Source organism: Anser cygnoides, chromosome 1 (assembly GCF_040182565.1).
Source record: "Anser cygnoides isolate HZ-2024a breed goose chromosome 1, Taihu_goose_T2T_genome, whole genome shotgun sequence".
Classification (NCBI taxonomy): Eukaryota; Metazoa; Chordata; class Aves; order Anseriformes; family Anatidae; genus Anser; species Anser cygnoides.
Window position 1 is genome coordinate 88,315,057 of NC_089873.1, and position 1,153,433 is coordinate 89,468,489.

Sequence of the window (1,153,433 nt, forward strand, 5' to 3'; positions counted from 1 at the left end):
GAGATGGGCAAACAATACAGAAATGGGAAACTGAACGAGCGTGATCCTTTCATTTGAAAAATGATTTCTCTCGCCCTGCTTTTCACAATCTCTATCCTGGCAGTGTGGCTCGGTGTGGGGATGAAGGACACAGAAGACCCTGAGCCCAAGATGCAGTGGGTGGCTGGAGCCCTGCCCCTGGGGGCTTTGTGTGGCCATGAGCACGAGGGTGGAGAGCCGGGGGAGCCCTTGGTGATCACACAGCAACAGAACCGCCTGCTCACAAGGCTCTTTCTCAATACAGTAAGTGTGAAAAGGTTAGGTTAAATTCGTGATTCCTTGTGATTGCTGTGGGAATAACAGCTCTGGATGAGGTGGTTTGGCACATGTAAAACTGGAGCTCTTCACTCACCATAGGGCACAAAGGCCACAAGGTGCCTCTTCCACTTGTAGCCATTAGCCCATTACCATTGCAGCCGTGTCCTGACAGAAGCAGAGCTGTGCCAGCATTGGCATCCCACAGTCTTTCATGGGTTTCCATGGCAACTGACGAGGACGTGGTGAGGTTAAGAAAAACGCAACTTCTGGGCTAAATGCTGGGTTGGGAGAGGCAGCATCAGGGGGGTGCCCCACAGGCTCCATGCACTCCCCGAGCAAGCCCTGACAGGGATGTGTGGGCACGTAGGTCCAGAAACCTCCCTGGGCTGGCACATGGGAGGAGATCTGGTTGGAGGCAAAATATGATTCGAAACATTAATTCCTTCCCAGATCCACTCACTGAGTCTGACCTAAAACATGCAGGGCTGGTGCCGGGGGCAGCAGCCAGCTAAGGCAGGGAGGGCTGCCTGCTCCCCTGGGGTGCAAAGCGCTCCGGCAGCCACAGCCACATCCCAGGGCTTGGGATCCTGAGCAGCTCCGAATCGTGAACCTGGTGTTGTCAGTGTCACCCACACGCACCAGAGCACAGGTAATGGATTTCATTACAGAAATGTCTCCAAAATAAATTTCCCTAAAGCATTCTGTTCACAAAACAAATTAAAATGAAAAAAAAAAAAAGAAAAAAGAAAAAAAAAGAAAGAAAGAAACACCTTGTTCCAGCATGGCCCAAGACCACGTTTTAATAGGAACATTTATCTTAAGGGAGAGAGACAGCGTGCTTCGTCAGCCATCTCTATCAAGCATGCAACACCTGAGTACATAGAAAGCTTCTGTACCTCAGGGCAGAAATAAGGAAAAACAAAACAGCCAGCACAAATGTTGTATAAAAAGTCAATGTAGTTACAGGCAGTTACTGCTTTTTGGTGGTGGTGGTGGTGGTTGTTTTCTCTGTGTGTTTTGTGTTTCTATTTTGTTTATTTGTTTTCTTTTGAATCACTTTTACTGTGGCTTTTATATAGTGCATGTTGTGAAGTATTTTATAATGAATATATTGTTATACTAAATTCATTTTCCAAGATTGTTTTCAGAAACATGATATGCTTTGGTATGCACAATCTACATACAATTTCTGAGTGTTTTCTTTTCCCTGCACAGCTCAGCCATTGCTGCTTTCCACTTGCAGTATTTTTATTTTTTTTCCTATTTTGCTGTTATCTCAGGTTAGTCTGTGTGCATCAGAGTACAGTTTCTGATAATATATCATCATTAAAACATATTAAATAATTATATGTATTTAACAGAGCCAAATATACTTCCTATGCATTTACTAGGTTATGAACAATGCATTCTGCGCTTTCCAAAACATTAATAAATCTTAGTCTGATTGAGCAAATAGTTCTTACTCATATTTTCATTTTTTTGAGAAGAAAAAAAAAGAAGCAAAACCCTTCCTTCTTCTATGCTTTAGGTTTTGTTTGTTGGTTTGTTTTCCCAGGAAATGTGACATTCCTAATTATGGCATAGCAAAGGGAAATAAAATTCTACTTCCAGAGAAGGTTCCTGTTGTAAATAGTGCCTGGATTCTTCTGCCTAATCTCATTTCATTTGGGCTGTCAGATGAGCAGATAAATAACTCTTCCTATAACCTCTGTTTTGTTGTTCTTTTTTTTTTTTTTTTCTGTTGCAAATAATTGACAATTCTAGTATTCGCCTGCATGTCACTAAAATATGTTCTAAATGACAAGGATACAAGAGCCTTGGTTTAGCTGGAGATAATTTTAGCTTCTCTCTTCCAACAAAAAACGCATGGGCTAAATTTGGACACCATTTTCTTGCAGAGCTAATAATATTTGGCTTATCTTTTGTTCTGGTTTCATTTTTCTTTCATTTGTCCAACAGCCCTAATTTCATTTATTTATTTAAAATCATTTATTTAGAGAGACCAACAGCATGTATTCATTTTAACTGATGTATCTAACTATTCTGCCAAAGAACATGATAAATACTAGCTATTTCTAATCAACTTGCCTGGCTTTACAAGCACATTTTTTAAAAAAAAAATTCAGCTCCACTTGCTGAAAAAAGCAGACTATGAAGAAGTGAATTGGCTCTTTAGGAATAGCAAAATACCTATTTTGTTTCTGCAGGAAAACATCATCGTGCTTCTGCTTCTGAACCTGCACACGTTTCATCCTTTCAGTTGAATTCAGTTGTATCAACTGGGTTTCTTAGGACTTTTGGTCCTGATTTTAAGAATCATCCTAGGTTCTGGGATCCAACACAAGCCTTGAGGCAATTAAAAATGCATTTCTTCTCTAATGATGTTTTCCCAGAGACAGATTTTACCAACAAAATCTGTGCAGTTTTTTCCCTGCCTGATGTCAGGTGAGCTAGACCTCCTGGATATGGTAAATTTGAGTATAGCTCAACAAAATAGACCAAGGTGTTATTAGGACTGCAAAACCTCAGGATAATGTTTGGTGTGGGTACCAGCTGCCAAAATGTCAGTGTGCTTATGGAGATCAGGTCAAAGATCTCTGGTGAGGCCCACTTTGAGCTATTTTTGACTCTCCTTTTATTGCTACTGCCACTATTCTCAATATCATCCATTTACAACTTCAATATCACCGAGCTCAACAGTCCTCAAAGCAGAATTGCTTTAGAAATCCATGCTTAAAACCATGCAGGGCTGAGTATGGTTTCCTATTTAATTACTTTTTAGTTGTTTTTATAGGACATTTCCATTTTACCCTTTTGTCCAAAAAGACCCCACTCAGGCTTTCTGCCTCACTCTAAACATTTCACATCAGAGACCTGGTACTGTTCTAATCTGACACCTGTCCCTCGCTGTTTCATCTTTGAAGCTCTTATCAGCTGATGGATGCACTGATTTAAAGAGCATGGCTTTGAGCTGTGAGAGGCGGTGGTTTTAGACCAAGTCCATTTGCTCTGGGCTTCCTTTCATCTGGATGTGTGATACAACCTGAAAAGTCCAGGAGAAATTTTTCTGCTTTATTTATCAACAGCATTGCTTGAGGGATGAGTTCAGGGATTCTGTGTCACTGAAGCTGTAGATTAATTAATCTCTATTGAGCTTGTAGGAATTTAATTCTCTCTTTTTTTTTCCTTTTTTTTTTTAATAGATTAATGTTCAATCCTTTAACCAAGATATGGGGAGGCTCTTAAAAATCATCAGTAGAAATAAGGAATCAGAATTTACCAATGTCATGTTATAGTTTGGTATATTAGGAAAAGCAAAGAATACACCTTATTTGTTATTATAAAACAGAAAAAATATAATCACTGTTTGAGTGAGATAAGGATTTTTGCTCAGTTCCACTTGAAAAATCATCAGCAGTATTTTTCTAGCCAGTGGGAAATTATGCAGCCTGACATTTTTGCTAAACTGTCAGTTTTTAAAGGCACAGAATCTAAATCTGACACTTCCTCAGAACAATTTTGGATCAAAACCCAGGGTTACCTTTGTAGTTTTTGTAACTAATGTTGTTCGTCTCTTGGGACTGCTGGAAGACATGCTATTCTCCTGCATAAAAAAATCACTTGCCCTTATCCCCAGGGTATGTCAGTGAAAATAAAAGACAAACGGGTATTCTTTTAAACTGTAGTTAACACTTTATCAGTCCCGCAAGCCTTCAGTTAACCTTCAGTTATCTTCAGCTCACTGTCTTTCTAACTTGTACTGTTCACACTCTGACTAGAAATGAGAGACCATCATGGTCTATGATCTGACATGGGCGGTAGCATTTCACTACATCACAGAGATCTTAATTACTACAGCTGTGTTTTTTTCCTCTATGAAAAATACAACCAAAAACATTTCTGTAATTTCAATTTATATACAATGATTTTCAGATATACAGTGATCTATCTTAAAGTGAGATAAATTCCTAGATACAATTTTCCTACATAAGTTTTCCTACATACATCTCCATTTACAGAACCTCTTACACCTTAGCAGCAAGCAGAGTTAAATTCTAGTCTAAAGAGATGCACATATCAGTCCATCCTTTCATTTGTGTAGATTAACGACTATGGAGCTTGTCTGCTAGGGATGTACATAATAACTGAATTCAGGGTTGTTTTTTTCTCTCTTTCACAAGATGAGCATGGTTGTTTCTTTCTGTTATAAAATACAGGAATATGGTATTTCATGCCTATGTATTTTTATTGATCTACTAATCATTATCTACATAGAAATTTCACTGTTCATTGTCTATACTGCTGATCTGCATCACAGGCATCCATGTGATACTTCTCATCAGAGATACATCTCTGTCAGCTGAATTCCCAAAGCATTTCAGATGTTGGACTTTGTTGTACCATCCACCTGGGGCCATTGCAGAGACAATAAGTGGTGGGCTTGGGTCCAAATAAAGTTTCCTAATGATTTCTTTCTGCAGAAAAAGCTGGGAAAAAACAAAGGATAATTTATGATATTGTTTCATGTTCCTTTCTTAACACTTTATTCAGCCACTCCCAAACAGAGCTGATGTATTTTTCTTTCAACAGGGGTAAATTTGAGTCATAAAGTATTTCAGACTCCATCGTCAATATCTTCTTTTCCCTTGGTGAGCAGCAATGTTTCTTGTTGCTTTGTTTTGCTGCCTCGCAATGGCTGGAAGGCAAGGTTTGATGGCTGAAGCTCCACTTTCCAGGTCTGGCCTTTGATCGGAACCTCTGGAACAACATTTTGAGGTAGTTACCATGGCACAAAAGATGATGAATGGAGAAAAAAAATTACTTGTGCATAACACAGGTGATAAGTTTTCTTTTCTCATTCTAGTTTCCTCTCTTGGCTGGAATTCTTGAAAATATTTTATTGTTTTCCTAACTTGTGTATCTTTTTAAGAGATTTTAAGGTTTGAAGGTACCAGGATGATCAGCTTGTCTGATCCTCCTGCTTCAGACCCTGGAATTTCTCACCAGCTTTTAGCCATTGGATCTTGCATGCATTTTTCTACCACATACGGAGCCATGAAGAATGAAAACTCATCTCTGTGTTGGAATACTCTCACTGCAATATTTTAATGTGTTTTTATTCTTCCACCACTTTACAAGATGGAAAAGTCAGTACTCTGAACCTGGATTTAATATTCTAGTGCTGATCTCCATGAAGTGGCACCAATACAATTACATCCCTGTTACCAAGGACTAAAGGATCAACTCTAGATTTTTATAGACAATTAGCTTTTAGAATTACTATTTCATCACTAATACTGTGTAATGCATGTTTTCTTGGGACAGCTATAATAAGATTTAAGGAGAAAATGGAATGAGACAATGCAATTATCATCCATGATTACTCCTTTTGTTCTTGTCTGAGTCAATTTTTGAGGGGAGGGAGAGCTTCTTGTTTAGTGTTTCATAAATAATCTCCTGTTGTAATGGTTCTGAAGGTACATTTCATTTTATTACTCAAAGTGGTGGTGATGCCAGCAGAAAATGATAATTGTATTCCTAAAATGATGTATCAAACACAGAGGACATCAACAAATATGAATTGTAATGTGTGAGCAAAAAGCTGGTAAAAAATGACAGCTAAAGAAATGCACACGCTAAAAATAAGTTAATAATTATGTATTGAATGATGCAGATGAACAGCAACTTTACAGCAGAGGAAAAGCAAGAGGACTTAAATGTGTATGGTTTATGCAAAACCATTACATATACATACCTACATTACACAGGATGGTCTCATGAGACTCTTGAGTGCCTGCAGCACTTGACTCAAGTTATCAGAAAACATACTCACACATTAGCAGTTTTGCAAATGCTGCCAATAAGCTGTGAAATGGAAACAGTCTGTGGTTAGCACTGGCCAGTGAAGAAAAGGTTCCAGACCACACCAGGATTTTTCAAGCCAGAAAGCTAATGCCAAAATCAGCAATAAACAAATAGGATTTTCTAATACTGCTCAATGTCTCTGAGCCAGCTGGTCACCTCCTCATCTTTGCTTTCATCTCAGTAGGTCCCCAGAGTTAACACAGAGCCCTTTCAGTGTTGTTATTTTTTTTCCCTAGGAAAAACATTCTCATTCCTAAAAAAAAAATAAAAATAATCCAAGTGGATTATATTTACAATTTAGAGACATTTTAGCATAAAATTTGTGTAAGTGCTGGTCTCAAAATACTGAACTTTCAGTGATAAACCTGTGGGGCTTGTTATAATTACTAATAAGTACTTTCTACCGGAGTCTTATGTGCCTCAGTCATTTTCCTCCAGATGAGTGAATTTAGGAGGAACTCATAAACCATAGGAAAGTGGGCTTGGGATTGGAGAATATTTAAAATTCCAAATTGTATTCTTCAAGATATATGTTGGCAGGAAAAAAAAAAAAAGTCTTATTAGAATCTTGTTAGACATTTGGAAAGATACTGGAAGGTTTTCGGTGACTACTGCCAACTACAAGTTGGTTGGGTAATAGAAAATAATCCCAAATTTAAAAAAAAAAAAAAAAAGTTGCCCAAATCTATTACTGAGAAGGCAAAAAACACTGTAAGAAAAGAATATTTTTTAACAAATGCAATAAGCCAGCAATTCCAAATGATATTAGTTCTTCCAAACCAAATACTGTGCAAAATGAGCTGACTTTTTTTTTTTTTAATGTAAAAGAAATTATTTATCTCCAGCTTCTCTACCTACCTAGGAGGTGTGGGATATGAAGACATTTGAAGGAGATCATGACTATTTTGCACTTTACTTGTTTTGTTTTGCTTTGTTTTGTTTTGTTTTATAACAACAATCACAGGTCACAGAACTATAATTTTGATGGTGTATGGGACACAGATCGAAAAACAAAAAATAGTTGAAGGACTTGTGTGTGAATGGTGTTAATCTGTATTTTTGCTCTGCCTCATTTATGAACCCTGGTCTGCTGCAGCCCTTTGAATCTCAGTTCTGGCATGAGGTTTCCCCAGCATCGTCTTCTCAGAAAAAACGGAGCCTTTTACCCTGCCACAGGAGTCAGCCAGGGGGGAGAGAAATCACACTCAGCAGCACTTTGTCCTCCAGTGCTGAAGTCTTCTGCTGCTGGCTGTGCTGCCGTGGTGTGGCTCAGAAACCACCAGACCTTTTGGAGGAAAGGTCAGTGACGAAGCCCAGAGAACCAGCAAAGCGGAACGTGAGTGACTGACTAAATGCCAAGGCACTTTTTGGGCAGGGAGCCTGCTGGCATCGCTGATGGACCATGATGGGCCAATGCTCATGAGTGGGACGAGAGGTTCCCTTGGTGGGGGAGTTTTATGAGCTACATGATTTGTGATATAATTCTTCTACCACATATATTATGACTACCCTCCTTTTAATCGTGTCCAAGTCTCTGACCCTCCTATCCTTTTCGCTGTTGTACTCAGCTGGCTGGGATTGAACACCCGCTGAGCAAGAATAGCTCTTCCACTAGTTTTCACAGCTGAGTCCTCAGTGTCCCACACCATGGTCTTCCCCAGCTTCAGCCAAGATTCAAGTTCCCACCTCATCTCTGCTGTGGAAGATGCAAGATTATGGCAGGATGGGAAAAAATTACTAATGTTAACCTTTACTCTGCTGTCAATTGCCAGATAACCTGTTCGCATTTTCCTTTTGCAGTACACAATCTTTCACAGAATGGTTTGGGTTGGGATGGACCTTTAAGATCATGTAGGTCCACACCTCCCACCAGACCGGGTTGCTCAAAGCCCTCTTGGAGGACAGCCCTTCTCACTTTGACCTACAAAGTACTTGTTGTGAAGGTATTTTCCTGCACCACCTTAGGAGTATGGGAGATACATAAAGGGGAGAACTTTGCACCAACCATTGGAGTGTTTTGGCCGTTGTGGGAATAGTGGGTCTTTTGTTTGTAAGTAAGTGGATATTCTGGGACAAGGTGAAAGTTTTCATATAGGCATTTGCTGGTAGTGGAGTATTCCTGTGGGAAAAATTACTTGTGATGTCTTCTCTGTGAGGCATGGAAAGAAGGACCCTAGCTACATGTGATTTGATAAAAACTGCACACTTTTGTAAGGGACTGTTGAGTGCAGACCATGGGGCAAAGTTGAGGCTGCCTGCAAAATGCAATGTGATAGCAGGGAAATGTGTGGAGGGCTTTTCAAAGTGACCCAGAAGCTCCATACCTACCTGGCTTGTTCAGCGCCTTCTCTACTGCCTAGCTGGGCCATACCTCACAGAAGTACTCCCTCATACTTTATGGACTGCTGCAACCTTGAACCTCAGTAAATTCTAGAGAAAGTGTGATAACTAGAGAAAAATATGGCCTTAACATCTGTTAAGCAGATAGCAAGATCTATGTAATACTGAGCTGTTAAGATAGTGAAACTGAAAATGTACCCTCCAGATTAAATTTGGGTAAAAGCAACACTGTGTGATTAACTTGGAAATAAACAAGGTTTACTTCATTAAATACATGATTCAATATAACATTTAATGTAATTAAATACTGTTCAGAAAGAATCCAGAGCTTGCCTTAGTTAAACAAGAAGAAATACAAAATAATTGTCAACTTAAGTGCAAATGGAAAAAGCTGTCTGTTTTGTGATCTTAGAATATTTTAATATGTTACCTACTGATGCACTGTGTATAATACAGTGTTCAAGTACATAAATTTTTCCTGTCTTTGCTGAACTGAGAAGAAATCTAGTAAGTATTGGAGTTTGTTTTGTTTTATTTTTTTTTGGTGTGTTGTGTTAAATGTGAATCACTTAGAGCTGGGAGAGAGATGGGTCTTTAAAGTGGGAGCTAGGAAAGAGCTGAGAAACTATTTGGGTCAAGGACAGAGGGTTGTGTCCTGTTTAGGAGAACTGGTAACTAAATCATAGAATCACAGAGTGATTTGGGTTGGAAGGGACCTTAAGGATCATCCAGTTCCAACTTCCCTGCCATGGGCAGGGATGCCACCCACTAGACCAAGTTGCCCAAGGCCCCATCCAACCTGGCCTTGAGCACCTCCAGGGATGGGGCATCCACAGCTTCTCTGGGCAAAGAGAACCTGGTGAGGAAGGGGAGAGCACAAGGGTTGTGCCTTTGGGATATGGAAGCTGTGTGGTTAAGAATAAGGCAGAAGGAATGCAAATATATTTTTAGTTGAAATTAGAGCCACCTTTTTAAGTCTAGGGCCAAATTATCCTGGCGCCTCTTATACAACACAACAACTATGCTAGGGACTTACCCTCTCCACCATGACAAACGTGTTCATGATTCTGTGAGAAAGCCCAATGGTGCATTGTTGAATTTGAGTGTTTTTTTGTTTGGTTGGTTTCCCTCCTACTTTTACCAGCTCCAGAAGAAGATCCAGAAGTCTTTTATTGCAAAACCGTATCAGTGGAGAAAGAAACGGTATAATATTATGTTATTTCTAGATTTCCCATGCTGAGGAGCTGTGCAGGAACGTTAATATATCTGTGGGCTGGGAATCCCAGCTTCGAGCACGGTAGCTGTTCAAATGTGATGCAGACGAGCTATTTAGGGCAGTAAGAAGCTGATAGCTGCACAGTTAGTGGCAAGGAATTTGCTGTGTGGCTGAGGGTGAAACCTACAGTGTGTGTGGAACATGCAGAATATTTCTAAGCTCTTTACAAGCAGAAATTCTGAGTGAGTTGCAACCCACTCAGAATAAAGGACATACTGGTACCTGAGGTGAGAGGTTAGAGCATCAGCACAGAGCTGCTTGTGGCTGCTTCTCCACTCAGCAGAGGAATCCTTGTGTTAGCCTGTCTCCACAGACTTTTTCCTCTTACTCAGCTGCTTGTCACTGCTACCAAAGGATGTTTAGAACAGAAATATCCTCTCCAGGAGCTGGGTATAAATGAGATTACAGTTCTCTCTCTCTCAAAAGGGGGTTGACAGCTGTACAGTCTTAGTGCAGCTGTCTTGAATCACAGAATTCCCCAGCAATGATAAAAACCCAGCCTGCTGCCTATAAAAATCACTAGGAAAGTGTTTTTCTTTCTTCTGTTTTTGTTGTTGTTTGTTTAACTTCTGTGTAATTAGAGGATGTATTGCTCAATAGGGAGTGGGGGGACAGAACCTTTCTGGCCATGGTTTCTTTTCTAACTCTAACCCAAAAGACTTTTTCAGCCTTCACTTGGAGAAGTTATGCCTATTTCCTCCGGGCTGAGAAAATCTGATTGCTCTCCAGTGTACATTTGGACAGTGCAGATATTGTTCTCCACCAAAGTGTCCCTTGCTTTTTCTGAGCTAGTGACTAGACATTAATATTGAATTCCTGCTGTCAAATACCTCTTTGTGAAAGGTCAGTGGACAAACATATCCCCATGATTCCAGAAGTGTTCAGCTAGGGCAAGGTAGTTAACGATGTCTTACAGGCTTCCCAAGCCAAATGATTTCAGACTATAGTCCACTTGTACGCTGAGACTGGAGGAAGCTAAAGCTAATTAGAAGGTATTCTGGCAGTCTGCTCACCTTCATTTTTTTGACATCTTTCCAGGTCAGAGTATCCTAATAATAATAATAATAATAATAATAATAGTAATAGTAATAGTAATAATCTTTTCAAAGTGCTTATTTGACTGAACAGATGAACATTATGAATGGTGACTCTTCTACCCTTATGGCAGGTTTGCAACCAGACATGTACCTTCTTTGTGGAATAGTTAATGGATTTAAATGATGTTGGGAAATATGAGAAGCAATCATCTTGTCTGGCTTAATTAGAAAAAAAAAACCAGCAATAAGTCTAAGCACTGAGTTACGTAATCTGTTTCCTGACTGATCTGTTGAGCAACTTAAACGGAGGGAGGGAAAGCAGTGTAAAAGCTGAATTCTCTCTTGAATTTTAGCCATCACACCTGGGGAATGGAGTCTTTTTTTATTTGGAAAATAGTGCCTTTAAGTTCTCAGTGAGTCAAAGCAGGACATGAACAGGGAAATAAAGGGGTAGGGATAACTGAGGTTATGAGACATGGTGGGCAGTGGAGCTGTCTGTGATGGGCAGGCAATGCAGAGGATGCAAAGACTGAATCTTTCAGTCCAGTTTTGTGGAGGGCTCCAGTGAGAAAATGCAACAAGGAAATGGTAGGGGAGATGCACGCACTGATGCTGCCGGCAGAAAGAAATAGAAAGGTTCAAAACAGATTCATCAAGTCAGAGTAGTCTGTGAAGCAAACAGGATAAAAAGAGCGATCATTGACAGCCAGGGGAGGAAATGTGGCAGAACAATCGGGTAAAGCACCAATAGAAATGTCTCCTTTAACTTAGCAGGGAGAGAGTCTCCGGTGAAGTACACTGGAGGAAAACCAGCAAGAGAGCTGTCAGAGAAGACAAGGTCCCATGAACAGACAGCTTGCCTGAGACCTGTGGAGGCAGCTTGAAGAGATGATCAATTTTGTTGTCATGGAGGCACCAGCTAATTTACTGAAAGTCAGAAAGGTATAGAGGGAGGAAATGCAATTTTTCCAAGAAGACAAATTGGTTGAAAATAATGAGGAGAACACTAGGATGTGAAAAGCAAAGGAAATGAAGGGATGGATTAAAGGGAGTAAAAAATGGGTTACTTTCTCTTGAGGTGTTGCAAAGACCAAGCTCTTAGCACAACTGACATCTCTCATAGAAAATAAAATCTCCTGAAAGCTGGGAGAAACATCTAGAAAATCACAAATTGCTATAAAAAAACTCTTCTACTGGGTTTAAAGAATAACTAGCAATACTGTGATGTGTGGACAACAGGGCGTCCAGACTGTCAGAGGGTTATATTTTACTACCCACCAACTCCCAACTCCAGTGAGACATTCAAGCCTCCATGTACTCTTCACATCAAAAAGCAAAAAACTGTAGTCTTTCATTCTGCGTTGAAAAGAAAAAAATCTGTCTTCTTTTCAGTGATGCTGGTGGGAAGCTCTTAATTAATCAGCCTCTGATTAATCAAGAGCTGCCAACGTCAGTTTCAGGAGTTAAGCACTCCAGCCCAAAGAAGTCATTATTGCCATGAGAGAAGGTACCAAGGATAACAAGTTACTCCTGAAGGGAACATCTCATTCTGTCATATCCTCTAAATCTTTGTTATAGCGCTCCCTTTCATGTGGCTTCTAGCTGAGGTTTGCTTCTTTTTACCTTCTGCTTGTGGCACAGAATTTCTTTTAAGGTCTTGTGGGCGTCCAAATTTGTCAGAAAGTAACATGGACATTATATATAAATATATATATATATATGGGGCCTTTACTCTTTCAAGAAAGAAAGACAGAGAGAAAATTGAAGCATTACCTTTCAGCTTCATTTGCCTCACTGCAGCTAATAACAATGGTACTAAGAGGACACAAAGTGTTAACTGCAGATATGTAAAAATCCTTAGATAGTGGAAAAAGAGGGCCAATAACAGAGATGCCAGACTTTCAGTTTCACCATCTTCATTTCCCTTGATAACTTCTCCTCTTCAGAAAGGAACATTCTCCTCTCCAGAGTGACTGTAGCTTCCGCAATTCCTGAGGGGCTGCTTCATAGCCAGAGCGTTCCCCTTTGCAGTTTAAGGGTGTTCCCCCACAGCCCACATCTGCCTGGCCTGTCGATCTTGTTCCTTTTCCCTGCTGGTTTGGGAGCTGCCTTGACTGCAGCAAAGGCTGTGACTGCAGCAAGGAGGTAGGAGTGCGGAACGGCAGTACCTCCCATAGCTTTTCAGAGGCTCAGAAGGATTTGTCACTCGTGCACACAAACATGTGACAGAAACATATGGCTAGGAATGAGCAATAGCTTCCTACGCTCGCTCACACTGGAGCTGGCAGGTCTGCTCGATGGAAGGTACGGAAGAAAGAGTGAGGAGGAAGTAGATTTTTATAAAACCGGGGAATAATTAAAATGTTCTCAAAGGTGATCTGTGCAAAACAGCTGCCAACTCCAACTGCTAGCTTACAGCATTTGTCTCTCTCTCAAATCCTCTGCCTCTCCTAGCCACGCGACCTCACTGTTGCAGGAACCAAGCAGTCATGTGCACAATTCCTCCATTGTGCTGCATCTTGCGTTTGAGCTGGTGATCCTACCATGGTGCTGTGCAGCCTAGTCAATTCTGACTGCCTGCTCTCCAGATGCAGAGTCATCCAGATGCCTGTCATCCTTCTTCTGTGAGTTTTACCCAAATGTTCAGAAATTTCTGAGCCTTGCTGGGCGAGTTATCCCCAGCTGGCAGGGAAAGACAAGAGAGCTCAGGCAACATCCAGGACCAAAACTCCATTCCACTTGCTTGGATTAATCCCTGCTCTCCTTACCCCTGTTTTTATCTCAGGGGATAACAGACTAGTTTACTTTTAGGCCAAGTTTCCTACAAATGCAGAAAATGTTCAGGGCCATTTAAACTGAGATCTATGGGACACAAAGAAAACGCTAGCTAGAAGTCATGGGGAAAGTCCAGGAGCTACCCTTCCAGGAGGGTAGAAGAAGCCTCATTTGTGGCTGCTACCCTAAAGTGGTCCTTCAGAGCAGTGGCTGGGCAGGCTATTTACACCATTGCCTCTTTGCATCTCTGTAAACCAATGCCCTCTTTGTACAGTGTTGATGGTAAATGAAGGTCTGATGCTCCATGCATGTGAAATGTGAAGGTAACAGGCAAGATTCATACAATCCCTTTATAACCTTATTAGGATTATTAGGTTACTAGGATGTAGCTTCTTCTCCCTCCTGCTGTGATGTTGAACAGAGAGTTATTGAAATAAAGTTGTTTTCAAAATAAACTGGTATTTCAGGGATTTTATGCACTCTCAACTCCTGGGTCTACCACGTCTGAAGAGACCGCATTCAGATGACTCTCGTGCCGTGTCCCCTTGAGTCTGCTGATTCTCCAGCACTGTGCATACCAGATATCAACTTGACTGTCTTGGTCTGAGGAACCACCATGCCAACATAAGGAAAGAAAACAATAAATAGAGTTAAAAACAAAAACAAAACAAACAACAACAAAACAAACAACAACAACAAAAAAAACCACAACAGGATAAACAAGAATGCAGTCAAAATTAAGGCTAGCAATTAGACAATAAGCTTTTTAGGCTGTTTTATTTAATCTTACTGATTTGGACTTTGAATTCCCGAGTACACTTATTTAAAACTTCAAACTCCAGTTTCATGTTCTGCATTTGTTGTCTATAGTCTGTTCTTGGAGGGTATTCTGTACTGACTCTTTATAAGGACGATTATATGCCAGCCTGTTCTAAATAGCATGTGAAGTGATGAGTTTCAACACTGATAAAAGAAGAGGAATTCATACCTGCAAGACCACTAGGTAAGGTGGGCTGGGCTTACAAAGAAATGTACCATTGCATTTATATCACTAATTAAAAGCTACAATAGCACAAAGTTTCCACTTAAACATAAGGAAATAAAAGTTATGGAGAAGATATTCTGGGCAATATTGAAAGGCAGTTAAAGAACAAAGCAATTATCAGGCAAAGTCAAAGAGGGTTCATGAAGGGAAAGTCCTGCCTTACTAATTTGATCTCCATGTACAACAAGGTCACTTGCTTGGTGGATGAAGGGAAGGCCCTGGATGTAATTTTTTCCAGATTTTAGTAATGCCTTTGATACTGTCCCTCAAGGTACCCTTCTGGACAAGTTGTCCAGCTGTGAGATAAACAGGTTCACACTATGCTGGGTGATGATCTGGCTCAATGGTAGAGCTCAAAGGGCTGTAGTAAATGGAGGTATATCTGTCTGGCAGATGGTCACCAGGGGTGAGGGTGGTCAAACACTGTAACAGGCTTCCTAGAGAGGTGGTTGATGCCCCATGCCTGTCAGCGTTCAAGGGGCATCCAGGTAATGCCCTCAATAACATGCTTTAGCTTTTGGCTAGCCCTGAAGTGGTCAAGCAGTTGGACTTGATGATCTTTGTAGGTCCCCCCCTTAAAAAACACTGGACCCTGGGACCTTGCACTGGAAATTTAAATGTTGGTTTTGGGGTGCTTGAGTGACCCTTAAATCTGAAAGGCTCTAGTAAATTGTGTCCCAGACTTGTCAAAGCTCAATAAGTATGCTGTTTTCGTAACTTCAAGAAATCCCACAGAGCTGGTGGAGAAATTGTATCTTGGCTTCAGGCAAGACTGAGTTTAAGAAAAAACTCTGAATGAAACATGGATTCTTCTGCTTTTCAGAATAACCATCAAGAGAATTTTGGCTTTTTGGAGACATGTAACCCTGACCATACTTCGCAGATGAGCAGATAGCTCTGGAGGACCAGCACCACTTTATCTGAGATGAGTAACATAAGAAAAAAATGTTGTTTTTTTTGGTGGGAGTTTATTCAACAACTCTTTTCATGGTGAAACCCCTTCATTCCAAGTTCTTCTGAGAATAGACTCAGCCCAGTTCAGACTCCAGAAAAGGCTTCTCCTTTGCGAGGAAGAATGTGTTTTCTGTCTTTAAATATAAGTAAAAGTGTCTTTCTGTAACACTCTTTTTAATGTTGCTTGAGGTATAAAATGAGATATAAGTAGAAATTTAATTAATTTCTCTCTTGGTATTAGATGGAGGCAAATAGCCATGATGTGTGTTGACTTTAGCTGTGAGCTAAGTTTAAGACATGAACCAGGATCAGAGAAATTGGTTTCCCCTTTTCAGACCACTCTAATGAATGACCAACAATTTTTGCATTGTCCTGTGTCTGTGAGATGCTGGCCCAGGAGCTGCAGCAGCGAGGGCATGGTGAGAGTGGCAAGCAGCTGAACAGCAGCTAATTTCCACTCCTTTGCCTGTGCTGAGCTCTCTTCCGGAGCTGTCAGGTTGTTCCTGGTAACCAGCCTTGCTGACAGCTCACAAAGCTCTGCATTTTGGAGTCTGCAGTATCAAAGTGCCTTTAGGCTGTCAGTCTGTAAGCTGCCAGCAGATCTATAGATGAGCGGACTGCAGGCTTCATAGATCCATAGGCAATGACACGGAGGAAATAACGTGCTGCAGGCAGTGCTATGCTTAGCTCTGCCTGTCAGCTTTAATTTTAGCTCTTTAATTTCCTGTGGCTGCAAATGATGGTGATGGGCTGTGCTATCATTTAAAGACTCTGCCTTATACAACATGTGTTTTGGAACGGAGGCCATAATTTTTTGATATCCATCCTTAGGATCTTGATCTGTTGCTTGACTAAAGTCTTTAGAAACTTTCCTATATTAAATATATATATTCTTATTAAGAAATAAATTTGTATTCAGGAGGTTTTAAGGACCCGAGGAAAATCATTTGCTGTCTTCTATCCAATGGATGTTGTGAGCTATTGCATTTTATCTCTAAAATTTGCTACTAAAGAAAAGAAATAGGAACGGGGCCCGCCGTATTTGATCATACTGGGCATATGCATATAGCTGTTTAGATGAGGTGTGTTTGCATTTGTCCTGTTTCTCCTTACCATGTGTTGATCTACCCACTGAGTTATGTAAAGGGTCTTTTAGAGCATTTTACAGTCCCTCCCTGACCAGAAAGGGTAAAATGGGTTTTTGATGATCCCTTGTTTTTCCTCTGGAATTTTTACATGAATAACAATTACTCTACCTTTCCTTAAAAAAAAAATATAGTGTTTTGACACCCATTAAGCCATGTTCATGAGCTTTTACTTCGCTGTGACTATACATCCTGACCAACTTGAATTTGAACTGCTAGCTGCATCAAGGCGGGAATCACCCCTCTGTCTTGTGTAAGATCTTAGAAACAGAAGTATATTCCAGTGTAATGAAAATGCATTATTTTCAGTGATGACAATACCAATAATAACACTCTCACCTTATCCTGTCATGCACTTGGAAGTGTTTGCTGAGAGTTATAGCCTTTACTTGACTAGCTATGAGCAACAGAAGATGAAAGTGAGAAATTGTCTTATAAAAACACATGGAAAGGTGTGTCCCTAAGAGAAAAATTAAGGCAAGGAGGATTTTCAAAGTGTGAACAAGAGTGTGAATTGTTGCCATTGGGTGTTAAGCTTTATGACTGCTTTTTACATCAATTTGCATACAGCTGCCTTTTCAGGCTGATTCTGAATGACTAGGTGCAATCTTTCTAAACCCTACATTTTCCTCCTGTAGATACAGCTTGGAAACAGAGCATTGCTGATCTAGTGTTTAACAAGGAAAAGTATGCAGCAGTGGTGATAGATCTGCCTACCTCACTGTTGCAGTAGCAGTATTATCTGTATTAATGTACATTTTTATATGGGTTTTATACAGGTTGGAATTAAGGTCTTGCAGGATCAGGGAATTGACATATAGAAGGGATAATAACTCCAGAAACAATGAGCAGGGGAAGTTTGCTCAATTCTTTCAACTATAAATACAATGAAAAAGACAAAGTAGATACGTTAATTTAATTTTGCAGTACAGAAAATAACTTTTCAAACAGCTTTACTTACAAAATGCTGGAAACATTGCAGGCTGAAGAAGGCAGATTTAATAATTGGCCCTGCCTGTTGCACTGAATGTGCTCAAACTCTAACTTTTATACCATCTTTTTCACTATAGCTGAGTACCTTAGTGTGCAGCCTGAAGGGAAGCCTTCTGAAAAGCAGAAAGGAGAGTAATGTTTTTTCAGTAAAGCAATCAGAATCAGTTTATTTTTTTTTCCCTAGCATTTCACAAAACATGATTTCAGAGCCCTGAATTTCTTGCTTCTTGTTCCGTTTCCTCTCAATGCAGTGTGATGAAACTCTTATGATACAAACAGGGATGCTATCACATCACAGTGCAATTTTTTAAAATTCAGTGATGAAAAAAAATCCGTATCACCGTTGGTGGGAAGCTATACCCAACAAGCCATCAGAGCACATAGACGTGGTGTGTTTGTGAAAGGTTAATGGGGCTGGAGCTGCTGTTGGAGGGTGTCTGTAAGTCTGTAAGTCTGGAAGCCTGGGTGTATTCAGAGTCCCTGCACTGGGACTGAGAGATATCTCCTGTCATGGGAGGATCATGCTCTTCCAGCCCGTGAGTTACACAATGGTGTGCACTGATCGCAGCTGCACGTTGTCCGTTATCTGCTGAATGCAGATCCTTTGTTACAGAAAGAAAACAGAGCACAGCAAAACAAACAAGCAAACAAACAAAACACCTCAGCAATATTGGATAGAATTTTACTGCAAGTCTCGCACGCTCTGTCTCCAAGCCTGAGAAACCCAATGCCTTGCTACAGGTTTTAATCAAGTTGGTGCTTATTCACAAAGAGGTGTACATTTTGTGCCACTAAAAATTAACCCAATTCTTGACTAGGACTCAAGGTTGAGTCTTAGCTCACAATTCTGGAAATCTTTCAGCTGTGGTAGGCACGTACATTTCCCCTGTTCATACAGTATTAATCATACTCCTGCCATTGCAAGGTGTCAGAGTATCTCTGCAATTCCCAAACATATTTTTTTTTCTCTCTTCCTGTTCTCCAAGTCCACACACTACAGAGTATAGACTGATTCCCACAGCTATATCTAGCAAGTTTACCACATTCCTTTCTATTGCATTTTCCTGAATGCTGTGGATCTAGAACACACTGTAATGTAAAACTTGGCAAAAGCACGCTCCCTGTAAAACAAAACTATGTTTCTTATTCTTGTTACTGGAAAAGCTTCTAAATGTGATCATTCATGACTAACAAAGTAGAAGTCAGGCAAAACAGTGTGTTTGCTATTTAAAATCATCTACCTTCAAGTCATCCTGAATTTTTGCACTTGACAACTTTTGAAGTCTGGGGGAAAAATACCTATGACATTATTTCCCAAATTATTTCTACATCAAGTAATCTGTGGTGTTTATTTCCACTACATATTTGACACTCCTGCTAAAATTTGTGATAGACGAAGGCCATTGCTGAGGTTCTATGAATGCCTTGCGCTAAGGTGATCAGATTAAAAGTCGAAAAAAGAATGTGGGATATAAGGAGCCTCTTCCCATTCTTAAAATGTGTTACAGTCGTGCCACCTGCATCAAGTCACAGAAGTCAGTGCAGATGGCACATTACCTGGCAGGGGCCATATGACAGTAGGACACACCATCTGGGTGGACTTATACAAGGAACCTAATGGCTCAAAAGTGTCTGTGCTGGGGCCTGTATCCCTCTATGTGCAACGTGAACTACAAGATCTCCAACATGAACGATCACCAGTAAATGAAGAACAAAAGAGGGCAGATAAACGACAAAGAACAACAATAAAAGGTGGTGGTGGTGGCAAGTTCAAGGCAAGTATGAGGAGGTATTTATCCGCATGCTGGGCAAGAATGCTGTGGAGCTCCCTGCTGCAGGCTGTTACAGATGCTGGTGCTTTGGATAAGGTCTCTGCAGACAGGAACTTAAGGAGGAACACTATTTCTGAGCAGGCTCCTCCTGTATCTTATCACTAGCTAAAATATTCTTAATCTACATAAGGTAATTAGCATATTAGCAACACTAAATTAGTTTTCTGGGTTTTGTTCATGGAAAGGTCTGCTCTTTTCTTTACTAATGAATTTCTTCGCCTTTTACAAGTATTCTTATTCCCTGTACCAGTCTCACTGAAGCCCATCTGCCCACATACAACTTCAATCTTTTTTGTCATAAATTAAAAGCTGCTACCTTTATTTCAATTCTAAATGACTTCTAATGGTCTTTTGCAGTGCGTAATATACTAAGGTCTAGTAAAGGAATTGAGATCAAATTACAGTCACTGGATCTTATTGCAAAGCGGATGGAAATCAGTTTCTGTAAGAAACGTCAGGGAAGTTGCTCTGGACAAGCTGTGACAGAAGTATCTGCTAAAGAAAATCTGCACAGGCTCGTAAGCAGGGCTCCTCTTAGCCAAAGCAGGACATCTGATGAGCCTTACACCCCCTTTTTCCTGTTACTGTTCCAGACTTTTTATCAGTTTATCCATCCCGCAAATTCCCAGCTAAATCTGCCTGCTAGGCTTTGCGTCACGTCGTCCCCTGGATGAGGTGCCTCTCCATTGGGACTACCGAAGAGCCGCCCTTCTGCTCCCAGCCGACTTATTCCGCCTCGTTTTTAATTTCTTCCTCCTCGTGTTGCTCTCGCAGATCGCTGTTGAAGCAGGGCACCCCGCTGTCCCCAGGTCCACACCGCCCATAGGCCGTTAAGAGCCGCCGGAGGCCATTTTGTCTCCCGGCTCCGGGCGGGGAGCGGCGCTGCCACCTTGCGGCCGCTGGCAGGCAGCAACCGCCATCTTGCTGCCGGCCCGCCGTATTCTTAAAAGTTGTATTTTTAATAAAAAGATGGCACGTGGCATAGCCAGGACACCCGTGTTGCAGATCACAGCCCAGACGTTTACATGGAGTTATCTTTATGTTAGCAGTGAAACAACGAACAGGAGAGCTAGAGCTAGGGAAAGACCTCAGAAACCCGATTAGATTCAATGCACATCCTTGTTGGTTTCACCTGTCAGTTGCAGGCAGCAGAAAGGGTGAAGTTTTATCTCCTCTCATTGCCATCTTGGTTATTTCTACCTTCATGTCAGGATTTTTTTTTCAAAGTTACGAGAAGGAGCTGTTCTTAGCCGGAACAAAGATTTTCATGCATAGAACAAATTTCACACCACCCTTCACTGCTGTTGTCCATCACTTAACATCTCTCTCCTTCAAGGTTTTCTTAATACACAAGTGTTAAAGGAGTGTGTGAGAGAGAAATGGAAGAAACCCAACAGTAGCATTACCTGTAAATTTTCCATGGAAATAGCCTGGTTGTACACTTAGGTGCATCCTCTTGGATCTATTGTTTATGCAACACACCATGATCAAGTTACTTGTTTTTAACAGCTGCTTCATTTCAAATGCTGCTCATTTCTTCTGCAGGGTGGACTGGTCAAAGAATTGGCACAGACACATACAGAAATGAAGTATGTTGAAAATAACATTTTTTTTTTTAATTCATTGCTTAGAGATGTGAATTGTATGAATATATATATTTTTGTTGATTTATAAATACATTCTTTTGGCAGCCACTGGGAAAACAGAAATTGCCAAACCCTGAAAAAACTAAATATGGGTACCCCCTATCAAGTGTTGAGATAAGTATATAAAACTTATATATGTATTTACTTAAGAATATGATTTGGTTAGTTAAAACTAGCTTCCCAGTTTGAAATGAGCACCTGCTCTGTGATGTGAACATATGTTTCTCTGGAAGTTATCAATGGGAAAGAAAAGCCTGGAAAACAGCCACACCGAATTGTGCCTGATGGCTTCTGAAGCTGTTTTATGTCCAATAGAGATCAGACTTTAATCAATAAATCTGTCTCTGTTTTGATTGTAAATCAAAAAAGTTTGTAGTGCTAAAGCTCAAAGGCACATATTTCCAATCGTTCAACAGTTTTTTTCTCCTCATGTTCACAGGTGACAGAAAAAGGAGATTAGCAGAGATGCAACACATCTCAGAAATTACTTCCCATCTGAGATATTGTTAACTCCCGGACAGCAAACTGGGCTTGTTCTGATATCCCTTTTGTAGAAGGTTCTTAATGAACATCAGGGTGGCAGCAAGAGAAGGGTAAACACAGTTGCTGAATTGTTTTGTTTAGGTCTGTGGAGGGAAATGAGCCAAAAGAGCCTCAAATAGCAGTTAGGACTAACTGGTGAGCACTGCTGAGAGACAGTGATATTTGCCAAACTGCCAAGGCAGAAAGAAAGAAAGAAAGAAAATTGACGCAGTCTATATTGCTTTCATATTGAAGCACTGTGTTCAGGCCATACAGATGGCAAACTAGCTTCCTTCTTGGGGATACACCATACTGTTGCAAGCCCTTGTTTTCTGTGAGTTGCTCAGGCTTATGGGTCATCCCCTTTCTCTTCCCTCACTAGTGAAAGGCACTAAGATTTTTAAAGAAATGTATCCTACAGACACAAAGAAGCAAACCCTGGAAACTCCTCCTGGGATGAGATGGACGTGAATGCAGGAGCACGGTAGCTGTATCCAGTGCCTGTGATCAACATGAGATAGTGGAAAGGCAAAACGGTTAAGTTATTGCCTTGTTTTCTGCCACGGAAAACAGTGAGTTTATAAGCATAAATCTAGGATGAATGTGTCTGCCTGTTTTTTCCAGAGATATCCCTCAAGACACAGATTGTTCCTTAACAGGAGGCAGTAAAACTGATTATTTTACTTTCCAAATTGCTGGTGTAGAAGCTAAGTAAAAGGATTTAGGGATTAATTTAATTAAATGATTAGTCTGTCAAGGGCAAAATGGCAAAGGGGAAAGAATCCTCAGTTTAGAGGCTGTATAAATAGGGAATGTGAGGAATCAGAGACGTTCAGGCAATTGTTTAGTTATCCTTTACTTTTTAATGAACTGCACTTTTTCTTAATGAGCCATAAGAACTGGATGCTCACTGATGAGAAGAAAAAGCAGAGTGCTGAAGTTAAATTTGATTTCTAGGATTTTGATCTCTCATCAGCATTTCCTGCTGACTTGGCTGTGTACAGTTTTCAGAGTACTGATTTTAAGATGGATTGACCACCCAGATGCCAGTGAAGCCAACTGGAAGCCAAATATTTTGTATTTCTCTCAGTGGCTTCTGAGTTAATGTCATTTCCCAATAGTAATTCTAGAGTTTAGATTGCAGATTTGAGTTTTAGCTTTGCTATTTATGGGAGTGTTTGAGGGTTTGGAATAGTGACACCAGGTCTGTGGCTAGAGGAGGTGTCAGAACAGAGAAGTTCTTGCAAAAATGTGCTTAAGGCTGTATTTTCAATGTCCCAAAGCAGCTGTGAGGTGAGCTGAACTTCACAGGATGTCAGAACCACAGACCAGACTCCTGGGCTCAATGTGGATCCATGTGATATAGATGTGTAGAGTGTATCTGGTGACTGTGCATTTACAGTTTGGTTTACTTTGCTGTAGGCTTTGTCTGGTGCCAGGAATGCTCCCTGTGATGATATGAGAATTTCACAGAGAGTGAAATATTAAAACATATGAAACAATAAGTCTAGAACCATAATTTCACTGGAAATTTGTATGCAAAAAAATTATATCACATTAAAGGGAAAAGGAAAACCAGTAGCACTTTCTTTTTACAGTAAAAATAAATAATCATTGGAAAATACTATGTGCTTTCTTCAGCATTGTTACTATTAATACTATTTTTCATATCACCTAACAGAAATTAAGGGTACAGTTTCATGGTTGGCTTAAGCCAGCCTAGCTGTATGTCACCACGGAAGGGGCAGATTCTCCCTGCCACGCTGCTGCCCGCTCCTTGAAGAAACCAGCTGAGCAGCTGCTGCTGGTGACGCAAGACTAGCTTGTGCTAGTGCCAGGCCAGTGTGCTGCAGGGATGGACAGAGGGCAGAGTTTCACCAGTAGCCTGGTAGTTCTGTCTAAGCTGGTTGTAAAACCATAGAGTTTATCTGAGTAAGCACTGTGCAAATATTTTGCACAGCTGAGCTGTCAGTTTTGCTGGCTTTTGCATGTTTTTTTTTTTGTTGCTGTGTTTTTTTGTTTGTTTTCTTCTGTTTCTTTTTCAGTGCTTTGCAGTCCTTAAGTGTCCAGTTTGTTACCTCAGACTACTTGGGACAGTCATGAATGTTCACTTGCCACCCCTACTAAGAGACTTCATACGAAGCGGAATCATAAGAGCTGGGTCACACTGCAAGGGTTAAGTAAAGCACTTCATCCATTTTGAGCTCTGTAAGCTGGATTCGTAATGCTCAGTCTCTGCTTTCCTCTCACTTCATCTTGTTAGGAAATGTGAATAGGCACCTTATTCTAGTGAGTTGGTTCATCACCTGTGTTGATATAAACAGGACAGAGTATCCTTAATTCTGACTTTTGTATTTTTGCAAGTGACTTCAATATAAATGGTAAGCTGTATGTGCTGGGCCTGTTACCATAGAAAAGCAAAACGCTGCTTATTCTTGCACTGCAGTATTTCATACACACTCACACAGCCACTGCTCTGGGTAACCTGTTTTCTATGATTTGCTAGTTGTATGGGATACCCTCTATCCCTTCTACTTTATATAACATGTATTAGAAACATGCATCTTTCAGAAGATTCTTAAGAATGCTTTTTTCCTTGTTTCATTCTCTGATTAAGAGAATCAAAAATATATTCCAGGTAAACCTACACCCTTTGTTCGACATTGCATTTCTTCTCCATCTTGCGCAGCAAATTTGCAGGTTTTTAGTACTAATGTGTGGCAGTGTTTCAGCTCCCATTGTTTAAAGTAGACTTAAGATGTGCTCAGATTTTCTGAAAAATGCAGGCCTCTGAAATGTCTCTGCATCCTTGGCATTCTTCTGCTCTCGTTTTTATAATAGCTGTTGTCAATTTGCTCTGTTTTGTGATTTGCAGTGGAGAGGGGTCTGTAGTTCCAAACTGAAGTTACCTGAAACTGTGTATTATTTTGTTTATTAAAGGGGAGGCATCTAATTTTCTGATATTAGGTGGTGTACTTACCTTTGTTTCTTTTGCTTGGTTGTTTGTAAACTGTTCTAATAAGCTCATGCACTATAACCACATACTGGATTTGTCCTTGAAAGAAGCGTTGTAAGCATTTCATGGGCTACAGAGAAAGGATAACTTTAAAGAAATATTTTAATGGTAGCAAAGAGACAATGTTTTAACTGTGTTTAAACACAAGGAGCTGTTAACGACTTGTCCGAAACAAGCAAAGTATTTTTTCTTCTGCAAAAAAAAATCCTTTCAGAATTGATTACTGATAAATGCATTGGAGATTAACCTGTTTTCTTAATGTTAATTTATAATGTTATTATAATCTGTTCTGTGTAATGCTCTCTTACCCAGAGGAAATTAAAACAGCTCTAGTATGAAGAAACCCTGTTGCTGTGGGTGACATCTAGTTGCCCTCACTGATATTACACAGCCATTACTGGAAGTGTTCACCATTTCATGCTGCAGGAGTCCCTCCCAAGGACTTCATGTGTGGGGGATAGACAGAATTAATTTCTGGGAATATTCCATAGCTAAAGACAGAAAAATAGTACTAAGATTTGCAGTGCGCTTGCTCAAGGCTCCTCAAGGTAATATTTAGTGTTACGATACCAGTGATGTGGAGGTGGTGGAATATGCTAGTGTGTCTAGCCCTCAGTTTTGACTAAAGCAGAAACAGTGAAAGGAACACTGAGCATGCTTTGGAAATCCTCCATGGAGTACTTCTTTCAGCACCACAGCTTAGTGGTGAACTTCATGCTCCAGCCAGGAATAACAAACAGCAGGGTACTGATATCTGAATGAAAACATCAGTTACCTCTTTCTGTTAAAGACTCCCCTCTTGGCTGATGTACCTTCTGGAGGAAGGGACATCCATATGCAGCTTAGCCAGGAGCAGGCAGTCATTCTGCAAAGCCAAGTCATTTGTCTTTGCTCTATCCCCGGAGCAGGGGCTCTAAGCACTCCATTTTCCAGCCAAAGTAATTACACAAAGTAATATTTTCCTGTTTTTAATGGACTCTTTTGACTTCCTCAAAGAAAGCACACAAAGTCAACACATCTACGCATCAGTGTGATGTGATCTAGCCTCGGGTTCCTTTCAAGGAGCTTGGTGAGTAACCTCTCCTTCCCTTCTATCCTCCTTAGTGAGGATAATAGCTACCAGTTTCAGATAAGGGTGATGTTAACCTCTACAATATAGCTTTCTCCAAAGTCTCTGGAAACAATGTGGATGATTACTATTAGCAGGGAACACGGTGTGTACATGTAGTTAATTATTTGTAGTTGAGGACAATGGTTGATAATGAGTTAACACTGAGGAGTGTGCAGATAGCTGAACATGCAGAATTGCAGTAACACCTTTGTCACACAGCCTGCAGTGTAGTTAACTCTGTATCCGATCTGCTACTGTTGGGCCTGTGCTTGGGCAGGGAAAGAGGAGGACCCAAAAGGTATTTTCTCTATTGTGATTTAATCAGGTATTCTGATACTTTGATATATGTAGGCTGGATGAGACAAGACAGCTTAACCAAACTGGCTAGGAAACAAGTATTATCTCTACCTGGAATAAATTCTTATTAGAGTTATTATTTATTTTTCCTTTTCCCTCTAAACCATAGTGCGAGTTAATGGAACCTGTTAAAGGTCTTATATACTCTGGCATAATCAAATATATGTTTACCTTCTCCAGAAACTCCACCCTAGGAATACACTAAGACCTGCTGGAAACACTATCTGGCTAACCCTGGATCGGTCTGCAAATGATCTTCTGTGAGTTTGTTGAACAGGAAAGGACAAAACCGTGAACAATGTAGAGTGAGAGGGATAATGGGGTTGGAAAGCTTTGATCTAATCTAACACTGTTACATTTTTATACTGATTGGGAAAGGATTTTTTTTTTTCTTTTCCAGTCACAGGAAGATAGCTGTTCAACTCCTAGTGGAAAAAAATCAGCAGGAATTATTTGGTAATCTCCTCCTGGAAATAATTTGCATCTGATAGTTACTTCTTGGGCCAAATAAAGTTAGTTGAGAATCCCAAGGGACTTCTGAGGAGGCAGATGTCTACATCACAAAATGATTATCCGGTTACTCTGTGGTGTTAACAGTCTCAGCTGACAGAATAGTGGGTGTTTTGTGTTGTTTTGTTTTGTTTTTTTCCCTCCTCCCCCTCTATTTGTTTGACTCAGGAAGAAGCCTACTGCTGGGAGACCTGAATTACTTCTACTTTTGTCAGATAGGGGTTGGGGATTTCCATCTCCCTAACTTTCAATCTCATCTCTCTCATTTTGTAGATAAAGAAAAATAAACACATGCTGTCAATTTTGGAAATTACTGAACTTGCTGATGGTTTTAAAAGGATAAATTGATTGTGTCAGCTAAGAAGGTGTGTCCAGTATTGCCCAGTTTGAAGTCCACAAGAAATCTTACCACTTTTAATAGAAGCTGGCAGTCTTAAGTTATCTCTTAAGCAACATTTTGTTAATATTTTGCAATTCAATCTGCCATTGAACAGGCAGGGCAGTCTAAACAAAATCAAGACAACATTAGGGGTGGTAGATATTAGATGTGCACATGCCTTGTATATTTAGGATAAATTAAATTATTATTATGCTGCAGAGCTTAGAAAAAAAAAAAAAAGATTGTCAGTATTTCCAAATGTTAATGGGGAGTATTGAAACAAGACTTCATTTGTAGGCTGGACTTGTTTCATGGCATTATGCTTTCTGTATCTACAGACAAAATGCTTTCTACTGCAGATCACAGAATCCGAAATGATCTTAATGGTTGGGAAGACAATGCAATGTAGCCAGTTAATGAAAGAGCGTGATCTGTACAGAAAATTATTTTGAGCAGATACACACACACATAGAAAGAAAGATTAATTTAGAGACATTTGTCATTAAAGCAGATTTTTGTATGGTTTTCTGTGGGATTTAAGGGGGATTAAATGTTTGACATCACTTTGCCTGCACAGGCTATGTTGTTGAAGAGGTTACTGAGTGAGTGATGGAGAACTCAAATATGCGCCTATGCTGAAAGAGTGGAAGCAATGGATCAGACTGTAACCTGGCAAAAAAATTTGCTCTATCTACTATATTTCTAAAAGTAAGGTGCTTCTGGTTTGACAACAGATGCCACAGGAATGTAGAGCTTAAGGAATTTTAATGATTTGCCAAAATATGAGGGGAACTCAGAGAGGGCATTGGAGCTGGGATGCCTATGTCTTCTGTCTTCAGTGATGCCTTGCTTCACATGCATCCTTTGTGTGATATGCTGTTTCTAAACAGTAAAAGCACTAAAAAGTCAGCAAAGTGGATTGGCTGATCAGGTGCATTTCTCTTTTGGAAGAGATGGTCCTGGTCATGAAGCTTCTGCTCCTCACCTGCCTGTGGCCAACAGCAGTGCTACACAGCTCTCAAAGTCAGCATCACCATCGTCATCATCGGCAACAATTCTCATTCTTAAGAAAGCATAACAGGTAAGCAATACATTCTCTCTGTCTGTGTTCCTCTGATAAACTTTGTGCTGTCTGTCAGCAACCTTTTGATGCACCCTATTTGTTCACTGTCCTGTTTTGCCAGTTTCTGAATATATGCTATGCATAATACATGTATAGGGTGTTCCCAAAAGAGAAATGGTAAACTATTAATTGACAGAGCTTTTTCATAATTAGACATTACATAATGTGATTTCATGTATGCTTCATGTATACACAGGCATGTACACACTCACACCCCCAAACAACTCTTTTAAATTGTGTGATATCAGACTACTATTGTGATGAACTGAGTATTTTTGTCCTCACTTCCCTTACAACAAGTGGAAATGCCTTCCAGAGTTTGATGCTAATGTTTGAAAGTGACTTCCATTAACTAAACAGCAGAGTAGCTACACTGTTAAGATGCAGAAGACATTTTTATGGCACTAAATGAGGTGAATTGTACTTTATTTTTAGTGATGACACAGCGTGCTCCCATTCTGGAATACGCCTATGCTTTCAGACGTTGGAAGGGAAATTGTTCACAGTCTTTCCAATCAAGTAATTTGTTTAAAAGGAATAGTGATACAAAGCTTTTTGTATAAATTTCTATGCAAAGTGTTTGTGCTTTTTCCCACAAATGCAATTTCACATCTTCCATGTGAGGCCTCTGAATGTGTTTTGAGATCAATCTCATAACATGTAAACAGACCACTGACTACCTGTGATAATTCAGGTAAAATCTCTCTTTGTTGGGAGGTAGGAAACAGTGTAATAAGTAGCTCTATTTAAGGAAGGAGAAGAGGTGCAATGGTTAAACTTTTTCCTGTCCTTGATGCCCTATTAAAATGGGCAGAGGAGCTCATTGTTTTTTCATACTAATCACCTATTGAGAAAAAGTGACATAACTGGACTCCTCTGATGTGGTTAAGCTGTTTTTAAAGTTACATGCTTTGTAGCAGGCATACAGCAGCTTTATCTTCTGTATCACTCCTTATGTGATAATCCAGCAGTGACATATCTTTGAGTCCTTACATGTCTTGTTAAAATCATGGTTAAGCAACTCAAGGCAAGAGAAAATATCCCAGTGACACAATGGAAGTGCCTGGAGATGCTATATAGCTCAGTATTTCTGGATTTCACCTCAAGGTCATAGGATCAAGTTTAGTCTAAGCCAAAAGCTCATGAAAAGAATGCCTACTCAGCAGACTGTTTGAAACACTGATAATTTTAGAGTGAATGCTAGTGCATGATTATTTGTAACAATAAAACAAAATAAACAGAACGAGAACTAATGTCAAAATAAGGTATAATATGTTGCTTTACTAGTCTCAGGAAGCAACTGAGAATCAAATGGAAACAGAATAAAATAACTCCTTAGTGCTGTAGGGGTAAAGAAGGTCTGCGTTAAGCTGAGCTAATACATTTTTGCTAGTGGTAAAAGGGAAACGTATGCTAATATTTGCATTTATCCCGTTCTGCAATAGCTGGACATTGCTGACCTCTTGCCACTGGATGACGGTAACTATATTAGCACAGTATCCTCTACATCTTCATAGGTCTTTACTAATACCTACAAATGGATCCTTAGGACAGGCCTGTGAGACAGGCAGAAGAAATGTGTTAACAGAATAGAAACCAGGAAGAATGGCAGCACCGTGTTCTCAGCTAACACTGAATAGGGTAGCAGTTTTCTTTATACAAGGCAAAGCCTTCCATATCTTCATTTCCTAGGCCCTTGTGATTTAAAATTTGGAACTGGGAAGAAGACTGCAGAATCTGAGCCACAGAAGATCCCAAAGCTTAACAGCTGCAAATCAGCTTTTCTGTGGAAAGGATCCAAATACGTTTAATTTCTCTTTGTTTGATTCACACTCTGGTTTTATTTCTAAAGGCAGCATTATCCTCCAGTACATTGCAACAGGGTCTGACTTTCCTCTTTTTCTTTCCGGGGAAAAACCTTTCAGCCAGCCCTAGAGTTATTAGGGACACAGCTGACAGATGGCCTTGGTTAAATGGGTGGCCTTTTAGAAAGAATCCCATGTGAAAATGTTACTTAACCTACAAGTTCCACTGGTTTAATAGAGTAACCCAATTCTCCCTCCAAAGCTATTTGTCTGCATTCTCTTGTAAAGAAGATTTTAAAGCATTAACCAAAAGTACATGAGAAAGAGATTATTCTCATGGTCCATTTCCTAAAGCAAAGAACAAAGCATTTGACTATCCAAATAGTAGGCATTTTGACAGTGCATGTTGCTGATGTTACTGAACTCTTGGAAATGGAGAGAGAGAGAGAGACTGTACAGTTTCGATGCTTACTTTTTTTCTGGGTTTCAAAATTTGATGTGTGTTTGTTTCAGAGATCACACAGTTGTATAGCTCCACATAACCTCCTGGGATTAAGATTTCCATAGTTCTTCATTTTGTTTTCCTTCGATTTGATAGTAGCTAGAGTATCTCAGGGACATAGCACTGGAAATAAACTTATGGCCGTTAAATTTAGGGTCTTTCATGGTATTCTTTTCACAAAAGGGTCCTTCAGAGTACCCTTTTCATAAACTCACCTAGTTTCATTTTGAATGTGATGAGATTTTTTTCTCCTCTACTTCCATACTGCAGTAATAAAGGAAGTGTGGTATTTTGGATACTAAATTAGTGTAACAGAAAACAAAGCCACTCCTACCTGTCCTTCCTGAGATGTGAGTTTAAGATTTTTTCAAAGTCTTTGACTTTCTCATGAGCAGCAAAGAGCATTAAAACAGAACAGCTGCAAAGGATCTTACCAAATGTCCATGTATGATAGTGCCCTGTTTCCAACAGTGGCTGTAAGCACAAGTTTGGAAGAATAAGGACAGGGCAAACATAAAAGTTATTTTCCACTAATAGTCCCCCATCCTGCAGTCATCATATTTTCCTCAGAAACTTCCTGAGTTTGATGTAATTTCTGCAGATTTAGTGACTTTCTGTGGATTTCTTTTCCATGAACTTGTCTGATTTCTCCCTGAAGCAGAATAAACTTCCAGTAACCTGGTAAGTTAGAAACAAACAAAACAAAACAAACAAGCAAACAAACAAAAAAAAAACAGATGGGATATTAACCACATTGCTCCCTTGAATGCCACTGGTTATGTAACACCACTGTTGGCATTATTGGGTTAAATGCTTCAGCCAGAAATGATCCAATTTCCCTGAAGCAGACCTTTCACCTTTCACTCCTTGTTACTTATTAAGGTTAGGTAGGAGCAGCTAAGTTTGCCCTTAAAAGCCTGCCATGTATTCATCTGTTGTTAAAGAATTCTGAATTAGTTCCCTTGGTTTTGTAGGCAGTGACTAGCTGCTCTTTGAGAGCTCTGCCAGACACCAAGGCATTGAGCCATGAGTCCATGTAACAGTACTGGGTAGCGAAGCATCCAAACAGTATCTCACTTGTTTTTCGTCTGAAGAGCTAGTGCTTCCATTAATTTCCTATACAAATGCCAGAAGGGGTGTCTTCCCTATGTGATCTGAAACACTTCAAATGATTTTTATGACCTCCTTTGGAATTTATAGGCTACAATTTCATTTGCATAATGTAAAATGTTGCCTGGAATACAGCTGTAGGAAGAGCTATTATAACTGGAAGCAGTAGTTTCTTGAGCATGTGCTTCACCGAGGCTGACAAGCCCATTTTTGCCATTGCCCAGATCTATGCCAATACCAAGCCACCTGTCAGATCTCCGTTTATTACTACTACCCCAGACAGGTAGAGAGAGATTTCCTTTCCTCAGATGCATGCGGGCTTTTCCTCTCAAACACCAGAGCCTGATGTCTGCCATACAATGAGGATACAGAATCAATGACTACCCTTAGACTCCTAGATTATGGTGCTCTGGCCAAAGCTGTGTGATAAGAGGCCATGGTGCCAGGCCACCAAAATATAATCTAAGTCTTCGATGTGCTTCTGTGGGACTGAAAACTATTTCACTGGCAACTGCCACACCACTAGGGTCTTGACTGACCTTGAGAAGCTTTTCTGAGACCTACACTGGTTAGATCTGTCTCTTCTGCTTTTTAATGGAATTGGCCCCATGGGAAGGAGCACTCAAGAAAACATCTGCTGATGATTTCACAATGCTGTGGTACTGATCAATAGTTAGATATGGGTCTAGGATTTCTTGGGAGTAAACAAATACATGCATGCAATTTCCTTTGAGTCACCAGTTAAATAACTTTAATGCTGCAGTGAGGACAATTTAATACTCTAACTCTTAGCCAAGGAACAACATCTGGAATCCAGATGCTGATGTTAAGGGAATATTTGCTGGAGAACACTTCTTAGCCTTGGGTGGGAGAAGCAGGCAATGAGGAGGAAAAAAGTGAAGCAGAAGTGTATTAAAAAAAAAATAAAATAGAATGTTTTATGGGATTTTAAAAATTTTTGGTACCTTTACACGTGCAATGTTACCAGTGTCCATGAAATTAATTCCAAGTACCATGAGCACATACCTCTGCATGTAAGCTTTTTTTCCTTTACAATTAAAAAAAAATCTGCCAAATGAAGGTATTGAAGAAAAGATGCCACACATTTGTAATGAAAGTACATTCTGTACTGTACTTTCTCTTCTGACTCCTGCAAGATCTTGCCTTGTTTGAACAACTACTTCTGATAGCAGCTAGAAATAATTATTGTTTCTCCACCATTTGTACATACAACATCAGGTTGAAGATGCTATTCAACTAAGTAGGCACAAAAGATGATTTTCACATAGGCAACATTTTTGTTTATTGTGTCCTCATACAGGAACACAGAAAGAATATCAAAATCCAATAGCATCTCTTTCAGAGGCTTATTAAGAAGAAATCTCCTGCCCTGGTTGCTTATATTTTGCCTCTTGATACTGCTAGGGAACATTTTCCTCTGTCACCTAGTTGTTTCCAGTAAGAAGTTATAATAAATGTAGCATAGCTTTAGCTTGCTTCTTCCAGTGAAATCGTCAGAGCCTCAGACAGGTATCTTCCTCGGCACATTTGATAACAAATAACTTAGTGCTTCCAAACTGTATTAGCTGTGCCATGGCATTCTGAACATAATTCATCATTTCCTCCTATACCAGTTCCCAAGCAGCAGAATTTCCCCGCATGCCTACTGTGGAGTACTGCAGGTGTTTGTTTCTGCTGCCTGTTCTGCTCTGACACAGACAGGCTTGATTACGGCTGTTTTAATTCTCTGAACTGTGAGGTTTCATTTTAGCATCCACATAATTTTGTTCCAAGGGAACTAAAGTCTTTCTTTGAAATGCCTGATGGATGTTTGCCCTGTTAATTTTTTTCAGGCAACACTGCCAGAGACATTCAAGAATATGCAGGTAGATTAACTTGGTCAACCCTAACGGTTCTGAATAGACAAACAGATGGTGACACTGCAGCATCCCTGTGACACAGCATTGTAATTCCTTGACCTTCATTATTTAAAAGGGGGAGGGGGAGCCCAAGTAAATACAGCAGCTCCTTATCCTAAGTTATCTCATATCTCATCCAACTCAGTGCTTGACTACAGGGCAAATCTTTAGAACAAATTGTGATCATTCAGTCTAAAGCAACAATTACAGTCACTAGCTGCAAAGTCTCAGAGAATCATAGAGGGCATGAAAGAAATGATCTCTAGGGAGATTCCCTTGCCTGTGGCAAAGTAGCTGTGTTTAAGACATTCATACAGATATCTGTCTAACCAATTTTTATATAGCCTAAGTGAAAGGAGTCTCAAAACCTCCCCAGGCAATCTGTTCCAGCGTTTCACTGTTCTCACCAGGAGGTACCACATGCCTCCCTTGTTGCCACTGCCCATCCTGTCTGGGAGTGGATATGGAGCAAAGGGCCCTGTAAAAGCTCATTATGTGTTCTGAAGACTGTGATATGTTCCCTCAGTCTTCTTTCTACAAATTAAACAGCACTGGTTCCTTGGGATCCTCCCATACCTTTTATAAAATGGAAGCTCAAAACTAGGTGCAGTGCTCCAGCTGAGGTTTGGCTAGCTCTGCTATTACTTGGAGCCAGCCACTTAGAGCAAGTCATACAACAAGGAGTGGAGTCCGAAGGAGGCATCATAGCAGAAGCATGTAATATAACAGATTCTTTCAAAAGGCTGTGTCTCCCAGCTGCCAGATCTTGTCTGTGTTATAACCCAAATACTTTAGGATAAGACCACCCTGCTCTCTGTGGCGTACTTTCTGTGTATAGGAAAAATAAAAAAGGAGGCTGCACTGTGATGGGCAGCTGCAGTTCATTTTAGATGCAGGCCCAGCACATAAATGCCCTTCTCCGGTAGTGAAATTCCTCATGGAGTTTGGGATGTGGTGGCAGTACATTCTGCAAAGGGAAGAGAGTTAGCAGCAGTCATAGGAAGAACAGAATTCATGACATCCTACTGAGAGCATACAAACAGAAAGATTCATCTGTGTTGCCTCTGTGCTACCCAGAGCTAAGAGACAGGACGTCTATGATGCAAAGAAATACTGCGTGTCTGAGCAGCAAACAAGGGGTGAGCTAATGAGCAACAAACAAATGGGAAATTACATGTTAGCATATAACTTGGCCACAACCGACGGATGTTTGAGAGGACCTCAAAAAATGAGTTCCTGGATCCAGGACTGTCAGTTTCAGAGTCCCTCAGAAAAATGATTGATTCATTTGAGCTCTTAGGGAAAAAAGAAGAAGATTTATGATAAAAATTGTAATTGTCTTTGTCATATGGGTAATATATGAAGTCATTTAAAAATATGGATTCATGGTGTTATTTCCAAATCTGTGTCGAAAGAAGTTAATACCTTTTTTTTTTCTTTTTTTTTTTCTTTTTTTTTTTTCATTTGGCTATAGTTTCTCATATAATGATAGTCTCTGAGGGGACTTCTTGTATGTAATAGGTGTTCCTCATGAACCTGGGTGCCCTCACACCTGATTTATCCACGTTTTCCAATATGTGTCTCCCCAGCAGCTTTATTAACACAGTTGTTTCCCTTATTACTGCAGATTCAACAGTCCAGGATTCTTGAGCCCCTGCTTCATTTAGCCTTCTGTCAGGCAGGAAAAAAATGAAGTTTCTTACTTTTTTTTTTAAACATAGCAAACGAGAAATTAAAATGAGGAAAATTGACAGCACCAAAGTACGGCCACTTAAATCTGAGCAGCTTCTTCGCATAGAGGACCATGATTTTGCACTGAGACCTGGATTTGGAGGTAAGCAGCAGGTGCCAGTTCTGTGCTGGTTAATACTTCATTCTCTATCTGAAAGTTACTTAAACCCTGTCCGGCAATGTCATTTAAAATTGAATGACAGCTTTAATTGCAGCTCACCTCTTTTATACTCCAGAAACCAAAGAAAAAAACTAGAAATAATTGAAGGTGAGGCACTTTTTTTGTGTTTAGCATATCAATAGGAGAAACCATTCAAACTGACTCCTTCTCAGAACTAATTAAAAAAAGCAATATTACTAGAATACTACTCTTTGAGCACAGTGATTAAGGTATCCCTGGAAACTGCATAGTCTAGTAGCAATTAGCAAATTACTTAGTCATCAGATTTGTTTTGAGAGATTGAAATGAGCTATGAATTCCTAAATCTGTTTGCTCTGTACAAAATTTAATAGCTAACCACAGGCCTTCAGTTTATTACCATGTAGTTTCTGTGTTGTTGGGCACTATGATGATTATTTCTTCGTTTAACTAAATTGCATGTGGATAACATCCCAATCAATGGGATGTTCCCAGTTTAGATTTGATTTTGACTCTCCTTCATGGAAGGTAAAATGAGAAAGCTGCCCTACTCTTAAGCTTTGCCTGTGTCTTTGCATCACCAGTTCAGTGTTCATAATTCATAGAAATAGACTGAACTGCACTGGATTATGAAGCCAAAATAAAATATATGAGGAGCAATAATCAGCTGTGTAAAAAGGCATAAATCTAGGAGCCTAGATGAAGCCTGTGGAGCTATTCTTATTGACACCAGGTGCTGGGCCCTGGCAAGCATGCCAGGAGGGAGAAATCTGAAGTAAGAAAAGCCTCTCCGGATGCATTGGTTGAATGTGAAAGAATTTCTCATTACGCTAGAAATTTTGGCTTGTCAGGGAGCAAAAATCTTTCCTGACTTTTAACAGTAGTTGAGTTATATCTGTATCTTGGCAGCAAAAGTTAGGATTGCGTCTTACCTAAAACCTGTCTACCCTAATATCTGTCACTCTTGACATCTTCCTGTTATTACCTGCTTTGTCACACAAGGAATTTAAACTTTTGAGAGTATCATCTCGGAGAGGAAGCAGTATTTCCATGAAAGAAGCAACAGTTCAGGATGTACTTTATCACTGGATCATCACAGAAAGCAATACTTCTGATGTACATAAAAGCAGCTTTCAGAATATACCCTGTGATCTGGCAGCTGTAATTTTCCACAGGCAGCGAGGATTTTTCTGCGCCCAGCAAATCTGGACCAGGCTTTTTCCCCTTGTCCTTTTATTTTCAGATGACTAGTCATAGAGCCCTTTCAATTCCCATTGAAGCCAGCTGTGGTTTTTCCACTGACTTCATTGTACGGGCCTCCTAATAATCAGATTGCCATGGGTACGATTTCAGCTGCACTCCTGTCTTTCAGAAATAGCTTTCAGCAGAACTGTGCATCAGCTTTGCTGCTCTTGTATTATACACATGCTGTAGTGGCATAGGTGGCAAATCTAAAAGCCATGTCCAATAGTTCACACGCATTCACATTTTCAGGACTCTCTTAATAAATGGAATACTTACGTATCAATCTCTCTAAGACTATAACATGGATCCATTAACATTTTTACAGCACGCAATGAAAAGTCTTGGGGAAATGAGTATTGATCCTAAATTTACACTGCATTATTCCTGTCTTACCATTGATTTCAATGTTGTTACAGCAGTAAAGAATGGCTTGTTTTTCAGAAGAGACAGGTTAATAAGGCATAATAGAGAGTTAGCACACAAATGTAACCTCATCAAAGGACAAAACCATCTGAAACATGAATCTGAGTAACATACCCAAAATTATTGTCTGACAGCAGAGTACGTGTTTGTCTAAAAGACACTGATGAATAAGTGTGCAATAGAAGGAAACCTAGCTAGAGAAGATGAAATTAGACGTATCCCTGCTGCCCAGGTACTGACTGGAAGGAGTCACATATACCCTTCTCACGAGGTGGGCACTGCCACCAGCAACACTCACAGCATGTTCGGAACAGCTTATGCCCTAGGGCTGGCACAGCTAGGGGACAAGGACTTTGCTTACTTTCCTCTTCTTCACGCTGCACCCACTGCCATAACATGGCTCTGAATTGCATTAAGACTTACAATACTGTGGCCTTATGTATTTAAACAGATGAGATTTGGGGTTCGTTTTTATCAAATATAAAATAGCATCTCAGTACTGTGATTCTTTGAGGGCTTGGATCTGTCACATGTCACAGTGCATGATTTATTTAGCTCAGCACAATGCATGATTTTATGATACTGATGGGAGAAAAAAAAAACAGAGCTGAGTGAAAAACAAGTATTTAAAAATGATTCTTTACCTTTCAAAGAGGGACAATTTTTTTGCCCTCCTCTATATCTCATTGGGATTTCCTTGATGTGTCATTGAGTTGTAATGACAGATTTTGTTAATTTCTACTGTGCCCCTTTCCCTGAGAAGGTCAATCATCCTTTGCACCAGTTTGAGGAAAGAAGCAGCTGGAAAATCTATGCTGTTTTTAACCCGCTGGAGATTCCTCAATTCAGGCAACTCATAAATCTAAATCTAGCTTTTTTAATTTCATTTAGCCCCACACATGCAAAGTGAATGTGGAAGATAACAGGACCCAGAGATTTTAGTATTTATAATTAAATAAAAAAGGAAAGACAGAGAAAACACGTGCTGAATTTGTATTGTAAACTGAGCAAACATCTGCACAGGAAAAAATTTGGGGGAAATGAATGTAGAGCTGTTGAACACTGATGCTTCTGGCTGCAGTGTCACTGGAAATAATTGTGACCTTGCTCACATGGCTGATTGCATTCTCCTGAAAATATATCATTGCTCTTTGGAGATGAAAGGTCGTTTTTTGACCAAATGGCCACAATTCTGCTTTTATTTATTTGAGTGTAATTTGTCTTTGTTCTGTTGATTGCAATGATCTTCCAGCTGCACAAGCAGAACTTGACTCTCTGCTGATTTTAAAATTTAGTCCTGACATTGTCTGTTTATTAACGGATTAGAGATCTAAGTCTGAGAAGCATACTGTGTCAGCATGAAGCAAAATCAGCAAGCTGCTAGCAAGCTGTTTCTACATTTTTGCTATAGAAATGCTCCTATGTCTGGAGCACATTACACAGTGAGGCTGAGTGAAGCAAACCTATTCAGTACATCCAAATATTATTTAAAACAAAAAAAAATATGAAAACTTATGTTGTCACATTGCATTTACTCCCTAAGCCAGGCTCTTGGGTTGTTTGTTTTGTCACGGTCCTCTTCTGTTTGGAAGTCTCTGGTAGATGGACCGAAGCAGACTGGCCTCCTGCAGACCAAGGAGAAGAAAGAGTGCTAAAGTTTTGTAGATGAGCATAGTGAAGGCTTGAGAAATTCCACTAGCAACGGTATAGTACTGGTCATCAGTTGTGGTAAGGACTGTCTGCATTAAGTCCTACCAAAGGAAACAAAAGACTGCCAGTAGACTCAGAGTCAGATCTTTTCATGACTTATAAATGTCTTTGTATGCCTATTGCCTAAAGTACCTCAACTGGTTTTTCAGTAGCCTGATGAACTGATAGTCTGTGAGAAGATAGCTCAAGTTTGGACTGGAGAAAAAGCAAGAAATTAAATTTTGTTGACAGCACATCTCAGAATGATCATCTCCATATTTTAAACTCAATGAGAAAAGGTGAGCACAGGCCAGTATCAGACACTGCGCTGAGATTTCTAGCAGCTCACATCTGAGGAGCACCATGCAGGCTGTCTTGACAGCCAAAACCTTATACATTGAGGGAGGTGTTAACGTGAGTCACACTTAGAAACCTTTTTAAATTACTTTATTTTCTACTATATTTATGCATCTATTTCTCTATATAATGTTATTTTCTTAACATTCTTATTTCAGTGTATTGGCAGAAGTCATTTTGAGCTCTTGGTTTCCTGAGTTCTGTCTCCATGAGCATTGTCATTATTGTCATAAAAATCAGCATTGTCATTTTAAAAATCATCATTCCTTTACTCCTCTGTCCTTCGGTTTTCTTAAAACTCTTCCACAAGCTCTCTGAACTATTTTGCCATCTAGAGATTATAGAACGAGATATTAACTGTCACTACATAAAAATAGTTCTCTCTGTGTGTATATATACATATACGAATATATATATTGAAGTATAACAGCTTTATTTTTCTTTTCCATTGTGTGTTAATGACCTGTCAGGCCCTATGCTACTGGTGGGCGAGTTAAAGAAATTTTAGAATTGGTTATTTCTTGTCAACCTGTAAAAGGTTACACATATTAGAAATATGGAAAATAATTTAGTACAATTTAGCTGGTCAAACCATAGCAGTCTTTCTAGAGAATTTTCAACCCAAACTGCAATTAAGCGTAGTCTTTAGTCCACATTTTCAGAGGATCAGAGATCACAGTAACTCCTCCCCACTTCTTGAAAGTTCAGAAACATCTTCTCGCTGTTATGGAGGAGAGTGACTGACAAAAGTGGAATAACTTTCTCCCATGTGTTACTGGAAGGAATTGCTGGGGTCCAAAACAGGAGGGAAATATTTCGGTAATTTGCAAGACCTCTGATAGACAACTTCTCCTGGATATGTTTTTGTACATTGCTAATTCTTCTATTCCAAGAGCTGGCTATGGCTGATACCAGTCCCCCTTCATTTCCCATGTGAATAAGAAAGAAACAAAAGAGTAACGAGTAATTGCCAATAGTGCTCCTGTTTTACTTCGTTGCCAGGGGAAAGTAAATGTATCCACGCAGCTTAATTTACCTGCGGTTTGTTTGCACTTCTGTCTCTTTGGTTCTCTTCCTCTACAAGCCTACAAGCCTTTTTTAGAAAAAAGCATTTGTATGGATCTTAATCCTCCCCCAGTCCCTCTGTGTTTTACTGGGAGCCTTCTGTAGACCTAGATTTTTTCTCAGCATACCCTGTTACAAAGCTAACTGTGAAAAATCAGCGACTGATCTTTCTAAATTCAATGTCTATCTTAGGAAATTGCAGGTGCAATCTGCTGTGTGTTTAAAGGTTTGACTACTACTACTACAAAAAACAAACAAACAATTATATAATTCATTAAGCCAGTTATTACGGCAGAAATTGATCCTAGAATGCTAAAAAATATCCTTTTTTATGTAATAGCTCTTTAAAAAATGATATTGTAGGCTCTGTCTTTCCTGCTATTTATTAAAAAATTCCATGCTCATCAAGGAATTCTTTTGCTGTGTTTAAACCTTTAAAATAAAAGAGAACAGCAATGGCTTGTGTGAAGATAAATCCCTCTGAAAACAATTCTATTTTTTCTCCTGAGGAGTAATTATCTTGAAAATCTGTGGAACCTCCATTGTGAAAATCACTAATCCCTCTAAAATAATGATTTGTAGCAGTGCTCCAGCAGCAACTGAAGCTGCTCAATTTAATAACAAAATCCTCTCTGCCATCCCCAGTTTTGTCAAGCTGGGAAATAAAAAACACAGCTTTTCTCTGGTTACTTTTTTTCAAAGTGAATTTGATGTCATTGCCTGATGGTCAGCCAGAGATTGAAAATCTCAGTACATTAAAGGGAAAGCTGTGGTGCACACATAGGAGTAGAAAAATGACTCATTTTCTGGCCGTTTTAGGATGCTTATTGAAATGCTGTTTTTTAAAAAAACAATCTTGGTATAATAAACCCAAGGGATAGACAATTTTCAGTTTTCAGCAACCTGTTCACAATAGCTTATTATTACTGTTTCTAGTGGAATTTTTTTTTTTTTTTTTTTTTTATAATCCCAGAAAGAAATGTTCCAAGAAAACTACAAAGCTAAGAAGACCTGGATGAGAGTAGGGCCAATATGATTTCTACAGGGGCGGCAGTGTTAGTGGCAGAAATATAAAAATGCTTCAGGTTGGAAAAGCGAACAGTACTCTGAAGAGAACAGGACAGCATATATATATATTATATACATAATGTTTAGTGTCTTTATCATCTGAAGTAGGGGCAGAATGGGATGAAAATACTTGTAGCTGCTATGATCTGTCAATATAAGGATATAAGGTCAGAGCTGGGTTTGGGGGACATGGTTTAATAATTGTCTGTAATGAATGCTAAGCTCAACAGTGTTTTCTCCTTAATCAGTATGAGTACACTCTTGGGCTATTTCCCATACAGAGAACAGGAATCTCTTTCTAAGGATTATGTTTTACAGTTCTAGCATTTCTACCTCATCAGGAACAAATTTCATTGCAATTGTTACCTATTTATTTAATTAACTTTAGAAACACCCACTGTAATTCTGCTGGCCATAGCTTTTGATCTCTTTTATGTTTTTCACTGTCCTCACTGATTTGGTTTTATAACAGTTCTCAACTTAGTGCAAGCTGTCCTTTCAAAGAATGAAGTACCTCTCCATGTATTTATGTGTAACAGGCACTTCAGCTTGTGCAAGTGTAACCAACATAATCATCTGTACTTAAGCTGCTACTAGTTTCTAGTTCTAAGACCAGTTTCTTTATATCTGCCCAGATAAGGTGAATTATTGACTGAAATGGTGTCCACATTTGAGTAGCGATTGTTTGGGCCAGGAAATTGTCTACAGTTTTTGCAAAGCCCAAGAAAGCGTTAGGACTACCACACTTTGAAGAGCTGTCATTCAGAAAAAATACTTTTCCCTGCTATGCATGGTATGTGTTCACTTAGAAAGCCAGTCATCCTGTTCTGTGGTATGATTTCTGGGTCCTTCTCTGCCTGCTTGAAGAATGCTGAAGGAAGACAGTTAACTTTATTTGCTTTAGACTTGTACTTGACTCAGAAACTGGTAAAAGCCTTTATTATTTTTTTTTTTTTTACTGTGGAGAGCAGCTCCCCTCTCCTCCCCCTTCACCAATGTAATTCTACTCAAATAGGACTAAACCCACTGATAAAAACATTCCAGTCATGCATATCAACCCCAAATTTTAGTAATACCTGTTAAGATCAAGTGTATGCTCAGATATGAGCACTTCCAGTATGTCCTGCCACTTGCAGCTGCCACAGTGCTAGGATAAGAGTTTGGAGACACCTACAATATCAAGAAGTTGAAGCTTATTGGTGAGTAGGCTTAGATAATATGCAGTTCCTCTGCCTGTCAGTCCCTCCCTCCAAGCTTCCCTGGTAAACAACTGGCATTTCTAACGCTGAAGCTACATCCAGATTAGAACTCCAGGAAGTACCTGTTACAATGAACGGAGTTTAAAGGGACCCAAGAACAATGAGGCCATATTTCATGCTGTTGGCATACTAGTCAGCTTTGTAGCGACTATGCTCCTAGGCTGGAGCACTGTGCTTCTACAGCCAGCCTGCTCCCTGACATACCCCAGCTGGCCCACAGCTAACTCAGGTATCAGCTCTGCAATGTGGGCTTATCCTATTTCACCATGCAAATGAGGAGCTTGAAAAACAACACCTCATCTTTCCGCAGTGTTTGCATTCAAATGATGTGCAAATACCACTTGTGAATGATGTTCACATCATGTATAAATCCTGCTATGACTTCCACTTAGACTAAACCTGTCTTTAGCTTCCACCATAGTTTAGATCTCAGTGGAATACTGAAAGGATGACCACTCCGACTACAAGCTGGCATTTTTGTAGCTATATTCAGTGCAAATCAGTATTTAGCATAAGTAAACTATTTATGTAGTGTGCTTGGGACTGCATGGGCAAAATAAAGATGAGAAGTGGTCAAACCTGGTTTAGGAGAGGCGTAAAATATTTTTATCAGTTTGTGTGAAGGAGCCTGGTTGGATATATACGTTGATACTCTTGTGCATCGGCCTCTCAGGTAGATGTCTCCTGCTGCCTTTAGTCTCCAAAAGAAGCAGTATTTTCCCCAAGTACTGTTCAGAGTTTTACTAACACACTAATTGACTGAATTTGTTTTTGAGCTTTGATTCTCTGGCTGATGGACTGAGCCACACATTTCTCTCAGTGGCAGAGGTGATTTCTGAGCCATGCAGCACAGCTCTTGTGAGTGCAGACACGCTTTTGTATCCCCTGCTAACTCTGGTCGTGGTTTACCTTGTTTTTCTGTGCACATCCTCATCTGTTCTATGCAGGGTCAAAACCTCCATTAAAAATACAAGTCAAATCTAGAGATTACAGAGCCAGATTTTAAAATACCTTTAAAATAGTTCAAGATCTCCAGTGGTAAGAACTGGAGGCAGCTGTGTAATCCTCGAGGGCTGCTATTTAAAGGATAATTCCAAAAAGAGACACAGTATTGTGTAGCTGGTTATCAGGAGACTGATATTTCTGGACTATTTTACTCTAATGTAAGGAAAGCACAAGAAAGAGAGAAAGACGAGTTAAAGAATGCTATCTCCTGCTGTTCAGAATTCTTTGTACCCACGTTTTGTACTGCATTATTTTTAAAAATTTACTCTTAAAGTATTTTAAATGCTTATTTTTTACAAATGTAATTGGAATTCCAAGTACAATAGTTATGATTTTAATTCCAAATGGAGAATATTCTTCAGTGTGTGTGTATGCACAAATCTCTGTCCTCTCCTTCTTCTGTAAGGAAATGCTTAGTCAATTACTTAAGTGGAATGACCTGCTTGCTGAAAATTACACAGGTACATAAGCAGTATAGACCTAGGTTTTTAATTCTAGATATTGTGTACTGAAGAGACTATAAATAATTTTATATTTTGCTGTAATTCTAATTGATTCTAATCACTTTATAACAAAAATGCAAATATGGTTTTATGATATGTTCATTCAGATCACATTATGTCATAAATTTACAGCCTTTTTCAGTGGCATGAAATAGTGGGATAGTATTTAAAAAAAATCCACCAAGTGCCATTTGGTGTGTATTGTACTTGAAAATAAATTCCTATTTATTATATTTATAAATTATTATACATTGCACACACAACACTCCATCATGGCACATACTTAGTGACTTAGTGTGTGTACAGCTTTTCCCTTATAAGGTAGTCAGAAAGAAATCCATTTTCACAAATTTGTATGCTAAAATTTAAATAGTTAAGCAACTAAAGATAATCAGGAGGCATAATATTTTTTTAATAAGAGTTGAGAGTGATAAGTTTCTCCCTACGACAGCTTCTCCCTACGACAGTTCTAAATAGTACACCAAGCAGTTAATTGGCTTTGGTACTGCAAGGAAGCTGCCACTGCTATCTAAACTGCAATGCCACCAACAACTAGTCTGGCTTCAGAGATCACTTAAGATTTTGTATTTATTTCTACAACTCTTTAGCACTGGGTTTTACTGTATTGCCATGGACTTTCTCATTCAGTGTACTATGGTGGACAGACCATAGCAAATGATGGTATGGAGTGTACTCTGCATTTGTTAATATACAGTCTTCCTTTTAAAAATACAAATTTATGTTCATCGCTCTTTCATTCTGTTGCTTTGAAGGGTCTCCAATACCTGTGGGCATTGATGTGCAGGTAGAAAGCATTGACAGCATATCTGAAGTTGACATGGTAAGTTGGTTAGTAAAACTGAAATAAAGAATTTCAGCCAAAACGCAAGGTCCTAGAAACATCCAGATGGATGATATAGAACAATACAGTTAAAGAAAGCAAACACTTAGCACAGCCTTGCCGTAAAGCATGCAAGTCATCCTCATTTAAATTAGTGTTATGTACGAGCACACGCTGAATTTCTCCCTGAGCCAGAGGAACAGAACAGAGCGGAGAGCACTCCGATTTGAAAATGTCAACCATTCAGTGAGTCCCATGGGCTTCCATGTAAGCTCTTAGTGCTCTGCACTTTTGAATATGAGGTTTAATGTCTTTTGTTTCCTTTCTTTATGCAGGTCTGAATATTCCTCATCATTTCTGACATGATGGAGCTGTGGTCATAACAAATGGAAATACAAAAATCAGCTCCAGGAATGGTCTTAGGAAGGAGACACCCTCACTACAATCAAGGACATGTAGCAGTGGAATGCAGGCTGCTCATTCCTTAGACAAAATTGTCACTAATAGTGCCACTCAGACATTGGTGCCAAGTTGCTCAGTCCTAGAATAGCAGGGCACATTAACTTGGCAAAGAGATCTCATTTGTGGTATCCATTCACACCAAGTGTAGCTCACCATGAGTGTTGACCTTGCTGTGGGTTCTGTCAGTACGAACCTCTGCATTGCTGTGCAAACCTACCCAAATCAGTGGGTTTCACGCAGGCATAAAATCACGTTAAAGGAGATTATTTTCAGAAGTATTTGTTCTAACAAGATGAGTAATGCAAAAGCTAGTTAGGTGAGCCCAGAGCAGATATTCTGTGCAGAAGCTCAGAATGGATTTCCAGCTTCCTCTCCATCTCTTTCCACAACTGTATTTGTTATATGCCACGTTATATAGCCATGTTATTCTATGTAAGATATTTATGACAATATTTCATATTAAAAATATTGTAATTCTTGTAGAATTTAATTGTTTACTCTTATAAAATTCACCATAATGTTTCTATAAGATTCATTTCATTCATAAAATTTACTAATCTAAAAATCCTGACTGATCTTTGTACAAAATGTACAGATGAATGGATTTTACAAACTGACCTAAAGGAACTGTAAAGGAATTGTAAAGGATCTGTAGTCTGTTGTGGGAATAACTTGTGAAAATTTCCACAGGAAAACCCTCTCCCTTCACCTTAGGTTGGTTGTAGAGTTTCTTTTTCACTTTGTTGATGATCCAATCCAGCAGACCCCTGAGCTCTGTAAGAGTCTTATCTGAGTATAAATCACATATGAACAAACCCCAGACTCAGACACCAGGGACCAGGCAAGCAGCAGGTATCTCAGAGGTAGCTCCGATGTGTATTTCATCTCACTGAGTGGCATTTGATTGCCACTTTAATTGAGGATCCTCCACATGATGTTTATAGCAGAAACTGATCCTTTACATGAGTTGATTACTTTGTACTGTTTTCTGTTGTGCATGAATAAAACATGGATTGTCTTCTTTTATTTTTAATTAAACAAAGGACTTCACAATGACTTTGTATCTCAGACATTACTGGAAGGATGAGAGACTTTCATTTCGTAGTACCAAAAACAAAAGCATGACTTTTGATGGAAGACTGATAAAAAAGATCTGGGTACCCGATGTGTTTTTTGTACACTCCAAAAGATCTTTCATCCATGATACAACTGTGGAAAATGTCATGCTCCGAGTGTACCCTGATGGCAACGTACTCTTCAGTCTACGGTAAGAACAATACCGTTTTTATAAGGAAATACATGATGCAGTTGTGGAGCAATAGTCTGTATAATGAGAAACTACTGGAAATACTTGAAGTTAGGATTCTGATGCTGAACTGGCATTAATCCTCTGGTGTCAAGTACTGGGAACAACTGACAACTGGAAATTTGCAGTGTACCAGTGGGAAAATAAATTTAGGATCGATAACATAAAAATAACATCTGTCATTCACATACTGTTCCCCATCACAGGATGATGGCACTTTTTCCATCTGTTGTGAATACCACTGAAGTTTTTCAAGTGTTAGTCCATTGCCAGTGGTTTTAGCAATATTGCAGTAGTTTTACTGTTGAGTGCAGTAAAGCCCTAAATTATTAGTACAGAACATTTTTTTCCCCTGAGTCTTTTAAAATTGTCTCAGCTATTTTCACCCTGGGATACCTGTAAACATAGCGCTGATATAAATCAGAGCTGCAGGTAGGCACAGAGAGCTGCAGATAATCAGTGCTGATGCCAGCAGTGTTTAACAGGCACACTGTGTGACTACAAAGAACTGGAAAGCAAAACAGCAGTTCCAGAACTGGAATAGCAATGTCATTAAACATGCCTCCCTTCTACCTATACAGTATTGCTTTTCTTTATCAAGCAGATTTGGATGATGCGGCAGAAACAGTTTTAATGGAAGAATTTTCCCCCTTGGGCAGAGGCCCTGGAGCCTGTGCATTCTCCAGTTTCTTACTAATTAGCCCTGTGCACAGATGTGATATTTCATCTGATCTGGAGAGCTGGAAGATTTATGCAAGCACTTGAGTTTTTGGTCATGTAATAATTGTTCTAACAAGTAAATGAATTCATCTGCCTTCTCATACGGCATGCAGAAAGCCTCACAGCAATTGCTGTACACCACCTTAGAATAGCGTTAGGCTTTTATGTTCAAGAATCACACTGACCAGCAAAACACCATGAGGTAAACTATGCATTTTATTGTTATATTCACTTCTGTGCTTCACAAGAGAGAGGGATCAGAGGAAATACACCAAGGCTTACAGCAGTAGCTCTCAATATGAGAGGTATTACTCCTGAGATGGGAGACCCTGCCTTGCGTCCTACATCCCATTTGCAAGCTAGTGCCCTACTTTTACATCTTGTCCTCTTCTCCCTGCTCCCAGAGTTACCTTCCCCTAGCCCTGCATTATCTGTTGGTGGGTTCTGGGTGACTCCTTTCTCTGACAGGTGAGCCTTCATGCAGTCTCACCTTCCTATGCCAGTGAAGAGCAAAACCCCAAAGTTCCTGCTAAACCTCGTGGATTTTATCCTGTGCATAAGCATGAAGAGCAGGTCCTGTCCTCTTCCTTCCTTTCTCTGTCATGTCTTAACAAACTAAGAAGAAGGGAAGGGGGTGACCTAAGGGCTGGTGAACCAAGGTTTTGAAATGATTAAGGTCATACAGTGTGTTTCTAGCCTGAGTGCTGTTAATCTATATGTTCCTAAAGAACCGGATGCTCATTAAACCCTCTTTTTGTATTGCCAGATTTACATGCGATGGGTAGATTATATTCCAAATCCTTATGTGCAAGAAATCTGAATATTCCACAGTTTTTCTTCAGTACCCAGCATCCAGGACTTTACTGAAGCAAAATGGAATAAAAATCCAGATTTGGTGCTAAAATAGTCTATTTTTTTCTCCACATTTTCTTGGTGTTCCCCTGATCCTGTAGTCAACAGTTAAAAGATAGAAATAACATCCATAGCTGGAGGTCTTATGCATCTTTTTAAAGATGTATCACTCTTACCATCTCATTTCAACCCTGTAAAATCTTACATTTGTAAAAGCTTAGCTACAATGTGATTGCTGATCACAAGTTTCCAAAGATCACATATATATCCATTGAATCCAGTATCAGTAAAGTTCCTGTAGGATTCAATTTGGGGAAAAATGAAATCCCAAAGACATCAAATGATATACAAGCTTTGACAAGAAAGGAAAATTTGGAAGTTTTTACTACATTTCAATTGCTGCTTCTAGCCTTCCTGTTTGTTTGTTTATTGTGTTATTCGGTTAAAATGCTAGGGGTCATTTGTCTTCTAAATATTAGTGAAAAAGCAAGTGAAATTCATTGTCTAGGTTTCCTTAAGCTTTTTAGGGTATTAGGCATTTGTATGTTGTTGAAGAGCAGAATAGGCTTTCAGAAATTGCAGCTTATCTTTTTATGCAATTAAATATTATAGCCATGCTAACAGGGAATACAGCACTTGGAATATTTACTCTACTCTTTAATATTACCTACTTCAGTCTATCAGAAACTCAGTCAAGAAATGTGAACTTTGCTTTTTAATCTTGGCAAGTGTAACCATTCAAAGCAAAATGTGTGAAAGGCTAATCAAGGATCAGGCCAGTAAAAAGTTTATAAATTGAGTGTAATGTACTTAATAAGAAAGACTATTTATGTTTAAAAATGTGTTCTCTCACTGGCTTAGTTTTCTATCACTACCTTGAGGCAATTTTAGAAGTGTCCATAACAGCAGAAAAAGTAATTCATTTGGATTCTAACCAGCAGGTTGGTCGGGGATTTCAATCAGATGTTTGCACAGCCCAGAGAAAGTGTGAAATTTTTCATTTACTTTCTGGTTTTCTGTTCCTTCCTGCAGAATAACAGTTTCTGCTATGTGTTTCATGGATTTCAGTAGGTTTCCTCTGGACACTCAGAACTGTTCGTTAGAACTGGAAAGCTGTAAGTTTAATTCATGACTGCTCCTCACATGTGCATTATTACCAGCACTTCATCTTCTTCATAACACCTTTTTCACCTGTTTTGGTGTGGGCCATGAACTCTTTGACCTGTACATATTAAACTGCTTTGTATCCAGTTTGGGATATTTCTGTAACTCAGTACACTTTGGGAAGACAGAAAAACAACCATGTGCCCCACTTTGTTTTAACTGGGTTGATGTTCCAAGGTCTCAATCCAAAATTTTTTCCTTGTCAAAAATCATGCTTTGTCTGAGGAAAAATGCAAGTTAAAAGTAAAATAAAATGTCAAGATTTGACCTCATAGAAAAATGAAAAGGAATGCTTGTGTTACAGTGAAATGTCTGTTTTCTCAGCCCTGACTCTGTGGTCTGTAGTAAAGGTAATTGTCTCTTGCAGAGAACTTTGATACCTCAGAATTTATTTTGTTTGGATTAAGAGCAAAACTGGGATGCTGGCTGGTTGTTCAGACTCCACAAAAGGGAACAGACTGCCACTGCTCGGGCAATCTGCTCAGCACAGCAGCTCCCGAGCTGTACCCCTGTTTGCCTTGGGACCCTGAGCATGCCTGTGCTCCCCCTCTGTCAGGTACATGGCTGACATGGCACAAGACTCCACCTGAAAAAAGGTGCAATGTGTTTTTTTGCAATTTTTCTATGTCAACTAACTGGCAAATTGATATTAAAAAAAATAGGTTTCCTTGGGGTTTTCCAAATTGTTGGACTGTTATTCTATTGCTAAGAAAAGAAAACAGAAGCTTTATTCCAGCAGAGAAGGTGATTTAGTTTTTACTTTCTCACAGATGCATATAATGAAGATGATCTGATGTTATACTGGAAACATGGAAATCAGTCCCTGAGCACAGATGAACACATCTCCCTCTCCCAGTTTTTCATTGAAGAATTCAGTGCTTCCAGTGGACTTGCATTTTACAGCAGTACTGGTATAGTAAGCCCCTGTCATTAGAAGAGAAGCATGGGACATAGCCAGGCAGACTGTCTTTCACCTTCAAATTAATTGCTAATTAATTAGCAATAACAGACCTCTGAGAGGTCTGTCAGTCACACTGATCTGTTAACCTCAGCCTTAAGTTCTCTTTACATTACCAGTGTAACACTTGCTCCGTATTAGAAGAGGCCATGATAATACTTGTAACCCGACAAAAGGAACCTTAAAGAAATGCAGAACAACTAAATATATGTTGTTGTGAGCTCTTGCAAAATTGTGGGCCTCTTCTGAAAGTCTCTGGAGTATCAGGTTTACAGGAATATTTGGGTCCTGGTTATATAGAAAAAATATTGAAAATACAAACCCTAAAGGGTCAAGTACTAGAAAGCAAACAGAAGGAACACTCAACATATTTTGTTGTCTAAAATCTCGTTTTTGGGAGCTGGAAAGTGTCATTAAAAATATACTGACTTTAAAGATTCTTCATGAGAGTGTTTATAAGCTATTAAGGTCTAATTCATGGTTTGCTTAATGTTCCATGTTTATACATAAAGTTGCAGAAAAAAAATAAATAATAATCCCTGTATGTCTGTTCTACATTGTTTACATGCAGATATCTGTGCCAGACAGGTTTTTATTCCTCACTATACATCTTGAACTACACCTTTTGGCAAACTGCACAAGGCCCTAGGAGTTTATTATGGGTTTGATTTCATGCAAAGTGGTTTTTATTTTCTCTTTATTTGTGCATGCAATTATAAATTTTGCATTATGTCTCTATGTAAGTAACTAAACATACTTTTCTTAACCAGTTCAAATAGAATGCTTGCTACTGTACTTTCTAGTTTGAGACAGTTCATTTCAATGGGAATATTCCCCTTTTATATGCAGGCAGATTAATGAAATAGAAATGGACAAGATTCCATACAGTGGGATGAAATGCATAACAACTTGGAAAACAAAACAAAACAAAACAACAACAAAAAAAACTTGAAGATATATAGGAAAGCTGCAAATAGATTTATTTACTTTATTTTAGATACAGAATATCTTCATTTTCTTTAAAAAGAGTAAGAGGGATTGAAGTTTGCAGGGCTCTCATTTTAATGGCTGATATTTAATGCAGAAATTCCAGTTTAAATGATACTGCAGCCTAAGCAGTGAGGAATTCACAGCTTGATCAGTTTCTTCAGCCTTATCTCTTGCCTGTGTCTGAGCTAAGAACAGAGCTCCAGCTTTCAAGAGCCACTGTCATGTGAGAAGAGAAAGGGTGATACCTTGCTATTGTAACACTGCCTTGCAGAGAGCTACGTCAAACTTGTCCTTGTTGCAAGAAGGAGACTGGGATGGTTTCCACCAAATTGCTATCACTGTGTTGAAACTGCATTCTGGGAACCCAGGTGGCTTCTTTACCCGTGCTATTCTCATCCAAAAACACTAATGCAAGCAAATACAGCCTTGTGCACAACACTGCAACCTCATACAAGTTCTGTACCTTTACAGCACCTTCACAGCACCTTTGATTTTGCAAAAAGTAACTGCTTAACAGTAACGTGGAGATGTTTTGAAAACAAGCTAACGCAGCAGGGTAAAGATGGCAGAGTAGGCTTTTTTAAGTCACCGGTGACCACTGGGAGGTACCTCGGAATACATGCATGTGCCTTATCTGTTAACTAGATCACTGATGTTTGTAGGCATACACTTTTCTTTGGCTTTGAGGCCCTGTGTCAGACAGGAGCTTACACTTTCTCCTTTTCTTTTTGTTTTGCTTCTTGTTGGAAGAAAGTGGTTACATGTAACATCTCCTCCCCACCAAAGGAACAGTAGGGAACTATCAGCATAACTCTAGGGGCAGCCATCTCCTCCTGAAGAGTCTCAGATGAAAAAAATGGACAAAAAATGCTGCTCACAGAGCAGACTTCTGCATTTTAGGTTGTGCATAGCTTTTCCTGTGAATCTCAGTGAACTACACATGTACGGCATTTAGGCTTTTGGAGTTCCCTGGCCTCCAAAGGAGCAACAATGTCACTGTCAACAATCATTTCTAAAGACAAAACCCTTCAGCATGGCTGAAATCACTTAGAGCATGTGTAATATTAAACGGGGTCACTGCTGAGATAGTCCTTTTTATAAAGTGTCTCTTTGTGATGGCATGACTGTTCAGACACAGGCTTATTTCTGGCTGCAGTTGTATAGAAAAGGCAGATTCTGCACAGACAGCTATTTTGCCTTCTTTTCACCTCAGTGTAAACTGTCTTCCTTGCACAAAGTGTAGCACACGTGCTTTGCTGCACATCCAGAGCCTGCCCCAAAAGTCACTAGATGGCACCCTTACCTCTAAAGTCAATGCTGGGCAGGCAAAATGGTCTGACCATAGGAAAAGTGCGGCTTGGTGCCTGGGCGTTTGCAGCATGAGAGACGGCAGGCTGCTTTTGAGGGGAGGAAGGGTATCATCTTCACTGAGCTAGCTGAACTGGACTATTATATTTTATCTGTATCCTCCCAGCAGTTTCACTTGAAATCTATTTACTTTTTTTTCAGTTTCCTAACCTTAAAATTATGCAATACTCGTGATGCCTCACTGCCGAGGCAGCTGTGTATTAATGAGGTATGGATGGGCAGTCTGTAAAGCACTATATGAAAGCAGGGTGTTAGCAGTATCTCTTAGGTATTTACCATTACTGATGTGGAAACACTGGAGGAGAGGACTGGTGAACAGAGGTTACAAATAACATAGTTCTCTTCTTTTCTCCCCCATCTTCTTCCTCTCCTTTTTCTCAATAGGCTGGTACAATCGACTTTTCATAAATTTTGCACTCCGGAGACATATTTTCTTTTTTGTGCTTCAATCCTATTTCCCAGCCATGCTGATGGTGATGTTGTCTTGGGTTTCATTCTGGATTGACAGAAGAGCCGTTCCTGCCAGGGTATCACTAGGTAAACCTTCACTGTATTCTTTTGGGATACATAGAATGGATAGGAGAGAGCTTTGGAAGTTACCTTAGCTCCTAATTTACGCAAGACATGAGCAAATATATCAGGTCATTGCCTGAACAACTTTATTATTGCCACGGTTGTCAGTAACACAAACTCCTTTAGTCAACCTCTGTGTTTGGAAATGGGATGTTTCTTCAGGCTGATTTTGCTGTACTAGCAGCTCACATGCCGCAGAAGGAAAGAGAAAATTCTTTCTGCAGATTTCCCTAGGTCGAATTTTAGTTCATTCCTTTTTCTTTCTTCTTCTTCTTCTTTTTTTTTTTTTTTTTCCTCGCCTCTTCCCAGGGAAGTAACAGGTAGTCAAATCCCTTCCCAGATCCATGGCTCATGAGAGATACTTCATAGGCACAGCAAAATCTATCTAAAATCTTTGTAGCTCAGCTTTCTCTCTAGAAACAGTTGATATCTTCCTACAAAACTGGAGCCACTTTTTTGACTTGTCCTAGGTAGCAAAGCCTTTCTTTGTCAGGTACTTTGAAAATGTTTGCTTCAGTGCCTTAACTGTGCAAGGCAGGCAGGCTATGTGGAAGGCAAAGAGCAAGCTGGGTGTCTTTCTGCTCTTTTGGTTTTAATTCTGAACACCACATTTTGGGATAAAAAGATTAATAACAGTTTTTGTTTTTTTCTATAACATTATTGTTTTCTCAGTGATGAATCAGTTGATACCACTTCAAGACTACCTTTTGTTGGTAATTTAACACTAATGGACTTGGACTAGGTACAGTCTTTTTTTTTTTTTTTTCAAAGATTAGCATCTCTGTGAAAATCTGATGGAAATATATTAAGATATCTAATGTATCCCTAATATATCTGAGTCCTAAAACTGTCAGTTTAAGAGTTAGTGATGAAGCTCCTGCTCTTTCTTCTCGCTGATACTGGTCCCAGAAGCTGACTGTATGTTGCTGTATTTCTTAGACAAGTGAAAACTTTGAGAATCTTTAAGAAACAAACTTGCATCTACTGAGGCAGCCCTTAATGTTTATCTATAGCTATAATAATCTGCCTTTCTGTTGGCAGAGTCTAAAACTATTAATACATGAGATATAAATATATTAGTCTAAAACCAACTTATGATACCTAGTTTTATTAATGCATCTACCAATCTATTTTATTTGTAAGAAATTTAACTTCATATTGAAAAATCAAGTTTTAATTCTCAGTAGGTCATTTGTAATGTTCTCAAGATGTTTTTGCTGATCATGTTCTTTAATTTATGCGTGGGTTTCTAAAGAAAGTTATGCATCAGGAGTTTTACAAATAATGTATGTTCACTGCCAATTAGCGGTCATAGAAAAGCTGTCAGAGAAAGTATTCCTTGCACTGCTGAATCAGCAGCGTTTTGTCCCCACTGCTCAAACATGGTGTGCTGCAGCTCTAACTACGCACAATGAGTGGAGACAGTTTTCAGTATTGTATGTGATAGGTCCTTCATGGTTCACTCCACTTTTCAGAGCCTGTTCAGTGAAGTTAAAAGCAGTCTCAATCATCTGCCCTCACAGAGCTGTGCTGTCCAAGCAACTGGTGATGAGCTAATCAGAACCAGCTGGCCTGTATTATGATAACCTCCCCTTCTTCTTTGGCAGGCATAACTACAGTGCTGACAATGTCAACCATCATCACAGGAGTAAGTGCCTCAATGCCTCAAGTGTCTTACATAAAGGCTGTGGATGTGTATTTATGGATCAGCTTCCTTTTTGTCTTCCTGTCTGTCATCGAATATGCTGCAGTGAACTATCTCACCACAATTGAAGAGAGAAAACAACTCAAAAAAAGGGGCAAGGTACAATGATCTGTGTTTTGCTGCCTTCAGGAGTATCATAGAAGCCACAAAATAATCCTGATACAAAACCGTGATAATAGTACTGTAACCATCTCTGTGACTCCATTTTGTATCTCATTTTTTCTTGGCCGAAGGGGGGAAATGTATTAATCTCTCAGATCTTGAGAAGGTCTGAGCTTTCTCTCCCTCCTTTTCTTGTAGCAGAGGTTAAGGAGCACATCTCCTGATTTTTATTATTCCCCCCACCCCTGCCCAGAGGAAAGTAATCTTTATTTTGTTTCTCAAATGCCTATTGATCAAGGGAGTGTTTTCATTTTTTTCCTTTCTCTGAAATATACACTAAAATGTAGTCACTGTGATATTTCCTCCTGTTCCCTGTGAAACAGCCTATCCTTCTCCTGCTCCCCCATTTTCAGATAGGCAGATGGGTTTAATGATTTTTTTTTTTTGTGCCAAGACCAGATGAATGACAAGGTCATTTTTTCATTTTTTTGAAAAGTGTGCCTGAAGTAGAAATGTTTATATTTCTGTAAACATTTGCTTTCTATGAAGCACTCACTTAAAAACTTTGCTTCAAGAATATCCCCATATGTGAAATCATTTGCTGGAATATCACAAAGGGAAGAATACACAAAGGATGCATATGTTGCTCACATGATTTGATAATCCTATCAAAAACCATGGAAATGTTTGAAGTCCAATAGCTCCAGCAACACAGACCTACAGGAAATGCAGAGTTTGATTTTTCTGTTTCAGAAGCAAGGGCACATGTAAGTCAGCTGGCAATAATCAGTCAGACAAGTGTGTTTTCTCACATATATCCCTTTACTCGCTCATGTCCTCCACAGGGGGCCAGGCCCCACAGGTAGCAGTATTTGGGGTAGATACACTGGGAGGTAACCACATTCTCCTTATGCTCTCAATATGGGGAACAGCGCTGAAGAGAAAGCTTTTTTAATTTTGTGTTTTATTTAATTATTAATTACTAAAATGGCTCCTGCTAGATGCAGAATAACTATTCTTTGTTGCCAGGCATCAGGAATGTACAGTATTGATGCAGTGCAAGCAATGGCTTTTGATGGCTGCTACCACGACCCGGACGTGGACATGGACCTGACTGCTTTTTCTGACCGCTGTGAAGAGAATGCAACTCGGGCACGAGCAACCAGCGTCTCCAACGTGGGCCCAGCTCGCATCAAGAGAAAGAGATCTCTGAAAGGAAATGTGGGCAGGATTATTCTGCAGAACAATCATGTCATTGACACATATTCCAGGATTATATTTCCCAGTGTGTATATCGTGTTCAACTTTTTTTACTGGGGTTTGTACATATGAACAGAAATCATTATAAGCTAGATGTTATTTTGTGTATGAGAGTAGCATTGTGCTCTAAAAATAATGCAACAGCAGTACAGAAAATGGTTGAAAGTTTCTGAAACTGGCTTCTGTGTCAAACCGAGGCAGGTTTGTTTAGCAGCAAACCTGCTCATGAAAAATTCTCATGAGCCTGTTTTTTCAGTTGGACTGTGTGGTGCTTCATTGGGACAACCGAATGCACATGCTACTGCTGCAGTAGCACAGAAGCAGTTTGCTCACTAAGGGAGCCCTTTATCACACACCTAAACAGATAGCAGCTCCTGGTCAATGTATTATTCAGTGTCTATCTGCACTATAATTATTCCTCTTTAATCAGCCTTTCTGTTTGTTCTCCACTTATTGTCCAGGTTAGTTTTCAGTCAGCACCAATCGCCTTCAAATAGCTCCTATTCCTGTTTCACCTGCTGCATTTCTGTTTTGCTAGGCAACCTGTATACACCTCAGGAGCCTTTGTCCTCAGATAGTACAGAAAGCAGGAAGCAAAGTTAATGGAGCTTTGTACATGGTGCATCATCGAAGCCTCAAGAAAACCCTTCACCCTGTCAGCTGTACTTGTCTTTCCACGGGATCACTGGGAGGGACCTCTGTTCTGGAGAGATCTTGATCACTAGTCCCTGAGGTAGCAAAGCAATAGCATCCCAGATGCAATGCACTCAGTGTCTTACAGCCACCTCCCTGGTGAAGTATCACCTGCACAAGGTGTGCCCTTCATGTGACACCCACACACCTGTGCCTCATGTAGGCCTGCTGTAATCACCTGCTTTCTGTATTCAGAAACCTAGCCTTTGAGGAAGAGATTTTAGAATACTTTTTCAAGAAAGCAAACAAACTGTGTCTTCAGCAGAATCTGGTTCTTCCATTTTATACCGTATACATGAACTTGGGGTTTTGTCCCACCCTTGGCTTCAGAGATTGGAAGTTACAGTGAGGGGATGCTGTACATGCTTGCTTGCAGCACTTGTCCCTATCACAGCTCAAGTTACCACACCAACACCTGAGACACACAGGAAATAAAAAGAAGCAGCTGTGCCAAAACAGAGCCATATACAGGAAACCTGCTGGTCCCAGATGAGTCCTGCATGGAACCCTTAGGTTGAAGGGTTAATTCAACCTCCTTAGGTTGAATTAAAGATGTTCAGGGACACACACAAAAAGTGTTCACAGGTCCAAGAAAGAATCAAGATTACTTCTGTGACTTTCCCAAATAAGAAACATTTTCCACTTAAATTTCCTGGTTTTGTCTGTCAATTAATGAAGTGAGTTCACATTTACAAATTCAGTTCAAAATGATAATTTGTGTTAACAGAAAACGTGAAAAGGTAAATGCTTGGTCACTGCTTGGCTAAGATCAGGAAATGGGAATAAATTTGGAAGTCTGAACCACTCTTGGATTTATATGATTTTCCTACTCCAATATTGTTTGATTATAGCATGGTGATGTCTCATACTGTTTCAAAAAGCTGCATTTGTCAAGCTCTCAGTTACAGAGCTGGAAAAGCTGGCGACACATTGCATGCAGGCTGATTGAAATCTGATGGAGTGAGTGGGTACTTTGGCAGTCAAGTCACTGCCAAAAAAATGATCAGAGCTAAGACAGCTTTGATACTCTTCCAGGAAATCCTGACATGGAAAGGAGAACTGTACCAGGAATGACAATGCTGGGAACGTAAAGCCAAAGGACATGCACGGTTTTGGCAACAGCAACGGCACACCAGACCTCAAGCTGAGCAGATGTGTAATATAAATATATAAAAGAAATTACCATATCATCCTTGTTACTGCACTGCTATTATGAATGCATCCTGCACAGATGTTCCAGATTGCCTGAGAAGATCCCATCTAATTGCTCCAGATGTGTGTGCCCTAAACTTATAGCATGAACTAATGTAACACCATTGTTTTCACATAAAATTTTTATCTGCCTTATGGGAAGAAGTATTTATCCAAAAGTAAATCTTCAGCCTCTGACAGAAAAAGTACCCAAGTGCTTCTTGACCCAAAACAATTCCCTCTTCTAAATATCTTAGAGGATCTGCAGCAGCAAGGGCTCTACAGTCTAGCCTGCCCAAGTCCCGTGTAGACTGGCCAGCAAACTGACCCACACATGGAAGCGTATAGGCAAAGAGATTCATGCCTGCATTTACTTTCCCAGCACATCCTATACAGGTACCTGAAAGCAGTTTAGTTTTCTTTGATGGAGAAAACTGTATTTATTTTGCAAGTGTGAATGTAACCATTGGCAAAGTATTCTCATCATGGAAAGTGATGAGAAATTCACTATATAGCGAGTTTTATTATGATAATGACGAGGATTGCATCTTATGATGATGAAACTTACTGCAAACTTTTTTCAGCAAAGCTTATGACTTTTATCTTCTCAATGCAGTGATAGGGATGATACCAGGATCAATTATGCTTCACAGATCCTTTCTTGTAAAATAATAAAAAACAGTATTTAAATACATTATTTTTAGAGGGCTTTCTGAGCATTAGCTGACTAAAATTCAGATGACCCTCTTTTGAAGTTTGTGTCACCTTCCGGAAGGGTATGGTAGTAAATACTTTTAGTCATTTTGTCTAGACAAACCAGCATGAGAGTCTTTACAAAAGTATTCACAAGTATTTCCCACTCCTGTTATTTGTGGCCGTTTTTGCAGCTAGTCAAATGTGGGAGTTTTAATTCCCACAGCATTTACTAAAACTTATGTAAATACATATTTGTTTGAGTGTTCACCCTAGTGGTATTCAAGCAGTTATGCTGATAATACTTTGTGGATTTTTGGAAAACAGAAATAACAGCTTGTAATTGCTCCTTTGACCAGCTGAAGCGCAGGATGTGGCCTCCCTATTTTTAGCATCTGCTGGTACACCCATCTGGATTAAGAAAACATCCTGGAAGTGTTAATGTAGGTGATTAAGCTGCAAAATTTAAGTCTGGAAAACTACTTCACACTTCAAAGCTTTATAATTTTTGTGGAAGAAGTAAGCAGAATTTCATGCCAGTGACCTGTTTTTCAGAAGGCTAGAAAAAGTTACACCTTTGAATATCCTAACTATTAGTGTTTACACTAAAATGATCTCAATTTAATACATTTTGCAAGTGTCCTGGATGCTGAGTGACGTCACGATGAACTAATAAGAGGACAGAATTAGAAAGCAGAGAATATCTTCTTTTTCTTCTAAAGTGACAGTCCAATGAAAGAAAATGCTTGAGAGAGAAATTTAAATTTTCCTATGTAATTCATATACATATGTACATAGCTTTAGTTTCAGCCCTGGCAAAATTTATCTCCTTGTAACAAATCCACATGCTGATCGGTCTGTATTTTTCATGACTGAATGGCAACAATGTCCTGGTCATCTGGAGACCAAAGTGGTCCAGGAGGTAAAGACGCAAGGACAGAATACGATGAAAAGTGTTTGTCTTTTATTCCCTTCCATCCCCTTTTTCCATGTATTATGTTTTGCCATTCTCTCTATTCAGCACATAGGAGTTTGGATGTATTAGTGAATGTGGAACCCCATGGAAACACATAACATTTATTCCAAGGGACCCAATTAGCGCCATGGAAGCAGGAGTTATTTCTACCACAAGAAGAAACAGGACTGCAGAAGAATTTTCTAAAAAGGCAGGAATCTGAGCTGCTATTTTAGATGTGATAGGTAAATGTGATATTTGGATGCTCTATTATTTCTGTTATCTTAAGGCAACATCTCCCTCCGGAGTGCTGCTAGGACACGGTCTCCTCTGTTATCTATCTTTGAGAAGTCCTTCTAGGAACTATCATGTGCCCAATACAACTTTCCACGTATATTAGCCACATACTTAGAGGCTGCTCAGGTTTCCAAATTTCACCTTTTGCTGGTAGTTCTATTTTTTGTTCTTCAGGTGATCAGTACACAAGAACACAAGTTTAGCAAAACCTACCTAACAATTTCTCTGACATCTTGCAGCCAACGTAAAATTAACCCATTAATAGACATATTTAATAAAGGCAACTAAAAATATTTCGAGAAGTTTTCACGCCGTCAGTCAAAGGCCTCAGCAGAGGGACACAAGAAGGAGACTCAGGTCCAGGAAAAAACAACGCAGCGAAAGCCCAGACCATTAATTAGTTATTATACACAGTAAAACTTCGCGCAAAGAACCACAAGGTTTTGCGATGTATTTGCTATTTTAACCCATCACGCTCGGCAACACGGGCTGTCCCCGAGGCTTCCCATTCGATCCCTTACCGCCCCCCAGCCGCCATTTTGTGGCGGCCGCCGAGCACCTCCTCCGGCCCCGCCCCGCGCAGCGGCCCCGTGCTCGGGAGGGTGAGCCCGGGGGTCCGGGGGGGGAGCGGAGCCGGCGGGGGGCGGCTGATGGCGGCGGGGGGGGACCGTCCAGCAGCCGCCCCGCCGGGGAGCAGGGGGACATCGGGGCAGCCCGGCGTCTTTGCCTGTCCCGGCTGCGGGGTGGGAGGCAGCGTGGGGTGCTGGGTGCCGGGGCAGGAGCAGGAGGCAGCGTGGGTGACCCCCTCGGGGGGTAGAGGGGTGCCAGGAGTCGCCCCGGTGCTCCGGGGATCGTCAGACCGCGGCCCCCGGGGGCTGCTGCCCGCTGGGCGTGCTGCAGGCGGTGCCCCTCGCGGCTGGTAGCTGCCCCCCTTGGCGTGGCCGCACGTGTGAGCGCTGGCTGGGGTCCGCGGCTGGCCCTGCAGCACGGTTTTCCGTGTTTTTTTTTTTTTCCTTTCTGGAAAAAGTTTAATGGTACCCACATGTGGTAGCGCGGCGGTGGGAAACAGCAGGGCTGTGTGGCCTAAGAATAGCTGTGACCAAGTGTTTCTGCCAGAGCCCCCCCCCACACACCCCGTGCTGCGTAAGGGCTGCTTTACAGGCCTGCGCTCAGAAGCAGGGCTCAACTCTCAGTAAGTTTAAGCATAAACAGGTGTGTGACAGGGAAAATACTGATGTGGAATAACTCCTGTCTGAAGCAAGAAGTGGTGCGCTCTGTTGTGTTTTTCTTGCTTGTTCTAATAAGCCAATAAAACACGGCAGCACAGCATGCTGTGTAAATGGAGCCCAGTTCTGTGAGCAGTACTTACCGGGATTTAACTGTTGAAGGCTGTGCGTGAGCATGAGGCTGATAGGATGGATTTAGGTCTGGGATACAAAACGGGCAGTTTGGTCTTGGTTGGATTTGAGTTGCCGGCTTTGGGGGTGTCAGTGCAAAATCTCAATGCCTGCAGCATTGTCAGAGGTTGCTAGCAGTCGTGGGCTAACCTTCAGTCCTTTTGAGCATTCCCACTTCTTGCTGAGGGCTGTGGCTTGCTGCAGCGAGGAGTGTCCGGTGGTGATGAGCATTCCCTCTTGCTGTACTTCGGTGACTGTCAGTTACTGCTGAGGCACAGGAGCTGCTGATGAAACACTTTGCTAGGGAGTTGGTGTGGCAGTGAGGACGCATGCAGCTGTGTAGGAGAACTTCGCACTGTGCGTACACACCAGAACTAGAGTTTGTTTTGTGATAAGGATTCTGCGTAAATAAAAGCATAAGAGCGTTTACTTTGGGGAGTAAAGCTGTCATTTTCACTGCCAAATGAAAGCTGCAGCATGTTTTAACTCCTTGCGTGTTGGTTTCACAATCCTGCTCAGACAAGCCCAGGGTTAGCTGGGCTCAGCCAGCCCAGACAGAGCAAGCAAGCTGCAGTCCTGGAGGGCTTGGTGCTGGCTCTCTGTCAGGATGCTTAACTCAGCTTCTCAGGCTGGCTTTCACCTCTGCGTGGGGCTTTGAGCCACTCGGGATGAACTGCTGGTGCTGATCTAAAGTTAACGCAAGTATGTCTGTACGTACTATGGTGTTAGACTTACCGTTACTTGATTGTTGCCTTAACTTTCCTGAAAACTTGGCAGATGAGCCCTTTGTGAATTATCTTTTTTATTTTTTACATAATGATATATGAACATATTATCTACCTGGAAAAAACAAACAAACAAAAAAACCCACAAATTAAGTGACTTCCAACTTTAAAATTAAATGTGTGCAATTTGGGGAAAAAAAAAAAACTTTTCATTCTACATAAACCACAAAGTTTGACAGCTTTACAAAGATGGAAGCAGAACCTTATAATTTTAGTTTTTGCTGTAATTGCACAGCGTCAGCAGAAGGCCCTAAAAATATTCCCTCCCTTCTGTAGACTTAGTTTAGCCAGAGCTGGCCATCCAAAGCACAGTGTAGAGACCATGACAGATGTGGGCCAGTGTCGCCGTGCGCTGAGGATGACTAACACCGGGCCCTGCAGCATGATAACTTCACGATGTTCCCAGGGGCTGTGGCCTCCAGCAGGTGATCCACGTACAGGGTGCTTTTCTAGGTCTTTGGAGGCTGCTTGAGGGTTTCCTGGGTCTTTGGAGGCTGGTGTAACTGCTCGCACCAACTGTATCACCCTCCCCACCGAACCTGGTGTTCCTTCATCCCTCACACCAATCCTGTCTCATTGCCCACCCGGTGCTTGTGCTTCCAGTGTGTCATACTTGTGCCAGGGGCACATACCTGTGGCTGTATGAGATATGGCTTATGTTGGGTGTAAGTGGCGTTAATGTAGTGGGTGGTTTTATACAATGACATATTCAATTCTTTATTATATTCAAAACAGGTAGTTGTTTAAATGACTTGAGTAAAGACAATGGATTTGTGATATGTACGGCAGCTGGAAAGCTTGGCTTAACAGGTGGGGTTCTGCACTTGAAATTCCATATGTCCTTCCCCATCTTGCTGCAGCTGGAAGGTGGTTGGAAAGTCTTCGCTGTGCTTCTTTCCAACATTGGTGTGTTTCAAGGAAGTGTAATAGGGTCCAAATTTCTCATTCTGTCCCCTCTCCACCCCCTTTGCAAGTTATCATTAAAGCTCTTACATATAAGGGTTTTGTTTTGTTTTGTTTTTTTATAAAATGTAGCTACTGCTACAGAAGACCAGTCTACCAAGGGTTCTTTTTGTGGGTGGATTTCTGTATTTATAAAGATCTCACGAGTGTGGCCGTTTGGATTCATTGTGTCTGTTTTTAGTATAAACTCAGGTGTGGGATTTGAACTTCTGTGAGCCACAGCTTCCAGTAGAGTCCTTTGGAGTTTGCTGAGGATCTGAGAGTGGATTGGAGACCTACTGCGGACTCTCTTTTTTCCTGCTGCTTGGAACAAATAGTGAGCATCTGAAAGCAGAGCCATTCCTGGGGTGCTCTTGTACTCCAGTGGAGAAGGCAAGAGGAGCTGCTCAGGGCCCTCGAGGTTGTGCTGCTGGTTGACTGTTCTGTCTCTCCTCTTGAACAGGAACATGCCCAAGAAAGGAGGGAGGCAAGCTGAAATGGGAAAAGAAATGCAGGTGCAGTGTAAACGAGCAAAGGTGGAAGCAGCTTGTTCGCCGCCAGTCATGAGTTTTGAGAGCCCAGACAGCCTCTTTGGAAGCCTGATCTCTCCCATCAAACCAGAAGTGTTTTTCAGGGAGTATTGGGAACAAAAGCCACTGCTTGTTCAGAGAAATGATCTCCTGCTGGCTGCTTATTACCAGTCTCTCTTCCAGCTGCCAGATTTGAAGGAACTGTGCAGCCAGGGTCTGTACTATGGGCGTGATATAAATATCTGCAGATGTGTGAATGAAAAAAAGAAAGTTTTAAATAAAGAAGGCAAAGTGAATTACATGCAGCTGAAGAAGGACTTTGACCAGAAAAAGGCAACAATACAGTTTCATCAGCCTCAGAGATTTAAGGTTGGGTCATTTCATGCATTTGAATATAATTAATACATGTTTTATAATGCAGCATATTTTGCTTGACACATACTAGACACAGCTTCGTCTCTGTCCCCAGTAAATCCTAGTGAAGCAGCTCACATCAATGACCTGCTAAAATCTATATGTGAACTGTATTAAAAGTCAGTTTATACTTTTGCACTGCACACATTTCAGTGGTCTGCAGTAAGAACAAATCTGACTTACGCTGTAAAATTAAGTATTCCTTTTTAAAAATTTGCTTTACATACAAGTTCAGAAAGATCTAAGTTCACAAAATTGATGATTATCTATCTGTGCCTGCTTAAATTATTCTTTCTGCCCCATTGTTTTCTTCTGCAAATGGAGTATTTATGCCGTTTTCCTATAATAGAAGACAAGGTGTGAAATCATGTAAAAGATCTGCAGGACATTTTGCAATTCTTGACAATGGATGGGCTTTGAATTGCACCACAGATGTGAACCACTGCAATTTTGGTGATTGTCTTCTCTTTTTTGTTCTTTTTGATGCTTTTGCAATCTTCATGCATTCAGAATGAGGCAGCGGGTATCTGCACAGTTGTGTAAAGGACTTGGGTGTTTATACTTGGATTTGAGTAGTCCTTTTTTTGTCCCATGGTGTCAATGCAATTTAATTATGAAGTGGTCTGTAAGGACTCAAGTATACAGCTGCATCAGTATTGTTGGCTGATACCAGGTCAAGTGCCACTGGCATTTCCAGTGACAGGGGCATCTGCAGTTGAGATGTTGTATGATTTATGTTGAAATGTAGAGCTTGAGCTGAACGTGCATAAATTCTGGCTGAAGTTGCCCTTGGGTGGCTCGGGTAGTTCGGCATCTTTTGCTGTGAGAGTCATCCCTTTGGTGCATTACCTGTCACATGTCAGACATGGGTGAGTAAAGTTTGTTCTTTAATATGCCCACACAATTAATAAACAAACATGCTTTTGAAAGGAAGTTCAGAGAAGAAACTCTCAGAGTTAATGAGAAAAACCTGTTCAGAGAAGAAAATGAAAAACAATCAAAGTGGAGTTTGGGCAGGGAGCACTGCCAGCCTCAGCCATGGCTCACGTGCTGTACGTCAGCTGGTTATTTCATACGTTAAACTCAGGAGGGGGCTGGGGCTTAGCTCCAAAGCTTTGTGCCTTCTGTACTGGGTCTATTCAAAACATTGCACCTGAGCTTCTCGTACTGAATATGTGTCTGGTTCATAGCTTAATGTTAGATCTGAGGTGCATTCTTCAAAAATCTTTGGGGAGCTCTGTTATTAAATATTTGCTTAAATCCCTTGTTGAATTGAGTAATAACCTCAAGTATTTTGCTGCAGTAAGACATGCTTGTTTATATTTTCTTCTTTTTCTTTTCCCCAGTACCTTGTACTTATCTTGACCTTCGCTATAACTGTTTGAAAATTAGATTCAAGTAACGATTTGTAAAGTGTTAGTCTCTTTATTCTTGAAAAGCCCAGAGTTGCAGCACCTTGATTCAGCTTAGCTAAAATTAGCAGATAGATGACTTAAAACTTCTGTGTGCTAGCTATTAGAGTTCCTTTGTTCCTTTTTTTTTTTTTTTTTTTTTAATTTAAACTGCAGCCTGTGAGCCTGTGTTAACATATATGAGTGATAACAGAGGGAGAATGAAGTCTTATCAGTCTTCTTCAGGATTTGTTTTGATGGTACCTCAGTAGCTTGGTGCTTTGAAGGTTTTTTTAAAAGCATCTCTTGGCATGAATCTGTTAAAATTTAATACATATATTTTAGTTGTGGGGGAGCAAAGTAGTTTTAATAGGTTGAAAGATACAAGAGATTCTTGCTTTGAATTATAAATCTGTGGCTTATTCCACAAACAAATCCTGATACATACACTGCAAAATCTCAGAGGCATATAAAAACAAGTCAGAGATACTTCATCTCCTTGATTGTGTACCTGCAGAGTGTTGCTTGGTTTCTGTTGCAATTGGAGGCATTGGAAACAGGTCTCTAACCTTTGTACGCTCTCTCTGATGCTGGCTAATATAATGCAAGTCATGCATGTGTTTATTGTATTCAGATGTTTTGCAGTTCATGGGATGACGGTTGGTTTCTTTTCCTCTATATCTAGCCCCTTTTTGGTTTTGCAACCTAAAGACAGCACAGGGAAGAGAGCAAACACCAGTGCTGTGTAGCATATCTGGTAGCATGTACCACTCCTTGGCTTACTGACTACCTTTATAGCAGATCTTTGCTTCTGCAGTGCTTGCTTTCTGCAGGAACACCTTTCTACCCTGGCAGCAAGTACTCATTGCTTCCACCTTCCCAGCCTCCATCTCCCAGTTATTGATGTTGGTAATTCACTAGAAGAACCTCCCAGGCAACAAGGGAGGCTACGGGCTGGGAGACAGCCTGGCTTGGCTGAACTGTTCAGTAGTAACATCATCCTTTCTCTCTAAAGGAGGAGCTCTGGAAGATTCAGGAGAAGCTGGAGTGTTACTTCGGGTCCCTGGTTGGGTCAAATGTGTACATTACTCCGCAGGGGTCACAGGGCCTTCCCCCTCACTACGACGATGTTGAGGTAGGACAGCACGACCTTGGCCGTGAAGCTCTGCAGGGGGTTTTGCTAGTGGCAGTGGATACCTCTCTCTGTTTTTTTTTTTTTTTTCATCCCCTCACATAATCTAACATTATAGAAAAATGTTTTTCCACTTATGGTAATTGATTGCAAGTGTTTCCGTGTGGTTGTTTTTTTTTTTCCTCTCTGAAATTTCACTGAAAAGGTACTGAGGTATCTAATGGTACTATCCCATAAAGTATGCTTTCCAGGCCTGGTATTTTCTTTAGATGAAAATTTGTTTTGCCAGCTGCAGAAACTTTCTAGCACCTTCTTTTCATTTTCACTTCATTCAGACCCCCAAGAATCTAGAAATTCTTTTTTCCGTTACAAATTACTTGCAATTTTTCACTGGAAGCAGCCTGGTGGTCCTGGTTCCCATTTGCTGGGCCTGCTGATTTTAAGAAGTTACTGGGATAATGGAGTCCTGTGGTCCAAATGCGTTTCAGATTAGCTTCTAAAAGAAGCACTCAAATAACCACTGGATTCAAGCACATCTTGAAGTTGGGCTGTCGCACCATTTATCTTCCCCATTAACTACATTTGGAGTTTCATTTTTCTGCGTGTTCTGGCATGTGTCATCAGCCCCTAGCTCACAGCATCCCCTAGGTGTTTATGACACCGTTTGCCAGTGATTGGTGGTGAGACCCGTATCGCCTAACATTTTGAATATCTGTGTGGAAGATGTTACTTTTAAGTTAGTCGTCCAACGCCTTTTTAAAATCATTGGGAGAAACAGGGATTTCCAGGTGCCTACCTTAGACAGGATAAAGCAGATCTTACTTCACAGCTCTTCTCCTCATCTCTAAGTAGAGCCTAAAAAAATATGTCAGGTGTGAATTTCTACATTGGAATTTCTACATATATACACCTAATAATTCAGCTCGTGTCCCTTCTGTTTGCTTTTTCTCTCTGATTTCTGGCATGCTTCCACAGACTTTCCAAGTAAAATGATGGCTTGACATTTCGGATTAGTTGAATGTGTGAGGGGAGGCAGGGCTTCACTGTGCATTTGGTCTTTTGCAGGTGTTCATCCTTCAGCTAGAAGGTGAGAAACACTGGCGACTCTATAAACCAACGGTGCATTTAGCTCGGGAGTATAACGTTGAATCAGAAGATAGGATTGGGAATCCCACACATGAATTTGTATTAAAGGTACTGTAATTGAATTGCTTTAACTGGTCTGAGCTGTAATTGCCTGAAAAGTAGTTATATTTAAAACGGTCCTTTTCTTAAAAACAGTACTCTCAATTCTTGTGGCTGTGAAATTGAGGGCAGGGTTGGTGCACGAAACACTCTGAGCGTAAGAAATTTAGGTTGCAGTTGTCTAACTATCCTATCCTTTCACAAAGGTATCATTTGCTTTAGTATTTAAATAATGGGCCAAGAAACCAGTTCTTTCTGGAAATTGTTTAGTGTTTTATAAGTTGGGCACCCAGAATCCTGGTTCATGTTTGTGCAGTTCCATGTAGAAAAAGCACTGGTTTTAAGCATGGTTATGAAATGGTTTATGCTGTTACATGCTGTCTGTAATCACTCAAGTCTGACCCATCTGTGCACTAAGACTTAAAGTTTACCAAAGTTTTTCACTGTTTTGGTGAATTGGATTTAAATATTATACCTGACCGATAAACAGAAGCGTGAACTAAAAAACATATTAAATTGATGTATTGTTTTTTCTTTTTCCAAACCTGAAAATCAAGTGTTTGGCTGTTTTTTGTTATTTAAAATAGAATATTTCACTAAGATTAATTAATGCAACCCTTTCGACAGCAGCATATCTTGTCCTGTTCTGTTTTACATATTTGTACTTCAGAAGTGTGTTACTTACCCAACAGGTAGGGCTGCTCTGTTTTGGAAGCCTCGTTAGTTTCTCTACCTTGTGTCCTGTCTCTGCAAGGTCCCTGCTCTTTCCTGTTTTCAGACTTGCCTTTGGAAGTAGGTAGTTTAGGAAGAGTGGTTTAGCTTGGATATGATACTGATCTTCCTGACTGTGCAGTTTGTCAGATGGTAATTTTCAGTTGTCAGGATGTATTGGTTGATGCGAAGTCTAGTAGATTACAGTTCAATGTTTTCTTTCTGGAACATGTTGGGTTGGACTTCAATGCCTTTGATTTTTATGGAATAATGCCATATTCCACAAGGCATTGTACAGGTGTTACTGCAGTGAAGATACTGGCCTCTGGCCCTGAAAAGGGCTTGAAAATGTTCCAAGTTTTTAATTTACTTTTATGTTTGGTGTTCCGTTCCTGCGTCCCTTTTCTTTTTGTTGTCTGTATGAAGGTCTCTGACAGGAATGTATAGACTGGTATTTCCTCCCTAAACATCTAAAATATTTCCCATCTCCTATTTTTTGCATTTCTGCCTGCTGTTCATGGGCAGCTTAGAACAAATTGACTGGTCAGAGGCTGTATTGGAGTTCTTCTCCCCTTCTCTGAGAAACTGGTAGCTGAATGAGCGTGAAGGCATGCTAGTTGGTGTAGGAGGTCCCAAACGGCAGTTTGTCTTGGTGACTCCTCATCAGGCCGTGGACACAGCTGGATTGTTACTGGTGTCAAGCACAGAGCTTACGTGGCCAGTGGCTATCTATCCTTCAAGAATGATTTCCCATTTACTTTGCTGATATCCCCACCTTCATCCAGTTCAGAAGAAGAAGTGATCAGAATCTCGTGTCTCTTGGGAACTGCTCTGTCCTTTTCTGGGAGTTGCGACCCAGAGTCTGTGAAGAATCTGGTCATTTTAATTGATGATTGTTGTGCTTGCTGGTTCACGTGATTTACACTGGTGAGACTACCAAGCAGATAAGAAGAACAGGAGTTGCACTGCAGTGAAAGCTGCTTTGAACAGTGATGATCCTGGATTCTTCTGGTGTGAGCAAATTTAAGAAACAGTAAAATTACAACGGAATCAGATTTCACCATTGTTGGTGTATGAATTCTTTCTTTGACTCTGCTATACAGCTATATAGATGTTTATAGGGGAAGCTATAATTAACTGATGTTTTTCCTTCTTGGAGGCAATTTGGTGTGCTGCGTACTTCTCTCTTACCTTGACTTCCTAATCTAAATTTTTATCTGTGTGGAAATTTTATTTAGATAGGTAAGAAAAAAGTTAGGGAGGGGAAAGGTTGTACCTTTTTTTTTTTTTTAAGTGCTATAACTGAAAATTTCAGACAATAGTATTGCAACAGACTGCAATCTTTATAGAATATTTGGCTTTTCTTGTGGATACTGACCTTTTCCTTTGACATGATCTGACTGGATTCACATCGCACTTCTTCTCTGCTAGCCCAGTGTATTGTCAGCAGGTTCATCTCAGCTGCGGCTTTGACACCTTTATGCAGCTGAGCTGGAATGTGCATGTTCTGTACTGTTAAAAGCTTGCTTTGTTCTTTCAGACAGGTGCATAATAAATATTAGTAGTAAGTTGGGGAGTTCAAGGTATCAGACTTCCTGGCATAAGGTGCTTTATATTATTAAAATATACTATGGAGGATCTCCCTATTTTGTGATTAAAAAACCAGAAACAAACCACATTGTCAGTCAGTCTGCTCAGAGAGTATTTCCTCTATTTTGGCAACAGCACAGTAAGGTTTGACCAGGTGCCCTAAACATACCGATTCTTTTCATTTTCTTGCAGCCTGGTGACTTGCTGTACTTCCCAAGAGGGACTATTCACCAAGCTGACACTCCTCCTGGGATATCTTATTCTACACACGTGACCATCAGCACCTACCAAAACAAGTAATTATTCTTTCTTTATTTATTTTTCTAAAAAGTGGCTTTTCTGATAATGGCTTTCATCTGCCAGGTGATGTGTGTGAATACAACAGACCTGAAACTGTTGTTTCAAAGTGAGGTCTTGTTGTTAAAATAAAACCTTGTAACGAATGTTGCTTAGCTCTTTTCTGCCTTCATTCTATTTAGCCCTTCTATATTTTGTTTCCCTTTGACTAATACAGGGATAGCGCATGTTACTTTCCTCCTAGAAATATGGTGGAATGGAACATATGTGGGTACCCCACTACTATATATGTTCCCTGCAGTTAGTAACAAAATTTAAGCCAGTATTCAGGTAGCTGAATTGAAGTTTTGGAGGCTGGGGGAGGGAGAGGAGGGAAACACTTGTGTGAAGTGGCCTGTTTACGAGGTATTTGCGCAGCAAACTCAGTGCATTTAATGGGTTATTTTATTATTTACCAGCAGTAGACTTTAATGTGGAAGATAATGTTACAAAAGTAAACTCACTGTTGTGTTTAAAAATCTGTCATCAGTGGCTGAAATTATTGGGCATTTCATAAACCAGAGAAAGAGTCATGGGTTACTCCTTTCATCTTGTTCTCTCCTACATTTTGTAGTCACCCACGCCTGTTCTGATAGACTTGCAGCAAATTCTTTCTTCGCATATATTTTCTACTTATCTGTGTTTTTCATCTCCCCAGCACATGCGTGCAAGTCAGGTTTCCTTTGACACACATCTAATGCTTGTGCCCACTGAAACCTTTCATCACACAGGGAAATACTGCTGTGACCTAATCAGCCTCTCTCAGATGCTGGCCTTGGAGTTATTGGCCAGAGTTAGGAATTGGGAAGGATTTCTCTTAGCCACAAAATAGGGCAGAACAAGTTTGGGCATGCTCTAGATGATCATAAGATGTTATTTTTAACCACCATGCTGTAACCCCAGGATGTCTATACTGCCAGTAACTCTTAATGTGGCCATGGTGGAGGGAAAATTAAGGTGAAGATGCTCAGAGGAATGAGTCTTCTTAAAAAAAAAAAAAAAAAAAGGGTTCTTCTGATTTTAATTTACAATATTCTATTGAGAAGGCAAAAAAAAGTTATATTCTGTAAGCACTGATGGCCATTGCAAAGAGTGTTCGAGCTCATTTATAATGTAGGTGACAGTGTAAGTGCTGAGCTGCTTTGGCTAAGTGTGATGGCACACCCAAGCTGATCAGCAGCGAGTGGCCTCCAGAAACACGTCCTCTTCTTCCATTTCCCTGCCCTTTTTGTGCCACCACTTCCCTGCGCTGACTTGGTGCTTTCCCTGATGCAGTGAACTGAATAGACAGAGGATTGACTCCAGAAGAAGTGTATTTTGGTGTGTTGATGGTAGTTGGGCTGGACGGATTTGCTGTTTTACGTTTCAGTGGGCAGGAGTGCTCCTGAATGTGCAGAACAGATCTTGTCCAGCTTGATCCATACAGAGTTCTTACGTGTCAAGCAGTGTTGGACAGACAAGTTCCTTGTAATCGGGTTGACGGTGACCTGACGGGCTTGTGTGGAGTAAATGCAGTTTCTCTGTGAAAGCACAAGCCAAATACCAGCCCGCTGAGAAGTGGTGTCCTCAGGAAGCATATTCCCTGAGCACCTGTGTAAGGATGAGGAGAGGAAAAACGAAAAGCTTGAGGAGTGTCGTTCTTCTATCTATAAAAAGTGGAATTACCATCCCGGCTGTAGGTAATGAAGTGTAAAAGCCTGTCTCTGCATCGCTTTCAACAGGCATATGTAAAGTAAGCAGCAGTCCTATTATAGGCTTGCTATGGTACCTTGATTTGGCTTGGAGAAGGAAGTATGGTCTGGAAACATTTCCCTGGAAAATTGGAAGAGCTCCTTGAAAATAGCTGTTCCTTATTGTGGAGGATGATCAGTCTCCTTGTGACTGCTGTGGAAGCAGTGTGTGTGCAGAAAGAGCCGTGAGGGGGGAGCTGCTGATGGAAGTGGTGTGTTCAGGGATCTTAGGCACTGAGACAAAAGGGACTCCACTGTGCGCTGGGGGAAGGTTTGTGCGGGCCAGATCCCAGCCTGAGGCAGGAAGAGAAGTGTGGAGGAGTTCATTATAAGCAGGGCATTTTGCCAAAGTAATGAGTAGCTGAAGATAGTTGTTGACAGATGGAGATTTGGGGGAAGAGGAGGGAAGCAGTAAGAAGTATAAGATGGCTAATTCTCTTTATCAGCCAGAATCCTTCCCTCCCAGTGTGTAGCCATTCCTGAGTGGAGAAGATCTATTTAAAAATAAATAAATAAATAATAACCCCCCCCTTAAACGAGACTATAATAAGTCATACTTTCTCAGGTAGTAATGGCACCAGACATAGGTAGGGGAAAGCATGCCTCTTTTATTTCAGTGCAGCTATTTTAGTAATTCTCTTTTTCCTTCCTGTCCTACAGCTCTTGGGGAGACTTCTTACTGGATGCAATTCCTGGCCTTGTGTTTGATACTGCAAAAGATGACGTGGCTCTGCGGACAGGCATACCAAGGCAACTGCTCATGGTAAATAGGTGGGACTCGGGGAAAAATAGTTCATCCAGCTGAAACTTTCGTACTGAAGCAAGTGTGTATCTTGCTGATCTGCTCTGAAAGCTCAGTGCAATGGCACTGTCTTGTCCTGCAGCAAGACCACTTCTTCTGAAGACTTCAGGATGACTGTTCTGAGGTTTGGTGCAGCTGAAGCAATGCGTATTCTTTAATATCGCAGTGTCCTTGTATGGCTCGCTTCCTTCTCAAAGCAATGTTATTTGCTTTGGAGCTGTCAGACAGGTGTAGTTTCCATCAGGTCAAACTTCTGACTCTTTAAAAGTTAGTGGAGCTGTAAATTGTTCTGTGTCCTTTTTATGGTTGTCTAGCTGTGAAAGAGAGAACAAGTCTCTCTTTCAAGTACGCTTGCAAGCCCTTTAGCATTGCAGTTAGCCCCACAGTGAGGAAAACTGAGCATCAGCTTTGCTGTGTGAACAGCTCAGCTCACATGGAACGTGTAAAATAAACAACACTTGTTGTTTTGGGAATAAATGTTGTTACCCTTTGGAAAGATAAAAGGGGACTGTCCAGATCATCACTGCACCTCCTTCTCTTTAGGATAGTCTCTGTTTAGCTTAAATTCATGTGAGAGCAACTCTGTGTGAATATTCAGCAGGTGGATATAGCAGACTCAACAAAAAAACTGAGCAGCATTTTGAGAATGCTTGCAGACCGCCTGGAAAACACCAAAGAACTGAGATCATCTGACATGAAGAAGGATTTCATTATGAACCGTTTGCCACCTTACTTGGGACGCGATTCTGATCCTTTAACTCCAGGTAGGTTTTGAGGTTTACCACCTCTTTATTCCCTTTGCTGATGTTATGGTAGAGCTGTTGCTAACTCTTCCTTTTATGATTTTTTTTGTGTATTATGGCAGGCAAAGATTGGAGTCTAGTGTGAGCTTCGTGTTTGAGAAAGATGTCGAAACATAGCTTAACAGGAAATGTAGCCACAAGAAGAAGGCTAGGAGAGTAGGGCTAATTTGCACCACTTATATGGTTTCCTTCCTTTCTAATGAAGAATTTTTTTTTTCTTAGGTGGGAAGTTGCCGAAATTAGATAGCCAAATTAGACTGCAGTTTAGGGATCATGCAATAGTTACGGTGGAGCCCGATCAAGAGAATTCTGTAAGTATAAGGAAGGTACCCCTCTGCACTTCGGGTGTGTGGGAGTGTTGCAGAGTGTGAAACAGGGTCTTGGACTGTTGTACTGGTCTGTCTGAAAAGGTCCTGCAATTATTGCTTAGCTGGATAATACATCCTATTAGGATTTGGTAGGAGATCTTGGAGTTGCTGTCAAGCAGTAATATGGCTTGTTCTTGCCTTCTGGAAGAGATCTACAGAACTAAATTTATCCTGTGATTTTGCATGGCAGGTGCATGGTTTTCATCTGAGATTAGATGGGATGGATCATTACCACCACTAAATGAACTGTACAGCTCTTGATAATGGATTTAATTATTTATTTTATTCTTTGTGTTCAAGAGCACAAATAGGTTTCCTTAGAAAGGGGAATTCTATTGCAGCTGCTACAGGCTGTCTATGCGCTTAGTCTTCACCTCTGAGTGATCTTTATCCCTAAGCTGCTGCCAACGAAAACAAAATCGTTCCATAAAATAGATGCTGGCATCTTGGATTATGTTGTGTCCAGTCTGCTTCTTAGCTATGAAGGTTTGTGGTATGAATTTGAAAAAGTTATTGGAGAAAACTGACTGCTCTAGAATTTTAGACTTCAGACTTCTACAGAATTATTTTGTTGTCTTGTTTGTTTTCAATTAAAAAAAACCAAAACCTAGGACATCTTGTACTTTTTTTTTTTTTCCACAAGTAAATTGTTTCCCTGTGAAGAAAAAAACATAGCATAACTTCTGATTTTCCTCCCCTATTTTGTTTGTGTCTGTATTACTGTGAGAATATGTGGGTTTTGGAAGCTCTGTTTTGCAATTGTTGCTGCAACTCCATTTGATGTCATACAGATAAATCTGAATGAGATCACACAGAGAAGACTTGTGTCCTCAAATTCTCAGTGAGATCTGCCCACAGAGCACTGAACTAGCTTGCACAGCTTAACCAAGGAATGATAGACATGATTTTCAAGAGACAGACCAGTATGATGGAAACTTAACGATATGAATTCCTTCATTAAGACCTTCTAGGAGGTGCACCTTAAATGGCATGTGAGTCCAGCAGAGGCATTATTAAGGCAGAAAAGGCTTCAAAATCTTCCATAAATGTTTTGTAGACTACCTTATTTCTGTCATAGCTAGCTGTTGGATCATTATGTTAGGAAGGTGATTTCCTTTTCTTGATACTACAGTGGATGCCAGAATTAGGCAGATAATATTGTCACTTGAGTGTGATGAATTTGAGGATGCGGGCCATATGTAACTATTTTCTTCCTGCTGTCTCTTAGGATGAAGTTCGCAAAGAGATGGTGTATGTGTATCATTCTTTAAAGAACAGGAGAGAAACTCACATGATGGGGACAGAAGACGATGATACTACCAGTGAGGAAGGTGTATCACAGGTTTGTTCCCCACTTCATTTTTATGAACACATACACACACAAAAAAGCTATGTTGTCTTGTTGGGTTTTGCTGCAGATTTCTTATGCATGCCTTGAGTTATGTCCTAGGTAATGTAGCTATATGCTGGCACATGTTCTGTAGTGGCAGGGGGTCACTGTACCTTCTGCAGGACAGTGTGTTTATGCCAGTTTGAAATGATGTTAGCCTCTGATGTTAGCCCTGTTACGTAGAGCAAGGTAAGTGTGCCTATTTTAGGGTGGTGTGGGAGGGTGGGTCAGCATCAGGAGTAATGAGTTAAATCTCTTCCTGAAGTGTAAAGAGGGAACTTCTGTTATTAATAAGGCTGCAGGTGGTTCTCCTTCATGCTTACTCAGGGTATATACAATATTCCTGAAGAGGCTGCAAGCTTTGCATCTTTTTGTTCCAATTTATGACAGTGAGATGCTATTACGTCAGGCTTGTGACCTGACCCTTGGATACAGGTGTCCACAAATATACCTTAGAGGCAAAACTCTTGTCTAAGCAGTTATATATAGCAAGGCTTTTTGCCTGTCAGTTGCTTACTTTTTAAGGTAGATTTTGCTGAACCTCTAGAGAAAACTGGTAACTGAGGTCTCATACTGGCAGCTGGACAATATATGTAAGTCTTAAGACTATAGCTTTTTGCCCTTAAGGTCTCCAGCCATGGCAAGACAGGTCTTCTAGGTCTTCTGTCAAACTATTCCTAAAGATTGTGTGTAACAGAAAGAAACAAACTTACATCCTCTTCTAAAAATAATGGGTAGGGTTAGGCAAGAGTGTAAATTTAAAAAGGCATTTGCTTCCTCAGTTCAGAAGCCATAAGAGGAAGACATGTACCTTAGGTCTCTCTACATCAGTAAGAGGTGCTAGAGCATGTAAGCACAGCTTTCATATAAGAAGAGATTTCAGCTGTATTTCTATTAAGAAAATCAGCAGGATGATACTGATTTTATGCAGGATGCACTCAGAAATCCCAGTGTGAAGTGGGAAAGGAGCACCTGCTGATCAGTACCTATGTCTTAAACATTGTGTAATAATAGACATGTTGTACTTGTGAACACTGAAGTGGTTTTTCGTTTCCTTTTTTTTTCTCCCAGCAGACTCATGGACTGCGTTTTCCTTTGTCATACTTGGATGCACTGAAGCAGATTTGGAGTGGCAGTACTGTTTATGTTAAAGAGCTTAAACTTACTTCTGACGCAGAGAAAGAAAACCTTGCCTTGTCACTATGGACTGAATGTCTAATTGAAGTTTTTTAATGCTTTTGTAAACTAGCTCCTCATGGAAGCAGTATTTCTGGCCATTAAGAAGTTCTTGAAAGAAAGACTCATTTTTTTTCTTTCTTTCCATCCAGCCCTTGGATTGTATTGCTGTCTAACAACACACTGCAATATGTGTGTGCATACGCAAATACATACATGCTTTGCTACTTTCTTATGCTGAATGTTCTTTTAGTTTCCTTAGTGCTTTGGGAAAGTGGTCATCGGGACAACAGGTAAGCTGCTCAGAAACACTAATAGTGGAACAGTTCATGTTACTTTTAATTGCCAGACTGTTAATACCCTTAGAAAAATTCTGTATCTCCACCAAAATTATTGATGTCTTACACTTCTTAGATAATGAAGCCCGATTTTAAGTACCTTAGTTCCTGGGGGATATTCTATGAAAAATCCCTTCATCACAGCTGTAAACAGCTCAATTTACTTTCCCCATGCTGTTGATTTTTTTTAAGATGCTGTCACCTGTCGAATAAACAAATGTTTAGTATTTAACCTCTGTCCCTTCCTAATCTGAAAGTAACCCAAACCTGTACCTGGCATCTGTATCTCCAACACTCACCTGAGTGGGTTCCGGTGGCAGTATTGCAATTATTTTAATACTTTAAAATCTACATTTAATATGCAAACCGATATAATGGCAGTCACTTATTGAATGTACTTATTTCTGTTTTTTTGGCCAATTGAAAGAAAATACTTTACAGGAATACGCTTGACATCTATTAAAAACTATTATTGTGTTTTGATAAGTTTGTTTAAAAAGAAACCAACAGGCAAAAGATTCCTCCTAAAAAGTTTTATACAATTAAAATATACATGCTTAGCATTTTACATTCAAGATCTCTTAAGTACAAAAGCCTTCTTTACTTGGTTATATAACACTGGCACACCAAATATGATTTAGTTGTTCTTGATTTAAAAGACTAGACCTTTTTACACAGGCTTTAAAATTGCATATAGAAAGCAAGTCACATGTAGAACATGATATACTGACATATTAAAAAAAGCAAAACAAGTGCTTTAGTTGTAAAAATATATACATACATTTGGAAATCTGTTATTTAAACAGCAGATTTATGATAATTTTAGAATGTAAAATAGTAAGTTAAGTGCAAGTAGACTTTTTTAAATAGTTCTATATAGAATTCCATTTCATACAAAAATAGACATCCATATATTTTACTTCTGTGGCAAATAGGGTTATGGGTTTTTATTTGCTTAAGGATGAATCCTGTTTGGGTGCACTGGAATAGTTACAGCTTTTGGAAACTAAAATAGCTTTGTTTTTCACTAATCTAAACTCTTTAAATAGTTATAGAAATACATACCCTGAATATACAAATAAGGAAAAAAAATTACATATTCAATAAAGTAGATTAATTTAGTGACATGCAAAATGAAGATACCAGTGAACTAATGGACTTCTATTCCACTTGAGGGGTTAACAGCCCTACAAGTGTCTGCAGTTCCTTACGTATTTGTCCGTGTTGAGTGAGGAACATGCTTATTACAAGCCTGCAAGAACTGCAGTCCAGTAAAGTATTTTTCTCTTCCCTACCTTAAGTGACAGCAGGTGGGATGGCTGCATATTGCTGAAATTGAGGAAACTGCAAGCATGCTGGACTGGTCTTCATTAGTCTAATTCCTGCTCCTTTGGGCTAAGATGGACATGTTGATGAGCCAGAGGAACCTTAAAATACAGTTACACTGTTCTTTTGACATTAATCAAGTTGGAATGCAGGCTGCTAGCACTTGGTGAGTTACCTTCTGAAGGAAGGCATGGCTTCAAGAACAAATTATATTGTATTAAATTAGTCTATATGCATGAGAACAAGCTAGAGTAAAATCATCACTGTTCTAAATTCAGTAAGCCCTTGTAGAAATCTAGCCTGACCCAAGATAGCTGATTCTCTTGATATATGCATCTATGCCTATGTATTAAAAGTGATCTTCAGGGATTACTCACAATTTCACGGGTTGGACACAGCCCATGGATCTGCAAAACAAGTTCCTAAATCTGGAAATTTGGTCTTGCTAAAACAAATGAAGATAAAGGCCTACCAGTAACGTTAGGAAAGTAACAGTCAGATTTTCATTATTGCCCCATTTCATATACTGAGCTGGGAATTCCAGTTCAAAGTTGTCTTTATGAACAAAATAAATTGCACTTTAGCAAGAGATACGATTTGAGGTTCAGGATCGCTTAGAGCCTGAACTGTTTCCCTTGGGACATAAAAATCCAACTCCACCTCTTTCAGGCTCATTAGTGCATTCATGCTTCAGTGAGCTTTCATCAGTTTTTGAGAGAAAGGAAAAGACAACATTTCTAAAGAGTCTTTTCCATCTTATCTCTTGCAGTTCATATCCTGCAAAACTTCTGTCTAGCCTTCTGCATTTACTTTAATACTTTAGATGAAAAGTAACAGCGACTTTCATAGGAGAGGCCTCTAAAAGAATCAGCTCAGAGTACAGTCCCGGTGGAAAGACATTAATTAGCTCACCCTCACATCCTTCAGATTTGAGCAAAATCCAGTTGTTTTAGGAGTTGGTGCTTTGCACAAATGAAAGCAGAGAGGATTTGCTGCATAAGGTTCCAGTGGTGCATGACTTCAGTAGTAGGTTTTTTCCTCCAGATGTTAATAAACAACATAAGGTCCATCTGTGTGGTGGGTTTTACTCAAAATATTTCAATGTCCCATTTTTGTGAATGTTTGTCCTCTACTGGCTGATTCATAATGATGTGATTCTTGTCATAATAATTTCCTCCTTAAAAACAAAACAAATTCATAAAGGCAAACCATTAAAAAAGAAAAGCTCAGAAAAGTCTCAATAGAATCTTTAAAAATGTGACTAAGAAGAGAATTAGCTGATAGACAGACGTTCTATGAGGGACAGGCTACTGTCTGCCCTTCCATCACTGTTTGTCTCCTTCAAACTGTCATTTATCAACTTAAGCCCTGAGGAACTCTATTAATTCAGAAGCAGAGTCCACCAAAAACTTGAGTCCTCAATATACCTTTGTGCACAAAAAAAGCACCTTTAAAGAGATTTTTGCTTTTGGCAGATCCTGAGATCCTACTATGTGAGTGGATTTTTGAACTTACATGTTGCTAGAGTGAAAATACACAGAATTACAGCTATGGGGTATTTGGCATAAAATAACCATTTCAGACCCCAGATTTATGAAGTCTTTAAAATTTCTCTCCTTTGACTACATGTAGCATAGAAATAACAGTGCATTTGTACCATGCCATAAATAAAAATCCACTAAAAGAAATGCGTGTTCTAAAAAGCGATCAAATGGTATCTCCCCACTCCAGCCTTCAACATTGTGCAGTAATCTAGGCAGCACAGCTTTCAGATACTGTAAGAATTGCTATCAGTATTACCAATTGGGATTTCACTTCTCATCTAATCGCTTAGTAGTCACTATTTATCAATTAATAATGGTGCTTTAACTCCTTACTTATGGAAGCCAGAAATGCTCTATTAGTTTAAAATCACTGAGCTGAGAATTCATTATCAGCAAGTCTGAGGTGCAAAGGTCAGATCTGTAATGGCCAGCAGGACACTTACTATAAAGGTTGATAACTTCAGATGTGGGGTGTGCCATTACCCTGGTCTGTACACCCTGCAGGGGTGTTAGGCCATCAGTTAATTCACTTAGTTCTTCCATCTGAGAAGGCAGCATCATGGAGCCCCCAGCCTATAACCAGACACTGTAAGGTCACTGTCCCACCACTTTTACTTGGGGATAAATCTTTAGCAGCAGCAGCGGGGCTGGAACGAGTTGTGCGTGAGGAACAGGCAGTCTCCAGTGAGGTTGTTCTACCATGATGGGTCAGTACGACTTGGACGTTAGCGATGAGAATTCTCACCAGCTTGAAAACATTAGGAGCAAGCACTTTTCTCTTTTAGGCACACCTATTCTGTGGTGGTGTTTTTTCCACCACTGTTGTGTCTTCTGTAACTGCCATTTCTTACTATCAGTGCTACTGAATTCCCTGAAGTAGAATAGCTGATTTGATAAAAGTAAACCTCTGGGATCAAACAGTAAGGTCCCCCCAGACTTGTCACACTGTCAAGCAACTGAACATAAAACTAGCAAGACAGGATACAGTATTTAACCATAGGTACAAAGGAGCCGGAATACTGCAACTGGCCACAATCCTAAATGCATTTAGAACATGTAAGGGTTGATTTCGTTTGTTTGTTTTTTTATATACCTTTAATATCAAGCACCAGTTGGTCGCTGAGGTATGAACTGATGGTTCCATCCTCGTTGAGTCTCCACTTTTGCCTTTCCTTCCCATGTTCTGCCCAGAGTGCGACTTTGGCTCCAGGCACGTCTCTGCCACCAATGACATCCAGACAGGCATTGTTAGCCTAAGAAGCAAGAAGAAAAGTGAGATCCAGGCCACAAAGCTTCAGTTTTGTGTCTGACTTACTTCTGTTTCAGGCCCTGAAAATATTACAGTAATCATGCTATAGTTGGTAAGTAAGGCGAGTAAGCCAGGAACAGATTATTCAACAATTGACTAGTTGCCCAATCACAGAAGGTGGTCTTTGTTACTTTAGTTATTTCTTATGTTAAGTCAACAGTTTTTTTTATATTAAAAACAGACCATCAAGGGCAGCATTAATACAAAAACACAGCCTTTCTTTGTGTATTCCTTTCCAGAGAAATTCCTAACTATTTAGAGATAATAAATGTTCTTAAATGTGAGACTTTAGACAAAAAACAGATTCCTACTTACAAGAACATCAGTGCCATTAGACAGATATTGTCCAATTTGCCAAAGCAGACAGAGTACATCTGTCTATACACAGTAGGAAGATGTAGGTTATAGAAGTTTTGGTTCAACGTGCCTAGGAGAGGCCAAAAGCTATCCTGGTGTTAATGCTAGTTTCTTTTAGAAATCCAGGTGTTACAACCCACTTCCAGCATCTGGAAACTCACCTTGGATTTGAAGAGTCCATGACAGTAGTGCCAGAGCTGGGTATTCTTGCCATTGTATGGAGACACGCACACTGATGTTGCTCTTATATCTGCTAGGCTTCCAGCAACTGTCAGGTATTTACCGTGGGCTCGGTTCTTGATTCTGAGGTACACTGCTGGCTGAAATGGTGTGAAGGAAGACAGTTAACACCACACAGATTCAAAAAGTTGATGCCAGAATGCCTCCCATCCATCCTACATTAGTTTTCTAAAGTATATGTTGCATTCCCCAGTTCCAGATGACTATGTAAAATACTTTTAGTGGAAATGAATGTGCATGTAAGGCAACACTAAATGTTTTTCACATGCAGACAGACAGCTACATGCAGCAATAGCAGTTTTTATTTAAGTGTATTTCTGTCTATAGAACTAATTCCTGTGACATGCAAATAGCTTTAGTTCACATTTCATTCACTCCAAGGCCAGTAAATGGGGTATAATGCACAAGCTTTTTACTCTCTGAACACAGAACTTGCTGAGTCACCTATCCAGCAACTTCAACACCATTAACTGGAATATTAACTGAGAAGTTTCACCATTGCTTTTGAACATACACAGACAAGAGGGTACTCAAATGGCATCTTCTTTTACTCAGCTTACTCAAAAAATAAGGAGATTCTGTAGGGCTACTACAGGATTTGTGGTTTTGCTCCATTATTCACAGATTTTGGAGCAAATAAAGGAAAGGGAACTATAAAGGGCAGCTCCCCCCACATGCCAAATTCTTCTGAGAGCTTTGAACCTCCTTTTTCTGTAATAAAACAAACCCTACATTAAGAGACAATAAAGCCTCCATCCTACCAAGCATCCATGAATTCATATAACATATTCATCCACGTATTCATATATATATTGTATATTCTTTACAGGGAAGGGATCATATTTGGAAGGTCACTGAGCAAAACTGTTGGGTCTCATCTTGCATTAGTTTCAGGTGTTTAGCTTTTCTTGCAGTACCTATTACACCAGCAGACTTGACACAGAAAGGAGGAGGAAATACAAAGTGGTAACAAGTTTGTAGTAGTATTCCAGTCTAAAAAAAAGAAAACCTAACATATTCCCACAGAAGTGTCAAGCATGACCAGCAGAGTGCACAAACTCAAGGAAGCCTTGTCTGCAGGATTTAAAATAAAAACAAAAACAAAAAGCAGCATACAAACTCCAAATGCCAAAAACCCCAGCAAAATACCTGAGGTACTACTTATAACATTGCTCACTGTTGCAATATAAAAAAGGATGCTACTGAATACAAAAGCTCTTAAGATTAGTGTCTGAAGAGAGAATTCTGTTTTTAAGATGAGCACAAATTATTTTATTGTTATTTGCAAAAACAGAGCCAAAATGGGATCCTTTGGTAGTTACCACTTCCAAGGAATTCCAGGGAACTGTCAACTTCCTAGACTAACAAATCATTTTTGTTAAAATTTCTTTCCTTTTCCAGTGGGGAAGCATATAATGCATAACTAACGGTAAAGATGATCGTGTTTTTCACTGTAACATCTCCCCAGTTGAATCTATTATTTAAAAATAAAGCAGCATTCGTCATGAAGTGGAGACAAGTTATTCTGTGAGCAGCAGAGCTACCGAAAACTCTTCTGTGGAGTTACTGCTCACATTCCCTTCCACTCTCCCTTTCCCTGTCTTCCAGGACACAGTGCTCCCACAGCTATGTGCGGCTGGGCACACAGCAGCATGTGCTTTGGCTGTTTTAGAGCTCATCTGTGTCCCTGATTACCTGACACCCCTCGGAAAGGTGAAGGGTCAGAATTAGAAATTGGCATTGCTTGGGTGTGCAGTAAGGATGGAGAACCTTGGTGGGACTGCATAAACTTTGCTTCTTTTGGAAATTCGGGCTACAGCAAACTTGTTCTTGCTTCCATTAATGTTAATTATAAAACAAGCCAATATAGAATTGGTTTTCTCATTATATGTTTATATTTTTATATTACAAAAATGTAAAAATAGCATATCTAGAGAACATGCTAATGAGCCGTTCAGAAAAGCAAAATTTGACTCCAAGAAACAAGGAATTATTTTCCTTTAGGAACCTAATATAGATCTCAGTAACTGCCAGTGGAGGAATTTTCTGCTACAGTAATCTTCTGGTATGTCCTTTTGGCTGTCATCATTTGGCCTGATTTAAGGAGTACGATGTGCAGCATTATACTCAGTGGTACAACTGATACTTTCGCACTAACCCCCATCAAAGTCATAGAATCACAGCATGGTTTGGGTTGGAAGGGTCCCTTAAGGATTATTCAATTCCAACCCCCCTTTATGTTGGGGGCCCCAGAGCCGAACACAGGGCTCCAGGTGGGGTCTCACAAGAGCAGAGCAGAGGGGTGTAATCACCTCCCTTGCCCTGCTGGTCAGGCTTCTTTTGATGCAGCCCAGGACACGGTTGGCTTTCTGGGCTGCAAGTGCACATTGCCAGCTCATGTTGAGCTTCTCATCAACCAACACCCCCAGGTCCTTCCCATCAGGGCTGCTCTCACTCTCATTCTCCACCCAGCTTGTATTTGTGCTTGGGATTGCCCCTGCCCAGGTGCACAAGTCCCTATACAGTCTTACAGTACCTGCTTCACAGGACGAAGGGAGCCGATGACTTTCCAGCCACTGTATTCACGCCAGTTGGAAATTTCACTGGGCTCCAGCAGAATCTGCTTTCCTAAAAAATTACATCCTTCATATGCAATCCACCTGGATACAGAAAACAGAACGTGAAAGACTACATGTTAACTATAACAAAACTAAACTAGGGGCTTATGTTCAGGACTGTGCTCTTGAAAGCCCCCAGACCTCCCCACAGCAGGGACACTAGCAAAGCTGCATTACCATGCCCCAGAATAGCATCTGTTTTAATGGTTTAGCTGTTTTCTGTCTAAATTAAGACATGTTTGCTGTTTGCTTACCTCAGACTTGTAGGCTTCTCCCTTCTTCCCCAAGCTTCTCCCACAAATTTGAGAATCTCAAATTTGAGAACCTAGATGGGATTACTACAGGTTGCAGTGGGCGTGCATTAGGAAACCGGGAAGCCACACGTCAAGACAACAGTACTAGCAGCATTGCATGGTTGTACATAATAATTATGAGAGGATTTTGATCAGTGTTTTCTTTTATAATAACTAAAACTATAAAAAAAATCCACTTGTCTGGAATATAAAAATACATAAAAAATATTTACTCCAAAACCCATAAATTGCTGTAGCAGACTGTACTATAGTGAACATATCTGCATGTGAACATGGCCAAAACATTTAACAGAGTTAAAGTGCCAGCACATACAGATCCTTTTTATCCGGACATCTGCTCAGTAGTTAGTGTGTTGCTGCTTACAAAGGCAGCCTCAGGATTATAGATCAGTTTTGTTTGAATCAATAGGACATTGTTGTGCAGACAGTGAACCTAAATGTTTGACTCATTAACTCATTGGAACACAAAGCAAATACTGGTTTCCCCAGTTACCTGTTCTACAGGTCAGCTGCCAAGAACTTGAGGGATGGCTGCACTCTTTGTTTGTTTTAAGTCAGTGAGAGAACATCCACAAACAGTGCTCACAGCACCTGTAATTTACTTTCCCCATTGCGCATAACTTGGAGGAGCAGCCAGCCAGCTTTTTAGGAGGCTGAGCCTCCATGGAGGAATCATCCAACAGTGATCTGTCCCTTAGTGAGACCTTACCACTGTTTCTTCAAATTAAGTCACATACCTCCTGAATAACAGGTATTCAGAGCAGCTTGACAACCACTAGGCGTTCCTTGTACTTCTAACATATTTCTGACTTTTTTCTTGTGATACTTCCTGTAAAGTCACTGAAAATTCACTGTTAATGTTTTTCTTGGGATATTGAACAGTCTCATTCGAAATCAGTTTCTGTTGTCAAAGCATATGTTTATGCTGGTATTTGCTGACACTGACAAAACTTATCTGGGCTCTCACGTGGACCAGCAAGCCCCCACTATTCCGTCTTTCTCAGACCCTGGAGCACCTCGGTCCCCAGCCCTTTTCAGCAAACCACAACCTAGGCTTGTGTCATTTCTCACTGAGGTGTTCAGTTGGCTCGGGAAGGATCCTCATACCTCAGCACAGGAGCAAGATGCCATCGCACAGACATAAATCTTACTCTGTCATTTGTTTAAAGCTGACAGTAGGCTTCAGGGCAAGGAGCCCAAACACCCTCTTAATCTGCCTCCTGAACTCTTGGTTACAGATAAGGCAAACCAACACTCTAGGACTGGAAGTCTCCCACAATCACCTGTCACACCCTTGGTCTTTAAGCTATCTATTTGCAGTGTAGGATGAGAACAGACTGTGGAGGTCTGTTTCCTGGGGAACACCGTGAGCAACTCAGAGAAAGCCCAGCCAAGCACCTTTTCATTCTGCCCTGACTCTTCACAGAGACAGGAACCAGCTAACCCAGCTGGGATGCTCAGGAACAAACAGGAAGGTGGGGAAGGGGCTGGAACCTTGCAATTACTCTCCCGTGCTTTTCTACTATGTGGTCCTGAAGCCCTCACCCTTCCTTTACAGCCACACACCTGATGAGATGGCAGAAAAAGCTCACAGAGAGATACTACCCCACAGGAAGCACTTCAGAGTGTAACACCTCTATAGAGGTATTTCCCACCTGAAATAAGTCAGGTGTTACTCTCAGCAACAGACTTTCCTCCTCCAAACTAGCATCACAGATCAATGTGGAACATGAATGCTGTTCTCAGTCTTAAACTGCAGCTGCTTGCCACTGCCATTTGGGGCACCTAAAGACAACAGCAGCAGATGATCACTCACTCTATGTATTTTCATAATGGGCTCAGGACTGAAGCGGCATAGATGCTAGGGACTAGAATGCATAGTAAATTGACAAAGCTCTGTGGTAAAAGTGAAATGGGCCCACTGCTACAGTCAATAGCTGGTGACTGTTCTTACAGAAAAGGAGGGTCAATTCTTAGCCAACGTTTCAAGAAAAAGCTTGTGTGAAATGTCTGAAAGAAAACAGTCCACACGCAGTGCTCTGGAGCATCAGCTAGGTTAGGCTTAGGCTTTGTACCAACCTCTAAGAATCAGAGGAGCATGCAGCAGTGTTAGCACATATCTATAGACAGGTTTTAACTTCTACATGGTAACAGACTCAATGAGTTTGCAAAATTCATCGCAAGAATCACAACAGAGGTGTATGTAAGCAGTGAACAAACAGTCTACATGAATTCCTTGCCTAATTAGTTCAAATTTTGCATGATTTTGTGTCATCCCATAAGACCTCTGAAGACAATTACAGCCTTGTGTATGTGAATGCCATGAGAGGTGGGAAGAAGGTTAAAAATGAACGCAGGAAGCGTGTGTCACATTTGAAGAACAGCAGTTTCCAGTCGGCCCCAGTTGCAAGACTCGGCAAGTTCTTTGTTCCTGCTGTCGAAGTCCAGGCCTGAAACTTGGCCAAGACAGAATACTTGGGAGCTTCTCCAGAAGGTGAAATGGGGAGAAGGGAAAGGTTGGAAGGTCACTTCCGCAGATGCAAGATGGTTTTCACAGAAGAGGCTGGGTGTTTAATCAGTCATGGGGGGGGGGGGGGGGGGGGGGGGTAAACTAACAACAGAAGCAAATTACTGCTCCAGCTGTCCGATCTGCCCCAAGCCTCTCTCACAAGTCGCTGACTCTGTGGCAGCTAAACAGCTTGTCAAGCTTCACTGAACCACTGCGGTGGTTCATGTTAAATCACTTCAGTTACAGCAGGTATTTTACAACCAGTTAATAAAGGCAAACTGAGTTTACCTGTCCTTGTGAGTCAGGAATCAAAACTGATCTACTTTTGGCTCCTGGCTTGAACAACAGGCTCTATTGTTCATTATGCATAGGGATAAAAGGATGGTTCTTAACAGGGGAAAAATGCATCCCCTGCCCAGAGTTCTTGTTCATTTCAGGTCTTGGTACAAAAGGTGAATCTAGCATTCAACAACGTTTTAGGATTTTGAAATGTCTTAAAATAACAGAATGTAAAATGCATCCTATGAAAAAAAGGCAGCAATTGTGAGAAAACACATGCTCAGTATTAGTTCCTACAATATCAAGAATATTTCTTCCATACTCACAATCCACTTCTCACCCATACAGACTGAGTGTAAAAATGAAGATCCTCATTCAAAACGGAATTGACGGGTTTGGTGAAGTGTAGCTCTCTGCCCTTGCAGCATTCCAGAGCAAACAGACTGATGGAGGGCTCAGCAAAAACCTTGGGGGAGGGTGAAAAAAGCAGAATTTTACTCATAGTTAACTTCAGTCGTTAAGTATGGTACACACATTTTGCCACTTTGATTTCATTTCTACATGCTTTTGGTTTAGATCATGCTCCCTCAGCAAATGTAGCAGCAAAGAAAAAAAAAGTGCATCTACCAACAAAGCACAAACAGCTGAAACATACTGGATTTATCAGTGGCTTTGTCATCAGAGTGTAGTTCCCCACTGACACAAGCCAGAGACTGAGTCACATAGAGATGCAGAGGAGCCTCTGTTTGCATTTGAAAAAACTCTCTATGATCTGGTCTGTATTGTCAGGCTCTTGATTGCTTTTCAAAAATCCAGTTTATTTACTGCTGGAACAGGTTATGGTAGTAGTTTTCAGGGTGATCTGCAGATTGCTTCTATAGTAATGAGGCAAAACACAAGTCTATTGTCCCGAGACTTACATTAGCTATTCAGTGGTTTGTTCACTGAAAAAATCTTAGGGATCTGCAAATTGAAAAGGACTCAAAGCATCAAAACTACAAAGTTCTCAATGTTTTTAACAGACAGTTCTATTTTTCTTCTGACAACCATGAAAACTTAACATTATTAGTAACCGCTTCAATCTTGTTTAGAATTGCGACATTTTTCACTTTTGTCTTTCTCTACAGCTGAGAGATTTCTTATGAAAGCAAATAAAAAGATCAGTTTGCATAAAATTGTGGTACAGCTGTAAGATCAGCAGAAAAGCAGAGGGGGAAAAGATTTAAATATAAAAAGTCTGTGCCTTAGTGCAAGGAACACTTGTATGTTTTTTCAGCATTTTACAGCTGAAAAATGCTGAAATCGTAAGCACTTGCAATTTATATCTTGATGCAGCTGGCAAAGGAAGAGGGAATAGGTCTGACTAACTGCTCCAATTAGCAGCCTCTCCAGGGAAGCCACCTTGTTCTTAGAAGATGTTAACTGGAGATAGCCAGCTCAGTGCAAAAGGAAGAATTTCTTTTGCTGCAAAGGTATGGCCCCAGGTGGAATGAATGAAACAAAATCTTGAATTATAGTAGATGAAGGTGCTGAGTAATTAAGAGAACCTAACTTTCATGTTTGAAGAGGCACATGTATTGTAGTGAAGTATCTCTGAAGAGCTCAGTTGTGATTCAGCACTTACAAATTTACTGGCACTGACTCAGTGCACTTGGTATGTAACTGGTTGTTCAAATCCTGCCTCAGAAAAATTGCTTTCCTCCACTGACCACTGCAGAGACAACATAAGTCATGCTACACTCCACGGACTGGGAGTTTGATGAGACATTTTAAAGAGTTTGGGATCATCCACCTGCAGAGATTTTTTAAAAGCCTATTACACTCCTACAAAACTAATGCTACAAAACAGAAGGAGATTAAAACCCATCATTGTCTTTATTTTGAAATGCCTGTTCTTCCCATATGCCTTCTGGTATATCAAATGGGTCAAATTTATGACGTGTGTTTAAAGGCTAACTTTGCAATCTAGACCAACAGATCTAGTGCAGGCAGCTACTTCTTGGTTCGCTTTGCTGAGCAAGGTGCTACCACCGCGCTCCAGTCTGCAAGAAGCCTACTCACTTGGCTCCAGCTTTCACCTGAGTGGAGACCAGAAGCCGTGTCCAGAACAGGTCCAAAAGGGAGAATTTTCACAGGTGCACCAGAAGGCATGGGAAACACCATTTGGCATCCTTGCTGCTAGACACTGCTACCGAAGTCTGACATTTATCTTGCTTTTTTCCATTACATTAGAGACTGGGATACTGTGCTAGATGAACCAGTCATCTGATCCAGCAGATCCATTTATAAACCAAGCATCTGAACAGCAAACAGGTGGAGTCAATTAAAATGACTACAGGTCTCACACGGTTGAGACCTGTTTAAACTTTGATGGGCCTGCAAAAGCCGTCAGGTTTTTCAGAGTCCCAGTCTGTCAGTACGCAGCAGACATCACATCTAAGACACACACACAGACAGCTGATCACAAGGACTGATATCACCCTTTCCAGTGAGACCTAAAAGGACTTCACTGGTCTTGGTGCAGACGTGAAGCACAGAAAAAAACCCACATGCTGCTGTCTCAAGCACCGAAGCTCTCATATTTCCATAACCAAATATAGAGCAACGAGCTGATTACTCACTTTATATATACCATTTTACACCAACAGCTGGCAGCAGTGACTTGGCCTGGCTTTTTTCTCTGATTTTGTTTTCTTAGCTCCATGGAAACTATCAACAGTAAAAAACAAGGTTTTGAGGCTATGCTATTACACTTCCTACAGAGACATCTTCCTTGCCACCTCCCTTGCAGGACACTGTGGTGCATTTTCACCCATTTTCAGGCTGAAGAGCCATCACCAATAGACAAGCTGATCAGCTTACTTCACCACGGCCCAGTCCTGATGGACCACAGAAGAATGTGTATCTCCAAGGGCCAGAGGAAGGGCAACCAGGCAGAGAATACAAGAGGGGATACCTCACAGCAAGGCACTAGCTTAGATGGACTCCAGTCCCTGATTTTGAAAGGTGAGCTAAAGGCATCTACTTTCACTCACAACTGGCAACTCAGTCCCATGTCTAGGTTAGGACTACCTTGGCTTCCTTTCATAGTTATTTCAAGGAAAATACCTGAAATGACATCCTTTGGGGAAAGCTTGCCAATTGCAAGAATGATAAAGCACTAAGAAATTCATTTAATCTGATCTTTGTGTATTGAGGAGCTAACTGCCTTGCTCACACCCACACCAATAGATTTGCAGGTTTTGTTTTTGCCGTTTTTAAGGCCAGTGTCAGTGTTCAGGGAGAAACTTGAAAATATTTAATATATTCAAGAGGACAGTGATTAAAGAAGGCTGTATTTACATAGTATTTTCAAGGTAGAAGCACCCTTGTGAGCTTTTAAGAACAATGATATTCTTTACTTAACAGGTGTGGTAATCTATGGTTAATACACCCTATCGTGCAAGGAAAACGACAAATCTTTCTTCCCTCCCCACACTGTGATTTCAGAGGCTAAAGTTAAGCCATTGAAATCAGCACAGTAAAAGTCTTTCGTTTAGTTCAGCTCGGACTTTCCCCTGCGTGACTTCCACCTTCACTTAATGGAGAGAAGCTGTGCACCACAATTTTTCACAATTCAGAACAGAATTTTATACTTTTGCAGTTCAGAAAAAAACTGCAAAAGCAGCCCTGAAGCATTTGATACTAAACAAAGATCAGCGCAAGGTGAGCTTCCTTTCAAATGCCTTTTCCTTGCAGTGTAAGGCTTAGGTGCCTGATTCATGGAAATAAAATAGTGTAGAGGTACAAAGAAGTTAACCAAAAGGTGCTACAGCTGAAAACCAAGTGCACATGGGGATTTGCACACATGCTTATAATAAAAACAACTATAGTTTTAGTTAAAGATAACATACAGATAATTTTAATAATGAATTTTGTCAAAATTATTACTAATCATCCTGCTGAGAAGGGCTCACCCCCATAACATACTTTTCTTGCACTTTTGGCAAACATAGATTTTGAGAATTTGAATGTGAAAACCCATTAAAGCCAAAGAAAGAAATCCACAGGACTAAAACATGACTGCAAGCCCGTCATGACAAGGGTTGGGACATTTCCCCATTTGCGGCCCTGCTGACCTGCTGCAAACAGCCTTTGCCAGAGTCTTAACTGGAGGAGCTTCAATAGCTGTATTATAACATCCTTGGAAAAATCTTTATTTTTCAGTCTTGGCTAGCTTATTATGTTCAAATGTCTTTGCTGAAGTTGTGCCTGACTGGCTACTCCCCTCGGTGTGGGAAGGACGCCTGGCTGAGGGAAACGAATGCAGTGCTGGAAGACAGGAACACCCATGGTCCAGCCCCAGCCACATCAGATGACTCATGACCTGGCCTGGGAAACACTGATTGCTTTCTGTATCTTATTTTATTATTTACCTCACAGGAATGCTGGGAAGATAAGTTAACACCTGTATTTAACTTAAAGATAAGCAATATAGAAATACGGGAAGTATCGTGATTGATCAGAGGAAGGACAAGGAATGCCTCAGAAAAAAAAAAAAGAAAGAAAGAAAAGGCATTGCACAACCTACAACCCACATCTCATTTTTGTTTTTAGCAAACAAATTTAGAATTCTGTTTGACAAGCTATGAGACTGGTTTAACTTTAAGGATGAAGTTAACATAATCCCTGTTACCCACACAACACCAGATCAAATATTATGGGGAATTTAACGAAATAACATGCTTGAGAAAAGGCTGAACTAAAGCTGAACTCCACTTTGTAAGAACATCCTGTAAGCATCTCCATCCCCAAAACTTTTCAAGCAACAAACACTGGACAAATGCCCCAATAAGTAACCACAGCCCTATAAATGTCCCAGCTGATTTCACCCGCTTTCTTGCTGTGCCAGGGGAGCAGCCCACACTTGGAGCCCACGCTTCCTTTTCTTGAATTCATGGCAGTACAGGAGGCAAGTCCTTGTTGACGGAGGTATGGAAACCTGCACCTCTGCTGTAAATGCAGCAACCCTTAACCTGTGCTATGCTTTCACCTGCCTGCACAGTGGCTAACAACAATAAATCCAGAAAATTTCATCAGTGAGCACTTCTTTAAAAGATTTTGCTTTTGTAGATGAAAAGAGACAATAAGAGGCAAACTGCATGAATTCCAATGTTCCTACTGCTGCTAAATAGATATGTATCCTCCTATTGCAAGTGGTTTTTGAAGTAACTGCCTGTTCACTTAAAGAAATGCGTTACAGTGAGATAGGCCTTTCAGCACTTTTTTCCCCATTATAAAATAGTACATGAAAAAGACTCTGGACTTTTCAGAAGCAAGCCTTTTCTGAAGAAATGAGGCCTTGTAACGTATTATTTACCTTATAATCTAGATTAATACATGGGTACTGTAACTGTTTTTCTTCATAGAATATTGAAAATAAAGGATATTGTTTTTTTCATTATCAAGCTACAGAAGTGGTTTGTTTCTTCTGTATAACTTCTTATTAACCTATACTGTTAAAAACAAACAAACCAAAATAAAAAAGCCAAAAAAAAAACCCAAAACAACACAAAACTCCCAGAAGGACAAAACAGAACAGTCTGAGCAAAATGGAACAGCAGGGAAGAAAACTAACTGGTAGGACCTCCTAAATATTTAGTTTGAGTATTATATGCCTCAGAGAAGAACCTCTTTCCCATCTTGGCCTACTGTAAACAGTTCTTGCCTTCCTCTCTGTCAGGAACAGGGAGGCAAATTCCAATTTCCCAGTTCAGTTTCGAGCATATCAAAACCACTTTTGGTTTGCAGTCAGTAAAATCAGTCCAAGCCCGACAAAAAGAAAAAATAAACTGATGACTGAAGAAGCACAGCCCTAGGACTATGGAATGCTTTCCCCACTCTCCTTATGAACCTGTGTAACTTTGCTTTGCTATTTCCTGAACAAATGGTAGAGGAAATTGTTCTCAAAGGTGTACTTACTTCCTCTATGATGCTAGTGCACAAAAGAGGATATAACCAAGGTGGAACCATGTCAATTTGAATTTCATGAGAAATGGGGGACTGTGTGTGGGAAGGGCTGGGGCCAGCATGCCATATTTATATAAGAGCTCAGTTTTTCAGGAAAGAACCAATAAGGCATCCCTCCAAGAGCAAAAAGTTAGAGCAAAAGTTAGCCAAACTAAAATACTATCACAGTAAAGAAATCAGACTATCACTAGTCTGAGCCTGTTTTCCTATCCGAATTCGTTAAACTCATTTTGTGTTGCTCTGAAAGTTTTTTTTTTTTCTATTTTAATTGGGCCAACTCAGTGATTTAGAATAACGTTTTTCATTTTGTTAGGCAATTCAGCTCTTTAACAAGCAAACTATATTTCTGGTAATTTTCAAAATAAAAATCCAAAAGTTTACTTTTCTAAGAAAATACCTTTTTTTTTTCTATTTAGAACTGTTTGCTATATTTGTAAATATTCTGCTTGCATCAAAACCTCATTTTCCTGCGAACAAACTATTTATTCAAATCCTTTCCTTTCTTCGTTTGATTTAAAGAAAAAAAATTCAAGGATTTGCAGAAGTTATTACCCTGTTTCATATAGATTAAGGCTTTACTCTTACCTCATACAGTCACAAAAATACCACTGACATCTTGGAGTGTTTTCCCATCAGCTCATAAAGCTATATACTGTGAAGGAGTATGACAAATAAATAATTTCAGTCCTCAAGCCCTCCTTCCAAAATGGAGAGTTCAGGAATCTTGTGGCAGCTGACAACATCTAAAAAGGCCTCTCAAACTGTTGCATGTTTTAAGCAAAAAGTCAAGACGTTACACTTAAGGCATTTCCTTGTGCTAGATGCTCCGTTTAGCTACCCAAACAGATGGAAATAGAAAGGGCACCTTGATGTAGAATCAGATGCAGAAGTCTCTGTGGATGCCCAGCCATGCTGCACACACCCTGCAGGTGTCACTGACCTATGCTAACTGCTAGGTTTCACAAATACTTTGGAGTTAGTCCCACACAAGGAACCAATATTTTTACACACATACTGCTGATAAAGTCCCTAGGTTGGAACTTTATTCAGCTGCATAATATCAACATACCATATAGTTAATTATCATTACAAATTTGCAAATTATAAAGGGAATACCCAGATCCCTTGTCCCCATTTCACCCAGCACATCTGTCCTCCTACCCCAAAGGATGGGTTGAAACAATCTACTTCTAAAATACATAGTTGGACCAACCAGTCAATGGACATGAACTGCTCTCAAGAGCCAGTCAGGATCTCACCTTATGAGCCCTTTGTACTGGTAAGGACATCATTTTTAATTCCTCTGCCAATGCCACGGGCCTCTATTTCTAGTTGACATCTGGGAGGCAGAAACCTCATGCGGGCTCCCCTGCAGTCTAAGAGTCCTTCCAACAGCTACGCTTGCAGTAAATGTACGTCCCTTAAAGGAGAACATTCAGGGCTTATCATTAGGGTTACGCATTCTCCTCACACGTCTGAGCTATTGAGCTCACAGAATCGTAGATACACACCTTAAGTCTCAAATTGGGCTAGTATTTAAACCCAAACAATGGAAGGGGTTCCAATGTTACAGCAGAATTCAATAATGCTATACAACAATTCCACTTGGGAATACACTTGCTGCTCTCTTGAATGAGCTAACAGAAATATTTTGTAATAAAAAGGGCTCTGTTCCAAGAACAGTGCATGGCGGACAATGCACAGAATTAACTACGGCTGTTTCTGACCACTGACCAAACCTACTGCTGCGTGCTTAACATCACGTCTGTGCTAAACAATGCCTCTGAACACTGTCCTGCACCATTAGCACACACAATGTGTTAGGGGTCCATGAGTGCATTTCTATTTGTAAAGCAGGTGTGGTTCAGTAGCATTTTACACTGTTAAATGCCTGGACTTTGAGAAACATAAGGTCTCTGATTTGCAAGAAAGGAACTGGACTAGAGGTGCAAGCTACACACAAAGCACAGGAAGATATGTGTAAGCTTCCCACACATGGCCTGCCAAGCATACTTCTCCCAGGGCTTGGCCATTGACAATCAAAGGCTGCCAGTAACTTTCTACTACGCCAAGCTGCCCGCTTACTTCCCTGTGAGACTACACCTTGGAGAATTTGGATGGGACCTATCATTTCATGTCAAAACTTCATTCTGATTTAACAGAGCAGAACACAAAACTCTAACATGAAAGGGAGATCTTTAATCTGCAAAACAGGCTCTCAGCAGGTGGGAAGCTATAGCTCCACTGAAGTCAATGCAGCTTGATCTGTGTAACCTAGCAAAAGGACCAGTTCTCAGCCTTGAGCTCTACATCCTTCCCACCAAGGTTTTTGTGAACAGGTTTTTTAAAAAAAGCACCAAACAGAAAAAAGGACTTAAATTCACAGTTTACTTCAAGTATTGAGTAATCTTTACATCCTACTTACATAAAAGCTACAGAAAAGGGCACCGTGCCGCATGGACCGAGTTTGTACTCATTGATCAGGGAAAGAGGAAGACTCTTGGTGAAGTTGGTCAGTGCTGGAGAGCAGTGGGCGGAGCAGGTATTTGCTTCTCTTTCAGTGACAGCATTATGGCCAGCTTATCTTTTGTGCTCTTGCATAGGAGCATACTGAGAGATGGGACAAAGGCACAGACATGACAACAAGATTCCAGAGGCATATGTCCTATGGGCAGAATTACAGCAAGACCTAAAAAAGCTAAATCTATCTTGTACTGGATACATTCCTGTTCAATCTCCTGGCCATAAAGGACCTTGTATCTCAGCTTACTGCTACAATTGGTCACTTGACTTCAAGATTTTTGTTTGGGTAGTACAACCAACGTGACCTGAAGGTCACAAGAAAACTGTGTGCATGTGTAATAAGTACTTGCCTTGTGTATCAGGAGTCGCTAAGAAAGAGGATGGCCAGAACTGAGCTTTGGACTGGACTATCTGACGTGTCATACACAAATCACAGGCCACATGTGGTATATTATACCACTTTACTTACTGACCCCTAATTCGAGATGCCATTAGGAGATAAAACCCTTTTTAAAAAAAAATAAAAAATCTGAAGAACAGTTAGTAAATTAAACAGAATAATGGCAAGTATATGCTAACATGTAATGTCAGTTTTCATATCTTGTGTGTACTTTGCTTTAAGACTGAACCTTGGCTGTAGGCCTAATAAAAGCAGCCCCATATGCTTAGACAGCATGTCAAGAAGTAACATCTCACTGTGTACTAAGCTTGCTGAGCTGCATTACAAAATTCAGTCAGAAAAACACCAAACAATGCAACTTGTATGAATGACAGCAACTTTCATCCCAGAACACACAAGCATCCAAGAGTGTGTGCCTACAAGTGAATGCGTGCATGTGTGCACACAGCCTGACTTGTTCCAAACCCCCAAATCCCATAAGCCAAGAAAACAAACTTCATTCTTTTCCCTGAGTGGGAGTTTGTTTAACACAAGCACTTGCTTTAGACATCTGACTAGGAGAAGAGTTCCAAAGCATTATTATTTTCAATAACGTCCTTACGTATTCAATAGGCTTGAGGGATTTGATTGTAGCAGTTGGGCAGCCACAGGAAGTGAGGTCAACGTAGAGGCCTTCTTCCAGCACACAGTGATTGTCAGCAATTTCCCCTTGGTAATACAGGAGCCAACTGTAAGAATAATGTAGCAAAAAAAAAAGATTAGCACCTCTAGCTGCTTATTAACAGTAAGTTTTTTCAAGATTTAATATTTGCTAAGGAAGTGAGGAATTAAAAAAATTTGTTTGTTCTTGTTAAGCTTTGAATGAAGGTGGCTTGAAAGGCTATGTGACAAAGCAACCAAAGCAGCAAAAACAAATCGTGGTATAGAAATTTCAGACTCAAACAATGCTAATGGAATGCAGATACCTCTCCTGCACGGAAGTTCTTAAAGTCTGGAATAAATGCTAATGGGAGTTAAAAAAAAGTCACAGTAACTGTCAACTTGCCACAGGGAAAGCAAAAGGCATACTTCCCAAATCAATGGCAGGACGACACTTACTGAGCTACATTGCAAGACAAAGGGTCTAAGACGTGATGGAATATGATCGGAGTGTGTTACGCACTTTTGACAATTTGAAATTTGAGAGTTATGCACTTCTGATGATCTGAAATAAAGTCATGGTAGGAAAAAAAAATCATATTACTTAAAGTGGTGGCATGTAAAACAACAGACTTACCATCCCCGAAGAACCTTAAAAGAACATGGTATGAATGATGTGAAATCAGAAACTTCTGCTGTGAAATCTATGCATGCTCCTTGGAAATGTGTATTACTGAAAGCTTTGAGCTACAAGAACAAAACAAAATAAAGCCAATGACTAGAAGGGAAACAAACTCATTACCGTTAATGTAAACAAAGATAGCTGTGGTCTTATGTATCCATTTAATTCACAAAGATACAATAAATAGAATGAATTCTTAGGGAAACTTTTACATTTCCATAGCTGCTTTCTTCATTAGAAATACTGTGTTTTTATCATCTCTGTGCCTGGTTTAGAAAGCTGATGCTAATGATGTTAACACTGTTACGGTGATGTTAATGCAGAGGTATCAAACGTAAGTTCAAATGCAGTAGGAGAAGACCCAGAGAAGAGAGAAGGCTAGGACTGAAGGGTGTTATCTTCCATCTGAAGTACCCTTGAACTGCAGATAACTCTCAGTAATACAGGGTTCAAAACAGGAAAGGAAAGAATAGGTCAAAAGATACAAGGCTACTATTGACTAAGTGCCTTGAAATCTTCTGTGACCAGTGATTCGCAGTAATTTCTTGTTCAAGAACCAGCAGGAGAATTTCTGGGGACGAGTGGGTGCAGCTTGGTAGATGCACCATCAATATATGAAGTTCACCTAAGATAGTTTTACATGTCACAAAGAAGAACTTCCAGCAACATTGAGCAATACCCCACAATAAGATGTGTTCAATTCACTCTGAAAAACGATAAGGTAGAAAGTACTGCAGTTAAAAAAAAAAACATTAAAATAATGATAATTAAAAAAGTAGTATAATATAGCCTATGACTTATAGTGAAAGTCACTTAGAATTCTGTACCGTTGGATTACCACTGTGTAACTGAATCTCACTTTAAAGCCTGAAAGAGAGGCTGAAAAAGAACGCAAAATTTAACTTTATCAAGAGAACAGCTCATATTCTGTAATGGAAGAAAAACACTATGGCTGTTGCAAGAGCTAATTCCCCCTTTATGCCCCAAATTGGCCTAGCTTCCTGCCAAAGAAAAGAACTCAAATGCTCTTGCCAGTACTGAGAGAGAAGGCCAAACACAAGAATTAGCAAATGATTTTATGGAAAAGTTCAGACTATGTTTTTAAAAGAAATGAATATGTTTCTTGCTGGAAAAAAAAAAAGAAAAAAAGAAAAAAAGAAAAAAAAAAACAAAACACAAGAAAGGTTTAACCTAGCCTTGCATGATAGAACTAAAAATTGAAGAAAACAGATCAGCTACAATATGATGGCTAAAGTATAACTATTTTCTTCTGTAAACATAATTGCACTGCAATATCCCAGAGCATTTATTTAAGCTGTAACTACGTACTATTTTCTATGCACTTATCTTAAAGTCTTTTATAAAGGAATATATGCACACACAGTCCTTCTTTCATAGGCCAGATGTTATGCAACACTTTAAAAAAAGATCTGTGACTCCTTTTTATACAGAATACATCTAGTCATGAATGATGGTCTTCAGTTCACAAAAGCTAAGATGAAGTACCAACTCCTCAGTGACAACACTGCATATCTGCAATTATTATCAAACGGCAGCTATCAGGATTTGATGTCACTTTATAAGGCTTTGCTTCCTAAAAAGTCAACAGCACGCTGGAAATTCAAACAAGTTATCACTGCAGTTCCCTCTGTTTCCTAAATTGTTGAAGTCAACTGTTAATGAAAGAGGCTTTGTTCTTGCTGGACGAAACAAAGTTTTCTTTTTAAAAAATAAAATGATTGGCTTTTTAGAATTGATAATTTCAGTCATTCTTGCATCATATGTACTTCGTTTATTACGGAGCCTGGCAGGAGTAAAAGGTCAGGGCAGTTACTGAAAGATTAAAGAAAATTTAGTTGTTTTTCCATTTCTGTATAACAACTAAAAACCAATGTGGAAAAAGACACTCTCTCTTAGACAGTGAACACAGTTCCCTTAACTCAGACATATGGTTATTAAAGGTGGGAGAATATTTACAGAATCATTCAAAATAACTGGTGTATAGCTTATTCAAGGGTCAAATACTTAGGATGCTTAAGGATTTGCCAGCTCATACGCACCATGCTTTGAATTTCCAAACTAAGAGACTGTTGCATACATGGAAACATTTCATTAACTTTGAATAGGAAAATGCTTATATTTATTTGAAACACTGTCTATTACTTCTTCTTCTTATTGAGTTTACTTACTATTATTAAATGTTTCCTTATAAAAATTTATTCAAAATACTTCCCTTCCTAAAAGAAATGTAGCGATATGAATGACATTCTTCCATCCCCAGTTTTAGGACAGAATCCTATGAAAATCAGGATTGTAATAAATCAGGATATCATCTTTTAAAAATGGGATTCAGAATGGTACTCGAGAACAGAACAGGCAAAGCATAATCTGGTACAGACCAGTATTTTTTGGTGATTGTGTATAAACACACACAGATGCAGATTTTTTGATACATCACTGGAAATCAGGAAGACAATAAATACAATTTACTGAGACTTCGAAAGTTTAAATTGATCTTAAAGGTCTGCAAAACTGCATTAAAGCACTTGAATACTTTTTTTGGAAATGCTGAAAAAGTAGAAGAGTTGAAGACAGAGAGAAAATTATTTTCAACTGTTTGGATCCCACTGGTTTAATCTGAGTCTTACATTATCTTACTTTACCCAGTATCCTTTACCAAGGCCTTACTGTGAATGTACTTGCAAGTCTTTGAATTTGGCCGCAAACTGCCATATGAATAGGTCTGGCAGGAAACCAGTGTTTAAGACTAAAATAATACACCGATTATGTCTTCAGACAGGAAACATTTCCTGTAGTCCTAGGTTTATCATAAAACTGTAGAACTAAAGTACTTAGAGAAAAAGAAGGGTGTGGTCAACCTGCTAAGTAACACAATGCATGCACTTCCCACGTGTGTATGGCTATTATACTCATTGAAGGAAGAGAGAACAAAATTATGTCCACATGACAAAATACTTAAGTTTTCTAAAACTGTCATTGAGTTCTAGAGTCTCTTTCTTTTCAAAAATGTCATGTTTCCCAAAATAAAGTTTTCCAAACTTGCTTAATTAAAAGCATGTCATAAGGAGAGCAATATAACAACTTAGATAACCCATGCTAGCAACCCACTCCAGGACAGAAAAGAAGAAATCAAACCACAAATGCAGGAATGAAGGAGAGCCCTGTCAGGGAAGAACGTTGTGGGAGACACAGACCATCCTTGGTGATGAGCACAAACATTCAGAGCAGGTTTTAGACATAGAAAGATACCACAAAGGTATGTTAATGGAAAGATACCACCAAAGGTATGTTAATGGAACACAACCTTGTAAGATAAAGACCAGAAGTGCCAACCCCCAAACTAACTTGTCCTGAAAACAGAAGTGAATTATAGGGACTACTTTTTCTCTTTATAAATTGTCACTAAGGCAGATAAAACTTTCAGGGAAATTGTTAGAATGCATAATAGAAGAGAATGATCTCAATTTTGTTATAATCAAGATGTGCTCAGTGAAGGTCCTACATTACTGGGAGGAAAAGGAAAGCATGGAGTATATGGGGCCCACTCCTACAAGAGCAGCTATACAATGCTTGGAAGACCATGACAAGCAGAGTTACCAACACGTAAGACAAAAATCCCAACTTCCCCTGTTGATCGACCTGCTGGTTTAAAGAGTGCAATTCATTTTTTTGCAGTTTGTACTTTGCTATTCTTCACCTCATACATAAGGCAAGATAGTGACAAACCACATGCAATACAAAAGAATGGAAAGAATGTATGCCACAAAGAGAAGGATGAATGCATGTGATAGCAAGTTTCCAGAAACAGGAAGGAAAGAATAGGAAAATAGCTAGCTAGAAAGATCCAAAGTCACTCAAAACCTACTGAAATGCTTGCGTTTTTAAGGACAGAACACTAAAGGGTATGATCTGGAATAAAACCAAGAACGGAACAATGGCAAACAGCCTTTACACATTTACCAGCTTCCTCAAGCAATGCTGTACTGTATGGAGATTATAATACTGAGATATTCATCTGAAGTAATGAAGCAAGAAATTCAGCATTACCTGTGTTTAATTATTAAATGTGGTTTAGTACTAGAGACTGTTATATAATGTCAGCTTACCAAATGTGGAGGTTCATTCGTTCCAAGAGGTTCCTGCAATAATAAATATATACACATGCATATGAACAAATAAAATTAACTACAATTAGTTTTCTATAACACATGTCAAGTTCCTTAAATTGTAAGCTACAAATTCAAGAGCAGAGACACACACTTCCTATGCTCTTGGCACAATTCTCTTCCTCCATCCTCTGCCATCAGATGCCTAGAAGGTCATGACTAACTGCCTGGTTGTTCAGTCCTCTTCCACATAGAGAACTTGCATCATTATTTAGTTCATGTAACTAATTAATTAGTTCACATAACATGGATTAGAGTCCATGTAAATTTCTCTGTATTTATTTTAAATGTATTTTGTGAAAAAATACAAAGTTCAAGATAATATTGGGACACCTCTTTCAACACATGCTCTTCAAAATAAGGTAAACTCTTTGTTCCTTTTCTGTTTTCAGTGCAGTACTATCATTTAGTATATACTCATTACTGAGGATTTTCTTTGTTTTGCATTAGGGCTTTGACAGTGCTGGCACTAATCCGTTTGGTCAAGTTGCCCTACCTTGGATTTAATAACGGATTACAAATTTTTCCTCCTTTTATTTGCTATATACCTTATAAATATTTCAGTGGAAAACAGAAAAAAAACACCACTACAGAGCTCTGTTACGCAATAATAATACAGGCCAGATAATGGATATAAAAATACTTGAGAATTTATCAGTTAGATATTATATTTTACTATGCTTTAAGGCAAATAAATATTTCCAGGTCAGGTTATTCTTTCCATGAATGCAGTCTGCCAAAGGGAGGTTCTTCTTATGAAGTTTCCCTGGCAATTTTCTCATTAACAGATAAAAAGGTCCACAATGTCCATTTCAGAAAAAGTAGGTCCAGTCTCCATCCTGAACAGATTCATTGTGTGTCATCCATAAGGGTCTTTAATTTATTTCCAAGTAAACAGATAAACTGATTAAACAGCACAACCCAAATGACAAAATTCTTGTATGCTCTGAACTCGACAGGTCTCCTTTCTTTTAAGTTTTCCCTTTAACAAGTTCTAGTAACTCACCAATTTAATAGGTCGAATTGACATAATGATTTTACTGGATCCTCCCCAGTCAAAGAAACACTTGTATTTTCCCTTCTCCAATACATATTGCTCTCCACAGAAATGTTTCTGCTGGTATGCAACCCACCTGGAAAATGGCACAAACAATAAACTGAAAACATCATATTTTCCTGTGTATTTGATGAAAATACTAGCAAGTTAAATTGAACATTTTTCCTTGGAATTTTTTTTGATAAGCTCATTTGACAGTGTAACATCAAATTCCATCTGAGGTGCTTAAGCGTCACACAGTTTATTTACTATTTTTACGTCGCAAATGTAAACAATTTGACAAAGATTCAACTTCGGGTCTCTGCTTTCTATCAAATTTATATTCAGAATAAGATCATGCCTTACTTAGAAGGCCAGAGGAAAGATACTTGATTGACAAGTTCTTCGATCTCTTTCAGCTCAATCTTTACTTGTTCCTCATCCTCCTCCAAGACACATCTTTCTTCCAACACTTCCAGTTGAATTTAAGAGAAATGGTGTAAGAAGAAAGAGAAATAAATGAGGAATTCTTGACAGGATGAGATAAAGCAAAAGCTTGCAATGGTTGCCTATTCAGACTACTTCCAGTCTGCTATCCACGTTGCAATTAAAGAAGAAAGGAACCCTGTGTGAGACCAGTGGCCCCATCTAGCCCTGCACATGTTCTTTAGTAGTTACATAAATAGGTGGAGGCGAGTTAGGGAGATGCCACTAAGCTGGCCACTTTCCTTGGTCCGTTCCTCTCTTAGTCCCCCATAAACCGAGACTGTTATATTAGGGATATTAGAGGACACCACATTCCCTAGTCTATTGTAATTACAAGCATACAATTTAGCACCATGTAAGCATTTTTTAGATTACTCTTCCCTATTTTTATTAATATACATTTTTCTAAATTCCACCTGCCACCTTTTTGCCTGCTCAATTTTATGAGGTCCATCTGGAGGTCCTCACCATTAACGTGGCCCTTAACTGCCCATAAAAACTTAGTCTGTCATCTGTAGACTTGAAGAGTTCACTGCTTGCTTCCTTTCCCAGCTTACCAGGTTTTCCTGAATAAATCATTAAATATATGATTGAATAAAACCAGATTTATCACCAGTGCTTGAGAAACCAACAACTCTTCTCTATTTTTAAAAGTGCCCAATGAACCCTATACTTTGCTTCCTATACTTTAGTCAGCTTTCAGTCTGTAACAGAACTTTTCTTCCAATTCCATACAACCTTATTTCTTTAACAAACTATACACCATTCTACCATTCTCTCAAAGGCCTTTTTTCTTTTTTCTTTTTTTCTCTCTAAGTACTGTGTCTACAGGACCATCTTTAATGTATGAGCATATCCATTTTCTCATAGAATACCAGAAGTTTAGTGAAGCAGGACTTCACTTTACAGAAGCCACATTAAGTCCTTCCCTACAGACTGTGATTAACCATGCATTCCATGATCTTACAGATTTTCCCATTTTACTATGGACTGAAGCCAGATTCATTAGTCTATAGGTCCCAGGGAGCCCCTCCTAAGCCATTTTTGGAGATGGAGTTAAGCTGGCAGTCTACCAGACCTGTAGAACAGTGGCTGTTTCCAACAACGAGGTATGCACACTGGCCAGCAGTTGGTAGCCTTGCAACACTCCTCTGCTTATCCTTCATGTAAATCTCTGTGATGTCTGCTTGTAGTGGGTTTACATGGCAAGGTTTTGGTAGCAGGGGGCCATAAGGGTGGCTTCTGTGAGAAGGATCTAGAAGCTGCCCCATGTTTGGTAAGGGTCCCACTGCTGACCAGAGCTGAGCCAATAAGTGACGTTTTACGCCTCTGTGAGAGCATATTTAAGACAGGGAAAAAAAAAACGCTGCGCCACACAGCAGCTGGGAGAGTGAGAGGAGTGAGGAACAGCCTTGCAGGCGCCAAGCTCAGTGAAGAAGGAGGGGGAGAGGTGCTCCAGGTGCCGGAGCAGAAGTCCCCTGCGGCCTGTGGTGAGGACCATGGTGAAGCAGGCTTACTATCTCCCTATGCTGAGTCTGTTTTGCCCGTCATGATAATTACTGTGCGATCTCCCTGTCCTTATCTCAACCCTTGAGCCCTTTTCATCATATTTTCTCCCCCTTTCCCTTTGAGGAGGGGGAGTGAGAGCAGCTGTGGTGGAGCTCGGCCGCCCACCTGAGTAAAACCACCACATCAGTATCAGAGCTGCCATTTGATGCCAGGCAAGCAAGATTCCAGTTCCCCCCACAGTATTTTTTAGGCTTCTGGCACTGGGATAGAAGTACTTGTAAGCTTTGTCCTTGCTTCATCACTTAATACTTCATATACCTGTCAACAGACATTGCAGACGGTCTAATTTACCTTCCTTATTTATTGCAATTGTGCTGTTTACTTTCGTCCTAGACTTCACATAAGCACACTGAACATTAACGAAGTCCACCCTGTTGGTTTCATCAGCCTGAAACAGATACTCTTCAACCTGTTGGTTTAACTCCTAGCTTTTAATTTAAATAATTCTCTAAAAAGTATTTTAATTTTTAGTGCCCGCAGCCTGACTTTATTATGATTAAGGCACAACACATCCTTTTTGTACAGACTCCACGTGTCCCATAAGGTATCCCGGTTCTTAACATACCTAAAATCCCTCTTCCATACCATAATGCTCTGTATTATTGCTGAAGTGCTTGTGTTACAAAACTACAGCATACATAGTTTCTGGAAGGTTGTCACAAGCTTTCTCTAGTAACTAGAGTGCCCAGATCCAAATCAAGGTGTCGGCAGGAGACTTAGAGAAAACATTAAGATATTTTCTTCATTTACCAAGGGAACAGAGGGAAATATTGTTCTCCCTCAACTGTTTACCACCTGTTCCATGTGAAATATATTCTGTCAAAATATGTACCCCAAAACAGCTCTGCACAAAAATACTTAATACTTCCGTTCATAGATTTCAGTAGACTTACACTCCACTTCTCACAAGAATCGACCTTGTTTCTGGGCCAAATCCAGCCTGCTCCAAATCAGAAATTTCTTCATTGATAATGTCCAGTGTTTTCCCATCTTCATCCTCAGACTGAAAAAGTGCCACTGATGACTCTATGAAATCCTAAGAGGCAACACAGGAGTTAGAAGATAGGCTGCTACAACTCAGTGACACTTCACAACATAAAACATTTTGGAAAAGAGCTGTAGCCTGAAAGACAACATTTTATAAAACAATGAAGGGGTGTATGTCCCTTATATGAATCTTTAAGGAGGATTTTGGCATTGAAGAATGTAGCTGGGAGCCTGTCAATCTGGTTTGTCCTTCAGTGGTTTCCACTTTAGAGAGGAAGAACATGCTGCCCCTGACCACCACCCTTTTCTTAACAAGAATGACTGAGTGCAAAGATGCCTGCCTGGGCAAAAGAATGCTTGGGGACCAAGCATTCATCATCCAACAGCTTCACAAATGACAACTCGAATCATTACCATCACTACAGTCTTTTACTTCAAGTTCTCCTTCCCCATCTCTTCCCATGTTCAAGGCAATAATCACGGAGAGGACAAGACTGTGCAACATCTGGGAAGGTATAGATCACCTTTTCAGCACAAAGGGTTTATGGATTTTGGAGACATTCATTGCATGACTGATCTCTACAGCAATAAAATAAATACCATACTGAATTATCATATCCTGTCCCATATAGCTGTGTGACATTGCTTTATGATTTCAGCCAGCATAGTGTCTTAACCACTCAGCAGTTCTAAGCACACAGCTCAGTCACTGCTTGTGAACATGGAAAACAACAATCACAGAATGGCCTGGGTTGGAAGGGACCTCAAAGATCACCTGCTTCCAACCCCCCCTGCCATGGGCAGGGACACCACCCACTAGATTAGGTTGCTCAGAGACTCATCTAACTTGGTCTTGAACACCTCCAGGGATGGGCATCCACAACCTCTCTGAGCAACCTGTTCCAGAGCCTTACCACCCTCTGAGTGAAGAATTTCCTCCTAACCTCTAATCTAAATCTCCCCTCTTTTCCATTCACTTACCTTAAAACTTAACAAGAACATGAACTCAATTCCATTTCAGTGTTTCTGAAACATTCTGCAATGTTGTAATAAGCTTCAAATAAGTAAGCTTTGCAAGTAAGTTTTGCAAACAGAAGAAAAGGCTGTCAAGCAAATACACTAGCCAACGCAGATTCACAAAACATATGAGGACACCCTCATAAGAATTATTAAATTAAATACTTGCTGATGTAGCACTTAAACTACCATGCGGAGAGCAGTATGCTGAAGGCTACACACTGACAAAACTAGACTTACAAGAATCAAAATAACACTTAGAAATTAAGGCCAGACCAAGCATGCAGCCAGATTCATTTGGTCAGGTAAACCTGACCAAACAGACTCTTTAAAGAAGATCATGCCTTTTTGCAGGATTCAATCATAATCCAAACCAATTTTAGAATGAACACTACTTAATGTGGCACTACCTCTTTGCGTTGTTTACAGTACACTAAAAAGTGACAGAGCAACTTGTGTACTACAATTGGTTTTCCTATTATGTTGGCCACCTACTTCTTTCATTTATTTAAGAAGCTCCAAGTACTTCAGGTCTACACTAGAAATTAAAATACCATTTTTGGTAAAATCATCAACTGCAATTTCAGACTACTTTTTAGAAAAAAGAAAAATACTAGTGCAGTTTTAGTGACAACAGAAAATGGCTTACTTAACAGTCCTAAAGCAAGAATCTTCTATGAGTTCCTGAAAAGCCATTTAGATCAAACATGCGCATTTCTTTACATTTAAAATGCTGATAATATGTCCACAAGCCTAATAAAACAAACGTTTCAAATACAGTCATCATTTTTTCCTCCCTAAGTTTTCACAGCAATTTCTCATGTAGTAAGCAATATGAGAATACTTTAAAATGAACTTCCAAGACAAGGCCAATCACTTTAGACCTGAAAACATCAGTGGGAAAGTTCTGAAGGCAACATACTCTGTTTTGCTAAAAGATTCAGAAATTGGTCTTTCCCTGATCATGACAAACACAGGCATACCCCAAATTCACAGATTCTCTCATTTGACCCTGGAAAAAACAGCAAATTCAAGTGGTCCCCCATATCAGCATGCAGTACAAACTGCTGCCCTCCCTCAGGAACATGCCCTGCATTTGACTCCAGTGTCCCAATGTAGCTGCTGCTAACAGAGCTGGCAGCGTGCTGGAAAATACAACTCTACACAACCTTCCTATCTCTTCTTTCAAAACACTACCCAAATCCCTACATGACAGCTTGTGACAGGTTGAAACAAATGTTTGAGACAGACCCAAACTGAAATATCTTAGAGCATATCTATGTGCATGTGCATCTTTACCAGTGGGTGGGGAGGGGTGAAATCCACAATCCCTCTTTTGTGTGCGATGAAGAAACCTTTCTGATTAGTCAGGAGATTAAACTCACGTCTCAGCTCCACTGCAGTAGCTGGTACGAGTGGAGGCTTGGATTAATACACAGAAATATGGCTTGGATATTCCTGGTGCTAATAAGCTCTCAGGGAACCTGTCATGCTGAGTGTCATGGCACAGAAACACCTGAAGAGCTTTGCATAGCCACATTTAACAGAGCCGGCACTGACACAGGCTAATGAGGCACGCCGTACCCAGCCTGGCTGTACACAGCCATTTACGTGCTCCTGCACCATGCTCCCTGCTCTGGGAGCATAGCACCGAGACGTGTGATCCGACTCTGCCTGGAGCTGACTCAGGTACACAGGGCTCATTAGCTGGGGCTCCAGGCTGTGTGAACTGGGCTAAATTGTTTTCAGGCCTGGGCTAGCCTTAAAGCCAACACAGTCCAGGTCATCTGGTGTGATGCCTGAGGGAAAATGTCTAGCTGGATGGGCTCCTGCATGAGATGACACCGGTGAGTACCTGTGAAAAGTACGGTCAGTCCCCAGCCCCGCTCCTTGTTGTAAGCTGACCATGAATAACGCAACACAGCTACATTTCACAAATTCCTTCATCTTCTGCAGAGATTCTTGAGTTCATCTGACTAAAACAGAATTTTCAGGAAAAAAGAATAAATATCTGGTATGTGGGAACAAGCCTGCTGAGTCTGAGACCACCGTAGGCTTCACTACACTCCTCTTCACAGCACTGCTGAAATATAGAGATGAACTTGCTCCTTGCGCAGCAAGGGGCCTGAGGCACAGACAGCTGTTTTTGCATTTTTGCCCAAGTCCCCTCTAAAAAAAGAGTTTGGTAGTAAAATGTATTTACAATCCTGACCTTAAATAGCATACACAAAGTCACAAAGGGAACATATGGCATGCCTGAACACTGACCTATGTATTGAAAGTGGAGGTCAATCTGTTGGTCAAGCAGAATAAAATGCCAATGCCATCAGTCATTTTTTTGATTCCAAATACAAACTGCCTTATTCTTTTTAAGTTATGCTACAATCTGAGGAAAAGCATTACTTATACACTGTCAATACTTACATATTGATATACATGTACATGTCTGTTTGAATGATATATGTTAATACACAGATGTGATTGATACATGTTTTCAAAATGCTAGGGACTTCAGCAACCTGACTCTTTTAGGCTTGAGTCAAATTAAATCAAAGAATCACTGAATGTCCTGAGTTGGAAGGGACCCACAAGGATCATTGAGTCCAACTCCTGGCTCTGTACAGGACCACCTAAAAATCAAATGCTGTATCTGAGAGCATTGTCCAAATGCTTCTTGAACTCTGGCAGGCTCGTTGCTGTGACCACTGCCCTGGGGAACCTGTTCCAGTGCCCAACCACCCTTCTGTTGAAGAACCTTTTCCTAACACCCAGCCTGACCCCCCCCCCCCCCCGCCCCCCTCACAGCTTCATGCCATTCCCTGTCGCTGTCCCCAGAGAGCAGAGCTCAGCGCCTGCCCCTCCACTCCCCTCATGAGGGAGCTGCAGGCCGCCATGAGGCCTCACCTCAGCCTGCTCTGCTCTAGGCCAAAAGATGAAGGAATTCCAAAATTCCTTTTTGGATTCCAAAATTCCAAAAATCCAAAGATGAAGGAAGTCCAAAATCCAAAGTGACTGTTGCATTAGTTTGCTCTAAATGCCTATCTTCAACTTTCACAAAACTCCTGGCTCAGGAATATCACATCATATCTGGAAGACTGGGTAACGTCAGAGTAAGCAATTTAATTCTCAAAAGGAGCCGCTCTTTGCAGCTGCATTTAAAGAACAGGAACACTCACAAAGCTCCTTTTACTATCAAACAAACGACATACAAAAATCAATCAACAACCCAACAACAAAAAAAAAATGACAAAAGACGAAACCAACCAACCAACCAAATCAACCCCCAACTAAATGAAATAATAAGGAAGTTCTAATCCCATGTTTCTACATCACTGGAAAGTCTAACATTACTACCAGTGCTGGACTCTGATATAGTTTTTATTATTTCATCGTTGTCCCCACTAAACACATTTTAGTAGAATGGATTTTTTCCACTTGATTATTCTTGTTGCCAAAATTTTCTGGCACAAAAATCACAGAGACAGAGGGTAATGCTGTTTAAAGGCTCACAACAGCTGCTATGTTGAAAAACTATTTTATATTTTAATAAGAAACTACACTGTACATTTACCAATGTTAAACTTATTTTTTTAAGTCTATTCTAGAGATTTGAACAGCTTAAAGTACAGAAGTGAGATACTTTGAAAATCTTGCAGGGGAACAAGGAATTCTGCATGATACATTATTTCATGAACTTTAGAAAAGCTACTCAAAACCTGCTTCTACTTTACAACATATACAGTCCAGTCTAAATTTCAGCAAGTAAGAAAATGAGAGTGAACTTGGACAAACGATGGAATGACCAAACACATGACAGCTGTATCGTAAAGGAAGAACAACCTTCTTTATGTATAGAGCTGTGCATAATTTGTATGAAATTCATAAAAGTACTTACAGCCTGAAGAAACCGGAAAGACAGGAGGACGCTGTCATTTCCCCCCCATGAGTGCCTGTCTTCATAATCTCCCTCCTCCAGCAAATACTGACGGCCTTTGTAGCGTTCCTTATCATAGGCAACCCATCTACAGTAACCACACAACAAAAGAAAGAGAAATAACTAAAAGGAAAACAACTCCACACATGATTTTTCGTAACAAATAAAAGGGGAAATGAACATCCTAAGAACACTAAGATGAGTATCACAGACTCCGCTAACAAACAAAGCAAGATTTGTTGGAAATCACAACATGCAACCAAGCGCTCTTTGTGGATCAAAATTCTGCCATGTGATTGTTTCTCCAACAACAGTTTGTGTAATGCTACTTGATGTATCTCTCCTCAGTCAGCCATATTCTTAATACCAATATTCAGTACTAAACAGAGGCTAACACATCTAGCAGCCAAAACACCATAAGGCACCAATTGCCAATGATAAAACCCAGCAGAAGATCTCTTCCACTGTCTTCATGAACAAGAAGATCCGACCCTTGCTGGAGTTTATGATAATATTCAGGAATTTCAGCAGAGGAAGCTTTCATCCGCTTACACTGTTTCCTGCTGTAGTCTACGAATAGACAAGTGAATTGAATATATACAATATATCATATATGGAACATATTTAAATACTAAGTGAATAAAACTCTTAAAAGTATTTTGAACAAAACAGATAAATCAATTAAAATAAGGTGTTTCTATATCATTTTTGAAAGTGGAACTTAATTTGAAAAAGTGCCACCCCCCCCCCTTATTTCTTTCTTGCAAGCATTTATTTCACTAGAACTCCCTTGCAAGTATTTAGAACTGCTGTACAAATTCTGTTGGCATTGAAATTTGGCAGGCAGTTATAGCTTTACTCTTAGTACCATTTGGTTTACATTAATTCATCTGTTTAAGTTACCACAGCATTAAAAATAAAAGACACCACAACAGACAGAAGGATGATTCTTAAGAATTTGAGGCTTCCCAGATAGCTAATATGTAGTGTATTTATTTGAATAGATTGTGTATTCACAATTAAGTTTATTTTTAATTTAGTGCTTGTAAATTCTGATGACAGCCTGTATATTAGTGAGTCTTTATACTGAAGTATTGAAAACCCCTATGAAAAAAAATAAAGCTTCTGAAAGCTATTCAATTGCTAAGCTCTTTGGCAGAAGCAACCATCCTGTATGCTTTCAAACCGTCTTAAATTTTTGGGTCGTGGGAGAGGTTGAAAGAACAATCTGTGGGTTAGTAGTTCTCTAGAACAGCTGACGCTGAGCCTACCTCTTGAGTCGTTCACCTAAGTGTCTGGTTCTGTGTTTCACAGCCCTTTTAGTGTGTGTGAGAGGGAGGGAAGGACAGGCAAGGCAACAGAGTCAATCCCAGGCCTCAAAGGAGAAAATAAGGGTGGATTCTTATTTTTAGATAACATGCAACAGGTGGCAAAGTAAAACCATTAAGACAGTAAGACAGTTTATAGATTTCAGAGGCATTAAAATGTCAAACTGAAGACTGTCCACACCTATTGAAGGTCATTTACGTAAATCAAATAGAGATTATCAGAAGCATAAATCAATCTAAATTACAGCTCTGTGTGAAAGCTGTCATTAAGGAACAAAGTGGCCCAGTTTACTGGCATCTAAATGGTCAACATTGACTTCACACCCCTCACACACTTAGTTTTACCTTCCAGTATTTCCTTAGATAGGTAAGCCACTCAGAGAGGTAGTTTTTTTTAAGGCTGATAACTGACAAGAGAAATGTATATTTCTTTCTTCTCAAAATATTTTACCGAGATAAATTTTAATCACGTCGTAGTTGGCACTTCCTAACATTTAGTTACAATTTTCTATTTTAAAGTACATGAATACAAAGTGTGAAATACACTTACACTCCACCGACGATGCGTATTGATCCAATTTCCTTAAAATCCTCTTTGCTACCAAACAGAGCCGGGACAGAAGTGATATTTTCTGAAAATTCTTTGGACCATCCTCCAAAGTGTGTTTTCTCATATATTATCATCTAGAAAACATGATTTCAAACAATGCCTTGAACATGTCCTGAATTGTAGTTTGAATGTAACTGCACTCTGCAGCTATATGACTGTGATTTATTCTGTAATATGGTGCCTAGGCAGCAGATAATAGCCTGCAGCGAATCCTATGTTTGTCACAGCTGGATGTGCTAAGCTAACCCTTACAACTAGTCAAGAGTTTGAGAGTCAACAACAGTCCACAGCTCTGCACTTTGCTGAAGTCATTTCAGTGACTGCAGATAACATACACACCCAGCTGGTTTCTTTATCTGCCAAACCACACAGTTCAGCTATCAACAGTATTAATATTTATTAATGCTATTTATTACAAACATTTCCAAGTGTTGCATGTATTTGTATAATTAAAAGTTACCTAAACCATTAGCATTTTTGTGGAGAACCAGAAAGAGGAGGAAAGAGGAACAATAATGCTAGATTAGCTTTCTGCTCCTCAACTCACAGAAGGTTTGTGGTTTTACTCATGACCTGTAGTACTGAGCTCAGGTATAGGAAGGAAGGGTTCTGATCTCCCCCATATTTTTTTTAAACATAGTACATTAAATGGGAAAATCTCTCCTGACCCACTTCCATTACAGTGATGTGTCAGTCAGAAAACCCCATTTTATGTTGCAAAAGCTTTACAATTTTTCTACAGCAAATTCGCATTCTCTTAATATGTAAAAACCAAACTACTACTACTTTCACATCTCAGGAAGCATTAGTAAGAAAGCAGACCTGACAGTATTAGCGAATTTTCCTTCAGCAGCAAATATCACACACCCAACAAAAAGAAAATAGCCTTGAAAAGGGTTTTGTATTTCCAGTGCTCCAGTTGTATTTTCAGCATCCTCAGTGCTTACCTTGACATTCATAGGCATTTGTACCTTTAATCCACCCTAAAAAAAGATGGAAAATAGTATTTATATAAAATTTGAAGTTACGGTTTGATACGTATTTCACATTACTATCAGATCATGAAATCTTTGTAATTATATTCACCATACTCAGTATTAGCCAAATCAAGCATTAGCTTAAATACTCTGATAATTCATGAAGGCCAGGGATGCTATCAACCTGATCTACAAACAAAATCAGTGCATTGACAACCCTACAGGGGTGCAAGCAATGTTAAAATATTCCTTTGTTGTCTATTAGCGCTCAAAAACAAATATTTACCATGTGTTTTTTTTTTTTAAACTAATTTGCATTGAACATTTTTTTAAAATTAACTTTTAAAGCTGTGTTGTATGTATTTCAAGTTACTTAAGCATCAGTGATGAAACACTAAGAAACTACAAACATGAGAAGACAAAAACTATAGGCTGAAATATTCATGTCTGTGGTTAAAGAGCAAATTCAACAAATGTACTTTCCCTGGAAATGTTAGTGAATGATGTTCTGTAAGAGAATAAGACACCTACCTCCCAAGCTGTTAGGTGGGAGCTCCCAAGCTGTTATATCTTATTGACTTGAGGCTTTTAAATTCTCCTTCTGTAGACTTGCTACGTATACAGTCAAATGATGTGTTATATCCTGCCACATCTTTTTCACAATTAAACCTATATGATGTCTATCAAAATCAAAATTAGCTGCCCCTCTCAAGATTTGTATGCAATGTGAGGTGACGGGAAGACTACTGGGTATTTTTAATAGTAAACTCCTCATCTGTCTTGCACCCCCAGCAGACTCTGTCTGTACTATTAAAAAAGAAAATGAACAACTTCTCAGGAGCTGTTTTAATTAATGAATTGGTGTTGGTTGCAATACAACTACAAATCTTTCAGTTCTATCTTGTTTGATCTCCACTCCACAGCAGCAGTTTCCCAGGAACATGTCTTACTGTTGCACTGGCTATGTGTTCTTATTGGAACAGATGCAGGAGCCCGGCAAGCCCTGGAACAAGTGACTACTGTGCCATTCCAACACTACCAACATACCATGGCATGAGAGGACTGTTACACACGTAAGGATTAAACCTGAAAGGATGTCAGAACCTAGGTCACATGTCGATCAAAACCACCAAGGGTTCACAACAACCAAAAGGCAAGCACATGACTTATTAGGGAGCTGTGAAGTCCTCACCATTTTTAAGGGACGCAGAGATTTCACATCTGCTGAAGGAATTTCAGATGGTTCATTGCATTCTTCCAAAATCTTCATCTCTCCTTTGTAATTAAAGTCTGAATAACCAAGCCATCTATAACAATCGGGATAAAGGATTTATTAGTCTAATTAGATACATTACAAATATACCGATCTTAATATTATTTTTCTTTTTCTGCTTATTAGCGGTAGACAATGTGTTTTAGATACTGTCAGCACATCAAAAACAAGCTATTTAAACACACCAGCACTATCAATGCTAAGAAGATCTCAGATACTTTTACTCAGTCCCAGGCAAACAAAAATGAAAGAGCAGAAAGTTACCAACTTGTTTACTTGCTTTAAGAAGCCAGTTTGTTACACCGTGAGTATACTGAACCAATACTAAAGCATCAGTATTAAGGATGAGACACATGAAATTTTACCTAGGACTGCCACATTTGGAATCAAAAGGTTTCTAACATCAAATCCTACTTATTTATTTTCAGTGGAAGTTATTAAAGTATGATTGTTTATGACACTCCTTTGGAAAGCAAGATACTTTAATTTTAATGCGAAAATCAAAAATGTTGGCACTCCTTCAGACTGCCTTAAATAAAAAAGAATACTGAACACAGAGGTTGGATGCAGGGTTAGTAAACAAAATAAGGAACGGAGGAAGAGCCATTGAGCTGTATGGACAATTACTTTCTTAAAACTACACACAGAGACTACAAGCAGTTAATAGTAAGTCAGAGTTCTGTCAAAACTATGACAAGATTCTGTTTTTAATTCCTTCATCACCTCAAGCTTCACAGACATATTGCAAGATCGTGGGAAGGAAAGCTTGGCTTGCGCGGAAAGGCAAACTCAGACTCTTGTAACAGAACAGCTAATGTCATTCTGCAAAGAAGAGGCACAGAATTTCCAAACTTCAGGAAATGTGTTGGACATTTACCCAAAAAATAAGACTATTCTGCTCAAAACAGGAAATGCTGTTTCTAAACTAAAGGGGCCTATATCATATTGCATCACCTCGCTGCAAAAAGTCAGAATATAGCCATAAATTGAAGAATGCTTGCATGACATAATATTCATCTTCTGGTATTCAGCCACAATGTTATAGTTATAACAGGGTGGGTGGCTAGGGAGACGGCATCTATTCTCCAGTGAACTTAAAGCTAATTATAGCTGAGCTGCTCTTTCTATTTATAAAGCTACTCAAAGATGGAATTATAGAAGACCTCTGCCAGCAACTAGAAGAAAAAAATCCTTCAAAAATTTGCTTCCACTGCTAGAAGCTTGCATAGCACAATGCTGAAATGTAGAGCTATGAATATCTAGTGTATGTTAACTGATATATTGCAAAAACCTAGAATATCGTTCCTATCATTGACTTTCAGCCCATGATGCTTTTCTACCTGCTGGCAAACTGCTGTAAAACAGGTTCAGTACTCACACTCCTGATTTGACACTTATATATGGGTTTTTTTCAACATCCAGTTCTTCTAAATTGGCAACTGCGCTTTGTATGCAGATAGGAAGTCCCCCTGTGTCAGCTCCCAGGCAGAACTCGATCTCTGGAACGCTGCAGTCCTGCAGAAACAAACCAAACGCTAAGGATTATCAATGCTCAGAAAGTCTGCCCCACTGGAGGGATGGGGAAAAAGGACAAGTAATCTTTCGTTCTTTTTTCCCCGTTTTCTTACCCTTCTAACCTAACTCTGGGCTTTATGTAAAGGAAGGCTTTTGTTTTTAAATGGAAATTGTGATTTTTATAAAAGGTAAGAGAAGTAAATTTCCATCTCCTAGTAACTTTCAAAAAAAAAAAAGTACATTTACGCCTAGGCTGCTTTCAAAAAGCTGTTTAAATACTATTCAGGTAAAGGTTCTGACAGCATTTACTGACAGACAAACCATGAATAATATACTGTAGATTATTTATTTATTTATTTTTAAGACGTTGCTTCCGTAAGACACATGTAGATAAATATTATGCATGTATTACTAAAATTTTCTGGAAATGTCTACTACTTCATTCCTCTTCTTCCCCTCCAGCCCCCCTGGTGATAATTAGGTTCTGTTATGCATCTGACTATGCTTTCAAGACATGTGAATTCAATTTTCTGTCACATTAAATAATTTCACAGTGTCTTAGACAAAGAAAGAAAAAGAACAGTACTGGAAAGCATTTGTAAAGAAGAGAGTTTAGCAATTTTTCTGTTACTACAAAGCAACAAACTCTGTTACAATCTTGAAGGTATACGTCTATGCCAGAGAACAACTTGCTGAACACATGACCTGCTCCAGAATTTGCAGACTTTTTAGTTGAACCACATTAATTTAATAACATTTATATAAAATACATTGTCAAAAACTTTTTTTTTCTTTTTTTTTTTTCCCCAGCACTCAAACACATTATGAATCAATAAGGATCTCCTGTAAGATCCTGATTCAGCAGTGTATTACAGAATTGCCTTCCTGTTACAGTGAAAGGTGGCTCACACACTTATAGTTTGCTAAGCTATAGCTGAAAACCTTCAGTACTCAGTATTAACTTCATAGTACACTTTCCCTTTGGGCCCATGGGTCCTTTGCATTAGGCCAATGAACTTGAATAGCATAAAAAGACCCCAGAAGTCTTAAATGTAGCTGGATGAAGATGCCACTTAAATGTGCGCTGGAGAAGAAGGATGAGAAGCTGACCCCAAGGTTCCTTCAACAGAAGTATTGGGTTACTGGATTTGTTCCGGAACCAGACAGGGTCACAACAAAATCCCACACGCCCTGTGGCTTCTCAGAAACCCAGAAGACAAAATACATATAGCTGGCAGAGAAACCCTGCCTGAGGGCACAAAATCTCTTAAAGTTTCAGCCCCTCATCTCGTGACAATGCCAACACACTCTCCCTTTACACCTGGTTTTGAGTGGAGCTTTCAAATGAAGAAGCATCACAAATAGAAAAACAGCTCTGCTTGGTCAAAGTTCTTTCAGGAGTTATTTAACTGTCAGCAATAATTGTGGCAATTCTAATAGGTGCACTTCCGTATATTACTTCACTTTCCTCATGAGACTTAAGTACCACAGTATTCTGTTTTGGCAACTCTTTCTCTTGCACAATCATGTTTCCTTCTTATTGTACCTTGCAAACAATGAATACTATTTGTTTTCAGGAAAACAAAAAACAAGAAAAGGGCCACCATCCTTTAATACCAGAATATTAATATTCAGATGAATAAAAGCTGAAAGACTAGGGATAAAAACCTTTCTAGTACAATGCTACCTTATAGCAAGGAACATTATTCCTCAAGTTCTAAAGGTATTGCAAAACAAGATTAAAAGAAGTTTTACTGCAGTTTTATAGTCTCCTATAATACCTGACATATATGTCTGAAATCTGTGAATCCAACAGTAAAATTTGATAAGCAAGATCAGAAGTTGCACCAATAAGAATTCCACAGGTAATGATGCTAGACTCTAATGGTTTCAGATAAATTCTGAAACAAAGTACCTACAAGACTAAACAAGCAGCAAAATAAAGTATCTGCCTGAGGGCTCAGACAGACTAGGAGCCAGTATGTTTGATTTTCATTTGGTAGGAGGTATTTTTTTTCCATTTGAAGTTTGGAAAGAACCAGTTTGTATTCTCTTTTCAAGTTTTGCTATCCTCATTGAAGCTCAAGGCAGGCTCCACCTCAACAGGTGAAGAATGTAGCAGTTCTCCAAAGCCTACGTGAATCACAAGCATCCAGAATAAAATCTCTCCCAGTTACCACCACCTCTCTTCTGCCAGATTTTGACAGCCATAAATAAACTCTACTCATTGCAATGGTATTTTTGTGTGTACTAGATTAAATCTACGAAGTCCTGTCGTAAAGTAATAAACTGAGGTCTTCATCAAAAGCAATACCTACTTTTAAAGTTAATAACATCTTCAAGCAAGAAGTACCTTATATTTTCTAAGCATATTAAAAAAAAAATCAAAAATACACGTTTTGACTTAAATAGCTCAAATTACGTACATTGACTACACATATTAATTCACAGATTGCAAAAAAAGGATAGAATTACCTTGCTGTATAAATGAACACTATGTATTTGCAGATGTACATTCAAGTAGAATAACATTGATTTCTATAGCTTAAGCATGTAAACTTCAGCTGAGTAAACATTTGCCCTAGCATGTTCAGATTTGCCTAAATGTATTTAATTGGCATCATTACTTTCAGAAGCTTTTTTAACTTTTCTAATGAAGCCACTATCTTTAAAAACAAAATGAAAACCACACAAATATGACAGCATTCAAGTCAAGAACCAGATCCTTCAGCCCCAAACCCTTTCATTTGTAAGGCGTCAAGATTTTAGAGTAAGATAGCCACATGCAAAACTATCACAGTGTTTCTGGACAGATCCCAAACTGGAAAGTTTCCTTCCTATTCCCCCTGCCCTGCCACCCACTTCACAAGCAGTCAAAACTCATGCCACATTCATTATGCTACTGACACATCAGGCGAAAACAAAAGAAAAAGCACTGCAAACAGATTAAGTCTCCTCTGGGTAGTTGTCTTCATTACCAATGATACTACACAACTAGGAAATGCTTAGGAAGGTCACAGCCTATGGGCACTCAACTGTGGCACTCTACCCATACCTCCACCAAGTCATCCTGGAGCACCCGTGCTTCTCTCACGGTCTTCTAGGAGAAGAGATGAGGAAGCAGCAAAGACAATGCTGTCTTCTACAGTCTACAAAGTGCTTAGAAAGCATGGGGACTACTCAAGCCAGCTTGCTGAGAACAGACATTTCCAGAACTGTATCATGCCTCTTAGCAGAAAGGTTCAGGCTTCCTCTGAAGAAAGTTACAAAGCACCCTCAAGACCTTAGCATTAAATATTACTCTTGGTGGCGTCTTTGGCATTTTTCTAGTCTGTCCAAGAGCCCTATCATAAGCAAGAGACCCAGAGCCTTCAACCACCTCAAAGTGGTCTTGGCTATTTACCCTCCTTCTGGATCCAGGGTTACAGCACCAGCAGGGCTAAGCACTTTCAGTGCTGTTCTCATTGGAGCGGTAAACTTTGGTGACTGAAGTGATCAAAATAGCCTGTTTAAATGATGGTAGCCTTTTATATCAACAACAGGACAAAGCATGACTAAAGCCTGGCTTCTCAAGCAAAAAGTAAAGACGATGAGAGAAGAGAAGAGTCTTATTGAAAACCAGACCTAATTAGTTCTGGTGCTCACACAATTGCTTTTTAATTCAGTCTAGACACGCATCTTACTGTTGATACATAGTTTGTCCTTAGGACATGTCAGCTTCTGCAGCATTTTTAGAATTCTTATTCTGTCAGTACTACAGCCTTTTTTTATCCATTCAAAATCTTTTCTTCCAGTTCTGCCTTGCACCTCTCTTGCTATCACACATCATCACAAAACCAAACTACAAAACTTAACATGGCTGCAAGTAAAATAAAATATTAAAGAAATTAATGCCTATACCACCAACAACGCTTCAGGATACCTTGTGGCATTTGATTATGTAGTCACTGCTTGAATTAATATTTTCTTTTCATCCAGCAAACCACACAAACAGAACACAGCCTTCAAGTAATGTTGGGCATTGGGTGAGCATTCCCATTACAAAAAGTTTTGCTTAAGGAAACTGCACAAGGAATCCAGTTATTCCCTGCCTAAGCATCTTGCAGATAGAGATTACAAACTACTGTTTCAGACCTCTTTTCATCCTGTAAAACAGTGGTTTATAGGATTACTCCAGAATGGAAACATCGGTACCTCTCTTCAGCTCTTGTTTTTGGGAAAGCAACTGTTAGCAACCTCTTTGGGCCTCCAGAAACAAAGAGAAAAAGCCCCTTGATTCCACAGGATTTACAGCACACCATAGAACTAACTTGGCTAAGTTGATTGCAGGAGCCGCAACAAACCTGTGTTTGCAGGTAGATTTCACTATCTTAGGCCCATGTTTACTTGCCTTAGTGGAATTCAAACTTCTCATTATTTCAAATAGGTCTTCATTTCACTACTCCCATGTTCTGTTACTTTGGGATCTTCTCCTTCTCCCCTCCCCAGCCAAGTTGCTTCAATTAAACACACATGAATTCATCTAATCCATACCCACAGTGAGTAGAGCCACAAGCTAACCAGAAAGTTAACAGAATCTTTGTTTTCTTCTGGATGCTTGAAGCCAAATCAGAGCAAGAAGCTACTGTCAGATTGTTTCTGAGTACACTAACATCTGCTAGTAAAAAATAAAAACATTAAACATACCTCCTAGAGCTTCTTTAGTAATCATCTGTTTTTCTCGTTTGTAAGCCATTTTCTTTTCAAATACTTAGCCAATGTTCGTATCTGCTAACTCAAGGCATCTGAACAGCCCCTAGACAACCACCATGAAAAGCCACTAGAAGATTCAGTCAACAAGCGTGATAAACTGGACACAGAGCCAGTATGACCAAACTAGGCAGAAGACAAGCCACTGGGCTTCTCAGGCTATGAAGAAGAGAATGGCAGTAAAACATACTGCTCATCATACACACAAGCTGCCTGAAAGAGAAATAGCTATTTGTCAATACTAAAAAAGCCTATATTATCACAAAAAAGTAAATTAAAAAGATTGAACTTTGGTAAACTACCTTCTAAAAGTAGTTCCACAGCAACTGACATAAAACTTAAAAAAGGGGATTTCACAAATCAAGATTTAGAGGACAAAACCCTGCTTAGCAAGTTCTATACCCCCACTAGCTGCATACAACACTAGGGACTAATTGCAAAAGTCCACCCATATCTACTGGAGATTTAAGTTACATGAGAAATAGTGTTTATTATTAAAATAGGGTATTACTGTAAGGAAGGCTTTCCATCTGTGTTGCATACAAATGAACCACATATGGGAAGAACAATATTAAACTTAGGTCTATTACAAACATTTTTATCAAGCATGATGGAACTAACAACAGTGTCTTTCCTGTCCAAAGGTTTTCTTAGATACCCACAATACACCGAGCTTCCCTGAGCTTCAGACCATAGTTCTACATGTTATTACTGGCTTTCTTTAATTATTTATCAGTTTTCCACATTATCAATCAATATTCATATCCCACATTGGTCAAATGTTTTTAGCATTTATTTGAGCTAAATAAATTAGCAGAACTGTTCATGTCCTCAACTAGCCTCTTCTGAATTTATTTATTTTCAAGTCTTTAAGAAAATGAAAAAGTATTTCTAATTGCTGTAATGACATTATGTCTCTGTAGTGATTACAAAAAGGTCATCAGTTTTAAAATGACTTGTATACCAGTAGAGTACAAAAACCCAGCACTTTCTCTGAAACACTTTCACATTGTGATACAAATGATAGTTCACTCACAATAAAGGGCCGTTGCACTGTGAATAAAGGGAATGTTATGCTAAACACAAAGAGCACTAATTCTTAAATCACAAGATCTGGTAAATATATTCCTCATTCACTAACCAATAATGGATGCATTATATTTAGTTTTAGGCATTTGATTCCTATCTTTTAAACAAAATGCCTTTTAAACTTCTGGCTGTATGCAGAGTCAGATGCTGTAGGTGTACCACTAGGCCACGTGGAACCCCAGGAGTCGACACAAAGCTGTGGAAGCAGCAACAGTAAATTTTGAAGGCTATGCTGTACAAATGGGATTGTTATGTGTGGGATTGTAATGTGATTATTTCCCGTCTAGACGCCTACCTGGGCATCCTGCTCTAGGGAACCTGCTTTGTCAGGGGGGTTGGACCTGATGGTCTCTTGAGATCCCTTCCAACCCCTACAATTCTGTGTGATTCTGTAATCCCAGCTACTAGCACCCAAAATAGAAACCACACTAACATAGTAGGTATTTTAAGCTTAATATAAGCATTTCTTAAAAAAATATGAACTGATTCCATTTAATTTCAATTAACTGGACAGGTAAACACCTAACCATCACTGTATCAGATAAAGGTGGTGGCAAAGAAAGATAAGCCATGTTTGCTCATTATCTTTAAGAAGAAAAGGAAATTTAGCACAAAAACTAATAGCAAAGAGTAAACACTCAGTCACTAGAGCCCTATGATTTATCTTGAAGGTAAAAAATTTGATTCACAACAAATTTGAACAAAATCACTAAACACAGCATACACACATTGTTCATTGTTAGTGATACGCCGCTGTTGCCAACAGAAATTTATCATTTATGCGATAATATCGTTAACAACATCTATACCTTTGTTACATGTTTGATTGAACCCACTGTGAGGTTTCTTCGACGGTGTTTCACACCTGGAAGATCCCAAAGGTGATCCAGTATAGTCTCTCCTTCTTCTAGTACATGTTTCCGACCCTGGAACTTCGGTTTCTCATAGAAAATCCAACTGTAATAACGAAATCATGGACTGAGTTGTTGCTATTATGTAAGACTATCCTTATACAGCACATTTGCTGAAAAGCTTAGCAACAAGCTCTTCCGATCATGCCAGTTATCACCCATTTCTTACACATTCTTTCATTATTCACATATGAATGCAATACCTTCAGATACGTATGTGACCTGTGCTTTAAAAATAAAGCATGCAGTTCTTTTCCTCCAGGAGGTAGACTAAGATAACTTAAAATATTAAATGTATAAAAACATACCTCAGTAACTATGCAAATAAAAAGCCTTATTTTACCAGAACAAACACACTAACTGACATATCAAAACATGCTCTGTTTAAATACATACTACGTAAGGCATAAAACATACACATACTAATGATGACATTCAATGTTTCCTTAGGATGTGAAAGAAATGCATATAAAAAAGAAAACGTGTGCCTCAAAACTGCCTAGGTGTTACATACATTGTTACTATGGACAAGAGTCAGAAACATACACTGTAAGTGCCACCAAGTAAATTCCAATGCAACAGCTGACGTGGTAACAGCCACAGGTTGCCAAGGCAAACCTATTACTTCATATTGAGCTATACCTTTACAAGTGGATTGAGAAACACTTAAAGGTACTTGTATATCCTCCTGCACACATAATCCTCTAAATACTACATTACAAACTGCAGTGGAGATTGCATGCTTTATGTTCTTTTTGCAGCACCTATTGTATACTAAAATTGAACCGGAAAAAAGCCAACAAAACAAACAAAATAAAAACATTTTCTTTGGCACACACATACTTCTCATGATGATTATCACTCTACTGTCTCAGCACTTCAGGCAAGAAGTCTAAACTTACATGTTGTTCTATTAGGAACTTTCTGTTTGAAGCTAGTTCCCAAGAGAAACATTATTTTTGCACTGCAGCATTTGAAGCCTTTTTCTACGCTTTTTTCATTGGTGTCAGTCTAATTATAAAAGAAAGAAAAAGAGTCTTGCAGATCAGATGTGTGTCATAAATTAAAGAAATGTAAACACAAGAAAAAAACACACATACAGTCTTTTGAAAAGATTCTGTTTAAATATGACCTGGATTTCTTACCATCCTCTAATTATCCTAAGTAACGCTCCAATGGGAAAGATCCAGGATGTGGTATCCAGCACATCAGAATGAACTTCTTGTTTACTTTTGTCACCATGAATGTCATAAATAATAATCTGAAACAAGACACAACACATATGAATGAAGGCCCATTTCAACATACAGTGCAGACAGTTAATTTTTGCTTGGAATAAAACCTACTTCATTTTGCGCCCACTAAACTGATATCCTATACATTTTCTTGTTATATGAAGCACTCTACGGAGGACAAGGAAATACAGTAAGATTACTAGTGACAGGATTTTTGTAATACAGTCTCATTATAAGCAAGTGTAAGCATATGTTACATTAAAATACAGAAAGCTAGACTAACGTCAGGTGCTTTCCATTAAAAAATGGTATAATAAATTTTTCCATGTGTCATATTGATCTGTGTGATGCACAAATTCTGCTTACCTTTCCTGGTCTTGGATTGTATTTGAGATTTGCCCTGTCAATTAGATTCTGAAATTAAAAGGACATGGAAAACAACTATTAATATCCACAACAGTAGCACAAAGCATGGAAAGATTATTCTAGGCCCACTGTTCCAATAAATGTATGCAAGTGTAATTAGCAGAAACACCTAAGATTTTTCCCACTGTTATTCAGAATTGGTGTAACTAGTTAAACAGAATCAACCAGTCAGCAGAAAGCAGCGAACGCTAGAGAGGAAGAACTATTGTAGAATTTGTAATTTATGGAAATGTATTACACTTTCCTAGCAAACAGAAAGGCGTATGCCTCAACAGTGGTAAAACCAAACCAGACCCCTATCAAAGAATGAAACATTCCTAACATCATGAAAAGACGGGCTTCTTCAATTGCACTTTTGGTCTATGCAGCCTTTTTGATTTCTTAGTATCAGAAGAAATGTTTCCATACCCTCACCTGCCATTGCTCTAAATAAACTAAAAAAACGAATGCCAACCTACAGAAGCAGGTATATTACTTGTTGACAGAGCTACAACTTACAGAAGATTATGTGATGAAACAATCAAACAACTCAGTAAGCAGGTAATTATATTGTTTGGAAAACACAGCTCTACTAATCACAAAACGCGGAAGAAATGAAATAACAGTATTCATACAAAGGGCAGTTCCATGATTTTCAGACTGAAATATCTTTAACATGGTCAAGTCTGTTATGCTATTATACAAACTTGCCATTATGCATATTTTCCCATTATATTTTCTGTTCACACCTTCTATTTTACAATTAGAGGCTACTTTGATCTGTGTGAACCAAGAATACCATGTTTTTTCAATGATTCTATCAGAAGACTTTTTTTTTTTTTTTTTTTTTTTTTTGAGTCTCTGATCTTAAACAGCCTAATTAATCTTAAAAAGTGAGGGGCTGAAGGAGGAAGAAGCAAGACATACATTTTGAATCTGGCCTAATCACTTTGTTTATTAATATCTGACATGACATCTTACCGCTGACAATTCTCCCAGTTTTGTCATGGTGTGATCTTGGGACCAGTGAATCTTTGGCTGCAACATATCCTGGAGAACGCTTCCAAATCTGGCTCCCTTCTCAGAGTAGTAATTGGTGGCAGATTTCAAATACTGGTAATACACACTTGTAGGAGCATGCTTTAGAGCAGCATCAGCTTTCTGTGAAACTGGCTTACAATATGTTTGTCTAGGAGAAGCCTCATCTTCAACCAGTTCTGGTTGCTCCTTAGAGTCAAGTTGTTCTTTTGAAAGAAACAGTGACCGTTCAGGAAATGGATATATATTTTGGTCATTTGACTGAAGGGTTGTTTTTAAATTCCCTGTCCACTCACTGGAAAGACTTTGCTCTTCTCTCTCAACATCAAGTACATTTCCTTCATACAATGATTCTTCCTCCTCCTCATCCTCCATTCCCTCCTCCTCCTCTTTACTGAATTGAGAGGTAAACTGTAAGCGCTCAGAAACTGACTGGAGAAGGGATAGCACAGAAGCGTGATCAGTGTTATCTTTAGATATTCCACTAGGATGGCCTTCTGGTGACACGTCTGTGGACAACAGGTCTTCTTGGGGGCTGTCATCTTCATATATGGGAGACAAAGAGAAAGGGTATATTCTATAGCGCTTAGCCTCCACACTCAGAAATGACTCTGAGCTACGGCTCTCTGTTGCTTCTTTCAACTTGATATCCTTTCCATAAAGATAGGCTGGCTCATGTTTATTTTTTGCTTTTTCACATGCTAGATGATCTGTACTATCCAAAGGCAGATGAGAAGAAGAAAGAGAGCTAGTTTCCAAATCTTCAGTTGAGACAGACTTGTTCTCAGTTTGAAGGGCACCTTCATAAATGATAGTAAAAGAACTGTTTTCCCACTGCTCAATTAGTGGAGAAGAGCCTGAAAGACCCATCGATTCCTTCATGTCTTTGCTGCAGTCCAGACCATTTTCTTCAAGCTGATCATTTCTCTGCATATCTTGATCCTTCATTTGTACCTCTTTCGGATTCTCATTGTTTTGGGCAAAGACTGTCTTGAAGCAGTGTTTCCCTTCACTGTGCTCTCCAGTAACAGGCAATTCAGATGCAATGAACTGTGTCTGTAATCCAATATTAAACAGTATTGTCTCACTTGCTCCTTCTGCTAGTTTGTCTTTATCCTCCACTACCTTTGAATCTTCTAAGGTTGCTTTTACTTGTGCAAATACTTCTGCAGCCTCTCTTCCACAGTGTTCATCCGGATTGTCCTCTGCACTGCTTTCCAGAGAACCCTGATGACTTCTTTTGTCTTTGGATTCACTCTGCATGCTGCTACTTGCTTCATCAGGCATAAAAGATAACAAATTAACATCTACAGTTGGCTGCACTGTGTACTCTGGCACATCAGTATTATTGCACGAATCTTTTAACTGCAATGGCAGAAGCATCTCCTCAGTCACAGCAGCATCTCTGGTCATTAAATGTAAAGACACATCAGATTTTCTACTAGCAGCTGATAACCCAGCGTTACCACACATCTCTGCTGCAGCCAGATGTTCATGCACCTTTTTATCATGTTCCTCTTTTGCTAGTATCATCGGGGTTGATTCTGGCTGTGCCAAACTACCAGTAGGTAGAAATCCATTTGTTTGACACGTAAATGCATTATTCAGTATCTTTTCACCTCTTTGGGGCCAATCTGCGCTGTTTTCCGTACTATTTGGAACCACGGGAAGATCTGAGCAATCTGCCTTTTCACAGTTTGTACTTTTATTCTGAGTTTCCACCTTAGCTGTTGGTTCTTTGATTATGTCCTGTGTTCTGGCAGATAAATTACTATCCATGTTTAAAATCTTTGGAGTTTCAGCCTCAGTTTTAGGCTTAACCTTTTCAGAACGCCTTTTACTATCACTGCATTGCCCCTGACTGGATATTAGCTTTTGTTTGGCTGAGTTAATAACTTCATCAATTATTTCTTTTGCTTTTAATGTTAGTGCACTATGTAGGTCAATTTTATCAGGGATGTAAGACAGTGTCTTTTCATCTTGATTATTTGTATCATATGTTTCATTCCCCATTAGTGAATAGGAGCCTCCTCTACTGCTCTCTTTGAAATGTTTCAATGAATGCAGAGCTGACTGGATTGCTTCTGCTTCCAGCTGCACGGTTCCAGTTTTCTGATCATTTAGAATATCTGTATTTATTAAACTATCCTTGCTCCCACAAACGTGGCAGACACCAACAGCTTGTTTTGCTATTATTTCCTCTATAGCTAAGTGTAAAACTGAGTCCACTATTTCCTCAGCTTTCTTAAACAAAAGAGCAGCATCCTGGAACTTAGTGTATTCTCCTCCCTTCCCATAAGTATCTTTCCATACTTTCTCAAAACAGAGCTCGTTTGACTCTGTAGGTGCAGCAGCTGTTTGGTCATCTCTTTCACATAGGGATTCTGAGATACTAGACGTGTGGTTACAAAGATTCACCTTCTCCACAGTATTTCTGCACACCTTCTCAGTATGCACTGAATCAGATGCTGTTTCCAAAGTTTTCAAAGGACGTACGGGTGATGGCATTGTCTCTACCAAGACGCAGCCGTCAGCCTGCTGTGCAGAGGATACTTCCTCTGCTTCATCACCAGCTTTGAGAAGTGAGGAATTACTGTTCTCCTGAGCAATGCCCAATGTTTCCAAGGCAGAAATAGAAAGGTTTGAGGCTTCTTTGGATCCCTGAGTAGGTGAAGTGGGCCTGGGGATGCAAAAATCCCACGTATCTACTTCAGCACCAAAATGGTGGAGCACAGCTGGGGTAAACTCAGGTGCCAGAGAAACAACTGGGCATGAAGCCCTTGGGTCTTCCGAGCAAAGTGGTGTCTCGGTCATTCTGTCCTCAGGGATTATTCTCCTAGATTCGGCACCCAGAAGAACACAACCCTCCTGCTCAGAAGCAGCAGAGCATCTAGCAATCAGGCCATTTTCAAAATTAGTGGAAGGAGAATGGATTTCTCCTTGGTTGTCAGATGAAGAATAAAGCATTGTGGATGATATCCTATGCTTATTACTGTTTTCATTCCTGGAAGAAATACTAATATGCCTATCTTCAGAACTAGGTGAAGATGCAGAAATGATGTCTACATCAACATCTTTTTCAGCGATTACAGTGGAATGGTTGGTCAGAGGTCTTCCTCCATTTCTTAAGGCAGAACGAGAATCCTCCAGATTTTTTTCTTGTGATTTATAAATAGGAGAGGAAAGTTCAGAAATGTAATCCTTAGATTCAGAAGGAACAACAGTCATCTCGTTCATACCAGCCTCATTGATTTTAGAAGCAGCAGGAGTAGGATTGTCTGTCCTCTCAATGTTGACTAAAGGGCAAGGTGCAGGCTTTCCTGTGTTGTCTTCTGTAAGTATAACTAATGCTTTTGCAGGAATATCTTGCACAGTTTTAAGGGAAACAGTACCAAGGTCATGGACAGGAGCTGAATTTTCTGAGAGGCTTGTATGTACAGGCTCAAAGGATTTGCTCTTTTCACATTCATGATCAGGAAGAGAAACAGTGTCTCTCACATCTTTTAAACCGACTCCTCTTTTCACTATAGTTTTATTTTCAGACTTGCAACTAGGATGAAGAGGAGCTGAGCAACAATCTCCAGTTTCAGAAGAAGACTCAAAAGTAACAGAGAGAGGTGCTGTCAACTCATCAAAGTTAGATTTCACATTTTCACACTCATGTACGCATGCCAATACATCGGCAAAATTATCTACTGCAACCTCAGATGAAACCTTCATTTTTTCTAGACAAGGTAAACCAGGCTGTTGCGTGGCAGTATCCTTAGAATTCTCTGCAAGGATTAATTGGTGTTCATTTACTACCTGCGTTGGTTTCCCTAACTCATTCAGTTCTTCATTACTAGTCCCCTGGACAATGACTATGTCTTTATCACTTTTAATAGTTAACACTGAAGCAGTCAGATTACCTGTGACTATGCACTTTTCTCCTCTGGACTCCATGCTAAGTGAAGTGGGTATTTGTTCATTAAAAGGTAAAGGAATAGTAGCAAGAAAGCTCTGGGGATTTTGTTCTCTTTCTGCAGCTGCCACAATTTTCTGTGCATTGCTTTTTCTTGGATCACTATCTTTATTTGCACTATCTGTACGCTGATCTGCTGGCTGCTGAAGCGTAGTGGTACTGGAATGAAGCTCCTGGACATCTGATGTTAGCTCTGAGTGGTTATTCGTTTGATGATTACAGCAATATTCTCCCTTGCTTGTTTGTAGTTCTTCATTGACTGTCTTATTTGATTTGGGTGACTGTAAACAATCATCTTGTATTTTTTTTGTGGACTCCTTATTAGATTCTTTACTACAATGAATTTCTTTATCAGAGTTAGAAGTGGCATTTTTGTCCATTTGAAACAGAACTTCTGCTTCTCTCAACAGTCCACCCTCTTTTCCAATTAACTTGTCCACAGAACCCATTTTAAGGGAACTGGTAATTTGAGAAGTGGAATTGGTTAGGATCTCACCGTCTCTACTAGATGACAATAATGAATCTAGTGAATATGCCCTCTTAACTTTTGTTGCTTCTAAAGCTGGTGTATGTCTTAAGTCTACTTCATCAGATGATTCAGTAGGTGAAGCTGAGGCATTTGGAGTTATTTCATGCCTGTTGCTACCCAAGCAATGCTGAGTTTTACCAGACTTTTTCAATTCCATTTTAACTTCAGAAGAATTTACGATGACATCAACTTTATGATCTTTATCCTCAACTTCTCCATTTTCTTTTATTAAGTGTCCTAATTTTGGAGAGACAGTTGGTTGCATTTCTCCATTTTCTTTGACCATTGAAGCATTTCCATTCTCAGTACTTTCTTCTCCTTTTTCGGCTGTTTCTGATTGATTCTTCATTAGCTGCCTAATCCTTGCAGAACCTCGATATGTAGCATAAGTGACTGCGGGTGCTTGTGGTTTCTGTTGTGTCTTCCTGTAACAAGGAGCATCATTATCAACATAAGACAGAATACATAAATAGCTAGTGTGATAATAATAGAGGTTAACACAAACTGTAGATGATGTAACATTACTATTTTCCTCCAAAGACTAACATAAACTGTAGACTGCACGCAACACTACTTTCCTCCTTTTCTTGCTCTTCCTAAATATGGATTTCTGTGTCAAACAATACATATACTGTCTTTTACTGAAAAAAGCCAACGAACTATAAACAAGAACTAGATATTGCTATAAACAGCTTCCGTCATTTGCTTTTTACTGGACAATGGCATTATTATTTAGAAAAGAAACTGCAAGTCAACATTTGCAATGACATAAAAAGGCATACTTCTGTGAAGATGTTATATCCTACTAGAACAGGAATATACTTTAATACTGAAAAAATACTGTACTTATTATACTAATAATACTTATTAAAATATTGAATTGAAAATTGATTTTTTTTTTTTACCTAGGCTTTCAATACAGTGGTAAAGAGCAAGGCCAGGGCAAGCAAAATACATGGAGAAAAGAAAGTATACAAAAGTGGATGCTTTCTGGACCACCGGGCAGTAAGAAAAGAGAGAGAAGGCAGATCAGGTGAAAATGAAGGCTCCATAAATACTTGAAGAAATATCAATATGAGATGCCTAGAAATGTGACAAGTAATTGGTAGACCTAGTCATTTATCTTACATTTAATAGCAAGCAAACAATTATCCCCCCCCCCAAAAAAAACACAAAACAAACCACCAAAACAAACACACCACCGTCAAAAAACCCTACTGTAATGCAAAAAAATAACAACAAAAAATCACCATAGAAAAACTGTGACCCTGATCTTTCACTGCCCTTTCTGATAGTCTAAGGATAAATTCAGAGCCTGTCAATTTTAATTTTCTTAAGAAGCTTCTAAAGAACTCTCTGAAGAAAGTTTTTCTTCTTTCTTAAAATTAGCTGACATAATAAATGCTTACCTTCCTTTCTAATGCTTCTCTCCTTCCCCCCTTTTTTGTTGTTTAAAGAATTCCTGCAAAAATAGGGCAGTGACGATATGTACATGAACACACCAGCTCTTCACCTTCGAGCAAAGCAGACACTCACAGACTGTTCTTAAATTCTATTTTGCTTTAGCTCCCACCTAAACTAAGAACAGAACCTTTCAAACACTTATCCAGTCTGATCCTACATCTACTAACATGCTGGCTGGAAGTGGCAGTTCACCTACCTAGGAAATTGCCATTTAGAAGAGTCTCTTGAAAAACAGAGTTAGCTAAGACTTTGATTCCTAATACGAAATAGCCAAAAAGTGTCTCAATAGCATGTTCAGAAATTCTTTGCAGCTTACCATTAGTTCATTTTTATTGAGAAGTTATTATAGCTAGAGAGTTGAAGACAAGTAATTTAAGCATGATATAGTACATGAATTCACTATGGAAAAGTGAACTACGAAATAAATAATTTTGTTTATTTGACTATCATTGAGCAACCGTAACTTCAAATATTGTCTGCATGGATTTTGAGTACGTATTCTCTCCACAGGTACAGAAGAATATAAAAAAGGAGTGGTTTTACGCATATAAAATAGAATCTCTTCTCTGTCAAGACACCCAGATTTTTATTTCCATTATGCTTTTATTTTGAAGGGGTAACTCAGTATTATTTAAAATCACAGGCAAACTCCGTCCTTGTGCAATATTTGCACATGCAAAGAGTACAGGTAAACTCAAAGCAAAATTATTCATATTCATAAACATTAAAACAGAGTTATAAACACTCATTTATTAAGAGCTAGGTTTATTTGGGCTAATGCCAAAATACTTGAAATATGGGAATTTAGACATGGTGAGAACTGGAAAATGAAATTTCTATTGGGGATTAAATATACTATAATCCCCAATGAGGGCTACAACAGAATCTCAGTATAGAATTTACAGGAAAGTAATATATAAACACCATGTCTCCTAAGCATTTGCAAAGCTAGATGCACTTAGTCTTCTATACCACTAGTCTGGTTTCCAGAGATTCCAGCAGTGGTAGCTGCTAAACATCACACACACCATTTAAGTTGCTATTTTCAGCAATCTCATCTCTTAAAACAAGCATACATATTTCTGCTTGGAAGAAAACAAAATACATTTGGAAAAAGGGTAGTAGAGAAAAAATAAAAGATTAGGGTTTTCTTTTGTTTTGTTTTTCTTTATGTATATATAAAGCTTCCTTTATATATGTATAAAGGTTTTTTTTATATATTTAAAAGTTATACTGTTTTCCATGTCCTTATAGAAAACTTTCTTGTATATTAGAAAAATATTTTTTAAAGCTCCAGATATCCTAAAAATCTTATAGGAAGGAATTGTTGAGTTCTATAGTACACTATATTTACTCAGCATCAAAACAGACATAGCCATAATAAAATAAGTTTGAAGGAAGTAAGACCGGATCATGTTCTTGCTCAGAATTAACCTTACTGTGTATCTTCTCCCATTTCAGTTAAGTTGCAATGGAGTCAAAATGCTTTAAATAACCACTATTAAACCACAAGATTAAAAAAAAAAATATATCCAACCATCGCTTCTCCCATACTTTGGTCAACCTCAAACATAAAAGTCAGTCCACAACAGTCCAGAATCCAGATAAAATTTCTTTGAAGAAAACAAACAGAACATGGGCTTGCACCAATTCTCCAAACAAGTTTTATGAATTCTTGAAAAGGAAAACCATAATGATACATATTTAAAGTGAGCTTGTTAAATGGTATTGCAACGTACTGAAAACTCATTTCCACAACAAAAACCGCATTATTTTGAATAAACTGCTCAATGACAATGAATTTTTACTGAGTGTCTTTCATTCTGCAGTTGGTATTTTGTCTGATATGCAGTGTGAAGAATTCAGAATTTATCTATAAACATAGTGCTCTGACACAAACCTGGAAAATACCTTTGTCTCCCACACCCAACTTTGCCTTCAATTTCACCCATGAACTCAACAATTCTTAAATTGAAACCATCCAGAAACGAGATGAATAGGTTAATTTTAGACAAGACTGCCTACAGAGGGATGAAAAGGAGAACCCAGCATGAAAGGGCACTATATTTTATATTGACTTGAGCTACGGATCCCAGTTAGGGGTTCTATCATCTATTCCATGTGGTCAGGCAAAACAAGTGTACACAGAACTTCCTTCTTGCCTATCACATGCCTTTTATCATTTCTCCTAATTCTTTTTGCTTTCTATTTGTCTTCTGAGGTAATTTTATGCTCTGATTGACTGAATTGTAGTTGAAGTCTGAGGAAGACTCAGAGCAATGCGCCCTACGGAGCTCCGTGTACAAACCCAATCATGACCAGCAGTGGCTACAGCACCGCTTCATCTTGCACAGCCTCATCCCGTGGTCAGCCTCTGCCAGCGTCTCCTGCCGTACAGCTCTGTTTTCCTGCAGACCTGCCCCTTCCAAGAGTTTCTGCACTGGATGTTGTTTTAAAAAGGAACCAACCTCTCCTTTGCAGACATGGCAACTTAGGGATCCCTGACCTTTCAGCGAGAGTTTGCTGCTCAGCATACTGTAACAATTTTGTCAACGGACTTTTATTCCTACTGCGTTTATTTTTAGAGCACACAGGAGCGTTTGCAATCTGAATGCTCGCATGCAACAAGATGTTTAAAAAATGAAAACCTATGCTCCTATGTGGCAGTTGCAACTCAGTTGGCTTGCTCTAAATCTTGCTTTAAGTCTTATGAAACACATTAAGAAGCAGGCTCTGTCATGCAAAATTGCTTTAAAATGCCACTAGGGACTTGTTCCACAGACATTTAAAGTAACAATTCATTTCTGATCATCAAAAGAATACATCATTTCAGAACTTACCTTAGAAACTCTTTGCAAATTGTTTTTTCCAATTCAGATGAGGGCACATATGAAAGCCTGATTATACACAAAACCTAGCCTATAGTTCTGTCACCCGTCACATACTGTGAGATTCCTTCTTTCCCTTCTTAATAGGAAGCTATTCAATTCCCTATAAAGCCAAAACTCTGTTTCACAGAAGACTCTCTGACAGCAACAAGAGAAGATGTCACCATGAGTTACGTTACATTTGTCAAAAGCAGCTGCTTGTAGAGATTTCTTCTATTATGGAAGAGAAATACTAAGTTCAAGAGGGGCTAACTCAAGGAGGGGAGGGGTACATTTTCTGGCACATCTCATATAACAGACATCTTGTGCAACTTGCCTTAAAGCGTCATTCGCTATAAAACAAGCTTGTTGGTTTTGAAACCCTGAAGCAGGAGGAATTTCACTACCCTGAATGCCTCATCTCAGTGCGTCCATATAGATTACATTGGTTGCATCTTTTTCAAGTGTATGTCATTAAATTGGTGACCCCTCATATTTGTACCATGCAACAAAGCAAAAAGCAGACACCCCTAGATCATTTTCAAACAGAGCCAGGAAGATCTCTCAGTAAGACATCGCAGTACATGGATACACCGCCTCAGATCCCCAGGCAGCATAGCTTCATTTGCACAGCCTGACATCCATGCTACAAAGCCCTTGCAGCCAGCACCATGGCTGAGTTTTGGGCTCACCAGTGCTGAAGAATGAGCATATTGAAGGGGGCACAGGAAGTTCTGCACCAATATACGAAAGAACTTCTTCACAGTGAGGGTGACGGAGCACTGGAACAGGCTGCCCAGGGAGGTTGTGGAGTCTCCTTCTCTGGAGATATTCAAGGCCCATCTGGACGCCTACCTGGGCAACCTGCTCTAGGGAGCCTACTTTGGCAGGGGGGTTGGACTTGATGATCTTTCAAGGTCCCTTCCAACCCCTACAATTCTGTGATTCTGCGATATTGCTGGCTGGCCTGTTTTGGCAGCACACAACACTTGGCTTTCCCAAGGCATGCAACAGCCATTTTTTCCCCCTCATACCAGATACACTCTCTCCAGTCCAGACGTCTCCCATTTTTTCAAGCTTACAAGTGCATGTTTTTCCTCATTTCCTTTCATGGACCCCTCAGAAGTAGCTCCTACACCAGAAAGATCTGCAGGCTTCAGGCTGAAATCCACTGCTCTAAATCAGTATGTCTCCCATGGTTCCTGTCTACCCCTCCCTAATTATTTTATAATTATGCTATTGTTTATTTAAAATTTTTCAATTTATTTTTTTCTACTTCTTGCTTAACTGACTGCTTTTTAAAAATCATGTTAAGGTCCTCTGACCTTCTGGTTGACTCCAACTTATTCAGCTAGCTATTTCTACAGTCATGTCAGATCTTTATAAATGGAAAGAATAAAAGTCTCATTGAAAAAAAGCCACTGTGGGCTAACTGAAAAGTTGCCATACACAACTTAGATCAAAGAAAATGATTTTTTAGCCAGAGGGGATAGCTTCATAATTTAAATCTGAAGTTTGAAACACCTAGTGTCCTGGGACTTCACATTTGTATACTCTTAAAGGTCAAAAGTTTGAACACCGTGATTTGCACGCAGTTGATTTTGCAGGAGATTACAAAGCTAATGTTCCATAAGGACAATTAAGAGTCGAAGACAATTTAAATAAAAACAAATGTTGTCTCCGTGACCTTGGAAGGAATGTTTTTCCTTTCCCCAGCTTCTCATGGTACTGTTTCTTGCTTACCTTCCCCATCTGGGCAAGAAGCTGTACTCCACAGTCTGCAGGAAGAAAGGACAGCCCTAGGCTTACCCAACACCAGCAGCTGCAAGATCCAGAACAGCACAAAGGGTCTGGGATCACTCCCAGAACCTCACTACCCTCTTTCCCCAGTACCCATCAGTGGCAGCCTCTTCTGCCCCATAGCTGTGGGACGTATGCATGCATATATGCCTGTGTGCCGCCCTTGCCCCCCACAACTCACATCGTTCAACCAGCTCCCCCTCTGCCAGGCACTCAGATACTCAGGTGCTCAAGACCTTCCTTTTCTAGGGAGCGGGGATGAGCACGTCTCCAGGCACAGATCCACAGGAGAGGCTGGGAAGGGCCATAGGAGACCATCCACCTTAATGCCCACTCAGAGCAATGAGATCAGGGTGCCTGGGGCCTTGTTGTGCCGCCTCTGAGGATGTCTTGGGGATAGGAAGCCTGTGCACATACCCCATGGTATGTGACTCCCCTCACAGTAACTATGTCTTTCCCAGTACCAGTATCAGAATATTTCAAGTTCCTGTTGCCTCTCCTCCCAAGGGTGCACATCTCTGAGAGGAGTCTGCCTTCATCTCCTCTGAGGCTCCCTATGAGACAGCTGAGGACAGCAAGGTGTCCCCTTGGCCTTCTCTTCCTTGGGCTGAAGGAAGCCAGTCCTTCTAGCCTCTCCTCACACTTGATGAGGAATTAAACGTAGGACATCCCCCAACTCTCAAGAGTGCAGCTTTGGACCTGTTTGACTTCAAGGTGCCCGACACAGAGAGATTATTCGTCCCTTTCACATACACCGATGTGAGCAGGAGTCAAGCTGATACATCAGCAGGACATTACACTATAAACTGTCTCTGAACATCACACAGGCTCACTGTGAATAGATGACCAAAGATAACTTTGCATCCTAGCAGCCCATCTGCCTGCTTAAAGCAGAAACCTAGCAGTATCACCCCTCCGATGCTACTTGCTACCCCAACAACAGTAAAGATGAAGGTGTGAGGAATAAGCCCTTAATGGCAAATAAAGGCCAAAGCCTGAACAATTACACTGCAGGTACAAAGAACTCCCAAACTTCACGGCAAAATTTCTAAGAAACAGACTCTATTAAATTACTACATTGCAAAGCTCATTAACCATCCCCCCCCCCCCCCCCCCCCCAAAAAAAAGAATCAGTGGAAAAAAAAAACAACGTAGAGTTAATTTTCAGCTTAATTAATTTAGCTGAATTTTGCATCGTGCATCTGTTATGAATTACTCTTAAACTAGAAGCTTTCATCCTTCAGAAAGGCACAGGTCTGTGTTTCGGTGCCAGCAGCCACCTTTCCTCTGGCCCACATCCCAGCTGTGGGCAGGGAAGCTCCCGGCAGTGAGGCCTGGGCCCGCATTTCCTCCACCGCAGAGTCCCGGCACCAACCCAGCCAGCTCCTGCAATGGGTTGCTAAACCCCAGCACAGCCCTCGTCTTCACAAGCTCACCCACAGTTCACCCACAGAGGCTTTGGCTCCCATTGAAATTCAAGAGTCTGTGGATAGCTTGGTCAACTATGGTGTGCACAGAGGTGCTTCTGGAAGAAAAGATTTAAGAAAAACGAAGCCCTCTGTTACTTCACTGAATGCTAAGTCCTTCCACAGGAGCTTGGGTATACCCCTCCGGCCACTGCTAGAGGTCTCCCTCCTCAGTTGACCACCACGAGAATTAGTGGTAGGATGTCACCAGCCTGATCCTTCCCCGGGAGTCTTCTAAATCCATTTTAGGCCCCATTTGGCTGTCCTAGAAGGGCAGAGCTCTCCCACACTGTTTATTCCCCTCTTGAGGGGCAGCAAGTTGCTCTAGCAGAGACTCTCTGCCCATCTGAGCACCAGCAACCGAACAACACTGCACTTTCACCTTTGGTTTCTGAAGGCAGAAGCCAGAAAGCCATGGGAAGAGCAATTCCCATGTCCCTCTCCTCCCTCCCTCCCCATCTCCCCACCGCTACCTCTGCCCCTCACTCCTCCTTGTGCTACCCCAAGTCTCTGTGAAGCAAATTGCATCAGCGAAGTATTTGTCGATACAATGGGAACCTTTATGCAGGTACGTTATAATAAAATAATTAGGACAGCACTCTTTTCTTCCTTTTACTGTGATCTTCCAACAAATGCTTTCAAAAATGCATGGAAACTGTCATACTGTGTGCACATTCGTGGTTTAAAATGTTCAGGTCTTGTGTGTAAAATAGGTCTTGGTTAGGCAATTACAGAGAAGGACACGGCTCTGTTCACAAGATGGATTTGATTTCAGCAAATGCCTCACTAGCTTCCCCACTCTTCTACATTATTCCTCAGGAGTTACCTGGTGAGACCATCGCTTGGAATTAAGTGATTTCATTTCTGTTCATTTACTCTTGATTCTGTGCCAAACGCATCTATTGAGAAAGATGAATGCTGCTACTACTTACTGAACCAAAACCACAATACACAATCAATCAGGCAAATTAATGGTTGTTTTTTCAGGTCACCACAAGACTGCATCTGACCAGTAATACAAAGGTGAATGACAAGCTCTGAAAGAGACATGTTAACCATTTATCAGAAGGATTTTATCATCTGCATTTCTAACAGAGCAAAATAAAAGGATAGCCTTTTTGACAGTACTAAGATGGAAACACTATGCAATTAGATGTGTATCAACTGTTTTTCTAGACTTTAAAATCCAAAAACCTCCAACCCTCACAAAACTTAATAACGTATTACCTAGTAGATCTGTACCTTGTCTCAAATTTGTCTCTCCTCATGGCTACCCCCCCTTCTGAATGAAATAGCTTGCAATGCTCTAGCTAAACTATTACGAGGACTTGGCTCCTGGTAGGGTGCAAAGTGTAAAAGCAAACTGTTTTGAACACTGCTTTTGAAATCACCCCCTCTCATCTTCTACTTACAGTTAGGAAATCCTTGCAGTTGTGGGTTGGAAATTCTTTCTCACTTCCAAGCCCACAGGGGTCGTAACAGAAGGGAGAAGTCAGAATCTTTAATACTTTGTTAAATTTGGGTATTAGCATTTTAACCAATGGTCAGGATTTTACAGTCAAAACATTTAGAGTTTTCAACAACTTTTCAGCTCATCGATCATGTTCAGCAATGCAACAAGACTTCTTACTGAACTCCAGAACAAGCCATGCGATTTCACAAGTTAAGCATTGTTAAACATCGTTAAGCATTTCACTATACACAACATCGACTTATTGTTCATCAATGCTATAAAAAAAAAAGTATGAGAAGATAGGCAAATGGCAAGCAGTCAGCAGAGAAGATCTAGGCCATCAGATTTTTTTTTAATTTAATTTATTTATAATTATTATTTTTCCCCTGGGAAAAAGAGAAATAAGTTGTTAGAGTTACGAGTTATGTTCTCAGTCACTTGTAGAGTGTACTGCCTATTACCTTGACTGCTATTCTTGAGAACATGGTACGTACCTACTGCAGGAAGTCCATTTTCAGGGGTCTTTGGGAAATAGCCTCAATTTTGAAACAAATTGCTGCTTGTTAATTAAAGGCAAGAAAGATGGGAGCAAGCCCATGTTTTGCGTTATCTACATCATGAAATCTTAGACTCTCTCATAGAGACTTTCAGTGGTGAGAAATTAAGTGCATCCCCACTATTTCATTGGTTTTACTTTTAGGGCTTATTTTGTTAATTAAAGGTTGTTTTTCAACTTCATTAAGAAGGAGTGCAAAGACTAAAACTAAACATGAACTTTCCACTTTTATACTTAGCCCTCAACCACTGCAGACACTAAAGATTTTTCCACATGTAGTAGCCCATACCTTGTCTTTCTTTTTCCTACTGACAGCCAAATGAGCGCTATTTTAACATTGTATTTTACTGACCTCACCCCTTCATCATGAACCTTCTACAGAACAGGGCAAGCCCAATTGCTTGCTTCAGTTCTCAATGGCAAGGAAACCTTAAACCATCCCACACAACTGGAAAACTAATGGATGAAATGACTGGAGACTTAGAGAACTCAACTCCCTTCACCTATCTTCAGTGCTGCAATTATTACATTACTGTCCACAATAATTGTTGCCTAGAGACTTTGTCCAATTTATCATGGTTTTCTGCTCTATGCTTCTCCTTTACCACATGCTGCTGCCTGGATTAAAGGACCAGAAGCCCTGAAGGTACAATTACCACTGAGCCAGACAGGCAGGGTGATGGAGAAATAACACGGCCTACACGTTTCGTCCCTCACAAACACGCACTCCACAGACTGAGTTCACAAATTTCACTCTGCTTGGATCCAGGCCTGGAAACTTGAGTCTCTACCCAAGGCCAGGCCTCCCACTGAGGGCAGAAATAACCTCCGTCTACAGGTCAGAGCAGTCTGATTTCCTGGTATTTTGCAAAATAATGCTTTAAGGACATGAGGTTAATAAAGTTGTCTGGGTAGATGCTCTGAGACTACTTGGTATGCATTAAGCTCTGAAAGTTTTTTAAAAAAAAACAACCAAACACACCAAAACCAGACAACTCTCATGGGGATTATGCAATCTAACAACTGTTCCTCTTTTACTTATCGTTTGTAGCCTCCTCTCTAACCAGAGATAACCTCTAACTTAATATTTAACAGTAGTTTGGAATTAACAAATTCATTTAGAATGTTCCTTATGACAAAGGAAACAGTTATGAGATCAATAATACATGCTTGCAGTGGTCTGAAATATTTGTAAAGCCCTGCATTTCAACTTCTCACTACAATAAATGTTAAAACCACATTTTAACGTAACAATCAATGGAATCATTCATGCCTTTGAATATGTATGGCTCATTAACATATCTCATCTGCCTTTTGGGACCTGATCCTCAAGAGATTAGCAGAAGACCATGTTCACACCACCACTTTCCTTTATGGTATCCACACACCATGCTGTTCCTTTGTGCTACATTTTTCCCCCCCATCTCTGTTCATATGCTTTTAGCACCCACATCTAGCTACTTCTTAGTACTTTCTACAAAACTATCAGGCCACCTGTAGGCAATCAGGAGTGCTTTTACAGTTTAACTATGCTAAATGAAGATTAGTTAGTTTACATTTAGTAAAGAAGCTAGTACTAAAGAGAAGAAAACCCTGCTCCACATCCTTTAAATTTCTATGAACTATAAGAAAACAAAAATGACATAATCACCTCCATAACGTAAAATAGAGGTATTATTGATTCAAACTTTTCTAAAAGGTAAACAGTGCAAACCTCTGCTTCCATATTGTTGTTTCAATTTCTTTGCAGTAATTGCTTCAAAAACACAGTTCACATTGTGTAGTCAGGCAGAGAAAAACATACACAGAAGTTGCACAGAGATCGTCTAACTCTTTAGTATACTGAGCCGAAAAGGGCAGAATGTACACTGTACTTTTGAGAACAAGTTTAAAAGGAAAATGACTGTTTTAATGCTTTTCCAATTTTATAATGGCTACATTTAACAGTCAGTTTCTGGGAAAAACTTTGTTTTCTACATACACCAACTCACTCCTACCTTCAAACCAATAACAGACATTTTTATATTCTTGCCTGACTATGAGACACATAAACTACACAGAGAAAAACCTACACTGATTTGCCTAGCTTATCTAACACTATAGGCCAAAGTAAGATATGTTTGATTGAAAATGCCAACTGCAACTCTGATTTCAATAAAATCAGCATAACTCAAAAAATAATTGCACAAAGCAAGGTCACTTCAGTGAGCTAGTACCCATACCTTCTGAACTCTTCAAGTTTTATTAATGCCATATGTATAAATCCTCATCGTTCTGAAGACTGAGACCATCTGACCCTTTCAATTGTGCATACAGACTGCCCAGCACCTCTTTACTTAGTGCTGAACATCTACTCAAATGCAGCAGTATAAAAAGAACAGAAAGCAAAACCAAATCTCAACACATTGTCACTTCCCCTGCTCCTAGTCACAGACCTGTAAGCATCGAAAAAAAAAAAAAAAAGGAAAGTCAAACAATCTCCTTCACACTTTGAAACACTTTGAAAAGGCAGCAGAAGCAAGAGGTCTCCACCTGGAAGGAGAGAAATGCACCAGCTCTTTATGGCATCATCCACAGGGCTGGGAGAAAAGAAAAAGACTGACTTCTTCGGAGGTGCCCATGACTGCCTCTCATCTACTCCTTCTTTGATGGCTCTCATTGCCATGTTGAGTTTACCACACTTTAGGCCTTCAGCTGAATCTCCAGTACTCATAGTCATCCGAATACACAGAAGAGTCTGAAGGTAAATTACAAGAGAACAGCAGAAAAGCAGATTTGAATTTGTTGTCAAGATGTATGAGGTAAAAATGGTACAGAGTACAGATTGCCCCCATAAGGTGAATAATACAATCAATAGCTGTGTGTGGAGAGAATGAGAAAAAGAGCAAACACTGAAGAAAATACAGCAGAAAGTATGTTGCAATATGATATGGAAGAAACTATGTAGAATGAAGTAAAAAGTGAGAAAGAGCTGTTAATGTCTATTGCCTTTTTTTGACAGTGCATCTGCACAGCCCCTGGCATTATAGCGTGCAACTTCGCCTTCGGTTTCCAGAATTCACTACAAAAACAGTGAACAGCAGTGAGACTGATGAAGCAAGCCAGCCTGTTGAACACCTTTTAAGAAAAGCAGTTTGTTCAGAAACTAGACTGAATAGCATAATGCACCTGGGCCTCTTCAGATAACAAATAAAGGGAGGGGAAACTCTTATACACAGACCAGTGAAGTGGTCATGGGCTGCAACTTGCACTTTGGAAAAAGTGTCAGTACAACATATGCTAGTACATTAAGTATCCATCATAAAAACTGGTTGATTGTCACAATCATAGGATCATAAAACAGATTGGGTTGGAAGAGATCTTAAAGATCATCTAATCAATCAGATCAAAACCAAAGAGTTCTCAAGAGAACACAACCACTATTATTACAAATTATGAACAGTACTTTATTCTATGCTCAGTTCATCTGCCAGTTCTGAAATCTATGACTTACCCTTCACCAACCATAGGAGTACCGCAGTAGCAGTAATACCCCAAATCATTACTTTTGGTTTAAAATTTTAAATATGTATCCTGAGCAGTACTGAAAACCCAAGTAAAAATTAATTACAGACTCACCATCTTTGGGCAAGTTCATGTTCTAGGCACCAATCAGAAATTGGACAAGTATCACATGCACACACACATGTAACCCAAACGGAAGCTGTACTAGCCCACATATAGTCAAATATTCAACCTAACTGCTACAAATACTTTTGGAATTCTATTATCTATGTTTATACTAGAGTCAGAAAGTTTTGTAATATACAGTGTGGATCACAGCCAACATTTTAGCTTTTCTACTCACAAACACACATCAGTGCCTGTGGCACCAATTTTTTTTGGAAATTGTTTTTGGAAATATTACAGGACTGTTAAGGATGTTCTATACTTAGGCTAATTGAGTATTTTACATAACCTTCTTTTCATTACACAAAAAACCCTAAGAACAAAGGGAAGCAACATAAATAAGCAAAAAAATGCCAAGTCAAATAAACCAGGAAAGATAATTTAAAAAATGCAGAAACCTTAATTGCAGAAGTAAAAACACAGAACTAGTTAAATATAAAAATGAGAAACCTTTTAACCTTTATTTAGCCCACAATACGGATGTAAACAAGCTTGTATTTTCTTTCTTCTTTTTTTTCTTTTAAATAGGTCTACAATACTGAATGTATTCCTAAATGCCACACCTTTTCTCCCTTCATGCTTAGAAGGATCTACAGTGGACTTATCATCCATGGTCAGAAGATTTCTAGAAAAACATTTTTTAAGTTGTATTTTGTAGCATTTGACGTCTCCCTATTTATTTAAGGTTGTTACTATTAGAGTTTTGCACAAAGTTGAGTCAGAGACACTCCATTCATTCTTAGAAATGACAGTCACTGGTTCTCCATTCAACAAAACTTCAGTCACTTTAGTTCTCTGCACACACACACTTTTTAATAAATTAATATTAAATTATAAAACTTACTTTTGCACAACTGCAGATTGTTTTTGACCTTTTTCCAGATCCTTTGAGCTATCTTTCCCAATGTTATTTGGGATCACGTCATCTTTATTTACAGAGTCCTCTTTCATTCTAGCTGTAGAACAGACAGGCTTTTCATTTTTTTGATGCTGTGGATGCATGTCCTCCATAGGAGTATTTGTGTTCTGCAAATCCTTTTCACATCTGTTGGGTTCATCTTGGAAGGTTGACTGTTTAGATTCTACCAAAGAAGATTTTGTTGTGAGATTAAATAAGCTTCCAAGAAACTGAAAAAAACCTTCTCGGGGTTGCTTGTCTTTATCTGCTGTTTTTATTCCAGGAGTCAAACTAGGAAGGCTATTAGCCTTTTTCAACTCCTCTTGGATTTCAGACTTGTTAAGTTCTTCTGTGGAATGGTTCTTTTCTTCATTTTGACAAACCTAAAATAAATATGAGAAGTAGATAAAGAAGACGTTAATTTTCATTTTCCTGCATTCCCCAAATCCTTAGTTTTTATTTGCTTCTATGCCCTGTACTCTTTAAGGAGATCTGCAGTTTAAAATTCATTTTAAAATCAAAGCCCTGTGCTCTCTTTTTCTCTCTATGCACTAAAAAGCCAAAAGGGCTAAACTGGCTAGAAGATTCACAAAGCTGCTGCTGGGGAAGTAAAGCACAGAAGGACAGCTTCAACTTGCAGGGAAAAAAGCCACCAATACAACAGAGGAACAAGCAAAGAACTATTTTTCACACCCTTGTATCACAAGCAAACAGAAGAGTTTCTTAGTTAATACTAGGGCACATTCAGTATTATTTACTGACATATATGTCCTGCCAGAAGGAGATTATGAGATTAGGCCTAAAACAGAACTTAAAATGAAAGAAAAGCAGGTTGCTTTCAGCATCTCTTTCTTAAAAGATCACATAAGGGAAATTACACACTGTTGTGTTAACAGACAGACAGTTGATTTTCTTATTGCTCCTAAAAGTTTCGACTCTTCTTACTGCTTGGAGTTAGGTGCCAACCATCTGCAGCAAGGACATGTTCTGGTCCTGCCGTGCACTGAACCAGCAGAAGAAATTCCACAAACTGGCACTCACACTCTCATTCTTTCAGGTTGTACCCTGAGACCAACTCAGGTGTACCAACAAGTACTTCAGACTCCAATCTGCTCAAAAATGAAGCTTCATGAACAAAACTATATGCACTTACGAGATGAACTGTTTTCAGCTTGCAAATGCATACAAGTACATCATAGCAAAATACAAACGCAGCCGTAAACACACAAAGTCCTACATATCACTACTTCCCTGCACCTAATCCACAACAGCTGTTTAAAGCCCGCTGAAAGTAATTCATACTAACACAGGTTCTCACCTCCTTTAAACCACAGAGGCAAGGCAAGCTCTGTTCCTCACCGGTTCATACCCTTGAGTTTCCTTGGTGTCAGCTTCTCTTACAGATCCAAGAACTGCTGCCCAAGACCATGCTATGTCTTCCAGCAATGATCTGCCCAAAAAGGTGCTGCTAATTCACTGGTAGGCTTCACAAACACTGTGTTAAACCCCTTTTCAGCCTCCCAGTCTGGAAATACTTTTCCTCCTCCAAAATTTCTGGGGAGCTCCCCCCCTCCGTATTCTCCATCCTCAGCCTTCATAGAGGGTGCTAGATGCCATTGCTGCCTATTCCATCCTTACCGTATAATCCCTGTAATGTCTATCCTTTCAACCCAGTTTATTAGAACAGAATAAAGTTAGATCAAATCTATCCTGCTCAGCAGGGTGGGAAAGGAGAACATGAATAAAAAGTTCTGCACAAGTTTTAGTTGTGTCAATATCATCTTTGGATAAGATATTAAATTGGGTAATGCCTATCCATCCAATATAAGCAGAAAGCTACTACTTTCATTAGTTTGCTAATCCTATTTCAAACTGAAAATATATTTCTCTCAAGTAATTAAACAAATATGATAATTTGTTAATGGCTCATCTATGATCATGCTAATGATGAAAAAAGTGTTTTAATGAACACCCTTTTCATGGTTGGGGGAACATTAATTTCTTTAAAAATCGCAAGCAACACTTAGTGATGCTGGGGCAGTGATCTTTAATCTTCAAGCAATATTTTGTCACCTTTTCCATCAAACAGTGGATGCACTTGCTTCATATTAACAGGTTAGATTTGCGTGTTGAAAATAGAATTGCTCACGTGAGGATAGAAATTGAAAAGCACTCATGGGTCCTTGAGAAATCCATACAACCTGTATTGTCTTCATACAGGTAAGAGAGTTAAAAAACCATGTTTAACGTTTTAGTACACTTTCAAATGTGGGGTGAGTCAAACTCTAGCCTTTTTGTCATCCCACCTGTGACAAACCCCACCTGCTCCCACACATACTGCGCTAATCATCTACAGCTGTATCTCTCAAAGGGGATGCAGCCATCCCCGTAGCATTTAGGGAATTACCACTTTACAAGTCAAATCTACCCAGGCCCATCCCTGGAAATAAAATAGAAGACAGCTTACAAGAGTACCATAATGTTGGCTGGTATCTTTAGTTCTAGACAAACTGACCAAGTAGCATGCAAACCTGAGATGAATCTCTTGGGCAATTAACTTTATCTCATATGAACTAAGTACTTTCAAGGAAGAAAGAAGAAAATTTAATTTCCAAAATTTGATGATACATGAATGACTTACTGTAATCAACTGCAGAGTTATACTGTCATAGTTTCTTCCTTCACTTTGATTTGTATATTAGCATTGTTCAATACCTGTTTTTGATTTAACTTTAAGTGAGGGAGGGTATTTCTCCCTTGTTCTGTGATTAACATAGTTCACATACATTTGTCAGGCTTAAAAGAGTATTTCGGTGCAAGAAGTGCATAAAAACCTTATTATTTTTTTCTGCAGATCTAATTGTTGCAGGCTATAAACATTTTTCTTGATTACTACAATATTTGTGAAATTAACAACTAAATATACTAACTACAGAAGAAAATATTACATTCAAAACTTGCCAACTATTTACTTTTTCTCTCTTTTTTTTTTTGTTTTAAGATATCTGTATTCAGGAATGTTTTCTTCTATTAGGAACTGAGACTTCAAACATGGCTAAATCTCTACGTATGGAATTCTTCTCCTAGCAGCTCTGAGGCATTATGCTTGCAAAGACACTGCCTCTTACTTATAAGCATAATTCATATCCTGCATGAAAAGCTGTTTTGCAGTCTCTGTTTCCAGAAACAGAAACCTATTTAGACTTTTCTTGCTCTTTAATCTTTCTTTCCTTACTTAACTGCTGCTAAATCAAAAGAACAGGAAGTTTTAATATGAAAGGGTCCTTCTGTACCTTTAACCATAAGTGGTGTCTTGCATAATAAAGCCCCGGAGAACATTTACACTATGCTTACTTGACGATATATGTGGATATTAAATCCCAACACAGAAGCTATGCAAATCTTTCTTCCCTCCATTCAATATAATCAATCCTACTTTCCATATATTCTCCCCTCTGCTCCACTTTGCTACAGAAGAGAGCATCAGCTATTGATGCTTTATCAGTCGCACATAAAATATCAATCCAAAGTCTGAACCACTATCCAGGTATTATACAAACAAAACTGTTCCTGCCACAGATTTTAAAGTTTGTATTTTAAGATAATGGCGTATTCAAAGTAATTAGACTAAAGCACATGACCTGTAAATCCCGTAAGCCATTAACACAGCAGGAGCCTTCAGACACAAGCGCCTGAACACCACAGCAGTACAACAGCAATTGCAGAAGGCAACATCATGGTAACTTTCACTTATTATTGGCATTCTCTGAGCTTGCCCCTGACAGAAGCCACCAGCAAATGCTTAAGATAGGCAGAGAATGTGCAGGGCGTATGCAAGCAATCCTTACCCTGGTATGTCCCAGCAATTTTTAGCAGTCGAGGCTTCTACTTCACCTTAACAGAGCAGCCACATTGCATCAAAATTAAACTTGAGCAGTTTGGTATTCACAATGCTGGAAGAATCCCAGACCGTGATACTGGTTATACTTCGTTTCATCAGTTAAAAAATAAATAGACCCTCTTCCAGCATCACAGAAGTCTGAACAGTTTCTCAGGCATACCACACAAACAATAGCTTTGGGGTGAAAACCTACCTGCCAGATCTCCCTTGAGATCCTTATTGGTGCAAGGAAAGACCTAAGCTGCCCTGTCACAGCACTGTCTTTCTGGAGAGCTCCTTTCATATGCAGACTGCCATCAGTCTGCCCCTTGTCTCCCCCTTCCCATCCTCTATGAGCTTTCCTGCTTGTGACATGCTTCATAAGCCTTTAATCAACCTTTATTCCTTTAGCAACTCCTTACTTGAAGATTCACTGGGCAAGCCCTGAGTCACCTGGCCTGACCTTGCAGCTGTAAGCAGGAGGCCAGACCAGATGACGACCTGGGGTCCCTTCAACCAGAGTTATCCTATGGTCCCGAGACCTCACACGCAACCAGGCTGGCGTGGAGGGGAAACTTAGCAGAGCGTGAAACAAGATCACGGCTTCAATCAGGTGACTGAAGAGACTGCGGTAATGACCAGAGCTGTATTTACTGTGCAGTCAGGTGGTACAGTCTCACCTCGCTTGAGCAACCGCTGCAGAGAAGCACTAGCAGCAGGGACTTGGAAGACGAGCCCACGTTGTCGTGTCTCGAGCCTGATTGCTATCCGAGCTGATTTATTCAACAGTAGGCTAGGTATGTTTTCCAGGCTGCAGTCCACTTCTGGCTGCAGCACAGACATATGCCCCGAAACCGAACTGCACGCAGGCAGCCCGGCACAGGGCTTGCTGCTGGTGCGAGCAGCTCCCCTGACGTGCAGAGCCCAGCAGCAGCCTGACCAGGGGCTGCTCTGCCAGCTTCGCCCAGCCTCTGACACACGGCGTGAGCGGCAGCCCTGGAAGCTGCCTCCTCTTGGCAGCCGAGTGGGAAAAGTTCACGTTGCCAGAGGTTTTCATTTGGCAGGGTTTGTGTCAGTCTGCCAGGAATATGATCTCTTTTATTGCCCTAACAAGTGAAATAAATGAAAACAGGGACAGCATTAAAACACAGATCTCTGCAAATAAAGGATTAGCTCCCAGCCACAACAGCCAGACATTTCGGGTTTTGCTCGCTGAGAGCAAACACTCATTACGAAGCAGCAATTCTAGACAACAGCCTGGAAATCTCCCACAGACAGCTTGTCTTACTACAGGGGAAGCTGCCAACAGAGCACACCCTGCAGACCCTATGGATGCACCTCTGTACTCTATCCACCTCACCTTTCCACAGGTACTGTTGCAAGAGAAGACAGACGGACATCAGGGTTTTAGGGTACTTACCCATTCACCCCAGGGACCCTCAGACAGTCATTTAACCCCAGCAATTTACTCATTCAAGAAATAGTCACAGAATTTCTTTTCACTAGTGTGTAGTTGTTTCAGATTAAAGTTTTGGGTGTACAAAGTAGTGTGCTAAAGCACCACTGCCTCAAATACTGGAAAATTAATGACGTTCCTCGGCTTAGCTTTGACCTTTCAACATAACCAGGATGACCACATTTAATTTCACAATTCCTGAGCATCTCATTAGATCTCTACAGTATGTAAATCTTGTATGCTAAGCAAAATCACACTGAAATAGCTTGAGTTGCTGGCAGATTAGTACATTCCCATGAGGAGCCCCTGCTGCATGTTTTTCAGCACATTTCCCTTCTCTGGGAGGGTAAAGCATCTTTGCAGTAATCTCCCACTTGTTTTACAATGAGTGGGACATGCTGAGCCACATGAAAAAGGCTTTTGTTTTTTTTTTCAGCTAGTATGAGGCAAAGAAGTTAAGCACTCTCAAACAACAGGAGGCAATACATACGGAAAGACTCTCTTTCCTGCTGCAAACCTGATGAAAAAGAACTGGACATAGTGCAAAAGATTAGGAACAAGAATTCTGTAAGAAAATTATCATAGTATTAAGAGAAATTCAGGAAAATGAACTATCAAGGCAGTATGATACATCATAAACAGAACTCCTAAGAGTCTACTGTTGCAAGCATTCCTGAGACAAATGGATTTAAAAACCACACTGTCAAAACGTTTTTGTTTCTTTTTATTACAGCAGTAATTGAAGTGGAGAAGATGATGTAAGGCATCTCTCCACCACTGTCAAAAACTGTTTATCTTAACTAAATAATAGCTTTAAAATAATCAGAGAAAAGAAAACAAAGAATAACAAATAAAGCATTGGGGGCTTTGGGGGTTTCAAGTTAAACGTGAGTTCTGTATTTCCACAAATAACACATGTTTTGAACCTCTGAACTCTTTGGCGTTTTCATACTGCAAAGTTCTCCTTCTACATCCTCCTTTCTCTGCTTGTTTTGACATGAAGAAAAAATCAGGTCATGACAACAGTGGAAGACGACTAACTAGAAAACTAATGAAATCACGACAGCTTCATAATCAGGTGTGTTGAACAACAGGAAGGGATTTTTAGTTAAACTGTATTGGCTTTGCATTTTTTTTGATACACCCATTTAAATTCAATGACTATTCAACATCTGGAAAGCAAGTGGCCTTTGTTGAAAGTTCAGCACTGGGACTTTTAAAATTTGTTTATCCATTTGAATTCTTGAAACACTGAGGGGACCTTAACACATTTCATTTGTCAGACGATGAAAGAAAAGATTAAACAAACATGCTTTGAATTCACCCAAAATTTGAGCAAATACTCAGACTCACCTTCACTGACAAGTGAACAAAAAGCAAGGTGGTAAGGGGAAAGATTTCAAATGAAAACAAAGATAAAAAGAAGGAACAATTCAAAATAAAGTTTCTGCAGTGTAACCTTTATGTTGAATTGTAAACTCAGGCAAAGCCTCTAGAATGACAAAACGAACTTTACAATTTATGAAGTTCTGTTTATACAAGTAACAGTAATTTCCAAACTTCTCTCTCTGAATTTTCTCCTGAAATTACTGTAAAGCTCTGATTAAAGACTAAGAATTGGTACTCCTTTCTCAATATATAAACATCTCTTTATTACTCGGTCTAGTATAGACCCTGAGAGAATTAAATTGTCTCATTTCAGTTCTTTCCTCTATGTTCTCCCAACGTTATTCTTCTATTGCCCTTTAATGAAAATGCATTTATGAACACGAAATGGCTTCCATTCTCTTTTACTTGGTAATTCCCTGATATACAAAAATAAATTTAAAAAAGGTCAAATTCACCTTTTCAATGCAAAAAAAGTCTGCACAAGCAGGCAGTACATTGGGAAGAGAGTGAGAGTGCAATTTCCACCCATACTTAAATTCTAATGGCAGGTTTTCACTCTCCTCCTCATCTGTCTCCTCAGTGGTTTTATGCGCTAGACTCAGCAAGGTTTAAGGCTATTCTTTTTTCATTCATCCTGAAACAAAGTTCCCTTATCAAGATCTTCTTTGAAGAATGACTATAGTAAAAAGGGAAATATATTTCAGAATCATCTTTTTAAAAATTTTTGGTACTACAGAGGAACTTACTAGGACACTATATAGGATGATCTTGAAATGTCTTCCCAAACACATACTGCTGTAAACACCATTCATTTAACAAAGAGTCCTGGGTAAACAGAAGATTCTATGTACTTCCTCTAAAATTTCATTTCAAAGAATGTCCAAATAGTTTCCAAAGAGAAAAAGATTTGCTGTTGGGTTCCACAAGAAAAATCCTGATCACGCAAACTCCAAAAACATTTTGGTTTTGTTTTTCATTCACAGCTGTGAGCAGCAACAACTACATGTTTAGCAGTAACTTTTTTTTTTTTTTAAATCATGGTTGGCAGTAATATTCCACCTCCCTTGACTCCCAAAAGTCGACTAATCCTTCTCTCTCATTTCTAACTATTAAGTCTAAACCAGAGGTATTCAGCAAGCATTCGCACACATACTGAGCTGATATAACTTAGACCACACACATATGAAATAAAGATAATATGAAATAAACCCATGCTACAGAAAAGTATGTGGTAAATAAAGACACTAGGCTTAATTTCAATTTCAATTTCTTTTTGTAGAACTTAAAATTAATGATAAAGTCAGAATTAGGGATACTCAGTAAGAACAGCTACATATATTCACCAAATTCATTCAAAGAGCTTTTTTTTTAAAAAAAAAACACACATGAATTACACACTAGATGGAAACTGATGTGATACAGAAATACAGAACTAATTAGGCTGAAAGGAATCTGACTGGGGAGGTCACGTAGTCTAAGCTCCTGCTCAAAGCAGCTCCAGTTAGAGCAGGGCTTCAGCCAGCTGAGTTTTGAATATTTCCAGGGATAAAGGTCCCACAACTTTCTTGGGTAACTTTTGCCAATATTTGACCACCAATACAGTAAAACGGGAAAAAAGTAAGATAAGTTGTCAAAGCTAACTGGGATTTCCCATGTTCCAATTTACACCCGTTGCCTCTTGTCCTGCCTGTTGCAACTGCAAGAAGAATCTGGCTCCATCTTCTCACATAATTGCAGTCTTTGACATCAAATTTTAATACTTTATCTACCATTTAAATACAGCCATCTTTATATTACCTTGAAATTAAATTAATGTGAGAAAGCAGGGCTGCAGAATTATCTCTTCTCAATGTTCATAGTATACAGGAGTACTTATCACAGGCCAATTAGCAACAGGTTTAATTTGTAGCAAGCAAGCTTTAGATTGGATATTAAGAAAAGACTTTCTAATTAGAGGGCTTATGAAATTGGTGGGACAGTTGTCTGACAAAGTTGCAGAGATCTTGGAGATCCCCATCCCTGGAGGTCTTTGAGAACAAGTCAGACAAACTTCTATCAGGTATGACAGATACAGAGGTCTCACCTTGGGGCAGAGGAGTGGGCTAGATAATCTTTGCAGTACTTTCTCGCTCTGTGTCTTCTATGAAGACTGAGACTGTCTCTGGTTAATCCAGGCAACTAGTACCCAGGCTTGAGCCTTTGGGCCGAATTATAAAATATTTAAAGCTATCAAAATACTGACATCTAAATTACACACTTGGTAGATTACATTTGTACCTACCTTCTCAAACTTCTGCATTTGCCTCAGAGAGCTCACAGGGCAGTTCTTCTGCCAAGACGCTTAAGAATTCTTTCCTGATCAATTATGGGAGAATGTGCTTTTTCTTCCAGGCACCGTTACAGGAAGAATATCACGGGACGACTGTCAGGCAAGTCAATCTGCCGACACAAGCCCCAGTTGGACAAGAACCTCGGATAGGGCCAGCCTGGGATCTAAACAACTTGCTATTATTGAACCAGTCACTGCTGCTACAACTACAGTATGGTAATACAGGTAGAAGCCCAGGTTAAACTTGTGGCACAAGCACGTACAAGAGTGCTGTGTGCGTTCTTCAAAACTATACTAATAAGACATTATCCAGTATGCAGCTCATTACAGTAAGCAGCATTAGCTCAATCAGTAGCTGTGCCATTCAAGTCAAACAAGACCTACGTTCCACTTGTAAACCTCTGTTTTCAGGGCATTACCAAAAACTGTAAAGATGTATTCACCTGCTTTTGCAGGAAACACTGTTGCAATATTCCTTTTAAAAACAGTCTGCTAAAAGTGAGCTTAATGATACACTAGTATGTACAGGACACTATGCAATGCAGATGCTTAGAACGGGAAACATCAAGTTCAAGAACTGTTTACATCCACACAGCCACGTGTTCAACAATCACATCATTCAAATGGGGCATTTACTCAGAAAAAGCACTGTTTGCAGCTCTAATTCAAAGAAATAGAACCCAAACAGAATCTGTAAATAAACAGTGGCAGGCTCTGGCAATGAATTAATAGACATAGCAAGTATATTTCACTAATATTTTCCTGAAAGTTACCAAATGATGAGTGATAATGTCATCTTGGCACAAAAAGATAAGGTTTTGTATTTTCTTAAGGTGTTAAAGTATCATCTTCTCCCTCTGAGCTAAAGATTTCATCACAGGGAAGAAAGAAGCATGTATACAGAACTGGTAAGCAAGCCCTCAGAGCAGCTGGAGGGCTGTGGTAGCTCAGCATGTTTCTCAGCTCCACTCACCCTGTCAGTTATCATTTACATCTCCGACCTTTGCTGTTAAGACAGAGACACTGCAGTTCCCCTGCTATGTTGCCCCCGGCCTTCTGCTGAGATGGCCAATGAATATAAACACATCACAGCATGTAAGTCTATCAGAAACACGACAGATCATTAACTTGGTGGCAGACAGACACAATATGGTATCAGTTTGCAGTCACCGTCCACCTGAAATAAGTAGGAACATAGTTCAGAGATATGGGTATGTATTGAAACCTGCCCAGACCCAATCCAATAGATACACAGACTTAGAAATTCCTCACAAAGTACACTTCCTACAACTACAAAAGATTTTTTTTTCATAGTATAGTTACCTTGATGACTCAGTGAAGGAAACTGGAGTGATTTTCCATACCATACATTATTCCTTTCACATGAGACAGAGCCCCAGTTCTCTCCAACTGTTCAGCCACATTCTAGTTATCTTTGCACAAGACAGCTTATTTTGGACAATGTCAGGCGCTGAACAGTATGGTATTATAAAAAAAAAAAAAAAGTGTGCGTTGGAAGGAGTAATGCCAGGAAAAAAAAAATCTCCACCAAAAAAAAAGGGGGAAGGGGTTGAGGTGGGCTACCTCTCTAAATCACTTCTTATTACCTAGTTGTAATTTAAAGGCACACAAGATAAAATTGTAGTACTAAGAGTACGCATTAGTATGCCTATGAAACTGCTGAAGCGTATCAGAAGATTTTTTGATCAGCTTAAGAAAGCAAAAAAGAAGTTGGACAGGAAGTTCTCGGTACATTTGAACAGCCAGCGCATTCTAGTCATATGAAAGCCGCACCTTTCTTATAAAGCCTATACAAAGCCAAACACCAGGTATTATTTCAAAGATAATGTAACACACAATCTTACACTGCCAAGCATAAATCAAAGACAATATAATTAAATAAAAACTTTTAATGGCAAGACAAAGAACAGAGCAGCTACTTGGAACAAAACTTTACAGCATTAATATTGGCACCAACTTTAAACATACAAAAAGTTCTGAGTAGAAGACTTGAGTGCAATGAATTTAGATTCAGTAGGAAAAAATCAAAACTTAGGTTTCTGTAAATTAAAAATGTACCAAAGGAGATTTAGTTTTTGGCAAAAACGAGACACTCTTAGATAATTTAAACCTGTTATGCTCCTTGTACTCCACCTATGCATCCCGCTCGTCCACTGAAATCTAACCCTGTTCGTACTTCTGTTTAAGCAGTTCCTTGTGTTGAAGTCCTGTGCACATATGCTAAATCATTCCTCTCCCCCAGTCAAAACCTTCTTCAAAAGGAAAATGTTTTAGAAATTTTCACTGATCTAACACAGAAAAAATAAGATTTTTTAAAATACAAAAACTTTGCTTCTACTATAGTACGATCTCCTCTGGTTGAAAGAATCATTTCTGCCTGTGTTTCAAGCCATAAAAGCAATAGTCCATGATTTATGACAACGGGAAGGCATTCAGTAGCGTGGTCTGGGAGCCCAGCTCACACAGCGCTGGCTTGAATCCACAGGGCTTCCAAAAAAATGCTGCTGTGCTGTTTCTCACCTTGATGCATAATAATTACATTCAACACAGGATTGATCTTTATCTAATAACTCAGCTACTGACCTACATCTTTGCAGAGGCAACTGCAACATTTCTTCACCTTTGGCAAAACCCCTCCAAATAGTCCCTAGATAGTGAAGATGCCACTATACAGTGACTGTCAGCCATACAGCAAAAAGACCACTTCCTTCCCCATATACTGCTAGTGCTCAGTCTAGGCAACACTGTATAGAAACCTCAGATTCGGTCTGTTAAGAAGCCTACTACATCCACAAATAAATCTGGTGGACTAGTCAAGGCCCTTTCAGGGAAATTGCCACAAGATTTTCTGTAGTAGTTAAGCTACTACTAATGTAGAAAAAGGAACAAAAAATAGAAAAAGTACTTAGTGAATGAACTGCTAAAATGACTCTGTGCAGGGCATGATGTGACAGCAACTATTTGGAAGAGGGCTGTACCACCAGGCCCCATCTTGTATAGAACTGTTTATGATATTTGACTAAATCTAAACACAACTTTACTGGCAGCTACCACTTTGTGTCAAATGACTCATAGGAGAAAACGTCACATAAAAGCATGTCCATTTTTTCAGTAGAATGCTTACAGGATAAGACAAGCATGATTAACAGGGATAACATTGGTGAAGAATAGCTAACATGCATAAGTATTTCAGGAGAAAGTTCTTACAGCGCTTTGGTTGGCAACCAGTGCAACTTCAGGAAAACACTTGCTGGTTAGATATTCATAAATTATATAGAAATGGCACTTTAGGTGATTGTCAAATCAGAATTTGATAAAAACACTGGCTTCATCCTTTACTAGATGACTGCATGCGGAATTGGGACTACACTTACATTTATTTAATGTAAGTAAAGATATTAACTTTGATTCAAGAACAAGAAGCACAGACAGTCTTCCTATTTTTTGCATGTGTACCCTAGCATGATGGGCCCTGATCCAGAACATGGCAACTATGTGCTACAAGGCAATACATGAAGACCTCCAACCTCAGAACATAGCAAAAAGCTACAAGCAGATGCGGCAGGCTTAGCTCAATTCAGTATTAGTAAATAAAAATCATACCTTCAAAAGTGCAGGAAGAGTTGTGCTTTCCTTTTGGTTGTTCTTTAAATTTATGGCTTCACTCCCTTTGTGTTCAGAACTGAAAAAAAAAAGATATTTTGCAACACTGAGGACTTGCATTATTCAATTCCACTTGAGAGCCAACACATTCAATTTAAACACAAAAGAGCATTAACTTAAAAGGACAGATGAACATGTTTTCCAAAACACAGCCCATATGCTGCATGTATTGCAACTGAAAAAGCCATGCCCCAAAAAGCTCAAATGGAAGCAAAATACCTATTTCACATCATACTGATGTTTTCAAAACTCAAGCATTCAGAAAAGGCATATAGTGTAACTAAGGCTGCTCTTCCAACTGAAAAACAAAACAAAACAAAAAAACCCACATACACACAAAACAAAAACAAAAACTTTCTGTGCATAAATAATTCTGTGTATAATTTTCTATTGGGCAAAAAATAGTGTAGTTGATGAATTGTTCACTGTAGCATTCCTTGGCATAGCAGTATCCACCTGGCAGCTAGAAGGCACCCACAGTCCTTACACCAAAGATTGCAATTGAGTGGAATGTGCTCAGGGCAGATGGAATCATTACAAATCACACCTACCAGAGTTACCAAATCTTTACTCAACACTGAAAATACCTAATGAGCATTTGCAAGCAAATTCAGAAAAAAATTTCGAAAGGGGACAATAGGCACGTTATCATTACCAAGGCAACACTAGCTGACCATTTTAAAACTCAGAAGTCCAAAGTCTCATATGTCCTTGCTGCCAATTCACCCTGGCCTAAACTTTCTTCAGAACCCCATCTTTGGGATGAGGGGAACCATTTTTCTCCTGATTCTTAAAACTATCCTTAAGCACAATCCAGCAGAAAACATTTTTAATTCAAACCTTTATGCTACATGCAGCTACAAAGCAAAATCACATCAAGGAAAACATTAGAGGATGTGAATGACAGATCACTTCCTGCATTGCCTATCATAAACTGAAAAAAAAAACCACTTCGTATCAGTACAGCACATAAATATCCACTTTTGCAATGAAGTGATAATCGCTTCAAAAACCCTTCTTCAACAATTTCAGAAATTTAGCTTTGCTATTTATAAATGCACAAGCCCTTATTTTTGTTCTTGTACGAAGAGATGAATTGACAGCTGTTTAAATAAAAGAAAAAATATTTATTAATTGCATTTTGGTGAATTCTGCCAGGATTTAAAGAAAAGATTGAGATGTGGGCTGGTATTCCCATTACCACTGACTGTTAAGCCACAGGTAAGCACGTCTCAGTAAGACATTTGAGAAGAAAGGTTTTTTTCCTGATTGTGGATTAGGCATTGGAGTTAAATATACATTGATATACACATCAAAAATGAAATCCAGTCTGACTAAATGTTATTTTCCCTTACAAGCTGCTTAGAGTCAAGATTCCCTGAACAAAAATGAGAACACAGCTCTCCTGCGGTTAGGGTTAAGATCCTCTAGATCTTCTTGGATGCGTCAGAACAGAAAAGAGAAAGTTCTTTTCTCTCTTTTATAGATCCTCTTCAAGTTCAAAACCATGTACTTTCAGATCACCTCAGGTAATCCTTCATAATGCATTCTGAAACACTAAGATGCTTTTTCAGGGAAAGCACACAGTCTTGGCTGTTCTTTGCCTCCCTGTAAGACATAGCAGATGAATTAATATTCTCTCCTATTAAATTCTTGTGCTGTTGATGTGTTTCATGAAGAAGATGCCACAAACACTTCTGGGCAGCCTGGCACACTAATAAAAGTGCTTCACAGCATGTAACCTATTTTCTCCCTCTTAGTTTAAAAAACAAAACACAAAAACAAACCCTTCTTAGATCTGCACAGCTTTTCCTGACGCTGACACACTTGACCTTAGCAGGAGCTCCCTGTACTAAGAGCAGAAGAATGAGGCTGATATCCACCAGGTGTTCTTCTTGGCTTCAGGACACCAGTCCTTACGGAACTGCTCTGCAGAGCACAAATTAAATACTTGCTTTTGTTGAGTATTACCAGCACTGAATCATTTGTGGCCTCTTCTCTTGCCACTTTGTTTTGCTCATATTCTTCCCTTCAAATTCTGTTTTTATTTCCTAATCCTTTTATCGCTTTCCTACTTTTTGTTTGCGTTTGAAATATATGCCTGTGTTACTTCCTTCTCGCTAGCCGGGCTCGGACAGCTTGCTATGACATTGCACAGCGTACACACCAAAACTGAAAGAATGCAGTTCGGCAGATAAACATCTTAAAATCAACCAATCGAAAAAAAAAAGTATCAAAACTTTCTTTCCAACATAAAATAAACCCAAACCTGGAAGCAATTCCCCACACCCCTTCATGGTTTATATTCTAGCGTTTCTACATTCCTGAACCTTTTGCTTTAGGGTGTAGTTCCTCCACACGCTGACTTTGTCAGCAGAACCAGCTTCAGAAATCTCCACACCTTCCTCTTCAACCTCAGCCATCCGTTCTTGCCCCTAATCCAACTCCGCAGGGCTCTCCGGTCCTAGATAAACACAAGGGGGGAGCAGAAGCTTCCAGCAGCGAGAGCTCAGCCAGCGATCCAGCTCACAGCCCGGTGATTCGTGCCAGCGCACACGAAGGGGCAGTGAGCACTGCTCAGCGGGCAGGGATGAGCGAGGGCACGCTGCTGCAGCTCGCTTCTTGTCAGCCTGTGCCTGTGGCCGGGGCTCAGGTCTGAGTGGATCTTCAAGTGACTTGCACCAAAGGGATGATGTTCACAGCACAGAAGCTCACTTTGCTGAAAGCAAGCCTCTTGGACTCCTTAAAATAAAGTTGTCTTGTTTTCTCCCAAAGTCAAGACTACCTTCTACAACCTAACCAACACGTGCGCATTACTTGTGCCACGCTCTGTGCTTGGGACTGGAGGCCAGGCTGGTTGTTGTCCACTGGACTCTCCCTGATGCAGCTCATCACTCCCTATTGCCAACCCCCCTGCCATTTTTAGGGCTTCCTCCCCACCCCCCCCATCATTGCATCAATCACAGAGCAGTCATTACTCATACATTTTGGAACAGCACTTTCCCCACAACTTCTCTAAAAAGGAAAAAAAAAAAGCGAAGTTTACGGGCCTCCTCACAACCGTACACTCCCATGCTTAAAAGAACCAACCACAGAGGAGCTAGTGTAATTATGCCACATGTATTTTATGTTGCAACACAGTCCCATGCTGTCCATATGAGCCTATACTCAGAGATGCAGTGAACACATTTTTAATTGTGAATGCCATAGTTTAATAATTAATTATTGGGAAATACGTTAAGACAACTAACATGTATACTAAAAATGACCTATTCTTTCAATTTTTGATATACCCCTGCTAGGCTATCATCAGTGGAAATATGTAATACTTCCAAGAACTGTACTCTAGGAGGGTTTATAAATTATTTTTTTTTTTACAGAACCGTATCTGCTATTAAAAAATGTTACAAATGTTGATTCCTTAGTTACGTGTATTACACTCCTGAATTATCATGCTTTTGCTAAGAACAGAAAACAACAGACTGGTAGTACGGATAGGCTCCCCACATGCATTTGGGCTGCATCTGCATTACTGAAGTTTGCCTCCACTGAGCTTCATCCTTGCCTTAAGCTTTTCTGGAGCAGTGTATTTTTGCAGAGCTTGGCCACACCAGGTACTGAGCACATTACTCCCTGTTCAGCACGTCTGAAGCTAGGTTTGTGCTTAGCTGCCCACATGGCTTTGCTAGACCAGCCAGCCAGCTCTCGGACAGGGTTGCAGCACTCCCACTTCTTAACTAAGGAAGATTTATCTCGTGAGTCTTCAGTCCTACACTTCACAAGATACTGTTGTTATATTATGTACCCAGCAACAGGACTCCACTAACCCAAGTCTAACGGCACGCTGACAGAGTTCACAGATTTAAGTTTGCCAAGTATTAGCCCTAAGAACTCTTAAAACCAAAAAGCCTTGAAACTTGTTGACTGGCCTCAGAGGGATTTCCTTACCCTCCCTATACAGGGATCTTCCAGCACCAGGATCACCACGGCATCCCTGAGGCAAGGAACTCCATGCACCCAGGGGACTGCTCACCCAAGCGACACCCACTACTCCGAAAGCCTCCATGGTCTGTCCGTACTCCTTGTGCAAATCAGAAGGTTTGAATCTCCTTTCTTTAGGGAAGTGAAAGAGCAGAGCATGATCCCAGGACTACAGAAAACACCTCTGCCCCTCCAATGTGCTTCCACGGACTTCTTAACTATATAGGCAGTTACTCACAGATCATCACAACTGCTTGCTTACGTATTCAGGGAGATACTACTTTTATTTTTTAAATAATAATAAAAAAGATGGCATGGAAATATTAAATAACTTGCCCAGAGTAATAAAGATGCTGTCAAAATTAAGGCTAGACATCAAGCCTTTCAGCTACTTCTCCTGTATGTAATCTACTGCCTTCCTACTGCTATTTCTGCCTGACATCCCTTTTCTCAATCATATGTTGGTGCATCTGACACAGATGGGTTAATCGTCAGTGAAGGCCGACGGATCTCTTCATCTCAGCTGTCTCACTGCTCTACCCTAGTGCCTTGCCAGCACGCCTACCCTGATTAGTATCACTCCTATCCTCCAAATAACCAAGATTAAACACAAGTTAACAACAGATCCCATTCTGTATATTCTGCATAAACTTCTCTTTGTGTGATTTTCTAACGCTTTTTGTTCTGCTGCTGAAAATCTGTTCTGACCTTTCTGTAATAGCAGGACAGGTGGTGTCTGAATCAGAAGCAGATTTTGGTCCAAGTTTTTAATCATTGCACTTGCACAGGAAAGGTCAGAGATTATTACGGGGAAGAAAAATGCTTATAGTTCTTACCATTGCTCACACACAAAGAATAAAAAAGTAGACAAGTATAAGCAGAAATACTCGGATCCAGTTTAGTTAATATACATGAGGGATTACAGTAAAGAAAGCACCAATTCAAGGGAGCAAATTTAATTTAATGGTTTGTGAGAGCTTTTCCAAATGTCTCTAAAAACAGAACAAGACAATTATAAACAATTACATCTTCAAACGGCCCTCGCAGCACCTCCATGCAGCACGAGAAGTCTGCTTCCTCCACCTTTGTTCTTCGTAACAATCCCTGGGAACTTGCAAATTAAAAGCCCACCCCCTCTTCCTCTATTAACCAACCCCACCCATATTATGCACACAGCAGATTGTGAATGTGTTGTGTTAGATAATAAACAAGCTACTGGCACTATGCAAGTGCGATCAAGCACAAACGTGTGAGTTGAGATAAGACTGACCAAACGCAGTGCTTACCAAACTGAAGCTAACCACTGTGGCATTTTACAAGGCACCCGCTGCAGATTGCTGTTTGGGAACGGGGCAATTAATGGGCAGGCAGGCTCTTAGGAAAACAGGGACGGCTGGCTGAGGCTCAACTCAAGGGACATTGCAACACCACTTGTGGATACCAACCCTGCCTTGTCCTCCCACCTGGGAATACTCTGACTGTACAAAGCGAGGTCGCTTCCAACCTGGCAGGTCCAGAATTCACTCCTCGTGCAGCCCAGATGTTACCAGATGTTACCGCAGAGGTGAGGGCTCTACCATTTTGCTACCTCTCTTCCTCTCTCTCTTCAGGAACAGATGACTCCCCCCTGCGAAGTCAAACACTCTTTGCTACCACATTAAGCTAACATTGTTTATTTTTAACTGGGCTTCTCTTCAGATTAAGGCAGAAATGGGGGCCATTTCATGGGTTGATTTGCAACAGTAAGAGAGTAAGCAATGCCTAACCTGAAAGCTGCTGTGAGGTACCAAGTGTCCCAAAGCTCCTACATCTGACTTTACTGACATAACGCTAATAAACTTAGCTTGACCTCTCTCTCCAGGTTTAATTACATCACTTGTGACATCTCCTTCGAGTATTTTTGAAACGGTTTTCCTCAAGACAATGTGTCTTTGTTTTAACATTGTTGACATAATTCACCCTCCAGTGCAGTCCTCACTGAGGCTAATGTCATTTTTGACTTTCCTTTCTTGACAGTTTCTTCATTTCAGCATTCGGGGATGTGATTCCAGTTCCTGATCCCTGCCTTTTATTACTCTTTGAAAAAACTAGTGCTCCTCTCTGAGAAGTTGCACTACATTTGGTCTTGATGTTATCACTTCTTTCCAACTTTACTTACTGCCAAGACGATAACATATTTAGTGGTGATCTTGCAAAGGAAGTATGTCAAACCCTGAGGATCAGAGAGGTTGCTGAAGAGAATCTGATCACCTAGCACCTCACGACACAGCTGGGGGAGAGCCTCCCTAAAGAATGGGAAAGAGAAGAAAACCGAGTCAAGTAATACTATCAAATGTAATTTTGCAAGACCAAAATTGTCATGAAGTTTCAGCAAATTTCAGGGATTCTCAAACCGTGTGAACAGACCAGTAGTAGTTACAAACACATCTGCAAAGAGCCATAGGTTATCTAGTATTGGTTTCTTCTCTGTTTCTGCTTTTAAAAAGAAGACAGCTAAAAATGCAGACCTGTTGAGTAATATTTTTCTACATCTACCAGTTGCCAGACTTGCCATACAGACCACTATGATCACTGAAACTGGCCTGCATAATAATCTAGATCACAAAATTTCACCAAGGGAGACCTGCATTAAGCCTGTAGCACCTGGCTGAAAGATACAGAGTTCTGATTAAAAAGTGGCAAGCAACAAAAAATCTGTCATATTTGTAAATAAGACTTTTCTGTGTTTATTACTACTAAATTCCCTGAGTCAGTACTAAAAATTAGGCTTACTGCTCAGAATATGTCAGGCTTTGTCTCTCATCTATGGGATCTACCGACGTCTACGTGGAGCAGATCACAAAGCCCTCTGGTTCAAACACCTTCTTCAAGTCACAGGTCTGTTGTGACGTGAAGCACTTAACTCTCATTTCCCCTGCAGTTATATACCTTGAGGCAGAGCCATGCCTCAAACTGTAATCCTGTCATTTGAAAACCTCCTAGACGACCTAAACACTATTGAGCTACTTAGTTTTACTCTGTGAGGCGGGTTTTCCAGACATCAGATTGTTCTGGAGCTCTTCTCAGCCATTTCCAGTTTGTCAGTACCTTTTTCATAATAAAACATGGATGCTTCAACTAGGCTCAGTACTCTAGTAACTAAAGTGCAGCCATAGATTACACGTACTTTATTTATACAACTGAGCATCGCTTTTTCCTCTGAGCCACCATTTTGCTTTGGCAGCTCATGTTCAGGTGACTGCCAATGATGACAGTTGAGTCTGCTTCTGTAAGGTTGTCATCTACATGGTGATTCCTCTATTTTTCACCCTACTTATCTGCAAACTTCACAAGCTACAATTTTTATCTTCTTTCAAATTACTTGTGGAGATACTAAATTGATTCAAAACCACTTTGTTTAAATTTTTTTCACATATAAAAAGTAGAAAATTATTTTCCACATACGATTTTTTATATCCCTCAGTTTGTCCCACTGCCATTACACTTGCAAATATTTTAATTGGGGCATCAGCACCAAGCGAGATGCCTTAAAGAGTCTGAAGGTACTGTTTTAGCAGTTTGTCAACTAAAATTGTAATCTCATCAAAAAATCAAGTTTGAGAGTTCCCATCCTCCTGCAATGTTAGGATCAACATATTTATTAACTTCTCAGGTCACCTGAAAGCCTTGATAAATCAACTTTTCAATCCTTTCCCTTTAATCCAACCAAATACAATGGACTTAAAAGTGTTAATTGAAATGCCAACACCTTAACTCTAGATCCTAAAATCACACTTGTGAAGCCATTCATGCCCTGTGAAGCCCAGAGAACTGTCTAAACCTGATCTACAAAGAGAAGTTAGAAATTTTTTTCAAGAGTCAAGCTTTTGGCATGTATATTGAATAACATCCGTTAAACTAATCAAAAGGAAAACATCACAGTACAGTACAGTGGCAAGAAGATGCATCTTCAGTGTCTGAGGGAAGCAGCAAAAATTCATAAAAACTGCCTTCTGCACCAAATGTCAGTCAAGATACAGCAGCATTTTTACAGAAAACAGAGATGCATTTAAACAGAAAATAGTAATGAACAAAGAGCTATTCCCCCTCCCCCAAATGACAAATTTCAACCAACTTCTCAGTAAGATTCCCAATTCCAGCACTGTTCACGGGAAACCAGCAGTGACAAAGTCTTCCCGTAATCTCTGACAAAGCTGTTAGGGCTTGTCCTGAAGAGAGGAGTGTTTGCACAGAAATCTGAATGTGAAGTTTCTGGCTCCCACTTCTGTCCTTACATGTAGGCCACACACATAGGGAGGAACAGTAAAGACATCAAGATAAACGGAAATTATAAAAACAAGTCAGTGGGTTTGAAATCGGAGGGCAAAAGGAAAGCAAAACAACTAAAACGTATAAGAGAAGTAGGGGAAAGGGAGCAGAAAGCAGAGAAAAGTAGGGATGAAGAAAACAGAGGCAAAAGGAAGATGAGACAGGAACTCAGGCAAGAGAAGTATTACAATCAGCCAACTCATTTAAGTGTTGGAATAACATAAAATGTATTCTATTCAATTAAACAACCCCACTTGAAAACTGGTTTGATTACAGGCAGCATTAAGCGTGTTAGATTGTTTTAACTGAAACATTTTTTCCTCTCAGACCTGTTTATGCTGCTTGTTTACATACTGTTTTTTGCTCTGCTTGCATAGCAAAGCTAGGTCAACTTCATGCTCTGCATTAGCAGCACTGCTTCACATACACAATGTGAACTGCAGAGCGTATAAGTATAAAACTGATTTTTTTTAATCCTCTTTCAAAACGCAAAGTAAAAAAAAAAGCCATGAAAAATAAAGATGTTATAAAAGTACCAATATGCCATATTTTGCAAGGAAAAAATACATTAAAATGCAAGAAACAAACCATGCCTTGCCATCAAACATGTTCCTTTAAACCTAAAAGGCTAGAGCTCAGTGAAATAAGTATGATGGCCCATGATCGCCCTTGCTGAATAACTTAATCTGTTTTATACACAAGGGAATTCAACAGCCATACAAAAGCTAGAGAAAATAAATACAAATGTTTCTGAGTAGAGTCTACTTCAATATTGAGCAGTAGGATTATACTAGATTACATCAAGGTTTTTGCCCTGGCATCTGTCAAGCATAGTAACAAATATGAATATAGGATCTGCTCCATATTCACTAGTCTGAGAGGTTAGGTAAAGTTTTCAGCATACGTATGAAATAAATATATTTCTGGCTGCTAACACACAAACTTGGTATAACACCAGAAGCGGCTTTGTAAACTATTTACATTTAAGGTTAAAATTACTGAATTAATAGAGAATAGCTCATTATAAAACTGCTTTCAAAAGACACATATTTACAGGGTTGGGGACAAACAACAATACATACAAATGACAAGAAAATAGAAGACATTAAACCAATCCACGAAAGCTTTAAAGCAGCAGTAGATATTTTCCTCCTGATAAACAGGGTTTCACGTATTTTTTAATAGATGCCATTAAGAAAAAGCAACCGAAAAAAAAAAAACATGCAAAGGAGACTGGTGTCACCAGCAAAAGCAGCGAGCTCTTCTAGTCAGGTCGGAGCAGAAAACTATTGGTAGAGGCACACGAGGCTACAAGTTCACCACAAGAAAATACTTCTCAAACTCTCCCATTTTGTACATGCGCAGGGCAGTATCCTGCAGACACTTCCCATATTCATCAAAGTTCCCTCTCTCAAGTCCAAAGCCTGCATCTTCGATTCAACCAAAACAAATCTGATGGCTAAATTTGTTGCACTTAATTGGTGATTAAAAAAAATAAAAGGCTTTGTCACTGGATTTTCTTCTGCCTTTGCTCTTCATGTACTCCCAAGAAATACTTCCTTGCACGTTGTTCCCTGCTTTCATTAATAGGCGAAGTGCAGGCCTGCACGGCCTTCTGGACTTAGCCCGAGACCTTCAACCCATTTAAACAGATATACTGCCTTCTGTGACACATTTTAGCAATTTAAGAAACACTGGAACATTTGGAAAACCAAGACTCCATTCAAAAACATGGCAAGCCATGAAATTATAAATACAATTAGTGACTGTATTTCATCTCACAAAATTGACACGAGAAGTTAAATGACTATGGAAATTCACATTTCTGATCTGAAGAGTCTTCAAAAGTGCTACTGTAAGGTCAGTTAAAATTTTTAAAAATTATTTTAGAAATTAAAATATCAGAAAAATAGATATGTTAATTTTCCCAGAAAAGCCTACGGTGTAGCAATGTAGTGCTATGCTACTGTCTGGAAGTGCAACAGTATACACTCGCTGAAGAGTATGCAGTCCAAAAAAGCCTCAGAAAATAAAAGCAGCAGTTAGATTTTCATCTTTGTAAGAAGTTTCAATAACCAGAAATACAATCTTCACAATAACATATTTCTGAATTCCATTTTTTTTTCCTCACTTGTGAGTCTTTTATTCATCAGATGAGAAGACTGATAAGTTTTAACTGCTGCAAAACCATTCCTTAAAACCAAGGAATCACAGATATTTTGGAAATCTCTTTGTATTAATTCTAGCACTTATGACACTTATTGGGAAGGAGAGAGTGCTGTTAACATTAACTTTTTTTTTTTGTAAAGTTGTTTTTTCTTTTAAGGAGTGCTACTGTTATAATTAATACTTTAGTAACATTTCCTTTAGGAAATGTCTCACAAGCACATGGCCAGCTGCTGGGCTTGCTCCTTTTGGGTCTCACTCCCATGAGACATTTAGGTTCACGCCTAATTCTAATCAAACAAGTAGTCCCACTATAATATACAGAATATTTCCTTACTTAATTATAGGCAATAGCTTTGGTAACCTGCTGAATAAGGGCCTTTGCAATTTTGAATTATAATTTTGAATTATCCTGCAATAAAAGTCACAATAGAAAAAAAGAGGAAACAAACAGAAAAAAAGTCCAACAAATTAACAAACAAACATAAATTTTTCATAATGCACCTTGCTTTAGTAAGTTTAATTTGAATTCTTCTAAATAACTGGAGTCTTCCCCTTGCTGGTTCTACAAACTGTTACCTCTGCTGCATTCTCACAAATGAGTTAGATTTAAAAGAAATAAAACTGAAATAATCTTCCTCTGCCCTCTGAACGGAAGAGTGTCTTTACTAGAATACAGACTTTTTTTTCCCCAGAAAACAATAGATTTCTTCTAAGACACCAACAGTATGTGAATCAAAACCAGCCAGGAGGTAGCAAGTTCAGAAGAAATAAGTTCAAAATGCATTACTGCCCTTTTAATCCATTCCCAGTAGTTCCCAAATGCATTTTTTACAGCTACAAAAATACATGTGCTTTATAAACAGGAACAATGACTGGCAAGCCCAGAGGAAGAAAGAGGCTCTCTAATCTCTCCTTAGGCAGTATAAACAAAGTTCTTCCACCTCTGAAAGCCCTTAGAAACTAATGGATGAACAGAACAATAATCTCAATTTAAAAACAAAACAAAACCTATAAGACCAAATAAAAGGTTGCTCTTCCCTGCTTGATGTCTCTGGTACTCTTCAGTAATGCAGAAACAATATCTGGACAATTCCAACAAAGGCCCACTTGCACTGGTAGCTACTTGACCAAGCAATGGCACTTGGAGGGAAAAAGATAAACCTGAAATGAACTTGCTAAACAATATAGAGAGGAACAAATTATAAAGACAGAGTTTAAAGAAAATTTTAGTGGTAGCTCTTGGTTAAAGTGATTGGTGAAGTGTCACACCCCCTTGGAGGCTTCTAAGGTGACCTACAAGGTCACGTTTACTTACAACAGGTCAATTGCTAAGGCATGGAAGCAGCATATCACTGAATGAATATGCAGTAGATTGGCTTATACTCTAAAAGCTGCATCTTCATCCAGATGGACAAAAGAAACATGTAAACATAACGATAAATAAATTAGACTGACATTAGAATAAAAAATCAATCGGATTTTTCCACACTGGAGATTTAGACTGCCAGTAACAAACAATTAATTTTGTATATTGAAAATATCAAACAGCAGAGTAGAGCACAATGACTACGTTTGATGGAAGCTGATGATAAGGAACTGGGAAGAAAAACCCCAAAGACCTTGTTCAAAGCCATGCCAGCATCATGACTCTGAAGAATGCATTTACAGAGGCAAGCAGTAGGTGAAAGATAACTCACATTTAAGTTGCATGTAAAAGCAGAATGAGCCCCTAACAGATGTGCTGTACCTCGTGCCACCACAAAACTTTCAACTATTCTGCACGGGTTATTTTCCACCAGCAAGCCTCCAGCAAGTCTCATGTTCATCGGAGCTACAAACAGCTGTAAGGGCAAGTTATCAGCACATAGCTCTTTGCCAAACGAGGTTCTCAGAAGAAAATCCTATGACACTGATTAACAAACAGTGCAATTCCCTCTCCCCTTCCTCCTGTTTTAAGCCCAGGTGAGAGTAGGGTTGATTTTCTTATTTATTTATTTTTTAAAGCTAAATCTGAACATGAACACGATGCCCGGAGCATGAAACAGTAAGACCTCTGTACCCTGGGCTGAAGGGGCAGCTGTGGGGCGGGGGGATGCAAAGCTGCCATCTGCTGCTGCCCAGTTTGCAGGTGCATATGGAGAATGACTTTTGGACACATGCAGGCTCACCTCCAGACACTTCCAAAATTTAGGAAACTGTTGTGATCTGCACAGGCTATATCAAGCATGATGAATGTCTCTGAGGGTCCATGTAGATAGCCTGTGGATATATGTGGCCCTGCATAACATACTGCTCCCTCTCCTGCCCTCTTTACTTGGTTGTTCTGCTTTTCTGAAACCCAGTGCTAGGTAAAATACCTCGATACAAAAGTTTCATGCCACACATTTCAGATCGGATCCGGTCCCAGCATACACCATTCCGATCATTTTACCAGGAAATTAATCACCGAGTGTACACATTTCTCAAGAGATGTGTTCCCCAGGCCGCCTCCTGCCCTCCACGCTGAACAACAAACACACAAAGCAGCCTCGGCTCCCCCTCCCCACCCGCACGCTTTGTTCAGCGATCCATTTTCTGCACCGCAATGCTAAATCAACGCGCCGAGCAAACCTGGGGCGCTCGTTCCAGCCCGGCGCTGTTTAATGTATGCAATTACACTAATCTATGGAGAAGGCTGTCAGTGGAAACCAAAGACGAGAGCGTCAGCATTCCAGGCAAACCTACCGCCCCGCAGCCGGCGCAACAAAAAAGCTCTTTAACATACCAAATTGGGCTCCTCTCAGCTGGAGGATTTTTGCTGGCTGCTTCCACTCCGGAGAGGAATCGAGGCGACCGCCCTGCAGTTAAACCCATGTGAGGAGGTCAAGCAGGAGGCCAGGAGGCCAAGCCTCCTCGCACCTCGGTGGACTGCCCCAGTCAAGGAAAGGCTCTTGACTGCAGGAAATGAAACTCTGATTGAGATGAAGATAACAGGCTCCAGCCTAGAGTTGAGTGGAGCAGGTCTACCATGAGGACAATCTGCAGATAGCACACCTAGCTCACAAACCACTCAGCCAGCGTCGTCCTGCTCCCTAATGAGGTGTCCGCTAGGCTTTTTTGTTTAGCTTGGACCACAAGTGTACGGAGCTGGCAAGGAGCAGCCAGATGACACCTCTGCTGCTGCCTCTTCACATCCCGTGCCAGCTCCAAGTCTTTTCTTTCTGCTGCACCTTCATCACCCCTGCCAGGCACGATGGTCACACTACTCTCACCACAGTGAAGGTGCTCTTGATTTGGCAGCTTTGCTCATGACTCTTTTTTTTTTTTTCAGGAAAATGAAAAACTACATGACAGCCCAGTGGATCCCCGCTCATATGCTGGTATATCAAATGACTATCGGTTATGGTAAAATAAAGAATCCCAGTGTTAAAATGGTCCTTTGTGGACCATTTACGAGACCTTTTAGGACGGCCAGTGTAAGACAGTAACATGCTCTGCAATTTTCCGCGATTGGTGAGAAAGAACTAGTGATATCCACTATCTCCTTGACTAGTGCACTTATTTGCCAGCCTGTTTAAACACAAACATAGGCAGTGTCAAGAATGACCCAAAAAGATTAAAACCAGCATGTTAAAAGCTAAAAAACCTTAGTAGTATATGTGAGGAAATAAGGCCAGGACAGCTGACACCTCCTCACCACAAAATACACCCCAATTAATTCAGACCGATAACAAGACTCCGTAAGAAGCAGAAGGCAACTTTATCTGTGGGTACGTACACGCAGAAACCAGCCACCAGAAAAAGAAAAAAAAAAAAAAAGCAAAGCAAAAAGGAAGAGGAAGAAACGCACGAGACGCTTGGGAACCTTCTCACCTCGCCCGCGCTCCCCGCGCTCCCCGCGCACCGGCAGCCACCGGCCCGCCCCGCCCCGCGCCCCGCACCGCCACCCAGACCCCGGGGAAGGTTTTGCCGGGCGCTAGCAGCCGCCTTGCACCAGCCCGGGGGGACCCGGGGCGCGGACCCCGCACGGGGCGAGCCCCCTCCCCGCTTTCGGTTTCCGCGGAAGGGCCGCAGCCGGGGGAGCTGCGCCCCGGGGCCGGTTCCCCGCGGGACAACCCGGGCTCGGCCGAGGAGTGCGGCCGTGCCGTGCCGTGCCGTGCCCCTACCTGTGCGCTCCCGCCGGCCGGCCGGGCGCCGCCGCCTCCTGCCGCGGGGGGCTCCTGGCAAAGAAGCGGGAGAAGGCGCCGTGCCAGGAGGGGCCGGCCCGCCGCCGGCTGCCCCCGCCGGACATCGCCGGGACGGGACGGGGACGGGGACGGGACGGGAGGCGCCGCCACAGCCGCCCGGCACCGAGTCACCGAGTCCCGGCGGCGGCCGCTTCCCCCCGCCCCGCCGGGGGCGGCCCTGCCCGGCCCTGGGGCGGAGCCGCCGCGGTGCCTCCGCCCGGCGGCGGCCCCCGGGAGCGGGGACACGGGGCGGGAGGCGCGGCCATTAGCCTCGGCGCCTTAATTGGGGAAAAGGAGCTCCGGGAGGAGCCGCAGCCCGCTCTTCGCGGTGGAGGTGGGACAGGCCCCGCGTGTTTGGCCGCGCGCCCCCCCCCGAGGCGCGGCCATTTCCCTGCCTCGCCTCAGGGGAGCTCCGGCCGCCCCCCCTGGGGAAGGCGAGGGGCGTGGAGGAAAGGGGCTCTCCCGCCTTTCCAGGAGATTTTTTTTTTCCTAGAAAGGGATTTGCGTTTACTGACATCTTCGGTTGATGGCTAGACTTGATGCTCTTATGAGTCGTCTTCAAGCCGAAGGATGCTGTGAAGGTTTTTCTCCCTCTGAGGACTGTAGCCTCCCTCAAGTTAACATCAAACTATTTTGACCAACAGGGACGACTTCACAACAACCCAGTGATGAACAGAAATATCCCTGCTTTACAGATAGAGAGATGATGCACACCACCTTAACAATTCACTGTGTGTGAATCACTTGTAAAATAAGCTAACCTCGATGTCAGGATTTTAAATACAGAACCACCCTTTCCTCTTTTTCACCTTGATGAACATCTGTTTCTTTGTGACTGCCTGCCTCACTTTCATATGGCTTTGCATCGTGCTACCTCACAGGATCACAGCACAGCTGGCTGGGACCGCTGGAGGCCATCTGGTCCAGAGCAGGCTGCCCAGGACCGCGTCTTTTGAACATCTCCAAGGATGGAGTCTCCACCACCTCTCTGGCCAGCCCATGCCAGTGTTCACCTCTTTCCTGAAAGAGGTTTCTCCATTCATTCACCTCAGTTCACCCCCTCTATACCCAAGGCTTCTGGGCCAGTATTCTCCACTTTCTTTTGCCACAGTACCAGCCTGCTGGGGCAGCAGCAGCTCAGGCTGGACATGAAGCTCTACGCCCACCTGCAGAGAAGCAGCAATAAAACAGCCTGGAAATGACATACTGGCTACTTTACAGTCTACTTTCCACTGCTTCGGCTATGAGAAAGATCTTTAAAATAAATATATACATACAAATGCACAAGCAGTTCCCCTTCATATTGTCCAAGTCTCCCGTAGCTTTGATCTGGATTTTAAAAACAGACACAGGTGGATATTGAACAAGTACTTAAGTTTTTACTGGTCAGCAAATTAAGACTAGCTGGTGGTCTCACAGGTTATGAGAGGCAGCTGTCTTTCCTGTGGTAAAAGACTGTTGTCAATAACCTCACTGAGTGGACCAGCATTTACTACACAGCAAGGTCCTGCCTCGTTTTCAGTGTCCAGACAAGGAGCAAACACTTTTCTCAGTGATCCAGGATGCCCCAGACCTAGCACAAATCTATGAAATGTTTCATGCCAGAAAAGTGCATATATAAATAAGACACACACCACCACATTTTAAAAGTACCTACACAGTTGCCCATTCTTGGGAAAAAAAGCATCAGAGCTACAACCACAAAACGTAACAGCAACCCCTATGGAACCTTAGAGAGGACATGTTCTCTCTAACATGCAAAATAAAAGTAATTAAGGCTCAAAAATCAAATTGGAAGACTGACAATTCATTAAAAGCAATTAAATGGAACTGCACGAACAGGCTGTGGTGATGCTTCGGCTGGCAGTGACTCTTTGTTACTTGTAATTCTTTACCACATACATCTCACAACCTACCCACCTATTGCCCAAGTGAGATCTAATCCCTAAGCTGTAGCAAACCTGAATATAATAATTAGCACTCATAAAGCACCTGGTACCTCCAAATAATTTAAGCATTAATTGATCCTCATAACCACCTCAGGATGTAGTTAAGTATGGCACGGTAAGCTGTGCACGCAGACACAGGCAGCCACAACATCCACCTGCTCCCCAAGGGGCACCCGGGGCAGCGTGAGGCACTGCCAGTGCCATGCTTGCCCAGGAGCAAAGCACTGAAGGCATCAGAAGTGCTCATCCCAAACAGCAGCATTTTGTGCTCCAATCTGTTTTTCCTTTCTGCTTTTCAATGAGATGAAGAAAAGACAGAAACATAGCATGTGACAGCTCTGGCAGAGGCACAGAAGTAAACTATAATCAAAGTAGTAAAAGTATATTGATACAAAAAAAAATGAACACAGCCCACATAAGGTAACCCCTTTCTTTGTATGTCCCCTGCAGTAATTGAGTACCGTGTGATTTCACAGCAAATAAATCTCCCACATTTAAAAGAGTGAAATGGGAGATGCTGGCAGGTACATCAAGGGGAACCTGGTTTCAGCTGTTCACTCCTTCCACGAAGGGAGATGAACCGAGGTGGGAGCATGCATTGCGTGGCAGGTGGGCTCACCTTCAGCACCACTGCCCACACTCACAGCAGCACCCACACGGTAGCCACAGCAGACGGGGAAGCGTGCTCCCTTCTGCCTCGTAGCAGGGTGCTCACATGCAGCCCCCGCGAGGTAAAGCTGCACCACCCAGGGCAGAGGGAAACCATTATAATACAGCTGTGGAGTCAAAGATTATTGCGGCAGAGGAAAAAGTCTGGCCAGGGCTCTCCAGCTGGTGGTGAGGTGGGTTTTTTTGCAGCTTGTCCTGCCCAGGGTTTCACATGAACCAGCATCTCAATTAAGGGAGGAGGGGGTGCTGCACCTGTGCCACATCCACTCATTTTCTGCTGCAATCCAGATTATAAGGGTTGTGCACAAGGGAAGCCTCCCCCTTCTCCTTGCTGCTTTAGGGTGAGCAGAGGGTGAAATTTTAATTGTGCTTTTTGCATTCCCTTCCTTTTAAGGGTCTTTAAAATCTTGAGTGAAATATTTTGTTTTGTTTGGATACCAAAAAGGAAAAGTTTTCGTCACGCTTGTTTATGAGGAGCCCTTCTCTCACACACATCTTTAAGCATTTTCTGATATACTGAAGTGATGACTAAGAAAGAAATGTAGTCTTAAAACCACCAAGCTACACATCTTCCCTGCAAGCACATTTTAGCACAACGTATTTAATAATAATAATAAAAAACAAACCCAAAACCACAACAGTTTCAATCTGTTTGCATTGTTGCACCACTACAATAAGAAGAGTTCATATGCTTTGAGATACAGCCCTCTTAAGCGGAAGCACAGTTCACTTTTCTTTTTCATACACATCTAATGCATTTATCTATAAAAGTATTTTGGATTTTTTTTTTTAATTAATAGGCAACCCCATTTTCCAGGCTCTTACAAAACATGTCTGTATTGCACAAACCACAATAACAGGTGCTCCTTTACTTTTTTCCTTTCCAGTGTATAATATTACAGCAAGCTTTCTAATAGGTTGCATGGGACCATGAATTAATATGCACAGTGGAGTCACCACATGCAATATTTCATAGTCGTTTTTGAGAATATTCATCCTCCAGAGAATGAAAAAAATACTGATGACTTTAAAGTCTCCAATCTGTGCCTATTCTAAAGTGAAGACACAACAGAATTGAACATTTGTGTCTTGGATATATTATTACCCAGATGAAGTACGTTACCAAGGATTCCTAGGATATACTGTCTATCTAGCTATGACCTTTTGTTGTAAAGCACGCACTGCACAGCTTCCAGCAATCCTCATCCTTTAACTGTGAGCACACTGTTCCTCCATTTGATTTGCTGAAAATGGTTTGAAAGAAAGACACACATGGGCAGCTGCTATTGTTCAAACGCCTTGGGGTCTGGAGAAGATGGCTGGAAATGGCTCGTGGTATTAACTGTAGTTACTGAGAGCTGTAACTGTATTCTTTATAATTTTGGAGAAGACTTATTCAGTGTAGTAATTCAAAGTTTTAAGATGATTTTTCAGAAGCCCTCTTCTTTTTGTTCTCCACACTATAATTTTTGAAGTTTACATTTACCATGTAGCAGAAGTTCTAGAATAGAAAATTAATTGTAAAGAACAAAATAAAATTGACCAGCACCTACAGGAGCTCTTTTTGGGGCAGACTTTCACTGTGCCTGAGCACAGAGCAAAAAGGATTAAAAACCTCATATTTCAGTGGTACTTATGTATCCAGCTCTTCTAGATAAGAACCAAAGTCCTTTTCTGTTAATTCCATCAGAACTGGTAACTGTCAGATAATTAGAACAGCTTGTCTGGAAGGGTTTCCAGACGTTTTGGATAGCACCTCATATCAATTGCACTTGTATGAATACAAAGATGAAACTCACTTGTGCTCTTACTGGTGCTAATTATTGCAAAATACTCTACCCTAAATGGCGCTCAAAAATTCAGCATTTCATATAACAAGGTCACTGTTAAACCATCTTGTTCTGCGTAACACCTCCTTGCTAAGGCTCTCTATCCACCATCACCCCAAGAAGAAAAATTATGATGAAATGAAGTCTTCCAGCAAACTAATTTCATCCGCTTTCTAATATATGTAGTATACATAGAAAAAAAAGCAGCACAAATAATTTAGTGCCCAGAAGACTATAAGAGCTTACACAAAGAGATGTCTGATATGCTAATAAAGGAAATCCATGAAACGCATAATCAGCAAGTTCTACACTATAGTTCATTTAGCACTTTTCTTCCTAGAATGCCTTTTGACTATCAGATTTGTGAATATAGACCTTCCTGTACAAAACTACATGCTATCAAATATCACATCACATTACTAATATTATAAAGGCTTACCCTATTTACATACATATATGTAAAAGTACATCTTTCAATTTGCAGATTACTAAGCAGTTTAGAATTCTGGTACAAGCCTATGTACAGCAAACAAGCCTGTGGACACCAGATTTGCCTTTTTTTTAGTTACCTTTCAAAGATTTCTTAAAATTAGCTGCTGGAACCTGTGACTCCATAGAACCACTGACTAAAAAGCAGTGTCAGAGATACACCAATTCTTTTGTCTATTCTGCTAGATTTTGTAACAGAATACTTTTTATCCCAATGCCCTTTATAAAACATCACTCAAAATGTTTGAAAAATTAGAGTGTATACCAAAAAAGGTAAACCTTATCAAACTCACAGCAAATACAAGGAATGGGATACTCCAAAAGGAATAATCATCTTTAGTGTTTGGAGGAATACACTGCAAAGTATTCTTGAAGATTGCAAGCAAACCAGTCTCTAACAAGTAGAATCTTTACCAACTTGAGCTAAACAGGATCGCAAAAGATTTTTGGCTGCAAATATTGCAGAATCCCATCTGGCTTCATGGAACAACTTAGTTTCCTGTCTATTTCACTTCAGCTTCCAGAAAAGGGGGGGGGGGGGGAGGACTTTTTTAATGGATTCAAAGGAGATCTACACATTACTCCAAATAGCAAATACCTCAATCTTATTACAGAACAGAAAAAGAAAAAATAGAGTCTAATTCTTGGCTGAAGACATACACAGATTCACTTAACAATAAATAGTATGCATAGCATACGGAAAACCTGTAAGACAAATGTTAAAGCCCCAGTCTGTAAGAGTGCAAGGGACCTTTAATCAGAGTATGCCAATTACTTAGTTAAATAATAGCACAAATGAACCTTCAGCTTTGTCCTCATACCCAAAAACAAGAATTCTGTATGATACGTACACTTTCTCCTACTGGTTGGGAAGGGATTTACAAGACCACCTAGAAATGCATGCATCCCCATTGCAATATTTAAGGATGTATTAAAAGTGTTTTTAACAAGCTTATGTTTAACAAGGTTATTTTTGAGCTTTCGCTCTTCTGTTCCAAACCCAAGCAAAAAAAAAGACATTACGCAGATAAGAACAGCAAGAGGGAAGAAGCTGAGATCATGTAATAAAAATGTCACTTCTAAAAGTAACAATTCAAACTTCGTTATTGGTTTACTTAACCTTCACAACACAGACAAGCCCTCTGGTTCGGACCAAGTACTCTACAGATACCTCACATGATTTCCTGCAACACAACTACAATTTCCAGTACAGGTTTTAAAAATTTAGTCAGAAGTTGAGTGCTTCACTTTCGGACTTTTGAACTATGCTACCCTTCCCTAGAAAAGGCAGGAAACCTACTTTGAGGCAGAGAAGTTTCAGAACAGTCTGCAGAAAACTCACAATAGATGCACAGGTTGGAATGAAGCTCAACTGTTACCTGTTTATACCTATTCATACCATTTTATCATACATTACTGCCTTCCAAAAAAATGTTTGATAATTTGATTACCTAATACATTTATTCTTTCTTCCAGAGAAGTTGTATATTTTAACAGTAACTTTTTATTTGTTTATAATTGCCTGTGCTGAGCATCAGTTTAAGAAATCTCAGCAATTTTGATTCAAATCTGGTGCCATAATCACAGGTTTTCCCTTTCTTTCACTTGCCTTTCTCACATAAGACACTCAAGATATGAGGCAACTCCCTCAACACTTTCTCAATACTAATATTCTTATAGGGTTTATTCTTACAGGATTTAATAGTTTTTGTTCAAATACTTCACCCTAGAGTAAAAGTACTCTAAAATTTCTTTAAAGAACACAAGACCTCCTTCCTCATCTTCATTAAATACTGGTTTGAAAAGTATACAGCATTTTTTGCCATTAAAAAGTATACCCAGTTATACACGATTCAAGGTCACATGCTGCAAATATATAGCATGCAGACAATGGGGATATAAGCCTGAAACTCAGTCTTTTCATCTGATGATGATCTTTAGAAATATTTGCTGTACATATTGTACAGCTTTAGTCCAATATGAATAATACAAGTAAAGGGGATTCCCCACAATGGAAGATAACATTTTATAGGATGCCTTTACTATAGCTCATAAATAGTAGACAGAAATATTCTTCCAAATTTTTGTTCAGGGTGTGCTGCACCACCAAAAAACATTATCTTTCTCAGCAGGAACATTCTACCCTGGAGAAAGAACCCTTCATTCATCCTTGGTCCTCTCAACCAAGAACATAACGTTTTCTTCCTTGGTTTATGCAAATAAATGTTTGCGGATAATAATAAAACAGAGACTTCCTTATGAAGCGAGATTTTAAGTAACAAAGAAAAGAAAACAAAACAAACAAAATAAGCATTGCAAAGTTTTTCCCTAGTAACACCACGCAACCTGTATGATCACAGACACAGACAATTTCAGGAGCACTATCAACACCTGACAGCTCATAATAGTTCCTTTTACTCATGACTGCCTATTTTTTCACTTCTCATGTTATGCTATTTCCTCTGAATTGGAAGAGCTACATACCACTTAACTTACCAATGCTTATATCCTTTAATAGTGGAGCAAACTTTCTCGGTTCTAACTGGACCATGTCACAAACTATTGTATTATTACTAGATATTCTACTAGAATTATTAGCCAGAGATCTCCAGGGGCCACGTTGTCCTGGTGAGTTCTATTCTTTTACAAGATTTAAACACCATGGTTTTGTACAAAGTTTTAAAAACTTGTCTTATCTTTTAGGTCCATATAGGCAAACACACACTAGTGCTTTAGTTCAGATCAGGAGAGGTACTTTGGAGACCATCCCCGCTAACAGTGCTTTTGTTTACAACACAAAATAGGTTTGGAGTACACAAACGGAATTATTTTTGGATTAAACTAACCTGTAAAACTCAGGGCATCTAACATGTTCCAACAACGAAGAGGCACACAGTCTAGAGGGCCAGAAAAGAGCCAGGCTGAAGAGGACTCTGTAACACACGGACTGTGGACACCAGGTCCTCAGTACCAGCCATCTTGCTCTGCAAAACCAGCTCTGTAGTAAGGCTGAGCTCCTTACAAAGGAGCCTGTATTGCCAAGCATCCACTTCAGTCATTTAACACGGCTACTTCACTGAGCCTCAAGAGGCGTGGGTTTCATTGATATTCTTTAACATTAGCATGACTTGACTTCAGCCCAAACAAGCACCTTCCACACATCCCAATTTTCTCTCTCCCCTCCTTGCTGTCTTTTCCCCGTTACTGAAAACGGCGAGGTAACCCTTCTTCAAGCTCCATTTGTTCCAAAAACTAAATTGCTAGGCCTACAATCTACTTGCTGATGTCCAAAGACAAACAGGTTGTAAAAAAGACTGCCTAACAAAGTTTCTCAATTTACATTTCTTTTACTAAATGAGTTAACCTGATCTTCAAAGGTGTCCACTGAATCACAAAGAAATTACTTACGCTCTCTTGTGAGTTGATGTCTGAGTAATAAGACTGCAATACAAGTTCATCTGATAAATATTTTATAAAACAGAAGAACATTTAATGGTGAAAAGAGACATTAACAACCTAGCTTTCATTTTACAGATTTACTTTGGAAAAGGGTAGTGGGAGTGGGCTTCATGCAATCATTAGAAAAGTGGAAGAAGTAAACACAGCTGATTCTCTCGGAGAGATCCTGACATCCTCTGGAACAGAACGGTGTGATCCCATACCATCAATGTACTCCTGAGAACAAACAGAACTTCACAGGGTTGGAAGTATTCAGTCAATTAAATAGCAATCCGATTGACTGGACACTAATAAATTAATTATTTCACACCAACACAGTTGTTTCCTGATGCAACTTACTTTGACAAGAGATAGAGAGCCTCAGAACTGAAGTATAGTCACTGAATATTACTATAAACACTTGGCACTTGCACTTGTTTTAAGACAGCACTATAAATCCTGAATTCTGATTAGATTGTACCCATAACATTACCTTGGCATAGTAACAGTGCACTTTACAATTTATGCAATCAAGTAAGGGCTGTACAATAAAGATAATAAAAGATCAGGGCATATAAAAGTCAGCTTTCAAAGCAAACTTTTCCTGACCTTTCTGAAAGGGGAGAAAGGAAGTCTTTTCTCAGTAGTTCCCTCTCTTGCTTTCTCATTCCAGTCTTCTGTGACCTTCTCTCATTATCTATTTTGTTTCACAAAAGAAACAGGAAAGAGAGCTGCACATTTTCACTAGCATAGTTGACTAGTTAAAAAAAAAAAAAAGATTCCCTGACTCAGCCAAAGTAAAGGAGTAAGAAGCTTAGGAACTAGATTTGTAAGGATTTCTTTGCAACAGAAATAAGGCTGGCCAGAAAAATTTACTGAAATAGTATCATGAGGAACGTGGTGATTTTCAAAAAAGCAAAACAAAGTGTTTTTTCTTTTTTTTTGATCCAACTGTACTTCTTGACATAAACATTTGCTTTCAAGACAAGTATTCTGAACCAACGTTAACAAAATGTTATTTCAGTTACACCTTCTATGGGATGACCTGTTTTCTGAGAGAAACAGTAAGTCTGCTGCACAGCTGTGTTAAGGAAGCACTGAAATGCAACGTTACTATGCTGTGTATTATCACATCAGAATGCCTTCCTGCAGACAACTAAGCAATGCAACTGATCTGCTATGTTCTAGTTTTTCATAGTAGACTATCTTTCTCATTAGTAAATAAAAAACAAGAACCATATTAAAGGAAGATCCATTACATTTACATCCTAACCCTTAGAACTGCCCTTGCTCAGCACAAAATTGCCCAGGAGTCTTTGGGCCATGAGAAATCTCAGCACACCTGCGAATAGCTACAGGTTTAAACACACCAAGTAGCAGAGGCAAGGCTAGAAAGAATTCGGATTCAAACATTTACCTGATAGCCTCCTACTTGTGAAGGAGAGATGTAGAAAGCAGTACTTTGTATGCAAAAGTGACCGTCTCATGTTTCAGCTGAAAATACAGTCTTATGCATGATCAGGCATATTTTAAGGAAATTCATAAATGCTTAGCAGAGTCGAGTGCTTAATGGAAGAAGCAATAGCATACCACATTGCATAGGTTGTCAAGACAGAACTGTCTCACAGGCTCTTTCAGTCACTATATTGGCTTTCAGCTTCATACTTATGAAGTCTACATATACATATGGCAACACAGTAAAAAAAAACAAAAAACAAAAAAACAAACCCAACAGACTATTCTACAAGCACCATTTAAATCTCCAAAGGAACTTTTTTTTTTTTTGGAAGCTTAACAAACTCATACATACAAATTGCCTTGGAGCATCCAGGTAAAATTCATTAATCTAATTATATTAGCATTCTAAATTAAATGGGATAAAAGCATTAAAAACAAGTTACTGGGCCCTCAGAAAAAAAAAAAAAACTCCAAGCGAGGATATTTGTACAGATGCATGAGGCTTTTTTGTTATTTATGATCCATGTACTAAATCTATTAGAGCAGCTCAAGGCTGTAGCAACTGTGCATGTTATGGAGCTGTCCCTGTGCAAGAAGATGTGAACATGCAGACATTCCTTCTGCAGTTGTGTTCCACAGAACAATCACAAATGCTCTAGAAGTAGTAGCCATGTAATGACTAAAGCAGTAACAGAAAAACAAAACTTCACTGAAGGGAATGTCCCCATTCTCACTTATTCAAAGAGAGCTCCATCCAACACAGTCTCCTGGTAGAAGAGAAACAGAAAGATCTCCTGAGGTGAAAAATAAAATAATTTTTAAAATTCCCCAAAAAAGGGGGACAGTAATCAGCATAAATAAGTAACTGCTTTTTTCAAAGGACTTACTAACTTCATTGGAAAGCACAAAGTAAAAGTTAATAGGGTACTTCCCTCAGATTTGTGGATGGAAGAAGAAAGCAGTAGGTTCAAACAGCTTCCTATGACCATAAGAAAAAAGACAGTACTTTATGTGGTCCAATATAAACAAGTCATCAGCAAGCCATTAAGGTCCATATTCAAAAATATTTTTATTCAAGAAAGGCAGAAATGCAGTTAGGTTTTATGTAAGAACTTAAACCTTGCTTTGGTAAGGAAAAATTAATGTCAGCTTAAAATATGCCATCTAAGTGAACCAAGTAATTGCAAAGTATTTGTACTCAGAAAAAGATGTCTCCAACAAGTATTATTTTTGATACCATATTATCCAATGCAAAGTAAACAAAAAAGTTGCTACACAATTCAGAGTTCGAAAAACTTCTCAATTATGTGATTTTTTCCTCCTTTGTACCTGACTGTGTACATTTTTAGCAGTTGACAGAAAGCCAAAGGTGTCACAGAAACAGACATGAAGGATAAGTATTTTCATGACAAACAGAATTGTCAGAAATATAACATCCGGTAAGATAGATTTTTACAGTAAGAGCTCCTTTGAGCAAAGCAAGTGAGTTAAAATTCAATTATTATTAAAGAGTTAAAGTACATGAAACTGTTTTATTATTTCAGGCAGTTCCCTTTGCTCCAAATATTCCTCTATTAAGTTAGCCATAAAAGGTATGCTTACAGAATATTTCTGCATTTTATACGTTAACATGGGAGAGTAAAAAAAACTTTTCCAAGACCTACATATTACATCTCCCACAGGAATCAGTAAGTGGAAGTGAAATACAGTAAAGGACCATCTTTACCACTCTCAGTAAGTGTCGTCTTGTCTATCAGACATAGGAAGAGGGATTAACGAGGAAGAGTTGGCATGACAAAAACAGAGTGCTTAGCATTGCTTTAATTTGTTACTTAGACCTTTGAAGTTAGAAAGTTTATTAAAAATCCTTCTTGAAAGTAAAATATTTTATACACAACAGAAGTATAATACATATTTCATATTAATTATCTAGTAACTAGTGAACTGCCTCTTAACTGTGTTTCCAAAACATAATTTTCAATTGTATGCTTCACAAATACCTGGAACTGCAGTCTAGCTTATCAGAAAGTATAACAAATACATGCAATTAAAAACAGAACACCTTGAGAGAACCATTTTATTACAGTATAGAATGCTATTTCCATCACAAAATGGACAAAAATTCCAAATGAAACTAACTGAAAACCAAGAACCCCTATAATGTAAAGGCAATCAATGAACACATTTATGTTAAAAAAATGTGACGTGCTGTACATTTAAAGTTTTATTGATGGGAATGCAAATATAACCATGGCATATCACAAAAACATTTTGTAACATTTCATTATGAGCAGTTCCTTAAAAACATCTGCAATCATTTGTAACAGCTGCACTTAGTATTTGAATCCTTGTAACTTCAATCAAAATATTCTTCTAGTAGCCTATTGCAGATGGTTATTAAAAAAAACCTATGTCACAATTTACAGTAAAAAATGCCAGAAATACCTACTGTTTGCAGGTGCCCTATTTTAAGTATTTCATACAGCTTTATTTCAGGAAGTGCTGATTATTCTTCCTTGGGAATATAAATTTTACCACTTGCTCAAAAGTTGTCTTCCCCAGAAAAACACAGGGGCACTTCCTGATGGCTAATTATCACCTCTAACTAAAATGAATGCAGATGCTTATTATTTACACATTTTTGGTTTTAAATATGCTCTCCAGTCATGAGATTCAATTTAATTTATGGATGTGCATACCTGAGGTACTATGTTATCTAATGCATTTTTCCTGGAAGTGATACTAAAAAGAAACAAATGAACACAGAATATTTAGCTGAACTGGCTGTATTCTTCAAGTCTTTCTTCCTTTCCAAGATCTTGTACACCTACTAACAAAGCTTGTAAGTGAGAACACCATACATCTTTTATTTATCTCTCATGTCTTCATTGCTTGGATCTGATCTGTTAATAAAAAGAGACAGCTAGTATTAAATACAAGTAAGATGAATTATTGTTTTATTTCACTTCTTGAAAACATAGTCCAGTATGTCCAGGTTATGGAACTACATCAATAGATACTTTGGTGTAGTTAAAATAGTGGGGCACAATCCAGTTTGAGTTGTTTTCAATTTGCTCTCACATCCACTTCTGAAATTCCTCCACAGCCCAGTAGTTCTCCTCAAATATAGCTAATTAAACATGAAGAACCTTCTACATAATTTTTATCCTTTACAAGCTTTAGCTAAAGGATTAAAACAAGGTCTGAGAATTGTGAAGTACACTTTTCAATTCCTTGCACGCATTTTCAGCTTCCACATAACTAAACTAGGATTAACTCCCCAACAGCAATGAACACCAAAGGATTTAAAGTTTGTTTTTGCATAATTCACATGGAAACATCCTTGCTCTCAGTAACCACACTTCTCCATACTGAGAGCCTGATTGCCACTTCTAAATTCACTTCAAAGATTTTCTTAGTTAGCATAAATATACTGCATCCCCATTACAATATGGGGAAGTCAGCACAATTTAATTAAAAGCAGTAGTAAGGAATGAGAGCTGTGTTTAGTCCAACATGAGACAGGTTAGTTTTACCCTACTGATGATATGGTGTTGCAATAGAAATCCACATTACAAAATGTGGAAATAAGCAATCTCAGCACTTGCTGAGGAAAAAAAGGCAAAACCTGATCCCTCCTGAAACCAGGGAGGCTATGAGTCTGCAAAAGACCTACAATGGATCTGCAAAAAGTAGCTAAGAAAAGCATGGTTGTTGACAAAAAACCTACATATTCATTAACCAGGTGTCTGTTCCTCCACTTAAGTTTATGACACCTGTGATTTAGAGACTAATATAACAGTTCTTCCATTTTTTCTCCTCAAGTGCTCTAGCAATGGGCAGGAGAATCATAGCAGAAGATGAAATGAAATCTTTATTCACTGAAAGTGTAACTGCCAAACCGCACATGCTTAGGTGACAATCCAGTTTAAACCTAACCCCACTTAAGCTTTTAGGGTGCACTGAGATGGGAGTTAATAGAAATTCTTTTAGGTAAAATCCATCTGTGAAGAATTTCAACTCAGAAAATTAAAAATTTTAACTATCCATGAGAGTGAATAGCTACAAAGAGCTATACAAGTGAGTGACAGCAGAAGCACTTAATTGCAGAGATTAAAAATCTATGTATACAACTTAAATATTTCATCAGAAAATATTTAGACTAGCATTTGAGAACCTCTTTAAGTAGCTTGAAGCTATGTACAAAATCATCAACTCCAACTTTGGACTGAAACTTAGAAGTTTTAAGTGGAGACCCTGGAAATCACAGGAAGATATTACAGAATCAGAACTATACCTAAAATTAGGAAAAAGTATTATATTTGGAATCTACTCTCTGTAATGAAATACAGCAGTGAAGGAAGCTCAGTAGTAAGGTGCTGCTTCTCCACTACTGAGCTCTTTTAGATGGTGGAGGATGCATCAGTTTCTCTGTAAGGCAGTAAATCTCTTTGCAGAGACCATTTTTAGTTAGTATACCTTCACCTGAAAACATGACCAAACGTTTTTGTATTCTGTAACAATGTAGTAAAACCAACCATCTCCTTCTAATTAACAGAAAGGATTCTAAGTAGAAAGGACAGTCTGGTATCCATGGACATGAGGAGTAATGTTAATCAGGTAGAATGTCTGATACTATTTAGCTACACCTTTCAAAGAAATTTGGTGGCACTAACTCTGGGAGACTGCTGACATCTAGTGGCTACCACAGCACAGAACACATCAATCTAAAGTCATCTCATCATACAGCATTTTGTTCTCAGACTCACATTATTCTCCACTAATACACTCACAATGTAAGCAATGTACATTAGATTGAGGGTGCTAAAATTAGAACAATACCACACTTCACTATTCTAAACATTTAGCAGTACACGGGAGGACCACAGAGACCCAATCCTTACCAATACACAACATAAGGAAATTACACAGCAACCACACCAAGTTTGCAATTAAAGAATGCATATGTAATGCATCCTATAAGCCAGATCTGTTATTTTCTATGTGGTTACAAGTGTCTGCATATGCTAGGATCCTTACAATGTAAGCTGTTTTTTTTTGGCTCTATGTCAAACAAATATACTGATTTTGATTCTTTTATCTTTCTAGCCTGCTTATTCACCATTTCCAAATACTTAACAACAAGATATGGAAAACTGGGACAGGCCAGTAAGAAAAAATTAAAGAACAAACTGAGCTACCACTATACAAATTAAAGTGCAGGAGCACCATGTATTATTATTGTTTAAAAGAAAGTTTTGCACTGTTTCAAGGGTATGCGTTAACATTTCATAGTACACACTTTTGACAGAGAGCTAACATGATCTTTGTGTGCACATTAAGGAGAAAAATGAAAGGTAAGCATGAGACAGAGCATCAGTACTCACTGTGTGATTTGATCTGACAGCAGAAATGGACAGAAAGAAAAAGGAAATAAAGAAAAAACCTTACAAAATGAAAAGAGTTTAACGGAATGAGAATAGAGCAAGAGAATTGCATACTGCATACCTTGGAGCCAATCCACACCATCCTGTAAACCTTCTCCTTTAAGAGCATCACTGGCACTGAAAGAAACAAATCAAATTATGAAGACATGGTAATAATAACAGTTTCAATGGACTCGTCACTATACCTGTAATTTACAGAACTGCAAAGTAGCATGTACAATTAAGTTTTCTTCACCTGAAGAAGACTGCTTCTCAAAGGATTAATTCTACAGTACCTTCCCAATATGAGAACATTTCAAGATGTGCTTTTAGTTTTGAGTAACTACTACAGTTCTGAGACAGGGGAATCATTCCTAGAACATGAGGGGCTCTTGAAGACCTCCCACATGAGGCAGCTGTATTGTTCTGCTGCAGATACACTTTGGTAACACCCTCTGCAAATGCTGTAAAACGTGTTTACTGTCTACAACAAGACCAAAGAAATAGCACCTTTCTTCCTCCCACACCGTTCCTATACAAAGCAAAGGTGTTGGAGTACTGGAGGAAACAAGTACCGTGCGTACATGTTTCTTGTAACAGCCACCCTAGGGCTGTCTGTTTATGTTAGACCACAATGAGAACAGTGTGAATTTACCCTTTGAATCACAGGGGTACAACTGTTTAAGGCCCCTCATTCTTCAGCTTATGAAAATTAACACAGCAGTGAATCTGCACTACTTTGTGGTTATCTATAAAATTATTTCTCAAGGAGCTTGGGAATTCATCAGTGCAAAGCAACAATCCCAAAATAACGCCCAGGTAATCAAGTTAATTATTAAAAGGGCCTAAAATGAAAATTTTAGCTTTCAGCAGCACTTAGCTGCTGATATCAATTTTAGTTTACAATATATGAACTTTTGTAAGCTAAAAATATAACTTCTGTAAAGTACTTCTGAGCACAAAGGGTTTTTTCCCCTGTCAACACGGACACAATCCTTTTATTTATAGGAAAGCTTTACATCCTTCAGAAAGAAAATACAATAGTTCTTAAAACTAAAAAAAAACCCTCAGACATTATGTGCTGCAATACTGTCTCTCTGAATTCCCACAGGAACAGCTTACTAAGGGATCTTTTAACAGCAGCACCTGGAGACTGAAAGAAAACAACTCTAAAGGCTTCACTGTTGATATTATTTATCCTGCAAGACAATCCAGCAGCAACACGGATGGCAATTCCACACAATCTCCCAGCAAAAATAGGCGCAGCTACTCTTCTGATAAGAATGCTGCTTTTCAATTTCACTGAAGTTCTCTATTTCATTATTCGGGTAACAGTTCTCTCGTGAAAATTTTCTACTTACAGTCTACATGAATGCACTGTATTGTGCCTATAAAATGTATTTCATAGCAAGTATTGTAATGTTTCCACTCATTCCACATATGGCAGAACAGCATTTTATCTGGTAGATTTAGTTTGTATTATATAATACTGAGTGGTATGATAGAGCTAAAATATGAATACAAATTGTCACCAATAAAAGAGTAAAAATAAAAGGAAAGTTTACCAGATATGCCAGGGTTTGTCTTTGATGTTTTCTAATGACAATAACTGAGATACTTTCACAGATGATATCGCATCCCTGAGGTCCATCTTGTTAGCAAAGAACAGAATAGGCAGTCGACGGTGCTTAATATCTAGGCACAGGCAGAAATAGAAGAACCATGACAATATGCAACACAATCTCTGCAAGTAACAAACTACAAACAATACAAGAAGGTATTCTGCTCACCTGTAACTGCAATTCTTTGAAGGTTGTATGCTACCAAGATGCACACTGTTGGGTCACATGGCCTCTGATGCATGCTTCAAGAAAGCTCAAACTTTCTGGTAGGCTTTGGGATCTCCCCCTACCTTACACATATACTTAAAGCTGTAGGTAGGAGTTGTTGGTGAAGCTGAGGAACAGGAGCTCAAGCAATTTCTTACAAATACTATGTGTGCCTCTGTTTAGTGAAGACTGGATGTGTAAAATGAACAGAAAAATTATTTGCATTCCTTCATATCCTCCCAAAAGTAGATGCATATGAGTAGTCTGCACTATCCTTTAGCATCCTGGAGTACATCCATGACTTTCTTTAAAGTTCATAAAATAAGAAAAAAGATGCAGATGTCAGGACATCCCTTATCTGACCTTCACTTGAACAAAGACTTCTCTACCAGAAGCTCTTTGCAGTTAGTAGTGGGAACCACAGTCCCAACCAAGGACCCTGATACACTGCTAGTTTCTGGTGTATTTACACATGCAACAGCCTCTCTGATTACCATGAAAGGCTAGAGAGTCATTGCAAGGAAACAAAGCATACATCTGCCAGGTTGGAGAGAATAAAGCTGGCAAAAAATTACTAGTATCAGTGCCAACTACAGAAATTGTTCCACATTATTTAAAGAGATTAATTCTGGGATTTGTGAAAATCTGGATTTGAATCAACCCATCAATTTTTCATAGGAAAAGATCTTTAAAGAAACTGTGATGAAAGTTTCCATAGAGGCGCTTCTTAGAATAGTAAAGAGAAGAGGTTGCTTCCCATAGGAAACAAGCTAAGGATTTATATGGAACCTTCAAACATAAGCCAACTGACCCTGCTGGGAAGGGTGGCAGAACCCCCTTAAAAAACCGACTCTCCTAATGCTGAAATGAATCGAAATTCTTAATTATGCTCTTTTCAAACCTTTTACTGAACCTTCCCACAAATCCAGTGGAGATACTACTACTACAACCATACTCAGAGATCATGAGTGCTCAACAAAATGCTGACGTTTTCACAGTTGTTTACCCTATCTGGAACTACTTTTTCCTCTGATATCCTCTAATGTGAATCAAAAGGCCTTAAAATAGAAGCACAGAAAGAATATAATTAAATTTCTGTTCTGATTCCACAGTTGAATAGCTCTTGTGTCTCCCAACTGATACTCTTATACTAACGTAAAGTACAGTTAAATGAACTCTCGCACCCACAGGTTGCAGTTTACAGATATATTAGAACCACAGAAGTTTGTTAACATCACATAGGCAGATAGCCAAATTTACCAAGGAATTCTCACTGTAGTTTCTTTTTTGTTTGTTTGTTAAGCACCTGAAAACGGGTACAACCTACCCACATATACTCATAAATGCACACTTAAAGATGTTTGCTAAATAAACTGATAAACAGACACATTTTTTCCTACCTTATTATTTCCTACTATGCTATACCCTATTCTTCCTAACACATTAAAAAAAGACAAACACTAGAGACATGCGATGTGTAATTTTATACGAAGCATTTCAAATGTACAGAAATTTCATTTTATTTTAGAAGCATGTGCTGGAGGTCAAGTGACCCAAGAGTCAATGTCTGACTAGGTAATCCAATGACTGTGACCTTTCAAAATGCTGAAGTAATAACATAACAGTGATCATTAAACAAGCTGTTATTTGTAGAGTTCACAGTCCACTATCACAAGTAGTAGTTTTGATCTTCAAAACAATCCCAGCTAGTACAACTTCTACCACCATTAATGCTTCACATTTCACATTCCCTCTCACCTGACCACTTCAGGCAAAGCCTGTTTTACTGAAGGATTGCTAAGATTTTCAGGGACAGGAATCTATTCAAGGTTATTATCCAGCGTCCACTTAAAGTGTAAGCATGTACATTCAAACCATTTAAACCAGGGGGTTCACAGAGGCAGAAGCACAGAAGGGGAGTAACTAGGGCATATAGAAGAAGGGTAGAACAACAGTAATGCAAATAAAAATATTGCTGTAGTAAAACAGCTATAGATTGATTCAGTTAATAGTTAATTTTTATCAAACATTATTCTCTTTGGTCCTCTTGGATTAAGACCTATCAAAATCCCAAAGGATAGGAACGCTATGGCTGCATTTTACCTGAGCTGCCCCAAGGCAAAAATACAGTAGTGCCCTTCCTTGGTGCTAGGGAATACACCAGGTGGCCACAGCCACGATCTTTGAGAATGAAAAAACATAAGCGTATCAAAAGCTGAAGAGTGCTGACCTACTAGATCAGTGTTAGTAACCTGTTAATACCTAAATACGATACCCAAAGTTGCAAATCCTCAGTCTTAACACTTTTTACGCTTTTGTGTTATAATAAAGCAGTACATACTGCAGTTGTGTCTACCTCCTATCCTTAGTCTTATGTGGCTTCCCTTTTATCAACAGAATCACCTTTTTACCAGTGTGGTTAATACCTGCTTTGTTAGAGTTCCCTGACCCTTATGTAATCCACCTGCAGCCCTTGGTTCACCTCCTCCCTCCCCTTGAACTTTGCGAGCCTGTCCTTTCAGTGTCTGCACTTGAAGTGGCCCATTCCTCTGAACATGAAATGAAGAGGGCCCAGTCAGCTCACTTATGCTCAGCTACAGCATCCTTGCTGATGAGCTCATGTATTACATGCAGCCTGCATGGAAAAGGAAACCACAGCAATATGATTGGCTCTTATCTCACAATACTATTCTTGGTTAGAAATACGGAAGTATTTCTCTTTTCTCACGTCTAGTACTGTAACCCCACAAGTTAAGGCTCTACCAGCTTAATAAATACAAAATTGCAGTATGATTTCACTTTTAAATTTCCTGCATGTAGTTTCACACCCTGGCTACTCACAACAATACTACAGTGCTGAAAGTCAATCAAAATTGCATATTGCTTATAAATACATAATTTGATTCCAATAGTGTTGGCCATATGGAAAGGCAAAGAAGGAAAGAGTTGATTGATCTCGAAACTTATCTAAGAGAATACAGCCCCATAGAAAAAAAATAAAGTAAAAGCCCCTAAAACTAAATGCCTCACCATGAATCTTCTCATATTCTGTCCTGCCCCACATATCCTTTTATAGGCAATTGAAACTGACTGGTATAACTACCCTGGTATCCTTATTTTTTAGCTATCTTGCAATAATAATAATAAAAAAGATCATGAAGATAAAAAAATAAATGAAAATTTACATTAAAGGAACTAGTCTTCACAGAAGAATTTAGACAAGGGAATTTTGTGTATGTTAGTCACTGTATACAGGCTCTCCAGCTTCCAGAAGATCAAAATCTATTCTTCAAACTAGCACAACTTTTGTTCTATGTTGATTAAGAATGAAGTCCAAGAAGAAGCAATCCAACACAATGTAGCCAGCTGACAAATGACCAGTTTGTAAGTCAGAACAGGTACATAAAAAACCCTTATCCATGGCTATTATTCTAGTATTCATGAATGTCTAAAATATTTATAAAATATTCAGAATGCAGAATGTGTCAGGTAAGAAGATTTTTTCTTACAACAACATAACAAATATGGAGACAGAAGGGGAAAAAAGCCTCCTCACCTGGATGATTCAGAAGGGTGTCAAGTTCTTCTTTGGCCACAACCATTCTTAATTTGTCACTGCTATCAATGACAAAAATAATGGCTTGGCCTTCTCTGCATAACATAAAAAGAGCAAAGAGGCAAATTATAGGTTCTCTTACACTGTGATTAAGAAAAGGCTTTAGAAGAAACACCAAAAAAAAATCAAACCTGTGTTTTCCTCTAATTTCTGCTATTTGCCATTAAGATTTGAATCCAGTCCTATTTCTGAAATTCAACCTTTTGACAACCCGCATACATTTTTTGAGACTTGAGATTGTTAGCTGCATGACTCTTACAAGGTTCAGTCTACACAACAGACCCTTCAGAAATCTTGATTTCACCACCGACACTGAAAAATGAACTCTGAAAATGTAACCGACTGCTATGCTGACAACGTGCTCACAAAGTAAACCTGTAGAGAGCTTTCTGTAAAAGTCCTTTATTTCCTACACTAAAACAATTTTATTTGGAATTTTTCTTTTTAAACTGAACTTGATTTTATTTCTAAAGAAAAACTGCGTGTCTACAGCTGTTTAAACAACCAGGCACATGCAGATTAACTTTCACAAAAGTCTGCATAAATAGTTTTGTTTTTCTTTTAACAACAGGTAAAAATTTTCTACTATTTCAAATCAAAAGACATTTTGCTGGCAAAATGACCACAGACAAAATGTATATATATGCCCATTAACTCCTGATTTCATCATATTATTTATATTTCATGTTTCATTTATTGAAACTTATTTGAAAGCAAAATAAAGTCTGATCAATTCAGAAGAACAGCTATAGGAGACCCACAAAAAGTATTCTTAATTTACCTGTTAATGTAATAGTTATTTGTCCTTTGTTTTACATTTCTCTGAGAGACAATTAGAGGTACTTCTTCACCCCCCCCAACCCTACCCCTCAGTACTATCTTTGTCCCAGACCAAAAAAACACAAAACAAAACAAACACAAAAACCAGTCCCTACTGATAAAAAGAAATAGCTTGACCAGTCTAAGACTGCAGGAGAATGTCCATTATTTTGAGGAATACGGCAGAACTTGAATAGTAAATAAAAAAAATACTTTGACTGTTTCAGCTAATATTCAAAACTTTGAGTGTACAACATTTATCTATGGGAAACAGAGTCCTACTGTGTATTTACTAACACAAAATAACTTCACAAACAGGTAGCACAACATAAATTTACAAATAATAAAGACACTTGTCCTTTGAGGACAACCTAGAAGATAAGTTCAAGGCAAATAAATGAGCAATCTTTTAAGTACTTTGAGGCAACTACTTCAACGCAGACATTTGATCAGAATTGACTGGCATTTTGCTGCTCTTATAAAATTAAATCTAGCTTAACTTTATAAACTAAACAGTACATAATTATTTTCTATTATTTTTAGCAGAAGTTAATCTTCAGTATTTGACTACTGCACTGGATCAGGAACAGAAGTGGATACAAGTGTACATTTCACTGTCAGCATTAACTAAGAAACTCCCTTCCCGTTTACACTAACGAAAGCAGTTTATGCCACATAAGGAGTAATTTACTGCATTAAAATACATCAGTCAGAAAAATCATTTGCTTATGAAACACTCAGCTAGCATTTTGAGAGCAGCCTAGGGGCATCAGCCATTGAAATCCAAAAGTTTTGGGAAACAGACATCTAACACTCTTGAAAGTGATGCCCACACAAGTCTTCAAATTGTTAACACAATTTTGACATGAAAAGAAGATGAAGTGTTAATCCTCAATTAAAGAATACTTTCAAGACTATCACATTTAATATTAATCAAATATTTAAATTTTATTATAATCTCCAGAATGGGGAACACAAGCTGTTTCTGTGTGATATAATAATGTTCAACTTCTGTTGATCAGCAACAGGTATTACAGAATGCCAGTGAAACAACAGAAATAAATCTTCAAGTTTCATCAGAAGCTAGAAAAATACACCATAGTTTCTATTACCAGTAAGTCAATATTTGGAGCAGTGCATCAAGCTCTGGGGCCCCTAGTACAAGACATGTGGACCTACTAGAGCAGGTCCAGGGGGTGTCCACAAAAATGCTCAGAGGGCTAAAGCACCTCTTCTGTGAGGACAGGCTGGGGTTTAGCCTAGAGAAGGCTCCAGGGAAACCTTAGAGCAGCCTTCCAGTATTTAAAGGGGGCCTACGGGAAAGGTGAGTAGATACTTTATACCAGGGTGTGTAGTGATAGGACAAGGGGTAACTGCTTTAGACTAGAATACTAGTTAAACTAGATTTAGATTAGCTATAAGGAAGAAATTTTTCACTCAGAGAAGGGGTGAGGCCCTGACACAGGTTGCCCACAGAAGCTGTGGTTGCCCCATCCCTGGAGGCGTTCAAGGCTGGATGGGGCTTTGGGCAACCTGGTCTGGTGGGAGGTGTCCCTGTCCATGGCAGGGGGGTTGTAACTGAATGGATCTTTAAGGAGCCTTCCTATCCAAACCATTCTGTGATTCTATGAATGCCATAATATTATAAAATACAGTAAATATCCTACTTCATAAGTAACATATAAGAATACTTGATCAAATTCTTAGTTTACATGTGCCACCTCATCCTCTGAGGCTCCTCACATATTTTAAAAAAAAAAAAGCAACCCTCAGCCACCAGCCAATATCTTTTGGCTTTTAAAGTCTCTTACTCACAGAGGAACAGAAAAGTAAGAGACCTAATTTATCTTGGTGCTTTCTTACAGGATTGTTTTTTTGTTTTTGTTTTTAGAATTTAAATCTCATCTTTAGCACGCTCCCCCAATCTTTGAGATAAGATGTCCCCAAAAGTATGATAATTAACAGCATATCAATTCTTCTTAAAATAGTTGTACTTATTCAGACCAACCTCCTGTCGAACACCAGGCACGATTCTTTAACTCATTTCTAAGCGCTAGGTATTATTAGACTTCCATCTGTACAATGTACATGCTAATATGAACAGCAATGCTTTAAAACAAATAATAGGCTTACTTGTAGTAATGTTCCCAGAGGTTTCTGTATCTGCCTTGGCCTGACATATCAAACACTGTGAAAGACAAACTGTAAAGAAAAGAAAATCAGGCACAAAGAACAAAACCAAAACCAAACTATTTACTTTGCTACCCTGACAGAAAGAGCCAGATCAACTTGAATCCCAATTATCTGTAAAAGATTCCAAAAGGAACTTTGGCTGCTGTATCTGCCTTCAAACTATCCTACCCAGCTTTGTGGTCTTATCATAGAAATACTTCACAACAGAAAAAAAATGTTTATTCTCTGCAAAAAGAACTATATCAATTACAAAAAGTTGTACTGAATACAAAATAAGCTCCCATTCAGCCTCTCTTTTGATCACATTATCATTGAATGTTGTTTACAACACTGAGTATATAAAATTTGGAAGAGCCATGACTTAAAATGCACACCCTGTCTTAAATTCTGTTCTTAGACAGGCATCAACAGCATCAAAAAGATTCTGTAGGCAGAAATAGCTTTAAAAAAACAACAACTAAAAACAAACAAACAAAAAAACCACACACCACTCTCCCTTCTGAGAAGCATCACATTCTGGCAATAACAGGTTTCTGCAGGTGAGCAAGCTACAAAGGACAGTCTCTGCAACTTTGAGATATCACACAAATGCTAAACACAAGGTCAACTTCCAGAACATGACAAGAAAACTCTGATCCACTTCTGAAACGTCTACAGAGGCAACACTGAAAGCAATACTAGGTTTTCCTATTTTGGGTAGTCCCACATAGCTTTCAGAGTGGAAGCAGTATCAAAATGAGGAGGTCTCAAAACATACTTTCCAGTCTATGTCCGGACATTACCAGATTCTAGACCAGCTGCCCTGCCAAATAAAAAGTTCTTAAGAACTCCAAAACAATGTTTTGATTGTAATACTAGAACTTTTTTTTTTTGGTTAAACATTCTACATTGTATAATCGCAGGTCACTTCTGTTACAGGACCAGAATAAAAGAAAGTAATATAAATGGATTTACATTCTCACACACCCAAACCTGTCTTACGTGCTTTACTGAGACAGAATACAGCTGTGAGCCTCCAGTAGAAACAGGAAACCCATCAATCCCACATGTCAGCTCAAGGAGGAAACAAATGTCTTGCAGACTGACTGCACCCATTAAAAATACACAGTGAAGGTTACAAAATAATAAACTAATATCTAATGTTACCTCTTTGAAACATTTTTGCCTTGCCATATCCCTTACATACATCCTAGCTTTCCTAATAGCTTGGCCTTCACTCAGCCAATAATTTGTTCCTTTCCTGACCTTTGCCCCTGACATCTTCCCATTGCTAAGGCTGTAACCACCATTTTTCATTTAATGAGATTAGACTGCAATCTCCTCAGAGTCTCTCCAGTGAGAGTGCTTATCGGAATACAGGTTGCCACCTAAGTAACTGCCTGTCCTCAAGGCTGTAACAGCGTCCCAGTCTGAAATGGTTAAGAAAGAAATCACTCACACCACTGCAAAGCTTTTATTAAAAAAATAAAATAAAAATAACTTTACATACATAGTTTTATAGCAGCGCAAAACATGGAATATATTTTAACACTGTCAGTCCAGAATTGCAGCTAGGACTCCTGGATACTACAACACTGCAGCAGGCTACGTGACATTTCAATACACCAGCACGCCATTACGCTCAGTTACATTATACTGAAAGTGTGATCCAAGTCCAGCTGATGTACATTGATTATTACAGTTAAAAGGGAGAAAATTAAAGAAACTGCTACCTGGATGTCTTGAATTTCTCTATACTGAATCCTATTGTTGGAACGATGTCCTGAGTTTGAGCCTATAAGAGAAAGAAAGTACAAATTTTTAAATAAAATTAGGAAACACTTAATATTGAAATATATTGGTAACATGAATACATCACACATCTGTTTTTCCCAATACAAAATACAATCTGCAAAATACACAATGCAATACATGAGATTTTTATAAATCCAGATACTGTTACTAAATAAGTTCCCTGAAAAGCATAATAATTCACAATCAAGGTTTTTAATTTTCTAGGAAAAACAGTAGATACAATTGGACAAGAGCACTGAAGACATTTCATCCTTAAAAGTGAGATTACATTAGACTGTGTGTGTACATGTGGACGTTACCTAAGAAATAAACATGAGATATGTTAATGTGGAAGATGACAGCTTGAAGATGATGACTGAGGTCAAAGTTCAAAATACTCGTGCACTCTTATGACCACAAGGTCAGCACAAACAAGCCTGCACAATGTCCAAAGCCTCTTTGAGGAAAGAGGGTATACTTCTGTCAACACGTCAGACGAGCCATACTCAACTTGTACTACCAGCTTGGAAGAGTCTGTCTGAGGCTGAGAAGTGTACTGCAGACACTACACAATGGCCTAATCACAGCTCTACTCAAACTACCTGATCACTGGAGGAATGGCCAAAATGTAAAGCATTACTGATAGACCTGACTGGTAACCAGATTTACTGCTGAGCTAGTGAAGTAACCTCTCAGCTAAATCGGTACAACAGAATAATAGCTCCTTTAGGAAGCAGAAATACTGAGCAGGGAGAAAGGTTACATTTAGATTACAGATCACATTTAGATTACAAAGATCCTCAGATTATAGAGCTGAGAAAGTGATACACAATCCTTTCACAAACTTCCTAGAGCCCCTTATTAAAAACACTATTAGTTACTCTTCCCATGCAACTGAAACAAGCTTAGTTTATCCATCTACATCTAGTTTTATTGCGAAAATGGTATTTCACCATCCTAAACAGTTTAGTCAGCAGCTCCTGTCAACCAGGGAAAATCTGTGCAAAATAAATGTTAAAGAAATAATATCATCTCCTCTAGTTCAAATGTATTTATGAGGCCCAACAGATACAACCGCAGACACGCAGAGAAACACTTCTAAGTGCCAGACAAATGATATATTGTTCCTACAGCAAAGCAGCACTTGTTCTTGAGAAGACTGCACTGTTCTTAAGAATATCCATAGCTGAAAATCATCTGTTGACTGAACTTACTAAAACCAATTTCATGAAATCTGATCTAATGATATTTGTTGCACATTAGAGAATTTGCCATGTCTTGCTAGGATAGGACTTATGGAAGTTGAATGCAAAGCCACCCTCCTAAAATACCACATTAAAAGAAAACAGTAAATTCTCATTATATGGCTTACAGTAAAGCAACGGAGAAATAAATTCTATTTGATCAAGTAACTCCCTCAGGACCTTCTCTTATATCTACCCCTGTGCTAAATCTTGAAATCAGTATTCAGCTCTAGTTAGGACACCCTTACTAAGGTGATCCTGACATCAAAACCCTGCTACAAGGAAGGTCTCAAAAATTGTGCGTGTATATAGATATATATATTCACATATATATGTATCGTTATAGATATTACATACATATACATAATTTTCCTGTTACAAATTGCAGCAATTCCCCCAAATGATTGGCAACAGACAGTAAGCGATTTTATAGTTTTCATTTATCAATTTATTTCATTCGCATTAGAAGACTAATTCCAAAGAATAGAACTGTACCAGGCTCTTTTACTGAGTTATATTTTTAAACAATGTGCAGAGGTACTCTTCAAAAAAATATAAATCAATGGAATTTAAAACCAAAATCTGTGTCCTGATAATAAGCAACAAAAAAGCCACCATATTCCAAATGCACATAACCAAGATGCACAAGCCTCATCTCAGCCATCATAAACCCTTCCTTACTGAGTGATCTTAGAAGATGTGCCATGTTAACACTGGTTTTGGTAAACGTTTTCATAATATGCACATGGTTGTTGACATTTAGTTTTAGGTGGTTTGAAATTTGTAAAATACATTTGTACCGCTGTACTAAATCAAAAAATTCTTCATCTTTTTCATGATCACAATCAGTATAGCAGCATGCAGAAACAGCTTAAACAGACATCAACTCCGGAGTAAAACATCAACAGTAAACTAAGTAGGCTACTTACATTTGAAGGTTTAAGTTTATTTATGATCGTTGTTTTGCCACTGTTGTCCAAACCAAGGCACAAAACATGAACCTCCTTCTTCTTCAGCCCAAGCCATCCTGCTAGCTTGTCAAACAGTCCCATGATTATGGCTCAAATACACAGCGATCACCTGTTGTTCAGAAAATCAGAGACGGGAAGAGCCGTTGGAAAAGGGTTACATATACAGCTGCGCTAGCACAGTAGGTGGGCATGTGGATAAGAAGTCCTTAAACTTTTAGAAGGACGGCATGAGTAAGACGCTGCACAAACAGTACCGCAGCAGGTTTGCTCGGTGCAATAAGCAAATGGTGTGTAAGCTGATTATGGTGAAGAAGCCCTGATGCTAAAGGAGATTGGCTGTTTATAGCCCTGCCGATGTAACGCGGCGTCCTCGATTCACTGGGCAGCCACGCTGCTGGCGTCCCAGGCGCTCCAATAGAAGCACGAGGACAACACCTCCTTACCTTCCGCTGAACGGACAGAAAGGAGGTAAAGTAGATTTTACTTCAGGCTGCCAATAGTCCTGTCAGTCACTGTAATTTGGACAACAAAGCAAAATGAAATCTACCTTCTTCAGCACCTGCTACCTGATTTGCTGAACCCTGAAGCAAATAAAGCTCCCTCTGTCAACTCAATTCAAACTATAATTGTAACGGGCTTTGACGACATTAACATGCGGAAATTGGGAGCTCATGCACTACAAATAGGAACTGCTTATAATGGGTTCAACAGACACGAAGGCAGACAACTTAACATTCACCTGCACGTCACGTGGAATCTAAACTCCTGCTCAGACACTGAAGTTACCTGGCAGTCATATACTGGAAGGAGCTTTCATTTTGCTTTCCCACAGGGCAGTTGGCTGAACATGTTTTGCAAGGAGAATAACCCTTGTCTAGCCTGAATAAAATCCTTGGAGGAAATTTCAGCAAACAAATAAAACCAAACATTTGTGACACTTTCAATAATAAAGCATTTTATTAACGCCAGCGGAATTTCATGGAGTGGCCAGGGTTGTTTTTTCTCTTAATAAAGAAAACACACAAACACTGGATAGCTCAAACCGTGAGCTTTATTACCCCAGAAAGTTAGAAAGAGAAAGATGAAAAAATATCACTTCTTCACTAATTGATTACAACATTATCATTAATTGAATTTTAATATAAAATAGTTTAAGCACTTAAAAACAAACTTTGTAATTTAAGCCATCAGCTTTGCTTGGCATCAACATTTTTTTTTTAAATATACAGATTTAATATAAAGCTTTATCACTCTAATGCGTTTTGGTTCAAGCCTGGCAGTAATTTAGAGTAGCCAGGTATGCTATATGTTGTTGTCACCAGATTAAACAAGCCCAATGTCAGTTATACCTATTCCCTCAAATAAAAGTCATGAATTTTCTTCTAACTCCCTTTATTTTATGCCCTACTACTTTATTATGCAAACAAGCACTGAAAGCAGATTAAGGTTTAGGGTTTACTATCAAATTAACCTGACAATCCCCTGCTCCAAAACACATTACTTCCTAGTGTAATCAAGGCTCACATATATACATATTCTAGAGGATGAGGTCCACAAAATAAAATAAACACTATGAAATTTTCAATAGGAAACCTCCAACTATTTCACATTTTTGAGCTGATCTGTGACAGTCTGTAATGTGGAAATCAGTCGAGTGTTAACTGGCTGACTGCAGCAGTGGCCCTTCAAAACACGTAACTTCAAGCGCTGAAGCTTTAGAAAAGTTTTCAGATACAAAGTTCTGGTGAAGCACTACTGAAGTGCTACCTTGCTAACCACAACTTAGTGAGCACGGAATATTGTGGAAGATGTTGAAGCAAGGCTTCTGTAAGAACAAGAAATAAATTCGCATTTTTCCATTTCTAAATATTGCAGTCTATTTGAAATATCACCATCTCCTACAGTGAGCCAAACTAACTCAAAGAAAAGTGCTGCAAAGCAACCTTGCAGGCAGCAAGCTGCATCCCTGAACTCTTGTGTACATACCCTGAAGCCTGAGCAGACAAGAGACAATTGCATTGGGAAGGTAAGAACCTCACAGGCACTCATGCAACAGAAAAGGAGAAAACGCAAGAACTTAAAAAACGCTCCAGGGGCTTATAGCCTATAATGCTGTGCAGCACATCGCACCAGACATGCCCGCGACCCGCTGCTGCGATCACCCGCACCCTGCTTAAGCAGCAACCCAGAGCCCTCACCGCACACGTGGGCGCAGCTTTTGGGCTCCTGAGGCAGGGACGAGACCAGAAGGGCCGCGGTCCCCTTCCAAACTAAACGGCGTTAAACCACTCCACCCAACTCACCTGAACTACTCAAATTCAAACGCTGCAATACCAAGGCTGCCCCAGCCACCGAAGAGGCCCTTTTTTAGCTCAGCATCACCGACAACTTAACGATAACATATATTTTTTATGCACGGGACCCCAACGCCCACAAACCCGCCCCCGGCGCAGCACAGACCTCGGCCCACAAAATGTCGGCCGGGCCCGGCCGCCGCTGCTGTTGCCATGGAAACCTCCGCCCCGCCCCGCCCCGCCCCGCCCCTCCGCAGCAGCCGCGCCGCTTCCGGCGGCTGGTGGGCGGCACCTCCCCGCCAGCCGGAGCCCCCCCCGCGTGCTGGGCCAACGGCCGCGGGCAGCCGTTGGAGGGGCGGCGGGCGGGAGTCCTGTCAGGGGCTGCGCTCTGGGGTGGCCGGCGTTGTGCTGAGGCTCAGAGAAACGCCTGTTAAAGAACAAGAGGCGAAAAGTAGAGGGGTCGGGTGCTCACAGGAACGCGTGTTCCGAAGGGTGGGTGGTAGACTACAATATGTAGTTTTAAGTAGTTACAGCAACTGCGCTTTGAGAAGGCAGCAGCTGGCTTAGGCTGGACATAGCATACAGAGATACATTTATTTTCATTTTTTTGCAGTGCAGCTTAATCCAGTCAGAGTGTCTGGTTCTATGTCTGCTGTACAAACTCAAAAGCTATTTAAATCCAAACAGCAGCAAGTTTAAAGTAAAACACAATGTCTTCCCTGCCACGTACCTACACTTCCATGCCGTATTTTTCTGTTCTGTGAAAATGAGTATCATGATTTTTTGTGCTGCTGCAGTTACCAAAATCCCTCAGGCTACCATTAAAAAGCCTCATGAAGTTTTTAACTGGACCACTGTCATGAGTTTTCCTCACTATCTCACTTGTGTTGAGGTACTTACAGGATTTAAAAGATGGGTCATATTGTACGCCCCGCGTTCAGATCGATAGCCTGCACTGCAGACCCGAATGAGACCCTATGTGGTCAAGCAAAACTTGATGCAGGGAAGACTTGGCATGCTACCACATCCTTATTTATCACAGATTGGCCAGCTAGCTAAAGCAACTCAGTCCCTGTCTCTCCCCTCACTACAACCTGGTGTTTCTATAATTCCAGATCTAAAATATTTCTTTGGATTTGTGCTTCACTTTTAAACAGAAAGGAAGCAATGGGTGAGGGGTGGACAGCATGGTTCTTCCCAAAAGAGCATCTGTACTGCTCCTTGGCCTGAAGAAGCAATTTTCCTTCACAAAGCTCCATCCCTCGTTGCAATAAACCATGATCTAGTTTCACCGATGCTTTCACCCTACTGTCTTTACTGCCTTGGGAAGAGGAGTGACAGCGATAGAAATAGCTCTTTGATAGCAGTGTGGACAGTTCTTGCTGCTAAAATCTTTATGGTTATAATTTGCTTCACATTAAACTTCAAAGATTAAAAATACTGCCAACATTTTGTCTAGTATTTGGCTTTCTAGTTCTCATTGTTGCCTTCATTATTATTAAAGGTTTGAGGTAATTGCAGTCGTGATTTCGTGATTCTGCTAAACCCAGAAAGGTTCTGACTGAAAGATGAGATTCCCTCATGACATCGTGAGCCATTAAAGGAAAACCAAGAGGTGTAAGTGTCACAATGAAATCCTGAGTTGAAGCACTTTCTAATAGTTAATTGGGTTGTGGGCTAAGTCTGTGTTAGAGGAAAGTTCATCTCCTACTTTTTATACTGAAATTAGTCTACATGTAAGAATTAGTTCTAAAGGCAACCAAAGAGGTAAGAATGGCAAAGGTATTTCGGTAGCCAGATCTAAAATGAAATATTAATTCTTTACTATATTCGTCCTGTTAAACTTGATGGTCCTGAGTGATTAAACTCTTACCATGACTTCTGACATTTATTTTCTATTAATCTACACATTTCTGTTGGGTCTTGTATTGCACACATACAACGTTGTGAAAGGAAAGGCTAACTGTAATTTTAAACTTTTTGAGGTATGATCTGATTATTTTATATGGCACTCTGCTTCTCTGAGAATCAGTCTCATGCCCTGGCATTATTTACATAATACAGTCAGTTATAAAACAACATGTGTCAGCAAGTTTTGAAAAACACTAGAGAAGGAGTTGCATGGATGAGTGAACCATTGTAAGGAGAGTGAACAGTGCTGTAGAATCTTAACAGCAAATTAAAATCTGATTAAAGTTCAAATAGTGTTTCTTAAAAGGGGAGAGAGCTGTTGTTTGGAACTTTTGATGTGTATAGTTTTTTCCTAATGCTATTAACTGTATGTGCACTTTGAAAAGGTGTTTATCAAAGCATAAATGCTCAGTGGTAAACACAGAAGAGGCCACAGTGGTTAAGCATTCTTTTGCTCAAACAAAACAAAACAAAACAAAACACCAAAAACACAACACCCTGAAGCATCTCAAGTGTTAGAACATATTGCCGGTCCATCTTTATTAGTACACCACCCTGTGTTAAGCAGCTGATTTTTTTTCTCTCCTTTTTTTTTCTTTTTCTTTTTTTTGCATTATCATGTATGACAGGCTTCTCTGTGTATCATTATATTAGTAACCTAAGGCAAAACAAACACCATTAACTCAAAAATAACCACCAGTACTGTAACTTTTATTTGCTAATAAATATCTTAATAAACAGGCTTACCCCATCTGTAAGACCTGATAATGCCTCTTAGGAAATCATAGAAAAATAAAATACAATAATAATCAGTAACTTGTACTTTGTACAAAAATCTTATTATGTTGCTCAGCAGGTAGCTTTGCCAAACCCCATATTCTTTCTGCAAAGAGATGGCGTATGTAATGCAATTCACCTTAAAAACACCCTAATGTTGAGAGCTGAGCATTCTATTACACTATTAACTTGTAGGCATGCCAGCACGTGAAAATTTACATGGAACATCATATTATCATAGGAATAGAATTTTAAAAAATGATAACGCCACTTTTCAGTAAATAAATAACAACTTCACTTCTTATGGAAATTCCCCTTGGGACTGCAGATCAGTATATTAAGCTTTTTATTTCATGGCTATTCCTACAATATTGTTCTAAAGTGGTTAAAAGATGGAAAGAAAAAAAATGCACCTGGATCATATTTGGGAGTTATACTATAGGAAGAAAGTCATTCTGAGCAGTAAGGCAGTCCCAGGGGGAAAACAACTATACCAGCTATGAAATGTTCAGTCTCTCAGAATTAATAGATCTTGCTTGCTGTGTGCAGTGCCACACAAGTTCAGACCAATGAAGATATAACAGTGCCAAGGTTGCTTTTCTGTGAGACGAATGGTGAAGATTTAGTTACAGGTAGCTGTCGTCATTCAAATATATCTTGGTGAGGAGAAGCAACTGCAAAACAAGTGTTAACAATCTGGGGTCTTCAAAGAAAAGGTGATTTTCAGAGCAGTGATAAGGATATGAGATCTGGGCTGAGGCCACGGTTTGTCTGTAAAATAGTTTGCAAGTATTACGATTATACTGTTACTTTTGAAGCCATCTACCCTTGAAGTTTTGACATGGCTGTTTAAATATATAATCTAAAGTGTCTGTCATCAAATAGTTATTCATATATACACATACATTGATACATTTTATGGCTATGCTAGAACAGCAGACTATGAAGAGTAGTCATATTTGTGTACAATCTAATTTCACAGAAGAGACAGAGATTAAAACCTCTTTAATTCATATACGTTTAAAACCAACACACAGAAATAGAGGCTATCCTGAGAAAACATACTGTCCACATTATATTCCAAAAGAAAAAAAAATAAGCTAGTATTTGAGAGGTAATCAAACATTTTTCTTGTATTTATTTTTCTGCAAGTGATTTCTTTTTAATGATGAGAAAACAATTAACTCCAACTTGATCAATGAAGGGTGCTTTGCTAGAAAATAAACCACTGCCTTTCAGTAAACATGGTTTCACATGATCTTTTTAAGCCTTTTTTTCCTTGTTAAACTGCAGATGTAATCCCGAGGACTGCAGAGTATCTGCCGTCATTACTGAAGTCAACAGCAGCTGTACCACACCAAACAAGAGCAAGCCCCCTTTGTTAGCCTCTGGGTTTTCAATCGTGGCAGCACCACATGTGACAAAACTGATACCATAAGGGAATTTTGACCATGGACCCAAGGCTCTAGGTAAGAGCAACATATACTGAAGTTCTGACTGAATCCAGTTCCTTCACCAGAGTTAACCAAGAAACAATTTTTCCCACCCTTATCTGAAATAGCCCTCTACCTTGTGAAGAAAAGTTGGAAGAAATTGCTGCAGAAGAAATGGTATTAAAAATCATATACTGCCAATTCAAACCTAACCATTTCTTGGGGAGAGGCCAATAGAGAATCATGGCCAAAAGTTTTAAAATGTTTATATGTCATGTGTTAGGAATTTTAGAGTAGGAGGTTTTTCTTGAAATATGGAATTAATGAAAGAGTCCAGGAAACAGAACCACTAGGAGGACATTATTTATTTTATTTGCTACTGTGCCTTTCATTAACTGGCAAATCTCAAACCTTACACTGCAATGCACTAGGAGTATCAAACAGAGCTTATTCAAAGAGGATAATAATCAGCTAGAACTGCTGAAGGGGAGGTCATATTGTATAATGTTGTGTGTTTAGGAAGAAAAGAGAGACAAATCCTACAAATAAAGGTTGTATTCTCTGTAAGTTCTGCTTGATAGGGAGGGTAGCTTTATCCTGAATTTAAATCCAGGATTTGGGGAGATTTTCTGAAGAAAAAAAAACAACACACAAAACATTTATATTATGTACTGCAGTATTTCTATTAGATGTGTAGTTTGTTTTAAATACTTATTCCAAACTCAGTGGTGGTAACCCATTCCAGATAAAACAACAGTGTAGCAACCACTTTTTGTACCTTGCATGTGCCACTTTGAAGGTAACCATCATCTGTTTCACCACATCGCTGAGGCAGCAGCATTGTCTTTTATGATCAGTGCACCCTCTTTCCCCCAGTTAGAGTAGGCCATCCATTCCATGCAAATCTTTAGAAACCTGTGATGTAAAACCTACTTCAGTCTGTTGATGTCTTCTTATATGGATTTAACTGAGTTTGGATTATGCCCCGAATGGCCAAACTACATCTCAACTCAAAACTCCCAACAAAGAAATTAAAACTAGCAAAAGGTTTTAGCAATACATTTGAACGACAAGACAACATGTGTCCTAATAAATGTTGGTTCTCTAACAACAAATCAACTGTGACAGTAGTGGGATGCAGGAAGGGAGTATTTATTAGGAGAGCTGAATCCTACGTACTGTAAGTATAAGGTAGGGCTTCATCCTACTGCCACTGAAGTCAGTAACAAACTGATGAATTTTGGTCACAGCAAAACAGTGCCTATTGACACCGAAATATTTAACTCTTCACACAGTTACATCATTGTCCCTGGAATTACTCAATCAGGAGGTTTATTAAAATCCTTCATCAGAATGTGAAACACCTGGTGTTTTAGAGTAGAACCTTCCCAAGACAAAAATGTAATCGTGTAGTTGGCATTTAGTAACTAAAATAATCTATAGATTTGAAACATTGGCTGTATTTTTTGTCTTTTTTCAGCTCATCCTATTGTACATAAAGAAATGGTAAGTTATACAAATCAAAGCATTCAGCTTGCTAAAAATACTTGTTTAGCTTTTCCTTTTTGCCTCTCAGTCATTGTCAAGTAGAGTTCAGTCTGCACAAGAGAAAACTGAAAATTTGTGTAAGGAAATAGATATCAGTCCTCTGAAGAAAAATTAGTTCTTCAGTTGTGTGTGTAGAAAAGAAAATTGTTGTTTACTGGAAGTTCTAATTTAAATTATGACAATTGTACCTTTTTTATTTATTTTTTTTCATAAGCTGGACCCTGGAAAACCTGCAAATAGATTTTTTCCAATCACTGCTGTAGAGGACCCTCAGAACATTATGCTGGGATGGTACTATGAAAGTGCTCCCTATAGAGATTCAATGAGCACTTTTTCATAATTCACAACCAGAAGTAAATATTCCAATGCAGATTTCCCCCCAAATTCGATTAGCCAGGTCCTAGATTCGAGGTTACTTTCTAAACAACTGAGGCCCCAGGCATCACACAGTTCGTAATACAGACAGCTAGATTTCTTTGTGATTTGTGAGTTATCAGTCCCAGGGTTTTGGCTTATCTACTGCTCAATATATATGCTGCTTAGCAGTTTTTCATTGAATTGTCAATAATGAGAAGTATCAGTATAAAATATTTTATTAACAAATTTGTAGTCAACTTGCTGATATGCATGTTAGAGATGAATATTCCCCAAAACCTGTACGAAGCAGTAGGTCCTCTGATAATATCAGTGAATATGCTGGACTCCCGAGGAAACCATATGTGTTACTGAAGTTAAAGGACAAAATAACATTATTTCTTACTGCCTTACAAATATTTTATAGGGGTTTGGATTTGCAAGCACTTTGTGCCTAACTCTTCATGTAAATAGTCCAATTCCTAATCAGCCTTCCTATATGAATTAAGCTGCACAAGCACTGAAATGTTTACAGATTCAGGAGTTTCTGAACATGGCACAGTAAATACATTATTTCTGGGACACACATATAGTTACTAACTAGTCAAGTACTAAGACGCTTAGACATAGGTAAAAAATTCAGACATGGACAAAGCAGAACAACTGAAATGATTTTGAAATGATTTTGAGACTGAACTCATTAATATATTTTCCCTATCTTCAATGTCATGAATTTGCATTTTTTATTTCAGTTTAATTGCAAAGATATGAAAAATCAGATAATATGCTAAAACTTTCTGGAAGAGAGGTGTACGCGGGAAATTACTGCAGCAAAGAAAGGTAAGAGATACTGATATAGAATATTCAAAGAAACATACAAATAGATTTCACTATGTGAATGTGAACTGGTGTTATTTCACATATAAAAGGCGGAAATATTTTTTTAATCTACTTTTAGCCTCATGTTCTTTCATTAAGAATTTTCTGTTCCTTTCTAAAGTTCAACACATCTTTTTATAGTATATATTGGCATATTATTACTCATATTCTTTTTTGAGATTTCTTTCATTTTAACCTCAGAAGAGTCTTAAAATGGCTACTTAAAAGAAAATCACTTATATACTGTTTAAACTCTTTGGTGACTTCAGCAGAGGGACTCAACTTTCTTATAGCATGGACAACATCTTACTAAAGATGCCAGCTGATGGACACCTCTTTTCCCTTTTATGATCACAGATAATTTCTACAGTAATCAGTTGCATGGAAAAGAATCATTAGAAAAAGATCCAGTGTGGTGGTGATAGAAAGGTCAGCATCAGGTTACCAGATAGTTTTCTGTAAACTAGTTTGCATTTTTTTTTTCTTCTTCTTATGGAGGAAAAGAGAGGCTGTCCAGAAAACAAGCCAAGGAAGTTTGGGAGGTACTACATGTATAGAGTGCACGCTGCTTAAAATTTTAAAAGCCAATGGAGCAGGTCAACACCATTACCATTATTGGGAGCTATGTAATTAAGTTCTGTATGCTTGAAAAATCTCAGACATTATGATACACATATTTACAATTATTTATGTACATATCCACACATTTTTTATATCCATTATGTGCTCAACATATCCTAGTCCATAATCTGAGAATCTATATACAACCATAGCACTCATGGATGAGCAGTGTGTGCTACTAAATATGGTATATGATGGCAGAAGATATTTGTGAACTCTAAATGTATGGAACTGTCTTGTGCAAGTTTTTTTGTTTTGTTTTGTTTTGTTTTTGTTAGACTTCCTTGGCACAATATGGACAGTTCTTTTTTCACTATGTTCTAGTCTTTATAGATTTTTTTTTCCTTTTCAGTGCTGATTCATTCATCTCTCCAGGTGATTTCAAGGCCCCTGTCACACTCAGTCTTAGCTCAGCCTGGCAGATCTTTCTCTTACTCTCAAAATATTACAATAGTACTGTTAATAAAGGAAGAAAAATAGATTATCTTTGCCATTTATTCAGGAAAGATCAATTACAGTTGGTGAGCAAGGGTATTCCTGAAGAAAACAGTTTAACAGAATACAGTGCTCTTCAACCATGTGCAAATGCTACGATAAATGAAGTATCGCTATTTTAATACTTTTCCTAGAAGATGCAATAGAGCCTTTTTAAGGTTATTCTGGCCTTTGCTACTCTAAGAGATGTGTTGGACTGGATTAGAAGTGAGCCCTCCTTCCCACTCCATGCAGGACATATGCCAAGACAGACTGAGCCCATGAAGGAGTAGTTACAGGTATCCTGCATTCATAAAGAGAAATTCTCGGCTGCCTGGATGTGCCCTGGAGAATCACTCCATCAGCTGAGTTACAATAGCTAAATACAGGCTTCAATTTGCAGTGGGGCCAGCTGAAATTCAGTAACTGGCCTTCACTACAAGTTAAAGTACATTCTATGCTGCTTTGCCTTGGTGTTTGACATAGTCCCGTGGGGTTGTTCTAACATCAAAATTGCTGTGGTAAACACACTCTTACTAGGCACCTCCACAGTCCCAGGTGTTCCACATAGTAAATGTACTACATCTGAATAAAGGGCATCTGTATGTTACTTATGGCACACATTTGGGCCATGCATGAATCTGCATTGAAAATGAATTTAATGGAGCCCAGGATTAGGTTCATCATATCTATAAAAATGGAAAATGGAAAGTCAGTCTTAAATTACAAAAAATCAAAGTACTACCGTCTATGAGTTCCGTATCAGAATAAACTAGCTAATCCTTAATACGACTTCAGACGCAGAACGCTTTGTCAAGAGCAATTAAGTTATTTGAATTCATTGTTTAGTGTACTGTTTGCAGTTACAGGATTGCCTGATCCTGATGTATTAAACCACAGCATGCACCTAAGCTTTTATTAGACAAGTACTGAATTTATATTCATGGGAAACAAAAAAGGTTACTTAGGTTTAAGAAAAATTTAAATTATATAGCTCAATTCTCCTCCATGGAGTCGCATTGCTTCTCAATAATTCCAAAGAGTATGCAAACAGCTCATGGGCAAAGTCTACTAAATCTGCTGTTGTTTAATTTTAACACCAGCATTACAGATGAGGTCCTCTCTTTTTCAAAGGTTCAGCACAAATACTAAATACAGTCAATGCATGAGATTCATCTGACTAAACAGATGCCTGTATATGAGCTAGTCATTCTGGTCTTGCGTGCTTCTCTGACACAATTCATCTCACCCAAAAGTAAATAACTACGTTTGCCAGATGACATTTGTCAGTATATGAATACTGCAAGGCCCAGCTCTCTTCATTGATTAAAACAGAGCTTCAGATGACTAGCTCACATGCAGACCTCTAAAATTAGGTGATGAGAATTCCCCTCAATAGGTCCCAGGGCTCTGACTGACACATGAAGATGGCTTGAGTAAGGATGACTGACATGGCTTCCATGTTAGATGACTGCCCCCCTTGGCTGCGTGAACATCCAAGTTTCTTGTCAGTCAAATTTGGAAGCACTGTGGTTGGCACGTGATGGATAGCTGGGGCAGTGCCCTTGTTGACCAAGAGACCCTAATCCCATTCTCCTGTTCAGCAGTCAAGGCCCTCACTTAAGCTATCTTCTGTAGTCTTAAGTGGTACACAGGTAGAGGTAACAGTACAAATAGATGGAGTTTGTTCTCGATAAATATCAGATCTGTGAGAAAAACCTATACATGGATATTATTTTATTATTATAAATAACTAACTTAGAACTATTTCCTTAAGTCCACATTTTAATTTTTTTTTTCTTGCATATCATGCACATTTTATTTTGTGAAATTTCAACAAGTACTTTTAGTCATGAAGCACTGTGCAATGTTGGCCAGATTTTCAAAACCAGTGTACTAGATTTGCTTGAATTTGTTAAGTTTAAACTGTAACTGCACACTGCAATATGCAGGATAACTAGAGTAATATTCACCTGAAGAAAGTATCCCCTTAAAAAAAAAAACAAACAAAAAAAACACTTTAAGTTCACATATACACTTGTGGCTTGCACAGAATTGGGCTCGCATTTGAGAAGCATCACCTGTTTTTTCTCTTGAATATTTTTTTGTTTGTTTTTAAATGAACAAAAAGACACTTAAACAGACATAATAGTAGCACTTCTCTTTGTGCTGAATAACATGGAAGAGTAGGCTTGGAAGCATAACAAGAGCAAATAAAATGTTTCCAAAACGGAGCAAATGTAAATCTGATCAAAGTAACTACTATAAAAGTGTCATATTGCACCTCCACAACAACAGAAACGAAAGCCATATGAACCCACAAAATCCTGGATGTACAATGTTTTTAATAAATGTCCTCACCAAAAGAATCCCTTCTTCTTTCCTTTCTGGTTACCCAAACTCTTGTTTATATAAAAAATATATCTGATTAATAAATGTTTTTATATTGTTATTATATTTTTTCTATTGAAAATATATTTTCAGTAGTGTGATAAGTTTGGAAATTAATTTCCATGAAATATATCCAGGTTGTGTGCATGTAACATACTGCTTTGCATGCACACTACCAGGAATGAATAAATGTGCAAAGGAGAATTTAAAAGTGCACGCATATGGTCTGCATTAGTTATGAGTAATTTTGAAACCCCACTGACAAATAACAGATTCATACCTCCTCAGTAATATGTTTAAATATGAGAGAGGCTCCTTCCACAGATGTCATGTTGTTGGCCATGAAAGCAATGACAGGCAAAATGGAAAACAATAAGAAAGGAAAAGCGAGTTTTAGATTACCCTGTGATGTTACTGCTTTTTAAAAGGTTTCAGGTAAGTATGATTTTCTTTCTGTAAGGGAACCCTTAACAACAACAACACAAAAATTCAAATGTAGAATTGGGGCAGAAATTTTCAAGTGACAGTCACAAACAAGAATAATTTTTTTTTCTCCTCTAAAGGCCTGTGATCCTGCAAAACACACATGCTGGTACAGTCCTACTGAGGTCAGTGGGACTACTCATGCTGATAAAATTACCTCTGTGGCCAGTATAAGACTGGTAGCGCCCTTCTCTAAAACATGTTTACCAAGTTGGCATTGTAGAACACTGGTGAATCCTTATCTTTAGAAAACTTGTTCCTCAGTTAAATCTATTTTTTATTTTTATTTTTTAATGGAAGAAAGGAAAATTTATTCAGTTCACTATTGTTATCCCATGTAAATTAAGGAAGTTATTCCAAAACAAAGTAACAACAGTGAATCAGGCCTTGCATGTCCTACTCTGTGAACCAGTTGGAAGCATAATCTTTTCTGAGTTGCTTTCTGCTCTTCCTTCTTGCCACTGGTATATATCAGCAGCCTTTTTCAAGAGTCAGGAAATACAATTTGATTTACAATCTGTAAATTAAGCAGTAAATATTATTATGATTACATAAAGAAGTTAGTTCATTTTGATGTACATATATATTATTACTAATTACTCAAATGCACAATTTAACTGAATATTTGTAATGCTTAAGTATATTGAAATGCCACATAACTTAAGAATGTTCTCCAAACCATGTATAAATTAACAAAAGCATCTGTACCCCATTTACATGTGACATGCATGTAGATCTGTGTGCGACTTCTCCAGCTTGCAGACATGTACTCATGTCCCAGGCTCTTAGTAGCGCATATCCCATGCAAAAGTTTGGAAATGTAGCCCAGCACGAGTGTGTTAATTGTCTGATCAAAAAATGAAATCTGTAAGTCTTAGAGAGGTACAAATATTATGTTAGGCCTTTGCAGCCATTTTCTTGCATGTAAATATGGCTATTCAAGAGTTCTAAAGGTAATTATCTTCGATGTCATTTAGATATTTGTACTAAATGAAGATCTGGCCCGTGGTAACCAGAACTGCATTTCAGCAGAGTCTGCTTTTCACTTCTAAAAGCAATTAGAAGTAGACTCAAGGCAACATATTATTACACTGCTGTCCTATGTCTCCTTTTCTGCCTACATACAATATAATCGAATACCACAGTGTAACTTCCAGCATTAGTCTGTGGCTGTACCACTGCCCTCTATTGGATGATGCTACAGCTGATCTGCTCCTGTGGGATAAGACATATCACCCCACTGATGGCTGACCCTCTAAGGTCTACTGCCATGTTGAGTTCAAGTTGTGGAGGCCTGCATTTTTGGAACAGAAAACTTTCTGAAGTCTATGTGGCCACAACATAGCTGAAAACCATGCTTTACATGTGGTTATGGAAATATTACAATCAGTTTTCTGGTGACAATTTGCCACAGAGTAGAAGCAAATGCTGAGTGTTAAAAAAGGTCTAGGGTGGTGAAGAATACAAAAGATGAATAAATTTTCCAACCTAATCTAAAATTTAAAGCATAAAAAGTGTCGAGTGCTAAAGTAATTCAGAATCAAGGACCTGAAGATTTCAGGCAGATTTCTTTCACTATTCTCCCAATTATCTACATAATGAAAACTCACTATATAAAATCATCAGTCATTTCTGCAAACAATACTAGCATTTTGAGGCACCGGCTTACCAGCATTTAAACTATTATAAAGTAATATAACGATAAGACCCATACATTTGGATTTAATTAAGAGATAAAATAAGAGATAAATAAATATTTATGTGAAACTTCTTGATTGCACATTTGGTATTGGAAGTTACATGGTCACAGAACATGAAAGAAGTCAAATACGTTTTGATCTACCAGCAAACTCTAAATACATCGATAAAGAAGCCACACCAGGCCAAATAGATTACTACTTTCAAGTGAGTTCATGAAAGTTTCCCAAATACTGTTATACAAAGTTACACATCCATGCTGAGTTATTCATCAATGTGTAGCAAGAGTCTTGCAGTAGGCCAGGATTTTATTGGCAGATAACTGACGGAGGAACTATGCAGTGTGATTAAAAATTCCAGTTTGGAAGCATTAACATAGAAGTACTTTTAGAGTCTAACCAGGAGACTGCAGTTCTTGAAGTTGGGAAGAGCAGAAGGGAAGAATGAGAATATTTTCCATTTTAGAAATGCTGAGGCACAAAACACAGTTGATTCCAGTACTTTCATACATGAAATCCTTTCTCCTGTATGTGCATCATGTGTAACCGCAAAGTCTGTAAACTGCTGACTATTCGTCTCTGGTGTCCAATGAGTACAACTCCAATTCTTCTAATGTCACTGCAAGATAAAAAAATTCATCTTGGATGCAAGTATATAAAAACTCTTGTCCCCAAAGAATATAAACATATGACAAGTTGCTCTGCTTAAGGACAGTTTACTTTCCTGAGTGGGACAAACAAGAATGCTGCAGATGTTCAAGTTTTCTGTATTTGTCAATTTCAAATTAAAAGGAAAAAAAAAGTGCCATTTAAGAATTTCCCTTCCAGTTTTCCTTCATCTCGTCCAGCCCTCCATCCCAGAGCAGGTGCCACACCTGCAGAGCCTGACTCTGTCAGGAATGAAGTCAACAGCCCTTAGCATCCAGCACAAGCCACCCGTTTGGCTGTCATCTAAACACCATTTTCAATACACTGAGAAAGATTACAGAGGTGGTGAGGGCAGGAAGCTTCAGTTATGCCCTGTCAATTGTACTAACCCCACAATGGGACATGGCATTGACATTGCATGTTTAGATATCCTCAAAAATTGTTTTACAATTATAGCTAGTAAAGCATCTCATGGGTTGAGGCACGACCCTTATGAGTTTCACATTTTCAGTTCAAGATACCTGTCTCTATCCTGCAGATGAAGAGCCAGTAGATAGCAGCAACTGTTATGTACTTAGGCTTAACATCCACATGGAGGATAACATACAACACTTAAGATCAGCAGGGACTATGCAAAAAATATTGAGCATCGTAAAAGCCTAAAAGCAGCAGCAAGGAGAATAAACCTTTGCAGGTGGGGTGGTGGTTAGAAATGCAGGAACAACGCATAGCACTTATCAAGAAAGACTTAACAAAACTCAGAAAGAAGGTAGCAGGCTAAGGGTCAGAAAGGTTATCTGAAGAAAGAAGGAATCTTTTGTAAATCTGAAGTGTTATCTGAAAGAGAAGAGTAGAAAGGATGATAACCTTAAGCAGACTATCAGTAAAAACACTGCAAGGCAGACAAAACAGAGCTTGAGGAACAACCAGCCAAAGGCACTTCAAAAATAAAGCTTGCAATAAAACTTTCTGTAAACTCATGGGGTAAAAGAAGCCAGTCAGCATGCCCACAGAGTCTAATTTTAATTGGGATATAAAAGAGCACTGAAAGACTGGCCACTAAACAATTATTTGTGTTGACATTCACTGTGGAAGAGAGTGACTCACAGAGCCAGTTATGGGGGACTTGTCAGAAGATCTGTCAGAAGTGGAAGTGACTGCCAGAAACATTATGGGACAAACTGAAAAAAACAAGCAGCATCTTCAGAACAAGACTGTACTTAGTCAAGAGTTTTACAGGATCTCAAGGATAAAATAGTGGAAATACTGATAGGGATGTGAGGGAGAGAGATATCAGCTCATTCCATTTGCTTAAACATTTATTAGTGCCTGAGGCATCGAGAGTGGTGTCAGACAAAATAAAAAGCTTCCAGAGGAGGTCTGAGGAACTACAGACCTGTGAACCTGTAATCATTAAAGGGTAGAGTAGAAACCACAATAAGGAATAAAATTAGTAGATGCCTGGGCAAATGATCACTTGAAGAGTCGCTACAGCTTTTGCAAAGAAAAGTCCTGTTTATAAAGTTAATTGCTTCCTATGGAGGAGTCAGCATGCATATGGATGAAGGTGATCCACTTGATACACTCTACTTGGATTTCCAAAGTCATTAGAGAAGGTTCCTCATCAAAAGTTTATACAGAAAATGAGCTGTGTCATAAGAAAGTCTTCCCATGAATAAATAACTGGTTAAAAGATAGGAGGTTAAGAGCAAATTGTCAGTTTTTACAATGGAGTCATCAGTGAAAATCTGCAGGGACCTATGCTGGGATAATGATGAACATTACCGTTCAACAAATCAGTAAATGGTCTGGAAAAACAGGTGAGCAAAGAGGTTAAAAAGTCAGTTGGTGAGACTGAATTATTCAGGGCAGCAAGGGAAAGGGCCAGCTGTGAAGAGTTCTAGAAAGATCTAAGACTGACTGTGCCATAAAACAGTAGACGAAATTCTGTGTAGGTGAACGTAAAGTGATACACGTGGTAGAAAACCAGTTCTAACTTCATGTGTAAAATTCCTGAATCTAAACTGACAATTACCATTGTTAACACAGGTAAGTCCCAGCATCACATAAAAGATCAGGAATGAATGCAAAGGGAATGGAGAGCAACATAGCTCTCATAGCAATATCATTATGCTACCATACTAATCCGTAGTTTGCCCAAACCTGTGTTTTCATTTAAAAAATGTAATGAAATTGAAGTTGGCTGAAAAAAGGCAGAAAGGTATGGAACAACTTCCACGTGAGGAATCACTTGGGCTTGATGATGTTCACAGCAAAGTAAGAAAACATTTTGCTACTGATTTCAGTGGTCTAGATCAAAACTGATTACCCAGGAAACATTTAAGGATGTTTATTGCCTAAGCTTTGCTAGCACGTAGTATGGTCAGAGAATGAACCTCCTGATGTCTAATCACAACTTTATCTTTCATTGTTTTGGTAAAAGCTGCATTTGTCTTTTATTAGCTTAGGTATGAAAGGAAATGAAAGTGGTGTTCCACGCATCAGAATAATTATGTCACTGCAGCATCCAAACAAATTCAGATTAGTCACTACAGGAACAGTAGATTACATACTTACTCAATGCTCATTCTTGAAACCATATCCAAAGTTGTGAAACCTGCTGCCATGAAGTTATTTTTATACTGACCCATTTTTATGGAGTCCAGCCAATCACTAACTGAAACAAACAAAGGATATTCTGGAACTTCACCAGGTGAATCTGGCATTCTGTAGAAATAAAATGCAAAGGTCACCAAAGCAATATAAAATATGATGCTTGGTTTACTCAGGTAGACATTATTTTTAATAAAAGGCAGAAGGAATGAATGGGAACCCTGAGATGTAAAGGTCAGTTCTTAACTGAGGTTCTCTTTAACCCCTTGTCTAAAGCTTACGAATCATGTTAGTGTGCAAAGTTTCACTTAAACAATACATTTTTTTAAAAGCACTGCAACTTAGTAACAAAAAGGAGCACACCCATGCCACTGTTCTTATTGTTACCACAGTGTTTGTTTGCAGTTCTTACATGTTCAGGATGGTAATTGTTTGTAAATACAGTAGTTGAAATAGGGAGAAAACAAAATTTAATGTTAGATGCAATTTAATAATATTAACATACTGCAAGATGATTTTTACATTTTTCTGTAAAGTAATACTAATGGCTCCTTATTGCTATATCATTATGCAATGTGAACACTGTTTGTAGCAGCTACAAAACTAAACCTAAAAAAGCAAGAACATTTTATATCTTTGCTTTTACACAGAATTATACAGCATAGCAAATAAAAATGAAGGAGCTAATTTAGTTGAGTTTCTGTTTCACTTCTTTTCCCTACTGTTGTTGCAACTGAAATGGAAAGATGGAAAAAAAGCAATCAGGGGACATGCATTTCCAGTCTTTCACTGTGCACCATGCTGGTAAGGGCTCACAACTTCCACAGACTTTGTACGTTTTGTGTGGAGAAACTGTAGCAACAGAATGCAAAAAAGCATACAGCTATGTATAAAAGCTTTATAGTAGACTTTAGAAGGAAGATATAATTTATTCTATATATATAATTTTTTGTTTCCAGCAAAATCCAGCTAACATTAAGTGATGGAATATAACTTATGTATAACGTAGGAGGCAACACACCCTAGTATCTTAACGTGGAGTTTCAACCACACATCTGAATACATTAAACACATGGATTTTCATTCATATCATCAGAATTATACAGAGATAAAGTCTGGAGAACCCTGTCAGGTACAAGGCTAGATTACAGACCTACAGAGGTCCCTTACAATCTGATTTATTCTAAGATAGTACAATTCCTATAGCATAACTGCTGATCTTTTTAATTAATAGTAACACAGTAAGTATTCAGATTAACTGCATCAAACACTTCTGAATGAATGGAAAAACTTTCCCAAACAGGTGAGCACAATAAAAGATCATCTGCATGAGTCTTAAAATCTTAGAACCTTAAGTAATGTTTTTAAAAAATAAGTAAAAAATGCATCACTTTGATGCTAAATAAAGTGACCCATGTACAAGTAAAAAGTGATATGCATATATTTACATGCACACACACATATATGTAAAGCAAGAGGCCACTAAATCTTGTACATGGACATTAAATCCCACAAGCCACTCCAGTCTGTGGTAGGTGGAATGGCTGTAGCCTACTAGGTATTCCTAGAAACCACTCCCTTCACAGCAAGATACCAGCCTCAGTCTTTTCCCTATCTCTCATCCCTTCTCCAAGCACTATCACGCATCTTTTATCCCACTGAGGTTCTTAGCAAGACTCACCTGGGCACTGAGAATCCCTTATAAGCCCAGGGGATCTCCGAGAAAAGACATTTATCTCAAGGTATATTTCAGATAATGAGGTCAGTGAGGCCAGCTGTAACTTCACTCATTTCAGCTGCTACCCAGGCACAGCTTAGATTACTAAGCTTGCAAAAGTTGAAAAGTGTTCAACTATGGCCTTTCCTCTCCTGTGGCTGCATTCATTTCTGTAATATGATTACCAGAAAAAGCTTTGGACAACACCATCAAAAATTTGCTGTACAATGGTAACAGTGTAATCTCTGTTTGGTCACCTGTGCCATTCTTCTGCAGAAACTTTCTGTTACTCCAAGGCACTTCAGAAATTGCTAGAGCATTGTCAGATGGAGGCTGAAGGTAATAAATGGAGAAGGAAAAACAAACAAACAAACAAACAAAAGTACAAACAGAAAAACACTTAGGAAAAGCACCAAAGCAGTGAACAAAGATTCCCAAAGATTAAAGATAGACAGTGAAAAGAGCTCATAAAAATAAAAAAAAGAAAATTGCCCAGTGTAATTTTTGTGGCTTGAGAAAAAACGTCCTTTTGCAACAGCGTGTCAAGAATAAAACAAACCTCTAAAGGGGCTCAAAATTATTTGAAACCCCCGTAACACTGTCAATTCAGAACTTTGCCACTCTCTCCCACTCCTGCCTCATACTCTAAAACATCTAATGATGGCCACCATGGCATATTCAAGGGGAAAGTGCTGAATATGTTCTTACACAAGTACATCCTCCACTAGGGTATGAAGGGTGCTTGGATTGCGGATCAGTTTGTCTAGGAAGCTGACGATATCACTAAATTTTGGACGGTGGTTCCTCTCCTTTTGCCAGCAGTGAAGCATTAGTTGGTGAAGAGAAGCTGGGCAGCCCATGGGAGCTGGAAGCCTATAGCCTTCTTCAATAGACAGGATAACCTGAAGAAATAAAATGTATATGATTACAGGGCATTACAGTTAAATGCTGAAAAGACAGTGTAAAATTGAAAATTAGAAACCAGTGATAACACTTAATGGTACAGCCACCCTCACTTTATGCATCGCTGGAGCATCACTCGGCAAATCAGGGCTAGCAGGAGTGTGACTGATGCTCTCTGTAGGTGGGCTCAAGCAGAGCATCAATCACGAAAGTACGCCCCATGATGCGTGCGAAATATTTTTTTGGGATATGAAACAGTGGATTCTTTTTTAGACTCTGACCATCCAAGAAAGGAGGGGGAAAGAGCTAGTAAATATCGCTGTCTTTTTCTTCCACCTGCAGGTTGATGTTGTAGTGAATGGAGTCACAGGGCCACAAAACTAACCTCAAATGGTCTCTGCATACTGGGATGCTCTAATATTTGCATCCTGACAACATGTTGCACTACAAATGCACACTGGAGCATCCCACAAATTCACTTGCTGATCATATGCTTCTACTGATCTTTAGAGTACAACTAATTCAGTTCAACGTCTCGCACAGAATTACAACAAAGCACAACATTATTTTGCACAGCCTTTCTCAAAAAAACTGAACATCCAAGCTATTTATGATAAAATAAAATAAAATAAAATAAAATAAAATAAAATAAAATAAAATAAAATAAAATAAAATAAAATAAAATAATAAAATGAAATGAAATGAAATTCTGGTTTATATTGTGTACCCTAAAGTGAGTAAAACTTTCAGATTCAGTAGATGTGGGAAAACACTGGAATTAGAAAGAAACTGATTTGATGTTATAGATGAAGGACATGCATGAAAAATTACATTTGATTGGAAGCTTATTTTTAGTAAAACAGATAATAAATAATATTGTCTGGAAATACATTAGCAGCATGATAGGAAGCAGCAAAACCAGGTAAGGTCCATGAAAATTTGGCAGGATTTTTTATGTAAGTTTAAAAACCAAGAGGTTTTTTGCTCACTAGATTCTGCAATGAATGATGACGGTAGCAGTGGGGATGTTGACAGAAATAACGGAATTGTGCTTTCTTGTATGTAAAAGAATGGAAAGATAATATACAGTTGATCAAAAACAAAGCTAGGAAAAAACCAACCCTACCACACGCATATAATCCTTCCACAGAAAAATCCAAGTAATGCTAAATGGTCTTTGAAGTACACATGATTGTACACAATATTTATAATAATACAGCGCACTTATGAGAAACATACCTACTGCATTTATACCCACTCTGCTTTAAGGAGACATTTATCATTTTCACGCAGATATATGTATATGCTGCAGACATATTAATGCAGCTGGAAGGGGGTGCATTAAGCTATTTACAGCAAATCAATGTTTTATAGCACTAGCTGTAGCTTCAATATATTCAGTCTCATTACCCTAGAATATATCCTCCTTTTTTTTTTTTTTGAATTCTGAATTAATGTTGTTGGCTCTGTTTAGCAATGCCTAATGCTTATGCTGCAAGCATTATGCAAATACATAACAGTAATGAAGCCACATTAGGACCTCAGCTCCCCTTTATGGCATGGCAGAGAATGGAACAAGAATCTTGTTACTGTACACAGCGGGGTGCCTGAGTTTTCTAAAATGAGGTGACTTGATCCTACAGTATACAGCCCCCTTGTACCCTGGCAGAAACACATATGCATGAAAAATGTGTTTCAACACCACGGGGAATTGGATTTCTATGGGTAAGTTTCAAAGCCATCAGTGGCAGCCCTCAGGAGGACAGGCCACTCAAAAGGCAGTATAATTTGCCACAGAGATCTCTGAATTTTATGCACCTGTGAGTACTGACAGACACACGCATACAGATGGGGCTAGCCACGCACATACGGCGGTGACATCTACCGGTAAATTATAGGTCAATATGATAATGCTTCCACCTGCCTTCCTGGCTACTTATCTCCCTGGGATTTACCTCAACGCTCCAAAATCTGGGTTGCCAAAACGGCTGCTCTCGGAAAAAAATACCATCAGGCTGCCAGAGAAATATCTCCTCCAAGCCTCCTTACCATGGAATATGCTCTCAGACGCTCCCGTTACAGACTCAGGGTGGATGAAATTCAATCCACCATGCACAAAATGTTATTCACAAAACTGCCAATAATCTAGTATCTCGAGCAGTCTGTCAGACGTGGCTTCATAAAACCTAGGTGCTTATTATACTACGGGGTATAGCTGAGGTGTTACTTGTCATTGAAGCTGCAATCTTCCGAAGCCCAGAAATGCAGATATCATAGTCTTTACATTTAACTCTACCCACTGCAAATGATGAATTTCTGAAATGTTTTCTGTTTTTAAGGGAAAGGAAAAGCTTCTCTTCTTTTATTGGACGTATAGCATTTGCTTGACACAACAATGGAGAGCTGAAGAGGTTTTTCTGAAATAAATTATTCAGGAAAAAAGCAAACGCAGCCACAATTTTGCAGACATTATATTTTCTCTGACACACTCTATTTCATGATGTCTTTGAAAAAGAAGTTATAGCCCATTTTGTTTCCTCTCTTGTTCAAAAGGAACATTTCTGTATAAAGGGAAATGCCAGCTGTTACTGGGATAATTACAATTTCTCATTGATACAAGAATGTTTTAAAAATAAACTGTAAATATTGCTCATTAGTATCACTGTGAGGCAGGCATTATTTTTAGAGTTGAAGAAGTAGAGTAGATGTGATGAGAGGTGGTGAATTCTGCAGTGGGAGTCGAGTGTCAAAGGAAGAACTGGAGCTTTTAAATTCAGTATTCTCTACTCACTTTGCTACTTGCATATCACCTATTTCTGAACAGAGGAATTAGATATCCAAACAACTACGAGGAGGAGAAGCATTAAATTTTTCTGGGTAATATATGAATTATTTAGTATGCAAAGATTATATATTTTAATACATTTTAAATGCATTTTTTCTCAACAGCTTGAAGGTTGAAGCAGCACCACATTAATCATGAAAGGGGCTAAGTGTTTGTATCTACAAGAAGGATATAGAAAAAGCTCTAGCAATCAGTGCAAGTCTTTGCACATTAGCAAATCTATGTGCCATCAAGTTCAGCCTGAAAGAATATGAACATGAGCTTAGTTTCAGTACACACCAAGCCCTCAGTCTGCTAACAAAAAGGCTGATTACTGCTCTCTTGTTCTGGTTTTGTGATGAATGCTTGATGGATATGAAAAGCAGTAAAACATTCAAATATTCCATACTGCAATCAAACACTGGGAAAAAAAAAGCTTTAGGTTTCTTTTCAGTGATGAGGATGTTTAAAACTCACTAGTAGGTCTTGTGGGTCAGCATTAAGGTGAGTAAAATGGGCAGGGTGTTTTTACAAGTAAATCTTTCTGTCAAGTGAGAATATAAAATATATGGGAAAGGGAGTATTTTTAAAGTTAACTAATTATTTTAGTGCTCTTAAATGCACAGGCTTTTATGTTCGTAAAGGGGAACATTCTTTTTATATATTTTTGTACGCAGATGATATCAATCACTGGAGTTTGTTAAATACATTTTGTCATTTTTGTTTGATGTTAGAGGCAGCTGTAACGGTTGAAGACTAAGTTAATATTAAATATTAATTACACAAAAATATCTGAAAATGTTTATGGACTACTACATACAATTTATATATTCTTTAGTTTAAAAATAATTTCAAATTGGCAACAAACGGTATCTGAAAATAAAGCTATAATCTTTCTGATAGTTTCATTATTAACAGTAATATAGACTTTGCTTTTGAAAGCTAACTGACAGGTTTTTTAATGAGACAGAGGCAGAACAAAGCCCAGAGGGATGTTGTCCCTGTGTCCTGCTGACATCTGAAAAATCTACCAGGAGAGATAGGCAGCTGCTCACACTTCATGGTACAGAGCCAATCCCAGGTGCCTGCCAAGTGTTTTGATATCTCTGGATTCAAAGAAAAGTTTTAGGGTAAGTTATTATTACTAGTACAGGAAACTGCCATCAGTGTAAGGACTTTTATTCTGTGTGCTACAGTAGTTTTCTTGCCTATTGATTACAATCCATTAAATATTCTTTTTCTTTTGGAATACTGTAGTTCTGCAACATGCAATAATTTATACAATGGCCTCTAACAGGTGTCCCAGTAGACTTCACTCACAGCTGTTCTACAAACCAAATGCACGGAAAATAAATCTTCCTTTCCTCACACGAACATTAGCAAGCCAGGCTCTTAGCACAATCTGTTCATCAGTACACTAGTTTCCTTGGAAAGTTCAATATCTTAGCTAATGTTTATTAATTAAGCAATAAGACATGACAGACTGTGCGGCAGCCCTAATTAATGGATACCTCTGGTGCCTGCCACACATCTAAGAAGTGCATTAATCAGCACCAACACAGGTCTGAACTGACTTACCACAATAATAAAATGGTTATTTACTTAAACAAGAACATTTCTCAAAGCTAATAACATTTCAAGCCTCTACATTATACCATGTACAGTATTAAAAAATGTATGAGAGACATTTTCAAACTCTGTTGCCTAAAGTTCAGCTTCCAAATCCCTGCATAAGAATATGAACAGAGGATGCCTGATCTGCAAAGGTGTTGAGTCTCTCTGGCTTGCACTGCCCCGGTGGATATGTATGAACAGCTACAGTCTGAAAATCAGATGGAGCTTATTTAGGTGACAGGTATCACTTTTACACTTCTCTTTGCATGAGCTTGGACACTTTGCTACCTGTGCGTGTTCTTGGTTCTTTCATTACTGTGATCGAGGGGTTACACAGGGTAGAAGCAGACCCTTGGTAGAAGCAGTTCAGCCCCACTACTCGTCTGGCTGAAGGTGTGTTCATGAGGCAAAGAGGCACCAGACAATGCTGAACGGTCTTCTCTTACCATTTCCTCCTGTTGGGTGGGGAACGGTGTATTGTTTGTTATCATGTTATGCATGTAAGAAGCGAATGTTTAACTGACAGCTGCTTCCACTAAAATCACAACTTAGCGTGGTCCAAAAAGTGAACTAATTTCCCAAAGTAATAAGAAAAGCAATTTACAAGATGGTATGTGAAAAAATACTCCAGACCTGTGGAGTTTATATGTGGAAAACTGCTTCTGTTGCTCTACAAAAACCCACCCTGGTCTGTAAGTATCTCATCACTAACTAGAGCCAAGTTTTATTAAGACCAAAACACGATTTCCAGAAAATAATTTCTTGTAATGTTAATGATGCCAAATATTTTGCTGCTGCAGAACCTGTAACTATACATAGGCCTTACAGACAATCGTTTGCATAATATGTCTTTTATGAACCTGGTTAGTGCATGTCTCTCTCTGTTACTTCCTGTGCCATGTGTACAGTATCAATGACCTTTGGGAAAATCCTGTTGTTTCCGCAAAATAAGCTCACGTGAATTCAGGGTAACTTACTGTACTAAAACATACGTCCCAACATCCAGCAAAGTAAACTTTACAATATGTCTAATAACTTGAAAATTCACAATGACATTTAGAGTCACTAAACATACTTAGAAGGTCACAGGTACTTGCTGTTAACATTTCAGCAGTGAAAGCCTGTGGGCAGGGCTCTGGAGAGAGAGTCCTTTGTGCTATGCTTTGGTGAACTGCAGGGAGAGCTCTCAGGAGTCCGCATCATTAACGTAAGCAGCATCCATAAGGCCCACATCATTATTCTGTGCTAACAGATACTTATATTTTGGACGTACAAATGATTAAATGTTACCCTCCTGCTGAAGCAGAATATTTAATATGCCCTAAATGGAGAGGGTCACTAATGAATTATTGCTGCTGGCATAGTCTTGAATAAATACTTTGTAGATTCTGACAGAGAGAAAGAGGATAGGCTTGAAGCCTGCTTCAAAGAAAGGGAGACAGGTAGAATAAATTTCTGTGTTGTGTATGACTCTAGCCTGGCCACTTGGACTCTACGTAAGGGTCCTACAAGTTATTCAAACCCTTCCACAAGGAGGTGAAGAGTGGGGTCAGACAGACTTGATGAAGTCTCCTTCTCTCTCCCCCGCCATTCCCAGTTGGCAGGAACATCAGTGAGAGTCAAGGGCTGGGCTGGTGATGGATCCAGTGTGAAGAGAAATATTATGATTACAGAAGTAAAAGAGACAGTGGTAACTGGCTTTCTCATAGAAAGTTAACTCAAGACCAGATGAAATCACTCACAGCTGGAATAGAGACTGAAATTCCCTATGTGGTAGCACAAGATTGCATGACAGTGAGACACAAGGATGCAGCAGAAAAGCATTCTCTTCCTCACACCTCTGCAAGTTGCTGTCACTCATGGCCACCCATCACCCAGAGCTAGATAAGCAGAGTGGCAAGATGAGGGATGGAGACAGACTTATGGGGAGGTGACACTGCAGCTGGAAGCACTGGCTGCAAGGCACTGCACAGAAGCCAGGCACCACGGCAGGACTGACTTTGTATTTCTGGCTTCATTAATCTCCAAAACCACATGAACAGGGTGCTGCAGAGGGAAGTGAGAAGTGAAATACTAATTACACGGTGAGGAAATCTAGGCAAAAGACTGCCGCCCATGATATGTTCAGAGGCAAGAGCAGAAAGGACTGTGAGCTACTGCTGCATTTATGGTTAGCATAATCCCTTGACCAGGAAGAGTTAATTGGGTTGGAAGGGAAAAAGTAACTGCCCAGTAAGCCTCACTTGTAAAGCCACATGTGGACATTTTACCTACTGCTCAGCGACTGCTGTGTGGACAAGAGGCAGGGGGCACAAACTGAAAAACATGAAATTCCATCAAAACGTGAGACAATCCTTTTCTGCTGTGATGGTGACTGAGAACTGGCGCAGGCTGTCCTGAGAGGTTGTGGAGTCTCCCTCTTTGGGGATGCTCCAGGAGGGAGATGGTCCTGAGCAAACTGCTTTAGCTGACCCTGCTTGAGCAAGCGGTGTCGGACAAGACAGTCTTGAAAGGCCCCTCAGCCTTTGCTGTTCATGATACGCAAATGCCTTTTTCTCAGTTTCATGTTCTGTTCCATCTCACCTTAACAGAAGGCTCACAGTGAAACCAACCATTGCATCTGTTAGTTTGGGAAGGCAGAAAATGTGAGGATAGACATGCATTTGGATACAAGCTGATTGCATGCAATGCAGAGTAATCAGGTTTTGCAACAGCATATGAATGATGAATAAGCTGATATTGCCTTGGCTGTGTTTAGCTTTGTTTCTGAATGGAAGAATAGCTCAAAAATAGCACCCTCTGCTATTTCAAGGCTGCAAGAGACATCCTAACTCTTTAGCAATGAGCTCCTAAACACCACATCTTACAACGTGGCATTTTAAGAAAAATAATGACAGTTTGCCATAAGTTAGTGTTTGTATGCTGTGGCAGTTCAGGAGCTGGTAAGTGGTTCTCAGTTCAGGCAAGGAAACAGCTGGTTGTTAGCCTGCATTGGCCCATTCATCCTCTTTTATTAACTTTGAACCTACTAGCCCACTTCAATCAAATCAAACATGTTGTGTTAAAATCAGCAGCTGGGAAGAATAAAAGGTTTGCTGTTGATATATTTGGTTGTGCAAAACAGACTTAAATATGTGAGAAATGTATACACAGAATCACACACTGTGCCCCAGGGAAAAGTAGGCTTAATTCAGTCGTCTAAGTATAGGTGTTTAATTTTAGACTTCCTTGAGTATCCTGCCTGGTTTTCAGCTGTTGTTCCTCAAGGACTTGCGTCTCCTGCATGTGATGCATCAGATGCATGTGGAGATCTTAGTCACACTAGGCAATCTAAAAAGCTAATGGATTGCTAGCTGTGGAAAACAGAATCGAGCCTACTGGGCGTATCTGCTTATTTCACAATAGATCTGATGTGATTAGAGTTCAAACAGTACCAAAATAATGTCTCCACTGAAGAAAAAGGTCCATCTCAGCTCAGTGGTTTATTGTGGTCTTCAGACAGACAACCAGCTGCCACTGCCCGGTCTATCAACTGGTGTGTAGCTCAAAACCAGGCACAGCACGTACTGTCCCATACCTGCTGTTAACTGAGGAGCAGAGTAGGAAGCTGGGCTGCTGTCTGTTAGATGTGTGGAAAGGGTGTGGAGGCTGTAGGCATTGTTAGGGGAGAATGATGTACAGGAGAGGTGATCTTATTCCAAAGGGTAAACTCACAAGAGAAATGTTGGAGAAAAGTAGGATATGTACGAGGGAGTACAAATCCAAAGGAAATAAGGCTTTATTAGTATTAGTTCTTTAGTTCTGATTTTTTTTAACACTCTAAAATTATGTTTTTTAATGAAAATCTTTTTTAGATCCTTATCCCCAAATGACTCATCAGCCTTAACAAGCAACCAGACTTGAACAGCTGAATAACTTAGCAACAATATAAAAACAGGCATTTGGGAAAAGTCTTGTCAACTCTTCAGAACCAGTGCAGAGGTATTCTAGACACACAGAGAGGTTAAGATGGGTTGGCAGATATTCTTCATTTTCACATAGAGGTTGATGGCTGGTGGGAAGACTATGCCAGCTTGAGCTGTGATGGGGGCGCATCAAATAACAGAGTGAAAACGTAGCTGTGGTGGAAAAAAAGGCATTCCTCCCTTTCTATGCTACATTTCCTAGGACAAGCCTTCGACGTTACAATATGTAAATATGTGTTTTAATTGGGAAAGCTTATTTGGCCACATGCTTTGTAAAAATATGTCAGAGAACAGCATTACTTTGTTAAGAGGGAGGACTATTATCCTGCACTGTGGTTAAGCCTATAGTTGGTCTTTAAGGAAAGCAATGTGTTTAATTCTTAAAAAGGAGGATTTGCAAATACATTCCTCATGGCAACTTAACCTTTACTATTTTAGCATTTATCTGTGTACGCCCATTGAAGGATACTGTCAGACTGTAATGGAGATAATGGGCCAAATTTATCATCAGAATAGTTCCAGTCTTCCCTCCAGTTTTGATTTATAGCTTAACTAAGAACTGCATCAAATTGCATATCTGATGCAGATTCCCAGGGATTTGGATGAAAGCCACATATATCCAGCATCAAAACCTGGCAAGCTGCCTATGACTTTGTAATACATCTTTAATCCTTGGACGAAGCTAGTCAAGGTATTGGCAATAGAGGGCCAAGTCTCCAGGTTGCATAAATTAGCTATTCCATTGACGTTGATAAGAGTTATGCTGATTTAGATAAGTTGAGGTTGCAGCCTAGAAAGTGAATGAGAAAGCAAAGCAGGGAAGAGAAAGACAACCATTTTCAAGGAACATTTCAACAACGTGCAGAGTAGTCCTATGCAGTACTTACATCCTGGTTGGACATCTCCCAGTATGGCCTCTCACCATAGGACATCACTTCCCACATTACAATCCCATAGCTCCATGCATCGCTTGCTGAAGAGAACTTACGGTAAGCTATAGCTTCAGGAGCAGTCCACCGTATGGGGATTTTTCCACCCTGCAAAATACGTTGACAACGTATCAATATGACTGGAATACAGAATATATATATATATATATTTTTTTTTTTAAAAAAAAAAGGTATCCTAGATGCCAAGTTCTGCCTTCTGTCAATTTGCTGCAAGCGGAAAGGAAGAAATAACCCTTTTTCAGAATCTGATAGAAATTTGGTTTCGTCTGTAGTCTAATTCACCAAAAGCAGTGCTTCTTGAAAAAAATCTCAGTTCAGAGAACAAAACACTTTTTAAATGATTCATGTTCATTCAAGGGCATATAATTAGTCAGAACCTTCAATATAAATAGTCACATGCCTTTTGATTGAAAAAAAAAAACCAAAAAAATTGAGATTCCTAATAAATTGACATTTAATCTCTTTCTTCAAAGGAAACAGAAACATTTACTGCAAAAGGGAATACCCAAAGCACTTAATAAAATTATATAAGCAGAAAGGAAACTATAGCCTTTCTATTATTCTTTACCCTTGATAATGTATTTTATTTTTTTGTTAGTGCCCTTTAAACGTCCAGGTAAATAGCAAACCAAGTTAGTTTCTAGTAGGCATTTTCTTAGGGTATTGAATAAATTTGTTCTGCAGCTTTCCACTTAAAATTCAAGTACTACCACAAAAAAAATGGGGGTAAGAATTCAATCTACAAACCTGAGTTACTCTTTCGGAGACCACAGTATGCAGAATTTTTCTCTGACATTACTAATTTACTTCACTGCATCTGTTCTATACTCCCATAAATAGTTTATGTACAAAAAACTATTTTTCCTTTTCACAACCAAGTGTTTCTTCTCCATTTCTCAATTCAAAACTACGTATTTACTATCATTTTCTGCATAAAATTTCAAATAAGTTGTCGAGTGAGCAAGCAGTATGCTGACGGTGCCACTAGATGGTAGGAGGAGGCAGGCAGTGGAGCTGAGCTAACTTAGCAGGAGTTGCTTTCAACCAGCAGTAATAGACTCTGCTCAGTGTTATGATTTTATTTCTGACAGAAACAAAAGGAGAAATGAACTAGAACATCGGTTTGGCAGTTGAAGAGAAGCCACAGTTAAAAACAAATATGCAAATCTCTGTTAATTTGCTTTGAATATACACAAAAATATTTGTCTGCGAGCTGTTGAGGCCTGATGCAAAATTGACTCCGATTATGCTTCTTCTACCAGAAAGTGTTCAAAAGCAAAGCTTGGTGTCTGCAGTGATGTGCCAGAAAGGTAACTTCTCATCACTGACCGCCACCTTCTGATGAAAAATGTACGGTTAGCATTTAAGTTGTATGATAATTAAGAGAGTCCTCTGCATGAGCTTACATTTTTTGCAGCTGGTTGTTTAAAGCCTTTGCCTGCTCAATTTTGGCCTCACACAGGTCTGGTTGGCATCAGTAGCAAACTGCCTACTGATTTTCACAGCAGTAAGATAAAGGTAACACTGTGTTGTATTTTTGCCCAAGATACCACCTGCCCCCATTTTACTTTCTTTAATCCAATAACCAGCTCACTCACCTGGGATGCGTGAGACGCAGAGACCTTAATGCCACCCCTGCTGCCATACCTGAGCGGGCCCTAGCCAGCGCGTGTTATGGCTGCAGGGTGTGATGATGCTCCTCATCCCTCCCTGGTACAGCTGTTCCACTTGGGAAGCAATTACAAATGCATTTGGGTACGAGAATGGAAAAAACAGGATGCCACAGGAGATTTATGATAGGACATTCTCCATGGAAAGACAAGCCTGATTTCTAAATAAATTAGATGAGAACATTTGGCATTTGATGACTCACAGTCTCACTGCAATGGTATTTTGGTGGGATGTGTAAGCCCAGGCCTCCTTAGGCAGTGGAAGATTTAAATATTTAAATATTGTGTGCCCCAGATGAACACAACGCACTGGGCTGCCCGACCAGAAGGATTTCCCCAGAATCACTTGAACTGTGGAGAATGCTTCATCACAGCGAGTGGGGAGTGAGGAAAAATATCTCCTCGCACCACAGTCTGGGGCCTTATATTTTTTTACTGGATCAAGCAGTCCTTTATTTTTAAACACTTTGTTGTCAATTTTATGTATTCCATTCTCAGATCCCTGGCTTTTGCAGGTTACAGGGGGGACAATAAATATTTTCCCAGCCTAAGTCACAGTGTTGCGGTAAGCACTTACCTCCTTATTTTGGACCTGGACACATGCATTTTTAGTAAGGTACACAACATTCATGCTGACCCATATAATAAGAGACACTACCCTGAAAATCCTAAATGCTCTTCCTCATCATAGCATATTAATCCTGGCTGCCAAATGATGTAGGACACCAATGAGAGTTTACCCTCTAAATCCAGTCTCAGCAAACAATCCTTGCTGCCTTTTGCTCTATGCCCATTTAGGATACTTTCTGAAGTGCTACAACAGCATTTGAGGGAGGATGAAAAAGAAAAATTCCTTATTTTCTTTCCTCATCACAGTCTCAGCAGATAATAGTGGAAAAAAAACCTACCAGTTTAAATGATCGTGTTATTGTCAGACTTTCACACTGTTTATCATGACAAACGGATGAGTCTACACATTTACAGTGAGCCTACATTTCCACTTTGCATACTTTTATTAATCATGTATCAGTATTTTAATTTTAATAAAAAGCCTACATTTAATCTACTTTTAGGGAAAGCACAAATCTAGATACGCAAATAAAAAGCATTTGGATTTTTACAAAATTTGACGTTAACAATTTAACATCATATGGATATCAATGCGCATAATAATTTTTAATTTTTTTTCCATCAATCTGATTATGTATTCCCAAATTATACTCAAAAAAGCAGTCACTGTTGTCATCTTGAGCAGCTTTTGCAGCTCAACCTGTGGACTGCTGGCTAAATATAAATGAGTTTCAAAGAATCTGACTAGACTCTGTAACTAGTTTCATCATGCAGCTTTACTGACTGATCCGTTTTGGACTGAAACAGTAGTGGCTCATTGAGTGTGAAAATGAGAATGGAGAACAGCATCTTAACAAAATTCAAGGCAGTTCATGTTCAAGGGCAAAAGATGTGCTCAGTGTTGTAATGCAAAAGAAAATCTTTTGTGCTAGCCCTAATGACAAAGTGAAGCAAAACCTCTAAAACTTTTAAGTGGATTCATCTCAAACATGACATAATATTCATAAAAATGTAAATTTCAACACTTAATTATGTTTGCAGAATATCTTTTTATGCAAAAAAAAGTTTTATTTATTTGAAAATAATTCAAAAGGTGGAGATTGCAATATGACTACCTTAAGACACATATATAACTGAACAATAGTAATAGCTGTTCATGCATAACAGAAGGGCACGTAAGGTTTAAAATAGCCAAAAATATAATTCCTGTATCTGGTTAGAGTAATAAACACTGTTACTGATATCTGACATTTCCTTTAATATTTTGATCTAATTAGGAATATAGTAAATACTTATGCTTATACAATGCCCCACCTTCAAGTTAAAATAATTTATAAACCATCTAAATTTTACTACTTCAGCAATGCAATCTGTCACAGCTCCCTGTATCAGAAAGCCCTTGAGCACGCTTTTTATTTTTTTTGTTATTCTTTTTTTTTTTTTTTTGGGGTGGTGGGGGTTGTTTGGGGAGTGGGGAAGAGGGGAAGGGACAGAAGTGGTGTTAGGAACTACGCTGTATTTCTGCCTCACCTCATACATTAATAATGACACCAGTGACAAGCTAATTTTCTTTTCGTATAGTAAAAGAACACGAACACTGCAATTCAAATTATTAAAATTTTTGCATAATCCTTTTTTGCATACACTTCCTGCTGAATACTGTCTAGCTCCTGATATTTTTCTTGATTGTCATTTAATACGTAATTTCACTATGCAATGTCAAGAATCCACTTGGAATTAGAGTATTAGGCTGACATTGCTTCATGTGTAGAACTGCTCAGAGATCAGCTCCTGAAATGAAATTTGCCCCCTTGCCCACCCACACCTACACAGACACTGGCTTTCCCAGTAGAGCTGGCAATAGCAGTTTGCCACACGTTTAATGACAGAATTGGATTTATGTGTTACAGAAAGCCTTTCTTTGCCTAAAGCAATGCATCAGAGACAGTCTTCCCAAAATGCTGTCTCTTATTTGAGCTTACAACAAAAAAGTGCTTATGATCTGCTATGTGAAAAGACACTGGTGAGCAACTGACACTGCCATTACGTATTGTCCAACAGGCAGCAAAGTCTATTCCTTACTCTGCCTTTTTGCCATCTCCAATTTGATTTTTTTTTTTTACATGGTTGACATCTTTTTAAAGAAACAAGAGGCGTGAACAGTTTCTTTAATTAAATATTTAAACATGTTTTAACACTGGAGCAGAACAATGTAACTGGCAGCTACAGCACATTATTCCACTAAGGTGAAGGTCAGGATACATCAGCTCAAAATCCTTGATGTGAAAAACGACACAGAGGGCAAAGAAGCAAAGAAGGAAGTCTGTTAGATGCCCAGAACTTTTGGCATACCCTGCTAGCTAATTAAAGAAAGGAGCAACTCCACTGAAAACCTCAGATATAAAATTGAAGGTAAGATTTACGAGCTCTTAATGGATGTGCAAAGACAGTGATGCACGTAAGCTGCCAGAAACAAACACTGTGCATCAGGCCCCATGATGTCCTCAGAACTAACAGTGATGTGAAACAGTACCTATTTCTGTTGGAAAGTCTGTTCCTTGTTTCCCTTGAGTGACAGAACATGCAGAGGGACTGTCACAGAAGTGACTGAGGTTTTATGAAATTCTGAGGCACAAACCCATCAGTTCCAGATCCACAGACACCTAGAACTGTCTCTTTCTAGGACAAGAGGCAGTGAACTACATGCACCATTAGTCTGATCTGGCAGAGAAGTTCCTATGTATCTGTCACTTACTATTCTCTTATGTATGATGTTACTGAAATGGGCAATTTTCCATGACACAAGTGTAGTATCTGTCTTTTTCTCCACCCCATGTGACAGAAATGGGAAAAAGAACTTCAGAGTGAAGAGAGACAAAAGTAACGAGAGATTAGTTTTAAATATTGGACATAATTCATCATTCTGTACAAAAGCCTTACCCCACTTTACTGGAGCAATGCTTTTATTTGAGCATATGAATCAAGTTTTTCATGCACAAAGTTACAAATACTCAGAATATAGCATTTTCAAATCATTATTTAGAATGATTCAGTATTATCAACATTCTATAGACACTATTGGAATATCAGAGAAACTTCACGTCAGGATAGCGAAAAGGTTCTGAAAAGGCTTTTCAGAATTTGCCTTCATTCTGGCTGACTGTAGCCAGTTCTGCCAGTCTTTCATTTCCCTCAGAACTGAAACAAAACACCCCAAATTTCAAAAAGACAGGATTTCCTTTTAATCTCTGGTAAAAAAAAAAGAAAAAAAGAAAAAAATCCTGAATAAAATGTTAAATATGTGGAACTTGATTTATTTCCCCTAAAGTTAACTATCGATTTTTTATAAGTTATGATTTTGACAGTATGTCATTTTAGTGAATATTAACCCATACAGCACATGTATATTTGTGTCTTCAAAGTGGAGGAAGCTGTTGGTGGATGGGAAAAATCAGCACTTAAGATATTGCCAGAACTAAAACAGCCAAAATGAAAAAATTGTCCACAGATCATCGGAAACACTTCACATTAATTAGCATTAAGATTAGAGGTACAGCAGGATGTTTCTCCAAAATACTACACCCGACCAGTCATTTAATCTTCCTAAAGGCCATCAGCAAGTCTGAATTCATTAGTTGTACACGTACACACAAAAACTCCAGAAAAACAGATATCTCATAGAATCATAGAACGGCTCAGGCTGGAAGGGTCCTCAAAGATCACCTAGTTCCAACCCCCCTGCCATAGGCAAAGATGCTGTGCACTAGATCAGCCTGCTCAGGGCCCCATCTAACCTGGCCTTGAACACCTCCTGGGATGGGGCATCCACAGCTTCTCTGGGCAGCCTGTGCCAGTGCCTCACCGCCCTCTGAGTGAAGGCTCCTACCCTAATGACTTTTATATAAAGACTACTGCTAAGTTCAAACACTACAGAATTAAAGTATTATAGTACTCTTCTAAATATTGAAGAATTCTGAAATTAGGAACATTATATAAAACAACAGGAATTCTCATCAGTAGCTGTGGTAGTATTTCCTTCGAGACAAAACACTTCAACATGCAATCCCTTGCCTGTTCTGAGGCACTGATCTTCACTTGGGTTGAAAGTTAATAAGAAGTCTGATAAAAATGCATAGCTTTGACCCTCAAAATCCACATAAGTGAAATGGTACTGAATATTTCTGACCACTTACATCCGTCCTGCGATCATGTTTTCTTGACAGTGCAATTTAAAGAGCTTTATACAATGACAAAGATACAGCAAGTGACCAAATGCAGGTGGTTGACATCATTGTATCTTGTCTGTGTAAATAACTATACTACAGATATCTTTCCTTGCTAGCCATGATGCCTTCATCTACAAGGTGCTCATTAAAAGACCAAAGGTTTTTACCCATTTATTTTAAGAATGCATATTCTTTCATTTTCGAGCGAATAAAGTTCATTCCAGTGATCAAGCAAAAGGAGCCTGTGGTTGAAACTGGGAACAGTTCCAGTCCTCCAAAGCCGAAAGTTCACTGAAGTTTTTTTTGTTGTTGTTGTTGTTTTGTTTCAGAAGAAGAAGGGAGAAGAAAGTGAAGAGGAAGAAGGAAAAGACAAAGAGAAAAAGAAAAAAGATTTAACCTTCAGAAGTTGACAGCTAGAGGTGTCAGAGAGACGCAAGAGCAGGTCTGCTCCCTAAGGGAAGGAGAGCTGGGAGCAGCTGTGGTGGAGGCTGGGAATGCCCTCGTGGACCAGGTTCACCCCAAGGTGCCTGGCAGCACGAGCAGAGCAAGGTGGTGATGGTAATGGGCACTGTTGACAGCCCTGTGAGCATCAGGCAAAGGCAAGCCAAGGTCAATCCAACAAATCTGAACATCTCCAATCCAAAAGGACTGGGCTGGCCAGCTGCAGTGCTAATGAGGTGGGGTCCTGAGCCCATGGGCAGGGGCGGGGAGAGGCCCCCGAGGAGGCCTGGTGGTGTCCTCAGAGCCCTGGTAAGAACCAGACACTTTTTTTGAACCAGACTGTTTTTTTGAAAGGTAATGCTAAGACCGGTGGGGCCAAGGAACCTCCAAATGTTGTAGAGGGTAGACCTTGGCATTTCCCTAGCACTAAGAATGCATCAGTGAATTTTACAATATTGGGTGCTTGGCCATCAATAACAAAGAAATTATTTCTTTTTCTGAAATTAAATATCAGAGTCATGCATCTCTACAAATCCAGTTTAGAAACTACAGCGCTACTTGACAGTAAAGATAGGAAAAAAGGTCATTTTTCTTGAAACTAATATTTCTGGCAAAGATCTATCTCTTTCTGAGAGCATCAATTTCAAGCTATCTGCCAGCTGTGTCAGCACAGCTCACATTACAGCCGTAACCAATTTCTTGAAAGTTACTCCTACAGAGTCCTTCAATCTGCACACCCAAAGCCTATTCACTTTGCTTACATGACTAGTCCTACTGAAGTCAATGGAAAAGGTGAAGGGGATTTGTTCTGAGATGCTTATTTGAAGGATACCTTACATTGCACAACTCCGTAACAAAGAAATTTGCCGTAAGATCCACTCTTACTGCAGAATTGAGTTACTGGATAAAAATATTTCTCCAAAAATGAGTAAGTTGAATCAAAAAAAAAAAAAAGTTCCCAGGCATTATGCTTTCTTGAAAGCATCAGTCAAGACTTGCCTCTGAAATGATGCCCCTGACTTCACCAGGGCTCCATAAAGTGTTTATTATTGGATCAAAAGTAAACTGTTACCATGTGCTGCTTGAACACTTCATATCATTAACTATCATTAACGATTTCACAGCTAGTGATTTCAACACGAATATCTAGTTGACATGCACAAAAAACAGTTCCCATGTTTCAATGATCGAGTGACCTTTCTCTGTGCTGCCATAATGCCCAGATCATTCAGACTTGACTGCCTTGTCCCCGAACCCCTGCCACGATTCCTCCCACAGCATGCAATTAGAAGAGGCCAATAAGAACTCAGAAGCATATAGAAGCTTGGAAATTGAGGACTAAAGCAAATGGATTTAAATGCAAAATTAACAGTATATAGGCTGCAGTACTGTCTCCAGTATACATTTTCATATTCCATTAACAAAAGCCTTGCATGTTTTCTTCAAAATGAGTCTGCAAAGGATTTTTTTGGGGTGCTGTACTAGAGAGAATGTAGGGACTTAGATACTGAATTCATATACAGCTTGCTGTGGGGCATACTAGATTTTATTTATCTAAGGCTTCTTAAAAACTTTGTTCTAGAAATGTGTCAGAAACATCACAAAAGATAGGCTTCTCTTTTGAGAGTTAGTGTCATACACAGATGACAATGATCAGAATTATTATGAGACTAAGCTACTCTGCAAGTATCATTGCTTTACATTTCATCCCAGCTGGGTCAGGAAGTGCAGAGGAGAATTAATAGCTCAGTAACGGATGAATTAAATCTTCCGCTCACATTTTTGTGAGGTCACTTCTCATTTTATCCTGAAGGAGTTTGACGGTTCTTTAAGTTTCAGTCAGTTCATGGATTAGTAACTGCTTTAAAGAAAGGAAACAAACAGTCAGAAGGAAAAGGTCAACTTTTAGAGTGGCAACCCCCAGGGACCAATGCTAATGTCCTGCTGTCAGTGTATGTAGAAGGAATCTACAATACAGACTGGACAGTGAACAGGTAAAACTGTGCTAATAACTAAAAGGTATTCATGGTAGCAAGGATGGTGACAGACCCCCCCAGATTTGCCCAGAATCTTATGATACTGAGTTGCCAACTTATAAAGTGGCACAAAATTCAGTGATATAAAGTGAAAGACAAAAACAAAATGCTCCTAACTTTACATTAAAAAATAACAGGACTCTACTAACCTATCACTGTTCAAGACTGATATGTTGTGGTTATAACAGACAGTTCTTTGGAATTATCAACTCCATGCTCAATGCAGACTGAAGAGGACAAAAAAAAAAGAAAAAAAGAAATGAAGACATAGAAATGATCAGGAAAAGAAAAAAAAATATGACTGTTGAAACCTACTGTATTCCTGCATATTGTCTACTGATTGTAGTCTTGATCCCACATCCAAAAAGGACACACTAACAGAAGCTAACAGATCTGCAGAAAAAGACATGAGGGATGTTCAAACGCATGGAATAAAAGAAACTATCAGAGATCTAAGCAACCCTAAGTATAATGAATAGGAAAATAGGTGGAGAGTATATGTGTTTGCTTAGAGTATAGAACCAGGGTATATCACATGTAAGTGGCAAATAGCAGATTAAGAACAACAACAAAGTGAGTTTTTTTGTTTGTTTGTTTCACAATGACATTTATTGCCAGAGGATGTTGTGGACTCTAAAAATACAAACATCCCCAAAAAGTAACTAGATGAACTTACAGAAGAAATATTCATGAAAGATACACACCTCTGATTCCTCTAACTGGGAATCATAGAATCATTTAGGTTGGAAAGGACCTCCAAGATCATCAAGTCCAACTGTTAACCTAGTACTGCCAAGCCTATCACTCACCGACGTCCGTAAGTACCACACCCACGTGTCTTTTTAATACCTCTGGGGACGGTGACTCAGCCACTTCCCTGGGCAGCCTGGTCCAATGACTCACAATGGTTTCAGTGAAGAAATTTTTCCTAATATCCAACCTAAACCTCCCCCTGATGCAACTTGAGGCCATTTCCTCCTGTTTGTTGCTTGGAAGAAGATACTGCCCCCCCATCCCTCTGCAACCTCCTTTGAGGTAGTTGTAGAGAGCAATAAGGTCTCCCCCGAGCCTCCTTTTCTCTAGGCTAAATAACCACAGTGCCCTCAGCCGCTCCTCATAAAACTTGTTCTCTAGACCCTTCAGCAGCTTTGTTGCCCTTCTTTGGACATATTCCAGCCCCTCGATGTCCTTCTTGTCATGAGGGGCCCTGAACTGAGTGTGGCATTTGAGGTGCGGCCTCACCAGAGCCCTGTACAGGGGGACAATCACTTCCTCAGTTCTGCTGGCCAAACTCTTTTCCTATAGCCCTCCTTGGAGTTTGCTACTGATTGCATTTTGGAAACGTGCTACTGAACTAAAAGGCACTGGGGCTGGCTGAGTTTGATCAGTATTCCCTTCCTCTGTTCTCAATTGACTTGCGGGTAAAATATGGTGTAAAAAATGCAACATGGTGTAAAAGTATGACTGCAAAAGAGTGGACAGTGAACATGCTATTAACAATAAAAAATATATATATTTTTAAAAAATTAAAAGCTAAAAAAAATTAAAGACATCTGAAGTGAGGTGTTCTTTATGTGAGACAGTATAATTTTAGACAGCTATCTGAAGGATCACAAAATGTTGTTGATTCTATGACTACAATTTTACACCTTTGTAATGGACCCCAATGATTATATATATCCTAGATGGCTAAAATCATTGACAAAAGGAAATAAATAGTACAGCATTTGCTAAGTTTTAGCAACAGAAAAAGGACTGAGTACTAAGGAGATAAACTGGCACAGTGTTATCTGTAAAAATACTGCCCTGTTACAGTGCAAAGCAGCTACTGGGTGTGTGTGGAGGTCTTATGTTTATTCCATGGACGCTATCTTGTAAAGATTACAGCTTCATATCTTCAGCAATAAATAAATTCACTTCAGGGTGGAAAAAATAATAAAAAAAGAGAATAAAATTATGCCCAGACTGTTGGGAAACTTGCAAGTTTCATGTCTCTAAGTGAACCCACATCCTATGTAAAAATATTGTTTATATATTGCTGGGGAGAGGGAGAACAGATGCTTACGAAGGAAAAGAGCCATGGGTTTAGAAACACGACAGGGACCAGGCAATGGTCAAATACTGGGCACCATCTCCCATCTTCCCACCTGGAGACACAGAGCTCTGACAAAGATGAGAAACTGCTTGCCAAAGACAGGGCGGGCAGTGAGGCTCAGCAGACAAGAGGACCACAACAGCCACTTCTCCTGTGCTGCACCAAAGCACTCCCAGTGTCACCCTGCAGGTTCTCCAAAGAAACAAAGTGCATGAGCTACAGCTGCATGCCTGACCATCAACCCCCACACTTTGAACCACCAGCAATTTCAAGAGGCATGTATGAGAGAAAGGTAGAGATTGGAAAGACATCAAAGGCTTGATTAAGTCACCTAAACATGGTGTCAAGTGTCCCTTTTGGCACTGTCACTTGCTATTTTAGGAAAATGCAGGTCTCCCACAGTGTCACATCTGCAGTCCTCTGCACCTATCTCAGGTACCCCTTGATGTCTCAGAGGACAATAAACCTCTACATTTAAGCACCTGATTCCTTTCTGTTTTCACCCCTATTTAATGAAAAGCAATATTTGAACAAAGGAGAGAACTTACTGTTTCTCCTGAAGGAAAGGCAGAAGAGCTCAGTTCACAGCTGTTCTCAGAGCAGAAGGCAGCAGCTAGGTTGCAGGTCAGGCTGTACACTAGCTGATCTGCTGGGCATAACACACTACGTCTTTCCCAGCTAGAGAAACCAGGCAAATGCTAGGACTACTGGGGAGATGGTATAGGGACACAGAAGGGAAATATGAGTGGTTTGATGTTGTATGAGGCCACAGGGACAATGGAGGGCTCTAAGTCTTATCAGGGAAGTGAAACTGTTGGAGCACACCAAGAAACTGAAGGTACTGTGAAAGTGCCATTTGAAGACTTTGAGATGAGAAGTTATACTATTGAGGTTGTAGAACATAGCCTGAGAACTAGGATAACTGTAGGGCTTCATTAAGTTGCTGCTCATGAAATAATTTTTCCCTGTCCTATGACCAAGGAATCCTGTTATGGCAGAAATTACAACACAGTGTTATCATACTATAACTACACAAATATAGATGAAACATATCACCAAAAAATTACAAAGAAATTAACATGAGGGAGTAGTTTTCAGTCTAAGGGGCTGCTTCACAACAAAGTTTCTCTGATATTTCTATTTGGTTTAGTGACATACTGGTATCATCCATAGATCACTGCAGCATGTCAGCATGCAAATTGTTGAATAATAGGATAACCATCTGTTTGATGATGAATAGTTTGGCACAGAAATGCGGTTGAGCCTTCCTGCAGATACCCACATTGAACTAAATCTCTGTCAAATGAGTAAAGGGCACTGAACACCAAGTTAGTTTCTATTTCACTACCATCACTAGCTTACAAGGACAAAGCATTGACTGACACTTGCATGGAAGCTCCAGTCATACTAATGGTGATGCTAATATGTTATACAATGGCTAATACTAGTGTAACGTTGGTTTACAGGCACTGAAAATTTAATTCTGACCTCTATAATAACAATATTTCTTAGTATTGCACTTCCTAGACTTATGTTTTTTACTTCTTTTCTATATCTTGATGCATTTTAATTTAGGCTGTACATGAGTTGTGGGACTAGGATACCTTTTGTCCTATATTCAACTTTTGTCAGTTGAATTTACTTGTGTTCCCCAGATGGCATAAAGTTTTGAGTAATACACTATTAGATTATCTTTTTCTGATGATACATCATACTAAATCATCATCTGACTGATGATAATATAATGGGAATAACATATTAACATAATTTATCATTCCTGTACCTTGCTCAGGGGATATTTTACTTTATCATATAATATATTAGCTGTCACTTCCATGATATATTACAGTAAGACATCATCAGAAAGAAACATTTTGATGAAGTAGTACTTAACAGTAGAGACTATTATCTAGGGATAAACAGCCCTCAGGGGTACTTTGTTTAACAGACTATTGGAATACAAAGGTAAGAAGATACATGGCATAATGAGAGGTGCGATTATTCTCTGACATCAGAGTTGCCACTGGTGCTAAACCAGCTGTGGTTTATCTTGGAATAGTAATTTATATAACTTGCTATACACCCTCCAAGCAATGGTGATTTCTGCTTTACTTTAATGAATTCACCTAAAAGCTTCACCGAAGTAGCTGAAACTTGTTTTGACCTTTAAGAGTATCTCTACTGATCAAAACAAAACAAAAACGTGTTTTTCACTGAAAAATCCACCTAGTTTAGAATAATGCAAAATGAGGTAGGTCGTCTCTGCCCCCAATTTAGAAATGTTCATCTAGCAGAGCTGGAATCGCAAATGACAAAATGTTTTTAACCACAAGTTTACTGATAAATGACCATTACCATAATTTTTAGCATTTGGGTTCTATGCAAATTAAGGGTATGCCTCTGGCTAAGTTACATCAAAGTTGGCTTAACTCCTGCCTTAAGGCACAAATGCATGGCAGTGATGCATTTACACAGCCAGCCCGCATAATAAACAGGTGCAGCTACTTCAGCAAGCCCCTTCCTGTGCTATAAAAAAGCATATGCTCTGATTTTTTCCTTTCTTCAATCATCTCAGTTACACTTATGTATGAAAAAAAATGAATATATACACAAAAAGGAAATGGATTACCAAAGCTCTTCAGGAGAGCAGCAAAACAACGCGTGTTCCGACAGGCAGCCACCAGCACAGCTCTGCCTGTGGCATCTAAAGTACATGCAGGTAAACTCTTTCAGTAATAGCACTGGGGAAGAGCATAAATCACAGACACAGCAGAACTTGATGACATTTTAAGAAAAAAAAATTTCCTCCTTTGTCTCAAAATAACAGCTCTTTGGTTTACAGATTTGCTGCCCTTGATTTCTGGATTATGACCTTGTACTCTTAAGGAAATTAAAGCACACAGGTTTCGATATCAATGAAGGGTGAAATTATGGAATACTAGTGCATGGTTTTGAGTTCTTATTTTCAAGATCTTCTGTGTAAAGTGCAAGTCTACTTCCAAACCCAGAAATTCATACAACTTCCAAGAGCAGCAACACTAATCAGACTACCACCTATTTTCACACTTACAAGAAAGAGGGGAATATGTTACAGCATATGTGGCCTTCCACTGCTTATTTCGGTGTAGACTGGAAAATTTCTATCGTGATCTCATGATTGTCATCAGTTGTTCCCAACAACCCACAAGGTCCCTTTAGTTGTGGTGGAAGAGCTGAAGAAAGCACTTTAATCTTGCAAAGAATGGGTATCATTGTTACATCTGGTAAAAACAGCAGTATCAAGATAATGCTGATGAAAAACTTCACAGGTAAATTCAGTGTCCAGTGATTCAACAACACCAAAAACAACACTGAAAAGAAGCCACCACCCCTTATCAGCAATTTCCAGAATGATACTTGATTTATTCCAGGCATGAGAGAGCTCACTAATTACAACTTCAAGAGCGTGCTCTGGGAAATTGCTCTAGGTGAGCCATCTATCCTCTTTAACAAATTTCCACACCTTCTGGCACACTCTGTGAAACTTTTTCCAGGGCCAGAGCATTAATAGCTCTATGGCACGTATTCTTACGGCTAATGAAAGGTAGATTAGGCTGCAGTTTTGGCATAACACCCATAAAATAAATTAAAAAAAGCAATGCAACCCCTCATCCCCGCCACCTATAACATAAAAATCAACTTGAAAGAAAAACCAGGCTTTGATCCAGTTTTCTTTCCCAGATAAGATGTAGCATTCAGAAAGGGAGCTCTTCATTGCTCTTTCTGCCTTGAATCCCACAGGGTGTGCACAAGATACACTCCCAGCAATGCGGCCACTCTCTTGCTCATCTCTTAAGTTTACTCTGTCTACTTAAGCTGTTCACTGGACCCTCATGTTTCAGTGCCTGGCATAAATGCTTTTTACACCCATTCCTCTGATTTGCAATCACTTGCTACAAATGATCTTTGACTTTTGCTGTTTCTGAAATACAAGTGGGTGCTAGAGATCTTTGGCTTTTAAATGCATCTGCTACTGCTTCTGCTGACTTATCTCGGCTGAAAAAAGTATGTCTCCAGTCTTAATCTGTCTGGGGTCATAGGATACAATCCCACATCTTTATCTCATGTTTCATGGTTTCAGGCATTATTCTTCGTGGCAATATCTCACTCACTTCTTGCTCTCTTTGCCAGGCAAGACAGTAGAAAAGCTTTACCTACATTTTTAAAATTTGTAGTTGGTTGTTTACACAACCTTAAATTTTGCTGTCAATACCAGTGTTTCTGCTTTCTTACAGAAATCGAGCACCCCAGCATGTTATGCTTGCGCATGCCATCTCCTTTCCAAGGTACTTATGGCACATCTGTCTATTTATCATCCTCACTGTGCTTACAGATCGCATTCAATTGCTGCCACCATGTTTGATGTACCATGTGAATAGGTGTTAATGCAAAAAGGCTTCAAGCTTTTCAACACTTATGCACCTGTTTACATTGGAGATGCAATTGTGGGCTAGCTTTCTAGCCACACACATGTGAATAGGTTGTCCTGTGCTTTTCCAAACTCTCTTTTTCTGCAGCTTGTGTTTTCCAACCCAGGTTCCCTTTAGGATGCTGAAGTGATCATGATCTCATTAGTCTAAATAAAGCTGTTGATGGCACGCTCTTCGTCTTTCTAGCCCTCACTTCCAATTTCATCCACGGGATTGAACTTGGATAAACAAACAAAAAAAACCAAGAATTTGGGGAAAACGAGTCTTCGGTTTCTCACAGCTACATAGAATTAATGGAAAAAATGGACTGATCAGGTTTTTTATGTGTACTGCTTTTTGCAATATACACAAACACTGTGTTAATGGACAAAAGCCATGATATTTTATTGCACATTTGGTCTTTTTAAAGTGCTTCAAAATCTATCAGTTGTTTAAGGTTTTTGGCAATGGGATATGGGAGCTGTGGTAAATTGCTGCTGCAGAAAAAATGTCTACTAAAAATAAGCACAAGGATATTTAAATTACTTTGTTTATTCTGGCATTTGAGGGTTAAAAAGCTCAGGGCTGAAACTGCCTTCTTTAGATTCAGGGTAATCACAGCAAATGTACCATACAAAACCCTTAATCAGAAAAACAAGCTTGTTTTTGTACTGTTCCCTCAATTGTCTTCACATTTATATAAAAGCCTATAAAGTTTGAGGTACACTGACCAATAATGATTTTTCCAAGCACTGTAACCGAATTAGGAGAAGTTGTTTTTCACACTTTGTATTTCGTAAGTATTCCCCAAAACAAGAGGCGTTTTTTGCTGAAATTTGTTAAACATTAAAATGGTGCCATAACACTGCTTCACCATTTTGCTCTTCAGAGTGCTTTACAGCTCATAACTAATTACTCTCATGGCAGCCCTTTGCAGAAGCTACTCTCTCCATTTAACAGCAGGAGAAACAGAGATGGAGGTTGAGAACTGTTGAATATGCTGAATACCTGAAATTCTTACTGGCAATACCTGGATTTCTGGATGCTCACTATTACTGAAAACAGGCTGTAAATGACATTTTTCTCCTTTGTCTAAAATTGACAACTCTTTGGCAAAAACCTCTGAGACAAAGTTCCAGCTTATTGTGGTTGTCGGTTTCCTGGGCTGTGCCTTCATCTCACAATGGAAAGAGCTTTACAAAGGATTTTGCACTTGTAAAAACAGAAGAACAAATTTACAGTCAACCACTATGAATGCGTATATAGACACCTTTCTCCTTTGTAGTCTGTTCACTTAAGTAAAAATCAACATACAGATCTGTAAGAAAGAAATAATTACAGACAAAGAAGAGCCAGTTCTGTTTTGTTACAGAAAAAATGAAAATTATTCTCACAGTACGCACCTCACCAGGAAATGATGAAATATGGGATGTAAGGAAATGTATTATCTCTAACAATTCCACCTTGAAGCAATCTTTATAATACTTACCAGTCCTATCATTACATTCTACCTACAACTGAGGAAATGTTGCTAAAGTTATTAAGCACCAGTAACATATATAAATCTCTAGACTTAAAAAATGAATCACATTCACTATGAGATTAAATCAAACCTTTTCCTCAGTGCAACACTGTGGTGCACCTCCCAAAATAAAATGGTGTTGATCTCCTATCTCTGATCTTTGTAAATACTAGAAAAAGAGCAGAAAGATGTTTAACCTCCAAGAACATTCTGTTCAATTTCCTTTTTTCAGTTCAACTCAAAAGATCTGATAGGCAGCTAATAATAACTTCTCTTTTGTCATTCAATCTGCATGCTAACTTTCATAATGAAAATTCAGTTTCATATTTTTTGCCGTGCGTTTGATTATTATTTTATTTATTTAGTACCTCATCATTAATTTGATCAAACACACCTCACCACTACTAGGCTGCAGGAACAAAATGTTGGCTTTCATGTATTGCTCTGGGACTTGTCATCAAGCCAAATTCACAGATGTTCCAGTGAACACACAACGTTTGGTCCATTTCTAGTATAAACATCATGGTTTACTTTAGCTACAGTGCCATGATCTTGTCTAAGTAATCACTAAGTTCAGCTAAGACACCTCACCTATTCTGTCTATAGCTCTATGTTTTTGGTAAGATGATGCAAAGCAGAAAGAAGTGGGAAAAAAACAAGATTAGGCAAAGGTGAAAAAAATCCCATGAGATGATCACAATGGCCTTTTGCGTGAATAACCCTCCCTGAATCCTCATGAATTCTTATCAACTTCTGTTATGTTACTGAAAGATATAGGCCTATAAAAACTTTACAGGACAGAAAATCATGATTTGCTATTTTAAAGCAGACTGACAACAAATATATGTGCATACAGGAAAAAAAAATATTCCTGAGCAATAAACAGCTAGTTCCATGGACACACTAGCAACACAGACAGTGCAAATAAAAATGCTCAATGGCTATGAAACATGCAGGAGTGCAAAACATCTTTGAGCTGCTGTTCCCATGGACTATAAGACTGGTGTTGCATGGATACCAGGAAGAGTAATGTGTATCTTAACTATGGAAAAAATAACCTTTTCCACAGCAAATCCACCAAAATATAAGTCTCTGTAATAATAGAATAAGATCTCGGCTGGAGATTAGTAGGTTCCTCATAAATGCTTGTCCTTGCCCTGTTCTCCATCTCTCTGACCTAGAGAAACCTGGATTTTCAGAATGCACTAATATTAAATCTGAACATGAAAAAATTATGACCCGAATTGCAAGATATTGCTTCTTTTTTTTTTTTTAAGTACTTTCTAGAGGGGATCTTTTAAGGGATAAGTTATTTATTTATTTATTTATAAGTTTTCTTACTCCTACAAGAACTAGAAAAAATGCATCTGAATTTCAGTCCTATGAATATTCCAAGAGCTGATTCTTCCCAAAGATAACAAGGTGATTCAGAGTAAAAATCACAAGTGCTGACAAGCAAGAGGCTAGCAGTTTGTGGAATCCAGCCTGTGTATTTGCTATAATTAAGCTCGTGCACACAAACTGATGACCGCAGTGTTGCTATTCATCTTAATATGATGGATCTTCTGAGCAGAACTTTTAAAGCTTGAGTTACAGACCTACTGAAGACTACGTCGCATCAGTTTTTTCTTATGAGTTTGTTTTATACATCTTTTTTTTTTTTTACCACACAGATTACCAAAGGGCATCGTCAGTTGATGTACAGATAGCTAATACAAGTACCTTTTACTATTGGTTATAAACAAGTTCGTGCAAAAAATGCAGTGCACCACAGGCAGAAACCTAGGTGCAAAGATTCAAGGTAACATTGAAGAACACCTGTATTATATTGCATTTGTATTAGGGAGGCTGCTGTTGTTGCCCCCATAACTAATTTCAAACTTTAATTTCAAATCCTTACATTTCTATGTTTAAAACTTTAGAGCACTACAACATTATTCATGTGAAAAGTTAACATGAAAAAATGCATCAGCAAGATGTTTTTTTAGCTTTTAAATGAACATCTCATAATACCCAATTTCAACTCCAGTGTAGTATATGCAGGACTAGAAACAGGTGCCTCGTCACAGAGAACATATAGCCTGAAACTCTGAGATCACTGGAATAAACCATGCAGCAGCTTGATTTCACAATGCCTGGAAAAAAAGGCAAAGCTGCACTGACAGTTACAGGGACCTTTAAAAAATAAGCTGTAAACAGGAGTCCTAGTACTTGACCAGACGTTTTGTAAGGAAAAGAGACTTGCAGAGGAGCCAGTGAAAGGAACCTTGTCTAAATGTGCTGTCAAAACACATGTAGAGCTTGCTACCAATGCCCTAGAGGTATGGGAGAAATATCACATACAAAGGGACAAAAATTATCCCAAGCAACAGTCATTACAGTCTTACAAGGGAAACTGACAGCAATCAAAGTATCTCCTTGGGACACAGCATGCACTTGGAACGAAGCTGTCTATGGGACAAATATTCTGATTTGTATGTCTTATTTGTGGATGAAAGTACCTTTCACTAAAACATAATACCTGCAGCGCTAAAACACAATTTCTAATGTGACTGGATATGTAGGACATAGAAAAAAAATATAGGCCAGGTAAGGGCAGACAGATAGAATAGCAGGCTCTAAAAGTCCACCAGGCTCTGTCTTTTCTGACACTTCCACTGTGATGAAACTTCCTACACAAATAAGAAAAAATGTTTCAAGGAAGTCACCAAGTAATTTCTTATGCAATTCTTCTATCTCAAGTAAATGTAATAAAGGGTACATTAAAACATGTAGGTTCCTATAACTAAATTCCTATAATTGAACTTGTAATATCCATTTAATAAGGACTTGGCTCTGCCTTCAGGTATAACCTGAGAAAAAGCATGGCTGAGCGAAGATATGGAGCTTCGTTGTTGTGCTCTGAGTATTTTTCTTAACCTTTGGAGGAGTACTGGATGCTAGAACACATCCCTGGAGGTGTTCAAGGCCAGGCTGGATGGGGCTTTGGGGGTTGGAGCTACGTGGGCTTTAAGGTCCCTCCCAACCCAAACCATTTTGTAGTTCTATCAGCAATTATAGATCTTTTTAGAAGATGATAGAGGATAAAGGCAGCAAACCCATATGACTTACTTTAATTTTTAATTATTTTTGTTTACAATTGTTTCTTGTGGAAAAGCAGGGTGAAAGCCCTGGGAGAGGGGTTATGTTATGTACAGTTTTACTTCTGATAGAGGCTGTTTTGCTTGTAGTGCTACTGACTCTGCCCAGGGATAGACGTGCTGGGAGAAGGTAATGCACAGCAGACAAGAGGCAGCCTGAAGCTCATGCTGAGATGGAAAGACACGTACTGAGGAACACGTAGCCAAAGCTGAGAGATAGAAGGAAGAACTTCCTAGAGGTAAGATTCTTGGGGCAACTGAGTGACAAAGTCTAGCCTGCAAGCAAGAGCTACATGTTTGCCTAAAGCTCTGGCTAAGTTAGGGTATCATCACAAGCTTTCTTCCCAGTTACCAATAAGGACTTAAAGGTAGAGCCCTAATAGGAGGGAAGTTTATGACTTCAAGTACAGAATCTAGTGACATTAAAATATTTAACCATGGAAATAGAATATTCTCTACATCTGAATTTAAACTGTAGATTATTCTGTCACATAACTATGCAGTATTACTATCCTGTGGATGACAGTAGTACCAAGAATATATACAAAAGCCATTATCCTTTCCTAATTGAGAAGCAGATGTTACTTATGGTTTTTATTTCTGATGGAGGCTAAGTGTTCTGTGCGTGATTGGAAAGAAGCAAACATTTAAAACTCAGCAACTCACTAAAACTGTGGATCCCAGTCTTTTTCTTTCAAGAAGAGCAAAGCAGACCTGCTAAATAATTTATGAGCATGACAGTTTCATGAACCTTTGCAGCTCCCATTTAGAAAAGACTTTCTTTTCAAAGTCTGTGCACACAGCATGCATTACTTTCTTTGAATAATTTACAGTGCATTGTAGTGTAAGTTTTTTTTCCCTTTTATTCTATGAACTAAGCAAATTTCAGAAGCAATACTATACAATGAAATATATTCCTTTTGTTAGTCACAGCTGTTAGGTGTATCTGTCTATTTTCTCTCTCCTCCCATACCTCCCCTTATTGCAAGGTTGCTGTGCTATGAACAAAGGCAATACGATCAAGAGACTAAAGGGATCCCAGGAAGATTTTCATTTCCTGGACTAGGTTTGTCGGGAAGATGGTACTGCTGAATATAGCATAAATGGATTATTTGTTGTAAGTGTGCCTTCCTGTTTCAGCTGGCAATGCTGAGCACCAGCATGTCTACAATCCGAAGTAATGTGGTGTAGAGACTAGCTCTTGAGAAGCATGGTCTGTGTGGCATGCCTCACTGGTGGAACAGTACTACAGAAGCACGAGCAGAAACACTGCCAGCTTACGCCGTAGGGCACGCTACTAGTGAAGGTCAAAAGCTTTTCAGATTATTGCATGGAATAAGGTCCCAGTTTAACAAGAAAATTCAGCACCTATCTAACCCTAAACCCAATGGGAAACTGCAGTATTTCTCCTTCCATTCTTCTCCAAAAGTTTGCTGAAACATTAATTTTTACATTACATAGCACACTGGTAAATTCTGTAAAACAAAACTTAAGGCTGCACATTCAGGCACTCAAAAATTAAAAGAATGAAATAGGTAGTTATGTGATGCTAATAAGAAATGGCCTAATAGGCTTCCTTGACAAACCTAGATGCTTTGAAGAATTGCCTGTTGACTTCCTTTGCATTTTACAACTGCAAATGTTTATAAAAACCTAAGTAACTTAGTATAATGTAGACCAGCATACGTATTTAACTAGAATAAGACTGAAGTAAGTTTTACTCAAGATATAAAGTTCAGCCCCAGCACCAGACCTGTTTACTTTTTAAAACACACTTGAATTATTTGAATTCCTGAAATGAACTACTAAATTTATAAGTAAAAAAAAATAGCCACAAAAAAAGTTGAGAAAGTTATACAAAAATAGGACCAAGGGAACAAAGACCAAATTAAACTTCATACCAAGAACATTTACTTAAAGATATATTTGCATTTATTATTTATCAGCTTAAATGAATTATATCAGATTGTTAGAGAAGAGGCTGAAGAGAGTCTCTTCAAGTTTTATGCAAATGATATCTTTAAAATTTGTTGAAAAATTAAATGATCAAATCAGAGAAATGTGCCTTAAATAAGTGCATTAAGCATAAAATACAAATGTAGTAACAATGATTGGGCAATGTTTATTCACTGATACAGAACTAAACCAGGAACAGGCTGCTGGCTGCCACACTTCTGTGGGAAAAAAAAAAAAAGGACATGAATGGAGAACATCTGCCTAAGGCCTTAACTGATAGCACTGCTTCTGTAAATTTGGGAGTATATCCACAATGAAAAGCCTTTCTGTGTCAAAAAACAAAAACAAAACAAAACAACAACAAAAAAACAACAAAAAAAAACACATGGCATTGCTAAAGAGGATGAAATAAGAAGTTAGGTGTGGTGGCTGAGTTGCAGGATTTGGGCATAAAAAAAACTGTTCAGTTCATGTGTGATTACAAATGAATTTAAAGCAAAGAGAGAGGTAAATATTTCTTAATTGTCAGAATATTGTTACTAGCTTCCTCATTTCAGAGAAATGGATGTAGTATGTTTTCCTCAGGCTACATCTGACTGCTTACCAAATATACCTCTGTATTGGCAGTGAGCGCTACAGTGGGAGAAACAGCCTAGATGCTCAAGCTAATTGCTCACATTGAATAACAGCTTATCCATGACTGCAACTATTTATTTCTGCAGAAGCACTAAAGATTTGGGAGCTATTCAGCCTGGGTAAGAAAGGCTTAAAGAGATGAGCAACACATTTGTTGAGATTTTTCCCTAGAGATTTTTTTTTTTTTAAAGTAAGGAGTAGGGTGACTGCATTTTTATTCAAAAGGGTTTGCATTAAAGCCTTAGATGTGGATCTTCAAGAGGGAATTTAAATGAAAAGCAGAGTGCCTGATGGAAAAAAGCGATAGCTCCAGTCAGAGGGTCAGATATAAAACAAGATACAATGAAAACAGAGGGAGAAATGATAGGTAATGCATTGAGAGTGAAGATAGAGGCAGTTAGAAATTACAGTAAAAATATAAGCACAGTTAGTGGCACGGTGTTATGGAAGCGAATTACAAATCTGATCTCAAAGTGCACTTCAGCTCAGCTCATTTAGAAGTGTAATGCAAATCAAAAGTAAGTGTGGCCATATTCATAGAATCATACAAAGCTTTGGGTTGGAAGGGACCATTGAAGATCACATAGTCCAACCCTGATATTATTAAGAAGAAAACCAGTTCTTCCATGTGGCTTCATGTCTTCATATGTCCTTAGTTATTTCCAAATATTGCACTTTTCTTGAACATGTTTGACTTCACCATCTAAAGACTTCTTTCGAAGGAAAAGTTATTTTAAGTGAACTTAGAAAATTCTAAGTGAAGAAACTCAAAATGAAATTTCTGAGTTTATTAGAGACAATTTACCTCATCTCTTACTTCATAAGAGATCATTCATTTCTGTATTTGACTAAAAGCCTCATAAGGAATAGTCAGTAATATGAATCCATGAAACATTCTGTAGGAGAAAGAAAGCTAGAAGATTTAAGAGAAAAGGTTCTTCTTCCCCCCATCCCCTTACCCCCCCAAGAGAAAAAAAAGTTTTAAAAAAAAAAGAAAAAAAAGCTAGAGTTCTAGAGTAGAAGGAAGGGGAGCAAGGAATCCAAAGCGTTAAAAAAATAAATCCTTTTTATGCAGCAATATACAGAATTAATGCACACAGATTTTGGAATTACTTTAAATAACAAATATTCAGAACGCTGTCGTCCCCCCCCCCCCCCCCAAACTGCCACAATGAAGATATGCTGAATGTGAGGAGTCAGAAGATTCTGCCACCTTTTAAATCAAAGATGATACAGCCACAGTGGGGCAGTCAAGGATAACATATGTGATGTGTTTCTAGAACGCTTCCAAAGTGCAATGAACAGATCAAATATTTTAGATACTAAAGGCAAAATCTCACAGTGCTTCGTCAGGCAAAACTCCTGTTGAAGCCAATGGGAGTTTTGCCTGAATAAGTACTGAGCAAAGACTATGCTATCTGACCTAGATTTATCAGTCATACAAATCTAGGTCTAATGTTTTTTTCTTTTTTCTTTTAATAACAGACAACTACTGTGCCGCAATATTCTTGCTCAAAGGACAACACAGCAACAATAAACTATGAAACAACCCCCACATATCTAATGAAGGGGAGAATTCACAGGTAGGCAAGGAGCTGATGTCTTGAAAACCTGCCAAAGGGCAAGACTAAAAGAATAAGTTTGCCATTTAAAATTTGTGGAAGCGCAGGAAAGAGAATAAAGTTCCCAAGGGCTTTTGTGTAACTGAAAATAATTTGGCTTTCCTATGTGAAAGCAAACCAATTCATAAGCAAATAGGCAACAATGAGTAATTTCTTTCTCTAGTTATTCTTCTGATTTAGGGCAGACAGCAATTTCTACATGGTCAGCAGAAATTCTTCTACTTGACTTCACTGGGCATTAATTTAGTTGAATAACTAGGTCTTCCTTGTTCCTAAGTTAACATTTCTATTACAGAAATAAAAAAAGTAGATTAAGTTTAACACATGCATATATCTTGCTTCAGAAACTTCCTTCTGTCATTGCAGAATCCCATTTACATCAAGTTCAACATCATTTACAGGAAACTATACAGGACTGCACAAAATATTAGAAATAGTATCAACACCAACGACAGTAGAATCACAGATTTTACTCGAAGGAAGAAGGGCAGATGGCAGAACACAAGTACTGCATATCACAACACAGAAATCAAAATCATACCAAGATAAAACTCCACTGTTCCATATTTAGCTGGATCTATGCCTTGCAAGATTATTTTATTTTAAGAGCAGTAGTTAAACAATGTGAAAAGACATTTCCTTTTTGTCTAAGAGCTCTTTCATCATTAATGTATCTGAAACCTTCTGAACTGTGCAATATTACCCAGAGAAGTGAACAGCTGTAGTATTCAGCCAGATAATAGCTTGATTCCATCTTTATGAAATTAAACTTAAGATTTTTAAAGGGCAGGTCCTTGAAAGTGAAAAGCCTACAACCCCTATCAAGTGTCAGTATAAGACCTTGTAATTTTACAAAGTAAATGCTAAACCCACAGTCCAAGTTCAGCCAGCTCCATGTTTCATCAACAGATTTATACATTTTGCTCCCTTTTGCAAACATCTGTTAATTTTTCACATGAGAAATGAGGTTGTCATATTAACAAGAGCATCTGATTGATCCTCTTCAGTGAATATGGCCATGGAGAAGGTAACTCATACTCCAGACCACATCTCAGAAAGCTACTACACTCGTGATTTTGCTCAGATTGTTCTGCGTCTGAAACTATTCTCCTCATCCACTTTCATACACTTGTATAGATTGGACTTCGGCATCACCATGACACTGATACAATTCCCAGAAAAGCCTTTGCTACCTCCCCTCTTTGTGGATGACTATCCTAAATTAATATTTGCTTAAGAAAATCAAAACATAAATAATATTAACTCTCCTTTGCTTTCAGAAATATCAGGCTTGCTTTCCTTCTTTGTATTCCTACAAGACCATCACATCCTCCCCTCCTTCATTTCTTGACTGGCTCACTTTGGTGACATTACTAATACCAGTTCTCATTTAAAACAACCAACCAGAAAAACAACCAACCAACCAACCCAAAAAAAAAACACTAAACAAAACAACAATAAAAAAACAAATCAAGTCAAGTGGCTTCCTCTCCCCCACCCAAAGATTTTTTGTAAGTAAAGGAAAAAAAGGACTGTCTTTTCCCCAGATCTGTTTCTTCATGACTGGATGTCAGAATTCCATGCGAAAAATCAATTAGGGTTAAGCCCTTGCAAAATTCAGAGCCTCTCTATTTTCTACATTACCATTTAATTACTCACAAAATAAGAACATAATCAGTATCTCTGAAATTTTATTGCCTGTTTTTAATTTGTTAGAAATTGATAATCAAAAGTCACTAGGACAATCAGGAAGAGCCAGTCACATACAAATACAGTGCAGGATAACATCTCAGGAGCTAGACTTAAAAACAGGAAAGACAGATGTATTCGTCTTTTGGGTCTTTAGCACACAGAAATTCCTAATTAAGAAAAAAAAGCCTGCATCACAGTCTAGCAGTGCTACCTAGTATTTTTGGTCTCTTAGGGTGTCATAATTATTTGCTCTCCAGTTGACACAGTATGCTCAGTGCAAAACGATACAAGCAGATGAAAATAAGGGATTGAGACAAAAACATAAAAGATCTCTTATAGCATCTGAAGTCAGTGTGAGACTCCTCTCAAACTTCATTCCCTGTGAGCTCTGAAATAAGCAACTGTGCCTGAAAAACTGCTTTTAAGTAGCTAAGAGTAGCAGGGTCCCCCCCATGCCCCAGTTAGTGCTATATGGGACTAGAGAAAGGAATTCATTTATTCATTTGATTATACTCAAGTACATACTGCAAAGGAATTATATCCTAGTGCAGAAGATATCAAGATTTAATTATGAAGCTTTACAAAAAGCCAGTGAAGCCAACAATATCAAATTTTCAACCCATTTCAAATTTTCCAACCCAAAAGTTTTATATGGCTCTGTGGAGAAAAAGTACTTATCACAGCAGTGTTTAATGTGGATCATAAATTCACGTGGGGAACGTTGCAACAAATGAAAACAAAAGTAATCCAGATCTTGCTTCCTTCGATCTAACAACAGCTATATAACAGAGGTGGATTTGAGCCGTTTGGCTCACTGGAGATGAATGATATTCTTTCTCCATAAATTGCTTACCTTTTCTGATGTCTACAGCACACAGTAAACAAGTTTAGCTTCTTAACCCGTCTTTAAAATGTACCGATAATTTTGAATGAGAAAAAGCCATATGACTAAGCTAAATTCTTTTTCAAAGCTTTTGGGAGGTTGTCCTGCTTGTTCCATGTATCAGAATGCTACTACCTCAATGTAATTAGAGTCAGCTTACACACTAGTGAAAGCAACAGCTCTGACCTTAAAGAACTGCATTTAAACTCATTTAACAGGATGTCAGGAACCGTGAGTGCTGCTTTCAGATACTTTCCAATATAACACATTTACCACAGTAAAGGTATTTTATGATGCACTGCATTTTGGTCAACATTCTGATTATTCAAATACTAAGTAAAGTGGTTCACTAGTAGCAACAGCCTAAGATATTGGTGTTCAGGTTTATATTCATTCACCTAATTGGCAACAAAGCAAGAACTTCAGTTTTATGTCAGCATGTCTACGGTTTTAATCGTGTTGATGATATAGTTCTATGCAAATGAAGGTACTGCTGAAAATGTATAAACCTGCAGAACATACTTACAATAGCTTCTCCAATTACAGTTTGAAAGTGGCAATTCTGATTAATTAAAATTAAACAATTATAAAAACATGCAATCAAGCTTCATATGCATGCTAGAACAGCTGTGTCTGAAGTTAGATTTTTAGTCTGATAACTGCTACTTATTAAAAAAATCTGTCAGCAGTACAGGAAATGAAGAGTAGAATACTACGACTGCTCATAGCACAGGTAGGTAGCGCATCCAGTATATTATATATTATTATACTACTTTATGGAACTTGTTTGCCAAAAGACCAGCTAGAAACAAGGACAGTAGTGCAAATGAACAGTTTCCCATTGTTCACAGGTCCAACCGAGAGAGCTTAAGAGCCTTGGTCTGTTCTTTCGGAGAGGATTACCTGTAGCTTTTTGAGATTCATAGCCTTCATTTAGCTATTACTTTAGGTATTATTTTCAAATGCATGGGCTTTCCTTCCCAACTTCCATCCTTGCACAGATATTTAAGATTTGCTAGGAGATGTAGCATTGCCTATTGGCATGGGTTTAACACCAGTAAGACTTGCACCTTATACAGAAGACAATCTCAACTTTTATGATTGTGAGGTAACACTGGAAAAAGTGAACCTTTTTTGACTAGTTATATAACCACACATAAGAAACGCTATTTTTTTCCAAAATAGCTTCCTAAACATTCCACTAGTTAATTATATAATACTAATGATACCAGCCAGTGCTTTAACACAGCTGATGTATAATCCTCCATTCTGGGGTAGAGCAGAAGTAAAATAGATGTTTTTTTCAGCAATGGAAGGGATTATTTAAGTGCTTCAGGGAAATTGACCCTGCCTCTGCCTTCCCCAAGGTGCTAATCAGGTCATTAGGTCACCGGAGACAATGACAATTATATTAAAAAAAAAAAAGAATATTTGGTACATTTAAACATTTCAAAGTAAAAGGTGTCTGGAGAAAAATAACATTTTTCTTTTCTCCAGATGTTTAATGACAAGTATTTAGAGATAAAACAGGCAAAATAAAATGAAAAGATGATAAAATATGCAGCCTATTGAAGATCACTGTACAGTCACAAATTACCACCTTTGGAAGAATGGCAACTCCAGAGGCTCCCCAGCTTATCCATGTTTCCTTTCTAAACAGGAATATTTTTCTATTCTCATTTCATTTGCATTCCCTACCAGGAGTGGCTGAGCTGTGCTGTGAGCAGCGATGCAGAAGGAAGATTTACAGTGTAATGGATCTGTTATAAGAGTCTCTTCCTTTTGCACAGGTAGCATATGGTAGAGCTGCTTCATGGCTTTGGCTGGTCACATACTCTGAGAAACATGCACACTCCAAACCTATTAAGCAAGTCAGTATCTTCTGGTAATGAAATCTGCACTTTCCAAAGAAGAAATGATTTGTCTATTATACAATTAATCTACAATCTAGGAAGTAGATTTATTTTTTGAAAAACATATAGAGGACATGCAGGAGGTCATATCAAGTGTCCCCTAGAATTCTGTATTGAATATAAGAGAATGAAATAAAAGCTATGTTCTCAAAAACAACAACAAAAACACAAAACAAACAAAAACACCACCACCTGGCCTAACCGTTGATGATACGTTTCTTTCAATGCTTTAATGTTATCTGAATTAAAAAATAAAGCCAGCTAGCATTTCCCTAACAGTGTGTGAGAGTTACAAAGCAAAATCAGGAACCTAACACTGCAGAAAAGTGTAACAATTAAAAAAAAAAAGCCTTTCTTGCTTTTGAAGATAAACTAGAGATAAAATTTATTTGAAAAGATCAAATAAGCACTCCAAAGTCAGGTAACAAAACCTAAAGTAATTCAATTAAACCCATTTCCAAATCAGCATCCTAAAACACAAAACGTAGCTGAAGAACCTAATTTAATCTCACCTACATTAGCTTGGAATGTTTTTTTAACCTAATATTTACCACTTGCTTTTACTATTGCTTGCTCTTGATTATAGCCAAACCATAGGAAAGATTTAGATGCATTTCTATATGCTACTTTTTGATAAACTCCAATCCACGACCTTCTATTGTATTAGCTGGTATTTAAGCCAATCATTAAGATCCACTCCGGTGTACTTTTCTTCTTCTTCTTTTTTTTTTTTTTTTAAACAGAAGTTTTTGCACTAAACATTTTATCAATAAAAGTTACCTTGGCTAATTTCTGTCATTACTTGCACTGCTAAAATATTAAGTGATACTCCCTGCCTGCTTACCTTCTCTTACCCTTTTTGATCTCTACAATGTTTCCCCGTAACAGTGGTTTTAGTTGTATTCAATATTCTGTACTAAGACTCAGCAGAGCTACATAATGGGCTGCCCAGGGAAGTGGTTGAGTCACCATCCCTGGAGGTCTTTAAGAGACGTTTAGATGTTGAGCTTAGTGATATGGTTTAGTGGAGGACTTGTTAGTGTTAGGTCAGAGGTTGGACTCAGTGATCTTGGAGGTCTCTTCCAACCTAGACGATTCTGTGATAAGCTGTTGGTAGTTTCTGCAAATTTATATGCTTGTCCTGGATTGCCTGTTTTTACTGCTGTACATAATTTCTTAAAGTTATTCCTAGAGTCTTTGTCAGATTATTACTCAACCACATAACTGCTTCTTTTTGGGCTGCGATTCCCACAGCCACATTTTGGTTTTCACTTTCAGTAATGAACATATTTGGTAGAATTAGATTACTTAAAAGCAGTGATTTACTAAAAAAAAAAAATCTTGAGGCCAAGATTTGCTTTGCATTTACGCAGCACATGGCACAGAATTTCACTGTGTGAATCCTCCACAGCCCCTCCTGTACAAGTTAGGGCATACCTTTCAGAAAAATGCAGTCCTGATTCAAGGACGTCTCCAAGATACCCTCCAGTTCCATGAACGGGTTGTTTTATTGACTAGAGTTACTCTCACTGTTTGAAACAAGAACTGCCATAGTGAGTCAAACACAAGGTGCTCTAATTCCCCAGCCTATGACAGCGGCCAGTATCAGATGCTTCAGAGAAAGGAGTGAAAGTTTGAAAATAATGCACACTCTGCTACTTTGTGCTTTCATACTTGTTTTCTTCCTGTCCTCTAGGAGGACTATGCTGAAATACAAGGTTTCAGATCCCTTTAAAATTGTTAAAGATCTCAGTAACCTGCTATTCTTCCCTATTGATATTTAATCTTTTTTTTTTTTTTAAATCTTGTTGAAATCTTTGCCATAGAAAGCCATTTGGGCCATCAACTCCATAGCTTAACTATTCATCGTGTGATTAAACAATTTCCCCATCTTTAAAATCCTTTGGAATTTCCCATCATTTAACTTACTTAACTTGACTGTACCTCTGTATTTGTACTTTCTGAAAAGCAAGAGTGTACATTTCTGACCTACACCATTCACTATTCAACATAGCATCTTTTCAGTGATCATCCGAGCCAAAATTTTAGGCCAGATGTAAGGCTCACTGATGTGGATTCCCTTGATAACACTGCAGTAGCCAAGTAAATTTTCTTGTTAATTCTCTGGAATAGTGGCTGTTTCCAGTGGGATTCTGTATTGGGCTTACATGGCAAGGTTTTGGTAGCAGGGGACCTGCAGGGGTGGCCTCTGTGAGCAGAGCCCAGCACTTGCCCCATATTAGATAAGAGCGAGCTCCAGCCAGCTCCAAAAGTGTCCCATTGCTGGCCAGAGCGGAGTCAATAAGCGATGCTGGTTGTGAAAGCATAGTTAAAGGGATATTCCAAACCATATGACATCACATTCAGTATGAAAAGCTGTGAAAGGAGAAGAAGGGGCTCTTGTTATGAAAGCATCTGTCTTCCTGAACAGGTGCTAAACATATTGGGGCTCTGCTTCTCAAGACAAGGCCAAACATCACTTACTGATGGGAAGTAATATGGTTTGCTTTGCTTCCACATGGCCTTTGCTTGTTTTTTTGTCTTTAATTAAAACGTCCTTACCTTCACCCAGGAGCTTTTTTTTTTCCCCTTCCAAATTTTCTCTCCCTCTTCCTTTGAAGAGGGGACATGAGAGTGTGTTGTGGTAGAGTTTAGCTGGCCATCAGCGTGAAACCACCAAAGATTCACAGTCAGAACCCAACAGAGCTTTTCTGACTGTTGGGATACCTCTCATAATCCTGATTCCCTATGCCTTTCCTTGCTACAGCAGTTACGATGTGTTCAATAAAAAGCATTCAGTTATCGAACAGAAGATATTCCAAGTGCAGTGGGTTTTCAACTTCAGGTATATCAACCCCTGAGAGCCTATGGAATACTTTTAAGAGATCTGTGAAAGGTACTAATGCGTTACACAAAAACTTGGAAATGGGAGATTTCTAACCAAGTCTGCATCTCCATTAGATAAATTTCAGGAATGCATGCCATGAGAAAGGTTAACAATCACTGCACCAGAATATGCTTTACTGATACCAGAGAATATTATTCCAAAAAATAATCAATGCAATCACTATTAGTATTAAATATAAACAATCATTTTTCTCCTAGATGTGACTCTAATGGCACAGACACTTCAGGTCTATCAGAAGTTCATTTTCAATCCTACTGTGTAAGCCACTCGTAAATTCATGCTTCCATTTTTTAAACGGACACTTACAGATGACCCAATCTGAGAAACAGCAAGGCACATACATGTAGGCATTAATACTCCAATTCGTTAACATGAAATTGATAGGAGTCAGAGAAATAAGAAATTTAAATCCAAGCTAATAGGCAGAGCTTGCAAGTTTCTAAGAGGCAGATATTTCTAGACTGATTATAGTGCAATTTCTTTTTTTTTCATTGGAAGTCAAATCATGTTATTACGAATGATGGGATGATGCTAATGGAAAAAAATCACATTAAGAATGAAACACAAAATAACCCACTTTTTACTATCAAGGAGTTAGGACATTGTGTTGAGTTCATGAACAGAAGGATTTTAAGCACAAAGAAAAAAAAGAAATGCAAAGCTTCCAACTGTGTTTCTCTGCTAAATGCATATCTGGAGTTCCTAGATCAGGGTGGGGTGTTGGAGGAAGAAGAGCAGGGATGCTTTCATATCGAATATCAGGAACTGTTATATAAAGTTTTACAGTTAAATTTAACCACAAAATTTAGAAGTCTCTCTGAATTAAGCTTCTTTTGACTCTCTTCACATCTAAACACAATTTTTTTGTGCTTGTTCCTCCCTGCCCTCCAACATTTGAGATTCAAGTGACAACTGTTACAGTGCAGAAGAGAATACTCACAGAAATAGCAAATTAGACAAAACTCTTGGAAAGAGAACGTATTTTTATATTTATTTCATTCTTGTCCTTAGACCTTTCCTCTAAGGGTCTGCTTTTGTTGTGATCTGTGTTATATTCTGTTGGCTTCCAAAATGGATAAATAAACCAGAAAACCTCTTAAATGAACTTGGGATCACAGCTGGAAAAAAAGCTGAATTGAGAACCTAGTAGAGTGGATGCATTAAAATACTTACCTTTTGAAAAAGACTCATGACCTCATCTTCAGGGGCTTCTGTAAATCAGAAGTCAACAAAACAAAAAGCACTACCACCTGCACTGAAAGGGAAAGTCTGGGACTTGGCAGCTTTGAAACACAGAACTACTCATCAAGAGTACTCACATCTAACACTGTGACAGGTCAAAGGACAATAAGTCTTTTTTTTTTTCCAGGACGCTCATTCTTTAGGCTACTCCTTTGCTCTTTGTCTATTTGTCCTTGAGCATAACCTGAGCATGTTCTGTCTTTGATCCAGCCCAACAGAACAGACGACGGCATCTTGAATTACGCACGTGTAGGCTTCCATCCCCACCTATCTTCTGAGTGGGGAATGGCTCCACCTTAGGCTGGCAACTCATGGGAAGGTGATTTATCTGACCACCACCTCACCAATCCCATCACACAGTTGAAAACTAGTTACCCATCTCCCATTCCCTGGAGTAGGCTTCGCACATTAGCATAGCTCTTATTAACTTGCTTCTTGACCTGTCGCTCATGCTCTGAGTGTGTTTACTTTATGTGTTAGCACCAGAGTCAAGCTAGAGTCCTTCCTACTGCTTAAAAAAGTTAAAGGCAACCCACTGCACTCAGCAGGCTGGCACCCAGCTATGAACCAGGATGGATGGTGTCTGGAGATGCACAGCAGCTGCCAGCAGATGGATTCCTGCATGGGAGACCAATAATCCTGATAAGGCAGTTAGTTTGTATCCCCTTGCCTCATCAAAAAGACAACTCATTCAGGATCCCATTGAATTCTGTACCTCTAATTTGGCTAATATTATAATCTCACAGAGCATCCCTGGAAGGGTACAACCTTTAAAGGGTTCTGCAAACTTCAGCATTTGTCCCACAAAGTAGAAGTCAGGCCATTTTTCTCCATGGCCACAAGAGCTACGTGTTTACCTCTTAACTGAAATTCAGATAGCGCAGAGTAATGAAAACAACTTTTCTTTTCCTTTTTTCTCACTTCCAGATAATTTGCCATCTTACAAAATGTTGTCTGTGCGCACTCAGCAAGTACCCTGCATCTAATGCTTGGCTACAGAACTGATGTGGTAGAAAAGAGAGAAGCATGAAAGGGATTTTCGGACTGAATGGAAATGGATGGTGTGCCTGAGATGGGTACCACAAAAAGAAGGGCCTGTTCTACTCATCCTACTAAAATTAGAGAAGACTGATTTTCTGCTTGGAGGCGTCAGGATGTAGGATGGCCCTACAATATGGTAGGAAGACTCAGAAGACTTGTGAGAGTACAAGCCTTTCTTTTAGATGCTATAGAGAACAGATGTGGTGAAGAAGGCAAGGCTACTGCAGAGAGCTTATGGAAATATGGAAAGCTGGAGAAATGTAAGCTTCATAAACAGACCCAGGTGAGGCTATTTCAGCTAGGCATTAACCTTAGACAGCAACAGAATATTCAGTCAAGGTACCCATACAGGGCTCCAGCTCAGCAAGATAGTTGCAAAGCTCGGGGGAAAAAATCTTCTTCTCACAGGACATTACCCTGTCATAAATGGCTTTAGCCTACTCACTTTTAAGCCAGCCTTTAGTAAGATTAAAAGCAGAAAAACTCCAGATAAGGGAAGAGCTCAGTGGGACTCCACACCATGTGCCTGGTTTCAGGGACTGAAAACCAAACGTGGTCATGATGCATCCTGCTGATCAGGATGTTCCTCTCATTTGGTGATGACAAAGTGTGCTGTTTTCATGTTGCACACAGAAATAACCAACCGACAACAGTTGTGCTCAACCTTATGTCACCAATTAGTTTAAGAAAGGAGGTTAATACAGCCCTTTCTGGTACAGGGCCCCTTTTCCTTATTCTTTCCTGAACTGTTGCCAATAATCAATTTACTCTATTGTCTTCAATTAAATTAATTCTTAAAGTAAATGTCTAGACAACATGCTTGTCATAGACTTGACTCACAACACTGAGACTGTTCAGAAATAGTTGCTTGACATCCCAAACTAACTAGAAAATTGTGTGTCATTTTACTTTTCAAGAATCTAAACCGTCTCTCACCTCATACCCCTGATTTGTGTACCAGTAACAGAATATTGAAAGTGTATTAACATGTTGAAATTATATAGTAAAAGAAAAAAGAAAAAAAGTCCACATCCCGAGCCACCAGAAGTTTCACTACTTGCCAGGATTGGTATACATTACTGCCTGTCAATCTGCTTTGCTCCTCTAATGAATCTAATAAACACCAAATCTTCCTGAATGGGATATTTTATTCAACTTGCTGGGCGAGAATCGTATCCATGAAGTTCACAAAGTGATTCACTAAAATATATGCAATAATTTAATTCCCTAATGAGTATTATGGAAATAATGTTTTACATATTAAGGTTAAATTCATAAATACTGCAGATAAAAAACAGAATATGTTTCTCTATGTATCACACAATTCAGTTTGTAGCAGGTTTTTATCTAACTAAAAAAACCCCACAGATTTAATGAAGAATATCAAAGTGTCATCATTAACACAGATACCAGTTTAGCCCTTTTTGCATTAGTGACACTGATCTTGGTCTGTTCATACATATGTACACATTTTGCTATATGCAAGGTTTCCTGGAGACTCATGGCGCTTTTCTAAGTACAGGTGAACCCTGAATATATTTTAAAAGTAAATGAATCCACATCATATAACATAGACTACCTAAACCAGGGATGCAAGAGCCTGGATGTCCTCTGTATTGACAGGAATGCATGTTTATATACTAGAAATGTCTTTTCATGAGCTACTGTTGCCTTGGAAACCAATACTAAAAATGAAAATTTTGTCTCTACGGGGAAAAAAAACACACCGTATTATTCAGTTATCTCAGAAGTGTCCTTATCTTTTCCTGATCAATCTGAAACAAAGACTGGCAGTTGGGTATTACTAACTCCTAATTCCCTCTTCCTATTCAAGAATAATACCTTGCTTTAATTTTTTTTCCTATCTGTGATAAGAAACAGAGGACTGTTACTTATTTCCTGCCAAACCCTCTTATCAAAAAAGATACTTACATTCTTTGTCTCAATAGTTTGGAGAAGAAAAAAGGAAAGCCTTTGCAGAAGTCGGAAAGCTGTTTCCTGAAACTGAAGTCTTCTCATGTACTGATTAAAGCATTCAACAGCTGTTCTAGTAGCGTCACAGATTGAAATTCTTGGGAAACATACTGTCCTTAAATTGTGTTACTTTGGGGCATTTGTCAGTTTTTCCTATGACTCTTAATTGAATATTGTTTCCTAAATAGTGTTTCAACATGAGCACAGAATGATGCAATTTTCTAAGTGGTTTCCTTTCCAGCCTTTTCCTATCAGGGTTATTGCTTTTTCTAGACATACTTGTGATTTTTCCCCTGCACGTGGGAAGATATGCCAATAGAAACAATGTAAGATCTATTCTGAACCAGCAAGTAAAGAGGAAGAAAACTTACATCAGATGACAATGGGAAGACAAAGCAAAATATGTTGATAATCTTTAACTCAAGGCTGTGCCTGCTGAGGTGTGGTAAATCCATAAGATATGATGGTCATTTAGCTTATTTTTGTTAGAATGCAAGCTGTTCAGTCACAGAGTGTGACACCCTTATAAAACTTGATTTGTCTTTTACTTCAGTTTACCTTGTTTTCATCTAGGAATAGGTTCACATACTTTTGACCACTGTATCAAAGATGGGATGACATATTTTTTAAAATTCTGATTGACTTGAGTACTGCTGTAGATCTTATTTCCAAAGAAAATATCCAATCATTATGTTCTATTTTTGGCACCAGACTAAGAGAAGAAAAAAACCCAGTCTCTTCTGAGTAGTGACAGGCAGTTGTATAATGGGAGATGTGAGCCTAAAATTACTACTACTCAATATGCAGATCAACTCTACGGATTTCTTGTAACTACAGGTACTTGGCTGCTATCAAGAAAAATCTCTGTGGAGAGGATACACACATTCTAACGGCACAAAACCTCCATTAAGAGCACTGAGGATTTAACCTTCATATGGCAAAAGCACAGTATGGAACTAACTAAACTGTATGTATGATATAAATACCTCTAGTAATACATGTGGCTTGCTGTTGGAAAGATGTTCATGAGTTTGCTCAGTAAAGTTGATGGATATTCTTGGAATAGTCCAATGTCAAAGTTCTAGCCAGAACTGGTGCCCTGCACACTACATTTTCCTTTAGGAAGAAATCTTGGATTACTACCTATGAATACCATGGAGGAAAAAGTAAAAAACCGCACCACCCTAAAGTAGCAGTAGGTTGCGCTGGTGAATAGTTTCCTGCCTCACATCACAGAATATTCATTAATTCTGTTCAGTACAATAACAGGCTCATGATTCTTTCAAAAACCATGCAGCTATGTTGAGGATTTTGAAATTTTACAAGGCTTCACATCCCAACAAAATTTCTATGTATTTCAGAGACAAAGGTTTCCAGTCACCATGTAAGCAGATCAGAAAAAAAAAATAATCAGTTCTTTCCTGATCAGTAATGTTCTGTAAGGGAACTGTTTTTACCTTTTAACTTACCACGAGGGGTAGGGGGTGTAAATGGTGATCAGGAGAAGGGTGTATGATGTAACAGGTGGTCAGCAAAAGCAATGAGAGAGCATGATGTCCATTGTGGGGTTCTATTCATTTACTATGAAAGGCTGCTTTAAGGGTGAAATGCCTGTTCTGTGTTTCAAGAAAGTCCTTCAACACAGATATATTTCTTTTTTTTTAAAAAAAAACATAGCATTTCCTGATGAAATGTAGCTCTAGATGTGATGAAAAAGGCAGGCACTAACTACTCCGAAAAGCTTCCTCTTTGGTATAGGCATCCATTGGACAATTACAGATAATAGTTGCTTGTCAAGTCGCAGTGCCTTTCACCAGCTGAGCTCATCACACCGTGGTCAACAATGAGCAATGCAACTGAATTTGCCTGTCACTGGGGCCATCACCTGCCCCCCAGGCATGCTCATGTGGACAATCAGCATGACTCAGCCAACAACTCAGTAAGCTGCAGTAACTAAAATCATTTAGGTTGGAAAAGACACTTAAGATCATCATGTCCAATCATCAACTTAACACTACCAGTTCCAACACTAAAACATGTCCCTAAGCACCATATCCACACTTCTCTTAAATACCTCTATTTAGTTTTCCTCCAATCATCACACTAGTAAGCAGTGTTAAACAAAAGAAGCTTTAAGAAATAAATGAGGGAAAACCTCCCCTATGAAGGAAGAAACTGATTTTTTCCTTCTTCCTTGAAGTTTGAATACTAACAGCTAGAACCTTGTGAAGTGACTTGTTTTGCTTTAATCAGCTTGCAGTACTGCACAGACCTTGTTCTAAGAAGTGGCCAAAGTTTACAGTGAATTGACCAGAACACGTATTTTCACCTTAAATGAAGAGTGTGCAGTCCCATTACAATAGCTATATAGAATTCAACAGATCAAACAGCACTTACTACAATACTTTTAAATTAGATGTGTTCATCCTTTCAGCCATAAATCGCTTTTTAAAGTGAAAGTACTTTTGGAGAAATTACTTAATGCTATTTTACTATCTCTATTGGCATTCTGTCACTGTGCCCTATCACAGGAACATATACATTCTGTGCATTTCAGACAATTTGAATGAGAAACCTCTCTGGCTCTGAAGCAACTTCAGTTTCAATGAAAGACTAACATTACTTGAAAACTGTTTGTATTTCACTACGATTCTTAATGCTGTGGTAATAGTCATAACAGGAATGCAAATGAATATTTTGCTATGATGAAATAAATGCTGCATCTGACCTTGGAGTTCTATTGGCATCAACATGCTCCTTTTTCTATTTGCTCCATACTGCAGATGCAGTTAACTTTTTCTTTTAAGTTAAATTTGAACAAGCTACTCAGGTTTAACAATTTTCATTTCAGTGAAAATAAAATAGAAGCCCCCATTCTCCACTATAAAAACAATTTACTTGCATTGCATGATGAATTTTTAAGTATTAATGAGATAAGATTAAACCCTGAGATAAAGGTCCTAAATATTCTTACAGAAGGTAAGCTTAAATAAAATAAGTTTTAATTTATGAATGCAAAGCTTGATACCATGCTTCCATCAGTGGAATCTGTGAGATGTCCTCGTCCCCAAACCCCCTTTTTAAGAGCATATCTTTGTAAGTGAACTTAGGGAAGCAGAGGAGGAAAGGATGTAGAAAACAAACAAACAAAAAAAGCAAGAACAGAAAAGTCTCTGTGTTACATCCGCACATTTGCTTAAAAAAAAAAAAAAAAGAAGTGAAGATTATAAGCCCCCTCACATTGGGGGGGAGGAAAAAAAATAAGAAAACTTCCCTTCTTCCCTTCAGTGAATTGGCAGAGCTATTAAACCACATGCACTGATAATGGAACAAAGCCAGCCAATTCAAACTGTTATTCCTATGGTATAGACAAATTTGAAACTGGAGTAGAACAGCTACAAGGCAATAAACTGTTCAAATTAGATAAAACAAACTTACACTTGTTGTGTAAGCAGCTTCAGGATCGTCCTCTAACACTCGTGAAAGACCAAAATCGGAGACTTTACACATGAGGTTACTGTTGACCAAGATATTACGGGCTGCCAGATCACGGTGTACATAGCCCATGTCCGAGAGGTACTTCATGCCTGATGCAATTCCCCGCAGCATGCCAACCAGCTGGATGACTGTGAAGTGGCCATCATGCTTCTGCAAGTAAAGATCAAAGTTCAAAGTAGATAGTTAGTTTTCATGAATTTCATACTAGCAACATTAGCTACATCTTTTATTTAAAACGCCAGCCAGCCAACGTGCCCACTGAAAACTCGATTTTTCATTTAACTGGCTCAGCGGCACAAGCTACCCCATCTGTCAGCATGCAGTTCATCTCCCTTTTCTTCAACACTTCCACGCTCTCTCTGATCTTTCCTGTGACCACACTTAATCTTTTATCCTTAGTTATTAAGAACATTTTCCCCAAACCCATTTTTTTTATAAATGCAAGAATGACAGCATAGAAAAGTCCTCTCTCCATCTCTTACTCCATACTCCTAGGAACCAAAACGTCCTACTTTTACTGCCCCAGCCTTGATGGTCTGCAAGAGATACTGCTGTTGCCTAAAACAGGTAACCAGAGAAACTTTGGAGCTTTACCACATCTCTGTTCTGCATATAATACCATATAATCTCTGAACACTAGACTGAAAAAGAGATTTGGGCTGATATTCAGGGGATCATGCATGGCTTCTCCAGTCTTCCTAGGTGACTGAAGTTAAGCCCAGATCTATGAAAGCATTAGGCTACTAAACTTCTATTTAGATGTTCAACTCCAATAGATTTCAGCAGAAGTTATGTCATTAACTGCGCTCGTCTATGTAATTAGTATTGGTGGGCCTCCATTTCCCATCTGCAAAATGAAAATTAATGCTTCTATACCAGCTGGGTCAGAAGACTGCTGAATTCCTTGGTAATGGGGACCATACAAATACCTATAAGGAAGTTTGATGAGGAGCTCTTGCCTGATTTACATCTGCTCTATCTACCCTTTAAGGCAGACTGCTGACAGCAGAATTTTTGTGACCTCAGCTGGCAGACATTTAGCTTCTCATGGATTATTCAGTAAGCCAAGCTTTTACATTAGCAAGAACAGCTAAGCAAAAAACAAACAGCTCTTCCCTACAAGCAAGTTAACTTCCCATTTTCTCTTTGGACACTTTCAGCACTCGGCTACATACAAGTAGCATTCAGGACATTTCTATTGCTTAGTTCATATGTTTAAGTTAGATAAACTTCACAGTCAAATCCAGTAAATTCATTAGATTAATTGAAGCAATGAACTCAACTGCACAGATATGCTTAATCTTATCCCTGAACAGCAAGTCATTTTAGCATATCTATTAATCAGGACTCATTAGTTTGGGGCCTACATCTAACTAGTCAGGTATATAAGCATAAAAAGAAACAAGGGACTAGTGCTCTAACGTGTAAAAATGTAAAAAACAAACAAACAAACAAACAACAAACACCAAACAAACAAACAAACAAAAAAAACACAAACCAAACCAAACCAAAAACACAACACACAGAGAATACACATAAAAACATGTGCAGGGTACAGAGGTTAGTGTTACTTGCTCTTCATATTACTAACCCATCTGTCTCAGGACAGAACAGTACCAGACCAAGACGTGCCTGTAACATATAATGTCTACTTAGATCAAGTATTTATATGTTTTTAATGTAAAAATTACAAAGATAAAATATCCCCTGTGCATAACAGACTGCTAAATTGAGAGTTGCTCACCTCTAAAGAGGTTTGAGGAAATAATTCTTAATATCATTACTGTTTGATTAAACTCTACTGGGTACAAAGAAGAAGAAAGACAAACTTTGCAAAAAGAAGCAGGAGAGATAATGTGGATTTTGCAGCCTGTAGAACTCCTAGAGTATCTTAAAACTCTTCTAATTCCTTTAATAAAATTGACTGGAAAAAAAAAAAAGCTCAAATGGAATAGTACATGAAATCCTGGTTTAGAGACAAGGTACCAACCAATACTATTGCACTTCTATTATTATTATTGTTAAAATAAAACAAAACAGAAATAAGAAAAAAAAGGCATATGAAATTTAAGACACACACAGTTAGACTCCAAAACTTCTACTTTAAGCTAACATATCTTAATGCTAAGGATTGGACACCAACTCACCTAGCCTTCTAGAACACCATACAGCCTCATGCTTCCCAGAACGCTTGTTAGTTAGGCAGCCATACATCAACCCCTAGATGAACAATATCATCACATCACAGCCTTCTCCAAACTAATCACACTTACTGACACACTATCAAAAACATCTACATGTGACACATTCATAGGAACTTTTCCCCCTGAATATCCCCAAGGCAATTCCCTCTAAGCCATCACATCACAGCTGTAAGCCCGAACCTGCTTCATCATCTCCATCAAAGCCATATGTAATCAATTGGTTCAGAAGACAGCACTCAGCTGAGGGTCAAGACACAATTAGAATATGCTCGCACCCTAGAAACAATAAGGTTGGAAAAGACCTGCAAGACCATCTGGTCCTACCATCATGCTGCCACCAATGTCACCCACTAAACCCTGTCAATAAGCACCAGGTCCAGTCTTTTCCTGAACACCCCCAGGGATGGTGATGCCACCACCTCCCTGGGCAACCCGTTCCAATGCCCGAGTACTCTTTCTGTGAATAAATGTCTTCTAATTTTCCAACCTAAACCTCCCCTGGCACAACTTGAGGCTATTCCCTCTAGTCAGTCTCACTTCAGTACCAGGTAAAACTATGGTGTTTTTTTTTATTTTTTTATTTATTTATTTTATTCTGGGAGTTATTGAAAAACTCCCAGAATTGAGTTTATTGAGGCGCGCTGATGGGCCTCAGTGTGCCTGCCAAGGGCCAAGCTGGAGAATCTGCCTGTCCCAGACATCCCCTGGGTGCTGGTGCCTCAGGGCCGAGCACATCGGACAACAAGGTATTTTACAAAAGAGAATTCCCTGTTATGGACCAGAAGAATAAGGAACCTTTCAGAGACCCAAAACTTGTCAGTGACAGATACGTTAAGTAAGAACTTCCCATTACCTTTTAATGCGAGGAGAGAGAAAGGAGAATATTTTTAATGCTTTACTCTAAGCATCTACCAACAAATAAGGACATGAGACCTGTCTAGTATTTCATCTATTGAAGCCACAGTGGATTTTTTTTTGCTTTCTGTTGAATAATACAAACTCCTCATGCAAACTTTATTAATCTGGGTCGCTAACAGTTAATTCTCTTTGCACTTATCCTAGATTAATAACTTTTTTTTTTTTTAGCTTACTGTAGAATTAGGATTTGAAAGAAAGCACCCATAGCTTGCTTTTGTAAAACAACCAAGTAGCCCCCCCCAGCCTCCTAACAAAGCACCAACAAAACCACCACCACCCTCACCCTCTAGATTTTACCTCTTCCTTATCATCGTTCACAGTTCCATTATTTCAATGATCAAAACCTCAGTCATCTGCAACACCTCCCTTAACCTTTTGTCCCTTTAAATCACAAGCATTCATCCCTTCCTTTTTTAATTTGTTCTCTTTCAAATTTAGACCATGCTTGACTGATTTTTCATAAAACATATAACCTTTTTCTGTTCTTTCCAAATCTCAGCATTTGCCTTACCAATATAGCTGAAATGCCTGACTTAAAAACAATCACATGCTTTTGCCATTCTCTCTCCTTCACATTTCTTTGAGCTTCTGCCTTGACACAAACAGTTCAAGCTTATCTTTGCCTTTAAAAAAATGACAGACTTGCTAACATACCAGTTACAATTTTATTCTGTTCTCTTTCTTCCTCTGAATATTTCTCTGAATTCTCTTCCGCATCTGTTCCCCTCTGTTACTTCTCATTCTTGGTTTTATATTGTTTAATACCACCCTCATGGCTGGAACAACTACATTTTCCCGTCAGCAAAACCATCTCTTTCTCAAGTCCCTCTGTAATCACTTATTCTGCATTGGTTTCCATGCCAGCTGTATTCCCTTACCATCTATAAACTGTTTTCTTCCAATATAAAGAAATATTTGTCTAATTTATGCTGGCCAGAACAAGGACTATGTGCCATATTTAACCCTTGGAAAATTCAACTAAGTTGGTGAAATTATAGTAGGTATGAATCTGGCCTCATATTTTCAGTGTCTGTAAATCCCCACATCCATCTGTGAGTCAAACCAATCCTTTAGCAACTTTCCATTATCTTGTTTCATTTGCTTGTCCTATAGGGACATGAAACACTCATTTTAATGATATGGCAGTTGTTATCTAGGGGTTTATTTTGATTCCCATGACTTATATTTGAAATATACTTTTGATAGGATTCCCACTGGGGTGTTAAAGGTGTTAATCAATACTGGCAGCAGTTCAGACACCAGTAGGCTTACGACATTTATCCTATCATCATATCAAATTTTAATCAGTCTTTAATGGCTTTGCTAAATAAGCTTTGCTTATCAACTGAATATACATTCATTATCTGAGTAGTTGTCATTGAATTTATGTAGGCCCTCCAAAGCCCTGAAAATAGTTGTTTTACATTCATTTACAGTTTGCTTCCAAAAACCTTACATCTGTGAAATATTCTCATCATGCTATGAACTCTTTAATAACATTAATGTATAATAAGGCAGTTAAGAGGGTCAGTTATTTCAGGGGAGGAAGGAAGGGATCTTAAGTTTCTCTCACTGTTTTTTATTTTTAGGTTTCCAGCTCCAGCCTGCACTAATTTAGTGCTTTTCTACAAGGCCATGGAATTTTTCTTTTTTTCAGAAGGTTTTTTTCCATTTTAGTACTGAAGAACTTTCTGGCAGAGTGGCAAGTCAAATTTCCTGTATCGTTTACACGATACAGGACTTACATCTACTCTCAAATTCACTTCTTTATTTGCCCTATAGGTGAGAGTGAGATCTTAGCACTTCTATGGCCTTATATTCTGAGAAGTGTACAGGATTTGCTACAGGTATAAATATTCCTCTACAGATGACTTAGATCTTATTTTTGAAGGAGAATATCATTGAAAATGGTGTGTCTAGGTCTAACTTGGATCATCTTTACCACTGAGAGTTCCTATGGGTCCCTGTATGAAAGATCTAGTTTTTACCATGAATTTATTGCTACCATTTGACAATGCAAAGTAAATGGTAGATCATTATCAGGATAAATCTTCCAGTGTTCAAGTTGAAACCTGGTACTACTTGGAAGTGTAATTCATGCTTTATACTACCATGTGGATTGCACTCATGTTTCTACCACTGGTACTGGATTAGATCAACAGTCAATTTTTTCTTTAATTAATGGCTACCAGGATTTCATGCAATTAATAACATGTAACTTCATTAAATGTAATACATATAAAACTGAAATTACTTTAGTTCATTTTAAATGCTACTGAGTGATCCTACACCACAAGAATCTAACCGCCTCTTCAAGCATTAAAAATGTGTTATTATACTGCCATCAGAAGGGACTATAGATGCGTCTTCCTCCCACTCGTAGGAAGTCTTTTTATTACTAAAAATATTGCAAGATGGAGCTGTTCTGAAGCTTATTTTAGGGCACAATAGCTACACTTAAATCTGGACATAACAGGGGCAGTAGCCTTGTAACCTGTGACCCTGCCTTCCTCTCCCAGCTGTAGCAACAAGAAAAGGCTGTCCTGGCATAACTGGGTGTCCCTGCCCACCGGGAGAACTGGAATATAGCTGTCACAGAGTTGGAAGAGACTTTGAGGGGGATCCAGATGACATCTTTGCCTTTTGTCGTGCCTGACATGCTTTTTTAACCTGCACTTAAAACCATTAAGACAATATTACTTATCCCATCCGCTTCATACCAGGACCATCTTAAATAAGATGCCTCCCTTGAGTATGACACTTTTACTGGCACAGAGAACAGATTTCATTTCCTTTTTGTAACTGTTTTTGACACCCATGATATCTCTCCTGCCTTTTTCTTTGGGCTAAAACCAAGTTCAGTCCAAAGACCTCTTTTTCTCAATGTCTTCTTTTCTTCAATATGTCTTCTTTTCAGTTTTGTTGTGCACTCTGCCCACTGAATTCATATAGTTCCTGAAGGGTTATGGTCCAAAGATGTAGTACTCTAAGGCCTCACCAGTGTCAAGAAATGAGGAACGGTGACCTCATATAACTTGCAGGGGATACTCCTGTTTCTGGATTGCATTGTGGCGTTTGCTGTTCTCACAGCAACATGACATCCCTGACCTACTTCAAAATCTAGATTCATTTCTTCCGGTGAACTTTCTGAGTAGCTATTCTCTGCTTTCTACATTAAATTATTATTCCAGCCTCAGAGGAGTATCTTGCCCTTGTTCTTACTTATTTCTAATTAGTTTCTAAAACCAACTAGTTCCTAAATTATTTCTTAAATGTGTTGTGGTGATTTTAAATTCCAGCTTTCTCTTCCTGTCTGCCTGTGTTCCTACTCAGCTTTGCATTGTCTGAAAACTTCTTAAGTTTAGTCTTCATCTTAGGATCCAGAAACTTAAAAATATCGAGAAACAGACTGCAAAAAAAACCCTTCTTCATATGACTTCCCATCTAAAGTCCATTCTCTCCATACAGTATCTAGCCAGTACTGTGCCCATGTACAGAAGTTTTGTCAAGACCATATTTCTCTAGCTGCTCATAAGGATCTCATGTGATAGAGTTTTAAAGCCTTACCGAAGTCAAGATTTATGATATTAACTGCTTCTCACACACCCACAAAGCCTGTACCCTGTTACAAAAGGAAACCAGACTGTTTGACATAATTTGTTCTTGACAAATCCACGTTGGCTCATACTTATCACTGTTATCTTTAAGGTGCTTATAAATACTTTTTTGATAATTTGTTCCAAAAATGTAACAGCAGTTTGACATTAAGCTGACTGGCCTGTAATTTCTTTACTTCTCTTTTCCCTTCTTTTTAATACATGGCTGACACAGGCTCTGTTATAATCTCCTAGTTTCTCATGTATTTTCCACAAATTCTCAAAGATAGAGCACACTGAAAGTTTCCACACGCCACTAATTCTTTTTGGCTTCAAATACAAGACAGTTGTTTGTAATAAATTTCTTGTTGCTCACTAGGAAGAATATCTACAGGGATTAAAAAAGCACAGCATTTGCAAATGAACTTCTCACAGTATTATCAGAAATTCTGTTTTCTGCATCTTTTAACAAGGTGAAACATTGCTTGAGAAGAAGTGTTGGCTCTGTAGCATCACAGACACTAGCATCTCAGGCTAACCTTAGATCACATACGCACTTGTTGCTTCCCATTTCACTATTAAGGTATCACATTCACTCAAACTCAGTTTCTAATTTCTCTCTTTTTTTTTTTTTTGGAAAAAAGTATCTGTATCAGTAGTCTCCAATGCAAGTTTTCTTCTATACAGAATCATTTTTGAAAACAAAAGAAATGAAAATGCTGCCTTTATTCTACCAGGAAAGGAACGTGCCTCCAATAAATAAAACTGCACATGAACGCTATGTGTGAAAGCAAAAGAAGGAGTGTTAGTTATGAGCTCTAATGTTGTTGCCTCTCTGGATGCAGATAAATAATAAGGGGAACCATTAAACTTCAGAAAGGCCATCTGGCCTCTTTTCCCCAAAGCTGACTCTGTCTAGTGAGGCCATGTTAGATGGATTTACAACATATACTTTACAGCATCATTTTATAGAACTTTCTACCGGTCTTCATTTTTCTTCTTTCTCCCTTTTCCCCAGCCTCACTAAATGTAGGTGTCTGATGCAGCATCTAAACTCTAGCTGAAAAAAGTGAGAGCCTGATAGCAAAGCTGCCCTGAGAATAACTTCGTAACGATTACTGCATCAAAGAGCAATATATCATAATATTTTCTCCTTCCAGTAACATATTTTTTCACGTATTTTTACACTTAGCTGCTGCTAGACATGCCTCAAGGGATTAAAATTTGGTGATGAATTCCTGGGTTTCATTTGCTGTACAGTCTGCTGCTGTTAATGTTTTAAAGTAGTTAAGCATATTTTATAGAACCTTTAGAAAAATATTTTCTTTGGAAGAAAATACGTTAAGGATTTTTAAATGCTATGCACTCCTGTAAATAAATCTAGAGTCTAAAAGATACTAGATATCTAAAAGATACTCTTTTTTAAAGAGTATTTTAGTTTTCTTATGTGAAAAGAAATATATCAGTTTTTAGGTAGGAAGGAGAGCGTTACTATTTCAAATGTTAACAGTGAAGAAGGCAGAAAGACCCTGTGATTAGCCAGGGTAAATTAATCCTTCCTCCTACAACTCAGAGATTCACAAAACTGGACAAGACTGGAGCATCTTTCTTTGAAACATAAACATCCATCTCTTCGGGGAACAGTTAAGGGAAAATGCTGCCAACACTCAAGAGCTGCTTAATCCTCATATTCTCTTTCCCACATGAATCCCTGGAGAGCACAGTTTTCTTCTTTGCTGTGGGCCGTTTCTTGCCTCATTGCCCCAGCTATTGGTTAGCACACCTTGGACAGTGAGCGGCAGTAAGACACTGACAGCAGCCTGGTGGTCTGCAGCTGCAGACGACACTCACAGGTAGCACACTGAAAGAAGTTATAGTACTCTGGTGACAGCTTTTTGGTTATTTTACAGTTTTTTAAAAGCCAGCTTCCAGCTGTGTTCCCTTTCTGTGGTTTAAATCCCCAGAATCAACAAACCACAATGACAGTGAGCACAGACCAAAGCCTGCAGATGTTCTCCACGTGGGAACTGAACCTATGAAGCAGTAACTCCCCAAAGCACCCAAGCCACCTTGCCTCATTGTGATCGTGTTCCTGTTCATGTGATGCTAAATGCAATTGCTTTAGCCAAGAACGACCTTTTAGATGGAGCTGTGAAAAAATTAGATGAGATTTAACTCGTAACAGCTACATAGGTCTGTGAGGCATCTATTTAGGGAGTAGGCTAAGCAGGGGAGGGTGTATCAGTGTGAAAAGACCAATCTCAGGACAAAGTACCTTTATAGGAATTATTGTGATCATCTGACGGGTGAAATATTGCTCTGTCACAGCACAATAACTAAGGAGTGAAACTGGGATTCGGACTTGGCTAATATTACTGTATCATCCTCCAAACTCCTGCATGGGCTTGGGTGCAACATGGCACTCATCTCTGTTTTCCCCCAGCAAAATGGGGATTGCATTTATGTCACATATTAAGGCTGCAAGATCACTCAGCAGTGATTTACGTACCAATGTGGTATACTCAGTCATGGCCATGCTCAGAGAACAGGCACCTTGCACCCACTGAAGTGGAAGACAGCTTATTAAATAGGTTTTGCAGTTTTTAGGCATTTATTTATTTCATTATGCATCTCTCAGTTGTCTTTCTTGTTATATTTTCTATACGCTGTATCAACAAGCACGAGCAAACAGATCTGACTGCAACTATGCTATCTAATTACTGAGTACATCTTTCTATCAGTTCAAATAGCTGTCCTTTCAACTTTTCATACGTTTATTAATTTACTCATATGCTTGCAGGATAAGTGATTGCTAAGATCTCCATTACACAGGCAGGTGACTGAAACAGAATGACAATGAGTCCTACCCAAACTCTGCATGTGAAGTTGGTAATAGGACAGGAAATTGCTTAAGTGTCAGCTCCTTTCTTCCCCCACACAGCGTACTCTTATCTGGCAGCTGTGGGAGCAATACTGAAAGAAGAGCTTCTATCCCATAAGGAAATACTGAAGTGGAAGCTCACATCCCTTTTCAGAGAAATTTCTCAAAGTGTCACCAGAAGTGAGTTCACATATATTGTATTTCTGGTCAAATGACCACTTCTTTGACAGCAAATTTCAGGTTTACTTTTGTAGGGTGATTAACTTATATACATCAATCTTGTAGGAGGAAAAAAGATACTGAGCTTCATCTTATGATAATGAGTTTTATATAACTGCAAAAATGTCGGATTTTTGAGGGAAATTTGGTGTCATGTGTCTCCAGCAATTTAGGATGTCTCATGGTGTGCCATCTGCTGTAGTTAACTGCCATCATCTTACAGAATCAGTTCTAATTAGCTGATGCCCTTCCATTATGAAAATATCTGCAGAATCTTCATGCTGCAAATACATGCCAAGTTTTTACCCAAAAGCTCAAAGTTAGCAGTTCAATATATGGGATATTTTATCAGGTGGGGAAAACAATTTGGCTGAGTTTGCTATTTAATACATTTAATATTTCATACAAATAATGGTAAGTAAGGCACTGGTGTATGGACTTGGCCACGTAACTGAAATCAAAATACAGCACTAAATAAGATGAAGGATGGGTGTAAGCCATTGGCCTAGGATTCAATAGAATTGTTTTCATTTCTGCTCTCTGCCATGCACTTTGTAAACAATACTGTGAAGATCACTTAACATCTTAGTGCTTTATTTCCCTATCTGTAAATCAAGGAATTGGAGACTACTGAGAGTTTAGGTTTAGGGTTCAAGGGGACTTCTACTTTGGAGTTTAGGATTCCTGGCACAACTTGTTTGCAAAATGTCTTCCCTGAGGAGTCTTTCTTTGGACTCTCCTCACACAACTCATCACAGAGTCTCTCTTTAAGACTGTACAATTGACCCATTTTTGCAGGCCTCCGAGGAAGGACAGGTTAGAGGGATGTGCTGGTTAATGCCTGCAGGTTGCACCATGGGAGAAGCCTTTCTTATGGCAAGAAATTGATTTTTTTTTCCCTCACTAGCTCTCTGTAAAAAGATTTAGCTCTACAACAAGTCATTCTTTTAAATAATAAGGAAGATAGACTATATTATAAGCTCTTCCAAATCTTAGCACATAAAAATTGTTATATTCACCAAATAACTTTCATCAGGATTGTTAAAGATAAACCCTCTCTGCTTCTTTGTATCTTCACAAAAGCTTCTAAAAGTGTAGACTTATATCTGCAGGAAACAACTATTATTAATGAAGCAGCTGGGTTTCTTCTTAAATAGGTTACTTTGCAGCCATTTGCTCTGCTAATTATTAACAGAAATGCTGATGATATATCTACTGTGCTTTGGGATGCTGAGTATTATCTAAAATCCTTTTAAAAACCATTTGAGAAGAATAAACCACATCTGAAGCGTGAATTGAAACTGTAAAATAATACACATGGAAACCAGCTGCAGAAATGATTAGCTCACATTTTTCCCCAGCAGTTTTGCCTGCAATATCTTTTGCAATGTGAGAAGTATTGCTTCAGAATAACATCATAATTTTGCTGATGTCAGTTTCTATTAAAGTATCCTAATAAGTAGCAATTGTTCTGACAAATAAAAGTATGTGAATAATAATTAGAATATAGATATCATACTAGAGCATCTCAGAGAAAGGTAATTCTCTGTCATGAGTTATTTCAGTATTTGGTTTAATTCTCTTCTATGAAATTTTGCACACATGCACATACATGTGCATGCACCAAGAAAAAAGTTTTGGGCCCAGGCAAGTCTTCCTGGGTCACTGCTGTAAAATTACAGACCATGGAAAACCCAGGTCCTCAAATCAGTGGCAGTCTGTCTGTCTCATGCAGATGGATAGAGAGATGAGCTAGAAAGGAAAGACGGGTGATCTTTTAAACCCAACCAGTTTCTAGAAGATCTCCACAATATCAAACTCTCTCCAGAAGATAACTAGATTTTGATCAACCATCAAATTCTCACCAGAAACTGCGGTGTTGGTATATTTCTGAGAACAGAACAGATGTTTGTCATATATCTTGACAAGGAAAGCAAAAAAATCTATATATTTTGGACAGTCAGTGGACAGCAAGAGATGCTACAAAAAAAAATTACAACAGAATAATCAAAAGCAAATGGAAGGGATAAAAATATGTAGAAATATCTAAAATAATGGCTTTGGTGTGCTTTCAAGGTAGTACCCCCTGTTGCAGATGCTCTTCTCGTGGTTACCTCTTTTCTGAATCTGCTGTCAAACAAGTGCTGTCTGTATGACTTTCTCTCCCTCTCACTCATTTGCGTGTGTTCTTTCTAAAGCATTGTCTGTTCTTTCCCTACTGGTTATTCACTATTTTCTCTTAGCAATTCCTTCTTCCTGCTACCATAGCATCCTTCGTCATCACGATCTAGATTTTCCTACAAATATTTTCACAGCTCCTTATGGAGCACCTCTCCTTTGTGCCTTGGCTACCCTTTTCAAGCACATCCACAAAACCACAGTCCTCATCCTTCCCCAGACCTTTCCTACAGTCCCAGCTTTACCATTCTGCAAGATGGCAGTGGCAAGTCAGCAGGCTAGTAAGGACTGACATTTACTTTCTAAGGCAAATTTGAAATACTTGACAGTCACACAGTTTCTTATGTCATTAGGCCTCCAGACACTTCCAATGGTGTCAACAAAGAGGGTGTTTTAGGGTAAGTTTAGCTTCAGGGGTCACCCTTTCCTTCTCCTTTTCTAAGAAAAGCTAAATACAATTGTGCCAACATAGTTTTCACACTTTCTATAGCCCTTATTTAATGTTTACAGAGTGACCTTTGGGGGTTAATTAGTGCCAGGACACTTCACCCATGAACTGTTTTCTAATTCAATTTATTAAATGCAAGTAACCATAAATAATTATAAATCAATTACTGAGTCTATTCTACACTTCACCAGCCAAAAATATCATAACGAAGTATTTTTGAAGGTGACTGTGCAAAATGAACAGTTTCCATAAACCTAGGTATTTATGCTTCAATTTATCTTTTCCTTCACAATAACACTAATCGAAATACATTTTGCTAAATATGGGAGCTACTCTTGTAGAAGAAATCAATTATATTCTTAAGTTTAAATCTTCTTTTTTTCCAGCTATGCTCTAATGTATCACTGTACCTTAGAAATGTACCCTGGGGAAAATGCTTCTATTCTTCACTAAAATTCCATGAATAACATTATGTAGAAATTAATTTATGATAAATGATTTAAAATCTTAACCTAGAATGGCTCCTTATTCAAATGTCATCATAAAATGGCACCTTACCCGCAGAAAGGAGTCGAGGGATCCATTCTCCATGTATTCAACTACAATCATTACTGGTCTGCCTGCAAAACAGCAAAGAAATACATTAGGATTACAGACGTAGTATGGGGTTTTCATATTTCCAACTGTTAGGCACAGATTAGTGACATTACCTAAATATGTTACCCATTTTCAAAATCCTCATTTATATTACAAACACAACTCCTTGTGTTATTCTCTAAGAGTTATTTTCTATTTTTTTTAAATGGTAGTGAATTAGCTGAATGTACATCATTTGCTGTGGTGTATTCTCCCCTTAAAAAGGATCAAATAAGAGATTTGATCAAATAAGACATTATTTCCAAATAACAATACCTGCTGTACCTCCCATCAGGAACTGCTCCATCTGACTTAAATCTACTTTGAATATATATATGTCTTGCAATAACAATTTGGAATATACCTAAGGCAAGGAAAAAAATCATAAGCCATCTCCAAGAAATAACATACTCAGTGCCATGATTTTCCTTCTCAAAGAAAAATATCTCAATGATTTAGTGGCAAACAGAAAGACAAAAAGAGATACCACAAAAATTCCTCCCAGATTGTGTGTGTGTGTATATATGCATGTATGAGTGCATGTCGTCTTAATCCAGCAAAACTCTGAATTCATGATTGCACTTAAAGGTGCACACAATGCTATCTGAACAAAAGCTTTGCTCAACCAGCACAGCTTTCCAGTTTGGTTTCAGGATGGCATCACACACAAATTCAGCATTCTTTAGAATACAATAATAAGTTATAATAATTTCTTATGAAAATATCCAAATATGAAGATAAACTTTTAAAGTGGGCACTTTACTAAATACCATTTCCCTGTTGATATCCAGGACTAAGCCACCACTCTGGAACTGCTTGACAGAAGAGGTACAAAGAGCATGTTAATCAGGCTGTGCTGCAAGATGTTTTTTAGAATTGTTAATACTGCAAAGGAGCCATTCTGATGTATGCAAAACTAATGTAACATGTAAGTATGTCAGGAGGATAGAGAAGGAGGTAGAAAGTCTTAGAATGTGAAACTTCTCTTTTCCCGAGAAAGGCTGTCTCTTTTGGGGTTTGTGCAAAACCGGTGCTGCATCAAGTGGTGAAAACACAAGTCCTCCCTTTTCACTTTCTCTAAATATTAGCTGTTCCAGTATTTTTAAAATCCAAAACAGGCCCCTTTCAGGACCCATTTCTCAAATTATCACTGTTTTATTTGGACAAGGTCATGAGAAACGAACACAATATTCAAGGTGAGAAAGCACTGAGTGGCATTATGACCATTCAAGTACAATTTCCTTTATATCATTCTCTTTGGTTTGATTAATAGTGGAAGTGTTAATTAGACTGTCCACAATACACAATCAACCACAGACAGGTATTTCTCCTAGGCTATTACAGCTAACCTTGTATTTAAAAAAGTGAACAAGGGGTTTCTCTGTTCCTTCCCAACATGTTGACATTGTATTCCATGTGTGCTGGTGATGCTCATTCATGTGCCTTACTCTAGTCTTTCTGGAGTCCCTCACAACATTTCTTCATTTATTCTAATAAAATTTGGTGTTCTTTCTGTATTTACCCTCATGTTGAGGTCCTCAATGAATAAAACAGTGCTTAATAAAGTTTACTTAATGCTTAATAATGTTTACACAGTAGTAAATTTTTTGTGTGCGAAAATTTTCAGCTGCATTCTTTGTCTTTTTGAATAGCCTTTCCAAAGTGTGAAGAATTAACAGCTTTTTTTTTTTTTTTTTAATTGAATGTTTGGTCTCACCTACAATTGTACATCTGTCGCCAAATCAGTTTATTTATATTCATCTGCATCTGTTGGTTATACTCCGGTTTTGCACCATACGTTTAAACAATACATCAATTTTAAGCTATTATCGATCACAGCATTTTAAAAAAATAACCTTTTCTTTACTTCCCTTTGCTTACACTGACTAGTTCTGCAGCCTAGTCTCTTTCGTTTCAAGCACATGAGTATCTAGATTGCCATACTTCTACTATTCGCTTATTGTCAAGGGACTGAAATCTCCATATGAAAGGAATATTCTATAATCTAGAGAAGTAAACAAATGGCAGCTTGATGCTAGAGGATCTTATTATATGCAGAACCTGTCTTTACAGACAAGCTTTCTAAAGCAAGCAGTAGTTTCTAAAGTGTTGCAGACTGCAACATCTTGCAATAAATAGGGATGTAAAGCCAGCTTTCAGATGGTATATTTGTTCAGGCTCAAGTTACCCAGAATTTTCTCTTTTTGGGTAAATCAACAAATAAAACACCTTTACGGAAAATTTACATTTGAAGGGAATGACAAATGGAGCTATTGAGCTTCAAAACAATGCTTCTAGTTTCCTGTTCATAACTCTTTGGCATCCTACACTTCAGAAACTATTCTGTAATTTTCTCTAGAGGTTCATAGGCTCTCATCACATCTTTTATGCTCCCTAGATGTATATCCTCTAACATGAATTATTTTCATACTTACTTTGCAAAGTCAATTTTTAATTCTTCTATGTTCTCTCCCAAAACACACTTCCCCCCCCCCCAAAAAAAAAACACACACACACAAAAAAACCACAAAACACCACATCACACACACAAAAAAACAAAAAGCAAAACACCCAACAAACTATTCTTCATTTTGCTCAGACCAACAGTATGAACTTCCAGGCTGCAACAGCAATGAAATATATCTATATGCATTCATCTCTGGATTTAAAAAGAGATTTCAGTATTTTTCACTAGACAATGTTTATGAGATTTTAAAATGCTTGATGTCTTCCTTTAATCACTTGAAATGGCATGCCTTAACAAATCGAGCCATCCCTGATGAAAATACTGCATAATACAATGAGACATTTCAAGAATACATACATAAAATCATCTCTATATCACAGAAATGGCATGACCAGGTAAACACACCAAAGGAAATTTCTTTTTGTCTTCAAACAGGTTGCTGTATATTGGACTATCTGCACAGCATTAAGTATTCAGGAATTTTGTTGAACAATAAATTTAATCACAGAAGCTGACATTAGCTTTCCACAAGGCTCAGTCTGTATCCCTTTCCATGCTACCTTTAATTTCAAATGAACTTGATGTGAGATAGTGTAAACCTTCAAGACACCAAAAAATGAACCCAGCTATATCCCTTGACTGCCTTAAGCCAGAATCCTAAGTCTGGAACCTAACACTAACTTCTCCAATAATCTTCTTTTAGTACACCAGCACTTGATAAAAGCCATCATATTTTGGCTGCAAGCTTAATATATCACTGAAGATATTTATGTGTTCATAGCTGGATTGTGACAGGCAATACAATAGGACTTCTAGCCAGTGTAATATTTGTCTTTGGAGTACATGTGGATCAAAAATGCCTCAGGTAGTGTTTTGGTTGCTTGAAGATATAGTAATATAAAACTGCTACATAGCAGATTCTAGTGGATACATTTATCATCAAAATGGTAATAGATAGGTTCTATGCCTAGCAAACAATTCTTGTAAAATAATTCTACAGGTTTGCAAATTTCATACAATGATCTCTAAGTATTTTACAAATATAAGAACACCAAGTATCAGGTAAGGCAGGACAAAACTTGATTTCAAAGGTGTGGAAAAACAGGTTTGGAAAATCAATGGCCCTCTCCACCTAGAGAGAGTAGTCTCCAGACCACATTTGGGTACCAATACACAATGTTGTACTTCATTCTATAGCTCAGGACCTTGCAGAGACACTCGTTTGGTTCCACCACACATTCACGTTGTGTGAACAGGCTCTCCCATTCACAGATGAAGGAACGGGACTAGTAACTGGCTCTGGAGAAGCTGGCTGAGACGTGGGGATGAGCACCTGACTCCAGCACATCCAAGGGGAGAATCCAACACTGGAAGTCTTGGTCCAGAGACCGAGCCACTAGTCCCAAGGGCATGCAGTGGGACTGACTGGAATGTCCACAGAGAAAAACAGATCCTGATAATAAATGGCCACTGGGCCCCATCATTTCCAGGTCTGGGAAGCAAACCCTGAAAGCACACTTCTACTTCTGATGCCCTTAACATAACAAAGCACAATCTGGGATGTCTAACTTCTAAAGGGTCTGAGGATGGCAGCCAGCACAGGACTGGCATAGAACAAAGTTCTTGGTAAGCCAAAAGCTATGCATGATATTAGTTGCTGTTAATTTTATTTATTTATTTAGCTGCAAAGAGCAGATGTTATCTTTAATACTGTGGTACAATCTGAGTCCTGAAAAGATTAAGGCTTCTGCTGAAATCGCTCTACAAACACAGAATACTGCTTTTGCCTTAAAGAAGACTACAAAACTGACTTTGAAAAATAATACTGAAAGATTTCTGAAGTAGGAAAAAAAGAAGGAGAAGGAGAAGGAGAGGAAGAGGAAGAGGGAGAGGAAGAAGAGGAAAGAGTATTATTTCGGTTATCAAAATCCATGCTGCTCTCACAGTACTGAGAAAGATCAATTGTTCATCTTCAAAACAAAGACAGGAATTAATATTGGTTGGATGGGGGCAGAGAAGCCTCTGAGAGGGAAGAAGTATCTTTGAGTATTTTATCATGGGGTAGACTAATGCAATTCTGGAATGCATTGAATTATTTTCCTATCTTTATGATTACTTACACAGATGAAACATGGACATCCTTACTTGAAGGAATGGGTTTAAGGACAAACAGAAGTGGAAGGTAATACAGATGGGAGTCAGAGAAGCTCTCAGGGCTCAGAAGGACAGCCCAGACTGCAGTGCAGCACAGACACAGCTCTACCAGCATAACAGGAACCTGCCCTGCCCCCTGTGAAAGCTCACACGTAGCCACGGGGAACTCAGTAAGGGAAAGACAGCATGTGCCAAAAGGCCCTCCTGTAGGACCAATAACGAGACCCCCCTGAAGCACGGGTGGTCTACAACAGATAACTGGACACCTGAACTCTAGTTTAAAGGCTTGACCAACTCAGGTGAGTGTTTTCACACAGATACAAGCACAGGCACCGGACAATGTCTGAATATGAACCAGGTTAATTTTACAGTCAAGATCCATGTTAGAGAAGTCAAGGAATAAGGGCACTGGAAATGGTGTCAACTCTTTTAGAATAGAAGACAGAGCTCATGATCATCTAGGAGCTAAAAGCTGCAGACTGCTGGAAGAGAGCATACAACTTCATAGCTGAGCTGGAGAAGAACAAAATATAAAAAGGTTCAAAGACAAATTCAGGGATTAAGACAGCAAAACAAGTCATTCTTGCAGCAGTTTTAGATATCCAGCAGTGCTGGAGTGGGAATTACCGCAAGAAAGACTTTTAAAGTATAAATACTACATACTTAACAATATGAAATACTTAACGATATGAAATTATAATCCTATTTATACACGACAGATTGATACTATACCCACACTCACTGTTTTTATAGTTTCTGTGTAACTGTTAACTATTTCCAGCCCACTTGTCCCTATTACTAGACACCTGGCTGGTGTATAGGCTAAAGCAGCTTCCCCTCCTTGCACAATGCACAGGGAGTAGCTCTGGCAGATCCCTGTCAGACTCCCTGCATCTCAGAAACTCAGACTGAACACACGAGCAGTATCAGTGCTTTTCATGATCCAGAAAAAGGACATGGATTTCATTATTCATAACTTAGATGAATCTGTAGGAAGTGCGGGGGTTATTCACGGTTTTGATGCAAATACTACCTGGTGACAAGTGGCTGACTGGTTTTGACAACGTGTTTGTTTTTCCCTGAGAAAGTTTTTCATTAGAATTCTCCCTCATGGCTGTACTGTAATGCCATTGAAACAAAATTCAGCATAGATGACAAACATTCTCTATTGGTGTCATGCCTCCACAGAATGCATGTTACAATTTTGTATTTTCCACTGATCAATCTGCTTCACATTTTTTTTTATAAGCAGAAATGCAAAAAAAAGAAAAAAGCCACCATTGCAGAATGTTGTAAAATACCACTTGCATTTAAAACTCACATTGTATATATTTTTAGTTGTCTCTATAATTTTTATCCACAAGATTTTGATAGCATGTAATCTAATTGAGTGGTAGAATGATGAATAAGGAGAAGAATTTGAAGTGTCATACCAATGACAAGATATTCAGCTTGTTGCCTCCTGTTGTCATTTTAAATAATACAGCAAAGCCCACTTTAATGATTTTTTTTTAATGTAAGATTAATTCTCCAAAAAGAATGTAGTTAGTACATGCTCATTCCTACAGTCTTTACTTATAATGAAATCTTTAATACCCATTATGGGAATAGATCTTTTAACATAAACACAGGTTATTTATTCTTCCACTTAAAGAACAAAGGCTTTGAATTCTCTCTCTAGATCACGTAAGAAAATATTGCTCCACTACTTCTGCAGGTCTGAATTCATGTGTCCAGGTAGCCTCTCAGAAGTCACCTGTTTGTCTGACATTTTTTCCTTCCAATCTGCTGAAGGATTTCTTTCCATTCCATCCTTCTAAAGCAGGGGAGAAGTCTAAGAAAGCAAAATACACAGCACCTTTAGCACTGGGCTTTTCAGCACTCTAGTTGGGTGCAAAACACCCACAGTAAAAGACCGTGTCCCTCACTCAGGTGCACAGGGCTCTGAAGGCATACCTGGGTGTCACACAAGGTCTGTTTGTTACACACTGCTTCCAGTAGGAGAACCACTTGCTGTGGCACTGCGGCGTCTTCACTCCTGCTACTATCAATGATGCAGTTGTATGCATCACATCGGAGAACTAATGAACTAATTTCAGTGAATAGAAAACAGGACTTTTCATAGCACCAAAACAGTGGCGGAAAAAAAAAAAAGAAGAAAGAAAACCAATGACTATGGAAAAGGCAAAGGAAAAAAAATTCTGCCAGGTTCAATACACCTGAAGGCAACGGGGCTTTTTCTGCAAGCCATCCCAGACTGAGACCTATGTTCCCAAGTAGCCTCAAAAAATAGAAGTTGCAGTTCCAACCCCCCTCTTGAAACTTCAGAAGCCAGAGTTTGCAAAAGGAATAGCATTCACATCCATCCATCTTGCTGTTACAGGAAATCACCTAGATAAAGCCTACTTATCTTGCTGTTAGTGCTCTTTCTGTTATCCTGTGTCCTACATAACACTTTTCATTAGTGAAGGAATGATATCTTCGCAAAACAAATTGACAGAAATGTAAAATACACGAATGAGCATAAGTTACTATTTAGCAACATGACAACAGGAGAATGTGCTGCAGACAACAGAAGTTTTAGCAGTCTCCAGCATTGCTGCTTCTGCAACCCCTAATCCATATTACTCCTCTTAGTGTGCCTAGAAAAGAAATTCTGGAAGGTTTTGAGGAAAGAAAGTGGAACTGTAAAAATAAAACATTTGCATTGTTTCCATGATTTGTTTCCTTGTTCTTGTCTTTTTGTGAGAGAAACAAAGGGAATGCAGCAGAGGGTAAAAACAGAACAAATAGCTGTATTTTACTAGCTGGAGGTGGGTATGTGAGGGAGAAATAGTGTCTAAAATTATACCAAACAGATACAATAACTGGTCCATTTTTTTTTTCCTCCATTTATACTTTGTAGCCGTATATCTTCACAAGAAAAAAAAAAAAAAAAAAGCATTTATTCCAGTTTCCTTATTTTGGGTTAGTTATCTGTATTATCTTTCTACACATTTATTAGCTTTACAGGTCCAATATGGATGAAAAAAAAAAAGTTCTGTTTTATTCTTGCTGCTTGTATTTACATGAATATTAAAAGCAAAAATAAAAAGGAGATACCTTCAACATTAGGGCAAGATGGCTTATTAGAATTCAGAGGCACACATGGAAGTGAACAAGAGCCAGTGCATCTGAAGAACGGCAACGAAAGCTGCCACATGAATGATTCTAAGTACATTTAAGCATTTCATTTGAGTATCTTACATTATTTTTCAAATAGTAACAAATATACAGATAAATTCTTGCTGTGTATGGAGAAAAGAGAAGATGAGGTAAAGTAACTTGGCAAAGGTAATCACATAAACTAAGTCCTCTGCCTGCAAGAAAAAGCTGTGGGAACGACCATAACTGCAAGAAGTGTGCATAAAGAGGGCTTTGAGCTGTCTTCATGTTCCCCTGATCCTGAGAGGGCTGTGTCCCACACTGGGCTCTCAGCATAAACTGATGCAACTTAAAAACTGATGTGAGTTATGGCAGTTGCCTATCAACTTCCACAGATCATTACAACAGTTGATGTTTGCATCAAAATCTTCATGTACTCTGAAACCATTCTGACATCTCCAGGCCTTACGAGGACCACCTTATGCTGGCTTGCAAGAGATTTTAAGAGTTTTTTTCTGAACTTCTTCTTAAGGCTAAAATATTTGGAATCGTTTACAATGACTGTCTGGGCATGAAATGAGCTATTTAGCAAGGGTGGAGAACGAAGACCTCCTTTCATCATGTACAGTCAGAGCTTAATCCCAGTTTTATAGTTCAAGATAAACTTTAATGGATCAGACCCAAAAGCTTTTCTCACTGTTCACGTTACTCAGTAATCATTCATATTTTGTCTATGAAGTCAAAATATGACTTCCTGCCTGCCTAATAGCAAAGTCAACATAAATTCCCAGTTTGAACTTCTGTCCTCAGAAAATGCATGCCATTATGTATTGGTTGTAGGGTTTATACGCTAGACGTGCCTATGAAATAGCTCTGAAGCTGGAAAGAAAAAAATGGAAGAGTCATTTGGCTCAGATATCCCAGAAAATACATATGCAATAAAAGGATCAATTTGTTAGTCACCAAGAAAGGTTTAGCAATTTTCATTTAACAAAAAATATAGCAGTTGAGGTACTGCAATCCAGAACAGGGAAAAATGCATTAACTGTGAAAAAAATAATGGTTACTTTTCTCATTATTGGAGTACCATAAAATTACAGTTGAGTTTCACTATGAATAATTGCTCCTTGATGGTTCTTGTTGAGCAATTTTGTTCAATAAGGGTCTGTCAATACAATTTGCTTTCAATTGTCAGTTTATACAATATCAAGAATAATGGGCTCACTCAGGTGCACTTTGAAATTGTAGTAAAATATTAATTTTGAGGAAAAGAAAACTGATAATCACCTGCTTTAGTATTCTACAGCTATGTCTGAGTTTTTTGAGAATCTCCCTATAATAAATGTGAGTATTACCATCTACATAGTTTGTTAATGTAGTTTCAATACTGAACATTGTGGAGGGAGGTGGGGAGGTTTGCTTAACAGGGCCTTACACTCATTTCTAGTTGTTCTTGTCAACAAAAAAAAATCAGGAAAGGAGTTAAGCTTGAAAGAAACAACAGTAAAGGTATTTGATTTCCCTCCCTTCCTTTCCAACACAGCAGGTTTAACAATCTCTCTGATGCCCTTCAAATACAGCAGTATACCATAAGATTTTCTGACCCTAACTTCTGCCAGGTAATACATGTATGCGTTCACATTCACATAACAAACCCTTTACACATGACTGAAATCGAGAGCTTCAAATACACATCAAGAGCAGGAAGCTAAGAGTGTCCCCAAAATGGAGCAAACACTACTAGTTTGGGAAACGAATTTGAAAAAATAGAGGCAGCGCTGGCAATTTTTTTTCCCAACATGCACACAAATGTGTGTTATGCATGCCTGTGTAAATATGAAGAAAGGGGTAAGCTTCCTTACTCATATCAATGTATGTATGACGAGGAGTGGAAATTGCTACATGGTTTAAGAATTCAATATCATTTTTGCAAGGATATCACTTGAAAAAAAATATTTTTTGCTTTCGTGGATCCATTGGTCATGAACCATTACATTATAGACCTGCATCAGCTAAGTCATGTGAATTTGTACTGTTAACACGTGCGATAACTAGAGACTACATTGTGAAAAAATGATAGTTGAATCAAAAGGAAGCTATTGTTTTTAAAGGGGGTTATTTTTGCAGAAATGTAGGATACACTTCTGGGGGCCTCCTGAAAGTCCTCCTTCTAGTGAAACACTGTATGGACTCACAAACTTTCGATGCATCTATTTAAGCAAAGACACCATACATTAGCATAGCTATGTCTGGGTTTAAAAAACACCTACATTTGAGGGAATCCATTTAAGCAGAAAAATGTTATGTCCCATGCCAGCAACATAAATTAATCTTTAAGTTGGCTCAATGAAAATACCTTTTACAAAAGTGAATGTCTGCACAATGTAAAATCAGAAACCAAATTACACAAAACTGGACATCAGCTGTCAATATGATGGCAAAACAAATACCACCTGCTTGTCCACCCCTAAAGTAGAAGGGGAAAAAGGAACGCAAGAGCTACTTTGCCCTGCCAAGCCATTTTCCAGGTGCTTGTTTAGGAGGCTTTCCAGTTTAGTTTTGTATTTCACTTTAAAAACATCTCTGGGGAATTCTGTAGAAATAAAAGACGTAAAGGCATTTTGTCTTGGGTAAGGAGTATTTTTTTTCTATTTTGAAGTAAATCTGCCACTTAACTTGAGTTAAAGGTTTTGGTAAATAAAAAAAAAATCTCATTATCTTTTCTCCCCCTGACCCTAACAGCAGAATAATGCAAGCATTTTAAGCCTTCCATGTAGTTACATTCACTGAATTCTTACACATAAGCTATATGTGAAGTAATTAGGCTATAATTCAGCAAAGTTATTAAACGCTAAGTACTTCTGTTAGGCTTATGAAAGCTACTGGCCAATATGAGCCTAATGTCTCAGATAATGGAGGTGAGGTCACCGTGCTATCAAAGGTAGCAGTCGAGCATGCTTCCCTCTAGTACAAATAAAAAAAAAAGTGATTCTCTTACTTTTAATGAGAGAAGGTAAGGGCTGGGGCTGGGGAAGCATCAAGACTCCAATGGGCATGATTTTGCTCACGTGTTGCTGTTCTAACAGCCACAGACTGCCATGATAACATGGGTATCAGCACTTAAAAACCTTCTGGGAGTACTATTGACTTGGGTGTCTTTGTTTCTTGGTAAAGCAATATTCTGAAAAAAGGTCAGTATTTTTTTTTTTTTTTTTTTTTACACAAAGGGTACATCCCTTCTGTCTCTACTCAAGTGATTAACTTCAAGTGATTACTCAAGGATGAACTTCTCTTTTTCACTGAATCACACAGAGCAAGAGATTCAGTTCTGAGTCTCTCACGTTCCAGATCAGTACTCCTTTCAACAACAGATTTCTTTTTCAAAAAATACAGTAAATATTTGGGTTTTTGGCTCACTCATATAGCAATGCTGATTTTAGCAATTTAGAAAGTTAGCATGAAATGGAAATAGCATCCTCTGGTCATCTCTGTAACAAAGAGAGGCAATTCAGAATTAAGACTGTGCTTAATGTAAATCCAAATACATGAGAGTAAGAAAGGAAGAGTTAAACAGCAGCATTACAGATAAGGTTGTTAGGGTACATTTTTTAACAGCAATTGCTGACTTTTACAGTGGAGTTTCACGCCACCTGCCCACTCTCACCCCATGCACTCTTTCTCAGAAGAACACATATCATCCATTAGATTTATCACAGTTCCTCACTAGCTTTCAGCCACCTGACATTCTGCATTTTCTGGAAGGTGGACAGTCTCTCTGCTCCTGTGGGATTGTTTCTGAGCTCTTTTTTGCTGTTGACATGACCAAGCAACATTTATTTCAATTACATTGCTACGGTATATATTGCACAGCATGCAGCTGCATTTCCATTTTCCCGTTTTGAATATTTCATCAGATTGATTTAGTATTCTTAGAAAAAGACATTTAATTATAAACAACTTTTACTAAACAAATAACATTTAAGAGTTATGATTTAAGTCTAAAACATGATAAGATGTTGTACAAACACTCAGAAAACAACAGGTTTTATTGTTATAAGTCTTGAGGACTTTATAAATGAACAAGATAAACTTGTAGGTAGCTAGGTTAGAAGCCAATTCATGAGCACAGTGAAGCCATTTTTAATCTAACAGAATCAGTGACTGCCACACAAAACACAGTATTCAAAACAGAGAATTTTGGTCGGCCTAGGGTATTTCATCTTCCATAGAGCTGTTTGGTGACAGATACCAATCTCATTGTGAGGCTGATGGCCAAAATAGCCTAATGGCTGTTAAACACTCTGAAATACCCCAAGGAGAAAAAAATACGAAAAGCATTTTACAGACTGTTGACAAAAGATACCCGAAGAGTCATAGGAAGAGACATCAAAGTTGCTCAGAAATAACACTTCAAACAAACAAAGAAACAAACAAAAAAACCACAGTAAAGATATTCTTCTATTAATGAGGTCTATAATTATCATAATGGATAAAATGAGGCATACAGGGGTAGAACAGTTTCTTTTGTTTATATAAGTACCATGTATGCCATTTTTCAGTTTGCTCCCTAGTTTTACCATAGGACATTTTTTTTTCCCTTTAACCAAAACTGTAAGTAACATTACAGGTAAGATGCCCTGAAAGGATATAAGTATGACATTAGCCCATGTACAAATTAATTCTGCACAGGAATATGTAGTTTGGAAAGGAACAGAACTGAACTTTGATTCAATTTTAACTATAATTAAGATACATGCATTTACTCTTAATTTATTAGCTCTGGTGAAAGATGGTGTTTAATGGCTCCAGACAAGAATGAAGAACACACATAGCCCTTCTGGGAAAGAATGCCTTTACACTATCCTTCTTTCTTATTTCAGCCCAATATCTGATAGCAGCCTATTTACCTGGCACCATGTTCTCATTCTCAGGCTACATTCAATCCTAGGTCAACCCTCTGTAGTCCTCCGTGCCACCATACAGCTGTACTTCTGCTCAGGACCTTGCAAGAAGCAGTGTAGAGTATCATGCTGACAACACAAGCCATGGGATTTCCTCACTTATTGTGAAGGAGTTCAAATTAAATTAAATTAGTTTGAATTGTAATAAAAGTTATTTTAAAAAGTTAAGGCATTTTTCATGAGATACAAGTTGCAACTACGGAAGACTGCTCAATGAAATTTGGCCTTTTCAATTTTTGTTTTGCTTACATGGTTTAGCGAGAAAATGCAAATTTTTACAGAAGAGTCACAGAGTCACATAAAAACTGGGATTTTACAGAGGCATTTTTAGTTTTGTTTCTCTAGTGGACAAGGCCATGCTTCATGAAGCGCTTGATTAGAGGACATCAGGCTTCTGTTTACGTTGACCACTTAACTATAGATCACTTTCCCTCACACTTTCTCCTATACAGTGATTCAGGAGAATAGCTGGATTCTGAAAAATAATTTCTCTTTCCCATTTCCTTCCAGTCTGGCTTTTTATTGGAAGGGACATATGATCTCCCTGTCTAACCAGTACCATATTTTGTTTCCCTAAAAGGTGTGAAGAGATGGGGCAAAGGGTGAAGGGAAAAATTGATGTGGGGGAAAAGGCTGGAATACCTACCAGAGGAAATGCTGGGGGGTAAAGATCCACCTCCTGACACTGGATGTGAGGTCAGGATGCTATTTAAAAATCCCGCCCTCAGGAATCTCGAAAGAGACTTCACCCCAATGGTCGGAAAGGATCCTTTCAAAGAGATAAAAATGATCATTAATCAAATGAGTTGTTCTTTGGCTGTTAAAGAAGTTGTCTGTTTAAAGAAAAAATAACGAAACCTCTGCAAAGCTAACAATGGCTTCACTGGAACAGATCTTATAAAATGCAGTTAAAAGTTTTTGATTGCTTTTTAACCAATTCATACAATACACAGCTTTAACCAGAGAGAAGTTGTTTTCTGCATACTTCGCAAATGGAGAATTCCAGCACTCCTAGAAGGAATGTAAAAAATTGAGATTTTAATGGTAAAATACACCTCTTGGATATTCACAATGCATTTGAAATGGCTACAATAAAGACATTTTTACAGTTCTGTATACAAATCAAAGAGAGACTAGTAGAGGTGAAACTATAGCAGCAGAGCTGAGTTTTATGTCGGTATCTCAAAGACACATGACAAACCACCTGAAAGAAGTGTCTGGCAAGGGGAGAAGGGGAACTAGAATTAGTGTTAGGACATCTAACTCTGCTAAGCCAGAGCTTCTGTCAAATCTCCCAACACCTGTCATTAAATTGATGCAGGCAAAAACCAGAAGTATAGACGTGGCTTCTTTCCGCTTTGCTATCACCAGAAGCTTTACAGGTTTTACACTTCCAATTGAATGAACCTTACATTCTTCTCATTGCCTAATAGTACAGTTTGATTGCTGCAAACAGAGGTTATCTCATCCACCCATTTTAACGTAAATACTTGTGATATATCTAAGGTAGTGTTGATAAATAAGGACTCTATCATCCAATCCACTGTTTCAGCTTTCAGTGTACATACAGAGACCTAGAGACATCATTACAGCTAGCTCACGTTAGTGCTCAACGAATACCAGCATCAAAGCTGGATCTGAAATGAGAGAAAATACACCTTGCATAAAAATACAGTCAAGACTCTCCAACCTTGCAATAAATTGAAACTGATAATTAGATTTTTTTTTTTTTTTTAGTTCTGCAAGTATATCAAGCAAACATATGTCCAATAATTTAGGCTATGGTAAGTTTGTTTTCATCATCTTACATGTATTTCACAACTGTTCCTGTAGGAGACAGAAAAAATCTTGATATCTATATACAATGAGAAAAAAAAATGTGCCTCTTGAAATTCAATCAACTGTGTTCTTTTTTCTTCTTCTTCTTTTTTTTTTTTAACTCATACAAACACAAGTGAGGATAGTTTAGCCTCAAAATACATATATGCATTTGCTGAGCTTAACGTAGCCTAACAGCCCTGAATTTTTCTCTTGTACTTTCAAGCAAGAGACCTCTTGTTTCTTCTCAAAATGTTCCTCACTTGCCCTTTAAATTTGTTATTAAAACTACCACGGTCTGTGAAAAAAGAATTAATTTAATTAGTGCTCTGGGTGCAGTATTTTTATATCTGATGGCTAAAGATACGGAATAAAAGTGTTCCCTCTGGCTATTCCAGAAAAGCTTAACTTTGTCTGCCTTGTCAAAGTGTTTCCAAACTCCACGGCTTTCATTTTAAAATATTTGCAGAAGAGATCATGGATAGAGTCCAGAATACAATACACAGAAATTCAATTTTAAAATGGAAAATTGTTCCATAAACTCCAAGATGTTGTATACTAAACAGCACCTTAAAACATGAAGGCTAAATGATGAACATATGAATACTTCCCAAATAAAACTTTGCTCCTTTGTTTCAAAATATGAACTACACCATCCATAAAGTACACCCACAGTGAGTCACATGCCATGTATACAGACCTTCAGAAAAGTGAAACAGCTTGAGCTTCACAATGGATAGTTTCCTACATTTAAATGGCGTTAAATGGCAAGTAACTCAGGTTTCCTAGCAGTGTTACAATAAATCACATTGTTATAGAAAGTAACAAAGAAAAATACAAGCCTGCTCCACTTATTGTGCATATTTGGAAACAAAAACAAGGAGCGGCACATTTTGGAGCAACTCAATCTGTGAATACTAAAAGAGCTGGACGGCTAAAATTACTGAGGTCTTCCAAGCGGCCTCATAATTAAAGGAATACATATAAATAATGTTTTTTTCTCACTCACTTACTTTAAAAAGGTAGAATTCAATTGCTTAAGCATAAATGCTTTATGTCATTTGAGATGCTGCAGAAAATCTGAGACATTCATATTTGAGTGGCAGACACGACAAGATCTGCAGGAGATTTGCGCTCTTTGACAGGGGCAGCAAGAGGCAAAGCAGCAGTTGTATATCTAAGAGGAGGCATCCAGTGCCATTTTAGGCAACTGAAACCCATACAGATACTTTCTTGTCACCTCAAAAATGTCTCCAATTAAACAGAACACATGGTTACACAAACAAGACCTTGCTTAGTCTCTCTTCCAGAAGTCCACAAACAACTTCTGAAAAGGAGCAGGCCGATAACATTCAGAGCCCTGATCAGTATCCAGCAACATACAAATGTGAAGGACAGATTGAAAATTCATTCACATTAAAGCAGGCATGATCCTAGACCAAATTACAGCATATGCCCCAGAATGAACACATGGTGTGTGGCTGGTAAGAAGAGTCAATACTTTGGTAATATCACCTGCACAATGTGAGACTGTTACATGACTATAGAAGTTGACTATTGTTACAGGTAGCTGGGAAAGAAAATCAATTTTCATAGCTCCCATCAATCCCCACCAGAAAGACAGAGGTCTGATAAGAGATTTGGGCATTTCCAATAGCTTAAAGCATTACTCGAATTTTTACTTGTTTGCATAAGCAGTCACAAAATCTTTGAAAGAAAAACTGCAACAAAGAATTGTGTTCAAGACAGAAAGGGAGAAAGCTCTCTGCCAACACAACAGAGAAAGAAGGGAGGTGGGAGTGTGGTATTAAACAGAAAACACCAGCTTCTTAGAAATACATAAATTTCTGTGTGGAAATCAATAAACAGAACTGCATTTCCTTCTATCTGAATATGTTATTTTTTATTGGACAATGAGGCTGTAGCCTTTGCTCTTTTTCCAAATTGGAATTGTGCTTAGCTGAACAAAAAGTTAACGAAAAATGTGCTGCATCCTGCTGCTTTACACAAATTGCAAAGGCAATATTCATTTTTTAGAGGTGTATTCTAACAGTAAAAATCTTAATGCTTAGTTTAAACAATCTCTTTTAAATAACCACACTGGACACTTTCAAGACACTTGGATATTATTTCTTTAGCTAAACAACCTTCTTGAGAAATGCAATTCCGAAAGCATACATCATGCTGAGACTAGGGCTTTACACATGTTCTGTTGTTTGTATGAAAACTATTTTTTTTCCAGTGGGTGGAGTTACGCTAATGGAAAAAGCTTTTCATATAACATCTTACTGGTTCTAGAAAGAGAAAATGAGACATGAATATTAAGCCATGATTCCTGAGTGCACTGAAATACAGTTGTTATATAGCAGCTTGCAAGCATTATTTTATTATGGGAAATAAATAAACGATAATAATTCAAACAAACAAACAAAACAACAACAGTAAATCCTACAACTCCCTCCTGGTCCATAGTTACCCATGATGACCATTATGCCACCTTAACACTGGAAAATACATTAGTTTAGGTAGTAGTTGGAAAAGTGCATTGAAAGAGTAAAAATAAATGACAATATTCTCAACAGCTGACAGTTCGTGGAGTATACATCATTTAATGAGTTCTGTGATACCAGTTTATAGCTCAGCATCAGTTCTTCTCTTTCACAATTATCACAGCTAAGTGCTTGTGCTGAGAGGCAGTGGGGGAGTGCTGAATCAATTAGCCTGCCTTCTGCCTTTGTCTGTTGTTCCAGGGGGAATATCAGCCCAGAAGTGATAGAATTTGATAGGGAAATCACTTGTATAGCATCCTACACTGGCACAGTTTTAGTAGCGTATTATCTACACAGAACAGAAGGGCAAGAGAAGATAGCTGGGTAAAGGAAATACATATGCTTTGTTCAGCTCCAGAGTGCATACATTAATTCACATGCATTTATTAGCACCTGCATCACAACAGCATGGCCAGCCAGAAGGAACAGCCACTTCTCCCCGTGGCAAAGGCACATCCCATAGCCTAGGGCTAGCAACAGCAGAATGTTGCTGAAGATTGCTAGATCTACAAAGGCAAGAAACTTCTGTCTTGTGGCTCAAGGAAAGTACTGAACAGATGAATGAATGGATGAACAGAATGACACAAAACACGCCCAGTGCTATACTGGTAGAATAAAATGGACTGTGATTTCTGCCTGAATGGCAGGACAGATACAAACCCAGTTCTGCTCTGTTAATGACAGTACATGCTTACTCACACCTGCTGAGTGCAAACATTCCTACCAGCTTTGCTCCCATACACACTGCAGAACCAGTACAGTGCCAGCAGTCCTCTATGACCTACATCCCACCCCTTCCCCCTCATCAGCTGTGGCTCCTTTGCCCCAGTACTGGAGCACTTAAGCTGATGTCCTGGCAGCCTCTGGACCCCACAGACTTGCAGGGATGGGACCTGAAGCTGCTCCGTTGTGCAGGTACAGGCAGGCAGGGCCATCAGCTTGTTCTGTTCATCAGAGTCCCTGGGTTTGCTGGAAGAAAACGAAGCACTTAAAAAAAAAAAAAATCACTATAGCAGTTTTTTTTGCATGACCTTAGTACAGCTTGTGGAAACTTGCTTTTAAAAGGGAGAACATTTCTAAAGTCTCTGCACTGTGACTAACGATGTGTCTGAAGTAGGTTATTAGAAAGCCTACTGAAGATGCAGGATGTATGTATTAAATATATCCTGTAACATACCATATAAGAAAAGGAAACAACATAGAAGCCTCAAGCAGTAATCAAGCTAGATCAAGTATTTATTAGAACAATATGTCTTTTTTCTATTTCTGAATTATTTGATCATACTTGTTATGGTATTTATCAAATATATATCCAAACAAAAATAAGGCTCAGCAAATTCGCAGATGACACCAAGCTGAGTGGTGTGGTCGATACTACAGAAGGAAGGGATGCCATCAAAAAGGACCTGGATAAGCTTGAGAAGTGGGCCCATGTGAACTACATGAGGTTCAACAAGGCCAAGTGCAAGGTGCTGCACCTGGGCCAGGGCAATCCCAGACAGGAGCACAGACTGGGAGAACTCACTGAGAGCAGCCATGCAGAGAAAGACTTGGGGGTTCTGGTGGATGAAAAGCTTAACATGAGCCAGCGGTGTGCACTTGCAGCCCAGAAGGCCAACCGCGTCCTGGGCTGCATCAACAGAGGAGTGGCCAGCAGGTCAAGGGAGGCGATTGTCCCCCTCTGCTCTGCCCTTATGAGGCCTCACTTGTAGTCCTGCACCCAGGTCTGGGGCCCCCAGTAGAAGAAGGATGTGGGGCTGCTAGAGCGGGTCCAGAGGAGGGCCACAGAGATGATCAAGGGCTGGAGCACCTCTCTTATGTAGAAAGGCTGAGAGAGCTGGGAATGTTCAGCCTGGAGAAGAGGAGGCTCTGGGGAGACCTTACTGTAACCTTTCAGTACTTGAAGGGGACTTCAGAAGGGAAAAAAAGATGGGAAGCGACTCTGCTCAATTGGATAACGACAGGACAAGGAGAAATGGTTTTAAACTAAAAGAGGGCAGATGTAGATTAGAGGTTAGGAGGAAATTCTTCACTCAGAGGGTGGTGAGGCACTGGAACAGGTTGCCCAGAGAGGTTGTGGATGCCCCATCTCTGGAGGTGTTCAAGACCAGGTTAGGTGAGGCCCTGAGCAACCTGATCTAGTGGGTGGCGTCCCTGCCTATGGCAGAGCGGTGATCTTTGAGGTCCCTTCCAACCCAGGCTATGATTCTATGATTTGTCTAAGCAACTTCTAAAGCAGCCTGAGCTTTTAATCTCACTGTAGTAACATATAAAACTTGGAATCTTCATTCAAAGCAAAAAAGTACTACTAGAAACACTTAAATATCTTAGATATACAGCCAATGTATTACTTAGGACATCCTATTCATTTACCAGGCAGACTTTGACTAATTAAGTTAGAAATATACATTTCCTGACTCATCTCCAAGGGAAAAACTGCAACTGAAATCATATCATTTATGGTAGCAGGTTTAGCAGAATGCCAAGGTATATGGGAAAAAGAAACAGGAAGACTAAATATACACTGCTGTTGGAGGCATGCAGCTGAGGACTGCTTATTGGGGTATTTTTTAACAAGTGAAACAAGAATTCCCTCTGAAGGAACTCATGCGAACATCTAAAATAGCAGAAGACCTTTGCACCTGTTCTGACCCCCTTAAGGTCTGGAAGTTAGGTAATATAGGGAATTATTTGACAGAACCTCTTCACATAATGAAATTTCACAACTTTAAATACAAAGCAGTGTCTATAAACACTAAAGTTCAGAGGAGTCTATCAGGGAATATTCACCTAAGCAAGGTCTCTATTAGAAAACCTGAGTACTCTTATGATTAATTATAGTGAGGCATCACTTCCTCATAGGATGTTGCATGGGTATATACCATCTCCCTGACATGTGCCTATGGAAAGGAAAATTGTATGTCCTGTTCAGAAGGGAGCTGCAATGAGTTTCAGTCACTTTCTCAGTCTGGGATGCAGCCACCACATACCTGGAACAATCCAGAGCTCCTTTTTTTTGCCTCTGAGTAACTAGATCACTTAACTGGGTTTCAGTATCTCAGTCCAAAAGATGGCCCATTTATAACTTTATTTCTGTCAATACAGCGTCTTGAAGGATTCCAGGAACTTGTCTGCAACACCACATATCAAAGAGTGCCAGTGACATTTTTTTTGGTGCTGACATGTAGCCACTGTTGGTGATTTCAACTAAGGATAATCTGTGCTGTGCATTTAAAACAGGAATTCAGACCATCCCAGTTAATGAGTATTACTTATGAACACTAAATGATTTTTCTGAATATTGGTGAGCAAGTTAGTTAGCTTAAATCAAAATATACTTTAGGAAAAGCTCTCTAAGAAATTTAACAAACTACAGAATTTGATTTTCCCAGATGGTCTTAAAAATGGAATAGCATCCTTAAAATTTCACCTTTTGGTATATCTTATAGAGACTGTTTGCACTTGAAGATTTTATTTTAGAACAAAAGGTCCTCCCATCCCCTCACCCCCGTTATTCTGCATAAGAAAGCTTTTCTCTCAGAAAGAGCTCAAAAGTAACATCCTACTGCACAACAACCACTGCAGGACTGCCCTTTTTCAGAAGTCAGTTGCCATTATTCTCAATGGGACTGAAATCATATCTTGCCTACAGTTAGGTGACTATACTGAGAAGCACAGCCAACTTCCAATGTTTTAAATGAACCTACATTAACAAATTGCTCTTAAAGAGAACTGTGAGGTCACTGGAAACAATAGGGTGTAGTAGCCCTTCGTGACAAATGCCATAAGCAAAATGGCTGGGGTACAGATGTGCTCCAAGAGCAATAGGAAATAACACATTTAAAGCAGACAAAAATTCAGGAAACAGAAGATTGCACCTTTGTTGACAAATCAGTTCTCAGTAACAAACAAATAATGGCAAAACTTCTAAAAATTCCTTAACATATTTTTAAAAGTTTTGGATCAGATACACTTATTAGAATGAGTAGAAGAAAAGTGAACATCAGAAATACAAATATCTGAATGAAGGAAAAAAGGGTATGTAGATATGTGCACTTTGTAAAAAATAAAAGTGCAAGCAAAAGCAGGGAAATGAGACACAAGGACTGATGAAAGATCTTAACACAGAGGTCTGGAAAAGATTTCCATGCATCACACCTGCCCAGCGGTGACAAACAACTGTATGCACAAATATGTATCAGCCAGTTCTGGCTGATTTGTGACATGCTTGTTTCTTAAAAAAAGAGCTTTAGTAAGTTCAGAAAAAAAATGCAGAGAAATACAAAATGAACATACTTAGGATATTCAGAAAAAAAAAAGAAAACAGTATTTTTTATAGTGTTTGATTATTCTAGGACTGTGTCATGATTTTGAAGAGCCTTGACCTGAGATGTTTAGTATTCAGCAGCAACTTGCTTCTAAACTATGAAGGATTACTGTAAGATTTTTTTAACCCCTCTTTGTTAATTTGGGAATAACAAAGCATCCACATGTTTTGCCCTCATTTCTGAAAAATAGGCTACTCTAACCTAGTTCTTGTTGGAAAATATTTTTAAAGGCTGTTTTCTATTTTAAAGCCCACTGATATAAAAGCCCAATCCAGACTTAATTTCATAGGGTCTATCTGGAAACATGAAGATGACAAACACTTGGCAGGGAAAAGCTGCTGCTCATTTCTCCATCCCCGATGAGTTTCACCTTGACATCCTTGTGAAAGACAATGCTTTCCTACGAACCTATAGAATTGGAGTTCTCTTATTTCTTGATTGGCAGCTGGAAATAAATCCAGATTTAGGAATATTTACATAGAATGAGATGATATTAGAAAATCCCAGTTAGAGCAAGGTTTGACTTAGGATTTTTCTGGGAGAAAAAGCAAATGCTGGAAGAAGCTTACAATTCTTAAGGAGGAACAAATAGAAGTTACAGAATATTTGAGTGGAATATTAACATCTAATTTAATTTCCCTTGCCACTTCTAGACAAACAGGCAATTTGGGTAAAAAAATGAGGGAATTGCTTGAAAAGAGTTCAACAAACACTTATAGCCATTTATTTTGTTATGTGTTAAATGTCAATGCACACTGAATTTCTGGTTGCTGAGAAGACTGGTGTGACAACATTAATATGATTAAGGCTTTTAACAGCAATAACAACTGTTGTGTTGAATCATCTTTGCAGTCTTAATGGAATAGTAATTGGAAATACTGTGCTTCTGTTACAGATAAAACAATCTGTCTGTGTTTAAATTGTCTATTAAAGAAGTATTTTTCAGACAGTGCTTAAACTGAAAATAGCTTTAACACTAAACAGCTAAACAAGAACTCTGAAATCTCTACGTATTTATGGATATGTACAAACTCAGAATGCTGTTCCAAGCAATGTATGCTGTGCATTTGGATTTCATGGCCATGCATGTATTATCAAATTAGCTGGAAGCAAAATACTTTATAATTGTATTTTTCATGATGGAAAAAAACATAGTCTGCAATTTCAGCCAAAACCTTTGGGATTTTGTATGCATCGTTTTGCAATATTATTTTCATTTCAGTCTTAGTTTCTGTGATTTTGGAATGAAAGATCGTCAGTAAAATCTGAGAGTTCCTATACTGTGGAATTCTTCATCCTTCAAGAGAGGAATCTCTCATGTGATATATTGATGGGGTCTTATAAGTGGGATGGTCAAGAAGTTTTAAATTTCCAGGTGTTCTTTTTTTTATGGTATTTCCATAAAAAGAAAGATTATAAAGGTTATAATTTTGAACTTCATGTTTAAAAATTGCAGTGGGTTTTAATTTAATGAGTAAAGTATCTTTTCATGGCTGATATCTGAGAATGGATGTATCGATGAACCTTGCTGTACAATATGCAGATCTGCAATTAAATCTCTGATTATCTACTCTTTTTGTCTTTCTAGTCTGTAAGTATGAACGAGGATTAAAACCTCTTTGTTCACAAGATAAACCCTCTCCACTTGTAGACAGCAATTGAGGATGTACCGCTTTCAGGAAAACAATTGGGGCTGAATTTCCAGAGAGTCAATTGACAAAAGGTGGTTTTATTTTTTTGGTTACACAAACATAGATTATAAATTGACGTTGAGGATGATCATGTCAATTCACAATTCCATTCACTATTCATGTTCATACCATTAACAATTCACATTTCACTAATACCAGTGAAATTAAGTACAAAGGTTTGATTTTCTTTTCCATTACAAACACTGACTCCTTTAAATAAGTGATGCCAAGATGCTCTTTATTGTTAACTCTTTGATTAGAAGTGTAATATGTGTATAAATTTTCAACATTTACATATCTGTGTGCTAGATTTATAAATCTAAGAGAAATAATCATAAGCCTAAGGAAGTTATCCCAGCACACACTTGATAAACTGTGCTAGAAGCCAGAACACAGGCTTCTCCTGTAGTCTATCTGATGGACTTCGACATATGCATTGGCGGTACTACTGACCAAAGACAAATGTCTCTGCTGGTTAATTATCTATTTGTGAATATCAGTGTATTCAGGGGATTTTCTCCCAGTCTCAAGGCTGAATCTCAATCCTTAAGGATAAATGTCATGAGGTAGAACCTCTTTGATCTGATCTTCCTTATTTTAGTTCATTGTAGCAAGATGAATATTGGGCAGTCAGTATTTAAATAGGCGAAAAAGTCAAATTTTCCATGCGCCTAAAGACATTCACTGAAAATTGGAAGGAAGTTGCAAGCCTTATCTAAAATAGCAAAACAATTTCTGAATGATGAAGAATGTACTCACCTACAGCTGAGAGAAAAACAAGAAAAAGGGAAAAGCAGACACCCATTTCTGAAACGGGTGAGTTATTATCATTTTAGGGCATACAATAACTTTCTGTTGTTTCAGGAAAAAAAGGAAATAAATTATGTGAATTCTAGTAACGGTGCAGTAGTTTGTTTCAGATTTCAGCTGTTATAAAGACTCTGTACTATGCTCCTCTAGATGAATTATTGAAATGAAGTCATTATCAGCTTAACTTATTTACTTCCAAATTTCATTCAGTAGAAATTACCTTGTTAAAGTTTAGTAGAAAAATGACAATATTTACCAATTGATCTAGACATGAATCTATTCAGGAATGTCAGACTGAATATATTTCCCTCTTAAAACGTGTTTACACGATTGCCATTAATGTTTTGTGCTTATATTAAGATAACATACCCAAACTGAGTACTCTGCAAACTCACACCATCTAATTATGGTGTTTAAAAAATAATTATTTTTTCCACATGCTTCTCTCTTTCAGTTGTGTTCCCCTCAACAGTTTTACCATCTGTTGCTGATTTATAAACAGTGCCAAGGCTATGTTTATCTGTGAAGAACAGTAAGACTTAAGAAGCAGTATTTATTGTGAACTGTATTTCCAACCTTAACTTCAAGAGTCTGGAATGGATCCTAGGCAGTTTGCATCTAAATTATTTATTCATCTGGAACCTGAACTGTGTACGTATTAAGAATCAGAAAGATAATTACAGACTGTGAAATGGATACAGCCAAGATTCACAGTAGAGAGGAAGCAAAGAAAGGAATTTGAGGGTCAGGAACACGGTGATGGGCTGAGTGAATTGATTCTCAATAAGCAGTTCACAGAAGAAGACTATTAAAATGATGGTATTATTTTTTGTGGATGATAATGATGATGCTAGAAGAACGGTGGATGCAGAAATAATTTATCTGCCTTGGCTGGAGCTGCAATGCTGAGTGACATGGGTAAGCAAAACATGGGGGTGTGTATTCAATGCAAACCTCTGTCACTAAAGTTCTCACTTGCTCTCCAGAGCAGAACACAGACAACACATGGCATTTTTCAGCAGTCTATAAATCAAACGGGTCTGAACAGATTTTCATTGCATAATATGCGTATTTCACTTCTAAATCTCAAAGATCACTGACAATTGTTACTTTCAGCAGCATTCACTTCAGTATACTGGAAAACTGATCTCTTCTTGGGAAGTATGTCCCAACTGGCGATACACCACACAAGTGCTTAGATTGTGGTGTGAGGAGAATGTGTTTGCTTTGAGATAAAGGGACAAATTGACCTGCGGTTTGCTACAACAAACTGGTATTACCTCTTTCTCAAGAAATTCTTCTTATCTTTTGATCTTTCTGTACCATCCAAAGTACTACAACTATAGTTGTTTATGGTAATCCTTGCATTAGAAAGATGTTGATATTGTAAATAACCAAAGGTTTCTTTTCCTCACATCAAACCTCATGTTTCCATGAAATGTAGTATCAGATTGTTTACAGAAGATTACCAGTCCATATTTTAATTCTGCTTCTTCAACATGAATCTCCTGTTAAAGATATTTCAGGCTTGTTGCATTCCATTAGAAATGTAGGTATCAGCCTTTAAGCTGTAGTCAAGTCCACAATACAACCTCTTCAGGCAGAGGTTTATATGACAAGGGTGAGATCTGGATAACCACTACCATAAGTAACTATGTGACAAACTACCAGTTCCATAGATCTGATAGTCTATTTTGGGGTGACAGGATATTGATCACAAACCTCTTTCTTACTCTAGTTCAGGTAAATCTAAGGACCTTACCTTGTCCTTCTGTATTAACCTATTAAAGATATGCGAACCAGAGAACGGGTGCAGATTTTCTGGAAGAATTCTAATGGCTCAAACAAACATTAATTCAATCATCCCAAGTTCAAGCACACAAGCCAACCTATTTAACTTTGCACGTTAGGTGAATTAGGGAATATTTACACAATGTATTCTTTTGTTTCTCCAGTGAAGGCTTTAACTCAGCTGGTGATGAAATGCAGCAGCATAACACGGTTGAAAGTACTAAGACCAATCCTAGCATGCCCATAAAAACTGTCAGTCTACCACACATTAGAATGCATAGATAACTATGGTCTATTTTCAGTCATGACACAGACATTTACATCAGTTTTTAGAAGTTATTTAAACAACTCAAATTACCAAAAAAATCTAGGTGCTACCATGTACCTGTTTACTTTAATGAGGCTTATACATTTCCTAAGGTTTGCAGAAGTACTAAGATATATAACTCCATCCTTAGGTACCTAAATTCCAACAGACTAAACAAAAAATAATATTCTTTACGACATTTGCTACCTTTGACAGCTCTTCTGAAATACGGTTTGATCATTATTAAATTATTTAGTTGTAATGACTATAACTTTAATAGCCCTCTGTATCCTGTATTGTATTTCCAAGGACTTTAGAAAAAAACTTGCACATCCCCACAAAATTCTCTCCATACATGTCAGGCAGTATGCTCACCAAAAGAACAAGAGAAATGCAAGCAAAACCGTGATGGTGAAGAACTCTTCAGCAGCAGGCAAACTTTAGACAGCATTAAGATAATACATTGAGAATAACTTTGTATCACATTTAAAACAGCAGGGATATATTATGTTTTATATACTCCTGTAAATTTGAGTTTAGTGAAGCCAGTGAGAATGGTAGCTGTTTCTTTAAAAAAAAAAAGTAACAATGGGGACTTGACAATCACCGTGATTATGTCTTTCATTTTTCATCTTGTCACCTTAAGGAGAAGCTGTGTTTCTAGGTATTAGACGTGGCCCTAGATCCAGCACCCCAATGGGACAGAAACATCAAACTATTTCTATTAGTTTGTTATCTAATCTAGATTTCTTGCATAAAAGTGTAGTCTTAGTGTAACATCTTAACTCAAAAGATCATGGAACAACACGACAGTAAAACCTGGTATGATAAGGTTTCTACCTTAAGCCAGACACATCTTTTAGCTTATTTTCGAGAACCAACTCTAATCCATAAAAATATAGAGATATATATGACAGTCTATCTGATACAAGATCTTATCTTCCATCACTGCAGCCTGCAATAGCTTTATTGTCACTTCGATTTTTTAAGTGACTGGTAGTTCAAGAACCACAGCTGGAAACTAAGAGACTAATGGCAGCACAAAAGAAAGGAAGATAGTAAGGAAATATACTCTGAGACAATGAGACATTGGTCCTGACTACATTTCATCATGATCCGCACAAGCTTGTATTCTAAGTAGTATTCTATAATTTACTTCTTCCTCAGTACTTTCCTCAAGTTCCCCCAGACTAAATATCATAATTGTGCATAAGGATTTTCATTTTCTACTTTCAGATGATTTAATCACTCTTACTATTCAAAGTTAGGCAGATATGTACTATACATACTAGACATTACTCCACAAGAATGGGGTTAGAGTTTAAATTCTTATGCTGCTCTGAAGTAGGAAAGTGCCCATCTATAGTTCCATGCCAAGGACAGAAATAAGTAAATAAATAATTTTTTCTTGGCAGTGAAGAGCACAGAAGTTCTATTAATATTGATTTGCTTTTGATTATTGCTGTCTGTACTAATTCAATTGCCGTATCTTCCATACTTTGTAGTTAATATGCCTCGAATCAGCAACTAACAAATTCTTTGTGTCTCTACAGTGATTCATTGTTTTGTTATTTTCTGATTTTGTCATTTTTTTCTATAGTCTTCCCCTTAGTCTGTTTAGCCTCTCCTGGCAATTCGAACACATTACCCATTTCATTTTCTGATACTCTTACCAATCGTACCTGATTTTACATGCTTTGCAGCCTAACACTCAACAGCTCCATTATGGAACACAGACCTGTTATATAACCTTAACGCTGATGGGTTTTATTATGTTAATCAGTGTAAGACCGAACTTGAAGTAAATGAATATACACCAAAAAAACTATCAGTGAATGACAAACGGAAACATAAGTATAAAGAGCTCAGAAATGAGACACAACCCATGATTTTTCATGTCTCTCTTGAAGATTGTAAAAAAAAAATCTTTTAAACTGCTACAGTGAGTACCTAGTCTCTGGGGGTAGAGTTCTTTGAACTGCATTGAGTCCTAGATTATGTCAATGACATCTCCCCTTAATATATGTGTAGGGAGATGGAGACTCCTTTTTCTTTTCTGACTGATAGACAAAGGAAGGAAGAAAAAATACACCTACCTTTTAAGGTAGGTAAAATACTCAGTGTGTGCTTTTCCTTTGTCATTGGTTTTAAAACTAATGCAGTTCCAGTTATTTCAGCAGTATCTATTCTGATTTTGCAGAGCATAAGATAGAGGGCTCCTGACTCTGATATGGGGCAGCAACAATGCTATCTGCTTTCCTCTCCCTTTTAAGGAGCTCATGACTGAGCAGGGCTCATGATTTTGCAGCTGTAACTTCCAACGATGTTTGGCCGGCACTTTCACAGAAGCTGTATTTGAGAGAAATTTATATCAGCGTTCAAAGTCTTGGCTGAACTTGCAAAACTGAAGTTATAAGACACAAAGGTTTTTGTGGGTCAATTTTAATCCTTTTTTTTTTTTTTTTTTAAACGTTTTAGCTTTTCTGTTTTCCCAATCAACTAGACTTGGTAACAGCTGAATTAAATAATCTCCACAGGTGTATAACTAATTTATGATGATCCCTGAAGAATATGACAATGTCTACATTCTGTAGATGGAATGAACTGAAAAGAGGAAACAGATCATACCATCAACATTTGCATGTGCTAATTACAATTTGATTTCTAGTTCATTTCTTTACTGTTAGTCTGCATGTGCTTTTGTAGTATGAAAAAGACAGCTGTAAGAGTTGAAAAAGACAGCTATAAGAGTTGCAAGTTTCAAGACTTATATCAGTCGCAATTTTACTTGATCAAGTGATGCCTCATGAAGTTTACCACAAAGCAATGCTTTAAAAAGGTATGGAGGACTTGGAGGACTTAAACTAACTTCTAAGAACTTGAAAAAAATAATCAAAACATTTGTAAATATTTAGGAGATGATGATGTAGTAACTAACAACCTGCATGCATTTGTTAAGAACAAAGAATACAGCAGCCTAATTTCTGCCTGTGACAAATAGGTCTCAAAGACAGAAGAGCTTCACTAATGTCATATATGCATGTCCCAGACTGGTCGCAGTAGGGACAGGGCATTACAGTTTCCTGTTTTAATGAAACTATTTTATAGCTGGGATAGTAGCTGCTGGGAAACTGTCCTCAGTGGCTCACTGTCAGTCTGGAAAAATTCAAATAGTATGGTCCAGGGCTTTTGTTACTATTCTATTTTTGCCAGAACAACTATTGTGATGGAACCAAGAGCATGTTTTTAAATCTGAGAAAGACACCAAAATGGAAGAAGCTCTTGGAGATTTGGCTCATAAAGTAAAACAACTTGGCATACTAGGCAAAAGGTCTGAGAAAACATGAAACAAAACTCTGTGAAGACAAAGCAGTTCAATGGAGACAGCAGTAATTAACCACAAAAATACATTCAAGAGGAAAGGCTAGATGGCCAGCTCCTTCACAGAGGAAGATCTACGGGTAATAATAAATCAAAATAAACCCCAACAATGGTTGCTACTGAAAACCACATGTACTTAAACATGAGTAACACCGTTTACATTTAAAATAATTCTTTCCTTCCTGCTAGAGGAAAGTAAGGCTCAGCATCCACAGTACCCACTTTTGAAAGCAATACTTTAAAGAAGATATGAACTGACTGGAAAGAGTCCAGAAGAAAGAATTAAGAATGACCAAAGGTCTAGCAAACATATACCATGCAGAAAGATTTGACAGAACCTGGCTGATTTACTGAAGACAGTAAAGACATTAAAATAGTCTACAAATGTAAAATATTGCTGCAAAGAGGAAAGGCTCAAACTGTTCCACCACAAGTAGGAAAAGAGTTAATGGCCTTAAGGTGCAGTAAAAAAAAATTCAATTTAGCAGCGGGAAGGCTAAGTATGAGGATAGTTAAACATTCAACAGATTGGCAAGGGAGGCTGTGGATGCTTCACCAGGTGAGGTTTCTGAGAACACAATGGGCAACCATCTATCAAGACTAGTTTAAATATAATTGATTCTGCCTTTGGGCAGGAAGACAGAGAAGATGACCTCTCAGTGTCCTTCACAGCCTTATCCTATATATTCTGTGAATTACAAGAGGATAATTTAACATTGAAGAATAATGCAGAAATTAAGCATTTATTTAATTTGCATTTTATAAGGACACAGTAACCCTGCCTGAGTTCTGAGAGTACTGTAATACTTAACAATTAGGTCGAAGTTTACTAAATAAATGCTTCTGCTTTCATCTGACTTTGCTAGGCTCTAGAATACAGCAGACCCGCTTTTAGCTATCATAATAAATTATTCTCAAACTCAGTATGTCCTGTATTAAGTTCATTAAGATCATCTTAATGGTCTTAATGCATCAATGGCAAAGATTTAGTAACAACAAAATTGCAGCAGGACTTGACCAATACTCAATCTCTCGTGTATTTGCTAGGGTGTTAATACCTCTATACAGAGTAAGAAACGAAAGTACAGATATCAATCAACTAAACACAACTTGTGAACCTGGATTATTGATTGTTTTTTATACACTCTTTAAACATCTCACTCCCTTATCTGTTGACTGTGAAAACATACTCATTTTATAATTTTTCTCATCATTGCTCATATGGTTTTGGTACCCAGGCAATGGATCAGCCATGTTTCTCAGCAAACCTGTCAGCACAGTGCAATCTTGTATCCCTGTTACTCATGAAATCTTATGGTTACAGTTGTAAAAAAAGCCCCAACCCTACATATATCACCTACATACTGTATCTCTCTTGCCTTTTAACTTACTGCACCACACATCTCTCTAGTTTTATGGTAGAGGAAGACATTGAATACTTTATCCAGAAGATACATGGAAATGCAATCATTTGCATTTAATCATGATGTTAATCACGCAAATTGATGATCACATTTTTCCTTAAAAAACAAAAACAAAACAAACAAACAAACAAAATAAACCAACAAAAAACTGGTGATTTCTTATCTACAAGATTTCTTCTTTTTAAGGCTGTTGGCAGGAATGACTTCTGTCACCTCTTTTCTACTAGAACAACATCTCACATCAAAGCATCTAAGTATCTTTGAAAGACAGGTACTACATGGCTGAATGCAGACATCTGAAAGCAAAGGATCCTGAAGAAAGTGAAATCCTGTTTCTCAGACATGAAATATAAAAGCAGAATTACAGAAGTTTACTTGTGTTAGATAACATATCAGGGTCAGATTAAGCTGCTGCTAACAAGATGTTAGCTCTTTGACCGTTTGACAATATGCTTTTTCTTCACTGCTTATCAGCTTATCAGCCTGCGAAAGATGTTACGGCAGAGTTGACGGTTATAATGTATAGCTTGCTTGCAGCAAAACAGAAAAGCAGAAAGCAGAAATGTGACTGATTTGAACTGCAGGAAACCATAATGACCCTTTAATTTCTGTAAAGCAATCCTCAGATTGTAATTAGTATAAGAAAAAATTAATTTTCCAGAGGTTTAAGGGATAATTTCTTTTAAGTACGTAACATTTAGGAGAACCAAGTATTCGGTATTAATTCCTGGCAGCAACCTTCAACAAATGAAACGCATGGTAGTTTGCATGCATTATCTGAAATACCCACATGCATGTGTGCATGCATAAAAATAACTTAGTACTATCGATGTTAATTATGTACTTTCAATACAATTCATGAAAGGTAACCTATTTCGAAAGAAGACTATGGATACTTAGTTCTGTCCGGGTCACAGCAGTCATGTAAACAGCTCTAACATTAAACATTTTATTTTCGATTATGTTTTCATAAATTGATCTACTAAATTTGGTTCATAGTGGTGGAGGTGGTTGTGGCTTCCAGTTTCTATGCTGGTGGCACCAACACTGAAATCAGTAAAGTATTGTGCTATTTATCTATGAAACAGGACGGAAAGGAAATTAAAGCCAGTAGCCTGATTCATTTATCTAGCTGTAGGCTGGACGTTTTGTCCCGAAGGATACTGTGTGAAGCAGTATCAAAAGCTCTGCTGAAATCCAGAAAGATGACATCAGCTGGCTTCCCTAGGTCAACTAGATGGGAAAGGTTGTTGTAAAAGGAAATGAAGTTCGTTCAGCAGGACTTTCCCCTCACGAACCTGTGTTGTCTACGACCGATGACCGCGTTGTCTGTCAAGTGTTTTTCAGTAACTCCTAGAATAATTTTCTCCATACTTTTACCTGGCACTGAGGCGAGACTGACAGGCCTGTAATTACCACGTCTTGGGCATGGTCTTGGGCAGCCTGCTCTAGGTGGCCTTGCTTGAGCAGGGGAAACGGACCAGGTGACCTCCAGAGGTCGCTTCTAACTTGAACTGGTCTGTGGTTCTTTTTTTGGAAAGTGTTTCCCAATTGCGTGTCAGCGGTGCACTCAGTACCCTATGTCCATGTTCCCCCCCCCCCCAAGTGCTGCACAGGCCGTAACAGACAGAGCGTTTGTTAACACGAGCAATTTATTGGCCTCTGCGTAGGCGGAAGCTCCTGGACGGAATGGACTCTCTCCAAGAGGTTGAGTGGTCACTGCCTGCTGCTATCAGCTGTTTGTGTTGCAAGCCTCCACACATCTTCCTCAGCTGCCCGGGACCCCAAATACCGTTTGGCTGCAGAGAAACTGTTCCAGAGCAATTCCCACTGCCTGTGGAGCAGTGTCTTCTGTGTGTCCGATGTGCTCAGTCCTGAGGCACCAGCACCCAGCGGATGTCTGGGACAGGCAGATTCTCCAGCTTGGCCCTTGGCAGGCACACTGAGGCCCATCAGTGGGCCTCAATAAATTCTGGGAGTTTTTCAATAACCCCTAGAATAAAAAAAGGACTGCATAGTTTCACCTGGCAATGAAGTGAGACTGACTAGAGGGAATGGCCTCAAGTTGCGCCAGGGGAGGTTTAGGTTGGAAATTAGGAGAAATTTCTTCTCAGAAAGAGCAGTCAGAGATTGGAATGGGTTGCCCAGATAAGTTACGGCGTCATTGTCCCTGGGGTTGTTCAAGGAGAGCTTGGACCTGGCGCTTAGGGACATGGTTTAGTGGGTGACATTGGTGGCAAGGTGGTGGTTGGACCATATGATCTTGGAGTCTTTTCCAACCTTACTGTTTCTGGGATGTGAGCATATTCTAGGATTGGCAGTTAGCCAAGTTTAAATTTACAGCTTCACTTACTGAACAATTTAGAACACAATGGAAATTCTGCTGCTTTGGGTATCATTATGGGTATGGCTACCATATGCTTTGTCAGACAAATACAGCTTTAAGTCTAATGCTGTGCAAAGCTCACTGGCTAATACTACATAGATACACTCTCACTACCACTCTGTGTCATAGCGTATTGCCTGTATGCCAAGCTGAAGGTATTCAGGGGTGAATAATGCCTTGCCACTCTGCTAAGCGTTTCTGCTGCAGGAGGCAGGAGCAAGAGTCTGCCAGTGCAAGAGGTCTTTTCAAGGGGTGGATCTGAAGCTGTTTTGTCCTCCAATATATATGTCTGTGCCTGGAGATGCCACTGATGTCTCAGTGATGTACTGAGATTACTGACAAAAGTAAATGTCAGCATTTGAAAGGGGTTACACTGTAGGTTATAACCAATACTATAATGCTAACATGGAATTTATTAATGTGTGTTTTCTGTTGATCCTGAATGTTTTAATTTTTAGAAGTCAAAAATAAATACTGCAATGTAGGTCATGTTTTTTGTTGAATAATCCTAATCACGTTTTGTAAGATATCATGGTATAGCCAACTTCAAATACTCACAATTTAACTCTTAAATTGCCAACATTTTATCTTCATAACATAACTTCTCCTGGGTATACACGTTTATGACCAATGTATAAGAATGTTACAGACACTGCCATAAAATTTCCTCAACCTTTTTGCATAGTAGACAAGTATACAAAGCTGTGTATAATGAACACATGCACTGTAAAATATATCACCTTCCAAAAGGATTTCTGAACTCTGTTAAAGAGTCTCAGCCTGTTAACAGGTTGAAGAAAGAAGGAACATTAGATTCATTATGTTAAGGGATGAAATGACCAAAACAAAATGTCTTGACTGAAAAAAAAAAAAAGATTAATCTCTTGCTTTTTTGATGAATGAAGAATGGGTTGGATATGAAGACTTACATATTGCAAATTGCAGTGAAACAGGATCTTGCTGCTGCTTTGCCTTTCTCATGGACAAGGACAATGTACATAGACCTCAGGACCCTTCTTTCACTGTACAGGTTATATATAATAATTTAAAAAGAAGCTCTATGATTAAGGCTTGAATTTAATCTGCCAGGTGACTGACTAAAGATTTCAGAGCTGCTACAGCAATCTATTTGAACATCACCAAAGCAAAACAGTCAGGAGTTAATAAGGTTTCAGGAGGTCAGGAGATGAAGGTGCCACTCCAAAGCCAGACTCAATGTTATGGGGATGTGAGCTTACACAGAACCAAGAATCTAGGTGGTGTCTTCAGGCATCCTCCTTTTGTGAAGGGCTAATTTTGAAAACTTTTCTGAAGAATAATAATATACATAGTGTTATTAAAGAAAATGAATGTCTTAAAAAGATTCCGCTCGTCACGATGACACGTGTGAGTCCTCCAGTATGAAAAGTTTGGAAACCAAAGCACTTCCTTAGAAATTAATTTTAACAATTGAGAGTGATTTGGGATAAAGTCTGAGGGGGAGGGGAACAAACTAAGATTATGATGACAGTAAAGCACTCGTGTGCATTGATACTTTGTTCTGACACAGTACTACACCGTACTGACAAGGCTATGCTTTAAACTATTGTGTAAGATACAATCAAGGTAAACTAACTACAGATTCCTGTTTGGTTGGTGTAACTGTGCCTACAACAATGATTTCTTCCAGCACAGTTAAAATAGTCAGAGATCATTTTCTTCACGTGTCTTGTAGATACTGTCATGTTGGCAGGTATTTGCTGTAAACACAGCTTTTATTTACTTTACAGACTTTACATGGGAAGCCTAAAACACAGACTTCAGTATGGTGTAGGTATGGAATATGCATCTTATTTCTGTGTAGCCCAGATCTCAGCAATGGTTACATATGTTTGCACTGAAGAAAAAAGTTTTATATTTCTTATATCTGTTTATGAAAGTGTAGTGGTTTGGACAATAACACACAGCTTGGTTGAGCATGTCCTCAGACACCCAAGAAGAGCTCCCAGAATTATCACTGTGCTGATATGAGTTGGAAGGGAAACATGTATGGTTTTGTAGTGTGCTAAGCAACTCTCATCAATTTGCTAGGCAAATCTGCAGTCTTTTCTGACAAACCATGAAAGGAGTGGTGCTGCTAAAACAACACAAACAGGGATAAAGTTTCCTTTGTGACTTCTGGTTAGCAAAATGAGTGAACTACTGGATCCAGATTCTGTGCTACAGTGTATTTGCCTTGGCCTGGCAAATTGCCCTTGAAATGAACTCTCTATTAGCAGAGAGTTTTTGCTACAGCAACAATTCTGCCTACTGTTAACTGCGATTAGGGACTGCAGTTAGGACAAATGAGAAATGAAGCAATTGGAAAAGAGGATTAAAACTCTGTTGAAGACTGACTTTTGAGCAGGCTTAGTTTAGCATTTTTCACTCTCTACAGTACATATTCCATAGCAATTTTGGAAACAGTATAATTTAAAAGTTAACATCTGCTGAGCTGGTAGCACCGGATAAAAGCTCTCATTTGTAACGAACAGGCAAATTTGTTATTGCCCCAGTCAATAGCTATTGATTTGGTAGAGCACTTCTGTTTATTACAATCAAATCCTTTTCCTTTTTTGTTCAATAGTCAATGACATTGTAATGGAAGGTACTGCTTACAAACTGATGCAATATACATTAGCAACTGCTAGGAGTTAATGACTAATGGTTATAAAGTGGAAAGCATGTGCTAAAAACAGCATAATACTTCTATTAATTAAACTTACTGCATCCGATGTGCCTTTATAGGTTAGTAGAACTGTAATGCACATCACATAAATAGTTTCTGCTATTATTAATCTAAGTTTTAATGCAGAACACCTTTTAATCATGCTATCATTACATAAATAATTTGGCTAGGACAAGGTTCTGTCTGACTTTTATAGCACACCTTTTAGTCATGGGAAATTTCTTTCCCTTGTGCAATCTTAGATTTTGCATTTAGGGAAATACAAGGCAACTGTTCTGCTCCCAGCTGAAGTCGTGTTATTCTCTAACAACCACAGATGGGGAAGTATAAAAGGTAACAACCTAAAGACAAACTGGCAAAAGAGGAGCATAGCAGAGTGCATGTATCTACCCCTTGCTCAGCTTGCCTCCTAGTTTCTTCTCTGCAGCAGAGCAGTACTATACAACTTTGCACTTAGTATGTTATATAACTTGCACTTTCCAAGCCTTTGGGTAAAATTTGTTGATAATCCATGTATTCTTTTCACTCTATAATTATTCTTGTGTAATTGTCATGTTTTAAACCTGCCTGACCTCAAAAATATTTGCTTTCAAAGTTTTTCTTTTATATCTGAGAGGGATGCATAGTTTTATAGGACAGTGTGACTATAACAGTTACATCTGCTATTCTTGCCCTCTAAGCAAGCAATCCAAAGCCAATAATGAAGTGCGTTGGCCTCTGAGAGTAAAGCACAACTGCTAATGATTATTTCTTGACTTAAGGTTGTCTATAACCACGTTTCCTGTAGAACAGGAACAAATACTCTACTGTTAGAGCACTGATTTATCTGTTTGTTTCTGTTTCCTTAATGCAATTTTCATTTCTCTCTAGACTGATGATGAGACATTACAGAAACAAAATTTATAAGTGTGGCAAAGATTAAACAATCATGCCATTGCCAAGTACATTATTCTGTAGTCTGTGTGCACCAACTAATTGGATTTAAACAATGTTCATAAATTAAGGCCCTTAGCCTTGTTAAGAGATGAGACATACAATACTACATCCACCAGGCGGATTCTGAAACTGGTGAAGACTGGTGAAATTCGAATTGCTGCTCTACTGCTCATTATGAATCAAGGAGCTAAACTCAGTTAAGTACCTACATATTACATGTCTTTACAAAGATATCCAGTGCTGCTCGGCCAGCATTAACTCGTGTTCTTTTTTGTTGTCGGCAGAGCAGCTACTGACAGTACAGCAATGGAGATTAAGCCATATCTTTCCAGAAGTCTGCAACATAATGGATTTTGTTAGTCTAGTAACCAAACATTCCTAAATAGTAATGAATTTATTTTTCACAATACTGTGTGAAGAAGAACAAATTGATCCTCTTCATCTTAATTTAGAACCAGAGAGAGACAGATTTGCACAAGGTCATCCTGTAAATCTACTGAAATTCCATTCCAATGACATGAGTTCAGGAGATATAATTTTCTCTCTGTTCTAGTACACTGTGTTCTCCAAACATAGCTTTTGATATTGTAACAAGGTGAAAACAAGAAATACTCATATTTATTGTATCTACTGTGAAGGTAAGAGGGCATCATTGACTTATACACACAACAGTTTATCTTGTCACAAGTTCTACAACCACTTTAGAAGAGAAATATATGAAAGCATTGCAAATCAGCAAACAACATGGCTTGGTTGAGGCAATGATTATGAGAAGAGTATGTCTTGTGAGCTTTCTAATTCAGTGCAGCAAAAAGATGCCATTAAACAATTACATGCCTGATAATAAGACTTCTAAATAATACTTAAATGATAAATATATATTTTAGCATTTCAGAAAGATTCAAAGCCCAGATAAAAATGCTAGACCTCAGAGACAAGATTGTTAGCCTCTTGGCAGCTGCAAATACGTATAAAGAGTAAAACATTATCATAGATTATTCTGGAATTTTAGAAAATCATTTGCAATTGTATAATAAGTTTAAAATAATTTACAATTTTATTTCTTTAAAATAGGAATTTGATCTCTTCTGGCACCAAAATCAGCAAAATTAACTGAGTAGAGTGAGTACTTGTGGAAAAAGAAGAATATAGCTGCTACCTTACAAACTCTACTAGGTGAATTGACCTTATTGTCAACTCAGTTACATTTATGGTTTCCTCTGCTGAATTTCACTTGCCCCTAAGCAGAATCTGCAGTGCTATTTCATAGGAACCTGTAAAGGTTTTATATGAATGAGGAGGATTTTTAGTAAAAAGCAAAACAAAACGCCAACACATTTCTAATTGAAAACAGATAGGCTACACATTTCCTAGTGTGATCTCAATCTCTGCAGTATTTGCCATCACTTTATGATTTGGATCATTTCTGAGGACTGCAATCCGTATCAAAGGTGGAAGCAATGCTTAATATCGATACTAAAAGACATAGAATGGGAAAACAAAGAAAAAACTCATAATAGTAACTTACTTTTTGTAACAACTCCTTCAAGGCGAATTATATTTGGGTGATCAAATTGCCCCATTATACTAGCTTCTCTCAGGAAATCTCTTCTCTGCCTGTCCATATAGCCACCTTTCAGAGTTTTAATTGCAACAGGTATCTCTCTTTTTCCTGGTGTCTTCAGACGTCCACTGCATACTTCTCCAAATTCACCTTAAATAGAAAAAATATTTATAAGAGCATTCACAATAGCTGAGGAACTATAGTATAGTTTGTACTGCTGAACCTAAACAACTTATTTTCCAAAATAACCTTCAATACCTGTCTTAAAAGTTGTCATTTTTAATAGCTCAGTGTTGTTTGTAGTGGTCAGTGAAACCAGAACACAAAAATATTCAAGAAACTCACACAGCCCATAAAACTAGAGAGTATACCTGTCAGTGAGAAGTAACAGATAGGATATTCAAATTCCTGAGCCACACCTTTCATTTGTGCCATTACCCTGAGATCATGGGGACTGCAGCAGCCAAACCATCTGCCCTCCATGGTGTAGTTTACCTTGTTTTACTGACACTTTGAAATTGAACATTGATATCAATACGTTTGTGGTATAACTGAGCATGCTACGAGGAAGTAATGTAAAGAAGCTTAGATTTTACTTCTAATAATGACAAAACACCTACCTATAACTATTTATAAGGCATGTGGCATCAAGACCTATATGAATAGTAATGCCATTAGAGTAGCAGAATGTATGACTATCCTGCACTTGCAGAAGGCATTTAAAAATGTACTTAATGCTATTATGCACCGGAAAAGCACTTGCACGATTTATTTAAGTGACTTATGTACCTACATGAAACTAACTACCTATTCCATGGTTTGAACAGCCAAAGGCCAACATTTTCAGCAAATCAGGACTGAGTTGTGTAACAAGAAGAATCTTAAAGCTTGCTTCAACTGGTGTTCCATATACGAAAAGGTCTTTGAAGAATGCACATCTCCTCACATTCACTTTGGACATTTACTAATTGAGTTTGTATTGAAACCACAACTTTAATTTGATCTTGGAGCCACTCAAAAGTTATTTAAAGCCCATACCAAACGTGACTTGGATGCCTGCAGGTCAGTTTTCAATGGGTTGTAATTCAGTAAATCAAAAACAGTGTTTACAAAAATATGTCAAAGCACTTGTCAGTGCAAGGTATTTCCATAGCAAAATCAAATTTGCTACCCTAGCCATTTTGGAATCAGAAACACTGAAAAACAACAAAAAAAGAAGGTCATAAACAGATATATATTTATCTGGAGGAAATAATTTTTTATACCCTCCAGTGAGTGCAGTATGAACTAGTTTTCCTTAAAGGTTGACTATAGAATGAAAGAAAATACAGTGTGTGACTAAATATAAACTGAATACAGAAGAGATAGGACTGAAAGACTGAAGCTTCATTTCAGAAAATTGTAAATTCTTGATATTATAGGATTAGAATAGTTGTTGTCATACAGTCTGTATTTTATTAGCCTATGTCACTTCCACTATAATATAAAAGCATGTCTTATTAGTCAATAAGATACAAGAAGAGTGGAGGGATTAAAAAAAAACCACAATTTCATAGCTGGCCTTTCACTTCAAAACAGAGACATCATCAAGTGCAAGAGTGCAATTAACAGATGCGGAACATAACCTCTGAATAAATTAGCCTATTCTTAAACAGCTAACGAAAGCCAAGTTTCCCAGGTCATCTTTCTACCAAAACAACACTATTTCTTTTATTTTTATCTTATTTTGAAAATAAATCCAAGTGTGAGCTTCCCTGAAGATACGTAAAGTGTGTAAAAATACATGTCACAAAACTAATGCTCTGGGAATCTTTTGACAAAATGGGAAGTTGGCAAGAGAATTTCCTGTATGATTTATTCCCTTTATCTCATAGAAGGCTCTGCTTAAAACTCTGTTTGCCTGACTAGGACCACTGAAAAAGCAGTAGTTAATTTAGACTTTCAAATTCCTACCATAAAACAAAATAATGAAACCTGAATGTTTTGAAGGATACAGAGTCACAGAATCACAGAATGGTTGAGGGTGAAAGGAATCCATGAAGTTTAATCCCCAGTTCAATACCCCTGCTCAAGCAGAGACGCCTAGAGCAGGTTGCCCAGAACAATGTCCAGGTGGCTTTTGAAGATCTCCAAGGATGAAGACTCCATAACCTCCCTGGGCAATCTGTGCCAGCACTTCCTGATGTTTAGATGGAACATGTGTTCTGCCTAAAACACATCACATAGATATGGTATATCAATTTTTTTATTCCATGATATATCCAGCAGTGTTAGAATTCATCTCTAAAGCCATGGCCTTATGGCATCTTACTGTTTCTTCAAACATAATTAAAATTAAGTCATCTTAAAATTAGAAAAAAAAAATCAATTTCTTTCTCTTGCTGAAACAAAGTGTCAAGGAAAAAAATATTAAAACCTTCATATCCAGTTTTTGAAGGTATTTCAAGAAAAATAAATTTGTGAACTGCAAAATCTCATTTTTGAGAAAAAATTGGAAAGCACTGGTTATAGAATAAATTCTTTTGCTATTAAAATATAATACAAGAGAGTACTGCAACTTCAGAATTTCCAAAATAATAGCATTCATACCTTAGGGACTGTAGAGTTGTTCAGCAAGTGTTTTGAAGTGAATTAAACTGAAAGAGGCACTTGAAGGACTTACAAACCCAAGATTTATTATCTGTATAACATCCGAAGTGGGAGAAGGAACACCATGTCTTCCCCTGATCTGTCTCTTTTCCCTTTTCTGAATTAATAATTTGTACAGGCAGAATAATCCCCTTGGATATTGGGACTGATGAATTGATAAAGACTAGCAGCATTTTTTTGTTGTGGTGTGATGTCAACCAGACAGTTATTATATTTCGAAACCTAAGGTATGTGTAATAATTTCTAGTTCTGGTTTAGACTAGATGGGGATCAATAATATCATTTAAAGTGTTGAACTATTTATGCTGAGAAACATTCTGACAGGATTCCCTTCCAGAATATTTTTTTCTGGACTTCCGTTAAGATAAAGAAAGAATCTAAAATTACTTTAAGTGAAAGGGAAATTTATTCAACAAAAAGGAATTTTTTAAACCTAAGAATCTGATTGTTCAGATGGAAGATAAACAAGACAAATGCTGACCCTGCAGCACTAAAGGTTCGTGACTGCATGGGTATTAAGTAGAAGCTAAGAGACAGATGTCAGTGAAGTCAACACCATTTCTTGCTCCAGGGAAAAAGCTGGTGATAACTAGAGTGAACTAGAGTTCATTGTCTGTTCAGTTTTAATAATGTGTAAATAATCTATGTTTTAATGATATAAAACTGACATGTCTTATTGTATGTTACGCAAAAATAAGCTAATTGAGCACTCCAGAAACTTGCCTTATGCAAGCCACACATCCCTTTTCTCATCCAGTCATAAAATATGTGTTATTTAAAGTGGAACAGGAATGGTCAGTCACCTAAAAGTCCAATATACAGACCTGTATTGCTACATTGTATTGGGTTTGTATGGCAAGGTTCTGGTAGCTGGGGGCTGCAGTGGTGGCCTCTGTGAGAAGAGTCCAGAAACTGCCCCATGTTAAATAAGAGCCAGCTTCAGCTGGCTCCAAAAGGACCTGCCGCTGTCCTGAGACAAGTCAATAAGCGATGTTGTTTGCGCCTCTTTGAGAGCAGATTTAAGAAAGGGGAAAAAATTACCTGCTGTGCAACAGCAGCTGGTAGAGAGAGGAGTGAGAAACAGACCTGCAGCCCCCAAGGTCAGTGCAGCAGGTGCTCCAGGCATGGAGCAGCAGTTCCCCTGCGGCCTGTGGAGAGGCCCCTGGTGAAGCAGGCTGTCCCCCTGCAGCCCATGGGTCCCACACGGAGCAGATCTCCACGCTGCAGCCCGTGGAGGAGCCCCCGGTGGAGCAGGTGGATGTGGCCTGGAGGAGGCTGCGGCCCATGGAGAGCCCCTGCAGGAGCAGGCCCCGGGCCGGAGCTGCAGCCCGTGGAGAGGAGCCCACGCAGGAGCAGGGGGTCTGGGGGGAGCTGCCGCCCGTGGGGGACCCGTGCTGGAGCAGTTTGCTCCTGGGGGATGGACCCCGTGGTACGGAGCCATGAGGGAGTAGTTCCTAAAGAGCTGCTGCCTGTGGGCAGCCCCCGCAGGCTCAGTTCAGGGAAGGACGGCATCCCGTGGGAGGGACCCCACGTGGAGCAGGGGCAGAGAGTGACCGTGAAGGAGCGGTGGAGACGAAGTGTCAGGGACTGACCGCAGCCCCCATTGCCTGTTCCCCTGCACCACTCGGGAGAAGGAGGTGGAAAAGGGTGGATGGGGAGGAAGGTGTTTTTGGTTTGCTTTTAGTTCCTCACTGTTCTAGTCTGCTAGTCATAGGCAATAAATTATATTAATCTCTCTACACTGAGTCTGTTTTGTCCATGGTAGTAATTGGTTGGTGATCTCCCTGTCCTTATCTCAACCCTTGAGCACTTTCCATCATATTTTTCCCCCTTTCCCTCTGAGGAAGGGGAGTAAGAGAGCAGTTGTGGTGGAGCTCAGCTGCCCAGCTGGGTAAAACCACCACATACATGAGATCAAAACAAGTATCTTACAACACCGAATTGCTGTTTATAAAACTGAAAGGTTGCAGCACCAAAACCAGCTCATTTCCCCCAGATTTAGTCATTAGACCTGTGGGAAAATTGACAGAAGATTTAGAATATAAAATAATAAAGCATACTGTCTGAAAAATTTAAGAGTTGGACTCTTCCTTATGTTTCCACTTTTTAATAAAGAAAACACAAAGATAAGTATAACTTTTAAGAGAGACTTGACAAAGATATGTCTGGGAATTCCTTCCAAGAAGAAGAGCTGAAGCTTTAAACTAAAGTTCAAGAAGCGATGGGGCAAAAATAGTGTCACAGAAAGGACAAAACCAAAGGATGTCATAGTGTGTCAATAGGTGCAAGTGAGTTCAACACAAAGTGAGGCTGAAAGGGATAATATGAAGAAAACCTACAGCAGTGAAGAAAAGGCAAATTGTGGGAATCGGCAAAAAAGCACCTGTCAAACTTTGTGATGAACCAATGGGTGATCTGATGGAATATTTAGAATTAATGATAAAAAATTTGACCAACAGTTTTGAATCTGGATTTATGTGCATATTTTGTTACTTTAATGCAGGTCTGCATACTATTGTGTTACAAATGGAGTAAGTCTAGGACTAAAGCGTGAACAATTTAGAAACGACCTTGCAAAGTCTGTATTTTATTTGCTTTATTTGCACCAAAGCACCAGAAGGAAGGACAGTAGTTTGGAGAGTTTCTAAATGTATTGGAACACCAAAAACAGGTCAGAGGGGAGGACTGGGAGAGTTGAGGTCGAAGGTTCAATTAACTGGCCCTGTGGAATATAGTGGCTGCGTTCAAAAACATCAGCTCAGTAAATGTCCACTATAATGACTTGAAAAAGGATTTTAACAAGAGATTGCACAAATTCATATTTTTTTCTCAAAGTAAAGATGTCTCATGAGCTCAGCACCCTTTCTTAACTTTTTGCTGGTTTGCATTTGTTATTATAATCTGCCTAATTATATGAATTTGCAACAGGAATGCTTATTCCTACAATTAAATGTTTAGACATTCTCTTTTTATTTCGGCTATGATGTCTTTGACAGTTGCAGGCCAAGTGTCATCTTGATCTTTATAACTATGAAAGGCTATTTTCCAATCTGCTGTCATTGCTTGAAGATCTTCACACTTTTTCAATTTGACCATTCGATGCCACCTCTCTGAATCAGATTTTAATTGCTTACTGAAAAACATCACAGTGTGGAACAGTGTGTGTGTAACCAATGAATTTAGACACTTGCTTTTTTTTCATGTAACTTAGTATTACCCTTATTCTACTAGCACTCGGTATGAAGGAACAGACCCAATTGTAGAATATTGCTAATAAGGGATTTCAGAGAAATCCCAATGTCTTGTAAAGCATTCAAATGTATCCGTACAGCAGAGGGAAACATACGACAAAAACAATAAAAGAGGAAGCCCCATTTTTTTCAAGTTGAAAGTGTATGTATATCTGGGGTAAGTGGAGAGGTTAGATTTTAACTTTTTACAGTGCTGTAATCGGGAATGAGATAATCAGTAGTTTTACTTCAGAATATTACTTCTGACTTGATGGTATTACCCTCAGATAGTTGCAAAAGATTATTCAAATAATATAATGTACATTTCCAACGCACACCGCCCAAGGTCATAATTAGCAAATACTTTAAAAGACAACATGGGTACAGAGGTTGGTAAGCTGAAAAAAGAAGCTGGGAAAAGAACTTGAGTGTCAAATCCACATGCACTGCAATTAGTGAATTATGAAGGGTTTTTGGACATGACTTGTTCTATTGAAAAAGCAAATTTGAAACTGCTTCAGGAGAAGATTACCTTCAAAAATTTATTGTCCAGAAATGCTAGAAAAAAAACCAAATATTTGTAATGTTCTACTCTGACATTTTTCAAAATAAAAGTTTTTAGTTCTTGAATGGAAATAATTTGTTTTGAAAAATTAAAGTTACAAAAATTCAGAATGAAAATCATTGATCAAAATAAAATATTCTAACAACACCTTTTCAAGAAATACCATTCTTAATTCACTTTTTAAAAAGGTTTTAATGATTCATTTGGTAAAATATTTTAATTTTTAATTTCACTGAGGTGAAAATTGTAGACATCTTTTAAAAGGAATTCTCCTGTAATAAGAAATCCATTTTACATCTAGTTGCAATGTTTAGTACGGAATCAGAAAGAAAGCATAAAGGAAGCTTCAGGACTGCTGTGAATTATAATGATATGTCATGTCTCCTAGCAGCTATCCAAGAACTCTGTGAGAATTTGTACTCTCCCTGCCTCAGGCACAGTATTTAACCTGTATCTTGCCTACACGGAAATGGGTTTAAATTTCATCGCAAACAGTTTGCAAGTCCTACTGGGCAAATATCTTTGAAGATGACAGATTATTTAAGTAATTTTAGAAGATAAAAAGTATAAAAATAAAATATGTCAAAGCAGGCAAAAATTCACCCCTGAAGACTCAACAGAAGGGAGAGGGAAGCTGAGTAATGAATTTTCATAAATGAATTAAGTTGGGAATAAAGACACAATTTTCACCTGAACAAAAATCAATAAGCTCAGCCCTTCCCTGTCATATTCAACTTCTCCGAAATCAGCAGTCATTCCAATACTGAAGGTAGTTCAATACGCTTTGTAATCTAAGACACCAATATCTACAGTATGTCTGAAGAAAAGGAAAACAAATAAATAAATAATAAAACAAATCAAATAGAATATTCTCTGCAAAAGTCAGCCCTCTAAGGGCTTTCTCAAGCTAATTCCAATGGCGCACAGTGCCAGCTACACCTTATCTAGCTTTAGCAATCAGGTAAACTCTAAAGTACTCTTTAGAGTTTTTACTGCAGGGTGAAACTAAATTTTCTCTCTTACTTTTAGGTCAATACATCCTTTTCTCTGATAACAGACCAGGTTTTATGTCTATTATATTATTTGCATGACATTCCTAGTGTATAAACACATTTTAGCAACACTGGAGTCATTTCCATTGCTATCAGCATAGTAAAGTATCATTAAATGAGGGATCTCAGCTTAAAAATACCTCTTGCTTCTTAAGTGACTAAGATGTATGAAACAAAGATAAAAAAGAAGGCTCATAATGCATTAGGTATTCTGATGGCAATTTTCCCAACAGCAGGAATTCTGTGGTGGGCAAATGAGCAAATTACAGAATTACAGTCTTTACTTTTTTAACACTGACACCCTTCCACAAGGTGTAACTGAATTTTGCTCTCTGTTGTATCATGATTTTTTTTTCTTGATGTCATTAAATTTAGAACAAGTAAAAAAGTTCAAAAAATTAGTGATTTATGCTGGCATTTATTTATCAAGCAAAAAAAGAAAAAAGTATTGTTAAGGTCAAGAATGGATTGCTCAAAGATGGGCATTGGAATATGGCAGTGTGCACATAATATCGCTGAGGATGTAATGCATGCCAGTGAACTCCAGACTCTCCCTGACAGTCTCTTCTTTTGATTTGCTTTAACACCAAAAAATGGTGGTGGGCCTTCTGAGTGATGCATTGGTCACAGTGCATGCACTGAGATCCACTAGTTTGGTTACCTCTTAAGAACATTTTGAGCCTCATCTCTGTAGGTCCTCAGTAAACAATAATAACATGCCACCTGTCCTAGAGTGTCCGAACACAAGTTGAAAGAAATGGTTTTAGAGGACTGATCTTTACATGTTATTTCTTCTCTGTAAGGAAATCCAATATCTTTGTCAAATGTATCTTCAGGGAAAAGAGAGAATCAAGTGGGCCTACCACACAGCTAATCCAAATCAAATAAAAATGACTACATTTTCATAGTGCACATTACCTTATATAACACATGATCATGCAACACTGTGGAGGCCAGACCAACCGACAGGTTCAAAAGAAGGAGTTAACAATGCTTGGAGGATAGTTCCATCAGGCACTTTCAAGAAGTCCAAAACCACTGACTACTAAACTTTGGGAGCATATATATGGATAAGGTTAGATTATGTATGTTCACTTTCTTTGTTTATTTTTCATTTCTTTTTTATTCAGTCAAAGACTGAGTTAGATAAGTACAGTAGTCTTTATGCTAACTATACACAAGCTAATTTTTTCTCATGGGTATCTAATTTATTTAGATGGCCTGTCTGCACCAAACCTCTACAAAGCTTATTGAAATAACTGAGCTGTTATGGGAGAACAGGCACACAGAGATCCTTAGTAGCAGCTGGACAGGAAGGCTGCTGCTATATCTTCAGAAAATGAAAGACACTTGAGAATAAACTGGGCTATCAGGGAAATATGCCATTTTTAACGACTTAACCACTTGCATTATCATGACGACTTCAGAAAAGCAGTCTTTCCATTCATAGACAGTTTTTGAGTGTGTTTGCTTTTACCTGCCCCAATGACTCTCTCAATGCGAATTCTTGAGGGATCTATCTCCTTTGCAAATTCATGGACAGCAAGAGATGGGTCTTCATATGTGTCTGGATCAATATATGTTTTGATTCCTGGGAAACGTACTGCAAAAAAGAGAGAATACTAGGAAACAAGCATTCTTCGATACTCACACATTATAACAATATAGGTATTCCTTTTTTTTTTTTTTTTTTAAACATATTAAATCTTCCCAATTTAAATTGCCAGAACCTAAAAAAGGATAATGATGCACCCCAAATTATTAACACCTGCCACTCATCTCACAGAAACCAACTGTAGAATCCACAAGAGTTGTCCCCATTTGGTGGCAGCACCAGGCCTTCAAAGGCTGACTCAGCACAGACTTAAATATTTTCTTTCCTTCAAGTGTTTTTTTTTTTTTCTTTTTTCCCTAGGTAAGGCTTGTGAGACGTTATGGTTTATATCCATAGATAGAATATAAACCTCTGTCAATCCGACACAATCAAAAGCATTCAAAATTGCTGCTTGAAACTGCAAGCAAGGTCCTGCTAAACCCTGCTCGAATCTCTTGAGGTATTCCAGGTGACTGAAAGCATGGGTATGTCTTCATTGCAATGCATTGATACATCAGACTTCCCTTCAGCTTGCAACGATAACTGATAACCAGTGTCAGTGTAAACCCCAGAGAAAATATAGGTATTAGGTTAACTGCATTTTATGTATACCTCTAGTTATTATCATGTTTTCTGGCTACACAGGTGCCAGAGGAAGAAAAAGTCAAAGGCCTTTGGAAAACTCAGTCTTTGGATTTCAACTGATAAGACAGTGTCAAACTCTTACGCAGTTTTCTCTCCGTCACAGCTAAACCAAGCATCTCCTGAGAAAAAGTTAAATAACAGCCCTTCCTAAGTTTTGAGGTAAATGCTATTTTAGGTAACTCAAAGTACTTTTTTTTTTTTTTTTTTTATTGTAGGCATTTCTGTTCCAACTGATATTTAGTATTTTGGTCTGAAGAGCCTCCTTGGTGCCTCTGCACTTAGCTCACATCCTGAAGGAATTTTTCAAGTACAGCTGGTAAATTTGGAAACTATAACCTTGGAAAATTCAGCAAGTCACAAGGGAAAATATGAGCTCTGTGCTGTTCAGTTGAGAGGATGTCTACAGAGACACCAAGTGAAGGCTCAAAGATATGGGGAAAAGCAGATCCCCACAACTGACAGTGATTATTTTCAAAGATGTTGTGTTCCCCTTTGCTACTCCTTGGACAATTTAGACAATCTGTCCTTTACTTTGAAAACACTGCTTGCTAATTTACTCCTGTCTTTTACTGGTGGATGGATGAACATTCATTTTGCCAAACAGGTCCAATCTTTGAGATCCCCTTCTCTGAGAATGGGTCCTAGAGGGCTGTGCTGCTTTGTTCTATTCTGATCAGCTTGCACAACCAAAGAGCCAGGTGCAAGATGAGAACAAAAATATCCAAATCCATTTACAATGCTTTGATAATTTCTGTCTGCTTCCTTGGAGATGGCTGCAGCAACAGTGGGTTGGTGCCAGATTGCTTTGGCAGGTTCCAGCAAGGCATCATTTTTCTGGCATGGCTAATATCCCTTGTGTTCCTGAATGTAGAATGTCCAAGAACTTATGTTGTTTCTCCTGGACTATCTGGATAGGAAATTTTTTAGGCTCCTGCCATGTGGTGATTAAGTTCTGGAAAACTTTCAATTCGTTAACAGACGTTGATGTAGATAACGCATCAACTTAGCATGATAAGAGGAGAGTATTGCAGCTGGGTCCAGAGAACCTCTTTAAAAGAATTAAGTACCACTCAGACTTCTTCCTCTTATCACTCAGTAGATGAGTTTAAAGTACTTCATTATGTGATGAGTCTAAATACATTAGGTGAGACGTAGTTAAGGACCTACGAATATGTCTGGGCTTCATTAAGTCACCTGCAACACCCATTTGGACCAATGCTGATGGAGTACACACACCATTCAGAAATGGGAAGCACATAATGTGATTCCACATTACCATCAAGATCATGGACCCCTTTCTAAATTTCTTCAAAGAGTATATTCCCTGAAATCTTCCTCTGAGTCATACAGAGTTCTCAACGGATGGAGGTAGGATAGACAGGAGATGTTTCTTCTCTACATGCAGCAGAAGCATAGGAGATAGAGCATGGACATGACTAAGCTGGGAGAAGAAACGGGAAATGCTAACAAGTGCAAGTTTTGCAGCAGAGTTTGTTTTTTAAAACAGCTTCAGCCTGTTTAGGGAAAGTGACCCTTATACTGATACCCGTAGAAACTGCACAGCCTTGTATATTGTTTCAGGTTGAGATGCTGGATACCAAATTTGTAAGTACGCAACAGTCAGGCAAAGATTGCTACTAGCATGAAAAAGGCACTTGTGAAGGCAATGAGTGCTCCTGTTGTAAAGGAAGGAATATTGTTGGCAATACAGTCCTGGCTACTGGGGTAAATCACAGTAATTCCTCTAGATCCTTGGTTCTGTGGAAGACATGCATGATCAGGGAAACACCCTCTTGAGTCTGATGCTGAGATAACTCCCAAAGAATGAGAAGCCTCTTAGATGAAGCTTTGTGTCAGCATGAAATAGGGTTATTGTTTGCCCTGGTGTGAAAGACACTGAGTGAGGCTTTTCCCATATTCAGTCATGGCCTCCAGAGGTAAATATCAAACTCTCCAGCAGGAAGGTTTTTGTCTTCTGTTCCTTCTATGTTTGGAAACAAATTACAAACAAATCTAAGAAGTATTCTTTATGTCGAAATGTGCCCCTTTTCAAGATGGAAAGAGCTACTTGGCTGGGTATAGTGTTGTCACCTGAAAAATGATTTTATTTCTCACGACATAGCTTCTGTCTTGATGATAACATTTCCAGGGATGTTTTCAAAATTGAATAAAAAAATAATAAAAATATAATACCCTTTCTACAAGCCAAAAGTAAATAAAAACTTTTTTTTAGCTACTCTAACATAAAACAATGAGACTAGTAATATAAATTAAGTAGCTAAATTGAGCTAAATAACTAATATACTGCTCATGAGAGCTTTTCTCTCAGAGTGCTGATCAGTGAGAAAAAATGTGAGAAAGAATGCAACCCATTCTACTTTTTACTTCTCGAGTGGCCGGAAGTCTAAATCCCAAAAGACGCTAATAGTCAAAGAGAACTGTCTACAAAAATGGCACACAGTCACCAAGAGTGGAATTTTGAGGCAGACATTCAATACAGTCCAGACCAGTTGTGAATGCACAGAGATACACCTGGAAAACTGATGAATATGATTAATAGAATACTAAGTAAAAACCCTTACTCACTGGAGTGAATTCAGTGAAATTGTCCAAGAGGACGTACAAATAAACAGTCTTGATGGTGCAGACAATAAGGAACTATTCAAATGGCCAGATTAAAAAATGAAGGGCAAAGGATGTACAGAAAACAACGACCATTCTTCATTTAAAACCTAATATAGATTTTATGTAACACAGTGTTAAACTACTTACAATGTCCATTTTGCAAGTGAGCCCTTCTTTTTTCTTCAGATTTCATTTTGGCCTTTATGTACCACTGGCATCTTTTAAGAAAAGCAAGTGAGGTTTAAATTAAAATAGTTGTCATATATAAAATAAATGTACATTGTTTTATCTGCAGTTTTATAAAAGCCAAAATTTTGCATTCTGAATCTAGAGATTTAGTTGTGAAACTCAAGAGAGAAAGACACACAAAGAGCTACAGCAAATTAGATACCAATGAAAAAAAATCACAGTTGGATTAGTAGTGAAAATGACTACTGAAGTTTGACGCAATACTTTATTTCCAAATTTGAAAGAATCTTAAATACTTTGCATACATTGGCTTAGGCAAATTAAACCTTATCCTATTACCTTTTATAACCAGTGGGTCAAAAAAGCTCACAATTTCTTCATAATATAATAAGTTCTTTGACTTCAACATGTTTTATGAAAAAGGAAAATATTTTTTTCCCATTAAGACCGCTATTTTTTTACTTCTGAGTAGCTCTGTTCAGTCTGTTAGGCACAGATTTGTTATTTCTCATAAGATAGCTGCTATCTCATAGGGTAAACTGTATGTAGACTGCTATGTGAACACAGTGATTTAGCATAGGCCTGGATGATTGCAAATCCTTGGCAAACAACACTAAGCTCTATTGATATTCATTAATAGTTAGCAACATTACCTGACAATTCAAGGTTATGCTGCCACATGGCAAGATTTCAGGTTCCCTTTAACGAAACCTCTCCTAAATTGAATGCTGCCTATCTGTGGGACTGCTAGTGCCCATTTAGAGGGCCCAATGATGGGAGTAACTGTTAAGGTCAAGAAACGTAAGATTTGCTCTTGGTCTTAAAGCTCTTACTCACTGAGCAGCCTAAGAAGGATGACTTAGAGGGAAACCTCTGGGGCTAAGGGCTAGGCTGAGGGCTAAGGGCTATTTGGGCACTGACAGCAGTGCATGTGGACATATGCTTTGGTGTACAGAAATTCAGTTCCATAACCAGCTTGAACAAAATGACTGGCTTTTTTGTGTTCATAATCAGCCTAACAAAATAAACTATAATTATAGATAGTGTATGCAGTAAAATAGTAACCACGGAGAAATGGGAAATACATGAACACACCCACCTCCTCTCAATGGTTCATTTAAACTACTGAAAAAGATTAGGATCACTCACAAATGCTTTCACTGCTATAGAGGTGATGATGAACATCTGAAGGGCAGAAACTTCTTAAGCTATCATAATTAGCAGTAAGATGTTTTCATAGTTACGTACCCTAATGGAGGGAAACAGTAACCATGGGATTCTCAGCTTCCGTGGAAATCTTCCGATTGTACACCAGTTGCTAGGACCACTAAGCATGCCAGTGACATTTTTAGGACCTGGACAACTGGTCTGTAGGGTTCCAGCCACTAAGAGGAACACTGAACCCAAGCTCTTACACTTGGAGTGTCTGCCCAGAGGAACATTCAAAGAAACAAGTCTTTACCCCCCACAATTCTTCTAAGTATCCAAAGCCATAAAATTAAGACTATAGAAGCCAGTGAGAACCAGCAATAGAGTCTTCCTGTTCCAACTCCCCATTTTCTACCACTGTCAGCTAGAAAACCATTGGAAAGGAATAATTTCTCTAATGATAAGGATAAATCACACTGAGTTTTAATACTGCACTTCCTGGAATTTAGCCAAGACCCTGGTCTCACTGCCTACGCTGTGCCTCGAAGTCACTATCGCTTTCATTTTTCTATCTGCAATTGGCAGCCATGCTTCCTGCTTACTCTTGGTGGATAATCACTCAGCAGAGTGCAGAGGCAGGTGCTCATTTAACCCAGCCTCTCCACTATGAATAGACTCATCAGCAGCCCTGTGACTCGATAGCTCATCAAATTGCTAATTCTAAACATCGAAGCAGAGCACATCTGTAGGATACCAATCCCATTTTTCATGCAGAAATTCACCTCCAGTCCTATAGTAAATTGAGTATTTATTCAAAATTTTCTTGCTCTGTCTTTTACGGAATACACTCTTATCACTGCATTTAAGCAGCACTTCAAAATGAATTCATATCTTACATAATTGAAACAGTCCCATTGAGTAAGATGTTAGAAAGCTACGAGAATCACCAATGTCCTTAACATTACCAAACAGGAGAAATAAACCCAGATAGAAACCCATTTCCATTTTTTTTTTTTTTTCATTCCTGAGTTTACTGGATGTTTTCTGAGGAAAGAGTTAAAGAGTTCTAGTTAGGTTTCAGGAGTCACACTCAAGGATTCTGCAGAATCATTTTCTCTGAAAGTTTGTCTTTGTCTGAATAACTCTTCTCCAAGAGTCTGTCATTTGTAGTGTTTGTAGTAATTGTATAAATATTTATTAAGCTTCTAAGATTACTTGAGATCACAGTATGTTCCAATGTGAACTGCTTCCATTAGCTTCAACTGAATGCTAGACTTAACCGGTTTTATTATTTAGCAGAAAGCATTAATTCACATAATGGTAGCTACTGTAGTGCCATATTTGGCTACTGGGATACTGCAAATAAATGATCCAGCCTGCATTGGTAGGACTTTCTTTTCAAATTAAAATTAATATTATAACAACAAAATAGCAAATTAATTACAAATCTGAAAGTGCAGCACTGTCAAGTGATATCAGCCCAGTCTGTAATGATTACTATCCCATTCAGAGAAGTAACTGTAACATCTTTCCTCTATATGTAAGCACAGACTCTAAACAACACCAGGAATGGTGCAGAAACCCATCCAAACTCCAGATTTTTTTTTGTCCCAAAGCTGGGTAAGAAGGAAACTCCATGGAGAACAATCCTCACATGGAGGCTCTTCCACCATTTGTATTACGCATCTGCAGGAGGGAGAGGCAAAAAGGGTAGAGATGGGCCAAAGCCCACACAGATCCTCCTACAGAACTTACTGAAGGAGATGAGCCCAGCTACCTCTGCTTGGACTCATATGTCTACAGAGTACCAGGCTTTTTTTCGGCTTTCTTGAACCACGGCAGAACTGTGGTGCCACTGATGTCTCACAGAGAAGATGGGACATAATGTCTTCATCCTTTTAAATTTTGCTTTGTTTTCTGGTGGAAGCAGATGAAATCCCAAAGTCACATGGAAAACACTCGTATAAAAGAGATTTTACAATAAATACTGTTTTTTGTTTTCCTTTCTTTTCTTGTTTTCGAATGTCAGAGCCTTGAGGGTGCAGTCGTATTGTATTTAAAAATTTTTGCTCTACAGACAAGAGGGCCAGAAACTTATTTTAAAACCAGATAAATTATTTCCTGATTTCACATAATTACTTAGCTGCCCAAGCTGGGCTTTTAAGAACTCTGAGTGTGAGCAGTGCTGAACAAAGAGGACATTGACCCAGCTACATCTAACCCATATTTCAGCACTGACAATGTGGTTTAATGACTTAGCTATTCTTCTTAAATTCTTAGCATTGGATGACACAGACCCTGAGTAAATAAGAACGCTGTAGCATTAATTACCTTCCAGTGATCAGGAAGAACAAAGTGAGGATGACCAGGAGAGTGAATCCACCAACAGCAGCAGTGGCAATCACAAGAATCTGCCCCTGCTCCGCAGCCATATCAGAAGCTGAAACAGAAGCACAAAGAAATGAGGTTAAAACTCCAGCACTAGGATTCATGCAGAAAGGGTGGCAAAATTTCACTGATCAAATGTTGCAATTACTCCGTAGTAGTTTTCTTGGTGCTTAGACCAGACATCAGATGTGAATATGCCTGTGAAGTGAAAAACCTTACCCTGTGTCCCAACTATAAAGAGGCAGAGAAGATTTTTATAATTTTTTAAAACGAGGAGCTGGCATTATCAGATAAGTTTTTCAATTGAAACTAACTTGCAACTTACCAAAGTTTGACATAAATACATGTTTTGGACATAAAACTAGAACAAATTTATTGATTTTTTTTAGCTTAACCTTGCCTCTAATTCAAAACTTCTCTCTATCCAATTGTCCCAAGTGAAGTCAGCAGCAGTGCTATGCATGTAAGACATACTAAACTAGGTTCAGTAGAACATGAAGTACAAAAAAGCGCATGTAACATGTAGCCCCACACATTCTTCTGTGTTTCTGTTATTTAGTTTTATCATCACAAATTAATACAGTTTTATCTATAACAAGCTCTGGTGATTGGCATAGCTATTGAAAAAAAAAAGATTTTCTTATGCCTCATGTTTTTCCTCTGCTTTTTGTAGAACATTTAGCAGGTAAAAAAGATCATCTGAAACTGTCTTGTATCCAGAGGCTTGATCTTTTCACTATTTTTTCTTTATAATATTAAATGTTTACACTGACAAAGTACCTATTACAATTAGGCTGGTCCTCATCGTGCAAATACTACTGAACAGAAAAAGAACTGTATCTCCTGTTTTGTGACTTCAAAGTTTTACTTCTTAAAGTAAACTCAGTTACACTTGAACATTTTCACCATATGACATTTACCTAATTCTGATTTTCTTTTTCTATGAGAAACATAAGATTGTCCCGAAAGAAGAATAAACAATTCTATTCAGTTACCTTGGACAACAGCAGTAAATGCAGAAAAGAAAATAAGTTTTAGATTTATCAAGAAAGCAACTTTGGCTTTGTAATCTTGTAAATAAAATCTTCAGCTTTCTTTGTGCATCAGATGATTAAAGTTTAGGGAAATCACCTAGGCTGCTGGAAAGAGAAAGCTCAGCAGGCTATATTCTCTCACTTTGCAGTTGATGAAGCCCAATACAATGCACACATAACTCCCCAAAGCATCATAAAAAATTGTTTTCAAGAAAAACGTTTGGCTTCTAAATAATATTAGTGAGTGGTTTAGAAATTAGCTGTGTAAACTGGCTTTGTAATAGTAGTAAAGCGAATAAAAGCAATAGTAATTTATGCCTCAATTTTCAGCAAAAACAACTTGTTAAATTTCTGCCATTAGGTTTCTGTTCATATAATTTAATGGAGATATGCACTGGCAGTAAATTACAAGGCATTCAGTATCTGTGATCATAAACTCTCCTCAGACAAGTTAAATACATGAATCTTCCAATAAATGATGTATCAAAACCCTTTATCAAATACTTACTAAATAGCTAATCTCCAAAACAGTACCTAGTGATACCACAGGAAGGGACTGTAGCTCTGCATTATCTTGAGCTCCACAGAGTCAGGTTTAGTTGAAAAAATATAATATAAAACATGGTGCCAAACAAGTAACAATGTGAAAAGTAACAGGCTCTTCAATTCAAATGCTGAATACTATTTCAAACTAGCAAGGGTTGTGCTAAATGTTACAAAGACAGCCAGAGACGGTTTGAAATTGTGTAAAGGGTAAGGGAAGTTTTAAATGAGTGTATCTTGTCCATCTGTGCAATGGAAGTGAGAGGATGAAATGCAGCCCTTTTTCCTATAAAAAAAAAAAAAAAAAAGAGTTGTGAAAAAATATTTAGTTCAGTAAAACAAATGTGAACCAGAGGCAGATAAACTAGATGGAATTTTGTTCAACAGGCTTTCATTATCAAGGAGAACACGCAGGGCTTGAGAATTCAAGTTGAGTGCAAATGTAGGAACTGATCCTACAGTCCAAAGAAGCCTTCTGCTAGCTACTGAGATGAAAAGTCGGTGTCCTGGATCACTCATGTTGAATGGAGTTGCTCTGAGTTTTAGCTAAAGCAGACTGCAATACATCAGTTTAATAATGCACATATTTTCTACCAGGAACCACAGTCAAGTTCTTGAAGGGGGAGAAATTCCCCACTGACTTAGTTCTTTCCATGTCTAACCAATACAATTTTTAGCTGAGACTGTACATTCTTAAATAGTGAGTATTCTGTTTCTAGCATTTGTATTTTACTCTGTTGGCAGAGATGCCGGAGTCCAATATATTAGGATTTTTTTCAAGTAGCCAAATCATTATAAAGGGCCTTTCAAGCCTGAAACTTCCTGATGACCTTAATTTACTTGTCAGATAAAAATGTCAAATGACAGACAAGTATAATTGTAAAATGTGGATTTGTTAAAAACTGACAGAGAGGCAGTTAAGGCAAAATGATGGAAATACTTATTTTTGCTTGAAGTGATCCTTCTAGAAATCGATAAAGGCACAGTGAAGTGAACAACACATATATAAACACACAGGCTCCACAAAACACTGTCCAGACAGGGAGAAGGTGTTAATAAAGGAAACTCGATAATTACAATTTTTACAGCATTTTGACATTCCAAATTAAATTCAGCACGTCCCTTGACTTTTCTGTTCTTTTCTTATTTCCCAATTTCTCTCTTAATTAAGGTAATGTCTAAGTTGTAAATAATAAGTGCTTTAATAAGAGATTGCTTTTGTTATGCACGTCCTTGATTCTTTTTTGTCATTTCCTGCTTTTTTCCTTCATTTTTCCCATCAGCTGTGCATGTTTGTATATGTCCCTGTGTTTCTCATCAAGAGTGTTCTTAACTACACAAGATAGAAAAATAAAAAACAATTATGACTGCAAAGCCAAGCAAGTTTCTGCAACCTTATTTTATCTTTTTGTGTGTACATATTACAGTGCTGGATTTCACCATGGGATCACACAGCAACTTTTCCAGGACCTTATTCTAGACAACAGAGCCAGTAATCGTATAGCTAAAATCACTGTTTATTTTCTTTCATTTTGTTTTCTTTACACTGCCCAGTGCATGAGCTCAGTCAGCACCTGCTGACTGCACAAGGATGCTTAGTAGTTCTGTGATTATAGGGATGAATGTGAGTTTATGATTTATAAGGCCATACTCCATTTGACAGTTATAGTTGATAGGCAAGGGGGTGGGGAAGTGCTGGTGGAACAGAAATGTGTAAACCACTAGCAGATCCAATGGGAAAACTATTGCCAACTTACTGCCCTTGTCCATATTCTCTTGTCCCTGTTCCCGTTTCTGACATTACATCTCTCCCTGCGCTTTCAGAGAGGACAAGCATGCTGCAGAAGAAGTGCTCTCTCTCCTCATTAGACTCCCTGTGGCAGAGTGAGTGGGGAGGTCAGTTCTGTCCAACTACAGCAGTTCACACAGGTTTGTGCAGTGGAGAGAAAGAGGCTAGGGTTTGCTATGATTCCCTTCTTGGTGCTCCAAGACACAAAAGGTGGATTTGTCACCCAGGCTTCTGCTTCAGAGTCATCTCATGAGGGAGCTTAGTACCTACATACCTGAGTGACTGTTACGTCTGGTAGTATGTTTCATTCTTTCTGGCCATCTGCTCAATAAGTACATTTTGACAAAAACATACTTTTAAAAATGAATGGCATAATGCAAAGATAAGGGAGGATTTATGGGTTATCCTTGCAGATGATTAGATACTACACTACAATATTTGGGTGTTAGAGCTCTTCAGCATGGTGTAGCCACCACTGATATGACTAGTCAAGTTGTGAATGGATTCTACAGCTACAACATGTATCACACATTCATGTATCCAGAAGCCTATTATCCAGAGAAACTGTTTACTCACATTACTCTTCATGCTTAACTCAGACATAGGTTATGTGCTTAAAATGATGTTTAAGAGTTTCTAATTGCATCATTCCAGCTTTCTTCCTCAACAACAAGGCCAGCTTCCTTGCTCACCACCACATCTAGAAATCCCTTCCACATCCAACCTGGAATCAGGTCAGTTCCCATCAGCTACTTTTTACATTCAAGCCCTGTCAAAGTTGCAGCTCCCCTCTGGGTTCTTCACCCAAATGTGTGGAGGAGGACCTGCATTTCACCTTCTCTCTGGGCTGAAGGGAAATATCTGAGGCTTCTTCACTTCCTTACTGGGCAGACTGTGAGAAATGGTACAGAAATTTATTCACAGTGCAAGAGGATAAAAGGACGGAGAGTACCTCCAGCTCTGTTCTCTCTTTTTTGAGCAAATTTCTTCAAAGTCTTTTAAAAGGTTGTGTATTTGGTCTAAAAGGTCTGGAAGCCCTAATGACAACTCTCTTCTGTCTCTTAGCTACATACTTTAGTTATTTCAATTTGACATCTATCAGGCAGCGGACCTTCCAGCAGAGTGAAAGATAAAAAAGTGACAGAAAGACAGCTAGATAGATAATAGTGAGTGAGTAGCTGTGAGATAGATAAGTGTGGATGGTGAAAACTGGAGCTCTAACAGACAGTAACTGACTGTCAGATGGATTTACAACACATTGTAAACAACAGTGCTTAAGAACAATAGGAAAGAAAAACACAAAGTCTATTAGGGTAATCTTTACATTTCCAGAAGTGCTGCAGTTCAAGTGCTCCAGTGAGATGACGGTCTCCAATCTAAGGGGGGATGTGGGAAAAGGAGCAGGCAATGGAAAGGCAATCTTAAAAAGGACTGTTATTAGCATAAGGATGTAATACTTCTTTCTATGTATGGGCCTGAAAAGCCTTTTTCCAAGTGTTGTCACTAACATTAGCTTCCTGACCAGTGGATGAATGGAAAGCCTGTGCAAGAAGCTTGAGGTATGAGCAAGGATGTTGCTCTTGTTCAGGAAATGCAGACAAAAGTAAAATCTCTATGGCTTCTGGGCACATGCAGCAGGGACACCAGATAGGGCAAGGTCATATTTGAAGAACAAATGGTTGGAAATACAAAACATAGTAAGGAAATATTTCAAGATTAAAATGAGACACTCTGAGGTATCCAGTGCTGACTACTATTGAATGAACAGTAGGACTAGGCAGACATGAGGACAGATCCAGCAAGACAGTTACTAAATAGGATATTTGTGCAGTCTCATTTGCTTGGTGGTTTCATCCAGAAATTGAATTTACTGTTGTCAAAACATCAAACATTCTAACAAGAAAATCTCCATTTTGCACTGGCAACAAGATATATTTCTAAAAATCCTAAGGACAGCTTCTCTGCCATGGCATGAATGTGCTTGAAACAATATTGGGCTCTTTTAGAACCAGTGATTCAGGACCGCCCTCTGGAGTTCCAGAAAGAATGGAGCTCAGGGTCCAGATCACATATGGCTGCAAATCCAAAATATCATGATTTCAGGCTGAAAAGGTAAAGACAAATATTGTGGATATGGGAAGCGAAGGAAGAATGCAAGGATTCAGCAGATCTGGCAATAAAAGAAAATCACCATCTGTGCCTATGATAAAGAAATTAAAGTTATTATTTCATCAAGATCAGGGTTCCAGACTAATTAATTTTTCACAGTCCTCAAATTAATAAAACACATAACTAGGTATTCTGTCAGTATTTCTCTCTCTCTTTTTTTTTTTTTTTTACTGTTAATATAATTTATTTGAACCACATGAAAATCTACATTGCTTTTGGATTAAAACTCATCATGTGTTTATATTTGTCACTGTCTGTTCAGCTCAAGCAGTAGCCCACACTGCAAACACACTAGTCTGCCTGTTGGGTCCCTTCTGGAACAAGCCAATTAGTTCCCTTTCAGATAAAAATTTCTTTCCTGATGATGGGAAGCCTGGTGTGGAAAACACCCTTGGATTTAGAACAACCCCTGCAAAAGAGAGCCACAGCATGAAAGCACTGCACTGCCTAACAGCAGTAAATTGTTCAATTTTTTGCAAATTCCTGTAGGCACAAGAGCCACTGGGGTGATATAGTAAAGAGCATTCCTCCAGAAAAACAAACAAGAATGCTCTGAATCATTAAATTTTCAAAAAAAATAACCACCTCAACATATTCTGTAAAGCCAGCAAGAAAGAAAAGAGACAGAGAGAGAGAAAACAGTGAGGGATTAAAAGATGTTTATGCTGGGACAAATGATCTTTTATTGTTGGAATACGTTTTTTTTTTTCTATCCTAGAAAGGACTGGAGTCTTTTTGTGGTGACTTAAATAGCTGGCACTCCTGATACATAAAAGAAGGAACTATGAGTGAGGTTATGCTTCAGTTTGTAGCCACAGCAGTGGTACATGTGTGTGTGCTGGAGCATATGAAACCCCGTCAACTTCAATAGAAATATTTTACCTGTGAAGTGCTGAAACAGGGAGACTGCATAAAATGGCAATAAGGAAGACCGTCAAAAGCAGTAGTTACTATGTTTTTCAAAGGTATCATGTAGAAATTTCCCAGCTTCTTTTAGCTTTAATAGTGGAAGACATCCCTAACAACATCTATTCATCCATCCCTGCTTCCTTGAAATGAATTTTTCTGACTTTTCTAGATTATATTTCCCTTCGTGAATAAAGTATAAATTTTATTCTTTTAGCTGACTCTGCAGCGAGGAGAAGAGCTCTCCAGCAGCAAACTCCCCAAGCAATGGTTGCCTCAGTCTGCTGGTCAGGAAGTCAGGGTGCTGCACAAAAAAATCCCAGACCAGCATTGCACGATTAAGTGCTTTTTCATGACTCCTAAAGAGTTAATCTTCTTTCTGCTTCACGCACCACCATTTCCACGCACTGGAAAGCTGCCTGGCCGAGAAGGACCTGGGAGTATTGGTGGATAGTCGGCTGAATATGAGCCAGCAGTGTGCTCAGGTGGCCAAGAAGGCCAACGGCATCCTGGCCTGTATAAGAAGCAGTGTGGCCAGCAGGTCGAGGGAAGTGATTGTGCCCCTGTACTCGGCTCTGGTGAGGCCGCACCTCGAGTACTGTGTTCAGTTTTGGGCCCCTCGCTACAGGAAGGACATGGACGTGCTCGAGCGAGTCCAGAGAAGGGCGACCAAGCTGGTGAGGGGTCTGGAGAACAAGTCTTACGAGGAGCGGCTGAGGGAGCTGGGCTTGTTCAGCCTGGAGAAGAGGAGGCTCAGGGGCGACCTCATCGCTCTCTACAGTTACCTGAAAGGAGGCTGTAGAGAGGTGGGGGTTGGTCTATTCTCCCACGTGCCTAGTGACAGGACGAGGGGGAATGGGCTAAAGTTGCGACAGGGGAGTTTTAGGTTGGATGTTAGGAAGTACTTCTTTACCGAAAGGGTTATTAAGCATTGGAACGGGCTGCCCAGGGAGGTGGTGGAGTCACCATCCCTGGAGGTCTTTAAAAGACGTTTAGATGTAGAGCTTAGGGATATGGTTTAGTGGAGTACTTAGTGTTAGGTCAGAGGTTGGACTCGATGATCTTGAGGTCTCTTCCAACCTAGAGAAATCTGTGAATCTGTGAATTAATAATTACACCAAAATTTCTTGGTGTTCCTAGTAATGACATATCTTATTTTATACTGTATAACAGAAGCAGTGCAGATAAGTGTTTCAACCAGTAAACTGGAAAAGGCATGACAGCACTGTCCTGCCAAGGACACTAGGTTTTAGGATGTTGATAGACGTGTCACAACTGAAGAGTGAATATCTGTTCCATTACTTTCTTTAGAACCTGTCTATCACTTTAAAGAAAAATATTAATTATGGACTGCTCATTGTACCACTATTTATTAGCAAGTTGTGTCAATATTCAAGTAGGATAAATAGAATACTTTTGGTTGTTCTCCTGCAACTGGTCCCAAAATTCTTCTCTAGAGGCTAATATTATAACATGTAGAAACACATGACTTGAAGTATTTACTGTAATTTTTATGAGGTTGTTGGTGGATAAAGTTTATTTGGATAACACAGACTTTTTAAACACTCTATTTTTCCTAGCATTCTGATGAAAACATTATGTAAAATCAGTATAGCTCACCTCAAATTAATTAAAAACTGGCTAACTGAAAGACCACAAAAATTAATTGCAAATGTGGAATGTTCACCAAGTAGCTTTTTTCTAATGGGTAGTGATTGAGGAAGCTGTAACAGTCTACCTTGGTCTAATATTATTTGGTATCTTTCAGAATAATTAAGAAGAAAATGTATTAAAAAATTAGAAATTTTTCAGATGAAATGAATACTGCCAGAGCTGTAATTGACAAAAACAGATTACTACAGTTTAACTTGGACTGCTTGGTAAGTATAGGTGCACACCAGTAAGGGTGACATATCATTTACATACACTTATAAGAATATGCAATACAAGTCTAAACCCTCCTCAATCCTTGCATCTACATGCAGGCCAGTATCTTGGAATACAGTAGTACTCAAAAAATTGTTGCAATATGCTAGTTATTCAGTTGTGTAAAGCAATGCTGTAGTTGAGACAGCAAGTACTTGGACCTATAAGTAAAAGAAAACTAAACTATAAGGAGGTAAGTGGTGTTATGACTGTTTATGGCATCATAAACAGGTTTACTTTTCTAGTTCAGTATCAGGTTCAGCTCTGATGTTATACTTCAACAAGAATGCTAAAATTCTGGAGAGCTACAAAATTGATTCAATGGTTGGATGAACTGCCTTTTAGAGGGAGAGAGCATTTTTCTCACTTAAGGGAAAGATGAGAGTATTCTTAAAAATGGCCTACACACATTTAGAAGAGGAAGACATTCCTGATAGTATCTGCCTTTTTAATTTGTCAGAAAAGGGTCAAAAGATACAAGCTAAAAAAAAACAAAGGCCATAAACAAGGTGCAAATTTTTAATAACAAGGGCTAAGCACTGGAACTACCTACCTATAAATATGGTGAGCTTCCCATTGCTGGAGATGTTACATTTTAATCTATTGTCATAAACTGTCTGAAAAAGCTACTGCGTTACACAGGTTTGGTTGGTGTTATAAAAGGGGTTCAAATGAATAACCAAAATAATCTGATGCTGCATTAAAGATTAAAATAGGACTACTTTCAAAATACTGCTTTGAGGTAGAACAATATTTGGAGAGCAATGGTTATCATTTGACTGATCACTGAGCACTGCTTCCATTTGAAATAAGAAATATTTACTACCAGGCACTCCCTTTGTTTCTTTTTTCCTTTGAAATCTAAAGCAGTACTGTAGAAATACTTAAATAAGACCACAGCTGTAACAGACCTTTGAACTACCGTTTCAGTTAAACTGCAGTCTTTACCTAGCTCCAGGTACCATTTCAAACTGAGCTGCAGAATTTCTCTCTACCCTCATCTCAGCTGATCCTAAACAAAGCCTACATTTCCTCTCCATCACACAATTATCTCATTTTGCAACAAATTAAATACTTTTAGGCAGGCACAAGCCTAACCAACACATGTTGGCAAATAATAAATATATAATGTGTATTTATGTTTTACTATCAAGATTCACACAGAATGCTTTGTAGTAATTGAGGCATTAAATGTTGAGTGTTGAAACCTAAAAATCTGTTTTTTTCAAGATATCCCTGTTTCTGAAGGAAACTTGTGTTCCCATGCAGTGAGAAGACAGACATGTAGAAATATACATGCTATAAATTATTATAAGCCAGTGAACTTTCAAACAAAGCATCAATTATGACACCATTTCATATTGCAAAATCCAATGCTTCTCCAAAATGGAATCTAAATTTGAAAAAAATAAATTACACATGAAGCAAATAACCATATATGTATATTTTTTTACACTGAATTATTTAATGGATCATATTTTTGTTGCTGGGGTAATTCATTTCCCAGTGAGAGAAAATTATACTTACCCATTTTTGAGAGAAACTCAGAGTAGCATCACTTTAACCTATGACCTGTTCTTCTATCTTAAAATGGAGGACTGAACCATGCAGCCCTACTAGTCATCCTATGCCTCCAGTGAGTCTGGAGAAAAACTCAGGCTTCTAGGTTACTGTTAATGCTTTTCACAGTACCATCCTTAGTTCTTTGTCTCATGGTGTTGGAGCTAGAGGAGCTTCAATATACACAGTCCCCAGGCACTATGGCATTATGGAAGTCTACAGAGATTTGAACTGCTTCAGACCTCAGATACTTGGAATGACATCTTAGGGAAGGGTCACTTACAATGACACCACTGGGTCCGTCATCTGGATCCAAGTCTACACTACTAATGGATTACAAGCATGTTCAAAACCAACTAAGGTTCCACAGCATTGCTTATAGTAGCAGTGGTCAACTTAATTTTTTTTTTGTCTTTGATACTGAACTCAATTAATTGCCAATTATGGATTCAATTACTTGTTCCGATCCATATAAAAAGTTATTTTTAAACTGGATTAACACTGTACTCTACCTCACCATTCAACCCAACCAAGCAGTTGCATTAGTGCAACTGAGAAAAAGATGTGGGATTTGGAAGGCAGAGACTCTCACTCCCAGGAGATATTTTTATCAGAAGTGCTGATGCAAGAAATGTCACAGGAACCACAGCCTTCCTGATTTGGATGGCTAAGTCACATTTCTATGTATATGACATAGGCTCATAGAGGTTTAAATACCATTTACTTTTGACAACATTTATGACCCACTGTGCCTAAAGGCTAGTATTTATTGCACCAGTAGATGCAGACAAGATCTACTAGAATTCTGGAAAGCACCCAAGTGCTTAATGTCTATTCAAACCAATTGGCTTAAGTACCTAGGAAAATTTCAGAAGTCCAATTAGGTATTAAGTACTTGGAAATCTGTCCCTAAAACATTTTTGAAATAGAAGTTAAGAAGCAATGAAAATGGAACACAAACCCATGGGTGCTCTTGAAAACACTTGTATAGTTTTGAGTCTGTACTTTAGCTTAAGTAACTTGAATTCTAAAACACTAATGAAAAACATAGTATACATAATTGGTAAATTAAAGTAATTCCATTAATGAGTGTTTTAGTGCTATATCTACTACACTCATTTTATCTCAAACGCTTGTAAATAACTCGTTCATGGTTTCTTTGAAAGTGCAGGGTAATATATAAGATCAATATAAAATTGTTCAGAGCATGAGTCAAGTCTTTTTGCATGTAATTCAAGAATATGTAGGGTTTTTTTCTTCTCATTGGCAAATTTAGTAGACTTGTTGAAATACATATAAAAGTTTTAATTTTTATAATTATAGATTCTGGGACTAAAAACTGTAGAGAAAAGACTCCACCTCTATGTTTTAAGAGCTTGCATGAAGCTGCTGGACTTACATAACACGTAAGACTTACTCAGAATTATTCCACATGTTAAAAGGAAGGCCATCTTTAAGTGAAAAGTGAAAGGATATGGAACAAACCAGGAAATCTTACAGAAGGAAACACTCCTTCAGCTGGAACAGTGGTCTCAAATTTCTACGTGCTGCTCAAAAAAATAAATGAATCCAGAAGTGTGAGGCTGAGGCTTACTTACTTTTTTATCATACAGCTGTGGTCACTCTGTGATAAGCATATTGTATGGATTCAGACATTCAAACTTCAATGTCTGACTGCTATAGAATTAAATGCTACTTCTATTGTATTTGATTTCTTTTTCCCTTCAGTAAAACTTACTTTCATCTCCAGTTTCAAATTCAAACTTCTGGCTATAGCCGCTGTATCCTGCTGCCGTCCTGACTCTGATATGAAATATATACTTGGTGGCTGGCTTGAGACCTGTGATGATAACACTTGGAGCCTTGGACCTTGTGGAGGAATAGCTGAGCTGCTCATGCTCCTGAGGGACAAAAGAGGGGAGAAATGATATCAAGTTGAGTTGTACAAATTTTGTAAAAATTATATAGCAAAACTGAAGCTCCACATTCTTCTCATGAATGTAAAATGTTTTTATAAAAGGAGGTGCAGATATGGATTTCAGTACTTTGATTTTGTGTTATAATCACAATGTATGATATGGCCTTGACTTAGATTTCATTTTTTTTTGTCCTTAGTCTTGCATATAAACATATCACATCTTTGTGACTTAGGTTAGTAATTACACTGTAGTCAAAACAATATGGAATTAGTACAAGACTACATTCACAGAAAATGACAGCTAAAATGGCAGCTAACTGTTTTTGCACAATGGACAAACTAGGAGGTCAGTAAGTACTAGTAAGCTGTAAAGTAAAGATGTGGGAGTATTCAAATACCCGCTACTCACTTCTACCCGCAGGTAGTGCCAAAATGCCGGCGCTATCCGTGGGTAGACCTGTGGGTAAAAGAAAATAAAAATTAACTTTTTCTTTAAAGTCTGTAAACTTCTAGCATGGTTCAACTGCTTCACTGGTGTTGAACTTTATTTCTTTTTCCAGGTAGCTGTAATGTAGCCATACATGAAATTCCCTTTCACACTCTGTAAAAGAGACACTTCCTGTGAAATTCCCCTGTTAATTTCCTAGGAGTTGATCTTGGGGATCTTCTGAGAATTCCTGACCCTTACAGAGATCACTGGGAATTACTACTGCAGACAAGCTGCTGTAGTATGGAGATCAGCCACATTGATTGCTGCACAAAGTGCAGCTTTGCTAAGCACATCATTGACTATGCTTTTACGTGAGGGAATAATTTAAGAGAGAGTGTATTTCCTGTCATTAGTTACCATCACTCAATAAATCAGTAATCTGTAATATTTTATATGGTGCCTTAAGGCTAACTTTTCTGTATTACAGCAGTTGTCCCCAAACTGACACATGAGCTTAATAACCTGACTGTGGCATTGGGCACCATATACATTTATTGTATCATGCAGTAATACTACTGTATATGTTATTCAAAGGATGTTTCCAGCCTATTAAGAAGGAAGCAATCCAGTTCACAGAAGAGATACAGCCAGCAGAATAGGTTTCAATTAAATTCTGTTGAACTCTTAACCTCTTCTGAGCAACACACATTTTTTATATAAGACAAACAGTAAACACATTGAGTCAACTTCAGTCAAGGTGTAACAGTCACATTAGCATAGGGCAGGAGGTATATCAGTATTCCCCCAGTAGGCATACAAAGAGATGGTTAAGAAAAATAAATCAGAAAAAAAAAACACAAAAAAACAACTTAATCATTCTGTTAAGTGAAGGAAAGAAAGGTACACAATAATGACCACTATCTAAAATAATAGCATTTAATGCTCAATTCAAACAGTGGAAAGAATTTGAGAAACTGGAGTAAGAGGAAGCGTTGATTTGTTCCACTGTCTATGAAAAGATTTTGAAAAATCAAGAAATACATATTTAAATTGAAATAGTAGGACACTGTCCACGTATTCTTATGAATGGAGACTACAATTAACACATGATCTAACAACTGTTCTAAATATCAGATTTCCCCTATTACTTGAAATGTTATAACTTCACTTTGAGAGGGTTAGTGGATTTTAAGCTTTCGTTTTCTGAGAAATTTCAGAAAAAAATCAATTTTCTTCTGACAGAAAACCATATTAAGGTGAGGAACATTTATATGTATATATACATATTGAGATTAAGCTTGCTTCAGTTTGAAAATAGAACGTATCTGAGAAAAAAAGGTATAATAGGTTAATACTTAGATTTGCAAGGAAATAGAAAATGCTTACGCAGAGTAGTTCCCATGTTTCTTTATAGAAATTTCACAAATAGTCAGTGTGTTATGTAGAGCTAATTTCTATTCTATACCCTTGTTATATGTGCAACTTCCAGGGACTTTTGTGTGTAGAGGGCTAATATACTTTAACAAGTAACTTGGCCAGGTTATGCAGTTTTGGAGAACACAAGACTTGAATTCACTTAGTAATGAAGCTGCTAAGTAAAGTGTGTATATTTCTACCCAAAGAGACTAAGTCTTTTAACAAAATCATATAATCATTAAGGTTGGAAAAGACCTCCAAGATTATCTGGTCCAACCATCACCCTACTACCAATGTCACCCAATAAACCATGTCCCTAAGCACCAGGTCCAACCTTTTCTTAAACACCCCCAGGGATGGTGATGCCACGACCTCCCTGGGCAACCCGTTCCAATGCCTGACTGCTCTTTCTGAAAAGAAATGTCTCCTCATTTCTAGCCTAAACCTCCTCTGGCTCAACTTGAGGCCATTCCCTCTAGTCCTATCACTAGTTACCTGTGAGAAGAGGCTGACCCCCAGCTCCCCACACCTTCCTTTCAGGTAGTTGTAGAGAGCAGTAAGGTCTCCCCTGAGCCTCCTCTTCTCCAGACTGAACACCCCCAGTTCCCTCAGCCGCTCCTCACAGGACTTGTGGTCCAGGCCCTTCACCAGCTTCGTAGCCCTTCTCTGGGCATTGATGCCCTTCTTGTAGTAAGGAGCCCAAAGCTGAACACAGTACTTAAGGTGTGGCTGCACCAGAGCTGAGTACAGGGGTACGATCACCTCCCTGCTCCTGCTGGCTGCACTATTCCTGAGTTGGCTGTTGGCCTTCTTGGCCACCTGGGCACACTACCAGCTCATGTTCAGGAGAGCATCAACCAGCACCCCCAGATCCTTTTCCTCTGCACAGCTTTCTATCCAAGAATTAGGGGGAAAAAATAAACCAAACTAAAACAGAACAAAACAAAACAAAATAATAAAAAACTCACAAGCAATTTTGCACTGTCCTAAGGCCACACTAAATTGTGTGACTGAAAAAGAAATCATAGGTATAGCCTTGTTTGTGATCCTACCTGTTAAATAATATAGTATCATTCCAAGACACTAATTTTACATTTCAGTCCAGGAAAAGACATGATAGGAAAGACTCTGGATATGTTCATTAATGCTTATGTAAATAGCACATGTTTGTTCTGTACAGATATTATTATGCTTCCATTCAAAGATTTAGCAAGCACTGTGTGCCCCATCCATCATCATCCAGACATAGCTGGGCAGAGGCTTTATACTCTGGGACACTCTGGAAATTTGTATTTAGGCTCCACAGCCTGTGAGGTAAGGAGGAAATTATCAGCTAAAGGATTTCACTGTACAAGCTAGTAGTTGACAGCCATTTCCTTTCCTCCGACCACCTTGCTGCTTGAAATCAAGTACAGAGCATTTAATACTTTACTCTTTTTTATGACTTGCTGGAATTCAGAAATGAAGTTTCAGAATATTTGGATGGAATTAGAAAAAGAAATAGGTTCTTTCAGAGGGGGATGAAAATGGAAATGTCAAAAATAGTGGAAACTCCCCAAGATCTGCTCAGATTTACTCTTGCAGAAGGTCAGTGTCAGCAACGAACTTCTGAAGAAAACAATCTGATCTATATCTGCTATGTTATATCTGTTATTACAGGCTAGCCACAGCATGTGTAGAATACAGCACTTGGGATATAGCTGTTTCCTAGCCAAGGATGTGGAACAGTTATCAAGTATAATTTCTTATTTCTAGTTGGTCAAAGACAATGAGTGTGACAAGGCCCGTGATGGCAACATTTAATCAAGACAGCTGATTAACAGTAATTTGTATCCATAAAAAAGGTTTTTTTTTTCTTTTCATTTTAGAAAGATCAGAAAGATGAATTTCCAGTCAATAAAGACAGCAATAACTATCACGAAGTTTACGCTGTTTCCTCACTGATTCACAGAAGACTGACAGACAAAGAGGTGCAAATGGAGTGGACTAGAAGAATAATTCTAGAACAGTTTTAAAGAATAAAATGCAGAACTTCCTTTGTATCAAAGAGGTCTGAAAACAGAGAGAACAAGACCACACAGAAGTTTAAAAAAACAGTGTTTCATGGTATTGTTTTAATTCTTCATGTTGATAACTTCATGTGTCAGAAATGTAAATGCTATTATTTTCCAAAATTTACTTACACTTACAGTGTTTCAAAGTCTCAGGCATAGCCAACAATATATCCGATAATTAAGGAACATTTTTTTTTCCTCTCTTGCTAATGATGGCTCAAGGGAAATGAAAATAAAAATGTTTCTGATAATTGAAAAAGAAATATATCAATGTATGTTTGATATTGGAAGACATTGCTTTGTCTGCTAATTAATAGAAAATGTGTATTAGCTTCTGGGTTATTGCAGCATATATATAATATTACAGCCAGATTATTAAAAACCCATTGGATCCTGAAAATTGTGTAGAAAAGATTTAAAGTCACTTTTTCTTGTAAATCAGGAAACTTCCAAATTACAGCAAATGTGCCATTTTGTTACCCTTAGCATACACAAACAGCGAAGAAACACTAGCAGATACTTACCTTCAGACCCTGCAGATTAAAATCATCCAAATATTTTTTTCAGTTATTGGAAACTAATTTGTAAACATTATGTCTACATTGATGCAGTTGCAATTTTTAGGTTGATGACAGTTGAAAGACATTTTAATGACTGACCACTCTTTCTATTTCTTTCATAAAGAGGCAAGAAGCTATTACATGTTTTTAGGCAGCCACAATATGGTATTGTAGATGGTGATGTTTGTAGCTCACATTTCATCATATTGTGTCATTCAGTGCTTTGTGCCATAAGAAAAAAATATGATAAATTATCTGTCAAGATAAACAACTTTTATAAAAATCACACTGACAAAATAGAAGAAATGGGGAAGGGTTTCACAGCAACATGCATTAGCTTTCAATTACTTTCACGTTGTGATTTTGGCAAAAAACTTCATTTCTCTCAACCATTTTCTTAAAAAAACAGGCTAACTTTTTAGAAAGCTGCAACCATTACTGAGGGTTGAAACTAGACAAGAGCTCCAACAGGATAGTTTTTACCAGAATATTCAGAGAGAGAAAAGATTTTTGTTATGTGCTTCAGGAAATCAACACTTGGAAGTGATCAAATACTATACACCACATCCCAGTTCTCTTTCTTTTTCTGCCTTTTTTTTTCTTTTTAATTTGGTTCATTTATTGTATTCTTCTCTTAATTACAACAGCAGAAAGAACATTTTCCCTGCAAAAAAGCTAGATGTTAAGCCTCAATTTAAACTTAGGTTGTAAATTTGAAAGGATTTACGGACTGACAGCAATGAAGCTGTTAGTTCATGAAAAAGAATACAGTTTAGATGTTGTAAGTATTAAATCATGCTTCATAATGAGGTGTGGAAAATAGAGTACTAAGAACAGAATTCACTACTGAGAGAAGTATATTCATGGTACTCAATTGACCAGTAGTCATTTATGCCAATGACAAAGTTGTCTGTCTTTGAATGAAAGGAGGTTGCGGCCTTCTTCCAAAATAAGATTTACAGAAGGACAGATATAACAACCCCATGTGTATTTGGAACTAGCCAAATGACCTTACAGTTTAAGGCACTGCTGACAGTATATTGGATATTATTCAATTTTCTGTAGAGGAGAAAAGTGGATGAATTTATTAACTACTAGATGTTCTGACCAAGACACAGATTATTATTCTGCATCAGTCACATACTGCTGGAGTACAAAGAAATATTCTGCAATGTCTGTGAAAATGAAACTGAGACAGTAACTGCAATACCTACCACATTTCGTTGTGGAGGAATACACACACACACATCCTTCCTTCAATGTAGTGACCAGCAGTAGGAAGTTTGAGTTTACTAAAGAAATATTTTCCTTACTTGAAAAGGTGATGAAGTGCTCCATCAGCATAACATGACCACTACGAATACAAGTTTAAGAGTTTTGCTTCTTAAAGAAAACATTAGGAAGCAGACAAGGTGTAGTCCAGCAAAATTTGCATTCACAGAATCACAGAATTGTAGGGGTTGGAAGGGACCTCAAGAGATCATCAGGTCCAACTGCCCTGCCAAAGCAGGTTCCCTAGAGCAGGTTGCCCAGGTAGGCGTCCAGATGGGGAATTCATGACATATTATTTTTTGTTCTATTTCATTTTGTTCCACTGAAATCATGGAGTATATTTTCCAGTCCTTTTGGAAAATTTCAGCTTCCATCAATCTCTGCTAATAACACTACCTAATACAGTATTAGGTAATCCTATCTGCAGTTTGTAACAGACGTACAGCTGTACTTGTGGAGACAGAAGTTACCAAGGATCAAGAATGACTTTGCCACTACTCTCTCCTCATGACAATGACAAGATTTGTAACCTACCTTGGAAGCCAGAGCTTTCCACAGAGAGAAGTTTAGGAGTAAACAGAAAGCTTTGACTCCCAAGATTGGTCAACCTTCTGCCATGACCAGGGAGACTAAAGACAGTCTCAGAATAAAACACCTCAATTCCAATGTGTGGAGAAGTATGGGATGCTGTGTCTCATTCTTGCCACAGATAATATGTACTTGCTCTTGCATGGATTTGGGGTTCATAAACTGAATCTTAAACTGCAAGACTTGAATGTACTTCCTGGATGTTTAGGCATGCTTTTACCAGAACCTGATTTTATGTTGTGTCATAATTTAGACATGTATCAGCCATACATACTGTCATGTACCTTATTTTCCATGGAAAGGAAGCTTAGTTTTGTGGGCCAGAAGAAGCTACAGTGTGCTCTGTGATAGATAGACAGTGACAGGATTGGGATCACAGGAAATGCCAAGGACTACATCTGTTCTGTATTTACTGATAACTACAGAGGATTTGTACATAATCTGCAAAATGAAAGAATAGTTTCACTCATATAGCTGTATTTCCCATTGCATGTAAGTAGGAAGCAAACTGTTGGCCCTTACATATGGCTCAGGGTTCATATAAGACGGGAAATATGAGAAATGTTCTGATCCTTCACATTATTTTCAAACCAACATTGTGATCTTTAGATGGCACAGGATTTGTAAGAAGTAGTTTTGAGAACACAGGGGCTGATGGTTTAGGCATAAGCTAAACTAGTCTATCTAACAAAATATACTCTCACAACTACTAGTCAGAATCTGATATGAGGAAATTCTTAAGACCTCTTCCATAACCTACTGCAAATCTATCTTGGGAAAACCTGTTAATAAAACATAAATATAATCCATACAAGAGATATCAATGTTATTACACAACGTAATACAGAGCCTAGGACTATCCAAGTTAAACATAGAATTATAATATGAACTTTGAACATGTTTTTTTCTATTTCTAAGGAAATTGCATTTTTCTTGTTGTTTGTGTGATCCTTCTTGTCACTGGATTCTGTCGTGCTTCTGAGAGACAGTGTTCACAAATCCATGACAGTTTGGTCTGTTCATGAACACAAGCACTTTTCAGAATCAAACTCTTTCCTGTAGCGAACACTACTCAAGTATCTGAACACATATCTATCTTAAATTTGTATTTGGTTTTATTAACAAAATATTTTTTCAGATCTAAATACATTGGCTGACTGATTGGAAGTTACAGTGGTGCTAATGGCTGAAGACTAGGGAAACTGATTTCATGGAGCAGCAGTATCAGAGTATAAAAAATAATGAAAAGTTTTCTGCTTTCATAATACATCAGAATAGCTGAATCTGTTCCATCAACATATGCTGTAACGAAATACTTCTATTGTATAATATCATCAGACTAAAAGATAGTTCTTCATTACACATCACTGAAAGAAGCTACTTTATTTATGAATGTTATATTCACTCAACACCCAGATGCACTACTATCATGATATTAGCATTTTTCTCATAAGCTCAAAAGAAAATATCATCTTTCTGATGATATTTAAAACCTGCAAACAAACAGATAAACCTTCGTATATCACCCCTATCAGAACATGCTGCTCTCTCTTTTTCCCCCGCCTTATTTCAAAGGGCAATAGCACAGAAATGAAGACGTTGTGCACGTACATGAAGTAAAATACTGATAAAGACTGAACAAAATGTGAATACCTTTTATCAGTTTAGACTCCTACTGCTATCAAAGAATTTATATACGATTTTATGGGTGAGAAAAAAATATTACTGAAAATATATACTGCAAAGAAAAATTAATGGAAATAAAAGCTGAAATGTAGAATTTTGCTTTTCACATTCAAGTAGCCTTTAAAAGATTAACTTTACCAGTAAAGTGCTGATAAAATGTCAGGCCCTTTCAGTCTAACATTTGTCACTATTAGTATTTAAGTAGTAAAGAGAAACACGGCTCTAATCAAAATAATATCAGTACTTAATTTAGCATTTGAAAAAGATAACCAAATATAATTTTATATCTTATAAAATATATAAAGGGAGCTCCAGGAATTACCACTCTCTTGCAGTTTACTCTGTGCCTAGCTAATTTTATGAATGACAATCAAGGCATTCAGTTCATTGAATCCCATGAGTAACTGAGAAACCTTCTTAAGTTGACACTGGTGGAAGGGTTTTCATAGGCCTCTGCCAGCTGAAAACACACTTGTTGCCTACCTACAACTTCCAAATGCATGTGTGCAGAAAGAATCCACAGAAACAACAATTGAATTTAGTATCAACTGTTTGCAAATAGATTTTCTGGATTATATCCATTGTCTTCTACCAAGGAAATTCTGTACTTAAGCCACACAATCCTCCTCAGCCTTTTTGGAGCACTATCATCTAAAAGGAGGAAATACTAATAGAGATTCAATCTATATGTCACAGAGACCAGGTCTTTCTCCTGTGCATTAAAGCACAATATCAAAGCTGAATAAGTACTGCATTAAAGTAAAGAAGATTCCGAATTCTGTGATTCAGACATTATGAATGTTTAAATAAAAGCACCAATAACAAAAAAGAATCTTTTATGAGACCATTTATTCACATTTTTCTACTTTCCTAGATACATCAGTTTGAAGGATATACACAATGTAACCTACAGAGGAAGCATTATTATTTTAAAGGAATGGCCACAATTCTGGAAGCCGAGAACTTTCATTAATTGTAGCTCTGGGCCATCGTGAAAGGAAAACTCCTACTCCTTCCATAGTTTTCCCTTGGAAAAACCATGATGGCACGTAATTTCCTCTGAGCTCAACTGAACTTTAACGTTGCAATACATATTAGAATAAAACAGTAGGTGATTAGTACGTATAGTCAAATGTGATTAATCAGTTCAAACAGAATCTGTTGCAGTCAAATAATAGCAAACTGTGGAATTGGTTACTACTGTCTGTGTTTTCTAAGACAAATATAGCCTCCATAGTTGTAATTTATGGAAATTGCCTGTGATTTGTCTCACAACAAACTTGTCTCCAATAATTCCCCCAAAATATGTTCTTTTTTTGCAGTGTGACTATTCCTATAAAATGATTTTGAAATGTTTATTGCCCCTAATCATATATTGCTTCTTATCTCACTTATATCACTGTAAAGAGGAGTAACCACATTAAAAATAGGAAAATTAACTACACCTGGGAAACTCAAAATCTATCTTTGAAAGCTTATCTTTATAACATTTTGTACATGATTTTCTGTTAGGCTATTTTGACCTATAGTGTATCTCTTAACATGAATGCCAACAACAATATCTGGAAGATTTTAGAGAAGAGATTCATAGGTTCAAACGTGCTTCTGAACATTAATTACTATCTGATTACAGTATGATCAGCAGGATTAGGTAAAGCCTCATTGAAATATATAGAGAGATAAGAAAAATTACAATAATAGCAATAATAGTCAAAGATATCATTCACCTTCTTAAAAAAAATGCTTGCTAAAAATGTTGTACCTTACAGTTCCAGCTGTCTAACAAACTTCGGGTAAATTTAAAAAAAGTGATTACAAGGCTGTGACAACCAATCTGACCTAAGAGGAAAACTCTGACAGGAAAAGGTGGGGCCATAAAGAAAATTGCAGGTGATTATAGTATTTGCTTCAGAGAGGAAACCTGCAGAATTTTAAAGCATCAGCCACTTCAGGCTGTAATCTTCTCCCTTCCCTTCTCAACCTCCCTTGTCATTAATCTGAGATGTAACAGTATGGGGAGCTGAAATACTAAAGTCTGCTTTATCTGTTTGGCCTTTCAGTATTTTATATTCTGATTGCCTGCCAGTCAGCTCATCACTTTCTCCATACATAATGTGAAGCTGTCAACTAGGAAAGGGGAAGAGCAGATAACCAATCATAAAGAAAATATGGAAAGGTCAAAACCCAGCCAAACCTCATTTTAATTGGATTATATACCTGGAAAGACAAAAATGAGTTAATGTGAGGTAAACCACACACACACACACAAAAAAAAAAAAAGGGGAAAATTAAGTGAGAAGAAGGGAGGATGCGGTGACTCTGCTACAGTTAACACTCCCACAAGCACAGTGAGGTGAGAGGTAGGAAGAGCAATGCTATGTGGTTTACATGGAGGGCCAAGCAGGAAAAGCAGGTGTGAAGGCAGCAGATAGGACACAGCTGATCATACTGACAAGGGGATTAAATTGAGAGGAATAAAAACAGGTCTGTGCCTTAAGTTGGTGGTTGAACAAGGTGCAATCAGAATATAATAAAGGGAGCTGGGAAACATGACTAGAATTGTCAGATAATCTCAAACATTAAATTCCATCTTTCCAGCAGTTATGAACTACTTTGATAACATGTGTTTTCTAATTAAAAATATTTACCTGTGAAAACCTCTGCAACAGTGTCTTCAGTAGCCTTTCTAACTTAAGCATATAAAAATTTCAGCCTCTCCAGTTCTTCTTGAGTTTTTTTCTTATTTTTTTTTCATTCGTTCATTTATTTTTTATTTTTTATTTTTTTCTCTGCACTATCTTTTCTAGTTTGGAAAAAGCAAGCATGAACTTCCTTATTATTGGTGAAAATCAACTCAACTAGTGTTCAAAGAGCGGCTGTCATCTTTGGATAGTAAAGTAGTGTCCTCTGAGATAGCTAATGCTTAGCTTTGCTTTGTAATCAGATAATAAACCAGCTGACAAATAATGCTCGACAGGAAACAGATGCAATCCTTCAAAAATTTTAAGACTGGAAGCCTTCTGTGACTTTCTCTGCTGTGAGACAAGCCCACAGAACCACATACATACAGCCAGTAGGCTAACTGCCAAGTCATTCATTTGGTGTGTAAGATTTGTAGTTCAAGTTTCTGAATCAGGACCGGTATATGCCACTGTAGATTTGAGACACATATAAGAAATCTAAGTTCCTCTTCCCCATGCCTACCTGCAACACTGCCACCTCATCCCCCAAGCCCCGAGTCCAGCAATTTGCAGATTAGTGGGTTTCTTAATTAGCTAAATATACTTCATTATATTTTACAGCTCATGGTAGACTTTTCTTCCACAAATTTAATTATGTTTTTGAACCAATTTTACTAGAGGCTTCCAAAACATCTTTAGGCAACAAGTTTAATTGTGAACTGTTTTTAAAAAAATAACTATCTTTAGTTTTGTTGTCTGCTTCCTGGTGATTTTGTTGAATATAGTATAGTTCCTCATCTATGAGAAATAGTGAATAACCATGAATATCAGTGATTTGTTCAGTCAAACCCAATATACTTCTGTAAATCATAGGCATTGTACTTCTAGTTAAAGATGGGAAGTAGGTGACTATATGATGACTTTTTAAATTGAAAATGCAAGACCTTGGAGGAAAGACAAAAAAAAGGGACAACCTATGTAATACAAAAAAAAAGACCACCCCAAAACTGAAATGTAAAAAGCAACAGTCCAGACACCTCCAGGTCCCTAAGCTGCTGAGATGTATGTCGGGTATTCTTCTAGCATTATCAGCATTGGTATAATTACAGTAATGCTGTACACACAAAACTGCAGCATTCCCCCACGGCAGTACCCAAACAAGTGGTTCCTCTATCTCATATTGAAGCGTGAAGACATTTTTGAAGTAAAGAATTCTCTTAGAACTGAAGTGAAAGTTCAATACAAAGGCAATGATTCAATTTTTTTCAGAAGATGATGGTGACTTCCTAAAATATGATGTTGCCAGTGCTCTATTTTTACGAAAAAAAAAAAAGACCAACATACTTTCAAAGCTGTGAAATACAATTCAATCTAGCAAGCCTAAAAATATAGTATAACACTGATAGTATAACATGCTACACAAAACTCAGCCAGCTTTAATGGTGTTGACAAAAAAATGTTTAATTTACCCAATTTCAGAACCCTTACAATGCCCACAGGTAGTTAGGTCCAGGGTTTGGATTAGGGCTCCTGTTATGTGGTGTATATTTTTTCCAGGTTTGTAAGAATTTTCCTTCACGGGAAAATTTTAATTGCTTTGTGTAGTGTATACATTTTTACAAATGCCCTTGTGAAGACTGCATACTGTATTAAAAACCTCTTGAAGCAACAAGCCTTTCCAACTCCTTTTAAAATGTATTTCAGCATCTTGGAGTGGGAGGACAGGTACAGTGACAGGGCTGATTTTAAGACTGGTTTGTGCCTAGGTAGAACCATCTACATAAATATCATCTTTTATTCCTAGAACAGCAGACTAATGTACAGTTTTCTGTTTCCCTTTGCTACTGTATATATTCCTACCTACAAGAAAAAAATGGCAGCGATGGAAAAGAGTCCTAGTGATACGTAACAGCTTGAAAAAAGCCATGTTTAAAGCGAAACTATCCATAGCTGTTGATTTGCTTTATAGACACACAAAAGAGAGCTATTAATTGTGGTTCAGTGTTACTAACAATACTATCCCTTTTATTTAAGTAAGCAAATTACCTACTTTTATAGATAGAATCGATTCAGATTGCTATTGTGAAGATGGAGTAAACGACTGAAGTCAATAGAACTAATTTAAATCCACATGAATGTTACATTTCACATGATAACTTTGCGTGTGTGTGTGTGTGTATGAAGTTCTTTGGGACAACTGTTTTCTTCTCCAGAGAAAATCAGGACTTACAAGTTCAGAATAATGCTGAAAACAGTAATATATATTTCAACACCACTCAACCAAAATCACTTTTGATTCCAAAATACAAACTCTGACACTAACTAAAGTTTGAATTTAATCATTCCAATAAAAGTGATAAATGAGAGGCAAGAGGAAACCTGCTGATCTCTATATCGGTACAACCCTGAGATTGTGTAGCATGTGTCATTATGCAAAGCTCTTCAGATATGAATTTGTCAATAGATATCGAAATTCAGTGAAATATTACGTTCTTTGTGTATTAGTGAGTATGTGCATTTTTTTTACCTGTACACATGCAGACAGCAAACATCTGTCTTGTAATGTTAACTTAAAAGGGCTGAATTCATCTCTGGAATCATGACTATATTGCTCATGCTGGCATTACATCAAAAGTAGTATTTAATTAATAATTTAACCAATTAATATAATTTATGTATTATATTAATTAATATAATTTGTATATTAAAACACACGATAATTTAATTAATTAATATACAAATTATTTAAATTAATGTTTTCTTCAAACACCTCAGTGAGTTAATAGAGGAGTATATGGCAAATACTGAAGTCTTTTTCCGACTAGTTTAACATAAATTTTGAAGGATGAAGCAAACAATCTAACAGGTAAACTAAAATGCTGATCTTCCACTTTCAAAACAAAGAAAATTTTGTTTCTATTTTTGCATCACAGAAGCGTCCATTTCCAATTTAACTAACTTCATCTAAAACAGTATTTTTTGAGTTGGTAAAACACAAAATTTTTAATCTGAAAAAAACGTAAGGACAGGTACAGACCATACTTTTTTAAAGAAGAAGTCTCAATCACTAAAGAATTGCTATTCTGATAATATAATACACTAGTACTTCTGGCAGTATATACAAGAAAACCAGATAGTTTTTGCAAGGTCATTGCAAATACAAGATGCATCAACCTGGTGAAGTTCCTACAGCAACATAAATGTTTTTATGAGCAGCAGGTGAATTCCTGCAAAATACTCTAAAGCTATTAACAGCTTGGTAAGGAGTACATAATAATAGGTTGTTAACTCAGCTTCCCTGACAAGAACATCAAGAAAGGGCACTTTGAAACTATTAATACTAGTACATTAAAAAATAAAAAATGAAAAGATTTTTCCGCATTACATTTCTTTAAGTCAAAAAAAAAAAAAAACCCACAAACATTCATGATTTTATTGAAGTACAAAACTTACAAAACTACCTGTGAATTACTAAACGATATACCTTTTCTAAGAATAAGAGTTGGCTAAAGAAATCACACTTCTGAATGAAAGGCTTGCCTATGTGCATTTTCAGTCACAACAAAAACAATTTAGCACAACTTTTATTTAGTACAACTGTAAAAGGCTTATAATAATATTAAACACAGAAAATAATATGGTTTATTCCATCAAAATAGAATGGGTCTCCTTAAAAGAGTTTCCTTTTACTCTTTGGATTTTCCTCTCTTCTCCCAGCCTGACTAATTCAGGGACATCATTACTTTAAATAAAAAAGTTTGTCTACATTATGTAGTCTGTGGCTTTGGTGTGGAAAAAAAAAAAGAAAAGTGGAAAACTAATAACAATCTTTCCTTCTGCATGGTTAGGGTGCAGTTGCTATGCAGCTTTAGATGAAAAAAAGGAAGAAAAAAGTCACATCCTCTATTATCTCCAAAAAAGAATACATGCCTTTTCAGCTCTATTTCCCCAAATATCTCCTAAATGCATCAAGGAGAGCAGGAAAAAACTATAAGTGAAATAATACCTTGTACTGGAACATTCCTTCATTTAGACAAAGTTATTACCTTAGCCATGTCTCAAAGTACATATCTTGTTGATTTATCCTGGGAATTCATGTTTATGGTTGGGAACAAGCAATTTTTGTAAAGTACATATTTTATGTATTATTAAAACACTGACCAAGCTTCAGTTTTTGAAATAGTTCAGGCTCACAGAGACTTTCAGGAACTTTTAAGGTAGTTCTTATTTTAAGAAAGTCTAAAGGAAACTTTCTGACATATTTTAGAGCAATGGGTATCTGGGCATTATATTTAACATATATAAGGAAATTAATATTGACTAGATAGTCATTTAGCAGTCACCTTAGTTATACTTAAGACCACTGCTCACGAAAATCATCTTTCTTTTTGTAAAAATAGGTCAAAGTTTCAAACCCAAAGTCTGACACTTGAATGTGTGCTAAGGTACCTGAAAAAGTTAAAACTCTCATTAACTTCAGGTATTACAAAAACTTACTGGAACTACACTCAAAGGTGAACACACTGAAACTGGGTAATAATACAACAACAATAATATTTTGAGTGCAGTCTCTTATTTGTTACTTCCAGATTAAACATGTTATATGTGTTACCATTTCCTTCTGTGCAATTGATATGTTGACTCTGAAAAGACATTCCTTTTTTACAACACATTCATCAATATCATCTCAAGTTTGATCTCCAGAGTGAGCTGAACTTTACTGCACTATAAAATATGAGGATCTTCTGATTTTTTGAGCTCACCTAATCACATGCTTAAAATTAACTCTTGATTGCTGTGGTTTACATTATTATGTAAAAATTAAATATGTAATATATTATTTAATTTAAATTTTATAAATTATTTTAAAACTTTTTTTTTTAAAAGTTCAACTGCTGAATAGCTAGAAAAAAACATTGAATAATACCTTTTTTCTTCAGGAACCAACCTCTATTATTGGTGGATTTAGTTTCCTTAGCTTTCTCTGATGTATGGAACTAGTGGGGTATTAAGTTTGTTGTCTTGATAGTTTGTAATGGTTGTATGCAGTAGTTTGCATACCTCTCATGCCTGTATCTTTGAAAGAGTTTGAAAATGATTAATTCAAAACCATTAATGCACTTCTACATTTGTGCAGCTCTTCTATAGCAGTTACTGAAATACGTATTGTGCACACAGTTTTCCTTGGGGAAGATGGTATTGGCTACAGACAAAAACACAAGGTCAGCAGCGACTGAACTATGTTTTTTTAATCAAATCTACTAGGGTTGCTTAAACAGCATCATATTTCTTGTCAAGATTTTTTGTTTCAGCAGGAATGACAATAGTAATAGCTCCGTAGGCTACTTTATTATTAAATACAAATGGTGAGAAGCTAGCTCTAAGTAACTGAAGAAAACTATTGGAAGACTGGCCAAACCAGACACCTAATGGAGCTGCCCTAGCTTACCACTTCTTTGGTAAACCCTTTGCAGTACCTAATTGATATTTAGAGGCAAGATTTCTTTTTCTCCTAATAGTAATTATATCAGTGTCATTAATAATGGCTGTTGCAAGGACCTTAGGTTCCTTCCCAAAGGCAAAAATTATATCTGGGCAGAGTCTCTTAATTATTCACTCTCATTTTATACAGTTTGGAGACCTATTTTTTTCTCTTTTTAGAATCCTTCAGCCTTTCACAGTTCTTCCCTTGGGAAACTAGGTTAATAACAGCAGAATAGCAAAACTGAGAAGCTTGTTTAACATCACTTATTATGCTAAAATAAGCTAGGAGATTTCGTTTTAATGATTATCTCCCAAAGCACATTTGTAGTGATTATTTTTTAAAAACATTTGCCAGACATGGTTCATTTCCCAGGAGCTCTGAACAGCCAGGAATGCCAGAAGTGCTCCATGGAGCTCTGTGGGCTCACAGCAACATGCTGATCTGCTCCTGCTGCTTCGGTCAAACAGTAGGGTTTGTTTAGTACTACTGTCCAAAAGCTCTTAATATCCAAATTACTCAGTGCTCTCATTTTTACAAGAACGTGCTGAAGATATAACAAAAATGCAGTGTTTCATGGCCCCTACATTTCTTGCTTCTGTTAATTTCTGGAACACTTTACTTACAGGCAGCAGATTGCTACTTATCCCTCAACTAATTCCAATAATTTAAAAAAAATTACAGGAACAAATTTTTCATTTTAAAAAAGAACAATTAGCATAAGGCTAAGAACTGCTCAGCTGACCATTCAATACTAACACCGTAGTATTCACTATTTTATAATGAGTATACATTTTAAAAAACTTACTGACTGGTCAGACACCTGAAGGGATCATATGCTCATCGCTGTTGTTATAAGCCTTTTCCTGTTCCCTAACCCTGTCACTGATATTTACAAAACTTAGTCAGACAGCTTGCAACAGCACCAAGCGCACTATGGCATGCCTAGCAATAATAAAAGAATATGCCTAGAGAAAGAAACAGTACATGCTAGCAATGCTGACACAACAGCACCAACTGAGATATGCCTGCTCCTGAACAATGTGACACAGTCCGCTAATTTTGTTTCACCTTCCCAAAATGTCACCCAGAAATTGTCTTAACTACATGATGTACTTCTTATAAAAACTGTCTGTCTTGACTAATGAAAATACGTGGCTCCTTCTCCTTGAGGTTAGGACTCCAGCTGATACTTGAGTAGGGCCAGGTTTGGGGGCAGAGGGGAAAAAAGGAGAGAAAAGAAGCATGATGTACATATTGCCTGAGCAGAGCTGAATTCATCTAAAGAAAAGGATGACAAAATGTCTCCTTTGCTAAATCCACACAGCAACATCTGTTGTCCTAAACAGTGATGAGTCACACACCCTAAACTGGCAATTCACACGGGAGAAAAAACTGAAATGAAACAACTCGGGCACGTGGGCAAAAGCGAGTGTGGCACGTCTCCAGGGCTCCCAGCAACATGCTACTGCTGTGCCAGTCATCAGAGTGGCACTGAGCAGAACACCAGATTCTCTGTTCCTCAAAAAAATGTAGAGAAAATGGCAAAGGTATCATTTCATACCTTTCCACATACGTCGAGTGCCATATCTTTTTGCTGTCAGAACACATAGTATGTAATATATGGTACATATGTTTTATGGCTTTGAAATAATATGGTGCATGTATTTCTGGACAGATATATTTGCTTTAAACACCAGAATATTATTGTAGGCATACAATTCTGCAAGAGTAAATTATTTCCTCGTTTAAAATTTTCCACATTAATTTTTGTAAAAATAATTCTGTCTTTTAAGATTTGTTACACGTTGATGTGCTCAAATCTTCACATTATTCCTATCAAGTCAATTTCCTCAAACTCTCTTATGTATTTTCATACTCAAATTCAGGATGCTTCATTTCAATTCATACTAATAAATATTCAAACAAATAGCAGTGTTTGCTTTAATATCAGAATTTAAGAGTGAGCATCACTCCTCATAGAAGTTAATTAAATACAGCTGTAGATTGATAGAAAAATTAAAAAGGTCATATTCCTTTCCAATTCTTTAAATCTGGTACTTTATCTACCTGCTTCATCAGCTCTTCATCTCTTTTTAAAATCTCATTGGGAAACTAATTTCCCCCTTGTCTCTACTACTTGGTTATTTTCTCTCCTTTATTTATTAATTCAACGCTAAATAAGAGTGGAGCAGAGGAAAAGTCATATCTGACATCCTACATATCTTGTCTACTCACTGTCATATAGACGTGGGTTAAAATTTTTATGTGAAAACTGCCTGTAAGTTACAAATCGAATCTGCCAACAAAATGAAGCATCTTATCAAAGGGATTTGGCTTTAGTGCAAATTTCACCAATGGACAAGAAAGCAAAGAAACATCAGCCAGTCTTTACATCCTGCATCCTGCTCCAGAAGATGCTTTCTATTTGGAGATGTCATTGCAATGCCTTGGATATTGCTTGGATGAATCCTATAAAATCTCTTCCCTATAGACCGACTTTATCAGCTAATTATATATTACCTCGTAACAGAAAATATAATCCAGCTGGTGTATTTGGGCCATATGGGAGAATTTAAAACTTAATATAGTTTCTGATATGTGTACAGCTTGGTATGCTTAACACAGCTCTCAGGGAACATTAATTTTTGGTGATTAACTTTGAGAGTTTGGGTCGAAAAGGGGAGGAATAAGCATTTTCCAGTTCAGCTGCACCACCTGAAGTGCAGTTGGTATGGTTTATATCCACTGCGTACTGCGTTTCCTTTCCCATGAGAGAATTCCTACAGAAGGACTCAGCTTCACTGCAAGGCTGTGGCAAGGTCATATCAGCCTTCATCTGACTTGAGCATGCAACCTTTGTAGAGGTGATCAGATTATGATGCCCTGGAATCTTTCAAATGGTAAAAGTTTTAGTCAATGTCTGAGTAATAGTGTTAAAGTATAAAGAAAAAAATTGATTTCTGTTAGCAAGGAAACAGAGATTATATTGATATCTGGAGTTTGATTTTTGAAGGGAAAGACAACAATGCCTATGAAAGATTTTTTTCTTCTAAAAGTACTTTCCTGTTTGTGGAAGATATTAAAGATAAAATAGAATGGACAAATATAGACTGTAGAACAGGGTAGACATCCTGTAGCAAGAGAGATAACTTGCAAATGTTTAGTATCTGTGAAGACTACAAAGGTCTTTGAAGAAATGCTTTTCAGAGTACATCTTAGATCTCTAAGGTCAAACGCTTAATGGATTCTTTGTGTGCTGCAGTAAAGACTCACTTATTGTCTAAGGTGACAAATGTTGCTAACTGTAACTTTTTCAGAATGATTCCAAATCTACTGGAAATAAGATATTTCAACTACAAAGCCTCAACATGCACTATTACTTTAGGATCATATTCTCTCTCTCTCTCGGTATACCATGTAACTATGCAACAGAAAACTTCTGGTCTTCACTGTGCCAGAAACCCATAGCATCTTGGACTAAATTTCTTAGAATTTTTGTTTACTTCGCAGGCCAAGTCAGCTCTCAAATTATGTCGAAGGTCACCTTATGTTCCCTACATTTTTGGCTGAAAAGCTGCAGAACAGAGTGACCCCTTGTCAGCCAACCCCGCAAACATGTATGAGTGTATTCCTAAAAAAAGAAACAAAAAATATGTAGGATACATATAGAACTGGCTTACAACTAAGTTTTGCTATTTTCTCAAGATTTTCATTTTTAGGGACTGACAAAGGCAAACAATATTTTGTTAAAGTTATGAGTATTTTGCAGCAATTCGCTGAAGAAATGAAGCTCATATGGAAGAAGGTGCTTTAAAGCAGTCAAATTACTGAGCTCTTTATTATATTTTTGAATGAATGTATGGCTTGCATACTTGTAGCTTGTTGATAACTTCTCTACTTTATTTCTCTATTACTTGGTAGCACCTTTCTCAGAAGATGAGAAACTATTTTTCACAAAGAGATTAGAAGCTTGATCTTTCCATGGTTCTCTGTGTGCAACTTGTATCACACAAGACTGCAAATATAACTTTCATGCAGATCAAGCACAGTCTAGCCTTATTCCCTTGTTCTGCTTGTTCTGGATATGCATGGAAGGATGCTTCTGTATTCCATGTTCACCACCACTACTTTATCCTACTTATAAAATCATTGGAAACAGTCCAATTTTGTGGAGTGCTCACAGTATTTTATTACATGGCCACTGGACTTCTGTAAGTTTACAGATCTTTCATGAAACCATGGAAGCACATGTCAAGAAATGACTTCCATTTACAAGCTGCAGAATTCCTACTGGTTCTAATTAAAAGAAAGCATGCTTCCCTAGGGTCCCCAGTGTCTTCTTCATAATTTTGCAAATGTCACCAAGGAATCTTATAAGAAATAGATGTTCATAGTTATAAAAATTTTAAATCCTGAAGGGTTCTGCAGAGTTTCTCAAAGTTAAGAAACCGACACAACCTGTTGAGACCAGAATAGTGTTTGTATTTGTAATAGTGTTTGAGTGTTTGTATTTAATGGAAACATTCAGTTTCTTATATTGTATGTTAGAACGAAACCTCTTATCTTTTCTAACAGAAATGACAGGTAAAAAAGGATAGAGATAGGACTGCAAAATCTGTTTCTTTTTACTGATTCTTTTGTATAACAGTACCTAATGCAAATGGACACTACTTTGTTCATTTTTACTGTTTCCTTAAGACATTAAGAATTTTTCCGAGCTTTTAATATTTAACTTGTTTTTGAGCTTTGTCTCAACTTTTTATTCTCCAGAAGAGGATTGTCTCTGTGGTAGATTCATACTAAATTTGGTTAAATTATTTTCCTTTTATCACATTTCTTTTAATTTTGCAACACCATCCCTATTTTTGTCACTTCTGATAATAGGAATGGTGATATTTTCCCCTTTTAGGGTCATTAGGAAGCCTGAAAGATTACGCTTGCTGTATCTACCCCTGACATTACACAAACTGTGCTGTTTAATATGTGGAGTTTCAAGGTGAAGAAGAAGGAATTTGTTAAAGTTCATGTTAATATTTTCTGACTTTGAGGTAGACACTCTCCCTCTTTTTTTTCAATGTACAAATCCCATTTGCATTTGGCCACTATACTTACCCAGCAGTATAGTTGTAATGTATGCTTCTTCAGCAATATTTAAATATAATTAAAGTGGTATAAAATCACATTTTGTAATTTAATACTGCAAATCAACAGAGTATTTTGCAGTACGAGATTATTTATCTCTCTAGAATCTGGTCTTCAAGAGAGCTGTTGCAAATCTGTCACATAGCTATTCTTCTGCTCAAATAAGTGGCTTTGTTACTGTTAGGTGCTGGAGTGTTTTTCTCTCATTCCACCTATTACATAGCACTGACTGAGAGCATATATGTTCTAAGTTAACAACAAAAAGTGTACTGGAGAGCTATGCATGTAGTCCAGTTAGTGACTTAGGGAGAAAATAATCCCTGTACAACAGTACTGGAAGATGCCAGCAGTGCATTTATCTCCCCACACCTAAGAGGGAAGAGAAGTTAACAGTTGAAAGATACTCCTTATGCATTACAAAAGGTGAAAATAGAAAATGGTTCTTTTTTTTTTTTTTTTTGTAAAAACAGACAGGAGCAGTTAAAAGTATATATATCACAGGGCCATGAAGCCTGTTTCTCTAGTCTTGTATAATGGACAGGACTTACCAATATGTAGATCTCTAAGAAGAGCTATTTGCCTTGTCACTCAGTATTGACAGATATTGGCAGATGATCTATTGATAAAAGATTTTTATAAATGTGAGCTTCATAATTTAACATCCATATGAATGGTTTTGGATATTTGTTCCCATATAATTGAATAAAAACTTGCTATTTCTCTATTTTAATTCACTTGGTTATTATTTTAATAGAAATAAACAAAAAAGGGCAGTGCTAGTCATAGTGTAGTTTACTATGGTAATGGATCAAAACTTGAAAGAGTTCCATCAGTGTAGGAAAATAAAGTTCGTTGCTTGACTGCCAAATATTCTAAACAAACTGTTTTCTCCCTCTAGCTATACTATTTAAATTACTTGGATTTTCCCCAGTTTACCCTTTTTTCCTGCATTATTAAAGCTGCATAATCTCAATAGAGAAGGGCAGCCAAGGAAGGAAATTCTGATATTTACAGAGCCTATCATCCCTAAATCTGTCTTTCATGCCTTGGCTTATATTACTGTTCTTTGTGGTCTTCTCACTTACCCATTAGTTCCATTGTGACTTTTAGATGGGGACAAAGAAACAGCAAGAACTGATTTAGCAGATTACTGTGTAAGATATGCACATCAAGAAATTCCTTCCTATGTTTCAAGGAATAAAGACATTGATTTGCACTAAATTTTTACACCAGTGCTAGGCCCTGTAGCTAACTGGAAACGATGAAATGTTCTGTGCTTTGGGAAAAGCAGGCTTCAGATTATGCTTTCGTAGGACATGCTGTCTGTTACCTTGTACCTTTTCCTGTAATGCACGTTGTTGCCTACTTTTATGTGAAATACCGTAATTTTGACAGGATGCCAGAAATGTGACATAAATGCCATGCAGTCTCTATCTCTTGTAACCCTCTAAATGAGGCTAATGAACTCTATCATTTAAGCACAGGTTATTGCTAAATAATAGCACAAAATGAAATTACATTGATGTTTACCTTAGATGTATTTTTTCGGTGCCACTCCAATGTAAAGCTTTTACAGTTTATACATCAAAACATTCTCAATCATACAATCAATTATCCATGTTCATAATTGCTGCTACTATGAGACAGGTATATCTACTCCCTGACTGCTGCTCTATTTGGTTCTGACATGAAACAAGACATTCATAAACAAGTGAGAAGTGCAACAACAAAAATCTGTACAAAATCCAACAAAAAAAGTCTACTTATAAAGCATTGTATATGGGATCAAGTGAAAAGTTTAAAATATTTTTTTTAAATACAAAAATAACAAAACATATTGATCTTTAGGAACTGAGTTGGGGTGATGCTGTAAGTGTGACCTACTTTCTCATAGTACTTGATCTCGTAGTCCAGAATGGCTCCATGGGGAAAATCCGGCTCTTGCCAGGAGAGGGCAATGCTGTTTTGGGAAGCCCAGTCCTTCCTTACCATACCTATCAAGGAGGGTGCTGAAAGGGAAAAGGATAACTAAGGGTTAAAGACGAAGCACACGGTTTATCCTTTCATCCCACTGTCTTAGGATACCAACCCGTGGTAACTTTGAGTGACCTCCAGGCAGAAAAGCATGACAGATGGCGATTCTCAGGGAAACCATATAACCTGGAATTAACATTGCAAGTACACACCAGTAACTCCTTCGTTAAAGTGCAGACCAGCTTCTGAGAAATGGCTATATACAAAAATACAGAAATGGCTTTTCTGTCGTTCCCAGAAAAAGGGGCCTGTGCCAGTCCCCACCGCTGGCTGTGCACAACCAGGATGAGCTGCTGGCTCTGAGGACATCATGTCCGGAGCAGAGCCGTGTTTCAGAAACAGTAAATTCAAAACTCAGGATACTATCCTTTAAATGTCGTAGCTCAGCTGTGTAAAACATCCATTTGATTTACCCCTTGGGGTAAAATAATGTGACACAACTTAAAAGAGATGCAACGTATTCTGTTTCTGCTGCCTGGGCTGACAGAAGCAAGAGTGTTTCAGCCCATCAGGGAAGTGGCTGTGTGTATGTAACACGCAGCTTGTTCGAGGAGGCCAGGGGCAGGGACACAGTTACAGGCAAGCCATGGCAGCAAAAGTGCCCCAAGCCTACCTGAAGCAATTGACAGTGTAGGTCTGTGGCAGTGCGGCGAGCAGGAACTGCTTCCAGCAGCTTATGGAAGGGGTCTGACAGGGGTGGATGCACCCAAGAGCCAAACTATCTCACTGTGGGGCTAAGTGATTTTAAGAATTGGATTTGCTGCCCTTTTGGAGAAGAAGGATCAGCGCCTTCTATGTAATAATGTCAAATGGTGCAAAAATTCAATTCTGGAAAACTCTTTGCTTATTTTATTAATGTGGTCAAGTATGGCGAAGAAAGCCTAGTATTCTCCAGACACTAAAGCTGTTATACTTGTATTGACATGCAGCTTTCCCAAATGTCACAACAAAACCAATCACATTGTTCAACAGTCTTGAAGACAACTGAGAAAGTTGAACAAACCAGCTCTCAAACAGCACATCCGAGTTCTGCCAACTTCCTGAGGTTGTCTCCCACAAAAAAGGTGCTTCCAGTGGTTCACAGCTTTCCCTATTTGTCATTCAAGTAACATATACCACTTTATTACACACCCTCCCCCATTCCTCTCTTTTATGAATCTTACTTAACCTCTTGTAAGCTCCTAAGGAACTGTCTCCTAAAAATAACATGCTTTTATGACTTCAGGTTTTATCTTTTGGATGAAGGAGTCTCCCTAGGAAAATAAAATAAGAATCTGCATCTAGTCACAAAATTCTGCACCTTTGTTTTCTTTCCTGTAAATATTTCAGGAAGTTTAAGAGGTGAAAACAATCAATAAACTCTAGAAAGCAAACAAACACTAAAGAAAACAAAACTGATTGTTTTCCTTTGAAAGAAGGGAAGCTCTACACACAAACATGCATAGAACAATCTCGTCTGTGATAGTGAGAGAAAATAAGCTTCTATCCACTTTCAGCCCTCCCTGTGGATAACTATTGTGTGGTGTAACAATCCAGTCCACTTCGATGTAAAAAAAGCCAACAGCCCAACACATGATACTGAATGAAAAAAAAAACGAACACCTACTAACAATGATATTAAGTGGATAAAATAGCTTACACAAGAAACTTTCCCACACCTGTACTTATGCCATTTTAACCACAGGTCTGATGCAAGGGAATGAGCGGAAAAAAAAAAGAAAAAAAAAAGAATTCCTGCCTTGCCAAATAAAGGATTAATGTATCTATCAGGAAGTCCTTAAACAGTATAATGGAAGTAGAAACAAATAAATAAAAAGCGTTCATAAATTCTGGGCAAAAATGTTATCCCTGGGTACGTATAAATACTCCCTCAGTTAAAATGATATTTTTGTTCTTGAAAATCTAGGGTGAAGCTGAGCTCTAGTAATATTACTCTGGGGTAAAATCAGCTACTCCAAGCAGGGAACAAAGACCAGTCTGTTTAAAGGAAATCATGAGGTAGCAAAAATGGTTTTGTACTTGTGAAACACTGATGAAGGACCTATGAGGGCAATTCCTCATATACATTTGTTTATTGTTTGTTGTTTTGAGTCATTCACTGGCATCAAGATGTGATTTAGAGGTGGAGTATAAGGGAGCTTTGCAGATTTGTCTGATACACCCTGTGTGCCTGCTCATGCCTGAGGGACCTCAGCTGGGCCACCTTCCTCAGCATACCGTGGCTTCATCACGCTATGTTGTGGGTTCATTAATCCAATAACCAAATCCTTGCAAAAACATCCAGTTTGATTAGAGAAAGCACCAGGTTAAAATGCAAATATAATTATACTCATGGTCTTTCTAGGCTTTTCAAAATATGAACCACTGGTATTACACTTCTTCAGATTATGACCTAACCTTTGTATGCTTTTCATACGCACTGCATGTGGTGCATTTTTCTTTGGGTTCTGATTTAAAAACTTATATGACAATTTAAGTTTGTATTCAGCCTGAGTTCACTGCAGTGACTCTTCCATTTGAGCAAATGCATGTCATAACACAGTCTTGGTGTAACAGAAGATCAGCTCAAACACTATCAGAAGCAGCCCATGTCTTCTCCCCAGGAAACAACTCAGTAGCAAAGTAATGGAAGAAAATTACTTCAGCCCTCTTGTAAACCAGCGCTGCTTGACCTGCACTTGAAACCAAAAATCCCATGCAGCAAGGCTCATGTCACACCTGTACCACAGTGCCATCAAAATGTGAAGGTATGTACATAAGGCTCTGAATACAAGCAGAATAATTTTGTTTGTACTAGGGTACTGAGCAAAAATTAGGACTTTTTCTTTTCTCTTTTTTTTTTCCTCAAAAAAAAAAAAAGCCTCAAGACTCATCATTAACTATTTCTTAAATGTCCAGAAGGATGATCCTACTATTTGTCACACACAGATTATCTATTCACATCTCAGAGGCAATAAGTACTTAGAAAAAGAAAAGGATTCCAGTCAGAAAGTTATTGTATGAAGAAATGGGCAAATAAGACTAAGTAATTAAAAGCCGCAGCTAGCTCAGTTTCTATTTCTTTAGTTCTTGTGAAGTGGTTTTAAAAACAATACTTTCTATGGAGAAATTTCAGCTTCTTATATGAGTTGCTCACTAGAGCAGAAGTTATTTAGACCCTAAAGATCCTACCCATTTATTGTTTGAGCTCTCTAACTGTGAAATTGTAAGATAGGTAAATCCTATTTGCTCATTTATAAAGACTTCTCTAATGTTCCTATGATGAATCAATGGGAAGTTCTTTTAATTAGTTGTTTCAAATCCAGAAGCTGCAGGAGAGCTCTAATTTGGTTACCCAATGAAACCATTTGGAAAAAAAAATGCTTAGAAGCCCAGCATGGCTTTTAATCACTTTAATGGCAGCATTTTCTTGCCATTGGTACTAAGCTGAAGGATGGTTTCTGGCTCTTGAGCTCAGTGTTGATCTCTGTTTTGTACTGAGGATTCTTTGCACCATCTGCTGTCTACGTTTTCCTCTACACTGTTATAAATTTCTTGAATTGCAATGAGTCACCTACAGCTCTGTCAGCTCCTCATTTAATTTAGTCTGATAAGTTCCTTTGTCTTTTCAAAATTGAATTGAAAGTTCATTCCTTAATTCAGAGCGAGCTTTTTTTATTCTAAATGCCTTTCGCTTCTCTCCTTTTCAGAATCCCTTTTCTCATACCCTACATAGAAGGCAGAAAATGTGTATTTCAAATGATGGTTGGAATTCAGTATCGTTTCTCTAGATAGAGTTTCTCTTCATCCTAGATTGACTTCCATTATCTGTAACTGATTTCAAAACAACGATCTGTAGGAGAAGCTTTTTTCCTTGAGTCCATTTTCTAATTTTCAAATTTCTTGTTTCATATTTTTAAAAGTAGGCACAGAATTTCCAACATTTCTCACCTGGTTTCTGGGGCTAAACAAATTTGATATATTACCCACTCACCATGAAGAAGCCTTAGACCCAGCAGTTGCTGATGGCAAAAGCTGACCTGATGTCTGTCCGTATCTGGACTATACCCCTGTAGTATCTCATTTCAAGCCTTATTTCTCTAGTGAAGAGAAACCATGTCAGTGCACTGACATTTTATTGGCTGTCAGAACAGGCCCTACTAGGAACATATAAACACTTTTGTGTTAAAAAACTACCATCAAACAAACAAGATAAGCTACATCATCATTCTCCCCTTTCCTCCTTTCCTCCCTGCACTGCATCTGTTTTGCCAAGGTCAATGAAGTGTCAGTACATACAAATTCGGGGTGGCAGGGGGATCTGAAGTGCACATGTGGTGTGGTGAGGACTGCAACTCCGGTCATTTAGACACCATCCTCACGGAAAGGCTAATGACCTTCATGTGTAAAATACTGCCATTGGGAATAACGTGGTTTAATTTACTTAGGTGTTTCTATACCATCACCATTACCAATAACAATCTGAATTGTAATAAATACAGGCTATTCTTTCCTTGAGACCCCTGCTTGCTTCAAGACACAGGAAAGACAACTCACCAAAATATAGGGCTTTATCACATTTTCTGAATAAAGCTTTCCCAGCGAAGGAGGGAATCCAGCCTCCTCCCTACCTGTTCTTTCTCTCCTACCTCGGCCACTTCCCAACTGAAGTTGAGGGAAAACACTGACTGAGGCCCACTCAGCAACCAGTCTTTTTTTTGCAAACTCATTAATTGAATCCTCCTAGTTTCCTATGACACAGTTAGAGGAAGAAACATACTTTAGCATCCTCCAAGGAGTCTGCTTTCCTCTTGTTATTGCATTAATGGAAGGACTGTTGCAGGTGGAAGAATCATATAATCATTAAGGTTGGAAAAGACCTCCAAGATTATCTGGTCCAACCATCACCCTACTACCAATGTCACCCAATAAACCATGTCTCTAAGCACCAGGTCCAACCTTTCCTTGAACACCCCCAGGGATGGTGACTCCACCACCTCCCTGGGCAACCCGTTCCAAAGCTTGACTGCTCTTTCTGAGAAAAAATGTCTCCTCATTTCTAACCTAAACCTCCTCTGGCTCAACTTGAGGCCATTCCCTCTAGTCCTATCACTAGTTACCTGCAAGAAGAGGCTGACCCCTAGCTCCCCACACCTTCCTTTCAGGTAGTTGTAGAGAGCAATAAGGTCTCCCCTGAGCCTCCTCTTCTCCAGACTGAACACCCCCAGTTCCCTCAGCCGCTCCTCACAGGACTTGTGGTCCAGGCCCTTCACCAGTTTCATAGCTCTTCTCTGGATACAGTCAAGCACCTCGATGACCTTCTTGTAGTGTGGGGCCCAAAGCTGAACACAGTGCTCAAGGTGCGGCCTCACCAGAGCTGAGTACAGGGGGATGATCACCTCCCTGCTCCTGCTGGCTACACTATTCCTGATACAAGCCAGGATGCTGTTGGCCTTCTTGACCACCTGGGCACACTACCAGGTTGTGTTCAGGAGAGCATCAACCAGCACCCCCAGATCTTTTTTCCTCTGCACAGCTTTTGAGCCACTCTTCTCCAAGCCTGTAGTGCTGCATGGGGTTGTTGTGGCCACAGTGCAGGACCCAGCACTTAGCCATGTTGAACCTCATCCCATTGGCCTCAGCCCATCGACCCATCCTGCCCAGGTCCCTCTGCAGGGCCTCCCTACCCTCTGGCAGATCGACAGGAAGAAATATCAGTGCTATGAGGACTAATTTAAGTTGACTTTGGTTTCATGTCTGTGTTGGTCAGAAAGCTAAAGAAGATGGGTTTACTGTTCTTTAAAGAAAAAGACTTTTCCACACTTATATCACAGGTAAATGGTATGAATTAATTTACACACAAAACTATGCATAACACTACAAAAGCTATGGTTACCTAATTATCCAAAACCCATTCAACAGAAATTTTAGGAAAGTAATGAAACAGATTATGGTGTAAGTACATTAACTTTCTAATGTTTTGTCCTATGGCTTAATTATGATGCTAGAAAGTTACTTAGTAAAGCACCAATAATATTAGATTATAAGGCAAAAAGTTGTCTAGATTTGTATTTCGCATTATAAATACAGCCATACTGTATTTATAAATAAAAAGTGTCATTTTTTTTTTCAAACCATACATATGGACTATTTATAACTGTTAATCATAGAGATGTACCAAGGTCCAGTATTATTCTGCGTGGTAAAAACCTTTCCACTTCTTTCTATACCAGAAAATGCTATTATATATACTCATTATTTCTCTAGCCTAGATTCTGTAACTATATTAGAATTTCTATACTATTTGATGCTGAGTATGATTTTATATTATACATAGCAATAAATGAACTCTGGCTTTTTATTCGTGATCCCACACTTGGAAAAATTGTTATTTCAGGACACTGGAGGAAAAAAATATTGATTTTACTTCTGATTCTGGAAAGTCTGTAAGGGAGGTAATAAACAATAAAAAGATTTTTTCTTAGGGGAGACATATTACTCCAGTAGCAGAACTGGAAGTAATGAAATAACATTTCCTGATCAATGATAATGTCTTCTGTATTATTAGCATTTGCGCTATTTACCAAGGAAGGATTTACCAGGGAAGCTGAGGCCAAAACCTTTCAGCCTTCGTTACTAATGCTACCCGTAATACATATTCTTGGTCAACTGACAAAGATCAGGACTGCCTATCGTCTCCAGCAGCCTTCGTTCCTACTTATTATTAGGGATTATTAGCCCTCCAGCAGAGATGCATTTCATTCTTTCTTTCTTTTGTGCTTGTTTGTTAATATTTCTATTTTTGTAGGATAACGGAAGAGACTATTTTATGGGTGGAGAATGTGATAGGGATTCAGGAGACCTACGTTTATATCTTTTCTGGTCACACTCTAGAGATTTTCTTCAATATCTGTGACTGAGCTATCCTAACCTACCAGGAATGTCAATACCTTCCATTATTTCCAGTATGAAAGCACTTCCATATAAGTGTCTATATGGAGGGCTGTATAAAGGCTAAAAATTTATAGATTAAGCACAAGTTCACATAGAAAATCTCCAGTAAATATGAACATAAATTATTTTTTTATAAAAAATATAGTCTCTAATGAATCACTACGTTTTAAAGATGTGTACAGGGCTGAAACATCTTTGTGTTTATCCTTAATTCAGTAATAATTACTTTTCTTATCATACAAGGCTGCTTCCAATTAGTACAGGTACTAGATAAGATACTTGATTCTTCACATAATAGAGTCTCTTATCTTCCTAATCACTTCAGTGGTAATTTACAGTTATAATGCTTGGAGGGTATACTATTACTGGCTCGAACTTTGGAGTTCGAAGTTGAATATGGACTTTTCCTGACAAGGCATTAGCAAATTAACAACTTAGGGTGTAAAATAATGTTTTTAGTTTATATTCTTACACTAGTTCCCTAAAGGTTTGCATTCGAAAGACAGCATACCAGTACACTTCTTTTGAAGCACTTCATTTACTCAAAAATATGCCTCCAGCAAGCTATAATTACAATCTTTCCCTCCATTTTAAATTCTTTCCCCTTGCAGATTTTCTTTGCTTGCTTAGAAATGGTGGGAACAAGCCAAGTGAACTTAATCCCATTATTAAAAAACAGATTCTGCTACAGTATTCTGGGCTAAAGGTCATGGTAGATGTAACCCCCAAATCTCTTCCAGGCTAAATGCAGATTTAACATAATTTTTTTCTACTACGTTCCATAACACAATTCTTTATTCCTTGCTGCTGAGTTTCTCTCTAATCTATTGTTGGTCTTACGTATGAAGACAATAATTATTTGCCCATACAATTTTTCAACACTACAGATTTTCTTTCACTTGCAGAACATGCTGCCATTCATTATTTTACAAGCTTGAGACAGAAGCACTCCTAGATCTTTACTACTAACAGGACTTGCTCACTCCCTGTTTCTTCTAAATATCTTCAGGAGATATTTAAAAGAAATTCTTTGAAATAAAGTCTTATCACCTGTCAACCTGTATGGATGTTCTGTTCTCTCTGATGAGGTGTATGTGTGAAACACATCCTCAAAGTTCAGTATTTTATATTTTTTTAAAATATTTTGCATAATTACTACTACAGTGAACAATTTAAAATATTTAATGATGTATTTCTTTAAATTACATTAGCTAAAATAATCACACAAATCTTTTCCAAAAATGTATGTTTTAAGGAGTTACTTTATATGCTCTGTATTTCTGAACCAAGCAGGATAACTTCAGTTCAAAAAAGCTCAGTGGAAATGTAAACTTTCAGGAATCATATGCAAACCAAAAAACCTGTAAAACTAAAAAGAGTCCCCTGCCATATAAATGGAAATAATGTCAAATCAATGCCCTCTGACAATCAAAGGGATTTGCACCAGAATAATCAAATTCTTGGCTCCTTTCCATTGCCTTTTATTGCTGGAGCTGCCAATATGCAGCTTAAAGATGTAATAGGTCACTGGGAATCCTGCTGAGGGGCCAGCTCCCCCCAAATCAGAGGTTTCTCTGTCCTTGCTTGGCAGAAGACAACGTTATGGTTGTGTGGCACCGGAATATGAGCTCAAGTCAGGTAGCAGCACGAATCACAGCAGGCTGAATCACACAGCAAGAACATGGTATTGGGTACCCATGGTACCCTTCATTTCATCTCCTTCTCCCAGGCATTTTGTTCTGGATCAGGCGATGGGCTGCTTGATGGCACCGGGAAATGTATAAGAGACCCCCCCTGCCGCAAGCAAATCACTTTCCTTCCCATCACCTGTTATGATGACTGTAAACCCTGCAGCAAAAGTAACAGGATACACGTTCTTAAGCAGAAATTTTTCTGCTTTGGCGAACTCAAATGTTATGTGTTGTATTGCTCACAGTTCCTCCTGACTCAGATGTTGCCACTCATTGCTGTGTACCATTTCAAACCAGTGTGCGTGCTTCTGGGAAACCACTCCTGACATGAAGGATTCCTCCTAAAAATGATGTCAGGGTCACTTATAAAGTTTCCTTTCTAGGAAATCTGTGTTAAAAGAGAAGGAGGTGGAAGAAATTGGTTTACCAGCAGAATCAGATTGCAACTATAATGCTGTTAATCAGCACGAAAAAAAGATGTGCTGCAGCCAATGTGTTATGTGAGTTATAAATATCGTGCCAGCACTGCTAGGTGCCCTATGATGCGGGGACAACCTGTGGTGACACATTTGTCCGAAGAACCTTGTTTTCAGACGCCTAATGTAACCTGAGAATTGGTATAAATTTATTGGAAATACAACTTGAGGTTAAGAAGGCGTCATTTATTGCAGCAAGATGTCATTATTGAAACAGAGCTGTAAGTAAGTCTCATTCAGCAACAACCCCTCCAGGGTCAAGTGGAACCAAATTGCTCTGCAGAACTTCCTGCTGCTAAATTGATCACAGAAGTTTGAAAATGAAATAAGCAGGTTAAAAAGCACTAGGAAATCTGCAATCTTTTCACTCCATTAATTGCTAGTCATCCTGGGATGTAACAGATGAGCCTAAAATGTACAATCATTTCAGGAAATCTTCCCTGCTCTTGTTTATATCAAAATATGAAACTACAGATTGTAGGTCATTTTCTGTCAAACAGTACTTTACAGGTCTGAAAGAGGTTTTTATTTTAGCAAGGAAATCATGAATGCTTTATTTGAACACCTTCTCTGAACCTTCTGTAAAAGCTGTTTGTTGGCATGTGCAGAGAATGTCAGAGCTACTGTACTTTAATATTCTCAGTTAATGTAAGTACATGCAGATACATCTGATACTGACTTAAAATGTACATCTTCCAACAATTCTCCCACAAATGTTGGTTCTTACAGAGCATTTTATTTATCAGTGATGCAGAATAAATATGCCCTCATAAATTGATTCTCCCAATGACATTACAAACAAAATTATATTACATACATAAATGCTACAACCACTCCAAAGGTATGTTGTTATCTGCTCTTTACAAAAAATAATCAGAAATGATAACAGCTATCATTTAGTATGCCTCTGCAAACAGTTTTATGTGCACGGTCATGCATCCTTTAAATCTTTAGTATGCATGCCTAAGCACAGAAAAGCACACCCTTTTAAACCCTGGCATATAGACTCACAAGACAGACAATGCGAAGCACTTCCAGAAGACCAGTATGTTACTGGCTTGTACTTGACGCACATGAATCACTGAAAAGCACTGTTGCTGTCAAATGTATGTTAGGTGCTCAATTTCTTGTCACAGAATCACAGATGCACAGATTCACAGAATGTCTGGGGTTGGCAGGGACCTCTGAAGATCATCTAGTCAAACCCCCTGTCAAGCAGGATCACCTATGGCGCACTGTGCAGGATGGCATCCAGGGGGGATTTGAATATCTCCAGAGAAGGAGACTCCACAGCCTCTCTGGGCAGCCTATTCCAGTGCTCTGTCACCCTCACAGTAAAGAAGTGCCCCCTCATATTCAGCCCAAACCTCCTGTGCTTCAGTTTGTGCCTGTTGCCTCTTGTCCTGTCACTAGTCACCACTGAAAAGAGACCAGCTCCATCCTCAGAGACAGGCGACTCCAGAGGGCAGTTTCTCATGCCTATCAGAGACACCTCCTGAGGGTGGCACAGACTGCACACTGAAGCTGCCTGTGTGAAGGCTGGACTTGAGATGTCTGCCAGTAGATCAAAGGTATCACCCAATTTCAGTCACAGGGTTCATTACATGCATCACTACTAATAGCAAAGAAGCTTAGGACAAAATCAGGCATGGATCTTCTTCATAGGTGACCTCTAGAGCAATGCAAGAGCAATTTTAGATATGTCAACATCCTAAACAAAGTGCTTTTTCATTTAGTTGTATTTGTATGACCCAACATAGTGTTGCACAGACATATCTGAGTTAGCCAATTAGCTTGCGTACTGAAACTAATACACCTGCATTAGCTCAGACTGATTAATTCTTTTGAGAAGACACTAACACAGTAATGAGCTATGCTGGAAAGATAACGGAAAGATATCAAGAATTGGAAAAAGAGCAATTAATGGAAGGCTGACTTATGAGCTGAGGTTAAGGAAAGATGATGCACACTGATTATGTGCAAATAATAGCAGTCTATAAAGGTAAGTTATACCAATTCTCTCCTGATGTCTACGAATGGCAGAAAGAGAGAACTAATGAATAGAAGTAGCATGGTCAAATTATCAAGAAACCATAAACAAGGAACACATGCTGTAGTGTAGTGAGGGACCACTTACTTCTTCTATTAGTTAGACCACTAGGATGTCTGCACACCTCTGAGTCTGTGGACAGGCTGTCAAGTTGAGATACAGAGGCAATGACACTTAAAAGGAGCATGGCAAATCCCTAAAACAGAACAACAGCTGGGTGGAATGGACGGATAGCCTTTCTTACCTCTCATTTCAGACATGTCTAGGCTCTGAGGCTCAGAAAAGGCAAAGGCTGTTTGTGAACTACTGCACTCAAATATTGTGAAATAATCTTCAACAAGTTTAAAAAACAAATGTCTTTTATGTGCTTTCCTGTTTCAAGAAGATTGAGACAAAAATCTCTAGAGTTAAAGAACCATTGGGAGCTTAAGAGCTTTCATCCTTCTGATCAACAAAACAGAAGAGCCTAGAAATTAGATCAGAAAACAGGCAGTAAAAGAATTTCTAAGGAAGATTTGTAGAATCCTGGGCAATTATGGAATAACCTTACAAAAGGGAAGATTTTTCACCTATTCACTGCTACTTAGCTTATGCCCTAGAGCTTGTGGTTTTATACTTGTTACACATATCCATGCCCATACACTGATAGACAATCTGCTGAAAAAGATACAAGTGAGAAAAACAAACAAACAAAAACTCATGCATTCACAATTCTAGATCAGTGCATCACTAAGTTTAATGAACCTGACTTTTATTTTCAGTAAATTAATTATCTGATGATTACCCTCTTAACAAAAACCCGTGAATCCTCAGGGATCTTTCATTACGTCCCTTTCGTATTTCTATTCTTTTTCTTTGCGCTGTATTAAACAGATTTGGTGTTCTTCCAAGTTCTGCATGCTGAACTGTTTGAACTATTAGTATAAACTTAAAGTTTTCTTCCCAAGAGTACTCTTCATCTATCTGGTAATTACAGGCCAGTCAATCAATGTCACGGCGGCCCAAGACCATGTCCGGACAGCTATTGACTGTCACCAGTGTGTAACTCTACAATGTTTCTGAGCAGCCTCTGCCAGTGCTTGGTCACCTTCACAAGCACATCCTGATGCGCAGACAGAACTGCCTGTGAGAAGAAATGAAAAAGGAGAAGTGTGTGTTTGGAGAGACGGGTGGAAAGGGAGAACAAAAGCAAACAGAAAGAAAAAAAGGAAACGAGCAGGTGAGAGGACAGGAGATAAGTGAGGCCAGGCGAGGACAGGCGAGGAGGAATTGCTGTGATGCAGCTGTGGTGCCTGTGACAGCACCCGTTCCAATGCCTGAGTACTCTTTCTCAGAAGAAATGCCTCCTAATTTCCAACCGAAGCCTTCCCTGGCACAACGTGAGGCTATTCCCTCTAGTCAGTCTCACTTCAGTGCCAGGTAAAACTATGGAGTTTTTTTAATGTTTTTATTTTTATTTTTATTTTTTTTCTGGGAGTTACTGAAAAACTCCCAAAATTGAGTTTACTGAGGCCCACTGATGGGCCTCAGTGTGCCTACCAAGGGCCAAGCTGGAGAACCTGCCCGTCCCAGACATCCCCTGGGTGCTGGTGCCTCAGGACTGAGCACATCGGACACACAGAAGACACTGCTCAACAGGCAGTGGGAATTGCTCTGGAACAGTTTCTCTGCAGCCAAACGGTATTTGGGGTCCCGGGCAGCTGAGGAAGATGTTGTGTGGAGGCTTGCAACACAAACAGCTGATAGCAGCAGGCAGTGACCACTCAGCCTCTTGGAGAGAGTCCATTCCGTCCAGGAGCTTCCGCCTATGCAGAGGCCAATAAATTGCTCGTGTTAACAAACGCTCTGTCTGTGACGGCCTGTGCAGCACTCGGTGGGGGGGGGGAACATGGACATAGGGTACTGAGTGCACCGCTGACAGACAATTGGGAAACATTTTCCAAAAAAAGAACCACAGACCACCTCAAGTTAGAAGCGACCTCTGGAGGTCACCTGGTCCGTTTCCCCTGCTCAAGCAAGGCCACCTAGAGCAGGCTGCCCAAGACCATGCCCAAGACGTGGTAATTACAGGCCTGTCAGTCTCGCCTCAGTGCCAGGTAAAAGTATGGAGAAAATTATTCTAGGAGTTACTGAAAAACACTTGAAAGACAACGCGGTCATCAGTCGTAGACAACACAGGTTCGTGAGGGGAAAGTCCTGCTGAACGAACTTCATTTCCTCTTACAACAGCCTTTCCCATCTAGTCGACCTAGGGAAGCCAGCTGATGTCATCTTTCCGGATTTCAGCAGAGCTTTTGATACTGCTTCACACAGTATCCTTCTGGACAAAACGTCCAGCCTACAGCTAGACAAATGCATAGTATGATGGGTGAACAATTGCCTGGAGGCTCAGGCTCAAAGGGTTATGGCAAATGGGGTTTCATCAGGCTGCTGGCCAGCCCCTAGTGGCGTTGCCCAGGGCTCCATTTTTGGTCCGGTTCTCCTCAATGTCTTCATAAAAGACTTGGGCGTAGGACTTGAAGGTGTTTTGAGTAGGTGACACTAAACCGGTGACACTGAACTGGGAGGCGCTGTTGACTCCCTCAAGGGTAGAGAGGCCTTGCAGAGAGATCTTGACAGACTAGAGTGCCGGGCGGTCATCAACTGTATCCAGTCTAACAAGAGGGAGTGCTGGATTCTTCCCCTGGGAAGGGGCAATCCTGAACATACATGCAGACTGGGGGATGAGAGGCTGGAGAGCAGCCCCACAGAAAAGGAGCTGGGGGTTCTGGTCGATGGCAAGTTGGATAGGAGTCAGCAGTTTTGGGCACCGCAGTAGAAGGAGGGTACAAAACAACTAAAGAGTGTCCAAAGGAGGCCAACAAAGACGGTGAAGGGTCCAGAGGGGAAAGCTTATGAGGAGCAGCAGAGGTAACTTGGGTTGTTCAGCTTAGAGAAGAGAAGGCTGAGGAGCGAGCGACCTCATCACCATCTACAGCTTCCTTTTCACCTTCCTTTTCACCAGTGTTCTTTTCCCCTTGATAATTTACCACAAAGACATTCAAGAAATCGTATTTATATCAGAAGGAGTAAGAGCAAGAATGTTTTGCGTCACATATTAAGAGAAGAAGAAATTTGTCACTGTTTTAGGGACCTTCCGTGTGACATGATAAGTCTTCTCATGTCCAAGAGCTGCAAGGACCTTCCCACAAACTTGCAGGGAGGTGACGCGAGGGGGGTTGCCGTGATGCGGCTGTGGTGCCTGTGACAGCACAAAGGACGCGTCACAGCGGGGGAGCTGTCATCAGGGCCAGCAGCAGGCAGCGCCACCACACTGTGGCCTTGGCCGTCGGTGAGTGCGGTTCGCACCTCCTGCAAGCCATGGCTCGCCTGATCTTCCTCGCCCTGGCTGTGCTGGGCATTGTCCAGAAGCCATGGCTGGTGAACGATCATCTGGATGCGGATGGGCACGAGAGAGTGCAGCAGCATGCAGAGCAGCTGATTGACGGCATGGCTCGGCTGCTGCAAGAGATGGAGGAGAGCAGCCAGGAGCAGAGCGGGGTGGCCCTGGGAGCTCTGCTCTTCACTGCATTGAAGCAGTGGCAGCTCTGGGCCTTGGTTGAGCTCCTTGTCCTGATCTTTGGGCTCTGCCGCTGGCTCAGGAAACGGAGCCGTGAGATGGGCAGCAGCAGTGAACACGGCAGCTCTGCAAGGGATGAGGAGGACAATGACGATGCAGACGAAGACAGCGACGCTGATGACAGCTGGGATCTGGGCAGAGTTTGGGCCGATAGCACCCAGTGGCCGGCGCCCTACCTGGCTGACAAGTGTCCGTAAGCGGCAGGTCCAACAATTGGCTGAAGGCTGAGGCTCAAAGGTTTATGGCAAATGGGCTTTCTTCGTGTTGCTGGCCAGCCCCTAGTGGTGTTGCCTAGGGCTCCATTTTTGGTCCAGTTCTCTTCAATTTTTTCATAAATGACTTCGATGCTGGATTTGAATGTGTTCTGATTAAGTTTTCGGATGAGACTAAAGTGAAAGGAGAGGCTGACTCAGTCCCTACCTGGTCTCAGATATACGGTTTGATTTTTGGGTCATCGTGTGTGGAGTCAATTCAGAGCATGCACAAGAGCAGAACTTGAGAATTTGGAAAACTTTCAGTTTGACAACTTATTTAGTCACATATGGGAGTTAAGCACTGTCATTGTTAGATGATGGTATTGCACAATACAGTATCACTGGCATAACTCACAAAATACTGTTCTTATGAATAAAATACTATTCAGCCTCTTTTTCTCTTAAGCATATCATCATATTTCATGACCTATTTAGGTATTTTAAATAATTATTGATATCTCACTTTTTTTTGTGTGCGTGATTCAATTTTGAGTCTGGAGTCTGACTGGAAAGTTCAAGAAATTATTATATTCACAAAAGTTATCTGATGTTCTTTGACAAACAAACAAAAAACAAACCGTAAGATCCCCTAATTCAGATCTACGTTTCTCAGTAGTTGGCAATGATCTCTGCTTCTGTCACATCCACCTTAAATTTTCAATAACATGCAATATTTTCAAATCCCTCTGTACTCAAACATATGGTGAAACCTGTGCAAAACAGCCACTGAAACACAGAACAACTAATAAGGGAGCTTTTATATAGCAAAAAAATCTCTATACATGTAGCAATCTCTTGTACACCATCTTGAGGTGTTCCTATCTTACCATGGCCATGAAAGGGTACTGACAAATCCAGATGTGTGCACTCTAGATCTACTAGTTCTGTGTGTATTGTTCAGAAGATAATGGTTCATAAAATGTGATAAAAAATGAAGTTTAAAAATAGCAAAATAAATAATGCAGTGTACCTTCCTAACAATTTTCTAAAAATATTGTGCTTGCACAGAATAATTCTGTGCCAATAACCTTATGGAAAAGAATTAATGATAACAAATGGGCTATTTATGTATTGCAATTTTTCATCCCAGATGTGCTTGTTATCATTTTGAGGAACCCACACCAATGGTATTAATTTGCTGAGCCATCATGCTAACTTTGCCATAAATCAGAATTTTCTATGCTTCACTAATGATCATGATCACAAACCATTAGTGGTGTTGATTTAGCTACTCTAGCCATGGGTGGTCAGATAGATTGTGACTGGGTTTATAACTTTCATGTAATGCAAGCTGATCTTCCCCTGAAATGTCTTTCCAAAAATTTCCACTTTGACTGAATGCATAAAGACTTGAGGAAGAAAGCCTGTTGGATAATTAATTCATTGGCTCTGGCTGACAAGAGAGGATTTGGTTGATCTAAGAATGCATTCCTCTTCCTGCAACCGCTTTGAGTTTGTTGGTGTTTCATTATCAGTCCTCACTTTCTGATCAGTTCCCTTTATATTTACATCAGAGGATTCAGTTACTTTAGGAATCTAATTCAAATGGGATGCCCAAAGTTAGGAGCATCAAGACCATGTACAAATAGTGCAGGCAGATAGATGGAGAGGCAGAGCACTGATCTTAGATTTCTGAAATAAATAAGCACCCTATGCCTTCTTTGGTGCCTCACCAAGCAACTGAGGTTCACAAACATACCTCCATGAGCTAAATGGGATTTCGTCTCTTAGTGCTGCTTGTCCAGAGACAGACAGTTTTCCCTTCCTCCAACTTCACACAGTTAAACAAGACCTTAGAAAACACAACTAAACCCCATTCTCTATTTATAATCTGAAGATTATAAAATGGCCCATCTTAAAAGTGTTATGATCTCAGGCTGTCTGGTCTATGCCCTGCATCTCTTCTCAGCATCTGGACTGGGAAGACAGAGCTGAGCCACAAGGTGTCTCCTAGTTCTTTCTGCGGAGATGAGAATGAGTGAGACCGATGTTACTCTTCTCCCACCCAGGACCTCCTAATTGCTGTGTGCTTTCTCAAACATACTGTGCATCTCTGCTAATGCACCTCTTCAGCTGGAAGCATCTCATGCGCTGTATGGTCCTAATTTGTCCCTCAAGCACTGTACTCAGTGAAGCCACGCAACGGAACAGTGGAAGGAATATAGCCATGATGTGTGCAATTATATATTTAAAATGTACTGTCTATCTCTACATTCATGCATGCATTTTACCTTTAAGCTATGTCTTCTATAAAACCAAATCCACACGCAAAGAACTGCACTGACATAATGAACTTTGCTTACAAAAGTATGCAAATATGGCAAGACTTCTAAAATACTGAATTATCTTTCCTCAACCAGCAGGAATTTCTCACCTTTAAAACAAGTTCACAAAACTACCTTACTGCTTTTTTGTTTTTAAGTTAAAAATCATAGCAGTCCTCCTGTGGTCTGTTTGACATCTCCATATAATATCTTTAAAAAAAGATGCTTTACCACTTCATAATGCAATCTTTTGCATCAGAACCTCCCATCAGGCATTCAGATAAGTCCTGTTGTAACATCTCTACACCAATTTTAAAGACGCTGCTTGCTTCCTTTTAAAACAGGTGGAAACATGAGCATGGTACGAGAGATTTCAAGATAACAATCGCTATTACCTCACGTTTTAGTAAACACACGATCCTGAATACAAAACTACCACAGAACAGCTGATAAGAGGCATTTGTTGGCATCCTCAAGTAATTGCAACTAGAGAATCTTATGGCAAGGAGGACAACAGTTGATATATTTCGATGCTTACACTGCTTGATGAAATAATTATGAAAATTTTGTATCTTTAAGAGTGATTTGTATGTGGCATTCAGAATAATCACTTGTAAATATATTTGCTGTTATGCTAAATATATAATTGAAATATTCAGTTCTCATAATTCCAGTTCAAGTGGCATAAATGCACTATTCTCAGCGTCTGAAGCATTCATATTCTACACAATCAATTCACAAGTTTGAAGAGTTTTTATATGTATTTTGTTAGCAAGCTATCTACACTTGTTCTCTCATGCTGAGCACAGCAGGGCTACCGCCGGCTCCCTGATCCCCCAGCTGACTTCCAGCCCTGCAGGAGAGTGCGGTGCGGCCTCAGAGGCGCCAGTCCTGCAGACTCCCATGCTCCTGCCTTTGCTGATGGGCAGCCTGGGGGGCTTTAGTCGCAGTTAACCCTCACTGATGTTATCATCTTCCAGCCCTAGGGGTGGCCTAAGGCTGAGGATCCCCCTGTTTGCTCCAGTCCTGACCCAGCTCTCATCCTCGCTCCCCGCAGCTGTGTGAGCGCTGGCACTGAGCTGCTTGGTGGTGAGTTTGTGGCTTCCCAGATTCCTGGGATCTACCAGGCATGAGTAAATATGGGTTTGTATAAAGGGAAGACATGCTTTATAACCTGCTGGAGTTCTTTGAAAGTGTCAACAAACATATGGTTAAAGGGGATGCATTTAATATAGACTACATAGATTTCTTAAAGGTCCTTGACAAAGTCCCTTACCAGAGTCTCCTAAAAGAAGAAAGGTCCTTGCGTGGATAGATAAATAAACGAAGACAGAAAACAATGGGTAGGAATAAATGGTCTTTTTGTTTACACTGGGAAAAGTTTGCCAGGAGCCTCCTGCAATACATTTTGCCTACACTGTGCCATTCAAGTTGTTCATAAATGGTCTGATAAGATGAAAAAGTCTGCTAAACTCATCAGAGTAGTAAGAAAGGAGGACTAACTGTGAATAACTATGGAAGGACTTTATGAGATTGAATTACTGGATGATAAAATGGCAGATGAAATTTGGAACAGCAATGCACATGACAAAAAAAAATACCCTAATTTCATAAGTAAAATAAGCTCTGAGCTAACCATTCCCATCCACGAACAAGATTTTGGAGCTGTGTTAAACAGATCTACGAAAATGCCAGCTCTGTGCTCACCTGTGTAAGAAGATCAAGTGAAATATTAGAGATTACAAAGAAAAGGAAAAGAGAACAAAACTGAACTTTATAGTGCCACAGCACAGGTCTGCATTTCAAACGCATTTTGAATATTGTGTGCAATTTTGGTCCCCTCATCTCAAAAATGATATAGCAGAACAGGATGGGGTTCAGAAAAGAGCTGTAATAGTTAGCACATCAGAGGTGCCAAGTGAATTACACACAAGTGACTCCAGAAAAGATTAGGGCTTTCAAATCTGAAGAGGAGGAAACAACAGAAGGTTAAATCATGAATGACATGGAGAATGTAAGGAGTGATCGTTCATTGCTGCTCCCAGCACAGAAACTAGACAGCATCACATGAAGTTGAAGGAAGTGATTCTCAGTAAAACGTGAAATTAAGCTGCAGAATTTCTTGGCAACGGATGTTATAGATTCCTATTTAGATTCCATGTACTCCGTGTATAAAAAATTATTAAATTGCTACTGGGCATGGAAGTCCTCAAGGTACAACTTGTCAGAGATCAGATGAGTACACAGGGAATGCATCCTGTAAACTTTGTCTTTCTCTTACTCATCTCTATCTTTAGGTTTTAGCTACTGTGAGAGAGAATATGACGCCAGATGGACCCACAGTGTGTGATGCAGGACAGCTGCTTTTCTGTATAATCAACAGGAATGGAAAGTGAACGTATGAGGAGGGTAGGGTTGCTGCCTAGCTTGTTTGTCTACCTAATAGTTTGATGAAGAGTTTATTTATCTTTTTTTTTTTTTTTCACTGTGTGGGTGATCCTGTGTGTGTTGTGTTGGTCTCTTCTCATTGAATCTACTGCATGTGCATGGAGAAACTGCTTGCATCTTGCATATTGTAGAGGATCTGCACAATATGTGGCATCACCGGCATATCTCAGATGCACTAGATTCATTCAGCACGGAGTCTACTTGCACATACTCTGCATTTTTTTTGTACGGAATGAGCCAGTTTACAATAAACTGCCGAAGTGCTAACCACGAATGAAGCACCGCAATGGAGCTTATGGAATATTTGCAGTGAGATAGTTGTACCAAAAAAGGGGTAAACTGCCATATTAGCCCATCTGTTTGAGGGGGTCATCCAAGAGAGATCTGCATTACCCATGGATTTTTATAATCACACAAATCTGAAGTAGGTGCTGAAATTAATACACCACTGGACTTATCTTTCTTTTTAAGTCTTAAGCAGCTGAGACATTAGTTTGCTTAAAATATGAGCTATACTTCTTAACGTGATTTACTTGATTAAGGAACTCAGCACTATCTTAAGTATCATCACTATCAAACAGCAAACATTTCATTGAATAAAGATGTGACTGGGTTGAAAAACTCATGTGAAAAGATTTATTACTTAATAAAGTTTGCTTAGCACATTTAGTCTGGATGTGAATTATAAGCTTTGGATGTTCACCGTCTATATCCTGCAGCACATAAAATAAGGAATATCTAGTCCCCTTCCACAGGTCAAAAAATAATAACTGCATTTTGGCTACTGATCAAACAAAAAATATGTAGAGATTGGACCTGCCCCAGCTGTGCTCTGGCAGCAAAGAGGCTGAGGCATCTTGGTAACTGAATCAGAGACATGAGCTTGAGAACGGCCCCGTCTCGGCACTGAAAGCCACCTACAATCACTTTCACTGCAGGTGGGAAAGTATCTGTGGGCTGAACAGCAAAGGTGGGACGTCAGGCTGTCAGCCGCATCGCTGGCTGGTGTGTCACTGCCTACAGCCCTTTATATGCTGTACCGACACCAGCCCAACAGATCACCTATGTAGGAACTGACTTTTTGTCTCAGCTGTCTAGAAAACAAGGCTCTGTAGTGACTGTTTTTAAGTCTGCTCGGCATGTGAACTTAGAAATGCCTAAGAATAGGTAGCTCCTGGGTGGCTTTATAATGCATGACATTTTGTGTCTTCAGGTCTACACATACATTTATTGCAAACTGTTTCTAAAATAAGAGATGGCTCTTAGCATGCAAAGTAACAAACTAAAACATCAGCAATTCATGATTACACTACTATCCTGCAATGGAAAAGATATTTTGTTTCTTCTTCTTCTTTTTTTTTTTTTAATTTTTAAGTTTAAATTGAGTTCTCCTATCCAATGTTAGTTAAGAAATAGCAGTATGAATACAGAGATATACAAGATGGCTGAGTCAAGTTCCACTGATTTACCAAAAAGCTGTTAGGCAGAGAACACGTAAGGTCTGAATGCGAAGTCCAGTGTGTACTTGTGAAAGTCTGTACACATTATTTAAGAGGTGAGAAGCAACCACAGTGATACAAGGAAAAAAAAAGTGAAAAACAGACTTCTGATTAGAAATATTAAAATATACAGCTTTTCACAGAGAACATTTTTATAGTTCTTTATTTTAAGGATGTATTTTCACTTCTGCTTGCCACCCCCTAGTACTTTTTTTGCAACTTTTGCATTCATTTTGATGATTTTTATTACAAATGTATCTATCCATAACACTTGTGGAAACTCATTAACAGTTATTCCTTGAAACATTTTTGGCTACCAGAAATGAATGAATAATGAAAACAATATTATAAATGGATATAAATCAGAGTCTACCACTCTTATCTTACAACTGTATTAGATACTGCTTACTTAAAAGTAAGTGCATACAAGAATCAGTGCTTATTTATATCCACTTAAAGTACAAAACTGCATGGCTTAACCTTGCAAACAAGCATATGATACTGGCAGTATCAACCAGGTGAGCAACCAAAAGAAATGTAATGGATTTAGCCACAAAACCCTGATTATTTCTCTTTCCATTTGTATTACTTTGAACCTTCTAAGGGTATGCCATGTTGTCAAAGTGGCCACTAACAGTGCACATAAAATACTTCTATCATTATGTTTCCTCTCTATACATACCCAGAATTCATCTCAAGCACTTTCTGTCTTATAACATTCCCTCAAAAAATTGTGTTTTCCTACCCAGAGAAAAACTTATTTGGATTTTTTTTTCTTTTAATTGCAATTATCCGTTGAAATCTTCAGGTAAGAAACAAACAAAAAATCACAAATAGTCATATAACTTAACCCATAACCTTAATCATTTTTATTTGGGAATGTCTATAGTCTTTCATGTAGCTCATGACTCTGTTCTTCTCTAAATGTTAGATTTCCTAGTCTCCACATTCACCAGATTTTACTCCTCTAAAACTAGAGGAGGAAACTAATCCTTAGGACATCAGGCAATTGTGATTGATGTGAGATACTGTTTGATGGAGACTGAAAAATTACTACTCTGTTGATAGCCAAACCTCAGTTTTAAAACTTTTGTTTTTCAGTCGGAAAGCAAAGGCTTTCCAAGAAAAACAGATGTTGTATAGATACAAATTAACAGCAATTATAATTTTAATGGAAAATCTTTAACCATCTCAGCTATATTTACATCTGTATGTCTTCCACTTTGTCCCTGTATGATATACTTACATATTTAAATGTCAAGATGACATAAGATTTCAATGTTGGTGAACGCATAGGTTTATCTGAGAGCACTTTTTTTTTATGTATATTTGAAACACAAGCAGATTATGGTTTCTGAAGAATTTTTTAAAAAAACTCTGATAAAAATGATGTACTAAAATCCTACAAAACTTATACACCACAATGATCAGGGATGGCTGATTACAGCTAGCTTGCTAAATTCAAATTAATCCCAGAACTCCACATGTTGGCTTCACCACAAGCATTGCAAATGAGACATTTGAAGAGTGAGGGGAATTTTCAAAATCAGACATAAACTAAGAATCTTATTCCTGAGACAGTACAAATCTAGTCTCGCACTATTTATGACATGATAAAAGGAAGCTTTTAAGATGTGACAGAAAGAAAGACTGGTATTGTATATCTGAATTCGTAATCAATGAGACCATGAAGATTCGACTGTTACCAGGCCTGAGTAACAGATTTATTGCATTTGGAAACACTGATGTGAAGTATAGACAAGATAAATACTGGAGATGACACTAGCAGCTGATATAAGTACTTTGAAGTCCTCAATTATGATCCATTATTTATGATCTAGCAAGAGATGTGGATAGGAGGACAGAGTCCCTTTCTCAAAGGTTTGAATCCAAGAGATGAGGAATTAAAGAAAGGAATAGATGATTTCCTGAGAGAGGGCATAAATTGTTTTCCTCTCACTTCTAGCAAGCAATCCCAACATTTGGAATATGTAACGACATTATTAAAATTGCTTTGCATAAAATTATTTGTATCCTAAATAATGCATAAGCAGTGCTCGTTACTGTTGGGATTATTTTGGACTAATTCAGTGTCAGAAAAATTACTCTAACCAGAATCAGCAGGATATTGGACACTGCACAATACACTGAAGCTGCCTTGCACGTACATTGGTTTGGGTCCAGTAGCCCTTCATTACAGTCACAGAAATTTTTATGGCAGCTGGAGAGCCTTATAACTGAAGGTATAATCTATTACAATTGAAGATTAAATGTAAATTAATACTAATTTTGAAATGTACGTATTTGCAACCTGGATTTCCAAGTGTACTAAGCTCTCACAGCATCCAGATGGAGTTACAGCTGCCCAGATCCTTTGCAGCACAGGCCACGGGCACTAATTAGAATTTGGAACAACGACAGTAGACTCTGCATGTTTACACTGCCTACCCAGGGTAAGCTTTCATTAAAGCTACCTATAGAAATAAGTATATATGATCTTTAAATTAATCTTTCCAGAGCACCTCACCAAGTTATATTGAGATTCTAAGACTACCGTTACTGAAGTGGATAATTTAATCCTAACAGCCATTCTTCAGAAAGATGATGTTGAATATATCCTTCTTCAGTACCTGAAATCTTCGTGGTTTCCTACCATAATTAAGAAAATGATATAGGTACTTAGAAATTAGTTTTATGTTTTGACCAAATATAAATGTAGGGAAAAAACAACAACAACAAAAACAAAAAACTCCTGCAAAATAGCAATTTAAAATATATAAAAATACATCAAAATGTAGAAAAAAGGCCAGATATTTCAAAGGAAATTAAAAAAATATAATTTCTTCACTGTACATTGCAATTAGCAGAAATATTTTACTTAGTTACATTTGTTTACCCACTGATCCAAAATACATTACAAAATACAGGCACTCCATTGTGTCCTTTGAATTTGACTCCAATGTAATCAAAATCTGTTACTTTACATTTAAATCTTTTTGCAAACACATTCATTGCTCATTCTGAACAACGAACTGCAGCCAAAATGAAGGGACATAGAGGAATTTTGATACAGGATTCAGTGGTGGAAATTCATACTGCTCTTTTATTTGTCTCTGCAAAATGCTGAAACTATTCCTAAATTTAATACTTAGAAAATATGAAGAATAACTTGGTAATCACCAGCATCCACGCCTTTTATATCTGTTTAGTGGTAGTTCCAAAAAAACAGTCTATTGTCTAAACACCATAGGGTTGTGTGCAAAATCGGAGTTTTCCTCCCCTACAGCTAAAGGTTTAAAACTCTAAATTTCTTAGTAATTGCTGCACCAATGATGATCTATTTTCCTCCTTTCATTCGGTTTCTATTTTTGAGTAGGAATACAACTTTCTAAATGCTGTTCATTGATTCATTGTTCAAATGTATTACTTATTCTATTTTGCTATCACAACTTCTTGCCTGGATCTTGCAAGACTCCAGGTAGGTGAATTTTTCCATTTCCAAGGCAAGACTATAGCAAGGACAGGGAGTTTGAAAGGAGACCAGGAAGACATGGGTAGTTGCTCTCCACTGTGGGCAAACCACTGGTGGCAATGTGGTGACAGCGAACTGCGAAGTGTCTCCAGGAGGAACAGCACCTCAGCCAGTAAAGTGTTTTTCTGCAGTTCCACCCAGCAGCACCCACTAAGTTCCTCCACATACTTCCGTGGCAGGAGGCTCCATTCCTCAGAGATCCTCTTGCAGGATGGTGTGGTCCACTTTTTCTCAGAGGGGATTTAACTTATTTTTAATATGTGTCAAATGATAAACATGCATAAGCAAAAGGCTGACTCCATCAGAACCCATCTGAAAAAAAAATCAGTCCAAAACGTTCTTACTTTGATATAATTATTCTGACGAAACAGGTATATTTCTTGGTTGTCAACATGAGAGCATATTTTTATTCATGCTACGCTGTAAAGGATTTTAAATTGTCTAGGAAGGGGCGGTGGGGGTGGGCAGTTCTTCATGCCACCATCCAGGTGGCCTCTTTAGCAGCAAGTTGGCTCAAGCACACGCTCCAGTCTCAAATTGTTGTGTGTGTGCTTCTGTGGCATGCTAAGCAAATCCTGCCATCCTCTTCCAGCTCTATCAGCTAGCATCTTTCAATCAACAAATTGCACTTTGGCACGAACAGAAGGTTGAAGATGGACTTCTGCCACCCTCCCCGTCCCAGGATAAATAGCTACGAACATATGCAGAGTGTGTTGTTCATTTTTAGGGCTTTATGAAGACACATTTAATTGTACTGAAAGTGCAATTGATGGAAAGTGAGTTACAGATTGAATAGGCAGTGCAGCAGATGTACAAGGTCATTCAACAAGGACTACTCATTACTTCAAATTACCACCCTTGAGGAGAAATTGTAGTATATGCCAGGATGGAGGCTTGCGCTCTGACACCTCATCTTTCTGTTCCATCCCAAAGGCCATCTTTGTTGTCTTACAGATAACATTTCCCAATTAGAATGTGCTACCTTAAATTGCAATGACTCGATGGCCATTTCTATTATAATTCATGTATGTGAAGTATGCTACTACTGCTTCCATTCATTTTAAGAAAGCTGATTGCAAGAAGTTGCATACAGTGTGTTCGTATGTTCACAGACCTGTTTCTGACCCATTTGACAATGATGAAAGACAGACGCCTTGTTCAGTTTTAAATCACATTAGCATTCTATTTTCATTTATCTTTTTCTTTCATAACTCCTCATTGAATTATAGTCTGACAAAAATTGTCAGAAAAGAACATAACTTGCTAAACAACTTATAGGGTTTGACACTGTTGGAATTTTTGCTTCTACTTACTTGGCATTCATGAACAAAAACAGGTATTACCTGGACACCATTAACTACACCACTTAAATTCTTCTGGGAATCAACAGTATACTACACAAGATAATTCATGACCTTTTTTTTTCAAAAACTGCTGCTTCCCAAAGAGCAGCCATCACAGCCTTCATACTTTTCAAGCTATTTCCCAGTGAGCTAGAAGGGAAGCATTGCCCTCTCCATATAGGAGAGACGTAAATTTAGGTGAGATGGAGTCAATGAGGCATTCTTTAAAGAATGCTCTTTCCAAGAATTCTTCCAATTTCATTTAGCAGAAAGTCAGACTTCCTATCAAAGGAGTATCTGCCAGAAGCAGTAGAAAATGACAGCAATTAGCTCAGCCCATAGTTCTGTCCATCTATACTAATCCGTTCTCTCTCTAAAATGAGAAAAAAAAGAACTACGTTTTCCTCAGTACTGTTCCTGCTGTTTGTGGTGGGAAATTACTGTCAGATGTACTTCGTGAAGGTCTACACATCTTCTGGATTTACTGACCTATGGTAACTTGGCCATCTCACAGTGATGATTCTCACAGATGCTTGAGGAAAGCAGTCCTAGTTTTCGACTAAATCTTTCTGTATCTAGGTTAAATAAAAAAGATGCCTTGAAGTCCCATATGATTATTGTATAGTAGAAAAAAACTGATTTTAGGTGGCTGTTCCTACTTTTGCAAAGATGAGTGCTGCTGTATTTACAGCACAGTTGCTCTGCCCTGCCAATGCACAGGCTAAGGAGTTTTGCCTTCAGGGGATGTGGCTGCTTGCCTGTGGGACCTATGGATGCCACCTCATCAGCTGATTTCTTGCCTTCTGCAGCACTATTTTGCACCTGTGGCACACAGCCTCACTGCCTTCTCACAGGGAGCAATGGGTTACATGTCCTGTCCATCCCTTCAGCAGATGCTTTTCTGGCCCCTCCAACCCCCTTTCCAAATCACAGTCTTCTTTCTCAGCAGGACCTTTAAAGAAAAGCCTTTGTTTCCTTTCCCCGGTGGCTTTTTAGACTGTTGTCTTCTACACAGCAAGCCTTTCTGTTTAACAAATGTATGCTGTGATGGCGTATGTCATGACATCAAGAAACGTTTTACTGTTTATTTTTGAAGACATGGCAGAGGTGCCTTCAAGTAAGAATGTAAAAAGTCTTCGACCTTTCTCTGAAGAACGTCAAGTTGGACAGAAAATGTTAAAAGCAAAAGAGAACTCTGAAAACCTAGGACATAACTTAAGATTTACATTTAACTACTTGTATTGGTCAAGACAAATCTCAGAAAGTATGTAAGCTACGTAATCCTTAACCTTGTATTTTTTGCTAGAATTTAGTGTAGAGATCCTGACAAAGGAATACAATAAATACCATATTTACTTATAGGAGAATGATGGCTCCTATTCATATCAACTTCAATCTACATTCTCAGAATTGCTGATCTAACAAATGCCACTGAATGAAAAAGAACTGGACATCAGTAGGAATAGTGTTATTTGCAAACACTTTTTCTGCAGAAAAATGTCAACCTTTTTCAAGATAACTGACTCAAGTAGCTGTACTTTGAAATATTGGCTATTACCTTCCAAAACATGCTAACTAATTGTCTAGAAAACTCTGAAAAAAATACATATTTTTTTTTGTCTTCAAAATGCAAAGGAGAAAGAATAAGAAAATGATTTACTGGGTACGTTTCATAATGTGACTGATAACACTTATCCTGCGTGGTTGCAGAATGCCCAGTAATTACGAAGAGTGGAGTAAATTTTTCTTTCTCATTTTCATGTCATCCCATTTCTTCAAGATCTGGCATCAACTACATTTATTTATGAGTGGTCACCTATAAATCTCATGATAAGAACTGTTTCTTACAACCCAAAGGCCAGAGATAACACGTTCATTCAAGCAGGTATTTTTATCCGTGTGCTGTGTACATCACTGTGCTGAACAATTTTTTACTATATTCAAGTACTATGAGGTCTTCAAGAGTATCAATCAGTCAGCAGATACACTCTCTGGAGGCTTTATGGTTCTTTAAAATGGCACACAATGGTTAGTTAGTCTATGGACTGCATGGCTGTCACAATTGATAAGAGCTCAAGTCAGTGCTGGACACATCCAGCCTTATTTTGTTTTTCTTCCCTCATTCTTTGTCACTGTTTATCTCTGTTTTGCAATACTTAGTTTCTGTAGTGGACAAATACAGTTCCTAATAGTAATATGATTTTCTGCAAAATGTTAGAGCACCGAAGTAATTCCATTTTTTTTCGTTTTTCCCATACATCTGACTGACATACCACTCAAAAGGCATCCAATCAAGTGTATCTCACTGCAATGCCATGTCTTCTGGTTTGTAAGATGCACTCTGATCAAGAAATGGCTAGAAACAATAGTGGCTGTATTAAAATACTGCAAGAAGAAACCATTATGCGAAAGAGAAACATTCTGAGTCTATGAGCATTGACAGCGTTCCTTCAAAAGCAAGCTTTAAAATGATTTAGTAAGACACAAAAAAATTTATTTTGGTTTGGTTTTCAGAGAATGCTCCTTGTGCACTTAAAAAAGATGAGCTTTTCTCTAAAGGAAGGGAATTAATTGAATTACTGCAAAGACAAAAATAAATAATATGGTAGAGGTTGATGGTGTCATTTTATTTCCTGATAAATAGGTAGACACCTTGACTAGTCGCTACTAGTAAAGTAGCAGTTCTGACATTAAGTGTTATGGATGAGGACAAACTTTCTGAAGTGGTCCATTTATACTGGAGTCAAATTATACCGATCACAGTCACAGTCGGAACTCAAAGTACTGCTGCTTGCACTGATCTTGTTTTCCAGATTAATCTGAGTTCACCCTCAAATTCTGCCTACAAAAGCACTACAGTCACTTAAACAATTTTTATAGAGAACACTTTCCTAGCAAGCGAGTAAATAAGATATTCCTTTCTACTAGCCATTTATTAGCTCCCATTGTTCCTGAATTTCCACTTTGCTGTGCCAATTTCAACGTATGAAGAGGTTGATAGTTTATGAAAAAATGTATCATGTTCAAAGTCTCATTTTGAATGGACTCACTATCTAGCCTTTCATCAAGTATACACAACTGCGGAACAGTCTTCCAAGCTTTTACAAAGAAACCTTTACTACTGTAACGGTTTTACTGCCATTACTTTATTCTTAAAAATACATATTTTTGGTTATAAATTGTATGCAGGTTATTCAGCTGGCTATAACTTTTGTTTCTACATTAACTCACAAAGTACTGAGAAATGAGAATACTGCTAATAAAAATGGAACAGTGCAACAGACAATGAGGTAGCTCAACTTCTATATAGAAAATTATTAAATGAAAGTCTATACAGCTTGACAAAACCTGATGCAACTATGACTACAATGAATGCACTTTTACAAAGAGTAGAGAAACACATCACTCTATAACTATGAAACCTCAAGGAAAGAAACTGAATAATCTCATCAAAGGGCTGAATGTTAGGTGTACTGGAGCCAGCAGTTCATAAAATCTTGTATTTCAAATTTAGATTAACTTCTTTTACAGAATATTAAATTTTTATTTGCTTAGGGGCATCCCTTTAATGTCACAAGAATGTTAGTAGGAGTTAATAGAAGAAATTTTGAATCATCAACACTGAAGAAAATTGGATCCTAGCAAGTGTATTGAATAATAATATGATGAAGAGGACACAGGAACTGGACAAAGCTTTTATGTAGCTACCGCCATGCCCAGATAATGCTAGATGTAGAACAGACAAGGAACAGAGCAGCCTTTCAAAAATTAATTAATCAACCTTCATTCCACTGAGGTAATGCCTTCTTTGAAATGTGTTTTTGCATGGTTCTTTTGACAGCTTCTCCTCACATAAATCACCACCTTAATTTCAGCTCCCCCTATAGCAGAGGTAAACCATGCACACCTTACTGTTTCAAAAGACACGTCCCACACCCTGTTTATCACCTTACCTGCATACTTTCCACCAAAACACTTAAACCACAGGGCTGTTCTGTGTGAGAAGCATCTCTCCTCCCTCCCTAACTCCGATGGGAGAGTTTCCAGGTAATGTTGCCCATTAGGAAGTAACACCCTGGGAGGGACATTGAGCATTTCAGAGAGTTCACTGAGAATTTCAGCATTTCATTGCATTTCTCAAGAGCACTTCAGCAGATGCTGAGGGTAAGCACAGCTTGGGGCAAGATGCTCTGTTGTGGAGTAGGACAACAAAGTGGTGCTATATTATAGGGAACAGCGATGTAAAAACTGAGTACACTAAACAAATGAATTCTGTCAGATACAGGAAATAAACAGTAAAAAGAGATGAGAAAGTGGGTGTATGGTGGGGAAATGAAAAGCTCTTTTCAGATCAGATCTATATAGAGAGAAAACTTCCACAGCCCAGAGACCAACCACAGCCTGCTGTGACTGGAGCCGCACCAAGACACAGGTGGGTTTCCATGGGAGGGACTGGCTGGGCTCTTAGGCTGTTTGAGGAGCCATATGAGCAGCTCCCACATGGGTCGTGGGCACCTGTATCTCCTGCCTGGCAGTGCAGCAGGGCTGCTACCAGCCCTGCTAGCTAATATGAACCCACAGCACTGTGATAAAGTTAGACAGCAACAGGCAGTCTGCTTGGGTTGTTCTGCAACCCAGATGACTCTCATTCCAGTCCTGTGCTAAAAACAAAATCCTAAAGCTGTAGAGAGCCCCTCTAATTTCCTGGTGGCCAGCTCCCCTCTGCTCTCTGAGCTGTGGTGCACACCTTAGGCCTTTTGATAGGTCACACGATTTGGCGTGTGGTTCTGAGCGTATGCTGGGAGACCAGTGTAGTAAAGTAAGTTTTATTGTCAGCGGCCATTCAGCACTTTGAGTGTGTGTTGGAGCACCTCTGAAGGACACTCCAGGCTGCATTGTGTTTCAGAAGCTCTTTGGCTTTTGGTGAGATAGCATATCCTGAGAGCAAATGGGAACGAAGGAGGTTGCACCAACTCCATATCATCAGGTTCACAGTGCAGGTTACATTTTTCTATCGAGCTCAGATGGGTTCCTGCTCCTGTTGTGTCCCATGCATTTGTTGACTATAATTCTAATTATTAGGCGCTGTATAAATTTCAAGAAATGCTGTTATTTCTGCAATTTATACTGCACCCGTTAGTATGTTCCACGCTTGCTTTCTATTGCTTTCCCATCACATAGTGTGATGTTGCATAAAGGCTTTTATCCCCAGAGAGCTTTTTTTCATGAAAAGTGCTGAGACGCTGGAAATCTATTCAAAACACTGCTGCTATCTTTGACTTTGATACAATTAGCTGCTCAGTAAAAGGCACACTGGAATACGCTATGAAAGAAATAAAAAATTCACCGAGTCAATTCCGAGTTGATTCAGTGCTGACGTGTTTAGCCGACTGTCTCAAAAAAGATAAGTAGCAAACCATTTCAAAGATAACTCTTCCCAAACAATAAAAAAAATACCTTAAACTTGACATTTCCAAAATGATGAATCTTGGATTAAATCATGTGAAATGTCAAAATGAAGAGAAAAAGAAAAATCAATAGCTGTGCAGATGAAGCAATGTGAGGTCAATCGTACTATACAGCCAGTGCCAGGCCACCCATGTCTTTTTAATAGCAGCATTTTTGCACAGTAGCTGCAAGACACCAGAGAACAAGTTTCAAGACTGAATCCCTTCTTAACAACAAAATTATTAAGCATTTTGTTTTTAGAGACTGGAGTAGAGACATAATAAAACATGTCCAAAAAATTTTTACTGCATCCTTAGGATTAGTTCACCAACTTTACCCTCAGTATTTCATGTTACATTAGCATTTCCCTTTGAGTCTGGGATGCTTTTCCTGCTGGGTAACCGAAAGCTTTATTCAGAGAAGAAAAAGAAGGGCTTAGAAATCAACACTGCTTCTGAAATGTGCCCCGAGCCTGCTAACTCTTTTGTGACAAAACCAGGATTTTCCTGTGAAAGCCAAAGGCACAGGCATGCTGGAGAGCGTGCGAGGGGCTCTCCTGCCGTACTGCCCAGGCACGTGTGCTGATGGAGTACGTGCCTCCCACTCCCAGGCCAGGAGGGCTGCACACGGTGGACACCCAAGCTGGCTGTCTTGGGCCCAAATGCAGACAATATGAATGTTTCCCCCTCTGTATTTTAGTGTGTGTGATTAAGAAGGCGATCTGGTGCATTTCATTTTCTTTCATGTACTAGAAGCTACAATCTTTCCAACTTTTATTTTTGAAGATGAACACCGACTATTTTTGACTAGTCTGGGTCTCAGCTACATTTGCAGTGAGGTGACAAGGTACTCTGCATGTCCACAGGCAGCTTTCACTCCATTGTAGTGGGGTTTTGTAGGCCTAAATGCAACCAAATTGATGACGCGATTGCTAATACATTGGGAAAGATGGATGAGAAGCTGAGCTAGCTGGTAATGTCTTTGGACCAGCCAGAGGAGCTGCTGAATACAGAAATGTACCTGTAAGAACTGAAGAATAATCACCAAGTAGGAAAAACACACGTTTTTCTAGAGCAGTGTAACATAGTGATTTTCCTATTACCCATAATCACTGTTTTAATTTAGGTTTAAGAGGTTTCTCAGTGAACATACATCCTAGATGTGGAATATTAGCAGAAGTGTTTGTAACAGCTCTGTTTACATCTGAGAGACAAACATAAGTGCCATGGAACTGGATAATTCCTGGATAATTCCTTAAGAGGGGACTGAGCAGAGAGAACAATTTTCTTCATTTCTTTCTGATCAGTGGGACAGAACGTTTATTTCAAAAGAAAGAAAAAAAAAAAGAAATTTCAGATGAAAGAGGATGTTTGAAATTGTATCAGGGATTAGACTCATAATGGTGTAAACTACATGTAACCTCCTAAAGCTAACTTCTCTCTCCAAAGATAAATGGCATTAATTCACAATACCATCCCTAAACCTCTCCAGTGCTTCTGCATAAGTTATTTTTTATAGCATGAGCTGCTTTACAACTTTAAGATGGAGACAAAAATGGAAACTAAACTATTTTATAAAATATAGTTAGTGCTAGTAAAATAAAGCTGTATGTGAAGTTTTTCTTTTAAGTTTTTCTACAATAGTTATTATCGATATCTTTTATTGCTGTTTAAAGAGAAAGCGGGAGGAAAAAACCTCACTTGGAAGGATATGAGTGCATTATATCAAAAATGGTCTTCATTTTAAGACTTTTTTACAGCTAGAAAAGAATTCAGCCAGCTTTTGAAATGAGATTTTTCACTCAACCACCCACTGTACAGCTAACATAATTGTGGTGTCGAACCACACCAGACTGTGTCAGTTCTCTCTGTAATTACTGAGCAGACAAGGGCTTTCCGGAGTATGACTGAAGGATTGTTGTTTCCCCAAATCTGGTAGGAATCTTTTTGAGCTGAATGTGGGCAATAAATGTGAAAAATTTATTGTCTTTGATGAGCTGATGGTTAAATAGCTTCTTTAAAAATCTCTTGGCATTTGCCAAGGCAATACATTCAGAAACACATCTTTGAAAAAGAGGAAGAAACCCCTCCCAGCTCCTCTTTCCATCATTACTTAATACATGAAGATGCAAATATGAACTGTTTTATTCAAAAAAGCTGAAACTCAGAATATGGCTCTGATGTAGGACATCTATATGACAGAAAATTATGCCGACAGTGAAATGCAAAAGATAACCTGGAATTTAGCCCTGCACTTACACAAACATTGATGATTGGAAATCACAAAGTGACTGAACAGGAAGAATGATGCTTTCTCAGAGCTCAGAGGAATCTCTTAAAAATCATTTTATGCTTGTAAGGATTTATTTTTTTTTCTTTGCTCCAAGGCAGAAAATCCTCTTCATCTATCCAGTTCTTACAGGAACACTATGGAAAACAAAGCCTACATTCTCCTAGCTAGTGTTACAGTACATCAAGGAAAGGACACTCCGCTTTGTCCACAACGTTTCTGGTCCATATAACAGAGTACCCTCTTTGAAAAAATAACCAACGCATTACTCCTACAACAGAAATGTATAAAAACATTTTGATAAATTTCTACCAACATTAAGTTTTCTGATGTTTATAGAAAAAGAAAAAAATATCAAAACAGATAGCCTTCCTCAGGAAGTAACTATTTACTTTCTAACCAAATAAGAACTAGTTACTGAATTATATCTGGGGACAAACCATGAAAGAGAGAGATGAGAAAAATCAAAATGTCAAAACAACTGCATGGTCCTATGGGTGAACTCGCAAGCAGTCCTGGAGAAATGATGTTTTAACAACCTCAGCTATAAATTACTCTTGTACTCTCTTCCTTTCTACATAAAAGACAAATACATAAGGGTCTTGTAATTACTTCATCGAGCATTTTTTCAGGTGTGCGGCTCACTTTTACTTGTGAGATTTCACATTTCAACTACAGAAATCTTAACTTTCCCTATCTAAACTCATTTACACAAAGATCTGAAAGCAAAAATATTTTAGAATTACTGTTGCAGAGGACTATTCATTCCTTTTTTGCTTATAGATTAGTATTTTTTGGGATCTTGCTATTCCTGCAGTATGAGTATGTACCAGCTGTTTGTGAAAAAAATCCTGTTAATCAGTCTAATTAAACCAATACATTTTATTGCATATTTTTGCATTTCATTAGTATTCTGTAAAATCAAACTGCAAACGCTAATTACATGAGCCAAAATTCAAATGCAAGCAAAAAGCTCATAAAACTCATTTTTTTTAATTTTAATATAAAAATATCTCTTGCAGTCTTGATACATCTGCTTAAATTTAGAGTATTTATTTATAAGTATATCCCTCCTTAAAGTATTTATTGTTAGTTTAGGACTATAGAGAAAAAGAGCATCATATCCTGCTGTATACATGCTTGTCAGCAATTCCTCAAAGGTTTTTGAGTTGCTCGTCAATCCCAGTCAAGCTGGACATGGAATCAGAGAATAATTCATTTTGGAAGGGACTTCCAGCAATGGTCTGAACATTTGGTCAAAACAAGGCCCAGTTAGGTCAAGGGTTTCAGGGCTTTATCCAGTAAAGTTTTGAATATTTCCAAAGATGGAGTAGAAGACTTCAAGGTATCAAGTTTCCACAAGTATTAAGTAAGCGGTTCAGCAGAGTAGAAAGCTTTTATTAACATCCTTCACTGAATGAAAGACTGCTCTCAACCCTTATGAAATGCCACACTATCCACTTGAGAGCGCCTGAGACTCGAAACCAAAGCATATGAGGCTTCAGTGGGTTCGTTGCTTGCAGAACCATGTGTTCTGCCTGCAGAACAAAACTTCATGAAAGGCTGACAAAGCTTTCTAAAAAACTTTCAGTCTACGCTGTAGTCAATGGTAATAATATATTAAGCACTAAAGCATCAGTTTAACTGGGAATGCTAAATTATGTTAAACTTATAAATGCATTGGTAAACGATTGACTGATTGTTAATTAAATTAAAATATAGATTCTACCTGGAAAACACATGAAATGAACCTAAGTTTTCTATCACTGTATACAGGGAAAATAACTTTCAAAATAACTAAGTAGTTCAAACAATGATGTTTGGTTCTTCCACATGATCTCCCAGAGCTGTGCTCTCTGCCTATGACTCTTCTATTGTATTTCTCAATGGAAAAAAAAATACTTAAACAATTGGGATTATCAGAGATCTCAGTCTCAGTAAGAAAATTAACACATACACGAGGTCCATTTCTCTTAAGATCTGCCATGCAAAAATTTCTAGTTCAGTCCTAAAGTTTGCTAAGACCTTGAATGCCCAACTGAATAACTGAATTAAGCATTGCTAAACCTATTATCCAACAAATCACAAATCAACTCGAATCGAATAATGCATCTTTATAAAAAACAAACCTGGACCTTTTAGATGGCAGTGCAAGGATTTGATTAGATCTGTGGACATTGATGAAGGTAGTTTATTTGCACTGCCTTTCATCTCCAGACCTGCTGGCTGTTTTAGCCTCGTGTATTCCTTATGCCAACAACGTTGCCCTTCTTCGATTTGAGAGTTGAGGCAATCCAGACACGTAGCCACAGCCTGGAGAGCTTGAGTTTCTGATTATGTGTCATCCTAGATGTCATGGAGTTGCCTAAAATCTTTTCCCTATGATGCATACAATGTACTCCTCACCACAGAGGAACAGCCAGAAGAAAGATTTCATCTGGCTGATTAACTGCGTGTGATTAAAAACCTCTACTGACTAAAATACTTAATTGGGAATAATTCTGAGGGAAAATAAATACATATACATATAATATATACTGTCCAAGTCTAGGTCCAAGCATGTCTAGCAAGCCTACTACTGCGTGTATCCTTCAGTAAGCATGATGTTGGCATAGTTTGTGACTGGCCAGACTTTGGGTTAAGCTAACAACGCAGGCCTCTGGACTTCTCCTGGCCTGCCTGAGGCTCTGATTCAGCCTGGCTAGCTGCAACTAATGCAAATAATCACAGCAGCTACCTCAGGACCAGGTGACTGCTCCTCTTCTAATTTGTTTTAGCTTCTTTTCTAAAGTGGCATAATGTCACGTATATATATATATATATGTTACATTACTAACAGACAGTAATGACAAGGAGTTATTGTATGACAAATGAACTACTACGAACTGCAGAATTAACTGCAGCACAAAGGAATACAGGCACAGGAGGATAGCATACACCTTCAAAGTGCAGTCACGGGATGATACCAGAAGGCCCAGAGCTACAAGCAACTCAGCAATCATCAGTTATCACCCTCAAAGAAAGGCTGCTTTTGGAGCTGGATAAAACCAGTTTTAGAGGCTTTAGGGGAAAAAAAAAAGTATCTAACACATCTAAAATGCATCATATACAGAAACTTCTGATGTAGCACGGAACTGTGAACCAATGAAGAATGAGCAAGTTATACGGTATGTGAGTAAACACATGAAAATAGCCCCAGACAGACCCAAGAATGAGGAAGAAGAATTAATATCAACATCATACTCTTCCCAGGAAAATGCTACCAATCTGCCTTCCTCTCAACGAGCCTTTGGACTGCAGCCATCAACCCAGAGGGACTCTGGAAGGATGAACCCCATAGCAGAGAGAGGGGGAGATACCAGAAAATTTGTGTGTGTGTATATATATATATATATTTATATTCTGTGATACGATAAATTTAAGAATTATGACTGAAAGAGCTCATATCGTTGTATCCATCTTGCTATCAGATATCCATATATTAAATTCTGTTTAGAAGGTGCGACTGCAGAGTGAAGCATTCAAAAATTAGAAGAGTTCAGAATTATGGCTGGCCATCAACCTAATTAAACCCTATGCATTTAAACCATGATACAATTCTTAATAACTTGCATGAATTCTACCACCTCACTTACAGAATTGGATGAATCACATTCACCGAACAGGAAGTCATTCAATATTTCTCATCTTAAACCAGCATGGTCCCAGACCATATTTGCTGTGTCTCCAAAAAGGATTTTGTAAATGCAGTACCAAAATACAGTGCCAAAATTATCTGTCAGGTGACTTGCTATTACTTTCTACGTTTCACAAAAAAAGAAAAGAAGGCATGGATTTAAAAACAATGTTTCTTGAAATATGTGTATACTGCCTTTGACATAGCAGAATCTACGTTGTAATAGGATATACCGTAAGTTTTCAGTACAAATTATACCAGAAAAATTAATCAAAATTCAGAGTTTTATGGCACACTGAGAAGTAGCTAACCAGTAGTGTACCTCTTACATTCTTACAGGTTCTGAAAATAGCCATTCAGCATCAGAGCCTTAATTCATGACCGATGTAACTTAACCAAACTGGTAGAATGATGTAGGAACATCTGATACTGGGTATTACAGCAGAATATGCTGCTTTCAACATGCTAGCCTGTGCGCCTTAATATCCCAGTTCCTTTGTTAAGACAGAAGCACACACAGTATGCAGGAGCACAGATCTAAGAGAACCCCAAACAGAAATGCGGCCACAGAAGGACAGACGTCTATTCTTCAGTGATTTAGCTACTATGAGTTACGGGATGAAGCTTTTGGGCTAAAGCATGAAATGCTGACACACCACATGCTGAGATGAAAGAGGAAGAGCAGGGAGGGAAACTCCAGACAAAGAGAAAATAAGCAGAAGAAAAAAAGCGGAAACAACACAGAGGAGTAGATCTAGCTGGGAGGGAAGGTATGTGGTAGGCTGATTTGAAAGAAAAGGACTCAAAGGCATCTGAAGACAGCAGTTTTTTAGCTGTTGAAAACTACAGGATGAAAATGACAGAAAACACTATTTTCATGACATGTAAGAATAAGACCTAGATTAAGAAAGCACTTAAATGTTTCTTTTGTTTTAAATGGACTAAGAATTAAACAAAGATCAAACCTCTTTAAGTCAAGATAGCAAACTGTATTCCTCAGCTAGAGCAAGTCCCAAAGATAAAAGGAAATGTTTTGCAAGCCAAGGAGGATATGGCTCTACATGAGTTTCACCTTTGCATGGCATTTGGTGTGTATTTAATTAAAAACACATTTTGAATGAGAAGACTGCTTCAAGAAAATGGTCTCCAGAAATCAGAGATATCCTAAGTCATAGAATGCGGACATAAAAATGAAATTTGCCTTTCTGTTTTTCTTTAAAAATTTCCTTCAGTTAATGACATTCACACACTAACAGCTCAATGAAAAACTTAAATAAAATGTTACTGAATGCCACTGCACTGCCTGTAGAGAATAAGGGGCTTATTGACATACCAGCTTCCAACATAAAATGTCATGATTGCAGTATTGACTAACAGCACATCAAAATAAACATCTGAAAGTTAAGGTAATGCCTGGAGTTGCTGGAGACAATCTTCCTGAAACACCAACTCTGCATTTAAATATATATATATATATCCCCTGAAACATTTTAAGATATAAATTAGAAATTCTATCTAAGTGGTTGAGGGATAATACGAAAAAAAAAATAATCTTTTTAGACTTCTGTTTTAGGCAACTTAGCTCTTTATTTCTCATTATTTTCTGATATTTTCTCATTATTTTTGCACTGCGTCTTCACTGAGTATCATCCTATGGGCATGGTAGCAATAAGTATGTTGAATTTTACTTAATCAGAATTACTCTAGAAATTGTCCTGGAAACGGCATTAATAGCAAAACAATACACAAAACAATAAATTGCTTCTGCTACCAGTTAAATACCAAACCAGAACTGAGATGTTTATAAGTGTAAACGCCATTCATTCACTGTCAGCAAAATCCAACCAATTTACCCAATTTGTATTGTACTTGACATAGGAAAAAAAATCAAGCAGCCACATTATTGAAATATGTTTTATCACATGAGGGTTTCAAAGTTCACCAATGCTGTTGCTTTGTCACGCTTCCCACTGACGTTAGTATTGGAGTTTGTCATGAATTAATTTCATAGAATCATAGAATATCCCGAGTTGGAAGGGACCCATAAGGATCATCGAGTCCAACTCCTGGCACCGCACAGGTCTGCCCAAAAGTTCAGACCATGTGACTAAGTGCACAGTCCAATCTCTTCTTAAATTCAGACAGGCTTGGTGCAGTGACTACTTCACTGGGGAGCCTGTTCCAGTGTGCAACCACCCTTTCGGTGAAGAACCTCCTCCTGATGCCCAGCCTAAACTTCCCCTGCCTCAACTTAACACCGTTCCCGCGGGTCCTGTCACTGGTGATAACAGAGAATAGGTCAGCTGCCTCTCCACTCCCCCTCGAGTGGAGGAGTCCACACACATAAAAGCCCTGAGCAGGAATAGCGGGTTTGGCCACGATCTCCCACATTAGCATTTGGACTCATCTTTAGCAGAAGATGGATGGATGAAATTCTTTCCTGCAGTTAATCTGGTGTCTTCATCCATTTTATTATTGATGTAAAAGGAAATATGGATGCTATCACAGTATTATTTATCAGTTTTTATATCTTTATGGCAATACCAAAGAGTCAGTTCAGTTTACGTTGCATAAACTATTATATGTATAGCTATTTTCTGTTCTCTGCTTCTAGGTTAATGCACGGTTCCTTTTATTACTAAAGTCTTAAAAGGCATCTATATAATGCAAACTGGTCAGACTCATCAGTTAACGCTTCACTATAATTCTTAACATTTAATTTTTTAGACTCTTAGAAAGCAATAGGAATTTTAAAATGTTAACTGCTTCACTGTAACAGGCTTCAGTCAAGCACTAAAGCACAGCCTTAGTTACTGGAGAGGGGAAGAGAGCATCATGCAGCCAGATTTTAAACCGGCACCCTGAGGTTTGTGGTGTTGCTGTTAGTCTGAAATTTCACCTGCCTCATGCCTCTGTGCCTTAGCTTTTCTATCTGTCTGTAAAACTGACACAAGGGTAGTTTCCAATACAAAAATTCAGAACTGAATGGAAACTCATCAGTGAACAACATGGGGATATATCACGCATGCAGCATTTGTTGTATGTACATTCTCTCAGGGGCTTGGCAGAAAAAAAAGACTATAAAATCCTCTTTTTTTATAAATTGGATCCCCAGTTTTGGAACTTGTCCCTGTCTGTTTTTAAACTAAATAACTGAAGCCTATGTTTTAAAGCTTGTGTAGAGACTTTTCATTTTTATTATTTTTTTAATTCTTAAGAGCTCAAGTTGTCCTTTAAATAAATAGCTTTTCATAAGTGCTGGGCACTCACAGGTACCTGGATATTTACCCAGGTTAAATATGGGCAGATTTTCCTGTAGTCTGCAAAAACTGGAGCTTACAGCAGCCCTAGTTCTCTCTCTCTCAAAAAAAAAAAAAAAAAATATTCAAGGTCAAGTAACATAAAATTGCTCTCAGCTGCTTGTGATAAACTTAAGCAGTAGTCTTCATCTTTTCCAAGGCAGAGAATTTCCGTCTTTGCATAGACTGATCCATAACCCACAGCACTTTTAGAAATAGCATGAACAACTTCACATGAAGTAATAACTTTATATGGTATCAGGCATGATCTGGTATTGCAGACATGCAAATCTTCTTTTCTGGACTGTGACTGGCTTTTGCCTGCTGTGCCATGTTGTAGTCTAACTGAAGCTAACAGCAGATACACTTCTTGGTTTATGTGGTGAAGCACTGTGCAAGTGTCCTAATTTCTTAAGATCACTAGCTTTCTTTTATGGCAGATATATTCACACTGAGTTGGGTCAAATAGTCAAGTGTAAATCAAATTATTTCTTTTTTTGGTGACATAAGTAGCTAACTCAGTTTTAATCTGAACAGAGATATCAGCAGTTATTCAGTTACTATGTTGAAGAAACATGAAAAGCTAATTTATCTATTATTATTATTTTTTTTTAATGAGACATGTATCATTGCTTCATGGCCTAAAAGATTCTCCATCAAAGTGACTGTGTCTGAATGTGAAAGAACGAGGCTTTTTCAGTTGGAATTTCATCTTAATTCAACCCGCATACTTCCTTGTAAAGGATTACAGGAAACAAACCTGGTTACATATGAAGAAATAATGAAGTAAGAAAGGTAGAATCTCAAACAAGCCTAAATCCTATTAAAATTTATGTTCTTCTAACCCTTGAAGCAGACAGATATCATAAACTCATATTGCAATGAGGAAAATGGAAAAAAAAAGTTATTTTACTTTTGCAACTATGCTTCTGTTTTTATATGGTACAGTTTTGTCTGTTTAAAAGAATGGAACTTATGAAACAATTTATTCTTGATGAACTTCCAAGCACTTAGAAACTGTGGACCTAATATTGTTTCACTTGGCTCCTGGGAAAGAGCCTCTGCTGAATACACTCCTGACTTCTTTGCCTGGGTCTGGTGACAGGACTGACTCTCAGTGCTCAAAGGGGAACTGCAAAGCAGCTCCTGCTATGGAAGGTGAAAATTAACCAGCAATAGTGAGAAAAACAAATTCTGGCTATATAGCAATCTGCTGTCTTATGAAAACTAATTTATAAACCTCAGACCTGCCAGATACTAGGAATTATTCCTGCAAGCTACACATTTTGTCAGCATGGAAAACAGGTGCCCACAGAAACCCTGTCCAACTGGCTGCTTTTCCCTCTGCATCCTGAGATGACTTGCCTGCCAGCCTGTATCCCCACCTTGTGAAAGGCATGCTGTAACATATGCAGTATGTTGCAAACTGTACTAATAATACACTGCAAAGGCACCCTGCTACTAGGATCCTGCCATACGATCTAGGATCTCTGAACCATATGACATAAAGAGGAGTACTAAGTGAGCGTAGTCCTGCATCTCTGCGAATATCCTCTGGCTCAAAAGATCAACACCTGCCCATCCTGCTTGCTAGGTATGTCTGCTTATTTCCTCATATTTATATCTGCCAACAAAACTGAAAAATCAGATCATAAAACATTTCTTCTTTGTGGATGGACAACAAATAGCCCTTTCTCTTTTTGTAAGTAATTTAAGTGTGGAACAACCACTAAACCAATCCGGAGCATGCTTCAAGGACATGTGGGCATGCCAACCTTTCGATCTTTCTCCCTCCTCCCTACAACGCTCTAGATATTTTTCCACTGACATTACAATCTGCTAAATGAAACAGGGGCCTACGTCATCTTCTCTTTCAGAATACAAAGCCCAATAGTGTGGCGAAAGTCCAGGTGTTGCAGCTGTTTCTTGGTCTTTTCATTGTATTATGAGAAGTGTTCCTGTAAATTTTGAGACACAAACTCCCTTCACAGAGTTTCTGAAGCCTTCTGCTCAAATATACAAAGGTCAAATCTTTTCTTTTATTTCAGTCTTCCTCTTTTCCCTACCCATTGCTTGAGGAGACAGTGCACTTCTCCAGGACAAACAACTACTCTCCCATCCCAGAGAACTCCTCTCACTCATGCAGCAACATGGTTGTGATGCATGAGATGGCAGGAGGCTGCCCAGGAACAGCTAAAAGAGATGCTCAAATCTTTGAGCAGGTCAGAGTGGATGGACAGAAGAGGATTGAGCAGCTCTACTCCAGGACTTTCAGCTCCTGTACACTTATTTATGTATTTATTTATTTTGCACGAAACTGTAGTAGAGAGCATCCACATGAGGAAGCCAAGAATCATTGTTGCATTTTATGGAGATCTACTGAGGCAAGGTGAAACAGAGTAATAGCAGTAGGGCTACTTAAAAGGTTAAGTTTCAGTAGCTGAAAGGTATCTGGGAAGAAGGTAGATGTTGTCATTCAATTCAGTAGGTAGCAAAGTCTGGTACAAGTTGGGCTGTTTCTTGAGGTTTCAGGATTATTTCTACCCTCCTTACCCCCCAAAAAGTCGTATGTCATATGCAGTGGAAAAAATCTGTCACACACAGGAAAACAATGCAAGCTACAGACAGCACAAATTATCAGAAATGACACAGACAATTTATAGAACTAATGGGCCAAAATGTTTCCCATACCCTCCCTCATGGCCAGTTCTGAAGCACTGTAGATAGAAGGTTTTTGAAGAACACTCCTGTCTTCACTCGTTACAGATTACAGGGTGAGAAACAGTGAAAATGGGAAAAGTATTACACGTGGAAAAAACAGGACGGAAGAGTCTTTTGGAGGCCACCTGGTCCAACTCCTGCTCAAGCAGGGCCACCCAGAGCAGGCTGCCCAGGCCCATATCCAGGTGGCTTCTGAAGATCTCCAAGGAGGGAGACTAGACAACTCTCTAGATTTCCTGCCCAGTGCCTCAGTCCTCCACACAGTAAGAAAATGTTCAGACTGAATCTCCTGTGTTGCATTTGTGCCCATTGCCCCTTGTCTTGTCACTGGGCACCACTGAAGAGAGCCTGGCTCCATCATCTTTACATCCTCCCTTCAGGTATTATAAATCTGAATTTATTTGTCTTCCTACAGAAGAGCCTATCTTAACTCAGCAAACACAGACAATAATTTAAGCATCATTATACTGTATCCTGAAGAGAACAAACTACTAAAAGAGAGTAAGAATGAGCTTTGATGACTCATTTGGCCCCCATTCATTTCCCAAATGTGCATTTTTAAGGCCTTACATTTTAACTCATGTAAGACAAATAAGTCCAAACACAGTACTATTAAACTTGAAAGATTTTTGCTTGCAAGAAATCTGTATAATTAGTATGAATAGAAAAGAAGCAGAGACATGGATTTTGAACTAAATTACTAATAAATGAGAAGCACAGAGTAACTGGAAAATAAACATGGGGCAAGCAACATTCTATCTCCATTACACGTTGCAGCCCCATTAACTCCATCAGTATCACCTGTGTATAACAGAGCAAAACTGACAGGTGTGTGCTTTTGCAGCAAGATACCACTTACTTTCCTCCCATCCATTTACTTCTGCTAGAAGGGAAAAAACAGAATTAATTGAATAAAAGAAGAAGATGCCTATGTTCTAATTATTGAACATCTGCAAACCTTTCACAAGTGTTTTTGTTTGTATTTTATTCTGAGTTACTCAGCAACGCTGATCACAAAACATGTTTATTTCCTTGAATTGTTATGGAATTTAAATATCAAGCAATGTTGGATTACTAAATTAATACGCATATTGATACTACACTTTACTGGGTGAGGAAAACTTGGTATGTCCTTTGCACAACTGGTGGTAAAAGTGAAACATTTGTCTTCACGAGGAATAGTGATGAAAAGCTGTCTGTACAGATCAGCTCACAAGAATGATTATTAAGGGACTAGCTATTCAATTCCCTGTTTGGACATCCTATCTCAGAAAAAAATATTTTTTCTTTGAATAATTAAGTCAGAAAATACAATAAATATTTCACGATAGTGTGCATATAAAGACAGCTACTGTGGAATAATTTATTGTGCAACTGTGATTCAGTTAATTTCCAAATGCAGACAAGCTATTACATATTCTTCCTTTCAGGGGGACAGAGACACATCTCACTTGTCTCCCAGACCTTCTTGAGTCACTCACAAGAGGAAATCTGAAGAATCTCCTAACTGGGGAACCATGACAACAAGAGATGGAGAAGTTTCCACAGATCTCCCTGGACCTCTTTTGGTTTCAGGTGCTTTGTAAAATGCTACTTTCATGGTGATCGAAAGCAAAGCTAGGGGAAAAGGACACTGTGAGAAGACAAAAGTTTACTCAGTATTAAGGAAAAGGTGCTAGCTGTATTGCTGTATTGTGTTGGCCTTTTATTTATTACCAGTTCTGTGCTTGTTTTCTTTTTTTACTTTAAAGCCAAGGTTGGATCCAACCTCCAAGGCAGATGCTTATTTTTAAATGTAGATATCTATTTACGTAATAAATCAGATATATGATTTATGTAATTTGCATCTTGAGAGAGAGGAGAGGAATCACTCTGTAAGCCTTGCAGGGAGTTGCTTTTTGTCCTGTCACCATCTTTCCTGTGAACTGCTCATTTGCTGCTTTACCCGAGAAGGATCTATCAACCCAAAGAGTCTCCTGTAGTGCCAACTCTCTCAGCTCTCTGAAGTATATCACTACCTGTGGCAGTAATTCACAGGAAAAGAGCTTGCTAACTGCACTTTAACTGGCAGATTTTTTTCACATATTCTGGGCTACTCATTGCCTTGCCTGCTCAGAAGACAGCATGCATTCCCTTAATGCTGGTACTTCACCAGATTTGAGAACTACAGTGAGCTGTTGTCCAGCACTCATTATTTACTTGGCCAGGTGATACACCAAAAGGATTTCAGCATAGGAGGGATGCCAGCTGGGATCTTGGCAAACAAAAGTGGATTTTCCCAGCCTTAACTCCTCTGCAAAGATTATAAGCACTCACACCTGAAATGCAGGATAATTTGAGCTTAGATGGCAGGAGAGAACATGCTTTCAGTACTTAGAAAGGTACAGGTTATTACTGTCATTTTTCTATTACACATGCAGAGCCTCTTCACTTACTTGGTAAAGTGAACCATGGAAATTTGTGACACGCAGACACGGGGCTACACTATGCATTCAGACAAATAAAACTGTTGGTTTTGAACCATGGGCTTCCTTGAGCTAAGTCTAAATGAGTGTGTGCATGGAATTGAAGAGAAATACTCATCGTTTTTAATATCTAAAGAGTTACGAGTTCTGGACTAGTGATTAGATCCTACCATTACCATCCCATTGTGTGAACCCCTTAATTCATATAATGGAAAGATTACTCTATAATGAACTTAGAGTATAAATGCATTCATATAGAGGCAACTAAATTCGAAGTGTAAATATGGATAAGTTTATACACTTTTCCTCAGCAGTTTTGTAAAAAATTACAAAATCCAGATACACCATTATTGTAAAGGATAAAACTTGTAAAACATAAAACTTGAGAATTTTCCCCAGCAGTGGTTACACTGACAGCTAAGCCTACTGACCAGCGCAAAGTGCACATGAAACCTCTCACCAACAAAGTGCCTCGCTCTTCTCTCATCACTCTCATCCTACATGAAGTCCCTTACTGTCTCCCTTTTTCTTCCTCTCTGTTCTGCAGCATTTAATCCCTTCAGATCATTTTCATTTTTTTTCTCTCAATATCCCTCAATCAGGACAGACCATGCATTCATTCCATACATGCATTCATTCCTGCCTAACTATAACATTACAGCCATTTAAGAGTTAGAGAGAGAAGCCTACTAGTTAGGGATTGCCATGAAAAGGACATCATCTACCTACAATACAGACTGGGCTTCCTCTGGGAAGCACAGCAGTGCTCCGTATGCTCACACACTCCCCTGGGCAATGGAGTGTGTCCTGTAACGTACTGAACAGCAAGACAAGGGCTTTGGAGGTCTGATGCTCTCTCCTGTTCTGATTGTTAATATTCTTGTGCAACTCAAAGTCTTTTAAAATACATGCTATCTTTTTGAAGGGATGCAATGATCACCCACTAGAGAGAGAGGAAAAGAGAAGCAAGATGAGATCTATCTAAGCACTCTAAGACGACAGTCTTTCCGATTTGGTCCTAAAGCAAAATTTCAGTCTGGTACAGATTTCCCATTGCCCTTCAGCTGCTGAGGCAGAGGTTAATACTCTGAAGCATCATACATGCCCCCAATCCAGACAGCAGGCCACCACCTAAGCCTATTGTAATATAATAACCCCTAGACCATACTTTGCTAATGACATACCACTGCTATATTTTCAGAGCTATAATACAAAAAAAAAAAAAGTCACATTTATAAAAATAATTAACAAGATCATCTCTCTAGAATTCAGGCTTCATTGAATTCTAGTTTCACTTGCCCAGCGTAAAGGAAGCCTTCAGCAAAACGTCCTGTTGATGTGGTTCTTCACCCTCCCTCTAAATAGCTTCCTGGCAATAGTTCAGGGGCTTCTCAGCCATTTATGCTTTTCTTCATTTTTAGGTCTCTTCTTTGCTATGCCAGACTTCCCCTAGTTTCTCACTACTGAAAGGCAGTTTGTCAGTGACTCTATTTTTCTTAGCCTTCTTTTAGCTTCTCTCTAGGTTCTGAACAGTTTGTAGCAGACCTCTTTGTTGCAAAGACACACACACAACATTTTACTCAATTCACATTGAGAAAGCCACTCTTGCTAACAGCTATGGTAGAAACTTTGTCCCAGTGGTACTATCCATAGGTGAGGGCAGGACTTGCTTAGAAAGCCTTCTACTTATAACTGCATTTTTAAAGCCCTGAAATACACCTTGCTTGGGAGCCGATATCAAACCATTCAGCTTCCAATGAATGTTCCCAGATGTAAAGGCTCAGATATCATTTCTCCAAAAAGCCCTGAATTTATCCAGACTTTTTATAGCCTATGTATTGTTTAATAAATGAGTACCATTTATTAATGAACAGTGAGATAAAACTTAGTTCTTTTCAGAAACTGAAACACAAAGATTCTCTTCTGACAGGAATACATTTTTTTCAGAATTAGGCTTTCCACCTCTGATCTTGGTAACAGTTCAACAGAGGAAACAGTACAGCATCACTGTTTTGAATTAATTTAGTTTAATTTTGAATCCAGTAGGAATTATGAGATGTTTTGACAAAAATAACTCAAAGTGATCTTTTAATCTTTTGTTCTCCTTTCACTACTTATGACTGTGTTAAAATGAATAATCATATGCAAGATAGGTGCCACTTTAATAATGGATTAAAATTTTAGAACAAAATAACATCCACATTGCAGGGAATATGAAAGTATGTGTATTGACTCTTTGGCACTTTTTCGAATTGTTTGGTCTGAACAAATTCCTCCTCCTCCCCTACTCAAACAACAGACAGCAAGTGAGAACCTGTGCTGTAGTTACTGAGATCTCAAGATCTGCCAAGTGGAAACAAAGGCTGGCTTCGTGTCAGCAGGGCAGTTGGGGTCTGGATGTGTTTGGCCCCAGCGCAGCTAAGAGCAATCTCGAGGGCTGTTCAGTGTCAGCATGGCCTTAAACATCCTGTGTCTGCCCCGTATTTCTGGCTGGCTGGGGAACAGGGCGGTCACAGGGCTTCTAAGAGGAAGCACCTTAGTGAAAAGGAGCTTCCCACAGGAGTTGTTCTGCTACACTATATTGCAACGGCAGGGAGAATAGGAATGAGAGAAATCAGCCCCACTACCCTTACATTGACAGGCAAATGCCACTTGTGTTGGTGATTTAAGATTTAAACCTCACAACATCAGAGATACTGCTTTAGAGGACACTAATAAGAGTTACTAACACAATTTCTGCTTTGGTGTACAAGCAGAGAATGCTCTTAACTACAACGGTATGATCCACAGGGTATCAATCCTGCCCCACACGATTACTCTTAAATCTATTTACTTTCACTTCTCAGCATTAGTTTCTTTGAAGGAAAGCAATATACATGGATGGCTCAGAGAAACGTGCAAGACTTGTTAGAGTCTGTATCAGGTAGCTGTATCATTTTTTTAAAAGAATGGCATATTAGTGAGGCTGTAGCTAGCGGAAATGTTGGGACTTATTTATTAGTGCAATGTATCTTCTGTAAGTACTTACATTCACTCAGTATGAGAGCTAAAAGACACCAGCTCAGAATAACAGTATTTTCATTTCACTCTGCAAAACTATACATGTCTACACAAGATGAAAAGCAATAAAGGATTGGGCCCTAATCTGCATACAACTTATTGCTTCTTTTCCTTCTGGCTGAAACCAGAAGTAGCCATAAGTACAGAACCTGAATCATTCTCTATCGCTTGAGAATATCCTGTAGTAACATTAGAGATTGATTAAAATATCCAAAATGACTCTTCTAGCAGTATCACTCCATCTTAGACCCAGAAAAAAAGTGGTAAGGGTAAAGCAGTTTTGAGAATACGCATTCCTGTCTTAAAAACGTATTCTTCCTTCAGCTTTAAGTAACCTGTGGTTAAAAACTTCTTAATGCTATCTATAACTTAGAGGGCTGAAATGTCATGAGAACCCTTGCTGTCTCATCTAAGATTAAACAATCAATTCCGGTGACTGTGGTATACTGCATTAATCACAGATGTTTTATTTTTCTGACAATCTTATTGATGAGATGCTGAATTAGGATTCTCACCTTCAGCTATTACTCTTCTCTCTTTACCTTCATGCCTGCCGCAATACCCCTCAGGCTATCATCTTGTCGAATCAGGCCAGTAAGAATCTGAATGAGATTCCTCTGTAACAAACTGTGTAACAAATTAGACAGTAGCAGTTACTACTCCCTAATCAGTAATGAGGTATATATATCCAAGCTTCTGAGCACTGAGGGCCACTCAGTCCATGTTAATATTTTCCATTAGTGCTATGGAAATACGCTTAAATTAAGAATGTGTGCTCTTCCCATTTCTGTTGTTTCTTTTCTCTTTAGTTTTCTAAAAAATGGTATGGTAGCTCTTTCCTGAACCCTGCTGCATTAACTTTTTCTTTTGTGGTAGTTTTCATGAGATCTCCATGGTAAGTATGACAGCATTACTTCTAGGTATTGAATGCAAAACTGTGTTTTCTGGTGGTCTTATTTGCTTATGGCCACAGCGGTGCAGATTGAATGCACACTGAGAATGCATCTCCTGATCTATCCATGCATATTCTTAAAATCTCTTTTCCTCAAGTGGTCCCAAATACTTCTCCATTTAACTTCTATCTTAGCTTCTGATTTTGTAATTCTACTATGTAACTCTTTATGTGACATTAATACACTCTGGGGAATTAGGTTATGAAAAATTAAGCTTTGAAGTGCAGAAACATGCATACAGAAAATGACACCTCTCTCATGAAAGGCAGTAAACAAGTGAATTAGCCTACAATACCTCATAATTTTGTAACAATTCCCACACGTCTACAGAGGCCATCAGTTGCAGTCACATTTGCAATCTCTGTGTGTGCATTATCAAGTTTTCTTTATTAGCTTCCATTTTAATTAAGTGAGAAAATGTTTTCATAACAAAATACCGTTTCTCAAAGAGGATGGAAGCAGAGTTTGTAACCTATGAATATTCCCCCTTTTCCTCTGTGGAGAGGTGTATGTACTACTCTTCGTTTCAGTTTTCTATTAGCATCATTCTACACGAAAAACACCCTCCAAGGCCTGAAGCTCAAGATACTACCCCAACCTGATAGCATCTTAATGTGCTCTTGTAATGGATTCTGGAACAGGTGGCTAATAAATTAACCAGAGGTATGCAATCTATTATTGACTGGCATCATTCCAACCACATAGCTCTCAAACGACAGCTTTTTTCATGTAAATTTTATTGTATTGAAGGTTCCATTTGTTACCAAGAGACTTCTTTATAAATGAAAAGAAAATGCAAATATTTCCTACTTTACATAGAACAATGCTAAAAAAAAAAAGGCAAGCAAACCATACTTTACTCTATGTCATTTAATCTGTAGTATGTTAACTAGTAAATTAAATATGTTGAGAATGTAAGGTTTAGTAACCAAACAGATGAAAAATTAATGTAAAAAGCTAATGGTTACCTCTTTTGGTGTTTTTTTTGACATTACTTAATAAAACAACTATGTCTGAAGCAGATTATGAAGCTCTGCACTAGCAGAGCTTTCAATACTACTAAATTATCTTCATTTTGCTACGTAATAATTTACAGATTACTGAGTACCTCCTAAATCCCCTTTTACCATGTACCCAATGGCCTCTTTCTTACACATCTCTCATCTCTTTTTGTCACCCATTGATTCAGATACCTAAACAAGTAAGGCAAAGGCATCTCTGCCAAGTCTATGTGGTCCTTACTAGCTGCCTCCTTATTTCATTGTAGGTGTACGAAGTGATGAGCTGAATACTATTAGGTGAGTTATTCTGGAAAAAGAGATTTTTATTCATGAAGGGCAGCCAAACTCTCTCCCTCCAATTCCTCCATCAGTGTGCACAATGTTTTCCTGCAGAAATTCCTGCAAGACGGTAGGACGGGCATGAAATAGGCCGCATTAGCTGTGCATGTCCGCATCACGCACAAGGACCCGAGCCACAGAGCTTGAGACTGATATATAAAATTTAAAAGCAATATAGGACTTAGTACAACAGGCACTCAGAAAACCTACATATTTTCATGAGTAACAGGAAATTGAGTTTTACCTTCAAAATGATAGTAGAAGTGATTTAAGTTTGGAGAGAAGATGAATCAAAAGTTAGTATTTTGAGCATGTATCATAGTACTTTTGTATTGTTGGTATGTTTTTTTCTTTTTTTACATGTTATGACCGACATATGTGTCTCGATATTCTTAACTTAATGTCAAAGGACACTAGGGGACTGATACTTCCTGTAATATAGCCGTATCAATACATTCTTCTGAACTGATTATTGCCTCTGTTAATCATTTCTACCTGATAATCCTGCCTCAATAAATCCGATGGTCAGTATACTACAAACAATCCAACCATTTTCACAAAATGACATAACTTGTCCTTTACCTTTTTGTTATTTGTCAGAGAACAGATACTATCCTATTATCTCATCATGGATTTTAGGAAAAACCATCTTCCGCTATGAACTCCGGTTAATGAGTTTCTATTTGCCTTTATGCATAGAATTTTTAAATTCTGATTCCCTAAATTACTTAAGAACTATTATATTTTTCACCACAAATTTAGCACTTGAAACATAATAATTAGTGATTTGTAGAAAAGGAAGTTGTTTATAGAAACAATGTAATAGTCTCATTTTTTTTTCCCTTGTAATCATTGAGAAGTATACAAGGAAAATAAAAACAATAAGCCTTGGTATTTAAACGCTTGTTCATGAGCTTTAAAGTACTATATGAATATAAAATTAAAAAAATAAGATCAAGTATTTCATATGGTTTTTTTTTTTTCCTGTGCATTCTGCAAGTGAACATCAGACATGGCTGTGAGAGACTTGAGAGAGTCTTTTGTAGGCTGTGTTACAGCTGTTTGAGAGTTGCTATACACAAGGGTTTGCCATTTTGATGTTCAATAGAAACTTTTCCTCTCAAATGCTGTCAGGCATAGAAGAGCTAATACTGATATTGATCAGATAAGCCACATGCCAGCCATGATAACATAAAGATTAACATCAGAAATGTTCAGCTGCTTCCCAACACCTATTCTGGCCTGCTGGCAGCTGAAGAAGTTTTCCATATTTTCAGTTTGCTCTGGTATTTACCATATAGAAACACAGAGAGGATGACAAAAACTGGCCTGTAATCATTTGTCCTCTTTCTGCACGGCCCCCTGGGAGGCTCACTGAAGAAGTAAGATGAGGCGATGGCTGAAAGAGCGCTTTGGTCACATGCACAAAGAAAAGCACCTGGGGAAATTTTCACTGAAGTGTAATACTGAAGGCCACATCACAGGTATACCTAAACCTGTCAAACGTTTATTTTGGAGTTTCACTAAGAAATATGTTCACTGCATACATAACAATGGAAAAAGAATTAAAAAAAAAACAGTCATTAATGAAATTTGCCAGTATAATGGCATTAGATAAAAAAAGAGAATGCTGTAGCAAATAATCCTAGATTATTGTTTCATAAGGCAATTGATTCTTACAAATGTTTTATCTTTCATGAGCCCTTGAGTTCTATGGGAACAGAAAACATTATTTTCCAGAGATCAGTCTTTCTGTTTTGAGTTCTTTTATCTGCTCCCTACTGTCATTGCTTTCATACTTCTGTTCAATATGCATGCAGACTGGATAATCATGATGCTTCTTTATGATTTTTGCTTTAAAAATAAAAATAAGGGCCAACAAAATGAGTTGTCTTGAAATTCAAATAAAAAGAAAAAATAAAATTCAGCTAATAGTTTTGTACATATGGAACCTGTAAGGAAACACCAGTACAGCATACCTGAGCTCCCAATGGCCATCAGGAAGCCAGCTACCTCCATGTTAGAGAGGCAATATGTGAAGTGGAACATTTACTTTCTAATTAGTATTCAAAAGACTTGTGTCATGTGCCAGTATATCCTTTCCTGTCCACATCTGGAATAACACGCTTGCAGAGGGGGTGAGAGCTTCTTAGTATACACTACAGGACCGAGCATTTAAAATAAGAACAAGAAAACTCCCAGCAACTAATCTGTTCTTGCTCAACAAACACTGCATTTAGGGTGTACTACTGTGGTCCTCACACCAGTACACCTCCCTGCAAGCACAGAGTCTATCTCAGGGCTGGGGGAAATTATATTTGGTCCATTTTTTACACCTTCCCAAAGAACAATCTCTTCTTTCTGGCAGCCTCCTGTGGAGGACAGCATTTTCTTTGAGGCAATAGCAACAGGATAAGGGTAGTTTTCTTCATTTCCTTGATGACCAGATTTAATGAGGAGATTTATATTTACATGTTGATTGTTGTAAAAATGTTATGTAGCCCATAACTCTTCTGTCATGCATCTCTGAAAAACAGATTTACTTTCTGTTTAATTTCTATCATCAAGTTTATCTTTTCTGAGATTGATATTTATCATACGATGCTGCCTTAGCAGGATCAGGGCCCTGTCACACAGAGGCATTTTGCACAGACAGACAGGGCTCCATCTTAACCTTTATAAATATTTTAGAGAAAACTTCAGCCAATCTTTTTCCACTTCCCTGACTTCCCTCATGTCTGTTATTACTCCTTTGAATCCCTTTATATTCTAGCCACAGTTTATTTTTGCATTAAGTTGAGGTGCAGTGCATTTTCTGTCATCTTTCCTGTCACATGTTTACTGGGTGGCAATATCAAGCCAGATATTAGTAATGAACTTACTAAAGAGATGTTAATGCTGTCAATTTCACTGATGTTTAGGAGTGCTTTTGGAGTTTTTGCTTTGCTTAAGCCATCTACAGAATTCCTGATAGTGTTACCTGACTTCTGAGCACTTTTTGTTTTACACAGATGAGATTAATCCTAAATCTTAAATTTCATAAAGTCATTTATTTTGAAATTTTGTTTTTCTAATTTCAGCTTAGAAACTGCATCTTGTTTATTGACTTCTAGCTCAATCCATGCTTACAGATCCTATGACATGTCTTTTTGGCAGGAAAGTATAATACTAAATAGTGTCCAACAAATATTTTGATGTAGTCATCTACAAACATTACGATTCATTGACCAATGTGTAATTAACTGAAAGTTCTTTATCTCAACAAACATGCCTCTAATTTGTTGTTGTTCTTCCATTCAGAAGAGACAAAAGAAAGTTAAAATAGCCAGAAGGTCAATCATTACCAGTCTGATTATTCTGCTTTCTGTTCTCATTTGTCCATTTGAGCTAAGAAATACAGGCCCTAACTGCCATCTTGACACAATCAAAAACCCCAAAACTGAAGCCAAAGCAACTGGTCGGTGGGTAACAATCTTCTTTTGGGCTCATGCAATCAAAATTGTCTTCTTTCCCTCTCCCTTTTCCTGCTTATAATTCCTTATCCACTTGCTCTTCGTTATTCAGATGCTAAATTGTGGTTTCATGAACTCTCTCTCTTTATCAAGAACTCTCTTCATTTGCTGATGCTGTGCCTTCTGTATAGGAACTCTTATTCTGGGTCACTGGGTGCTAACACAGTAAGAATAGATATTCACAAATGTTGTATAAAACACTCGGTAAATCTATCAGATAGCAGGATTGTTACATTTATCAGGTTGACATTTAAATTATCTTAGTCATTTTCAGTATAGTGTCATCGGAAAATTTCTAACTGCAAACAGTTCAGGTGAAAATGCAGAAAATGGAACAAAATACATTTAAGGAATAGTTAAAATAATAGGAAGAAGTAAAAAATACTTCCATTATTTTTATGCAAGTGAAGAATTTCTTATTCTCAAAACCATTCACACACATACACACAAAACAAATCGTGATGGACTACTTGTCTCATAACTTGATAAATCACTTGTAAAATGAAGCAATTTTGAGATTTTCCACTATTTTTCTTGTCACAGCAAAGTACCCTACCACTATGGGCTATTTCTACCCCACTGTGATGAATTGGCACCTCAGGCAGCTGTGTTCCTTCTATTTTATAATATCAGCAATCAAACAAGAGAAGAGCCATTAAAAAAAAAAAAAGACAACTTTTTCAGCAGACCATGCAGGTATGCTCCAATTGCATATAATTAAAGAGAGAAAAATTAAAAAAAAAATAGGAAGAGAAATAGTATAAGTAAAGATGTAGTGAAGGAGTTAGAAAAGTCAATGAAAGAATGCATAAATAAACAAGAAACCAATTAGAAAGTGAAGCCCTGTAGCCTAGGCAAAAGGCTGGACAGAATGGTCCTGCAACTTTATGCACAATTTTGTGTTTTACTGTATCATACTGCAGTAGTTCTGACTGCATACGCAGGCACTCCTGCAATCCCCTGAGCCCAAGCTGTTGAAGACAGTGAGCAAGACCTTCTCAGTGCACCATTTCCAGCTCTGGAAGTCATTCACACCTTCAGTCTCCGAAGGCCGAAACTTTACTATGAATTTTTATGACAGTGAGCAGATTTCTGGCTAAGCCTCCAAGAATCATAAATGTATGTATGACTTTTTTTTTAAGTCTATTGCAAATAATCGAAGGTGATGAGAAGCCCTTTATTGAATAAAGGAATATTTGTCTTTCCAGAAGGAAACCCTAAAATTTTATTTCAGTGGCAGCGAAGATTTCAGTGTCTCCTAATGATACTTACATGTCCATATTAACTCAAGTAGCTTCCAAAGGGATCTAAAACCTTCTGAAATCCCTGCAGAAAGACAGACACAGGAATTGAAGCCTGCTGTGGGCAGCAGCGTCTCACAGCCCTGTGAATAAATCTGTCAAAAACCACCTGGAAACTGGTTGATATTTTCTTCCTACCTATTCCTACAGCATGTTACAGAATTTAATCCCTGTGACAGTGGAAATCCTTCATATAATCATTAAGTTAAAGAAATGAGTCAGACTTTTTTTTTGTGTTTAAATTTATAGACTTTACATGGTCATCTGAAATAACAGCAACTCAACTCAGTCTGTCATAAATTATCACTAGATGAGGGTAAATGCTTACCAAATACATCAAAACCAGACTGGATATTGATATATAAACAACAAGAATAAGTTCTAAAGCAAATAAACATTCTGGAAGGAATATAATCTAACACATGCTGTGAAATGGAAGAGGACATTTCCCTTCAGATGATGATCTTGTAAAAAGACAAAAAGTTCCCGAATTTTCCTCTGAATCATCTGGCATTGGTAATGATCAAAAATAAATTAAGAGATTAAGTAGATAATTGATTTAATCTTGTATAACACATTTACTATTTTAAATTGGAAAAAAAAATAGAAAGACTATATACTAATAAAATTATCCTCAGAGCCACTCAAAAATGTCCTTGAAATTACGAAATTCAGAACTTTCAGAAGAGGAATGGTTACTTCAGAAATAAAATTATCCCTGTGCAGCATATATAATGTCACAACAAATCTACTTCTGTAATCATATATACACAGCACATTCATCAGGAGAAATTTCCGGAAGGCAAGATACATTTCTTAAACTCTCAGTGTAGGCAGGATCTTATGCTACAGGAAGTTCTAAAAAAAATCTGGGACACATCTTCAGGGCAAGCAAAAGGAAAAAACCTCCTTGACTTAGCAATGACTGGAAACTTTCAGTCTCACTGTATGCTGTTTTCCTGCATTTCTAAAACATTTTCAAAGTTACTCTTTGACAATCAGTTATAGTATTTAAAAAGAAGAAAAAAAAAGCTACTATAAGTCAATCAACTTGTATCTTCTGCTTGGTTAATGACTGACACTAAAAGGTTTTATAATTGCTAAAAATGAGAACCCTTTATTAGGGAATGATGTAAAATCTCTGTAAACAAAGAACAGAACCGCGACAGGGTATAGCTATGGCTAATGTCACATTATTTTTTAATGGCACATATGTTTAGCAATTTATTTATCAGACAGAAATCTGACTCCTTATTATTGGCATTTGACAGAAATCACTAGCTATAGTATACAGAGCTTCTCAGACCTGTCATTAACAAAAGCTGGAGTATTAAGCAGGCCCTCCATCATGTCTAATACCTAATTATCTTGTCTAAGTGGTTTTGCCAGGCAAGAAAGATAAACAATTAGCATGAAGGGTGGAGAATTTCAGAAGTTCAAAAACTGGTTGTATTTGAAGAAAGAAGAAAGCTTTGATTCCTACCTGCATGCTTAAGTTAAATGTATTTTTAGATATTTTTTTAATACTCAATTAAAATAATCTTTTCAATATTTATTCTGGCCAGTGGAATGAAAAATCAATTAGATACACAGCTTTGCTCAGCAGACAAGTGGTGAAGCCCAGGTAACCATGAAAAACCATGAAAATGCTGTAGTTTACTCAGGTAGAAACTCTGAAGGCTTTCTGTGTTTGCTTGGGCTGTGAGATATAATCTGAACTTGTACCCCCTCGAAATTAAATTATTTTCTTTGTACTTAAAGCTTCAATAGTTTCCTATTTCGTATAATTACCCACTTCTAAAATCGTATGCATTTTCAACCGTTTATCCGTTTGCTGCCTTTCTTGGACCACAATCCTCTGCACCTTCCACAGTAGGTATTTTGGCATGTAGATTTGTTATAGCTCTGTTTTTAAACTTTAGAAAAGAATATGTAAGCATACAAAGCTTAAAGAAAATCAATTGTACCCTTCATTTCCTTGTGGAAAATCAGAACTAGTACATAGGAGTGAGAATACAAGCACCAAAAATTTCCTCACCAGCACACTTGTCTGAATCAATCATATTTCAGAGCGGATTTCTGACTAGTTATGTTGCAAATGCCAATAGAAGTACACGTCTCTAGTCACTCTATTCCATCCCTCAAACTTGAATGCTTTTGCCTTTAGGCACACAATACTTTAATTAAATACAATCCAGTGAAAGTGATGAACGCTACACAGGTGTAGTGCTTTACAAGCCAGACGGCTGACCACTTTGCATTTACAATAAAGCTATGTTGTCTTCACATTATTTTATATGTCCTCAAATTACAAGAAACACACAGCTCATCAGAAAATCAAATAATTGGACTCCAGGCAACAACTCCATACAACAATCTACTGAAAGCACAAGAGCCATCTCTTAGGACAAGAATTGTTCTCTATTGTTTCAAATATCTCTTGAATTATTTCAGTTCTGAACTAAGTACATCCTTGACATGTCTCACTAAGGACTCTGGCTGAATTACAGTGTGACCATTCATAGAATCATGGAATCATCTTGGTTGAAAAACACCTTCATGATCATCAGGTCCAACCACCAACCTGACCTACCAAGTCCTATCACTAAACCACACCCCTTAGTGCCATGTTCCCACTCCTGAACGCCTCCAGGGATGGGGACTCCACCACTTCATTGGGCAGCCTGTTTCCACACTTGACCACCCTCTCTGTGAAGAAATTCTTCCCAATGTCCAGTCTATGTCCCAATGTCCCAATGTCCTCTGGAGTAACTTGAGGCTGTTTCCTTGCATCCTATCACTTGTCATCTAGACTGAATGGTCTAGAAAGTATTTGCTTAAAAAGGATATTAAACCTTCTCCCATGAACCCAAATTTTGGTTTCCCCAGTTCCAAATGCACTGGCAAAAGTATAAGGTCACTGTCTACAGGAGGCCTGAAAAGCTGCAGCTCCATGTCCAGAAGGAAGCCCTTCTTGCCAGCCTGGCAAACCAAAAGCAGCGAGACACTGTTAAGGGGGTGCCTGACAAGCAGGACCTCACTAGAGGAGCAATAGGAGCAGACTGAACCTTCATGTAGGGAGTTACGTGGGCAGCAGCACCGGTGAATCACAGCACTCTTTCAGTACCTCGTTTCATCTCAGAGCTTTGAAGGTGTACTTGCAAGGTATACACGAACTGCATCCCAGCAAATAACTGCCAGTTAATGAAGGTAGTATTGTATATGAAAATAATAACCAGGACTTCAAAAGAGAACTACTCCAGGGAAATTGGTTTGTAAAAAACACAGCAGATTTTCAGAAAACAATACATTTTTAGTTTGCACTGGAAAAGCTAGTAAATACTGCAACTGGGACAGTGAGACCAATAGGAAATTCTGTTTTATCATAAGATTCTTACAGCAAAAAATACATCTTTTGCATTTGGGAGATATTGGGCATGTTGTGAAAACATAACAAAGTATTTCAGAGGAATTATAAAAGTAGTGGTTTGTAGAGGGTTATTTTTCTTATCCCCAGTTGCTCTTCTGTCCTTTTGTTGGTGAGGCAATTAAAATCTTAAATAAAAATTAAATGAATACTAATGAGCATTAATGCAGAACATATGAAGAAGGAAACCTGTAACAGCCTGTTCTAGCAACCAAAACTGTCTTGCAGGCAGGCAAAGGTCTTTCTTTCTGAAGTGATCCTTCCTATAAGACTTTTAAAGAATATGGGCTGATATAGATAATTAGGTCAGCCAGAACATTACATAAATGTCTGCATAACACTTTCCAAAACTAGAATTTAGTAATCACAATAAAATGCTCTTTCAAAACATCGATTTGAAATGAAAACTGGATTCCTGGACTCAACTGAAGAATTTCAGTTCAGAATCACCAGCCTGGTGGGAAAATACATGCTCCAACCAAGAATTTTCCTTTAGAAACTCAAGCACCTGCATGTTCATAAGGATCACGGGAAGGATGGTGATGCTGAAAGGAACAGTAGCAGCAGCAGCAGTATCACTAGTATAGCATTAAGAAGAATAATTAAAAGCCACCACCAATGATTGATGTACTGCATTATGGTTACAGAGGGTTCTGCTATTGAGCCACCAATTAGAGAGCTTACTCAAAATTATCCGAACCCCACAGGTCTAGAAATCAACATGAAAATGCCAAGATTATCAGAACTGTCACAATCTCCACTCTGTAGTACACACCAAAAATAATAATAAAAAAGTCTTCAACTCTTTCCTGTTTGGGGTATTTCTATTTCTGCTCTGCATTTAGAAATATGAAGATGTCATTCACTGTTTTCCCTGGCTGCATCTGTTCTCACAGTGTTGTTTACAGAGCTCCAAAAAAAAGCCCAGCAAATGACTCTTTTGTAACTCTAGAGTACAGAAAATGGGCCAAGATAATTTCCAAGCCCACAGCTTTTGGCTCTAATAATCTAATTTACATATTCACACATAACTTGCATATGCAGAAAGCTTCAGAATTTAACAAAGGCACAGATTTTGTGGTGGGAAAGGAACTGCCTCACCAGTGCTGCTTCATGAAGCTCTCTGTTTATCTGCAGTATAGCAAAAAGATAAGATTCGCCTATTCGCATAAGTGTGTTCTCAAGTATTAGCTCTGCCCTGGGAACTTCTTGTTTTCAGGACCCATTTGGATGTGGGATTTCACCTTGTTTGTCACTGGTGACCAGCATAAGAACGTACTGGGGTATGGGAGCAGAAACTAAGACCCTTACTGAGAGAAAAATGTACCCCGATTTAACATAAATCACTTAGGGCTTTCTGAAAGGAGAGCAAGTGTAATGCAGAAGCTCTTTTTTCAGATTACAAATGACTTATCTCAACTGAATTTTAACTGATTCCTAATTAACTTAAGTTAGTCCAAACCAAGTTCATTTGCACATTAAGTCGTGGGCGATTATAGGATGAAATCTTAATTTTGGCAGACCGAAGGTTACACTGAAGATGCCAGATCTTTTGGAAATGACCTTGTCGAATTTTTCAGGAACCTTCAGAGTAAAATAACATTTCCTGCCCAGAGCATAGGAGCACGAGGCTCTGTATGACCAAAGTCAGAGGGTGTGCAGAAATCTTGGCTTCCGGATTGATGCATAATCCTCTCCAGAAGAGTGGCTGTGCGAGGGAAGGTCTCTCCCTTCCCATTCTCCCTGAGGTCTGACATGACATGACAGATCTGTCAGCTACATGGCTGTGAGGCATGGCATCCGGCGGCTTTCCTGAGATGCTGATTTAACAGTGATTGAAAAGCAAAACTCGATTTGTAAATGCTTTCACCATTCCTCCATACCCATCAAGCATGAGACAAAAATCTATGCCAACTCTGTTCTGGCCTAGGAAGCAAGTGAGAGCTGGCATCAGCCTTGCTTGACAGGATGCAGAGAAAAGGCGCTGCCGGTGGCTTGCACCTCTGGGCAAGCTGCCTGGGTGCCCCAGCCCAGACAGCTGGGATGGGAGCTGGAGCTCGTCTCCTTCAGCCCTTTGCCTGCCCCCTTGTAGGCTCTGGCTCCTTCTCTTACTCTTGCTCTGCAGGACGGCTTAGGGAGAGCAGGGGTTATGGCTTATTCTCTGAGACGGCGGTTCTGAGCAGTGTGGGGAGCAAAGAGCTCATTGTGGAAATTGCAGAAATGTCTCTATTTTATAAGCCGGTCTTAAAATAGCCAAGGCGCCGAGAGGAGATGTGGAATGGCATTTCATCACGGTGTGGAGAAAAAGGCAGGTATTAGCCACGTGCTGCCAGTAACCACAGCCAGAGCGAGTTGAAATGTCTTTGTCAAACTTATTTTTAACTCTTCTCTCTCTCTGTGCTATATATTTTATGTATGTATGTATATCCATGTGTGTATTTATTCATCGAAAATACGGGCCTGACCTAAGAGAAAAATGTAATGAACTCATTCTGGTTTTGTCATTGTCTTCAGCAAAGTAAAAGCATAACTCAAGGTAAGATGAAATACCGCCTTTTAAAATGAAAAAAAACTCATCCTCCACAAAAGCACTTTACGTGAGCACACAGTCTGCTCATCATCTGTCCCCTTTTTGCTAGTTCTTTACAACTTCAGATATAACCAGCTAATTTCAAACAAACTGGGAGATGTCCAAAAGACAAATTTCTACAGCTTTCATGAGAATCAACACATGCATAAAACCTGACCTACCAATAAAGGTGTAACTGTGAACTAGTTGCAGCAACTCTTTTCATTTGTTCGATCAAATTGGTAGGAAATACTGGAAACAGCCCCAAGCACAAATTTAAAGGAAATGAAGTTATACTGCTCATGCTACAAATCTTAAAGAATAAAAAAATTAAAGGTATTTTTATGAGAACTAGGGATAGCATCTACTAAGAAGTGAAAGGATGAAATTAGGTAGGTCTAACTTTGCTTAAAGACTTTAAGATCTTTATTTACTGCTTTCCTTTATCAGAAACTTTTTTTTATATGGGAAAAAGTAATTCTCAAAAATTCTTACAAAAGAAAACTAGAACTTGTTAAATTAACCAAGTTCAAACTAAAGGCCTATACTTCTGAGGGGACAGTACAAAGATAATTAAAGTTTCCAGAGATAAATTGAGTTATTTTATTAAGCAGCATCTTGTTTTTTATAGCTGACAAGAGCGTTCAGTCACCAGCAACAAAAGAAAATATTGTGATTCTGGTATCAGTGTTAAGCCATAAAAAGAAACAACATACAACTTACACCTCAGTTAAATCTCCTTGCTAAAAAGCACGCCTTTAAATAAAAACAGGCAGACGTTCACTGAAAAAGCCACAGCAGAATCTATGATGGCTTCAGAGAATGTAAGGAGAATATATTTCTTCCAGAAAGTTGTTTATATTGAGCTGCTCAGGCGTATCAAGAGGAACAGTATCAGTGGTAACCAAACTCCTGAAGCTAATGCATTTAGATGACAATTACCTTTAAACTGCAAGATATACTGATTACAAACTGTTCTTTTCACATTCTTCAGCATTTCCAGGATTAAAATAAATTAATTGCCAAATGAGATAAGCACACGATAGGAGGTTTTACATTCCCAGACTCCTGCACATCAGTAACTCCTCTGCAGATTAGACCAGGGGCCTCCAATATCCTACATGGCCAAAGGAATGAAAGGCTCTATGTACTTGGCTGGATCACCTAAGTGAACTTGCAGAACCTTTCATAATGTTCAGTACAACATTTTCTACTCATCCAAAAAGCAGTAACTCTGGAAGACTGAGTATTACAGGCAGTGTCCTGAGCTGGTGCCATGAAAAAAATGATTCAGCTGAGGGTTTATGGGGGACCAGTAAAAAGAGGCAGCAGAGAGCTACTGAAGAACAAAGCCAAGAAAGATGATAGAAAAGATGGGGTAAGAAGTGAATCATCGCTTTAGGAGACAGAAGTAGTGCAGCGACTGGGGAAGAAAACCGAGCTGTTGAACACAACATTGGAGACTGGAGCAAGGAAACTCCAGTGAGTGAAACGTGTGCAGCCTCAGCTACTGGTAAGGGTGGTAGGGTGGTGCGAGGCAAATTAGAGGCAGAAGAAGGTAATGAACGTGATGGTGATTGACAAATCAAGCTTGATAATAATAAAAAAAAGCTCAGTTCAGTGCTCTGTCCTTTCTACTTTCACCGTTGCAATGAGAGCTCTATAGTAATTCATTTTAAGTTGTATTGGCCGGGCTGCAATACAGAAGCTTGAGAAACTTAAATGCTCAACAAACTTCTTTGGTTTAGGAGGTAAAGACTCATTTGCATTGACTTCAGCTTCTGTATTTTCTTTTAAAATGCTTTTATCACCTGAAGCAAATGGATAAATATTTCACCAAGTTATATAATTTTTTGCAAGGCCTTTTCAAGCTACTACTGAATAACTAATGTGTTGCTAGAATGAACAAATAACCCATTGGTTGAGAAACAGTCCCACTGATAATGAAACTAAAATTAAATCTGAAACTTCAGAAAAAACGAAATGGTTGTCCGGTAAATTCCTGAATATTGTTGTGTCCACTTTTATATCTGTGTATAGTGGACATAGAGTAAAATAAATGAGAGTCTATTTAAAGAGACACAAGATTTACAGCTCTGCTTGGTCTTTAAGGTCACACTCTCTTAAAGAGAATAATTGTTCATCCTGGCACTTGCTGCCACTAAAACAGTTGACAGCAACTCTAATATCTAGTCAGTAGTGATAGAGATATATGTACCTAACTCCCAACAACCTACAAGCTAGGTACAAGAACGTCTCTTGCATCTTTCAATTTGCTCCTACATTTTTAAGCTGGCAAACACGTTCTCAAAGGAAAGTCACCTTCAGATACTCGTAGGCATTGCCACAGATACACACACCCACAGCAAATGCCCACTTTCTCAATCGGACTAATTTTTATTAGTTTCTTTATCTTTTGATATGTCAGATGGGATTGCTGCAAAGTAAAAAAATTGTTTTATGATGCCTTTTCCAATCAGCATCACTGTATTTATTCCAAGCTAGCAATTAACTTCCTGACTAATTTGTCACACTTAATTTAAAATCAAGCATGCAGTGATGTTTAGAGCTACAGTCATGGCATTTGTGTTTGGCTGAGGTAGTGGTCACTAGCAATCTCAATTTATCACTTTTAATTTAAACTCCCATGCCAATGATTTTAGTTCTTAAAGCTATGACTGGCACTTATGGATTTCAAAATCAAAGGGAAAATAAACTACAGTTAAGAATTTAACCACTCAGATCAATGAAAAACTGTTTTATAACTGTGCGTGCTCCAGTTAAATCCCAGCTGCCTGACAGAAAGTATTTAATGTTTCAAACAGTTCTTTCAGTTCTTTTTCCACTTAAATACTCAGAATACCTTTATATTGCAGTAGTAAGCCACTACTGGCTTGACAGAAGTGGACTGCTGATATATTCACAGAAAATACAGCAAAGCAAGTAAAGGTGGATGCATCAACCTAAAAAAGCATGTACTAATACCCAAATGGCAGTCCATGGACTGTTTGAATGTTACCACTGTATGTCTTTCTCTTTTAAGACTAGTGACGTTATGTATTATTTCTTTATTAGAAGTTAATAGCAGAAGCATAAGAGAAATTTGTAAATTGAAGAACAGCATTAAACCTATTATCATTGAAATAAATGTCGGTTATATTTCTAGACTTCTATGGGGGTGAATAATCTGGATTATTTGGTGCAATATCTCACAATTAGCAGATAATCTAGAGTTCTTTAATACCCCTTGAAAAAGATAAATTGATACATATTTTATACTACTATTATTATTTGTTAATATGTTTAATAAAATAAACCCATTCATTTCATGAAAGAAAGTCTATATTAATGTGTCTGTGTATAATGTTGGCATGTGCATGCAAGAAAAATACATAGAGAAGGAGATAAGCAGGAGTCCATATATTTTTCCATACTATGTATGACAGGGTAAGAAAAACCCTTTCAGGGAACCATCTTGGTCAGTGGAACCTAAGAAGTCATTTAAGAATGTTTAACAAGACCACACTTGGGTATTTCAGGAGGATGTTTTCATTTCTTTTGTTTTGTTTTACTTATTCAAATCAGCCTTTCCTCAATCATATTTTTCCATCCAAAAAGGGACTGTTACAGTTTTTACAGGGTTTAAAATCTTCAACAACCTTTTGTTACTTCCATATATTTTTGTTTTGAGATCATTAGTGTCATTTAAACACTGAAGTTTTTTCCACATCTTAGCTGTGAAAAAGCCAAGGATGATTTGAGGACAATTCTCTCTTTCAACAGACTTGCTATAGTTCCTTGAATTTACAGGATTATCAGCTCCTACTCTGCTACTTTGAGTTGCTTACCTTCCCAAATTTTCATTCATTAAAGTAGCATGCTGTGCTTTGTAGCCAAATTTCCCATACAGGAAATATACTTCAAGAAAAGAAAAAAAGGAAGCAAAGCAGTACTCATCACAGGAGTGACCAAAACTAAAATAAAATAAAGTTCTTTCCTCATAAAAAATGATTAATTTTCAAAATAAAACAACAAAATGTTTAAGTATTCACTATTACTGGGCTAGCTCTAAGCATTTTTTTTTTCCGTCATTTTTGTATACTTGGCTTGTACAAATGCTGAGTACGTTCAACTGCCAGTGAAGGCTACAGGAAGCTCCAAGTTCTCCTAAGCCTGAAAAACAGGACATCTGCATCTCAGCAGAGCCATACTAGCCTCACGGATGGTTATACCATACATGGTTTTATGTGCCAAGTCTTATGCTCTACCTTCTAAAATGTGAGAAATTCTACCTACTTGCCTTCAAGGATCACTGGTGTAATGCTTGCAATGCACATAAAAACAACCATACACTAGAGACTATGAATGCAGCAGAAAACCTACAACAGCGAAAAAGGCACATCGAGGTTAAGCTTTGGAAAATTGTGGTAAACACGGGACAAAAGGGACAAAGGACAGATGAAGGTGATGTGGAATAACACTGACCTGTTATCACAGAGGCTTGACCAAGAAAGTGTAGGAGATTTACATAATTAAAGACAGCATAGTAAAACATAAAACATGATTCTTAATTAAAGTTACTTGAGAAACTTTCCAGTGACCTTGGAACCTTAATTTTTTAAAATGAAGATATCAGTAGTAACTTAGGTATGTATATTTAATATTTGATGTTTTATAGCTACTTAAAAATAATTTCTCAAAGAAATGAATACATGATGTTGCATAAAAATGGCCGTGAAAGTCACCATAAGTAATACAATCTCCTTGATTAAAATCTGGAGTATTTGTATTACCGCCAATAAATCTATGATACTATTATTTTGTGTTGCAAATATTGCAGTTGCTACAAGGACTATTTCACATTGCTTTAACTCAGAATAGTGGGATCTCTTCACGCTTTAAAGTCCAAAGAGTACAGCCAATACACTTACAACATCTTTGATTATTGCAAAGGTATTTAAACAAACTCAATAGATAAGCAGAAATATCAAAGGAAAAAAAAAAGAAAAAAAGGAGCAAAACAGAAGTAGTACAAAAAATAATAAAAAAAATCTATAAGCAGATTTTTTTTTAATTCTTTAGGAAACAGAAAAAGCTGGTTGGTCATCACACTGGCCACCTAGAGTAGTAAGGCTAAGTGTACTAAGCTTGCAGTTTCAGGTGTTCCACCTTATATCAGAGATCAGAAGTGCTTAAATGGCACACTGTGTTTAAACCATTTGCTTTCACAGTTACTCCACGCTTCTATCGGTGTAGGAGATAATATGTGACCCCTATCCTTCTGAAATAAATGTAACACTTGCAGTGCATTTTATCGATTGAGACGGTACTAATGGCTTGGTTTATAAAACAAGTCAGTTTCCATTAAGCATCTCAGTGATGGGGCAGCATTCTCAAAAGTGCTCAGTGAACTGCATCTCTCAGTGCTTTGCTTTCACTGAGGTGCTTGATGAGACTTGAGCTCCTGCGAAAAGCAGCCACTCACCTGTCAGTCCTGCAGAAAACATGCACACCCTGTCCTTACTCTGTGAGTACTTTCCCACTTGGTGGAATACCCACAGTGTGTATCAGGAGCTGTGTAACAGGAATCCCACTTCTTGTGGGTAAGGACTTTATTTTGTAATCTGACATAACAGCTTTTCACTGTTGGCCATATCACTACTTAATTCACAATACTCTACTCAGGAAATAGATTATACGCACATCAGGTACTTAAAATGTTACCTGTCAAAGCAAAGACTTAAGCAGAAATATGGGAAGACAGTTTAAATACAGAATAATGTAGACAGTAGGGAATAGATTGCATTGCATCTAAACACGTTTTTGGAAGTTTTGGACAGTTTTAATGGAAATGTAATTTTAGTGCTATGTGGAAATGTAACTCATGTATCAATCTGGTAAAGATATTAAAAAAAAAATTAAAATATTTCAACAAAGTAAAATTTTCTTATCAAACAGAAAGATCTTAACATACCATCATATATTTTATACTAGATAGACTAATAAATCAGTGGTGAATCATTATTTGCACGCTATTTATACATATACTGACAGTTTTGCATAATGTATATTTATATAGAAATAAATCTATATATAGCAAATATGATGTATTTTTACCCTTTACGTTATATTCAATTATAGAATAAATTCCAGATTGAGATTTTAATTATTTTTAATCCTCCATCAACTGAGACTGAAGAATACTGATTTGCTCATTCCACCCACTCAAATTATTTTTTAAGATGTTACAGTCTTATTCTCCCTAAAACTACACAAGAAAACTGTATTTTCAATGTCTGACATTATAACCATCATATTAAAATGGAAAATAGAAAAATGAAGAATATTTTATTCCCACTGGTGTTTAAAAGAGCTTAGATTTATTATGTTTATAAGAATGTAAAGGTTATCTGGAGAGTTTATCCAGAATGCAACTGTATATATGAACATGGAAAAACAAGATCTGAATTTATTTTCCATGCAGAAATCTGCCTTATGGAATTGTTCACCACCCAGTATTGCAGCTAACACCATGGGTGCTTACCTAAAAACGTCAGGCTATCTTTATGAACCAGCCGTGCCATAGATTAACGATCGTAGGAGAAAAGCTAGAGTTTTAGAGGTGAAGATAATGAAGCAAATGTGATAGATAACTCGTAAAATAGATAACGATGCCCTGCTGTATGTCCCTGAACCTTCACAGAATTGCACTGATACATACTTTGGAATATGGTGTGAAGGCATTACAATATCATGTTAATACCTTAATAGTGGAGGTGCAGGTGGCTAAATGGGATACAGGAGCTGTATCTGCCAAGGGGTGGAGGTTTCAGGACACAGCTTAATTCCTTTTGCAGCAGCTCCTCTGGGCTGTAACATGAGAGACTATTCACAGTGAAATTTAGGTTCAAAAATCTCCCCCCAAAAACTTTGTTCATCTGAGATTATAGTTTTTTAGTATTACAGTCTGTTTTATGTACCAAAAGTTCCCACTGAAACTGGCACCACTGAACATGATTAATACAGGAACAGGTCAGGGAGACGTGTAGATAAAGCTACGCTCCTCTTTTAACCAGCTGGCACCAAAAAAAATATACCAGTGCACTAAGTTAATACAGCTCCACAGTCACACATGTTCTCTGAAAAGGTACAGACTTTAATCTTCCATGCTGTCAGCTTGCTTCCTTGACCATGCAAAATTCACTGCCAAATACAAGCAAGCATTTTCAAGACAAATAGTATTTCTTACATTAGGAAAATGTGATTTTCTCTATTTCTTCTCTCCAAAGATTCTAGTCAACTTGCATTATTTATAAACTGAAATCAATATTTTCTGTAAATTAGCAAAGAGGGATGGTAACTATCAATTAAAATATTTTCCTTTTATGAGAATAAATCATATTTATGAACAATTGGCATTGACATATCAGCAAGTCACCTCAAGTCTAATTAGTGAATGACATTTCTAGTTTGACAGGAAAGTGGCAATCTCATATCTTTTCTATTGTTGATAGACTGTAGTCCATCATCCTTGAACTATAGACAGAATTTCCTGAATCCCATTACACTATTACCATACCCTGTAAATTTTTTTTTCAGTCCTCGCTAATTCTCAATTATAGAAAAAAAGGAAGTGCTAAATAATTTTAGGAGAACAATCTAATTTTGAAAAATGAAGCCTATAGTTTAATATTATATATATATGTGTGTGTGTGTGTGTGAACCAGTTGCTGGAATCATACAATTTGTTTTCCAGACTGACTTGAGTGAATACAATCAAATGATCATTTATTTTTAAACTGTAAAATACAGTGTTGGAAACTGGCTGAAGAACTTGTTAGTAACTTACAGGATCATATATCAGCTGTTTGCAATGCATAACAAGTTAAAATTTATGAATCACTTAGATAATGCACATTAATTTCTAAACCCTTCAATACAAATATGGATCAAGCACATGATTTAAAAGCCACTGCATGTGTTATTTAAAGTGATACGGACAGGCTTAAAAAATATTACTTTATATTCAAACAGAATGAGCACAAAAATAATTCTTGCAAATATACCTTAATTTACCGGAGAATGGGATTTAATTAATACCAGAGGAATTCTTAGGGAAATGTTGTTATTTCAGCAGAAAAGTTGTGCCTAGTTATCTGAGTGCTGTGGATGAAGGCAAAAGAATTAAGCAAGAGTAGAGTAGAAAACAAGCATTCATGAAAACATTAGCTGAGCCAGATGTCCCTTCCATTTCAGTCAATGGGACATCTGTACCTGACTTCTAGTGAAACAGCTTTGGGACATTAGAACTAATTTTGCAATTACATAATTTCTTGTATTTGGTTTAGAATTTTCAAATACTGAGTAGTTCAGTGTACAAAATGACATTGTTATTTCAAGAAAGAAACCATGAACAAATTGGTCTAGATTGCTGAAGACATTCCTTCTTAAATATATTTCATTTTATTTATTTATTTATTTATTTTTTAAATTCTAAATTATTTCATCCACATGCTTCTTCCTTTTATTCATGTATTCCTTGGGAATGCTCACGCATATCACCTTCCTTCTCCTTTTGGCTATCATAATGACTTTACACGCAGACAACAAGTTCAAGCACTTTTATCTGATACAATTTTTGCTAACTTCCAGGTCACTTTAGTAAGTGAAAACAACAGAGACAAAACACTCTGAATAGCTAGTCCATCACAGAATTAGTTGCACTCACTCCAGAGGACCAATGAAGTGTGAAACTGTATTATTGGAAAAATCCGCTCTAGAATCTGTAGCCACATCTTGAATATCTGGCAATATTTCTGCTTATAAGAAGTTTTTTGGGGAAGTCTAAAAGAGAGGATAAAGAAAAATATGTGTATTTAATATGCAAAACCCACTTCTCAATGGGAACCATTGCATGATTGCATGAGATTGCATGCTAGATGGAAATAAGATTTAAGAGATTAAGAGTGTCTTTTTTTCCCTTCTTTTGTTTCCTGCTTACTAATCCACCGACCAATCTTGACACTGGTTTTCACCCTCCCTCCTCGTCTCTTTCAGACTAGGATTCTGACTGGAACATGAAGTCTGACTTATGACAGGATAGTGAAAGGCAATATAAATTTCTACACTAAATATCAAATGTGCATATCCTGGCTACTATAATCTTTTCAGAGGAGCAAACTTTATTTTTTATGTTATTTTTTCAGTGGAGATCCACTATAAATTTTACAACGGTGATAAAACATTTAAGTATGTAACATATTTATCTGAATATGAAGATAGCAAACAGATGTCTCTCATTGATTTGAGCAGGAAAAGGTAAAAGTATGTTATTAGAGACATTATCTGCAAGCTAACAGAACTGGAAAATAAATAGACTTCTGAAGCTTTAGAAACTACATAATTTTGAGTCTGCTCTCAACCTTATTCCAATGTGCACAATTTAATGCCATTATTGTATATAAATGAAAACTATTTCCAAACTGTGAGCCTAAGGCAAACGCATATGGAAGAGTCACAGAAGTGGAAGGAGAAGGGTTGTTGAGTGTAATGAAGAAACTACATTTTAAGAAGCAAATGAATTGGAGCAACCTGCTACCAACATAATTGCTTTAAAGACCCCATAGCAAACATCAGCAGAATTGGTTTGTAATTTACCATGTCCTTCGTGCTCCCTAAAGGTTTGTGTCAAAGTCATGACATCTACAAACACAATTTGTTTCAGATAGACTAGCCATGATGAATGTCTTCCTTTACTACCCTTGACCAAAATCACTTCTCTTGCCAAGAAAGCAACAGAAGTCTTCATGTCACTTGTCATATACTGGGAACATCAGAGGTTTTTTTAATGGAATAGCTTTCAGAAATGTTTAGGTAAACTTTGAAAACAGAAGGTTCCTAATATAACGCTGAAGAATTTCGTAAGTCGGTCAATTAACATCTGTGGCAGAGGTTTCTAATTACTTAAGGCACCAGTTTATATCCGAAATCTCTTGTACCCTACCCTGACTATAATACTCAATAATGATTCTTCTAACTCTGTCATTCATGGCAAGAGGTTCCAGCTAACTGAAATGTGCTTGATTATCCTAAGAGGGCTCTTAACTGAGTGGAGTGCAGATAGCACCAATAAGCTTAGTTGAAAATTCTGTTTAAAATCTCCCAAGTTGATGAATAAACATCTCATCCTCGATCATGGAATGTGCTGAGTGTCCTCAGCAGCTGCTGACAATAAAAGGACCAAACAAAATAAAGGCATATTTCTCATCCAGTGCTACACGCCTACCAATTTATGTGTAACCATTATTTTACAGTATTCTCCACAAAGGTACTTTTCACAAATTGAGAGAAAATATTGGTATTAAATACACAGTTGTTGCAGAAATTGTATGTGGTATTTTAATGACAGCAACTGAAAACAGAAACTTGCTGAAAAAATGCATGTCATAGACAAATTACCAATGGTTATAAATAGTACTGTGCTATGCAATGAAAGAAACTATTATAAAAGCCAAAAGACCACACTGACAAGCAGATTATGGGAAAAATACTTCGTGGTATTGATTAACCTCTTTCCCCTACTCCTCCAAGCCAGACTTTCACTTTGTCTCCTCATACTGCATAACTTAAAGAAAAAATATCTTAAAGCTATGTGAAGTCTGACTAGCTCAATGGATAATACCGGTGAATGAGAAACGAAAGTAAATGGAATCAGGTTGACTTTTGCTGCATTAAAGATATGGCTGAACATCAATATCTGCTAGCAGAAAGAGGCCACATTTGGTAAAGAAAATTTATAAATATTTAAAAAATCTTCAGGATACAAATCAAGATTATTTAGAAGTAATTTTTCACCTATGATTATTGTGTAGGCATCAGACATATTTCAGCAATCAAAGAATCATCAGCAAAAAGTCTAACAGACGCCAGCAGATGAAAATCTGTGGGTAACAACCATGCTGCACAAAGATCTTTCCTTAAAACTTTGCATTTCATTCACAGAATCATAGAATGGTATGGGTTGAAAAAGACCTTAAATATTATCCAGTTCCACCCCCCCTGTCATGGGCAGGGACATCTCCCACCAGACCAGGTTGCCCAAAGCCCCATCCAGCTTGGCCTTGAACACCTCCAGCTTCTCTGGGCAGCCTGTTCCAGTGCCTCACCACCCTCTGAGTGAAGAATTTCTTCATAATGAATGCCTAATCTAAATCTACCCTCTTTTATTTTTAAACTGTCATCCCTTGTCCTATCACTATACTCCTGGACAAAGAGTCCGTCTCCAGCTTTCCTGTAGGCCCCCTTTAAGTACCGGAAGGCCACTGCTGGAGCCTTCTCTTCCCCGGGCTGAACAACCCCATCTTTCTCAGCCTGTCCCCATAGGAGAGCTGCTCCAACCCTCTGAGCATCCTCATGGCCCTCCTCTGGACTTGTTCTAACAGGTCTGTGTTTCTTATAATGGGAGCTCCAGAATCTTTGGGTTGACCTGAAGAGTGTTCAACAGCATCTGAGTTGAAAAAGTCTGAGAATGAAGACTTAGCATTTTTTCCTTGTGGTTTTCTTTCCAACTTTAAATGCTTAATGTATACATACACTGGGATAAATATGAATATATATACATATAGTTTCACAGACGAGCATGAATATTCACTGCATAATGCTGAAAATCTTTTTAAAATTGAACATGTAATTGGAAAAGAGCATTATTCAGATGTGTCTTAAAATAGGGACTGCATATCTTAAACTTTTTTTTTATTTATTAGTAATCTCTCTTACTATCTTCATGCGCTACTCAGTATGGGCCTTCACAGACTATCTTTAGCCAGTAACCACTGTGTTAATATTTTTCTTCAAATTTTTCACATGAATAGCACTGGCAGCAGTGTTCTGCACTGTTTTGATAACAGTACATGGTTTGGTGAAAGTATCGATGCAGCTGTAGGTATCAGGTCCACAAATGCCAAAAATTTCTCATTTATTGTCATCTATGAAAACTTCATGATATTTCTTATTTAATCAAATCATGTGGCTTGAGCTCTGGTAATGTCTGCTGGAGGCTGTTTTGTGACTGTTTCATAACAGGCTTTTACGTGACCTGCTATTCCATTTTGACAATCGGTTATTACAAATAGCTGTTCCTTTAGATTTAGAAACCATTAACATAAATAGTTTGGAAGATGCTTTAAAGGGTTTTGTCATGCCAGTATAAGAAGATAAATGTTCTTGACTTTAAAGTTACAAAGGACATTTGCATCTATAGAGGCTTGAGGCTTAGGGGAAAAAAAGGGAGGTTGATTTTTGATTAGGGTGAAAGTCAGATGCTACCATGCAATTCAGAATTAGTGAACGAGGCCCTCCCCTCCCACCCCAACAAGTGTCCTGAAACTATGCTGTGATCACCCAGAGGGATTGATCCTGAAAACTGTCCTGGTAGAAGTAAATGCTTCCGAGATGCTATGTTTACAGTTGGATGAGGCTCTTACCAGCTTGTGCTGTCTGCATTGTTAACATCATGATACATGGTATTAATGCGTGACGATGCGGGAATGTTTACTCCTGGAAGAGGCACTGAAATCCTTCCATGCACTCCTCAGTTCCCACAGCTCTAAGGGAGTGAAAAGAGGCTGCTGTTGCTACAGCTCATCCGCACCAGGGTACAAATGCATCTGAAGAACTACGTATACCACGAGCAATGAATTGGCCATAACTTATCTGGAAACATGAATTAGATGAAAGGCAATCTGTTTTCAGAAACCTGCAAGATTTTACCACCAGGTTAGGAAACATCTTATCACCTACAATATATCTGCCAATGGATATAAGATAAAATGACAAAGGAACCCTGCCAGATTTGCAGTTTCAGAGTCTGCCCTAGTACCTCAGCTAGGCGCAGACTGTCTGCACTAGACAGACGCTGCAAAACAAGACCGGTCTTCAGCACAGTGATAGGGTGTGTGCCCAGACAGAGCGAAGTCTCTCATGACAGTTTGTCCACCGGTAGCAGGTCTTCAATGCTGGTAGACCAGAGTCACTCATGAACTGCAGGACTGAGGAGGGATAAAATGAGATTTCTGGGTTGCGATGGCAGAAGGAGCTCTTCTCTATAGCATTAACTTTCTGCCAAGGTGGAAGAAACCCATGAAAGGAATGATGCCCATGAAACGTCCCATGGCTGGCCTGTGGTTTTAGGGGAGGTCGCTGCCTGTGGGGCTGACAGAAAAAAAGGTGAGCTGGGGACTTCGGGTGCAGAATCCCACAGGAGAAACACGATGAGGTGAAGATGCAGATCGGACATGGAGGAAACTACTCAGTCAGAGACTCCTTGGTCACACAGTTGAAAATGGGGGACTGGAGTGGAGCAGGCCACAATCTGTTTATACATATATATTCACACACTCAGGGCATGTCTCACAACTCCACTCTACCACCATGTAATGTTAAAAAAGCCCTCTGTACTCAGGTAACAGAACATGTGAATGTTCACTGAGTGCATGTATATGTTCGTTATTATTTGGAAATAGAAACTATTGTTTTAAGTTCTGCTTTGCTTAATTATTCATTATTTACTACATAAATTATGCATGAAAACCTCAAGTATTTCTGAGTTTTCTTTAGGCAATGCAGACTCCAAGAAAGTTATGTAGTGAGGTGTCTCTTCCTCCCATTAGTCATAAGGCAAACATAAATTACAATTCAGCTGCCTTTTTACACAATGATTTAAAGTCGACTGAGTACAATTACTTCATACTCAGCATACTCACTGCAGTATAAAACTTTATCGTCCCCACAAAGAAAAGGCATCGTAGCACTTTGCAGAACAACAGCATTACTAAACATTCCTGATGAGGCTTTTTTTTGAAAATGTTTTACCCTTCAGTTCACAAATTACTTTGGCAGTGATTTGGGAAAGCACTTAATTCGAGCTAATGTTCTTCCTTGAACAAGGACTTTCCTTAAGTGCTTTACTGAGCAGAATCTCATTCTGTTTATCTGTCCATTTATCTGAATTTAAAGTATGGATTATTTTGATATCTCAAAATATTTAGGGAAAAAAACAACAACAACAAAAAAAAACACACAATACAAGAGTGGCTTATACCTGACCTTCCCTCACCTCTCCATCACAACATCTAAGTTTTCCAGCAAATCCCTACCCCATCTTTGCCATATTTGCTGGACAAGGCAGCACATACTGTGGTCACACAGCAACTATACGTGTACTTTCTTAACTGACTAGCGGATATACAAGCTAAGTGGTCGGTCAGCAGGCCTCTCAAGTCCAGTATACAAGCCTAACACAGCTGAACCTTGGTTTTTAACTTGTAGACCCAACCAGCAGCTTGACGAGCGTAAGTGACCTCAAGGCTATTTTTCACGCTTCTGTTGAGAGAACGGAGTATCTGGGAAATCTTTTCCTTTGTTATCAAACTGGAGTCCGGTTCACAGCTCTTCAGGGTGCCTGACAGACAATGTGACTGAATAAACTTTGTTTCCTTATGAAACCCAGAAAAAAAGGCTATTGAATTTATGAATATTTGTACAAAATTAATAACTAAACAAGTCATGAATGCTAACAAATTGATTTTATATAGCTTACATTAATGTCAGTAAGTTTTTTTCAGTATTTGATCAGATCTAGTAATGCTTTAGTCATCAAATTGCAAAGTGGTTTGCAAAACCTTTTCAAAATAAGTGTTACTTTCCTTTAGTTTGCTTCCTGCCATTGTTAGACCTCAGTGTTGTACTTAATCTTGCTGATGATGGTGATCACATGTAGACAGAGTTAAGATTTTAATATTAGTTGTAGTATAACTCCTAGAGATGAGCCTTAATCACTTTCGAATTAGTTCACTTCTCCTGTAAGCAACTATTCTCCTTCTGATGCTCTCAAGACTCTCTGCTCACTAACTGGTGTAGAATACAACTCCGCAGTTTCTGTGGATGCCCATGGTACTATTCACTACATTAATCTGGTCAGCAAAATACCAACAGTAGTATCTTCTCCAAAAAGAGAGAAAAAAAAAAACCACACAAAAAAACACTGAAGAACAAACTAACAATTTTACATGTTTAAAGAACTATCTGTTAATTCCACATAAACTGTCAAAAAGAAGGGGCCACTAGGGGGAAGTAAATCCAATATGCTCAAAGAAAATAAAATGCTAGCTCCTCAGCTACTGTAAATTATTGTACCTAACAAGAATGGTTTGGATTTAGAATAGCTAAAGATATTGTTCCATATTCTTAAAAAGGTAGAGTAATTGAAGAAAAGAATTTATACAGAGATCTATCAGCATGTAATGTGTATAAAAAAAATATTAAAACAGTAAGTATGAAAAGATTCAAATAAAAAGAAAATATGAACATAGTATAAATAAATTGTCTAGGTATAATTTATTATAGATCTGGATTTTTCAAATTAGCCACATCAAAAGGAAAACATTGTTTTAAATGTGGATTTTTGGTACTGTAATACCTGCCCACACTAAGACATTTTTGATTTGTTGTCACTTCATGCCTGTCATCTTGGATCTTTGGTTTATATGAACATGTGTATGATATTGCAACATCAAGCAATAAGTAGTGTCCATTTCAGGATAACTATGATTAGAAGGAAATATTGCAACCATGAGTTTGCTTTTTAGTGGTACAGGTGAAAAATATTTGCAATATAAAGGCAATTATTTAGTATTTTTGGTAAATATGGCATGAAAAATACTGTAAGTTGTTTACTAATAGCTGGCTGCCAATAAAATTAAAAAAAATAAGTCATAAATACTTTTCTCAGAGAACTTCAGTGTGATTTATAAACATTAATAAAATCTCCGCAATGGTCTGAAGCTTTAGTTCTACAGCTTTGTTTTCTCAGGTCAGTCTCCATACTACCACTTCTTATTCATGACTAAAAGAAAATCACAAAAAATGTTTATTGTCTTCTCAATTTCCATCAACCAAAACCCCATTAATTTTCTTCCAAAGACTATTTCATATGACACTATCTTTCTCTCTTTTTCTTCTAAATATATAGTTACCATTTTTATGATTTTATGCAATGACACAGTTTCTAAGCCTACAAAAAATATTTTATCTTTATAACTACATTTTATAGATGCCTCTATCTCATTTATTACAATGCTTCCCCCTGCAAAGCTGTCTTTTTATATCCAAATAAACATACTGATATTCTGAAAATCTGGTCTTAAATTCTCTCAAGCCCTTCCAATAGAATTTTTAGCAATGTAAGAATTATTATAGTGCAAGCAGCCTACACTCTAGACTTTACTGTCAGTGTGTCACAAATTATCAAAACATTGGTCTTTTCCCTGTTTTGAGTAAACTGCGCTGAAAATCTATATCCTTAAACCAGTAACAGACATCAGCAAAAGATGTATTATTTTTTAAAAGCCCACCACTTAAATACAATTCACAAGGTGTGTTCAGACAGCTGTTGGCCAGTTCAAAAATAAACCATCTCTCTGGTGACCTCCACTTGTGCAGGCTTACTGACTTGCATTTTGTACCATGTAACAAAACATCTGAAAGTAAGTATACAAAGCGGTAGATTCTGGCACCATGTTTTTCCTCTGATGAGAAAGGAATAGTGAGATACAAGTTCACAATGTGATGCATAGCCTGAGAGCTTAAGACAATTCTCATTGCAAGGAACATATCATTAAGTATCTTATATAATCATCTGTTCTGTTAGCATCATCGCATTAAGGATAAGTGACCAGTTTTCATGGTTTTCCCAAACCATTTTCAAGAATATTATTAGAATTACCATCATTGTCATTATCATCATCATCACAGCAAGCTGTTAATTTTGGCATGCCCAAAGGCGAATAAGTCATTACTTACTCATCAACAAAACTACTTGTCCCAGATACACAGGTAAGCAGATTTTTGCTAGGCTAATCAATGAAAAAACCCAGGGCCTTCCCACAAGTGGAACATAACAGGATCCTCCTGAACATTAGCACTTCTACTAAATACTTTTATATGACCAAAGGTTTGGTACTCAAAAGCCTAGTTTTGCCAGTTCAGCTCATGTCCTACATTAAACACTTCGGCTACAGTTGCAATGTCACCGCACAGTAGGTGAAAAACATTTCTGGAACAAAAGTCAGCAAGGGATAATTTTGAAATAACCTTCTGATCTACAGTAGCACAAGCCAGAAGATAACACTGCTATACAGATTGTTTTGTTGGTAACCTATGATGCTTTTTGCTGGCATAGTAAGTATTTCTACAGATGGAAGAGGAAAAATGTGCAGAAATAAACTACAGAGCTCTTTTCGTTACCCATGTTTCTCATAAAGGACTGCCCTGAACATGAATCTGAACTGAAATGGTGTGTGGGGGGGAATCTCAGAAACGATAACATGAAGTGGACAATTAAAGGAACAAAAAATCCATTATGATATCTCACCTGAGGAAATGGCTCATACAGATGCTGAAATATCTTACAGTAAATCATGCTGTATTAGTACTACGAAACATTAATACTAAAGGAAATGAATTCACTTTCATTTCACCTTTAAACTGTGGAATTGGTGGGTAACGTGGTGCTTTAGTCTTTCAAAACTGAAATTGTAAGGGAAGACTTGGAAGAACGTCTGACATGGACTCCAGTTGTGACAAACCACTGGTAGGCTCAGGCTGTGTTAAAGCACGCATTTCATTTAAACAAGAAGACACGTTAAGCAAAGATGTGGTTTTGTACCCTGTGTTACGGGGTCAAGGGCCAACTGACAAAAGCATTCAGTGACCTCATCAGCAGAAACTGAAAGTCCTCACACATAAAAATGCACAACAATCTGCAAAGCATCCTAACTCGCTGACCCGGACTTCCAAGAAGCAAAATGATACCCATAAAAAGTGCATGAATGACAGGGGCACAGTAACAGATGCGTGGTGGTGAGACTTACCATCTTGGTCCGTGGTAACTGTGATAGCTGTGAACTGCTTGGGGGAGAAACTCAGCTCCGATACGCCATTCGTGGCCTCTATTTCGAAGGTGTAATTGACATGTGACACAAAGTCCAGCACCGTCACGGAGGAGTTGATGAGACCTGTGTGCCTGGGGATGAAGCGGATGCCTCCTCCACATATCTCACACTGGCTGGCATCCGACCCGCATTTCTTACAGATGACACTGTAAGTGAGGTCTTTTCTTCCTCCCGTATCACTTGGGGGGCTCCATTCCAACATGAGAGCTGTTTCGTTAATGTTAAAAATCACATTCCTGGGAGCAGAAGGTGGCCCTGCAAAGAAGGAGGGGAAAGCCTGTTAAGCGTCTGTTGTCTGCTTTGGAGTTAAAACCACACAAAAATATAATATTAATCTTAAGGCAATTATTTGCAAGACATTGAAAAGATTATGTTTGAATAGTGAGTTCAATTGAAAATTTAAAATTATCTAAATAATTTAAATCCTTGAAAATTAAACAGGAAGGATAAACATGTAAGATCATAGGAAGCTGAAAACTCTAAATGAATTAGAATTAATTCAGAAATAATTTAAGACAACATATAAATTACTTGGGAAGGTCCAAGCTAGACTTGATAACCTAAATTTGCATTAAATATTTTGACTTGTGGGGTGCTGGGGTAGAGCTGTAGAGCTTTAACCACAAAATTTATTTCCTTATTTTTTTCCTCCTAAGGTAGGTTTTTCTGATACTTACGATCCTTGATGTCTTGTAAGAGTTAAATTGAGAAAATAAGTAAATAAATGACAGCTTTGGAATAACTACAGGAAGTAAAGTTGATTCTATTAATTCTTTAGTACCAGATATTTTTTTCTATCCTTCGCTGCTATTATCCTTGGGGATTTCTTTGCTGCTATTCATTAACAGAGCCAGGTAGCAACAGGCTAAGAGTATTAGGCACAAGAGACAGTTTACATGTTTTTCATTCCTGCCCCGCACCTAATCAGCATCAGTTTAACAGCAAAGACATCATACTTGCAAGCTAAAGATCTAAAGGATTGGTCGCAAAACAGGAGAAAAAATAGAAGACCACAGGGAGAAGGAATGCAAAGGTAGTAGCAGTAAGCAGAATATAGATAGGAAAGCTCTTAGCTAGCAAACAGGTGGTAAAGCTCTCTGTACAGTTAGAGGAACCACAAGTGATCCATTTCCAGTGGATCCCACAATAGCCAAGGTACATCCAGCAAGTTTTAAGCTGTTATGCTGACTTTCTGTGTATGATCACATGTAAATCACCTGAGACTTTATATACTCAGACAGGAATTGGTGAAGGGATGAAGGTGGAAATTGTTAGAGGAACTCCAAATAATCTTAACTCTACTTAGCATATTCTTCTTTTTAAAGCTAGCATATGTCAACTAAACACTTATTAAACACAATTTTCAAAACAAATTGTATATAAAACAAAAAAATGCCCATAAAAGTTAGGCAAGAAACACGGATCTGGCAACATGCAAGGCCTTATACTCCAGGTTTTGATCTATGCTAAGATGACTGTGGTAAACTTAACTGGTGATCTCTGGTTTCATGTTGAGCTGAATGAAAATTATATTCCCAGTTCTCATCAGAAAATCACAATGCGCTAGGATGGTTTAGTCAATGGTTAGCACAGCTTTGAAAACTTTAAGCTTGCTTTATAGCTTATCATGATTTATACGACTTGCCATCATGACTTAGCTATGAAGTTTTGACTGAGACAGTGGTTAAACTTTACATTAGGAAGGAAAAAAATCACCAAAGCTCCTCCTGACATTTCATATATAAACCAGGATCTCAAATCCTAGCCAAAAAAAAAAAGTTATACTGTTTTTTCCCTAATAATTTAAATATTTTATTTTATTTTTTTATTTTATTTTTACTTAATAGTTGCAATTACTACAGCACTGATAGAATTTTCAAACTTTAAGCTATATATTTTTATAGTATTATACATAGTATTATACATAGTATTATATATAGTATTATATATAGTAAGCTATATGTACTTGGCTGAGCAGAAATGTTGTGTGATTTAAAAATCAAGCCCCTGAGTAGCTCTGAAATATGCACCTGCTGAAATAAATCTATTTATTCAAGTTCTTATTTCTTGAAGATGACCCAGAATACTAAAATGGACTATACCTGAACAGAAAACAATACTTCATCTTATGTTTTACTAAAAAACTCTAAAGATCTATGCAACTGTACCTACACAGATCTATAAGATATAAAACTCCAAAGATCTATACAACTGTACGTACAGCGAAAATTAATACTAACTTTAATGAAGGAAAGACACAATAATAGTTGCAGAAGAAAAGTCACTGCTTACCAAAATTTATAATTTTAGGTGATGGTATTTGTTTACTCACACAGCATTAAATGTATCTTTAAAAGCTGGAACGCTTGTAAAGGAAGAAAAAAAGGTCTGTATGGCACAGGAGGGATCATGTGAACCAATAAATATTAAGGTTTTCTGTGAACTGTAGTTGAACATTTGAATTGTTTTTTTCTTTCTGATATTTTTTGTAACATTGAACAACTGAGGCTATGGTGTTATTAGAATGACTTTCGCCCTAAGGTAAATGATGAGTTAGCTACTAGATTTCAAGGACTTGATAATTAAAATACTTGGAAGTACTATATTTGCAGGTTTTTTTCAGTGGACAAGAAGGATTACAGTATTTTGAATGTGTGAGTATTTATCTTTATATCTATTTGCACAGAATTTATGGTTAGCAGCCAAAAAGCTCCTGACAGTGAAGAGCAGTTATTGCTCAGAGTATCAAGGAGTCATTTAGCTGAATGGTATGTGGCTCATTTGTACTGAATGAAGATCAATATTTCTGGAACCTGGCAGATGAAAATTATTTTCGTAGTTTGCAGTTTTTATAGTCCCAAAGAATATTTTGAGTATATCCTTCCTGGCTTTTGAGTGTGACTTTGTGGTAAGTCTAATATTGTAGCATTTGACATACTGTAATATGCAAGTATTTACAAATGCAACTTGTTAACAACTGCTATTTATATTGATGCATTATTTTCCAGTGGTGTGGAAAGCAGAGACAAGGTACAGCCTTGAAGATGCTGAGTTGGTAAAAAAAAGCCTCTATAACCTTAGTGTCTCAGATTCACAAATCTCTTAACTTCCCATAAAATTACTGTGACACCGGTGGTTGTAGCTACTCTGGAAAACAGTTCTTCGACTGAAATAAGCTAAAACCAGCACAGATTACTTCAGCTTCAGTTCTTAGTATTTCTGTGCAGAAGAGAGGAATAATTGTGCTTCATCTAAAAACATTCTGTGAGAATTAAATAATGACTGGTCTTAACAAATTCCCACTGTTAAAACCAATAAGGAGTTTTAGGAATACCGAAGATGATCCTTAATCACACTTACATATGTGCATAACTTTAAGCGGATCAGTTATCCCCTTAAAATAGTTGGTAATATTCATGCACTTAAAATTAAGCATGTGTGTAATCACTCATAGGTAGGACTGGAGCCAATGTTTTAAAACTGGTCTAATCTAATCTTACATAAACTACAGATATGACAATGGGTCATCACAGCTTAGTTTTTATATGTTACTTCAATAAGTTTAGCATGCTGAAACATAGGAATTAATGTGTATCCGGGCACTAGGAGAGCTTTTTCTTTTGCCTGGATTTGTCTATTTTAATGTGTTTAATTTGTTGTTCTGTGTAGATGGTATCAGTGGAAGAACTAATGTGGTAGATAAAATAACCTTTTTTTATCCATATGCTGTAAAGTGAAGGTTCTTATATTTATGATGTGGGCTTTAATTCTCATTTCTAAGAGAAAACATGAATTATTGTACATTCACATTTCAGTGAATAAGAAAAAGATTACCAGTTATGTTAGGGGTGTCTGAAAGTGTATGACTGTCCGCCTGCAAGTACTGAAAAAACCCTCAGACACCCTTCATACTCAAGGCCCCTCATGCCAATTTGCATGACGATTAAATAGCTTTTTAATTGCTGTTAAATTATGCCAGTTAAACTGTGATTTCATGCAAATATTAAGCTGTAATGACATGCAGTGAATCATTTACTAAGATTTAGAACTTGGAACAAAGAGAGACAATTAATTCTAATCCTCAGATTCAGCTAAATTATGTGTCACTGGGCTTTTATGGATGTGGCCTGATTGCTTTGTTATCATTTATAAATTACACAAAGATTATTTGACACATCAAAAAAACTTGGCAGCAATAATCCTTCTGCAGACATCTGTGTGCAAGGCTCTCAGGGATTTCCTCATATTGTTTTTAAGGAAACCAAGTATATTGGTGAAAATGATGGATCCTTTTCTCACAGCAAAATTCATGACTTTGGATTTTATGCAGAAGAGTAAAACAGTTCAGATGGATGAGCATTACAAAAAATGAAGCTCTTCTGCTTTTTAGATAAAACATAGCCTGAGTGTGAGCAATGCCTTTTGCTTCATTTATGAATTATAATGAAACAAGTATTTCTACACCCTCTGTGGAGTAGACTGGCACTGATCTCTTATGGAAAATCAAGCTCACTCCAAGAGCATCAGAGTTGAGTTTATGCCTCATGCTGTGCTTCTCACCTCGCCTAGCTGCTTTGTGTATGCTCTCCCTCTACAAAGGTGAAGTGCATTTTGCCCTCTGTGGAAGGAAGGAGGAGCAATCCAAATGCTGCAGAAGGCCGGTGAGGACAATGCAGTATTTTACACGACGGGGCAACGACTGTCTGGAAAATCCCTTTTTTCTTTTTTTCTTTTTTTTTTTTTTTTTTTAAGTGAGAACGTGAGAACTGTCTGCTACTGGACTCTCATAATTGTGTATTACCTGACTAATGAATTCACAGCAGAAGTGGCAGAAATTAATCATCATCTCATGAGAATACTCAGAATCACCATCTACCTGTGTCCCTTGAGTTCATAATTGCATTTTTATATACATACATATATACATGCAGCATAGATTAGTGCCACTTAGTGTGGAATGCTGTATTACATTTTCGCCTTTTCAAAATCATTTATTCTTTTCTCAATGAGGCAGGCAGGAAGAATTTCCTCATGACAGGAACTGGTGACTGCAAACCAATACTCCAAGTCTGAGCATAATGATAAATTACAAACAAATATATATATATATATACATATACATATACACACACAAATAGCAAAAGAAGCAGTACAGTCAAAGGTTTCAAGCATGATGCTTGATTTTGCTGCTGGAACATAATGGTGGCTCTTAAAAAGTTTCAGTATGTAGGATACAGTTTGTGCCAAAGGTTTCTGAACAGAACATAAGTTTGTTGGCTCAAAATTGTTTAAGCATAATGTGAGAATAGATGCATTCAGACTCAGACTCAACAAAAGCCTGCCTGCCTTTGACCTTGAAAGATAGATCAATTTATTCAGTTACATTATAGTGGGAAATGTTAGTTTATGTACAGAGTAATCAGACAGGGAAGAAGATATGCTGTTATTTGTTGCTCACTGTGTGTGCAGAGAGATCACTGATAGAGTAGTCACATATGGCAAAGAAATACAATAAGGAGAAAGAGTAGCAGCAAGAGATTGATAACAAGTGCCAATGAAATGGAAAAAGGCTATGAGAAATAATTAACAATATATCCTAATGTAATTTTCTTTCCTCTCATTAAAATTAGAATTCTATTATGCTTACTGTGAAGTGCATACTCTTCTTTTATAAAATATAGTTTCATGAAGTAAAAATGGGAACTGTACAATCTTGGGAAAATATACAGTATGCACTTTCACAGAATTAATGAAATTAGATTCAAAGCTCAGCTTGAAAAAATGGATGCCTGAAGCTAAACTCTTCAATTCATAGTCTCTTGGATCAAGGTCCTTATTCTACATATTGCTGTTCATGCAAGTTTTCCAGTACCAAGGAAAAATTTTGGAGTGAGAAATACTGTCTAACCCTATACAGGAATGAAGAGAGAGAGAATAAAATATCTACCTATTTTAGGCATATTGCTTTTCAGGACGTGAGGAAGCAAATAAAATAGGTTTGAATGTAGTTCGTTTAAAATATTTGAATATGAAGAGGTTTGTAAAGAGAATCCATTAGTAATTGTGTTTGATTCAAGAACAACTCTTCTTTGAAAAGTCACAAGAAAAATTTCTAATCTTTTATCTTGTCTCATAAGTCAGGACAAAAATTTGCAAATTGACATCAAAAATACAGACCTGCCCCAAAAGTGATTATGTAGAAAAGGCATATTCTTACTGTGCAGCCTTTTCTCTTTATGTAGTCAAATTGGCTCACTTTTTTTTCTAACTTTTCAGCTCCTCATATTATGGTAAAGCATGACAGTTTGGAAGAAACAAGCTAAATTCTACCCTGTCTCATACATTCCCAATATCTTTGTTTATTAAATTTAAATTAGCCACATCTGCACAGACCCACCGAAGGCAGTGAAGTTGTATTTATGACAGAAACATAATTTTAATAACCGAGAGCATAATTTGAAAGCAGTGGGGCTAAAGATATCAGTTAGGGAATAATTTAGCCTGCAGACTCTTCATTACTGATGATGTGCAAAAAGATAAGAACACAGTCTGTCTGTCAGAATCTAAGTGTCATTTCCAGAGCTGACAATTAGTAAAATACTCATCATTGTAGGTATAAGATGAATACATCTGCTATTACAGTCAGTGAAATACTGATACCTTGCAATCTAGGTTGAATAAGAGGCAATCCGTGGTGGCACTGAACCAAGAACAAGGCAGAAACCAGAATGTGGTTCACTGTCTCCCTTACTTCTCCAAAACTGAGGTGAGATGGGGCACTGGTACTGCTGCAGTGGCTGATTTCTTCCCTGCCCCAACTTAATTGGTTGCTTTGGCTGATATCCTCAGCAGAAATAGAGTGGCCTGGCAGCAAATCTCTCCTGACAGATTTCAGCCAAAGCAGCTTTCAGCATCCCAGTTTTGTTGGGGAAGAGGGAGAAGGACCAGGGTGCTGTAGGTACCTGCTCCCTGGTGCCACAAGGCTCTCATGCTCCTCCTTACTTTATCAATACTAGTGGGTAGCTGGGCTTAAAATTGTGCCCTGAAAGATAACTAGGGAAACATAATGCCATGTGTGAGTAATTTTTCAGAAAACTGTCTTTTGCAAATGAAAAATCAATGGCATAAGTAATGTGGTACCACATCTGCATAATGTATGAGTGAAACCATCTTAATAAGCATGAAACTGTCAAGAGTGCCTGTGATGTGCGTTAGCTCTGTGGGTAAGTTTTCATAGCCTATGCTCAGGGCACTCATTTGAGTGGAATTGTTTGTAATCAACATTTTCCTTTGGGAAGTCTGGAACAACATTCTGTTCCCCTCACATAGTCTGTGAAAAATGACAGACCTACACGCCTCACTCCAGAGCGAGCTGACAGCAGATTGTTAGTTGGTTTGAGGTGCTTCTTGAACCCATGTCCCTCAAGCAGCTGGAGGCTGGGATGTACCCTTCACCTCTGAATGCCCTACGGCTAGATTAGACAACTTTCTGATAAGTGCCTTGGATCTGATCAATGTCGCTTTTGGTGAAGATCACTCCCATTCAGTGGATGTGCAATGGCTTGGTCTACGTAATGACCTCAGGATTACAGAATACCTATAACTTTGTCAGTCAGCCTCAAATTACCTGGTATATTCCCAATTTACCCAGTATAGTGCCATATGGAGAGACTAGCATGAGCACAGAAGTACTTCAATTCTGCTGGTGTCAGCTCAGCTACTTTTACATGATTAGTCATACCAAAAATTGACTATGCACTGCTAACTACTGCAATAGTACTTTGTTTTTAATTTTTATCTGAGGAGACAAGAGTATGTCGTATCTGTTTTTTTCTTCATATGCAGCCTCATTTTTTGGGAAGTTTTTGTACAGCAATATTTTCATGTCCTTAAAATACATATTGATAGTTAGAAATCAGCATTGCTATCTGTATGACAACGATGTATGACAAACCTTATATCACCTCTCAGAACTACAGGTTAATAAGTCATTAACGTAAGAAACATGGCAGTATTTTTAGGGATGTAACTAAACAGAAATCTACTGTTTGAAATTTGATCAAAAAAATCTCTTTGGGTAATTTTAAGCAGGATTATTCAGAAAATGTACAATTTCATGTCATTTTTAAATTTAAAAAAAAAAGAATAAATGAGGTACAGAACTACAGACACAGGTACTGATCTGACTTACGGGTACATGCCATAGTTGGCGGGTCTTTCTCAGCTCTGAAGTAACCTTTCTCACACTGACAGACAGAAGTTGCTTCAGCATAGGTCAAACTATGTGGAGGGCACTTGGAACACTTTACATTTCCAGCAAATGCTTTATAGAATCCAGGCCTGCAAGCTGCAAAACAAGAAAATAATATTTTATTAATAGCAGCAAATTTTGGTCGTAAGTAAAATCTGTTCCATGCAGTTATAATGCACTGTCTTTTCTTTCCAACCTATATATATAAGCTATTCTGATCACATATTGCTTCACAGTTTTTATTTTGGTATATGGACTTAAAAAAATATATATGTTCTTGATATCTGATGGGAAAACATTAAAAGAGACGGCTTCCTAATAGACAGCCCTCACTGCTGCTTGAAACTGTTATCTAGGAAACTTCACTAGTACCAGTAAACACAAGCTCACTGTCTATGTTTTATGCAGGTTCCATATATTAATAAGACAAAAGAGTGGGATAACTTCTTATCTACCAATGCTATTTATATGGCTTCCTTATTTAAGCAGTAGAGACTTGCAAGGCTCAATGTGCTTCTCCTCACAATGCCTTGATGAGACAGGAATGACATCCCGGTATTTGCAGATGGGCCTGACCTGCCCAGAGTCTCCTGAGAAGCCTCTGACAGCAGGGTCAATTAGTTTGGTCCTTTGCACCGTGTTGGAAGGAGGGCTGGGAGGCGCTGCTCTAATAACCTTTGGAGATGTAGGACAGAGGTGCCAATACCCTCTAGCACAAACTACAGAAAGCCTGAGGCTACTCTTAATTGTGTCAAGAAACAACCCGTATAGCAGCTGCCGTAGGGACGGGAGATGCTGCAGCAGTCAGAGCCCACTGCCCACCCAGTTGGAGCAGGAATCCCAGCAGTTCTTCATCACAGCAGAACCTTAAATGCCTTTCTGCTGGCCTTTAAAGCAGAAACAATTAATTAAAATAAATGTTATCGTAAATATGCTTGGTTTGCATTCTGAAATATTATTTTAAAACTGTCCTCAGCCTTCACCACACAAGTTTAGACAGAGACTTCTTTCTTTCTCCTGCCAGCTACCACATCCACACATGCCAGTATGTATTACAGCTACTGTCTTCCGGATTCCCAATCAGCAAACAGAACTGAAACAAATGAAAGAGCAACTCGAACATGTGTGGAGTGCACAGGCTCATATTCCTTCCGACTCCTTCACCAGTACAATGGAAGCCATTGCTATAAATATTTCAAAGATCCATGTGGCTTTTTCTCATTTTGACATACTCAAAACTATATTCTTTATATTGCTACAGGAACTAGGCAGTATTTCCTTCCCTTGCAATAAGACAAAATAACAATATTAGAATATAGCGTTCGATAAATAAGTACCAAGATTTATGAATTTTATGGATTCACTGTCAGTTCAAATTAAGTGAGTTATTAAAGGCATTAACTTATAGATAACATATACACAGATCAGTTTTGCTTCCGATTCCAAAGCACCCATTTGATACAATAGCGGTTTCGTTAGTGTCTGAGGGAAAAGGGAGTGTGTGGGACTAAAAAAGGTAGCAGTTGATTATCCATCAAAATCCAGGAGCCATTTTTTCAAATGTAATTTTAAGAGCTTAATTTTGACCCAACAATTTCAGCAGTTCTCCCAGTGTGTTCTTCTGACTTTGCTGAATAGGTATTAGGAAGGAATCCTGCCCTGCTGTCACCGAAGAAAAAATATAAGTATTTCTGGTGCTAGAGATAAGAGAGGTGGGAACAGCAGGGGATTTCCCTTTAAAAGGCTACTGGTCTGATACCACCATGATTACAGTCAGTGGCAATTTTCTACTGATTGGAATGACAGCAGGTTTGGTACAAGGAAGACAGCAGCATTGTAGATACAGGCGGTAGATGCTGACTCCTCTCAGCTTTGCTGGGAGGAAGGAGGAGAGGAGGTAAGGTGAAATGTTGGAAGGGTGTTACATATGCCTGCTCCTTTTTTTCTCATGCCCAAATCCTGCCATGCCTTAGCTGAAGATGAATATTAAATTCTTGCTTTTAATAGCTACCTTTCATACATACAGCACCACAACAAAGAAGTTTGTGATTAAAGAGGTGGCAATTCCAGGCTACCTTTTCACTCACTGCAAAATGAGTGCTCTTTAAAATCCTTATTACTTCCAATTTTTTTTCTGTCAGTTCTCAAATCACTCCTTCCCTTCTGTCCCCCAAATGACAAACCAGTTTAGATCAAAAGAAACACTGCAGTCCTTTTCAAGAAAAATATTTTGTTTAAACTTCAAGCTGTTCATTATTCTAAAATAAAACTCAAGGAAAACATGACTTATTTCCAATTAAAAAAAAAAAAAAGTAAATGTTTTATTCTGAAATGGTATTCTGGAGTATATTTAAAGCATTTGTGGTTTCAATATGGTTGGATTTTTCATTCGTATTTATTTATTTTTGTCTTATATATATACTCATGAAAATGCTGGGGAAAAATGGGTAAAAATGTGGATATTCTACTTTTTCTGAAGCCAACACAAATGCATGCACCATTATGTCAGATACACACCACACATTCTAAAGCCAAAGATATTAGGACAGCTTTGGTATGCTTAAGTTTACAAAACTATTGACAATCCTCCCCCATCCAAACGTAGAGTAAGACAATTACAATTACTGGATGCTTTTAAATAAAATCCAGCCCTTCATAAACATACTAACACATGCTGAGAGTCCCCAGATGATCACAAGTTTTGGATAACTCAGCTCCTGGGATAACTTGGTGCTGACTGCCAACATTCAAGGTGAAACTGTTACTCTGTAAAGATTACTGAATATGCAGCACAAGACTGAAATACAGCACTACAGCTGCCATACATATGAAAGCTTATACTCTACTAACAAATATTACGCTTCACTGTCTGAATTTCAACTTTAACAAGAAGCAATTTACCATTGTCCTTTGAAAACTAGCAAACACTAAATTTCCTACCCAGGTTTTTAAAAGCTAATTTAGCAAATGTCCCAGCCGCTATAATTTCAGAGACATGTATGCATCTTTAGAGACTGGAGTGGTACTGCTTTAAGGTAGTCCAAAACAAGGGCAGAAGAATTTGTGCACAAGCTTATTTCAGAGAAAAACAACAACCAATAACATGCAAATTTGCAACAATATCTGATCAGGTAATAAGCATGCAAGGTCAACACAGGCTGTTAATTTGCAACCTCAATTTCTAAGGAATTCTTCCTGAACATGAAACAAGTCTAATAGCATGTTTTAACGGGTATGATTTCTTCTAACTTGTTACGAGTTAGACTTTGGCAGGGTATGTTCTGTCATGCCTGTTTATGCCCTGATAGGTGCCACCAAACCAGCCCAAACTGAGTACAGCTTTACACTGCTCATGGTCTGTACAGAACTATGTCTGCTCGCTGTGAACAAAAGAAGAATCTCCTTATTACTTCTTTGGCATATCCTAACAGAACTGAGGATGGTTTGGCCTCCACTGTGGAGCTTCAGGCTGTATAAGACCACTGCCAACTGTAGCTCAAAGCAATCCCAATCAAAACTTTTAGGAAAATTGCACAAAGGAGCCAATGGTATATGCACTCCACTGTAATTTCTGATTTGTGTAATGTTTTTTAGAACTGGGGTTTGTAAATGTTCTACTATGAGATCACAGATTGCGTTACTGCATGCAAGTCACTGTGACTGCAGCTTGTAGTATAAAACCATACACAAGTGCTAGATGTATTCCACTTAAAGAGTCCCAAAACCACATGACAGCTAAAATAAGGATTAGGATATGACTCTCTGTAAAGAGCATAATCAACAGAATTACCTGCATGCTTAATGTTAACTGAGCTCCTTAATGAAGCAGGATCTTAGCTTTTGCCCAGCTTCCTATCATTTTTGTTGCTTACTGATCTGTGGCAGTTCCAGCTCCACAGAACTCAGTGCACAAACTGCCTGATTGGCAAATCAGAAACTCAGGCACTTAATTATGAATAGGTTGTTGCTTTGTATTTGGAGAAGGAAAAAGGTCATCTTTCCCACTCAAAATCACATGTAAAATACATTACAAGTAAGTTAAAAGTTTGTTCCAGATGCTTATGTATGCAGGAAGTTTCATTTTGTATGGGTTGATAAATTAGTACTTTCAAAGTGTTTCTCATTATAACATTTCCTTTATTCTGCTAGCTGTTATTGTATCTATCATTTGCACAAATTATTTGTGCATGGATGACTATTCAAAAAAAAAAAAAAGTTTGTATTTATGTTTGTTACCACACAGCATTTTTTTCTAACCTTTTAATCACTGGGAGGAATCTTATTTTCCCTGACTTTTTCCAACAGAAGTGACTTTGTGAGGTACTAATTATATGAACTGTATAAGATTTGACTTTTGTAAAGCCTGGGGGACAATAATAAAATATTGCCTTAATGGCTAAGTAATTAGCAGGGTGTCTGAATGAACAATTCAAAGACACTAAAGTTTTCTCCAATGAAATACCAGCGATCATGCAGAGAAGCACTGATAATTTAATTGGCTTCACAAATGATAACATGTCTATAAAAGTGCTTTACTGTAGCTTTATCATGATTTGCCTACAGTGTTTTTAAACTGTAGAAACTTTTTAATTAATATAATTTTCCTTATTTAATGTTTAATATATGACATTTAGGTTTGTTTGTATTACACAAAGATGCATATGAAAAGAGATCTTAATACTTTGCAAAGCTCTGGTGAACTCTTAAAGATACTGATTCATGACTTGCTAGTTTCCAGCTTGGGCAGAGAGTAGGGAGAAGGCATTTACCAAGCAGCTGCAGAAGAGTTTTAGCACTGTTGATGCTATGTGCAGAGGTACTGGAAGAGACTGTAAAAGCTTTTGAAGTGCACTGTGCACCAGAGCCCAAAGTTAATACTTACTGCTTAAAATGAGATACTAATCTCCACTGTTCCCAGCAGCACAGTGTTTGTGTATGTTTCGCACAAGGACTTGGGTGCATGCGATGCATGGCTTGTGGCTATTACCACATCAAGGAGCCCCCAGTGCCTCTCCCCACCAAGATTTCGGCTGCGGGACCTTGGGGCCAGCTCAGAGCCAGTGCAGCTGAGGGTGGCCACATCCCACTGGGGCCATGATTAGAGGTTTCCCCACAGCTCAATCCTGAGGATGCAGACAGGGCCGACTCCTATCCCTGGGCGCTGCTTTCGGCTGTGGCTCCCGTACTTGGTCCCTATGCGAGCCACAGCCCCGCTGCATCGCAGCCTTGCCTGGGCAGGAGCCCTGCCGAGCCAGGAGCACCCGCAGGCCCACATCTCAGCCTGGCTGCGGGCTGCCCTCATGTTGGGGCTGCCCTGGCTGCCCCCACCCTGCCCTGCACCCTGCTGGGATGGGCCCTGGCTGTGCCCAGGAAGCCCAGGCCGCTACAGGCCCCATGACAGACCAAAGACCTAAACCTCGATGTATTTTACAGAAAGTGCAAAGAAAGCTGTACTACACCGAGGTCCCTCTGGGAAACCAGATAAATTGCCAAAGCTGGAGAGGCCAGCCAAAGGCTGCCTGTAGGCTGACAGGCCTTGCTCTAGTGGCGTTGCTCAGACAGTGAGGAGTGAGGGCTTCACCTCTGGCTAGCTGAGACATTATTTCTAAGACTCTTTTGAATTGCCCTGTCTAATAAATAAGGTCATGGGTCAATTACCAGTCTTTAGTGATTGAGACAGTCATGATTGTTAAGTACTTCCCTTACCTGGGTGGTACTCTGCATGATAACAAATGCAGACGTGTAGTCACCGTAGTGCTCACAAACCTTGCTGCTTTAAAAACGGGCATTTTCACCGCTGTGCACAAGCTTGTCACGGTGAGGACATACATTGATTTCCCAGTTTTACAAGGTCTGAATTGACTGCTACCAAGTAAGCTGAAGTAAAGGGAGTGCAAAGAAAACTTAGAGCAACTTTTAGGTGTATCTGACACTTGTTGGTCTGTGTGTGGGAAAACATTCCTCATGAAAATGGGATTTTTATAGTTGGCTGAGAACCCATCAATCAAATTAAAATGGAGAAGACTGCTGTCATTTACAATGAATGGCAACCATCAGGAGCTGTGGAAGAGATGGTTTAATCTTTCTGAAACACATAATTTGCTATGCTTTTACACACCTCATACATTTTCTTAAATTGTTTGCTGAAACCCATTATTGTACTATGAGACTGACATCTTCCATATTTGTTATATTCTGTCAATATATAAATATTACGATTTTAAAGTCCTTTTATCCTTCTGATGCCTGATCACTTTATAGAAAGAGCAATCTAGGAAAGCCTGTTTGACTCTACTATTGTGCAGAAACTAGGATCTAGTTTATTTTAAGCAATTATTTATTATTTCTTTAAAAAAATATTTTAACCAATTTATATTCTAGTAAAAGTATGTAGAAAAGAACAAAGAAGTGTATAGAAAAGAACAAGAAAAAAGAATATAATGAAAGATGCACAATGTATTTTACCTACAAAAGGCAGAATATGATCACAAAGATTAGGATATTACAAAATAAGGTTATAATGACAGTCTTTGAATGTGAGTACTATCTGATTTAGTAATCGCATGTCTTTTCTTTCTTCACATGATCCTCGTTTTATTCAGGTCACAAATGGACTGAGAAAAAAGAAGAGATATGCGTTGGGTCATGTTCAAACTGATAGTGAGACTATGCAGGAGGAGTTGCTAGAAACATGAGGCATGGTGACTCACTGGAGAGAGACCAGCCATGATAGATTATAAAATACGGAACGTGCTGGTTAGTCGAAGCTACAAGAATAAAAGACATCATATATCAAAAAAGCAATTATCTAGCTTGGTTCCCCGCTTCCTACAGATGGTAAGGAGAGATCCATACCCAACTTAGTGACAAAATGACCCAACCATTTTAGGAGAATGGACTGATTTTCCTTTTTATTTGAGGTAAATTTGATGGGATTATATTTGTGTGTGCTGGGTTATGCAATTAAATGCGTCTGTGTTTGTATACTAAAATCGATCTCTTCTCTTGCCAGTATTTTCTGCTGTCTAATATTTCTATTTTTTGGGGTGGAGAAGAGAGGACAGCATTACTCACATCTTTGACTTTGGAAAGCAAAAAGGGAGAGGAAAGAAAAAGAGTCAGGTAAAAGGCTGCTTTCTCTAATTAAACTATATATAGACAGGTAAATTAAATTAGTTAATCTTTGTGATAAATCTTTTTTTCAGTGACATATTTTCTGTCATTCTCATATTTCAATATTCTACCGAGACTGTTTATTAAAATGATTACAAGAAATGACAAAAGAGATAATCGGTATATATCAAACTATTTTCAGTTCATGTCAATACAGTTTTTCTCTGTATAAAACATCAGTTGCAATACAACAACTGGAGCAGTGATATGGGTCACATACCATGTTTTTAAAGAATCTGAATTTTATCCATGAGCTCATGCAGGCAAGGAGAACAGTCAATGATATTAATTTTATCACTGCCTGTCATACTAGATACAATTCAATGGCTCATCAAAGAGCTGGGATCTGCACTACACAGCACAGGTGAACACTATTCTGTACTTCTTAAGGTCCTTTGTCAGCTACTTCTCAAAGAGTTTTAAGTTAGCAACTAAAGGCTTCTGATAACAACAAAGATAAACACCTTGTTTGCCACTGAGGTGACTCAAATAGCTTTTGCAGTGTGAAAACAAACTCTATTATTAAACTTTTCACATACAGAGCAACAATTACTCAGTGACATAAGCTGCTTTCCTGTTGCTGTTGGAGGCTATCAAAACCTGTTCTTTGTCGCTGCCTTGTAATGGAAGGATTTTCAAAGATCTGGGAGGAAGACTGGCTGTTAACATTCTGGCGTGCCCTAAACTTACAGTCAAGGGGGAGCTGCTGGTTCAGAAAAAGTGACAGTGTAGGAAAAACACAGCTGACTGGTGCTCTTTTCTTTGTTAACTACATGCAGAATGATAATGTCACAGGCTGCCTACCTATTCTATTTATTACCTTATTTATGTGTTTTCCTGTAGGTGTATGTAATGTAGGCGCATTAATTTTGGTTTTATCTCCATACATGGCCTTCAAAGGCCTTCGTAACACACTGTTAAGTAATATTTCTTCCCTTTTTTGGTACATAACTTTATTCACACATTATGTGTGTATGTTATAGGACACACACCACAGTTTTATCTAATTTAATGAATCATCTACCTGTCAGGCTATTATTTTTTTCTACCTCAAAAAAAAAAAAGGGAGTAGCAGATGTATTAAAGTAAGGTCTAAGAGCCTTCCACCACAGCATAACTTAATCTACCACGTTTGCCAACATCATTCCCTCTCTTTCCCTCTCTGAGAAAAGTCTATAATTTGTTTTGAATGTTTATGTATATGTACACACACATTACCTACATACACATGCCTTTATACAGAGAAACATATATATGTATATGTAGTATATTAGAGGAGACAAAATCAAAGAGGTGATGGGATGTGAGATGATCCGTAAGACTTCTTGCATTAAATCACAGGAAATCTTGTCTACTTTTTGGAAACCAGACACTGTGAGATCATCAGTTTAAGATCCATGCAAACTTCATCATATGCAACTTATCAAAGTTTTAATGGGCAAAGTAAAACATTCATTTCTACTGTACATCAATAGGTGTGGGGTATGCTAAGCAACATATTAATTATAATGAAGTTTATATGTAAAATTGCTCTTCAAAGACTAATAGAAATGTTCTCTAATTTTACATTATTTTCTATCCTCAAAAGACTGAAATAAATCTAAACTGAATAATAGCAACAATTGGCTACAATAAGAAAAAATAGAGGTGATCCCAGGATTCAACAAATGAAACAGTGAAATTAAGATCTTGCTAATTTTATAACGTAATACCACATTTGGTGGATATGCTTACTTTTTAGACTATTCTGTAGGTTCATATCCATGAAGATCACTGGGCTAGCATGGTACAATTCTCAAAATCCAATGTAAATATTAAATGTCATATGGTTCTCTGGAAAAGTGAGGACAGGTAGCTATGTAGGTTTTTATGACCACGTATGACTTACTTTAAGGTCCTTACTTACTAAACATCTATTTGGTTTTTATTTTATAGTAGTGCCCTACTGAATTAAAAAAACAAACTAACAAAACCTTAAGAATATTTACAATACAACACTGCAGGAGAAAGATTAGTGTCCAAGAATTTGTAATTCATCAAAGAATCAATAAAACCCATACACAAACAGAAAACTAAATTATGTGTAATACATTTGCTAAATAATGGATTAAACTATTCAGTTGTTTGGATAAATTTGAGGGACACTTTTACTGAAGTGCTAATGCTATGTTCCTTAATGCACCGTAGATTGTTATCTTCTTTAAAAAATCTTGAATAAGGATTCATTTTTGTATTTTTAAAGAAATAAAAATGAGCATTCTAAACACATTTGTATAGATGCAAATTTATGAACATGATTCTGGAAGCACAGGTACTAATCAAAGACAGAGATGGAAAATTATTTCAATACTGATAGAACTTTCTTTTTCACTTTATACAACAGGTAGATGGCAGGTAGTAATGTTTCAGCATGAATGAGTAAAGTGGCAAAATTATAAGCAGCTGAATAGAGGCTCATTTGATTGGAAATGTCAAGGATTGAAACCACAAGTCGACACCATATCTGTAAAATAAATGTTATTCATAATACAGGCTACACTGCTTTAAATAGTGTCTGCAACCTTTTAAAATTAGCCTTTGAACGCATTTTATAGACTGCATTGATGAATCAATACAGTTAACTTTTTAGGGAAAGTTATAATATTGCAACTTTTGTTATGTTTAGCTCAGCTACACCTCCCTAAAGGGGCTCCCAGATGACTGTACAGCTTCATTTTGTGTTAGAACCTTTTATGTATGCCTGTATAAGCACCGATGGTGAAAAACAAACTCAGGCTAAAATCAAAACAAAACAGCTTTCATGCCACTTAGATGTGCCTGGAAGAAATCAGCAATTATCCCCTGCCCAGTGAAGATGCGTCAGTGATTTGAGAGAAACATTTGTTTCGGGCATCCAAGTCAATAAAAGGGCTGCCGAGGTTAAAACAAAACAAAATGAAACAAACAACCAAAAAAAAAAAAAGCTATGAGAATTGGAAGACTCCAGACTTTAACCACATAGAGACTGCACTACCACGTTACTGCAGCACTGTGTTACTGGCATTACCACAGGGAATCCCCATTAATAAAAACACGACCTTTGAAAACTGGCTTAAGATTCCCAAGCAGGAGCACCAAAGCTGGTCCCGTATTTTTTGGGGAAATGATCTCTGATTCCTCCATGTGAAGGCAATGACAACCTATGAGCCTGAACGTACATTAAGTGTACTCTGCATGGCCCTAAGGACCTCTTGCTCGTTGGTAAAGGCAGAATCTAGTCCCTAGTTTCCGTGGCTGTTGCCCATCTGTGTAAGTAGTTTCTGAGAGGGACAGAGGGACAGTTTCTGAGCTGTTTTCAGCTGGCAGGCTGTCTTGAAGTTGTCTCAGCAACGTGCAAAGCAGAAGAAGACGACTGGGGTAGCTGTATGAGTGATGGGAGAAACAAGACCAAAACAACAGCCTGCACCTCCCTGAGCAGGTGAGCAACTGTTTTTGGCTGCCATGTGCTGCTGGCTGTTGTGGGGATCCCTGAAATCAGGTAAAATTTTTGAGGTGGGAAATATGCATACTCAAATGCACTGCTTTGTGCTCAAATTAGCCTCTTGTTCCGTTGATTATTTATGGATTGATCCCACAGAAAATCTACAATTAACCAGACTTCATAAATCTTTAAATAGTGTTTTCTACAGTGCCTAATTTTAAAGGAACATCAGTGTGTTTTAGGAAGATAGTAAAGAAAAGAAATCAGTCAGAGTAATTAAGGAATGCAACAGAAATGGTAATCAAGGAACATGAGAGCAGTGGAAAAGAAGGTAAGTAATTCCCAGCAATGTACCAGTGCCTACTCCTGGGACCAAGAAAGCCTGCAAGAAAAGAATGGAAGGAAAAGACTACTTCATCTCCAGGCAGCCTTCTCCAGCATCTCCATCTTTAACTAGAAAAGCAGGAGAAACACAATCCTGAGAACACTTTGAGGCGATGCAGCACTGGAGTAAATGGTGGAAGTTATATGCTGAGTCCACAAATCCATCCACAGCAGCTGTAGAAATTTTTCATTTTAAAGTATAAACTTAATAATGCATTTTATTGCTTTTTAATCATTATTATTGCAAAGCATTTTTTTTCCTAAGGAAAGAAAATGCGTCCTTCATTCTGTCAGTCCAGTAAACAGCTGGCATCTGAGTGACATGGGAAAACAGTAATGCCAAGGAGCATTCTGCACCTATGCAAGTCCTTAAATCTCAAATACCAGATAATCAGCTGTAATAGTCGTCACCTCAGCATATTCCCTGCAGGGTGTCTTTAGGATAGACGTATTCTTCCACCCAGCTGCCGTGGCAGATTTGGGAAGTGGTAACACACAGACCAAAAAGGAGGAGCATGCTAGTCAGGAAAGCTCACTGGCACATCAGAAAAGTGGAAAGAATGCTTTAATCTCCATGTAAATTTTAACAGCTTCTATTTAACACATCTAGCTCCTTGTCAACGCATAAGCCAAGGTGAAATGGAACAACATGTGCATTTTGAAGCAAGTGGGCATATCATCTCCTGTGGAATGGATGTTGCAGCGGCACATCTGTCCACAAATTTTTCAAGAAGAGAGGTTCTTCTGCAGAGTTCTTTACCACTTCCAAACAAACAAACAAACAAACAAACAAACAAAAACAACAGAAGGGAACTGTTGCTGCTCTAGTCCTCAGACTAAAGAAGTATGGAAATCAAGAAAATCCATTAGACTGAGGGCACCACGCAGTAACGCACACAGGGAGTAGTTTATTTAACATTGCTGGAAGCTGTTCAGCATATCAAATTGCTTTTCATAAAGGAAAGTTGAAATAGTGGTTAGGCTATAGCTGTTGCTGAAAGGGCTTTTTTGGGGAAGTGAGGAGGTAGGAGTATGATAAGTTTCTCAATACTGCAGTGAACATTATAAAAGAGAAGTTTGAAAAAAAGCAGTAAGATATTATTTAATATAACTGAGGAAAGAACCTGTGTTTGCTGGATTTCCCCTGATCATTTCAGCAGGAATTAGTGTCCAAGCTGGTGGGCCAGGAAGCCTAATGTTTTCACAGAATTATTTACATTTCTATGGACAGCTGAGGAATCTAACCTTATAAGAGGACTCTGCAAACCGTAACAAATATTTCATTCTGCCAGAGAAAAAATGGTCTGCAGATATCAGATCCATTTTGTAGCTTATTTCTTTTGTGCGTTATCCATTTCTGTATCATAAATGTTAGAATGGCATTCCTCCAAGGAGGTGCTCATTTGTGTATCTTTCATGATCGCAAGGAATGTGAATCCTCAGGAGATAATTGTCCTACAATACTGGCTGGTGCTAGTGTAAGGGCTGAAAAAATGGTCCAGCTCATTTAAGCTATGGCTTCCTCTTTCTCTACACTTTTACTGTTACAATGGTTGTAAAAAGACAGCTCTCCTAACTCAGAATTGTGTTGCTAGCTTTGTTTCCTAGTTCAAGTAGGTGTCATGGTGTCTATAAGGTTTTCTCCAATATCATAAATATGTTCAGGTAGTGGCCAATGTGATATTGTTTCCAAAAAGATTTTTCTTTATTGGAATGTTTAAAAAAAAATCCTTCAGAGTGGTGATAGGAGTTATAAAATTGTTATCTCTTCAACTGAGATACAGCAATGTTAGAAAAATACCTGCTACCATTAGAAAGATTCAAAGTATCTGTCGGTGCTTTCTTTCCGATATATATACCAAAATTGTTGATATATAGAGAACAGTTTGTCAGTCTCACTGTGTCCTTTATCAAATGCTACAACATACATGTCATTCTTTCTCTCTGTCCCTTTTACTGATACTGGAAAAGAATGTTTCTCTCTAATCCTTCTCCCCATTTTTCCTCTCTTCCTAGAGTGAGAAACCTCATTTCTATTTTCAACTCTACATATGCTAGTTAGTACATGCTATATTTGCCTATTCCTTGTGCAAGAACTTTGCAGGTGCACATTTGTCTGTTCATAACAAGTGAATCTGCTCGCCTGGGTTAATTAATTCCTATGATATCAATTATTTCATCTGTTTTGCAGGTGCTTTTTTTGGACGTGATTTTTCTGAAGCTTCAAGATTTCAACTTATGACAAGTACCAAAACTTCCAGCCTATTAATTGTAGCAACAGCATTTTTTTGGCTGCTTAACCCATTATTGTCCGGCTGATTTTCTGTGTAAGAACAGTAAGGTACCAGCACACTTCTCAAATAATTAATGGCACTTGGCTTCATGCCTCAGCACACACTCAAGGTGTACGCTGAAAGCCTACTAAAGCTCTCCCTGACATGACTTATTACTTTATTACAAAACTGTAGAACAGCTTTCTAGAGAAGGCATACCTTGAAGGTATGTAATATTCTTACAGGCAGTTATTAACAATAAAAACCTGAAGAATAGTGCAGTCACTATTTACAAGGATACAATTTCTTGTTATGTCCTTATTATAAGACTGTAGTTTTTAATAATTTAAGATCTCAGTGCTCTTTTTTTTTTTTTTTTTGGATTCACAACTTTTACAAGATCAATTGCTTTTCTAGTAGATCAGCTAAAGTTATGCAATTCTTTTCTTCCTTCTCTGTGTAACCATCTCTTTTACACTATTATAATTAACAAGGAATCATAGCAATGAGTACAATCCAACCCGTTGCAAGAAATATTTTATATCACCCAGTTTTTAAAAGGAGAGGATTCAAATTTTTATTCATATGCTTACATTTTTAATTATGGATACCACGACTGTGTATATAAAGTATTGATTTGTGTGTGTGATTTATTTAAACCTCTGTTTTATTTGAACATACAGTTCAGGAGTTTGTGCACACAGGCCACATTACTGTAATCATGGGGAATATATAAATGCCCAGGAGCAGATAGGTGATTGAATATGTGTACAATTTCTGATGCAAAAAATGCTGAAATGTTCATATAAAATCAGGCCTCTAGTCTTTAAAACATAATTCTTTTTGATGTGTTTGTAGAAAAAAATCACAAGCTTGATTATCAAAGACACCAAACATGGTTAGTGACTCCCAAACCATTTCAACTCTGTCCCATATTGAGAAACCATCAAAATAAAGCTTTCATGCTTCTGCGTGAACCAGATACTATTTTCTTTTGTATTATCTCTGAATGCTTCCAAGCTTGCAATATAATAATGTTCTTGGTTATTAAAAAATATTTCAAACACATCTTTGTATCTCTTAAATTACTGTACTAAATACAATGTAATTCTATTCTATTCTACTTTACTCTTATCAGAATCATAGAATCATCTAAGTTGGAAAAGACCCTCAGGATCACCAAATTCAACCATCAATGTGACGTGCTCAGTTCCATCACTAAACCATTTCCTTTACTGCCATGTTCACAAGTCTCTTAAGTACTTCAAGGGATGGGGAATTCAGCCCTTTCCCTGGGTAACCCATTCCAATGCAGCCTCTCCATGAAGAACTTCTTCCCAATATCCAATCTAAACCTCCCCGGCACACCTTCAGACAACATTTCCTTGCATAAAATGATTTTAATGAAGCTCACCAACTTGTGATCTATAAATTATACTTGAGAATCTCTCCATCCATTTAAATCTCCAGTTTATGTCCATATCTAGTACAAGCAGATGATACTTTAAAGTAAAACCAGTCTTTTTTTTTTTAATTACCACATGAGTAGTGTCTTCCTGTAAAATGCAAGAACATTTAAAGATAGATTCTGATCTCAGAAAGTTCACTGGCTATACAACCATTGATTTTAACACAAAAGGAAATAAGGTCTTCATTTTTGTGTCATCGAATACTACTGTCATTCTTTCGGAAAACTTTTCCTTAATTACAGCTAATGATCAGGATAAGAGTCACTACATTGATCTACTGCTCACCTCAAAAACAATCAGTTTTTGTGTGTCTTAGTTCCAGCCAATTTTGCCATGGAAGCAACACAAAAAATTCTGTACTTGGTCCATTCAGGCGTTCCTTTCCTTATCCCAGCATTCATGTAGAACCACTTGCAGTTTTTAACCCCAAGTGACAATACTTACTGAATTGGATTTGCGCATGCATAGACGCACTTTTGATTGTTCATTCTGAATATATTTCATGTTGCTTTCTGTTGTGGTTTAACCCGGCTGGCAGCTAAACACCACACAGCCGTTCGCTCACCCTCCCCCCTCCCTCTCTGGGATGGGGGAGAGAAACGGGAAAGTGAAGCCGGTGAGTTGAGATAAAGACAGTTTATTAAGACAGGAATATAATAATATAAGGAATATAAGGAATATAATAATAACAATAACAATAATAGTGATAATGATAATAGTATTAACAATAATAATGTGTAAGAAAACAAGTGATGCACAATGCAATTGCTCACCACCCGCTGACCGATGCCCAGCCTATCCCTGAGCAGCCGGCCCCCCACCCCGGCCAGCCACCCCTATATATTGTTTAGCATGACGTCAGATGGTATGGAATACCCCTTTGGCCAGTTTGGGTCAGCTGTCCTGGGTCTGTCCCCTCCCAGCTCCTGCTGCACCCCCAGCCTGCTCGCTGGCAGGACAGAGCGAGAAGCCGAAAAGTCCTTGGCCTGGTGTAAACACTGCTCTGCAACAATTAAAACATCAGCATGTTATCAGCGCTCTTCTCATCCTAATCCAAAACATAGCACCCTACCAGCTACTATGAGCTACTTAACTCTGTCCTAACTGGAACCAGGACACTTTCTCTACTGCAGGAGTATTGACTATAGAATAATGAAAAGCGATGTTTATGTTTAAAAGTGAATCAAAGAACCATAGACTGGTTTGGGTTGGAGGGGACCCTAAAGACCACCCAGTTCCAAGCCCCTGCCATGAACCTCCCACTAGACTAGGTTGTCCAGGGCTCCATCCAACCTGGCCTTGAACACTTCCAGGAATGGGGATGTGTGAAGCCTCAGATTTACGTAAGAACTGCCATCTTGTCCTACTGATGAATTACAGGTAAGAAAAATAGACTGTGTTTAGAAGCAGGCAATTTAAAAAATACATAATTTAAAGTTTTATGTGTGTATAAAACAGACTAAAGCTTAGAAATTATTGTTAGTATTATATGCAATGGCAGAGAGTACTGTAGAAAGTATAGATAGATGAATAGTAACTGTAACAACAGAAGAAATGACAAAACACAAACTTCAGTTCAATAAGCCATTGTCAGTTCAGTCAGATACTTGAACGATCTGTACAAGGGGTGCATGCATTTATGTTCTGTTATTCCTTTTAACAGATACATGAAGTGAAATGTACAGATGTCATCAGAAAAATTGCCCAGTACTTTTAACATCAACATTCCTGTCATTTTTTTTAAATTTTATAACCAAACATTGCCAACTTCTCCAAAACCATGACCATTAAATTTATATGAATTTCAATATATAGCCAATGGACCAATGGTAACCCACTGGAAAGCTCTGAATGCTGGATCAAGGATTCCTCTAGCGACCTTGTAGATGGCAACAGCTAAATCAATTTCTCATGCAAATCCAACTCCCTTTAATACAACAGAAATCCTGAAGGTGCCCTTTAGCAGAAGAGGGTTTATAATTTTTGTTCAACCAAAGTAGTTACGTAGGATACCTCTTCAGTCCTTCCATCTAGAATACTTCACGTGACTGATGACAACTATCAGCATTAGGTATTTCTACTGAGCATACTAAGGTATTTCACAGGAATCTCACAAAGATGAACCATGGGTTTAATAAGAATTCTCAAATAACCAGATTCATGTGAAAAATGCTCCTTTCAATAAGATTTCTGGTATGGGTAGTGAAGTTTAAGAACAAAGGTAAGTATTACTATAAAAACATTTTCATTATTCATAAAATCTCCATGTCTTTCCCAAGTTTTCTGAGAAGTACCAGAATGGCTTTTTTCTAGCATTCTGCTATATTGGATGTCGTGGATGGATGTTCACTACCTGTCTCTTTTATAATATCCACTTCTACAGTGTCAAGTGCTTTCCAAAGGAAATAAAAATTATTAATAAAAAAAAAAAGGAAAAAAAGGAAAAAGAAAAAAAGAAGAAAGAAAAAGGAGGGAACTGAAGTTATGAGGCTTTTACAAGGTCTTCTCACAACACTGAAACAGAGGCAAGGTCAACCCAGCTACTGGTAGTATCCTGACTACCAGAACAATGCCCTCACAACTCATAGGCTAGGTAGGGCTGTGGCTAGGGAAGTGAGGAGCCAAACACCACAGAATGGTAGGGAGCACGAACAGTTCAACCTACAGCCAGTTTACCTTTTTATTTTTTTCAGTTATACACTTCTGTACAGGTGCAAACATGCTGTCAGATATTTGGCATAAAAGTGACCATTTAATCACAGATTGTTTAGCTTAAATGTTCCTTTTTAAGTTACTGGCAGCAGCTGCTTAGGATTGCATGGCTATGGTATCTGCCCAAACTACAAATCCTTATTTTTAAATACATACATTCACATAACATTCAGTTTCAATTCTGAAAACAAAATGTTTAAATTTTATAACACACAAATGTGTTATCAGTGATGCTGCAGAGCAATCAAACATTTAAAAAAAATTGCAACAATTTATATATATTATATATAATCACTTATACACATACTTTTAAATATTTAGCAGATGGTCAAATGCAGCTAGAAAAATCCCTAAACCAAACCAAAAATAAGTGAAAAATTAGGATTGATTAGCCTACAATGTTGATGACTACTGATGTTGCATACCCATTTCTCATCAAGTTGTGAATTTAATTCCAGTGAAGTTTAACTCAGTTTTAGCTTTTAAATACTCATTAGAAAGCCTTCAGGACAGCTAAGTTTGGAGTTCATAAATACTGCAATTCAAACTAGGGTGTAGACACATGACAGGAAACAAGAGGGTTATCATGCACCCACTGAACTGTAGACCCTGGTTGTCCCTGGTTGTCTTAACCCTGTAGCAGTTAACAGTACATTTATTTCACCATTGGGGATGGCAGAATGCTTGTACACAGTCAGTTCTCACTTTTTATTTCACTTAAATCCACCTTTATCATACTGTGAACAAAATGATGGGGAGACAAAGGTCAGCGTGTGCAAGTCTCACAATAAATGTGGTACTACTGCTACCATTGCTCAGTGTTTTGAACTGTAAAACTCAGCTATCTGCATTTCTCAAAAGCATAACAATAGATAAGGTGTAATTTGGTATATTTCTTGGGTATTTTAATGTTTTTGTATGTTAGATTCATTTTTTGATTGAAAACTGGAGAGGAACAAACAGTTGGCTCTGTTAACAAACTCGACCACTTACACTTGTATCTTACACTTGTCATCTACCTTTTCAATTAGTACAAATAGGTGTATGTCATATAATGTTAAGTCTTAGAAAAAATATGCAAGTATTCATCACCCTCTTGACAGCATTTAGAGGGTATTTCACTTCTAACAGTTATTTTAGTTTCACTATATGATCATTGGTAACTATCAGTGTGATTATCTAGTCTGATGATCACAGATGAATACATAACAATACCTACATAACAGATGAAATTTAGCAATTTCTAGATCTATTTCAAATGCAATGTATTTTAGAGCAACACCATGGATCACTTGTTTTATTTCCTTCCTTTGTGGTTTCATTCTAAGAATTTCCATTTTTTCTTGCCTAGCATGATGATGTTTCTCCACTTCCAAGCTGCTTTTCTTGGCCTTTTCTTCTTCAGTTTTTCCAGAATCTGTTTTCTTCCTCTACTCATTCCACTGTTACTAGTATCTGGGCATAATATCCCATGTAAATTCTCTACTGAAATTCTATAATGATTGCACAGAAAAAAATACATTCACTGTGTTTGGGAATTTAAAATAATGTTTTCCATTTGCTTTGTTTTAAAATATTGTTTGTTCTTTTTCTGCCTTCCTCTTTAATTTTATCTAGCTCTATTCTACGTTAGTGTGAATTATTATCAGTGCTGTTTAAGGCTAGATAAATAGACTCTGAGCTCCCAGTTTGAAAATTATTTGTCCCATAAGACAACAGCTGTTCTCTGTACCTCTGTATGCAAAAAAGAAAAAAACAAAAAAAACCAATTATAGGATTAGTCAGTGAAAGCATGTGTGCTTCTTGGTCAGGCACTACGGAAGTCAAAAGCGGTCAAGTCCTTTGTTCCCGGGGAAGCATAAAATAGACCAGACTTGGATCCTACTGCATCACAGGATGACTCTGCATCATATAGTATCTGGAGCTTTGTGTGAGACTGGAGTCTTCAACATGCTATACAGACTACAAATAGGGGTTGCTTCTGCTCCGCACAATTTGTAGAAGTTTTTTAAAACAGAGTTCATCTGAAAACTCAGAGAAAAAAAAAAAAAAAGGAGATCCTTTTATTTCACGATGCATAATGCCGTTTATGTGATACAAGAACTTTTTTTTTTTTTTAAATGTAAACATTAACTAAAATGAGAGAATTCTCTTATATTACCTTAGGATAGGAAAAAACAATCCACCTCTTCATATTAGATTTGTATTTCTTAGCATGAGAAAATGTTTTAGGGTTTAAAGAAAGCAGCAGCTTAGGTCAAAAATGGAAATGAATATAAGCAGTCTCATCTCAGTTATAAACTTGCATGTATGCAGCTCAAATCTACAACAGCTGACAGAGAGGAACTTGACTGGCAGTCTGATTAAGAAAGGCGCAAGCCTGGAATTACAGGTAATTTCATTTACAGGATGCATTTGTCAAGGAAGGCATACACAGCTTCTCTGATGTTACGCTTGATATCACCTTGTGCTATGAATCTATTTTGGGGATTACCAATAGGAATTAATTACGAGCACTCTTGTTTCTCCTTCCCCTTTCTTCCATCATATATCATAAATACTGCCTGCTCAGAACAGATCCTAAGCAGTCTCTCTTATGTAGCACAGCTAAGCTTTCGAGGCATACGTATACCACACAAAGAGGCCTGCCAGTTAGATTCTCACTCATTTTCAATAATGTTTGGAGGAAAACAATGAACTCGGACGCTCTTTGAATACAGAGAGAAAAAGGATTTAACATAGCAATCAAGAAGCGTAAGAACAGAAAAGAGCCAACAAAAAGGGGATGTCTGTGAGTTTCTAAGTTTGTAATATTGATGAAATATAAAATTGGAAACAGCCTCTGTTCAGTGGCACATAATGTGTTAGGCTTCATAATACCTCTGGTATCTCCTTCATGATCCCAATTAAGTCTTCAAAATTTCATCCCTAGTATTACAGTTGCTTCTTTATAGACTCCTTTCTAATGCAAAACTGACATACGCCCAATCTTAACAATGTTTGTGGAATAATGAGATCTGAATCATCTATGAGACTCTTAATCTTAATTGGCAAGAGGTGTGGGAAGATGAAAAATCTCCTTTCCATATAATCTAATCAAACCCAGAAATATCAGCTTCCAGATCGCAAAGTCAGCCTTTCCACTGAAGGGCTGAGCAGGAGGTTACGAAAAAATTAATCACAAACATTAATGTAAATACCAAAAGCGCACACTGGTCACACATGGTGGGTAAGCCATGTCAGCAACATTTGTGGTCCCTCTTCTACCCTCTCATTAATGTGACACCACATTGTTGGCACTGCTTTCAGGGTCCCTCCCTGACAAGCTAAAGCAGGAACTGTATTGTGAAAGGTTTCCCAGTGGGTTGGTTGGAAACTCAAATTGCACGTTCTCATGAGAAGCCCATGAGAACTGAGAAGTCAGGACCACTTCCAACTCACCTGGTCAAAGTCAAAGCCAGGATGAACTTTAAGATGCAATTCTCAATTCAGCAAGAAAAGATTTCTGCAAGAGCTCTCAGAAAAGAGCCCCTATCAGCTGCTACTGCTCCAGAGAAGCAGAGGAAAGGACTCCTGTGGTATTTGCAAAAAAAGTGGAGTTTCAGCCTGTGCTGATAATGCAACCACTTTGCTATCCACAATGCTGATGCTCATCAGGTGCATTAACACTTCGGGACACTGGGGAAAAGCAGACATATTGTCCCTGAGTCCTGGCGAGCAGCCATCACAGCTTTCCTCCAGAACACAGGAGAAGACCTTGTCTGGATTTCTAAGGGCTTGCTTTGACATCAGTATGAGACTGTAGCCATGAAGATGAGGGCACTGCTCAAGACAATGTGACTTAGCTGGCTAATATGCTTGTGAGAATTGAAAGATGCAAACAGGGCCTGAGTAGGGAGGCTGAGGAGGCTCTGCACCACTGCTGAGGCAAATATGAGGAACCATCAAGATTCCTGGATTATCCAGTCTTATAGGCATCAGCAAATACAAGAATTTGAAAAATAACTTGGCTTTTTGAAAGCACCTGAAGAGGAGGAACTCTCCTCAAACCATAAACAACAAACTGTTTATGGTTCTTTGAGTCTATGTAAGCAAGTTTGCCCAGATTTCTGAAGACAACCCTAAACCACCAAGATGAAGAGAGACTTTTTTTTGTGTGTTTTAACATCTGCTTAAATGAGAGAAGACTCTGAAATGTGACTTTGACAATCCCTAAGGCAGGGCTGTCTGTTTGCCTATGAAAATATTCCAATGACCATTAACAGTATCATCTGTCTCTTCTACTTCGTATAAAACAAACAGAAGCAAAGGTGAGGTGTTTGATACACAGTGGAGTGAGGAAGCAGCTGGAATTACTGCAATTTATGCACAGTCAGCCAGACAAGCTGTTGCAACTGATGGCTATGCATTTTAGGACATTCTGCAGTTGGCACATTGTTTAAATAAAAAAATACTGTGGCCAGGCATTCAAAGCAACGATGGAGAGTTAGTGACCAATTTCAAAGGAGTTCACTTTTGGTCACTTAGTGCTGGGTTTTGTTTAATTAAATATTATACTTTATTAAGTCCATCCTTTATTACATAATACCAAGCAACACACTGTTGTACTTGAGTGATTTAAGATAAACTACGGAATTGTTGTTCCACTCTGCAGGCATTTTACGCACTATTCAGAAACATGGAATGAAACCTGATATTGCTAGCAGATAATAGCATCCTCCTAATGATGGAGCAAGTCTAGCAAGTGCACCATCAGGTTCAATATAAGCTGTGCACCAGTCAGGACTTAAAATACTATAATAAACTGAACATAATTTCGTGGCTTCTGTGTTACCTTTTCTCATCTCACTCCACTACATTTTTTTCTATGCCACGTTAAGTTCATGCAAAGCACACAGAAATAAAACTGACCCAAACAAATGACTGAGTTTCTCCTGTGCATCAAAGGTAGGAAGGTGTTACAGGAAAAATGCAGCCTTGTACTGCCTGTCGACTCTACCCTGCACAGAGTGCAGAGAATAGAAAGACGCAGAGTCTGTTAGTACTTTTAACTGGAGAAAAACACCTGGCAATTGCCACTGTGTCCTTTGAGACAATTTCTGGTGATGTTTACGTGTACATGAACATGCCCAGCTGCCAAATTGCAAAGGACGCCTGCTCAGGTGGCGATAATTTCACTTGTGGGCAGGAAATAAAGGTTTCCGGTGGTGCCTGTGCACCTTTACACTTGCATGTTTCTCCTTGTACAATCCAGTTTCATGGAAGAATACTCCTAATCTATTCCATATCAATTTTATGGTATTTTAAGTTGTATTAGCTTTGCAGAATATGTAGTTACAGATGTACTGCAGTACATGTTAATTAAATATTGATGGTTTGTGAGACAGCCTTAGCTTTGCAACCATTTTAAAACCTACTAACATAGACTAGAAAGTGTTCTCATTAATCTAACAACATATTGTAAATTTGCAGAAGATGCATCCTGTAGGTAAGGTACTCAGGGTCAGGGAGGAAGGTATATTCAGTGGAGACTTCTAGTGGAAACAGCAAAGAGAGAGATGATTTGAGGTTACCAGTATAGGTGTAGATCTGGACACTTCATGCAAGCACTACCACAGAATATTAACTGTGCTCTGCTAAGAAAACAGCTGACCTAAATTTACTAAGGTAAATTAACAACTAGCCTCATTTTTTATTTTTTTTCCCGCTGTATGCTAGATGCAGTGTTTTAGTGTTTTTATTTTTATTTTTTTTTTTATTTTTTGAGCACTACAATCCAGTTCTGTCCATCTCAATTTGATAATTACATAGTCAGTGGTATGACTGGCTAAAAAAGACTAAAATAGTCAGTGGTATGACTGACAAAGTCTCTTGTGACTCAATTCAGTGCCTGAGCATTGATGGCTTGCTGAGTGCCCATGTGCTTAAGGAAAGCTTCTCATGGGACACACTCACAAATGAAGCAGAACCAACCAATCCCTCTTGGACGAGTTGATCACCTAGAAAGCAATAAGCCAGTGAGTTTGTTCTGTCAGCCTCCAGGACATGTGCAAATAGCAAAAGCAGCCTTGGGCAGGAGAACGCGGAAAGGACATCTGAGGCAAATATACGTAATGCAGGTATGGAGAGCACTGGAGCACAGATGCTCTTGCTACTACCCCAAAATACTCTGCTGTTGACACGGAGGGCACAAACATCCCTATTTGATCAGTCAGTATCTCACTGGAAGTAATTTTCCACTGGTGATCAGGAAGCCCAGAGCACGCTTTTACAAACATCCAGGAAACTGAACTAGATCCTGATGCAGCACACTTTGCCCTTCTGGTAATGTAGTTTGTGTTTCAGATTTTGTCTGTGACAAGCTTTGCATTTTGCTTGGTTTTAACATGGCATTACAGCTGATAGGTCTTTCACTTTGTTACTGCCAGGTCCAGAGATACCACAACCTGGAAAAGGAAAACAAATGCCTGCAACGACTGATTGACAGGCCCAAAACACCTGGGAGAGGACCATCGCACAAGAAATAATGGCTTAGAGAAAAACAAATCAGGAGCCAATTTATATTCTAGGAGACATTTTATTGCCTGCCACTCTCCGTCCCACTGAAATATCGTGATGGATTGGGGTGAGTGAAGAGAATTGCTAGGTGCTAGTAATGACTCCTTGAACAATGAGCTGAAGGAAACAAGCCATGCTCTGCCTCTCCCCAGACCATGGTTAGCTTATTGTGGAGGGAATCGATCCCACTAGTCACTTGAGGCACTTCGGGACGTGTTGCTGATCACAAACACATTCACACTGTGGGCATCCCTCACCCCAGCTTCTGGTGAGTTTGAGGACTTGTATTCCAAAGGCAAGATACTAAGAGGGTAGTGAAGACTGAAAGCGGATTAAATGGAGCTCTACTGACACTCCACTGAGCTGCCGGCCAGCCAGCAGTTACTTGTCAAACCATGGGAAGAGATCTAGCCCATGTCACCTACAAAAATCTTGGTGAAAGACTAAGGGGTGTGAATATGCTCTTGAAAATAGACTAAAACAAACTGCAGCTCTTTGTATGAAAAACCTGCAATCACAATGTGACGATGTGCAAGCCAGGCCACTTCTACAAGGATGATGTTGCAATTCATGTCATCACTGTGTGATGACATCTGTGTGATGACACTGTGTGATGTCATCACTGTGAATCTGGAAATGTAGGCATTCAGCTTTCTGAAGAAGAGTGTCAATCCTACATTCCCAATAGCATTAAGAAATAATCATGGTAGGATCTCTTTCATCTGATACAAAATAAGAAACTTCTTGATGATATCTAAAGCCAGAAAAGGAGAGCTTTTCTGCTACAGGAAAGTGGTAGCTGAAAAGGTATGGGAAGACTGGGTTAGGTAGGTAGCATAGATATAAATCGAATTGTGACTCTCTTCAGTATCAGTGGCCAGGATCCAGCCTGGCCTCAGGTGGCACGTTACCATGACAACCTATCCCCAAAAAAATGAAGGCGTAGAGGGAAATGGAAAAGAGAAGATCTTTGTTTTTCAGCACACTGTCATGAAGGAGGATGGCTGAAAGTGGGTCCAGATTCCTAAAAGCACTGGGGCTCTTAGTCATGTTTCTGAGACCTCTGGAATCTACCACAACCACTGTTATAGAAAGGCAGTCACTGCTTCTCTGGGAAGGCTAGGAGATTTCCAGAGGCCTTAGGATGCTTTCATACCTTTTAAAAGTGTGCATGAACTCCATCAACCTGACTTGCTTAACAGTCTCTACATCTGCTGGCTTGTGCCTACGCGTAACAGGTTTTCCACACACATTCTGCTCATCGTGACCTAAGAGATGCTCTTCAGGCAAAGGTGGTCTGAGTGAGGTTCAAAATGTTAGTCTCAAACTTAAAATTATGTCCTCTTTATGCCTCTTAACTCTTAAAGAGGATATTGTTTAAGAAGGTAGACCTGTCTGTCAGGTAAAAAACTGTGGAAAAAAAAATGGACTTATTTTCTTATACTCGCTTCTCACTGGGCCTGACTCTGACACAGTCCAAGCTTTAAGCTTATTTAACTTGGTCTGTTGCTACTGCCAAAATTAGAGATAGGGAAAAAGAATAAAAGAAAGTCAGGCCTGGACGGGGAGAAATCCAACAGACTTAGGGAAATCCTTTAGGAATTAGCACTGAGCTACGCAAGAGCCTGCTGTTGCCAAGGTTAGCCCAACAATTATATTTTATTCTCCACAGTTATCTGAGTTGGTTCAAGCTACCAGTTTGCCTTATAATGCTCACCAAGATTTAAAAGCCTTTTTTGAGGGGATTCTGATATTTAATTTTAAATTAAGGAAATGCTCAAAATACTTGGACAGTGGAGAAATTGATGGCTGGATCATTTGGGCTATGGAGAGAAGGCACAAGGAGAGACCAGATAAGGTGCCAAGAAGGAGAATGGCGACTGAAAAGGAACCCAAAAAAAACTCCTCCTCTGCTACTAGATGAATGGAAATATTTGGGGAAAACAATATAAGCATGGAGGTAAAAAATTCTTCCCTCTGAGGCCAGCAATAACTGTAGAAAGATGCCTGTGGCTGTATTGGAGGGAAGGTAAATAACAGAGGGACTGTTCCCTGAATTCCCTTTTGCAGTGAGCAGGTGGCCAGCACTGACATAACTACATCCTTCTTAATCTTCGGTGATCTTCTTTGTTGAAGGTTTTTTGAGCAAAAAAATAAACTTGCAGAAGAATCAGAGGAGACTAGTTGAGGGATGAGACCTGGGGAACAGCCATATGGATGGAAAATGGCTTTATTCTCTATCCTGGGGGTTTCGATGACCTAAACTATATATCACAGCACTGTCTCTGAAAGATAAATGTCTGGGTCATATGATGGCAGTGACACTTTCCCTCGGATGATTTCTATGATTTCAGAGATAGACTGAATCCCAATAGTGAAAGTAGGGACAAGAGATTAAAGGAAATGTTGATTTTAGAAAGCACCCAGGAATGAGAAAGTAAAAATCCTGACAGCAAATCTCAAATCTAAGGAGGCTCAGCAGTAAGCAAACAGGAATACTCTGAGTCTTGCAAGGCCACAGATTTTGCAGATGTCACACACCGGTAGCAAGGTGACTATGAGCTTTTCTCTCATCTTTAGCATTTGAGATTCAGCAAATTTGGTTTGGGGATAAATGAGAAGAGGCTGGAATGAAAACTGGCCACCCATTTGATTTTGATTTTGTTGGGGAAGACATCCTAGAGAAAAGGGTTCTTCCTAAATCTTAAAGTACAGATAGTCTGAGATGTCTTCTGTGTCTCTTACCCTTAAGGGGAAAAGTTATTATTATTTTAAATCTATTTTTAAAACCTGACTTTTGTGGGACACTGTATTCTTTAATCAAGAATGTTCCCCATGTCTGTTAGATATGTCTATCTAGCCACTTCCCATAGTACTCATTTATTAATCAGCTCCTGGATTGATCTGTTACCATATCATGTTGCTTTTCTCATTGAAATTACTACTTAATATTCAAAACACTGCATATAACCTGGAGTAAAAAAAATATAATGGGCTCCTAAGTGTGATCCGTTTGATCCTAGGATCATACCCATCGTGGAACTTGAGTTTAATGTCAGACATCTTTTCAACTGGACAAAAAATGGCTCTAGAGAATTTTGTTATATTTGAGAATAAAGGTGCAAAATAGACCACTCATAAACCCATTACATTTAAAATGCACAGAGATGATAAAACCTAATTTGTAGCTTTCCAAGCATTCTCTGCATTTCTTCTTCCACTTAGGTGTACTGATGTTTTTACAGATTCCCCTGTCTGAATGATATTACAAATCATTTCTCTCCAGCATTTAGTAAAAATTAGGCAGTCAGGTGAGCATCTCATGATTTCCAAGTACAAGTAGGTCAATCCAACTTAATGCATCTAAGAAAACAACTTGGAAACAAACATCCTATAGAAGATGATTGCTGTAAGTGACACTGATTTGGGGTGTGAGAAATCACGGCAAAATAAGGTTGAGTTTACAACAACAAAACCTGTTGACAAGATCAGCAGGTAAGTGCACAACTGCATCGCAGAGCAAGGAACTTTGATGGTTAGTTCTGATGATACTTTATCTGAAATAGTATCTGCATTCCTGAGAACCTCTTTCACAGAAAGAGGTTAAGCAGTTGGTTAAAAGAAATGTAATAAAGGGAATATATCATGACACAGAAATTAACAAAGATTAAAATAGCTAAATAGGAGGAGCTTTGCCCAAACAGCAAACTCAGAAGAACAGGACAATATTGTAAAAATCTGTAGAGCATATATACACACTGAAAAAGTAAGTAGGTAATCATTGAGGACAAGGTAGGTGATAGGTTAGTGGAGTAACCATGCAAAGTTAAAAAAAAGAAAAAGGAAAACAAAGGAAAAGCATAGTCCAGCTGATAAGAAAAAAAAAATGTAGGCAGCAGTATCTATTCAGCCATGAAATATTCTCCCAGAGGATATAGAAGGTCTATAACATTTAAAATCCACCGTAAACAACTTGCTAACGTAAAATAAACACTGTAGGAAACTTTTGGCTCTGGACCAGATGACCTAGTCCACTCCTCTATCTTAAATGTCCAAAATTCAATGAACAGACTTATATTATCAATTTGTCCAAACACTGGCCTCGACAAATAGTGAAATTTCTAATGTTTCATGCCCACCTAAATCACGATTTTACATATGGCACCTTACATGCTCACCATTCAGCAGTATTAGAAGAATTTTCATTATGCCATACTGATAAGGAGATTTAATTTATGTAAAAGATGAAGATCTGAAAATGTATTATCTGAGACGCAGGTGTGCTGTGAGGTGAGAGAGCAATTATCAGGATCATTATTATAGTACATTAGTGTCTAATGGTGTGTGATAAGGACTGTAAAATGCCTGCTATGTACTTAGTTATCTTTCATTTGGCATTCAGTGACAAAAAAGAAAATGATCTGTATCATATGTACACACTGAACAACTGAGAAAATAGAAAGCAGTATCAAATGCTTGGAGATTTAGAGTAGAAAACCAAAAACAAACAGAGAAAAAAAGCAAAAAAAAAAAAGCAAAAAAAAAAAAAGCCCTTTTCATTTTTATAACCAGAAGAATGAGCTTTGGAAAAAAAAAAGACCTTTAAGAAGGTGCTCAGATGATGTCTTGAGTAAAGCACTTTCTATTTCCTAGGGTCTATTAAAAAAGTTTGCAGTGTGTGTGTGCAAGCACATGCACAAAGGACCACCAATTTTATATACTATTTTTAAACAAAATGCTTTACTTTCACCACAATTGACTTTTTGAGCAAAAGATGTCGAGCTGCATCAATTCCAACAGCAACACAGAATTCTGCAGCAATCCATTTCTGCTGAGATTAAACCAGCTGCTACCAAATCCATTGATCCTTTTAGCTATTGATTTGTTAATTTAATGAAAAATGAAGTTTTAGAATGTGAGCAAATTCACAGTGCTGAGGAGACAGGATTTTGATAGGTTCTGCTGTCACACTAAGCTGGTAACACTGTCAAATGAGAAAATCGCACATGATTTAAAATATTAAAGATTTTCAATATGGCAGGTTGCTTAATGCATGAATCCAAATAGAAATGTGAACTGTTAGAAAAAAAACCTCTTAGGATTAGAAAGGATAATCTTGAAACAAGAGACCTGCCTCCTTTGTCTTCTATCTAATAATATTAGTGATTAAAGCAATTTTGCCATAATTCATACTTCTATTTGCTTTGAAGAGCCACATTTAGGAGAAAATAACAGACTCTGTTCTTATCACAGAGAAAACTAGCACATGTTCAAACTAACCTGCGATAGCTCCATGCCACAACAGTCCTCACTGTGTTCCTCCCTGCTTTTCTTCCTTATCAAAAGAGTGTATTTCAAAACAGGTTGAGACTTCGCAGTCCAAGCATGCTCTTAGGAGATATCCAATCTGTGCACCACTGATGCTTGGGTTCTGCTGTCTTGTTGCCTACTTGAGGCATTACACCCATTAGGATGTCCTCGTTTTCTCATGAATTCAATTCACATAAATGAATGTTTGTGAGTCAGAGGGCCAGAGCTGTAGCTGGGTAATGAGACTGCCAAACTGACAGAGTGACCTCTCCTGCTGCTGGTGTTTAAAGCAGATCAGCAATTTGCCACCAAAATAGTTTTTCCCTGGAAAATGCTAGTTACAGGAAATTGATGTTTTGGAGAAAAAGAAGTTGTAACAAATCTATAACAACCTGCCTGTTTTCCTACCAGCTGTCCTGAATTGCTGCTGGGGGTCCCAGGCTGTGAGCAACCTCAGCTCCAGCTGGCTGACTGAGGACAGAGGTAACTGATAATAAGTTTAAGCAGCTCAGAGGCGAAGATGCTGTGTGGACTGTCTCCATAAAATATATAATATCTATGCACTATTGATATATAAGAGATATAAGAATAATATTTTCTTATTCTATGATATGGTGATATCGCCAGAATTCAAAGAGCAGTCTCTCGGGTAGCCAGCTGAATGGTTTGAAATAAGATGTACGCATGTCATGCCAGCAGCTGAGAACAGCACTTAATGGAAAGACAGAAGAACAAAGAATTAATACATCACTATTGAGATAAACACCTGGGTAAGTCTGAAGGAAAGTGCAGGCTTTGAACTTCTCTCATTTTCCGTACCATATCGGCCTACTCTATTACTGAAAACATGAACATGGGTAAAGAGCACACTAGACAAGTCAAATACGGGGAAAACTTACTATGTTTGTAGAGGTACTTGACGTGAAAAAATAGGAAATGACAAACCCCAGGAAATGTAGCTAAGTACTAACGCAAGTCTTGAGGAAATCCATAGACAAGTTTCACTGGCTATGAAGTTCCAGTCTGACCAGAAGTAACCCAAGCTCAAAGCTATGAATCGTATGTACCTCGTGCAATAAAAATGTAAATAATCCTTCATTCTGTGAAACTATAAATGTGTTCAGTTGCACTATGCACCTGGTCAGCAGCCCAGCAAGGAAGTGAGAGTGATGAGTCTACCCTTCATGGACAGCCAGCTCAGCTCAGATATTGATAAACAGACGTACAGAAAGTGCAGCTCTTGCTGTTATGGTATTTCCTCTATACGAATACATACCACATACACATATGAATATATCTGTATGGATCAAGTAAAATAAGGAGAATGAAACTGAAAAGTTGATAGCTTTATCAGCAGTGATTAGAGGGTTGACAAAATACCTGAAATGATTTTGAAACAATTAAAAAATATTTAAAAGCTAAGTGCTATTTTCCTATCTCCATTTATTCATTATTTTTGCACTGGAATAGCTACAGGTTGGAACTGTGACATAATCAAATCAGCTTTCAGCTGGGCTTAAAGTCAATTTCCCTGACTAGTCCCGATTCAATTTAAGATACATTGTCCTCTTGAGAGGAAATCTACCTTAACAGGAATATGGTTGAAAGTGATAGTGATGCCAAATTCTAAAAATTTCCATTACTAAGTATTTACATTTGAGGCTTTGCAGTGCAGAGGCTGCTCTTTCTCAGTATTTTTAAGGGATTTTGAATGACATAAACTTGATGCAGGACTGGGGCTTTTGCACATCTGCCACAGCAACTCAGCCCTCAAACAACAAACATGAAACATCCAGTGAATTCCACTAACATTATTATATGAGACAGAATCTGTGTTTTATTTAGTGGCCTTCAAACTTGATCATCCCAGAGCCTTCAACAAGCAAGTAAGCACAGTGACTGTGGAATGAAATATGAGATGATATATCCTCAATATAAACTTCTGTTCCACTTTGAACATTAAAACTTACTTAGGATAGGTTATTGACTTGAGAATATACCAATACTTTCTACATTCTTTCAAAAAAAAATCTATAGATCACTGTTACCTTTTGTATTTGAAAGAGATTTAACATTATTTTACTTGCTAACCAATGGTGACTCAAATAACATCTTACCTTTTAAGATTTCATTACAACATGAAAACTGACTCCTGGTATCATACTAGACTGGGACAGAATAAAGCCTGCATTTGTTATATTCTTCATTATCAGGAAAAAAGAAGTCTACAGATTAATCCTGTAGCATAATGAAGAATTCAAACTTTAGGCATTTAAAATTAATACACAGTTTGCTGTAGAAGTGGCTAACAAAATTCCTTCTAATAGAAATTCATAATTTCAATATATTTTTTTTAATCAATCTGGCTAGTTCTGTTGTATTAGATGATGCAATTAAAATAATAGGTTTTAAATGGGTTTATATTTCAAGTATGATTGTGCTGAATTGAATTATTTCTTACTTATGAAAATATTGGATGAATATTCCTCATTTTCAACCCACACTTCTAAATTGATTTCCATCCACTTCAGCATGACTAAATTTTTAAAAGAAAGTATGCAGATACTTCACACTCTCGAGTGCTGTCTCAAGTAGCAAATCTGATCTAGAATGTAAAAATTACTGATCTGGGTCCAAACTCTCTATATAAATATGCAAACAGACTTATACCTAAGGGAGTTTACACATTGTTGTCTGTTCTCTAGCCAAAAAATTGACTAGCACGTAATGATCCAATGTATTTTTTAAGGCTTTCCATTTAGAGATATTTTATTGTCAAAGAAAAGTTGTTCATGAAGTTCAAGGAGGTGATATGGAAAGAAAGACTAAAAGAACGGAAGGCATGATGGACTGGATAATGTGTTTTTCTCCCCAGACAGTAAGGAATGATCAGTTCCATCGTGGAGAATTTAGGAAAATCCCAATCTGTTCTACACGGGGGTATGTAATGGAGCAACACTAAAGCAACAAATTACCTTGCACAATCCCTCTCCCTGTGATACACAAAAACTCCTTTTATAGCTCCCCAGCTCACTACAGAAACCACGGCTGATTTGTGGAACTCTGCCCCAGCTGGTAGAGTGCAAATGCCACTTCTCAGAGGAGCTGAGCAATGCTGAGGATACAAAAACCGTCTGCATAATACAAATTATGAACGCTTTGTAATGTAAGGTGATATAGTTAACCCATATGGCCGAGTAGTGTTTTAGAATAAAAATAAGGGAACATTTGAAAGTCTTCATACCATTAACACGTTTCTTAAATGGATAGCAGAGACTGTTCTAAGGCAGACAGTTTAAATTCCTAACATTTTTGTGTCTAGTAGTAGGGAAAAAAATATTAGGAGTGATTAGGAGATACAGAAGGCATGAAGAAATCTCTTATTGGACACAGAAATTCAGTAATATTATACATCAAATAAGAAATGGGTTTCTACCAGCAAAAAAAAAAAAGTAATAATATTCAAATATAAAGTCCCAAAGGAAAGGCTAATGCACAAGTCTCATAAATACCAGACTTCTGTGTAACAAATCAGGTAGATCTTTATTTGCCTTGATTCAGATGGCACTCATGCATTTTCCCTGCATCTGAGGAATGAGATTCATATATATATATATGTATGTTTTTATATATAAAATCATTGTGTACAGGAAAAAGAGATGCCATTCCTATGGACTGCCACGAAGGAAGGTGGCATTAAGAAAGGTGCCACTTTATGTGGCACATGAAAGCAAAGCAATCATCTTGGTGGTTTCAAGCAGTTGGATGACTAGGACTCAGAAACGAATTATCAGGGTCTTGTGGACCCTTAGCAATGACAACTAGCAAACAAGAAAAAAAAAAGGTAACTTTTGAGACACATGACCGTGTCCTCTGGATCTACACACACTGGTTCTCCTTGTGATTTCCTCTATATATCCCTAATGTGGTGTGAGGAATCCTGGCATTCGGTGACTGCAGGGATGAACAGTAGGAGCTGCAGTCCACTGCGCTGGCTGCAATTTATTCCCAGAAAACATTTCTATAGATCTGAAAGACACTGCCTGCCTGCCATTTGGGTATGTGATGTCTCTGACTTGCTTTTACCTATAAACCAGAATCAATGCTAGATTTCTATAAAGATAAGAAATCATGAGAATTTATGTTTTCAGTCTACAGAAACCCCAACTTCTTCATCTGCATGCTTGAGAGGAACCATTTCAAAGAAGATAGGTATTCCTTAATGTAGGTCTGCTATGTATGTCTCTACAGGGATTTCAGTATTTTCTTTTTCAGAGAGAGATACTATCAGAGATGCTTGACAGTTTACTTACTCATACCTTGGTGGTCTTCTGCTACACTCTGGTTTACTGATACCTTTTTTGTATTGGGGTGTCCCAAAACGGATGCAGTATTCTACATGTGGGGCTAAGTAAATCTCTTTCCTCAACCTACCAGCTGTGCTCCAGCTAGTAGAGCCCTGCATGTCAATGGCCTTCTTTGCTGCCAGGGCGTACTGCTGCCTCATGTCACCTCTTCGTCTGCCAAGGCCCCTGGGCCTTTCCACAAGAGCTGCTTCTCCACCAGTCCCCCACGGGTACCACTGGAAGAGGTCCTTCCTTCCCAGGTGCAGCACTGCAAATTTCATTAGGTTCCCATTAGACTATTTCCCCAGCCTGTCTAGGTCCCTCTAGATGATGATCCTGCCCTTGAGCTTAACAGCATTTCTCCTTAGTTAGCTGTCTTCTGCAAACTTGACAAGAGTGCTCTCTGTCTCCACCTCCATGTCATCAATAAAGATACTAAACAGGCCACAGCCCAGATTTCTGCTGTACCCCACCACAGACACAAGCTGAATTTGGCAAAAGAGTAGTGTAAAGGTTCTCCTGCCCTCATTTATGAACCCTTCAACAAGTATCTAATATTAGGTACCAAAGTTAGATGCTGTTGGCTTTCTACACACTCTGTAGAAAGAGATGGATTTTTCTAGAGGGTATGCCAGATGCTAGAGAACCCTACTCTTGACAAAAGCACTGAAATGACCAGAAGATCATAAAACACTTTTTTAATTTGCTGCTTATCAGTATAATTTTCATATTTTATTCTTTTAATTGATACAATTTCTGTTCACATTTTGAAATGTACATATTCAAATGAGACAAGGAAAACAAGAACTTCCACAGTTTTCCTCTCATATTCAAACTGTGCAAAACTAAATAAACAAAAAACAAAAACTAAAAAATACCACAAAACTACATCCTAAGTAGTCAGCACAAACAGTATGCTAACTGAATTCAGTTTAAATCGAGGCAAGTTAACTCAAGATTCAGATGTAGTACAAACATTTGCTTTTCATCTCTGTTTAAAAGCTGGGATATGTTTTTGGCACTATGTAGGACATTTACAAAATACAAACTCATCAGCTTCTGGAAGGGCTAAGCATTTTTCTGACTTAAGGCATTAAATAAAACTTTCAGAGGAATTAGGGTGGAGCTGAGAAAGAAGCTTCTGGTGCAATTTGAGAAGGCCTTGCTTATCTACGGTGAGCACAGGGCTAATAAATGGAAGAGAGGACTTGTGCCCTCTCACAGAATAGCTGGAGTCCAAAGAGAACACCTCAGGATGTTTAAAATGGCACTAGGCTCTACATTTAGGTGGCTGAATTTCACTGTTAATACCTGACAGGATCAAATGCAGTTAGAGGATTAGACCTTGAAGGAACATCAACATAATCATGTTTGAATCTGTTTTTAAATGCTCTGCATATATGATTATCACAATCATTCTTAATAACAAGTCTGGAGACTATGTATATGTTTCCTATAATAAAATATAATATCTGCATTACGTATTGAGAAAGGGATATGAAGACTCTTCGTAGTCTTTTTTTTTTTTTCCACATGCACTGTAACTTCCTAATGAGAATAAAAAAAAATCCAAATAGTAAGTCAATATGACTTCTTATTACATGCCAGAAACCAAAGCAGGGATCATTCCTAATTATGTTTCTGAATAGCAGGAAGCAGTGCTGTTCATTATACCTGCCTTGTTTTTCAGAGTCAACTGCTGGAGGTTATAGTTTTCCAATATAAACATCGACTGTAATAAAAGAATGAACGTAAGGCCAGAGGAAAGAGTGGCTGCTATGCTGTTCTTTTAGAAGAGCATATATGCTCCAGCTCTCAGAGCTGATTAGTTATATGGACAGAGGAGGGGAAGAACCTAAGTTAAGACTCGACAACCCTGGGGTTGAATATTGGTGAAACTTCATTAGTTCCATGTTCTCCAGAAACTCATTATCGGAAATAACATTTGATATTTCACCAAAGGGACCAAAAGAGCCCCGCTTACTCTCTGTCCTTTTGCATTTTCATGAAGAGTTTAAGTGTGCTCAGAATGAATAATAAAGCTTTGTTTTTGTTCTTGTTTTGTTGGAGGGAGATGGTTTAGGTCAGTATTACCTGACAATAATTGAAAAAAAATCATCAGAAAATATTCTTAATTCATAGAATCAGAAAATAATTTGGGTTTAAAAGCATCTGTGGAGCTATCTGGCCCACTCCTGACTTGCTTCAAGTCTCAGGTAGATGAGTTGCTCAGGGACTTGTCAAGTTTTGTTTTTTTTCTTGCCCATCTTGAAGATGGGTGCAACATGTCCTTTCTTCCAGTCATCAGGAACCACTGTTGGTCCCCATGACCTTTCAAAGGTGATAGACAGCCTTGTACAGGCATCACCCAGCTCCCCCAGCAACCTCGTGAGCATCCCTTCTGGTCCCAAGGGGGCCAGTCTACGTCCCATTGGTTTAAGTGCTCCCTCATTCTGTTTTCTAGTATTATTGACGATGCTTCATTTCCACTGATACTCTGGGACCCTAGAGGCTCAAGAGCAGATTTTGCCAGATAAGAACAGTAAAATAAAAAACTGGCATTCTCCTTTATGTAACAAAGATATTTTTAACTTCCTATCACGTCTAACTTTCAAAGGTGCCCCTGACTAATACTACACAGCTAGTTTAAATGTCTTATTGTTGTCTGTTTTTCACTCAGCTCTGAATGGGGAAAGTAGGACAGTCTTTTCTATCATACACAATTATTTACAAGTTCAAATAAATCTTCTAATAAAATGTTCATGCCCACAACATACAGTGAGAAGAAAGTCATAGTTTCTAATATTACCACATACTGCAAAACACAGCATAACATCATGAAACAGCTTTTCTTGAAAACCTGTGTTTTTTCTTGAAAGTTTTGACTATAAATGTTTGTGGTGGTTTTACCTGGGTGAGCAGCTGAGCTCCACCACAACTGCTCTTTCACTCCCCCTCCTCAAAGAGGAACAGGGAGAAAATACGATGAAAAGGGCTCAAGGGTTGAGATAAGGACAGGGAGATCGCACAGTAATTATTGTGACGGGCAAAACAGAGTCAGCATAGGGAGATAGTAACATTTATTGCTTATTACTGACAAGCTAGAGAAGTGAGAAACAAAGGAAAGAAACCAAAAGCACCTTCCCCCCATCCACCCTCTTCCACCTCCTCCCCCCGAGCGGCACAGGGGAACGGGGGAATGGGGGTTATGGTCAGTCTATAGCACTTCGCCGCCGCCGCTCCTTCTCGGTCACTCTCGTCCCCTGTGCTGTGGGGTCCCTCCCACGGGATGCAGTCTTTGCCGAACTGATCTGATGTGGGCTTCCCGCAGGCAGCAGCTCTTCAAGAACTGCTCCAGATATGGGTCCGTACCACGGGGTCCATCCCTCAGGAGAGAACTGCTCCAACCTGGGTCCCCCATGGGCAGCAGCTCCTGCCAGGTCACCTGCTCCTGCCTGGTCTCCTCTCCACGGGCTGCAGGTCCGGCCTGGAATCTGCTCCAGCAGGGGTCTTCCACAGGCCGCAGCCTCCCTCGGTGCAGGTCCACCATGCTCCACCGTGGTCTCCTCCACGGGCTGCAGCGTGGAGCCCTGCTCCACCATGGTACTCCATGGGCTGCAGGGGGACAGCCTGCTTCACCATGGTCCTCACCACAGGCCGCAGGGGACTTCTGCTCTGGCGCCTGGAGCACCTCTCCCCCTCCTTCTTCACTGACCTTGGCGCCTGCAAGGCTGTTCCTCACTCCTCTCACTCTCCCAGCTGCTGTGTGGTGCAGCGTTTTTTTTTCCCTGTCTTAAATATGCTCTCACAGAGGCGCAAAACAACATCGTTTATTGGCTCAGCTCTGGTCAGCAGTGGGGCCCTTACCAAACATGGGGCAGCTTCTAGATCCTTCTCACAGAAGCCACCCCTATGGCCCCCTGCTACCAAAACCTTGCCACGTAAACCCACTACAATGTTTTAGTCACATCCTACTACCAGCAGTGGCAACAGAAGCAGCTCAGCCTCTTTCCTCATCTATTTGGGTGCTCAGGAAAAAAATTCTTGATACATGGCTTTCATAAACACTTAGGACTATATCACACATGCCAAGTTTAAGAATCTCAGATTCAGATTTCTTAATAATTTGTTTCACTCTAAGCAGAAGAGAGGCCAGAGAAATCCTCTTATTCAATCTGTTAATTTTCCACCTCTGTATTTTCAGTTAGGAAATGTATGGTTTTCTATGCTTGAGTTTCTCTAATCAGACTGAAAATCATGATCCTCAGTCTACTTATGCTCCACATTTAAGTGACTACTTCTCTGTTCATTGAACGTGAGCAATCTTCTGTAGGATGCAAAGCATAAAATTTTTTATTACCCAATTTTCTTAATGCCCATGCAGTTTCATGCTGATATCAAGAGACTGCAAGAGGCTCATTCTTCCCTTTAATTATTTGTGGATGAGTTTTGTGAGAGCCTGAGTTGCCACTTCAATTCTACTGCTGTAAGGGATATGTTACCACCCGACTAAAGTAACTGAAACACTCAATACACTTCAGATTTGGGTAGGTTTATTTTTATTTTTTATTATTATTAATTTTTCTTTTCCTTTTTAGTTATATACTGAGATTTAATTTCACGTGTCCCACCTTTTCTAGCAAATTGTGCAGTTACCCCTACAAATTTCAATTCAAATTATTAGCACTAACAAAGCACAGGTAATTAACTAATGGCCGCCCAAAGACAAATTTGCTATAATGAATATCAGTTCTGTAATCCATCAGGAAATTACGTCCAGATTAAACACTGATACCCCACCTACTGATACTACAATGCAAAATCAGAGAGACAGTTAAAGTAGATTTTTATCAGTACACCTTTTGCTATTATTTGTTACAAAAATAAATGTAAAATAATACTGCTCACAATGAAAACTCTAGGAAAATGTATTTTCTTGAAGGAAAATATTTTTACCCACATTTTTCATTAAAATGAAATTTCGTTTCAAAATACAACGTTCACCTATGTATTGAGATATTTTGGTTTTGTTTGTTTTTTCGTCTGTTATGATACGTATGTGAGAAGACATTCTAAATACAGTATCAAAGTCTCAAATTCTCATTTTACTACACACAGGAAAATCTTTTGGTTCAGGAAATCACCTGAGCAAAAAGGTATGAAATAAGCTGAAGAAAAATATACTTATTTAATTTTATTTGAAGTATTTCATAAAGGGACAAGTCATACAATAATAAGGGATCACTTCTGTTTGTGGCCTGTCATGACATTTCACAATGTAAGTACCCAAAAAAGAAATTAAAAAAATGTACTTTTATTATTCTATAAAATTAATGCTTTGTAGAAACATTAGCAATAAACTGGGCAATAATTGCTTCTGTTGTTATTAAAAAAAAAAAAGGCAATATCAAACTTATTTGCAGCAGAAATTCTACATTTAATCACCTTCATTGGGCATGGGGTATCCTCAACTCTCTGGTGTGCTAATAAGACAAAGTTCACATTGGGAACCAGGAACGCAAGTAAAGGGATGCTCATCTACCCAGGCAAAGTCTGCCCTTCTGCTCCCAAGCATTTCCAAAATCACTATGTGCCTTGAGGGTAAGAGAGTCAGCCTGAGTGCTCTACCTTGGAGAAGAATGATAAACGTTCCTTAATGGGAACCTATTTTAATCAACTACCAACAGACTGGAAGCTAAGATCATTCTTTTCTTCTACAGGAGCCTTCCCACTGGTAACAATAAGAACAGCATTTCCTACGCAGAGATAACAGAGAAGTCCACCCCTGTCCATTTACTCACAGTGAGCTCCAATTTCACTCTGAGCCAGCTTCCAAACCCAACGGTGGAAAACACATCCCCAAACATCATTTAACTTCTAATCATGAAATGAAGCGTCTTTCATAGCTTCTCAGCACATCAGGAGTGGTGAAAATGTTGCTTCTGTTTTTTGCTTTCTGCTAAAGAGGGGGAGGTTATCCTTGCTGCACTGAAACCAAAAGACAAAAAAAAAATAAAAATCTATTTTTCTCTCTAAGAGACGATGGGGCTCCAAAACATTGTCAAATCCAAAATCTCAGAAGCTGTCTATAGTTTTCTGGCAGCTTTCTCCTTATTTATGCTACCTGCTGCTGCCCTGTCACAGCACAGGCACAGCAGGGAAGGTGAATGAAAGGAAGAGCCACAAACGCATGCGGCTGGATTGTGTTTTCCCAGTGGAGCAGCGGGAGGTAAAAATGATAGGGATTATGTTGCCACTTGCCCCGAGGCAAAATGTTAATAATGGAGGAAACAGCCTTATGCTTTCCTCACCCAAGGGGAAAAAAAGAGGATCTTTGATCTTGGGAAATTGAGTTTTTATGCCCCTAAAGGTTGCTCACTGGCTTATAAGCGTATATTACTGCATGGGGTCGTTAAAGTAGCAACATGATAATATAAGGGCTAGATTTTGTCCAAGAAATCAGGCCTTCATTGCTTCCAAAGAGGCATCAAATAGGTTTTTCAGATAATCCAAAAGAGGGTTTTTATTCCAGCATGGCTTTATTACCACAGCAAGGTGGTTTTTTTTTTTGCCTTGATGTTTCAGGATTTTCACATTAGGTAAGTCCTCAGAAAATAGGTCTTATAGTCTGTTGACTGCAATATTAATCCGTATTCACATTTCAGTGGAAAGTAGGAATAAAAACTCATTTGTAGCCCCACTAAACTCTGCACGTTTAAGTCTAGATACTGAGACAGCAAATAGGCTTGGGTCATCGTGATGACCACTCCCTCTGCAGGCACACCTAACCACTGCAGCATTCCTTCCTGTTGTCATTCACCTTTCCATAAGTGGTACTGAGTTTATGATTATGAATTTCAAAGAAGGCATGATTAAGTATTATGCTCTTTTCTGTTGGTAAAAACAGCAAATGTGCAGAAGAAATCTGGTATTATTCTGAAGAAAGAGTCCAACTCCTGTTTTTCAGATTTCTTTCTTTCCGCTAGTTCACATTTTAAAAATTATTATATACAAAGGCATGTTCCTGACCTAATCCCTGACCAAACAAAAATCATCTCCCCTATTTCACAAATATAAATATTTGCCAAATATCAGTATTGAAATCCTGAATTATAAGAAAGTGAATCGCATCCAGCTAGAAGGGATTTCCTCTCCATGAAAGATACAGCATGACTGGCAGTGCACAAACAAAAAAGAATAATAATTGTTGTCTCCGGTAAATGCAGTGATAGGAAATACTTTCAATATCTTTGCTACCACTTTCTGATGCTCAGCGAGCACTCCTGAAACTACAGATATAAGAGGGACCCGTGGCAATTTTGCCTCAGGATCAATGCAGTTGATAGGATTTTTCATCTCCTTAGTATGGCTTTGGGTTGTAGCAGCTTCTTTCCTCGTACATACCTTATATTTCCAGTCTGTTATGCTCATAATTCCCTATCAGTATTAAATGGAATTATGAATGTTTTTTGCTGAGAGAAATGTTCCTTTATGGTAGTAATTTCTCCCAGTGAAAAAAAGTACTGACTCATGTCCAGCACGATACGTTAAAGTGGATAAAGTACAAATATTTATTACAGGCTGTCATTCTTCTCGCCTTCTACTTTTTATTTTGTTAGGGTCTTATAGCAGAAGCAGCTTTACTTAGCCTTGTTAAGTGTTATTTGGGAAGACGAATGGAGAAGCACCACCTGCCAGTCTGAAGCAGCTATTTCAGTCCACAACAGCACTTAATTCAAATTGAAAATGCCTATGTGAAGGAATACATTTACCTCCGAATCTTACAAAATACATGTTTTTCTGATGTTGGCAATTTTTTCTGTGTTTTCTAATAACACTAATGGCTTTAGACCTTAAGAAAGAATTGGAAACACAAAGATAGCTATAACAACTAACCCTATAACAACTAAGTTAAGCTAACGAAACAACAGAAAACAGGAAAGCTAAGAGAGATTTTGAAAATCAGTGGCATCCAACACTTGTGTGCCTCAGGACATAATCGATGCCCAGAGCTCAATAATTTTTACTTTTTTTTTTTTTTAACAGAGATTAGCACTCTGATGAATAATGAAATCCTTTACCAGATACTATGATGGTGATCTCCTCTCTCAGAGCCTTCACAGCTACAGATATACAAGAAACAGCACAACTTTTATTCTTAAATCTTAGAAAGGATTTCAAATTTGAAACAAAAGTATTTGCAAACTGTATGGACAGCCAGGAGGTCCCTTGTCTTCCTCTTGCTAAGACTATTTTAGCTTGAAACTGAGTTGTAGCTCACAGGAAAAGACTGCCTTTGCTACTTCACTTGTGGTCTGCATAGTTTAAGAACATCAGTGACACGTTATACAAAACAGCTGGGGAGCTTCAAGCTGTCTGAGAGCATCTGCCTCCCAGACCTGCTCTGGTGCACGTGAGGCGTGTTTTCCAGTCGTGTCACCCCAACGCTGCCAAAACGCAGACCGCAAGGAAAAGGCATTGCAATCCTGTAGGGAAAAGCCAAAGGCAGCAACACTGAACAGGGAAAAGCAGATTTTTGTCGTGCTATCCTTAGTGTTACCATCACAGCGCAGCTCCAGGTGAAGGAGTCAGGATGGATGCATGTTGTCCTGCCTACTGAGACCTGTACAGAACTGTACCTTCTCTTACAACCATCTCTGCTCATAAAGGGTTTTGTATCAGCAAGTGCATCACAAGCAATAAAAGCTTTCACCATATTCACGTTACTATCTTGGGAGAACACACACTGAGGGTGTTATCTTTGGTAGCGATCTGTTTGTTCCCTGCTGATCTTTTGCTTCTTGCTTTTATGAGCTTCTGATGTTCAGCAGATGCTTCAACCTGATTTTTATTGTTGATATAAAGCTTGGTAGCCCGTTCCTACAAGAAATGCTGGCTTTTCAAGACATTGAGGTAAGTTTTTTAGGAAAGTTACTGTAGAGAATTAAACAACACTCACACAATACAGCCATTTTTCTTACCACTGCCACCAAAACACAAAGCAGAAGTTTTAAAGAAAATTGTGGATGTTATAGGTGGCATTTGTGTGAATGAAAGCAAATGTTTATATTTTTGCATCTGACTTGAACTACCAACTTTTAGAGACCTTTTCTAGGTATGGGAGGAAAGCTCTTTTGGGCTGTCATTCATCTTATCTTAATGAATTTTCTTTAATCTTAAAGTAAATATCTAAAATACAATGTATTGATCTGGCTCCAAAGGCACCTATTTTTTTCCCGCTTATTAGAAATAAAGCCTCAGCCGTCAGTTCAGATGTAGACATATAAAGCTGGATATGACGAATCTCACCCTGTTAAATCATAAAAAACTGACCTATCAATCAACTCGCCTCACTGACAAATTACTATTACAGAATTGCAGGTACATAGCACACACGATCCAAATAATTAGTTACCGCAAGCTGACATCTATGCATTCAGGGACAGAATAATTTCCAGCAGCGTCTCTGCATGAGCACAGGATCCTTGCACTGAAAAAAAACCATATGATTCTCCTGGTAGTAGCACTGTATTTTCTAATTCTGTTTTAATACAGGTGGAGCACCATGATGCCTTCTGTTTCCTGTGCTCTGCAAGGCAGGCGCTGCCCTGGGCTGTGATGTACAGCTACCTGTACAGCTGCTGCCAGTGCCGCAGGACCGAGAGCCCTGAGCACTCCCCTGAATGTTTCAGACACTTCGCAGCTGCCAAAATCCGTGCTTGCTCTTTTGTCTACTCCTGCATTACAGACACTAGCAGAAATTCTTCCAGCAGCCAGACTTGTTTCTTTGCTCATCCTTGCACACCCACTTACGTAACTACATGTCCTGTGATGCTCAGTGCTACCCATTGCATAGCTGGAAAACCATACAGCTGTGAGTACTCTACTACATTTGGCAATAAGATTGTTAATAAGACTGCTAAGTTTATAATTTTCCTCATTTCTATGGGAAAAAAGATGGCAGAACTACTTGCTTCATTTATCCTTGTACACAAGTCAGGAGAGGAAATGATGATAAAGTGTATTTTAGAACATTAGAAACTGTAGTTTGAAAAGCATTTTTTAGATCTATAGTTTATAATGAAGTGTGCGGAATGATGATAAGGATGAGCTATCCTGAATAAGTATTAATTTCATTCCTACTTATCTATCTCTTTTCCGTGTCATGGCTTCAATTTCAGGTTATGATTACCTAGATAAAAATCCTTCCCTTAAGATACTTTGGCATTTTGTGTGTGTGCACATGCAAAGCAATTATGGAAAAGATCATTTGTTTTCTTTTGAGTACAATCTCCATATCCAATGTACTGAACTAATAAATGAGGCCAAAAGTTCATATAATGAAAAATTGCAAGAACTATGAGAAAAAAAAGAAGTAAAAAAATTGGGAAGTGGAGAAGATACAGAAAGAGTTAAGTGCATGTTGTAAGAGGTCTTAACAAAGTACCTCAGCTCTTAGAGAAGAAGTATGAGAGAGAAAGGGTTGCTCAGTCCAAGGGGAAACTTTTTTTTTTTAAACAAGGGAAAACAGAAAAGGAAAAAAACTTGCTTGAGAAAAAAGCTGCTTTTTATTATTATTAATTTTTGTTTTTATTGGTTTCCTGAGTGATCCTAACATCACAAGGCAAATCCTAGGACATTCTGGCTTTTCTGGAATGAAAAAATGTTGCACATGGAGCTAGCACAATAATATGCAAGGCTGGTAGCATGTGCACTCACTCCAAACATATGTAGATCAGACCTGCAAGGGAGGCTGGTGCTGAAATTGGAAGTCCTATTTTGTTTTGTCTTTAAATTTGGTCTCTTTCATCAGACCCCTCCCTTACACAGGATTTTATTGATCTTATAATCTATGTGGTGAGTTGGGTCATCGTAATGAGTTAAGAAAAAACTACTGTTTTGACAGGTTCATTTTGTTTCAGCAAATGACAGAGCTGAACCCACTCGCTGTGTGGTTGCCAAATTACTAGCACAGATGACTGGGAGGCTGGCACAGGAGCATGTGACTGAGGAGACAGGCCATGGCTTGCGACAGACACACAGCTGGACTGGAATAAGGGCATTGTGAAATGCAACTTGCATTTTTTTTTGACCTATTCAGTTCCTGTGCATGAGTCACCACTGGTATCATCCCCAGAGAACATACGAACATGATTAAGGTGAGGGGTATAATGATGAAGGTAGACCCTCCTTGTACTGGCAGCACCTAGCTGCCGTTGTGACAAATACTAGAAATAAGAGAAAGGAGAAGGGAAATTGTACCATGGATATCTGTGAAGGTGGGAGGACTCAGATCCAATGAACAGCTGGAGTACAGAGGGAACAGTTACAACTCAAGGGCAAAGACAAAAAATCAGAAGTGGAGGTGAATGTGAGAACACAAATTTTGGGAAGAAGTTTATGACTGGAAGCCAATGAGAAACAGATACAGAAACAAAGCACAGAGAGCGTAAGGTAAGGTCCCCCCTGTGAATGGGGTGGAAGAGGGGAGCCACTATGGTATGGAAGATCAATGGACTTGATCAATGCAACCTGAGATGGGAGACAGACATTGGGACCTGAGAAACAGACTGGGTTTAGGAGCGAAAGGAGATGAGGACTGAAACATGGTCTCAGCTGAAAAAGGGCAGGACAGTGCTAGACTGGAGAATGCTGAAGACATCAGGTCACCATCAGCAGAGGAGAGAGAATAAGGAACATATACCTACGTGACTGCAAGAACATTACAATGTGACCTACCAATCCTGCGCCTACTTTAGTTTCAGTGAACTTGTGGAAATCACTGTGGTGCTCATTTTCTGCAGGAGAACATCAGCCAGAGAAGGGCCATGCATACCGCGTTCCTTTAAGCAAAGAGGAGGGAGAGGGAGAAGAACAGAGAAGAGCTTCGTGGGGAGGAATATCACCAGCTCTTAGTGACACCAGCAACTTGGAAAGCCAAATGGTCATTGTGCTCTCCTGAGTCCTGCCCTCACCTAGAATCAACCTCACCCAGAATGTACATGGAAATCAGTAGGGAATATACTTAAAATAGCAGCAGCACTACAATCTGGTGAAACTCACTGGGAATTAATAGGAAAAAAAAGAAAGAAAATTGTTTCTTTTGTTTATATGCCTAATTAAATTACAAAAAACCTGACTATTAATGGTGAGACAATCAGATAGAGACTGCTTAGAAATTCATTTCTAATTGTGCCTTTTATATACGTGTAAGGGTAGATAATGAGCTTCATGGTGATTTTTCATTTGATACAAAATGAACTTCAATTGTCTAGACACCTCCATTTTTAAATACAAAAGTTTTTTCCCTCACATACTGATATAAATTTAAATTAAATAATAAATATGCTTAACATCTTATCTCTTAGTAGGAACCTGCATTATAATAAAAATTCATGTAATTCCAGATTACGAAATCAGTGAGCAAAAAAAATATATTGGGTAAAATATAGCCAAGATTTCTCTAATTCTCAGATGCAACCAAATACCACAGCCAGCCAGAAAAATTAAGTATTTCTTTTAATAAGTCATGCTCATCAATAAGAAAGCTGTCATAAATGGAAGAATTCTCATTTATTTTACACACCCTCTGAAACATCATCAAACAAACTGTGACTGCCAGAGTAATAAACCTAAGTATCCAGAACATGTTGTATACATATTTCCAGTTACACAAACCTAACAGCACACTAATAAGCTTATTAGTCTCCACTGTACATACTAAGGGGGCCAATATGCCATACCCCATAGATTCACTATGAAATCATAAGTGAGAGGCGCAATTACAATGTACCACAAAGCGCAAAACCAGACTCATTCATCAATGCACACACAAGGATTCCTACTAACACATTCAGAAAGACAGAGATCTTCATTTAAAAAAAATAAATCAGTTATCAGATGCTGACTTTTACACATTTAAAAACTTATCTGTGATGATGCTGTAGTTATACTAAGTGTACCTCTTTAACATTTTGCAGAAGTCAATGCTGTAGAAAACCAAGCAGTAGGAAAAGATAATTACAACTCTTTTTTTGTTTGTTTTTTAAGAAACAGTTATTCCAAAATCCACAAGGTTGAGAGGGTCTAAAACTAAGAGACTTGTTTTACAGTTCATGCTCATGGAGGTTCTGTGCTGATTCTTCTCTACAGCTGGGAATTCCACCAGCATGATCCATGGTTTACAAAAATCCAGAGAAGGCTGGTTATATTAAAATGTGTTAAGAGATTTTCTGAATGCTTCTTATTATCTCCTCTGAATTCAACTCTTGATTAAAAATGATCAGGTTCATGCTATGTTTATTCATACTCATTTATTAAACAGTCAAATCTTAATTTGCAAGTATGCATTCTTAAAGACTGTCATGAGGAAAAATACGTTCATGTAACATGCCTCTTGCTACAAAATACTGGAAAACCTACTCTGGCCATTATGTCCACCTCTGAGCTCAGGGGCCACTGGCTTCAAAGTCTCCTTTCTGCAGGTGGCTTGGGCCAAATGACCTTGTAGTCTCAACTACAACATCTCCAAAGCGTTTCATAAACATCTTGTAATTATCTCAATAATGGGATTTGCTAGCTGTAACAGATACATGTTTTTTGTAAATAATCCACCCAGGAGTGTGCCTGCATAGTCCTGATCTTTTCAGCTGCTCTGAGGTAAACACACAGATGGGAAGAAAAAAACAGGCTGCTGAAATAATTAGCCTTGAAAATTCTGAGCATGGAAAACGCACCAGCAGCATGCATTGAAAATAGAAGCCTCCTGGTTTCAGACAAAGTTGGACTCCTTCTGGTGCTTCTGAAAACTGTGTTACGTATCCATCTGCACCCCTGGATGAAAGATAACTGCTTCTTGAAGGTTTTCAATAAGATACATATACACATCAAACTGACTTGGAAAAACGATATAGATGTGCTTTTGACAATTTTACTCTGATCAAGCTTTATCCGCCGTGGAAATTCCATCTTCTGCTTCCTATGCCAACTACATATTTAATGCAGATTTGCTATTTTTCTTTCTGCATATATACACAGTAACTTTTCACGATGGCATGTACTAGGCAGATGCAAAAACAGCAATTATGTGTTCGTAAATGAATTTAATTTGGCAATTTGAATTCCAAATGCTAAGGGATCTTTAATCCAATGTAAGTGACTATCTTGAATGTAACTACCCACTAACCTTTATGCAACCTATCACAGTTAACCATTGCCACGGAAGCTTTTATGTCCATAATGCTCTAAAAGAAAGACATTTATATATATAACAATAGCATTTACCTCTATTTTTTTTTCTCAAAACATACAGTGAGGTGTGCCAAGATTTGAAATGATCAAATGCTGTATGTCTTTGGATAATGAGAAATATATGTGAAACTATATATTGCATTTGGATTCAAACTGGAATCAAAATAATTCCTCATTAATATCACTGTATAAGCTTATTGAAGGCAGCCTCTGTTCCCTGAGAGAACCAGTAACCATTTGTTTAGATGCTACAGTCCTTTTCAGTGGATGCATGATCCTTTATTTGGCTATTACTCAAGCATGTCCTGTTTTCTATAGCCCAACATTTACCAGCTATGACAAGTCACTGAGTGGCTTGGAAACTCCTCTACTTACCATTCTCTTCCTATCAGGACCTGACTTTTGTAAAGCCTCAACAGAAATTTGTGATAGACTTCGATTCCCAAAATACATCTATTTCTTGAAATTCACGTTAGACATTTTTTTAATCTAATGTACACCATGGCATACTTTAAATTTGCTACTTCCTTAATTGAATTGTCAAATCAAATACAGAAGACCATAGTAAAGACATAATAAAAATGAATGTGACAATGAACACTAAGGGGTAAGTGACCCCGGAAATTTAATTTCTTCCTATTTTGTAACCTAAACACAGTCAGTGGGTATTGGAAACAAAGTGAATGTAAAAGCTGGTATGTATTGTTTCCAAATAGCATGAAGAATTGAGATAATGCTTGTTGCTGTAAGAACAATCTGAAATGAAATATTTATTCATATTTCAAAGAGAAAGGTATTTTTATATCAAGAATTTTTAATATAATTGGGAACAGAAACGTTGGGATATACAATTTCATGCTTTTAAAGTTTAAAGCAATATAATTATTAGATTTCAGGAGAAGAGCTAATGTGTGGCAGATGATACCACATCTGTGGAGATCTTAAACTTCCCTCTGAAGTGTTTGATATTGGCTTTTATGAAAGAAAGGAAGTTGGAGTAGCTGGATGTTGTGTCTGAGTCAGCATGGCAACTTCTATTTTCCTATTTAATGGAATTTTATGAACCAGCTGCTAAGAAAAGACTCTGCAATATAAACATCATGTAAGTAAAATCTTTTTTTTTTTTTTAATATGGAAAAAAAGCTAACAAACGTTTTCCATTAAAGTAACAGGTGTTTTAACAATCAATGAATGTGTAGTAAGTATTTTAGTTTCTCACAAAAAATGCTACGAAATGTCATGGGTACATTTGCGTGATAGCTGAAACAGCCATTCACTGGAAAAAAAATTGAAGCAATTTAAGGCTAAGATTCCTCTTGCAAACACATTCATTGTTTTTTCCTCAAGAAACCCCCCCAAGTATTCATTATTTTCCAGTTCAAGACATCTTTACGTTAGTCACTTGTAGTCTGAAGAAACTCTAATTGAGGCATTTCCCCTATAAATAACTTCCCCCCTTCCCCTTAAGCTTCACAGTATTGATTTTCACCATGCAAATGACTCAAGATAGTTTTTATTTGTCAGGATTTCTTTAAAAAGTTTCCTCATCCGCATTCCTCACAGAATGGCTTGAGGTGAAAAATTACTCCTCTCACTTATTTTTATTCTGACACTTTTTCTTCTTTATATAAAAATACCTTCATGTCTGAATGATCCATTTTATTTACTCTCTTCCAACCCAAAATTACAGAAAATGTGTTGTTCCCTAACAGATTACTAAGAGTAAATGTGTCCCCTGTGCACACCCAGACGATGTTATATACAGTTCGGGCAGAAAGGCTGGAGCGCTGTCAGCATTTTGGTTTTGGCGTGCTGTCATCAGCTGCAGCAAGCAGTGAAGGCGCATGGCATCAGGGCTTGTGGAGACTGAATTAGGGTAATTTACTGACGTCTGTGAAGGAGATGGTGGTGCTGAAAGCTTAACGCACTACCCACATTTCACAGCTTCAGCACTTAGTTTCACGAGGCCATCAACAATTAAAGTTATTCTTTGGACAGTCTGACAATTTTTTCAGCTAGGTAGCTTTCTCCAAAGCTTGTTTTACCTACCTGACAGGCAGACACTTAACTTGTTGCAAACAGTCGTGCAATTCTCCAGGTTTTCAGAAAGCTACTAAAAAGGGAATGTTAGGAGTACGTTTAGAAACTGATGGTTTAGGCACACGGGAAGCTTCCCTCAGGCTGTCACTCGAATTCCAGGCCAGGGGCCTTGTCCGCCAGGCTGACCATGGGTGGGAGCTAAAAGCAGCCCATGGACTGAGTGCTAGTTTCTGTGTAAAAAGACAGCCACCATGCATGTATTATCAGCTGTAAGTAGTCCTCCATACCTCAAAAGGAGGAGTCTGTTAGGTCCACTTTAACAAAATTAAGACAATAAATCAAAATAAATCTCTGCCTCTCAGGACGATCTCCCCTGCCTTCAGCCCTCAGGGTGGAGTACTGTTTTTTTTATATTCCTTATCCTATAGAAAACAGCTCCAAAGAGTATACTGGGAATCATATTGCACCTGATTTTCCTTTAACAGCAATTTCATTTAGTAATGTCCTTTAGAACGTGGATGGACATTTTTATTGCATTGTGTCTGACTTCTGAAGCATAGTTTCCTAGCCCATCTGAAGAGAAAACAAATCAGAAGTAGGCGTCACAGATTTACTTCAGTAGGAGCAAGGAGGAACTGAGAACACTCAGGAGTCAGATAATTTATTATCTGCATGTAAAAAGTGAAGTTTAATCCTTGCTATGCAACTAGAAAAGGGGTGATGAATATCACGGATATAATCTGCTTAACACTGACAGCAACAGAGCACTGAAAAAAAACACCTCTGAAATCTCCAGCACAAAACAAATATGCTGCAACTAATATGGAATACTTCAGTCACATAAATTACAAAAAGCAGGAAAATGTTTTACAGTCTGACTACAAGATCGTCTGCCTTTAATCAAAAAGTTATTCTTAGGCTGTAGGTTACAAATGAGGTTTGGGATTTTCACTTATTTTTGACCTAGAGAGTCTTTATTGTAATATATGGAGAAATTCAAATGACACTGCACATTTTAAGCTGATGCAAATTGATAAGTCTGAAAGAAAATCAGTGGGGAAAAGAATGCATGCAAAATATTATAGAATTGTTAAGGTTATTCTGACACTGTAATAATGCAGATGTTACAAACTAAATTTTAATTTCTTGATTATAAGCAGTAAAACAACAAAATGTTGAAAAATTACATAGGAAGAAGTACTTGTAGTGTTATTGCCAGCAATTTTTTTTTGTTTGTTTTCCTAAAGGTGGCAATATTTCAGATACCGTTTACTGTATTTTTATTGGTTTTGTTTGTGCATTGAATTTCTTTAAAAAGAGACTGCTTGATACTATGCTTGTACATCTAGCTGAGTGGCACCTTCCATTCAGGACCTTGACTCTGACTCACAGTTTCCACCTACATCTGAAAGGACAGAAAGGTAGACAATGCCCATAAAAAGTTAAAACAAATAGAAAGAAAGGTGAGCATGGCATAGAGCTAACCTCAGCAACTACAGTATTTTTATCACGTCTGTTACAGAAACCATGCTTCTTTGAACTTTGAATGTAAACATCATTTATCTGTTCATTTGCCTACATATAGTGCTCCAAAGAAATGTGTATTGGGCTGGCAAATATGACGAAGGACCAACAGCAGATGTAAGCACATATAGTGACAGCCAGAGGTCAAACAGGATGTCCTGTGTACATAAAATGGCACTAGAAGACTATGTCTAAGTAACTGAATCTGATCTGAAACATCGCAGCCACTTTCTTACATTTCAGTGTCACTGTGTTATGCAAAGACAGAATGTAATTCTTCTTTTCTTTTACTATGCTTGTTTAAATTATCATTCAAAATGTTTGATATTTCAACTTTGCTTGAGTCTGATTTTGTGCTAAGTAGCAACAAGATCCCAACCTGTATTTAGAACACTTTTTTTTTTAAACTTAGATTTATTGCCGATTGTTACTGAAGCAGCCTCTTACTTCTTATTGTCATGTAGCGAAACAACAATAAGGTAAACTTAAGCTTAAATTGCTTCTGCTGTTCTGTACCAAAGCATGTATCAAGTTGTGATTATAAAACAAGATAAGCTCTCAATAAATGATTCTCAAAATATAACGTGCAACTTCCATGGTGTAAATTCCTCTTACCTAATGAACACATTTTAATGGCTTTAACATGCTTAATATTCATCAGCACTTGTAAGATCTCAAGGAACTATAATAATACAGTGCAAGTATTTATAGTCAAGATTTACAAAGAAAAAAAACTTGAAGATTCAGTGCAAAATTGTGTGTGCACTTCCATGCCTGCATTTTTAAGGACAGTAAGTGTGCATCTACCTACACCATATACTTAGGCACTACTTCAAGGAGGAAATTTTGAATTCCAAATCTATTCACATCCCTGGATATCAATCCCAGAATAACGGTTAAAGCCTTAGGGAGTCCAGATAAAATTATTTAATGATATAAAAACTTCAATGAAAACTGTGAATTTATCAGAACTATAGGAGCTGATTAGAAACAACTAAGAATAATTATTTCTAATCTGACAAGACATACTCTCAACAAATTGTTTTTCTATGCAACAAGCAAATGGACTTCTGTCTTCTCCTTCAAGCATGTTAAAAAAAATGCTTGCTATATCCCCATAAAAAAACAAAAACACTATAATTCCCTGCCCAGTCAAGTAGAGTTTAGAACTTGCTTCTGCTTCTGTTTTTCAAATTTTATGTTACATTCTGCAGTGGCATTATAACATATCTCAGTTAGTATCGGGGATAATGAATTCCACACTTAATCTCATAATTAAGAGAATATTCTGTTTCATAAAAAACTTCCACAGTCTCCGTGAGTAACAGATATATCTGTAAGACTTTAAAAGCTGTTGCCTAAAAGTAATGGGAGATCTACTACATTTTTTTCAATGGGGTGGATCTATTCATTATTCAGATGTAATAGTCCAGGAGGTATCCCACATTATTTCCTGTTGCCTTTCATTATAGTGACATTCTTAGAGTTTCTTCCACTTGCTGGAAAAGTCATTGTTTAGAAGAGTGCAAGAAGTAGATGAGGCCTTTCTTGTTTGTTTTCAGTTTATTTTGGCTGGGGGCTGTGTAACCAGAGGAGGATATGATTAGTGATGAAGCTCAGTTTTCCCTTTCAAAAGCAATCTACTTGTTCTTATTTCCACTGATCTTCAGAGTTCCCTCTCTATCACAGTACAGTGAAGTTTTTGAGGAACCGTTCACTACTTCAGATAAACTGGCGTTAATTCAAAATAAAGCTGCCTTGAGGACTAGTATCATTCCAAATCATAAAAACTGTTATTACACCTTTGGTTTTGTTCAGTCAGCAAGATCTGGGCAGCTGGTAAATAGAGAGGAATTCACAGAAGGTGCATCAAACCTTCAAGTAAGTGAGAAAGAAAAAAGCAATTACACAGCAAGTGCATGAATCCATTGACATTGTCAAAGCTTCACCAATCTAAGACATATTTCATCATCTGGAGTGGCTTAAGCCTTTGTCTCCTAGGTGGCAGGATTTAAAAATAAACCAGAAGTTTTCAAGAGACGTGGTCAGGCAGGGTGAAACAGCCGTGTGTTCGTAACACTTGGCAGGATTTTCCCCACCCCTTAGCTGACTGAACTATCTTACTAGTTGTACAAATGCACTGAAAGCTGGATGCCCAGCAAAGTGCAACTGAGTTTGGTGATTTGGACCCTGGGTAGAGAAAGACAGAAGGGACAGAAAGTGCAGGTGAGAAGCCCAAAGCAGTGTGTGCTGGTCAGGCACCACTGCACCTGTTGGGCCTCAGTAACTGAGGGAGGACCACCACGAAAGAAACAGTCACATTCTTGTGGCAGACACCTACCGTAGTGGATTTTGTTTGCTGAAAACAGCAAGAAAAGAAGGGGAAAAAATAACATGCAGACAGAAAGTCATTTGCTAAACTTTGCCTCATGTCACATCCTACTCTGAGAGAGACCTATGTGCCTATTGCACTGAGGTAGCAATCAATCTTCAAGTGAATCAAAGCGTTCAGCAGCTAACAGACACAGATGGTTTCCTATTCACACATTTTTATTCATGAATTCAATTTTGGATTCAAAACCCAGTATAATTATTGGGGAGAAACATTCAAACTTTATCCTCCTAAACTGTCAGTTGTAGCCTTGCAATATATTTTATATTTCTCACCAGAAGGAGTAAGTACGTATTTGTTATGTACTGACAAATTTAAATTATCAGGGACAAATAAGTGAAAGTACAGAACAGGAACAGTCTCGTATACTTAGCAGGGGGGTTGATTTCTGCTAAATTCAGATTACCTGAATCTAAATGATTATCAGAATCAACTTTATGATCTAATTTCAAATGTGTCTTCTTTACCACAACTTGTCATACAGAAGGAAAATCTATCATGTGTTATAGAGACCACATAGCTTTAAAAGACTCTTTCCATTCATATTTAGTGTAATGCCTCACGTAAAGACCTGAATAGCATTTGTATCAAAATAAGTTATAAAGAGAGAGAACTGAAGTACAGTGGCTCTTCAGTGATTAATGTGAGAACTTCAGAGAAAGTCAGAATGTATTTTAATACATAGAACTCAAATCAGTTTCTTTTTTAATTACTTTTTAATATAATTAATAATAAATGCAAGAACAGATCAGTGATGAACTGATACTGCAGAGGGTGATGAGTATTCACAAATAAATGGCATCATTCAGAATCAAGACTAAAACATTTGCGGTTGGCACTTACTCATCAGCACCATTTTATGAAAGACAGGCTGAGGCCATGAACATGATTTTTCAGCTAAGTATTAATATAGCAGAAAATGCAACAAAACTGAATAAAAGCAATAAGGAAATAAGGTACACTAAGCAGTGTCAAGGTTGTGCTATCGCAATGAATCTAGCTTCACAAAGGCAATTCGGCTGTTAATGCAATGTTGCTATCATGTCTTAATCTAAGAAGTATAAATAGATCTTACGAAGGCTATTTATTTCATTCTTCAGGTCAAATTAATTTTATTTCTGTATCATGATAAACAGAGACATTCAGGATGTACATTCAAATACAGACATTTCAGATTAATTCATTTTAGCTTATAGTTTTGAATTTTATTCCATACAGTTTATGTAGTTTAGCAGCCTAAAATGGCTGACAGTTGGCTTCAGATTTTCTGTATTCTTATTGAACCTGATAACATTGGAAATGTGGTTTACTTTACCATTGAAATATATACTGAGTTTCCCCCCAGCACTCTGCTAAGAGTTCTGTCTAAATACCTAAATTAAGTTTTTCTCTCTGTTTATAAATATATAAAAGCACATAGCAAGTTACACTTGTATAGGAGTGTGGAAACTGGGCTGTTGCTATTGTGAGGCAAGTTATTTAGTTAATGACAATTTCGGGGGTTATTTTCTGCATCTTGAGAAGTAACCTCTTGAAGCTGTGAGGTATTGCTTTGAGGGCTGTAAAAAAAAATAGTATGTTGCTTTTTTGACAATGCAATAAAGCAAGGATGAAAACTACCACTGAATCCTAGGAATATTTATTTCATATAAAATTGTGGAACTTAATTTAAGGTTTCATTTACAGATATTTTTCCTTTAAAAAGCCACACTGTAATGGTTTGGAATGATAAAGAAACCCACTTCTTACAGAGCTGAATCTTTCTGACCAATACAAATCATATTAAGTAACCTCAGTGTTTCTATTTAGGGAATAGAAAGGTGCTAACCAATTATATCCAATACATATTTTCATATTTTGGCACATTGCAGAGTATAATGAAAAACAAATCCCATTATTATTTAAAGTTTGAGTTTTACCATTTTATAACAAGAAATTTAGTTGCTTACTGCTTTTATAACGGCTGTTGTGAAATACCTAATAAAAATACTTGTAGATACAGAAAGAATTTAATTTGAAACGTGGAAGCATGGGAAAACAGATTGTTCAGTGATATAAAGTGACAGAAAAAAAATGATAACTGAATAAGACTGCAAATCAAGTTGAAAGACATCATGAAGCCTATGGCTGTTGAAACCAGCAGAGTTAACTGCTTCTTAAAAAGCAGAGATAAAAGATGCCTATCTATAGAAAGGAAGAGATGAACCTGCTATGAAGGAAAGCATAGTAAAGATGCCAAAGGTAGAGATGATGAAGACTAAACAGCAAGACCTGTGTAGCCAAATTTGCCAACTGCATGGGTGAAACCCCTCAATTAGTGAAGTCAGTAACTGATTATAGAAGAGAGAAATGGAGCAAAGCGCAGGGAAGAAAATTTTTATCTTTGTGGGGATGATTTATTCAGAATTGCATGGCATAAAAGGAACTAAACAGGCCACAGATTTAAGTAAGAGACCCCAAAAAGGAAACAGAAGTGAAGCAAGAAATTATTTTGTGGATAGAATTTGACAAGTATTAACAAGGGAATCCAAATTACCTGCCCACCTCTCCTCCACATAGGCTGCTACACAGACAACTTTGCAAGATGAGAAACCATTTAGCAGGAAGTTTTACTTTGTTGTCATACCCATCCCACGGTAGCACCACCACCTGTTCTTACACACTGTGCTATTGCAAAATAGCACATTGCAAGCCGGCAAAAGGCAGCACAGTGTTCCCAGCAGATCCACATTACTGCAGCCCTCACTGTGCCACATGTGGGGCTTGGACCCTTCCTGCTTCTGCACGATGCGAGCAGAAGATGCCCCAACAGCAGGGCAAATAAAGCAGAAAAAACATCCTGACCTTGTATCATTTTATGGAGTCAACATAAGAAGAACATCACCTTAAAGCTGCATTTCTGCTACGACTGCTCTGTATTCCCGTGAGCTATTGGTGGCACTCCTGCCTGAGTTCTTGCCTCAAAACCAGGTCAGGCATGCCAGGGTGGGGCTGTCCACATTGATTCCCCACTCCCTCACAGCTGAAATCCTACAACATTTCCTGCCATTGACTTCCCTGGTATTTCTTCCCTCCCCTCAAGCCTTCATTTCCCAAAGCTCTTCCACCCCAAGGGTTTCCATCCTCCCTTATCCTAGCACTGCCTTCGCCTTCCAGACCTGGTCTCTTAGAGGCTTCATACTCCCAACCCAAAACTTCTGGTAAAGACTCCCATATTCTTTCTTCCCTCAGATCCTTTCCTATTAACTGCAGCTGCCCTAACACCCTTGTCATTGGCAGCCCAATGCACTCCTACTGGCTGCCAGTACTGACTGCTGGCCAAACACATAACATAGCTGGTGTCCCCTGCTGGATCAGGGAGAAACACCCCTCTGCTTGCTTCTCAAATTGAGTTTTTAAAAATTATAATTTTTATAAAATAATCACCCTGGAAAGGATTTCGGGGGCAAGGCAGAATTAAAAAAAAAAAACAAAAGCTATCTGGAAAAAGGAAAAATCCTAAAGGCAGCCATAATGGCATGACACAGACTGCTGTTGTGCATTCATAGTCCCCCTGCACACGTGTTCACATATTTATTATTTCTTTATGTAAATAAATACACTATATCTTCTCTAGATATAAACAAAGTACTTTAGTGGGTTATTCAAATTGCTGGTCTACTGCAGAAGTCAGCCCCAAACTGCAGGAATACCGACAGTCTTCTGTGCAGTAGATGCAAATACTTGGCTAATTCCTAACACTGGGAACAACTCTCCTACTTCTGCTGTACAACTCACTAGAAGTGTAATATTATTTTTAAAAAAATCAGTAAAAAGTGGCAAAAAATTAATTTAAAAAATATTAACTGGAAATGGTTGGCATTCTTTTCTTGGTAATTATTTCACTATCTTTCACTGTTCACCTTTTAAATGTTGAGTATAGAAAGAGGATATACTCTTGTCTTTATCAGACAGCAAAGGGCAAACTGCAAATATTACAGGATGCTGCTGTGACAGAAATCTGCCTTTTTTATCAGATGTTGTTGTTTTGAATCCTCTTGCAACTACAGAAGAAAAACAACCTGATGCTGTTCACACTTCAGCTAGGAAGCATTGCTAGCATTGTAAGACATCGTATGTAAGCACCTTCAGCACTTGATGTAATAGTCTGGTATGATCCATTCTTGAGGAGCAATTCTAGTGCCCATTAGTTGCATTTACTTTGTGTAAGAAACTGTCTGAAGAAGGAGGGAAAAGGAAGAAGAGGAGGAAGAACAGCAGTTATCGACCAAAGGTTTTTCTGATTTTCTATGTAGATGTATTTATCCTCATACCTTACTGCCTGAGACTTTTTTTGTGACATGCTACACATTGCTAACATGTTGTGCTTGATTTTACCCTTCAGAGACACACTCTTGTAGACCAAAACAGCCCACTAACTTTCCTATATAATCATACTTGCTGGCCTGACTGAATCAGACTGAATCGGTAAGAGAGGTGCCCTACTTTCCAAAGATCCCTGTTTCGACTCTGTAATGCCTGCATACACCCACGATCATATTGTAGGCTCAAATTGTACCTAAAAGGAATTTGTCCTGACACCTGAAACATGATTGCATGTTACGGAATAACACTAAATATATATTCATACATCAAGGCACAATGTATTACATTTTTTTCATAAAGTAAGCTATCTCACCACACAAGATAAGAACCTGAATATCCTAGACTTTTCCTGTTGCACATAGTATCCTACATGAAAATGGAAATTGCCTTGGGTAGCAAAAAATAGCTATTTTTAATATGACATGGATTTTCTCATCCCCTAGAAATATATTTTTATAATTATATATCATCTTTATGTTTAGCCCCTGTAAGAATTTGTTAACTGCAATCCATCTCTAAATTTAAAATGCATTACAGTGGTAGTATGTGATGTGCATTTACCGTATAAAAGCATGTGTATATAATATATAAATAAGTTAACAACCCACACTCAGTTAAGGTGGGTGGGTGCAAAGGATAACAGAAATTAATTCAGATTTGCTATAATATATGTACTTATACATTTATGTTTATAAAATATTTATAAATGTTTACATAAGTTAAATGGAAAATTCAGATTTACATTTTGGCACATCCTCAAGAAACAGCTCTTTGAAGTGAGGTTTCTGCGTTAATAGTTTGATTTTCAAGAGTGCTTAATATCCAACAGTCCTCAGGTAAAAGTGATGAGAGGACACCAGCCCTCAACGTTACACAAAAAAAGATTTTGTAAACTGCCTCCATGGGAGAAGTGAAGGGATTGCTCGCTGTCTGTGAGGGGGAACAGCAGAACTTAATGGTCATTTGTATGTGACTTAATTTGTCATTTGCATTTCACAATCTGCCCAGAGACATTGAGGTGCTGCGTCCTGAATCCATACTGTATCAGCTAACACTTAAAACTTCAATTCAGTGATTTACTAGTTGGCCTTTGGCTGGCTTCTTTATGATCCCACTGAGGAGCAGAGGATCTGACACTGGGTAATAGCGACAACCAACATATCTTAAGCTGAGAATCTGTGCTGTCAGTCAGACTACTGCATTTTTGAATGATGAAGAAAGCGTACCTTCTCCGAGTGGTACATCAGCTAATTCTGTTAAGTGGCGTATGCATTGCTAGCTAATCGCTTCTTCCCATTCGAAAAGCAATAGGTTTAGGGCACGCAGACCTCACTGACTAACACTTGGATAAACGGCATGTTGGTAGCTGAAGAGAGGCACAGTCAAGTCCCTCTCAGTTTTCTATTTGGTTGCAAAGCTTTCCATTGCTGTTCTCAGAAGAACCGGCTGCCAGGCATTTTTAGTGCTTGATGATCGCTTCTTTTGGAGTTATATCTATCAACACCACTAACACGTTTTGCTCTTGTGGGTGTCTCCTTCAAACAGACTTTAGCTCCTAGGATTGTTAAAATTGAGAGGCTGGCTTTCAAGGATGTGCAACAATCTGCAGCTTTTCAAAGGCAACTGTTGGGAGCTAAGTAAAGCGAAAAAAAGGCCATAGGCTTAAACCTCTGCTAAGAGCCCTATGCACTTGCTGCTGGAAAGTTTTTAGGGCACCGAGGGCAACAATATGCTCTCACTGCCCTGCTCAAAGCTCTGCCTATGTACACTTTTACTTAAGGATTTACTTACTCAATTCACTGACTGCATCTTAAGTCACTGAAAGTAAGGGGCAGAATTATTTTCTTGTACATGGAAGAAAGCCTGGAACCCTCAATCTAAATAAAAACCTCCCACAAAGACAGTTCCTCCAGTCAAGGTATACCATAGCCACCAAAACAACTTGTTTGAAAATCTTCCTAAAAACTGAGCTATTCAAAACCCATTTAAGAACAACACACGCTCATCAAACAGCATCCTCTTTAGGAGATGGAAAACAAATTGTCTGCATATCTGTTGCTAATACAAACAGGAAAAAAAAAGTCCTGAAAGATTAGTTGGCCAGTACCATGACAGATTGTTCTGCTTGTTCTATTTGTGAACGGAAAAATATTTTAATAATCCAAGATCATCCAATTCCTTCAGGAGTTGCATTTCAAATTATGACTCATTTATTTTATAACAGTAATGCACCAATGATTTATAATTTCGATAGTAAAATCCTCTCCGGGCTGAAATTCAGCATATGAGAAAAAAGCTGTAATTTATTTTTTTCCTTTATTGTTTTGAAGGTTATGGTTTTTGGCTATGAGTGCGTATTTAAAATTTCATATACATGTTTAAACAAAACACTGATATAATATTTAAAAGACACTTTTACAGACAATTAGCTCATAGTGTTATTTATTTCCAAATCAGTGTTCAGTTATGATTCCTATCTTCAGTTCCTCCTTTCTCCCATTTTCCACCCAGCCACACCACTGTGACTTCTCACGCATTTCCTTACCTATACCACTTGCGAATGACTCTGCCCTCCTGGCCAAGAAATGGGGTGTCATGGGGATAGAAGTGCTCTAGGAGCTGGGGGTGGAGGATAACCATTTTCTGTCTTCCTATTATATACCTGATGAGGGTGTCCTGCTGTTCTCCTCTCAGGACTCTTTCCCATATCCTCTCCTGCTCCCCAGCTTGAACCTCCTGGGGCTGTGGAGAAGAACCAAATGAAGAGTGATAGATGAGGGCCGGGCCCTGGTGGTAAGGACAGGGGTGTTGGTTCAGAAAGACAAGATGGAGAAGCACCTGCAAAAGGGGCTTTCAGCTTTGAACAATGACGCACTTAGGCACTGTGATCAAGACCAGTGGTTGCCTCCTCTGTAACCCAGACTTTCCTCTACAGAGGGCAAGAAAACTGGGGTGGGGAAGGGCCAGTACCATCTCCTCAGTCAGAAGCAGAGCATGAGACCTGCAGGTACCCACCAGCTGCTCTTGTGGTTATCTGCTCACTCCACCAACTTCTCAAGCCAGCTCTGTTGGGTAGGCAAGGAGCAGCAGGGCCAGGCTCTTCTCGGGTGGGAGGGAACCCCTGCATACTACATTGAATCTGGAGAAGAAACAGTCAAAGACCAAAGATACGCACACATGATCACACTGAAAGGGAGCCAAGAGAACGTAGCTGACAGCGAGCTCTTAGGCCATACGCTTCCTGGAGCGCCCCACTTGCAGGTGACAAAGTTTGATTTCTAATGGGTTGAACTTCTCCTGCGGGGTGAAGAAGTGATCCAGCCCAAAGGCATGGCATACTATGCCCACTGCCCAGAACGAGCTGAAGAGCATCCTACACCTGCGTGTTTAACTAAGAATAAATGTGCAATTGCTGCCAGAGCCCAGCTAGACCACCTGAGTGGAGGCGGGTTTTGATGATCTGAACCTGCCGTGTGGGACAAGACATCTGTCACTGAAAGAGCAGAATTCATCTCAGCTGGCAAGGCAGTAAAACGACAGACCTTTTTGTGGTGAGCTGGAAAGCTGGTTGCAATTGTCACCAGAGGTATCTGAGACAAGATCTAAATGCATGAGAGACGTCAGCTCAGACTGCAGCTCTGGAAGGCGTTTGGGTTTACAGCTCTCTGTGTCTTGTGTTCTTCGATAAAGTTTTCAAAATATTACAGGTAACACTGTCAGGCACTTCTGGTAATATTTAAAAAAACAGGATTGAATTTAAAGCGATATCCGTTGCCAGCTAAAAATGGAATTTCAGGACAGTTTTACCTTATTTCACTAAATCTACGTGTATTAGAATTAAATTTGTCCTATTTACCTCTACTTCCTCTACATAAGCTGATGCACTGGATGGTTTCCATAGTAAGTTTCCATTTCTCTTATAACAAACAATATGAACAAATAAAATGTACAGGAGAACAGAAAGAGGAAGGAAACATTAGCTGGCTTTCTGTCCTTACATGAAAACAATTCTCTTTTAATATCTCCCAAGTTAATTAAACAAAATGAGCAGGAGTTATTTTAAGGTATGGCATTTTGGGGCAGAAGATTCTGCAGATTTGTAAGAGGTTTCCCTTACTTAATTCTTTTTAAAACGTGTACCAATACTCTGCCAATATGATGCTTCTCTTACATCACTCTACGAAATGATTTATTAAATATCAAGCCCTTTGATGCAAATGTTACAGTATTATACAGAAATAACTTTTGCATTTAAAGTCATGTAAGGAAAAAAAAAAATTCTTTCTAGTGAAAGCATTTCTATGGATAATTTAAATTGCCATGACCCAGATGCCCAAAAGCTGCCTTTCCATCTTTCTGCCTTGCAGTTTAGTAGTAGATGATAACATGCCTGGTGTGTTGCCTCCCTGCTGCCACCATCTACTTGGCATAAAAATTGATACTTTGATAGCACATAATGCTTAATAGGCTAAAAGCTGAGTACGGATCTTAAACTAAGATAATAAAAATAACTGTTTAGGGGATTATAAAAGCAATACCGCAAGCATTTTTTTAAAATAGGATTTTGCACCAATTTAAAATGGAAGTAGTTTACAAGTTGTTCATGTAATGTGATCTATACACTGTTTTCACAAATACTTTTTAAATTCATCTAAGTCATATTAACCCCCCCCCTTAGCTTTTCAAAGCTATACTTATGATTTTTGATTTATGATTCAGTAGTACATATAAGCACATATACCTTGTATAAGCTGAAGACTTCTTAGCTTCAGAAACCGGAGGGATGGCATTCCTATAACAATTAAACCTCAGTCATACTTAGCCAAAGGGAACTGAGAGTATTCGAGTACTGATTTTCCAAGCTGCTGTCCATTGCAAGACAGGTACCCAAAAAATATGAGGGTCATTACAGTTCCTCAATCAACAGCACTCTCCTGATGCTCCCTCATTATGTTCATGCACGAATCCTTTTCTGGTACGAACTGGAGTAGGGCATCACCTAAGGGCATAACGATGTTGCGCTGCCCAGGCCGCTCTCGAGCAGACAGAAGTGTTCTTATTCCAGTATGAGTCTTGTCTTGTTCTGCTTGAATCAACAGGTAAAAACACTTTGTCCATGTTATATGTTAGTGTTTAAAAATCTCCAGCCATAATTCAGAAGAGTGGCCATGGAAAACAGACCTTTCAGTCCCTGATTGTGAATTGGAAAGGTTCCTGAGCACAGTGGAATAAGAGCGTCTCAAGACATTTTCTAATTAAACATACCACACATAGTGAAGTTGCCACTGTTTTTAACAGTGGAGGTAGATGCAAAATAGTCTCTAGATCAACCAATCCCAAAATGGGAAGCCGGGCTTCAAAAAGAAATAGTTAGAATGAGTCACATCATTAGCCATATTATGTCAGTATTTGCCATTTCTAGAACTTCATAGCTGAACCTTCTGTTCATGCACATGCCATTTAGATGGAGGATGCCAACACATCTGCTGAATCTTATTAAACTAGGTTTTAAAAGATAAAGTTTTTTTCTGAAATTTAAAGTAGAGATGTAGAGCAAAAAAAAGTGGTGTGTTTGGTAGCTGATATATAACATTATCCATCTGCCTGTTTGGTCCTTCTTTAGTGAACTAATGCTGCTACTGAGGACTCTGCCAACTGCATTTGCAATTTTCTTTCTGTTTTAAATAGCAGGCAATTTTAGATCCTACTTATATTACTCATATGATTTTCTCCAACTGAAAATCCTTCTGTTACTATTTTCCACTGACAGAGAAAATATTGTTTGATATGCAATCTGTTCCCTGCCTTCCACATTTCAAATTTAAGCTTGTCTCAGCAATCAGCTCCCTATTTTCTTCTGACAAACAAACCCTCACCTCAGCATTTATAGAATAAAAGCTGCATGAGAAAAGTTAAAATGTTACTGCCACCTCAACACACACCCTCCTATTGAACATCACACAAATTCCCTGTAAGAGAGAATCTGCAGGGACATTCAATCATATCATATATACTCCATATAGCTCTTTTTAAAGCTGAGGTATCTGGAAATACATGGTAGTGATACCACTGTTGCAGTAAGCACAGGTTAACATAAAGTCTTGCAGATGTGTCCTACCTGCACGAACATGTGGCAGCCAGCCCAAATGCAGGGGGGACAAGGAGGAAGCCAGGATTCAGGGAGCTGCAACTCCCCAGATAAAGAAACCTTCAGATTTTCTAATCTGTGCCTTCCTTACAGGTCTTTTACTGAGACTGTTAGTTTCCATTTAAAAGGCAGCAGAAAGAAGAAGAAGGTACAAGAGTGTTTTGATTTGTATGCACAAATACCATGCAGGGTACGCTCCTCTCCATCTGTCTTTTCAGCCCAGCAGACTGTCAGAGACATGAAACAGATGAAATCCTCTTCTCCAGAAAGCCCAGCATGCAGAAATGTTCCCCACCTCTCCTCACCCAGTACGTTCCTTGCTCCCAGGAATAAAACAGGCCACGCTAACCACACGACACGTAGCCTACGTGGCCAAGCTAGGTAGGACCTGAATGGTAAGGATTGGTATTGTAATGCAACTGTTGATACCATGAGGCGGAAAAGTCTTTCTCAACCTATTCACATCTCAGCAAATCACATAAACATTAAAAATAGTAATAGCTAAAAGAATGACAGACCGCTAGAATTGTAACAAAAAATGTAAAACATATTAAGTGACACTTTGACTCTCCATCACTGTTATCATTTCTTTGCTCCTGGAAGAAGCAATAGTTCAATCTTAATTTTAATTACCACATTATTATTTTTTTCTTTCTTTCTGATAGCTTTGTGGACCACCAAGTAATGCCTAATGATCTATAGGCTGAGAAATTGCTGGAGGAAATTTGTCTGTCTCAGAGCAGCAAAGACACACTTTTCATCTCCAGGAGAAGCGACGGCTACTGATTTCTGCCCCGAGACTCTTAATACTTGTTTTAAGTAAAAATGATTACATAAGTGAATAAAACAAAGCTGACAAATTTTTAATTACTCCTAATCTTCTTTCTCACCACATAGCTAGAACTGGAAACAGATATTCTCACGGGGAAAGTTTTAATATTCTGAGTTTCATCTAATAAATACCCAATAAAATGTTTGTCTAATGTCACTGACACTTTGAGATGACTCTTGCAAATCCCACTAACACAAAAAGGTATGTTTCCTGAAAATGGCTTTTTCTGGTGAATGAAGAAATTCTATCCATTAAAAAGAAAAAAAAAAAAGTTGAGCTACAAAAACATTTCAAAAGGTAGTTGAAAAGTCTCAAGCTAACATTTTTCTACTCTTCTATATAAGTTCCATCTATATTTTGTATTTGTAATCAAGATATTTAGTTATCCAGACAGAATACAATCTTACTTTCTCACTAAAGAAGCAGCAACTGTTCAGGACCAAGAAAAAAGAGAAAAAAAGAAAAGCCCACAGAATTTTAAAGCTACATCGTTACTTTTGACAGAAGACAAGAAATATTACAGGTGCTTGATTTACGGTTGCAGGAGCTTCAAGTTCATGAATTCCAGCTGCAGGATCAGCACTTAGTGCCAATATGAGACATGATATGTGCAGCCAACACTGCTGTAAACCAGCAGCCCAATGCAACCTTTTGCTCTACATTTCAAATGCCTTCCCTGGGAAAGAGTTTTAACCTTTTTTTCCCTTTTTAAAACAAACAAACAAAAACAGTAAAAAGAAAGTGCAAATACATGCAAAGCTGTTGTCTCAAACATACTGCTCGCTGCCCAGCACGCTGCAGCAACTCCTTTGGCATTCCCACCTTGTGCAGGGGAAGGAGAGGGAAGGGCTGGACGCAGGTGGTACTAAAACAGGCCTAAAATTAACTGTTGGATTCATTAGGCTGGCAATGCACTACTTCTAAGTCACCACAGTGACTCTGTGCATGTTTGCAATTGCAGCCATTTCATTTACCCATTTATTAAACCAAGGTGCAGCTCAGCTTGCGGCCAGAGGAGAAATCCATGTTATTATCAGGGTGATGGGAAATGCTGAAAGCAGGTGCCTGTCCTCATTCTACCCACCTGACGCTACTTATCCCGACGGGAGATTAACAAAATTTAATAAAAAAAAAATCTAATACCAGGGATAGACAGAGGAAGAGCAAATTTACAGTGTAGAAGAAATTCACCGTCCAGTGGATACATTTTTTTTCCATAAAAAATAGTAAAAAAATTGTCTTAAAAAATTATAGAAAAGCCCTGGCCATCAGTTTAATTTAGAGAAATAGCATCCATCTCTCTTGCAAAATTTAAGGTAATTGGAACAGCCTTTTAGACAGACACTGAATTTTAGAGATCTATTTAATATTTCAGCTTCTAAACTGCTTGGTAACATTAAATGCACTGGAAGTATTCTATTTCATCAGTAAATGTAAATGACAATTCAGTCTGTACACCTTTAACATAAACAGCTTAATTCTAGTGAGAAAACACATTTCTTCCAATTTCTCATAGGCACATTTGAATTACATCTGAGCTGAAGGCACAACCTTGATTTTGGAGTCCTTAATGACATCTCATTAACTATGAAGTTGAACAAAAACTTGTCACAAATAACTGTAGAAAAAATTACTTTAGAGAAGTCCCTTCTGCTGGGAGTGCTAAAGTTAATCTTAGTAAAATAATGGTAATTCTGAGAAATATTCTCAAAAATGGTGTTGCTGTTATTTTGACAAAGTGATATGGGAAGGCTGTAGGGTTTCCTTCTCAAAATAGAAAACAATAAGGAAGCTTATTCTGAATTAATGAATATACATGTTGACTTTCAGCTTCAATTCACTGGAATAATTACTCCACATTATCACATCAACAAGCCAGCAATCACCAATCTAAGTCTCAGGTCACTGACTACTTCCTGAAGTGTTCCTCCCCCCTTCCTACCATTTACGATCTTTGTGCAAAATTCTTGATCTTAGTAAGCTCTTAAATATTAGATATGCCATTAACTGAGGAAACAAACTTTTTTATGTAAATTTTTAAGTGTATGGATGGCACAACTAAAAAGATGTGCTTAAAGGAGGCTTTAAAATGGCATTGCCATGAACTCAGGTAAGCAACAGCAGTCAATCAGCAGAGCCAGAACAAGCAGGGGATGAGACATGGTGCTGCAGTTTTGGAAATGGTTTTGCTTTGTAGATTTCATCTACTTTACTTCTTCCATTTTTTTTTTTTTTTATTTTATTTTTGTTCTAGTCTTCTGCTTTAAACTAACTTTTTTAAAGATCTGGAAGGGATAAAGATGTTTCAAGACATGGCACTAAGGAGCGACTCAGTGACAAGCGACCAGGTCTCCTCATTCCAGGCTACTAGAAGCAAAAATCAGTATTTGATCCTTTTTCATTTCCCGTAGGAAACAGGTTGCTTAACTAAGTCCATTTTTCAATATGCATATTGTCATTTCCTGTAAAACCCCTGGACAAATGTGGGAGTTGTCTATCTAAAAATGGGTACAAACGACAAAGTACCTACTTGCCTTAGAGTGCTGATACATGGGTGATGAAATAAAATTTTACTCATGATTTCCCTCTAGATTTTTATTTAAAAAAACAATCATGACAGAACCCCTGAACCCTTCTTGAGTGGGTTTCAGGAATGGACAGAAGAGACCCTTTGTAATCTTATTTTAAGGACCGATACCACAACGCTCCTATAGGACCAAGAACACAGCCTGGCATCTCTAAGTTTGATGGGCTGTTGAATCCTTCTGAGAACTGGCCTCCTGAAGCAACTTTAAAAAAGGTGTTGCACAACAAGCAGCACAGCTCATTATATTTTGATCTTATTATTCAGTTTTCTAATGTTATTACTATATAAAAACCCCAGCTCGGTTTGCAATTCTGTTCTTCCAAAAATATCTTTAAAATAAACAAATATAAACAGTTTTTTCCCCCAAGAAACCTATTTCGTTAAAATGCATTTAGTGCTAATGATAATGACAGAACAAAACAAAAACAATAACAAACAAAAACATTTAAAATACAAGGAAGGTATATGGCCAGAGCTAAGTGTTATTATTACCTGCTAATTTGCCTTTTGTGAATCTCTCTCAGCTTGAGATGTTTATTCTCTACCAGATCATGACAGAAAAGATAAAAAGGTATCTTATTTGATTTTTCTGAAACCAGTTTCAATTTCTTGCATCGGAAGTAAGTTTAGCATCATGGTATTTATACTCTGAAGTGTAAGAAGCAGAGTGTACACTATGATCCACGAAATAAATATATTTTCTGATCATAGCAGTTCTCAGTGCTCTACTATTATTACATATGCTATACATATATAAACAGTTAAGAACGTTTCTATTATCCTTTTTTTTTTTTTTAAGACAAAGTCTTTTTTTTTTTTTTGCAAGCAGCACACTAATAATACTTTTTATTTCCACAGATATGGAGACATAGTGAAAATGCAATTTTTAAAACCTAAAAAGATAATTATTTTTAAATGAATTTTCACACCATACCTACCCTACCACAAAGGTATAAATTTAAAAAGACCAAACTCTAAAACATTCAAAAGCTTAAAATAAACTTGAGAGAAAGAACTAGCAAAGTGGATACAACCAGACATGCTTAAAACTCTTATTTTTCAAATACTGCTATTAGAATTTCTGTTAATGCTAGGAATACTGCTCATTGCGGGACAAGTTTTATAGAAAGAAATCTTAGTATGAAAATTAAAGCTTGGTCTTTTGAATTGCAGAAGATCATTTTCCTTTGTGAGCATGACCACACTGGGATAATTACTCTGACATTTAAACATTTCTTTCCTTTTAAATTGTTTATGCCCTTTAAGCAAAACAGCTGATTATGAATTTCAATTTTTTTTCATCAGACTAGCTCTAAATGTAGAGTCCTAGGTTGCAAATATGTAGATAGTTCACCAAAAGAGATCTAACTATGCTTAATTTTAATAAAACCTAATAAAATTTAAGTACTAGTAGTTGTTTTTTTTTTCTTTTTTCCTTCGATGAAACAAGTCTTTATTGCTTCAAGACTGTCTTTAAGTAAATCTTATTATGTCTGGTTAGGGAATACAACCTCACTGAACAATGAATGAAAGGTAGTTTAATAAAGAAACTAATTTAAGTAAGTATCCCCAGTTTAACTTGTGTGAATTGCATCATTTTTATTTTCTTTTTGGCATAAGTTACAGAATGCCAAGAATAAAGTTTAAGATGTCAACAATTAAGAAATATTTTTAAGGAAAATATTAGGGGAGGAGAGGAATGTTATTTATGATACTACTGGAAGGGTGATGTTGCCTATTGTTTTGCATGAAGACACGCTAAAGACTGACAGCTTGCTTCAACTCCCTTCTGTGCAAACAGGCTCCTGTCTTTATGCAGAGGGCTTCTGATGTGTCCTCCTGCCGTAGGAAACAGAGTGGTGGGACAAAGCACGCTGCTACCAGCTCTCCTACTTCCTACTGGAAGTCAGAGAAGCTGGGAAATGCCACAGCCCAGAAAGAAAACAGAATTTACCTGCGATGACTACGAGCTGATAACAAAGCCCCCCCTAGGCCAAAGAGCCCCCTAGGCCAAAGAGCCTCCATGGGTCACATGGAGCCACCTTGGTCCACTCCCACCACCCTCTGTTGCTTGTTAGCCACGCAGGTGTCCCACAGAGCTGGCAAAGCAGAAAGGAGGTCGCTTAATAAATGCAGTTTCCTCTTCAGCCCTGCCCAGCTGGTGTGTAAAGGCCACCGGTACTGGCAGATGTTTCTGGAAGAAGCCCCTGGCAGCCCTCTAGGCCCTGCCGAGCATCTGGCAGCTGCCTCGACCTGCCCTGTGCCTGCTGAGAGCATTGCAGCCAAATTCCCACTTCTTGAGAGGCAACACTTGGCGTTATTTTTTAATGCCGCCAACTCAAAGTCAGCTGTGTGCTGTTTAGACAATGCGAAACACGCAGATTTTGTGCACAGAGAAAGCAACAAGGGTTTACACAGGCGATATGCAAGATGGTGTGATTAATAGTGCTTTTTTGTCTCTGTCTTCCTTTATTTCCATATAGCCCGAGGCTAGATTTCCACTGTCCTAAGAGGTCCTGCCTACTTTCACCGTTAAGTTTTTCTTAAAATGGATGTATATGTGGCCTTAAACATAGAAAGAAATGTGTCTAGTATTATTTTTTTATTCAGAATCACTTGTGCAACAGGGAAGGATGTGCCACACTCTACTTTCACTCAGTAATACAGAACAGTTGTCGCCATTCAGAGAACACATCACCAGCCTCTTCCTGGAGCAGATTAAAGCTAGCAGGAATGCCCAAAATACCACAGGCACTTTTACATCATGGTACAGAAAAGCAATTTTGTCGAGAGCTTTTGAAAACTCTTTCTTTCCCCAGTCTCCTTTTCTTCAACTACTGTTCCCCCAGGTGCCCTTTGGCAGAAACGTGGGACGTGTGTCTAGAGGAGCAGACTGCACCCTGGAAAACACTGACCCTAAAATAAGCCTAAGGGTCAGAGCCAACAGGTGCTCCTCTTGTGAAGATGCCACAAGGGAGGTCTAAGGCAGCCCTTGGAGAGCCAGGCAGACAAGGCCTTCAGGTACACTGAGGTCTGAATTTCAAAAGGTGACTGAAAAGCCAGGGAGAGGGCAGAAGAAAAGCCACAAAACCTACCTGAAGACTAGAGAAAATGTTTTATGGTCAGAGTCCTAATGAGCTCCATCTATTTATTTACCACAAATGACATTCAGTGGAGACTTAAGTACAGAGAGACTTTCAAAGGGAAGAAAGAACAGATACTAAAGAGCTCTTCAGAGAATTGGAGAAAGTAAGGGCAGGACCAAAAAAGGCTTCCAACAGTCAGAAAGAGAAGCTGCAAAGATTCATACCAGTGTAAGGCCGTGCATTTCAACAGTGGATGCACTGCAGAGACCAACCAGAGAGGTTTCCTTAGCCTTCAAAGTCCTGAAGTGCACACTGGATTCAATTCAAAGAGATCTGTGCTAGCAAAACACAAGTTTTACTATAATTAAACATCCCACGACTTGGTTCTATACAGGGGTAACTCTGTGCCATATAATGCCCTGGAGAGCAGCAGAGTGCAACTGGTCAATGTTCACAAAAGGTACCTGTAGCTCAGACTTTCCTGAGGAGCAGCAGCAGCTAATAATCTTCTTCCAGAAAGGAACAAGCTCTTTTGAAAACTGATTCAGAATAAGACACTATACATATATAAGATACTATACATATATAAGACACTATGTTTGAATTGGTATCACTCATCATTATTGGTTGAAGTCACCCTTTGTAAACATACGACTAGATAATATTGAGGTCTGGTCTGGCTTTAAATAATTGTTTTGGGCAAAAAGCTTTGACAGCTCAAGACCAGCTGAAAGTGGGGTTACAAACACTGCCAGCAGTCAGAAATGGTTCTTGCTTACAGATCTTTTAGCAGGGCACTTCTCCTGCAAATCTAAAGACAATTCCTTAGCCTACCAAACTAAGAGCTACATTGCTAAGGAGTGTATTAATTCACTAAGATGCATAAATAGTTATTAATAGGGACATTTCAGAAAAATACTGCACAAATCTCAGTGGTATTTTTGATGTTGTTAATAATAACAAAACACACAATAAACCTCTCCCATATTAATATCCACTTATCCTTAGTTAGACATTTTTTTAAGAATGGATACAAAGACCCTGAATCAGACCCAATGAATAAAGTAACTGAAAAATAAAATTCTGAAGAGTCCTCTGTCTCTTCAAGGAATGGTCAGCATCATAGCATCACACCTGCAGGAACACTGAAGCTACAGACCCATCTCTTTGGCACAGTCATTCTTCAGTCTGTGCTACTTACTTCTGCAGTACACTGATTTGAACATCACCTTGGGAAGACCTCCTCAAACTGGTAAAATACAGCTGAATTGCAGGTTGTCCTTAATACAGATATGATGAACATCTGGGAGTTGCTAGGGTTAATGGGTATGTGACACAGCAAGGTGGATTCACTCACATATCCTTTAATTAACACGTTTATAAATATTCATAGGTCAACTAGCTCTCTAATTATTCCCAGAGACTTAGGGAGGCCTAATCTTCTATTAAAACATTAGCCTTTTATCTTTTTATCTACTAGTTTCTTTTTGACCAAATGTTAAATCTGGCACTCAAAAAAATGTGAATCGGGCAGCGCTCATTAGAATGTGGAGAACTCATTTCAATGAGAAGATAATTTAATTAAAACAAAGTGCAATATAAACAGCATGGTGCAACAAGCTGAACAAGGAATGCTAAAGATGCATCCCATGTTGCCTTATTTCAGGTGTAATAACATTTTGCATTGGCATTTTTTACGTAATGGTAAAGCTTGAGGCGAAAACTGAAAGACTGTTTTCACTATTTCATTGTACAGATACACTAATGTGTCTCATGAGTTTGCAAACATATCAGTACCCTGTGAGTTTGTCCCTGTATTGCATACAGGTGAATTAGTTACTGGCATCTCACTGCCCTCCTCCGCGGTGCCTGGACCGTGCTGTTCCTCTACTGAACAGACATTTCTGAGCCACCACAGGGGCTGCCCGAAACATTACAGCATGCTGAAAAAGCAGAGACCAGACATGGTGAGATGTTGGAGAGGTGTCCTGTCCTCTGTCAGGGAGTTTTGCCTGTACCTGCATTTTGCAGTGCAGCCCTCAGGGTGAGAGGATGCAGATGTTCAGGGCAGAGCCCTGTACTAACATGGCTGCAGCATCCATGGCAGGCTGGCCAGGCATCTGTGCTGCTTTGTGTGCATAGACCTAAACCAAAAAGCTAAACACTGCCCTCTCCCAGCTAATCTACTGCTCTCTTACTCACGATCCTACTTGTGCAGGAAAAAAATGCACAGAGATTAACTCAGATAAAAAAATCTTTCCAATTTCAACCCAAGAACTGTGCAGAATCACCTCTTCAGGACTGCTAAGCTCTCCTTAATAGAAACTCATATCCACCTCCAATAACAACTGAATGCTCAGAAAATAAACCCCATAGTGTTTAGAAACTTGTTACCAGCCTCGCCAGGCCCTTTTTCTTTTTTTTCCTTTTACAGGTTTTCCTTTGGTCGAGGCAAAACCAGCTTTGGAGTATCATAGCTGCGAGGCTGTGCAGGGACAAAATTAGAAAGGCCAAAGCTCATCTGGAGCTCAATCTGGCTACTGCCGTTAAAGATAACAAAAAACGTTTTTACAAATACATCAACACAAAAAGGAGGACTAAGGAGAATCTCCATCCTTTACTGGATGCGGGGGGAAACTTAGTTACAAAAGATGAGGAAAAGGCTGAGGTGCTCAATGCTTTCTTTGCCTCAGTCTTTAGCGGCAAGACCGGTTGTTCTCTGGATACCTGGTACCCTGAGCTGGTGGAAGGGGATGGGGAGCAGGATGTGGCCCTCACTATCGATGAGGAAATGGTTGGTGACCTGCTACAGCACTTGGATGTACGCAAGTCGATGGGGCCGGATGGGATCCACCCGAGGGTACTGAGAGAACTGGCGGAAGAGCTGGCCAAGCCGCTTTACATCATTTATCGGCAGTCCTGGCTATCAGGGGAGGTCCCAGTCGACTGGCGGCTAGCCAATGTGACGCCCATCTACAAGAAGGGCCGGAGGGTAGACCCGGGGAACTATAGGCCTGTTAGCTTGACCTCAGTGCCAGGGAAGCTCATGGAGCAGATTATCTTGAGTGTCATCACGCGGCACTTGCAGGGCAACCAGGCGATCAGGCCCAGTCAGCATGGGTTTATGAAAGGCAGGTCCTGCTTGACGAACCTGATCTCCTTCTATGACCAAGTGACGCGCTTGGTAGATGAGGGGAAGGCTGTGGATGTGGTCTACCTTGACATCAGTAAGGCTTTTGACACCATTTCCCACAACATTCTCCTCAAGAAACTGGCTGCTCGTGGCTTGGACTGGCGTACGCTTTGTTGGGTTAAAAACTGGCTGGATGGCCGGGCCCAAAGAGTTGGGCTAAAGTTGTGCCAGGGGAGGTTTAGGTTGAATGTTAGGAAGAACTTCTTTACTGAAAGGGTTGTTAGGCATTGGAATGGACTGCCGAGGGAGGTGGTTGAGTTGCCATCCCTGGAGGTCTTTAAAAGACGTTTAGATGTAGCCCTTAGTGATATGGTTTAGTGGAGGACTTGTTAGTGTTAGGACAGAGGTTGGACTAGATGATCTTGGAGGTCTCTTCCAACCTAGACGATTCTGTGATTCTGTGATTCTGTGATAGCTGAGATACTGCCTATAAGGAGTCCTATACCCTACCTTTGTAAGATGAAACATCTGTAACTGCTGACAGATGCAGCGGTTCTTCTGTCAGCCCTTCATGTGGAGACTGCAACCCCTAGATCTCAGTGCAGATTTGGCTGTACCTGAGAGCCCAGAGACAGGATGGAAGTGGCACTGCATCAGCCAGACAAGAGGATGCACTGTGAGGAGGGCAGCTACAGGCTAGTGCAGGTGATGCTTGTATATGAAAGTGCAGGAGCTTTTCCTCAAAGACTAGAAAATAGGCAAGAAATAGGCAGAAGAAAGCACAAAAACCATCGCTATTTCAAAAGGAAATAAAGTATCTGAAGTTTCTTGTGAAATCAGGAAAAAAAATCTTAATTACAAGTAATTTGAACTGGAAGAAACAGTGTTGAACAAGAAAGGTACTTCAAAAATCTTACTAACACTACAGAGGATGCACTTGTAGCCAGATGGAAGCTAGCAGGAGTGTGACTCTGAAGAGTTTAGGTGGCAGAAAACCTAAATCCCAGAGTGAATGGCTTCTTTGCTTGGCGAAAGGCTTCATACTGGAAAACAAAGGTAAAATAATACCAGGCTTGCGAGAGCAGATTTACACCATGTTTGCACAAATATAATTTGGTATCTGTGTTCATACAACTCATTGAGGAGAGAATTCACTGGTATGCTGTAATCAGAAACAGAGAGCTTGTGTATCTTACATTTTTGAATTGTGAGGACACTAAGAATAAATTATCAACATTTATAACATTGGTGCAACACCTAAAGGAACAAACACTGAAACCCTTATCAGCATATCTGTACCTAGTGTCCTACTTTTGGGGTGTCGTTTTGCATCTCCAAATTCATTTCCTTGAAAAAGGCAGTATTTCCTATGATCTCATTCCCTTTTCTTTCATTCACACCCATTTTTCCATGATATCCTGTTCCCATTCTCACTCCTTATGATTTCACTGTTTCTTTTTCTCATTTTACTCAGTTCTTTCCCCTTTAGTAATCACAAGACTGTACAAGAAATATAGTCAGCCTATGAAGATTTTATCATGAAAAATGCATCCTAGTAAAATAAAATCAGGTTCCTAAAAATACCCTGGTTTGGAGACTTTGGGAATTACATTTATATAACAATGACAGATAAATACAAAGCAATGGAGAGCAATTATAGCTACAGGTATTCAATATACAGCAATTATTCCTTTACAAAGGAGATGCATAATCTCACAGTGCCTATACTGAAGAATGTAAATTATTATTGAGTGTTATATGCCATTTGTGCATAAAACCATAAATTAGATTTTGATACTGAACATACTCAGTTTGAACAGTTTTGAAGTTCACTAAAAATACTGTAAACACAATTACGAACCCAGAAACAATACCCACTCCCTACTCTGCTAAGCATATCACCTCCACACAAACTAGTACAGAATGGCACTTACTGCACTGCAAACTGGCCATGCCCACATTATATAGCATTTGGTACTCTGGTTTTAAAGCTGAGTTTTTGACCAAGAGGAAGTAATCATTAATCTTTTGTGAAAGAAAATGCTGAAGTGGATTATACTTTTCATGGTGCAACTGGTATGGCTAATAGTGCTTTGAGAGAGGTGTTATGAAAGAAGTAATGAATATGAGAAGAAAAACAAGGTATTGTGATATGACGTAAAAAAACTACAGAACAATAATAATTGATTAGTACTGCACAAGGTTGACATACAAGCAAAGAGTAAAGGAAAAATGGATAAAGTGACACGAGCAAGGAAAATTGGGCAAACACTATAATACTTAAAATATAACAGCAGGATTTCATATTGTGAATTAAAGATTGGACAGTGAGAAGTGCAGTGGTGAGTCAGAAATCTTCCTCACGTTTTGCTGATGGTTGTTGAAATTCCTTCACCAAATATATATGCATGAAAATTACAACAACAAAAAAGATGATACATTAATTATTGTAAATGTAAGTTGATCAAGTATAACATAAACCTTTTTAGAAATATCTATAAACATATCATTCGAACTGTAAACAATAATCACATGCTGATGGGTAAAAACCATGTCACTTTCAGCCAAACTGAATTGTAATTCTTTCGTTCACAACAGCACTATACCTAGAAATAGCAACCTGGAAATGCTGAGATTCTGGAAATGGTTTTGAGGAACCCTCTGCAAAACTAGGCGTATCTTAAGAAAAGTTTTTTTTTGCTTTTGCTTTATGATGCTCAATGGAGAACCCTGTTCCTTATTTAAAACCTTAATTTCTAATGAACATTTATTTAAAATACATACACATATTGATTATATAATAAACCAAGATCCTCTTTCTAGACCCAGCTGTGCTGTTTCAGTCATTTCTCCCACTAAATTGAAGTTCAGAACCAAAGACAAAGTTGCAAACATCACACAAACATCTTTGTCCCTCTTTAAGGGAGCAAAAACATTTCCAAGCTAATTACCAAAAAAAAAAAAAAAAAAGAGGAGATCAAGGACTTTTACTCAACAAGCAAGAAACTTCATAACAGAATATTTCTTCCCATCAGAATTCAGTGCAGTAGTCACTCTTGGGAAAATGCTGACAAAGGGGTGAAAGAGAAAAGTTGACTCAGGGAAGTGGGACAAACAAAAGACCTCTATGAAAACAACACGCACTGATGGTGCTTCAAGCACAGCCTGCTTTGTGGCTGCGGGGAGAACTAGCAGATTTTCCTCTGATGCGAAAGCAATTAGAATGGCTGTGCTTATAAATGTTTTACTTTTAGCTTTTAATATAATGGACAGCTCGATTGTATATCTGAAAAATCAATAAGTACAGATCAACAGAAATGCAAACATTAGCAGCTTTTTGCCAGTACTGTCTATGTAGGGATTTTGAAAGAGTTTCGTAACATCAAGTAACTTAGGAAAGCATCTGACAGATGCAGACTAACGCATGCACTGGCAGGCACAATTAACCGGTTGCTGCCTCTTTCGGCCTTGCTGTCTCTCCTAAAGGTCAGCACACCTCACCTATTGGAAAAAGAAATATATGAATCCATCTTTCCTGCTCTAGAACCAGTTGTTGAAGAAAAAATGCTTCAGATTTCACCCATACCTCTGGTATTCTACATGGAGTATCCAAATCCTGCCAATCGGGTATTGCAGTACTGCTATTGAACGGTAGAGGAAGGAGATCTAAAAGATGTAGGGAACAGCCTGGAAGACATTTCTGCAATTAAGAAGCTCCAGTACTCACTGCAACCCACAATAAATTAAAATATTAAAATTCTGTCAAATACATAGAAATCATTTTGTAGACATTATCAACCCTGGTGTTGCTGTCTGCTCAGAAACCAACCAGCCATGCGATACTTCCCTGCGTGTCAGCTATACCAGAAGCACAGTGAAGCACAAGCACCAGCTCTGGCCAGACCAAAACGAGAGGTGTATATATGCTGCCTTGCTACAGCATAATAGGTTGCCTTTTATCATCCAGCTATACACATTTTCTTCCTTTGGATTTATTTTTAAGTTTTTTGAAGTGTTAAAGATGTACTCTCAAACAAGGCTATCCATGCCTATATCCACTTGATTTTACAGTTTTCAGTCTTTCCAAAATAGATCTTGATCCCCTCTAAAGAATACTGTACCCATTATTTAGCTGTCATGAAGATCAAAGCAGTTCCAACCTAAGGACTGCAAATGATGACCGAGGGCTAAATTTCAGGCTCATCAAGCACCATGCCCTTCTATTAGCTTTAACAGTACGAGAGGAAAACATTTGGTTACGTCTCAAGCAAGCCAAGCAAAACTCCAGTGACTGCTTTTGAATATTTAGTTGCTAGTGCTTGTTAAGAAGATCTATTTGCCTTTATAAATTATTTGCAATGTGGGATAGGAGTATCGTTGATATACATCGCACATGGGTCTTATGGTAAAACAAAATATCTGCGCTCACACCATAAATACTGAGCAGCGTCTCTTAAACTGCATGCTGCGTGATACTGATTTAACAGAAATTTTTGTTAATGTTGCAAATCAATGAGCACAGCTCGCAGTGAGCATAACTACTGCTGTAATTGCAATCAGAGGCGTAATTGTGGATTCTTGTTTGAAATGTTGGAGAGACACTTTTCTGGATAAAATTTCGGACTAGAAAGGGGAAGATCTGCCGCCTGCTCCCAGTTTCTGGGTTTCCATTTACACAAGCCAAGCTGAAAAGCCGTGGGCAGAGTTTTTGAAAAGCCACCTCTGTTCACACAGCGATGGACACCTATGGCAAACTGCAGCCCCTCAACGCCACAGCCACCGGAACAGTTTGTTTCAGGAACCGTGGTACGTTCCCTATTCATTTCTTCCCCACGTGATGGGAACATAACAGCTCTGCGAATAAGGCCCTTAACGCCTGCCTATTAGGATAGGGAGATAGAGTTGCAATTATGATAATTAAATGTAATTACATTAAAAATAATTAGCACTTTAGCTATCAATTGCTGTGCACTGCACGGCAATTAAAAAGAGACCAAATTTCAGTATAATTTTTATTACTCTGTTCTTCATTCAAAACAGTAAATGGTAGAGAATATTTTCTTTTCATGGGCGCTGTGCTCTCATTTTAATGGGTACTATCGTCATCTGAGTAGAGTAAGTACTACCAGAGGTGACATAATTGTCAAAACATTACGATTTGGACTTTTTCCCAGTAGACCCAAGTAACTTATTTTAATACGCATACTTGTGAGAGCGTGAACAAAAGATGTCTGCCACCTAACTTTATGGTTTAACAGATCTCTCCTCATTAAAGATATTTAAACACAATTAAAACGGATAATTGGACAAAATTGAGTAAACAAACTTCCGATAGACTTTACTGATTGACTATAGACTTAAAAATGCTTTACCATGCCAGTATCCTACAGGAATTCAGTAGGGCTGATTGCACATATGTAGCAGCAAAATACACTCTGGCACTTACCAAATCTAGCGTTGACACAACCCAAGTCAAAACCACTTATCTTTCTACATCTGGGAAACTGGGCTGCCAACTGAGACAGCACACGTGGTCTTCATAACTGATAACCTTCTGAGCAAACGAGCACTGCCTGAAGTGCTCAGAAGCGGGACTAACAAGAGACTCTCAACTAATAATACACTCAAATACAAAATGAACCCTTCCGGAAATGGTGTCAGGATAAATAACAGCAATCCTGCTCGGCCCACAGAGTGACTTGGGACTGATTTGATTTGGTGAATAGAGGAAAAATAACAGAAGAAAAAGAATACAGTCATGTACCATTTCTGATTCGGATAGTCGCAACTGGATTGGAAAGAATAAATTAAAAAGGATCTGGAAAGGAGTTTTACACAGAACAGACTGCATAAAATCGCAGAATTTGCCTGGCACTGTAAACCAATACGGACAAACAATGTTATTGAAATGATATCCAAAGAAACCAAGGAATGAACAGTGCTGAACACAGCTGCCTGGTATTAATTGTTAATCGAGGTAGTTTAAGTCAGAACACTGCCTAAATAACCCTTCTAAGGCAGTTTTAGCACAGTCCTCCTTCCTTCCAGTACTGCACTTAGATCCCAAGCACTGCAGGACATGAACTATATTTACTCGAACGCATTTTTGCAGCACCCACTACCACCTTGCCCCCTTCTTGGTCCAACAACAGAGGCCACAACTCTAAGTACAATTAACGCCTACTACTGGAAGGTATTTCTGACCAGCCCATGAGACACCATCAGTAACATGAATTCTACGGGTCATAATGTATTCCTTACTCATTAATAAATATTGGTCTAATGAGGTGATTAAGAATCCAACGCTTACCTGTGTTAAGAAAATCCATTATTTAAATACTGTCTAAACACCTGCATTATTCATAAGCTTGTCTCATAAAAATAACTCTTCCCAGGCTTGGCACTCTGATTTCTCTCCACTTCACAAGGACCTTCTAAGGCCAAACCACTGGTGCTCACACCCCACGTCTCCTTTAAGCACCGCAGCAGCGTGAAGTACAGGGCAGTTGCAGGTTGATTTACAGCCTGTATTCCATTCCTAATGGAATCCTTACAAAGCTGCTTTTAGGGGCTGCAGCCACTTGACATGTTTTAAGGAATATTAAACTTTTACCTGTTGCTTCTTCTGTGCATCACATTCAACTTCTGCCCTCTACTGCCACAGTCTTTCCAGGTCTCTAAGGGGGTTCTGGACAATTGGCACAACTAAGGCACACTTGTGGGATAACATCACTCTCAGAAAAACCCTAGAGATAGAGGGTCAAGACAGTAAAAACTAGGGGGAGCCAGGACTCTGTGAGGATAACGGGGTGGGAAGAGAGAGAAAAGTAAGGGAGAGGGAGTACCACTTGAATTTGTCTCGTGTTTGCAAAACGCAGCCTTGCATTTTATAATCTGAAATGGACTGGCAGAATACTGCTGTGGTTACACAGCGATGTCAAATTGTTTGATTTTCAGCTGCTTTCAGTGGATTTTATTTTTTTGGTATAAGGACAAAAAGCTTAATTCAGGTCAAACTACTATTACTTTTGAACATTCAGTTTACAGTTTTTTCATTAGACCAGACCTTCAAATGATGTACTGTTTTGAAATGAGTCGACTTTTTTTTTCTTCCTCTATTTCACTTAGAACAATATTATGAACAAAATGTAAGTTCATGAAACTTGAAAGTCACCCTGAACTACATTTTTGGGAGAAAAGACCAAAATCTTTTTTTTTTTTTTTTTTAGTTCCTTCACTTAAGTCAATCTGTATAGTATCTTCTCAGGAGGATGCATATCTCATTCTAAACTACAATAGCCAGATGGAACTTAAATATTTTTATACACACATGCACGTACACATATAAGATGCCCACACAGAAATGCTTAAAATAAAGAACAATGTTCATTAGGTATCACTAGCTTGCCAAGTCATATTTTTACATGGTCTGTAACTAAAGATATTTATGAATCATATATTACTAGGCTGTGCCATTAAAACTCTTTAACCTCTCTCTCCAAAATTAATCAAACCATTAATAAATCTAAGTTTAATATCTCATGTACATGGGTATCTTTCAAATCCATGTTCATTAAAAAAAAAAAAAGAAAAAGAAACATCTCTCCGGAATGTATTGCTGTGTAATGCTTGTTGGCAACATTCATTACACATTTGTAATGTAATTTCTTCATTTGCTTGTGAAATAGATAGAATAAAGCAAAAGGTGACTGCACTACAAGGAATTCAAAATACAAGACTGTACTTCTGAAAGTCTGCATGAAACATGCAAGGAGGTAAGAAGATTGAGAAGAGATTCAAAACTATGAAGGAGAACTGAAGGAACTGGTTTTGCCTGATCCAAAAAAAATAAATGAAAAAGAGGGACAGAAGACATTTAAAACAACCATCTTCCTCTGCCACGATAAAGAGGATGCTACCCAATAGATGATGATGTACAAAAAAAAAACAGTCTAAGCTTCAACAGAGAGAATGAAGGCAATGAACAGGGAAAGCTGTTCCACTGTTAACCACGATGAAAGGCAGCAACAGGGAGCTTGTAGCCTCCTTCACCAAAGGTTTCAATCATCCAAGCAGAAACCTCTTTCAGGTTTGTTCTAGGTATAATATAGCCTGCATCAATGAATCAATGCCAATTCATGAATTAAATGGTCTCCGAGGATCCCTTCCAGCCTCAAATTTCACCGAGTGCTATCATCTCCGCAGGTAACACATTACAATATACCATTAACCCCACTTCATGTTCCAGTTACACCTGTCCCTGAAAAGCATGACAGAAGTAAATCCTGGACTTAACTCACAGCCAACACCCACAATACTCTTGTAAGGGAGTTCAAAGCTGAGAAGAAATAGTCACAGAAGCATTACTATGTGACCTGCACTTGCATCACAGTAACACAAACTTAGCTGATGGTATGAGATCAGCGGTGCTATCTCACACAGTATTTATGGAGCCGTTTACCAACCTTTTGTGGGGCTGTTCTTCACAAGTGTGGAAATACAAGTTAGTTTCATTCAGAGCCCTGCAGCCCCAGACAGCCACAAGACACGATCCGTCGGGAATTCATCAGGTTGTGCTGCTGAGTGAGCACAGAGTTTTCACACACAGTTGCATATATTTACCAGGCCCTCTTTATGTACGACCAGTAATAGCTGCTGGTTCAGAAATCAATAGTTCTGTCGTACATTTGTTACAAGGAGTGATTATAATGCCCATTTTTCAATCAGAAAAAAAAATAATCAATGCAAAAGGCTCGTTTACTGCAGATAAAGGAGATTGAAAAGCTTATGGTAATAGCTGAGGCTAGAAAGGCTTTGAGAAACAGTTCCCCAAAGGGAAGTGAAGGCATGCGAAGCTTCATTTTATATAGCTGGAGTGTTTATGCAGATGAATATAACTGAACAGAAACTTATTTGCTTCTGAAATATATTAAGAAAAAGGTACGAAATAAATAAAAGCAAGTAATGGACTTACAAACCTCACAGCCTACTGTGCACGTGACATTATTCACTCAGCTTTTCACATATGCACTAAAATAAAAATTAAATCATACCACTTACACCGAAATTAAAGAAAAACAGAAGCTGCACAGCCTAGGACTTCTGCATTTCTCATTTTATTTAAACCTGCATAATGGGAAGTCTTTCTAACACTGTATTTATTAGCAATCCAAGAAGTAAACCAGAAAGAATGTTCCAGCTGCTTTCCAACTGTTGTCTTGATAATAGAAGATGCTGTTCAGATAGCTATTGCATGCTAAAGAACTGCATATTATAGCCATTCTTGCAATCTGAATGTGCAAATGAGAGTACTTAAATACAAAATTTCAGTTAAGGTGACTACATATCTGTGAGAGAAACCTGTAAGTTTTCCTGATAGCAACTATTTGCAAGAATGCAGGTCAGCAGCTAACACCAGTTTATAAACCCACCTCAAGCAAAAAAAATCCATGATGAGAATAAGCTACCATTAAATTTCCAAATGACAGCAAAAAGGGAGAGACTTCATCAACATGTGAGGACGAGACTAAATTTCAGATTTGATTTGAAAAATTCAAAAATGCAACTAAAAATCACTGTTTTGGTATGAGAAAGAACAAAGCCCAACACTCATCTAGAACCAGTAACTGGCTAAATATAGAATTGATGAACCAGATGCAAACAAGCAGGGAGTCCTCGGAAAACGATAAGGTGACCTGGAATTGTTAGTGGGCCACCATGAAAACATGCTGATGTAAAAGGAGAAATAAATAATCAAATATATAAATAAATAAAAAGCTGCCCTTCCATTCAGCTTTGGAAGGGCATCAGATTTTGTCCACTTGACTTGGTCCTCTCTAAGGTGCCATGTTTCAGGAAGGATATGAACCAGACCATGAAAATCAAGAAGAAAGCAATGATTTTTTTTCAGCATCTAGAAAATACAATTTTAAATAAGTCTTAGACATCCTGGACTTGTTTAACTGCATGCAGTGAAGACTGAGGTCATAACAACAGTTTTTGTCTATGTCAACAGTCCACTGTAAGGACCATGCGATGATCTATACTTCATATCTATAGCGAATAGAGCAAGGAAGAAATTTAGGTTGAAAGGACATTTAACAGTTGGGAGAGTGAAGCATGAGTACTTATTTTTTGTACCCATCACTGAATCATGTATATAAACTGCTTTTAGGCATGCTACAGATATTATTAATCTAGTTGTGTCAGGGACACAGTATAAATGACTTCGTTACAGCTCTGTAAATCCACAGTGATTTTCTTCTACGTACTACCTAGCGCACACATCTGTGTCACCAAAGAGGCATGCACACAGAACTAGTTTTGTTCTTTAAATACCTTGTGCCTCTCCCACAGAGCAATCATCTTAATAGAGCTGTGTGAAAACAAAAAAAACATACATTAGGGTTTTTTTTGTTTTGTTTTTTTTTTTAAAAAGTGAATTTGAAAAAGTTCAAATGCATTCTTACTTTTCCCACATAGTTTTTACCAAAGATATAACTGCAAGCTAAGACTCATGTTTTACACTATAATCCTGAGATCTGCTTCCTACTTAAAATTACCAAAACAAATATTACTGAAACAAAGGTAGGCAGCTTTGCATAGCTCAGAGCATACAGCTTGAGAAGTCTCTGCTGAAAAAGTGGTCATGAAGGTTACATGAAAATGAGACACCTTATTAACATAAAACAAACTGAAGAGACGTAATTGTAAAAAAAGATTTTTGGAATCTATTATATGGGGTGGAATTATTTATTTATTATAAACTAGTAAAGAGATCACTGTATTTACTTTTAAACTAAGAAACTTTGAAGTTGAGTTACAGGAACAATAGTGAAGAAAAAATAAGTTATGAGACATACTCATCCAAGAAAAAAAAAAGGAGCACAACAAGCTAAATACCTGCGAATATCTAACAGGCATTCAGTAGAGAGGAGTAGGTCAATTATTTGCATTAGCTTTCTTAGGGCAGAAGCAGAAGGAGGCTTAAGCTGCATCACTGGAAATGTAGGTCAGTTATTGGGACAGCAGTAGACTAGAAAAACATTAAGGAGTAAGAAAAAGCTGTTGAGTGAAAGTAAAATTCACTAAATTATTTTACCTTGTCTTATAAGCCTGAATTGATTCAATTGGAATGAATGGATTTAATAAAATAAGACATAAGCTTTACTTTTCTCTCATAGTAAATATTATTTTGTAATTGCACTGAATTGAAAAAAAATAATGCAAAATGTTTGGTGTTCATTTCACATACTTCCTATGTTCTTTATGTACACATGTTCTTTGTTGTCACAGATACTGTAGTCGCAAATTCACATCATAACATTCAGATGTCTGTACACACAGCCAAACATTCTGGATCTGATTAAGTGTAACAAGGAAAAATGGAGGCTGTGAAGTATTTCAGACTAGCATTTCTTAACCTTTTTCTAGTGAAAAGGTTAAGAATCTACTGTATTTGGGTAAATATACGACCATTTATTAATTCTAGGGCAATATATCACTGTCTGATATATTAACCTCTATTACTTTGGCCACATTTACTTATTACTTAATGCCACATTTGTATTATGGGATTGAGTTAATTTGCTTATTATAAAGGAGCAAAATCAGAAACAAAACTAAGAGAGCGAGGCAAGAAATCCATGTGGTAGCAGTTAATCTTCATTTGAGAAAGAAAAAAAAAAGGAAAAACACCAAAAGAAAATAGTTTTTCTTTCTCAAATATGGCCAAGGTGTGATTTCAAAACTTCAAGACACTTTGGCAATGGTTCTCTGAGTCATTAAAAGTATCCGTGTGTTATAAAGTACAAATTCTGGAGCTTCTTGGCATATGAAATTTTCACTCACTTACTGACTACTGTAAGACAAGCAGAAGTGCCCTGAATTTTAAAGTTTCATCTATATTTTGTCTGGTAAATGAATCCACATGCTTGTTTCCTTTTAAATACATAAGTTATTTACATCGATAGATTAGCAGACAATCTTTAAGATAACCAAAATGCAGACAAGCGTATTACCCATTATTTTATGTAAAAAGAAATTAATATCATAAGCACAGAAGCATCAGTTTGCTCTCCTCAGATTGTGCCTTTGTGAGTGGACGAGGAGATGAAGTACAGCTGCCAGCTTTCTGCAGACAGCCAATGTGCATATAAAATAATGTGTACACATGGCCATACAGCAGACACCCAATGATCTTCATGGGTCTATTCACATTTTAAAGTTTTGCATGAACATCTGGGAACTAATATAAAATCAAGTATACGTCTTGACATACAAGACAAAATAAGCATAACACACACCAAAAGCACACACTGTTGAGTTAATACTACCTTATGACTATAGAAGTTATTGTATCATATTTGTATTATAAAATAGTGTATAAACAATATATACATTATGCTATATATTTATACAGCATATTTATAATATCATTATAATATTGCTATCAATATTTTTTTCTGGAAACAACTGAAATGACTTCCTCTATTCCTACTTGTCACCTCACCAAGCGACCCCCTCATCTCTGGACTTTTACAAGTGAAGCTGCTGGCAGGCTACTATCATCTTCCCCTTATGCAGGCCATCCATCACAAGATCCGTGCAGTATTTCTCAGTGCTCGCTCACGAAGCAGCTTGCCTAAAGCAAGGTCATACTCAGCCGTTGTATCACACAACCTTCCCGCGCGAACACGCTAGCTGCGCTGTGTGTCACCCTGTGTTTATAGCAGCATTACTCCGCGGCTGATGTAAATTTTATGGCCCAGAAGGTTATATCGTTCAGGCACTCTGTCAAATATACTCAGCCCTATCAGTCAAGCTGCCTTCTGACAGAAGGCGGCAAGGTTTGCGGCACAGGCAGACCGAAGGGCCCTTGCTGTGGTTTTGGTGAGGTTTGCCCCCACAGGATGGGGCATCCCAGCTGGCTGAGGCAAACAGGCGCTGGAGCACTCAGTGACCTTCTTTTACAAGTCACTTCCCAAGGTTAAACCACACTTGAAAAGCAGGGCATCATAGTGTCTACAGCCTAAAATAATGTTAAATGACAAGTGCACGTCCTTTCTGCCGCATCGTTTCACAAGGCAGCTGCCGGAGAAACTCGAATCGTTTCTGCTGCACTGGGACCCAGCCAGAAGCCCTGCTTTTCGAGTTCCCTCTGCCAAAGGAAGGGAAAAAATAAACACACACATACCTACATACTCAGGCAGCTATTCCCAGTGTACTACTGCCAAAACTGGTAAATGCCAAGATGAATTCAATACAGAATTGGAAAGAAAAATTACCCTTATCCTACGGCTTGTAACAAACAACTGATCAAAAAGAACATCAGACCATCCTGAAAGCATTTTGCCCCATCTTGTGTTTCGATCTCTTTTTCATTAGACATTAATTCCTCACCACACCTAATTCATTCACCAACAGCCAAAGGATATTTAGGTGCAACTCGGGGAACCACATTTCCATTAGCCTCAGCCCTGTGCCCGCTGACAAAAACACCAGCATGTGGAGAAGGGAGCTATCAGTCTCTAACAGCAGAGAAAAACAAAAAGTTTCTCATTTTGGTACAAATCTGCTACAGCGCGAAACTCTCTAGACACTTGTAAGATGAAGAAGGGTTTGAAGCACTTCAAGCATACACTCGCAGAGCAGTCACATCGCCTTTCATTCTGGATGAACTTTTGATATATTTTCAGGACCGCATGACCAGCTGCCCTGAAGAGCTCGCTAGTACATGCTAAATAAAATTAATAGTACGTGGTGGAGCTTTTGACACAGCATGAAACATCTCAAATGGTACTGATGATGTACTAAACATCAGAGAGCAGAGATGAAAGACAGTGTTTCAGGGTGAAGGATTTCGCTTTACAGATACTGAATGCATGACCACTTGTCCTGAAATCTAACTGAGTTTAAATAAAACAGCTAGAGAACACAGAAGTAAAGTAAAAAGCTATAAATGCAGTACTGATGCAACGATAAATTATGTAAAATAAGAGATTTGTCCTGTGAAGCAGGTTTTAGTGGTTCTGTGAAAGTGATCAGACATTCTAGCCTGTTTTGAAAGCAAATCAAGCACAACTGAGAAAAAGGAGACCTAAGATGTTTCGCACAGGTAACCTACTGGAAAGAAAACTTGAATGTACACACAAACACACCTTTGCAACAATATAAAAACATATGGCTCAGCACAGGAGGGCTGTATGTATGAGTGCTAGAGATGTGGTAATCTTAAAAAAAAAGTATTTGATTACTGTGTTCAATTGAAATTTGGGATACGGTCACAAATCTACAGGTATTTAAATATAGTTGTTTTAAAACAAGAAAAACCTTAATAACTCCATCACCCTTGACTGAGTGGCTACATTTCAGGTGGTTCAAGCTATTTCTCACTGGAGAAACATAAGCATCACAGAATCACATTTGCTACACTGTGTTTATTTGTGACATAGATATTATTCTCCATATTATGAACGTTTCATCTGAACCTTCCTGTGAAAATATAATTGCACATAAGCAATTTTGCAAAATTCTGTTAATCTACCCTGTTCACTGTTCTCCCCTCTTTTTTTAAAGATGCCTGTCCTTTTTGAGATACTGTCCTTTCATGAGCAAGAAAAGCAGCAGCAGGCTCAAAATATCTCTTGCCTGATACTTTTCATCAGATTCATTTCCATGCATATTCATATTTAATCAGGATTCTGCCTTTTGCAGTATCTGTATTAACCACTGCCCTTTTCCTTTCTGAGCACAATTATGAATGATTAACAAGACACACAGTTCATTATGGACTTGTAATACAAGCTATTTTTCCAGTGATCTGTTTTGTACATTCAGCATTCTGAAAGGCTGGCACGGTACTTCACAGCATAACACGATCAGTACTCTAACTTTGCTACTCTTTCAATGTCCTTGTTTTTTGGAACACGTCATTGGTGAATAAATATGATGAAGGAAGAGGTAGGGTGTATTAGGGAATGCAAAGACCACAGTATGGAGGAACAGTGCAGGGGAAGACAAAACATCCTAAAGCTGGTTCTGGGGACTTCTTTTTAGAAATCAGAAACTATACAGCCTGCTATATGCAGAAGGCCTAACATAATCTGGACAGCGCACCGTTTGTGTAATCACTCCTCACTTTCCTACATCCTTCCCATCAAGGACAACAGAAGGATGCATGAGAAATCATTAGAAGTAGACATATCACAGCACAGAGCTTTGTATACCTTAATCTTTTGCTTTATTTTTTTTTGTTGTTGTTGTGATAGACCACCTTGCAAAATCTGAAACTGCTTTCTGTTCTCAAAGTGTTACACATTTAACACCTTGCAAGTCTGTGAAGTAAGACTATAGCAATGTAGTACCTCTACAGCACTTGAGGCTGAAAGCTGCTTTTTTAAAAGTCAGTTTTGCTCAGCTTAACTGAACTGCTGTGAAATGCGGTGCATTTTTAGTGGCTTCAGAGAAGGACTGGTGATAAAAATATGGGATCATTCGAGCATTTGAGAAGCTGTCAGAAATGTGCTTGGCTCCAACTACTCCTTGAGGAATCGCTAATAAGCAAAGAGTAAGGAAAATGTTAAGTTCTAGTGGTATGTGTAAGCTTGATGTGTGTGTGAGAATCCACCGTGTCTTGCTTGCCATTGCCATGCAGACTAGGATATGGAAAGGACCTTACAAGCAGGTAAATAGAATTTTAGCTTCTGTAAAAAGGAAAACAAAACTTCACCATGAAGCAGTTGTTGAACTGATCTGCTCCAAGAAGAGAAAGCACTGGCAAAATGTCCCACTCAGGATAGCTCAGGCCTCCTAGTAAATATTTCCAATGCCACGCTTCTGTAAGAAAAGGATGCAACATCAACACAGCCAGGAACACCTTTAGGGCTTCTAAAACACTAGTGACTCAATGGCACAGGATATCAATACTTCCCTGGAAATAGCAGCAGAAACTGGGGGAAATGAGACACAACATGCTGCAGGGATGGAGAAATGGGAGAGGAAACCAACGCTGCTCCTCCAGGCATCCAAACTTTCCCTCAGAAACCTGTCCGGAACTCAGGAGGAAGACTACGCTCATCAAATACCAGTTCAGATTTCTTCTGCAGGCTCAGTTAGTAGCTATACTCTTCAGAAATGTCAAAGTTACAACTTCCTTCCCATTATACTTCAGGTGAATGGATGAGGTAGGGGTTATGCAGGCACAGCATGATTCACTCAGATGCTGTCATATGCCAGCTACAGCCACCACTGTGTGACTATTAACACCTGGAGAAAAACAAGTGCATGTACATATAACCAAACCCACTTCTTTTTCTACTAAAAAAGGTTTGAAATTGGCAACTAAAGATTTTACTAGTATTACGATAAAGCTCTGCAAAAAGTAGTTCATATCCTTACAGAACTGCTTAGTAAAACTTTTCTGAAAATGAAGTAACAAAAATAACAATTGTTGACATAAAATTAATACTGCTTTTCTGGCTGATACGATTGCCTCCTAAGGCTTCTGATGCAACTCCTGAACAAGATTTAGCTACCATTTCCTTACAAACAGCCTATTCTGCAATAATCTGCTAAACATCTGCTAACATCTTCTAAAACATCTTCTAAACATCTGCTAAACTTTATGACTCTTCTAGTCCCCTGATCATTTCATAGCTCAGTCACAGCTCTGACAATCTGCTTCAACAGATTGCTCCTCTATAAAATGAAGCTGTGTGTAAATCGGTGAAAGACTTCAGCCATCAGTTCCAGGGACTGGGATTAAGGCAGTTTGGGTGTGCATCTTCATTTTTCACATAATAATACTCAGGAACAAGTTGGTATTTACTAAATGCAGTTTCTGGCAGTGTACTAGTGGATTGTCCTGACTTTGTGATGGTTTGATCTTCTTGACATTGAATATTCCTACACTTGTAGTTTTTAAGCTCTCCAAATGCATTTTAGCACTTAGAAATAAAAGAGGGGTGCGAAAATAGTGTCAGAGAAGCCACAAAATGTGTGCAGCTGTCAGCAAATTTCTCTATAAAAGATACTCAGATACAACCCAAAATAGAACCTTTTCATGATACATTTTCACATATCCAGCATTAATTAAATTTATTTATAGCGATTCTTTGAAATAGCTCCATTTTTTTTTTAATTACTGGCAAACAGAACGACCAAAAAAAAGTTAAAATCATTCTTTTCATTTGACAAGTATTTTAAGATAACTGCTCTCCAGAAGATCTACGCACTGTACTCCAGATCTAATCCAACATCATTAGGCCACAACCATACTCAGGTTAAGTCCATTATAATAAATGAAAATTGTTATATGCTGAGCAAAGACATGTACAGTCTCCTTTAACTTATGAGAGCTTCAGTTTAAACTTTTTGGAAAGTCTTGCATTACTTAATTTGCCAAGCACTGACTTTGTAAGATAATAAACTGGGGCACAATTTATGTTTAGTGAAGAGTACTTGTACAGTAACAAAAATAGATTTCTGATTAGATTAATTCACAGATTCTAGCACTAGCTGGAATTTATGTTTACAAATCAATTTTTCCATTCTAGCTTTTAGCTAAGTGGAAACCTTACAAGTAAATATTATAAATGTAGATAAAACACTTTAAAATTGTAAACTTTCAGCATTTCTCATTATGTTTATTCCCTTGATGGCTGCACAAGGAATTTTCCAAATTATATGAAACTCCTATACCTTAAATGTGTAAGGTATATCTGAAGCTGGTCTCATTTTAGGCTCATTTATGGCCTCACTTTGGGCTCAAAGTGACGCCAGCATTTACTTCTTCTTTCGTTCTTTCTGATTGCACTAAGATACAGTGCCACAATAACAAAAAGCTACAAAACATTTCAGTAAGTTAGAAACACTTCACTTGGAATGGTGAGATGAATTGCTAAAGATCATTTAAAGTGAAGCCACATTACAAAAAAAAACCAGGCAAACTGTCTTGTAAGTCCAGATTAAGGCCCCAGGCTTTATAATGAACCTGGAATGTGGATCTGACTCTTATACTGGAAGAAATCTACCTCTGATCAGCTGCTTGAACATTCAATTCCTTCATTAGCACGTATTCTCTATTACATAGATATAATTTATAGACATCTGTTACCTGAACTTTTCTACTACCTCAATAGCTGGAAAACATTGCCATTACACACCACTGCGCTCCCAAGCAATGCGAAATTGCTCTGCACCCGTTTCACCATCATTTCAAACCTCTTTCACTCTAGTGTTGCCTCCATTCCTTTGGGACCTGACCCTGTTCTTGCTGCAAAGTCAGCAGCAGTTTTGCAACCCAGCACGAACATACAGAAAAACTGCATCTTTCTCCTGTGTACATTTCCTTCTCGCGTCCTTTCCAATAGCAGGATGTTACCTGTTTTCACTTCTAGTAATTCATGACATTCTTAATTTTTTTTTTGCACTTACACTTTCTTTTCTATTCTCTTCCTGCTCTGTTTCGCTTAGCTGCTCTTTGTAGCAATTTTCCACTGATTGTGCTTCTGGAGACATTGTGTCATAAGAGTTAGCATGAAAAACAGCCATCTTCTCTCCTGCACCTCTAGTGTTTTATTTGCCTTTTTTTTTTCTTTCCACTATTAAACTAAATATTATTTTCACTATGACCATTCTTTTAAGTAGAACTAAGAAGTAGCAGCAGTGGCTTTCTAGCTGGGGATTTGATTAAGATACATGTAAAACCTGCAAAACTGATCAGATGCATTACAACTCTGTAATAACACCAACTTTTCTTCAGAATTAAACACTATGAAAAGTATCCACGAAGCCATCAAGTTTTTAGTCCAAGAGAAACCATCCAAATTCACAAGGTTACACCAGTATTTTCAGCTTTGTCTGCGCCTGAAGTACCGCTGTGATGAGACACAGTATTGGAGAAGGGCTGAACATCACCTGAGCGATAACTTCAAGTGACCTCCAATTATTTATTTAATAAGAAGGCATTTTGATTAGGTTTAATTATATGGTAATTATTACAGCTTCTGTAATTACTGAAACATATTTACTAAACAGAGTGCAGAACTGGTGGTAGCCTTGCTTGTGTTTTATTAGTCAAAAAATAAACATACAGAATTGACTCTAAAACTTGTAGGCTAGATTAAACAGCAGAATTTTATATTTAAAATACAGGTATATACATATATGTATTTTTTTTAACAGAAGGTTTGTTCACAATTGTCTACATGAATTCCTGTCACAGGTTCAATTCCCGAGACATTATACACATTTACTGCACCATAATAGATGTTTCTTGTATGGACTTTTGTCACTCACAGTGCTAGTATAAGAGAAACACAAGCAGTAAAACCAACTACACTTACAAATCTATTCAAACTAAAAAAGTAATCAATATCAAACTTTTAAAGGTATTTTCTATCTTCTTCTGTGCATCCTGTTATTATAAAAAATGAATTAACTCCCTATTAAGGAACATATTCCATTTACAACAAAATAAATGCATTTCCTACCTAAAAAAATATACCTGCATTTTGTCATCCTCTGTACTGCAGGCAGCATGAAGATATTTGGTATACCAGTTTCAGAAAATGATACCCTCTGATAACAGCCAATACCACAAACTCAAGATCAGTAATATTTACTAACATAAATCCTGTCATTTGGTAGACATGGATGATTTTCCATTTGACCCTGGAAGGATCTTCAAATGCCTCTTCACACAGACAGCCATGGGCTCTCTGCAATATTCACTGAAAGAAATGATCCCACTCCAATTTCTTTGCAGTTATCTCTACTAGTCTTTTCTATTTTTTTTTAATCATTTTGTCTAGTTTGGTATCAAACCCACTAAGTCTGCAAGCATTCTCTGTCGCTTCGTTTGGGAGACTGTTACATGACGAGTTTTGCTACCATATCAAGAAACTTCCCACGGAATTTCTGCAATGTGGTTTAAAAATGAGAAATCAAATGTCATCCAGTTACTTTATGTCGGCAATCCAACATCAATTTGTGTGCACTTAGCCTTGCCTTTTACAGCCACCACCTGTTTGTAAATGATGCCTATTATTAATTTTCTGCTCCTGACTAACGAGTCTCCAGTGAGCTGCTCTTGCTTACCCTAAGAGGTTCCCTCGGAAATCCTTTTAGCAGAGGAAGGCTGGTCCACTTTGGCTGCTTTAGAAAGACTCAGCCCCATGTTACTTTTTGCAGTGTTCTGGAGCCCACCACAGTCTTATAATCTAGACTATTCAGATCTAAAAAGACACAGATCCCATGAATCAGAATTTTTTGTTTCTGTTAATCTCAAAGGAGGTACTTTTAAAATATTAAATCTATTTTCTCATAAGCAAATGCTCTGAAAAAAAGTACTATGAAATTTCAAAAAAAACCTCTTTCCTTTGCAATCCTAATTATTCAAATATTATAGTCCAAAAAGAAACTGCTTTAAAGTGCTGAATCGCTATTAAAATTTTCATTTTGAAATTGGTTCCACACTAGCAGGATCCCTGTATTGCCACTTCTAGAAAAAGCAGTCCAAATTACAGAAGATTAAATGGGTATCACATTTTATGTCTAAACTACTTTAATGAGAAAATCACCACCATAGAACATTATTATTTAATTCTTCAAAGCACAGAAGGCAAAAGAAAATAAGTGTAAGTTCATTTAATTGAATTCAAAGGATATTATTCTCTGAACTTTTAATAGAGTTGCCTAAAATGTTGAATTGTTGAATGTTCTTAAAAAAAAAAAAAAGCTTCCAAAGGCTTATTTTATTTGGGGTAGCACTCTATTGCAGAAGAACCCAGCAATCTTGGTGTACCTTCTCATGCTTACACAGTTTGGCTCAGAGAAAGGACATAGGCTCACTGAAGAAACTCCTAACCTCTTTACGCAGTTTAATTTTAGCATGTTTTCTACATATTCTTATAAACATTGTTTATCATACATAAAATTATGATAATATTTGTAATAATTTTCTACTGCTGTGGGTATTCAAAAATCAGGAAAGCTCTTACTTGAACAAAGTTTTATCTACTGTTATCTTGATTAACAGCATCAAACATAGGGTTAAGTGAAGAGTAACTGGGAGTTACTTATGTGACAGTGAAAGGATTACCTTCACATTCCCAAAGGAGAAAGCAGCTTCAAAATCAATAATTTCTTGTGAAAACCTTGGGGAGCTGGTTAATATCTGTGATTCTGACACAGAACTAAGAGAATAAACACATGAAAACGGGCAGATCACAATCAGCAGCCACCACTGTTTCAGTACTGATGTTTCAGCTGTTAAGAGCATAAACCCCAAGGCAATATCTGCCTCAATATGGTACTTGAGCCAACAATACAATCATCTTATCTTCACTTCCCACCATCATATTCAAGTATATATTCAAGTAGAAATGAGCAGTCCCCTGGTGATTTAACAGAGGAATCAAATTCCTGGAAGATTACAAATCTTTCTAAAACCTAATGACCCAGTTGAAAAGTCTTTCTACAAACAAGATACTTGAGCTTGTGGATATTAATTGGTGTAGACTATCAAATTCAAATGCATTAGCTGTTTCTAAAAGCATCATATCTGTATCTACTGCAAGGTCTTCCACATGAGCAGTAATGGTATTTCTAGCAAAAAATGGAATGAAAAGGCTTCTCAGCCTAATAGTGCTCTGTCAAAACAGTTATAAAAGCTGTTCTGTTTTATATGATAGCCAGAGAGGAAGAAAAAAAAGCTTGTATTCAAATTAAGTCAGAAAGTTCCTATGTATAAGTAATAACATCTGTTCTTTCACTGTTACTTCTGTGACTCACAGAAGTAAACTACTAAAATACATTGATACTAATCTACATTGATACTAATTTTAGATGAATGTAAGAAAACAATCAAGGCTGCTGTCTCAATCAGCTTCAGGTTATGGGTGAGCTCCAATAGTTTCTTTAAGTAGTTGTAAAGACCAAACAGCCTTTTTGTGAACTATAAATCTTTACTGATTTGTGTCATTATAATTTTAAAAGCGCTCACAGAATACTGGTAATATAAAGAAAACAAAACAAAAAGCAATCTTTGACTTTTAGATAAGACAGCATAAACCCAATCAGACATATAATACTACTCTGACCCTAAACTCATTGACCTTGCAGCAGATTTCAACTCAAAATATATATATATTTTTTCAGTTCTTCTCCTACAGGTGCTTAATTTGCTGAGGTACTCTGTGTTTCTGGAGATTAACGCTTCTATTATTGCTATTACCAGCTATACTGCAACAACGCCTAAGTGTCCCAGTCACGGGCCAGGACACGCTGTATGAGGCAGCAGCCACCAAGAGAACAAGAAGGCACACCTGCCCCAGAGATCTCCGTTCAAAACGCCTGAGAGAAAAAGTGCAAAGAATGAGAGAAGTCCAAGATGAAGATGTTGACCAGAATGAAAAGCAGAATAACGATTAAAATATGCAAGGATGAAAGAAAGAAAATAGTGACTAGGCACCAGTCCAGGAAACTATTAATGCTGAATTTAATTTATTGAGAAACGTCAGAAAGTAGATATTTTCCTTTGGTGCAAAAGTGATAGAAAGGAGATTCAGCAAAAAACCTCCATCTGCCTTCCTGTCCTTCCCTGATGTGAAGCAGGACTGAATTTGTACAGACACACCTTACACAAACTATTTAAAGTTTGGCCAAGCTAAGAAAGCGCATCTTTATAACAGGAACCAGCAGCAAGCATTACCCTGCATTTTACTTTTCAAATTTTTATTATATAGCTGCAGAAAGGGAATTTAACAAAAATAGCTACTATTAAATAATTAGGTATAAGCATCTAACTGATAAAAGACATACACAACTCTCAATGTCACTGGAGACTGATGTACTTTTCCTGAAGTTGTAAAGTAATAAGATTTTAAAACTCATTCCTCTGAAGGATTATAATACCATTTATCTTAGGCAATATAAAAATTAAACAAAAGAGAAGAGATAATAAAAGCTGTGCTCTCTCCTGCTGCAGTCTCTCAGAAATAGAACTTTGGAACTGAATTAAAGTGGTTAATAAGCAACGCAATCTTAATGGTAATTTTTCAATATCTAAGGCAGCAGATTCCTACTAAAATGTTCAGTGAAGCATCCTGCTAACAAGATTTTGATAAAATACATACTCTCATTTTAGTACCCTATCTCATAGACTATGCTTGAGAATTAATTAAAGCTTTTGGAGCATTGAAATTTCAAAAAAACTTCAGAAAAACAGATTTTTAAGAGGGAAAACTCTCTTAATTTTGAGGCAGAGGAGTTGTTTGCTCTTAAGTATTTTTTGTGCTATTTCTTGCAAACTAGGCACTCAGAAGTTGAGAAAGTACAAAAAAAATAGAAACAGCTTTATTTCAGATGTCTTTTCTTAGTTTCTTCATTAGGAAGACATGCTAACAGAATTACAGGCGTCTCTTCTGTATTTTCTGAGAATGATGTCAATGTGTTCTTAATGAAGATGCTGTAGCTTTTGTTCCCATATACCCACTCAAAGTAGGCTCTTTTCTGCTTTACATGAGATGTGCTATCTTCCCGAATTCCCCTTGCTTCATTCCTGCAATGAATAAAACATGGAACTGGACACTTCAAAACCAGCATCTACACTGAGATCAGCCTACTTCTCTGTCCATCTTGGCTACTGCTAAATAAGAGGATTGCTACCCATCCCTGAGGCCCAGTGACTTTTACTGGCTTTATCATGCTGCTGAATGCTGGTTGCTCAATGCAGGTTTTGTTTTCAGAGAGAGCTTGCTGAGGTCCAGTGGAAAGTCAAGGAACGAGCTGACTGAGGTGCATTAAACACAGCTGTAGCCAGCTGGTAAGAGATGACTCTCCTGCTACATTTAGCGCTGGCACAGCCTCGCGTTGAATACTGCGCGCGGTTCTGGGCCCCACAATACAAAAGGGGTGTTAAGGTCCTTGAAAGCATCCAGAGGAGGGCAACAGAGCCGGTAAGAGGGCTGAAGGGCATGTCCTGATTGCTTCATCTCCTCTGAAGTGGGATTTGCAGGGGAGGTGAGAAAGAAGTACTCCAACAGACTCTGCAGAAGGGTCACAGGCTCCTGAAAACACTGCTAGGCATCCCTCGTCTGACACCACAGGCCAAATTTCTTAGCTGGATGGATGGATAGATGGTTGGATGGATCTCACACTGAGATGAAAGATGAGGAAGATGTGCTGAAAGAAAAAGTGCTGGCATTTGGATTACCCAAGCACATGGAATATTAATATGAAGCATTTCCTGTGGGCATTTTCTCACAGTTTTGAGCTTTAACTATGAAACCACTGTCATACAGCTCGCTTCTACAGTGGGAAATCAAGTGATATAAAGATGAGCTGCTCCCTGCAGTTTGTGCAAGAAGCACTGTGAAACAGCAAAATGAAATCAGTTTTCATGTTCTTTTTGCGTTCTTAGATTAAAAATCCTTTATTTTAGATATGAAAGCTTTCACTGTTTACCAAGCAAAAGCGGGATTTTAATTGTGTAATATTTTTGTATTTGTTAATTGCAACTGTTTAACAAAACAGATTTGAAACATGAAGCAGTAGGGACTATTGTATCTAGTACATATCCAAAAGTGAAGAAAGATGAAAAACATTTGCTTTGACACTTTATCACAGTCCCAGAACACCCATGGCCCTCTATCCTATGGAGTACAGTAATATTCCCCTAATACTACAGAAAGGTAATGGGACTTACCTTGTGACTACTATGTATTACAATTAAATCAAATCTTTTAGACGGTAAAAGTATCAAAGATAAAGTAAACGGTAAGCAACATCATCAAGGGTATGCTTCCCTTGTTTTAAAAACCGCAATGTTAACAGTCAAAATACATGCACATCAGTAAAAATAATAAAAAAATTACCGCATGTCATAAAATTTGAGATGAATAACTCCTCTGGAATACACCCAATAAAACCCCACTGATGTAAAAATTTTTTGTTTCAGTACAATAAAAATATCTCAAGCCTAGGACAGAGCTAATGACTATCACATGAAATATAAATCTTTTAAATTGCTCTCCGGTTGAATTCAGTATTCTTTCCCAAGAAGATGGGAGCAACACATGTGTGAGTTCACAAACTTAAGTGCATGTTCATATACATAAATATAGACAAATAGACAAATTTAAATACATACTGATGTTCTAAAGATGTATTCATATATATTTTGAATGTTTGTATTAAAAATGATAAATGAAATCATAAGTAAACGAGCTCTACTGAAAACTTTAGCATATCCTTATATATTCCATTACATATGTTCTTAGCACAATTGCAATCATGCTGTTGTCTTAGTTCAGTTTTGTGAGTCATTATGATTCTATAGTCCTAAAAACAGTGCCCTATTTTTTATGGATTCTGTTCTGTAGGATTTATATGAAAGAGGAAATGCTAAATATAAGATTAAAATTTTCTAGAGTTATTGATGTAGTTCCTCACTCCTGGAGATCAATACAAGATACACTAGATATGAATTTGTTTTAATGTCCTTTACATTAAGGTACTTCCATAAGCCTAAATATTCTCTAAGCTATTTTTACCTTTTTAATAATAGCATTTTTGCATTTCTGTTGAATTACTAGTCTATACTTCTAATTTTCATTTTAATGTAATTTTTAGTGGACGTTTTCTAATTACTTTTCTAAAAGCTAATTTGTATAGCAATAATACTACTCACAAACAGTATCACTACCCACACCGCTACCCACAAACAGTAGCCACAGTACACTAAGAAAGTTGAGTTCACAGCTGCTCTGTCATTAAAAGGAAGCTAAGCAACTTAAGTACATTGATAAATGCAGCACGTCATTTGTAATAATCTATTTGGTCTGTATCATTCAGCTATTTTGGAGCCGGAGTGGAAACTAGGCCAACTGAGCTTCAGTCCTGAATCTCAATACCCCTCCACCTTTGACGATTAAAAAAAAAAGTCAAAGCATGTCAACCTCAGTCAGAGCTGCAGAGTACAGAGAGCTAAATCTTGCATTTTGTGTTTCTTCATATTACACTGGCTGTTTAGGAATCAAACTCATGGCAGCTAATAAATTTTTAATAAGTGAAACCATTTAATGAATTAAAAATTTGGTACAATATACGTGAATACCTCAACAGCTAAGAGTTAGGAAGCAGATGGAGGTGATGCCATCACAGAAAAATAATATTCAAAACATCTTCTCAACTGTATAAAATAGAGGCAAAACAGAATCAAAAGAGCCTGGCACACTTTAAACCTCAGAGTATCTGTCTGGTTAGCAGAAGTTTTATTTGTTGTTTCCTCTATTTTAACCCTAATCATCTCTCATTTAGCCTAATAGAATAGAGAAAGCAATGCTGGAAAGTGCAACACTAGTGAGAAACAAAACATTTGCAAGATGTTCAAGAGCAATTAATTCAATTACACTTTCTTGCTCTTCATGGTAAACAATTACATCATTCTTCTAGTAATAAGTCAAGAAGTATGATATTGTCACTGCTGGATCCAACAAATACAATTAGGATTAAATTTTCTCACTCCAGTGACAGCTCAGCAGAGAAAACTGCATGTAGACGGATCACTGCAACCAGGTTAAAATCAATTAGAATTGATCAGTGATAATATAATTTTCAAAACTATCAAAGGAAAAACCTGCAGTATGCCCAAGGTTCCAACACCAAGAATATTCTGTCCAGCCCTACTGATCCTAGAAATTCAAACCAGTAACTGTCTCATCTGTTTACTCCTTATTTCACTCTATTGTTTTATCTATGGTAAATTATGTACTAGGCAGGATGTTCCATTAGATACCTCATTTATTGCATACGTAGGTAGATGAGCATTTTTCAAAAGTGTTACTCAAGGTTCAAGTTACTTTGTACTCAGCTTGAAATATTGGTACTACCAGCTTATTCCATGCTGGGGGCAGTCCTGAGTCAGATTATCATGCGGGGAACTCTCCTCTCACAAAAGTCCTGTGAGAACATGAGTCACATCACCCTTCTGGCGATGAAGTATGTCATCCCAGAGTCCCCTTCCTCTCCCCTCTCTTCACTGTTCCTGGTGGTCCCCTAATCCCCTCCAGATGATCTCTCGTAAAATGCTTTAAAGGAGCAACTCTCCAATGTGCTTAGGGTTGGCTATATGTAGCATCTAAGTCTTCTCATCTTCACTTCTCACTACATGCGTAAACACAACCTTTGGTAAAGCTCATCTGATTTCTGCAGCGTTACAGGACAAGGTACATGGGACTGAGTTCACCAGAGCACGTCATTTAAAGCTGGTGAGCACTAAAGGTGCTTGATGACATACCGCATCTTGAGAGCCTCTTCAGTCACGATCTAAGTGTACAGCTTTTCTGGGACACAGAGTCCTTTAAATAATTTAGCCATGAGATGACTTAGAGACTTCACCACTTTAGCTTTTTGCTTTTTCTTTTAAATCTCAAGTGCCTGCTTACACAGGGACAATATGAAAAAAGGACTAATAAGGCAAGTCAAATTAGAGGCTTATACGAACTTTGACCATCTTTCTGCATCGTACAGCCTCATGCTAGTCAAGCCTTGCACTCAAACCATTTGAGGTAGTTCAATGACAAATCCAAGACGAATCCTGCTCGTTTGATATGCACAGAAGCCAGGTAGTATGATCCGACTAGAGAGCACAGAGCTGTTCAAATTACTTCACTATCTACCTGACCTGGATGCTGCCACTAGCTTGTGATTATTCAGTGTGCAAATCAAAAGCTCAATAACTGCTCTGCAAATCCCCAGCAGAAACATCCCCTTTGTCTGTGCTGTTATGGAGCTGGTGTCTGTGTCCAGCTGAGACAGCCCCGTGCGGGGTTGCCCAGATGCTGTCAGGATGCTGAGCCACAGCCAGCATAGCATCCCTGGGGAGCGAGGGAGCAATGGGGAAGAAGGCTTGCTTAGCTTGGCACCCCCAAGCTGGCTGCATGGAAGAGATGAACCACCGGGAACAGAGCCACGGGAGAAAAATAAAATGAGAGGAAAGAGAAAAACAATAGTGCCTCGAGAGCTTGTACATCATAGCCATATTATGGACTACACAGATGGACCCAAGAGGAGGACAAGTGACCAAAGATGCCTTTGCTGCTGCTGCACAAATGCAAGGAGAATTCTGGCAGGCTGGGTTAGCATTTTTCTGGCTGTGCTGAAGAAATGCAAAGTGGAGCAGCAGCTGTGCCCTCCTTTGGGATACTGAAAAATAATTCTCTTGGATCATACTCTGGATTAGCTTTGATAGCCAGTTAAAAAAAGGAGCTGGTGCCAGTAGCTCGGTGCCAGTGTTCATGCTCCGGGTCCTCTGGGGTAGTACTGCTGATAGCACTAAGTTAGGCACGCTTGGGAGAAACAAAGGTTGCAAATTAACAAGTATTGTCATAAAACCAAGGAAAGATGCTGTGCGATATGCTTTCTCCACACCTGTCCCGGCACTAAGTAATGTTAGTGAATACAACATACAAAATTTAAGCATTCAGTATTATGCAGGCTTATTCCATTCCCACGAAAATCATCAGGAGCATCTCTATGTAATGATTTAAAAATGGAAGGTGCCAAGAAAGTGGATGACAGCTAACGGTGCAAAATGCTGAGACAGATAGCTCTTCTCTTTGTAGACTATAATTATGTATGGTATTGTCTTCACACACTTATCTTTTTAAAACCACTGTGCTTCCTTTGCATTTTTGCAAACATTTATAATATCTTTTTATGAAGTAAATGCTCTTGACTAGGAGAGTCTACATTCAGTGGCATGAGTTGCAGCTAGACTGTAACGTATGCAGTGCTGTACAAATTCTCTTATGTGATTCACCAGTCTTCCCTTTAGGGATTAGGTTTCTGTCATTACAGATTGTCCCGAGAAAAATGAAGGACAGCATACAGAAATTCTGTTAGAAAGGACTCTACATGTGCTCTTTTAGGTCCCAGTATCATTACTGCTGATGTGAGAGCAAAGACCTCATTTGATCTCAGTGGGACACAGACTGAGCACCCAAGAAGCACTGCAGCAGTTTTATCCAGCCGAAGAATATATTGAATAAATTTCATTGCAGCACAGATCACTGCAAGATGAAAAATTAATGCCCGAGGTCGTAAAAGGGAACACCACCACAGAATAGAGCATTCCAGGAAAAACTCTCATACTGAGATTTAAAATCAGCCAATACAAACAATAACAAAATGTTCTTGGTAGATGCAGATAGAAGCAGACTACAAATCATAATCAGATCCCCAAAAGTGCAACTTACTCCTGAAAGAACGTATTGTCCCACATAAAATGTCAAGTGTAACAGAGTAAAGTTGAAATGGAAAACAGTTATTTTCTCACTGTTAGGTCCTTATTTTCAAATAACATTTGTGAGAACTGTGGTCCCACTCCAAATCAGATTTGTGTAGAACTGCTCTACCTAGCCCCCTGGAAAAGTTTACAAATTTTTTTTGGAAGGAAATTAATCCTCCCAGGCAAACACATGTAGAATTTTAATCCAAATAATAAAAAGATATTCTAAAAATACAATAGTTTCTATTAGAATAACTGAAAAGATTTCTCCTTCAGCCTTAACTTAAACCTGTATGAAAACAACTGGAAGTTTTATATACACAGGAAGCATCAAGTTAAATTGAAATTAGTGAAAATAATTGGCACTACAAAAATGTTAAAGTTTAAAATACCTCTAATATTTACTAGACATCTGTCAAAACGAACAGGCTTAAGATAAAACAACAATGTTGGAGTTGTTTGGAAAGCATGAAGGACCACAAGCTATGTCCTGAGACCATTAAACAGTGAGAATGCTTTGGGAAAAGTTTCACAAATCTTTGAAAGTTATATAAAGAAAACAAAAACACCCCAAACCCCATGCTTCAGACTCCAAATCATGACAGTTCCTACTTGATCCATCTGAATTGCATAGTATCCCATGGGAAACTGAACAATCTCTTCATCTAACTGCTATGATAATTATTCTCAAATACTGGATGAACAAGAATGGTCCATCTGTGGAGAAATTTTGCTGCACCACATAAAAGTCATTTTGGAAAAAAGAATAGGCTCAGTATGTGGGACAGCATACACGTGTCTCTACCTGTGTATGGGAATATTTTTAATATATTTTCTGAGCATCAAAATGCCCCTCAATATGCCTCTAAGTAAGAGATAATATTAAACAGTGATAGGCAACAAAATAAACAATGAGATAAAGCCAGCAAAGAACAGCATGAAAATTCACCCTACTTTGGAGTCATTCAGACAAATTTAAATTTACTCATTTAATTATACACCATGTTTGTAAGGCTGCATGTCCGTCTTCATGGCAACTGCTGCTCATATCCAATATATTCAAGTCTTCTGTTTGCTATTTGACCTTATTAATCAGTAGGAAATCACCATTTCTAGAACTATTAGGGAAAGAATTTATTGATAAATAGTTGTTAAGGCTATTTCTTTCTAAACAAACACACATTTCTTTCTAAACAAACTCTGATCAACTTAGATCAAGCACAAATTCTTAATTATTCTTCCTATGCACTTCTATGGTAGATTAGATGACTGAGCTATTACCCAATTCCTGCTTTCTCCTCCTCTGAGAGGGATGTTTGCTGTGTTTTCTTATTATTTCCAAGGTATCTGCACAATCAAGTTCACTTATTAAGACTGAATTACTGTAACTCTTTCTCTCTTGCCTTGCCGAATGTTTTCTTCTGTTTCATTCAGAACATTTTCATGCCTGTTCAGAGTACTATTGCAAAGATCACTTCCGCATGTTTTTTTCATCCTATTAACTTCTTCCTCCCCCCTCCCTGCTTCCCCCCTCTGTAGCAGGAAATATACACACCTTGTCTTCATGAAAGCTGCGCCTGGCCCACCCAAGCTTTACTAACCACAGCTTACAACCAAGTCAATGTCCACTTGGCTTCAGGTGCCAACAAATACCTGAAAAGTTATTTCATTATTCCCAATGAGAAGCTCCCTGACACATCCATTTTCTAAAAGCCTGTCTATCTATTATTTTATTTTTAAAAAGCTAATTCTCAGTTAAGACTGTAGACACTGCACTGCCCAACAATGTCTCCTAGGTTCCTTGAATTTCCTTGTGTGCTTCTATGCAGACTAACTCTATTTTGCTCTATTACCTTGTGTCTACCTATTAACTTTTACGCAACTTTTACACAGCACCTAGAAAAAGGGTCCCTGTTCCATCACTAGAGCTCTTGGTTAATGTAAATAACGTAATAACAACATACGGTAAGGGATGTTCTATTTTCTTAGATTTTCATACGTCTCTACCGAATATCACTATTTTCCCCACAAGGATATAAATAATCTGGCTTCTCAACTTTTGGACTGACATCACTTGTGTAGCACGATGGAGTAAATTTCTCAAATAGTAAGCAGTTTGTATTACTTGTCTTTCTTCTCAAACAAACCTCCTGTTAAATTAGAAATACTCAATCCTCTTTTCCTTCAGCTGCTGGCTAAATCAATACCATAATAGCTGTACTCTCAGTAGAAAGCCGCCTCACTTTTGACACTGCAACTGGCCAAACAAATTCAAGCAGCTTAGGTTCCTTTTTGTCAAGCCTGGTTCCACAACACCGTTGACCTTGTAAAGCCCTAGATTCCTGGAGCTGTTGTACGACCTTCCCGCATTAACCTCTGGGTTAACAATTTATGTTAAAATAAATTCAACCATGATGGATAAGATCAGTTTGAGCTGTTTCATTGTTTGAGCCACTCAGACAGACTCTTTGGACTTACTGCCACAATATGTGAAATTGAAAATAAAACATTTTGAACTTTCCATGATCAACAGGGCATTTGAGAAGATTCACTTAAAATTTAACAACTACACAAAAGAAGACCTATTTGACCTATTCTTCTGACTCAGCATTTATTTATTTTTTAATATAGTGGCAATCACATTGGGTGCTATTTATATGCTATTAGATTTTATTTGAACTTTTTAGATTTTTCCCAGTCCTGAAATTTTGTCAGAGACTGGATGAAGTATTAGTGACCTAGCATTTAAGACTGGTTATTCATCAGTAGTAGGAATAAATGAAGAATACCGACACTCAAGACAATGTGTCTGTTTGCATAAAGTTTCTTGGCTTTGCTGCCACCTGCAGCAGAACAGAGGATAAAAGCCCAGTTCAGACATTTCTGTCCTACTTAGCATTATTACTTTCCGGTCCCTCTATTACCTTATTATAAGGGTTTTTGAAATTTATCAGAAATTGATAGCAAAAGATGCTTTCTAAACTAATCTGGACTCTTCCAAATGTTAAAATGTTATGTGAAAAATGTATCAGAAGTCTGAAATATATGTTTTATTTCACTAGATCAACAAATTATTTGAATTGTGTGGAACTGACACATGTATGCCTACATTTTTATTTAGATTTTTCAAAGTATTTCCCATTTAAAATCTCTAAATCCTAGCGGTAACAAAATCAATTTCCATTCTACCTAGGTAGAATAAGCTTATATATTCACTACTTATACTGAATATAGGTACTACCTATACTGAATATATACATCATAATATGTGGTTTAGATTTCAAAATAAGTATGTAGTTGAATTATTTTTTCAAATATATATATTTTAGCAACATTTCAATAATACCGATGATACATATACATCTTATGGTGAAGTCACAGGTAAAATCTTTATAACACTATATTTTTTACATCACAAGTCCCATTGGAACAAAAATAATTAATAGTACAAAGGAAAAGCAGATGGCTGAGTATTAAGGTGAATTTGCTCATTCTTCTCAGCATTAATTGGAAACTATCATTTCACATACTTCCTGTTTCTCAAAGACCACTGTTTATGGCTTCCAAGGCAAAAAGTAACCAGCTCAAGTAAAACAAAAGCAATACATAAGCAAGTTATCACTGAAAATGGCAACTACCCTGAAGAGCTCTCCAAACTTTCTGTCTCTACCTTCTGTCAAAAGGCTACTAGACCCATTTGTCACAATAAAATACAAGGTCTTGTTGGATTTTTATTCTTGTTTGTATTTATTTTTTTACTCAAGGTGAATATTCACTGAGTATCAGTGTCCCAAACGGCCTCCTTTTATCTCCTGCTTCTTAGGAAACTTTCCTTCCAGATGAAAAGTTGGTCATAAATCACCCAGTGTGTAGTCACCTTCAGTGTAGGTCACTGGAATTCACAGTATCTGAATATTAATATAATATTATAATGTACAAGTTGTGGTTCATAGAGGGAGCGTATCTACCTACCTGCGTTTCATGCTTGAGATCATGCTGACACCATCACCCTATACTTCAAATCCTCTATCAAGTTCTAGTAAGAACTGGATGCCACTTTATAATAGTGTCCTAATTTATAAAGCAACCTATATGAAAAAATCTTGATATTGGGTCACCCATGTGCCTTTAAAATGAAGCAGACAAAGCGCACTTTATGGTATCCAGTATTGAAAAGTCCAGATATGGAAGAAGTTTCCACTTTCAGGAACTACAGGAATTTACTTTTTCACACCTTCCCCTCACAAGCTTCCTTGTTTCAAACTCTTACCATGAACTCCACAGGCCCATCAGAAGAAAGCTCTACAAACCAGAGCCTGACTGAGAAAAGTAGTCCCAGAAATTGCACACATTTCACTACTTCACTCTTGCCATTGACAGGGTATGGAAAGCATCAAGTCAAACCATGAAGGAAAGCAGCAAAATGTCTTAAGATACGTAACATTCCTTGTGTGTATTCTGTCATATTGACAAGTTATTTTTGGCATTTTTGTCCTAGAACTAAAAAGCTGATACAACCCAAGAGCTTGCTGGATTGAATCCCTTCCCATATGGCACTAGAGAATTTAGTTCAGTTACACCAGTCCAATGTCTGAGGCTATGCAGCTGCACAGCAGTTCTTACGGACTTAATTTAATCTACAAAACCTTTACTTTAGATTAAGGGGAAAACGGGAACTCCAGCATCCTTCTCAGATCTTAGATTTTTTTTTCATTTCATGGGTGTGGGTGGGTTTATTGTTGTTGTTTCAGCAGACGACATAGGTTGATTGATGACATTTTGTTGATTATTTTTCTTTCACACTAACCTTTTGTCAAAGGAATGACTTCTAAGGACAACAGAGAGTTAGGCCTTTGACTGCATCCAGTGTTCTGAACTGCTGAGCAGATATCTTAGAAGTTTATTGCTTTAAAATACTGCTCAAGGACCCCAGCTGAGGTTGTCACCCTACTGGGTTCAGTATAGTACAAATACAAATTAAAATAAGACAGCTCTTCTCCAAGGAGTTTGAGAGCTCATCCTCTCTATCAAAGATGATTCCACTTTTTTGCAGTAAATCTAGATTTGGTTTCAAACCAAAATAAAAAGAACCTTTGGCTCATCTTCTGTTTGGTCTCAACGCAACGAGTTCCTGCCAACTTACAAACAGCAAAGCCTCAGAAATAATGAAAAGGGAAAAGAAAGCAGAAACTCAACACTGAATGTGGATTTTCATCCTGGAAATCATCAAGGGGAGAAAAGTTGCTTCCATGGAAACACATGCTGAAATGGGAGAGAAGAAGGCAGACAGCCAGTACTTTTTCCCCTGCTGAGCCTGTAGAGACCATCTCAGAAGTTGTTAATAACTAGAGGAACTGTTGTTCCCTTGGGATCCTCATGTAGCTGCTGCTCAGCCCAGTGAGACCCTGCTAGCACCAGAACATCGCCTGTTGAAACTGCGTAACAAGAAGAAACGCAAAGAGGCTTGGGATGTTGGGAATAACTTTTTTTCTCCTGACTACTGAAGAGGTGTGCTTTGCAGTCCCAGATCCTTCACCTGCTCTTACCTGGGAAGAACTAGCCTAAAAACTTCATATGAAGTCTTCATCTTTCTCATGGTTTTCCAACAGTGACCTGATCATTAGCTTCAAATAATATAAGTCTGCAAGAGTAGGTATAATTCATAAGGAAAACATTATTTGATTCTTTCTGTTCATGAATAAGCAGAAAGGGTCTTTTTGATTAGCTTAAAGCTATTCAAAAGTCAGTCAGGGCTGTAAATAACAGACGTTCTATACACTGCTCACAGACATTGCTTTACTGGAGGTCCAGTTAAGGGACCAGAGTTGTTTGTGGTGGGCATACAGGAAAGACGGATGCCTGTTCTCATTTCTGCTCTGTAAATGAATGAGTTTAGCTTTCAAAGTAAACATGAGCACTAGTTCAGTTTCTGCTTGCAATCTCTAATAGCTACTAAGTACCAGTTCCTAGAACAATTCATTATTTGAAATTACAAAGAAAAAATTGTACAGAGAACTACTGAAAAAAGAAATGAAAACAAAACTTGTTTTCATTTAAGTGGATACCAAGGAATAATGTCCATTTTGAAAGAAGTATTAAGGAATATTAAATTTGCAGGAAGGTAAAGATATATAGTAGTTGAGTTTCATTAATCAAGAAAGACTGAGGACATTCTGAAATGATCTTTGTTCCTTTAAATATTACAAAATATGGAGATGAGAAATGAGAAGGGAAGGTGCTCTGTTTTTTCTCCTAAGAACCACTTCTTTGAACAGTGCTGATTTTATTTTTAGGATAGGTTCAGTAAAAAGACCTTAATACACACAAACAGCCAAAGAAAACTGTATCTACACATCCTTCGTAATTCAAAGCAAAATGGTATAGAATTAAAGGACAAAAAATAAACCTCTTGCTTGCTATGCTGTTCTTATTTCGTGTCTCAATGGGAAGAGAATGACAGATGGAAGTATAAAGTATGTTTACTCATATCAGGCCTTTGATATGCAAATGCTTGTTCTGAAAGAATGAGAAATACACTGACCAGCAGACATCCCCTCAGAAGAGAAGCATCGCAACCTGAGAGAGAAGAGAGATAAACACTCCTTGGCAGATGCATTATGAATACTGACTACGGCAAGTTCTGCCACAACGCTTTCCTGAGGGAAGTATTATGTTTTCAAATGTAACATCTTGACAATATTTAAATGCCAAGAGTGAAAGAAGAGTGAAATATCTAAGGGATATTGCTGATGAATAAAAAACATTCACTCCACTTTATATATATATATATATTTCAGCACACTGGTAATTACATTACATAACCCCCAAGACACCACAGACAAAAGCCAAGTTCAGTCTCGTAAGGTTTGTCTCAAGGATCTCCTTTTTTTAGTCAATGGACAGACATCAGTTGATGCACAGGAGACAGCAGGCCATCATGTTAGATTCCTGCTCTGAACTGGCTGGTGGAGCCATGCTGTCTCCATTAACTTTCCAGCAAATCAGCAGAGACTAGCCTCTCCCACACTGCAATACCGTGCTTTTCTGACAACGGAGCTATAAACACTAATATTAGTTTAAAACCTGATCCAAACTGCTTTAAAAGTTTGTGACTGTAAAAACAATAAAGCTACCAATAAAGTCTCATAAATACCCACTAATATGAAATAGCTTGTTGTAACTCTACAGGGAAGCAACAATGGTCTTGAAATGCATTTAACCTCTCTTGCACCATGTAAAAACAGCTTTTCCAGTCCTTTCCACACTACTACAGTACAGAGTTTGGTTGAACAATGAAGCTTGGAGCACATCAGTAAGGTAACATTTCAGAAACACTAAAATTCAGAAACACTAAAAAAGAAATGTAACAAGAATTAAACAACTATATTTTTAGTTTGAGGACTTTGATAGGGCATGAAACAAGATAAGTCGAAAAAATGAAAAAGCCCAAATCAATACAACTAACTACCATTAAATTTAACATACCCAGTGAAATGCACTTTTAAATTTGAGATTCATCACATTCTGCAACCATCACGAGCATAGAAATGTAATGCAGTGTAAAGCAAACATGTAATTAAAGATTTTTCCCAAATTATCCCTTATGAAGGCTACATGCCACACCTAAGTATTCACAGTGGAAGTGAGGTCATGGATTTCTGTCACAAGTATTTTGGGAAAGGAAACCATCTATTAGGATTAGGAAATTAGGAGTAACAGCGTCTCAGAAAGAGCAGGGAGGCATTGGAACGGGTTGCCCAGGGAGGTGGTGGCATCACCATCCCTGGGGGTGTTCAAGGAAAGGTTCAACGTAGTGCTTAGGGACATGGTTTATTGGGTGACATTGGTGGCAGGTTGATGGTAGGACCAGATGACCTTGGAGGTCTTTTCCAACCTTACTGTTTCTAGGATGTGAGCATATTCTATGATGTCATTACCACATCTTGGGCACGGTCTTGGGCAGCCTGCTCTAGGTGGCCTTGCTTGAGCAGGGGGAATGTCTGCAAGGACAGTCACGGACAGAGTGTATGTTAACACGACTAATTTATTGGCGTCTGCATAGGCTGAAGCTCCTGGATGGAACGGAGTCTCTCCAAGGGTCTGGGTGGTCACTGCCCGCTGCTAACAGGTGTCTCTGTTGCGCTGCTGGAGAAACTGGTGTTGTGCAGCGGCGCCGTGCTGCTGGTGAAGCCTTCCACGGCCGACTCCAGGCTCAGGAAGGAGTCCGAGTCGTCTATCTGCACCCCAAACGTGAACTCGATGGAGAGGGTGCTCTCGGAGGCGCTGGCCAGCTTGATCTTGCAGGAGCGGCGGGAGGGCAGCACCGTCAGGCGGCAGTGGCGCGACTGCGGCAGAAGCTGCCAGGCTGCTTTCACCAAGGCCTGGAACCAGCGGGTGGTTTTCTCCACATTCAGGTAGGAGCCGCTGCAGAGGGTGCGTAGCAGGCTGGGCTCCTGTCTTCTCCTCAGCTCGTCCTCGGGGTGGTGGAGGAAGCACAGCATGTCCCCCACCAGCCGCTCCCTCGCGCAGGCGCACTCCAGCTCCACGTGCAGGCCAGGCTTCCTTGCCGACGTCTCCCCCTCGGCGCCCAGCTCCGGGTGGAAGGCGTGCCCGGGCGGAGGCCTCAGGGGCACGAGCAGGCGGTAGAGGACGTTGTCTTCCCGGGCGCTCCAGCCTTCGTAGAGGCAGCCCACGCCAATGGCCGGCTGCAGCCGTGGGTTGGAGAGGCAGTTCCTGGACAGTCCTCGGCAGGCACCAAGAAGATCGTCCACCAGCTCCTCCACCACCTTGCACTTGTCGGCCATGTAGGGCGCCGGCCACTGGGTGCTATCGGCCCAAACTCTGCCCAGATCCCAGCTGTCATCAGCGTCGCTGTCTTCGTCTGCATCGTCATTGTCCTCCTCATCCCTTGCAGAGCTGCCGTGTTCACTGCTGCTGCCCATCTCACGGCTCCGTTTCCTGAGCCAGCGGCAGAGCCCAAAGATCAGGACAAGGAGCTCAACCAAGGCCCAGAGCTGCCACTGCTTCGATGCAGTGAAGAGCAGAGCTCCCAGGGCCACCCCGCTCTGCTCCTGGCTGCTCTCCTCCATCTCTTGCAGCAGCCGAGCCATGCCGTCAATCAGCTGCTCTGCATGCTGCTGCACTCTCTCGTGCCCATCCGCATCCAGATGATCGTTCACCAGCCATGGCTTCTGGACAATGCCCAGCACAGCCAGGGCGAGGAAGATCAGGCGAGCCATGGCTTGCAGGAGGTGCGAACCGCACTCACCGACGGCCAAGGCCACAGTGTGGTGGCGCTGCCTGCTGCTGGCCCTGATGACAGCTCCCCCGCTGTGACGCGTCCTTTGTGCTGTCACAGGCACCACAGCCGCATCACGGCAACCCCCCTCGCGTCACCTCCCTGCAAGTTTGTGGGAAGGTCCTTGCAGCTCTTGGACATGAGAAGACTTATCATGTCACACGGAAGGTCCCTAAAACAGTGACAAATTTCTTCTTCTCTTAATATGTGACGCAAAACATTCTTGCTCTTACTCCTTCTGATATAAATACGATTTCTTGAATGTCTTTGTGGTAAATTATCAAGGGGAAAAGAACACTGGTGAAAAGGAAGGTGAAAAGGAAGCTGTAGATGGTGATGAGGTCGCTCGCTCCTCAGCCTTCTCTTCTCTAAGCTGAACAACCCAAGTTACCTCTGCTGCTCCTCATAAGCTTTCCCCTCTGGACCCTTCACCGTCTTTGTTGGCCTCCTTTGGACACTCTTTAGTTGTTTTGTACCCTCCTTCTACTGCGGTGCCCAAAACTGCTGACTCCTATCCAATTTGCCATCGACCAGAACCCCCAGCTCCTTTTCTGTGGGGCTGCTCTCCAGCCTCTCATCCCCCAGTCTGCATGTATGTTCAGGATTGCCCCTTCCCAGGGGAAGAATCCAGCACTCCCTCTTGTTAGACTGGATACAGTTGATGACCGCCCGGCACTCTAGTCTGTCAAGATCTCTCTGCAAGGCCTCTCTACCCTTGAGGGAGTCAACAGCGCCTCCCAGTTCAGTGTCACCGGTTTAGTGTCACCTACTCAAAACACCTTCAAGTCCTACGCCCGAGTCCTTTATGAAGACATTGAGGAGAACCGGACCAAAAATGGAGCCCTGGGCAACGCCACTAGGGGCTGGCCAGCAGCCTGATGAAACCCCATTTGCCATAACCCTTTGAGCCTGAGCCTCCAGGCAATTGTTCACCCATCATACTATGCATTTGTCTAGCTGTAGGCTGGACGTTTTGTCCAGAAGGATACTGTGTGAAGCAGTATCAAAAGCTCTGCTGAAATCCAGAAAGATGACATCAGCTGGCTTCCCTAGGTCAACTAGATGGGAAAGGCTGTTGTAAAAGGAAATGAAGTTCGTTCAGCAGGACTTTCCCCTCACGAACCTGTGTTGTCTACGACCGATGACCGCGTTGTCTTTCAAGTGTTTTTCAGTAACTCCTAGAATAATTTTCTCCATACTTTTACCTGGCACTGAGGCGAGACTGACAGGCCTGTAATTACCACGTCTTGGGCATGGTCTTGGGCAGCCTGCTCTAGGTGGCCTTGCTTGTGCAGGGGAAACGGACCAGGTGACCTCCAGAGGTCGCTTCTAACTTGAACTGGTCTGTGGTTCTTTTTTTGGAAAGTGTTTCCCAATTGCGTGTCAGCGGTGCACTCAGTACCCTATGTCCATGTTCCCCCCCCCCCGAGTGCTGCACAGGCCGTCACAGACAGAGCGTTTGTTAACATGAGCAATTTATTGGCCTCTGCATAGGCGGAAGCTCCTGGACGGAATGGACTCTCTCCAAGAGGTTGAGTGGTCACTGCCTGCTGCTATCAGCTGTTTGTGTTGCAAGCCTCCACACATCTTGCCGAGGCGACCGGCTCCGGGGCAGACGCGTGCTGCAGCGGAGCGCGGGATCGGGACAGGCAGGGCTATTTTTCGGGCATCGAGCCTACGTGAGGGAGCCGCCAGGCACCGGCAGCCCTCGTGAGGGAGGCTGACGAGGCGTAGGCGGAGCCAGCAGCGTCAGCGACAGCTCCTCCCCCCGGCCGTTCAAAGGCGGCCCTTAGGGAGCGCGAGCGACCAGGAGCGCGGCGAACAGGGCCGGCAAACAGGGAGTGACGCGGGGGAGTGACGCGGCAGTTAGCGAGGCAGTTAGCGCGGGCAGGAAGGGCGGGGACCCATCGTCGCTCTGTTGCAGCTACCTCTCCCTTCCGTGCTTGTAACCTGCTTGCGTAGAACCTGACCATGGTATCAACCAGGCAGAAAACCGTGGCCTCCGCATCTCGTGCGGCATCTCCAGCCACGGTCACCACGGTGGCTACTCAGACGGAGGGATCCGGGAAACACGCAGCCGCCCAGGTCCTGGGCTGCAGAGTGTGCCCCAGCCTTCTGTCGGTCTCCGACAGCAGTGGTGGGTATGCCTGTGGGAGGTGTGCCCAGGTTGAAGAACTGCTCAGCCAGGTAGCGGTGCTCCGGGAGGAGGTGAACAGGCTCAGAAGCATCAGGGAATCGGAGATGGAAATTGACTGGTGGAGGTGCACTCTACCCTCTCTGAGGCAGGCTCATGAACCTGCCACAGCACAGGCGTCTCCTGTTATGCAGAAGACGGAGGTTCCCTCCTCCTGCCAGGCAGTGGGAAGAGACCTAGATCATGGGGGGGAATGGAGGCAGGTGCCTATTCGGGGTGGTAGGCGAGCCCTCTCTCTGCCCACCTCACCTTCTCATCTACCCTTAAATAATCGATATGAAGGACTAGAACAAGACAATCTGAATGACAAAGTAGATAAAAACCCGTCCCAGCTGGAGGGGGCGCCTAAGACAAGGCGACCTACACATCGCATTGTCACATCATCCTTCAAAAAAGAAAGAAGGGCTATTGTTATGGGGGGCTCCCTTCTGAAAGGGACAGAGGGACCGATATGCCGAGCGGACCCAACCCGCAGAGAAGTCTGTTGCCTCCCTGGGGCTCGGGTGAGAGACTTCGCCAAGAAAGTCCAGCGCCTGGTACGGCCCACTGACTACTACCCGCTACTGGTCTTTCAGGCTGGTAGCGGTGAAGTAGCAACGAGAAGTCCGAAGGCGATCAAAAGAGACTTTAGGGATTTGGGGCGACTACTTAGAGGATCAGGGGCGCAGGTTGTGTTTGCCTCTGTCCTTCCGATAGGGGGGATCGAAGCTGAAAGGCGTGCTGTTCACATAAACTCGTGGCTTCGAGACTGGTGTGACCGGCAGAACTTTGGGTTCTTTGATCACGGGAAGGTCTATGCTACACAGGGCCTGATGGCACCGGATGGGATGTGCCTCTCTCGGAGAGGGGTAAGGATCTTTGGTCAGGAGTTGGCAGGGCTGATAGATAGGGCTTTAAACTAGAGTCGAAGGGGGAAGGGGCTAAAACCAGGCACGCCGGTGAAGACCTAAGGGAAGGTACGCTAGAATCAGAGGGGCTGGGTGCCAGTGAGGTCCTTCGGGCAGATCCACAAGGTGCTGAGTGTAAGGAGACGCACCTGAAGTGCTTCTACACGAACGCACGCAGTATGAGGAATAAAATGGATGAGCTAGAAGTCCTGGCCCAGTCCCGCAACTACGACATCATCGGCATAAGCGAAACCTGGTGGGATGAGTCCTGTGACTGGGGTGTTGCGATAGATGGTTACAGGCTCTTCAGGAGGGACAGGCAGGGTAGGCGAGGTGGTGGGGTGGCGATGTATGTGAAGCAGGGGCTGGACTGTGTGGAAATTCAGGTCGGCGATGGCAAAGTTGAGAGCCTCTGGGTAAGGATCAAGGGACGAACGAATAAAGGGGATGTCGTTGTGGGAGTCTATTACAGACCGCCTGGCCAGGACGATAGCGCCGATAAATTATTCTTTACAGAACTAAGAGAGGCCTCGAGATTAACTCCCCTTGTCCTTATGGGGGACTTCAACTTGCCAGACGTTAACTGGGAGTGCCACACGGCTGACACGAGCAAGTCCAGGAGGTTCATGAAGCACCTAGATGATAACTTCTTGGTGCAGGTGCTAACGGAGCCAACTAGGAAAGGTGCCCTCCTAGACCTGTTGCTAGAAAACAGGGAGGGTCTGGTGGGAGATGTGGTGATTGGTGGCCGCCTTGGTCAAAGTGACCATGAAGTGGTTGAGTTCAAAATTTACGGTGACAGAAGGAAAAGTGCCACCAAAACCTCATCCCTAGATATGGGGAAAGCGGACTTCAGGCTGCTCAGGGAACTAGTCAGCAAGGTCCCCTGGGAAACTGCTCTTGAAGGCCTCGATGTCCACCAGTGCTGGTCATTCTTTAAGCGATGCCTCCTAGAAGCACAAGATCAGGCAATTCCTAAATATCGCAAGTCAGGCAGGCGGGGCAGGAGGCTGGCGTGGCTGACCAGGAACATTCTAATGGAGATTAGGCGGAAACAGAGAGTGTTTCGCTACTGGAAGGAGGGCCAGGTGTCATGGAAAGAATACAGGGATGCTGTTCGTGTTTGTAGGCAGAAAATTCGTGTGGCCAAAGCCCACCTAGAGTTGAAGCTGGCTGTGTCTGTGAGAGAAAATAAAAAGGGCTTTTTCAGATATGTGAATGGAAAAAGGAGAACTAAAGAATACATAGGGCCGCTCCTTGATAGGGAAGGTCTCCTCACAGACAATGACATAGGCAAAGCAGAGACGCTTAACGCCTTCTTCGCCTCTGTCTTCAATGCCAATGATGGGCTTCGGGACCCAGGGTGCCCTGAGCTGGAGGACCGGGACGGTGGGGATGACAAACTCCCAACCGACCCTGAACGTGTGCGGGATTTGCTACTCCACCTGGATCCCTACAAGTCCATGGGTCCGGATGGGATTCATCCCCGGGTGCTGAAAGAGCTGGCGGACGTCATCGCGGAACCTCTCTCAATTATTTTTCAACGATCCTGGGAATTTGGAGAGGTCCCGGTAGACTGGAAGCTGGCAAATGTTGTGCCGATTTACAAGAAGGGTCAGAAAGAAGACCCTAGCAATTACAGGCCTGTCAGTCCCATGTCAGTGCCTGGTAAAATCATGGAGAAGATGGTTCTCGAACTTATTGAGGCTCACCTGGGGGACAAAGCAGTCATTGGTCCCAGCCAGCATGGGTTTGTGAAGGGTAGGTCCTGCCTAACTAACCTGATTTCCTTTTATGATAAGATCACCCGTATGATGGACCAAGGGAAACCAGCTGATGTGATTTTTTTGGACTTCAGCAAGGCTTTTGACACGGTTTCCCATAGGATCCTACTGGACAAAATGTCCACCATACAGCTAAATAAAAACATCATACGATGGGTGAGCAATTGGCTAACGGGCAGGGCCCAAAGGGTTATGGTAAATGGGGCTGCGTCAGGCTGGCGGGCGGTCACCAGTGGGGTCCCTCAAGGCTCCATTTTAGGGCCGGTACTTTTCAATATTTTTATAAACGATCTGGATGTAGGAATAGAAGGTATTTTGAGCAAGTTTGCTGATGACACCAAACTTGGAGGAGTTGTGGACTCGAATGAGGGTGGAAAGGCCTTGCAGAGGGATCTGGATAGGTTGGAGAGCTGGGCGATCATCAACCGCATGAAGTTCAATAAGAGCAAGTGCCGGGTCCTGCACCTGGGACGGGGAAACCCTGGCTGCACGTACAGACTGGGCGATGAGACGCTGGAGAGCAGCCTAGAAGAGAGGGATCTGGGGGTCGTGGTAGACAGCAAGCTGAATATGAGCCAGCAGTGTGCCCTGGCGGCCAGGAGGGCCAACCGTGTCCTGGGGTGCATCAAGCACGGCATCGCTAGTAGGTCAAGGGAGGTGATTGTCCCGCTCTACTCTGCGCTGGTGCGGCCTCACCTCGAGTACTGTGTGCAGTTCTGGGCACCACAGTATAAAAAGGACATGAAACTGTTGGAGAGTGTACAGAGGAGGGCTACGAAGATGGTGAAAGGCCTGGAGGGGAAGACGTACGAGGAACGGCTGAGGTCACTGGGCCTGTTCAGCCTGGAGAAGAGGAGGCTGAGGGGAGACCTCATCACAGTCTACAACTTCCTCGTAAGGGGGTGTCGAGAGGCAGGAGACCTTTTCTCCATTAACACCAGTGACAGGACCCGCGGGAACGGGGTTAAGCTGAGGCAGGGGAAATTTAGGCTCGACATCAGGAGGGGGTTCTTCACAGAGAGGGTGGTTGCACACTGGAACAGGCTCCCCAGGGAAGTGGTCACTGCACCGAGCCTGTCTGAATTTAAGAAGAGATTGGACTGTGCACTTAGTCACATGGTCTGAACTTTTGGGTAGACCTGTGCGGTATCAAGAGTTGGACTTGATGATCCTTAAGGGTCCCTTCCAACTCAGGATATTCTATGATTCTATGATCTTCCTCAGCTGCCCGGGACCCCAAATACCGTTTCGCTGCAGAGAAACTGTTCCAGAGCAATTCCCACTGCCTGTTGAGCATTGTCTTCTGTGTGTCCGATGTGCTCAGTCCTGAGGCACCAGCACCCAGCGGATGTCTGGGACAGGCAGATTCTCCAGCTTGGCGCATGGCAGGCACACTGAGGCCCATCAGTGGGCCTCAGTAAACTCAATTTTGGGAGTTTTTCAGTAACTCCCAGAAGAAAAATAAAAATAAAAACATTAAAAAAAAAACACTCCATAGTTTTACCTGGCACTGAAGTGAGACTGACTAGAGGGAACAGCCTCACGTTGCGCCAGGGAAGGCTTCGGTTGGAAATTAGGAGGCATTTCTTCTGAGAAAGAGTACTCAGGCATTGGAACTGGTTGCCCAGGGAGGTGGTGGCATCACCATCCCTGGGGGTGTTCAAGGAAAGGTTGGACCTGGTGGTGGTAGGGGAACATTTGTCTAGATGATCTTGAAGGTCTTTTCCAACCCTAATGATATTATGATTATTACTTTGTTAGTTTTATCATGGAGTTCTGAGTAATGACAGCTATTGTAACCATTTCTTTGTTCCTCCAGAGTGCTGTCTTTTACATCCCTGCTCTACTCGTCTTAAATTAAAATGATACAACGCAAGTGGTAGCAAAAATCTAAAAAGCATTCTTCAGAAACAGAAATCAGTAACTGCAGGAAGACCTAGGAGAATACATATGGAAAAGTAGAAGAACTAACATTCTTGAAGCCAAGAGTAAACAGTATAAGAATATCTTTCATATTGCTACTACTAATTTCTGAAGTACCAGAAAAGTTTCATTGTGCTCTTGTCCTTGATCAAGCTGATTTTTAAGTTAAATTGGTTTGCTGATGCTATTAACGTTTAGCTAAAGATGGTAAGGTACAGGTGTAAAGAGCCAATCAAATACCCATTACCTGTATTGCTTCTCTTGTAAGTACACTGTGGTTTCTTGCATGCAAGCAACTGTAAAAGTTACTGAAGACAGTGATTTGGTCAAAAAATCAATAGGTTGTTTTATAGCTACTGCACCTTCATTTCTTTCAGGTTACCTAATTTATCGCTAAAGAGTAGGCAAGTCCATAAATCAGCAACAAAGATAGCAGTCTCACAGGTTTCTCTTGAAAGAAAATCTTTTTGATATTATATACAATTCTTTTCCTAACTATAAATATTACTACCTAGTAGATTCCATCATCGGTTGCTATGCCTTAGAAATTATATTTTTATTTCTGCAAGGTTGAGGATTACTTATGTAAAAAAATGAAAACAGCTTTAAAATATTTTGAATTACAGCTTCCACACCATAGATAAAATACTTCTTTCTGATCAGGAGATTGCAGTTTTTATGATATGTTTACAATGCAGCAGCTTCTAGCTACAGCTAAATAACTGCATGCAGAAGAACTAGCACTGTGATTAACAATTCTCCTACTAGGATCTGGGGAGCAGCAATGCTAACTGGTAATGTCTGTGAAGGAATACTCCAGCAGAGAGTTCAGGTCACCAAACTGCACAACAAGCTTGAACACTGCAGCACGGGTAAGGAGAGGTGATAGAAATACGACCGGTAAATAAAAAAAGGTGTGTGGACACTGTGAAATAACTTAGATCCCCATCTCTGCTCTGGGCCTGTGGTCATCCATCCCACGTGCTAGTTCCCTCCAGGTCTACCTTTCTTCTTGAGAGGTAGAATCTTCTCATCTGCAGATCTTTTCCTTGGGGTGTCCCTGGCATTGGTGGCTGCACCCATGGCAGCCAGGCTCACCGGGAAAGTGGGCAATGAGGACCTTGGAGCCAGCTCTTTATGGTCACCAGTATGGTGAGGAGCAGGGGGAATAACTCAGCCAAATACATCGATCGCAGCCCAAAACCCCAGCTAGTGCCTTGTTAAGCTGCTAGCACAGACACCTGGACAAGAAAATAGCAAGACACCATGCACTGTGGAGCATTTCCAGCAGTCAGCCCTAGCCCCAGCCTCTACTGGCACTGTCCCACAGAGAGGTGTGGGAGAAGCATCCACTCCTGGTGGGTGGGTATGGCCTTCCCAAACTTAGGGCCAGGAAATGTGTTCCGAACTGGAGCCATCCACCCAGGCACTGCTACAGGAGTGGTAGGGTCTGAAAATGCTGCCCCTTCAGATCTTTTCTCCTTGCCATATTGTCACAAAGAAACTTATTCAACATTTATGGGGGAAGAGCGATCATCATGTCACCTTTTAAAACGTGTATAGCTTTGGATCATTAGACTAGGTAATATATTTTATGAAGGCTATGCCGTTTTATCAAGAGACAGCCTGCAAGCATCGTTTTACACTTACTGGAGAAAAAAATATTTTTCTGTAGGCTATTGCAGGCTACAGTGATTAACGTGACCTACATTTTGGAAAAAAACAGAATATATCCATAGAGAGCAATCCTACAATTATTTGCAGATTTGATTTATATTGTGATTACTTATTCACTATTACTTCAGCTACCTGGAACATGAGTGGATTGTTTTAAAATTTCTTCTCATTTAGCGAGGCCACTTATTTCCTTAGCAGAAGAATTCAGTTTATGCAAAGTTCCTCTAATCACAGCATTGTGTTATGATTTTTTTTTTTTAAATTTAAACATATCACTAATTTTTAAAATGTCATGGTAATACATTTGCATGTGAATGTCAAAACACTTGTATAAAGCAGCCTGAGCTGTTAGAATACATTTTTTCCTACCATTTTCCTTCCTATATTGCTTATTTAAAAAAACAACAGCAAACTCACCATACCAATTGTATGAAGAATTGCTGCACGAGTATTAAGTCACACTAATGGCAAATTATGAAAGTGGTTGTACCTGCTGATCCCTGTGTTGTCTCCCCTCTAATCTGAGCCTACACAAGTATTTTAAGAGAAATAAAGTTGACAACTGGATTTTTTTTTCCTGATTGTATTTACAATCATGTATTAACAATTCCTTAACGACTGACTTGATTCTAAATTACATGGCCTTAATGAATCTTATCCACTATTTTCCTTTTGAAACTAAAAAAAATTATCACAATACTTAAATTGCATCTTCACACCATCCCTCCCCCCACCCAAATAATAACTTAAAAAAAAACAACTACCTGGTTCTTAACTGAGATCTGCTAACAGTGAAATGGCTGATACTAAAATTTGAGTTGCGTGAAAATAGTAAAAAGAGCCCAGCTAAATGATGTAGACCTATCCTTAGGTTCGTCCCAATTGCAGTATTAGAAAACTGTATCCAATGATGGAAGAGGCCAAAATGAAGGCTGCTAGACTGATCAGCAGGAAGAACGCAGCCACACAACTCATTCTGTGCAAACAGAAAAAAACCTCTAGAACAGAGGTTTATTAAAGATGGCATGCACATCTGTACCTGGCTTTTCTTGAGCATACACATTAGTAAGTTCTTGCTGCCACAGCAAACTAATCCTACAGTATGACAGCGTCTAGTGTCTATTAATTTCAGCTATGGAGTCATGTTGGATTTTGCTACTTTCATCTGCTAGAACACTCTGAACTGTACTTACCTTATAACATGTGTCCAAAGAATCCTTACAGAAAAAACTCTGGAAGATAGAATTGGCATTGCTTTTTGTTTACTGTTGAAATTTTTCAGCAACTTCACAGATCAGAGTAAGTGCATTGAAACAACTTATTTGCAAGCTTAGGTCAAGTCTTACTTGAAAGAAATACTCAATTTGCCCTTGCTACCAGATTAAAACCTAAGCTCCCGAGCCATTAAAACATCAATAATCAATTTTTGCATTATATTGATGTACTTTAAGGGTTCATTGTTTACCAGTCATCAGCATACAGAGAAGGTAAGAGAAAATGGTTTTCATTGTCCAAGAATACCTTTCAAAGTATTTCTTGGATCATCTTCAGTCATGATCAAATCATGAACTGCACCTCATCCCATTATCCCATCCCATCATGTACCACCATTATTTACCACTTTCTGTAACATCACTATCAATTGTACCACAAAGTGACTGCAAAAGAGAGGCCAACATGCTGCTTTAGTGTTCTCTGCTGCTGTCCATCACAACAGTTGCAGCTATCCAAAACCAGTAAGGATAGTAAGCTTCTATTTCCTCCCTTTTTTCGGGAGGGAAATTCTCTGCTTGTGTGTGGGATTTTTTTTTTCCTAGGTAGGGCAGCTGTATCTCATTCAGCCTATGCTTTACCAAAGAGGATGAGTTTCACAGACTTCTATGAATTTCAAGTTTATCTGAATCAATCATTTGGCTACAACAACTGTGAATATATTTTTCCTCTCCTCTTGTGATTTTTATTCTGAAGTTGTTAACAAGAACAGACATGACTGTAGAAGTTTGTGGTAGTTAACAACTTTGGACAGAATAGCTAATAAATCAGGTTGCTGAGACATTAACTGCTTAAAGAAAGAAGAGAATGGCATCCATCTAATACTGGAAGAAGAGCAATAGTTTAAAAGCTTTGCAAAGGTCTAGAATATGCAGAGAACATTGATCTGCATTTTGCACTAGCATTAGCGCATCCCATTCATACATATAAACACGTATGCTTAAAAAACAAAACAGTTTTCAGCTATTTTGAGCCATTCACCAAATCTAGTGAAACTTTGCATCATTGGCCAGGCTTCCACCAACTGACCAGGATCCATCCAAAGACCTCAGGCAGTACAGATCACTGAAAAATCTCTTTAACTGGACTTTGTCAACACGGTGGCCATTTCCTTATGAACATTATGAATTTTACACAGGCTTCTTTTCCCTCTGCTGTCTGTTTTTCAGTTCAACACAGTAACTTATTTTGGGACTTCTCATTAAAATCAAGAACTTTCACCCAGGAAAAATGATATTAAAAAATCTACTACCCTGATCAAGTCAAAAATATTATAACCTGCACAACCTAAATTACTCTATGAAACAACACTGAAAAAAATTACCCCCCTGCCAGATATTAACCACTAGCCATTATATGCTGATTTTCTGACAAAGAATAGAATATCTTCCATGGTTGTGGCAAAGTAATTACTTTTTTTTTTTTAATTAAAGATAACCACAAACCATTCAAATTATTTTTTTTTTATATATATATTTTTTCATCAGCAGTATAATTCATGATTCTTAAAGAAGGCATTCTAAAATGCATAGCATAAAAGAAAAAAAAAGTTTTGATCACTCCAAATTTTACCTCAGAACTTCCCTTTGAACAGAACCCAGATTTACTGAGAATTGAAAAAGAAATTTTACAAACTTAGTCCTTCACAGAATTTCTCTTACCAGAATGGTGTGCCATGGCTTGTTAATGATGATAACAATGTATATAATTTTTAACAACTAAGAAATTATGCATTGTAAATATACAGAAAGATAATGAAGAGGAGTACAAGCACAGGTAATCATATATATTATTCATTTACTGTGATTAGAAGGACCCCTATTCTGATTTTGAATAGAAAACTTACTCCTACTCTGGGATTTGCCTCTACTGGCCTCCTAAACACCATCAGCCAAACATGTCTTTAGGCATTCCTCCAGGCCTGTCCTCAGGGTCTTCTCTGCCTCCTAACTTCGCATAGCCTTGCAACTTCTTTTATGTTTTCTTGTACATGTGGTAGAACATCTTTTCCAAGTTAAAAAAAAATTAAAAATATTTTAACACCTTTAACTATTATTCAAGTCTCTGATATCCCAGTGACTCAAGACTAAAATTCTGACAGCCCCTGAAAAACTGCATTTTAAAAAGTGGTTTCTCAAATATTGCTGTTAAATACTTGCGAAGTGTGACAATGATATATTATGGTGATCATAGTCACCAAGTGAAATAAATACATCAGCCTGATGGAATACTGATCAAGTTTTGGATTTTTTTTTTTCTCTCCAGCTTCTTGCATGAACTGCCAGAACACATAGACACTGGTATTCAAAATACTTTACATATTCAAAGGATTTTAGGAAAATGTGAAAAATTATATCCAGTCTTGACCACTCAGTTTTTCCATGACAATCAGTTTACACAAAATTCAAATCTGTATTTTGACTCTGCATAAAAGAAATATTGCTATTAAACACACTGTTCCACAGGGACTTTATTAGGGCTGCTGCTGAACTGTTCATCATTTTAATTAGAATTAACACTTTCATCTTGTTTATGAATATATGTAAGATAAGCTTTGAAATATTTAACATCTGGGAATACCGTCAAGCTGTCACAGCAAAATTAAGACATTTCACATACATAACATTATTATATAATAACTAGATACCAAATAACTAAACGTTCATTGTTAGCATTTGGAGTATAATCTCTCTATGCATACATTTCCATGTCCTTTGGGACATGCTTTGATCATTATCCCTTTGAAGCAACACTTCTTTAAAGAGAGAGATTTCAAGTGCAGTCCTTGACTCTGTTAGATGTTTCACTGGTAGGTATGAGACCTATTTTACATAATTTATTCTACCTTTAGCAGACATAGCCCTAGAAGAACACAAGCTTACCGCAGTGAGTTGGCTCCCCTGGATCACCTTCCTTTGCAGAGATATTTATTTATTGGGCTACAGAGATTATTTATAGGCATTACTGTTTAAAAGACCACCATCACCAGGTCAGCCACCTCTTGCCTACGCAAGATTTAATCTCCTGTGATTTGATGGGACTGCCAAAAATAAAATTAAGGAAAAACCACACCTTCAAGAAAAGGATTTCCAGCACATGAAGTAAAATGCTACCAGCCTATGTTAGAGAGCTCATTGTTTTGAGATGTGTCAGACAGTAGGCCTTTATTAATTTAACCCTTTAGATCTCCTTCAACCACCAAAACCTACATATCGCCACTTAGATTATGAGAAGTGCACACACCAGATGCATGTTGGGTGAGGTTCAGACAACTGATAACAACCCAAAGACGAGGCCAGATCTGGGGCTGACTCTCCGAGAGTTGCTGGAGAGGATGCCCAGGGAGCAGTGACCAGCAGCTGGGGCCTGAAAGAAGCTCAGGGAGGTGGGAGACCTGGGGGCCACCAGCAGCAAGAAGGGCTGGGGTGGTCGGGGCTGGCTCTGTGGGGCACTCAGAGCACAAGATGGCTGCCGCATGTCACTGCCGCCAAAATGGCGTTGGGGAACGCTAAGTCGAGTAGTGGTTAAGAACCTGACATGAGCCACCAGCTGTAACAGCACTGATTACAACCCATATGACACCACATGCATAAACCTGTAGGGAAGAGCTAACACTGGGTAACCAGTAAGAATTAACATTAGTTTCTATAGGCTTTATTTTCTTCCAAACCTTGCTTCAAGCACAACACACACCTAAGCTCCCCTACAACTTCTCAGACCTACCTTCACAATTGGAATTCAACATTCAGCAAATGAGCATACCATATGGATGTCAAAACACGAGAACTTGTGGATTAATAGTTTAATCCACCATAATAAAATATTAAAAAGAAAAACCTAGCCATAGACCAGCCTTCTCATTCTGAGAAGTGAAGCAATTTAGAAAACATTTCAGTCTCCAGAAAAATATCTAAGAGGATAAAGTAATACACATGCTCCTCAGGCAACAGATAACGAAGTATTTCCCATTCACAAATTAAAGTTCTTGGCACACTATTAATAGTGTAAAACATTAAAAAACAATTTAAAATTGTTGAATAAAAGCAAATGGAAAGTAAGGCACAAGTAGGAGAAAAAGTAACAATCACAGAAAGAGGAAAACACATAAAAAGGGGAAAGGAAGAAATGCACTCAGATGCAATCTTTTTGCCTGAAAGCACCTTAGACAATGCACAGACTGTTTATTTTGCTCCATTTATCTTCTGAAGCATTTCTTCCAAAAAAATACTTCCTGAAAATCTAAAAACTTTCTGCCAGTGACTTGCCCAAAAGGACAACGAAAGGCTGATGTGTAAAATCTACAAACAAACCAGGACCTTCTAAACATTTCCTAGCACATCAGCTTATGTATAATTCACTTTTTCTGTATCATAATAAAACTGCCAACAGCATTTTTCCGTCTTCAGGTCTAAGTCCTTCCCTCCCCTCATCTTTTTTAAGTGACATTGTACAGAACTGTACAAAATGCTTTGTGCGTGTTTTGACTATATAAATGAGATTTGAATATGTCAATATGTCTAAATGATGTGAGATGACAGCTGTGACAGACACGAGGATTTTAGAGATACATAAGCTTAAATATATTTAGATAAATACCAGCAAGATTCACACTGGTCCGCAGTAAGAGCAGCGGAGCACATCACAAGTACTGTTAGAAGCATGACCATGCTTGTTCAGGGTATGCAGATATCAGATGTGATATGCCTAACAAGTGGAATATTCTACAAAGTAGATCATAAATAAAAAAGAAATAAAGCAGTAAAATATATATATATATTCTCCATTTGGCAAAAGCTTAAGCTCATGGGTAGCTTCCTAACTCTTTGGCTCAAATGATGCCTCTAACATGACAGATTTTGGGGAGGAGTGATTTCTAATTATCTTTTAAATACTAAATACCTTTGAAATCTAAATTAGTCCATGACATAGAATAACTTCACATTCTACTTCAGCCTTGCTCTATGAAACAACTGTTTGATATTATTTTCAATATCAAGCTTTAGGAAGAAAAGGATAAATTAGTCAGCTAAAGCAAATCTCTTCTTACTTGAATGTCTTTCTAAGATACAAAAAGCAACTACAGTAATACAGTTCAAGTTTTTACATTCATACTTTTTTTATTATTCAAGACAAACTGTCCATCAGAAATTTCTTTGTGCAGTTACTTTACTCCTGCATGCAATTCCCAGGCTAAATCACACATGAGGTAAGCCTTTATTGATTGCTTTTGAAATTACATTTCTCAGTATAAATGCTTTAATAATTGACTAAATAAAATGATGGGTAATCTCTAAGGGAACAGTTCCATTACAGAACATGCTTTTTGGTTTATTTCTAAATATGCTGCTCGTTAACAACCTTCTCCAGGAGGAAGTACAGGTGATTATCTTCAGATTTCCTAGCTCAACTCCACTACTTCTCACAAGAACATCACCTACATCATAATCATATTCTGAAATGTTTTAATTTTTTCCTCAAACTATAAATTTAAGTACCTGTGTTCAGCAACAACACGAGAAGTGTCTTATTTAAAAAAAAGAAACTAATTTCCAGAATATGAGAATCTGAGGCAGAATTGCATCTGCACATAGAAATCTACATAAACTTAAGATTTAAGTAAAATTTCTGATCATTTAGTAAAAAAAATCCATAGCCTACTGTAGTGTAAAAGCTTGGAAATTTTCACTGAGCACTCAGTTTCCAATTTTTTCCTCAGTTTATCATTATTTTTTCCTACTGAGGGCTCCACACAAGTCAACAGTGAATAAACATTCTAGGAACTGTATTTCCAAACAATCCAAAGATGAATAAACATTCTAGGAACTGTATTTCCAAATAATCCAAAGACAAGTGTACCAGACAAATATAACAAACCCTTATTGAGTCTGAACTGTTATTTTACTGCAACATATTTCTTTGTACGTCCTGAACACTATTTATGCAATGATGCAGCACACAAAGTGGTCATTTGCCTCATTAGTGGCCAAGGCTGTAAATCACATCTTCCTTGAGAAGTATTTCTGTTTTGCAGCTTTCATTGTGGATGCCCAAATTCTATGCCTAACACAAGGCAATGTAAGCAGTTCTGTATTAAATACGTTTTACTGTGTGTTTATAAGGGAGTAATTATGATCTTTCTCTCTTCCGTGCACTTGTCACAGCAGACCTCTTCAGAACTTTTTTGGATGTATGTTTTTACAGAATCACAGAATCGTCTAGGTTGGAAGAGACCTCCAAGATCACCTAGTCCAACCTCTGATCTAACACTAACAAGTCCTCCACTAAACCATATCACTAAGTTCAACATCTAAACGTCTCTTAAAGACCTCCAGGGATGGTGAATCAACCACTTCCCTGGGCAGCCCATTCCAATGCTTAACAACCTTTTCAGTAAAGAAGTTCCTCCTAATGTCCAACCGAAACCTCCCCGGCACAACTTTAGCCCATTCCCCTCGTCCTGTCACCAGGCACGTGGGAGAATAGACCAACCCCCACCTCTCTACAACCTCCTTTAAGGTACTTATAGAGAGCGATAAGATCACCCCTGAGCCTCCTCTTCTCCAGGCTGAACAATCCCAGCTCTCTCAGCTGCTCCTCGTAAGACTTGTTCTCCAGACCCCTCACCAGCTTCGTCGCCCTTCTCTGGACTCTCTTGAGCACCTCCATGTCCTTCTTGTAGCGAGGGGCCCAAAACTGAACATAGTACTCGAGGTGCGGCCTCACCAGAGCCGAGTACAGGGGGACAATCACCTCCCTAGCCCTGCTGGCCACACTGCTTCTTATGCAAGCCAGGATGCTGTTGGCCTTCTTGGCCACCTGAGCACACTGCTGGCTCATATTCAGCCAACTATCAACCAGTACTCCCAGGTCCTTCTCTGCCAGGCAGCTTTCCAACCACTCATCTCCCAGCCTGTAGCGCTGCATGGGGTTGTTGTGCCCCAGGTGCAGGACCCGACACTTGGCCTTGTTGAACTTCATACAGTTGGCCTCAGCCCATCGGTCCAGCTTATCCAGATCCTCCTGCACAGCCATCCTACCCTCGAGCAGATCGACACACGCACCTAACTTGGTGTCGTCTGCAAACTTACTGAGGGTGCACTCAATCCCCTCATCCAGGTCATCGATAAAGATATTGAAGAGGACTGGCCCCAGTATTGAGCCCTGCGGGACTCCACTAGTGACCGGCCTCCAACTGGATTTGGCTCCATTCACCACAACTCTTTAGGCCCAGCTACCCAGCCAGTTTTTAACCCAACAAAGCGTACGCCAGTCCAAGCTAAGAGCAGCCAGTTTCTTGAGAAGAATGTTGTGGGAAACGGTGTCAAAAGCCTTACTGAAGTCAAGGTAGACCACAACCACAGCCTTTCCCTCATCCACTAAGCGCGTCACTTGGTCATAGAAGGAGATCAGGTTCGTCAAGCAGGACCTGCCTTTCATAAACCCATGCTGACTGGGCCTGATCGCCTGCTTGCCCTGCAAGTGCCGCATGATGACACTCAAGATAATCTGCTCCATGAGCTTCCCTGGCACTGAGGTCAAACTGACAGGCCTATAGTTCCCCGGGTCTGCCCTCCGGCCCTTCTTGTAGATGGGCGTCACGTTTGCTAGCCGCCAGTCAACTGGGACCTCCCCTGATAGCCAGGACTGCCGATCAATGATGGAAAGCGGCTTGGCCAGCTCCTCCGCCAGTTCGCTCAGTACCCTCGGGTGGATCCCATCCGGCCCCATCGACTTGCGTACATCCAAGGGCTGTAGCAGGTCGCCAACCATTTCCTCATGGATAGTGAGGGCCACATTCTGCTCCCCATCCCCTTCCACCAGCTCAGGGTACCAGGTATCCAGAGAACAACTGGTTTTGCCGCTAAAGACTGAGGCAAAGAAGGCATTAAGCACGTCAGCCTTTTCCTCATCTTTCGTAACTAAGTTTCTCCCCCGCATCCAGTAAAGGATGGAGATTCTCCTTAGTCCTCCTTTTTGTGTTGATGTATTTGTAAAAACATTTTTTGTTATCTTTAACGGCAGTAGCCAGATTGAGCTCCAGCCTTTCTAATTTTGTCCCTGCACAGCCTCGCAACATCCTTATAGTCCTCCTGAGCGGCCCGCCCTCTTCTCCAAAGATTATAAACCCTCTTTTTTCTCCTAAGCTTGAGCCACAACTCTCTGTTCAGCCAGGCCGGTCTTCTTCCTCGCTGGCTCGTCTTCAGGCACGTGGAAACAGACCGCTCCTGAGCCATTTAGATTTCCTTCTTGAGCCATTAAGATTTCCTTCTTGAAAAGGTTTAGCACTGCAGTTGAGGAAACCTTGAGTTGAGGAAAATGTGCTCAGTCATGAGACAACCGCATTATGTTTCTCCAGCTGGAGGAAAGCTTCCTATAGCTCAGACAAGATAGCTGCAACCAACAGTGAACATCTACAGCCATTAAATACAGCAGGCCATGGTTTTCTCTCAAGCAAAACCTGCCCACATACAATATATCTGACTGTTGAAACAGTTGAGATTGATCATGTGTGAAGTTCAATGAACAATTTCCAAGTCAAATTAATCTCAAATGTTTGAGCTCAAGCTTTAGCTAGTGACTCCCAGAAGAAGTAAAGTTTATGTGGCAAGCAAGAAAAAGCTGTATTACCCCAGGACTGACAGGTACTGCTTCTTTCAGTCTTTTGAGTACACGACATACATTTTAAGGGCAAATTCCATCATAGTGAGGAAAATCAGACAGGAATTTAGGGTTAATGCCTGCCTTCTTCACCCGTCTCCACACCACAGCACCCAGCCTGTCTGTCTTCCTGTTATCCCCATTTTACCAATATGCAAGCAACTTGCATATTTTTCTGACAAATAAACCTTTGGGAGTTTAACAACACAAGATTTCACTAAATGACTGTTCTGGCACCGGCAAGCCAAATATAAGGCTTGACTGAGAACTCAGTTATGACTGGACTGTAACCATTGGAAGATTGAGTCTCGCTATATATAGGGAAGTCCATCTGCACACAGGTTTACAAAAGATTCATGAAGTAGATCCACAGCCCCTGCCCGTGTTTCCTGCCCTGACACTTCAACCACTTGCTCTGCCCAGCATGGGAGCTGATTTGCACCTACAGAGAGAGAGCCTGGAGACCTAAACCAGCATCATTGCATGTGTCACCACCCCAGGACACAGCCCCACGCTCCTACACTGCACTGAGGAGGCCTGCCCCAGGCGAGCCTAAGGGACAGGGAAAAAACACTGCAAAGTGCTGAGAAATCTGCATAGCAAGTTTAAAAAACAGAAAGTCAGACAACTTTTAAATGTGTTTGTTCTATACACAGTTGAATAAATATATGAACATTTGTGTGTATTTATATATATTTTACAAAACTCAAGGAAAAATTGTTTCCTGTAGCATTAAGTTTTGCTTGCAACCATCACTGTACGCTACTACTTTCAGCACAGCTAGAACAAATAATTGCAATACACTATGGGCTGCTGCTAACATTGAATCATGAAGCTCTATTACTGAGTCATAAACAACAACAACAAAATTAATCACTGCACTATTCAGAATTTTTGCCTAGTATATTTTGAGGATAGCTGGGATGATCAACGCCCAGCAAAACATATACTAATAAAAATAAGAGGCAACACAGAGTAATCAGCATGGTTTTGCTCCTAAAACTTCAAGTCTATACGCACAGATGTACATCAATGACATTATCTGTTTGAAACTTGTTATTTTACCTAAGTTGGCTTCATATTTCTATTATCAAAGCACGTTTCATACTAACAGTATTTTAACACACATTTCTGAATGAAAGTGAAAAATAGTAATTTCTTAAGATTAATTCAGTTTGCAAATAAGTTTATCATATACGCACACTTTATTCAGATGCAGGCTTTCATTTGTATTCTTACGATGAAATATACTAGAAACAAGGTTGTGGTGGCTACTGTAAGTTTCCTTATTTGCTTGAATTAACACAAGGTTAGTCACTATGATAAGAGAAGAACACAATAAATGAACATGTTATTTGCATCAGCTTAGTTTCATTGATAAAATTAAATATACATATATATATACATATTTTTTTAAATCCTTACTTCTTAAGCAGCACCCCTTTCAATTGTTTTTATCAGATTTGTTGTGTTACAATTTGACTGAAAAAAACCTACAGACAGCCACAGATTAAGTAAAAAGGGTTGGGTCTGAGCTACAATGTGAACGTCTGTGTCACTGAGATTTTTCTGGCTGCTAACCCACGGAGTCATGGAAAACAATTGTCCTTAGGTACTTACTTAATTCCCAGAATTTTGCTGGGGTAAAAATGAAAAAAGTAAATAATTTTAGTAACAAAGGTAAGAAATATCCTTAGTTTTAAAACAATATAAAATATATAACACTAGAAATTTAAAATAAATTTAAATAAACATGCATATCTTCAAATGCTTTGCAGGAACTATCCTGTTACACAGGGCACAAAGATACAGCATGAAACAGCTTAGCATACAACAAAATTAAATTAAAATTAAAACACAATAAAAAATTAAAAGTAGTATGCAATGAACATAGAAGTGCTACCAGTACTCTGCCCTTCCACCCCCAAATAATCACCTGACTAAACTACCATTTATGCTTGAACTACCTTTATATTGCCATTTTCCTAATGTATATAATTCTTGAGTTCAAATCAGGTCTGATCTTTGGTGGTACGTTAGCAGTTATTTGTTGTTAAGCATATTCAGAAACTTTGAACAAGTCATTACTGCTTTTCTGTACTCTTACCTATAGAGTTGCTATTATCCACAATTCCTATTTTTTTCAGGCACGCTATAGGATTATACTAAAAAAACTTCTAGTAATTCAACCTAAAAACTATTTTGAAATTTCAAATGGCAATGACATTTTATCCACATTTAAAATTCAAGTATGTAGTGAGTGTTCCCATATACTGCATAGCCTAACACAGGCAAGAGAGCATGCTCTTCCTCACCCCCCGCGCTAACAATGAAAGGTCTAAAGGCACTTTCATTGAAAACAGTGAAATTGGAAACAGTGAAGTCTAAAGTTTTTCGGACTCACATGAATTACGTATAGTAACCCATCATTTCTAAGTGTAGAAAAAAGAAGTGTGAACCTCTTCCAGAGCACTTGCATATTCAGGAGTTCGCTATAAATTCCAATAAATGATATGGCTGTTTGCTTTAAAAAATAATGCAACTACTTGGTTTTGGAATTGCACAGTAAATCACAGAGACTATTAAAGAAACAAAAACAGTTCTGCATTGGTATCTTCTGGAGGATTAACGTAAAAGATTGTGATAAGCAACCCCCTTCTCAGTCACTCTAGAATGGGGGAGAATTTGGTGAATTTGGCAACCTCCTCATTCCCCCTACTCTCTGGGATGTCACTGGGGACATCTGCTACACAAAACATATCATGTCTTTGTGCTTCGGAAACAAAGGGATACTGAAGAATAACCGTGGAGTTAATGCTGTTGGGCACATCACCATACCTGATCACTCATTCTGAACTTTCTCACATCACTGCTGCCATAACCTTCATCCATGCTCCCACTCACCTCTCCTCTTGCTCCTTCACAAATTGCCACTGGCTTTCTGCACCATGCTGCAGTACCTGCAGACTGCAGTGACTTATCTTTTACCTTGCGTGTGGGCTCACTATGAGATTTCACTTGCAAGACTTCAATTTCAGGAGGAAATGAGGTTTCAGTTAGAATTTATTTTTTTGTTGAACTCATAGGCTTGCATTATCAACATCCCTATTTGTCTATCTTGTATTTTAAAAGGAAAGAGTACTCAAGACTTGAAGTAAGTTACATCTGCAAGAGAATCACCTGTGGCAGTCTAGGAGACATGCTATATCAGCTAATGCAGCCACCTAGCTGCAAGAAGTCCCAGGACCTTCTGCAGCTGCCCATTGTGTGACAATAAAGAATAGTCAGTAGATCATCGCAGACAAGTGCCCACACCTTTGGCTATCCCGAACAGCCTGCAGCTAATTGCACCCCTCGTTGTAAAATGTTCTATTGTGCTGGAGTGAACAGTGTCCCACTTCTGCTGCAGGAAGGACACTGACTACTACTGTGGAAGGGTTTTCTCTTAAAAAAGAAAATTAAGATTTAATCTTATTTAGCCACTTTTTTGTAGTCCAAGATCTTCTGTGGTTTTCCTTTACATGCTTTTATTCAGTGCCTAAGGGCTAGCAAAGAAAAATGGATCTCAAAAGTAAATAAATACTCCAGAGGAAAAAAGCAAACAAACAAAAGAACCCAATTCAGTATTATATCTCTGTAACTATCAGGAAGCTTGCCATTCCACTGCAGGTGCATTTTGCTTTTCTTATGCCAGCAGATAGCTAACTAAAGCATGACCATATCATGACCTTGCATGGTTTTAGTAAACTGTCACAAGGCAGTTGCCACATTTCCATACCATACCCTCTACCATACCATACCATACCCACATACCCTCACTAGGGTTTGTGAAGTATCTTTATTACTGGCAAGTATTGTACTAACCAGGGAGTCACACTATCAGCTCACATATGATGAGAAGGGTTAGTTTGTATTTGCAAAGTGAAAATGCTTTCTAATTGAGTCAGACAAAAAGACTGAAGACAGGCTGCCAAGACAAATCCTAACACAGAAACACTACCACAATTTTGAGTAATGAATAACAAAAGTATTTGTTCATTTAATCAAACTCTAAATATTTTCATGTGTTAGTATCCCTAGGAAGTGTTGATCAGGCAACTAAAGTTCAAATAACTCAATCACATTTCTATTTCTCATTATATTTGTTTTAATTAAACTAAGTCTGTCAATGCCTGTTAAAATACACTTTAAAAGTTTCCTCAACAATGCTACATTATTGAGGGGAAGGGGGGAAGTTAAGGGACAACAGCTCCTGAGAATACTCTTCAAGAAAACTCTACTTGAAAAAGTTAAAACACACTTCTGTATTGCATTTATTTGGTTGACTGAGAGTCTAAAATAAACGTTAAGGCGGCTATAATAATTAGTGTTTGCTGTATATAGTTGAATTAATTGCTAACCTTGATTAATTCAGATACTTTTTGGTCAATCATTAAAAAAAATAAATCAAACTTCAGTTAACAATCAGCCAATTATTAATATATCATACTTAAGAGAACAGTTCAGTTCTCTGAACTGTCAGGTTTATATGATGACTAATATAACCAGAACTCAAATAGGCATAACAGAACAAACTTTGCAGAGACTCATTTATATTTTGAGAAGTGTCACAAAATATATTTCATTAAAACTATTTTAAGTGTAAGAACCACATGTTTGTCTTGCTTTCCAAAACATCCAGTTATCCTTTTTGCTTTGCAGATGCCCGTCAAATCCACTCTAACTACTTTTATCAATCAACAAATGACACTATTTTTCCTTAGCTCACAATAATAAAAGTAACCCTTTGTTCCTTATTGTTTTTCTTTTTAAATGCAAAAAGCATGTGGCATCCCTGTCCATGGCAGGGGGTTGAAAATAGATGATCTCTAAAGGTCCTTTCCAACCCAAGCCATTCTATGATTTTTATAAACATATGGCCTGCATATATTATGCCTTTTTTTTTTTTTTTTTTTAAAGTCCAGGATGACCTTTGTCTTGAACTGAAATTCAAAGAAGATACTGCATTGAACTGGCTACTTTTAACTGACGTTTATTAGAACCCTATGCAGCATCTCTTCCTTTTATGCTATGACTAACTCACTTGTTACTGGGGCAGGTACCAATGATCTAGCAAAGCAAATGCTTCATATTCAAGCCGTTTGTGATTAGCAATGCCAAATTATTGGTTCCTACACATTTATTAACACTTAATGAACCAAGAACCAGTTCAGAGAATATGGCTTTTTATCCCTCCAGGCTATGCCGCTAAGAAACGTACACGATACATGAATAACCATGAGCATCTTGCAGTCAATAAGACTTTTTCCATTGACCTCACTAAAGCAAGACAGTGCCCAAATCAATAAAAAACCTCTATCAACATATCTCTGAACTGTTCTAGATGCATTCAAGTAGACATTTAATAAATACAGATATTTTAATCCAGTTGTCAGTTCTCCAGGCACCGTCACTCTGAAACTACACTTTTAAAGCAAACACAATGGATCAGGAATACTGATAGTTTCACAGACAAAGAGAGATGCATAAAACCAACTCATTTATATAACTGAAGTAGTAATGCAACGTAGTATTTCCTGAATACAGAGATGTACTTTTTAAGATCTGTGATAGATAAGCCATACTCGTCATCAAAAACTTCCTGTTCCTTACTGAATTATGCACTAGTGTATAATTGAAAGTTTGACTCCATTTGGAGGTAGGAAAAATATTCAGGTGTTAGCCTATATGCTGCCCACCACCCAACTACTTGCCAGAAGACATTCCAAAATAATATACTGTTACCTTAAAAGTTACTGTCACACAGGAGAAAAATAATGACAATCAGTTCAGATTAGTTCTGATCTGTAACCTTCTCTTCTGTCTCCAATACATCCAGTATTGGGATGCCTATGAAAAGCCTGGAGAACAGCATCCAATACTTCCCTTCCCATGTTCAGACTTGTAATGGTGGAATGGAAGGGATAAAAGGGTTCAGGTTTGGATTTGGTGGGCTGGCAGGGTAGAAAGGGAACCAAGAATATATGATGATTGTATAAAATATATTGTATCAATAAATAGATGCAGAGGTGTGTTTTTTTTTTTTCACCTTTACGTTTCTATGAAAAAAAGGCAAGCGTAAATTTCACAATCTTTCCACAGAAAGGTAGTATCATTCAAGTACTTTAAGATGTAACGAGTAAGAACAAGTTGGTTCAGGATTTATTGATTGGTGACAAATCTTTTTAACTCCAAACTTCCGATCCTTGCCTCAGCCTAGAAGCAAGGCTCTCAAAATAGGATGCTAGGGCTGTCTGGAAGCCTGCTGTCAGCTTAGCTGGTGATCTTAGTTCACAATACTCAAAAATTCACATGGTAAAAATGCATCTGCAGCCACCCAAGCACACATCTCTGCTACAAGCTTTGGCACAAAGGGAAACACAACCATCTTGACAGAAACTCTTAAGTCACTGCTTAAGCAAAATCCTAGAGAGTGGGCAGTAGCGAAGTTAAATTCACCAAGAAATAAGACAAACGTTGAGAAACTGTCAGGAAAAGTAGTACTAATATTAAAATACATTGAATATAACTGAAAGGAAAATATTAGACACCTATGGAAATGATTTCAAAACATATATAGAAGCTCTATTAGATTATGATCATCTAAAATAGTTATCTGTTGCTCTCGGGGCAAAAAGGTAAGATGTGAATACTCATCTAAATATTCCATTTAATTTAATAGGTACCTGTTCAGTAGCAGATTGTACAGTCAACTGGATAAATGAGTGGAGTCAATGCACAGCAGAATGGTTTCCTGACGTTTTATGTAGGCTTTGGTTGCTGGTTTTATTGCTCCTGTATAGTTCTAGAGTATGACTCGCATAATGGACAGAAATTCAACGAGTATTAATGTCTTGAAGAAAATCCTTATCCCGTTAAGAGAGAAACCTTTTGACCTTTTGTAGAAAATTATATTTCTTTCCAGTAATGGCACTGTCAAAACTTTGCAATGAGTATATTTTGATAATTAACAGCAGCGGGATTAGACAACAAACAGTAAGCAGATTTCATTCTCTGATTGCAACGTATAGCATGCTTTTAATATTCTATATCTCTCAAGGTCACTGCACAGCTTACTTAAACCTGAGTAGCTCTTGAGCACAGTATTTAGGCAACAGAAATCTCACTTGCATAATTTATAGACATGGACCCTTTTTTTTTCCTTTTTGCTAAAACACAAAATTAAACCAAAGCAGGTTAGTATCTCAATGGCTATTAAGGCTCTCTCTACAATCCATTACAACAGTGAAGAGTAAGAGTATCTTTTTTTAAAAAAAGTCTATGTGAAACTTATGAAAGGTAGAAAAAATGCTGAAAAGCACACGTGTTCTTTAGTACACTGTTTCTGAAGCTGACAAAACAACCAACTACCACGAAACTCCATTGCATGAAAAAATGCATGCCTTTTATGATTAAGTATTACCCAAGCAGTAAGTATCACCTATTCAGAAGGCCTGGCAGGTGGAAAAATAAGTCTCAACACACACACATTCTCCATAGATGTTAGTCTCAAATTGAATGCACAAAAGGTCACAGGATTGGGGTATATTGAGTCCAGTGCTGTGCTTGAAAAGTTTTAGAAATTCATGTTATGAACAGAAATAACGTGAATTTTCCCATTTGTGCATGAAGCCCAATTATCAAGGTTTGACGAACACAACCAGCCTTTCAGGAGTGGCAGAGAAGGGGATTAATGAAGAACAGCACCTGGATTCTGCAGAAGACATACTTTTTCCTCCTGCATGTGTCCTCTGTCCTACCTACGAATGTGAGAGGCTGATAAGGAAAGATACATTTCCCTTTGTAGCCATCTTCAATTTGCTGCCTTGATTTGAAACATCCTTAGCTCTCTGTCATACAGCAAGGTGCAGTGCTATGTTGTTCTACGCATGCTAGCACACAGAGAGGTCTCCATGAAAGTTTTAAAGGGAGATCACCAAGTACAGTTTTTCTAAGACAGAGCTCTTAAGATACAAGAAGGTGGCAAACAACATTCAGCAACTAACTCCGACGCACTGACAGTTCATCAGCAGTTTGGCTTACTGTATTCTTACCTTAGTCTTTGGGAAACACCAGTACTAGATACGTAGTATGACATAAGGTAATGACAATTTTGACTATTGTTAACTTTTTGCTTTAATTCTGAATAGGGACTCAAACTTCTCCAATTGAACTCAGTTACAGATTTTCTATAACACATTACACATGGAAGCATTAAAACCCACCAAAGCATGGATGACAGTGTCACCTCTTCAGGTGAATACTTCATCTTCATGTGCCTACAGGAAAGACCTAAGTCTGAATTAGGTGACTAAATTTCCCTTTCTGAGAACAAAGGGGGAAAAAGATCATTTCCATCACTGCTTATCTCATCCTGACGTATGCATCTAAAACAGATGAGAAGAATCTGCTCCAACATACACACTGATCTCCACTAATTATAAAAGGAATCGTGGTGACCAACTGGCCTATAAACATCTACACTGTAGGAATATACACAATTCAACAAAAATCTATCTTCAACAAAATGAAAATAATCTTTAGTAACTGTTTTCTTTGAAACCAACAATATAGTGATTTTTAAGTGATATTGCTTATTTCTGGATAAGAGGCATTCCTTGAAAATGTGATGCAACATTTCCCAGACACAATGGGCTATTGACTGTTCATATAATAACATAAGACTACTTTTAATCAAACATTGTTTTCTTACCGTGGCAGGAACCATCGAGTTCTTCATATCCTACACTGCAGATACATCGTCCAAGAGGCACAAGCCAATCCCCGTCTGCTCCACAGTACAATTTTGGGGTATCACGTTCCTCAGCGCTCTTCACACAGGAGCCCCGCACTTCCACCAAAGAGGAAGAATCAACCCTTGGAATAGTATCAGGGAACATAGCCAAGTTACGGACCGTGAAAGGGCACTTTTTGTAATAAACACGGACTGAGACCAAAGCAATGCACGCTCCAATGTCTTGAAAAGCAAGATAAAATCCTTTCTTGTTTATTGGCCCAACCTCACGAACTTCTGTGTTGAGTTTAAGAATGCGGTCACCCAAGTCCATCTGGGTAAAGCTCTCATCAGCTGCAATAGTATCAATTTTAGTGTACTGGTTTGGCTTGAATTTTAATCCATGAGATTCATCTGATTCCATGTAGTAGAGATTAAAAGTTTCCTTGCAGGTTCCCAGTACCCACGGAATACTGTTGCAGTCCCTCAGGGTAAACTTCATTTCCACATAAATTTTCTGTGCAGCATCACGGGAGATCCAGTTTGTTCGCAGCCAGTTGTTTTGGTTCGGTTCCATCACGTTACATACCTGGTATGTATGAATGGGACGATTGTGTTCATCCATTTCAGTTATGGCATCCCACTGAAAATAAATCAGATTGTGATAAAAATCAAGAAAGATAAAAATTATACATATACAGAGGCAATCTAGACACACACATGTATTTGCATTTATGGTCTAGTTAAAAACAGTTATTTACTTAAAGATTAGAGGAAAAACTGTAGTTAGAAGCTGATACCAACCACAGAAGAGTACGACAGTTTTCAGAAGCTCTGCAATAAGCTTCTGTTAATAAAGTCTCTAATGTGGCTTCAATAGAAGACACACTGGCCATCTATGGTTCTAGTGGTAAATTCAATACACCTGAAAATATTCCTGGGCATCTGTTTCAATCCCCTGTGCTGAAAAATTTCCTATAACGGTCCCATTTGGCACGCTTGTGGGCTGGTTCTCCAGCAGTCCTCCAAGCAATTCCCACTGCTCAGGAGCACTGCACAGGCCAAGCGCCTGCAGCGGTCAGCAGCTGGGATGCAGCCACTCCAACTTGGTGGGTCTGAGGTACATGTACAGACTGTCCTGCCTTACACTCACTGTAGACACAGCAAATTGTACAGACAGATGTTACATTTCTGGCCCATAGGCTCTGTATTACACTTATTTCTTTTTATAAGAAAAATAAATCTGCCACAGGTATCATGTTATCTCTTTACCCTTACAAATTTTCTGTCTTACAGTTAGGAGCTAAAGTAGGAATTTGTTTTTTTTTTTGTTGTTGTTGTTTTTAAGTTTCATCAATGTAGCTAAAGAGCTCAGAAATCAAAAACACATCTATGAAAAGCTATTCACATGCTAAACATTAAAAATTACTGAATGCCTAATTCAATACATAATATGCTACCATAAAGGATTACCAACAACACCAAAATATCTTCAACAAAATTGAGCCAGCTTTCCACCAACAACAATATACCACTAAACATAAGTGTCTTCTTATAAAAAGACAGCAAAGTTGTAGTTCTGTGTCCAGAAATATTGTCCCACAAGAAGTTTTAGTGTGGCCTTTTGGACATACTGTTCTCTTATGGCATTCTAAATGTAAACTAATGTAATGAATGGGGTTTTGGCTTATTGATAAATATCACTTAAAATGCCAGACTATGATAATATTATAAAACATCAAAATACATGCTATTCATGTTCATGGCTTAGCATACTTGGAACACATCAGTTATGAATACACATTTAAGATTACTTGCCTACTAAAAAGAAATGAGCTTAAAATTGAGAAAGCAGTTAGGAATTGAAAAGCTGACCAACTTTCTCATCTTTGCAGTTACTTTGGTTAAATCACAGTACAGCATTTTAAAATTTTCTATTAAGTATATAGAGGTGTACATACAAAACATGTCAAAGCACATGTTCAAATTACCCGTAACATGCAATTGTGAGTACAATAGCAAGATAAGGACCTTACACGTCATCATTCAAACATGAATTCAAATACTATAGTCCAGTAATACATCCACCCTACAAATTCTTCTCTTGTAATATGCACAGTAGCAATATATATATTTTATTCTTTAAAGCTAGATTTCTGAAGATGCATTTCAACTACTTAAGCAGTAGAATTTTCTGTGTCTACCTAGTTCAACATTACAAAGAAGGTAATGGTTGGCCCTCGGTCTACTAGATTGAGAAAATACAGGAAGTATGAGTTTAGTTTATATTTTTTAGAGCAAAGTAATAAATAACAATAAAAGTAAAGGAAAAAAGGGTACCATTTAGAACCATGGTGAAAAGAACGATTATTTGTTCATCTTTTTCTGCGGAAGAGGAAGATATTACTTACGAGTCAAGTGTTCATTTTCAGTAAAATCCCGATCATCAGATGATTCAAGGCCTACATGAACATTTACACAGGAAAAATCCCGTATAAATATGTAGAAAACTAGTAAGTGAGGCCAACTAAGTTTCAAGAACAAGTAAGGTTTCTATATGGAATTGGGAGAGGTTGTTCCCATCTCCAAGACCTTTCACACAATCTTTCTGTAAAAAGAAAAAAAAAAAAAGGGTAGCAGGGAAGTACACCTCCTGTAAGAGTGAACTGACCCATTGTGGTGGAAGTAGCAGAAAAAAATCCCCAAACCCGTAGCTCCACTAGCCTGAAATTCAAAGTGGATAAAGGAATTCCAGGTGGAGCCAGAACTGACCAGAGGAGTGGGACTCCTAGTCACTGGAGTGCGTACCTAGGAACTATCCAGAAAAATTGAATCATAGAATATCTGAATTGGAAGGGACCCACAAGGATCACTGAGTCCAACTCCTGGCTTCCCAAAGAACCAAACTCCCCCCCCCCCAAAAAAAAAAAAAAATCAGAACACGTGTCTGAGAGCATTGTTCAAACACTTGAACTCCAGAACTCCAGCAGGCTCGGTGCTGTGACCACTGCCCTGGAGAGCCTGTCCCAGTGCCTGACTGCCCTCTTGGTGAAAAACCTTTCTGTGATATCCAGCCTGATAGGGTGGACAGGATAGGGTAAGTCAAAGTATTTACTGGCAACCACTTTTGGAATTCCATCTCCCAGTTGCAGCAAGAGTAATAGGACCTTCAGGCTAGGCTATTTTAAAAAACAAAAAACATACTTTTATACGATAACCAGACAATAAGCAATGGTTGTCAAATGTTCTGCTACCTCATGGGATTTTTACATTGCCAAAGGCTTTTGACCTCCGAGTTTGGCACACATTCAGGAAGGACAAAGCTGCTACTTCATCATTTATGGCAACATCAGAAAAAATTCAGATTTGGTCAAAGTTGTGTCATAGAGGACTAGTTAGCACAGTGCTCATGTGTGTACCACTGCTCCCAATTTGGGATTTTGAAATATGATTAAAATATACCCTGCAGCAAGCAGTACATAATATCCCAAGTAGATCTTGGCTTTCAGAAAGGAAAAGGGGACTTCCACACTCTGATGGGCCAGGTCTCTTCCCTTTTGCCAAGCATGAATGCACACAGCTTGAATTAACTCAAGATTCCACAGCCATGGAGGATTTAGAAAAGAAAAAAGTGTTTAATTAAAATACATAGCTCCAAGCCTTAAAATCTTGCCAGTAGAGGTTCTTTAAAAGAGAAATAGAAGAATCTCTCACTTGTCGATCCCTATCATGCCTACCATATCCGTTAAATGAGATAAGGACATAGCAGCTTTTTCTCCATAGATAAAACACATCCCATAAGTTTAAGCATTATACAAATACAACCACAATGTAGATGTTTCGAAAAGTGTAAGAAGTTTTCTTAATTTGTATATCAAACCACATTAAAAGGAGAATGTGTAACAGGCTTCAGAAAGATCTCTAGCAAAAAATTAATAATCAGAATAAAAGTATAATAGGTAGGATGACAACATAGTTTTTAAAATGGAGAACAGTCCTCAGAACTGGAATAAACTAGATTAAAGCAAAAAAAAGCCTCAATATACTACTGTCTCTTAAGAATATTACAGAAAAAAATCGCAACATATTCTCCCCTAATATGAAATTCTCTTCAGAAATATTTATATATTCACTTTGAATCAATACCTTGAGTTGAACTTAGAAATTAAAGCCCCAAAGTTTGCTGCTAGCCATATTGTTAATAATATAAATCTACTACTTATGTAAGAAAGCAAAGTTTCAGCATTTCAATAACAGGTTTCAAAGACTAAAACAAGAGGAGTTCATCAAACATGGGCAGTGCTTCAGTTTATTCAAAGCAGATCTTACATGTTCCATGCCTGTGCCTTTCCCCTGTGCTCTGAGCTGTGCTACTGACAATTTCCAATTTGTGAAAATTGATGCATTAGGCAATAAAAAATATTTAAAAGAAGCATTTGCAAAAATACTGAGCAATAATCTAATCATACAAAAAATATTTTCAAAAAATTTTAACATCTAACATTTTACCTAACCACTGTACTGAGACATACTGCATACGTTACGCTTATAAATACAGCTGTGAGCTTGTTGGTGCATGATCTTAATTACTATTCCTAGATATTAAGTGCAAATGAGGCAAGTTCTACCACCTCAAAATGTCAACATCAGAAGTCGGACAGAATTCAGTCTATGATAATCTCTGACAAGGACACATTCTTCCTTGGTGAAATACAATCTGCTTTTAATTTTTAAAAAAGCATTCCTCCCCCACCACGACAGCCAAGAAATATTAAAAAAAATAGTTAAATTCAGTGCAACAAAGAAGCTGAACAATTTACTAAATATGCACTTGTTTTCTTTTGTATTTCATGTTATAGCTATCTTATAGGAAAGATGGGGAGAGACTTTATCAGGGAGTGTAGTGATTGGACAAGGGGGACTAAAAGACAGTAGATTTACATATTAAGAAGAAATTATTCACTCAGAGGGTGGTGAGGCACAGGCTGCCCAAAGAAGCTGTGGATGCCCTATCACTGGAGGTGTTCAAGGCCAGGTTGGATGGGGCTTGAAGCAACCTGGTCTAGTGGCAGGTGTCCCTGCCTGGCAGCGGATTTGCAACTGGATGATCCTTAAGGGACCCTTCCAACCCAAACCATTTTATGCCTTCAGTTACGCAAAATTATTCTTCTCTTAGACCTTAAAAGCAAATAGAAATATCTTACTGGCAATGTCAGCACTAGAATGTTGTAGCTCCTCCCAGAACACTTAACTTGACATGCATGAGAGGTGGCAGAAGCTGTGGCATTTTGACAAGATGACAGCTGAGACTACCTTCAAACTGAGTCTCTTGGCATCCTAGCGTACTGCATACTTCTGAAATTTTTCAGCACATTTTTTACCTTTCAAATCACACAAACCTGGTAATACTGATGGACACAGTAGCAGGATAAAGTTAGTTTGTACTGATGAAGTTCCAGGACTTGCAATAAAGGAGTGGAAAAAAAAAACATTTTGGAAAAAAAGATTTCAAAATTCTATTTTAACATTGTAACCAGCAGTGAAACCAATAAGAGATTCTATTTCACTTTTACTTGTGGCATAAAGCAGGAGTAAATATCACTGAAAGAGATGAACATGGAATCTGAAGATCAGGAGAGAATATGACAAATAATCCTTACATTTTTTCAAGTACAAGGTATGAGATAAGGCTACAAGCCACACTAAGACTTGAGTTAGATGAAAATCTCAACTGTTTTCATATCTCTACAAACTACTTTACAATCTGTTTCCTTTTAGAACATCGCTAATATTTAACAGCTGTACAGAGAACACCATAAAAAGCAAATGACCTGATTTCAATCTTGTTCTAGCTATAATACTGGCATTTGGTTTCAAAGTGTTCCCCCTTTATTTATTTTTCCTAAGCTAAATACTACAGATTTGCAAAAATCAAATACTATACTTAGATTTAAAAATCAGCAAGAGGTGTTTATTAAAAGTCAGTAGGTTATACTAAAGGCTGTATGAACCATGAACATTACCAAAAAAAGACTGCGTTTCACATATTGAATGTTAGTTTTAAACATTAGTTTTTCATAAGGAAATGTTTTAATGATAGCATTCTACAGAAGAGTAAACATAGCAGACCAGTTTCAGTGTGATGGAAGTAGTCATAACTTCCCTGAAGACGTGACGGTTATTTCAACAACATCTGAATCTTGACTATTATCTTTAAACCACAGTTGGCCTCTTAAGTGAGGCATTATCACGGTCAGAGTGTACTATTTAAGAGATGTTCAGTTGAACACTGGCATGATTTGCCCAGTACTAGCCATACTGAGAAGTAGATTTATGTGGGGAACACAGGAAAAAAAAGACTGAGAAGATACTAGTCATTAAGGATGTAAAACTATTAGAGAGCATCCAAAGAAGTGCAACAAAGATGATGAAGGGTCCATAGGGGAAGATGTCTGAGGAGCAGCTGAGGTCCCTTGGTTTGTTCAGCCCAGAGCAGAGCAGGCTGAGGGGAGGCCTCATGGCAGCCTGCAGCTCCCTCACGAGGGGAGCGGAGGGGCAGGCGCTGAGCTCTGCTCTCTGGGGACAGCGACAGGACCCGAGGGAACGGCATGGAGCTGGAACAGGGGAGGGTCAGGCTGGGTGTTAGGGAAAGGTTCTGCACCCAGAGGGTGGTCGGGCACTGGGACAGGCTCCCCAGGGCAGTGGTCACAGCACCGAGCCTGCCAGAGTTCAAGAAGGGTTTGGACAATGCTCTCAGGCACATGATCTGATTTTTGGATGGACCCATGTGTAATCAGGAGAATCACAGAATATCCCAAGTTGGAAGAGACCCACGAGGATCACTGAGTCCAGCTCCCAGCTCCACGCAGGCCTACCTAAAAACTAAACCATAGTTATTGAAGAGTGTTGTTTGTCCAAATGCTTCTTGAACACCAGCAGGCTCGGTGCCTTGACCACTTCCCTGGGGTGCCTGTTCCAGTGCCTGACCACCCCCTTAGTGAACTTGATGATCCTTGTGGGTCTCTTCCAATTCAGGACATCCTCTGACTCTAGTCCACCCTGTTGCTGTCTCCCAGCACCCTGTGGTGGCTTTGGAAGGTTGTGTGTTCCTACAGCAATTTGTAGCTCATCTTTGACTTCCAGTTCCAGGTACTGCACGTGGGAAGCAGAGAGAACTCATGGCACTGCACCAGAACCAACAAGAGTGCATCTTTTTTTCACGTGGAGACCTGTACTATAGGCTTTTCTCTATTGTGTCACTGGAGCCTTGTTACTTCCCACGTTTGCAATCTCCACTCTGCAATTTATTTGGAAACAAGGCCAAGCAGATTCTCACAGTTTAGCAGCAGAAGCCCTATTTGTATGTGAAAGATACACTACAATATTTTATTTTTATATCAAACTCCACAGTAAAAAGCTTTTCCAATTAATACGAATAGTTGCATCAAGCAGTTGAAGATGTCTATTTTATGTGGTCTGATATCTAGATAACTTCACATGTACTGGAAGACACTTCTCCCACAAGTTGTCACAGACTGATGAATTAATAGTGGGTTCTTAATCTCAGATAACAGTTATTTAGGCACTGATCCCAGCAATAGCTATGTAATCTAGGATGGCAGTTTTAGTATCCTGCACAGCTCGAGATTATTTTTATTGACATTTTACTGTATTCAAAGAAAAATGCAGGGACACCAGTTACTCAGGCCCAAGCCCTTACTCAGTAAGGTAAGGAATAGAAGAGACCATCCGACCTTATGAGTTCCGCACATTTTGTTTCCCAGGCTAGAAAGTTCCCTCACTTTTCTCATTAACCTTTTTACTCTAAGGACAATTCCTTAAAAAACAAGGGTTCTGCACTTACAAATGACTAACCAGTGTATCTTAGCTCATTCCCTATCAAGGAAAGGTGGTGGTGTGCAGCATATTCAGATATATGTACATACTAAGTACACAATAGGACCCCTGGGTAAAATATTTTACACAAATCCTTTGATGTTGAGCAAAATATGTATGGATAAATCCTAGCTTTGCATTCGGGGGAGAACTGAAGGAAAAAGCAGTGCCTGAAAACAACATGCAATAATAGATTAGGGAATAAAACCTGTTGACTTCAGCCACTCTGCAATTGACTAGGAAAACACATAAAGGCAAGTCCTCAAAGGTCATAAATTGTATTACATATCTGGCAACAGAAGAAAGCTTTCCTTTCTAAATCAATGAACAAAATACATAAGGGTCATGCTAAAGAGGTCTCTCGAAGGTATCAGAGAACTAGGTAATTCAGAAATGTAACTGTCAGTTACTTCTTACACAAAAACGGAGGCTGGCATTTGAAAACTCAGGGAACCTGAAAAAAAAGTGATGGGGTTTTCTGACATATATCCCTCAATCACAGACGTCCATTTCGAACAGGTCAAATCCCTAATAATAAAAAGTATGACTATGTTCATTATATAAAGCTGTTTCTTTGGATAGCAGCAGCCTGAAGAAAATTACATGTACAGGTAACTTCTGTACCCAAAAACAGTTCAGTAAGCAATTATTATATCCAAAGAGGAGAAGAAAAAGGAAATGGCATTTTTTTCCCTAAAATTTTAATTGGTTCTTCTATTATTGTCATTTAATGGAAGATTTTATTACTTGTTTTCGGTATCAGTATTTGCAGTATGGGAGTCTGCAAAAATTTACAAGTGAATTCTCACTTTCAACTGTTAGTTGCTGACAATCTTGTTGATCCTATTTCCATGGAAACAAATTGAATCATAAAAATAAAGAGTTTTAAAAGTTGTTTTTTTTTAATTCCCTTACACTGTCTCCAGTGAGATGATCTCCACAGAAGTGGGATCAGAGAGGTCTAAGCTAGAAAGCAAGAGAGAGGACCTGCACTTGGCATGCAAAGTTGCTGACTGCCATCTACAAATGCAGATTTAAACTTCTGGCTGCTGTAGTGACATTCAAGCAGAAACAGCTATACTAGGTAACAGAATTGCAGAAAAATTCTCTTAATGTTCTTAGAAAATAAACATCTTAAAGCATAGTTCACAACTAAAACATTACAATGAAAACATCGAGTTTAAGGAATATTACAGAAACCAACAAAATTACTGTAAAGAAAAAAAGGCAGACAATCTCAGTTATCCATACGTTTCCCACCAAGTTTGCATAGCTAGCAAAACAGAACAGCAATTAAACTACTTAATCATTTAGGTTGGAAAAGACCTCAAAGATCATCAAGTCCAACTGTTACCCTAGCACTGCCAAGTCTATCAATAACTAAACCACATCCCTAAGCACCACATCTACATGTCTTTTGAATACCTCCAGGGATGGTGACTCCACCACTTCTCTGGGCAGCCTGTTCCAATGCTTCACAACCATTCCAGTGAAGAAACTTTTCCCAATGTCCAACCTGAACATCCCCTGGCACAACTTAAGGCCATTTTCTCTTGTTCTATCACCTGTTGCTTGGAAGGAGAGGCCAACCCCCATCCCACAGCTACCTTTGAGGTAGTTGTTGAAGGTGATAAGGTCTCCCCTGAGCCTCCTTTTCTCTAGGCTAGTAACCCCAGCTCCCTCACCTGGTGCAGGAGCTCTGTCGCTAGGTGGAGCAGCTCCTCCACACAGGCACACCTCCCACAGGTGCTCCTGTACCACCATAAAAGTAGAGCACACCCAACAGCCCAACACCTGGGTAGCAGCACTTTCCTACCTGGGCTCTGTCTGGGGAGCTGCCTCGGTTGTGCTGGGTGCAGAGCTCGGAGAGCCCATGTCCTTTGGGTAGGCCAACACCACCGCTCCCTGGTGGAGCCAGCAGAACCCCACCTCCGTGCAGCCCACCCTCCGTGCCAGCTGCCACACTGTGACTCCAGTGGCTGGGGCAGCCGCTGCTGCCACCACCACAGGATGGCTGCCACGGCCGTGCCCTGGGGCAGTCTCAGGGCAGGGAACGCCTGCAGGCCACGGACTTTGCTCCTCCAAAGTCGGTCGCCTCAACCAAGGCTTACATTTAAACCGTGCCAATTTAAAGTCGCTTAAGGAATGCACACAGACACGTTAGGTTAGCTCTGTAGAACCATAACTGTAATTGTGACCCAAGTTTAGGGGTAAAGATGACAACAGTTTTCTACGTGGGCAGCAGCATATAGGAGCCTATGACAGTCAGTGGCAAACCTCTCAAAATCTGTAGAAGTAAATGTAATTGGAAGGGAAGAGCAAAACCTGAATTTAAAAAAAGAATAATTAGGAAAGTTAAACAAGAGAATATAGGATGGAAAGTGGCAGATTATTTAGCCTGTTTTGGTTCTCAAAATACAAGCATTAATAGGTCTTGGACTGCAGAGCATTTATTCTATGGCTGAAGTAGCCAGGATAATGCAGAAAGCTGTTAATGCACTTAAAATTTAAAACCCCAAATGGCAAGTCACCTCCCTGTTATTTACATGAAGCACTGAGTACTAGAACAAGTGCAAGTATGAGCATCTCCAAATGATTCAGCCTTCCTTCACCCTGAAAGTTACTATGGTGCATATAAATGTTTTCTTCAGGCAAATGAGAATGAAATCTGGTGAGGTTTTGGAGATGAACCCTGGAATCCAAGTGAGACAACCTTCAGCCGTAAAACTTCAACAGCCTGCCACTCGTGGATTAGCCAGTGTAGGAACATCGGGACAAGATGACAAAACAGGGCAGCCCTGGTTGAGCTTTGTAGAAAACATTGTGGGCCTTTGAGAAGGGAAAGGGAGTCACACATCCTGAACATGAACCATTACACATATACTAGAAAAGATCAAACTCCAAGAAACATAATTTTGTTTGAAAGTACCTTATCTGATAGGCGCTCAAACTACCGAGGCAGTAAATCCATGTGACCAACATATAAGCGGTGTCATAATGCATCAAGGAAAAATATAGCCATGGAGAGATGTTTCTGCTGTTTGTATACCACAGAGAAAATGTTAAACAGAAGTCTGAAGTAATAATACATGTTCCCTTCCATTTTAGACCATAGGAAGGCAAAGCAGTATTGGAAAAGGGCTATATAGGAAAATGAAAAAACAAAATCGTACACATACACATACAGACTGTTTATAGCAAACCAATGCATAATTGAAGCCAAACACTAGCTTATAAAATGCCATTCTCCTCAGCACTCTGGAACAATGTCTTTGTTTTCCTGAACATGTTATGAACTGTAAAGACTCAATGACTTGAGTCTGCAAGGATAGCATGCCAGGGTGTAATTTTCTTTTTAAACGAGAGATGATAGTAAAACCTCAGCAGGAGGTGAGAGATGCCACAATACTGTGGTAAAAGCACTGCTGATCACCTTTCCAGAGGCATCTTTATCCCTATGTAATGCAACACTCCCACTGTATTCAGAATTGAATGGAAAGTGAGAGTAGAAAGTCAGCTCCTTTTCCAGATACTGTGCATCTTAGCTCTCAACCCAGCAGCATGCCCTTCAAAATCTGCTTGTGTGCCATCTTTGGGTCCTGGGCCATTTCTTTTGTAAAACAGAGGTCAGGAAGCTAAGAATATGTACACATAATGACATTTTACAGGTATCTGCTACTAGAATAGAGCTGATTCAACTGATCATAAGACAATTATCAAGGATGCTGCCAGGAAAAACAGAGGTCCTGTGCTGAAACAAAATGATGAACAATGCTGATGCTGGCAGGCTAATGAGAACAAGAAGCTGGCAATCCTCACTTGTCTGAATGAGACTTGCAGGATTAACTAAGAACAGAAAGAATAACAGAGCGGAAGAGACCTTTACAAAAAAAACATGAATAATTTCTACATTTACAGTGTCTCTAGTTCAGAGACTTGTACAAATTCAGAAGCCACCTGTTAATCTTCATCATTTATGACCAGCTCAGTGCAGCCATGTCTGTACTGTACTGAATTCGACCCAACAAGCCTCATGGTACTGGAGCTGGTCTGCAGCCTCCTCTCCTGCCATATCCCTACTTCCCATGGACCTCAGCCCCTCACATTGTTTTGGCCACCTGAAAAGCCAGAATACTGTCAGGGCAGGGAGAGACAGTTGGTACAAAAGATCAAGTCCTCAGTCTGAGACTGACCTTGCCTGCTCATGATTTAATGCATGCAGTACTATGACTTAAATAACTGACTGCTTTTTACCAGTCAACACCTTACAAAATAATGTAGTGCATCAAATCATAAAGGTGAGTTAAACGCACAGAGTTTCAAATATTACTTCCCTTTTACTTACTATTCAGGCTTTGAATCTTCAATTTAGTATTTGAAATTCTCCTTCAGCACTGGGAAGACGCTCTTTTGCCTTCAACTCTTTAAGAAACAGAGCTTTAAATAAATACTATAGAATCACAGCAAAAAGGTCCTGGCTATGTGCACACAGATACCAGAGCATAACTCAGAGTTTACCATTTTTATTTCCTAAATAATAGCTCAAAGAAAGCATTTTAGTTCCGATGACAATAAAAACTGTACAAATACTTAAGCTTTCCCATCAAAATCTGGTGGATCTCAGAGTCTATTGTTACATGGGCATTGGCACATTTAAGTTACTGCAATTAGCAAGCAATCAATGGGGTTAATACCGATGAAGTAAAACCCATAAGAGTATCTAACCATTGCTTCTTCCCATCTTTCCTTGATTCTTCAGGGAAGTCACTAGAGCTTTAAAAAAAATTTGAAAGTCCTGCCATTTCTGCTTCTTATTGAATTAGTACTAGTCAATTAGTGGTTTTAATTGAAACTATACCAAACGGAAACAATTAAGAATAATAATTATACAAAGCAGCTATATAAAGCAGTCCAAAGATGAAAAGCCTTACAAACACTAACACATTAATTCAAACTAAGACATAAAACTAAAGAAGCAAAACTAAAGATAATTAGAGGAAGGTAAAGTGACAGATCACTGATTTTTACCAGCATGCGCTGCAAGTTATAGTAATGAAGAGCTTGCTGTATCGGTGTGGATGCCTTTTATCTGACACCACGCTCACCTGCGTGAACTGAAGCAGTGGCACTTAAACTTCACTGTGGCACAACAATATTCCTTCAAGCACATTGCTGACAGGCTCCTTCAGAACTGCCCATCATTTCTCTCTGACTATTGTGCTGCTGTGTGAAACCGAGCCTGCTCCCATGGCATGTGGCAGGCTGAAACACCTGCTACCAAACTGCTGATGAACAACTGAAGATGTTCATCTTTCATTGATCACTTTGTGTGATCATCATCACGCTAATGTGTTACCACTGTGTACCAATAACATAATTCATTACTTCATTTTATTTCCAAGCTGCTTATCCATTTGCAAAAATCAGTATCAAAAGGGGAATGACCTCAATTAGAGACATAGGAATTATTATAGGGACAGTTAACTTGCTATTACTTGGCTTGCAGGGGATCTTGATACACTCAAGTGAATGCCAAAAGGAATGGCATCATATCCCACTGTTTAACTATACCCAGAAGTTCTGGAAGTAAAATCTGAGAGGTGAGCAGGAGAACTAATTACTGGAAGGGTAGTAAGCTGAATAAGCTAAGCAGCAGCACAGTCTATTTGCTTTCAGTTCCTAAGCTTATTCACACATTCTAGATACATACATTACAGCTTCAGATACTTTCTCAGTCAAATCAGTCTGGAGCATAGAAATTCTGCAGGCTAACTTCCATTAGAGGTTGGAAATGTGTTTAACCTGGTCTCCAGAATATGTTTAGAAACAAATACGTGAAATGAAATTCAGAAGCCTGCAATATGAGTAACAGATTCTCAGATGAGCATACCAGCCTCATCCATATAGTCTGGAATTCCAAAGCAGAAACAGAAGAAAACAAAAAGGTAAAAGAAAGGAAAATAAAACAATCGCCAGTGTCTTCCAGCAAATCAGTTTGTTCATGCTTCCCAAATAATTGCATATTTACTGAGAGCTTGTATAGTACTGTCTCCTGTGGGAGTCTAAGATTTTTAAAAGTATATTGATAACTTTTAACATAACGTCATTTCTTCTTACTGTCATGACCTATAATAATCTTTGCATTTTCCAGATTTTGCAATTGCAATAGCAGCAACTGACTTCCTCAAGTACAAGGAGTCTTATTTCACCTGTCAGAAACCTAGAGACATATTTGGACCCCACTGTAGATAAGCTGATTTACAGCCATGCAGAGCATCCACCAGCTAATGACAATTCATGACAACTGTGGGCATTCAGGGACCATCAACTGCAGGTCAAGTTAGATATCAGGTTCATTTTATCATTCACCAAAAGAAAGATCACACTTCTTAGCATGCTCCCCCCCCCCAAACTGCCTTTCAGTTGTCACAAGCATCTCTCCCACATGAGAACTCTACTACATTATAGTTGAACAGAATTGTTGAGATATTAGCCCAATGTACCTACTTAATACATTGCCTGCCAGCATGATGTCCTTTCAATGCAAAAATAAGACTCATTTAGGCATGCAATTTCTGAGCAGCAAAAAGGAGTAACAGATTTTTGGCATAGGTCTTCATGTGTTTGTGTTGGTTTTTGTTTTTATGAAGGAAGGGCACTAGGAAGATTAGAGTTTTATTTAGAACTTCTACATCAGTGGAGGTTTTCACACCATTTAAGATGCTCCATGACTATCTTATCTGGTCATTGAACACATGGCAACCAAAAAAGCAAATAGGTTTATAGATATTATATACTAAGCTAAATTTTTGCTATAAAAACACAAGATATTGTCATTTTTGTTACTTTAATTATGTTTTTATCAGAGCTTCCAGTTCTCTAGAATATGAAAGTCAGAGCATTCATAGGGGCAAGGGGATGAAAGCAGTTCAACTCAGCTTTGGGAGTCATGAACCACAGAAAAATTCCATGCTGTAGAAGTTAAGAGGTTCCACAAGAACCAAAAATCTAGGAAAAGGGAGGACAAGAACTTCAGTTTGTATCTTCCTATTTCACTCTCACTCCAAGAAGTATCCTACAGACCACAGCAATTACTATCTCCACTATGCTATATGATGCAGCCGGTCTCCTAGCATAGTATTTAGTCTAAGAGGTGGTCTTCAGGAAGTGTCCACAACTCTGGCTCTTAGTAGCAGAGCTAAATAGAGGCTTTTAGAATGCTAGTCTGCCTCATAATTTATATTTAAAAGAAACATGGTCTAGATGATCTTTCAAGGACCCTTTCCAATCCCTAACATTCTGTAAAAAAAAAATCTATCATACTGTTGAGTATATAAACTATTACATCAAATTACTATGATAATTGTTTATTAGTTCTCTGATGTTCATTCATTATTGCCTACTTTTCATGATTGCAGAATAATGACTACATAAGGCTTCCAGTTTCCTTACAAAATGACTTATTAGCATATGATCACACTGGAAGGCTGAATTTGCAACTAGTGACGATACAAAAAGAAATCAAAAGCAGCAATTCTCCCTTCTTACAGGTATGAACTCACAGCTTTCAAAACTTCCTCAACTCTTTGACCTTTTTGCATTTGGGACAAGACCTGGGAACACACCCTCTCCCCACAAACCCGGATTATTTGGGGAGGAAAAAAATTGAAGCTTTTAAAAAGTGAAGCAGATAGGGAACTTCAGGTCTCCTCATGTAAAGGAGCGAGGGACTGAGACTTCGAGAATGCAGACAACCCACAGGAGGTAGAAAAGAAGCATATAACCCAGACACTGGCAATCACACTGTCATTCCTCAGCACATTTCTTTCTTTGTCAGTCGCAACCATATAGACAGGAGTAGACAGACAATAATTGGGTATGATTAATTGAAATAGAACATTTCTGTCAAATTTGTATAAAAATGGATACGTTATTTTTACTGCATAGGTTTATATATATATACACACACGAATTGCATTTTTCTTCTGTACCCCATCTTCAATACAAAACTCTTACGCATTCTCATGAGAATCAGTCTCAAGATTTCTGTCCTTTTTTTGTCAGATTCAAGAGACTTGTGTATATAGTGCAGTTCCAAAAATGCATGTGCAAAACATTCTGGACTATATTATCCGCTAATCATAGTCTCAGTACCTTCTGTGAAGGTAAGTACTTGCCTAGAGCACGGTGTGCTTATAAGTTCAAGTCATCGCCCCCACCCTCCCCTTCCAAAACACAGCAAAACTTCTCCCTAGCCCTTGTAAACTTTTTGCTGGGAAGTTGTTACGTTATCTCAGTTTACATTCAGATAAACCTGGAAGTGCTGGCCAGGCAGTTCTCAGCTAGAAACTATGTGGTAGTACCTAATACTGTACTTATGTATGAGATGCAGTATACTGCTCTTCTGCACAAACCTGAGATGGAGGATGGTCAAAAGGAAAACTGTTTGTGTAAACTGATTTTTGTACACTATTGACCTGCAATTCCTTCACAATTTCTCAGCCATCTTTTGAAGCAGGTATGTTAAATAAATGTACTTAGGTACATTTGTGTGTCTGTTTTCTAATGAGCTCTGGCAACAGCTCATAATATATAGCAAGCTAGGGTAGTTTAATATACTTCCATCCAACTTTATATAAAGTTTCATTAGTTTTGCCAGCAACAACAGGAAAACAAAACATGTATTTGAAAAATAAATAACAATAATCTACACTTACATTCCAGTTCCAATATTAAATACTGGTTACTGAAAATAATCACACTAGTTTTCAGAAACTAATTATCTGGTTATTCAGACAATTCAGGTAAGCTAAGTTCTCTAAAGCTCACCTTTTATAATTGTTGCAGGTAAGAACAGTCAGTTGAAGTTTTGTGGACAATGTGAATTGGATGCAGAATGAAAGAGCAACACAGTTGTCAGTATTTTTGTACTCAGCTGCTGTACAGGTTATTGTTTTGAACTTGTAGAAAACTTGATCTTAGCATAGCAGCCACAAAACTAGTAGATTAATCAAAACAGAAGAAAGACAATGAACAATTGAACAATGAATTGAAAAATGAACAATGAATGTTAGATGCAAACCTGACACTTATGGTATGTAAATAGCAAAAAGCACGTATACTAAAGCCTCAAGCTAGTAAAAATACATGTAAATTCATTACACTCTGCAAGATTAGGGCTTAATTTGTTCTCTTTCTAGAAAGAAAATGAAATGGGATTTCTATATCTGACTTTATACAGAACACATTTCTTTAAAATCAGATACAGGTACCCAATATCTTTGCAGATTTCTTAATTCTTTGCTCTGCGTGCATATTCTTACATAAACTTTGTATATGCAAAAGAGGCATTTGGACTTAGGATTTTGAAATGAAAAAAAAAAAACACCGAAAAATTTCAGGTGAAAGTCACTTTAGCAGCTTCTGTTCAATAGGATAAGCTATTTACTATAAAGACCGAATTTAATTTTTACCCATATGTTGTCCCAGCAAGAAGAAAACCACACTACTCTACAGAAAGTTCACACTGGGACTAGGAAGTGTTAAGATTTGTGTCAACTCAAGAGCTTGTAAGTACATAGTATGTCAATAATGCTGACCCTTCAACACTTGATAGTGTCTGAGGGCTCAGAGCTACTCCATACTCCTCAAGTCTTCTCTCTCATTCTGGGTGTCCACCAACTCCACTTCCTGCTACTTACGTTTCTTCCAAGTTATGCTCTGAAGGTCGTCCTTGGAACTATCTTCTGACTGATATTTAATGATATATTGCTTGTGACCAAGACTTTCAAATTCTGTTTCTACCCCTACCATACCATTAACTTGTGACACCATTTCTTCCTGCCACTGTTCTGCAGTTCACAGCAGTTCAATTGTTTTGGGCTGAAAAAAGGGCTGTGTCAGGGACTGCTCCACAAGCCAAAATACTTCAAAATACTGGCTGCTCTTTTTTAATTGCACTTCTATGGCAAAAAGTTATTTTTAATTATCTCAGCAATGATTTACAGTAAACTGTAACAGCACAACTGAGAAAGGTGTGGTACTGGTGCAGCAGCAGCTTCTTGGCATGCAGTCTTTGCTGCCAAAGTATCAAGAGGTTATACAGTCAGCTACTAAGAGATCCATCCCCTTTCTTTTTCACAAATTTTTCATAAATGCTTCATGATTTCAGCATTATACAGGAAAACTATATATACAGACCCCAACCTTATGAACATTGACAGATCAGGTAACCAAAAAGACAGTTTTCTAATAAATCACACAGCCAGACTCTACAATTTTTCTGCCCAATGTCCTAGCTCCCTGCCCCTTCCAGAAAATCCAGCTCTACCTCCCTACCAGTTTTCCACAAAAACTTCACAGGGTATAGCATTAACATTCACAGCAGGACCAGGAACAAGGCGATTTGCCTGGCAATGCAAAATTTGCTGTGAGCAAATCCCTTTCTCCATCCACTGGTGTTGAGGTTGCTGAGCACAACTCAAAGCCTCCCACAAAATCTGCCATGGTAGTCTTCCACGAAAGCTGCCTCTGCATGTAGGTGCAAATATCACCAGCATTGTAAGCAGACCCTTGACCACAATGTGCAGATCTAGAAGAAATCCAATTTAACAAGCCTTTCAGAGCACAAGCTCCCACCTCCCCAGTTGCTTCCTGCCCATGGTCAGCCTCCATCTTGAGGATCTGAGGGGACAATGCTGACCCTCACCAGCCTAGTGTCCCCTGCAGTCCATCTTAACAGGCGGTTTAGAACAACACAAAGGTGTTCTTCCATCCACTACTACCTCAGCACATTGGTACTGAACACTTATAATTAAACAGTTGTCCTGTTTGTGGGATTTTGGCAGGTGAGGGAAGGCCAGGATGATGGGTAAGATCAGAATCAATGCAGTGAATGTAACAGTAAAATAAAAACAAACTCTTGTATGCAAAACAACAGTTAATCACCTGAGCTGACTGCAGAGCCTCTGCTGGGAAGCTTAAATACAGAGCTAGAAAAATTAGCAAAAAAAAGCTTACTTGGGAAAGAAACATTTGGCATCTTTGAAATCAAGAACTTAAGTTTTTATTTTTGTCTTCAATGATGCATTTTGTCCATGCTTTTTTTTCTCCTACAGAGTTCACAAAATGTCTTTTATTCTTTGGCAGCCACATAAGAAGTAATTTTAAAACCTCTGGGTGCAGAAACTCTCCTTTGGGGTTGTACTGTTTACAGGACCTTCCTTGCTGTGTAGAAATGAGCAGGTACTTCAGGCTGAACGATGTAGCAGCTACTTAGAGCTATGCTGTTTTTAATACTGCTGCCAAATAAAGTTTTGCTGGAAACAGCAATGAGTAAATTATACAGGTTCTTGCTTTTTTTCCCCAGCAACTTAACTTATATTTTCCCACAGAATATTTGGCCTGCAAAATTGCTGTTCTGCCGAAATGCTCTACAAAAATACCAACAATTATGCTATAAAATGTCACGAATCAATAGCACTGCATGCAATATCTAATATATGCTAAGCCCCATGAGCTTGCTCTTCCATTTTTTACAAGGTACTTTTTGCTTACTTTCAACATTAGATTGTTGAAATAGCTATTATGCTTTAAAGACACAAAGAGCTCCAGTAATCTTTGATAATATAGACAAAACTGGCTCCCCCACCCCAAATGAAGTCTGTTGGGGAAATCACAGGAGGAATAAGACATCAATTCTAGGCAGCCCCTCCATTTTTAACCTTTTCATCAATCTACTCATGGCATTTAGTGTTTTTTTTTTTTTTCCTTCCCCCTACTTTAAATATAAGGAATATTATACAGCTGTATTTTAATCTCAGTTTGAGGTATTTTAACTTACGTGACAGATAAGATCATAAGCTTAACAAATTCTGTCACATACACAAAAATTATTGCAGACAAATAGCTTGGGAAATATTGCGCTAGGTATTAAAGCATCCTGTGCTAATTAAAACATTTTAAAGGAGAAAACGAGTGAGCATAGGAACCAAAATATTGTATGCATGCTAGAGTATAATTTAAAGCTTGAAAAATTTGCAGGGCTGATTTTCTAAGTACACACCCCAAAATGTCACTCATTCCTTAAGAAAACAGAGAAACTGACATTGTGCCAGATGACTTCTGCACAGCAGTAGCTACTTACAAATACTTTGCAACTACTTATATTCCAATCATTTATTTTTCAGTTTGCATAGTACCAAATCAGACTGTCTTGAATGTTTTGTTGTTTTTTGTTTGTTTTAAGTTAGGCGGGACTTGTTTTGAATATTATCATTGGTCATAGTCCTGATGTAACTACTGCACTTTTCCAGAGCTACTTAATTTGAACCTACATGCCCTTGAACATTTGAAGAGCTGAGAGCCAACCACATTGCCTCTAATTCTGGATCTCCAAAGGTACTTTCAGGAAGCACATCACCTGGTGAGTTACCCTTATAAAAGGTCCCTGTGCCATGTATGTAGATTCTAATAGAAGTGTCAATACAGAGATTATAGTTGCTTACTTACTGCCAGGCCTTCCAGTTCATTGATACTTCTTCAGTAGCACAGGACAGCTGTAGTGAAGGATATAATCATGTGCCAAAGACATCAAAATCCACACAAACTAAGATATTCTTGAACCGTTTTCTTGAATATTCATAGGCTTTTTTTTAAAAAATAAGATTTACAGTTTAGGATGCCACTATTCTTCTTCTGTAGCTTACTTCTCATGGACAGAATAAGTCTGTTTCTTTCATCTATCAAGCTTGCTTTACTAACTTAAAAACAAATCCAAAAATTTTATATTTCAATAAACCAATGCACCCAGATACAATACACTACTTCGAATTCAGTCTTGGTACAAGCCCAGGTAAAAGAAACAGGCTGTTTGCTTGGTCTCGGGTTTCTTTCCCAAACACAGTATGTGAGTCATAATCCACTCATGTTGTTGAATCCTAATATTCCAGATAACCTGGCCAAACTTGGCTACTTCATGTACATGATATTTTCAATATCACTTTTTCCCCAGCAAACCTCTAGGCACGAAGATGGTAACTCCTAGCTGCCAGATAAGTAGCACAAGAGAAAGGTAAGTAAAAAGAGTTGCTCAGTATTTCACAGACACAGGACTGACTTTCTTATCGATCCCAGCCACGACTCATCTTACACCATATTCTCTGAGAAAATGGACCCGAACTCCCAGAAATAAAAGAAAGAAAGTTTTACTCTAGGTTGTCTGATGGTACACAAAGATGTCTTCTTGCTGAGGATTTCCATTGATTAAACTGAGGCTTATAAGAGGAGAGTATTTGAAGCTGTATCTACCTTTTCATCATTCATAAGTATACAGCACACAAATAGGCCAATATGGGTCACAAAAATCTATGGAAAATAGATAATGGGAAATTAAAATAGTAAATGTATAATGAAGATAATGATCTAACGTTGGAAGAGGAAAAAAATAACAGATGCATAAAGTACAATTCTGTCTCAATTGAATATATGCAGAATAATCCAACCATACTGCAGAAGCTGATGGAGCTCATAAAAACAATAACAATGAGAAACTGTAACACCACTTACAAATAAGAACCTTTCTGGCCACAACTCTTCAGAAAAGTCCCAATGCTCCTCATGAGCCTTTAGTGGGAAGGAACAGATGTAGATCTGTATTTTGGATTATGTTCTGGGTTTTGTTGGGATGGAGTTCATTTTCTTCATAGTACCCATAAGGTGCTGCACTTTGGATTTGTGATTAAGACAGTGTTGATAACGCAGAAGTATTTTGGCTATTGCTGAGCAGTGCTTGCACAGCAGGGAGGCTTTCTCTGCGTCCATCTCTGCCCCCCAGAGTGACTAGGCTAGGGTGGGCAAGAAGCTGGGATGGGACATGGCTGCAAAAGCTGACCTGAGTTGACCACAGGGATATTCCTTACATAACATCACACTCAGCAGTAAAAACTGAAAGGAGGGGGCTTTTAGACCATTGCTCAGTGACTGGCTGTGAATCAGTCAACTTTTGAGAGGTGGTGAGTGCCTTTTCACCCTTTGGTTTGTGTTCTCCCTCTCTCCGTCCTTCCCTTATTGAACTCTTTATCTTGGCACATAAGTTTTCTCAGTTTTTCTTTTCCCATTCTCTCCCCTGTCCTGTTGTGATGTTGGGGTGAGCAAGTGGCTGGGTAGTGCTCAGCTGCTGGCTGAGGCCACCGCACCACAGATTGAAATAGGTTGCTTGAGGGTTTGGGCTTCTTTACTTCTATCAAGTAAGTTTTTACAGCTAAGTTTTGTTATTATAACAGGCAACATTAGAATCTAAACCACGCAAATAAATTATTTTGAAGAAAATATTAGTTTTTATATATCCATTTATCTAAAAAGAATACAGTAAGCAACACTAAGTTTAATACTGCATTATGCAACAAGAGGTGTATACGCTACCATTCCTTGTATATACGCCAGAGTAACATTCATAGTACTGAGCCTGTCTCAGAAATATTACTGTATTACTCAGTTTTAGAAACATGACTTAAATCATGATCATGTTAAAATTCTGCTCCCATACACATGAAGCCTTTGATAGAGATTTAAGTTCTGAATAATATTCACCCTCAGTGCTTTACTATTTTGTTTACCAACTTCAGAGAAATTTAATGAGAAGAAATGATAAATTACTCTAAAAGTTTCCAGTATTCAAGAACATTATTAATTATTTATTTTTAAATGCCTGGTACCCTTAAGATTTTTATTATAAAAACTTTGTAAGGAAGGGGGAGAAAAAAAATATCTTCAAAACACTCCCTCAACTCCCAGCCAATATAGCTGGTAGTATTGTATGGGGAGCAAGTTGATCAGCACAATTTTAAACACTGCAGCTTAAGTACAAGCCAGTAAAACAACTGTTCTTGTAAGAGAGAGAAGAGAGGCAAGGATGGCTATATTTAGAGCACAACAGCTAGCTGCAGCAGCATCCTACCCCTAGCAATGTCAAATAAAGGATGCACAGAGATTTAGGAACAGGGCCCTACTAAGTTTGCTCGGTACTCCTGCTCCAGAGCAGTCTCCCGGCCACCAGCTGTCTCTCAGCCTAGCCTCACTGAAAGTTGGCGTTTCTAGGAGCCCTCTTTCAGACCAAAATTACCATCCAAACTTTAACAACAGCAGCAACAAAAGTGAGGGCTGACAGGACACAAGAGCCTCGATTTGGCTGGATGGGAGAAATAGTTAGATGTAAATTTGAACCTCACCATTTTCAGAGTTTGCCCTTATCGACTGCTCTAAGCAAAGAGAGATAATAGTATTGTAGGACTGTGCTAATTACCTCTTTTCCATAAATTTCATGTAATTCACATTGCAAACAGTTTATCCACATGCTATAGTTTTAGCTGAAGCAGCTTTATAAAATAGTGAATGCAAACAGATGGATGTTCTGATTCAAACATGCCTGATTCTCAGGCATGCTCTGAAGACAGAGAAAGTCTGGTCTAGTCTGTCTTTACTCTTCTGAGCAAAATAAATGCTGTTGCATCATATATATATTATTTTGAGCAATGTTCTTTTGCATACTGTATATTCATATCGTGTATGAGAATGTTTCTTTGTAGAAGTGGCTTAGAAGCATAAGGATGCAGAACTAATATATTTTCAGACCTGTATCACTGTTGCTTTTGCCTTCCCTTTCTGTAAAGGGTTTTGTATAATTGCAGAGAACTTTTCTTCAAGAAAACTTTTCAGTCAACAGCACTGTTTTAAATTTCGTCTTCTATGTACACACAACATCAAGAGAACAGTTGCACTGAAAGATCTATGGTATTTTGTTTTGCTGTGGCATTCAGCTTCTCACAACAATGAAAATAATTAATATCTATTAACATGCACCCAAGCAGTTTATATGAATAAACATTCAAATGAGAATTTTCAACTTGTGCAAATTATAACACTGTGCTTGTTTAAACAAAGAACACTGGCTCATTTTTAACCTCTTTTTCCAGAAAGTTCAGTACTTTCTCATTGACAGCCTTCCTGAAGTAACTGATATTAGCACAGACACAAAATAAAGCAAACAGCATGAAGGGCTTCCTTACTCAAAGACATGATCTTCTCTGCCCCTGCTGGCTCTGAGCATGCACAGGTAGCAGTACCCACAGCTGCCAAACACCAGCATCCCAGCGTGGTGAGCTAAGAGCCTAGCTGGTGGTTTTAATTAAAATGCAGTCAGCTGAAAATCATTAGTATTGCAGAGAACGAAAAACAACCTTTACTATACTGGCCACGGGTAATAAAGTTTTGTTGTTTTAACTCACTGAGCTCCATCTGTGAAGGTTAAGATGAAGGTTAGCTCTGATAAGATTGCAACTGTTTTGTAGACCCTGTGGTTCCATATCATTCAACCCTTACCTCCACAAGCTGAATCACAGATTTCATTACAAGATCACACTTTTTTTTTTCTTAGACATTAACATTATTTAAACAACATTCCTGAACAGCTCTATAATGGAAGCATGCCTATAAAAAAATAAAGTAAATTTAAAGCAGGCCATCTAAATAAAGCATACCAGCCAGGACTGTTCTTTAAGGCCTCTGGCAATTTAAATTCTGACAATGTAAGAAAACTGCAGTTGATATTCTAAGTAATGGAAGTAAATGGAGACATGAGTAGTCTGAAAAGACTTGGAAAATGATAATAATACTTTGTAATAAAAGTTACGCTTTTCAGTTGAAAATATTTTCATTTTGTGAAAGTTGTGTGTTAATTTGTTAAACAGCCCGACGGAGGAAAATTCTCATTATTAAGATATGAGATTTTCCACTTTTATTTGTTAAGGATTTGCTTTGGGGGAGTGGGGAGAAGAGGCACATGTATGTGTCAGTGCATACCTGCAGCTTCCCCTAATACAGGGAGGACAATAACTCAAAACTGAATGTACAGAAGCTTCCCCGAGCACTAAAAAATGTACCTGGATTTTCACACCTTAGTCTAACAACACCATAATATAATACAAAGACCATAATAAGCATTTGCAAAAAGCGTTTGAAATCTAAGAGGCAGACAAATGTTAGGTCTTATGGCATTCTTATAGCATAAACTTTTCAATACTTAAAAAAAAATGCTCAAGTTCCATAAAACGGAGAGAAAGATGGAGAGCACCAGTGATGAGAGTTTCAAGTAAGAGAAATTCATCAACATCATATTAAAGGACATATTTGGTGTTAGATCCCCTTGTTCTCCACTTAGGTGATGTGGTGATCTGTTGAAAGCTGGAAGTGGTATTTGGGATTGAAGGCCTCAACTGCCGTTTAGGGTATATGGATAACACTTTGTGCTGCTTGTTTTCTCTGAACAACATAGATAAGGGCAACATACTTAACCTCTTTGTACACTAGTTCTCCATTTACAACAGAATGACGCTTCAGGTCACCAGTCAGCAATCTACTTAGAAAATGACAAATACAATAGTAATAATAAAGCTAGGAAAAAAAAAGTCTAAGCAGCTTTTCAAATGAATCTTAGAAGATCTAGGAATTACAGACTGCTGAATATCTCCAGGAGTTAAACTTGATGATCCTTGCAGGTCCCTTCCACCTCCAGCTATTCTATGATTCTGTGATCTAACAGAGATTAATTTTTTCTTTAACATAAATATTACAAAAACAACAACCATTTCAACTGTTTCAGAGAATCACTATAGATACACATGCTTCCACACCTACAGATATTCAGCCTTTTCTCTACCCAGATTTCCTGTTATACCATGCATGCCCCCCCCCAAGGAAACCAAAGACCCTACAATCCCAAATCAAACACCATCTCAGTTTAATTTTCATTTCTGCAACTTTAAAAAAAACAGGAGAGAAATGATTCAATAGTGCTTTTTACTAATAGAAGTCCTACAAATAGAAATAAACAGATTATGTTAGCTTATTTCTGATTCAAACTGTTGATCCTATTTTATTATCCTTGGTGAAGGGTATTCTGCATTTCTCATATCTGCAAGGATAAGTTTGCTTTGTAGAGCAGGCTAATATCCCACGATCTAACAATTCAATTAATTTGGAATGTGCCTTACTGATTAATAAGAGTTTTTACAGAATTGGGTATGTCATCTGTATTCATATCCTGACACTAAAAACTACCTTCAGTCAACGACACAGATAAAATATTTATATTGAGATACTGTAAATTTAATTTTATTATTAAAATTTGATATTATCAAAGTTTTGTCTCATATTCTAGTCCTTAGTCCAATGCAGTTTTATAATGAGATTCTACACACCTACAGCCTAAATAAACTGGGCAAGAGACGCAGACGAAGTTTAATACTTTCTGGCCCCTACAAAAAAATCGGGCTATTTTGTTGGAAAATGAGAACAAACTTGACAGAGCACAGTGATGGAACAGCTGTGACGGCAGCTAGCACCACCATGTACAGGAGGAGATTTAAAGACACACCATTTTTCTAAAATACACATTTTAATGCTTTAGCACAACTTTTTATGCACATTAACATCAGTGAATTATATTAGAGTAGACTAGTAGTATGTAATAGTCATACTCATAGAAAAGTGCCTGGAAAAGTCTGAGTGAAGTTCTCAAAAAGGCCACGAAGCTCAACTCTAAACTTGTAAGGAACTTGCTCAAATGAAGAGGTTTCAAGTTCCACTGCAAAATAAACCCTTGCTTTTTTGATAACATGACAACAAATCTACTTCTCAGTATTCTGCAGGTCTTGTTTTGACCAAAAGCAAGAGGAACCCTCTACTCAAAGTAGCTTTGAGATGGCGTAATGCGTTGAGTAAACAGAAAAATCTCTAGGCCTATTTCTACCACTACAATGGAGGAAAAACAAAAAAACACCTTTGCTTATCTAAGACCGAGGGTTATCTCTTGTTTGTCAAGTGACACTCATCCCACAACTGTCTTCAGTCATAGCTCATGTATCATGACTGCAGATAAAAATTAATCAACCTCAGAAAATTGTTCTATTACTTTTGTTTTTCTCTTAACAACAACATCAAAAAAAGTGGTCAGCTGGTGCCCAATCTCCAGACTTGGTACTTAGACATGGTCATTAAGAAGGTTATGACCCTTTAAGAAAGTGGGTTTTTCTTTTGGCAGGGGTGGGGATGTTACTTTTCACATGTCCTAAAGATACAAGTCACAAACATGCCTTGCACTTCGAAACTGTGCTTTTTCAAAAATGAACTTTTGACTTTTGTTGATTAGAGCCTCTCTTCCTTCCCATTACACTGCTGCAAGTAAAATAGCCCCTGATATTAGGTATAAGTATATTTGTTCCAGTACAGAGCACACGTTGTTCATTTTTAACTGAAATATACTGTAAGATGTCAACTACGTATTTATTTCTAGTTCGCTCAAATGGAACTTTCCACTGGCAAAACACAAATAGCACTTCCAAGGTACATTTAATGTAGGTTTTATATTACAATGCAAAGCATAAGCCACAGCCCTGGAGAATGACAAAATGTCTGTACCACTCCTTTATTTAAAAAATGTTCCCAAACACAATCTAAAAGACAAGATGAGCACCAACTGGGATTCCTTAATGGCTGTTTAAATTTCACTGCACCATTTCACATGTCTGTACTTCCCAGCGATGATCTTCAGATGCTGCTGCTGACAAAGTTACTGATTCTGGAACAACTTCCTCTGATTATGGAAATTGTATGAGTAGGGAAAAACAAAATATGTCTTTAGTGATGACAGTCAAATTGTAAAATGGTAAGAGAAATCTATCATTTGCATTTCTTATTTCCCAGTATAGGCAAATCCACAGTACAAAGGAGACCCTTAGGAAATGAATCTAGAGTCATTTCCTCTTAGTTATTTACATCTTACTTCAAGACTTTTAACTATAATGAAAAGTCAATAGTTATTTATCTATGTAGAAAGGCTAACATCAAGCAAAAATCCTACTAGTATTAAAAGCATTTTATGAAAACCATAATAGGATTTAGTATTGGAAGTAAGTTGGGATGGGAATGAACTTCTGATAGAAGATATCTGGATTAAAAGCATCTGTTACATGCCTGCTGTATGCATCTGGACAACACAAATTTGTGCTTTTTAGGAACATATGTTCTTTGGAAAGGAGTCTTGCACATCTCTCAGTATGAAGTACTGTTACTGCTCAGAACTAAATGATGATTTATGGTAGTAAAATCTTAAAAGCTAGAGTATTTGTGATAAAACAGAACACACTGAAGTTCAGGGTTTAAAAGCATACCCGCTCACAACAACTTTAAAAAGCAATCCCTTGTGCTTGTTTGACACTGAAGAACTGAATGAGCAAATACTTGACTACAGACACTCCGCTAAAGCAATACACATGGTATGCTTTACATATGATGGGATTTTACACAAATCTGAATTGGGCTTTAATAATTTTCAGTATTACAAAAGGTATTCAAGGTACCATAAAATTATAAAGTGTATTTCATTAAGAAGAAAAAAAGGAGCAATTACTATTACCTTATGAATGTTTTATTTCCACTAAAAGAACAGTAGCCAGAAACAGAAAGAGTAGCTGATAAAGCATTGTAGTCAAACCCATAGAAACAATCTTTCCCTCATTCTAAGGTTCTCGTTGTACCATCATGTTACTCAAAACCTACAATTAGTAACCCAAAACTAAAAGATTGCACAAGGTATTTCTCCTTACTTAAGATTTCAGTTTAAAGGACAATGATCCAGCTTTGTGCACACGTATGGGTCTTCAGTCCAGCATGGAGAGTATATATAACACTACCTACTTTTACAGATTATTCAAACTGCATGGCTACATTGCTTACTTAAGAGGCTTTATTAAACATGAGTTCAGTGAGTTCCAGGCAGGTTATGTATCGCACAAAGTGATGCTTTTTAATATGAACAGTTATCCCCCTCTTTACAACTCACCAGTACCATGCCAAGTAATGGTTTCCAGTCATTACAAAGTTTACCATGACACAAAAGGTTGTGTAGTGGTGGTCTGAACAACCACTGAAAAAAATAAATTGGAAGTGACACCTGGATGTCATTGAGCCCCACCTCTTCCAGCCAGCAGAGGAAGCACTACATGCTGATGAGGGTGCCGGGGGCCACATCCAGCTCGTCCCTGGAGGTGGGGATACAACCACCTTGCTGGGCACCTGTTGTAGGGTTTGACAGTGAAAAATTATTGTCCAGTTAGGATTTCCATTGTTACAGGTTGTGACCTTTGCCAATTCCCTTCTCTAAAACCTCCCCATGCCTAGGAGAAGGTTGCAGTTGAGTACCCCCGAGCCTTCTTCTCCCAGGCTAAACAAACTCCATTATCTCCTTCTCCTTGTATGTCACACACTCCAGACCCTTTCCTTGGTGCCTTTCAGCTGGAACTCTTCCAGTTTGTCGATACCTCTCTAAAAAAGAAAACTAAACAAAACCCCACACAGCTTTAGGAAAGCTTAAAATGCACACCGTTTCAATGGCCAGGACAGCTACTGAACTGGTAAATGAAGGTGTCCAGGAATACAGCCAGGTACTGGCACACAACTGAACTATTACTTTCTATTACTTTCTATTAATAGTTTCTATTACACAGTATTAAATTGTGCCATCAAGCAGTACTAAGAAACTGCTGTAACGGTCCCTCAGATGTTTTGGCACATCCACAAACCCCCAGGAAACCACCAGGCACAATTTCCAGTGTGAGAAGCATACCCTCCACAGGCCATTTTTAACAGGCACTTTGCACACAGTGACCCCCTTCTGGAGGCTAACAAACTCCAAAATAGCTGCAAGTTATTCCAATAAACCCCCCCAAGCATGTTTAATTTACTGATACGGATGTCGCTTATGCTTCCATTATTTTATCATGAGGACTTAACCGAAGGCCATGCTTATCTTTCTTTGGATAACATTAAAAAGTATGCACTTGTAGCTGATGTTTTGTGATAACCAAGAATAAGAATACACTTCCTCATCAACTGTGTAACAATCACGTAAACTCATATCTTCTTCCAGTTAAATTACACTAGAGTGGAGAATCATGCTCAAATCCCTCTGTGCCATCCTTCCCTTTGCACTGGGAAGTGTACTTCCACTGCAGACAGGAAACAGCTCATCCTCAGTACATCACACAGTAATAACAAAGTCCTATCTTTTACTGTATTCTCCCTTTCTGCAAGTGTTTTGGAAACTGTAGAGTGGAAATAAGACTATACTAGGAGCTGCAGTAAATGCATAGCCTGGATAGTAAACATTCAAGTAAAATGCAATTAAAGATACTATTTAAATATCCTGTTCACAAGCTGTATGGCAGAAGTTTGCTTCTCATTTCAAAGTTTCATCATGGCCAACATAAAAATGCAAATTCTGTGAAACAAACTAAGTACAGTTAAAAGCAAAACAGATTTTTTTAGATAGCACTTTTCTGCCTCTTAATACATACCTATGACTTCCACTACCAAGAAAACAATTTTCAGGTTCCTTGAGAAAAATAAACTCTAGTAGAGAGTGTGTTCAGAACTATTACTTTTTCACACACTAAATATGTAAAATCATTTTCCCAGGCAACTACAGTTAAAATGCTTATGTTAAGGTGTCTAAAATTGAAGAGCTCTCCTTACAGTCCCCAAACTTAAGAGGAAGAAAATCTGAAAATTTCAGATGAGATTTTTTCATTCCTTTACAGTTATTAACCTTTAAATATTAACCTTTTTAACAAATTAACAATTTTTGATAAAAAACTTTAATTTTCTTGAAACCTGTAAACTAGTACCTATTAGTGCTTTAGTGTCGACAATGTACAAATGAGTGCTGAAACAGCAAGGTCATGAAGAGTTTGTTTCTTTATAATAAATTCTAACTCTGTCTATAGGATACTTTTTTATTTTATTATTGACACTTATTTAGAATCAAAACATCTAGAAACAACAGTAGCCATTGTCTTATTTGGCTATTTCCATTGTAATTGATTTTAAACGTAATTACTATTAAATAAATTAAATTTAAATAAAATAAGATACGTAAGAAAGGCTATTTCTGTTTAACTTCAGAGAACTTTCTTTTTAATCTCATTCTCATATTAACATTCTCCTTTTGTAATACTATCCACTAGATTTTTCCAACTAAGCAGTTTTAAAAGCCTTCTTCTGAAGATGTCTGAAGAATGTCACATGTGCTAAGTATTTGCTAAAATACCTTGCTTTAATAAAAAAAAATTGCAAAGAAATATGGAAGTATGTACTAGCTTGTTTGAAAAAAGTGAAAATGATAAAACCTGACAAGCCAGAAAGATAGCTTTCCAGTTGTCTTTAAAAAACAAAATTGGTAGACAGCCATATCATCCAACCAGACAAAATAGACAGCCGCTTTTAATTGAAATACAAATGAGTTGAAAAATACTTCTTACAAGAAAGATGGCTATTTGTGGTAATGGAACAAACACTCGCGTTTGGCTTCAGAGTTTCCTCTCCAGGAACTGTTTCATAATGCTAGAGAGACCTATTCTCCGTTTCTATTTTCACATTTTGCTTTGAAGAAGCTATTGATTCCTCAATGAATAGCACTGCAGCTAACCTTTGAAATAAAACTCTGGTGTCGTCCTTATATGTACAAGGTTGCTAATCTGCGGTATACCAAAGGTACAGACACTGCCAAAATAAACAGCGACCAGTTGTGACATCCAAGCCAACATTTGTGCTTTCAGTTGTGGGGGACCACTGTAATGGATGGGAAGCCCAGAATGAGTCAGTCTAAACAAACGCTTTACGACTGCCTCTCAAACCCTAGCACAATATTTTACGAGTCCCCAGAACATGAAGGATGCTTTGATATTGGCTTGCTGGGAACAAAGTATTGATCTTTTGAGCCCCTCTTCCCTGTTTATTTCTCCTTTTCTGCAGCAGTGTCCCAGAGGGGACAGTTCTTTGGGTACATTTAGAAATCGCTATGCATAGTTAAGCCACTTACTTCAGCCACCAAATAGATACACTAAATCAAATAGTTAATATTTATGACCAATGTGACAAAAATTACACAAAAATGTTTAAATCCCTTACGAATATATGTATTCTTTAAACAACACAGTTACAATGATGGTCTAAATATCGATCATTTGCACACAAAACAACAGAAAAGCAAATTAAAGTTTATCAGGTGGTAGGAAACTGACATTCAGAATCAATGAATCACTCTGTTACATTTAATCCCCATTGATTCAAGGAGTTCAGTACATCTTCCAAGCTTGTCTTTATGTCATATCATAAAGTGTAAGGCAAATGGAAATTTATTAAGCTATGAATCCTTTATTACTTAAATTCAATAAACTCTAAAAGGCTCGTCCATAAACGGCAGCTCGGGTTCTCCATGTTTAAATTTTTTAATACAATAAAAAGCTTTAGTAAAATTGACAGTCTAACACGCTGTACTGTAGTAACCAAAGCTAAAGCTTAAACCACTGCTACTAGCCCACCAGAGGGTGGCAGGGCCACAGGGAGTGCAGGCACCACCAGGCAGAAAGGGTATTTTGTCAGGGAGCTCTCAAAGCCAAGGATGAAGCTGCCAACCCCAGAGAGAAAAAAGTCCTCCCAGAATGAGAATTGCTAAGATATGGGATAAATATGGGGGATATAATAGTTCTTATTGAGGATGCAACTGGTCACAGATTACTACTTTGACACTTAGATGGAGCCAGAGGACACAGACCTGGACACTGTTTAGACAGAGTGACCTAAGCAGAGCACTGAATAAGCGATGTTACAGTCCAATGTACAACCCTTCGCCCTTCCTCCCATACCACCAAAATTACTGCTTATGCAACTGGTGCTTGACAAACCAGGCTAACTTGAGTAACAGCTTAGAGTGTAATTACATGTGCAATAACAATGCCTTCTTTCATCCAAACCCATCCCCTCAGGTAGTGGTGATGAACAACAGGCGCCACCGCTGCTTCTGCTGGTGCTGGCTGCAGCTCCTCCTCTGGTATTTGAGGCACCAGAGGCTGGACTTCCAGGGAGGCCAGAAAAACCAAAGCACACAAGCCCCACTGAGATGTAACAAGGGTTGGTGCCCAGCACCTACCAGCTGCAGCAGAAATCCTCATCGCAACCATTAACTAATGAAGGGGCTGAGATCCTTATAATTAGACAGGGTAACTGTAGCCTGTAAGGATTTGCAGATATAAGTGCAGATATAGACAACGCAGAAGCTATTCAGGAGATAATAAGCAGTAACAGACCACAGAAGTGTGCCTCAGGGATGTTCACATCCCACACTGAATTGGTGCAGCTGACAAATGAGCACCATTTTTATTTAGCTCCTGGACTGAGACTTAGCTCTTGCAATTCATTCAAATGCAAGCACAGAAATGCAACATGCCAATTATAAAAGTAATTACCTTTTGGGATCCAATTCAAAATTAGTTTTCATATTCTGAGCGCCTAACAAACAGTAGGTCCAACATGGAATATGTTATAATCCTTGGAAACACCATCGGTGTGGATCTGCAGTAAAATAGTACTAAACACTGTATGAAGTATCCTATACAGCATTTTTTGGAAAAAGAAAACAGTCTGGCTCTTTGAATTGTAGGCAACCTGTCTGCACTGGAGCAGCAAAAATGAGCATCCAGAGTAAAAGCAAGGTATCACTTGGATGTTCTTCTCAAGGTCATCTAAAGAAAATTTAGACTACTGACTGGAAGGACTCACTTTCCAACTGAATGCTGAGCCAATTTGCACAGTCAAGCAAGCAGGAATTAATTTGTTTTGTTACTAACCTGATATTAAATCCATCTGTTGATATTTATTTAAAATGCAAGTTTTCATAGGATTTCTCTAATATTTTCAATGAAATTAATACATTCCAGTCATAATGAAGTAAATGCAAAGTTTCTCATAACTTCAACAGCTTTGAAAATATCTAGAAGCGCACTATTCAGATTGGACTCAAGCCTTCACAGAAGCATGCTTAAAGTGGACTGAATATGAAATCCCAAACCTGGGAGGCATTTTAAGAATTTTTCAACAAATTATCTATGCAAGAACATACGCTATTGCCTATTTTTCCAGCTAACCTTGTCTGATTATTATGGCAATGCAGCCCAGAGCCAAGTAGTTATTCTTCTGTCCAGTGACCAGTTTTCTTCCTCATGTGAAGTAAAACAAGATTTCTCTTCACTGGCAAGCTACCAAGAAAAAAATATTTGGCAGATGATGCAATAATATTCCATTAACTCTGAAATGAAGGCTGGATTAAAACAGCCCACACTACTTGTTACTTTTTGAAACCTAGTTCTCTTTTAAGTTATATGTTCTTAAAAAAAAAGGTCCTGTTTAGAAGGTGTCAAAGCAAAGCCTATCTGTATTTCCAAATAATGAAGTCTTCATCCCATGCTTTTATCTGGCTACTAGCCTTGCTGAATTGGAATTAGGTAGTTTGAAATTTCAGTCATTCCCTTTAAGGCCAAGTTTAGTGAAAGCATTAAACAAGAAACAAGCCCTATAGCATTAGGATGCATTTTCTGTGTTTAAAAGAGACTGTTCCAATTCATGGTATCTTCTTTTTAAAACTGTATCCCACTTGCCGTATTTGATCTTAACCAGAAAACTATATCCCTGTTTGTGTTGGAGCAAACAAAAATGAACTATTTTTAATTCTGTTTTGCATAATAACATTTGTCCTATTTTGTTCTTTGTGTGTGTACTCATATTTCAAATAAAATATATTGATATGGAAAACAATACTTAACTAGTATTAACTCATTGAAATTCTAAGTGCCACCAACATATGGTAGAAGAACTTTGTTGTTGTTTTTAAATTAAATATATAAGAGATCTCAAAAAAAAGCTTGTGAGATAAATATTGCACTACATCCAAAAGGTAGAAAATTACATTTCAGGTGAAAAATATATTTCCCAACTTGGTCTTCTTTCTTTTTAAATCTCATTCTTTCTTATGAAAGAAATAAGAGATGGACAACCTGAAACGTATTTCAGTATGACTGGATGCAGAATGGCCCTTTTATCAAAACATAGCTTGCGTATCTAAAAATATCAGAACTGGTGACCTAGAAAATGTAAAAGAGATTAATGAAAATGAACCTAGAAATAAATACTGGCATATGATACTTCTAGCATGGTATATAATTTAATATTGTTAAAACTAAAGTGCTATTCTATTCCACTACAGGCTCTCTGAACATGAATGAAATGCTCAAAGCTGTGGGAATATTTGTATTTTATGATTAAATTAAGAACATAACTAATCAAAATTACATTCAAGAGTGACTCTTCTTCCTTCTGGTTTACAAGCAACCTCATCACTTAGGAGCACCCATATGAATAAACATATTAAGATTCAGGTATCTTCTCCCAGCTTCTATAAATTTCCTCCTCCTAATTTTAAAGTAAATCCAAACCTCTGATGTTCTTCACAGTCCTCATCAGCTTTTCTTTTCTTTAAAAATCACTCAGGAATATGAATCTGGTTATTGTTTTAGCAATAACTGCTAAATCCTCACATCCAGATGCATATCACTTCTTGTCTGTTTATAAATATTTCTTATCATAATGATCTACTTCTAATTTTGAGCATTTTCTATGCTCTTCTGACTTCTTGATTTGTAAACTCTCTAGGACGTTAATATTTTTGCTTGTTTTTGTATCACACAAGACACATTGAGACTTGATCCATAACTAGCATCTTCATGCACTGTAGGAACATGGACACAAGAAGTACTATGGATCATTTTGGGGGGGTAACCCTCTTACAGAAGTAGTCCTAATATAGCCTAACCAATTCATAAATCAAGCCTGAGCTAAACAAATGAATAAAAGACCCCAAGCAACAGACAAAGCACAATGCCTATATACACACACACACATAATTTTAGATAGTGGTGTGTGTGTGTAAGTATATATATATATATATGAATGTAAGCTACACACATCTTTTTACCCATCCATAGACGTAACAAAGAAAACTTCAAAGAAATCAAGACATCTCTGATGACATCTTTCTTTTCTGCTGTTTTGTATGAAGAGGTTTTGGTTTGCTGACAAATACCTTCACAAGTTTTACATTGATGCATATCACATGGTGATCACGAAATTATCAGAAGGAACTACTGATACTGTATGTGTTCATACAAGGATAAAAACTGAACAATAACAAGGTCTTAACCAAAAGATAAATAATCCTTTCAGGAAGTAACTTAATTCAAAACCACTTATTTATATTTGGCTCTCTACATTAGAGAATCTTTTGATGTTGATGTTGTGGAACTCCAGGCTGGGAAGGATAAGGTTGAATCCCTGTGGGTTAGGATCCGCGGGAAGGCCGGCAAGGCTAGCTTCCTGGTCGGGGTCTGATATAGACCGCCGAACCAGGATGAGGAGACGGATGAGGAGTTTTATAGGCAACTGACAGAAGTTGCAAAATCGTCGGCGCTTGTCCTCGTGGGGGACTTCAACTTCCCGGACATATCCTGGAAACACAACACGGCACAGAGAAAGCAGTCTAGGAGGTTTCTGGAGAGCGTGGGAGATAGCTTCCTGACGCAGCTGGTCAGTGAACCTACCAGGGGTGGTGCCCCGCTAGACCTTCTCTTCACAAACAGAGAAGGACTGGTGGGAGATGTGGTGGTCGGAAGCTGTCTTGGGCAGAGTGACCACGAAATGGTAGAGTTCTCTATTCTTGGCAAGGCCAGGAAGGGGACCAGTAAAACTGCTGTATTGGACTTCCAGAGGGCTGACTTTGAGCTGCTCAGGACGCTGGTTGGCCGAGTCCCTTGGGAGGCGGTTCTGAAGGGCAGAGGAGTCCAGGAAGGCTGGGTGCTCCTCAAGAAGGAAATCGTGATGGCACAGGAGCGGTCCGTCCCCACGTGTCCAAAGACGAGCCGGCGTGGAAGAAGACCGGCCTGGCTCAACAGAGAGTTGCGGCTTGTGCTTAGCAGAAAAAAGAGGGTTTATAATCTTTGGAAAAAAGGGCGGGCCACTGAGAAGGACTACAAGGATGTAGCGAGGCTGTGCAGGGAGAAAATTAGAAAGGCCAAAGCTCATCTGGAGCTCAACCTGGCTACTGCCATTAAAGACAACAAAAAATCCTTTTACAAATATATCAACGCGAAATGGAGGACTAAGGAGAATCTCCATCCTTTACTGGATGCGAGGGGAAACCTAGTTACTAAGGATGAGGAAAAGGCTGAGGTGCTTAATGCCGCCTTTGCCTCAGTCTTTAGCGGCAATACCGGTTGTTCTCTGGATACCCAGTGCCTTGAGCTGGTGGAAGGGGATGGGGAGCAGGATGTGGCCTTCGCTATCCATGAGGAAATGGTTGGCGACCTGCTACGGAGCTTGGATGTGCGCAAGTCGATGGGGCCGGATGGGATCCACCCGAGGGTACTGAAAGAACTGGCGGAGGAGCTGGCCGAGCCGCTTTCCATCATTTATCGGCAGTCCTGGCTATCGGGGGAGGTCCCAGTCGACTGGCGGCTAGCCAATGTGACGCCCATCTACAAGAAGGGCCGGAGGGCAGACCCGGGGAACTATAGGCCTGTCAGTTTGACCTCAGTGCCAGGAAAGCTCATGGAGCAGATTATCTTGAGGGTCATCACGCGGCACTTGCAGGGCAAGCAGGCGATCAGGCCCAGTCAGCATGCGTTTATGAAAGGCAGGTCCTGCTTGACGAACCTGATCTCCTTCTATGACCAAGTGACGTGCTTGGTGGATGAGGGAAAGGCTGTGGATGTGGTTTACCTTGACCTCAGTAAGGCTTTTGACACAGTTCCCCACAACATTCTCCTCAAGAAACTGGCTGCTCGGGGCTTGGACTGGCGTACGCTTCGCTGGGTTAGAAACTGGCTGGATAGCCGGGCCCAGAGAGTTGTGGTGAATGGAGTCAAATCTGGTTGGAGGCCGGTCACTAGTGGTGTCCCCTAGGGCTCGGTACTGGGGCCGGTCCTCTTTAATATCTTTATCGATGATCTGGATGAGGGCGTCCAGTGCACCCTCAGTAAGTTTGCAGATGACACCAAGCTAAGTGCGTGTGTCGATCTGCTCGAGGGCAGGAAGGCTCTGCAGGAGGATCTGGATAGGCTGGAGCGATGGGCTGAGGTCAACTGCATGAAGTTCAACAAGGCCAAGTGCCGGGTCCTGCACCTGGGCTGCAACAACCCCAAGCAGAGCTACAGGCTGGGAGATGAGTGGCTGGAAAGCTGCCTGGCCGAGAAGGACCTGGGAGTATTGGTGGATAGTCGGCTGAATATGAGCCAGCAGTGTGCTCAGGTGGCCAAGAAGGCCAACGGCATCCTGGCCTGTATAAGAAGCAGTGTGGCCAGCAGGTCGAGGGAAGTGATTGTGCCCCTGTACTCGGCTCTGGTGAGGCCGCACCTCGAGTACTGTGTTCAGTTTTGGGCCCCTCGCTACAGGAAGGACATGGACGTGCTTGAGCGAGTCCAGAGAAGGGCGACGAAGCTGGTGAGGGGTCTGGAGAACAAGTCTTACGAGGAGCGGCTGAGGGAGCTGGGCTTGTTCAGCCTGGAGAAGAGGAGGCTCAGGGGTGACCTTATCGCTCTCTACAGTTACCTTAAAGGAGGCTGTAAAGAGGTGGGGGTTGGTCTGTTCTCCTACGTGCCTGGTGACAGAACGAGGGGGAATGGGCGAAAGTTGCGACAGGGGAGTTTTAGGTTGGATGTTAGGAAGTACTTCTTTACCGAAAGGGTTATTAAGCATTGGAACGGGCTGCCCAGGGAGGTGGTGGAGTCACCATCCCTGGAGGTCTTTAAAAGACGTTTAGATGTAGAGCTTAGCGATATGGTTTAGTGGAGTACTTAGTGTTAGGTCGGAGGTTGGACTCGATGATCTTGAGGTCTCTTCCAACCTAGAAATCTGTGATACTGTGATACTGTGAAATTGATTGATTTAAATTAAGAAAATTAAGAGTATTCTTATGTACTTCTTGCTTAATTCGGAGCTGTTATTTACAATATGGAAAATTACATTAATATGCAGAATCACTTAAAGATTTAAAAAAGCATGCAAAGAGTTTTTGTTTCTTTATTTTTAGGTACATATTTCTGGAAACATTTCGTTATGTGAAAATATTCATCATTTTGCTTTTTTATTTTCCATAGGATTTTAATATGCTTTGTAGTTTAACAATTTGGATTTCCCACAGGCCATAAATTCTATTTTTTAAAACATCTCTACTGACAGACTTCAAAATTAGAATGTGATTTAGATTACATGCATCACTTTCTGTCAATTATTCCCACATTACTTATTCACTTGAGCTGTCTCACTGTTATAACAATACATCAATAATTTCTACATGAATTCCTATGTGTTATTTTTCAGTTGCCACCATGACAAATAACTTTATCATCACCTTTGTCAGAACTTTTAATCAGTAGATCTCAAAGGTCTTTGGAGAATGGAAAGATACTAAGTAGTTAGGATTGCTTTGGTAGTTTGGCACTTTTTGGCACTTTTCCACAAAGAACCAGCTTGTTGAAATGAACCGTTCACAAAGCAGGACTTGATTTCCCTGGTTTTCCTGATGTGGGCTTAAGGACGGAGGGAAGAGAGGCTGTTCAAAGTAACAGTATGGGATTTTAGAAAACATTTACTCTTCCAGTGTCTCAAAATTGTCCAAGTATTCTAAAGTTCAGAAAATTCCAATCTCATTAATGCTTTGTTTCATAAATAAGTAATTAACAATAGGCAATTTTATTTTTCATTTGGATACAAAAGATTCATCTTGGCAGTGCTCCCGGTATGTGACTGCAGTACACCATCTATCACCACTACGCACCTCAGCCTCGGGCTCCAGAGGAGAGGACAGAGACAGTGAGACCCCTGAAGTAACTGCCTTGAATAGAGAAGGCAGAGGCTTGGCCGTCTGCACCAGGCCATGTCACTTCCCATGGCATATATTTATGGAACTGCATCGCAGAATGGTTGAGGCTGGAAGGCACTTCTGGAGGCCTTCTGGTCCAACCCTCCAGCTCAAGGATGGCCACACAGAGCATGTTGCACAGGCCCATGTCCTGGTGGGTTTTGAAAGTGTCCAAGGAGGAGACACAGCCTGTCTGGGCAACCCGTGCCAGTGCTCAGTCGTCCACATGGTAAAAAAGTGCTTCCTGCTCTTCAGATGGTACCTTCTCTGTTCCAGTTTGCGCCCAGTGTCTCTTGTACTAGCACCAGGCACCACTGAAAAGGGCATGGCTCCATCTTCTCTGCGCCTTCACAGAAATAAACACTTGCAGGCTGTTGTGTTCTTGTGTCAACAAAATGCAGTCACACACCCATGAAAACCCACAGTAATGTTACTGCAGCACGTTAACAGAAATACCAGTCTTTGGTTGCTCTCTTGTCTACACATCGTAGCGTAACTTCTCAAGAAAGGACCCCAACACTATAAGCCTCTCCTGCTTCCCCATGAGCCTTCACGGGGATCCAGCACCTGCAAGGTCTCCAACAGCAGGCCTCTGTTGCCAGGCTCACAAATTCAGTATGGCCACTCCTTCCAAAGAGGCAGGCCAAACACCTTACCTCACCAAACCCTTCAAAACAGATACTGCAATAGTGAGATGTTTTAATACACGCATTCATAACACAGAAGTGGCAGTCAGGGAGGGAGGGACTTTTTTTTTTCTTTTTTTTTTCGGGGTGAGGGATGCGTACGTAGGCATTTTCACAGAACTTATATATAAAATATAAATAAAAGACTACTACTGTTACAGGGCAGAAAGATGAGGAGGTGATAACCCGCAGCCATACACTTCAAAACACAGAAGGAACTAAGCAGTGCAATATGGCATAAGCAGCAACAACAAAGCTTGCTTGAGTTACAAAATAAAAGGGTAGACTCAAATGCAGGAATCAGGTATTGGTATCTGCCACAGAGAGCAGAGCCAATATAAATGGTGCAAAAAGAGCGAGAATGATTTTTCCAAAGTTTTTACTCTAGCTAAAAGCCTTTTGACTATAGTGAAGGCAAAGTACCTAGCTAGGAAAAGCAAGTTACACAGGCAAAACTGTCAGAGGACACCAATTAAAGAGGGATTTTACATCATTTCAGGAACTTCACAAGCATAACTGTTACCTGCTCGCACTCGTGTGAGGCAGATCAACTGCTCCTACCTGAACTTCACACAGCCTGTGAGCCAAAGCAATTGCTTCGGGAATTCAGCCTTCCACATCAAAAAAGGTTAGCTTGCAGTTATTAAGTGCTTGAGAAAGTTTTTCCTTTGTGAAGGCATGACACTAACATTACGCCAGAACTCAACTATGAACTCTTTGAAGCAAGGACTGAACCCGACTAAGTGTGCATTTGGAATGGGGCCAGGCTCGGTTACCTACTGAACTGCAGTTTGTTGGCACCACTACAATCTCAATAAAAACAACAACAGCAGAACAAGAAGGATTTATAAGAGGTGCTAATATATCTTCACAGGACATAAAACAGTTGGCATATGAATTCTGAGGGAAGTTGACCTTCAGGTAGACTTTACAATAAAGCATGCAAGTGACTTATACGTGGATTATGTAGCTAAATTGAGATTAAAATTCATATGAGCATCTTGAAAAGCAAAACTGGGGGGAAACTACTTACTTAAAAAAACTACAACAGAACCATAACTGGGAGAGAAAAGCCTACAGACAGCTCTCTCTTCCCCACACATATTCAACCTACCCAGACTAAAGAAAGTCTTCACCATGAACAGAAGTTCAGCCTACTTTTTTAAATGAAATTATGCTCTAAATCCACCTCTCTCACTGCATCAAAAAAAATTCCTCTGCTAACTCACCACATATGTTCACTCCCATTTTCTCATTGATTTCTGTCCTTCCAGCATGGCCAGCTAAAAGCACTACTTCTGCTTAGGCAGCCCCCAGCTGTAGCCGGGTAAGCAACTTAGCCCTACTAAATGGCGAGATTCACTGCTGCTGTACCCCTGTAGACAATAGCTTGCACTTCTCTCCCTTCTGCCACTCTCAGTTTTCAGGAGACGTATAGGAATTACAGTTCCTCAAGATTTTTATCTCCTTGGGAGGGAAAATTAGCTCTGCACTTTTTTATGTGCCAAGACATTGAAAGATGAATCCGCCTGTACTCAGACAAAAGAGGGGTCAGGGTGCTGACAACCACAGGAGTAACAAATCATCAAATACTACAAGAATATTAAGCAGCAGTCTATGAAAATATAAAAGATTAAAATGTTTGGGTGAGAAAAAGTAAAGATAATTTGCATTACCATCTGATTCACTCTGCAAGAGCAGAAATGAGTAAGTACTTCTAGAAATATATTGTCTGCAATGAATATTGAAAGTCAAAAATGGAAAGTAGCATTCTTACAATTCCATCAGCTTGAGGGAATAAATGACATTTCTGATTCATTTTCCAACAGAATTGGTGACAAAGACAAAGTTCCCATTGAAAGAGCCTCAAGTTATCTGTCTCACCAATTTTCTCCAAAAAGAAAGGAATAGGTAAAATGTTTTTCTTTAGGTAAATATGACAAGAATCTGCTTAGGCAGTCACCAATGTTTATGACAAATTATGACACATATGAGTTTGTTGAAAGCCTGACAAAATCTGTCCGATTTTTTCATCAACCAAGCTTTAAAGACTAATTTGTAGCAAGACCGTGCTGCATAATAGGTCTCTCATGAGCTGCAGAATTGGCCAACTAATACAACGTAAGAATGGAATAAAAGCGTTACTGAACAATTTTGTAAACCTGTAATAGGCTTTTATTTTAATTCATTTAGAGAAGATAGAGTGGGCAAATACTTCCCCTGAAGTATGATCAACATCTAAAAATCACTACAACAAATGCAGTCAGAAAATACAAAATAAAGTCTAGTGCTAGCAAGCCGCTCTCCACACAAGACAAATAGAAAACAAGGAGAGAATGGAAGTTTGGAAATACATGAGCAAGTGTAAGACGACTAAGTTGGTCAGAGAGGAAAAAGGCACAGTTGACTTTTGATAGAAAGCAAAGCTCATCTAGGTGCTTAGAGAGTTAAGTTAATCAGAACTACCCTATCTGTAACACTGTATAAGAAAACTAGGAATTTTCAAGGCTCACTGGCAGTAGTATCTGGATTATATTTGGCCAGTCTGAGACAAATGTAAATTCATGCATGAAGCAGGTTTCCGAAATCAAAGTGAAGAAAACTCGTAAATGCGAAAACAAGAAATCAAGTTTTGCAAACAAATCCCACACCAGTTTATTCTACTGTTGGTGTACATTGACTGCTCCTCCTTTTCTGCTCTGGGAGCCTTAGTGGATGGTATTTCTGTGTCAGGATGGAATAATATGAATAAATCAGACTGATTTTGGGTTACTGAAAAAAATAAATCACAGTTACATGGAATTTCATTTGTTTGGATATTATTTTTTTGTGTCCCTTTGGCCAACTTTGTGTTAAATTTTCAGGTTAGAATGCAAAAAGTTTTGCAAGACAGTCCAAATTTGTGGCATGTTTTAAAGCAATTATGAGGAAGCTTCACGTGAAGGATGTTCTTCAAGTTGGTAGGCAACTCCTGCTCCCTAAGACAGCAAGAATAAACACAGGCAGAGAGGGGAGAGAGCAGTAGAACAAAAATATGCACTTTATTAGTTAAGACATAAGAAAGGCAAAACTTTTGATGCAACAAAGAGCAATTGTGGAGGTACAATTGTGGAGGCCTCAATGTGCTTAACAACTCAAGGCATTGCTAGTAGAGCTTGTAGCAGCAATTTGCCTTTAAAGCAGCGATGCCCAGAATGGATGTGTGCAGGGCCACCCATGAACCATAAGGCCATCATGTCTGAAATGAAAGCACTTAGACCCCCTCTCCCAAAAATGACTGTCCACTCCCCAGGCATCTGCAGTGCAGGGCTGAGGCTCTTTCCTCTCTTTTCTTTACCAAGCCAATTGCTGCATGCTAACCCAGACAACGAATCAGCCAGACAGCCACGTTACATATTCGCGTGGAAAACTGAACCATATCAACCTGGTGAAATCTCAAAAGATAACCTAGTTTGCAATGCAGCTAAGGTGTGACCAGATGGTACCATGTAATTGGTGAATGTGTGCTGCAGGGAAATGAAGACCCTATTGTTTTGTGGCTGTTTTGAGATCTTTCCTCTGGAAATCATACATTATTTGGTTCTGTTCTTATCTGCTATGACATTTTGCATCGTTAAGGTTATTAGATGCTTGATTAACAGTTTTATCATATCAATGGTATGTTTTTATCATACCATTTAGCTTCTAACATAAGATAAGGTTCACCCTTGTTATATAGTTTAGATAATGATTTGAAAGACAAACCAGTAGGAGCAATTATGAAACAATAAAGCCAGGCATGTCAGCTAAGTTGATCAGCAAGACGTATTCTTTAAATTTTTACTAAAAAGATTTAATAAAGGGAATAAATAAGCAGAGAAATGAACTAGCAAGTTGTACATAAACACTACATAAATTTTTATATAAACCATATTGTCTTATATAATTTGCCGTTACTTGATGTTTTAATTTTTTAGAGTGGGATGACATGAGAGGACACAAAATATAAGATACTGGTAAGGTGATTTCTGTCTTAGAAGTTATCATACAATCCAGATTCATTTCCTAACATTTTGGAATGAGGGACTGGATGAGTACCAGGGTAAGGTATATTATTCATAGTATAAGAAAAGTCCACTCATCATTTCATATACACAGTGTGCTAACTGGTCCATTATTATACATTAGTAAGTTAAATTGCATACCTACTAATCCTCACAAAAAAAAAGCACTAATTTAAAATTAGTTGAAGTTGAAATTACATTTTCAACTAGTACATGGAGGTTCACCAAGCTTGCATAGAGTGCAGGCTCTAGACAGAGCTATCAAACTTTTTAAATGTTCATATTTCATTTCTGAAAATAAATACATAAATAATTCTGGGAGGATTCTCAAGAGTATTTTGAGAAGACTCAGAATGAACAATATTGAAAATTCACAGGCTTCTTATATACCAGCTCCTTATGAACTTGAATATACTTTGCGTATCTACCTTTATCAGAAATATTGACCAGTAAATTAAATATATGATATGTCCAAGTCCTGAGAAAATACTGGAATCAAATAAGTTGTAAACATATAATAATAATTTAGTGACCAGCGATAAACTTTGATGAACAGTAAAAGAGGATTTGGGATTATAAATTATCTTATTTTAAAGCAAAATATCATTTCTCTGCATGAGAGTAATTCACTTCCCCACATGTACCTCTGTCTACTAACAAAAATCATGTTTATATCTATAGTCAATGCTGGTGATTTCAATCCTCCTTTCTACGCTGATGAATAACAACATTAAAGCAGGTCCATGTTATGAATTCAGAACTACTTCACAGCTTTATTATATTTACTACCAAACAACTTCAGCCAATTGATGTATGTTTTTCATCTCCACATTGGCAACAATAAGTAAGAAAATATTTAATGTGGATAGCTCTGTTCAGGCAGTGCTGTTCGACAGTGTCTGTTGCCTACAGTCATCTAACGACTTGTTTTCACTCTTCAAAATGTTTTTTTCTCCCAGAGTAAACATGTAGGGAATACAAGAATAATCTATCTTATTGTAAACCAAATGAAAAATGGCCAACCATAAGCCGAGTGCAAAGGATGCCACGGTAATACAACCGGCATGTGTGTTTTTAACTAGAGATAATTGTGCATGTTACAAAACTGTGCACAAAATAGTGAAAAAAAAAATGCCCAACTTTCGGTCAGTGAAAATAAGAGAGTTTTGCTTCAGGGGTTCTTACTGCAGTAGATCTTTGTTAAATTCATACACCTGATAACAACCTCCCTGTCCCACTGGAAAATGGCTTTACCAAGTGTTCCCAACCTTTTTTATCCCTCTTTTCTTCATAATTTACATTTAAATCAGACAGAAATTTCAACTACCAACATCACTGGGAGTTGCTCACCTCTTCCACTGATAATTTGAGCCTCAGCTTCAGTGCTAGTGATTAAATTAACAAGTCAAACAAGGTAAATGTGGGAGGAGGAACCAGAGACATCTTTGTCGCACCTTCTATGCCAAACTGATTATGCTGATGGCAACAGTTTGTTTTTAGATCACTAATGGATCTATCCAAACAATCCATTTGACATCATTTTCACAAATAAGTAATTTCACCTATGGAAATTTTTCACAGAGCCTAATTGTCTAACATAATAAAGGGGACAATTGAGGGGAAACGTACAAGCTAACAGTAACTTCCAGACACTGGCAATTTGCCTGTTCTTTACAAACCCAGTGTGTCCTTTCTTTATTGAGATGGACAAAACATTCACCACTAATACAGCCAAAGACTTTCGGCAAAATAAGGGCACGTATTTTAACAACTTTAAATTCATGGGCAATCCAAAGAGAAAGAAAAAAAACCAAACTACTTCACAGAGCATTAAAAAATCCATCATACTGATAGAGCTTTCTTCTCCAAGGAGCCAAGAAAAAATTTGCAACACAAGGTATTGAGGGCAAGCTGTCAGATTGCTTAGAATGGCACAATAAAACAGAACTAATCTTTACGTAAATACTCATTTAATACACTCATTTGTTCATTTAGACAGTTCTTAGCTGGATTTAAATAATTATCTGGTTTGCTTTGAGAAAAGGTGCTAGCCAGACTATGTACTCTTTTCTTGATTACAACTATTGTTGTCACTTATGTTATGCCATTTTATCTTCACTTTTGCTTTTTTGCTGATCAACTTCCTTCTTTTCTTAGTCATATATGTGCTTTCCATAAGGGAAACATAGTCAAATAAGTCACCATTAACGAAGAATATATTTAAAAGCAATTGTAGCTCCTTAGTGTGAAAGGCAGACTTACTGTGTTTGTTTGACAGCAAATCAAATCTTTCTAGTAAAGCAACAGTTTTTCCTTGGACCTTCCATCTAGCCATTTCTATGGGTTTGGGGGTTTGTTTTTCTGGGGGTCTTTTTCTGGCCTGTCTTTTTGCAGGAGCATCACATTTTACAGAATCACAGTATACTGGGTCTGGCTGGGATGTTAACTTTCCCTGCAGCAGTCCATACAGTGCTGTGCTCTGCACTTGTAGCTAGAACAGCAGTGGTATCACACCAGTGTTGTGTCTGCTGCTGAGCAGGGCTGGCACAGCTTCAGGACTCTCTCTCTAACTCTCCTAGGGGGTGGGCAAAAAAGTGAGAAAAGAACATCACCAGGGCAGCTGACCTAAACCAACCAAAGGGATATTCCATACCATATGATGTCACACTCAGCAATAAAAGGTGGAAAAAGGAAGAAGAGGGGAGGGGTGGGCTCTCGTTGCGAAAACATCTGTCCTCCTGAACACCGGCTACGTGCGTTGAGGCCCTGCTTCAAGGACGTGGTCAAGCATCGCTCATTTGTGGGAAGTAGAAAGTAATTTTCTTTCCTCTGCACTTCCACACAGCCTTTACTTGTTTTGTTTTGTTTTGTTTTGTTTTGTTTTCCCCCTCCCTTTTCCCCTTTCTTTTTTTTCCCTTTAGTTAAATTGTTTAATTAATAATAATATTTCCTTAATAATTATTATTTTTCCCTTTAATTAAATTATCCTTATCTCAATCCGTGAGTTGTTCTTTCCTTTACTTCTTCCCCTCCTCTTCTAAGGAGGGAGAGTGAGAGAGAAGTTGTGGTGTTCAGCTGCCTAGCATGGTAAAACCACCACAAACAGAATCACAGAATCACAGAATCATCTAGGTTGGAAGAGACCTCCAAGATCATCTAGTCCAACCTCTGACCTAACACTAACAAGTCCTCCGCTAAACTATATCGCTAAGCTCTACATCTAAATGTTTTTAAATACCTCCAGGGATGGTGACTCAACCACTTCCTTGGGCAGCCCATTCCAATGCCTAACAACCTTTTCGGTAAAGAAGTTCCTCCTAATATCCAACCTAAACCTCCCCTGGCACAACTTTAGCCCATTCCCCCTCCTCCTATCACATATTTCATTCCAATTGCTTCCTATTTCTATGAAGTCCATAGCATCTGGTAGGAAACACTAACACCGTTGCCTGCAGCTCTGTACGGGTTCCTTTCCAAATCCATCGGAATGGAAGCATGTTGCTTAAGCTCTGCTTCTACCTGCTGCTGCCTGGAAACAGGGCTGTGTGGGGGTGGCTGCGTGAGCTGGTCATCCAAGGAGGAGCCAGAGCAATGCAGCATGGAGGAACTGCAATATCTTTCCACAGCGCTGAGCTTCACCATTTTCTGTGGGAATTTCAGAGGTGCAGAAAGAATTTCGATCCATATATGTATATATGCACATAAGCATATATGCATACCCACACTATTTATTCTGCATAGTGTTTAACTCTGGCTATCACATCCAAGTACCTACACTACATTATTAGTAGCAGATGCTGGTTTGGCAGTGCTGGTTTCTTCGGTCAGGACAAAAGCTCCTTTTGGGTGAACATGCCCAAGCTGCTCTCACATCTGAATTTAGGCAACCCATATACTTGTACTCATTCTTTACTCTTTAAGTCATCCAGGTTGAAAATGTCATGAAAGGTAAGGCACATAGTAGGTGCACAGGGTAACTCAGACTTAAACACAGTATTTTTTATTACGGATGAAGGTAGTCATTAAACTGGATTTGCCTCTCAGATTTTCATACTGAGAACTTCCCCAGGCAGACAGCAAAGGAGTAGTTTCTGCGTTGGCCAGCTCCTCTTTGACCACATACTCATTCCCAATAGTTCCTTAACGTGAATGGAACTGGCCATGTCAGTCTACTGTAGTTGGGTCTACTGACAAGGTTGTTATTCCATTAACATTAATGTAGGCCTGGATCTGTGTGTTAGCTGCTTTGTATTTGTCTTGTACTTTGCTAGAAAACAGTAGTATATCATGCCAGAAAGCAGATTCTAGAGAACATCCACTTCTGAGTTCAGCATGCTTACTGGAAGCAAATCTACTCTGACTCTTTAATAAACTGTTCTCACCTTAACTCCTCTGTAACAATTTGCATCTCAGGCAATATTTCACAGTTCTACACTAACCAAATCAAACATCAGCTGAGGTGTTAATAACTGTGGTGGCTCAAGGTTCCAGGGAATTAAATTAGTGTAGCATCTTACACACAAGAAATGCAAAATTAAAATATTCGGTTTATAGAATGCTCTAAAAAAAAATAATCCCAACAACAGCAACAACAAAACAGGGTTGTACATTTATCTATATTTACCATTAAAGTTTAGCAAACTCAAGTGGCAAAATTCCTCAATACAGGAAGCAGCAAGAGATGACCAAAACTTTGGTGCTCAGAGGCCAGTCACATTTTCAATAACGTAGCTTTTAACTGCAGAGTTACAGAGCTCAACCCATTGGGTATTTAATGCCAAACCATTTCCTATGAAATAAATGACTTTTTCATTTACTAATGGCAGTACAACATTGCCCATTGGCAGTGATAACTACTCAAGCTAAGTTCAAGGTTACTGAAGCAAAGCTACTGATCTAAGTGGAAAGATTGTACAATGATTTTTATTTGAAGCAGTTACATTTTAGATATTTAATGAGCATAAAAATTTAAGCCACGCTGTACATTTTAGCCTGGCTACTAAACCAAAAGGAAAGATTTGTACAGATGATATGAAGAAAAACAGAAACTAGATTTTCTGTGTGCAAAACTGGAAAATATGTAAACTATGACAGCCGCAGTTTGAAGTCTGTATCATGAAGACAGATATAGTGATCAAAACTTTTACTCTCTGCTGCTGAAGGGGTCACCATCAAAATAGGCAGTGGCCGCATACAGCTATTATACAAGTATAGCCATGTATACAGTTTATATTGTATTTGTAAAAAAGTTTTTTTTAAAATGCCCTGTGTGACATTACTTAGGCTAAAAGCAGCAGGCAACTAAATTGGAAGAGAAATTTTAAATATAATTAGCTAATAGGAAAAAGGGAGTAGAGGTGAATGAAGATAGCAGGAAAATCAGCTGCAAAGGAGTGGCTGGAAGCATGTGAAACTACCGACTACGTAGACTGTTTCCATTTGACTTAAATGTTAAATTGTACAATAGAAAAATCAGAAAAATAATAAAAAAAATTAAAAAGAAAAACAGGCAGGACTTCAGAAAGACAATTTCTGAATTAAAAATGCATACAGTAACTTCCCGGTTCAATACAGAATTTGTTAGGGAAAGAAAAAAAAACGCCTAAAACCATTTTGCTTAGTCCAACGGTATGGGTTTACAGAAAGAGAAATGCTAGCCACTATAATCAACAATGTAATACATTTTAATATAGTTATTTTTCCTGCTACCTCATGTTAATGTAGGTAGGACGTGGGAAAGGAATTCGCAGGGAGCTTTGTGCTTTCACATGTCCCTGAGTTAGAGATAATGAGGAAAACAGCAGTAGAACCAAAAACTTGAGCAAGGTCGAGATAAAGTAAATTGGCTACAGTGTTAAAAGATGAGCTTTGGGCAGTGGCCAATTGCTGGCTGGCTCAAGGCACGTGTCTGAGGGTCTCTAACCAATTGTATGACAGAATCGGGCACGTGGACAGTGCGTGGGGCTACGGTGAAAGTATATATAGTAGTGAAAAAGGGCAATAAGCATCTCCTGTTCAAGAGCCATCAGGAGTCCGTGTCTTGCATCCCTTCAGTAGGATAAAAACAGAGGTTAGGGAGTGGGAAACATATTTTATCACTGTGTCTGTTTGACTAAGGGAACACTGAAATTTCTGTAACCAGGACTCTGCCCATATTCACCACAAAAGGATATGAAGAAGGGTTTAGCTCTGCCACCCAAAACACAGAGTTTCTCCAAGCAACAAATTAGCTGAAAGAGCAGTCTTAAAAAACTGCTTTATTGTAACTCTGCAAATTTCAGGGATTCGTAACTCCAGCTTCACTGTTTCTATGAGTAGCTGATTGTCCCAATATCTGTTCTCAGTGAGAAGACATATACTTATCCTAGTTGGATGTCTTCATCAAGTATGTTTCTTATCACATGGATTAATATGAAAGAGAAAGCTCAGTTGATGAGGGCACTTCATCATAAAGGACAGAAGAGTACAGTGGGGAAGGAAGAGGGAAAGGATCATCCATTGCTGTGTGAAGAGCTCTTAGACAAACTGTCAGGCACCACCGATGTTTTACAAGGAGACATTTGCAGCTTCAAAAGAATGAAATTGTGCTTAACGTAGATAGAGGAGTGCTAAGACTGGAGAGTGAGTGCTATCTCCTGAATAAATTCAAATTAAATACATTTCAAGGGGAAGAACTGCTTCTCATTACATCTCTTAAAGGACACTGAAAGAAAATAAAGTCTTGCATATTACACTAAAATAGAGCTCTTCTTGGGAAATACAGTTGATGCAGGAAGATAAAATCCCTATAAAGATGTATTTTGGGAGAGCGTCAACAGCAAGTTAGCTTGGTGTTTAATATGAGACACTACTCAGGCTTAATACAGAGTAAATATAGCTAGTGTTTAAAAATACAGAAAGTATTCTTCTAGTTTTTCATTTATAAACATTTTATATACATATATATATAAATAAAGATTGTAACTGTGCTGTCCATTTGGATATTTTGTACATATTAAGATAAATTCTACTCAAGCTATCTTGTCTAAACCTGAGCTTGAATCAATGGTGAGTAAGTGGCTAACTGTCTAAAAGTAAGGTATTCCTTACCTAATTTCTAGCATTCTAATTCCTTCTAGCATTTCTAGCATTTCTAATTCCTTACCTAATTTCTAGCACCTTACACAGCAAGGTGCTAGAAAATGCCTGGGGTTGACCTGAGAGCCGGTATAGCAGCAGTGAGGAGGAGGAGGGCTGCCCCTCTGTGATAACAAAGACAGCCCTGCAAGACAGCAGTATATCCGGAGTCTGTTGTAAACTCCTCTGTTTTAAAACTGGCTGTCATTTGGAATCGTATAAACTTTATTGAGACACCGTCAGGAAAAAATCCTAGGTACCCCCCTGTTAAATTTTGAATTTAGTGGCATATCTATACTGCTAAAAATCATAAAAGCATGAGTAATCTTCTGTGTGTGTGATTTGAGGTACCTGAATGCTTTTTCTAACATCAGAGTCCCTTCTGTATTTTTTATCCTACTTACATATTTCTTCCCAGGAATTTGGTACAAAAAAAGGGAGAACAACAAAAAAATATGATGAGGCATCAGCAGATCATAACCAAAATGCCTTTCTGACACTGTCCCCTCAAAGAACACATCTAACCAAGTGCATGAGTGTTTTGTTCTGCTCTCATTGTTACCGCTGATAATATGCTACAGTTCATATCGCTAGACTTGATGGGTTTAGAAAACTGTTGGGAGCATGCTTTCTGACTGCTTTCTGACTGCAACATGTAAAAAAAATCCCATAGTAACATTTCCACAACCAAGTAGGTATACTTCACAGGTGCTTTAAGAAAACAAGGATTATTATGTTGTACATCTTTTTGGTAATTTCTTAGGACAAAATTATCCCAAACTCTCATTTAGACTAGAAAGATGCTGGGTTTTCTCTTTTCTTATTAGATTATGAAAGTATTTGTTTGTATAATTAGGGAAAAGGAGGGAAAATTTACAAAACTTAAAGGGACTTAGGAACTGCTAAGTACTGATCTCCAATTTTCCAGTAAACACTATTCAAATTCACGCCCTCTTTGTAAGCATGTTTCTAAGATATTCTCTATTTCTGCAGGTTTCTGTCTTTGCACCATTCACTTAAACCAGTGGCATGGCACTTTTCTTTTGCAGTTTTCATGTATCTTGAGTTTTTTAAGTACGTACCTTTACATAAAATTTAACACCAGGATATCTGGTGTCAAATTCAACTTATTAAGTAAAATAGTTCTTTCTACATGATTTTGGAAGTTTTATTAAATTCTACATCTTTTGCTGCTAAATGAAACTATGGGATTAAGACTGAAGCTCTGCTTCAAAGTCTAGATTTTCATTTCTCCCTACTTTTCCCTACTTTTTTTTTTTTATGGAAGTCAATTCAAATTGGGTTACCTTTAGCTTTGGAACAGTCTTCAAGGTTTTCTTGGCATTCAAATAAAGCACAATCTTTTGCTATGAAGAATGATATTATTTGCTAATTGCTTTGGGGCTGCTGAAGCAGAAGGAGCACTAGCATCCCCTGTGCTCCCACCTGGACAGCAACAAGTGAATTATTGCAAAATGATCCATCAGTTCCAAATGTATTTTCTTTACTACAACTAGTTTAATTCTCTTGTCTTTCTGTTAGGTAATAGTATGTGGCCAGTACCATAAAAATAAAAAAATAAAACAACAGCATATATAACTCTGTAAATTTAAAATAGCTAATCCTGCTATTTTGTAATTATTGAAGTATGACGCATACAATTCCATCTCCATGACCAATGACTTATATTATGTACTACATCACTTTCTACAACCACTCACACTGTTATATCAGTATTTATTTACTGAGATGAGAAAATGTCTGAAAAAATTCTTCACCACTCAAGTTTTCCAGTAGGATTTACTGGATTACCTTCCAATATAAAGATTTTTAATCCATTCTTATTGGTGCAGACCTTCAGTTTAATGCTTAGTGGAAGTCCAGTGCTTTATTTGGAATGTCATACAGTGTACTGCTCACACTGAATACCATGTAGGAGGGTTTTCTTTTTATTATTTTAAGGATAAAATATAAAAAAAAAAACAAAACTTTTTTTGTAATGCTAAGCTAGATGTACTGCGCATAAGATTCATTTGACAGAAAATATATCGTCATACACATCAAACACAACTTTTAAACAAACCCATTTCCTTGGTCTAATTAATTGATCAAATTGATTTTTCCTAGTACTTCTTTATCAGCAAGTAGTTCATGAGAGCACCTATGAGGCATCACAGACAGTTGTGTGAGTGCAAGATGCAAGAGTGAAGACATTCTCTTAAACATTCTCTTAAATCAAGCTATATTTTGAATTTCATTGGACTTGTCACAGATGTTAAAGTTACAGAAAAAAGGAACTTCCAAGTTATCAAAGAAGAAATTCCGAGTAATTTACATATGGCAAACTACTGAAGCAACTGATGTTTAAAAAAGATATTGTGATTGCTATTTCTAATTACAGCATTTGCAAACCAATTACGATTTGTCTAACCTTCTTTTAAGTATATATTTGAAGAAAAATTGCCAATATAAAAATCTATTTAAATGCGAAAGCAGATGGAGTCTTTTGAAGGTAATGGAAATGCTAGCTATTGGAAATACTACAATAAAAGAAACTAATAGTCACTTCTCTGACCTGCTACATTCTATAAAAGTACTGGCAGAAGAAATACAACAGTTTCAGAATAAACTGTTTCAAAATGTTCTAAATGTTCAAAATGTCTAAAAGAATTTGTCTGGGATACAAAGGCTCATCAATACAGAAGTGTACCAAACAATAGATTAAATTGTCTTATTCTGCTGAGAGGGGTGAGCAGATTTTCTGGATTGGATATTGCTTACTGCAGAGAAAAACAAAACAAAACAAAACAAACCATCTAGCTATGAAGAGAGAGATGCAGGCCCACTATGTATGAAATTGTTGAAATATGCATTTACTGTTTTACTTTATTAACTTTCATGGTCTCTTTACAAAGGATAGAAAAGATATGAAAATAAATTCCATGATTTCATAGAAACGTCTGGAGGACTCAACCCCTACTCCCAATCCCACTTGTGTTACACTGTCACTTGGACCTTTTTTTCCAGTGCTTCCATATATTTTTTATTCCTTACTCTCCAAGGACTTCTGTGGGACTCGGTAGCTATGCTCCATTATACTGTGTGCTACTGACTTTATGGATAGTCCTGCCACCCCACATTAGCATTTCACAGGCACTGAAATGACTTTAATTCAGCTGCTGGAGTAGTATTTTAACTGCAATCTCTCACCCACCTTTTACTGAAAAGTATTGGAGATTTTAAAGTAAGAAGAAAAAAGATTTCAAGCCAACATAGAAAAGAAGATAGCTGCTAATGAAATGAAGTCTCTGTGACTGCTGTTTGTCTGTCCGTAATTCCTTCCATTAATATCTTTTAAATCTCTTAGCTTAGTTTGCAGAAAATCTCAATGCTACACAAACTCCAAACATTTTGTGAAAATCAGATCACAGAAATAGTGACCCAAATGGAGGAAAGCTCAAGAACATGCCTCTTCTGCTTGGTCTCTTCTGTGTGTGCTGGCTGGCCAGAGAGCATGCCAGGAATCAGAAGCATGTCTTGCTTCTTCCCTTTGCTGTGGGGGTAGTACAGGCAGTGGGATGAAATGGAGGTTTAGGATACAGATTTACAGACAACCTGAGTATGCTGTTAATGTGTCTCATAGAACAACTTAATTTAAAGAAGATACCTCCATTTTTCTATTATTGTGTTTGTGTCTTCCTTTCGGTATATATTTCATAGAATCATAGAATCATATAGACTGGCAAAGACCTTCATGATGATCAGGTTCATTAAAAGACTATTAGGAGTGAGTGACTGCATTTACTACACCACCTATATTAGAATCTAAGTTTGAAGTGTCCACTAATGTACCCCATATCTCAAGAAGGTGAAGACACTTCCAGAGGCACCCAAAGCGTTCTGTTAAATGCTAGTTGTATCTTCCTATACACACTTTTTGTATCTGCTGGAAAACATGATGTACATATCTATTTTACACATTTCTGTATTTGAAAGTATGTGCAGTCTGGCAAGCATATGCTGAGGACTGCTCCTTTAAAAATTTTAACCCAGAGTCTTAGCATTGAAGAGAAAAAAAATCAAACAGCTTATTGTTGTATACAAAATTAATACATTTTTCTTCGTTTAAGAAATAAATGAATATTCACCATCAATACTTCAATATTTCTCTGAAATCTAGTTCAGTAACAAATAAATAAGTAATAATAATCTCTGTTAGGTAATTTTCTTAAGATTCATAAATGGACCAGCTTTACTTGTTAATAATGAAACTGCGGATTGTTGTCAAGGTCCTGGGTAGCAACACAGAACCTCATTCTTTATTTTTCACATTTAACATTAAAAATACATATAAATGTTTAAGATGGGAAAGTCAGAAAATTGAAAAGAAAAATCCCATTCCAGTTTCTAACTCATCAGCTCTTCTGAAGAAACACTTCCCTCTGCCAGTTAAGATCTGAGATATCCTGTGTATCCAGACCTGTAAACACTACCCTCGTTTCAAAAGTTTCCAGCTACACCCTCCCATTTGGTACCAGACAGGCACTGGCTACTAACATTGCAAACTGCCATTTCGTTTCCAGCCTTTAGTTTCTAAGTGAGTTACAAATGTTTTAGCACCATAAACATGTTCTTAGTATGCATGTAGAACTGAGCTGCTGTGATGGATCATACCGTGTAGGTATTTTTCCACCATCTTGTGCTTTGCAATCACCCGTGTACTCATCTTCAATGTCTTTTTGAGGTTGGAAGTGATCACCTTCTATAGTCAAAATAATGAAACAGGAAAATTAAGTAACTTGTGCGAACAACAATCTCCCCTATGTTCCTGTGAACAGCTGATGAGATGGTGGTACCTCTGAGTCAACACGCAATCTGTCATTTCCATTTATGACAAAGATGAAGAGCACTGCTTTGTATTTCTTGTGACATTTATTCAATCTGAACAAATACAATATCAATAGTAGTTACAAGCCACCTGTCTTAGAAACATGATACCTCTGTACTGACAAAGTGTCCATCTTCTATGCGTAATGGCATGTTTCCATGGCACACAACACTAATGTGTCAATAAAGATACCATTAATCATAGATCGGTTGGTACTCTATCAACCTATTTAACCATCCTCAATGCCTTAACATTTTGAAAAACAGGCTTGGTATTCTACTTACTGGGACAAAATCACAAAGTCAAAAAAACAGGATTTGAACCAAAGAAGTATGAATTCTCTATTATGTTCAGTTGTTGTAGTTTGTTTATTTATTTTATTTATTTATTTTGCTATGCTAGTGATCAAGAAAAAAATCTTCAAAATATTTAATCCCTTTTAGAAGTCAAAATAGAATATATATTCCAAAGTTATCATGCAAAGAAATAAACAGCCTATGTAGCTACTGGCTGGGTTTTGGGTTAAATACAAACTCTAGGAGGTTTTCCTACAGCATTTTACTCTTCAGGGTGTATGGGACACACAGTATTGCAACATATGAAAATCACTTTTTTGTCCTTGCAACATTTACTTCAGTGTTATCTACCATTATGCACTACAAGTCCTAAGTCAGTAAAATCAGAGGCTTAATGTACAGTAACAGAGGCAAATTATCTGTCTGTCTTTTCCTCATATTGGCTGCTCTTTGCCCTGTGATTGACTACAAGTGGAATGTCTGGTTATTTACAGAGCTTACATCATTCTTTGCGTACACTGGCCTCGGACCTGTTCTATTTTTCTTGCTGACTTAAATAGGAGCAGGATCAGATATCTGATGAAAGCTTTACTGCATAGGAAACATTGATTTGAGAGATTAGCAATACACCCTTGTGGCAAAAGATATTCTTCATCACAGCTAAGTAAAATAGTTGATTACATAGGCTCATTTTATCAGTAAACTGGAATGACATTAAGTAATTTGTGTCATGGAGTATTCCAAGGACAAAGAAGAAAGATATGTTTTTTTATTTGGAAGAGAAGACTATTGTTAAAAAGCCATGTACTTCTGATTTAGCATATGCCAAGACACAAATGTAGTACTGGCAGGAAGAAGACTGAAATCCAGCTTCAGGCTTTCATCGTTGAGCATTTATCTGGTGTGCTGCTTGAGCTACGTTTAGGTATTAGATAGAAAGATGCTGTCAGGAGTTACACATTTCCTTTTGGGAACAACTGATGAAGAAATGTTGTGGCTGTATATGGATTAACGTTTTTCCAAATGGATGGGCAGGTGTACTTTGCACTAAGCTGACTATATATTATAGCAGAGATTTTTTATTTTTTTTTTTATTTTTTTCATAGATTGTCATGAATTTTAGGAATGCAGAGACTAAACACTAATTCTATTCTTTGCATGTGCATCTTTTCATGTTTGCTATTCTGAACATAGATTTTCTTCACAATAACTACCAAATTGGATACTGAGGTTATTCTATAGAGCACTCACAGTGAGCACCGATTTGGGGAAGTGAGAGCAATTTTCTTCTTAATCTTTTCCTACTAAATGTCATCAGAAATCATAGTTGGACTGTTGCAGTCTTTGTTAGGACTGGTAGAGGCATTTACATTTATAAAACTGAGCTACAGAACTCTGTATTTATAAGTTATCAGATCCTAAACTACTATCTAGAAAATAGAAGAAAAGGAACAGTAATACTGAGATACCAAAGGTTCCTGAACTTTCATAACACTATTGTGTTAGAAATCTGCAGAATTATTTTAAGATAGTGTGGTTTTACTTTATTATATAGATTGAAACACTGTTCTCAGCCTACATGCCAGAAATATATAACATTCCTTTGTGAGCACTGAGAAGTCTAAGGCCCATCTCCTGTACTGAGATAGAGCCAGTGTTATTAAAACATAACAGAAATATTGCTGTAAGAAGTATATAAATTTGAATGAAACTTTGCTCATTATTAAAAGTTCCATGCATTTTTCAAAAATAGCCTGTTTTAATCTGCCCAGTTCCTTCCTCAATTCATTTTAATCTGTGTGCCTCTGGGGATTACATACATAATTTCATCAGGTCAACGTACATATCTGTTAAATTACATCCAACCAGTTATTTAATTTTCTTCCAAGCTGTCTTAATAAATTTTTTGAACTGTTATCATTTGTACACTAAACCACAGGGAATTAAGAGGATAGTTGTTCAAAACTGATCTTTTACATGGTTCTCATGTCTTCCTATAACCAGCACATTTCATGGCTTCACTTTTCATTGACATTATTGCTTTGGCAAACTTGGAGACTAAAGCTCTGTAGTTACAAGAAAACTGTAACGGTGTCCAGGGGGCAGTGAACATGTAGGCCACCCTGCTCACATACCAGAGCTCTTAGAGGGAACTTCTCTGCCAGTAGGTTACATAGACACATCTTTTTATTCAGTCTTTGGCATCCAAGCCATAAGGTATTGAATAGCAATAATTCTATTCTCTGTATCATTGTTATCTATATCTCCATGCTCAGCAACCAAAATCTGAGCTTGATTGTTGGCTTTCCATCCAATGTACTTTCCATCACGTCCACCTCAATGCTAAGCCCCTAAATGGATGTATGAGCAGGTGTGATGCCTAATCAGGTCAATGCAAAGACATTTCTAAACTAGACTTAGGAGGTCTACACACACTCACACATCCACTCCCCGTTATGCTCAGGAGCCCAACTTTTATTTCCTTCAAAAGAAGCATGTAAAGGCAGAACATGGACTGCTAGGCCCAATTCACAATTTAATTTTGTCAGTTTAAAACTAACAAACATCTTCAGTTCTGCAGTTTGTTGCCACCAGTCAGGTTGTGCATATATAAGCAGATATTACAGCCACAGCTATGGCCTTGAGCAAGATGACCCACGCATTAGCAAATGGTCTTGGCTGAAGTTGAAGTTCCCAATGCCAATCCAATCCTTGAGCCTGGGAGCAGAGAAAAGTCTGGGCAGAAGGTGACATAATGCAGGCTCCCCCTCCTCCAAATTCAGTCATGAATTTAAGGCACTAAATAGAAATGTAAAGGAGTTGTTTATCTCACACCACCCTAAGTTATACAGAATCCAGGCATCTGATGCCCAGTTATGTCTCACAGGAGTGTAGATCTGTGCAGTAACTTGAGTTGTTTAATATGAATGAGCAATTACTCACAGCCTATACATCCAGCCACAACCTGTGAGTTTGTCTCTCTGCTTCTGTGCCAAACCCAGTTTTTCTACAGATATATTTTTTTTAAGCCTTTATACTGCAAATGCTTACACATTTACTAAAATTTGTTTACATGAATCACTTAAGTGTAGTTACAAATCTTGAATATATTTAAATGATTGTAGGCTGAAAATCTAATTATCCACAATATAGCTCTAGTTGCGCCTATAGAGTTCTGAACTTCTATTATAAATGTGTATTTTATGCAAATTGTTTCAATTTGCACATGTTGACATTTGCATTTTTATTTAGTCTGACCAAAGTATGCAAATTTGAAAGTTCCACTAAATGCTGAACAAAAAATTTGTTGGAACAAATACCCCTAATTTACTTTTAATTTTCCTGTGCTTAACTAATTCCTCTAGACAAGTGATATTTTACTAGCTTTTTTAATGTAAAGATTCACAACAATTGTGTTCTGAGAATTTAAGGTTTTGAAATTTTCATAGAGTTTATGTTATTGTTTCATTGCTTGCACTTCTACATGTTGAAATCTTTACATCTTTATTTCATGGACAAAAAAAGGTTTCAAGTTTATAGCTCTTACTAGACTAACTGATGTCATGGAAATAACAGTCAAAATTTCTACTCTGTCTAAAACTGATCAGAAGAAAAGCTTTTGCGCATGAAAGATTTCATGCTGAGATAGTCTAGTGAATGAAATTGCCTCCAGCTACAAACTGGTTCTAATTTATGCCCACAGATTACCATCACCTTAATAATATTACTACCAATATTTTATTTGGAGAGAGAATGGTCTCTCTTACCAGCTGCTTCACCTACATCACTGTCACAATAGCCATCCTATACCCCAGCCTCAACATTGAACAGCAAAACTCCATAATTAGAGATGACATCTGAAAGCAGAAACAGCTACATGAAGTCCTGTGGCCTGGTCTGTTACAGCTGGTAGGTTTCTGGAGAACTCTATATTTCCAGTGAAGGTTGTTTTTTTTTATGCTTCACTTACTATCTTATCATTTCTGCAAACTATACCTCCTGGAGTCAAATTTTTAAGATTTGTTCACTGCTCAACTAAATAAATTACACTGTCAGAGAAAAAACACCATACATTGAATTACAATGAAAAATTGTTCATTGTTTTATGTCCAGTTGAATATAGGCCATTCAGATTTTTACATGCTTCTTACTACATGTTAATGTTGATGTTTTTCTCATTATGGAAAACAGTCATTCTGTAAGTGTACAAATGCGGTGGGATCCCTGACTTCAATAGAACAGGAAATAGCAAGATCAAATCTTGCACAGAAACTCTGGTATATGCTCAAAGTTGTGATAATCTTTAGTAATTGTCAGCCTCTTACAGAGCTTTGTCTTTAACCATCCTTTGTTTCCTATAACTCACTAGAAAGCCTAACTTGAGAAGATGTGGCCCAACACCTATAAAATTAAAAATAAAAAGGTTTTAACAGTCTACTCTTTGTAGAACAGTAAACATTAAGTGAAGTCTTTTTTTTTTTCATTTACATGTATATCTCATTTCCTATTCTTTTGTACTATCTGGAAATAAAATAAAATGAAATAAAAAATAAATAAAAAAAGGAAATAAAACCAAAAGATTAAAATATTACCAGATAAATTATATTTCTAATCCATCTATTCCACCCAAAACCAATAAATCAACTTAAAAATGTGTTACCTAGCCATGCCAAATCTCCATATGTCACAAATTTTAACATTTTTATTAGGATTCGTGGAAGCAATTTTTAATCTACATTCTCTATATGGCCCAAATTGCTTTCACATTTCCTTACTGGCAGAAATATTTATGTGAAACATTTCTTTTGAAAAGGCCCACTGGAAAACAATGGCATTTTGATCCTGTTCCTCTCACGAATACATGTGGACTTCTAAGTACATCACAAATTGGATGAAGGGGGCAATCTTTACCAGCACGAATTCAAGTTAATTCAGCCCCTCTCATTGGTAATGTCTGTTTCTTCATCAGTATACATGTAACTGCAGTTTACTTTGGCTGTAGAAAATCTGAAAGCAGCCGTAGTAATTTCAAGCTCTCATGGTATGCACTTTTTGTTCCTGATACCACATTTCTAAAAGTCTTCATTCAGATGCTGTAGTTCTGAGCTACAACTGAGGTGCACTTTGCAACCTTTGCTGAATTGCCAGCGGTCACTCTTGGCACATATTTTCAGATCTTCATTCAGTTTCCCTTGGCAGCATTGAGCCTCCGATGAAACAAAATAGTTACTGATAGCTGCCAAGCTTTGTACTTGAAAGTGTGTTTCAATTGAAGTAGGGGGAAAAATCACATTTATGATCCTTCGAAATAGAGAACTATTCACATGCCATTGATCAAAAGGATTGTTATACTGCAGAAAGGCTCTATTGTGATATATCAGGTGCTTTGATTAAATTTTCTAAACACTTGCAGTAAAAACAGTTTTCCCCTAAAACTACCTAGTGCTGTTCTTTGAAGCTCCCCATGTAAATTCTCACTACAATAAATATTGTTTTGAAGATGTCAAATTAAAAACCTGAGTATGATACTAGTAACTGCAAAAATGATTAACTATAGAGGGGCACATCATTATATAGAGTATAATGCTGTGAGAATAGAAGAAAAAAAAAAAAACTTTCTTAAGTTTTAAGACCATCTTAATTACAAATGTGGGTCCATTACTGGCGGACCCCGAGGTAGTTTGAGTGGGATAAGGCCCTTCTTTCTTTACTGCATTTCCCACCTATGAGTTGATCCTTTTAGGGGAATAATGTGGCATTATTTCATAAAATCACAGAATCACAGAATGGTTTGGGTTGGAAGGTTCCCTTAAGGATTATGTAGTTCCAACCCCCTGCCATGGGCAGGGACACCTCCACCAGATGAGGTTGCCCAAAGCCCCATCCAGCCTGGCCTTGAACATTTCCAGGGATGGGGCATCCACAGATTCTCTGGGCAGCCTGTTCCAAGGCCTCACCACCCTCAGAGCGAAGAATTTCTTCTTTATACCTAGTATAAATCTGCCCTTTTTTAGTTTAAAACCATTACCCCTTGTCCTACTTACTACATGCCTTTGTATGAAGTCCCTCTCCAGCTTTTCTGTAGACTCACTTTAGGCACTGGAAGGCCACCATGAGGTCTCCCCAGAGCCTTTTCTCCAGGCTGAACATCCCCAACCCACTCAGCCTGTCTTCATAGGAGAGGTGTTCCAGCCCTCTAAGCATCCTTATGGCCCTCCTCTGAACTTGCTCCAATTTATGTTGGAAGCCCCAGAGCTGAAGGCAGGGCTTCAGGTGGGGTCTCACAAGAGCAGAGCAGAAGGGTACAATCACCTCCCTCGCCCTACTGGCCATGCTTCTTTTGATGCAGCCCAGGATACAGTTGGCTTTCTGGGCTGCAAGCACACACTGCCAACTCATGTTGAGCTTCTCATTAACAAACACCCCCAGGTCCTTCTCCTCAGGGCTGCTCTCAATCCATTCTCAGTCCAGCCTGTATTTGTGCTTGGGATTGTTGATTTCATCAGCATTTTCTTTATTTCAATGAGACTAAAAGATTAAAAACTGTTTGCTTTACAGAAATATTAAGTATGCTGAACCCTGTGGAGTGACAGCATAGAAACTCATAGCACCCAGGAGGAGATCACATCTCCTGGGACACTCCTGGGACACTGAGCCCTGCTGATTGAGGTATGCCTGGATCCCCCTGTTCCTGCTGGGAGGGCACTGACTGTGAGAAACTTACTACGTTAATAATGAACTTATTAATTAAGTTAATAAAAAGTTAATGATAGTACTAGAACATCAGTAAAATATCAGTAATATCACACCCTCAAACTTGAGATGATGTTGAAGAAAAAGATACAGAAGTCTTGTGGGGTTATTGAGCACGGAGAGAAATGTACTGCCACTAAAATAAGCTCTCCTCAGGAATTCCTTTCTGTGATGCTAGAGGCAAAATTGCAAAAGCATCTTAGTTTGATCAAGATAGTAACTTACACTAAGGCTTTTCTTCTCAGAGGTAGTGCAGTGGCTTTGTCGAGCTGCAGGAACAACCTTTAGTGTCAACTTGTGCTATTTTTTTGTCCTTAATCCTTAAACTTCATACATTTCTCAAATTCCTTCTTAAGAAAGTTGATGGACATAAGCTTTATATCAAGCTTACACAGTTTCACTTAACATAATCATTCAATGAACTTTTATTTGGGAACTGGTCAGCCAAGTAAGCACAAGTAATACTTAAGAGAAATGAAATAATGACCACAAAGACCCATGTTTTAGTTTTGGTTCACATAAACTAGAGCTTCTGCATTCTTTTTTTAACAGCCTGAGATCATACCTCCAGTAATAAATTAAAAGGTCTTTATTTCTATCTGACTAAATCTTCAACAGTGAAATTGCTTATGTCTGTGAGAGAGTACCTGTTACTAGCTGAACTAAAAAGACTAAATCTTTTCATTTATTTCAGAAATCCACATGTCAGCAATAATATATTGGTGTCTCACTAGACAGGAGATACTGAAATTCTCAAGAGAAGGAGAGAGAACAGGAAACTTGTCACCTACGGACATCACCCATTAAAAACTTTTGATTGACTGAAAATGAACATTCTAGTTCCCAGATTGTATTTGTATGTTATTTTGTTGTATTTCACATCTAACTGTTATTCCTGGAGAAAAACAGCATCTCCAAGCGTCCCAGAGAGCTTCTATGCATACGTATTACATGTATCTTTGGTAAAATTAAATTTCATTATCCAGGTCTCAAGAACAATCACCGTAGTCACATAATTTATATTTCTTGGCCATGAAATCTCAAATGGTTCATATTTACCGGTATGAGCCATTGTTAATGTCATCTTTTTTGTTTTGTTTTGTTACAGAGCAGAGATGTGAGAATTTAGATTCCTGGTAGAAAGCATATTTTTTAATATGGACAGTTACTTCTTTGATAAAGTCACATTTCTTTTCAAAAGACAATAAAAATATTGTTACTTTGGATGATGATAAAATCATGAAACAAAAGATACTCTTTTTCTAAAGTATCAATCAGCTAATTAGCATTCATCCAAAAAGAACAATTTGCTTTTCCTCAAGACCATATGTTTCTAGTGGACCTGTGAATATCTTACTATGTTTGCTATCATCTTTCTTAATCTCTGCTGTGTATGGTAATGATTTTCCTTTTTATAGAGGGGGTCAGGGATATTTGTTTTATTTGTTGATTCCCTTTTTTGTAGTCCTTCACGGAATAATTACGAAAGAGGTTTCCTTACTCTCATGTTCCTTACAAGCACACTGGTGCTTCCAATGGAGTGTGACTGGTTTGAAAAATGCTGCTATCATTTCAGTTTCATGACTTCTAATGACTGTCTTAGGAGAATGGCAGTAGTTATGAGCAAATCACATGAGTAAACTTGAGTCATAGTACACAACACAGTCTTATAGGTTAAAATAATTCTTTTGCTTTGGTTTCTTCAGTTAGTTCAGTTACTAACTGATGTCAAATGTACTGATCTTTTAATCTCAGAATACACATGCAGGTGGTAACATGTAAGCTTCTCATGAAATATAAGAAACAGAAATGTGTGAAATGAAAGGCATGTCACAATAACTTTTGGCTTGTGACATAATCATGAGTAAAAAGAAAAACACACCTGTAAAATGCTTTTTTTTGTACTTGCTCTAAATGATTGACACAAAATCCATTATATTTATTCAATTTATTTATTTTAACAATTTTATTTATTTTAACAATTTATTCAGCCAGTGCACTTGGCAGTAATTATAAAAATTCAATAATTTTGCCCTAAATTCACATTAATAAACTAAACATAGCTAAAATCTAAACATCAAAACTCTGATCAAAACTTATAAAACCTATCAAAAAATGAAATGCCAATATAAAAATCTAATTAAATTTTGTCATATCCAGGGCAAGATGCCATGTCTCCAAAGAGTCTTCATTTACAAATGCATTGGACTGTAAATATATAACTAGGGATTATTATAATGATGATGACATTTACTTCCATTCTGGAAAAAAAATCTGTATTTACAGTAATTACCGTATATTATATATTTTTCATAAATAATTGATTTCCAAATGGCTTGAATATTACAATTACTAACAACAATAACATTGATAATATTCTTCACTTGTTAAATAAATTAAGTTCAAACTCTGTTTCAAAGACCTCATAAACCTGCTAGCATTTGGAAATATGGTTTTGGTAGGTTTTGACAATGAAGGAAATGCACCATTTGTTCACTAATTTGAGTGAAATTTTGGGGCACATTTTCTCGTTTCTCAATTTCTGTGCCTACAGTTTCACCCATTCCTGTTAGCACAGCAGTAGTTATAAACAACTTCAGCAATATAGCTCCATTTAAATCATCAGTAGATCTAGAAACAAAACAGTTGTTTTACCATTCTAGCAGGGGCTCTAAACTAAAGTTTTCCTAACATTAAGAATCTTTTCCTCCCAAAACAATTGTTTCCTGCCTTGCTAATATTTTAAAAAGGAAAAACTCTCTACTTTGGTACTTCCAGTAGCAAAACATACATTATTGAATGAAATCTAAAAGGATAAAATTAAATTGATCTCTTGGTATCTATCGATCCAAAACAGAACAGTACTTATTTGAAGCTCATACATTCCTGATATACCTGCAACATACTTCCAGATCTTTGTTTTTGCCTTATTAAATCTGTTGATGTATTATCACAGAAAGAATAGCTAGCTAATTAAATTTTCTGAAGCAAAGAAAGGAATGATTTATATTAGGAAGGTCACATTTCCCTGTCAAGCTGTCCTATCTCTAATACATGATTCCATCAATCTCTAAGATTGGAGTACTTGGAGGGAGTTTATATACTGCTAACTCCTTCCCTCTGAATTCATACTTGTCTAAAGTGTAAATTAAAAAAAAAAAAAAAGACCAAAGGGACAACATTTGATATTTTGCATGGCCAGGAAAGAAAGTAGAAAGGGCTAATTACAAACACTGAATACTTCAATGTATTTTCCAGTGGTTGTTACAAACCCTACAACAAAAATTCATATAGATAATTCCATCACAATGACTTTTTAAAGTTGCATATCTACACATATTTATGCATGTGTACCTGTGCTTACTGTCGCAGAATTTTAAAATCAAAAAAAATTACTTTTTTTCAAAATATATTCAGTTTTTAGCATTGAGAACAAGCAATAAGGAAGATTCTAACAGCCTGAAAATACTTCCCTCTCAGAACCTCTGAAATAGGAGTTCAGCAACAGCTGAAAAGAAGTGGGATCTGCTTCTTGTGTGATCAAAACAATGCACTGCATTGCCTTCAGTGATCAGTTTTGTGATTTGTGTGAGAAATTAGACTAATAACAATTACTTCTGTGTTCCTTTCTGGTGAAGCTGCAATTCTATTAAAACTATTTAAAATGTATTAATTTTATACTGTGTTACCTTTTACTATGTCATATTTAGTGAGCATGAAAACTTGTCTTTTCAGGTTATTGGTATACGTCAGATTAATTTTTTACAACTTTTTTCCATCCATTGACTTGTACAAAAGTTCAAATCATTAAATGTTTGCAGATAAGATATAGGAAAAATGCTTCACTTTTCTCAGCTTTCTCCTCTAGGCAAAAATATTTTTCATTCATCTTTACATGACTCAAATCTGCCCTGATATTCTAGACCCCTCTCCAATACTTGGTGATTGATCTTCTAGCACTGAAATGGTCTTTTACAATGCACAAGAAGTCAAGCAGGCATGGCAGAAGGTCAGCATGGAATTAGGGAGTTCCTGATTGAGCTCACACATACAAAAGAAATGTATCGAAAATGAAAACAAGGTTAAACCATCTTTAGAGGAATACAGAAGGTGTATGTAGGAATACATACCCTGGATATGTAGGAATAGAATTAGGAAATCTAAAGTCCAGCTGAACATGAAGTGGGGTATGAAGATCCTATACATACACCAACAAAAGAAAGACATGGGAAAATGTGGGCTTACTACCCAGTGAGGCAGAAGTCTTGAGGACAAATGACATGGAAAAGGCTAAGGCAGGCCATGAATCAATTTCCATGATGATGTGAGTGGCTGTGTGGCCAAGGGCAGAGCAGTGATGACTATTTACCTTGACTTTATCAAGGCTTTTGACATGGTCTGCCATAGTATCTCTGAATACATCCACAGCCAGTTTGTAGATGACGCTCATCTAGAGGGAGAGGTTGATATGGAGACAAGGGCTGGCATTCAGAGGGATTTTGAGAAGCAGACAAACAAAAATCCCCAAAGTTCATCAAAGGCAAATGCAAAATCTTGCATATGGAAAATGGGATAAGCCCGTGTAGTTGTGCAGGCTGGGAACAGATTGGCCATAAAAGACCTTTGCAGAAAAGGACTGGGAGTCTTGGTGGACACAAGTTGAATGTGACTTCACAGTACAAGAACAACACTGACATTCTGCAGTGAGTCCAGTGGAGGTTCAACAAGATGGTGAAGGGCCTGAAGCATATAAGATACACAGAGAAGCTTGTATTCAGCCTGAGAAGAGAAGGCTAAGGAGGCATCTACTATGCTGTCAGCAGTTAATTAACATCTGGTCACAGAGAAGTCAGCAGTGAAAGCACAGAAGGCAACTGTACCATGTTGCAGTAATGAGAACCCTGGTATGATATAAAGACAAAAAATGCTCATAATGAAGACAGTCAGGCACAAAGCTAAGTTGCCCAAAGACTGACATCTACTTCCATTTCAGTATACGTAAAACATAACTGCCATTGCATTTTTTAATTGTGTGTTGCTGACAATGTCAGACCTCTCTGAACACCTTTACTGGCTATCTGATTTCCAGCTTTAGATCGTGTAATAACTCTGCACCTCCTTCTCTATTAGTGTGTCTACTGTTGTGTGCCTAAACAAATTATTAGGCTCTCTGTCCTTTGAGCCATTTCTCATGACAATTTTACCATTCTGCTTACAAGAGTTAAGGTGACTAATAATAGAGAGACAACAGGAAAAAATGGGTTAACTGGCATTTGTGAAACCATACATAACCTTGTTGCAGCTTAGCTTCCTGTTCACTTACATTTCTTCAGCATAGTGAATTAATTTTCCTTTATGATGGTAGGTACCTCATACCAAGTGGGAAAATTGAACTGAACCAAATTCTAGTGTTCCCGCAAAGACCGACCATTATTACATTGTAACTTTTTACAGTTATAAGGGACTTAAGAGACTAATATCTGCTTCAAAGTTTTCCTTTCCCCAAAAGATCTGTGGTCATAAAAGCAGAGACCATGCATGAATGTGACCTTTCTGGCAATATCCAATGTCAAATTTCTGGTTTTGGCCACTGGAACTCCCTTTAATTACAAGAGCTATTTATAAATGTACTTTTCTTTTACTTTTATTAAATCAGTTATGGCACACTTTTTCTGAGATAAACTTCTTGTTCTCCTGTAACAAAAAAACAAAGAGATAGTATAATCATATGTTGTATCAAAAACCACTGTAGTGTTTTTGTTTGCTTACGGTAAGTGACCACTCATCATATTATATGATAGCTTTTCCTGATCTCCATCAACCACTTACAGTAAAACCTTATTAAAACTCTGGTGTAATTCATCTGTTGCAGGCATTGTACAAGGCAGTGGTGAGGCAGCAAGAGTAAATTCTGTCAAAGGTGAAAGCAGAGCTAATGTGAACACTGGGAACTTCTAGCAGCTTTTAAATTAAGTGGAGTACGCATATAATGATTGTATATGATTTCTCTTCTGTCTTGTGACTGTTCATAACAGCATCAGAAATATTTGCAGGCTGAACGTAAACAATTTATTTTCTGCAGGACAGAGACAAATTGCAACTTAAATGAACCCTCTGCAACATATATAAATTCTGTAACAGAATATTTATATTTTGAGAATATACATACAGTGGAGACTTACTGCATACTACTAGGTTAGGTTTCACATCTGTAGTTTGAAGAGCTATCATATTTATTGGTTCGACTCTCCTAGTACTACTACACTGTCAAAGCCAACAGCGAGGCACGGTTTATATCACCAGAATGACTACTTGTTTTGGTGTATATAAACTATCCTCCTGAACAATATTGGTTGCTACATAAAGGTAGATGATTTTTTTCCCATAATTTTTGACCATAAATCTACATCTTCATATAAATAGGAAATTTAAAAAATGTATTAAGATAGTTATCTAACAGATGTAGATTGTTTCCAAAAATCACCATAATTCTCTTCCCCTTCCTTCTTGTGTTATTAATAAATAGATTAAATGTAAAGCCTGGTCATTCTTGATTCCATCCATTGTTCCAACTTTTTATGTCTTGAGAGCCTAAAGAAATGTTGTGTGACAGTAAAAGGCAGCTGAGAATAAGTTCATTTACTTAGATTAAATAAATACCGTAAGAAGTATTTACAGGATACATTTTTTCCCCTTCAATTATATAAAAAATTATAGCCTCCATAGATTTTTGAAAGAATATGCAAATGGAAATGTTTCTTCTTTTGAACTTTGTCCAATTCCAAATTTGATTTTTTCTTAACAGACAAGTATGGTGAAAGCAACAGCGTTAATTCAGTTTAATCTTTAGTTAAAATAAAAAGAATAGTAACTGTTACATCAGAGAGGAAAAGCAAAACCTTCTCTAACTGCATCCATTGTTCACTGTATAGTACAAGAGTTTCATACTACTGGAGTGCACTGATCCTGTCTTAGTGAAAAGAAAAAGTAACGAGTTTAGTTCCTGAGTCCTCTTCCTCTTATTTTCCTTGTATTTTGCTTTCTTATTAGCAACATGAACAAGAAGGTCACTGGGAAACAGTCTACAAGTATCAAAAACAATCTAAGAAAGATTTCTAACTATTATATAGTTAGATAAAAGATTTCAAAATCATATCAAAGTACAGTATGGGTACTGGGACTTTGACTTCTAACGGGTATAAAGCAAGCTCAGTCAAGAAAGAAGACTTGAATTTACCTGTAGGACTTCTAGTAAATAAAACAAGCCTCCCGCTGCATTTTAAAACATATTTCAAAGCTTCATAGATGTGACTAATCAGCTCACTGTAGCGGAGAAAGTACCAATATGCAAAAGGTATTTTCCTTTTTAATCTAAACTTGCATTCACTGTTTTCTTACTACTTTAGAAACATTGTGGAGGGCCTACTTCCTGGATCACCTGTCGGTAATATAGAATTATAAGCTGAAAATTCTTTGGTCAGTACACTGAACAGATGAGTAACAATAGAACAGCTTTGTCTTTCTTGGGGCAAAACAGTTCAATTTAGATTGCAAAGAACACAAACTGTACTTCCTTATAAGACTTTTTCATTTTATCTAATTTATTTGTGCCTTTTTTTTTTTACTCAGGTAATTTACAAGACTATTTCTTCAAAATAATTACAACACTGCCCAGCTTAACTTTAGCAAAATTAATAGACATTGTTTACCATATCTGTCATCGTGGGAATATATACTAGTTTTTCTTGGTAGGAGAAAGTACAGACATCTGAATTTGCATTTCTAAAATTGGCTGTAATAATTTCATACTGTTTTTAAATTTATTAATGAAACAAACTTCCAAATTTTTACATCTTGTGCCAAAATCAATTGGAGTTACCCGTCAAATGATTATTTTACTGATCTGAAGTATTTCTACTCTGTATTATATTACCTATTCTAGCTGAATTACACTACACTAAACCTTACTATCACTCTTTATTGAATTTTTGATGCAAATTGTCTTCCAAATAGCAACTGGTCTGTCAAATTTATATTGAAAAGATACTGAACTACTAAACTTTACTGAAAATCATATTGTACTGAAACATCACAGTAGACTTTTCAGACTAATGTACTCCACTGCAAGCTAATATACTATGACATTTTGAAATGCTGATAAAACTGATGTTCTATCTGTACTGCATCAATTTTAACAATTGTCCTATGTCACTTTCCTGCACTTTCAGATTACTTACACTGATTGTCTTCACTTGCTTTTCTGGCAATTTAGTAATGTTATAGATGCAGTTGTTCTAAAGCACTTAAGGCATCTCGTAAACGTTTGGCACGATGTGTTTTATCTGATTTTACCCATTAGACTGGATAAAAAACAGAATTTTATTGCATATCTATATTTGGCGATGAAGTTGTACTTACCACAAAAAGTAATAGTAATATGAACCAACATAAGATGACCTCAACCATTCACAAACTTTAAGAAATGAGCATGTTATCATCTGTTGGGAAAAATCACTTATGGTATCTTTTTTTTTTTTTTTTTTAATGGTAGCATCTCCAAACTCCCTATATTGGCTCTTCTTTTCAGTGTGGATTTCATCATTCAAACTAGAGTAGCGCTAGCCTGGTTATCAACATCTCTATTTCTTTATTATTGATCCTTAAATATCTGTCCGAACCCAGTTATTTTGGGTTACTCCTGAATGCAACACATGCATTATTACCTGGTTAACACGCTTTAAAAATGGATGCACTCTCTTACCAATTCCTGTTTCTTGAAGTGTTTAGTGTAATGAACATTTTCATCACAGCTTTCATGCAAAAAGAATTCCTAACTGACAATCTGAGCATATCTTATAATCAAAAACTTCCTAGGGAGCATTTCAGTATTCATTTGCTTTAATAACTTTAACACAAATGCATAGTTGTAATAAGGATGCATGTATGAATGCAAAAGTAGATACTAACATACAGTATAACTGTGTTAAACAGACAAGTATCTCCATTTCCAAATGGTTGCTAGGTGGAAAACAGTGTATTTGTTTTTGATATGTGCTTATACATAGGAAGGTCAAAGGGATGTGTTTCAAGGTATTTGGTCAGTTTCATATTGTTTTGAAAGCATCATTATTTTTTACTCTCTTTTTTAAATTATGTAAAATGCTTTGAAGATGTGAACTGATATATTTTACAAGTTCAAGATTTAGACATTATGCCTATGAGTATGAATATAATTGAGAAAAAGAACTCCAATGTTCAGAGTTGCATGATACTGTAATACTGCACTAAGATGACATACTGATGACAGAGTACCCCCAGCTGACATCCAGGTTGCAAACCATTATCAATTGATATACCAGGATAAACATACATGGGCAATAATAATAATAATAATAAAATCTTATTAAACTGATTTAGACGATGTGAATATGGGACACTGGAGCAAATCCTGTGTTTGATACTGGGTTCAGGCTTTGATATAGGACTGGGATCCTGACATCTCAAAGTCTAGATGTAGTTGGGGATATTTTTCAGGTGGTGGTGATAGGTTGAAGATAGAAACTACATATTTGAATTAAAAGGTATTAACATTTTCTAACAAGGCAAAATTTCACTTGACTTGGAGAATTCAATCATAACACTGTTGTCATAAATGAATTACTTTATTATTAAATTATCCTATATATGATCTGTCATTTTTGTTTTAAGTACCTTAAACTAATGTCATCATAATTTCTTTGTCCCATTTTCCAACTGACCAACTGTCAGTTACTATTTCTAGACACAATTACAAATTCAGCACAGAACATGGCAAAAAGAATTCAGAACAGATTGAACACTGAAGGGAATCTAACTGACGTAGCTAGCTGAAATGGAAATGTTGCAAGCCTGCTAACAGATTGGAAAGTAGCAAGCCAAATGAACTGACAAATGCGGCCAGAAAACTTGTGAGACAGCAGGGTACAAAAAAGCTAGATTTACAACAATTAGGATATACTAGTAATTTAAAAAATGCAACACATCATAAGATATGCACAACTTTAGGGAACTATCTAGAGATATGTATATCTTAATACTGCTATTAACAAGTCAGTAAGTAATTAATTAGATGATCTCTGTACTTAACACAGTATTTTAATTAATTTAAACTGAAAGTTACAAAACTGAAAATAGTCAGGGTTACCTTAACATTATGAATTTTCTGCTGAAAAAGGTATTTAATTATCTATGTATATAGAAAATGAGAGGAAAAATGTGGCATGTGATGGTTGTTCCTTTATTCTTGACTGATTCCAGGATTCATACAGCAAAATTCCTTTAGTAATTTTGTGTAGTATTATTTGTTCCTCTTATGTAGCTGAAGTCAACATGTTACAACTCTTTAACAATGTAAGACAGTACGTATACAAAATACAATGTCATATAGCTTGAAAATATTTCTCTTGCATTTGAGATAGAAAATAATGCACAATACTTTTCCTGGGGACAAGAAGATGTCCTTCAGAATTCTCAACTAAGAATCAGATCCTGAGAAAAGAAAGTCTAATTACGTCAATTGTCTACAGGGTCTTTAAAATTAGATTGGGCATTCTTTTTAGAAGATATGTTAATCTATCAATTCATTTGAGAAGAAAAAAAAAATCCTTACTACTTAAATTAATTTTTTAATGGACAGTGAAATCCATTTTCAGCTACAACTTTTCCTCAATTCCTTTTTCTTTAAAATTCCTGTCTCTCAACTGCACTTTGAGTAACACTTATGTAACTAAAAAAAAACCTCTTCTTTTGCCTGCTTCCATCTCCAACAGAAAATTCAGTAAGCCCGTTGTGCAAACCTACAGACTAAAATAAAAGCCCAGTGTGGCCCAGGTGAGTATATGTTTGGCCCATAAACACAGGCTCAAGTATTGGTGCAGTGGCTGTTAACTGTAATATTTTCTTTGTTTTTACTTATAGTCATTGATTCTCATTTTAAGTAGATGAGTTTATTTTTGCTAAGACACTTCTAATACATGCTACTTCTATATACCAAATGCAGCCTTCGCTATACTATTCGTATTTCTAGAAGGCACTGTCAAATTTTTGAAGAGAAATTCAAATATATGCTTTGTATTTTAGAAACTCAATGTAATTTAAAGGGAATAAAGATCTAGATATGATTTAGAAAATCTTTTTTACCTCCCTAGAAATTATAAATGAGCTGTCTTAAAAAAAAAAAAAAAAAAAAGTCAAATATATTCCACGACAGAATTGCACATTTTCAGAAATACTTTTCCAGTGCTACCTGTAGATATTGCCAGACTTACTTTGTGAATGAGTTTATTTTTTTCCAGTTGGTCTCTGTGGCCAACAGCCAAACTCATACCCAGATGCTCACTCACTCCTCCCCTCCCTCAGTGGGACAAGGGAAAGAGATTAGGAAGAATAGGAATCAGACAGTTTTTGGCTCAAGCTAGAAGATAGGAAGATTGCCTACCAATTACCCCCACAGACAAAACAGACTCAATTTGGGGAAAATTAATTTACTACTAGTGAAAACAGATTCAGGTAGTGAAAAACTACCTGAAAAAAAAAAATGCTAAAGCAACACCTTTCTTTCTCCCTTTCCCAGGCTTAACTTCACTCCTTCATTCCCAAGCCCTCTACCACCTCCCTGAGAGGAACAAGTGTTTGTGGGTGGTGGTGCTGAATATCAGTACACAACAGTTTCTTTTTGCTGCTCCTTTCTCTTCATACTTTTCCTCTGCTCTGTAACAGGCTCTCCATGGGTGGCAGTTCCTCTAGGAACATCCATCATGCTCAGGCATGGTCCTCCATGGGCTGCAGGGGACATCAGCTCCAGCACCTGGAACACCTCCTCCCCTGATGCCCATGGTGTTCACAGGGCTGTTTCTCTCATTTTTTTTTTTTCCTCATTCCTCTCTGTAACCTTTTGTCTCTACTGAACACGCTTTGCCAGAGCTGCCCCCACGGTGGCTGTGGGGCCTGGCCATGCCCTGCATGGGGCCATTGGAGCTGTCTGGAACCAGCTGTGTCTGGCATGGGGCAGCACCGGCCTTGCCTCACTCAGTGGTCCTGTGGCCGTCTGCTACCAGTACCTTGAGAAGGACGCCCAGTGAACTCATCCTTATAGGATGGAGGAGAACAGTTCTAAGAGATTGTTATTGCAGTTTCTGTAGGGTTTCACACATTTTGGGGTCCTATACTTTCCATATCATCCATGGCTGTACCTCCTTCAGGTACAGAAGACACAGCCATTAACTTGCATTGCATACATTTTAAGATCAAGGAGTTCCATCAAGCATGCCAGATGCTAGCTTCATCTATGGCAGTCTAGACATAAAAGTACTCTCCTTTCAGACAGTGGCCAAGGCAGGCCCCTGTTCCTTCTGCATTCACTCAGAAATGGTAGAATTTAGTACCTTGTTTTCTTCAGTAAGTGAAAAAGAGCACGGAAATCCATGAATGGTAAGAACTTTACACTAGCTTTTAATTCAAGGCCTCAAAATGTACTTTACTATTTAAAGGGATTTTTTAAAAATCCTGGGATTAAGAAAGTTGCTGTCTCAAATACCATGTCAGTCAGCATTAGCTGTGGCATTATTTTAGACAAACTAAGAATTTGAATAGAAGTATTTATCTTCTAATGTCATATTCCCAATGCTACTGAAAGTAATTACATATTGTATCACACATGGCCATGAACTTTACAGGGCTGGCTTTCCTCTGCCACATGAACTGCACAGCACCTAAGAACTGCTGCTGCTTCCAAGGTGAAAGGCAGTGCCTGCAATAGCTGTATTTAATATTAAAACTCTAAAAAAGGAATTAGAAATGTAATTTCAAGTGCAGCCATTTCTTTTAGCTAAAATTTAGAATCTTTCCAGAAGCGTGCCCTACTTGACTTTCAACCCTTGTATAAAATATCTATATAATGCCCTTCTTTATAGTACTCAAAGAAGTAAAATAAAAAACTATGTTTATGCTGTGTGTACAATTAAGTATTTTGCACCTCCACACATGTAAATCAGAAGGATGTTGGTCAAAGTTACACACAATTAAAAGATTTTGTTCACAGAACATTAAAAAGGTAGGAAACTTTGGACTACAGTTCTTATAAATATTAAATCAATCTTGTACTGCTGTCACAAGCTAATAAATTTCTGATGTGGAACTTTTTTTTTTTTTGCATACTGGCAACATATCACAAATATCTAATTGATTACTTCATAAAGAGAAAAAAAAGAGGGATATCAAAAAGAAAAATCTTGTCTTCAATGGAACAGATTAAAAGAATATTTTTCTGGGTCTGAAAGACAAAAAAACTATCTGTGCTTCTTTCCTCTATATAATGTAGGGCTGTTGACTACAACCATGAGTTATAGTAACAGTTATTATCCTATTTTTGACATTAAAACAAACAACAACAAAAAACAGCCATACAATTCATTACTCTTAGTAAATGTTCCTACATCTAAATTTATCTTCATCTGAAGTTCCTTTGTCTGATTACCCCTCCTCTGTGGACACAAATCATACATGATGAAAATTTCCAAAAGTTCTACTACATACTACAGTACTGCACAAAAAGACATAAGTATGACAGCACTGAAAAACTCGTCTCTGTGTAGATTCCCTATAGATTCAGGCTTTACTCCTACACAAAATGATACCATTGTTTGTGAATAATCTGCTATCAAGAATACCGTATTTTATTGTATATTCATAACGTTGAAATACATGCAGGAAATCACATTACTCCAAGGGAGTCAAGAAATATAAAATTTAATAATCATAGATTATAACTGATCTCTAGCTCAGGCAACAGCAAGTAGATGCATCATAATTCCCAAGAGGAAGGAATATTCAGATGAAAGCCACTGCAGTAACTCTTACTCTTTTATTCTGCTCTCATGTAGTAGTCAAAGAAGGAGTTCTGTCACCCTCAGAAACAGTCTCCAGTATATAAATCAAAATAATTATGAAGAACAAAACATTTTCCTTCAGGAATTTTCCCACTCTGACCCAAAAAGGGGAAAAAAATCTAAGCTGGTTTCACCTTCATTGGGCTCTGATCCTATGCTGTGGGTAAACCAGCTGGACTTAAGTTAAAGCCAAATTTTCATAGCAGTGCCGCCTCAAATGCATTAGAGAGAATTCCATTTTTTATTGAGATGGTTTGCTGCATGTTTGGCTGAATATACTATTATCTGCTCCATAAAAGGCTGGAGCTGAACAGTATTTGTCAGGTTAGCATTTTTGGAAAAACTCCTATCATTTTTCTTTTTTTTTTTTTTTAAAGTAACTGTTTAACTCAGTGGACCACAGTCCTAGAGGAGTGTATGTTTATTTATTTGCAAATCTCATGCATTCATATACAATCATATTGGTATACATAAAACTGAAGTGGCTGCACATGTAATAGAAATAATCAGCTTTTGAGCTGGCAGCTAACTGCAGCAGGTAGATGCTGAAATAGTTCTCCTGTTTCCCATTGTGGAGGACCAAAATTAGCTATATAAATGGCATATGCTTCTGCAAGTATTCTCTTAAGAATATTGTCCCTAAGGCTAGGTCTGTACTAGTAGGACCAGCAGATGCACTATCATTGATAATGTTTATTTGTTAGGGAGTTTCTGGTGTTGCTTTGGTCTTTGCCAACTAGCACTTCCCCAGACTTTTCCTGGGCAAGATGGATCTGGATAGGACACATCAGGCAGGACACAATGCTTCCAGTGAGTGCTATGGATGAGGACTGTAGCTAGAGGGTATCAAACTAAAAGTCACCATCTTATTTCTTCTGATGGCTTACATAATAATTCTGACATAAGACCAGCTCTTCACAGCACATCACTTCAAAAGAGCTACCTATACCATTAAAAATAGGCATGTTAAAGCAATTTGGTAAACAAAAACCTAAACTCTGAAGCACTTCCACTACACAAATAAATAACAATAAAAAGATATACATTGTCAAAGGAAGAAGTTCATTAGTTTCTGGATGTATAGTCTAAAAACTGCTCATTCCCTTGACAGAGACTCAGGTAAAAGCAATCATTTGAAATAGCTTTATGGAGACAGGAGGCATGCCATGCCTCTGTCTTCAAGGCTAGGGCAGAGATCTTAGTTTATTTAATAGCATAGACATAAATTATTTAGCTGTGCATGAAATACCTATTTTGAATTTACACACAGACATCTCATTTGCATATAAGTTTGGAAATACTAATTTGTGTTAGCTGCATAATGCAATTTGCTACAAAGGTCTCAGAGCTGGTTCAACTGGAGCTGCTATATTCAGAGAAGCAATGCTTTGCAGAAACACAAGAGTTTCCGAGAGCACTTGAGTCTAGAGTTTTGCTCCCTAGCTAACAAACCCTAGCCTTCCAGAGTGCCAGCTGGCTTGGATTTGGTGCCACACTGTCTTGGCTATACTGCTTGTAGCTCAGGTGATACTTTCATTGGACTTGTTCCAGAATCTCTGCTGCAGTTGTGCTCTGACAGGCAGGGTTAATACTCCTCTGAGTCCTTCATCTACTGCTAAAGCTCATGGTCATACTCATTGTTAGAAATCAGATAATACATTAGATGGACCACCAGTGTCATCGGTTATGGCAATTCCTACACTTGGTTTTATCTGTAGAAACAGTAAGTGCTGAATTTTAATGAGGAAGAGATTAAAAATACATGGCATTTTATTACTTCTCATTAACTTCACTTTACAGATAAAAGGTTCAGTATGGGCCATGTGCTTTCTGATTGCTGGGCAGAAAGCATGAACAAAGTAAAATAACTTCGAGGAGTAAGAACAGAGGAAAAGAAACTGAAACAAGAGCAAAAGAAGCAAGAAAAATCTTGATGCAACCACATGGGCAGTGCAAGCTTTTGCCCCTTAGTTACTGTGTCATGGAATGAAAAGCTAAAGCTAATCCCCTTAGCTTTCCTACGAGAAAGTGGAATCCAAAACTAATCCTTTTATAGTAGCTATACCACATGAAATGGGGTGTTTAAGCAAATTCCCTTAATCATCACGGCAAGAATCAGGGAACTGAAGTCAATCCCCTTAGCAATTCTGCAAGAAACAGAGAAGGAAGCAATCTCCTTAGTTATGCTAGGGTTAAAAATAAACTCTATCAGCCTTTGAAACTATTTTGATATAAAATTATTAGTACCATGCTTCTGGCATACCAAGACCCAATGTGAATACACAGTAACATCCTTGGTACAGTAAGTTTGACATTAATAGTCATTAATAGTCAAATTTTAATTAATAGTCATTAATAGTCAATTTTATTAATAGTTATTAATAGTCAAATTTTGTGGTGTAAGTTATGTATCTAATACTCACCGCTTTCATTTACTAGTTGTAAGCATACTACAAGAATGTGTACATATAAGTTAGCTGAGAAGCAAAAGAAAATGTGCGAGCTCTTCTTTAATTAAAATTAAAAAATAAGGAGTATTCTTCACAATATTAAAAGCTGACAAAAAGTACTAACAGACACGATGAGAATTGCTTGAACAAGGTGATATTAAATATATCACATTATTTAGCTGTTGTGTCTGTTAACATTCACTTTACTTTTTTTCTACTTATTCTGCAATGTTTCCAGTTTTTTAATACTACTAATCAAATTCCCAAGAAACATTAATAGAACTCTTAAAATAACTGTTACTAGTTGAAGTCACGCATATTTGTTCCATTTACTGGTAGTTTTGTTTAGTTCTTTCTCATTTGTTTTTTTAAGCAGATTGTTTGATAAGAGCACGATACCATACAGTACGATACCAGAGGCAGATCACCTATCCCTTCATCTTGTCTGTGTGTACAGTGGAAAAATTTTTGTTGTTTCTAAAATACACGGGATAGTCAAGCCTCCAGAAATACAAAATTAAATGTGTACCATTTTTCAAGTGAGACCATCTATTTCTGTTCACCTCAAGGTTATATGCTTGTCTTAATGCAAAAAGTCAGCTAGAATATCTGCATTCTTCAAATGCTGTTCTGCATCTCAACAGCACTTGTGATCTTTCAATTTATTTCTGCAAGTCATATATTATGTTTTAAACTCTTCAGAAGGGATTCTTTTGATTAAATACAATAGAGGAGGATTATCCTTTTAAATCTGAAATACAGTTATAATTTTTATTCATAAATGCCTGGATTTTCTACTGTTTTTTTTTTTTTTTTTCCCCCTCTCCATAGAATTGTGATTCTTAAAAAGAATTCAGTTTTCTTATTAGTAGTCAATAAACATATCTAAAAACTGCCTATTTTCCACTTTGTGAAGTAGCTTATTAGGATTATATGAACAGTTTCCAATTCTGCTATAAAGGCCTCTATACTTGCTTGGATCCTGTTGCAGGATATGCACATTAAATCACAAGTGAAAATTACTATGTAAAGTGTCTCTTCTTAAATCTGAATTTTCAATTCTTTATATTTTGGACTAGCAATTGCTGCCCACTTTAAATGTTAACTGTTGCTCAGAGAAGAGATTTCAAGCTCAAACATTCTACTGGAGGTTAAGAAACAGACATCTACTGGCAGAGAGAGCAAAGCTGAGAAGAATTTCTACAACATCGGGTATTCAGTTCAGACGGAATAATTTTTTCAGTAGTAGTAAACCTAAGACTAGGGTTTACCACTTTGGTGTTTATACTGAGAAGTATAGGAGGGCCAGGGTCTCATCCCAGCCTTGAGCGTCTAGAAGATTTGTCTTAGAAACAGCAAGTGGGATCATTGCAAAACAGCAAGGAGGTCACCAGGCAAGGAGTGTGCACAATCCAACACTACTCTGCTATTGCTTCTTGACTCTCCTTTAGCTAGCAGTATAGTCATAGCCTTTATTTTTACTTGAGTTTTTGGCATGAACTCATGGACAAGGAAGGGCACATCACGGAGGAAGCTGGTAAAACAGGGACCTTTTGACAGAAGATAAAATACAGACAAATGAAAAGAAATGGAGCAAAGCAAAGCAGGGAGAAAACTGTCTAACTACAAGGAAGAAAATCAAATGTGTTAAGCTCTTGAGGACTGCAACTAACGTCAAGTTTCCAGACAGCGTCAAAATGGTAGTGATAGAGTCCCTCTTGGTCCACACTTACTCAAAAAGAAATGGAAAAGTCTGTGTCAGCACCAGAAGGGAAAAAAAAAATCTGGGAAGTAGAGCTCTATTTAAGTGTGCCCCAAACAAACTGGTCTTAATTGCTCTAGCAAGACCCATTTGGCGAGAATTCCTACAGAGCAGAAAAACTATTCGTGTACAATCCTTCCATCCTTACAACTGTGAAAACCCGTGTAAGGTCTTATAATTGAAAGCAATATTGGAATGTAAATGATTTACTGCAATTTGCAAAGGGGATTATATGTGCACTTAAGTATTTAAAAGAGGCTTGAAAAATGCCTCAAGCTTACAGATTTCTTGACAAATTGGTCACTTTTCTGTAACTTCAAGAAGTAAGTCACTGCATCAAAATATCAGGAAAATGTTCAAAAACACAGTTCATTTTTTTTTGTTTCAATTCCTTTTCTTTTAATTCCAAGTAAGGGCTTCCAATACAAGGTCAGGCTACTGAAAACCCTTAAGAATATATAAATTATTTTACTTTCATTACACATAGAAGATCCACTTTTAGAAAATAATTATTCCTGTCACTAAAAGGATAAAAAGACAGCAACAATCTGTCAAGAATTTCCCTCAATTACTGAACACAGCATGCAAGCAAAAAGCAGCAACCGAGACAGTGAAGAATCTTTGCTGCTGCCACTTTTATATTTTTCTCTGGGGAAGAAAAAAAAAAAAAAAACATTTTGTGGCTTTTAAACAATCCACAGAGAATACTTTTCAGAATACCTAGGTATTTATCAACCACTTAAGCATTTATGAGAGCATTTCCAATGCACATAAGAATTCCAAGGGGTAGTTCCCATGAGTTCAGTATAGCTGTTCTTAGTCTCCAAAAATACACTGGTTCTATTAAAGAGATGTTCAGTATGTACCTCGTATTTCCATAAATATTGCTTTTCTTCTACTTTCTTTTTGTCCTTTCTTTTCCATGATTTTGTAATAAAAGCAACATTCAGTTTGATGTTCTTTATAGCTACATGCTTGTGCAGAGTGAATGCTGAATTATATCAGAACAATATTATATTTGATTGGGAATTAAGTGAATTTTTTCACTTCAATTATAAATGATTTTTTTTGAATTTCAAACTATCTAGATGCTGGCAGAAACAGTAAAAATTCTGTAATTCAACACTGCTGAAAATATATCCCATACTATTTTTAAATCAATCATACTTGCTTCTCCAGTTGAGTATGTTTTTCTTTTCAAAATATTTTTCCCTATAGAAAAGGCAAGAATATGTTAATTTTCGCTAAATTTTACTTTCTTTTATTTCTTACTGCTCCTTTTGGTAAACCAAGATATGAAGGTGAAATCTACAGTGTATTAAAAGCTATTTTCCATGCATTAGGTACATAGATGTGCAACCCATGTGTGCTATTTCTGCTCATTTTAACTTCCAACCAATGTATTTTTGAAAAAAAAAATATAGGATTTAGTATATATTTTGTGGGGTTGCACAACAGAAAGAGATAGATGTGCTCGACTACTTACAGTGCTTCTCATATCTACAATGGGAAACGTAACAGAAAGTATAAATACTGCTACTGCCACTCTGTACCTTCTTTTGCTATATAATATAAAACATGCACTGAAAAATAATCAAATTTCAGTGTACATTATAATTAAATTGCCTGTGTTAGACAAGATACATTACAAATCAGTATCCTAAGAAAATGAAGCGAACAGTTTTACATTTGCTATTTGGCAGTTTCCAGGCACTGAGAGCATGAACTAGTTCTAACCAGAGTACAAACAAGCATTTTTAAGGAAAGAAGGTTTACATTATAAGTAGTACTTTCACTGCATCAAAGATTACAAGACTGCCTGCTTTGTTTCCATTTTCTTTATTATATTCCTGGCCCTACTAAAAAGGGACTTTTAACAAAACACAAAGTCCTTAATGGTCATAAAAGCATACAGACAAGTAAGAAAGTGAAGAGTAGGTGGTGTATGAAGGCAGTGGGGGAAGTCTGATCTTGGGCAAGAAAAGAAAGCCTCATTAAATGTCAGACTGCTCCATTATTAAGGTGATAGACTTGAATTTCAGCTATGTGGATTCAACACGGATTTCACTCTTTTGGTATGTTTTTATGCTAAATGTTAGAATAGTCAAAGAAGATGAAATGGAGATGACAAACTCCTAGCCTGACATCCTAGTGAGAAGTTATCCTGCTACAAAACCAGTTAAAAAAAAAACAAAAACGTTTCTGCTTAGCAGATATCCTATAGAAACGATTCCAGTTATGGACAGGAAATTTTGCTTTTACTAAGAACATATTTGTACACAATACCATCTAAGTTAAACAAGAATAAAAAATAATTCAAAAAGTATATGCCGAATTACTATCATAAAGTTCAGACTTACCATAGAGCAGATTTAAAAAAAAAAAAATTGATTGAGCAGTTTAGAGACTACTTCTATCACTTTAATTTTACAGATTACTATTTAAGCATACAGCTGTTCGCTACTGAACCATTCAAATTTGTTTATAATCCTCTATTATACATGCTTTCGTCCAAGTTTTTTTTTTTTTTTTTTAATTTACAGCTAATTATATCTCATCTTTTAGTCTATGAATGCTTTAGATCTGTGACTGCACAGTGGCAAGCACAAATGGGTCCCAATGTGTTTGCAATATCCAAATAAGAATATGACTATGTTTTGCCAATAGCTATCCTCTGTGGAATCTGTAATTAGACGTTTCACACAAAACCAGATGAAAAACAATCAAAATATTGCCCAAGTGCATGAACAAAAGAAAAAGAAAAAAACAGGGTGATAAATATCTCTTCTTCACAGTGCCTGGCATATTTTGTGAATTTAACCATTATAGACGCAAAATGCTCTGGTAACCGTGCATCCATTCAATAGGTACTCAAATCCCCAGCGGTTATAGCTAGGGTTTTCAGGTTACGTATGCACACAAATTAAGATTTTTGACACTCTAACAGGAAATACAGGTAAAACAAAAAACTTAGGCATTTGTCAAATTACTTGGACATTGGTAGTCACAGGGACATACACTCTTCAAGAAAACCTTTTATGTTCTAAGAGGTGTTCTTAAATGAAACACGAAAGTTGACTCTCAAAGGCAAATCACCTCAGATTAGAAACAGTAAGTCCTCTAGAAAATCTTTCTTAGACAGTTAACTAGATCTTGGATGTGCCTAATCATTAAATCCCTGCAGATAGATATTAATCTCAAGAAAAATGACCCTCGTCTTACCTCTTTCCTTATACAGCATGCCTCAAACATCAAAAAGGATTTTAAATAAGGTGTGGTAGAGCATTGGCCTGATGATGTCCAAATTACAGCTCAACTAAGCATTTTAAAATATTTTTCTTAGTGTCATCTCTGTAAATTCCCCATATTGTGTGAAAATCTGAATAGCTTCTTTCATTTCCTTCATCTCTGTTAAATGTTCTAACAGCTAAATCCCTAACTTCTATTAAACTTGTTATTAAAACCACCATCTCGGTGACACCTCCAAAATCTGGCTGCTGAGCTTTCATAGGTATAACTACATGTTACAGTTGGACTGCTCTAAGAGAGGGAAAAATTTACGCTTTTGGACGCATTGTTTCTTCTCAGAAATGTCCTCAATTCCTGGTTATAGCTCTGCTTCTTGCTACTGCTGCAGCATCTACCTACATGGATGTAATTCTCTGTTCCATGAACTGTTCAAAGCTATTTCCTTGGAATAAAACACCTTCAGAATGTGAGTCTTTCTTGGTATTGGCATTTTTTTCCCATTGACTTCCACAGAACTTTAGAATTAAGTATGTGTACTGGATCTGGCAGGGATGGAGTTCATTTTCTTCATAGCCACCTGTATGGTGCTGTGTTTTAGATTGGTGACCAAAACAGTGTTGATAACACACCAGTGTTTAAATTATTGCTGAACAGTGCTTGCACAGCATCAATGCCTTCTCTGTTGCTTACTCTGAACCCTTAAGGAGTAGACTAGGGGTGGGCAAGAGGTTGGCAGCTGTCCCCAGCTGACCAAAGGGATATCCCATTCCATATAACATCATCCTCAGCAATAAAGCCAGGGGTGAGTTTTCTTCAAAGCAGTCTCAGAGTCTCAGAATCTGCTGGTAGGAGGTGGTGAGTCACTGCCTTTGCATCCCCCCCCCCCCCCCCCCCCCCCCCCCCCCCCCCCATTTTTTAATTGTCTTTATCTCGTCCCATGATTTTTTCTCACTTTTGCCCTTCCAGGTCTCTACCCTATCCTGTTGGTTGGGAATGAGCTAGTAACTACATCTGGACTCAGCTGCCATGGGGTCAACCCACCACAGCATGCCATTAAAGAAGCAATGATGTCTTGTTCACTAAGTCACAGCTCTCCAATCACACACTGTTGTCAGACTAGGAACTGATAAATAGAATCAAATTTCTTAATTACACTTCTAAACGCCCTAGACTATCTTATTCACCACACAAATCAGCCTAAAAATGCCATTAAATTGAGTATCACACAATATACTATTAAAACTATTTTACAGCATTCAAGCACAGACTACAGAGGCTAAGAAGTACGACTATATATCATACAGTTACTTAGCATCATATATATAATACGGGAGCTATCAATAATGAAACATTATTCAGTTTTTTTCTAATGAGACTATTCAATGGAACATTGCTGGGTAAATATTTAGAACACAAAATCATACAGGTTGATATAAATATTTTGGTCAGGAAAACTCACTCAAGGATGATGTATATTTACATACCTAGGAGCGGGAATACCACTTATACCTAATGAATAGATTACTGTGTGTTATATAACAGCAGTTCTGGAAGACAACTGTGAGTCATGGTGAAGATCAACTGAACATGATCTCCTAATATTATTACTATAGAGAGAAAGCCTAGTGGGAACTCTTTGATGTTTAAACAGGAGAATAATAAAGAAAAGTGGCATGACAATTTGTAACTGTAGAAAATAATGAAATTGACTGTCAAATACTGCATACTTGTGTCTGTGCTTTTGAAAAAAAAGAGTCACATACTGATTTGAATTTTGGAGTACAGGAGGAGGAGCAATGAAGAACTTAATCTACTTAGATACAATATTAGGGTAAGAAGGAAGAATCAAACAGTAGGAACTTTAAAAAAAAAATCTAATTAATTAATGGAATAAATGAAAGCTTCTTGACGTCTTTTAAAAATATATACTTCCGTGAAATTCTTGTTACAGGGTTAACATAATGACAATGCTTGAAATCTTCCAGCTCCTGATAAATAAGGATGAACTGACAAATTGATCTTTCTGATCATAAAGAATTTAAATATCTATTGTGTTCTAATAGTTACAGTATTGAAAGTGAAGACTGAAAGTATTGATGATATTATAATTCACACTGCTACATGAAATTTTCAAATCAAAGCTTAAAATCAATATTGATGTGGCCATGTGGATATGTAAATATATCTGTTTGCAAATACAGATAACTCATCTGGTTTCTATTTCATAGACAAATCCAAACAGCTGCCAACTACAGTTAGGAGACTTTGCATTTCTTTCGTGCTATAATCTGTACCATTTATTTGTTGTTATGCTTTAGTACCATGTAGTACTCTTCTGCTTGTAGATAACAAGATAACATGAAATGCAGAACTAAATTATGGGCACTGAGTATCACCATATCTACAATGCATTCCCTATCTTTTTCTTATGATGCCATACTGCTGCCTGAGCATGTTTAATGCACTAACCTCACTTACCGTTTGTGTTAAGGATTTCATTATAAACAGGTTAGCCTTATATTTCAGATACTTGCTCGGGTTTCACTTTTTAATATTTTCTTAGCACTTCAACATTTCTTATTTTCATGTTATATCCCCTTATACTATATTTTGTTGAGCCTCAAGCTGAACCTGTTACTTGTATTATCACTTCCCACAGTAAAGTCTTTTCCTTCTTTTAGCTTTTCTTTAAGTTAACTTGACTTCCTACACAGTTTTCTACTCTATATGCATGCAAAGACTTCTTACTGGAGAGTGTTACTTTTTCTGCCAGTTGCTTTGTTTATTGATAATTTTAATAGAGGAAAGGGCCTAAGCTTCTCTCTCGTTCTTTATAAGTGCTTTTATGTGATTTCAAAGGAAATTCAGAATATTCTAAAAAATAATTAATCCAGCTAAAAAAATTGATACTTAAAAATCCTGAGTAAGAATAAGAATGCTCCGTAGACATACTGGCCCAATCACCGTAAGAGCTAACTGTTACAAAATAAAGAAGAGTGGATGCAGGTACACTGAAAGAAGTGTTTTGAAGGTTAGCACTGGAAAACTTCTATATCAGCTCTGATTACAAACAAAATTAAAAAAAAAAAAAAGGATTAGCAAATAAGTAGTGATATGACAAATACTAGTAAGCTGTTCAAGAGCATGTCACCATAAACCCTAGCAATGTCTTCTAATTACTTAAGAAGGAGCTAAAAGTGATTTGTAGACAGATATATATAAATTAAAACAATTATTTTAACAGAGGGTAAAATAATCAGTCTGGTAGGGGGAAAAAACACCAGTACTTTGACGAGCTCAATCTCAACAAATTCCGAACAGAAAAAAACATAGAACTGCATATTAGTGACAGTTGTGCAAAATCTTAAATGATCACCCAAAGAAAGAAGATATTTAAAATAGACTTACTTCCGTGGATAAATCAATTTAAAAAAATTACAAGGAAGTTGTTCAGATAACTACAGGAACTGGGATTAAAATAGTTTCATCACTTACGCAGCTGTCAAATAATGTAGGAAACTTCTAGTAGGCTTTTTACTGCAGAGGCTATACATTTTCCCTGCAATGATAAGTCAAGGTAGCTTCTGCAAGCCCCTTCCACACGTAAATAATTTCTCATAGACTTGTGCTATGAGTCACCTTGCCCTTCTTTTGTGCTACATTTAAAATATTTTTGGAGTTTATTAAGTGTCAACATGGAAATGTAAAGTTAGATGATGTTAGAAGCAAAGAAATTCTTCATTATTAATTTTATTTTTCCAACAAGAACACTTTGTTCCAAATTACCACTTGCAAAGTAGATTTAACTCATGCAAAATAAGGAGTTCTTAGATTTAAGTAGAAGTATTTATGGTAGAAGTTTATCAGCAATAGACAGGCCCTTATGGCAGTGCTCTCCAATCCATAGCTCACACGCAGATTTTATTCACAAAATTCTGTTACATTGCTTAATGCAGTGGGAAACTAAAATTAGATAAATAAATTTAAGTCAGAAAGAAAAAACAAACAAACAGACCAAACCTGGAGTTGTCCAAGGCACATTATCGTATTAGCATTACTGCTAATGGATAACTGAAGGTTGAGGATCACTGCATTCCTTTCCTTCCTAAATTTCAAAATGGTATTAATTGCTGAATAAGTGTTTAATCCCATAGGAAAAAAAAAAGGGGGGGGGGGGAAGACCTTCTAAGAATCATAGCACCACACACAGTAGTGAAAAAATCTAACAAATTTAATTCCGTTCAGTGAATTGACTCTAGCTGTAACCATGGATAATGGTTCATACGAACTCAACTGGCCTGTCCACTTGCTCACACTCAAAACCTCTTTTTAAATCTATGAGGGGGTTCCTTCCCATTTTTTGGACAAATCCAGGCAAAACTTCTGCATTTTCAAGGTTAAGGAGTAACAGATGAGTAAAGTTCTATCTTCATTCTGAAGCACAGACCAATGAACAGAGTAAGTATCAGATGGTTCATTATTAAAGCAGAATTTTTGTACAGCCCATCACTGAGAAGCTAAATTGGAACTCAATCAACAAAAGCTGATTCTATCGACCTCAAGGATATTAATGTTTTACGCTGCATTTTTGTAGCTCTAAGCACTTAATTTATTACCCAATCAAAAAACAAGGAAAAAAATCTGACAAGCAAACAAAGAAAATACATTTGTAAGAGAAAGTGCTGTATTCTTGAACTTGAGAAAGGTTGTACAAACAACTGGGAAGAAAATGAAATAGTAAAATCACATATAGTATTACTAAAGAATGGATAACACTGTTGAGCATGACTCATTGTTGCAGCTAAATGATGACACTGCATACAAATGCCACATTAAAAAAAAGTGTTGTATCTTTGCTTGCTTGGGTAGGTGCCTCTGGAGGTTACCAAAACTGCTGAAAGCTTACAACCTTTTTTTTTGCATTATGACTATACTATAAATAGAAAACCGGGGAGGTGAAGGTGAAGGTTCTGCAAATTTCAGAAGAATACCTACTTCTAATTTTTTCTTCCACTTCACCCTAGCCAGTTAGTTTAAAATCGCTGAGGCATACTCAATATTACACAAATCCCAAACATTAATATTTCAGTTGCTATTTAATTTAATGGAAACATTCTTTGTGACTGAGTATGCCCATAAATTAATGACTTCTGTTAATGTCAGTCTCAAGAACATCATCATCCCATTCTTCTACCACTGAAAATGTTCTAAAGTCAGAGTAGCTTTGTAACTATATGTCAAGGTCTTTTTTGTTGCACACATAAACACCGCACTTACTCTTACTTTTTGATAAAATAGTTGATTAAAGTATCACAGTATCACAGATTTCTAGGTTGGAAGAGACCTCAAGATCATCGAGTCCAACCTCTGACCTAACACTAAGTACTCCACTAAACCATATCGCTAAGCTCTACATCTAAACGTCTTTTAAAGACCTCCAGGGATGGTGACTCCACCACCTCCCTGGGCAGCCCATTCCAATGCTTAATAACCCTTTCGGTAAAGAAGTACTTCCTAACATCCAACCTAAAACTCCCCTGTCGCAACTTTCGCCCATTCCCCCTCGTCCTGTCACCAGGCACGTAGGAGAACAGACCAACCCCCACCTCTTTACAGCCTCCTTTAAGGTAACTGTAGAGAGCAATGTGCATGTACAATTTACACAGTATCAGAAAAAAAGTCTCTATCAAAAGAACAAGCAAACGAAAAACAGTCACTCTTCAGGAAAACGGGATAGGATAGGGTAGGGTAGGGTAGGATAGGATAGTTCAGTTGCAAGGGGCCTTCAAAGCTCATCTAGTCCAACTGTCTGACCTCTTCAGGGATAACCAAATTTAAAGCATATTGTTAAGGGCATTACCCAAATGTCTCTTGAACATTGACAGACATGGGACATCAACCACCTGTCTAGGAAGCCTGTTCCAGTGTTTGACCACTCTCACAGTAAAGATTTTTTTTCCTTATGCCTACTCTGAACCTTCCTGGTACAGCTTTGTGCCACTCCCTTGAATCCTGTTATCAGTGACCAGGGAGCAGAGACTGGCACCTCACTCTATGCTTCTCCTTCTCAGGATGTTGTAGAGAGCAATGACGCTGCCTCTGAGCGTTCTCTTATCCACATTAGACAACTCAGATGTCCTCAGCCTTTCCTCATGGGACATGCCTTCCAGCTCTTTTACCAGTTCTATTGCGCTCCTCTGGATGCTTGAAGGGTCTTTAACATCCTTTTTATATCATGGGGCCCAGAGCCACATGCAATGTTCAAGGTGAGGCTGCACGAAGGCTAAATACAGCAAACGAATCTCCTCTTTTGACCAGCTGGCTGTGCTGTATTCAGTGCATCCTAAAATGCAGTTTGCCCTCTTGGCTGCCAGGTCATCATCTGGTGTCATGTGAACCTGTTTATCTCACAGCTGGACAATTTGTCCAGAAGGATACCATCGGGGACTGTATCAAAGGCCTTACTGAAATCCAGAAAGATTACGTCCACTGCCTTCCCTTCATCCACCAATTGGGTGACCTTGTCACCTTAAATTTTACCTTAAGTTTTGAAAAGAATCAGGTGTCAAGTAACACAAATATTGGCTTTTTGTTTCATAGACCACATAAAAAATGGACATGAAGAAGCATATAAATGTAATATTCTGTTAATTACCTGAACATTTGTAAACTCAATAATCTTCTCACCTTCACATAAGGTACAGGATCCCAGAATAATTTAAATAGAAATAGTTGAGAAATATATTCCACTTTAGTTTTTAATTTTAGTATATTTAATATTTTATAAGCAATGTTGCATATTTTAATAGTTGTATGCAATTCTTCAGTATGATCAACTACCCAAAACAACAAGTACATTTGCTATATTTTAATGAAGTTTGTCAGAATGAGACTAACCCAGAAAAATCAGCAAACATTGATTTTAATCAGCACTTTTGCATAACTCTCAGTGAGAAAAGTCTCATTTCAATGAATTCATTTGTCTTCACTATTTTGCTTTGTTGTTTGTTCCTTCTTTCTGCAGAGGTCCAGCATTGCCACTACCTCCGAGTGCTCACAACAAACTTTACAGGACCAGTACATTGACCTAAGATATTTTCCTACGTGACTCTGTGAGAAATGGAGGACTTCGTTTTTCAGCATATCTAGTCATCTGCTGCTGTATGTGACCAATGGCTTACAGTCTCTTTCCTAAAGTGCTCATGCTTCTTCCCCAAATCACATATTCCTCTCATCTGTACAACTCTCCAAAATCTGTTGCAAAGCTTCTTTGCTGAAGTGCTCACGAACCTTTATCCAATTTACAGCTTATATTAATTAATGCACAGTTTAGACACATTTTTTTCTAAGTTCACAGTTACTACCTCTCCATACTGCATTTATCCAGTTCTTACCTGAAAATGGTAATTTTCACTGGATTTTTCTATTAAATGTCCCAGTAAGCCTTACTCTGCATGTTTTCCTCACGCTACAGACTGCTTTTCTCCCACACATTTACTTTAGCTACCTTTTTTTTTCTTTTTTCTTCTTTTTTTTTTTTTTAAATGAATTTTACTTATAGGGAAATTATCTAATAATTGAATCCCAACTACTGCCTCAAAGGTAAGCTCTTTGTATTCTAGTATGTGCTGCCTGTTCTTAACATGCAGCAAAGGCAATTTCCGTGAAAACCTCAACATGGTGCAAAAGTAAAGTTAAGGATAGGATAGGATAGGGTAGGATAGGGTAGGATAGGATAGGATAGGATAGGAATGACCAACCAAAAGAGATATTTTGTAACAGTTATGTTTTAAATCAACTTTTATTGCCTTTTTATGCTTCTATATTGTGGTTATTGTCACTGGAGTAACTGAAGCTTTTAAGAATTTACAGAAAAACTGAAATTATATCCTGTCTACTTTCCAAATGCCAGCCTCCTTGTCCAATCCAGCGGGATTTACCACAAAACGAGAGCAAAAATTTTTTGCTGTATTTTCTCATCATACTATATGACAATATTATTTTTTTTTCTAGAGCAAATAATGCAAAAATACTGTGAGGAATTTAATATATGACAATATTTGCTTTGTCTAGGAATTCTGAAGGAAAAAACTTTCAGAATTATAATGTACACTGCATGAGACTTCATACAAAATGAAAAATACAGAAGTATCTATAACAGACTGAAATGTGTCTAGGGATACAATGGACTGAAAAACCCTGAAAAAGAATACATCATAAAGTTGAGAATAGGCTGAGATTAAGAAAGGTAACATTGCTTGAAATCCCTGAAGGCAAAGACACAGAAGGTATTTTATAAAAATGGATTATTGAGGTGCTGAGGATAGACAATTTCTACTTCCTTCTGGAATAGATCACAAGAAATAAAATAATTAAAAATTAAACAAGATTTCTCACTCAGAAAAACAGAACTTTGAGCTCATTTCAGAGCATCAAGAAATTATGTCACACACAAGAATTAAGAGAGAATGCCAGCTAATATAAAAACACATGACACGCGATCAAGAGCTGTACATACAGTGACATCAGTAGCTGATGGAATAGGTGTCAAATGTTTTAGTGCACTGTATCTTAATTAAAAAGTTAAACTACAAATGCCTCTGATGTTCTGTTAAGTGCACCAACTGGGTGGAAGGAAGACACAGACTCTGCGTAGCCCCTGGCAAAGCACTGATGGCTGTACTTCAAAAAGCAAAAATGCACCTCTTCCCCACCCTCATCTAGCCATACCACCTCCAAATATATCAGGTACCTGCAACTCTATGAGGCCCTTAACACAATGTCAAGTGCCTGACAATCTGTACTAGCAGCACAGTGAAACTGTGTAAAATGTTAAACTGGAATAGAGAACTTTTACCTAGAACGGTAAGTGGATGAAAACAAGAAAATACTATTTAAATATTTTCCCTACATGTTTCTACTGGCTTAATGGCATTAACATATTTGTAATGTTTTCCTGATTTAGCAAACCTGATACCATTTTACCAGATTCTAAAGTCCATATTAATCCTCACTTCAATCATGTTACAAAATCAAAACTTTTCCTTTTAATTCACAAAAATGTATTCATAAACGCATCCTCCAAAATAAGAATTTTTAATATGTAACTTTATGATATGTAACAGTTAGAATTAGATTTTTAAATGGGATAGATTCCTAAGCAGAAAAGCCAGAGAAGGGCATAGTAATGTGTACTCATGTCATTCTTGCATCTGTTCTTCCTGTTATTACAACACACGCTGCTCCAGTCCTGAGAACAACTAAAATCTTTCCTGTGAGTCCATACTACAGGAATATTGACTCAGTTATAATAGTCATTCACTTTAGTACTGTTGGAATGCCAAATTCAAGACAATAAAGCCAAAATAGTGAGTGACTTACCCCATTTAAAGGAAATGTTTTCCATCCTAGTTCTCCGAGGGCAGCTGTAGTATCAAGCAACACAACTGAAAGTGGAAAAAGAAACGATATGTTTGTGGTGTTGTTTTGATTAGACATATACAAGTATAAAGTACAGCAAAGTATAAACCAATATGAACTGAACTAGACATATCAGCCAGGTACATCTGCTTAAAGCTATTAAAGCTTTAATATTAAAGCTTTAATGAAAACATTGGAGTATGAATACTCCAACACAATAAAAACATTTAAGCTTTTGAGGTTTACATTTCATTATTATGCATCTCAGAAAATATCACTCATACAAAAACTATATCTCTTGCCAAAACCATTGCCAAATCACAACACATTACTGATGCCTCATCATTAAATGGTGCCTGAATAAGCAAGCATGATTTTGCAATCCTTTGCCTGGAAATCTAGAAAGTCTGCATGTGGACTTGAGCACTAAAGCTAAGAAAATAAGGAAAAACATCTTCAAAAGAAAGATATTTGAAAAAAAACCCAAACTTTCAAGAAGGAAATGCAAGTTATACAATACACAAAGTATAATTCAGAACAGAAAGACTAACAACTTTTGAGTGGGTATTTTAGCTGGAATATCACAATGCTGAAAGTTGTTACAATTATTTTGCAGATCTTCTGGCATATTTGTTTTTTTTTTTTAATATATGACAGAATGTTCATGTTTGTAGATTACAAAATATTTCTGCACTATTCTAATATGTTAAATTACACTATCATCATTTTTCTCTTCCTGTCAGTAACAATGCAAAGATTATACAGAACACAGCTCATAGAAATAAAGAAGCTGGCTGTAAACTAAATACGTAGTACATGAGATATCATACCTACGTGTACTACTGCCCTCTAATGGAATTGTTTAATCTGACCCTCTAATCTAATTTAAAAAATGTAAATTATGATTTAACATAAAATTAAGTATGGTATAGTGCAGTTGATTTTAATTGTCAAGTTAGTATGTTTTGAAGGCTCAGTTCCTCCTTACAGCCCACAAACACCCATTCTCCTTCTGATAGCTAAATGATGGAGAAAAATTAAGCTATTAGTTTGGAACATGATACCACTTTGCATACATTTTGGGGTTTTATACCGTTGCGCATTATCTTCCACCTCTGATCTGCACATTGATTATTTAGACAATAAACTCTACAGCTATCTATAATATTTCTATAAAGCATTTACGTCGTTATGAGTAGATGTCAGGTAAGGTTTTTTTTTTTTTTTTTTGCCTTATGGAATAGACACATCAGCATGCAAACCGTTAGGACTTGCCAGCTTCTTAGATGAAACTTGGCCTAACACCTTCCTTTGTCTCTCGTATTAGTAGCACTTAGAATTCTATATTTGACTGTATGTTGACTTTTAACTTCATATTGAAGTAGCCTTATCAGCAAATTTACAGTCAGGTAAAAAGCTCAACATTAACCAAATAAATTTTTAATGATTTATCTGAATAAATAAATGACATTTTAAAAAGGATATTCCACAAAGGGGAGGGTTCTACTTCTGTCTTCTTCAATGCTTCACCAGTTTATGAAGCTTTGTGAATAACTCAAAGACAAATTTAACCTTTTATTTTACATGCCCTTTTATTTCCAAAAAATGGAATCCCTGTCCCTACTGAGATCATTGCTTCTGCTGATTACTTACAAAGCTGTGATTTACACTTGTTGTAGTATTTGCTGTTTACATCAGGCTACCAAACTCTTGCTCCAGAGCCTCTTCACATTTGGCTGGTGAAGCATCAGCTTCCTCTATCACCCTCCAAGCAACAATGTACTGGGGATCTGTCACCTCCAAAAAACTTAAGCCAGTGGGTTTTGACATTTCCTTTTCATAGACAAGACCAAGCACTCAGCTGGTTTCTGAGAATATTTCAATTCATCTTAGGAGTTTGTTTTCTTTTCTCCATGTCTTCCTCCCTGTCTCTCAATCAAACCCAGACAGCACAGGCAATTTATAAATATATTTGCTTCTCAACTGAGATTCTGTCTTGCTATTTATCAAGTAATATTATGATGAGATTTTAATTCTTTCATACATGATTATATAAATAAAAAGCACTGGAACTTACTGCAAAACCTATGGACTTGCAGGCAGAAACTGACTCTTGAAAGCAGTGTCAGGGTATAATATGTTGTTTCGCTTTCATGATTTTTGTGGTAGCAGGGCAGTGATTTAATAAATATTGAGGTATTCAAAACTAATACTTCGAAGGAACAAGAACCAAAATACAGGAAGGAAAACTAATTCATTTCTTCAGTGAAAATTGAATTAATTAATTCCTTGCCTGAATTAATCAAGTACTACCTGAAAGCTCAAAGCTATATATTAAAAAACTTAAAAACTGGTGTGAATTCATCACTGAAAGTATGCTAAATTCAAATGTATGTGAACCATGTTCTAATATTTCATGCATATATTCACAAAATGATCCCCATCAAATAACTGAGTTTGCTAAATACAATTTTTGATATATTTTTACCTACTAAGCATCTTTTATGGTCACATATGCTCACCTATAGCCACCAAATCAGCTAGAACCTCAAACTGGAGAATTCAAACAACCAAACAGCAAATAACCAGAACTAGAATGGCAGCGCTTTCAAAGTCAGAAATGAAGATCATTAAAATTAAGGCTGCCATTGCAACAGGATTTCTATCAAAAGACATAAAAAAATTACCAATCAGAAATGTGCAAATGATGGCAGATCAAGTAAACAGTAAATTTATGACAAAGAAATACAAACCCCTGTAAAGCTGTGAAATCAACAGGAGCTGCTATACAAATGAGGACACAGATAAAGTAATAAAATCCTCACACACTTCACTGATTTGGAAATATCTACACAATAGACTTCAGCATGGGACAGATACCCGAGCTAGCTTTAAATGAGGTAATTAAGAAACAGTCTATCCCCAGCAGCACAGACCTGATGGCAGACAAATTTGCACTGCCAAGAAGCTTCCAACTCACAGCTCCTTGGCAGAAAATTCACTCCGCCCAAAAAAATCCAGACTAAGAGGAATGCTCGCATGTATACATCTGAGTTACATACAGGAATGAACGCTTCTCTGCTGGCTGTAGAATGGTGTCATTTTCTAAGGAACTGGAAATACACATGCACAGTGACTGAAAAGAGATGGTAGACACTACACGCATGATGTTTAAAATGAGAACATTCTCCAAAAAGTTAATGGAACCAGGAAGCTTTATTTACTGACCCTTGTCCCCATGCCTACTTGCTTATGCTCCTTTCTCTGCCTTAAAATGTTCCATTCCTCTGAAATGAGACTTCATGCAAAGAGGTCATTATGGACAAGCCATTAGCTGCCAACATAAGAAAAGTGGATGCCTGGAACTACTGAAATTAACATTTACGAAAAAAAACACCTATAGATAAATTGGTTGCAACTAAGCAATGTTATTGACACTTCTGACACTAACCTCCATCTGTAGGAGCCAGATCTTTGAGGTGATGCAGACTGTAGAACTTTGAGTGAACAAGAATGAAAGAACGTAGTTCTACCATTACAGTCATGCATGTCCCAATTCAAAATGAACCTTTAAAAAATCTCTTTCAATAAAAAGAACTTAGATTTAGCACTTGCATATCTTTCTTTAACTAACTAAGCCAAGAATGTTGTCACTTGGGCAACAATAATGTACTGACTTAAACATGCAGCTATAAACCTATTGTTTTAGTTAACTGCAGAGTTTGTACATAGAAGTTAAAAGCGTTCGGCTTTGTTTTCCAGTATATTCCTTAATAGATATTACACCATTATAACTCATTATGCCGTAATGAACTCCATTTTCTTTTTTTTTTTTGACATATCTTACATTGCTATTATTAGACTTTACAATTGAAATTAATCTTTTTAGAAGTTTTGCCCAGTCCTGAGGGAACTGCTTTATTTAAAATTATGATGATCAGAGCTCTGAGGACTGGCAGTGTGGATTTTTAATTCTGATTCCAAAATACTGCTCTGGAGATGAACTCCACAATCTTGTCTGTACAACAAAGGAAAAACCGAACATTCGTGTCACCCATTTCTTTTCTCCTTTCTTCACACAGCTGCAGACAGTCTGACCTACGAGTTTTAAAAGCATTAAGGATTTCAGCCAAATTACTTCACGGATTCATAGTCTGACATCAGAGTAGGCTATCAGATCACCTAGATTGACCTCCCACTCATTGTAGACTAATATATTTCACCATTACCTCTATACTGGGCACAATAGCATACTTTTTTTTTATTTATTTATTTTGTCTAGGCATGTTGTAACAACCTGGTTGGCCTGGCAGCATGCTTGCCCTAGCTGTCTGCTGGCTGGGTTGGCCAGCAAGCCAATGCCAGGCTCACGGATGTAGGATCTCTCTGCTGTGCAGGGTAAAAGATGCACAAGTAGCAGATGGAAAGTTTCACTATCTTCCAGTAGGGCAGTTATGACTGATGATATCCTGAGACAGGCACGATATTTTTTGCTCTGAGAACTTACTTATCAATTGTAATCAGTTCACATTTAGAAGATGAACACCCTGAGCTTCTCAAGTCTCTCACTTCCAGCCCCCAAGACAGTTGTTACAGCTCTTTTCTGAAGTGACTGCACTCTTTTTCAATTTTGATGGCCTTTTTTTCTTTCATTTTTTGAAACAAGGATCACCTAAAGTATTCTGAAGTCATTCCTTCTAACAATACTCATTAAGATAAAGAACCTTCCCAATTTTCATATCCTGTTTATATATCCCAGGTCACATCAGCCCATTTTTTACGGCAGCACAGCACTCATAGGCAGCTACTAATCTATCAAGATCACTGTCCTTTGCTGAATTGCTCCTTTTCACCATTATTTGTCAATTCAGGTTGCATTTTTCTTCTTGAATATACATTGATCCATTTGTTTATATTAAAACACATTTTACTTTTAAGGGCTGACCTTTACTAAGTGATACAGTCTGGTTTCTGTCTGCACATCCTCTTTATTTACTTACCGCTCTGCTACTCTTTTGTCAGCTGCTGGCTTTATTCCCATGTTACTAATGAACAGTGTTGACCAGTCAGAATTTTGAATGCTGCATAAAGAACATCTCCAGTTCTGTGATTTACCAGTCACTGAAAAATACTTCACGGCTTCTTAGACCCCCATTTATTAATTCCACTTTCTACTTTCAGAAGCTTTCTACTGTCAGAATACTCTGTGGTATTTTGTCATCCTTTACAAAATCTAAACATGTTACCTCTGTGGTTTGTCTGCTTGATGGAGAAGGAAAGAAGAGATAAGCAATATGCGAGTTATCTTTGGAAATTAACATGTAATCAACTGGGAAAAAAAATAATAATGATTTAATTGTTTGGTTTTTGACCAGTCCTGTTTTCTATGAAACAAATGAACTGACATCATTCTATATATATCAACTAAATCCTTTTCCAGCATTTCCATTATTTTGCATGCCACAGCTATCTGGCTTAGGCAAGATTAACGAGCTGCAGCAATAAAGGACTGGGAGCCCCTGTCTAGATAGCAATTCTGCAGAAAAAGTATAGGGGGGTCATAGCAAATCACATAGCAAACAAAGTATCAGCAATGTTGTGTGACTGAGACAAATAAACAGGATTAGAGCCAGTGAAAAACAAAAAGCAATCCTTCCCCTCTCTTCAACATGTATAAGCCTTTTGTAAGGGAGTTCTGTACCTGGTTTTCAGTGCCTTCCTTCAAGAAACACAAGGATCACTTGCCAAAAGAGCACCAGAGAGCAACATGAATGACGAGATCTCTAGAAAGGCTGTGCTCTGGAAAGTCCTGACTGCTCTGGAGTCGTGCATCTTGGAGGTTAAACTAGAGAGGCTATCCAGTCACAGTCCTCAAGTGTATCGAAGGCAGTTAAAGCCAAAGAGAATGATCTGTTCTCTTTATTAATGGTTAACAAGGAAGAAGAGGTTTAAATTACAGAAGAAAAGAGTTTTATGTTAGACTGCAGGAAAATCCTTACTTCCCCTATAGTTGTAGAGAAGAGGGATAGTTGAGACTAATTGGGAAGTTGGGGAATCTCCACGACAGAAAGCTTTTAACACACATTAAACACTGGTTTCTACATAAACTGACGTTGCTTTGGGGCAGAGGGAGCTAAATGACTTCTCAAATCCTCTCCAGCACTGATTTTTTATAAAAATCTAGTTTTCTGGTTAATGGTGCTTCCCTTTTCTGTTCAAACTAGTACTCTAACACCTACGCTCTTCCAGTACTCTTAAATTCCCTGTGTCCCCAAACTCATTAAACTTACCGTCAGTAGCCCAGAGAGCTCCTCAGCCAATTCTTCCAGGACTCTTGGAAGAGAACTTTCTATGCCAGCTGGGGAATACTCCATATTTTTCATGTTATGTGAATAAATTATTAATTTCTAAATTTCTCAATTCTGAACACCTTATTTTCTGCACCTTTTTCTATCAATACTCAATACTATTTACACAATAACTTTATTCATAACGCACTAAGGAAATTCCCCTTATCCTGAGTATTCTGAGACATGGGCTTTTACCTAACACATTTAGTTTAATTTTCAATTTTCTACACTTAATACTTTCTATGGGTATTAACGTCCATGTGTGTAGTCTTTTTCTATTAATTACTACACGTGTTTATATTTCTAATTTCTGCTTTCATGTTACCTCTAAAGTAGGCTGAGCTGTTATCCAAAACTGGCCTTTTAATGCATCAAATGATTTTGCAGTCAAGAATTTTAAAAAGTAATTTCCACACTGACCTTTTTCCTTTTCATACTTGCTCATACACACACAATTAGAATTCTACTCTAATGAATGAAAACAAGTCAGAATATTTTTTCATGAACAAAACCCAACATCTCATTAATGGCAAACTTATCTTTCCAACCTAGTAAGTTATTAGACTGGGTGCAATATTTTTTTAGGGTAGACAACTGTTCTTTAACTCAGTGGCGTTTTACTCTTAGTTACATGAGGTCTCCAGTGAGCGTCTTCAAAAACTAATTCCCTCACAGCACCGTTTTTTCTTTCCATTTATTCCATACAGATGTTTAAGGAATAACTTATCCTGTTTTCTAAATCGATTCAGTTATCTGTTTCAATGTCACTGTTCCCTACTATTACCTGGATACATGTAATTTCGAATCCTGTAGCTCTGTGCTAACAAGATTAAAACAAACAGTATTTATGTAGCATAAAATGCTGCTACCCACCTTTTTCATTCAACCTTCTTACCTATTACCATTCAACCTTATTACCTATTTTCCAGCAGGATCATTTTTTTAATGAAATTAAAATTTATTCTCTTTGTTATATCATTTCATGCTTTCCTACACTTTCTTAGTGCTCCTGCTACTCCAGAGCCAAAACAATTATCTTCTCCGTGCCTTTATGTGCAAACATGCACATACTCCTGAGACTAGAAGGCTGCTCCATCTCTCACCAGAAAGTGAGCCAACATTTTTCATACCAAAAGCTTCATTTTTACTTTATTCTTTCTCATATTGCCTTTCTTTCATTCTGACTTCCTTTTTTCCTTTTTTTGTATTATTGTTGTATGCATTGCCAACCATTGCAGACCACTCAGTTACATCAGGATAACTTCATTGGATTAAGTACTAAACAGAAAAAGCAAGATGAAGCTGATTTATTATTCAGTCTCTTCCTTTTTTTTTTTTTATTATTATTTTTTGGTGGAAAACGGTGTTGAATTTGGATTATGGATTGCAGATTTTTATATGACTGTGCCATATAAATAAGAAAGATAAATAAACCAAAATCTTTACTTCATTCTTGCTACCTAAAACCGTAAGATACCACACTGAGAGATGTAATTTATGTAATTTTTTAAAATGAAAGAGTGTCTTGTACCTACTGAGAGAACTGATGGAGGCAGAGGCAATTGATTCCCGCTGTATCTTCAGTACCATCATTCCATATACTGTCAACCCCCTGAAGCTAAGGAAAGGGAAGCAGCAACTAACCTTGGAATGACACAGTATTTCATTTGAACAATTAAGTGGATGAAACATATTTAAGACCAAAGCTGATTACTATACTCACTGCATATCATTTTTGCAAGCTTATGTGTTCCTTTCTGTTTGCAACTCATTTGCCAAATACTTATTTTTTCAACTCCATATGTTTTTTAGCATTCAGAGAAATAAGCCAGTTCCTTTACAAACATGTAGATTTTTCTATTTGTTATTCATGCTGTGTAATTGATCTTTGATTGCAACATGACATTACTTCAGAAGAACAAATCATAAGCATAATATATGATTGTATCTTTGGAAAGGGGAGCTATATGAACATGCATACAACTTATATTTTCATGAAGAAAAATGCAGTTTTACAAATATTTCCAAATAACAAGGTATGCAGCCATAATGGGATGACACAATACTCAATACTCAGATTCTGAATAAATGTGTTTCAGCACCTCAGAAGTAAAGTTAAATCTCAGCTAAAACCAGCAAGACTTGACACTCAGAATTCTACAGGTAGGCCTAAATCATTTGTTATTTCTATAGCACCAAGGAATTTACATATTTATCTTTTACCAGCGTCTACTAAGACTGCAAAGGTCCACTTCACATCTATATTTTCTTTATCTAGAAATGACTGTTGAAATTATCACTGTAAATTCTGACGGGTACTCAGAAAAGTCTACTGTTTGGAGAAAGCCCTTGGCTTTCATCTTTGGGGAACAATAGACAGCAGTCCTTATGTGTTATTTGAATAAAAAGACAAAAATTAGAACATACAGTCAGCTTGTTGTCTACATTTGTCTACAAAAATAGGCCACATTTACTGTGGCTTATTTTTAGTATTTTAACACCTGTCTTTCTAAAAGAAGGACAGTATATTTTTAAAAAGTAACAAGTCTGTGGCTACAGGATGCCAGACTTTAAGCTAAATTTAGGGTCTAAAATATCCAAACACAAACATTTCTTATTTTAACAATAGAACTTTACTTCCTTCCTAATGCCACTTTATTGTAACAAACAATTCTTCAACATACTTCAAATGCTTATCAAAATGCTCTGATGAACAATTATTATCATTTGTAATTTATAACCGGTATGTGGCCCATTGAACATACCTATATCATTTTAAGTAGAGGTATGACAAGATATGATTGATAATTACATTTTTTTAAATGTTGGGATCAGTAAATATTCAAAATGCTGGACAAATTTAAATAAGTTTTATAAAGTTGGTGCTTAAGATATTGTAAGATAAAGAACAAAGATAGATGGGTTTATTTTAAAGACACGAAAATACTTACACACAAACCAAATAATGGTAAACTTTTACGTTATTTATTTCCATCACTTTTGTAGTCTGTTTTTAATAGCATTAGTCATGTAGAATAGTGCGCAAATGCTTAATTAAAAAAAATAATAAAAAAATTGGAAACAAATGATTAATTCTAAATATTAGTCAATTATGCCTAACCATTTTTGTTTAAATGAAGGTTGTTTCTGCTCAGACATCACATAACAGGCAGAGTTCATACTTGAAGTAGCCTCAGTACAGCTAGAATAGAGACTACTTGACCAAGTATTAGCCTTTAAAATTATTTGAGACAAAGAAAGGTATGAAAGCTTTGTAGCAGCTTCCTGTACAAAGCATCTTGTGAGATTTATTTCTCTGACATTAAAAAAAAAAAAAAGGAATAATCAAGTGAGTGAAGGCAAGAAAAATGACCTTTGTCCTGTTTTGTAGCAGCACTCAGAAGAGCCCCTCTGCATGATGGCCTACAGCAGGAGCTCCTTGCTGTGGAACTTAACTAGAGGTTGTGTCACCTCCACACTGCCGCAACAGTCCATGCTTCAGTGTTTTTTCTGCACGTGTGTATAGGACTGCTCCAATGGTGAAAGTCCCTCTAAAGCAACTTATGAGGGACAGAAGTGTTTAAATGGATATTCTATATTGACTTCCTTTTTCAATATCACACAACTTGAATCCCTGTTAACAATACAGACAAACATATCAAAGACATAGGAGCAATTAAACAATTTATCAGTCATGGGCACATAACATCATTCAGTAGAAGATACAGGCTTCCCCAGTAACATGGGTGCCACATTTCATTTCATGAATACAGTGTGGAGCCATGGGCATCATCCTGACACATTGTGTCACCAAAGCGTGTAGAAAATGTAGCTATTGTGCTCAAATACATGACAATTTATACACTGAATTTTTTGGGGAGATAATAGTTACAAACCCATATTATACACAGTTAAATCTTAACTACGTTATTTTACTGCTTCACAAGCTGTTTTGCCCTAAGACAACTGTAAACATCTGTTTTGAGGTCTAACATACATTCTGGCTTCTCTGACATGACTCCTATCCACAAGCACAAGAAAAAATAAAATTACTGAGGTAAAGAGAAAGCATATTCACATTTAGAAAAAAATTAGTTTACTTCAGAAACAGATGAACCCCCAACTTTTCCTCAGGTAACTGTGAAATAGAGACAGAATAGGTAATATCCTCTCCCTCCTAGCCTATAATACAGATTTTTCCCAGGAGCACAGCGTCAAAGTGATTTCAAAGTGATTTAGTTGAACACTGCACTGCTGAACAGGGGAATAAGACAGGAGGAGGTTCTCAAGTCCACAGACCAGCCAGAAGGGACTAATTCCTATATTTGTAACGCATCAGTAGGGGCTGAGTGCTGCACTGTCAGCTCCGCAGTACAGGCAGCGAACACAGAATTGAAGAGTAAGTCTTGGCTGGTAGAAGCAGACTGTTGTACTTTACTGGACTCTGCACAAGGTGTAAGATGGGAAGAAAGACTTTTCAGATACCAGGGAAACAGTGTGATCTTAAGCATTGACTCAGCTTTCATTTCTAAGGCATTTCTTTTCAGGAGGGATTCATGGCAAAATGATGTGAGATAAATTAATGCAGGTCACAGGTCCAGAAAATAATACCGGACATGGTGTTATGTCACATACCTGTATTATTTTCCTAAGCTTTTCATTTCACGTGTGAGATACAAAGAAGTCAGGAGCTAACCCTAATAAAAACAGGAGTCACAAAATTATGATAAGAGCCTAGCTGCCCTATGTAATAATTTTCATTCTGACTTGAAAAAGCTAATTGATATTCAATTCACCATCATGTTCATGTCAACAGTAGATTACTGGGCAGATTTTCCTTAATGAACATGAACACCTGACAGTTTTGTCAGCTATGTTTATTAACCTGACTGTATCTTCATTAGGGAAATTAGAAACAAGTGAAATTCAGACAAATGGATTTTTCTTTCCTTGCACTGGTAAAGTACAAATGACTTGCGTGTTGAAGCCAATCCTACTAGACTGTGACTTGGTTTGTGGAGTCATGATGCTAAATTTAATATTCTCCACTTTACTGTTAACCTTTTTTGTTCTGCATTCTCCCATGCATTTGCTTTTATGACTTTTACTATACTAACTTTTTTTCAAGTGGCGATAAAACAAACAAAAAGGCTACATGACAACAATCCATAAGTGAAAAGGATACACAAAAGGTTTCAGAAAAATATAGCAAAATGTATATGGAACTGTCAGTCAGACTAGTTATGAAGTTAATGCTTCTGTAGCTATTATTCTTATACTCTACATTTCTTGGGATTTCCTCTGTTCAAGTGGTACAGAAACTTCCCATGGGAGTTGATAGGAATAATCAAACCCACCTTATTAGAAACAATATTAGAATTATTATGATACTGTTATTATATTATTCACCCATTCTTTCTCCCACTGCACTGATCCAAAGACCTAGCCCCTCTATTAGTAAAGCATAAAATTGTATAGCAAGGGTTTGTTCCCTTTGTCCCATGCAAAGCCGGAGAGATTGACACAGAGATACCTTCAACCAGGTGACCTGTTTCTTTTCAAGTGGAGTGAGAACCAAAACCAGTACAGACCTTTTCCTTTTAAAGGAAGAAGTTTGGAAGAGAACAGCTCATAGTGACAGACGGGGAATGGGAAGATAGATGGCCACTGCTTACTCAAGTAGTTACTTAATAACCATGATAAAAAATAAGCTGTTTGGTCCCTCTGAGGAATAAACCAGGAAGATGTTAGGAGAGGTACAAAGGCTGAAGCAACTCAAGAGAGCTCATGCTTGACTCGCAGCACAGCTCCATGAAGAACTGTTGGGAGCATCTCTAACACTTGAACTGAGATAAGGGCCCGCTCCAGGCTTTCTGGCCGGGTGCTTGAGAGTGCATATTGCCGCAGCTGCAGAGCATGCTGCTTCAGACACAGCTGAAACCAGGAACCAGGAGTCTGAAGCTGTGACCTACATGAAAATCAGATGTGGGAAGAAGAGCCGTGAGACAAGCAGGTGGACATTTCTGTGGCCACAAGATGTAGAATTGGTCTCAGGAGGATAAGCGGTGGCACAGACCTGTCCCCTAAAGCTGAAGGCTCTTTACCACCCTCTGTCTTCTACTACTTCTGTAGTTCAGCTTAACTTCTTAAGTCTAGGCTGTTAAATAAGAGTTTACCTACATTCAGTCAGTATTTTTATGTCACAGAATGAGATAGGAGTCATGCCTATTTTGCAGACAGAAAAGCTACGGTACAGAAAGCAAAGAGCTCATACAGCTCGTAAATGGCAGATCCATCTCCAGCCATTTGTTTCAGTAGTCGACTGGCCTGCTCTTGAAAGCTAAGAATGTCTCCATGAAGTGGCACAGAGGGTGAAAAAGCATATCCACCCATATGGAGTTTAATCCCCATATGTTGCGTTGATGCAGTTTGAACTACCACCCAGATTTTATTCACAAATCATACAAATGAGCCTCCAGAAGAGACAGGATGTTAACATAATCCACTGCAGATCTATAGCAATGCTATAAGCCTGATGAAATTAGTATTCATACTCAAGTACAAGGACATGCTCCCTAACCTCCCTACTGACCTGAGAAAACGAGAGAAATACAAAGGATTGGGGAGGGCTATCAAGCCCACATTTGTATTTTTTTCAGCTTGTTAAAGGTGATGTGTTTAGTAATGGTTTTAGCTGTCAGCGGTTAAGGCAAGTTATCAGTAGAGCCACAAGCTGTGGGCATATATGAGAGCAGAAGCAGTCAAGACTTTCAAAGGTGTCAGTGCTCTCAAGTAAAATGATCAATTTGCCTCCTTTGAATTCTGAAGTGGCATCTCATTTGCTTAGTAAGTCACCCACTTTGGAAGTAAAAGGTTTACTATAGTTGGCCTTAAGGCTGGGTTGTACACGACATACAGAAAAAGAGTCTAGAAGTCTAGAACGGTGAAAAAAAAAAACAAACTTCCAGAAAGGAACTCAAATGCAACTTGGAAATCATGAGGTTAACAGTTGACTATTAAATATTATTATTTTAATGCAGACGTTCAAAATATACCAAAGTAAATAAAACTTATTAGAAAGAAGAGTTGTTCCACTCATGACAAATACTCCCAGAGATATCCCAGGTTTATATTCATGATGATAAAATGCTTTCTATCTCCTTTGATTAAATATCCGCACAGCCAGTCAGTTTAATGTTTTTCAGCTTTGTAATTCTCTCTTTCTCTGAGTTAGTCTGTCACTTTTTCTACCAGCTCTTCATTTATAATTTATGGTGTCAAGCACCAAGCTTTCACAGCATGAACATTTTCCAGGTGCTAGGTCAGGCTGTCAAACTAAAGTACATGCTAATAATTGGTAGCTTTGAAATTCTTAGTCTCTTACTTATGGTGGAACATCAGCATGAAAGCTCAATTGTTTTTACAAAATAATCAGGTTTGCAATACTTGCAATGTTATCAACACATAAATATACAGCATCCTGTCATTTACTTGACAGTAAATAAATTTTGACTATCTAACCAAAAATCAAATTGCTTGAAAAGATTGGATGGCATGGAAGTGCTCATCTCTACTACATACAGACTTCAAGCTTTGAGTGATATACTTTTAAAGCACATACATTCAGATTAAGATTCCAAAGATAACTGAAGAGCATAAAATAGATCTGAGAACGCCATTGTTCATGTAGTAAACTGGTATGCCTGTCCTGTTGAATAAGTAGTCTCATATTCATCAGTATATAGTTACAATCCTTTTTTTTTTTTTTTTTCCCTTTTGTGACTACGTGGTAACCAAATTGGAGAAAGTAAACTCTTTTCTGATATCACATCAAGAATAGAAAGTAAAAAGACTCTGCTTTTCTGTCTTACTTCAGAAATTTCTTTGAATTTTCTACAGTGCAAGAGTTGATTTGAATATGATGCAGGGAACATTTTTCAGTACATCTTTTCCTAGTCCGTGGCTCTTTAAAATTAAGCATCAGAAAAAATGTTGTAACCTAACAGTATAATACTTTTATAAAAAATAATAAAAGCAAACAAACTGACTGCTAAAACAGTGCAATGTAAAAACAGTCACTTCTGCTAAGGCTGAAAATAGTCTGTTTTGTACCAAGGGGTAGCCGTGTGTAACACACACAAACATGGAAGGAATTTGTGAGACTTCCATTGACCTGAAATGAACACATCTGGGGCACAACAATTTGGCAGGTACAGCGCTGCATCACTGCTGCCGGAAATGCGGTAGTGCTCTTCAACCGGCTTAGTTCAAAGCACTGCTTCCAAGGCTTGTCATTGCAGATTGCTGGAGTGCTGCCAAGGGACTTTGAAGGCAATGCAAAATATAGACTATATAATACTACATCCACACTGTAACTTCACAATATGGGAACTCTTATATTTGAATGATTATCACAAACTTAATGTTTGAATTAAAATCTGCTTTATATCATTTCTCTTGGAAACTTCTTTTCTTCTCTTTAGCCATTCTGTCTGAAATGTTTGAGCCCAGAAAATGAGAGAAGGGTATAAACAGCACCATGACTGTGGAGATGTGTTACTCTTAATGGAAAAACAGGGAATAATTTCAAAATTCTTCTTTGCTCCTAACTGAGGACTACATTACCTCAACCTTACCTTGGAGGGCCATCCAGTATATCTATGAATCCAGTGTATTTGTCTATGAACTAGCATGATATACTTTTTACCAACATAACAAAGACCAAGCCTGAAAAACTACTACTGCCCCTGCACTTCTTCCCAATAAAGTTCTTTGTATGTAAATACTTTGAAAAGCATATGAAGAATGCACTTTAACTTACACTGACCCCTTGTTTAAGGTCCTAACATATGCAGTTCCACAGAAATGTTTTGTTTTCGTCTTTGACTAAAGATTTTACCAGACATAATTAAAGCACGGAGAAAACTGTACTGCAGAGTAACTTACACAGAAGATCATCAACATAGCATGTTAAGTACTATGAATGAAGCCTTCCAAAACTGTATGTATTACTATTCTAGTTTTCTAGAAAAGAAACTCACCACAGCATGGCTACATGCTTGCTTAAAAGTCACAAAAAAAGAAAAAAGAAAAAAAAAGAGAGAGATGGGAAATGAATCAGCTAGTGTGACCCTGCCACCTACCCCTGGATTTACCTCACCTTTTTAGGTGTCATGGAAGTCTTACAGAGCAGATGATTCAATGGCTGTGCTTTGCCAACAAAAGGTCCCTGATTTTAAAGCGTAGCATCTCTACCTGCACAGTCAGTCAGAGTCTAATTGGGACTACAATGGGTTTGGAAGTAAAGCTGGAGAAATGGAGTATGGTGTTATCTGCAAAAGACACAAACACCAAACTAGCAAGGAGGAACAAGTACAAGGGAAAGACAGAAAATCAGTTGTTAGTGGAAAGGCCAAGGGCCACCCAGAGCAACAAACCCTAACAACTGAAGGTCAGTTTGTGAAGGACAGACATTTTTATCCAAAGGCACAGTGAGTGGATTTGACAGTTAAGAGAAGACCCCATGAACGATGAATATTGTGGGAACAGAAGTTTGATGAAGGTGGTTAAGGACCAACAGACTGATGACACCCACAGAGAATGAGATTGGATTGAGTGGGTGGACGACAGCAGTCAGACAATGAACTTTGCAGGAGCATAATGTGAATTGACGGGGCTAAAAGGACATACAATGGACTTAAGAGTGCCCAAAGATATATAGAGGAATCTGAGGGAGAAATGGCTAGCCTAAAGACAAACATTTCTATAGGAAGGCTTGATGGGAAGGAAAAATGAAAATGAATTATGTTGAATAGCAAAATAATAATACACAACAGAACTGGGGTTGTAGGAAAATGTGGATTGGAGAGTGTTACACAGTCTCCAATGCATTGAAAAGTGTTAATGGATAGCTGGGCTGTGCAGGAAGATCATAAACATTGGCTCTGTTAAAAAGAAACATATTTATTATTCTTTGCACATCAGGAGTGATGTAAAAGTTGGAAAGGGGAGGCAGCTAACAGGTTTTGCACATATTTGCTTTCACTAAGGCAACTTGTCATCAGAACTGTATCTAAAATCCTGAATATATCATCCATAACGGATTTGTCTAAAATTTAAATCACAGTCTTTCAAAATATGGCAATTCACAGGACATACTAAAACTAAGACAACTGAAGCTGTCTTTCCCTTCTCATTTGAGACTGCATGATAAAAGCCTGTCTACAAGAAACAAGGTTTCACGTTCAGTAATGATAGAGTAATTCTGGAATAAACATAGTATCATCAGTAGAGCTAACACAGGATAATTGAAGGCAGTTGAATCTAAGAACAGTTTCAGGCCAAAAATATTTTGTTACTTACCTACATGTATTTTTTTCTCTACCTATAAAAAAGGGTGAGATTATAACCAGCATTAAATCAGAAATTAGATGGAGAGAATCAGTGTTGAAATGAAATACATTAGGATGAAAATTAGGTATATACTTGGAACACAAGTTAAAAAAAAAGATAAAGGGATATTATATCTGAAATTGAGTACAGATTTATATCTAGATTATATTATAGATTATATAAATCTATATATAGATTTACATATATTTCATAAACACATACCTACCTAAGGTCTTCTCTTACAAGAGCTAGCTACCACATTATCTGAGAAGTTCAAAAACTCATTGCTCTCAGTTTTCCACATGTTCAAAATCAGTCTCAGACTATAAATATACTATCTCATGGCAGGTTTCTCTACTGTCTACATGAATGCAATCAATTATTGCTTAACGTTGTTTCCCACCAACAATAATGAATGACTTGATCAGAGTCTCAGTTTACTTTTTTGATTGTCTACAGTCCCTTCATTTCCTGTGCTTGCTCTCAATCAGAATAAGTGATTTAAATCTCATACTTAATTTAAAACAGATGAAGGGGGAGTTTATGATGTTTCATTCATGTAAATGCCAAATTTATAACAATGAATATTATCTTTTATATTGCTATACAGTTTAATTTATTTCATCTAAGAGCAATAAAACAGAGTAAGTACTGAGCGATCCTAATAGCCAAGAAGAATCAAATTATGGAAGAAAAAGCTGACATCTGAATTATAATGCATTAAGGTAAAATTACAGCTGAATTTGAGTGTAATTTCATTCAATTTGACTTTGAGAATGCAGTAATTTTTTCAGGCTTATTTCAGAATTATGCAAACCAAAAAGTGTTTTGAAACTACAAAAATTATGAAATATGATTTGTATTTTTATAGCCAAGATATTATTAAATTACTATTTGTGTGGCAACACCATTTTAGTAGTGAATGTTCTAGCTTATTATGTACATTCTGTTGCATAAATGTCAGAAATAAATCTGAGTTAGGAAACCGAAACAAGCTGTAAAAGCGTTTTTAGCTGCTTTAAACAGAGAGCAAAAGAGGTGAGGAGGTACATAAAAGGCATAATCTGAGACAGATAGTATTTAACTGTGCAATTCCTCAAAGATTAGTCATGAGACCGATCTTATTTAACATTTAAGTAATGTCCTTGGCCAAAGTAGGTTTGTTCTAATGAAACTTTTTCATGGGAAAGTTGAGAGAGAGTTGAGTCAATGCAGCTGAAGGCTGGAACACTATGTGGGGACCTATGGGGACAGAAGGAATTATTCCTTGTATCTGGCATAATAAAAAAGGGAGGACATTAAATACAAATAGTAAGACAATCCAAAGTGAGCTAAAAATATTATAATTTTTTTAATGAATCACGAGCTTAGTGGCAAACATATTAGCTGGCAACAAGACAAGCAAGGCCCAATCAAATAATGCAGAAAAAAAGGAGACAAATTCTATCACAGAAAGTGCCAGGTATAGAAATACTACTATTGCACAAAGTACTAGTAAAATCAAGCCCAGAAAGCCACACAGAGTTCTGGGCACCTTTGCTCAGGAAAGAATGAGTTTAAAAAGGAAGAAGAACAGGCAAAAGCAACAGTAACTGTTAACAGTGCTAGCACAGGAATAAATGAGTAAGCACTGACTACTAGCAAATGTGGCTTATAAATACACACCAATATCACAGTAGTGAAGTACTAAACAACACTCCAATGGGGGCAATCAGGGAAGATAACAAACTAGACTTAAGATGAAAACTAATCAATTCTTTCTATAGAATGATATGAGGCATTTGATTGTGGTAACAGTCCTCCTTTCCAACTCTGTGTTCCAGTTACAGTCAACAGAGCCACTCCATGCTGAGTGTAAGCAGTCTTAGCACGTATCACTAATGCAAATACTATTTTCTCTGTCAAGAACAATTAAAAAAAATAAACTTTCAATGCCAGTAACGTTACAGCAATTTTTTTCCCCCACCTCCAAGGAAATGAAGCCACTTGCTGAATGATAAACTGACTCTTCCATTGCTGATTTCCTTTCCTACTTTCAAAGCTGATGACAACCTCTCCCCTCTCGCCCCATTTCCTTTTGGAACACAGTAACAAGCACTTAAATAATTCTTGAACCCTCTTCACAGAACTACAATATAGATCTTCCTGAACTACTACATTTATCTTTAACATAAGTCTCCAAAGGACATAACCCACATTATGGACTAATAGCCTGTAAAACTGAATTTTATGAACTGTAGCAGTTTTGAGCAATAAAAATGGAATCAATGGACTCAAGTTCATGACATTTCTTCCCCACCCTACACTGGAATAAAAGCTTTTTTTTTTTTTCCTCCTTAGAACATACTTTTAAAAAGAGCTTGAACTTGCTTGATTCTACAAACCTGCATGCTTACACCCGCAGATGACATATTATTAAAGTTATGATTTTTTTTGTTCCAAACTAAACACAAAATTTTGTAAGTTGAAATATTCATGTTAGAGAGAGTCACAAAAGTGTGATTTTTAATCTCTTCCTCCTTCCTATTTTCTTTTCCTCTCTCTTATCAAAAATGCACTCTTCCATCTCATTAGTTGAAAAAGGACAGCCCACTGCTACTTTAGGAGCTTTAGTAATGTGTTATATCACTTTACTGCAATGAAAATCACCCCTATATTCCTTACAGCTGCATAAATACGTTTACCTCTGCTCAAGGAACACTACCTCCGTGACACTCATCAACAAGTTTTACTATATTCATAAAGCATTCCATATCAAGATCGTATCTTAAACCTTTTCCAGAGTTTTCCTTTAGTTTTAACCAGATCAGAAACCTTTAAACATGTTCCATATGGTATTGGCCCTGAAACCCAAGCATTGAAAGCAAATTGTGAGGTCAACCTGAGCTAGTACCTAGCAGCTCAAAGAATCAGGTCATTTGGACAATGTATTCACTGAATTTGGTGTAATCACATCTCATTTGGACATGAGAGTGCTGGATATCAGAAAAGAAGTAATCTCTTAGGTCAGAGAGTCCAGCATTCATGATCACAGATAAAAGTTAAAATACATTAGTGAAAGAAAAAAAAAAGAACAGTTCTTCAATCTCTCCTTGCACAGCTTGAATAATAACTGACCAACTTTTTTCCTTTTTGAAATACATCATAAAAAAATACATCTTACATCCCTTAACTAAAAAGACCTTTAACTAACAGTGATTATGAAGAGCCTGCCAATAGCTGGACTTTTTTTTTTTTTAAGTCCTTTAAAATATATTACATGCTACAGTGAAGTAAAAAGTCTCCGACTACAAACTGTTTTGGCAGTCTCATCTGATCTGGAAAGGTAGGAAATTCTCTTCTGGTCAGGTGGTAGCAATTGGTTCTTAATTGAGAAGATGAGCAAGACACACAAACTTGTCACCCATAAAGAGGTTTTTCATTATACAGCATATCAGAACACTTCACCCAACTTCAGTATTAATTTCAACCAATTTTTAACATTTCAAAGGCAAAATGGAATTCCTAAAATGGAAAGGGGAAGAAAACAAACAAACAAACAAAATAACATGCTCCCGCTTAAATGCAATAACCCAGTACAGACAATTCTTCTCCTCCATCTTTCTCTTCCATTTCTAGCCTTTGATAGTGCTTTGATACACTTCGATATTGGTACCATTCCCTCCCATAACACCAGCACTGTCTGGTAAATGTCTGGTACTTAGATCTGAGCTATGTGATGCAGCAAATCCAGTTCCACCATTTTCCTTTACCCCTTTCACACAAACCAAACATTGCACCTTTGAACTACAGTGTACCCTTACATTGGTCGAAGTGAGTCATCTGGAACTGCATTCAGTCATTCTCATTTGCAAACAGACAGAGTATGCTTTTTTGTTTCTTTTTTCTTTTTCTTTTTTTTTTTTTTTTCTGCTGTCAAAATATTTTGCTACTTGGGGATTTTTTCTTTCATTCCTACTTCTGGAATTTCAGGTTATCCAATGGGAGCTTCATAGAGTCCCTTACATAAATGAAATAGTCTGATTCTGCCAACACTGATGTACATGGTTATTAAATTCACCAGAAGCTGATGCATTAATGTAAATTGTTTGCCCATGCAATACATTGACAATTCCTGTTCCAAGCTATACATGCAAGTAAAGAAGATGTTTGGGACCCACATCTCAACAAGGTTCCCAAAAGAACTTTTTATTAGTCCCCAAGGTTTATGAAATAGATAATTAGATAGAACAACACATTCCTCTTTTATCCAAATAACCCAGAAATAATACCAACAGCTATGGACAGAAACCAAAGAAAAGGACCAGAATCTGTATTACTACAATCAAAACCCAAGTCATGGGATGTCAACACTTTTTGATTTTGTCAAAGCCCAGCATCTGTAGTGGGCTATTACCTGAGAAAATTGTTTTGCTTGTTTCTTTGTTTTATCTATAGCTAGATGGAAAAGTTTGAAAACATTACCACATTTTGCAAAACAAAAATATATAAAAAGAAATCTATTTTGGGCTACAGTTCTGCCTTTGTCTCACAATACTTGGAAGTTAAAATTTATCAAAGCCTACTTGTACGTGTATTTAATTTTTGTCACCAACTTTGAATTGGAATCATTATAGTACACTGGACATTATAAAATTCCTATTCCTTATTGTGTGCCTTCTGATACCTTCTTCAGTCACAGTTGACCTAGAAGCTTTTGCTTTTTTTTCTGGGGGTATTGCCTTACAGCAATAACATGAATATATAGAACATAAATTACTTATGTGATTATCGTCTCCCTAGTTTTGGTCTTGGTTTTCTGCTCTGGAATGGTCCAGCTGTCCTTTCCTATACCTCCCTTTAAGAAAGACACAGTGCCTTTCATTGACACACAAGCTTGCTTCTTTTGAATCTGTATGCTTTAATAGTGCCTAGCACAATTAGGTCCAAACTGACCCCTCTTGAACTGATCCTACAAAATGTACTGTAGTCCAGAAATATCTGGGAGAAGACTGATTATTCACAGCTTTATTTTCACCAATGCACTGGGCGCCGCTGAAAAGAGCCAGGCTCTGTCCTCTTTGCACCCTCCCTTCAGGTTTTTATGCACATAGACAAGACCCCCGCTGAGCCTCCTTTCCTCCAGGTTGAGCAGTCCCAGATCTCCTGGCCTCTCCTCATAGGAGAGGTGCTCCAGTCCCTTCACCATCTTTGTGGCCCTTTGCTGGACTCCTTCCAGTAGCTCAATGTTTCCCTTAATCTGGTAGGCCCAAAACTGGACCCAATGCTCCAGTCGTGGCCTCACCAGTGCTGAGGAGATGGGAAGGATCACCTCCTGCCACCTGCTGGCAGTACTTTGCCTAATGAAGCCCAGGACACCGTCAGCTGCTTTTGCTGCAAAGGCACATTGCTGGCTTGTGTTCAATGTGATGTACACCAGGACTTCCAGTTCCTTTTCTGCAGAGCTGCTTTCCAGCTGGGTGGCTAGGACTGTATTCCCCAGGTGCAGAACTTTGCACTTCTCCCTGCTAAATTTCATGAGGTTCCTGGCAGTCCATCTCTCCAGCCTGTGAAGGTCCCTCTGGATAGCAGCATGACCCCCTGGCCTAACAGCTTCTCCTCCCAGTTTTGCATCATCTGCAGATTTTCTGAGGACGTACTCTGCTGACATAGAAGTGATCTTCTCAAACTGTAAAAATGGGTTTTAAAACAAAATACTCTTCAAGTAGAGATACAAAAGAAATTTGTTCCTCCAAACAAGCGTATGGAGCAAGGTAGAAAGGAAAATCACTTCATAAATTATTTTAGACTAACCTAAACATTCAAGCAATTCAGAATTTCATATAACAATAAATAAATAAATAGAATTAGGTTTCACAAAAGACAAACTAGATTAGAAAACATTCAGCCCTCCAGGCTAGAGCCTGAACAATCAGATGAGCTATATGGTAATTTTATCATCATCTCTTCATTAACCTTTACAACGTATATATCATGATACATCTGAAACAAGAATGGAGGTAGAAATGCAAATCAGGAACAAGACTGTCTGTTGTCAGTAAATTTTAACATTCTCTATGTGCAGTTCTAAATGTCAACATCTAATCAAGCCTAATCTATTATTGATTTTCTTTTCTGTTTTCAAAATATCCGTCTGTGGCACCATTTCAATCAGCTTTTATTTCTTAAGGCACGTCTTTCAAGTATAAGATACATCTATCAGACTATAGCTATTAAAAATAATTTCCTGATTTTCTTTAATATGATGGAAAGCTGCTAATGCTAGGGCTTCAGGACATTACTTAAAATGAAAACTACTTGTTACTAAATTAGTAAGGAAAATGATCGTAAGTGAAATGAATAGGCTAAACATTACTGTAACTTTTGATGTACTGTGGCAAAAACAGGTATGCCACGAGAAGGGGAAAAAATGAGAAATTAGCTACAAGTGTGACCTCCATTCTAACTATTGCTATGGTTCAGGTTACCTAAGTCTTTCATCTTACAGCACAGTTTTCCTTTTAAACATTTTGAAAATTAAAATATTCACTCTGAAATATTTTATGTTGAATTCTATGTCTGAAATGGTCTTCTGCAAAAACATTTCTAATAAAACTGCTCAAACATTTCCAGGAGAAAGACAAGGGAAAATGTGTTTTGAATATTTAATTAATGAACACTAGCATATCTGTCATTCGGAGCATCTTGATAGCAATTCACTGATGTCCTTTGCTGTAAGTTCACATTTACCCAAGCTGAACTCGTTCATTACAGTAAGTTGAAATTTTGGTTCTGCCAAAGCCTATAGCGCATTAGTGCATTTCATCCTTAACAGACTACATACCAATTTGACTGGGCTGATACTGTTAACCACAGAGCAAAGAAGGAAGCTTATTCCAACCTAGTTACTTCACACTAATTCCAACCTAAGATACCGAGGGTGTGCAAGACAGTCCTCTCCTTTTATCTCCTGGTTGCCACATCAACAAGTACATAAAGCTTTCAGCTGTACTTTCATCCTGACAGACGTCAGAGAGAGTAGAGGAATATGGGAGACAAACATCCCAAGTCAAAGGCAACAAGATGAGGAATGGAAGAATGAAATAAAAGGAAACTGCAGGCACTGATGAATAGAAGCCATCCAGAAGAAGAGTACGGTTAAGAAAGGTAAAAAGAGAAGGAGAAGAACAAGTGAAGATACAAACAGCTACAGAATGGGAGGTAATAACCATTAGAGCTCTTAGGCAAACTAATGAAGACAACTCTGTTGTGTAACCTGTAAACGAACCTATTTTTCTTCAAAATCCCTTTGCTGTTTAACACCATCTACTGGCAAGGTGCATGTCTTCGTTACCCTCTAATGCCATGGAAGATGGCATCTCTCTTCCCTTAAGTAATTCAGATCATTTAGTAGATGATTACACTGTCAGTCTAAATAAACCAACATTCTACGTGAATGATCTGTGAAGAGCGAAAGAATAAAGAACTTTTCAAAATGTAAAAATTGCAATCAGAAAGGGAATTTCATATTAACTACATTTTTACACTGATGGGATTAGCAAGTTCCACACTTTAAAGTTAGGAAAAGCCAGAACTGAAGTATGACTATGACTCACAGTCTACATCAAAGAGAGCTGGTTCCTAAGACTGTGGGAGTCAAACAGGGGCCAGCTGGATGAGGCCTCTGCTGTGGGGCTGGGGCCTTGCCTTCAAGAAGGCTGTTAAGAGACCAGGTGCACAAAATGAAAGAAAAGTTTCAGATCTTTAATTTCTAATACAAATTCACTTCATCTGCATTCAATATTTTGACAAATTGTGTTTTGATAAACAAATTTGTAAAATAGGAACACATTTTTCCAAGCAAAGAACTTAGTTATGTACAGGAAGGAAAATACAATGAATTTAGCTGAAGAGTACAGTGAAAACCAAGGTGTTATATCTCTCTCTGCCACCACTTTTCTGTCCAATCGTGGGTATATCACAGAACACAAAGTGTAGAGCTGATCAGTGAAAGTGTCTCATCTTCCTTTTACCCAATTTGGCAGAAGATATGTCTGAGCTCCAGAAACACATAGCTCTCTGAGTAGTCAACAGTAGCTTTTTTCAGAGCATGTATAAAACTAATTCCTTGGAATGTGAAGTGGGTGTCACAAAACTGCTCACCTAAGATAAAAGCTTTAGCCTCTAACTCTTAGTTCAGTGACTGAAAGGAATATGGGACACACACACACGAGTTTTAAAGAGATTTGATACTAGAAAAAGAACTCTGCATGCAGTGTGTTTGCACAGGGCCACATATTAAACAACAGCAACAAGAAATGTTGACTCCTTCCAGCCATTTTTCTACACAAACCAAGATACCCTTTAGCTTTAGACAGTCTATAGAAAAATGAAGTATAAGATAACATCATTACACTCAGCTTCAGCAAGAGGAACCATTAACGTGGCATGGAATACCATCTCACTTCCTTGATTTTGCAATCCTAGATTTCTTCAGAAGCAGTCTTTATACAATACCTCTCTCTTCTTTGTTCAGTATATACAATCACCCTTCTTCCTTTGAAAATAACTACTTCCAATATATACTATTTTATAATGGCCAATCCTTACACTTAGCATGAGATTTTTCTGTATACTTCTTGAATTAAGGAATAAAGCTACTTATTTTCTAAAATTCTGGTCTGGAAATATTTAATTTAATGATGCCTTTCTCATATGCCCAAATCAGAGGAAACATTCTTACTGTTGTCTCAGCAGCAACAGGGTTTAGGTTTCTATCACATCTGACAACAGTCCAAGTACAAGTTTGGTAGAGAAGCTCATGTGTGTCATACATTGCATCATGTTTCTTCATTTTAAAATATTAACAGTATTCACATTTACCTAATTAAATGTTCTTCCAAGAAATAAGGTCCACTAAACTCAATGATTAAATCTAACATAATCCTCCGAGTGGTTGTTCCTACTGTATCATTCTAGCATGTAAGCACTTAACAATTTCAGTAATGCAAATAAAATCAATCTAACAGAGACAAAGGTTTTACATTTCCCTTACTTTCCCCTTCAAGGATCTTCAGCAGTCAGACAGAACTACACAATTTTATAAGGTCCCACTTTGTTTAGCAGATACTGCTGAATTCAGACTATGTTCTGAAATACGAATTCTTCATCCAAACGCTTTCCATGCTATCAATTTCTAGCCACAGAGAATGAAAACACTATACAAAGAATGCCTAAAAAGCATGACTAAGGAATGTCTACGTCTCTTTTTTTTGTCTTTTTTTTTTCTTTTTTTCTCTCTAATATATCTAAAATAAATTTGGATTATAAAATTTGAAATTTTAGCAGAAAATTTTCTACAAAATTTGATTTTAAACCAGCACTGGGAAAACTGGTCTGGGAAATTTCAAAGATAATTGCTTCCCCCAAGATTAAAATGCTCATGCATTATTTTACAGAATGTTTTCTAATTTGCTCTTTTATTCCTTTATTTTAAACTGAAAAGCAACCAGCAGCCAGAGAATACAAATCGCAGCAGCAAGTGCACTCTAACCAAGGGTCCCCAGCCAAGACAAATCACTCATTACATGCATCAATGATACTGTTTGCTATATGTGACCTTTCCCCTTTTGTCCTAGGTGCAGAAGCCATTAAATGGATTGAGACAGTAGAACTCCCAGTAAATACACCTTTAACTATGTCCTCATTCTCTGTATGTACCTTCACAGTAGTTTGTTACAGATGGTGCCTGCTGCCCATCCTTCTTACAGAAGTGACACAGCACTGATTTTATGCTAGGCTAAAACTTCTATAATTGCAAAAACCTGCTGGAATGAGGAAATGCTGTATCACAAATGCAGTTAATGCAACTCTATATTAAAACGTTCACTCTGGATCGCTTTGCTTATGTTAGTGCTTTTATCATAAGCTTTACCTGCGCTATCCAATAGAGAGCTGCACTGACCTATGAGGAGCAGCTGTGTATCTAGTCCTCATTAATCTGGTATTACTCTTCTTGGAGAACCTGTCAGCAAACAGTAGACGCCTTCAAAGACTGTCTGGAATTCAGTCAACTCAGAATTAATAAAACCACTTCTCTGAAGGGGAAAAAACCAACTCTATCAGCCTCTAATAAATCTACCTAAACACAGACCAAGAATTGTTATTCAAATAAAGAGTATTACACGTTTAAATTCTTGTTTCTTTACTGACTTTAAGCAGAATCCTTCCCAGACCACCGTAGAGCCCAATTTTCTGACTGAAAGAAAAGCAGAAATATCTGCTAGAAACTAATGATCTTTTTCCTTTCTTAATTCATTTCTTACTTTTCTTAATTCAGTACATCCATGAAGTGGAAGGAGCAGGGAAATATGAGAAAAGGAAACCCGACAGGTATTACTTTAATACTTAACTGTCAAATGTACAAATAAAAAACCATTATTGAACTTGGCCAAATATCTGTTGTTCACAAAGCGTCTGCTTATAATCAGAGCTATTAAAGTAACTAACTGAATTGAAATTTGTTCAGATACTGAACGTTCAGCTGTTACCAAATGAATTAGGGAATTAAGGAATTTGGTAAATACAGTCAGAAGAAATTTTTGAGAAATTTCAGTTTGAGAAAAGCCAGCAGCAAAGCCTTTGAAAAGCAACCCAGAACAGTAGACACACAGGACAGTCACCAGCCCTGTGCTTGGGTCCAGATGATGTCTAGGAACTGTGCAGCCTTGTTTCCCAACAAAAGCAAGATGCCAGGTGAAACTGAAAACATGATCTCTCTGAATAAATCATGAGAGATGGAGAAAACACCGCTCGCTGCTCAACTGTTCTCTTCAGTTTATACTTCCATAATTCCTCTACCATTTAGCTTAATTTTTGACTTGCCTTCTTTCTCAACAGGGCCAAGTTCTATACTTCTAAAAATACTTTAGTTCCTCTGAGGTGTTTTCACACCCCAAATTGCATGAGAACCACAGAAGAACAGAACTACAGAAGAACATAAGGTCTTAACTTATAGGTGGTTAAGCTATACGTTGTTTTTTTTTTTTTTTAAAAAAAAAAAAAAACACAAACATTTCCATATCAATCATTCTCGTTTGTCCAAAACAAAATAACAAAATATCCAAACAGCACTCAGCATTGCCAAATACAAAACCAGGACTATATCATGAGGCATCAACATCCAACCAGTTCATCTCAGGTATTTATGGCACTCAAATCTAGGCTCTTGGATAAAAAGTTGTTTCATGTATCTCTACACCTGTAGAGGTTCCAAAGTCATCCTTACCAATGAAGTCTATAGGGTTGTAAGATAAATGGGTAGAAATATTTTTTAAAAAAATTCTGAACAGCTTGAGGCAAAAATATGATTCTGCTCATCACTTTCTCTACAGATGTAAAAGAGAATAACATTTTTACTGCAATGGTTTTATTTAATTTTCTCATTTTCATCTAAGGATATAAATGTTCACAAATACCAGCTGGACAACTGAATAGCAGAATCCAACAGGATGAGTACAATACAAGCGTCAGCACAGCCTTCTTCTTAGTACCTACATTTCTCAATGTAAGAGAGATCCTCTAGGAGTAAAGCATTTTATGATTCTATTCTATGATTCCATGTCTTTAGAGGGAAGTTCAGCCTCTACACTCAGTCCTGGTCTCCTTATTATAACAGGAAAATTCGGAATGCTGTATTAAGAAAGACCACTTATCTGTGACAGATTGCTCTTATGTAAAAATAAATATCTGAATAAATACAACATCTTTGAACTGATGAAGAACGCAAGGTCATTAGTAATCTGTCTCAGATTTAATATGAGAATCAAAAGGTTTTATTTACGTACTTTGAGCTACCCAATTTACATCAAGCATAATCATTGCGAAAATAGAGGCTATATGAATTTTCAAAATGGCAGTTGACATTATTTCATACCTTATTATTTTTTCTTTTGCAGGATGAAGAAAATAAATAAGTATGCCTTTCAGAAGGAAGCATATAAACAAACAAACAAAAAACTAACATAAGTCTAGGAAGATATAGTGACACCTGGTAACTGAGAAAGCACACAACTTCCTTTTACAGTTCACCGATAGCCATGAAACATGATCAGCTCTGTAAGTCCTACAGTTTACTTCAGAAATTGATGGTCTGGTGACAGATAATAGCAGTTACAGTTTGCAAGAAGCCAGTGTATAAAAATCCTTTCTGGTTTATGTGTACGTGGAAACATACATGGATGCTTAGTGCTGGATACTGTTAAACCATTAACTGATGCTACCTCTATCTCAAAAACTCATGTTTTATACAATGTTCACGGTGTAGATGCTCTTATCTGTATCTTTAGGATTGAGAGTAGTTGCTCAATTCAATGTGTTTTGGCAAGCAGAAAACAAACCTACAACACAGGGTGAAATCTTGTACAATAACGCAACTTATTTGTAACTAGATGTCATGGTCAACTAACTAAAATTTAGATGAACGTGCAAGCACCCAACCGACACTATTAACTGAGGTTTATATTTCAAGCAATTCAATTTCAGACCGCAGTGATACATGTCCTACGCAGCTTCATGGCCTTGCCTACCTACAGGGTTTTTCTTAGCTGTAAAATCTAGCTCTTGGCACAGTCATAACTTGTTTTTGAACTTACCACTCCATTAGGATGAAAGAGTAAGTTCACTTCTCTGTCAATAGTATTGTTTCTGTCTGCCTAGCTACAGATACTGTAAGGCGCCATGCATTGATTTACGGGGTGAAGAAAGACAACCTAAGAGTCTTGGAACTATATAAAAACATCCTTCTGTTTGAGGAAAGCAAACAAAAAGATAAATCCCAACATAATAACAGTAATTTATAAGACTGGAGTATATTAATTCTCTGAAAATCCCTCTTTAATAACAGAAAATTCACCATTAAGGATGAAGAGGAAGGGCTCTCTGGTTACCAAGCTGGATTAATAAACGTATTCCCCTTCCACATTTTTCCCCAATCAAACAACCCAATAAAAACATTCCTTTGCAAGTTTGCATTAATGCTGATATGCTTGTAAATACAAAATAGAAGACCAAATATTTTAGATAGTAAAGCTAAGTTATAATTATTATGATAATTAATGAAAAACCAACAAGTATTGCAACCGTGCTTCCAAGATGTATACTCTGAAATATCACCTTACGAAAATATAAGAGATTTTTTTTTTTCTCAGCTAACTACATGAGATTTAAAAAAAAAATTGTAGCTGGGATTCCAAACATAAGTAACTAGTACTTTAAACTTATCCATTTAAGTGTTTACACAATATGCAACTGCTTAATTCTACTCATTTTCTTTTATTCAATTCCTGTTTTTAGAGAAAATCATCGTTAAAAGTAGACTTTTTTGGCTAACATTTTATTATTCGGGTGGTGTGGGTGTTCTGAATCACCTGTATTAATCCAGTAAATTTTAATTTCACATGTGTTTGGATGAGTTAGATTAATCATTTGATTTCCATGGTACACTGGCAATACCAAAGATATTAGAAGTTCCTCCTTTTATTAGGAGTTTTGTATCGAACTGCAGAAAGAGAAGTTAACTCAGAAGTTAGGAAATTCATCAGCACTATATGCAGCCAATACCTCATTACCCAAACATGTTGAGAAAAGTTACGTCAACATCAAAAACAAAAAACACACTTTATCCTTGAAAGCCTTTTCTTTGGGCTAAGCTCTTTTGGTAACTTTTCCCCATTTTTAACTAGTTTTTGAAACATTATTTAACTATCACTAATTTAATCCCAGGAATATCAGATACCAGTTTAGAAACTTACTTTAAAATGCCCTAATCTAACTTGCGCTACTTAATACAAATTCTTTACCTTTGATGCATAGAATGTGTCATGGTTATTCTATAACACACGTGAATAGATTTTTTTCGGACAGCATTTGTGTGTCTTGTTAGGCCTTGCAGTAATGTAGCAGGCATTAGCATGCGCTAATGAGAGGGACATAAAAGGAAAACCGTGTTGTGCTGCTGTGAAAATCTGATGTCTTCTAAGACACGAGTAAGGGCAAACTGTAACACAGCACTGATCTGGCTATATATTATCCAACTGCAAGCTGAAATTATACATCACATTCAGTATAGAAGAGGCAAAGGAATAATATCACTTGGAATGTCCATGCCACATCTGACTGATCCTTCAAGGTATTTGTGGCCGAACTATCACATTTTCCTACTTTCCTGATATTTTATTCTCTCTTTTTACTGTTACCCATGTACGTACAATGAACACTGAAAACAGACTGTAAAACAGAAGTGTGAAAATATACGAGCTACACATTTGGTAGTGCTCCACAACTAAAAACAGTTTGTTTTCTCATTACTTTCCACAATAGTCATTTTCAGCACTCCTTTCAACAGTAACAGGTACAATAATTTCTGCCAGAAGCAACGTTTAGAGCTGCCCTCCAGCTCCCATATTTTTACTCACATCAGACTAAAACCCTATATCAGGAAAGCTAAATTGTGCAAAAAAAAAAAAAAAAAGACTGAATTTAGGAAGAGATGCATCCTACATTCTCCACAACTAAGTAGAGAGATGTGCATTAAATAAGCAATTAAGGAAACACTCTGCTCTCTCTATCCAGATGTTCAGAACATATAAGACGATGTTTCACAATCAGTTATCGTGTGTTTTTTTTTTCCCCTGGTTCTATCTAACAAAATTTGATACCGTCTGAATGTGCTATGCAGCCTTATTTTTACTTCTCTAAGTAGGGTGATTCATTTTTTAAGCCACGGGCGTTTTCCTTCAACACAAGCAACGTGACAACCTGGGCAATTAAACTACCGTCTTCGGGAGGACCTGAGGAGCATGCATCTGTGCCAAAGACTTTACAGGGGATTTTTTCGGGCCGTCGGACGGCAGCCCGTAGAGCTGAGGTGCTGAGGGCAGCCACGCATCCCTGAGCAGCGGACGAGCCGCAACCTCCTTTAACGGGCGTTAAGCTCCCCCAGACCCCCTCGGAGGGCGCTTCGCTCCCGGCAGGAGTCGCGCGGACCCTAGAAAACCCCATTTCACATCTACAAACGCTACCGCTCCCTGTCAGCGGGAGGAAACTTCGCGGCCGGGGCAAGCTGAGCCGCTCGGCCGGAGCCCCCCGCGGGTCCGGCGGAGCCCCCCGCAGTAGCAGAGCCCCCCGCTTCCCTCCGGGAAGACCCCCCCCGTCCCGCCGCCCCCCTCGGGAAGTTGTCCGCGGGCCCCCCGGCGCCCCTCACCTTGGTTGGCAGCTCCGTGGCCGCCGTCGGCGGGGCGCGCAGTCATCAGGGGGAGGAAGAGGCCGAGTCTCCAGAGCAGCCCCCTCGCCTCACGACACCCCATGGCTGGTCCCCGCCGGGCTCCCCTCGTCCTCGGCCCGCCGAGGCTCCCTCCCCGTCCTCCTTCAGGCCAGCGGGGGACGCCGGGGGGGGGCCCCGACCGCCCGCCGCCCCGCCTGGCTCCGGCGCATCCACCGGCGGGGTCCCGGGGCACGGCGGCGGGCGGCGGTGCCGGCAGCCCCCGTGCCGCCCTGCCGAGGGGGGCGGCGGCGCCGGGAGAGCTCCGGTAACCGGGAGAGCCCCGGCGGCAGGGAGAGAGCGAACCCCGGCAACTTCGAGGCGGCGGCGGCGGGGGTCGCGCACCGCTCCTCCCGGCGCCCTCAGCCCCGCAGAGGCTCCTTCGGCGGCTCCGTCCTCGGCGGCTCCGTCCTCGGCTGCCCCCTCCGCCGTCCCCGCCGCGCGGGGCCCCGCATCCCCGGCCGGACGCAGCGCCGAGGGGCTTCAGTTTGCCATGGCGGAGGGTCCTGCCCCGCCGCCGTGGGCGGGGAGGGGAGAGGAAAGGAGAGCAGAGCAGAGCAGAGGGGCCGGCCGCCTCCTCACGCTCCCCGGGGCATCAGCGCAAGTTGCGCGGCGGCATCTCCGGCCGCTCCGCCGCCGTGCCCCGGCTCCCTCTGTGCCTCTCTCCCCCCGTCTCCGGCTGCCTTGGCGGAGGGGCGATCAGAGAGCGGGGCGGCTCTGCCGCTCTCTCTCGCTGCGCCTCGCCGCGGTTTTTGGGGCGCCACTGCTCCCCCGCCGCCCGCCGAGCGATGGCGGGGCGGCCCCGCTGCGCCCAGCCTAGCGCAGCCCGGCCCGGCCCGGCCCGGCCCGGCCCGGCGGCTGCCGGGTCCCCGGGAGGCCAGCGCGGCCCCCCGGCAGCCAAACAGCGGTGGGGGGAGCCGCTGGAGCGGCGGCGGCCCCTCCTCAGCCGCCCTCCTGAGGGGAGCGGGAGCCCTGTGCGTGTGTGTGTGTGAGGGGAGAGGAGGAGAGGAGGCGCCCCCTCGCCTCGCCGCTGCCGGCAGCCCACGGGTCGCATGCGGCCGGCTCGGCGCTAGAGGGGGTTAGTCGACAAGGCAAAAAAAAATAAAAAAAAATGCCCGGCCTCGGCGCCGAGCGGGTCTGCGAGTGGGGGCTGCAGAGTGCAGGCGTCACAGGGGACAGTGGAGACCCCCCCGGCCGCGGGCTAGCTGGAGGCTGCCTCTCGGAGCTGCCCCAAGGGAGCACACGTCCGTGTGGTGGCACCCCCAGCTGCACCCCCAATATTAACTCTCTTCTTTCCCCCTAACTCAGATAATAGTGCTGGGGATGCTGACTCAGACAGGAGGCCCAGGTGACTTAGGTGAGAGTATCTGCCCCGAGCAGAGCTGCTTGCTGCTACTCACCTGCTGCCTGGTGTGCAGGACTCGCAGCAGGGAACAGACACTTGGGATGGGTTTGCTACGTGCTGCACGTACAGCGCACCCCAGGGTCTGGGCCATTGGGGGTCTAGTTGCTTTTCTTTTGGTTGGTTGTTTTCTTTAATCCATGCAGCATTTCAGTTTCTGGATTTGTACAAAGCCAAAAAGAAAAAAAAGCAACAAGAAGATACTCACATCCACGTTTCTGAAAACAACTTCCTAAAATCAGGTGTCTAAATCCAAATGTGGGAGAACAAAAGCTGTCTGATTCCCAAGGTTTATGAGTGTCCATCAATCCCATTCAAATCAATGGGTAACACAGCTACAATATATTACACCAGAGGATATCAAAGTTCCTGCTGAAGTGCCTAAAGAGACATGCAGAGAAGCTATATATTGAAACAATTACTTTGTAATGCAAGAATAAAGAATTAAAAAAAAAAAAAAGCATCAGCTCTTACGTCAATTATTTTCAAAGGCGTTGCTCAATAAAAAAAGCCAACACAGAAATATATATTTTATTTTTATGAGGTGAATCTTTCCAGATTACTGTTGGCCTACAATATTGCAGTCTTTCTGACATTTAGCTGAACAATCTCCTATAAGAAAATTTTATGCAAAAAGAAAGTTTAACAGGAAAAGCTTAAGGAAATATTTATATATAGCCAAATAGTGATTAGTATTTTGCCTTCGTTTCATGGTGGAGGTAAAAGGAGAAAGTTCAGTTTTTAGCATTTCATCTGAATTTCATTATGAGACTTTACAGTCCACATGGTAGTGTTCTACTTTAGAAATAACAAGGTCAAAAGGCACGTAACAGTGACATTACAGGGCTAGCACTTTGGAGTAATGGGTGAGAATTTAGATTCTTTATCTGCTCCAATTCTCAGTTCAGTAGTAAGATGCTTTCCAACCAGACTGACAGAAGAAATTAGTGCATGACATCACATATAAAGTCTCCCAAATTAAGATGGGTCATTTGGTCCTCATGCATAAACAATACAACTGCTTTTCCTCAGCCTCTGAAAAAGATTTGTCACGTGTTAAGGCAAAAGTGAACTTCACACAGCAGAAGTAAACTGAAATTCCTTTCCTCACATCTGTTATCATATGACACAGGTTGGGGCTTTTTATGGGAGTTTTTTCTCTTTTATGGTAGTAACACACATGTATATATGTTTATATGTGTATATGCACTCTCCATGTGCACTCCACTCTCCATAAGTACATGTCTGCATCACCATATATATCTGCATAAACATCATGGGGGCACACTATACATTATCTATCCTTACTTGCCATTAATGAAGTCAAACTAGATTTTTTAAAGCAGCTTAGATGGTCTGGTTTACCACTTCTTTCACTTCTATGTGCCAATTCAGAATACATCTGAATACAAAAAGGAGGCAGTCAAAGATGTCATAGGGACAAAGACAAATCTTTCTATGTCCTCAGATGGAAAGCATAGTTTAGCCTCCTGATAACCTTGAACTTCACAACTAGTTAGGAAGCAGTTAGGAAGCAGCTAAAAGAGAGCTTTTTCTCTGACGAGTCCATTCACCAACATTTACTTGCTTACAGAATTTCTGGGGAACAACTTTGAAAAAACACCTCTCATTCATTTATATACAAATTAATTTTTATAACTACGTATTACCATGATAACCAAATTAAATCTTAATCATTGTGCTTTTACCTTTCAGACATGCAAACATGCTAAACATATCAGAGGAAAGCAAAAAAATATATAAAAAAGTAGAGTCCTATTTGTATACACTTTTTTTTTTCCCCTGAAATTTAGAGCCACTTAGTATTGTAAACCGTAAAACAAAATTTATTGCTAGTGCATAACTGTACCAGCTGAAACAAAGAAAAAGAACCATGGTTTGAATATCTTCATACTCAGATTTCTAGAGAGTATACTTTTCTATAAGCAAGGAAATCCATATGTTCCCATTCTTAAAAGATAATTTTATATGTCCTGGGAACAGAAAAAATACCCCTTCTATTTTCAATGCTATTTTCTTAAATAGAGAGATCATATTTCTGTCGAAAATAACCAAACCAAACCAAACCAAACCAAAAAATGATACAGCATAGACATAGAATTACACATAATTAGCTGTCCTTTCTTGTTTGTGCAGCTAAGTATACATAATTTGTCTTTAATGTACCACAGTTGTTAATTATAATAAAACAAATTGTGACTTCCTGGAAAAAAAGCAAAGCTATTCTTTTTTCATTAAAATTCCCCATAATATAGAGCGTTGTGTTGTGTGTTAGTCCTTTGAGCCATCATTCACAACTGCATGTGATTTAGTGTGATCAAAGTAACCATTTTAATTAAGACACTGACAAAGAACAGATTTACAATAAACTTAAAATGCATTTGCCATGCAGCAGTCAATGGGATTCTGTGATTTTAAAATTACCCTAATATCTGGACCAAAACACCTGCCTTCGGATGTTTTAGAAGAGTAACACTCACACTTCCTAACCTAAACTATAACATGTAAACTGCAAAAAAATATAATGTAATATTGATCCCTTAAAGTCTGAGCCAACAGCTTTTTTAATGAATAAAAGTCACTGCCAATTTGGCAGTGTAACCAGAAATTAATCTTTTCGTAGCATATCTCCTACTCAGGGTTCTAAATTACACTTCCCATAAAATTGAATGTGAACTCCATTTTGTTATACATGGTATTCACGTTTCTATAGAATTAGAACTGTAAAATTTTCGTTTGAATGAGTAGGCCCTTTAGTTAACTACTATGTTTAATTTTATAGTAAATTTAATGACAGGTTGACACTAGAGCCTTGATACTTTTCCTTCTGACTACTGTAGTCCCCAAATATGCTTATGTGCAAATGTGCAGCAATTCACATGATATATTTACAGATTATGACACTTTTCTATGTTCAAAAAGTGACCCTCCCCAACACCAAGGGAAAAAAATGAAGGTTCATAAAGTTTCAGGATTATTTCCTTCATTATGATTGATACAGAAAAAGATAATAAAAGAGAAAGGGATTGTAATAAAAAAGAAAACTGTATTCACAGAAATCTGTTAGAAAGATAACTGTACTAAACTAGGCTAAATAGGTATTTGAATTCTGGCATTAAAAATACTCTTTGAAGTACAGAAGTAACATCAACACTTTAGTCATAAATATACTGTGTTGTGGAATGTTTGTTACAAGCAACATTTCCTGTATACACAGGATCCAGAAAAGTCATTTGCAAAGTCTTTCCAGTTAATTATGTAAGTTATGTTATTACATTACCTCTTTCTTTTCTGTTGACTTGTATATAATATAGACCTATTTCTGAGCACGCTAATTCTAATGTTCTGCACCATGTAAGAAGGTACAATTTAATTAAGTGACAATGAACCAATTATACTGAACAATGTTTTAGGGAAATTACTGACAAAACGTGTAGTATAGTAGTTTCATCCCTATCTTTTTACATGCACAAGCTTTGAATTGCCTCAAATTATTTTTACACTAAAACTACTGAATTAGGATTATAAGATTATATGATGTACAAGATCATAAAATGTTGTACATTTTTCAAAATGTATACATTACAGTTACAGAATTTGTGTCTATAGGACAAGTCTTTCTCAATTTCCTTTTCCATTTCCACATTAATTCATAAAATAAACAAAATATAAAAATTGTAAAGGTGGTGATCCAGGCCAATCCGTTCACATTTTTTTACTTGCGGTTTCTACAAGTAAATCTAAGTATTCGGATTAACAGGCAAAGCAAAGGATACAATTTCAGGGGTTTATATTTTGTAGGAGTCTAATAATAATAGAATTGCCCTGGAATTCTTTCAAGAATAACAAATTGCTTGGCAGTGAGTATTTTCAATATCTGAATTTAGTGAGTGGAATCATGCTGCAGATGGGATTCCAGAATTCAAAATAAAGGCAGCAAAATGAATTAAGTTAAAGATCCTTAAGCAGAAGAATTGATGGTCTGGACCACAAAGGTAACTATCATGGCCTCGCTGACAACAGAGGAGCAAAAGTTTTCCTCGTAGTATTGGCAAGGGCATGTCAGAGATGTAGGTATGACTCTGGTTTAGTAGAGCATCCAAATTAAAATGCAAGAAAGAGCAGAATTATATACTAATCGGGCTTGGGAGTGCAAGAAAGGTAAGCTTTTGTATAAGGTCTTTATCCATCTCCGTCGATCAAACAATTCCCGCTGATTTAATTGCAAGCTGAGTTGGGTCTCAAAATGATAAAAGAGTTTTATTCATGAACAAAATGCTTTGGAAAAAAAAATGTAGTTACAAAACAGTGAATCAGATTCTATTCACACTACCCAAATAGTCCGTTTGACATAACCTAGAGTGATTAAGTGAGGGCATACTTCAAGACTGTGTCTGAGCTGTTTATCTCCTGGAAGTTAGAAGACTTACATTGCACTCTGACAGCACATAAAATCTGTTAGTTTTTGTTTGTTTGTTTGTTTTCCTAAGAATATTTAGAACCAATTAATGATAGTAGTGAAATATTTATTTAGCAATTAGAAGTAATAGTAAATATAACCCTTACTGAATGTATGATGTTAATACTATAAACATTCTGGGTTACAGGTACCAGATTATATGCCCAGTTTTAAGGATCTAAATTTCAAATTGTTATTAAAACATTACCGCTAAAATCTAAAAGCATACTTATGGCTCTGAAAGAGAAAATTTTTAATTTGTATCCTCGACATTTATGAAGAGAAAGAACTTAAATTTCATGCCACAGTCATGAAAATGGTGAAACCAAAAGTGAGGTCAAACCAGAGTTTTGCTTTTGAATGCTTTTAGCTATGGGCAAATTAGAGCTGCCTGTGTCTAAATACTCGACTTGAGTTCTATAATACCTTAGAAAAATGGAAAATTTCACATGCTTTAATATATATTGCTTCTGAAATCAAGCCCTGTGGCTATATACTGTTTTACTTGATCTAATACTGTATCAACTTAAAGATTTGAAACTTCCTAATTGTTTTTCTCTTTTTCGTACTGTTGCCTTGTAGATGAAAATGAGAAAACAGTGAGGTTGGCTCAGTACAAATAAGAGTAAAGGTAAACAACCAAACTTATTATAAAGACATATTTTTGTCCTTACTGAACTACAGCTTAATGTAGAAATCGCTTCAGGCACTGGAGCAGACATGTTTATCATTACCAGAGATTAATGTTTTGTTTGAGCAGTAACTCCTATTCATGCCTTCATTATCTCAGCAACTGGTGTGATGTGACATACATTTCTGCACACCAAGTTGAGCCAATCTCCTCGAAGAGAAAGCAATCTTTCCCATGGAAAACTAGCAGCAGGATGTAGTAACTTTATTGTATGTGAGACATGGGTGGCAATTATGTCAACATAGCTGATACAATCTTTAACTACTTCTGAAAACGATGAGTCAGATCGTTTCAGTTATGTGCAATGGTCCTTCATACCACCATAAACCTAATCTGGTGCTGTCACGTAGACTTAAACTCCATGTGAAATATTTTAACTAGTTTCGAAAAAGGGTTAGCCTCAAGTATACTATTCCAAGTCCAAAAATATCCGTCCTTGGCACACACTCAGACTGGCATACAGGAAGTAGCCATTCACAATCACTCCAGAGAATTCAGACCTCCCAGGCAACCTTTACTTTGACCTTAAAACATGAAAAAGACATCTTGGAATGCAGTCATAATCTACTAATTGAACTTCACAAAGCAGCAATGTGTCAGAGAGTTCATTTATTTAAAATAGTCACAAAACGTCTAACACCTTCAAACACAATTAGCATTTATTAGTGTCAGAAACCCTAAAAGTGCAATTTTGCTTGGACACCATGTCCCTTGCCATCAGCAGTGACAACTCATATATTTGATATTTGAAGAATGCACTTTATATTTATACATATGTATGCCTGTGCGTGTGTATAAAAATATGTATGCACAACTGCTAAGTTTTTCAAATATGTGACCAGACACTGAAGTTCAAATGGTTGCTCTTGATTTCAGTTATCATAAGAAATTATCTGTTTTGTGAAGAAATCAGGTAGTCTATATATCCTAACTACACATTTGGCAAGTTAATATTCAACGATTGCTTAATTTTTAAAGAAACGATAGAAGGGGTAACAAATTGCAGACTTGTATTAACTATTATATAGGAAGCCATCATCTAAATCTAGCTACCTTCACAAATTTCATATTTGATATTCCCAACTTTTTACGTTCTTATCACTTTTATAAACTATGTACTTATATCATTAGATGCTGGGTTGTGTCATTATGATCAGCAGACATTTTTCAACACCTGTGGAAACAGCTATATTCCCAGAGCCATCTACCCTTCAAACAGTCTGACTGAAGGTATTCTGTCTAGAAATAAATCACAGAAAGCGGGACTGGGCTAGACTGTTCTCTTCAAGGCAAGTTCTTAGGCTTAATGCTTTGAGTGGACACCCGTGATATCTTGAAAATCCCTATAAGATCTATGAAATTTATCTTCTATGCTAGTCTTTCTTCCTTACAATACAATGACCTAAACTTCTTAAGTAAAGAAATTAGGGTAGCAGGGTAAGTATCCAAATGCTATGATAAACAATTAAGAGACTGGTTAAAGAAAGCTGTTAGGTGCCAACAAACCTTATTTATAAAACTCAGGAAATTTTATTTCTATTAAAAAAAAAAAGTTGAAAAGACATGGACTCAATTGTTAAAAATTGAGATCTGAGGTGTCTTTTTGACACATTGCTTTTGTCTTATGAACAAATTACTGCAGATTTTTTATTTTGTTAGCATAAAATATGTCTTAGTGCCTGATCACTCTTCCTTCAATGCACAGGATTAGTAGCATTCAGGACTCTAAAACTAAGTGAAACAGCCAGGTATTACAACATCACTTGTTGCAGGAGTCAGAACATAGCCTTCAGGAAGACAGACTCAGTTCTGTCCTGACCTTTGCTACAGCCTTTTTCTGTGACATCAAAACCACTGAAATCAATGTTAATCACAGGTAGTTGCACTGATTGTGTAGGTAGGAGTTGTCAGTTATAGATAACAGGTGGTAGTGATGATAGGTACCAAATTTTAAAAAGTCTCATCCCTTTGTCCTGCTTGTGAATGACTGTCTCCCTTTCTGTCTTCCTATAAATATCCCTTCTAATTACAATCTACTTTTCTCCTATGGGCATAAAGGTTTCGAATATATTTCTTCGTTGCTTGATCATACACAATTTTAAGGAAACCTGGAGAATGTTACTGATGGTAATTTAGAAGGAAAAGATCTTCTGAAATTTTGCAAAACTATTATGATTTTATCTAAAACTTTGGTAAATGAGAAAAAAAAATCTGCACATTTTCTGATTTGATGCAAACTTAACTAGTCTGTGGTACAATATAGTGTATCAAATTACCGTTTTGCATGTTTTAATTTCCACCATATCAAAAAGACAGTCAAAAACAGAGCCTTTGTAAACAGGAGGTTTGCTTAAACCTTGGTTAAAAATGAGATATCACCTTCCGTTGTAATATATTCTTGATATATTCTAGGCAGGTCTTTAGGCAGGTGTGACATGTTTGGACAAACTATAGCAGATATAACAAAAGGATACTATTACACTGCTGTTAATTTCTGCACAAAAGAAGTGAGATTTATTCTACGATATATCACTACAGAGGGGGGAAAAATTACTAAAAAGTTTTTTTGTTGTTTTTAAAGTCATAGGTCTAAGAAGGAATTAATGAAGAAAATACATATGTTGCAAAATCTCTATGGGAAAGGGTTTAAATTTCTTTTAGCAGAAAGTTATATAATAATAATGATAAAAAATGAAAACTCAAGGTGTGTGTGATGAGTAACTTTGTGCCTGTAACCCCTGGGAGGGGTTACTTTGAACTTTGAAACTTCGGCGCTGATGTGATTGTCTCTACACAGATATATGTTGCGTTCTCTTTGCTACAATTCATTATTTCTTAAGAACTCCTAGCTGACTTTACTAGTAAAGATTCTTTGCTGCCAGACCTTCAGCTGGCCGCCTCTCCTTAATCCATGCAGTGTTTCCTAATAATGTGGAACAGGATTTTAACACCTACTTTCTAGATGCATGGTTGCTTCTATTCACTGGAGTTTAATTCACAGTATAATTTACTATGTTACTGTGAGTTATATAAAAAACACCTATGTGCATTGACTGTGTAAAAAGATCCCATGCAAGCTTAGAGGAACTCAGGGTAAACAAACAATTTTCTTTAAAGGCTTCGAGGAACAAGTATTGTCAACATTTTATTCTATACTTACTATCTCCAATCAACAACACATAATGAGACTTTTATTGGGACCATCCTGACCACTGAGATCTGTGGAAACTGACAGTTTTTCAGTAAGGCTGTGCATTTAATCTATAAAAGATTATGTAAAACAAAATAATTACATCAGATAAAACAGAAAATATTCCATTTTGATTCCTGAAATATATTCATTTGGATCAGCTTAAATATTTATCAGCTTTATTAATGATTATTACATAGTATAAGAAAGAACATAAATTATAATGCCCTCAAAACCTTCAGAACAGTTACCCTGGATACCACCATCATTTTTGTAAAGAATAAAATATTTCTGTAAATACACATAACTAATATATTGGTTAAAGTCAATTGCTGATGTAATAGAGGAAAACTACAATAATAAAAGGTAGGTGGTATGGGAACCTAGCAACACTGAATTAGCAGCTTAAATCTTACAGTACTACTTTGCATCATACAGTATGAATCATATTATCTTTTGATCTGTGATCTTTACTTAATCCCAGAATCTGAAAGAGTTACAATGACTGGAAATGCAATAAATGACAATTAAATAAATATACAACGAGCTGTTTCTAATAAACAGGAGTTTTTTGAAGAGAGCAAATCTACTTGTTCATGTGATAGTCCATCACAACTATTCAAGCAAGCATTTGAAATATTTTGGTACAGATGCTTTCATTAATCTGAGTCTGTATCTCCAAAATATCTTTTCAAGGTGGATTGTTGGTACTTCTGAAATGTTTACTTGATGTTGTATTGAAAGTAAATGGTAGGCAGAAATTGACACTTTTTGTTCTAAGAAGTATGAAGCTAAATGGTGCTCTCATAGAGAATAGAAAGATGAAGTAAATTTGTGTCACTGTCACTGCTTTTTAAATTATGTCACTTCTAACTACTTTCCACAGAAAGAGCACTTTCAAAATGCAGAATACAAAAATACCTCAGATTATTTTACTGTCAAAAGCCAGAAAAAAGTGAAAAAGGAGTCCTTAACTTCCGAATCCTTCAGAACCAAAAAATCAATCTAATGCAGCTTCCTCCAAATACTGCTTTCTAAATCTGAATGGCTAGTTATAACAATGCCAATTTTTTAGGAAAAAAAAAATTAATTTTCTAAGGACTCATAGTGTAGATAACATGCACACAAAATGAACTACCACAGGGACTATCAAAGGAGTTTAAAACAATGTTTTTCTACTTGTTCATCTGACAGATTTTACACAGTATATGGAAAAAGAATGAGAAAGTTTTTTTGGTTATCTGTTACATATAAAATGCCACTAGAGGGACTTGTACAGCCAAGAGTAACTTACAGGAGCTTCAGATAGAACTGTGGATAAATTATTAACAAAAAATGAAATACGAATATGAAGTACTTATGTCTATATTTTTAAACCACATCTAAAAAGATCTCTGCCTTTCCATCTCTGTCTTTTCTTGACAGCATCCTAATTTTTTTTGTAATATTGACATCTTAAAATACAACATCAGGTGCATGCCTTTAATATTATATATATCACATAGCTAAAAATAGACTTTGGTTTGACTTCTGAATATGGATTAAGTACCTTTAAAGTTATTCTCATTTCCTTTGATTAAAATTCAATTTGTGCAACTCAAACAGTTCATTTGTTTCTGTGCAAGCAAGGCAATGTAAAACAGTATGCATAGTTCACGAAGAAACCTCTTATATGTAGATGATGAATATTGCATGAGGTGAAAGGATTGAAGAATTTTCAAATGAATTTTGAGAAGATGTCTTTAAAGTGATCTAGCTGTACCACATGAGTAAGATGCTAAAACGGGATAAGGAATTTTCAACCCTGTGTTTACAAAATGAACACTTGAACTGCAGCAGAAAAGATATTGTTGTTCTTTCAAGTTTTTCTGCACATCTGGTTCAGGTAGTAAAATATGCAACATTAGTCCAGGAAGAGAAATTCTGTTTTGCTATAGGTAAGAAATAAATTGACAGTAAAATAAGTAACCAAACTATCGTAAAAAATATCTGTGTAATTAATTGCCTACTGTAAAGTTCAAAGTGGGGTTAAAGTGCATTGATAGTTGCCTTCATATTTATTCCAGACAATTCCCACATTTCTATTAGTTTATAGAAAACGAAGAGGGTAACATTTACTTATAGGCATGAGAAACATATTCCATATGACAGTTTATTTTGGCCATTGAAGGGATATAGCTAATCCAAGTTCCACTATAATTTTAGATCTTAGAAAAGTGCACTTTAAAAACTTGATAATCAGTATTCTAAAATTCTTGACAAGAATAAGCTGAGGTATTTAAGGCAACGAGAATTTCATGCTACTGAAATGGCTGCATCTAATTCAAAACAGAAAGTATTATGATCTTTTCTATAACCTTGCTAGTTGATACAAGCTTTTTATTCTATCTAGGAAATATTTCTGACAGAAAAAGAAATACCTTAAAATTTTCCAGCTCAGATTTGAAAGTAATGTTATATTGCACAAAAAATGTATGTTAGTTAATGCCTTAAGGAACATGTTCTTATTTTCAGACTGAATCAAACGTAGAATCTTGAGAAAATTTTGGTATTAGTGAGAAAGGAAAATATTACAATAGAGAAAATATTAGAATTGGTCTGCAAAACATTAGTTTAAGAAGAATGCAGAAAACTTTATCTCATGGTTCTTAAAATGGGACAAAAGAGCTCAGGAAAAAAAAAAAAAGCTAGTTGTATTAGCAGTTTGGTATTATATAATCCTCTCACTTTCATCTTTTTACAACAGTTTCATGTAAATTATTTTTTACTCATGAAGTGCCTAACAACAGATGCAGTATTTTTTGTTTAGGTGTGTGTTTTTTTGGCTAATTTTAATAAGGAGAATTTGCAAATTTGGCAGTAAAGCAGAATAAGTAGATTAGAGACTTTACCATATTCCATGGAAAGAAAAACACTGACAACAAAGATCTAGTCAAACACTCTTGAGCATTTTGATTAAATTAACAGGATAAATAAGGTTTTCCCACAAGCTCTGCACTAGGTGATATGTAATGTATATGGATGATTATGTGAATACTGACAGATGATAAAAGCAAACCTTAAACGAGACAGACACATAAAATTAGGAGTAAAAATTACTACCCTTTTGCTAGCAGGGCAGTTACTTTTAGGGAAAGAGCTGTGTCTAATTTATCTTACCAATAAAATATAGGAACATTTTGAGTATCTGCATACGGGAATCTCTACTTGAAAACTGGTTAAAGGACAGAGGAATGCAGTTATGGCACACAAAACAACAACAGCAACAACAAAAGTATTAATGTATGTAATGTAATGGGATTGCACCCTAATTTGAATAAAATAGCGTATATATTTATTGGCTACTGGGCACTTAAGTGACTTCTAACCTTTGGTCCCTGAAAAGTCATCAGTCACCTTTACTTCACACCTCGTATGCTTTCTCAGCATGTAACATCCTCTTAGCTTGTAGAGATAAGTTGAGTTTTGCTGCCTGTAATAGCTATGGTTATGTATTTTTCTGTGCATTATCTTATTCTAACAACTAATACCTGGATTTACTAAAAGAGGATTAAGTGACAAGTCTGCATACTGACAAATCCGGACTATTTTTTCAAGATTGTAAGATTATAATATATATTGCTGCGATATAGCAGGGCTGTAACTCAGGCAGGGACCAAGCATGAGACCCTCAGCCAAAAGCAGCTCCCACAGGCAGGAGTTGGCCCTGACTGCGGCTTCCCTGCAGTGCAGTGCTGTTGAGGAGCCTCTCCCCACAGCCAGCAGCAGGATGAGAAGCACCCCCAGCTGCACTGGCTCTGAGCTCAGCATTCCCCCACACCTCCTCCCTGCCGGGGGTATGCCCTTGGATCCCTTACAGCAGTCTCTTTTGAAGCTTGGACTTACACTCGTTCCTAATGCCTTCCTCCTAACGGTCGCCTAACTATGCGACTAAGCACAACTCTTTTCCAAAAATTCCCTAGAATACCCAAAGTGTTTATCTGGTTATTTTGTGTCATCAAGGACACATTTGTGAAATGTGATATGGGAAATACTATTCTTCACAGAGCTAAGCACTCCAGATAGGAGCAGTCATTGTGCACATGTCCTGCCTGTGTGTGGGGAAAAAAACTGTTCAGATTTCGTAATAGTGCTGAGTGGCCCTAATGATTTGCACCTGTGCACTGTAAATTCAAAATCCATACTGAGAAAGCTTGTAGCCAAGTTGTACAAACATCAGAAGTATGTAACACCATACTATTTAAGCATACATTTAATAAAGTCACGCTCATCTTACAGGAAAAGCCTATTCAACCAGCAGAGAGATTTCTGTTCTCTGCTGATGAGACCACTTGTATAGTCTCTCCAAGCCTATCTCATCTGCTGCAATGTATGTCATGACGTACACCTCTTTCCTTGTTCACATTCAACATAGATGGAAAATTCAGCCTATAAAAGCACATGGCTACACAGGATGTCCTCAGCTACATCTTTTTCAAACCAGATAAGGAGATAAAGAACTCTTCCGCCATTCTGTACAGCTGCATTGTCATAACAATCCCTGGAAGGACTAAACAAGGACAAAGATCTTTGGACATCCAAAATAAATTTGGACCTGATCCAGGAAAAAGAAAAGATAGTAGTGGACATCATTAGCTTTTAGAGAGTTGCAGAAACTTCTACTTCATACATATTCATCCAAACTTAATTATGTTTTTACAAATATCTGAAATTGGGAATAGAGAACGTATATAATTAGAGTATGTGTTGGAAAACTATAATTAATATAATTTTCATTTTTACAAGGTATGTATGAGGTAGCTATTTTCTGACATCACCTGATGCTAAGAAGTGATTGTTACTAAAGGACTGTGAAGTGGGAAAAGCAAGAAAATGTGAGAGCAGTAGTTCAACTTATCACCCACACATTATTTTTAAAATCTCTTTATGGGTTCAAATTCAGACAAATCACAACATACAGAAACAAAAGAGAAATGATGACTAAGCTGGTCTTTGAACCTAGCTTATGTCTTTTAGATATTGAAATTAATTAAGTAATACCAGTAACTATATTTACAACCATTAATATTATAAAAGGATCAGAATATCAGAAAATCTTTTATATTGGAAATTAAAGAGCATGTTAAGACATTTCTTCCACTTTAGAGTTTAAATGTCCTCACATTTTCTCTTTCCATGTCCCTCTCCCTGTCTCATTTTCCCTTCATGGAGAAATCTGTTGGAACTGGAATTCCAGTAGCTGTGTCTGCTCAAAAGGGATGGATAGAAAGAGCTGAATAATCCAGCAGGAGACGTTCAGTCTTTTAAAGGAGAAAAAAAAAAAAACAACAAAAAAAACCCCACACGTTCTGATAAAGGTAGCAGGTCTTATGCAAATAAATTTGTTTTGCAGTCTTCTTCATGTTATTCAGCACCTTACTATTAGTACTTCTGAAATGAGAAAAATGACAGCAAATGACTACTGCTTCCCTAAAGATTTTATCTTAGATTTTACCCCTAATCTTGCCAAAGGCAATGTATAGATGGGTCAGGCTTCTGAAAGTGATATTAGAAGATTCCTGTAGGGAACATCTAAGAATTTCTTGATCTAATAATGTAAGGTGACTGGGACACAATGTAATGTAAGAAAAAAAATTCAGTTTTGTGATTGATATTCCATGATCAGTAAACTTTTTATTTACTTTACCTATCTTTCACATGAAAAATGTTCTTCACTTTTCTAACGTATTCTTGTTTAACTCTAGTTTTGCTTGAAATTTTTGAAGATTTTATCAACCCTAACTTGTTAACATAGAAGTCTTGTTACTGTATGAAAGAAATTAAGCATTCAATCAATTTTTGGGGGTAATCATTTTTTCAGTTAAAATGAATATTTGTAAGCATTCTTGGAGATACATCCTTCTTATAAAAACAAACAAAAAAAAAACAACAAAAAACCCAAACAAAATCTAAAAGAGATCTAAAAGAGATATTTGTTTGAAAGGACTTCTCTCTGTCTCTCTTTCCCTCTCTCCAGAAGAGTGCATACCAAAAGGAGGAACATCAGAAGACTATATGGAATTGTGTTTGCAATGATCCTCAGTTTCTTGTAAGGCTTTCAGATGAGTCCAGAACCTTTTAAAGTATTGTTGTCCAGTGTTTTCCAGTTTCTTCTAATCTTCTGATCCAAGTCACAAGCATGAATCTAATATTTAATGGGAAATTTGTAGACATAGATTTACAAATGTAATTTTTGGGTTCCTAGAAATGAAAACAGCACTCAAGGTATCCTACTTATTCAGTACTACAATTTTTGACAGAAAACTTCTTCCCTGACACTATTCTTTGGAAACGCCCACACTCACCAATGCCCTCTGGCTTGAGGAATCTATAGCAAATCTTATCAAGACATTCTCCATCAAGTCAGAGACTGACAGAGACACAGTACAATCATTAATCCTCCACGGGATACACAGCAGCACAAAACCCTGCTTTACAAGCCACAGGGGACCACTTGCCTAGCAGACTGCTAAGCTGTTGCTTTTTGAGGAAGCGTACAGTAATTCACAACTCCTGGGCATAACTGGGTTTCAACTTTGACCTCCAGAGAGTCTCTTGTGCATATCCTCATTTGCTTCATTCTGTGAGATCAGAGGGATGACTTCTTGTCAACACCAAGTCCCCTGCTCAGCTTTTATTCTGAATACAGAACATGAATACATGTAGAAGCTTGAGCACTGAGTTGTGAGTTTGCCATTTCAGCATAAAACTTTTAGGGACTGCATCCTGTACTACACTCAGTCTGTATTTAGAAACGTATGCTTTCCACAATGCATATGGGAATAATGAGACTCTGGAATGGAATTCACAGCAAGTAACACACCAGGAGGCAGGGATGTCTGAACTAGTAATAGGAAATGATCAGAAACTCTGGACTTCTAAAATGCATTTTTGTCAGCTCACAGTTTAAGAGTTTTGAAGCCACAAAACTTTGGGGCAGGGTGGAATGGAGGGCATACTTCTTTTTTGCATTGCAGATAGGAGAACTGCAGCCTACACCCATAAAGAGGGTTGTTTGTCCCTTAAATAATTCAAATTGCTTCTTCATTTTGTAATGAGCGCACTTTTAGTAAGATACAAATTTTTATTTATTTATTTATTTGTAAACAGAAGATTGCTATCTCTGTAGATGATCTAAATGTGAGCATCAGGGAATTTCTGTTCCTGGATATTTATGTTGCAGACTGATTCCTAAGGATGGGGTCTAAGATGAGTTGGGGAATTTGGGAGAATATTTCACCTCCTCTTTTATCTGTTCCCATTATCCACATTAGGTTCTATCCCTTTAAAACTTCCAGAAGTCCTGGAGGTTGCACACAAAATTAGAAGGAAAATAAGCGTTTATTGAAGCTCATACACAACACATTAGAGAACAACTTTTCAGCTACAGACGACATCTGCAAGAACTATGTCAAATGCTGACATTTTCTAAAATTTCATGTTTGGAAATATAAGCCACAGTATCTCATGTGAGACAATAGTAAAAGGATATATAACTGAAGGTTACAAAAAAATTAGCAACATGAAACTCCTTAAAATCCTTCTTGTAGCTGAGTAGCCTTTAGAGAATCTTTCAGGGAAAAAATCCACATTTTTGTATGCTGAAAACAGACCATGGTAAGTTTCATTTTCTTACTCACAGGTTGCTTAAATCCTACAGTAAGAACATACAACTTTGATTTCGTCTTCTTCCAGTGGAATACAACGCAGTTTTCAACAGACAAATATGCTGTATATGATATTGGGCAAAATTCTTCCTTCTTAAAATTTCTTCCAATTCATTTGCTGGTAATATCTATCATCTGCCATGTATACAAGAAAAAAAATAGATTTCCAATACATATTTGTTTTCAATGTAGATAGTGTATATTCTACTGTTGGACAATTATGCCTACACATCATCTTATATAGTCTTATATTGTTTCATATAGTATCTTCGGAGTTTCACAGAAACTACTGATAGTCTCAAATGTAATGAAAATATTGTCATATCAGTCATCATTTCTCACATAGACTTTTTATGACTTAAATAGGAATTAACTATAACTTAAAAGTTGCAGTTTCATTCTGTAAGAAGTAATGTACTTCCTAAATTTCTAAAAAACAGTACTCTCAAGTTATACAACAGTCATTTCATTTATTAGACTTCACAGTCTTTTAAAAAACAAAAAACAATTGCTGAAAGGAAAGCATGTATGAGCATAGTTTGATAACAAACTTTGATTTCTTAAGTACACCACGATTAAGAATTCAAGATATACTGCAATATTTTATTTTTTCCATTTGAGGTTTCCTATTACACCATTTTCAGACTGTAAATTATTTAAGTGAGTTGAACATTCTGCCTTGAATAATTTATTTACTATGAAATTGTAAATTGCAATATGCTGTCAAATTTTATGCAATCTAGTGAAAATAATCCAATTTATTGAGGGTTGATATTATTGGTTACATGAACATCCCTAGTGACTGGTAGACTACACTAAATAAACTTATTTACTTAGTTATTTTAGGGTAAGAAAAGAAAATGCAAGAGTAAGCAAAAAGTCGCGAAGTAAACAGGCCTAAGTTTTTTATTGAGACAACGAAATCATTGGCATTCCAAGACTTTGAAACTTTGCATATTTGTCATTTAATTTGCTATTATGTGTCAGAGATTTTGATTATACTTTATAACAATTGTCTTTTAATCAAATGGTTTATTTACAAAGCAGTAAGAAACTGTAGTGGTTAGCTCTCTTATGAAATTTAGTGTACGATTTGCATGAGCTAATAAAAAATTATATTTGAAAATGAGACTGTTTGACTTCTTTTTCAAGTGTAGCAAAGATGTGTTGAAAAAAATAACTGTAATCCTTCTTCTCTTTTGCAATCTTTGTGAAGCCATGGCAAATATTAAGATAGGGTGATTTCCAGTTAAACAAGGGAAATTAGTTTGTTAAGGATAGTTCCAATTACCTTAATGGAACAAAAAAAAAAAAAAAAAAAAGGAAGATAATATTTGGCCAAGGAAACAATTATAGAGCCTTGGGAAAAATAAACTAACAGACTGTCTGCCACAACAGAATGGTTAAAACAATAAAACAAACTTGGATTCCTGCTGACCCATATGGGCTGTTCAATAGCAGTCTGGGATAATAATGCTCTGCCACAACAGCTCATTCCATAGTGAAAAAAGTGAATATGTTGTTCTGACAAGAGATAAATACTTTAAGACACAACTTAACAACTATGAAGTCCGTCTAGTAATGGGCTATTCATCTGAATAAGTAGTCAATTTACAGACAAGATTATTCATTCTGTGCTTTTTAGAATGTAATTAGCTATGCTATTCACAATCTTACGTTTATTTCAATACCTCATTCTTCTGTTTGAGATATGTTTGACATGCCCTAATTCTCCTTTTAAACTGGACCAATGCAGAGTAACCATCTCAAAAGTCAATGGATTGCAGCAGGGTAATGAGCAGAAATAAGCATCAGTGTTCACAGTTACTCCCCTGATATATACAGATTGGATACAAAAAAGATGAATTATTTCCACAAATGCAGGACTAAGCGTTCTTGAAATGGCTTTCCATTTATGCTGCATTATTTTGTTTATTAAGTAATTTAGTTTTAAATGAATGATAGATTTATATCAGACAGGGTCAGATTTTCTTTACTAATTGCAAAGTGGATTATACTGTCCATGAAATTATGTCTGCATTCTGCCTTTCCAGAACAAAAAATTTAAAAAGTAAAACTGCTGCACATTACCTCAAGATATCCAGATATAGCTGTTCCTATTATTCAAATGGCTGCTAATGCAACCAGCTTCAGCGTGTTCTAAAAGCTCATTTCCATTTACTTTCAAGTTCTTTATTAACACTTATTTTCTTCCAATGAAAAATGAATTCAAATATTAAATGACTTAGTGGTTGTCTTTCTTCTTGCAGATCTGAAACTAAGGAAAGCTTCTGTTATTCAAACTAACTAATCTATTCAAGCTACAAGCAGATCTGCACTGGATACAGGGTAGTGAAAATAGGATTTATGCCTGCTTCCTAGTTTTCCAGCCACTAGAGGGCAAGGCTTTTCTGTACCTTTTTCCATTTAAGAAAGCATTTGACTCCAAACATATATGCTTTGTGTTTCCTATAAAGCATATATGAGCTTGAACATGCCATTCTACCAGGTACATCTGAACTTGAATTCTTTCACCACTATTGAAAAACATTCAAGGAATAAGTAAAGCATAAGATGCACTTTTTCTTGTGGCTACCAAGATTTGTTAAGTGGTCATGGTAAACAGGAGAGAAGATAAACTCACATTTGACATCAACCTATGCTAACTCAATTCCTCACTTACATGAAGTGTGCAAGCTTCATCTTTGTGTTCATTATCTTATAAAACTGTTAAATGCACCGAAGTAAATTGGAATAAAGATGTCAAGTACTTCCCTAACATATCAATCAATTTGAAAGGCAATGTTTATTCAAAAAAAGGTCAGTTGTCTTTTTTAATAAGGGGAGAACCTAATCTTGTCTTTTTTTTTTTTTTTCTTTCCATTTTTGCTTCTGACTCTTTATTTTTCTTTGGAGCACACATTTCCCCTTCTTTTGAAGATACATAACCTGATACATAACCTCTCGCTTTTTACACCAGCAATCTTACCACATTTTTTTTAACATATTCTATTATTTTTTTTTGTGCTGTTTTGGTGAAAATTTTGTCTCTGCTTACAGCCTCCAGTGATTTTAATTATTCTTCCTTTTTGTTACTTCTGGATGGGCTGGATATTATGAGGCCCAATTCTAAATGACTATGTTTTGTAATCAGTCATATTCTGAAGTCTTCTCTATATAGCATATTTTGAACATATTTTTGTCATTGTTCTTTTCTCATTTATCTTTTATCAGGTCCAATTGCTATCATAAGCTTACCTTTGAAAGCATAGTTGACTGAGTAAATCTCTTGAGTTATCACCTGCTGCTCCAGCTTATTTGACTATATTATGTGTCTCCAGTTATTTCTTTATGTTAGTTTTTACTATTTAGTCCTTCGTATTATACAGTTCTCTTCCTATGTTGTTTCTGCTAGTGGATTTTTTTTTTCTAGTGGTGTTTTTGAGAAGTAAATACTGCATTCATGTCTTTTAGTAAGATTCTTTCATCTGCACACTAGATTTTCTCATATAAAAATCATCTTCATGGCTGTGTTATGAATCACACTGAATAAAGGATCACAGCATTTGGCTGATAAACTTACAAGGATAAATCTAAGTTTTGTAACACAGAATATTCGGTTCAGTTCAGTATGAAAGACTTGGAATGTTGTCTGCACATCCCTGTAGCTTTAGGAATTACATTTTTCTGATACCAACGTGCAGTTGTTCATAACGTCAGTTCCTTTTGCATTTGACATCCATCTCAACTCACTCCCAAAACACAGATGACTTATGTTCTTTCTAGTAACACCCATGTGTTGATAAGCTATCTTCTGGAATGGTTTGCCTGTGGAAGCTGTGTTTGTGCACCCATTTGTAAGAACAGGTCTTGGTACCAAGTAAATTTCTTTCACAGACTTTGGTCCCATGGCTCTGCTGGCTCCTTCTCGTGCATTACTGCATCAGCTCAATCCCTATCCTGGGATGTGAATAGGCTGCTTTTTATCTGGTCGCTACTCTACGATCTGGTCAGCATGGATGAATTATTTGAAGGAAATATTTTTATTTGCACAGCTCCTCAAAGCCATGGATTTCAAGGTATGGTCCTCAAGAAAATCCCTCAGACAGATACATGAAAAAAAAAGCACATCATGAAGTTAAGTAGAAAAGAGTCCAGAAGCAGAATTGGTTGCACTGTAGGAAAAGCTGTGTCGGTAAGGACTGGAAGACAAAGGCCACAGGATGTCTTGTGCCAGATACAGCTGCCAGATACTATCTTGTTATCTTAATATACAATCTTCCCTGACATATCTTCTTTAATAGATAATACAGTAAAATGACCTGAAGCCCTTCTGTTCAACTGAAACTCCACCCTGGAGAAGTGTTCAAGCCATGAGTGCAGTAATGTGTCTGCAGTCAGATGTTCTGACTGATTTCACACACTGACTCCACAGCCCTGCCAAGTTGCTGGAGTTGTACGGTGCCAGTGATAAAACCACTGCAAGTGAAAAGATGGTTATAACTTTTACAGCTACCAATCAGTTTAGAATATATTGCCTACAACTATTTCAAATAGTTGATACTGTCAAAAGTGTCGTTCTCCAATTGAAGAGAAATTTTACACATGATTTTCAAATAAATGTTTTTAATTATGATTTTCAAATAAAAATGTAACACTTGCTGAGTAAATCTTACTGCTATATATAAAAGTAAGAACAGTGGGGAAAAAATACAGAAAAGGCCTGTTGTTTTCTTAATTTGTATTCTACTCTAACATTATGAGTTGTGTATAGATTTGGGGGAGAACTAGTAAGCTATTTCCATTGAATGCATTACTATTACCTATCTAAAAAGGAAGGATTCTGTAACAGCCAATATAAAACAATATAGTATAATATGGTCTTTAAGATATTCCTCTGAACAAACATAAAAATTACTTGTTAGTTGATTGAACAGATGAGCAAGAAAGGTGCGTACATTTACTCACCACTGGCTACCTCCTCAAATATAAATCATATTTAGGGAATCTAAGAATAGCTTAAAGTTTCCCCACACCTAGCCACAGCTGTCAAGTCACAGAAAAGAGATTTTTTTGCTGATAAATTTTACTTGCAGAGGAAAAACAAACTGCCTTTGTCTGTAAAATGATTTTCAGCAAGGATCATGCTTCTAATACACATACAAAATACTTGTGTTGCATTACATATTGAGAGTGATGGAGAACAACCACACTCAGTGCTGGATGTTAATTCTGAGACTTGCTCCCTGTGGCAACTGTAGTCATTGGTCCCTTGCAGTACAAGTAAGAGACTGAGTTCAGCTAAACCCAGGACAGTGGCAGCACCTGCCCTGTGTGTGCTGATGAGCAGAGCAGTCATTACCATTCAGCTATTAACAGCTGTGTGTATCTCAGTGAATAAATCAAGGACTTGAACTAGCAGAATGAGGAACAACAGTCACTAGTGCTAGGTATGAACTGTGAGAGCTACCTGTGTCAGAAAACCCTCCTTCTGACTTAAAAAATAAAGTACAAGCATTATCTCGGTGGGAGATGAGCATTCAGTATCACTTGGCTGCTGCTCTTTGCTGACTTTGCACCAACAGTTCACCCTGTATTTCAAGAATGATCATGACAGTATCAAAGGATGTAGAATTATTTGAATATGAATGAATGCAGAGAGAAGTTTTCACTATAGTTACTCAAGTCCTAGTCACTACTAAACACATACAAGATCCTTAGAAAGTAAGAACTTAAATGCTTCATGTGAACTTTCTATGAATACGAGAAATTCATCACTGAATATGCTAGAAGGCAGTGCCAAATAGGGGAGGGAAAAGCTGCACGGCTCTATTCTGACTGTTTAAAGTAGAAATTCTGTTTACTATTCTCAACTCCTTTCATGGCATCATTAGGTCTATTCCTTCCCATATTAGTAAAAGAAGCAAACTGTTTATGGGGAAGACTACCTTTTTTTTCTTCCATCCATTAGTCTAGTCATCTCATTACAGCAAGAAACCAGTTAACATTTTTGCTCATAAAAAATGTATGTTTTAGCTATCAGCCCCTCTAAACCTGCAGCACCTTCGGAAAAAATATGCATATAATTTTGTATACTAACTGATGTGTAAAGGACAATATTCATTACAATTATTTTACTCTCTAGTGTATAAAACAGTCTCAAACTTCACCACCCTTCAGTATGTAGTTAATATATTCTACATGAACAACCAGATTAATTGTGTGTCTAGTAAAAGTTGCAAGTATAATTGCATTGGCTTCCTCATAACATTTTGATTTACAGTTTGAACCCCTTAAGGACAAAATTATGACAGTGTTCTCTTTTTAAATAAAAAGAAAGTAACAAGATAGCTTGTTTAAACTAATTTGTATACTCTAATTCTTGCATTTTTCCTCTTGTGTTTATCAGAACTTAATGTTGTTATTTTTTATTCTAAAAAGACTTTATTAGGTCTTTTTTAAGATGCTCATGCATCTCCCAGTGCCAAACAAAATCTGAAAACTAAAGGCTCAAAATGCAGCAACATGGAGAAGAAGCCCACACCTGGAACTTTTAATTTATTTTCAAGGATTTGGTCTTTGATTTTCTATTTCTTCCTGTTTGTGAAATTGCTATTGGGATTTTTGTGAGTGCATGTGTGTTTTTGTGTGTTTCTGCACTTGTACGTACATAAGCATATACTGATGTGAACTGTTGAACACAGTTCCCAGGATGAATTAACTTTCTCTTAGAACAAATATTAAACGTCATTTCTTTAATTGCAATTAGAGATGATACAATGTACCTCAACATGCAACAGCTATTCAAATGGTGAATAAGATCAGGGGTGCTACAAGTCCCTGCAAGAATCAAGCAAGATTAAGCTACCTGCCAGCTAGAGAGCAGTTAAATGAAACATTTTTTCCTGTCCTTATGCACCAGAAAGTGAATTAATTGAAATCACCTGCAGAAAGTTACATGCATGTGCAATTGCTGCATCTCGCCTGAAATTCCAAGTCTGCTCTTTAGTCTGGCTGACTGTGCAGAACCAAATTCTCAAGAATGACTGTATAAATATAAGTGAATATATGTTTCAAATGGCATAAAATATAAAAAAAAAAGAAGAAAACTTGGATACATTCTGCAAAGGTATAACTCATTATAATGTTTTTAAAGCAAGTACAGGCTTATGATACACGTCAAATCCAAAATCTAAAAAGCATATAGTTCCAAACAGTGTCCGACAAATGTATTCCATAAATTTGTGTACAAAGAGACTTGCAATAAAATTCCAAAGTCAAGCAGGGAAAGCCTTGCTTCTGTTATAACATACAGTCTCATGGACATCCTTTGAAAACTTCATATTATCTCTTCTCTTTTCTATCTCCTTTACAATTTTTAGGTTTTAAAGCCAGTTCAGTAAATGCTATATTGCCTCTCCAAGATGCACCGTAGCTGAATCACCAGTACAGCCACATGATTACTCTTAAGTTTCAGTGGTAGCTGCTTTCCTAATGAGCCAGGATAAAATCATTAAAAAGTAATTGTGTGCAGGTTTTACAGATAAGTCTCCGCTCTGGGACAAGGCAATCCTGACAGACTGTAATATTTCTAAGACAATATACTCCTCCCTTCCTGTTTAATGAGCCATAGATTTTTAATCTGGGAGTTTTGGTGATATGTAGAAGGAATGCACAAGAGGTCTTTCCGGAGGCATCTGTACATTGTACATGGCTGTATTCAATACAGCCAGTGAAAAGATGAGAACCAAAACTAGCTTTCAGTCTTTCCAGAAGTTGTGTTACAATCTGTGCCACAGTTTCCTCTGTAATTTTTGATCACTGTACACTAGTCCAGATATGTATGTGCTTTCAACTGATGGACTGTATTTACTACTAATGTAAGTGAAAATGTGCAAAAATAGGATTTGAATGACACAGCAAAACGGGAAGAAAATCTAATTATAATTTGTAACATCAGTGAGAAAATAATTGCAGTAGACAATTTTCCTTCCCCCTTTAACAAAATTTTAAAGATGGAATGTAGTTATATCATGTATATATAAAAACCTTTTAATGTCACCAAAAAAAAAAAAAAAAAAAAAAAGAGAGAGAGAGAGAAAATGAAAGACAAGATTTCCTTGTGGGAATTAAAATATTCTTAGTACACTACATTCATAATTAAACACAGTCCATCCAATGATCATTTTGTAAAAACATTCTATGAAAATAAGGGAAATAACAGATGTGAAATGAATAAGGTGTCTCCCAGCACATCTTGTGAAAACCACAAAATCTACAAGAAAATGGTGACACCATGAAAATGAAAATGATGAGATCAAAAGTATATGGTCTGCTTTTCAACCCACAGGCATGCATCCTGTCGTATGAGCAGTATTCCATACAACATATCGACGTTCACCATGCTGCTATCAAAATTTCAAGCTTTTAGCATTCACTAAATTCATTTTCCTGCAGACCACAGTACCTTGACTTTCCCTGCTTAAGATCATAACCCCGCCATGAACAGACATCCAGTGAAATATTTTGGTGAGTTAGAAAAGAGCAAATTTTGAAAATATTTTAAGTGCACCTAATCTGTAGAAACACCACTTTCCCAATCTTCTATAACAGGTTTTATCAACTCTTGAAGAGAACAATAACAAAAGCACATAGTAAATGGCATTGCAGAGACCCAAGTAAGATATTTGCATGCAAGTGGGGTCATCCTACTATGATGTATTTTCCAGAGGCTGGAGCATCTCCAGATAAAGAACGCAAAAAATACACTTACCCTGGCTAACTCCTCTATGAGCAGTATATGCTGTGTCACATTTTTATTTAAGTGAAAAAGGCCAGAATTCAATTTTAGCATTCAATCAAAAGAACTCCCTTTCTGACACACCAGGGGAAGAGTTTTCACCTAACAGGGAAGATTGGAGTACTTCCTATTATGCTATTTATATGCCATTTGTTCTGCTGTAATTTAGATCTGGAGAAACAGACAAGCAATTATGCACAAAACCCTAGTACCCGTTAAGTTTGGGGGTTTATAATGTCTCCATTGGAGTCTTCAAAGGCGTTATGGGAAGATATGTAGTATCAGTGAAACCTCTTAAAAAAGAAGTATCAGATAAATAGATACAGAAATGTGCTTACCATTGTTTGACACTATATCTTACCATAGATATCCACATATATTTTGTAGCATTACCTTAACTTCCCAGGAGAAAGAGGTCCCCTGAACTCTTTCCATGATAAGAGGTTCTCAATTACAGTCCCTTCTATCACATCACAAGACCCACTGAACTTCCCAATCTTTATCAAACAAGTACTGGTTATTTTCTCTCCCATACTGTCTCTCACCTCCTTTCCCACCACCTATGTCGAAAGTTTTTCTTGATGTTTATGCTGCTAATGGCACCTGTGCTGTCCAACACATTTCTCCTTCTGTGTTTTCACCCCTTCCTACAACCAGCTGCTGCCCCACTACGAAGAACTGCACTGCGAAAGAGAAACACTTTGGCCAGGCCCTGATGCTGTTTATTCCCTGGGGTTGCTTTACAAAATTTTCATCTCAATACTGGAATATCAAGCCAGAAGGAAGAGATTCTCTGATTTCTTTCTTGCCTTTAAAAAATCAGATAATTTAATATATCAAACACGAGACCATATTGTAATAAATAAAATTGTTACTTGCTGTAGCAAGAAGCCTTCTGGAAAAATGATTGAAGTGTGGAAGAACTGACTATTTTTAGCATGCCATCTAAGCCTAAGTCTAGGGTATAGTGTTACATGCCAGGAGGTATGCACTTCTTGCAATATCTCAGGCTCTGGATTTGATTGCTATTCTATCAAATACAACACCACATTGAATCTACCCCTTGCAGTCGAAAACATTTCTCATGTTACCTGATCTACACATTTCTCTCATGTCAGAGTGCAGGTCTAGTAGAAAGGCATTTTATTAAAGCAGCGTTTTTCTAAATGATGTTATTAAAATGTATAAAGCAATTTCTTCAGCCTTGTTAGCTAGACAAGCTGTTCTTAAGATTAAAACCAAGAAAGAGTAAATGACTAAAAAACTGGGCTGGAAGCAGATTTGACTTGTGCGCCTCATTTCAATATAAATTTTTTAATATGACTTTCAACAATTCTCTCAACTATGGCATATTTTTCCCCCTGTATAAAATATGGATTACGATTCCTTATATCTTTTAACTGTAAGAACTGAGACCCTGTTTTACTATGAGCTCTGCACATTTTAAGCTTTGTTCAAGGTTGATATCTGCCCCATTTCTTACTCAGGAGATACAGAACAGTTCAGGGAGTAACTCATTTGTAAATTGAGAATATGACACATGCACACACAAAATTTCAATCCCATACTGTGGTCCTTTAGATCAGACTGAAAGTACAAGCATAATAAAAACATCAGCAAGTTACATGATAAGCATTTATGGTTTATCTGAATAGGTACTATTAACCATCTTACAAACTTAGCTGAAGAGATATATTTTAATTATTTTTCCATATTCTGTTTTTATTCCTTGAACTACATAATTTTGAAATCCACTCATGCATCACTGATGTTATAGGAAAATATGACCAGAATTTGTAAGCACTGTACACTGTTCTAAACTTACTTGTTGTCTGATTTCATCCCTGGAGGATTTAGCCTTTATATAGATAATTGGTGACATTTTCAACAGTCTCCAGTCTCCACTAATGTTAGACATTATAAATTGCACACTGAAAGTTATTGATTACTGAGTTTCTTTATGCAACTGAGCATATTCAATGTTTTTAAGGAACTAATGCCAGTTCCTCAGCCTTCTGTTTTAATATTATCTTTAGGCTGTCCACAAACGACATCACCTGTCCCATCCGCAGACCTTTGAAATGCAGAAGAATACTCAGTTTCTACAGAACCATGTAAGTTCACTTTAATAAATCTGTTTACCTTCAGGGTAGGCGAGGAGGATACGAAATTTAGGTGGACAAATTTTCCACCAAGACAGTGGCTTAGTACTTGCTGCTTGATCAGCTCCTCTTCGCAGTGCCTGCCTACAGAGACGCTGTAAGAGAATCACGCTGTCTCTGTAGCCTGTAGGACCAACTGTGTCTCATTTCTTCTTCTGTGTTACAACACTGACACAATCTTCCTGGTCACAAAGATACACACTATGTTCCAAGGCCACTGAAACTTTCAGTCTGATTGAGGTTTTAGGCTTTCAGGTAATAAAATCAAAGACAGAAATGAGTGCAAGAATGTTACAGAAAATAAAGCTTCTGGAATTCAAGGAAAAATTCAGCCAAATGTAGGAAACAAATCAACGAAGTGGATAAAAACCAGAACGGAGTGTGAAGTTTTGCAGTACCGATAATTCCATAACAAAGAAGAGAAAGATTTCCTAGAAAGCGCTTAGTTTTATTTTTATAGTGTGTGTCTTTCAAGGTGAGCTTGTAGCTTGGTTATGTCAGACCTGTACTGCAATACAAATTCCTTGTGCTTCCTACCTCTGCCATAAGAAAAGTAGAAAGTTTTTGTTTGTTTGTTTTTTCTAAAATAAATATCAATCAAGTATATCTACAAAAGAGACTTTACAAAATCTCATGCCCTGAACAAAATATAGTAAACCTCTGCCTGCCCCTGTGTCGGGGAATGAGAAAGTCTCTCCATTTTAGTGGGTGGTACAACAAAATTTGTTACAGGTTCAAGCTCAAGCCACACGCTTGTCCTGAAATAGAGCTGTTTTACTTTACAATAAATATGTTTTATTTTTAGCCAAATGTACGACTTGTTCATTTACTTAAACCTAATATAAATGAACCTCATTGAATAATTAATATTCAACTTCAGTAAGACAGAGATGGGCACACATTTGCACAAACGTTTCAGGACAAATGTGTCTAGTCTTTGAAACATGGACTAAGAAATTGTTTTGTTTTAATTCAGAGTAGATGAAGCAATATATACATGCCTGCAAGTATACCAACAAATTGATGGAATGCATTTTATTTATGCAGAACTTTAAAAAATATTTATCACCATTTGAGCTTCTTTATCTTTTCTTCAAAAACTCTAGTTATGCCACTCCAAAGGATAATATATTCCTCTGAAAAGACTGACTAGAAAAGCCATAAGATTTTATTCTATTTGAAAACACAAAACCTTTAGAGAATCTCAATTTCATTTGGATGGAAGTTTCAGCTCTTATACTGCCAAAATGCTTTTAAAGAAGGAGCTTCCTTCTGTTTGCTTCCTACAGATGTAAATGTATCATCATGGAACTTAACTTATGTTTTGAGTTTTAGTGTTTAAAAAACATTTTTAGATAGGCATTGAGAGGCATTAGACCAACAGAAAAGAGAAGGAAAACAGAATTAGCATTAATTAAATGGAATAAAGAAAAGCAAAACAAGTAACATTTATTACACAAAATGCCTTCTAAAGAGCTATGACTTTTTGTCTGTGCCATATAGGAAGGGCAATTACTGGCAAAAAGCATGCAGAGGGAAAAAAATCCCTAAAAATGGTCTGTCTTCATGCAAAACATATTGCATAATGAAAGTTGTTCTCCATTTTTCTTCTGTGAGCAAGAGCTTTTTGGTTACCATAATAACAATGCTCACTTCTTTTTTAATCCAGCAGATATTTAAGTAATAGATAAAATGGTCATTTGAGAGTTTTAACTGATATTGAGTAGTCCTTTTTTATTTCTTTCATTTATTTATTTTTATTTAAAAACCATCTAGTATGTATATGTTTTTTGTTCCACAGCCTATCTTCCAATTTTATTTTATTTATTATTTTTTTTAAGAAAGAAATTTTGCTGAATGTGGCAGAATTCATGTTGATTTGGTACGTTTGCTTTTCTTTCCATCATAAAGCATAAGCGTTTAATTGAAGTCAAGTGTGTGGAAATTTATAAGTCAGGAAAGCTGTTCGCTGGAGTTGCTTTGAGTACTTCAGGCACTACAGACTGGAAACTGAGTCAGCATCTCAGCAAGCTCAAAACTGATCTCCCTGAAAGCCTCTAAAGGACTGAAATAGAACATCATAATCTCCTCAGGAGCAGATTTGGACCCAGACAAAATGGAGTGAAGAGCACCACCACCAATAACACATACGCTTTTGAAAATGCTTTGGCAAAACCCTTTGGCATAACATTAAGCATGGTTGCATCTTGCACTACAGAACAGTAAAATGTTCCTAAATTAGTGACTCAAGAGGTGAAGCTAAAGAAAAAAAAAAAGAAAAAAGAAAAAAAAAAGTGAAGGTTTGACAAAGTCCACAACAGCTCCAGATTAACCCCTGATCTAAGACTCCAAGCTTTTAGGCCTACCATAAGGTTTGGAGCATATGCTTTCCTGAACAGTAAATCCAAAGCCCTGACAATCTGCAAGAACATCAGATGCTCTCTGCAAGGTTTCTATCCACAAAATAGCAGTAGAAAGATCAGATCATTTCTAGAGTGTCAACTTTTAATGACTATAAGATAAATTTTAATGTTTTTACTAGAATATGTATTAAGCTCCAATAGTTCACTGGAGTTTCAGCTGGGAGAGCTTGTGTATGTGTGTGTGTGTTTTCCTTTTATTTTATTTTATTTTATTTTTTTCTTTTATTGAGGTCACAAAACTGGTTTATTTCAGCGTTTGTTTATGCCAGTACTCTTTTGCAATAACTTCATTTAAATAAATATTGTTTCACTTAAATTGAGTTGCAGTTGGAAGATAAATCTTTTGCTGTTTAGTTACTTTCACAAACTGACATATATATATATATTTTTTCAATGGGGTTCTGCCTGTTTATTTTTTGCCAGGCAAAGTATTCTAGATTGTCTTGACAGCCAAGATAGCCTATTCTGGTGAAACTGCAAAAAGGAAAACGGAAAAGGCAATGTCTGATAACACCTACCTACACCAAGTCATGTAAAATGTTCTCAAACTGACACACTATCTGAGAGCTCTGAAACCAAAGAAGGCTTGACATGTGCCTGCAGGTATTAAGCTCACACATCATTTCCAAGCTTTTGATTCCCCTTGACTTCTATGGTAGCAATGCTGAAATAGTTCACAATTAGGATTGAATCTAAGGGCTTGTTTTCTCCAATTAACTGCTGTCAGAACTGATAGGCAACATTTGTCAAGTTACAGTCTATCCTTTCAAACAATGTTAGTATCCCATATCTGGATTTAAATCTCCTTATAGCAGGGCAAGAGGTAAACTGGCAACAAGTTAAGCCTGCTGAGATACAGAAGGTTAAAGGTCTAGTAGGACTGCAGAAGAGAAGTCATCTGGAGAGCACATCCTGAGGAACTAAGGAGTGTGGAGGAAATAAAAAGGCACTCATTTTCAGAGGTGAGGCTGGAAACTCTGTAGTTCTTCAGGGAAATAGTCAGAGGGCCTGGGATAAGGTCTGGTGTGTTTAATGTGGTTAAAATCTACTGACAGGAGCACATAATGTCTATAATGGACATCTAGAGTACAAGAAGAAGCACCAGGAAGAGAACTTGTTCTGTAAAGCTTATGTCAGCTAATCCAGACTGTCATATTTTAAGTCTATATGTCATATTTTAAGTCTATATGTCATATTTTATGTCTATAGCTATCACAGTAATATCAAAGAAAGACAGATTCCTACACTTCACTGACGTGTTTACTGCAGCCAAGCTTTACTGTAGGTTTGCTTTTTACCATTTTAAGGGCAGCATTATTTTTTTTAAAGTATATAGGTTTTTTGACTCTTTTACAAGTGGAAATGAATGCCTTTCTGAGGGGAACAGAAAAAGTATGATTTTCAACAACTCTCTTATTGAACCAAAACCAGATCTTATGATTGGGATGATGCTGTAACACTGAGAGGAAGATATAATGGCTGTAATTTGTCCAGGTGTTAATGTGTTTTTTCCTCAAAGTTGCTGGAAACAGAATATTAAGCATTACATCATTTTCAGCCTATATATGTTGCTCTATTGAAAGCATTTTTACATTTTCAGAAACTTCTTTAGATACCCTACAGTGATTTAATGCACTATTTGCCAACAATATAGAAATAGAAATGTTGAACTTGATTACAGAGCCATAGAAGATTCTTGATCCTTAAGATATTGCCATATCTGAAGATATAGTGTATCTCTTGTCAAATACAGCTAAGAAAGTTTAAGTAGAATTAGAAAATAACTACAACAAAGCTTTATTTATTCACTCCTGTTAGTTCTTATGTTGTTTTCAACACTGTTGATCTCAACAAGTACATCTATTGAATACATTGAGCTTGTTTCCTGTGACATTGATGCATTTGCTTTCAGTATATGCTTACAACTAAATGATATGAAGGTATGAGTTTTAAATGACCAGATTACAAGCAAGAAGCATTGAAAAACGTTTGTAGAGATTTCCACTAATCTGAAGTTTGAAAGACTTCATCAGGCATCTCAGTATAGCTCTCCAACAATAGTGTGACTGCCCCAGAAACATGTGAAACTTGTTCTGTACTTTTCTTTAGTAACACTACCCTTACCAACTCAATTACGGTCTTTATTATCCTATTATCCTTTGCTTCCACGTTCTTCAGGACTATTGTGTGGAGAATCTGTTTTCCATAATTTTTAAAGGAGAGGTTTTTTAAAGGAGAATCCAAGCATTGAAATGAGCAGTCTTGTTGTGAGAAGTCAATAAGGAGAATTTATTTACATTGACTACTTGTTCCCATGAAAGAGCACTGGGAAAAAAAAAAAGTTTGTGTTGTACTGTATTCTTTTACTACCTTGAAACATTATTCACTTCAGTGATCAGGCCCTAGTGACAGGGAAAAAGGATGCAATGTCTCCCAGTACACAAAGCAGGAATTTGCATGCCCTAGTAGGTGTATACCTTAACAGCACAGTGCTGGACAGGAAGCATATAGCTCCCCAAAATTCTTGCAATTTTTACCAGACAGTGTTATAAGTGTTCACTAACCGCAGAGTTCTCTGTACCAAATGAAAGGGAAAAACTGGGAAATATTATGTAGTGCCAATTTTGCCATAGTTCCAGATGCCATCAACAGGGATTGTGCAGAAAAATAACGACTGTAACTAGTTTAAATGAAGGATTTGTGAGCATATTCTATGATTTTAAAAGATTGGAATTGTTAGATGTCATATACTAATAGACATGAACTTCTTATGGAAGGAAGGTAAAGTGCCTGGCTATCTTCTCCCAGCCTGTGCCTCAAGAGACAGGGCAGCCACATTTCCTCTCTTTTAACTATTATAAGACAATAAAACATGAAAAACTTCATCCTCCCTGTTTATGCAATGTGCAACATTCTTCTGTCTTACAGACCTGTTTCACAAGAAAAAGTGTATTCTGTTTAACATTATACCTAGAAGCCATGGAGGTGCTTAAATGTCAAAAACCTTTCCACAACTGGTGTTTCAGAACTTTACCTCATATTTTATAGTTTTTTCCATAGCTTTATGGTTCCTGTGAGAAAAAAAGTCATTTAGTCTCTGTGCTGAAGCACAATTGCTTGAATATACTCGCCGTGACTAAACAGTGCTGAAGAAACTACGACTGTGACGTGATTTGAAGTGCCATTTTTCAATCCTGACACTTAATCTATGAGTGCAAATTAATTTGGGAACTAATCATAGTTCTGTTTCTTCATCTTGGAGCTAGATACAAGGCTGGATCACTCTGTTTCGTGGGGGCCCTTTCAGTGTCTGTACTCAGGCATCACAGCGAGAGCCAGGGTAGAAGCAGTGGCAAGGCGCCTCACAGGCCTTCACTGACACAGCCTCGCTCCACTCACAAAATTAATTAAGAAGTTAAGTAAACTGCCCCCCTTGTGATTAGAATGAGTACATGCACCAATTATTTTGAAATCATCAACACACAATGTCTATTTAGGCAAGCATTTGCTCTGAGGGAAGGAGAACACCGGTTTTTGGGTCCCTAATGCTTGACAGGTGGATGTGTGAGGTGCAGACCAGCACCACAGCTTGTCTGCAAAGCTTATAGCCAGAATATTGAATTCTTACCAAAATTTCAGTCACTGGGAAGGGAGCGTAATTATTTTAGAATAAAACCCAGAGACTAAATGGTCTCTTTTTCACTATCTGGGCATGAGTGAGCTTGGACCTCCTCCCGCTCTGTATGCCTCTATCTCAGGCTCAGCTAGACTGCGGAGCTGGTGACCATTTGCAGCAACTCCCACAGACGAGGGACTCCTGCTTTGGTGTCCCCTCAGCCTGAGGCTGTCCTCTCTCCAGCACCAGCAGCAAGGCAGGGCATGGTCAGCAAGCCAAGATGAGGGTGACAGCGGCTGCCAGGGGCTCCCTGGGTTGACCAGGCAGGGCTGGGTGGGGGGGCAGCCCCAAGACCGAACTCAGACATAGGCTGTGGCAGGCAGGGCTGTGGGAGCTGGAGCCCATCCCTGCTGCGGCCTTGCTGGGTAGGGGCTGACAGCTTCAGGGTCTGAGACGGTGTCCTGGGGTGATGGGATGAGGGGGAGCTCTGGGGGAGGCTGTCCCCAGGCACTCACTGCCCACCCCACTTGCCCCTCAGTGTTCATGTCCTTGCGGTATCCCTGGATACCACAGGAAAGGAGCAAGGAAGAGGAAGATGCGTAAAAAATAAATTTACTTATGTAATGGTGATTTGTTGTTAATAAAGGCATAGTAATTTACAAATTATTCATTAAACTATTGCCAGTTGGTTTTATTACACATAATTATAAATTATGGATGAATACTCAAGACATAATTGCTGTAAAGGTCCTTATTTCTCTTACTGCTTTTAGGTGAAGGCCGCAGACAAGCTCAAGATCTTTCCTTCAGCAAGTGTCCTCCTCCCTGTGTTACAGAGGACCCTCCCTTTGGTAGGTCTTAAAAATCAGCTGCCTTATTTAACTACATATGACACATTACACAGTCTTTGGTTCTTAAACTGACTGATTAGCAGCTCTTTTACTTGCAGTGGTACATCTGGAGTTACACAGGCTCGGTAGCTTTCAAAGTCTGATATTTAGCCTGACATTTCTGTGTTGGTATGCTTATTCCTGTCTCCAAATCCCATTCTCATGCAAAGCATTAGGAATATATTTTTTTATCTATGTGACTGGTGTCCCAAAAAGGGCTTATTTAAGAGGATCCATAGAAAGTTAATTATCCCCAACGGGGTTCTGAATGACTATACTGTATGTCTGCCTCACTATACATTGGGAAATTCAGTAATAAGCAAATTGCAAAATTCAAGTCTACAAAGTCTACAAAAAATGCTACTTCAAGATCATCTTCCCCCTTTCACCCCTCCTAGGAATTTCTCTGCTATTTTTCCTTTCTCTGTGGCTCCTGGGAGTGGTAGCCTTATGTGCGCTTATCTTGTGCTGACAATTATGATTTATTTGCTAGCAGCCATCTGACTTATGCGCAGATCTAGGCCAGAACCCTATCAAAAATGTGTTTAACTAAGAATAAAATCAGTTCAAGCAGAGATATGTCTGAGATTACATTTGAAGTTATTAACACTAATAATTCTATCCTAATCTATCATTGTTTTGTTTATTGGTTTCATTGTTTATGCATGCCTGCAACATAAACAGAATTCATGGAATACTTTGCTTTTTAAATGCATGCTGATAGATGAGGGCAAAAATGTTATTTTGAGGGATTTAAAATAGCATATTAGTTCTTAAGTGCACCAAGCAAATATGGAATAATTCTGCAGTTATTACAACCTCAAATTTCTAGTGTTTCAGGGCAAAGAAATGTGTTAATTTATCACTATACAGACTCGAGACACCTCCGTAAAATTCCCTTGCAATATTGTTGCTAATTCCAATCAGTTTTTCTTTGATGAAAGCCCGGTTTGAAGGGCTGTAGAATTTCACCCAGTTGTTCATGGGCAACAAGACCCATGGGTTTTCCATGCAGCAAGGTTCTTGTTCAGGACAGAATATTCTCAGAAATTGCAGTCAGCCTTGAATTCAGAGTCTCAGTAACAGATAATCGTCTATGACGGTCCTAGTTAAGCTGTCCCACTGACCTTTATTTTAAAAGTTTAATGTTATTTCAAGACTCTTCCCTCCCTATCCTTTCTGTTTAGTGTCCTTGTCAGCCACTGGATTTGCTGTTGTCCACTAGATTAAATCCCCACAAGCATTCATTATTACATTCTGATAAAATAAACAACTTCTCTGGACTACTTCGTGTTCCTGGAAAACAAACGGTACAATATCAATAATACCCTTCTGTGAACTGGAATATACATCTTAAAACCTTGACACTTACTCTATTTTCTTTAAAAGCTTCTTTATCCAAAACATATTTTCCCACTGTCATTAAGGAAACAACTGCTTGGCTACTTAGTATCTCACAATAAGTGTCACATCTTTTGCCAAAGGAAGGATTACCACATTGCAAAGATAAATGATACAGATCTAAAACAAATCCAAGGCAAAATGCCGAAAACATTTGAAATTAAAGAAGCTGTGAATCAGCAATATGAACAACGCACTGACATAGAGAAATAATTAGAGAAATTTATTTTGTTTAGAACAAGGAAAAAACTTTGCTGTGATGTACGATGTATTTAATTCTTTTCAAAAGCTGCTACTTCACAGGTGCCAAAGTACAAAAATAACTCTAAGCTTCACCATCTTTGGCTTTGTGCTCCGTCTTTAAAAAAGGGTTACAGATTTACATCTAAAACATCCCATTAGCTTGACAGCATGACTTCTGGTTGTTACTTCAAATTCTACTGTGATTTTTCAAAAGATGAGCTGATTATTTCTTGTAACCATAAGGTATCCATCAAAGTAGCACTGTGTTATGCTGTATTAATAATAATTGCTTATTGTTTCACCAATCAGAATATTGCTACTACAAGGTTATCTGACTATACATAATCTTGAATTTAGGCTTCATAGATGCACTGTTTTAATAGTCTAAAGACTTTAGTTGAACTATGTATTAACCCTTTACCTACTTAATTGTAATAAACTGCTTACAATTTGTTTTATTCTTAGATGGGTCTCAAAGTAGTTGAATAAAGCTGTTAAATGAAGCATTTAACCCGAGTTTAGTCACATGCTATCTCAATTTCATCACTTCTCAAGGTATGTAAAATGTTAATTTAACTATGAATATTAACACAGCAGCATGTAAACACATCATTATCTTTTCTTCTATCTAGCACCTCAATCAAATAGCTTTTATTTTTGTGTAAAATATCTTTTTTTTTTCCTTTAATATTTGATTATTATTTTCCTCACTGCAATAACAACAGTGTTTCTCAATAGTCAATGGCAGCAGTATGTCTGTATTATGGGAACAATTTTGATGCTGAGCTAATAGACTGCGAAGCAGGAGAAGATTCAAAGGTCACAGGAAATTTAGAAGAGCTTTCAGATTAAGCTGTATTTCTCAGACTGTTACTGTGCTAATGAAGAAGATGTGGTGAAAATTGCCTATATCTGCAATACTGTTTAGCTTACATTTTGTTTTGAAATACAACACATTTGGCCAAATCCACCAGCAACATAAACAGAACTGCAAAGAAAATGTATAAAGGCTGGTAAAAGAATGGGTCCAAGCATTGAATTAGTGTCATTTGATATTCAGTGATTCACAGGCTTAGTGACTGCAGTACTTTTCCTTATTTGACCATCTACATTTCCTCAAAATTTGTGGGTGTTATATATAATTCTCTGTTTTGAGATTTTGTTTTTACTTTTAGAAATGAAAGGTGAGAGAAAGGCCTGGATGGACACCATATAGCAAGGAAAGTGGAATGCAGCCTGCAAGTTACATTTTTAAAAGTAATTCCTTTGAGCTATAAAAAATAGTTAATGCAGTAGCTGTGATTTGGTATATTCTATGTGCTCTGACACAAACTTGCAGGTAAATCAGAATGGAGACTCTCTATATGCAGATATATTACTTGAAAACTAAGTAAAGGAGATTTTTCCATATCATATCTTTAGAATTGTGATCTACTAAAGGCCTGGTGGTAGAATATAACTCACTGAATAAACCCCTACAATGAAAGAAGGTTCAGTGAAGATGGTCAAGGGCAATGAGAGAATGATGCAGGGTATGACTGACCATAGCTGCTGAATGAAGCTGACTTTACCTCTACAAAAAGGGGAATGGCGGGTGGGCTTTGTTTTAGATAAACAGCTATCAACAGTTGAGTGGATCAACTGGTGGTGTAAATGTTTCCCCTGGGTTCATTAAAAGAGTATGAAAGTCTGCCTGAGTTTGCCAGACCAACCCTGGGGGAAGTGAATACATGGCTCAGCCCAACACAGAGTATAAAAACTAAAGAAATATCAAAATAATTTTGAAGTGAGCAACGGGCTTGAGCTGTCTTCAACCCATGTATTCCTCCCCAGTGACTGTGGATGCACAGTGTCATGACAATGAACACATGCAGATTGTACAGTGATCCAAATGTATTTGCAATTGCTATATTGTGTTTGTATAGTGATTTCAGTACATTGCTGTATCACTCATCTAAATCAGAATTCTGTGCAACATCACATATCTTCCAATAAGTAAATTTGATATTAAACATTACACTCTCCAGTATCTAAAAGAATCCGGTCAGTGAGTATTGGACTCTGACAAAGATTTGCAATAAAAAGTGTCAAAATGCTGTGTAGTAATTCCAAGAATCTGAATCACAGTGGCAAAAAATAACGTGAATAACATCTTGTATTTTTAAAAGGAATTATATAGATGGCATAGTGTTTCTCATTTGTCACAGGGATCATATAAGATTCATGGCTGGAAACATATGTCGTTAAAAACATCTCCCTCTCTCTTTTTTTTTTTTTCTTCCCATGGCCTGCTTTTAGGTCTTAAAAAGATCTTTTTGTCTTAAAAAGATAAGCTACATCTTAAAAGTTTTCCATACGTGACTATTAAGAGTATGGCATGGATGTAGCAACCTGTTTTTCTATACTATACGTTTGCTATACTATATTTTCAAACACAAAGTCACGTGCATTTCACCGAGGTTATAATTTCATGCTAAAGAATCCCTAGATAGAATCAGAGTGCAGGCTGTGTTTGAAGGTCTGACCATTAAAAAATATTTAAACTAAGAATGTTGGCTTTGAAATAAACAAACATATAAATCCTGTACAGAGTTTTAACACATGGCAAGCATTACCATGGTATTAAATGGCATCCAAAGTCTAATCTTGGAAATCATTATAAAGTTTAGACCATATTTGTGAGGTGTGCAGATGGTATATGTAGCTGGAGGGGTTTTGTTTAGTAATGTTACTCAGTCAGTGTGGACAGTAAATAAATGAATCTTGGCTCATGTAGAAATTGGACAATTGCATGAGTTTTCTTAAAAGACACAATACTGAAACAAAAGTTTGTATTATACTGCCTTTGCTCAACTACAAAGTGTCTCATGCTAAAGTTTCCTATTAATTTTAAAGATATGGCATTCTGCTTGCACAGAAAAATCTTTAGGCAGCTGAGCTAGAGAACTTGCCTTAGCACGAAATCGAGTTCTACAGATTTGCATCCAAGCCTTGCATCTTCTGTTTCATCAAACAAGCACAGATGGCAGGGGATTTTCTAGATTAAAAATCACCTTCCTATATTTCTTCTCTCTTTGGAGTAAATTGCTGTAAGCCTTTTACTGTTTTTTTCAAAAGTTTTTGAAAGTATAAGAGACCATATATGTACAACTTACTCGAAAATAACATTCCTTTGGAAAAAATGTTGCTCTGAAACACTATTTAAAACAGCTATTTACTTGATGCAGTGATACTCTGTGAAAGTGCCATGACTTTGTCCCAAGTACAGACTGATGAAGGTGATGACTGCAAGCATTTTAAATAGCTGTTTTGGAGAAACAGAAGGTCAGTGCATAAGTTATGTGATTGATTTTTCATGTAAAAAGCATGGCCTAACTCAGGTTTTGAGACCTGGATATTTTCAAAGCTGGGATAGCCCAGAGGGTGTTAATTTCTAAGCACTGGAATTAAGTTTTAAGAGAGAGAATTCAGTCATGGGCCCAAGCCATTATGAGGCATCTTTTGGGGGTTTGGAGTAAGTAAAGTTGTTTATACAGACATAGCTATAATGTCACTTACTATTAGCAATCATTAGTATGACAGAATTTGGCCTAGAGGTCCTGAAGCAAGCAATTCTAGGGTAATAACTCAGTTTCCTTTGCTCACAGTGTAATTTAATAAAAATCTTGTGTTCGTAGAACATGGCATATTTAAACATAAATTTTGATTTCATAGATGCAACACTTTCTGCAAACTATTTGGAGGGTGAGGAACATTTGTACTTGCTACGCTAATGCCTCAAACCCCTCATATTTGCAGAGCTCAGAGGTTTGGCAGCAAGCCTGCAATATGGTAAGCCTTGCTGATCTTTTGTTTGTATCTCCATTTATATCAACATAATTCCAAACTGTTCTCTGCAATTTACCTGTCAGAGTGCAATTTTGCCAGTAGAAGTCCTATACTCTGTGTTAGGCAGGAGTCAAAGGGCACCTCCCAGCCAATGTGAATAGAAATTGTATTAGAACTGCTTACTGATATTCACCAGAAGTAGGAATGCTATTTATGTTCTGCTCACATGAGAATTAAATATCTACTTCTCCACTCCCCACCCCCATTCAACAGCTTCTGGTCATGAAATAGGAATAGGTTTCAAAATCTGCTTTCTATGTTAATGTAGGAAGATGATCTTCTTTAGGACTGGGTATAGATTTTCCCTTTGTTTTTAGAGATGTTGGTTCAGACAAGACAGAGCTACAAGAGTTCTTGGAGTTCTCTACAATGAGTTCTCTGTGAGGACCCACTTAGGCAAATAAGTAAGTTAATTTCTAATCATTGGAGTTCATCATATGATATTGTTATTTCAGGAACATTCACAAAATGGGCCAGCTGGGGTAAAAAAATGGATTTAGAGGAAGGCCTCTGCAGCAATTAACTGCAGAAATTAAATAAATTTCTACCATTAAAAAAAAAGGAAAATATCCGCTCTCATCTGTGTTAGAATTAGAAAAGAAGACGGCAGGAGGGTCCAAGATATTTTGGATGGAGAGGGCTGACAGCAAAGTTGCCAAAAAAAATAAGAGAGAGAGAGAAGATAGTGAATAAATGGTCTGTATTTTACAGCATACTGCCAGATAATACAGAGAAACTGATAAATGTCCAATCTTTTACATCCCTTGTTTCTTGTCCCAGAAATGAAAGAACATTGACAAAAACTTTAATGCAGGTGTTCTTGACTTACATGGGACAACTGGGACTGGCAAACTTTAATTTAAGCAACTGTACATAACTGAAAAAATAATTGCTGAATTTGCAAAGAAAACTTTGTGAAAATGGTTTTGTAAAACAAGATTCAATCATCTTATCTTCACATATTTTTAACATACATGGAAAATCTGATTTATTTATTTATTTATTTATTTATTTATTTATTTATTTTAACAGGTAACTCAGTTTACCTACTCTTAAAGCTGGCTACAAATTCCTGGGAAAATTTAAGTAGTTAAGTGATTAAACAGAATTTGCTAATCATCTGGTCAGGGTGACAGAGGACTTATTTTTGCTTCTAAATCAGAACCTTTCAACTTTTGTATCATTTGTTTAGTTACCCTTCACCTGCAAAAACTACACCAATGTCATAAGCTTCTATAGGTCTGAAAATAGGTTTAAACTTGGTGATACAGGTTAGGGTACAGATGGGCATACAAAGATGATTCTGTTTTGTGGAGCTGCTTTCAGAGTTTTTGAAACAGTATGTTTATATTAGTCGTATTATTAGTTATATAAATCAAGAATCAAGAACTTCTACTACACCTACTGCTTTTTGGCATTCATCTTAATCATTATAACTGGAGTCTCTTTGGAAGATTCATAACTGATGTAGAAAAGCTTAGAAGCTTACTGCTCTAGTTTACAGGAATATTGTATTCATGGTGAAAGAATAAATATTATTTTTTTTTCTTCTGTAACTGAAACATCTCTAATTTCTAAAGATTTGTTCTGTTTTTATTTGCATCTCCTTCTTCTCCAGCTTTCCATGGGCCTGAAAAGTATGCTATGCCCTGAAAAATATGGGGATTGTATGGCAATATTTGCACATATTGTAATAGGAATGCATCAACAGATGCTACTGTAATACAGTTAAAATGAATTTTGTGAGCATGAAGAGGAAAATAAAACTAGCAATTTTTATCTGCACAGAGACTTGATATTAGGATATGATTTTTTTTTTTAAGAGATTTTTTTTTCCCACAAGTTTTAAAACATTAAATAAAAAAGTATTTCATCTAGTGTAATTGCTCGTTGAGCCTGAATCATTGTTGAAAAATGAACAATCTTATCTGAACCCCCAATCTGCTGCCATCCAGAATCAATGAGAAGTACAAAAGTCACCTGAATTATGAGCTGACCCTGCTAAATAGGACTCAGGTGACCAGCAGCAAATTTCAGTTATTGGATTAACTCTAGGATTGGATGAATACTTTACAATTAGTTATTGATTTAGTCAACTTCCATACATCATTCTTTTGTCTTTAAACATAATGGCTTTGTCATTCTTTTTAACTTGCCAGTTGTTGTACAGCTAGACTTATTCCAAAACCTAAATGTTTTTTTTTCCAACATGATGTATCCTCTAGTACTGAATGACTTGTTTTATAATGACTTGGTAAAGAAAATCTAGATTAAAAAGTTAACTAATCAGTGCTGTTGGAACAGAGTTTATAAAGGTAGATAACAGGGTATGTTGGAGAAATTAAGTTCTCTTAAATTAGGACCAAAGTTTTCAGTTTTTCTAAGGTATACTTTCAATGGGCAGAAATACTTAATCTTGTGAATACTGTTCTGTAGTGAAGCCGAGGAGCCACACTTTCAAATGTAAATGAAAAAAGAGAATGGATACATTGTGAGTAAGACTATTGTAGTGAGCTGCATTTTGAGGTCTTTCTGAAGGCTACAGACAATGATGTTTCATATAATAATAAAACAAGTTACTGCATGGTGCAGAACAGTTTTACTTGAATTGTTACAAATGCATTGTGCTTGTCCTGGGAGGTGTTTTGCAAAAGAAAGGCAAAGCCAGACTTGTCATTTTTCCCAGCTGAAGGTCTTGAAAGTAATTTTTCACCCACAGTTCCTGAAAGCTTTGACAAGTCTTGGCTCTGGAATAAGTGAATAATAGTAAGCAGCAAGCTAAAAATACTGCGGTGAAATGAATGAATACTGAAAACATCTAGCAGAGGGGTTTACTGTTCCCTTTTTTCATTTGTTATTCTAACAATTGGAACTGCAATACGTGCTTAGAAAGTAATAACTATACTCTTGATTATACTGATTAAAGGACCTGAAAGAGCCGTCCTTTTAGCAACAAGAAATCAAGCGAGGGTAAGCTTACACTGTATCTCAAATGCTCATTGTACTTGTGGATAAGAGAAGAGGGGAAGGCAGGAGAAAAAGGGCTTGATATTATCTGCGTATTGGGGTGTAGTGAGGGGTTCTAGGGGCAGTGGGGGCCTCTCAGTGTTGGGGTGGCGGAACAGGGCTGGGTAGCCAGGGTGCAGAGCAGGACAGGGGCAGCCATGGGCATTGGGTACCCTTGAGACCAGGCTGGGTCAGGATCAGGCCTGGTGAGGAAGCCTGAGCAGTACCAGTAGGGCCAGCTGGTGCCCTCAAGCCCCAACCCTTGTGGCAGAGAGCTCTGGTTTCACCTGAAAGATTGTCATGTGAAGTTCACCTTCGCTGTTAATTCTCACTGGAACATGGTAATTCTCTGGTCTACCTACCCTTTTTTTTTTTTTTTTTTTCTTTTCAAGACTGGAAGCTTGTTTTTATAAAATTGTTAGTAGTTCTCAGCATCTGATGAGGATTTTATCAAGGTTTTATAGGCAGTTACTATTCAGAGATCCTATAGTAGACTTGTATGAGCTTATGCTAAAAGCAGTAAAATAGTTAACTGAAGTCACTGTGTTGACACTTACAGAATGTCCTTCTATTTTGATCCATGGGTCTTCAGAGAGGACCTTCAGAGGTCTTCTATATCAGTTATAGGTGGGCTGCTAATATTATTCTTCTGGTCTTAGGCTAGCTTCCTTTTGGGTGGACTTAATTGACAGAGTGTATATTCCCTCTTGCAGTGACAGGGACATCTGTCTATCACAGAATCATAGAATAGTTTGAGTTGGAAGGGACCTTAAAGACCACCCAGTTCCAACCCCCTGCCATGGGCAGGGACACTGCCCACTAGACCAGGTTGCTCAAAGCCCCATCCAGCCTGGCCTTGAAAGAAAGTGTAATAGTAAAGAAAATGTTGCAAACAGTTTCTTGTAATTAGAAAGCTACAGTAAAGCATCTTTACATGCTTATTAACATTTCTGAAAAATCTGATTATTTGCATAGACACCTTTATGAAACATTATAAACTATAACAAATAATAATTTTTTGCACTTATTCAATTGCTCCGAATTAAATGGTAGAGCAAAATGTTGATAGGAGTTATTATTTTATTTAGTTGTAAATTTGGAATAACTATCTCTTATCAGGTGATTATATAAGACCATTTTTAACAACCTTTCCAAACTCATTGCTTTCTGAGTTCTTATTGCATAGTATGTCACTGGCCTCCAGAAATTCAGTCATGTGCTCTTTCTTATAGGTAAAGTGTGATGACATGAAGGAAGTCTGAATACAGCTAGTATCTAAACAGAGATTCACACTTAGTTTTCATTTCTTTTCTTTGTGAAGTCCCTATTCAGCTCCGATAAGAAAGCTGTGAATTTCTAAATTCATGTAAGAATAGCTTATAAAACATACTAATAGTGATGGAAGGGATTCAGTCTTATTTAAATTGTGTATGTCCATACTTGTCTCTAAGTACCTTTTGGGTTTTCCAATAATTTTACTCTTGATTGCTGTAATTGCACCACCTTGTCCTAGTGAGATTAAACATATCCCCAGGAGTATAATCTCATTTTGCTCAAGAAGAAATCTGTATTCCACCTTTCTATTAATTATGGTAGAGTAGCTGGTAACTAGTTATTTTCCATGTATTACTAGCTGATTGCATGAACTCTACCTTTGTCATTTCTTCATCTAATGTGAAAGGTCTAAGTGATATACAAACTAAATGAACCCAGTAGTTTATCATAACAAAGTCTAATGGCATGGTGTGATTTTAAATGATGATGCTGTTTTCACTAGCAATTAGCGTTAAATTTCTCTACCACTCTTACTTTATCTTTTCATGTTTAAAAGTAGAAAACAGAAAATGAAAATTGCATGTCTAGGCAGGCTGACATGGGAAACAAATAAGCAATAATTTTTTGATGCTTGACACATTACCATAATAGAAAATAATTGTAAGCAGTCAGAAGTTTTAATAGATACCCAACTGAAGTGTTTATCAAGATTCTTGAGAGTGTTATGCCAACAAGATTACTTGTTTATTGACTTAATCAAAGAATATGCTAGATTTGGCAATGCAACGTGGAACACTTGCATCGAACTTTTGTGGAAGCAATCTTTATGCTTATTTTGAAAACAGCTTTAGAGTTTAGGAGAAGCTTTCTCAATAAATGCAACATTACTTTCATCAGATTTTTAAATATATGGTGTGAAATAGCTGCTCAAAAGGTGTTCCTATTTGAGAAGTGAATGAGAAAACGATTGCACGACTGATCAAGGCTTTTCAAAAGGGAACGAGAACAATATCTTCTGATTTTTTTTTCTTTCCTGTATCTTAGTGATTTTTTTCTTTCAAGTGCATTGCTTTCATCTACATTTTTCTACATCTTTTTTTTTTTTTTTTGCATTAGTGAGACATTTGAACACCTTTCAGAAAGCACTGTGGGCACACAGAATTGACCTAGTTTCTGCTAGAAACTTGAATTTAAATGTTCACTGCTTGTATGCATATCCTGACTATTTGAACTTTATCTCCTAATAGAGCTCAAGAATTACAAAAACAGGCAACACCCCTTAATAATTTAGAAAAAAAAAACTGGTTTGGGGGAACCAAAATTTTCTTTTCATTAGAAAGAAAAAGACCACCAGGGATAATAGTTTTCAAGATATTTTTTTATGGATTATCTTTTCTCTTGTATTGTACAGGCTTTTGGAGCTTGAGATGTTCTTTTCCAAAATGTTTGGTTAAATTGACGGTATTTAGGGCTAATGTCCAACTGGATGCATGTTACCATCTGTAGTTCAGCACATTAATATTTGGAAATACTGTTTATCTAAAATCAGATTTCCATAGATTTTGAACCTCTAATGGAAAACTCACTCCACAAAATTGGCACACATGAATCTAAGCTAATTCAGATTTTCCAAATGTGCAAAATGCATGCTGACAATAACACAATCTTTTTTTTTTTTTTTTTTGTAAGTATTTGTAATGCTCATCTACCGTGATCTACTATGACCTGCTGTGGTAGGAAAGTAGACCTAAAGCCTGAGAACAAAACAGAAAATCTGGGAACCTGAGGATGTATGTGTAACAGGATGTTTTTCTGTTTCTGGTGTGACTTACCTGAACTTTTCTGTATCTGACTGATAAGCAGAGTGGTAAATCCACTTTAAGACTAAAACTGAATATAGCTGTGTGAGAAACAAAGTTGAAATCCACAGCTAATCCTAGTTACAAATTTCATAAATTGCTCATCTGTTGTGACTGTAGTCTGACAGTCTGCATGTATTTCGCAAATTATATTAAAAATATGAATCAGAAGAGTTGTTTTATCACTCACGTCAATTCATTTAAACCCGTTTCTCAAGACACCCCACTGCTTTATTTATGTAGTTGCTGCTTAGATTTGATTTAATCCTGCCATAGTAACTGCTTATCAATACCCAAGTCAGTGCTTTCAGAACAGATCCTAAATGGTAATGGTTGTGTTCTATTTATTTATTAATCACTTAAAAGGGAAAAACTTTTAATCTTGGAGATGTTGGAACATCTTTCTTGTTTTCTTGTTTGGGGAGAAAGAAGAAAAGGAGATGGATGAGTCCGGAGTGGCGTGGGGAGGTTTTATTTCCTCATGGTAAGCAAATCTTTTAAAGTCATGATATGCATCAGGTTTTTGATTTGTTTGCTTGTTTTACTGGTTCCACTTCTTCCCTGATTCTCCAGATGAATAAAAAGATATTGTGTATTTCATTTCATGTATTCCTTACTTCATAACTTCAAAAGCAAAAGCATACATATTTACTGGAAAAAGCCTCTGAATCTCCAGAGTGTTTGTATCAGTCACTGTAAAGAACAATTATGTTCTAATTAACCTTTAGAATTCAAGAGAGCTTAATGATGTCTGATGATGAACAGAGGGAGATGAGGTGATAGCAAGGTCCAGGAAAATGGAGGTGAATAGGGATGTTTTAATATGCTTTTGGCAAAGTGAGCAAAAAAGCACTTTTTTTTTTTTTTTTTTTCCCCATCTGTTAGAAGAAGAGAGGTTTTGTTTTTGGATTGGTTGTTTTCTTTGATACCATTCAATTTAGAATCTGATCATGCTACGAGAAAATAATATTCTACATTTAAATGTCATAACATTATTATTGCTGTTTTCTGTAGGTTAGACAAGTACAACGGTATACTATATCAAAGCAACTGATGTCATGCATGTGTAGAGATACGTTCTGTAAGAGTCTTTCTCTTATCCTGCAAACCAATATTTTGGGACATATTTGTTGCAAGTTTGTGTCTTGTGGTAATGTAATCTGTGTAGAAATACTAGGCTCCCTTTGTGGCAAAGTTTATAATTGTCTGAAGCTACAAGTTGTGTATTATATACTACAGTCTCTAGCTGATGTGTTCTGAATCCCTTGCTAAGCTGCTACTGCTGATACAAAGTGTGAGTTAGGGTGTTGAGCAGACTGTTAACTTGCTAAAGAGTTATGAAGAACCTAGCATCCTGATCCTGGGGTTTTAAGCAAGTTTTGAGAGGTAAACTTTTTGGAATACAGGACGTTTCCAGTTGTCCATGAGACAGAGTAAAAATATTTTATATGCTTTCCTCAGCCAGCTCTGGTTAGGGGAGGATATTATAAAAGTGGAGTGAAACACTGTAGAGGAAAAGGGAGAATGTGACATGACTAAGGAAAAAGACAAGAGGAGGTCCAAGTGAACAGTGAAAACACTGTGAATGACAAACAGGAAAAGAGGAGGCTGGATTGAAAGAGCAGTCAGCATGAGGCTGGGAAAATACAGTCAAGACAATCTCTCAACATACAGAGGTCTATACTTCATCTATTTTTACAGCAATTTCTCTGGACTGGTTCTTCCTAACATTTTCCCCTGAAGCCACATATTAAAGAAGAAAAGGAGATAAGTGTCTCTTCTACCATCAACCAATGTTAAAAGATTAAAACAGCCTTTCCACCTCACTTCTCCTTCCCCTGTCAGTGAAAGATCAGAATGATATCTTCGTCTGTTTATTTTTGGTTCAATATTGTAAAGCAATTGACTTACCAATTTCTCTGTTGTGGCATAGCAGCATGATTGTGGAACACTGAAAATTAGCTAGACCTTTCTGATACAGCAATTACCATTTGTCAGAGAGCTTCTGCACTAGAATATAGAAAATGAAGCAGATCTGTTACCTATTTTTCCAAAAACTATATTACTGTAATGAAACACTGTACTAGTGGTAACAAATCACAAATGGTAATTTGCACTCACTATGCAGCCAATTAAAGTTCTATGTAAAAGCATTGGCAAGATAATATTTTCTGTCTAATATTGTAGATTTTGCCTTAACTTCTCTTGTTCTGGACACTTTAAGTGCTTGAGCACTTATCTTTCTAACATTTATTTGCCTGGTTGCCAATAGATTATTTTGGAGAATGGAAATATCTTACATACTTTTACCACATTTCTGCAGTATATTGAAACTACTGACTTATATACTCTTTAACAGGTAGATAAAATACTATTCTGGCTGATAAAGGTTCTGTAGAAATGATTACATAATGTTTTAAAAAATATTAATTCTTCATCACAAACTTTCCATGCATTTTAACTTGATTGGCAGTCTGGCTTATAAAAAGTGAAGGACTAGAATTAGCGTGGTTTTGCATATCACCAATGATAACTAAATAAATATGCAAAAGGAAAGCCACAACACCACCTTTCTACAATAAGCTTTGGATGAACATGTCCTTCACTTTTATTATCACTACTCCAAACCTCATCAGCAGGGAAGGATCTTTGTTGCTCCTTAAGACTTCACAGTCACTACTCTCTTCCAGTCCATTCCGTTTGTGCCTTTTAATATAGCAATACATAGCCTCTTTCAAAATAACTCCTCTCAAGCAAATAAATGCATATTCTTATAAATGGAGAATTCTATCCCACTTTTCATGTTGGCATAAAATCTTAGAAGATGTCAAGATTTTAGTTTCTTGTTTCTTTTGAGACAAATCACTGATGAGAGAACTGTCATTGGATCTCTAAGAGATGCTCGCTAGAGAACAGACGCTGTTGCATCAGGCTCTGTCAAGCAGTAACTCCATGTGTGGAATTCTTCAAGGAGCAAAAATCATTCACACTTCAGCAACTTCTAAATACAAAGTATGGCATGACCATATTTGCACCAAAGAGTCGTTTTTGCAAATTTTTCTTTAGGCAAAGTTTTGTTCATATGGTTCTGCTGGGGAATAAAATTCTGTGGGATAGCTAGTGCCTGTAATAATGAAATCAGAAACATTTTGTGCAGAAGTATAGAACATAAACAGCTGTCAAGTTCTGGGAGGACCACTCCAGGAGCTATATCCCTACTGGTATGCAACATGCCAAAGTGACTCTAGCAACCCTTGCCAAAAAAAGGCTCCTTTCTCTAATTGGCACTTCTTATAACAGGCCCTTGAAACTTAGCGGAAAAGAGACTGACAAAATTCAGGGAGCATTATTTTGGAGTGCTTCACTCAGGGAAAGGAAGCTAGAAGCCACAAGTTTCCCAGCAGCTGTGAAATAATAGACAAGTTTTGAAACAATTGGAAAAAATAAAATAAATAAAATAACCCACAACTAAAGTGAGAAACTTAGTGAACCAGTTACCGTGTTTGGAGACTGGCATAGAAAAAATCCCCTCTCTTTGCACTGGCCCACTTTGTTTTGTTTTCAGTGATTCAACTACAGACTCTTGAGTCCAGCCGGAACTCCCCAGAACTGGAATCCAGATCCTCAGGAAAAAACTTCAGAAATGTTCAGAAAAATTGTGAAGTTTTGCCTTTCTTAGGTAGGTGTGGTAGAGGCTTCAGTATATCCCTATAATATTGTTGAGTAGGTTTCTGAGTTTGGAACCCCTCGTCGTGAGAGCTGAGTCAACATCAAATTATGCTCCGCTCCAAGCCTGCTCTGTTGGCATCTTGTCTGATAGGGTGTCACTTGAGATGTCTATAAGGCAAAGATGACTGGAATGTCTCTGCTGATCTGTTCAGTCCGTCTCAAAACCTGTTCCACTACAAGCAAGTTTGGTTTTTTTTTTTTGGTCATATGGCTAAGAAACATAAAAACTGGACTTGCTACTTGACCTATCCATAAAATGAAATAATTATTAGGAAAGAAAATCCTTCTCTGGTCTAATAAAAAAACCTAAACTTTCTGAGTTGCTGTAATGGTTTATCTATAAAAAGCAGCAATTTTAGAAACTGAAAACTGCAGGTAGCTAAGTGACAGTAGTAATGTCAGAGAAGTCTGAGATTATAGTGTTTGAAACATATAGCCCTAAATAGGCTTGCTAGATTTGGGAAAGCAGGCATGTTTTGGGATGTCCTGACAACACATTGCAATGAAATAATTCAGTAAAAATGCAACTGCCAGAAGTTATGTATCTTAATGACTGTAGTAGCTGATCAAAGCCTAAATTTCATCTTATAGTTTATGAGTGATGTTTATGTGGCAGTTTGATGAATCCACTCTTCTTTAAAATTCCTCTTTGTGTCCATGTTCCCTCTTTTTAGTTGCACCTTGACATCTTTTGAAACCCAGTTGCTTCCACTGCACAAAAAATACCACGTCTTTCTACACCTCCAGTTACCCTGAGAACCTTCTTCCATCTTCAAATTCTCCAAAAGTTGCTTCTGTCCTTGTCTTTGCTCTCTCCACATTCTTTGTTCCTGACCGCCCTTACTTCATTTTCTTCTCTTCTCAGAATGCTTGAAGCCTCCTTGAGATCCTCCTGGTCATAGGAGGCACTCAGGGGGACTGCAAAGGCAAAATAAAGCTGTTTCATCCAAGGACCTTTCTCAGGCTTACTTTGAAATGATCTCTAAAGAAGGGGTAAATATCTGCAGGCCATCAGATTTCTTGTGGCACTGGATTTCTTTGTCAGAGACACTGCCACTTTTGCACTTCCCGTGAGTCATCTATTTCTTGTTTTGCTTTTAATTTCCTGCATCCAAGTGATGGCATGATTAGGTAATCCTGTGGTGTCATCCAGCTCAAGAAATCCATTTCTACCCTTCATATATAGGATTAGAAGAATGGAAAAACAATCCTAAAGTTTCTAATACGATAAATCAAATAAAGGCCAAACTCTTATTTTTTAAGTACCGTGACTTTTCTTCCAGTTGTGACATGGGTTAGAATAAACTACTTTTTGTTTGTTTGTTTGTTTTGTATACTTGTTTCTTTTTTGTTTTGTTTTGAATAAAAAATGGTAGGGACAAGAGAAGTCCTCTTTTATTTTTATGAAAAGATACTATTAAAAACTTGAAATACATCCTTGGTAATGCTTTGCTAACTGTATTTGGCTGAAAACAGCATGTCAAACCATATCACCTTTGACTTTAGTCCTTGAATCATTTAAAATAGTAATCAGACGAAAGTGTAGGGGAGGCTAGGGGACATTTCGCTGACCAGGGAGAAACATCACCACATCTCTCTAAGTACACTTCAAGTAACAGGGAGGAAAGAGAAGCTTGGATATGGCAAAGAAATGGGGGTGGGGGGGTGGGGTGGTGTGAGGAAGGGAAGAAATCGGCATCAGTTAAGTCTATGAAAAACTGTATATGGAGCTGTGATAGGCAAAGGGCCAAGTAGTCAGTAGTGAGACACCATTACATTCCATTAATAATGAGTACATAAAACATACTAGCTCACTACACTGCCATCAGCAGAAGATTCAAATAAGTAATTAAACTGCAGTTTTCCTTCTGCTGATTTTAAAAGCCAAATGATTGCTCAAAACCATGAACATTACCTGGGAAAAAAACTAGAAAAGTTGGGATACCTTAACAAATTAATGACATCTTGCCATGTGTGAAGTTAAATGGATGAATCAATTTTCAAAACATCAGAGAGGAAAACTGGATGGGAGAAAGCTAGCAAATGTTTATAAAAACTATATTTCTAGTCCATCACTGTCAAAAGTGTAAAGCACCTGTCAGTAATGCATCACATGTCAGTAATAAAAGCACCTATGTGAATGTTGCTGTACCTGACTGATGTAGGAGCCTGCTACAATTTTTTTTTTTTCCAACCTTGAAGATGGGTAAATTTTGACTGTTATTCTTACAATATTCTGTTAAAATACTGTAATGGCAGTATTATGCAAAGGTGTATAACAGACATTGACAGAGTTGATTTTTTTTCCAATTATTTAGAAAACTTTTGTACTTGAAATGAGAAATAAATGCATCCTGTACAGTTCAATACATTTGCTGGACACAATATGGGAATCTTTAGGCACGTTAAACTGGAAATTGCCAATCCTTTTCCAGATTTCCATGTGTGATACATTGTCCATCTCTGTCCTGCTTCTAGGTGCAGCAAGACTCAGTTGTTCCTAATCCGTCACATACCTGAGGTCCTTGGGAAGGCAGGTATGTTGGTCAGAAAGACTCCATGATATAACCTAGTCATGCTCATGGTTTTGACAGCTGAGGGATCAGAACAAGGGGGAATGCCACACACAATTCCCGCCTGGCACTCTTATTGTGACCTTTATGGATAATAAAGGCAACTTCTGTCTTGGGTCAAAGTTTGAAAACTCTGGCGGTTTAAAACACTTTTTTTTTTTTTTCTCTGAATTACTCCAACCTGTGTTTCCATAGCAATAGAAATAAAAACCTACTGGCAGCTTGTAGGCAGGCAGCAGATGACAGCTCTCAGTACCAGATTTCAGCAGTTGACTTTCAAATAACAGTTCCAAGAACCCACTGCAGTAACAAGCACAAAGATTTTAGTACAATATTGGCTCCTCCTGTATGTGTTACTTTAAAACAGAAGGAACATGGCTTGAGGATAGAATTATTGTTTAGAGAAATGTTTATGCCTCTCTATTGACAACAGCTGCTTGTGCTTTTTGGTTTTGGTCCTGCAATGTACACCGCATGCATTGATGTAGTAGTATACTTTTTATGTGATATCTGTGTGATAGTGTAATACGTAGATAGTGTAATATGATATGATAGAGGAAATATTTGGTATCTCTGAAGTGTGATAGTATAGGTAAAGAAAATTGCAGAAGGACTAAAGCACTCCAGTATATGGAAGAGAAGAAACTCACAAAACTTTGGGGAGGAATTAAGAATCTTTTTTCCTGAGACCCTGAGTAAGGGAAGATTCCAAGAAAGGAATCTATAAAGAGAGTAGAGGTGGTTTGGGGTTTCTCTGGAGAGCTTCCCAGGAAGTAACACAACACTAAAGCATTGCTTAAGGACAGGTTTTCACCGTGCTTGTGAGTCTTCCAGGACTGATCAGAAGCAATCGCAGATAGTCATCTTCTGAGTGCTAAAACTGCATGCCCCTTAGAACTGCTGTTGCTGCCAGCAATAATGCTGGCCTTTTTCCCAGTGCCACTGCCTACTGTGGGACTTGCAAGCTACTCCTACTTTGTAAATCAGATCATGAGGAAAAAGTCTCTCTCTCTCTCTCTCTCTCTCTCTCTTTTTTTTTTTCCGTTGTTCTGTTTTTGATTTCTCTAACATGGGCTGAAGCTGTTTTCCATGTTAAAATGGAGTTCTAGTTCATTGTCCCACTAACACTGGCCAGATCAGAGACAGTAAACTCTAAACCAAAATCTGTTTGTATATTTACTAAGTTTTTCTTTGTATATTGCTTGTTTGGCTTGTATATGATTTTGTTAGTAAAATTCACCTTTAGAAGAGTGAAAGCATGGTAGTTAACAGTAACTAGATCCATTTCAAGGATGTCAGTATTGCATAAGCCTTGTGGAAACCCCTGTTTGTACATTTCTTTATTCATTTGTCTCATTTCTCTTTCATGAATGTTTCCAAAAAAGATCAGCCCAGTAAATCACTTCACATGAAAACCTGCAAAAGCTCTGAATTCTTAATCCCAATCTCTTTTCATAACCTCCAGAACTAGAAAAATGACATGATGCAATTTCTAACAAATACAGACCAAAATCAGGGACTTGTGTTTGGCTATTTAAGAGCAATGACTTCTCTCTCTGTTGCTTGAATAACAACTTTCAATAATAATAATAATAATAATAATAATAATAATAATAATAATAATAAATTTTTGAGAAAACAGCAAAATCAAAAATTTCTCCATAAGGAGAAAAAAAAAAGGTGACCTATTCTGGCTAGATGGTGCATTATGACACTTCATTTTCTCTGTGTGATACTTCATTTTCTCTGGAATAATACTGCCCAAATGAGTACCCACATGGCTGATTGCTCTTGAGAAGAAAAAGCACAGTGCTTTCCTTTCCAGTGCTTTGCTAACACATGGTTCCAGTTTCTAGACCTTCTTGGCTGTAGACACCTTTGTCAATCTCCTTTTCTCTTGAATAAAGAGATGAAAAAGCAATAAATTAATCTCCCATACACATTTTCATGTCACCATATCCACACGTTCTCAGTGTTTCTCAGGAAAAAAAATGTATATGTGAGAAGGCTACTTTCACCTCTTGACCTCAGTGTGAGACAAGTGTATGGAGGTTTTTAACAACTTCCATGCATTCTGTTTCTCTTGCTTTAGCTGTATGAAAATGTCATGCCTGATTACATGATGTCATATTCCTTTTATTGGAAAAAGCCTTAGCTGCTTTGCTACTACTGTCCTGAGTGGCCTATATAGAAATAAAACTTAAGGCTGGGTCTGCATACTGCTTAGCATAATGACTTTACCTAGTCCCCAAACATTCAAGATTAGAAGAGGAAACAAGTTTTTATGAATGCTTCGGCAGGGGGAGGGAGGTGGAGTGGGGAGGGATACAGTTGCAGTTTCTTGGGGGAAAAGTATACGTTCCAAAGGCCAGAATATTACAAATGAGATCCCTTCCTTCCATTCCCATTCCCTTGTTGTGTCTATCTTGTCTAGAGCACTCTATATCCTAAACCAAGTATTGATCGTTATGGGATTAAAATAGGAAAATGGAACTATTTTTGAGAGTTAGGATTTAATAATTAAACCACTGCCTGTACATAAATAGGTTTTCTTCATGACCCTTTCCTCATTCTAGACATTGCCAAAGTTAATTTTCTAAGGAATACCTTCAATTCTGCTCAGGACAGCCCTATATCCTAAATTACGATTCCTTGGATTAGCTCCTAAGGAAAGAGTGTCCCTATAAACAGAAGCCTTTCTGTAATAGCTGTAAGCACCCTGTCATGGGAACCTTTCTTCACAAGTGTCTTGAAGAGGTAAAGTTCTGGGAGATGGTGCTGACTGGATCTCAAAACAGGAGGCAGCCAATTTTACCATCTCTTAGATTTATTCTCAAACTTTATCTTCATCCATCTACAGTGTGAGGGCCATCATGTTGAGAAACTTTTTTTTTTTTTCTTATAAAAATGTTTGCTTATTTCTTTAAAGACAGATGATATATTTTCTTGCCTGCTTCTTTAGGGTCCTGGGCCCTAATATGTTTAATGTGTTGAGTTCACTAATTGCCTGCTACTTTCAGATGATGGCACAAAAAAGTTGTTCCTTCTAGAATGTTGTCATTAAAATACTTTTTTAAAAGAAACTCAATTCTTTGGTACTGATGCCAATTGAAAATCTGAAATAATTCTAATAGAGTATGGAAGGTAGCGTTAAAGTCATATACCATACCAATGAGACTAAAGACACAGCAAGCAGTCCCGAGCCTGCGCTGTGCCAGTAAGGATACTGTTGGAAGATGTTATATCTAAAGCCAAAGTGCCTAGTAATGGATATCGATTCTGTTGCCTTTGTTAAAGGGAAATTGATAGATGTTATGATTTACTCCTGGTAATGCTAGGGGAACTATAGACATTGAAGTGAATAAGTGTGATATGCTAACTTTATAATAATTTGTTACTGTTTGTGTCCAATATCCCTAATGAGAACATCGGTAGATTTCCTTGAAAAGGAAATGAAGGGAAAGAAAAAGACTTGTTTGAATAATGATGCTTGTTGAAGCCAGGCAAATATTCTCTCATCAGTCATCAGTCATTAGTTTTCCAATCATTTTCATATGAATACTTGTTGTAATAAATACCAAAACATAAAAGTTTCTATGCCCACCTGACGCCTTTCTTAGTTACATGCTTCCTCCTGTCATCCAGATCCAATCTTTTTCACTGAATCATGATTACTTGTTTATAGATGTTGTAGCTTTATTCCATCTTTTTCTCTAATGAGGCACTAGAGCAACCTGCATATACGACAGGTCCAATCTCAAAGTATTTATCAAAAAAGGTCACATATGTTTAGGCATAGAAGTATCATAGAAGTATTCAGTTCAGGGCTTGGAGGTGGACATGTAAGTAAACATTTTTCTAAGAAACCAAGCTTTCACTTTTATACTATTTTACCTCCAAGTAACGGTTGAACCAAAACCTTGCCAAAGCAGAAAAACACGTCTTTCCTCTGTTTATATAAAGAGCATGTTTATAATACAAGATTATTCCTTGTGAGGAAATAGCTAAAATCTTTAATATGTCCAAGATCTTTGTAGACAAAATGGTGGCATATATATCATAGAAGCCAGAAATTAGTTCTTTATAAGTTAAATATATAGATTTTATTTTAATATACAAGCTCTGTTTGATTGATATATCATATTTAGGGGACTTTTAGGGTCTTGCAGGCTTTTCTTTGTTGTTTTGGTTCTGGGTTATTTTCTGTGAGTTTGTAATGAGAGTCAGGCTATTAAGCTTTAGGAAAGTAATGCAACATATTGAGAGAATGCTGACAGACTGCGATGTAAATAAGAATATTTAAAAGTTGACAGCAAAAATAGAAACTGGAAGAGAAAGCAGTGTGAGGAAACTATGGACAAGTGTATGGGTCTCTTGGCATAAATTTCCATGGGCCACTTAGTCAGTTTATGTCTAAGAGTTTATATTAGCGAAGAAAAGCCCCAGAGTTCACAGCCTTAGTATGCTGAAGTTTTATTTTAATATTCTGCAATAATCTGAAGTTTATTTCTTTGTTGAGATTCAGTTAAAATTCTCAGTACTTAATACATTTTTTAAGTTAAATTACAATCTATGAAAATGTGTACTTGTGTGTTTGCACATATATACATCTCTCTCTGTATATATTTTTGTCTTTACTCCCTTTTTTGTAGTGTTCTAACACCCTAGGTAAGAAAAAATTGAAATCAATTAGAATTAAAGTACCATGTAAAATAGCAGTTTTTAATGTTGTACACCTGGACTTTTAGGAAACGAAGTCTATTATACGTATATTTAAAAGCAAAAATGTGGCCCTTAGTGTCCCCCTGGACCTGTGAAGCAGATGAAAAAAAAAAGAATCATATCAAAACTTGAGTGTTAAAAGTCAGTTCTGTGGTATGCACCATGAAACCAACTTAAATTTTGGTGGGTTGCACAGAATTTGAGTTGGAATAAACTATGTCTTTGGGATGACAGATGTTAATACATACTGTAGCACAAGGATACTGTATGCATTCATTTCAGGGTGAATTAAGTTTATTACTCCAACCTCAAATTTCATACAAGACAGATTTATGAAAACACACTACATCCAGTGTAGTCCAGTACATCCAGTACTTATTTTTTTTTTCTCTTTTCTGATAGCCTTCACAACAGTGGCATACCAGATCTTCTATGAGTATGTGAAAAATGGAGTTAAAGGAATTTAGAGATTGGTGCTTTCATCAGTTTTAACTATTCCTATCTATGGGAAAAATACTTTTATGACACAAAAATGTTAGTTTTTGAAGAATTAAAGATATTAATAGTAGCTTTTCATGAAGTAGTGAAAACAGAAGATATTAAACGTACTTAAAATTGAACTAAATATGGCATAACTTGTGAAGTTTCATAGAGGACAGTAAAACGATTAAAAATATAATTCCATTCAAACTCCCTGTATACTGGCATAATCACAGTAAGAAATCCTGTGAGAGCATTGGTATTATTATTCTGAAGCAAAGAAGAGGTGTTTCAGGTTATTGGTATGAGCAATGCATCTCATTTCTATGGTCTTTTAAAACCTAGGGTTAAGCTTTGTGTTGTATGCTTCCCCAGGAGACATCATTTGGATTGTTTTCTTTCATTTGCAGTCATATTGCAGAAACTTCTCATTATCTACCCATTATATCCCACTTATCCCTTTTATCATGAAATAGGTTTTTGTTCATTAACAGTAGGTCTCTAGATAGTTTTCCCACTTCCTTTTGCCATTATTCACTTTCCAACATGTTTTAAATCTGTTTTTGCCCTCCCATCTCTTTATTTACTGGATTTAATTATTGTATTTGGACCACTTATCTTTGCCTTTAGCTGTCTTTCTGTTCCTGTTGGTTGTTGCTTGCTCAACATTTTGGCATAAAAGCTGTAACAGAAATGAAAAAAATTAGACTGTAGTGCTCAGTCAAACAATTCAGATGGATTCTTTACCCATACCATTTTAGCAACTGGAAAGGAAAAAAAAAAAGAAAAAAAAAAGGCTCTTTTCTCAATTACAGAAGTATAAATCTTTGTACAGTCCTTCTATATTGAACACCTGCATTATATATATATTTTTAAATGTTAATATATATATATTAAATGTATATATATATACTTTAAATGTATCCTTTTGTGATGGAATCTTTCCTTGTTGCTCCATTGTTCTCTTAATTACTCCTTGGTTTTCATTATTAGTTTTATAATGTATCTTGCATGTACTAAAAGATGTAAGTTACTAGAGAAATACCACCTTTTAAGAGGTTGTTTCTTTGGTACCTTTATTTTTATGTTTTTAGTTTATGCAGTGGCAGCAAAACCTTTTTTTCCTCTTCTTTGCTTGCTGTGTGACTGCTTTGTATTGATAAGTTGCACAGACAAGATGATTGTTCTCACTTTTATTTGTGTGTGACAAAAGTACTGAGGAGCTTAAAATTATTTTTCATTTTACTGTTGCTGAAGAAGGCAGCATCAAATGCCATGTCTTACAGTGGGTTGCACAGAATTGCAACAAAATGGCAAGAAACAGCGAAATGTGTAAATAAATTTCACATGCGATCATGATCCCAAGAAGAAAACACATTTATTATGCAACAGGATGCAAGAATCTCTTTTCTACTTGAACAGGCAGTTGGATCATTCTCTAGAGGCCAGAGATACTGTAATGTTTTGATGCTTAGAGCAAATCTCTCACCTGTTCACTGTCCACCTGGAGATGACAAAGCTAACACTTCTCGGTGTTATTAGTAGGAACAGAGAGAGACTGTGATGAGTATCTTATCTGTATAACTCAGACTTTAAACTGTTTTGCACTACGAGGTCTTTCCCCAGCAGGAAATCTTATGTTGGTATCAGTATTGTTTAATACTTTTGCATTTTGTCTCCACACCTGTAAAGATGTAGACAACAAACTTCACACACTTGATACATTTTTTTTTTTGTCTGCCATATTTTTTTGGCAGACAAATAAAGTATATGTGCTTATTTAATGGAAAGACCATTTGCACTCACTAGTTAATTTTACAGTCTGTACTACTTGGGTTTTTCTCTGTGCCCTGCAGGCTCTGGTACCTGCAGCGCAACACCACAATGTGGCTGACTCACATTCACTTTTCAAAGAATTTACATAGGGGCTAAAACATTTTGGCACTAGGCTTTTGTAACTAAACCACCTAGTGTTAAGGGGTGTACCTGAGTATAATGGTATCTCACAGTGAAAAGATAATGCAAATAGCTTTTGAAAAAACAGTAAGATCAAAAATGCTTTTTTATTTTACACTATTTATAAATAACTTTGTAAGGATAAACCCAGGGATGCTGAATGAAAAGTGACAACCATTCATAATAATTATTCCGTGAGAAGGAGCTCTGAGGAAGTACTGAAGGTGTAGTTTAGTTCTTGGTAAAAAAAGCAATCATACACTTGAGGTCACTTACCACAGTAGCCTGTGGCAGACTTTGAACAAGCCGAACTACCTCATGTCATCAATGGTTATGTCTCTGAAGGCTGTATACAGACAGACCTTCTATGCCATTTGTGGTGAGAAAATCCATGGCTCTCTCCATCCTCTTTCCTTCTCAGTATAGCTGCACAAGAAAGTGTAGGACTTAGCCATGGAAAAAAAAATCTTAGTGCTTACCAAACAGTCCTTTTTTTTTTTTTTTTTTTTTTCCTAAAGGAAAAATAGTATGTAAGGTCTCTGTAAGCTACCTGTTAGGTTTTAAATATTGGAAGCTGCTGTGTTATAATTTCAGTGCAGAAACTATGAAAACTGTCATTAAGATGCTCAGGATATGCCTCTCAGCTAAGATTCTGAATTGAAAAAATAAATGCAGTTTGCCTGCAATGACCCTGGATGATGGAAGTTCTCTGTGTGTCTCATTATCACGTAGCTTGTTAGGTAAAAAGTACTTTTCTGGAAGCTAATAAGGAGACTTAAGTGAAACTCAGACCTCTTAATTGGTGCCAGTAGCAAGAGAAGCAAAAGATTGGAGGTTCTGAAAATGATAACACTGTGTATAAAACTGAAATTACTGACCATGACATTACTTCATGGAGAAGTCTGTATCACAGGTTTGGCTAGATACTGCAAGCCAAATCTTGCTTACAAATAAGGGACTGAATTTGTTGTCCATAGTTTCATACATAGTGTGCCCTGCCAATACACACACATCAGGACTACAAATTCATCCTGAAGAATATTTTAATACATAAGGCCACTGCCTGTAATCCTAAAAATCCATTATGCATCCATCAGTTTGTGTGTTTCTATTTTGTATCCTACATATTAGTCCCCTTAAATTTAATTTTGTCTATCAACTTCAGCTCAGTTTTTCCCCTCTGACATAGTTGTAGTTTTCTCAGTAAAAAACTGTTGTGGTTTAACCCGGCTGGCAGCTAAACACCACACAGCCGTTCGCTCACCCTCCACCCTCCCTCTCTGGGATGGGGGAGAGAAACGGGAAAGTGAAGCCGGTGAGTTGAGATAAAGACAGTTTATTAAGACAGGAATATAATAATATAAGGAATATAAGGAATATAATAATAACAATAATAATAATAATAGTGATAATGATAATAGTATTAACAATAATAATGTGTAAGAAAACAAGTGATGCACAATGCAATTGCTCACCACCCGCTGACCGATGCCCAGCCTATCCCCGAGCAGCCGGCCCCCCACCCCGTCCAGCCACCCCTATATATTGTTTAGCATGACGTCAGATGGTATGGAATACCCCTTTGGCCAGTTTGGGTCAGCTGTCCTGGGTCTGTCCCCTCCCAGCTCCTGCTGCACCCCTAGCCTGCTCGCTGGCAGGACAGAGCGAGAAGCCGAAAAGTCCTTGGCCTGGTGTAAACACTGCTCTGCAACAATTAAAACATCAGCATGTTATCAGCGCTCTTCTCATCCTAATCCAAAACATAGCACCCTACCAGCTACTATGAGCTACTTAACTCTGTCCTAACTGGAACCAGGACAGATATCCACCCCTTATTCCATACCATTTATGTCATGCTCAGGTTACACTCTGTCCAATACATTCTAATTAATCACCATTTTCATCTATGATATATAGCAATCATGGTAGTGATGACATACATTATTATATAATAATTAACATACTACAATTCAACTCATGGGCTATTCTCACCCAGTATCAAATCCCCTTGAGGTACACACCGGACCTCCCCATTCTTTTGCATTACCCACCAAGTGCATCCAGGTCCCTGAGCAAAAGCAATTCCACGAATGGGTTTGCCTTTTCCTGAGGCAGGAGTAGCCCAGACTGTTTTACCCAGCATGTTTCTTACGTGCACTACAGGAACTTTATCCCCTTCTACAGTGCGTAACAGGTTTGATTGGGCAGGTCCAGCTCGGTTGGCAGATCCCCTGGTATTGACTAACCAGGTGGCCTTTGCCAAATGTGTATCCCAATTTTTGAATGTCCCAGCACCCATTGCTTTCAGTGTAGTCTTCAACAGTCCATTGTATCGTTCAACTTTTCCAGAGGCTGGTGCATGATAGGGGATGTGATACACCCACTCAATACCATGTTCTTTGGCCCAAGTGTCTATAAGGTTGTTTCGGAAATGAGTCCTGTTGTCTGACTCAATTCTCTCTGGGGTGCCATGTCACCATAAGACTTGCTTTTCAAGGCCCAGGATAGTGTTCCGGGCGGTGGCATGGGGCACAGGATATGTTTCCAGTCATCCGGTGGTTGCTTCCACCATTGTAAGTACGTGGCGCTTGCCGTTGCGGGTTTGAGGGAGTGTGATGTAATCAATCTGCCAGGCCTCTCCATATTTATATTTCAGCCATCGTCCTCCATACCAAAGAGGTTTTGACCGTTTGGCTTGCTTGATTGCAGCACATGTTTCACAGTCATGAATAACCTGTGCTATAGTGTCCATGGTCAGGTCCACCCCTCGATCACGAGCCCATCTGTAGGTTGCATCTCTACCTTGATGGCCTGAGGTGTCATGGGCCCATCGGGCTATAAATAATTCACCTTTATGTTGCCAGTCCAGGTCCACCTGAGCCACTTCAATCTTAGCAGTCTGATCCACCTGCTGGTTGTTTTGATGTTCTTCAGTAGCCCGATTCTTGGGCACATGAGCATCTACATGGCGTACCTTTACAACCAGGTTCTCTACCCGGGCAGCAATATCTTGCCACAATGCCGCAGCCCAGATGGGCTTGCCCCTGCGCTGCCAGTTGTTCTGCTTCCATTGCTGTAACCACCCCCACAGGGCATTTGCTACCATCCATGAATCAGTATAGAGATAGAGAACTGGCCACCTTTCTCGTTCAGCAATATCTAAAGCCAGCTGAATGGCTTTCACTTCTGCAAACTGACTCGATTCACCTTCTCCCTCAGCAGCTTCTGCAACTCGTCGTGTAGGACTCCATACAGCAGCTTTCCATCTCCGATGCTTTCCCACAATACGACAGGACCCGTCAGTGAACAAGGCATATTTCTTCTCATTTTCCGGTAGCTTGTTGTACAGTGGGGCTTCTTCAGCACGAACCACCTCCTCCTCTGGTGATATCCCAAAGTATTTGCCTTCTGGCCAGTCCATAATCACCTCCAAGATTCCTGGGCGACTGGGGTTTCCTATTCGAGCTCGCTGAGTAATCAGTGCAACCCACTTGCTCCATGTAGCATCAGTTGCATGATGTGTAGAGGGGACCCTTCCTTTGAACATCCAGCCTAGTACCGGCAGTCGGGGTGCCAGGAGGAGCTGCGCTTCAGTACCGACCACTTCCGAAGCAGATCGAACTCCTTCATATGCTGCCAATATCTCCTTTTCAGTTGGAGTATAGCGGGCTTCAGATCCTCTGTATCCCCGACTCCAAAACCCCAGGGGTCGACCTTGAGTTTCCCCAGGTTCTTTCTGCCAGAGGCTCCAGGTGGGACCATTCTCCCCGGCTGCGGTGTAGAGCACATTCTTTACATCTGGTCCTGTTCGGACTGGCCCGAGGGCTACTGCATGAACTATTTCCTGCTTAATTTGTTCAAAGGCTTGTCGTTGCTCAGGGCCCCATTCAAAAGCATTCTTCTTACGGGTTACTTGGTAGAGCGGGTTTACAATCAGACTGTAATTTGGAATATGCATTCTCCAAAACCCCACGACACCTAGGAAAGTTTGTGTTTCTTTTTTGCTAGTTGGTGGAGACATAGCTGTTATTTTGTTGATCACATCCATTGGGATTTGACGACGTCCATCTTGCCATTTTATTCCTAAAAACTGGATCTCTCGTGCAGGTCCTTTAACTTTATTCTGTTTTATGGCAAAACCGGCCTTCAGAAGGATTTGGACTATTTTCTTCCCTTTCTCGAAAACTTCTTCTGCAGTGTCACCCCACACAATGATGTCATCGATGTACTGCAGGTGTTCAGGAGCTTCCCCCTGCTCCAGCGCAGACTGGATCAGTCCATGGCAAATGGTAGGGCTGTGTTTCCACCCCTGGGGCAGCCGATTCCAAGTATATTGGACTCCCCTCCAAGTGAAAGCAAACTGTGGCCTGCACTGTGCTGCTAGAGGGATGGAGAAAAATGCATTAGCGATATCAATTGTGGCATACCACTTGGCTGCCTTTGATTCCAGTTCATACTGGAGTTCTAGCATGTCCGGCACTGCAGCACTCAGTGGTGGCGTGACTTCGTTCAGGCCACGATAGTCCACTGTTAGTCTCCACTCACCATTAGACTTTCGCACTGGCCATATGGGCCTATTAAAAGGTGAATGAGTCTTGCTGATCACTCCTTGGCTCTCCAGTTGACAAATTAGCTTATGGATGGGACTCAGGGAGTCTCGGTTGGTGCGACATTGCCGCCGGTGCACAGTTGTGGTAGCGATCGGCACTCGCTGTTCTTCAACCCTCAGCAACCCCCCAACAGAAGGGTCCTCTGAGAGACCAGGCAAGGTAGACAACTGTTTAATGTCCTCTGTCTCCAAGGCAGCTATGCCAAAAGCCCAGCGGAACACTTTTGGGTCCTTGAAATATCCTCTTCTAAGATAGTCTATGCCAAGGATGCACGGAGCATCTGGGCCAGTCACAATACGGTGCTTTTGCCACTCATTACCGGTTAGACTCACTTCAGCCTCCAATACAGTTAACTGCTGGGATCCCCCCGTCACACCATAAATACAGATGGGCTCTGGCCCTTTATAGCTTGATGGCATTAGAGTACATTGTGCACCGGTGTCTACCAAAGCCTTATACTTCTGTGCGTCTGACGTGCCAGGCCATCGAATCCACACAGTCCAATAAACTCGATTGTCCCTTTCCTCCCCCTGGCTGGAGGCAGGGCCCCTCTAGTCCTGGTCAGAATCTTCGTTTCTGTGTCTAAAGGACTGCCTGCTGGAAGTTGGAGCAGCAAACTTTTCAGAGAATTCCTTTTTCCCACTTGTTTTCCTTTGCAATTCACGTACCCGTGCCTCTAGGGTCGCAGTAGATTTTCCATCCCATTTTCTCATGTCCTCTCCATGGTCACGTAGGTAAAACCACAGGGTGGCGCGGTGTGTGTGCCCACCATATTGTCTTCCTTGCATAGATGAACGTTTACCCCTAATAGCTGAGACACTGGTTTGTACAGGTGGGGAGGAAAATAATCTCTCTTCAAGTTGGTGGATCTTTTCAGAAAGTTTCTCCAAAGTATTCTCTTTTAGCTGGTGGACACTGTTTCGTTCAGGTGGAGGAGAAGATAATCTTTCTTCAAGTTGGTGGATCTTTTCAGAAAGTTTCTCCAAAGTATTCTCTTTTAGCTGGTGGACACTGGTTCGTTCAGGTGGAGGGGAAGATAATCTTTCTTCAAGTTGGTGGATCTTTTCAGAAAGTTTCTCCAAAGCATTCTCTTTTAGCTGGTGGACACTGGTTCGTTCAGGTGGAGGGGAAGATAAATTCTCTTTAAGTTGGTGGACCTCTTCAGAGAGTTTCTCCACAGCCGAGACACAGGCCTGTAGGGAAGAGGAGAGATTTCCTTCGTACTGCCGGAGTAATTTAGCCACTTCATTCACTGGGGGATTCTCCTCCGCTTTCCAGGATATTATTGCCAATGAGCTGGCATATGATGATGGTGCACTCCGTACAAACTTCCGCCACATAGGTGGTGTACACTGGACTGCATCTGGATCTGCGGATGTTTGTGCGTCGTCTAGGTCCTTATAAATTACTTCCCGTACGGCCAATTCCCTCAGGTACTGAATTCCCTTCTCCATGGTGGTCCATTTGCCTGGTAGACATACAAGTTCTTCCTTGAAGGGATACCTTTCCTGCACAGCTGACAGGAGATGCCTCCAGAGACTGCGAGATCGTGCTCCATCTCCAATTGCTTTGTCAATGCATGCGTCCCTAGCAAGGGATCCCAGCCGCCTGGCTTCCTTGCCCTCTAATTCCACATAATTGGCTCCAGTGTCCCAGCACCGGAGCAGCCAGGTGACAAGCTGCTCGCCTATACAGCGACCAAAATCTTTTCGCACATCTCGTAGCTCACGCTGGTATAGAGTCTGGGTAGTTACTGTTGATTTTTCGACACCCTCATCCTCATCTTCAGTCTCCTGCACCTTTGATGGCTGGTGTAGAGTCCGGGTAGTTACTGTTGATTTTTCGACATCCTCATCCTCATCTTCAGTCTCCTGCACCTTTGATGGCCCAGCCTCGTCTTCACTATGCCCAGACTTAGCAGAAGACTGTTTGCGTTGTAAACGACCTGAGCCTCTATACCATTTCTTCACCTTGTCTACAGGGGCAACTTGCACTGCTACAGCTCGTTTCTCTGACCCAGACACAGGAGTGGGAGCAGCTGCAGGAGCTGGAGCTGCTGCAGGAGCTGGAGTGGCTGCGGGAGCTGGAGCTGGAGCGGCTGCAGGAGCTGGAGCGGCTGCAGGAGCTGGAGCTGGAGCGGCTGCGGGAGCTGGAGCTGGAGCGGCTGCAGGAGCTGGAGCTGGAGCGGCTGCAGGAGCTGGAGCGGCTGCAGGAGCTGGAGCGGCTGCAGGAGCTGCAGCTGGAGCGGCTGCAGGAGCTGGAACTGGAACGGCTGCAGGAGCTGCAGCTGGAGTGGCTGCAGGAGCTGGAGCTGGAATGGCTGCAGGAGCAGGAGCGGCTGCAGGAGCTGGAGCTAGGTTGCTAGTAGCATCAATTGCAGCTCGATAGGCACAAGCCAGACCCCAGCACGCTACAGTGATTTGTGTCACTTTGGAACTGCCAGAGTCATGACACCTTTTTTTCAAGCATTCTGCCAGCTTTTTAGGATTTTGCAGTTGTTCAGGGGTGAATGTCCAAAACACTGGAGGTGACCACTGCTCTAGAAACCTTCCCATATCCTCCCACACTCCCTGCCACTCGCAACTATCCCGCCTCAAGACAGATCTCCGGATGAGATTCCTAAGTAGTTGTTTAACCCTCCACAAAACCTGAAGCGCATTCAGGAGACATAACAACAAGAGCAGGCTGGTCTGAGTATCCCAAGGATATTCAACATCTCGGAGAACCACCGTAACTAGCTCGGGGGATAAGAGGGTGGTGGTGAAGGAGAAAGGGAGAGTGAACAGGTAGGGAAACATGTCTTCCCCTGTCCCCTTCACAGATTGGCTCCCTAACGAAAACAGGCAATAGGTGTAATTGCTAATAGTTTCCGAGATATGGGTTCCAAAGTATAGGGTCGACGTCAGTGCTGAGTACAAATACCAGGTTAAAGTCGTGACCAGATATTTCATCATTTCATAAGCCATTGTTACACCGCACAGTACCATAACAATCTTAAACCAGGGCCCGGAAAGGATAAACAGTGCAACAGGGAGCACATACAGAAAGTAACGCACCATAAAACTCAATTTGGAATACAGGTACAGCAGACTGGAGATTAAGGCAATCAACATCGTGACTAGCAACTATTAAGCAGGTTCAATACTTATACCAATTTTAGTTTAACACACTCTGGTCAGATTTGTCGATATCTCAACCCTTCGTGCCCCACGTTGGGCGCCAAAAGGACTGTTGTGGTTTAACCCGGCTGGCAGCTAAACACCACACAGCCGTTCGCTCACCCTCCACCCTCCCTCTCTGGGATGGGGGAGAGAAACGGGAAAGTGAAGCCGGTGAGTTGAGATAAAGACAGTTTATTAAGACAGGAATATAATAATATAAGGAATATAAGGAATATAATAATAACAATAATAATAATAATAGTGATAATGATAATAGTATTAACAATAATAATGTGTAAGAAAACAAGTGATGCACAATGCAATTGCTCACCACCCGCTGACCGATGCCCAGCCTATCCCCGAGCAGCCGGCCCCCCACCCCGGCCAGCCACCCCTATATATTGTTTAGCATGACGTCAGATGGTATGGAATACCCCTTTGGCCAGTTTGGGTCAGCTGTCCTGGGTCTGTCTCCTCCCAGCTCCTGCTGCACCCCCAGCCTGCTCGCTGGCAGGACAGAGCGAGAAGCCGAAAAGTCCTTGGCCTGGTGTAAACACTGCTCTGCAACAATTAAAACATCAGCATGTTATCAGCGCTCTTCTCATCCTAATCCAAAACATAGCACCCTACCAGCTACTATGAGCTACTTAACTCTGTCCTAACTGGAACCAGGACAAAAACTAACAAAACCCACCTGCTATAGTTTACAGTCTAGTAAAACCTGGCTTTTGAGTTTATAAGGCTTGTCAGTATTTACAAGATACAAAGTATTAGAAAAAATACAAGGCAGATCCATCGTAAAGCTCTGGATTACTCAGTGTCCCATCATAAGAACTTTTTTCTGTTTTCATTACTATAGTATTTGAAACAAGTTCAAAGTGTTAAATGGTCAGAATCGTTTTGGTCAAGATATCCAGCCCCAAGTCTGTACAGCCTCTACATAAAGTGTGATGGTTGTGGAAAGCTTACTGGTTGTGGCTGTACAAAAAGGAAACAGAGAAATTGCCCTGGAGAGTTCATTCAAGATGACACAATGGCATTGAAAGGGGAAATGAGCCAAGAGGAGATCTGCAAAAAAAAGCTGGTAAGCTAGCTATAGGAAATCCAGTATAAATCCATTCCATAAAAAGCTAAAAATGCCTACCAATACAAAGTAAACCAATCAAAATATTTTAACACATGTAAACCAGCCCATCCCCCTTGGACAGTGCTATTATTTTGAGCTTTCTAGTCAGAGTTCTGCTGTAAAGCCTTGCTCTCGTATGTTGTGTATTGTCAAAGCAAAGGCTGATACATGCCCTGAGTGGAGAGAAATCCTCTAACCTCCATTCAAACACGTCCTCAAATCCCAATATAAAAACTTTTCTTCATAAGCAAATCTTTCTCTGTGTTTGACCAGGGTCCATTTCCTAGACATTCAAAATAGAAAAAAATAATAAAAATTGTTTCTGCTTTGTTCAGAAACGCTGTGTGAAAAGGTTGTTTTCTGTAGTTATTCTGATCATTGACTTCAGAATGGTTTTATGAGGCATGGAAATGTAATATTGTATGGCTTTTAATGTAACTAATACATAACTAATCCTCAGTTTGCCCCTGTGCTCTCTCTTTTCTAACTATTCTGTCTTCTGAATTGCTTCTGAGTGAAGCAGATAGAAGTTTATATTGAACATATTCTTTGGTTACTTAGTTTTCAATAGTTCTGGACTTGTGTTTTTTATTTAGTTGGTATTATCTTAAATGAAAATGTTAAAATCTGATGAATAAAAATAATTTTTTTTTCTATTCCTCTGAGATCTCGAACTTCACTTACTCCTGAATCTGTTACACAAGCACAATTTCTAAGGACATTTTTAGAAGAATTGTTTAACACAGACTATCAGCTAGCTGTAAAAATTGAAAAACACCAACCGATTTAGGACTTCAGGATTATTAGGAAGTACTCACATGTGGAGGTACACAGATAAGAGGAATTGTCACAAGAAAGATATTGAAAGTTCAAGAGATTTCCATGTGGAACCTATGGGCTATAAAGCTTCAAAGAGCATTTCTGCAGGAACATGGAGTTATGGCTTCTGAAGGAGCTGAGCACTGATAAACTCGTGCGTAAATGGTGGGAGTTGCAGGCCCATACTCATACTACATGCTAACTAAATCTCTGTGCCTACAATTTTCTACCTCTAGCAGAAAATGCTATCAAGTAGTTTAGCATATGGTTACCTGAAGATAGATGATAGAAAGTCTCTAATACAAGCTTAAACAGGAGGCATGCATGTGGAGCCCACTAATTAATATCTCAGAAAAAAAAAAAAAATCATGATAGCCTTTAAATTCAAGAGCTTAAATAGAATTTTGTAAACTTGAACTTCAGTCCCAGATTTGAAACACTGTGCTCCTCCAGTGCATAACACAACACATACAATCAAACACATACTTCATTTGTTTATGTAATCCCTTTCACCCTTTTTTGTACAGAAGGATGGAGACTTCCTTGAGTACTATCTATCTGCACAGTAGGCAGAACATTGTCCATTGCTTTTCTAACATTTTTTTTTTTAATGGTGTTTAGTAGCATTTTGAAAATTTCAGTCAGGAACTTAGCCACTTTGTGGCTAGCACAGCATTGTAAGTTAAATTTACTGCAACATTATGTTTCTACTTGCACACTTCAGTCTAATTTCGTAAAAAGTTGGCTTACTTCGACTGATGTTTGAAATACCACCTGACAGCGATGTGACAGGTGAGAGAAGTGTAATAAAGCTGTGCTACCATAGTAGATGTGAGTGAATCAGAGGGAGGCTTTGGATTATGCTGAATTTTTATTTATCAATTGGAGGAGAGTCTTACTCTCCAGGAAGAATATATTTCCTGATTTATGTTTTAGCTATAAATAAAATTGCAATTCTGTTCTGCTCTCAATAAGGTTCATACACATGCATTTAAATCACTTAATCTAAATTTTAAAGGTGTAATTCAGAATCATGTTCTTTTTATATTTGCAATTAGAGGGTGGAACAGATGTGGAAGGCTTACTTTAAAATTAAATGTCCATTAAAATAATCTTTGTTACTAAGGTATTGCTCACATCTAGAAAAAAAGTTTATCCTTTGATTCAGATATTTTTTCTATTTAAATATATTAAAGATGTATAGGATTATAAATAATTTATATCGAGAGCATGTGATTGTTCTGAAGGGATTTACTGAAATTTCCACTTGAAATTATTTTCATAACAAAGAATTTGAATTCTACTGGATTCTACTGATCAATTTTAGCATAGTTACTGATTCACAAATGGTGCTGAAGAATTTTCATAGTCCCTACAGTTCGATCATAGATGTGTGCAAGGCAAATGAGTGCTCATATTACTGTTATTTAATTTTTTTTCCACACCTCCCCTCACCCCCAAGGATATACCATCAAACCACTTTTCCTACGTATCTATATGTATTTTTCCTAGTAGGTGGTGTCCCTGCCCATGGCAGGGGGGTTGGAATTAAATGATGTTTAAGGTTCCTTCCAACTTGAACCATTCTGTGATTCTGTAATTCTGTTATTGCATTGATCCAAATGAAGCTCTAAATATACCTAAGATTTCTGAGCACTCATGGTGAATCATACAAATGCACTGGGTAAAAGAAAAAAGTGACATTTTTCAAGGGAATTGTTTTCAAATCTGTGAAGTAACTAAAACAATCCTTTGGTTGGTAAGTGAGGAGAACCTATTGCCAAATACTACTTAACCTTGAAAGGAATTAGGTCATGTCTAAAGAATAAATATTTTTGTAAGCCAATTTGCTTATAAAACGTAAGTGCAGTTTGCCTTTTTCTTAGACTGTTCCAAAAGGCTGAAATACTGGGCTCATGCATTCACTACTACCCTCCCACTATTTTTTTATTGGTTCTCAATTCTCTTTTTCTGTCAAAGAAAACAAAATAAAAAAATGACATGCCTAATCTTTTGAATAAGCGTTGTCTACAGACTGAGTCACAGGGATGAATCACCCATATATCTTGTGTAAATGTGCCATCTTCTCTAAAATAGAAAGTTGTTATACTTAATTCTTGAACACTGTCCATAGACTGAAATCTGTAAGAACTAGATCTGCCAGAAAGAGAAGACTGCAGTCACTGCATGCAAATTTTCATCCTAAAGTTTATGCATATATATTCACATACATTTAAACAAACTCACTCTTTGAGACCTTTACAATCACCAAATAGCTGCCACATGATAAATAAGAGAAGGTCATTCATCTTATAACACTTGAGGATAACAAGTACAGTAACAGCTATGGAAATTGTTGAGCTAGAAGCGACTCTTAATGTTAACTGAGAAGTCTGGCTGTTGACTAAAGGCTATTCTGGTTAATATCACTCCAGGAGTAGTTTTTATAGTTGGAAGAAGAGAAAGCATCTCGCCACTGACAAAAGCTGGCTTTAAAGATTTTCCCTGCTATTTATTGATACTCTTTTGGATGTTGCTGCAGTAAACTTGTATTTAAAATTGCCCTGATTTAAGGAGCAAGGAAGAAACTTGCCTGACTGAAAATTATTCTGAATTCTACCTATGAAATCATGCCTGCCAGGATTCTTGAATGTGTTCATCAAGTAGTCTCTCTTTGCTTTTTAAAATGCCTTTTGTTCAAACAATCTTGTCTTGCTGTTCATCAATATTCCCCACAGCTTCTCCCCGCTTAAGCTTTGTGTGTGCATGCTGCCCGAGTGGGGGCCGGATGCTGCTACCTTTATTCATTCTGTGCAGTCCCTTGAAATAAGATTGAACTGAGGTAATCAACTCTTACAAGGTTTTATCCTAAAGCTAAGACATTTGGGTTGACTGGGATAGTAACTGAACTCTCAAGCACTTATATGAATCCTTCGATGTCTGCCCAGCATTATTAGTGGCATGTAAAATCCTTTAAAGCCAGATGCAGCCATTTTCCTGACATAGTGCTGGAACTTCCACAGGCATGCCAAATTGACATCAATGAAACTACTGCCACCAAGGCAGAAGTCTACATGAATAACACTGTCAGAGTCCAGCCCTATTTGAGTTTATAAATCTAATTTCAAATGCCTAAAGCAAGATACAGGGCAAAATCTAGGTGATGGAGAATGTAGGGATCAGATAAACAGAAAAGCTGGCATGGGAAAAGAGGCAAAGCTGTGCCAAAAGAAGTTACTAAGGAACAATAGCATCCTGACCAATCAATGATATTTAGTAGCAGAAGAATGAATGAGAAATTTCTGTGGCATTAATCATGCTTTCCCCCCTCTAGGGAGCTACTCATTCAAGGATTGACCCCTTGTCTGGCACTGTATGAAGCATGATTTTGTTAATTAAATATCAGTCTCCTGAATGTGCTGGGCTCTTCAGATTAGCCTATTAGCAGCTTAACACAGTTAGATAAATTAAAAACAGAATCCTTGCTTAAATTAAGACAGCATTTTTTCCTTCTTTATATCCCTTTTTGTTTCAGGAAATATGCATTTTCCAGCTGTTTTAAAATAACATGTTAGCTTGACATTGCAAAGACTGTTCTGTCATGTCTGGCTGAATTCTGCTATTCTCATTCGGTCAATAATCTTTCCCTGCCCTGACCCATATCTTTAACTGAAGAGAGATGCTCTTCTGGAGCCAAGTACCGCCCTGTGGATTTGAAGTGGCAGAATATGATCCTTGCTGAAACTATGTCTTATGAATGTTCACAACATGGACTTTTGTTGGGTGAGATTTTTAAGTTATTTCAGTGAAATTTGTCATTAACAATACTTCCTGCAGGAATCATTACTTACAGTGTCCCTACCAGACAGGACTCTTTATTAGTGGAAATAACCTCTGAGAAAGACTATAGATGTTTGGAAACACAAAGTTGGAAAAGACAAGCTTTGGATTCTCATTTTATCTTTTTTTTTTAATGAAAAACAAAAACAAACAAACAAAAAAACACAAAACACATAAGTAGCCCTTCAGATGTGATAGGTTAATGTTGCTCTGTCACCCTGCTACCCAAATTATTTGAATGTGTAGGCTGGATTTGGGGAAGGGCGGGTGGTTGTGTGTGATAGGACCTAAGGAAATCTTCCTTAAAGAGGCTTTGAATATGCAGTAGCTAGCATTTAAAAACTGAGAGATTTTGCACAGCAATTCTTGGCAGCTAGGGGGTGATGAATAAACTGGCTAAGATTTGAAATGATTTTCCTTTTTTTTAGAGTAAATGTGTGTCAACACAGATACCACCATTTTAGCCATATCTGTTAAAAGTATTCTTTTTTAAAAATGGAGTTGCTGTTATGGAAATTGATGAGAATGGCTAGCTGCTAGTAACTGAACCCAGAAGATGAGTAAACCATCAATGGATGATTTTAGAAAGAACTCACTAATGCCTTTCAACAAACACTGTACATAGAGATAACTTCATGAAATTTATACTGACACTTCTCTTCACCATAGCATGGACATTCCCCTGAAACCTTCTCTTTGGACATACTAGATCTCAGAGATGCACTCTTTGAGTCAAGGTGAGTTTTGTCAATCACTATGGTCAATCATCTGTATTTGGACAAATGCAGTTACAAAAACATGTCCAGTTAAGTTGTTTCGCTAAGAGCAAGTATTTGCAAAGGAAATTGTGGAAATCCCCATTTGATTTTTTGTGTGCAAGCTAAAACTGAAATGCAGCACACCATTTTTCAATGCACCTTTCTCCTCATCTTTCTGTCTCTAAACACAAAATGCTAAAATTGGCAATTACTCTAAAGTGATGATCTTTAAAAAATAAGATGGCATTAAGGATAAACTATAAGGACACAATAATATACAAGAAGAGGTTTCTTTCCTTAGGTACTTAAATTTTATTTTAATGTGTGGCAAATGCTGAGACTCACATAGAGCTACCAGAAAGATCTGAAGAGTTGCGCAGTGGAATTTGTACATCTTTATCTTTTCTGTCATACTGCAACTGAATCACAAATGTCTACAGAAATCTTCCAGTGATCATTTTGAACTGACAGTAAAAAAAATTTATTATTATTTTTTTTTTCTCATGTGGATTGCTGAAATCTTATGGAGATCTTACTGATTTGTTCTTCAGAACTTCTGTAGTTAGGATTGAACTAAGTTCACATCCTGTTTCCAACAGACATATTTCTGTCTATGAAGTTATACCACAGACAAATACATTCTATAATCTTCCTTTTGTATAAAAATATATAATCTCCCTTCCCCTCCCCCCCCCCCCCATTTCTGTCTAAATGCCTGTGAAAAAAATACTGATTTTTTTTTTTTATGATTGGAAATAATTATGCATTAGGGCTTGTTTTCTTCGTTTAGTGCTCTATAAACAAACAATAGGAAACTGGTCAGCAGTTGTGGCAGTTTTACCCTGCTGGGCAACTGAACTCCACCATAACTGTTCTCTCCTTTTCAAATAAAAGTTTATTTTATCAGTCCACAGTTTTGATACAGAATTTTCTCTAGTTCTTAGTATTATTATACTCAAAAAATCAAGGGCAAAGTTAGTTCAAATTCTGGACCAATCCTTCTCTGCCCAAATTGCAAATGCCAAAAAAAGGCTGTGAGATGCGCAAACAGCAATCCTATATATATATAATAAATATATTTCAGAATTGAAGGTTCCAAATTTTGCCTGAAAACTGATTCTCAGATATTTTTAATGAACCAGTGGGAAGATGTTTGATTGAAACCCCAGTTCTAATTCCCTCAGCTTTCATAAAACAATATCTTTGTATTAACTTGTTTATTCCTTTGATTAATTAAAGGTTACTCCATAATTACTCTTTTTTTATTATTGTAGTGTATACTCCAAAGCTCAGTAAATCTTATACAATTAACCTAGGCTTTGTAATGCTGGCTCTGAATCACAGAAAAGCTTTTGTTGCTGTCCTGTAAGTAAAAGCTGAAAGCTGCGTCTCCTTCCCAGGTTTATTTTTGTTAGTTTTGTTTTGTTTTGCCAAAGAGGTCTTTCAAAACATTGTCTGAAATTTGACTTCACTGTATAGTCCACTTTTTAACTCTCTTTCAAGGCATCTGCAATTTGATTTTTCTATCACATTGTCTTTTTACAGTGTAATCTACTAGAGGTACAGCTGATCTCAGAATTTCTGATCAGTCACGCTGGCAGTGCTTTATTGCTAAACACTTTTGCCATCAACTGAAGAAACATCTTAATGGAAAATGCCACATTGTATAGGGAAGACAGGTGAACAATACACACTGAAAAATCTGCAGTAACAAAAGCTTTCCATACTGAAAATATGAAAAGCAAAAACTTAGAAACAAACAGTAAAAAATGTGAGAGAAGTAAAAATTTAATAGGAGAATAACAAAGTCTGAGAAAGTATGGGGTGGGAAGGAGGCTGAAAAGCTAGGTTATTTTTTAGCATACTACCAATTGTTCTTGTTCTGTATTAAACTCATTGACATTTTCCATGCCTAAAGCAAAGTTAGGCATGAGCTGATAAAATGTTCAGTATTTGCATATGCTTTAGCTGACTATGGTTATGATACATAGTTGAATGTCATGCCCAGTAGCTTAATAGGTCATGGTGCCAAAGCATAAGTACTCCATAGCAGTTGTCAGAGGCAACAGCTCATTACGTTGTTCTAGAACACTAAACTTCAGTCATTAAGCACGGGGGTAAATGGAAGAGAACCAAAATACAGTAAAGCCGTTAAAGGCATATGGCTGTACATTAAGCAGTTTCCTTAGAACAGAATTGAATGGCAAATATGCATCCCCTAATGATATACTATGCTCTTGCACAGTAAAAAATATTTTTAAAAAGTCAGATTTAGATACAAATTCCCATAATCAGTGCTCTAGTATATATATCCTGTGCTGTTCTGCCCTTTAAACAAGAGAACATCTCTCCTATGAAAGGGATTCTTAGTTGTCAAAAGCATCTTAAACAGTAATTATAGAACCCACTAACCTTTGCCAAAGTAGTCAATCTGTATTGTGATACCATAGGAAGACCCAGAATTTATGACGGGTTGGAGTAACCCTAGATTGTAGGAACGCCCTAAGATATTGATATAAATCGGATTCACAACTGAAGAAACATTACTTCCCTTGCATAATAATGTTAGATCACCACTGCAGGCTCTGTCAGGAGTACAAAGCAGAATTAAAAGCGTTGCTTTAACCCATTTTCAAGATGATAATACACAAACATAGTTTGCTTTACATGAATGTACAGTACTCGTACTATACTGAATGCTTATATTTTTCTACATCCAACAGCATTCAACTGAATATTGATAATGTTGGAACTAATCCGACTGGAAAACTAATTGTAAACAATAAAAAGGAGAATTTTAATTTAGTTTCCCACAACGGTAACGATGGAGAGGATGTATGTCCTAAAGTTTTGTATGAAGGACAGGAACACTTACCATTCATTCTGTTTCCTACTCTTAAGATAAAATAGTAATTGGTAGTTCTTTGCTGTTCTGTCTGATTTATACCAGTTTGTGGGATAGGTTTCCAAAAAAAAATCAGTATATATAGAGAAGTTGAATGCATATTAAAATATTGTTATGCTTTCTTGTACATAATAGCCTTACAGCTACTTCAGCAGAACTAAATGAACAATGCTAAAAGCATTCTGCAAATATTAAATTTGGTTTCAAATTCAAGTCAATTAAACATGGCTAAAAAAAGCTGGTGTGTTCTTTTTTTCATGAACCTGTGCAGTGTACTAGTGTCAAAGGAAAACAAAACCAATATTTGGAATAAATGAATATTTAAGATATTGTTCTTGAAAACTCTATTTACTAGTTGTGTAAATCCTGAAGTCAGTTAACAAAGCTATCACTTAAAAAAGTTGAACAAAACATTCAGATGTGTGTTTCAAAAAGTCACACAACATTATATAATCTATCAATCTGTGAAATAACCAGTACAGCATAAAGTTTAGGAGAGTAAATATTGTCAATAATGTGACTGTTTTAGAGGTCAGTTCTGAAAAAAATTAATGGCATACATAATCATCTTGAGAATGTTATGATTTTTGTAAATGTTTCTAGGATAGAAATCAATAACAATCTGAATAAGTATAATACACACGCAATATGAATTATGTATTTGTCTTGAGGGTTTTCCAATACCTTGATGTAAATTCTAAATATGTGTCAAGACTATTAAACATCAAAGGCTGTACATATATGGAAATCTTTTGAAAATTTCTCCTGCTATATTTTGAGGATAGCATATTTTCTTCCATAACTTTCTTCTGGTATACCACCAGGAGAGATATAATAATTTATATGAGGCAATGAAATCCAAAAGATCAAGCTACAGAAGGAAATCTGTACCTAATTTTTCCCCTCCCTTTTTTGTGTTTATACAAAGTCGACCACAATTTGGGAGCAGTTTTAATATTAAAATGAGTAGCTGTGATAATTTGTGATGAAGTCCTAGGAGCTGCCCTGGTCAAACCAGGGCAAAAAATACTTTGTTAATTGCATGAGCCACTAGAATTAAGAATACAAGATAAAGAAATAAGCAACAAAATCTTTAGAAAACTGTTCTCATAGACTCTGTGGTTTGCCTAGTCTACCCTGTTGCAAGAGAAAACACAATACATTGAGATAACGGGAAAAAGGACAGGGGAAAACTACACTGAAGTATGATGGGCAAAGGTGTTTTGTTCATGAATAGCGAGTCATTTTAACATAATCTTCCACTGCCATACTAGTTTGGCACTTACTGCTTTCTTTTTAGGTAGCTTACAACTAGCAGTAAATCTTCAAAGAACATACTATAACTGCTGAATAATGGATTATTAGTGATGCAGCTATTGAAATACATAAGCTATGTTTTATAATGTATATCTGATGTGTATTTTGTAAGAATTTTTGATTCCTTTTTGGTATGGCACAAAGTTCTAGTACTGAAAGTAATTCTAAGTGCCATTATCATGGGTATATTCAGAAGTCTTCTGCCACCCATACAATATTGCATTTGGTCTTATTTCACTTCTTTGTGTTTATGTGAAAAAAAAAAAAAAGTCTATCTGTACAGGTAGTATGTTCCTGAGGACAAGAGTGCCTGTTGGAATGGTTTATTTTCATTCCATCTTAGATGGTGTAATTAGGAATTCAGAATACTGGTACAATATAAATAAATTAAAAAAAAATCTCTAGTAACTAAAAATACATTTCAAAGGAATGGGAACTACAGAATTAGCCAATTAGCTATCCAGAATAAAGAGTATTAGTAGGATTATACTTCATGGTAATCTGATTTCATGACTGTTGCCTGTTACATCTCTTTATCCGCAGCAGTAATAGAAAGCTTCCAACAGCTAAATGATGCTTTTCTTTTGCAATGCACTATCAAAGTATTATGACAGCATACATGAAGTAACCATGAATTATCGTGTTATCATTGTTTGTTTGTAGTACAACAAAGATGGAAAGTCAAAAAAGACAGGCTTTAACTTCCAGCAAAGGTGTCAGGACTTGAAGGTAGAAACCTTTGCTTCCTAATGGCATAGTTGGTTGACTGCATATACACCTTCACTGGGGAAGAACAGTAAACAGGTCAGTGACATTGAAGAAAGTAAATTCAAACATGAATTTGCACTTGAATTGTGTCCAGATGTGTTTTGGTAATTTTTCTCACTGTTAAGTGATGGTTTACATATTCAGACACCTAGCATACATGAAAGTTCCCATGTCTTTTTGATGACAGATGAGAATATCACGAGTGTTGAGGGCAATGACTGGTAAAGCTATTCCCTATATTTCATCTGAATCTCTAAGCAAGGGACAACATAGCACATTTTTGTTTCTGTAACTTGCAACACTGAGATGCTTGTGAAAACCTTGTTTTAGAAGCTCAAATTGTAGCTTTCTCAAAATAAAAAAGTTCCTTACATTTTTAATGTCTGATTATTTTAAAGACTATTTTAAAGACAATTTCCTCCCCCTTCCTTTCTTCCTGAAAATTGCATTTATTTATATATATATATATATATTTAACTTTTCTGCCATGGTTTTGTTCTGTTACCTGCTTTACGAGTCTTTGTCTAAGACTCTTCGCCTCTTTTTTTGTCTGCTAGGCAGATGTTTCTTTCCTATGTCCAAATAATTCTGGTTGCTTCTCCTTTCCATTTTTCATTTGTTTTCTCTCTCTCCTGCTGACAGACAGATGGGGGACAGACTGGTTGGCACTGAAAATGTTATGGAGAGATTTAGTTTCCATCCTACTATGAGAACAGACTGTTCCTGTGATATTTCTTTGCAAATAGAAGGAGAATGCTCTGGAGTACCAAATGGCACTGCTCTGTTTTCATGGCATTCTGGAGAGTCCTGGCGAGTCCTGAAAGATGTTTGAAGAAACATTTGATACAGGGTTGAGAGCCCTGATTTGTTTCCTTTTGTCTTCCACACATTTATGATGATCATGTACCAAATACGTGATCTATTCAGCAGTTTTCTCTTTGGATGATACCCTGAAAGACAAATGTGAAAGAATATCTGGCTTGTACTCTTCCAAAGCAAGCCCAGAGTTCTCAAAGCACAAAATGTTTTCTAGTGAGAATGAACACTTACTGTACTTGTTCAAATGGAACATTATATAAGCATCAGAGGCTCATCTCATGTGCTGCTTCTATCTGAGCAGCATGGCACTAAGACATACCATTAATGTGCATCATTATACTCAGAAACATACTATAGAAAACTTCTGCCAGCTTTTATGTGGTAGATTAAACATGCTGTGGATTTTATTTTATTTAAGTTCATATAGACGTGATTTGAGAAGTAAAATAAAATTCTGTTCTGAAATTCTTGTTCACACTTACACTTGATTCTTCCAACTGAAGAGACACCAGCAGATAGCCTTCACCTAGGAGGATTGCTCTAACTGTAGCTACTGATTTCTGAACACTTATCCTGTTCTAACCTTCTGCATTTTGGAAAAACAGCCTTAGTTTTTTCATTAAAAAACAGAGAAATTTTGCAAAAATATACTTCCCAGAATAAACAAAAAATCAAAATGAAGAATCTACAAACAGTATTACACTGACTCTGGTTTCGAGCAGCTTAAATCTTTCTGCAATTGAAACACAGTCTTCATATGACCTCCAAAAAATTGAAGTTCAGCAAGTTAAAAGACTTTATAAATCTAGTACTTGAATACTAAAATACTGTTAGAGCTAAGGAATGACTTTTAAAATTATTATTTTTATTTGTCTTTCCTTTAATCATTTGGTAGTGTTTTTTCTGTTCGGGATCAAGTTTTAGATGCTGAGGTCTGAATTTACCTTGTTAAAATTATTGGGTGAATTGGTGAATAAGGAAGGAGAATCTGTCATCTTGTGTCTTATGACTCATTTCACTTGTCATATTTTCAATTGCCATGCAATTGCATTTTTAATCATTTTAAAATCAGTATGTAAGACATCACTTTGAGTCAGATTTGCAGTTAGGTAGCTGCGAGTCAAAACAGATTCCTTGCTTCTGTCTTCTGCAGCAAATAAGTTTGGACAAACCTAGATGAACACATGTTACAGAGAGTTGACTCTCAGTGTCTGAAACATCTTTTGTTCTCACTGAAAACACTTGCAATCTTCTTAATTTTCTCTACAAATTCAGACAGAAAATAACGGAGAAAATTTAACTGGAAAACAGGTCCTAAATCACTTATGAAGTATGTAGGTTTTCCTGAAGAAAATTAAGTTTGATTTTTATGTCTCTGTTTATTTGATAAAGAATAAATATTTTGGGTCTGAGTGTTTCAGGGGCTTACTCTTTAGGATGCTTGGGTGGTGGTGGGGTTGAGGAGGAAAAGTGGTTTTGTTTTGCAAATAAACTTCCCTTTCAAATTCTGAGCCTTCAGAATCTTAGCCTCTGTAGATTTAATTTCTACGTGCTACTTAAAGACTCATGCCTGTATTGTTTTCCTCTAGTCAATATGGATCTATTCTGCTTTTGGGTAAGTTGTATGTCAGGACTACAAAATCTTGGACATGATGCTGTGACTTCTATATATTATCTTATGTAATTGCATTTTAGTTTAGACAGTAAATATGATGGGTGGGCCATCATATTTATTTTGTTGTAACCTACAGAAGATGCAATACTATGTTTTTCTACTTCATGTATTTCCTTATAAACAGTTCAACCTGTTCAGTAGAAAAGCAAGGAAGAGGTAATCTCCTATGAAAATTTTAAAAAAAGAAAATATATTGAATGGACAAAACAAGGATATAACAAAACTATTGTTTAACTAAACTTGTAGTTAGTTATGCAAATATAATATCATACCCTTAAAACTTATACGTGCTGATTTGATTGTTGACCTTGTGTGTTGATTTCAAGGACAGTGATACAGATGGATAAAAATAGGTTTCTAAAAAGTGCAGTAACAAGGACTTCTTTTTCTCTTTGTGTTTGAAATTAGTCTGACGCTGATCTGATCTTCCAGTATTCAATAACCAGAACAATTTTTAAAGGTTTTTAATCACATCAGAACTCTAAATGACTACAACATTGAGTAGTTTAAAATATCAAGATGACTTCTAATGGGCTAAGAGCTTTCCATGTCTAGGGTATAGATATCAATCAATTTCAACTTCATAGTGAAGAGACATGAATATAGCTAATAAATGGTTTGTAAAAAGTTTCTAGTCTTGATTGTTCTAGCTTAGAAGTCTACCCAGAAGCAATAATACTCCTCCCCTAACTCAGTTGGTTGCTATTCCTAAACTAACAGTTCCTTATTTGAAAATGGAAAGGTCTCCTACTATCTCATTTTCATTACATGATTCTTGGTACTTCCTTTATCTGAAGGAGTTTGTGTTTAATATTTTTGGCCTCTGCATACTTCAGGGCTTGTGAATAAATCAAGTAGGGGAGATTACTCATTTAGCTAGTCTTCAAGAGAGACTGGAATGTTTCCTGGCTATTAATTTTGCTATGCTTTCAAAGTATTTTCTGTTAGAAATAATATGTTAAAGCCAGCTAAGGCCTAAATAAATACATGTATTTAAGTACCCTTTGGCTGAGTTTTTAGACCTAAAGATATCATTTTCAAAGGAAAGACCTTTACTGTGAACCTTATGAACTGTCACATTATGCTAGGAGTTGAGTTTCGTGGCCTTTGCACTTTGTATAAGTTTTCAATCATGTTACTTAATAAAAAGAAAAAAGTGTAATAGAAATCACAAAAAGGAAATGTAAAACGTTGGTGATTCATTCTTTTAATACATTGCCTCTGAATGAGATGAACTACAGCAATTTGATGCCTTAATTTATTGCTTTGATTACTTAATAATGCAGATTGCAGCCTGCTGTTGAAAGACATGAATCTCAAACTACAGATTCATATGTGCTGACTGATAACTCACTATGCAAGAATGGGACATTGGTACTACCTGTGAGAATATACCATAACTCATTTTGCAGAGAGATATATGCTAAAGAATACATAAGATGAGCTACTCCTAAAGTCAGTATGAATAGCTGCTCCCAAAGTCAACGTGAAGTTAACATTACAAGCTGAAACTATTTAGGTGTATGATTTGTATGCTTTGCTGTGCAATGATAGCCAAGGACACTGCTGCTGTTAGGCTTGAACAATGAGGTCAAGTCGTATCTTCCTTTCCTTCTTCTGCTCTAAACTCCCTGTAGAGAACCTTGTGTTCACTTGGTTTGCATTTAGAAGGCAATTATTTTTAATTCTGCAAGCTAAACACCAAATTTGCAATTAAGAGTGTTATAAAAAACAAACAAGAAAAAAAAAGCACACAATGTTTTTTTTCAAACACTGAATACTCACTGTGCCACACAAATAGGTTCAATCTGACTTTATATTCCTAAATTAACTCCTGATTTCTTCTGGTGCCTACCATCTCTAAACTTCCTAGTTTAGATCCATCACCATTAGAATAAGAGCTGTAGTTTTCCTTTAACTTGCTTAGGAGCAAAGTTTGTTTCTTCATAGACATCCTTGCTCATGGAATCTAATCCAATCCAGAGGATCAATCCAGAACTAATATAACCTGTGGTTTATAGAACAGAGGGAGATTAAGTTCTTGCCTGCCAAGAATACACTATGCAGACATAATACGAGACAGTTACTGCTTCCCTAAGTAATTTCCACTTGGACAGAAAAACTAAGGAAAGGATGCATCACTTCCTCAGAGGCATTATTTCCAACCAACAAGTTATAACACAGGAAGATATAAAACAATATTACTCAAAATCCCTGAAAAATATAGGAGTTTTGGTGGACGGAGCTCAGGGCTCAATCCTAACCAATCCTTCAGGCTTTACACCCCTACAACTCTAGAAGTTTAGAGAACAAAAGAAATAGGAAATCAGATCATGAAAGATAAGCAGCTGGTAAACTTAACCAGCTAGCTTGTCATGTTGATGGATAATATTATATGGAATGCAAAACTGAGAAATCCTTCAAATGTAAACAACTTTCTTGGTGTGGTTGAATTCAATAGTGTATTTATTTATTTTATCCTGAAATCATTGCTATGCTTTGGAATTTAAATATTCCTACATTTAGAAAAACAGCTTAGTTCCTATTTTTTATCCTTTTTATTATTTTATCATTGTAATACATTAGACAGAAAACAAACCAAGACAGCAAATACCAAAAAATGTGTTTCTTATATCACAGAGCCTTGGGAATGTTTTTTTTCTTTTTCTTTTTTTTTTTCCCACCACAAGATCTTGGGCTTGATCATTAGAAGTTCGTTGATCTTTTATGTTTGTCAGCAATTAAAGGGAAATTTAATTTTGTTTTTATTTTATTTCAGCTGCTTGGAAAACAAGTTACTGCTGTGCTAGTATTTCAAAATGATTCAGCTCCACATTGTCCTGAAATCTATGAAATACATGCATATGTTCTAGCAATTATGTGTTTTCCAAAAAAAGTTTTTGGTGGAGCAGTGTATCAGTATGCCTAATTAAATTACCTTAGAAATAAGGAGAAGACTTTTTGATGCTCAGGACAATACCCCCAGATCTCTTTAGCACCCTCTCACCACCCTTTGTCAGCTTGTTTCTATAAGCCTCCAGGACACAGACACCCTGAAGTGGAGATATTTAGGAAATGGTCACCAGATTGAACAGCTGTGCTGATGGGAAGCTACCTTGCTTTGTCAGTTGGACTGCCTGCCCAATTCAGACTTCTGTCACTTCCCCACTTCCAGAAGTCTAACAGGCACAAGGCTATTCTCCTACCTTTCTCCACTACTTGTGCTAGCAATAGCTTAGGCACTTGCCTTGGTTGTTGTTGTGGTTTAAGCTCAGCGCCATATGAGCTCATGCACATATTCTCTTCTGAGGATCTCTCTCTCATAACTTCAGGTTACGGCGTGGGGAAAAATAAATAAATCCATTCAAGACGACAGGCATATTTCATGTTAGCAGGAGTACAACTGAGTATGAACAAAAGAGGCTCCATTCTAGTGCAGGAGAGTAAGTTCCCCTTCACTGCTGAAGAAAGGACAGAGGTAGCATTCTGGGCTTCCAGCATGCAGACCAGTTTACCTCTTTTACCAAAACTCCGTCCCAATTGCTTCCATAAGCAGGAATGAATTCACTACTATCAGGCAAACAAGATCTAACCAATTGACGGATATACAGCAGAGAATGTCTGGCACCATTTACTGTGATCTGATAAGACATGAGATTGAATTCCTGCCATCCTCCCTCCTCCAGACCAACTGGACATAAAGAGATAGAGCTGCACGCTGCTTCATAGACACTCTGCTGGTCACTTTCAGCTTCCATGTCCACCACAATATTTAGTGGGCAGACTAGAGTCTGTCCTACGTATGGTCTAAATTGACACTGCCTGCCTCTGCCCCTGCCCTTTGCTTCCTGGGAGCATATGGCCTCATTTCTGCGGTGCCATAACCTATCTAATATATTCTGCTATACTGATCAGGGTTTATTAACTTGGCCTCAGTCAAAACTAGCATAAGCCACACAGCTTCCAGCTGGCTCGGACTGCAGAGTAAGTACGCAATCGTCTGTGAAACAGCTAAAGTCCATAGCCCAACTTAATGATGCTTTAAGAAATCAATTTAACTTGCATATAGCATAAGTTGGGAAAGGGTTGTGGAGGCCAAAACTCTTTCCTTTCTCCTTTTCATTCAACACTCAGCAGTTTTGAATATAGATTTTAATACAAAATATGGACTATTTAAGAAGCTTGTATTCATCAACTATTATATAATAAAGAACAGGTTATGTTGAGTACAACCAAGAAATAGGAGACAGCAGTGGTACTAGATACTAATACAAAGTAATTAAGTGGCCGCTTTTTATACACTGTTCAATCTTCAGTTTTTTTCAGTGACATACGTGAAAGCTGAGGTGTTACTCCTTTCATTTCAAACTGCTATACATTACTAGATATACCTCCTATTATTTTCTGAAAACAGATCAAAAAAATCCACCTGTATAATTCAAGGCACAATGCAAGTTTTAAGGAGATGTCACACCAAAGAAAAGTATCAATTAATCTTAAATTTCTAAACAATTAATCTTAAATTTCTAAATTATTGATAACTAACTTCTACTGAAGTAGAAAAAGAAGATGATCTCATGCCTATTCTGGATGTAATTCAAGTAGAATAATATTTTTTTTTAAGGAATTGCGTTACAACAGATTTTCCCCATCCCATTAACCAGAACTCATTTTTTCAAAATGAGTTCAACACTCTAAATCACAACTTTTTTTTTTTGAGCTGTGTTACTCAGAAAGCTGAATTTCTCACGTCATCAGCTTTTAAATACTAAATTAAAAGTTACATATAAACTATGATCTAGTTGAAATACCTAAGTTCTGCATGGATTATAAGATTACTTCTCTACTCTCAAAAAAAAAAGTATGGAGAGGCATACAAGAAGCAAAAGTATGTGATTTTGTATGATTTCCTCATGAATTAAATGCAGAACTACAATAAGTTCTTGCTGTCCAGAAGAAAGAATTGCGTCAGGTGAGAAATGGCAAGTATAGGTCTAGAGCTACTTGTCTCCACACCATTAAAAATGTTATTTACAGTATCTCAAGTTAGGGACAAGAGTTTTTTAGTTAAATGTAAAGTGAAAAATTTACGGAGTCATGTACTGTGGAATAGCACTGCACAACTTTTTTTGATAAGAGATTTTGGTACATGACAAAGTCTTGAAATGACTTAAATCCAGAAATTTCCTGTAAAGGTTAATAGTAATTAATAGCTGAAGAAAAATAGAAATAGGAACTGCTGATATTTATGACAGAGTACTGAGCCCACAAGAATTTCTCCTGCATATACTTTGCTATGAAAAAGTACACCAATACATTGATAGAATAATAGAGTAACCATAATGTTAAACAAATGCAGAGGTGCTCCCTGAATTGAGGCATAAAGCCCTAGACTGATGAAATGTTTTTTTCTTCTTTTAAGTTTCATAACTAATAATCTTTTGCCAAGTGATAAATAAATTAGTTCTATAGAAGTGAGCTTTCACCTTTATTTTCTTAGGAAATATAGCTTTGCTTACAATACCTAGAGGGACTAACACAGGTCTCAACTAGAAAACGCCTGTTTTATTACACGACATACCTATCCCCAACATTATGATAATGAACCATGTGACAAGAAGGGTACTTCAAATACCTTTCAGAAGAAGAACACAACTAAACAGTACTTATTAGAAGCAATAACTTGACAGAGAAACTTAGCTACAGTGACTCCACTGCTTCCCTATGCACCCCCTTCTAATACCTGAGTACTCCTTCTGAGAAAAAATTTCTCCAAACTTCTAACCAAAGCCTCTCTCCCTGAACATATTTCAGCTTTAAGTAGAAATGTGGTAATAAGGTTAACTGCTCAAACAATGTAATTAACTGAGATTGGTGACACACTGAATCATGCTGCCAACAAACAACATCAGGTGACTCCTATCTCGTTTTTGGCTTCTCAGGTAGACTTGATCTCTGGGATGAAACAAAGCTTGACTCCCAGAAAGCTGAAGAAAGAAGTCTAAAGTTTGTTTGAAGGTATCTACATGTGAGTGTTAAAAATGATGCATTTTTAGAAGCTATACATGAAAAGGAAGTCAAGAGTGGAACTGAAGAGTTGAAAGCAATTTTTATGTGGTTCAGTGAGTGTTCAGTAACTATGGGGATGTTTTTAATGGTGTTCTCAAAAGTTAGTTCAGTGTTTAGTTTGTAAATTTAGTATTTTTAAAATGCAAATTGAGTGAATGTATCATTCTCTATAGGGAGTTTAGAGCAGAAGTACTAAAGGGAGATAAAATTTCACTGCAGTGTTTGAGATTAATAGCGGCAATGGTGGAGAGAAATTCTAAGAGATGTCTTGATACATATGACCTCTTACTTTTGGAAGTTCACGATAAAGCTTAGAGTACACAGCAATGTACTACAAATAAGTTTGATCATAGAAGATACAGCTATGTGAGGACTGAATGCTGATAACTGGCTTGGCTACAAGAGTAGGGCTGTATTCTCTTAGTTTTCATTTTCAGATTCATGGCTAGTATAACATGGTGAAGGAGGAAAGGTTTTTTTTGTTTTTTTTTTTAGCCTTTGATTATGAGGCTTAGATACATGAACAAAACACATTTGTTGTTTCTGTATTGTGGAGTGTGGATTTTGGTTTTTGTTTTGTTGCTTTTTTTAACGTGTTAATTAATATGCTTGGAGAAACATCTGAAGCTGAGTGTTTGAGGTTAGGTTTCTCAAAAATCTTTACAGCATATCACTACCTTATTCCTAGCAAACACTATGCAACTGTTGCTATCAGTAAACTATCAAGTTGTTTAAGTAACCTTTTCAACCCAGTCAAGCATTAACTTTGATGAACTAGTATCTTTCTTCATACAGAAAATTTTTAAAGGAATGAGAGGAAATTATACTTGTCTGTTGAAGTCTGTCTTTGAATGCTCTTTGCAGAGATACCATCCGAGTGCTTCTGTTTGCTTAGTTATTTAGATTACAGTTCTATCTTTATGTTCCTTAAAATTGAAGGTGATGAATACAGGAGGGAATGAAAAGAACAGAGAGGACATTACAGCTCCTGTTTCTGTTACTTTTTTTTCAGCTTTTGAAGGATTACAGAAGCAGTAAATATTTCATTTTGAAATGCTTTCTCTCTTCTAGCTCTGGTGAAGACTTCCACAGACAGCTTCTACCTTCTTTCCAGTCCATGGAATCTAAGACTTCATTGAGGATCAGGCTATACAAATAGAATCTTTACACTGGCAAATTGCACCTATTGTTGTTGGGGTGCATCTGAAGACTGACGCAGAAACAGGCAAGAACACTGAGTGAAAATAGGCACCCCAGAAAAGATAATGGGAACTTGATCCGTATTTTGAGAGCTGTTCACAGTGCAAAATCAGAAATAAGAACGTTATTTCTTTTTGCCTTTCAAGATCCTGGATCTGGAGGTGGGGCGATGAAATGTGGTGAGTAGGTTGAGGTGGTGATACCACCTGCAGCACTGTAACATGCAAATGATTCCCTTGGTTACGTGGTCTTGCTTTCTTCCTTGGCACTTGTGAAGAAATGAGGTATCTTCCAATGTTAATTTTGTTTTGATAAGAGATAGGAATTAATTTTCTTCTGGAATCACAGCCCTTCCAATTCTGCAAGGATTGGAGGAAAATTTACATTTCACTTGACAGTATATGTATCAATTAACTTGATGAGATCTAGTTCTGCATACAGCATCTTTCCAGAGTTTTGTAGACTTTTTAATATTGTGTATTGCTGACTTGTATTGACTTTTTTTTTTCCAGTGGAATAACAAAAATACTAACCTTAAAATTGCACATTTCCTAACTTATCCCAGTTCACTGTATCTCTTTCTATAGTTAAAGTACATAAACTATCTTCTATTCATATATTAGTGACGTTCTGTGTGGCCGCAGGAAGGAGTGTTTATTCATCAATGTGCTTGGTTTTTATATTAATGTGTCAGAGACCTAAGCATAAACTCATACAGTGTTTTATGTGGAATGTAAATCAGGACCTAGTCAAATAATGATCTGAAGATGCCTGTTCTTGTCAAATTATTTCTTCTAAAACCCGATTTTTTTTTTTAACTCTCATGTAGTAGGTAGCTCTGACATTTTGATTTCCTACCCCCCAAAAACCAACCAACCAAACCAACCAACCAACCAAAAACAAAAACACAAAACAAACAAACAAACAAAAAAACAAAAACAACTGTTTGTCAATATAATTGTCATGTCTGGTATTTGTGCAGAGCTCCTGTCCAGAGGACTGGCATAGAATATACAAGTAACATTGGCAAACTCTAGGGAGGCCTGTATGTATCATTTCCCAGATTCCTACTTGCTTTTCTTGTTAGTGTACATTAGGAGATATGAGCTTGTAGGAAAGCTTGGGTACTGCAGAGTGGTATGACATCGCTGTATTTGATTCTTTGTGCAGACATGGAAAAAGAGAATGATAATGTGTGCTAGTGACATGTTGGATTGGGAGGAAATAGTTGTAGTACTCTTTGTTTCTGATATAGTTTTCAAGTCAGTAGGTTGTTTTCTCCTTTTTTTTTTTTTAGCTTTCCTTCTTTTTTTCCTGTACTCGTGGCACTGAGATTATGTGCAAGACAGATGTTCAGCCCCTAGCCACCATCCTCCTGTGGCTTTCATGCCTCCAGTTTGATTGAATATGAGCACAGCGATGTTTTTTCACCTTGAGACAGTCTGACAAACGTTCTTTGCGTGAATGGTGCACTTGGTTGCTCTAGTAAACAGTCTTCTTTTTATCCAGATGTCAGGAGAAGCAATGACTTCTTCACACTGCACCTGCATTGTACCATATCTCATTCCTCCAGGGATGTAGAGGCTACAAATCCTATCTGATATTTCTTTTAGCCAGTTCAGAGGTGTTTCCAATCAGGCTAAGGCCACATGCTTCCTTGCCATGGAGAAATCTGTAGATAGCTGCTTTCATTCAATGAAAGCATTCACTTGGTGCAGTTCCCAGGAAACACTCCCACCAGAGGGAGTGTTTTCAGCCACACAGCTGTGCAGCAGGACAGAGGAGTGGAAGAGCTAAAGCTCTTAAGGCAGAACTGAAGAATTTACAGGCAATCAAGCAAAACTCTTAAATCTTGTGAGGAATCATGCCTTGTCTTGGCAGACCCTCTCATCATCTTGTATGCTTGTTTCTTTGGATTCCTTGCTAGGCCTCATGTTGCAGCTCACACTGGTGAGAAAAAATAGGGTAGTTCTTCAGGCTATGTGGATGTGCTGATAATTGTTCTCTGAAAAGGGAGAGCTGCTCTGTCTGCCATGTTTGACAAGCAGGATTAACAAAAGACCTTCAGGCCAGTGAGATTCTGTATGGCCACAGAAAGGAGTGGTGCTTCATCACTGTGCTCCCTTTGTATATCAATACTGCAGGAATACACACCTGCATGCCGGTTACCTTTGCAGTAACTGAGTGTGTGGCATGAGCTTGACTTTTTTACTTTTTTTTTTCCTTTCTAGCTGACTTTCTAGACATTTGTGTCTCTCCATTTTTGATAAGGAAGTTGAAAGGGGATGTTTGAGTCTGCAGTGAGCACAAGATCCAGTAGCAAAAAATGGGCTATGCCATGTTAGAGACAGGCCCTGAGAGCAGTACTGTTGAAACTCTTGCTGGAGTCTTCTGTCCTCCGCTGAACAAAGTTCAGGCCACAAGATAGTTCATCCATCTTCAGCTTCCAAGGCTGAAGTTAAAGCTCTGCTGGGAATTGTTTTCCATGATTTGTCTTGGTGGTAGTTTTATTTATTTAGTTCTCCTCAGAACCAAAAGGAGATCTTCTTTTATTCACACCGCTGTTTTCAAGGAACCAGACACAATTCAGTGCCTTATTGTTAAGGCATGAATGTATAGCCAAGAAATACATTGTTGAGAACAAAAGTCTAGCAAGCCACCCAAATGACTTGACAACTTAAGTATAACAAAATAAGGAGTGTTGAGAGGACTTTGACAGTTTTCATTAACAGTGTTGTATGAGGCAAATGCCTGCTTTGCCAGTTTTGGCAGCAAGTCAAGGCAGCAGTACAAGGAGTGTAATTACCTTGGGCACTGAGCCAAGTAATTTTGTACTAGCATTTTCATGCAAAACGCATTAAAGACTTGACATAAATTAGAGAATACCAGTATACCTCCTATATTAAATGTCATGTTCTTGACTTAAAACTAACTAGGAGAATCACATGTGGAAACTTCTTAAACTAAGCAGTCTTATCACAGAATTTTGTTAGATTAATTTTTTTTTTCAAGTTTCAACTATGGCTTAAATTTTTTTCTTTAAAATGATCTTAAGCACTTGTCTGCTTCATTATGACTTGTACAATAATGTAGCAAAAAGCTAAAATTAGCAGAGTTTCACTGAATGGAAGGAGATGGCTTATGGGAAGAAGCACTGAATCTAATGATAGTTTCAGGTTGGCCTTCAGAGGCTTCCATCATTTTGGTCTGTCATTAGTCTGAACTTATAAGCAGATAATGCAGGTTAATTACTTGATGGAAGACACCTACTAGTATATTCATGCTACAAATTATTATAAATTCAGTAGTTACATGACATAATTCCCACTTCTCTCAGATATAATTCCTGTGCAACAAAACTTCAAAATTGTGGAAATGTATGATCAGTCAGCATGTGCCTTCTAGAATACCACCATGTGTGTTTCTGTGGTGACTGTTTTCCTGAACTGAGTGTGGGAAGGGGGAAAAAAAAAAAAAGAAAAACCACTTTCAATTTTTTTTTAATGGCTTCTTATCAAAACAATATAAGTTGTTGAAAATATTTGTGACAAGTTTGGTTGGATGAATATGTTCAAGAAAAATGCAAAAAGAGGCAATGTTTCTATAGGCGTAGCAACAAAATTCTTGAATCTATGTTAATTTTTGAAAAAATGAAAGCACAGAAAAAATCCTTTCAGGGATGGAAACAGTATGATCCTGTCAAATGTTTAGTTACATTTAAAAAAAAGACAAAAAAACAAAAAAACAAGCTATGAATTGCTTGAACTATTCAACTTAACATTATTTTTATTCAGGCAGTATCTCAGAAAGGAGTGCACTAATAGCATGCACTGACTTGCTTGCTAAACCTGTTAAGATGTTACTTATATTTAGTGGAAACTGGGTGCTTATATTTTTCTGAGATTCTGGTTAGTTAAAGTGTGTATGCTTTATTATAATAGATATTATTTCATTGAAAAGAAAGAGTCTTGATACAGGCAGACGTGATTTGGCTGATATCTGAAAGACTTGATAAACTTCTATGTGTTTCATAACACTTTGTGTGTGGTTATTTCGCTATTGTTTGGCTTTTTTATCATTTTTTTTTCTACTTTTGGGTTGCAACAAATCTGTTGGGTAGACATTTGCAAACCGTCTTCCACTGGAGATGCATGAATGTGAAGTGCAAAGCATTAAACTTGATGTACTCCTTTTTCAGTTGTTAATACCATAAATATGTATGCCAGCGCTCTCTATGTCCACTCCCTTGCAGCAGGAATGCAATGTGCGTAATTCTGTTATCGGCCTGCCCCTGGGATCTCAGTAGGACTGTCAGATGTTGCCTTACAAAATGAAGGATCAGACCATGAAATCTGGATCTTTACAGAGAAATGCAATACAGTTAATTTGAAGAGAAAGAAAAAGATTAGCTACTTAAACTGTTTCTTGTTTTCTGTTTCCCGCAATTGGCTTTGACAGAACAAGATTGGCTCAAGCCTGGATTGTGCATTGCAGTGAGCTTCTGGATAACTTTAAAAATTTTAAACTTACTTTCACTCTTTCTCAATATTAGCAGACATCCTGTCTTCTATCACATAACTGTGGCCTAGAGCAACCTTTCTACTTCACAACCTTATTTGCACTTCACCTGAACTTCTTGCACCCAAATGCAAGTGTTGACTTTTTTTCTTCCTTACAATGATGTACAAAGAAACTGGCTGAAGGTGTCCAAATGACTTGTGCTGCACTGTCCAATCTGGTTCTGGTAATGCATATAGAGTTGGAAATGTTTTTTTATAAACTTTCACGATACTTGAGATGTCTGCATTTGCAGATAGTCTCAATAGCAGGTTTCTGGCTGTCCTTCAGGTCCTTTCTCTTCCCCTCAGTATTGCCAGAGTGCGACCAGCAGATACTCATTGGGATAGGTGGAGGGGTATCTTGGACAAGCATTTTCTTTGTAGTCCCTTACTCAGGTCTAATCAACTCTGCAGCACATACTATGTTTCAAAGGGCCAGTGTCTCTAGTTTGGTACTGCTGTGTCATGACTTCATGTTATGAAGCTGGTGGAGGCCCGATGGGAATCAGGGGAGAGAGACTGCCCACACCATGTTGTCCAGCCACGCTATGCGAGGTGTAAGTGCATGGACTCTATGGGACCCTCCTAATGGAAAGACCATGGTAGTCATCTTAGACACCTTCCTGGTTTTCTCATCTCTTTTATGGCCTTCATTTGGCCATAAAAACTGGTCTTGATATAGCAGAGAGTACATATGGTTTTCTCACCATGTTTGTATGGCAATGTCAAATGAACTTCCTTTTCAAATGAAAATCTACAAACTGTAAATACCAGTTATGCTTCTCAGAAGAGCATTTGGTTACAAATGCTAGCATAAGCTTATCGTTATAGCCTTCTGTATTTACAGATGTCATTGCAAATTTGCCCATTCAGTCAGAGTATCCATTGTAATAGCAAGGTCTCTAAAAGAGATGTGAACAAATGCTACAAACTTCTTATTGTGTATTTATGGCAATGCTTTTTAAGTAGTTATTTTTCAGTTAATAACTAGTTTCCTACTTTTATGCCTAAGTATTCTGTTATTGTTTTCCTGCTGTGGAATTTTATGCTGGCAGTATTCTTTTTAATTTTTAAGGCTTTAGAGGTTATTTCTTTTTCTGTCTATGGAAATGTGTGTCCCAATATAACTCATTAGGAGCTTTCTTTAGTTCTTTTGTTTGATTCCCTGCTGTGGGGAAGTGTTTTAATAAATTATGTTTCTGAAAATGGTGGCTTTGTCGCGTTGAAACTGCAAGCATGACGTATAATGCATCTGTCAACTTCAGGCAATGATAGGAAGGCAATCTCTACTCTTGGGATGAACTAAAGGTGGTTCCTGAAACCTCTTCAAGGCTCATGATCAGGCTATGGTTGTCAGTAAAACAGAGCAGAGAGACCTGAAGGAGGAGTAGTGTATTTAAACTTCTTAAAACTGTAGAGTAACTTGAAGTAATCCCAAGAGAGGAGACCTGCAAGTTTTTTTGGGACTCTGCTGAGACTGATCCTTCAAGAAAGATGACCTCTTATGTATACCCAGTTAGATCAGGGATTGGGCTTCAGACTCTGCTGAGAACTTTACTCCCAGATACTTATTTGGGTTTAGTTGAACGATTATCTGGGATTTGCTGGCTATATGAAGAGAGCATTATGGTGACTTTGAGTATTACTTCAAGTTTTTCAAACATAATAGTTCTTCTCTCACTAGTGCATCATGTTTTCCTGTCTGTGGCTACCTGCTGTTTGTCACCTGAGGCAGTTCTGAGTCTGGTGGTAGGTAAATCTCACTCAATCCAAGTGTTTGTGAAAGCTGTTGCCAGCTCAAAATCAAGCCACAGAGCTACTTTTCTGTCCAAAAAGGCCATGTGCCATTTTTGTGACTTCAGAAGAGTTCAGCTTTTAAAGTGTGCGTATATGTAAAAGAAAAACCTCTCAATCTGTCCTTGTTCAATGAAATTATGTTCACGCCTGGAAGGTACCAAATATTGATTATGAGAAAGGAGTTATTCGGTTGGAACATGGAATAAACACCTATCAGATCCATGCCATGCCGCACCATCTGTTTTCTAATATGTTTGGTTTATTTACCTATGTGTTTATCTTTGCAAGACAGCTCCATCCCAGGCAAGTACAATGGAAGAATTAAAGCAAGCAAAATGACCAAACCTGTAGTGGAGCATAGGAATAAACCAGTCTTGCAAGCTAGTGTTTGAAGCAGCACATTTTTTTCAGTTTTAGCACAAAGGCTAGCTCCATAGTTATTAGTTCTACTTGCTTTAGAAACATTGCTGTCATATCTACTTTAACTTCAGAAAACTGCTATTTCATTTACATCTTGCTACTATATACTAGAAAATCACCATAGCCTGAGGTATGTTGTTTCCTCTGTTATTTTTTTCCCTTTTGAATCCTTGTCTTTCAATTGTTCTGTGGCTTCAACTGTTTTGCATTATATTGTCTGGTGTAAATGGTCTCTTCTGGCACTTTTTTTTTAAAAAAAATAAAATTAAATTAAAAAATCCCCATTGTATATGGCGACAAAACCACATCCTCAAAGACAAAATGACTGGCCAAACTGCATCTGGGAGGATGAGAGGACTTGGTCTTTTATAGAACCTTTTTCAGCCTGTTTTTTATTTTGGGGAAGTAGCTTGATTCAATATCTTTACCTTTTTTCTTTGCAATTCTGGGAACAACTTCTTTTTTCTTCTCTGAGGGCTGCCTGTCCTCTGCCTTGCTAATATTAGTCTTACAATCTCTCTGTTTATGTTACGCAATGCAGAACTTGGCACTTGATAGCACTTTTTCTTCTTTAATTTAGTGTGAGAGTTTCAACACCCCTCTCCACCCCCCATTTTTGTGTAATATAAATACCACATTAAAGCGATAAGATGGAAAACATGGCAAAGAGTCTAATGAATCAGTTTTTATAGATGCATGACAACTTGGTGACTATTTTATCATTTTTTCCTCAAACTTGCTTTTTTTTGTGAAAAGTGTGAAATGACTAGAGGTAACAGAACTTTTCCCCAATATTGCAAACTAGCAAGAAAGGCATAACTGTCTCCTTTGCTCTACTCTAACTTGCTCACAGGTATTTTGGTGACAGTTTCCTTTATTTGTGATATATTCTGCTTGCAAGGATAGCTTCACTGAATGAACCTCTCTGAAGGCAGTCTGGGTGGTCTAAAGCTGCATTTGGGTAGTGCCTTGAATTTGACTACTTTCCATACTTGAGCGCTATTTGGAAAAGATGGATGGTACTCTAGGCGTCAGTGGAGATACTTGTATATTGGTATATTTGTGCACTTTGTGTACTGAGATTTTTAACTCTGGTAATAGCATCAATCTTCATATTTTTAGGTTAGATATAATTGTAGATGTCATGCTAACAGAAGTATATAGTTTTCTTCCTTTTTTATTTTCCTGTGTCTTAGGCCCTGATTTCCATATCATGATTCATTGCGAGCATATATAGTTATTTTGGTTTTTGTCTCTTCTTAAATAATATGAAAGGAAATAGCACACTAAAAGTACAAAATCTCATTTTCTGCAAAATGTCAGTATGCTAGGTAATTCTTCATGATTAAATACAGTAAGAACAGAGAGCCTGAAATCTTTTAATCTGAGTGGAATTCATTTGTTATGTAAATTAAGTAGGAAAATTGTGCAGCTGAGACTAGGAAGTTTCACATTCTAAATCAAACTCCTAATGTCTTTGTACTAGTTCATCTTTTATTGAAAGTTTCATTAATTTTTTGTTAACCTTAATAACAGGTATGTAAGAGAACTTCAGAATGTAAGTTTTCATTTAAAAACTATATATATAATCTTTATTAAAATATATTTTTGCCCATTCCTTTGAGCTTTTTTTTTTTTAAGTAAAGTATTCAGAGCTGTGCAAGCTCTTCAACCTGCCCATGTTTTCAACTTCTCCTAATGTGATTTGTTTTTCAAAATTTTGCTCCGCTTCCCTGAATGAAGGGGACACAAGACAGTGAACTGATGATACAGGTGAGAAGACAGATGCACTGGGTAAGAATAGTTAGATGATGATCTGGTTTTTATGTGAATGCAGGCCCTAGTGTGAGGATAGAGGACATCAGCCTTCACTTAGCTTAGTGCTGCTTCTGAGTGTGGAGGAGCTTGTGAATTCAGGCAGTCTCACAGAAAATTAACTCATGCAATTGCAGACTGAAAAAGTCGAAACAGTCTAAATTTTGAACATTCAAAAGTGCAATGACTTCCTGTCTTTCATAACTTAATTACCCAGTATTTGACTTGTGTTTTTCATGTTGGAAGCAGTAGGTGTACTTACACAGGGAGATGTTTCTCTGTATTACCATTAGAGGCCCATAGACTTTGATATTAATATAATTTAGATGCCCTTCATTCAAAGACTGAAGTCTTTGAACAGTCCAAACTATTCCAGCTTCATGATGAAGGCTAGGATAATTTGGATGTTTGCACTGTAGATGTAGGTGAAATGATTCTTCCTTGAAGAGACTTAAAATTGTTCTATAGTAACATAATTGTTTGAGAAGCAATTCTAGGCTTCATCTGATCCTCCAGCAGGAGACTACACTTTTAACCAGTTTTCATAAGGAGGGCTTGTTTTGCTTCTTGTATCTCAATAGCAATTGTCAGATTTTCAGCTACGTGAGGTCACTTTTTTGTCTTTATGCAAAATATATTAAAATTTCACATCTTCAGTTCATTAAAAGCAGATTTTGATCCAAAAATAAATTGTTTTCTTCTTCAATGCTAACAGAACAGCTGATGAGAATTATGATTAAATCACACTTGTGACAATATGAAATGAAAATGTGGTAGACCAACACTTCTCTTGATTTGCTTTGCTTGAAATATCAATGCAATTCTACTTTCAATTTGAGGGAGGGGTCAACTTTTTAACTGAGACCACGTTTGTAAGCTATGCAGTCTGTTTCACTCATTGTACTGTACTTCAAAGAAAAAAAATTGATTTTTATGTAGTAAGCTCTCTTTCTGTTTATCTAAAACTGTTCTTTCATAGTTTGCAGACTATGAAAGCACTTTAAACTTTGTTTTTGGAAGACATTTGTCAAAGCATGGCAATTTTTGGAATATGCTTAAATACATCTCCCAGTAATCTCTTTACTCTTCTTGTTGGCTCTTCAAATTTCTCGTGCAGTGCTATTTCGCATTTCTAACATGTAGAATTTCACACTAAACTAGAATACTCTTAAGTACAGAATATGGAGAATTTAGTGAAATATCTTCACCTGAGCTTCAATTGTTATGACTTTGTTGAAAAGTATGAAGTGACCTGTTTTAATGAGAAAATCACCTTGTTAGTAGAAGTTGCTATGTAGGTAAAACTAAAGCAGCAGTCTTAAGTCTCTTCATGTGCTTTTTTTTTTTTAGAGCTTACCAACAGTTATTCAACTGTTTTAGTTGTTCAGTTAGTCTACCAGTAGATTATCCATAGAGGTTTAATCAGTTTGTCAGGTTTGCTATACCTCCTCTCCCATAATTCTCTCCCTCTCACTTTAAGTAGGAGTTATGGACAGTATTTATCTCTGTGTTTGAATACAGATGATAAATCTCTTCAGGTGGCTTTGGGAGATGAAGCTTCAGAGGTTTGAAAGATAGGCATTTACATTTTAAATGTGAATTATCTGGGCTAGTGGGTTATTATGTCTTCAGGGCCATTTCTGCCAATGTTTCTCTAAATGTGACACATGGGACTGACTTCTTCAGCCTTAATAAAGATGAAAGTTACTAGAGCATGAAACTTTACAAACAAGTTCTATTGATATATGTTGAAAATTTTACTCATTTCCATTTTAAGTGGAAACCAGTTTATAGCCTTGTAAAATGGAACATCCTAATCATTGTTTTTAGCACTAAAAATAACAGATACGGCTGTAAAGTTACATGACACTTCACAAATATAAAGTAAGATTTATCCTGAAACAGCTCTGAAACTTAAGTACCAAACACAGGCAGAGTATTAGAACAGAAAATAACACAGCAAAAGAGAAAGAGGTAGTAAGAAGAAAGAAAGGGGGTGGAGGGGAAATATGAGGATTTTTGAGATGAGAACTTTTAGGGAGAAGGAGTAATAATCATGAAGAGCAGAATATGAAGATGAAATAATTATCAGATAATCCAGATTATAGATATGGGTTTCTAGCCATAATTTATGTGAGTAGAATTTTAAGATGAAACAGCACTTGTACAGGAAGATAAAGAGACTAAATGTGACATAAAAATGTCAATGCAAGATATGGGAGAAAGGGAGAAAAATATAATAAATGAGACTTCATATTCACTGATCTTCAAGAATGGAAGCCAAAACATTGGGTGCAGGCTGACATGCTTGCAACAGAGAGAAGGAAAGATAAATTGCAATGAAATTATAACAGCTAAAGCTTGAACACTTTCAGCACTAAGTCTGTGGAATTTGGCCAGCGTATTTGATACCATTTGCCTTTTTTCAGTGTCTGTGGTATCTCTGTCTTTCCTGTTAAAGGCAGACATGAAGCTAGATTCAAATTCTTGATGCCTGCTTTGACAGCTAAAGTTTGGCAATATTAGCTTAGAATAAGATATCCTTCAGTGAAGTGAACAGAAAGCTGAGAGGCTGAAGGACTACACTTGTGTTCAAAGAACTTCTGATGAACCTCTGAAATACGGTCTTCCTGGTGTATATCCAAAACAGTAAATACATTCCTAAGTGTTTAGAAAATAAGTTTGATTCCATGCCTTCAAATATTAAGTATATCCTTTTCTGCACTCCTCTTGTGCCAGAGTTCTAGGACAGAGATAATAGTAAGCATACTTCTACATTCTTGACTTCACAAAATCTTGTTCAGAAGTTTTGTAGGAAAAATATGGATTTAGGGTCTCCTGGTGCAGCTTACTAACCCATTACTAACCAATCATCTCTAAATGCACCTGGTTATTTGGCAGGCACATATCTGCTATGTGTTTCCACCTCATCTACAGTGCGCCCTCATAAGCCCTTGAGTATCCTGGCCTCCTATAGGTCCTCTTAGATGCAGATATGATCTCAACTCATAGATAGCATTGTATTTCTTTTACAAATGGGCAGTGCCTTGAGGAGGAATTTAAGTCTTGGATTTTAGATTCAGGCTTGTTCACTGAAGGTGAGGGAGGAGGGGAGAGAGAGAACACATGGGAATGGAATAAAAAGCCTTTGCCTTTCTAAGGGTACAAGGAGCAGGTTCCTTTGCTAATGTAGATCTCTGAAGAAAGAATGTCACAGATATTCTTACTACTCTTACAAGTCACATACTGATATGTGATTTCATTCATAAAATAACTGGGTCCCAAATGATTTAGGTTAGTATAAGATCACCCAAATGCCTACAAGGAATAGTCAGGATAAGTATCTTGTTTCTGGTGGGATTTGTCTACTCCAGATTACTCATGCCGTTGTCTCAGTGATTTCTGAAAGGCAGTGGGAAGTACAGAGCTGCTACAGATGGTTATGCACATGCTTCCTTGTGCTGAGTAGGCTTTCTGCTCCTGTCCAACCTTTCTCCTGAGCTTTTGCTGGGGGGAAAAAAAAAATCAACTAGTGAGAATTGTTCACATCAATAATTTATAATTCTCATTCTCTTCTTTCTATGAAGAAAGACAAGGAAAAAAGGGAACTTGCACTAGAGGGAGATGGAGAAGCAGGTTATTTCAGTAAAAAGGAAAAAAGGACTTAGAGGTAATATAACCTAAGAATGGATTGTAACTGCTCTCAAACTTGTCTTTATTGCCTTGAAGCCTCTAAATTATCTTCTCATAAAAGCCTGCTTCTGTGAGAGGTATTTTCTATTCCCATTCTGGTCAAGAGGTCTCAGGTTTCCATGTGTCAGAATTATTACCTTGGCAATCAATAAGCTTACACTAATCCATCCAAGATTTCTCTTTTGAAATTATTTACTGGAAGTGGCATGTAGGTTACAAAATTTAGCTGAAACTGGAAGAGTTGTGTTAAAGATGAGTTTATTTCCATTAGCTCTTTCTGAGAATTTAGTAAAATGCTCATGTTGTAGGAGTTGTATGGTGTGCTGCACCAAGTAACAGCTTATAGTGGGAAAGTATACTTGATGCTTGGTATGAGGGAAATTTCTCCCTCTTATAAGAAAGAACTGTCTGACTACTGATATACCAGCAGCTCCTTGGTCTGCAGCAGCTTTGAACAGCTGATGTTTCCATCACCCTCTCTTGATCCCATTTTTCTGTAACAGGTAGGAATGGGAGAAATCTGTGCAGTTCCATTTTCATAGCAGTAGGACTCATCACAGGCATGCTCAAAATTCTGGCTAAGCTCATTACTGGCTCTGACTTGGCTGCCCCTGCTGTAGGCATCTCTCTCCACAAACACTTTGTGTAAGTTCTAACAGGGTCTCAACCTATGGTTTAATTGTAAAGCTGGAACAGAGCTGTAGTGATGTGGCATTAATTTAGACTTTCGAAGTATTTTGGCTATATCTAGGGATGAATGCCAGGTAAGAGATTAATCTGACCAATATCTGTTTCTTGTGAAAGTGTATAAGTTGGATTTTCCTCTATAATACTTCAGAGTGAATCCCTGAGGAAAGGGGAACCCTTAGCAAATACTGTGTGCTAAAGGTTTGCACAATGTGGTTTCTCAGGCTTAGCTGTTACAGTCTAATGTTGTGGTTTTGGGGACTTTCATTTTCTTCCCCTCTGCCTGCATGTCTGTTCACAGTGCCATAATATTGGTTTAAGGGCCTGACTTGTAATAAGGATGATGGGAGTCAGGTACCAAACATTGGTACTGCTCAGATGTCAATTTTATTCTCTGAACCTGTTGAAAATCACAGTGTGAATAAACTGAATGTTCTCAAAGAGCTTAGTAAGCCTTAACAGAACACTGTTTGGCAGGAAACAGAAGATGACAAAACCTTATGTTAAATTTCGAAGAGGTTTTCCAAATAACCTGTAACAAATTTTAGTAGTTCAAATAAGTAAACAGCACTTCTCTGTCCTCCTTGACCATCCCCCCAGTTCATATTATTAGTTTGAATTCTGATTTGCTGAAGGTTTGCTGCCTCTCCATTTCACTACTTTTTTTTTTTTTTTTAAATGGGAGACCAGTTATGACAAGCAAGAGGGTGCTTAGGAGGCAGAGGTGTCATTTTTCACTCCCTGCTTTATTCCGATTGCCATGAAAGCTAAATTTCTTAGTATGTGAGGAAGCACTAGTAGTCTGCTATTTTATAAAATCCTTTGAGAAGCCTGGATGAAAAATGTTATCAAAGTGGTGGTAGTAGTATACTCTTTACCTGTTCTATAGGAAAATAGAGGAAAAGAACTTGGTTTTCTTTTGAAAACATGCATTTGCATTGGTATGCATGTATGAAGGATAAAGAATGGCAAATAGCTGGTGAGATTTTGTATACATAACTTTCTGAAGGTATTTCATCCCTTCTTTACTGAGTTTTATTTGTAAATCAAGCCTTTATAAATCAAATCTGTGCATATATAAGACATAGCTTGAATCATAAGAATTTTATTGACTACTGAAACAGTGCCAAAAACCTTCTGTTGCCTGTGAGTGGAACTGAGTCCATCAACAGGCTTCATCTATGTATAGTTTGATGTAAATGATAATGCTGCTGTGAGCAGGGATCGATTCAAGATAAAGCGAGGTTTGCTGTAGGCACATCAATACCGATTAAAATATGACTTGTTTCAGTCAATTTAAATACCAGGCAAAATATTGCTAACTTCTAGAATGCAAACAGCTTCGCTTCTGCGCAGACCCTGTACACTGCTCACTCCCTTCTCTGCAGTTTTATGTCCCTGGCACCTCCCTAGACTCATGTATCTGCTAGCAATGAGGTCATTAACATTGCTACATGGATCACCAGGTAATCCACCCATCCTTGTTAGTAAATTGCAGGAACATCTGGCTGCTTGGAGCATAGCTTTAACACTGTTTCTGCCAGCTCAGTTTGAATATAACTTCCCTTCATTTCAATCCAAAGCAAGTGTGAATCATTTCGCACATCTATTTCAAACTTATTTTGCATTTATTCCAGCACTGCTAGTCCTAGACACTGAACTTAAATGTCATGAGATTGAAAAATCAGAATCTGTGCCTACAACTGTGTATATGGATTTTCTTGTATGTAATTGTCTTACTATTTGAGCCCAAAGTGTTTTTTTTTTTTTAAGATAAAACTAGGAAACATGAAGGAAGACACCGTATTGGGTTTTATTATTACTTGGCTCCCAGTGAAGAAGCTTTAATCATGAATGTTAACATACAACGTTCAGTGAAGTTGCAAGATGTGGCAGTCATGGTAGTGAAGAAGTGGTACGGTGTATACTTGGAGTCCAGGATCTAACAACTGTTTGGCTTGTATGATGTATTTTATAAGCTTTTTATTCTGTTTATTTCTTCTTCCAAAGGAAAGACTGATTCCAGTTGTTCCTCTGTGAACTGTGCCGAATTCCTGCCCAAATTGTGGTCACTGAAGGTACATAAGGCAAAATTCTGTAAGGATAAAATGAAAGAAAATGCCAGTAGAATGATTCCTGGAATGGTCTTCACCCCCTGAACTCTCTTTTGATAGTCAGGGCCACTGAAAGTTCCCCACACAATCTGGAGGCTTTGAGAGGAGAGGAAAAAGAAGCTGAGAAGAGTTAACATTGGTTGTATGCTGTGGTTTAGTGGTGGCTGAAGAGGCGGTGAGATGTGACTGTGGAGATACATACTGCTAAACTGCCTTGTGCTGGGAAGCCCTGTTGGGCCACAGGAGGACTTGTGGCTCTTGCCGGTAATGCCTCCAAGGAGAATTAAGGAGATGTCTAGAAAATAGGTTACTACAGAGGTAGGTTGCAGACTTGTATACCTTGGTAGCTAAGACTAAGGAGCACAAAGGGTCTGAAGCCTTACTGAACTCATGTTCTCTATGAAAGATAGATTTCTTGATGACAGGAGCACTGGACTGTGTATTTGTCACTTATTTGTTAGGTAGTTTCGGACAAGAGAAAAACAATTTGACATGTCCACATTCTCATCTGTAGAATGAACATCTTATGTGATTTCTTTATGGCACGTGTGATCTGATCACCATTAGTGAGAGACGAGTGTCTTCACTGAGATGCATGTCTACTGCTTACTGATGTATAGAAGCTTTCAGATGGGTTGTACTCCTGCACCACATAACCACTTGGGTACATATTTTCTTGCTGTTGCAGAATTCCTTTAACTTTGGATAAAATTGCAGTCTGCCTTCCTGAATAACAATGCAGAGTTAGAGACATATTCTGTCTGTAATACCTTGGATTTGAGGAAAATGCATTTAAAAACAAACCCAAATTCACATAAATGTTTTAAAAGTCAGGTCTGAAATTGTATCTTATTCAGTTTAGGTCAATAGTCTAGAAAGAAAAATTCAGAATAGGAGATGAATTGTGCTGAATATTTATTTCTTGGGGTTTCTCTAAGGCTTTTATTATGGGAGTTGAATCTAAAGAGTGGCTCTCCTAAATGCTATTAACGTATCCACTTTTTCTGTGTTCCTGTTAGTAGGAAGCAAATGACCTCAGTATTAGGAGGCAAGTTTGAAAACTGCACAAGGAATTACATGTTAAAAAGAGAGAGAGAGGTGTGCATACTTCCCCTTGAAGCTTTGAAAATGTATTTCTGCAGGGTAAGGAGCTTCTGAAGCTACAGCAAAAAATAAGGGTATTTCTTTCTTCTGTCTTTGTGCTATGTACTGAGATGTTTTGGGGAAAAGCAACAAGACTTCATATAAATACACCAGTATTCTTTGAATGTCCCCATTTCATTATTCCCTTAATCATATGCTGGAGAGCACAAAAGTAGTTATACGACTCTTCCTGGTTCTTAAAGAAAACTGCTGTGTGGGCTGAAAAGACGCCTAATTTGTAGACTGAAAGCAGAACTTTTCAGTTCTGGGTATATTGTATAATTGCTTACAATTTTGACAGGGTTAGCCTAGAGCGGAATGAAAATGTGTTGAAATTCATTTCTTGTGTAACTTCTCTGAAATAATCATGTGTTTTCCATAGGAAGTCAACTGGGTGGGCAGGAAAGATGTCCTTAAACTGATTGTTTATTTTTATTTTTATTTTTATTTACTTTTTAATTATTTTTTATACTGCCTTTTTATTTTTCCCTACCATAGTGTGGACAAGTCAATATTTACAAATAAATCTTACTAGCGATCTTTTCTCAGAGATTACACTGAAGTAAGGGGTTCAAAAAAAATACAAGTAAATAATAAAGTTTACAGTTAATGCATTGAGAACTGAGTTAGAGTTCAGAACACTGGTAAGCTGTTATGCTTACTCTTGAATGGCTAAGTCTTTTACCTTCCTTTCTGTGATGTGAAGATGAAAAATGTTTCACTTTTTGCATGTGGTTAAAAGAAGCAATAACCTGAAAAAACTCTGTTAATCTGAAGGATGGAATGGTAGTGAGATGGTAATATACAGAGAGGGAAAATATGTTGTTGTGGAACTGGAGAAACTTGGTGTTAACACTGAGAATTCAAACCGAACTATCTCTTGGGGAGATTTCTGTGTATTTACTTTATTGACTTCTGAATGGTAAGAGCTCAACATTCCCTATCAGTGACATAGGAGGATGTTTGATGAATTAGAGTTAACTAGTAAGTGGTTCTGTATCAGGAAATGTAGACCTCTCGTTCACCTAGTTTTGATCAAAATGAAAGATGTGGTTAGTAGGAGTATCTATTGATATAATAGAGCCGATATTAGCAAAGCTGGATTTCTATAAACGCATTCTGTTTTAAAAAGACTTGTGTAGAATATTTAAAATGAAGACAAGGTAATTTCAAAGCTGAATCAGTGACAGATGTCAAAAATGACTTTGAATTAAGTGGTGTCAATCGACAGCCAGAGGTTTGAGACTCCTCCTGAAAAGTTTGAGTCAATGGTGCTATTCTCAACAAAAATGACAGGTCAGATTACTAGTACGGAATAATCTAATTCTTAGGTTAATCAGCTGTAATTCAGCACAGCTAGTTTTAATACAGTCCTCTGTACGCTTATTTAAGGATATAGAATGTGGTCTATATAGACGGGATGGCTGAATCAGAAAAATTTAATGGTCATCACTGATGAACTCCCAAAAAAAAGAACTGAGGATGTATAGGTACTATTGACACAATCTGGGTTGAGACTATCTAGTTCTTAGGTGGGAGGAAGGGGAACATTGGACATTCTAAAAAGGCAAGCCACTAAAATGATCTAATATTTTAGGAGCTAGAATATGAGCTTTCCATTATGAGTTTTTAGAAACTTGTTCTGTTCAGTTGACATTAGAACATCTTGCATTGAAAAGAGTTCTAAGAGTGCCAATATACTAGGAATTTCAGAAAGAATTAAAAGAAAGTTCAGTGGCTAATGTTTGAGTTTACATTATTAAACCTTGAAATTAAAATGAAATATCCTGTAACTGAAGTTAACTAACCATTGAGAGCATTTATATAAAGCCATAAGAAGAAGATCTCAACTGGAATGTTTAAAATAACAACAAAAAAATCATCCATAAATGTAATCTAATATTTATGTTTTAAATTTGATTGGGGGGGGGGGATCAGATCATGAGATTACATGATCATAGCATTTCTTTGACTGTTAAATTGTGGACCCGTGAGATGGATCTCTGTGGCCAGCAAACCTTTCAGAACATTCAGTATATTTATTTATTTATTTTTGTTACATCTAGATGGTATCTTTTAAAAAAACAAAACAAAAAACAATAACAACCAAAAAACTTACATTTGAAGTTTCATATTTTTTTAATGCTTTTTTTGTTGTGTTTCATTGTGTCCATTGTGATTCACTGTTTTTTTTTAATAACACTTTTTCTTTAAGGTATTTCACACACACAAAAAAATACTTTGTGGCTGGTGCCGTATCAGGCAGCTTTCTGACATCAGTCCTATATTTCAAGATAATGTAGCTCTTTACTTCTGTGCAATAAGTCTGTTGTAAATTGAAGTTCAGACTCCACCTTCCCCTAAATGTGAGATTTAAAATTACAACTGAACTGTATCAAGTATTTTAAATGTGCTATATGCAATGTAGTATTTAAAAAACAAACAAAAAAAAATGAAAGGAGGAAGTAATCCACCTTAAACATCTTTCTGAAAATATTTGCCGATTTTTTTAACCTATTCATGTTGTGCTTAGAGAAGACCTCATGAATACAATGCTCTACTTGAAGGGTGTATTTGCTTGATATGCTTCTCATTATCTGCTGGTCTCTCTTTTGTCTCCATCTTTAGGAGAAGTCTAGACTGTAACTTTGCAGGAATTGTGAATTTGTAAACCTATTGGCAAAATAATGTTCCTAATAGCTGTGAAGTTTTACCAGTTTTCTTCCACTGTTTTTTCAGAGCTTAGTAAGTTTGTTGCCATCTTTAACTCACTTTTGCTTTTCTTTTATTGCTTATGAGCAGATTAAACTAGTAAGACATTAAAATGAAACTTTCTTCGATGTAGGCAGGCATCATAGAGTGCTTCTTAGGTATAAGGTGATAACATTTCCTACATCATGTTTATTGGAGTACTGTTATGACACATGTTGAGTAAAGAAAGAATGCATACGTACTACTAAAATACTGTATTATACAGTGACCAAAAGAAAAAAAAAACAAAAAACACAAACCTTTGGATAACTGGTAAAGGCAACAATATGCAAAGAAAATGATCAGAGAGTTGTCCTTAAGATCCTATATATTTATTTATTTTTTGGTGCTAGTGTGAACTTATGCTTAATATAAACAGATGAAGTTAATTTGCAATGAGGAACACTTTTTGGGGAACGGAAAACTGAATACAGGAAACTAATGAGGAGTGGCTCCTTACAATTTAAACTTGCATACTACCTTCAACCAAATTAATCATATTTTCCTGGCCAGCAGTAGATGACAAATGTTTGCAATGCTGTTTCCTCAACTGAAAAATGTTTTGAAAATGAAGTACTTTTAAAACAGCCATACATTGCATTTAACAGCCTTATGTTTGGACACTTATTGGGTACTGTATTTACAGGCTTACCTCTACCCCTGTGGTGTTGAAGATCACAGTAAATGTAATTACCTTTTTTTTTTTTCCCTAAATGTAATTTTATTACTGCTCTGGGGGCAGCATTTAGTATCTGAATATTTTTTTGTATCTTTTTCCACACTAGACATAGATTATTGCCATTATTATGGTGAATCTGTATGTGTACTCAGATTTTGTCTGATATGTACCATTTTGCTGTAGCATGTGCTTTGACAGGTTTACTTTTTGTTGCACATTAAAGACGGCTTTTTAGTTTTACTAGCAATATATAGCCCCTCAATTTCTTCTGTCTTCAGTTCAATGGATGATGATGTTAAGTATGCAGTTAATTTAGCTGTGTATGCATGTCTGCACCCTACAGTTCTCCTGAAGTGCAGTTTGGGGGGTAAGACTGTTAGCTGCAGAACTAATATGACCACAAAATCGAAGTGGTCTATATATGTCAGCAGGAAGTTTTTATTCTGTGGTGGTTTATTTAATATGCTGCTTTTTGTGCTAATATTTGTACTGGGCTAGTATTCATCCTGTGTATTCATCTCATTTGCTTATCATAAATAATTAACAAAATCGTCTCCAATACTGCAAGATGCTGCCAGTTAAAGATGGTATTATCTTAATATAGAAATTTACTAATTGTCATATGGTTAAGGAAAGTAATGTGCACTTGTAATCCTTAAGAGCTTCTCGCTGCTTTGAACCGATACACTACTTCAGGTTTTTTTCCATCCTGAATAGACAAAAATTTCATAAAATTCTGAGTGAAAACATAATATTGGGAAATTAATTCAAGTGCAACTTTTAGTATAGTCATCTCTGCTGCTGCTTTGAAAGTGATACTGAGATGATAATTTCCCACAGGCCCTGTATGTGCATGTTGAACACTGCTGGCCTAAGCAGCATGTAGTTTCATATGTCTTTCTGTCTTCCTTTGTGACACCTTCAGTAATAAGTGGTATTGCTTTCCATCACCGTTTATCCCTTCTTCGTGCAGTATGTTTTTTCTTTTGCAGTTTCTCTGAGATTTCAGTATGGTACTGTGATAAAGACCCTGTTAAAATCCAGATGAATTATATCCACACCATCTCCCCTTATCCTCCTGGTCTGCCGCTGTGCTGTAAAATCCTTTCAGGTTAGATTGTGCCAATCTGTTTTCCTCAGACTCTTGTTCTGTCTGTGACTCAATAAGTTCTACATAGGATGCCTAGAAATACATTAATAGGTTTTTATTATTGTGCTTACTTAGTATTGTACCCCTATTCCGAAGCAAGTTCAAGGGTTGAAATGCATTTCTGAAGCATGCTAGACATGAACATTAAGACTGAGGCTTCTGAAGATGCCTGAGGGATCCAAATGCCAACGTCCTGTTAAACTGAGAAGGAATAAAAAGTGTTTTGATTCCTTAGTGTCACTTATTTTCCTGTTAGGCTGAATATTAAGATCTGTACAAACAGTCTAATATCTCACTAAATTACATTAGTGTCAGCAGAATAGGCTTGGTTTTCTGCACTTAAAACCATATGCTGAAAAATACCAAGTTTGTCTTAAAAGGTTTTGTTTGTATTTTGCCTTCACATAAGCAGGAATCTGCAACTTAAAAATATTAGCAGCATGTTAAATCATTCCTCTCTTTTTTTGTTTTTCCGTCTTCTTTTCCTGAGATTCACCCAGAAGAGCCAGGCTTCACTTTACTGCAGCAGCAGCTGCTGTTGGGGGCAGCCTCTGTGGTGAGAGGGCTGAATGCACTGGAGCGTGTGCTTAGTAACTTGTGTAAATGTCAGATTTTAATCTGTTTCTGTATGTAAATCAAAATCTTCAAACCTAAAAGACAGCTGTTGCTCCAGGGGGACTAGAGGAGGGACCTTAACAAGAAAGAATAAATAAATGAAACCTTGAACGTTGCTATAGACACCACCTTGATTAACAACTGTTTTAAGATAATACAAACTGTCCTGGCAAGTTGATGATGGTAGTTTTCTAAAATGGATTCTTCAAAATGTATGTGTTGACATTATCAATCTCACTGAATTCATAGCTGGAAGAACTAATAATTTAGACTTTAGTTTTGGAAGGTTAGAGAAAACACAAAGGATCCAATCCAGTTTAGTCTTTTCACTAGTGGATAAGTACCTTCTTTTGTATGAAAACAATACATGGTATCTTAAGAAAAATTACAAGTTTTTAAATCATCATATGTCAAGAAACCTTGAATATACACTGTGTGTAATAGCTTTTTACTTGAAATAAGGACAAAAGTGGATGAACTTGTCCAACGTTTCAGACTGTCCAATGTCCAGTGTTTCAGACTTCATGCATATTTCTATATAACATTGCACAGATGAAATATTCTGCCCATTTTCACATTTATAATTCACTTTGTGCAATGAATGTTAATGAATGTATATTTCAGTGTTAATCTACATTACAAAACATTCTTCATAGTTATTCTTCCTGGATGGGTCCTTAGTTTTTCTGTCTGTAGACATGCATTCGATCATACTACCTGTAAAAACAGTTTTTAGTGTAATTAATGATTACTTATAAAAGTTTGGATTTACATAAAACTTTTAATACATCAATTTATCATTTCTGCAAATTGTGCTAAGCCTCATTCAAAATCACAGAAACATCACAAACAAATCTTCTGAGTCCTAATCAGTTGTGAAAACTTGGTACATTTTCTCAGCCTCAGAAAGGGGTGTCCTCCCTTAGTTGCAAGTATATTTAAGTGAGTTGAGATTTATTCACATAGCTCTCCAGTAGGTCTCAGGACTCCATAACAAGTCTAGTGCAGCATTGGGAAAATAGTGAGCTTTTCATGATGGAGAGTATGATTTCTGTGCCTCTCAGGTATTAGCTATTTACAGCCAGAAGAGGTGTGAAATAGACCATGTTTGCTCTGCCTTGTGTTACCCTTTAATGTTTAATACTACTTAAAAAAGAATGTGTGTATTTAATGCTAACAAATCTTTTATGTTGTATTTCTTTTAATTCTAAATTAATATATCCAGAATAGCTCTGTCCTTTTTTTTTTTTGTTTTGTTTTAAACCTATTGACAAGTATGCTGTATTAAAAATATTTGGTGATAAAAGCAGAAAACAAATATGAACAATTAACGCTTCTACAGCAGCCTTTAAAGTACCTGTAAGCATGTCTGCCAGCGTGTGACTTGTATGAAGGAGGTACATCAAGTGTTTTTTTAAGATGTGGTGCATGAAAACTTAGAAAACTCTCAAGTGCATGAGATGTCTATGTTGTGACATGCCTATGTTTCACACTTTTTGGGTGAAATGGTCTTAAATAGAAAGAGTAACCTCTTGTTGAAGTCACTTGATTATTTGAAACAACTATTTCCTGTAGCTTTTTCTTTAAGGTAATTTATATTTATTTAAAACTTCCAAAGACCAGTGGTTTTCTTACAATACCATAAAAATCAATTAGTCTTTGTACTCAAGTTCTGGATTCTGTATCATAGAATGACTACAATGAAGTTGCTTTCTAATATAGACTTTATATTTTTTAATGGTCTAGTTTAAATACGTTTTTTTTTTTGGGGGGGGGGAGGGGCCGACTCAAGATGCATGTGCTGTTCAAGTTGAAAACAGTGCTTTCTAAACATTTCCTGTTTTTTCCTCCCTTTAAACTGGGCAAATAGTTCTGAGGTGGGCTCCTGTTCCATATCTAAATATAAGCAGTTGTGTGATTTCACAGCCTATGGAAAATATTGGCAGTACTTTAGAATATCTTAACTATTTCTTCCCACTTCAGGAACTGAAATGCATGGAATTAAATACTGAACTCCTGTAAAGCACAAGGCTTTTAGTCATGCAGCATTTTGGAAGCTGTCATCCAGACTGCATGCTTCCTACCTCATGCTACACAGCAGAGAAATCCTCAATCTATGCATCAGTTAATTATCTTAGGAAATAACATCACTTTATCCTTAACTAATTACAAGGTAATTCTCACCATGTCTTTCTGTAGCTTACCCTTTAGTCATGCTGCTGTTGCTGTTCTTCAGGTGCTTTCACCACCCCCAAACCCTGTGACTCTCTTAAACCAAGGCACTGCTTACTTGTGGAAGTGATTTATAAACACTTGCCTGTGAAGCCCTCCTGAAGTCAAAATACTTCATCTCCGCTAGGTGTTTCCATTTAACCAGATGTCATGATTCACCATGCCCACAGAACTGGAGAGTAAAGCATGTTGGGTGCTCTGCAGCTACTGGTCACACCCAGAAGAGAAAAGCTCCACCTTGACTCGTCCTGACCTGCCCCCTCATTGCAGCTTTTTGCCTTTTTCTTCCAAGCCAGTGGTTTCTCTGTGACAATTGTCCTTAAGGACAGTCCTGTATTGGACTGCTGACATGTTTATTTTTTCCTTTAATAGGCTGCTGTAATGGGACCTTGAACAGTGTGTGGCTCTCCCAGGCCAGTTATGGAGAATCAGTCTGTGGATTGTAGAGATTTTGATGTCTTTTGAATGACTACGAATATATAAGGTTTTTCTGTAGTAGCGATTTTTGTATATTGAGTATAATGTTGAAGATTCTCATTATTTCCACGAGTATTCTAGGATCTATGGATTTCTGCCTGAAACTGTAATCTCAAAAGATCACACCTGACAATGTTTTGCCAGTTATCCATTTGGTTAAAAAAAAAAAAAAAAGTGTAGCAGGTCTTTGTTTTGTTTGGACTGGGTGGGAGGAGAAAGAACCAAACTGTAGGAAACTGGGCTCTCTCTTATTTCTTTGTTCTCTTACAGTGAGAGTAGATGTTGAAAAAGTCCAGTCAACTTGTGCTGCTTGTTACTGGATTTTTTTTATGTATCTCACCTGACAGAGGCTCTCCTTTATTTCCTGTTTAAGTTTTCCTGCTAAGTAGTACAAGGAAATAGAGACATGTATAGGTCTGTTCTGAGCAAAGCACTGTATTGCAGCTACCATAGGTGTAGGTTTCTCAGTATCTTCCATCGTCAAACTGCTACAGACCCATTCAGAGGTTTTATGTTCTTGTTTGTACTTACTGTAAAATTAGACCTGCTTATTTCCCAGATTTATGATTTAATGCTTCAAGGTTTTGAGGCCCTCTGGGAGCTACAAGAGCCAAGCTCCAATTCTCTGCTATTTTGATACAATAAAAAAACATTCCTTTGTTAGAGCTCTCGATTTCATGGGCTAGTAGGTTTTTCTACTAAATGGTGGAACTGTGTAAGCATCTGCTTTTTAAGCCCTCCTCTATAGTAAGATAATGCTGACAGTAACTACTATATCCAGGCTCCTTGTATTCTTTTCAAAAGCCCATGCTCACTGGCAGTATTTCTACAGCAATTTACTTCCAGCATTTTTTTTTTCCCACTTATTTTAACACTACAACTACAACCAAAATTTTCTGGGGAAATCTATTTCAAACAAAGCTGTGCTTTCAGAAAGCTAACTAGGAATCTTATGCCATTCAAACAAAATAGTACAACAATATATGATTGACAGCTAGACCACTAATGACAGTATGGTGAATCAAAGCTGAAAGGGTTTTAAGCAGTCTGAAAATAGAAAGCTTGGATTTGGAGGATTTGATAGGTGATTCAAGAAAGAAGAATATAGGAAAAAAAAAAACTGGTAATCTGTTTTAATTGAAAGCTTAGACCGTGTTGGTGGTTGCAGTCAGGTCATGGATACTTTCCTGTAGTTAAACAACTTGCTAAAAGGATTGTTTTCCTTTTTTTTTTTTTTTTTTAAGTGTGTGTGTGGGAAAGCAGGGGGAAACATCAAAACAAGTATGCATTCAGATGTAAGCGTTCAGATAAAGGAAACTGTTAAATACTCTCTCAGAAGCAGGTTCCTTTGTTAGTGTAGTTATGTCTAGGTTCTCTGAGTAGGCAAGTGGGTTACTGAGGAGTAAAGTTTAGATTAGTTGAAATCTTTTGAATCTGAAGCAAATATTAAAGGTAGAGTGCCTTTGTGGGGAATAATGGCATTTTGCTGCTGCTGTTCTTATTTGTTTGTTATTTTTCCTACTGACTCTAAACAGGGATTTTCTTTCATGCACTGATGTTTGGTTAGGTGGTTTGAGCTTCTTAAGAATATCAGCTCCTGTCTGAATAGGCTTTAGGGCAACCAAACTTTAGGTTTGGCTATAAATTTGCATTCCCTTCTCTCAGTATGTCTTTATGGTCTATGGGAATCTATGTTAGTATTTACCTGCTAATGTTTCTCCCTGAGTAGTTTTTTCTTCTCTTGGAAATGCTCTAAGGCATACTTTGCCTTTTAGGCTGTGCCTAGGTGGGAGAGAAATCTGCTCACTATTTGGAATTTTTTTGTTTGTTTTTGTTTTGTTACTCTTGAGGGGAGAAAGATGGAGTGGGAGGAGGAGAGCTGGGCCCTGGGGTTTATTGTATCTGTGTGTAAGAGGAGATAGTCTTATTGAGTATTATCTGAGTTTGGGGACTTCTTTGCTGTATTTAGCATTCTAGTTGTAGTTCACTTTATTCTGATGACCTTTATAGGGATAGCTCTGTTCCCCATCTTTTATTTTTATCTTTCTGCATTTTCAACTTTTATATTTAGGCAAATAAAAGGAGAAAAGATGTAAGGCTGTGGTATACAACTGACAGCAAGACCCCATTTACACTTGCCGATGACCAGCACAGATACAGTATTATTGTGTCTTCTTTTACAAATGAAACTGCCAACAAATAGATCATGCTGTGCTTCTTTTTATAGTGTTCCCCCAAGATTCAGGTGTGATAGAAAAAGCATGAAAATACAGATAACGGATAACACAATATGTTGGAATAGGGAAGCATTTGTCACTAAGACTACACTCAGATATGCATGTGTAAGCCCCACAGGATTTGAAGAAGCTTATCTGAAGGCAAAATCTAGCCATCAGGAGGAGAGGGGAAAAAAGACGACTTTGGTTTGTTTTGGTAGACTAGTCTCTTTTGGTCATTCTAGCCTACAGAAAGCCCTAAGGCTTTTTGCTGTCTACCATGCTATATAATATAACCTTTTCATGGTAATGGCTTACTGAAATAATTACAAATTTATGTTGTCATATTACCCGTTCCCCTGGCAATTCCCCAGCTTCACCCCCCCCCCCCCCCCCACCTTCCAAACTGTATTAAGCTTGACCAGGATCCCAAAGATTACCCATGCCAGCCCTTTGAGAAAAAGCAATGTCACAGGTCTCTTTTGGGCTCATCTTAGTGAAAATCCAGTAAAGCTTGCTGCATAACTACTTTAGAAATATACTGATCTAAGGTGTGGGGGAATGATATCCACTCCAGGGATAACCTCTCTCTGTATAAACACTGACCTCTACACAAGAGACTGTATCAATATGGTGAATGTATTCAGGTATAGTCAGCATGTATCTGTTAGGGACATGCATAGATTTCAGTGCTTGTGAATGCAACGTTCAGATTTCAGTGTGCATGTACCAATATAATGACCTTTAATTTAACTGTAAAATAATGTGGGACTTAAAGACAGTATAAAATTTTACTGGCATGTCTGACATAATTGTACTAATAAATGAATTAAATTAATTAATACAAAGAAAAATCCTACTTTCAGTCTTCCTGCCTTGCCACACCATAGTGTATGTCGAGAGATGTTGATAAAGATTATAAGAACTCTAGTCTGGAGCCACCTAAGGATGTTTTTTATGTCATTCTGCCCTTAAGACTTGTGAATGCCAATTTTCTTAAATCTGACTGTTTGGGTCACAGTGATGATCTATTCTATGTCTCTGGACAAGCCACTCTGATTCTCAATTGTAACTTTCCTCTGTGTGTGTGGGGAATAGTGATGTTTAAGTAAAATGTTTTAAAGTCTTTGGATGGGAAGAACCATAATAAACTAAATATAATTACTATTTCTGAGCCATAAGACCACCATATAAAAAATATTTGAAGTAATTTGTAAAATCAGACACTGCTTTAGGTTAAGTACGGTGTCTCAGCTGTTTCTAGGAGCAGAAACATGTTTATTATGCCTTCCAGGAAGGCCATTCATCTTCCCTCTTCAAGTAGTTTATGGATCCTGTTTATTAGCTTTGTTGGGCTAAGAGAAAACAGACGTAACTGTGCCACTTTTATGGGGAGGAAAAAATACTGTTACTCAGCTCAAGAATACTGAATTATATTTCTTCTGGGCTTAAAGTGGGTATAATTTTGCAAATAATTTCTGTGTAAAGTATTGAAGGAGGTATTAAGTTTTTTTTTTTTTTAATAATCAAAAACACATTAAAACATCTATATTGCATAGAATGCTAGAAGTCAAAGTACTGACCAACATGTGATGGAAGGCAAAAAACTAAGGTGGATAAAAGACCTTGAGTTGAATTAGCTTCTTGCAGTCTTGATGCATGTGTGCATCAGCCTTTCTGTATACAGTCTGTGAGACCTCATGTCAGCACATATTAAAATAAGTGCTAACCCTCTGTAAAGATGCCTACTTCCAACTATCTGTTCTGATTTAGATTTTTGAGTAGTCTGATGTATGATCTGCTTTAAAAGGTTTTAGCATTAGAAGTTTCAAGTTAAATAAGATGCTAAATACAGTGTTGAAAGAACTGCATAGCCCACTTTGTCTTCACTATTGGCTACAGGTGAAGAGCAGAGTGCTACTTGTCCAGGATGGCCTCCAATGTTTAGTGGATCAAGGGCATACCAGGCCAGTGGTAGTGTATAAGCTTTATGATGGATTTGTTTTCTATGAACTTGTCCACTAGTCCTTTGAACTCAAATTTCTAGTATCCACCCCAGGCTTGCAAGGAGCTAGCTTAAAATATCAACTAGTTGAGGCTTCAGAGAATAAGTTGAGAAGTTTTAAATGTTAAATTTTAATTATGTATATTATGTTGACCCTGTTAACATTCTTCAGCAAAGCCTTCAGACCTCTCTTCACTGGAATGAACTGATCCTTTCTGCAAGAAACTGGTGTTAGGGTAGTGCTAGGGAATTGCTACGTTGTGGGAAAAGTGACTGGCTTGCATGCGGGAATAGGGGAAATTCTTCCCATAGGTACTAAGAACAGAAAAGGCAATAGGTGCTAGTGGCTTATTTGAGTCTTTTGGATTTAGTGACACCAAAGATCCCTACTATGCTGTGAAGGCTGCAGTTTTGGTGCCATTGCCTCTTCATAGTCCCGCCTGTGTAGGAGGCAGTGCTGAAGAATGAGGGATGGAAAAAAAAAAAAAGAGTAGTGCTTCACTTTTTTCATTTCTCCCTCTTCTTTCAGGATAAATGGACAATGAGTTTTCCTAGTTTGTTAATGTGGGTTTTGTAGATTTGCTTAGTAAAGTATTGCTGAAAAGGTGGGCAGTTTAGTACCAGCACATTGTAAAGAAATACTGTGAATGACATTCACAGCTGATATGGTATTCTTTAACTGCAATAAATCATCTGAACTGTAGTATCTGTATTTTTATCCTACAGGATACATATTGTACTTGCATAAAATCTCTGATATGTTAAACTTTATATGCTTTTGACTCCAAAAATACTGTGTATATCAATATATACAATGTGTATCTTCTTCAGTCTTTCATAGACTAGAGTAACTGACTTGGCTTGAGTAAAGCATATATTTATTGAAAGCCAACGACATCTTTATAGCAGTTTTTGTTCCCCTTTCAGCAAATGTTTGCCTGCACTGTTTTTTTTATTATTTTTATTTTATTTTTAATCCAGAAATTGTGTGAATGAACTTTATGTGTAAAACCAGGTCTGCATGAGTAGGTTGGTATTGGAAATGTTTACATAACTATAGAATGACTTCTGCACATTGAGGACAGACAGTATTTAGAATCAAAAAGGGGATAGTTTGTAGAAAGGAGGAGGTGGAGCAGAAGGCTGAAGTGTATCTATTTGTTGCATTTTTAATCAAAAGATAATACTTCTGATCTAACTTGTTTTTCTGTTTTCAAGAATTTCAGTACTACTGTACTAAATCTAACATTGATTTGGAGATAGACTACTTAATATTTTATTAGACAAGCCAAAGCAAGAAGCCAGAATACCCCAGTGTCATTTGAAGGAACAGTGGGCAAGTCCATTGACTAGGTTGATTTGGATTTACAAAAACACCACGTAGGATCAGAGTATCAAGAAATGGGCCACAGTTTGTGTATTTTTAAATGCATCCATAAATACATATGTTGAAAGGTTCTGTGGTAAAATGAACCTGTGATTCAACTTGATTCTTAGTTTCTTGTTGAAGGTGTTTTTTTTTAATTTTGTTTAATTTTAATTTATTTTTTTTAATTTTAATTTAATTTTAATTATTTTTTTAAAATTTGGTTAAAATAGAAAGCAAATTATTTAATTGTGAAGATCTGAGGATATGTATGTATCTAATATGGATGTGTAACAGTGCAATTTTTTTACCAAAGTTAATTTTTTTTTAATCTGAGCAACACTGCACTATATTTAAATATGAAAATAAAAGATATGCAAGCTTATAATGGATTTATTTGGTTTAATATGTAACAAGGCAGAAAAAGCTATGATAATTTCAAATGTTAGCATCCACTAAAGATCTGTTACTGCATCCCCTCTTACTACTTAAACATGATATTTTTTTATTTTTTTTTTACAATCTCCCTCTACAGTGGGCAATTTTGTTTCAAAGGAATTTTTATTTTCAAAGGATTACTGAGGATCTCCTTTAATTAGCTTTCAGCAGTTACATAAACTTCATTGGTTGAGTGAACAGTGAAGTAGATGAGGATTACTCCTCTCTGCTTTGTGAAGACTCAGATATGTGGATAGCAGCACTATGCGCTACCATAACTTGCTCTCTTTGTTGTGTAGCCAATTTCTAATACATTTAGCTTATTTTATTTAAGGCTCGTATTGAATTATAACAATATCCCCAAAGGAATTTATGCTATTTTATTTATATGTATTTTAAAATAGCTTCAAGTTAGTGATTTCAGCTAAAATTGTGCAGGTAGCCCTAAAATAGCATATTTGAAAGAGGCAGAAGTTACTTAGAAAATGCATTCTTTTGGTCATTTACCACGTGAAATCTGACATCTATCATTTTCAGTTTTTATTTTTGACCCAGTCCAGCTGCTGACATGTTTTCTCTGTCTGGATTCTATCATTAAAGTTTTTAGCTTTCAGATACTTCCTCATGAGAAAGTTCATTATGAGGTTGGCTTCTCCAAAGGTCTCTCCGTGACTAACAGAACCTGGCTTTCAGTTGCTGCTAGGTTCCCTGGACTGATTTTATAAGTCCAAGGTTACATGCCTCACCAGTCCCATTCTTGTGTTTCTGAAATTTTGGTTTGTTTCTGGTTTGTTTAAAATTAAGATTTTTTTATTATTATTTTTTTTAAGTGGACTACATCTGTATCAAAATACCAGTACTTTGTCTTCATTTACATTTTCCTGAGGAGATTGCTTGCTCCTCCCAGTAATTTCTCCAGTTGTTCCACCTGCTTATAAGCTGTGTTTTATCCAGTTTTGGTAGGTGATGACCCATCTATACAGCTTGAGTTGTGAAAGCCAATTGCAACAGGGAAATCTGCCCAAATCTACAAGTTCAATTTATTAGTAGGGCAATGTGCAAATAAACCACCATGATTGTCACAGCTGTTTCACATCTCTGAAAAGAGGGCAAAAATTAGGTGAATAAGTCTATGCAAAGCAACTAGTTGAGCTAGGTTGATTATATTACAATGTAAAGAAGCAAAATATGATTAAACCATTCAAGGTCTCTGAAGGGATGTTCAGTGGCAAAATTTAAAATGTTATTCAATGTTTTCCTTCTGTGGCATGGGCTATCAGTACAACTCCAAGACTCTGGAAACTGAAAAAGAAAAGTTATTGAAGCTAGCAAGAAACTATTTGATGGCAGTAATGACGGTTTTGCATCCATCTAGTTCCTTTTATACTGAAGGCAACCTTTAAAAGTATTCAGATCACGTGCAGGAATCATTTCATGCACTACTGAAAAGCTGTGAAACAAAGGCACTGCTTAGCTGCACAGCAACCCAGTCTGATCTGCATGGGAAGTTCAGAGTGACAAACTATAATTACCTGAGGTAGTCTGGCCAAGACACCAATATCAACTATCTTGCACTTACAAAGACAGCCATGGGATCTTTAGCAGTAATCGTAAGTGCCTGGGTTCTTAGGTTTGCAGCTCATCTCTCTTTCAGAGAGATGAGGTTATATCCCCACTGAAACAACAGAAATTGAACATTCACTGCCTGGGGTCCTATCTGTCTCCTGTGTTTAGGTCCCCATCATACAACACAGGGGGAGTGGTAGTGGTGCTGCCTAGAAATTAGACTGTGCAGGCAGAGCATGAATCTTGACTCCTATAGCTGTGCTGCCAAAAAAAAAAAAAGAGAGAGAGAGACTTTTTCCAGTGAAGCTGTACTCCTGTACTTGAGCTTGATCTCATCTGGAAGCAGGGGGAGAGCTTGAGTCTCCAGCCTTGCTGGCAGGGTTGTGTCTGCACTGAGCACGTAATGGGGTGTGCCTGTGCAAGGGTTACCTGCCGCTTTACTTGTTCTCTGCGGGATGCTGTAATTCTCTCAGACCAGATGGTGCGAATGCTCCTTAATTGATTTTGATCAATATGAGCCTTGTTTTGCAAAAACAGACTTTCTGAGCTGTTTAAGTACTCTGGTGCCTGCTGACTAGGATTGCATCAGGGTGACCTCACAGGCAGCTTGGTCTGCAGGTCAGGAAGGCTGCAAGGTGCAGCGAGGAGCACGAGCTGCTTCTGCCAGTGTGGTCTCTCTGACTTTTGGGATGTTGCTTATAAACATGTATTGTTTGGAAATATACTTTGACAAATTTGTGTAGGTAATTTTCAGTTTGGCTTGGTAGGAGGTGCTGGGTAGACTTTGCTAGCTGAATTTAATGCTCAGCCATTCTAATTCAGCAGCTAATCAACTGGGTCAGTGATGATACAAAATAAATACACTGTGAAAACAAAATGGTTTTAGCATATTGGGTCTTAACTGCCTTTAGGGTTTTACATGCTTTGCTAAATTGAAATTTCATACGCAGAGAATACCTCCAATAGCGCAGTGGCTTCTTAATCCCATGCTTTTGTGATAAGTTCCTTTCTAGAGGAGAAAATGAAATGTAAACTTAATTGCTTAAACTCTGAAAAATGCTTTTCTTTGAACTCAATGAAGCACAAAGATGAATAGTTTATTACTAAAGGGAATTTAGCTCTATTTATGACTGCTTGTACTGTGAAATTGGTTGTCTGTGATCTCTAAAGACTTGCTTTCTTTTCGGGAATATTGCAGTGTAGCTCAGACTACAGTGGAAAGCCAGACTGTCAGAAAATTACAGTCTCTAGGACTACCTGTTTCTGTATTTATGTGAATATGGAGCTTTAACAACTTTAGTGTTCAAAGCAATGAAATTCTAGAAAATCACTGAAATGTAAAATACCCAACACTGATGGCCCTAAAAACAATTATTCTGTAATACTAGGTAAGTGTTGATCTACTGGTGCTACCACTACCTTATTTAGGTCTCCAGTGCTGCTAGACAGGCTTTGAAAAACAGTCCAAAATATAGCTATAATGAAGCCAATTCTGCTTGGTGGACAAATACATCCTGAGAAAAATACTTCATGTATTTGTGACACTTTTACCAGTGAACAGTGCCTGGTGACTTACTGCACAGGAAAAGCGTAGACCAATGTTCAGCATATGTGCATGCATTTCCCAGCTGTTCTGAAAGTTTTCATCTGCATATGTAACCAGCTAAAATAGTGTTCTTTCTGATGTAGTGGGATAAATCAAGGTTTTGGGGTATATCAGAGTTTCCTAGGCCATCTTACTATGTAGAAGTAGTGTCTGGGAAAAAAAGTCTTTGTTTTCTCTTTCAGAATAGCTAAGGAGGTCAGGAAGCAAGTGTAATCACGAAGTATGTTAGATGTGTTAGAACTAGAAGAATTGCTGTTGTTTTTCAAGATGTTGGTAAAATGTCCTGTAGAGTGTTGTGTCCTGCTCTGGTCAGCTTTGAAACCAGCTTTCAAACTGGTCTGAATGCAGGGAAGGGACAGTGGGCTGATCAGAGAAGCAGTGAGCTTCCCTTGCCCAGAGATATAAAGAGCCTGATTTGTTTAGCCTTGACAAGAATGAATGGTTAACCTTTGCAACAACTTTCCAATAGAACTGGGTGGATACAGAGACATTGGAGGAGGTAGGAAAGCTGACACTTCTTAAAATAGTGTTTGATAGCTTGGTAAGTGGGATTATATATAAAGGGTAAAACCACTAAAATAGCAGAACAGGGAGACTGATGCAAGAAGCAAATTCCAGGTCTCTGTTCTTGTGAACAGATTGGTTTCAGCAAATACCTTAACTCTAAGAAAAAAATATTAAAGGGCTTTAAATTTATTTTATTTTAGGAAATACATCTAGTATCTTTGCTTACCTTGCAAAAAGCCTGTTTCAATAATATGTATCATAAGTGGAAATTTGGTATATACTTGTTGCTTCCAGAGCAAAAACTAGAGTGAAACTCAAAAAGAAACAAAGCATCTTAAAGACGATATGGTTCTGTTCAGCCTTGGCCACACTACAATTATTTGCTGGTTACTCGAATCTTGGTTTTGTTTGGTTTTAACTTATACCAGTAGAATCTTTTTTTCTTCTAAAACACAGCTCCAATGCACAGAATGGGTGTACTGAGGATTTCTGATAGAATTCAACACATAGGTAGAAAGCACTGTTGTCTGCATGGCCATGAATGTTGTTTTCAACAGTTATGTATCAAAAAATCATTAAACTAACTGAAAATATCCATGCTCTGGATCCACAAAGTGTCACACACAATATGCAAAGAGTCTGAATATCTTGTGCTTTTTTGGTTTATTTTTACAAAACAGCTGTGATGCTGTAGTGTTACATTTCCATGAAAGAATAATACATTAGGTTTCACGCAACACTAGCAGCTACTGAAATCATGATAGTGCCACTATTTTGATACAAACCTATTAACGCTTTTTAATGCATTAACACAACTACCTAATGTATCATATGGGCCACCGGCCGTTAACTCATTTTCAATTTATTGCATTTGAATTAAGCAATAGCCTTTCTAGCACATAAAAGTGATGGAGCATGAAACCTTTCAAAGATGCAGAGGACCATATGCTGCTTGGTGTATTTACGCTTGCTGGGTGTGTTTTCATCCTGTGTCTTGGTTTTGGCTGGCAGCTAGCTTGCTTAAACTCTGGGAACACGGATCATGTTGCTAGCACTATTCTGACTGCTTTGCTCCTAATCCTTTGCTGTTGGGAGCATGTGCTTGGTGTTTTGGCTTAGAGATTGTGCAAAGCAAGCTCACACCTGTCTGTAGCATAGAGCATAAGTATAGTCATTATCCGTACATCTGTAGTACTTATGGTCCTCCTGCTGCTAGGCATGGAGTTGGAATTTTTAAAGCAATAAAAACCAGCACATGAGTGAAGTTGTGCACAATGTTTGCAAGAAAGGGTAAAACAAATTGAATTACCTTGGTATGTGAGGTGTTTGGTGCAAGGGTTAAATGGCATTGACAGCTATATAGTAGGTTCACTCATCCTCTTATAAGGGTATTTTTACCCAAGTATCTCACTTGCGATGTGAGTTGTGCCCTAGAAAAGTGATTCTCTTTTCTGATGGAAAAAAGTATTTAGAAAGAAAGATGAGGCTGATTCCAAGTGAAACTGCTTAAGAAAGCTTGCCACTCAGATATTCAAAAGTCACCTTTGTGCATGTTAGAAATTTGAATTTCACTTTTATTTTTCTGCTGGGAAATTGCCAAAAACAGCACAAAAAAAAATCACTGAATTTCACAAGAACCTTTTCATCATTTTAACATTGCTCTTGTTCTTGCAAAAGATACTTTATAATGGGATATCAGTCCACTCTGTGTGTGTGTGCAAGTAACTTCTTATTCATGCACATGTGAAAATGGAAGAATATGCTGAATGCAGCTAGGTGCATCTTTCTCCTGTATCTAGGAGCACTCAATATTTTCTGTTAATTCTGGATGAAAGTTTAGTTACTAAGACTTACTTATGCTACCAAGTAAATAAAAGTAAACATCTGTAGATAGAATTAGTATTTCAGGTGATTAAAAAAAAATTGTATAGGGGATTAAAAAAAAAAACAAAACAATATTTTTTTTTCATAAGTACAAATGCAAGATAATGCTAGTACACACATGCAGGTTGAGAAACAGACTGTACTGATTCTTCACAGTACATCAGGAAAGAAAAAGGAAATCAGTGCTGTGTTAATGTGGCAAGGAAAACAAATGCTGTGGTGGGATATGTGAAATAAGATGTGAATACATATATGCTCCTCCCAGCATAGAACATGGTTGATAGTGTTGGGAAATACATTTACAGACAGATGTAGGCTAGTTAAGAGAAGAGCACTGACAAAGTTTAGAAGATCAGAAAATCTAGAAAGACATGGCTGTGAGAAAATCTTGAGTAAGCTTCAGGACTGAAAAGAGAAAGTACCACAGCCTTGAAATAAATTCTTCCATAGAGAACAAGAAAGCAAACCTTTTTGCCCTGTGCATGGTGAAAATAACAAGCAGATGCTCATAATTGCAGCAAGGGAGATTAAGGTGAGATATGAAGAAAAGTTCTCTGATCATTTTTATGATCCTATAATCACCTTTTGGCTCATTTGTTTTCAAGCTGTTCTATGTAACAAATGATTTGCTGAATCTTTCTCATCAAAGGCTTTCTTTTGTATTCTGAATTGTTTATAAAACAGCTAGAAATGAAGGACAGCTTTTGCATTTTGGTAAATCTAACAGTTTGTGTAAACAAAAATTTTCAAACCATTGGGCATGTTCAAAAAGTAACACAAACTTCCAAGCAGAAAATTAGAACAAATTAATTGGGTAAATTATTTTCTGTGAATCATTCGCTTTAGCTTTATTTCAAAATTTTACTTATTATTGATCATTAATTAGAATAATGGTGCTATATGCAAAATTAATTGTGTTTATTCTTAGGACAGATATTTTGCCATTGCTTTAAAAATGTGCATCTTTAGATGTGCTTCTGAACAGTCAGTTTGCACATTGATAACTGTTAATGTTGTGCTAAAACCTATACAGTATCATTCTGTGGATGCTGGAGAAGTAAGGCTAAGTAAACAAGATTAACTGCAGGCTGTGATGCTAAACATATTCAATTATTCAAGCGAATGTTTCTCTCCCTTTCAGCTAATGAGAAATTTATGGATTAGCCTTTTCCACCTTCCCTGGTGGTTATTCCCTCCTATTGTTAAGAAACTAGGGATAATATAATCAGATGCTCACTTGATTTCTATCAATAAGACTTCAAATGGCATTTTTAGAAAGCAGCAGCCAAATTCATCCCAGGTGTAACATCACCAAAATCAATAACGTAGCAGTGATGAATATTGCTGCGGAAAACTGCATAGATCACTGCAACATGTCTGTATGATCACTTTGACTTAAAGGATTTCTTAATTTACAAAACACCTTATTATAATGACATCACAAGACTCAGTGTTTATCCAAAAGCTTTGTTGAGAACAGGGACAGTCTGTAGAGAATCAACAGGAACCCTTGCTGACCTCAGTAAGGTGCTGCCTGGGTGCCTTGGCATGGTCAGAGCCCATTTTGAAGGTGTGTGCTGTTAAGGGCTGAAGGGCAAGCTGTGGTCGTGCTCCTTTGGGCAGTTCTCATCTGTGAGCTTCTCTGGTGGTAGGAGAGCTTCATGTGGTTCCTTAGGAGAGGCTGGAGTAACTGGGAGACACGGGTAAGCTAGGACATGAGCTGTAGTAGCTCTTGCAGACTGCAGCCTCCAACAGTTATTTGAAAAGGAAAGGGTCCCTGGCATGGGCCAGGGCTATGCAGGAAGCTTGCTGACAAATATACAAAGTGCAGGATCATCAGCCAGTGTCCGAGCCCACACCAGTTCTTCAGGGACAGACATACCCACAGTTATTGAGCTGACTATAAGTATCGAACTCTTCTACCTCCTGGCGTTACTCCTGCCATTTCTTTTGTTCAAGCTTTCAGAGCAGATCTTAGGCAGAGGTTCCCTGCTGTCCTCAGCAGACCTAATATACTGATTTAGTATGTGCTCAGCAGACTTGATGCAGACCCAGAACAGGAACTCAGCTCATCAAAAGTTCCCACTGAGATATCCAGTAACTACTTGAACTTCTCAAAGCAAAGTATCTCTGTGGAAACAAAGCACCTCGGTAGACAGTCTTATTTAATAAGAAGGGTTTATTTTAAAGCCTGTTCCTCATTTTCTTTCTTAGAATTTCATTTTAACACATGGCTTATCTTTAAAAAAAAAAAAAATAGAACTGCGCACACTTTCTATTGATATGAAACAAATCTATCATGAACTTATTGCTCATTTTTTTAATTAAAATTTTCTATTACATAAAGCATAAGTTTTAGGCTGACTGGCAATCATTCAAGCTCTTGAAACAGAAGATCTTAGCACAGGCTCATAGAAAATTCAGTGAGAGCCTCCTGCAGGAGTTCCCTTCCCCACAACGAGATTTCAGTAAATTACACTATCCCTTTCAAGAGTAATTGCAATAAATTTAATATGACCAGCAAACATGAAATATGTCAGCATATCACAGTTCATTACAATGGGATCTCCATTGTGGACTAATAATAAATAGTAATGCCCAGATAACAGCCAAGAAAATGTAATGTCTGAGCACTGAAAGAACATAAATAAGGATCTGAACTCATCGGATCCTGTTCTGAATAGAATAAATGGATGCCCTGTGGACTTCTATCAAAGTGATGGATGAGGGGTTTTCTTTTTTGACTACTGAAAATGCAAAGAAATAAAAAATGTACCCAACCCCCAGACTTTCAATCCTCCTCTTGCATTTGTAGCAGCTCTCCCCTCCAACAAGTGATTGAGGACTGTGAACACAGAATGTGAAGGACAGCTGCTCTGGCAGGAATATTTGAGATCATAATCCAAGTTGTAGCGGTATCTTGAGCACTTAAAGGGATACAGTCAAATAATGCCTTCTGTGGGTTTTGTTTTGCTTTACTTTTCAGTGTGTGTAAAAATCATATTTTCTGGAAAATGTGAGCATATCATCTTTTGTTCTTGGCTTGTCCTCTTGCTTAGAAAATGTTGATTTCTTCCCTTCATTTCTTTTTAGAGCACAATCCAATTTAGTATGTTTTTTTCTGCAATACTGATCCTGCCAATCAATAGCTAACAGTTATATTCATTTTTAATACTATTTTTGTGTTCTTTCAAGCAACTCTGTCTCAGCACACTGAAACATATTTCAGCTGCAGCACAGTACACTTAATTTTAATCTTTCGCTGATAGTAGTGGGTGGATAGAGAACTCTACTTATTTGCAGATTATGACTGAATAATTTAGAGCATGGCCAGATTATTACTGTGAGCTCATGAAGGGGAAAATTAAAGGTTTAAGGGACAAATTCAGTGATGATCTAATACTACCACAACATGTGGAGATAATATACATAAGTAGTGAAATTTGTCCAAATATCATCCATGAATTGGCAGTGTGTGCGGATAATCTTGTGATAATGTTTTATTGTTATTCAGGTTGAAGCAGAAGTAATCAAATCTCATTTGTCAAGGTTGGCCTATTATTTTAACCATCGGAGGGGAATGTTTCTTTCCAAAGATAAAAAGGGGAAAAAAAATCTGCAGCAAAGCAGGTGTAGTGAAGGGTTTCATTCTTGTAAGGTATATGATGTAGGATAGACAGGACACCAATCTTGACTGATAGTGGTATGACCCATCATGGAACAAGAGGGAAGGCGGGAGAGACCTCCCCCCTTTTTGCTTTATAATTTATTTCCAGAAATTTATAGATTTGCAGTTGCCTACAACTTTGGAAGCCTTTAATTATTTGTGATGATATTTTCTTTGTACAAATATTCCTTATGCAGTGCTCGAGTATATAATAAATATTATTTGCAGTGGGTGTATTTTTTTTAACAAGAAACTTCAAACATTTCAATTATGCATGTTATACATAACAGATAAAGCACATATATATATTTTAAATTTCTGTTAAAATGTCTCAACTCTTTGAGAGATGCAATGGTCTGGTGTTAGAAGAACTTTTTTTTTTTTTAGACACTCAGCTGAATCCAGAAGGGTTGCTTTGCCTTGTTTTTGCTTGTGCATCAGTTGTAAAAATTAACTATCTCATCTCTTCTTTCGTGTCTGAAATAATAACAACAGTGCTATTTTTAGAAAATCAGAAGCGATTGTGATGCGGGTCTGAATGAAACTCCCTCTTCTCTAGGCTTCCAGCATTACAGCTGATGTGGGACAGCAGGCCTGTTGATTTTAGAGCTGACATGCACGATGTTTGAGCAAACTAGCATTCTAGGGTTGCCCAGGTGTTATGATAATTTTCTTCTTTAGGCATAAAGATATTAAAATCCAAAATGGGCTATTAGGATTGTCTGGTTTATCTCCTTGGCATTAGCTGTAAAATAGAAACTGCTGATTTCAATAACAAGAGCATAATTTTGGTTGGAACTAGAGACTATCTTATTCAGGTGTGTTTCTGTTTGTTTTTCAGGAAGGCAGTAATTGACAGGAAAGTCACCTCTTCTCTGAACCTGTTTCCATCCTGCATTTTCACCCCAATGCTTACAGCCTTAGCATTGAGTAAAATTGCTGATAGTTTTTTTTTGTTGTTTTTGTTTTTTTGTTTTGGTCTGATTTTTGTCTAACCAAACTCTGATGGGTTATTGAATCATGTTGTATTACTCATGACTCGTTTCTGGTATTAGAAAACTTCTTCCTGAGTAAACAGTTTCAGGCTGTGAGGAAGCTTCCTACTTACTATTCCCTTGGATAGATTCGAGCACGTGAGGTAGGGCTTATAGGCTTGTAATTGCTCATACAGGGTGTATGGTATTTAGACCCTCCTCCCCAGCTGAGAAATAGTCAATGCCAGAACCAAGTGCAAAATTCCCAGTAACAGTTTGTCTGTTCCCTTATACAAACACAATACATTTTATGGTTCTGGCTTGATAATTTGTTCTTTAAACCTTGCAATAAGACAGAGACTTGTGAAGAATATGATTATTGTTTTGGCTTAGGAAGTCCCTTCTGCCCATGTCTGGATTTCAGCCAGGATATTGTATAAAGCTTCATGTTGTATAAGTAGATGAACTCTTCTGTAGTACTGACAACTGTAGCCCGGCTTACAGCTCATCTCTGCCCCCTTTCTGCAAGTTCTTGCCTCTGTGGGTTTGCTACCACCATTAACCATTTAGTTCTTGATTAGTTTCAGTCAAAATATGTCAGGCTAGCAAAGACCCTACCACCAAATCTGTTTAAGCTGAATTTGGTCCCCATCAGCTGAAAGCAAGGTGGAGGGAGTGTCATGGAGATCAGCTGGTGATGAACAGGTGCAGGGAGAAGAGCTGGGAACAGGGGTCTGAACCTGTAAGATCCCCAGTCTCAGAGCACACTGAACATACAGCAGCAACTGCATACTGAAAAAGACATCACCTGTATTCTGGTCTAATAGATCTAATAGATCTTGAAGGTGTTTTCCTTGCAATTTAAAGTGAGACAGGATCACGTAAGGCATCTGGTCTTGAGCTCTTCAAAGGTGGTGGGAACATCAAACTGGCAAGGAAATTTAGGCTGGTCCTTGAGAGCACTAGCTTATTTTCAGGCTGAAGGCATCAGCAGTGATGCTGTGCTTGTGCTGTGGGACAGCTGCAGAACCAGGTCAGTTCCACCAGTGTCACACAAACATGGCTGAATAGTTCTGTCTTCTGGCTGGGAGTGACTGTCACCACACTGCCCAGAAATATGCTGCTGACAGTTATCTGTTTGTGCAGTTGCTGTCTGGGAGGTTGTGGACCATCCCTTTTTTTTATTATTATTATTTTAACATATTTGATCCTTTTTCTACCTCCTCTTCCTGAAGTATGTTGATTAATATGAAACTCAAATGATTTCACTTGATGCTTATACTTTTTAGAAAAGCAGTCCTTGAGATTAGAACTTTCTTACCATCTACAGGCACAGAGTAACATTTAAATAAAACTAAGGCACTTTTCATATGTGTTTTCTCATTTTGTTCTCTGAAGAAAAGGCAGTCATATCTTTGACTTCTGATTTTCATAAAGTTTAATTTTTAAGCAGTGTCATAGCTCTCGGCAGAGAGATCAAACCAAAGCTGTATCAAATTGCATTCTGACCTCAAGGTATTATCCTCAAGCTGCAATTCAAGGTGTTTCCTCTCATTAGTTTAATGAATGCTACAGCAGTTTGTCTCGGTTGACTTTTTTCATAAATAATTGGAAGCCCTTTGTTGCCATGGCTTAATATCATTTCATGCCCTATCTCTTAATGATTCACAGACAATTTGTTAGTCCAGAACTTTATTTTCCCTAAAACACTCATGTCTGCAGTGATTATTTCCATAACTGCACCAAGCTGATTGAGAACTCTGGCTCTTGCCCGTGAACCATTGCTCTATCTCCATCAGAACAGATGCTAAGGAAATTTGCTACTTTACTCTCCTGACTCCTTTTGACTAGAAATTTTGATCAAGTACTTATTATGTGAACATGGACTTTGATAGTAACTAATTTACATCACTATACAGGTAGGTACTTCTGTATTATCTTTTCGGTCTCCTAAAAGTATAGAATCAACATGCTTACTGCCAACCCAATCACATTAGCAACTGCTTGGCTTGTACGGAGCGCTCTGGCTGTAGAGTAAATCCTACCCCTGTAGGATTTAAGCTGCTGGGTGAGTCTCAGAATAGGAAAAATAGACTTTTTCTGCTCATATAAAAATAAAAAAAAATAAACCTGCCTTTCCTCTCCAAAGAGGACATAGAGGATTCTGCTTTTTGACTTATAGATCCAACATAAAGTTCAATAAATTTCAAGATGCTTGGGTCCCAAGAAATATCATAGAGTGGATGCTGTGAACTCAAACGTTAAAATAACAGCTTGAGATTTTTAGTTCATTTAAGTATTACTCGGATATATCTGTATGTATTTACGAACAAAGTTTAGCATTTTAATTTAGATCAGGCATGGTCTTTGTGCTTTGTTTTGTACCATGTAGTGCACAAACTGGGTTTTATTTGGACCAAAACAAACTGGAGTTCACCTAACGTACTTTGTTTGGCATCATATGCTTACCTCTACTGGGCAACCCACGGACTGAATGTCAACCAGTTCAAAGTAATGCCCCCAATCTCAAAATGCTCATTGCATGGATGCAAGTTCCTCAGCACCGCTGTAGAGCAGAGTGCTTGGCTCTACGGATCAGCTACTATTGTGCTGCACTACCTGCTATTGGAGGCACTTAAACATAACTAGAGAGTCTGAAAATCAGAGAAGTGTGTACTCTCTATCTTTATTTCTTTTGAAATGCTTCTCCTGAATGTTGTGATGCAGCTATTAGTACCAACGCTTGGTGCAAATTTTTGGCCCTTACGGTTATGACTGTAGGTAAGGGTAGTGAAGGTCTGATCCACACTGTTTTCAGTACTTTTGTGTGCTTAAAACACTGGCAATGTGTTTTACTGTATGTTGTTTGGAATGATCTACAAAAAAGAGAATGGGGTTAGAAACTGAACAACACTAAAAAAAAAAAAAAAAGTGTGCTTACGAGTAAACAACAAGTAAATGACATATCCCAGAAAGAGCAGACCAAAAATAGTACTCAGTTTTACCTGTGCATGAGTACGCGTACTTTGACTGGATGTAGTTGAAAACTGATTTAGTGCCAACTGCATAGCACAGACTCAATGAAAACGGTTGCACCTTTGTACTCTACTTGCACAAGGAAATTCTGGAATTGAAATGGTTTTGTGGCTCTATGCCCACAGTACTGCACTTTCTATTGATGATGGCTGGGGGGGCGAGGGGGATGTGGAGAAGAAAATCTTAAACTGAAACTACTAACCTATTTATGGAACATACTGATTCATGTGCAAGGCATGTTGATGCCCAGTTTTTACACACTGCCAGAAAAACAGATTGGCTTGATACTGCGGAACCCATGGGTTGGATGCTGCCATCAGCTCCTTTGTGAAATGAGTTGTTTCATTTTTAGGAGAACATTCTTCTATATGTTTGTAAATTTGCAAGTGTTGCATTTTGATGTTAGAAAGCACAATGTTGATTTTTATGACCTCCTGTGAATTAAATTCACAGTACACGAGCTAGTGTTCTGGATGTATGTTTTTAACTAAATAAACAAAACAAAGAACCAAAAAACTTTACCTTTTGTTGACTTGTTCTGGATACCCCTTTATTCAACTTACCCTTATATTATGGTGCATTATTTAATTTTATTGGTTTCCCTAGGACTTTCTAGCTCCCCTGGGTAGGTACTAGTGATGAATCTGTCCCAGTCTTTCCTATTGCTGAGCTGAAGACATGCTTCTGTTTGATGTCTAATACAAGATTTTATTTCTTGTGATGGATTTTTCTTGTTTGTTTGTTTCATTATTATTGATGGCAGCTTGGAGTCTGTACCCTCTGTGAAAAAAACAGAACCTAAAAAAATTAAGCGATTACAAGGCTAAGCATTTACTCAAACATACCAATTTAAAGGATGTGTGCATCCATATATTCTATGCTCAAGTGAATGAAAATCAACATTTTATGCAGATAATCACACACTTTACAGATGAACACACAGTTTTTCCTATGCAAAATATTTGTAAATAAGCCAGTGAGTTTTAAATCCAGTTCAATATGGATTACAGTAAAAGCTAACGAGGTTTGAATAAATCAATAAGATTCTCATTAATACTACCCTCAGTGTGAAAATGTTTATTATTAATACAAAACAGTATGCTTTGTCTACAAATGAATCTGTCATATCATTTTGTGTTTTATATACCACTTTCTAGTCAGTGATTTTTGGTCTAATAACATGAAAAATGTATAGATTTTCTATATAATACCAGCCACCTTTTAATATAGGAGTAGGCTGTTTTTTTGTTTTTTGTTTTTTATCAAGCTAATTTTATAAAACACCACATAAAATGTGCAAATTGTGAAGATGTGGATAGGCTTCTCATGCCTGTGGGTTGGATAAACATATGGTTAGAGGCTTTTTTTGTGGGTGGAGGTGAGGTTTTGTGTATGATGTGTGATTTTGTTGGAAGTGCACAAATGAGTGTTACTTTAACTTTGGGTTTCAAAGTTCAGAAAGATAGTTTCACAAGAATTACCAGTTTCAGGGGAAAGAAGTGCTGTTCAACTGTGTTCTGTCTCAGAGTCACAAGGAAAACCACTCCAAACTTGCAGCTCTCTTTCTCTCCTGGGCCCTGGCCAAGTGCAAATCGCAACCTCAGTCAAGGCAGGGTGAGCTCTGCTCTTTTTAAGTGCTTAAAACAGAAGAAATCTTTTGCATACAGTGAATTAAGTAAACAACTAGGGAACCTCACAGGTACTTGAGAATCAAATAAGCAAGTATTCATGTATTCTGCGGTTTAATTTATATTCCTGTCTTTTAAATTAGAATACCTGAATGTGGCTGCTTATGTTTGGTTCAGGAAAGAGCATGAACTATCCTCAGTAACATATGAATTTCTTTTCATCCTGTAATTTGCAAGTAGATGACTTGTAAAATTAGGTGTTAAATTGCAGGGCCAGTTTATGTGCCTATGTGAGGGAATGAAGGCTGTATCCAAAAGGTGAAGCTAGTCAGAACTAGCCTGTACAGGCTCTCACTGTAACTGGGAGATGGCTCAAGGTTGGTATGAACATGAAGTTCACTGGGGGCTGCGAAACCCCTCATGGACCACAGAAAAATATTTCAAGTTGTTGACTGTTAGCATGATCGGTGATGCTGCAGCACACTTCTGCCATTGCTTATTTAACTTGCTAAGTGAAAAATGTACCCTTGTTACAGTAGCTTGCATTTTGGCTAAAATCAGGATACAGAAAGAGAAAGTCACTGGTCTAATCCTATAAGGATCTTCATCTCATGGGTCTACATGAAAGCCCTTTAACTATCTTAAGGCTGAGCAGTTTGGCATCTAGTTCATATCTAAACACTACTCATCCGTATCAGGGAGACACTTCTTGTCCTTGATCTACTTTAAGGGTATAAAATGCAGTGATGCCTGCATCTTTCTTTTTACAGCACTTCCATTTTAGTACTTCATCTTTGGTTGAGTGCCAAGGAAGCAGAGCCGTCTGGCCTTGGGAATCCTGCATATTGGCCCCCGTTCTACTGTGAATGCTCCCTGTGGGACTCATTTAAACACATAGCAAACACCTTTGATATCTAGACTAACAGAATGCATGTCACTCTAGAGGAAACTGTATATTAATTATAAAATTTATAGTAACCAACTCATGTGAATATATTCACCTTTCAGACATACGCTTGAGTGAGATTAATTTTATGCTGTGTGTCAAGAGCATGAATTCTCCTACAAGACATTTCATATGAGGCAGACAGTGTTAGGGTTTAGGGACTTGTTTATTCCTTCAGAGTAGCTTTATAGAGAGCCTGAAGAGTAAAGCAGCGATATGCAGGTGTCTTCTTCCTTGCATATGTTAGTACAGTACAGCGGGAAGTAGGCCAGGGAAAGCAGCAAATGCTCAAATCTCCCTGGAAGATAAGCTTTCTGCGGTGAGGACTGATAGGTTTATACCATTCCCACCTCCCATACCTCCATACCTTAGGCATCTGTGGCAATGCTGTGTAAAGTGAATTCCTATTCGCCTTTATTTATTTATTAATATTTTATTTATTTATAAATATATATAATATATATTTATAAATATATATATTTACATTTATTATTATATATTAATATTTTATTTATTATTCCTATTTCACCATCCTCCTACAGATGCATATAGGAAAATTTTCACAGCTTTTTTTTTTTTTTAGTATGTTTCTTTTTCTTATTTTGATAGTTATGCTATTCCTGTCTCATATACACAGCTTGTTGACAACTGGACAGGATGGACTGTGGGCTCCATTTATGAAGTTTTAAGCACAACAGTAACCTGTAGGCATTGTGTCCACTGTTATAGGCAGCCTTAAGGGAAAACTGAGGCAGTGGGAGGGAGAGGGCAGAGCTGAGAGCTCTCAGCTTCCACTGCCTTGAAACAAGCTGAATGTTTGTTTGTCTTCTTGGTCACGCATCTGATGTCACTAAGATAATGTATGCTGCATAAGAGATTTCAGGAGTACTAATGGAAAATAACTTGAAAATCCCTGCTTATGTGCATAGTTTTAGATGGCCAACTACATTTCACATTGAAAAATGCAGTCTCATATAATAGAAGAAAATATGTGCTCTGTACACAACTGAATATCTAGTTCAAGTAATTCATATGAGGATCAGAAAATTTGACAGACTTAAAAGTGACTTAACTGAATGAAGCTTTTCTTTCTATACAGGTCTTTCTGTTATTAAAGATGATATTTGGGCATAGATCTTATTTAATATGCTTCTTAAAGTAGCAAATGTTATATAAAAAATAAGACCTTTAAATATGTTCATTTGTCATTCATTTAACAATGATAATCACCTAATGAACTGAATGTACAGATCCACAGTTTCATCAAGAATTGCATTTGATGTCCAAGCTACCTTAATTGCTACCTGTGTAATTGTGTAACTCATGTAAATTACTAAAGACAGGTTGATTTAAACACAGTGTTAAAATTTAAAAGGAGTGACAGTACTAATAAAGTAAAATAATCAGAATAGATCTATTTGACAAAGCCAGTAATTATAAACTTGAATACCAATTAGTTCTGAGTTAGTAGGTTTATTTCAGCTCTTTTGTTGGACTTGAGATAATTATATTCATTTTCCAAACTATCCAAAATATTCAGAAAAATAAAGCAAGAATTCATTATATAAAAACAACACATGTCTAGCACCTGTCTTTCCAGTATTCCTATTTAGTAACGATGAAAATACACCTGCTGGTAAATCCATCTACTTAAAATAGACAAAGTGTTGTGCTTTGTTGAGTTTAAGTTATGAAATCCATCAGAGAGTTCTGCGGGTGAGAAATTGATCCAAGTAGGACAGTGTAAAACACCAATGGAAAAAACTCTAAGAAGGCTTTTGAAGATATATTGATAATGCATCTGCTTTTCTCACAGTGGTTTATTTCACTTTTAGTACTATTGCCTCTAATGGTATAGTCACTCTAGTGGTGCCTTCTGATTTTCTCTTGTGAGTGACAAATTCATCCATCCATCTAATATGGACAAAACAGGGTTTCCCCTCAATTCCTTTGGGAATTCCGTTAAGGTAAATTAATTAAAATCAGAACTTGATGGTTTTTATTATTATTATTATTATTATTTTCTTTTTTATTAGCTCTAAAATGCAAATAAGTATGGGTACTTTCTGTAACAATGCAGAGTATTGTATTTACAAATTTGCATAATTTAGAAAGTTAGAGTTTAGGTTCATTGCAAAGCATGATGGTATAACAGCAAGACTTGTTAAAATAAACTCAAAGATAAACATGGAAAGTCTTATCTCTTAAGACGTCTTAAACTGAACAAGCATTAACATTACAGGGTCTTGTGCTCAGAGGGATGAATTTGCTTACTTAAAGTACTGGTGGGCCTTCTGTAACAATGCATCCTTGTGAATGTGGAGAGGAACGAATAGAATACATTCAATTATATGTGAAGTATTTCTGCTAAAACTTTGAAAGTGCAGTTATTTTTTTCATGCTGGCAATTGAAAAATATGAAATGAAGTCAATAAAAATGTGAGCATTATATAAATTCCTTTTTCATCATATCGTTTTAAATTTCTTTGAGGAAACATTCAAGACAAGATCTCTGTTAAACATTCTCATGATTTTGATTTTTTTATTTTTTTTCTGGAAAGTTATATTAATATAAGGCAATTCTTTGGTGTGAAGTCTATGCCACCTATCAATTGTTTAGGAGAAACAGACAATAAAAATCGGTAGAGTAGTATCGCTGTCACTACAAAATTTGGAGTCTTGTACGTGTTGACCAGCTATGTTAGGATAAGCTACAAGTACAGATTTCACATCCCTGTTGTTGGGTATAACAGCATGTCTGTTTCTGGAAATGCCTAATCTATTTCACTGCCAGAGTAGTTAATAGTGAGAACACGGAAAAAGTAGATGAGGGAAATAAACGATACTTCAGGAACTTGTTCCTGAACAATTTCAAAATTTGGTTAAGCTTTTGAAAAAAAAAAAAAGAAAAAAAAAAAGATGGTATCTTTTTTTTTTAAAAAAAAAAGTTGGTTATTTTCTACTTAAAAAAAAAAGTAACAGAGATTAGCTCCATTTAAAAAAGAGATAGACAGAAATAGATTCTTTCAGGATGCCATATTACAAGCTAGTGAAAGATTTGTTGAAGAATTTGGCAAAAGAGCATGATAGAGAGATGATGTTTTTCAGGCTGTGGGCAATGTTAAAGGTAAAATTGTTTTGTGCGGTGGGTGGTGTGAATGCAGATTTGCAACAATACTAGAAAGGAAAAGGCTACGTTTGTCAGAATGTCAAGAATCTTCCTTGGGGTTTTAGTTGTAGAAACAGGACAGAAAAGACAGACCTGGGAGTTTTCAAGATTATGATGAAGACCCTGGAAAAAACATCTATGCTGACTTGAATCTGGTTTTGATGCTTAACATACTGACAAGAGTTAAGTCATGTTCATTTCAATTTTGCAGAGCCTTTATTACTCATGCTCATTGTGGGTGTTGAGGATATTTTTCTTTGCCAGTTTTACAGTCAAGAACAGTTACTTTTTTTTTTTTGTGAGTGGGCAAAATTCAGGAGTATTCATTGTAACTTTTTTCTCTTGATGAGAAATGACTTTTTTTGAATACATAAACTGAAAAAGGCACACAAAGTTCTGGAAACTAGCTGCAGAGCTCAAACTGGTGAATGATTCCCTAAGCAAGAAATGTTAATTATGCTATATGAAATTTTGAGGCATTTTTAACAATAGCCAATCCAAAATTAGGATTAGGACTACTGTAGTGACAAAGGTACTAGTTACCTCCAATGAGTAAACAGGGATTGCATGTTCATGACATAATTTTTCCCTAAATTAATGTGTTCAAACCAGTTATGCAGAACTCTGGATTATTAGGTGTACAGATAAACATACTAACTAAGCGGTATTTTTTTACATGCACAAAGGAAATAAGTCAATGGAGTTGTACAAAGAATCCCATTTTTATGTTTAAAGGAAAGGTCATTGGGGGATGGATCTTATTTAGACAAATACCAAGACTGGAGTTGGAAGGGTTTTAATTTTATGGAAAACTGGTTTAGAAAGTGAAGTATGTTATGTTAATTAGATGAAGGTTACACAATGATGAATGTTTGCTCTCTCTAAACAGTGAGGTAAATCACTGTGACAGGAAAACAACTCAGAGCTTTTTCTTTGAACTCAAGAACTGCTGCTTGATGGAGAAGGTCAACTTAGAGCAGCAGTGTTCAACTTTCTTCAGTTTACAGGTACCAATTTTTTTTTTGCAGTGCCTGTAAGGAACCCTATATAAAGAATTTGCTGTTTCTGTATCCCATGGGACTGAATCTTTCTAATCCTTCATATTTCAAATTTACTTTGTTTATAAATTTTCTTTCATCACAATTCTTCTGACCTCTGTCTTTTCTTGGTTAGATCCAGGTCTGTATAGACAAAGGTAGAAAATAAAATAAATTTGTTGTTAATGTAAATCCACTGTATTAATCCAAGAGCTCAAAAATTTTGGACTTCAATGGGTCTTACCTTTGGCATTTAGGTATGTTAATTGTTGTATATTGGCCACTTAGATTTTCTGTGAAACCCCAATGAATAGAAATAAAACAAGAATTTGAGAGAAATTTTATTCTTTAATGTCATTTGTTAAAGATATATTTAAGAATCTTATACTTTCCTTTAAAAATGCCCTTAATCATCAAATCAGTAGAACAAAGAAGTGGCTCTGTATTGGAAAAGACTGTATAGGTGATTTTTTTTAATAAAGCTAGAGAATTATAAGATTTATATATAGGAACTTTTTAAAACATATTTCATAGAATATTCGTTTTCTTGAGGTTTGGGAATTATGGAACGATGTCTGCCATGTACACAATTTTCCTTGTATACCTTTCTGTTTTGTTGTTGAGATGGTGGAAATGAAGTTTATCACTATATGAAATTCACATTTTTTTTTTGTTGTTAAGCAGTAATTACAGGCTTAATCAGCTGGGGTTAGGAAGAAAGGAGTTTTAATTAATATCTTCATGCCATGGCTTTCACTTTCAATTATTATTTTGAATTCTGTTTATTTATTTTTTTCTGAGAAGCAGTCTTAAATTACAGCTGAGATGTTCATTTCTGCAAAATGGTTACTGCCTTCAATTCTCATCAAAGTCATTGTAAAATGAATGAATGCAACAGATTAAGAAATTGAATCTTAAATTATTCATTCATTATTCACAGGACTGGGAATCTCTGTAGCTAGGAGAATTCATAGGGGGGAAGAGGATACTGTGGAAATTATTACAGTTTTGGACATGAACTTGAAGTGGCAAGGTCAGATCACTGATAAGGGCCCTAAAGAGCTGTAAGAAAACAATGTGGCAGAATGTATGGTAAAAATATAACTTTAGATCAATATAATTTAGACAATATCTAGTTGTAAATTGCAAAGTTTGGGGATTTCCCTCCAGTAGTTAAAACAGAACAAATTAATTTCAAGATAGTTTAAGATGGAATTACTAAAGCTACATGATTAGTCTCTGTTGCTCAGTAGCTTGTGGCAGCTGCACAAGATAACCAACAAAATATTTATTTACGGACAGTTCAGAGAATTGAATTTTTCAGTTGGTATAATCATATAAAGGCAGATGGGAATACAGAAAGTTAAATCAAAAAACATTCAGAGGATGGAAAGATTGAGGGCAAAAATAAACGGAATGTATCAGCCTGTTCAAAGGGGATGTTTTAATTATGTGGATATCTATGATTGGAGAAGGTATATAGCATTATATTAATCTAATAAGATTTAGTGGCTCCTTAATGAAATTCTTTCTCCTTCTGTCTTGTAAGACTGAGAGCTCTTTGAATCCTGGGTAGTAGGAGAAAGTTTTTTATTATCATCTTATCTAAGGGTCTGTCATCCTTAATCATGAAGAGAAGCATTTCAAGTTATTCATGATAAGAATGTGGGGGGGTCTTCGTGTCCACATGTAATTCTGTAGGGCTCTACAACCCTGTGGGAACTGACCTAGACCTCAAGACCAACCATTTAAAACCTAGTACTTTTTTTTTTTTTTCAGTAATCTGAACATACAAAGTACCTTCTTCTGCAAGGTTTCCTTCTGATGGTGGGATGAAATACTTCAATCTTTTGTACAGAAAATCTCTTTTCTGCATTATCTATGTATAATCCTTGTGGCATAGATATTTGAGATACAAAAGACTTTTACAGAAGCTATTTATGATTACTGTTAGTAGTTTTGAAATTGCTTCCGTCAGTTCTCTAAATGTCTTAGGGTGAATATTTTCAGGCAGAAAGTGGAAAATAACAAATTTACCAAGACTTATTGTCTTTCCTGAGTATTTCTTTGTGTTAGCCTCTAACAGGTGCTAATCACTGTAAGTGTATCATTGTAGTTGTTTATTTTTAGTGAAAACTAACTCCTAAGAGCTTCTCACGGTCCTATATTTTGGCATTACTGTAGCCAATGCTCAGGATCTTTTCTTTACTGTATTTTCAGTATTTGTGAAACCAACAGGTCACACTTACAAGAAAGGCACTCATACATGCAGCGTGGCATGGACAGTATCAGCATCTATCCTCACCTGTTTTGTTCCAGCCTTCCTCAGAATCTTCTTAGACAGTGAACAACTTCTATCTTAAGTCTATTCATCTCTTGGCCTTTCTGCGAATAGTAACATGCATGAGTTGTTTTGTTGAAGTTATGATGTGGTCATACTGAAGTTAGGAACTGTGGTTGGGTCATGAGCTCACTTCACCAAACTTATGGAAATAAAGCATTTACATACCTGGTATTTGTATCCTGTTATACCTCTGGGGAATTTTTAACATCAAACCACTTATTAAGAAAAAAATGTTGTTTTAAAAGTCAGTGGCACTGTGCTTGCAAAAATAAAAAGTCCCCTTAAGACTAGACTTTGAAAAATAATTTAGAGTTTTACATCACTGATGACTGTAATGTTCAATTTAAAATAAGTATTTCCTCATAGGAAGAACCTTATGACTATGGAATGCAAGTAAAGTACTGAAACCTTTAAGTTAACCACTTAAAACATGTAATAATTTGAAACCTAGGAATAGGCTGTATATGCAATCCTTCCATTAAGGAAAGTGGAAGATGGGGGGGGGGGGGAAGCTATTCTTAGTAAGTGAGAAAAAGAATGAATTAAGGCATAAAGGCTAAACCTGTCTTCTGGTCAATCAGAAAATTCATGGTTCAACAAGATATGTTAGCATCCAGAAGAAAAGGAAGAGATAAGTACCTGTATTAATTTGTAAAGAAAAAAAAATCACTTGCATCCTATTCTCTTTTCATCCTATTTTCTTTTCCTTCTAAGAATAATAACCCATTGGAAAGGGTAGAAGAAATAGATGTCAGAAGTCTGGTAAGGTATTTGACATCACTTACATTTCCCTACTTTGCTTATAAGTATCATCTGAGACAGAGGAAAAACTGTAAGCACTATGTGAAAGTATTTGGAACTCTATAATGAGATAATCTTTGAGGTTTGCTGTCAAAATGGAGGCATACGTGGAGTGAGTTTAAACAGATCTCAGCGTGCCTCAAAATTGTTATTATTGACTTGTGTAGTAGAATATGGAATGTACTCACTAAGTGTGCAGATGGCGTATAATTGGGGATCCTTCAAACACTGCAGAATACTATTCAGATACAGGGTGATTTTGCTGAAGTAGAGAAATGGATCAAGTGGTGCACAGTACAATATAAACAATGCAAAGTAGAAAACTTTGCAACAATAACCTGAAAAAATAAAAGCTGGAGAATGATTGGTTATCAATTTTGCAGGAAAAGGCATGATTATCAGGCGGACATGAGTTAAATATATCATGTTCTTGCAAAAAAGGCAAACATTGTGATGAGGTGCATAAACAGGGCTGCTAAACAAGGCATACAAAGTAATTCTTTTGCTTCACTTAGCACTAAATACTTAGCCTCAGAGTTCAGTACGAATGCTTTCCAGAAAAGTGCACCCAAAGTGTTACTTTATTCTTTTATAAGCTTTTGTTCTCAAATATTTTAAAATATTTTATGTTTTTTTCAGTCTGCAACTTAATACTGTCCACACTTGTTAGTTTGACTACTCCAGGTCCTGGCCTATCTGTCTATCAAACCCCATGAGCAATAGCCTATATCAATTCATAAAATGCAGTCTCATTGGTTCAAAGATTTTGTGATTCTTGCACTATCGTGCTTATTCAATGCTTCATCGGATCTGTGTCCTTTTCCCTTTCCCACCACAGTCAGCTTCATAAACAGGCTTATGTTTGTGCACTTGCAGCTAAGGGGTCTTTCCTCCATACTGAGCAGTCATCTTTCCTCTCTGGCTTTTAATATATGTTAGGATATATGCCTTTATAATTTAGGAACCATTCAGTGGTGACACTTACAGAGAGAAGCCTAGGAACTCGAAACAAGCAGGCTTGTCTCCCTTTGAATGGCTCCACAGATAGAAACCCAAGCTGTGAGCTTGTGACAGGACAGAAGGATATTCCATTCTGAACTGGCAAATCGATGCCACTTGTTATCTTTGTTACAACTGATTTGAGTCTTATTTCACTGATTAAATGAAAATTAACTGTTTGCACAACCTATCAGTACAGTAAAAACTGTGCAACTGTCTCATTGCATTTGTTTTTTGTCTTGTGGACACTTTTCAGACAGGTAAGAGCCTCTGACTCCTCTTTTGTCTTCTGTGAGAGCATGTGCTCCTGTGCCTCTCAGCAGCTCCAGCAACCAATGTGCTTTGGTTGTTGCCAATACATATGTCGTTGAAGAGGCAGCTAGTAGGCCAGCACCTCCAGACCTGTGAAAATACCTAAGTAGGTGAGGATCTCTCCTATTGGTAAGAAGTATTTCAATTCAGTTTCAGCTGCCTTTGTTCCTTGTGAAGTTAATCCTGAGCTTTACTATTGTTATTTTTATTATCTTTTTTATTATTTTCTGGACAAGATAGTTTTCCCATTTTTGTTGAAGAACTGTGTGTGAATCTCTGTTCACATGCTTATCCTGAGAGTAGAGATACTTTCCTTAGTTTGTCATGCAGCATTTAATAATTTTCCCATTGAATTCTGAGTTTCTTGAAATGGGCTGAAATCTAAAAATATTTCTGGCAGAAGCAGTTACACCAGACATCTTAATTATTATGTTTCCAAGGGAATGACAGCCCGTGTAAGGGAAGTTGACATGTCTCCCTGCAGCTATGTGCTTTTTATATTGGAACTTGAGGCTATTATAAATTACCTAGGAGTGAGACAGGCATGAACACGTTACATCAGATTTACACCAGTTCCCACAGTATGTAGTAAGAGGGTTAACCCATTCAATTCTTATTTTAATTTTGTGCAATTGAACTTACTGATGATAGCAGATATCTCAAATAGATACTAAGACATAATAAAAGTATCTCCGTTGTTTGCTAGTCCACAGCGTGATCCCCTGCAGTGACTGCAGGGAATGCAGGACTTGAGCAGGGTGGAGGAGCAGTACTGATAGAGCACTTGTTGGAAAAAGCACCTGTTTTTCTTGATAACTACTGTTTGATTTTGAGGTACTGTTTGTTATTCCTACTGCCAAATTTTCTTGTTTGTCAGGGCATGCGAGCTCTGCACCTGCTGCCTCCTGGTCAAATGGGAGAGGAGGAGATTCCCCAAACCCCACACTGTGCAGCTAATAGGACAAATGAGTAAAGATGAAAGTAGATTTAAAAATAGACCCTGCTGATCAAGTATTGTGTTGCCATGTTGCATTATGCTATCATCTAATTATTCATTCAGTTTGTTCAGAAGATATTGCTTCCATATAAAAGAAAAAAAAAAGATGGAAAGGAAAAGGGAAATATTTTATAGTTCAATATTATGTATTGGGATTATTCTACTAATCTTAGACTATTCTGAAATGAGAATAACATAGCTAAAAGACAGACAGGTCAGTGCTAGAATGGACTTCCTATATTGTTCACAAAAATACAGAGATCTCTATAACTTTGAATAAGTTTATTACTAGAGAAAGCAGGAATTCTTTGAAAAAAATCAATATCATATTTTATGTAAAGACTTCTATGCAATTTTGAGTAACAAGCAGTTGTCAACAGCAACTGAAATATCACAATCATAAAACAAATTGATGACAGTCAGTAATTTGCCACTAAGATATAAAAATATTGATGTCTGATTCTTTCCAACCATTACAAACTAACTTATCCACTTGTCACTCAATTTACTGATGTTTTCTTTGCTACTCCATTCCATGATGTATGTGAAGCCTGTTTGCCTGGATATTCAATACAGTTTTATGTTTGAGTACTGACTTCCTGAATGTATAGGCTGTTAGGTTTTCTTTAGTCCAGCTACTGCAGTTACCTCTGAATAAATCACAAAGTCATGAAAACAATGGAACAAGCTTCCTACAAAGGTGGTTGATGCTCTGTGCCTGTCAGTGTTCAAGAGGCATTTGGATAATAGCCTCAATAATATGCTTTACCTTTTGGTTAGCCCTGACATGGTCAGGCAGTTGGACTTGAGGATTTTTACCTTCCAACTGAACTATTCTAATTTAATTTATGAAGTCATCACTGATACCCTGATGGGTATACATTTAATTTTAGGATTAACCCCGTAGGGACCTCCAGACCATTATTAGGATACTTATAAAGGCAAATGAAAGAGGCAAGTAGTGTTCAAACTTTGCAGAGCTACTAGATCTGTGCTGAGTATAATTTCCTAAGGCATGTTCCCTCCTTTTCATTTTCTTTGGACACAAGGGGTTTGTGTGCAATCAGGCTGAGGTTATACCTAAACTAGGCAGCTTCTAGTTTCATGGAAGTGAGAAAAATGAAATGTCAGAATACTCATAGTTGTTAAGGATAATCCAGGTACAGGATCAATGTGAAGTGTAAAGTTCATTTGAATTACCTGAAGAGAGGAGTTATCCTACAAATGAAATACCTTTTTATTATCTAGAAGTGGGCAAGTAGACTTCATGAACAATACTGTTTCCAGTAACTTCTAAAGACACTGAAATTTCCTCTGAGTTTTTATGAAACTTCTGGAGTTTGAGGGACCTTTAGAGGCTTAAGGGGTGGGCCCATATGAACAACAAGCAGTTCAACAAGGCCAAGTGCAAGGTCCTGCACCTGGTTTGGGGCAATTTCAAACATGAATAGAGGCTGGACAGTAAGTGGACAGAGAAGGAGAAGCCAGGTGGAGAAGGGAGTACTGGTGGATGAAAAGCACAATTTGAGTTGGCAATGTGTGCTTGCAGCCCAGAAAGACAGCTGTATCCTGGGATGCATCAAAAGAAGTGTGGCCAGCAGGGTGAGGGAGATGATTCTATCCCTCTACTTCACTTTCTTGAGACCCCATGTGCAGTACTGTGGGCTTTGGGGCTCCCAGCATAAGGGCTTGAGGACCTCTCCTGTGAAGACAGGCTGAGGGAGTTGGGGTTCTTCAGTTTGGAGAAGAGAAGGCTCCAGGGAGACCTTGTAGTGGCCTTTCAGTACCTAAAGGGGGGGGGCCTACAAGAAAGCTACAGAAGGACTTTTTACAAGAGCATGTAGTGATAGGACAAAGGGTAATGGTTTTAAACTAAGAGAGGAGAGATTTAGATTAGATATGAAGAAATTCTTTACTCTGAGTATGATGAGGCACTGGAACAGGTTGCCCAGAGAAGCTGTGGAAAGAAGCTGTGGAAGTGTTCAAGGCCAGGCTGGATGGGGCTTTGGGCAACCTGGTCTACTGGGAGGTGTCCCTGCCCATGGCAGGGGGTAGGATCTAGGTGATCATTGGTTTGGGTTGGAACCAACTTTGAAGTCTGTGTGTCCCTGGATAACATGGTAGCACGTGCTGAACCTGTACATATACTCTAGACCTCATCAACTGTTTGCTAAGACATGATATAAACATGTAAATAACCTGGTATGGGTTGTGGGATACTTGCCATCTCATCCCCATGTGTCTCAGCTGAGACTTGTTAATAGATTGGAAGAGCTCCTAAGGCAAGACCGTGCAGGTGAACTTGAACACACAGCTATGGGATATTTAAACAACCCTAACTCCCTTTGCCTTCAGATAAGGTGCTTGCATAATTGGTGAGTAAGATTTTGGAAAGCTTTGGAAATATTCAGTAACTTAGAGCAATATAACTGCATAATTCCTATACAGGCTGTGCAGACAAGTAACCTGCTTCTGGCATTGAGGATGGATGTTGGATAAATATTTAATGCTTGTTATATATTTAATATTTACCACCTTTCTGTAGTATCTGACCTTGCAAACTTGTCTGTGACTGTGTCAAGCACAGAGAGAGGAGGCTGGGGGGCAAGAAGAGGATGACTAAGAAGTCTAAGCCCAACAGCATGAAAAAATGATTCATTATGCTTCTGTCTGGATAAAGATGTAATAAGACTTTATAAGAATTCACCTATGCATGAAACAAAATGTCTTCGGGGTGCTAATATTCATCTTTATTTTTAATTTACATTAAATACAATACAACTAGAAAATACAATATGCATAACTATAAACACACATATACCACAACATATTCTAGTTTCTTTGTTGAGTACAAATCTTTAAGGTTAGGTAAATTCTAGTGGATCAGCTCATGAAGAGATACGCTTATTGCCTTACTGCAGCAGGTGAGAGTTCACAAACTGAGAATCAACCTGGATGCAGCTAAGAATGGTTTAAGTGCGGGATAAGAGAAAAAGAAGGTATTATGTATTTGCTCTTGATTGACAGATTTTTTTTCTGCTGTTTCGATTTAAGGTTCATGACCTGATGATCTTATTGGCTCTGTGGACTATTTCCGTATATCCCCAACAATGGGTGAATTAAGTTTTATTTTTTTTATCCTTATTTTGACAAGCTCTATTGATCTGGGAGAGATCCCCTATACTTACATTTACAAGCACCACTGGAACACCAGCAAAAACTGTCAGAATGGAAGAAACATGTCAAAGTTATCTGTGCATTTGTCATTCAGAAGATGAATTGCTGAATAGGGCTACAGTTTAAGGAATTTGTAGGCTGTGCTTTGCGCAAAACACAACGGGTGATGCCATAAGTACTATTAATTTCATAGGGAATACTTTAGCCTCACTCCACCTAGTAACTAATGAACAGGTAATTCGAATTTTGAAGTCAGAGGTGCTATGTTTCTAACGTGCAACATTAAGTACTCTAAAAGGTAGTCTGCTTTTCACTGGAAGAGGATATTAAGTTTCTCCCTAATTTTGTTTCTTCTATGCAATTTAATGAGTTTGTTTTATAGCCCTTATATTTCAACTGTATGTGTCCCCATCAGAAGAGGATGGGAGTGTTAGGTAAGGAGTAAGAACAGGTTTCTTGGATATGCTTGCATGAACAGATAAAGTGACAGTTTAAAAAGTACATAAGTATTAAATCAGAGATGCCATCAAGTTCATGGAGTTTCTGGATCTGAGGGATGTTGCATCAGAGGAGATAACTGTGACATACATTCAAATCAGGCTTATGCATTGATCTTGGTCAAATTCTTTAATTTATCTCCACATTTGTTCCTTAGTGTAAGCCAGTGTTAAGGATATATTTTGCCTGTTTGATTTGTAGGGTCTTCAGGAAAGAAATTCCATGCATAAAGATGTCACCTGACATCTTTGCCTATTGTTGTAGTATGTAAAAATCACAGTTCCTGAGAGAGAATGACGTTTTTCCTTCATATCTGTCTCTTTCATTAGTGAAGTCAGTACTTGAGGATTCTATATTGGCCACTAACCCTAGAAGAGCTGGACTGATGTCTTTTGGAAGTCTACCTTTGCTTGACTTGCTTTCTAATGTTCACAGATCCTGTTAGATATCTTCTACAGTGAGGTTAGATTTGATGAGGAACATGTTTTGTAATTGTTCTTTGTTCCAATTGTTTTGTTCAATGACAACTTGCTTAAATTGCACAGAGGAGAAAAAAAATCACATAATTCAAAACTAAAGAAAGATTTTGGCAAAAGTAATTGCAGTCACTGGCTAGCTCTTTTTTTGGTAAATGTTTGTGCTGAAACCCAAAAGCTGTATTTATTCTTAATTTTAGATAATGATGTGCTAGTTGTAAAATAATGTATTGTAAAGTTTAAATCATGTATAGAGCTAACTATATGTCTGTATGAAGCACTGGGAACCAATGCTTAGAATATTTATTTCTCTCCCTCCAGTTTAGAGCCATGACCATTCTTTCAAACTTCTGAAATTTTAATCAAGGCTTTCAGGCAATTAATACAACCAGTAAGGTATTTTATCTGTATGTCCAGTCTTTTTACAAGGTCTTAGTATTAATTACCATGCCCCCCAAAGAAAAACAAAACAAAACAAAAAAAGGCTTTAATACTGATGATATGTCAGGGCCTTTGAAACAAACTAATCACAATAGCACATTTGAATGCTAGTTCCAGTCTATGCTGCTTGTTTCAATGGAGCTGCAGCCAGTAGAATTCCAGGATAAAGAGAGATTTGGCATTATCTGTTCTCTTTTTGAATGCTCCATTCATGTCAAAATTGGTAATAAAGCCTTCAATAATGCTACAGCAATTTGCCCATGATCAGGCAACACGAATGATAGCTGTTTCTTCATTGTCAGAGAGCTGAAAGACAATCCAGAGTCTGTTTTTTTAATCTCTTCTTCAGTAGATGCGCAATTTGTTCTTATTTGAGACCTCTGCAGAGTGGTTGAAAAATGTAGCTTTTGACATCCCTCTTGATTTTGCTTAATTATTTCCATTTGATAACTACTCTTTCTTAAATCTTCCTCTACTCCTACCAGACAAAATGTCTCCAAATAAACATGGAAATGGAAAGCCGCTGTTTGGTGCAAAGTGACTTGTTATTTAAGTGTATTAAGACTGATGCCTGGATATTTGCAGTGATAGAATTTCTACCAGTTCTCTAGGGAGCTTTTTCTAATTTTTGTTTTCATGGTAAAAAAATAAATAAATTCTTATATTCCAGCAGAATTTCCACTTATGCCTCATTGCCAGTTGTCCTGTTGCTGTGCATCCTTGTGAAGAAAGCATCTTCATACTCTACCTTTTAGGCAGTGGAAGTCTGTGTTTAAATATCTTGCACCTTCTCTTATTGAGGACAAACAAACCTAGTTATGTCAGCTTCTCTTCATATGTCCCCTCTCCACCCAATGGTAGCCTCGATGATCCTCCATTGGACCCTTTCCAATTTTTCCGATGTCTCTCTTGAACTTGGGGGTAACAAAACTGGACTCCATACCCAATCAGGCAGAAATTCAGGTGTCTTTGTATGACTATTGCCCATTGTGGATGTAAGATTAGTATCTCAACATACATTTAAACTTTTTAAAATATACTCTTAATGAGGACTCTACCAAGTAACTGTTTTTTAGCCACAGGTTTACGTATGTGGCCACACCCACACAGGTGGGTATAAATCCAGGATTTTGGTTCTGTGTTCTAGAGATGGATGACTTTCATAAAATCCTGATTTTGATCTATGTTCCTCATGACATTTGTAGTATGAACAATCTTGATATTTTTGAAAGGGTACCTTTCAAAGATCCCAACACATCTTAGTTGGGAAGTAGGCAGATTTGGGGCTTGTAACTTCTCTATCATAAGGAAAAAATATGATAAGTTAAGGAGGAAAAACAAAACTTAGATTTTATTTTTTTTAGTCATTGCCATCAAGTAGATATTTTTTTCCTCTCAAATAAGTATTTTTTTTTTGTGTGTGTGATAGTCAGCACATCCAGTTAAGAGAATGTGCCTAGGAAGAAAAATACTGCAATCACTAGCTTATTACATGATTGATCTTGTCTTTTATTATCCTTATTTTGAGAAAGAGATTATACCTGTAGAGAAGCTGATCACTATTTCTGATTATAATTAATAGAGACTTTTTTATTAGACCTACTACATAGATTCTGTTCCATACTTTCACCAGCTTTAACAAGCAAAAGGTCTTCCAGAACAAACACAACTGAAAAGTAAAACAGCTTTTTCAACTGAGCTTCTATGTAGGAAGGAGCAACATGAGAGGAAATTAATTATTCCTAGATAAAACATAAATTACTTTTTCTTAATACATCAAATCTTCCTGCTTTCTTGGATACTGTTAAAAGGGAAAAATATTTTTCCGGAATATCTAAATCTTAGTGCTACCCAGCAGCCTAATATCTAGAGTGTTTGTTAAAAGAGGGAAGGGGGAAGAGAGGAAGGCAAATAACACATTTAAAAGTTACTCATCATATCTGAAGTACAAGGTATTTGCTCTCCTCCAGCAGAAAATTAAGCAGTCATAGAGCACTTCCATCCAAGCTCTTTCACAAAATGAAGGCACTGGTAAGACTCTTCTTACTTGGGTGCTCACCCTCTGCCACCCTGTCACCAAGCCAGCCAGGCTGCTCAGAGCTTGTCTGCCTCTTCTTGGCTAGTCTTCGCAGCTCTGATAGTCTTTCCCTTAACTGAAAGAGCCAGATGAATGTTTTTTTGCAGAAGCCTTGGATGAATTTGTCTTACACACACAGAGAGATGGTTGGGAGGGATGAGGGACTAGGATGGCAGAAATCATCTAGATCATTCTCAGCATAGAGTACTACCACTGCCATTCTTCATAGATTTTTGCTTAATTTTTTTTTCTTTTTTTTTTTTCCTCCAATAGCTCCTCTAGTGAAAAGTCCATAGTCCATAACAACTCCTGCAGCCCATGCAGTTACTGTCATACTCTTCTCACTGCTTAGCTCAAGTCTCACTCAAATGGAAACTATGCATCTATACATCTCCATGAAAAGCACACTATTTCTACCTCTGTGCAGCAGCCTTTTATAAACTTCAAGAGATGCCTCTGCCCACTTCTGTCCCTTCTTTTGGCTGAGCAAACACAGCTTGTCTCAGCCTTGCCTCACAGATTATATTTTCCAGAATTTGGATCATTCTTTTCGTTGTTCTTTGAACTTGAATTGGTCAATGTCTCTGAAGTATCCCAAAGTACACAGAGGAATTATGCTAGCCAAAGTGTCTCAGTAAGGTGGAGCAGAACAGAGGACTGGTCTATGTCTTGTCTAGCCCAGTTATACTTCCTAGTATGTGCTCGCTCTTTTTTTTTTTTTCTTTTGTCAACAGCATATTATTTACTATGGTATAGCTCATGACCCATTTCTAAAGAAATGTTGCTTAGTCAGTTGTGTTATTGATTATTTCTTCTTGAATATATATTAATCCTCTGGAATAGTGTGGCATGATTTTTCAGACTGTATCTCCAATATTGACCCAGGGCTTAGAACTCAGCCTTGTCTTCTGGAGTACTTGCAGTACCTTGGGGACCTGTACCTTATTCACATTTAGTATTCTAGTGCCGATCTGTCTATGGAAAATGATCAGTTCATCAATGCCAAAACACATTATTTAGAATGACTCGCATTTGGCAAGTGTTCCCCCAGGCCAGAGCCAAGGTCTGAGCTTTTGCCCAGACATCTGTTCTCACTGGAAGCTTCTGCGAGTACCATAGTGGTCTAGGTGAGGACTGATACAGGGCCCAAAACTTCTTTGAGGGAAGTGGATGTTCCGTCACCGACAACAGCAATAGATTTTCACTGTAACATCCTGAGTCTGGAAAATTTTGAAAGAAAAAGTCTAGTTTAGATTGTACCTGTGATTCTCAACAAGCCAGAGACTTTTAAGAAAAAAACAAACACGCATGTATCTGCCTGTACTAAAAAGAGGCATCTCAGAAGAAATGAGAAAAGATAACGTTAGATCACTTATAAATTCTTCTCTGATAACAACTGTTTTCTTCCCCTTTCTGCCCAGAACGCTCCCTGTTAAGTGGCCTACAATGTCAGACCAGTGGCCATGCCAATTTCTGCTGGACAGGTGCTCATTATAATAAAACATAGAGGTCCGGCTCTGATGAAAAGCACAGGTTGAATATACGCTGTATGTAGAATTGGAGCTGCCTTCTTCATGTTAGAAGATACATTGCCAAAGTAGAGTCAAGATATGTGCAAAACATCATAAAGAAACCAAAGTTTCTACTGAAAGCGAAGAACCTGAGCAATGAAGTACATCAAAGCTGAAAGATCCAGTTCACATAACTGGGTTTTATTTCTTGCAATTCTGACTACAAGTATTTCATTTTCTGTTTAAGGAAAGAAAGGATGGTTTTGAAAAACATGCAAGATAGATGGGCTTTATTTGTTAATATGTGCTTTTTGTAATAATCTATCATAAGCTTTGTTTCTCATTTCTTGTACAGTGTTTCATAACTAATTCTTCCTTTAAAAGGAGGATTTTTATTCTCTTGATTAAAGGAAGAAATAATTACAAACCTAAGCCTATCTTCTTCTGATGTTATAGTTGCAACTATGCTCCCAACCTTTTGTAACCTATATCTATAATATTTGTTAAATAAGTACTATGTTTCAGTCATGCTCTTGCCCCCTTAAGTCTCATTACTCAAGGTTCAAATGTATTCATTTCCTTACATAAGCCAAACTCCTCCAAGCACTTCTACCTACTGCCCACTCAGTCTACAACTTTCTCCTTTTAATACAGTGAAAATCAATTTCTGATCCTTGTCTGACAAACAGAACAACCAACACAAACTCTTTCTAATTGAGATGCAACTTAGCAGTTATATCAATATTTAATTGTATGTTGGTTTTCATGATAACTCTTACGTCCTCTCAGGTTATTTAATTAGCTTATGGAAAGTATTTAAAAACAAGAGGTTACTAGCAGTTTAAAAATCCAGCCTTTTGTGACTTTTTTTGTGACTCTTGTCCTGCTTGGGACAGGTGGGAGATTTGTGGCCATTCTATGTCACTGAAGGAGATACTGCTCGGCTCAGATCCTTCTGAGTAGAAACTTGTTAAGATGTAAATGGCAATCTTGACAAAGATGTTTGAGGCAGTCCATTTTTTCAACTTTTTTTTTTTTCCCCAAACCTGTGCGTTATATCTTACTGTTGGGGTGAAGCTGCAGCCATAAAAAAGTCGTTTCCCACATTCAGATGTTTGAAGAGAAGTGGCTGGCCTCCTGAGGTATCGTGGTAGCTTCCCATGAGAATCAGAGTCTTGAAAGATCTACTTTGTTTTGCGCTGTCCAGCTTCTTCAGGCTTTAGACTCAAAGATGTTTGAAGAAATATGTAATGCTAAATCCTGAACTGTCTACAATAATCATTCAAGGAATGTTTAGGGAAGTTATGAATTAATTGATATCATAAATCTATCATGCAGGAAACCCTAGGGGAAAAGTGTTTGCAAATCTCATTGTCAGACAGCAGTGAGTGCTGGCTTGCTCTCCAGGGAGAGGTAAGTGGGAGCTGATGATGATGGCCCAGAGTACCCAAACTGGCAGGGCAGAGCAGGCTGGGTGACAGTAACTTGGACCAGCTGCAGGTCAGTGATCAGGGAAGAGGCTACAGGTCCATTGGTACTCTTGGAGCCCTTGATCACACCTTTTAAATATGAGCGTGATTTCCTGGGCTGGCTCAGAATTTTTAAAGACTTGGTAAGAGAAGGCTTGAACAAGTTTTTTGTGCCAAACATGATTTAGCTGATTAGAATACTGGATTTGCCCTGAAGTAGATGTTTTCCTGTTCCAGTATACTGGTAAACAACATATGATTAGTGTGAAAGTCTTCTAATTTATTTGCATGTCTGAAGACATAGGGACAAATCCTCATGGGTTACCACAAATGGCTTAAGACATCTAGAAAACAAACAAACAAAAAACAGCAACAACAAAACCCCCCGCTCCATTATTCGTGCCCATGAATAAACAACCATTGAGTTGTTCTGGAACTCTGTAGCCACAATTGGACTGTGTGCAGCTGAAAACCCATTAGCAAAGCTATCACCTGAGGTATGTTTCCAATTGTTAAACAGCTTGGACATTATCAGAATCTCTTATCCATAAAGCATTTAGACTTCATAATTAGATTTTAGAAAGACACAGATTGATTAGCTCTTATCCTCATTTAGGAAATGATACCCCCTTCTGGATTTTAGTTTCTGTTTTCACTAATGTCTACAGTTTAGAATTCCATAATGTATTTAACTCCAATCTTTCTATACAGTATCTTCAGTACAGGAAAACACCATTAAATTTTAAATGAACAGGATTCAAATAGGTTCTCAGTTTTATGGATGCTTCAGAGGTTAAGGCTGAAAGGTTATAATATTTCATGCCTCTCTTTCACACAGAATAGATTGTATTTTTATAATCCTTTACTTCTGTGACAGTTGCCAATAATCCAGCCATGTCTCATTTCAAACTTGGGATGCTTGGCTGCTTGGTTTCCCTCCCTTATATGAAAAATGAAGCTAATGAACAGACTTGGTTTACAACTGCAAGGTTAAAGCTGAGCTCTGAATTTTATGTTATTAACAGCAGGTTTTGAAAAAAAAAATGCAGTGATAAACAAATAAAAATTTGTGAGGAAAAGGGTTGGGTACAGGCCAGAACAGAGGTGCAAACAATCTTGTACATAAGAGGAAGCAGGAGAAATTGTAGCAATAGATAAGTAAGGATAAACTTTTCAAATTCCAGATAGGAAGAGGATATGTGGATCAATCCCGTATTTCACTCATTACAAGTGTGCAAACTTGCCCTTTAATGGCATAAAAAATACTGGGGACAGATAAAAGATTAATAAAGTTACTGACTTCTGAGAGCCAAATACTTAGAGGAACCTTCTCTCCTACAGGAGAAAATTATTGTTTAACTAGTTCTGCAGCAACAAAGAATGATTCCTGTGGAGACTGGGGTTTGTGGCTGTGCTGGTTCTTTGTAGATGACAACTGGAAGTGGCAATGCCAATAACAGTATTAAACATAGGCTGAAAAAAACATACTAAAAGGGTATGTAATAAGAATAAATACTGTTAATGATATGTTAACAATAGTAACATAAATAGTTAACTGCTGAAATTGCCAATATTTCATCAATAACTCTGAAAATGTTCTTCCTTTTGAGCAGACAGACAAAGGGAGGCAAGGCAAATTCTGTTTTCCTGAAAATAGGCCAGCCAGAAACCTAGTCCTTGCACCCATTAACCTGACCTTGAAAGCTTTGTCATGGGAATGTGCCTGGCTATGTTTGAAATGCAAGCTGAATTAAGTTCGTATTAGATGATGGTCTCACACCTTTACTGTCTGGGCAAGCTAATTAATTTACCACTTTAATAAGGGGCTTGTAGAATGTAAAATCTTGATTGTTAGCATGTTAACAAGGCTGTAAACTGAGTATTCTCTTTCAATTGCAATACAGTCTGCTTTCTGAGAGTCAAGGGTCTTAAGAGAGCTTCCTCCACACTACATATCTGATATAAAGTGATAAAAATACTACTGAAGAAATTATCTTGGGGCTGAGGAGATAATAGACTTGCTTTGAGACCTGCAATACCCAGCCCCCATGGAATATAGACACTGAAAATCACAGCCTAAATCCATCCCTGTTTACTGAAGTCTTTGGTAACAGAGCCTACATGATTAAACCCAAGAATGACCAATTCAAGGCCCTCAGCATTTCCCAGTAGACAAATTAGGTTGCACGTTCTTTAATGACATCTTAAAAACACAGTGTGTTTCCTGTTTTGCAACCACCTTGTTTTAGCTGTGATTACTTTTCATCCAAATGGGAATTTAAGTTGTGGTAGCCCACCAAAGCATCTTCTCCCCTTCCTTTTAGTAATGAGTAGTAAGCCACAAATATTACTGTTGTTCTTCATCTTGGTCTGGAAGCTATTTTGCTGAGGCTTTGGCCCTGTGTAGCACCAGAAAGATGGATAGGAATGTTTTAAAATCTTGTAAGGAGATGAATGGAGAAGTCCATGGAGCAGGCTGGGATCTGTTAAATTATCTATGTACTTGGCACATCTTATGGAATACCTGTTAAAAACAGCTATGCTCCAAACTTGAAGGCATGAGCTGCTTTTTAAATTTTATTTTAATTTTTATTAAAATTTTCAAAAGGGATGATTTAGTTTCAGTTATATCTAGTGCATTGGATGTCAAGAGCTAGTGATTCTTTAACTCGTAACATGGCTGTGAAGAAATATTAGTGCAGATTATGAAAAAGAAGAGAAGACTTGCTATGTAGGCCTGACGCTGAGCATCTGTGACTAATCCCTGCTTGGCTCTGTATAATTCCTGAGAATTGAGTTAATGCACTAAGATACTATTGGGAGGGATGACCCAATCGACCAGAGCAATAGCAGAGAAAAAGCTGGGTAGAGCTGCCAATGAGACATTAGCTGGCAAAGGCCAGCACAATAGAGCAAATCCTCAGCCAAGACCTGAGGGAGGGTTACATTTCTGTCATATATTTAAGACTGAACTTATCCAGAATGTGAGTTGTGATCCACTGAAAGATCACGGGGTTTCGTAAAGGTGATAGGGGGCTCATATTAATATTCATGATTGTTTTTGCATGGGAGCACGTGTAGCCACAGACTGTTTTGGTCCCCAGGGGACTTCTATGCAGCATAACAGACAGAAGTTTGTATTGTTAGTCTCTGTGATGATGTATTTTGGAGATTATTGAAGGTTAGGGAAGGTAACATTAAATGTTTGTGAACTCTAGCACAAAATTTTATTCTTTTGTTGGTAAGCAGTTTCATATTTCATATTTGTGTTTATTTACTGACTGAAGACACTCTCCACATAATTGCCTGGCTGTGCTGTCTGGCATTTAATAGCGTGTTGTTAAAATAGCTCTTCTTTTTTCCGTCTCTCAGGTTTCTTCATTATTCTTTAAGATTTTCAAGAAACTGGCCTTGCTAAACCATTGAACTTTGGAAAATATTATTTTTAGTTCAGTGAGTAATTCTATTTTACCCAACACAGCAAGCTTCAGTTTGGATTTGACTGATAATTTTCTGCATTTTAGGCAGGTAGATTTTCTAATTTTTAGAAACATCCTGGGGATTAGTGACAGTAAAAGAACATCTTAAATCGTTAAGATATCTCTTTCTGGAGAAAATGTTTAAAGTTGTTTCTGTTTCACTAATTCAGAGGTCTACAACACAACTATATCATGATTCTTATAATAAAATGCACTTGCCTAGTGCATTTATTCATATTACTCATAGGAGTTGCTTGTAATCTCCAACTGAGGTTATGACCTCATTAACGTTTATGTAATACATACTTATGCTTTCCATCTTCTGTAAGCTGTTGGTGTCTCTTAGGAGCCTCGAGAATTGGAAAAACTGGGATTCAGACAAGAACTATCTTCATTAAAGCCAAGGTTTATGGGTAGTAAATCATATTTATCCTGCATTTGAAATAGGCCTACCTTAAACTCTTTTTCTTTTCACCTACTTTCACATTACTTTGTCATGTATTTCCCATCCTTTTTACTAGTTTTTGCCTTATCTCAAGGCTGTGTGTGCTGTAACGGAAGTCAGTGTTACACCACGTTATAGGATCTGTGACCAGAAAATAGTAAGAGAGTAGCAGTTTTGCTCCTGAAGTGAAAAAGGAAACTGCTGGTAGATTTTAGGTAAATCTAAAAGCCGAGATTTCTGCTAACTTGGCCCAGAAATGTCTGAGGGGTACAAGGTTCTGCCCAGGTTCGCCAAAGACCAAAACTAGACTAAAGAGATGATTTTTGTTCCCTTTCTCCTTGTTATGTGGGTTACCCCTTTTTATTACAGGGTTGCTGTTTGTTAGTTTATCTAGACTTCTGGGCTAATTTGCATAAGAGCTTGTGAAATGAAGAGTTTGGCTGTTTTGGAGTAAACATGTTTTTATTACTGTCTTTAAATGGAAGGAAAATAATTGACATGGTATCCTTCTCTTAGTTTGTTTTACAGAAAGGAACCATTTTCTATAACTAGTAACCACGAACAAGCTAAGACTGTGGCAGAAAAAGGGAAAAACAAGTTCACAAATCATAATTAGCATTGTGATGGTCTCTGTTACCTATAACATAGTGCTTATCCTTATGCAGAAGCCAGTGCAATGGTGCAGGTCGAGTGACCAGGCAATATTACTGCTTACTGTAGTGTTAGAAATCTCCTCCCAGTTTTTAACTAAAATTGCCACATATTTCAGAGAGAAGACAGCAATGCTGAGCTTTGCCTTAAAGCAGCTGTTCCTAGTCAAGATTTCATGTTGTTCTGAAGCAGACATAGTCCTTTCTTCCCACAATCCCACCGAGACCTCTGGAAAAACAGGAGACAAAAGGAGGTAAAATGTTTAAGTTAGACACCCAGAGAAAAGCCTTAAAAGTGTTGTGCATGTTTCCTTGTTTTTGAGAGGCTGATTAAAGGTCTTATGTTAATGAAAATGACTACAATCAGCCACTGCATGTATTTCTGAAAGGAATGATAATATGCCCTTTACTGTGGCTCAGAAGGGATGCTTATTTTAAATTTCATGTGTTAAAAGAGAAACCTTACTTTGAAGCCAGTGACCATTGCAAATATCAAACATATTTATAGTTGGGTACAAATATGCATTTGTGAGCTGTCTTTCAGCCTACCCTAGGGTTCAGGAAGACCACCTGTAAAGTCACCCTACAGACTAAAACCATAAGGAGAGCTAGCCAGCTCCTGGAGATAAAGTACCATGTGGATAGTGTGTCACTTCACAGAAGTAGCTAGCGTAGTCTATTATAATTATTATGTTATTAATTATTATTGTATTTTTTTTCAATCTGCAGTATTCATTACAAACGTTGCAGTTTGTTTTTTATTATTTGGCAGCAGTGAGGGAACAGAAAGAAACCTTCCTTTAAGAATAATTTAACTCCCAAGGGAATAAAAGCATAACTCTTATTTTTATGAAGAAATTCATTATAAAAAGAAAGATATCATGAACTAAATTTTGGGAAAAGTAATCTACAACTTCTAATGTTATTTCATTTCCATGCTTTTGTAATTTGTATGATTTTCAGCGAAGTCAGAAATATAGTTTTTGAAAATTCTTCCTTGTCATTTTCAGGGAAGTTGTTCTAAGGTTCAGTCCTTAATAGCTAACTTTGGTATAGATTTCATCCTGGTCACCTCTCTTCCTATATGAGAACAGAAGTGCCTGACTTACAGCCTGCTGAAATCAACAGAGGTTCTTTCCTCTGGATGCAGTGAACTTTGAGAGAAGGTTGTTTGCATTTTAGTAGAATTTTAGCGTTCACAAAATAGTGAACTGGAATCACCTCTTTCTGGGACAAAAGAAGGTTCTATCACTATCTTTTTTTTTTTTCTTTTTTTCTTCAAGAAAATGATTACAACTTTCTCAGCTTTTACCAGTCCTTAATGAAAAATTCATGTCTTGTGGACTTGAACATTGCTGTCTCTAATAACATTTGTAATACCTGACAGAAATGAATGAGGGTTTAGTTGCATACATCCATATCTCAGAAAAAAATGAAAATAGGTCTGAGCTTGTAACACCAGAGCCATGATATTTCTCCCTCTCTCACTCACCTTTTTAAATCTTTGGTTAAATTATGAGTTATATTCAGTGGTGCTTATTGACATCCTATTTTCTGCATTCTAAGCCATCTAAGCACTTGTGCAGAAATCATTATAGCTCTAATACTTTGGGGGTGTGTAGAGCAACATAGCCAGATGACCAGCAGCGCATCAGGCACTGAAGGGCACACCTATGCAGTAAATCCACTCTGATGTGTATAATAAGTCTTCCAAAATGATGACAAAGATCTTAAAACAGCCTGAAAAATTAAATGTTTTCCTCAATTCAGCAAGCACATCCTCTCTTTTCCCTGCACTCCAGTATATTTGGTCACTCCCTCATTCCCTGAATGTATCAAATCTGAAAACGTGCCACTGTAGTCAGAGCCTGCTTTGTCATTTATCCTTTTCAGAACAACATGCTGACAAACTTAAAAATCCCCAAATCCTTACCTGGAGTTCTGAAAAAGAAGTAACTTCTTGCAGAGGTGTAGGATCTGTCTGTGTTCCCCCAGACTTCATCAGAAGTAGCAAAAGAGGGTTGCATGTACACAACAGGGTTCTGAAAAATGAAATGATTTGGAAGGAACAGGCAGTGACCTGTACTAATCAAAGTAGTTTTGTCTCTCTGCCATGACATGTTTATGCTTTTAGATGCAGCACAAGTTGTCAGGTTTTTGTCTCATCACACTTTTGTTGGGATTTTCTGCATATTTCAGTCGTTGTCATGAATTTTCCTTGATAATAATTGAAAGTCAACTTCTATTTTTATTTCAGCTTCAAGCTAAACCAGAGTAACTCTAGGGTAACTCTGTTAAAATCACTTGTGGTGCTGTATCAGTGTATTTCTTGTATTTCACATTTTCTGATACTAATAGAAATGTCTCTCTTTAATATGATTGGAGCCACATTACATGAAGTATCTCAAACAGGTACCAACCCCCCCCCCTTTTAAAGCAGACTACTAGCAAAAGAAATCAGCTTGTTTTGTAGAAGATTCGTTGCCATAACCTTTGAAAAATAAACATTTGAAACAGTGTAATTTTACCAAGTCATCATATGGTTAATGAATTCAAAGACAAGAGGCTAAGGAAGCTTTCAGCACAGATAGGCTAAAGACCATTAAATGTTTCCATGCGGAATTAGATGTTTTTTGTCCTCTTCCCAAAAGTTCAGGTCAATGTATGCAAGGAGGAGCATGAGCTCAGTTTAGGACGTCAGTAGTGGGACCAGAGTCTGTATTTCTTTTGAATAATCCAGAAGAGAGGGAAAGGGTTCCAAAGAAATGCCAGAAGATCAGAAAATGCAAATAGATTAAAAGCATTCATCAAATAAAAGCAGTTCCCTGCCTCCTCACCAAAAATAATTCAAAAATTGTAGGTTTGTGGCTTAAAACAAATTGAATTTGTTTAAACTTGAGATTAAAGAAGGCTTAGAAATTGATTTTATGAAATTTCAGTAACTTCATTGTTTTATGCCTGCCTCTGAGCTAAAATACCACTCTGAAAGCAAAACATGCAAATCCAAGTTTTCATCTGGGGACTAAATTCCAAACTGGTCTTCTCCTGAGATCAAGAGTTGCAGACTGAAAGCTCTGGTTTTCAGCTTTCTTTTATTTTGTTCTAAACAACTTGGCTCAGCTCATCCATTTAAAAAATAGATCTTTTAAAAATATATATTTTTGATAATTTATTTTTTCTACCTTTCCATCCAGAACTCCTCTAATAGAGGCAAGCGTTCTCTGTAGGACACAGGTCATTAGTGTAGTAATACCTTTACTTTACAAATGCTCTTCACAAACATGCCAGCTCCAGGGGCTTCTTTTTTTCTTTCCTTTCTTTCTTTTTTTTTTTTTTTTTCCTTTGAAACAGCTGCTAAAAAGACATCTCTATGTAAATGCATAAAGAGGAGAAGTATATGTACGTGTACACCTTCACATAAATTGCATAATTCCAGCCAGGTGAACTACTCTTCCCATGTTCTCACTGCTAAAGCAAACCTCCTCCAAGTTTTTATCCTGTTAGTCAAATTCCTATGAGCAGTCTTCATTTCCAGGTTCAACCTTCTGTCAGTGCATATCCACAAAACCTGCTTGGCTGATTTTTTTAAAGCATTTTACTTGTGAATTTTCATTCCCTTCAGAAGAGCTAAGGAAGAAGCACAGGAGTAACCTAAAGAGAACTCTTAAAAGAAACTTAGAAACGTAAATATAGATGTAAATAATCACTAAATTCTGGTGGGATTACCATAGGGGGAGAAGATGAGAAGGGAAGAGGATAGTTTTGAGAAACCTCTGTTTGTATTACGCAGTAAAAGATGGTCCCTATCCCTAAGGACTGTTAGTGTAAACACCCACCAGAACAAGAGTCAGACAAGGAGGAATGAGTCTTGAGGTCACAGTGCAGTGCCAAACTTGGATTCCTGCCTCTTCATCCAACATGTGAATGCCACAAACTTCTAAGGCTCAAATTTGTTGTCAGTTCTTTTTGAAGAGAAAATACTAGTTTTAGCAAAATATTTCAAAACAGATCTCTCACTGTTTGAAGGCAGTGGTTCACTTTAGGCTATATTATATATGCATTATTTTTTATGCTGATTCTTTCTGGCCTTTAGAAATAATATCGTCAGTACATCTTATGACACTTGCATACATTACTCCAGAAGATAGGAACATAAGCAGAAAATGCCTTTCCTGCTTGACTGCTTGCATTCAATTTTATTTCACTCTGTGCTGCTTCTGCTTCTATTTCTTATAGAATACATCTAACCAGAAAGGTCAGATTGGCACCAGATTTTAAATATAACGTATTTCTAGTAACTAGCAAGCACTTTCCCCTTTAGTCCAATAATAACTCATGTATGGACCAAAACATCCACCTGCTTTGAGAAGAAAAAAAAAATCACAAATCAGGTGTTCTATTAGAAAAATAAAATAGATGATTACAGGTTATAATACGGGCATATGCTTTAACAATGGCTAGTGTGCAATGAAAATAGAATTGCCCTATTAATAATTTCCTGTTAAGTGCTAATCACAGGTGATGTGAAGGAGACAACACTTCTAGTGGCTTGCAGCAATTCACACAAACTGAGAATCTATTCTGCTTTATTGTTAATGGTTATCTTCAAGAGGCAGACCTTTAATTATTACACAACAGAAATCCTTTGGTTCTTACAGAGTAAAAAATACACTCTTAACATTCAACAAGTCATGCAGTGTTTCTCCAGAAGGCACTGTCATTGACCGTTGTTGATAGATTTCTATCAGTTAGATCTATTTGTGTCCTGCAGCTTTTCCTTCTATTTATGCTGTGCTCCCTTGGACAAACTCAGTTTTCATTGTAAATCAATGTTGATAATAAACATGATAAAAATATTTTATGCCAGTTTGTGAGATAATGAAACAGTGTATTTTATTACAATGAAGGAGTGCATTTTCAGAGCGTTGAATAAGGCTTGTTAATAGCAAAAAGAATTGCAGTGGGGTCACATATGTGACAGCTTCAGATTATGCTTCTAAGCTTGCAACAGGTCCTGCCAGTGTCACTGGAGGGCTCAGTGCTTCAGCTGCAGTGATTTGTGTACAAGCTGTTGCTTGTTGATCGAGAGCTTTTGTAGGAACAAAACTCACAAGGAAAATGTGCATGTTAGTAGTGGCACAGCATTTTGTTCCTCAAAATATAGAAAATTTCTGCTTTATGTGAGTGCATGCAATATGCATTTTAAGAATCAGCACTAAAACCTTGAGGAAGACAAAGTAATTGGGTTTTCTGCCTAAAAAGGCTCATGTTATACACATAGACTCTGAAATGGTAGTTACGTAAAAGAAGTTTCTCAATGCCAACAAACCAGCTAAAGAACTTTGTAGATGACTCCACTAGCAGGCAGGCCTGCTGTACCCTGCTGATGACAGGAATCAGAATAACGTAGCGCTGGACTTCCTTCCTCCAACAGTAGGTATCACTGTGCGGTGGATCAAAAACCTTGCTCACAGCGTTGTGACCACCACAAAATTGCACTTTGGTGCGATCTCTCAGAGGATTAGAAATACCAGTACACTCTCATAAACTGTGTGGGCAGTAACTGCTTGGATGATGTGAGTCTAGCAACAGGGAGATTGTGGCACTGCTTGGAGGCCTCCTTTGCAGACAATTTTCACTAGGGAGTGGCAACCAAGGTCTGACTGTGAGGACTAAGGTATTTTCTTCTCTCCGGTAAACTTCCTTCTGCGCTGCCTTGGCACTGGGGCAGTTTTAGGATCCTTAAAAAAAATGATTAAGCCTATCTTTGAGTAGGGGCACAGCTAGCAAGACTCAAATTGGAAGAATATTGGAATATTTGTTCCTCCCTGTAGAAAGGCATGGTTGTTTTGCTTTTCTTTTTAATTTGTATTTATTATATATAACATAATATTTAACTTAAGTACCAAATGAAGTAAAAATGCAGCTCTAATATTTTCTCAGAATAACTTCTTCCAAGCTGCCCAAATATATATATATATATATATGTATGTATATTTTTTGTTTGTGAAGCTGATGAACTGAAAAAAGGCAGGCAAAAATAAATGCTTGGAAGTACACCTGAATCTTGACTATATTTTTTGTATAAATCATCTACCAAACAACTGAACTGATGTATCATATTTGGCTTTTGGTACAACACGCAGTACATCTCCTGTTGACTTCAGTGACGTTTGTGTTGTTTACAGTAGACAGCACCCAAATTTTGTTAATTACTTAATTATTGGTGCTTTCATTTAATTTACATACATATTGTTCACTATCTCAGCCCTAATTAAGAGCTAGCTGCAAGTGCCATCTTTATGACAGCAATTAGCTTGTGTGCAGTGCCAGCTCTGCCTTGGAAGGTTAGGACTGGGCTGGGAAAGGGGAAAGTGGTGATTCAGGTGCCCAGGAGAGAAGAACAGCAAATGTCCTGCCCTTTCTGTTAGAGCAGAACTGATTGTTGGGCAAGTTTGATTTCATCCTAAAAAGATACTCCCAAGCCACTAAGTTGAGATTTGAATCTTATCTTCCCTGGTGCAGTTTTTACTGTAAGGTAAGGCCTATTATTTTTTTCCTGTAGAACATCTTTCTATAAAAGTCTACTTTTTACATCGTGTTCTTATTGAATTTGAAGAAATCAATTTTTATTTTACTTATATAGATAACTATATACATACATACATATACTTCATGAGAATGAGATTCTTCTGTGTTGTTTTTTGTTTGTTTTTTTTTTGTTTCATTTTGAAAGAAATAAGGCAGATAAGACTGGAATGGGATATTCAGTCTGCAGACCTGCTCCAGTGGATGCATGAAGCCTTCTCGATGAATACAATGAGTACTACCCCATGATTCAGCATTTTACTGTAGAAGAATATTTGACTGTAGTTTCATAACCACTGTACTTCAAGCGACATTAAAGCACAAGAGTAAGCACTAAAAGCCGGGGTCCTCCTCCTGGGTATTTTGAGGACTAACTGTTCAGATAGAGGTAAGTGAATTGGTCTCCCTTTCCTCATTATTTTGTTTTCCAGCTCACGCAGTTTTGGAGAGCCTTAATTTATCATTTAGAAAGTGCTTTAAGATCCTTCCACAGAACTGACTATAAAAATGCAAAGTATTAGGAAACAAAATCCCATGAACAATTAAAAATTAATCACTTTCAAGCCAGAGCTTTCAGAGAGATGGCCAGAGGAAATAAAAGACAAACTGGACTTTCAGGAAGAACTCTCTATTCATAGGATAACTAAAGTAAAACAACCACTACCAACTGGGGGATGTTGTTTTTTCTCCTGTCCTGTTGCCTTCTCTACCTCCTCTGCAGTCTCCTTTAATGTTCCTGCTGCCACATGAAGCAGAAGGAAGGAGAACAAAGGATGTTGCCTAAAAACCAACACAACGTTCATCCCTCAGGCAATGTGGAGATGCTTGTGCACTAATTGCCTGCTGGCAGCCTTTCCTCTGGGCCAGGATCTCCTCATAATTGTCGGTAGTTTAGCTCTTCAGAGGTGTGTGATCTGTCTTGAAACCTGGGCTAACACTCCCCATTAGAGAGGCATTTAGGAAGAGGTGTCTGAAGCTGCAAGGCAGAAAGAGCAGTAAGGGGCTGGTGTGCCACACAGGTTGGTGTGCCCACAGGAAGGTGCAGATAAAACAAGCTTGATCTGCATAGGCACGAACAGGGAGGAGTATATATGTGGGGCTTGAAGGATTATCTGCGTACTGGTTGTCATGGGCAAGTAGGAGGAAGCTCTTGTCCCTTGGGAGAGAAGCAACAGCAATAACATGAGGATATCACCTGTGTCTGTTTTAAACCTCAGTCCTGAGGTAGCTCTCAGCTCAGCACTCTCCTTTCTCAGCACAAACCCAAGGTAAATTTGCCATAGGAAGCTGCTGAACAAGAAGAACAGAAGTGCCGGCACATCCCCTGAGGGGATCCACTATCCTCACAGAGGCTTCGTGATCTGCCCCTGATAATCTGCAGCAACTGAGTCTCCACGGCCTTCTTGGAGAGTTTCTTGCAGTGCTTTGCTATCCTTATCTTTACAAAGCTTTTCCTAATACAAATCTACTGCAGTTTAAACCCACAGTCAATCCTACATGGACAATTTGTAGCAGTGCTTCTAGACAGTAAACTGACAGGAATGCAATATTAGCCATTAAAAGGCAGAGTGAGATTGTGGGTATGAAGCAAGAAAGATTTCACATGGCCCATTGGATTGAGATGCTTTATGCACAGGACAAGGAGGTATTTGAGAAGAATTTATTTATGAAAACTACTTATGGTAATTGAATTTATAGGCATAACAGTAAAATAATCTGAGATCAAAGATTAAGCGTGGCTATTGAACTAATTTTTTATGTTATACATCAGTTAAATATATCAGTAATTAGAATCCCAAGTGAAAAAGTGACTTGATGTACAGAACCTACCTGTTGCTGCTCCAAACTAAAAGTGCTCATGCATGTGATCTGGTTTTTCTAGCTGAACTGTGGGAAAACCATACCCAAGTCCCCAAACGTTTTTTGCTTAAAAACCTTTCCGTTTGCTATTGTCATGCTGTGTCCTTCTTGGCCTTTTTCTACGGAACTAAAAAACTAGTAATTCTATCTGTTTGGACTTCTTTCTTAGCTTCAATTATTTGTAATGGATATTTCAAGTCCTCCTTTTACAAAATGTGCTGAGAGCTAGTCTTGCACACCAAGATTTATTTTCCAGCAAGCAAGCTATAAATTCCACATTTTCTTTTTATGGTGAAAAAGACTAACTTTCTGAATCTTGATATAAGTACTTTTTCAAATCACTTCACTGATTCCTTCTATTTATTTATTTATTTTTTAACAGAAGTCAAGCAGTCTACGGGCTGCCAGCCCAACAGTGTAAACAAATCTGTTTTTCCTGGGTTGCCTTTGTCAAATCAGCCTACAGCTGAAATACTGACATATTTACCTCAGATGAAATATATCAAGCCCATAAAGCAATAATTATAGCTGCCCGGTCATAAAGAATAAAGAGCTAGGCTTTGATCAGGGTCAGCAATGGAGGGTGCCTAAAATACTTACAGTTTTTGAATAGGAGCTGGGAGCATTGTTTTGTGATAGACAGACATAATGGCAGTGAGCCTAAGTATAGAGAATTTGTCCTGGTTCTTCCTAAATCCAAAACACAGCACCATACCAGCTACTAGGAAGAAAGCTAACTCTACCCCAGCCAAAACTAGGACAGGAGAATACCAATATGTAAGACGATATTAGGACACACTAATCAACAAATTGTAGAAATAAACCTCTACAGAAAGGTTTTCTACATAGTTTTCTGGCTTCAGGTTCAGCAGTGTGTAGTTCTTGGGCACTGTGAGCTGGACATCACCTCAATAGTCATCCTGCACAGCCCTTTCTTGGGGTTCAGGTGAGGATCTGCTGAGAGAAGGAGAAGCTTTCTCACTGTGCTTGTGCCTGAGCCAGCCTCCCAAGGGACACTGAAATGCTTTGACAGCCTTTCATGTCTTGCAGGAAAACTAACCTCTTTGTAATAGCTCTTCCAAAGGAATCTTAGTTGAGGAAAATGTAGCGTAGGTTTGTATTTAATAACATCTCTTAATAAAATCTGGAGTAACAGGTACTCCAAGCTGTGACAGTCTGAGGCTGGCACTGCAAACCTCAGGGAATTCTCTGGCTTTTGTCTGAGCAGTTTTTATGCACCCTCAGGGCTGAACACCTACACTGCCAAGTGCCTCCTGTAGCGTGGCTGCCTTGCGCAAGGGTTGTGGAAATGCTTTCGAAAAGTGAAGGAGCTGCTTGAAGCAGTCCTCACCTTGGCTAAGGGTCAGGCTTTAGAATAGCAAGGTGATAATATCTAATAGGAACTGATTACTTCTGAAGGGCTGCTGGAGTAGCTATAGCCTGTTACAATAGGCACCAAACAGTGGCTGATGGGCTGGTCACTGTATCACTCAAAGCCTTCTGGAGATTCCCTAGCCAGAGAAACTCCCAGCAGAGAGCCTGTCAACCTAACAAAATACAAAGAACCCTAAATAACCCAGCTAGCACAGCCTGGTACATAATTCCCAGTTCTGTTACTGGATAATGTGAAGGAAAGCCAAGCTAGTAACCCAATGCAATCAAAGACTGCAGAAGAAATCAAATTGTTTAGTGCTCTTATGAAATAAGGCTGTTCCCACCAATAGAAAAAGAAGCCAGTGAGCATGAGTGAGATCATACACAGTGGCCTTTCCTCAAGAGTTCATCTTGACCATTTATTAAGGAACAAAAAGTGCCAATAATGTGTGTTGGTTTTGCAGAAAACAGGAATATGAAAACAAAAAGGAAAATTGGTAAACAAAGATGGTGTATTTATTTGAAAGCCACGATTTTAAAACAGATGCTAAGACAATGCATTTAACATTACTCTACAGGTTAGCTTAACATTGTTAGAAATCATATCATTTGTTTAGTGTATCCTCAAAAGATTGTGGAAAATAGGACAAAAGCATCCAGCAAAGAGGAGATATGCCCACAATTTAACTATAGTTTCCCTTTAGGTTACTTTATTCCATGTAGTTTTTGACTCTAGTGCTGAGGATGGATTTTAGTCCAAATATTTATTTAGGTATTATTTAGAACATCTCTTACTGAGTTTGCTCTTTGGGGAAAAATGGCAGAGAACAAACAAACAATACCTCAAGCTCATCTTATTTTGTTTATAAATACTAAGTTTCCATTTGGTGCACAGAGTTTGTTATGAATTAATCTGAAATTTAAAAAGCAGTATTTTTACATTGTCAACAGCTTCTTCTTTTGATTGTCAACAGCTTCATTTTTCTACAGCATTAATGTGCAATAGCATAACTAATTGATGTCAGTACAGAGACATACTTAATTGTTGCCATAGACGCAGAAAGGGAAAGGTATGGATCCACTAGAAATAGCCTTTTCAGACTTAATAATGAAATTAAAAAAAAAAAAAGCACTCAATTTAGAATAACTCGTCACTTTCTCATAAAATGACTGCTATACTAAGCTGCAGTTTGAGATGACAATTTTAAGAACCTTGAAACATTGTTTTTCAATTTGTCGTCCACAGCCTGTGTTCCCTGTCAAATGACAATTAATTCCGCTGTTTGCTTGTTTTGAAGACTGGCCGCAAAGTCGAATTCCTGTACTCTCCATGGCTGCTCCTGCAGCAGCCACTGCGACATGGTTCAGGAGGCTCCTCCCCAGCACAGCCTTTCTGGGTTGGCACGAATCACTCGTGCCGAATGTGAATACAGTGCAGCAGTGAAGTGTTGGTGTGAAATGATATTTCTGCTGTAGCTGCATGCCCATGCAATCTAGTTTCAAATGCTTTTTTGCTTCCGACTGCAGTTTGGCCTCTTCTTTCCCATTACTCTTTTTCCACAGTTTTTTTATTATATAATTTTGGTGTGGAGACCTGAGGAGGTTAGTTAGCTGTTTTTTGAAAGACTATTATTTGCTTATATTTTAGACGTGTTTCAGACATAGGGAAAGATCTGAGTTAGAATTGCTGCTTAGATCACATGCAGTCAAAAACTTAGTCGAAGAAATAAATGAAGTTGTCTCATCATCCAAAGCACTCTCAGTTAAAGGGGGAAAAATAGCTGTTGTCCTTTAGGCAAAAATTTTTGCTGTTCTCTGCAAAAGAAACTGTCACAGTTGGACATGCAGTAACATTCCTTCCAGCTGGAAGATTAATATCATTTAATCTCTCTTATACATTATTCTCATCTACTGTGCCAAAGTGAAATTTGTTTCCATGTGCTCTGTAAGGAAAAGAAACATTTTTTGCCTTTTGAACAAGGCAATTTAATTTTCAGATTAACCATTCTCCTGTGCACTTTTAGTCCACACTCATTTTCATAGCTTCTTGACTTCTGACTTGTGGACATTTATTTAGTGCTTAGTATATTATTGTTTTACTTTGTTTTCAGGGCCTGATTTTTTTCTGCAGCGTTACCAAAAACGCTGCTTGCTCTGGGAATAGCAAAGCTGTGTTTGAAATCTTCTGATGATAAAAAAAGGTCTTGAAATTCAAAGACTTGTATCTGAGCTCTTGGAAGAGCCCTAATTTCAGAGGGAGCTGATAGTACAGCAGAATAGGATTTATGCACAGGGTCATGTACTGAAAAGTTCAAATAACTTATAAATACGGTAACTTTCCCAAAGCTAACTAAAAATCTGATGGAAAAATAGCTTATACAAACATGGAAAAGGTGTCTCAGTCCCAAATGATAAAATTGAGGAGATTTCTTTCTCTTCATTTAGGGTGTAGATTAATCTCTGATTCTTATCAAAGTAAAAGGGATAAAAATGTGAGTGGAGTTACACAGAACTGCAAGCTTTTATAGGTTTGAATTTGATATATGCAATAAAGAAATCGTTACTCTGTTTACTAAAGGTTTTGGACAGAGGGAATTTTAAAATTAGTTTTAAAATTAATATAGAGGTTTGATTTTTGCCATTGTACCTTTAGGTTGCTAGACATAGTTGTCACTAGAGGATTGGCCAGGATGCCTAATAAGGCATGTTGTCTGAAATCTGATTTATATTACAAAAAAGAAAAAAAAGTTAATCAGGACAAAAAATATGGTCCGAAGTATTTTAGCACAATGTCCACTGTAAGAAGAAGACAGAATTGAGCACTCAGTTTGTTTTCATAGTTCTTATTTAAATTTGCATTTACATATAGTGATGTGCAGTATCTGCATTTCCAATGGCTTTTTTTTTTTTTTTGGATGATGGGATTTGTCACATTTAATTGGAAAGATGTTTTCTCCCTACTTTCCCAATGCCCCACCAAAAAGTTACTTGTGTTATTTATTTTTCATCTGAGACAGTATATTTTGTCTGTCAGAACACTAAAGAATGATGTGCTCTTTTGATTTATTTTTGTATCTAACTGGATGGGTTGGCATTTAAACGCCTCAGCTGAATTTAAACATCTCAACATTTAAACATCTCAGATAAATGCATCTTTCTTTTCAGAAATGAAGAACACCCCAAAAATCATTTGATGGGAAAGAGAAACTCAGAAAACCTCCACAAAATGGATCAGTAAGTATGAAAGTAAGTGGTCAATAACTTATACCATAGAAGGCTGTAAGGCTGTGATTTTATAAACACTTATTGCAGGTTTTCCCCTTTTTGTTAAAGATATTACTTTTGCTTTTCACTTACCACCAACTAATTAACATAAACCAGATGGGTTTTTTTAATTGGTACATTCCCATGGATGTACCACCTTCAGGCAGAAACTTACACTGGCTATGTTTACATGCAAGATCTCCTTTTAATTCTTCATTTAAACTAACAAACTTTATCTTTATTATTAATGATGGGAAAGGGATTGCAGATAGATTTGTTGTTACCTTCATTTTCTATTAAAGAAATTAAGGAGTTGGGAGTGTGCAAGTTCCTGGTAGCATGTATTTTTATCTAATTAAAGAGGCACAACAGCAACTTGTACAAAATAATTTTCTGAGCATACTAATAGATGTGTAGAATTCAGAGGGAAACTGGATTTTTGCTTGTTGACTTTTTTTTTTTTAATTGGCTCAATAGTTGGTAAGCATTTGCTTATAATTATTTTTTCCTCCAGCTGATGACACGAATAATTGATCTGATAAAATGTTCTAACACATCAAATCAGTAAATAACCATGAAGATGAATTGACACACTTCCAAACACCCAAGTTGTGTTCCGCGCCCCCCCCAGTAATTTCTGTCAATTAGACCTGTGAAATTTTATATTTTGACCTATGTTAGTTAGCCAATCTATACATGTTGAAGTTGTCCCTAAGACCATCAGAAATATAACTCAAATTTAGTCCATATTTGGGCTGTGAAAACTAAGTAAAAGCAAAAGTTAAATGACTATCATTGGTCTCAGTCTTTTTGCTCAGTAATGAAGTGGCTGAGACTTTCTCCACAGTGCAGAAAATCCTCAGTTCCCTCTCTCCATTTTCTGAAAGGCTTCAGATCTGCAACTCCTTACTGCTGTAAAATACCCCCGTGAGGAGGTTATTCTGAGAAGGGGCTCTCTGGTCTCCTCTTCAGTGTTGTTAGACTTCAGTGTCCACTGGAGTATGACCTGAACTCCCATGAGTGTCCTCACCACCCCATGCCCACCCCGGGGGATATTTTTATCCAAGTATTATTCAGTCCCTGTTTACTCCTTGCTCCAGTTAATATTAATTCTCACATAAGGAAATAGTGTCAGCAGAAGAGATGCAGAGGCATCCCTCCAGATTCTTCCTTTGCATCAAGATTAGTACAGTCTGACATATATTTTAGTCTGTGCTATTTTTTTTTCTCAGATGTTGATCTGTGCATTTTTCTTCAATTTGTTTTCATATCATTTGGATATAGAAAAATTATTTTGCTTGGCATGAAACAATGTTTTTTTTTTTTTTTTGTCTAACAACCTCTGTTTGATGGTTGTTTGAAAATAGGTATATTTAAGAAGGGCTTTTTTAATGTTGTAGTGAATACATAACAATATTCTGTAGGAAAGTGACTATGGCAGAAATGTTATGAGGAAGAAACGCTCAGTTGTCATTTTAATTTCCTCTTATTATATCAAAATTATTAGTTTCACATTGCCTTCATTTAATACCTAATTGGTAATGTCAGTTTTTTTCTGTTGTTGTTATTAGCAAATATTCACACTAGCAGAAAAATCCATGTATGAAATACATAACATCAGAAAGCTTAATTGCAATGTGAAAATAGCAAATCTGGCACTGGCTGACTGTTGGGTAACATCAGAAATAGGTCTTCTTTTCTTATTTCTTTTGAAGCATGGGAATAACTGTTCCAAGTGACTTTAGCATGAGCAGTTTGGGATTCGTTGGATTTGATTAAGACAAGGAACTGAATTCTTCCTGATGAGTTCTGTTAAAGCACTTTGCTCCAAGAGCATGTGCAGCTCCATTCATGGCCCCAAGCAAAGACCTGTATTTGAATCAGGCACCCGCTTAGGTACCTTGCAGAGCTGGTCTCTGGACTTTGCCACAGTCCAAAACAACAAACTATCAGGGATTATTCCCTATTTGCCTTTGTATATTTTTCCCTATTTTTCTGTATCTTCTGCAGATGATGGCTCCAAGAACACGTAAGGTGTCTTTCCACCTGCCAATTAAGAAAGATGAGGAAGTCATCTATGACTAAAGCTCCTATGCTGTACGAGGACTTCTAGCCTCAAAGCTAGGGGCTGCAGAATGGTGCTGGGGCTATCTCATGCCTCCCCCACCACCACTCCATCCCTGACAGCAGTTAACCCAGCTGTGTCTACAGGTGTGTCACTGATGCAGATGAGAAAAATTGATTGGTTTCTCCATTTAGTCTGAGCGGCTGATGTGGGGCTCTGACAGGGTGAAGGTAAGCACGGTGCTGCCCAGTCAGTCAGTGTTGAACCACTGGGGCACCAGCCCATGCAGTATTCTCTCATCCTACATCTCTCTCTGCCCTGGGTGATGCCAGAATGCCACCATCTTGTGAGGTTACTTTCCAAAATTTTTTACCACATTCAAGCATTAAAGTAACAGAGGAGACTGAAATAGTATTAATTTTTCAACTAGCTTCTTTTATTCCTTTTTTTTTTTTTTTGAATGCTTACAGGAAACTACATTACAGTCCCAAAGTAATGGAACATTAAAAAACCATCTGGAGATCTAAAGCAATTTTAATATAAAGAGTTACAGTAGCACTGATGCATGACCACAAAGACAGATATGATCCATTGGATTCGTTGTAAGTGTGGCAGATAACTTGCAGTAGTGCTCAGGAATGCAAAAATCTGATATTTCAAAATGAAATCTTGGGATAGTTAATAATTACAGAATGAAAATGAGAGAAACTAACTGTTGGCTTCATAAACGGAGTAAGACTGTATTTAGCAAATACTTGTGTTCTGGTAGGATTATACACACAAATACACATGCATGTGCTAAATAAATGGCACGAACATGATGGGCATGGTGTATATAGATACGTGTAAGTATATAAAAATATAAAGACATTTATTGTTATGTATTATTTGTTGTTTTTTTTTTTTTCCAAACCATAAACAGTTCCTAGTTGTTATTTTAATTTTAGCAATTAGTTCAAGGGTTAATTTTTGGTTTTGCTACCTTAAAAAATTCTACCTTAGAGAAATAAAACATGACATAAAGATACAAAACATTACTTCTCATGGAAACATGCTGGAGTCATACAGACTTTTTTCATTCAGTCTCTTCACAGAAGAGCAATAGTCTGTTTAAAGGGAGTTAGAAATCTTCACTCCTTTTCATGCCCAATTATTTTCCAGGCTATGTATGGCTGGTGCATAGAGAATTGAGTATCGGGCACATGGCAGTGTGTGCCGTGCACCTGGACACTCTCATTCTCTGGTCCCTGAGCAAAGGGGACCTTTTGGAAGAGACATGCACCCTGGCCCCGTTCCTGTGTTCAGCCAGGCTGTGAACCTGGGAGACCAGATTGCATGCAACTGCTGCAACCACAAATGAGGCCAACCCTAAATGTACACATTGCCATCGTATCTGCTACGGTGCTGCTCTTCTGGCTTTATCCCGCAATATTACTGTGACAGGTGTTACCACACGCAGACTTAAAATCAGTAAGAAAGTCTCCAGGTAAACTCTTGAGGCCCCGTTCCCTGGGCTAATAAGACAGTGGTTCAGCATCCTTCAGAATCAAGCTCTGCGTCAGGAAGATTCCTGCCAAACTCAATAGAGTTGACTTAGCAGCATTTTCAGTTCTGTGGTCTCCCACACGACACCTATACAACACATCCTTTCATTACACTGTCAACAGCTGACACAAACTGTTATGAGAGAATCTCAATTTCCCCAAACCCCTCTGTGTGTGCACTCAGTATCTCGAAAAAAAATTTCCCATAAGAGTATAGAAGTTACATCTTTTTCATATTGTGCATTTATATTTTTACTTGTATGATTTCACTTTTTATGGAAAAGTCACAGGCTCAGTTGAACCCATATACATTTATGTGGGTTCAACAGCTTTTTAGCAATACACCATGCTATTTGCATTGTGAAATGAGCTGAATAACTCAGCAATAATTCAGAGATCACTGAAAGTGGCAAAATTTTCTTGCTTAGCTATATAGCAGATTTTTGTTTTAGATAGCCTATATGATTTGTACATGTACATGGTACTACTCATTTCTAGCTGCTATTCCAATCAGTAAGAAAGAGCAAGAACCCAAAGGCACATTCAGGAGATATGAAAGTTATAAAATCATTCATTGTAGCTGTGTGACTGTAGCGTAGTCTTGCTTTCTGGTCAGGCTGCTGATTTTTGCATACAAAGAGCAGAACACTTGTTGAATGAAAGGACAAGGAAAGTAAGGTGGCTTTATTCAATTATCTACTATACAGGGAGTTGGGTAAGTACTCCCATATTCAGTACTACATTAAATATTGATCAGCAGTTTAAATGTCCTTCATCTCTTCTGCAAAGAATATAAATCTACTGTTTGATATTCAAGCTAATTCAGTTTATAATGGTAACGTTTTCTACTCAAGCTTGTGTTTGCTAAACAGGTATTTAAGTTCTCTTAATGTTTATTACTCTTTCTGAACTACCTTACATGCAAGAAAGAACTTTGTCAAAAAGATGACACGACAAAGTTGGTCGTCAAAGCATTTTTGCTTTGGTTGGTCAAACTAATCCTGTTTGTCACAACATAACCTTTCTCAAATAGAAATTCTATAAAAGTACACTAAAATTTTGTCCAAGCAGAGTTTTTGTTTACTTGCTTTATCCCAGGACAGACCCAAGCAGGGTTTGTGTTGGACCTTTTCTTTCTTTGTCTTTCATAAGTGTGTTCTTCATTTCCTTTCCTAATAGGAAATGAATGAACAAACAGTTAAAGAAACAAACAGAAAAGGATCTGCAGTACATTTTTTAAAGCTTTTGAAAATGTATTGTCCTGTTCCACAAGCACTTGGAAATTCTTAGTCTACTTTTCCAGTTTGATTACATTTTACGGTTAAAATGGGCATCTGAGTTTACCTATTGCATTTAGAAGCCAGGAACAGTTACATTCCCAAGATGTTAGTTGGAAGGCAAGCAAGTGCAGTGACTTCCCATTAGAAGAAAACTCTGGGGGAGTGGTGTTTTTCATGGTTACCAGAATACCTCCAGGAACTTTGCTTCCTGCTCTCCAGTAGGAAACCTTCTGAAGTGTTCAGAAATACTGTATAGACATTTTTGTGAATTCAGTGCTTATTAGTTTTCCATCTCTGCAGATTGTAGTCCAGAAAAGAGTGCTGCCCAGGAAATCTTCTCTGTGCACTTCAATCAGCATAGTTCATTATCAGGAAGACATGTGCCTTAGCTAGCGAGTTCACCACTGCAATGTTTCTTCTTCGCTTGAGTTTCCCAGGAATGTGTCAGCTGCTGTTGTGGTGTCTTGGGAAGTAAATATATAGTTCCGGTATGACTGGAACAAAAGAATCCTTTTTGCTACATATACAGTCCTGAGCATACGCTACGTGTTAGAAACATTCAGTCATCAGAAATATATTCAGGCCTTTAACCAAGGAGTGGTATTGTTTGTATATTGTACTGCTGGCAAACATCCCAACCTATGTAAAATATTCCTCTGGAAAACCTTGCAATCAAAAATTTTCTACTTCTTTTGTTTCAGAAGGAACCCAGAGAGGGAACTTATGAAAATGGAGGCAACCAAGTAACGCCTTTAGAGTTGGATTCTTTGAGCTGGGTTCATTAAGTGCTAAGATTTGGGCTTGAGAGAAAGCGAAGGGAATGTGTCCTATTCTAAACTTCATTAAATAGCTTCATAGAGATGGTAAGAACAAAATTTAGCTGTCTGTTGTTATTTTTAAGATTAAAGCACTAACCTAGACACAGAAGACTCAAAGCTCATTGTTTAGGCAGCCATTTGGTCTCTTGTCCGCTCTGCATCAATGTGCAGAGAGTACAGTATGTGGAACCACTTGCTGTTTGGAGACTTTTGGATCCTCACATGCTATGTTGAGCTACAGAATAAATTTTTAGTATGGCCACTGAATTTTTCAAACCTTATTTTGTATAAAGTTACTAACTAAATGCAGAGTGATTCCTTTTGCTGTTCCAGTTTTTAATATATAAAAATGGACGTGTACAGTGAAAGGAAAGGAAATATGGGAAGAAGTGCAAAACTATTGATAGATGTGAGAGTACTCTTCTAGTCAATCCCTGTAAATCAGTAAGGTTGAGCGAAGTGTCCCATTTCTGAGGGAGGCAGGCTTGATTTCAGGCGTATGTGGCCCCAGACCAGAAAAGAACTTTGAGATCGTCATCATGAGAAATGGCTAGTAGTTTTGCTGCCAGGGATTATTGGAGAGCCACAGCCAGAGAGTCTGGGTATGAATAAATCCAATTTTATCACATTTGGCTCTGAAGGGAAGGACAGTACAAAAAATGCAGCCTAGAGGAGATCTGGGTAGGAAGATGCCTGGCTGAAGATGTGCCCTCCAGAAACTCACAGATAGTAGTAGTGTGGGTGAATTATAACAGAGAAAAAGACTAAGGTTTAAAATGTGTTAAACAGTTTAAATAAATAACCTAGTCCCTGAAGAAAAGAGTCTGAAGTAGAATGGCTGGGAGGTATTGAAGTATTTGTCAATTTAGTAAATTTTAAATATTTTGAAGTTTCTAGAAAAGCAAAATAAAGCACACAATAAAAATAACTAACTCCAAATTCAATAAAGCATATATTGATAACTGTCAAAGTGCAATACCTTATCACTTTGTACTGTGAAATTAACCCAAGATTTTTTAGACAGACAATATCACATCAGCAAGGTGCCACTTTAAACACCTCAAACCTTCCAGCAGTTTTAAATGTGGTGGGGAAATAGACCTGCTGAAGAGAAGGAATCTGGAAGAAAAATTTTTGAAGAAAGCAAGAGATGTGTCCTAAGCTTTTACATGTATTTTTTTTTTCAAGGGCAGAAGGAGAAATCTTCAAGCCTAAGGCAGAGAAAAGAAAGGGTAGAATTAGGGGCAGCAAGATTAAAATATTACTGAAGGTTATTCAAGATTAGCTGTATGATGAATGATCCAGAGAATGCTGCATAAATCAAGATAACTAAGATAAATGAAAGTCTAATTTAAGGAGTTTGCTGTCTCTGGATCAGAACTGGAAGGAACCAGATGCATGACTGCCAGTTTATGAGGTACAAGAGTAATACTAGAAACAGGGGCAGATCTGTACAGACTGTACAGAGCCAAGACTGGTTCAGGATACTGTAAGCAAACTTTTACTTCCTTATGTATTTACCAAAGAGAGAAGAAAAAAAATCAGCTGGGAACTGAAATTGGACAGTAGCAGTTATTTTTAGTGAGTATCCCCTCTTACAGAAAGGAACTTTGGATTTTTTCAGACTGGGTTTCTCTCCCCAGTGACGATGACCTGGCTCTTTGCTACAACCTTACAGCCATACCCCTAACTGTACCTTAGTTGACATACTTCCTTCTCATTGCACACTCAAACCTCTCTTCATCTTTTCTTTTTTTTCCCTCTCCTAATTACCTGTATGAAGAGCCAAAAGATATGACCAGAGAGGCCCAGAGTCCATTGCCTATATGTTGTACAATAACATAACATAGAATTTTGTTGAAAAAAAGGCAAAGAAAAAGTCACTGCAAAAAGCACATTTTTAAAGCTGAGGTGTCCTTTAACACTTGCTTCCATATTTAAAAATTCATTGGCCAGAGAATTATTTTCATTGTGCACACAGAAATACAGCTAGTGAGAGGGCATGGATGATATAAGCCTTGTGAGAAAAGGGAGGAGAAAAAAAGCTTGTCTTCTGTGGGTAAAGTTCTGGGTGAAGGAAATCTGTAATGCACTGACTTCTTGTCCCACGGATACACAATACTGATTGAGCTGTTGAAAGAGGAGGTTCAATGAAAAGTGGGACTGCTAACAACATTTGACAAATGACTGGGGTAAAGCTCTTCAGGCTGAGGACACCAACTGCATGAGCCTTGAGGAGGCATTTGAACTGTGGTCCAGGTACAGCAGGGATAATAAACTCTACATGCCTTGGAAATGATAAAGTGGACTGCTTAAAATCTGGGTTTCCTGACCATCGACTGCACGTTGTAATCAGGTGACAACTGCTGGAAGAAGGTGGCAGCTAACCAACTCCTGAGCTATTCCCAAAGGGGGTAAGACTGACTTAATATTATACCCATTTCACACTGACCCAGGGAAAGTTAGTTCCCACTGCCTACCTAGGTTTTCCAAATAAGTATTTTACTTCCCTCCCCTGCCCCCCCACTTTGTCCACTGCTTTCCCTCTTCTTTGTCCTGCAAAGTTCTATATGTTTAAAGTCAGTGCCGATGAGTATCATTCACTGAGCCCTCTGTAGTATAAGTTAGTTCCTCAGATTTCTTGTTGGGTGCTTCAGTCAGCATCACTTAATTTTTTCACACTTTTTAAGCAGGAATCAATTGAGACTGAAACCATCCCTTTTCATTACCCAGAAATATCCAGCAATAAGATGTGTTAATTTATGAGAGTTAAATTTATTTTTTTTATAGGCCTAAGTATGGATGGATAGTGAAATCCAAGCCATTATTCCCACTTGCTGATTATTCATAAACCTGTGTACTAAAGCATTTTATCCCTTTTATTAATTTGTAAGTAAGTAATGGAGAGGTGAGCATTGCCTTACTCAAGATGAATATGAAGGAGAAAAAAACATCCAATAACTGTTGTCGTTATGCTGATATTGCCTTGAATAACAAGCAGAAGCTATTAGCATTCACCAAATAATTGATAATTAACTAAGAAGCATAATTTCCCTGAGGCTGCTCATTTTGTCCTCAAGAGCCTTAGGCAACTGAGAATTTCCAGAGAGCAGAAACGCAGGCCACACCTGTCTCCTTCAAGACATATTCCCTTTCTCTCCCTCACCTCATCCTCAGTCATGTGTCTCCTTCTCTAACTCATGTTAATTAAAAAATCAGGAAATGTTCTGACATCATCAGAGCAGCATAATTAGGCAGATGAATAATTTAGTTTTATGAAAACTTTAATCAGAAATTAAGCTTGTTTGCTGGATTTTTAGGGCATACTGCCATGATATACGGTTTCTTTAGACTAAGAATTATTTTCCCTTTGCATTCCTTCCATGTACTGTTCCCTCTCCCACAGCTTGCAGGCAGTCATTCCTGCTTCTCCTATTCAAGAGTCTGTGGGACTGCAAGCTGAGCTAGGCTGCAGAAATGATTATGATTAAAGACAAGCAAAAAGAAGTTGAACAGCATTTAAAAATTTTTACATTAACACCTGGATTCTTATAGGGGCTCAGACTGCAGTGTGGACCCATGAATAGTTCCATCTTGACAGATAGGTTCAATGACACAAAACAGCAGAGGGGAACAGAAGTAAAGAAAAGAGGGGGAATTTTACAAGCCGGTTGTGAAGAAAATTATTGTGGTACTGTTGTGGTTTAACCCGGCTGGCAGCTAAACACCACACAGCCGTTCGCTCACCCTCCCCCCTCCCTCTCTGGGATGGGGGAGAGAAATGGGAAAGTGAAGCCGGTGAGTTGAGATAAAGACAGTTTATTAAGACAGGAATATAATAATAATAATAATAATAGTGATAATGATAATAGTATTAATAATAATAATGTGTAAGAAACAAGTGATGCGCAATGCAATTGCTCACCACCCGCTGACCGATGCCCAGCCTATCCCCGAGCAGCCGGCCCCCCACCCCGGCCAGCCACCCCTATATATTGTTTAGCATGACGTCAGATGGTATGGAATACCCCTTTGGCCAGTTTGGGTCAGCTGTCCTGGGTCTGTCCCCTCCCAGCTCCTGCTGCACCCCTAGCCTGCTCGCTGGCAGGACAGAGCGAGAAGCCGAAAAGTCCTTGGCCTGGTGTAAACACTGCTCTGCAACAATTAAAACATCAGCATGTTATCAGCGCTCTTCTCATCCTAATCCAAAACACACCACCCTACCAGCTACTAGGAGGAAAAATTAACTCTGTCCTAACTGGAACCAGGACAGGTACTATGTTCTTAAATATCGGTCCCAGCACACTTTTTTAGCACATTACAAGGGAACCATTTGGAAAAACAACATCCTAAGGCATTTTTATCTGCCTAGTAACCGCTAAAGAGATTATTCAGTAATGACAAAACTACTGGAATGTTGTGTCATGCTAATGGTAACCTCACCACAAATTTTCATTTCATTTCATTTCTCCTTCTTAAATAAACTGTCTGTATTTCTTAAAGAAGATGATATAGGTCCAAGGATGAGCAATGAAACTTATCCCAGGCATAGAAGGACTTTGGCCATTTAGTTTACAGGAAAGATATTTTGGACTACAAACTGATTAAAGTCTGCTCTCCCCCAGTCTTCAACATTACGTTACTGCACTATTTGTCCTTTATGAAAATTTAATACCTACCTCTCTAGCATCTGAACCCACTACGCTGAATAAGTCATTTGATCACTCTGACTTGGTACAGCAATTGCTGCGTGCCTGCATGTTAGCAATTTGGAGATTGATTTTTATTTTGAGCTTGAAATAGAAGAGATAAGGGGTCTTATATATAATGTAATACACATGCACACACCTGTTAGATTATGATGTGGTTAATGCATTACAATGGAACAATTTATATTTGTCAGCTATACAGCGTTGCACATCACATTAAAAAAAATCCTGCACCATTTAGAAATCATTCCTTTATTCTGTACTCCATTTAGCCAAAAATATGCACATATGTACAGACAAATTTTATTACACAAAGGCACTACTGAATATAAATAGAGTATTTGTCATACTTCAGATTAATGTAAAAAGAACATTGTGCAAAAAGCTGATTCTGCCAACCCACTGGCATATTTTCCACATTCATAAGAGTTCTGCCTAAAGTAGCATAACTGAAGACCACATTAGTGGGAAGAAATGGGTGAAAATACAACGTAGATTACACAAGTAGAAATACATGAGACAACAGATGCTACTACGATGAGAAAACCTCTCAGACACTGCAGGGAACCTTCTGCAAATTATATTTAAAAATTAATTATGCACTGACATAGTGAGGTTGGAATTGCCTTCTCAGATGGGAGACAATGTCTCAGGTACATCATAATATCTGGTAGAATCAGGAAGATTACTATAACTTTCATGCATGAATTCATGGTTTAAGGTAGAGGTTTAAGCAACAATCATATAGCATATGTAAAAATGTACATCCCTGGTTAATGTATTTTGTATAAGCAATCTATATCATTTGGCTACACATGGGAATAACGTTCCAAATACTTTCCCAAACCTCTGCCAGCAGCGTCACCCTGAAGAGAAAGTAGACATGGAATATGCAAGAAGTAAGGAAAGTTGCCAGGTTCTCTTACCTGGCATAGAAAAGAGAAATAATAATAATAATAATAATAGTTGCTGTTGCTATTATTATTATTATTATTATTTTCACACGTAGGCTGCAGTGGCTTCTCTTACAACCAGTTTTCTTTTAAATAGGTAATAGAGGAGTGACTGTGAATTGAGTGACTATGAATTTTAACAAATTACAAAGTTACAGTCTTGATGAAGATTATGAGTTCTGCGAAAGGGCATGCAACTTCTCTATGGTATGCTAACAGGGAATGATAGAAAAGTAAATTAAACACTTTTTCATGCTCTTTCAGACAATACAAAATATTTTAACTCATAAGGAAGACATTCAAAATCTACAGAGAAAGGTTATCTAGCCTTTTCCTGCTCTACTAGAATCATGCCTATTTTCTCTTCATTCTGGTGTCATCTACACTTACGTAAGGTGAAAAGCAAATAAATTGAATTTAATAGTTATTAATTGGTTATATTTTGTAGGTGTTGCTCTAGAAAATGAGCTTACAGTGAATGGAGTGGAGAGGGGCTAGTTTCAGACAAGTGTACGATTTCTACACACAGCAGCAAACAGCAAGTTCGTGTATTCATTTTGAAATGTTTTTAATGCTGCTCAGCACTCACGTGAATAGAATACTGTCTCATGAAAAAGATCCTGACAATGGCTTCAGTTGAAAGGCAGGGGAAGGAGAGGTGACTATCTCACAAAGTAAGAAAACCTCATAATTTCTGGTGAGAAAATTAGTTCATCATGGCCCAATATGCAGTCAGATTGAGGCTTGTCTTCCATCTGTAGTCCACATGCGTATTTAAAGAAGAAACATCATGTGAAATGATGGAGACTTCTGTGATACCACAGGCCAGAATTTGACTGGGATTTACGTGAGAAAATTTTGTTACTTCTTACCCAGAAAGCTGCTTGCAAATTGCCATCAAATCTAGATCAAATTCAGAAGTATTTATAGCACAATTTAACAGTTATAAATACTGTGTCAGTAGGCGGTTAAAATGAGATCTTTTAAAAAAACCTCTAGGGGAAATAACAGCAAGAAAAAAGTCCTGAAATCATACAACTTCCTAAAAATGCCAAATTGCCAGTTTCACTTTGATTTGCTCTTAGTGATGTCACGTTGGCTGTCACTAATCACTGCCTTACTTTCCATGTGCCTTATCATAGTTTCCATGAGCATCTGCTCCATGGTCTTGCTGGGCACAGAAGCGAGACAGACTGGCCCATAGCTCCCCCCTTCTTCCCTTTTTTCCTCTTTAAAAACGGGGATTATGTTTTCCCTTTTCTAGTCCACTGGAACTTCACAAGACTGACAAAACTCTTCAGATATGATGGGATATAGTTCCCCCCCCAAGACTCTTTTTGATGTATAGGTCCTGGTGTACTAAGACTACATCTCAGTCCTGTGAAACAGAGCTCTGTCAGAGCATCTTATGATTAGCTGAGTAAGGAATTGAGTATTTCATATACATTGCAGCTGGAGTCAATTCTTCATTAGAACAAAACTCATAATTTTAGCAAGTACACCTACTGTCAGAATTCAGTGTCCAAATATAATGAATATCATGTCAAAATGATAATGAGCAAAATAAATCTAAAAAAAAATTCTATCTCAAGCCTGAGTCTGTGATGATTAGAATGGGAGTAATAGGTGAAAGAAACTGAAACAATAAATGTAACACTAATAGCGTTTTGTTCTCTCTCTCTCTCGCTCTTTTATTTATTTGAGCTCTGATAGCATTTTTTTAAAAATAGAGCAACTACAAGTTTATAGCCTAATCTCACAGGTAAGAAAATTCTTCATAGCTGACAATGAAAACAATGCAATCTTCTTTATCGCCATCTTACAAAACAGATAAGTTTATGTATTATGCAAAGGAATTCAAAACTGAAGTTCAGAGTTTTATATCACTTTAAAATGTAAGATAAAGGGAATCTGGAGCAGAATTTACAAATGCAGAAGCCAGTAGTGTCGACAGCAGTTTATTCATGTCCTCCCACTTTTTGTGGACTCTGTGCTCTTTTTCAGTAAAGTGCAACTAGACATCTGCAGAACTTTTGTCTTCATTTTGCTATTGGTGTGAGAAATCATCTGTTAGAGTAGGAACTCTCAGTTAGAAAGTCCAGATTCAGCTCCCGATTCTGGAACAGTTTTGGTATGCAGCCTTGGAGGACATATTGTAATTACAGATGAGGAAGTAATCTGGAGATCATATTTGATTTTCTATCTTGCAGAAGTAATACAAGAATTAATCAAAGTTTCCAAAACATTGGGAGATCCTGAAGCTGAATATCCTATAGAACTTCTAATAATTTATCACACTTCTTTTTGACCCTATGCACAAAGTCAGTTAGATGTTTTCCCAGAAAAGACTAATCTTGTCAGAATACAAATTTGAGTGATTTATTATCTCTCCCTCTCATGGCTTTATGTAAAGAGCAAAATTATATAATTTTATGCATTTTTTGATTATTCCACGTTACATAATATATGTAAATTTATACCCTATATTTATGAAAAATTATTTGTTCAGTACTCTTCAAACTTCTATTGTTAAATTTCCTTCTTAATCTAGATTTAACAAGATATGGAATTTAGACACACATTTGATCTCTCATACTGCTCATACTGAAGCATTTCCAATTAAGCCAGAAGGTACGGTCACAAAAACTGTTTGGAGGCTAACCTATTCAAGTGCCAATTGAGTGAAATAAAAATTAAAAAAAAAAAAAAAGCAATTTTTACTTGGCAGTGGCAGCAAACCATAATAAGCAAGTAACAGAGTGGTAGCAGAGGGGTGCATAAGTTTTATGAGCTATATACAAGTAAGTTGAAAATTTTGCACCTGGAAAATGACTTCAGTTTGGTCAAGTGTTACACTATTGAGATCTCCAAACCTATTGATGGCTTCCAGGATGAACTGGGAAAACTGAAAAATGCCTGTGAAAATTATGGCTACTGTTTAAGATATTGAATTTGTCCCTGGACTACACTAAATGCTGTTTGGACAGTTTTTTTTTTGTTTTTTTTTTTTTTTGCAAGTAGAGCATGATTTCTGGTCTTCCAAAGATTGTCTTCTAAACGAATTGTAAATTTAATCATTTGCCTCACATCTTATCTTTAGTAACACTGCCACTCCCTCCTTCAAAAAGGCAACTGATCATTTGGGAAAACTTATATCTAAATCTACATTGCTGTGGAATGCCAAAGTCTTTCTCTGTTCTGGACTTTTGGGAGGCTACTGAGGTCAAAAAAAAGAAGCTATCTCAGCAAGTAATCCAGAAAAATGGATCAGTCTTTCCATATGGAACTGATAGGGAAAAAATGCACTTTCAAACTGTCTTCATCTTGCAAAATCTATTTTGCATGCTAATCTAATCTCTAGAAGACAATCTGGCTTTTAGTTACATGTTACTTTAATTCCATAATTTAAATGCATCTCTGGAACACCAGGAACATTGACTAAGTGTTAAAAGATAAAGCCAAGGGGGGAAAAAAAAAGGAAGGGGGACAACAGTTTCATTTATCAACACTGGGACATGTGGGCTAAAAAATATGTTATCTTGGAACTGATCTGCATGAATAATGAAGACCGAGGAGCAGAGGTCCATGACTACTAGATAAAAAATTCAAAACTGTTGTCCAAAAGGCCATGACTAGATCAGTCCATGTGCTGAAGGCATTTGCATGTTGAAGGCAGATCACAAACAGCCACATCCCTTCTAGATGCAGTTCTCCTAATAAATGAGTAGTAACTATCCCCAATTTCACGCACAAGCTTCTGTTCTCCAACTATCTGCTACAGTGCCATCCTCCTTCTCAGATTTAGGGTGTATTATACAATTACAATGTCTTGATATTTAGCTGAAGATAAAGAGTTATTTTGTTTTCATTCATGATTCCAATGTAGAAAGGATGGTTTTGGTTACAACTGGTGATCAATCACCAATTTACAGCTGCAACAAGTTCATTGTGTATGTGATAATGGAATATAACTTGATCTTGACTGAGGGATGACAGGGCATGCAGCACCTCAGATGAGTATTTTTTGCAGTGAATAGTTATTAGTTTTTGTTTGGATCTCAGGAGCCAGAGCTCCTGCTTTTGTATCTTTGATAGTGAGAGTCTTAGCCCAGATCTTCCACTCAATGTTTAACAAATCTTTATGATCTTCTCTTCTAAAAGAAAATAAAAACTTCAGGCATGTGTGGATAAAAGGATTTTGAAGTACCACTAACCAAATTTCTTTCACTCAAAACTGCTTTGATTGAAAACTTTTCTATTCTATTGACAAACTAATTTTTCACCAAAAGTACTTTTATTTCCTTATTCTGCTCTGAAAAACAGAAAACCCAGAAATTAACACAAGATGTTCATTTCAGGAAGGCTGTACAGCTGTAATTTGGACACTTCTGTTCTTCTCCAACCTAAGCTTTCCAGGAGCTCTTTTCCTCCTATTCACTGTCGCTTCTTTCTCTGGGGAGGTGTCCGGCACATGTATGGGGATTGGTGTCATCTGAAGCCCTGCTCCCTGTAAACATTGCAACTGCATTTCTAAATCAAAACACAGCCATTTTTGGTTTCTCACTGAATTTTGCAACAGAGTCTATGGTTTACAGTTTCCTCTGTAGAAAAGCACCTTCTTTTCTTGAAATTTTGTCACATGAAAAACAATTTAACAGTTCATATTCCATGGGTTACTTCTGATTTATTTTATAAATTCAAAGGTAAAAAAGAGCAAGCTTGGTGGTGCTTTTGATGGGTTTTGAACTTGCTGTCATAACTTGCACTCTAAAGCGATACAGTCTTCATTCAATTCTTTTTTCTTGCCATATTTCAAAATAATGACAACAGATTGTAGAGCTGGGTACCATTAGATACTTGAAGAGTCCTAGTTTACTGAGTCAGTATGTTCTTTAAAAGACAATACAAATGTCAGAAAATATAGAGATTTGAAGTCCTCAAGGACTTTTCAAATTTCTGGGTATGGTAGCAGATTTATTTATCCATAAATCTGCATACTACAGTAGTTGAATGTAAAATTTGGTATCCTTCTATAGATTAATTAGAAACATAAGGATGAAAAGGGTCCATTCAGCCTGCCCCTCCTCATGGCCCCCAGGGACACATGCTAGCAGGCTGAGTCTCCACCAACGTGCTGCTCGGTAATTTTTTACAGCAGTCAGTGTCCGTTTTATTCACTCATTGCCTTTGTACCCACTTTATTCCCCCACTGCCTTTGTGCAGCCTCCACGCTGAGAGGAAAGGCTGCCCCGACTGCTGGTAGCAGGGTGAGGTGAGCTGGGCAGGTGCGAGAGAAGCTTCTGGAAGATGGAGGGGGGAGGGGGGGGGGGGGGGGCGGGCTGGTGTGAGGCCCTGGCCCAGGGTGGCCATGTCTGCTGAGGGGGGGGGGTCATCTTCTGATCTCTCCTTAATGCTTTACAATGCATAGCTGTAACCTTGCTGTTTTAATTAATTAATTAATTTATTTATTTATTTATTTTCCTTTAATGGATGATAGCTTACACTTAACACGTTGAAGTTAATTGACAGTGATCTAATTTCTAACTCTGAAGCGAGCGCAGCGCAGAGGTGGGCTAGGCCCTTGCATGGATCGAAAGGCTGAAGTGGCACTAACAGATGTTATCTAAAACATCGCCCAAGTGTTTGACCTGATTTTTTCCCCTTTTCTGATCAACAGTTGGACAGCTTTGGTAAGAGTAATTGACAAAACTAAGAAGGATGAGGAAATAATTTTCTAGTCCAAAGAAGATGAAGTGACATTAGTTACAGAGCACGTCCTGCCAAACCTCGTGGTGTTCTTATTGAGCCATCTTTACTGTGAGGCTCTTGTAGCCATAGCAAAACCTCGTTTATATTTTATTTATCTCTGACACATTTAGTGAAAATGTGCAAACATCTAGAGTAAATGAATTTAAAAATACCAGATGAAAGGGAGACACCATAACTTAAGGTGCTTCACTGATAGTTTATTAAAAATGACCTATTGCAAGAATTGTATTATCTAGTGCAATGTTTTTTAGATGTTGTATTATAAAAAACAATTTTCCTTCAGCGTGTGATGCCTTCAAAGTCACCGTATCATCTGGTAAATTAAGAATTGATCTGTGTTTCTTCTGCAGAACTCAGAACTGAATTTTAGTGGTCATGTTCCATTTCATGCATCCGCACAGTTGAAGAGTAATATATATAGATCTGCTGCCTCTGACTTGATTCTACATAAAGTTCAAGTGGGAAGCAAAGATGGCAGCAGCCACTGGTGTCACAGCAGAGTGACCCTTGCTATGTAACAAGTTGTTAGCAACTGAAATTGCTTCCTGCACCTGATGAAGGCACAAGGGGGTGAAGGCTGGGTTTTGCCCAGGTCTCAAGCATTATTAAGTGTGACCATCTGAACTAAGGCCTATAAGCTGAGGTATTCAACCATGTGACGGCAGAAGCAAGTGTCACATTTCTGTCTTACAGTAAACACTCCTTACCATTGCCAAACATAAACAGTTTGGTCGCTTTCTTACTGTATTTGATAGATATTTAAGGTAAAGGTAGAACATTTGATATTTAAAATATCTAGCATATTATTGTAAAATGCAGCTTTCTAAGAGTCAGCTTCTGAACATATGTCTGTCTTGTACAGATAAATGGAAAAATATTTTTACTTGAAGTAGAGAGGTGAGTTCCTGCAGCCTCCAAAGCTGTAGTATTACCAGCCTTGTGGACTCAATAATTTAATAAACCAGTCTGGTCTTGGAGAGTCGTGGCAGATAAAGCTGTCCATGCAGAAAGAACTGTTCCTCATATGACCCTCCTTTTCCAGATTTGCCATTTCAAATAGTAGCCAGATTCAGTGCCCTAGGAAAAAGAACATTCAAGGCTTTAACATTCAAGACTAGATTTGCCGTTACAGCTTTTCCTGAGATCACATTAAAATGGATAAATTCTGCATTTGGTTATGTGACTTTATCATATTCTCATCATCATAGGGTGAGGAAAGAGAAATGCAGGTGACTAAGAGTAGCAGCAGTAAGGCCCATACTCATATAGACATTCTTTAGATACAGAGCATTTGTTGAATTTTATTTATTTATTTATTTATTTTCTCACTATTGACCAGTTATTGTCATTCCTGTATTGGAAGCTTCCATTTAGAAATGGACTTTGGGAGTCTGAGTGGGTGTAGGTGACCAGGCATGTCCAATTGTAACATCCATATATGAGAGTCTTCAAGGGAATAGAATTACTTCTGCTAGGAATGGCCTTAGTATTTTTCAAGTGTTCCAGAGCTGAACTCAGTTTCCTTTCTGTAAGCAGACACATAAAAAATAAAAACAGAATGCTTTTTTTGATTTTCATTTCTATGACTGATTTACCTTTGGCTGTTGACTCTGGCAGTTTCTCAAAAAACCCTCTGTATTCTGCCTCACTGTTCTTGGCTTGGGAAGCGCGAAACTGATGTCTATAATCAAATTATCATCAGAAGTGATAGATAATCACTTCTAGATTGCTAATGCCAAGAATATTTTCTGAAATTCTGGATTTGTTCAGACTTGGTTTTAAAAGGCTGTCATGTTATAGAAAAGTCAAGAAATACCAATGAATGAGCTTTTTGGCCTTTTTTCCACTCAGCTAAATTCAGGGTGGCAGGTATTCTAGTTACTCATTTTGTGCTTATGCTGTACTCTAGGCTCTTGTGGTAGGAGAGCTCTCTCCAAGATACATGTTATAGACTAGGAAAAACAAATACCCACCAGGGAATTAGAAAATAAATAATGTTCTTGTTAATCTAAGATGACAGTGTTTTACAAAAGAATCTGGCATCAAAAGGAGGGAACAAGCACTGCTGGGAGCTCACTGCTTTTAGAACTCACAGATTACAGCCCAGAACGGCATGCTAGAAGCTTGTGAGTAAAACCCGTTGTATGCTTACTGACATCTGGATAGCTGCCAACATCTTCATTTCAATAATTGCATGCTCTCAGTGATTCCTATACTATACAAGAAACAGATCCTGGGGACAGTGAGAGGGAAGCACGTTCTTTTTTTTTTTTTTTTTTTTTTTTTTGTGCGCGCATGTACGTAGGTATAAATGACTAAGTGTTGTAGCAAGAAAGACAATACAGTTTAATACTTCATTCCAGGAATACTAGTGGGATCTGGATTAATATCAAACAAACAAACAAAAAATCAGCTAAAATGTAGGTAATCTTAACTGCTTGCTCAGATCTTTAAATTTGCTTGCTTAAACTTTTATTCACTTTTGGTTTTCATGAACTAATAATTGGGAATTTTACTGGAAAACTCTGCCTTTGGAATGTGGTAATGTGTGTTGGTTTCTGTGTAGTTAAGTTTCTGTAGTAAAATTTTTGTCAGGTAAACTATCACTGTGGAAGGCAACCCTGCTCATGTTTTTCACATACTTTTTTTTCCCCCTCACTGAGTATGTATTTGTATGTCACAAAGCCAGTTACTCGTGGAAATCAATTTTTAAATACCTGTGCATGTCTATTCTCAGAAGTAGGTTATGTTTGTTCATCCAGTCAGGAAATGGAAAAATACCACATTATCTTTTTTTTTTTTGAACAAAGCTCAGCAGAAGTCTGAATAGTCGCTGCTGAGTCCTACATTGGAAAATGCTGAGAAGAGATTTGGATACATTTAAATAATGCAATTCCATTCAGAGTGTTCTAGGAAAATGATGAAAAGAGAGAGGCTAAGTTTGTCAAACATATTATTCATGGCAAATCATTCATTCAACTTTAACAAGCATGCAACAGATGCTGTATTTTGCATGCTGCTACACCAGTTCTTCAGTCACTCTCTAAAAAGTGACGTACTGAGGAGTCTCCATCCTTACTCCTCATGCAGGCTAGATCGTCAGAAATGTTTTCCTGTAGCTGCAGGCAATATCATCATTCCCTATCTTGCAACCAGTTCAATTAAGACAATATGCATTTAATCCTCACTGCTCTCCTTTTATCTCCTCTTCTTCTTATGTTTCTACCGCACTGTTTTTTTCCACTATACGAGAGTGGTCCTGAATACTGATAAAGTTAGTCTTGCTGTAGGTTACCAGAGAAACAGGCTAGCCCTGCAGTGTCTGGTCTTGCAAACATCAAACTTTCTGTGTTCAGAAGGTTCCAAGAATTACCTATATTTTCAAACTTTATTTTGCACACTGTTTAAATGCAGGTGCTTTTCATTTTCAAAGTTTCCCAGTGAAGACTCAATACAAAATACAACAAAATTATATCAGCTCTCATAAGGCCTGTATTAATGTTAAGGATTAGAAGCCCCCAGAAGTTAGTCTGGTCCAACAGCGAAGTTTCTGCTGTATGGTAATAGTACAGTTGTTGTTGTTGTTGTTGTTATTGCTTTGTTCCTCTATGATTTTTGGTCTTCATTTTTTAAATTTTCAAGCCATTGAGCCCTCATGGAGGCTTTTCTACTCACCTTCTTAGTTTTCACTTTTTTTTTTTTAATCTTAATTGAAATGGAATGAATTTGAAAGATGAACTTCTGAGGTGTTTCAACATAAAAAAGGAAGTGGTTCACCTCCGCTGCCAAAAAAAGATGTATCATTAAGAAATTAATTCAGGATATCAGGCTAAATCTTGAAGCCTGACAGGCCACATTAAGTGACTGACAGAGTCTGCATGCTGTTACATGCAGTTGTTTGGTGCACCCTTTGTCCTTTTTCAAAAGTGCCTATGCACTTTTTCTGACTCAACAGTTGCCTTACTAGATAAAAAATGAATGTATACATTCGTGCCTAAGTTAAGATACAACTTGGACAATACACAGAAATAATCTTGGGAAGCTTTCAGAGGCTCATATGGTCATTGTAAATGCATTTTCTCCTTATTTTTAATAATTGTTTTATTGCACTACCTACAGTTTATGCTAGAAGTTATTTTTGTGTGCATCATCTGCAGAGTAATCCCATGACTGAGAGCAAATGACATTGCTTGTTACTAGAGGGACTACACAGAGTATTTGCAACAACATTACAGAAAAAAACAAAAAACAAAAAAAAAACCACCTTTTAATAGAGTACAAGCAAAATCACATTCTCTCTCAGATTTTTGATTATATGGCAATGGGAACAATTGTCAATGTGTTTGTATTACAGATCTAATGATATTATTTTAAAAGACTTACTTTAAAATATTTTAAATTATTTTAAAACTAAGTTACAAAATTTATTTTTTATGTCAACAGCCTGTTTTTAACAAAGTATCAACATAAAAAATGAAAATACATTAAAAATTATATTAGAAATCTTAAAAAAGAGGCAAAGATGTTACCCAGTTTTTAAACTTTGCAGGGATGCTGGAAGTAGAGCTGAATGTGCTTCTCTTTGCACTTCAAAACAAATTTTCCAATTTATATTTTCTGAGTGACTCCTATTTATAATGGACCAAACCTCAAACCTTAGATCAAAATGATCAGAGCATTCAGGTTGTTTACATCTAGGTTGCACCTTTTTTTTTGTTTGTTTCTTTTTCCTTGTGATATGTATTTTAAATTCAAGAGCAATTTATGTCTGGGATATTATGTCATGATTGCCTTGTATTTCAGTGACAAGGGAAGTATTCAGCGTATCTGTTAATTTGATTGTAAGCCTGTTTTGTTTGATTTGGCTTGAATTATTCATTTGACAAAAACAAAAGCATGGGCAAAATGCTTTGGTTTGGATTTTTGATTTGACAAAAACAACAGAAGCATTCAAAATCAGGACAGCGTTCTGTCTTTCCTAGCTTTTCCTTGTTTTATTTTATTTTATTTTATTTTATTTTCATTTTTATTTTATTTTATTCTATTTTATTTTATTTTATTTTATTTTATTTTATTTTATTTTATTTTATTTTATACTTTAGAACCTGATTATTGCTTTCCAGAAAATGCTCTTTTTATCTGTTGTGTCTTTAATGCTGTTGAAGTTCATGTGTACCTATGCATATGTTAAAGAGAAAAAATGCTAGAATTAACTTGTTGGTTTGTTGGATGTCATCTTTCTGTAATCCAAATGCTTAACCTGTTCACAATGTATAAAATGTAAACCCATGTTGTAGTTTAGTTATACTGTATATATGAGATAGTATGATAAGTAATACTTAAAGTTAGGAAAGTACAAGAAATAGTACATTTATCTTAAAGTTTACTAAGCAGCAGCGAGCACTAGTGATAACAATCTTGTTTTAACCTGGTTTTAAACGTATCAACTGATGTCTGCCATCACTGATCTCCCAGTTTTAGCCCTGTGTTGGTCCATTTTCTGTGTTTCTGTTGCTGATCTGATTTGGAAAATGAGATTCCTAGCTGGAGTAGTAGGCAGGTGTGGTGTCTCTCCCTGGCATATCCTCCAGCACTCCACTGCCTTGGTTCAAACGAGGGCTGCAGCTGAAACTGGAAATGTGTCCAAGGCATGCCATGCAGCCTGAAGTCCATTTAGCAGCACAAAGGGGGACTCTCTGCCTCACCCCTTGCTCTCCTGGTTGCTGCCTGTGTAGCACCATGTTGATGAACTTGCCCGTGGAATTCAAACCCATCCTTTTATTTATTTTAAACCCTTTTTTTTTTAGTGGTTTAGAGTATATTCTGAGACATCCAGTTTCTAAACCTTTCAAGTGGAAGGCAGTTGATCTTCAGAAACTGATAATCTTTCCTGTTTTTTTTTTTTGTTTTTTTTTGTTTTTTTAAATACAAGCCCACACAGAGGAAGCAGAGAACAGAGACATATTGAATACTGAGATTTTCCCATTCTGTGACGATTACAGAAACCTCTCCTGCTAAATAGCTGCTTTTGATCCACTGGAGGAATTCAGTATTCAGTAGCCCTCAAAATTTCTCTTTTTGTTAAGTAGTGTAGAGATTTTTCCTTTGGCTCCAGTACAGATAATGATGGCAATACATACCAAGGATCTATTTTACACTGATTGCAAAGGAGAGTGTTTTTTTCTTTGAACTGATAAGGAATTACTTAAATATTTCATATTTTTCAGAAAGTAGCCAAAATATGTTCATTAAGATACTTTGATGCATGTGTTCTAAGAGAACTGCAGAGTTTTGAACAAAGATAAACAAAAATCTTCCCTGGAAAAGTAATTAAAGGGTGAGAATTACATTAGTAGCTCATTGCCTGGACTTCATTGTACTGATTTTCGTTTGGTGGTTATGTTCTTCTGGAGCTCTGTTCTTGCATTCTGTGTTACATGCCTGTGCCCCTCATAGTTCCGAAGAGACGTATTATGCTTAGCATGCTGATTATTTATTTATTTATTTATTTATTTATTTATTTATTTATTTATTTATTTATTTATTTCTGCAAGGGACTGGGGGAGGCAGCCAGAGATTACAGCTGGACCTGAAAGTAAAGTGCAGGGTGAGTGTGAGAAAAGGAAAACAGGACAAAAGGAGGAAGGACAGAAACTGCTTGGGTGATAAGCTGGGGTGTGGAGTTGTAGGGGAGGAAGGAAAATGTAGGCAATTGAAAAAAACAATAGCTTTCAGGATACCAGCCCTTTTTTGTCTGTTCCAGTCACATCACTTGGTCCAATTAACTGCCTTTTCCTAAAAGAATTGATTTCTTCCATTATATTCATGTTCAGAACTTCACTGCTATGGTGCAGAAATAATACGGGAATGTTACCAGAGTGGAAAAGTCTAAATTGCTTGTATTAAAAGGACAACACCTAATTCACATAATCATTGTTGATTCAGTATAAATACAGAGTTTTAAGGTCTACATTAGGAGATGATTAGTATGCTTAATATGGAAGTACCTTTTAGCACGTCTTCCAGTGTAACATTTCTAGCTTTTTTTTGTGTGTGAGTATGTAAAGAATTGATGTCTCTTTTGTGGCACATAAAGAATTTCCCTGAGTTAAACCTCTGTTTTTTGCTAGTTAAGGCATACTAGTGTTGAGATGTGAGTTCGGCATTTACATTTAAATTTACAGTTTTACATATGGGTGATTTTTTAAGTTAAGATTTAGGCTCTGGATTTTTTTTTTTTTTTTGAAGAAATCTTGGGATTGGTAGGAATTCTGCAAAGTAACCCTTGTAACATGTCAGACTGTTCTTCTGCCATCTCTTTTCCGTGACTGCTGCATGGAATCTGGGCTGACACTAATCTAGAAGGACAGTCACACCTCATGAAAGAATCATCACTGCTAATCAAATCAGAACGAAAACCCACTACTCTGCATCACTGGAGACATTTCACGTGCTGAATATTTCATGTACTGGGTGCTGTGGCTGTAGACAAAATCCGCTCAACAGCTCTTGTTGCGTGTAAATATTTACTCAGACACTCTGGTGTGGTTGAACTGGTGTGCAGTAACACCAGGAAGCCTTGAGTGATCCTTATAAGTAATGGTAATTACATGTGACTCCACACATGCTAGGTCAGAGTGGCTTGCGGACAGCCTCTCGCTTTGTCAAAGCTCCCCTTGCCTGCATGATTAAGTGGGCAGTGTGCCACAGGAAATTTGATGCATACAGGATGACAAATGTCTGTTTTGGCTGCTGAGAATTGAACTCAATTGTAGATCTGCAGAAACATCAAAACACAATCAAGGGCTGACATCAAACCCGTGAGCCAGGAGAATTCCTGAGGCAAAAAGGGTTGAACTTGAAAGAACAAGGAAAGAGTGCTTTAGTTTATATGCTGGTACACCAGTCTCTTTCTGCTGACTTGTTACGCGGAGGGGTGGGGGAAGTAACAACGCAGAAAAATGTGTCTCTGCCTTTTCAGTTATTCTTTGCATTAGAATTGTAGCAGTGGAGTGGCAAAAGAGCAGAACAATACAAAACAGTAACTTTGCTTTTCATTTATATATTTAACCTTTTATTTTTTTTCCCTAAAGTGTACAAGATAACTTTGAATATCTGTAATGAAAAGAGTTCTTACATCTTTTTTTACCTTGATAATATCTCCCTGTGGCATCAGGAAGAATTCCCTGCCCCAAATGCTCTCCTCACCTGCTGCTTTTGTGATTGCTTGATCTTACATGACCACTGTTATAAAAAGTTGTCCTATTTTGTTACTTGACTGTTGCTGATGCTTGGTACGGTGGTAAGTGATGGCACAAGAGGTAAGACTCTGGAATCAGATTCATTAGATGCTTCCCAATAGAGCTAAGGACTGAGTTCCTCTTATTTTCAAGTCCTAGGACATGGTATGTACAACCTGAATAGTGCTGTGGGTTGATATGTGGGATGGAGTCCACTTCCAGGTTGGAAGCCGGCCATGGCTTTGCAACATAAACACATCATTTTTGAATGGAGCATAGTGGCTGTATTCCCTTATCTTCTGTGTGAGTGATGACAGAGATGTTTTTTAGCAACTGAATCCTACATCAAGCTTGTTCTGTGGTCTTCATTTTAACTAGAGCACTTCTACATCAGCATTTCTGGCGCTTACTTACAACCTTACAAGGTTTATAGCCCTTCCTGAGTACACAGTTAAGGGAGATGTCATGCAGAGTTGCAGTGATGTGTCCTCTTCCCAGCTTCTGTAGTGCTCTGTTTTGCACAGAGGACTTTGCTTTGATCTTATATTCTGGGCCTTGACCCTTCTGGAGCTTGGGGAGCTCGTCCCTGAACAAGAGTGGAGCTGGTACATAGTATGGCAGCCTAGGTTGCTGCCTGTGGTGAGGGATTGTTGGTACTGATTTGGGTTTTGAAAACAAGTTGTTTAATAAAGCATAACGAAGTGCTTAGCTGGGGTAGTTTCCAACTGTCAGCATTTTCTTTCTTGTGCTGATGTGACCGTAAGGAAATTTCCTCTATTTCAGGAAAAAAAAAATCATTTTCCATGTGAAGTGGAGGGTAAAAAAATGTAGTTTTTGCACTAAAGTATTATCAGTGTTGAGATTCTGCTGTGCTAGGTGCTTGTAAAACACAAATGTACCCATAAACCCAAAGAGCCCAGCACTGCTTTTGTTGTCCTACTACACCAAAGGTGGGGACAAAATGCTTACCTGACAGGGCTGCTTGTCAAATAATACAAATTATTCTTAAACAGGAGTTCAGGAGTTGTGAACAGAGTGTTAAAAAAGTTATTTGCTGAATTTGGGCAGTCTGTGGAGTTGGCCAAATAATGAACCGTTGAAAGCAATTTGAAGCAAATGTCAATATTTGTCAGATAAATTGCTTTCAATAAATAATTTTTCCAGGCTCTAGTCTTCCGCTAGGAGACTCAGTGATGTCTCTAAAGCAGACACATAAGGAGTACAAAAGCACCGTACGCAGGGAAGCTTTCAGCAAAGGGTGTCCATAGATGGGCAGAATTCCTCACAGTGCAACTTCTGCTCAGTCTTGTGGGCACATTCTGCCACACAGCCCTGCTCTAATGAAGTAGGAAAAACTATAATTGCTCCATCCCAGTCCAGTTCACTATTCAGAGACTCTTCTGGGTGTTGAGGCTGTGGCTGTGTTAAGTACAGAGCATTACAACCTGGTCAGATAAGTGATAAACAGAAACATCTATAACTAGCGACAGTGGCCATAATTGTTTTGGTGTGGGCCGGTGACACATGATCAACCCTTTTTAAGTAAAACTTTCACTGCCTAAAAAAGAGCATCAAACTATAAGCAAACAAAACCTGAAGAATATCCCTGAAAATACAAAAAGCAAGCTCTGAAAACAACTTAGCTTTCTTCCAAGAGTGACAGATTTATTTTCTGGATGAAAATGAATAAATTTGTCATACTCCCAACTGCTGTCCTTCAGCATGCAAACTGCTTTTTCATGCAGCAGCATAAATGCTATGTGCCCCAGGTTTATGGTCTTGAGTTCTTCCTGTCAATGCCTGGATCCGCAGTGGGAGAGTGAAACTCTGTTGGTATAGTGCATGTCCTTCGTCAGGTGTGGTCTTTCTTCAGGTTTAAGATTTCACAAATAGCCTTGCTCTGGAAATCTAAATTGCACATTACAAGCCAGAGATTGATAGCATTTTTTAATTTTTATTTTTTTGGGAATAGCTGATTTTTGAATGGCAGAATTCACAGTGCAATAAGAGCATTTATCTTTTCCATAAATGCTTTCTGTGGTAAGCAGAACACTTGAAGATGTAAGCATGATTGTTTGCTACTGTAAGCAAAATGGTATTTGAAAAGAAAGACTTTTTCTGAAGCTGTAATATGTATGCTCATGTATAACATCACAAGATCATGCTGTTACTTGATGTGGCTTTATTATGTCTCCTTGTGGATGGATTTACATTATGTCAGCCGCTTTAAACTAGATTGAATCTGAAAGAACTGCTGATTGTCATTTTTTTTTTTTTTTCTTATTCAGAGGTGGGCCTCTGTTCTCTCTGCTTTCTTTTGAATGATATTTCTGAAAAGCATTTTAAAAGTTGCAAATTTCATCCTTTTGAAGAAGTTATGCTTTTGAGAAAGTATGTGAACTGTTGCAGGGTAAGCAGTATGAGTTGCTATTAGGCTTTTTGAGGATTATTTTTTTTTTTGCCTCATGATCTTTCTAAGGAGTTGTTCCTCGTTTCTGGACTGTAGTGGGGTGACATGTATTTGTTTTGTTCCCATCAAGAAATGTTGCAAGAGTTGTGATATGAGTTGTAACAAGTCTCTGTGGAAATTAATTTTACTATTTTGGATTTAATAAAAGCAAATCCTGATAGTAATTGCAAGCATTCACAGCATCTCATGACATCTAAGAAATGATTGTGTCACTACTCTTGAGTGTTGAGCGGCAGAATGGAGTCACTTAGTATGGTTATCTTTAGAATTTGGCTCTTTGCCATTTGCTTACTACCTGGGAAGCAGAGTGTGGTGGTTCAAGTAAAAGTATGATTCTACAGACAGTACCACACACAGCTAGTCTTGTCATTTCTTTGTGCTTGCTTCCAGATTTTGCTGCTGCATCATGGGTTATACAAGTATCTTAGACTGCAGGATTTCAGCTGAGCTCATCGGGACTTTTGCATGAATAAGATAGTAGGAATATGAGTGAGAATTGCAAAATGCTACCAGGTGCACAGAGAAAAGCTAAATTATTTTTATTATATTTTTTTTAATGTAAAAAGGAGGGTTCTGTAGTCCTTATTGCACTGCAGTCTTGCAAGTGAAAATGTATGAGATGCAAGGAATGTAAGTACACATTTTTCCAGCCATTTTCTGGCTTTCTAAAACAGTATTACATACCTGCACTGAGTGGTCTGAAATAGTGTAATTACAGTGTCTTGGGAAATGTTCACTGTGGAAATCTTACTCGTGACTGAAGTCTTATAATCAGAAAAAAGAACCTTAATGCATGTGCATTATAAGCATTTGCCCTCATCTTTAGAGCAAAGTCACTGAGATTGAAACTAGTGGCTGCATTAGGAACTTGCTATATCTTTGATAATAGCTTGCGTACATGCTGTATATAGGCTGTTTTACATACCAAACTTCAACAAATTTTGAAAATTGGGAATTACAATCCATGTCAAATTCATTCAGAAAGAAATGGAGAAAAGTTGGACTACTACCTGCCCTTATATGCTTTAAAAAGTGGATAAAGAAATGGGAATATATTATGCTGCTCTTGTTTTCTAATGGATATATCTCAGAAAATAAATCACTTCCTACATCCTTTTTGTTTGAAGAATACAAGGATACTTCAGGCAGAATCAGAAATAAGCTTCAAGTAATTGAAGTTCTGCTTTATCTGGTTTTGATTCCCTAATGGACCTTCATCCCCCAAAAGACTGAGATGAGATGGGTATGTTCTGATTAATGTGGACTATTTACCATTTCTGCTGATAAGCTGGAAGGATGCATTAAATCTGCCTCAGCAAGTGGCAGTGAAGTTTCAGATGGTAACGAGGACAGTTGCATCTTTCATTGACTCCTGAAGGTCAAGCATTTCTAAACCCTTTCTCAGCTTATAAATAAGACTGCTGATGTGATTCAATTGGTTACGGAAACTGTAACCTCAAGGATCCTTTCAGCTTTTTGCATTGGTGGAAATACTACTGGCTGTATTGTAATGATATTCCAGGTATTACTTTCCAGTGTTTTTGGACAGGCCATGTCAAGCCAGAGACATGTTCTGAATGAGCAGCAAGACTGCCCACATCCTGCACTGGAAGTTGAAGTTACAGAGCTAGGCACAAAGTTGACAATTACATGAGGAAATGGTGGGTCTAAGTGGTTGACTTCCTTAGGTCTGTTCATTTCAGACTTTGTGTATCAGTGCTGCTTGTGCATGCTGTCTGAGAGAGAAACAGTAGTGATTACTCGGAAGATTACAAGCCCTTGGTGTGCTTGTCAAGGTGAAGGTTTTAGCTTGATACTTTTTTTTTTTTTTCCCCCAATAGTATTGAAGAACTGCATGAAATCTGGATCTCAAACAGTCCTGAGTATAATCCACCTTTTGAGAAGAGAGGGCAGGGAAGTGGCTACTCCATCTATTACTGTTTTAGAAAGACGGAGAGTAAGAGAAGGATCAGAGTTGCCTGTAAATCTTGTAGCTTCCTCTGGTACTGGCCTGTCAAGGTTGCCTTTACCAGCATCACAGCCCAGATTGCCAATCTGTCATGCTTGCAATCCTGCTGCTGCTGCTGGGGGACTGTGTGTGTGGAGCAGCAGTCACTACTCCCACTTGTTTTTTCATACCTTCAGCAGCAGTCTTGTATTTTGCAGCTTTTGCCTTACTTTTTGTTCGTTATCTATACCTTTTCTACCCTGGCCCCAGCTACTTTCATTTCCTTAGTAGTCAGTGAATGTTGCCAGCCTCTCTGACTCCTTCCATTTCTGCTGCCCTTACCACATTGAATCTTACTCCTGTCAAGCATGAGAATGGTCTCCTAGGGAAGACTCCATTGTTTCCTCAGGATTGAAAAGCCTAGAGGTGATCCAGAGTAGTGGCTTGTTTATTTAACGCACAGGTGAGAGCTGTGTTTATGGTAGAGAAGCTGTAGTGTAATTAGTGTTGCAACTTCAGCAGTGCAAACTACCTTACTCATACCATACTGATGTATTTGTCTTATTATATTTTTATTCTAACACTTCAGAGAACTTAATCTGATCAGTAAAACTTTTAACCTCACTGCAGCTACCTTCTTTTGAATTTTACCCTAGTGCCATGTTCCCCTCATGAAGGTAGTTTTCTAGCATTTTGAGCCTTAATCAAAAGGTAAAGTACGTTCATGACCAAAGGTGGTCAGTGCTACTGAGCTGCCAATCACTTGGACAACTTTTTCAGTTTTAGTATGAGCTACTTCCTGATCTGGTTTGCATGTTGCAAGTACTTTGAGTGTGGCAAGGAACTTAAGATCATAATGATTAGCATACAAGGCTACAATTAAAGTAAGTTCAGTGCTCTGTCCTTGGTAGTGGCTAGTACTACAGTTATGAAGAAATATTAAAAAAAAATATATCACAAGGATGTAAGACAAAACTACCCTTGTGGTCTTGTCTCGATCAGATCTTTGATAATTAAGCGTGGATTTGTAATGTGATATGGGAGGATTTTACTGATCCATCCTCAAAGTATGTTTAGCATCAGCTCTAACTCGGAATAATTATTTCATTTGTGTATTGTTCACTTTTAAATAGTGGTAAGTTGTTTTCATGTAAGGGAGTTCAAACTACATGTTGAGTGAAAGCATATTTCCTTTCATCATTTATAAAATGTCAGTATATCTCATGCCAACTCTTTTTTGTATGGAGAAAACAGCTGTTTTAATGTTCTTCACATTTGTCTGAGTAAGGTGTGGATAGACAATTGTGGAAGTAAAATAATCTGGAGTTAGATTAGGAGTTCAACTAGTTTCTGGGATTTTGGTATTGCTATGAAACCAAGAATATGGTGGTTATTTCTGTTGGAAGTGTTGTCATTATAAAACTACTGAGGTTACAGTAGGACTTTTGTTGTTGTTGTTGTTGTTATGTCAATCCCAAATAATGCCTCTCTATCCGTAGTAATTTCAGTCAGATACTCCAAACTGCAGTTTGTGTGGGAGATATATTGGTATATTGCTGATATTTTGTAAATCATGTTGCATAGAAAGATGCAAATGCCCAGATTGTTGAATTTTCTGAACTTTCACTGAAGAAAAGGTAAGTTTTCTAAGTTTTTGCATTATATACCACTGAAAGGTCTTTCAGTGACTTAAATAGGACCTCAATATCATGGGGATCTAGAAAGACTTCAGTAAACTTCAGGGATGTGCTGAAATGTGGTGGGCCCTCTTCACAGTAAGGTTTTGCCTTGACCTTTTCAGCAAACTTAATAAACTATGTCAGAAAAGCATAAGCGAAGTATAGATCAGTAGTTTTGGTTTTCTGAAAACTGTTGGTACAAGAGAGGAACATATGGTCAGTTTTCAGTAGCCCAGTGACAGTTTTCAGCAAAGAGTTGATATGCCAGCACTCTTGGTCTTTTACTTGTGAAGCATGAAGGAAAAGGGAGGAAAAAGAGAAAGAAAAAAACAAATCAAACTGGTTTCCAACTGTCTCAACATGGGCTCAAACAAGCAAATTCCTGTTGTCTTCTATTTCATAACTTGTTAATTTTTGAAAGATCTCCCAAGGAAATACCTGCAATTTGAGACATGAGAAGCTATTCCTTCTGTGAGATCTACAGATGAGTGATGCTTTCATCTTTCAGAAAAAATTCCTGACATACTGACATATGACCAAACTGATGTGCATCCAGCTACTCTGAAGTGGAGAATTTTATGGAAAAGCCATTCAGAGCACACTAAAAAGACACCTGCTGGTCACTGCTCAGATTTAATCAATTGGCCGAGTCATTGCTGCTGAGTTCCTGCTGGGTGCACATTCTGTACGCCCTCCCAGCCAAAACTGGGATTGTCTTTGCTCAGCAGGCATTTTACCAGCAGAACTGAATGGCAAATATCCCCCCAAGCAAGCTAGTAGATGTCCTAGTAAATGTCAATGACATATAATGTGTGGATACTGTTAATTAATAAATTGGTGCTGATAACAGCATAGATCTTGAACTGAGTTACTAAAAATGTGGTTTTATAAGGCTGATCATATGCTTTTGTATATGTTGATTGGGGCCATGGATTGGGGTCCGTATGAAGTCTGTGCCCTGTAGAGAACATGTAAATTCATACAAAGACTTTCTTTTGATCCAAGGAATTCAGTCACTTAGAAATTAAATTCAGAGCCTGTGCTACAACAATTGCCCGTGTATCCTGGCTTATGGTGAATCAGACCAGGCCCAGAGGGAGAACTCCTGCTGGCATAACTTATTATGCTATAGAAGAAAATGTACACAGGTGATGAAGGATTACTGATGATTTCTGGAGGGTTGAGGAGACTAAAGTTCATACAAATCACTGGCTCTGAATTATATATAGAGACCAGTGCTCTATGTCCACATGTTTTTAAGGAAGGCAGCACAGTTTAGCAATGAGGATCTTCTGAGATGCTGGGAGTTTCACAATGAAGTCTGCAAGATGTCTGTGGTCCACCAAGGAAGTACAAAACAAATCACACAGAAACATTCAGAGGAAACAGAATAGCTAACCATATAAATAGAAAAAAATGCTCAAGCTCATAGCACTATGGGAGGAAAGCACAGACAGCTCCCTTAATTTTGGTGGTAAATCCCTTGATTTTTTAACACTTTGATTGACTCTTCTAGGTTGTCAGTGTTGGGTTACAGTGTGATTGGATGTATGGCATAGCATTTGTGTGAGGCAAATAGGCATTTAAATTTTGATCTTTATGTTTGTATCTGGTATTACGTTTGTATCTATTTAAAGACAGTAGCACTGTTAATTTCACATTATCTTGGTTTAACATATATCCCCTTGATCACAACCAGATACACTTATTATTATTATTATTATTATTAATAATAATAATAATAATAATTATTATTATTATTATTATTTTCTGAGTAGATATAGGGGAAAATAATGTACAGGTCCATGTAAGACAAGATACAAACTAGATGTCTTCATGATAAAGCCCCAAACTGGTTCCGTACAATGATGATTTCAGTGACTGGATTATATCAGGTAGAAGAGGCAGGTGAGAGGAGGATTTTTTTTTCCCCCTGGCAGTTTGTATATTATTTCATTTATAATCTTGCAAGGGAGGCAAAATATTCCTGTGTTCTGAGTAGTTCAGTCTACCAGGTTGTCTGGTTGTGGTCACAGAGGACAACACAACAGAACAAGAACAAGAGGACAAGACCCCAAGGTTGGGGTGAGGAACACTTTGGCCTTGGGCATTACGCCTGAGCAGTGGAGATGCAAAGATTGTGTTTAACTAGTTCTTGCCACACTGGCTTTCAGGGTTCTGTGCCAAACCCTCTTATAACTTTGTGATGAATTATGCCCATGTTGCTTCCAATTACCAGTCCAGCCTTCTCACTCTATTCCTTATTGCGTCTTAAGAATAGTTGACTCCTTCTAGCTTCTTCTTCTCCCTGAAAGTACAGGACAGAGATGCAACTCAAGGACAGCTGAGAGCTGATATGTTTTTGCCACCATCTTAGTTGTATACTGTTTTAAATGTCCTTTGGAAGAGAACAGGGCATCCTGTTACCTATTGGCTGCATGAATTTTGCTGCTGTTAAACGTTGAGAAAGCTGAAAAAGATCTGTCAGTCATTTCTGTGAATGCATGTAAAATGTCATGGGGTGTTTGTGTGGATGCGATCTTCCTTTTAACCCACAAAGTGAAGCATCTGATACCCTGCCATATTAGATAATTATCGATGCTGCGGCACGTCTTTTTTTTTTTTTTCTTTTTTTTTTTTTCCCTCTCAGTTGACAGGGAAGAAACATTTATGTGGCCTAGTGGTGTAACATGCCAGAAGAATCAAAGAAGGAGATCAAGCAAGACTGTCTAATGTAGATTGTGCACACCATGATTATAAAACACGACAGCTGCTCTTTGTGGAGAACTAAGGATAGGTAAACTTTTGAGCCAGTTATCGATGCTTTCACATACCTTTGTACAGAGGAGCAAATTTACTTGTGAATGTAGTGAGCATCAGTTTTGAGAGCTTTGTTTTCAGTATATATAGTGCCTTTTATTTAAATATATTTCTTTATCTGTCAAGTGAATTTCTCATTTTGTAACTGGAGTTGGCTCCTGTCAGACCTGTCATGGAATTATATTTGAAGTCTGTGGCAAAGATAGACTTGTAGAAGTTGAGACATACAGTCATTTGGGGCCTTTTAACTTTCCATTTGCTATCTTCCAATGATCTAAGCTCCATAAACTTTGGCCATTAGGTTTTGTATCCAGTAAAGCTAAACAGGAAAATACATTGTTTTTTATATTTTTATATAGCTCTTTCAGTATTACAAAATTTAAATATTTCTTAAAATTTATACTTTCTTGCAAGGCAAAAACTGCACACACCTAACTAATCTGCTACACTTTCCAAATTCAGGTAAGGCTCCACCTGGCTTCTTACATGCCAATACCATGTCACTGTATTTTTTTTCACAGGTTGAATTTGTAATTATGGGTAAATGCTGGCAAACAGCCAAAGGTAACTTATCCTGTTCTGGGAAACTTACCTCTCAGCAGTAATTTAACTATTCGTCTTTTCGATCGTCTTTTAGCCTGTAAATTTTATCGTGAAGAAATGATGTTGGTGTTTTACCTCAGAAACTTTCATAATGGCAAAAGGAAAGAGTAATATCTGTTCCTTCAGCTGTGAATTTCCTGATGGTAGTAATGCAAATTGAATAATAATATTAACTATTTTTTGTCTTTATTTTTGGTGTGTAATGTCTTTTGGATTTGATACTCTATTTATAACTTTAGCACAAGGTTGAACACAGTTATCACACCTCATTGGTTGCACATTTTATTCTTAGACAGAGTGTTAAAAGTCTTTTTCTTGTCGATTCCCAAGCTAAGCAATTTCATTTTTTGTTTTCGTACTTTGACCTCTAACCCTGGGATCCATTAGGACACTGAGCCAGCAAGGTGTAGACACATCAGCTAAAGAGGGAAAGAACTGAAATGACACTGTCTCCAGCAAGGAATGCATTAATAGATCTGAATTCAAAGATAGAAAAGGCAATTTTTTTCCTGCTGGGAAGCAGAGTCCTCAAGAGAGTCATCTCAGAGTGAAGAACATGATATGAAAATCAATAAAGGCCCTATTGTGCTGGTGATTTGTCCGGGAAGTGTCATTTTATATCTTGTTAGTGGATATCTAAAGGAAGTTAAAGCTACTTAGCTCATAATAATTGGATAAATCCTCTTTCATCAGTGGTCTATTTTGCTGTTCAAAGTAAAAGTGAAAAATAGTGGAGAGTCCAGTTTGAAATTGGATATGATGAGACTGAATGAAGACAATGGCTGTTAAGTGTGTTTTTTTCATCAGGCTGACAGAGCTTCCAGAACTGATTTTCAGCTCTGTTTTTCAATCAGAGATTTAAAAGAGTAATTAAAAATAGAAGGTTTTCTTCTGTGTGTTTAATTGAAAGAAAACTGTGCTCTTGACGTTTTTACTATATTACTTAATGCTCCAGACAGAGAAACTGTAAATGCATCATTTGCTTTATTGCAGTGGATGAAGGAATTATGGATCTTGGTTAAGTTTATCTGCATTATTAATACTATAGGCTGGATAAACTCAAATAATGGAGATGACAATTGTACACACAGCCCTCAATATACTTGTGGCATTGCACAATTAGCAACAAATATGGTAATATTATTATAGCAGTTTTAGTTAAGTTATTGATTAAAAAAATAGATACAGTTGGCAGAAGGAAGAATACAGGGTAGGGAAGGAAAAGGAAGGGTGATTTCCCATACTACAACTGAGTTTCTCAGTTTCTTTCCTTAGGTTGTGTACATTTTGCAGTTACTGTTACATGTTATCATTTGAGATCACATGTGGGACTTAAAATTGAAGCTTTTTTTCTTCTGTGCCTTTCAAGCCACATTATTGTTCATTTACACGTGAGTAATGACAGGGTTAGGAGATGACTGGGTATTGAAAGAGCCTAAGTAAAGAAAGAGCCTACTACGCTTAAATTTTGCTGGTGACAGACTTTGTAAAGGTGCTGCTCTCCTCTGCTTTCTGTACACCACAGGGAAAGAAATAAATGGGAGGAGTTTAGTAGTCTTTCCTCCTCTGTGGTAAGTTTGGCTGGTATGTATACCTCCTGAGATGTTTCAGTCTGCAGCTTTCTCAGTGGTTACATTGATGTTACCTCACTGAGAGGGTGTGAAATTCTGCTCATTCATTAGCAAGACATCTATTCCTCCCACCAAATGCATTCAGTGAGCTAGTGATTTTTTTTTTTTCCTCTTCACCCAGTAACTTTTAACTCAATTTCTTTATGAAACAGAAGGCTTTTCAATCAGCTTTTTGGACCCTCTTCTCTTTGTAAGATTCAGTAGCTGTCTTTCCCACATATCCTCATGCTTTGCCTTACTGTTTTAAGCAATGCTTCTCTCCACAGTGACTGTGCGGGTTTTGTTTGTTTGTTTTTTGTTTCTTTAAAAATATATGAAGAAAGATGTAAAAACAGAATCTCTTCTTTTCTGCATAAAAATTGTGGCAAGGTAGAAAGACTGCTCTACCTGCTGGGTTGTTGAGTGGATTAGTGATGCAAGAGGGAAGACAGAAGAGTTGACCTTTCTCCTTGCAGTGTCAGCTATGATTTTTTTTCTAAATGGTGTGATATAAAGTTTATTGTGTGAGTACAACAGGAAGCAAAATCAATGTTAAGAAAAAATGGGATTTCCTTGTTTGCCCATCCCGTCCAACGTGCATGCACTTTCTTGCAATGAAGATGTTATACTCATCAATAGTTGTAGGATAATCTGTCCTAGCACCCCATTATATTCTTTATTTTCTTATTATTAAAGTAGTGTTAATAATTTGAATGAAAATGTTACTGATGAGAAGGAAGTCATTTGTTTTCACACAAGTTAAAGACATAGTCGCTACAGATTTTTTTGCTTTAAGAGCATTTGACCTCATATTGTTGATTTGGGTGAAATACAATGACAGTTGTAACCACTTTCATTTCCAGGGTTTTGTTAGAAGCGTATGGGACCCGAAGGCTTGGTAGTAAATACAAGACCTGACTAATAGAGATTGATGCAGTGTATATGTATCGCACAGTTAAAAAGATAAACCTCCAGCAGCCTTTGCCTCAATCCTTTGAGGATTCTCTCAGCCTTTAACAGTAGTATCATCAGTGCAGCAGGAATCACTTTCCCTACCTAGCTCTGACCTTGCTAGACTGTATTCAGCAACAGCAGTGGTTACATGACTATCACTGACATATTAAAACTACTGTAACCTTTAGATGTAACTTCCCAAAATGTATATTTACTAAGTACAGTAACTATTGCTATTTTTGCTATCCCTGTAAGCAACCAGTCCCTTTCAGAAACTTGTTAGGTCCTTGACGTTTTGTAGGAAGCTGTTTTCTTGCCTGTTCCTCTTCATTACAGTTGTGGATATGTATATATGTATTTCTTTCAGTGATGCCTACGTATGTGCAAAGCTTCTGGTTTCTTACTGCAGCTGTACAGAATAGGTCAGTGCTTATTTCTTTGCAACAAAATGCTGTTCTCACTTTACCATTGACTTTTTTTGTATGTCTCCTCTTTTTCACACAAGTTCAAAATAGAGCTCAGTTAACACCTTCTATTAAATTTCTGTTCTTGAATTAACATGACTGTCTTAAATGGATATCCTTTTTAATTTGAATAATGCATTTTATTAAAAGCAGACTCAGTTCAGAACTATCAGTACCATGTTAGCCTTCTTCTTTCTCTCTTTCCCTTGATCACTGGAAGAAAATGGCTAGAGTAGTACTTTGGGTACTGCTTCAGAGTACTTTCCCTGATAGTCTTATGGTGGGTTGACCCAGGCATCAGCTAAGCTCCTACCTGTTTGCTCACTCACTCTCCCCTAGCAGCATGGGGGAACGAACTGGGCAAAATCAGGAAAACTCGCACATTGAGATATAGTTTAATAAGTGAAGGAAAGAGGAGGAGAAAGCAAACAAAAGAGGAGGAGAAAACAAACAAAGTAATGCAAAGGCACTCATTCACCACCTCCTGAGATTAGACTAATGCCCAGCTAGTCTCTGAGAAATGGCTATCTCACCCAAAACACCCTTCCCCTCCAGTTTTATTGCTGAATATTTTGTTATATGACATGGAATATCCCTTTGGTCTGCTTGGTCAGCTGTGCTGGTAGTGTCCCATCCCCCAGCTTCTTGCCCACCCCTGACCTGCTTTCTCTGGGGTGCAAAGTGGGGAAAAAAAAAAAAAAAAAGAAACCTTGGTGCTGTGCAGGTAATGCTCAGCAGTAGCCAAAACACTAGAGTGGTATTAATACTAATTTAGTCACAATTGCAAAACACAACACAGCATGTGCTACCGTTAAAAAAACTAATTCTATTTAAGCTAGATCCGTTATATCAATGCAAGTAATAAAATGTATATTCTGACTTTCAGAGCTACTTGTTTCTTTAGTGTACCTTAGACAGAAAGAAGAGCTTAGTTGCCTTTTTCATGAAGACACTGGAAAGTCAGAGATTTTTTGTAAGTTCAGGTAAGCTTATTCTGATAAGGGGATGTGGCTTCTCTCTTCTTAATCCTTTCCCTCAGCATCAGGGCTGTGAAGGGTAGAACCACCCTAAAAACGTGCACAGATCCTGAGTTCCTTACAGTGTCTGCAGACTGAAGGGAGTTTCAGTCAGTATTTTCACTCCTACTGCCTCTCCTCACAAGCAAATATTATCTCCCACTGCTCATGAAAGTAGACAAAATGGACAAATGAGGTTAAACTGGCTGGCTGAGAACAGAGCTGCATGTTTTATTCCCTTTTTAAGTATGTCATCCCATTAATGCTGCCAGAAATGCTTCATTACTTTTGTGTTCAAAATGATGAATTCCCTCATAGGAGATAACCATTGCAAATAAAATCACCAGCAGTTCAGCATAAAACCAGGTCAAGAGTTTTCTGCAGAGCATGTGATAACTTTGTGTTAGGACCCTGTTGTATGCAGACCTGTGCTGGTCAAAAGTGATTTGCTTTATGTTTTTAGGGATATTTCAGGGCAGGGGGAACGTATGTGTCAAACCAACTCACACATCTCACCTTAGACTCCCAAAAGATAGCCTCTTGTGCCAGGAGAGAGATTTTTCTGTGGCTCTAGAGCTCCTTTATAATGTTTGCCTACCAAAAAAAAAAAACAAAAAACAAAAACCCACCACCACCACCAACAAAAAAAACCACCCTCCACAAAAGCAAAATGAAACAAACACAACCCCAAAAACAAGCAAATAAAACCCACACTGAATCCAGTGAATCCTCTGTACTTTTCTTTACATTCGTTAACAGAATGCCAGTCCTCCTAAATTAAGTATCTTGGAGCCATGTCTTCATTTTAGATCTTAGAAAACAAGTAATTAATGATACGATGAAATCGTATCAAGGGCCAGCCTGATGCCTTGGTGTACTGGAAGTGCTGATAGATGATTCAGTGCACCAGGTGGTTGCATCTAAAATAAATGAGTGTGAAAAGCAGTAATAATTTGGGGTGTGCAAGTCATATACATACTTAGAGTGAAAAAGTAAGTGCATCGCGTTTATGATAGCAGGTTGTTGGTGTGTGCGTTTTGTTTTTTTTTTTTTTTTAGTTTACTAAATATGTTGTTTCTGTTATAGGATATTTTCCATACTAGTGGACAATAAAATGTCTTGAAATAGACACTAGAGACAAAAGAATTCTCTATGGTGATATTAAGAACAGATAAAAACATTCTGGATTCAAGTATTGTGTTCCCTGCATATTTTCATTTGTCCTTTCTTTGATGACTTTCCTGGTCAGTATGAACAAAAGAGAATATTTAACTGCATTTTCATAAGCTATATAAAAAGTCACCTTTTACACATCATTTAAGTATTACTTTAGTACTAGAAAAACAGGGAATGAAGTAGAGCATTAATACTTTCTCAAGCCCTGCCTCTATACTGTGATATTTTAGTTGTATTATATGACAAAGCATTTCTGTAATAATCAAACAGAATGTAAAATGTAACTATAAACTAGAGCAAGAAAAAATGAAGTTGACCATTAGTGACAATAAAGGAAGCATAGCCTAATACACACAGAAGAAAATTGGCAATCAGAAAACTTGTTAGCTGCCTCCCCCTAAGAAAACCTTTTTACTTGGTATGTCAGTTGTCTGTTAAAGAAAAATATTGGGTGACTTCTTCCTGGGCCTTTAAATGCATCAGTGTTGTGCTGTCTGTGCTTTGGAGCATGTCCTACGGGTACAACAAAGTATGAGGGGAATCCTAAGCTTCGGTCTTGCCTCCCATCACAGGCTGAAGCCGTTATAGGCTTTTTTGGTAGGTGGCTGCACAAAGGCACAGAAACTTGTTGCTGAATTGCTGTGGTAGGATACTAATCTGTCAGTCTGCTGAAGGGCATTAAAGGGCCTCAGGTGAATCTTCTAGAAATAAATGGTTCTAATTCTACCCTTCCTCAAGTGCTGACATTTTGGGTAGCTCTGTCCTGACCTTAAGCTGCCTGTGGGGGTATCTTGCTGGGAGGTTTGTTCCATAGACAATAGTTAGGTCTTGAGCTTACTGGTGCTCAGTGCAGTATTACTGCTTACTTACAGTGCAGTATTACTGCTTACTTACAGTGTATGCTGTTCCTCTTGCCTCTAATTATTCATGAATCTATGACTCTGGTGTCACTTAACTTTCAGTTTTATTTTGTACAAAAATAAGTTAATTTTTTTTTTTTTAAGAAAGTATTAGTTCTCATTTAATTCAGTAGTAATGATGACTAACGTAAATTGTTGGTTATTTCATGCTGGAGTTTTTGGGCTATGAAAATGGGAGTCTGGCATTTAATTTGAATAATTACTGGTAGTTAAATCTTCCTCTTAGCAACAAGTGGGAATACAAAATATATGAGAATTTTTTTTCAACAGACTTTAAAAGCTAGGGAAGAGAATTTGGCTTTGGTTCAAGTATTTGCAACCAGCGTTTTCATAATTTAGCTCATCACTTCAGTTTTATTGGAGGCACTTGAGAAATGTCCCTTGACATTCCATGGGCAATTTACAATCTTGAAAAAAAAAGAAAAGAAAAAAATAATTGATGTAGTATAAAGTTTGTCCAGCATTTGGAGATGTCTCTTCTTTAAAAAAAAAAAATTATTTTAGCAAAGGCTGTCACTGCCTTGCTTGAACAAGTCATTGGAATTTGAGCTGCTGTTTCTGCAACTCCCCAACATTTTAAGAGGGGCACAACTAAAAAGGCAAAGAAATTACGAACTCTGGACATATCTGGGTGAAAATGTTTATAAAAGCCTGTGTATTTAGCTATAAAAATCAAATTAAATTGTGCAGCGTATGTGGAGTAGAAGGGAGGCATTTTCAAAATAAACAATTGATATCTAATCCTCAAATTGAACCTCCTACATGAAGAGGAGACAGTGACAGGTAATGCAAGCAGTACAAACAGCAAAAGGTCATCTACCTTATTTGAATGTGTATAGGTAAGTTAGGAGCCATGAAGGCTTTTTCCTTTTCTCTACCCTCCCCAAATGTGGTGCAGCAGCCACATTAATGCTACATTTCTACCAAATTACGCTGAGTTATGAAAAAGCAAATATTTTCCAGTTTGACTTTTCAAAGTTATCTGAGTATTTTCCATTTGCAGAACAAAAGCAATCTGCAAGACTTGAAAACACCTTGAAATTGTGATGGAAGAGAGAAACAGGCTTGAGAATTTAGACTATAAAAGTACTATTAATATCTTATATTAATATAGCTATATTAATATATAAGCTACTGTTCCATAGACACAAGGATTGGAATGGTTATAGTTTCTTTTGCCTTTTTAGCTGATAAAAGTGTTAATAATGATGAGGGTATGTGTGTGTGTGTGTGGTTTTTTTTTTTCTTTTTTTTTTGTTCCTTATCTCTCTTCCTATTCTCTTCTAGTACATGATTTCAGTATTGCTGTGTTATCATCTTTGACAGGAAATGAGGGCATCCAGCTTCTATGGTGGTTGTCCAGGATTTCAGGTGGAGACCTGCTCCAAGGTCATACTTTATTGTTTTGTTGCAATTTCTCCTACAGGAAGGAAACAATACAGAGCTACACCAAAAACATTTTGCCTGGGCATGAGTTTTTAGCTAACACTAATACGTGCTTCAGATAAGTTATACCTTGAGTTCTTCATCAGCCAGATGCATTGGAATCAGTGCATTCTGAATAGATAACAGGTGGTTAGAGTGGAATCTGATGCTACCTTTCTGTCTTTGATTTCTAAAACTTACCTTAATCCTTAAAAATTGTTAATGATTATTAACAACACACACGCTTTGGTGGGGGTAAGACCTTCCATAAAATTTCTTACACATATAGAGAGGCCTGATGCAATGCAGTAGGAAGATAATATGCATTTTGACTATGCACAAAGGGCTCTAGATCTGTCCCATTATAGGGGGCATAAAATATGAACCTCTGTGTTTAGGCTGCTTCCAATTATGATGGGTAATATTTGCTTGGTGCCATTGCCATATTTAAGACATCGTCAATGTGCAGGAAAGACAGAAAAATAATCTCAGAAGCTGGCAAAATTATTCTTCAGGAAGAGGTCATCCTATGTAAATTTTTTTTTCCATTCTTTATTTAAAAAAAATATCTGTGAACCATTGGAGAGAAGACAAAATACAGAGATATGGAGTCTCACTCAATTTAGTAGGGTGCATTTCCATTTTCATTTTTCATCAAATTCTGCTGGGGATCTTAGTCTTCAAACTCTAAAGAAATACGCTTGGACATATTTTGCTTTACGACAGTTATTACAGGTAACTTTATAAAAACTTTTATGTGGTTTGGCTCACAAATGCTGTGATAATCTGCATTTTTCCCCTCAAGAAAAGATCATTACTTCTCACTCTTAGAAGCTTCTCTTAGCAACCTTTTCTGGTGCCTCACCATCCTCTGAATAAGGAATTTCTTCCTAATACCTAATCTAAATCTACCATCTTTTAGTTTAAAGCCTTTACCCCTTGTCCTATTACAACATGCCTTTGTAAGGAGTCCCTCTCCAGCTTTCTTGTAGGCCTCCTTTAGGTACTGGGGCTGCTTTCAATCCATTATCTACACAGCCTGTATGTGTGCTTGGGATTGTCCTGATAAAGGTGCACTTGCCTTGTTGAACCTCATGAGGTTTGCACAGGCCCACCTCTCAAGCTTATCCGGGTACCTCTGGATGCCATCCCTTCCCTCTAGTGTGCTGACCACACCACTCTGCTTGGTGTCATCAGCAAACGTGCTGAGGGTACATTCAGTCTCGGTGCCCACGTCACTGACAAAGATGTTAAACAGTGCAATATTGACCACTAGGGAACACCATTTATCTCCGGTCTCCACCTGGACATCGAGCCATTGAATGCAACTCATTGTGTGCAACTATCCAGCCACTTCTTTACCCACCAAGTGGTTCATCTGTTCAATCCACATCTCTCTGATTTAGAGACAAAGATGTCATGTGGGACAGTGTCAAATGCTCTGCACAAATCTGGATAGATGATGCCAGTTGCTCTTCCCCCTAATGTTACAACACTGTAACCCCATTGCAGAATGCCACCAAATTTGTCAGGTACAATTTGCCCTTATTGAAGCCATATTGGTTGTTGCTAATCACCTCCTTATTCCATGTGCCTTAGCATAGTTTCCAGGAGGGTCTGCCCCATGGTCTTGCTGGGCACAGAATTGAGACTGACTGGCCTGTAGCACCCCAGGTCTTCCCTTTTTTCCTCTTTAAAAATGGGGGTTATGTTTCCCCTTTTTTTCTGTCAGTGGGAACTTCACAAGACTGATGTGACTTCTCAGATATGATGGATAGTGGCTTAGCAACTTCATCTGCCAGTTCTCAGGACCCTCAGATGTGTCTCAGGTTCCACAGACTTCTGCACTTCAGTTTCCTTTGGTGGTCTCGTACCTGTTCTTTTCCTACAGTGGGTGGTTCTTCTTTCTCCCAGTCCCTGCCTTGCCTTCTGCAACTTGGGCTGTGTGGTTAGAGCACTTGTGAAGGCTGAGGCAAAAAAGCCATTGAGTACCTCAGCCTTCTACATATCCTAGGAAACCAGGTCTTCCGTTTCTTTCTCGAGAGGGCCCACTTTTTCCCTAGTGTTCTTTTTATCACTGACATACTTACAGAAGCCTTTCTTGTTGACTTTGGGATTCCTGCACAGTTTTAATTCTATGGTGGCTTTAGCTTTTCTAACCTGATCCCTGGCTGCTTGGACAATTTCTCTGTATTTCTCCCAGGCGACCCTTCCTTTCTGTGTTTGACTTTGTCCAGGAACTCCTTGTTCATCCATGCAGGCTTCATGGCATTTTTGCTTTTTCTTTGTTAGGATGCATTGCTCTTGAGCTTGGAGGAAGTGATCCATGGATGTTAGCTAGCTTTCTTTCTCCAGGAAGGTAGGAGTTACTGCTGTGGAGCTGCTGGGAGTGTGTATGCACAAGTTTTGAAGATCTGGGGCACAGGGCATATTCTCTTTCAGAATACGGTGTAGATTCATGATTAAGCAGGAGTTAAAGCGTCAGCCCAGAGTACTCAGTTACTTGTGTGCTTCATCCCCTGTAACACCAAAGATATATTAATCCCCAGTGCTACTCGCATATCAAAACATTCTTCTCTGGTTCACTTGCTCAGTATTTTATTCTGTCTTCAGAGGGGAAAATCCATTACTCATTTTAAGTAGTGACATATGCTCAAGATGATATGGATGCAGTTTCTGATTTTCAAGATGAACAAAAATGTACATTCTGTCCAATTCACCAAACAATTGCTATCTTGCTGAAATTATGTAATTTTTTATTTTATTATTTTTTATGTAAGTTCTGACAGTGACATTGAAAAGAATGGAACAGTTTGTAAAGAAAAATGCTATTGAAGTGGTTGGTATTTCCTATCCAATAAACACAGATGCCTTCCAACAAAATATGAGAAGGAATTCTTCTGGGAAGAAAAAAAATAAAGAAAAAACAAGAAAAAAAGGAAAAAAAAAAAAAAAAGCAGAAAGAAAGGAAAACCCCCAACATTGAGGAGGTTCTTGAAATAGATAAAATATACTATTTTGTAACAGTTGAGTTCCATGGAAACTTTTATCTAATGGGCTGTGAGTAATTAAGACATCAGAATTTTAGAATAATGGCGTACCTTGAAGTTAGTTATAAGTAGTAGTATACTGATGTATGTACTACATACCATGAGATGTATGAGAGTCTGTTTTAGAGGATTAGATTAGATTTCTGTGATTAGATTTTATCAGGCAACTCTAGTTACATTAAATGTCTGGAAGGCATTAAGAAGGACCATGTTGTTGTAGGAACCACTCGTGATGCTTTTTGCAAAGCTTTAGATTGTGGATTAGCCTTAAAACTGAAAGGATTCCTTGGTAATTATGTTGTTATGAAATAATGTTATTTAGAACACATCTGTTATTCTGTATTTTGCACAGGTATACTGCTGCAAAGGTAACAGCAAGGTCATGACATTCATGCATTGGACTTCAGCAAAACACATTATAAGGCTGCTAATTCAGGAGATGTCTACATGATCTAAATGTTAGTTTTACGTGTTAATATTTGGACATCAGCATAGCCTTAAAGGATTTAAGAGACAGTGACAGAGGCCTATTGGCACAAGAGGGTGTTTGAAACTGCTAAAGCACTGGGAGGCTGAGATAATTGCTTCAGATTTTTTATACCAAAACCTCTGGAAGTTTGAAGACTATTACTTCCTGTCTCTAGGTAAAAATATGAAAAGCCATACATAAATTTTATGCTTGCTGGGCCAAGTAGACCTATCTCATGCCTTGAGATAAGAGACAAAAATCTAACCTGAAAGGAAGCCAGTGCCTTTTAAGTACACCAGCCCCCTAGTACACAACCCATACGCTTTGGCTACTTCTCAACAAAAGGGCATGAAAAGTTTATTCCGGCTGGCTTCCCGTTAGTTCTGCTATGAAACCTATACAGTGTTGGCTTTAATGACATAAAGTCAGTCAGAGTTAAGGAAGACAAACAGTTTTACCTGAGAATTAGTTCCAGTCTGTGGCAAAAACAAAGAAGCCTAAGTGCATCTTTAGGTCCTTTAGTTAGCCTTGATTTAGGAGCCTTTTGTTGTTACAGACTTCCAGTAAGAGGAGGAGGAGGACTTCTCTTAGGAATAAATCAGGCTTTTCAGGCTCAGATTGTTGCAGTAACAGTGCTGTGGCTTTTTTGTGCTTTAATCACATCATATGGTTTTTCATCAGGCTCCAGCTTCTGTATTCAAGGGTATAAGAATCATTACTGTCATCTGAAAAAAATCTCTTTCTCTCTTGGTTGTAGGTAAAAAGTAAAGCATATGAAAAAGTTGAAAGAAGAGTAAAAAGCATGTTTTTTGTTTTTTTTTTTGTTTGTTTTTAACTGTAATAAAGACGTATGGTTAGAAAGTTTGTTTTGCTAATAAGTTAATAAGTTTTTAATAAGAAATACGTCTTATATATTTTGGTATCCATAATGAGTTTTTTTTTAGGGGAAATGCCAGCTGTTGAAGAACTGGAATCTGGGGTGAAGTCAGATTGTTGGTGTAATACTGTCTGTAATTTCTTGGCAGGCGAGAAGACTTTGCTGTGGTTATTCAGTGCTGAAAGTGTTCTAATGTTAATGCATATTGTAAATGCTTGCTTTGGGAATGATTAGTAGCAAACAGAAAAAATAATACACAGACCTGTTCTTGTCTTGCACGAGTGCACAGTAACTTCCACGAGCATACAGAACAACTGAAAGAAAGGTACGTGGCCTTTCTAGCAGGAATGATTAGTCAAAGATGTATTTTCTTGTAAGAAAAAAGTTTATTTTTTAGTAAACTGTTTGATCTGAGAAGTGTTGAGAACAGAAGGAATAAAAGAATCATCTGTGATAAACTAGAAAGAAAAACTTGGGGGTACAGACAAAGTAGTAAAAAGCAGATTTAGGGATAGATCTGTTGCCTCTGGAAAACCCTGTTTTGCTTCTGTAGAGATGTAGAAGAATGAAAGTTGGCCATGTAACAGCTACTGACTTCACTGGATTCACCACTGTTATCATCTAGGCATTTTGGTCTGTGGAAGAAATTTGGGACTGACAGTGCTTTGGCATGAGGCAGAGCCTGCCAACAGCTCCCAGGGAGCCAGGTGAGGAAGTTAATAAAGAGTTCCTTTTTAAAATTAATAATGAAGAAGGTGAAGGAACATAATTCCAATACTGCTCTCCAGTTTCGTTTTAAATGAATGTGGAGTTACTGCTGCAAACATTTCAAAAGTGTTTTCAAAGCAAACAAATGTAATACATAGAAAGCAAGCACAATGCCCAGACGTGAAATGAAAGCAGAAGCTGATGAGTACAAATCGAAGGGAGTCATGCTGAGATTACAGACTCTGCCAGCCGTTGCCCATTTGGAGGACTATGTTCACATCTGGTTACAGTGCTGCAAAAAAATAAAAGGTAAAAAGGATTATAGCACTTACAGCTGTAGCAGTACAGAGAAGGTCAGCATCCTGATCCTGTATTAAAGAAAAGAGGTTATGATGGTAGGAGAGAGAATTTTATCTTCTGTACAATTTAAGAAGAAGAAGCTTTAGGATCTATAAATGTTGTGAATTGTCTTGTTTACCAAATACAATTAGGCATAACTCTGTAGGCATAATTATCCCTAGCCTAAGCTATTATTAGATGTGGCAAGAAATAAGAGGGCAGTAAATTAGTGAAAGAGAGGCATTCCTGCACACAGAAGTACACATCAGTCCTGCTTTTCTTCCCTTGCTTCCTCTGTGATTGAAAGAAGTAAGTCTGTAAACATTTTGGGGTGATGGGAGGTGAGGAAAGAAATTGAAAAAGAAAACAAGCGTTTTTGTGCTCTGAAGAAAACAGCACTAAATGACTCAAAATGAGCCAACATCAATGGACCAAATAAACTCGTCTCCCCTTCAGTGTAGTATATGGTTTGTGTTTAGCTAAAAGCACCACAGTTCAGTCAGTGAAGAAAAGAAAAAGAAACCACTTTGGGAATGCTTTGATTCTTGAGGTAGTTGTTGAGGTAATTGCACCTATCTCTTGTATGTTTGTTTCCCTCCTGTCCTCACCAGCCCAGTAATGCAAAGAACTTCAACAGAGGTTGGTAGAGGAGTAGAGGTCTCAGAGTTGGACCCACGTCTAACTCCAGATGGAGGACCACTGGCAGCTGATAGAAAAGTTGCATATTGAGCCTGAGCCTTGTGTGACACCAGAGGATGTACATGAAGTTAGAGCTGTTAAGAATGTACCACACAGCAGAGAAGAGTTTCAGTTGGTGTCTGGACATAAATAGCTACCAGAAAATTCTCCTGTAGGACCTGTTCAGAAAACAGAAGGATGAGTAGAAAGACTAGAAGCCTTGAATTTCTCTTGAAAACTCAAACTGATTCTATAGTTAATATTAGAAGGTTGCGACTTAGTGGATTTTTTTTTTTTTAATTCTTCAAGTATTATGTATTTTGCTACACTATACAAAGGAAAAAAATACAGGACTACTTTCTTCAGCTGGCCTGGCTGTAACCCAAGTGGTTGAGCTAAGGTTTAAGCATGTTTGCAACATTTCTGGGTAGTTACCTGAAAAGAGCACGGACCCATTACATTTTTTTAACCTCATGAAAATTGGAGAATAGTATCTGCTTGTGGAGCTTTACAATACATTTTTTTTTTTTTAAGAAAGAATAGGTCTCCAAGTTTCAGATGTCAAAATGTAGTTCATTACACTTTGACTGAAAAAATTGCTGTACTAATCCCTCTTCTAATGTGAGCTGAAGTACTTTACCTAAGTACTTTACTTGATTGACTTGGTTTACTTATGACTTGGTTCCCAGTCATATTAAAAACAATTTGAACATCCTTGTCAGAACAAAAACTTCAACAGCACGCAAAAGGGCTGACATTAAGAAGAACCTATCAGAAAGGATGCCCTGTAAAATACAGTGTCATGCAATTATGTGTTGCCAAATATATATTCTAGTGGCTCGATATTTCAGAGGGTTCTAAGACACAGCATTGCTGGAGTTATTTAAAGGAAGTGAGATTGTTTTCTTGCAGTAAACAAGAGTCTGTTTTAACAGCGGTGGTTAACAAGTAATTTGGTTTGATTTTAATCCACAAATTATTTATAATTCTCTGTACTACAAGCAAGAATGGTAGTAGTAGTAGCTGTCCCCTTAAAATTTAAGTGGAAGTCAACCTTCTGTCACTGACTGTCTCTCAACTGTAAGATGAATAAACACTCTTTTAAATATGCCTCTGTGCTATTTGCACATTTGCGATATGAGAAATTTGGAAATATTTGTATTGTGTAATAAAACCTAATGGAGCTCTTATGGCCTTGGGTAGGAAGCATTAGTCCAGCAGATTTTCGTAACACTGAAACAGTGCAAAGTGCATTATGTATGGTTTGTCTTACAGTATTAAAAACTGTTAGTGATTGGCAGCAAACTCTCTTTGTGGACTACACAAACCAGTGATTTTATTTTAGCTCTTAAATGGAAAAATGTTTACAGTAATCCTCTTAAATGTGGTGTGGCATGCAGTGCTAAGATGCTTTGAAAAGATAAGTAATGTAAGAGCAGGTATCTTCCTTATGTCGTGGTGTGGCAAAAATCTGTACAGTTTTCCTTCCTCATTATAAAATTTTAGTAGAGGTCATAGTTTATCAAGGGACCAGTGGTGGGACAGACAGCCTTTCACTTTTTACCTCTAGAATTCAAATACAGCCAAATCATTAGTAGCTGCAAGTTGTTACCACCCGGTGGCTAAGCGCTCTATGTAAAATTAATTTGGTAGTCTCAGCCCAGTTCTGAGTAAACACATTTCCACTTTACAAATATGATGAAACCTGGCACTAATTGGCACCCTTGCTAGCAGTCTCATCAGAGATGCCAAAATAACTGAAATGTTTCTTTGCTTCTAGTCGTGATCTCTCCAGGTCAGCAGTGAAATACAGTGATGGGACAGTATGGAGGAGATGGCACAGCTGTTGCCCTTGCTGTTTTGTGGACTAAGTCTGCGAAGTTGTCAGTCTGGTGCATTTCTCATGCCAGACTGTGTAGAGTTATTAGAATTTTTCCACCACTGTTGGTGCACTTTCAGCAGTCTGCTGGCAGTCAACTTAGAAATCTTTTTTGCCATCTGTGTGGTTGATGCAGCAATAGCATAATAGCTAAGTGGTTCAAATGTGGGTTTGTATGGTATATTTAGGAACTCAGAATTACAGCCAGTGTAGGCAGAGCAAATTGCTGACAGGTAGCTATTAATCACTTTTAGCCATTCTTTGTGCTGCCAGCTGCTTTGTAAATGAGGATTGGCATGCAGTAGATGAATACCTCCTCATTGTCCAAAAGGAAAGTAGTTTATATTTTGTTTTCAGTGTTAGTATCCATGTAGATGTCAGCAACTGCAAGTGGAGATCACAGATTTTAATGTGAGACAGTGTTTTAATGTATGTAGTGCCTGGAGGGATACAAGTTTGTGGGGAAATAGTTATAAAGAGGGAGGAGGAAAATTCTTTCATGTTGTCCTTTTTTGGAAAGGAACTATATTTCTTTGATAATTCACTTTATTCAACTGCACAAGAAAGTTCATAAAGTGCAGTCGCTGACTTAATCTCCACAAAAGATGGAGGATTTGACTCCATTCATAAAGTAAGGGTGCCAGTGTTGCTTAGGGAATCCCCTCTTGCTGTCAGTGGGACATCGCAGTAATTCATCTATTATTCTCGTTATATAATACCTTGCTGAATTCTCAACATCAAGGTTGCTCTAAGAAGTGGTGTTGGGACTTTGAAAAGACTTAGCTTCCTCTGGAAACTTCCCAGCTTCCTTCAGAGTGACCGCTACTCTGGCAGTGCTTTTATGTGAGGCTAATGCAACAGTCTCTCCAGGAAAGGTATGTAAAATGAAGATCCTGGCTACTTTTGATAATTCAGGATTCCATTTCTATCAGCCTCCAGTTGTGAGGTTCTCAACTCAGGCATGCATATAGTACCAGGTAACATTGGAAATTTTCACCTCAGGTTTGAATGGCACGTGTTTAAGTTGAAAGTATACATAGTACAGGTATGAGAATAAAAATAAAGTTATTGGTTTTGCATTTCCCTACAATGAAATTGGATTTTTAGGTCTTCTTTTGCATGGAATTGATTGTGGTATTTTCCTTACTCAAGCCATTTAGTTGTACAGTTTTGCTTCTTGGAAATACAATATTGAAAATATGTTCAAGTTCTCCTTCCAGAAACTTTGGAATTTGTGACAAAATTATGCACTTTTACTGTTTTTCCATTATATTTCCCTCAGGCTAAATATACTGTCTTATTCATCAAAAATCTCTTAACTTCTAGCATGAAGCTAGAAACCTTTCTACATACTCAAATAACTATCTACATATGGATATATAGTGTATTTGTTCAGAAAGGAATGAAGAACGTAGTACATCCTTTGTAATCTGTTTTCAGATAGAGATAGCATGCTTGTCCTTGTGAATTGCTGTACTGTAGTTCTATGGTTTTGATAGAATTATGTCAGTTTGTGCTAGGTAATCAGCTAGCTCTAACTGTCTCTGCTCTGATTTATTTCATTAGTACAATAAATGTTCTTATGTCTGTACTGGGGTGCAATGCCTCAACTTCTTGGGATTTTCTGATGGAGGTTGTAAAAATGTGTAGATGTTAGAAAGATCAATGAAGTTCATCCAGAAACTACTCATGCCTTAGAGAGACTGACAGAGACACAATTAATTCACTTCTTGGGAGAAATTACTCTGGGGATCAAAACCAGTCTGCACAAAGTGGTAAACTATTGAACCCAAAGAACTGAAATCTAGCAGGGCTGTTGTATGTTACCCTTGGGATCAAGATTTATGAACACACATATGATAGTATCCAAATGCCAGTAATGGGCATGCATGATTAAGAATTTGATTTTTGTTTAACAGAATATCTTTGTGCCGTTTTATTACAAGAAAGGGTGAATGTAAATTGCCTGTTCTCTGTTAGCTACTTTGTTATTTTGTATACTTTTTCTAAGCTGATGTGTATTGGGTCTCTTCTTGAAAGTAAATAAAGCTATTTTTTTTAATCTGCTGTTACAGGGAAGTTGGGCTATTCCTTTAAAGCATTCTTTTATAGACTGTTTTTGAATCACCCTTATTTCCACTGTATCTATGTAAGAGGAGATACAGCAGCTCTGTTGTGCTAGCACTAGTTGAAGGATGGTAGGTGGAGTGGTAGGATCCTCTAAGTGCCCTGAAGTGAGGTCTCTATCAGTTCCAGAAAAAAAAATAAATAATATGATAATGCCAACAGCAGCAGTAGCTGAAAGTCTTTAAAATTAGCTACTTTGTTAGCGGGCATATTTGCACTATAAGTTTTCAGTATGTGTATGTTTTTAATTCTTATTTACCAAGATAAATTATTACTGAGCTTCAGAAGTTTAGTGAATTAGAAACACCTTTTGCTAAAGTGTTTTTGAGGCCTGCAAGCTTGGTATCCTCTCATACCACAATTCACAGACATTTAATTTTTAATAACTATTTTTTCCAGTCTGATAAAGTACTCTGCCTAAATGAGACATGCAGAGAAGTAGAACCCAAAATAAAATGTCTTTCCTATGGACTACCTTCTTGACCAGACTCTTCAGAATGACTTTGAAAAAGAACACTAATCCAAACTGGAAACCGAATATGATCTAGAAACATCATTCATATGGAAGAAGACATGCTGTCTACCACCTTACATTTTAAGCATAGCTATTGAATTTAAGTGGAAGTCTTTGTCATGTCAGTGCTTTTTGTCTGTCCACTGCCTATTTCTGTGTAGTTCAATCCTTCACTTTCATAAACTTCTGCAGTTCAGTATTAGTTATTTCTTAGTTTGCATAATACACAGCCAAAATGAAATCTGAATCAGTGTGTTTTATGCCTCGTTAGAAAGACTAGAAGAACACAGGAGCTGGAACAAAGTACAGTCTGTAAGGAACTGTAAGTTACATGTTTGTTCTTCCTGTCATGTATTTTTAGTTTGGCTCCATAATTTAAGAGTTGCAGTAGCTAATATCCTATCAAGCATTAGATTTGCAGTCTTTCATTTCATTTTGTTAACTAAAATGATGTCTAGTGGGAGTTAAAGCTGGTCAATATTTGAGTGGGATTGGGATTTATATTTTAAACTATATTAATGCAGAATTTGTTTGAAGTTACAAACTCTGTTTTGAATTTGCCCTATGCATGTTTATTAGACATTTCAAAATGTAACTTATGCTATAACAAAGACACAGAAATGCAAAAGCAAAGTAATTCCTTTCCAGACACTGCTTAAGTAATTTTAATGCATGCATGTTTTCATTAGCTATGGTATGCTGGAAATGCTTAACACAATGACAGTTGCTTTCTGTAGACATCTTTGATAACAGGCTATCAAAACAGATGAATATGGCATTTAGGCTGTCTTTCATGGTATATTTTACTTTCTAGCTACTCAGTGTTCAATTTGATAGGTGAAGTGGGAACATTTGAGGCTCAAACATTTCATATTGCAAATTAATTTAAATGATTAGCTTTGGGGCATCTGACTAATGTGGCAAATACTAAAATATTATCTGAGAGCTCAAAATATCCAAGCATAGTTAAATTTTAGAATGCACTTTGGAGTTACAGTGATATAGAACTAAGAAAATGATTTGTGTTTTAATTTGAGGATCTACTCCAAAATATTATCTTGCAATATTTTGAGTCCGGTGTCTATTCCAAGTCCCATTTTCTGTTCCCTTGGGGATGGACAGAACTGATTGAAAGAACATGACCATATACCTACATTCATGGAATAGGTAATGTCAATTAAATGTGAAAGATAATAAATCATTTTTTTAAATCATGCCTCAAGTTCAGTATATAATGGAAAGCAAAATACTCATACTGGTAGAAATGGAAACAATTAATTTAATCAATCCCTGTAGTTATTCATTGTAATTCATTTATCCACTTAAAAATTATTCTTTATAAGCCATTTACTCAATATAATTCATTTATCCAATACTGTAATTGATTTGATACTTTAGTCATTTACTCAGCATAATTAAGTCTCCTGAAATGAATGTATTTTAAAAGATTCACTATCTTTTTATCAGAGTGTTAAGAAGTTTTAGTTGAATCAAAAGAAAAATGAAAGACTAGTCATAAAGATTAGCTTCTTCACAAGCAACTTTGCTTATATTTGTAGTTCATGTTCTGTCTGCATTGATACTGACACTGACTGGAAAGCTCCCACCCCCAGTGTAAGTAAAACAGAAAAATTATTGGGGGGCATGTAAGAACTACAAGTGTGTTTGGCATAACCAAGAAGCATCGGTATGCTTCTACATCCTGTCAAGACAGAGTAAAGCATAGCATACACCTGAGAATAAAATGATCATATGGAAGCTCCAAAACTACTTACTTAGAGGCGACTTGCTCCCAGTTTGTGTATGAATGGTGCTGTCTGTGCTGAACATACTTAACCAAAACATTGAGTGTGATCAGCTAAGTCAAAGAGCAGAGCAAGAAGCTGCTGAGGACAGAACAATGTTCAGTGACATTTTTTTTGCTGTTGTTGTTCAAATAGTTTCTCTTCTGCAGGTGTCGTTGTTGTTTTTGTTTTGTTTTAATGTTTACTTTGCTTTTAGTTTTGTTTTGGTTTGTTTGTTTTTCCTCTCCAAGAATTCTGAACATTAAGTTCATTAACCTCTTCAGGAGGTTAAAGTCTAAAATACAGCTGCATTGTCCATGCTAATTGTCTAGAAGAAAGCAGGTTTATCATTTGCAGAGCTTTATAAGAATCTCCTTATGCATATACAGAGCACACAGTATAGCTTAAAATTTTTGGGAGTTGATGTTCTGCTTATTTAATGGTCTTGGTTCTGCCTTCCTATGTTTAGCCATGGTTTTTAAATTAAGATCAGTAAAACAAGCAAAATCCATAATGTAAAATGGTATTCAGTAGGTCTCCTGCTTGATCACACAGCTTTAGTGTAGACTTTCATCTGTTTCCACAGGTTACTGGACTTTCTCCCTTCTGACACAATATTTCCTGAAACTATTCAGTTGTCAGCTGCTCTATTCAATGCCCTTGGCCTTTTCAGTTTTCCCAGCCACTTACCCACTTGCCTTTTTGTTTTCAGTGCTCTGTCTTTCACACACTGTGATTCAAAGGGCAGTTGAGTTACTAAGGAAAGAAGGCAGTGGAGGCTGGGTGAATGGCTGGCATGGAGTAGAGAAGCTTCAACCTCCAGCCTCCTGCAAAGATGTCTGTGTCCTTTCCTGAGTACAGATAAATCCCTTAAAGAAATCTTTATACACACAAAATGTCTCTTAAAAATGAAGAAGAAAATCCATACTGTGGTGTAACGTAGTGAAATGTAGTAAAAGCAATATAATGTAGTGAAAAAGTTGTTCAAAAATCATATTCATATGAAGCTCTCTACCATTTATTTCCACATACAAAATCAAGATTAATGGCAATTGCACTATTTTTATAAAATGTATTTAAGGGGAAATACATTTTCATATAGATGATAACTTATTAACACCTCTAGTTCATGTATTTGTGATCCTGTGCCACTAAAGTTCTTGGTCAATGTTATCTGGTCACTAACAAAAAATATACATGCACACACACTAAATAGCTCTGTAATAATCTTACATAATGATATAATTATTTCTTGGGCTAAGAGGTATTATGAAAAGCAGAAGTAGAATGTACAGTGCTTGAAACTATTTGACATTGAGAACTCATAAGTTTTATTGTAACACTTGGCGCTGATGCATGCATTCTTTTTGGAATATCCCTAAGAGAAGACAGGAGGCAGAAAAATTTATTCTGTTTGACTGTGGAATGAATCACAGTGAGCAAGTTGTGCACTGCAAAGTAGTGGCTGATGAAACAACAACAGATGAGTGAAGACAGTATTGAGATTGTTAATGCCTTTGGTTACAATGTACTCCTAACAACCAGAAATGCTCTTAAAATGGTAGTGAAAAAAGAGGTAACATTGGAAATAACAATATAATGGAGAGAAAGAATGCGAATGTGTAATATTCTTCATATTACAACATTTACTCCAAAACAGTCTATCAAGAAAGCAATCAAACAAAAGCAAGCGGGCAAGGGCAAAGAGACGGTTCAACTTCAGCCTTGGATAATTAGTCAATTTGGTAGGTCGACTGCTTTAGATACAAGGTGGTACCACAGGGTACTCCAGAAGCTTCTTCAGAGAGGAAGTAAAGATAGATTCTACCTCTTCCTTTTCCCCTGCCTCAGTGTGCCATATACGTCATCATACAGAAGTGTCCTTCTCGAACATAGGCTAGCACGTGGTAAGAAGTGAATAAAAATCTATTAATAAGTCTGTTAACATGTGAGGGAATTGGAGTTGACTGGTAGCAGGATGACAGATGACACTATGAGTGAATGGATAAAAAGGAAACAAAAAACTTTAAATCAGATGATGGTGTGTGGTCTTGGAAGCAAAGGAAGATGTAGACAGATTGTCTAGTATTCATTAGCTTTCATAAGGTATATGACTTTTTTAAAACATACTTCATCTTTCATTTTTGTCTCTAAGTGAACCTTTAAGTCTAATATTAAAACCTTAGTGAAAGTAATTTTATGTTAAATTTATAACAAATGAGCTCCTCCTGCATGTCCCCCCCCCCCCCCCCCCGCCTCCCCCCTACCCCCTACCCCTCACCAATTCCACAAATTAGGGAGTTTTTGCTAGAGCTAAAGGGAAAGATAAACTCCAGAAAAGCTGTGTATGCTATAGATGCTTTTGAATTTGTAATGAAATCAAAGTTTTGAGAAATCTTAGAAGAGAACAATGATCATGTTTCTTACTAGATAAGGTTTTTTCTAATGTATGTGAAGAATCCTGTTCTGAGAGATATCTATAGCACTACTGGTTGTTTGAATTGAAAGTGATCAAATATTTTTTTTCCTCCCAGCCCACTCTCAAAGCTGAAAACTCAGTGGCAATAATACTGAATATTCTTATTATTCTATTTCCTATTTTCTATTTGAATTTCTCTAATTTAAATAAGGCAGACAACTGAACAACATAGGCACACAAGTCTCTTATTTGTTTTCTACCTTCATTTTTCCTTCTGTGATTTTCTTTCTTTTCAAAATTTGCTCAGTTTTGGAAAAACTTTAGGGCAGAAATAATGACCATTAGAGCTATTTACCAGTAGGTACATCAGCTATTGCCAGGGCATTCATTTTAAACAAAACAAAACAAAAAAATTTACATCTCCAGTAACTTTTGATATTTGAAAATCCTGTCCTGTACGTTATCTACACTAATGTCCAAATGGGTGTTAGTCGATCAAAATATGATTGACTTTGTCTCAGTCTCTTATTGTAATAATGAATTGTAGTGTATGGAATTAAGGAGAGAAGAAGAAAATGAAGTCAAAGTCTATAACACATTTTCAGTCATTCTGCCTTAGTGTCTTTGTCAACTCTTGTAGTATACTAACTTTATGAAACTTACAGAACATGGTGATGTAGCATTGCCTTTAATTTCAGTTACATTCTGACAAGTACCATGCAAAATTACAAAATGTCCTCATTTATATTTGTATGTATTTGCATTTCTTAGTGTCAGATTATGATGAAGTTTTTTTAAAAAAAGTACTACAATTGACTCAGTTGAAACTCAGTTTTGGCTTTGAATTTTTGAATTCTGATTTGTAATCACAGTTAACATTGCGAAGGTTATTGCAGTCAGTAATCACTTGATTTTAATGGTTGTTTTCATGGTGCCATGACTCCGTGGGTGAAAATCTTGCTTTTATTTCACAGATGTGGGGAATCACTTTTCATCTGAAAGCTTAAGAAAATCGTTTTATAAATCTATGTATCCCATAGCAAGAATGGTTTGGTTGTCTTTATTCTCTGTTTCCCAATGCTTTTTCCCTATCCCAGTATACCTCCTGCAAAGAAGTTTGAAACACGAGAATGAAATTACTTAGATTATTTTAGTTTTAGGTAGGCACTGCCTTGGACAGTGCTATGCATTTTTTTAGAAACTTGCAATCAGAGAAACAATTTATTTTTCTGAGATTAGATTGATTTCTTATCTGTGTAATTTGGGGGTCATTGGGTTCACGTTAAAAAGAAGGAGAACACTTTCAGTTTCTACGCTCTCAGCTCTGAGGATGTAAAACAGTGCTAAGCACAAATACAATTATAACGTCCCAAGTTTTATTTTGCATTTCACTCATTCTTTTGATATGGAAAGCTGTAACAATTCATTATGTTGGCAGAAAGAGTACTGAAGGGATGAAACAAGTAGATTTGAGGTAGGCTAAATCAGTATGGAAATATCGTAGTAAAGCCTGCAAGGGGGAAAAAAAAGGCTAATTCTGCTGTCAAAAAAGTTATTGCTAAAACCAATAACATTTACAGAATCATCACGCCTTTGATTTAGCAAAACATAGAACTGAGGTTTTGAGTCTGAGACACTGCCACGATATTTAACAAAGGTAAATGACTCTTTGAATGAGAAGTGTTTCTTATTACTTCACACATCAGCAATCTAAACTTTTTCCACTTAGTTTGGCTTATTAATATTAAGAATTATAATACTTAGGGGTCACAGTCCTCACAGCTCTAGGCATGTTTACTAAATTCTGTAGACCTGGAGAATTTCAAACAAAAACACAAGAAATTCTTATTGTTTGCGTATAACAAAAACTGTTTTGAGAACAGCAAGTGATCAGTGCCAGTGCTTTGCCCTTATGTTCTTAGCATAAAATACAAACACAATCTTTGAAATATTTGTGATACATACAGCTAAGTGAATTAGCATTGCAGCATTAGATTATTTTTTCTTGAATAAAGGAAAAGGTCAAAAGAATTCTTTTTATTGTACTACCTGGTCTTTAATGAATAGATATTTTGTTCCTTTGTGGATCCAGCCCTAGGCTTTGACAAGAATGGAAACATGATGCGCCATTTACTGTCGCTGATAAATGTGAAATACTTAACATTTAATTTGTATTAATTGATACTATGCCAACAGTAAGAAAAAAGTCGCACTCTTCCTTGAGAGAACTGAGAATGCTTTACGTGCTTTGATGAATTCAAGTGGTATCTTTATAATTATAAAAGGCTTATGTGGCAGTCAATGTACCCTTTTTTGGCAACTGATATACTGTTGACTTTTCATTGTTACCTGTTAGGAAGTTATTTAATGGCTTTCTCCATTGTAATAGTCCTGTCCCACTGCATTGCTTTTTACCTTTATTCATCTTTGGTGGTGGATTCAGTCTTGGATGAGGTTTAATGCTTTCAGGGAACACTTTCTTGTGCATGAAGGACCAGTATAACCTGAAGTTTCTGAACTATGCGTATGCAAGCCACATTTATTTGGGATGCTCATAACTCTGCAGATAATGGGCAGATTGTCAGAGGACCTTCAAGAGAAGGAAAGATGTGGTACAATGAGCAATTCTTTGGTGATGGATTTTTGCTGCAGAACATGAGGACTCTTAGAGTATCACAAAGAAAGTTACCAAAGTTTATTCATCGGTTCATTTTAGTATTAAAACCTACTATCTCCTTCTTTTATTTTCATTCCCAAGAACAATGAACTGTTTTGCTGAAATTATTCAGGAAGGAAAAAATCTTTCCTATTTTCATCTAGGGAGACACTGGACCAAATAATGACTGTGACAAAGATGCAGTTGACAGCAAACTGTGTCTTCCAAGGAAACAATAAAGAGGCCATTCAATTGAAAAAATATAGTATGAATTGTACGGAGTAATAAATGATAGAGTTGGCATATAAAATTGTTGTCTAGAGCTTTAGGATGTTACTAAACATGAGTAAATTTTAACTAGGACGGTGACTAGAATCTTCATGCAGTATTCCAAAATTAGTTATAAATTTGTAATGATAGAAATTTTAATACCTTTTGCCTCTAAAGAAAATTGTTGCTTCCACTGGGTAGCATTTCTTCAGAGCAGTCTGTATAATAAACAGAAGCTGCCAGGCATGAAACAAGCAAAATAACTTTTTTTCCTGTTTTGTTTGAGAATTGAAGAGTGTATTTGGCACTCATTTTCTTACATAAGTAGAGGGCTTATGTTTTTTCCCACCTTGTCTTTTCTGTGTAGCATTAAGGCTGTGTTCTAGAGAAATTTATTAGTTCTTCAGTAAATGGAAAAGGAGTGGGAAACATCTTCAGAAAAGATTTCTTCTTCAGAGGATCTCCAAGTGTCAGCTTCATGCACACTAATGTTACAGCATAAATACCCATGTTGGTTCTACCAGAACCCCTTGCAGAGCAATGTCCAGCTCACTGCAAGAACAGACACATGACCCCAAGGGTTGTGTACACAGCTGGCTCACATGACGGTGAACCAGTGTTTGTGCATGTTTTCTGTATATCAGTACAGAGTGGATGGATGAAAAAAAAAAAACAAAAGGTGTGAAATGATCAGGTTAAAAAAATTTAAAAAATTTGCTGGTATCTGTAGTCTGCCAAAACAGAAATGTTCTTCCAGAAATCAGGCGGGGTTTTAAACCTTACTTGTGTGCACTCCTGGTGGTTTGTCTACCTAGATCCGTAATATTGTAGCCTTTGAGATCCTTCATCTCAAGGTTAAAGCAGATTATGTACAAGATGGGATTCAGGCTTTTCTCAGATTTTTTTTTTCTTTCTTCTGAATGAGAATGAAAATAAGTTTTGAAATGGCAAAACTGTAAAGCAGAATGAACTTTACCCTGTATAGTTCTGCTCCAGTAGCTTCTGGAAAACTGTTTTTAATTCTTTTCTGGTTCTTTATTAATTTTCACTGTGATTGCCAGTTGTGCCACCTTGATGACATTCTTCCCACTGGTGCTGGAAAGCTGCATCTGGACTCTCAGCAACGAGTGTGCTGTGGCCATGCCCAAGGGCAGTGTCACTGTCATTGTCCAGAGGTTGTTTAGGGTTGCATGGCCCACAGAGGAAATTTTGGGAGGACTGTTTCAGAGACACAGATTGTGTTTCAGTGGTGCAGTCTGTACAACAGAAGGAAGGGATGCCATCAAATGGGACCTGGACAAGCTTGAGAGGTGGGCTCATGTGAATATAAGGAGGTTCAAGTCTAAGTGCAAGGTGCTGCACCTGGGTTGGGACAATCCCAGACATGAGCACAGGCTGGGAGAAGAATTTCCATTGATGGATATGTGAGGGAGTTCAGCCCATTGGCCAGATACTCATGTCTCTGAGGTGTACTTAGCAAAATCTTTACAACAAAAAAGACTTTCAGGCTGACAGATCTAGTTTACTAATCAAACTGAGTCTGCTATGTCCATCAATGGACATTTCAGTGCTAGGAGAAATGTGATGACCTTTATTGACTGATAGAAATGTGAAGTAATACAGGCAGAAGAAAACTGGAAAAATGCATAAATTAGAGTTTGAGCAGAATGACTCCCGAAACAGAGAATAACAGCCATTTGATGACACTGTGTTACACTTTAGGATTATCACAAAGATATTTCTCCATTTCCCCATGGTGGTAGATGAGTCTACTGATGATAGTACATCATCATCTCAAGTCTCTGTGGCCTTAAAACTATACCTGAAGTGCAAAGAACTGGGGTACTGGTTTTAGATAAAAACCAAAAGATTTCTTTGTTTTCCAAGCATCTGTTTACATGGGTGTAATGTGTAGTCCTGACTTGTATTAACATTCAGATGCTGTAACTTAAATCAAGTTTTGACTGAAGTATTTCCCTCCTAAAAATTTCAACAATGCAAGTATTAGGTGCATTTTGCAAAACAGTTTCTCGAGGAAGTCTAAGGAATATTTGAAAGCTTTGATACAGAATGGTTTGCTGATTCAAAATGACTTTTCAGAAACACTTTTGAATTTTATTTAAAAAGTATTTGTTACAAGGGCCCATAGAAAAATAATCTTTGCCATTTGCTGAACAATACCTGAAAACAACTGATTCAGGTGAGATGTGAAAGTATTTTCATGGCAAGGCTTTTGACACTAGAATTTTAACACTAGAGAATTGAAAAATATATTTTCTCTGTATCCCCAATCTTTAATAAATAGGTTCTCTTTAGAAAGAGCAGTGGTATAGTATCATACTTTCTTTTGCTGCCTTGGTGGTCATGAGTTATAAATAAAGTTTGGTATTGATACCACCGTATGCTACAGGAAAAAAAAAAAAGGCAAGGAAGAACTTATGCAATACTGTTCATGTTGTGGCTGTCAGCTCTGAACAAAACCTAAATTATGACCAGAATTTAGTTGTCTTTATGAAAATCAAAGCTAAATACAAGGAGTAGGTCTACTGATTTCAGACACGTAGGCCAAAAAATAAAAAATAATTGAGGATCAGAGAGTAGTTAGGGAGAAGCATTTCAATTCAGACCTATAGGTCTTAATTGAGAAAATATTTCATACAAGTTTTATACCACTCTTCATTTTTCAGATTTTATTACTTTTTTTTTTTTTTCCCTAGCAGTGCATCTCACAATAATATGAACTACTACCATGGTGGAGAAAAATAATTTAGTTTTTGTTTGTTTTTGTTTCACCATTTTGAGCAGAGGTGGTAATTATCCGTAAGCAGGCTAAGCTGTGACCTTCCCTACTTGCAGAGTTAAAAGCAGACGCGGAGCAGAAGAGATCCTTTTCTGCATAGATATTGTTTTGAGTGGATTAGGAAGCACCTGCCTTCATTTCAGATATTTCAGAGCCTTTGAGGAAGTTCACTGGTACCTGTGCTGAGCAGTAGACTTGTTTGTGGTTGAGGGAGCAGGGCAGTGCTCGGGTAGAGCTGACCAAAGTGCTACAAACCCATAGGTTCCAGTTCCTATAATTACATGTTGAATGTGATTGAAGAATTTTGTAAAAGGCTTGCTGCTTGAACAAGCCCCCTGGGAAGCACTTCTTTGTTAACAGAACTTTTCTGTTTCGATGCTAGAGCCAGTAAAATAGCTGCACACGATGTATTTGGTTTACAGCAGGGATTTACCCCAGGGAAGCTAATGGGGCTTTATCCTCCCCATTAGCACTGCCTAGAATGCCTTACTTACTCTGTGACTTTACCTCTCCTGCCGTTGCTGTTGTCAACAATGTGGTGGAACAGTCATTCTTCACACTGTAAAGTGCTTGGTGGAAGATACAGTACTTTGTAGCTTTCCAGCATCTAATATTTTACCCTGTTTTTCAGACATTGTAGGCCCTGACTCAGTGTAGCCAAATACAGCTCTCTTTCTCTTTCTTCTCATCTTCCATATCATGGTGGACAGTGCATTCTTCTTCCACCACCTAATTTGTAGCTTTAGAGAAAACTCTTTTTTACTCAGGCTGAACTCAAACTGTCAGGCCGTTATTATAGTATCATTAGAAATTCTGTATATGCACGAGTTTCTAGATCAGTTCCCTTTTCTCTTACCCCTCCCCCATCCCCCAACACACACACATAAAAAATATTTGTTTAAACTGTCATGACTTAATTCCCCTATACCTGTGACGTGTAAGGATGCACTCTTCAATTGTTAAAATTAACCTTTTTGTTCATCTTCCTGGTCATCTCCTCTCTCCATTTCTTTCTGAGATGATCTGCAAACTAAAAGTGTTAGTTCATTACAGTTCAGAAAAGCAACAGATTTGAAACTTCATGTGTTTGTAGGAGCTTCACAAACAGGAAATACAGCACATGTTTTCTGTATCTGATCATTACTTGCCTGTGACTTTAGAATATAAACCCTTTTGGAGACGGTTGCTTTAGTTGAATCCTGGGTCCTATTTCCTCCACAGCCTTTGCTTTATGTTGTGCATGTATAATATGTTAGCTAACCAAAAAAACACACTTCTGCCATTTAGCAGATGTTCTGTAGGAGCTATTTTGATTAACTGCATGTTGGTGAATTGGTCACTGTGAACATTACTTGAAGTATTTACTGTTTGGTTGCTTTGAGTTGTCTGCTTTGTCTCACAGACATGTTACTTGTTCTTGGGGTGGATGGTGGTATTTCCACGTAATTTTAGCGTCATAGTGCATTTCATGTATAAACACATCTCAGGGGTTTGCCCTAACTTCACTTTGCATTAATTTTCAAGCAACAGAATCTCAGCCCTTATCTTATTATTCAGCCTTTAACTCTTCACAAAGGGTTAGAAGCATGGATGCAATTGGACTTCAAGTTTTACTGCAATTTTTGTATCTGATTTTCACAATTAACTGGGTTCTTAAACAGAACAAATGTAAAGTCAGGGTTCAACTTTGAGTCAAGTGTGTGACAAACTGGGATTCTGGCAGTATGGAAATTCTTGCAATGTGCTGCATCTAGTAAAATTGGTAACTGTTTAAAATGTGGTTGTCCAGAAAAAAATATTACCTAGTCAAGTATATAAACAAGCAATTTGAAATATGGAAACTGGCCTGTGTACATGTTTTGCCTAAAGTGCTCCAAACCAGACCAGAACTATTTCCATGAAAATTTCCTCAGGTATTAAAAATGAACTGTATTTTACAAGCCACCAACTTTTGCAGAAGCACCCTCTTCAATGGCCTGAAGCTGTCAGTGTGTTCTTAGAAGTACTGGAGAGTTTGTAAACAATTTAGGTACAAATAACTGAACCAGTGAAGAACAGGTCTAGTTTAACCCAGGATTGTGTAAAATGTCTTTGAATTATATATTTTTTCTTACATAAAAAGATTCTTGTGTGCAGAATTACAGCATATTAGCCAGTGTACCACAAGGTCTTGCTTTAGATTTTAAAATTTGTTTATAAGTTCATTTCATCGATAACTAACAGGAGTGCTGATTTCAAGAGTGTTTGTATGTTAAATGAAGAATTCGGTTTTCAAGAGTATTCAGTATTTAAAATTCAGTATTTAAAAAGAAAAAAAAAAGGTAAAGCTACCCCCAACCCCAAAACCAACTAAAAACAGAGCCCCAGTTCCATGAATGGTCTTCAGTAGTAACCGTGTGGTGTTCAAAACCTCTTCAAAAGATCAAGACTTTAATATAAAATAGACTAGCTAAAACTTAAGTGAACTTCTTGGGATTCATCTTTCAGCAAGTTACAATTAATACTTTTGTAGTACTTTTGGCTACAAAGTAATCCATTCAGAGACACAAGGAGTTCTATCACCAATCTCAGTTTCATAAAATACGGTTTTTTAGTCCATTTCTCCAATTCCTGTTCTTTAGTTTTTAGAAGTATGAGGAACTTACTCAGAACCATTTACTTTATTCTTTCCTGAAGATTGCCTTGCAGACTGTAATGGTCTGTTTCAAGCAGGTAACAAAGATGATTTCATCTAGCAAGGTGTTTATAAACCTGATTCATCTTTCAGGCCTACAGAGTATTTTTGAGATGATGTGTTCAGCTCGTCAAAGCTATCGAAGGGCATCTGCCTCTCCGATGGCTAAATGGCTTTTCCATCAATTTATGTGAACCATCTCCAGATAATCTCCCTGTAAAAAAAATGTTGTAATCTTTGTTCTCTTGGGGGCTATGAGTTTTCCTGCAATAGCATCAAATTTAAGGTAAGTTATCTGACACAATCTCAGAAAAAGAATTGAGACTTTCAAAGACACTTGTTAGATCTCTGAGAGTGATTGGTAAATGTATACAAAGGTACTGTCTTGTCTTGATTTGAAACTGAGAAATTACGGTGTACCTGAAAACAGTCACTTATGTTTTTTTCCTTACCTCATTGCTCTCAAGTTCATATGGAGTGACAAAGCTGAAGCAAATTTGTATGTTATAAAATTTCTTTAAAATCTATTTTTCCTAATTTGTAGGGCATAACCTTTATCAGATAAACACTTCAGGGATTAAGAATACCTACCAAACTTTCTTTATCTGAGTACTATAAAATTCATTTCCTTTAATGGAAATTGAGTCATTTCTTACAAAGAACAGAACTGCCTGATTTGATCTATCATTGTACTTAACTCTAAGCACATTTAGCATGGCAAATTATTAGTTTATCTAAAATTTTGTAGTGTCATTACTTTAATCCCTGGTGTATTGTTTCATTTTTTAGTTTTTACTGCTGTAATAATACTGATAAGTAGAGTTGAAAATCATATTTGAATGGGTATTTTATATGAACGTTCAATAATACAAGAAGTGTTTATATTGCATTTGTCTGTCTTTGAGATAAAAGCCATGATCAGTAAAGTGTCCATATTCAGGAAGCCCTTTTTCTGGATCCTTGCTGAATTTTATGTACATTAAATGCTTTTTTAAGCCAGGGGTAAGGTGCTTTCAAATACACAGGAGTGATTATAGCTTCATTTCCAGCACGGATTATTGTTTTTAGAATTTAGTTTCATAGCAGCTCGGTAATTAATATTGGCCAATATAGTTAGGTTCAAATAACCAAACAGTTGGAAATCATGGCAGTTGATAACGATACTTTTTTTTATTATTATTCTTGTTTCAAACTAATTTCTTTCTATATCTTTTCTAACAATACTTCATGTTATGTGTTTTGTATGATTTAGGGGTTTGTGTAATAGTAGTATTCTTAGATGTTAAGATTGTAGTTGAACAGGGCTTGCAGATAGAAAATAAAATAATAAAAGAAGTTAAAGGAACCTTTGAACTTTACGTAAATTAGGGGTAAAATTATATAAGGTCATGTTTTGGCAACTTGAGAGCCTGCTGACCTGGAGCTGCGTGTGCTCTTAATATGGTAGTAGAGAATAAATTTATTTCTTTTGCCTGAATCGTTTAAGATTTTCTGCATTCTGTGTATTCATCCTTCTGCAAAACACATTTTTATTTCAACTAGCAGAAATAGTAGTATACATTTTTTATTTCAACTAGTAGACAGCATAATATGGAAAGTAATTAGTAAAGAAATACTAGAAAGGAAACCAGAAAGAATAAGCTATGATGTTAACTATCTGTTTTATAACTATAAAAGGTAATATATAGCTCTTATGATAGCTTTGCAGTATTGGTTGGAAATTGAGTGCAATCGCTAATCCCTTAATGCACTAAAATTTACAGTCATTTGGCTATTTTCACTTTTATTATTTAAAGAAGAGTCCATATTCTGCAGCTGAATCTTGTGTGGGACATGAGTGTAGCATCACAGGAAGTTCAGAGCTGGTCTGATCTGGATTTCAGCTGCTGTTATCTTAGAAGTCTCTTTCCCATTCCTAAGGTATATTTTCCTGCACCACTATGGGTGTTTTTCTGTGTATTTTTAGTTCTTTGAAGTGGCCATGGACCACAAGTTAAATTAGCTGAATTGTATCTATCACCTGAGTCTGGGACAAGCCTAAATTTAGTTAAGCCATAACAGATAAACATGCCATGAATCCATCAGGATTCACAGAAACCCACAAAGGAGATGTCATATCCTCCAGAGCTCTCCAATGACAATGTGTGAAGTATCTGTACACTGAGATCCTTCCCCCATTTATGAAATATGGGCTGGGGTGAGCCAGAATATGGCAAGGTTGTATGTGTATGTGTTTTCTGTTTTTTGTTTTTTTTTTTTGTTTGATTGTTTTTTCTTCACACTGCCAGCAGAAAAAGAGAGAAATTGGCCATTTGTTTTTGTTTGTTTGTTTGTTTTACTGTTTCTTACTGACTGTGTTCCCCAAATTTCCCATTGTTCTGTCTGTCTTGTGCCATGCTTCCTGAGGTGTGGTGCTCAGAACAGGATAGAGTATTCATGGCCTTGCTAGTTCCAGAAAGAGTAGACCACCACAAATGTCACTCTGATTAATCTCCTGTGAATATGGGATATCTGGCTTGAATACTGTGAACTGCTACCTGCTCTCTGTTTTGCTCTCTACTAACTGTATCAAGGACATAGCAAGGATATAGGATGTTAACCCAAGATAGCTACCTGGGGAAACCTAAAATGAAAAATGTGAAATATTTCTATTATATTCCTACTATATTTCTACTATATTTCACATCTCTGTAAGGGATTACATTGCATATGTGTCATAAAAAGTTTTTTTTTCTTTTTTTTTTTTTAATAAGCAATAACTATTTGCACAAATAGCCTCTCCGGGCAAATCTTTTCTGTTTCAAGTAGGGAAAGCTGTAGAACCAAGTTACTGCTGAACCATATATGACAGATAGCTCAGCTGTTTCTTAGTAGTCAGTTTTTAGTTCTCTCCTCTTAGAATGTTATGTTCATAGCTAATTATAACTTCTTTAAAACTGATCACTCTCAGAGCCTTCCTGATTATGCCTGCCTGTTTACAGTAGCTATGACCATTATGCAATACTACAGAAAATGATAGAGCTAGGAGAACAGTGTTCTAAATAAGTTTTTGACCTAAATGTGTAAATATGAAACTTTTTTGGAAACATCTAATAATTGTCTCATATTTCTACATTCTTATGCTGGAAAATATTTGGTGTGTAGATCAGTGGCCATAAGTAAGGACAGTATTTCAATTATTTCACCATTAGCAGATGCTTTTGCTGGTATTTTGTTGTGGGCTATGAGCATACGTGAGTGCAAATGTAGACATATTCCTCCCCAGATGATTCCTTGGAATGTGTTGTTCCACAAAACCAATACTAGTGATGGGGCTGGAGTTTTCAAAACAAATGCCTGAAGTTTGTACTATGTACAAACATGTTTTCACTTTGAAAGTCATTGGGTACTCTAGGTGTTCAGTTATTCCTTTAAGTCCTTAGCTGATGAATTATTCTTTGAAGAATCAAATCTTGGGCTTTGACTGCAGCTTGTAAAATTTGGTTGTTTCATCAGTTGATGTTCTCAGTTTGTCTTTGAGTTTTTAGCTTGATTTTTTTTTTTTAAGTTTAAACTGGTTTGCAGCTTAAGCTGGTTGAGTTTGTCAGGCTGAACAACAGTTTTCTTAAGTCTGAAGTACTGAAATTAGAATTGCTGGTACATTTGCACATCAAAAGATAAAAATGAGAGCACATACACTAAATATGACAAAGATTTTAGTGTTATCGAATATGGTTGTTAAGACTTTATTCTAATGATTTCCTTAGTTAAAAATAAATCTCTATTTCCTGTTTTTTGTATATTTGTTTTTTGTTATTGTTATCATCTATTAGAAATAGTGGCAGAGTTTTTTAAACCAGCAAACTCTGCTATTTTACCCTATTACCAGTGTGCCAAAACCTTTAAAATAGTAACATTTCTGTAACATCCTTTATATAGAGACTTACATATTTTTCCCTTCATGCTCCTTTTCATTGTCAATGAAGTTTGTTAGAATTCAGCCACTGGAAGCGTGGTGTAAGTATGGCGTATACCTCATGATCTCTGATATCAGGTTTCCTCTTGCAAAAGGATTTGAAACTGGTGGCTACAGATGACACTGCAGAGAGTAATTACTGTTACAGAATTAAGTGTTTGACCAGAGACCAGTAATACTTACCTTTCTTAATTTTTACTATCTGTTAAAATGAGATGAGCATTACCTCTACAGGGTTTATAGACTTGCAGGTTAGGAAACCTGCACAGCAACTTAGATTTCCGAAACTAAGTATTCCTGTGCTATTGTACTTTTATAGTGAATCGTTAGAACATGAAATTTGAATTGATCTTTGTTGTTCTTTTGCAGATACATGCTGTAACTGGTAATTATTTCTTGGTAGTTATATATACAAGGTGAAATAATATGCTCTTTTTTTTGTTGTTGTTTTTGTTTTAATAGGCATAGTAATAGGCTTTTTATATGATACTTTGAAAACAGAAAGGAGGAACTCTTGGAAAAGAGTCCTTGGATCCCCAGATTAGATAAATATCTAGTTAGATAAATATCTAAAATCAAAATTGGTTAAAGCTGACTGTTTTTAATAATGTCACTAGATCTTTCAGTTGGGTTCTTCTTTAACCACTGATGTTTCAAGTGACAGCATGTTACTGGATTGTGTTGCTGCTGTTGAAAACATATGGGGTATGCCATTAATGTTTTTACTGTTTGCAATTTGTTTGTGACAGCACAGTTTATCATTAAGTACCTGGTAATGAACCATTGCAAACACTCTCGAGTGAAAGGAGTAAATGCAAATATCTCTGTGAGGAAAACAAAATGCATTTTTAGCTGCTGTGAAATCTCTATTGTTTGTGCATGGTACTCTTTCAATCATTCTGTGAATGTACCATTAAGTAGCACTCAGGGGCAGAACTGGAAGAAGTGCTACTGCAAGTGTTCCTGAATCTGAAAATGGCTCTAATATTTCAGCAGCTGCCATGCTATCATAATAGCTGTGTCTCTCCTCAGGTGGGTCACTTACCTTCTCATAAGTGCAGACCTTACTATCTTAAAGAATAAAATTATTCTCCTGAGTATCAAAGATGTCACTTCTATGTAGCTTGTGAGATGTAGCATAATTGTGTGGAAAATGCAGAGTGATCCCGTGGTCACCCACCTTAATGTCATTAAAATCTGGTTCCTGAAAATGAAATGATTTGCTTGAAGCAATGCTTTAATCAATCTTCAACTAACAGTTCATTGCATTAATTTTTCAGCAGTGAGTTCGTACTCCCTGTATGACAGTACTCACTACCTCATGCACGTCTGAGCGTTAAAAAAAAAAAAAATCTTCTAGGTAAAACAATGAAAAATGTGTTGGCAGCAGCAGCAATTTAATTTGTAGGAGTATCCAGACACTTTTGTCCCCCACTGCTAGCTATAGTGTTCGTTGATACTTAGTTATTCAAGTGCTTGCTTGCTTGTTCAAGGGGAAATACTCAGCAGGACTTTTTTTGTCTGGTGCAAATACATTTGCCAAAATCTCTTAATATGCTTTCCACACATTTTATACCAAAGACAGTTCATAACTTCATTAGAACTACAAAACACGCAAGAAGTTGAATAGGATGGTTCTCATCTTCACACCAACTGCTAAAATAGGAGTTATGTTGGGATACCCTGGCTAGATGAGTGACACAGACTATCTGGATCTTTGCTACAAAAAGATAAATTGAGATGTGGTGAATAGTAAAAATTTAGTCATAGGATAAAGTAACTCCAAACCCCATATTTTAAATGTGATGTTGAGAACGTTGTACCATACAACCTCAGGGACACAAGCTAGCAAATGCTAGAGAAATATTCCTAAGAGATTTTTTTCCCTAATAACATCTGTAATGGGATCAGTTCTACCAGAGGAAGGAGTCATGAGATCAGTTCAGAACACTAGTGTGGGTGAAAACCCAAGAAAATCTATATTGATTCTGGGAGAGGGTCTAGAGGGCAAGCAACCAATCCTGTTCTGTATTGGGTAAGTTATGATCTTTAGCCACTGTGGAAAATTGAGTTCTAATACCCTTCTACCCATACCTGTCAATTTCATCTAAGCACTTTCAGATGTCACCATTCTCCCCTATGTCATTGTATTGAATTTGACCTTAGCATATAAATTGTGTATAATTCACTGAATCAACACAGGACTGGTAAATTTCAACTTGGTATTGATGGGATAAAAATGTATATTAACCTTTTTGTCTTTCAGAGAAAAGAAAAGTTACTGCATCCAAATAGTCCTAAACTACTGTCATGATGTTGAAACCATGTAAGTGGAATAACTAGCAAAGACAGGAGTAAATTAGATGAGTCTAGGACAACAAAGTAAACAGTGCTATAATAAAAAAAAAAAAGTCTATATTTGTAAGAAATCACTATCGTGCCTCATGCATTCAGAATTTACAAGCTATCATGCAACTGCTGTAGTTCTACCATCTATGAAAATACTTAGAGAAAACTTCTATAGGTTCCTTAATTACATTTAGAACTTGGTAGTGAGTGATAATCATTTAAAGTACTTTAAGTCCCACCTATAGAATTGTAAACAAAAACATATGCTTCTGAATGCCTAAATGCTTGAATAACTTTTTATGGAAATCTTTTTCTTGTTCGAGGTTTATGAGATTTTCTCTGTGAGTAATTAGACTCTCTGAAGACAAAGACAAAGATTTGCATGTAGCTTCAGAATACCCCCCAAAATTAAAGGCTTCCTAAATGCTGTGATAGCATTTTGTGTGACCCGTGAACTAGATCAGCTCTGAAGATCTTGTTTACCCAGCCATCTGTCAGGTTCTTGCTTATGTAGCTCATCTGATTTTAGAAGAATTTCACCTGTGGGAGCAACCAATTGATTGTATCAGGGTGACAACAATGCATGCAAACACCTAGGAATCTTAGATTTTGGAAAGTGTTTGATAACTACAGCTCCCATTGTTAGCTCTTTGGTGGATCTAGCTTTAAGGATCTGATCTGAAGCCTGTTGAAGGGTGAGGTTTTGCATAAACTTCAGAGGACTTTGGATTATGATGCAAAGCATCCTTTTCAGCAAAGCATATGTAGTTGTGTTAAGCAAGTGACCAGGGCTGGTAAAGGTCATAAATATTTAAGTGTCTTCCTAATGTGGAGCTCAAAGCTTTTTTTCCTTCCGTGATTCTGTTTGTGAATGGACTGTGATGCTTGCTGTCTGATTAGTCTTACTGAGGCAGTTCAAGAAGTTACCACTTTGCTTCTGCTGGGGTCTGCCACTGATGTAGATACTCGGTAAGATGAACATTTGATCTAGCTCAGTATGGCAATTATATTTGACTTGATGGCTTTGCTTGATACCTTCTTAGCCCAAACCCATGCATTCCTTACCATGCCTTTCCTTTCACAGTACAGGGGCAGAGAAGATAAATCTTCAATCCAGAAGTTCATTTTACTTTCAGATATAAAACAACATTTCATTTTCTTTCTGAATAAAATCCAAAGCTTTGGTTAATAAACAGATCCTCAGAAGAGTCACATATGCTTTTATATTCAATTCTTAACCATGATGAAATAGTGTCCCCAGAAAATAATGTGTCAATGAACTCTGACTTGATATCTTACTGCTAAGAGGACAGATGCAATCAAAGGGGTTGATGCATAGGTTCTTGTCTCCCGCTCCTGTGTAGCAGGCCAATAGGTACAAAAATCAGAAATAAATGTGTTGCATTAATATGAACACTCAACTAGTAAAAGTGGAGGTAAAATCTTCAATGTCCATTTTTGTCCACAGTTTCATTTCAAAGCACAGAAAGAATTAGTACAAGAATTACACTACCTGGTTTTCCTGAGTATACATGGTAGTTCAGTCCTTAATTGTGCTTCTTTCTTTCATAAGAAACACACACACACACACACACACTATATATATATATATAATACGTATATACAAATACATCCGTATTTGGAATTGCATTTCTTTTTTTAATTATTACTACAAACAAATGGATGTAGCAATTACAGCACAAGAGGAAACTGAAGTGCGCAACAAGAAAGGAACATACTTGTTCTCATTTAGTCTACTTTGGGTATGTGATTAAAAAGTAACGGAACTAATTGCCAAATAGCTAGACCATATCATATTATTTCATAATAAGACAATCAAGATTAGCAAATAGCTTTGAAGTGCATTGTGCTTAATGGAAGCTAGTTAAATTAGATAAATAAAGATCTAATGAACTATTTTTTTATATGTCTCTATATATGTATACATTTTTTATGTTATCTATCTGTAAAACCCAGCCTAAAAATATTAGTATCTAAGTATTTAAGGGATAAGTTTCAGAGCAGTACTTCCTGATTCAAGTTCTGTTGAATTTAAATAAATGGAAATTAAGTTGCTTAAATAAAAAAAATACACCCATGCCATAGTTTGTCAGTAGTCCTGGAGTCCAAGCATCTAATTCACATAAAAACCTAGGTGATGCCTTGCTCTTAGTGTAATCTTTCTACTTGAATTGCATTTTTTTAAATCAGAGCAGGAAGTTTTCTTTCATCCGGTGGAATGCAACAAGTTAGGAAAAATATACCTTTAAATTACATAAAAAAATTACTGCACCCAGAACACAATTCAAATAACTTACTACTTTTACTACCTATGGTGGAAATTTTATATTACTTATTTTGAAATGCTTCTTTTTATCATGGACATTTTTATTCTATTCTATGTTGCGATTAAATAATGAAGGCTGCCAAGTCTAATGAGTGTCATGAACTGTGCTTCAGTTGTTATGTGACTGCTACTTTCTGAAGCAAGTACCACAAACGTTAATTAAGAAAAGTTGGAAACAATACAGAGGAACAATAAAAAAGTAAAGTCAAATTAATAGACATAAATATAGAAGAATGTTTTAGTGTAGATGACATTATTCCTCTGTTTTCTTTATAAAAATAAAGTCAAATATATTGGAGGAAAATAATTTTTGCATCTTGATTTTTTTGGGTAGAATCTAGAATGTTGCTAAGTGTTCAAGACTAAACTAAACAGATTGCAGGCTCCAAATAAGTAGTTGTCTACATTGGTTAATTGGTTTGATCCTTGCCGTCATTATAGCCTAGGCCAATACTCTTTGAAACAGTCCCCAGGAATGACTTCAAAGATTACATATTCCAAGGACCGTTGCTGTAAAGAGTTTGAACATTGCTGTTGTGGTTTTAGGGTTGAAGAAGAAGAAGAAAAAAAAAGTTTAGCAATTCTGCATGTTAGAAACTTTCCTGTTTTATTTTGTAGTATAGAAATAGCCCTACATAGAAGATGCCTCTCTGTAAGTCCAGTATATGTTGTCTTGATTACACAAGTACTGCATTACAGTTCTGTTCTGGATTCTTAAAATGAGAATGTATTTGTACTTATTTACAGAAAAAAACAGACCTGAATTTAGGTGTTTGCCCCCAAAATGGTTTTTGTTATTTGCACTGAACAGCATTTAATGAAAGTTCAAATCCAATGTCTGAGAAAGCGGGCATGAAAAAACGAGAAAGAGAACATAGCTGGAATTTCAGTGCATAGAGGTTTACGTGACAGCTGAATAGATCAGAGCTATGACCTTAGGGGAATTTAGCTACCCAAGCCTCACTTCAGATGTCTAAGTTTTCTTTTTGAGTAATTGCATGTGTGGCTTGGATTTTTAACTATTCTTTGCAGTCCTTTTCATAAGCAAGAAAATTGTGAGCAGTAGTCATGTTAAGACCTATTAGATGTAACAAGGTGGCCAGTCTTGCTCATCATTGAATGTGTCTAGTCAAAACAGATACATGAAGAGGGTGGCAAAGATAAATTTGAATACAAGGAAGATTTATTGATACATTACAACTCCATGGAGAACTTATTCCTTAATCAGAAGAAGTTATGTATTGTTTTTAATGTCTGCCTATAAATTGTAATGCTATTTTTGAGTCAGTGCACATTTTCTGGTTTTGTTTTCCATCCCTTGGAATTTCTTCAGTTATTCATGTGCTAGCTCATTGCGAAAATACGCATTTTTTCAAAGTAGTAAGTGTTCGGTTAAACTAGGACTATATTGCAAAGCTATGGTCCAAGCAATTTCCTTTTACAGGAAGAGGGAAAATGTGCAATGTTGCCCTGAAAAGAACAATGGAGCACCATATTTATTTGGTGGTAAAAAGTAATAATTTACTGTACCACTTTTTGGTTGCATTCACTTTCATGATACACTTCAATCTGCGTGTCTCTCCTTCAACATTCTGTGAGCACTAGTGCTCTGGAAGTTGCACTGAGAGAAATACCTGTACTGTATTTCTGTTGTAGTTTGAGGACAGATCCAAGCCATCACTTGTGTCTAAACTCACCTAGCGTCCTGAATTTTTGGACACAGGTATGTATTTAGACAAGGGCTTAGACCACATATTAGAACATTAGTGGGGATTAATTTAGCATCTGTGCTACTCTTGAATGTTCTGCCTGAATCTACAACCACGTGTCTAGAAAATGCCTTGGGGCTTCATAGACTGTGTAGAACAGAAAAGTAAACAAGTGGCTCTTTCTGCAAGAGCTGTTGTTATACATTAAGTACTGAGCAATATATATCAGTGGAATAGCACAGGAGGTACAGGAAGTTGGCAGAGCTATTGTATGAGGGAAAGGCATCCAGAAGCTGGTGATGTGGATGTGTAGAACATGCTATTTTGTGCATTCTTATACCTATGCTTCACTGAACGATACAAAGAAAATTATGTGCCTGTAGTAGCATTTAACCTTTTTTTACTCTGCTTCTCTGTATATCCCTGTGCAGGGGCGGACATATGATTGCTCATCATCTATTTTCTTTTAATGTAGCTTATTAAATTCTTCAGTAAAAGTGCACCTTCCCATCCTTAGAGCTCAAATCATGTGATCTGTATGCTTGCGTTTTTTATTTATTTATTTATTTATTTATTTTACCACTGAAGGATGCAATTTGAGACTGGACAAATAGAAAGTCTAAGTTGGCAAACACTATTAAACAAAACTGTCAGAACTGACATGCTTCTGTGACAACAGAATATAATTCTGTGGTATCTAGCTATTTTTAGTATTCACAGAATGATCCACACCATAGCACCACCTTAGCTTTGCTTCTCTTGTGATTGTGGTTATAAATTCAAGAGCCCATGTCATCTGCTCTCTACTCAAGTTTGAGCTTTAATTTGAGCTTTTTGGCAGAAAAAGCAAGAACTATTTTCTGGGAAAAATAGGAAACTTGTACCGAATTTTTCCTAGGACATACAGATTTTTCTTCTGAGGAACTGTTTTCTTGTATGTCTTCCTGAAGAATGCAGTTTTGAAGAAATAGTGATTCCCTCTACTAGACCAGTTTCCTGCATAGGTTTGAGAGTAACCAGGTGAAGCACTTGCAGGTCTTTAAGCATTATCCGAGAGACTAAGAAACAAAGCCATTCAAAGCCATTCCCCCCCCCAAAAAAAAATAAAAAAAAAATCGGGCACTTCATGCTCACTGAAGACTTACTCCATACAAATTGTTTACATGTTTTTCTGTGGCATTGCCAACCCAAGCATTTTAATGGGTCTGCTTTTCTCTTGTGTATTGTCAGTCAGTGTGTCTCTTGCTAAGGGTTCTCTGAAGACTCAGTGTTTCTAAATGAAGTGTCAATATATCTTTTGTAAGTGTCAATTGGAAATTTAAAAATTATTAATAACATTGTTATGGCATGTTTACTGCCGCACTAGCTTTTCAGGTGACAACATAGATACCCTTAACACTGCCATGATTCAACGTGACACTACAATTATTTTTGTATCAAAAGTTATGTGCAACTTTTAAGTATTCTCAGAAGACTTTTTGGCAATGATTTTCTAACCTTACTGCTGCTGGGAATTCAGTTGTTTGTGTGGGATATGTGTAAAGGTATCCTTTCACACTATAATAACTTTTTTTTCAAAGTCCAAGCAAACTTTACATAAGTTATATGACTTTTTTTTTTCCCAAGTTAGACTTTCTTGATGTGCAAAATCCTTCTGGATAGCTATTTTCTATTTACAAACCTATTCTAAAAAAAAGTGCTATTGTCACTGGAATAAAAATAAGGCTTCTGTGTGACACATTGATTTCAGCACACTTTCTAGGTTTGAATTATCCCAATTTCTTTTTAGAAGTTGGTATTGCTGCTGCATGGGACTATTTCATATTGGAACACCATGAAGAAAATAAAAAGTTAGTATTTTTGATAATTAAGCTATTAAGACTTGGGGACAGAATCATTAATTAGTTGGTGGAGCCTAAGATGTAAGCCCATGACAGACAGCATTTATAATAATTTCTGAGAATAATTATATATATATATATATTTTTTTTTTTCTTGCACAGACACCTTAACTGGTGCACAAGCTTTGTGCCTGGTCCATGGCATGAGTTCATCCATCTTAACTAAGCTTTTCTTTTCCACTCAAATAATCTTTTTAGTATTCCTGATTTGGAAAACGACACATAGACTGAAAAGTAGGTCAGAGAGGGGCAGAGAGAATCTTTTAAGCTCTGGGCTACTGCTAAGGCCCACAATATTATTTGGTGTCCCTGCAGTACTTGTATCTTTTTCAGTAAAAAAAAAGGAGCTTCTTTTGCAAGAATAAAAATGCAAGTCACATTCTTCTTAAATGAAAGAGGAACCTGACTTGGTAAGAACATACATGTTCAACATTTTTCCAAAAGAAATCATTGGGCTTTCATTCTAGACTTTAGGAACTTTAAAGGGAAAAGGTGCAGTGAAATGCTGTATGTAGTTAATAATCTTTGAAGTGTCTATAACGTGATGTGTTGGAAGGGTGGAAACTTAAACGGCTGATAAAATGGATCAGAACACCAGAACATCAGTATTCCTACTTTTTTTTTTTTTTTTGAATTAACAGCCTCAAGCTACTAGAATTTTCCTCTATTTTCTCCAAGCACTTTATATATATATATATATATATATAGTAATAAATTAATTACCCTGAAAATGAGTCAAATATTAGGGTACAGTCAGTGAGGGGAAAAAATGATGATAAAGAGGAAAAGTTCATTCTTAACAGGAAAGTAAGAATCATAAAGCAAGATCCTCTTTCTTCTGCACCTTAGCTAAAAATCTTTAAATATGATTTTGTAGGATTACTTGAACCAAATGAATACTCTCTTCCACAGTCCCCACAGTTTTATGTTTCACTGGAGCCATCTCAAACACTACTTTGATTGCCATAGTAAGCTGATATAGCTCACTAAAATTGTGAGAAAATTATCCTACCAAGCTAGCATGTTTGATCACTTTGTCTTATGAGCAGAGAAGTACCAGAGCTGGCCTAAAGAGGAGAATAGAAGGAGAAGAGGACAAGAAATAATCATATGCTTTGAAGGGGAGGGAAGGGGCAGGGGGGGGGAGTAAAACTGTGGAGAGCAGTTGGTGGTAGAGAGATAATAGAAAGGAGGGTGAGAGTAGGAGCATTTTTCTTTTGGTAGTTGTCAGTTATTCATCTCAGTGCCTCATACTGTTTTTACTGTTTTCTAAAGCAAAGATCATGATTTTTTTTTTCTCAGCTGTAGGATTAAACATTGAGGCTTGTACACATGAGACAATTGGTAGTGTTAATGGCTGTCCATGAATTTATTTAAATCAAAACATCAATTAGTGTCAAAGTAGAATAAACATATAATATGCAGAAAATATATAGCACAGTATGTAGTAAAAACTTGTGGAATATTATTTAGGAAACCTTGTCAGTTATTTGAAGAAAATAAAGTGGGACTCTTGGTAGAGAGTTTTCACTGATATGTATATATTTCAATATAAAGATATAAAATCATATTTAAATTTCCATGCATACAATTTTTCTGATAGGATTATTCTCCCTCTGGTTGTTGTTTGAAGTCAGCATTTCAGGCTTCATGTGAGAGCTGTCTAAGTAATTTAATGTCACTTAGTTATTTCAGTATTTGTGAAGTACAAACCCATATTTCATGTAGTTCTGCCTCTCAGGTAAAAATCAGTGCTACAGAGGAGGTTGTTTACATTGTGTATGTATCCAATTTGAATGATGGATTTGATTCCTAATATATCTTCAGTATTTAGCTGGGGATGAGCTAGGTCAGCTGATTCTCAAGTGTGTGGTTAAAAAAAAAGAAAAGTATTTCCACTGGTGGTAACATTGGAATTAAAAGCTTCTGCTGTTGTCATCTTCTTCTGTTCCTTCACCAAAATACCACCCCCAGGCTCTGCTGTGCTTGAAATTGAGAAGAAAAAAAAGGTGAAAGAGTTTTCTCCTCTGTCTTTCTTGCCTGTGGTGTCAGGCTGGGGAGGAGAAGAAACAGGAGGAGGAGGAGAATGAGGAAATCTCAACATTTCACCTTCTGTTCCCAGGTTCTGATACTGGACTCATTTCAGGGAAATCTGTAAGGGAAAAAAAGTGGGGAGGACAGTTCTGCTGCTGGGTGTATAGCCCTAGTTGGGCGGTTAAGCTCTGTAGGGTTTGGGATGATAGGTTACTTTTCTTTTATGATAAAGACTGGGGATGAAACTTGGAGTTCAAATATAAAATCTTACAGACATGTAATTAGCCTGAATTAATTCTGAATGACCTAGCTTGTAGAAAAGGAGGCTGTATAGCCAGATTAATTCTGAGTTCATGTAGGCTAACCTGCTGTGCTGAGCACTGGATATATTTAATCATATACACAACGTTTGTGTATTCATGCATATAACTTGAAGATTTATGTCCTGCTTCTATCACCCGTTCTGTTTGGCACAGATTTTAAGTGGCTCATAATCTGTTGGTTGGATTTCCTGCAAGGCAATCTTCCTTATATACAGGCAAAGAAATAGTGAGAACATCGCCGTTTATGGTACCTTGTGTTCACACTTCTCATGCAAAAATGCTGTCTTTGAACTACTTCTCACCGTTTTTATTGTCGCCCTTTTGATAGTTTGAATTGGTTTTGTGAGCAGAAAGATGTGAAATCTTGTATGGGATTAGACGTTTTTAGCTCTTTGAAATCCCTGCTCTTCTTTCTTCCCATCTGTCCCAGGAAAAGCAGGATGAGTTTGTGTACAGAATAAGGATGAGGTCCTCATTTACACTGTCTGGCTCCTTTTTTGTTTTCTTTCTTTTTTTTTCTTTTTTTTTCTTTTTTTCTTTTTTTTCTTTTTTTTTCTTTTTTTTCTTTTTTTTTTTTTTGTGTGTGTGTTTTGTTGTTGTTGTTTTTGTTTTGTTTTGTTTTCCCCCCCAAGTCATGCATCTAGCTCTGAACGGAAACCTGTGAGAGAAGAGCTTGAGTAAGTTGCTGCACAGTAATTCCTGGCATTTTCTAGGGAAGAGGGAGAGCAGTGGAACTGAAACCTAATTTACAGATGAGAGATGCAAAGAAGCTTTGACTCTCAGATTTTGTTTTCCTTTTGCCCACATGAACCCTCAATATTTGTCTTTTCTTTCTCTTTCTGGAAATTTCCCTATCAGGCATTAAACAGTTGTTCTTTCCTTTTACTCCGCTTTCCCCAAGATGGCCTTTTAGCTTGAGAGGGGAGAATGGTAGACCAGCTCTTTCACTACCCAGAAAAGAAGAGAAGGCCAGTATTAGAAAGAGATGCTGAGCATGAGATTCACCTCAGACTGCATCTGTCTAGTGTTGCCATATGCAAGATGGAATAAAAGTGCATGTTCTTCAGTTTACTCATTTACTATTCCCCTGTGGCTCAGGACAGTAAAAAGGTGGTCGTGCTACTGTGTCACACCTGAAAGCATATTGAGTAATTCCACTAAATACACTTTCACAGGTGTTGTCTAGAACAGCTTCTCCCTCAGGTTGTTTAATAGTGCTCTTTCTTGAGAATTCTCAGAGAATGGAATACTTGGGCTGTATCTTTCAGTATTCTTTTGGCCCATTCTTTTATCAGATATTCACTTGAATAGTTTATGTTATATTTTATCATAATAAAATAGCTTTACAGAGCTTTGAAGAATGTTCAAATTAAATTTGGATAATGGTCAAAATTTCCACTTGTTGGAAAAAATAGCTGCAATAGAGAGAAGGGAAGAGAGAGGGGAAGGTGGTTCAGTGAATACTTTTAATACAATTAATACAATTTTGTGAAGGTGTTCTGTAAGTTGTTATATTTGAAGCCTGGATCATCCATATTTGTAGTGAGTGGTTCATCAGTCATGACACTTTGCACTATGTTAGCATTGTATCTCTTACCAGAGAGCTTTTCTGACAGCAAGTAGGCCAAAGAGAACCCAGTAAGGATAGAAGATTAATTCATAGAATAGTGTATATTATTTTCAGAGATGGGGATGAAATATCAGAATTCCCTCACAGACAGTGTGTTTCCTACTAATTCAGTCCTTTACCAAGGTTTTTGAAAATGTAGGAATTTTTTTTTTCTCTGAAGCATGTATTGCAAATTAAAAGCATATCAAGCCTGCCTGGAATAGCTGGCTCTACCTCTTAATTTGAAATATAACTTACTACCACTCATATCAAACTCAGCTATCTTCTTGTTTCATTGCCAACTATCTGATATTTCTGTTTGTATCAATCTCCAGTCCTCTGGCATATCAAGTTGTCTTTGTCTTTGACGAACAAGCATAGTGACCAGGGCATGACCATGCCACCTTCAGTTCATTGCGTTTCCAGATGACAGTCCCATGAGTGATAGAGCAAACGGATTGACTTCGAAGGACAGTTTGCTGACAATACACAAAGGTCATTTCTTTCTCAGCATAGAGTACACTGGGAACTAATGTGTGGGCAGAATTAATGCCAGGATATAAAAAAAGTCCTGGAAAGGCAAAAAAACAGCAGAATATGTATCTTATAAAACACAACAATTTGGATCTCAGCAGGCTGTGTTCTATGATTGAAGTGTTTCAGAAGGCTGATAACACTGCAAAGACTAATTGATACTTTAATTAGACAAAAACATATAAACTACAGGTGTCATTCTGTATTTGAGAAGTTTAGAGAATACTTCTTTCATTCTTTACCTTTTAGAGCTTTCAGAGATGTATGAAATCTGTCAGTTGTCCCCAAGGAGACTTTCTAATTTTCAAGCATTTTTTTCTTCTCTAGTCACCCTGCTTATTTGTCATGAATATTAAACAAGTGCCTCTCAGGGATTATCACTCAGAAGCACTGGCTTGATCAAAACTGTCTAGACCATGACGATGTACGGTATCTATCTTTGCAGGCTTTGTCTGGTTTATTCTTTTTTTTTTTTTTTTTTTTCTGTTTTGGTTTTGCTGTTGCAGATTACACACAGTGCCTCTTTATTGAGGTCGATTGCTTAGGAACAATGAAGAGCAATACAGTGCTGTCATAGAATTTCCCACTTGCTAGGTTTTCCCTCTATAAGGATATTGTCAAACCCAGAGACGTGTCATTAGTCATAGCCTTTGACATAAGACATCTCAGACACAGAACAGCGGTAAAATACTGTTCACAATGGGATCCATTTGCTTCTTTCAGCTCTTTCTTATGTCTTGTGATAGTAGTAGTCTACTACATAAAAGCAAGAGTTACTGCCCTATAGATTAATCAGGCTGAAGATTTATCAGGACTAGTACAAAGCTGAGAAAAAGGATTTCTCTAAACATCCTTACCTTACCATCCTTACCAGTGAGTAGTGTCTTAGTTTGTGTAGGTTTTTGATCATGATGAATACTTAGTAATTTCTTATGAAGAATTAAAGTCACCATCAAGATAAAAAAGCATATTGCAAGGTGGTATTTTACTCAAAAAAACTGTCTAGTTCATGATACATAGCTCTGAATGCATTAGCTTATGTTATCAAGTTAGACCAATGTGTGTTGAGCAGAATGTGTATGTGCTCCCAGAGATGTGGTATATGTGGAGGGGTAAGAAGATAGGCTGGTATGAAGATGCTGGTATCATGCATGCATGCGATGCACAAATTACATTCTTTGTGGAGCTCTTTGTGAGGTATTGCTATGAATGCTTTCACTGTCAATAAAAGCACCTAAAAACCCTAATAAAAGAATCTATTTCAAATGGAAAACCACTTAATTTCTCTGCTTTGGTAGAGACATTCTTTTCTCTTGCAAGAAACTAACAGTGTCATCCTTTTTGTTAAGATACCTGTGAGTTTTACTAAATCCTTTGTGCTTGAAGTCCCTTTCCCTCTTCAGATGGAGACAGATGCAGTAGAAAAGAGCATATGGACTGACTGAGGAACTCTAGATTGCATTACTAGTTGCAGTTGTGAGGCACAGTGACTGAGAGGTTAAATGAGGCCTATGTCTGGAAAGGAAGAACAGTTGAGTGGCACAAGTATATAGATGATTTCCATGTTGGAATGCAGTTGCAATTACTGTGATTGAAACTTATATTGCAGTTATGCTGGAAATATTCAGGCTAAACAGAACTGAAGTCATGATATGTTGTCTCCCTCTGCTCTAAGCTAACAACACTACAGTTGTGTGGACTGCAAAATATCAATGAAAGTTTCCTGTTAGTTTCCCTTGAAATGGGCGATTGTCTTTCTGCTAAGAATTAGAGGACAGTTCATTATTTCATAAGTCAATTCAGTTCTTTTGTATGATAATTCTATTAATAAGAATAGCAGAGATCATAGAATCACAGAATCATTGATGTTGGAAGGGACCTCCTAAAATCATCTAGTCCACCTGCCCTCGCTTAGACATGGTCATCTGGAACAGGGTGCACAGGACTCTCTCCAAGCATGGAGACTCCACTACCTCTGTGGAAGCCTGTTCCATTGTTTGGTTAGCCTCACCAAGAAAAAAAATAGTGTATTTTTGAGTTCAGATGAAATTTCATTTTCTTCAGTTTGTGTCCATTTCTTCTTGTCCTGTCATTGGGCACCACTGAGAAGTCTGTCTCCCTCTTTTTCATTCTCTCCCTACAGGTATTTATATGAGATCACACTGAGCCTTCACTGTGCTGAGGAGAGTGGAAGGACCAACTCCGTCCACCCACTGGTAATGCTCTTCCTAACAGAGGCTCAGATGCTCTTAGTCTTTTTTTTTTTTTTTTTTTTTTTCTGCAAGGGTGAATTGTTGGCTCATAGTTGACTTGTCTGCCAGGTTCCAATGGTTTTATACCATTTGCAGACTTAGTGAAGGGACACTCTGTCCCATCATCCATGTTGTTAATGAAGATGTTGAACAGCGTTGGCCCTGGTGTTGACCCCTAGTTGAGATCAGCACTACTGACTTGACTCCAAGTGGACTTTGTACCGCTTATCACAACTCTCTGTAACAGGCTCATCAGCCAGTTTTCCATCCTCCTCGCTGTCCACATATTCAACATCTACTTTGTCAAGCTTGTCTGTGAGACTGTCATGGGAGACAGTGTCAAAAGCCTTAATAAAGTCAAGGTAATAAAGTCAAGGTAAACAGCATCAGCTGCTTTCCCCTCATCCATCAGGCTAGTCATTGTAGAAGGCTATCAGGTTGTTGAAATGGTTTCCCCTGTCATAAATCCACACTCACTTTTTTCAATTACCACCTTCTCCTACATGTGTTTGGAAATGGTTTTTGGGAGGATTTTATCCATCTCTTTCCCAGGAATAGAGTTGAAGCCGACAGGTCTGTAGTTCCCGTAATCTTACTTCTTCTTGCCTTTCTTGAAGTGATATTTGCTCTCTTCCAGTCTTCAGGAACATCTCCCATTCACCATGACATTTCAAAGATAATTGAGAGTCATCAGTGACATCAGTTAACTTCCTCTGCACTCACAGCTATTCTGGCCCCATGGCCTTATGTACATCCAGTATATGTAAATGCTCCCTCTTCCATGAAGGGTAAGGCATCATTGCTCCATACTTTCCCTCTGTTCTAAAGTGCCTGGAATTCATCAAGGACAGTTTTACTGGTAAAGATTAAGGCAAAGAAAGCATTGAGTACCTCAGACTTTTTTTGTGTCATTTGTCAACACTTTCCTTGCTCCATTAAGCAGTGGGCCCACATTTTCCATAGTCTTTCTTTTGCTGTTAACGTACTTGTAGAAACCTTTCTTGTTGCTATACATATCCCTTGCCAGATTCAACTACAGGCTGTCCTTGGCTTTCCTAACTATCTGCAAGATTGGACAGCAACTCTGTACTTCTCTGTCACCTTAGGATCCTGAACTCCACCATCTCATGGTCACTGCAATGAAGGCTGCCCCTGATATTCACGTCCCTCACCAGTTCGTTCTTGTTTGTGAGTATCAGGTCCAGCAGAGCCCTTTTTCATGTTGGCTTCTTAGTCACCTGTGCCAGGATGTTGTCATCAATGCACTTTAGATGTATCTTAGGTTGAGCCCAGCTGTGTTGTCCATCAAGCAGATATCAGGGAGCTTAAAGTCCCCCATGAGGACCATAGCCTGTGAATGTGAGGCTTCTTCCAGCTGTTTGAAGAGACCTCATCTGCTGCTTTCTTATCACGAGGTCTATATTGGATACCCTTTACTTTAGCACCCATGTTTGCCTTGCTTGAGCCATAAGCTTTTGACTGGAACCTCACCACTCCCAAGGCAGAGCTCAATGTATTTCAGCTACTTTCTCACCTAAAGGACATTTCCTCTTCCTCATCTTCCCAGCCTTTCATTCCTAGAAAACCTGTACCTATCCATTTCTGCACTCCAGTCCTGTGAGCTACCCACCTTGTCTCTGTGATCCCAACAAGGTCATAGCCCTGTAATGGCACACAGACTTCTAGCTCTTCCTGCTGGTTCCCCACACTTTGTGCATTAATGTAGAGATGTTTCAGAGAGGCATCCAAGCATGCTGGATCCCCAGTATAGGCTTGAGTGCTTTCCCTGTTCTGTGAGCACTTCATGCTTTACATGCCTATGCTTCAAGAGATTCCACTTCAGATCTCTTTTGTTGATTGCTATTTCCTTTCTGTTCCTGTCACCCTGATTCTTTGACTTACACATCCCATCCACAACTTGTTTCTTGAGGAATGGTATATAAATGGGGTGCTATAGGTGTGTAGAAAGGCAGAGCATATTTATGACATCTTGATCTTTCAGATTACAAGCAGTCTCTCTGCAGAACACTAGTATGCCTAAGGTTCTGCTGCATGGGTAAGGGGGTTTCTGCGATGAAAAGGAACATCAGAGATGTAGAGCTGCTATTTTTGCTACCTGAATTGAAAAAAAGTCTTGTTCTTTCTCATGATCGTGAAACTGAAAGTTATTTCAGCTTTTTGCTTTTCTGTGTCTCCTTATAGCAGATTATGATTACGTGTTCGTGAGTAGCTAAATACTCCTCGAGAATCACGGTTGTGTGAGAAGAGGGTGGAGGGTTTCCTCACTTTGAAATATAAGGCCCAAATCATTCCAGTTGAGAGTGTTTGAAAATCATTACTGTCCTCTGGGATCTGAATTCTCCCTGTATGAGTGAATGACTTTTTTATTTCCTTTAGTTTCTGCGTGTCTGTGTAAGCTATTTATTCACCATGTTTTATTCTCTCCCTGATTTTACATTGTCTATTTTTACAGCTTAATTTTTTATGTATTTTTTTTCAGTATCTAAAATAGCATGACAAACACTTGGTACAAACATCTTCATAAATAGTTGTCTTCAGCCTATTTTCTGTTTATGTACCTGTGTGATTGGTCTTCTCAGTCGTGTTATACTGTTTCTGCTAGCTAATTTTACGTTTAAGATTTATGTAAGCTTAAAAAAAAGACAAATAATGAAAAACTTTTAGAAATTTCCTTAAGATATCATTTTTCTACAAATCCTCCAGAGACACACAAACAACAAAAAGTTAAAGAACAAGAAGTTTAGTCACTTTTGAGAAAAAGGAGACTGGATCCAGAATATACTATTTGAGTTTATGTATGTTTATCATCTTTCATCTACAGTGCTTTTCTCATCTACATTTGATCTTTCTTATACCGGTAGAAGAATTTAATGAAGGACTATGAATAGAAGTGACCAGAGAGTGAGTTTTTTTTTTTTCCTGCAGTCCTTCATTTTTGAACAATTGATTTGATCTGTATGTGGAGGAAAAATGTCAGCTATCTTTACAAACTCATAAGTTTCTTGTATATTTGGTTTGTATGCCAGTAACCTGACTGTGAATCCTGAAGGAATAAAAGTCCAGTTTCCAAAACGCTACCCTACAAAGAGTTTCCTTTCCTTTGATAGGAAAAATAAATAAGAATTCATCTCAGACCTGCAGTTTTACTTGAAGGAAAAGGTTGCTCCACTTGTCCAGTCATCTCAGTTATAAAACACCCTCCTGTTCCCACCCATCCCCCCCCCCCTTTTTTTTTTTTCTTTTACCCTCTCTCTGGAGAAATTTGTGGTAATATTCAGTCTTGAAGTCACCTAATATATCTGAAAGGATGATGATTTTTTTTTGTGGCTCACTACATACTCAGAATGAGATGTCTTGAAATGGTTTTATTTTCAGAAACAGCTATGCCTCTATTGTCTGGTAAGCAGGCCCCTTTTAAGATCTAATAATGGTCAAAAAAATCAATTTGTGTATAGGGGACTCAGATGGAAAAAATGAACACCAACAAAGGGTTAGTACAGTAATAACCAAATCTTGATTTTCATAGAGCACTTAGAGATTTTATATTATTGCAAGGGGCACAAAACTCTTCAGCTATGGTCTTCAGCACAGAATTGTTTTATCAAAAGATATGACTGTGATTTCTTACCAGGAAAATACATCATTTTCTATGGACTAATGGTGCTTTTCTTGATAGAAGAAAGTGTCTGTAATGCTAAGGATACCAAATAGGCTCTTTTTGAAGAGGAGAACATTAAGAAAGGATCACCTTGGAAACTGCATATAGTAACATCGGGATGTGCCTCCACAAGTAGTCTTACGGGAACTGTGCATGTAAATGCTAATTAAGATAAGCAAAAGTGATCACAGTTGGTTCCTTTATTAAAGGCATTTCCTCTGAACTCATCTTCTCTCCAGAAAGTACTAAACTGCAGACTTCGGAGTATGTTGTGAGATTTTATGTTTGCCTGGCAGAGCTAACCTCTCTCAGCAGGGCTAATTAGTGTGGTGAATCTACTCATGCAGCTGTGGAGGTTTCTGTGCTGCAACTACTTTTGAAAGAGCTTGCTTGGGACTCTATCTAGCAGTGCATTGTACAAACAAATACAACAGCAAAAAATGAAGGGGGTGAGGGGAGTTTCAGTGTTTCTGCACACAGGTTGCTAATTCATTGACTGAAAAATAATGCCATTACTTGACACGCATGTATTGATGAAGGAAAGCAGGCCCTGTATGTTTGATCAGTTCTCTGTGGCTGGACAGATTGCAAGCTTTACCTCTTGAACACCACCGAATGAATTAAAAACAACTTCTACTGCTAATAATTCATATTACATTTTATTGTACTCTACTGAAAATTCCTGATTTGAACATAAATCACATAATTTGTTCTCCCTGTTTTGGTATGTTCTCTCTGTTTTGCATTAGACTGTCTTTCATAGGTGACTATTGTATAACCATGAAGCTATCTGAGCAGGTTTGTTGGCATAGGAAATGACTAACTGATGTTACATTGGCTTTAACCAACTTGATTGTAATTGAAGTAGCGTGGCTCTGTAGGAAAGGAAGCAGTGTAGTAAGTACTTATTCATTACCTCTGGACTGAAAATGTTAAAGCACAGTACTTAAGAGACCGAGAGGACCTTTTAATTTTCATTGATGATTTGTTGCAGTGGTAAACTACATAGTAATATAATGTAGAATATATAATAATAATATAGCATAACATAATATATAATAAAGTATATAACAACAGGTTATGTAATAATACCAAGCCTTACACATAAGTGAAGTATAGTGAAGAGTACAGCTTAGTTTTTCACATATTCCCATGATTTGGTCAGGATAAGCAAAAATATAATTAAAAAATCCATAAAACAAATAATTTTAAAATTAAATTATTATTATTTTGGTAATAAACTGATTATTAGTTTTATATAGATTTGATTACCAAGTCAGTTTACTACAAACTGGTGTATATAACATGTTAGGATGTGTTTTTTCCAGTACACTGTGCTATCCAGATGTGCAATTAAATAATACCTTTACAGAATTTGATAGAAAAAAAGGCCTTTTTAATACATACACATCTTACTCCATAATCTTAAACTATGTTAAAAATAAACCATTGCAATAAAATCAATATTCTATAAAGTAGATCTTTATTACAAACAATTTTATTTAAATCTACTTTTAAGTTTAGATTGTAATAATATCAAATAGAATGTTTTGCCATTCAGTCACTTATGTGCTTACTGCTACTTAAGCAGAGCTCTTATACCTCGTCATTTTCACTGCTATTTTATAGTAGCGTACCTAAATATTTATCCATTTGTTTCTAAAAACTTAGTATGTCTTCATGATTCTTGTAGGTGGCATTACTATCATCGACTGTAGCCAAAGCTATTCAGCACCCGCCACGGTAAAAGTCTGCTTTCAGTTGCTTGAACTTTTGCCATGCTCTAGCCATTTGCACTTCAATCTTGCCTGCTGGGCATAAGTCTCAGGTAGTTTTTATGAGAGGGGGGAAAAAAAAAAAGCTAGGAAGAAAAAAGCCCTTTCAGGGAGGAAAAATTCAATGAACTCTTCTGCTGCCTTTGTTGGATTTAGAAAGAGAATGCTGCGCTAAATGAAATATGTATCTCCTTATCCATGTGTGTGTGAGTTGATGTGTGTGTATATAATATATATATATATATTTTTCCCTGTTGAATGGAAACATGCTCTAAGTGGGCAAATCTGCTGTATAAGTAGTAGTTATTCTTAGAGCTTGGTAATGAAGTTCTTTCATGATTTTTTTTCATCATCAAGGCATATTACCTATGGGGATTGGCAATCTCTGTTCTCAACGTCCCCTGTTTTTTCCTCCAGGAATATAATAGGAATAAACCAGCAGAGCTCTACTGGAAGACCCTCTGTGCAAGACCTAATCTGCTTTAACAAGTTGCCTATATATTAGCCAAACAATGTTTCTAGTCTGAAGGGTTGCAGCATTTTAAAATAATGATGAGAATTGTGCTATTATATTGTCTAGGGACTGTTACGTATTAGTGTTATTGATCATTGTTTTCCTTATAATAGCCAAAAAACTTTTCAAGTCCTACTTATGGTCTGTTAGTTGCAGAAAATACGTGCACAGACTATTGTACCTGTCTTGTACCTGTCCACCACCAAGAAATCTTTTAAGAACAAACAGATGATAAGGAGATACATAAATCAAGTAAAGGTATGCGTAGCACATTTGAGGACACATTGCACAAGACTTTCAGATATATACAATTATGGAAAATATATTCTAATCTGAAAGCATGATAAATGCCAAAAGATCAAGATGTTAAGGGGCTGACGACCAACGTAAGATCAGAGAAGGATTAGAGATGGTGCATCATTGCAGAAGTTCACAGTACATTTGGGCTAAGAAAGTAAACTGTCATCAGAAATCTGCTGAAGCAGATTTCATTGTTTGCTGATTTTCAGATCTCTACTTTGTTGCAGTCAGTAAAGGGGGCTACTGATCCTCCAAAGAAGGCGCCTGCTCTCCTAACCTGGGCTTCGACAGTGGAAAGAAAATTTAATGTAAATTGTGGGAAGACAGCAAGCAGAAGGGCACAGCCTATTCATATAACTCCTAGCACCAGGGAAGCTGAAAGCTGAGGACAACAGTTCCTGGCAGTGAGGATCGGGAAAGCTAGAAGGGGGAAAAGGACAGGAGTCAGAAACTAGCAACTTGGTTCCAGGCTAGAGCAATTAATGGGAAGGGGAAGGAAGGGAAGGGAAATGGGGAAAACTTAAAGGGCTTTTCTCGAGGTGAATAGGCCTAATAGAGCACCACCACTAATTTGCCTCCTACTCCACTTAGGCTTTGGCCTGGACCCCAGCATTTCTGAGTTTTGCTGTACCTGCATTGTCACCAGAGATCTGTGAAGTAAACACTGGTGTGGAGAGCGTGTCATCTCTTAGCTAATGCTGACCTAGAAAAGAGAGCAGCCTATTTGTGATGGTATTTCTCAGAGTAATAGAATAACCGGGGCCTGTGCCTAAGATATAAGGATTTGAAACATTTACATGTATCAAATGTAATGCTGAAGTAGACAATTATAATAGCAGCCTGTATGGAAAAAGGGGTGAAAAAAAAAAAAGGAAAAAAGAAAGAAAGGTTTTAACGAGAAATGAACAGTCAAATAAAAGCAAATATAAAGAAGAAAATTATTTGAAAGTCAATTGCAATATCTCATGGAGGTGTAATTTCTAATACAGTTGTTAAAATATAATTTTATATTGCATTTCTGTAAGGTGCTTAATTTACTCTGTTCCTCTTTCTCCTGGAATGAATAGATTATTTTTTATTATTTTAAAGGAAAGTGTTTGACAAAGAAGAGCCCTAATGTACATTCAGGTTTTCAGGGACTCTTCGTAGAGATCACTATCTAATTAATTTCCTGCTCTGTGATTGGATATTATTTCTTTTTAGTTCTTAGTGTTCTGTTGTCTAAATAGATATTACTTTTTCAGAAATACAATATTCGTCCAAGGTGTCATTTCCAGTCCCCATCTGTGTGCTTCAAATAAAGCGTACGTGCTTTTTAATAGAGACTGAAGTGCAATAAGGTACAGTTATCACATGTACTTTGTCACAGTTTATGCAAACACTGTCATGAGTTATTTAATTAGGGATCTACATTCCTTGTCTACATGTACTCGCTATTATAGCTTTCCTCCTTCTAAAATGATTTGCTACCAGTTCCATATCAGGCCACTCGGTTTGTAAGGTTGCATATGACTCAATATCATGTGCTGATTGTTGTTGAATTCTCTTAGCCATTATTAGTCCTGCTTTGGATCTTTGAATGAACCAGGCACTCTTTCTAAGCAGTGCACTGCCAGATTCATCAGTGACATATATTTTATGCTAAACAACGGTCACTCAGTGCTCGTATTTTTATTTACACTCAGTATTACAAACTATACTGTATAGGGAGGTGAATTAGAAAGATTTTATTATTATTATTATTATTATTATTATTATTATTCCTACTATATGCTCAGCACCAAATGACTTGTGACTTAAGCCATGCTGCTTGAAAAAAATGTATGAAAATTATTTACAAGCAATCAAATCACTTTAAGCTTTTTGCAGCAAAGAGGAGTACATTACATTGACTAAGTCAGCTTTTCACTACCTTTGCTTTCATTAATGGCCTCCCAGTAGTATTTAGAATCTTAAGAACCTCTTCTATCTTGGTTTCCCTTTTTAGCTTTGACTCATCCCACCAAAATTAAACTTTATGGCTATTTGGATAGGTAATGCAAACGTTCTTTTGCTTCTTTCTGGCTGGAAAGAATTTCCTTTGCATATGGCCTTTGTAAGAAAGGGTGTCTTCAATTCCTGTTACATGCGCTTTGCTTTGGAAGATAATGTGTAAAATTCCTTCTCTTGCACTCTTACTCATTCTGTTTAGGTTAAACATTCTTGCATTAGCAGAGATGCGGAGAGGGTGCTGGAAAGGCAGTGCTGAGACAGAGAGGTCAGTCAGTTCTAGTAACAGAAACATTATCACAGAATCACAGAATCGTCTAGGTTGGAAGAGACCTCCAAGATCATCTAGTCCAACCTCAGCCCTAACACTAACAAGTCCTACACTAAACCATATCACTAAGGGCTACATCTAAACATCTCTTAAAGACCTCCAGGGATGGTGACTCAACCACCTCCCTGGGCAGACCATTCCAGTGCCTAACAACCCTTTCAGTAAAGAAATTCTTCCTAACATCCAACCTAAACCTCTCCTGGAACAACTTTAGCCCATTCCGCCTCGTCCTGTCACCAGGCACGTGGGAGAATAGACCAACCCCTACCTCTCTACAGCCTCCTTTAAGGTACCTATAGAGAGCGATAAGGTCGCCCCTGAGCCTCCTCTTCTCCAGGCTAAACAACCCAGCTCCCTCAGCCGCTCCTCGTAAGACTTGTTCTCCAGACTCCTCGCCAGCTTCGTTGCCCTTGTCTGGACTCTCTCGAGCACCTCCATGTCCTTCTTGTAGCGAGGGGCCCAAAACTGAACACAGTACTCGAGGTGCGGCCTCACCAGAGCCGAGTACAGGGGGACAATCACCTCCTTGGACCTGCTGGCCACACTGCTTCTTATGCAAGCCAGGATGCTGTTGGCCTTCTTGGCCACCTGAGCACACTGCTGGCTCATATTCAGCTGCCTATCAACCAGTACTGCCAGGTCCTTCTCTGCCAGGCACCTTTCCAACCACTCTTCTCCTAGCCTGTAGCGCTGCTTGGGGTTGTTACGCCCCAGGTGCAGGACCCGGCACTTGGCCTTGTTGAACTTCATACAGTTGACCTCAGCCCATCGGTCCAGCCTATCCAGATCCTCCTGCAGAGCCTTCCTTCCCTCGAGCAGATCGACACACGCACTTAACTTAGTGTCATCTGCAAACTTACTGAGGGTGCACTCGATCCCCTCATCCAGATCATCGATAAAGATATTAAAGAGGACCGGCCCCAGCACTGAGCCCTGGGGGACTCCACTAGTGACCGGCCTCCAACTGGATTTGGCTCCATTCACCACAACTCTTTGGGCCCGGCCATCCAGCCAGTTTTTAACCCAACAAAGCGTACACCAGTCCAAGCCACGAGCAGCCAGTTTCTTGAGGAGAATGTTGTGGGAAACAGTGTCAAAAGCCTTACTGAAGTCAAGGTAGACCACATCCACAGCCTTCCCCTCATCCACCAAGCGCGTCACTTGGTCATAGAAGGAGATCAGGTTCGTCAAGCAGGACCTACCTTTCATAAACCCATGCTGACTGGGCCTGATCGCCTGGTTGCCCTGCAAGTGCCGCGTGATGACATTCAAGATAATCTGCTCCATGAGCTTCCCTGGCACTGAGGTCAAGCTAACAGGCCTATAGTTCCCCGGGTCTGCCCTGCGGCCCTTCTTGTAGATGGGCGTCACATTTGCTAGCCGCCAGTCGACTGGGACCTCCCCTGATAGCCAGGACTGCCGATAAATAATGGAAAGTGGCTTGGCCAGCTCCTCCGCCAGTTCGCTCAGAACCCTCGGGTGGATCCCATCCGGCCCCATCGACTTGCCTACATCCAAGTGTTGTAGCAGGTCGCCAACCATTTCCTCATGGATAGTGAGGGCCACATCCTGCTCCCCATCCCCTTCCACCAGCTCAGGGTACCAGGTATCCAGAGAACAACCAGTCTTGCCGCTAAAGACTGAGGCAAAGAAAGCATTGAGCACCTCAGCCTTTTCCTCATCTTTTGTAACTAAGTTTCCCCCCGCATCCAGTAAAGGATGGAGATTCTCCTTAGTCCTCCTTTTTGTGTTGATGTATTTGTAAAATCGTTTTTTGTTATCTTTAATGGCAGTAGCCAGATTGAACTCCAATTGAGATCCAGATTGAGCTCATCTGGAGCAAAGATTGAGCTCCAGATGAGCTTTGGCCTTTCTAATTTTGTCTCTGCACAGTCTCGCAACATCCTTATAGTCCTCCTGAGTAGCTCCCCCTCTTTTCCAAAGATTATAAACCCTCCTTTTTCTCCTAAGCTCGAGCCACGACTCTCTGCTCAGCCAGGCCGGTCTAGTTCCGCGTCGGCTCGTCTTTGGGCACGTGGGGACAGACCGCTCCTGAGCCATTAAGATTTCCTTCTTGAGGAGTGCCCAGCCTTCCTGGACTCCTTTGCCCTTCAGAACCTCCTCCCAAGGGACTCTACCATATAGGAGAAATCTTTCAAGTTTTTAGGCATGTATGCTTTTAAGCTAAAATGAATGGAAGGATTGTTATTTTCTGTGCTGAAAGAAAACAATAGACTAGAAGCTAGACTTCTTGTTTTGCAAGTAGCTCCTAGTATGCTGGAAAAGTAACGTGAAAAATTTAGAATTAACTGGCAGTGTCTCTAATGTTATTAACCCACTTTAAGAAAGATTGATTGCATCATTGTTTGCTATAGAAAATGGAAAAGACAGGACATTTTTTTAAAACTGAAAAGCTCTCAATGAAAGTAGCTAAGGAATGACTGTAAGAAATAAAAAATAGTAACAATGCTTACTTGTTGGCTTTCCATAATTCAGCACCCAAATCAGAGGAGGTAAAAAGATACAGTACAATATAATTAAAGAAGGAGTTACTGAACAAAATAAGGCTAGGAAGAATGTATAGGGTCACTACGTGCAGTTGTTGGGACTTGCTGAGCGGAAGAAATTTGAACTGTTAGTATCTTAATTTCTATCTAAAATATGATGCAAAAGAAAGAAACAGTGCATGGCAGGTACTTTACATTTGAAAACTGTAAAAATAATACACTCTTAAAAGCACATTTTCATTTAAAAGCTGTCTTACTGAGGCTTCCAACTCATATTAATATTTACTGTGGAGTCTTCCTGTATATGCTTCATATAGACGTGAAAGCAAAGAAAGGACATAAAGAACTCAGCATCCAGAGTTGTTCCATAGAGACCATTTTTCTGAGTATTAAATCTAGGAGATTGTTACGGAGAGTAAACAAACTAGATTTAGATTGCAATTCATTTTGACTTCAATGTCTAAGTCTTGAATTAGAGCTTGGTTTGTTAAAGCAATTACATTGTTGATAATCACCTGCGTATGAGATAACAAGAGAAATAGCTGAGATGACTAAATATCTGAATATCCATTACAGTTTTGCAGCTCTTTGGCAACATTCATCTTCTTTCTTCAGGCCTATGAGCCAGTTTCTGGGAAGATGCTCTTAAGTGACATGTTGTTTGCCATGGTCCTGGCTATAGAATAGGCTATGAATCCTTGACAGTAATACACACACACACACAATAATAAAAGATTAAAAAGTACTTGGATACTAAAAACACAGTGCTTCAACACAGTACTTTTTCTTGTACTAAAAATAAATAAAATATACACCTGTTTAACTTCTACCAATAAGTTTGACTGAATTCCCCTTTCTGAAGATTTATAACACTTTGTTTCACTGTCCAGATTTTCTTGGTACTAGTGTTAACACTGGACTAAATCTAACCTTGTTTTAAATAAAATAAAAATGTTGTGTTGAGGAATCAAAAATGTTGATGTCATAATTTAAAATAACAGGTAGATTATTGTTTTCGATTTTAAACATTATTGATACTTTTATGGCAATTAGTTTTTTTTTTATTTATTTTTATTTTAGATATCACAAATATAGCAAGTATTCTCATAGTTTTTTTATATCATCGGCTAAAATACTTTACAAAGAAATTATTTAACTTAGAACTCTTTTAGCTCTTTACCAACATCCTAAATTCCTAACTTTTAATCAGTGAGACATTTCCCACTGAACAGGTGGAACGAGAATGTCTCCTTAGACTTCTTGATTGATTGATTGATTAAATTGTGCTTTCTCTGCTTATGTTTTTTTTTAAGCATCAGTTTCCACACTGACGATACTATCACAATATCTTTAACAAAGAGAAACTAAAACCTAGTTATCTTCCTTTACACTTCTCCTTGCTCAGTTGCTGTTGCCTTTTAATTCAGAAGTTCACAGAAATGTGTGTTGAGGTAATTAAGAGGCACACTGATATTTAAGTATTATTTACTTCAGCAGTCTAACCTTTCACACAGTTTTAGCTCCTTAAACCAATTCTTTCGGTCAGTTTTCAATGCACAGGTTGCCTATTCAGATTGTGTGCATGCACAAAGCTTTACCCAGTCCAGAGTGTATGCACAGACACTTGCAACCAAATGGAAATAACTTGCTTGCTAAATTACTTGCATGATTGTTTTGCACAGGAAATTGTGTGTGCAAATACCTTGATTAAATTCAGCTTCGTCATGCTAAGTTCTGAAAATCTGTTGCTGGAAGAAGTAAATTTACATATAAATGTACTCCTGCTAGAAGTTAAATCCCAGTTTAGCCCTGTCAACAAAAATTAAGCTTATATATACAAAGGAGTAGTCTGATAGATTTACAATCAGGTATGATGCATATGACTTTGAATGTGATGTTAGTTACTGTTTTCTGAATAGGAAGATAATTATAAGTTGTAGACTGAAGCCTTAGGAACCTGAATGATGTTATTTAAAATTTACTAAATTGAGTTTCCCAAATTTGAGATGAAAAAGCTGCCTTTGATTAGAGAGTAGATAAGGTTATAGGAAAAAAAGGGAGAGAGACACATATGTGAAACAAAGGATCAGAACCCAAGCACTTATAATAGTTTCTTTAGAAAACAAGCTAATAGATTAAAAACTGTTATAAATTGTTTTGAAAATATGATTCTGATTACTTTGGGCATCGTCTGGTTTCATTGCATTGTTACTGAATAAGCATGCTTGAATTTGAGCAACATTAATACTTCAGAAAGTAGATATAAAAATCCATTTTTTTCTGATTTAATTATTTTTTTTTTTACGTAAATGCAGTTCAGAAAAAAACAAACTGCTTTCATTCTGTAAGGAGATACCAAACCAAAATGGTGCTCTATTAATTGTAAATATCATAATTTTAAAACGTTTTCTTTCTTTTTTCCTCTTTTTTTTTTTTTTCTCTTTCTCCATGCTTTGATCATCTGTGAAATAATAAATAAAGTTGAGGTACAATCCTTAATTAATATACTTATATTGAGTCCGCTGTTTATAGAGAGTAGAGTATAAACAGAATAATTCACTTTGGTTCTGGAATAAAGCAGAAATTACTGAAGATTTGTCAAATTAATGTCTGAATATCGATTAGCTTTACAATATATACACACTTACTATAAGCAGACATGCAGGAACTATTTCTTTAAATATCTGAGAACAAAAAGAGTTGTTCATATAGTTATCTGGGGGTTAGTTGTGCTAGCCAGTTTCTGGCACCCAGTTTAGAAATCTGATCTCTGTAGGTGACTTTAAGTGAGTGGAGCAGAAATTGTTTCGTGTACAGGACAACTCAGATCACCTATTTACACTTTTGCTGTGAATATGTCTTTCCCAATCCCCTAGCTGCCATTTTTGTTGAAGAAATCTGTCAGGTCCTATCCCTTCAGTTGTAGGAATTACTAAAAAAGAAATGGCACTTAGATCAACCATTCACAGAAGTCATGCTAAAGGAGGAACCATCATGGAAAAGTTTTTTTCTGGTTTTCACTCCATTGGTCACCTCCGTATTTTTGGATGGTGTAGATGTCCAAATGGGCAACCAGAATACCTTTTGTATCTATTTGTCCAGTTCCAAATAATCATCATTTGCAAGAGAGGCAGTCTTGTTGGTATTGTCAGACCTTTCTAAAGTTCACAAGAAAGAAGTGCAAGAGAGCCCTGTTGAGACTAGCTGGCAGAACCATTATCATGGGGAGCAATCTGAAAGGTGTGTCAAAAGAGATTCCACAGGGTCCCAGAAGAAAGTTAATGTTTAGCTAAACATCTGTCAAAATGTCTGTCAGTTTTCAAATTGGTTTGCATTTTCTGCTAAAAAGGATGCCCGTTTCTAGTCTGCTTCACAGTAATAGCTTTTGCAAATGCTGTTTTCTGATTTCATGTGGCACTCGAATGAGTTCATTGTATTGAAAACTTGGTTTCTGGTAGTTGTACTTTTGCAGTTCTGCGGTGGCCTAAATATGTAACCAAGGCAAGATTTGTTTAGGGAAGTCAAATATGTTATTGGACCAAATGACACAGTCAAAGCATAAGATAGTCATGGAAATCTTTCAAGTCTGAAGTGGGAGAAGCAATTTTGAGATCACTCTAAATTTAGCAAAACTGAGTTTCCCAGTTTGACTATGTGGATAGAAGGATTTTTTTTTTTTTTTGGTAGAGAAGACAATACAAAAATCTAAGAAATGCAGGCTTGTGGGAGAGGATATTGTTTAGCATTTGAAAAAAAAAATATCCCAGGCAGTTCCTGACAGATGTTTTGGGAAGGACCATCAATCATATGGAATTGTCACTCCCTACCTGTAGTCTGCAGTGAGGAAGAAGTATGGAGAAGTAGTTTAGAGCATAATACTCTTGACTCATGCTATGATAAAACCACCATGGAAATGATTGCTCAGTGGATTTTTTTAACAAAGAATGGTGAAAAGTCAGGGTTTTCAAGTGTTTTTGTTGTTGTTATTTTTTTTTCTTCATTATTTAGGATACCTAGACTTGCTTATCTACAACATCTACATGATTGTTTTCTTCACCATTTGACTTCCAGCTAGTAATCAAATACATACCTTTTGAAGCAGATTGGAGGCTGAAGGGAAAATATCAGTTCACCATATGATTGGATTCCCAAATTCCACTAGTGCTTTCAGTGATTCTGCGTTACAAAGCTAAACATTTCTACTAAGACTCGGGCTTATGAAAGTTGGTTCGGCCTTAGATCTCAATTCATGAAAGAGAACAGACATTATGTGGGCACTACAATCTTTCCTGCACTGTTTTGCGGCATTCTGTGATCCAATTCATGCTGACTACTTCCAGGGTGAAGAATTTGCTCTGTTGCAGAAGCTGTCCTAACTCCAAGTGTATTGGAGTTACAGGCAAAAGTAGAGTTGTGATAATTTTTTTTTGTGGCATGTGTCAAAACATAGGAAATATGACCACTGATTTAGTTTACTTTGGTACCAACCTTCTAGCACATTTTAACAACTATTGGTCAATAATGACTTGGACTGAGTTCCTGTACACTACAGGTCACGTGAAAGACTCCTTTTAAAGGTCAGGCAGGCAAATGTTAATTTGTTTCTTAGTTCTCTGTGGTTTGATTATAAGCCAAAATGAATTCTGTGGAAAGGGAAGAAAGACATTGTGATTCATTTCTGTACAGTGCTGTTAAGAGTGTAAAGATTGGACCATAGTCACACAAAGGAAAACATTATTTTTCTCAGTATTTGATTTACGTACTGCATATTTTTTTCTTACACTAGCATTAGAGCCATTTGCAGCAGGTTTTATATTCTACTTTGCAAATTTACATGATATTTCATTTTGAAACAAAGCACTCTACGTATTTCCATGACAAACAAGTAGCAGCTTGTATGTATTTCCCTGAAGCAAATGGGATAACCACCATTAATATGGTAGTTACATTAATGTAAACTGGCAAATAACAGACTTTTCTTGCTTAAAAATAAAAAAGTCAATAAAATGAATAAACCTCTCAAAAACAGTAAACACTTAGGAAGAGATGATAATTTCTGATTACTGAGAAAATTAACTGGTTGAAAATAGTGTTTGAGACCTGCTAATATGGTTTATATGTAAATTAATAATGCATTTACTGATTGAAAGAATAGCTACTATATGGACAGAGATTGTCAAAATATAATTAATACTAAATATTCTTTCATCTTTATTGGACTTGGCAAGAAGCCAAATGCAAAAATGTTAATGCAGTACTTTTGTAGTAACTCTGTTTCTATGTCTTGTAAACTGTGAATATTCATGTCTTTTAATTTGGAACACATTCTTACTGCAGGCACAAACCATGTGGTATTGTTTATTTTCTCCACTTGAAGAAGTAAGTGACGCATTCTACTCTGAATAGCACAGCCTGAATGTTACCTTTTTTTTTTTCTTCCCATCTTTGTGAATATGTTTGAAACATCATGATAGAAAAATTCTGAAACGTCCTTTCTGGGCAAAGGATTGTGTTGTATATTCACTGCAACCTTATTAAGCCCTCACCAGTACTTATTACATGGGCACTGCATTGCCTCTTATGTTGGGTGACCTGTCTGATGGACAAAGATTCTTATGTTAATATCTAAATCAAGATAATGGATTATTAGCATTGCTGTTTGCCTTTTATCTTATTTTCCTTCTTTATACAGAAAGAAGTGAGGCTGATTCAAACTGCTGCTATATAACAGCAGATAAAAGAGAGTTTCTATGAAATGCTAATGAAAACACTAAAAAAGAGAGCATTAATTGTGGATTTGGGTGGATGGTTACCTTGTGACTCTGTTACTATTTGATCACTAGGGATTTTGAATCAAAGTAAACTCAAGAAAAAGAGAAATTTATTATTTTAGGTGGAAGAATTATGTAAATATAATGCACTTATGGTTCAGCAAGGGCAGGGAGTGGTGTGGGGAGATTCTAAAAAGTTTATTAAACAATATGTTATTGTTGTCATGACAACCACTGTTCTTGGTATCTTGTTGAATATGAATCAAACACCAAGCTAAAGGGTAGCTCATGATAGTGGACTGTGTTTTTATTCCTCCAGTTTTGGTTATGGCATTTCATCTCCTGTGCTATTGCTCTGTAATGCATTATTGCAGCTCATCAAAAACAGAATTGTGTTGACGTGATTCTGGTGATGGTGCTGGGAGGTCATGGATGGCATTTGGGGAAGTTGAGGTTTTGTTGAGAACTCTGGAGGAATTGAATTATGTAAAAGGAGGATACTTTAAATGTGTGTAACAGGCTAATCAGAACGTGAACATACACAAAATAATCTTCAGTGGAAAGGAGGTTTTTGAGTACTTTGCTTATTTTTAAATAACTGAATCAAAGGGAGACAGTGATTTCTGAAGCAGGACTCTGTTTACTTAGGCGGTGGGGGAACCTATGAAATCAAAAACTTTCAAGTATTTGAAGAAATATATTTCTTAATAATCCTGTGGGATAGAGAAATGATGCCCTGCGTCCTTTGGTGTTGTGTACCTTGGGACTTGGATGATAGCACAGCTGGCTGTAGATATGCACTGGAGAGCAGGGCAAGGGATGCTTCAAGTCTACTTTGGATTCTCTTTTACCCCAGTATAAGTCTTTAGCTTGGCAGAGTAAGAACTGGTAAGACTTGCTGACGAAAGGTAAAAGCATATATTTTCATATGTGCATTATAATTTCCTACTTAGTACCAAAAAGTACTGTATAGATAAAAATAAATTCAAGAGTCCTGGAATATTTTTCTCCTTTCTTGAATTTTCTTTGCATTATCAAATAGCTGCATGTTTTCTAAATCCTTTTGATGAATTTCGCCAAAACAAAATTAATATAAAAAAATCCTTTGAACTAAAAAAGATCTGACAGTGGCTTAGTCTTTCTAATACTGAATTTTTAATCTACTAATACTACTACAAAAAGGAATCAATGAAGGCTTTCATTATAAACCCACAAGTTTGTTTCGGTCATTCTTCCCTTTCTAGTATTATACCAGCAATTTATTTTTTTTTCCCTTGACAAATGTTTTCTAAGATAATGTTACTTGCAACACCCTGCTGCCAGTGCTGCGTCTTATATTTTTATAGGAGAAAGGAGAGATAAGAATACTTTATAGCAAGCAAATTTGGCCTTAGCAATTAATTCTAACTCTGAGTCTGCCGTCTGCCTCGTGAAAAGTGTTTATAAAACTGTCATTGCAGCCCAGTCTTGGTGTACTCCTTTTGTTTTGTTTTGTTTTGTTTTATTTTATTTTATTTTATTTTATTTTATTTTATTTTATTTTATTTTATTTTATTTTATTTTAATTTTATTTTATTTTATTTTATTTTATTTTATTTTATTTTATTTTTCCCCACACAGGGAAAAACTTATAAGGTGATGAAATTGCAAAATTTCTTAAAATTCGCCAGAGTTCAGATGTTGTGGCAATTTGGAACTGAATCTGCATGTTATTGCTGGATTTGAAGATGTATTTCAGCTTTTAAAAGTGATGTTAGTTTTTACAGTATATACCTAAAAAAGGAAATTGGTGAAGTTCATTCCTTTTGATTCTTAAGTGTGATGCTTTGGTTTTAGCATTTAGTTTTGTGAGAAACCATGGCTTTGAAGTTTTATTCCTTACAATGGAACTGTGAAAAAACTCAAGTGAGAAGAAGATAAGGAAGTAATTGAGGTGTCCTTCAGCTTCCTAGAACGTTTTGAACCATAAGATTACAGGATAATTCAGGTAGAAGCAAGTTACCTTGTGAGGTTTCTAGACCAGCCTTCTGCTCAGACCAGAGTGAGCCGTGTGATCAGACCAGGTTACTTACAGCTTGGTTCAGTTGCATCTTGAAACTGTCCAAGGATGGAGGCTACACAACTGCTCTGTGTGCCTTACCATCTTCATGGTATGGGAAGATTGTTATCAGGTCTCTCCTAAGGCATCTCTTCTGCCTCTTCTGCAGGCTGAACAAGTCCAGTTCCCTTAACTTCTGATCCTAGGTCAAGTGCTCCAACTCCTGCACTGAACTCACTCCAATTTATTGTCTTTCTTATATTGCTTTAGACTTAATTCTGCAACTCCCTTTCCAACAGCAATGTAAAAAGGAAGCATGTGCAGATGCAACTTACTCAGCATCTGTGCTGTCTTTACTTATTTGAAAATTGCATTTTAGACATACTTGAATTTTTACAGACTTTTCTTAACGTTGGGAAAGGTATTCTGCAATTTAAACACTGCATTTTAAACACAAACATGCAAAATCCACTTTGGCATTCATTAAGGCAGGAAAATATTTACTAAAATAAACTCAGTCTTTCCCTCTTTCCCCCTTTCCCTCTCTTTCTCTTCTTCTCTCTTTTAAAAAGAGCTCGGAAGTAATAGATTTTATTATTATTATTATTACTATATATATATATATATATATAAGTATCTGGTTTGCCTTAAGAAATAAGTTGAGGGTTTAAAAGAAATTTCCTGTGTTGGGTTTCACTTGCTCACCCTCCAAGAAAGTTCAGCACGTGTACTGCACATAGCATAGCATTGACCATATTGCTTTCAGCTGAGGATGTTTTATTTGATGGCAAGAGGAGGAGGTCTGTTAAGAGATACTTTCTTACAAATGGAAATAAGAATTCTGGAATTTGTAAAATGTCTGCCTGGGCTGGGGTTGTGATGGCTGACAGAATTCATGTATCTCAGAGTCTTTCTAACACTATTTCCCCAAGTTGCTCTGTCAGCAAGTTAAAGTTGGACACACATTTGTCTTGGGCTCAGCCCTGCTGCATTTGGGTGTGCAGAAAATAGTGTACCATAACCGCAGTAGCAGTGAAACATTTAGACAATGATGGATTTTAGAGCTCAGCTCCTTGGGAGCTAGAGTTTTGTGCCTAGCCATGCCAGGGATGGCTAATTCTCAAAAACATGTTTAGGTGTTACAAAGCTTGAGTTATGACATGAGCTACTTAATAAATGAAACAACCTGAAAAAGTAGAAGGGAGCAAAGATTCACGTGTGGGAGCCCGTGCAGGTTCTTGGCACAAGAGCAGAGGACCTTCTATCTAAGGGAAAGATGGAGAAAAAATTCTCCTACCTTGCATGCAAGCCTTTGGCCACAATCAAAGTTTTTGGGAGCATAACTATTGAGAACAGAGGGAGTAAGTGGGTGGCTAGTGATGGATCTCAAGATAGATCAGCATTTAAAAAATAAGACAAAGTCTGTTTTTTGCTCTGTAATAAACTGATGCAGGCAGAGTCAATGGAGTAGTAATTATGTTTGGACACATAGGTAAATGGAGGGGAAGACGTCATCTGACAAAAAAAGGATTATATTTTTTAGCAAATATTGCAGAAGATACAGGGGAAAAAAGTTTGAGTAAGCTTGGTTTGTAGAAGTATATTTTTACAGTTTGGAAATAAGAATGCTTTACAGCTCTGTCTTAAATATTATTTCATTGGTTAGGTAAACACCAGTGAAAAGTAAGAATGAATAGAAAACAATATGGCACTACATCCTGAATATGAAACCCTATGAATTCCAATGTAAGTGCTTGCTTACTATTTGCATGTTGCTAGTTACCTGCTAGTTACCTGCTCGAAAAAATGAACAGATACTGGAATGACAAAGAGGCAGCCACATTAATTTATGTGCTTGAGTTATGCATTAATCATACAAGAGCAAGGTATGAAAAAAAGAACATATATGATTAACTGCAAACAGAACAACAGCAACTTGCAAGCTGATAATTTAGACTAGTTTTATAGTTATTTGCTATGCGCAGTGTTGTTATGTACTAAATAAGGGTTTTGACAGTACACCTAACAAATATCATTTGGTACTTATAATGTCTTTGCTAAGCAATATGATTATGGGACATATAAAGGTACACAGTTCTTATCCAAATTAAAGAGTCATATGGTGGTCATATTCTTGGAAAGTAAATATATAAAGCAGGTTATTTTTATAGAGCTTTCTTAGTTATATAAACAGTTTGATCAATATGGATATAAAATTAAACGCTTTCTTAATTATACACATGCTTAACTGGAATATTGCAGTTCATAGTAGATTCCTAAACTGATAGCTGGCTGTTACAGATAACAATAAATACTAAGCAGAAGGTCAGTGCAGAGGCCATGCACCACTTAAACTTTATTTGAGGGTTTCAGCAACAATCAGCAAATGTCTTCAAATGCTATTCAGCTGCACCATGTAATTAAAATGAGGACTAAAAGAATGCAAGATTTTCTTTAAGGAATGGATTCCTCCAAATTATTGTTTCTGAGGTTCATTTCTATTATTTAGGCAGCTGTAGGAGTCATAGGCTGTGAAATCTAATCACATGTTAAAAAAAAACAAGTCTCAGGCATGATTTATTTTCCTCTGTAATAGAGCTGAGTATGAAATAAGCAAATCAGGGAAAGGCAACCAGATCAAATAGCAGACATCTGAAAATTAACAAGGGCACAGTTCTTCAGAACTTGTAATCCTCTAACAGTAGGAACCTATTTTTGCTTAACTTTTTCCTTTTAGCACTATGTTATTAGCATTGAAATGAAACGAAACAGGTCAGTATTCTGTTTAATTTTACAAACCATATGTATTATGCATTTTGACTACCTGAGCATGTGTCAAAACACTAAAGATACTAGTTGCATATGGTATAATTAAGTTATCATGGAATTTCTCAAACCAGGTGACACTTGTTTCTGAAAAGAGAAGAATATTTTTAATTTAGGAAGAAAGTTAAAGTGTAATTTTAGACTGAATGACCCTAATTATTGTCTCTGGAAAAGTACAAGGTAACATACTGTTCCTAGGTTTAAGAACAACACCTAATGTCTGCTCAGCTGTCATTTTCTTACAACTACAGGCTATTCATATGTCTAATATTTGATTATAGCAAAACAAAGAAAAAAGGAATTAAGTCAAAACGTTATTATGAGAAGTCCTGTAGAATCTACTGTAGCTATTTTCTCTGCCTAGGTATTGTATTAAGCTCAGTTTTGATTTTAGTTCTATGGATAAGGCTTTAAAATTTTACTTTAGTCTTCCTGTTTTTCCAGTACTCTGCATGTTATAGTGACTAATTATTTTGTTATAATACCATAATTTTTATTGAAGCTTCAAAATGCTTCAGAGTTCAGAAAGCATTGCAGAGAACAGTTTACCCAGAGGCAATGTTAATACTAAATTCACTGTGTGAGCAGCATTCATAGGAAGTCTGGAATTTTCAAAGTTGTAAAATCTGTGCTAGGGTCTGGCCCAAGGCTGGGCAGCATCATTAGCAGCTCTCTATTGCATTCATTGGATATTAACCCAGTCCCTGGATGACTTATATGGTTGTCATAAACCAACAGCTTCTTTACAAATGTACGCAGTGAAATGTTAAACTGAAAACATTCATGTTAATCTTACTCATGAAATTCAGTCAATGGATGAAATAATTTTATATATAAACAATAAATAGTAAAAAAAAAAAAAAAAAGTCCAGAAAATCAACGTATTTAGAGGTAGTGTTTTCATATCATGAGCTAAACCCATCTTCTGTAGCTACATTAAAGACTGTAAAAATCTCACAGAAAAAAAAAAAGCTAGGAAAAATGTATTTGTGAGATTTGAGTTTGTATGATTGCAATGGATAATTATTCACTTTTATCTCTATGGGATATATATGTACAGTATTTGTCTCGGTTTACTGAAACATTTTGATGTCTGATCAATAAGCTAACAAGAAGAAAAGCCAATCTTCAGGAATTCTGAAATTGCTTATCTTAAATATCTAATTTCAAAACTAGATGTCTATGGTCTCCATGCTTAAAGCAAGAAGTAGGACACCATTAGTATCCTGACCAAATATCACCATTCTCTTTATGAGAAGTAACTTAATATAGAACTGTAATAGATTTTCAATCTGGTATCATTCACATCCTGCAGCACAAGTAAAGAGAAATTTTATACTTCTGACATAAAGTGAACATACTATTGAAAAAGGTGCAGAGGTTAATACCAGTATTTTTTCAGCCCTGATGTCACAGTGAAAACTTCAGTGCTTTTCAACATCATCCAGTATCACATACATATGACTTCCATCTTCACTCCCTACTGCAATTTTTTTAATGAGTTGTCAGAGACAGTTGAATCAGAGTGGCTGGATTTGAATAGATGACCTGGCTTTTCAAGGAAATGTTATTTTCTAGACTCAAGTCCGAATTTTGAAATATGTTCTTTGAATGTGCCTGAAACCGAATGTGAAGGGCCATCTCTGATGGTGAAAGAGCTTTCTCTTCATACGTTTTCAGTCAGTAAGAGTGGCAGCTGATGACCATAGCAGTAGAGCTTTTCTGCACTTTGTGCACTTTCCCCTGTGAGTCTGATGGGGAATGGCAATTGATTTCACAGACAGTTATGTTACTGTTGTTACCTAGATTAAAGGGATTTAATAAGTATATACAAAATGATAAATGATTTCTCTTAGCTGTCAGTAGCTTTTGTAATAGTTTAAGGACTGAAAACATCTAGTGCTCCTAGTTAATTCCCAATTGAGTTTATTTCTGTCACTCCATAAATACATTGCCTTCTGCTAGAGTTTCCACTTCAGATTTTGCTTCTAATCTTTAAGATCTCTCATGACCTTAGTCCTGCCGAGCTAAACTTTCATTTCCTCCACACATCATCCTGAGCCATGTATTTAATAGATAGTGATTTATTAATTATCTCCAAATGCAAATTGAAGATGTCAGGTGCCGGAGCCCTCATCATCTGTTCTCTAGGGCTTGAAATTCTCTGCCCATTGGTATTAGATCAACAGTTCTGTGACTGTGTTGAAAAACTGGATGAGTATACAACAGATACCACAAGCATTTCAGGCAGTTTCACTGAACCGCGAAGCCTCTTCTGTTGCTGCATTTTTTTCTCTTTGTACAATGCCTTACAATTCTCATCATGAAAGGTACTTTACAAATGCATGTTGAATTGTTAAATACTGAGCCAATTTGTAAAACATCTTGATAATATTTTAAACCTGAATTAGGTTATTACCTTGATTGCATTTGACTAATGTGCCAGCTCATTAGGATGGTGGCATACACAAAGCAAGCATATTATGGTAAAGAATGAATGAAATCTTACTCCCATCTTTTAGAAAGGCATCATGTGCAGGAAGAAGAAATAATTAAGTCAGAATAAAAGCATTTAAGTTATTGTAAAATTGTTGTCTTCTATAGTTCAATATAAAGAATTTAAATTAAAAAAAAATAAACTTACATATTCCAAAAAAACTCCAAAACCTTTCTTCCCTCTTCTTCCCTTCTACCCTACCTCAGAAAACAAACCAAACTTTATTTTTTATTACTGTTACCAAGACGCCTAGTAACACTTGCTAATCTCAAATGTCAAGTTTCACTATGAATTAGCAGATATAATGTGTGACATGAACGCTGTGAATTTTAAAGAATAAAGGGGATGTGTGTTCTCCCTGGAGAATTCCATCACAGGGGTGCTTTTGAAATAGCAAAGTAAAGAAAATCTGGAACTTCAAGCTTGTTAGCTATTGGTAGCTTAGTAGCTATTTTATGGGTGATATTTTCATGAGGGCCAGAAGAACCACAGTGGACACAAAGGTCAAATGAAGTAGAAGAGTGGTTGACTAAAAAAAGAGACACTAGATGTTTCTAAATCCTTAAGTCATTATATTTTGTAGTCGTTAGTACTCTAGCCTCCTCTGGATTATAGATGATACCACGCTACTCTATTGTCACATGGTTTGACATAAGAGAAGGCAATTGAATTCTTTTCCAAAATAAAATTAATTAAGAAATTGTTGATTACACATGTAAATGTGTACACAGGAAAAAGGCTTGTTTCAGAGTTGAACAAGTAAATGGGAAAGGACTGCTGGTCTATATACCTCCCTTTTCTTTCAGCTCAGTGTAAGAGAAGGAGAGGCTGAGATGCTTTGTAGGTGATTTGATGTTATAGCAGTGTCAAGCTTCACCTTCTTGTGGCTTTCTGAATTTAGTGTCTCCTAGTGCAACAGAAAGCAATGGAAGAATCATGGTATGAAAATGTGTTAGGAACATAGTGTGTGGTGGTAGTGTTCCCTGGTGGTAATGCCCATCTGCCATGTCCTTCCTTAATTAATTGATATTCCTCTTATGTCTTCAGTATAGGAAGGTCTTATCGTTGTACTAGAAAATTCAAATTAACATTTCCATATTTTTTCCATAGTTTTTTGATGTTAGAATGCAGATATGCATTGCCTTACATTGATAAACTTAACTAATGTTAAGTGATATTCTCCTTTGATATTAAAGATGTGGGTTAAGGTGCAGTTCAGACAAATTCAGATGTGGGTAAAAATATGTAAATTCAAGTCAAGTTTGTTCTTGCAGAGGGTGGTATCAGTAGTATAACCTAATGAGTTTAATCCTGCACTGCTCGTATTTAATCATGTCATGTTCTGCTGTTCATCGTTAGTTAATATATGTCACAGTCTAATGAAAGTGTCAAGGTTAAAAATATATCGGTAGTACATTGTACAGAATGGTTCTTGGTTCTGGTGTAAGTTCATTATCCTTTTTTTTAACACACACACACACATGCTTTGTTCTCTTTTTTTGTGTTTCAGGTCAAAATGTTGGTAGCTTTTTTTTTTCTTTCTTTCTTTCTTTTTTTTTTCTCCTTCCGCTTACATAATATTTGTGATTCTTTTGTTTTACTTGACAAGAGAAAATAAAACTTTTAAGAATCTTGTACTGTTACTGGGCTACACCAGGGTGACTTTGTTTGGCATAAAGGAAAAGATTGTAACAGTTCTCCCCAGAACTACACTAAGAAACCCTTGATTATACTTGTATACACTGCAAAAGGAGGAGGTGATTTTTCAGAGTTCAGTGAGTAAACGGGGAAGAGCTGCTGATGCCCATACCTCATATTCCTTTGTGTGTGAGAGGAGGAGGAGAAAGGATACACAAAGACAAAAGAGGGGCTTCAAGTAGTGTATGTTTTAAGGCATTATTTGATAGAGATCTATACCAAATACAGAAGCTCCTTGGTGGGTTAGTTAGCAAGCTCCAAAGCTTTCAAAGCTTCTTTTTCAGCAGTGAAACTAATTCTGTTTGGGAAGTGATGTATTGGCTCCTCTGAAGTCACTTGGATGGTTCGGCCTGTGTAATGGCCTCACACCTTTAAGAATCATAAATTCTGCTGTTCTCTAAGGTAGGTCTGGGAGCAGGGAAGCTACTGTGGAACTCTGAAGTGCAGAGTGCACAACTGTGTGTTTTAACTTAAACTGATGCCTCAATTACTGTTCCTATTTACAGATGTTTTAACAGTTACACAATAAGTAAACTAACTTGCTGTTCTGCAGAATATCACTAGACAAATTTGATGAGAAGAGTTGATTAATGTTTGCCTTCATTTGGGAGCTTAGTCACATGTAACAAAAATAAGGACCTGATTCTAAGACGGAGATAATTTCAACTCCTCCAGGCTTCAAATAGTTGACAGTGTTCAGAACCTGTCCCAGACTTGACAGGACCAGGGTAATGCAAGGGTTGATTGCTATGAGAATGTTAGATTGAAAGGGGGTTAAAAATCTGTTAATTCGACTTAAATTTGATTCTAAAAAAAAAATGAAAGGTTATTTTATTTATTTATTTATTTATTTATTTGTGAAGCCACCAGACTTGAATTGCTGTTGTTCCAGTACTTTGATCCTTTTGAATGTTTAAACTCTGAAGTATTTTTAGTACACTTGATAAAGTAATTATTTAAGAAATTCTTCTTTTGTTTTATATTCATAGCATTTCACTGTGTATTCTGTACAATGAGCTTTTTAACATCCAGTTAACGCAAGTGTAGCAACAAGAAACAAGTGTAGCAACAAGAAATATGAACAACCTTGATGCTGTCAATATCCTTATCAAGTCTATAAATTAACTGATCTACTGCTGGATTCTCCATGACTTCATTTTTTCACCCTCACATTAAATGAAGGAAAAACAATTACTGTCAGTGTACAAGTACTCCCCATCCTGTGTCACATCAAAGAGCTCTGCTGATTAAATAAAATTACATCCTCCTCACAGTTTCATAGTTCAAATGCCACAATTTTTGCCTGACAGCACTACCTGTTCATTAATCATTTTTTCTTTTCTTCCCCCCATTATTTTTCTTGCAGATGACTTATATTTATGGCTGGCAAATGTTTCATTGCTAAACTAGGGAATTCAGTGCTTGTATTCTGGTATGCAGGTTGAACTGTCCTCAATATGCAGCTTAACTGCTTAAGACACTTCACACATTCCTAGGCATACAGAAGCCAGGTCTTTACTGCAGAAACAAGCATAGCAAAGCCACAGGACTGCTTTTGCACTGTAGAATGATTTTAAATGCTGTAGATGGGTTTCATGGAAGTGCCCCAAGAAAGTTGAGAAGGTGATGCATGAAATCTTTCTTCTCCTATTGATACCTGATACAATCATTTCACCTTCAAGAGGTGCCAGATTATAGACCATCATTCAACTCATAAATATGAGTTCCAGACAAGGATTACCATAACAACTCAAATGATTGCTCTGTTGCATTCAGCTCTGGGACCCCCAGCACAAAAAGAACATGGACCTGTTAGAGCGGGTCCAGAGCAAGGCCATGGAGGTGATCAGAGGGCTGGAGCACCTCTCCTATGAAGACAGGCTGAGCGAGTTCAGGTTGTTCAGCCTGGAGAGGAGAAGGCTCCAGGGAGACCTTATAGCAGCCTTCCAGTACATAAAGGGGGTTTACAGGAAAGATGGGAAGAGACTCTTTACCAAGGTGTGTAGTGCTAGAACAAGTGGTAATGGTTTTAAACTAGAAAAATAGTTAAACTAGATTTAGGTTAGCTATAAGGTAGAAGTTCTTTACTCAGAGGGCATTGAGGCACTGGAATAGGTTGCCCAGAGAAGCTGTGAATGGCCCATCCCTGGAGGTGTTTAAGACCAAGTTGGATGAGGCCCTGGGCAACCTGATTTAGTGGGTGCCATCCCTACCCACAGCAGTGGGGTTGGAACTAGATGGTCTTTAAAGTCCCTTCCAACCCAAACAATTCTATGATTCTGTTGAAGAACTAGTGGGGACTCTGGTGTCAGATGGTCACCTCATCTGTAACTAGTGACCAGAGATTGCAGGATGCCTTTCTTACACTTCTGACAGTCTTTGGGAAAGGCCAATTACTTTAGTTTTGTGCTTGTTGTTTGTAATTCTTACTATGAATACAATGATCCTCCTTATTTTTGAAGATCTGTTAATATTGATTTCAGGTTAGCTAAATATATGACTACGTACAAACTATAGAAGTCTGATCACCAGACTCAAGCAACACAAGAAAAGGATATATTTAATGTATGATTTCACTTCTTAATGAACAAAAGCATCTTTAACACACTATTTTACATGTATGTACTTTCCTCTTTTTTTTTTTTTTTTTTTTTCCTTTACCTGAGCTTCATTGGCCAGGACAGATATATAGTAAGACAAAGTCTGACAGCAAATTTATTTTCAGTTTTCACCATATCTTATTCTCATTTCTCTGGTCTGAACTCAGAAGAGTTTCTTACTAAAAACAAATCAATCAAGATACCTCTCTTTTCAGTTTTTTATAATCTTGATATTTCTATTAGATTTTTTCCTGGAATAGTGGCTGTGAGCAGTTGCCACTATGTGAAAAATTCTTCAGTATGTAGACACTTCCTGGCTTGTGTTCCAGAAGATACAGGAAATCCTGTTGCTTGTGTTTACAGGATGTCACAAAAGCAGCATGATAAAGCAGGTGTCCCTTTTTTTGACCAAACAATAAAACTAAATAAAATATTGACAGAAAACTTATATTCACAAAGAAGACAAAAGAGACAACATTAAGTAAGTCAGCATCACATGGCATCAGTCTCTACCAGCATGTTCAAACCAGTTTCTGCAATCTGCCATGTTCAGAGTGATTAGCCTCATTGCTGTTGTTCACATGGGGTTCACCTACATTTGTGATCCCTAAGGTCTGAAGAAGATGGTAAATACCCCCCCCCCCAATGATACCCAAAGTTTTTGACTTCCTGAGCATCAGTTATGTATTATTATGCATTTGCACAGGTAATGGCTGATAGTTGGAGTGGCTGGTTCTTCTTATAGACAACTACTTGAAGAAATGGAGATCAGAAAGCATGTTTTCACTACTCTTTATATACGTGTGGACATAGCTTTGATTGTTTTTTATTAGAGTAAAATAGGAGCTGTATTAGACAATTAGTGGAAAAAAATCAATGTGGTTATCCTAAGACCCTCCAAAGATATGATGAGTTTGAAATCTGAAGATCTACGTCACATATATATTTTTTTAAGATTGAAACTCAAAAATTACAATGGTGTTTTTTTTACTACTTGTGTGCTTTTAATTCCATAGCTAAAATACATTTTCCCTCACATTCCTTTTCTCTCATGGGTATTCCCATAAAGTGAAAATGGATTGCATACAGGTGTAAACATAAGACCACCTGTGAACTTTTGAATAACTGAACAATTTAAAAATCTAAATATGATTATTTCAGTATTCAGAAGAATGTCATCATATTGAGATTTCTAAAATACCAAAGATAGGAAACTGAGAAAACAAGAAGTAGGTGAAGGACAATTGTTGGATCTGCACAAACATAGGATATCTTTCTCAGTATCCACTTAATACATCCAGGATTCAAGCATTTCACGAAATGTGGTGGTACACTTCTGTATTGTGATAACATGGAACTACATTTGTAGGATAGTGGTTTTTACTTTTTCTGTGTATTATATAGATGCCAATTATTTTATCATTTTGCTTTAGTGAATGGAAAACTTAAGAATGCCAAGAACATAAGCTGAACTGTTTGTATGTTCCTCTTGGTCTAATGCACTGTACACCTACAGTTTCATTTTACAGCCAATATTGTCATATTTTACTTGTTTTATGTTTAGCTTTCTCTCAGTTTCTATTCTGGATATAAGACAATAAATATAAGAGAATAAAAAAAATATTTATTTTCCTTAGGGACAATTGATGAGTTATGTGGAGAAAGTGACTCCTGGGCTGTGGTTCCATGATCACTGCTTTAGCACTGTGTACCACCCTACCACCTGGTGGTACAGCTTGGACCCCTCCTAGACATGCATGCATCATCACCTTTCTGTTAAATTACATAGAAACTTCCCTTGGGGGTTTTACTTTTATTTTTTTGTATTTTATTTTTTTTACCAGATTTTGGCTGACTATGGGAGAACAGACAATAGCATAAAAGGCTGCGAGTACCTCCATACATCATGGGTGTTTTTGGCGAGTATGAAACAAATTCATAGTTTTGAACAAGTATGAAAGAACAGTGGAGCTTACAGCAGATAGTTTGTGCCTTTCGGTACTTGGAGCTCCAAAACTGGATTTAATTTGTTGTCAAACAACAGTCTGTGACAGAAAAACAGTATTGCTTAAAAGAAATTAATCATCTGTAAATGTTTCAAATACTAGGAAGAATAACTGGGCGCATATGTTTCTTATTTCAGCCTGGAATGATTTTCCCCCTGTTCAATTAGATGAACCAAAAAAAAAAAAGAATAAATAAATATATATATATAGTGGAAATACAAGCTCACTGTAATGTAAAGCTACCATCGTAGTCTCTGTAAACAGCAAACGAAGTGTGAAGGATTAGTCTGAACCCCAACAGACACTTATTATGAAGAGGTGACAAAAATGAAGCATTGGGTAAAAACGTTGAGAAACATTTATTAAAGCATTGCTGTTGTGCCACCATAGTTTTAGAACAATTTAGCAGATGTGTTTGTCATCTCCTCGATTTTTCTTCCCAGTCCCTGGGAATGTGCTAATTTTGTATGTATTCTCCTCTCACCTTCTTCCTGTTTTGAAAGCAAAATAGACTTTGGAAGAGGGTTGCCGTGACTGCATTATTATGGAATTCCTAGCTAAAAAGAAGCACAATTGCCTCGTCTGGCATAATGAAAGACAACTTTGGGCTTCTGACCAGTTAGAGACAAGAGGGATCAGCCCAAAACCAGAACTATTTGACCAATTGTATATAAGGTTGCAGTATAAATGCATGTAGGTGTTAAATTGGAACAGATGCACACAACAAAGGGAAAGTTCCCTGAGACAGTATGCTTTAATTTTAAAAGATAAATATAACCTTTCATTCCCCGCCCCCCTGCAATTTACAGGGAACAAAAGCTATGTACAAACTGTAGGTGTGGTGTGAAAAGCCACTAAGTATATATAATATAATATCTGCTCTGAATATGTGGTAGATTCATTGAATACTGCTAAAAAATTGTATTCTAAATACTGAATTGCATAGAACAAGAGAGTTTTTTAAAATTGAGATTGATGTTTGGTAGCTATGTTTTAATATATTCTTTCTACTTTAAGTGCTGTATATATATAAATTTTGTGTCTTCTCTAGTGCAAGACAGCCAGAGGTATGTGATATCTGCCCCTTCAAATTACTATAAGCAACATTACTTTGAATGGTAGGAGTGATAAGCCACTCATTTTTAGATTTTCTAGGTTCAGATTTCGTTCTTTTAATGCTTCTTTTCTGATACCTCTAGTACTAATGTCATCAGATAAACTGTTTTCTGCATCAAACTGAAATACACTCATATTGCTATATAAAAAGAACACTTTTTCTATATGTATAAATGATTTCCAAATGAGTTACTTAACACGTTTAAAAATTTTGTTGAAAATATAAACACACGTTATGAAGGTTCTTTAAGATCCTTTGGACTTGAAATTGCCCTTGTGCTTTACCAGCCTTCTATTTGGCCAGTCATCCTTTCTATCTGAAGAGGAACTTTTTTTTTTTTTAATTTATTATTTTTTTAACCTTTGCTAAGGCGCGATGGTAATGTGTAAGTTATTAGAAAGTTATCATTGTGTATTTTTGAGGTGTTGATCTTAGAGGCCTAGAAGATACTCTGAACACAAAGTAGCATCCTTCTCTTTTGTAATGTCAAAACCACAGCTTTTAGCCTAGCTTTGTTGCAATTACAGTCAGATACCTAATCAGCCATCACTGCAGTATGTGTTTGGCACACACAATCGGGGAGATAACACTTCTCCTTGTGTACAAGCCAGTCTCAGTACCACGCACGTAGAAGAGCAGGCACTCTCAGCAGTGAATGCTGAAGCATTTCATCTCAATTCAGTTGTATTCTCTGAGACCTAAATCTGCTGCTACAGAGTCAGATGTCATTTCTGACAGTGACAGAAATGATGTGTGTATTTCTTGACAATGACAATGAGGGGAAGAACAGATGGATTTATTCAACTTGACAAGCATATTCTTTGACATAGAAGGTGTCTGGGACTAAGGATCAAATGCCCGTCAGTGTGTGCTAGAGCCTTTGCTTTACTTCCACCTATTCACATGTTTAGAGTCAAATCCTGAGCATTCTGCATTTTTCATTTCCTGAATAACATGTGTGAAATTCATAGTTATTGGCAAGAAGTTTAAGTGACTGTGCTGTATGTTGAGTAATCAAGTGCTGAAGGCAGTGCATTATTCCATGTTTTATTATTATTATTAATAATTGATATTATTTTATGGTAACGGTAGAAATAAATTCAAAATGCTCAGGAGCAAATTCACAAACATCTTTTATTTTCTGGAACAGATCAATAATTTAGCAACTTGCTCTGTGATTTGCATGGTACCAGATGATCCACTGGGACGGTCTATCCTATGCAGTGAATATCCTGTGTAGGGCCTGTAGGGAAAAAAAAGCGGTCATGTTGTGTGATAATATCTATGTTTGTGTGTTACCTGTATATCATAGAACAAAATTAGAGGTACAGAAACAATGTAAATGCTGATGTTTCATAACTGCTGAATGTTTGGCTTTACAACATTGGCATGTTCTTTCTCTTATGCACTATTCTATACACTATCATTAACACAGCACTTTTTAATGCTAGCTTTTTACTTCTGAACTGCATTGGTGTTCTCTTTATATTGCCATTATGTTTCTTGCCCCAGAAAAATTAAATAGACATTTGACTTTTTTTTTTTTTTTCCAGTTTCTGAAGCTCAGAAACAGTGCTTTGATGTTTAACATGGTCATTATTGTGTTCAGCTCAATTCTGGCAAAAGTCTTGCTGCCTCTTATTTGGAACTTACTGTCTGTATATGGGGTCTTCAAGCCTCAGATGACTGAAGTGTCTAGGAAGAGTTAAGAAGGGGTTGGCTAATATACCCATCTGTGACTAACTAGGTGGTTAGAAGTAGTGTTTTTTATCTGCTCCCTTGCCTATCACTACCATAGCTCCTTATTCTTCCAGAAAATTGGAAGAGAGGGTTGAGAAGTTGTTTTGAAGCAATGGGAGAATTCATGTAGGAATTCTGACATGATTGAACAGATTAACGAAAATCAAGGGGAAAAAAATAAAACAAAACAAAACATAAATATTAAGGGACAAGAGAGAGCAGCTTCCTGTGACTGGAGGTAGGGCTATAGAGGACTGTGTGTACAGACATGCATTCCTCTTCTCTCCTGGAGTTAAAGAGATGTCCCTAAAACTTAAAGGGGAAGGACCTAAGCTAGACAGCAGGCCTTCTGCTGATTTTGGAAGGGAAGTCATAATTTCTCTCTGTATGTTTTAAATGTTAAAAAAAAAAAAAAAAAAGTTTTGTGAGTGATGTCTTCTGTGAGGAAAATCTCTCTTTCTCAGACTTGAGACTAAGTTAGTTGTTTTGTTTTTTTCTGGGAAAGAGGGGGAAAAAAACAAAGACAAACTGTATGAGAAAACTGAGGAAACAAAACAACAACAACAACAACAAAAAAAAAGCAGTGAATAATTCTGCTAGGTCTTGGGTTAATCTAAATCTGGAAAGAGTTTACTGGAACTGAGATCTAGGTGTGAAAGTGTGAGAAAGCAGAAGTGGTATCATGGATCAATGGAAGATAATTGTTCAGTGTTTTTTATTTCTAAGTGTATATTTTGGAAGATCATTTACTACAGTTACCTATAAAATAATTAGGATGGCAAGAAATATTTAAACAGAGTATAAAAATGAGCATAGCCACACTTAATTGCTGTGAATCAAAATGGATCTGAGAAGAATTAATTACATGGACCGGAGTCTGAGTTAGTTGATACCCACAATATACTAGTATCACAGAATCATTAAGGTTGGAAGGGACCTCCTGTGATCATGTAGTCCAACCTCCCTGATAAAGCAGAATAAGCGGGAGCAGGTTGCTCAGGACTGTGAATATCTCCTGGATAATATCTCCACAACCTCCCTGGGCAACCTGTTCAATTTTTTAACTAACTTTGCAATGGAAGTATTTTCTTGTGTTCAGATAAAATTTCATGTATTTGAATGTGTGCTTGTTGCCTCCTCACCTGGAGCTGGGTGCTAGTCTTGTCTCTCTTTTCATTCACTCCCCTCGTTAATACTCAGGAATAAGATCCCCTGACCCTTCTTTTCTCCATCCTAACTCATTCGATCCTCCTATAGCAGGTAATTCAGACCCTTCATCATTGTGACCCTGCACTGGAGTTGCTCTAGTAATTCAGTGCCTTTCTTGGGCTCAGTAGTCCAGATGTGGCCTCAGAAGTGTAAAGCAGAAGGGAAGGATCACTTTCCTCGACCTCTTCCTAACAGAGGCCTAGATGCTGTTGGCCTTTTTTGCTGTGAGAGTGCATTCTCTCTCAAGTTAATTTAAATTTTGGCTCTTTTTTTCATTTTTCTTTTGTTTGCTGTCCAGCTTAAATTTGACTTTGTAGTAGCTGAGCAGAAGGACTACAGAAGCCTTCCCTCAAATCTAAGCAAGAAATTAAATAAAGATTGACGGTGGAGAAGGATGAGAACTTTTCATTATTCCAAAACCAATCTTGTCAGTAAGAAAAGTAGGCCTCGGAAGGAATCATATGTTCCCAAGATGAGTAACAAAAACTTCCTCTGGTACCTTTTCTAAGACTCTTGAGCTCTATGTGACAGCCCTTATATATAGATAAATACTTTACCTGTTTTCTCTTTATTTGTGTAAAACTTGTAAGCTCCATAGTATAAAAGCTGTCTTGTACTAAGTGTATATACATTGCCTAGCACTGAAGCATTTCTCATTACAAATGACCTACAATTTGTAGGATAGGTACAAGTGTATGGTGTATTTTATGATCTCCTTCAGTTTTAGAACAGCCTAGATGTTGCATTAAGGGGTGTAGCCGATTAACTGTTATGGGTCCGGTCGGATTCAGGGTACTGAACTATCACAATCACAGATTCACCAATAACGCATTAACCGATATGGGTCTGGTCAGATTCAGAGCACTGAACTACCACAGTCACGGATTCACCAATAACATATAACCGTCCTTACTCTAGTCATGTTCAATGAGAATTATCACGGCTAGGAACAATGCAGTTAAGTGCAATTTATTACAGCAACAGGTACACAGGTTCTTTGGATTGCCGGCGATAATTTACTGTCAGCAAAAGCAAGCTAGCATGCATGAAATACACAGGTGTGCAGCCTGGAAATTAACGCGTTAAAAGGCACAAAGACTCTATAGAGATTTCTAAGTTTCCATGGAGACACACAGTATAACCAAGTGTTCAAATCTCACCCAAAGCCATCCCAATGGGGGCGGGGGGGAAGAGAGGCTCAGCATGTCGACTGATCCCAGGAGTCAGGAGGTCCTAGAATGGTGTATTCCCTCGGGATGGTATCTCCCCTGACGGTAGTATCTTCCCTGACATCCCTTCTCTCTTAGGCCAATTTATATTATTTTCTGTCTTTTAGGTGGAGCTTGAGTGACTCTAGTCAAGTATATCTTAGTTATCATTGGTGAAAAGTTTTCCCGTCTCTGTTTACAGGTATAGGCTCCAAGAAATTCAGAACGTGTGCTCAGTGAGGGGTGGTCGCACCTTGGAGGTGGGTGGCTTTTGGGATGGAGGTGTGTTTTGGTATTATAATGAGTAAACGTACACTAGAGTACAGCATTTGTCAAAACATGACAGGTCATTGGCTCAGGGTAGCAAAAAGTGTGGCTTATCAGTCTCGGTGTGCACAAGAACAATCGAGTCCCCACCTGGTCACAGAGCCTAACTGTGGTGTCTCCACTCCACTCTACGCTCCGTACTGTTCCTTAGAGCCAGCACACCAGGTTCCCCCAGTGTGATAGCATCTAAGGTTGGAAGCCTAGGGAACACTCAGGTAATGCAGCTATGCCCTACCCTGAAAGCCTTTTCAATGCTGTACATTTTCTTTAAAATGTGAATATTAGTTTTATTTTACCACACTAGAAACCACTGGGACTGCAAAAAATCTTATGAAAGAAAACTTTCAAGGAAGCACAACTTTTCAACTTCCAAACAATCTGGCCTGGAGTTTTAATGTGATTTTGTAAACTGTTCATGTTCTGAAAATGTATTTTAATCACATTCCTTCTTGCTTTCCTAAAATCCTCTGTTAAGTCCATTTGCATTTCTGAGTAGGCCATACAAGGATTAGATGCAATTTTCTTACTGTGCTTTAACTCTGCGTTGCATGTTTGAAGCAGAAGCATGACAAATGGTTGAAATCAAAAGTTCCTCTGAAAAGGAAATACTTTTATTTAAAAAAATAAATAAATCTTTCTGCATGCATATGAGTTCTTGTTTTATCTTATTATAACAATAACCGAAGACGTATACTTATATCTGTAAAGGACAACAGCTTTGTCATCCTATTACAATCATGACTGAAATACTGTGTCAAGGTTTTCAGTATTTGAGAAAATGTCACCTATAAAAAATGTTTCTGTAGGCAAATATTAGTAAGATATTAAGCCAGTCTTGTCAGACAGAACAAGAGTGTGATGTTTGCTAGTTTCTAAAGTCATAAGGTCATCAAGCAGAACTCTGAAAGATGCTGTATTTCTTCTTTTCATTATCACAAAGTTGCTTTTTTCCAGTGAATTCTAATTCCTTTTTGTATTAACTGATGTATTTCTTTTGTAAGAACAGTCAGGTAAGCGGTAGTAGATTTGCTTTCGAACAAGGAGAAAATATCATTGACCAAGTTGATGCCTCATTTTGAGGTTTGTCCTGTTTAAATCTTGAAATGGCCACTTTTTCCATATGTCTTACTGAACCTGTGGTGTTGGGTAAGTACAGGAAATTTAAATCACATGAAGTTACCAAGCTACTAAACAATGAACCTCAGCAACCCTTTTATTATTTTACCCCAAAGTTCCTGTTTTTTATGAGCAACAGTTTAGGATATAATTTTGTTGATTAAACAAAGACCAATTAAAATCTCCTCAGCCACCAAATAATTAATGGATATAATGGCTTAATATTGTCCCCTTAAGATTTTATCATGAAATATGTTTTATTAATCCACCCTTTGGTCAGCTTCATCACTGGTGGCTTATCAACAGTGGTGGTGTTTTGAGTTTCCAGGCATATTAGTCTAGTATCTAAATCCAGTATTTGGAATCATATGAATGAGAATGAGCTTGTACTTTTGTTGTGGTATGGTTATTGGGATAAAAGACACACTTATACATTAACATTGTCTGTAGCTTAAAAGTATTTTCAATTCTTTCTGCACATATTCAGAGGTTCATGAAGAGATGCAGGTGTCGCTTGGATGATTGTAAAATATCTTGTTTGCACAAAAATGACCACTAAGAGTTATATTTACCATCTTGCAATTTACCTAATTACAATTCAATTTTAATAACAGAGTATTACTTTCATTTGATGATTTCCTCCCTCCAGCCTCTTTCTTCCTTTATTTTTGTTGTACAGCAGTGCATGCTGTTGACTCCACTTTGGGAAGATATAATTATCATTCACTATCTGTTCTAAATAGGACTCAGTCTCAGCTTTCACTTTTTTTTTTTTCTCAGAAAGTTATGCATATGTCAAAAAGTAGCATTTGCCCATGTATGCATTACTGCTGAAGTGCAGTATCTGTAGTACAGTAATCTTCAAATACTTTGAGAAATGATTGATTCTTCTGCAATTCACTAGCTTTAGTATGAATGTATTATGTATTATCTTTCTCCTTCAGAATACAGTACTGTGGCTTTTCAGATCGGAGATCTCATGCTTTGTGCATATTCTTTAGCATTCTCTCACCTCTAATCTTACAATATATTCTATTTCCCACATAGAGAGCTCATTTATTATTATTATTATTTTTTTCTCATACATACATAGATACACCTTTCGGTCCTGAAAAGGGAATAATACTGAATTAATGACACTAATTAGTGAGCTATTTCTATTTTCCATGCCAACACAAATGGATGGTAATGCAGATACATCCTTACATATCAGTGTAATTTTTCAAAACATTCATTTCCTTTTTCGCACCTGAGCAGTTGCACGAGCACGCAGTGAATGAACTTTGAATGAACTGAATTGGGATTCAGTTGTTAATACCAACAAAAATGCGTGTTTAGATATTCCACATGCAACATTTTGTACTAACAGATCACGCTTCTCAAGCTTTCATATTCATATTTTTTTCCATTAAACTGGTAAAAATGAATAATGTGTCAAACAATAGCTTATATAATGTTTACTGCTAATTTAAAAGATTTCAGACTGTATTGTCTTTTGCACCAGCCAGAAGTCTATATCATTTTAAACAGCAGACACTTTGCCCCATCTCAAGACTGTAATGTGTGATTATAAAAATTGTATCTTTTTTTTTTTTTCTTTAGTATCTGCTACTCTCATGGTTAGTGTAGTCAGAAAAATGAATTCATTGCCTCCTAAGTTTATATTCATTAAGTTTCTGTTCAGGCAACCAACTCTGCTGTCTGTTTAAGGCTTCTTAGTGTCAATTGCTATAATATAAGTTGCGTACATGAGCTGTGTTGATAGGGCCATAGTTATCAGAGTGATTTTTAGGTCTGTAGATGATGGAATTAACATTAGGACTTCAATAAATTCAATTATGAAGTGACATAATAGATGCTGGGCAGCAAGATGACAGAGATGTGATATGTAATGAATCATGTTAGTCTTGTCCTGCAGTGGGTTAGTGAAACATCCTATTATCTGTGGGCCAGAGTTTGTGTTAATGTTCAGTACTTAGAGCTTCTCCCTGCAGTACATGGCTTATAAGTGTTGATTACTTGAAATGCAATTCTTAAAGCAGATAATGAGGCAACTACTTCTTAAACTACAATCAGATGTCTACATGTACTGTATATGAAGATAGGTAATGGACATATCCAGTCTCTTAGATTAGCAGAATTGCTGAACTCCTATATTTCAAGAAGACAAGTCAGGATGTGGAGGTAAGGAAAGACTGCTAAAGGGGAACTGAAAAGGAGGAGGGGACTAAAAGCTGAAATTAAATAAGTAAACAAATCTGTGTTAATTCCTGAATTGAATCTGTGTAGTGCTTTCATATTTTAAGTATGATTAAACAATGAAAATGGAATCAGCGCTTTGAATTTTAAACTTTTTTTAGTAGTAGGGAGTTACCAATAAGCATGAACACATGTAAATTCTTGCACTGGTAGTCAAACTACCCACTTTTGAATCCTTTAGACATATAATTTTCCCTTTTCCCCAGCCAGGGAGATACATGTTTTGCCTTTACTACATCAGCAGCTCAAGCTTCTGTTACTACTTGTGATTCAAAGGACTAAAGGTCAGACCTGCCATTGCTTGTGTAGTTAATAGAAAGAAGTAGGTGCCTCTGGTAGAGAAGAGCTGGGAAGTGCAGTAATGGGAGGACAAGTAGGAAAGGGTTTCCAGATACCTTAGATGTCTAAAATAGAACCTCTGTATAATCTTAATGTATAACAAAAATATTATAGTTGTAATCAAACTATGTGCATTTTTATAGTCTTAAATTTCTGATGCTTACTTTAGTGATATACCAGGAAATATTTTCGATATGATAAATATTATCTATGGTGCATTTCTTACTTTTAGAGTAAGTGCAGTGTGCTTTTAGGGGAGCAATGAGCTATTTAAAGTCTTGTCTTTTCTGAAGAAGGTGTTTTGTTGTTGTTGTTGTTTTCTCCTTACATGTGCAGCTATCTCTTTTGGAAATGCTGTGTTTTTGAGAGAAAGGGCATGAAAAGTTGTGCCGTTGTGTGCATGGAAGAGAAGATGAGACAAAGAAAAGTTGTGCTGGTATATGCACAGAAGAGGAGACATACTGAAGCAGAATTTTGCTAGCAAATAAGCTCTGGTGATTTAGCAGTTCTTGGAACTAGTTCATTAGTTCCAATAAATAACTAAATAAATAAAACATAAGAAACAAACACAAAAAAACAAACACATTGTTTGCATAGTCCTATGTTTTATCTGCTGTTCTCCTTGTGCACTGCACTACAAAGAAGTGCTGCAGAATAATTGTATGACTGGTGAAGTCAGATACCTTTAGTCACCACAGCAAGCTATAATGGAGCTGCACCCAATTACAGTAATATGGATAATACTGACTCTGGTGTTTCAAGGCCTGGAGTTCTCAAATCTCAAATATCATGGGGTTATATTTTTGTTCCAAGGTTTTCTACTGTCAATCCATTAACCTAAATGTAGTCATTAAAAGCAGGATACTGCAAAAGTTATATCTAAGGAATCTTTCTCTTTTATCACGTGAAATTAAACAACAACGACAAAACAAACAAACAAACACAGTAATAGAGAAAAGTTATAGACCTCTGTAGGAACCAACTGGCTATTCTCACTGTCTTCTAGGCAGGAGACAAAAGCGGGGAAATTGATTTAAATTTTGTTTCTGATTCTGAAAGGGAGATGGAGAGAGTGGTGAATTGTATTTCTGACATACTCATACTAAAAGCTTTACAGGTCAGTGAATGCAGGTCCATGTAGTGTGGATATAAGTTAGAATATTCTGAAAATGCTGAAAATGTTGTGTGAACTAGTTAACTCATGTTGTTTGCTGTGTCCAGGTTAAAAGCATAAGGACTTGCTCAGAAATTTGTATGAGGGGCAGTGAAATAAGAGCAACCTGACAAACACCAGGTCTTACTCATAATCCTGCTGACTTTTTCCTTACATCAAAACTGGAGGGGAAAGAGCAACAGCACCTGTTCCTTCCTGTCTTCCTTGCTCCTTTCAACTCCAGATCTCAGTCTAGATGTGTGTGTGAGAGATGAGCTAGCCGAATTTCAAGTTAATAAAAAATGTTGATGTGTTCTTGGCTTAATTTAGTGCAAGTTTCAGTTTTTAAATTTCCTTTGAAAGAAAAATGTTCTACCTCTAGCTCAAGGAAAATTATTTGCAGAAACACTGATTCTTGATGCTCCTTACCTGATTTAATTGAAGGTAAATGGATGTTTTAAATTTTTGTTCAAAGTGCTGGTAATAAGTCAGTGCTTTTGCCATAATGAACTGACTTTCAAGACCATTTGGCTTTGAAACCGTTTAGCCACTGCAAATTGAATGTGCCAGTTATAAAGTCAAATCTTAATTCAGTTTTCCTTACATTTTTTTTCCATTATATCTATTTGTTTCATTATAACCTGTACTGAATAACCATGCACTACAGATTCCTCTTAGCAGCTTGAAAAGACCAGAAGATTTGCCTTTGAAGACCGTTTTAATTTCTTGGCATTTTCTTTAGTTCTTTTGTGACTTTGAAGAGAGTTTGTATCTCTAGATGACCAGCAAAACAAAGTGCTGTGCTGCATTTTGCACTATTGCCACATGGGCCTGTGACTCTACCTTTTCCTTTTCTTTTTTCTTTTTTCTGTTTTTCTCCTTTTTTCTTTTTTTTTTCCTTTTTTTTTCTTTATTTATGTAGATTGGGAAGTTCCTGTGGAAATTTCTGTTTTTGCTCTGTAGAAAAAGGGAAAGAATACTGTGCCTTGCCTTAATCTCTCCCAAATTTGTTTGTGACGTTTTTTGTTTGCTTGTTTATTTTTTGTTTTGTGCCTTAATTTTTAAGCATATTATGAGGTATTTTAAGGGTTATGGTGCATATGAGATGTGATTGGGTGGGTTTTTTTGTGCTTAATACCAAGGAGCTGACTTCAGTGAGCCAGGTGGTGAATTCTAGACCTGGGTGCTTCGGTAGGTTGTCACAAGTCTGAAGTCTTTAGTTTAGGGATTAGGTATGTTGACATTTTTCAGTAGCAAAATATACAGTAAACTTTGTATGTGTAGCCAAGTGTAGAAGACAGAGATTTAAGGAAAACTTACAGCCATTATTTTCTTTTTACATCAGTCATGTAGCTCAACACCTGAATTTACCACAGCTTAGTTATATAAGTTTAAATTTTGGTGAAAGATCTCTATATAGAAAAAAATAACATATAGCAGAATTTGCCTAATAAACTAAGTAAGAAAAGTATATTCAAAACTGGAATTCAGTCTTCCTGTTCACCATCTGGGTGCTATAATGAAGCTATATTTGTATAAACGAGTTTCATACTGTCATTGTTAAATATCCATCGTAGTAGTTCTAACAATAAAAATTAAACAGCTTTGAAGCAAAGTGAATATCTAGACTTGAGTGATACTACACCTGATAACTGGGTAAGAGATTTGTTCGTTAGTCTCTTGTTTATGCACCTCTCAATTTTGCCTAAACAAACTTGTTATAATGTCACTGTATCTCAGTATTTCTTGATTATGCAGATTTTAAAGTGATGATAGCTTGCATTTTAATTCTTATTTTGATACATAATAGTAAACATGAGTGATGTTGAACCTTTCTGTATGTATTGGTTTGTATGCTTATTTTGGTGAGTGAGGTGACTGAATATTATGAGAGGAAATCACAGCAATCTGAGCTCTAAAAGTACTCAAACTGTAGCAAAACTATTTTGATGTGATATAACTTAAATATGCAAAGAGAAACATACTTTTTTAAGATGATTGTACACTCAGTCTAAGACTTGGATTCCATATCTGGTGTTAATCGGCATTTTTGTGTGCTGCAAAATGGTATTATATGACATACATTTTAATAAGTATTAGTTGGTTTTGTTAAACAATGAAATGGTGATTGAAAATAGCATTACCTTTTTAGCATACATTAGAAATTATCAAGTTAGAAACACTTTAAGAGAAATACTGCAAAATTATTTTCAGTAGTGGTCAGTTCTTACTATTTCTGTTATTTTCATTTGTATTTGTTATATGAAAGAGGATAGTCCCCCTTCCAACTGCAGCTTTAAAATTAAGTTGTCCTGAATTTTTGGTAAGAAATCATACCTAGCTGCTCTCTGTCCTGTTTGCACACACTTTTGGCTATACTCCTACCAAGTGTCAAGACTAAGTTCCTCTGTTTCATTTGCTGCTGTGTAGCACGTTGCTGCCTCAATTCCATAATCGTTGATTTAAAAAAAAATAATAATAAAAAAAATCTTGTAAACCAATGTCAAATTAGATACCCCTTACTTATACTGTTACTATTTTTTCATCTACATCTCAAATATGTTTCATAAAAACATTCTGTTGTGGCTTCTTGGTTAGAGTTTTTGGAGCCTTGATTTTCATTTAATGTGATTGATACTTAGCTACCTGTAAGGATGTTTGCTCTTCTGCAGTAAGCACATCCAAGATACTTGTCAATTTGGAAAAGTTGTTTGTCAGAATTAATTTTGAAATGCGGTACTAAACATCTTTAAGGCATTATGATCAAAGATGTTGAAAAAGAGCAAAGAATGTAAGTAATTTCTTTTTTAAAAGGTGGCAATAAAACAAGGTACCATTATTCAGAAATATATTACATTAGAGAATATCTGAGAGCACATTTTCCTGTGGAAAAGATTTTCTTGTTAAAATTCTAGTAGCTGATACATTAAACTGATGGGAATAAATAGCTTATTTGTCTCAAGTGTCCAAATGAACTATGTAGAAAATCTATTTTGGCTAAACAAAGAACAGATGGTAAATAATGTGATTGCATTAAAATGACTATGATAGTAGTCACCACATAAAAATGAGCAGTGTTTTGCATTTTTCTGTATTCTTTGTCTTATAGTCTGGGAAAAAGAAATATCACAAGAGAGGGAGAGTAAGTCCCTTACCGTTTCTTTTATTACCTTCTCAGAAATTGGCCTCGTTGTAAGCATATGCTTAAAAGAGGGGCTACAATAAGTCATAATAGAAGAGAATAATTTAGAGAAAACATCACCATTGTCATTTACTTTGAAATCTCTGAATGCAAATGAACACAAAGGATGCTTAATAAATATTTTAAATGAAAATATTATTGAGTTACATGAACACAAAAGGTTTATTATTCTAATGCTTAATTAACTGAGTTTTTTTTTAATGATTTTTCGTACATTGCTGGCAGTGCTTGGCATGGCTTTAAACTGTGTATGAGACACTGCTAATGTGGTTCTGGTCCTGCTGCCATTTTGAAAACAAATATTTACATAAATTCTCAAACACGCTTGATGAACAAAGGACAAAGCATTTGGACATAACATATCAACATGCTGTTCTCCAGTTTCCCTTTAAAAAAATGGAAGGGCAACTTAAAGATGAGATTAAATGCCCTCAACAAGTAACAAATATGAAATTTAAAGAGAGTAAAGTACTTTCCTTTAACAGCATTTAGAAGTCCTAGTCCCACTTGCAGGGACAACATCGGAAAAAAAGCTGGATCTTCTTCCTGACCTCTGTCCTTTGGTCCTGGTGAGTTCAGTAAAGTTAGGTGCCTTTTGGTCCACCAAGCACAAACAGATCCTAAGGATGCAAACTTTTCCATAGCAGCCTTGATTGAACAAGGACTGACCAAAACCAGAGACAACTCAGGATTTCCTGATGAAGCTTTTCAGTCAGCTTGGGCTTCTCTTTTTGTGTGTGCTGGGATGTAGTGATCTGGAACAAGTGTCCTCATTTTTAAATGGCACTGAAGATGTATCCAGGTGACACCCAACCACTGTAATTCTGAGAATATAACAATAAGAGTGTTTTAATACTTGTTTGTACTGTGTATTTTGTTTTGTCTTGAATTAGATGTATTCAGTTTCACATCTTTATTTTGTGTTATTTCCAGAGTTCTTTGTGGGAGGGAAGAGGATGATAGGCACTTTCATTACTATTTTATATATATATATATATATATATAAAAGAACATTTAAATATTGCTTCTTGGAAAGCAGTGTGCTGTGAAGAATTTTGCATTTTGTTTGCTTCGTTATGCATTTTGACATTCTATGGCTGGAAAAAATGCTAGATAATTATGCCACTTTAGTCATTTGATATTGGAATTATGTGGAAAAAAATTACTTAAAGTCATTAAAAAAGTCATAAAAAAGTCATAATTTTTTATTATTTGAAAATTTTTACCATAGAACACGGATGATAAATTTTGATGCAAATTGTTTGCCTACATCTTTTATGAGCATAATACAATAATAAATACAATAAGGCTTTAAAACTTCATTTTAGCCTGGTAATAGAAGAAATGTGGGGAAAGGGCATAGGGGTATCTTTGATAAAAAACAAAAACAACAACAACAACAACAAAAACTACAGCCTATGAAGTTCTCTGCCACGCTAGTGTGCACCTTTGATCCTCCTGGATAGCCTAGCACACTTGGAGCTTTCTCTGACTCTTTTCAAGGCTTGTATTTAGTATTGCCCAGCACTCATCCCAGCACTGTTGCTCACAAAACACTCTCTGTTTGCTTCACTAAGCTTGATTGTCCTCTTCTTCATCATGGGCAAATTCTGCGTTGCCTTAATATCTGAGATGCCCTTGATCTAGGCATAGCATAGGCTACTTCTATTTGATGATTAAACTGTGATTTTGGAAAACCTGATATGACTGCACATTACAGGTGTGAATAGGTGTGTAGCTGGGTGCCTCCGGCAAGCAGCTGATGCCTTTGTTTCCAGATTCTTACTCCATTTTATGTATACAGGCACCCTATTCTTGTTGAAAGTGTATGTATTTATGTCAGCTCAGAAAGAAGTTTTAAAGAAAGCTTTCACATTTATCAAATCTGAAAAGCAAGTCTAGGTGCCTTCTGTTGGAGGAAACCTTTGCTCTACTAATATGCATGAAATCAAAGCTGACTAAAAGAGATTGCTGAAAGGTGAAGACTGGTTATTAGGCACACTTGTCTTGGGATTGTTTTTGTCTTTTTTTTAGATCTGGAATACCAGATGTAACAGTCAATTAACTCTGCAGAGGTGCAGTGTACTTTATTATTTCGAATCAGATAAGATTCTGCAGGCATACATTCCATTAACATGAGTTTAAACATCAATTTAAAAATACTCTTAAACAAGAGTTTGTTGAAATAGAAGTTATATGGGTAAAAATATTGCTGGATTCTGGGCTGGATTCTATGGGAATAAATCCAGTCCTTTCACTCAAATATTGATAAATAAATTAGTGAATAATAGGATGGACTAACTCAGAATACATTGGATCTGTGTGCATATATCTTTTGTCTGTTGAGTAACATTTAAGTTGTTTCACTTCTCATTGTCTTGTTAGCTTTTCTGAAGATGCTACCGTATTTTTATTTTTTTTTTTCATAAAATGTATTGGTATCTATTCCAGAGAAGTACTATTAAGAACAGAATTCTTTTATTTCCTTATGACTTATTATTGAATTGACACATAAAGACAAAGAGAATAACATATACTATTGGTGTGTATTTTTTGTGTTTGGTGTAAAAAATACATGCTGTCAGAGGCACACTTGGATAGACATTCTAAGTGGCAATCATGTCCCTTTTCCTCCTTCTGTGACTTTAAAGATGCTGTTCAGTTGCAGTGCTATTGAGAAAATTGAGGACACTTTATAATATGTGATAATGAAGGCAATAGCTGTTAGAAGTCAGATCTATGCCTCTCAATTTTGAGGTGTTCTATGGCCATACAAATAATTGCAAATTTTCAAGGAAAGGCATAATGATACACTTTTAAATCAATAAACACTGCAGACTCATATTTTACTTTCTCACACACCAGTACATCTTGGGAATAAATCCGTAGTGGAAAGCGAGTTTGTACAAATGGAAAACTGAGGTAAGTGAAATGATTCATTCTCAGTCCTTGTATTGAACTTCTGTTCAGTTAAGAAAATAGTTTTAAAACATTAAGAATGTAGGCTCCATTGAGAAAATTACATATTATCTAGTTGTTTATTGAGAGCTCTTTACTGCATTTTTTTTTCTTCTTGCATATATACTGTTTAATATACTATTTAATTTCCATAAAGTTCTTCAGGGCAGATACTTACCTAAAAGTTATTCTTTGTAATTTTAAAATATACCCATTATTTTAAAACCTTTGTGCTTTTTGAGTATGCATCTTCCCTCAGAAAAAAAAATAAAATATATATATAATGATGTTCTTTCTTGCAATATACAGAGTAGCTGTTAAAAAACAAAACAAAACAAACAACAACAAACAAACAAACAAACAAACTAAAAAATGGTATATTCTACTTTTTTTTTTTTCTTTTTCATTAGACAAATCAGTAACACTTGCTTTCAGGTAAGGCCTTGAGTTAGTATTTAACTGACTAAGTGTATCTAATTTTATTGCAATTAATAATTAATTTGAATCTCTTAATTTAAAATGCAACTAAAAAATCTTGGGTTCGGATTAGCTTGGGATAAGTGATCAGAGTAAAAGAGTGATAGCAATTAAAATGAAGATGGTTGGATATACCAGTCCAGATATTGACTTAGACCAGAGTAGTACCAAATACTTTTCAATGCGGACACTGGAGTCTCATCTTGGTAAAGTGACCAAAGTTGGTTTTGATGCAAATCCAGTATTTATGTTTGCTCCATAGCTGTCAAACTCTGTTATCAAATATGTTGTCACCACAGATAACCTCATTAAAAAACATGAAGGAATAACCAGATTAGGTATGAAACAAAATGAAATAATTTGATATTTTCTTCTTTGAGAATGTACTAACTTGGTAGTTTCATTTACTTTGCCATTTTCTCCCCCCTCAACTGTAGCAAAAACCTCCTAGAATTTAAATGACTGCAGAATGAAGTTTATGGGTCTCAGATACAGGTCCTAAGTAGAGATTTTTTTTCAGAAGTCAAATGGCGTCTTGTGAGCCCTTTCCCTTGTGCCCACTGATGTTGGATGAGCTGTTTTTGGTACCTTCCTCCTAGAAGGGATGTTTTCCTAATGTGCTTGCTTTTGTTCCGTCAGGCATGTGGCTATAGTCCAGTAGCAGACAAACTTCATAGAATACACTGAGTGATATGACTTGAATCATTATGGTTGAATTTGGGATCTCTCACCCTCTTTTGCCCATACAGGGGAAAAAAAAAAGAAAAAAAAAAAAGATGGTATGATTTTACCTGCATTACTTTAGTGCCTTGATTTTCCTTTGAGTATCTTATTTAGAGCTAATATAGGGGTGAGTCATGCTATGGAAAACAAGTTATCAAATATGTTTTCAGTGATCTTCTTTATTGGGCTCCATTGCACAGTCAAAGGTTTATCCTGTAAGAAAAAAAAATCTGTCTTCACAAAATAGCTTTCTCTTTAGTATGTAGAGCTTCACTGTGACCCTGGGGTAAAAGACCAAATTCTGATTCCAACTTTTTAAAAGGTTCAGGGTACGGTTTGTTAGTTGTCATCATGAGAAAGAAAGAGATATTCTGATTTTTTTTTTTTTTTAAGTTCAGTTACTGTGAAGAACAGGAAAATGATAGCATCAACTATTTGTTATTCTGAAATAGTGCTAACTTAGGCAAATATCCAATTGATTTTCACTTCATAGCTGAAGACATAATTTAATCAATATTATATACTATTCTGTCAGATACTTCGATAGCATACACCAGTGAAGACACCTCTTTTAAACACTATTAATATATACAATATCACTGAGTATCATTTTCCATTTCAGTTTGAGGATGTAGTAGAGACTAGGTAGTTTTACAGCTCTTTGAAAATTGTTGTGAACTACATCAATATTTTTAAAAAGAATTTCAGCTGAATGATTTCATCCATGGTGGGGCCAGCTAACAGTTGCACTGAATCATGTCGTTCTAGAGGATTAATCATGAAGAAGAAAAATGATCCTGACCTCAAAAGAGTGTTTTGGTGTTGAAGTATTTGTAGTTAGGATATGGTTGAATCGCCTGTGGGAGGAGAGCTGGGAGCTGGTAAACCACATCCCTTTGTGCTCCCCTTTCCCAGCCTGGATGCAGGCTGACCGCTGAGAGATAGCTGCTCTTCGACTTTGAATTCGTATTTTTTAGAACACAGCCGCCCATATCAACTGATATGCAGATGGGCTGTTGTTGTCGTGCAGTAGGAGAGTGCCTGACCCCTTGCCCCAAGTCCTGCAGCAAGCTTAGCACCTCCCTGTGGCACAGCAGTGGCGAGATCAGCCTGCTGAGGTCCAAAGAGGAAAGATTGGTTGTTTAGCCATCTTCGGTAGAGAAGGGTGCTTTGCTTCTGCAGTCACAGAATAATTTAGTATGTATGGGGATACATGAAAGGCTTTTTAACTTCAGGTCAGTGAAGTGTTTTGAATAAAAAGTGTTACATTTAGAGCAGTTTTCTGAAATACATCTTCAAGAGACTCTTCAGTACTTTTAGCAGTCACCAGGGAGTACCTAAGAATTTTTGAACGCCACAAGTCAAAACTTCCATCCTCTTACTCCCATTATTGATGATAGTTATAGATGTCAGCTTGTTTAATTTCCTTTAAAGAACAGATTTTCCCCCTATTTAATGTTTATTTTTTAATTTCCTATATTGAGTTTTATTTTTTATTATTAAAAAGAACCATAAAGCAGTTCTTGAATTAAGAAGTTGGTGAACACACCTAAAAGTTCTCATTTATTTTCTGCAGGTAGCTCCTAAGCTATCTGAATATGAAAATAATAGAGAAATCCTCAAGAAACAGAGGTTTTAATCAAATCAAAAGAGAAAGATACCTGATAAAAGTTGCTACCATTAATTGTAGAGGGAAAGGTGCCTGTGGTGTTAATTTAACATGAATTTCAATGAAAACATGTAAATCTGACACTTGGAAATATGTATTTAAGCAATACATAATTAACCCATGGAATTCATTGTAATAAGTTATCACAAAGGCCAAGAGTTTAGGAAGATTAAAGGTGATTCTGTAACATTTACTGGAATATAAATATATATGTGCACAAAATATATACATAAACTGAGTTATTTGGTGTGTTTAGTCATTGTGCCTTTTTTTTTTTAAAAAAAAAAGAATGTTTGGAATTTGTATATAAAGAGGGAAAGTTAGTATGCAGTTTCTGCTTTATTTGTGGAAAATAAATATAAAGCAGAAGTTTGGAATTTTTATTTTTTTTATTATTTTCTTGTTTTGTTTTATTTTTAATTTTGGTTCTGTAATTTGTAGTAATCACATAAACATCCCTTTATTATACTTATAATGCTAGTAAAGGACAGAAGAGAGGTGTCCTAAGATAAGCACATTCTTCCTTGTGATAACACTGTATATTACAGCAATAATTAGTGTGATGCTTTGTGTTGTTGCTAGTGTCCTCAAACTGTGCTGCTAGCACGAGTCTAATCCCAAAGATACGGGTCAGATCTGTCCCCTTGAAGCTTTCCCCCTCAGGGTGACTCATCACTGGTTTATAGCTGACAGAGGGGTCTTACTCCTGTGCAAATAAAAACTGGACCTGCTCTTACAGGGATGTGCCGTGGAACCATGTCTCAAGAGAAAAGATGGAAGTTGGCTGGTACTTGAGAAATAAACTGGTCAAAGAAAAGTAGAGAAGAGTTGTCTGTTGCCTAGAGTGAGTAAATCTTTTCCAATGGTTTTCATGATTTTATGGAGGTAAAAGTGCTAACCACATGTGCCTTTCTTAATATTGCTTTTTGCATAGCATGTTTAATCAAGTTTTATGAATTAACATTTTCTGACTGTGGAACGTGTTCATATATGCTAGATTGTCAGCATTCTAGGGCCGGTGTCAGTGGAAGTAATGAATCTTTCAAACCATGCTAATGTATAGTTTAATTTCATTGTGAAATGCTGTTTAGGGGCCAGCAGAACACACTAATGTATTTTTGCATCCCTACACAAGAAATTATCATGTTAATAATATAATGAACTGTTTTGAACTTAAAGAGTTGTTGCCCTGTCATAATTTGATGTGAAGTATTATCACTGAAGTATTAATTTGACTTACTTTAATTTGGACAGAACATATTTTATTAGTTATTGTTGTCATAATAAATCATCTATGTGTTAATCACCTATGTGATAACCCTGTATGTTGCAGAAGATGAGCACAAGCTGTTCATCTCGTTTCGATGGCTACACTCATGATTGTTTTCTGGAAAGTAAAATGGTAGCTATGCCATAGGTATACAAACTCAGGAGCAGCAGTTATTACAGATTACTTTTTCTTACTCTGGAGACAGACATAGAGCAACCATTGACTGAACATCAAAGTTAGGTCAGAAGAAAACATCCTTTGGTACCCTTCTGCTTCGTGGTCATTTCTCCACTCCACTCTGTGATTTGGGCAAAAGTGTTGCCAGAAGTGAATAGTTTCCACCACTGTATAGGACCCCAGATAAAATTCAGACCATCATTATATGATGGCACTTTTCTCTTATACAAATGTATCCATTCGCTAAGTTGATCTCTCATCAGCGACTTTAGAGCAGTATTTTTGTTATGTGAATGAAGTCAGCTGAAGGTTTTTTTAGGGAGGTGCCTTAGTTTTGGTTCCAATTAGATAAAGATGTGGAGTTACTCCTAAACTAAAAGACATGGTGTTAAAGATGTGGAGTTAGTCCAAAACAGTGCCCATAGAACTGAGAGAATACTTGAACTCTTATACAAAGTACATATAGTGAATGAATTTCATTCTGGAGTCTGGAGGAGATTTGTAGGATTAGTTGCAGCAAGTAAAATGTAATAACTCAGACTGATGCTTAAAATGATAATCATCTGTATTTTTTCTGCTACCTGGCATTTGAGTAGCAAACTGAGTGCATTCTCTAAGAATAAAGTATATAATCATGTAATTACACATGCTTGAAGGAATAAAATGAATATTGCATGTGTAGCCTTACATTTGTTACAGTACACACTTATAAATTTATCACTTTGTCTTTCCTGCTGTCAATAATCAGATGGCTTTATAGACTTTATAGCACGTATGAGCTCTTAGGTCTGAACCTTCAAAGTATCACAGAATCACAGAATCATCTAGGTTGGAAGAGACCTCCAAGATCATCTAGTCCAACCTCAGCCCTAACACTAACAAGTCCTACACTAAACCATATCACTAAGGGCTACATCTAAACGTCTCTTAAAGACCTCCAGGGATGGTGACTCAACCACCTCCCTGGGCAGACCATTCCAGTGCCTAACAACCCTTTCAGTAAAGAAATTCTTCCTAACATCCAACCTAAACCTCCCCTGGAACAACTTTAGCCCATTCCCCCTCGTCCTGTCACCAGGCACGTGGGAGAATAGACCAACCCCTACCTCTCTACAGCCTCCTTTAAGGTACCTATAGAGAGCGATAAGGTCGCCCCTGAGCCTCCTCTTCTCCAGGCTAAACAACCCAGCTCCCTCAGCCGCTCCTCGTAAGACTTGTTCTCCAGACTCCTCGCCAGCTTCGTTGCCCTTGTCTGGACTCTCTCGAGCACCTCCATGTCCTTCTTGTAGCGAGGGGCCCAAAACTGAACACAGTACTCGAGGTGCGGCCTCACCAGAGCCGAGTACAGGGGGACAATCACCTCCTTGGACCTGCTGGCCACACTGCTTCTTATGCAAGCCAGGATGCTGTTGGCCTTCTTGGCCACCTGAGCACACTGCTGGCTCATATTCAGCTGCCTATCAACCAGTACTGCCAGGTCCTTCTCTGCCAGGCAGCTTTCCAGCCACTCATCTCCCAGCCTGTAGCTCTGCTTGGGGTTGTTGCGCCCCAGGTGCAGGACCCGGCACTTGGCCTTGTTGAACTTCATACAGTTGACCTCAGCCCATCGGTCCAGCCTATCCAGATCCTCCTGCAGAGCCTTCCTTCCCTCGAGCAGATCGACACACGCACTTAACTTAGTGTCATCTGCAAACTTACTGAGGGTGCACTCAATCCCCTCATCCAGGTCATCGATAAAGATATTAAAGAGGACTGGCCCCAGCACTGAGCCCTGGGGGACTCCACTAGTGACCGGCCTCCAACTGGATTTGGCTCCATTCACCACAACTCTTTGGGCCCGGCCATCCAGCCAGTTTTTAACCCAACAAAGCGTACACCAGTCCAAGCCACGAGCAGCCAGTTTCTTGAGGAGAATGTTGTGGGAAACGGTGTCAAAAGCCTTACTGAAGTCAAGGTAGACCACATCCACAGCCTTCCCCTCATCCACCAAGCGCGTCACTTGGTCATAGAAGGAGATCAGGTTCGTCAAGCAGGACCTACCTTTCATAAACCCATGCTGACTGGGCCTGATCGCCTGGTTGCCCTGCAAGTGCCGCGTGATGACACTCAAGATAATCTGCTCCATGAGCTTCCCTGGCACTGAGGTCAAGCTAACAGGCCTATAGTTCCCCGGGTCTGCCCTGCGGCCCTTCTTGTAGATGGGCGTCACATTTGCTAGCCACCAGTCGACTGGGACCTCCCCTGATAGCCAGGACTGCCGATAAATAATGGAAAGCGGCTTGGCCAGCTCCTCCGCCAGTTCGCTCAGTACCCTCGGGTGGATCCCATCCGGCCCCATCGACTTGCCTACATCCAAGTGTTGTAGCAGGTCGCCAACCATTTCCTCATGGATAGTGAAGGCCACATCCTGCTCCCCATCCCCTTCCACCAGCTCAGGGTACCAGGTATCCAGAGAACAACCAGTCTTGCCTAAAGACTGAGGCAAAGAAAGCATTGAGCACCTCAGCCTTTTCCTCATCTTTTGTAACTAAGTTTCCCCCCGCATCCAGTAAAGGATGGAGATTCTCCTTAGTCCTCCTTTTTGCGTTGATGTATTTGTAAAATCGTTTTTTGTTATCTTTAATGGCAGTAGCCAGATTGAGCTCCAGATGAGCTTTGGCCTTTCTAATTTTGTCCCTGCACAGCCTCGCAACATCCTTATAGTCCTCCTGAGTAGCTCCCCCTCTTTTCCAAAGATTATAAACCTTCCTTTTTCTCCTAAGCTCGAGCCACGACTCTCTGCTCAGCCAGGCCAGTCTAGTTCCGCGTCGGCTCGTCTTTGGGCACGTGGGGACAGACCGCTCCTGAGCCATTAAGATTTCCTTCTTGAGGAGTGCCCAGCCTTCCTGGACTCCTTTGCCCTTCAGAACCTCCTCCCAAGGGGCTCTGCCAACCAGTGTCCTGAACAGCTCAAAGTCAGCCCTCCGGAAGTCCAAGACTGCGGTTTTACTGGTCCCCTTCCTGACTTTGCCAAGAATAGAGAACCGAACCATTTCGTGGTCACTCTGCCCAAGACAGCTCTTGACCACCACATCTCCCACCAGTCCGTCACTGTTTGTGAACAGAAGGTCTAGCGGGGCACCTCCCCTGGTAGGCTCCCTAACCAGCTGCATCAGGAAGTTATCTTCCACGCTCTCCAGAAACCTCCTAGACTGCTTTCTCTGGGCTGTGTTGTGCTTCCAGGGTATGTCTGGGAAGTTGAAGTCCCCCACGAGAACAAGCGCTGACGATTTCGCAGCTTCTGCCAGCTGCCTGTAGAACTCCTCATCAGTCTCCTCATCCTGGTTTGGCAGTCTATAACAGACCCCCACCAGGACGCTTGCCTTGTTGGCCTTCCCTCTGATCCTAACCCATAGGGACTCAACCTTATCATTCCCAGCCTCAAGTTCCTCAACATCTAAACATCTAACATTTACCCTAGTGTGTGCTACTGAATTGTTGATCTGTTGATCTCTATGTTCTTAGCCAGGTTAAGCTGTGATGACCAAATAAGAAGTCTGAACAATCTGAATTGCTAGGTCTCAGCTATGTGAGGATGAAGTGCTGGTTGAAGACCAAGTGGATTAAAGACAATGGGAGAGAGTGTGACTTAACTAAGAAATTGAAAATTAAACTTGAGCCTTCACATTATTCATAATTCAGACAAGGCTCACATTGTTCCTCTAGTGACTGACCCGGAAAATAACTCTGCAGTGTCATAACAGTTGCTTCATTAGCTGAAATAACAGAGCTGAATATTTGAAACCTACAGATTGGCTGAAGGTGGGGTAAATTTGGCTCTGCGTGCAGACATCTTTGTATATGTTAGAGGACATTATAAAAAGGAAAATTATTACTGTTACAGGTTTGAAGGTAAGGTTAGGAAATTCAAGAAGGAATCTCTTGAACATTTTGTAATTTCCTCATGGCAAAAATGTTTCATCTCTGTGAATGAGACTGAATTTTCTCTCCGTCTGGAACAGAGCTCTGTGTTAGAAAGGCAACTGCTTACAGCATTTCTGTTGCTGCTCATACTTTGCAAATAGTGAATAGTATGTCAAAATGCAGATTTGAAATAGAAAATGAGATGATTTCTGGCTTTAAAAAGTTGAATGCAATTTTAAAGACCTGTATTCTGTATTGCCTTTGCCACTAAATTATATATTAAAGCAAATTTGAAGGATGCAGATTTAAAATCCATATAAACTCAGTTTTAACATTTTATGTTACAGGGATTTGGAGTATCACTAACTTGAAATTGCTCTATATAGATAAAACATAATAATGTACAAATCCATAGTGCAGATTTCTTCTTTGAATTGTTTTTCTTTGAAATTACTGGAGCATCACAAGCTACAGGTTTACTTATACAGTAACCATGTTGTCATGTGTTTACATGAACTTTTTCCTCCATGCCACATCTTTAGAAATAAGACTGATAAATTGATCAGCAAGAAAACTCTGTCCTTGTAACATAGACATTTATCAAATATTTCAGTGCCATCTTTTTCTTTTCTACCAGATGTATACTTTTTGTGCCTTTAGATGCTCCTGAAGGAAAATAGTTTATTATTTTTAATTGCCCTTTTTCAAAGTATAGCAACTGCATACACCTGTGGAACAGGATATACTGTATAAGAGTAGTAAAACCTTTTTATGGTCCCTTGACAGCAAACAGCTTGACCTACTCCAAAAGCCAAGTTTCTACAAATTGGTCTGTTTGGTCCTCATTGCAGTAACTCTGACTCATTCCTTGCTCTCCTGAATTTCTTACTGCCTCTTCTATTTCCCCTCCTCTTTCTCAGATCCCCTAACTGCTGGCCTGATAGGAGTTGGTCAGTGCATTGCAACAGCCATGGGCTGTGGCGGGTGATGCATGTACAAGTAACTCAATGTAGTTACAGAAACAGAAGAACATCATAGTTTTAAATTCTGCATCAGTTAAGTTGAATTGTTTTTGTAATTGGATCCCATGATGATACAGTTCCTGCCTTGCACATTCTTCCTGACAAAACAGCTCCGCAAATGAATGAGGTATGATAGGACTGATTGTCAGAAGAAATTGTCCGCATGAAAAGCATTCACTGACGATACACTAGTCATTTTCTAATTGTGCTTCAGGAGCACCATCCCGTTGATGCTTGTTTTTCAGTCTCATCAGAAACTGTGCAGGCTGATGTTCCTAGTGGTCGATGACACAGAGCAAACCAAGGAAGAGTATGGAAGAACAAGACAGCTGTTGCAGCGTTTGTGTGTGAGAGGAATCAGTCCGATTGCTTTTAATAATTTCTACTTTTGCAGCACTGGTGAGCTTATCCAGAAAAAACAAACAAACAAACAAACAAACAAAAACTATTGAGTTTGTCTAGATTATAAGGTGCTGTTCCATGCAGCATCACTTGAGCAAGATTAGATCACTAAGAATACTTAGACAAAATAATACGTGAGCAATTAGTAACCGTTCCCAAATCCTAGATTTCTCCCCCTCCCCATTTGCTCCTGAATAATGTATCTGCTCATAGTAAATACAGATTCTAGTGACTCTGTTTATCATAGAGAAATTGCATTTCCAAGTAAGCCTGGCAGTTTCAGGAATGCTTTCAGTAAGTGCATAGAGATTGTAAAGTATTGATGCAGAGAGCAGCAGAGCCATGACTGATAGGCCTTTCTGGAAAACTGGCCCCTCTAACCATGAGATAAACTCCACCATTCAATCCTAGATTGAAAGATGACAATTGGTTGCATGCAGTGTCCCAGCTTATCTTGAATGACCATCTGTCTGATATTTACTGACCTTCCTCTAAGAAAAGGGGGGCATATTACCTTATAATTTTAGTAAGTAAATGTATGACAAAGATGGGAAGCCCCAGGGTTTATTTATATGAACTACTGTGTTCTTTTTCTGAAAAACAAACCTAAGCCAAAAAAATCTAATGAAAAGCTTATATTAAAATCAGCCTTAAAGGATTACCACATTTTTTAATGATTTTGATACTTGCAGAGCAGGTTGTTTTGTTTTGTTTTGTTTTAAAACACACGATTCCTCTGCACACAAAAATTTTCCAGCCCATAGTTTGCCTTGACAAAATGGAGCTGACAAAATATTTATGAGTTAACTGCCTATTTCTTTCATCATGCTAAATTTTTTCAGCTGTGGAAATATGGTGGTGACTCCCCTAAATGGTGCAGAAAGTAAACGTTAATGCTTGAGTCTTTCTGTCCCAAAGAAAAGCTGCTGTTCAAATGTTCTAATGAAATTGAAGCCATATGTTATGGTTATCAAATATTTTTGCCAGCTGTAAATTAGTAAACACCCTATGTTCTTTCCCATTAATTGCAGATAAATCACTTTCTTATGCATTCATGTTCTTGAAGTACAATAAAATAATTTAAGTGCCTGTGTTCTCAATAGTCTTTCTATGTAAGAAGGCAATAGTATGTTAATAAATTTATCTACACTGTGTATCTCAGTTGAGATTCTTCATTGATATAATCAGAATGCAATGTTACAGCTGCAGAAATCTTGAACTGGGGAAGTGCCTCCATCTGATTTTATCATCTGGAAGAATTTATTCATTGTAACTCAAAGGTGATAAATACCATAATTAAGGTTTTTCAAGCAATTGACTTCTAAACTCTTGACTTACATTCGAAACTTTGTCAGAGGGCTTTGACTGGGGGACGTTTACAGTTTTGCTTACTTTCTGTTAGTTATATCTTTTCTGTACGTTAGATACACTGTTTTTGCTTTATGGGAAATTTTTCTTTGTTTTGTTTATGTTTTAGAATGGACAAACAGGTATAGAGGTAGCAGGAGATCGTATTAGACTGCTTAGATTTCCGTCATGTGCACTGGCTGGGCTCCAGTGCTTTCACAGGAATGCACATCTGTCATGTATCTCTAAGGCATCTATAGGTTTGGTGTGCAAGCTCCCTCTCAGGCTCTGCTTGCCTTCTGCTGTGGTCCCTTTGTCTATAGACTCTTGCAGAGAAGTGCAGCTGGCTACCTGAGCTAGTTACAGTCCTCATATTCCTGCACCTCTTGCAGACATTCCTATGAAGGAGCTCAAACAAAAATGAAAGCCATTATGATGAGTTTTCCATGGAATGTTTTCATTTAAAATAGGAGATCTGAAACAAACATGTTCCTGTATTTGAAAGAAAACTTTGTTACTCTTTTTTTTTTTCTTCATTGTTTTTAAAACCATTGGAACGTTGTACATAAACACAGAGATACGGTAAATGTTTTGCATATGTTCTGTAAATATTAATGGACTGGTTTTGCTTTTGATTTGTATTTAAGCATAGAAGAACAGCTTGATCTATTTTTTTTATTTTTTATTTTTTTTGGATAGCTACATTGCTATGAGATTGTTTAAAAAGATCTTTGAAACTGATATTGCAGCTTCCTTTATTATATTTTTCAGATTGAAAATATGTAATTTCTTGGAGAACAAAATATTCTGAGTTTTGAAGCCAGAATTTTCTTGCTGTCATCCCTTTCTCCAAATTGTTTTTGGGGGAGTCAAGTATGGAGAAGGTGATGGGTATAATCAAGGGTATGGGCTATGGCTTTGTTATGACCCCAGGAGGGGGAATAGATGTGTTGCCAGATCATCAATATCTGAGCAGCAAGATGTCATGAAGGCTTTTTACCTTACATTTGATGGCAGGAGAACAGCAGACCAGATCACAAATGTGCATATGTGCATGGAATTTGATGTCTTTTTATTCACACTGTGTGCGTACATGCACACATTGAGATGATGAATTGTCTTATGTTTTCATTCACGTTTTCTTCAACAGAGGGAAAACGAGAAGGCGGCTGATGTCAGATCAGAAAAGGAAATTCTAAAATATTCACTAGTTCTGGAATAAATCTGCCCTGTTATTTTACAGTGGAGTACCAAAACGTTAAAAGAAATGCCAGTGTGTCTTCACAGAGACAGAAACAAGCTTTACCATGAGGTCTACAGAGAAGTAAAAACACTCTGTGCTACTTCTGACACAATGAGAAAATGAATATGGGCAAAAATTGTGCAAGGACACATTATTTCTTAATATTTCTAGTAAGTCTGCTATTCAAATATAACTGTGCTACCATCATTTCACATGAGGTTAATAAATAATTGTAATGGAAGATAAGGAGGCTGGGAGGTAATGATTAAACTGTGTTGGGTGCTGTCTCCGCCACACAGATGAATAGCGATATTAGTTTTAAACCTCAAATTCTAGGAAGAGATTATTTTTTTTTCAGTGTAGTATTTTCTTATCTTGGGTCAGCTCATTATTAGCATTGGAGAGACTTGTTCCTAATCTAAATTCATGTGTCTAAGAACAAGGAGCTCAGTAAAAAGAAAACATTTATTTCCCTATGCAAATTCCTCCTTGGCAGATGAGGAGGCTTCCCTGGCAGCAGAAATGGTGTGTTTCCAGTTAAGGATGTCAAAAGCATCAGGCCTAGGCAGAAGGATCTTCTGTATGTGCCAGTTAGTAGTAGTTTTCCACGAAAAGCAAGCGTTAATGGAAGAATATGCTCTTTGCTTGAGATAAGGTAGGGATGGCATTTACCAAGCTTTATTTAGAGCAAATAGCTCTAAAGGAAATGGCTTCTGCCACTTCTTTGCTAGAAGAACACTGTTGACCTTTGAGCTACTGGTAGTGGTTTTAAACACAGTATCTGTTGCAATTTGTTGAGTAAATGCATATAAATAATTTAGGATTTATTTATTTATTGCTGAAATAAATATGCACTCTTTTCATTTGAATTAATCTGCACTGTCTGATGAAGGATTTGAAGTATTAAATGCAGAAGTTTGGTATGAGTATTGTTGTACCTGAAAATGGAATGTGTATATACAGAACCTCTATGTCACAGATGTGTTAGAAATGTTTTGTGGTGCCTTAAAGATCACAAGGATGTGTTAGTTGTATTGTGCAGTATATCATTCTTGCGTATTTTACATATCATGAATGCAGTGATCCATCAAAATTATTTAGATCCAGCAATAGTTATTTTAATCATTTCTTAACCATCTTTTGTATTGTTATAAGCAAGGCCATTTTGTCACTAGCTTTTCGATTCCAGAGCCAGCACCCTTCATTTATCTGCATAACTAAAACCAATGGTAAGCACATTTCTGTCGGAGTGAGGCTGATAATGGTTCCTGTTAAAGTCTTTTTAATGATTCAGTTTGGAGTAGTGATTTACACAGGAAGGAATTTCCACTTGTTAGGGGTCTTTTATTTTAGTTCTTTTTATGAACAATGGAACAGAGAGAATAAAAAAACAATTCCTGCTTTCTGATTTCTCAGGCTGGCAAAATTGCTGTATATAGAGTAGAAATGTGTTGTTATTCCCCGCCCAAAAAGAAAAGCATTGTTTGTCAGATAAAATGATGTAACTATGCACCTTCTTTGTTGTTCTAAGAAAATTCTGGGTCTCCAGATACTGTATAAATTAAATGACATTGCTTGCATGTTTTTCATCATGTTTGTGGTTCCACTTTGCCTCACATTGGAGAACAGTGGCTTAAATGACTCCCTTTAGAGCTTTACAACCTTGCTACTTTAGTAATTATATCTGTGGTTGAGCACAGGAATAAGCATCACAATTTTTTGTGTGAAGCCTTTACTGTTCATTTAAGATGATACAGATAGCACATGATGTTCCAGTGTTAGCATTCCACATCTGCAGTTCCTCTTCTATCTTCATACTGAATCAATGACAATTTTTCTTAATTCTAATCTTTAGTACTGTGCAAGTATATACGGTGTTTTAAAATAACCAGGCATTAAAAATAAATAAATAAGTAGCATCAGAAATGTTAATGAGGAGCCTGTGTTCACATGATGAGAAATGCTACTACAAAACATGGAATTAGCTGTAATTCAGGAAACAGAATGCAGACAGTTGCACAGGCTTGCCTGTGAACAGTGCATGATCAAGGATGGTTGACCTGTTGTAAGTCCCAAGTGTTTATTTTCCACTGCTGTGGACAATAGTGGAATACTGAGTTTCTCATCTGAGTGCTGAGCTTGATTTAAAGGACCTGTGTTCTAACAGCACAATAAAGATATGTGAGCTATTTTTTTTCTTTTTTTTTTGTTTTTTATTATTTTCTTTTAACATGTATACTCTAGCCATCTTAAGACCTGTTTTCAAATATATGGAGTTATCATGAAGGCATTACCCATGTTAATATATGGAGTTATCATGAAGGCATTGCCCGTGGTATAAAATCTACTATACTAGAGTATTGCACCAAATTTCTTACATGAGTAGATCATTCCGTTAAATGTACCTCTCTACCTTTTTTAAAAACCTTGCAAAGTTGCATAATGTTCAGTTCCAGATACTCTGCAGCAGCCTTTATTTTCCGGTGGTTGAAAGCCCTATTTTAGAGATTAGTGAGGAAACCTCCCTTCAACATCTTGCCAGGGCCTGTGGTGGGCCTTCTGTGCTGCCGCATACCATACTGAAACCTTGGAGCATATGAAGGGGACATCTTGGCGGCATTCCTAATTCCTGTGTGTAAAGACAGACACTGCAGTGCTATAAGGAGTTTCAGTTTTTCTGGGGGGACACGATATTTTTTGTGATTTGGGGCAAGTTAACCCTAATTTTACTTTATGGGTATAGGACAGGTAGATCTAAGTCTTCCCCTGCTCTCCTACTAATGACTAGCTGTACACAAGTTGCAGAGGATTGAGGTGACTGATAGCAATCTGCATTTAGATGTATTGTGGTGTATCTTCTTAGATCTACTTCCATATTTGCAAATATCTCCCAAGTAAATCCAATAGGTTTATTACTTTTAATTAATGATAGTGACAGTTGTTTGTAAAACGGTGTGTGAATAACTTACTGGATTTTCATGACATCTTACTCAGCAGACTGGATCATGTAATGCTGGTGGTCCCTTTTCATCTGAAATGTTATAGTTCACTCTCAGCCAGTCACCTGTGAAGAGAAAAACATCTCCCTTTTCAGAAGCCACAGTTTGCCTTGCTCTTCTAGATGGAAAGCCTTCTAGGCCAGGAACTCCATCAGTTGGCTGTGTGGTTGAGTCAGTCACTGATCCATGTGACTGGCTGCTATAGGAATGCAAATCCTTCATTTTTAGAGCCGCTTGAAAATGGGAGAATGGAGAGTGGTTTTGGTAAAGAACTAGTTTTTACCTGCTCTCCCACATATGTGAGGGAACAGGCTGTCATCTTCTGTGCCTGACTGTTATTCACTGCATCTTTCTGCTTATGGCATCCATAGGAAGCTCTTAAAAAGGTTTCAAGTCTCCATTCCTCTTTTTAAAGAAACCCTAAGATAATTCCCAGGCTGATTAGCATTCAGTGCTTCATGATGAGAACGTACTGCTGAATGATCTTGTTTATATTTAAGCTTTAACTTTGGGTTTTAACTGTTTGCTGTAGTCAAAATGTGGAAAAAGGAAATTTCAGCAGAAAGTGGAGGGATGGAGGTTCTCGGTATTGCACCTTATGTGGGTGAAGGAGTTGTGCTGCTGGAAAAACATTAAAGTCAAGGGAAAGACTGCCAAAGCAGAGCAAACTTGTTTCTGCATTGGCCTACTTTTAGCATTTTATGACTGAAGATTTATAAATTATTTAGGTCCATGCATTGCTCTAAATGTTTTATAAAGATAAGTTTTATGTGGAAACTTCTGGAAATTTGCATGTCATGAATGTTTGAAAAATGTACACAGATACGGTGTTCTGCAGCCCCTCATCCTCCAGCATTTTGTTGCAGGTTCAAAATCACAATCTGCTGCTCTTCCTTTTCCTTTTTTTTTTTTTTTTTTCCCTGCTGTACAGCTGCTTCTCAGTCTGCTCATTTTATCTTTTCATATCTGCTTTAGGATTGCAGGTATCTCCCAGATAAAACTAATAGGTTCTTTCTTTTTTTTCATTTGTGAAAGTGTTACAGTGTATTCTTACCTCTCATCACTCCTTATTCTGTACTCTGGCTATTTCTTGTTGATTCCCTGCTTTCTGCTGGTCATTGCAACTTTTTGCATTCAATTTCCTTTGGTTTAGTGTTTCTTAATTTTGTAGGTACTCTCTGAATCCCGATCTCTGTTTTGCCGCTGAATTTGGCATTGTTATGATTCTTAGAGTTTCCCCATGCTTCATCAGTGCCTGTTCACAACCAGTTAGACTAGGTGATGCAGCACTGCCTCTTTTTCACTTTTCTGTTTGTGCACCCTGTGACATTACCTTTTGGTTAGTAGGCTATTTTACAGCAGAACCATTGCACAAAGCAGATGAAACACAAAGCCTTTATCTTTAATAACACAGTGTTGAGCTTTTGAAGCTGTTACTGGTAAATCATCTTTCAGAAACAATAGGGAATCAGATTTTCTGTGGTTTTGCTTGAATATATCACACAAGGTCAGCTGTCTGTTTTGGACTGTTTCCCAGTTGAATCAGATTTTCTGTTTCTGCATAAACACAGCATTATCTTTGGCTTTCCTTCTTTGTCGCTGTCTTTGTGGACTCAGTGTTTTGTTTTCTGTTGCTTCTTGGGTTCTGGGTTTCTGTCCTATGTTTAATGCTGCAGAGCCTTTCGCCCTCAGTTTGTCAGTTGTCTCAGTTGTTTATTAAGATGGTCTGTGTGTGCATGAGTGTATATATCTTTACAGTTAGTTGAAAATACTTGCAAGCAAATTCAATATGAAAAGAGCATTCATATATTTCTTAGAATAAATTACCATCCTCACGTATTTCAGCATACTTAGTGTACTGTGATAATAAATAAGACATGGCAGGGCATGAATTGTGTTGAATTAATTTATATGTGCTAGGTTGTTAGTCATGAGTCTGACAACTGAATGCTGTCAGCAGAGCAAGGTGTGCATTAACATGATTCTTGTGGAAGCCTAATAATCTAAGATTATACAACATACATATACATGTTTTCATACATTTACATCTACAAACACATGCAAATGCACCCCAATTTGAAGTAACTGGATAGTTATTAGTGAGACTTCTATGGCCCATTTTTCTAAATTCTAAGGGAGAGTTGTGAGGTCTCATCTAGTCAGTACAATTCTCAACTCTGTGTAATGAAATGAGCAATTTACAGTCACAGGCTCAGAATTATTACTGGACAGCCGTGCCTCTAGATCTCTCCTGTGTGTTTTATAACAAGAAATATCTTGGTGGCCTGCACTACTGTTGACAGCTTTGTTGAGAGCATTCTAACAGTAAGAAAAAAGCCCCTCCAGTACAGCAGCTAATTCAGGATTTATGAAGCATGTGGAATTCTTCCTGCTTGAAGTCTGAACATGCACATCACCAGGAAGCAGTCTCAGAATACAGGGAAATCAAGGAGGCCATTGCCCCTCATTTTGCCCAGCGGGCCATAAACCATGTGGTGTTATGAGAGCCACCACCAATATTGGAACTTTTCCAACCTAGTAAGTCATTTCCAGTCATAAATACAAACACTGAAAAGGCATGAAGGATAAAGAATATACATCTTCCCCAATCTTATTATTTTTTAACTTCCGTGTCTCTCCAGTTCTGCTGCAGGTCTTGTGCGTTTTCTCTTCTGTCTCTTCTTGCCACTTTCTAATTTATGTCCTAATGTGTTCTTTTTAGTGTCTTATTTTGGATCTTTAAGTCATATATCAGTATTCAGATTAATTCATGGATGATTAGGCCTTTCAAAAGCATTCCAATAAAGTTAGGATTGTAAGTCTTGTTTTTAAGATTCTGGCTCTTTTTGGAGCCTTGGAATTTTCACTTCAAAATTTTTATTAAGGCTGATGCTTAGCAGTTGCTTTTGTATATAACACAACTACTCAAATCTGAATTCATAAGCATTGGTTCCCTAATCCCCTGATTCTGCCTCCTTAGTTTCCTTGAGGAAATGGTGCTATGTGCTAAACATGCATTGGATGAACCATAAAAACTACTTATCAAGAGATGGCTGTTGTCTCTTGCAGTGGGTAAAAGGCTGAACTACAATTGCCTAAAGCAAGCACCTGACCTGGAGACAGCTTCAAATTCAACAGTGAAAATTTGTCAAAAGTATAAAACTAGAAAACTAGTAGAAATCAATTAGTAGTGTATAAATGGTTCACTGTTATGTCACCTTTAACACCATAAATCTGTCATTTTTGTTTCACCCTGCTCTTTCCCAGCAGCATATTTTGTTCCTATGCATGGCTTTTCAAGGATTTTGGTCTTCTTTCATTGTTAAGGTTCTTGAAAAAAATGGCTGAAAAATGTTTTACCTTGTGGAGATAGGAAAAATGTGTCATCTTGCAGATGACAGTGGTAATTCCTGATGAGTTTATTGGACTTGGCATCTGTTACCGGTAATTGTGGATTGTGGCAGTTGGACTCAATGGCCTTAAGCAGCTCTGTCCTGTCTTATCTTGCCATGTTCTAATAATGCCAAAGCAGATGAAAATGCGGACAGATTTTTCAAGGCTGCATAGACTAAAATCACTGTTAAGCTTATCCCATCTTTTTTTCTTCCGAGTATTCCATTTTCTTTTCCTTCTGCTTTGCTTCCAATGTGTCCAACTTATCCTTCAGTCTGCTTTTGGGCCTTTCTTTTTTTTTTTTTTTAGTACAGCTGACTAAATGGGTGCAGTAGACAGCCTGAACCGTTTTATTAAAAGAACTTATCATAGAATCATAGAATATCCTGAGTTGGAAGGGACCCTTAAGGATCATCAAGTCCAACTCTTGATACCGCACAGGTCTACCCAAAAGTTCAGACCATGTGACTAAGTGCACAGTCCAATCTCTTCTTAAATTCAGACAGGCTCGGTGCAGTGACCACTTCCCTGGGGAGCCTGTTCCAGTGTGCAACCACCCTCTCTGTGAAGAACCCCCTCCTGATGTCGAGCCTAAATTTCCCCTGCCTCAGCTTAACCCCGTTCCCGTGGGTCCTGTCACTGGTGTTAATGGAGAAAAGGTCTCCTGCCTCTCGACACCCCCTTACGAGGAAGTTGTAGACTGTGATAAGGTCTCCCCTCAGCCTCCTCTTCTCCAGGCTGAACAGGCCCAGTGACCTCAGCCGTTCCTCGTACGTCTTCCCCTCCAGGCCTTTCACCATCTTCGTAGCCCTCCTCTGTACACTCTCCAACAGTTTCATGTCCTTTTTATACTGTGGTGCCCAGAACTGCACACAGTACTCGAGGTGAGGCCGCACCAGCGCAGAGTAGAGCGGGACAATCACCTTCCTTGACCTACTAGCGATGCCGTGCTTGATGCACCCCAGGACACGGTTGGCCCTCCTGGCCGCCAGGGCACACTGCTGGCTCATATTCAACTTGCTGTCTACCATGACCCCCAGATCCCTCTCTTCTAGGCTGCTCTCTAGCGTCTCATCGCCCAGTCTGTATGTGCAGCCAGGGTTTCCCCGTCCCAGGTGCAGGACCTGGCACTTGCTCTTATTGAACTTCATGCGGTTGGTGATCGCCCAGCTCTCCAACCTATCCAGATCCCTCTGCAAGGCCTTTCCACCCTCATTCGAGTCCACAACTCCTCCAAGTTTGGTGTCATCAGCAAACTTGCTCAAAATACCTTCTATTCCTACATCCATTATCTGTCACCCAAAATTATGTTATGAATGCCGTGATGCGAAACCCTAATATACTCATAACCTTGTTGGCATCAAAGTTATATGTAGGTGTAGGTGATGTGTAGGGTCCTTGACTACAGAAACTGGGGGCATTTTGTAAGCCCAGAGAACATATGCATTGACAAGGGCTGACCAGCATTGCACCTGTCTTACATATAATTGTTCCCCTGCAATGGGTGTAATATGTCTGGGGTTTTGTGTGTAGTAGTTGGAGTACTACATGCTACATTCATTCTTGTGAAAGTACTACATTCAGTCTTGTGAAAGCATGAATGAAGGAAGCAGCACTGGTAGTTTATTTTCATTCTGCAGTCTGGTGGTTAGGATTCCTTCCCAGGTAAGGAAGGCCCAGATGTTCTTCCTCTGGCCAGAAATTCAAATCCATCTCTCACCTGGTGTAAGAACAACTAGTTAAATTGTATTGTGTCTTGAGGTATTTGCTGTTCCTCTTCTTGGAGACGGCATTATATGTAAAACAAAATCCACCAGGTCCTACAGGAAGATGGAACGGGCGTGACCCTGGGTCAAAGAAAGCTTAGAAACCTTCACCTGAGAGATTAGGTGCAACAGTAGTTGCATCAGTGGTCCCATTTTGCATTAGCTGATTATCAAATGAATAAAACTTCCTGACTTTAGCCATTGAGCTGCTGAATAAAAAAGGATAGAAGAAGCAGCCTCACTATCACTTGCTGTGTTCAGGAAGGCAACCGGCACCATTATCATTTCACTGAATTATTTTTGAAAGGACGAGGTATCAGTCTTGAGGGCAAGTTCCAGCCTGTGCATCTCAAGTAGAAGGAATTTTTTAAGGTTCAGTAATTTAAGGTGTAATATTTGAACACATACTTTTTTTTTTTTTTTTTTTTTTAATATTTCTCTGCAAGTTGGCTCAGGCAACTGTCTGCAAGTGTAGTGTCCTTTGAGTCCCATTTCAGGTGTCCACCTCTTCTTGTGAATTAGGTATGGCCCTACAGCATGCTTTCTGCTTAAAAAGTCAGACATAGAACAGTGTTCTCTCTTTTGAATTTCTTTTTGAGGTCTGGGTTTTTGCCTGAACAGCTACATTGTTGGGATTACTGCATGTCTGGAAAATAGGGAAATGTGCCTGGACATGGATGATGTCTCATCTTGGGCTGCACATGTGAGAAGGCCCAGATGAAGTATCATTAGTCAGTAGCATGTGAAATGCAGTATAATTTCACTTTAAGACAAACTAACAGGACCAGAACACTATAGAGTCATAGAATAATAAGGGAGAATGGATATTGCTTATTCGTATGTTAAGAGAGAAGACATCTCCATGAGCACTGGGAAGAAGAGCTGCCTTGGATTGGTGTGGACACAGTGGATAGGTGGTAGAGGTTTTACCTATGATAAAGGGCCAGGGTCAGTCTGTCGTCTGTGAAAGGAGGGGGCCTGAAGTTGCATCCCCTTTCTTTCAGAGGAGGTTCTGACATAACTGCTGCTTCAGGAGGACCAGCTCGTAGCAGGCCATGTCAATGATGTCAAAAAATAATCAGGGAGGACCTGGCAAAAAGAGCGTCAGCTTTCATTGGAAAGCTGAGGCCTAGCAGGTAGAAGGCGGGGGGTGGGGGGGTGGAAGCAGTAGAGGAAGCATTTTGGTGCCTTAAAGGTTAGGCTGTTGTTGTAAAACACAATAATTCAGCCCAGTGTGTAGCCGGCATGACAGGTATATGCTGCTGTGTTAGTGGTGGAGCTTGGCCAGTCGCCACAAGCCAGGGACCTGTGGGAGGCTCAGGGGAGGCTGAAGGGAACGGCTTTTAGAAAGTTGCCATCTGGTGCCTTCACTTTTCTGATTGTGGAACTTTACCAGGACTGCTACTTTCATCGTGTTTTCCTGTTGTGAATTGATAGCAAGCAGTAGAGTCATATGACTCCATTGTTCCAGCAGCAGTAAGCCCTTTAAAAAAGTTTTAACCCTCTGTTGAGGGCAAAATTATTTTATCAACTTCTATATATATATATGTCATTTTTTTTTAATGCATTGAAAACTATTTCTAGTTTGCTGGTTCATTCATTATATTATCCTGCACTCTCAGAGGCTGTTCTCTCTTTGCTTCTTTATTAAAAGTATGATTTTATTTTCCTCCCTGGTGACTTTTCCTTACCGGTGACTTAGCTTGAGTCACAAAATACAGATTTGTATTTTTATTTTTTCACTTCAGCTGCTCTGTGGCACTATACAGATGTAAAACACAGTTACTGAGGACTACAATATTTAACACAGAAGTAGAAGGTGTTGCCTACTGTGTTAAGCTTATCACCACAACAACATAGGCCATGATTATGTGACCTCTTTACGTTATAAGAAGGATTAGAGAGGTCATATCCTAGCACTCAATTAAATTGGCATAGCTGCCAATACAGACTAAAAAAAAAAGCCTACAAATGATGTGACACCTGATTTTTTTATCACACATTATTATCATTATTATAATTTTAGTAATGATTCTGATGTTCCATGAAAAACTCTGTACAAACAGTACAAATTTGGAATTTTCTCCTGTCTTCATTATATATGGCCACACTTTCAGTCATGAGAATATAGAATCACAATAAATAACTGCAATCCTGATCAGCACGTCTACTTTTCTGTGTATTTTCTGGTACAGTCGCAGGATGAGTAGTTGCAGATATATATATGGTGAGTTTGAAGTATTTGGGTGCCACCTACAAGTGTGGATCACTACAATTCAGAGCTAAGGAGTATTTCTAAAATATCTTACAAGATATTTAACTTTGGAAAACAAGTCATTTAAAACATATTACGTTTGTGTTGTAGTGTTGTAGATAGTGCTTTCAAGATTTGTTTTATAAATACTTAAACATCTGAAAATTTAAAACTTTTTTTTTCAGTTCTGTTTTGGGGGATACATACAAAAAGGTACTGAAAAGGATCTCCTTCTGTGCACAGCTAAGCAAGCAACTTAATGTTAAAATATGGAAGCAAAATGGATATTGGTTATTAAATTTGAGTGTAATGGATGGGATTTGAGGTAATTCTGTAAGCTGTGTACATGACTATGCAGATAATTCATGCTTTAATATTGATGGCAAACATTTTCACACTAAAATATGTATAGGAAAAAGGAAATTGACTATTAAAGATGTATGTAAAGAGAAAAATGTAAATTATATTTGGGAAGTGACATGCCAACTATGATCTACCCTGTCTGCTTTTCTTTTTAAATTTGCAAATTGGAAAGAATTAAATCAGATTACAAGAGAAACTATTACCTACTGTAGTAATATACTAAATATTATTCAAATTACTAGGAAAATTCATTTGTTGCTAGTACCTGCCAAACTGAATGATAAATGGAAGCGCATCAAGGAATCGTACTGCAAACAGAAAACAAGAGATTGAAATATGACTTAAATATAAAAATAGCCTTTCCTACTCTTGCAGAAATTGCTATGGAAAGACACTTCCAGGAGTAGGTGTGACTATTTTGCATCTTTCCTGCATTCTTCTCTGTTTGGCATGGGCTCCACTAAAGTAACTGTATAGAGAAAAATAATTGTCAGTCATAACAGTTGTTTGCTCATCTTATATTTAAAAATGTCTGTTGTATACAAATCTGTGCTTTGAGTGTTATGTGGGGAAATAAGAGGTCTTCAGCACCGACCCATGCACAGGATCGTTTGTTCTTCATGGTACTGTGCAGTGCTGCAGTTTCTCTCCTGCAGTTTCTCTCCTTCCATCTCTTTCCCCACTTTGGGTTTCACCAGTGCCTGTTATTGTGCTTCACATCTGCAAGATATTTCACTGGATGTACAGGTAATTTCAGATGCATGATATAAGCATGCATGTGATTTCTTTAGCATTTTTATGATCTTTTGTAGAAGGATGCTTTGCTTTTGCACACCAATAGTATGTGCACAAACTTTCAGGTACACAAATGGAAGTGAGGATTAAGGTAAATTTTGATAGCCTAAGTTTGTATCATAGCTTATCCTATGCAAACGTTAGAACGGTTTTCTACCAATTCTCTCTTCTCATGCTTGCCTATGCAGTCAGAATTCTGATGAAAGAAATTTTAATGGTTGATGTAGGACTAGATCTCTGAAAAAGTCATAAAGGTGTGTGTGTGTGTGCGAGGAAATCAGACAATCCGGGCCTGTAGTTTTCATTTATATGAAAAGTATTTAGGATTTTTAGTTGATAGTTTAAAAAAGATAGATTCTCATGGTTGAATAAGTTAGTAAATCATCTTGCTGTTTTAACCACTTGATCATTTCCTTCCGTTGTTGCTTAAAACTGTAGGTTAAACTCATTCTTCTGCTAAGAAGTTTTGTCTATCCATAAAGACAATTCTGATAAACAGCGAGCCATTCTATTCTTCAGGGTGTGGGGCTTCTTGACAGGTATTTAATGCATGGTCAGTGACTAGCAGTAGGGTACCAAAGCAGTAAAAGTGTGTGTAGACACTGCAGGAGGTGGTAGCTGAGGCCTAGTGTGCGTGAAAAATCTTCCTGTGGCCACCGTTTGCCAGGAGACCCCTGGCCTGCAGCAGGACATCAGGCAGAGTTCAGAGCCCCACAGAACTCTCTTGACAGTTTCAAACATACGGAAAAATTTGGACTTTTTTTGTTTTTTATTTTGGGGTAGAAATTCAACTCCATTACTATCCCATATCCCAAATCCTCCCTTTCATTACATTTCTTCCCACATCCTTATTCTACACGGGGAATCTGAGTGACCTTCAGGTGGTTGGCACTTCCCTCTAGGCCATCTCATCTTCTCTGAGGACTTTCTTTCTGTGCTCCTTGAATTCGTTATTTTGTTTTACAGTTTTTTTCCAGTATGTCTGTGTGGTATCTTGCTGATAAACTTGGAGAAAATTCTCCACTTAATACCTTCGACTGATTTTTAGCTATTTTATGGTCTTGTTGTCATCTCTTTTTCTCTCTGGGGACCTTGCTGGATGTAGAAAAGAGGTGGAGCAGAGAACACTGTATATGACTGAACAGCATGTGATTAGTTTTAGGTAGTCCGCTTGAAGAAGGTCTAACAATGGCCAAAGCACTGAGTCAGCAGGGGAAATCTTTTTTACTGACAGCTGCTGAAGTTCGTTAAAATTCACAAGGGTTGTGTTCAGGTTGATGTCAGCATTAACCAAGAGCTGCATAAGCTTTTCACTTAGAGTTCTGATTCACAAATTTACTTTTAATGCACACTTAAGTTTACTTTGGTCTAGTAAGGCATCAGCGTGTCATACTTTTGGCTCACTTTTGGCTGTGTTCATACTTACTTGCTTTTCTAAATTAGGATGAGGTGGTGTATGATCAATAAACTGAAAAGGCAGATGAAATTTGAAAGCTCTACTTATGGGCTACAGAGAGAAAGTAATGAAATGTTCTGCCTGAAAATGGATTAATTTAAATGTGTCAAATTGCTCTACAGAAATGTCTGTCAAAATACCATTTTACAAGATCCCTGATCAGTACGAGTTACCTTTACCAAAGTCTTCAATGTCTTTCTCCTTCCACCCTAGTTTAAACACTACATTTGTTACTATACAGAATTATTTGTTTTCATGTCCATATGAAACATTAATTTTGTGTCATTCAGAAAATTACGTTTGAGCAAGCATATTTAATTTTCATGGTTCACACAGTAGGATGTGTGTAGTTTAGTGCCACAATACATGTTATATTTAGTAGAAGTAATAATGATACCTATTTTAATTTCTAGAGTATTTGGTATAAACTACCAGCCTGGCATAAAAAGCAGGCCTGAAGATCACCCCCAGATAGGAATGTGTTTAGGGCATATGTTCGTGTGAAGGATAAGAACAACCCCTGCACAACTTTCACAACAGGAGTTTGGGAGCAGTACTCTGCTTTTTTGGAAGCTGGAGAAAATGGACAAAAAGGAAACTGCAAATACGAGGAATAAGTTAGTCCAGGAAATCTTACTCCAAAAGGAGAGAACCAGTGAAATAGCCTCGTTCTTGTTGCTGATGTATGCATCATACAATACTTGGAAAATGGTATTAATGCTGCGTGGACAGCAAAGGGAATTGCATACCAGGATGGAGGGTGATGGTGTATCCAAATCAACGTATAAGAGAAAAAACATTTTGGGACTACTGTTGTCTTGTCTCATGAATTTTTGACCAATTGGCTAAAAATGGAGGGAGAGGAAAATAGGTGCTAGTAATTGCATTGTGTAACTTTTGCAAGGTGTCATCATGTTTGAGACTTTCAAGTTAAGGAAGGTGAGAAGACACTACGAATTTTACTGTTTAAGACAGTTGGAGAAGTGCATCAAAGGAAATTATTTTAAAAGTGGTGAAAGATATGTGCAGTTCATTTTCAGCACTAAAGTAGTAACTAACATGAAGGTTAGGAAAATAAGAGCAATGACTCTATATTGTTATTTTTGACCTAAATCTTTTGAGACGGGACTTGCTTTCTTTTGAAAAATGTCCAAAGTAGATTCTTGAGACTCTGACGAGGGATTCTGCTTTTTAGAAGTCTTTTGCAGTTTCCTGGTTCTTAAAATGGTGTCCTAATAAGTTTCAAATACAAGTGACATCAATCTCTCACTTACTTGGAAAGTTAGTTTACAATATGCAATCTCAAACAGAACAAAAAAAATTAAATTGCTGCAATTATAGAGGTATTGTATTTTTTATCCTGCAGTAAAAAGGAATCATAATAGTTTTGTTTGCGTACTTTCAGAATAGGAACAAAATGATTTCAGAATGATGAATTTTGATCGGAAACAATAAGCCTCGTTTATTTGTAAGTAATTGTATCTATTTTCATGGTGTCTTTCATTGTTCTGATTTTGCCAGTGCATTTTTTTTTCTAATTTACTTTTATTTTCTATCCAATTCAGAATTTTCAGGCAGAAGTTTCAACTGATCTCTCTCTCCCCTGTCACCCTCTCCCACACACACAGTCAGTTGAACCAACTTGTTAGTGATCAATTAACTTTGGAGGTGTTTTTTTTATCTTCTTGGATAGAGAACTCATTTCTTAAACATCAAAAAATCAATGGAGTAAGTCAAAATTCAAAAGAATAACAGCCAAAATAATAACAGTTTTGCTTAGTGTATTGGATGGGTTGTTTTACAGATGTACTTGAAATAACAGGACCATTTTATACTGCAAGGACTAGTGACATCTTGACCATCAAAACAAAGTAAAGAGAGAACACTAGATTTTTTCCACTCTCTTTTATGCATCTTAGCTTCTTTTTCAGTTTTATATGCCTACAGGATAAGTTTTGAAGGCACAGTCATCAGTAGTGCTGGCCACAAATCAAAGCTTCTGACCTGCATGTAGATTCATTCTACCCTTTAAGGTTTGCTCTAGTCAGAACTGCATTTGTCTTGAAGCCAAAGACTTGAGAAGCACTAGTCTCAACCTTTAGCATATCCACCATAAATGCAGGCTGATTTTGGCTAGAACCCTTTGCAAAATCTGGTGAAGTTATCAATGTCTAGCTCTTTTTAACAGGAAAGACTCGCAAAGTAGGTCTGTGAACACTGACCAAAAAAAAAAAATGTGAGAAATGAAAACCAGTACTGAAAGTAAACTAATAAAAAATGATAATAATAAAAAAAAGGAAAGAATTGAATTGGTAAAGGAATAATATGGTATTGCTTATTGTCTATGAATCATGAGAATACCGAACTATTCTTTTTATTTAGTTGTCTTTTTTCCTTTTTTTTTTTTCTGAGATTCTTTAAAATGTGTTTTTTTTGTTCGTTTGTTTGTTTGTTTGTTTTTTAGATGTGCTTGTACACTGCCTGATGCGTAGAAGGTTTCTTATTGGTTCAGCTTATTTAAGGAAGACTTTAGTTGAAAATAAATAGCTGCAATAATGATTAATATAGTAGCAAATGAAGTACATAAATATGTAGAGAAAAGAGTGCTTCAAGGTTTTGTCACTGCACACAGTTGTTTCTCAGTCTCTCCTACAGCATAGCTTTTCAGCAACATTCATAATACATGGCGTTAAGTATTAATTTGGGCTTTTATGCTCCAAGGACACTGCGTGTTAATAACCAATACATTATCCACACAGTTTTGTTCTTCCCACTCCACCTCACTCTTACTGGTGTGTTTGTGTTACTGAAGAGACACTAGGTAAAGTAGTAACAGCTGAGACTGCTCTGACAGCTTAAATATATTTCCGAAAACCAGCTGTTGTGAACAGATAAATTTCTGATGTGTAACTTTCCAAATTTAAGCAATAGGTTGCAGAACGTGCTCAAATGTTATATCCATGTTATGCCATTGCTCATTAAGACCAGAGCACTGCCCTTTTCTGTCTCTGTTGTGGTTTAACCCGGCTGGCAGCTAAACACCACACAGCCGTTCGCTCACCCTCCCCCTCCCTCTCTGGGATGGGGGAGAGAAACGGGAAAGTGAAGCCGGTGAGTTGAGATAAAGACAGTTTATTAAGACAGGAATATAATAATATAAGGAATATAAGGAATATAATAATAACAATAATAATAATAATAGTGATAATGATAATAGCATTAACAATAATAATGTGTAAGAAAACAAGTGATGCACGATGCAATTGCTCACCACCCGCTGACCGATGCCCAGCCTATCCCCGAGCAGCCGGCCCCCCCACCCCGGCCAGCCACCCCTATATATTGTTTAGCATGACGTCAGATGGTATGGAATACCCCTTTGGCCAGTTTGGGTCAGCTGTCCTGGGTCTGTCCCCTCCCAGCTCCTGCTGCACCCCCAGCCTGCTCGCTGGCAGGACAGAGCAAGAAGCCGAAAAGTCCTTGGCCTGGTGTAAACACTGCTCTGCAACAATTAAAACATCAGCATGTTATCAGCGCTCTTCTCATCCTAATCCAAAACATAGCACCCTACCAGCTACTATGAGGAAAAATTAACTCTGTCCTAACTGGAACCAGGACAGTCTCTTTCTGTATAGTGTTTACAGGACAGAGATGCTATTCCGATCACTTTTGTATATATTGTATATATATTATATATATATATATGTTGGTTGTATATATTTTATTGTTATATATACGTTTGTTGTATATATTTTTTGTTTTGTTGCCTATCTGGATAACCTATTTTACATTTTTAAAGAAGTGTTTTCAAAGATTGGTTTTTGTTCTTCTGAGATACCTAAAATCATTTTTCTTCATACAGTGTGATGCAGAGGACTGCTGAATAACTCCTGTGAGGTGCCGAGTGCTCTCTATTTGCATTAATTTTTTTAGGCTTTAATCTGTCACTGAAAGAAATTGGCAACTTATCCCCCTTATTCCCCTGATGAAGTCTATTTGACCCTTTAGGTCACACACAAAAGTGTGCTAAAAAAGAACAATCAAGAAGTGTTGTCTGAGGAAGATCACCTGTGTTAAGTCAGTGAAGAAAATAACACTATCCAAGTTGTTATTTTGAGAGCAAATAATTTCCTGTATCCGCTGACTTACTCTGGGGAGAGATGAGGAGCTGAATGCAGTGAAAGGATTCACACCCCTTTCATAGCCAGAACTCCTGGTTTTAGAGCTGTGTGGAAAACTGCTGATTTGGAGTCTCACTTCAAATTTGTGAAAACCTCTCTAATAATCTACTGACCATACATTCCTGTTTGTGTACTTGATCTGTCTTGGGGATACCTGTGTTGCAGGAAGGATGAAACTCCTATTCTGAAAATACTATTCACATGAAAGTTGACTGAACTTGAGAACTATGTAAGAGAAAGCAAACAAACAAACAAACACCCCTCCCCCCACACACACACACATGTTGATAGTGTTTTCAGGATGTCTAGAAAATGGACCAATAGTCTTGTGGAGCAAAAATCTTTGGACAAAATTATCTTTGTTAAATTAAAAATGCAGGCAATGCAAGTGTTTTATAATTTTGGTCTGATTTCAGTAAACCTGTGTTGTAAAAATATAAATTATTTCTTAAACAATTTTGGTTTTGATTACTTTTATTTTTATTTTTATTTTAGGAGACTTGTGATGTTGAAACCAAACAGAACAGAAATGAACAGTTTGTGTCAAGCCCAAAGATCACAAAATAGTGTTTTAGAGTAACTTCAAATGAACATTTTTCTGTATTTTTCGTTTTCTTTTTGGTGTCATAAATGAGCCAAGCACAAGATTTTCCCCATTTTTAAACAGATTATTATTGTTTAAATTAAAATGCCAGGGATCGAAAGTTCAGTGTGTTGAAAGTTGTTTAAACATTGAACAAAGAGATGATCTCTTCCCCAAAGAAATTACCAATTAGTTTTCAGTGGAAGTGTTGAATGATTCATATTTCAGATTTGGGCTTACTCGTCTAGTATATTCAGTTTTACATTTTAAACTCATTTCTCTGAGTGGAGAAACGTATTTTAGTTGAGGGCAGCTAGCACCTTTAGTTCTTTAATTTCCACAGATATATAGGCAAGCTGTTACTTGCAAATACTGTCTGAAAGAGATCTACCTCTAAATAAAATATCTGCTGAACTTGTAAAACAGTGGTTGCAAGACATTTTTTTCCCTTATGTTAAAGAAAAACTTTGACATTTTATTGATAGTATTTCATTAATTTCTGTCTTGGCAGTGTTTACTTTTTGTCTTTCAGAAATGCCTGTTAATTTATATGCTCATGCAATTAACTTCGTACTTGATATATTGTATCTCAGAGCCTGACATTCTGTGAAAATAACATTTAAAATAATACTGCCACTTAAATGGTCAGCAGAAAAGCCATTAATTATAGATCTCATTTTATACCTCATTTAATTTATTATTATTTGCTAGTTATTTTTTGCTATGGCTATAAGAGAATGAATGAATTCACCCATTCTGCATGTTGTTCCGGCCTCTTAATTGCACAGGAGGATTAAACACTGAAAATGTGTGTGTATGTCATGATTTTGGCTTGGACAGAGTTAATTTTCTTCATAGAGGAAACACAATGCAGCATTTTGGATTTTTGATGAAAATAATGGTGATAGTACATCGATGTCTGTAGTTGTTGCAAGGCAGTGCTTACACAGAACCAAGGGCTTTTGTGTTCTGGTGAGGATGCTGGGGGCATACAAGGAGCTGAGAGGGGACACAGCCAGGACAGCTGGCCCAGGCTGCCCAAAGGGATGTCCCATGTCTTGTGGAGTTATGCTCAGCAATGTAAGTTGGGGGAAAGGAGGAGGAAGTGGGGGATGTGCAGAGTGATGGCATTTGTCTTCCAAAGAAACTGTTCTGCATGATGAGCCGTGCTGTCCTGGGAGTGGCTGAGCACCTGCCTGCTGGTGGGAAGTAGCAAATGAATTCCTCCAACTAATTTCTTACACAGACACAAGATTGAATGAAGTGCATGAATGCATAAGGAAGTAGACCACTCTGCCTTTTTAATTCATCCTCCTTCCCATCCAGCTGTAAACCCAGCTGTAAATTCCATGTCCTTTTTGACTTTGGTACTCAGTGAGGTTTTGCTTTGCTCATGTGCATGGCTTTTGCTTGACCTAGTAAACTGTCTTCATCTCAATCCATGAGTTCTTGCACTTTTAACTCTCCAATTCTCTCAATTCTCTCAGTGTTTGAGATGCTGCTGAACTATCAGAATAGGCAGCTATTCAGAATAGACATTTAATACACTTTCATTTGTACATGTTTTGTGACACCTGAAGTATCATCAGTGTTCTTTAAGTTGGTGCTGTTTGAAACTAATGGGATGGTTGACAGACATTTGCTAAGGCATTTGGATAACTGAGGGAGACCTTGAAGAATCTCTTCCACTTCCATAGATGAAAGGAAAGCTTTACAACTGAAATAAAGTCTCAATATTTCTGTATGCTCCTCATTCAGATCTCAACAGGAATGGTTTATCTACCTTGGGAAATACTGGAAGCATTTGGACGTCTGTCCCTGAATACATGCCATTTCTTTTTTAGTACTCCATTCAAGTTCCATACCACTTGTATTTCTTGTTTGCCGCTTTATTCTTTCTTGTTAAGATTTCAACTTCAAGTATGAAAAGAAGTTTAGAGTGAAATTGTGATAGCAGAAGGTTGGACAAAGCTCATGGAAGGTGGTATGTGAGCCCCAGGCAATTCAGTACAATTGAACTCTTAAGTTTTCTCTTAAATTAGAGGGGGCATTACATTTGGTTAGGTTTTGGGGACAGCTGACTTCAAAATTATTATGAATTTATCCTAGTGCCTTAAGGAAAGATAAGAGTGAAAAATGTACAACTTTGTAAACCAAAAACAGTGTCTGCCTGTTGAGCTGTTCAGGTGCTGTGCTTCAGGTCACCTCTCGAGTTGCTCTATTCCCATGCTTGCTCTTCCTCTTCTCTTAAGAATCCTTCCTTTTGATGCCTGAAAAACATGACAGTGGTTATGACATTTTTATGCTGTCTTGGTGAACTCCACCGACATGTTACTTTGTGGAGCTTCTTTTGTATCAATCTGCAACTGCCTGATATCTCTTTGGTGTTTTGGAAGATCTTACTGCAAATTTTCCATAATACTACAACAAACTTATACAAAGAAGCCCTGTTTATGTCATGGGTGCTTCAACAATGAAACAAAAAACGACAACAATAAAACCCACCACATTGTTAGCTGATTCACTGTGGTGGTTTCATAAGAAAACAAACTTGTTGGACATAAAGAAAGCCTACTTTGACTTGGAAAAATTCACTGGTACTAACTGCAGTCAAGGTAAGGGGAGGAGACTAGGGCCTATAGAGGATGGTTTTTATTCAAAGGCTTTTTAGTAAATTAAATATAAAGAACGGGAAAACTGATTTTAGGATTATGTATTAGGTTTTCCTAAAGTTAAACACAATTAGTAAAATAGTGGATTAAATTAAAGTTCATGTCTTGATTTTTCTTTTAATAGATATGGTTCATGTTCATTGAATGAATAAATAAAGATTAATGAGCCCTGGAAAATATGTTAATTACACTCATAGAATGGAATTACCTTATGATGAAACCATCATAAAAAAGTGTTTATGGACTGTAAACAATATGCTCTAATCAGTATCATGAATCTTGTCTCTGAGGTCTGTTGCATGTGTTTTTGAGGGAATAACAGTTGATAAGCATTCAAGACAACTGAATTCATTTTAAAATATAGAATGAAATGCATAGCTGATGAAAACAGTGACAGTCCTCCATAGCAATTTTCAATTTGTAATTGGGTAAAGCCTCACAGGGCTAGAAGAACAGTCCTCTTCTGAAACTCTGAATGTAATAATAGTGCATGAAGGTAAGTATGCAGAAGAGCACCTGGCTGAACAAGAGTTAGATCTCTAGAAACTTGTATTTTTGCTTTTCAAGTTGAAGACAAAAGGTAGTGCTAAAATTAAAATAAATACACAGTTGGTGAATGCAAGTAATCAAAGCAGTGCGTGCTCATGCTTGAATAAAGGTCAAGATCAAGACTGAACTACAGAAACGTTCTGCAGCTGAAACAGTCTGAATATCTGTGCACTTTTATTGTGTAAGTGAATATGTTTTAAACTGTATTTTGTGCTTCAATGTATGTTGCAAATCTCTTGCTCTCCACAGAACATGCATTACCTCAACACATGCCAAAACCAAGAGCAGAAAAGAAAAGACCTCTATGGAGCAGAAAATGAAGCTGCACCTAAGGATTTTGAGGTGGCTTTTAGTTACAAAAAGAATATATCTTATCCTGCTGAATGAGGTATGTTTTTTTTTGTTTGTTTGTTTGGTAGATTTTTGGTTTTGTCACCTTTGTGATTGCTTTTCTTTTCATGAAGGTTTTGCAATATGTAGCTAGATAGATGCCCACTAAATGCAATTATACAGTTGAAGCATTTATTTTCTTGCACCTCATTATATGTTGTACTCATATTGTTTGTATGTTAATGTCTTGTGCTGTATGGGATATTAGACAGTTAACATGTCACCTTTAGCTAATGTCCAGAAGATACAAGTCACTATGTATGCATGCTGACACATTCAGTGACTAGTCTGACTTTTTTTTTGATTTTGAAATCCCTATATCCTGTTACTGTTGCCTGCTTTGTACAGTGTTGCTAAGGAATAGACTGTTTTTTTGTTTGTTTGTTTGTTTGTGTGTCACAGACTTAATGCATGAAATTTTGTAGAGATTGTTTTTTGCCATGCCAAGGACTACATTGTTAGCCATTAATATCTAAATAACAATGGTTCTTACTTTTTTGGAGCTAAGCAAGGAATATACTTTTGAAAAATCTTTTTATCTCTGTTTTGGTATGTTACTCAGTATTATTTGTCATGCCTGTATCATTGGTTGTGTCTGTCATTTCTGTCTGCCCTTTTCTATTTTTCCTAGTCTAATGGGGTTGTACTGTGGGTCTGTACTAGAGTCATTGGGGAAACCTCAAAATGCTTCTGAATGGAGTTGTATGAAATATGGTGCCAAGGAAAGCTTCACAAACACCGTGACTAATGATACAATTAGCATATAAATCAAAGTATACAATGAAAACAAGGTATTAGTTCGTCTATCACATTACCAATCAGCTTTGAAATGACTAAGGCTGTGGTTTAACTTTTTTATTCTTCTTGCCAGATTTTTTTTTTTTTTTCTCAGGTGGTATTTTCAATTTTGGCAAAAGTACTTCCCAGGATTTGTTAGCGCCAGAGCTCCCCTTTTTTCATGTAACTCACTGGTAAATATCTTTTGTAAGAAAGCTTTTCCAGATGCATTCAGTAGGATAGTCTTTTGGTTAGCTAGGTCAATAACCTAGCAGGCCAATAACCTTCCCACAATGCACACCTGCAAGAGTGGTCTGGGTTTCCACAAACGAGACATTTCTGTAGTTTGTTCAGTTTCTTGCTGTGGTTCCTTTTGCAGCTGAACTTCTGTACTGCACAAGGTCATTCCTATCCCTTCTTCAGCCCCCCCACCTTCTTTGTACAAGTTTTGAATTGAGGACCTGGGCCACAACATGAAATAGGGGAGACTGTAGTGTCTCTAGCAGCCGCACCGCTCCTTCCCTCTGCTCTCAGAGGTCTGCGGTGTGCCAGCTCCTGCGGAGTTTTAATGACGACTGTCACAGTTTTGTGCCTGGGCTGTGCAGCAGTAGGCAAGGGGTACATCTGAAGAGTACTCTCCGTGTGAGAGACTAAGCCACTGATTTGGTTTGGGATTGCCCAGTTGGTGGTGTCTGAGCCGTGTGCCGTTCTTGGGAAGTTAGACGTGAACTGCTCTACGGGACTGTTATGCCACTTACCCTGGTGCTGTGATAATGCTGTATAATCTAATGTGCAGTTGCAAGACAAATGGATCCCAAGCTGTCCTGAGACCTGACAGCATGCCCAGCCCTCTCCTCTCAGCAGCAGACTGCTGGGAACCCTAGAGCAACTGCAGGCCTCTCCCAGAGAGGATTTTGTCCCAGAGCATTTCCAACCCACGTTTCCCAGGTATGTTGTGATTATTTGTGATTATGTCACATAAAGGCTTGTTTGTGTGTGGATAGTAGAGACTGGACTATTGGACATCTTGGCTAAACTACTGTGTTCATTTTGCTGATAAAATGTGACACGTGTGGATTAGGAGGGCTTCTCCTATAAATATTCATTTACGAAGTGTGATTTGTTATAACAATTCTTTCTGTTAACAGCTACAGTTATCCAGTAGTGATTTTCATTAACAAATTACTTTTTTTTTCAGCTTGAAAGCAATGACATTAATTACTGCTGTTATTCTTTATATTGTTTTGGATTTCATTGCTGATTCTTAATTACGATGTGAACTCTCCAGGAGCAAAAAGTTTTCAGAAGGACTTGTATGGAAAATTCCTGTAAAAGTCAACATACATGTCTCTGCAATCAGTTACATTTACTTTTGCAGTTAGAGTGTTGTTGCCAGAACACCTGTGGAAAAATGTGCTGTAATGTAGAACACCATACTGCTTTTGCAAGACAAATAAAACTATTACCCTTTGTTAATTTTCAGTAATTTTGTTTGTGCCATAACCTATTAAAATGTAAATAATTTTCATCTTGGCTTCCTCTCAGTCAGATTCTAGAGAATCTTTCAGTAAGTGTTCCTCATAGAAATGGCCGCTCTGATATGGGTAGAACATTCTTGCCTCATGTAGAATTTTTCTAGCTTTGACCTCAATAAAAGAAAATGCCTTCTAAAAGGAAGAAGCCATTTGCTGTGGGCCACTAGATGACATAGTATAGCACTAAGGAATTCTGAATATTTGCCAAATGATCAATAATGACTTTTTCATTTTAAGCAGAAAAATAACTTTATTGCATAACATGACATTGTCAAAGTATAGCTGCAGCAAAATATTACTGCAGAAAAAAGCTCAAATGCAAGTTGGAAACACCGTTTTTTTTTTTTTTTTTTTTTTTAATCCCAAAGAAAGCTGTTAAGTGTGGTGTGCTTTGAGTTGTGTTTGTTGTTCAGAGTAAGAACTGACCAAGGCATAATTAGAGTGCTTGGGAAGAAATGAAGAAACTCCTGCTAATGAGGCCATGGTTTTTGCTGTAGAGGTCTTCCTCCAGGCACTTCATTATTTCTCCAGCAAAGAAATACATTGTTGTATGCAGGTAAGGGAAGAGTAAGACCATCTCCTTTCTGAATATCTCTTCAGTTCAGACTGTATGTTTGAGTCTCAGGCCAGCATACTTCTGGTAGTTGGGAGCAATGCCAAGCTACCTGCAAGAGGGATTTCTATTCCTAGTAGGATTTCTGAGCTTCACGGTGGGAGTAGAACTGTAACAGTGCTTGTTCATATATGCATGAACCCAGATGAGCCGTGGTAAAAGGAGATTAAAATCAGTGGTTGTTTCCATGCTGAGCAAAATATGGCCAAAATAATAAGGATGTAAGAGCATTTAAAGACATTATAACTGACATTAATTAGGTTGTCTGTTTTATTTTTGTCACCACTCATTTCTGCAAGCAGTGTTTTTTTTATTGGGGAGATTTCATCTATTTATAAGGTCCTCATAAATTTGTATTGCTCCAATAAACTAATCTTATTTCAGGTTTTCATTTCTGTAATTCTTTGCTAAGATTATGCACAGGGACAAAAAGAAAAAAGAAGTGATTATTGGCAAATGGATTTTCCAATTTTTCAAGCAGTCTGACTGACTTCACTTACCTGTCTACTGTTTAGAATGAGTTTCTAGTTCCTAGAAGATCCTAGTTTTGCAAATATTAGTAAGTTTGAAATGAAGTCTGTTCAAGGAAAAGCACAGACTGAGATGTTTCCTGTATTGACACCTGTGATAAAGCCCTCTGAACTACAAGGAAACCACAGCTTAAGTAAAGGAAGTCTTCCTTTGCTTGAGAAACCTTTTAGTAGTTTTCTGACAAAGAAAAGTAAGGTGCTGGGTCAGGTTATTAAGTTTGAAGTATTTCTTTTTGAGATCTTCTTCTTCTGCAACTACTGATTTTTTATTGTATTGCAGTTGGGTCCTGCGTACATTTCTACTGCAGTGTTTTGTACCCATAAATGGGGTTTGATTTTGAAGAGTGCCAGGCATTTGATTATGGCCTTTACAGTAACTGCTGGACTTTCAAGAAGTCAGGACTAGCCATACTGGGCTTTCAAGAAATCCAGTTTCCGGTATCTTTTTTTTTGGTCTTCAGAACAGTATCTGTTCAATCCTTTCTTGCCATGATTCTAGGCATATTTATTGAGTATCTTCCCTCAATAAAAGCTAATTGTCAGTTGTTTTCTTGTTAAGCAGTCATGTTACTGGTAGTTTATGTCCTTAATCCTGACAAGTTGAAACCTGGATTCCAATCCACATTTCCTCAAAGCATGGAAGATGGTCAGGTCTGCAGAGGCACTTCAAGCCCATGTCCAAATGGGAAGCTTATGTTTCATGCTGAAATCAGTGCTTCTAGTGTATGGCTAGGTAAAGTGATTTCAAATTGTTTACAGATTGCAGGCCATGATGAATGAGCACTGAAAACATTTGAACTGCTTTGCTTTGACACGAATCTGTTGTGTTAAGAGGGAGCATATTGTCAGGTCATGCAGGCCCCCTGGCTATTGAGAACATTGGCACCTCAGCAGATTTCTGATCAGAAGTGCGTAAAATTCACACGTGCCAGTTATGAGCTGGTCAGGATTCCCACTCCTTATATCGACAGCTGGGATAACAAGAAGTTAGTGTCCAGATAACATATATACATATGGAAATGTCTTTTTTTTTTTTCTCTCTCTATGAAAAGACACAGTCATATGGCTGTCTGTGAGATGGAACATATTATAGTTTAATATTTACAAATATAATAGCTGCTATCTGAAAGCATGGACAAAGTTTAGGTATTTTTACAAAGGCTTTGAACTTGGCCTTTCTAACAACCCTAAAAATTTGCCTTGTACAGCAACTTTGAATAGGGCTGCTAAGTCCAGCAGTCTACAGAGTACATATTCTTATGTAATCCAAATTTTAATCCAATTTTATGATGATTCCATGGTGATAATTTTCTTCATAGCCTAGTAATTACACTTGTCATTTGCTGCACTGTGGAAAACATCTTAGTTACGCTTGAGTAAACTTTGCTGTGTGTGTTTTTTTAATTATTTTTGGCAGTTGTGTAGGTAAAATACTTTTGTCACTACTGCTCTGTTACAGTAAAGATCTGTTTTTTGATAAATACCACTTTTATAAAATGTTTCTAATTCTTGAAGTTTCTTATAGCATATGGATGAAGACTTCACGTTCTTTAAAGACAAAAATCTTATCATTTAGCTTTGTCATTAAATTCTTAGATAATCGTAAAGCCTATCCTACCCCAGAAGTTTAAAGATCCAGGTTTGTATCTTTTCATGCCATCTGAATAACTTTGAAGAGAGTAAATGGCTCACTTTCAGAACAGGTGGGACGAGAAAGATTAGAGCACTTCACGAATTCATTATTTTTTCCTATTCATTGTATTTCACTGATGATATTTCAAAATACAATGAATAATTGTAATAACAGTTGCTGGGAAATGATCTGTAATCTAGATAAAAAATTCTTTCAGGTTCAAAGACAATCTGCCAGTTTAAAGCCTCATGGTAATGAATACTGGATTATTTGAAAAAAGGGTGGGGTGAGGAGGGAACCTATTTTCTTCAGTTCTATCATTCAGACTCCTAGATATCAGATAGAAAAGTAAAATGGAAAGCTGTTGCCATTTCTTGTGAAATTGCTGACACATGCTTTCTGCTGCCAGGCTTCTCCATCCTTACCATTAGGTTTTACTTTTACATATTTCTTTGCTCTGTGAAGCTTTATTATGGATTTGCTCTTATTACCAGCCCAGATATGTACTAACAATGGTACATTACCTTAAACTTGGTAATGGTTTACCAAGGAAGTGGTGAAATACAATTAACTTCTCATCTTAAAGGCCAGAGACTATTAAACTGATAAACTCCTAATGCTGTGAAAGGACTAGGAACGTCATTTTCATATTACTAACTTCAGACAGTGAACCAGTGCATAGTGATTTGTGTAATGATGGAGTTTTCTTGAGATTAATCCACAGGACTTCTACATCATGGGTTTCTGGTGAGGAGCAGAAGTGGTGGCTGGGTGCAGGTTCAACACAGTCAGTAGGCAGGCTTCTGCTTCCACTTCCTTCTGAAAAATGGTATTGGTTTGGTCCCCATTTATTTGCCAGCCAGCCAAGGCTGCATTTTCAATGGGCTGCTTTTAAATGGCTCTCTTTGCAGTGGGAGTTGTGTTTTTTCTGCTCTAGAAACTGTTATGCTCAGTGTCTCATGACGGTTGCTGTGAAGCTAAAACTCAAGTGGTGGATTAGGATTACCTGGTCTTCATGGAGGACAGCACCAGGGAGTGAGCTGCTGAGACTGAGAAGGCTTTTGGGTGACAGGAGTAGAACATGTTGTGTGCTGGGCACCAGAGCTGGTGGTTTGTGAAGTCCTACATGATAGGGAGGAGGAGGGAGTAAAGAGAGGATTGGCTTGGTTTTGAGACTGAACAGTGCAGGAGGGAGCAGCTAGAGCCCTTTCAAAAGAAAAGGCCATGATCTCAGAAGTTGGACATTTGTTAGGTAGTCTTATTTTGAACAAGGAAAATTGGATTCCTGGAAGAAGAGGAACATGCTGTCCCATGAGAGCATTCTGTGGTGGAGAGGTTGTTGAATTAATCTGATGTGTTGCTCAAAAAAAAAAAAAAAAAAAAAAAAAAGCTTTAATCCATCTCTGGTATATGTGCTCAGACACAAACAAATGCAAAACTGTTTTCTTTGTGTGTTATTTATAGCTGCTGCTCTGTGCAACGCACTGTTCCTCTGTGATAACCTTAGGCTGCACTTTGGCTTTTCAGACTCTTAGGAGTTCTCTGGAACAAGCTTTCTCCTGCATCAACTCTTGACAGTGGTTGCTGGCACGCTATGCACCTTGTAAGTCTCAAATCATTGAACTCTGCTACAGTGTTCCAGGTAAATCTGATGTTTTGCAGAGGAAACTTTTGGCCTGCAAGTGACTGGAGGCTCTTCTGAAGTTTACTGTTATTATTAGTACATCTTTTAAGGTGGCCAAGATATTTTTGGATTAAGTGGAAGACAAACTTCTTTTGTGGATAGTGTGAGATGAAGGAGGGACAGGAGAGTGAAAAGACTCCTTGTTTCTGTCTTTTAAAGTTCTCTACAGTGTATTATGCCAGTGAAATAAAAAGTTGATGTAAAACTTCCAAAAGTAGTTTGGGTACCTGTCATAAGCTCGCTGTCTCACCAGTCTTTCCCGTCACGTATAAAAGCTCCATTATGGGTCCCTCTCTGTAAACAGATTCAGAGATAACGACCAAAAGTTCAAACTATAACTAATATTCCTCACCCACTGGCTTTTCCATTGCTTGAGCTTCTGTACTGATAACCTGTTCTGATCTGGGTGCATTTTTTGTTGGCTCTTACTACCATCGTTACATGGCATAGCAAAATAAGGCAATTTCATAACACAGTTGAAATAGGAAGAGCTTTCACAATAAGGCATACCAGCTTTCACATAGCTTAGTTGTCCTCATTATTAACAGGTAAGTCCTGTCCCCCCAAATGGGTACTTGCCATGCATGTTAGATATTTTTTTCTGTTTGAAATGAAATCAAAACTTAATTATAAAGTTGTATTGTATAATATTTGTTATACAATAGTTGTATTGTGTAACATTTCCAGTTTGTAAAGTTTCACCATATAGAAAAGAGTCAAAAGTTTCTTCTAACCTGGTAAAGTCATTGTGTTCTTGTCACCTAATTTGTTTGGAGAACGTTTTAAGACCTGATCTCTCTTTTGTTCTCTTGTGCTTTCTTTTTTTTTTTTTTTATTCACTATGAAGATCCATGGATTAATTTGCAAATAACCACCACATTAGTGTTTTTTTTCCATTTGCAGAATGTGGTTGAGTTCTTCTGAACATTCAGTTAAATGCTAAGGCACAGCTCTACTCTCACAGAATGACTCTGTAACCATAAGCTACAAAATAATAATAATAATAATAGCGTAGACCCTGTGTGTGGTCTTTTTCATTGTCTGCTGAAAATTTTCACAGGTGGTGCTTGTTTAGGTTTCTGTGAACCAATGAAATTAGCAAAAATAGCATGGATCTGTGTGGCTTGGATTTTTTTTTCATATTTGATCTGCTTTAAAACATTGAATATCTGCTATATAGATATATCTGCTGAGTTCAGTGCCCAGATCTAGACTTCTATTCTCATGTTGAAGTTGTAGGATTGTAGCAGTAGACAGATACTTCTAAACAGCCAGGGCCAGGTTATTAAAAATTTCAAGAGTCATTGCATGGTCTCCTTGATGTAAAAAAGAGATAGAGATCTACTGTGTGACTCTTTGTCAAAATGTAATTCCCAAGTTGTTCAAAAGCAAGGTTAATTGTCATTTTCATTATACTGTCTAATTATTTTTCACAGCCATTTCAGGTTGTGTTGGCCTGAAGTATAGTGCCAACATAGTCCTTGAGATAGCATGACTTGAGTAAAAAGCCCCCGTGTTAATGACTTAAACTTTCACTTCCTGAAAGTTTTTGTTGTTGTTGTTGTTGTTGCTACAATTTTTGGTCAATATGCTCAAGTTTGTAACTTTTTTTTAAATATATTTTTTAAAGAACACTTGTCTTTTTTTTTGTATCTGTTTTACTGGAAGTTTTTAATTGATTAATTGTAATCTAATAGGCTAACTATAATGTAACTATAAAATGGCTGTTGGGTTTGTCTGCTTACATTAGGTTGGGGTGAAGGAAGAAGTGAAATTCCGTTTTAACTTCTTGATATTCATATTCTGCTTCCTAACTGTTGTATTGGGAAAAAAATGATATACACTGGTTCCCAGTTTGCTGTCTCTATACCTCCATTATAATACATTTAGATATTTTCAAAAGCCTTCCCCAGATATGAATATGTTCTTCAAAATAAAGTCCAGTTGATGGATTACAGTCCATCTCCTCAGTTCACATGGTGCAATATAAGAACACTGAGACCCAAGTCTTCAGATGATTAAAATAACTGCATCTAGCAGTCAGTTTCTACTGAGGAGACTATATGCAAAGAAACAATAAGTTGCTTTAAAAGAAATGATGTGAAATTTAGATTTCAGCACTGGGGATTAAGTGAAAGATGTGTGTCCTAAGCACATCTGGAAGGATCACAGAGACATAAATAAGACGGAGGAAGAAGTTACAGAAACCAAAGAAAATTAGAAACAAATATTTTTAAGGAATGAAGATACAAATTCATGTCAGAAATAGCACAGCATAACTAGAAAGAGTGTGGACAAAGTAACAGGCTGATCAGAAGTAAAGAACAGGTTCCCTGTGAGGAAAATCTGTAACTTTTCATCCTGAGAAAAACACAAAGAAGAATCTGACATCCACATAGCCTACACTTAATGCAGAGGTAACCCAGATCTAAGACCAACTTTCCTTCTCCTGGCTATCATAGAATGGCCCAGATTGAAAGGTGAAACTATAAGACAAAGTAGATGAAGCTGAGCTCTCTATACTGTCAGGTAGACAGCTCCTCCCTCTGCTGTGTCCTCAGCCTGGTTTGCAAATGATTGGGATGCTGTGAATTCTCTTGAAAGGCATGTTTTCTCTCAAGTAACATAAATTACTGAGAAAAAATCCCAAAGCATCTCAGCCAGTAAAAGCCATATGATGTATTCGATCCCAGAGATGAACACAGGAATTGTGAGGGCACAGCAACCTGTTTGTGACCTGTTGGGGTAAAACTCTGCCCTCATTTCATTTTCTAATACCTAGACATCATTCTCCAAAGGAAAGGATAATGGGAATTACATTACAGTTGAGTTTCCACGGGTTTCAGAATTCATGTGATGTTTTAAAAATATTTTTGTAAATATATTCATATTCCCTAACCGTTTTTCATGCATAAGAGGATATCCTCATACTCTTATTTCTTTAACAAAAATATTTAGGAGATAAAATAGTATGTTTCTCTTATTATTTTTAGAAGTACTATGAAGATTTTTTTTTAAAAAAGCATTTTACTTAAATTTAATTCAATGAAAAGTAACCAAGATAATAATTACATGTGATCTCCACAACAAAGCTATATCTTCTCTGTTGTAGAAAAATCATGAATCTGAGATAGAAAGCAAAATTCAAACAGATGTCCCTTGCATTTTATGAGAAACCATCATAGTTTCTCTGATTAGGCATATTCTTTTCCATTTAAGCAGTCACATTAAGCTATGCCTTATACATACTAATAGAAAAGATTTATACTCTGGAACAAATCTAGGAACTGACAGTTATTTCATATAATACTTACGGGTATCTTTAACCATAATGGCAAATATATATTAAATCTGGAAGGCATATTATCTTTTGATGCATTTCAAGCTCCTATTACTATTAATAGGAGTTAAATATGTTGAAAGAAGAAAATATTCTCTGGCGTGCCATTTTGGAGACCACAGCTTTTAAATGCCTTGCTTTATGGAAGTGGCTTTTCTATTTTGACCGATGGTGAAGAACTTTTGCAGCATTATACATGCATGCATTTTGATTGAAGTATTAGCCAGAAATAATTGTTTACTAGGCTGTTTCAGCTGGGGGAGAAGATTAATGTTGCAGTCATGGCATTTTCTGTAATGAATGTACAAAGTGCAAAGCCTTTGGAAGCGCAGAGCCTTACCAGTGGTGGATGTGCAGAGAATTCATCTGGTATCCCTGAGCATAACCACCATCAAACAGGAGCTCCAAACTCTTTTCTTGTCAGTATTTTTGTTCAAAGCGCTCCCTCAGGGAAGCCATTGGAGGAGGGAGAAAGGTAGAAAGACTTTTCTCAGTGCTTGCTCTGGCTGCCTCCTTGTATTTTGCCTTTAATCTCTTTTCCTCCCTTTGATGCAGATACATAGGCAGTTCCACTAGATAGTATGGAGTGAAGCTCCTTGCCAGCTGTGCTCTGCTTGTACTTTCTGTTTGGACCTGTCGTTTGTGTCAGGGCTGAGGGCAGGGGGTGGGGGGCTTGATCTTTCAGGAGATGGGTCTCAAATAGGAGGTTAAAGGCTTTTTTACAGTTGTCAGAAGTGAAATAGAGAATGTAAATTCCAGTGTAGTCTACCTGAACGGGGGCAGTACAGTCTCACAGCCATAACATCCTGCATCGCTTCAGTATGCTAATCATTAGCATTTTTATTTTATTTTTTAAGACAAAGTGTGTTAGATTTTTAGGTCGCTATATATTACCTGCATAACTTAAGGCTAATCTTTCATCCAAATTCAATTTGGTTCGTCTCATTTGAGCTACAGTTTGTTCCACATTTCTTGCAATCATTTGTCTAGACGTGTTAATTGCAATACTGTGTTTTGCATTATGGTAATACATTACTCTGCAATGACAGTTAATATCTAAAGCAAAAATCTTTGCTGTTGTTGTTCTGAAATGTGTGAATACATTTCCAAAATACAGTCATTTGAACCTTTATTGTGCTGTCCTATGAAATTCTATTGCAGGTTATCGCACTTACATGATCAGGAAGCTTGGTATTTCACTGTATCTATACAAATATAAATCTGCTGATGGAGATCATAGAATTGTAGAACCACAGAATGGCTTAGGTTAGAAAGGACCTTAAAGACCACCTTGTTCTACTACCCCCCTGCCATGGGCAGGGACACCTCCAACCAGACCAGGCTGCCCAAAGCCCCATCCAGCCTGGCCTTGAGCACCTCCAGGGATGGGGCATCCACAGCTTCTCTGGGCAGCCTGTGCCAGGGCCTCACCACCCTCTGAGTGAAGAATTCTTCTTCCGGAGTGATTCAGGGGGAAGATTTGTATATATACTAGACCCCCTGAAGAAATGAAATCAGTAAATGCTTTTTTGATTAAAACTTGATACTTAATCCTTTTTCACCATACTTTTCTGACAGCTTTTGAAAAGTGGCTGTTTTAAAAACAGCAATTAATTGTAGCAGTGTACTTTTAATCAAAAATAAAATAAAAATGGCAAAATTAATTTGTGGGATTTCAACTAAATCTTTGAAAGGTGTTTTCATTGTGAACCTAAACTGAAGTCATAAGTTGAGAATGAGCTTTCTTGATATTTCCTTTGAACTGTCTACCTCAGAGATCAGTACTGGATCTTAAACAGCATGGAGCTTATGTCAGATAGTTTAATCAGGGCTTTGTGGACCATACTGAGGTTCATTCTTTGGCCTTCTATGTGGCTGCGGTTACACTTAGCTGGCTAAAGTGTTTTCCAGTTTATCTATTGAACATTTAAGCATACCTTTAGAGTAACAGAGAGATTTACTTGAAGATAGTTCATGTCTTCACATCTGAATGTCAGAATGTTCTCTTCTCTCTCTAATTTTAAAATTGCATTAATTATATAAACTGATTGAATTAAAACTTTCTGGGATAATTTATAGAGATTTGTCTCTACCTACCTTTTATCTTCCATTGTGTCTCCAGAGTGATTATGAGCATAGAATTCAAAATTTTTTTTCAGCAGTATTAACTCTTATAAAATATCATGTTAAAAATAAATATGGCTTGTAATTTTTCACTCTCTCTGTTTCTGAAGCAACAGTCAGGCATGTCACCTGTATCAGCTAGCATCTTGGACTGAGAACTCCCAGCATATGCTTCAAGTGCTGGATGGATGTGTGTAGAGCTTCAGAAAGGCAAGTTTAGAAAAACTGTACAAAAAAATACTGCTTGGAGGATAATTTTTATTCCTCCAGGGTGCAGTATCTTCAAACTATGAGGAAAATACCTTTCAGGAAAGTTCAGAAAAATGTTGTCTTTTGGGAGGAAGGAATAAAATTTCTTGAGATGGTAATAAATAATAAAAAAAGCCAGTATCCCTAACAGGAAACTTGAAATCATTTATTTCAAGAGCAAATTTATCATCAGTTTGAGGATACTACTGTGGAATACATGAGCTGGAGAAAAGGATCTCGGGAAGTCAGCATGGGCCTTTAAAACACACGGGCTAGACCTAGAGGCAAAATTCCATGAGAAAATAATTTAAAGTTCCTTTTTGTCTCCTGTGTTATAAACAACCAGCCACACAGAGCTGTACTATTGATGTGTCCAGGAAACTTTCCACAGCTTATTTGTGCTTTTTGTCTATTGTGGAAAGATCATCAACACTTTTTGCCGTGTGTCCTGAAATATTACAATATTGTTGCTGTTAGTAAAAGCACACCACACATCTCTGTCCTCTTGGGATGAAATACATACTTAAAAAAAAAAAAAGTCTGTGTAGTGTATGAAATTTTGTCTGATTTAGGAACCATTTTTTGGTTCCATTTTTTTGACAGAAACGGATGACTTTAATCAGAGAAGCTTTTCCATTCATTTCAATTTATTCTGAGAGGAAGCTGAAAACTCAATGAAGATTCAGAAAGGTAAAGAGATGGAGACTTGACATCATCTTGCATTTCTGTTAATATCTGAATTACCTGAATTTGGGGAGACTATAGGTACAACTTTAAGCCTAAAACCATCTGTATACTAAGCAGAGCTAACGTAGCCCATTGGTTTGTTCATCAGCCTCACTCCAAGACACAGGAGACATTGCTGTGCCATAGGAATCCATCCATTATCTGACCTTCCTCTTGATGTCCCATTTCAGAGAGCCCTGCAGCCTTCCTCACCAGTTACATATACTCCATCCACCTCTTATACAGGTGAGGTGCTGCTAGGAGGAATGGCCATTGTGTTCTTTCCGCTTGGCTTGGTGGATTGTGGTGTTGTTGCTGAAGAGGAATATCTGTCATTGTAAGAGATGTTATGTCTGTTTTTGATGTAAAGATAAGTGAAAACTAACATTTTTAGGAAATGCAAAGTTATTGCTTCTAGTCCTAAATCAGTTCTTTGCTTATGGAATTATATTAACACTTTCTGCCTTGTAAGAGAGAGATAATGAAAACCACTTTTGCTTCTTTTTAGTGTTAGTGAGGGACATTATTAAGAGCAGTATTCATGTGTAAATATTTCAATAAAGTATTCAATACCCTACCTAGGGAAAGCTATGGATCAGAAGGTTTATAGTCTAACTGTTGTAAATTTAGGCTATTTCCTGTTGCTAAGTCACTGACCCTTCTGTTTCCAGAGAAGTTAGCTCTTTATTTAGCATGATTTTTATTATTATTATTTATTTTTTATTTAGGCACTGAATTAAAAACACTTCAGGCTCTTTCCCCCCATAAAATATTTTATGAAAAGGTGAACAATAGAAGCTTCTTCTTCTGCACTATCAGTTTTAATGTAAACCCAAAGGGACAGTTTTACGCTGTACTCTAAAGATTTCTGTGAAGGTAATGCTAGAGTGGGACAAAATACATAGTGCTATTTAATCCACTGGAAACAAAACTGCAATAACTTTTCTTAATTGGGGTGGTTTTCAGTCCTTTTTCTTGGTAGTAGAATGATGGCATAAACAAGAAGGTGTGCCCTTCAGGTATGCTTTCTCTAAATAACATACTCTGTGCTCTCATTCCTTAAGGAATCAGTATGTTTGAAAATTAAAACCTGTCTTTTCAGCTGTTTTTTTGGTGCCTTGTGCTGCCCAGGAAATAAACAAATCTCAGCGTTGAGAGTCTCAAATATGTATTTTATAATACATCCTGGGAGCAGTTCCCAGCACGTGCAGCACACTCATTGCTGGACTTGATGTTGATTTGAACACTGAATTATGAATACTAATAGAGGTGTTACCTCACTGGTTCTGCTTTTCAACTGTAGAGCAATTTTTGTGTTCTTTGGGGCAGAGACTGTATGATGTATCATCTGTATGATGTCTAGTATAATGGATCCTTGAGCTTTGGTGGTACAACCAGACATCATTCCTGTGAATAACAGAAAGAACAGGGACAGTAGGTGAGTCTAGAGATGTATTTTATTACAGTAAATTAAAATGTTGCAGTGAATTGCTGTGTGCACTAGTGGTGCTCCACATTACAAAGGTGAAAATTTCAATGGAAAATGGAATCTGGGTGGTTTCTGGTGAAATCTGCTAGGTGAGGTCCTTGTGCCAGAGGTTATAAAGATGAAACCATGAAACAAACCCTTCAACCCTTCACTAGAGTTCCTTCTTTACTGTCTTTTTTTTTTTTTTCTGCATATAATACATCCACAAGATAGTGTAGTAAATGTTCCATAGCGTTCTGGGTATGTAAGGATTTTTTTTTTGTTTATTTATTTTTTCAATAAAGATAAATTGGAATGTGTCTGGCTAATCCAAATAAAGGAAAAAAAGTTCCTGTGGTGGAATTAGTACTAGTTTGAACAGTTTCCAAATGCAATCCAATTCTCTTTAATCTTTGTCTGCTTCTGTTTCTTTTTTCTCTTTTTTTTTCTTTCTTTTTCTCTTTTGGTGTGTGTGTGTGTGAATATAATGGTTTGAGGTTAGTGACAGAAACTGGACAGGTATGAAGAAGCAGCAAGAAAAGAGGTGGTTCCTGGATAGGTGATCTGTTGGTAAACAATTTGAAGTTGTTATCATAACATTCCAACTATAAATGAGGAGTCTGACTCATCTTTCAACACTTCATAAAAACTGACTTTAACTGGAGAAAAAGTGGTCTCTGAATACAGAAAAATTAAAAAATTTTGAAAGGAAAACTGAATTGAATAAATGTGTGGTTGTAGAAAGCACTTGAAGAACTCTTTGTGGTGTTTGAAAAAGTCATATCAACCTGAACAACTGTTTCTAGGTACATACATTCTTATTTTTAACCCCAAACCCAGTCAATCTAGCAGTAGGGTTATCAGGAAGTTTCATTTTGAGGTAGTTAAAGGTATGAGGTCAAAGCTTTGAAGAAAGGTTGCATTTAAGGGGCATAGTGATATAACAGTTTTATTTGGCATCCAGTAATGCATATATGATTCCATTTTATGGCATTTTTTTCTGCTTTTTTGTGTCAAAAGAAGTTGCCATGTTAGATTGTTTAGACTAATGACTATCAATTCTTTTCTGCAAACTGTTAATATATATTCTATTGAAAAAATTGTCTGTTAATTACACATCAGCTGTGTAGTTCTGTGCATTGTTTTGGGCTTTAGCACCTTGCTCTTTATACAGCATCTTTACCTCCACTGTATATTAATCACTGAATGGGATTGATATTCTAAATTTATGCTTTGAAAACACACCACTAAGATCTAAAAGTAGAGAAAATATCATTAGTATAAATGAAAATGTCTCCAAGGTCTGAAATATGACCTTTTTATATGATTTGGGCAGAAAACATACTGGATGTTGGTTTTGTGTGTGTGTTGCAGAACTCATTCATGATAGTAAATGTATAAAAATTTTGGATGTACATTTATTTTTGCTTTGGTATGTTGGGTAAAAAAAAGGTCCATTTGTAACTAACAAAAATGACAACTAGACGTGAGGGGAAAATAGAAGAGGAGAAAGAGATTAAAGATGAATATTTTAAGGAAGAATTTGGATCTGTCAATTCATATACATGTTTTAGTAGAATATAACGTTTCCAAGAGGAATATGTACTAATGAACATGAGGTGGTTAAAAAGAGAGAAAATATTTTTTCTGCTAAGCATTCTGGCTTTCCTTAAGTATATTTCATATCCACTTTACTACCAGTTAAATGCAGATTCTGTTAATATATTCTTCAAAGAAGTGCCTAAATACCAGAACATGTGATTAGGTTCTCAGAATCTCCTTATGTGATTCAGTATTGTGTTTCAATTATACAGGTAGAGAATTATTTGAATATAAGGGTGGTCTTTCTTTTCTTTTCTTTTCTTTTCTTTTCTTTTCTTTTCTTTTCTTTTCTTTTCTTTTTTTCTTTTCTTTTCTTTTCTTTTCTTTTCTTTTCTTTTCTTTTCTTTTCTTTTCTTTTCTTTTCTTTTCTTTTCTTTTCTTTTCTTTTCTTTTCTTTTCTTTTCTTTTCTTTTCTTTTCTTTTCTTTTCTTTTCTTTTCTTTTCTTTTCTTTTCTTTTCTTTTCTTTTCTTTTCTTTTCTTTTCTTTTCTTTTCTTTTCTTTTCTTTTCTTTTCTTTTCTTTTCTTTTCTTTTCTTTTCTTTTCTTTTCTTTTCTTTTCTTTTCTTTTCTTTTCTTTTCTTTTCTTTTCTTTTCTTTTCTTTTCTTTTCTTTTCTTTTCTTTTCTTTTCTTTTCTCTTTTCTTTTTTCTTTTCTTTTTTTCTTTTCTTCTTTTCTTTCTTTTCTTCTTTTCTTTCTTTTCTTTTCTTTTCTTTTCTTTTTTCTTTTCTTTTCTTTTCTTTTCTTTTCTTTTCTTTTCTTTTCTTTTCTTTTCTTTTCTTTTCTTTTCTTTTCTTTTCTTTTCTTTTCTTTTCTTTTCTTTTCTTTTCTTTTCTTTTCTTTTCTTTTCTTTTCTTTTCTTTTCTTTTCTTTTCTTTTCTTTTCTTTTCTTTTTCTTTTCTTTTTTCTTTTCTTTCTTTTCTTTCTTTTCTTTCTTTTCTTTCTTTTCTTTCTTTTCTTTCTTTTCTTTTCTTTTCTTTTCTTTTCTTTTCTTTTCTTTTCTTTTCTTTTCTTTTCTTTTCTTTTCTTTTCTTTTCTTTTCTTTTCTTTTCTTTTCTTTTCTTTTCTTTTCTTTTCTTTTCTTTTCTTTTCTTTTCTTTTCTTTTCTTTTCTTTTTTCTTTTTCCTTTTCCTTTTCCTTTTCCTTTTCCTTTTCCTTTTCCTTTTCCTTTTCCTTTTCCTTTTCTGTGTGTGTGCTTGCTTGTTTTAGCCACCTGTATTCCAGAAATAATTTAATTATTGTTGATGGACAAACTCACTTGGCAGCTTGCTTCTGTATTAAGTGTTCTTTAGTTCTTCAGTTCTTTAGTGGTTTAATGATTAATATCCCTTTAATTTCTGAAAGAGAAACACATATTTCTTGTTCTGTGTATAATTCTGATACATCTTTTCTAATATGATTACTGAAGATCACTTTCTGATCTCTAGATAAAAAATGCATTTTTATTCTGTCTTCTTTTCTGGAGCCTGTGTCTGCACCTGATTGTGTTCCTGTTAACATTACCTTTTTTCCTCTCAGAATTGTTTCTCTGAGTCTCTTGTTCTCAAAATCTCTTCTTTGTTTTTCTTCCTTAGATTTTATTCTTTTTTATTTTTTTCCCCTATGTGGTTTGTCTACTTCCAACCCTTCATTTCTGGTGGATAATTTTTAGTGTCCCTGTGATAAAGACACTTGCTAAATATCTAATACCAATCAGGTGGTTAAAAGGGCAGATAATAGGCCTCTAAAGTAAGGCCAGATCAAGACACAATGGATTTCCAAAAGGAACTGCCTTTGAGTGAAAGTCCTGTGTCGTCCCCCCCCCCGCCCCACACACACTGATTTTACATGGCCATTCACCGTTTCAGATTACTTTAAAAGTTGCTGTTGTGAGTAAACCCTGGTGGGCAGCCAAGCCCCACAGAGCCTCTTGCTCACTTCCCTGCAGTGGGATGGGGGAGACAGTCAGAAATGCAAAAGAGAGAAAAGTTGTGGTTTGAAATAAAGACAGTTCAAAAGGTAAAGCTAAAGGCAAAAGCTGCAGGTGCAAACAAAGCAAAATAAGTAATTCATTCAGTTCCATCAGCAGGCATATGTTTGGCCATTTTCAGGAAAGCAGGGCTTCATCATGCTTAAAACGATTACCTGGGAAGACAAATGCCATAATTCCAAATGTCCCGCTCCTCCTTTCTTTCCCCAGATTTTATTGCTAAGTGTAATGTAAATATGGTATGGGACATCCCTTTGGCCAGTTGGGGTCCACTATCTTGGCTGTGCCCCTCCCATCTTCCTGTATATCCCCAGCTGGTGGGGCAGTGTGAGAAACAGAGAAAGTCTTGATGCTGTGCAAGCACTGCTCAGCAAGAACTGAAACATCGGTGTGTTATCAACACTGTTTTAGTTACAAATCCAGAACATAGCATCATAAGGGCTACTATGAAGACATCTAGCTCTATCCCAGCCAAAACCAGTATAGTAGTCTATGTATGTGTCTTTGCTGAAAACATATTTGAGGCTTATTTTCACTACTTGCTAATATTTTCCGAGGCTGAAATTTTTATTTGCCATGATGTGATGGCAGCAACCAAGAGAAAGCAGTAAGGAAAGGATGCTTTCCAAGTGATTACATGGACCAGTTGTTGCTTCATTTTTTTTGCATCATACTTATGACTCACTTCTCTTTCTGATCTAAGCTAAACAATAACAGCAGCCTTATTGCTCTTCACATAACATAGCCCTTAATGTCTCCTACATACCCAGCTTCTCAAGCTCAGCTTACTGTAAGGCAGGTGCGGTGGTGAAATGTATTAGAAATCTTGTGTGAGGATAGGTTTTCTTATTTAGGTTGTGGACATTTCTGGGTCATGAAATAAGTAAGTGGGTATTTAGTGTATTTTAAACTTTTTTTGATCGTTTTTTAGTATTTTTTTAAACTGAAGAACAGAAAATGTAGAGGCTATAACTTTATTTATTTATTTTTTGTTTTAAATGTGTCTGGGAAATTGCCTTGGATGATTATAGCCATTAGTCAACTGTAGCAAATCATAACATCATAGAATCATAAAATATCCAAGTTGGAAGGAACCTGTAAGGATCATCGAGTCCAACTCCTTGGTTACAAAATGACCAAAAAAAAATAATAAAATAAAAAATCAGATCATGTGTCTGAGAGCATTGTCTAAACACTTCTTGAACTCCAGCAGGCTTGGTGCCATGACCACTGCCCTAGGGAGCCTGTTCCAGTGCCAGACCACTCTCTCCATAAAGAAACTTTTCACACACAGAATCACAGAATATTAGGGATTGGAAGGGACCTTGAAAGATCATCTAATTTTCCTGATATCCAGCCTGAACTGCCCCTGAAAAAAAAGAGTGAAAAAAATATATAAAAAGCAGCTTGAGTTTATTAAACATAAATCTCCGTAGATGATCCTGAAAACTGTCTTTGATAAGCACTCTTTCTGAGATATGGGAAATCTCAGGGATCTGCGACTGCCTGGAGCTAAGTACTGCATAGATGGTCATTAGCTGAACTCTGAAGAAATTGGTGGTTGATATTGATTGGAGATGGTAAAGAACTGGCTAAAGGAATGTCATCACTGCCCTATGTAAAATGAAAAAGTAGGATTGGATGAAAATTGTTTAATTTTTGCATTTAAGACTTTGGCACACACACACAAAAAAAAAAAAAAACACAAAACGAGTGTGTGGTGACTGAATTGGAATCAATTTTACACAACTTTAACGTAACAGTAATTAGGGATTTATTATATACTCTTATGGTAAATAACAAGATCAGATTGTATGATTTTTAACATCACTTAATCAGCATTTAAGTATTAGTGAATTAGTGCAGTGATTTAAAATAATTTGCTACAATAGAAACTGACTTTAACTTAAAGATTCGAGAATAACAAGGTTCACATGAGACTTACTGTGGGGTACTGGGGAGTTTCTAAACTGTGGCATACAGTTAGAAGGCATTTTGAAACTGGAAAGGGAACAAAATAAAGTACAGAATGAAACTGATAGTAAGATCAGAGTAAAAAAAAAAAAAAGATGTAATTGAACAGTACATTGTTAATGGTCATGCAATTAATAATCTGGAAATTCCTCAGCTGGAAGTAACAGAAGAAAAAGGCTTGGGAATATTAGTTGATATCTAACTGCTACATATGATGTGGTGATGATAAAGCTAGATATAATCCTAGGGTGTGTTGAACACGTTTCTTTTGGGCAGGGAAGGTAGCAGGTGTCATGGCCAGGCTGATGAGCATCATTGGATATTCTCATTTGCTACTTCATGCAGTTCTGGCTACATCTAAGGATGAACTCAACTGGAGGGAGAGTGGAGCTGCTAGGAAGTTGGGGAAAAAAAAGAATATTTCCATTAACACTTTAAGAATGTGATTAAATACTAGGGGCTGGTAAAGTGCTTTAAGTGATTGCTATTGAAGCTTACTGATGAGATGATTTCAAGGTTGGGCTCTCATTTTTGGAGTCTGCCACAGCTGTTTTGCAGCCATGCCTGTGCTTGGCCTTGCACCCTGTTGGTCTGCACTCTGCCCTGCTCATCTGAGGCCCCAGTGGACTTCAGACCTGCCATGTCACAGGGCCATGGCTGACACCACTAACCATCACTGGACCAGCTGGCCCTTGTTGCTCCCTAGTACTGCCTTTCATTTTTCACTTGGGCTTCTTGCTGTATCAATTTTGAGATGTCATCAGGATAGAGGCAGATGTTTCTGGTGTCAAGATATAAGAGAAAGAACTCCTTTGGTTTACATCCTCTATACATGTCATTTCATATAAGATACCTGTTTGGTTACTTCTAAAATAAACCATTCTAATTTGTTTTCATGCCCCCTTTCTGTGAGATTCTCTCTACCTTCTCAAGATAATCCTCTATCAGCTGTTGACATTAGTAGCAATTGCAAGATTTAACATGCAGAATTTTTTTATATGATTACAAATCAAAATATCTGTGCTGGATTCTGTTTAAAAAAAAAAGTATAAATCTTGATTATTTTAATATCTAAGTCTAATACATAACAGAGCAGTTGGGATGGGTCGAGGAGATACTCTGTCTGCAGACTAGATGACTTATCTGTAGTGTATAAATCTGCTAGTTTATAGTTCCTTTTCTAATTCTTTCTAGCTCATGTTTCCCCTGAGTAAGACTGTTGCTCTCTTACATGACCTCTCACTCAACTTGGTACTTACAGAAAAACTAAAAGCAGAAAAAATACATCATATCACTGTTCTTTTTTTTTTTTTTTTTTTCTTTCTTCCTGTTGTTTAAGGTTTAGTCTGTCTGGCTTATACCCAGTTAAATTTAGTGCCGGCTCTTTTCCAGTGTATTGCTGGCCTTTTTCATTGATGCTTATCTCTGTCCTGACTTAAACATATAAGGAAACAAACAGTTTTGAAAACCCTGACCTTATATCGTAAAACTGGGAGGCCAAGTTGTTAAAGAGAGAGACTAATAGTAATATTTTGTAATATTTGCTATCATTTGCCTGCAAATATTTGTTATTAAATGACCTATTGTAGTGATACTACCCCATTGTACTAAACTATGCCACGGTGATCAAAGCAAGCTTCTGCTTGGTCTTTTTGGATCAAATTGACCTGGATCAATTAGTAAGAGACAAGACAGGAGAGGAAAATAAGGAAGAGTTGGTTATGTTCTTCAAATTAATAACCCATTTGGGAGAGAAGGAAAGGAAAAATCCTTGCCATTCATTTTCAATCCAGAAAAGTAAAAAATCCACCTTCTAAGGTTTAGTTATAACAGCAAAATCTAGATTAAAAAGCAAACTCTTTGAATAAACGTTCAGAAGAGAAACTATTATTTTCCCACAACTGACAATGTGTCTCATGAACAAGTGTCCGAGAAAGGACTGACTGAGGAAGGAATTGTGACAGTTCTCATGGGGTGGCCTTAACTTAGTAATATTAGAAAACTTAATGGTTGTGCCTGGGATTTCTATTCTGCTGCATACTGTACTTTCTTCTGTTGCACTGTCTGCTCTTATGATGTGAATATGTGCTTACTGGGAATTTGAGTCAGTGCGTCAAACTTCAGATAATGCTTTTTAGAGAGTTAAAGCCAGTGCAGTCACCATAGGTGTCACTGAATTTGCTAAGAATTTAATTCCAATTTTAATGAATGTAACAATCAGTTTTATCCACACAGTTTTATTCTTACCTAATTGGGAACCTAAAGGATTAACAGGGTAGGAGCCAACTGTAGGAGTTTCTATTCCAATATACAAAAGGTGCTTTCAATTTGCATTTTAACTCCAGTTCTGCTTTAACACTGATAATGCACAAAGCCCAGTGATATTATTACACTTTGACACTGAATTACCAGATAAATGACTTGTCAGAGTTCATTTATGTTTCTGAATGTTTGGCAAAGAGTGACAGCTGCATAGAGCTTATAATTCAGTAATGCATTACCTCAGTGAAGTAAAGCAGCTTCCCCTGCAAAATATATACAAAAAAAAATATGTATATAATTTGGTGGTCTAGATAAGGTGCTTTTAGATTCAAAATGTGATCATGGGTCAAATAAGAGGATTAATTCTGCAAGTCAGATAACTCCAGAGAAAAGGGGATACAGTGACTTGCCGCCTTCTTCACTGAAGAGCAGAATTTGGGGCATCAGGCGCCTACGTTGGAAAATGTTTTCTCCCCTTTAAAATGGAAAATGAGAAAAGTTTCTGGTATCATCTATGTTCCATTTTGTGTTTAGCGTATGCTGGTTCCCACCTTTTTGATATGCACGATTTCTGTACTCTGTCCATCAGTGTGATACGACTTTTCAGAATATCTGAGAAAAATTGAAGACAGCAAATAATTTAAAAACATCTGAATCCATACCAATACAAAACACAATTTTTGTGTTTCCAATTTAATGTCTTTTAAAAGTGGGGGAAATATATTTGTGAAAAAAAAATAGTAAAAACTGTGGCAGACCCTGTTATGTCTGCTTGTTCTCTTGTTTAAATAAACTAGGGAGTACTTTACCAAAACCTCCATGGGCCACGTTCAGTGTTTGGATTTTAACGTTTCATAGTTTTGCATGTTCTTGTGGAGAAGCAAACTAAGCTGTACTCATTCCCTTTCTGGGGAACATATGGGGAGGCAGGGTTGTAGGAGCTCTGATGCAGTACAGGTGTGGGTCTGCAGGTCAGATCCAGGTGTGGGAGAGCGAGTGGGGAGAAGCCTTTGTGCTGCCCTGTGAGGAATCTCCTCCTCTGGTCTCACCAGCTTCACCAAAACATGGGCCAAGCGGCTGGCAGGGCTGGGTGCCTCAGGCCCACCTTGTCACCAAGGGCCTCCCTGTTGATGCCTGGGCTGCTGGCCAGACCCGACTGCCACTGCTGAATCTGCTCCCTCCTCCTGCTTGGGGACACAAGGGCTGGCCCTGTCAGTGAGGCTGCTCCTTGGTGGCCGTGCCAGCCATCTTGGTTGTTGGCCTTCACGGAGACGTATGCCTGGGCTGCTCTTGACTGGAAGGTACTGTCTTTTCTCTGTCCTGGCAATAGCTAGTGTACCTTCCTTCTCCTCTCTGGATGTTGCAGCTCTGGTCTGAAATACAATGTGGGAAGGCTTAACTTTGTTTCTTTTCTTTCTTTCTTTCTTTCTTTTCCTTTTTTTTTTTTTTTTCTTTCCCCAGGTCTAGTAGGGTAACAGAACATAAAAATAATAATTATTATTACAAACGCTTGTAAATTTTAGATGGCATTTTGCACCCCTTGGAATAGGAGAATAGTTCTGATTACATTTAAAAATATTGAAAAAAAAAAGGGGGGGAAAAAAATAAAACACAAAAAGCACAGTTGTAAACTTATATCATTATCTTTTACTTCTTTTTAGCTGCTATAAATGCTCCTATAATGCCAGATTGCTAGATATTATTATGGTCTGATTACTGGATTTTCAGGCCTAACTATATTAATTTGCAAGAAGAATTTTATAATTATGTATATTCATCAGTTCAATTCATGAAGGACAATGTGTGGCATACAGGAAATTAGAGATGTGGAGATAAGAAACTCCCTCCCCCACCTAGCAACTGTGTAATTAGAAGTGCTCATTTAGTGGATCAGTTCTCAATTATCCGTTAAGTGTAAGTATTTGAGTTAGATATGTTCCCTTGTCTAACGTGACTGAACATAATTTAACTTAGAGTATGTGAGATGCTGCTACTGAAGGCAAACTGACAGATGACATTTCTCGTAAATTGTATTTGTGAATATGAAATTTTGTACACGTAGCCCATGCTTATTCTGAAAGGGAGTAAAAAGTAAGAGTCAGGTATGAGCTAGGTCTGCGCAGCATTCAGTATGGGATACTTCTGGGGATGTACTTTATAGTTACAGCTTGTTATAATGAGGTTTCGTTGTAACAAATGCACATAGTAAATTGCATAGCATGTGTCAGACACAATTAATAGTGGCTATAACAAATCTGTTTATGGGAAGGTACATAAAAAGGATAAGATGTTTCTAGTATTTAATTCAGGTACCCTGAAGTCAAAAGAAAAACACATTCAAAGAGTTTGATTGTTGGAGGACAGGTGGGGGGGGAACAAACAACACAGAACCATCCATGGTATAAATCCGTTTGTGTGTGTGTAGAGTATTTTGTTTGTTTGTTTTTGGTGTGAGGTATCTTGTTTTTGTCTATAAATCTTGTCATGAATGGCAAGAGGCTATACATGTCGCTATTTGGTAGACTCCTTCTTTAGTTGTTTTAATATCTTAAGCTATAGCACTTGATAATATTTTGCAGTTGATTCATTTTAATTTTTAAGTGTTGTGAACACCAAATGGCATTACTGCGAAGTCAAGCTTTATCAATACAGAAACATTCTTGCAAAGTAATGTAAGAGTTAAAAGATAAAGTAAAATAAAACCTGGAGGGTGAATTTATAGCGTACTCGTGACTTCATCCCATATGTATATTCTTGGAGCACAGTAAGGGTATTGTTCCCCAACCTAATAGGGCATGTACAATCTTTTAAGCTTCAAGAGGGTTTTGGTTACTGCTGGTCTATGAAATTGGAGGCTTGTTTAAGAGCAAATGCATGAGACCTGTGTCACGGACTGCCTAGATCCATCATTTTTTGGATGATGGCATGAGCATGTCCTCCTCCCTGGAATTCAGGCAGGACCAAAGGTATTCATTTAGACTTCTCCTAAAATCCTTATTGTCCTTGGGGATGTGTGCTAATCTTGTTTAGCTGTCTGGTTGCTAATCTATTAATCTTATTTGTAAATGTGTTAAATATTGAATGGAAGCTTATCTATAGCAGCCTTATCACAAAATACAGGCAACACCAGATAGAACATGGAGTGTTGGATAATTTAACAGGCAAAATCAATGCTTGTATTAGAACTGTATATTGCATATGTATGACTATTATTCAAAATTATCAATGCCGAAGATTCAAACACAAAAACAGATGTTTATGTCTGTAAAACTAACTTTTAGGCCTAGAGTGAGGAAGATCCCCTTAGAATGAAAATGCAGAAAACTGCACATCTCCTTTCCCCTGTTTTCAGTATTGTTCTGCTCTTTATGATACCAGCTGCTTTTTCTCTCAGATGGTTTGACTGTTTAATTTAATAAAATTAAACTTACAGCAGCTGTTCTCAGCTGGAATATACTGCTTCTGTTTCACAACTAGAAAGCTCCTGAATCCTTTTTTTTTGTTGTTGTTGTTTATGTTTTTTCTCCAATTACATTAATTGACTTAGTAATAGATATGTCCTTACGTCATACAGAAGTACTTACAGTAGGTGAAGAGTAATGAACATAGAGGCAAGGTGTAAATTCACGCCACACCTTTATCATACTTACAGGGTGAAATCAAGTGACCCAAAAGCAGTGGGAGTGTGTGTGTTAGTGAAGTGATCAGTAAAGCCTGGGGCAGGTTACTGGAACTGCACAAAATGTCTCCAGGTCTGTGGTGTGTATTGGATTGATTCATACTCCTCTCTTTCGGTTTTGATACTAACTTATCACACCTAATACAAGAATGACATGAGAAGTGATTCTCAGATGTTAACCCTGTGGGCCATTGGAGAGCTTCTTGTAGGCTTCAGAAAGCAGGTGGTGGGTTTGTAGGGGTTGGGTTTGCTTTCCTGCTTGTCTCTGCCTGTTCCCCAAGTTCTGAATTCAGAATTATTTTTAGGAATGGTCCAGAGTATCACCCTTGCAAAGAAACAGATGAGTTTAGAGCTATGCAACAGCAAGGGTGTTTTGTGATATATGAAAACACACGCATTTTGGTTCAAAACAATGGTCTTGTTGCTTTTTAAAAAGTGTACAGAAGGAAAGAAAGCCTGAGATATCATTTAAAACCTGGATTTAGGCCCAGCTATCATGTCCTCCAACCCAAACCTCTCCTCATCGATTAGTATAAAGTTAAGCATTGAAATAAGATTTTTTTTTATCCTACACCCTTTTCACATTACAGACATAAAGCAGAATAATTAAGCTTTTTATTGGTCATTTGCTTTTGTTTTACACAGATTTATTTCATCTAAGTGGCTTTCAAGTGGATTCAAAGAATAAAACAAGGCTTTACTAAAGCACTTATCTATAAACAATTTCTTTCTGAAATGTGTTTTTTTTTTTTTTAACTTACTGATTGCTTAAAAGCAGTGTGATAAAGTAGGGCATGGTGTAGTATTCCTAAATAGGTTTGTCACAACTGCAGGAAGCGTGCTAATTTTTTAACCATGCTTTCATTTCTCCTCAGTGCATTTGTGTTTTTCATTTAAGACATCCAAAGAAACATTCTTTTATATTTAGTAGGGGAGAACAAGGTGCACAATTATTATACTGTTATGTGATTATGCAGTAAGTGATCCTTTGTTAGTCCTCTCAGAAACTTTTTGAATGACTTTTTTTTTTTCCTTGTGGTGTTGTGCATGTTAGGTGCATGTCTTTCTGCTTCCCTCTGCAGAGTAATTTCCTTTCTTGTTCCTGTAGCACGTTCTGGTACATAAAGTCATAGTGGTTTCATGATTAGAAAGTAAATGTTCTTTCATGTACATAAATGCTAGGTCAGAAAAGGGTATTTTCAGTATAAACAAATACCTTGCTATCAGTTTAACTGCTCTTTCTGTTAGTGGGGTAGTTGAAAATAGAAGATAGCAGTTTTGATTTAACGTATTTGTTTGAAGTCTTCTTTCTTTCCATGTTATTCAGCAATTTGTTTGGGACTTCAGAAAAATTCAGTTTGAAAGTTGCAGATTTTTCTCACTCTTTGAGGGTAATTTTTAGTCATAAATGTGGCATGTCTTAAAAGTACTTCTGAATATAAACTGAAAAGAGACATCTGTAAGGTTGTCTTCTACTGAGCAGCAGTTTTTAGGTGAAAGTCCAGTGAAAAGTGAATGCAAAATGGATGAAATTGACTTGATTTATTCAGTGGAGTACGTGCATCATTTTTTACTGTACAACTCAAATAAGTGGGCAGTTTGCATTATTATGCAAAGCAAGGATGGACTTCTTTTCCTTTGGGACTATTCCTTTATATGATTATCAGTCAATAGGGCTAATCCAAGATATCTGGAGGTCACCATGTAAATGCTGCTTTCCATCTGGATATTTACAATACAAGACATTTCATGATAAATACACTGTCCTTTTTCATGTTCTCCTGCCTTAGCTACCTTCTCCAAATCTCTATTGCCTGTCATGCTTCTAAAGAATAATTCAAAGAGTAAGGAGGAGAGTGGATTTTTTTTTTCCCTTCCCAGAATACAGGATAGGTCACTACTTGGAAAGGTGAAGCATGTGGTTATGTAACCTCTATAAATATTTAACTTAATTAGCTACTTTTTGGTAATCCTCAGATTCATGGTGCTGAGAGAATCTTGGGCATGTTGCAAGAAAATGGGAATTAGGATCAAAGAAATTGGAAATTGAGAACAGTAGTTATAGATAAACATGCTGTATGCTGCGGTGGAAGTGACTGAGGATGAAAACTACTGACATTCATCTTTTAGAAAGCAGTCAAATATCTGGGCTTAAGGGTAAAAAATACTGTGGTATGCAACAGCTAAGAGAGGCAGTTTTCAGTTCATCTGAAAATATATAGTACCGTGCAACTTTCATTATGACAATTTCACCACAGGGGAAAAAAATCTCTCATTATCTGAGCATTGACATGCTTTGATTAAAATTTTAAAGATGTGTGACAAGTGAAAATTTTTGCACATTACTAGCATGTGGAGAATCTGCAGGGGTTTTAAGGACACTTTTTAAATAGACAGATAAACCTTTTTTTACTAGAACTTCTTAATGAAGATGTTATATCTTCAGACTAAAAATTAACTTGAACTCCAGTTACCCTCGCACTTATGAGAATAGTGTGTAGATTTCGACTTCCACAGAACAAATCTTCAGGTACTTAAAAGTATTTAGAAAACTTTTCTACTTACAACTTACTTGCAAACAGGGTTGAGTCCCTCATAAGAGTTTCTAATGTGGAATCAGTGAGTGGATATATTTGAATCTCTTATATTTAATAAGTATGGTGTGGTGAAAATTTCTGTTCATGTCTTATCACAGCTCCTATCACTGTCCTTCTCTCTGATTTGACTGTGTCTAGCTTTATTTTTCTGGGTAGTATTTGGGCTACTGGAGGTGGTTTATTTACTTAAAGGATTAATTAAACAGCAGTCCTAAAACAGTAGCATTAATTTATCACAACTTAAAATGCAAAGGATCTAAATTTTGGGTTATTCTATGGAATAGTGAAGAAATGCCAAGGATATTTTAGCAAGTGATGTTGTTTGAGGAGTGAAAGAACCAAGACTAGCATTCACAGGAGCAGGGCTGATGCTACCACCCATGTTAGCAGTGGTTTTATGATTTGGTGTATTTTCCTCCTGGCCAAAAAAACCTCTCTCCAAACTCACAAATCTGAGGGTCACTTTTACTTAGAAGATGATGATTTCGTTTTGAGAATAAAAAAGATTTAACTTGAAGTTTACAATGACTGAGCCTAGATCATTCTGGAAAGTTTTTTTTTTTTTTTGGTCAGTTTAATGTGAACAGATGCATATAATTTGTAAAAGGATTTTAGTCTATTCTTGGCTACAAGCTGTCAATAAATCTGAGGTGCTGATTTAAAAAACTAACAAACAAAAAAAAGCTCATTAACCTATATTGGCATCTGTATCTACATGTGTAATAGCCACACATTAGTGTTACAGGGACAAAATTTGATAATAGTATGTATTTTGAGTTTTACAAACAATAAAAAGCAAAATGTTTCCCAGTTTCTAAAATGTAATGCTGACATTCTCCTCTGATCTGATGTACTCTTGGAAAAGTTAGTTACAGCAGTATTTTGATTTAAAAAATAAAATAGAAATAAAAAATATAAATATCCTTCCAAATTAACACTTTGAGACTATTCAATGAATGTCTAGAGGAGAAAGAAGAAATAAATCCAAAGCAGGTGAAGAAAGTTGGGAAATATACTGTAGTCCTTTTCCTCTCTGCAGTAGTTGTGCCACTTTAACTAAAAGGTGCTTGAATATTTGGTAATATAAGTATAGTGGCTGTTTATGGTTTCTGGCTTTCCAGTAATGCAACTGAAGCTGTGGACCTCCAGAAATCCAAGATATGAAAGCAGACTAGACAGAGCCAATAAGGGAAGGTTTAGTCAGGAGGAACTTAAGCCCTTTGGAAGACTTAGCAACAATTTTCAAAAATTCCATGCAGAGAAAATATCAAACTGAAGAGGGGAGAAAGAAGAAGGGGAGCGAAAGACTTGTTTGCAATTTAGTGTAAATCCGGGGAACCTTGATGTTACTGAATTTTTAAAAAATCTTATCAGACATCACAAAATCAATAGGTTGTATCTCTGTCAAGTGTTCAATAACAAAGAAAGCATGAAAGTGCAGGAATAACAGATGGAAAAGCCCTGAATATATCAAACGTTTGACCAAGAAGTCTGATTTAATAAAACCTAAGGCTGAAGGAGGGACAAGATGAAGTGGGAAGAACTGGGTAATGAACTGTGATCTGTAATGAAAGAGGTGAAAGGGGGGTTACTTCTGTGGTTCTGTAAAAGAAATTCTCGGGAAGGATTTTAAAACTGGAAATCCTTAATGGTGAGTCTCTGTCCTCTGAAAAGCACAGCCCGTACCATAGATGAGTATTCTAATAAGTCTTCTCATACCTCCAGGCTGCCTTCTCCACCCCAAAGTCAACCCTACCAAGTAACTGATATCCTTAGTAAGTAGGAAGAAAAAGCAAACAAACAAAAAACAAACAAAACCGTGCAAATACATGGATGGCTATTTATATTACAACTGCATCAAATAGTGTAACTTGTTACTGAAGAGTCTGGAACCAATCATATTGCTCTGAGGAAAGAATCCAGTTAGATTTGGGATAATAAGTAAATGGAAGGCTTTTTAGGGATATAACAGAAAACTGGAATACAGCCTGGTGTTGTAAAAGTAATAATTTTAACCTGCTTTTCTGGCATTAGATTGTATCTACCATGAAAGAATTCTAATCCTGACATGTTTTGAAGTATAAAGTCTTAACAGGGATGAAATTACTCTGCCCTTACTTCTAATTAAAGCTAATGAGCTTTAATTTTGAAGCTGTGTCTTCACTAGGATTGTGTTGTGTGGTATTCCAGCAAGAGCAATCTATTTGCCCTCTGTTGTGAACCTGGCTTGTGCCTGCCAGAATGCACAGGTAGAAATTCAGCTCATACAGGTGCCTCTGATCACCCTGTTCTTATTTTTCAGAAATTCTGCTCTTTGAGGAAGGTACAGTAAAATGTAAGAGATACAGTTGCTCTGTGGATTGCTATTTGTTTTCTGCTTTCCTGTTTAAGGATGTCAGAAGTGTAGATTTTCATGGAAAAGAAAATTCATTTTTAATGGGAAAAAACACCCGAGCTTTCAGGCAAAGCATCTAGTAGCTCCTAACACTGTATGTGCTTTTTTCTTTCTTGTTCTTTGCCATGCTAGGTTTTAAGTTGATGTTTTCAAAAATAAACAACCACAAAACACTCTTAACAAAACCCCTCTCCCTTGGTAGCTCCTGTACATCTTTCCGGAATGCTAATAGCCACTTTCAAATTGTTCATTGTACATATTTCCTCATTTTCATTTATTGAGTTTTATTTGACACTCATTCAATAGCTTAAGATATTTCTATGCTTTGTAGTTAGCTGTAGATTTGACTACTGCAAAGTATTTGGTACAATATTCCAATTGACACCTTACCATCCCTTCCTTTTCCAGCCACAGATATTTCTTTAGAATACTGATGCATCCTACTGACAGCCACACACCAGTTTAGATTGACAGTGACTTAGCACAGCATTTTGTCTTGTTGCTTTCCTAAGAGGGGGACTGAGGCTTCCTACACAGGCTTGGGTCACAACTAAAAGGCTTTTCTGCTTCTTGTTGTTGTTTGGCTTTATTTTTAAAAGTGCAAGTAAACTACTGTTATTTGATCACCTGTTCATCTAAACTACTGTTCTTTTTTAAAGAACTGAAGTAGACTTGTGAAGTAGTTTCTTTAAACAGAAGTCATGTGTTTGTTTCCCGATATATTTGGTAATTCTTGTAGTATAATTGTTCTCTGTTTTCCCAGAACAAACTAGATTTCTATGTAGTTTTGTGAATTACTTTGTGTATCAACCTTTATAAAGATTAGCATTGAATTAGGTATGTTCCTTTTTTTTTTTTTTGTAGAACCTGATGCAAGTGGTGGGAGACATAACTGTTATTAATTTTAACACCTTGATGTTTTAGTTCTAATTACTCATTGAATTATCATCTGCTTCAGGAAGTCTGTTGCATTTCAGTTATTTGAACTTCATTTTGAGTAAATTTCTTAAAATTACCTCCAAGAAGTTTGGCTTGGAGTATGGGCCTTCCGTATTAAACATAAACACAAAGAATTTTGTTAGACTTTCTGCAACAATTTCAACATCTTTTTGGTGATCTTTTTGCCCAGTTGAGTCGATAGCTTCTTGCCATTGTTGCAGCTCAAGAGCTTTTCTGATCTACTTTAGTATCACTTAACCAGGCTTTTTTTTTTTTTCCTTTCTTCATATGAAAGATTGCCGTGTTAAGTATTAACTGCCTCCTTTATGTGGCTGCTTAATTATGCCATCTCTTTCCTTCAGTGTTTTTTGAGTGCTACTTATCCTAAACATTGAAGAGAGTATATTTGGATTGTCCATTTTACATTTTATTCTTTTAGGTGATCTGTTTAGTTTTACCATGTCTTTTATATGCAAATTATATATAGCTTATATTTATAGTTTATTTTACACTAAACTCTATATAGTATTACTCTACTGATTTGCAGTACTGTTCTGCCTGTTTCATACTGCAGAGATAATGTGACTATTTTTGCCAGTCTTATAGAGGGGCTATGATAATTTCTGTGCAATACTTGGGGCTAAATCAAGAGTTGCGTTTTATTTTTTTTCTTCTAAATTCTCTGAAAAACTGCTTTTAAAAGCAATTGTTTATGTTGTTTCAACCTGATCTCCTTCAGCCTTCATTGTGCCTTTTGCTCTGCCTATGTGCAGATGATTGAAATCTTCCTTTATCTTCTCTCTTCTTCCACATTTCTGTATGAATAATAGAACATGACCACCCCACGCATACCACCACCACCTCTACCCCACACACACACACTTATTTTTGGACAAGTTATTGCAATCAGTGTTTCTGGTATGCTATATTTGAAAATGCTATTATGAAAATATATGCTATTATGAAAAATACCAGTTAAACCATATAAAAGCAATAGAACTCAAACATTAAATAAAAAGCTCAAAAAGTACAGGTGCATAATAATGAGGATAGAAATAGGCAGTACAGATGGGCATTACTTCAAGGCAATAAGGCAAGAACAGTGATAAATACTGTAGAAGTGTGAAGGGTTTTCCTCCCCAACAAACAAACAAAAAGCCTTAGTCAGATGTCATGTGATGAAATGTTCTTTTGTTAGTTAGTATAACAGCTACAAGGGTTTATTTCAGAACTTTAAGTAGTAAACGAAATTTCACCTTTGGTGAGGAAAAAGTAAATGAAACTGATTTTGCAAGTGAAATCTGTCAAATGGGTTGCTGTATCTTTCACATCAAGTGTATCAATTCTTCTTTTCCCCAGAAGAGGTTGACTAGATTAATTTATTTATGCAAAAATGAATAACATCTAGAAGCTACCAGATGCTTTTTTTATATCCGTATATTTATGGTGTGTGTGTGTGTGTATATATGTATTTGTGGTTTGTTAATTGTATTTACCTCAGAAACTGATGGAGTAGAGTGCATGTAACGTGGTACCCGGGAGCTGTTTTCCCCAGATTCATAATGCTGTTATTGCTAAGGAAAGGCAAGTAGGAATGGGAAGCAGATGGAGGCCTGATGCCACACCAGAGGAGTCCTTGGCTACTGTGTCCCCCACCAGCATTCAGTTCAGGGACAGGAAGCTTGGAGGCAGTGGGCTTTCCTCTGCTACGCAGCCCACCAGGAGGGCTGGTTCTGAGTGTGGGACAGTCTGCTGTGCCTCTGGTGAAACAGGCTTGTTGATGAAGGGAGTAAGAGCCTGGCTCACTAAGTTCTTGGCCCACCATGTTGAACCCCTTGACTGCTGTTTGCTGATTTGATCTTTGCCCTGCTGTGTGAGCAAAGGAGGTCTTCCTTTAGGTACTATACAACTTACTAAGGTTTTTACAGCTGCGGGGTAAGAAATTGCCATCATCTCCCTCTTGCCCTGAAACTCTCTTTTTGATCAGGTTGAGCTCCATCACACCTTTGGCATATTTCCATACTCCAGGCTTTCTGCCTGTGAGAAAGCAGCTGCCCCTGAAATAGGACTGGAAACATGGGCACAAAGGTTGAATCTGGGTGCCTGCTCGATGGAGCGGTGTGTGTTTACTACGGTTTAGCTGTAGTTGTTTTCTTTTTTAACTCAGTCTCATAGCAGGTCATTGCATGTTCAACTTCTGGTTGCACTTCAGAGGTCTAGGTACAGCTCCTGTCCATGGTGTCTGGCCCAAGGCTGTGGGTCTGTAAGGTCCATGATTTGGCTCCTTACCAGGCTGCCTGTGGCCAGTGGGTGGAGGGTGACAGGAGACAGAGCAGAGGTGATGCCAACTCTCAAGCTGTGAGACAAAAGAAGGGCCTTCAAGTAGTAGCAAGAAGTGCTTTGTTGTCCACCTCAAGTGATATTCCCTGGAGGTAGCCTAGCTGTTCCTAAGTTTAGCAGCGTTTTACTGATGTGATGATGATGAGGGAGCAATCTAGTACAGCATAGTCCTGTACATCCTGAATCCTTCAGCAAAGGTGTCACAAGGAAATAATGAACTTCAATTCCCTTACTGCCATCAGAAGTTCTAGAGCACCTGCAGTACCTGGTATTTGATTGCCTTTCCAGTCTGTTCACATTTCTTAACAAAAAGCAATCCTTTTTACTGGAAAGGAGCAGCTTGGCTTTGCACACAAAGGCAGGCAGTTCCTAGGATACTTGGTTTATGCAGAGGGCCCACCCTGCAGCAGGAATGGGTTTTAAGCATTTCCAGATAAACAGTGGGCAGCTTGAGGGATCGATTTCTCCAAACTGCAGTGTCTAAGGGCATCTGATCTGCAACTGCAAAAGCCCCAGAGTCTTTATCTGGTGGTTTTCAGCTGACTCTTCTCTAAGAGAAGTGCTCTGGTAGGTTTCCGTACCAATAGGTCAGTTTCAATTCTTCTGGTAGATTTAAATGTGTTAAATATAGTAGAATGTCAGAGGTGGTAAGACAAACTCATGGATGAAGAATCCATCTAGGGTTAGTTGACACAAGTGCAAATATGACATATGATTGACAAAGACCTTAAAGTATGGATTACTCAGTCAGGACAAATATAAAATGATATTAGTATCTATATATATATATATTTTAAACATTTGCTGTTGGCTACCAGGAGACACAGGATATTAGGCTGGGTTATTTTTGTTCTGACTCAGTGCAACTGTTCTTTTATTCTTGTATACAAGTCTAATGTAGCGGTAGTTGCACTTTTCTGGGTTTTGGTTTCACCCCAGTAATGGCAAGTTGTATATAGTCTGGAAAATATAAGAGGAAGATCTGTCTATGGGAAATGGAAGTTTGATTTTAATTCCCAAATAATGAAGTAACTCAGTGACACACTGTTGTCCTAGGATTACTAACAAACCAGACAGTTGAGAGGCCTTCACAACACCTGAATGAGTAGGCAACATTGGCAAGAACTAGAGATTGCTCTTTCTGGTGACAGCTTGACTCTTTGCATTGAAGCTGAAAGTCCCAAACCTGACTGATTGTCAAGTCTTGTACCCATCCAGGCAGTAGGACAGCCTGACTAGCTGTTATCCACCATGTAAATGCTTGGCTTGTGGGTTTTTTTTGGTTTGTTTGTTTGTTTTTTTTTGGTTGGTTGGGTGGTTTTTCTCCACCTTTGGAAAGGTTGCAATGCAAAAATCAAAAAATGCATTTGTCAAAAGAAAGCTTTTGCATTTTGACAGTGGTGAAAATCAGTGTGATTTCACCTGTGCTATAAACTGGTGTAAACTGGTAGCTGAATGAAGCCCATTACCCAATTGGACCTGTAATTTTTCTGTTGCTTGTTTCTTTCGTTGTTCCTGGAAGATTTCAGATTAATATCTATGGTTCATTTAGCAAATATGGTGTGTGGTGGTTTTTTTTTCTTTACAGTAAAATTGAAGTCTATCTGTCCTGTGCACCCTAAAGACAGAGGCTTATCTGTGAAACCTCCATACAATTATTGTATAATGAATTCGAGCCAGTTCATTAAAAGTGAAAATCACCAAAGAGACCTTTTAGGGCTAATCGTGTATGCTGTACGGTTCAATGTAAGTACAGTGTAATCTGAGCAGGCAGATGAGACCTTGTCTCTGTGGTAATCTTCTAATGTTTTTTAAAGTGTTAAATAAAAATAGGTTGGATGTAAAATTTCCTGTAATTTTCATAAAGCTACCTTGAATTAATTATTTTTTTTTTTCCTTAGGAAAACTAACTCTTGTCAGACAAGTCTTTTTGTCTGACTTGGTGAAATGCTTAGTTAAATACATACCTCATATTTGTGGCAGGTTGACTAAAGCTTGAAATAAAATTATTTGTGGGGTGGGTTTTTACTATTTCTTGTAGCAGTTCAGAAGTTGTCATAATTGTTTTCTAAATTAAAATAATTTCCTAGATTGTAAACTGTGAAGTAAAACTTGCTGTCAAATTCACACTTTTTTCTGTAAATGGCTGAAGAATGGGACTTTCTGTCCGGGCTATTGGTAGAACATGGAGTCCGTGATCTTACAGATGCTGAAAAACCTAAATCTCTAATGTAATATTCACAGTGTCAAACCTGAGATGCTCATCTAGCCTAGACAGTAGACAGCTTGTCTCCTTAACCTTCCACACTTCAGAAGGCACGAAAAGTTGTGATACCTCTTGATAACTTCCAGCATATATATATATGTATATATATACGTGTGTATACATATATGTATATAAATAAATATAAGCGTTATGTTTCCATTATAAGATTATCATGGAGAAAAGGGAGAAGAGTAAGATGGTGTGTTCTTGGTAGGGGGTTTGAACGCAGAAACTAGAATTACAAAGAAATGTGCACAAGCTCTAGGAAAGGCAATGTGATTGAATATGAAAAATACTGAAATACAATTCTAATGGCTAGTACAATGAGTATTTGTGCTTGTTTCTTGTTCTCAGCTGATTTCAGCCATGCAGGAAAATGACCTGCGTGTCACTGGTGACATTTCAGTGAAAATGTTTGTTCAAGAAACTCATTTATAGTGGAAAATAAATAAATAAAACCTGAATGAATACTTCCCTGCTGTAAATATGTTTTTCAAAGACTCCTACAAAGGCATTTTTCATTGTTGTTTTGCCATGGGAACAAAAAAAAAAAATTGACTTTTTCTGCAAAATTGAAATATTTAGACACAAATACAAGGTTGATGCCCGATGGGAATTGTAGCTACTGCCTCGGGCATGTATCCTGATTTGTACATGCACTCGATCTCTGTCCGTGCTCTCCCTGACCCTACCCTTCCACGTGTGTGAGCAGTGTACCTGGTCAGATTGCAAATCTAACAGGATAGCTTTCGCCCATGATCTAAGAAAGTTGAGTTGGAAATGTTGATAGGAGGAATCAAAATCAAAACTTTCAGTGACGTGTACAATCAATAAGAATCAAATGTGTTTTTTTTTTTTTTTAACTGAACTCTTTCTTTTTTTCCCAGTGGGGAAGAAAGAAAATTTTGGGGGGAACATTTTAAAGAGGGCAAAGCGGAGATGCAGCAGAACTGTGGAATATAATTTGTAAGTTGCTCTTAATATAAATGGTTACGCTTCCCATCTGTTATGCTTTGGAGGCCCTGTCCCCAGAATAGTATCAGAGAGTCATTGGTGCGGAGATGATGAAGGTGATTTATTAAAAGGAAATAATATTCCATGTGGCTTGTTTTTATTAGTCTTAATTTGTTGATGGTTTTACATAATTTTAGCTGTCCTCATATGTGTCAGTATCATGAAACCCTTCTGTCAGAAAGGTTTGCCACTTCAGCAGTATTTGTTTATAGCTTTTGTGGCTATGAATGAAAGTAAAGGGACGCATGAGGTCCTCTGCCTAGTTTCTTTGTCTCCTGATACAAGACCCTGCTTCACTACAATGTTTGTACGTAGGCTAATTTTTGTGTGGAATTTCACAGAACCTGCTTTTCTAGCAAGCCATGCATCTGTCTGACTGGTGCACTTCCCACCATGTTGTTGTAGAGGCCACTTTCATGCAGTGTGTCAAGTGGGCAGCTTGGTGTGATGTACTAGCGACTAATAGTGTGCTGAGAACTCCCATTGTCTGCAGATATGTACAACAGCAGTTTGCACTTTACATATTGTCCTATGGCTTACTTTTACTCGTCGGTTGCACTTCATGCACACAAATACCTTATGATCTCGTGAGTGCTCAAGCTCACGTGCTCAGCCAGCTGACTGTTCTCACATGGCGCAAAGCACTTGGGCCTTTTCATCAGTCTGAAGAAGACAAATCGTCTTTCACTGAACATTGGGTAGTGCTGAAAACAACCCTGTGGTGCCTGGTGGGGGCACCACACTAGGCTCTGCCTCGCTTCTTTATTAGCATGCTCTTTTAAAATCTAATACCTGACACATATACAATGTAAAAACAAAACCAGAGTGTAGTTAGGTATGTTTGTCAGTAATTTAGTGTTATCTATGGTATGATTACCAAGCTGAAAGGCAAAGACTTTGTTTCTACTGTCTGTGAGGCTGGGACTACCTTTCATCAGTTTCAATCAGCTTTCTGTATTGAGTGGGAAGTTGTAATATCAAATCCTACTGCTCCAGAGCACTAGTATGAAAACTAAATTAAGGCTCAGATGAGACGTGATTGAAATTCATCAGAAAAGTCATTCTAATGAGGCAAATGGAAGTAATGTTTTTATAGAGATTTTCCCTAAAGAATTTACGTCAGAGGTAGGCAACTGAAACGTCATCAGAACAGTTTTATACTATATCTGTTGTGGTATTTGGGGGTCACTGAGTTCAAGACGTACTTTGACAATTGCCTGGATCATTACTTTTAATCAAAAGACTGGAGATATGTGTTAAGCTGGAACACACGCAGTGCAAAATGGGAAAACAAAACTGGTGGGGAGAAATGGATCACATACTTCAGTGTATTTCATAAAATTTATATGCTTAGGCTGCATTTATTGGATTCCATACTAGAATTCATAAAACAAAAAATGTGAAATTATTTTGTTTAAATACAGATCGGCTCAGTGCCAATTCTAACAAGTGTCCACATCAGCTTAGTGTTGCTTAATACTTGTAAACGTAAAAGCATTGTGTGAATCAAAGATGATTCTTTTATGTGTAATTAAACCACGTACATTTATATTGGGAAAGAAACTTTTTTCCATTAAAAAAGTCTTACAGTTTTAGTTTGAAGCATGCCAGTGTAACTGGCAAGCATCTGGAAATTTTTATCCTTGACTGTGGATGCTTTTTGTTGCTTCAGACACATCTGGTTCTGACCACAGCCAGAAACAGTATTCTGAACAAGATGCCCATGCACTTATCTGTTAAGAAATAGGGATGTGCTTCCTCTAAATGCCGGATCACATTGTTTTTGTAGCTTCCACCCCTTCCCGTGATATTGTTTCCAGGTTTTCTTAGAGTTTTGGGTCACAGTGTGTGTGTGTGGTTTTTTTTTGTTGTTTTTGTTTTTTGTTTTGTTTTTTCTCCCCCCCACTTTTAGAAACCATTTTTTATGCCAGGTTTTCTTAAAGTTTTGGGTTTGTGGTGCGTGTGTGTGTGTCCCATACACGCTTTTAGAAACTGCTATTTTCTTTGCTGTGTTTTTCAAATGTAGTAGTTTGACACTGAGCTGTGAGCAGAACAGGTACTTTAGGAAGTGATCTGAAATAGCCATTATTGCTTAGAAGAATGGAAGTGAAAGTGCCTATTGAGTCATAAAATTCACATGCTGTTTTGTTTTATAATACTTTTCATTATATCATGGGATCATTACCATATTCTAGCTTAAAATTATTTTTTTGCACTTCTTGTTGCTCAGAAATTCAGATAATGATTAGAAACAGTGGTCTAATTTCCAGATTAAACATCAGTGGTAAACTTATATTTATTTCCTTTCATGTCAACACTACCCAGAAATCACTTTTGCTGTCCACTATGTGGTATCCATTTTAATTAACTTATCATTCATATTTAAATGCAACATCTCAGCCTTTATTTGAAAACCAGTTGTATTCTTGTGCTGTCTTGTAAAGTAGGCTTGTTGTCTTGCAGTTCTAGCAGATCTCTCTCTTCGCACTGGAATACGTCATCTTTCTGCATAGGTGACTGAAATTGAGTGCTTGTATGAAGACTGTTCACATCAATGCATAAGGAAATTGATTTCTACTGTATTATTATTATTTTCTGAAAGTTATTTACATTGTGCATCATATGATGCCATTGGCCTTTTCACAGACATGGTATGTTTATGGCATGCAGTTACCCTGCTTTTGAGTAAAACGCAGACCTTTCTCCAACTCTGATTTTTATAATAGAGATGAACGTTTTTAGTCTCCAAGTAGTCTGTTAGATTTACAACTTGGAAATATAATAATTTATTACTCCAATTTTCATCTCTTTCACATTTAATTCCAGTCCTTTAACTGTTCCTCACAATTTTGTTTTCCAAGAAATTTCTCTGTAGCTCTTGTCCCATTTGCCTTGATTCATGAATATACTAAATAACGTCCAGTACTTCAGGAACTTCATGAGGTGGTTTCTCCCAGCATTATGAACCTTCAAAGGAGAATGTCATAATTTCGTCCTTTAAATAACTCACTTTAAGAAGCTTGTACTAATATTTATCCTCTAAGTTTTGACGATTTACTGCATAGCACTAGAGATGTGATGTTTCATTTAATTCTAAGTAGAGAATGTTAATGAAGTATAACTTTTTTTTGAGAGAACATTTTCTAAGAAAGTCTGAACTGCTGACTTTTTTTCTCAAAAAAAAACAGCTGTTTAGATATCATTCTATTCTTACTTTCATCTTTCTCACTTTTAAATTTAATCTGTGTTTTTCTTCAGTACTCATTTTTAAAGCATTCTGGGCTACTGAAAGCAGATTGGCCTGAATCTCTCCTTTTCCTGCTCCATCCTTCTTTTCCTGCATTAATGGTGCTTTTTCAGTGTGATGTCATGTTTCACTAAATTTATTGTAAATTACTATTTGGCCTACAGTTTTATGTGGTATTGTGCACAGTGTTTAAAGCTGTGATTGCACATCAGTTTTGGAATTATTTATACTTTCCCTATCCCTTCCATTTCTTCCTCTGTTCAACATGATGTGCTGTACTGAATGTTGCAGAGTATTTTATTGTGCAGCTTGGATATATTGTCTTTAATTTATTCTATTTCATCATCTTGTATTTTTTTTACATTTTTTAAAATTGCAATGTCTAAATCAGTCTCCATGTGTTTCTTGCTATATTTGTGCATTTTTTAATCTTTAAGACATGCTTTTCTTTTGTGAGTCCTTTTCTGTATTTCCTTATAAGACCTTTGCATATCAAAATACTCTCAGTATTTTGTCAGTGGTGGTGTTTTGGGACACCCTTTCCACCCAGTACTTATGCTCTTTTGTAATTAAATTTTCCTCTTTGTTCTGAATTTCTCAATCCACACAGAACGCTTTTTCTTCCTTTATCTGAGTTTGCCCTTTTGAGGGCAGTGAGCCCAGTGGCTCATGATAGCAACCACTCTTATACTTCTGTTGATTTTAATTGGATAAGATTGTAATCGCTCCAGCTGTAGCTATTCCCTACAATGTTTTTTTATTTTTAACTTTTGATAAATTATGGATTAAGAATAAGGTTAATAAAATTATCAGTTCGAAGTACTACTTTTTGAAACCTGTTCTTGAAAGCTTACTAGTACATCAATGATAATTCAAAAGATAAATTTATTAACTGCTATTGAATACTGAATGTTTTGGGTGCTGTGAGTGCTAGTTTGAAAACAAAGATTTATTTTTCAGATTATGTATTAAGGTTGTTTAGTTGTTTTTGTAAACTATTGTGTGTAATTAAACATCTGGAAATCCAAAGATAGTCTGTGATGAAATAATTGTTTACAAAACATTTGCGCAGAAGCAAGCAGTAGAATAAAATTAATTTTGAATGGAACCACAGTAAGTGTCATGCTGATTTCAGTAAAATGCGTTTCAAAGGAGATTTGTTTTCAAAGTAGTAACTCATGGAGGTCACAGGACTGAGAAGATATGAAAGGCAACCATTTAGCACCTCATTCAGTGAATGGACTGAAATGCATTTTGCTATGCAAAGTCCTCTCTTGCTCTTGGACTTAATTCAAATCCTCTTGTTCCTTCAGCTTTCAGTACACACAAGTCAAACCTATATGATCAAAGTGCACGCATCAGCATAGTATGTTTTTGCATGTGCAGCTTTTTTCCTTAATACCTGACCTTTCTCCTTGTGATTGACTTCTATTAAAAATAAAGGGAATAATGAAAAGCAGTGTAGTATGTGAGGAGAGTGAGGGCAATCGTTGCTCTAAATGTATTTGGGAGTCAAAAAACTCAGAAGTGAATTTTCCAGAAATGCATGAGAAGCAGCATGGAATTTCCCTGGTGAGCTCTTATTTTCCTTTCATGTTATAAGTGAAATATAAGTAGGACTTTCTACCAAAATTGAAATCTTGTGGGTTTTTTTGTTATGTTTTAAGTATTGATATCTTCCCAGCTGTGCTAAACTTTGTAAGAATGGGTTATCACCTTTGATTTATCCATGATTCTTCTTTATCTTGTGAATAAAGATAAATTACAGCTTATATTGCTACTTCTGAGATTGCTGTTTGAATCTGGTATTGCTAAGCTGCATACTATATTCAAATTATGCATCTTTTTCAATTATGTTCACAGGAGTAGGCTTTCTACTTTTTCTACGTAGCCTAGATATTATTTTTTTCTTTGTGTGTGTGTGTTTGGATGTGTGTGTTTTCTTCCAACTTCCATCTTCCTGATATTTGTGAGAGTCTTGACTTTTCATGTCAGCATCATGAGAATCTAGTCGTGACCACAGGATGTCTTGGTATTTCTTATTCCTTTCCTATGTACAGCAGTCACCCATCACATGAATTCTTCAGTGAGCTTCCCTGCCTGGTTAGAAGTATACTCCTCCTCCTCCCGTCTTTTGAAAGACCGGGGAAAATTGTCTTCTATTTGTGATAAATAATTTTTACTGAGGTACCCTTTCCCTCACACCAAAGAGAGCAATTTTGTTGCAGTGAGGTAAATTGTTATATAAAGACTGACTCATACCTGCTGCATGTGTGGAAAAACTGCAGTTTGAGAGTGGGCAGGGTAGCTTTATTCTTTTTAATCTCATGGAGTGTTTCTAACTTAATATTAACATAATATTTATTGAATCATTATTTCCAGGCGATAGGAAAAATACTGACAGCAGTCTTAATAAAGTCATTATCAGTTCATCCTTTATGACTTCAGGGTAATAATGTGAAGTGCAGGTTTCATGTATTTTGCAATTCTGATTTTTTTTTTTTTGTGTGTAATGAACAGGGTTGTAAAATGAAAAGGTAGTTCACTAATATTAAAAAAGCTGAAAGTAATGAATAATGGGCTTTTAATATACAGGTTATATAAGAAAAGTTAAAGGTCTTTTGTGCTGAGTAAGAGTTGACAATATTCAAATTTAAATTTTCTATCTTCAGGAGGGTCAAGGATGTGGATCAGAACCTACTTCTACAGCTTAGTCTCTGTCTAGGCTAACTGTGATTGTCTCTTGAAAATCTGAATATATGAGGATATCCAACAGCATTTAGGATTTCTATCATTTACGTTATGGAGCTTAACTCGTGTTTGTGTGAGGTTTTTTGTTGGTTTTTGGTTTTGTCTCTAGTAACTATTAACTGGATTTAATTCTTTTGATTCTTCCTGGGGACTTTCAGCACTCATCAGTTCACAACTTTGAGGAAGTTTTATCCAGATAGCCTACATGCAGTTTAGGATTCAGCTAGTCTTGGGGCTTGATGCTATCAAAATTGCATAGCTTTTTCCTGAATTTATCTCCTGGTCTATCAAATGGGAATTTGAAGAGAAGAGACAGTCAGTTCTGTTATTTCAGAGAGTGGATATGAGCCAAAGGACTCGAATTATTCGTCAGCAATGTAGGTTGTAACTCATGTGAGTGGAAAACCATCTTCCTGTGTTTCTTGTTTCTCTAAGTCAAAGGAGAATCACAAAATAGTTGAGTCCAACTCCTCTGCTCCAAGAAGGTAGCCCAGGACTGCTTTCCATCTCAAAGTATGGACACTCAACAACCTCTCTGGACAACCTGTTTCGGTGTTTGGCCACCCTCATAGTAAAAATGTGACTTCTTTTGTTCAGATGGAGTTTCCTTTGTTGTTTTTAATTTGTGCCTGTTGCCTCTTACCTGTTCATTCGCTGGGCACTGCTGAGGGCAGCCTGTCTCCCTCAACAACAACAACAAAAAAAGAGGCTGTGTGAGGTAGAAAGGGCTTGTGCCATCCAGCATTGGAGAAGTTACAAATCTGAAGAACATCTCTGAAGTTTGCGCGAATCCAGCTGTTTCAGAATTTGAACAAACAACTTTAGTGCCCCAATACCATCTAAGATCCATTTTAAAAAGGAGGTGGGGGAAGGAGTTCCCCATCTTGTGACTGACTTCATTGTGCTACTCCTTCTGAAATACTTGGTCTGTCAGAATTTCTAATCCATTTATCCCTGCAGAATTTTAGTATGAAAGATGCATTAAGTGTATCCAGACACTGCATAATGATTCCAGATGGATTATTGAAGGCATGCAGTAAGCCTATTTTATGGGGCTCACTAATCAGTTTTCTTAAAAACATGCGGTAACCCCTGGAGTTTCACTTGTCTTCAGGCACATGTAAGTGACCTCATGGAGAAACTTCAGTGTGTTTTGTATTCTGTACCTGTTCGTGTGTCAGCAACTTCAGCCATAGTGGTTGACGGTGTAACCCCTTTATGTAACAGTGAAAATTGATTTTTCACTTACCTAAATCATATTCTTATTTAAAATATAAATAAAAATATCCTGCTGCTACAACTACATGAACAATATTTTCAGTAGCGTTACTAGCCATGTTGCTTGCTTACTACCTGTTAATTTTTATTTTATGGTGTGACATTTGCACTTTTCATGCTGAACTTCAAAGCTCAGGATCCACCAGTCTCCGAGTCACTGACCTGAGCTGTGCAAGCAGTTTCATTATTTTATCTTCTGTTTTTCAAACTAGTGAAGTTCTGGATATTTTAAGGAGAGGAACTATATACGCTTTATTGCTGCTGACAATATTTTGATGAGCAGTATCTACATGTTTTCCAGTCATCTTGCCAGTTGGTATGGGGGCAGGAGTTGCTGTGTGTGGCATCCCTAATTATTTTGCTGTTGCAGTTTAACACTCTCTAGCTGGCCTGCTTGCTGCCTGCCTATCTGTTACCTATCACAGTAGTCATTTACACTTCATACTATGGAAATCTAACAAATCCTGAGTGTATATTGCTGATCTGTGCACAGCTGGTGTAACAGAAGATTAAGTTGCTCATACACTAAACTGAGTGATTGATAGCCAAGGCTTTCATCTAGCAAAGTGCAGTTTTGTTACATAATTACAAGAATTATGTGCAGCACTAAATCTTTTCCCTGACTATAAATTGAAGGGTTGTTCTGACTGAGTTATGAAAGAAATTATAAACTAATTTGTGGAAACAACATCTGTTGTACCCAGGCAAAAAAAGCTCTTAGAAGAAAGAAAGAGAATTTATTTCCCTCTGTTTGTAGCTATTTATAAGACAAAAGGGGGGGGGACAGAATATTACAGTTAGTAGTTCTTGCAAAACATGTTTATGTACACAGTCTCATTTGCTGAAAAACAAGTTTTTTTTTGTTTGCTTGTTTTTAAGTAAGCCCAGGAACATCAAACATAAGACAAACATATTTAAAAAGATAAAACAAGTGGTAAATAAGTTCTGTATTGGCTCATGGTTTGTTGAGTGTGTGAGGTCTTTGTCATTATTGCTGTAGATAATGAAGTGAGGTTACTCAATTACTCTGCCAGAAGTGAACAGTAACCCAGCAGTTCAGAAGCAAATGCCTTTTCATCTGTATTAGGTGACATTTACTCACTTTTGGCAAGGACGAATGCAATAACAATGTAGTTCCATCACTACCTATTCACATTTTAAAAACAAACAAAAAAAACTTTCCAGAAATAACATTTTTACTTGGCTTAGATGGGTCTTTCCGAACATAATACTGTGTGACCAGTGAGAAATTGAATGTGTAGTGTCCTGGTGTGAAAGCCAAGTGGAACAGTTATATTAGGAGGGCAAGTTCTGTATAAGAGTTTTTACTTCTTCAAAGAAGAAATCAAGGATATTGAAGGTCAGCTATCAGACCTGGTTAATTTAAAGCTAGATGGGTTCTGTTGCAACTATGCATGACATTTGGAGAATACTGGATGAGCAGGATAGAGAAGAGGGAAGACTGGAAGGTGGCAGAACTGTTACCAAGCTAAGTGATATTAAAAAATAATTTGCTGCAGTGGCAGCAAAGAAAATAGTCTAGTTTATAAGGCAGTATTAATTCATTTTTGGACATGTGAAAATAAATCTGGAGATGCAGAGTGAAGGGAGAAACAGTTGCATATTGTAGCTAAGGTGGAGAAGTATCAAAGTGCAGATAGGATAACAGGTAGTCCTTGCTTCGTTCCACGTGAATAAGAAAGCTGGCACTATCCTGGGTATGGCTCTTAGATGATACATAATCGGTCCCACTTATTTGAATGTGACTTTTCTTCTGCAGATCTTTATATCTAATTTGCTGTGTCTACCGTTAATTACAAGTACAAATGTGATTTTCATACTAGGTTTGTGAGCATGGTCAGATTGTTGTTACTAGCAGTAAATGAATGCAATTATAGCTGCAAACAATATAGGTTCTTTAGAAAGAGGAGCAGCACTCATTGTAAGTAATGTCATCCCTACAGTTTCCTGTGTTACAGATGAATGATAGTCAAGAGAAAATGGAGACCTGTTGTACTTTTGTACTTTCTGGTATCTTGTCCCATCTCCTAGCAAAGTAGTCTTATCTGATTAAACAATGAAAATTTCTCCAGGTACTACTAAATATGGTAGTCAAGAGGGGAAAAAAAGGACAAAATGTTAGAACATATAATGTGATTTCTTATTTCCTTTTTTACCTCCAATCAACAGCTGTCTTCTGATGTTTTTTCCTTAGAAACATATAGGTTGTTGTTCTCAAGGTTTCTCCTTCCTTTACCTGAAGAAAGTTTAAATAAATGCATTCAACTTGAAAGAGCACTGTACGTTTAAAAGAATCATTTACAGAATAATACTTTGGAAGCAAGTAAAAATGATGCCTATCTGTAGTAGAAATATCTTAAGTGTACAATTCAGGGGTACAGTAAATTATTCCTTTGATATCCTAATGTATGTGACATTATTTTTTTCCCCATTTCTCTGATATAAGTATTCAAAAAGAAGGTGAAGATGTGGTAGTCTATCGTGTCTTTCTCTCACTATGCTTCTACTTTTGCTGCATGTATGGACTGCTGGGATTGAGATATGATAGCAGCCACCATAATGTTGACAGTCTTTTTTCACAGACAAGACATCCTCCAAAAAGTTTTCTTTACAGCTTTGCATTTCAGATGCATTTGCAAGCAGGTTGGTAGGGGGTTAGCCAGCCCTAATATGTAGGTCTGGTTAGCTGCACAGGTAGAGTAGCTCTCAGGTAGGTGCCACAACCAGCTGCAGTGTGCTGCATACACGGGCAGGAGGCCAGACTGGGTACCCTCACCCTGTGGCAAACACAGAGAGGGTCTCTTCATCCTCTGGTGCTCTGAAGAGCATCTGCGTGCTTGATCTTGTGAGCGTAAAACAAGTTTTGGTTTCTCAAATAAGTTCTGTGGGCAGCAGAACTCACATGGCTTGATGTGATATGGATTGATAAGGTTGCAGCAAGTTGGGTAGTCAGAGGCAAAGTAAAAGCAGCTTGATATGCAGGAGAATGTTTAACTGCATCACTGCAAATAACAGAAATGTGCTTCGTTTTACTAAGGTAGATAACATTTACTTATTGTGGTAGTTTTGTACAAACAAATTCCAAGTCCCAGTATGTCTTAACTTTTGACTGAAGAATATATAATATTTATAATGTTTCTAAATAATAGGTAACTTTTTTTTATATATATATATATATAACAATATAACATTTGTAAGATTTATGAGCATTTTGAGTCTTTCCACCGTTCTGTTTTTGTGATTATATTGTCCAGGTGTGTAACTTCTAACAGTACTTGATGGCCTGTGAATGTTTAATTTCCAGTTGGACACTGGAAAATGTAGGAATCTTCAGTGCTAAAGTCTGCATTACTATGTTAAACTGTCACCTCGTGTGTTTCTTTTCTAGATCTTGAGGTAGCTACAGAAGGCATATAAGAATGCTGTTATTCAGAATTCTATTGCATGTTGGCATATCCTGAACTAAGGAACAAATAGAATAAGGGGGTAAAAATTCTAACGAGTGTAATGTATTTGAATCCATAATTCCTATGAAGAATCCAAAATGAGGTATACCCAGTACATACCGAATTAAGCATTAATCCTGCTGAATTTATCTGTTATTTAAAAGAAGATAAAAAAAAAAAAAAAACATTCTTTTACTAGTAGAGTGTCCCAGTGAGCTTATAGACTGCATGGGAAAGACAAAAAAAAAAAAAAGGGAAAATAAATAAATGTCCAGGTCTAATATACTGCCACAACTTCTTTTTATTTTTACTCTTGCACAGTATGCAAGAGTATAATGTAAGATCCTAGAGTCAGGGCAGTAAATATTAATACTGCAATAAAAATGACACAATTGGTATGCCTACCATTACTTTTTATTGGATAGCTGCAAAAACTTAAAGAAATTGCAACATTTAGATTTTAATGCAGACTTGTCAGATACTGTAAGGAAACTATATTATGCTGAGTAAATTTTGCCAGTGTACTTCTTGTTTGAAGGAACTCATACAGGCAAAATGAGTTGGAATGAGGTAATCTTGCACAAAGATTAACTCATGGTGCAGCAGGGCCAGGCAGTGCCGGGGAATGGGAATGAGAGGAGGTGAAAGGAGCTGCCTCAGAACAGCACAAAATGGGGGTAGTGGGGGCTCTGCACACCACTGCATTCCTACTGCGTTTTCCTTAATGGTCTGTGTCTTCATCATTATTTATAAACAGATTTTATGGCCTTTTTGCATGTTAGACAGGAACATCTGCAGCCTGAAGTACCCACTGTATTTTAGAACATTAGCAAGATGAAAAGCATGTATTCTCACAGTAGCTAATAAAACAGATGTAGTTGCTGGAATGTTCCTCCCTGCGATGACTATCGCTGTAAAACATGTATTTTTCTTGTTTAAAAAGCCAATGGTTTTGATTCATTGATGGAAGGAGTTGAAGTGGGAAAATGTTTGACTTATGTGGGGAAAAATCCATTTAAAAGATTTAGAACAAGGGAAACAGTTGAACTTTTCCAGTGGGGCTGCTGGTCTTTAAAGAAGTCTGGTTTTGTTTGCTCTCTTGTCTTTGATATTGTTCTGCAGGAACCAGCCGAATTTTAAGAGATTCCTTCTCTTGTAAACTCTTGTGGTTCATTTTATGAGCTTTGGCATTTTCCAGTGCTTCTTTACCTTGGAAGTGGGAAGGAAAAAAAGTCTTTGATCCATAAATGATGCAACCCCTTTCTTTATTGCTGTTCACGAAGAATTAAAAGTTCAGATACAACAGCGATAATGAGATTTGAGTCTTTAATTAAAAAAAAAAAGTTGAAACTTGCTATGTTTTTCTCCTGAGATACTTCAGATTTTTGCAATGAAATGTATTCAAGTTTGTCATCATTTCAAAAGTCTTTATTTTCTTTAAATTGAAACCCTGTTTTCATCCAGAAAAGTTTTGTTGGAATTCTGGCAGATTGTGGAAACTTTCATGCCTGTGAAAAGTCTACTGGGAGTACAGAGTCATTGAGGACATCAGTATTCTTTGTAAGTGCATCCTTGACTACCACATATTACCACTAACTGACTTCCCATTTAGTATGAAGGATGTGATGCCTCACCTACTTCATGGCCTTGCTATGAAGCTATCCGTATATTTTAAAAAAGTTAGAGAAAAGGCTGAGATACTTTTCTGAAGTAGGCAGTTGACATACAAGGTCAAAGTAAAATTTTGATACTTATTCCCTTGAAAACGTTTTACTACAGCTAAAACTAACTAGTCCCAGAAAACTAGTTTTAAGTCCTGTTATCTTTAGTTTGCCTTCTGGGTTTCTGAATTTTCATGCTTCCCGCTTTCAGAGTCTGCCTGCAGTTGCAATAGATTTGTAACTTTAAAACTAAGGTAATTGCATGAAATATGGTCTCCAGGAATGACATAGCTAAGAATACAAGGCATTCAAAATGGGTGCATGGTTGAACGTTATGAAAAAAGGAAGTCAGCCTTTAACCTGCCATCAGAACTTCAGCACGGGAAAGCTGCCAAGGAAGTATTTGTGTTTTTGTCTAAGAAGCTGTGTGAATGGTGCCTCTTTTGTTCATTAAAGACTAATCTGTGGAGGGAATTCATTAAAACAGGCATTGGTATGCATTTCTAATACCCTTCCCAAACTCCAGTACAGCTGTGAGTACTGTCTACTTTTTGAGTAAAGAAAATCAAAATCAGATCCGTGCTGTGGTTCTCAGATGTGCACAAGTGATGATGATTTAGTAGCATTCTTGCTTAGATGGGAAATGGAAAGGAAAAATAAAAAGGAAAGGGCTCACTTACAGAGCAGAACTCTCTGAACTGGCCTGTGAAACCTGCCTGGATCACTTACCTTAAGGCAGGACTACCTCAAGGCACTTCCTGAGCAATAGCTTGGGAAGAGCTCGCAAAGTCTTTTCCTTTCACTCTGGCTCTGTAGGTGCATTAATGCACCTCTGAGGTGCATTAATTCAGGTGGGGAGTGGAATGGGGAGAGTGGCAATTGCGCATGTAGCTTCTTGTTTAGTGTGAGAACTAAGATGGCACTGAGATGACAAGCAGCCAAGTGCGGCAGTCACTTCTGCAGTGGGGTCTGCAGTGGGGTTTTTAACAATCAAGTTGAGCTGAAGAGCTGCTAACCTCTTGCTTATCCCTGCAGTCATCTTTGCACCTCAAACATTTAAAACTGTCTTCCAGTAGAACTTTTTTCCTTGGAGATAATATATCAAATGACTTTGTCCTTTTTCAACTTAAAAATGTACCCTGTAAAACGCAGATTAAATCTGGATTGCCTAGGTGTTGCTTAGTTGGTAAAGTTGGTTGTGTTGCAAGTTTGTACTAGATTTCACATGGGTAACAGTGCAAATCAGTTGTGAAATTGATGTTAGATATTCATCAATATATAATATTATATCAATAATTAATATCAATTATATCAATACATATTAAAGTCGAATAAAAATTGTAGAGCACCCATTCACAGTTTATGTAAACTTCTTTCATTTTATCCCTTACTATAGTAGTTCCACTCAGTTGGAAACTATTTGCTGCCGTTCTACATTTCCATGATGGTTATGCTGGATTTTTTCTTTTAATGGAGTGCGTTGTTTTTAATGCTTGTTAAGTGTAGTAGTTATTTATGTGTTAAAATTCAAGATATTTTTTTTGAAGAGATTAAGGGCTCAATCTTGCAAATCCTTGCTTACCTGGTAAGTTTTATTTAATTAAATAGGGCTACCCTTTCTGGAAATGAAAATACTCATGTGGGGTCTGTACCTTCAATGAGTTTACGATACATTTGAGAATTATAGTGCTGAATCATTTTCTAATTTAGCAGACAAGAAAACCTTCAAATGTCCCAGAAACAAACCGTCCAAGGATTCTGATGGTGATAAAATATAGAAGTGGCCACGGTCTCTTGTGAGACAGCATCATATTGAAGGGCAAAGGGAGAATGGAAATTCTGCTGAAGCAGCAAGAGAGAACTCTTCAGGGAAACGATAAGACATTTTGATTAAACCAGTTGAAGAACAAATTTCTTTTCTTAAGGCAGGTTGGGGAGGGAGGGATTGTTTCAGCTCTGTATTCTTCCCTCCCCCCTTCATTGTGTTTTTTTGTTTGTTTTTGAGTACCTGAAGCATATAGGTTTTCTAAATTTTGTTTTCAGATTTGTATGTAAACTAATTGAAACATCACCTGTATACTGCACGTAGTACTAGCTTATATCCATAAAGAGCAATAGAATTTTTAGTTGACCATGGCACACCAAGTTTTTTGCATACTGTTTTTCTACTTTATCATCAGTACTCATTATGCTCTGTTTGAAAATGATATTTATAAAACAAAAGTGTTGAAGCAACCTCATGCAATACCTGTGTTGAAACTTGTGTTTATTCTGTCATAATGCTGGGAAGTCCCAATCAATCATGTGAAAGATTGACAATCACCTGACAATGACACAATGCTATGCAATCTGTATATGAAATGGGAAGATGGTCCTGCCTGAAATGTATCAAAGGTGCTTTTCCACAAAGCACTGAATTCATATTAGCATATGAGGAACATCCTAGTAGGTCAAATCAGTGTTACTTTTTGAAAGATGTAGTGGGGGAATGGTTTGTCCTCTACTCCTGTGACAAATAAATATTGTCTGCTAAAATCTAAGAATGATGGAGGAAAAACTGACCGGCATCTTAAATTTTATATTGCACCATTTTCATGCGAGAGGAGATTTGAGGTGGAAGTGAGAATGGAAACATTGATAAGCAAATTTTTTTATTTGCTTGGTGCTGTCCAAATTTCAAATACCTTCTAGAGTTTGACTTCTCAATTATTATTACATAGTGACTGCTGTTTTTCTTTCTTCTAGAAGATGGTGTATATATCTCCAACTGAGACAGTTTATTAATAAGACAATATTTTATTTGACTTCAGTAGTACTTCATAAAACAATTCCAATTGCTGTAGAAATGTTTATTAAACTTTGAAGACCCCAGCTATGGGGGGCTTCATGTTCATATGGGGGGCTAGCATGTTCACAACAATATCAAAATCATTGAAATATATCAAATACTTGGGGTTTAATAGCTCATATGGTACAAATAAGAAATCCAAATGTAGTAGAATACAAAATAATAAGCAATATATTTTTTCATATGGCTCTTTGATTATGCTATGTGAGAAAATGTGATGGGTTTGAAAAGGTAAGCAAATACTTAAACAATACTCCATTTGTTTAAGTATTTTAAGTCCAAGTCCATCCAGATTAATGTAAAAAATTGATATTTGAGTAAGAATGTTTTCACTGTATTAGAAACAGCCTGAAATTAGGTACTCATAAGTCTTCACATAAGTCAAAGAGAAGTTAACTTTTTTCTTTTTCTCTCTTCTGTTGTCCCCCCTTCCCTTTTTTAAGAGAGTTTAGCCTTATAAGGGTTGGATATGGTGCTTAGGGACATTGTTTAGTGGGTGATATTGGTAGTAGAGTGAGGGTTGGACCAGATGATCTTGAAGGTCTTTTCTAACCTTAATGATTTTATAACTCTACAACTTAATCAATAGTTAAGGATTTATGAAGCTTGATTTTTATTTCTATTTCTACCAGAAATTGTAAGTGCAGCGTTGAGTGAATGTGTAATTTTTTTATTTAAAAGATCTTTGCTATATTACAATTACACAGATTATGTTTATTGGTTTTGTGTATTTAAATTTTCTGTATTTAAATTGTCTGCTTTTTTCCTTTTCCTGGATCCTCTAGATCTTCTTAGGAAAACTCTTTTTCTTTATGGTATAAAACATACAACAATCATAAATATACTGGTGACATTTGGAAGAAGCTGTCTTTTCTAAAAATAAAGTTTCCACACATTATCCTGATAATTCAGAGACAGGAGGAGTAAAAATGTTAAATACCCTAGCTTTGAGAAAAGAGTGCAACACAAATAGGCTTACGTGAACAAGAAAAGTATGTTATGGATCACGTTTTTATTTATTTATTTATTTATTTGTGACTAATCCAAAAAATCTAGAAAGCATAATAGGAATATTCTTAACTTCAGTTAAGGGTCAATTTTCTTCATCTTAGTGATACGTTCAATGTGACTTGAAGCATGGAGTTTGCACTGTAGCTTATTGACATGCTAAAATATTTGACTTCCTTTCCTGAGAGTGGGACTATACCTACATAGAATATGTGTGTAAAACTACACATAAATAGATATATGCATCCAAACAGGTGGTCCCCTCCTGTATAGCTTGTGTTGCTGTGATGCCTAAATTATCATTACTTGGCTTGCAGGAGTTGCTTTCTCCTACGTTTTGCCATGCATGCTCAAGAAGGAAGGAAAAACCATTTTGCCTCCATGACATGGACGGCATTGCTGCTTTGCCTGGGCTCTCGCGCAGTGCCTCTGGGAGGTGGATTTTGTCTGGATGATTCCGCAGCAGCTCCCAGTAGCAACGGCCCTGGAAAGTGTCAGCCATGTACAAGTTTTCTAATGGGGCTTTGATTGATAGTCTCGAATTTGAGCTTCTGGTGAGGGTGAGACCCCTGAGTGACTGTGCCCTTTAACATCCATCTCTGTGATATTTCCCTCCTCTTTACTTGTAATTTGCTGCTGAGACCCCATTGAGCTTTCATATAATTAAGATGCTTTTGACTGAGGGCTGTGGGGATGGGACTTCAACAAGACACAGAACTCAGAAAACAAATAGAAATAAAAAAGCAAGTTCTGCAGTTTTCTCTGCCACAACATTGCTGCATGTTATAAACTGAATGTTTATATAATGTGACCAACACTGAGCTGCAAGAGATCTCTTACTGTGTTACAACATGCTGCAGTGTTTTTTAAAAGTGGAATGAGAAATGACTGCTTTTCAGATGCAGGGATGTAGTCTGTGATGGAAAGAGTTGAGCTGAATGGTCAGTGGTGTAGCTAGAGACGCACAGAGGGCGGAAACTTTGGAGAATTTGACTTCTTTCAGATAGAAAACTACAAGCTGAAAAAAATTCTACAACATTTTATTTAGGATGAATTAGAATATTTTTTCAGTATTTCCCTTTCTTTTTAAGAAAAAGATTATTCATAATTAAAGTATTTGTTCAGCAATGTCAAGCTTGGGAGACTGATACTGAGTAGTTTCCAATTATTTTGTGAAACAAAGAGGTGAAAATACTTTTTTTTCTTTTAGATTAGTTCTATCAAAGTTTTTCCAATTTAGCTCTAGTAACTATCCAACATTAATAAGTACATTGCTGGGTTTAGTTTTAATAGAATACTGGTTTCAGTTAAGGTAGCAGGTCTATCTCCTTGGTTTAGGTCCTTCTGTAGGAAGCATTTCTTCCTTTGCAGTCCTGACCAGCGGAGGATGGAAAGAGAACAGACATGGGTATTAGTTGATGTCTAAGGTTTTACAGTAGCTCAGTAATTAAATAAAACATTCTGAATCATGGCACAGATTTCTGTCTACATTAGAGCATACATCTCTGCCAAATGTCCCTGCAAGCCCTACCAGGAAGACACTTAATGCACTAAATCTTCTGGTTGCTGTAGTCATGATTTCTTTTTTTAAAAAAATCATTATTTCAAATAAGGCACAATTCTATGGGCAATTCTTTCAGTAGTTAATAATGTGCTAAGCAGCCATTGTGATACTGTGTGCAATTCTGTTCTACAGCTTTGGAAATGCTAAAACACTGATTTCCATGAGGGAGGGGGAAAAAAAATCACTTCAAGCCATTTTATTTTTTTGTCCTACTGTAAGTTCAAAGAATGGTTCTTTAATCAGAGTAGTTACTGTGTTCAGTTTTTTTTAAGTATAGAATTTCATTCTTTTCCCACCAATTGGGCATTTTAGTTTTCTATTCGTGTTTCCACTTCTTTGTGTATTACCTTGTTTTTTTTCTGAGTGCCAGTATGCACGTTAACTAGAGCTGCATATCCTAATACATGGGGTGTGTGTGTGTTTATGTTTATGATACTGTTTTATGAATGTTATGTTGTTGTGCAATTTAACCTGATGGTTTCAGATATTCCCTAGAGTGCCAGCATTAAAAGCTGTTACCATTTGCAATTATGTCAATTGTGTATTTTTCTAGAAAATATTAATAGTTTAGATTCTTTTAATGAGTATTTAATGAGCGTGCAGCAATAAAGTGTGTAATGAAAGCACAGTGCTACAGACAGTTCTATTGTAGCAAAATAACCTCTGTTGATAGAAGAATAAGGTTCACTGTAGGAAGAAGTATATGTAATTTCTCTTGATGGGTAAGGACCTCTAGACCTCTACTGGAATGAAACTAGCAAAGAGTAAGTAGCTACTACATCTAGTAGGAAGAATAAGAGGTGGTGAAAACATTAATACCAATTAAGTCATCTCATTTTAGTCTGTATCAGCTCAGGTAGTTGTGCTTAACTTTAAAGTATGCTTTTCACAGCTCCCTTCTCCTGATGTTTGTGGAATGGTTGATTCCCAGTGACTCATAAAATTGAGGCACAGGACATTTGTTAGTACATTTGATATAGAATCTTCTTCAAACTTTTGGGTGCCTGAAACTTGGTAATGCCCTGAAGGAACCAGAGGATTTGAATCTGTATACTTGGACTTAGGAAATATTTGTAACTTTTCCATAACTCTTGAACTCAAGATAAAAATAATCTGTAGATTCTTGGAAAAGTGTCCCTTGGAGCTGAACATTTGGTAACATCCACTGAATTCTTTTGACAACTGTGCAGTTACTGTAGGATGTTACTGTCTAAAGTGCTTGTAATGATGAATCTAGCAATGTTTATACTCAGTTTTCAACTCAATGACATATTATGTTTCTATCCTCTGTAAATTAGTCAAAAAAAATGTTGTATGGGTGAATAATGAGATATGGACAGTGACAGAAAGAAGAGGAACTGGATATAGCTTAGAATAACTGGGGTAAGGTACAGTGATAATGCAGTCTGTGCTTTCATCAGTCAGTAGTAAAACCTTTGATTCCATTCTTCAGCCAGCCTGACCAGGACAGAGTGAGAAACCTCTGGTAGCTATTTCTCAAACCAAGTGTCATCTTAATTCTAATGCCCAAGTTATTTCCAGCAAATCGACAACGCATTTCTGATGCTGAAAGACTTACAGCTAAAACTCAGAATCTTAAACTAAACTTGTACACAGAGGCAGAACTTCATAAAAAGTACAGGATCTTGTGCCAAGTATTGCATTCAAATAATGGATATCTCTGTCATGATAGTCTTGCTCTCAGATTCTTGCCTCTTGCTGCTGAGCACAGCAATACTACCTTGGAAAACCTTGACAATATTGGCTGTGTGTACAGGGCTCTGGGGTGAAGGTGGAGGGAATGGGGTTGTTCTCGCCTGTCTCAGTGAGGGGGAAGGTCTTGGGTACGTAGAATCATTAAGGTTGGAAAAGACCTCCAAGATCATCTGGTTCAACTATCCCCCTTTCATCAGTATCACTCACTAAACCACGTCCATAAGTACCGTGTCCAACCTTTCCTTAAACGAGTAGGAGAGTATCTGTGCTGTAGGTGAATACCCAGATGTGGAACTGGAACAGGTTGACCAGAGATGTTGTGGAGTGTTTGTTCTTGATGATATTGAAAACTTGCTGGAAGGAACTGTGAGCAGCCTGATCCAAGTTTACCGATTTGAGCAGAGGTCCTTTCCAACCTAAATTATACATCTATCAATTAGCAGGCTTTCTCCTGTGGACAGCTGAAGGAGGCTTACAGTAGTAGCTAAGCCTCAGCACCAGGATTCCTATGTTCTCTGCATTTGTCGCTGAGTGACTTGGTGCTGTTTTCACCGTAGTTTATGCCTCAGATTATCAGTCTGAAAATTATTCTGCACATAAATCTTACCCAAAGAGAACTCGGATTTAATCAGTGTTTGTCAAATGCTTTGGAATCCTATAAGAAAATATATTAGTTCCATGTTTTCTCTAAAGGCTATTTTCATTCACTACACGGATGTATGTAGTGTTTTTTTCCATTTTTACTAATATGTGAATATGGTAATGACAGATTCATCTCTTTTCTGGACAGAAAATCTCAGTGTTTCATGTGTGAATTACTGACCAAAATTGCCATTAGTTTGCACTGAAAAAGTGAGGATGGTAATGAGCATGTGTGATTTAGGGTCTGTTGCAACATATATTCTGATACTGGCGTACCAAGGATTTTTTAGAAATAGGAGAGAGAGGGGGAAAAAAAGAAAACAAACAACTGAGTTCCAGGTTGAGCAAATTCTGGAGTCATGTCTCTACCATGAGCAAATTTTTATAATGCTCTGCAAATGTAAGTCTTGGTATTTTTTTGCTTAAATATCAGTTTATTTAACAAACTGCAGGACTGAGTGTGCATTTGGAGTTTAGTAAGACACTTGCTCTTAATGTGAATTGAAAATAGTTATTTTAAAAGTAATGGCCAATTTATTTTTCACTGACAGCACTTGTCCAGATGGCACATAAGTGTAGGTGTAATTGCTATGGCACACTCCATTATTACAAAAGCGGCAAATAGTCAGATGAGTTTTACACACATCAGCCACATTTCACATAGAGGCAAAAAAGTTGTATATAGCAGATGATATCTTGTGAGAGTTATAAAGACCACCTGGTGCAAGTGAGTTTGGATGCAGCAGGCATTTCCTCACTACTATGGTGGTAAGAATACTGACAGATTGGAAAGGATCTTGAAAGCAGACCTGGAGGGACTGATTTATGAAAGCAAATTAAAAGAACTAGGTAGTAGTTGTACTGTCCAGCTAAATGATGGCAGTGGGCCCAACTGAATTAAATGACACTCATTACGTAATTGTTCACGAGCATCATAAAAAGGACATCAGTGCATGCATAAGGGAAGGAGAAAACAAAAATACTTGTAAACATTTGATCAGTGCAAAAAATGAAGTTAAGGAGTAGTGAATACGTAAATGTGAAGGCGTGGTTAGTAATTATGACAGAAAACTGAATTTAAATGAAGTCACTGGTCTTTAGTAATAATATCCATTATTACTCAATACACACAGTTCAATACAAATCATGGATTCCATGTAACCTTAGCCCTTTGCAAGCATACTTTAAGCAGGGATTGTAAAATTCATTGCTTCTAACTTGGGTCTCAAAAGTGTGATGTTTATTTCTGGACTGAGTGATCTAAGTGCCTTTGTATTCTCTGGAAAAAAGTAATCCTATTTAGGCTGCAATTCATTTATCTGTTTTAGACATTAATGTTGACCAACTGCACCTGAGACACTGTTGACTCTCTTTGGATGAGATCTCTGCGAAACTACAGAAGAACCTGTGGTGACTAGCTCAGATGTAGGCATCCACACTTAAATTCAAGTATTATTCATAGTCTTGTAAAGGTAAAAAATTAGACTTACTTCAGAGCTCATGATTAATGCTGTCACTCTGCCCCAACTAGATTCTATTTCCACTACAGTTTTGTGGAGGATACAGAACTGAGCATTTGTGGCTTTGCCGTATTATATTTTATCTCAGTGATGCACTTAAATAACTTCACTTCTGGCCAGGCTATCTATATCTAATGACTGATGTAGATTAATGAGGAGTCTGGAGGTCTGCATGTCCAGAAAGAATAGCAGTTTTCTACTCTATGCTTAAAAGAAATGAGGTTTTAATTAGGAGGTTGTCTCTATTATGCCTGTTTGTGGCCCAGGCAGATGGTGCACTAATCATCCTTACAATTATAGTGTTCAGAATATAAATAATACTTTTTATTTTCTTAAAGATTTGAAACATAGTTCATTAGTTCTGTAGTCACACTGGGAGAAACATTTCCTCCTGTCGCCCCGTGATTCTGTCTAGGAGACAGAGTGGTTGAGGGAGCTGCTCTGCCTTTAGCTGACAATCTGGCTTTGGGTTTTACAAATAGGATTTCATTCTTGCACTATGTAGGTGTGCATGTGATACATATTGCTTATATTCAAATTAAGATCCATCTTGATCTTTTTAAACAGATGACTGATAGACTGTATTCAGTTAGGGTATGTCTTAAAATAGAGGCCTATACAAAACTGAATCACATCCAGGGAAAGGAATAAGAGAGGTATTTAAGGAAGTTTGCATTACACTTGATGTCCAAAACAACATTAAGTGTTTTAATAGTCTACTGTGTGGAAGAAATAAAATTAAATTTGAAAAACAACAACAAACAAACAAACAAAACTCAAAAATCCAAAATGTTTTGTTTGAATTTGTACAGATTAATCTCCTGGGCATGTGAGATAAAAAAGCCAGACCTACATGTCTGCCAGTAGGGGCCTAAGAAGTAAGGGGAACCCAGATAAACCTTGTAGGCCAGCTGTACCTTGTGTTGCTGAGGAACAAGCAACAGCAAAACAACAGAAACCAAACAACAACAAAACCTCCTATGCCCATTGCAGTCTGGAAATTCTCAGATGACCCGTTTGCCCATTTGGCCTGAGAATAAGAGCAAGATAATGATTATGTCAAAAACAAACAAACAAACAAAACTGTTTTTCATGTAACACCTTACCCTTTCTAGCCCATGGTCTACCACAGACGGTAGAGGAGGAATTAAAACCAAATTCAATAGAATTTGTTCTGTGTGTTGTGGAACACTCTCAAACTTTGTAACTGGAATCTGCTCTTAAGGAATTTTTTTTCAGTGATAGTCTTGTAATACACAGCTGTAGGAACTACCTTCTTATGGGTATTAAGATAACCCTAACTTTCTGGTGGTCTCAGAGGGATAGGTCTGAACAAGGGAGAATGGATAAGCTTTGAAAGCCAAAATGAACTTCTGTGGCTGCCCAGACAACCTTTCTCTCCATCATTGTATACAAGTTCAAGTGTTTCTTCCAGCATCTTAGTTAAAGTGTATTTCATAAAATTAATCCAACACTGGGGGCAGATACTTGTTCTTTTGTTGAGTGCATTTCTTGAGCACAGTCAGTGACTTCCAAATCTTTCTCATAGATTTGATATTGAATAGTTATCAGTTTATTTGAATTAAACAATATCCAAATGTTTGGAGTGTTTCAACCCTAACAGATAAAAAATTTGTGAGGTTCAATATTTGTCATTCTATTGTCAGTGGAATGGTCTGGATGCTTCAGAGTTCAGACTATTGTAATGCTTATATTTATAATTTGTTTACTTCCTAACGAGTCCCTTTATTAATGCATATCATTGATGGAGGTGCATAAAAGAAACAATAAATCTGTAGTGTTATCAAATATCTGTAGCTAATTAAAAGAGGGAATGAATGTAGAGCACAGGAGAAGGTGACTGGATACCTCAGGCTTAGCCTGTCACCATAGCACTGATTCTGGAAATAACATTCAATTTGTTAGTAAAGTACACTGAGCCTACCACCAGTGATAAGGCCAATGAACTTTGCTACTGTCAATCTATATAAGCTGAAAAAACTAATTTAAAAAGTACAGGTTCCCTGTTGATTCCCTCAGCAGGCTACAGGTCTTGAGTAATAATACATCATTGTACCAACGCCACTTCGTTTTCAAGGTGCTGAAACTCAATTTGTTTGCAATGCCATGAAGTCAAGTATACTGTAAAATTGCAGCTCAGTAGTATGAAAAATAACAGGAAAAACAGACATTGTGGAAGAAGTTAGGTGATAGTGTGACGTGCATGGCTGCTTCAGTCATGCATGCTTAAATTCAAATTTGTTTAAAGTAACAGCAAAAATTAGTATGCTACTTTCTGCTCCCCCCTCCCATTAAGGAGTTGTGTGCCTAAAGGCAACCCTGTCATCCGATTTGGAAAAGTTAGAAAAACTTTAAGAAGAATGACAGGAGTGGAAACATGGGTATTGTGCTCTTTGAAAATGATGCCAAGTCTGCAGTGCCAGCAGAGAGCAAATACAACTATGCTCTTTACAGTCAATGTGCCATTCTCGTTGGCCCAGCACAAGGAATCAATTACTGCAGAGGAAATATCCAGTTTTTCTTGTTTGTTTCAATTTTTTCTTCTGCTCTAATAAATAATAAGTAATAAAACTTAGTCCCCTAAATGTGTCTTCAAAATAAATTGTACGAGGTAGCTGACATTGATGGAAACCACGAATTCTATGAAAAATACAGTAACATCTGCTGAGAAATCTAGGTTTATAAGGTGGGAGAGTAGAGTTTGAAGTCCTGAGTGATTTAAACAGATGCCTTTCTAAGCCTAAATCAGTGAATGTTTATCAATATTTCAGCAGGACCTGAAATCCAGTAGGATTTTCTAATCCACCTTCCAATTATGTTTTCACAACTGACTCTGCAAACTGGTTGCAGTGAAATGAAATCGGAGATTACCCCTTTTGTACGCTGCCAGCAGACAGTAATGGCATAATATAGATCTGGTTGCTTATATCAGAAATAAGCCAAATGTGATACTTTAAATGAAAACTGGAAAAAGTTAAAGCTATGGTTCCGAACACTTCTTTGTAATTTTTGGATCTAGGCTAAATACTAAACTCTGTTCTGAGTTATTTGATGCTGAAGTCTAGAAACTGTATTCCCCTCAACATGGTTGATTAAAAATTATTTAGTTGGACATCTCTGATGAGTATTAAGAAAGAATTATTCAAAATATCGAAACTTGATTGGATAATTTTTGTCAGGATTATCATATTTTTCTAAAACCAGGCAAGGGGAATTTGGAAGATGAGAAGGATATAGAGAGCTGCACTGGATCTGGGGATGGGGTAGACTGGGGATGGCTGCTGTAGTCCATAGGAGTAGCAAAGACTTTGGGGAAGGAGAGAAGGGGAAATCCCTGCTGTCAATCTCATTTGTATCTTTTCCCTTCCAGCCTTCTCCATGTACCTCAGTAAACCACCGCACAGCTTATGCTGGTCTGCTGCTACTGCAAAATGGCACTGCACATCCATTGCTAGCAAACTTTTGAATTAGCACTTTTTTTTTTTCTTCAGCATTGCGTTATAAATTGATAGCTGTAACAGTATGGAAAAACATCCATGAACGACCTTGTTGTTCACAAAACCGTTACCTGTCTCCCAGACACTGTGTGACTCCTGTTCTGTTATCACCTCTCTCTCTTCTTGTGAATCTTCAGTGGAAGGATGTCACTCAGTGTGCATGGCAAACTCTGTAATTAAATTGTTGGCACAGAGGTAAATGCAACTTCTGCAAGAGAATAACTTAAAACAGCAACAGGAAGTTAACTCTCAAAAGTTTCTCTATTTTTCTGTGGAATATAGAAATTAGTTCTTCTGCTTGTTTTCTTCAGCAATGACATTATGGGCACAAGAATTTTCCCTTGGGGGGGGGGGAAAAGTGAAAATCAAAGTACCTTTCTGTTGAGATGAAAACATGGAAAAGATGACATTCAGTAGCTGTATATCTTTGACAATATGCTTTCATATAATGATACTTCATTTAAAAAAAAAAAAAACCGCTTCAATGGTTGTTTGACCAAGACCTTCAATGAAATATCATTTCCAAATCATGTCTGCCATGAAAAAGGACATTTTTTAGAATTGTCTTTTTATAGACAGGGTTCAGAAAAGTCTTATTTTGGTAAGGAATGTGTATTAATACTTTTTTTTTGTTCCAGATGGCCGTTATGCAGATTATAGTGTATTCTCTTATGAGGCCAAGGTATGAGTTAAGGTGCTCTATTATTGTGGCCTGATGGTATAGTGACAGAAAGTTGATGGGATGACCCGAACAGATTCCCTGCTGCTAAATGTGGGTAATGCCACTCAGCAAAGAGAGCTCTTCCTGAAATTTGCACTTTGTTTATATTGCAGCATTTTAGACTCTACATATTGGTAAGAAAAAGGGTTGTTTTTTTCCCATCATGTTACTAAAATGAATGTGCAATCATGGATTATTACGATAGAAGGTATTTGTAAATTTCATATTATCATGTCAGGATGACTTGGAACAGGAGGGGAAAAAGAAAACACGGGGCTGGATGTGCTGCTTGTCATGACAATGTACTCCTAAGATCACAAAGATGGGGGAGAAAGGTGAGAAAGGTGTCCTTTCGCTTATTAACAGAGAATTGACTTTTTCTTATGTGTATTCTTAAGGACACTGATAGAAACTATCTGGAGTCTGTGAAGTGTATGAACCTATTGTTATTGCAAAATACCAGAAATTCAATTTTAAGACCTACTTGAATAACAGTAGCAAGGGAAGCTCTCTTGTTCTCTCCCCTTTAAAAACTAAGGAGAAACAGGACTCTTACCTGGACAGATCTTCAAGATAAGACATAGGCTTTTGATAATGAGCTCCCCCAAAAGATCAGAAAGCTTTTAAATACAAAAATCTAAATTTAAAATAATTGATTTTTTGTTGTTGTTGTTGTTTTGGGTGTGGGGGTTGTTGGAGAAAGAGAAAACAGTTTTTAGCTCAAACAGAACACTTCTGGGAACAACTCCTGCCCCACATGTAAAAATCCTTGCAGCTGTACCCTTGCATCCCTTCTCGTTTTCAGTTTGGTGAAAAACAGTTTGCTCCTTTCTGAACTGCAGTAAGTTCTCTCTTCCTCAGCCCACCACATCCTGCCATCAGATGGCTTTGCTTCCCCAGGTATCCTCTGCTGCCTCCTTCCTCCATGGAAGAAGCGGTCTCCTTCCTCCACTTCCTACTGAAATGTGGCATAAAAGCAGAGAACAGACAAATTAGATATGCCCTGCCTACTCAGTGAGAGAGGAAGGGGGTTAGTTGGTGAGTTATTCCAGATGGTGTTAGGAGTATGTTTTATTGTTTTGTAACAATTGCAGTTGGCAAAACCACATGCGTTTCTTCTTGACAAAGGGAAATTGTTAATAACGCGCTTCTCACGAGAAGGCCACACTAGGCCCACAGAGACTGTCATGGCTACCTGCAGGCAGACAGCTCCTCTGGCAGGTGAGTGGTACTTCCGAAGTGAGTGTTGTAGTTCCCCCGGTGACATGTTTTCATCCCAGTGACCGCATAACGTGCACGGCCCCTAAATGAGGCTATATGCCTACAGTTGTTGGAGTGCATCTTTAATTTCATAATCTCTGGTCTGACAGAATAGACTCAGGGGAGTTCCACTGATATGAAATGAGCTTTGTTTAACTACCCGTACCTAATTGCAGATCACTCACTGCAGGGTTTCTTCAGGAAGAGACACCGTAAACCACTTTGAAAATCCAAGTACAGAGGCTTGGGGTAGAAATGCCAGAGACCTATGCTGCCACCCCATAGCACTGGGATGTTGGGTGATGTCCCTTGGCGGCCACCTTGTGGCTTTCCACAGCACCAGTGTCCCCCCGGACTGGTCTGCGACATAGGAAGGGAGAGGGGCTGACTGGCTTCTCACAGAGTAGGAATCCACAGCTGCTGACAGAGAAAACAGGTTTTTTTTTAATGATGACTGTGAGTTAGAGGAAGCAAAGTAAAGGTAGTCGTTCTCCTGGCAGACTGGAGCCTAACACGTTTTAATGAATGAAGAAATATGTCCTGAAAGCTTTAGAAGGAGAAATGTTTCGGACTGAGCTGTAGGTGCAGGGTCACCCAAGGCAAAGGAGTGAAAGGGTTCAGTCCCTTCAGCACACAGCATGACAGTTAAACTGGTTAAACTAAGCTGGCATCTTCGTTGGGAGGAATGAGGCTGGAAACAAACCAATTAGGCAGGGTGACAGTGATGGACTGCTAATGAGCCTGTTACGTTTTTGGCCAGGTGAGATGAGTTAGGGATTTGAGAGGAAGAGGTTAAACTCAGAGCTGGTGTAACTGTACCTGCCTTTTTTTTTTCCCCTTTTGTTGTTTGTTTTAGCAGAATGACTTGCTCAATTTTCATTCAGCAATAGTCCCTTAAGAACACATTTATCCATTCATAAATCAGAACTTTTCTGTAACTGGATTTAACTCACAAATCTAATGAAACTGTCAGGTATGATACATACAGTGGCAGATGTTTAAAGTGGACTATTCATGGGATTTGTAAAGGGAAGGGAGATGGCATCCATGAATGCATTGATGTTGTTTTCTCAGAGAATTGGAAATTGTCTTTGGAGTCCTTGAGTTAGAGCATCTGTCAGGGTGATATGGCAAGAAGGATCAGGAGGACCACTGTGTTGTGACTGGCTGAAATGAGCTGTCCTTTGGTTGTTTACCGGTTCTGCTGGGCCCAGAACTGCTCTGCTTTATCCCAGGGTCTTCTACTGGTACTTAAAGGAGGGTAAAAAAAAAGTTCATCCTGTTCACCTCTGTTCAGCTAAGTAATTCTATGATTCTCTGAATAAAGTAATTGAGAGTTTCTGTTGTACAGAAATGCCATATTGAAATGAAAATGATGTAGTATTTGAAGGCTTTGGCATTACTATACAGTGTCCACATGCTATGGCAATTTTACTACTTCAACTTCTGCTTTTTGAGTCAGCATTGAACTTCATAGTCTTTTACTTACTATTTAAATAACAGTAAACTATAATAGCCTATATAATAGCAAGTGTAGCAATAATGTTTGAAGGAGAGGGCTTTACAGATAATTTCTTTGAATATGAATTCTTTTACTGTTATACTTTGGTACTAGCCCCAGAGAGCTACTGATGGAAATTTGTAAGGTCATGACTGACTTGATGGTGTAGTTATAAATTCCTGTTGAACATTAAGCACATTGCTATTCTTCTCATCTCTGTTTGGTCATTAAGGAAACTGAAGAACATCACGTGGTGTCAGAAGTGTGGATTGAGAATGAATTTCGGAAGACTTCAGAAAAGGTCACAGAAAATAAAGGGAAGGGGAATAAAAACAAAAGAGGAACTGAAATAGCTCCAAGCTTTTTTTGGAAAACGTTTTGTAAGTGGATTACTTATGTTGAATTTTTAGAATAGTCTCAAAAGTTTATTACATATGGTATTTAACAGGAGAGCAAATATATGCCCTTGACCTTGAGATTGTACTAGAATTTGGGATTATTTAAGAAATATTAGACATAAAAACGCATTGTCAATTAATCAGCTATCTGTTGACAGGAGTGATAAGTCTGTCGTATGGGCTAAACTGAGTTGTAGGGAAGAGTATGCTCTGGTAGGCAAATGCTATTGCAAAGTAGGTTACTAGACTTCTCAAAGTCCAGAATTCAGTTTCCAGTCCTAGTCTGTTTAGTTACCTTCATGTCCTAGCTCTCCATAAGTCTTATACTCATTTTTTTTTTCTCTAGTTGTTAATGCTTTCTTCTTATACCCAACTCTTCTTTCCCAGCTTACATGAGCTTCTTAACCCAGGCTTTTTGGCAAGGCTGTTTCAGTGGTGTCTTCCTGCAGTGACTTTTCACCCGCCCTGCTGTCTTCCCCCTCCCCTGTCAGTTCTCAGTGCAAGTCACTTTGTCCATATAATTTGTCTCTTTCCAACTACAGCACTCCCTTCTAGTTTCCCTTTTCCAATTCCTATCACTTTTCAGTCCCTGTCATGTTGTCCTTTTTTCAATTTTTGTCATAAATTGTCCCTCCTACTTCTACGTACATAAGAGTTTATTAGCTCTGTATTTATGTTTAGATATCTTGTTAAACTGTAGTCTTGGTGCCAACATGAGTACTACATGAAGTTCAGAAAGTGGTCTTGAGACAGGGGTATTTGCATGTGGCTTCAGCAGTCCTTTACTGCAACAGCAAAGGATTCATCTTTGACACAATACGCACTCCTGTCCAATGGTAACTCCAGCATTCCATGTTTTTCAGATAAACAGTATCCAGAACAACTGATATGAAACAAAGTACTTAGTATAGTATACAAACAAAGTATAGGCAGACCTGGATACTTTTCAGGTTGACTTTTTATCCCAGAGTCCATCAAATTCTGTCCTCACAGAAACAAGATGGTGTGAATTTCTCTTTCCTAGAGTACAGGTTGTTTCCCTTCTATGATTGTGTGACTGTTTATTTATTATAATAGGAGTCATATCTTCCACTTATCTGGTTAGTAAAATAACTTTTTGCTTCAACAAGGTGAAAACTCTCCTTTCTTCCCTCAGTGAATATTTCTTTTTTTCTATGAACCTTACATTTTATTTCAGTCTGTACGTTAAAAGCCTTTGTGATACAAGCACTAGAATATATGAGCACTAGTTGTACATAGCTTATTGCTGAGTTTTGGACAAGATGGTTGGAGTGACAACAGGCTTGGAGTGCCTGTTTTCTCTTCCTTTATTAAGCTATAACTGTTCCCAAACTTGTGTAAAATTTGTTACGGTTTGCATTTTTTAATCGCTTTCAGTTTAAAATCACCTCTTTTCAAGGTTATCCAGTAGAACAAAGTCTTCCCTATTCTGTATTTTAAAATGAGACAAAGTTACATGTTGGGATGGTGATTTTTAAATTGACGTTTTTACATGGTGAGCTAGGAGTAGAACAGAGAAAGGAGGTTGTTGATTAATGGTCAGGAATAATTTACAACTATTCATTGTGGTATTTGTTTTTCTTTTCACATATGATCTGGTAAATTAAATCCTCAAATTTTAAGAACTGTGTGTGATGAAACTGAAGGCAACTTGCTTCAGAAAATAGCACAGCAACATGGTAGAATATTAATATGTTATAATGACTAGCATGCAAGCTGCTTGCTTTAATGGAAGATATGAGGAAATTTTTTTAAGTGACCTTTTCCACCAGGGCATGTGCTAAATGCCAGCCAGCTATGCATCAGAAAACAATTATGCCTGGCAGTGCAACTTTTCGTATGTTCACGAGCTCTATGAGGTCTTTAATTTTCCCTGGCATTTTGTTTGAACTGTGCATTGGAAGGGAACAAGCTTTTTAAAAACAAGAATACAAATATTGTTGGACTATAATATGTTGAAAATAATGATGCTGAGTGAGCTATTTTCTTCTGTTATATGATGTCTGTAGAGATGGCTGTATTATTGTTGATCTAATATATTAAGTGTTAGAGAAATCATGGATGGCATTAATTTCCAATTACCAAATTAATCTAGCATCATTTGGTAAATTATCTAGAGGAAAAGTTTTACAAAGGCATGTATAGAAGTCTGCATTAAACCCCCATTGAAAGTAACAGGAATTTGACATTTATTTGTGTGCCTTATCCCCTGTTCACAGCCAGTGAACTAAATTGTTGAACAACTTTTTTGTGTTATTTTGCAGGATTATGCTCAGAATGAGCCCAGTTATTATTTGTTTCTCTTGTATTGCTGTTGATCTAAATTCATCCCTCTAAAAAGATGAACTCCACCTATTGCAGAGATGAAGAGAAAAAACTGTTTGTGCCAAATTTAATTATTGTTTAATATATGCTGGAAAAGGACACAGATATAATGTTGAAGATGTTATAATAAAAATAGTCTAGGGCAATATAATGCAATGGTAAGTGTTTTAGAGACAAACCCGGGTCCATCCTTCTGCAAGCTTGCCCCTAGTACTTTCTGAAATTCCCTTTGTTGGTGGGTCTTAAGCATGTACTTATGTTAGTTCTTGAATCAAGTTTTGAAATGATGGTTTTCACACTTAGCAATTTTCTTTTTGTATCAGTTACATGCTCTACCACCAATATCTAAGCATGTTGTATAAGAAAGTGAATGCACTGTCCATGCTGGCTTCTATTGCATAGATCATATTGATTGTATGTGTTGGGGCGAGAGAGGGAGGATTGGTCACATCTGCTGAGCAGCCACCAGTAACCAATTATTGAAATCTGTCTTTATTACTCATCCTTTTCAGTAAAAGGGTTACTACATATCAGAACAAAAGTTTCTTAAGAGATTTCTTAATCTTCTTAAAGAGAGATTTGGATAGGAACTTGCTTCCTGGTAATGAGTGATGTTTTGGGGAGGTTGGTTGGTTGTTTTTCAGGGAAAGGAAGGGAGGAGGTTATTTAAGAGGACTTTTCTGTTTTTCTTCCAGAAGCTACAAAAATGAAATATATTTCATATAAAATATATTTTGTCATAAGAGTACTATGATTTCATGTTGTGGTATTGTAGAATTGACTAATGTGTTGTAGTGTAGTCCCAGAAATGTTTTTAGATGGATTCCTTACATTTCCCATTTTTAACAACAGGCAAGTCTGTATCTCAGCAGGACATTCTAGTTCTATGCATGTGTGATATCAATTTTATTTGTGCTTTACATTTACTTTGGTGTTTGGGCTTGTTATCAATTTTGTAAGGTCAGAAATCCTGTTGTAGTAAAAACCCTTGGTTTTACAGATGAGCAGCTCAAGTAATAAAGTATCATGGATACATTTTCTTTTTGTAAGTGTCCCAATTTTGTATGCACTAGGTTTTAAGCAGTTGATTGTTCTAGTTGAAAAGAAACAAGCTACTCATATGCTTGCTTGTAAGTACATGCATTAACTATACTGTTTGAATAGGAATTTTTAGTACTTTGCCAAAGAGAATGTTGTTGTGTAATAGCTCATATTTACCAGCTGTTAAATGTAGTCTGGTATGTTAGTTGCTTCCTTTGGGTCCTACTATGTTTAAACAAACCATGTCATTTATAGTTACTGGCCAATATTTCCTCTACTTTGTGAATTAGAATGCTATAGAAATAAGTCAGTATCGGACCTGGCTGGGAAACCCCTTTCTAAGTAGATAAAGCAAGTAAAACAACCAACAAGAACTTTCTTTACAGAAGTGACCGGGGGAAAAAAAAAAAATCCAACCACTCCACCACACATGAAAATATTCAGATTTCTGAATATTTTTTCCCCAATCTTTTTGCTTTTGAGCAAGTATGTGGGTTTTTTTTCCCTTTTATGCTTGAGGAAAAAGCATTGTGAAAATAGAATGTCCAGACACAGAAATGTTCACGGATGAAATAGTTACGCATTTTCAGTCAGCTCTGGATAATAGCAGTTTCTTTCACTGTTTGTTTTTCTTTGAAGTGACATGTTTCTATATGTTGCAAGGTATTATTTTGCCTATAAAATGACAAGCATTACCTACATGCTTTTGCATAGTGTTGATGTCTTGTAGTACATATTCAGCAGATAAATTTGGTAAAATCTTTTTGATTGTGAGTCATGAAGGAGCGGTAAGGATGAGCTCTTTTCATGTTAGTATGGTTAAAGACTACAAAGATACCCTTCAGTTATTAGCCATTTAAACTTGGACAAAAAGACCTCAGGATTTTGAGAACCAGATGACCTCCATCCCCCTGTGCCCTTCACAAATAAAAACTAAATAATCAAAGTACAATTGATAGTAGCTAATGAAATCACAGAATTTAACCACTTTTCTCCTTGAAACTCTCTTTGTAAATGCATGTTGTAGAAGGGTGCACAGCATTTGAAATGTTAACTTTGATCACTAAGAAACTGAGTGTGATGGCCATCCAAGTACTTCTGTTTACACAGAAATTTTCAGTGATTCAAGTGGTGTTGTGGTTGTATGTGATGTGTTACTGTACCAGTGATTCTCAGAATATCAAATGTATAAAAGTCTCCAGCCCCTCTTTAGAAAAGCCTTAGTAGATCTTGAACAAATTTGGTACATTGTGCTCTGGCGTCTAGAGATGCTGAGTTTCTGCATTTCTTTTTCTTTGTTTCACCTGGTACAAATAGAAAATATTTGGAGTCATGTAATTCTAAAATAGTTATTTTGTGAAGTAATACAAATCTGTGTATTTTGGCTGGGCTTACGAGCTTGTGTACCTCCCACTGTTGCCAGCTAGGCAAGAATTTAGAACTTGAAGAAAGATTTCATATTCAAGTTTGCTGTGCCAGAAAGTGTTTGGTTAATTTCACAAAGATATATGGGGGTGTATTCCTCAGTCTTGATGGTCATTCTGAAGCATGTGTGTGCTTTACTACCCAACATTTCCATCAGTGAAACAAAAAGTGGGTGTTTTCAGTTCTCAGCTGCATGCCATGTATCTCATGCTATTACAATTAACAGTTTTCCATTACAAAACCTGTAGTAAGTGGCCATTTTTATGTTATGTTGGAGATGAGCTTCACAAGTGGCCTCCCATTGGTTATATTTTGTACTAGTGGTAATATTTGGGCAGAAATGTTTAGCAGCATAAGGATTGATCAAATATGTACTTCCTTGCTATTAGAATTATTAGGATGTCTACTTTACGTAGCTAGCTAAAAGTATGCATGTATTTATTTTTGTGTGCATTGGTACATATAGTATACTTATAGTATACATAAAGTAGCAGTTTCAGTCTGGGATATTTCCAATGTGTTTTGTCTTTTATTAAATCTCCATATGCGTGGAGAGTTTTCTTCTGTATCTTTGCAGTTTATATTACAGTGGAACCTGAAGTGTATTGGGATACCTGCATTATAAACAGGCAAAGTAATTTGGCCTCAGCTATTTTACATGTTACAGCCTGAGAAGTTAGATGTCCCTTTCCTCACTATCCTTTGATTACTTCTGCCTTTGCTTTCTGTCACTGAATGGATTGTGAAAAGTTGCTTTTCACAACACAGATGTAGCCTCTTGTGCTGCTTTTAACTGATTTTAATTCCAGGCCATTGGGTTAGGTTGCCCAGTTAACTATGAGAGGATGCTGGCTAACCACAAGTAAGGACTCAGTTCAGCAGAACAAATTATGTTTGTGTGTACTAGGCAGTGAGCCACATGGAAATGTCTTCTCAGTTGCCTCCATGCAGACCTGAGCTTTGAAAAGTTCTTGAAGATGTTTCCCGTTCACATTTCCCGAATCACAGAATCTAGGTTGAAAGAGACCTCCAAGATCACCTAGTCCAACCTCAGCCCTAACACTAACAAGTCCTACACTAAACCATATCGCTAAGCTCAACATCTAAACGTCTCTTAAAGACCTCCAGGGATGGTGACTCAACCACTTCCCTGGGCAGCCCATTCCAATGCCTAACAACCCTTTCAGTAAAGAAGTTCTTCCTAATATCCAACCTAAACCTCCCCTGGAGCAACTTTAGCCCATTCCCCCTCGTCCTGTCACCAGGCACGTGGGAGAATAGACCAATCCCCACCTCGCTACAGCCTCCTTTAAGGTACCTATAGAGAGCGATAAGGTCGCCCCTGAGCCTCCTCTTCTCCAGGCTGAACAATCCCAGCTCCCTCAGCCGCTCCTCGTAAGACTTGTTCTCCAGACCCCTCACCAGCTTCGTTGCCCTTCTCTGGACTCTCTCGAGCACCTCCATGTCCTTCTTGTAGCGAGGGGCCCAAAACTGAACACAGTACTCGAGGTGCAGCCTCACCAGAGCCGAGTACAGGGGGACAATCACCTCCCTAGACCTGCTGGCCACACTGCTTCTTATACAAGCCAGGATGCTGTTGGCCTTCTTGGCCACCTGAGCACACTGCTGGCTCATATTCAGCTGCCTATCAACCAGTACTGCCAGGTCCTTCTCTGCCAGGCAGCTTTCCAACCACTCTTCTCCCAGCCTGTAGCGCTGCTTGGGGTTGTTATGCCCCAGATGCAGGACCCGGCACTTGGCCTTGTTGAACTTCATACAGTTGACCTCAGCCCATCGGTCCAGCCTATCCAGATCCTCCTGCAGAGCCTTCCTTCCCTCGAGCAGATCGACACACGCACTTAGCTTGGTGTCATCTGCAAACTTACTGAGGGTGCACTCGATCCCCTCATCGAGATCATCAATAAAGATATTAAAGAGGACTGGCCCCAGCACTGAGCCCTGGGGGACTCCACTAGTGACCGGCCTCCAACTGGATTTGACTCCATTCACCACAACTCTTTGGGCCCGGCTATCCAGCCAGTTTTTAACCCAACAAAACATATGCCAGTCCAAGCCACAAGCAGCCAGTTTCTTGGGGAGAATGTTGTGGGAAACGGTGTCAAAAGCCTTACTGAAGTCAAGGTAGACCACATCCACAGTGTTTCCCTCATCCACTAAGCATGTCACTTTGTCATAGAAGGAGATCAGGTTCGTCAAGCAGGACCTACCTTTCATAAACCCATGCTGATTGGGCCTGATCGCCTGGTTGCCCTGTAAGTGCCACGTGATGACACTCAAGATAATCTGCTCCATGAGCTTCCCTGGCACTGAGGTCAAACTAACAGGCCTATAGTTCCCCGGGTCTACCCTCCGGCCCTTCTTGTAGATGGGCGCCACGTTTGCTAGCCGCCAGTCAACTGGGATCTCCCCTGGTAGCCAGGACTGCCGATAAATGATGGAAAGTGGCTTGGCCAGCTCCTCCGCCAGTTCGCTCAGTACCCTCGGGTGGATCCCATCCGGCCCCATCGACTTGCGTACATCCAAGTGCTGTAGCAGGTCGCCAACCATTTCCTCGTGGATAGTGAGGGCCACATTCTGCTCCCCATCCCCTTCCACCAGCTCAGGGTACTGGGTATCCAGAGAACAACTGGTTTAAATCATGTGAGACGATCAGCCAGAGGCTTCTTTGGACTCCCCTGCTTCTCCCTGACCTGATGTTTGCTTTCCTCTGATGTACAAGAGCTGGCATTTTTTGCCAGCTTTTTCTATGTTAGGTAATAGAGTACAATTTGAGGTTGGCAAAGCGTGTTCTTCGGAAGGTTCATCGTAGATGTGTGATGGGGCTGTGAGAATGGCATATTAGTAATACAGTAGGAGAAACATCTCCAGGACTGACGTTGCTGTAAAAAACTTCCTATAAAGGAAGAAGTTGTGGGGAAAATACCCGAGCAATTTCTTGTCTCCCAGAGAGAAATTCAAGGGCCAGTGTAGTTCCTGTATATTAACAGGGCACAATGACAAGTACCTACAGAAAAACGGTAGTCTGTTCCGACTTCTGTTCTCTCATGTGAGTAATCAAAATCCAACACATTCAAAAGAATGACTTTATCAATATGAACAAGCGTTAGGTCAAGCCTTAATTTACATTTGTGGTCCTGTGCTTCTAGCCAGTCAATAAAGCGTTGCTTTTTTCCTGTACATTTGTTGAATTCATAGGTTCACATTATCAACTGCCTTAGAAGAGTGCTGGCAGTATAGAAGAATACACTGAATCTTTTCAAGTTTTTCATAAGGGTAAGGTCAAAATTTTAAGTGTCTAGTGTAAGGGGATTAAGCACAGTAAGACTTGGCTTCACAATTGTCAAATAGTTTAATATCCCCAAAATTGTGTCTTTACATCGGTGTGGGGGTTTTGGCTCATTGAAGATGAGGTATTCAAACCATGTAATAGTACAATTCAGGTCTTTCTGTCCTTAATGCAATTTTAGGTCTATCAGTATTGATATCTAACAGCAGAGATTGATAGCTTTTAATCTTTCCTAAGCTTTTGCCTGTTGAAGACCAACACAATTTAACTTGTCAGTCTTATATCCTTCTAGTTAAATGGTTTATAAACCCATTTATTCTCCCTCTATCTTTTTTTTTTTTTAATTTTAAGTTTTGTAATTAACCTAACTGTTGGGGGGAGGAGGGAATGAATGGAAAAACCTGGAAGAAGATTGTATCAAGCACATTTTTGCTCAATGTCAACCAGCAGATAATGCCATCTCCACTAATCCTTCTCCTTTATGGTGCTTTAACTTGTCTTCGCCTTTGATTTATAAGGCAGCTGCCCCTGGCCTAACCCTGCCAGCTGCAGTTCAGAGGGACTCTCACAAAAGACAGGCCTCTACTCTGACAAATTGATTTGCCACAAGGAATAGTTCCAGTGGAAAAGGGATCTGCCCAACAAGTGCTCAAGTCCTTTCCTGGGGAGCTTACTGTGGCAGCCACATGGGGAGAATTAATCAAATGCCCCTTGAAGAGGGAAATGCTGTGCATGGGTAGAGGGAAACAGCGAGAGAATTGCCTGCTTGCCTAATAATCCTGACAACCGAAACAACTATATTAAATCTAAACGCTCTTAAGTGGAGGTCAATTGCCAATAATTGTCCTAATTAAATGCAAATATTAAAGTGATATTACAAGTTCCAACCAGACACTATTAAAGTAAGGTAATTAGAAAATAGGACCATCAATTAAAATCTGGAGGAAATATTAGTGTGGTTAAGACTAGACTAAAATCAAAAAATCAACTAAAACTGTGAATGGTAAGTAACTTGCATAACTCCTAATTTAGCAAGAAGTGTCAAAAGCAGATGCTGTCACTTACCATCAGCTGGGATGTGATTTTAATTCTGAAGCCATAAAGTAAGTAGGAAGCTAATTTGGAAATATGTATATTAATATACACTGAAGTTTACTTAATCAGAGCAGCTAGAACAACCCAGGTTGGCACAGTGTTTGCTATGACAGACACAGACAGTCCTCCATCTGAAAATAATTAAGATAGTATGGTGTAAGCACCTGTATTCTTGTAGGAACTTTAGGTCTCAAGTAATTAACCTTTTGGACTATACCCCAAAGTTAGTGCCTTTACTGCATGGGATCTGGCCCTCTGGGAACAGAGGCTTCAGTAAAATGGGTAAAACATTGCTGTGCAAAGTGAAGGTTTAGAATCTTAATTATTAGAGCAATGACTAACTAAGCTATTTAGGTCATATAGGCAATTTACTGCTAGGAGGTTTTAGTCACTGCCAACATTCATAGGATAGTGTGAATTTCTTTGCTAGAAGGTAGAAGATTTAAGAGAATTTTTTGTATTTCTAATCAAAATACCAGAAAAGTCAACTACTCTAGTGAAAAAAGTATGTGTAACAGACAGTAATGTTTCTGCTATTGTCTTTAATGATTGAACTCTCACTTAATATGAAAAAATACAGAGTTTGGGTCTGTTTCTGTTCTATGGCTTTGTTAGAAAAACTAACAACAACAACAAAACTTTCTCAGCCTTCTCTATAGAGAATATTAAAAATCTGGAACTCATCTGTTGTTCTTAATAAAACCATCAAAACTACACCCTGAATCACTTGTCTTATGATGAAATATCTGACGAATCTTATGGCATCTAATTTTTAATAAGCATCTTCCAGGCTAGCAGTTGCAGTTGCTTAGAAAGGAACATGTCAGTCTCAGAGGACAAGTATTTAATATTCTTAAAATTCTTGCTGGCAATACTATTAGTATCTATATTGATATATATAGATCGGAAGTAATAAATGAGTTACTTTTGCAGATATTGGAGTAAGGGAAATCATACTGTTTCCTGGTTCATGGTTGGTAGACTCTGGTGTTTCAGTGCTGCCTAAGGAATTTCTGCAGCTGAAACTTTCTTCCAGGTGCATTTTTTTTTAACAGTACTAGAAATGTCTACCAAATAACTACCTTGGAAAATAAGAGGAAAAAAAAATGTCTGGGAAATGTCTATTTGTTATGTTTAAACTAACATTAATGTAGCGATAAATTGTGCAGCAGGAGGAGAAAAAAAAAAAACACAGACCTCCTAAGTGCTCTCTTTTCTATAATTCTGATATTGGATAATTTGAAAAAAATCATGCTACTCTGCCAGTCATGTTATTTTTCCATATCTTAAACTGTATCCTTTTCCAATTGTCATGTCAACTGAAGAACTAAGTTCCGAAATTCAAAACTCCTTGAAAATTGATCAGTTGATGCCTTGTGTTTTATCCTGTTCAAAATGAATAGCTTCTGATGGTTTTCTGCTCATCTAAAATTAAAACTGGTAATTAAACCAAAGTATCTTGCCAACTGTTCAGACATGGATTCTTTCAAAGGTACTCTTCAAATAAATGTGTCAATGACCCTCTACCTTATTCTTTTCTTCTAATTTCTAATGGCCTTATTGTGTTGAATTCTTTTGTTCATGCTGGCTTAGATAAGTGTCTTTTTCAAATCAACTTTTTCTTTTTTTTTTTCCTAACAATCTGAAACCAAGTATTTTCTGTATTAATTCCATCCCTTTTTGGAATATGTATTACCAATGTGTTTGGGAAATTGTTACACTGCATTATAGCAGAAATCTGCAGTGAGGTAAACCATGCATAGACAAAGAGCAGCTTGTTCTACCATTGTAACTGTCACTGCATACTTAAACTGAAATATTCAGACATTGAAAAAAATTTATTGAATGTAATCTGAATTTGCCAGGGCAATTTGAAATGACAGCTGTATTTAGGGTTTTAAATAAACAGTTTTATTGTAACTGATAGCAATCAGGATAAAATTTGAAGTGTAATTTTTTTAGGTACTTTTTTTTGATTTTCCTTTATATCTCTGTGCATCTCCCTTTGTAAATATATTAACTTTTATACCCATGTTAACTTTTATGTCTTAAAAGTTGTTTTTGTTTACTTTACAGTAGTTACAGAGTCTCTTTAGCCACAGACAAGATTTAAGCTTTGTGATAACTCTGTCTGGAGTTGTGATTTTTAGCAACTGTTTTCTTCCTGACAGTACCAAGCTTTCACTCTGGAATACAGTGGTGCCTGGAAGATTGCAGTTCCTTTCCCAAGTAAATGATTAAGCAAGACTTTCATCAAAGTTGGCAGAATGTGATTAATGTCTCAAGGCTTTTTAACATAACAAAGGTTCTGTCTTGAATGGGGTCTTGCTAAAAAACATGCTTGTTTCCTTGTTTCCTCTTACTGTGGCATTTGTTTTATTTCCTGTATTTAATGGATAAAAACTGTTTTAAAAATCCCTTAATAGAGAAGGTCTGCAGCTTTGGGATCTCTCGTTACCATAATAAAATGCCACTAAAGGTAGTAAAACAATTGTATTGGTTTCCACTTTGATATTCTTCAGATCTGTGTTTTTGTGTCTAACACTGAGTTTCATAGTGACTTCTTCATGATCACTATTGTCACCAATTATTTTTGCAGAACTTTATATTCTCTCATTTGGAAGTTAAAATTATGCTTAGGTATTCATGTTCCCATAGTAATATAGCGTATGCTTAGAGCAATGCTGTGATCATCATTTTTGGTGTGTACTGATTGGGAGGAGGGTGCAGCAGGTTTGGGAACAGTTCTCAGCCTTGCAGAAAAAAGGCACTCTGTCCACATTGGAGGCAGAGGAGACTTAGAAAAGAGGAAAAAAAGTATTTTTTTTCTGAATGTCTTTAACTCTGCACCACTCAAAACACTGTAGGTTGTTATTAACATTTCTATTTTATAAATAGAGAGATCTCACAATGTCTTGGGACATGCAGATGTACTAAAATGTGCTCCTTAGGTGTGACACCTGCCGAGGAAGGAAAGTTTTTCATCTTAGGCTATGTTCCCGAACTGTTAGACTTTAGTTGGTATCCTCCCTAAATTATACAAAGCTATTCTGGCTTTAAATTCCTCACTTTCTTGCTGTGTGGGCCTGTGGACATTATACCGTGGAGATCATTATATTCATCCCTGCTTGCGGCATCAGGCAAACTTCTAGAGATGTAGCTTCATGATGTAGCTGACTAGTGATATATGTTGTTTCATCTTAGTTCATCTTTATCATTAGTTATCACCTTAGTTCCCAAGGGGAGAGCTGTGCATGTGCTTCTTTCCAGAGAGCTGCAGTTAGATGTGGTGAGCCTTTGGCAGAGTCCAGTGTTGAAGAAGTGCTGTGCACAAAGCCTTCGATCAGACACGGGTAATGACCACTTATCTAACAACATCCTGAGATGAAGCTCTATGCATCCTTGGCTATTTGACAGGGCACTGATCACACCTTTATTTTGCATTCCTAATTCAAGTGAATGGACGTGGTATTGTTGTCTGAAGAGAAATACATATCTTTTTTATGTCTTTGCGTGACAAGTCTTCCCCTGGGCAAGGAAATGCTCTGCTGAGTGCTCAAGATGGGAAACTGTTGCTGGAATGAGAAGGAACAGCAAAAAATGCAGCTAAAAGCAGAATTTTGTAAACTTCAATGCCTTTGATTGTCTCAAAGGCAAAAATATGATATTTTGCCAGAAGCAGTTACATGTGTTAGCATTTATTGCTACTTTAAAGCTGTACTACCTTTCTGGTATAAAAACAAACAAACAAAACCCACAGACAGTAAGATAATTTTCACAGGCTCTGTATTTTTTTAAATATTTAACACAGGAGAAGGAGCAATAATTAAAAATGAATGTGTCAGGTAGAAGGTTTGACCTTATTCGGAAAGCTCTACCATTGCAGTAGCATTTTATTGTGGTTGCATATTATGTTCTCCTGCACAGAGAATATTGTGCGGTATCCATGAAAGTTAATGCTGCAGTAATTGCACCACATTTCCAGTCGCTGAGTTCTACTTATGTATAATCCCCAGCTGGTAATAACGTTAAATCATTAATTTATATCCTTGTGTGTCCCCCCCACCATAACTAATGTTTTCCAAACTACCAATAGCTTCTGGCTCTGAAGTCACAGTGTCTACATCAGGAGTGGTGACCCCAGAGCTAAATGATCCTTGGGCAGCACTGATATCAGTAGGAGTAATCACCATTTCTGTCATAATCTTTCTGCAAGGCTCTGCATAAATCTCTTCCTTGCTTCATCCCATTGTGGTCATTAGGGAGCGGTTAGCAGCTGAATTGCCACTCGGGAGGGAGGGGAGAGAAAGGAGGGGACACTGGTAAGGAAAGAGGGTGCTGTGCTTTTGCTAAATACAATTTTGTACTTTTATTTTTAACTAACTGATGGTGTGCTATGCTCTCTGTCACACTATAGCTTCCACACTGGATGTAAAGCTTCTGGACTCTAGAAATTTCACTCAGAAACAGTGGAAAAGAAAGAACAATGAAAAATCAGTCCATATATTTCTAAAGGCAGCATAATGTAAATGCTTTTGAGTAACAAAAGTCTCAAGATTTTTACATGTCTGTGTAAAGCAATAGTGCAGTGATACTCTTAAGCACACAAATGCTTGCACTTTCAAGTACACAATATAATGTTGAATACATACCTGCTGGGTTGGGGAGTACAGCTACTGCAGAACAGTATTAGAATATGAAATTAGGAAGACCATTTTTGTCTCGCAAAGTGAAGCAAAAGAATGGTGCTACAGACTAACTGCAAATTTTCTGCTGGCTTAAAATAGAAAACACGTGATTAGATTTTCATCCAAAGAATAATCATAGGGATCTGGTGTAATTTTATATATCTTTATGTATATAAGTATATATTTCCTGCAGTGGGTGCTAGAGTCTCCACGGCTTTGTATAATTCTTCTAATAAAATCCCAGGAGTTGCTCCCTTTCATGCTATGTGTAACATTACTCTGTCCACTGCTGGCATGATCCTCTGCAGACAGAGGTGTCATGGAGTTGCTCATGTTGTGTGTTGTCACCACAGCTGGCAGCCGTTTGTCCTTCCAGCTGTGTAGGGTCATTTCGTCCTAAATCTGTGCAGCCGGCTGAGCTTACTCGGATCTGCCAGTGGGGGATACACAGGGCTGAACGCTTACACAGATACGGCTGCTCATACGCTGGGAGTGAGTGAACATGCAGCCTGAATGGGTAAGAAGTCGAGCAGTTTCTGCTTGTTCTCTGCACTGTGCCTGAGGGATGATGGAAGTTGCCAAGTGGATGGTGTGCTGTCAGTCACGGTGTACAGCTCTAGATCACCTGTTGTACGAATAAGAAACAAGTGTAGGCTGAGACTGCTTTGCATTTGGTAATGTTCCTAAATCTTTTAATGACTAATCAACTACAACACTTCTTAATATGGAACCAAAATAACTATCAAATTTAAACCTTTAAAAAGTTTAATATGCTTTAAAAATAATAGTGCTGGTACCCAACAGGACAATGATGCTTTCTGACAGACCGTAGCTGAAAACTATAAGTTGTATTTATTATTATAGTTCAGAAAAATGTAAATTATTACTGACGTTTTAACTCAAGCGACCTGATTGCCATCAGTGTCTTAACTCCACTGATTTCATTCATAACAACCCAGGGCAAAAATAATCTTTTAATAGTTCTCTGCTGATCTCTTCTTTACAGTCCTGTAATGAATGGGACAAAATCGCTTTCCTTATAGTCAAGGAGTATCTTTCAGGGGAAAGCTGTTAGTTATAAAAACCTGAAAATGAACCATGAATCAACTTCGACAGTAAGCACAGCTGTCATCTGGTCTTCATCATGTGTTACACCTGCAGCTGCTAACAAACCCTGGAATTAAACTAATATATCCTGACCCATTAAAATCCCGTTACAATGAAACTTCTCTGTGTTGTGTGCAGCATATTGTAACAACATTTTTTTCTGGTCATTGGTGTCATCAAAATAGGTGGTAGGTGATGCCCACCACTACAAAGCAGTCAGGCAGTGGTAGAAATGCAGCCTATGTATATCTATTCAGTGTTTTCCTTTTTCAGTTAACTAAATGGGAACAGCCACCATTAGGTCAAAGCTATTTTCTCGAGGATGGATTTGTGATAAACTAAATGTGCTCACTTCTCTTTTATGCCTAGTAAGAGTATTAATATCAGATATAATGAGACTATAAATTGCCTTTTCTGTTCTTAAGAATGATGTTCAAACTCAAAACAATGTTAGTTACTAATTTTGTGAGAGTGAATGAATATCCTAAGCAGATATTCAGGACAAAACAAATAAAACAACAAAAAGCCTGCAGAAATGGGATATAAAGCTGTCTCATCCAGGTGCTTTCCTAGGAGAAAACAATTTTGATAACATCATGAATTACAGAAATAGTAAGAGGTGAATCTAACACCCTGTGCTTATCTAGTAATAGCTTGGCAAGATTAAGAGAAGACACGAAATTCTTCTTAGCTGATATACAGGGGTCCAACTGTTTGTTTGATACAACTGTTCATCGTCTGCCCTGAAAGCTTTATTTATGTTCAAGGATTAATGGGTCTGATACCCTGTGGAGACATTTTTTCCTGAGGATGTTGCTTTGCTGCTCAGATATTTTAGCCAAATAGATGGATAAAAGTTTTGATTGTGATTTAAAATATATATATATTTAAATAAATGCATTTAAATTAACATGGAAGATGCCATTTGTCATTACAATATAACGATTAGATATAGTAGTGCATGCTTCTTAGTTAAGGCTAACTCTACAGTATTTGTGCAGTTGTGGGTACTTCTGGCTTAAGTGACTGCTGCTGGGACAGGTTTGAAATGTGATGTTTATGATTCTCTCTTATATCTTTCAAATATTTCTCCAAGTGCTTTTTTAAGCCCTGTTTGGTAACATACAGAAGAGCTGGGCTTGATCCTATAATGATTTTGGTATGTGATACACCCTGATTTGGAAACATTATTCAGTGAGTTACTGTTTTAGTACTGGAAGTCATATATTGCTGTTCAAGACCATACTTGAATAGTATTAGGTAATATCTGCCTATTTATTGTTATTAAGAAATATGTAAAAAAAAGTTTTAAATGTTTTAAATAGCTTTCCACTGACATGCATACCTGCTTTAAGCAAAGAAAAAAGGTATGTCCTGCACCCAAAAGGTCATGAACATCAATAAATGAAGTGACTTTTTTGACAATAGTTAGAGGCACGTTTACAGAAATGTCAGTCACTGAGTTGTGAAAAGTTATGCTCAGTAGAACTTTCTTTGTCATAAAGATCAGGATCCACAGAACTTGTACAATTTTCAGGAAGGCAAACTATTTCAGTTTTAGTCACTGTCATGTAAGGTGTTATATTTGAGTATGCTGGAAATAAATAATGCTATTTTTACTATGATGCTGATAAGAGAAACAATAATAGTTAGCATTCACATACTTATAATATTTGGGACTCAGTTCTCGTTAGTAATAAGTGTTCAGTCCTGGGAGTTGGATAAGCGGTGATTTCATGTGGGTAAGAGATTATAATCAGGTCCTAATAAGTGGCACTAATATGACCACTCACGTAGTCTGTGATAATTCACTGACTACACATGGCTCAGATGTTGGTGAGATTTATCTAAAGCTGGTTCCACAACTCATTTAAAGTCACTGTGAATTATAATGTTAAAGAGGTGAATAGTCAATGTGACCTTTTGAATGATGATGAGAAGAAAAGAAGCCTGGTTTAATCTTATTAGAGGTCGTCAAGTGATTTGAAAAGTGACTGAAAGCTAATCAGCCCTAGGGATTACTGTAATGCTTTGGTGATTAACATGGTGAGTTTTTCCTCTTTATGGTTTGCTCAGCCCATTCCATCGTTATGGCAGAAATAGAAAATAAACTGTACTGTTTGACCTAGTCAGTCACTTCAACCTAATATTATTAGGTTGAAGGTTATTAGGTTATCACATTATCATATTAGAATACCTCAGCAATGCCTAAAAGATGTTCCTTTTCAATTTACTTTCCTGCTACGTATGTTCTTATGCCACAAAATTCAGACTGTAGTACAAAGTAAAAGGATGAACCACTTGTTTGTGGACTGAAATGGAAGGTAGTAAAAAATTATATATATATTACTTGTCAGGGGAACAAATTACAAAAGGTTTCACTTTGTATGTGACTTCAGTTCCTTAGTCACTGGAAAATAGTTTTAGGACAAACCTTCTGTTACAGGAAATAAGAGGTTGAAACGGAAAAATACACAATTTTCACTCAAATTCCACCCAGAAGACAAACTCTATGAACTCAAGTCCTAAAAGGACTAGGAGGAAAATCAACTCTATCCGAACTGAAACCAGGACAAAGGAGAAACTACTTACTGAATGCTTTCAGAGATCTATTGTACTACCATACAAGCTTATCCCAGTTCTTGAGTCTTAGCTTTGAGGCAGTTGGATTCAGATGAACTCCTAGGGTTAAATTAAAATGGAGGCTCAGTATACATGCATTTAGGGCCATAGACCTGAGACATACAAGTGCATCAATTTTTTTTCCCTAGTCTCGAAAATAAAAATCACAATTTTCTTCGTTAGAAATAAAACTTGAAGTTGCAATCTGTCACCACTCACCTTAGTGCTATTTGTCTAAGCCACAAAAAAAAAAAAGCCTCATGGCCTCACTGCTGCAACGAACTTGGGTCTTGGAGGGGGAGGTCAAGACTGTCTGTGATTCAAACCTCAATGCACTGATATTACGTATTGTCAACCTAGATCATGTTGTAGGGGTAACTATAATCAGAAGGTAGAAAAGCAGTAGTTTTTCCCCAAATAGCAGACATGAATGGCATACTGCATTCTTGGGAGGATGAGTAAGCTCATTATCTTCCCTTGACTTGGAGTGACACATCACATTGTCATCTTTGAGCATGCTGGAAAATGGGTAGTTCACCGTGTAGCACACTCACAGGGCAATTTGGGGGGAAATAGAGAGCAAGTTTCTTTAACTAAAAAGAAGAAAAGACTGTGTTAAAATGACAGGGTTCTGTGCGTTTGGTGTGGTCTGTGATATACAACAAACAAGAAATGGTTTGAAATAAAATAGGTTTAATTTGGCTTTCTTAAACTGGCTGCAGAGGTTGACTGCAGCCCCATGTTGTGGTTGCTTATATAATTTCACATGGTTTGGTTGTAATTTTTCCACAGCTCTAATAACTTTTTTAATTTAATAGCATAGGCTGAAATTTTGAACCATAAGATGTTATCATCAAAGATGAATAAAATGTGATTGATTTCACATAGCTCATTTTAGACCAGGAACTTTTCTTCTAAAATGCATATTTATTCTGCATATTTCAATTTTTGGATCAGTAATTTAAGACAGCTGCTGGCCAGCTTTTGAACACTCCAAACACTGTTTATTATTTTCAGAGATGTGAACATGCTCAGCATCTTTGGACTTCAAGTCCCAAGTTACTATCTGCTTTTAGTGCTTCCTATAGCTGTCTTTACCATAACATTTGATACCTTAAATTGTTAATGACTATATCTTGACAACACCCTTGCAAAGAGCATGAAAATGCATATGATGTAATAAACGGTTGAGCCTGGATTTAGAATGCTCTTACAGGAATGCCTGTACAATCCAACTTCTCCATAAACTGAGCTATCCAGTATCTGTTTCTCTTACATGGATATCCATGATGTATATTAGCATAATATTTGTGTTGTCTTTTAAAAATATGAAATGGACAAAATCAGGGAGTCTCTGGCAATATGTTGATTAAAAAAAAATATATAGGACTCTGGGAGACCAATAATTCTTCATATTGTTTGATTTCCAAAAAAAAAGGAGGACTTCACTATCACCATCTTGTTCGCTGTGGGTTGCATACCACTGAGACCTTTAGACAAGCATAAGTGTTCATTGTGCAAGCTAAAAGGACTTCTACCATCGAATATTTCAGTTATCCCCTCAGAGCCAAGACTGTTTTGACAATCTCCATTTCATGACTCTTCACCATTTACCTTCACCTCTCTGTTTCTCTTCAACTGTTTTTTATCCCCATTATATATTTACTTCTAGTTTTATTCTGAAGCCCATTCTTGATCTGTAGAAATATATACACTGGGCACTGCATGCCCATTTGAATAAATCGGCTAATGATTATATTGATTGGTCTTGAGTTTGGTCCAAATCTGTAAAAGTTTTATTCCAGTTAAATGTTCAAATAATCTGTTTTGAATTTTTTTTCCCAATTTTAGATAAATGCATACAGAATTTCTAGTGAAACTCTTGTCTATTAGAGTATTATGGACAAATGATACCTTGTTACCAAATTGTGCAGAACTGTGGCTCCTATATTCATGTCTGACTGTCTGTAATGACTATGACTGTAATGACTATGTCTGTAATGTTCCTAAGGCTTGCAACTACTCTCACTATAGCAAACTAACACAACTGTGGAAGCGAGTCAGATTTGTTTTAATGGCCGCACAACACCACAAATATTAATCAGCTTCCAGTTGCTTTTACAAACTGATGTGTATAATACCTGAAGATATCAGCACCTATTGCCGAACTCCTTCTGCAGTTTTATACAGATGAATGCAGAAAATCACAAACCTAGTGTTGGAGAATACATTGCATGTATTCATCAGAGTTGTCCACCAATGCAGTTTGTAGAGGGGTCAAGCCCTTATTTTGTTGTTTTTTTTTTTTTCCTTTGCACCCCCACCCCCCACCCCCCCCCATTTTGGTCAATATGAGGAAAGAAAAAGCACAGCTGAGTACAGGGAGCCTGAATTAGAACTCACAGTCACAACGAAAATTAAAGAATGCTGGAGTAATATCCCAAATACAGCAGCGGAGCATTATGAGGTTGAACTGAGATACCATCTGGATTCCAGCTCCCCAGCATTTGTTTTCTTGATCTCATTAGCAAGCATCACCAATCACCATGGAAGACATGGAGTTAAGGCAAGGCTGCATGCAGACAGAAAAATGAATCTCTTGAAAATAAAAGTCAAAATGCAAGTCTGTGACAGGACTAAGGTTCAATTTAACGTGTTTTGTGTTTGTTTTTACAAAAAACAAAGTTACTGACTAAATTAAAACTGAACTTTCACTAAGCTGGAATTGGCATTCTTAATGTGTCTTGAACTCATTAACAAATAAATGAAATTCCAATGTTTTAAATCAATTCCAATGAAATCTGTATATTGAGAGAAACCCTAAGGTCTTGATATCAGAGTGAGATGAGACTGAGATCAGCTTGGGATTCAGATTGAGATCAGCTGGAGTTCATGCACTCTATCCATGAAAATCTCTTAGGACCTTGTCTTCAAAACATCACAAATACAGATCACAGTTCTATCACTTATAACTGCTGAAAGAAGGGTTGAGTACAAAGCGTGGTGCTGTATGCTCATCTCTGCGGCTTTAGTCACCAGAAAGGATTGCTGTGGGGCTGTGTTCATTCTTTGCCATGTAAGACTTAGGAAATATAGCTGACAACAGTAATTTTTTATATTTAACACTTTAGAATTTATCTGACTATGCCACGTTTTCCTTATAGGCTTGGTAAATGCAGTGATAAGAGAGGAGAACACGAGCAGGCAACAAAGGAATTTTAGCATTAAAATACACAGCTAGTGCACTGGATTATTTTCTCAATGCGTTTGATGACTAAACATTCTTTTTATATCTTTTGAATGTTAACTGGGTTTTCTACATGTTGTATGACATGAATTTATCCAGGAAACATCAATTACAACACAGAAAGCAATAGCGAATAGTACAGTATAATTATGCCTCTATGAATTTCTTTACAAGCTAGATCTAAATTGAATTGCAAGTTGTATAGCACTCAAGGAAATTCTGTAATTCTTTGATAGAAAAATTGAAAGCATTGAGTATCTTATGTAAACAAAAATACTTTAAACGTGCAATAGAAATGTTCTGTTGATTAGGATAATTAATCCAACGTATCTTTCTTTGACCTGTGCTTTTAGGTATTAACGTGACAAAAAATTTTTCATTGGTATTATAGCATTCTTTGATTTTTTTTTCATTTATTTTTCATTGTCTTTGAAAAATTTGACAGTTTTTTGGGGAATATCTGAGTCTCTTAGTTCATTGAAAAAAAATGCAAGCACTTTCATAGTTTTTTTTTTAAGGACTTTCTTGTTAAAGATCTCAAAATTACTGTTTTCCCTAAATTCATTCTGGTTCTCTCCCTGTTTCTAACGCACATCTACAGAAATTGCACATTTTAAGCTTCACAAAGGCATTCACCTGAAGATGGAATAATTTTTAAATAAATTATTCAAAAGTTAAA

The 1,153,433-nt window shown here is 37.9% G+C and overlaps 6 protein-coding genes and 3 long non-coding RNA genes across 49 annotated transcripts; 5 read left to right on the forward strand and 4 right to left on the reverse strand.

Annotated features, from left to right (window-relative positions):
- Positions 1–21,605: 21,605 nt before the first annotated feature.
- Positions 21,606–57,841, forward strand: GABRR3 (gamma-aminobutyric acid type A receptor subunit rho3). Of its 18 annotated transcripts, none has more exons than XM_048071616.2 (15): positions 21,606–22,299; positions 23,773–23,935; positions 26,392–26,471; positions 26,995–27,086; positions 27,678–27,808; positions 28,052–28,181; positions 35,281–35,393; positions 44,817–44,884; positions 46,390–46,613; positions 49,257–49,339; positions 50,159–50,299; positions 53,089–53,241; positions 54,885–55,081; positions 56,114–56,369; positions 56,883–57,841. In XM_048071616.2, exons 6-15 carry the CDS (start codon positions 28,054–28,056, stop codon positions 56,945–56,947), a joined length of 1,428 nt encoding a protein of 475 aa, XP_047927573.2. In that variant the 5' UTR covers positions 21,606–22,299; positions 23,773–23,935; positions 26,392–26,471; positions 26,995–27,086; positions 27,678–27,808; positions 28,052–28,053; the 3' UTR covers positions 56,948–57,841. The 18 variants fall into 18 exon arrangements, with proteins under 18 accessions (XP_047927573.2, XP_066857969.1, XP_066857954.1 ...); XM_067001868.1 differs by having other exon boundaries at positions 21,606–21,798; positions 22,149–22,299; positions 27,678–28,181; XM_067001853.1 differs by lacking the exon at positions 26,995–27,086 and adding an exon at positions 26,612–26,667 and having other exon boundaries at positions 27,678–28,181.
- A 2,857-nt stretch (positions 57,842–60,698) lies between these two features.
- On the forward strand, positions 60,699–77,086 carry RIOX2 (ribosomal oxygenase 2). 4 transcript variants are annotated; one of them, XM_048071633.2, is made up of 11 exons: positions 62,127–62,272; positions 63,500–63,634; positions 63,761–64,196; positions 66,648–66,767; positions 67,830–67,958; positions 70,443–70,546; positions 72,977–73,079; positions 73,717–73,882; positions 74,144–74,232; positions 75,518–75,631; positions 76,751–77,086. In XM_048071633.2, exons 3-11 carry the CDS (start codon positions 63,765–63,767, stop codon positions 76,910–76,912), a joined length of 1,419 nt encoding a protein of 472 aa, XP_047927590.2. In that variant the 5' UTR covers positions 62,127–62,272; positions 63,500–63,634; positions 63,761–63,764; the 3' UTR covers positions 76,913–77,086. The 4 variants fall into 4 exon arrangements, with proteins under 4 accessions (XP_047927592.2, XP_047927590.2, XP_013042432.3 ...); XM_013186978.3 differs by lacking the exon at positions 62,127–62,272 and adding an exon at positions 62,645–62,780; XM_013186986.3 differs by lacking the exon at positions 62,127–62,272 and adding an exon at positions 62,648–62,780 and having other exon boundaries at positions 76,754–77,086.
- Positions 77,087–77,711: 625 nt separating this feature from the next.
- On the reverse strand, positions 77,712–172,520 carry CRYBG3 (crystallin beta-gamma domain containing 3). Of its 2 annotated transcripts, XM_048071607.2 has the most exons (23): positions 172,293–172,414; positions 163,829–163,955; positions 157,630–157,708; positions 144,898–145,334; positions 126,232–131,203; positions 125,212–125,259; positions 124,756–124,871; positions 123,509–123,656; positions 116,725–116,861; positions 115,266–115,380; positions 114,044–114,079; positions 113,037–113,170; positions 111,120–111,246; positions 106,114–106,256; positions 103,136–103,262; positions 102,070–102,102; positions 97,898–98,007; positions 97,223–97,349; positions 88,016–88,155; positions 84,506–84,629; positions 81,891–82,049; positions 81,157–81,316; positions 77,712–79,696 (listed from the first exon to the last, which is right to left on the reverse strand). In XM_048071607.2, exons 2-23 carry the CDS (start codon positions 163,843–163,845, stop codon positions 79,608–79,610), a joined length of 7,578 nt encoding a protein of 2,525 aa, XP_047927564.2. In that variant the 5' UTR covers positions 163,846–163,955; positions 172,293–172,414; the 3' UTR covers positions 77,712–79,607. The 2 variants fall into 2 exon arrangements, with proteins under 2 accessions (XP_047927564.2, XP_047927563.2); XM_048071606.2 differs by lacking the exon at positions 163,829–163,955 and having other exon boundaries at positions 172,293–172,520.
- A 10,714-nt stretch (positions 172,521–183,234) lies between these two features.
- On the reverse strand, positions 183,235–202,529 carry ARL6 (ADP ribosylation factor like GTPase 6). 2 transcript variants are annotated; one of them, XM_067001942.1, is made up of 8 exons: positions 202,359–202,529; positions 200,014–200,164; positions 197,780–197,841; positions 196,008–196,076; positions 192,996–193,090; positions 189,176–189,305; positions 187,693–187,748; positions 183,235–185,087 (listed from the first exon to the last, which is right to left on the reverse strand). In XM_067001942.1, exons 2-8 carry the CDS (start codon positions 200,134–200,136, stop codon positions 185,062–185,064), a joined length of 561 nt encoding a protein of 186 aa, XP_066858043.1. In that variant the 5' UTR covers positions 200,137–200,164; positions 202,359–202,529; the 3' UTR covers positions 183,235–185,061. The 2 variants fall into 2 exon arrangements, with proteins under 2 accessions (XP_066858043.1, XP_066858042.1); XM_067001941.1 differs by having other exon boundaries at positions 197,777–197,841.
- Positions 202,530–202,601: 72 nt separating this feature from the next.
- Positions 202,602–237,369, forward strand: LOC106039588 (uncharacterized). Of its 8 annotated transcripts, none has more exons than XR_007166051.2 (7): positions 202,602–202,841; positions 203,854–203,966; positions 206,331–206,506; positions 207,951–207,976; positions 209,125–209,212; positions 224,593–224,752; positions 236,947–237,369. It is a non-coding gene; the product is annotated as an uncharacterized lncRNA (long non-coding RNA). The 8 variants fall into 8 exon arrangements; XR_007166047.2 differs by lacking the exons at positions 224,593–224,752; positions 236,947–237,369 and adding exons at positions 209,609–209,680; positions 210,225–210,344 and having other exon boundaries at positions 202,613–202,841; XR_007166053.2 differs by lacking the exon at positions 207,951–207,976 and having other exon boundaries at positions 202,607–202,841.
- EPHA6 (EPH receptor A6) lies at positions 210,352–728,136 on the reverse strand. 12 transcript variants are annotated; one of them, XM_067001817.1, is made up of 20 exons: positions 726,996–727,069; positions 694,974–695,038; positions 601,260–601,313; positions 600,650–600,813; positions 460,810–460,965; positions 452,538–452,873; positions 372,292–372,416; positions 349,503–349,550; positions 348,914–349,076; positions 337,192–337,300; positions 333,670–333,740; positions 330,136–330,261; positions 321,127–321,312; positions 296,117–296,239; positions 282,667–282,728; positions 269,605–269,814; positions 230,089–230,238; positions 220,604–220,797; positions 218,143–218,292; positions 210,352–215,536 (listed from the first exon to the last, which is right to left on the reverse strand). In XM_067001817.1, the coding sequence occupies exons 3-20, from the start codon at positions 601,289–601,291 to the stop codon at positions 215,422–215,424; spliced, it is 2,520 nt and encodes an 839-aa protein (XP_066857918.1). In that variant the 5' UTR covers positions 601,292–601,313; positions 694,974–695,038; positions 726,996–727,069; the 3' UTR covers positions 210,352–215,421. The 12 variants fall into 12 exon arrangements, with proteins under 12 accessions (XP_066857918.1, XP_066857876.1, XP_066857919.1 ...); XM_067001775.1 differs by having other exon boundaries at positions 600,650–601,313; positions 726,996–728,114; XM_067001818.1 differs by lacking the exons at positions 694,974–695,038; positions 726,996–727,069 and adding an exon at positions 624,631–624,689.
- LOC125180752 (inositol 1,4,5-trisphosphate receptor-interacting protein-like 1) lies at positions 571,773–573,589 on the reverse strand. Its single transcript, XM_048052613.2, has one exon. It carries the CDS (start codon positions 573,441–573,443, stop codon positions 572,313–572,315), a length of 1,131 nt encoding a protein of 376 aa, XP_047908570.2. The 5' UTR covers positions 573,444–573,589; the 3' UTR covers positions 571,773–572,312.
- An 87,153-nt stretch (positions 728,137–815,289) lies between the features above and the next one.
- LOC106039549 (uncharacterized) lies at positions 815,290–901,734 on the forward strand. The gene is made up of 5 exons (XR_001209341.3): positions 815,290–815,370; positions 816,483–816,790; positions 893,201–893,440; positions 899,452–899,532; positions 901,561–901,734. It is a non-coding gene; the product is annotated as an uncharacterized lncRNA (long non-coding RNA).
- Positions 901,735–916,286: 14,552 nt separating this feature from the next.
- On the forward strand, positions 916,287–935,644 carry LOC106039564 (uncharacterized). The gene is made up of 3 exons (XR_001209361.3): positions 916,287–916,609; positions 933,683–933,822; positions 934,836–935,644. It is a non-coding gene; the product is annotated as an uncharacterized lncRNA (long non-coding RNA).
- The last annotated feature ends 217,789 nt before the right edge of the window (positions 935,645–1,153,433 follow it).

Bases quoted from the DNA above. Each gene is read 5' to 3' on its own strand.
- GABRR3 (XM_067001853.1), top strand. From the start codon at position 28,054: ATGGTCCTGGTCATGAAGCTTCTGCTCCTCACCTGCCTGTGGCCAACA. The intron at 46,614-49,256 runs GTAAGAACAATA...TCCTTCCTGCAG, and splicing joins AACGTACTCTTCAGTCTACG to AATAACAGTTTCTGCTATGT. The intron at 55,082-56,113 runs GTACAATGATCT...CTTTGTTGCCAG, and splicing joins AACTCAAAAAAAGGGGCAAG to GCATCAGGAATGTACAGTAT.
- RIOX2 (XM_048071635.2), top strand. From the start codon at position 63,765: ATGCCCAAGAAAGGAGGGAGGCAAGCTGAAATGGGAAAAGAAATGCAG. The intron at 74,233-75,517 runs GTAAGTATAAGG...GCTGTCTCTTAG, and splicing joins AGCCCGATCAAGAGAATTCT to GATGAAGTTCGCAAAGAGAT. The intron at 75,632-76,750 runs GTTTGTTCCCCA...TTTTTCTCCCAG, and splicing joins GTGAGGAAGGTGTATCACAG to CAGACTCATGGACTGCGTTT.
- CRYBG3 (XM_048071606.2), bottom strand. From the start codon at position 172,417: ATGTCCGGCGGGGGCAGCCGGCGGCGGGCCGGCCCCTCCTGGCACGGC. The intron at 115,381-116,724 runs GTGAGTACTGAA...CGATTGTTATAG, and splicing joins ATAAGTGTCAAATCAGGAGT to ATGGCTTGGTTATTCAGACT. The intron at 106,257-111,119 runs GTAAGTACTTTT...GTTGCCTCTTAG, and splicing joins CTTTCCGGTTTCTTCAGGCT to GATTTCATAGAGTCATCAGT.
- ARL6 (XM_067001941.1), bottom strand. From the start codon at position 200,136: ATGGGACTGTTTGACAAGCTAGCAGGATGGCTTGGGCTGAAGAAGAAG. The intron at 189,306-192,995 runs GTGAGGAGGCTT...GCCTGTGCCTAG, and splicing joins CACCCTTCTGAATCATCCAG to ATATTAAGCACCGTCGACTG. The intron at 185,088-187,692 runs GTATGCAGTATG...TTTTATTAACAG, and splicing joins TGGTGTGGATTGGCTCCAAG to ATCAGATCCAAGCAATGAAG.
- LOC125180752 (XM_048052613.2), bottom strand. From the start codon at position 573,443: ATGGCTCGCCTGATCTTCCTCGCCCTGGCTGTGCTGGGCATTGTCCAG.
- EPHA6 (XM_067001775.1), bottom strand. From the start codon at position 727,098: ATGGGGTGTCGTGAGGCGAGGGGGCTGCTCTGGAGACTCGGCCTCTTC. The intron at 337,301-348,913 runs GTAAGTTTTACT...CTTCTGTTTCAG, and splicing joins ATTTGAAACTGGAGATGAAA to CTTCTGATATGGCTGCGGAG. The intron at 321,313-330,135 runs GTAAAAGCAAAC...TTTCTATTTAAG, and splicing joins TGAGAGAGTCATTGGGGCAG to GTGAATTTGGAGAAGTATGC.